The 1139633-nt window shown below is 40.4% G+C and overlaps 7 protein-coding genes and 1 long non-coding RNA gene across 41 annotated transcripts in view; 6 read left to right on the top strand and 2 right to left on the bottom strand.

Moving 5' to 3' along the window:
- Window positions 1-226066: 226066 nt before the first annotated feature.
- On the bottom strand, window positions 226067-714194 carry DST (dystonin). Of its 17 annotated transcripts, none has more exons than XM_082637982.1 (103): window positions 713651-714155; window positions 713046-713080; window positions 672044-672244; window positions 621262-621469; window positions 506710-506771; window positions 468357-468446; window positions 466025-466102; window positions 464262-464354; window positions 439358-439524; window positions 417089-417201; window positions 416887-416993; window positions 409652-409771; window positions 407461-407556; window positions 406843-406970; window positions 403683-403776; window positions 403236-403390; window positions 401726-402188; window positions 401516-401644; window positions 401285-401362; window positions 401045-401206; window positions 400851-400955; window positions 397872-397967; window positions 396905-397030; window positions 396150-396302; window positions 395807-395961; window positions 395470-395596; window positions 394816-394999; window positions 393717-393874; window positions 392628-392806; window positions 391560-391698; window positions 390538-390731; window positions 389217-389379; window positions 388292-388375; window positions 387456-387563; window positions 386838-386936; window positions 376357-376485; window positions 373593-373681; window positions 372448-372583; window positions 365908-371349; window positions 365656-365805; window positions 365300-365515; window positions 364977-365126; window positions 363361-363594; window positions 362009-362161; window positions 359689-359922; window positions 358754-359020; window positions 355141-355689; window positions 352891-353067; window positions 347959-348082; window positions 342296-342504; window positions 340761-341078; window positions 339800-339966; window positions 338011-338167; window positions 336990-337116; window positions 334882-334944; window positions 334047-334288; window positions 333040-333169; window positions 329898-330097; window positions 327991-328486; window positions 324660-326131; window positions 308956-309117; window positions 307281-307451; window positions 304516-304682; window positions 301911-302070; window positions 301385-301711; window positions 300556-300640; window positions 298973-299214; window positions 297853-298059; window positions 287180-287299; window positions 286906-287013; window positions 285004-285222; window positions 281378-281581; window positions 279884-280115; window positions 278838-279064; window positions 277058-277180; window positions 276825-276926; window positions 274683-274784; window positions 272233-272406; window positions 271759-271914; window positions 265533-265730; window positions 265060-265188; window positions 262280-262450; window positions 261284-261439; window positions 260874-261080; window positions 257479-257598; window positions 254654-254823; window positions 252966-253125; window positions 250413-250607; window positions 249776-249904; window positions 244672-244815; window positions 243823-244011; window positions 242579-242705; window positions 240464-240627; window positions 239301-239463; window positions 237813-237967; window positions 237567-237641; window positions 236642-236659; window positions 233758-233875; window positions 232786-232857; window positions 231653-231852; window positions 231130-231240; window positions 228128-228251; window positions 226067-227330 (listed from the first exon to the last, which is right to left on the bottom strand). In XM_082637982.1, exons 1-103 carry the CDS (start codon window positions 713829-713831, stop codon window positions 227068-227070), a joined length of 23307 nt encoding a protein of 7768 aa, XP_082494108.1. In that variant the 5' UTR covers window positions 713832-714155; the 3' UTR covers window positions 226067-227067. The 17 variants fall into 17 exon arrangements, with proteins under 17 accessions (XP_082494108.1, XP_082494117.1, XP_082494119.1 ...); XM_082637991.1 differs by having other exon boundaries at window positions 372460-372583; XM_082637993.1 differs by having other exon boundaries at window positions 363415-363594; window positions 713651-714154.
- Window positions 714195-714381: 187 nt separating this feature from the next.
- Window positions 714382-766004, top strand: BEND6 (BEN domain containing 6). Its single transcript, XM_082638683.1, has 7 exons — window positions 714382-714679; window positions 733292-733437; window positions 739170-739347; window positions 752516-752736; window positions 754257-754449; window positions 755848-755984; window positions 764816-766004. Exons 2-6 carry the CDS (start codon window positions 733318-733320, stop codon window positions 755973-755975), a joined length of 840 nt encoding a protein of 279 aa, XP_082494809.1. The 5' UTR covers window positions 714382-714679; window positions 733292-733317; the 3' UTR covers window positions 755976-755984; window positions 764816-766004.
- Window positions 766005-772177: 6173 nt separating this feature from the next.
- On the top strand, window positions 772178-795800 carry KIAA1586. Of its 11 annotated transcripts, none has more exons than XR_014295574.1 (7): window positions 772178-772451; window positions 772946-773029; window positions 776863-776943; window positions 778278-778559; window positions 781375-781494; window positions 786553-787981; window positions 791618-795800. XR_014295574.1 is itself a non-coding variant. In XM_082639282.1 (4 exons), the coding sequence occupies exons 1-4, from the start codon at window positions 772431-772433 to the stop codon at window positions 781423-781425; spliced, it is 237 nt and encodes a 78-aa protein (XP_082495408.1). In that variant the 5' UTR covers window positions 772182-772430; the 3' UTR covers window positions 781426-783318. The 11 variants fall into 11 exon arrangements, 1 of the variants encoding a protein (XP_082495408.1); XR_014295575.1 differs by lacking the exon at window positions 786553-787981 and adding an exon at window positions 783325-783360; XR_014295576.1 differs by lacking the exon at window positions 786553-787981 and adding an exon at window positions 783325-783385.
- Window positions 795801-809356: 13556 nt separating this feature from the next.
- On the top strand, window positions 809357-899345 carry ZNF451 (zinc finger protein 451). Of its 3 annotated transcripts, XM_082639468.1 has the most exons (16): window positions 809357-809722; window positions 810084-810167; window positions 816643-816723; window positions 837185-837310; window positions 847502-847613; window positions 851067-851217; window positions 852345-852471; window positions 859108-859261; window positions 859753-859900; window positions 862780-864386; window positions 866211-866354; window positions 870812-870942; window positions 871840-872026; window positions 881267-881335; window positions 895725-895792; window positions 899029-899345. In XM_082639468.1, the coding sequence occupies exons 1-15, from the start codon at window positions 809702-809704 to the stop codon at window positions 895769-895771; spliced, it is 3189 nt and encodes a 1062-aa protein (XP_082495594.1). In that variant the 5' UTR covers window positions 809357-809701; the 3' UTR covers window positions 895772-895792; window positions 899029-899345. The 3 variants fall into 3 exon arrangements, 2 of the variants coding, with proteins under 2 accessions (XP_082495594.1, XP_082495593.1); XM_082639467.1 differs by lacking the exon at window positions 899029-899345 and having other exon boundaries at window positions 895725-897838; XR_014295607.1 differs by lacking the exons at window positions 847502-847613; window positions 851067-851217; window positions 852345-852471; ... (7 more) ...; window positions 895725-895792; window positions 899029-899345 and adding an exon at window positions 818180-819754 and having other exon boundaries at window positions 837185-837311.
- A 229-nt stretch (window positions 899346-899574) lies between these two features.
- Window positions 899575-912221, top strand: BAG2 (BAG cochaperone 2). The gene is made up of 3 exons (XM_082639280.1): window positions 899575-900287; window positions 909232-909341; window positions 910786-912221. Exons 1-3 carry the CDS (start codon window positions 900175-900177, stop codon window positions 911196-911198), a joined length of 636 nt encoding a protein of 211 aa, XP_082495406.1. The 5' UTR covers window positions 899575-900174; the 3' UTR covers window positions 911199-912221.
- Window positions 912222-912510: 289 nt separating this feature from the next.
- On the bottom strand, window positions 912511-935857 carry RAB23 (RAB23, member RAS oncogene family). Of its 3 annotated transcripts, XM_082639278.1 has the most exons (8): window positions 935604-935857; window positions 935025-935052; window positions 929492-929711; window positions 926889-926974; window positions 920559-920715; window positions 918701-918783; window positions 917779-917871; window positions 912511-915862 (listed from the first exon to the last, which is right to left on the bottom strand). In XM_082639278.1, exons 3-8 carry the CDS (start codon window positions 929644-929646, stop codon window positions 915723-915725), a joined length of 714 nt encoding a protein of 237 aa, XP_082495404.1. In that variant the 5' UTR covers window positions 929647-929711; window positions 935025-935052; window positions 935604-935857; the 3' UTR covers window positions 912511-915722. The 3 variants fall into 3 exon arrangements, with proteins under 3 accessions (XP_082495404.1, XP_082495403.1, XP_082495405.1); XM_082639277.1 differs by lacking the exon at window positions 935025-935052; XM_082639279.1 differs by lacking the exons at window positions 935025-935052; window positions 935604-935857 and adding an exon at window positions 933940-933958.
- Window positions 935858-935968: 111 nt separating this feature from the next.
- LOC309814000 lies at window positions 935969-998780 on the top strand. Of its 2 annotated transcripts, none has more exons than XR_014295572.1 (3): window positions 935969-936177; window positions 936613-936712; window positions 998705-998780. It is a non-coding gene; the product is annotated as an uncharacterized lncRNA (long non-coding RNA). The 2 variants fall into 2 exon arrangements; XR_014295573.1 differs by lacking the exon at window positions 998705-998780 and adding an exon at window positions 974111-975016.
- Window positions 998781-1013676: 14896 nt separating this feature from the next.
- PRIM2 (DNA primase subunit 2) overlaps window positions 1013677-1139633 on the top strand; it is a 272180-nt gene continuing 146223 nt past the window's right edge. Inside the window, exons 1-7 of one of the 3 annotated variants that reach the window (XM_082639744.1) lie at window positions 1013677-1013775; window positions 1014496-1014657; window positions 1016459-1016562; window positions 1019051-1019130; window positions 1020478-1020598; window positions 1072437-1072532; window positions 1074134-1074271. In XM_082639744.1, the coding sequence (XP_082495870.1) occupies window positions 1013706-1013775; window positions 1014496-1014657; window positions 1016459-1016562; window positions 1019051-1019130; window positions 1020478-1020598; window positions 1072437-1072532; window positions 1074134-1074271 (771 nt within the window). In that variant the 5' untranslated portion in view covers window positions 1013677-1013705. Of the gene's footprint in view, window positions 1013776-1014062; window positions 1014382-1014495; window positions 1014658-1016458; window positions 1016563-1019050; window positions 1019131-1020477; window positions 1020599-1072436; window positions 1072533-1074133; window positions 1074272-1139633 lie in introns of those variants that run through there. The other 2 variants (XM_082639743.1, XM_082639745.1) reach the window with 2 other exon arrangements.

The following is a 1139633-nucleotide window of genomic DNA, read 5'->3' as shown; positions in this document are numbered from 1 at the left end:
AAATATTGAAGTTATTTAATATATTTTCCTAAAAACTCTAACAATCCCAGTTCCTTAACTTTTCTTAAAGGTCACATTTTTATTCCTCCAGTCATTTTCTTAGCACCTCTCTGAGATTTCTTCAAGTGCTGCATAAGTCCCCGAGTAATAATTCACACAGGAAATTATCAGTGATGACTTGGAGAAGACATCCCACAGTATGCTGCTTGCCTTCAAAAAGAAAAGCAATCCTATACTGTTAGCTTCACAATTCATACTAATAATCCCTAGACATTTTTTTCTGTCATCATCAGTCATTTATTATCCAACTTGCAGTTTTTCCCCAGGTAAATGACTCAGCACTCAGTCTCTTAAATTTTATTTCTGTTTCATTCCAAATGCTTTTTGTTTTAAAGATTTTTTTATGTGGACCATTTTTTTTAAGTTTTTATTGAATTTGTTACAATATTGCTTCTGTTTTATGTTTTGGGTTTTTTGGCCCCGAGGCAGGTGGGATCTTAGCTCCCCAACCAGGGATCAAACCCTCACCACTACATTAGAAGGTGAAGCCTTAACAACTGGACCACCAGGGAAGTCCCCCAAATGTTTTTTATAAAGGTCACTTTGACCATATTTAATAGATATTTCATCATATGTCATTGAAAAAATTAGGATGATGGATGAAATGATGTCTCTGTCTTTCCAGATCTAAAGAGCTTGAGCCTCTGTGTCCTCTTTGGGGACAATCACATCATAGTTACAACCATATATTATAACCTGCATTTTTTCCTACTTCCCGTATGCTATAAATCATAGCTAATTTAATAGACTGTCTTCTAGATTCATCACTTCCTTTTTCAGTGCTCAGTATAAAATCTTTCTTTCCTAACCTTCTAGATTCATCATTGTCCTTCGAAGGGAGTGTGTGTGTACTTAGTGTTTGTGCGGATTTTGCCCCAGAGCCCTGGGAAGCTAATAATTTTTTGAGGATGTATGTGCCTTCTTTATTAGATGCTCTCTCTAGAACTTGCCATCATAAATTAGGCAATCTGCCTGCATGACGTCCTCTTGTAAGGAACCGGGAGAGAAATCTCTTCCTCATGCTCTGCCGCCCAGGTTTTTCCCTGGCTAAAAGCATACTTGGGAAGCCGCCTGGGGCGCTAAGGGCGGGATGAAGACTTGGCTGGCTGCATGCAGCTTCAGAGATACCGTTACTCAAAATTACTTTGCTGGGGCAGAGTCAGTCGTCTGCTAGAATCTGTATACAGGAGAGATGTGGCTTCCCCCTCAGCCCTTCCGAAAGTTCAAGTTTGAGAATGACTTGGAGGCTGAATTGGAGAAAGCCACAATGCACCTGTTAAAAATAAGGTTTACAAAAGGTCCAGCCCCATTCTCACCTCAGCTGGTCCCTGAGATGGGAGGCCTGCATAGGACCATCTCTACAGGCTCCCTGCAAAGCTGAACGGTGATGATCCTGGGAGATTTGCGTGGCTCAGCTGAGGGAAAGATCCTCGCCCAAGGGCCCCATTTAGTCACTGATGGAGTCTATGTAAGGATGGATGGAAGGTGATAGTTCTAGTCTTCCTAGGATTTTTTTCTGATTTTTTTGAAAAGGAAAAGTTAAGGGGCTCAAAAGTATTTTCAGTAGAGACTAACCCATTAAATAGTTGCGAGTAAAGGAATGAGATTCTCTAGATGACAATTAGCTTAAAGCCAGGCTAAAATGATTACTGATATCACTTATATGCAGAATCTAAAAAAAGAAAAAAATGATACAGATGAACTTATTTATAAAACAGAAACAGACTCACAGACTTAGGAAACAAACTTATGGTTACCAGAGGGGAAAGGTGGTGGGGGAAAGGGATAAATTAGGAGTTTGGGATTGACATATACACACTACTGTATATAAAATGGATAATCAACAAGGACCTACTGTATAACACAGGGAACTCTGCTCAGTATTCGTAATAACCTATATGGGAAAAGAATCTGAAAAAGAATAGATATATATATAATGTATATATATGTATATATGTATGTATAACTGAAATCACTTTGCTGTACACCTGAAACTAACACAACATTGTAAATGAACTATACTGCAATAAAAAATTTAAAAAATTTTTTAAATATAATATATGTATTATATTATGTAGTACATATTATGTATGATATAATGCGATATACTATGATGTGCTGTAAAAAAATAATAATAAAATAAAATGATTAGAGACAATTAATTCAATGGTCTTATAACACTTTTTAGCCCCAGTCCCTCTAAGACAGGTTGGGACCTGGAATCTAAACGTATAGTTACCAAAGGGGAAAAGGGGGAGGGTTAAATTAGGAATTTGGGAATAACAGATATACAATACTATATACAAAATAGATAAGCAACAACGTCCTACTGTATAGCACAGGAAACTATATTCAATATCTTGTAATAACCTATAATGGAAAAGAATCTGAAAAAGAATATATATAGTCTTTTATTTATGTAACTTACATATATAATGTAACATATATATCTGAATCACTTTGCTGTACTCCTGAAACATTGTACATCAACTATACTTCAATAAAAAATAAAATTTAAAAAACTGTACTCCCTAGAACAGGGGCCCCCAACCCCCAGGTCGTGGACCAGTACCAGCCCGTGGCCTGTTATGGACCAGGCCACACAGCAGGAGGTGAGCAGCAGGTGGGCGAGCGAGTGAAGCTCCATCTGCCACTTCCCATCGCTCCCCATTGCTCCCCATTGCTAGCATTACCAACTGAACCATCCCCCACCCCCATCCATGGAAAAATTGTCTTCCACGAAACCAGTCCCTGGTGCCAAAAATGTTGGGGTGCCAAAAATGTTGGGGACCGCTGCTCTAGAACATAAATTAGTTTCACATTAAGGATGGGTAAAAGTTAAACTTAAGACTTTGAAGCCTAAAGATCCATTCTCCAACCAAATAACATTAAAATGAGGGTCACTAGGCCCTTGGCATGGGCACAGCTATACACTTTTTAGCTCCCCATGGGAGTGAAACTAACAATGTTTCCCTGTGAAGGAGGCAAGCATATTTATCAGTTGGAGGAGAAATGGGTGTGAGCAGATTTAAGTGGAATTTGTAAGGCTGATTCTAAAATCAATCATACAAAATACAAGTACATTCATGTAGACAGGCAAAAGAGACCTAACCTGGATTTACACAGAATCAGACACAAATTCTGATGAATCTTCTATTTCCCTTTCTCCATTAAACACTCTTGTTTACAGTGACTGAGAAGCAGGAAGGTTGTATGAGTTCTCACGACAGGAAGTGTTAAGAGCAGTCAGGGCTGCATTGAAAGGAGAAAGAAAAATTATAAAGCATGTGAAACTTACTCCCCAGCAAATCCATGACCAGCAAGGCTGGACTTGACTAATACTGTTTCATTATTAATTGAAAATTGCTTAAGGCAGGGTAGTACAGAGATTATATTGCCAAAAGGAAAATCTGTGCAGCTTTTGTATGCTTCCGGTGGGAGTAACACTTAGTTTGAGCTTTCTGGAAAGAAATTTGACATGTATACATCGGCAGCCTTAAAATATTCATACCTCTTGACACAGTAATTAGGTTTTTAGGAAAATACCCAAAAGAATAATCAGAAAAGTAGGCAAAAATTTATGTGCAACGATATCAGTTAAAATATTATTTATAATGGGCAAAAGAATAACAAAGAAACAAACAGAAGCCTCCAAATTGTGGACTGGTTAAACCAGAGGTCAGCAAAGATTTTTCTTGAAAGGCCCAAAGAGTAAATATTTTAGACTTTGCAGACCCTGCTGTCTCTATCCCAACTACTTCTCTGTCCTTGTGGCAGGAAAACAGCACAGAAACAGCAAAGAAGTGGGTGTGGCTGAGTCCCCGTAAAACTTAGTAATGAAATGTAAATTCATAGAATTTTCAAATATCAGGAAATATTATTGATTTTTTTCAACAATTTTAAAATGTAAAAACCATTCTTAGCTCGGGGCTTTTACAAAAACAGGTGGCAGGCCAGATTTGCCAACCCTTCAATTAAGTTATAAAAATGTTATGTTCAATATTCAATATCAGTCAAAACTACACAATTTGAGAAATGGGGAGAGTAAAGAGGTAAAGAGATGGGAGGGAGGGGAGACTGGAATATAATATGCTAAAAGATTTATAGTAGTTTTGTCTAGATGGAGAGATTATGGATGATAAAGATGATTTTTCTTTTCATTTTATTTTTTATATTTTTGGATTTTTCTACAATAAGTACATGTTATTTTATGATTAAAAATGATATTTTAAGGAGAACTTTTTTGGCTAAGAAGATTCTTTTTTTTTCTCATTCTTTAGACATTACTCAGAAACTCTGGACATGCTGAAATTCTTGACAACCTCACACTGTTTTTTAGGAATAACTTTTAAACAACACCAATTTTTTTTCAACACAAGCTGACAATTCATTTATTTTCAGGGGCATATACCTTTTAAATACTTAGATCGTATCCCCAAAGTAAGACGGTCTCCCTCGCTTTTTCATTTCTCTCCCAGCCACGGACACCCTTCCGCCTCTCCCCAGCAAGTGCACGCAGCCCTCACTCGCCAGCCTGGCATGGTAACACTTCCAAATTCTTCACCTCACCTGCATCCAGCCCAGCATCTCAGACGCACCCCTCTGACCTCAGAGGCTTGCCATTCAAAGCCCATATGCATGCCCCATTCCCTCGCCTCCAGCTCACCTGTTACTGACTCATTTAACAAGCAACCACTCCCTTGCTGTCAGTACTGTGTTGTGTATACCAGATAACGGCTCACTCTTCAGGACCTCCGGAAATAGCTTTATATTTATTTTAAAAGGAGGTTTGGAATCTTAATGTCTTAACTCAATTGAGTAATTAGCTGACAGGCAAATTTCAGGCATCCAAGCCAACATTCCCCAAGCATAGTTCACAAACACTTGTCCTATGAGATATTGCATGGGAAAAAAATAATCTGTGTTTAGATCATTTTGAGAGATGCTGCATACAATATTCCATTTCAGAGACTCACAATTTATATATATACAGCATTGCAAAGTCCAAAAGTAAAGATCCCCATATAACTTTGTTCAACTCATTGTATCCCAAACTTATTTTCAGCCTCCCTTTCCCTCACCCTACCCCTCACCCTTTGTTTTGATGGGAACACATAAACATCCAATACATCTAACAGAAGTTGCACTCCCAAGGAACACTCTTGGGGATATCCTGCCCTGGCCAATAGAAGAGCTGATTTGGAATGAAGGAATGGAATAATACTCTCTAGCATCCCTCAAGTCATTCTGCATTGGACTGTGATGGTCTAAGACTCTGAATCAGACACATCCTAGCGTGGGGTCCACTGCATCCACCCAGCTGCCTGAGCACTGCTTCCATTTGCATTTCTACCAGGCCCCCGAGTGCCTTTGCTCCCTCCTTCTCCACCTGCTGCTTTTACTTCCACAGTCTCCCATTCAGCACCACATGCGCCATCTCTCTTGCACACTCCCATCATTGCCGAGGGCTCACTCACCAAGTGTGTATTTAAATTTAAATTTAAGGCCCCGTGGCTTTCCTTGGCTGCTGTCAACAATTAGCATATGTTTTTAGTATTTATGAGACGTACACAGTTGACATTTTTGGAAAATTACATTCCATCTGCAAAAACATATGTATCCAACTGTGGTGAGATTAGATGTTCCTGCATTTATTTTTCTAAGAATTGAGCACATCCAATATGCAGTCTTCTCTGAATGCCCCTTATTGTTTCTTTTTTGGCAGTATTTTTCAACTATCCAGTCACCAAGGACAGTTATACATGGACCCTTAAGTCAATTAATAACTTCTTAGAAACATATGTACTTGTACTTTCCCCAAAAGCAAGTTTCTACAAAAGACACAGAAGAGACTATTGCTGCCACTTAGGATAGCTTTCACAAAACAACTTATTTCAGATGGCAAATATGTGCCCATAATAAATAACTTTAAAGTAATGCTTGGCCAGTTTGGCATTTGTTGGTTTCCAAGCCACAATCCGATATCCTGGATTCGTTCTGGGCCTTTTGCACGACATAGTTTCTCACATGAACATCTGGATTCTAACCCAGAGTGTAGGCGTGACCCACTACTACCCCACCACACACACAGTAAAATTTGTTGTTTCAAATTCAACAACTGTGAAAAAGAGAGTTAGAACAAATAAGAAGAGGGTTTAACAGGAGCATATTATACAGGAATCTAGGCTTAAGCTAAATTATTTTTCATCCTCCCTCAAGAAATGACTCTAGGGCTTCCCTGGTGGCGCAGTGGTTGAGAGTCCGCCTGCCAATGCAGGGGACACGGGTTCGTGCCCCGATCCCGGAAGATCCCACATGCCGCGGAGCGGCTGGGCCCGCGAGCCATGGCCGCGGAGCCTGTGTGTCCGGAGCCTGTGCTCCGCAACGGGAGAGGCCACAGCAGTGAGAGGCCCGCGTACAGCAAAAAAAAAAAAAAAAAAAAAAAAAGAAATGACTCTATACCTGGTAGAGTGGTTCTTCTGTAACTATGGACTTAATTCATAAGAAAGTCTTAGGTGAAAATAACTCAATGGAAGTTTGAGGTGCTGTTATATTATGACAGACAAAGTGGAATCTCCAGTGAGGATTTTTTAGAAAGTGGAAGTGGAGGATAACTTTCTTCTCAAAGAAGCCACTTTTGGGAGTACAACCATGCTTTAAATAATGAAAGCAAGTTTTCAATGTCTATATGAAGTCTTCTGGTTTTTGAAATTTCTTTGCCTTACTTTATAGAAAATAAGGAGTAAACTATAATTCCACCACAAATCCAAAGATGATCCAACGGTCTTTGAAGCCACACCTCTCAGACCTTACCTCCCGCCTGCTCACTCTGCCTGGGTCATGATGTCACTTACTTGCATAAACCTGAGAGTAAGTGCCTCCTATCATCTTGCACCATGGACATCTCTCTTGCCTCACCCCAGGCACGGCCCCGATCCAGGAGCTATCATTTTGACCAGGAAGATTCATGGCTGTATTAGTCAGGATAAGCTTGGTGATGCTGCAATAACAAATCAGCCCCCAAAGTCTGAAGGGCTTAACTCAACAAAGGATTCTTTCTTGCTCATATGCCATCCCTCTGGAGCACGTGGTCTCTGATCCCTGAAGCAGAGGAAGAGTTTGAACTTGACCCTGCCTCAGCTAGAAGTGACACAGGTCAACCCTCACATGTCATTATCCAGAACTACAAGAGGACTGGGAAAGATCAACTTTACTATTCTGCAAAATGCAAATATATAAGGAACCATAACTGAATACAGCAGACATGAATTTTAATTATTAATGTATCCAGTTCAAACCTAGCCTCTTTCTTATCCTCAGTCTTTCTTTTTTTAAAATTTTTATTGGAGTATAGTTGATTTAAAATGTTAGTTTCTGCTGTACAGCAAAGTGAGTCAGTTATACATATACATATACATGTACATATATCCATTCTTTTTTAGACTCTTTTCCCATATAGGTCATTACAGGGTATTGAGAAGAGTTCCCTGTGCTATACAGTAGGTTCTTATTAGTTATCTATTTTATATATAGTAGTGTGTATATGTCAATCCCAATCTCCATATCCAATCTCCTATCCACCTGGTGTATGCGTCCCATCCACTCAATCTTTAGGTCTTGGCTTAGACAGCCTTTCTTCTGAAGATCCTCAGAGAACCCTCCTTCTCTAAACCTAGACCTTCCTTTCTCATTTACTTTTCCCACAAGAATACTAGCTAGCATTTATCATCTACTCTATGTCAGGTACTGTTCTGGGCACTTCCCTTCAAATCCTCACAGTAAGCCATTGAAGTGGTATCCTCATCCAAGCTTCCCTTAGAAAACAGCCTGAGCCCAAAATATATACGCTAGCCCTGTATTAGGTGGGCAATGCCAGGGAAGCAGGAGGGTAAGAAGAGGGCAAGCGTGGCAGGAAAGAAGGGAGACATATAAGAGGAATGTTGATACAGAGCTGGCCACGTCTTTGTAACAAGCTGGGTGCTTTCAGGAAATCAAGAGATAAGAGAGGCAGAAGAGTACTAATTGCTATATCTCTGAAAAGTCCATCCCAGCTCCAATTAGACCAGAAGTGGCCACTCTGTAGGACCCAGGTCTATCGTTGTGGCCACAGCCTGGCTCCATGCCCAGGGGAAGAAGACAAGATGTCACCAGGACAGCTCCAGCTAGAAAGCAAGGTGAAGACATGTGTCTGGTTAATTCAGGTAGCTGTGATTTATTTCCAGTTTTCCGATGAAGACACTGATGCCTAGAAATATAAAACTTTCAACAAGATGACACAGCTCGAGAGTAACAGGACGCAAACCAGGAAAACTGGTCTCCAAGCATGGAGTCGTCAACCGCTGACCTGCCACAGGAATGCAAACTCCAGAAAAGCAAGGACTGCTTTATCCCAGCACCCATCACAAATATAGAGCCTGACACCATCGACACTCAATAAACACTTATTGAAAGAATGAATAAGCTTCAAATAAATGGTATTTCAAGAAAGCCTAAAGAAATCAATAAGAAGGAGAGATCACATTTTATTTGGGTGTTCTGGTTCCATGGTAGAAGTGACATCGAGTCAGATATTCCAAAGATTTAGAGAAAAGTCTGAAAGTGGCACAAAGGCCATATTTGGAGACTGACGGTTTCCTGAAATAGGGAACCGAGGGGAGAAATGGGAAATAAGGCTTAAAAAGTACATTGGTATCAAACTGTAGAAGCTTTGCCAACTTCAGTGCGGATGGATGCTTAAAGCAGAGAGAAGTTAAGAACTGTGCTTATTTCAAAAGAAAGTCCCACTTGTAGCAATGTCCACAGCCATGGAAACCAAGAACATGCCCCAGAAAGTCCCCAAATCATGGTCCCGTTAAGCCATGTGTTATTCTGCACTCCAGGAACCCGTCATTGTTCATTCTGTTCTAGGCAAAAGTCCATTTTTTTTCTGCTACCCAAGTTTCTAAGGCTTGAGATGAAGCTGTTCTTGTTTTCTATCTGGAGAAATGGAAAACAGCTGCTTACCATTCTCTTTATAATAAGCTTTGTATAATTCAACTAGTTATTTAAACATTTCCTGATATCTGATCATTAACCCAGCACATAGCATAAGAGACACTATAAGAAATCAAGTGATAACATTAGCTTTATAAAGAGAACCACACACACACACACACACACACACACACACACACTCACACACCCAAAGGTTTTTAAAAGTCTGTAAAGGATAAAAGTATATTCCTTAATGGGACTATCCCACGGTTTATAATGTTTCCCTTGTGATACATAAAGCATTGTCTTTATGACAAATGAAATCTCTCTGGAATTGATTATAACACACATGGGAAGCAAACAGCTGAAATAAATTTTTATTTAGAAGCATGAACATTCCAGAAAAATCCACAAGTTCCATATTGCTTCCATTTGCATTTGCATTTCCACTTAGTTAATGTCCTCCTGCATCTGTGGAAGCGGCATAAATAGGATAAACACAAGTCACCCGCCCACCACTCACTCCCAACCCCAGCACTTCCCTCTGACTTAAGCATCTTGACCACCTTGGGAACCATCTCCTGGTTTTCCTTCTACCCTTTTGACTGCTTCTTCTCCATCTCCTTGGAATGCTATCCCTTTCCACCAACTATTAATTGTCAGAGTTCCTCCAAGGTCAATTCTAGACCATCTCTTTTCACCCTAGACTGTCTCCCTAGAAGACCTTATTCACAAGACTCATGGATGCATATCTGCTTCAAGACCTGGCCTTGGAAGCACAAGTAACTAGTTTCCAGTGTAACTTTTCTATCTCAGTGCCTGCAGTAGCATGTAGAACTCAACATGCCAAAAACTGAATTTGTGATAATGAACCCCAAACTGCCCTACTCTGGGGTTCTCCTTGTCTCATCCCCATCTCCTTTACTCCCTATACCTAATCTACTCTACTAATCTACTCACCAAGTCCTGTCAATATCATGTCCCAAATATTTCTTTTTCTTTTTCTTTTTCTTTTTTTTTTTTTTTTTGCGGTACGCGGGCCTCTCACTGTTGTGGCCTCCTCTCCCGTTGCAGAGCACAGGCTCTGGATGCGCAGGCTCAGCGGCCATGGCTCACAGGCCCAGCTGCTCCGCGGCATGTGGGATCTTCCCGGACCAGGGCACAAACCCGTGTCACCTGCATTGGCAGGCAGACTGTCAACCACTGCGCCACCAGGGAAGCCCAGTGGTTCTTGATGGATCTTTTCTTTTATCTATCTACACATGGGGAAGGGAAGGTACTTCTCACCAACCAGGGAGGGAGAGACTATGAAAGAGTTTGGAGATGCCTCATGAAGAGGAGGCTGGCATCTCGTTTCACAGTGGGTGTCTGCTTCCCACAGAGGTCTCATCAATTTCCCCACTGTGCTTATTTGAGCAGGAGGAGAAGACAGCTGGAGCAAGATAGGGCTAAGATAGGGTTGGCAATGAAACAGTCTTTAGGCTGCTTGGAAAAATAAGGAGTGTGTAGTTCCCTATGGGTCAAGTGGACGTCCCACAACTCCTGATGGGAACCCCAGGCACCAGAGGCTCTGGGGTGGCCTGCCCTGGGCAGATGCTACATGGGGAGTTGGAAGAGGTCGTAGAATCATGCAAGTTCTTGCTGAGGAGCCAGAGTGTGCTTGCTTTTCACACATGAGTCACCAGAGGCTGGTTAGTGTTAGTCCAAGAAAAAGCAGGAACCAGCATCTCAAGGGATACAACAAAGACACCTTTCTTTCCCTTCCTTTCTCCCCACCCCCACCTAGAGAAGGGGCTGACCCAAGGACAGACAAGGAGGCCCCCACCCCACTGCAAGGTAAGACTAAGGTCTAGTTCCAAAACATGTGATACATACATGAATGCTAGAGGTATCATAATTCCAAATCTCTTTACTTAAAGAAGACTCTATATCTGATGGTTCCCATATGTGACAGATAACACAACCTTAATTCAGTAGGCAGTAGGCCTACTTTCACCTGTATCATTTAATTAGGTCTCTTTCTAGGATTCTGCCGGTTGCATAGGGTTGTTTTGTATTTTTTCACACGACTTGAAGATGACAACATTTTAAGAAACAATCACCTCATAGATAGTCTGAAAACATGAACTAAAATGATTGATGCTACCTGGAGTCTTACAGTGAAAGGCTTTTGAAGTAAGAAATTTAAATTCCATCTACCAGTGAGAAGAAAATTAAGCAAATATTACAACTAAAGTTTCATTAAAGGGGGAGGGATAAATTAGGAGTTTGGGATTAACATATACACACTACTAAATATAAAATGGATAATCAACAAGGACCTACTGTATGGCACAGGGAACTCTACTCAATACTCTGTAATAGCCTAAATGAGAAAAGAATCTAAAAAAGAATGGATATATGTATATGTATAACTGAATCACTTTTCTGTATACCTGAAACTAACACAACATTGTAAATCAACTATAATATTAAATAAAATTAAATTTAATAATTAAAAAAATAAAGTTTCATTAAAGACTAAATTTAATAAGAAAAGCTTAAAGGGATCTTCTCTAGCAGTCACTGAAGACTTTCTCCCAGTGCTTTTAATGGGGCAGTTTGACTCTGGGTAACCAGTAGCCTTTCCAGGCCTGTGGTTTAACAGAGCATCCAACACAATGATGATTTACAGCTTCATTAATGCTGATGACAAAAGACATAGTGAATTAGTCAATGTTATCTTAGATCATGGTGATGCTTCCCACGAAAAATCAAAGCGAAGTAAAATTCCAAACTCTGTAGAGAGATATCAACTTCAAAAATGTCATAAACATCTAACATGAAATTAGCAAATGTAACCTTTTTAGAAAGTACTGACCTTCTGGAGCAAGAAGTCCATAAACTTGGCTCACAGACCAAATCCAGGCTGCTTCCTGTGTTTGTAAATAAAGCTTTGTTGAACACTGTCCCAAGGATTTATTTACATATTATCTACAGATGCTTTCACACTAAAATAGCGCAATTGAGTAGTTACAACTGACAGAGACTGGATGGCCTTCTATGCCTGAAAGAGTTACTACCTGGCATTTTACAGAAAATGTTTGCTGACTCCTACTCCAGCTGCAGTTCAGAATCTCCAGTTATGCCAAAATGGCTGCTCTCCTTTGAAAGAAAAAGTACCTGAGTGCATGAACCTTTTCGGGTAAGGCTCATTTAGACAGATAGATACATAAATACATGCATATATACACAGACATGTACATACCTACCTAGAAGATAGATACACAGTACACACATACATAGATGATAGATACATATATGCACACATGCATATATATACATACATACACACATTCATGCATGCATAGGTGATATATGCATGCATCCATACATACATAGAGGACAGATACATAGATACATACATAGATCATACATACATACACAGATAGAAAGATAGATAGATATGAGGAATTTCTACCCACATGTAACATTTTCTTTTATAGTATCCAAAGGAAATGAATAATAAAGGACGGTGCTTTATTTAACTCATTTTAAGAATCATTTTTATTCCTTAAAGAATGTATTTGATGAAGATTATCTCCATCAAACTATGTCCAAGAAAAGGAAAGAATTTCACCATTCTTTTCCTTTGTGAAGTTAACTTTAATAGTTCCTAACGATGCAATCATGTCTATATACTTTCCATAACATACAGCCAAGGCCTGAGAGCACATAGTTACTTTAAAAATCCAGTTAACTTAAGCTTGACTTCAGTCTAAAGAACAGATCATGAGTGTCCTCTTCAACTTCTCCTACAAATAGGTATCTAGATTACCAATCTTGGTTCTCAATTTGGCACACGTTCATACACACAAGATGTTTTATCCTTCATATCTCCTGAAATATAAAGGTGTTATGAAAGACTACATTGACATTCAAAATAATAATACTAATAATAACTGATTGAGTGATAACAATGGGCTAAGGTGGCAAAAACTGTCTAGCTCTTCATCAAACCTGCATCCTCCTCGTCCTAAGGACGCAGCCTGAGTTCTAGCCAATGGATTGTTCCTGGTCCAGAGAAAACTCTTGTGTGTGATCCTTCCTATTTCCCTTTGCACTGATTTGATGGTGATGAGCCCAGCAACCTGGGAAACCACTGCTGAAGAGGGGAGAACCCCACAAAGGAAGAAACCTGGGTTCCCAATCAAAATTTGGAAGAGAGCTCCCTTCCAATCAAGATTCCCTGTTTCAGACTTTACATGAGTGAGAATTTAACCTCTGTGATCTCTGGCCCATTATACATCTGAAGACTTGTTTGTTACCACAACTGGCAAAACTTTTAACAGGTATTTTGTTTAATCAAGAGGGTTTTTATTATCACCACTATGTACGTGTCATGTGTATCATATGCACTAGTCACTTCTATTTAGATTGGCACAATAATTTACAAAAATATGCCAATTCATGTAAATACTTTACAACCGTGTAGCAGATTTTTTAAATGTCCTGAAACTCCTTGATCTTAGAAATCTACCTACTACTTTTTAATCACCTTTTGGGTAAGTCATTTCAGACATTAAATATCCTTGTTAAAACTAGAGAATACTGGGCTTCCCTGGTGGCACAGTGGTTGAGAGTCCGCCTGCCGATGCAGGGGACACGGGTTCGTGCCCCGGTCCGTGAAGATCCCACATGCCGCGGAGCGGCTAGGCCCGTAAGCCATGGCCGCTGAGCCTGCGTGTCCGGAGCCTGTGTTCTGCAATGGGAGAGGCCACAACAGTGAGAGGCCCACGTACCGCAAAAAAAAAAAAAAAAAAACTAGAGACTACTAAATAAGTTCCAGATAAGCACATGGACTACAGCAACGCCAATAATTGTTTGTGAATTCAGATAAGATGTGAAGGTGATGAACAAGGCACGGACTAATATTTATACACCTGACAAGGGAATGATATTGTATTAATTAAACAAAGGCAACAGGGATCCTACTTAAGTGATTTTAAGTGTATTCTCATGTCTTTAAATAATTCTGGTCGAAATGAAAGACCTCTGGAGCATCTTTTATGTGTTGGAGCATGAAAGAATAATATTGTTCAAAGTGGCAATTTCTGTCCTCAATCTGGACTTTATTTTACAATTATGGATATTTGGTGTGGCTTAGATTGCAGTTTTCTTTTGTATGTTTTCCATTTGGCAAACACAAAATTAAATGAGCCCCAGCAGCTTTCATCTTCCTTTCCCATTAGCATTCTGACCCCACCATCGTCCCCCGGGGCATTAAGTCCATATCTCCGTTGATGTGAATAGGCTAGAATCAATGGTGTGATGTTTGAAAAACCCTGAAATAACTGCCTGGGGGTTACACTTCATGATCTCAACGAGCATCTGAGTTGACATGGGCCTGTGTAGAAGCCAAAAGGGAACAGGAGATGTGACGGGAGTGGGTGTTGCAGAGAGAAAGAAAGAAGTCCATTCTTGTAGGTTTATCCCTCCTTCTCCCTTCCTTTCAGGATGTGCTGCCTGCAGAGGAGCCTATAAACTCTGCACCCCATTGTCCCCACAACAGGCCAAACTCCTGATCACAGCCCAGGAGGCTCCCCTCTTCCCATGTCCTTGCCCCCTTCCTCCAAATCTGAACAGTATGAAATATACACACTGAGCATGCACACCACTTTGTACATTTCACAAGAACAATGAAAAGCGTTGTACATTTTACAAGAATCCAGATGAAGAAATTGAGGCTGGGGAATGCAAGGGACTCCCCACATCATGCCAATGCCTGGGGACCAAGTGAACCTCCACAGCCCCCCTAAACACCTGAAGACCTCCGATTCTCTAACCACCTCCTCCCTGGGCATAGTAATAGAATCCTCTCATCTCCCAGTCCTTAGACAGGAGAATCAAGTTCCTAGTCCTGAGCCAGGGATTCGTGGCAGTAGAAGAAGGGTGAGGGGCATCCCTGAGCTTGTTGGCAGCAGTGCTGGCTGCTGGAAACTCTGCCCAGGCCCCAGCAGTTGTTGGAATCGCCTAGAGCAGCAGCAGGGCGAGGAGTGTCTTTCTCTTAACCAGGAGGCAGCAGCCACTCCTCTCTGCTGCAGCCCTCAAGAGAACCATTCAGAGCCTGTTGCAAGATTTGATAACTGCAGGCTTGTGCAGGAAAAACACTGGAAATACTTACAGATGACTCACAAATCTCAGGTGCAAAATTAAAGCTCTGTTCATTTAATTGCTTTAAAAATCAAATAAGGTTCTTTCTCCTATCTCTTAGTTTACACTGGTGAACAATACTGTCTGCAAGCAGCTGGGCTCACAAGAGATGCTAGCAAGAACAAGGGGCAGTCTCTTCCTCTGTCCACCAAGATAGCTTTGTATCTCACTGTCTGAGTCAGGTGAGAATTCTCCCTTTGTATCTGAGACCACCAACCTCCTGCAATAACCTGAATTCATGTTTAACAGCAATGAAAGGAAACTCAGCCTGATAAATCACTCAGTCCCCTCAATGGTTCATCTGGACGTCCCTTCCCTCCTCTTTCCTTCCTTCCCCACCCCCGACCTCTCTCTCCCTGTTATACACACACACACACACACACACACACACACACAAAGCAGGTGACATACGAATGGTTACCACCTTGCCCTACACTCATTACCTTCCAAATAATGTTTTACTTAACTACCATCCATGAGTTAGTTGTATGTCTTCTATTTACTTAATCACTTTTTCATGGACTCAGTGACTGTTTATTCAGTGTCCAACACATGCCAAGCACTCAGCTAGGTCCCCTAATCTCCATTCCACTTACCTTTCTTATGGGGCTCACTTACAAATGTTCTTTTTTTTTTTTTTTTAAAGAAGATGTTGGGGGTAGGAGTTTATTAATTAATTTATTTATTTTGCTGTGTTGGGTCTTAGTTTCTGTGCGAGGGCTTTCTCTAGTTGTGGCAAGCGGGGGCCACTCTTCATCACGGTGCGTGGGCCTCTCACTATGGCGGCCTCTCTTGTTGCAGAGAGCAGGCTCCAGACGCGCAGGCTCAATAGTTGTGGCTCACGGGCCTAGTTGCTCCACGGCATGTGGGATCTTCCCAGACCAGGGCTCAAACCCATGTCCCCTGCATTAGCAGACAGATTCTCAACCACTGCGCCACCAGGGAAGCCCACAAATGTTCTTTTTAATATCACTCATTCAACAGGTATTGACTAAGCCTCAAACTATCCAGATAAGTTTTAATCAGTGGCATAGGACCAGGCTTTTATTGTTCTGTTCTTCTTTCCAAGTTTCCCAAAGCTTCTCCAAATGCCTGATATTATTATGGATTCTTTTACACAATTGAATGCATCTCAGTGTAACTGCCACTTACAGAGCCTCCAAATTTCTGCCAGGAACTAAAGTGGTCACTGGAGATGGAAAGCAGATCAGAGACAATCCCTACCCTTGAAGGACTCAGCATTTTAGGAGGTGACTGTAATAGGTGAATGAAACCCAGTCAAAGGCCACAGGCATCTAAGGAAGGAGGATGGTAAACCTTGTGTCTTGCACATTGTATGTGACCAGGTCTGGACTTAACACCCATGATCTTACATATGAGAGACATTTTGTTATCACCGTTCAACAAGGGAGAAAACTGAGGCTCAAAGGGGTGAAATAACTTACCCCAGTCTCTCTGACTCTAAGGCGTATTTCCACCACACCATACTCTCTCTCCTACAATGCTCGTACCTCACCATCCCTGCCCTCTGTATACTCTGCAGCTTTCACAGCCCAGGTGTCCCCAGCTGGGAAGACTTCAGACGCAGGACCACAGCCTGTCATGGTGGCTCTGACAGAAAGAAAGAAAATGGGAGCCTTTATATGTCTTTGAAGATAGTTACCTTTAAATGGATAACAACAATATCAAATAACACTTATAAAGTTACATTTATACAAAGACATTTCACATTTAATGCACACATGGTAAAAACTATGGGAGGGCACTAAGAAAGATTTTCTTAAATAGTGTAGTAATGAGAAAAGTTAAGGAAGAAACTTCATCCCCAACCACCACCAATGGGTTCTTTAACCCAAAAAAGCACTCATGCTATGTGAGATCTAGACTTCAAGAATACTTTCAGAGTTTTGTAAAAATAAAATGTCCAATTCTTCTGATTTCTTCCTTATCATAAGCAGTGAATGTTTTGCCATCATTGTACTAAATTATCCATGTCCTCTTTATCCCAGGTAACTTCCTGCTGCTAACCTGGGGCAGCACCTTCAGGACCTGTGAGATGAGTGGCTGTCTCTTGGTTTAAGGTTGAAAAGATAAGAAATGATAGATCAGTATTATTAAGGAAGTCCCCAACCCTTGCACTAATTGAGCACAGACTAAATGGAAATGTAATAGGGAAGAACAAATCTGACTCCATATCAGATCTGTTCCTTTTGCTTTAACCTTTGTGCTCTGTTGCCTGTGCTTAGTCATGCTGGCTCTGTACCTTTTGTAAAAGAATGTTGCCTATAGCCTGAAATATACAGGCCAGCCCATTCTCAAGGCTATGACCTTTAAAGGTTTAACACTTTTCCATTCATATATAGATAAAAAGTTGCAGAACAGAGAATAATACTGGTCTTCTCTGACCTGACATACATGGACAGTTGCAAAAACAAAGGATTCCTGCACCAAGAACTTTGCAACAACTAACCACACCCCTCCCTCACCTTACATTTAAAAGTGCTTTGGAGTGCACCACGGCTAGCCCGGAGGGAGTCCGGGGAAAGGGTCTGGAGCTGCCGAAGAGGCAAGAGGCTTTTTCTTCCCTTTTGTTTCCTGGTGCGCGAGGAGAGGGCATTAAGAGGGCTGCTTGGGGAAGCGCGGGAGACGGGCGCGAGCCGTGGCTAAAGGCGTGGACCCCGGAGACGGGCGTGGGACACAGGGGCTGCTGCTGCCGCCGGCGCGGGGCCTGTGTGCGAGCGCGGGTCACTGTCCGCCCCGCCTTCCGGGGGGCCTGTGCACCCCGCCACTGCCGGGGTCCCGGGACCCGGGGACGGCTTTCCTGGGAAAGCGCACGGAGCGCCTCGGTCTGGTGCAACGTCACGCCGGCCTCTGCCGCCGCAGGCCCGCACCACACTGCGCGCCCCTCCCTCCCCTCTGCCTGAGTGAGCCAGAGCCCCCGAATCAGAGGCTCCTTTAAACCCGTCCTGTCTGAGCGAAGAACGGACGCCCTCAGGCGACCTACGCACAGAGGCGGGGCCAGGTCCAAGGCTGACACCCGGGAGCTGTGAGAGCAGAGAAGAGACAGGGAAATCTCTCTGTGCAGCCTCGGAGGCAGCGGATTAAAGCTCCACGGTCCACCTGATGTGCCCTGCGTCTGTGGAGTGCATGAATGGACAGCGAATCATCCCAAATTGAGGAAGTGGACTTTGAGGACAAGATTTAAGACTTTCCCCCCTTTTCCTCTTTTTACAACGAATTATCCCAAATTAAGGAGGTGGACCTAGAGAGCAAGATTTCAAAATTCTCGCCCTTTTCCTCTTTTTACAACGAAGTATCCCAAATTGAGGAGGTGGACTTGGAGAGCAAGATTTTTGATTTTTCCCCCTGCTCTCTTTTTGTGAATGTGGATATGTATTCTTCTGTGTAAGATTCTCTCTGTATAGCTTTGCTTCCACCATATGTCCCAGGGTTCTATCTGTCCGTTTTTTTTTCAATAATTACTTTTTAATTTTAATAACGCTACTATATTTCATACTTTATTCTATTTTACTTTACCTGCTCTTTCTTTTCCTACCTTTCCTTCCTCCCTTCCTCCCTCCGCCCCTCCTTTCCTTCTTTCTCTCTTTCTTTCCTTCCTCCCTCCCTCCCTCCATCCTGTCTCTCTTTCCTTCCTCCCTCCCACCCTTCTTCCTTTCACTTTCTTTTTCTTTCCTTCCTCCCTCCCTCCCTCCTGTCTTTCTTTCTTTCTTTCTTTCCTTCCTCCCTCCCTCCCTCACTTCTTCCATTCACCCTTCCTTTTTCTTTCATTCCTCCCTCCCTCCTTCCTTTCTTTCTTGCTTTCTTTCCATACTTCCTCCCTCCCTCCCTCCTTTCTCTCTTTCCTCCTTCCTTCCTTTCTTTCCTTCTTCCTTTCTTTCTCTCTCTCTTTCTTTCTTCTATTAATTCTTTCTTTCTACTGTTTCTCCCTTTTATTCTGAGCCGGGTAGATGAAAGGCTCTTGGTGCTGCAGCCAGGAGTCAGTGCTGTGCCTCTGAAGTGGGAGAGCCAACTTCAGGACACGGGTCCACAAGAGACCTCCCAGCTCCACATAATATCAAGCAGCGAAAATCTCCCAGAGATCTCCATCTCAACACCAGCACCCAGCTTCAGTCAACGACCAGCAAACTACAGTGCTGGTCACCCTATGCCAAGCAACTAGCAAGGCAGGAACACAACCCCACCCATTAGCAGAGAGGCAGCCTAAAAACATAATAAGGCCACAGGCACCCCAAAACACACCACCAGACGTGGACCTGTCCACCAGAAAGACAAGATCGAGCCTCAACCACCAGAACACAGGCACTAGTCCCCCCCACCAGGAAGCCTACACAACCTACTGAAACAACCTTAGCCACTGGGGTCAGACACCAAAAACAACGGGAACTACGAATCTGCAGCCTGCAAAAAGGAGACCCCAAACACAGTAACATAAGCAAAATGAGAAGACAGAAAAACACACAGCAGGTGAAGGAGCAAGATAAAAACCTACCAGACCTAACAAATGAAGAGGTAATAGGCAGTCTACCTGAAAAAGAATTCAGAATAATGATAGTAAAGCTGATCCAAGATTCTATTTCCAAGATCCAAAATCTTGGAAATAGAATAGACAAAATGCAAGAAACAGTTAACAAGGACCTAGAAGAACTAAAGATGAATCAAGCATCGATTAAAAACACAATAAATGAAATGAAAAATACTCTAGATGGGATCAATAGCAGAATAACTGAGGCAGAAGAACGGATAAGTGAGGTGGAAGATAAAATAGTGGAAATGACTGATGCAGAGCAAAATAAAGAAAAAAGAATGAAAAGAACAGAGGACAGTCTCAGAGACCTCTGGGACAACATTAAACGCACCAACATTCGAATTATAGGGGTTCCAGAAGAAGAAGAGAAAAAGAAAGGGACTGAGAAAATATTTGAAGAGATTATAGTTGAAAACTTCCCTAATATGGGAAAGGAAATAGTTAATCAAGTCCAGGAGGCACAGAGAGTCCCATACAGAATAAATCCAAGGTGAAATACGCCAAGACACATATTAATCAAACTGTCAAAAATTAAACACAAAGAAATCATATTAAAAGCAGCAAGGCAAAAACAACAAATAACACACAAGGGAATCCCCATCAGGTTAACAGCTGATCTCTCAGCAGAAACTCTACAAGCCAGAAGGGAGTGGCAGGACATAATTAAAGTGATGAAGGAGAGAAACCTGCAACCAAGATTACTCTACCCAGCAAGGATCTCATTCAGATTTCACGGAGAAATTAAAACCTTTACAGACAAGCAAAAGCTGAGAGAGTTCAGCACCACCAAACCAGCTTTACAACAAATGCTAAAGGAACTTCTCTAGGCAAGAAACACAACAGAAGGAATATACCTACAATAACAAACCCAAACAATTAAGGAAATGGGAATAGGAACATACATATCAATAATTACCTTAAATGTAAATGGACTAAATGTTCCCACCAAAAGACACAGAGTGGCTGAATGGATACAAAAACAACACCCATATATATGCTGTCTACAAGAGACCCACTTCAGACCTAGAGACACATACAGATTGAAAGTAAGGGGATGGAAAAAGATATTCCATGCAAATGGAAACCAAAAGAAAGCTGGAGTAGCAATTCTTATATCAGACAAAATAGACTTTAAAATAAAGACTATTAGAAGAGACAAAGAAGGACACTACATAATGATCAAGGGATTGATCCAAGAGGAAGATATAACAATTGTAAATATTTATACACCCAACATAGGAGCACCTCAATACATAAGGCAAATACTAACAGCCATAAAAGGGGAAATCGACAGTAACACAATCATAGTAGGGGACTTTAACACCCCACTTTCACCAATGGACAGATCATCCAAAATCAAAATAAATAAGGAAACACAAGCTTTAAATGATACATTAAACAAGATGGACTTACTTGATATTTATAGGACATTCCATCCAAAAACAACAGAATACACATTTTTCTCAAGTGCTCATGGAACATTCTCCAGGATAGATCATATCTTGGGTCACAAATCAAGCCTTGGTAAATTTAAGAAAATTGAAATTGTATCAAGTATCTTTTCCGACCACAATGCTATGAGACTAGACATCAATTACAGGAAAAGATCTGTAAAAAATACAAACACATGGAGGCTAAACAATACACTACTCAATAACGAAGTGATCACTGAAGAAATCAAAGAGGATATTAAAAAATACCTAGAAACAAATGACAATGGAGACACGACGACCCAAAACCTATGGGACGCAGCAAAAGCAGTTCTAAGGGGGAAGTTTATAGCAATACAATCCCACCTTAAGAAACAGGAAACATCTCGAGTAAACAACCTGACCCTGCACCTAAAGCAATTAGAGAAAGAAGAACAAAAAACCCCCAAAGCTAGCAGAAGGAAAGAAATCATAAAGATCAGATCAGAAATAAATGAACAAGAAATGAAGGAAATGATAGCAAAGATCAATAAAACTAAAAGCTGATTCTTTGAGAAGATAAACAAAATTGACAAACCATTAGCCAGACTCATCAAGAAAAGAAGGGAGAAGACTCAAATCAATAGAATTAGAAATGAAAAAGGAGAAGTAACAACTGACACTGCAGAAATACAAAAGATCATGAGAGATTACTATAAGCAACTCTATGCCAATAAAATGGACAACCTGGAAGAAATGGACAAATTCTTAGAAATGCACAACCTGCCAAGACTGAATCAGGAAGAAATAGAAAATATGAATAGACCAATCACAAGCACTGAAATTGAAACTGTGATTAAAAATCTTCCATCAGCCCGGAGGAAGATGGCGGAAGAGTAAGACGCTGAGATCACCTTCCTCCCCACAGATACATCAGAAATTCATCTACACGTGGAACAACTCCTACAGAACACCTACTGGACGCTGACAGAAGACCTCAGACCCCCCAAAAGGCAAGAAACTCCCCACATACCTGGGTAGGGCAAAAGAAAAAAAAGAATAAACAGACAATAGGATAGGGACGGGACCTGCACCAGTGGGAGGGAGCCGTGAAGGAGGGAAGGTTTCTACACACTACAAGCCCCTTCGCGGGCGGAGACTGCAGGTGGCGGAGGGGGAAAGCTTCGGAGTAGCGGAGGAGAGCACAGCAACAGGGGTGTGGAGGGCAAAGCGGAGAGATTCCGGCACAGAGGATCGGTGCCCTCAGGCACTCACCAGCCCGAGAGGCTTGTCTGCTCGGCCGCCGTGGCGGGGGGGCTGAGAGCTGAGGCTCGGGTATCGGCTTTCAGTCAGAGCGCAGGGAGAGGACTGGGGCTGGCGGCAGGAACAGAGCCTGAAGGAGTTAGTGCACCACGGCTAGCCCGGAGGGAGTCCGGAGAAAGGGTCTGGAGCTGCTGAAGAGGCAAGAGGCTTTTTTCCCTTTTGTTTCCTGGTGCGCGAGGAGAGGGCATTAAGAGGGCTGCTTGGGGAAGCGCCGGAGACAGGCGTGAGCCGCGGGTAAAGCGCGGACCTCGGAGACGGGCGTGGGCCACCGGCACCGACGCCGCCCGCCGCGGCCCGCCGCCGACGCCGCCGCCATCGCCGCGGCCCGCCGACGCCGACGCCGCCCGCGGCCGCCACCGCCGCCGCGGGGCCTGTGTGCGAGCGCGGGTCACTGTCCGCCCCGCCTTCCGGGGGGCCTGTGCACCCCGCCACTGCCGGGGTCCCGAGACCCGGGGACGGCTTTCCCGGGAAAGCGCACGGAGCGCCACGGGCCGCTGCAACGTCACGCCGGCCTCTGCCGCCGCAGGCCCGCACCACACTGCGCGCCCCTCCCTCCCCTCTGCCTGAGTGAGCCAGAGCCCCCGAATCAGAGGCTCCTTTAAACCCGTCCTGTCTGAGCGAAGAACGGACGCCCTCCGGCGACCTACGCGCAGAGGCGGGGCCAGGTCCAAGGCTGAGACCCGGGAGCTGTGAGAGCAGAGACAGGGAAATCTCTCTGTGCAGCCTCGGAGGCAGCGGATTAAAGCTCCACGGTCCATTTGATGTGCCCTGCGTCTGTGGAGTGCATGAATGAACAGCGAATCATCCCAAATTAAGGAAGTGGACTTTGAGGACAAGATTTAAGACTGTCCCCCCTTTTCCTCTTTATACAACGAATTATTCCAAATTAAGGAGGTGGACTTAGAGAGCAAGATTTCAGACTTCTCGCCCCTTTCCTCTTTTTACAACGAATTATCCCAAATTGAGGAGGTGGACTTGGAGAGCAAGATTTTTGATTTTTCCCCCTGCTCTCTTTTTGTGAATGTGTATGTGTAATCTTCTGTGTAAGATTCTCTCTGTATAGCTTTCCTTCCACCATATGTCCCAGGGTTCTATCGGTCCGTTTTTTTTTTTTTTCAATAATTACTTTTAAATTTTAATAACGCTACTATATTTCATACTTTATTCTATTTTACTTTACCTGCTCTTTCTTTTTTTCCTACCTTCCCTTCCTCCCTCCCTCCCTCCGCTCCTCCTTTCCTTCTTTTTCTTTCCTCCCTCCCTCCCACCCTTCTCCTTTCCACTTTCTTTTTCTTTCCTTCCTCCCTCCCTCCCTCCTGTCTTTCTTTCTTTCTTTCCTTCCTCCCTCCCTCCCTCCCTTCTTCCATTCACTCTTCCTTTTGCTTTGATTCCTCCCTCCCTCCCTCCTTTCTTTCCTTCTCTCTTTCCATCCTTCCTCCCTCCCTCCCTCCTTTCTTTCTTTCTTTCTTCCTTCCTTCCTTTCTTCCCTTCTTCCTTTCTTTCCCTCTCTCTTTCTTTCTTCTACTAATTCTTTCTTTCTGCTTTTTCTCCCTGTTATTCTGAGCCGAGTGGATGAAAGGCTCTTGGTGCTGCAGCCAGGAGTCAGTGCTGTGCCTCTGAAGTGGGAGAGCCAACTTCAGGACACGGGTCCACAAGAGACCTCCCAGCTCCACATAATATCAAGCAGCGAAAATCTCCCAGAGATCTCCATCTCAACACCAGCACCCAGCTTCAGTCAACGACCAGCAAGCTACAGTGCTGGTCACCCTATGCCAAGCAACTAGCAAGGCAGGAACACAACCCCACCCATTAGCAGAGAGGCTACCTAAAAACATAATAAGGCCATAGGCACCCCAAAACACACCACCAGACGTGGACCTGTCCACCAGAAAGACAAGATCGAGCCTCAACCACCAGAACACAGGCACTAGTCCCCCCCACCAGGAAGCCTACACAACCTACTGAAACAACCTTAGCCACTGGGGTCAGACACCAAAAACAACGGGAACTACGAATCTGCAGCCTGCAAAAAGGAGACCCCAAACACAGTAACATAAGCAAAATGAGAAGACAGAAAAACACACAGCAGGTGAAGGAGCAAGATAAAAACCTACCAGACCTAACAAATGAAGAGGTAATAGGCAGTCTACCTGAAAAAGAATTCAGAATAATGATAGTAAAGCTGATCCAAGATTCTATTTCCAAGATCCATAATCTTGGAAATAGAATAGACAAAATGCAAGAAACAGTTAACAAGGACCTAGAAGAACTAAAGATGAATCAAGCATCGATTAAAAACACAATAAATGAAATGAAAAATACTCTAGATGGGATCAATAGCAGAATAACTGAGGCAGAAGAACGGATAAGTGAGGTGGAAGATAAAATAGTGGAAATGACTGATGCAGAGCAAAATAAAGAAAAAAGAATGAAAAGAACAGAGGACAGTCTCAGAGACCTCTGGGACAACATTAAACACACCAACATTCGAATTATAGGGGTTCCAGAAGAAGAAGAGAAAAAGAAAGGGACTGAGAAAATATTTGAAGAGATTATAGTTGAAAACTTCCCCAATATGGGAAAGGAAATAGTTAATCAAGTCCAGGAGGCACAGAGAGTCCCATACAGAATAAATCCAAGGAGAAATACACCAAGACACATATTAATCAAACTGTCAAAAATTAAACACAAAGAAATCATATTAAAAGCAGCAAGGGAAAAACAACAAATAACACACAAGGGAATCCCCATCAGGTTAACAGCTGATCTCTCAGCAGAAACTCTACAAGCCAGAAGGGAGTGGCAGGACATAATTAAAGTGATGAAGGAGAGAAACCTGCAACCAAGATTACTCTACCCAGCAAGGATCTCATTCAGATTTCACGGAGAAATTAAAACCTTTACAGACAAGCAAAAGCTGAGAGAGTTCAGCACCACCAAACCAGCTTTACAACAAATGCTAAAGGAACTTCTCTAGGCAAGAAACACAACAGAAGGAATATACCTACAATAACGAACCCAAAGCAATTAAGGAAATGGGAATAGGAACATACATATCAATAATTACCTTAAATGTAAATGGACTAAATGCTCCCACCAAAAGACACAGAGTGGCTGAATGGATACAAAAACAACACCCATATATATGCTGTCTACAAGAGACCCACTTCAGACCTAGAGACACATACAGATTGAAAGTAAGGGGATGGAAAAAGATATTCCATGCAAATGGAAACCAAAAGAAAGCTGGAGTAGCAATTCTTATATCAGACAAAATAGACTTTAAAATAAAGACTATTAGAAGAGACAAAGAAGGACACTACATAATGATCAAGGGATCGATCCAAGAAGAAGATATAACAATTGTAAATATTTATACACCCAACATAGGAGCACCTCAATACATAAAGCAAATACTAACAGCCATAAAAGGGGAAATCAACAGTAACGCAATCATAGTAGGGGACTTTAACACCCCACTTTCACCAATGGACAGATCATCCAAAATCAAAATAAATAAGGAAACACAAGCTTTAAATGATACATTAAACAAGATGGACTTACTTGATATTTATAGGACATTCCATCCAAAAACAACAGAATACACATTTTTCTCAAGTGCTCATGGAACATTCTCCAGGATAGATCATATCTTGGGTCACAAATCAAGCCTTGGTAAATTTAAGAAAATTGAAATTGTATCAAGTATCTTTTCCGACCACAATGCTATGAGACTAGACATCAATTACAGGAAAAGATCTGTAAAAAATACAAACACATGGAGGCTAAACAATACACTACTCAGTAACGAAGTGATCACTGAAGAAATCAAAGAGGAAATTAAAAAATACCTAGAAACAAATGACAATGGAGACACGACGACCCAAAACCTATGGGACGCAGCAAAAGCAGTTCTAAGGGGGAAGTTTATAGCAATACAATCCCACCTTAAGAAACAGGAAACATGTCGAGTAAACAACCTGACCCTGCACCTAAAGCAATTAGAGAAAGAAGAACAAAAAACCCCCAAAGCTAGCAGAAGGAAAGAAATCATAAAGATCAGATCAGAAATAAATGAAAAAGAAATGAAGGAAACGATAGCAAAGATCAACCAAACTAAAAGCTGGTTCTTTGAGAAGATAAACAAAATTGACAAACCATTAGCCAGACTCATCAAGAAAAGAAGGGAGAAGACTCAAATCAATAGAATTAGAAATGAAAAAGGAGAAGTAACAACTGACACTGCAGAAATACAAAAGATCATGAGAGATTACTATAAGCAACTCTATGCCAATAAAATGGACAACCTGGAAGAAATGGACAAATTCTTAGAAATGCACAACCTGCCAAGACTAACTCAGGAAGAAATAGAAAATATGAACAGACCAATCACAAACACTGAAATTGAAACTGTGATTAAACATCTTCCATCAAACAAAAGCCCAGGACCCGATGGCTTCACAGGCGAATTCTATCAAACATTTAGAGAAGAGCTAACACCCATCCTTCTCAAACTGTTCCAAACCATATCAGAGGAAGGAACACTCCCAAACTCATTCTACGAGGCCACCATCACCTTGATACCAAAACCAGGCAAGGATGTCACAAAGAAAGAAAACTACAGGCCAATATCACTGATGAACATAGATGCAAAAATCCTCAACAAAATACTAGCAAACAGAATCCAAGAGCACATTAAAAGGATCATACACCATGATCAAGTGGGGTTTATTCCAGGAATGCAAGGATTCTTCAATATACGCAAATCAATCAATGTGATACACCATATTAACAAGTTAAAGGAGAAAAAACATATGATCATCTCAATAGATGCAGAGAAAGCTTTCGACAAAATTCAACACCCATTTATGATAAAAACCCTGCAAAAAGTAGGCATAGAGGGATCTTTCCTCAACATAATAAAGGCCATATATGACAAACCCACAGCCAACATTGTCCTCAATGGTGAAAAACTGAAACCATTTCCACTAAGATCAGGAACAAGACAAGGTTGCCCACTCTCACCACTCTTATTCAACAGAGTTTTGGAAGTTTTAGCCACAGCAATCAGAGAAGAAAAGGAAATAAAAGGAATCCAAATTGGAAAAGAAGAAGTAAAGCTGTCACTGTTTGCAGATGACATGATACTATACATAGAGAATCCTAAAGATGCTACCAGAAAACTACTAGAGCTAATCAATGAATTTGGTAAAGTAGCAGGATACAAAATTAATGCACAGAAATCTCTGGCATTCCTGTACACTAATGATGAAAAATCTGAAAATGAAATCAAGAAAACACTCCCATTTACCATTGCAACAAAAAGAATAAAATATCTAGGAATAAACCTACCTAAGGAGACAAAAGACCTGTATGCAGAAAATTATAAGACACTGATGAAAGAAATTAAAGATGATACAAATAGATGGAGAGATACACCATGCTCCTGGATTGGAAGAATCAATATTGTGAAAATGACTCTACTACCCAAAGCAATCTACAGATTCAATGCAATCCCTATCAAACTACCACTGGCATTTTTCACAGAACTAGAACAAAAAATTTCAAAATTTCTTTGTAAAAACAAAAGACCCCGAATAGCCAAAGCGATCTTGAGAACGAAAAACAGAGCTGGAGGAATCAGGCTCCCTGACTTCAGACTATACTACAAAGCTACAGTAATTAAGACAGTGTGGTACTGGCATAAAAACAGAAAGATAGATCAATGGAACAGGATAGAAAGCCCAGAGATAAAGCCACGCACATATGGCCAACTTATCTTTGATAAAGGAGGCAGGAATGTACAGTGGAGAAAGGACAGCCTCTTCAATAAGTGGTGCTGGGAAAACTGGACAGGGACATGTAAAAGTTTGAGATTAGATCATTCCCTAACACCATACACAAAAATAAGCTCAAAATGGATTAAAGACCTAAATGTAAGGCCAGAAACTATCAAACTCTTAGAGGAAAACATAGGCAGAACACTCTATGACATAAATCACAGCAAGATCCTTTTGGACCCACCTCCTAGAGAAATGGAAATAAAAACACAGATAAACAAATGGGACCTAATGAAACTCCAAAGCTTTTGCACAGCAAAGGAAACCATAAACAAGACCAAAAGAGAACCCTCAGGATGGGAGAAAATATTTGCAAATGAAGCAACTGACCAAGGATTAATCTCCAAAATTTATAAACAGCTCATGCAGCTCAATAGCAAAAAAACAAACAACCCAATCCAAAAATGGGCAGAAGACTTAAATAGGCATTTCTCCAAAGAAGGTATACAGACTGCCAACAAACACATGAAAGAATGCTCAACATCATTCATCATTACAGAAATGCAAATCAAAACTACAATGAGATATCATCTCACACCAGTCAGAATGGCCATCATCAAGAAATCTAGAAACAATAAATGCTGGAGAGGGTGTGGAGAAAAGGGAACACTCTTGCACTGCTGGTGGGAATGTGAATTGGTACAGCCACTATGGAGAACGGTATGGAGGTTCCTTAAAAAACTAAAAATAGAACTACCATATGACCCAGCAATCCCACTACTAGGCATATACCCTGAGAAAACCATAATTCAAAAAGAGACATGTACCAAAATGTTCATTGCAGCTCTATTCACAATAGCCCGGAGCTGGAAACAACCGAAGTGTCCATCATCGGATGAATGGATAAAGAAGATGTGGCACATATATACAATGGAATATTACTCAGCCATAAAAAGAAATGAAACTGAGCTATTTGTAATGAGGTGGATAGACCTAGAGTCTGTCATACAGAGTGAGGTAAGTCAGAAAGAGAAAGACAAATACCGTATGCTAACACATATATACGGAATTTAAAAAAAAAATGTCATGAAGAACCTAGGGGTAAAACGGGAATAAAGACACAGACCTACTTGAGAATGGACTTGAGGATATGGGGAGGGGGAAGGGTAAGCTGTGACAAAGCGAAAGAGAGGCATGGACATAAATACACTACCAAACGTAAGGTAGATAGATAGTGGGAAGCAGCCGCAGAGCACAGGGAGATCAGCTCGGTGCTTTGTGACCGCCTGGAGGGGTGGGATGGGGAGGGTGGGAGGGAGGGAGATGCATGAGGGAAGGGATGTGGGAACAGATGTATATGTATGACTGATACACTTTGTTATAAAGCAGAAACTAATAATAAATAAATAAATAAATAAATAAATAAATAAATAAATAAATAAAATCTTCCATCAAACAAAAGCCCAGGACCAGAGGGCTTCACAGGCGAATTCTATCAAACATTTAGAGAAGAGCTAACACCCATCCTTCGCAAACTCTTCCAAACAATTTCAGAGGAAGGAACACTCCCAAACTCATTCTACGAGGCCACCATCACCTTGATACCAAAACCAGGCAAGGATGTCACAAAGAAAGAAAACTATAGGCCAATATCACTGATGAACATAGATGCAAAAATCCTCAAAAAAATATGAACAAACAGAATCCAAGAACACATTAAAAGGATCATACACCATGATCAAGTGGGGTTTATTCCAGGAATGCAAGGATTCTTCAATATACGCAAATCAATCAATGTCATACACCATATTAACAAGTTGAAGGAGAAAAACCATATGATCATCTCAATAGATGCAGAGAAAGCTTTCGACAAAATTCAACACCCATTTATGATAAAAACCCTGCAGAAAGTAGGCATAGAGGGAACCTTCCTCAACATAATAAAGGCCATATGTGACAAACCCACAGCCAACATTGTCCTCAATGGTGAAAAACTGAAACCATTTCCACTAAGATCAGGAAGAAGACAAGGTTGCCCACTCTCACCACTCTTATTCAACCTAGTTTTGGAAGTTTTAGCCACAGCAATCAGAGAAGAAAAGGAAATAAAAGGAATCCAAATTGGAAAAGAAGAAGTAAAGCTGTCACTGTTTGCAGATGACATGATACTATACATAGAGAATCCTAAAGATGCTACCAGAAAACTACTAGAGCTAATCAATGAATTTGGTAAAGTAGCAGGATACAAAATTAATGTACAGAAATCTCTGGCATTCCTGTACACTAATGATGAAAAATCTGAAAATGAAATCAAGAAAACACTCCCATTTACCATTGCAACAAAAAGAATAAAATATCTAGGAATAAACCTACCTAAGGAGACAAAAGACCTGTGTGCAGAAAATTATAAGACACTGATGAAAGAAATTAAAAATGATACAAATAGATGGAGAGATATACCATGCTCCTGGATTGGAAGAATCAATATTGTGAAAATGACTCTACTACCCAAAGCAATCTACAGATTCAATGCAATCCCTATCAAACTACCACTGGCATTTTTCACAGAACTAGAACAAAAAATTTCAAAATTTCTTTGTAAAAACAAAAGACCCCGAATAGCCAAAGCAATTTTGAGAACGAAAAATGGAGCTGGAGGAATCAGGCTCCCTGACTTCAGACTATACTACAAAGCTACAGTAATTAAGACAGTGTGGTACTGGCATAAAAACAGAAAGATAGATCAATGGAACAGGATAGAAAGCCCAGAGATAAAGCCACGCACATATGGCCAACTTATCTTTGATAAAGGAGGCAGGAATGTACAGTGGAGAAAGGACAGCCTCTTCAATAAGTGGTGCTGGGAAAACTGGACAGGGACATGTAAAAGTTTGAGATTAGATCATTCCCTAACACCATACACAAAAATAAGCTCAAAATGGATTAAAGACCTAAATGTAAGGCCAGAAACTATCAAACTCTTAGAGGAAAACATAGGCAGAACACTCTATGACATAAATCACAGCAAGATCCTTTTGGACCCACCTCCTAGAGAAATGGAAATAAAAACACAGATAAACAAATGGGACCTAATGAAACTCCAAAGCTTTTGCACAGCAAAGGAAACCATAAACAAGACCAAAAGAGAACCCTCAGGATGGGAGAAAATATTTGCAAATGAAGCAACTGACCAAGGATTAATCTCCAAAATTTATAAACAGCTCATGCAGCTCAATAGCAAAAAAACAAACAACCCAATCCAAAAATGGGCAGAAGACTTAAATAGGCATTTCTCCAAAGAAGGTATACAGACTGCCAACAAACACATGAAAGAATGCTCAACATCATTCATCATTAGAGAAATGCAAATCAAAACTACAATGAGATATCATCTCACACCAGTCAGAATGGCCATCATCAAGAAATCTAGAAACCATAAATGCTGGAGAGGGTGTGGAGAAAAGGGAACACTCTTGCACTGCTGGTGGGAATGTGAATTGGTACAGCCACTATGGAGAACGGTATGGAGGTTCCTTAAAAAACTAAAAATAGAACTACCATATGACCCAGCAATCCCACTACTAGGCATATACCCTGAGAAAACCATAATTCAAAAAGAGTCATGTACCAAAATGTTCATTGCAGCTCTATTCACAATAGCCCGGAGCTGGAAACAACCGAAGTGTCCATCATCGGATGAATGGATAAAGAAGATGTGGCACATATATACAATGGAATATTACTCAGCCATAAAAAGAAATGAAACTGAGCTATTTGTAATGAGGTGGATAGACCTAGAGTCTGTCATACAGAGTGAGGTAAGTCAGAAAGAGAAAGACAAATACCGTATGCTAACACATATATACGGAATTTAAAAAAAAAATGTCATGAAGAACCTAGGGGTAAAACGGGAATAAAGACACAGACCTACTTGAGAATGGACTTGAGGATATGGGGAGGGGGAAGGGTAAGCTGTGACAAAGCGAAAGAGAGGCATGGACATAAATACACTACCAAACGTAAGGTAGATAGATAGTGGGAAGCAGCCGCAGAGCACAGGGAGATCAGCTCGGTGCTTTGTGACCGCCTGGAGGGGTGGGATGGGGAGGGTGGGAGGGAGGGAGATGCATGAGGGAAGGGATGTGGGAACAGATGTATATGTATGACTGATACACTTTGTTATAAAGCAGAAACTAATAATAAATAAATAAATAAATAAATAAATAAATAAATAAATAAATAAAATCTTCCATCAAACAAAAGCCCAGGACCAGAGGGCTTCACAGGCGAATTCTATCAAACATTTAGAGAAGAGCTAACACCCATCCTTCGCAAACTCTTCCAAACAATTTCAGAGGAAGGAACACTCCCAAACTCATTCTACGAGGCCACCATCACCTTGATACCAAAACCAGGCAAGGATGTCACAAAGAAAGAAAACTATAGGCCAATATCACTGATGAACATAGATGCAAAAATCCTCAAAAAAATATGAACAAACAGAATCCAAGAACACATTAAAAGGATCATACACCATGATCAAGTGGGGTTTATTCCAGGAATGCAAGGATTCTTCAATATACGCAAATCAATCAATGTCATACACCATATTAACAAGTTGAAGGAGAAAAACCATATGATCATCTCAATAGATGCAGAGAAAGCTTTCGACAAAATTCAACACCCATTTATGATAAAAACCCTGCAGAAAGTAGGCATAGAGGGAACCTTCCTCAACATAATAAAGGCCATATGTGACAAACCCACAGCCAACATTGTCCTCAATGGTGAAAAACTGAAACCATTTCCACTAAGATCAGGAAGAAGACAAGGTTGCCCACTCTCACCACTCTTATTCAACCTAGTTTTGGAAGTTTTAGCCACAGCAATCAGAGAAGAAAAGGAAATAAAAGGAATCCAAATTGGAAAAGAAGAAGTAAAGCTGTCACTGTTTGCAGATGACATGATACTATACATAGAGAATCCTAAAGATGCTACCAGAAAACTACTAGAGCTAATCAATGAATTTGGTAAAGTAGCAGGATACAAAATTAATGTACAGAAATCTCTGGCATTCCTGTACACTAATGATGAAAAATCTGAAAATGAAATCAAGAAAACACTCCCATTTACCATTGCAACAAAAAGAATAAAATATCTAGGAATAAACCTACCTAAGGAGACAAAAGACCTGTGTGCAGAAAATTATAAGACACTGATGAAAGAAATTAAAAATGATACAAATAGATGGAGAGATATACCATGCTCCTGGATTGGAAGAATCAATATTGTGAAAATGACTCTACTACCCAAAGCAATCTACAGATTCAATGCAATCCCTATCAAACTACCACTGGCATTTTTCACAGAACTAGAACAAAAAATTTCAAAATTTCTTTGTAAAAACAAAAGACCCCGAATAGCCAAAGCAATTTTGAGAACGAAAAATGGAGCTGGAGGAATCAGGCTCCCTGACTTCAGACTATACTACAAAGCTACAGTAATCAAGACAGTGTGGTACTAGCATAAAAACAGAAAGATAGATCAATGGAACAGGATAGAAAGCCCAGAGATAAACCCATGCATATATGGTCACCTTATCTTTGATAAAGGAGGCAGGAATGTACAGTGGAGAAAGGACAGCCTCTTCAATAAGTGGTGCTGGGAAAACTGGACAGGGACATGTAAAAGTATGAGATTAGATCATTCCCTAACACCATACACAAAAATAAGCTCAAAATGGATTAAAGACCTAAATGTAAGGCCAGAAACTATCAAACTCTTAGAGGAAAACATAGGCAGAACACTCTATGACATAAATCACAGCAAGATCCTTTTGGACCCACCTCCTAGAGAAATGGAAATAAAAACAAAGATAAACAAATGGGACCTAATGAAACTTCAAAGCTTTTGCACAGCAAAGGAAACCATAAACAAGACCAAAAGACAGCCCTTAGAATGGGAGAAAATATTTGCAAATGAAGCAACTGACAAAGGATTAACCCCCAAATTTATAAACAGCTCATGCAGCTCAATAGCAAAAAAACAAACAACCCAATCCAAAAATGGGCAGAAGACTTAAATAGGCATTTCTCCAAAGAAGGTATACAGACTGCCAACAAACACATGAAAGAATGCTCAACATCATTCATCATTAGAGAAATGCAAATCAAAACTACAATGAGATATCATCTCACACCAGTCAGAATGGCCATCATCAAGAAATCTAGAAACAATAAATGCTGGAGAGGGTGTGGAGAAAAGGGAACACTCTTGCACTGCTGGTGGGAATGTGAATTGGTACAGCCACTATGGAGAACAGTATGGAGATTCCTTAAAAAACTAAAAATAGAACTACCATATGACCCAGCAATCCCACTACTAGGCATATACCCTGAGAAAACCATAATTCAAAAAGAGACATGTACCAAAATGTTCATTACAGCTCTATTCACAATAGCCCGGAGCTGGAAACAACCTAAGTGTTCATCATCGGATGAATGGATAAAGAAGATGTGGCACATATATACAATGGAATATTACTCAGCCATAAAAAGAAACGAAACTGAGCTATTTGTAATGAGGTGGATAGACCTAGAGTCTGTCATACAGAGTGAAGTAAGTCAGAAAGAGAAAGACAAATACCATATGCTAACACATATATATGGAATTAAAAAAAAAATGTCATGAAGAACCTAGCGGTAAAACGGGAATAAAGACACAGACCTACTTGAGAATGGACTTGAGGATATAGGGAGGGGGAAGGGTAAGCTGTGACAAAGCAAAAGAGAGGCATGGACATATATACGGTACCAAATGTAAGGTAGATAGATTGTGGGAAGCAGCCGCAGAGCACAGGGAGATCAGCTCGGTGCTTTGTGACCGCCTGGAGGGGTGGGATGGGGAGGCTGGGAGGGAGGGAGACGCAGGAGGGAAGGGATGTGGGAACAGATGTATGTGTATGACTGATTCACTTTGTTATAAAGCAGAAACTAATAAAAAAAATTAATTAATTAATTAATTATTTTAAAAAATGATTATTCCTTACTCAGTAAGTAAGATTCCTTGCCACCCAAAATCATGGGGCAAACCTACTGAAAGGTCACTGAGTTAATAAACTCTACTTCTTAAAACATATTTGTCAGTGATTCCCTTCATTAATATAAAAAAAATAAGAATCTGCTGTATCCATTTATCAGGCTATATAATAGCCTATTCATGTTTTTTTCCCATGGTTGTTTTTTCCCATGGCTTTCTCAGCATAGATTTATTTTTTTGGATTAATCCTTCTTGCTTAAAACATTTTCAGTGTAGGTCAGAAGAAACCTTGATTACCATTATAAAACATTATGGATCTGCCCCTCCAAACCAGCTCTACAACAAATGCTAAAAGAACTTCTCTAAGTGGGAAACACAAGAAAAGAAAATGACCTATAAAAACAAACCCAAAGCAATTAAGAAAATGGCAGTAAGAATATACATTTCGATAATTACCTTAAATGTGAATGGATTATATGCTCAAAACAAAAGACACAAACTGACTGAATGAATGCAAAAACAAGATGTGTACGTATGTGGTCTACAAAAGACTGATTTCAGACCTAGGGACACATACAGACTGAAAGTGAGGGGACAGAAAAAGATATTCCATGCAATGGAAATCGAAAGAAAGCTGGAGTAGCAAGACCCATATCAGACAAAATAGACTTTAAAATAAAGACTATTACAGGAGACAAGGAAGGACTCTACATAATGATTAAGGAATCAGTCCAAGAGGAAGCTATTACAATTTTAAATATTTATGCACCCAACATAGGAGCACCTCAACACATAAGGCAAATGCTAACAGCCATAAAAGGGGAAGTCGACAGTAACATAATAATAGTAGGGGAATTTAACATCCCACTTACACCAATGGAAAGAGATCATCCAAAATGAAAATAAATAAGTAAACACAAGCATGAAATGACACATTCGTCCACACGGACTTAACTGATATTTAAAAGACATTCCACCCAAAAACAGCATAATACACTTTCTTCTCAAGTGCACACAGAATATTCTCTGGGATAGATCACAACCTGGCTCACAAATCAAGCCTTGGTAAATTTAAGAAAATTAAAATCATATCAAGCACCTTTTCCAACAACAAAATTATGAGACTATATATCAATTACAGGAAAAAAAAACTGAAAAAATTTACAAACAAGTGAAAGCTAAACAATACATTACTAAACAACCAAGAGATCACTGAAGAAATCAAAGAGGAAATCAAAAAATACCTAGAAACAAGTGGCAATGAAAACACAACAACCCAAAACCTATGGGATGCAGCAAAACAGTTCAAACAGGGAGTTTTATAGCAATACAATCCTACCTCAAGAAACAAGGAACATCTCAAATAAACAACCTAACCTTACACCTGAAGCAATTACAGAAAGAAGAGCAAAAAAACCTCTAAAGTTAGCAGAAGTAAAGAAACCATAAAGATCCTATCAGAAATAAATGAAAAACAAATAAAGGAAACAATAGCAAAGATCAATAAAACTAAAATCTGGTTCTTTGAGAATAAACAAAATTGATAAACTATTGGCCTGACTCATCAGGAAAAAAACAGAGAAGACTCAAATCAACAGAATTAGAAATGAAAAAGGAGAAATAACAACTGCACCACAGAAATACAAAGGATCATGAGAGATTACTACAAGAAACTCTATGCCAATAAAATGGATAACCTGGAAGAAATGGACAAATTCTTAGAAAAGCACAACCTTCCAAGACTGAACCAGGTAGAAATAGAAAATATGAACAGACCAATCACAAACTCTGAAATTGAAACTGTGATTAAAAATCTTCCAACAAACAAAAGCCCAGGACCAGATGGCTTCACAAGCGAATTCTATCAAACATTTAGAGAAGAGCTAACACCTATCCTTCTCAAACTCTTCCAAAATATAGCAGAGGGAAGAACACTCCCAAACTCATTCTACGAGGCCACCATCACCCTGATACCAAAACCAGACAAAGATGTCACAAAGAAAGAAAACTACAGGCCAATATCACTATTGAAAATAGATGCAAAAATCCTCAACAAAATACTAGCAAACAGAATCCAAGAGCACATTAAAAGGATCATACACCATGATCAAGTGGGGTTTATTCCAGGAATGCAAGGATTCTTCCGTAAATGTAAATCAATCAATGTGATACACCATATTAACAAATTGAAGGTGAAAAACCATATGATCGCCTCAATAGATGCAGAAAAAGCTTTTGACAAAATTCTACACCCATGTATGATAAAAACTCTCCAGAAAGTAGGCTTAGAGGGAACCTACTTCAACATAATAAAGGCTATATATGACAAACCCACAGCCAACATCATTCTCAACAGTGAAAAACTGAAACCATTTCCTCTAAGATCAGGAACAACACAAGGGTGCCCACTCTCACCACTATTATTCAACATAGTTTTGGGAGTTTTAGCCACAGCAATCAGAGAAGAAAAAGAAACAAAAGGAATCCAAACTGGAAAAGAAGAAGTAAAACTGTCACTGTTTACAGATGACATGATACTATACATAGATAATCCTAAAGATGCCACCAGAAAACTACTAGAGCTAATCAATGAATTTGGTAAAGTAGCAGGATACAAAGTTAATGCATAGAAATCTCTTGCATTCCTATATACTAACAACAAAAAATCAAAAAGAGAAATTAAGGAAACACTCCCATTTACCATTGCAACGAAGAGAATAAAATACCTAGGAATAACCTACGTAAGGAAACAAAGACCTCTATGCAGAACACTATAAACACTGATGAAAGAAATTAAAGACAATACAAACATATGGAGAGATATACCATGTTCTTGGATTGGAAGAATCAACATTGTGAAAATGACTATACTACCCAAAGCAATCTACAGATTCAATGCAATCCCTATCAAACGACCAATGGCATTTTACACAGAACTAGAACAAAAAATTGCAAAATTTGTATGGAAACAAAAAAGACCCTGAATAGCCAAAGCAATCTTCAGAAAGAAAAACGGAGCTGGAGGAATCAGGCTCCCTGACTTCAGACTATACTACAAAGCTACAGTAATCAAGACAGTATGGTACTGGCACCAAGACAGAAATATAGATCAATGGAAAAGGAGAGAAAGCCCAGAGATAAACCCACACACATATGGTCACCTTATCTTTGATAAAGAAGGCAAGAATATACAATGGAGAAAAGACAGCCCTCTTCAAATAGTGGTACTGGGAAAACTGGACGCTCCATGTAAAAGAATGAAATCAGAACACTCTCTAACACCATATGCAAAAATAAACTCAAAATAGATTAAAGACCTAAATGTAAGGCCAGACACTATAAAACTCTTAGGGGAAAATATAGGCAGAACATTCTATGACATAAATCACAGCAAGATCATTTTTGACCCACCTCCTAGAGTAAGGGAAATAAAAACAAAAATAAATAAATGGGACCTAATGAAACTTAAAAGCTTTTGCACAGCGAAGGAAATCATGAACAAGACAAAAAGACAACTCTCAGAATGGGAGAAAATATTTGCAAACAAAGCAACTGACAAAGGATTAATCTCCAAAATATACAAGCAGCTCATCAGCTCAACATCAAAAAAACAAACAACCCAATCCAAAAATAGGCAGAATATCTAAATAAACATTTCTCCAAAGAAGATAAACAGATTGTAAACAAACACATGAAAGGATGCTCAACATGACTAATCATTAGAGAAATGCAAATCAAAACTACAATGAGGTATCACCTCACACCTCACACCAGTCAGAATGGCCATCATCAAAAAATCTACAAACAATAAATGCTGGAGAGGGTGTGGAGAAAAGGGAACTCTCTTGCACTGTTGGTGGGAATATAAATTGATACAGCCACTATGGAGAACAGTATGGAGATTCCTCAAAAAACTAAAAATAGAACTACCATATGACCCAACAATCCCACTACTGGGCATATACCCTGAGAAAACCATAATTCAAAAAGAGACATGTACCAGGCCAGGTATAGACAGACATGTACAACAGCCAGGTCATGGAAGCAACCTAAGTGTCCATTGACAGATGAATGGATAAAGAAGATGTGGCACATATATACAATGGCATATTACTCAGCCATAAAAAGAAACAAATTTGAATTATTTGTAGTGAGGTGGATGGACCTAGAGTCTGTCATACAGAGTGAAGTAAGCCAGAAAGTAAAAAACAAATACCATATGCTAACACATATATATGGAATCTAAAAAAAAACTGTTTCTGATGAACCTAGGGGCAGGACAGGAATAAAGACGCAGACGTAGAGAATGTACTTGAGGACACAGGGAGGGGGAAGGGTAAGCTGAGACGAAGTGAGAGAGTAGCATGGACATATACACACTACCAAATGTAAAATAGATAGCTAGTGGGAAGCAGCTGCATAGCACAGGGAGATCAGCTCAGTGCTTTGTGACCACCTAGAGGGGTGGGACAGGGAGTGTGGGAGGGAGATGCAAGAGGGAGGGGATATGGGGATATATGTATACATATAGCTTATTCACTTTGTTGTACAACAGAAACTAACACAACATTGTAAAGCAATTATACTCCAATAAAGATGTATTTTTAAAAATATATAATGGAGATAAGAAAAATATATTCTAACACTCAATAAATGTGCTCAAAATCTTTGAAAAGGAATTTAGCAACCTATATAAAAGATCTTCAAAGAGAAATATACCTTAACCCAGTAATCCCCCTTTTAAGTAGCTATCTTAAGGGAATCAGACTTTGCAAGATTTACATGCAAGGTCCTCAGTGTAGCATTATTTGTAAAAGTGAAAAAAAATAAAATCCAACAAATGTGCATTAGTCAAAAAATTATTAATCGATTTATTGGAATAATATCTCATTAACAAATATAGTCATGTGGAGAAATTATCATAATCCAAGGTTAAGAGAAAAAATAGAGAGGGAGAATAAAAATCCTTTTGGAAGCCATCTCTAAACTTTACTAATAAATATAGGCATGAACCAAAGGCATACTTGAAACTAAGATGCTAACAGTATGAGAGAGGTCTGATATGAATAATTCTTCTTCAATTCTTCTACCTTTTATAAGTGTTTACAATGAACATGTACTATTTTTTTAAAGAAAGACATAGACCAAAAACAAATCCTTTCTGTCACTTGGTGCCCAGTGACAGAAAAATAGGAATAATGGTTGGTGATAAGTGAGAGGACCACAAGTAAGGAGTAAGTGCTCTCTAAGAGACAAACATATGAAAACCACACACAAATGTGAGTAGCCTTCTGTAGGAGGAACCATGTTGTTAAGGAACCTTGCTGAATAGAGTGCCATAACTCAGAAATGCCAATAAAAAAGATCCAGTCTCAGGAAGGCAGAGCAGGACACACACACACACACACACACCCCTCCCCAGCTGAAGCAAGCTTGCCAATTATTCTGATTTTCTCCATCAACAGATACTAAAACTGTAATTACTAGGATGTGGATGCCTGAAGTTTCTTACTTGATGTTAAAAAGGAATCTTTATATTTGAAAGCATAGTCTGGAAAATTTAGTGCTTTCTTGGGATCCTCTTTCTTTCCTTGTCAACCGCAGCCAGTTGGTTAGCAGGACAGTGTGAGTCTGACCAAGAACTGTTTACGGAATGTGGCTTTCCATCTCCATTCCCAGTGCCAAAGCTTTTATTCACCTGGACTAAGGCAATAGCCTCCTGGCAATGGTGTCTGTCCCTCCCCAACCATGAACCCCACCCATTCCAGCACTACCATTCCAAAGTACAAATCTCCTGATGTCCCTTCCTTACAATTCTTCCTTGGTTCTCCAATGGCTGCAGAAGAAAATCCATCTCATTACAATGGCAACCCAGGCCATTCAGGAGCTGAACTCTATCCGCCTATCTTCTTCTTTTTTTTTTTTTTAATTTATTTATTTTATTTATTTATTTCTGACTGAGTTGGGTCTTCATCGCTGCATGCAGGCTTTCTCTAGTTGTGGCGAGCCGGAGCTACCCCTTGTTGTGGTGCACGGGCCTCTCACTGCGGTGGCCTCTCTCTTGAGGAGCACGGGCTCTAGAGAGCAGGCTCAGTAGCTGTGGCACACAGGCTCAGTTGCTCCCCGACATGTGGGATCCTCCCAGACCAGGGCTCGAACCCGTGTCCCCTGCACTGGAAGGCGGATTCTTAACCACTGCTCCATCAGGGAAGCCCCTCACCTGTCTGTCTTCTGTCCAGAAGTTCCATCTTCTGGCTAAGATCATCTCACCCTGCACTTTACCTACTCCAAATCACTCATACTTCTCCGACTGTGCCTTGCTCTTCCAAGTTCCTGGGACCTCGGGCATGGTTTTCCCTCCTCCTCTTTTCTTTGCCTTCAAACCAGCTAAATCAGACTCACTCAGGGTGGCATCTGATCATTAGTATTGTTTTTAAGTTCCCAGGTGATTCCAATGTGCAGGCAAATGTTGAGAACCACTGATCTAGTCTCTATCCATCTCCACTTATTTCTGTGTATGTCTCCCTAGCGCCTCCCCTCCCTCTCCCCCACAAAATGAGTCAATCCACTGCAGGGTCTTGTCCAGTGGATATTAATTATGTGCCTTTCACATGCCAAGCATTTGCATCTTTACATCTAACCTATTTCTCCTCCTCCTTCCTGCCCACCCAGCATTTAACATAAAGCCTGGCACATTGCTCAATTAAAAATGTGTTCTACTTATCTACAAAACAGAAACAGACACAGACATAGAGAACAGACTTGTGGTTGCCAAGGGCGGTGTGGAGGAGGGATGAAGTGGGAGTTTGGGGTTAGCAGATGCAAACTATTATATACAGGATAGATAAACAACAAATCCTCCTGTATAGCACAGGGAACTCTATTCAATATCGTGTGGTTAAACCATAATGGAAAAGAATATGAAAAATAATGTATATATACATGTATGACTGAATCACTTTGCTGTACAGCAGAAATTAACACAACATTGTAAATCACCTATACTTGACTAAAATAAAATTTTTTAATGTGTTCTAATTCGTTGAAATCACCACGAGGATTTTCCTTCAGCTTTTAGGCATGATCTTAAATAGCCTTTTGTTAAAGAGTATCACTCAGTAAAGATGTCAGGCTCTTGCCTCTTTTTAACATTATCCGAGCTTAGTATATTTTAGATCTGGAAAAGATCTTAAAATAGCACGTCCTCAGGATAGAACTCTGAGTTTGTTCTTCAGGCAACACAAGGAATTCATATTTTTAAAAACTTTAGTTTCCAAATGGTTTTATTCTTGGTTAAATGTAAGTACATATATTATATATATATATATATTCATTTGTGAAGGAATTGTTATACTTATATATATACATTAAACAGGAAGTAGAATCTTCTCATTCCTTTTTGGTTAGGACACCAAGAAGAAAACATATGCTAAAAAAGTGATTCTATTAAATTAGTGAAAAGTCTTCTCCAGTATCCATGTGATGCAATATTTTATTTTTTTGAGGGGACTAAGTGGCTTTATTAGAGAAAGCCAGGATTACAAAGGACTTAAGAGTTGGCATTGGGGCCTTTCTTCTTGCCAAAGGTGGGCACCACATTGACAAAGCGCTGGCTGTGCTGCATTCGCCTCTTGGCCTGGACGCTCTTCTTTTCTCCTGTTTGACCACCCTGGGAGTCTGACCTCTTCCTTTCCCAGCCCAGGCCAGGGAACCATGGACCTAAACTCCAAGCATGCAGTCGGCTACTTCCAGGGTGTCAGCGTCTCCACCCCACCCCAGCTTGGGGCAGCCTCATCCTCTAGGGGCCCGTCTGCCATGAGCATGACTTGATCTTCTGGAGCAATGCCCTCGAGCCAGGCTACCTGAGCCTTGATCTGGACGACTGACCATTCGGAGGGTGTGTAGCTCCAGGGCATGGACCATGGCAGCCACTCCCGTGAAGACAGAGGAGAAAGAGCTCATATGATGTAATATTTAGATGAAAATGCTCTCGGCCAGCAGCCTCCTGCGGCTCCCGTTTCTCTATCCCGCAAATCCAAGTGATCTTCCCAGCCCTTCACCCCCTCCTCCAGGGCCGCATTACCCCCCACCCTCCTCTCTAGCATCCCACCTTCTCACCATCGTGCAGGCACTCTTTGCAATACAGTTTGCATCCCAAGCACAGTTTGCTTACTCTTTTCTTCCTGCAGTCCACATTTTTCCCTTTTTGACACTTCCAAGAGGAAACAGAAAAGTCAAAAAGAACAAAGGACTTCAAGTCTCCCTTGATAAGTTTTAATTAACTGGCCAATCAGAAATCCTGCTGGTGTTTCAGCTTCTAACTAGGCTGTGGTATGATTTTCTGCAAAGTTTAAACAGGCCGTGTTCAAAACAAGTTAGAGAAGAGGACATCCTTGAAAGAGAAACTGAGGAGAAGTCAGTTTGATTCAAAGCTGCATGTCCATGCCTGTGTATGCTTCTACCACTGACGTTCAGTTACATGCATGCACGCACACTGACACAGGCACACATTAACATGTGCACACGCACAAATACATACACATGTGCTTACACATACTTGCAAATGCACACATGCACACACTCATCCATACACATACACACACACACCTTCACATGCCCATGTACCCCTACACACACACGTGCACACAGGCACAAGTACACACATGCACATCTTACCTGCCAAACAAGATTATAAATTCCATGAGGCTGGTACCATGGCATCTACTTGCATATTCCCATAGCACTTGGCACCCAGCTGAGACCAAAATAAGTACTCAATGAATACAAGTTAACTCAAAATGTTTACACACTTTTCTACATTGGTATGTCTACCTTATTCAAATAACTTAATATCTTGTTTTTTCCCAACTGAAATCCATGGCTGATAACCCCTGCTTATCTCATAGAGTGACAAGGATTCTCAAAGCTGATGACCCTCGAGTGCATGATGTAAAGGGGTGTGCAAGTGTGAGAAGAGTCCATAACCTCATGGCTGGAGATGAAAAGAACATTCACAGAGAGATGGAAGGGTCTCAGGAGCGAGAGTTTGGATTTACTTTTATGAAAAGAGTAGCCTTGTTTCATTTCCTTCTTGACTTTTTGTTTAAAGACAATGCTGATTGCTCCGTGTTCCATGTGCCAGTATCATCCTAATTGTTCTTAGAAAAAGAATAGATAGAAAGTGGAGAGTTACTGCTGACAGTCAGGCTTCTGAGTGGATTGGCCACGGCCAGGTGAGTAGAAACCAAAAATAATCCTCAGATTGAGGATCAAAGACGTGGGAGGCACGAACCTGAACCTGATCTACCACTACAGGTGAGCACTTCAAGGCCACCTGCTATGCTTGAGGCAGAATAATTGATCATCAGGCTGTATTTTTCAAACTCTTTTACATTGTAGCCCTGTAGAAGGTAGAATAATGGCCCCCCCAAAAAAATGTCTACATCTTAATATTCAGGACCTTGAATATGTTAGTTAAAGGTCAAAGGGGAGGGCTTCCCTGGTGGCGCAGTGGTTGAGAGTCTGCCTGCCGATGCAGGGGACACGGGTTCGTGCCCCGGTCCGGGAAGATCCCACATGCTGCGGAGCGGCTGGGCTCGTGAGCCATGGCCACTGAGCCTGCGCATCCGGAGCCTGTGCTCTGCAACGGGAGAGGCTGCAACAGTGAGAGGCCCGCATACCGCCAAAAAAAAAAAAAAAAAAAAAAAGGTCAAAGGGGAAATAAGGCTCTAATCAATTGACTTTGAGACAAGGAGGCTACTCTGGGTTATCCGTGTGCTACGTGAGCCCATTGTGGTCACAGAGGCCTTAAAAGTAGAAGGAGGCAGACCAGACAAGAAAGTCAGAGTGATGTGCTGTGAAAGGGACTCAATCCACCTTTGCTGCTCTGAATGGGGGGATGGGCATGAGCCAAGGAAAGCAAGCGTCCTCCTGAGCTGGGAAAGGCCAGGATCTGGACTTTCTCTTCAGCCCCAGTAGGAAAAAGCCAGCAGACACCTTGATTTTAGCACAATGAGAGTTCTAAACTACAGAACTAAAAGGTAATAAATCTGTGTTATTTTAAGCCTTAAAGAGTTTGGCGATTTGTTGCAGGAGCAACAGGAAATGAGTGCAGGCCCCACATAGAAACATATTCATGGAGCAAAAGTTCCATGAAATAACACTGGGCAGAATGCTCTCTGATATTCTCAAATTCTATTCCAGTGCATTTCATTTTTTTTTTCAAAAAAGGAAATGCTGGTCATTTGACTTCATGGCCCACTAGGGTTTTCACAGCACTACCCTAGGGTGTAAGTAAGGGTAGATCTGGTAGAGTTTAAATAACAGGAAAGAAGAAACTCTGTTACGATTTTGGTGGAATCATCACAATGGTTGCTGCAACCATGCTCTAGAGATAGATGAACTTTCAAGCGACTTGGTGTTTGCTGCCTTTGAAGACACACTGCCTGTCTGCACACCACGCTCACTTGCCAGGGGCCAGCAGAGGACAAGAGGCAGTGGAAGAGCCAAGAGAACAGCTGAGGAAGCAAATGCTCGCCACGGCCACTCCATCTCTGCATGGGGGTTCAGTGTACCATGCAAGCCAAGAGCGGCGGGAGCCTGGGGAAGCTCCCACACCCTGGGGGAAACACAACACTAGGGGCAATGATACAGTACAGGGATGCAAGACATGGTTGCTCGTCAGCAATCCTGTTACAGCTCCGATGTTGACATCACAGCACCTGTGCGACTGAGATTGACACAAGATCATTGCTGGGATGGAAATCCTTAATATTCTTAATGAGATCCAAGGATATCATTTTCTGAAGTGACACAAACTCTGACCCTTATAAACTATGGAACATTGGCATGTTATTTATGGTCTCCAAGTCTTGGTCCTACTAACTTTACAACTGAGTTAACAAATTTTCCCTCAAAGGGTTAAAAATGATATATCTAGAGTACTTAACAAAGCACCCAGCGCATAGTAGAAGTCCAGCCAATGGAAACTGTTCTTAATTGGCATGCCCTCGTTCATTCTCCCTGAAGTTAACCAGTTCCTCAGTTCTTAAGGATATGCACTGAGTACCATGCTAGCAGCTAAAAGGAGGCTCAGAGAAAAAGATCAGCTTTCTCTCCACTTTGAACTGTCATTCTTTTTTTTTAATTGAAGTATAGTCGATGTACAATATTGTATAAGTTACTAGTGTACAATAGAGTGATTCACAATTTTTGAATATTATACTCCATTTATAGTTATCACAAAATATTGGCTATATTTCCCCATGTTGGACAATACATATCCTTGTAGCTTATTTTATACCTAATAGCTTGTACCTCTCCATCCCCTGCCCCTACATTGCCCCTCCTCCCTTCCCTCTCCCCATGGGTGACCACTAGTTTGTTCTCTAGATCTGTGAGTCTGCTGCTTTTTTTGAACTGTTGCTCTTGAGAGCGACACCTGAGCGCTTGCCAACAATACACAATGGGACAAAGTAGGGTTCTGAAAGAATCCTTGCAGGTTGTACATACACTAGCAAGCCTTACACTCTGCAGTTAACTTCCAGGACCTAAAAGGAAAACAAAGCCTGCTTCTTCACCCAGCAAGCACACGATGGGACTATTTTCTCTCTCCTGAGGTTGTCTGAATACCTGGCTCTCAAATATAGCTTAATCATGGGCACATCTACTCATTCAGAATCTGCATTTCAGTAAGATCCCCAGGGGATCCCCATGCACATCATAGTAAGAGTCCTGCTTTAGGGACGGTCACTTTTTTTATGTATCCTGACATCTAGACAAGTTATCCCAAGTTAGTCTGTAGCTTGGCAGCAACTCCGACTTTAATCGCCATTCTCTCCCTAAGGCCAAGGATACAAACCATTATTTCAGTGTGGTTTCTTGTCTTACATGTAAAGAGTATTTTCAATGAGAGAAAGAGATGAATGCAGTCAGTCTTTGTGTTCTCTTAAAAGGAACGTATGTCCTTGTCTGGTTTTCCCCTGCTATTTCAAAGTATTACAAGAAAAAGCAACTTGTCATCCCTTTGTTTCTTTGCCTTCCTTAAATGACTGAGTAAAATTCAAACACTTCAGTTGTGCAGCTATTATCAACAAAAGAGGGACCCTCAAGGAGACTCAGGGTCCTTTAACTCGCCAGGGTTACAGGGTTACTCGCTAGTGGTACAAGAACTCAAATACTGAGGCACCTCAGCTTCTCTCCGAGAAAGCCCTGTTGGCTGGAGGCTGAGGGCGTCCCTCTCCCAGGCACCCTGCAGGTGTGCCCTGTTGCCACAAGGGAGAGCAGGCGGGAGAGCCCACAGAGGGCATAGCTGGAGACAATCACAGGCCAGCAATGTCCTCCTTAGGAGCATCAACATCTTCTCCTGGGGGCACCACCCTGTGTTCCAGGGCTGGTCTGCTTGTGAGCGTTCCTGGTGCGCTTCTGCCCCCCAGTGGATGTGCTGACTCCTAGGTTTACACTTGAATTGTGAAGTCTAGCATTTTGAATTCATTCAAAGCTTAAGCATTTCAGCTTTTCACTGTTGAGTATTATGTTGGCTGTGGGTTTGTCATAAACAGCTTTTATCATGTTGAGATATGTCCCCTCTGTATCAACTTTGGTAAGACTTTTTATCATGAATTAATCTTGAATTTTATCAAATGCTTTTTCTGCATCTATTGAGATGATCATGTGGTTTTTGTCTTTTCTTTTGTTGATGTGATGTATCACCCTGATTGATTTGTGTTATGTTGTAATTGTTCCTGAAAATTGCCAATCCTTCTTATAAGTGTATTAAAACTTCCTTTAAAATGGAATATTGGGCTTCCCTGGTGGCGCAGTGGTTGAGCGTCCGCCTGCCGATGCAGGGGACACAGGTTCGTGCCCCGGTCCAGGAAGATCCCACATGCCGCGGAGTGGCTGGGCCCGTGAGCCATGGCCACTGAGCCTGCGCTTCCGGAGCCTGTGCTCTGCAACGGGAGAGGCCACAACAGTGAGAGGCCCGTGTACTACAAAAAAAAAAAAAAAAAATGGAATATTAACCCTCACCTGGGTTAATATAACTATATATGCATACATATTTAATTTTATATGAGTGGAAACATAGGATGTTTTTATAATGGGAACACATTAATGAAAGTGTGAATGAAAACAAAGTGACCTTTTTCAAATGTGGGGAGATTCTTCATAGCTTAAAGAAACACTAACAGTTCCACATATGTGTACATGTTCAGTTTTTAGTTCCAAACATTAAAAATTCTCTTTCCACTTGAAGTAAAAAAAGTTGAGTAACGTAAAAAGTGTCAATGATTTTGATTCAAAGGTTCACATTTGTGCTAAAGGCTTGTGAAAACAACTTGATTTTACCAGATCGTTTCTGTTTGTATATGGGGTGATTTTTCCACACAAGTTTTATCGGGCATGGATTGTGAGATCTTCAAGTTCTTTAAACTACATGACATATACGTTACATATGACATTTTGGAATTCTTTTATTTGAGTAAATTGATGGGTAAATATACTGATAAAAATATTATATGACATTCTTCAGAGAACAACCAAAAAAGTGTAACTCACAATAACCATACATTCAGTATGAAGAAACCAGGTGTCCTATATTAAAAGGAAAAAAAAAAACCCAGTGTTATACCATCTTATAAATTTATCATTAATTTTTGATAATTAAAGAAATAAAACACGAGGTTATACTTAAAAACTCTTCTGATATTCTCATTTCCTTAGGCAGCTCCAATTCAGTTACTAACAAACATAGAAATCCTGCTCTGGATTTAAAAAGGAAAATTATCAGAGAAACCTAAGAAGCATTAAGAAAAATTTAAGAAGACTGAGAAGACACACAAAAGCAGATTATTTGGATTTTTAAATTTCATTAAAATAAGTGAAAGTTAGATGACAATTGACAAACAGTTGGCTAATTACACAAAGTACATTCAGTCACGAAAAACTGATGAAAAGAGAAAAGGCTTCTACTGTGTTAAGTTTCAACTGAACTTGAACTATATCAGTTGAAATGCGTTGGCTTCTTTTGGAATTTACCCAGTGCACTGCAAAGTGCGTATGGTGAAAACTGCATGTGGTGAATCAAACTCAATTAAAATGAAACCAGGAAATTGATTTGAAATGACAATTTAGTTGAAACAAAACTGGACCCCAAATTATTTTGTTACTCTACCAATCATAATCATTCCAAATTTCTATCTTCACTTTCCTAAGCTAAATAAAATTATCAGTTCAATTTATATTTTGATATTGAATCATACAAGAGGGCAAGATTGAAATAAGTAGCAAGTCTCTGCTATCTTTGTGAGTTTACAGCAATGTGTGAGGGCTTAACTTTTTTGCCCTTTCAGTCAAATTTTTTATTCAATCAATCAATCAACTCTACACAACAAGAACTTTTAAAGGGTCTAGAAAAAAATGCCTATCAGATATATGGTTTGCAAATATTTTCTCCCATTCTATAAGGAGATATTAAACATCTTATATATTTTGGATATTAAATGAGGATTTGTTCAATGGATATAAAATTTCAGTCATGCTAGATGAATTAGTTCTAGAGATCTGCTGTACAACCGTGTGCCTATAATTGTTAATTATACAGTTCTGTGCACTTCAATATTTATGAAGGCGCTAGACAGATCTCATGTTAAGTGTTCTAACCACAAAGAAAAAAAATGGGACACAAGGAAATTGGGAAGTGTTGGATGTCTATTATCTTGACCATGGTGATGGTATTGCAGGTGTTTGTATGGGTCCAAACTCACAAAATTATATATACTAAATATGTGCCATTCTTTGTATACCAGTTATACCTCAGCAAAGTTGTTTTACAAAGGAAACAATACATAATATTCAAATTTTCATAATGTATCTTCTGAAGAAATGTAATTTCACACTCTTCCTTTTTAGGTTTACAGAAAATCGAATAGAAAGTACAGAGAGTTTCCATCTACCCCCCCCACACACACACACACACACACTCATAGAGTTCCCTCTATTATTAACATGTTACATTAATGTGATACATTTCTTACAATTGATACATTACTGATACATCATTACTAACTAAAGTCCAAAGTTTACATAGGGTTCATTGTTTGTGTTGTACAGTCTATGGGTTTGATAATGTATAATGAATACCATGTATCTACCATTACAGTATCATACAGATGAGTTTCACTGCCCTAAAATCCTCTGTACTCTGTCTATTCATCCCTCCCTCCCTCCCCTTGAATCCCTAGCAACCACTGATCCTTCTTCTGTTTCCATAGTTTGTCCTTTTCCAGAATGTCATACAGTTGTAGTCGTGTAGTATTTTTAGATTGGCTTCTTTAACAGCAATATGCATTTAAGGCCCCTCTATGTCTTTGTGGCTTGATAGTTCCTTTTATCACTGAATGATATTCTATTGTCCAGATAGATGACAGTTTATTTATACAATTACCTATTGAAGAACATCTTGGTTGCTTCCAAGTTTGGGCAATTATGAATAAAGCTGCTATAAATATCTACATACTGGTTTTTGTGTGGACATAAGTTTTCAACTCCTTTGAGTAAATACGAAGGAACTTGATTTCTGAATCATATGGTAAGAGTATGTTTAGTTTTGTTAGAAACTGCCAAAATGTCTTCCAAAGAGGCTGTACCATTTTGCATTACCGCCATCAATGAATTAGAGTTCCTGTTGCTCCATATCCTCACCAGCATTTGGTGCTGTCAGTTTTTTGGATTTTGGCCATTTCTAATAGTTATGTAGTGGCAACTCATTGTTGTTTTAATTTACAGTTCCCTAAATGACATATGGTGTTGATCATCTCCTCATATGTTTATCTTATTTGGTGAAGTGTCTGTTCAGACCTGCTCATTTTTTTAAATTAAATTGTTTTTCTTACTGTTGAGATTTTAGGGATGTCTATACATTTTGGATACCAGCTCTTTATCATATATGTGCTTTGCAAAGATTTTCTCCCAGTCAGTGACTTACCTTTTCATTCTTTTAAAAGTGTCCTTTACAAAGCAGAAGTTTTTAATTTTAATGAAGCCCGATTTCTCACTGCATTTGCTAACCTCGCACAGAGATCCAATATGGACGCAGATATTTTCTATTTTCTAAATTTTAAAGGGAGGGGGACATTAAAAATAGGCCAGGGCTTCCCTGGTGGCACAGTGGTTGAGAGTTCGCCTGCCGATGCAGGGGACACGGGTTCATGCCCCGTTCCGGGAAAATCCCACATGCCGCGGAGCAGCTAGGCCCGTGAGCCATGGCCGCTGAGCCTACGCGTCCGGAGCCTGTGCTCCGAAACGGGAGAGGCCACAACAGTGAGAGGCCCGCGTACCGCAAAAAAAAAAAAAAAAAAAAAAAAGAAGAAGAAGGCCAAAATGACAACATACTTTGATTTTAAAAAATACTGAATATAGATCAAGTTACAATGAACTTGAGTTATACAGAATGAATAAAACCCTGGATAAGTAAAACTAGTTTCTGTAATTCTCTGCCCTTTGAAGTTGGCTCAATAAGTCCCCTCCAAAACCTGCATATCTCAAAATGCCCCTCTACTCATACCATTGTTTTGTTTACTCTCTCCAGCTTAAATCAGGTGAAACGTGAGATTACTTTTCACTGACCTTAGAATGTGAGCAGCAGCCAATGACCTTGCAAAAATGGGCAGGTCCCTGTATGTGGGGCAACATACATATTTTTACTTTGGTTAATGTTCTGTCATATGTGAAATAATTCTGACCTGGGAAAAGTGTAGCCAAGAATAATGAAGATATTTACTATGTTCTTTCATTGATTGTAATTTCTTTTTATTTGACTTCATGGGCAACTGATTATTATAACTGACCAAAGAATAACTCAGTTCTTCATTGTTAGCAATTTGAAAATTAAAGTCCTTAAAAAACAAGCATGATTTGTAATGATAATAAAATAAAATATTGGAAAGTAGAAACAAGCTATACACGATGAAGTTATGGTTCTCAAAAGGTCACAGCACTGTAGACTGATGGCATCTAAATGTTGTTATTATGATTCAGAATTTGTCCTTTGAGCAGCTGAATATTAGCATTTAAAACTTGAGTGCCTCCTATCATTTTATCCTGTGGTAAGGCCCTCGGTTTTGCACTGTTTATCCTTAGGAGATGCACACATCTCAAGACCTGCAGAAGGGCTATCCGGAAGTTAGTGGAACCCTAGTAAGGAGTCAGAATCTCTAGTTCTAACACCCAAGAGTTGTGTTACTGTGAGCAAATCTTTTGGTTGTCCTGATGTTCAGTTTCTATTATGAAAGCAGTATGGATGCTAAAAGAAAAAATACCTTGCATGTGATTATCACCAAGCAGATACACAGACTAGGAGGGTCCGAGTCTAAAGGTGAGGGATGCTGTGGCCCCAGGTCATGAAAGAAATGACAGTGACTGGACACAATATGAGTCATCGGTTTGGAGAGCAGCAAACAGACTGGAGGTATATTTATCTGGTAAAATCAGCAGAATTTGAATTTGCCTGAAGGTGGTGAGTTGGGAGGGGCCGAGTATGGTTCCCAGGTTTTGTCTTGGGCAATTGCAACTTGGGGCATTGTCCTCTGAGACAGTGAACATAGGACAAAGATAGATTCCACAGTGAGATGAGAGAGATGGGCATTGGGAACAGCTGATTTTGCTATACCTGTGAAAAACCTACACGTGCAATTGGAAGCTGGATGTATGGTCTGGGGTGGAGGAGAAATTGTCTAAACATAGTCATGCAGAGTAAGGGAGACCCCCTCCACACTCAGCTCTGAGTCAAGGTGGTGGATGGGCAGGTGGTAGAGTCAAGGTAGAACCAAGTTTTAATTAAGCCCAGGAGGTGAGGAAATCTTCAGAGCAAAAGCTGAGGATGTGGGAAGATTGATGTTCTTAGCACAACTATAAACATATCATCACCTTCGCTAATATCAAAAAAAAAATAGAGACCAGAGCAGACTCCTGACCCCCTCTTCTTTCCTCTATTTGTATTTTATCTTTTGGAAATATTTGGCAAAGTTTTATTATGTTAGTTTATGCAAAAATATAGTGTTCAATTTTTTTTAAATGCAAACTAGGAGATGAATGGATAAAGAAGATGTGATACACACACACACACAATGGAATATTACTCAGCCATAAAAAAAGAATGAAATAATGCTATTTGCAGCGACATGGATGGACCTAAAGGTTATCATACTAAATGAAGTAAGTCAGACAGAGAAAGACAAATACCATATGATATCATTTATATGTGTAATCTAAAAAACAGTACAAATGAACTTATTTACAAAACAGAAACAGATTCACAGACATAGAAAACAAACTTACGGTTACCAAAGGGGAAGGGGAAAAAGGGATAAATTGAGAGTTTGGGATTAACAGATACAAGCTACTATATACAAATGAGATAAATAACAAGGACTTACTGTATGGCACAGGGAACTATATTCAATATCTCGTAATAACTTTTCTTGGAAAAGATTCTGAAAAAGAATATATATATAACTGAATCACTTTGCTATATACCAGAAACTAACATTGTAAACAAACTATACTTCAATAAAAAGTTGTTTGTTTCGAAAAAAATGCAAACTAGGACCTCTTCTTATAAATTCATCATGTTAGAGCTTGAAGGGAACCTTAAAACTCACATAACTTCCTGAAACAACTTTTATTCAAAGTCATTTTATTAAAGCACAGATTCGTATACCACCATAGTTAACAGAATCAAATAATTTTCTTCATTTGTCACTTCATCTTTTGTAGATGGGCACACCAACTGGAAGACAGGAAATTTGGTTTCTTGTCTCTAAACTGACACTTTTTAACTGTGTGACCTTTAGCAATTCACTTAATCCAGAGACTTCTGGGTCCAAACATGGAGCTGAATCAGATCACCTCATATATTCTATTCAGCTAAAAATCATTATGAGTCTATGAATGGAACAGGTGCATAGACGCTTTCTGCTTTGGAGCAGTGACATAACAGGGAATTTCAGCTTGATAAATTTTAGAATGTTAGATTTGGATTTGAAAAAGCAGAAATTGATTTTACTTCATTCTCCAAGTATTTAATTGGTATCCTTATGAATAAAGCACTGTGACTCACATCCATTGAGTGGATAAATTAGTTCTGGTTGATAGTTAAAGATACTAAGACAGAAAGAATTGGCAGAAAGACAGAGGGAACTGTCAATGGTGTTATCATCATCTCCAATCCAGCCAACCCTGATCATGTGCACTTTTATTGACATATTTAATGTATTGAGGAAGGCCATTTATAATCACTGTATACAGATATATATGAAAAGTAGTGCTCAAAAGAAACATTTCATATTTTCACATTTTATGAAACTGTATTCTATACAGCTTTATATTTTCTGACCAAACTTTCATCTTCAACAAAATCTTCTTTCTCACTTCTAGTTTTGCCTTCACTTAATTCTTCCTAAGAGAAGTTTTCCCTCAGAATATCCCCTAATCCTGGGAGCTCTCTATGTGTCTTCTCAAACTGGATTATACATGTTTTACCTTAACATTTAATATGTTCCTGAAATGAAAGTGAGCAGAGCTTGGCTTTTCACTCATATTTTCCCTGTGGTTAAGACCTTTCCTTTCTCCTAAATAAAAATGCAAATATTGTTTTAACTCATGTGCAATCTCATATATTTCCACTTTGTAAGCTACTTTCTAAAACATGAATTAAAATAATAGGAAAATTAAACAAGGCTGGCCAGCTTAGCCTTTTCTATGTTTAGTTGCTGTTTTGTCTTTTAGTACAAAATTCCACATAAGGTAAAGAAAAGACAGTAAATGTCTGCAAGATGATGGAGTGGCCAAAAAGTGCAGGAAGCCAGCATGAATAAGGGGAAATTCATTAACAAATCTGCCCAAATGTGTTTATAAATGAATAAACATATAGATAAAATGATACGATTTGGGGATTTGCTTGAAAATATGGTTGGGGTGGAGGAGGTGACACGAGCACAGATGAGGACAACATGGGCCATGGGGAGACAGTTGTCTAAGCGGGGTGATGTTGTCTAAGCATGGGGTCTGTTATATGATCCTTCTACTTTTGTATATGTTTAAATTTTATGGATATAATAATCAAACTGGACATTTTCTATCCTGGACTGTCTTTTTTAAAAACCTAAATTGTTCCCGTAGACATAAAGGCTTAATAAAGTAATCATATAGATTTTCATATACTAATTTCCTTTGTCAAATAAGGTATTAATCTTTCAATGTTCTGGTGATATTACGAAATGCATCAGGAGACATCCCTCCACCCTCTTTGTTCTTGACTTTATTCCTAGAGAATCAGGCAAACAGGCTGTGGCTTTCATGCCTGCATTAGCCTAAGATACATACTTAGCCAAAATGAACAGACCAGGGCAGAATTCTTAAGTCTGTATTTGATTGGGAAGTGATGAATACTGCTCCAAAATCTGTTCTGTGGGTCCATTGATCAACTGATTGGTGAATATTTCAATGCATGAAATTCTCAAAATTAATTTGCTGCATCAGATCCACCTTGCTGCTTCATTCACTCAGTCAGCATCTATCAAATACTCTGTTCTTTTATTTTCTTTATTTTTTTATTTGTCCTATTCCATCTTCTTTTTTAAAAAATTTTATTGGAGTATAGTTGATTCACAATATTGCATTAGTTTCTACTGTACAGCAAAGTGTATCAGTTATACATATACATATACATATATCCACTCTTTTTTGGACTCTTTTCCCATATAGGTCATTGCAGAGTACTGAGAAGAGTTTCCTGTGCTATACAGTAGGTTTTTATTAGTTATCTATCTTATATATTGTAGTATGTATATGTCTATTTCTTTAATCAATTCATTCCAGCAAACATATTTTGAGCACCTATGGTATGAAAGCCACAGCTTTAACCCAGCGATTGAAATCATTGAGACTTATCTGCTGCTTTCAAGGAAGTGGATAGGAAAGCACACGAGAAACTATATACCAGGCACGGTGGGACAAGAAACACTGGTGGAATAGGCTAAACAATGACTCTGCAAAAATATCCATGGCCTAATCCCTGGAACCTGCAAATATGTTATCTTACATGGCAAAAGGCACTGTGAAGGTGTGATTAAATGAAGGATTTTGAGATGAGGAGATTTTCTGGATTGTCCAAGTGGGTCCAGTGTAATCAGAAGTGTCATGCTAAGTGAAAGAGGGAGGTGAGAATGTCAGAGTCAGAGAGACATCTGAAGACCCTACACTGCTGTCTCCGAAGATGGATGAAGGGGCCACAAGCTGAGGAATGCAGATAACCTCAAGGAGGTGGAAGAGACAAGGAAGCAGATTCACTCCTAGGGCCTCCAGAAAGCACATGGCCCTGACAACACTTTGCTTGTTAACCTAGTAAGACCCATTTTGGACTTCTGACCTCCAGAAACTCCAGACCTAAGAACTTGGAACCCTAAATTTTCATTATTTTAAGCCACTATGCTGGTGGAAATTTGTTACAGCAGCAATAGGAAAAGTACAGATAGGAACAAGATTGCTTCTAACCAGAGACATCGGGAACTACTTTTTGGAAATATGACAGAGTTTACCACTTCCGCATCCATTAGAAACCGTACTGTCCAGTACAGCAGCTGCTAACCACAAGAGGCTATTTAAACTTTAAAAATAAAATTTTAAATTCACTTTCTCAGTTGCACTAGCCACATGTCAAGAGCTCAACAACCACAAGTGGCTAATGGATGCTCTGTTGGATAGGATAGTGTCGAGTGAAAAAAAATGCACAACCTAAAAGTTGAGAGTTATGTTTTATTCGGTGAACAAATCTGAGAGAACAGCCTCTCAGATAGCTCTAAGGGACAGCTACAAAGAGGTAGGGGAGGAGTCAGGATATACAGGAGTTTTTGCAACAAAGACCAGGTAGTCAGAACACCAAAAAAAAGATGACTGTTAATTAAAGAAACCAGACATCTCAAGTTAAGGAATTTAGTGCGCTTCTAAAATGCAAGAATCTGGGCTCACTGAAGTCATTCCTGTGATATGCATCTCAGCTATCTGGCGTCAGTATCCTGTGTTTTCCTATTCTGAGTCTCCTCAGGGTGCAACTTCGGGTGTTGGCTGCAGCAGTTGACTGCTAGATGGCACGTATTCTTTGCTTCCATCCTGAGTTCCGGGGGGGGGGGGCGGGGTGGAGGGCACCGTGGGGAGGGGGTTGACTGTAATGTGATGGCTTGATGGCCACAACGTCTCTGGTTACTGATATGGCAGGTGGCATTCTTAGTTCACAGTAGATATAGAACATTCCCATCATTACAGAAAATTATCTTGGACCACCTGGCTCTAGATCCCTAAGAGTGACATTAATTTCCACCATGCTCCTGGGATGTGCCATGCTTTTGATTTACCATCTCAGCCACGGTGGAGGACAGGGGGGTGGGGCAGATGCAGAAGCTTCCATTTAACCTTCAATTACTTGTTAATCACAATCGGCCTTTCATTACCAATTCTGTCCGCACATCAAAATGCACTGGGGAGTTTTTAAAAATACTAATGCCCATCCAAATCAACTGGGTTAGACTCTCTAGAAGAAGAGTTTGAATATCAATATCTTTAATGCTCCCCAGATAATGCCAATATCCATCCAAGATCCAAGATGGCAGAAAGGCATGTGAAGGTCTGACAAGCAGGGAGGCTCACAGAGTAGAAATCAGTTCACCACAGTGCAAACTGTGCCCCATAATTATTTAATAGAACCATTACTGACCAGTAATTTTATTTAAATGTATGTATTCTGGTATTGGAACGGTCTTTCTTTTTACTCTTATAAAAGTTACTTGGAGGCCATTTACAAATATGTAATTGCAGCCAGAAAAACGTGTTTGACTAGTTAAGTAAGTCTTATGGCACAAACCTTACCATCCAATGCTAAGGGGTATGTCCAGAACAAATAAAGAAATATGTATTCATTAATATATTTGTGGATTGACTACTACTAATATTTACATTATTTTAGAATATTTAAAATATACCATACACCATATAAACATCTGTTCATATTAGTATAGACATTAATTTTTTTTTCTTTCACCAGAAAACTGTTTGTTTGGCCCATGAGCACACTTTAGGAGTAGACATTTAAAACGTGGGTTTTGAACCTTGGCACAGACGTAGCAAATTAATAGACTTAACTCACAAAAGCCAGGAATAATAAACAGCTATCAGTGTTTTAAAGACGTGACATGGGTTTAACAATGAAATGCCAATTTATTTTAAAATACCATTTCCATAAAAAGAAAACTTCCAAAACTCCTAATGCTAACCCATCAAGCATCAGTTCTACAAAATACAATGACTCTTTTCCTGGCCAAGATAAAAGCACAAAGGTCGCAAGTAAAAAAATAAACCAGAGAATACAATTCTTGGATTAGTGAGTAGAAACTCATTCCAGGATATGAGTTGTTACATTAGAACATTTGTTTGAAAACATGTGTTCCTGATACAATGATGGGAGTGGTCCAGATCAGAGCCCCTTGGCAGGGAGTCACTTGGGCCCGTGCAGTGCCACACTCCTTATTTTAATGTCTTCTCTGGCTCCTTATCAGATAAACAATGAAAAGGATAAAGAACACTGAGAAGAATGCTGCTGGGACCCCTTATAATGAGGATAAAGAAAAATTACAATCCATGTTTTCATGAGTGTACTGGACTCTGACAAAGTAATTTTCCTTCAACTGGATCTGTAGTATAACTCTGGATATTTATAAGAGTTTTACTGTGTTTTTGAAGACAGCAGTTATTTAATGTGTTTATAGCTCTATCAATACATACATTATATATTATAAATGTATATTACATGTACATCTACATATATGTGTACATATATTAATATAATTAATAATTGTGTTATAATTATATAATTAATATATTATAATTATATTAATAATAGAATAATAACAAAATAATTGCATTATAATTAATATAATTGTCTTATATAATTAATAATTATAATTAATATATACATACACAGATATATATATTTATCTGTATATATATATATATTGGTTTCCCAAAAGTAGAGGGTTCCTAAAAACTTTTGTAAGCAGAAATGGTATAAAATAAAGAAGCAACTACTATTAATTTATATGAAAAAGTGTTTGAGCATTCCCAGACCCCCAAAATAACCTACCAAATCATATCAAATAGTACATAAAACATAAAATAACACTACCTTATAGTAAAAGCAGAAATGATATGATAAAGACACAGCCTGTACAAAGTAGAAATAATGTACGTGCAGTGTGGTTTCACTCACCAGCATCCAGAGCACAGTTAGCAGGCTGGGAGGCTGAGCAGTGCTGATGGCAGTGTGAGGCTTACTCATCAGAGGTTGGGGTAGCGGGAGGTACAGGAGATGGGAGTGTAGGAAAGACAGGAAGAGGGTCATCTATTAACATCTCATCTCATCGTTGTCCGAACCCCTCAGGACAGGCAGATCACTCACATCTGCACTTTCTTTGTCTCTTGACTTGATGTCAAAGGTCGAGTTTCATTGTCTGCAGTGGCTGGTGTGGAAGGCTTGACACAAGACAGAATGCTTCCCTGTTTAGTGCCATGCATTTTTCTAGCAGGCAATCCTTTGCATGCACTAAAAACATCTTGCAAACCTCCCTGAATGTGCACGCCCTTTCAAAACTAGAGTCAGACTTTCCTTCAATCCGTGCATCGCTGTCGATCCTGGTGAAATTGCACGCAGTGCTTCTCATTCCGCCCCTGGAAGACTTCACTTTCGGGCTGTCCACTATTGTTTTTGGTTTCAGTTTGTATCCTTTCCTCTTGCAACTTCATCCACTCTTCCTCTGTCATTCCATGGTCATGGGATGCCAAAACCTCTTCAACATCATCATCACTGACATCCACAAACCTAGCCTCAGTAGCCAAAGTCACTATTGTCCTATTTAATGTTGCTGGTTCGAAGCATTTAAAATCATTCACTGCTTGGGATAGTTTCCTCCAAAAGTCATGTCTCATGGAGACTGTTAGCCTACCAAGAGCATCTCCAGGATTGGTGATTGCCCATTTTATATTGTTTTCTTTTCAGATCTCTTGTAAAGATGCTTCAGTGTTGCCCTATCTCTCAATGGCACTTAACAAAAAAATGCATTTCAGTTTGCAAATAGTGAGCCTTAATCATGGCTGTTAGGTCTTGGCTACAGCAACAACCTCATATTCTGCAGTAAGAACACAACACAAATGTTATCGCCATCCTTGGTCATGCCAAGTGGAGGAACAGCACAATTTTGACAATCAGAAGACATCTATTATCAAGGTCATTTTCTCTATGGTACTTTTCAACAAAAGGGCTAGTGTGTTCACTCAGGTACAGTGGTCACTTTAATGACCATGGGGGTGGGGATACTCACCCTGCCCAGTCAAAATCCAAGTATAACTTTGCAGTATGCCCTTCATATCTATGGTTCTGCATCCATGGAGTCAAACAACTATGGATTGTACAGTACTGTAGTATTTATTGAAAAAAAACTGCTTAAAAGTGGAGCCCCGCAGTTCATTCTCATGTTGTTCAAGGGTCACATGTACTCAGAAACAATCACTTGGATATTCCAATTGCTTGAATGTGAACAAAACACAACAGAAAGTGTATTCTCACCAATGTCTTTAAATGCCCTCAGATTTTCTGAATGGCACACTCATAAATGCCTAAGGGCAGCATCACAAGTGGCATTGATAATAGACATCAGGGTAAACCTGAAACTGAGCAGAACCCTGTGGGGCTCCTGGACACAAAAGCCTTTCTGTGTCCCCCATTTTCTTGATTATAGGAAATAGGCTTCATTCAGCCTCCATGACCTTCCCTGAGTTCCAATGGGCAGGTTCAAGCATTTATTAATCAGGGAAGGGAGAGGATGTGGAGACAAGGGAGGAGCAGTCAAGAAACAATAATGCAGCCTTGGGGCAGGGTCCTGGTTCCCCCTCAAGGGATACACATAACAATATCTTTGAGTTGTTTTGCAGATACTGAAATCCCCACCAGGTGGGAGAAGTTAACTGTATGTTGCCCACAAGTACACAGACCGCAGACAGGTTGGAACCAGAAGGTTCATGATGCTGACTCCCAATTACCTCACCACCAACCAGTCAGAAGAGTGTCCACAAGCTGACCATGCCCACCCTCCTCTTTGGACCCTTACTATAAAACTCCTCACTACCCGCTCCAGGTTGGGACACACAGTTTTTGAGGGCATTAGCGTGCTGTGGCCCCCTTTGCCTGGCAAAGCAATAAAGCTATTCTTTTCTACTTCACCCAAAACTCTGTCTCCGAGATTTAATTCGGTGTCAGGGTACAGAGGCCAGACTCAGCTTCACACCTGTTCTTGGATGCCTGTGTCCAGAGCCTGCTTTTCTTATATCGAAATAAATGTCTTGTTTGGCAACTTTTTCCAATAAATTGCAGTTCCATCACAGTTAAAAAACTTGGTTAGGATATGGAAACATATGTATATGTATAACTGATTAAATTTGTTAAAAAAAAAAAAACTTGGTTAGATGAGTAACTACCTTCTGTAATTATTTTCTTCAGTTCTTCTTCGGACTTCCTGGCAGCTTCTGTATCAGCTGAAACACCCCCTCCAGAAAGCTTTAAGCCATGAAGCTTCCCTCTCCTCAAAAACCAATCAAACCACCCTAACTACCTTTTCCACTCACAACACTTTCCCCACCATTGTCCAGGGCTTTCTGTTTCAGTTTATTAAAAGACTGATTGATTTCTCCTTAAGTATAAGATAACAGGACACCACGCTTTGGATACCTGTCAACCCACTCAAGCAATAGACTTTCCATTTTTTCCATTACTGGATGCTGATTAAAGGAGGCCACTTTGATACTAGCAAAACCAATAGGAACCTTGGCAGCTTTCAATGTTCTTCTCTTGTGTAAATAGTATGAATGGTAAATGCAGGCAATTTCAAGCATGTACAATGTCTTGATTTTGTTTACCACTATCCAAACTCGTATTTGTCTCTAGTTTTACAGTAAGCGGCTTTCTTGGATGTTTTTGATACCTTGGAACACATCTTGCTAAGGATACACAAAATAAATCAAGATCAAGCACAGATGCTCACAGACAGTTCAAAGCTCTGGCAGCTTGACGCTGAGATGCTGAATGTGGGTCCCCAGGAAGGAGCTTGGTAGTACCACTTTGGCTGTTTGGGGGTGCACACTTCCTCTATAATGGCTGCTGCAAAACAAACGCTGAATTCTATTTTCGATTTTCACATTTTTTCGCAAAGTAAAAATCCTCTTCAGATTTCCTCTGACTGGTGAACACAGGTAATAATATAGGGCTTTCATAAAAGTGAAGTGGTGTAACAAGAACTTTAAAAATGTGGGGGATACCTATATGCATATATCTGTAAAAATAAACAGTGACCCAGAAGATATTTAAACTGAAAATTTTGACAAAAAAACCTTGCCCTTAAAATACTTCAGTTTAACAAATGTTTATTAGGACCCATTAAGCATTGGGCTGAATTCTGATTCCACTCCCCCTGAGGAGTGAATAGAGAAGACAGATGAAGTGATAGGTCCAAGGGCAGAGGAATGTGTTCAGGATTCTGTTAGCACAAAAAAAAAAGGGCACCCAGCCTAATGTGATATCAGGAAGGCTTCTTGGAGGGGATGACGCCTCAACAGAGTATTGAAAGAAATAAGTAATTATAGGCATCATTCTTTCTGAGTGAGGGTTAGAGCTGAGGGTTTGGAGGGATAGCGAGTTATGGACAGAGAAAAGAGCATACAGAACTAACAGAATTTATGTAAACAAAGAACTATAAAAAATTTAGCAAACCTGGAATATGGTGTATGATATAAAGGTGACTGGAAATGAGGCTGGAAAGAAAGACAACGACTATATTATAAGGACCCTATGCACTTTGTTTTAGAGACTGAATGTTCTCCTTTGCCTTTGTCATATTTGCCTTTCCAACTGGTCATATTTGCATTTTAGATTATTCAGTCTGTCTGTGGTAGGAAAGATTTAAGTGGATCAGTAATGGAAGCAGAGAGATGAGTTAGAAGGTTAATGCAAGTCAGCAATGCAGAGATTGTAAACTAGAGTAATGGCAGTAGGGAAGGGGAGAAGGGATGGAGTTTGTGGTTATTTAGGTGATAAATAGAAATTGATTATTGATTGGATAAAGAAGAGTGGGTAGAAGAAAAACGCTGGGACTTGTCCCCAGCTTTCTTGCTGGGGTGACTGGGAAGTTGTTGGTATTTCTGGGTTAGGGAAGGATGAGTTTGAGTAAGAACATTTAATGAATGAAAACGTCTAAGTTCAGATGTATAATTAATATTGAAGTATCCATTAGTGATTCAGATAGAAATATCCAGCATATACGTGATACATGGATCTGAAGCTCAGGAGAGACTTCAAGACAGAAAAGAAAGAAAGAGAAAGCTACTTGGGAGAATATGGGTGGTAGTAAAAACCCAACAACACATAGTACATGAGATTGTTAAAAGAAAAGAACAATAGATAGACACCATTAGGGCACATCAATGCTGTTAACGTGCATGTCAAGGAAAGAACGCCCTTGAAGGGGCAAGGAAGGAAGAGTCAGGAAGAAAGGCAGCCAACAGAAATTGGTATCATGGACACCACAGGAAGAGAGCTTTTCAAGGAGGCTTGGTCCACACTGGCAAAAGCATCAGAGAAATGAGTAAGTGAGTGGAATCCATAGCCATTAATACTGGGAAGACTAGCCCCACAGCACATGTCTTTAATTGTTATGACTACTACACCAAGTTTAGTGAATCTCCATTGGTTTCTCAGGATTACTCAAGGTGGGGCAGGGTGGGGGGGAGGTTGCAGCTTGGAGGTAGCTGCTAAAGAGCTAACATGACCAAAGTACAGCACAGAAGGAATGATCTCGGAATTCAGAATGACACAAACCTTGGCTTGATTAGCGGTTCCACCCCTTACAAGGATGGTAAGTTAACTTCTGAGCCTTAGTTTCCAAAATTTGGAAAATTAATGAAATAATGATAACAGGGTGCCAACATGGTCAAGTTCCAATAAGAACTCTTCCAGGGTTGCATATGGCGCCTTCTAGCTGTGTCATTGAATGACAGAGAAATAGATCTCTCTCTCTCTCTCTCTCCTTCTTCTCTGAAGAACCCACCCTTATGACCACCCATCTTTATAACCTCACTTAACCTTAATTAGTTCCTTAAAGGCCTATCTCCAAATACAGTCAACTGGGGGTTAGAGCTTCAACATACAAATTGGGACAAGGGGATAAAATTCAGTCCATAGCATAGTCATTCAGATCCCTGATAGAAGGGAATGGTTGCCCCAGCCAACTCACGTTTGTAATCTATTCATTAATTAAGAAAGAACACCTGAGGTCAGAAACATGTAGAGAGGAATTCTTTTAGACCCTCTCCCTCTTGCCTCTACCCTATTCAGTCTATTTTCTCCTCCTCTCCTGATTTGTCCAGAAAATGCTTTGGAATCAATAAAGAAGGTGATGTTTTTAAACTGCATTATTTTCCTTAAAGAGAAAGAGCATATATCCTCCCCTCCCTTAAAACAAGGAACGGATGGATTTTCTTTTTTAATGTATCACACCTTTTTTTTTTTTTTTTTTTTTTTTTTTTGTGGTACGCTGGCCTCTCAGTTGTTGTGGCCTCTCCCGTTGTGGAGCACAGCCTCCAGACGCACAGGCTAAGCAGCCATGGCTCACGGGCCCAGCCGCTCCACGGCATATGGGATCTTCCCGGACCGGGGCACGAACCCGTGTCCCCTGCATCGACAGGCGGACTCTCAACCACGGCGCCACCAGGGAAGCCCACACCTTTTTTCTTGATAACATCTTGAGCCTGCATCTTGGGCTCTCTTCCCATTGAATAAGTGTGATTTTATGATGTGGGTTCTGTAAAAGAAAGATTCCCTGCCTGGGAGGCAGGAAACTTGGATTCTAAGCTAAATTCTATTGTAAATTATCTGCAGTAGACCAAGATATTTAAATCTTGGAGCTTGCTTTCTCATTGTAAAATGATTGGGTTGGATTCAGTGGTCTTAAACTTTGTTCCATTCCTTACGTTATTTTATTCTAACAACGTTGACAAGCATTTAAGGTTCAAAACACACAGCTTCCATGGTCTCCAATGCAGGATCTTCTACTGGAGTTTGATGGGCCTAGTTGGTGATTTTCTTAGGGTAAGAACTAGATAGATATTGTGATATTATGGCTCTTGGTGCAGTCTTTAAATGGGACAAAACAGAGTTTCCTTTATAGCTTGGAATTAGGACAGAAGGTTGCTTTCTACAACAGGGCAGGGCAGTAACTGTAAACCCAAGACTAAACCACTAGAGGGCAGTACAGTGATAGAGATTTTTGGTACTTGGCATCTCACCTGTACACATGATGTAATCACCGGAATATCTGAGCACTAGCTGTATTATGGGGTGTCACTGAAAACACAGACTATATAACTTAAAAAAAAATCAGTGCAGCTGGGAATTATTTAATGCTAGCATGATAAATGTTGTAGACATTTTGACTGCCTATAAATAAGGCAAGTGCCTGAATTATAAATTCGAAAAATTGACTTCTTTTCTTTTCCTCCTGATGTCTGATTATACAATACAGAACAGCTCCATTCTGTTCCTGTTTTAAGGGCTATTGTTTCACAAAGGGCTCTGAGCTATTCCCTGTGCAGGGAAGCTATGTCCTCCACCTGTGACAGCTCTCCCTCCTCAGCCTGCCCCCACTGCCCCCGTTTCTTGGTTGGATCCCAGGAGAACAGGTAACCCACAGCCAGGCCAACCATCCTGGAGACAGCTTGATACAAAAGCTCTACACAAACGTGGCCAAGGCTGAATGGTTGCACCAATGAGGTGCTCTCATTCTGAAATTTTAATTCAGAATTATGGAGAGAATCATCCAGTTGATGGGAGGAATAGATATGAGAAGAAAATGCAGAGTGATGATCTCTGATTCCTTCTCCTGAAGGGCCATTTAAAAGGTCCATCTGGGCTTCCCTGGTGGCGCAGCAGTTGAGAGTCTGCCTGCCGATGCAGGGGACACGGGTTCGTGCCCCGGTCTGGGAAGATCCCGCATGCCGCGGAGCGACTGGGCCCGTGAGCCAAAATTGCTGAGCCTGCGCGTCTGGAGCCTGTGCTCCGCAACACGAGAGGCCGCGATAGTGAGAGGACCGCGCACCGCGATGAAGAGTGGCCCCCGCTCGCCACAACTAGAGAAAGCCCTCGCACAGAAACGAAGACCCAACACAGCCAAAAATAAATAAATAAACAAAGACATCATATAAAATGATGATAAAATTATTAAAAAAAAAAAAAGGTCCATCTTTAGATCTGGGTTGAGTCTTGAATCTTTCCCACTTCCAGACTACCATTCCTAGTCCTCGTAGAGCTGTCCCTACCTTCGTTTGAGATTTCTCTCCCTCCCTCTATCCCTTTCTCCCCTTCCTCCCTCTTCTTCCTCCCTCCCCCCTCCCCCCATCCTCCTTACTTCTGTTCTTACACAGGGATCTTGTCAATTATCTGAGTTAGGTCAATTGAGTCATTTTCCCTTCCCTCTGATAAAAGAGCTTAAAAGCGCACCCATGGGAATCACCATGTCGCTAGAACCAGTTTTTGTTTTGCACATGGTCCCCAACCTGTTCCCCTATTGCCACTGCATGAGCATGTCCTTGAACTACGATGGAGTCAAATGATACCTTTATTACATGCTTGCATTTTCAAGCAGGTTATTCTTTTTCTGAATTATAGTTTTATAAAAATACCAAGAGATTTAACATGAAGAGTTCTGAGTAGCAGACTGGGTTACTGACTGTCCAAATTTCAAGCCCAGTCTATTCATGGAGGCCACTTACTTCTCCAGAATGCCATCTAGGAGATGAAGACTGCAGCCCCCAGATGTTTCTCACTTTTATGCTAGCCCACACTCCACCTCCAGAAACTCATCAAAATTATCATTTAAGTGTCCCTACCCTCACGGTTCTAGTGGCACCTGCTCCAGGTAAGCAGATCCTGGTCATGACTGTCTGAATTCATCTCTCCAGATCTCAGGGTGGTGGTTCATCCCACAACCTCCATTATCTGATGGATCAAGAAAAGCCATTGATTTCTGATTGTTCAGCTTTCTTTTGTTGCAAGGATGGAGTAATGAGTTCCAAGCTCTTTACATCTAAGAACTGGAAGTTCAAAACTGATTTACTGAGCACTTACTATGTGCCTGGCAAAATGTTTCCTAAGCTTCCATATCTTTAATTCTCCCAAAACACCCTGGCTTCCTGTTATAACCCCCTGTCCCACAGCAATGCCTTCTTGTACCAGTAAGCAACAGACCCCTCAGCAATTCCTCTTCATTTTGAGAAGATTTTAGTTCCTTACACACCAGTTACTCCTGTCATAACCTGGAGAAAGTTCAAAATCCATGTAGATGACTCTTCCAATACTTCAGACTCTTCATTCCTTGACCTCCCGCCTCCCCTCAGTGGACAATGTCTTTCCTCCTCTCTCAGCCCTCTACTCCCAAGGCCACACCAGTGGCAAGTTTGCCATTACAAATAGGAATCTCTCCATAATCTCAATTCCAAACACTGCATTTTCTGACCAGCCCCTCTTATCACTCCAGCTCAATCTCTCTAGTTCCTCTGCCCCAAAAATACTTCAATGAAAACAGTTGTACAATCCATTCATCCTCTCTCTCTCTCTCTCTCTTTTTCTCTCTAACATTTTCTTGTACTTCTCTTCTCCTCACTCCATCCACTCCAGCCAAACATCCTCCCTGCTGCCTTATGATTTCTACAGCTCACCAATCACCAACCTGTCTCTGTGTTTCACATTTTCTGTTTTCTTTACCTGGAAATCTCTTTCCTTTAATATCCACATGGCTTGTGCCTTCATTTCTTTCAGATTTCTACTCAATTGTCACCTTAGAAAACCCTTAAAAGTTTGTTAACTTTTCTAAAAGGCAATGCACTCTCACCCAACACTCTACCCAGGACTCTCCATCTTCTCTGCTTTGTTTTATTTTTTTTCCAGCACGTGAATATCTATGACTCACTCTATATTTTTGAGTTTTTAGAATTATCAATATACACCCAGTGAAATGTAACCTCCATGACAGCAGGGATTTTTGTCTGCTTTAATTATTGCTTTATTCCCAGTGCTAGAATAGTGTTCTGATGCAGGGACCATTCAATAAATATTAGCTGAAAGAAGACTAAATTTTACAGATGAGAAAACCAGACTGCACATTAAATGGCTCATCCACTAGGAGTACAGAACTGATAGAAACTGTAAAACTTCTAGTTAAACACAGGTCATCATCATGACATAGTTAGGACTCAGTTCTCCATGGGTCTCTCATGTGCCTGCATGTTATGAGCAGAGGCATTGATTGCCCTTTGTTCCAGACTATTTTCAAGGATATTTATATACTGATCAGTCCTAGGAATTAGAGATGGTATCTGCCTCCATGACAAAGGGCAGGCATGCTTGCTGTCTATTAGAAAAAGTTTGGATTCCCTAAGTTCAGGGTTTCTGTCCTGTAATGAGACCTACCTCATGCAAAATCTGGACCCAACACATTGGTTCCATGGAAATTTGGGCAATGGGATCTAACTCGAACTTGCTGCTTGCTGTGCTGTGAATAATAGAGTCCTTTGTCTCTGACCTGGAAGTTGTGCCTGCCACCATCACCAAAACTGTGGCAGGCTAACTTGTGAGCTTGCAAGTAGATCTCAGCCCCAGCAAAGTTCTTGAAAAGCACCATACTGCTGTTCCCAGGTACTGCTTCATAGTAGTTTCTATCCCTGCTTCTTAGAAACCTGAAATTTACCAGGTGTTCCATTTAGTTTCCCCTTATTGAATTCTCTGTACAATCATGTAGTCAGCTATAGATGAAAGGTTTGACCCTTTGTGTGTATTTAAGCCAAGGTGCCAGGTGAACCTTCAGCAATGCATTGAGGCACAGGTGAGTGTAATTCCTGATGGACAATCCAAGCTGATCATTGGGCTGCTCGCTCGACTGCAGGAGAAGGGCAACTGGACAATGATTTGGGCTTGTGCCATGGTGGCTGGAAACTTCCTGTCCTCATTCTGCTCCCCGTCTCAGCCCATGATCCCTTTTCTTCCTGCCCTAGTCCAAGGGCCTGGCACTTTCCTCAAAGCAGCAGGGACTGAACACTGACTGTTTGGGTTAAAGGAGGAAACCCTCAGAGATTAAATGATCATGAATTAAGGGTTTTCTCCTTTAACCCAAACAGTCAGCATCTGGTCCATAGACTGGGGCAGAGTGAGGACAACGCATCACTTAGCAACCCTCTAAGAGGGCAATCTCTCCATCCACTGGCCCTGAACTGGAGGTGCAAGTGGGTCCTAGACACCTGGCCAGAAAAGTGGCATGGAACAGAGGCCACCCCCACACCTGGAAAGGGAAAACAAGACAGAACCAATGCCCCACCACATCTGGACAGCCATGGAACTGTGCCCCACCCACCTCTAACACATTGCTACAATAATTTAGACCCCCTATGTGACTGTGTCATTCTCCCAACAGACATCGAATGAACATTAGTTGTGATAACTGATGAAAAACTGTAACAAGGGCTTCCCTGGTGGCACAGTTGTTGAGAGTCCGCCTGCCGATGCAGGGGACACGGGTTCATGCCCGGGTCTGGGAAAATCCCACATGCCATGGAGCAGCTCGGCCCATGAGCCATGGCCACTGAGCCTGCACGTCCAGAGCTTCTGCTCTGCAACAGGAGAGGCCACAGCCGTGAGAGGCCTGTATACCACAAAAAAAAAAAAAAAAAAAAAAAAACTGTAACAAAAAGCAAGAGCAATCTGGGGAAACTCATGGTTCTATTTTAATATCATATTTAATTAGATATGTTGTCTTTTATGATCAAAGTTCTTCACACATTTTAATTAAGTGCATATATAAGACATGAAAAGATAATTAAGTCTTGAAACCCTTTTGATCTTTCTGGAAGTAACCAACGACAGTAACTTTGAATAATGGAATCTTCAATTAGTTTACATTTATTATATTAAAGATATAATTTGTAATTCACATATACTAATTCAAACAGCTTGGGAAATTATAAAAATGTATTGAGTTAGAAGCAACAGAATAATCGCAATTCTCTAAGTCAGAACATAGCGGCAACAGCTGCCATGTATAAATAGTTCTAGGATACCCATTGTTTCTCCCTTGCATAAAATTGCCTTCTTCCTAATTTAATTAGGCTCTCAAATCTTGCCAGAGGAAAGATTCTAAAGCTAATCTAATTGTAATTTAGTGATACTGCATCACAATTTTCACATTATAGCATCACAAATCAAAATGACAGCCCTGTTTCTCTTGCTGGTTGATAACCTTACATGATGATCAGTTGAAACAATTCTTAGAATCCTTCAAAACATTTATTAACAACAAAGTAACTACTTTGACTAAATTAGAGAAGAAATTCTGAAAAACTCTTAATAAAGTAATTATTGATTCAACTCATCTGTTCAGTTAAAAGCACATATTCATTTCTATGTGACCAGATCAGAAGTGATGGTATACAACAGAGGTCTGTTTTAGTGCTAATAGAGACTATCTAAAAAGACAGCCTCATGCCTTTCTCAGCACAGACTAGGCTCTGCTTGGGATCAAACTTCGCAAAATGTTCCTCTTTATCTTCTACGTGTGAAAACTCTTTTTTCCTACCCCCCAATTTCAACATCAAATATGGAAAATAATTAATTGAGTACCTGCAGACATTTGACATTCTGATTCAAAGTGTAGCTCATGTTCTGCCTTTAGGAACAAACATGTTAATGTTCATATTTTAAAGGGTTCATGATTTACCTCCCCCCAAAACAATTCATGAATTATTTCTAGATCTTTCATTAAATGAGTCCAAATAATTGATAGTTATATAAACCAAGTATATAAACTTGTCTTCACAGTAACAGCTGCAAATACTTTTAAGGTCAACTATTCTTTAAAATTTGAGTTCTTTTCAATGAAAAATTCAAGTTTTGTTTTGTTTTGTTTTTTGTTTTTGTTTTTTTGCGGTACACGGGCCTCTCACTGCTGTGGCCTCTCCCGTTGCGGAGTACAGGTTCCGGATGCGCAGGCTCGGCGGCCATGGCTCACGGGCCCAGCCGCTCTGCGGCATGTGGGATCTTCCCGGACCGGGGCACGAACCCATGTCCCCTGCATCAGCAGGCAGACTCTCAACCACTGCGCCGCCAGGGAAGCCCAACTCAAGTATTTTTTGATCTAACCCAATTCAAATTTTATATGACAATATGCATACTGAACACTAGGTACAACACAGAATAGACTTTGTATGACCAAAGTCGGTGTGTAATTGTCTTTTCATTTGCCATTAGTTTTAAGACATTCCCAATCACAAGAGTAGTACAGCATAATAAAGTACTTCACCTACTCTAGACAACTCACAGGTGCTACAATTCATCAACAATTTGCTGATTATAGATTAGTCTTTTGCACTGAAAAAAAATCATATAGAGACTCTGCTTGTCATGTTCTACAAATTTTTCAGCCCAGGAAATATTGTTGAATGAATGGCAAGTCATATTGAAGCATTAATATGTGTCTCAGAACAACCAAACTTCCTTCAGTGTGATGAAAGCTGTACGTTTGCAAACATACCAAAGGCAGAAACACTTTTGATCCTATCTAACAAAATCATCTTGCAGCATTGATGACAACTCTAAAAAGTTTAGAATTATTTCCTTAAAAAATTTTCAAATTCTTGAGAGAAAGGAGTTACTTTGTAAATACTGATCTCTACTATTCAAGTACGTTTTCCCACCTACTATTTTCAAATATACAACTGAAAAGCATGCTATTAAATGGTAAAGTAGGGAGAAAAATACTAACCAACAAACTCTGCTCACTGAGCCCACAGCATGTGTTTGTTGGAGGGACAGTTGCTCCACCTTGATTACTGGGCTGGCCTAATCCAAATCCCCAGAAGCAGCAAGAGTCTGGCTTCATGGAGACAATTTCAAAAAAGAAGGGTCGTATAGTTCAGAGCCTAGGTTTAGGGTCAGAATAAGCCTGGGTTCAGATCCCAGCCATGTGAGCTAGAACAAGTGATGGAACCTCTCTAATCTCAGATTTAAAATGAGAAAAGCAACATCCATCTACAAATTGCTCATAATAGCATCAGGCACATAGTACAGGCTCAACAATGAGAGCTATTACCCATCACTACCATGACTAAATGATGTGTATCTACTGCCATTTCAAGTTTCAGGTTTCTTTAAGGACTATCTTTAAAATATTTAATAAAATATTTAATAAATTTTTTGTGTATGCCAAGTAAACTAATCCACAAAACAGAAGCAGACTCACAGACATAGAGAACAGACTTGTGGTTCCAATCTAGATGACTTACAATGCAAGAACAGTCCAATTTTGAATAAAGTAGTGAAAGTGAACACCCTTGGCTTATGACTGATCTTAGGGGTAAATCATTCAACATTTCTTTACTTAATAGTAGAGAAATAGTAGAGAAATGTTAACTGTTTTTTATAGATGCACCTTATTAGGTTCAGAGAATTTCATTCCAGTCCTATTTTTTCAAAAATTTTTATCAGGAATGGAAGTTATATATTTTCAAATACTTTTTTCTACATCTGAGATGATAAGACGGTTTTCCTTTTTTAGTTTATTAATTTGGTGAATTACATTGGTTTTCTAATGTTGAACCACATAGCCATTATGCATTATCCTTTTTATAAATTGTTGCATTTAATTTGTTAAAAATTTCTATACAATGTTTACTTCTATGTCTATAAAGAATATTAGTTTGTAGTTTTCTTTTCTTGTAATATCTTCATCTGGTTTTGGTATCTGGGTGAGTTGGGTGAATGCATGAATTGTGATGTATTAACCCTCTTCTGCATTCTCGAAAAAATTGGGTAAAATTAGGTATTATTTCTTCCTTAAAAGTTTTTTATAATTTATTTGTGAAACCACCTAGACCAGAAGTTTTCAATGTAAGTAGGTTTTTAACTATAAATTCAATACTTTAGAAGATATAAGGCTATTCAGGATATCTGTTTCTTCTTGAGTGACCTTTAGTAGTATGTTTCAGAGAAGCTGTCTGTTTCATCCAAGGTATTGAATTTATTAGCATAAAATTGGTCATAATATTTCTTTATTATCATTTTGATATATGTACTCTGTAGCATCTATAATGATGTCACATCTCTTATTCTTAACATTGACCATATGTGTTTCCTTTCCTTTTTTTCTTTATCAGTCTGGCTAAAACTTTATCAATTTTATTAAACTTCTCAAAGAACTAGTTTTGGTTTTCATTCATTTTTCTTCATTGCTTCATAGTTTTCTATTTCACTGATTTCTGCTCTGACATTTATTATTTCCCTATTTTTACTTAATCTGGGTTTGCTTTGCTCTTCTTTTTTAGTTTCTTAAGGTAGAAACTGAGGTCACAGATTTCAGACTTTCCTTCTTTTCTAGTATATGCATTTAGTGCTATGAATTTCACCACTGAGTACTGCTTTGGCAGCATCCCATGAATTTTGATATGCTATGTTTTTATTTTCATTTAGTTCAAAATGCTACTAATTACAGTTTTGATTTTTATTTTGACCCATGAGTTATTTAAAAGTGTGTTGTTTCATTTCTAAGGATTTAGGGATTTTTGAGAGATATTATGTTATTGATTTATAATTTAATTCCATTGTGGTTAGATAACATACTTTGAATGCTTTTAAAGTTGTTGAGACTTCTTTTATGGCCCTGAATATGATCTATATTGGCAAATGTTCTGTATGCACTTGAAAACAATGTATATCCTGCTATTGTTGGATAGATGGTTCTTTACATGTCATTTTGGTCAAGTTAGTTGATAGTCTTATTAAAATCTTTCCTATCCTTTCTGTTTATTTGTACTATCAATTATTAATAGGTAGGTATTAAATTCTCCAATTATAATTGTGGATTTGTCTGTTTCTCCTTGTAGTTCTATCAGTTGTATTTTGAAGCTCTGTTATCAGGTACATAAACTTTTCGAATAATTATGTCCTCTTTGTCCCATCTATTTTTTTTCCTATCTTACTCTTTTTCTGCCTTTAAAAAAAAAAGTTGATTATTTTCTTGTGGTTCTGTTTTCCTTTTTGTTGTTTATTAGCTAAATGCTTTTAAAATTACCTTAGTCATTGCTCTAGTGTTTGTAGTGTACCCCTTTAACTTATTATCATCTACTTTCAAATAATATACCACTTAAATCATGTAAGAATCTTAAAATATTATACTTAATAAATTTAAAATATTAATCTTAAAATAGTATACTCCTATTTCAACCTTCTCAATCCTAAATGTATTTCCCTCCCATTTAGCACACCACAGTGCATTAAGTAGAGTTCACTGTGCTATACATTATGTTCCCCTCAGTTGTCTATTTTATACATAGTATCGATAGTGTATATGTGTCAAACCCAATCTCCCAATTCCTCCCACCCCACCCTTTTCCCTTGGTAAAAACAAGTGATGGGTTTCCCACAAAAACCTGATCCTTTTCCTCAGTGTTTTCTTTCTTTTTTTTTAAATTGAGGTATAGTTGATTTATTGAGTTCTGTTAATTTCTGCTGTACAGCAAAGTGACTCAGTTATACACATATATATTCTTATTCATATTCTTTTCCATTACGGTTTATCATAGGACACTGTATACAGTTCCCTGACCTATACAGTAGGACCTTGTTGTTTATCCATCCTATGTAAACTAGTTTGCATCTTGGTGTTTTCTATTTCAGTAAATGGTGTCATAATCAGCTAGTCTCTTAAGTTAGAACTCATAGAATTAAATTAAGACACTCTATCCTACACCTCATCTCTCCCCTACCTTGCCATTTGTAATTGAACACAGCCCTACTCATTGATTTATGAACTGTCTACAGCTGCCTTTACCCCACAACAACAGAGTGGAGTAGTAAGAGAACCCACATGAGGCCCACTGGGTCAAGAACATTTACTGCCTGGTCCTTCACAAAGCAGCTTTGCCAGCCCCTAACATAAACTATTATGATAGCCACTCAACTGCCAGGCCTTCAGGCTCTCCTCTTCTAAATCACCCTATACACTCCTGCCAGACGCACATAGCCTGGACGTCATGATCTTGTCTTCCTTAAAGTGTCTATTTGGCTCCTTTTCTCACAAGGGCCTCCACAACAGTGTCTCTTCCTCTCTCTCCAGCCCAGTATCAGGTGACTCCTCTTTTGCTCCCCTCCCCGCACCGTCCACAGCCCCACAGTGCTCTCCACGTAGCTGATGTCTTCATGTTACTGACCTTTGACCAACATGCCTTTTCCTCAACAACCCTCCCCAACTGCCCTCTCTCCCTGCTAGGAAAGTTCCTGCTCATTCTTCAAGGCACAATTAAAATCTCACTCTCTCAACCACTGTGCTTCAGGGTACTTATTGCATGCTATTTACTTGTTTTACTTCCATCTCCCAGATACAATGTGAACTCCCTGAGGTCAGGAATTATCTACTATTATTTCTAACCTTCCTACCTATCAAATGTTTGGCACATCGCAGGTACTAAATTGCCATTTTTGAATGAGTGAAATTGATATAAATTAATTAGCTCATAAATTAATGAATTCCACCCAGGAAAATATGTAAATAAATTATGTAGACAGAAAGACACTGGGGAGAAAAAATAGAGTAAACCCTATGGTAAAGAAAAGACTCACGTTGAGGAGTAGTCAAAATTAATGTTAGAGAGATAGGTTGGAACAAAAATATAAAGGACCTTGAATGGTAACCTGTAATCAAAAGGGAATCTTTTTTTAAAAAAATTTACTAACATTAAATCAAATGCTATTTTCCAGAGCAACTTTAGGTGATAAGCTAAACATTAATTCTAACTCAAAACGTCATCATAAAAATATAGTCATGGTATGAATAAATCAGTAGGTACTTACTAGATAAATATTTGTGCTCAGCAATTCTTGTAGACTTTGCCAGTTAAGGTCTAATTCTCCTTCTCTTTTCAAGCTTTATTCCCTGCCATCTTCATCTTCAGTGTCAGAAGACTTTGAGTCATAACTCACTGAAAAAGGAGGCTTTCAGTTATGAGATCTCACAGCTCCAACCCCCTCCCCACACTTACAAACGTAGCCTCAATTCTCCCTGGCCTTCTCTTCTTCCATCCTCATCTAGGTAAAAAGTTGAACTTCCCCTTGTCCAATGATAATCTCTCCACTCACGTTTTAAATCCCAACTCTTCTCATTTCATCAGGGATCTTCCTCTATCAATCATGTGATTTGCTTCCTGGGTCTCCAGCCTCTTCCCCTCTTCCAGATTCCACATGGTAGGTGTAGGTGATGAAGACACCCTGTGCTTGGAGTGTGGGGCAGATGAGATGTAAAATGTAGATTTGGGAATGGACATCTGAAAGACTTTATTTAAAATCATACAAATGGAAAAGGAGTTTAGTTCATGTAACCCGGAACCGAGAACTTAGAGCATATCATAGTGGGCATCCACTGTTAGGGAATAGGGCATAAAGAAGAGAGAGAAAAAAGTAAAATAAATAAAAGACAACCAGCCAAGGTCATGAAATCCAATGGGGGAGAGCTTCCAGATGGTAAGTCCCCAGGGCCAAACACTACAGAGAGATTTAGGACAATGGATGTAAAGACAACTCTGGAGAAGAGAAACTACTTGGGTCTCTGAGTCCTGAGAACATTCAGATGTAGCCTCCAGTTTTAAATTCCCTGGTGTCATGATTCCCTGCTGTGAGTTAGCCTTTCAGAAATATTTTTTAAAAGTGCCACAGAATCAACACTATATTCTGAGAGCCCAGTTTCAGCAAAGAGTCATCATATCTCAAAGGGCTGCAGAAAGAGAGAGTAGACAGAAAGTTGCTTATTCAGAGTGGTCTTTCTCTGAATGCCCAGTCAAATTTGGATCTTCTGTTGTTTGCAACATTAATCACAATTTCTGATTATGTACATACTTGTCCATTTGCTCTGGGTCTCAAAGTTGTCATTCCCCCCCACTCCCCCCTAGCAGCATTGCCATCACCTGTGAACTTTAAGAATTTAAATAATCTCAGCCTGGCTAAATCAGAAACTCATTAGCATGACAAAGGTACTACCCACCTGTGACATTGTGATTAATAAGAAGAAATACATCTTTGGTCTTCATTCCTGTTTCTTGCACAGAGCTCCTAAACCCTTGTGATGAGAGTGATATAAATGTCTTTTGTTATATGGATGAGATGACTTTGGGGAGGCACCTAAGGATGGGGGCTGGTTGCCAGAAGAACCAACAATGTGATTAGAAGGCTGGAACTTTCAGCCCATCCCCTGACCTCCAGGGGGGAGAGAAGGGAAGAAGGTTGTCAATCACCAACGGCCAATGATTTAATCAATCATGCCTATGCAATAAAGCCTCCATAAAAACCCAAAAGGACAGGATATGGAGAGATTCTCGTTGGTGAAAACATGAAGATTTGGGAAGAGAGTGATGCGTGGAGATGGCACGGAATATCTGCACCCTTTCCCCACACCTTTCCCTCTGCATCTGTTCCATCTGCCTGTCCCTGAGTTATAACCTGTTATAATAAACCAGTAATCTAGTAAGTAAAATGTTTCTCTGAGTTCTGGGAGTTGCTCTAGCAAAATAGTTGCCCCCAAGAGAGGAGGTCAGGGAACCTCTGATTTATAGTCAGTCTGTCAGAAACACAGGTAACAACCTGGGCTTTCAACTGGCGATAGAAGTGGGTGTGAAAAAGCAGTCTTACAGGACTGAGCCCTTAATCTGTGGATATAACATGGCAGACACATCAGAATTGAGTTAAATTGTAGGACACCCAGCTGTCGTTCCTAGAATTGTTAGTGTGGAGAAACCCACCTTCACACTCATTGGAAATGAGTGATAGAACCATTGACTACCTTATGTCATTGCTATAGAGATAAAGTGAAATGCCATATGTAAAGCACTTTTGTACCCATTAGCCTGGCACACAAGGAAAACACAATAATTTTGAGTTACAATGGCATTATTACTTCTAGACCCTGGTGTGGTGGCTTCAAGGAGCTGTACAGAGCAAGGCAATCATAAGTTAAATGTAAATTACAATGGGGTTGGGTTGTTGCCCATGAAAGAATGGCTGCATGGCCAATGAGAAGCTTGTTGGGTGGCATCAGATTATAATGTAGTAAATGATAGAATCTGTTCCCTGGTTTTGGTAGGTTTGGCCTAGTGTGCAAAGAATGGGTCATTTCCTTGGATAGAATAATGCCAATTAGGCTTGCCAGTAACTGATTCAGAAGTGAGCTATTCTGTGAGTTGTGATAAAGATTACAAGCCCCACATGGGTTGGATCACTAGCCAGCGCAGTCAAGACTTCCTCTCCCTGTAGTGTCTCTGCATCTTCTACTGAAGATAAAAGGGATAATAACCAGTCCATAGATAAAATTGAACTTGACCCACAACCTGCAGCAGTCTGCCCAGGAAGCCAAGCCCTTATCTACAATCAACAGCCCAGGAAGCCAACCTGCTTTAAGTCAGACCTGCAGGAAAAGCCAGACTGCTATCGCTAGGGACAATGCAGGAAGCTAAACAATAACTTCTGTAACAATCAGCCCCAAATGGCCAGGACTTGTTTAAGAACTGACAGCTGCCAACCTCGGACCAACCAGAGAAAAACAAATACACACCCTAAACAATCACAGGATGCCCTGCTTCTAGCGAGTCCCCCTACAGCTTCCCCATGCCCCAGCCTCCAATCAGGGCACACCTGAAACCTTTCTTTTTTTCCACACTGAAGCTTGCCCACTCCTCTGTCTGCCTTTGAGTCTCTGCCAAAATGCAGGTGATGGTGGCTGACTCCTTTGCTTCCACAGGATCAGAATAAATAGCCTTTGTTTTTCTCATTTGGTTGGTCTTAGTTTGTTTCTACAACTGTACAGATAAGCCAAGCAAGCTGCCCACAAGGGAGGCCTGCCAGGATACCTGGTCTAGTCTGTTCCATGGTAATTGCTCAGGAACGCTGGAAGATGCCTCCATTCTGGAGGCCTAATAATAAAATAATAATTGTATTATCTTAACCATGAGAGTTTGGGGACAGCCTTGCTATTGATTCCTTTCATTATCTATTTGATGATAGTGATGACAGTGATGATGAGAAGGAGGAGGAGGACAACAGGATTACAGCTAACATCTATCAGATACTCACGGTGTGCCAGGTCCTCTGATAGTCGCTATAGTTACATAATTAGTTCTCAAAGTGCATCAGTCTCACCTGAGGACATGTTAGAAATGCAAATTCTCTGTTCTCCCCTCTACTGACTGACTCACCCTCCAGCTGATTCTGATGCTGCCAAAGTTTGAGAACCACTGGGATACACCATGAATTCTTTTTTTTTTTTTTTTTTTTTCTGTTTTTGCCTGTTCCTCAAGGCTTGCAGGATCTTATTTCCCCAACCAGGGAATGAACCCGGGCCCTCGGCAGTGAAAGTGCCATGTCCTAACCACTGGACCTCCAGGGAATTCCCTGCTATGAATTCATTTTTTTTTTTTTTTCTCTGCGGTACGCGGGCCTCTCACCGCTGTGGCCTCTTCCGTTGCGGAGCACAGGCTCCGGACGTGCAGGCTCAGTGGCCATGGCTCACGGGCCCAGCTGCTCCGTGGCATGTGGGACCCTCCCAGACCAGGGCACGAACCCATGTCCCCTGCATCGGCAGGCGGACTCTCAACCACTGCGCCACCAGGGAAGCCCATGAATTCATTTTAATTCATATCATTTTAAGATAAGAACACTGAGGCTCAAGGCAGCTAAGTAACTCGTTCAAACTCCCACATCTAGAAAAGGATAAAGTCTGGGTTCCAACCCTGGCAGTCAGATTCTCTAGTTATGCAGAAAGATACAAAAAGTTTCCAGTCTTCTTGAATTAATCTGTGTGGATTCTATTCACTTTGTGAGATTTTAAAAAATTAAAATGTCAGGGAATTCCCTGGAGATCCAATGGTTAAGACTCCCCGCTTCTACTGCAAGGGGCGCAGGTTTGATCTCTGGTCGGAGAACTAAGATCCCACATGCCACACAGCCAAAAAATAATAAATAAATAAATAAATAATATGCAAAAATCATTAAAAAAATTTTTTTTGAGAAATTAAAATGGCAGGAGGGGGCTTCCCTGGTGGCACAGTGGTTGAGAGTCCGCCTGCCGATGCAGGGGACACGGGTTCTATCCCCGGTCCGGGAAGATCCCACATGCCACGGAGCAGCTGGGCCCGTGAGCGATGGCCACTGAGCCTGCGCGTCCGGAGCCTGTGCTCTGCAACGGGAGAGGCCACAACAGTGAGAGGCCCGCGTACCGCAAAAAAAAAAAAAAAAAAAAAAAAAAAGATGGCAGGAGGATAGACATGAGAGGAAAATGTTCTATTAAAGATTTTTTTTTTCCTCAGAGCCCTGAAGAAGTCTCAGGGATTGTTTACATTTCCAAGATTAATGACTTTTCCCAGTGACCATTTTTCCCTCAAGGCTACATAACAGTGAATTACTGAAAAACACAAATTGAGATCAGTCTCAACCAAATGAGATCAGTCATGTGAAGATACATTGTAAGGAGTTCTACAGATTCAAGTTACCACCATTTTCGTTAGCTAGAACCAATAAAAGTATCTGTAAAGCGATTTTCCTTGGTAGCCCGCCCTGTGATTGAGGTTGTGTCTGCTCATTGTCAGTATTTTGGTCAACATGGGAGAAAGAAGCCTGTCAACCCAGTTATTTGGTTCTGTCTAGTCCAAAACAAAGGATGGATCATTATTCATCCAGTTATTCTGGCAAAAACAAGATGGCCTCTGTTGCTTTGTTTGGACCAAGTAAATATCAATACTTTCTATGCCTTTTTCCACATTTAAATCTACATGCGTCCTCCTCTGCTTCCTTAATTGTTTGGTAGGATTGTTCTGAGCTCGATCTTAGCTTTTCCGAGAGATTTGTCTTATTTCACCTTCTCTTTCAAATGTGCTGGACAAACTCACTTTTCCTGAATTTTCTTTTTTGACCTACCAAGTTAACAACCATGAGTGGGCATGGCAATACTGGATGTCCACAGTTTTCAAAATGTCCTGGGCAGTGAACCTCTTTGTTATTTAGAATGAGTTTCTCGAGGGCTCTACTACATTAATAATAGAAATAACATAGCATTAACATTTATGTGAAAATTTGATAGTACACATAACACTGTCTCACATGTCATGTACTTTAAGCATGTATTTCATTCGAGTTTATCCTAAACAAGTATGTATATTATAATAGTTAATGTGTCATAGTTCACATACTTTTGAGTAAAACTTATTGAAATTAAAATAATAATAATAACAATTGCATTTACAGCTACAACCACTGATTGAAGGTCTGAGATGTTCCAAGATCTTCCAGCCCTCGTTTCTACACTGCAAGGCTGGAGGATGGAACGATACTGTTAAAAATAAAACAACAGGTCCAAAATAGAGTCGTGTATGCTAAGCCCCATACTAACAAACTGAGACTTCATTACTATTTTGGATCTCCCAGAAATGGAATCTTAAACCAACCAATCAGACATCACTTGATCAGCTCCAGTGACATAATCCTCCTGACAGATCCTGTCATCCCCTAAAGGGAAGTGACCTTGCCAAAACCTCTCTGCTCTTTTGTCCAGTGTAAGTTTCTTGTTCCTCCTCCTTTCAGCCTATAAAAGTCTTTTATTTTGTACAGAGCTCCTCCGAGCTCTTTTCCATCTGCTGGACTGGAGGCTGACAGATTCATGAAGCTTTGAACAAAGCCAATAAGATCTTTAAAATGGACTCAGTTGAATTTTGGTTTTAACAATATATTCCTCTGAAAATAAATGATTTCTTCAAGGAGTCCTGCCCATAAACATCACTTAGGCTTCTATGAAAATTACACCATACTGAGACTTACGAGTATCAAAATGCTTCAACTTTGTGACTCCTAATTCCTGTTCTCAACTACCATCCCATTCCCTGTCATGCCTCTCTCCATGCCTCAGATTCAATGTCTGTGAAATGGACACGAGGATAATGTCTTTGAGGATAAAATGAGATGCTGCATGTGTAACCAACTTATTGATGTGTCTAAATTCAGTGAACTATAAACATAAAATAGTTTTCTTTTTCTCCATGTGCTGCTTTTATCAACTTCTAACTTTATTTTGGAGAGACCCCATTGGTTTGGGATCATTTGTAGGTATTAAAATTAAGAAGTCTCATCTACTTCTCACCAACTTAAAATCACAGTCTCACATTCACTCTAATGCTAATCTCTTCCCCTGAAGTGTCATTAAGAGTGTCTGACTTTTAAACTGGTCATTCTTCCTCCCCTGTTCCAAATAACATATGATTGAGTTCCACTGTTTTTAATGTTAAACAAAGTTATGTTGGACTCTTGTTTGGAAGTTCTGCACATGTGTTCTAATTTGAGATTCTAGTTTTTGCAAATAAATACTTTAAAAAAATAACTTGTTTTCTGCCTTACCTTGGGGAAGGAGAGGGTAAGTTAGGAGCAAGCAAACTTCAGGAAAAATAAAAGTTTGATTCCAACCATGTATGTACCTGGTTTGTGTTAGAAAAACTGCTTTAAACACCCTGGATTATTTTTACTGCAGAATTGAGCTCCATCTAGACCACTTCAGTGTTGGTTATTTTACTTCAGCTCATCCTAACATCTGTATTATTAATTCCATTGACCTGAGGATGAATCTCAGCCATGCACCCTCTAGTCAACTGCTCCATGGTAGCAAGCAGAGGAATCCTAGGGGAAGAGAATTAATCTGACTTGCCCTGATGAGACAAAATTAGTGCATGCACCTTGCATTACCCTCTATAAAATATTTCACATGTATTAGAATTTTACCATCTGGCATATGTATCATCTACTTCCATTTTACAGATGGGAAAACAGTCTAATGTGGCTTGGCCACTAAATACTATGGGTAGAAAACAGAAATTTAGAATTAGCATTATTGTCTCCTTTTAGCAGAAAAGGAAATGGAGACACAGAAACTTTGTAGAAGTAAGTCAGACAGAGAAAGACAAATATCATATATCACTTAAATGTGGAATCTTATGAAGTGATACAAATGAACTTATTTACAAAACAGAAACAGACTCACAGACTTAGAAAACAAACTTATGGTTACCAAAGGGGAAAAGTAGGGGGAGGGTGATAAATTAGGAGTTCGGATTAGCACATACACACTACTATACATAAAATAGATAATCAACAAGGACCTACTATATAGTATAGGGAATTCTACTCAGTATTCTGTAATAACCTAAATGGGAAAAGGATTTGAAAAAGGATGGATATATGTATATGTATAATTGTAACACTTTGCTGTACAACTGAAACTGAGACAACAAACTGGAAATCAACTATACTTCAATATAAATAATTTTTTTAAAGAATAGTAATAAATAAGTAAATTAAAAAATTTAAATTTCAAAAAAGAAATTTTGTAAAGCCAAGTCTCCTGCAATTTAATGAGACTATGGCACCATCATCTGAATCTCCATTCTTCCATGGGCATAATTTTGCCAACACATCATACTGAGAGGTCTGCACCCCTGGGGTTACTGTTCTTAGCTCTCAACCCGTGTGGACCAGGAATCCTGGAGAATGTTTCCAGTTAGAACCTTCCTGGGACCCTAATCAGTTCCTCAGCAGGAAAGAGGTTCTCTTGAAGCTCGGGACTGTGGGACCCACTGCTGACAACCCAGAGCTAGCAATTCAAATGAAGTTTTAAGGCAGAAATTGCCACAGGAGGGACTACCTTGCCTGTCCAGGGACAGAGCCTGGGCTGTCTTCTCAAGACAGCCCCAGGAAAGTGACATTTGCACTCCTGTGGACCCACCTGTGAAGCATCCCCAAGGCTGAGAGCAAGGATTTCCTTTGAAAGTAATCACCATCGGGGCTGCCCAGAGAGACAAGGCAGGTAAGTCGCTAAGTGTCTGTATCTGGTCTTTGAGAAGATCCACAATTCTGAGAGTCCTATTGTGCCTTCTGCCTTGAGGAGTGGTGGGTCACCAGTGCCAGGGAAGACCTGAGACTTACCCCTGCCTTCCTAGTCTGTTATAATAACCTCCAGAACCCCCCGATAATAATTAATACCAAGCTTTTAAAAAATGCATTTTTCTTGCATATGGAAGCAATAACTGTCAACTTCCATCACAATTTAAATGCTGAAACTTAACTCTACCTTTAACCACATTCTATTCTTTCTCATTGGGGGAGTGTTGTTCACCTGCTTTTGCCCGCGGCTCTTTACAGCTTTGCTGGGATGGAGGTGGGGTTTTCTTTGGCCCATCTCAGATGCTTCTGTCCACTTCAGGAGCAAAGTCACCTTCACAATAATAACTAATCGTAAACCAAAGAGAAGTTGAGAGAAAATCACATTGGACTGCTGATTTCAGCCAGTTTTCATTGTGAAGAGTAACTCCAATTTCAGAGTTCAAATTTGCCGTCAAAGTTCTCCTACGTTTTAATTTTGTGGCTCAAGTTATTCAAACAAAATACATTACTCAATATTACAGAGATAAAAAAATTACTTTTCCTATAGTCTTTGGCATGAAGCATCTGAGTTAATTATCTTTTTGTGTATGTCACCAAGCACCTTTCCCCACAGTATGCCTGCCATCATATAATAGTAATAATTTCTTAAAACTTACTGTTAAAATGAAAACAAAAATTCTGTTTCCAGAATTAATGTTTCCAACAAAATTACAATTTTTTCTATTTTCTTCCATGATGGTGCTATACAAATAAGGAAAAGAAATGTTTCACAAGAAAATGTTATGTAAAAAAATTCATAAACTAAATTCTTCAGATACTTAAGTAAAAAATAAAGTAATATTCATCTAACTACAAAACAAGCTTTTCTGAACATTAATGATTAAGAATGTGTTATTGTATGTATATTTGTATAACAGACTAATATTCCTATAGTTTTTTAATAATAAGTTGTACTAGAGATCAATTATTAAGCAAATTCCAAACTCATTCATTCATTTATCCTACATATATTTTTGAAAATCGACCATATGCCAGTTACTGGTTCTGACTCTGGGGATACAGCTGAGAACAAAAAAAATCCTCCCTCAGGATGCTTACTCCACTGGAGGGTATTTCTAATATTGTCCTTTTCTTTTTTAATATCTAGCCCCTTTATTCCAGTTCAGAAGCCCCTCCAAAGCTGTCCTTTCAAGGGCTCTCCAGTGGGCTGCTGTGTTACACAGATCAAGAGGGCACACATGCTCGGATACCAACCAAGGCCCTGTAGTTGTACAACACAGCAGCCCTACAAGTGGTATCAAACGTAGAAGGTCCCACCATCCTGCAGGAAGTGTATGGAATAGGAGCTACCTAACTCCTGTGCCAGAATCTGGCACCCACCACCAAGCTGGCTTCAGTGATCCTCACTTCCTGGTATCCAAGCCCTTGGGTAGCTGGCTTTCACACCATGACCAATAGAATCTGGCAGAAATGAGGTTGCATGGCTCCCAAGGCTAGAGCATAAAAGCATTGCAGCTTCTGCTGGGTTTCTTGAAATGCTCCCTCTGGGAATCCAGTGGCCATGATGTGAGAATGCCCAAGCAGCCCTGTGGAGAGGCCCACATGGAGAGGAACTAAGACCTCCCACTGACAGCCAAGACCAACTTGATGGCCATGAGCATCTTGAAAGTGGAACCTCAGCCCCGGTCCAACTTTCAGATGACTGCAGCCCACCTCTGACACCTAACTGTAACTTCATGAGGAACCCAAGTCAGAACCATGCAGCCAAGCTGCTCCCAAATTCTTGGCTCTCACTGTCTGTGAAGGATAATAAATGATTTATTGCTGTGTTAAGCCACTGAGTTTGGAGGAGGCTTTTACAGAGCAATAGATGACTAAGACACAGGGTTAGTATCAGTCCCAGACACTACCATCCCCTCCCATGAAGTCTCTGTTGGAGTTATCTTCTTCCTAACTTCGGGAGATGCTCTCTTGTGTTAAGAAGTTGATATGATAAACTAATAGAGGTTACTGTGTAAAACATTGCAAATATATTAATAGAACATTTTTTCTGTTAAAACATGAGTATTTTTAAAGAATCTTTCAAGTTAACAAACATTAGTTGTTTACCTATATAAATCACTGGGCTGGACCTTCTGTGGGGTGCACAGGTGAACAGAAAAGGGACTTTTCCTTTAAGCACCTTATAAAGTAACAAGGAGATAAAATGCTATATGCAGGCCTCACGTCAGGCAACTAGCATTTGAGTTGGGAGTAGAGAAAGGAAGAAAATTGCAAAAGAACCCAACTGTGTGCACTAAGGTCCATGACTGATGGTGCTATTGGGTAGGTGGTCTTTTGCAATCCTATAATAACAATAATAATGAGTACTCATTTGTGGAGAGTTTGTCATATGCCAAACACTTATATATGACGCAATTTAATCTTCATAGCACAATCTGTCCTCCTTTTGACAGATGAAGAAACAAAGTTTCTAAAAGACCAAGCAACTTTCCCAAGATCACCCTGAAAGGAAACAGCGGATTCAGGTTCTGAACTTATATCTCTGTAATGTTGAATCCAATACTGTCCCCATGGCACCACAATGAAAAGGAGCAAATTTCCAAAGCATTCAGAACATACACAGACATGATCCCTGCATCTTCCAGGACCACTTATATCCCCAGTCTCCCCTCCAAAAAATGCCATTAGGATGTGTTGACAGCTTGGTTTTGATTTTAAAGGAGCCAGTGTGTCTTTAGAAAAATCAATTCCAGGAGGAGAGTTTTGGAAAAATGCTGTGGTAACATAATGGCATCTAAAAATTTCCAAGGGAGAGAGAAGATGTCAGAGGAGGTACAGGGGCTTTTGGTGAAAACACATTTTCCTGATGGCTCATGCCTAACCCCTGTCTTCTCTTTGACTGACTAAGTCAATCCTGGGCAGATTCAAGCACCACATATATTTTTATCTGGCACCATTTCCTTTTCAACACTTGGCTTTAGATTTCAACAATTTAGCCCAAGTCTTTGGGAGAAAAATGAGTAGATCTGTTTTCTTTATCTACCCCCTACTTCATTTAGTACTATTTGAATTACAGTTTATATACAATAAAATACACAGCTCTTACATGAACAACTCAGTGGCATTTACATATGATCCATCTATATGTCCACCACCATGACCAACACATGGAACACACCCGCCACCACAGAAAGCCCCCTCATGCATTTCCAGTCAGTATCACCACCCCCACCCCAGTGGTCACCACTGTTCTTATTCTGTCCCCACTTACTGTTTTGACTGTGGCTCAAATTCATATTCAGGGATTGATACAGCGTGTACTTTGGGGTCATGGACTCTTTTGTTTCTTGTTTTTGAATTTCATTCATGTTGTTACTTGCATCAGCAGTTTCTTTTTTATGACTGAGTACTATTCCATTGTGCAAAAGCTACTTTATGTGAAATAGTACTGGGAAATGATCTAGCTTGACTTGGTCAATATCTGAGTTCATTATATTATTTGTATTGGGTTGGCCAACAAGTTCATTTGGGTTTTTCCGTAAGATTGAACTTTTTGGCCAACCCAATATCATCTTACACATTTACATAACTCAGCCCAAACATATAAGAAACATAATTTTCTTTATTATCTATAACTGTTCTCATCTGGCCCTCTTGTTCCTGCTTTCACTGATGGCAGAAGACAAACATACATATGACAATGAAAAATAATTCAGTATCTTCAGGCTTGAAATAGAGTGTGCTGGTCTAAATGGGTTTGGGGTTAATATTAATTCAACTCCAATTCCAACTCCCAGGGAGGGCTTCTCAGAGTTGCGGCTAGATAGGGGGGAGGCGTTCCTATCCTTGGGGTAGCAGGAGGTTTCAGACAAGATCCACCCTCCATGTTTTGCTGGTGTGCTGCCCAGAGAGAACCCTGTCCCCCTTGGTCTCTTGAGGACCATGATACTACCTACTGTCGTGCTCAGTGATCCTGCAGAGCTCCCAGCAGGGGGTCCTTGCACTCAACCTCAGCTGAGGGAGTCCTTCCCCATCTCAACTTCAGGCCTCTCCACTCAATTTATTTTATTGCCCCCTCTGTAACCCCCTGTGTCCATGGAACTCTCAGTTGCCTTTGCTGCACAAAACTGAAGGGTGAGGGGCTCTGCAGGGTTTCCTTCTGGCTCACCCACTTAGTCCCATTCCTGGACATTTCTAAAATAGCACCCAGGCGGCCCCTGGCTCAGCATCACCTTGAGTACAAGTCTCCCCTATGAGGCTTGGCATTCTCCTGTGAACCATCTGAGAAGCTATGACTAAGTTCCACACCAGGCATCCTCCAGCCTTTCTGGGTGTTCCCACTGCCCCCTGCCCACCGCTGTGCCAGGGCTGCACCCTAGGGAGGGAGTCAAATCACCCCTGTCTGACCTCTTTGCCCTGCTCCCCAACATCTCCCTCTCCTGTGTGATGGAGTCTTTCCCTAAGTCCCATTGTCCAGCCTTCAAACACTACAGTTTACAGAAGTGCTCCCAACTTGGGCTGCTCATAGGTGAGACAGCCTGGGACCTGGGACCCTTTGCTGCAATGCTTGCACCTCACAAATGTCTCTTCGAGCAACAAAATACAAAGAAGCTGTAAGGGATGAAAAATAACTGCGTGCATGTGCAATTGGGGCAAATTATGGACAACAAGATACAAAAAGACCCAAAAAACCAAACTGCCACTTCTGAAGAGCCAGGATCAAAAGCGAGGTATCAGGAGCAAAAGCAGAGTACTGTGAATGCCTCCTGCACACAACCTCCAGGGGGTAGGCAAACCACCCAAGTCATGCCTCCGGCCCAACCCCTGGGCACACCCCTACCCTCACCCCATATAAGGAACAAGCTCACCCCCTCTTGGGGAAGGAGCAAGGGAACATGTTACTTGTTTTCACTCCCCCCCTGTGGCAGCAGGGGCCCCAATAAAGCCTTGACTGAATTTCTTGTCTGGCCTGTAATCAATTTCTTTTGATTAAGGAGGCCAAGATCCCTGATCAGTATCAGAATCACCTGGGAAACATTGCAGTCATCTGAAATTTTTCCAACCAATGTAAGATTTCTGGTAAAATGAGAATGGAGAGATCATTTTTTAGCATGGGAAGTTTGAGCTGGGTTGAATTCCAGGGCAGTGAGAGAGGCCAGTGAGAAAGAATAACTCACTGGGAGACAGAAATTGTTGATTATTGAAGAGGACCAAGAAGAGCAGTCAGAAAGGTGAGGAAGGTTGGGATTAACATATACTCAATACTATGTAATAACCTACATGGGAAAAGATTCTGGAAAAGAATAGATATATGTATATGTATAACTGATTCACTTTGCTGTGTAGCTGAAACTAACACAACATTGTAAATGAACTATACTCCAATATAAAAAAAAAATTTTTTTTTTAAGTAGGAAAACCAAAAACAAAAGGAAAGAAAAAGGAAAAGTGAGAAAGGTGGAGGAAAAAAAGTGTGGGTTCCCTGACAAAACAGGCTGGGCCAGCTGCCCTCTGAACACCCTGGGATTAGATAACAGGAAAATTTCCCTGCTGTGGGATGACAGGGGTGGTCTTTTACAACTCTGTAATTTCTTCTTTTGGGGACTTTTCTTGTTTGAACCAGAATTTACTACAAGTATTATGACATAATGTATCTATAACTTCAGAAAGGCAAAAGGGACCGGTGTTTTCATTGAATTTGCAGAAAATGGAGCAAGGTAAGAGATAAATATTCAACATAAAAATTTAGACTGGTTAGGTCAGAAGATAAAGATGCTACACATGCCTCTATCACTAAGAGAGGAAGGGCAAATAAACTTTTCATTTGCAGGGTTCCTTCAGGAGAAAAAATGCCCTAAAGCAGAGAAAGAATCAAAGAATAGATTCTGAAGAAGACAAATTAAAAGGACTATTTCTAATCCTTGGCTAGGGCACTAAAAAAAATAAATAAATAAGCCTAGACAATAACCCACTGCCTTGATAATTATCAGTTTAGTAAGACAGGAGCTTTCTTGTTGAGAACCTTCATGTTAAACACCCAGAGAAAGTTAAACAAATTGAGGTAAGAAAAGGAACTATGGTTCCTTTAATGTCATGCTTTTTGAAGACAGAGCTTGGTAATACATGAAGACCAACCCCCCGCCCCCCCCCAAAAGTTAACCACATAGACTGAGGAGCTGAGTCATCATAAATCAAAATAACCTTCAGAAAATAAACTCAATGCACAAAGCCATAATTATCTCAAGTTGCATTCTTGCCAGCAAGTGGTTTTTGACCAAGGACATTGGAGCTGCTAAGGGCTATCACCAAAGCGGTGAAAGATATTCCTACATGCTTAAATTTTTTTAAGTCATCCATCAGAGATAAAATAATTGAACATTTCAGGACACTGCTTTTTAACTTTCATTCTTAGAAATGTGGGGAGGGGGAGCAGAGTGATAATTTAGAGAAGATGTAAAATTAAGATGCCCATCTACTGAATTAACCAGTCACAATGATTGGCTGGTTCTTCTTTTACATTACTGTTTATACTTCTATTTAGCTTGTATTTCTTTTTCTTTTTTTTCCATTTTAATCAAGAAGAATTTCATTGTTAAAAGAAAACAAACAACCCAGAAAACCACTCAAGTTGGCACTAACAGGAGTTTTAATCATAAGGAATCAGGTGTCTTCTGGAATCCAAGGACAGAAGGATAACTGGCCTGTGGGAGCCATTAGGAACCAAGCAGAATTCTCTCTCCATCTCTCAGAGGCCGACTTGGACTCTTTCCTCAGATCCCCTCTCCCTTTTCTTCTCCCCTTTTTTTCTGCTGTGTAGATGATACACTTTCTTTACTAATTAGCCACTGGCCCCAAAAGTCTGCTCAAAATGGCAGTTTCCCATCTGAGCGCACATCGTCCTGTAAGCTTTGCCAAATTCAGAACTTGGTCCCAATTCAAAATCATCAGGAGAAGGAATCAAACTGTCCAGCTAGGTTCTGGACACACTTCTGATCCACTCCAAATTGGGGAGCAAGGGACAGCGTGCCCAGTGTTCCATGGCCCACCACCGGCTTAACAGGGATAAGACTGCCTGAGAAGGAGACGTGGGTGGGTGGAAGGGCCCTGAGAAGGGGCAGAAACGGTGGTGGAGAAAGGGCTGTCAGCCTCTCAGAGCACTTAGCTGGCAGAACACTAGCTGGCCGTGGAGCAGTGGCCATAGCTTTTTAAATAAGTACTTCTTTTTATCGCTCACATTGCGCTACATGTTGCCTCTCACAAAATAGGCACAAGCAATGTGTACTGAATGAAAAAACAGAAGGCAAGCTAAATACATTTCAGGGAAATATTGCCCAACAAGAATACTGCTGATGTTTCACTTTAGTTTGTTTTCTGGACCTTCCTCAAAGGGCTTTAAGATTTCATTGCTCTCCTCCAGATGACTCAATTAGCAATCTAGGAGAAGAGGTTGTAAACATGGCTGTGCATAGACCAGAATTGTATTCCAACAGTCCCCGCCAGCTGGGTTTACTTTCTACAAGCCCCAAACCCGGGGCTTTGGACCAGAGAGGCCAGCATGGGGCCAGGTGGGGGGAAGGAGAAGATGTTCCCGTTGAGTCCTCACATCTGGGGTGCCCAGCCAGCCAGCCAGCCCAGGTCCCCGTTTCTATCTTGGATAACAGAGGCACTTGTCTAATGCTATATTAGCTCATTAATATTTTTTTTTTTTTTTTTTTTTTTGTGGTACGCGGGCCTCTCACTGTTGTGGCCTCTCCCGTTGCGGAGCACAGGCTCCGGACGCGCAGGCTCAGCGGCCGTGGCTCACAGGCCCAGCCGCTCCGCGGCACGTGGGATCCTCCCAGACCGGGGCACGAACCCATGTCCCCTGCATCGGCAGGCGGACCCCCAACCACTGCGCCACCAGGGAAGCCCAAATCTTTAAACTTTGGAAATGTAATTTTCTATAGTCAGAAACAGACTCACAGACATAGAACACAAACTTATGGTTACCAAAGGGGAAGGGAGAGAGGGATAAATGAGGAGATTGGGTTTAACATATACACACTACTCTGTATAAAATAGGTAACTAATAAGGACCTATTGTATAGCACAGGGAACTCTACTCAATACTCTGTAATAAACTATATGGGAAAAAATTCTGAAAAAGAATATATATATATATATAACTGAATCACTGTGCTATACACCTGAAACTAACACAACATTGTAAATCAACCATACTCCAATATAAAATAAAAAAAATTTTTAAAAGAATGACAGGGCTTCCCTGGTGGCGCAGTGGTTGAGAGTCCGCCTGCCGATGCAGGGGACACGGGTTCGTGCCCCGGTCTGGGAGGATCCCACATGCTGCGGAGCGGCTAGGCCCGTGATCCATGGTCGCTGAGCCTGCGCATCCGGAGCCTGTGATCCGCAACAGGAGAGGCCACAACAGTGAGAGGCCCACATACCACAAAAAAAAAAAAAAAAAAAGAATGACAGTCTGAGATTGGCCATGAAACATATGTTACACAATCTTTGATAATAAATAGACTCCATCAAAACAGAACACATTAAAAAAAATAATTTTCTGTAGTTCAACTTTAAATGGTTATGGTGCTGAAGTCTGTCACTGGAACAGATGACAACAAATATTTATCTAATACCCACCCTGTGCCCAGCCATGTGCCACCTGTTAGAGACACAGCTGTGACGGCACAGGAGTGAAGCTGACATCCTAGCAGGAACCATAGATTCTACACAAATAACCAGCCACCCACTTCTATGTAAAGAGCCAATGCACTATGCAACTGTGGCAGCTCTGCTAAATTCCCCTGGGGATTTTATTGTACTCCTGGAGGCCACTGCAAAAGAAAGTGAATATATTCACTTTCACAAATATCTCTGTAGCAGAGTGACTGATGCTAAGAGAGATACAGGAAAAAATATTGTGAAAAGGGCTTCCCTGGTGGCGCAGTGGTTGAGAGTCCGCCTGCCGATGAAGGGGACACGGGTTCCTGCCCCGGTCCGGGAGGATCCCACGTGCCGCGGAGCGGCTGGGCCCGTGAGCCTTGGCCGCTGAGCCTGTGTGTCCGGAGCCTGTGCTCCGCAACGGGAGAGGCCACAGCAGTGAGAGGCCCGCATACCGCAAAAATATATATATATATATTGTGAAAAGAGGGTGGGAGAAATTCACATTATTTTTTCCCTTCCTCTTGTCTCTTGCAGCCTCTCCTAAGGGCCGGCCAGGTCACTTGTAACTGCGTAACCCACAGAAGGATAAAACTCTGAGAAAATCTCATCTTTCTAGACAGAATAACCAGTCAGTGGGGAGCTGGGGACACGAGGATGTGGCTGAAATCTGAGGGAGGGACCCTCTCATTCTGTACATGAGCCGACACAACTCCTTTGATTTGGGATGGAGAAAAACAAGATACTTGCCCTAGATAGTTAAGATACATAGCTAAGGAATAATTTCAGTGAGCCCAGACTCTTGCGTTTTTTTTGTGATTAGCAGTAATCTTTGATGTTTGACTATATGGGGGTTTTTTTCCAGCAAAAATCCCTATATATCTTGGGTCCTCCCTTACCTCTTTAGACCAACCCCTCACAGATATCCAAGAGGCTATATCCCGGGCTATAGTCCTCAGTAAGGTCCCCAAATAAAACATAATTCTCAACTTTGAGGTTGTGCATTTTTTTTCAGTCCACATCCTGTACTCCAGCTATATCCCTGACCTGGCTGAGGATGGGTTTTTCATTTCCTGAGATTCTTTATTTTGCCTAAGAGAGCTCTCATTGGATTTCTGTCATGGATTAGTAACAATTTAATACACTCAGGCATAGTACCAGTGTCTGAGGACACAATAGTGACCAAATTACAGTCCTGTCCTCAGGGAACTTAAAGAATAAGGTGAAGAGAGGTAAAGAAATGTAGTTGATTTTAGAACTGTGTTAGCTCTGTGAAGATACTGAGCACAGTGTGCTAACAGCTCACAGGAGAGACACCCAGATGGGCTTTCCAGAAGGGATGCTAATTGTGGGAGCTGACGGACAATTAAGGGCCTGACCAGAGAGTCTCAGCCTCGGCATCATTGACATTTGGGGCCTGATAATTCTGTGTTGTGAGGCTGTCTTGTGACTTGCAGTGTTGTCCAACACAAGTTCATGTGCCCAACACACAGTGAGCAGAGAAGGTTTGTTTCAGGGCCCGTCAAGGATAATGGGGCAACTCATGCTCTATGGACCCGAACTCCCCCATGGTTATTTTCTTATATATATAAATTTATTTTATTTATTTTTATTTTTGACTGTGTTGGGTCTTCATTGCTACCACGGGCTTTCTCTAGTTGTGGCGAGCGGGGGCTACTCTTCGTTGCCATGCGCGGGCTTCTCATTGCGGTGGCTTCCCTTGTTGCAGTGCACGGGCTCTAGGCGTTCGGGCTTCAGTAGTTGCTGCACACGGACTCAGCAGTTGTGGCACACGGGCTTAGTTGCTCCACGGCATGTGGTATCTTCCTGGACCAGAGCTCAAACCCGTGTCCCCTGCATTGACAGGCGGATTCTTAACCACTGCGCCACCAGGGAAGCCCCGCCCCAATGGGCTTTATATAAACATTTTTAAAGGCCGGGTGAGGGAGGGGAGTCACAGGGTGTGTGATCAGCTCATGCACAATTCTCTGATTGGTTGATGGTGAGGTCACAGGACCATGTCACAGGTGTTAACATCATCAATCCTCAAGCTCCAGTAGGTCTGGGGGCTATGTGCTCATGATCATCAAGTAGTTAGCTTCCATCTGGTGGGGGTTTTAGCCTCTGTAGAGCAACTCAGGAAATGTGCATCCCATACTAGGTAATTCAGGGAGGAACTAAAGATTCTGTGACTGCCATATGACTGACTTACTATTTAAATTCTTCCCAGTTCTCCTGGCCCAACTGCTAATTTGTCGCTACCTGTTCACATCCTTTCAATCATTAATTCTTGAGCAGTCTTTTGTGACTCAGAGGAAGCCTGGGAGACGACAGATTTTCTACAAACCAGAGGCAGTCAGAGGACATAGGGAGAGCAGTCTATCCTGGGAAGGCCCCATAGGGTCCTGCTCGGTTACAGTAGGATAGTCAGCAGCCTCCCTGTTCTCCACCCACTAGATGCCAATAGCACCACCGGCACCACCACCAGATGTGAAAGTCAAAATTGCCCATAGAGGGCCTCCCTGGTGGCGCAGTGGTTGAGAGTCCGCCTGCCGATGCAGGGGATACGGGTTCGTGCCCCGGTCTGGGAGGATCCCATATGCCGCGGAGCGGCTGGGCCCGTGAGCCATGGCCGCTGAGCCTGTGCGTCCGGAGCCTGTGCTCCGCAACGGGAGAGGCCACAACAGTGAGAGGCCCGCGTACAGCAAAAAAAAAAAAAAAAAAAATTGCCCATAGACACTACCGAATGTCCCCCAGGGTATAAAAAGATATCACTTCTACACAATGTCTTCACAATAATGAGAAAGGGCTGAGCTGCATGGAGAGTGGCCCACTTAAAACAACGACTGCCCTGTGGAGTAACGACATGATTTCTTCATAAAAGGTATCTTCTGAGGCCAAATGTTGACAGCTTGCTAGCAGCTTACATTCCTCAAGCAGTGCCTTGGAGCCACCTCAGGAAATTTGCTGACACATTCTTGTTTCAATAGGATGGTTTCCTTAGCCACCAAGTCCTGCTATGAACCACTTTCTTTTTCTTTTTTAAAAAATTCTATTGACGTATAGTTGGTTTTTAATGTTGTGTTCATTTCTGCTGTACAGCAAAGTGATTCACTTATATGTGTATGTATATATATATATTCTTTTTCATATTCTTTTCCATTATGATTTATCACAGGATATTGAATATAGTTCCCTGTGCTATACAGTAGGACCTTGTTGTTTATCCATTCTATACATAATAATTTGCATCTGCTAATCCCAAACTCCCACTCCACCCCTCCCACAGCCCCCTTCCCCCTTGGCAACCACACGTCTGCTCTCTGTGTCTGTGAGTCTGTTTCTGTTTCACAGATATGTTCATTTGTGTCATGTTTTAGATTCCACATATGAGTGATATCATATGGTATTTGTCTTTCTCTTTTTGACTTACTTCACTTAGTATGATCATGTCTTGGTTCATCCATGTTGCTGCAAATGGCACTATTTCATTCTTTTTTATAGCTGAGTAGTATTTATTCCATTGTATATATGTACCACATCTTCTTTATCCATTCATCTGTCATGGACATTTAGGTTTTTTCCATGTCTTAGCTACTGTGAATAGTGCTGCTATGAATATAGGGGTGCACATATCTTTTCAAATTATTGTCTGGGTATATGCCCAGGAGTGGGATTGCTGGATCATATGGCAACCTTATTTTTAGTTTTTTGAGGAACCTCCATACTGCTTTCCACAGTGGCAGTACCAATTTACATTCCCACCAACAGTATAAGAGGGTTCCCTTTTCTCTACACCCTCTCCAGCATTTATTGTACACTTCTGAAAAGGCTTTTGTATCTTTGCTGAAGATGATTAAAACTTCTCCAGGGAGCAGCCTTGCTGCCCATTTACAAATATAACATCAACAGCCCAGTCTCATGATCCTGAAGCAGTCACTGCAGCTTCAATGATTTTGTTTCAGGATACAATGCAAAAATGTTATAGAACATCTCTTTATTTGCTTTTCAGAAATCATAATCAAAGGCCATTTACATTTTATCAGAGCTTTTGCAAATTCTGCAGTATCATGTGAAAATTTTTTCTGGGCCCTCTGAATACATCATTCATAATAAACATGTTTCTTTGAAAACAGGGTACCTGATGTCAGGTGACATGAACTGGTCCAAACGCTTTTTGTTTCTTCTAGTTACTTCAAGGCAACCATCCCTCTTATAGAGTCTGCTCTCTGTATTCTGGAATCTTCCTTCAGGGCTATAGCTTCACAGAATCATCTGTAAATCAGAGAAAACAATCCCTACCTCACAGGTTTATAATCAGGATTAAAGGGTACCACACCACACTTCACTGATTTGGAAAAGCATGTTTCCCCCACATCTGAGCACCTCCAGAATGGGAATGCATCTCAATCTACAGCATCTTAGGTCACCATCAGAAAGGGGGCAGTCACAATCCTGATGTCATGGTCTGTCCACGCACAAACTTGCTGTTAACCCTCCTCGCATGACTGGCAACTTAACTTCCAGTCAAAAGACCATTGCAGAATTGTTCAAGGAAGGAGTGTGGGTCCTGGTTGTTGCCTGAAAACCTTCTGCTGACACATAAGAAAACAACAAACCAAACCTAGCGGAAAAGGTGTCAGCATTGGGGAAGGAAATCCCAGGGGTCATAAGGAAGCAACTTGGAAGAGATGCTGTGTCACCTACATTCTCAAAGGTACAGAAGACTATAATGGTTAGAGAAGCAAGAACCTCAACAGCTCTTAGTGAGAAGTGATTCAATAAACTCTGAACGCAAAAATCAAAGAAAACAAAAGTTTTACGATTCTTTAACCCATTGAATTTGCTTGTATTTTCCTTCTTAGATAAGCACAAGAGCGATATGTGATGAAGTAAACCACCGTTTAGTTAAGTCCAAAACAACTCTTTCGACATTTACACAACAAAAACTCTATGTGATAATAACGTGTTTAGTAATACTTTAATTGCACATTTTTTCCTTCTTTGGTGATACACAGAATGATGGTGTATGTCATCTTTGTTTTTGATTTGAGAGAATAAAGTACAGAGGAGGCCACGAGAGTACCTCAGAACTTAGTTGGTTCTCAACAAACTGTAGAAGTTGTTGTTAGGACTTTATGGTTGTCACATCTGGTTGAATCAAGAGGCAACATTCGAAGATCATGTGTAAATTTATTATGTAAAAAATCCCCCAAATCAAGTGTGGGACAGATGATGCTAGATTATAACTTACACATCAATGTCCTTTTAAAGTTATTAATTTCATTTGTGAATTTGAACCCTAGAATAATGATGACCCCAAAGTGTGATTTGAACCACATCCTTCCTTACCCTCTCTCCCAGGTTATCAGGTCTATGTCGTAGGGAGCCCAACAGCATTAGGAGGCAAGACAAGAGAACTAGAAAGCAAAACAGCTCTAACCCACTGGCTTACATGCCCATAACTCAGCCTGGTATGTCATTAAGATTCTAGCACTTTTGATATCATCTCACTGAAATTTAAAGGAATTTGGAAGAAAGGAGCACCATCAGAGTATGAAATTTTCCCAAACATGGCCCCATGTCAGGAAAGATATTCAAAGAATATAAATTAAAGAAGAAAAGAAAATATCTAATATCTCCAAATATTCTGGGAAAAGAAGTGGTTTTTATTAATAATATTTTAAATTGTATACCTGTTATGGCCAATGGAAAATACCTGTTATGGCCAAATGGAAATATGTGTGGAACCTCTATTTTATACAAACAGTGCAATATGGAGTATTTTCCCTTATGAATGTCAGAAGAATTCTATTTAACAGATGTTTACCTAAAGCAAACCACATTTTATAGTCTTTCAATATTAACTTTCTACCTATAATATACTAAATAATTTTTATTACAACTTTCATAGAATTTAATAAGAAGTTTAATTGATTATCAATTCCAAAGTATAATTTTCTGCCAAAAGTTATTATAGAATGTACCAACTTATTCCACATCAAAATTACTCTGTAGAAGAATTTCCCTGATAAGTTTCTGAAAGCTAGTTCAAATAGCCAGAGCCAGGTCTGTGTTATGGAGATGATCAACCGCCAGAGGGCAGCAAAGAGCCTCATAATACTTCTGCTCTTGGTTCATCAACTGAGCTCACGGAATCAGGGTGTTTGTTTTTTCTGTTTATGTTTTGTAAGCCTTTTATTATATTAGTTAATAAAGTTAGTTTTTAAACCCTGAAAATATGATGTATTAGAGCATGTGTCATTGATTTTTCTAAAAGCTATGTCTGAGCACATCCTCAAATTTTTCTTCCTGAGTCATGCCCTATTTTTCCATACTGCTTGGAATGGACGTGTTAATGTAGGATGGAAGATAAAGTCTCCCAGTCCTAATCAAGCAGCCTATTAAATTAAACCGGGTGATTTGGGCAGAGGGATCCTTTCTAAGATCTACGTTCCATTATGTGAGTCTGAGAAGCAAGACAAAGAACTGCCGGTGCCTCTGAAGTCCCATCTGAGTCCCACATCAAAGGAAACAGAACTCTTCCTTAATCTAATCCGTGTTTCTCTCTGAGTATAACATCACTGCAAACTGACCAACAAAAAACTAGCGAGATGTGATATGCCCAGACACCACTGAATAATTATTTTATTTTTGTTGCAAATAAATCATCACAAATAAAAGAATGTCTATCAGTAATCCTTTAAAGAATGACAGGAAGGGGTATTGCAGCTCTGATTTTTTGATAGGATTCTAGGTCATCCTCCTGGAATTGGAGGTCCTCACAGACACCAGTGATGGGCACAGAGGGCAGGGAGTGGGGAGAATGCTTCATGCATCGGGCCCAGCATCCTTCCGGGTCACACAGGGAGATGCCTGGACTACTCTGGTGTCACAACGGTGGGATTCAAGCCACAATGTAAGGGAGAACAGAGGCTGTAACTTTAGGAATGTGCCTGGACTACTTTGGTGTCACAACAGTGAGATTCAAACCACAATGTAAGGGAGAACAGAGGCTGTACCTTTAGGGATGTGCCTGAGATTATTGCAAACCTGATGAAAGACGTGAAAAAGCCCCTTTTATTAAATTAAAAAAGAAATCCCTGACACAGTAAGTGCTCTGAACCTGAACACTAACCTAAGTGACCTGGCAGCCAGAGTTCACAGAAACAAAATTAAATCACAGGAGACAGGACCAGGAAACGGGACAGGTGAAACTGTCTTGGCAAAAAGTTGGCTGCACGAATATAAAAGGCATTGAAAAGGTTTAAAATTAAAATGGTGTGGGTCCACAGGGAGATCAGCTCGGTGCTGTGTGACCACCTAGAGGGGTGGGATAGGGAGGGTGGGAGGGAGATGCAAGAGGGAGGGGATATGGGGATATACGTATACATATAGCTGATTCACTTTGTTATACAGCAGGAACAAACACAACATTGTAAAGCAATTTTATTCCAATAAAGTTGCTAGTATTAATTAATTAATTAATTAATTAATTTAAAAAATGGTGTAGGTTGAAGAGAACAAATACCCATGGTACATTTTCAGGGCACCATTCCTTGGAAATAAATGGAAATATATTTGAATAACAAAAAACATATTTCTATAGGCCTCCGGTAGATAGAATGCTGGAATTTTTTTTAAACCTTTTAAAAAAAAATTTTTTTTTTTTTGGCTGTGCTGGGTCTTCGTTGCTGCACGTGGGCTTTCTCTAGTTGTCACGAGCAGGGGCTACTCTTCATTGCAGTGTGCTGGCTTCTCCTTGCAGTGGCTTCTCTTGTTGCAGAGCACAGGCTCTAGGTGCAAGGGCTTCAGTAGTTGTGGCATGGGGGCTCAGTAGTTGTGGCTCGTAGGCTCTAGAGTGCAGGCTCAGTAGTTGTGGTGCACAGGCTTAGTTGCTCCGTGGCATGTGGGATCTCCCCGGACCAGGGCTCGAACCCGTGTCCCCTGCATTGACAGGTGGATTCTTAACCACTGCACCACCAGGGAAGTCCCTAATGCTGGAATTATTAGCAGCAACTCTCATCTTCTTCTTTTCTTACTTATTTAATTTTTATATCTAACACGATTAAATTTAAACATTAACCAGATAAAGGATACAAGACAGAACGTCAGAAACCTGTAGTTTTCATTCGCTTGTCATGTAATTGGAACAAGTAGTTTAGCTCTGCTACCTCTCAATTTCCTACAGTGTAAACAAAAAGAGATTAAACTACATCCTTCAAAAGCACAGCCAGGGGCGTGTCCATCTCTGGTGTTTCTTCTAGTTTGTGCTCTGTCTCATACATGAGTAACCAGGGTGTTTATTAATCACAATTTTGTTCTCAGGTTACACAATTATTTGCTTAACTTTATTTTTAACATGACAAACATGTTAAACATGTTAAACTGTGTTTTAACATGACAAACACTATTTGAAAACAAGTCGAAAGTTGGAAACAAGCTAAACGCTCGACAATAGGAAATTCTTTTCCCTTATTCTAATACATTCAGTGGACGACCAGGCATCCATTTAAAATGATGTAGAACTCCCAGTGCTTGGGGAAAATGTTCATACAAGGTTGTTACAGGGAGAAGAAGAAGCTGCTTGGGGCGGGGGTGGGGGTGGGGGTGTATGTGCTTTGCCCCAACATAAAAAACACACAGAAAAACTGATATCTTTTTGAAGCCTCTGAAAGTCCCAGCTCTACTGAAGCCCAAACCAGGAAGCAAAGCTGGAGGCCAGGGTTCATCCAGGAGGGCCCTGAGTGTTGTTTTCAAGCAGACGTAACCTTTTCATTTGGCTCCCTGGCCATTTGGCCTCCCATCAAGAACAGCCGCCTCTTGGTCACCAGGCGGATGTGAATCAGGTCTCCGGGTCAATGGCACACAATGAGCACTTTCCCCTGGAAACCCTCTCCCACCCGACCCCCCTGACCCGTCCACCATCTCACGCCACACAGAAGCACCCTCTGAACTCACCAGATGACCAGCCCAACTAGAAAGATTCAGTCTTGCAAGTGAAAAAATAAGAAAGCATCTAAAGTGTGACGTTATTCTTTTTCTTTTATTATTTCTATGTCAGTAATAACACCTGAAGGAAATTCACCGAAATGTTCATCATGGTTCTCTCTCCATGGGACTTTAAGTGCTTTAAATGTTCTTACTTTTGCTTAACTGTTTTCTAAATTTTCTACAATAAATAAGTACTGTTTTGTAATTTTAAATAAAATAATAAGTTATTTTGTTCTTCTAACCATTTAGAATTCTACAATTATTTACTTATTTTTATTTATTTATTTTTCACTGAAGTGTAGTTGACTTGCCATGTTGTGTTAGTTTCAGGTATACAGGAAAGTGATTCAGTTATACATACATATATACATATATATATATATATATATATATATATATATATTCTTTTTCAGATTCTTTTCCCATATAGGTTATTACAAAATATTGAGTAGAGTTACCTGTGCTATATAGTAGGTCCTTGTTGATTATTTTATATACAGTAGTGTGTATATGTTACTCCCAAATTCCTAATTTATCCCTCCTCCCCAGCTTTCCCCTTTGGTATAAATAGACCAACATAAGTAACAGATCTGTAAAGAACTGAATGGTTTAAAACATTGGGATTGTTACTAAATCTATTCAAGGTAGCAACGGCCCTGTGTTTAATGGTGGCCAGGTTTGGAGTCCACTCTATTGCAGCCCATGGGGGCCTTTCCTTGAAGGAACGGTTCCTCCTCCTATTCACCCCCCATGAGACACTTTTTTCTTCTTTCCATTGGGGGCCGGCCCTCGATTGCCGCTTTTAGACTTGATCTGCGTGGATCCACCCCTCAGTCCCAGCCCTTCTCTTGTGGTCATGCAAGACCCTGGATGTCTGTATGTTTGGACAAAGATGCCAGATCAGTGCCTATCAGAAATCACCTGCCCTGCATTGCCCTTGAGTCCTTAGGGCTTGTTACAGCCCTGCCTCTCTCCCTGTTCCTTTGAAACGTCTCTGCCCTGAATCTCTACCAGGGCCAGGCATGACCAAAGGCCAGAGGAGACTAGCCCTGGTGGTAACTTCTTGGAGAATCCTTTCATGAGATATGAATGGTGACCCCTGTTATGTGCAGCCCTGAGTAGGGGGACAGATTGTCTCCCCAAACTAATAAATGAATGTGTGCTTTGTGAGACCCTTGACCTTCTGGGGACCAGGCTGAGGTCTCTTTTTTCTAAGTCAGTGTCCCAGAAAGCAGAAGCCTCAGGCCATATAGACATGATAGATATCATGTGATCACACACTCATCATCTATTTTAATGCTCACAGCCATGTGAAGTAGGTTTTTATACTTTCATTTTACTGAACTAGAAACCAAGGCTTGCAGCCGTTAAGACATTTGGCAGAAGTCACACCACTGGCAAATATTAGAGACTTAAATATGTGTCTTTGTGGCTTTATACAAGGTGACTTCTGTTGTACCATAGTTCACTGTGAGAGATGTTTTGAGTTTGGTCACCTGTGCCATTACCAGTTGGTTGTGTATTTCAGGAGATTTGCTTCACATGGACATATGTGGACCCTAAGAGGACCCAACCCAAGTCTGAGAGGTAGATGTCAGGCAATATTTCTCACCTGAGACATTTTGGGTGATGCAGTCCTTCCTTTGATGGGTCTGTCCTACATGTTTCGGGGTTGTTAGCATCCTTGATCCCTGTCTACTAAAATCTGATTGGAACAATCCAAAATGCACCGCCCACACACATTTCCGGACACCCTGGGGGTGGCGGTGGGGGGGGTTATGCCCTCCCAGGATGAGAACTATAGCAAGAATCTGAGAATCTCTGATTTAAAAGCAATGCCCATATCCTAGTAGTTGACAAGTCAGAACAGTAATTAGATCAAAAGGAAGGTAATTACTGGCCAGTGCAGATCTTTTGAACTGTACTGACCTGGCCTAACTCGGAGCTTGTATTGAACATCTGAGTTGATGGCTGATGTAATCAACAAGTATTCCCTTGGTTGGCTGCCAAGATAAATGCATTATGAGCATATTGAGGCTGTATGATTCCATTAGATTGGAAAAAACAAACATCTATGTCTTTGACAATGTGCATGTATCTCCCAGTTGTCACTTGAGTTGGCGATGTTGAGTCTTTTAGTGTCTCAGATCCTCATTAAGGTGAAATTCTTTCTAATTGGCAAAGGGAACCATCGAGATGGTACTAATGAATCCTGGCAGAAGTAGCCGTGTCAGGTGCTGTAAATGAGAAAATCTAGGCAGTGACCTTTCAGAAAAGAGGCAGACAAGAATTAGAAGCCTCAATGATTCCTCCACCTCTATGGAAACAAGGAGTTTCTTTCACCAGCACACAATGCTTTTGCCCAGATACCATCTTCAAGGGCCATTTTCTCCTGGATGTTGTTTATGGATGAATGACTTTCCTGTTTGACCAGGAGAGGGGATTGTGTGCCAAACCCTTTGGGGAGACCCCTCCCATAAATCCAATTTATCTCCGTCCATAGCAAACCATCTGCATCACAGGGTGGCAGGTGAAAGAAAGGGCTTTGTGCTGCACTGCTTTCCCATCACAAGCCTTGCCCGGATCTCAGACAGTTGAGCTGGGTGCCTCTCAGTTTCTCTTGGATGGCTTTGGGGCTACAATTTGCTTTTCCCTGAGTAAAGACTACACAGCAAAAGCAGCTCTGAACTTACTCTACCCAATTTGCTAGACGTTATCTCTCTCTTTAAAGAGCCCAGAAAAAAAAAGATTCAGAAATTCAAGCGGTCTGCTCTCTCATGCCGAGGGTGCAATTGTTTACCATAGCTATTATTGGGCACCTTTTCAGGCTTATACGAGAGGGACTATATAAGTTTCAAGAAAGTATTTGAGGGCTTCCCTGGTGGTGCAGTGGTTGAGAGTCTGCCTGACAATGCAGGGAACACGGGTTCGTGCCCCGGTCTGGGAAGATCCCACGTGCCGCCGAGAGCGGCTGGGCCCCGTGAGCCATGGCTGCTGAGCCTGCGCGTCCAGAGCCTGGGCTCCGCAACGGGAGAGGCAAAAAAAAAAAAAAAGTATTTGATTCCATTTTTGTTTCTGAGTCGCTGGCAAATTGAATACTCGAACAGCCCCATGAAGTTGTGTAAAATCCTTTCCCCAAAAGAGGATGCCGGGGTGCTCGGGGCATCTCTCCAGAACCTTGTTCCTGGGCAACATTCCAGAAAACATTTTTTGAGGTTCTTAAAATAGATTCCGTTACCTCCTTTAATCTCAGGAATCCTAAACAATCAGGAGTCAAATCTATCAGGAAAAACGGATTACAGCTCACCATAAACCTCTTTGTCCCCAAACTTCTCAAATCTCTTAATATTTTAAATAGCTATCCACATTTGACAAACATGACTCTCCAGGAGTAAATCATCTTTTCTTCTGTATGTTCAGTTCCCCTATAAAATCCTACATGATAGATTCTTTCCTGAGTTGAAAGCTAGGTTTTCTTTTTCTCTCTTGATGGATTATCAAGGAAGATCATGAGAACTGTATACCCCTTACCCGCTTCTTGATTCTAAGGTCAGCACTAAGTTTTATGCTCCAAAGAATAGTTTAATATAAATAATTTTCTGGTATAAAACAACGCTTACACTTTAACTTCTTCTTCTTGGATCTTTTTTTTTTTCTCTTGTTTTAATGGTTTTGTTATTTTATTGCTTGAGATTTTTTTTTAAATTTTGTTGAAATATAGTTGATTTACAATGTTGTGTTAGTTTCAGGTGTACAGCAAAGTGATTCAGTTATACATATATATACAAATATATTTACTCTTTTTTACATTCTCTTCCATTATAGGTTATTACAAGATATTGAGTATAGTTCCCTGTGCTATACAGTAGGTCCTTGTTGGTTATCTATTTTATATATAGTAGTGTGTATATTTTAATCCCAAACTTCCAACTTATCACTCCCCTCTCCTTCCCCTTTGGTAACCATAAGTTTGTTTTCTATGTCTGTGAGTTTATTTCTGTTTTGTAAATAAGTTCATTTGTGTCATACTTTAGATTCCACATATAAGTGATATCATATGGTATTTTCCTTTCTCTGTCTGGCTTACTTCACTTAGTATGATAATCTCTAAGTCCATCCACATTGCTGCAAATGGCATTATTTCATACTTCTTTAGGGCTGAGTAATATTCCATTGTATATATGTACCACATCTTCTTTAATGTAAGCTGCCACCACTCTACTTTGGCTTTAGGTAGGACATAAATACAGTGTTTAGGATTTTCTAAGATATTCCTAATCTAAACTTTATCCCCAATAGTCTAGTTTGCTAATAAAGTCAAAGGATCACCCAAAGTTATAAGCCCATGAGTCCCAACATGGCAGTAAAATGCTCTCATGGCCCTCATTTGTCAGAGCCTCACAGGTGGGGAGGGTGGTGAGCTGGGTTGCCATAGAGCAGTTTCATTGATCTGAGGATTGGACTCTGAACCTTTACATCATCTTAACAATCATTTCTTTCTCAGTCTGTTTTCACTTCCTCACAGCACCCTCTCTCATACTAGGAAGACACCTCAGTATATGGGAGGATTTCAGGGTGCCCAGGAAAAATTCCAACCCCTCAAATAAGAAAAACAAGAAAACAGGAAAGAAAGAAAAGCTTTCTTACTGCCTTTTTTTTAAGACAAAAATGTCACAATTGGAAATGTATCCTTTGACTTAAAGGTTTGTCTCAATTGAAAATTCAAGGGAAGGATGAATGCAAATGTGTCCCTAACCTTGTAGCATTTACTTTGTATGTTATTGAGTTTATTGGATTCCTTTTCTGAGATTACATTTGGATAGAATGAAAGGGATTTTTTAAAAAGGATGAAAGATAGGAAAACTGCAACGGGAGGAAATGTAGAAATGCAAAAGGACTAAAAGGTGGGACAGTCTGACTCACAGATGAAACCCTGAGTACAGCCTAGCCTTCCACAGCTGAGCCTGTGCAGGCTCATTTCTCCCATGACACCTCCCTCTGCAAATCGAGGAGACTTCTGGGCCTGTGCACGGGCAGGCTTTTAACTTTGAAGGCCAAGTCTTACAACAGGAAAATCTGACGTGTGTCTGGTTGAGATCATGTCAATGGCTCAAAAGCTGAGGCTCAGGAGTGAGCATGGGCTGCTCCCATTTGAAAAGAAATATGTTTTGTAAAATGCAGCAACATCCAAATGTAGAACCAAGCAGTTCCAGAAAAGCAACAAAACCAAGAGGAGGATGTCATGTATAGTCATATTTCTCTCTTCTCTTGCAAGCAATACATCTTGGGAGCCCTGCCCCTCCATCAGGTTGCAAACAAAGGGAAAATTCTTTACTCCTGAGGCCATGGGGCAGGAGCAATTAGGTTGATGGGAATTGGTTTGAACTCGAGACCAGCACCTCTCAAAGGGACAAACGCAGGTTTCTTCCAGATGAGTGTTTCCACAGTACCATGAGTGGAAAATTGTTTCATGGCAAGAAAAAGAGCACAGTGAGTTTAGCAATTGAGGAAGCAATAGTTTGTAAGAGGTTTCATTCCCACTGGGCCAATTTGTGTTTAGAAGGAGAACCAGTCAACCACGATGGACTAATGGCACTACTAAGGTCTGGGGGTGTTCTTTGTATTGTTAAAAATGCACTTGTATACACTCTACCTTAATTTACTTAGCAAAAAAATATAATTTCTCAAAGATACACCTAGATTAGGAACTTAAAATTTCAAGATGTAAGGTCTCTGTGAGCTCCCAAATAAATACAAATTTTAACGGCACATCAGAAACGTGTAATTTTACTAGCTTTCCCTCTTTACTTCAGTCAATATTAAAATATTTAAAACTGATTGAAAATGCCATTATTCCTTGATTATCCTGCACGTGTGGTATATGGGAAATCACTTTCTAATGCTGGTTGTCCAGTCAACAGGCTCTTCCTTCCTTCTTGCTGGTATAATCCCAATTTCGTCTGCTTGTTCATCCCCCATGTAATTCAGAGTGTAAACCCTGATTAGCCTAAACCCACAATGGTCATATTACTTCCCTGGTCAGTGATTCATTTAGGCATGGGTACATGGACTGGATCTGGCCAATGAGATGTGAGGGCAAGTCTTCCGGGGACTTCCGGAAAAATTTTCCACCCTCTCAAAAAATACAAATAAGAGAAAACAGTCATATTCTTCCACAGGATAATTTTGTGTCTGGAAATGATGCTTTGAGACAGTGAGGGGAGATGCCCAACCCCTCCCAACACACTGAGGCCAGAGCAGAGAGGAAGACTCCAGGGCATGAAGCCAGGGAACCAGCCTGCTCTGAGGCATCTGCCTCTGGACCTCTTGTTATATGAGATAATAAATGTCCTCACTATGTATGCCTATTCATCCAGTTCTCTACTACTTGGGAGTGAAATAATTCTTAACTGTGTATCATAATACCCATGAGCATTTGAGTACAATTGCTTTAGCTAAAACACTATTCAGTGAAATCAAGCATTTCAAAATTGTACTAATGTCAATACTCTGATCAGAAACTGCTCAACGATCTCTCCTATGACTCAACAAGGTGAGGGTGGGCTGGTATGTGCAGAGTATTTGTATTTTCATACTTTATAAATGACTCTAAATATTAAGATCAATTATTTTAGAAGAAACTCACCCTTTACAATTATTCCCTTATTTGTTTAACTATAATTTATGATTCATGGACTAGATAAAAATCAAATTTGAAATCTCTGCACCTATAGACTTTAAAGGGATGTCCTGTAGCTGTGTAGATTCATCACAAAGAGATAAAATGTCATTTTTACAGCGATTTTAGATGGATGATGAGATGCACATTGGTACAACTTTACTCATGGCAGTGGAAAAAGCTAAAGACTAAATGGTTTGATTTTTCTGTGGCTGAAAGGACTCTAGGCTAAGATGCGGAAGTAGACATGCAGGGCAGCAACCACTTTGTCACATGATTAAGAGTCCAAGTGGTCATACTTTGAACCAGGTCCTCACCCCATACTTTCTTCTCACTCCCATCAAAGTTCATTCACACCTCCCTTTGTTTTAGAATGATCTGCCTTCACCTGCCAGGGAAAGTTTGTTTATATTTCTTGGGAACAAAGCTTCAAGGTCTCTTCCTAACATTAATTGCCTAACAGCAAGTGTCATCTGGGGCATTTCCTGTTCCTATTCTCAACAGTGCTGAGGAAGACAAATTCTCAATGGTGCCTGATTCTCATCCTCCACAATAGTCTTCAAATATATGCTGGTTTACCATTCATTTCACTTACCTGTGACTATTTGGGTGGAAGCATGTCAACATCCTCTAGTATAAATCTTGTACATTCCTTGCCGTAGAATGGGCAGCAGAGTATTTTCTTCCATCTTTGGAAACAAACCAGGTTGAGTATAAATCACTTAGAAGTCAATGCAAGCAAGCACTAATTATAAATCCAGAATATCTATTGAGCTGAACATCAAGAAACAGTTGCTTCAGTCGTATTTATTAACTAGAACTTTGATCCAATTGAAACATTCATTTAAGTTAAAAAATTATTTTAATATTTGATGGCTTTGTAAAGAAGGGATAATCTGTTAATAGAAGGATTATCTTCATTTTCTCATTGGATATGTAAGACCATAACATGAAAGCTTATTAAAATTTTCCAGTAAACACAATGAAGTATAGAGGGCTTTAAATATCTGATCTTGTTTGACACATTTGGTAAAAAGAAAAATCTTCTAAAACTCCTGCTGTGCCATATTCATATTCAGATATTAGAAACCATTCTTCTCTATGAGGGCTCAGAATACCTCAACAGTGCATAAGTGGCCTGTAGAATAAGAAATTATCAGCTATTGCATTCTATTGTACCCAAAGCTGTTTTTTTTAACACTAAATTAATTTTTTGTTTGTTTTTCCCCCATAGACTACCTGTGTTAAGACGTGGGTGAGAAAAACTACAAAAATATCAAGGAAGAATATAAGGAATGGAGAGAAACATTATGTTCCTGAAGAGGAAAATTTTCCAAAGGAAATTTGACAAAATTTATCAAAAGAAGCTCAACTGGCATAAACAGCCAAGCAAATTCCAAAACAACAGTAAAACAGAGGGAATACTTCCCCTCAGACATGAAAGCACGTTATAAATTTATAAGAGTTCAACCACTGTGGTCATGGTATGAGAACAGATGTAAATCAATTCAAGACAGAAAAGAATAGTCCACAAATGCAAGGACAATTCAAAGCCATCCTGACATCACACAGCAAAAGGAATTCCAGATGTAAGAGGGAGTTGAATGTAAAATTGTGTCTGTGGAAAAACTGGAAGAAAGTGGGTGAAAAGTACACACTCTCGGGGCCCAGAGCTTTTCTGGGCATAAAAGCAGAAGAAAATATAAAGGAAAAAAAAAACCCCGATGTATGTGACTGCATACAGTTGTAAATCTTCCTAATTAAAAATAAAAACACTGGGCTTCCCTGGTGGCAAGGTGGTTGAGAGTCTGCCTGCTGATGCAGGGGACACAGGTTCATGCCCTGGTCTGGGAAGATCCCACATGCTGCGGAGCGGCTGGGCCCGTGAGCCATGGCCGCTGAGCCTGTGCGTCCGGAGCCTGTGCTCCACAACGGGAGAGGCCACAACAGTGAGAGGCCCGCGTACCGCAAAAAATAAAAACACTGAACAAAATAAGAAGGCAAAAACCTGCAAAATATGTGTTAATATGTTAAACAGAGAGAGATCTTTCCAATCAATTAAGATGAATCCAAGCTCCCCCAATAGAAATATGGACAAAGATATGACTAGGTAGTTCACCAAAGAAGAATTACATAAATGGCCATAAATACGAAAAAAATTTGCTCAACCTCAGTGATCTTCAAATACACAATTAAAACAACCACAACCTGAAACTATCACAACACTCTTAATCAACTATACTCCAATATAAAATAAAAAGTTAAAAATAAATAAATAAAAACACAATATACATTTACACAAAACCTAACTCTCAGAGTGCGTGTACAGCTGTTAAATACAATCATATCCACTCACTAAAGCTTGCCTCCTTTGAATTAATAGCAAAGGAGATGTTCATGATATATTTTAATTGAAAAAGTATTTTACAAAACAGTTTAGTTAAATGTTTGTAATTATTCACAAATCTATGCACAGAGAAAGCCTTGAAGTTTGCAGGTGTTATCTCCAGGTGGTGGGAGACAAGGCAATTTGAAATTTCTTTTTATGCTTTTCTGTATTTGCCTCGTTAACCAAAAAGAATGCACAACCTAAAAGTTGATAATTACATTTTATTCGGAGGAGTATCTGAGGACCTCAAGCCCGGGAGGCAATCTCTCCAATCGCTCTGAGGGATGGTTCCAAAGAGGTAGGATGAGCCAGAACATATAGGAGTTTTTGCAACAAAAATCAGGTAGTCGGAACATCAAAAGATGACTGTTAATTAAAGGAAACCAGACATCTCAAGTTAAGGAACTTAGCACTTTTCTATGTATTGGAAGACGCAAGCGTCTGGGCTCACTGAAATCATTCCTTTGGTATGTACCTCAGCTATCTGGGGCCAGTATCCTGTGCCTTCTCATCCTGAGTCCCCTCAGGTGCACCCTTGGGGAGGGGGCAGCTACAGTGTCAGATGGTTTGATGTCGGGCATCCTGTTTCCATCCTGATTTCCCTCTCAGGGCTCACTGTGGGGGTGGCTATAATGTGATGGCTTGATGGCTGCAACATCCTTTGTTTACTGATATGGCAGGTGGCATGTTTCATTCACAGTCTTTTACTTTATTAATCAACAAACAGAAACAATAAATGCCCCTGTGGTCTCACCTCAGATTGTCTCACCCACATCCCCCCCCCATCAGTGGTCACTTGATGCTTCTGCTTCAGGGCTGCCTGATTCAGCCCCAGATCTGGAATAAAAACCTCTGTCCCCACCTTCCTCCCAGGGCTCAGCTCCACGTCCCTCCCTGACCACAAACCATGAGAACTGATCAGAGCCTTCCTGCAAAATGGGAGATTTGTCAAATATATGAAAACTAAGCAGTAAAATGTGACACACCAGCTAAATATAGGTGGTGCGAATGTCCAGTTTGAAACCTCGGTCCCTCGGAGGAGGGCACTGCCCATGACTAATACAGAACTTCACCCTGTGGCTGGCTGATATTATTCCTGCATTTCTCAAATGCTTCCCCTTGGCCCTTTTCAAAATAAACCAGAGAATTGGGCTTTATGTGCTTATATGGCAAGGTTGCTCCCTAGGATCCCATCACAAGGCTGAAGCATAAAATCTAGTGAAGAGTTCTTGCCAAACCATGAATCAGTTACAGCAGGATATTCTGAACTCTGCTCTTCTTTTTTTTCCATTCTCTAATATTTCTTCACATCACAGCCCAAATAATCGCTCATAATTAAACCAAGTGAAGGAGTGGGCCTGGCAGGAAACATACTTGGCAAGGAGCCCAAATCCCTACATTGTCCTCGGCAGAGAACAATTACATCAGTTCCTTCCATTTCCAGAGGAAGGATGGGTTTTGCAGAGCAATGGATGAAAATGAGAGGAAGCAGACAGCTGATTTACATATTGCTATCAGGTTAATCTATAATTTTTTATGGGCAAAGGAAAAGTCTTAGAGAATGGAAAGGTCAGGGGGAAAGCGGGGGTGGGAGGATGAATTGGGAGACTGGGATTGACATATATACACGAATATGTATAAAATAGATAACTAATAAGAACCTGCTGTGTAGCACAGGGAACTCCACTTCGCTGTACGGTAGAAACTAACACAACATTGTAAAACAACTATACCCCAATTAAAAAAAAATTTAAAAAAGAAAAAGAATGGAAAGCTCATTGTCAAAACCTGCTTTCACTTCCTCCGGGCTCCACACCACCTGCTGACCACGACCTCTATTGAAAACTTTCCAGGTTCAAAGGGAAATGCGGCCAACACATGTGTGATAGCCCAGAGTCTGGAGGCTTCAAGAGAAGTTAAATGCCATCCCCGTGTTTGAAGAGTTAAAAACATATCATCACTCAGTTCTTAGCATCTGCTATTTACTCAGTAGATTCACTGCGAATCCAAAAGCAGAGAGAGGGATTTAGAGTCTAAACGCAGACACCAAGGTGGGGTAAGATAAGAGATGTCTTTTCTTTTTATTTTATTTTATTTTTTTAATTTTTATTTTATATTGGAGTATAGTTGATTCACAATGCTGTGTTAGTTTCAGGTGTACAGCAAAGTGATTCAGTTATACATATACATCTATCAATTCTTTTTCAAGTTCTTTTCCCATTTAGGTTATTACAGAGTACTGAACAGAGTTCCCTGTGCTAAGGAATGTCTTAAGAGTCGTTTGGCTTTGGCTCGGCTGCATCACAGAGCACCATAGACCACCTGCTGCTTCCTGACGACAAAATGCCTCATCAGCTCACATGTGTGCCAGGGCTCAGGTGCCTCGGGGTCCAGCGAGTGAGGTGAGGCCAGCCCAGCTTAGGTTTACCCTGTCCTTCCCTCTTCTGCCCGTTCGCCAGCTCTTGGCAGTCCAAAATTTATCACAGTTCCCTAGGAAGGGAGAGTTGGGGTTGAGGGGTCAGTTCTCAGAAACCCCAGACATGCTGGGTATGTACAGAATCTGCTCTCCAGCCTCCCAGGTAGATGGGATGAGGGAGCCAGGCTCTCCACAGAGTGTCTCAGGCATCCAGGAGGAAGGTGTACATTCTGGAAGGCCAAGGAGATATTAGACTTCCCCCGTTTTGTTCCCTAAATTCCTTTACCTTTCACCCACTTCTCCTGGACCAAAAGTCTCAAGGCCTCACCCCCAGTGCCATCAGAGAAGGGAAGGCCTCCCACAGACAGGAAGGAGTGTCCAGCCCTCACCCCCATCCCTGCTCTGTGAAGCTGAGGTGACACTGTTACCCCGAGTCCAAGCTTGCTCCCCTCGCTCCACGACAGGCCAATGAATTGGAGATGAGGTATTGAGGCAAGGAATAGACTTTATTCAGAAAGCCAGCAGACTGAGAAGATGGCAGACTAGTGTCTCTGAAAAACCATCTTATCTGGGTCTGGATGCCAGTTTCTTTTATAGAATCAGAGAGGGAGAGGGTGGTGAGGAAGTAAAGTAAAAGGAATGACCTTTTTCAAAACAAAACGTCTCCTGGAATGACCAGCCTCTGTGAGAGGATGTGTTCCTTTCTTTTTTCTTGCAGGCACTAACAGGTCGGCAGGGTTCCCTGAGGCAGGCCATTATGTATGATTATAATAACAAAAGCAACAAAAAGCAAAGGTTAAAGTCAAAGAAACAGATCCAGCGTGGAGTCTGATTTAGCTCTTCCCTGTTACAAGGCCCCTTGTGACCAGGGCAAGCCCAAGAAGTAGGGGGACCAGAGGATGAAGGGGGAACTGCAACAAGAGGTCTGCCCTGGAGTCTGAGGGCACAGCTCCAAGACATGCACTCCTCCAGAAGATAAATCTTTGGGGTGCATCCTACACTCAAAAACTAGTTCCACAGGGCCCAGATATGCCAGTTCCTGGAGGGGAAGGATCTGACTCCTGGTCCTGTTCTTACAGACAGACCCCTGAACAAACCCACACATTTTAGAGACAAACTGGACATCTTGATCCTGCAACTGGACACACAGCATGGCTCTCACAGGCTCACCAGCTGAGAATAATATTCCTTTTTTTTTTTTAAGGAAAAGGAAAGACTTTATTGGTTAATGCAACAGAAGAGCCCAAGAATGGATTTCAAGCATGGCTGGATCCAGGACCTCAAACACTGTCCTTAATGCTCTCACGAAGCGTCTTCTGTCCTCTGAATTAACATCACTGTTGGGTCAGGTGTCCTCACGAGGCAGCAAGAAAGACACCCACCGTTCCATGCACCCTCACCAGGACAGGTGCTGCTGGGTCTCCCTTCAAGGAGGAGTCTCCCATCAGTGCAGCTGGCTGACAGCCTCCAGTGGCAGCTCCAGGAGACTGAAGAAAAGTGAGAGAAAAGCTGGGGGGTTGAATGGGAGGGAGCATGTCCCCAGATGAGGCAGACCCCCCCACACACAAGGGGGCTGGCTGGCGGGCAGGGTAATTTCCCTCCTCCTCCTCCCAGGCCTGTCCATGGGCCAAGAAATCAAGTGTATGCAGAAGGTGCTGGCAGAGGAAACTCACGAAAAATGCCCCAATAAAGAGGCAAGAATATGATTTCGACACTAATAAGAAAGCAGCACCATATACGGCAGGAGGCTCTTGTTGACGAGTGACAGATGCTCAACTCAAAAGGGAGTTTGTAACTTAGGCCAAAAGAAGAATTCATCGGCTAACATAAATAGGCCAGGGTTTGTTTGTTTTTTTTAAAGGCTGAAGCACATCTAGATTCAGGGGCTTCAGTCATGTCATCTGGGTTTTGTCTGTCTCTCCATTTCTTGGCTCTTCTTCCCTCTCTACCTAGGCTGAGTTCTGCAGACCGCTTGTCCCGTGACTTTTGTTCCATAGCATCTGGAACTCCTCTCACTTTAGGGACTTTCCCACGTCCTGAGTCTCAGCGGGGCACATGCCCTCCCTTTGCAGAAACTGATGACGTCAGATGCTTCATTTCCCAAACACCTTTGCAGCTGGGGCTCAGGCATGTAACCCAGGTGACACTGACCAAACACAGCCATCCTACGTTTGGAACTAGACACAGAAAAAGCAAAGAAAGAGAGAAGAAAGAAGAGCAGGAACATGGAGTGGGCTTCTCCCTGAGGAGTTCACATTCCTGGTGGTCTCGGGGTCCTGTGCTCAGTGTCTGCTCTGCAGCCTGCAGTCCTTGGGGCTCAGCCATGGTGGCAATGGTGTCCTCACCGGACCTGTTCTGGGGCATAACTGGGGGCCATATTCCCAGTTATTGACAACAGTACCTGATTCTCCAGCCATCCTAGGGATTCTTTCTGATACCCAGTGACATTTTCCTAAATGTCTTTTCTGCTTAAATTATCCAGAGTGCATATAAGAACCTGATTGTAAACAGCTGCTCCAGAGTCACACCAACCCAGCTGAACAACCCCAGATGAAAAGGAACTTCTTTCTTTTAAGAGTTTCTATCAATCCAGGCAAGGATATTATTGGTCCTTAGGGGGTCATATGCCACCCCTCTCCCAATCATGTCACGAGAGGAATGAGACTTTATGACTGTCCCAGTCTGGGGAAGTTGACCGGGAAGCTCATGAAGGATGGCCTGACAAGGACCTTGTGGATGGAGGAAGTGACATTTCCCCAAGGAAATAGCTGTGAGTGATAAACGCTCTCCTTTTCTACAGAATATTCCCGAATTATTTACCAGTCTTTTAAAACTCACAAATACCAGACTGCAAAGAATTGAAAGAAGAGGTCTTGTTTGCTAGTTCCACCTCCTCAGAAGAACAAAATAGGACACCTTAAAGTGAAGAAATGAAAAAATACGATAAGCAGAAGGGCTCTTTTGTGTGGAATTTCTCAAAATAAGATATATTATGTTTCCTTGTCTCCAAATCGATGAAAGTTTGTAGAAAAGAGGTTTAGTCACACCAAGACATTATTAGGAAATCACAGCTTCTAAACAAAATCCTCACCTCCCCCTTTCCTGATTATCTATCCATTTCAGGTGACCTACAATATAGGGATATTCTCAAGAGTCTTATGGGAAGATAACTCCCCTGGTGGAAGTTTGCCAGGAACCCGACCTTTGCTGAGGGAAATATGCAGCTTCAACCAACACATAGTGCCACTGTGCCCCAGAGAGCAGGACCCCTGCCACATGCCGAGTGGATGCTAAAACTCTTGGGAAGTATGCACCAGTCAGAGGCAGAAAGCCAGTTTAGAAGGAAAGTGGGAGAAAGCCAGAACCAAAGGGAACAGGATAGAAAGAATGAGAAAGGTCACATGCACTAATTGCATCAGGGTCAGTAAAACCCTAATATAAATAGTAACAGCTGTCTGCTGCGTCCCTGCAGAAGGAGTCTGTGCTGGATGTTTTCCGTCTGGCTCTCCAGGTCTGCTCTCCAGGCCTGCTCTCCAGGCCGCTCCACTTTGCTCACAGACCTAGAAAACTGAGCTATCTGACTGCATTCACTGGCCCCTGTCTGCTTGCTTCCAGTGGTTTCTGCCTATAGCAGGCACCAGGAGAAGAGAGAAAATGAAGTGAGGTCTGAGAATTTGCTTCCCTGCTTCCCTCCCCAGGACGTCACAGCCCCTATCGGGCAGTCTCCTCTGTCCCCTCACTTTCTGGGGGTCCTGTTCACTGCCCCCTCTCCATACCCTTCAGGACCAGGGTGGAAGGCTCTCTCTGCTGTGCACGGCCCCATCCTTGTTGGTTTCCCCAAACCACGGCCACACTTTGTAAACTGCTCCTTTACACAGTGGTTTTTACACACGTTAATTACACCATGTGAGCAAGCCATCAGTTTCCTGCTGGGACCATGACTGATGCAAAGTCAGAACATTCTTGGAAAGACTTAATGATTAACCACATGTGGCTTAGGATGAGTTGGGGGGGGTGTGCAAATGGATAAATTCAAACACAGGAAGAGAACAAGAATGGGACTGAGGATATTAGAGGCGTTGTATTCAGTTCAGACATGTTCCTATATTGCACCCAAGTGGAGACATAAAATATTAATATATGCATGGAATAGAGGATTCACCACTGGAGATGAGGTTTAGGAACTGTACACATGTCGGTGGTTAATAAAGCTAGGAAAGTAGACAAGGTTGTTTAGGAAACAACAACAGGGTGAGAAAAGATGATTGTCATTTAAAAAAAAAACTAATGAAAATCTCCAAGAGCTTACATTTCAATTGGGTAACAGACAACCCTACACTTCATTTATCAACCTTTATAACTGAAATTCCTGTAAATGTTTTGTACCATTTCTTCGAATCAAGGAAGAGCTTTGTCAGAGGCTTCTGGTTTACTTATATGTCAGCATGTATTTCTACAGAAATCTTCATTGTTGTTGCCATCAAAGTGACAAAATGACCCAGAGATAAAAGTGACCGCTGGAGGAAAAGATTACACATTCTTAATTGAAGCAATTTCCTTTGGGAAATACAAGCATACCTTGGAAATATCATGGTTTAGATTCCAGACCACCTCAATAAAGCAAATATCACAATAAAGCATGTTACAAGAATTTTTAGGTTTCCTAGTGCATATAAAAGCTGTTTACACTACACTGTAGTCTATTAAGTGTGCAATAGCATTATGTCTAAAAAACAATGTACATGGCTTACTTAAAAGATACTTTATTGCTATAAAGCGCTAACCATCATCTAAGCCTTCAGTGAGTTGAAGTAGTAACAACAAAGATCACTGATCACAGATCACCATAACAAATATAATAATAATTAGTTAGTTTGAAATATTGTGAGAATTACCAAATGTGACACAGAGACACAAACTAAGCAAATGCTGTTGGAAATATGGCACTGGTTGACTTGCCTAACACAGACTTGCTGTAAACCTTCAATTTGTAAAAAAACACAATTATCTGTGAAGTCCAGTAAAGCAAAGTGCAATAAAATGAGGTATTCCTGAAATCATTAAAAACTAGAAAAATTTTAATCCTAAGTAATTATACATGTCCTTTATATACTTTTAATCATATTTTTTGTAGCACATAAAGTAACTACATATCCAAGTAGTATAGTAAATGACAAAAGATGAATGAAACAATTAGCAGATGGCACTAAGTACAAGATTTGAAAAAAATATCCTAACAGGCTTTAGAAAACGTAAATGGCCATCAAGAGATGAATGGAGAAACAAAATGTGACATAGCCATACAATGAAGTAGTTCTCCACCATAAAAAGAAACCAACTACTGATACTCAAAAACAATATAAATCAAAACATTATACTGGGTGAAAGTAGCAGAAACAAAAGAGTGCATAGTGTATGATTCTACTGACATAAAATTCTAGAAATCGCAAACATTAGTAGTGACCAAACGTGAATTTCACTGGTTGCTGGAGTCATGGATCAGATGGAGGAATACGCAGCAATGGAAACATTGTTGGATGGTTCTGCTTCCGGACTGTAGTGGTGGATTCGTGAGTGTAGACATTTGTCAAAATTCTTTGAATTGATCTTCAAAGGAAAAAACTAGGATGAGAAGAGCTGTGGGGAGCTGGTGTATTCCCCAGAACACGAGTGTTTAATGGATAAAAGGAAAAATGGGGGCCGACAAGGGGTAGCCAAGAAGTAGGAGTGAAACAGTGGAGTCATGCCGCCCACGTAGCAGAAGTGGGGACCTTATGAGGAAAGAATGGACTAGTTAAGAGTGTGACGCTAAGAAGAAATCTTTTAAGATAATGGTTGAAACACATCCATTGACTGCAACATCTGAGGAGACATTGATTACCTCTGTCAGAGCAGTTTCCAAACAGCAGGACTGTGGACCCCAGGGGCCTGGGAATCCCCCAGTAAGGAGGGAAAGGAGGAGGGATGCAGGATGCAGAGACCTGTGTTCAGGCATCTTGGGTGAGAAAAGAAGATAGAATAATAAGATATGACAGTAACCAGAAAGGAAGAAGGGGAAGGGAAGAGAATTTTCCTTTATAAGAGTAACATGGGAATCTTTATATGCAGAAGGGCATAAACCAGCAGAGATGGAGCATTTCAATGTAAGTTCCATTCCTTTAACCAGACAGTTATTGATTTCGATTATCAATACTTTTCCCTTTATAAACAATGCTGCAGTGAATAGCATTGTATGTGTGTCATTTTGCACAGATACAAATACATCTATGGAATGAATTCTTGGAAATGGAATTGGTAGGTGAAGGAACAAGTGATCCCATATTTAATATCGTATCATTTTACACTGCCACAGGCAGAATATGAGAGTACTTATGCCCTCACAGCCTCTCTAACACAGTATTTTAACCAAAATTTCCGTCTTCACTAATCTGACAGATTTTAAAATGACATCTCAATGTAATTTTAATTTAATTTGCATTTCTCTTAATATGAGAGATATTGACCACCTTTTCATACATTTAGGAGTCATTTGTGCTTCCTACTCTGAGATCTGTCTCTTCATGGCCTTTGCCCATTTTCTATTGGGCAGCTGGTCTTTTTCTTTTTCTTTTTCTTTTTTTTTTTTTACATCTTTATTGGAGTATAATTGCTTTACAATGGTGTGTTAGTTTCTGCTTTATAACAAAGTGAATCAGTTATACATATACATATGTTCCCATATCTCTTCCCTTTGCATCTTCCTCCCTCCCACCCTCCCTATCCCACCCCTCTAGGTGGTCACAAAGCACCAAGCTGGTCTCCATGTGCTATGCGGTTGCTTCCCACTAGCTATCTATTTTACTTTTGGTACTGTATATATGTCCACGCCACTCTCTCACTTTGTCACAGCTTACCCTTCCCCCTCCCCATATCCTCAAGTCCATTCTCTAGTAGGTCTCTGTCTTTATTCCTGTCTTACCCCTAGGTTCTTCATGACATTTTATTTTTCTTAAATTCCATATATATGTGTTAGCATACGGTATTTGTCTTTCTTTTTCTGACTTACTTCACTCTGTATGACAGACTCTAGCTCCATCCACCTCACTACAAATAACTCAATTTTGTTTCTTTTTCTGGCTGAGTAATATTCCATTGTATATATGTGCCACATCTTCTTTATCCATTCATCCGATGATGGACACTTAGGTTGTTTCCATCTCGTGGCTATTGTAAATAGACCTGTAATGAACATTTTGGTACATGACTCTTTTTGAATTATGGTTTTCTCAGGGTATATACCCAGTAGTGGGATTGCTAGGTCATATGGTAGTTTTATTTTTAGTTTTTTAAGGAACCTCCAAACTGTTCTCCATAGTGGCTGTACTAATTCACATTCCCACCAGCAGTGCAAGAGTGTTCCCTTTTCTCCACACCCTCTCCAGCATTTATTGTTTCTAGACTTTTTGATAATGGCCATTCTGACTGGTGTGAGATGATATCTCATTTTAGTTTTGATCTGCATTTCTCTAATGATTAATGATGTTGAGCATTCTTTCATGTGTTTGTTGGCAGTCTGTATATCTGCTTTGGAGAAATGTCTATTTAGATCTTCTGCCCATTTTTGGATTGGGTTGTTTGTTTTTTGTTATTGAGCTGCATGAGCTGCTTGTAAATTTTGGAGATTAATCTTTTGTCAGTTGCTTCATCTGCAAACATTTTCTCCCATTCTGAGGGTTGTCTTTTGGTCTTGTTTGTGGTTTCCTTTGCTGTGCAAAAGACTTGAAGTTTCATTAGGTCCCATTTCTTTATTTGTGTTTTTATTTCCATTTCTCTAGGAGGTGGGTCAAAAAGGATCTTGCTGTGATTTATGTCATACAGCGTTCTGCCTATGTTTTCCTCTAAGAGTTTGATAGTTTCTGGCCTTACATATAGGTCTTTAATCCATTTTGAGTTTATTTTTGTGTATCGTGTTAGGGAGTGTTATAATTTCATACTTTTACATGTACCTGTCCAGTTTTCCCAGCACCACTTATTGAAGAGGCTGACATTTCTCCACTGTACATTCCTGGCTACTTTATCAAAGATAAGCTGACCATATGTGTGTGGGTTTATCTCTGGGCTTTCTATCCTGTTCCATTTATCTATATTTCTGTTTTTGTGCCAGTACCATACCCTCTTGATTACTGTAGCTTTATCGTATAGTCTGAGGTCAAGGAGCCTGATGCCTCCAGCTCCGTTTGTCATTCTCAAGATTGCTTTGGCTATTCGGGGTCTTTTGTGTTTCTATACAAATTGCGAAAATTTTTGTTCTAGTTCTCTGTAAACTGCAAGTGGTAGTTTCATAGGGATTGCATTGAATCTGTAGATTGCTTTGGGTAGTAGAGTCATTTTCACAATGTTGATTCTTCCAATCCAAGAACATGGTATATCTCTCCATCTATATGTATCATCTTTAATTTCTTTCATCTGTGTCTTATAATTTTCTGCATATAGGTCTTTTGTCTCCTTAGGTAGGTTTATTCCTAGATATTTTATTCTTTATGTTGCAATGGTAAATGGGAGTGTTTTCTTGATTTCACTTTCAGATTTTTCATCATTAGTGTATAGGAATGCAAGAGATTTCTGTGCATTAGTTTTGTATCCTGCTACTTTACCAAATTCATCGATAAGCTCTAGTAGATTTCCGGTAGCATCTTTAGGATTCTCTATGTATAGTATCATTGCATCCACAAACAGTGACAGCTTTACTTCTTCTTTTCCAATTTGGATTCCTTTTATTTCCTTTTCCTCTCTGATTACTGTGGTTAAAACTTCCAAAACTATGTTGAATAAGAGTGGTGACAGTGGGCAACCTTGTCTTGTTCCTGATCTTAGTGGAAATGGTTTCAGTTTTTCACCATTGAGGACGATGGTGGCTGTGGGTTTGTCATATATGGCCTTTATTATGTTGAGGAAAGTTCCCTCTATGCCTACTTTCTGCAGGGTTTTTATCATAAATGGGTGTTGAATTTTGTCGAAAGCTTTCTCTGCATCTATTGAGATGACCATATGGTTTTTCTCCTTCAATTTGTTAATATGGTGTATCACGTTGATTGATTTGCATATATTGAAGAATCCTTGCATTCCTGGAATAAACCCCACTTGATCATGATGTATGATCCTTTTAATGTGCTGTTGGATTCTGTTTGCTAGTATTTTGTTGAGGATTTTTGCATCTATGTTCATCAGTGATATTGGCCTGTAGTTTTCTTCCTTTGTGACATCCTTGTCTGGTTTTGGTATCAGGGTGATGGTGACCTTGTAGAATGAGTTTGGGAGTGTTCCTCCCTCTGCTATATTTTGGAAGAGTTTGAGAAGGATAGGTGTTAGCTCTTCTCTAAATGTTTGAAAGAATTCGCCTGTGAAGCCATCTGGTCCTGGGCTTTTGTTTGTTGGAAGATTTTTAATCACAGTTTCAATTTCAGTGTTTGTGATTGGTCTGTTCATATTTTCTATTTCTTCCTGATTCAGTCTTGGCAGGTTGTGCATTTCTAAGAATTTGTCCATTTCTTCCAGGTTGTCCATTTTATTGGCATAGAGTTGCTTGTAGTAATCTCTCATGATCTTTTGTATTTCTGCAGTGTCAGTTGTTACTTCTCCTTTTTCATTTCTAATTCTATTGATTTGAGTCTTCTCCCTTTTTTTCTTGATGAGTCTGGCTAATGGTTTATCAATTTTGTTTATCTTCTGAAAGAACCACCTTTTAGTTTTATTGACCTTTGATATAGTTTCCTTCATTTCTTTTTCATTTATTTCTGATCTGATCTTTATGATTTCTTTCCTTCTGCTAACTTTGGTGTTTTTTGTTCTTCTTTCTCTAATTGCTTTAGGTTCAAGGTCAGGTTGTTTGTTCGAGATGTTTCCTGTTTCTTAAGGTAGGATTGTATTGCTATAAACTTCCCTCTTAGAACTGCTTTTGCTACCTCCCATAGGTTTTGGGTCGTCGTGTTTTCATTGTCATTTGTTTCTATGTATTTTTTGATTTCCCCTTTGATTTCTTCAGTGATCACTTCGTTATTAAGTAGTGTATTGTTTAGCCTCCATGTGTTTGTATTTTTTACAGAACTTTTCCTGTAATTGATATCTAGTCTCATAGTGTTGTGGTCGGAAAAGATACTTGATACAAATTCAATTTTCTTAAATTTACCAAGGCTTGATTTGTGACCCAAGATATGATCTATCCTGGAGAATGTTCCATGAGCACTTGAGAAGAAAGTGTATTCTGTTGTTTTTGGATGGAATGTCCTATAAATATCAATTAAGCCCATCTTGTTTAATGTATCATTTAAAACTTGTGTTTCCTCATTTATTTTCATTTTGGATGATGTGTCCATTGGTGAAAGTGGGGTGTTAAAGTTCCCTACTATGAATGTGTTACTGTCGATTTCCCCTTTTATGTCTGTTAGTATTTGCCTTATGTGTTGAGGTGTTCCTATGTTGGGTGCATAAATATTTACAATTGTTATATCTTCTTCTTGGATCGATCCCTTGATCATTATGTAGTGTCCTTCTTTGTCTCTTCTAATAGTCTTTATTTTAAAGTCTATTTTGTCTAATATGAGAATTGCTACTCCAGCTTTCTTTTGGTTTCCATTTGCATGGAATATCTTTTTCCATCCCCTCACTTTCAGTGTGTATGTGTCTCTAGGTCTGAAGTGGGTCTCTTGTAGACAGCATATATATGGGTCTTGTTTTAGTATCCATTCAGCCAGTGTGTGTCTTTTGGTGAGAGGATTTAATCCATTTACATTTAAGGTAATTATCTATATGTATGTTCCTATTACCATTTTCTTAATTGTTTTGGGTTTGTTATTGTAGGTCTTTTCCTTCTCTTGTTTTTCTTGCCTAGAGAAGATCCTTTAGCATTTGTTGTAAGACTGGTTTTGTGGTGCTGAACTCTCTCAGCTTTTGCTTGTCTGTAAGGTTTTTAATTTCTCCATCAAATCTGAATGAGGTCCTTGCTGGATAGAGTAATCTTGGTTGTAGGTTTTTCTCCTTCATCACTTTAAATATGTCCTGCCAGTCCCTTCTGGCTTGCAGAGTTTCTGCTGAAAGATCAGCTGTTAACCTTATGGGGATTCCCTTGTGTGTTATTTGTTGTTTTTCCCTTGCTGCTTTTAATATGTTTTCTTTGTATTTAACTTTTGACAGTTTGATTAATGTGTCTTAGCGTGTTTCTCCTTGGATTTATCCTGTATGGGACTCTCTATGCTTCCTGGAGTTGAGTAACTATTTCCTTTCCCATATTAGGGAAGTTTTCAACTATAATCTCTTCAGATATTTTCTCAGTCCCTTTCTTTTTCTCTTCTTCTTCTGGGGCCCCTATAATTCGAATGTTGGTGCACTTAATGTTGTCCCAGGGGTCTCTGAGACTGTCCCCAGTTCTTTTCATTCTTTTTTCTTTATTCTGCTCTGCAGTAGTTATTTCCCCTACTTTATCTTCCAGGTCACTTATCCATTCTTCTGCCTCAGTTATTCTGCTATTGATCCCATCTAGAGTATTTTTCATTTCATTTATTGTGTTGTTCATCATTGCTTGTTTCATCTTTAGTTCTTCTAGGTCCTTGTTAAATGTTTCTTGCATTTTCTCTATTCTATTTCCAAGATTTTGGATCCTCTTTACTATCATTATTCTGAATTCTTTTTCAGGTAGACTGCCTATTTCCTCTTCATTTGTTAAGTCTGGTAGGTTTTTATCTTGCTCCTTCATCTGCTCTGTGTTTTTCTGTCTTCTCATTTTGCTTATCTTACTGTGTTTGTGGTCTCCTCTTTGCAGGCTGCCGGTTCGTAGTTCCCGTTGTTTTTCGTGTCTGTCCCCAGTGGCTAAAGTTGGTTCAGTTGGTTGTGTAGGCTTCCTGGTGGAGGGGACTAATGCCTGTGTTCTTGTGGATGAGGCTGGATCTTGTCTTTCTGGTGGGCAGGTCCACATCTGGTGGTGTATTTTGGGGTGTCTGTGGACATATTATGATTTTAGGCAGCCTCTCTGCTAATGGGTGGGGCTGTGTTCCTTTCTTGCTAGTTGTTTGGCATAGGGTGTCCAGCACTGTAGCTTGCTGGTCGTTGAGTGAAGCTTGGTGCTGTTGTTGAGATGGAGATCTCTGGGAGATTTTTGCCATTTGATATTATGTGGAGCTGGGAGGTCTCTTGTGGACCAGTGTCCTGAAGTTGGCTCTCCCACCTCAGAGGCACAGCACTGACTCCTGGCTGCAGCAAGCTGTTCTTTTTCTTATTGATTTTTATAAACTCTTTATATATACAGTAGATCTCACTATTTATGAATTCAAGATTGGTGAATTCACCCTCTTGTTAAAATTTTTTTGTAATCCCCAAATCCTTACTCAATGTGCTTTTGTGTTCATTCACAGATACGCACAGAGAGAGGAAAATTCTGTCACCCATTGTGCACAGCTGAGGTCAAGCAAGGCTGTGCCCTGCCTTCTTGTTTCAGCTCCCATACAATAAGAAATGTCCTTTTCATGGTCTACTTAATGCCGCACTTTTACATTTTTGTGTTTTTTAGTTGGTGATTTGGCTATTTAAAATGGCCCCCTAATGTCAGTGCTAAGGTCTGTCTAGTGTTCCTTAGAGCAAGACTGCTGTGAAGTGCCCTATGGATAAAAAATGTGTGTTTGACAAGCTTCATTCAGGCATGAGTTATAGTGCTGTTGGCTGTAAGTATATTAAATAAGGTGTTTTCCAACAGAAACACACATAAAACAAGTTAGCTTATATATTGATTGGTTGACAAAAATGTTGTGACCAAAAGCTCTCAGGAAATGTCCCCTGTGTTTCCCCAGGAGCAATGGCCCAGGATTTGCTAAGACGGTGTTCACAGTGACTTTTTAGAACATTAACTACCTTGAATGATGCAGCCATTCAAGAAATTAGCTCTTTGTGACATAAGTTGCAATAATTGTGTCTAGCTTGTCATTTGTCTTTTCATCTTGCTTATTTTTTTTAGCAAGGATATTTTTATTTTTATGTGGTTAATTTATGAAGTTATAGTTACTATAGACCTCTGGTTATTGTGATTTAGTTAAAAGGGGAAAATGAATGAGTTATAAACACCTGAGTCCAGGTATTACCCGTCATCTGGTCTGCAGACCTCTGCCCAAACAGAAACAAGCCATCTCTCCATCCACTCAAATAAAGCCCACCTAATAGAGAGGTAAAGAGAGACTATATGACAGCTACTTCAAAGAGGAGCAATTAGACTCCCAGGGTATTATTTCACTTTTGCCCTTGAAATATTTATTTGGGGATAGCATGAGTCTATGACCTCAATTACATGCATGAAATGAATAAAAGCTTTTAATTCCATTTCTACATAATTTACAGTAGGAATATTATCATATTTGTGGTGTCCTATTTTCCTTCACCCAACATAAGCTACAAATGTTGCTTTTGGTAATCATCTTCCCTCAAAAGAATGAAGACCTACCTTCTGTCAAAGTGAGGAGTATTTTGTCAATTTTCAGCTAAGAGAGTCCACAAGTTGTATTTTAATGAAGTTGCAAATGACAAATGACTCCAAATTGGAATCACAGTTCTAGCACCTCAGCTTGTCAAATCTCAGCTGGTGGCCTATTTTCAGACTCTGATAGCAACACCCTTATACAATGGACTAGGCAAAACTTCCCCTGGCCCACAGTCCTCTTGGCCAGTAATTTGACTTCAGCAACAGATATGAATCTGTGACTTACTTGCAAATTATTCCTGATGACCTGGATACGGAACTGTAAAAAGGAGGCTAACAAAAGCATCTGGTTTGACCAGTAGTCAAGTTTACCACCAGTAGGTCAATGAGCAGGCCACGCCTTCAGGGCTTGTGAGCTTTATCATGTATGATTTGGTACCACTGGATTCATGGTATGTTGGTGATTAATCCCACATTTGTGAACTTCAGTGCCGTGGAATGCTCAAGTCCTCCCTTCTAATTCACTATTGATTTTTACAAAATATTTGTCTTTCATATGAAACAAAAGCATTGTATTGTCTCCACTTTCCCATAATTCTATAGACAAACCAAGTGGATTTACCTGTGTTCTTAAAGAAGACAGTCTTCTGAAGAAGCAGGTGTCACCGGAGGAAGGGTTGGAGAATAGGTTCTCTGCTCCCCCTTCACCATCCTCCTTCTCTTTCTGCCTACTATAGACTGAATTGTGTCCTCCCAAAATTCACATATTGAAGGCCTAACCCCCAATGTGACTGTATTTGGAGCTAGGGTTTTTAGGGGGTAATTACAGTTAAATAAGGTCATAAGGGTGGGGTCCTAATCCAACAGGATTGGTGGCTTTAAAGAAGAGGAAAAGCTGACTTGCTCTCACTATCTGGCTTTCTCCACTCGCACAGAGAGAAAAGGTCATGTAATTATGCATCAAGATGGGCCATCTCCAGCTAGGAGGAGAGCTCTCACCAGTACCTGGCATGCTGGCACCTTGACCTTGACTTTGGGCTTCCAGAACTGTGAGGACATAAATGTCTATTGTTGAAGCCCCTAGTCTGCAGTGTTTTGCTGTGGCAGCCCAAGCTGACTAGGGCATAGCCCCTCCTTGACTCAAGGGGCTGGTTCTCCCATGTTGGTTCTGAACAGCCTGTGCGTGGCCACACATTTCCCCACAAGGCCCCCAGCCTCACCTCAAATAGCACCCATGGTCTTAACTTTTCCAGCAACTTCCTGCTCCTCTTTCTCCCATTACTGTTCCTTGGAGCCCTGTTCTCGTAGGTGATGGACGGTTTGATCAACTACTCCATGCTTCATTATCACATTCATTCCCCACCCTTCTAACCCAGGTATCCAGAGGCAGAATAGGTCTCTTGATACCCATCCAAGATCCTCGCACAGATTTTGAGAAGGGCCCAACAAGCCTGCCAACGCTGACCTTATTTCAGAGCCTGGCAGAGGAAATGGGCCGAAGAAGCACTCACCCAAAGGGTCACCTTCAAAGGCCAACTACTGCCTTCATTATCTGGTCCCTGTTCCTGGGAACAGCCCAAGTGTTTGACTTCTTATTTAATCATCCTTCCAGTTGCACTATTGCCTCCTTCAGTAATTTTAGGATCATCATAATTTTTAAAAAGCTAAAATGGGATCATTTCAGATGTTGAAGCAGGGTTTTTTTTGTTTATTGTTTTTTGGCTGCTCAACATGTGGGCATCTTAGTTTCCTGACCAGGGATCAAACCCGTGCCCCCCTGCAGTGGAAACACCAAGTCTTAACCACTGGACCACCAGGGAAGTCCCAGAACAGGACTTCTTATTAGAGAGTAGGAGGATCTTTTAGACAACCTCCAAGTAGCTTGATACTTTTATTCCATTTTTCCACATGTGAGTATGGATCTTAGTCCACAAATTCAAAGATGCAAGAAATACTCATTTTAAAATGTTTTTCCTTAGATTAAGTGAAATACAATTCCTAGCCCCTTTTCTGCCAATCTGTGTGACATCCATCCTTCCAAAACCCCTCTAGCATGCAGTCACACCAGGATCCAAAATGTCAGGACCTTATGGTGGTCAGTTTCTCACGGCACCCCAATGGCCTCATGGGTGAGGCCACCTGCTTCCTTAAACAGAATCTCTTTGCTCTTTTCTTCTGCACCAGAAGTAGGTACAGGGCCTAAGGTGCAACCACCACACGCACCCCATTTCTCTCCTATGACCTAAGGAAAATAAATCTCTCTTCCTTAGATTGTCCTTAAAAGAGCTCAGCATAAACCTGTCAAATCTGAGGCATTAGAAAAAACAAAAGCCAGAAAGAGAGATATCTCACTGGCAACTTCTGCTTCTGGCTTAATTACAAAACCTTTCTCTAAGCCAAAACAAACATCCACACTTGTGGAACAATGGGGAAAGGGAGAATAGAGAGAGAAAAAATAATACTTTCCTAGAGTGTCCTGGTCTACAAAAAACACATCCTGAATAGAAATGTGTGATACAATTGCAGGAAAGTTCTTCTTGCTGAATTGCATTAGGCAACTCATAACAGCACCAACCTGGAAAGAAGACTCACTCCCAGCTCTTAATAATTCCCTATAAGCCACTTCACCTCTCTGGACTAAATTTTGTCCATTGATACATTCAACAAACTTTTATAAGCACTATCTCTGCAGGAATTTGGGGAGAGTGTGGTATAGGCCTTGGGGTTTAAATGTATGCCTTGACCTCAAGCTACACATAATCAGCCCAGAGCCAACTGCAAGGAAAGCCACACATCCGGGATGCTATGAGGGTGCCAAGGAAGGGAATTCAACATGGCCTTTTTTAGCAGCTTAAACAACACAGATGTAATTATCTTCCAGGTCACAAGTCTGACACAGGTCTTACTGGGCTAAAGTCAAGGTGTGGCAGGGCTGAATTCCTTCTGGAATTTCTAGAGGAGAATCCATTTCTTTGCCTTTTCCAGCTTCTTTACCACATGACCCCTTCCTCCATCTTCAAAGCCAGCAAAGGGGAGTCAAGTCCTTCTCACGCTGGCATCACTCTTACCTTTTCTGTCTCCCTCATCCACGTAAAAAAATTTTTTTATTGAGGTGAAATTCCTGTAACATAAAATTACCATTTTAAAGTGCACAATTCACTGGCATTTAGTACATTCACAATGTTGTACAACCACCATGTATATCAAGTTCCAAAACATTTGAATCACCTAAAAAGAAAACTCTGTACCCAAGAAGCAGTCACTCCCCCCGCCCCAGCTTCTGGCAACCATTAATCTTATTTCTGTGTCTATAGATTTACCTATTCTAAATAGTGCATATAAATGGAATCATACAATAGGTTACCTTTCATGACTTCTTTCACATAGCATGTTTTTCAGGTGCATGCATGTTGTTGCATGTATCAGTACATCACTGGTTTTCATGGTTGAGTCATAAATATCCCATTGTATGGATATGCCGCATTTTGTCTAACTGTTCATCCTTTGATGAGCATTTGGATTGTTTCCACTTTTAGCTAATGTAAAGAGTGGTGCTATGAATATTTGTGTTGTTTGAGTGCCTGTTTTTAGTTCTTTTGAGTATATTCTCAGGACCAGAATTGCTGGGTTATATCGTAACTCTATTTAAATTTTAAGAATCCACCAACTTGTTTTCTAAAACAGCTTCACCGTTTGACATTCCCTACCAACAATGTATAAGGGCTGCAATCTCTCCACATCCTCATCAGCACTTGTTCTTCTCTGTTTTTGTTGGTGTGTGTGCATTATGTGGTGGGTGTCAGGTGGTATCTTATTGTGATTTTGATTTTGCATTTCCTTAATGACTAACGATGATGCTGAGCCTCTTTTCAAGATCTGCTTTATAAATAACTGAATTTGGAGGATGTGAAGGAAATATTAAAGGAAGTGAAAAGAAAATAGGAAAACCAAATTTACAGATTAAATCTGATGAAGCCATGGATAAACTATGGGAGTGGGGAAAGAGAAGAGGAAACCAACCAGAGAAAAATTCAGAAAGCAAAATTGTCAGATGTTAGGGACCAGTTAACATGGGGGTTAAAGGAAAGGAAGACTCAAAGGGCTCCACCATCCTCATCTGTAAAATGGGAGGGCAGGGCCAGGTGCCCTGGATGCACCCAGCACTGACATTCCTTCTCGGAGGGACTCTGCCTTGCAAATATCAAGGAGGCCTATGAGGTGAAATTTACTCAGAGCTCCATAAAATTGACGTTGCACTCATATATTAACTGCTTCTGAGAATAAGGCTTACTCAGTGCAGGGACAGCTGAGACAGGACACAATTTAAATGGAAACAATTCATTTAAATTAATTGCTAATTAACTGAAGTAATTAATTTAAACCAACGTAGCTTCTAAATATCAGTCATCGTGTTTTACATAATATTACACCAGTCAAGTGCCAAAGATTTGTCGCCCTGATTAAGCCTACTGCCCTATCAAAACAGGAATACAGATTCTAATGGGAATTTTTTTTTTAAGTTTGCACAATGGAAATAAGCCAATGCTCCAATTCCCAATTAAGGACATAAAAGTTTTATTTTATAGTAGCATAATTCCCTGATAAGAAAGGCCAAGGTTACATTGGGAGTCACAGATTTTATAATGTGCAGTTTCTTTGGTTTGGGTTCTGGTTTTCTCCATTCTTACAGAAAAATGCCAAAGTTGTCATTCTTCCAAACTTACTTAGACCTGACTTGATTGGAGCCAAAATGAATGTTTCTTCAAAGCTGTGCATGAATCACCAGAAAATTGTTCATTTTACAATCTTCTCTTCACAATTTAGGAATGAATCTAATTCATAAAATAAATTTTTATGGTGTAATCTCAACAAGCAAGAACTGCACCTACTTCAAAAAAAACAGAAGTGATAAATTTATCATGTTAATGCTAAATAAATACCATTTGATAGTGCTATGGTGAACACATGATATAATATTTTATATAACATTATGCACTAAAACCCACCCACTCACAATAAAACATCTTTTTTGAAAGATCGATGCATCCTTTGGTTTTATTATCACTATGTCATTAAGATAGCAAAAGAATGAAAGAATTTTGCCCCCCATAAGCTATATTAAAAGAGCTTTCGGGCTTCCCTGGTGGCGCAGTGGTTGAGAGTCCGCCTGCCGATGCAGGGGACACGGGTTCGTGCCCTGGTCCGGGAGGATCCCACGTGCCGCGGAGCAGCTGGGCCCGTGAACCATGGCCGCTGAGCCTGCGCGTCCGGAGCCTGTGCTCTGCAACGGGAGAGGCCACAACAGTGAGAGGCCCGCGTACCGCAAAAAAAAAAAAAAAAAGCTTTCATTTTCTCAAGTGCTTTTCTCCCATTCATTCATGCTTGTTCATTTCTTTTCCTCAGCTTAGTCATCTTCAAGGCACACAATTCCATTCAACCATTAAATTGAACTACCATCTGACCAAGTAGTTTATATTCTCTCAATCTTATTCCTAATAAGATATAAAATGTGCATTTTTTTAGGACTCAGCATGATCAGGAAATCCTCTCCACTGAGGGTTCACAGGGAGGCCAGAATTAAAGTTACAGGCTGAACTGTGAGGTTGGTGAGGAAAGGAATTAGAGGCAATGTCTTCTTCCTGATCTCGCCTTCCCCAGATCATATACCTGGAATATTTTTACCTTAACGGGCACTGCTCGTACTGGGGCCGGCCAAGTTCCTGAACCTTCCTATAGGGGAAGCAAGCATCCTAACTTCTGACTCTCCCTTTCTTCCCATCCACCAACTCCTCTTTGCAGGATAAAATGTCCTTTGTCTCTAGCCACATTTTGTCTTAAAGTCTATTTTGTCTCATCTTAGTATAGAGATGCCAGCTCTCTTATGGTTGCTTCTTGCATGAAATATCTTTTTCCATCTGTGGTGTAATAAAAAAATAAATATTTGGTCTTTGTCCCTGGTTCCTGGCACAGAGCTCCTAAAACACTTGGAACTTAACCATCTTTTGTATGCTAATGGAATGATTCAGGTTGGTGGGGGGAGGGGGAAATGGTACTTAAATAGCTTCAGGATGGGTGCTGGTTGCCAGAAAACCAGCCATATGATTAGAGGGTTGGGAATTTCAACCCTAACCCCCAACCCCTGATGAGAGGAGTGGTGCTGGAGACAGAGTCCAATCACGCATGCCCATGATTTAATCAATCATGCACACATAATGAAATGGCCATAAAACCCCTAAATGGTGGGGTTTGGAGAACCTCTGAGTTGGGAACTACATCCACATGCAAAGAGGGTGGTACACCCAAGAGGCTCTTGTGCTTGGGACACTTCCAGACCCCACTCTATCTACCTCTTCTTCTGGCAGTTCATTGATGTTCTTTATAATAAACTATAATAGTACGTAGAGCACTTTCTTCAGTTTTATGAGTTGTTCTAGCAAATTATTGAAACTGGGGTGATGGGGGTGCTGATCAGTGGAAACTCTAAATTTGTTGTCAGCTTGGCAGATGTGTGGGTTGCCTGGGAACCCCACTTCCGGCTGGTGTTTGAGTGGGAGCCACTTTGGGGACCAAACCCTTTAACTTGTGGGAAAATATGCTAACTTCAGGCAGGTAGTGTCAGAATAGGATTGAATTGTTGGACATCCAGTTCGTATGAGAGAATTGGAGAATTGGTATGAGAAATAACATGTATTTGGTGTCCAGAAAACATGCACCATCCTTTTATTTCAACCAGTTGTTTCTTTGAATCTGAAGCATGTCTCTTTTAGACAGCAGATAGTTGGATCTTCTTTTTTTTACCAGTTTGATAATTACTACCTTTTGATTTGATTGTTTTGTTCCTTCATATTTCACATGTTATTGACATACAGGCATTCCTCAAACATATCACAGGTTCAGTTCTAGACCACCACAATAAAGTGAACATTACAATAAACAGAGTCACAGGAATTTTTTAGTTTCCCAGTGCATAAAAATGTTATGTTTACACAGTACTGTAGTCTATTAAGTGTGCAATGCATTATGTCTAAAACAGCAATGTACATAGCTTAATTTAAAGACACCTAATTGCTAAAAATTGCTAACCATCATCCAAGAGCCTTCAGCAAGTCATAATCTTTTTGCTGGTGGAGGGTCTTGCCTGGATGTTGGTGGCTGCTGTCTTGTCAGGGTGGTGGTTGGGTGACTGTGGCAATTTCTTAAAATAAGACAACGATGAAGTTTGCCACATCAATTGACTTCCTTGCATGAATGATTTCTCTGTATCATGCAATGCTGTTTTACCCACAATAGAACTGCTTTTAATATTGGAGTCAATCCTCTCAAACCCTGCTGCTGCTTTATCAACCAAGTTTATGTAATATTCTAAATCCTTTGCTGTCATTTCAACAATTCTCACAGCATCTTCACTACGAATAGGTCCATTTTTTGAAAACCCCTTTCTTTGCTCATCCATAAGAAGCAACTACTCATCTGTTCAAGTTCTATCCTGGGATTGCAGCAATTCAGTCACATCTTCAGGCTCCACTTCTAACTCTAGTTCTCTTGCTGTTTCCACCACATCTGCAGTTTACTTCCTCCACCGAAGTCTTGAACACCTCACAGTCATCCATGAAGATTGGAATCAGCATCTTCTAAATTCCTGTTAAGATTTTTTGGTATTTTGGCCTCTTCCCATGAATCAGAAATGTTCTTCGTGTCATCTAGAATGGTGAATCCTTTCCAGAATGTTTTCAATTTACTTGTTTCAGATCCATCAGAGGAATCACTATCTATGGCAGCTATAGCCTTACACAATGTATTTCTTAAGCAATAGGGCTTTGAAAGTTGAAATTACTCCTTGATTCATGGGCTGCAGAATGAATGTTGCATTAGCAGACCTGAAACCAACATGAATCTCATTGTACAGCTCCATCAGAGCTCTTAGGTAACCAGGTGTATTGTCAATAAACAGTAATATTTTGAAAGAAATCTTTTTTCTAAGCAGTAGGTCTCAACGGTGGGTTTAAAATATTCAGTAAGCCATGTTGTAAACAGATGTGCTGTCATCTAGGCTTTGCTCTTCCATTTATAGAGCACAGGCAGAGCAGATTTAGCATAATTCTTATGGGCCCTAGAATTTTCAGAATGGTAAATGAGCACTGGCTTCAACTTAAAGTCACCACTTGCATTAGCTCCTAACAAGAGTCAGCCTGTCCTCTGAAGCTTTGAAGGCAGGCGTTGACTCGTCCTCTCCAGCTATGAAAGACCTAGATGGCATCTTCTTCCAATAGAAGGCTGTTTCATCTACATAGAAAACCTGTTGTTTAGTGTAGTCACCTTCATTAATTATCTTAGCTAGATCTTCTGGATAACTTGCTGCAGCTTCTACATCAGCACTTGCTGCTTCACTTTGCACTTTTATGTTATGGGTATGGCTTTTTCCTTAAACCTCATGAACTAACTTCTGCTAGCTTCAGTCTTTCCTCCTGTAGCTTCCTCACCTCTATCAATCTTCTTAGAACTGAAGAGAGTTAGGGCCTTGCTGTTTATTAGGATTTGGCTTAAGGGAGTGTTGTGGGTGATTTGATCTTCTATCCAGACACCAAAACTTTCTTCATAAAAGCAATAAGGTTGTTTTACTTTCTTATTAATCGTGTATTCACTGGAGTAGCACCTTTAATTTCCTTCAAGAACTTTTCCCTTACATTCACAACTTGGCTAACTCATTGGTACAAGAGGACTAGCTTTCTGCCTATCTCGGCTTTTGACATGCTTCTTCACTGAGCTTAATCACTTCTAGCCTTTGATTTAAAGTGAGAGACGCATGACTCTTCCTTCCATTTGAACACTTAGAAGCCATTGCAGGGCTATTAACTGTCATGGTTTCAATATTTTTGTGTCTCAGGCAATAGGGATGCCCAAGGAGAGGGAGAGAGACAGGAAAATGGCCTCTCAGTGGAGTAGTTAGAACACACACAACATTGATTAAGTTCATGGTCTTACAAGAGTGTGGTTCATGGCATCCAAAATAATTACAATAGTAACATCAAAAATCACTGATCACAGATCACCATAACAAATAAAATAATAATTTAAAAACTTGAAATATTGTGATAATCACCAAAATGTGACACAGAGACACAAAATAAGCAAGTGCTGTTGGAAAAATGGCACCAATAGGATTGCTCAATGCAGGGTTGCCTCAAACCTTTGATTTGTAAAAAAAAAAAAAAATCAACATCTGTAAAGTGCAATAGAGCAAAGCACAATAAAACAAGGTCTGCCTGTAGCTGGATTTATGTCTCATTTTGCTTTATAGTTTCTATGTGTCTCATGTCATTTTTGTTCCTCCATTTTTCCTTCACTGTGTTCTTTTTGCATTAAGTGGACATTTTCTGGCACATGATTTAAATTCCTTTAATGATTTTTAAGGGTCTTTTTTGAGTTATTTTATTAGTGCTTGCTCGAGGGTCAGTAATATTTTAACTTATTAGAATCTACTTCAGATTTATACTAACTTAATTCCTATAATATACAGAAACTTTGCTCCAATATAGCTCCATTCCCATTCCCTAATTTGCTGTGTTATTATTGTCAGATACATTAAACCTATGTATGTTACAAATGCAAATAATACAGTGCTATAGTTATTATTTTATATAATCTTATGTCTAAAGATAAAAGGGAAAAAATATATTCATAGTGTCTTTATATTAACTGACTTATTTACCAGCTCTCATTCTCTTCATTTCTTTCTGTGAATTTGAGTTACTGGCTGACTTCACTTTCTTACTCAGATGTAGTTTCATTTCCTCTCCCCCCACTCCTCTGTATTGTTATTGTCAAATAAATTATACCTCTATGTGTTATAGGTCCAACAGTATAATTTCATAGATATTGCTCTGTGCAATTTTAAACCAGTTTCAAAAATAAATATTTATGGCTTCCCTGGTGGCACAGTGGTTGAGAGTCTGCCTGCCGATGCAGGGGACACAGGTTCGTGCCCCGGTCCGGGAAGGTCCCACATGCCACGGAGTGGCTGGGCCCGTGAGCCATGGCTGCTGAGCCTGCGTGTCTGGAGCCTGTGCTCCGCAACAGGAGAGGCCACAGCAGTGAGAGACTCGCATACCACAAAAAAAAAAAAGAAGAAAAAGAAAGAAATATGTAATTATACTTTCTTTTGTAGCTACCCACATAATTACCTTTACCATATATGTTGTTTTTCTATGTGAAATTGAACTACTCCCTCGCTTAAAATATTTTCAGCATCAAGAACTTCCTTTAGTATTTCTTATAAGCCAAGTATGCTAGCAGTGAATTCTCTCAGTTTTTGCTTATCTGGAAATCTTTATTTTGCCTTCATTTTTTTTTTTTTTTTTTTTTTTTTTTTTTTTTTTGCGGTACACAGGTCTCTCACTGTTGTGGCCTCTCCCATTGCGGAGTACAGGCTCTGGACACGCAGGCTCAGCGGCCATGGCTCACGGACCCAGCCGCTCCGCGGCATGTGGGATCTTCCCGGACCGGGGCACGAACCTGTGTCCCCTGCATTGGCAGGCAGACTCTCAACCACTGCGCCACCAGGGAAGCCCTTGCCTTCATTTTTGAAAGATATTTTGCTAGATCTAGAGTTCTTGGTTGACAAGTTTTTTTCCAGCACATTGAATATATTATCCCACTTTCTTCCAGATGTCACTGTTTCTGACAAAAAGCCAGCTGTTAACCTTATGGAATTCACTTATATTTGTAGAGTCACTCTTTTCTTGCTGCTTTCAAGATTTTCTCTCTCTTTGTTTAACTGATGCTTCTGAGTGTGGATATATTTGTGTTTAAATTTCTTGGGGCTTATTGAACTTTTTGAAGAGTAAGTTAATGTTTTGTTTTTATAAAATTTGGAAATTTTTCAGTCATTATTTCTTTGAATATTTTTTCTGCCTCTTCTCTGTCCTCTCCTTTTGGTATTCCCATTACACATATTTTGATGCAATACATTTCTCTGAAAATCTGTTCATTTTTCATATTTTTCCCTGTTTTTCAGCTGCATAGTTTCTATTGATTTAGATTCAAGTCTGCTGATTTTTTTCTTCTACCAGCCAAATACACTGTTGAATCCCTTTGGTGGATTCCTATAAGAATAGTTCATCACTTCCTGCTAATTCCTTTTGCTAAACCCAGCAATTCAATTCTGCCTTCCAGAGGTGACCTAAGCCTGACCCCCAGGCACATCCCTCCTGAGAGATTTCAGGACCTTGTCTTACCAACTTTCCTGGAGGTTTGGTCAACATCACTGGATTCAAGACAAATGCCATTATTCCTGTTTTAAATAAATAAGAAAATTAAAACACAGAATTGAGCAGTAACTTGTTCAGAAAATGAAGGACTGGAGCCGAGGTCTTCAGAGTTTTAATCAAGCCAGTTACTGAGTGTGTATAAGAGTCACCCAGGGATTTGTTTAAAATCTGAGAACAGTTATACAATAGGCAACTAGTTACAGGTTCAAAAGCACTTAGGAGAGAACAACAGGCAAGTCCAAACATTGAAAAATAAAAAGAAGAGAAAATACCTCATTTTCCAGTGGAGAGATTGTTACTACACTGGAGTCAAGAGAAAGGACTGCAAGCTGGGACTTAGTGACCAGATAGTTCTCACCCTTAGTAAGAACTCAGTAAGAACCTTATCTTAGTAAGAACATTATCCTAAGGATGACTAACTTTCCCAACTCCAAATAACCTTAAAGAAAAATCTGACAATTAGAACATTTTAAGCCATTAGCTGAAATGAGAGTTTCAAAGCAATAGCTTTAGATCACCTCTGGAGATGGATGGTTTCCCTTTTTTTTTTTTGAACTTATACCCTATTTTGTTCCAAAAACACTTAAGATTATTTCTGGAATTTATTTTTGTACAAACATTTACCAAGTGTCTATGATGGCAGGCTCTTTTATATAAATGAATAGAGCAAGGCCCTTCCACCAACATCTCAGAAACAGGGAATGGAACACATAGATTCAAACCCAGTCTGTGGAATCAGGCAGCCCTAGATCTGTGCTCCAGCTCCTTTCCTTATTAAGGTAAAACCTTGGACCTGCTATTTGACCTCTTCAATCCTCAGGTTCTTTGTAAAACAGGGAAAACCACATCATCTACTTCACTGGATTTGGTGGCAGTTAAATTGTATAATTCTCCAAATGTTGAAAACATGACTATCTTTCAAACCTATACTGAATGGGAGACACAGTTATTTAACTCACTAATGAGGAAACCAGTAGGGTCACAAAGCTGATTCAAAGGCATATGTGAGAGACTGATACACATAATAAATGAAAAAAAGTGCTAGAATAAGATTGCTAAATTATTTTTAGACTGGTATATCCTACAGAGTAATAAAACTTAGTATTTGGGGTTATCTTTTCTATGGAAATTATTTGCATTTCTGCCACCCAAAAATTATTTGAAATGTATCAGTCTGCTACAAGTTGGCATCTAATTCCTCCTGGGCCTGAATCAATAGTAAATGGGAGGTCAAACAAAGATGTACGTCTAGAGAATTAGATAATCTTTGGGTAGTCCTGTTAGACAATATTCCAGCATGAAAAGACATGCTGTCATCATTTTGCCTTATTTCCAACTTTGGGATAATTTTTCTTAATACACCTTAAGTGTTTAGCACAGAGCTTGCTACATAATAAGTGCTGAAAATATGATAGCATATTTATCATTTCATTCTTTATAATCCTAGCTCTGCTGCATACTAGCTGGGTGGTCTTAGGCGTGTTTTCTCTTTGTTTTAGTTCTTTCATCTATAAAATGGGGATAATGGTGTTTTCTACCACACAAGGCTATCAGGAGGATTAAGTAAATATTTAATATGCACAAGACACTTAGTATCTGGCACATAGTACTCACTAAATAAGTGAAAGTGAATGCTGTCATTCTCCAGAACACTTGGTGTCACACTACAGCCAATATTTTCACAATATAAGGAAATGAAAGGGGAGGAAATTGCTTTAATGTTGAGAGGATGGGCACAGCTGGTCAGAGAATGCCCAAAGAAGATCTTTGCAGCTTGAACTTGGACTAAAGAACAAGCTATTTATAGCTGTGCTGGGAAACCAGCTCACCCTTGCCTCAAGCATTATTAAAATGGACGTGTTCCAGAGTTCTGAAAGCAAAGATAAATTTCATACTCTTGTCTACTTTTTGTCCTCATCCTCACAGTAATAACATGCAACACACTTTCACAGGTTACTACAAGCACTGCCCCATTCTTCTAGACCTCTTGTGACCATGACATCTTTCCCTGGGGATGAAAATGTTAATTACTTTTTACTAAAAGCAGCTTCCCCAACACGTTTGACTGCCTTATTTGTTGTGGAAATAGAAAGCAAATGTCATCACCAACCAAATGCTCTACACAATCACAGCCCAAATAGCCAAGAAGCTACACTATTTTCATATTTTCTCCTCTGTGTGAGTAGCATCTGAACTGTGTGTAGAGAAGACTAATTATTCTCTTCCCACAATCTTCTCCTAGAATTGGTACATTGGGGAATGCACTTTAGACCAATGACCAGCTTAAGCTGGTGTAAATAAGACACCCATCTGAGCGTTGTGGATTTCTCTGTTCCATGAGTCATTATATGAAGGATAAATAACATAATCATAAATACCCAGAACCCCCAGAGTCAGAACAGCTATTTTTTTTCAGTGCACACAAATATTGATGAAAATAGGTTTCATGGCAGTTCCTGTGGATACAAGTTACTAGGAGGCCACGTGGAGTTGTGTTTCTCTCCTCCCAGGTCGTGGTTCCTAAGCTGAGATTCAGCTCTGTGAAGCCAGAGAGTTCAGAACTGTGACTGTCACTGAAGATGTGCATTTTAATAAGCCCATTTCAAGGATAAGGCAGGCTATACCGTGTCACCCTATAAACAGGTGATTAGTGTTAAAAGGTTATCATGGCCTTTTCAGAAGTGATTCATCCTTCCCTATTTATTTACTCATCTATTCATTTGTTGACTTTCTCTAATGATAGAAGTAATAACTATATTACTAATTTCAGATAATTGGTATATCACAGAAAAGTACAAGGAAATAGCCAAAAATTCTGCATAATTCCACCACCCAAATATAATCCTTGCAACAGGTGTTTGTTTTGTGTACTTCTAAAGTCGTTCATGAGAGAAAGATTGATTATACCTTTGTACATTTTTTCATACATTTGTAACCTTCCTGGCAGGTGAGAGTTTGTTCCAGTTATCTAAGTCTACATAACAAACCACTTCCAAACTTAGTAGCTTTAAAAACATCAATATTTATTTTACTCACAAATCTGCAATTTGGGCAGGGCTTGATGGGGACAGCTTGTCTGTGCTCCACTTAGCTCCAGCCAGGGCAGCTCAAAGGCTGGGGTGGCATTATCTGAAGGCCGCCTAGTTTGAACGCCAGGTGCCTGGGCTGGAAGACTAAGACCTGAGACTGAACAATTGGGTGTTCCCAGGCACCTCTTGTTTTCTATGTGCTCTGCCCTCATGTTGTCTCCAGCATGGTAGCTTCAGGTGGGCTGGACTTCTTACATGTCAACTTAGGGTTCCCAAATCTTGTGTACTGCCTGGGGTTGGGGGGACACTGTGTCACTTTTATAACTTGGCCTTGAAAGCACACAGCATCACTTCCACCACATTCCACTTGTTAGAATCGAGTCACTAGAACCAGCCTATATACACGGAGAGGGCAAACTGGAATCCATCTTCTCAGAGGAATGTCAAAGAGTTTCTGAGCATGTTTTAAAACCCCAGGGAATTTAGCAACTAAATGAATAGTTGAATAAATGAATAGGGAAGTATGAATCACTTCTGAGAAAGGTTGTGAAAATCTTTTAACACTAATCATCTGTTTCTATTGTGTGCAGTATAGCCCATCTCATTCTTGAAATATACCTATTAAAGAAAATGCATACCTTCTGTGGCAGTAAACATTTGTTGGAATGGACCTAACAAGTCATGAGTATTTTCCTGTATCAGTGAATAATTTAACAGCATGATTTTAAGAGTTGCATTGTGGATTTATCATAATTTATTTAACCAATTTCCAGTCACTCAGTGTCAGATATTTAAACCATTTACTTTGTTATATAGATAACTCTATGATTACAGAGTTTTCTGTTTTCTTTTGATAATTTCAGGAACATAGAGTTTCTGAGTGAAAGGGATATGTATTTTTAAGGTTTTGACTATCTACTGCAAAAGTGCCCTAGATACTTTAAAAGAAACTTTACTTTTTATGAAATTTTACAAAATTAAGCAGAAGATACAGAGATTTCCCATATGTTCCCGCAAGCGTAGCCTCCCCCATTATCAACACTTGGTACATTTGTTATATTGATGTACCTACACTGATGCATCATAATCACTCAGAGTCTATAGTTTATACTAGGGCTCACCCTTGGTGTTGTACCTTCTAGGGGTTTGCACAAATGTGTAATAATATGTAAGCATCATTATAATATCATACAGAGTATATTCAGAGTGTAATGACATGTATCCACCATTATAGTATCAGACAGAATAGTTTCACTGCCTTAAAATTCCTCTACCTTTTCTCCATCCCTCCCACCAACCACTGGCAACCACTGATCCTTTTGCTGTCCCCATGGGTTTGCGTTTTCCAGAATATCATATAGATTAAATCAAACAGTCTGTAGCTTTTTCAGAATGGTTTCTTTCACTTAGTAATATTTATTAAAATTTCCTCCATGTCTTTTCCTGGCCTGATAACTCATTTATTTTTAGCACTAATTAATATTCCATTACCTGAATGTACCAGAGTTTATTTATTCATTTACCTAATTGAAGAACATTTTAGTTGCTTCCAAGTTTTGGCATTTATGAATAAAGATGTTTTAACATCTGTGTGCAGGGTTTTGTGTGAATATAAATTCTCACCTCCTTTGGTTGTATACCAAGGAACATGACTGCTGGATCATATGATAAGCCAATGTTTAGTTTTTTGAGAAACTGTCTTCCAAAGTGACTGTATCACTTTGCATTTCCACAAGTAATGAATAAAAGTCCCTGTTGCTTCACATCCTCACCAGCATTTGGTGTTGTCAGGGTTCTGGATTTTGACCTTTCTTATAGTTGTGTTGTTCTCTCTGTTTTTTGTTTTAATTTGCATTTCCCTAATGATACAGGATATGAAGCATCTTTTGATATGCTTATTTGCCATTTATATATCTTCTTTGGTGAGGTCTTTGGCCCGTTTTTTAATCAGGTTGTTCTTTTTTTAATTGTTGACTTTTAAGAGTTCTTCATATATTTTGGATAAGAAGTCTTTATCAGATGTGTCTTTTTTCCCAGTCTGTGCCTTGTGTTTTCATTCTCTTGACAGTATCTTTTACAAAACAGAAATTTTTACTTTTAATGAAATTCAGCTTATTGATTATTTCTTTCATGGACCATACCTTTGGTGTTGTATCTAAAAAGTCTGTGTCAAATCCACGGTCATCCAGATTTTCTATGCTATCTTCTAACTGTTTTATAGTTTTGCATCATACATTTAGGTCTGTAACCCATTTTGAGTTAGCTTTTGTGGAGGGTGTATCATCTGTGTCTACATTCATGTGATGTCCAGTTGTTCCAGCTCCATTTGCTGAAAAGATAACTTTTTCTCCAGTGTATTGCCTTCATTCCTTTGTCAAAAACAAGGACTGTATTCATGTGGGTCTACTTCTGCACTTTCTATTCTGTTCCATTCATCTATCTGTCTATTCTTTTGTAAACACTACACTGTCTTGATTATACTTTAGCTTTATAGTAAGTTTTGAAGTCAGATAGTGTCAGTCCTCCAACTTTGTTCTTGTCCGTCAATATTGTGTTGGCTATTCTGAGTCTTTTGCCTGTCCATATAAACTTTAGAATCAGTTTATTAATCTCCACATTATAACTTGCTGGAATTTTGATTGGGACGGCATTGAATGTATACGTCAAGTTGGAAAGAACTTACACTTTGACAGTATTGAGTTTTCCTCTCCATGAACATGGAATTTATATCCATTTATTTAGTTTTTCTGATTTATTTCATCAGGGTTTTGTAGTTTTACTCATACAGATCTTGTTAGATTTGTACTTAATTATTTTACATTTTGGAGTGCTAATATACATGGTATTGTGTTTTTACATTATTGTGATTAGTCCATTGCTCGTATCTAGGAAAGCAATTGACTTTTGTATATTAAACTTGTATCCAACAAACTTGCTATAGTAACTTATTAGTTCCAGGAGGTTTTTTTTGTTCTTTCAGATTTTCTCCATAGTCAATCATGTCCTCTGCAAACAAACAGTTTCATTTATTCCTGCCTAATCTGTATACATTTTATTTCCTTTTATTTTCTTATTGCATTAGCTAACACTTCCAGTGTGATGCTGAAAGCTTTGAGTTTCTCTCAATTATAACATGAGCTGTAGACTTTTTGTAGATTTTTTAATCAAGTTGAAGAAGTTCTAGTTCCTAGTTTACTGAGAGTTTTACTCATGAATAGGTGTTGGATTTTGTCACATGGTCTTTTTAATTCTAATGATATGATCATGTGATTTTTCTTCTTTAGCCTGTTGCTGTGACAGATTACATAAATTAATTTTAAGTGTTGAGCTAGCCTTTCATACTTGGGATAAATCTCACTTGGTTTTTGTATATAGTTCTTTGTAAACATTGTTGGATTTGATTTGTTAATATTTTATTGAGGATATTTGCATCTATGTTCATGAGAGATATTAGTTTTCTTTTCGTGTAATGCTTTTGTGTGGTTTTGATAGAAGGGTAAACCTGCCCTCATAGAATGCATTCAGAAGTATGCCCTCGGGGCTTCCCTGGTGGCGCAGTGGTTGAGAGTCTGCCTGCTGATGCAGGGGACACGGGTTCATGCCCCGGTCCGGGAGGATCCCACATGCCGCGGAGCGGCTGGGCCCATGAGCCATGGCCGCTGAGCCTGTGTGTCTGGAGCCTGTGTTCCACTACAGAAGGGGCCACAGTGGTGAGAGGCCCGCATACTGCAAAAAAAAAAAAAAAAAAAAAAAAAAAGTATGCCCTCTGCTTCTACTGAAAAAAATTTTTAGAGAATTGGTATAATTTCTTCCTTAAATGTTTGGTAGAATTTACCAGTTAATCCAGTTGAGACTGGTGCTTTCTATTTTAAAAGGTTATTAATTATTGAGTCAATTTCTTTAATATATATAGGTCTACTCAGATGGTTTATTTCTTCTTGTGTGAGTTCTGGCAGACTGTGTTGTTCAAGGAATTGATTTATTTAGGTTATCAAAATTGTGGGCATAGAATTGTTCCTAGTATTTCTTCATTATCCTTTTAGTGTCCACAGTATCTGTAGTGATGTGCCATCTTTCATTTCTGATATTGGTAATTTGAGTTTTCACTTTATTTTATTATTTAGCCAAGCTAGAGGCTTATCAATCTTACTGATCTTTTCAGAGCACCAGCTTTTGGTTTCATTGCTATTATTTGGGGGAAAACTGTTAACTGTTAGATAATTTAAGATTAAGAAAAATAAGCTTCATAGTTTACTTTCACTTATTCCTTCTTTGATGTTCTTTCTTTGTATAGATCTAAGTTTCTGACCTATAACGTTTTCCTTCTCTCTAAAAGAACTTTTAACATTTCTTGCAAGACAGGTCCACTGACAATAAATTCCCTCAGTTTTTGTTTTTCTGCAAAAGTCTTTATATCTCCTTCACTTCTGAAGGATGATTTCACAGGGCACTGAATTCTAGGTTGGTTGGTGACAGGTTTCTCTCAACAACTTAAATATTTCATTCTATCTGTTCTCACTTGCATAGTTTCTGGGGAGAAGTCAGATGTAATTTTTATCTTTGCTTCTCTATAGATAAAATGTTTTCCCCCTCTGGCTTCTTTCAGGAGTTTTCCTTAATCTTCAATTTTCTGTAGTTTGAAAATATATGCCTAGTTGTAGGTTTGGGCAGTTTGAGTGGTTTGTTAGTTTCTGCATTTACCCTGCTTGGTGTTCTCTAAGCTTCTTAGATCTGTGGTTTGGTGTCTGACATTAATTTGGGGAAATTCTCAGTCATTACTGTTTCAAATACTTCTTCTGTTCCTGTCTCTTCTCCTTCTAGTACTCCCGTTCTCATAGTTAAACCTTTTGTAGTTGTTCCATGGTTCTTGGATATTCTGTTTTTTTCCCCAGTCTTTGTTCTCTTTGCTTTTTGGTTTTGGAGCATTCTATTGAGACATCCTCAAGCTCAGAGATTCTTCCCTCAGCTATGTCCAGTTTACTAAAAGCCCATTAAAGGCATTCTTCATTCCTGTCACAACGTTTTCTATCTCAATCATTTCTTTCTGGTTTTTGTCTTAGAATTCCCATCTTTCTTCTTACATTGCCCTTTTGTTCTTTTTTTTTTTTAATAGTGTTTATTTTTACTTGTTGACAGTTTGCTTTATTTATTTATTTATTTTTGGCTGTGTTGGGTCTTTGTTTCTGTGCGAGGGCTTTCTCCAGTTGTGGCGAGTGGGGGCCACTCTTCATTGTGGTGTGTGGGCCTCTCACCATCACGGCCTCTCCCGTTGCAGAGCACAGGCTCCAGACGTGCAGGCTCAGTAATTTTGGCTCACGGGCCCAGTCGCTCCGCGGCATGTGGGATCCTCCCAGACCGGGGCACGAACCCGTGTCCCCTGCATCGGCAGGCAGACTCTCAACCACTGCGCCACCAGGGAAGCCCTGCCCTTTTGTTCTTATATGCTGTCTACTTTATCCATTAGAGCTCTTAGTATATTAATCATAGTTGTTTTATATCCCCAGTGTGATCATTCCAACATCTCTCCTTTATCTGAGTCTGGTTCTGATGCTTGTTCTGTCTCTTTAAACTATGTTTTTTGCCTTTTGGTATGTCTTGTAATTTTTCCTTGATAGCCTAGAATGATGTACTGGGTAAAAGCAACTGTTGTAAATAGACATTTAGCAATGTATCAGTAGTAGTGAGGTATGAGGGAAGGGAAAGCATTCTATAATCCTATAATTAGGTTTCAGTGTTATGTTTGTTTGGATTATGATTCCAGCTGATATCTAATGCAAAAACTGGAGAAAATGTAATTCAAAAAATAACAGGATCCATGTCAAAATGATGTCTGAAAAAAAATGATGTCTGTTCTGACAGTATTTCATATCAGTTGTGCTTCTCAGTATAGCATTATTTTACTCCTTTGCCTATTAACTGCTTTGCTGTGGACAATTTTTTTTAATTGTGCATAACAATTTCACTTACGTATGAATGATTACCAAATATACAAGATTTTACACTGTGCCTCTCAATCTGCTTCCATTCTTTGGAATGAATTCCTTTCTATTGATCTATTTCTAATTTTGTTTGAAAGTATGGCCTAGTCTTGATATGCAGTGTAAATGGCTTTTGTTGGAACTGAAGATTGTGCTTTCCAGTCCAGCTTTCCTCTAGCTCTGCTTTCAATTAAAGTTCAATTTTGCTCCATTGTTGGCCACAGTATGAGATGCATTATATAAAATCTAATTTGCATATACTGAAACATTAGAAGCACACCAGAGGCACTTCTTATTATTTAAATTCTAAAATTATTCCCTTATCCCACATCTGGTGGGATCATGTAAGGTTCATTTTTTTCCTATCCTCTGAAATCCCCCTGTGAGCCATTAGTGTTAGATGAAATCATCCTCAAAGACTCTGAAAAGAACTTTATCAAAGAGTCATACCTCTAGCATTGTGCTTTCTTATTTTATTCACACATTAAAAAAGTCAATATTCACATGAACAGTTTAGCTTTACTTATTTATTTCTACAGGCACAATGGCATTATATTTATACTTAAGAAAGTGAGAAGGATCAATGATTTCTTGGAATTCTCTCTCTCACACACACACACACACACACACACTTTCTCTCTCTCTCTCTCTCTCTCTCTCTCTCTCACAAGGCCTTGTATATATTCTATTTTGGTTGTAACCCCTGTGGTTGCACAAAGCAGAAACCCAAAACAAACAAATTTAACCAAGTGAAAATTCATTGGTTCAAATAACCAGAAACTCCAAGGGCAGATTTTCAGGCACTGATGACCTAAGGGCTATAGATACAAGAGGTATCTTCAGGTCTCAGTCTCAATCTCTCGCTACATTGGACTGGTTTGGATCAGGTGCTTATCCCTGAACCAACCCCTGTGGCCAGAGTGTGAAACCTGTCCCTTGAACAAGTTTGGTCATGTAAATCTCCTGAATCCAAGCCCATACAAACACTTTGACAGAGAGTTGGGAAGGGTATTTCCCATGGAAAGATCAAACTGATTGCCAGAAAATGGTGGTATATTGTGGGAAGTACACAAAATAAATATCCACTAAACTCTGTAGACAGTTTGGAGAATCAAGCATTCCTCCAAACCTGATCTGACTCTCAGCCCTCTTATTCAACTACTGTGTTTAAATAAACGAAATAATTCAGTCAAGAAATTAGGTCAGTGAAAAACATTTGAAAACTTGCACTGTGTTGAAACATGGAGACTCCAAGTATTTCTCTTTTCAAATGGTATGCTGTCATCACACATACCAATGCAGTAGCTCACCATAGTCATCATGCCAGTAAGAGGGTCAGCACCAATGAAAAAGAAGGGTTAATAATTCCAGTCACAATTGAGGCAACATATTTATCTCATCTATCTTCCAAAAGCCCACTAAAATGACAGTAAGAAAAAAATAATTTTAAGAATAAACATGGTAGTACAAAGAGAATCATAGAAGAGATGACAGCAGAAAGATCTTGGAAGCTGGGAAGCAGATGGATAAGACTTGTGAAAGGTGAAAACCGGGCCAGTGAGGGTTGTGGGATCCAGAAGCAAGTCAAATCAAGGCAGAACGGATGAACGTTAAGGGCTTCGAGTGGAGTTTAGGTGGGGAATCAAAAAATAGGAATCTGACAAAAGATAGGCAGAGAAATAGACATCCAGACCTGCCTTCCAACCCAGAGTAACCTGGGGGCTGGCCTTACAGCACTCGGGTAAAAGACAGGAGGTGTCGTCTGTGGAGGTGTTGAAAGAGAGACACTGAAAGCATGTGGGCCTCAGGAGAGGTGTGTACTGAAAGGTGCATCCTTCCTTAAGAATTCTAAATTTGATTTTTTTAATGAGATAGAATTGACACTGTGTATGTTTAAGGTGTATGTGTTAATTAGATCAGTCATATATTGCAATATGACTACCACCCTAAATTTGACCCTGGATTTCCAAGTTATTATGAAGGTATAGTAGTCAGGTAGAAAAATAGAAAATAGTTTTAAAGTTTATTTTATTGAAGTATACTTGATTTACAATGTTGTGTTTATTTCTGCTGTATAGCAAATTGATTCAGTTTATATATATATATATATATATATATATATATATATATATATATATATTCTTTTTAATATTCTTTTCCATTATGGTTTATCACAGGATATTGAAGATAGTTCCCTGTGCTATACAGTAGGACCTTGTTGTTTATCAATTCTATATAAAATAATTTGCATCTGCTAGTCCCAAACTCCTAATCCATCCTTCTTCCACCCCCTCCCTCTTGGCAACCACAAGTCTAGAACGTATTTTATTAGCAATTTGTTAGCTCTATTTATGCTTCTAATGTTGATAGAGATGTAGTATGTGGGCCTCCATGGGTACTCTTGCCTCAGGTCCTACAAACAGAGTTCAAAACAAACAGGATAAAAGAACCTTGAGGAACACAGACAGTGTAGGGAACAGAAACAAACAAACAACAACAATCCACACTGTAGATGACATGCTCATAGAGATAATAAGAGATGCTGCCCAAGAGGTGGAAGGAGCCTGAGCCCCTTCCAGTGGCTGCCTCTCCCTGACCTGGGCAGAGCCATTGGCTTGAGTGAACAGAGGTCCCTCAGCATCCTGTGCTGCCTGTAAGAACATCCCCTACTGGAGAGATCCCACATGCACAATTGGCACCACCTTGCAGGCACCTTAGGGGATCCCATGGAGTTCTTGTGCTCATGGCAGAAACTATCCCCCCCTCCACCGGCATTCCACTACCGTTAGGCCTGAGCCTGTGTCCCTCAGTCACTGAGAAGAACAGGACAAGAACCTCAGCCCAATGGCACTGAATTCCCTAAACTGCTTCTCCCACCCTTTGTTTCCTAGCCCTGAACCTCCACTCTGACCTCTGGAATATGGGATTAGATACAAACTCCATCACCAGCAAAACCCCTACATCCTCAATTTCTTTTCTGAAAATTCCCTTCACTTTTTGACCCTCAAAGAGACCTGGCTTCTCCTAAAGCTATAGCTTTCCACATGCCTGATACAGGTGGTATCCGTTTTCCCTCCCACACCCCCTGCACCACGGGGCCTCCTCGCCATTTCCATTTCTGTCTGCTCCCCCCTAACACCCCTCTGAAGTTCCTCTGAAGCTCAAGTATGCACACTCCATCAGCCACCACCTTTATTAGACTATCTCAAGGTCACTTCCCCTCATTCCATGAAGGTCTTAGCACCTGGCTTGTGATCCCCTTCTCCAGTACTAAACCAGCTGTAACATTTGGCATGTCAGTATGGAGATGGTCTAACCAACACCCTGGCTGCTTTGTTCCTTAAGTTTCCCTCCTCCAAGCAACCATTTCCTCAGCTCCCCTGCCCCCAGAACACTTCATCACTACTCTGCATCCATGCCCTGCTCTCTCACTTTGCCAGCTCTCTCAGCCAAAACTCAGTTCCACTCACTCCACATGTGCACCTATGTGGTTGACAGTGGCTGGAAGAAAATGAGGTAACCAGGCTGACTGACCTTATTTAAATTTGTGATCAGTAACCCCACTTGGGCCTTTAGTGCTGATTAGCAGAACGAACACCTTTCTTTCTTCCTTTTCCTCTCCTACTTTCCTAGGTTAATATCTTTTCAAACCCTTGTACACTGTTTTTAAGAAGGTAAATTGGTGCAGCTACTATGGAAAAGAGTAAGGAGGTTCCTCAAAAAACTAAAAATAATTACCATATGATCCAGCAATCTCCCTCCTGGGAATATACCAAGATAAAATTCTAATTCAAAAAGATACATGCACCCCTATGTTCATAGCAGCACTGTTTACAATAGCCAAGACATGGAAACTAACTAAATGTCCATCAACAGATGAATGGATAAAGAAGATATGGAGAATGGAGTCCGTGTTTCTGCAGAGCTGGAACTCTTGGCTTGGGGTCTCTTCCCTCCACCATCACTGAACTGTCCCAGAGCCCTAGGGGAGGGCAGCCCCACTGAGGCTGCCAGCTCTGGAGGGGCCCCAGTAGCTGAAGCCATGACAGTCCTGGGGATTGCAGGCTGGATCACTCATCCTGGGGTGAGCCAGCTGCCATGTCATGAGGACACTCAAGCAGCCCTAAGGAGACATCTATGTGGCAAGGAACTGAGGCCTCCTACCTACAGCCACGCCACACCACATAGCATGGGGAACCCTAGCTCCCCAACCAGGGATTGAACCCACACCACCTGCACTGGAATCACAAATTCCCAGGCACTGGACTTCCAGGGAAGTCCCTGTACTTTATTATAAAAAGTGTGAGTACAAGGAGACCTCAGAGCTTCCAAAAGGCTGTTGGTGCTCCAGCCAGGTGTCCGGGCTGTGCCTCTGAGATGGGAGAGCCAACTTCAGGACACTGGCCCACAAGAAACCTCCCAGCTCCACAAAATATCAAATGGCGAAAACCTCCCAGGGATCTCCATCTCAACACCAAGACCCAGCTCCACTCAATGACCGGCAAGATCCAGTGCTGGACACCCTATGCCAAACAACTAGCAAGACAGGAACACAACCCCATGCATTAGCAGAGAGGCTGCCTAAAATCATAATAAGGTCAGAGACACCCCAAAACACACCACCAGATGTGGACCTGCCCACCAAAAAGACAAGATCCAGCCTCATCCACAAGAACACAGGCACTAGTCCCCCCCACCAGGAAGGCTACATAACCCACTGAACCAACCTTAGCCACTGGGGGCAGACACCAAAAAAAGGGGGACCTACGAACCTGCAGCCTGCAAAAAGGAGACCACAAACACAGTAAGGTAAGCAAAATGAGAAGACAAAGAAACACACAGCAGATGAAGGAGCAAGGGAAAAACTGACCAGACCTAACAAATGAAGTGGAAATAGGCAGTCTACCTGAAAAAGAATTCAGAATAATGATAGTAAAGAGGATCCAAAATCTTGGAAATAGAATAGAGAAAATGCAAGAAACATTTAACAAGGACCTAGAAGAACTAAAGATGAAACAAGCAATGATGAACAACACAATAAATGAAATTAAAAATACTCTAGAAGGGATCAATAGCAGAATAACTGAGGCAGAAGAATGGATAAGTGACCTAGAAGATAAAATAGTGGAAATAACTACTGCAGAGCAGAATAAAGAAAAAAAATGAAAAGAATTGAGGACAGTCTCAGAGATCTCTGTGACAACATTAAAGGCACCAACATTTGAATTATAAGCATCCGAGAAGAGGAAGAGAAAAAGAAAAGGACTGAAAAATATTTGAAGAGATTATAGTTGAAAACTTCCCTAATATGGGAAAGGAAATAGTTAATCAAGTGCAGGAAGCACAGAGAGTCCCATACAGGATAAATCCAGGGAGAAACACATCAAGACATATATTAATCAAACTATCAAAAATAAAATACAAAGAAAAAATATTAAAAGCAGCAATGGAAAAAAAATAACATAGAAGGGAATCCCCATAAGGTTAACAGCTGATTTTTCAGCAGAAACACCCCAAGCCAGAAGGGAGTGGCAGGACATAATTAAAGTGATGAAGGGGAAAAACCTACAACCAAGATTACTCTATCCAGCAAGAATCTCATTCAGATTTGACAGAGAAATTAAAATCTTTACAGAGAAGCAAAAGCTAAGAGAATTCAGCACCACCAAACCAGCTTTACAACAAATACTAAAGGAACTTCTCTAGGCAAGAAACACAAGAGAAGGAAAAGACCTACAATAACAAACCCAAAACAATTAAGAAAATGGTAATAGGAACATACATATCGATAATTACCTTAAATGTAAATGTATTAAATGCTCCCACCAAAAGACATAGACTGGCTGAATGCATACAAAAACAAGACCCATATATATGCTGTCTACCAGAGACCCACTTCAGACCTAGGGACACATACAGACTGAACGTGAGGGGATGGAAAAAGATATTCCATGCAAATGGAAAACAAAAGAAAGCTGGAGTAGCAATTCTAATAGCAGACAAAATAGACTTTAAAATAAAGACTATTACAAAAGACAAAGAAAGACACTACATAATGATCAAGGGATTGATCCAAGAAGAAGATATAACAACTGTAAATATTTATGCACCCAACATAGGAGCACCTCAATACATAAGGCAAATACTAACAGACATAAAAGGGGCAATCAACATTAACACAATAGTAGGGGACTTTAACACCCCACTTTCACCAATGGACACATCATCCAAAATGAAAATAAATAAGGAAACACAAGCTTTAAATGATACATTAAACAAGATGGGCTTAATTGATATTTATAGGACATTCCATCCAAAAACAACAGAATACACTTTCTTCTCAAGTGCTCATGGAATATTCTCCAGGATAGATCATATCTTGGGCCACAAATCAAGCCTTGGTAAATTTAAGAAATTTGAAATCATATCAAGTATTTTTTGCAACCACAATGCTATGAGACTAGATATCAATTACAGGAAAAAATCTGTAAAAAACACAAACACATGGAGGCTAAACAATACACTACTTAATAACCAAGAGATCACTGAAGAAATCAAAGAGGAAATTAAAAAATATGTAGAAACAAATGACAATGAAAACAGGATGACCCAAAACATATGGGATGCAGCAAAAGCAGTTCTAAGATGGAAGTTTATAGCAATAAAATCTTACCTTAAGAAACAAGAAACATCTCAAATAAACAACCTAACTTTAAACCTGAAGCAATTAGGCAAAGAAGAAGAAAAAAACCTAAAGTTAGCAGAAGGAAAGAAATCATAAAGATCAGAGCAGAAATAAATGAAAAAGAAATGAAGGAAAAAATAGCAAAGATCAATAAAACTAAAAGCTGGTTCTTTGAGAAGATAAACAAAATTGATAAACCAGTAGCCAGACTTATCAAGAAAAAAGGGAGAAGACTCAAATCAATAGAATTGGAAATGAAACAGGAGAAGTAACAACTGACACTGCAGAAATACAAAGGATCATGAAAGATTACTTCAAGCAACTATATGCCAATAACATGGACAACCTGGAAGAAATGGACAAATTCTTAGAAATGCACAACCTTCCGAGACTGAGCCAGGAAGAAATGGAAAATATGAACAGTCCAATCAGAAGCACTGAAATTGAAACTGGAATTAAGAATCTTCCAACAAACAAAAGCCCAGGACCAGATGGCTTCACAGGCGAATTCTATCAAACATTTAGAGAAGAGCTAACACCTATCCTTCTCAAATTCTTCCAAAATATAGCAGAGGGAGGAACCCTCCCAAACTCATTCTACGAGGCCACCACCACACTGATACCAAAACCAGAAAAAGATGTCACAAAGAAAGAAAACTACAGGCCAATATCACTGATGAACATAGATGCAAAAATCCTCAACAAAATACTGGCAAACAGAATCCAACAGCACATTAAAGGGATCATACACCATGATCAAGTGGGATTTATCCCAGGAATGCAAGGATTCTTCAATATATGCAAATCAATCAATGTGATACAGCATATTAACAAATTGAAGGAGAAAATCCATATGATCATCTCAATAGATGAAGAGAAAGCTTTCGACAAAATTCAACACCCATTTATGACAAAAACCCTCCAGAAAGTAGGCTTGGAGGGAACTTACCTCAACATAATAAAGGTCATATGTGACAAACCCACAGCCAACATCGTCCTCAATGGTGAAAAACTGAAACCATTTCCACTAAGATCAGGAACAAGACAAGGTTGCCCACTCTCACCATTCTTATTCAACATAGTTTTGGAAGTTTTAGCCACAGCAATCAGAGAAGAAAAAGAAATAAAAGGAATCCAAATCAGAAAAGAAGAAGTAAAGTTGTCACTGTTTGCAGATGACATGACACTATACATAGAGGATCCTAAAGATGCTACCAGAAAACTACTACTAGAGCTAATCAATGAATTTGGTAAAGTAGCAGGATACAAAATTAATGCACAGAAATCTCTGGCATTCCTGTACACTAATGATGAAAAATCTGAAAATGAAATCAAGAAAACACTCCCATTTACCATTGCAACCAAAAGAATAAAATATCTAGGAATAAACCTACCTAAGGAGACAAAAGACCTATATGCAGAAAATTATAAGACAGTGATGAAAGAAATGAAAGATGATACAAATAGATGGAGAGATATACCATGTTCTTGGATTGGAAGAATCAACATTATGAAAATGACTCTACTACCCAAAGCAACCCACAGATTCAATGCAATCTCTATCAAACTACCACTGGCATTTTTCACAGAGCTAGAACAAAAATTTCACAATTTGTATGGGAACACAAAAGATGCCGAATAGCCAAAGCAATCTTGAGAAAGAAAAATGGAGCTGGAGGAATCAGGTTCCCAGACTTCAGACTATACTACAAAGCTACAGTAATCAAGACAGTATGGTACTGGTACAAAAACAGAAAGATAGATCAATGGAACAGGATAGAAAGCCCAGAGATAAACCCACACACATGTGGTCACCTTATCTTTGATAAAAGAGGCAAGAATATACAGTGGAGAAAAGACAGCCTCTTCAATATGCGGTGCAGGGAAAACTGGACAGCTACATGTAAAAGAATGAAATTAGAACACTCCCTAACACCATACACAAAAATAAACTCAAAATGGATTACAGACCTAAATGTAAGGCCAGACCCTATGAAACTCTTAGAGGAAAACATAGGCAGAACACTCCATGACATAAATCACAGCAAGATCTTTTCTGACCCACCTCCTAGAGAAATGGAAATAAAAACAAAGATAAACAAATGGGACCTAATGAAACTTAAAAGTTTTTGCAAAGCAAGGGAAACCATAAACAAGATGAAAAGACAACCCTCAGAATGGGAGAAAATATTTGCCAATGAAGCAACTGACAAAGGATTAATCTCCAAAATTTACGAGCAGCTCATGCAGTTCAATATCAAAAAAACAAACAACCCAATCCAAAAATGGGCAGAAGACCTAAATAGAGATTTCACCAAAGAAGATATACAGACTGCTAACAAACACATGAAAGAATGCTCAACATCATTAATCATTAGAGAAATGCAAATCAAAACTACAATGAGATATCATCTCATACCAGTCAGAATGGTCATCATCAAAAAATCTCCAAACACTAAATGCTGGCGAAGGTGTGGAGAAAAGGGAACCCTCTTGCACTGTTGGTGGGAATGTAAATTGATACAGCCATGATGGAGAACAGTATGGAGGTTCCTTAAAAATCTACAAATAGAACTACCATATGACCCAGCAATTCCACTACTGGGCAAATACCCTGAGAAAACCATAATTCAAAAAGAGTCCAGTACCACAATGTTCATTGCAGCTCTATTTACAATAGCCAGGACATGGAAGCAACCTAAGTGTCCATCAACAGATGAATGGATAAAGAAGATGTGGCACATATATACAATGGAATATTACTCAGTCATAAAAGGAAACGAAATTGAGTTATTTGTAGTGAGGTGGATGGAGCTAGAGTCTGTCATACAGAGTGAAGTAAGTCAGAAAGAGAAAAACAAATACTGTATGCTAACACATATATATGGAATCTAAAAAAAAAAAAATAGGCCATGAAGAACCTAGGGGTAAGTCGGGAATAAAGACACAAACCTACTAGAGAATGGACTTGAAGTTTGGGGAGGGGGAAGGGTAAGCTGGGACAAAGTGAGAGAGTGGCATGGACATATATACACTACCAAATGTAAAATAGATAGCTAGTGGGAAGAAGCTGCATAGCAGAGGGAGATCAGCTCAGTGCTTTGTGACCACTTAGAGGGGTGGGATAGGGAGGGTGGGAGGGAGGGAGACGCAAGAGCGAAGAGATATGGGAACATATGTATATGTATAACTGATTCACTTTGTTATAAAGCAGAAACTAACACACCACTGTAAAGCAATTATACTCCAATAAAGATGTTAAATAAAAAAAGAAGATATGACATATATATACAGTGGAATATTACTCAACCATAAAAAAGAATGAAACAATGCCATTTGCAGCAACATGGATGGACCTAGAGATCATCATACTAAGTGAAGTAAGTCAGATAGAGAAAGACAAATATCACATGATATTGCTTATATGTGGAATCTAAAAGACGACACAAATGAACTTATCTATGAAACAGAAACAGACTCACAGATGCAGAGAACAGACTTGTGGTTTCCAAGGGGTGGGGTGGTGGGGGATGAATGGATTAGGAGTTTGGGATTGATTAGCAGGTGCACACTATTATATATAGAATGGATAAATGATAAGGTCCTACTGTATAGCACAGGGAACTATATTCAATATCTTGTAATAAACCATAATTTAAAAGAAAATATAAAAGAATGTATATATATTTATGTATAACTGAATCACTTTGCTGCACACCAGAAAGTGACACAATATTATAAATCAATGATAGTCCAATAAATAAATAAATAAAATGTTCACACATTTTCCTTTCTCCTCAAACCTTCAACATCTCCATCCCCATCCTTACCCTCAATTGATGTCCTTGCTTCTTATTTCATCAAATAAAGAGATATAGTCAGAAGAAGGTGTCTACAAGCTACTACCACCAAATCTCCTGGTCTACCTGCATCTGTGCCCATCCACTCTGCCTTTACTCTCATGAAAAATGGATGAGTGGTCCTAGCTCCACTCCAAGGCCAATTCCTTCCGTATTTACGAATTCCACACCCCCACCTACTCAAGAAGTGATGTGCTGCAACTGCCCTCTCTCTATTCTGCATCATCAGTTTTCCCTCAAATTAAAAATGAGGGCAGGTGGGGGGGAGAGGAAGAGGAGGCACAAATACGCTTGAACTCCTATCTGTCCCTAGTGGTCACTGCATCGTTCTGCCACCCTTTCAGCAAACTCAGAAAACAGCATCTATACTAGTTGTGTCCAATTCTCTTCCTTCATTCTCCCTTGAATCCACTACAGTTAGACTTTGGCCCTTGTCACTCAATCAGAACAGCTTTTTCTGTTGTCAGTGAAATAGTGCTCAGTCCTCATTTTACTCCCTCTAATTGTGGCATTAAAACAGTTAATCCCTCCCTCTCTCCAGGACCATTCTTCTCTTGGTTTCTAGGACTCTCTCTTAGTTTTCCTCCTAACCTTGCCAACCACTCCTCATCAGTCTCCTTTGCTGGTTCCTCCTCACCTTCCCATGGAATGTCCAGGATGCAGTCCTTGGAGCTCTTTTCTTTCCTTCTCTCTAAATGGCATGGGCTATTGATCTCTCCTAATTTATATCTCTAGTCCAGATCTTTCCTTTGAAATCCAGACTCATCTATCCAACTGCCTTCTTGATAAATGAACTCTAATATGTATTTCAAACTTAACATGATTGAAACCGAGTTTTTTATCTCCCTCTCAACCTGGGTCTTCCTATGTTGTCCTTGTCACAGTAAATGGCAACAATTCCCTTCCTATGCTTGGTCCTAAAACCTTGGATCCATTCTTGATCCCCCAATTCCCTCAGCAACTCTTGTCAGCTCTTCTTTTGAAGTATATTCAGAATCTGGCCACTTCTTGCTCTATTAGTCAGGTCCAAGTTACCATCACCCCTTGCCTGCACTACTGCAACAGTCTCCCAAACATTCCTTCTATTTCACCATTGCTCTCCTATTGTCCCTTCTCCACCAGGCAGTCAGAGCCATAGTTTTTTGCCTTTTGTTTATTTAGGTTTTTTTAATTGAAGTATAGTTGATTTCCAATGTTGTGTTAGTTTCAGGTGTACAGCACAGTGATTCAGTTACACATATATATACATTCTTTTTCATATTCTTTTCCATTATGGTTTATCACAGGATATTGAATATAGTTCCCTGTGCTATACAATAAAACCTTGTTGTTTATCCATCCTTATATAATACGTTGAACAGCTAATTGCAAACTCCCAGTCCTTCCCTCCCCTACCTCTCCTCCCCCTTGGCAACCACAAGTCTGTTCAGAGCAATATTTTCCAACTGTAAAAGTCAAACCATGCCTTCCCTGTACTCAAAATCCTCCATGATTTCACACCCCTGATTCCTCTCTGACTTCACCTCTGATCACTCACCCCCTTACTCATCCTGATCCAGCCACACTGGTCTCCTTGACTTTCCTTAAATTTCCCATATCCCCACCTCAAGACATTTGTACTTTCAGTTTTCTGTGCCTGAAAAACTCTTCCCCAATATCACATCTTACTTCCTCACTCCTTTCTAGTCTGTTCACAAATCTCACCTTGCCTTTGAAACCTTTCTTGACTTCCCCTCTTGCCAGTCACTCTCAGCCTTCCTTGACTCTGCATTTTTCTTCAGAGACTTATCACTACCTAATTGACACATTGAATGTTTTTGATTGTGAGCTCCTTTTCGATTGTAAGCTCCTTAAGACAGAGATTTTGTTTGTTTATTCACTGCCAATTCTGTAGTGCCGAGAATAATACCTAGGACATAATAATTGATGCTCAATTAATATTTCTTGAATGAAACTGGTTGATTGATATTAAGTTGAATCACCAAAATAAGAACAAAAGAAAACATCTAGAAAATGGAACCAAAATGCTGTTGAAAATTAAAATATGACTGATGGAATTGAAATCTAGTAGACAAATTTGAAGATCGAGTGGAGAAATTTTTCCCAGGTAAAAAATAGAGACAGGAAATAGGAGAGAAAAGATGACAAAATAAAATGAGCTGGATAGAAAGGAAAATACCCAATACTGGGAATTCCAGAAAATGAGATAAGAGAAAAGAAGGAGAAGATGATCAAAGAAAGAATTCAATAAATTTCCCAGAACTGAAGGACATGTGTTTCCAGAATAATTTCTGCATCAAGGGAATACAAAATTACACAACACTCATGTAAAGATATTGGTCTATATCCAACAAAATATATATACATTTACCATTAGACCAAGCAATCCCACTCCAGGGCTGTATCCAAAAGAGATACTTGTAAATATGCCAAATGACATACACACAAGGATATTTATTATAGAGTTATTTGTAGTAATAAAAGACTGATGACAATCCAGATGTTTATCAATAGGAGGGTGATTGAATAAACTGTTATCCAGTTTTAAGTAAAAATTTTGATCATTAGAAGAAATGCAAATATGAAAGGAAAATTGGATAATATTAAGGCATTATTATTTAGTTTTATACAGGTAATAATGGCATCATAAATATGTTAAAAGAAAACTCATCTCTTAGAGAGGCATATTAAAGAATTTATGGGTGAAATAATAGATGTCTTGCATTACCCTTAAAATATTCCACAAAAAAATTTAAAAGAAGGGGATGGATAAAACATGACAGGAAAAATGTTGTAATTGTTTAATCTATATGATTAAACATGCTTGTATGTAGACATTCATTATACTATTATCTTTACTTTTGCATATATTTGGAAATTACTGTAATAAAAATATTTATCTCCAAACGCAATGGATTTTTTTATTACCATCATTAATGTACATTATCCAAAAATTAGTATATACTAGAGACAAAGTGAAAGTCCTAAAAGCTGAGAGAAAGAGAGAGAGAGAGAAGGGGGGGAGGAGAGAGAAAGAGAGAACAGATCACATAAAAAGAATCAAGAATTACAAAAAAAATTCAATCCATTAAAAAAAAAGAATTACAATGGCACTGGGCTCCTCAATAGCAAACTTGACCCCAGAAGACAATGAAGAAGTGCCTTCAAAATTCTGAGGAAACAACTCACAGAATGGAGAAAATATTTGCAAATCATATAACTGATAAGAGACTTGTGCTCAAAATATAAAAAATTTCTACAATTCAACAATATAAAGACATATAACCCAATTAAAATACCAGCAAAGAATTTAAATAGGCATTTCTCCAAAGAAAATATACAAATTTGGAAATAAGTACATGAAAAGATGCCCAACATCATTAGTCATTAGAGGATGCAAATCAAAACCACATTGAGATACCACTTCACATCCACTAGGTTAGCTATCATGAAAAAGACCATAACAAGTGTTAGCAAGGCTGTGGAGAAAATGGAACCCACATACATTATTGGCAAGACTGTAAAATGGTACAACCCCTTTGGAAAACAGTTTGGTGGGTCCTCAAACTGTTAAACGTGGAGTTTCCGTATGACCTGCAATTTCACTGCTAGGCATAGACCCAAAAGAACTGAAAACATATATCCACATAAAAACGTGTACTTGAATGTTCATAGAAGCATTATCTGTAATAGCCCCAAAGTGGAAACAATTCAAATGTTTATTAAATGATAAATGAGTAAACAAAATAGCAATATCCTCACAATAGAATATTATTTAGCTATAAAAAGGAAAAATTATTGATACTACAACATGAATGAACCTTTGCCAACATATGCTAAGTGAAAGAAGCCAGTCAGAAAAGAAGCACATATTTTATGATTCCATTTACATGAAATGTCCAGAATAGGCAAATTCATACAAATGTAAGGATAATTAGTGTTTGCTAGGGGCTGGGGGAAGTGGCAAATGACTGTGAATGATTCAAGGTTTCTTTTGAGGGTAATGAAAATATTCAGGAATTAGATAGTGGTCATGACCGCACAACCCTGTGAATATATTAAAAACCACTTGATTGTGTACTTTAAATGGATGTGTGAGTTATATCTCAATAAATCTGTTATTTTAATATTTTTGAAAGCATGACCATGGATGTCAGTGGGGTCTGTGGCTCAGTCAGTTGGCATCTACTCTTTGACTTCTCTGCTGACCCACCAAACTTTTTAAAAGATGTTCAAGCAGGCTGCTCAGTTTACTTACTAATCCAGAAATTTTTGGCTATTTTGCATGTGCAAATCTTCCCAGTCAAGTCCAGTGAAAGTGCTTTTTTAGTTCATACTGATGATTAAAAATCCATGCTCATAGACTACCCTTGACTGATCTCCAACACAAAATAATTTTACATGGAACAGAGACAATTGAAAAAACTTTCCAAATCAAGGCTTAAAGAGTTAAGATCAAAGAGAGAGAAGGGGTCAAACTGTGACTTACAGCAGTGGTTACACCAAGATATGGTGATATAGCCAACTGCAGGGTTGAATATTATCTCTTACATTGATGAGCAGTTCAAATGTTATCTGTGTGATGAACATGTCTTGAACAGATGGTCATATCACAGAGAACACGATGCATTATTGTTTCTACATTTTCACCTTTTGAGCATGAACTTAAATTATTTGAAGCTAAATTTATGAAGATAATATACATAAACTAGTGTATCTGTAATTGCAAAAGTTGAAAACCTTACTGATAAAATGACCGCCATTGAAGAAGTAGATTCTTGATAAAATTGAAAAACATAACATCAAAGTTTATCACTTCCTAGGAGAAGAATCAGATGAAGATGAAGAGTTTAAAGATCAGACTAGGCTCTCTCAAGTCTCGGATTCCAATTTCTGCAGATAGACATGAATGGCGAGGGGTTAGAAGTCATTGCTCTCCGTGGGGCTTTGTGGGCATGAAGACCCCAGGACAACATGACGGTAGCTGAGCACAGAACTCATCGCCCACCTGCAGACCTCAAGGGGCTAACCCAGGACTTTCACTATGAAAGGCTTAAGAGGAACAACAAAAAAGCGAGGATCTGAATAAAGACCACACCTTGCTGGAAATGCTAATTGCGTGCAAGAGATGAATGCAAGTGAATTTCATGAATGCAGACACAGATGCAAAAGCAAATGCAGGGTGGAAAAGGAGATGGCTGTGCTCCTGAGCATCTGTGTAAGGGAACCGCCAGAGGAGGAATGTTGTTATTCATGCAGTTGTTGGAAGAATGCCCATCCTTTTAACAGTTCCTGTGGAATTTAATTTTGCTTTCATTTTTAGATGAAAGATAAAAGCATCTCTTTTTTCTAAAAAGGTACTTTAACATTATTTATCATTGTTATGTTTTTTAATTGTGCTGTAAATTTCTTTTCATTTTTCTTCCTATTTAACCATGAATGCTGGAATTGGCTTTCAATAACTGCTCAGACAGTATCATTAATAATTAACTTCTTTGAGGTCAATAGACCTAACTAGCTAATCGTTGATTAGAACTATTGATTTATATCAAGAAAAAAATTTTATTAAGTCAGACAGAGAAAGACAGATACCATATGACATTGTTTATATGTGGAATCTAAAAAAATGATACAAATGAACTTATTTACAAAACAAATATAGATTCACAGACATAGAAAACAAATTTATGGTTACCAAGGGGGAATCTGTGTGGGGGAGGGATTAATTAGGAGTTTGGGATTAACATATAAACACTACTGTATATAAAATAGATAAACAACAAGACTTGTAAGACTTGTACAGGCTTGTACAGGCTTACTAAATACAATTAAGAGTTATATCATCTATACCCTAATAAAGATTGAAAATTTACATTCCAGTTTCCTATTTAGTTTAAAGAGTTTAAGTCCACTTCCATACCTATAGAGCCTATTAAGGCTAGATGGGCACACCCCCATCTTTCAGTTCATCCTTAACCCCTTTGTCCTGAGAGAGGAGACTGAGCTGCTTCTTTAGTTCTTCAATGTCTTTTTCTTGCTCTATATTCATTATTTTGTAATAACTTATAATGTAAAAAAATCCAAAAAAGAATATATATAGATATTTCTATCTATCTATCTATCTCTATCTATATCTATATCTATATATATATATAGATAGATAGATATATATAACTGAATCACTTTGCTGTACACCTGAAACTAATACATTATAAATCAACTACACTTCAATTAAAATTTTTTTAAATTTTTTTAATTAAAAAAATTCATTTTAAGTTGTTTTTGAGTGGCAAGATGTCTATCTACTATTACAGAAAGACTAGCTGATGGGGCCTGGGATGAGGACATCACTGAGCATGCAGTCCCACTTTGTCTCTTTCTTGGTTCTTACTGTGTATGTTTGAGCACAACACTTAAAGCCAGCTTGCAGCTACCATTTAACACAGATAATTTACCTATACGCTTACCAAGTAAAACAGTGGAAAACAATATAATGAGAAAAATGATACTTAAATAGCTTTGGAGAAAAAAAAAGAGGCTTCCAGGGGGTAATTTTTAAAGTCCTCTGGATTCTGATGTCAAATAATTTTAAAAGTTAAAGCAATTGCAGTAAACTCATTCTAAGACATTTTTAGTTTATAATCTTCTAAGCCATTTTTAGTTTATAATCTTCTAAAATGCTTATTCCTCGAAAGTTCATATTGGTTACATTGTGCTACAGAAAAAAAGTCAAAATAGCTTATAAGCTCCAATTGTTGGATTTAAATTAGGATTCTTACCTACAAAATGAGAGAGTCAGTAAACTATATTTTCATTAACTAAATTTGAATATAATGTTCTCTCTTTTTAAAGAATTTTAAAAGCCTTAATAGGCCTGTTGCAAAACCATTTTAAAGATCAGTCTCAGCATTATTCATTAGGTTCATTTGGGGGTTAGTCTTCAAGATCCCAGACCCAGGATCCTCTTGTGGGTTTGGCCAAATGGAGCCCTGGTACCTACCAGGCCTTCCTGACTTTGTTCCCTTTTTGGATAGTTTTCTGATGGAATGAGATTAGTAGTGATCACTGTGTCGTGTTTGGATGGTCTCAACCGTTGTCATCCGCTGTTATTTCCTTCATTCTGAGTAATACAAATTTTTCCATATGTTGTCCAAGAATAAGATGTATCTGAAACCAACGCCAGTAGATTTCAGGTGCCAAAGGTCAAAGGTACTGATGTTCACCTACTGTGTGCAAAATGTGGCCTTTTTCTTCTTTAGTGTACCTTACTGTGTAGTACACTAATATGGGAGTTGAAATTCAAAGTGTTTGCTTTCTTTCAACATTTCTACTGATATTTTTAAGTTAGTCCCCCAAAATTGATATAATAAGGGAACTAATGGGAGTAAAGACAGCAGTGGGTGTTGGTTTATTTGCATTTTCATTTTCATCAGTGGGAGGTATAGAGATTGAAAAGAAGTTCAATTTAAGGAGAGGGTGGGAGTTTTGTTTTATATTTGGTCAAACCAAAACTAAAAAATGGATAAGTTAAAAATATTAGCTTTGAAGGTATACTACTACAAAAATACTCAAGTTTCTCATTAATACAGCACATTTATCCTCTAGTAACTATGAATGGTCAAATGTGATATGGTTTCCTTTTAAGGAACTTTTTAGCATTTACCTTTAGGAACTCTATCAATATGTTATATTTGAGTTATTATGCATGTTCTTACCAAGAGGAAGTATTCTATGACTTCAGTAGATTACATAGAAGGTCAATTTTTAAAATTATTTTGACATTTGTTAATTATACTAAATTGTTTTATCTATTTGTAAATGACCACTATAAACTAAGCCTTGTGATGCTCCAGTAAAATTACTACTCAGCAGAAGTTAACATTTAATCATGTTTATGAGGGTGAGGGAACCTATAGTTTTGTTTTGTTTTGTTTTGTTTTGCGGTACGCGGGTCTCTCACTGTTGTGGCCTCTCCCGTTGCGGAGCACAGGCTCCAGACGCGCAGGCTCAGCAGCCATGGCTCACGGGCCCAGCCACTCCGTGGCATGTGGAACCCGTGTCCCCTGCATTGGCAGGCAGACTCTCAACCACTGCGCCACCACAGAAGCCCAAACCTATAGTTTTTATGTCATTGTTTTGCTGCCTAGATTTAGAAAAATGATTTTGTTCATTATATTACATTATTTTACCAAGATATTACTAATATCTACCTATAAAAATGTACTTTGGAAACTACTTATTTTACACAACAAATGTATATCTACTAAAATTTTTAATCAATAAAGTACTGTTGTTTATATATTTTCAAAAGTTCTGAAGGAAAATCATTTTAAACCTGGAATTCTAAAATAAACCAAACAATTGTGAGGGCAGGACTAAAATATTTTCAAACATGCAAACTCTCAAAACATTTATTATGCATGCAACTTTTCTTGGAACAGTATCAAAAAATATGTTATAATAAACCAAGGGAGCAAACCAAGATCATGGAAAGCCTAACTCTGTCCAGCAGGTGGTCCAATCAGAAGAGAGATGAGAGGAGTGCAAGGTGATGACGAAAACAGATCCAAGGGCAACAGACCCAGAGATTGGCCATGGACAGAGGCTCTGAGAGCTTTTCTCTAAGAAATGATAATCGTGATGGACGACCTGATAGGTAAGGACGTTTTGAGAGAAGATCCATGTCTCTGGAAGCGAGTTTTGGGGATAAATTAGAAAAAGACACACTAAAAAATTATTTTGAGGATGTTTTTCTAGAACACTAAAAAAATTATTAGCACCAAGAGAAACAAATTTGTACAAAATAAGAAATGTGATCACAGTATAGTATGTGACCCAGGTATGAATAAAATTTACACAGGAATAATAATGGAAGCAAAGAATATTGAGCTAACCAAATATTGTTATATAAGTATATTGGAGGAATGGGGGTGGGTGGTTGTGCGAGTGTGTGTATACTTGTGTGTGCAAACACCTGCAAGACCGCTGCCTTTCTGGGGGTGGGGAGAGCTATAACACCTATATCCTCTTCTGTAAGCAGAAGTTATTTCCTGAGACCTGAGGACAGTGTTCCTCTCTTTGTTTCAAGAATGAAGGAAAACAATTCACCTCTACCTTGGACATCTGATTGCACAGATCTGATCTCTACGCATTTCCTCTCCATTACCAATGCTGCTGAGTCAGAAAGTGTTGGTGCATGGTTTCATCTTCTGGACCCAATTTGGCCATAAAAGATGAAAGAAACCAAAACCAGATTCTTTTCACATTAAAAATGATGAAGGCCCCATGGAATCTAGTACATGAATGTTTGCTCTTAGCATTTTTCCCAGATTTTGAGTCTTTTGCTAGGGTCCATGTTAGGGTTGTGAGACATATTAAAGAAGACACACACAGACAAAAAACCCACTAAATTAAGAAGCATTAGGTGAAGTTCTAGTCCGGAGTGGCTTTGAACCAGTGAGTTTTCACAGTTGCACATTAACTGGCTGTTGAGTAAGCCACCAATCGCTCTCTTTGGTGATCTACAATTCACATACAACCTGCTGCCAAAATCAAGGGATGCCGAATCACATTAGTTATAAAATGCAGAAGAATATTTAAGGTGCTCTTTTTTGCACGTTGGCAGGCATCCCTAACTAAAAGAAAGAAATTAAGTAAGATTTTGCCAGACACACAACAGAGAAGAATTTTTTTTTTCAGCCTTTCTAGAACTGGTCAATTGCAAAACTACCCTCTCCTCCCCAATTATATTTTGAAAAAGGTAAAAAGCTACCTCAGAAAGTACTAGTTTTCCATATTTGGGCCTGTAGTCAATTGAATTTCACCAAAGCCCTCTCAGTTTCTTTGCTCTTTTCAATAAAAGCCCTTGTAAGCAGGAATATACTGTGAAATTATTTTTCACTATTAGTTAAGAGGCTTCCTTTAATGTTTTTCCACATTAAATAAAAACAAAGACTCCCAAAGGAATTAAAAAATAAGTAAGAATAAAATCAGAAAAAGCACATATTAGTCACATGCAGAGTCATAAGGATATGATAAAAGGCATGTCAAATGGTTTAGCACTTAAGAGGTACTTCTGTAACAGCCATTTAGAGGAGAGGGCTGTAAGCCACCCCATACCTGTAATCACCATGACCTTCAGAATTATGGGTCAGAACCCAGCCAGCCCACCTCGCAGCCAACATGCCATTAATCAGAGGCAAAGTAGAAGTGCATTTTTAATTCCATCAGTCATCTTTTAACTGATCTATCTCAGTACCCAGGACAGGATAATTTGCAAGAGGGTATTTAATAATACTTTTTAAATAGTGGGGAAGGGCAATTGGAAAAATAAATGAAATCTTCCATACACTCAGAAGCTCTATTTGCACTAATGTCATTAGCACCCCCTTCCCCCAAAGCTCTTTCTCTACTTGTCTTATTTACTGGTTTTGCTAACTGAAAGATGAATTGAAGCTACCAAACCGTTTAGAGTTAGAACTCTCTCCTGGATGGCAGGACCAAGATATACATTTGCTTCAGCTCTGTAATCCCAGTGTTTTAGTGTCTTGCCTAATGCTCCTCAACTTCAAATGTTTAAGAGACTGTTTCGTCTCTTTCAGGCCTACACACATACACCTGGAACACGTCAAGAACTCTATTTAAATTTCTTCTCTTCCTTTGATGGTCCTCCAAGGGCACAGCTGAAGCTCTTGGTTGCCTACACTAAACCCCAATTTTATCGGAATAACCTGCTTCTGCCAAAAAGCCAAAGGCTTCACCAACCTTCCATGGCAATCCCGTCCCCTTGCTATTGACTGCTTTAGGAATGGTCTTATCATGCAATTTTGGCCACTCACTCACCAAGAGACGTCTGCTGGAATTTGCATGGGAAGACATGCTCTTCAAAAGACATACAGAAAAAAAGACCCACATTTTCTCTGGGCAATGTCTGGAGGTGATGCCTACGATTGTTGTAGGCTCTTGTTACCCTCAATGGATGGTGGGGCCAAGAGGGTCAGAGACAGTACCTAACAAACAGTGTCTGAAACCTGCCCTCCCTCAGGACACCTTGTGATGTGAATTAAGGAATTCCCTTGTTCTTCCAGCTAATTAGGTTGGGGTTTTCTGATCCTTGCAGCAGACAGCAGCCTGACGTGTTCAGAGGGTAATCCAGAGGACATTTACCCAGGGGATATTCCTCTTTGGGTCTTTGTTCTTTGCTAGTATTTTCACAATCCCACCCCCAGGGTACAATAAGTAGCTAAACCAAAGGGGAAAACATCCCTAGGCCACAACACTCATAAAATTTCCCTTAACATCATCTGAAATAGGGCCAGATTTCTTTAAAAAAAATCTCAAGATATATCTTTGGGAAAAGCTGGGAAACTAAGTTATAATAATTACCAATGATGTCAAGTAGCACTCCTGCAGAGTGAGCGTGTGGGCAATAACCATTTGATTAATTACTTCCATTCATGTTGAGGGCTTAAAGAAAAAAAAGTGACAATTAATACTTTTTTTAAAAGAACTATCCAGAAGTGATAGAGTTAAGGATAAAGTAGGGAGGCATAAATTTAAAAAGAAAAAAAGCAAATATAACAAAAGGATAGAGTTCTCCAACCAAGAGAACTTCACAGACTTTGCTTAAGAGATTTCAATTCTAAATAAATCACATTTTACAATCACCAGTGGAAAAGGGCAATAAACAACTTAATCACCAGTTGTGTATTATCAACATTGAGATCTACAATGTATGCTTCTTTAAGTGGACTACTGAACATGGTGGGGGTGTCTACAGAGAACTGGATCAACTTGTTGACACTGGCAACAAGTCTCACAAACTATTATGTATAGAATGGATAAACAACAAGGTCCTACTGTATACTACAGGGAACTATATTCAATATGCTGATAAAACATAATGGAAAAGAATATGAAAAAATATACATATATATAAAACTGAATCACTTTGCTGTACAGCAGAAATTAACACAACATTGTAAATCAACTATACTTCAATAAAATAAATTTTTAAAAGAACCATGGAGTAGGGGCCCAACAGTCAGAGGTGGTGTTGGGACGTCATGGGTTTCAGCTAGTCGCTGGGATAACATTCAACACATCAAGTTAGGAATAGAGGACTGTGACCTAACTAGCTTCCCTGCACTTCCTGGAGCATCTGGGTGAATGTCATTCTGCTTTCTTTCAAACAGATGAAACTGACTCTTCAGATGGAATTGATAGAGTGAAAGACTGAGTCTAATGTGGTAAGAAGCTGTTAAAAGATTAGCATTGGCTTCGGGTGGAAAAACAATTATGCTGAATTACAAAGACATCTGCCACACACTCAGCAAACGATCAGAGAAGCCAGATTTTCCTCACATTTTACTTCCTGGACCCTTTTCAATTTTCAAATAGAATACAGTGCTCTGATTATTTTCCTTAAATAAACTCAGAACAAACTTAGCTGGATACTGTTCCCTATAGAACATTTTTTTCCAACCACTTACCCAGCAGGAAGTAAAAGTGACACCCTCTATGTCTATACTGCTTCACAATTTTCAAAATTCTTTAATGGGCATTCATTCGATAAACAACGTTCGTTCATTCATTTGCATTAATTCGTTTGATAAAAAACAACAAACTTAAGCTTCTTGCAGCTCTGCTTCAAGCAATTCTACAAAGACAGGGTGTGCATTCCTGTCTGCTGTCCCATTCATTCATTCATTCGTTCAATAAATATTCATTGCCTACAATGTGCCAGACACTGTTCTAAACTCTGGGAGCACAGCAGTGGGAAAAGAAATGGACAAAATCCCTGTCCTCCTGTCACTTACATCCTCATAAACACAATATAACTGTTTTACATATTTCCAACTGATTATGGGCCCATCATTAGCAAACAGCTTAGTTTTTCTCTGTGCTGCATTAAGTATGCAAGGAGGTTTAAATAACTTTTTGAAGGAGCAAGACCCAAAAACTAATACCTTGAGACAGGTTACTACTCAACAGTATGGGAAAAGTTTATTAATTCACGAAGGGAAAAAATCTGGCTTCTTTGAAGTATTTCTCAAGTAAGATTTCCACTCACTATAAATCCAGCGAAGAACAAGGAACATCACAGTACTTCTTACACCCATTTATCACACACAGATTCATTATGTGCAGGGCACAGTACATTTGTTTTCACTTGAATACACACATCAATTCCTCGATGTTAGTAAAATTATTTAAAATTTCAAGATTAAATACACACATACACACATCTTGGAAAAGCAAGGTGAAGTTAACTTTGTTGTCAGGCTTCTGTAAGTTAATAGATAGGATATGCTAAAAACTGTCTGGCAAAGAGCAAGCATTCAATTAATGTTACCTATTAGTACTATTTCACCACGTTTAAAGATGAGGAAACCCAGGCCCAGAGAGGCAACTTACCCAAGGGGCAAAGTTGGTTGGTGATTGAAGAGGGGCCTGGCCCCTCTAGGGGCTCGTCTTGTGGGGATGGGCACAGCTGGCAAAGGAGAAAAAATAAGCGTTCTCTCTTCAGGGGAAAACCTGTCCTTCTCTGCGTCAGTTCAAATTAGTAATCTAAAAGAATTAATCTACTTTAGGACTGTTCTTACCCCTCGGATGCCTCCACACAGCAAAACTTTTGTCAAAATTGCTGATTCTGTACAAGTTCCATTCTCCCAGGTTCACTTTAATTACTAAAACATTTACCCAGTGTGATAGAGGCATGGTTAGTTAGCATGACGACTTCTTTAGACTGACCCTGCTAGATCACACAGGGAACTTTTAGTGAGGGGGGTTTGTATCTTCGTTTAAAGGTATCCTTTCTGACGCTCAGCGCCAGGGTGTTCACCGGATGCTCCGAGGACGGAGCATGCGCACATTTGCCGACGCTCTCTGCGCTACAACCACCCCCGTCCCCCACGCCGATAAGGCCTATTGGGAGAATATCTTCCTTGTGTACAAGGTTCCGGGGGTTGCCGCTGGAAATGACTCTAAACTGAGAAGTCCTACTGCTTCCTTGGGGCTGATAGAATCCCTTCACCTTGGAGGGGCCATTAGAGCATCGGCTGGCCTTCTGGAATGGTCCTCATTGGTCCAGTCCTCAATGGCAGATTGAGGATCAAAGTTCCATCTGTGTATGTGACCTGACCATGGTCCGTTCGGTCTCTCGCCTTAACTCTGGAGGGGCCGTCAGAGCCCTCAGAGCACTGAAGCCTCACCCCTCTCCTCCTTCCGCTGCTTGGAGGCTGTTTCTATTTCTCTGAAATCTGGATGCTAGATAAGCTCTGGCTTTAGTTACAAAACCCAAAGGACGCTAGAAAGCCAAGCACGGGTGCCAAGCCGCTCGGACCCGCAGCCTTCATCAAGGACCTGGTTGCAACTGCAATCCTTACAGTTTTAGAAAGGAATTTCATTCCAAGGCCAGAAAGAATCATCTGGTATCACATGGGGTAGATTTATTGGTCAAAAGCCTAATGATAAGAGAATTATGAAATCTTCTTAGTCTGTTATTTAAAAGATACAAAAGCATTTAGCGTCCTTCAAATGATAAATGCATAAACATAAGTTTAAGAGATTCTGTTGCCCTCTGTCTGTAAGTCCACTCATGAGCACAGGGAAGGCTCTGAAGCCTTGAGAGACCTATGTCTGGCTGATGCTCTGGGGACACGAGGTGACAGATGCACTGAACCCTCCTTGAGAATCACTGGCCCCCAGCAGCCCCGAGCCATGGAATAACAGAGTTGTGCGCGGCAACCTTGGCAAAGGTATACAGTCACGCTGGTCATCGAGTTCAAGAGGAGGTCAAGAATTGTGCAGTGCACACCACGCATTACAGGCTATTTGTGGAAAGCCTCATTTGTATTTTCCTTAAAGGACGACCGTATGATGAGGAGATGAAGCTGGCAGTCTGGTATTTAAAGAATCGGTATCATAGGGGCTTCCCTGGTGGCGCAGTCGTTGAGAGTCTGCCTGGCGATGCAGGGGACACGGGTTCGTGCCCCGGTCTGGGAAGATCCCACATGCCGCGGAGCGGCTAGGCCCGTGAGCCATGGCCACTGAGCCTGCGCGTCCGGAGCCTGTACTCCGCAGTGGGAGAGGCCACAACAGTGAGAGGCCCGCGTACCGCAAAAAAAAAAAATAATAATAAAATAAAAATAAACAAATAAAGAATCGGTATCACAAACAGAGTAAGTGCAAAAGGGGAATTTCACAAACAAATATTTAACTCAAAGGGAGATGTGCTGAGATGACAGAGGAAAATGTTTTCCATGGAATATTAAGTGAGGTGGCTGTGCCCAAGGTGACAGAACAGTCACAGCCTGCTACAGCGATTCATTTACTGTCCTGCCGACCACAAATTTATCCAGTAAGCCATGAAATTGCATCTGGAGGCAAACTGGGGCCAAGCCCAGGAAGACCATCTATCAATTTCAGGGATTACTTTTTTTTTTTTTTTTTTTTTTTTTTTTGCAGTACGTGGGCCTCTCACTGTCGTGGTCTCTCCCGCTGTGGAGCACAGGCTCCGGATGCGCAGGCTCAGCGGCCATGGCTCACGGGCCCAGCCGCTCCACGGCATGTGGGATCCTCCCGGACCGGGGCACGAACCCGCGTCCCCTGCATCGGCAAGCGGACTCTCAACCACTGCACCACCAGGGAAACCCCTCTGGGATGACCTTTAAAAAATAAAAATAGGAAAGACTCCATAAAAATTAAAAATAAGAAAAGCTTCATTGTGGGACAAGACTCATTGCGACTAAGAAAATAACTCCATTTAACTTTCTAGTTACAGAACTAGAGATGAAATGAGGGTTACCTAAAGGCTCTCCAAAAATAAGCGAGTTAAGAGACTCTTTTCTCTGCTGTTTTCAGACCCTGGCTTTGTGCACCAAGGCGCTAGCAGGGGAGTGACTGAAGCCCTGGGAGGTATATTTCTGTGCCTTCTAGAGAGAATTCCACCCAATCATAGTTATCTCTGCTTTCTGACAGCATCCGATCCAGAATAAAACCCTGCTTCCTTGAACCCTCACCAAAATCACCTACCACCAGCCCAAACCCTGTAAGAAGTTCTTTCTAATCTCCACTTACTGAGATGCCCCACAATTCCCCATGGAGTGAAGTTTGCCTTTGTTGAACGCATTGATAAACCCAAATTTTCTTCCACTGCAGGTGGATTCCTGGCCATCTCTGTCCAGAGGTCATTGTCAGTGTAATAACAGAAGAAAGTGCTGGTACCATCTTACAGTTCAATCAGAGGCAGGCAGCTCCCTTGTGCTGTGTCAATACATATCATCCAAACAGGTACCTAATGGGGAAAATTCAAATTTCTCTCTTTTAAGAGTCACTCAATCATTCTTTAAAACAGTATCAAAAATCACTAGTCAATACGTATTTGTAGCCTCTTTCCCTGTCTCTACCTCTAAGGAGAATTCTAGGTCATCCTTCCACTCTCCTTGGCCACCTTCCCAACTAGCAATGATACTGACTGGCTTGATCAGCTCTGGGACGTTGTTGGTATCACATCTGGGCAGTGGCGAGAACGAAAGCACATGAAAGACTCATGGGAGGTGAAACCAGCCCATGTGACAAGGGCTGAGCTGGGGAAGTACAGGAGGGAAGAAAGTCTGCATCAGCTGGGTTTAGAGGGGCCCATTTTGGAGATGAGGTCAGAGCCAGGAAAGAGAAGTAGTAGAGAACTTGGATGTGGATACGAGGAGGGAAAAGAAGTTTAAAGAAATGTTCCTCACTGCTATATATAAAACAGATAATTAATAAGGACCTACTGTATAGCACAGGGAACTCTACTCAATACTATGTAATGACCTATATGGGAAAAGAATCTAAAAAAGAGTGGATCTATGTATATGTATAACTGATTCATTGTGCTTTCCAGCAGAAAGTAACGCAAAATTGTAAATCACCTAGACTCCAATTAAAAAAAAAGAAACCTTCCTGTGCTTTATAAAAGTACCACACGCCCCTCCACCCTCTCTCCCCTGTTCACCTTGGTCTTTGGGGACAGAGGTGGGAAAGATTTCGATTTCCTTTCATTATCTCTTGTTGGTGGTCTTTTTTTCAATGTTCTCCCTCCCCCCAGTGACTGAGCCATATGACAGCTGAGCCAAAAACGTCAGCTCAAGGGTACCTAGATTTTGCCCATATCCCAGCCCTCTCCGGAGCCCACCCCACCTTCCTGTGTTTATATAGCACTCAGAGGGTGAGGCAGAATGGCCTACAGAATCATTATTTCTAATTGTCAGGTCTGTCTCCCCTACTGAAATGTGGGTTCCTTGAGGGCAGGGCCTGGACCCTACTTATTTAATCCCCTGTGTACAGAGGTGCCTAGCATGAGGTGCTCACTCAGCATACTTTGTTTTGTTAAGTAAGTGTCATCTGGCCTCCTGTTCCAGCCATCACCACCAGCTCTGTCAGCAACAAGGTTTGGGAGAGACCCACGTAAGTCAGCCGGCATTGTCTCCTCCTGAATGCTTCTGCCTCGTCTCTTTCTTTTCTTTTCCAATCCAGGCCCTATTGCAGAATAGTAATAATTAATGCTGCTTACAGACCCTGTGCTAGGCCCTTTATATTCTTTTTTTATACATTCTTTTTTATCTTCTTTTCCATTTTGGTTTATAACAGGATATTGAATATAGTTCCCTGTGCTATACAGTAGGACCTTGTTGTTTGTCAATTCTATATATAATAATTTGCATCTGCTAGTCCCAAACTCCCACTTCATCCCTCCCCCAGCCCCCTTCCCCCTTGGCAACCAAAAGTCTGTTCTCTATGTCTGTTTCTGTTTTGTAGATATGTTCATTTGTGCCATACTTTAGATTCCACATATAAGTGATATCATATGGTATTTGTCTTTCTCTTTCTGACTTACTTCACTTTGTATGATAATCTCTGGGTCCATCCATGTTGCCGCAAATGGCATTATTTCATTCGTTTTTATGGCTGAGTAGTATTCCATTGTATATACATACCACATCTTCTTTATCTATTCATCTGTTGATGGACATTTAGGTTGTTTCCATGTCTTGGCTATTGTGAATAGTGCTGCTATGAACATAGGGGTGTATGTGTCTTTTTGAATTATAGTTTTGTCTGGATATATACCCAGGGGTAGGATTGCTAGATCATATGGTAATTCTCTTTTTAGTTTTTTGAGGAAACTCCATAATGTTTTCCACAGTGGCTGCACCAACTTACATTCCCACTAACAGTGTAGGAAGGTTCCCTTTCTCCACAACCTTGCCAGCATTTGTTATTTGTATACATTTTAGTAATGGCCATTCTGACTGGTGTGAGGAGGTACCTCATTGTACTTTTGATTTGCACTTCTCTAATAATTAGCCATGTTAAGCATTTTCTCATGTGCCTATTGGCCATCTGTGTGTCTTCTTTGGAGAAATGTTTATATTAAGGTCTTCTGACCATTTTTCAATTGGGTAGTTTGGTTTTTTGTTGTTGAGTTGTATGAGCTGTTTGTATATTTTGGAAATTAAGCCCTTGTCATTTGCACTGTTTGCAAATATTTGCTCCCATTCCATAGGTTGTATTTTTGTTTTGTTTATGGTTTCCTTTGCTGTGCAAAAGCTTGTAAGTTTGATTAGGTCCCATTTGTTTATTTTTGTTTTTATTTCTATTGCCTTGGGAGACTGACCTAAGAAAACATTGGTAAGATTTATGCCAAAGAATGTTATGCCTATGATCTCTTCTAGGAGTTTTACAGTGTCATGTCTTATGTTTAAGTCTTTAAGCCATTTTGAGTTTATTTTTGTGCATATTCTAACTTCACAGTTTACATGCGGCTGTCCAACTTTTCCAGCACCACTTGCTTAAGAGACTCTCTTTTTCCCATTGTATATTCTTGACTCCTTTGTTGAAGATTAATTGACTGTAGGTGTATGGGTTTATTTCTGGGCTCTCTATTCTGTTCCATTGATCCACATGTCTGTTTTTATGCTAATACCATGCTGTTTTGATTACTGCAGCTTTGTAGTATTGTCTGAAGCCTGGGAGGGTTCTGCCTCCTGCTTTGCTCTTTTTCCTCAGATTGCTCTGGCAGTTCTGGGTCTTTTATGGTAGCATATCAATTTTAGGATGATTCATTCTAGTTCTGTGAAAAATGTCATGGGTAATTTGATAGGGATCACATCAAATCTGTAGAATGCTTTGGGTAATATGGCCATTTCAAAAATATGCATTCTTCCAATCCAAGAGCATGGGATATCTTTCCATTTATTTGAATCATCTTCAGTTTCCTTTATTAATATTTTATAGTTCTCAACACATGTCTTTCACCTCCTTGGTCAGGTTTATTCCTGAGGTTTTCTTTTTGTGTATGTGTGTATGTGTGATTTTATAAGGTATTGTTTTTTTAGGTTTCCTTTATGATATTTCATTGTTAATCTAAAGAAATGCAACCAATTTCTGTATGTTAATCTTGTGTCCTGCTACCTTGCTGCAGTGTTTCTGTAGAGAAATTAGCTGATAGCCTGGTGGGGGTTCCCTTGTAATTAACTCTTTTTCTCTTGCTGCCTTGAAAATCCTCTCTTTAACTTTTGCCATTTTAATTATACTATGTCATGCTGTAGGTCTGTTTGGAACTCTCTGTGCTTCCTGCACCTGGATATCTGTTTCCTTCTTTAGATTTGGGAATTTCTCAGCCATAATTTCTTTAAATACATTTTCAATCCCCTTTTCTCTTTCTTCTCCTTCTGGAATCCCTATTATGCGTAGATTGGCGCACTTTATATTATCTTACAGACCTCTTATTGCTTTCATCTTTTTTTTTCATTTGTCTTTCTGTCTGCTCTTCTGATTGGGTGATTTCCATTATTCTATCTTCCAGATCACTTATTCGTTCTTCTGCATTATTTATTCTGCTATTCATTGCCTTTAGCTCTGCTTTCATCTCAGCAAATGAGTTTTCTCATTTTTCTTGGCTCCTCTTTATAGTTTCTAGTTCCTTTTTACAGTACTCTGCATTTCTGTTGACAGCCTTTTTTAATTCCTTCAGTATTTTCAGTATCTCCTTTTTGAAATTGGTGTCTATTAGACTGAAGAAGTCTGTTTCACTGCTTGTTCTTTCAGCGGAATTCTCTTGGTTTTTTAACTGGGAGTGGTTCCTCTGCTTCTTCATCTTGCTTATATTTCTCTTACTCTGTGAGTTTAGGAGAAACAATTATCTACTGTAGCATTGGAGGGCTATTTATATGTGGGAGCATCGCTGTGTAGCTTGTGTGGGTTTAATGTTTTTGGTGCGAGGGCTGTTTTTAGTATGGATGCCTGCCGCCTCTTTCCTCAGTGGGTGCTGGCCATTATCCCCTTGATGGGGGTTGTGCAGATGTGGCGGCTGGCACCCTCCCTCAGAGCCTATGATGGCGGTGGCTCACGCCTGCCCTCAGAGCCCACAGTGGTGGTGGTGGCTGGCTCACACCACCGGAGACCACCTCTGCAGAGCTCATGTAGGCAGTATACTGTCCCCTGAGAGTGCACACATGCAGGGAAAGAGGCTGCATTGGCGGTTCCCACCCTTCCCCTTGTGTGCCCCCCAACAAGGGTGCCTCACCTCTATGGCGGGCCTGGGCTTCCTCCACGAACACCCTTGGCTGTGGCAGCACCCACACTCCAGCCTTTCAGGCTGTCTCCATGCAGCCAACACCAGTCCTTTCCCTTAGCCCAACCTCCAAAGCCCAAGCGTCAGCACCCAGCTCCTCCCTGCCCTGCCCCACACTGGCAGACACAAGTCTCAGGCTTGGGAGTGCTGGGCAGCACTGACTGTGCAGCTCTCTCCCTCTGCTCTGGCTGCAGCAAACCAGTTGCTGCACTCTGCTCCAAGGCTCTGAAGCTCCCCCTCCATCCCAGCTGATCTCCCCACCAGTGAGGGAGCTCCCCAGGGTGCAGGAACCTTTCCTTTTTCACAGCTCCCTCCCAGGGGCTCAGGTCCCATCCTGAGTCCTTTCTCTTTTTTTTTTTTTTCTTTTTTCTTTTGTCCTACTCAGTTACGTGGAGGTTTTCTTGCCGTTTCAGAAGTCTGAGGTCTTCTGCCAGCGTTCAGTAGATGTTCTCTGAGAACCATTCCATGTGTAGGTGTATTTTTGATGTATTTGTGGGAGGAGGTGAGCTCCATGTTCTACTACTCTGCCATCTTGATCGCTCCCCCTATATACTTTACTTATACTAATTCTCATAACAATTCTGTGAGGTAGGCATTATTTTTCCATTTTAAGGTTAGAAATCTGAATCTTGAAGAAGTTTCATGATGTGCCTGGGACCAAGCTGTAAGTAAAAAAAGTGGGGCCTGGGTTTCAGACTTTTCACTGCTGTGTCATGAAGAACAAACTGAATCTCACGCAAAACCCTCCATCAGGCCTACCCTGTGTTATCAGACTTATCTCCCATCACCTCCCCAGAGTTGACTCAACAGGACCACCAGGATTCCCTCCCCATGTGCTCACGACTTGGCTCTGCTGTTGTTCCTCCTGAGGACCACCCCTGGCCTGGCTTCCCATCTTACCCACCCATCCCCAGAGGCCCAAGTCAAATATCTCCACATCACAAAGCCACCCCTGCTTTCTCCATCCTCCACTGGTGTGATCGTGCTTCTCTCTCACATTTAGTGTGATCCTCTCTTATAACACGTATAATATTCTGCCTCAAATGAGAGAAGTTCTGATGCACATCTTTGTACCTCATCTCTCTTTACCTTCCCAATGAGGCACAGGAACAGCAAACACATATAGGGCTTACTTATTGGGTGTCTGGGAATAGTCTAAACAGTGTACATGTATTCAGTAGCTGAATCCTTATAATAACTCCATAAGGTATATGCCATGGCGCAGAGAGGGCAGGAAATTTGCCTGGGGTCACAAAACCCACATGTAGCAGTGGCAGGGTTAAACAATCCAGCACCAGTGCTTGGCCAGGAACCAACAGACCAGGCTGCCTACACATAGCAGGATCTCAGGAAGTGTTTTCTGAGTCAAAGAATGAATGAATACACAACAAATTGAATTCAAGGCAACAAATTCAGTGTGAAATTAACCAAGCCAGTCATAGTTTGGGGCTTATTTGACATCCAGTTGCCTCAAATTCATGGCATTATAAAGAATGTTTTTGTATTCATCAGTCACTTTTTTCGTTCATCCAACAAATATTCTCTACAAACTATGTGCCAGGCCCAGGGCTAAAGCACATGAGTTTTTGCTCTTGACAGCCCACAACCACCCATGAGAAGAGCTTGCAGGTGCCCACCATTTGCACTGGGGGAAGGTATTGTATAGAAATGTGCTATCAGGACTTTATACATGGCTTTCTTTCTGCAGTGAACCATGACTGAAGCAGCGGTTCAATCCAGGGTGATTCTCCCCTCCCCAGTTGACACTTTTGGTGTCATAACTAGGGGTGGGGTGATACTGCATCAGGTGGGTAGAGTCTAGGGATGTTGCCAAGCATCCCGCAGTACCCAGGACAGACCCCATGACAAAGAGTTACACTGCCCCAAATGTCATTAGTGCCAAGGTTGAGAAACCCTGTACCAAAAATGTAAAGAAAACACCCTGTGCCAAAAATCAAAGATGCATCTAGTATATAAATAAATCCTGGAAACCTAATACATAGTACAGTGATTACAGACAACAAAATTGCATTATAAACATTAAACTTGTTAAGATATTAGACCTTAATTGTTCCCAACACTAGAAGAAATGAGAATTATATGACATGATAGGGGTGTTAGGTGATGTTACAACTGCAATATAAATTCATTGAATCAGTATGTTGTACACTTTGAAGTTACACAGTGTTGTGTCTCAAATATAACTCAATTTTTAAAAATCAAAGTTAAACAAAAAAGCTCACATTGAGGGGGTGCCTCTCAGACCCCTCAGGGAAAAGACCTGTGTAATGTTGAGAAAAATAAAAACTATAGCACTGATAAGGAAATAAGCAAAGCATACACAGCAAAATAAAATCAAGTTCAAAATAAGCCTTGAATCGGTAGTATTGGCAAATTAATCTAATCACTGGGAATTTGGCCAATGCCGTCTGCAGTGCCTGTGTGCTGGCAAGAGGAAGATTCAGTTTCCAGCCTACCCCAGAAATACCCTTAGATATCTCTAACATCTGTTAGTCAGGAGCATCCATTATTTTAGAAGTTGAATATGGACCCAGAGCCCAACCCTGCAGACTAGCAGACCAGTCCAGAGAGGGGAGAGATGGCAACCCTTTCCTGGCTACACAGGGCCCTCAGCACGGGCTGCTATTGGGCTTTGAAGGAGCTCAAGGAGGGGTCCTTACCCCCCAAAATACTCCTACCCAACCCTCAGGGAGAGGAAGCACTCACTCTGAAACAGGACAAAAGGGAGTAACAAACAGGGATTAGCACCAGCCTGCCTGGGTTCAAACCCCAGCCCTACCCTTTTTTAGTGGTGGGATCTTAGATCAATTATTTCACCCCTCAGTACTTCAGTACTGTAATCTGTAAAATGGGGGGTGATGACCCACCATATTAGGTTCTTGGGAAAATGAAGTAAATCAATAAAGGTAAAGCACTTAGAATAATCCCTTGCTCACAAGAAGTGCTATATAAACCTTGGTTGTTGTTCTTAGAATGTGAGCCCCTTCAAGGAAGAGGCCACAGCTCATTTTTATGGCTTTTCCTGGGCTTAGCCTAGTGCCTGAGTGACTCCCAGAATATGTCTCGGTGACTTAACTCCCAAGCAATTTTGCCTTGGTTTGATGTCAATATTTTATTCAAGGGGCTCTCTCATCAATGTTGATATAATTTTGGGTTTTTCCCAAGTCACTAGATTATCTGAGAACATTTTTTGAGTTTATTTAGAGTTAGAACCAAGGGGAAATCTCACAGAAACTTAGACATAGTACCTTAAATGCTTTTTTAAAGTGTTTCATTCAGTCTAGAGAAAAGGAACTGACAAGGGTCCATCTTGGGTGGGAGTGTGGGAGTGGGCGGTGGGAAGAGGAAAACACATATCAAAATAATTTCTCATTTCCATGGAGATTTATTTTTTGTTGCATTTGCTAATTTTTATTTCTACTTGTTTATTGAGTAAAGTTCCCTAATCTAAGTGTACAGGGTGATGAGTGGTGCATACGCATAGATGCTTACAACCATAAGATCACTATCTGGAACAAACACTCCAGCACCCCAGAGAGTCCCCTGCCCCTTCCCAAACCATAGTCCCCTTAAAGGTAACTGCTTTCCAACTTCTATCACTATCAATTAACTTTGTGAATTTTTGAACTTCATAAAGATATTTTTCTATTTTTTGTGTATGGAGTGAACTACAAGTCAAAGTTTTATATATATATATATATATAATTGCATCATTACAATTTATTGAAAAGACTGTCATTTCCCCACTGGTTGCCGAGGTACCTTTGCTAAAAATCAGTTGACCTTCTACATGACAGTCTGTTTCTGGACTCTCTATTCTGTTCCTTTGGTATATTTGATTATCCTCTGTCAATACCTTACTGAATTCATTACAATAGTTTTATAGTTTCATAAGTTTTAAAATTTGGTACTGCACAAGTCCTCCAATTCTGTTCTTCAAACTGCCTTGGGATTCTAATTCTAAGCTTCAACTTGTACATTTCTACCAAAACAAAAACAAAAAAACCTCTGTTGGGATTTTGATTAGGATTGCATTGAATCTATATATCAGTTGGGGAGAAATGGTCTAATAACCATATTTAACCTTTGATGTATGAGCATGGTATATATATATATATATATATATATATATATATATATATATTCTGTTTAGGATTTTTTCTCTATGTTTATGAGCTATGTTGGCCTATAGTTTTCTTTTATCTCCTTTGTCAGCTTGTGGTCTCATTGTTACACTATCTTCATAAAGTAAGTTGGGAAGTGTTCCCTCTTCCTATGTTTTCTAAGATTACAGTTAAGATTGGTATTATTTCTTCCTAAAATATATTTAAGAAATCATCAGCAAAGCTGTTATGACTTGGAGTTTGTCAGAATACTTTAAATTACAGATTCAACTACTTTGATATACATAGGATTATTTAGACTGGCTATTTCTAATTGGGCAGTTTTGGTAAATAATGTTTTCTTTCTTTTTCTTTCTCTTTCCTCCTCCTCCTCCTCCTCCTCCCCCACCCTCACCCTACTCCCCTTTCCCCTCTTCCTTTGTAATTGGTTTAAACTTGCTTTTTATTCCAGCATATGGTCTATTTTGGTGACTGTTCCACCATGGACATTTAAAAAGAATATGTTTCCTACAGTTTTAGAATACTGACTTTTTGTCTTCTTATTTTATCAGGTACTGAGAGAGGTATTTTAAAATCTACATCTATAATTGTGGATTTGTATAGTTCTTTTATTTTGTTTTATATATTTTAAGTATATATTATTAGATACATACATTCCGGTTGAATTGGCCCTTGTATCATTATGAAATCCTCTTCTTTATATCTCTAGTAATATGCCTTGACTTAAAGTGTACTTTCTCTGATAGGCATAGCCATACTAGCTTTCTCCTCATCAGTGTCAGCATAGTATATCTTTACCATCCTTTTCCTTTCACCCTGTGTCTTTATATTTAATGTGTAAATTACAAACAGGAAATATTTGGGATAATTTTTAAAATCTAGTCTGGCAATCTTGTTCTCTCGATCATAGTATTTAGTCCACTAATGTTTAATGTAATTACTAACATATTTGAGTATAAGTCTACTATATTGCTTTTTGTTTCAGTTAACCACCATTTATTTTGTTGTTGTTCCTTTGTTCCTGCTTTCTAAACTCCTGTTTAATTAATCGAGTATTTTTCAGTATTCCATTTTATCTCTTCTGTTAGCTTTTAGTTAAGAAGCATTTTGTATTAAAGATTATAACATGCATCTCATTCTTGACTAAGTACAATCTACTTTAAATTAATATTTTCACCACTTCATGAATAATGCAAAACAGTTTAATCTCATTTACCTTCCTCCTGCTTTTGTGCTATTGTTCTCTAATATTTTATTTTTACAAATGTTATAAGCCCTCCATAAGACATTACTATTGTTTTTGTTTTAAGTGACTTCTACTTACATAATTTTTGTTGAAAGATTAGCTTTTGTCTTCATGTTGCTCTTTGACGATCTACTCTGTAGCACATATGGTTCTTACACATCTATATTTTCCATCTCCCTCCATCACATAAGTTTCTTGATGGCAGGGACCACATGTGACTTGTTTATTCCCAGCATCTAGAATTGCATGTAGAACCTCTATATTCAATGCATAACTTTTGAGGAAATTTATAAGTGAATGAATGAATTGTATATCATGAGCATAATGCCATATCTAACACAAAGTAGCTGCTTAACAAAGAGTGAATGAGTGACCTTGTTCCTTGACAAGACCCCTCCTCTTATTTCTAAGTTCGCAATGCCATTCAGACTGCTGCACAGACCTCTAGCTTAAATTAAGTTTCACCACTGCATAAACATTATCTTAACCATGTTAGTGGTTCTGATAAACTCTATTTGCATATTATATATCCAGGTAAAAGCATCTAAACACAAGACATTAGTAGAGGTAAGATTCTTTTTTGGTTATTTATTATATTAAAGATGAACCAAGCCAAAACATGTTCCTTTAGAATTAGCTTTCAGATAAATTGACTTCCTAATGTAATTTCCAAAGAATGGAGATTTATTAGACAGATATTAAAAGATATGGTCCTCCTTCTCAGGAATCATCAGCCTTAACAACCAATAAAGCCTAACCTAAAGACAGGTGAAATCTCTTCTTCTTAAAGCAAAGGAAGATTCTGTGCTTTAAAACAAATTGGTCTTGCAGTTTACTTCAGCTACTTTCTGCAGACAAGCACATTCAGTCTTCTTGACTGTTAACAAATTGTACAAATTGTACCAAATCAACATAAGTTTCACCTAAGTGATTACTTAATGACTTCTAGATATCCTCTCTATCACTTTACAACAGAGAAGGCAAGCTTTGGAGCTCAAATGCTTATCCAACCTCAGGTTCTTTAATGGAAAGATAAAACAGATAGGTTGTGTGTTAATCAGACAGAACTATCACTGTGCCATATCCAATAGAGGCTGGAGAAAAGAGTGGGAAAATGGAAAGACTAAATTAAAAAATTAATCTCTGAGTCAACCTTGTGATCTTTGGATAATCCACATCCATGAATTTCTCTAAGAGCTTAGACCTGGCTGTCTTTGTATTTTAAAACATCTAGGACCAAACTTTCCTAAAATAAAGAATAGCAGTGGATACACTGTTAATCTGTTTATTTAACAAATATTTGTTGTGTATTTATTATGTGCTTAGGTAGTAAATAATATAGTCAAAATCATAATGGTCAAGTAGCTCGCATTCAGACTCAGAGCCAGGAGACAGTGAAAGTGCCATGGTCAGGAAAGGGCAGGATGCAAAGCTGTCAAGACTGGGATGCACAGGAGTTGACCAGGTGACAGGTGGCAGAGACAGTGTGTGGAGATGCAGAAGGCAAGGTGGAGATGAGGAAATTGGGAGCATTCATAATGAGGCAAGTGATTTTCTAGGTACCACGAACATGGAGATGTCAGAAGTTTCTGACTGCGAACACATTCCCCAGGGTAATGGATGCCATGTGAGGCAGAAAAGCACCCATAAAGAGAACTATTCCTGCAAAACTTTCAGAGAATTCCCACAGAGCTGTTAGGGACAATTATTTCTCATAAATACCTATTAACATGATAATAGCTGTAACTATTTGTTGCGTGCTTGCTCTGGATGGAGCATTGCACTAAGGGCTGTGGAGGATGCCTCACCTCATCCTCTGCTAACATAATGGTGTGGGCATTTGTTGATGTAGAACCTATATATCCACGGAGACTTGGAGAGGATAATTTGCTCAACTTCACAGAACTAATAAATTGTGGAGCCATGGCATTAGCCTGGGTCTGCTAGATGGCAGAAGTATTGTGTTTGGTAGAGGTCAGAATATATGATTGAATAACTGGAATTATTCAATGAGTATTTATCCAGTACCCACCATGGCCAGGTACTACACTAAAATTATAAAACAAGGGGGCTTTAAATGCTTCTGGTCCAATCATCACATTTTAGGTTTGCAAAAACTGAGGCTCACAAAATTTAAGGGACTTTATAATAAAGTGCCATTCTATCTTTGTCAGTTATATAGGGGAGACAAAGCTAAGAAAACAGAAGAAATTATGTCTATGGATTTTTATTTTAAAATGTTTAAGTGGTGACATCACCAAGATGGCAAAGTAGTAAACCTCAGCCTCCAGTGCCCCCACAAAGATCAGCAGTGAGACAGCTATCCACAAGCAAAAGCAGCTCCAGGAGAGCTAAGGGTCCACTTAAGAAACCTCAGAAACACAGAGGAACAAAACACCTGAAAATAACCACACATAATTGGAAGGAAGAGTGAGGAAGAACAGCATCATTTTGCCTGCATCACCCCGCCCCCCAGGCCAGCATTGCTCAGCGCCCAGAGGGAACTCCCCAGCTGCAAAGCGTTCCCCTTGTGGGGACAGTGCGGGCAGGGACATCGAGTAACTTCTCCAGCCTTTCAAGGAACTGACTTGGGTTTCACCCCACCCTGAGACAAGCAAAACTGAGATAGAAACAATAGGAATGAGGGAGAGAGCAGGGCTACCGTTATCAGCCACACAGTAGGAGCAACTGTCGTCCCCAGTGACCTACTTTGCAGAGGAGCCCAGCAGCTTTCACCACTGAAGAAAGCAATGGTCAGCACAGTTGCTTCAGCGCCACCCTGCAGATTTCAATGGGTTTTCACCCCCCAAGTACCTGCCTTAGCAGGCACCAGCCAAGGAATTGCTCCCCACTCCCTCCACGGCTCCTACCCCCACCAGAGCCCAGGATCCCCACCATCAGCCAGCATGCCCAGGCCTCTGCAGCTTTAGGAGTGCAAAATGCAAGCTTAGAGACCCTGTGACTGACTCTACCACCATGCGTGAGCTTGAAGCTAGCCTCTCTAGCTGTGCACCCCTGGCCTGACTCCTGACACCAGACTCCACTGCTGTATCCATACCCAAGGGGAGATCCTGCAGTCACAGGAGTGCATGCTGACAGCCACCACCTCTGCAGCTTCCAGGGCACCCAAATCCGATTCAGAAAGGAAGAAGTAAAATTGTCTCTGCTGATTACATGATCTTATGTATACAAAATCCTAACAACTCCACCAAAAAAACTGTTAAAACCAGTAAACAAATTGAGTAAAGTTTCAGGGTATAAAATCAACATATGAAAATCAGTTGCATTTTTATACACTAACACTGAAGTTTCTGAAAAAGAAAGAAAACAATTCCATTTACAATAGCACCCAAAACAATAAAATACTTAGGAATAAGTTTAACCAAAGAACTAAGCTATGAGACATTGGTGAAAGAAATTGAAGAAGACACAAATAAGTAGAAAAATATCCCATGTTCATGAACTGGAAGAATTAATATTGTTAAATTGTCCATACTATTAAAAGCAGTCTACAAATTCAGTGCAATCCCTATCAAAATTCCAGTGGTAGTTTTCACATAAATAGAAAAAATAAATCTAAAATTCATATAGAACTACAAAAGAATCTGAAAGCCAAAGCAATCCTGAGGAAGAAGAAAGCTGAGACATCACACTTGCTAATTTCAAACTATACTACAAAGCTATAGTAATAAACACAGTATGGCGCTGGCATAAAAACAGACACATAGACCAATAGAACAGAATAGAGAGCCTAGAAATAAACCCTGGCACACACAGTTCCCTTGCATATACACAACTAATAATTGACAAGGGAGCTAAGAATATACAATGGGGGAAAGAGCAGTCTCTTCAATAGATGGTGCTTGAAAAACTGGATATTCCCATGCAAAAAAGTGAAATTGGACCTCTTTCTTACACCACTCACGAAAAGTATCTCAAAATGTTTTAAGGACTTAAACATAAGACCTCAAACTATAAAACTCCAAGAAAAAAATGGGAAAAAAATCTCCTTGACATTTATCTTGGCAATAATATTTTAGATATGACACCAAAAGTACAAGCAACAAAAGCAAAAATTATCAAGTGAGACTACATCAACCTAGAAAAGTTCCATATAGCAAAAGGAAAAATAAAATGAAAAGGCAACCTACAGAATGAGAGAAAATATTTGTAAATCATGTATCTGGTAAGGGGTTAATATCCAAAATATATAATAAACTCAAACAACTCAAGAGAAAAAAAATCAGACAATCCAATTAAAAAATGGGCAGAGGACTTGAGTAGACATATTTCCAAAGAAGGCGTACAAATGGCCAACAGACACATGAAAAGGTGCTGAATATAATGAATCATCAGGGAAATGCAGAGCAAAACCACAATGAGATATCACCTCACACCTGCTAGAATGGCTACTGTCAAAAAGAGAAGAGATAACAAATGCTGGTGAAGATGTGAAGAAAAGGGAACCCTTGTGTACAATTTGTGGAAATGTAAATTGGTGCAACCACTATGAAAATCAGTATGACAGTTCCTCAAAAATTGAAAATAGAACTGCCATATGATCCAGCAATCCTACTTCTAGGTATAAATTGAAAGGAAGTGAAATCTCTATCTTGAAGAGATATCTGCACTCCCACGTTCATTGCAGTATTATTTACAATAGTCAAGATATGAAAACAATACAAGTGTCTGTCAAAGGATGAATGGTGGGTAAAGAAGATGCGCAGCCATGAGAAAGAAGGCATTTCTTCCATTTGTGACAATATGTATGGACATAGAGGGTATTATGCTAAGTGAAGTAAGTAAGACAGAAAGACAAATACTGTATGATCTCTTATATGTGAAATCTAAAATCATTGAACTCATAGAAACAGAGAACAGAATGGTGGTTTCCAGGGGCTGAGAGATTAGGGAAATGTAGAGATGTTGGTCAAAAAGTATAAACTTATACCCTTTGTTATAAAATGAATAAGTTCCAGAGACCTAAGGGTAAAGCATGGTCACTAGATTGGGTACTTGAAAGTTGCTATGATGGTAGAGCTTTAATATTATCACCATAGTAACAATGACAAAATGGTAAATATGTGAGGTGATGGATGTGTTAACCAAACTTATTGTGGAAAACATTTTGCAGTATATATGTGTATCAAATCATCACATTGTATGACTTGAACTTACACAATTTTGTATTCAGTGAATAAGTTCTAGGGATCTAATGTACAACATGGTGATTATAGTTAACAATACTGTATTATATAGTTGAAAGTTGCTAAGAGAGCAGATCTTAAAGGTTCTCACCACAGGAAAAAAAAAGGTGATTATGTGAGGTGATAGAGGTATTAACTAACACTACTGTGGTCATCATTTCATAATGTATAAGTGTATCAAATCAACATGTTATACACCTAGTGTTATATGTCAATTATATCTGAGTAAAGCTTGAAAAAAGTACTTAAAAGATCAGACATGTAAACATTCCTTCCAAGTTACTGCTATTCTGTTCAGTTAGTCACTTAGAATGAATATGAATTAAAGGAAAGTTTGAATCGAAAGAAGTGAAGTAGCATTAACTTTTTCTCCCCAAAAAATGCTTTCAGGGTTTAGTTTGTGGTTTATATGCCTTGTTGTATTTGCATTTGCACAGTACACTATTGAGTACCATTCCTGGAATTATCTTTCAGTGTGGAATTATCCTTCTCATAGTCTGTTTGGAGACTGATCTAATGAAATATGGCACCTGAAAGAAGCAGCACCTCCCCAACAAAGGGCACATGACTTTTAACTGGAGTCAGGAAGACTTGAAGCCTCCCCAAAACTTGGAATTTGCTGTTACAATGGCATCACGTGAGACGCATTCACTGAATTAACATCTGGGTATGGTTATCAGTTTGTTTTCATTTGGAATATTCATTTTTAAGGTTTGGCCCATGCTTCCCATTTATTTTTCAGAAGGTATATAAGATTCCAAATACTTGAAGCAACCCATGGTAGCTGCCAACATGGCTCAGTTCTTGGAAAGGACTTACAACAGAAACCTCTATGAGCTTAGTCACACCCGAATAATTTGGGCAAATTGCAGTTGGGAGGGAGATGGGGTTGATGCTAATTACTTAGCAAGGACTGGTAAGTCCTTTATATAAACCACAAAGGTAAACTTTAATCCAGTTCCAGTAATCCTCGTAGATTTTTATGTAGTGTGCGCTAACAAGCCATGATTTATGTGAGGTCTGTGGCCATGATGATTCTTGTCTTTGGCCAGTAAGAAAGCAATGTTCATGAAAATGAACAGCCATTCTCAAAGTTGCATTCCACAGAAAGTTGGTAGGCAATTAATATGGGAAAAAGTAACTTTTAAAAAGGGTCTTGCAGGCAGAGGTTTGGCAAATGCCAGGTGAAATCGAAGGTGAGTTTTTCTACTGGTGATATTTTAGAATGTTCAGTGGTCTATTGTGTATTGTGCCTCTCCAAACTTATTTGAAGATCACCTTTTTTTTTTTCTTTTGCAGAGTATCTCACCTTCATCTTTTCCTCGCTGTGTGTCCTCATGTTTTCAGTCCAGTCATTAAACACTCAGACATTCATATTTCTCATTTTCATGATGGAGTAACACTTTATATCTTGGGGTTAATATGAAGGTAAAGTAAAAGTTTATATACATACATAATTGCCTTATAAATGATCAAGTATAATACAAATGGCTGTGTTGTTATGCATGGACATAACTCTGGTGGTAAAGATTCATATACACCTCTTCACAACTTTTGTTCTATTTAGACCTGTCTACAGCCCTTCACAGCTTCAAAGCATGAAAAGGTCGTCTTTCTTGAGCAACGTCACTTCTGATCACGCTACTCAGAGCTCTGTTTCTTACAATTCTATCCACAGTTTTATCACTGAATTTGTCCTTCCCGATGCTAATAGGTAAATGTACACAGCATTTTCCAAAATGTGAACTGTGGGGGAAACACAGGATTAAACAATGTTCAACAGTTGTGAAATATTTCATTTCAGCAGAATGTCTCAGAGACTTATTTATGCATAACATTGTGAGTCTCCAAGAGGGAACTCTAACTTGTAGTGTATTTTCCAAATTTATTTTACAATGGAATGCCTCTTTTCTTGGAGTATCTGTGGGTCCCAGTGGTCTGAAGGACACACGTTTGGAAATGCTACTGAATAGGCTTGGTGGAAGTGAAATGGCTTCACTGCTACAGAAAAAGCATTTCAGGGACTGTATCCCCAATAATCTCACATTTTCCTTTGATATTGATCTGGAGTTTAAGTATGATATGACATGTAAACCTGAATATGAAATTATGGGAGCTAAATGTGCCTACTGTACCCAGGTAATTACATTATCATCAAAACATTTTGACAATGTCACAGCTAAACAACTCCATAGATGGCAAAATCTGAATAACCTAAATTTCCCAGGGTACAAAATACCTGACTATATTGAGTTTTCTGGTTAATTCAGGTTAATTTATTGTACAAATATTTATAATATGCATAAAATCTATAAGTATACATTTTAGGTTCTGTCAATTCAATAAATAAATATAGTTGAGCATGTTTTGTTGATTTGAGTTCTTTATTTATGTAGGATATTTACTTTATTCAGTGATAATTATAGAGTCCTGCAAAAGTTAGGGGTTCTGAGGGTTTAGTTTGACTCTTTCCTGATCCATGACCTATCCTAGAAGGTATTTTAAAAAATCAACAAAAGCCTGTTTTCTGGACATTTGTGTTGCATCTCAGCATTTTAGGCATGCCAATGATTACCTGAATATCTATATCCTATTGTTAATGATCTTGCAGCATTGATAGTCTTTGGATAGAGGAATTCTCTGCACCACACAGACCTCATCCTCTGACATGCCACCCCAAGCCCCGGGCACATATGACTGGACCAGGGTAGACTGCTCACACGAGCTTAGCCAATCAGATTTCTTTTCATCAGAATGTGGAAATGGAAACTAAAACTTTGAGTCAGTTGGACAATGATGAGCAGCTGCACTTGAAAGTAATATTTCTTTTGGGCCAAGGGATGCCGAAGTCAGAAGCCAATGAGCAAATGATTCATCTACTAGGACACAGATTCAATCATTGTAATAAAGACAAAAATAAAATGGCTTAAACAAGATAGGAGACCTTGGTTTTTCTCTCCAGGTAACAGAAATTTTCTCTCTCAAGTAACAGTCTGAACAGAAATAGTCCAGACTTGATATAACAACTCCTCATTGCTGGGCACCCAGGCTCCTTTGACCTTGTAACCTATCATCCTTAGATATGCACCACTACCATATCCTTGTTCCAGACAGGAGGATGTAGGAAGGAGCATGCCTCTTTCTATAATCACAAACTTGCATACAATGCTTCCACACCAAACGAGAACCTGGCCCTGTGGCCACACCTGGCTGCAACAGAGTCTGTAAAATACCATCTTGCTGGGAGAACATGTGTTGTTAAAAGCAAAAAGGAAAAATGGATATTGCAGAACAACTACTGATCTCTATCTCAGGCTGGGAGGAAGCTGAGAAAGGAGGTGCTCAGAGAGAATCAGCAGCCAGGAATCCGCATGCAGCAAGAAGCAGAAATGACACACACAGAGACTGATGGAATCAGAGAGCCATGGAGTGGGTGTCTGTGACTTCCCAGTTCCTGGACACCTGTCTGTCCTTCCTGTGATAGAAACTAGATTCTGTGAAGTTCTTCTGTAGCCCTTTCAACAAGCCCCTTTTTTTCTACAGCTAGATTGAGTCAGTTTATGTTTCTTGCAAATGAAATAATGCAGATAATATTTATTGCATTTACTGAGCACTCGTGATGTGCCAGGCATTGTGCCAGTGGCTTTATATGAACTCTCTCATTGAAACCTCATAGCAACTCTATGAGGTAACTTCTGTTTCTCAATATTTGCTCCTGAGGAAAAGGAGGCTTGGGAAGTTCTCACAGACAGCAGGTGGCAGAGCATAACTTGAACTTAAACCCTAAAGCCTTGTTCCACAGTGATGCTCTTCATCACCACAAAGCCAGGCATGGGCATGTGCACCTACAGCAGGATGAGGTCAGTGTGGGGCTGGGCACTGGTCTGAGTCACTAAAATGGGACAGGTTCTGAAGTGCCATGCCCAGTAATGTGACCCGGGAAGGAGCTCAGCTGGAGGCAGGAATTCAATGTGTGGGGCACAGAGGTAAGTGGTTGGGTAGGTCTAACCCAAGTTGTTGATTGTCCATCAGTTGCAGTGATGGTGGGTTCCAGAGTAGGCTGGAAGGCTGGCAGGTGGACAGCAATGAATGACATCAGTAGGGTTCCTGGAAACTGATGAAGTCAGAGCACAGAGAAGCACTGTTATAGACCATATTGTGTCCTCCCCAAATTCACATGTTGAAACCCTAATCCCATTGTGATGGTATTAGGAGGTGGAGCCTTTTGGAGGTAATTAGGTCATGACAGTTGAGCCCTCATAACGGGATTAGTGCCCTTAGAAGAAGAGACATGAGAGGGCTTGCTTCTCTGCCCTCCTCCAAGTAAGGATACAAGGAGAAGAAAATCATCTACAGACCAGGAGGTGAGCCCTCACCAAGAACTAAACCTACTGGCACCTTGATCTTGGACCTCCCAGCCTTCAGAATTGTGAGACATAAGGGTCTGTTGTTTAAGCCTCCCAGTCTGTGGTAGTTTGTTATAGCAGCCTGAGCTGAGAAGGGCTTCAAAGAAATGGCAGAGACTAGACACCCCTTTACTCCTTCCAGGGAAATAGAGTTTAAAGGCTCCAGTTAGCAGGTTAATTGCATCTTGACTAATTACAGTTTTTGGCTGAACCACGTTAACCTCTGACTTCTGGGAGAGCTCTGGCCTAATGGCTTGTTACCTAGAGGCATGTCTATCATGACACCTTCTGTCCTTATATGGCCCAAACAGCATGAACCGGGGCTGCTGTTGGGACTTAAAGCAAAGACAACTTCCACAAATCAGCACCTATAAGTGCGGAGGGGAAGACATTGGTGAAAAGGCCTTCTTCCTACTCTTATCAGTAAGCAGTCCAAACACCCTAATTAATATTAAGAAAAAAATGTTGAATGCGCTGAATCACAGATTCTAGAGGTGGTACACCTGAAACCAATCATGGGAATGGACATAAGAACAGAATTCTGAAGTCTCCAAAGAGGGAAATTGACTTAGTTTCAAAGTGTTCAGATTGCCAGTCTTCCTCTGTGTGGTCAGGCCACTCAAGATGGCTGTTCTCTTGCTCTCTGTACACCCCCTGCTCAGCCAGTCCCTGCTTCACTCACATGACTATCCAATCCTCTTAATTATAGGGCTCAATTAGTAACTACCTATATGCTTGCCCCCTGCGGCAGCCACTGGTTTCTGTGGTAACTGATGAGCCCATCTGACATCAATTCCCCCAGTACGTGGAAGCCTCCTCCTCCCCCAAGTAGCGAAGATGGCTGCCATGCCCTGCCCACCAGCTGCCATGCTCGATGGAGTGTCGCTCCAGGACCTTGCTTCAGACAGGTAAGACACTTCCATGTACTAACAAGTGATGTCCCTGACGCTGTCTCCTATCTCTTTCTTTGGTCTTGAGGCTGGGCAACCACAAGGTTTGCAGGCCTGCAGTGTGCAGCCCAACATTCTCCCAATTTTTTTCTGCTAGCCTCAAAGTTTCTTGCCTTTCCAGCTGCATATGTGTCTTTAATGTAGCAGCTGCCAGCTGGATATATTTAGAAATAGGTAACTTTTATTAGAATTTTAGAATCATAGAGATCACGCTCCAGAGGTTTTCCAACAAACCTTGAACTTAATATTTGCCAGTGTGTATTCCTGCCTGTAAAAATAGTTCAAGGTCAGGTAGGAAAGATATTTTCCTCTACTCCCGTTCCTGACAGGCTAGAGAGATATGAAAGATCAAAAGAGGCACACTCCTTTTACAGCTGGAATTAAGAAAGGGACTTGTAAGTAAATCATAGAAGAAAACTGGGATGCAGAAGATAATTAGCAGAGGACCAGACCTCTGAGAGCCACCTGTGGTAACCCTCAGAGATCCCACGCTAGGATACTATTGACAGACGGGAGATTAAGAAGATGTATTAATACCATTCATTAATAAGATTAATGAATTGTTCCAAAAACTTAGGTGAGTAGTTCTCAGCCCAGCTCCCCCCCCCATTAGAATCCCAATGCCCAGGCTACAATGTAAAAGGCTACAAATGTAAAATGTAGCCCAGGCTACAACTGAGTAAAAGCCTCTGGGTGTGGAACCCAGGTGTCAGTCTTTAAAAATCTCTCCAGTTGATTCCAAAGTGCAGCCAAAATTGAGAACAGCTGATGTAGGCAGGTTGGAGAAAGAAAGATTGAAAAGAACAGGACATGTTATTTAAAGCATAATTGGGTGAGTTTCAGAGTGCAAGAGTGGGTGGAAGTATTGATCATCTAAAAGGGAACCTACCCAGGTTCAGGTGAAACCAGGTGGACCCCTGGGAAGAGCAGGTAACAAAATACCCAGCCCTGAGGAGAAGAAATTTCTCAGTGCTCAGGGGCGTTTAAATAATGGAGGTTTTCAGCAGACTGCAAATTTATTAACTTCATCTCTCCCTCACTATTGTGCCATGTAATGCAGAAACTGGAGGAGGGTCTCACACATACTATGAAGAGTTAAAGTAATGAGGACACCATGACTCAGCAGTGTGCTTTTTTAAGCTTAAGTATAGTTGATTTACAATGCTGTTTCTGATGAACAAAAAACTGATTTAGTTATATATAAATATATATATTCTTTATCTTACTTCCTTTTCCATTGGAGTTTATTACAGAATATTGAATGTAGTTCCCTGTGCTATACAGTAGGAACTTGTAGTCTATATATTTTATATATAGTAGTTTGTATCTGCTAATTCTAAACTCCTAGTTTGTCCCTCCCCCATTTTCCCTTTGATAACCATAAGTTTTGTTTTATATGTCCATCAGTCTGTTTCTGTTTGGTAAAAATTTCATTTGTATCATATTTTAGATTCCACATATAAGTGATATCATGTGGTGTTTGTCTTTCTGTTTCTAACATACTTGACTTAGTATGACAATCTCTAGGTCCATTCATGTTGCTGCAAATGGCATTATTTTGTTCTTTTTTATGGCTGAGTAGTATTCTGTTGTATATGTGTACCACCTCTTCTTTATCCATTCATCTGTCAGTGGACATTTAGGTTTCCATGTCTTGGCTATTGTGAATAGTGCTGCCATGAACATAGGGACACATATATTTTTTGAATTAGTTTTTTCCAGATATATGCCCCGGAGTGGGATTGCTGGATCATATGGTAATTCTACTTTTGGTTTTCTGAGGAACCTTCATACTGTTCTCCAAGTGGCTGCACCAACAGTGTAGGAGGGTCCCCTTTTCACCACACTCTCTCCAGCACTTGTTATTTGTAGACTTTTTAATGATGGTCATTCAGACTGGTGTGAGGTGGTACCTCATTGCAGTTTTGATTTGCATTGCAGTTTTGATTTGCATTTCTCTAATAATTAGTGATGTTGAGCATCTTTTCATGTGCCTATTGGCCATCTATATGTCTTCTTTGGAGAAATACCTGTTTACGTCTCCTGCCCATTTTCTGATTGGGTTGTTTGGTTTTTTTGTTGTAGAGTTGTATAAGCTGTTTATATATTTTGGAAGTCAAGCCCTTGGCAGTCACATTGTTTGGAAATATTTTCTCCCGGGGCATAGATTGTCTTTTCATTTTGTTTATGGTTATCTTTGCTGTACAAAACCTTATAAGTTTGATTAGATCCCACATGTTTATTTTTGCTTTTATTTCTATTGCTTGGGAGACTGACCTAAGAAAACATTGCTATGAATTCTGTCAGAGAATGTTTTGCCTATGTTCTCTTCTAGGAGTTATATGGTGTCATGTCTTATATTTAAGTCTTTAAGCCATTTTGAGTTTTTGTGTATGGTGTGAAGGAGAATTGTAACTTCCTTTAGTTACATGTACCTCTCTGAGTTTCCCCACACCAGTTGCTGAAGAGAATGTCTTTTCTCCATTGATACTCTTGCCTCCTTTGTCAAATATTAATTGATCATAGGTGTGTGGGTTTATTTATGGGCTCTCTATTCTGTTCCATTGATCCACATGTCTGTTTTTGTGCCAATACCATGCTGTTTTGATTACTGTATCTTTGTGGTATTATCTGAAGTCTTGAAGGCTTATGCCTCCAGCTTTGTTCATTTTCCTCAGGATTGCCTTGGCAATTCTGGGTCTTTTGTGGTTCCATATCAATTTTAGGATTATTTGTTCTAGTTCTGTGAAAAATGTCATGGGTAATTTGATAGGGATTGCATTAAATCTGTAGACTGCTTTGGGAAGTATGGCCATTTAAAAAAATATTATAGATAATTCTTCCAATCCTAGAACATGGATATCTTTACATTTCTTTAAATTATCTTTAATTTCCTTTATCAATGTTTTTATAGTTCTCAGCATATAAGTCTTTCACCTCCTTGGTCAGGTTTCTTCCTAAATATTTTATTTTTATTTGATGCAATTTTAAAAGGGGTTGTTTTTTTTTTTTTACTTTCCCTGTCTGATATTTCATTGTTAGTGTAAATAAATGTGACAGATTTCTGTATGTTAATCCTGTATCCTGCTACATCGCTAAATTCGTTTGTCAGTTCTAGTAGTTTTTGTGTGAAGTCTTTGGGGTTTTCTCTATACAGCATCACACCATCTGCATATAATGACAGTTTTACCACTTCTCTTCCAATTTAGGTACGTTTTATTTCTTTTCCATGTTGGATGCTGTGTCGAGGACTTTAAATACTATATTGAATAGAAGTGGTGAGAGTGGGCATACTTGTCTTGTTCCAGATTTTAGCAGGAAGGATTTCAGCTTTTCACTGCTGAATATTATGTTGGCTGTGGGTTTGTCATAAAGAGCTTTGATTATGTTCAAATATGTTCCCTCTATATTCACTTCATAAGAGTTTTTCTCATGAATGGATGTTGAATGTTATCACTTGCTTTTTCTGTCTCTACTGAAATGATCATGTGGTTTTTGTCTCTTCTTTGGTTGAGGTGGTATATCTTATTGACTTTGTGTATGTTGAACCAGCTTTGGGACCCTGGGAGGAATCCAACTTGATCATGATGTATAATCCTTTTTATGTATTGTGGGATTTGGGATTCGGTTTGGTTATATTTTGAAGGTTGTCAAAATTTATTTTCTTGATGTATTGATTTCAATGTTGTGTTCATTTCTGCTGTACAGCAAAGTGATAGTTATGCATATATATACATTCTTATTCGTATTCTTTTCCATTTTAGTTTATCACAGAATAGTGTATATAATTCCCTGTGCTATACAGTAGGACCTTGTTGTTTATCCATTCTATATATAATAGTATGCATCTACTAATCCCAAACTCCCAGTCCATCACTCCCTCACCCCTCCTCAACCTTAACATCCACAAGTCTGTCCAATACGTCTCTGAGTCTGTTTCTGTTTCATAGATAAGTTCATTCGTGTCATATTTTAGATTCCACCTATAAGTGATATCATGTGGTGTTTGTCTTTCCCTTTCTGATTTACTTCACTTAGTATGAAAATTTCTAGGCAAATCCACGTTGCTGCAAATGACATTTTTCCATTCCTTTTTATGGCTAAGTAGTATTCCATTGTATATGTGTACCACCTCTTCTTTATCCATTCATCTGTCGATGGACATTTAGGTTGTTTCCATGTCCTGGCTATTGTGAATAGTGCTGCTGTGACCATAGGGGTGCATGTATCTTTTTAAATTAGTTTTGCCCAGATATATGCCCAGGAGTGGGATTGCCAGATCATATGGCAACTGTACTTTTAGTTCGTTGAGGTAACTCCATACTGTTTTCTATAGTGGCTGCATCAATTTACATTTTCACCAACAGTGTAAGAGGGTTCCCTTTTCCTGACACCCTCTCCAACATTTGTTATTTGTAATAATTTAAATGATGGCCATTCTGAGTGGCATGAGATGGCACCTCATTGTAGTTTTGATTTGCGTTTCTCTAATAATTAGCGATGTTGAGCATCTTTTCATGTGTTTCTTGGCCATCTGTATGTCTTTTTTGGAGAAATGTCTAGTTCTCCTGCCCATTTTTGATTGGGTTTTTGTTTTTTTGAAATTGAGCCGTTTGTATATTTTGGAGATTAATCCCTTGTCCATTGCATCATCTGCAAATATTTTCTCCCATTCTGTAGGTTGTCTTCTTGTTTTGTTTATGGTTTTCTTTCCTTTGTTTATGGTTTAAGTTTAATTAGGTCCCATTTGTTTATTTTTGTTTTTATTTCTGTTACTCTAGGAGACAGATCTGAAAAGATATTGCTGCAATTTAAGTCAAAGTGTGTCCTGCCTATGTTTTCCTCTAAGAGTTTTATAGAACCCAGTTTTACATTTAGGTCTCTAGTCCATTTTGAGTTTGTTTTTGTGTATGGTGTTAGAGAATGTGCCAATTTCATTCTTTTACATGAAGCTGTCCAGTTTTCCCAGGACCACTTGTTGAAGAGACTGTCTTTTCTCCATTGTATATTCTTGCCTCCTTTGTCAGAGATTAGGTCATCATAGGTGTGTGGGTTTATCTCTGGACTTTCTATTCTGTTCCATTGATCTACATTTCTGTTTTTGTGCCAGTACCATACTGTTTTGATTACTGTAGCCTTACATTACAGTCTGAAGTTAAGGAGCATAATTCCTCCTACTCTGCTTTTCTTTCTCAAGATTGCTTTGGCTATTTGGGGTCTTTTGTGGTTCCATACACATTTCAAATTGTTTTGTTCTAGTTCTGTGAAAAATGCCATTGGTAATTTGATAGGAATTGCATTAAATCTGTAGACTGTCTTGGGTCATATAGTCATTTTGAAAATATTGATTCTTCCAATCCAAGAATATGGTATATCTTTCCATCAGTTTGTGTCATGTTTGATTTTTTTCATCAGTGTCTTATAGTTTTCAGCGTTTGAGTTTTGCTTCCTTAGGTAGGTTTATTCCTAAGTATTTTATTCTTTTTTATGCAATGGTAAATGGGATTGTTTCCTTAATTTCTCTTTCTGCTCTTTTGTTGCTACTGTACAGAAACACAACAGCTTTCCATGTATTAATTTTGTACCCTGCAAATTTACTGAATTCATTGATGAGCTCTAGTAGTTCTCTGGTAGCATCTTTAGGATTTTCCATGTATGGTATCATGTCATCTGCAAACAGTGACAGTTTTACTTCTTCTTTTCCAGTTTGGATTCCTTTTATTTCTTTTTCTTCTCTGATTGCTGTGGCTAGGACTTCCAAAACTATGTTGAATAAAAGTGGCATGTGTGGACATCCTTATCTTGTTCCTTATCTTAGGGAAAATGCCTTCAGCTTTTCACTGTTGAGTATGGTGTAAGCTGTGTGTTTGTCATATATGGCCTTTATTATGTTGAGGTAGGTTCCCTCTATGCTCACTTCCTGGATAGTTTGGGTTTTTTTGTTGTTTTTGTTTTTTTTTTTTTTTGCGGTACGCGGGCCTCTCACTGTTGTGGCCTCTCCCATTGCAGAGCATAGGCTCTGGACGCGCAGGCTCAGCGGCCATGGCTCACGGGCCCAGCCGCTCCGTGGCATGTGGGATCTTCCCGGACCAGGGCACGAACCCATGTCCCCTGCATTGGCAGGTGGACTCGCAACAACTGCACCACCAGGGAAGCCCCCTGGATAGTTTTTATCATAAATTTATGTTGAATTTTAGCAAAAGATTTTTCTGCATCTATTGATGATCATATGGTTTTCATTCTTCAATTTGTTAATATGGTGTAGCATACTGATTGAGTTGTGAATACTGGAAAAACCTTGCATCCCTGGGATAAATCCCACTTGATCATTGTGTATGGTCCTTTTAATGTATTGTTGGATTTGGTTTGTTAGTATTTTATTGAGGATTTTTGTGTCTATGTTCATCAGTGATATTGGCGTATAATTTTCTTTTGTGTATGTGTGTGTGGTATCTTTGTTTGGTTTTGTTATCAGGGCGATGGTGGCCTCATAGAATAAGTTTGGAAGTGTTCCTTGTTCTGCAATTTTTTGGAATATTTTCAGAAAGATATGTGTTTGATAAATGTTTGATAGGATTTGCCTGTGAAGCCATCTGGTCCTAGACTTTTGTTTGTTTGGGATTTTTAAATCACAGATGCATTTTTAGTACTTGTTATTGTTCTGTTCATATTTTCTATTTCTTCCTGGTTCAGTCTTGGGAGATTGTACCTTTCTAAAAATTTGTTCATTTCTTCTAGGTTGTCCATTTTATTGGCATATAATGGCTTGTAGTAGTGTCTTATTGTCCTTTGTATTTTTCTCATGTCAGTTATAACTTCTTTCTCACTTCTAACTTATCAATTTGGGGCCTCTCCCTTTTTTTCTTGATGAGTGTGACTAAAGTTTTATCAGTTTTGTTTATCTTCTCAAAGAATCAGCTTTTAGTTTTATTGATCTTTGCTATTGTTTTCTTAGTGTCTATTTCATTTATTTCTCCTCTGATCTTTATGATTTCTTTCCTTCTACTAACTTTATGATTTGTTTGTTTGTCTTTCTCTAGTTGCTTTAAGTGTAAGATTGGGTTATTTGAGATTTTTCTTGTTTCCTGAGGTAAGCTTATATCACAATAAACTTCCTTCTTAGAACTGCTTTTGCTGTGTCCCATAGGTTCTGGGATGTTTTATTTTGTTTTGGTTTGTTTTTTGGCATTGCAGACACATTTTATTTTATTTTACTTTTTATTGAAGTATAGTTGATTTATAATGTTATGTTCATCTCTGTTGTACAGCAGAGTGATTCAGTTTTACAAATATATACACACACATTCTTTTCTATATTCCATTTGGGTTTATCAAAGATATTGAATATAGTTCCCTGTGTTATACAGTAGAACTTTGTTTATCTATTATATATATAACAGTTTGCATCTACAAACCCCAAATTCCCAGTCCATCCCACCCCCACCCCATCTCTCCCTTGACAACCACAAGTCTGTTCTCTGTGAGCCTGTTTCTGTTTTATAGATAAGTTCAATTGTGTCATATTTTAGATTCCACATATAGGTGATATCATATGGTATTTGTCTTTCTCTTTTTGACTTACTTAGTATGATAATCACTAGTTGCATCCATGTTGCTGCAAATGACATTATTTCATTCTCTTTTATGGCTGAGTAGTATTCCATTGTATATATGTACCACCTATTCTTTATCCATTTATCTGTCAATGTACATTTATGTTGTTTCCATGTCTTGGCTGTTGGGAACAGTGCTGCCATAAACATAGGGGTGCATGTATCTTTTTGAATTATAGTTTTGTCTGGACATACGCACAGGAGTAGGATTGCTGGATCATATGGCAACTCTATTTTTAGTTTGTTGAGGAACCTCCATACTTTTTTCCATAGTGGCTGCACCAACTTACATTCCCACCAACAGTGAAGGAGGGTTCTCTTTTCTCCACACCCTCTCCAGCTTTTGTTATTTGTAATAATTTAAATGATGGCCATTCTGAGTGGTGTGAGGTGGCACCTCATTGTAGTTTTTATTTGCATTTCTCTAATAATTAGTGATGTTGAGCATCTTTTCACGTGCCTATTGTCCATCTGTATATCTTCATTGGAGAAATGTCTATTTAGGTCTTATGTATTTTTTGATTGGGTTGCTTTCTTTTTTGTTGTTGAGTTGTATGAGCTGTTTGTATATTTTGGAAATTAAGCCCTTGTCAGTCACATCATTTGCAAATATTTCCTCCAAGTCTGTCAGTTGTCTTTTTGTTTTGTTTATGGTTTCCTTTGCTGTACAAAAGCTTGCAAGTTTGACTGGTCCCACTTATTTATTTTTGCTTTTACTTCTATTGCCTTGGGAGACTGACCTAAGAAAATATTGCTACGTGTTCTGTTGGAGAATGTTTTGCCTATGTTCTCTTCTAGAAGTTGTTCTCTATGTCTTTTATGGTTTCATATTTTGGGTTTATTTTTATATATGGTGTGAAGGAGTGTTATAACTTCCTTGATTTACATGCAGCTGTCTGGGTGGGGTTTCCACACACCACTTGCTGAGGACACTGTCTTTTCTCTGTTAATATTCTTGCCTGCTTTGTTTCTTTGCCTGCTTTGCTTTTCCCTTGTTACTTTTAATATTTTCTCTTTTATCTTTAATTTTTGTCAGTTTGATTACTCTGTATCTTGGCATGTTCTTCCTTGGGTTTATCCTGTATGGGACTCTTCAGTGGGCCCTGGACTTGGATGACTGTTTCCTTTCTCATGATAGGGAAGTTTTCAGCTCTTATTCCTTCCAATATTTTCTCAGGCTGTTTGTCTCTTTCTGGGACCCCTATAATGTGAATGTTGGTGTATTTGATGTTTTCCCAGAGATCCCTTAAACTGTCTTCATTTCTTTTCTTTCTTTTTTCTTTATTCTGTTCCACAGCAGTGATTTCCACCACTCTGTCTTTCAGCTCACTTATCCGTTCTTTTTCCTCACTTATTCTGCTATTGATTCCTACTAGTGTATTTTTCATTTCAGTTATTGAATTCTTCAACTCTGTTTCGTTGTTCTTTATATTTTCTAGCTCTTTGTTAAAACTTTTTGTAACTTCTCACTCCACGCATCCATTCTTTTCCTGAGTTCTTGGATCATCTTTACGATCATTATTCTGGAATCTTTCTAGGGTAGAGTACCAATCTCCCCTTCACTTAGTTGTTCTTTTGGGGTTATATCTTGTTCCTTCATCTGGAACATATTCTTCTGCTGTCTCATTTTGTCTGAATGTCTATTTGTATGTTTAAGTATGTGAAAAGTTAGTAGTGTTTCTTGGCCTTTGAGAAGTGGCCCTCTCTATGGGATGTTCTATGTGTCCCAGGAGTACACTCCTCTCTCCTCACCCAAGGACCAGGGACCAGCTGGTCCCAGGGTAGTTTCTGACCTGTGTTTGTGGACTCAGTTCTGCAGGCTGCTGGACTGTAGTTTTCTTGCTTCTGGTATCTGCCCCCTAGTGGGTGAGGCTGGTCTAGAGGCTTGTGCAGGCTTCCTGGTGGGAGGAGCTGGTGTCTGCCCACTGGTGGGTGGAGCTGAGTCTTGTCCCTCTGGTGGGCAGGGCCATATCAAGGCCTCTGGTTAGAAGCAGCTGTGGGCTCAGAAAGTGTTTAGGCAGCCTTTCTGCTGATGGGTGGATCTGTGCTCTCACCCTGTTGGTTGTTTAGCCTGAGGGATCCCAGCACTGGAACCTACAGGCTGTTGGGTGAGGCCAGGTCTTGATGCCAAAATGTTGGTCTCCAGGATGGCTCATGCCAATGAATACTCCCCAATACCTCTACCACCAGTGTTCTTGCCCCCACAGTGAGCCACAGCCAGCCTCTGCCTCCCTAGGAGGTCCTCCAAGACCAGCAGGTAGGTCTGGCCCAGGGTCCTATGAAGTCACTGCTTTTTCCCTAGGTCCCACTGTGCATGAGACTTTGTGTGTGTCCTCCAAGAGTGGAGTCTCTCTTTCCCTCAGTCCTGTGGAGTTCCTGCAATCAAGCCCCACTGGCCTTCAAAGCTGAATGCTCTGGGGGCTCCTCCTCCCAATGCCAGACCCCCAGGCTGGGGAGCATGATGTGGGCTCAGAAGTCTCACTCCTGTGGGAGAACTTCTGTGATATAATTATTCTCCAGTTTGTGGGTCACCCCCCTGGGTGATATGGGATTTGATTATATTGTGAGTGTGTCCTTCCTACCATCTCATTGTGGTTTCTTCTTTATGTCTTTGGATGTAGAATATCTTTTTTTGGTAGGTTCCAGTCATTTTTATTGATGGTTGTTCCACAGTTAATTGTGATTTTGGTGTGTTTGTGAGAGCAGGTGAGCTCGAGTTCCTACTCCACCATCTTTGGCTAAACTCCTAAAAGTATATATATTTTAAATTCTCTCTTGTACTGTCAGATTTTTCAGTTTTCAGGGAACATTAACAGTCTTATTTTAAGGGAAAGCAGGTTTCTACCAGTTAAAATAATGAAAACATTTCATAAAATTGGGTATTTTTCTTGTATATTGGTTCCCTGAACACATTGTGACTGTGGCCCCAAATTTCTGGAGGCATTGTCATTTTCCTCCTCATTGTAACCTAAAAATACATCTACAGCAACATCACTATCAGCAAGCATAGGCAAACTGGATCTTCATGCCTTGGGCAGCCTGCACTCTGTCCCAGCACCCAGACCAATTGTTTTTACAGTCTTAACAACAGTCTCCAGTAAACAGATCAGCCTGTGTGGGAGAACCAAATTTGAAAAGAGCTTCAGTTGAACTTTTCATTGTCAATTATCAGCGTGGAGTGACTTCAGGATTTCATGTGACAGATCATTAATACTATGTAAGGCATCCATTAATGGATATAAGGCATCCATTAAGCAAGAATCCTTCTAAAAAAAAAAAAAAAAAAAAAAAAGAATCCTTCTAAAGTGTTTTCTTCAGAAACATTAAGAAATGTTTCCAAAGCAATGGATTCGTCAACCTCAAAATAGGGCCAACTTTTAACTTATCTTATTATGTGATTTGGAGAGTCTGCCAGAATTTATTTATTCTAATCTCCTTCTCTAGAAAGAATTCTTCTTTTGCCATATTCTTTTGGGAACAAAACGGAAAAATCTATTGGAGACGCTGCCTCTTGGTTGTGAAAACTCCAGAGTTCCTGGTAGGAACACAATCATCCATGTAGATGTGTTCCCAAGGATTTCCACCACCAACACAGTTCAAGAAATATTAATAAGGAGAAAAATGTCATTCTCTTTTGCACTCTCCACTGTCCTCTGGACCTACTAGGGGCTGGAGAGCAGTGAGTTAATCCTGCCAAAGGAATAAGAAACAAAGAAAATGGAAAGATCATAAAAAGCCACTGTTCCCTCAGTGTTATGAAGTGTAGAGTCATTTGGTCCCTCCCCCCAACACCTAGCCCAGCTCTGAACTCAAAGGTGACACCCATGAAGATGAAATCTGGACCCTACTCTCCATACAATCCCAACTGTACTCTCTGACTCTTGGAATCTTGATACCACATCTCCATGTAATCAGTAGTGTTTTTAATCACAGCACCTGGAAATACAACCATTTCCAAATAGGTAGCTAGATATAGCAAATAAGAATACAGGATTAAATTTGAATATCAGATAAACAGTGAATGATGTTTAGTATAAGAATGTCTATTGCAATGTTTGGGACTTATTTATACTAAAATTTTTTCATCATTATTCAAATTTAGCTGGTGTCCTGTATTTTATCTGGCAATTCTTCTCCCAAAGCAGCCACCTTTGGACAACTGAAATGGATAGAAAGTTGTTTCTCATGATGAAATAAAGATCTGTCTTCTATGCACTGGTGGTTCTTCAGAATGTTATTCAGCCCAGTGAAAAGGGCCACAATTCCACAATTCTGAATAATAACAGAAATCTAGAGAAGACTGTTTTCACAAGGGTAAAATACTAAGTTTGCTCTTACCCCTTTCTTAGGGGATGGAGAGGAATGTCAGAGAAATGGTTAGAGGATGTTTACCAGCTGATTACTCTACATATATTCTGTCTCTAGTCTTCATGAAGTCAGGTTCCTAAGTCTGTCATCTTAAAAGTATAAAGAGTATTCCTGTAATATTCAGAGGTTTTAATAGTTATTTCTCAACTACAGTAACTGTAACCTTGAGAGTATGTTTGTTTGTTATAAGAATAAAAGTTAGTTGTCAGAAAATGATTTGTTATTACACTTAAAAGTTTAAGAGAATTTTGTCATCAAACTTGTGATAAGTAACTTCTTAACTGTGATTTCACTAACGTGTTGTAATTAAAGTAAGCAGTATACAAGCTGTGTAGTTTTCTTGCAAAAATAGGTTTCTTTGAAATAATTAACTTGCACGTATTTCTGTTAAAACACACATAAAATCTCATTCTTTCATATTATGATGTCCGTTTCTGATATGGTTGGGAACTGCATCCTGACCCCTCACCTGCAGAGCGTCAGGGTGCCCACATCTTATAATGAGGTACTGCAGTGGAGCAGGACTTCCTCCAACTCCTCTCTGCTGGGCACTGCATTTCTATTAATGTAGCTCAAGGTCATTTACACATCATCAACTGACTGCCACTGAGCTGTCAACTCAAATTTATCCATTGCATAAATAAGAGGGAAAAACTATCTTATATCCTACATTTGGTTTTCTCATTCTCATTTATAAAACTTATTAAATTTTCACTTCTACATGTAGGTCATCAATCTTGCGTGTCCAGATTGCTTTTGCACTCCTCTAATGCTTCATCTCCTTCTATTTGTTTTTTAAATTATCCATGATATAGAAACCCAAGAACGACTAAGGACTTTTAGGTTTAAAAACTAAAAGAGATCCCGCTATGTAGAGTTATATTGGAGTGTGTGTGTGTGTGGGGGTTCTTATCAGCAATTGTTTGGTCACCATCACTTAGGTCAGTTACCAGACAACGTGGGTGACCAGGTGATTAATCACTCTAGTGCCTCTACCTCACAGGGAGGCATGACCAGAAGGTAAATGACAAATATCAATGGTCTTTGCATATTCTGAGTTCCGTACAAAAATAGATAAGATTTATTTTGCATTTTCAAATATGTGTTCTAGAATGTGTACTAGAATCAGGTGATTGATTGTTCTTCCCTAGTATTTTCCCACAAACCTGTTGGTAGGTGCACATGATATCATGTTGTAGTTCTCACATTTATAGCCATATACCCAGGTTGAAAGCAGCTATCTGGCAGTGGGCAAGAAAAAGATGCTTCACTCCAGAAGCCATCCTCAATCTTAAGACACGCAAGCACCACATTTCAAAGAGATAGGAGGGAACTCTAAACCAAGATCACTGATTCTCGGCACAGAAGATGGACTCCTCCACCCACTTAGAACCATAATTCAGCCTAATCCTAAACAGTGTTTACATATTATCCTCTAAAACCAAGGATTTTCCTGCAAAGCTGAGCATAGACCAGTTCTGCAGTTTGACTTGACTTCACAGTGTTAAAGACCCACATTTCTTGTTGCTTCCCAGTTGGCATCTTAAATCCTTCTGCCTTTGTCTTTCTGATCTCTCGCCATATGTCACTCTCAGGGAAGGAATGTTTGCATAAACTGGGTGAATTATATTTTTTAAAATATGTGTTTTGTTTCACTTTTTTTGTTGGTGGTGGTGGGAGAAGCAGGATGGGGGAGAATATATGTTCAGGTTTTTTAAGTTGCTAAAGCACTCAAATCAGGAACAAATAAGACAAGAAACTGATGAATAAGATGTGGGCCAGGACACAAAAAATAAGTCTGAAAAATAATAGCTCACACAACATAGTACTTGCCATGGAAAGACCACATAGACTTTGGTTCAGCCAGAACTGGGCTGGTAAACATAGATTCCTCTACTTATTAGCTAGTGACCTTGCTGGTTATTCCTAACCAGCAGTTTGGGATAACTCCTTCCTGAAAGCGTTGGATGAAAATTGAGAAAACATAGTTTTTGGCACAGAGAATCCTGCAAGAATGTCCGGTTCCTGCCAGCCTTTCAGGACGGTCAACAGTGTGTTGGGGGATGGGAGGAGTCAACCTCTCCAAAATGGCGCCAGCATCTTTTGGCTTTTCTCTAGAAGTAATGAAAACTCAAGAAACCACTCTGGCTTCTGAAAGCCAATGTATGTATATGGTATGAAAAGTGCTATCTCAGTTGTTTATGGACTGTTTAACAGTAATTCATAGGCAAGCTGGCTCATGGCTGCTGCAAAAATCTCCAACTAACATTGCTTCACTATATATAAAATTTCTTGGATGAACTTTGGTTCGAAGTACACAAAACACTGCCTGTTCACAAGGTGTTTTCTAGGAAACCCTATGAAGCAGTTCCTCTGAATATGAATGTGATCTCACCGGCACAAATCAAATGTCAAACCACACACGGACATGATACAAGGGGGGAGGGCCTAGAGGCACGTTTTATCTGCTGCCAAACTTTTTTCCCCTGCTTCACAAGAGTATGGGCCTTTAAAATGTGTGTGCTGCATATGTGGAATCCCTTGGAAGAAAATGTGAGTGAGATTAACCCCCACCAGTTAGTTAATTCCTGGGAGTTCCTAGGTCAGCAGAGGCACACTTGTGTGCCAATGACCACAAGCACATGTACCCCAGCCATGAGAATTGGGTGTTCCCAGTGGAGAGAATCGAATGTGTCCATGTAACAGCAACTTGGAGGGTCCAGCATTACAAGGGGAGGGGAGTCAGAGAAGAAGAATGAGGCAAGGCAACATTTAACCAAGATGGGCTGAGGTGGTTCTTGTTACTTCCCCCATCCACCCTCTCACCGTATTTGGAGAATGCTGTTCATTAACAGCCCTGTGCCTCTCTGTTGTCCTTTTAGGGAGTCACTGATGCCCTTTTGTACTCTAACCTGTTTTGGATGTTTGTGTAGCTCATTTCCCAATATTATTATGAGTAACTCTTTAGTAGAGTTTTGAAGAAACATTCCTCTTCCAATCTAGATTGTGTTGAACAAGTTATTGACTTTTGATGTGTCATACTTTTTTTTCCATGGGGAAGCCATAATTTTTATTTTTAAAATTTTTACTGGAGTATAGTTGGTTTCTAATGTTGTGTTAGTTTCAGGTGTACAGCAAAGTGAATCAATTATACATGTACAAATATCCATTGTTTTTTAGATTCTTTTCCCATATAGGTCATTACAGAGTACTGAGTCGAGTTCGCTGTGCTATACAGTAGGTCCATGTTGGTTATCTATTTTATATATAGTGGTGTATATATGTCAACACCAATCTCCCAATTTGTCCCTCCCCCCTTCCTCGTTGGTAACTGTAAGTTTGTTTTCTACATCTGTGACTCTACTTCTGCTTTGTAGATAAGTTCATTTGTACATTTTTTTTAGATTCCACATATAAATGATATCATATGCTACTTGTCTTTCTGTGTTTAACTTATTTCACTCAGTATGACAATCTCTAGGTCCATCCATATTGCTGCAAATGGCATTATTTCATTCATTTTTTATGGCTGAGTAATATTCCATTGTATATATATACAACCTCTTCTTTATCCATTCCTCTGTTGATGGACATTTAGGTTACATCCATGTCCTGGCTATTGTGAATAGTGCTGCACTGAACATTGTGGTGCATGTATCTTTTTTGAATCATGGTTTTCTCCAGGCATATGCCTAGGAATGGGATTTCTGGATCATATGGTAGCTCTATTTTTAGTTTTTTAAGGACCCTCCATACTGTTCTCCATAGTGGCTGTACCAATTTACATTTCCACCAACAGTGTAGGAAGGTTCCCTTTTCTCCACACCCTCTCCAACATTTATTGTTTATAGATTTTTTTGTTGATGGCCATTCTGACCGGTGTGAGGTGATACCTCATTGTAGTTTTTATTTGCATTTCTATAATAGTGATGTTGAACATCTTTTCACATACTTTTTTCCCATCTGTATGTCTTCTTTGGAGAAATGTCTATTTAGATCTTCTGCCCATTTTATGTCTGGGTTTTTTTGTTTGTTTGTTTGTTTTGGGGGGGTAGTGAGCTATTTGTATATTTTGAAGATTAATCCCTTGTCAGTTGCTTTGTTTGCAAATATTTTCTCCCATCTGGAGGCTTGTCTTTTTGTTTTGCTTATGGTTTCCTTCACTGTGCAAAAGATTTTAAGTTTAATTAGTTCCCATTTGTTTATTTTTGTTTTAATTTTCATTACTCTAGGAGGTGGATCAAAAATGATCTTGCTGAAATTTATGTCAGAGAGTGTTCTGCCTATGTTTTCCTCTAAGAGTTTAAAAGTATCCAGCCTTACGTTTAGGTTTTTAATCCATTTTGAGTTTATTTTTGTGTATGGTGTTAGGGGGTGTTCTAATTTCATTCTTTTACATGTAGCTGTCCAGTTTTCCCAGCACCAGTTTTTGAAGAGACTGTCTTTTCGCCATCATTCTTGCCTCCTTTGTCAGAGATTAGGTCATCATATGTGTGTGGGTTTATCTCTGGACTTTCTATCCTGTTCCATTGATCTACATTTCTGTTTTTGTGCAAGTACCATACTGTTTTGATTATTGTAACTTTGTAGTGTAGTCTGAAGTCCGGGAGCCTGATCCCTCCAGCTCTGTTTTTCTTTCTCAAGAATGTTTTGGCTATTCAGGGTTTTTTGTGTTTCCATACAAATTGTAAAGTTTTTTGTTCTAATTGTGTGAAAAATATCATTGGTATTTTGATAGGGATTGCATTAAATCTGTAGATTGCTTTGTGTAGTACAGTCATTTTCACATTATTGATTCTTTCAATCCAAGAACATGGTATATCTCTCTATCTGTTTGTGTCATCTTTGATTTCTTTTAACAGTATCTTATAGTTTTCAGAGTACAGGTCTTCTGACTCCTTAGGTAGGTTTATTCCTAGGTATTTTATTCTTTTTTTTTTTTTTTTTTTGCGGTACGCGGGCCTCTCACTGTTGTGGCCTCTCCCGTTGCGGAGCACAGGCTCTGGACGCACAGGCTCAGGGGCCATGGCTCACGGGCCCAGCCGCTCCACGGCATGTGGGATCTTTCCAGACTGGGGCATGAACCCGTGTCCCCTGCATAGGCAGGCAGACTCTCAACCACTGTGCCACCAGGGAAGCGCTATTTTATTCTTTTTTTTACGATGGTAAATGGGATGGTTTCCTTAATTTCTCTTTCTTATGTTTCATTGTTAGTGTATAGGAATGCAAGAGATTTATGTGTATTAATTTTGTATCCTGCAACTTTACCAAACTCTCTCTCTGGAGAGTTTTTTTTTTTTTTTTATCATAAATGGATGGTGAATTTTGTCAGAAGCTTTTTCTGGATCTATTGAGGTGATCATATGGTTTTTATTCCTCAGTTTGTTAATGTGGTGTATCATATTGATTGATTTCCATATATTGAAGAATCTCTCCATCCCTGGGAAAAATCCCACTTGATCATGGCGTATGATACTTTTAATGTGTTGTTGGATTCGGTTTGCTAGTATTTTGTTGAAGTCTTTTGTGTCTATGTTCATCAGTGATATTGGCCTGTAATTTTCTTTTTCTCATTATATCTTTGTCTGGTTTTGGTATCAGAGTGATTGTGGCCTCATAGAATGAACTTGGGAATGTTCCTTTCTCTGCAATATTTTGGAAGAGTTTCAGAAGGATAGGTGTTAACTCTTCTCTAAACGTGTGATGGAACTCAGCTGTGAAGCCATCTGGTCCTGGACTTTAGTCTGTTGGGAGTTTTTAAATCACAGTTTCAATTTTAGTAGTTGTGATTGGTCTGTTCATATTTTCTATTTCTTCCTGGTTCAGGCCCCTGCCCTTGAATGTAGGCTGGACCTTGTGATTTGCTCCTGACTAAGAGAATATGGCTAAAGTGATAGGACATAATTTCTAAGCTTAGGTTGTGGAAGACTGTGACTTTGGACTCTATTGCCTCCTTGGTTTGCCCACTTTGATGATGCAAGCTGCCATGCTGGAGGGGCCCATATGGCAAGGAAATGAGGGTGGCCTCCAGCCAACAGCTAGCAAGGAACTGAGGCCCTTAGTCCAACAACCCACGAGGAATGGAATCTTGACAACCAACCAACCAAGGAGTGAACTGGAAAATAAATCCTGCCTCAAATGAACTGAGACACCGATGACTGTGGTCCCAGCTGGAACTTTGACTGCAGCCTTGTAAGAGACCTTGAAGCAGAGGACCCAGGCGAGTTTGCCTGAATTCTTGTTCACACAAACTGCGAAATAAGTTGTTTGAAATCACTGAGTTCTCAGGCAACTGTTGTCCAGCAATAAAAAGCAATACAAGTATCACCGTATTTCTAGTTTTAAAGACTGAAATAACTGGATAAATTATAATGCCTTTGGCCTTTTTAATTTTAAATATGTAATTAGAGATACCAAAATGGAAATACAGTATGACATCAGAAATTCAAAATAATGATCACCCCTCAAATTTATCAGTGATTTATTCCAAGTAGTGGGATGATAGGTGATTTTATTTACTCTTTGTACTTTTATGTATTTACTACACTTTCTGTAACTAACAAGTGTAAAATTATAATCAGAAGTTGATAATAAAATGTATCATTGAATGTATAAAATATCCTACTCCCCAAATGCCATCAATATAAATCAAAGGAATGTCCTAAATAAAAGTTCTTCACTGAATTAACTACATTTCAAAAATGGTTTGACAAAAACCAAATTATTCTGACACTGATACTTAAAAGATACATTTTCAGAGGTGTGTGAGATTGAGTAAGCAAAAGAATACACACAAAATAATATACACTAAAGAAAGTACTAACGGGACTTCCCTGGTGGCACAGTGGATAAGAATCCACCTGCCAGTGCAGGGGAGACAAGCTCGAGCCCTGGTCCGGGAAGATCCCACATGCCACGGAGCAAGTAAGCCCATGCGCCACAACTACTGAGCCTGTGCTCTAGAGACTGTGAGCCACAACTACTGAGTCCATGAGCCACAACTACTGAAGCCCGTGTGCCTAGAGCCAGTGCTCCACAACAAGAGAAGACACCAAAAGGAAGAGTAGCCCCCACTCACCGCAACTAGAGAAAGCTCGCATGCAGCAATGAAGACCCAATGCATCCAAAAATAAATAAAATTAAATCTTTTTTTAAAAAAAAAGAACTAACATGATTTGAAATATATTTGAGTGATAGAATCAAGGTAAATGCCTTGGACCACCTTATAAAGTCCTGTAGTCAAACTAACCAAAAATGAAGCAGGAAAAATGTACATCCTTCCTTTTATACTTTTATTAAAACTTTTTTAGTTAGTTCACATTATATATGCCTCCACGTCTAAAATAAATTTTTGAAAACACTACACCATGACATAGTCAGTGAAGAGTTCCAACATTTATCCTCATATATTACCAGTGAACTTAAGCAAAAAGTAGAATATTCAAATGCAAATATTCATTTGCATTAAGTCATTCAGGATACCTATATGACGCAAGAGGAGTCAGGACTCTTTGATAGCTAACTGATGAAGCCACTTCACAGGGGAACTCATGACACATCTTTTGATGGTCAGAGAGAAAATAGTGTTAAATATTAGCTGCCTCGAAGCAGACCGTCTTACTCACTGAACCAATTTTAAAAGGTCACTACGTTTTTGGAGGAGATAATTTGATGAGACATGAAACAATGGAATATTAATCTAGTTATGGAACCCAAAACATTTCCAACACTCCAGAGAAAAGTCTAAACCTATCTCAGGGTGAAGCTTGCAGCTCTGGAAAATGCAGATGTGGTGTGGTTCCCAAGAGTTCATGACCATGCCTTCCTTATGAAGTCACCATCTTAGGAGCTCAGAGGCCCTGGTGTAATGGTGAGGTGTAGTGGGATGATTACTGGTCTTGGCAGGAAAATATTTATCTACTGGATCATTTGTAGCTGTGTGAGCCTGGAGAAATAATAGCCTCTCTAGCTTTGTTTAAATTATCCGTAAAATTCAAATAGTACTTACCTACTATTTCAGAGACTGGTTGGGAACCTCATATAAGATATATTCAGGGCTTCCCTGGTGGTGCAGTGGTTGAGAGTCCGCCTGCCGATGTAGGGGACATGGGTTCGTGCCCCGGTCCGGGAAGATCCCACATGCCGCGGAGAGGCTGGTCCCGTGAGCCATGGCTGCTGAGCCTGCGCGTCCGGAGCCTGTGCTCCGCAACGGGAGGGACCACAACAGTGAGAGGCCCGAGTACCACAAAAAAAAAAAAAAAAAAAAGATATATATTCATATGAAGACCTTTATAAACCAAAACTGACTTTAAAAAAATCAATCTGGGCGTAATCAATTACCTAAAAAAGCAAAAGGTTACCCAGGAGAAAGAATTCTAAATTAATCCATGATCAGATATGGCTTTGTAAAGTTTATGCTTCATATCTCAAGACATTGCTTCAAACCGATTCTGTTCCCCCAAATTCACTGGTCAGTTCTCAAGCAGGTATTTTGTGACTCAGTTGGTGACCAGATCCCTTGTCCACTGACTGGTTACTTTTGAAACAAACTTTTCTACAATAGGAATTAAAAACATAACCATGTACATTTCTCTACCTACTTAATCCTTCTTTCAGAAATGTAGTTTTTATGGTAATCCATTTTTAAGTCATGCCCACAGCCAGATCTAATAGGCATATATCAATGGACCATTTTCCTGAGATTTCTGTCTTCTTGAAAAGTCAAGCACACACTTCAGCCTCATTGGAGCTTTGAAGCACAACCAACCAATCCCAGCTGAAATGCAGGCCCTTCCACACTCCCCCACCCTATGAGGTGACTATTATTGCTTTCTTCATGGAGATTCAACTACAAGCACAATAAAAATCAACAGACTTGGGGCCTCCCTGGTGGCGCAGTGGTTGAGAGTCCGCCTGCCGATGCAGGGGATACGGGTTCGTGCCCCGGTCTGGGAGGATCCCATATGCCGCGGAGCGGCTGGGCCCGTGAGCCATGGCCGCTGGGCCTGCGCATCCGGAGCCTGTGCTCCGCAACGGGAGAGGCCACAACAGTGAGAGGCCCGCATACCGCAAAAAGAAAAAAAAAAAAAAAAAAAACAGACTTGGAACAGCTGAGACTAATTTTTAATGAAATGCTGAGGCCACCAAAATTCACATTCTTGCAGCCCTTAGACGATGTCCCAAAATATGTCCCTCTTGGTCATACATCTTTTCCTGTGCTCTCAGCCCTAATGCTCTAGCCTTCCACCAACCTGATCCAAACTCCTATCCACAGTGTGCCTTCCTCCCAAACCCTTTTCTCTGGGTACCCTAAAACTTGATTCCATCCTCCCCGCTCTGCTTCTTCCCACTGCTTCAATCCCTTGCTCTTCCCGTTGAACCTGACTGAAAAAACTCCAGCTCCTAACTCCTTTTTTTTTTTTTTTTTTAAGGAAGTCTTATCAATTTCCTCAAAAAAAATTTGCTGGAGTTTGGCTTGAGATTATATTAGTTTGCAGATTATTTGGAGGATAATTGACATCTTAACAACATTAACTCTTCTGATCCATAAATATAGCATCTCTCCACTTTTTGTTTTACATTTTTCTCAATGTTTTGTAGTTTGTGTACAATTTTTGTACGTTTTGTCAAATGTATCCCTAAGTACTTTGGATTTTTGCTATTATAATTTGTATTGTTTTTCAGCTTCCGACAGCTACTATTAGTATGTAGAAATACAACTAATTTTTTTTTTTTTTTTTTTTTTTTTTTTTGCGGTACGCGGGCCTCTCACTGTTGTGGCCTCTCCCGTTGCGGAGCACAGGCTCCGGATGCGCAGGCCCAGCGGCCATGGCTCACGGGCCCAGCCGCTCCGCGGCATATGGGATCCTCCCAGACCGGGGCACGAACCCGTATCCCCTGCATCGGCAGGCGGACTCTCAACCACTGCGCCACCAGGGAGGCCCACAACTAATTTTTCTATATTTACTTTATATACAGGGACCTTGCTACAGTCACCTGTAGCTTTTTTGTAAATTCCATAGGATATTCTATGTGGACAATCTTGTCACCTGAGAATTAAAATAATTTCATTCCTCTTTGCCAATCTATACATCTTTTATTCTTTTACTACCCTTTGTACTGGACTTAGCTTCCAGTAAGATGTTGAATGGGAGTGGTGAGAGAGAACATCTTTGCCTCATTTATGACCTTAGAGGGAAAGCAATCAATCTTTCACCATTAAGTATAATGTTAGCTGTTCTTTATCAGGTTGAGAAAGTTCTTTTCCACTCCTGGTTTGCTGAAACGTTTGTTCTCATGAGTGATTTTTGAAGATTGTCAAATGGTTTTTCTGCACCTGTTGAGTTTATCATACAATTTTTCTTGTTTTTTAGTTGGTTAATATAGTGAAAAAAAGTGCTTAGTTTTCTAATGTTAGTCCAACTTTACTTTCCTGGGATAAACTCTATTTGGTCATTGTATTAGTCTTCTAGGACTGGCATAACAGAATAGCACAGACTGGATGGTTTAAAGAGCAGAAATTTATTTCCTCACATTTTTGAGGCTATAGTCCAAGATCAAGATGCTAGTAGTGTTTGTTTCTGGTGAGACCTCTCTTCCTGGCTTGCAGATGGTTCTTGCTGAATCTTCACACGGTCTCTCCTCTGTGCATGTGCAGAGAGAGAGAAAGAGAGAGATCTTTCTTGTCTCTAGGGCCCCATCTTTATGATATCATTTAACCTTAGTTATCTCTTTAAAGTCCTTATCTCCAACTACAGTTACATTGGGGGTTAGGGCTTCAACCTATGAATTTGGGGGGGACACAATTCAGTCCATAACCGTCATGATGTATTTTTCTTATCATATACTGCTGTATTTAATTTGCTAATTTTTAAAGGATTGTTGTGTCTACATTCATAAGCAATACTGAAAGTTTTCTTTTCTTATAATGCCTTTGACTTTGGTATCAAGGTGACGCCTCATAGAATGAATCGTGAAGTGTTTCTTCCTTTTCTATTTTCTAGAGGGAGCTTTGTAAATTTTTTTTTTTCCTTTAAATGCTAGAATTCACCAAAGAATACAACTGGTACTAGAGTTTTCTTTTGGGTAAAGTTTTTTTTTTAATTGAAGTATAATTGATTTTCAATATCATGTTTCACGTGTACAGTACAGGGATTCAGTTTTATATCAATCTATATCTATATCTATATATACTTTTTAAGATTCTTCTCGCTCATAGGTTATTACAAAATATTGAGCATAGTTCTCTGTGCTATACAGTAGGTCCTAGTTGGTTATCTATTTTATATATAGTCGTGTGTATATGTTAATCCCAACCTCCTATTTTATTCCTCCCCTCCCTCTTCCCCTTTGGTAAGCAAAATTTTGTTTTCTATTCTGTGAGTCTCTCTCTCTTTTGGAAATAAGTTCATTTGTTTTTTTTTTCAGATTCCACATATAAGGGATATCATATGAGATTTGTCTTACTCTGTATGGCTTATTTCACTTAGTGTGATAATCTCTAGGTTCAGCTATGTTTCTACAAATGGCATTATTTCACTATTTTTTATGGCTGAGTAGTATTCCACTGTATATACGTACCACATCTTCCTTATCCATTCATCTGTCGATGGACACTTAGATTGCTTCCATGTCTTGGCTATTGTAAATAGTGCTGCAATGAAAAATTGGGTGCATGTATCCTTTCAAATTATGGTTTTCTCTGGAGACATGTCCTGGAGTGGGATTGCAGGATCATATGGTAGCTCTATATTTAGTTTTTAAAGGATACTCTATACTGTTATCTGTAGTAGCTCTACCAATTTACATTCCTACTAGCAGTATAGGAGGGTTCCTTTTTCTCCACACCCTCTCCAGCATTTATTATTTGTGGCCATTTTGATGATGGGCATTCTGACTGGTGTGAGGTGATATCTCATTGTAGTTTTGATTTGCATTTCTATAATAATTAGTGATGTTGAGCATTTTCTCATGTGCCTGTTGGCCATCTGTGTGTCTTCTTTGGAGAAATGTCTATATAAACATTCTGCCCATTGTTTTATTGGGTTTTTTTTTTTTGTTTTGTATTTTGATATTGAGCTATGTGAGCTGTTTAGGTATTTTGGAAATTAATCCCTTGTTGGTTGCATCGTTTATAAATATTTTCTCCCATTCCATAGGTTTTCTTTTCTTTTTATGGTTTGCTTTGCTGTGCAAATATTTTAAGTTTAATTAGGTCTCATTTGTTTATCTTTGTTTTTGTTTCCATTACTCTGGGGGATGGATCCAAAAAGACATTGCTGCGATTTGTGTCAAAGAGTGTTTGCCGGGTTTCCCTTGTGGCACAGTTGTTAAGAATCTGCCTGCCAATGCAGGGGACATGGGTTCGAGCCCTGGTCTGGGAAGAACCCACATGCTGCAGAGCAACTAATCCTGTGCACCACAACTACTGAGCCTGCGTGCTGCAACTACTGAAGCCCGTGTGCCTAGAACCCATGCTCTGCAAAGAGAAGCCACTGCAATGGGAAGCCCATGCACCACAACGAAGAGTAGCCCCTGCTCACCACAACTAGAGAAAGTCCTGCACAGCAACAAAGACCCAATGCAGCCAAAAATAAATAAATTAATAAATAAATAAATTTATTTATTTAAAAAAAAGAAGGTGGAAGAGAACTCCCCACCTTCCTTATTAGAAAGAAAAAAAAAGTGTTTGCCTATGTTTTCCTCTAGGAGTTTTATAGTATCAGGTTTACATTTAAATCTCTACTCCAATTTGAGTTTACTTTTCTGTATTATGTTAGAGAATATTCTAATTTCATTCTTTTACATGTAGCTGTCCAGTTTTCCCAGCACACACTTTTTGAAGAGACTGTCTTTGCTCCATTGTATACTATTTCCTCCTTTGTTGTAGATTAATTGACTATAGGTATGTTGGTTCATTTCTGGGCTTTCTATCCTCTTCCATTAATCTATATTTCTGTTTTTGTGCCAGTACTATACTGTTTTGATTAGTGTAGCTTTGCAGTATAGTCTGAAGTCAGGGAGCCTGATTCCTCTAGCCCTGTTTTTCTTTCTCAAGATTGCTTTGGCTATATGAGGTCTTTGGGGTTTCCATATAAATCTAAAACTTTTTATTCTAGTTCTGTGAAAAATGCCATTGGTAATTTAATAGAGATGCATTGAATCTATAGATTGCCTTGTATAGTATAGTCATTTTGACAATATTGATTCTTCCAATCCAAGAACACAGTATATCTTTCCATCTGTTTGTATCACATTTGATTTCTTTCATCAGCATTTTATTGTGTGAGGAGTACAGATTTTTTGCCTCCTTAGGTAGGTACAGATTTTTTTTGCTTCCTAGGCATTTTATTCTTTTTGATGAAATGGCAAATGAGATTGTTTCCTTAATTTCTCTTTCTGATCTTTTGTTTTTATTGTATAGAATTACAAGAGATTTGTGTATTAATTTTGTATCCTGAAACTTTACCAAATTCATTAATGAGTTCTAGTAGCTTTCTGGTAGTGTCTTTAGGATTTTCTGTAAATAGTATCATGTCATCTGCAGACAGTGACTGTTTTACTTCTTCTTTTCCAATTTGGGTTCCTTTTATTTCTTCTTCTTCTCTGATTGCTGCGGCTAGGACTTCCAAAACTATGTTGAATAAAAGTGGTGTGAGTGGATAGTCTTGTCCTGTTCCTGATCTTAAAGGAAATGCTTTCACCTTTTCACCATTGAGTATAATGTGAACTGTGGGTTTGTAGTATATGGCCTTTATAATGTCAAGTATGTTCTCTCTATGTCCACTTTCTGGAGAGTTTTTATCATAAATATATGTCAAATTTTATCAAAAGCTTTTTCTGCATCTATTGAGATGATCATATGGTTTGTATCTTCAATTTGTTATTGTGGTGTAGCACATTGATTGATGTATGGATATTGAAAAATCTTTGCATCACTGGGATAAATCCCACTTGATCATGGTGTATGATCCTTTTAATGTATTGTTGGGTTTGGATTGCCAGTATTTTATTGAGGATTTTTGCGTCTATGTTCATCAGTGTTATTGGCCTGTAATTTTCTTTTTTTGTGGTATCTTGGTCTGGTTTTGGTATCAGGGTAATGGCGGCCTTTTAGAAAGATTATGGAAGTGTTCCTTCTGCAATTTTTTGGAATAGTTTCAGAAGGATAAGTGTTAACTCTTTTCTAAATGTTTGATAGAATATATAGGGTCTTGTTTTTGTATCCATTTAGCCAGTCTTTCGTTTGCAGCATTTAATCCATTTACATTTGAGGTAATTATTGATACGTATGTTCTTATTGCCATATTAATTGTTTTGGATTTGTTTTTTAGGTCTTTTTTCTTCCTGTTCACTTTTGTTCTCTTGTGATTTGATGACTATCATTAGTGTTATGTTTGGATTCCTTTTTCTTTTTTGTGTGTATATCTGTTATAGATTTTTGGTTTGCAGTTACCATGAGGTTTTGGTATAGCAATCTATATGTATATGACTGTTTTAATTTATTCATCTATTTTTAAAAAAATTTATTTATTTTAGTTATTTATTTTTGGCTGCGTTGGGTCTTCGTTGCTGCGCATGGGCTTTCTCTAGTTGCGGCGAGCGGGGGCTACTCTTCATTGTGGTGAGCGGGCTTCTCATTGCTGTGTCTTCTCGTTGCACAGCACGGGCTCTAGGCATGTGGGCTTCAGTAGTTGTGGTGCATGTGCTCAGTAGTTGTAGCTCATGGGCTCTAGAGCGCAGGCTCAGTAGTTGTGGTTCATGGGTTTAGTTGCTCCGCAGCATGTGGGATCTTCCCAGACCAGGGCTTGAACCCGGGTCCCCTGAATTGGCAGGCAGATTCTTAACCACTGCACCACCAGGGAAGCCCCCTAACTTGCTCATCTCTTAATTTCAAATGCATTTCAAATATCCTGCATTTGTACTCTCAAAATTACTGGTTTTGATATATTTGTGTGTGGATGATTTCCCACCTTTACTGTGTTTTTGCCTTTACCAGTGAGCTTTCCCATTTTGTAATTTCCTTGTTTCTAGTTGTGGTCTTTTCTTTTCTGCCTGGAGAAGTTCCTTTAGCATTTCTTGTAAAGCTGGTTTGGTGGTGCTGAATTCTTTCAGTTCTTGCTTGTCTGTAAACCTCTTGATTTCAGTTCTTAACTTTCAATTAACCTTCTGCCCCCTCTGTTCCTACACCCAGCTGCACTCTGTAGGTCAGGGTAACTACAGACCCCTGGTCTCAGCTATTTCAAACCTTTTCGGCTCAACTCAAACACCATAACCTATGACCTTTTCCTTAACTCCAGGCAGGACACCCTGGCTTCTAATCTGCTGAAATAAGTCAGTGCAGTTAGGTAATGTAACTCCCTTAACTTCTTTTTCCATCTTTTTTTCCCTTCCAGTTTTATTGTGATATAACTGATGTACAGAACTGTGTAAGTCTAAAGGGTTATCTCTTTTCCCACCTTAACCACCCTTTCTTTTGGTCCTTCATTATCGAAAGGCCTGTCCTTCCCCATGGGACCAATTCCTCCAGCCTGACATCTGGAGAAGACATTGAAAGTGAGGCGATAAACAGGCGTCCTGTAGTAGCACAAGTGAGAGGTAACAAGGGCCAGAGCTAAATTCAAATTTTCAGAGAACACCTAAGCAGGGAGATAATCACATATAACTGCTGGCACAGGTGTGTGTGTTCTCACATAACTGGGAGCAGAGGAGAAAGAAAGAGTGTAGAACAGTGATCTCTAAGTTCGGATGTGGCACGAAAACAAGATGTCTGTTTATATTTACATTTCACCTAAGAGGAGGGGGAGGAAATCAACCTCCATGGACATACTACAGACCAACAGTAACATGTGCCCTATGGTGGCACCCACAGCATCCTCTGTGTCTGTGTCCCCAGGTGACGGGAGGACACAGTGGTTCTCGCAGCATGTGTGGTAGACTGCACTTTATCTGTGTCAAGCTGGGTGAATGAACAGATTTTATCATCTCTTTTTAACGAAACAGTCTTTACAAAATATGGCTTAAACGGATCCCTGCAAATAAACTATGGATTTAAGACACTTACAATGCAAGAAACAAAGAAGAAAAAAGCAGAGAAGACACTCCTAGAACAAGCCTCCCCCAGCCACATCATGAGTTAAACCAGGGAGGGTCTCATCAGATTTGACAAGATTTAGACCAAAAACTTGTCAAGACTATTTGAAATAAGTATATATTCCTACACCAATGTTGTTAAGTGTAAATCTGACACTAAGATTATATTGAACCTTAAGAAATTAGCTAATGATAATATATGCAAAAAATATCTGATAAACACATTGGAAGAGTTTGCTCAGAAAATTCTTATTGCTGGAAATACGCTGTCAAAGAAGTAGGGAACCCACTGGCAGAGAAGATAGAGTCTATAAGGCTGTGGCAACTGAAATTCCTGGTCTTTGCCCTGGGGCAAAAGTCACTCTTTTAGGGTGAGGAACTTTTAAAAGAATATTTTATCTGAGGATAACTTTTGAAAACTTTTAATCTCTTTTTATTCTCATCTCCTATGCAGGCTTTAATTTCAAATAATGGGGTACAATAAAAGTGTGGGTAAATGAATATGAAATTCCTTTGAACACATTTTGCTTTGCATGCTTTTTTTTAACATCTTTATTGGAGTATAATTGCTTTACAATGGTGTGTTAGTTTCTGCTGTATAACAAAGTGAATCAGATATATACCCGTATCTCCTCCCTCTTGCATATCCCTCCCACCCTCCCTATCCCACCTCTCTAGGTGGACACAAAGCACGGAGCTGATCTCCCTGTGCTATGTGGCTGCTTCCCACTAGCTATCTATTTTACATTTGGTAGTGTGTATATGTCCATGCCACTCTCTCACTTCATCCCAGCTTACCCTTCCCCCTCCCCGTGTCCTCAAGTCCGTTCTCTACGTCAGTATCTTTAATCCTGTCCTGCCCCTAGGTTCTTCAGAACCTTTTTTTTTTTTTAGATTCCATATATATGTGTTAGCATACAGTGTTTTTCTCTTTCTGACTTACTTCACTCTATCCTGTTCCTTTGATCTATATTTATGTTTTTGTGCCAGTACCGTACTGTCTTGATTACTGTAGCTTTGTAGTATAGTCTGAAGTCAGGGTGCCTTGCATGTGTCCTTAATTTAGCACATAGGAAGCAGAAGCCAGAAAGACTCTATGTTTGCTGTCGTTTATCCTAACTAGATATTCGACATCTCCATTGCACCAAAATTATATGAAGTCAACCAAAGTTGTACAGTTGGGCAGGGTAGGTCAGATATTTCACAAAGTCATACAACTCATCTATGACTCTATTCACATCCAAGTAGATTTTGGTGACCATCAAGTTAACCCCTAACAAGACTCAAGGAAACCTAGTTACTAAAGTACTAAGAGACAAGTTTAGTGTCCTTGCCTTCTTCATGGGCCCCCAGAGGTAAGTTCCTGGCCAGGTGGCCACCTCATGAGACACATACAATAGCTCGGGCACTTGCAAACGTACAGTTCGCGCTATCAGATCACTTGTTTGACAAAAAAGCACAAGCATTTCAAACCACGTTGTCCAAAAAGTTGTAAATGACTGTACCTCATCCCGATTTCCCTTGTTGCAAATACGTGAAGCAAGCTTAAAAAATGATCAAAAAGGAAACAAGATCCTTTCTCTGCCTCTCTTCCTTTTCATTGTTTTACAGGTCAAACCCCAGCAGCCAACAGGGCACTTCCAAGGCCCTCCACCCTTATTTGCCATAAAAGGAGCCAGATCTGAGATTTGTCCAGGCCCATCCCCTTCTGCACTCCATTTTTTCATGAGAATTAGTAGTTTTTATTTTTAAGACAAAAAAAATCGACTCCATGATTCAGCTGCCTTAATGCTTAAGAACCATTCAATTAATTAAACAAGGAGGCCTTTAGACCCAAGTGGCTCTAGTGCCTCAGCGGCCTAGGAAAACAAAAACCAAAATCTAGTTCTGTAAATGCCTCGAGGTTACGAAATCAAAGCCTAAGGGCAGCCAATCACAAACAGTCAACTGGGCTCTAAGTGACAGCCATTCAATGATTTCCTGGCTCTGCCTCTGCTTTTTCTCCTGTTGGTGGACTCCTAACCACTTCTGGTTTGGCGCTGCCTGATTGGTACTGGTGTTTGCTCAAGTAAACTCTTAAAATTCTTTAGTAAAAATTTTAATTTAAGAATAGTTGATTTACAGTGTTGTGTTAATTTCTGCTATACAGCAAAGTGATTCCATTATATATATATATTCTTTTTCATATTCTTTTCCATTATGGTTTATCCCAGGATATTAAATATAGTTCTGTGCTGTACAGAACCTTGTTTATCCACCATATATATAATAGTTTGCATCAGTTAACCCCACCCTCCCCTCCCACTTGGCAACCACAGGGTCTGTTCTCTATGTCTGTGTCTGTTTCTGTTTCGTAGATGTCCTAAAAATTCTTAATATGCCTCAGTTTATCTTCTAACAGAACCAATCTTTAAGATTTTTAGCTTTGCGATTCATTCCAATGTCATTTTTTAAAAATAAAAAGTAGGAAAGAAAACAAAAAAAGAGAAAGAAAGACAAAAAGAGAAGGAACGTGTGCAGCGAAGAGGAGGGAAACTTACAGGAGGACCTCAGAAGTCAGCCTGAGGCTCTGGGAAACAAACATTCAAGAGGAAACAAATATCAGGCATCAAAGTGTGAAAAGCTCCCCAGGAGGGCAATTGCTGGTAGCTGGGAACAGTTCCTTGGGACTCTGGAAGTATCTTTCACCACTTCCTACTACAAAAACCAAATTCCCTAGCTCTTTATCAGGGGCAGCATTCAAATGAACCCAGATAAAATTATTCCCTTAAATTTGTCTTTGAAGTGGAAATATGATCCTATGCAAAGCACTAAAGAAGTAACAGCAATTTCAACTGCCTTCTCAGACCAGGTGTTTACAATCAAATGCATGAATTACAGCAAGTGGTCCCGTAGGTTAGAATCACCCTTCCCATCAAGGGCATGCACTTGAGACCCATGCTTTGAGAAAGGAGTCACTTAGAAGTGGCACCTAATTTCTGTCTCCGGAAACTCCAGGCCCTTCAATTCAACGCTGGCCTCCATGAAAATGACCATGCGGGGAAAACACGCGACTATCTTAACTAACTCCTGAATCCAAATGCCACCAATGACGTGTGCTGAAATGAATTTACAAAGTCACGGGGCAAATTGTGACCGGTCATACCCAAAGGAACCATCTGCCATCCTTCTAATTATATTTGATGCCATTTTTATATTTAAGAAAATTTTATCATTTGATGTTTAAATGTACACAGGAGGGAATGTAACTACATTACCCTGTCATACATCCCCTGGTTTCAGTTCATGTTTTTTAGTGATTTATTTATTAGCTTTTCCCCCTTGAATATAAGAGCGCCTCAGGGTCACCAACAGAGTCTGGCACATGGTTGGTACATATTAAAAATATTTATAGAATGGTTAATGTTATTTTATCATTTCTTATGTATTACATCCCTGTGTTTTTTGTCCCCCAAACTTAGCCTGTCACACTGTTAGTAAAGAGAGATCGTCCATAAAAGCTTTATTTAGAACAAACAGAAAAAGTTCACTTTAAATAATCAGGTATGCCATATGTTCAAGTGAATATGTTTTATTAAATGCATACTAATATCTTCCTATAGTATGTGAGTATACATAATAAATTAAAAGGTATATATTTATTAAATATAGATATAATACCAGAACATGATTACTTCAGATGAGAAAATCAAAATAAACCCATTTTTAAGTCTCGTTTGGTCACTCCAAATGGATATTTGCTCATAAAAAAATACACTGACTTTTTTCCCTGGGGAAAAAAATTAATTCCATAGCAATGTAGTTAAGGGACATGTTTTATTTCATAGCTTTTCTGCAAGCAAACTTGCTTTGATACAAAATGAGTTCAATGGTACAGGTGCTACTGTCCACTCAAGCAAAAGAAAACCTCACATTTACATGAATGCACTTTATGATGATATTCTTACAGGATAAGAGGGCTCACGTCCAGGACGCCTCTGGCCTCAGGTGAAGCCATGGCACAGAAATGCGCAAGAGTCTGGGAATCTCAGAGCATGGGCAGGTGCAGAAAGGAACTTTCTGTGAGTTCTCCGTCAGGTACAAAGTTAAGAACTGCGGCGGGTGTGTTTGTCTTTTTGCCCCCCCTCTTGCAGTTTACACTTAGATCGTCTCGGAATAGATGGCTGTGGGTGTCTTTTGGCTTTTCAGAGTTTCCAGAGAAGCAAGAAGGTGTCCTGAGGTATCCTTCATGTTAGCTCCCAGTGGAGGGCTGGCTGTCGGGAAGTTGTGGACTTACCTGCAGGTATAGTGGTCTCAGGTGTGCTCCACACGTTCAGTGCAGAAACGTTAGTGCCTATCAAACTCTCTCCCCCCTCACGGAGGATGTGACTAAAACCCCAGACTATCTGACCCAAATTATACAGATAAAAGAAAAAGACAAATACACAAATAAGGCCATCTGCAGAACTTTAAACTCACCTCTTGTATTATTTCACAATAGTCTCTACATCGTATGTTACATCTTTCAGACTTAAATAGTAAAGGCTTTAGGAAGGACAGTGGTAGAACCAACTGCACTATCTCTTGGAGGACTTGTCCAATTTGCTGGCAGGTGATTTCCTCTGGGGTGTGGGGATTTTCGAAGGCTTGGCTGCGGACGGCCGAGAATCTGCTCGGGGCGTAGGCCTGTGTGTCTGGGGGACAGTCTCCACGTCGGAGCACACGGACTGGATTTCCGAGATGTCAAAGTCTGATGCATCGCTGCCTCGGCGGCTGCTGGCCCGGCTACCAGCTTTGCTGCCAGATCGGCTTCCTGGTCGGCTGTGGGTCTTCTTGGGATCTGAGGAGAGAGGGCAGAGAGGGGTCACCCTTCCTACTGCATCCAGCTGCCACCGATTCTTGAAACTCAGTGCCACGTTTAATCTCAGCCAGTTTGCCCACCCAGTGGGCGCTCAAGAAATACACGTTGATTTCATGGCCTTGCTCCCACACTAAGTAGACAAAATATACAAAAAGCTCAATTTACAAACAAAAAGAAGGTTGGGGGCTACCCCACTTAAAATGGAATTCCATTTACTACACACAGACATAAGGAATAGATATATCACTTGAGATTGTGTTTTCCAAAGTTTGGCGGGTGTAACCCAGGGACGTGTGCAGTACAAACGCACACAGCACAAGCTTTGTGTGTTTTGCCTAGGATAAGTAATTCGAAGCACAAAGGAATTGAAGACAAAAGACTTGAAAGTTTAAAGAAGCTTCAGGCGTGCTGTGCTTAGGATCCCCGGGGTCAGGGCCAGTGCATCTGGGTTTTTCCAACCACCCCAAACAGAACCCAGTGCAATTTCCAAGCAGCAGAGGAGGCCAGACTTTCGGTCGGAAGGGGTAGATCCTGCCACGGTTCTTCTTCGATTCCACAGCCACTGTCTCATCTTTCTCTGGTACTTTGCAAAAGGGATGTTTGAGTTCCTTATGCCCGTGGCTCACTGATCCCCTACCTTTGATGGACGACTGGGACCACTTGTCATGTTAGAAGAATACAGCAGCATTGATTTGTCTTCCCCGATTAGGAAGAAATGGGATTTTCATATCAGATCACACTGCAAAGCCATGAGAGAAGAAACGCAGCAGACTCACCAGCAAACTGTGTCCGCACTCGGGAAGCTGCGGTTGTGATCAAGCCACTGTCCTCCCCGGAGTGGAAGCCTTTCCCTGATAAATATCCCGGAAGTCGAAGCTTGCTTCCTTGTATCGGCGTTCCCTGTGTCGAATCAGGGAAAAGACATTTCAGATAATTGCTCCTGTCCCGTGATTCTCCACTGACACCACTTCACAGACTGGTGGGAACCCTCCACTAGACACTCAGGAGGTGAGGAGGCATGGTGTTCTCACTTGCTTTTCTCCACTAATTTCTTATTCTCTCCCTAAATTCAGAGGGACCCCTCTAAAGGAAATGAATTCATGTTGGAGAGAAAACACAAAAGTGGAGATTCCCCGAGGAAACAAAGACAAACTCTGAGTACGTTAGTATCTTTCAGATTGTCAGTGAATTATCACAGAGTTGAGAGAGTACAGCCAAAAAGATGATGGTGGCTGCATGGTCCCAAGAGAAGACTGGCCTCTAAAAAATCGTGCTTGGACTCTCTGCTGCCTGCAAGGTTTTTAGGGAACTAGACAGAAATAAACAAACAGAAATCGAACAGGAAGAAAATAAGGAATGCCTAGACAGCCACCATTTAAACAAACATAACTGCCAAAAAGAAAAAACAGCAACATTCTATAACTTGGTAAGATGTCACTTCCTCTCTTGGCTCCTTCACTGTCTACAGTCCTTACAAGATACCTAGGCAATGTTTGGTGATGATTCTCTTAAAATTCTTACAGGAGTTTGCAGAGAATGTCTAAAGTAATCAAAACTATGACATTTTATTCTAAATCTGAAATCATTCACTTTTTCTGGATCACTACAACATTTTGGAAATTCTCCCAAAGTTAAGAAAAACCAAAAACCAACAACAAATCTGAGAAGTATAAAGACATCATATTCCTCAATGAACTCACAGTCAGGGAGCTGTTTGGAGGAACAGATCTAAACAATTACATATGCTTTTTGAAAAATTAATTTTCCTTTATTAAGTAGTTTTAAATGATTAATAATAAAGCATATGTAAGACCTTTGGATCTATCAGGGTTTCAATTTATTAATATTAATGATATTCATAATTCATTTACATATGTATTCTCTACATACATTTAAGTATAGAATTTATATAGAATTCGTATACATATAATACTTGGGACTTCCCTGGTGGTCCAGTGGTTAAGAGTCTGCACTCCCATGGTAGGGGGCAGGGGTTCGATCCCTGGTGGGGGAACTAAGATCCTGCATGCTACTCAGCACGGCCAAAAAAAAAAAAGATGCTTAAGCATTGAAAATACTCTCACAAGTCTAACCACAATTAATCCTCACACTTACCTACTCACTTTTTCACAATTGTGGAAGAGGAGGGCCTGAAGAGGGCAGTAGTTTGCCCGAACCCTGACAGCTCTGCCCCAGTTAAATTCCTAACTCAGACTCTCAACAACCCAGGAGAGAGTGAGGACTCACAGGTGATGAAATATATCACTCAAGATGACAGTTCATTACCATGAAGGACCAAGAGCATTCTTTTCAGACGCCTTGATCTTCTGATTTTATAGTCACAAACCTACCCCGTGCTGTTAAAGACCCTTCCATAGAAGGATACTGTTGCTTTGCCTCATGAGGCTATTTGAAATGAAACCTAGCTTTGTATTAGCCAAAATAATAAGACTTAAATTTGGGGGGGTTTCCACTTTTCAAAAATTTGAACTAACAGAGTAGCACAGCTCTAAATATTTAAAGCAAACATGTCACTTTAGGTTCCTTCAGCTGCTCTCAGTTTTGGCTACAACAGATCCATCAGAAGCGACAGACGCCTCAGACATAACATAGGATACTAACATCACGCACTTGAGGGAAAGGGGAGAAATGAGGGGCTGGGGGATGAGGAAGAGTTGAGGAATGGGCTTCTGCCCCAACTCTATACCACCATCCGCAATCTCCATTTCCATCATTTCAATCTGAGTCAGGAGGGCAATGACATTTTCTCTGCCTACCTCTCATTATGAGTGTGAGGGTTACATAACAGATAAGAGTTTTGAAAAGCACAATAGGCTTTTGAGAGGTACTAAATTAGTTTTATCCAGGAGTCCTTGCCTTTAATATGAAATACCTCCTTGGTTTCAGTAACAGTTCTTTAGGGATTTTTCTCCCTTCCTTATTGTGATTCTAATCAAATATGTGATTTATTTGGTGCCTACGTTTATCATTTTACAGAGAGCTTTCTTTAAAAGACGTATGGTTGACTTCCAATTGAATATAAATGATATATAAGTTAATCTCGGCAAATTTTATATCACCTAAATATCTTAGCCCCATATAGCATGTTGTTTAAAAAAGTGAGAGGGTCCTGAAAAAAATCATTAAGTCTAATAAAGATACATACCTTTTGAGAATGACAATAACTTTTTGCCTATCCAAGCCCCCAGCCCCTGGCACTGATAACTAAAAGGCTTGGGTCTCATCTACCCAGTGTTCTTGGGCAGAAATAAACATACCAGACAGGCAGAAGGACCTTGCCCAGAGAGAACACTCAGTCCACATTCTTTTAATTTAAGTGATTCTCTTGCAAATGATACTGCCTCTCACGCTCACCTAAAAAGGGTTACAGCATTTCTTGCCCAAATTATGTCTAGAAGCAAAAGCATACCATCAGCTTGAAAAGAAACCTGACTTAGGTCTGGGTATAATCTCCTGTTATGTCACTCTCCCAGGGGAGAAAAGCAAAATTAAGTATGAGAAAGAGAACAAAAAAACAAAAAAAGCTGAGAGCATGCAGAAGTGACTAGATTAGGTTGACACCCTTCGAGGAGCTATAAACTGTCTTTTGTGTTCACCCCTTACTCTCATGTTCCTAGGGTTGAGACTTATTATATAGAAGTCTGTAAAAAGACGACGTATTATCAAAAGTACATTTAGGGTGAGGTGAAGCAGTGTTAGTAGGTGATCGTTTCAGTTAAAGGCGGCTGTTAGGCTGGAATCTGGGGCCTTACGATACCTCTGGAGATGACATGGGGAAGTCTGAGCACTCAGCTGGTTTACAAGGAGTTGACACCTTGCTGTTTGTCAACCAGGGTTTACCATAATTGCGTGTTAAAGGATGGAGAATCTGTATGGAACAATGGCAAATCAAACGTAAAGGACGGCAGGTAAAAAAACAAAGCCACGGAAAGAGAGATTCACAGCCATTCATTTCACAGTAAGAATGATCATCATTAAAAACAAACAGAAAAGGTCTGATGGCAAATCATACACACCAAAAACATGAAGGAAGCTTTAAAAAGAAAAACCAATCTGAAAGGTAACCAAAGCCCCTAAATAGATTGTCTCTATATGGGCCACAGGGCAAAAGCGCGCGCGCGCACACACACACACACACACATTTTAAATTCTTCATCTTCCATATTGTGAGAAGGGACACATTTGGAAAAAGCTGGTCCTACAAATTCTAGGGACCCCCCCCAAACATTCAAAAGCATACTCTAGACAGTGAGCGCAGAGGAAGAGGAAACGAGTCCTACCTTGGGTGTGCTGGTGGCAGGGACCTGCGGGGAGGCCGCCTGGCCAGCCTGGCTGGACACGGATGTGGACCGGTTGGGCGAGGCTCCCCGGGATGAGGGCCTCGATCTCCGGCCCCGGGGCCGGAAAGCAGCCATTCCCTGACTGGCTCCATCCGCCAAGATGAACTTCTCCCTTAGCTCCATGTTTGTCCTTCCTTTAGCTGGATGACGGAACACACAAGGCACACAAACGAAAGGAAGGAAAAAAAAAGAGGGGCTCAGTTGAGTGCGGGGGGAGGGAAAAACTGCCACCTGGCGCCACAGACCACGTGGAGGTTTGCAAGAACACCTTTTTGCCATGCCAACTCCAACTCAGCATCACAAAAAGTCAAATGCATTCCTTTACAATGCATTCCTTTCGGATACAGGCCAGTTGGGGAAAGAAAAAAATAAAAGTGTGTTTATTCTAACACTAGACACCAGCCAAGAGTAACCACTATTAAAGAGAGAGTCAGCATGAAAATGACAAGCTCATGCTCAAATATTGTTAATCCACCCACTACTGTTGCCTGCAGGGTTTCACTATGCCATCCCCACCCTGAGGGGGACAAGCCAGGGAGGCGGGGACTGTGTCTTTTGCATGTACTACTGAGGTCAGGAAATTGCCAGTCTTTCACCATTGGGATTAATTGGACAATTACACAGAATGAGAGATGGGCTGTTAATCATGATGACGACACAGAAACTTTCAGGTTTTGCGCTTTCAATGAGGCAGCTGGTATTTTTATTTTATGCCTTAAAAACTTGGTTTTACAGCATGCAAAATAACAAACAGCAGACCCCAGGATCCGTGAGGTCATCCGTGATGCAACCACTCACACCAACACACGTGCACTCGGAGAAGGCGCTGCCAGAACCCCGTGTGCAGGGTGTTAGCCTGTGTTTGATCACTTACACAACCCCTACATTTGCAACACCCGAAGCGTGTTTAAAGTCCAGAATTTCAATTTGGAAGCACCAGCTCAGCTGGATGTGAGTTAAGCCATACGCGATGGATGAAGCGTGTTATTTTAAAACAAAACGATTAAAGCAAGAATGTCAAAGTAGGAAAGAGGAGAGGTCAGAGGGGAGAGGCAAAGAGAGGGGTCGCCAACCTATAGTAGGCTGAGTAGTAGTAATTGAAGAGTTTGATTCCGAACGTAACATTTTACTCCCATGATGATGAACTAGAAGAAATGACACAGGATACCAATCACATTCAAGAAAACTGTTAGCAGGAGAAGAAACAAAGTACAGTAGTTGATTATGCAAGGATTGCTCAGATCGGGCCTTTAGCGCACAATTTAGGAGAAAAGTGGCACTGGGAAGGCAAACACTCAAAGGTCTGACTCAGGATGAAAAATATATTTGGAAGACTTCGCCCCAGCTGAGCTAACTTTCCTAGGCTACTCCACAGAACACTCTGCGTTCTCAATTTTTGTTTCGTAAATGGAGCTGCATTACCTTCAGCTGCATTATTTCCAAAATATAGAAGGAAGGCCTGCTGACTGGTTGCTGGGAACGCACTCCCAGATACCTGAGAGCTATGGTATATTATGTGTGCATATTGTTGAGGCTCTAATCCGTAACTTCAAAATTCAGAGTCAAATTAGCGGTTCATTATTTAAAAAAAAATTTCAATACTGCTTTCCTCGCCTCCCCCTAATTTCACAAAAACTTCCGCTTTTAAACTTTTACTGTACGGTATCTTCAATCTTCGTCGCTCAATTTTCTTTCCCCTTAGTTTGCTACTTAACGACAGAGGAAATCCCTCCCCTGGTTGGTAGAATTGCTCATTTTGAAACTTGCAGATGGGAACGCCTCATAAAGGCAAATCTATTCTAGTGTTTCCTGCCTCCCAGTCTCCTAGTTATCCAGGAGACGTAAAAAAAAAAAATGATGAGAGGAACACGGTTTACATGGTTGCCACGAGTTCTTTGGGAACTTCAGGCTGACAGACCAATGTGAAACATTCCTTATTGTAATAAATGACCAAAATTAGCCCCACTGTGTTTTTGATGCTGGAAAATAATACAAGATCGATATACTTTCGTGGTGTTATTATCTTGACATAAGTATCTCCTTACCCCTGCAAGGATCATTTTTCACTAAGAACTCATCCAGGGCCATCCATCCACCTCCAACACGAACCATCACAGTACTTCGCAGGATTCGGACAAGCCGGAGTTGCTGGGAGTCTCCAAACTGGGAAGAGGAAGAAAGAAGACCCTCTAATTGTCAAGAGGAAATCTCAAAGGATGAGGTGCGATCTGCGTAAGCAACCAACTCTAACTTCTTGTTTAGTTCGCAGCGATTAGTAAAATCTCAGAGAAAGGGGTTTATCATGATCTGCGTTAGACGGCTGCATGCTGATTTAGCCCAAAGGAAATAGTGTGGAAAAAGATCACAAAGGTTATCACATGTAATATTGAAGCTTTCTTCTAAAAATGATTTTTCTCTCTTATGACGGAAACAACATTAGTAAGGCAGTAATGGAAAATGTTTCTAGAGATTAAACACAGCCATGAAAATAAGCACTGGCCCACTCGCTCAGGGCTTCCAGGAGGTAAGATGATTCTAAAGAAAATTTAATAAACTCTGATTATTCTTCATGAAAACTTCCTCTTACACCTGAAACTGTTTTCCACTGAAATCCGTGGGAGAAATCTTTATAAATTCATTCTGTTTTCTCTAAACAGTCCTGACTTAGAGAGATAAAGTAGTAAATGATCATGACTAATAAAAATTTCACAGTTAAATAAAACTTCTGCATCACTAATGATCTGGTAGGCTAATTTGTTAAAGGCTGGATTCATGTGCCATTTTTAGATTACTGTAATATTAGAACAGTCACTGACACATTAGGAATGATACAGCTTTCAAATCTAAAAGGCTTTTCTTTAAAGCTCTATATACGAAAACTGCTGACACTGAGAAGCACTTGTCTTTTTCTTGCCCTTTCAGTGGATCTCCAATCATATACACTACAGATTCTGCAGATCTTGAATAAACGTCTAGACTACAGGTAGTTTCTGATCATAAGGTTTATTTATTATGAAAGCCCATGAGAAATGATTTTATACTTTTAAATCATTTCTAATAAGCTCGTGTCCAACTTATAAAAACCACCAGACTGAATTTCATGGTTGCCAACCTGGTGGATACTATAGCAAAATGAGCAGCCAAGTAGACATAACTAGCTTCTTTTTAAGGCAGGTAACATACAATTGTGACTACTTTTCTGGACTCATGATGGATAAACAGAAAACGTGGAGTAGAAACAATTTGCTGTTTTTCATAAATTTTAACACTGAGTTTCAGGAAGAGAACACTAGGCCAAAGCCAACCATTCCAGACCCTGAAACTCAGAAAGGACCTGGAAAGCATGTAAAATGCACCAGTGGGACTCAGGCGTTTACATCAAACCTTTTCACATCACTTTTTCTAAAATGGTTTTAAAGCCTTGAGACTTCAACTTTCCTGTAGTTGAACCTGCTCTAGAAATGTAAATTAAAGTTTAAAAATCAAAATGCATATTTATTTTGTTAGAAAAAATTTGGTGCTGCTAATAAGCAAAGGGAAAGGAGGGGATTTAAAGAAAATTACCCTTAAGGAACCAGATAATTAGAGGATACGCTTTTGTTCCAAGACTATGTTCAAAACAAGTTTTAAGGATATAAATATTTATTTATATCATCATATAAAGAATATAAACATATTTTATAGAGATATTTCAATTATTTCCATTATGATAAACACGAATGATTTAAAATTTTATTTTGAGAAGGCATTCTCTGACAACTGCCATTGTCTTTAGAATTTCCGTAATTTTCTCAACAGCTAAACTGTGAGACCAAAAAAAAAAAAAAGAGAGACTCTAATGTTGTTCTTTGTGCTGTGAATTAAACCTTTTGAAATATTTCATCCTTTCCATAAACAAAAGATGCTATCCCAATTACTAACTCAGAAAATAACAAGAACGGAGAAGTAACTTTTTATGGAAACTAATGGAAGTTTTCAAAACATCTATTCAAAATAACTGAAAATTTTTATTTGAAAAAATTATTTGCTTGCAATAAATGGGGAGAATAGGTAATTTGAAGCTTAAGATGTTTGTAATATGGCTTAGAAACTGAGGGGCAGAATACCAGCTAATAGGATATGGTCAGGTACTATAAATAGCATGGTTCTTTCCAAAAGCACACAGTAAAAAACTCTCCTTGTTTAAATCAAAATCTGATTTCTCTTGTCTTCAGTTCTAAAATTCTGATCATGATGCAGTGCCCTGGACAATTTATCTTGACTTAAATGTGAGGTCAAAATGGCATGAAGTATGACTAAGATTTCGTGTAAGTTATAAGAGAAACATTTCCTCAAAAGGAATGACATCATTTAAAACCTCCAGAGTTAAAGTTTCTACTCAGGATGCTAAGCCCTAAATCAATGAATTAGGGCACAGGGACAACAGCTGCTTTGGAGAGATCACATCACCGTGGCCGAGTGCCATGGTGACCTCTCCCCCGCGCTGTTTTCCCAGGTCACTGGCTGGATGCTGGCCCTTCGCTAGCTACCTTATACCAGAGCATACAGCTTCAATGGCCAAACACCAACGAGGCCACACAGAGATGTGTGGACAATCAACTTTGTGTTGCAATGAATACTTGTATATGATAGATGAAAATAGTATTATTAAAGACAGGAACTGAAAATTGCATTTGTAACACTGTACCCAGCCCAGCTACAGTTGATTATCTGGTTTGCTTAAAGGTAATCTCCTCATTTGAGACACAAGGCAAAAAGGAGTCCTGGATCAAGGACACTTATAGCGTATACAGAAACACCACGCCAACCAACAATGTAGTAGCTAGGGGGACAGCATGGGAAAGATTGGCCAGGGCAAGCTTTAATGACTATGAATTAAAGTTAAAAAAAATTATTGGGAACTTGAGAATACATTCCACTGGTTTATACCTGATTTCCCAGGAAGAACTGATAAAAAATGAAAAATGGAAGAAAGACATAATTAGTTCAACAGGAAACTTTCTATATGACTAGAACACACACACACACACACACACACACACACACACACACACACACACGCTCACACTTTGGGTTTCTGGATATAGTATCTAGTTTAGAGATGTGCAGGCACCCATTTTTCTCAGCTTCAAACCAAATAATCAGAAATTTTTCTTTGCAAATTTTTGTGAAAGCCTTTGGGTTTCAAATTTAAGTTAAAAATTCAAATATGTAGATGAATATTTTTCAATGTGGAAATATAAAAGCAAAATGAATAATGTTTCATTTATAAGTAATATACTGTAGGAGGGAAACTCTGCACATTTCCTATCTAGCTACTACAAATAAGAGATGTTCCAAAAAAAGAGAAAAAAGATAGAGAAAGAGTGACAAAGTCACAAGGGTCTTCAAGTAATTGTTTTAAAGAAGGTGAACTGAGTTACTGAGATTTAAATTTTTTTAAATTTCTGCATCAGTGGAAAACGCTACCTCTTTTTCACATTTACAAAAATGAGTAAACATTTTAACTTCATTTCCTGGCTTGGAAAAGCTTTGTTACTGAAAATATGACAACTTACCTCTAATCACAATAAAATATAAAGTAATTCGAAGCAACCTAAATATATGAGATGTATTTTTCTGTGAATATTTTTCTCCTTGAATGGATGTATAATACTGGTCAGAGATATGTCCTAATATACAAAATGCAAGCTATCTTTATATGATTAAAAATGACGAAAGTTGGAATTTCATATACCATTATATTTGATAGAAGGTAAAAATAATAAATAACTGGCATTCCTGGGAAACAATGCAGACCAAGTTTTTAATTTTTATCCTTTGAAAGAACGACACAGCTATTCTGAAAACTTACCCTGTATTTGTTATCTCCAATCTGTTCAACTTGGAATCGTTTCGCACATTTGCACTTAGCTACCTGCCTTGTCACCTGCCAGAAGCAATGATGAAACAGTCACTTTCACATGAATATTACATCATGGCATCCTTAAAATCTGTACGCAACAACTAAACATGGAAGTAAAACAACTGCATGAATTGTACACGGTATCTGGGCAGAACACACGGTGCTTGTTCTACCCGGTGGAAAGGTAACGAGTACCTCATCTTCAATTTTGTCAGCATCAGTGATAGGTTTGTATGCGTCTTTATTTGGGTGAAGGGCAGCTACAAATTCATAGTAGTCGATGTATCCATCGCCGTCTCTGTCAAAGATGTCTGCAACCGCACTCATCTCCAAACGACTGGTCGGGAACTCTAAGATTTTCAAAACAATGGTAAGTAGTGCTATTGAGGAATAACTGACAGATAAAACTGTAAGATATTTAAAGTGTAATCGTAATAATTTGATACATGTATACATTGTGGAGGGATTCCCCCCATCTAGTTAATTAACACATCCATCACCTCACATATTTATCTTTTACTCTTCGGGGTTTTTTTGGGTGAGAATTAGTTTTACTCCCTCAGCTAATTCCAATTATACAACATGGTGTTATCAACCACAGTCACCATGTTGTACATTAGATACTCAGACCTTATTCATTTTATTGCTGAAAATCTGTACCCTTGTACCAGCCTCTCCCTATTTCCTCCACTTCCCAGCCCCTGGCAATTATTTTTCTACTATCTCTGTGAGTTTCACTTTGGGTTTAGATTCCACATATGAGTGATAATTAAGATATTCTCAGTATAAGTCATACTCTGGTCGCAATGAAAGTTGGTAAGAGCTGCTACTTACAATAACATTTTACAAAAAGATTTACGCCTTAAAGAAAAAGTAAGTAACATTAACTTGTTAATTCTGCTGTAAGACATTCTCGATCGCACATTTTAATTGTAGTGTGGCCAGTTAAATGATTAGGATGATCAAGTATACTACAATCCTTAAAAAAAACAAAAACAAAAATCTGATTTACATCACACAAGCACAACCACTACATATGTGGCCTAAATTTACCTTTAACTACTATTAGGATGAATCTTATGAAATGGCTGTTTTTCTAGGCTAAAAACTGTTTAATATTAGCAAATTTCATATGGTTCAAGTACCACTTTACTTAAGGAATAATTTACATGAAATTTACTTTAAGAGTGCTTCTAGTAACGTCTGCCAGAGAAATCACATACATGTGATCAAAATAATCTATCAAACAAGAAGGGGGCACATACCTTAAGAATTTTTATAGCCTTCTAATTTCCTACTAATGACAATGTTAGATCAGAATGTGAACTAAAATGAAAAAGGGAGAGACTGACTTGCATTTATTGATTTCCCATTTTATGCCAGGCAACACAATCTAAGAATTAAGTATTATTAACCTGATTACACTAAATAGGGACACAGCTCCAGTGGAGAAAAGGAGTTTATCTGTGGTGACACAATTAGTAAGTGTGCCTGACTTCAAAGCCATAAATTTTAACTAAGGACAGTTTTTTTTGTGTTTTTGTTTTTGAGGGCAAGGACTTCACAACCAAGTTTAAAGGTGATGCTTTATTAGTAACACAGGTTTACTGGCGCCACAATTTTAAACTGCGCTTATTTTCTTTAAAAATTACATCTGTTATGGCCACCTCTCTTGGGACTTACTTGAGGAAAGAATCCCGTCAATAAATTCTTGTCGGGTTATTTTCCCATCCTGATCTTTATCGATCCTCCTGAAGAAGTCCATCACTCGAGATTTCTTGTGATTCATCCATCGCATGTACTTTTTGCGCCAGACATCGAAATCAAAGTTGGCAAATTCCCTTAGCTGAAGAGGGTAAAAGGCATTTTGCCTGAGTTACTGCTGTGCTCAAATTATATCTTACACAATATGAATAACGTTATTTCGAATGATCCTCTAGATAACCAAAATTATATAATATGAATAATGTTTTAAATGATCCACTAGATAGCCAAAATTATATCTTATACAATATGAATGACGTTTTCAATGATCCTCTAGATAACCAAAATTACCTTATACAATATGAATAATGTTATTTATAACGATCCTCTAAATAATAGAAACTATTATCTTATACAATATGAAAAACGTTTTTAATGATCTTTTAGATAACACACAGATCATTCCCTCCAGGAAAGGTATCATCTTGCAAAGGGGACTTGAACATTTTTTCTCTAAAGTTTATTCTGTTACTGTCACTGTTTTTTCTTTACAAATAGAGGAAACAAAACTCCTCAAAAAGTCACACTGAAAATTTCTGATAATGCCGAACTCACAAAGGTGGTGTGGCCCAAGGTGACAGGAGCTCTGTGCCCCAGGGAGCAGGCCCAGCTGAACAAGACCGAGTTTACCTACCTTACCCCTCACGTCTCTGCCACCAGCAGCTCCTAACTCCTCACCTTCTAAAAATTTACCAATTCTAGAATCTGACACCCTACACCTCAGATCACAGAGTATATATGATTAAATGATCTGCATTATAAATGATTATAGTTGCCAGATGATGCTGTCAGCAAACATACATCAAGCCAGATCTTTTCCGAAGGAGTCAGCTCCTGATTATGTTACAACATACCTGTTTTTGACTTTGATTCCCTAAATCCAAGGCCCATATATCAGGGTTTACCCCCCCATAAAAACATTCATACCTGTGGCTTTAATTTTAGAAGTAAAATAAGCACTCAGACATCAAGAGTTTTCTTATCTATTATCAGAAACGTTGAAAAAAATCTAGATCTTGGCAATGCGTTCCGGTGAATGAGGGCAGATGACAATATGGTACCCACTGTATGAGTTTTCTCACCTCCTCCAGTCTGTCCAGGGCATCATTAAGCTTCCTCCTTCTTTCCAAGGCGAGCAGCCAGACTTGTTGCCACTTGCTCACCAGTAAGTTGACCCTGGGATTCTTGGTTTCGATTTGTGTCTGTGATCCAGAGGGATAGAAGCTTGATGCTGGGAAGCGTTTTCCTGTTCAAACATAACTTGAGTTAGGATGGCAAAGTCTTCGGGGTTTTGAAATACGTTAAGGCTTGACCTTTACTGTTCCTTGTTCAGACTAAATCAACTTCATTACTAGCTATGACGTGTAGAAACACCCCAATTTAGGTGATGCACGATACCAGGATCAAATGTGTTTTACTTAACAAGGGTCGTTCAGAGACAGCAGAGAAATATTCTTGACAAGAGCCCTGAAATACTGGAAAGTTCTCTCAATACATTGATGCTTCAAACATTTTCCAGTCTAAAATCCGCGCCACTTCAATGACAAAAAAGCATCCTGTGATCCTCCTCTTTGCTACTGCCAGGGCACTGCAGTGTATGTGAATCAGTTTGGGCAAACCCAGCTGAGAGGAGGGCAGGAGGCACTGGGCGGCTCGCCAGCGTCGGACCAAGATACCCGACAAATTCCCAATCAAGTACGGAAGTGTGTGATTATGGTCCTAGCCTTCTTCCAGGTCCATTTTCCACTGAGATTGTGTTTCCTGTGCATCATCTCATATCCTAATTTACTGCCTTCCTGAAGTTTCCTCCCTCTTTCTATTATTCACAAGTTTCTATAACTTCACAGAGCAATTATCTCACTGCAGTTTCCTCATCTAACTAAATCGTTCAATGTGACCTAGAAAAATAAATCACTGGCCTAAGCTTTCATAGGAAGTTAGCATCCAAGCTGAGATTTGCCCAGAATTCCTAACTCCCACGGAGCTACATAAAAATATCAATAGCTAATATTTATTGAGCATTTAACAGTATTCCAGGAAGTATGCTAAGCACTTCATACATGAGCTCATTAAGTCTTCACCATAGTCTAATGAGGTTATAATTCTCCCCTTCCACAGATGAGGAAATTGAGGCTCAGAGGGGGTTTAAGTAACATGTCCAAGGTTGCGTTTCCCAGATGCTGAGGGGTAGGGACAGCCAGGCAGTCTGTGTCCAGAGTCCCTAACAACCTTGTTACCCTGCCTCCTTGTGCAAGACACGACTATGACAGATCCAAAACCACTTTTCTTTAGTAAGGCACATTCAGAAATATATAAACTGCCTGGTATAAATTGTGCTGCTTCTAAATCTTATCTGAGCTAGCTATTATTGTATTTAATGTCACTTCGCTGGGTCAAGACAGCCTGAGAAGTCAGTAAATAGAGCCTCAAGTCAAATGAACCTGAGGAAAATCTATCAGATTGCTGGTCATTAGTGAACAGTTAGGTCATGAACTTTATCCAGGTCATGGTCATTCCTGTTCCATTCCACTTTAAGGTTATTTATATAACAGAAGCAGAATGAGTCAAAGGGGGTGATGACTTCTGTTCTTGTTGAAAGTTATTCCTGATTTCTTCTGGCTAATCTGAAAGATACACTTCGAGCAAATAAAGTTACATATAGAGACCTGGATTTATCCCTTCCTTTATTTTTAAATAAGTTGCTATAATACTTAGCCCACATATTCTTTCAAGAAAACCTTTTATGGGACTTCCCTGGTGGCACAGTGGTTAAGAATCCACCTGCCAATGCAGGGGACACGGGTTCGAGCCCTGGTCCAGGAAGATCCCACATGCCGTGGAACAACTAAGCCCATGCACCACAACTACTAAGCCCGTGTGCCACAACTACTGAAGCCCGCACACCTAGAGCCCACGCTCCACAAGAGAGGCCACCACAATGAGAAGCCCACACACCACAACGAAGAGTGGCCCCCGCTCACCACAACTAGAGAAAGCCCGCACGCAGCAACAAAGACCCAACACAGCCAAAGATAAATAAATTAAAAAAAAAAAAAGAAAGAAAGAAAACCTTTTATGATTGAGAGCTCGTGTAGAATCACCTATGGCTCCAAAATATCAAACCATAACTCAAAATAAAAGGAAACTAACTTCCTTGCTTAACCATCCTCATGTTAAAGAAATTAGCCACTGCTTACTTCCTGCTCGCCCCTTATCCAAGACCGGAATGTGGGAATGTAAGGAGGGGTCCGCCACTCTCCTCTTGTAGGTCTTGGTGACTTTGTCCACGTCAGGTTGTTTTCTGGTCATTTCCTCCATGAAGGTCTGAAAGAAAGAAATGATGTCAACTAGATACAAGTATATCAGAGAAAACCATCTATAGAAATGAACTAAAAACAAAAAGATAAAAGGACCATACTATGATTTCTGAAAAAAGAATAAAACATGTTTTATCTAGGGTAAAAAAATCTAACCATCATAATACAGCATTTACAGACTACAAAATGTTAATAGGTGATAAGTAACTACAGTGTTACAAAAGCAATTCGTTTTATTTGAAGACCACAGGGGGAGCAGCTGTATGAGGAACACAACCTGTCTGTGCACCAGCCAGGACCAAGCTTCCAAGCTCTCCCTGAAGAATCTTAAAGTGAGCATTTGTCTACAAAGGAATGAGTTAGCTGGGGTGTCTCTAGGGCTTTCCTGTGACACATCTCACCTACATATCTGAAATACTTAAGATGGCTTTGATATACAGTGACATAAAGCATCCACATAAATGTGGATACATTTAAAATATCCCTATCAATAAATCTGCTCTACCAAGGAGGGTCAAAGTCATTCAGGTTCAAGTTTACATTTAAAAGGTTTGACTATGTTGCCATTTATCTCATCTCCTTGGACTTATTATCATGGTTGACCAGGTGTCCCTGTATCTGGAATCTGTGGCAAAGGCAGAGCCTGGTGAAAAGTGATGGGAAAAGGAGAAGGCAGAAAAAAGTGAGAAGTGAAGAAACACATTTCTGGAATGTCTGTCACACTGGAGAATACTGATCACTTTAATACCTCGGATGACAGAGACACTTCAGGGCCATCAAAGGCATCGATATCTTATACTTCTATTAAAATACGATAGCAATAGTGGGAAGCAGCTGCACAGCACAGGGACGGGGGGGAGCCCATCTGAGATGCGAGCACAGCTCCATGGATGGGGCCGAAAAGGAGGAGCATGGGAAGGTCACACAGGGCAGGAGACACCAGCAAAACGAAGTGGCTCTCCAGAGAGAAGCTCCAGGGCAGCAGCGGCAGCAGAAACCCGGCAGAGGAGTCGAGGAGTGTGTCTGAGGAAGTGCAGCTAAGGAGCACAGAGCAGTCTTCCGAGCAGTACAGTGTGAAGCAAAGACAGTGTCTGAGAAGGCAGGTTAGGATGACATCTATTTACCTGGTGTTCGGCAATGAGGGCTTTCACCTCTTCAATCTCCTGCGGGATGACCTCTTTATCCCTGTCGCTCAGTGTGGTTTCAGCCCACTGCAACCAGGCCAGCAGGGCTTCCAGCAACTCCTGCTTGGCGATGAGTCCTGCCAGGGCACTGGCTAGTCTCTGCTGGTGCTGCTTCGCCCAGGCCAGTACCTGATGGAGAAAACAACTGCTCTGAATTTCTTCCATCTCAGTGAATAATGTAACTGATGTAACGTACACCATATTTAAATGTAAATTAGGATCATCCCAGGCTAGACCCATAACCCTCTGGTCTTTCTAGATCCCATCAGTGGTATCAAGACCCAGCTTGTGGAGGACCCAGGAGCCCTTTGTGATGGTTGTCACCCTCAGAAGTAGATGTACGTCAATCACCCAGGCTTCCCTTTGCCTGCTAATTTAAGTTCAAACACGCATTCCCTGAAGAACCACATATGCTCACTCCGTGTAGCACAGAGTGGAAATAAAAATAGCTAAGATCTTAAATACAGAATGAGTTCACTTGTGTGTGCAATTCATTCCACAAGCATAGGCGGCTCTGAAAAACCTATTCAACACACGTAATCTGGAAGTGGACAGAAAGTCCTACAGTGAACCAAATAGTTTCAGGGACATAGCTGCAGAATGCTTGTAACTTTTTAAAGAAAAGTGGGTGGCAGAGACAGGTAACACACAGAAGAATGGTCTTGTGAAGAACATGAGCCCTTAGGTTCCCACAGCCATAAATGCGTCATTAATTGCCTGAGTTTCCACGCCCCCTCCCCTGACTCTCAAAGCTCCAGCTGCTCTAAAGATGGACTGAGATGCACGAACCTCCTCGAATCTGGCCCGGATGATGGTTATCCAGTGCTTGATGGTGGTGATGGAGTCTGGGTGGCAGATGGCCAGGATGGTGTCTCCCATGCTGGTGGCTTTGTTGAGGGCAGCGCGCTTTTCTTCCAGTCTCTTCATGAATTCCTACAGCATAAACAAAGACGCACGGGCTGAAACTAAAAGGCCAGCAACGTCCACTGGACTGTCAGAGCTAAACCAGTAAGCAAGAACTTACATCGGTTTATTCACAGCTGGAAATCATCCACCGAGTGAGGAATTAAGGGAGGAGAAGGGACAGTAATCGGATAAAGTACCTTCTCACACTATCTCAAGATCCAAGTACAGGGTACTATCTCATGCTTTACAAAATACAAAAAGACACTCTCCTAAATTTGAATATATTATAATTAGATTCGTAGAGGCAAGAATTGGGACAGATACTAAGCCAGCGATAGAAACAATATGGATTGCAAAAAAAAAAAATGTTCTAGCAAATAAGACGAGGAGGTTAGTATTTAAAGTAGCATTAACCGTATCAGGAATGATAGGAATGTGTATCCAAAAAGTGCCAAGGAAGACAGCAGACTGGCAGGGAACTAGAAAGGCCTGGGTGGTGGGAGAGAAGGTCCAGTGTCCAGTGGGGAAGGAGTCGGGTGAGTCTGGAGCAAGTGGGCCTGACAGCAGCCAGCCTCTGGGGAAAATGTCCCTTAAAGGGCAGTAAAAAGAGCCACTCTCAGCCCTGGAAGGATGAATACACCTCAACAGGCTTTGGAAGGCTGTCAAATCAACCTTTTTATAAATGTCTCACATACTTTACTTTCTACCATCAGAATTGTACCCATAGATTCATGGATCACAGAACTCTGAAAGCGGGGCTAAAAAAATGAGGACTTTTGCCCCCCAAAATGTGAGGCATTTGGGCACATGCTTGTGGGGCACATGCTTCCCAAACCCTGCACTGACTTTCAAACATCCACTGACCCCTCCAATCTACCTGGACCCCACACTAAGAGGGATTCCTTCCACACCTGACAAGGGTGCCATGGGATGGATGGCACTTGTGTTACCCACGCCGTATAACCAGGGGGTCAGAAAGTATAGGTGTTCACATCTAGTGACCTTTTGTTTCTAAACCTCTGAAGCAGCTGTCATAGGCCTCCTACCCTGGCATTTCGCTCTAATAAAATCTTTCGTTTATATGCACAGCTACTAGATTGTTAAGGTCCACAAGATCAAAAGACTGTGTCTTGGGCTGCCCTGGTGGTGCAGTGGTTGAGAGTCCACCTGCCGATGCAGGGGACACGGGTTCGTGCCCCGGTCCGGGAAGATCCCACATGCCGCGGAGCGGCTGGGCCTGTGAGCCATGGCCTGTGAGCCTGCGCGTCCGGAGCCTGTCCTCCGCAATGGGAGAGGCCACAGCAGTGAGAGGCCCGCGTACCGCAAAAAAAAAAAAAAAAAAAAAAATTTTGTACCTTTGTGAGTGAATAAATGTTTTTAAACCTTTATTTCCACATTTTTACTGTTGGGGAGTCCAGGTTCAATTACTCTGCTAACATGACCTACTTTTTATTTTTATTTATGTATTAATTTAATTTTTATTTCATATTGGAGTATAGTTGATTTACAATGTTGTGTTAGTTTCAGGTGTACAGCAAAGTGACTCAGTTATACATATACATATACCCATTCTTTTTCAGATTAGGTTCTTTTCCCATATAGGTTATTACAGAACACTGAGTAGAGCAGAGTTCCCTGTGCTATACACTACAGTAGGTCCTTGTTGGTTACCTGTATTATATATAGTACTGTGTATATGTTACTCCCAAACTCCTAACTTACCCCTCTCCCCACCTTTCCCCCTTGGTAACCATAAGCAAATGAAGTTATTTACAAAACAGAAACAGACTCACAGACTTTGATGACCTACTTTTTAAATTCATGACCTACTTAAAAAATATTTTAATTTTCCCCAAAACAGACCCCTTTTAAGTGAAAGGAAACAAACTTTACTAGGAAGAGAAAACCAGAAGGTTAAGAACGGCTGTGCTTTTCCAGAGGAGAGCTGATCCAATCATGTACTTTTAATCACTCCCACACTGGGCGCCCAGCTCCCACTGGAAACACCGTGGACTGGGTACCAACTCCCAACAGCACCCCGGGCTCCTCCAGGCCAGTCTGAGTGTCGCCTCAGTGGTTTGTGCTCACATGGAAAAATTAGCCAATTTTAGAAGTTGGATTATACTGAGAGGGCTCTAGTCTAAGAAATTAAATATTCTGTTTTTCTTCTATTGGTGAGAATGTGTGAAGGGAAGCAAAAGAAATGAAGCAGAATGAACAATATCACTGCAAAATATTATTACAGAGAAGCACTTTATAAAATTGCATGCAATTGGGGCTTCCCTGGTGGCGCAGTGGTTGAGAGTCCGCCTGCCGATGCAGGGGACATGGGTTCGTGCCCCGGTCCGGGAAGATACCACATGCCGCGGAGTGGCTGGGCCCGTGAGCCATGGCCGTTGAGCCTGCGCGTCCAGAGCCTGTGCTCCGCACCGGGAGAGGCCACAGCAGTGAGGGGCCCGCGAACGGCAAAAAAAAAAAAAAAAAAAATTGCATGCAATTGTATGCTAATTTAAAATGTTTAAAGATAATCTGTTCTTGAAACCACTACCCCTTCTGGGATGCCTGCCTCCTGATGTTTCTGGGGGTTTCCTGGCCCTGCTGTGAGGGTGGTGATACCACAGGTAGCCTCGGTTCTGTAGGGCATATATGCACCCTGGGCTTCAGGGGACACTCTTGACACCCAAACCCTAGTATGTCAGTGGAACCCAAAGCAGCTGATGGTCAGCCTATGGTAACATAAACTAGATTTTCAAAAATTTTAACTGAATCAAAAATGCACAGTAAATGTGATGTAATTTTCCTGTTCTTACAGGCCAGCTTCAACTTGAAAAAGTGTATACAGCATTTCCTTCCTCCAGATAATGTTATACAAGCCTGCATCCCTTTTATTAACAACAAGGCAATATTTCATTGCTATAGCGTAAGCAGCCCATCATTGAGAGAGCATCATAATTAACATAAGAAGTCACCACAGATGATGTCATCCATGCTACACTGGAATTATGTATTTCCAACTTGACCTTGAAACACCAGGTTATTCAGTGGTACTAAAAAGATCCTTTACCATTTATAGGAAATTTTGACATCAATACTAAATACACTGAAGTCAACAGGCACATGAAAAGATGCTCAACATCACTAATTATGAGAGAAATGCAAATCAAAACTACGAGATACCACCTCACACCGGTTAGAGTGGCCATCATTAAAAAGTCTACAAATGCTGGAGAGGGTGTAGAGAAAAGGGAACCCTCCTACACTGTTGGCGGGAATGTAAGTTGGTGCAGCCACTATGGAGAACAGTGTGGAGGTTCCTCAGAAAACTAAAAATAGAGCTACCACATGATCCAGCAATCCCACTCCTGGGCATGTATCCAGACAAAACTATAATTCAAAAAGATACATGCACCCCTATGTTCATAGCAGGACTGTTCACAATAGCCAAGACATGTAAACAACCTAAGTGTCCACTGACAGATGAATGGATAAAGAAGAGGTGGTACCTTTATACAATGGAATACTACTCAGCCATAAAAAGTATGAAATAATGCCATGTGCAGCAACACGATACAACTAGAGATTATCACACTAAGTGAAATAAGTCATAAAGAGAAAGACAAATACCACATGATATCACTTATATCATGTGATATAAGTGATCTACAAAACAGAAACAGACTCATGGACATAGAGAACAGACTTGTGGTTGCCAAGAGGGAGTGCATTGGGTGAGGGATGGAGTGGGAGGCTGGGATTAGCAGATGTAAGCTTTTATATATAGAATGGATAAGCAACAAGGTCCTACTGTAATGCACAGACAACTATATTCAATATCCTATGATAAACCATAATAGAAAAGAATATTTAAAAAAAGAATGTTTATATGTGTACAACTGAATCACTTTGCTGTGCAGCAGAAATTAACACAACATTGTAAATCAACTATACTTAAAAAAAAAAAGAATAGAAAAAAACCCTCAAGATACGTAATTTTCAGAACACTACACCCCAGGCGGAAAAAATACTACACTGAATATTAGCATTGCTAACTCCTGACTTTTAGAGTCAAAGGTTAAAAAAATTATCTGTTAAGAACTCTCTGGACCACTCTCTTAAGGGTTTTACTAGTCCTATGCATCGTCACAGGAAAAATTTTGACCTGAAAATTCAACGGCCAGATTTTTACTTGGTTAATTATTTAATAGTATATCTACTTACATAATCCATTTTTTATTTACAATTTATAAATGGGTTACTTCTTAAAAGAATTTAAAGCAGCTCTTGATTAAAAACAGAATTGGCAGAGGTTTAAAAATAAAATTTGAAGACCAGTTATTAAACTACTTGCTTGTCTTGCTTACAAAGGTAAAAATCATTAATTGACAATTCTAATGGCTATAATTTTATAAATGTCATACTGCTCAGTAAGGAAGTTTCATCTTTGAAATGCACATCTAAGTGCAACAAAATTGACCAGTTTTGCTCAGGAGCCAAAGAGCTCCCTAGAAAAATGTGCTTCCTGGAGATAGGAAAACAGAGTGACTAGTTTTATTTTATTTTATTTTTTTAATTGAAGTATATTATAGTTTTGTCTGGATATATGCTCAGGAGTGGGACTGCTTGGATCATATGGCAGCTCTATTTTTAGTTTTCTGAGGAACCTCCATACTGTTCTCCACAGTGGCTGCACCAACTTACATTCCCACCAACAGTTTAGGAGGGTTCCTTCAGAGTGACTAGTTTTAAAATAACCACCTTCTATAAAGAAGACATTAAAAAAAAAAAGCCACACATACATGTGCATAGTTGCACGAGGACACACCTATGTAAGGAAGGAGGATACAGATAAATTCTCAAACATACCAGATCTTTCACTACTTCTCAGGAAGGAAGATATTCATGCAGTTGGTATTTGCAATCATGAGTCCATTTTCTCTACTTTGTTTGGCTTTCTCACTTATTTTTACTGAGCGTTTATGTAACTCACTTTATGCTGATCAATGAGAGTCCGAAGGGCATCCTCATCATCTGGGAGAACGCCATGGAAACGAAGGGTCTGCTCCGCTTCTGCTAGCCACTCCAGGAGGGCATGGACCACCGAGTGAAACTCCTCTGCCTAACGGTTCACATGCGCCCCAAAAAAGATTCCCAAACATGCCTGTTAGTAGAGTCGAGTCTTCCTCTCAATGGAAAAAAAAAGTCTTAAATTTAAACTGATTCATTATATCCATTATTCCCGTTAAAAAGATAAAGATACATGGTGCTGCATTTTACAAATGTAAGAAAACATCTAATCCGTCAAAAAGGCCTATATGAAGAATAATTCACCATTTTAACAATCTGATGTGAGATGAATGGCGGCCCATTATACATTCTAGCTGAAAAAAAGACTCAAACAGCACTTTTATGGGAAGATTAGAAAGCCTCCCTCTGTTGAGTCATTTAAATTCTTTGGGGAGGCGTTGGGTGGGGAGCGGACCCAGGCAATGATGCTCTAAGAACTTCCTCCCCATGACTATCCTGGCCGAGACACGGGAGCCCTGTGGTCCTTCAGGACAGCAGTTCCTGTTAGGGGTGCAGGACCTTTGTCAGCACACCCAGCAGCTGTAACCCCAGGGCTTTACCTGGCGCAGAGCTGCTTCTAGGCGGGTCTGCTTGGATACGGAGAGTGCACACACCGTCTCCCAGCGTGTGCTCAGCTCCTGCATCTGGACCCTGACCCAGGAGGAGTCATCCTGGCTGCCCTCTATGAGCTCCCGGGCCGAGCGCTTCAGGGCCTGCACGCTGCTGGTCCTCTTCCCCAGCTCCTTCTGGAAGACCTAAGACCAAATTTAAAAAAATTAATTTTAAATTACAAAGCCCGAACAGTAAGACATACTATATGAAATATGTATGTGCACATAACATCATGTATGGCTCTCCAAGACCTACAGTTTAATGACCCACGTTTTCCGCAGAATCTGCAGAAAATAAGACAAGACACACCGCTCCTGTGAGGGCACCATCAAGTCTAGGCTTGTATCAATTTGCTCCTCAATCTTGTAATGTTTTCCTGAGTGAATGTTGTTTTTTAAATGACATGTTGGATTTAAATAATGGTGGTCGCCCTTCTTTATTTCAATCCCATGCAAAAATGCATCAACTTCTTTTCTGTGATACTTTGTGAGGGTGTCCCAATCCCTCTGGAATCATTACTGTGTGCGCCCAGTGTGTGCTGGCCACCACACTGCTCTCCATCAGCAAACACACCTAAGAGACTGACCGGTAACTAAGCAGCCCTTGGAGACAAGAGCAGGGCTGGCACATCCTGTTTCTTTTCCTCTAACAACACTTTGTTGTAGCTTTCACAGCATCCTGGGCACTAACCCATAACGTCAAATTTTAGAGGCTTGACTCCTTAATCTGTCACCTTGGAGGAAAAGCTTTTTATTTTTCTCTCCCGCCCAATTTTGATGAACTCTGATGTGCCAAGGGTTAAAGTGGCTTCTTTTGGTCCCAGACTAAATCCATTTCTGACCCAAGAGTCTGTCTGCAACCAGATCTTTCAAATAACCAACTTCATATATAAACTAAAATCAGCTTATTTTTCTTAGAAATCACCACAAATGAATATTACCAAGCACATTTTATCCTTTTGACTCTATCCATGAGTTTCTATTCTGATATTCGGATCATTCATAAAAGTGAGACTGTCAAAAATAATCCAGAAACAGTGTGATGAGTTCTTTGCTGATTTCACTGATAGTGTTAAATGAGGTGTGCCCGCAGAGAGATAAACACACACACACACACACACACACACACACACACACACGAACAAACACACAGATACAAGGTACAGCGTCTAACTCTCCCTTTTGTGACAGGACTAGTCCCACGGTTCCGAGTAGGCTTTCCAATGTACTTTGTGTACTTAAACTTCTTATTGGGGCTTCCAATTGTACTACTAATGCGGAATGATTAATTCATTCTTGTTGACCTTTAGTATATAAAAAACTAGCCAAGTGCCTAGGGGGGTAAATATTTAGACAGTGAGCTTCTAAAAATGGCATTTATGTACAAAGTAACATTACATTATTCATCAGTCATTGAAGGAGTGCCAGGGGATGGAAAAGTTTGTATTAATCATGCACAAAACATTTGTTTCAGTATAGGCAAAGCAACATAATTTAAAGTTTTTAAAATGTTTGTAGGCCAGATCAATGTTCTTCACCTATTCTCTTATTTTCTGTTAATGTTCAAACATAACAAACTCTCTTCTATGGGTATAATGAGATAATGGAATGAGAAAAGGGGAAATAAATATGCAAAAGGACCAATTATTTTAAAAAGAACAGGTAAGATCAAAATAGCATAACCAGGGAGAACATTTAAAAATGAAATAAGTTTTCTGAACTGAAAAATTATAGAGAGGAATATGACATGAATTCAAGTGTAGTGCTGTAAGAAAATTGTATATATAAAGCCAACCATCCTACATTAGTACTGGGCCTCATGCTGTTTTCAAGGTTCTTTAAGTTGTAACAGTATTTGATCATAATTTAGGACCTTACACTCAGTATATCTCTGGGACGTCTCAAATACCACCTTTGATTTGTACAACAGATTGACATACATATCAGGAGACGGCAAGGAAACCAATTTTCTTGAAGTAATAACCGAACCCCTAATGGCATACGCTGTTGCCTCTTAAACTGCTACAGGTCAAGGGGCAAGGTTAAAACCGTTTTTGAAAAAAAGAGAAGCAGCTGATCATGACCCCCACAGATCATGTCACACATCCAGCACTTCAGCAATGACCTAGTTCCAGGTCACTGAACGAACGATTTTAAATTATATCACATAATTACTTAAATGAATAACAAAAGATACTAAAACATTCTTGAAACACGTTTTAAAGTGCCAGACAGTGAAATCACTTTTCAAGTTCTAGCAAGGTTTCAGATAGGGAAATTTAAAACCAAAGTATTTCACTGATACTGAAGTAATTTTCCTGCATCACTTTTAAAGTTGGCTTTCTTGTTCTCCTCAAATGTCACATATTTCAGTATTAAAGACTATTACGTAGTATGATAGATACTCTGTAGATTTTTATAAAGCTAAATTAAGTGGTTACAGTTCCCTCTACATTCAGAATAATCAAGCCAGATAAAATAAAATGTCCCAGATAACAATACCTTGTGATTATCGATCAGATTCATCACTAGATCGATGTCTCCGTGGACAGGCTGGTCCTCAGCCAGCTGGGGCTCAACCCTGTACAGCCAGTCAATGAGGGCCTGCAGGGCGTCTGTGAATTGCCCAGAAAATAAGAGGGCTTCCTCCAATTTGTTTTGTCTAGGGGAAAAAATGGAAAAAATCAATCTGAGCAACAAAAAAGCTGCCCTCTATATCCAAACATCTAAAAAACATCCACGAAGGCTAGCAGACCTCAAGAGGAAAAGCAGTATACTGGGACTCACTGCTGTTTCTCTGCTTTCCTTAGAAAATAACAAACTTCTCTCCAATTTTCCTTTCATTGCTTAAATCCATGGCACCTGTTCCAGGAAAATTCCCTCATCATCACCTCACGGGCCCTTTAGTTTCTTCATAAAAATATGCCTTTTCAATTAAATTGTGTTTTAAAGTATCATGCAGTAAGTTTGACCTTTGGGGTGTACAGTTCTATGGATTTTAAAACTTGTATATGTTCATGTAACATCACCACAGTCAAGACCCAGAACAGTCTATCAACCCCAGAACTCCCTCAGGCTGGCTTTTCCTGGTCACAGTCTGCCTCCACGCAGACACCTGCCACTCATGGATCTGTTCATCACTGTGACTTTCTGTCTTTTCAAGAATGTCATATAAATTGTTGTGAAATCATTTATAGGACACTGTAAAAAGTATGTAACCTTCTGAGAGAAGATTTTACTGATTCTGAAAAACTAACACTAGGGCTTCCCTGGTGGTGCAGTGGTTGAGAGTCCGCTTGCCGATGCAGGGGACACGGGTTCGTGCCCTGGTCCAGGAAGATCCCACGTGCCGTGGAGTGGCTAGGCCCATGAGCCATGGCCGCTGAGCCTGCGCGTCTGGAGCCTGTGCCCCGCAACGGGAGAGGCCACAACAGTGAGAGGCCCGTGTACCACAAAAACAAAAAAATAAAAAAACAAAAAAAACAACTAACACTAAAAAACTTATTATGAAGTTCCCTAGAATGGAATATGATATTCTATTCAATCTGGATACTGACAAAAGTAATAAGACTAAGGATCAATGAAAATTTTGGAAACATGTATAAGATATGTGAACTCTTCAAATACCATTTTAACTTTCTTAGCTACTTTAAAATTTTTTTAACTTTTTGGGTCTTCATGGTTGAAGTGTAATGAGGAGGAAGGAGACTGGGAAGGGGTGGGTGGGGTCAGACTGGTAGGACCCTGCTCGCCACAGTGACGGGGCCTGTATCCTAATCCACACCCAAGAGTTAGTCCCTAAAGGGTATGAAGAGGGGTTGGGGGGTGACAAGATCCCACTTATACTTTAAGAAGACAGGCCTGCTGGTGATGTGGAAACGGGACTGAGGAGGACCATGGCAGACCTGGGGACCAGTCCAAAGGCAGGTGCTGTAGTTGCATGCGAGATGCGGGAGGCTTGGAGAAGGATGTCATTTTTGAATGAACCGAGCAGTTAAACGTAAATAATACTGAACAGCAAAGCCTTTCGGGGGAGGCACTGTGTGCGTGGGGTGTCAAGGATGAGCAGACATTCTCCAGGCAAAGGAGGTGTGTATTCAAGGTTCCAAACCCTGCCTGCAGAGTGCCAGGACCATGACAGCTGCCAGGGGTCCAGCAAGGTGAGTGAGCGGGTGTCAGGCGCATCTCACCTCTCCACCGACTTCCCACAGATCGTGTCCCACTTGTCTCTGAGCTCACTCAGCATGTCGTCCAGCTTCAGGTTGTCATCAGCCAGGGAGGTCTTCTCCTTCAGAGAGCGCCCAGTCCTGTTGGTGGTGTCGTAGACAGAATGCTTGGCTCCGAGGGATTTCTGAAACTCCTGTATATCCAACAAGAGAGCAGCATGTATTTCTACTTGGGACTGATACACAAATAGGTAAGAGACAGTGAAAGAGGCATCCCTCTTAAATAAATGGAGACATTAGCCATCATCAAGTCACATGGTGTAGTGTGTGCTCAACAGGGAACACACCAGGGTAGAGAAGAACTTTTAAACTTTCAAATGGAAGGATTAACTTCTTGCAGAAGCCAAGCACCGACTATTATCAAGCACCTATTATTATTAAGAGCACCTACTAGTATCAAAAAAAACAATTTCAAAGCAAAACAAATCCTGAATCTCTTGTAGACATAAACTACAAACAGTATAAATAGTTATGGTAAAGTGGAATTGCTAATAAACTACTGAGAGACCCACGAGTCCAGAGAGGAAAATGTAGCTCATACTCTATGAGTAAGTATGGGTCCAGTCTGGACACAGAATGACCCAGTAATGTGTAAATTTACTACAGTTGTTTTTTATTGTCAAAAAGATTTTCTGTCACACATTTTGGATTCTCACTGTAATGTTACATGTATTTTATCTGTGAGCCAGGATAAGGGGAAAAGAACCATAGCTCTGGTTCTGTTTGGACCCACTCATTCTAGGCATACATGGGGAGTCCACGTCCCTCCTCCTCACATCCACAATGCCCTACCCAAGTCTGCAAAGGTCTATAGATGACTTTCCACTGCCAAACAGCTACATGGCTAATATGACACCTGTATTTTTCAGCTTTTACAGTGTTAGTGAACCCTTCATGTTTGTGTGTGTATATATGCATGTGGGGGAGGGATGAATTCGAATCTTCCTATATAACTCAGTTATAAGCTTTCATAGAGCAGGGGTATTATCTCTGTAGGACCCTTATTATCATCTTGCATTTTGTGGGTATTTGTAAATATTTAATAGAAAGAGTAAGACAACTGCTATTGAATACATAATCTCAGTGATGAGAAGAAAAAAGGTCAACTTCATGGGCAGCTTAAAAGCTCATAAAATATCAAGGAAACACAAACATGGAGATTCTCAATCCTGGTAGCACATTAGAATCACCCCAGGCAGTAAAATGCTATGCAAATGTAATCTCCCAAAATAACCTCGAGGTTACAATTACCTAATAAATTGTATTGCCTTAAAAATGTTACACACTTGAAGTGTTTCACTAATCCCACACTATATATATCTTTTATAATAGGAGGCAACTACATCTGGGAATTTTTTGGCAATAAATCCCATCACAATATGTCACTATTTCTGTAGTCTGTCTTCTGTAATTATTATTTTTTTCATGTTTTTCGAAACAGAACGCTAGCTTTAGAATCATGGTATTGACATAGATTTTCTTATACAAAACAAATGTTACAGCTGAATACAGGATAGAGTCAAACTTTTTAAAGACAAAAAGTATCCAAACGATGAACAGAAAAGACTTCTTAAGATAGGCTTAACGTACCCTGTTATCTCAGAGAAATGGTGACTGGTGACAGGTCTCACTAGGAAAAAGAAGTCTAATAGGGTTCTTCACACATTCTTATTCCCAGGATTCTCTACTTTAAATATGCAGTATGCTTTCATCAGACTACGTAACACAACGTCTATGCTCAAGTTCAAATAAGGCATTCTATTTTGAGACGGAGGGGAGGGGAAAGGGTGCTGATCACAGTCTCTGGGCTGCCAGTGCTAGATGCGGCAGCTCCCAGGCAGAGGGGCCATCAGGACAAGCCACTCGTAAGCCCTCATCCAGCCAAAAAAAGGACCTCAGCATGTTCCCCCATCATCCTAGGATCCTGACCCCTGCAGCTGGTCAGGCCCACTGACGGAAGCAACCAGCCTGGATGAACATGAGGGCTAGAATTTTCTGATGATGATAAAACTTATATCATTCAATCTTTTCCAGCATTTTAAAAGCTATCATGTTTCAAGCAATGATTTATATGTAGGTGCCTAAGATTGTAAAATGGTTTGCAGGGATGGTCTCCTTTTACCCACATCCTCACCCTGAGGGCCGATGATCACTTTACAAACAGAATAACAGAAAGACCCAAATTCAAGAGAGTTGGGGAGGATGGAGGGAGGGATGTTCTTTGAATGGCATGTGGTAGGAATATAAAAGGCAGAAAATATAAAACACAGTGTTTCCATATCTTCTTGTCTACACAAGGAAGCCAGTGACTATGTGTCTTTGAGGGGAGGGGTGGAATTTCACGCACATACACAGTAATACCAATTTAGGAAGTAGCAACCAATTTTCCCCACTGCACTGTATGTAGGAATATATATGGCAAAATCTACGTTCCTTTTAGTACATAATTATGTTCTGCATGGCATTTGGTCTATGAAAGAAATTACAAGACGAGGCAGTTGTGATAAACCGAAGTGCCAATGTTCGGCCTCTAGAAATCCTTTATGTGTTTTAGACTGTGGAAGACTTCCAGTTTTAATTCAGTGTGTTTTCTTTTAACAATTAACCCTGGAATCATAATGGAATGATCGCTTGACCAATGTAAAGGGCAATTGGTTTTACATTTAATATAGGTCCATGTTGGACAGCCTTTTTCTCCGGTGATGAATAAATACACAATCAGGTAGGAATTTAAAAGTGACCCTGAGATATACAACGACACAATGTGCTTTTCTTAACTGCAGACCCACCTTATGCTGTGCCAGTTGTGCTTTGATTTTGTCTGGGTCGTTGGCAATTTCCAGTTCAGAATCCAAAGACTTCTCTGACTCTTCCAGCCACTCCATAAGCTTACTCCAAGCTTCATGGAACTGTAAAAGAAATTCACATCTTTGTCCAGAAAATTTTCAGACATACTCACTAGATTTGAAATCTAGTACATTTCTAAACAGAAATTGATATTAATGGAAATGTTAACAATTATACATTCAAAATTCTCCCTGAAGAAGAAAAAGAAAGAATATTTTCATCAGCAGATTACAAAATGTCTGTTGACGCTCAACTTTTGTGGTCATGCCCCGTGGTCACTTTGTTATAACTCATTCAAACATGTCAGCTTTAACAAAAATAGAAGTGAGCCTAGAAGCAGTTAGGGAGCATCAGGCAGAAAGTCCCACCCTTTCTTTTGTTTAATAAATAATGTAAGCGTAAACTGGCATGCTTTATATTATCCCATAGGTCTCTTACATTGCTTTTCATTTTTTTTCATTTGGCTTTCTGTCTGCTGTTCTGATTGGAATCTAAAATACAACACAAATGAACTTATCTACAAAACAGAAACAGACTCAGACATAGAGAACAGACTTGTGGCTGCCGTGGGGGAGGGATGGAGTGGGAGTTTGGGATTAACAGATGCGAACTGGTATATATAGGATGGATAAACAACAAGGTCCTACCGTATATCACAGGGACCTATATTCAATACCCTGTGATAAACCATAATGGAAAAAAACATAAAAAAGAATAGATAGATGTATAACTGAATCACTTTGCTGTACAGCAGAAATTAAACACAACATTGTAAATCAACTATATGTCAATAAAATTAAAAAAATAATAATGTAAGCTTCCACTGTTGTCTCTTGACAGATCTGGATTTACTTCTAAGGTGGTGTTTAATTCTTATGCTAAGAAAGAGGTACAAAAAGGGAGAAGGGAAAGGATAAAGTTTGTAAATTCATTTTAACAAAAAGAGGGCATTACGTTCCTATTTAATGCAAAGACAGTTCAACATCTTTCTTGCTGCTATACAAATCCTCACATCAATGCCTGAGCCTCACATACTGGTTTTATACTTAAGAGCACCCACAGTACTCGAGTTCTAACAAAACAGAATTCTCTTTCGCGTCTACAACCTTGAACTATTCTGGTGCTATATATACTTGATTTCAGCTGTGGTCTCTTTTCTGCTTATCATAAAGAAATAGTAGGTACTATTTTTGGATACCAAACTGGGAAATTAGTTATAAATTATTTCTTCCAAGGAACTAAAGGGAACAGATACATGACAAAAACCTAAGTAATCAAAATAAAATCTGTTTTATATCAAAGAACATTAATAGTGAAATAACAGAAAGACATTTGATACTAAACACAGTGAGAGCACAGAATCACAAAGCTGCAAAGGTCCACTGGAGACTGTCTTGTTAGAGACCTGCTTTCCCCACACGGCCGTCCCTCCCACAAATCTAATCAACTTAGACATGAAAACAGGGAGGCCAGAATAGGCACATAAATTGCCCAAGTCAGAGAACTACAGCCAAGATCTGAGCCAAAACCTGAGGTATTAGAACAAATAAATAAATAAACAGCTAGTGATGCCAGCTTGTCTTTTTTTTTGGCATGCAGGATCTTAGTTCCCCGACCAGGGATCGAACCCGTGCCCACTGCAGTGGAAGCATGGAATTCTGACCCCTGGACCACCAGGGAAGTCCCTGTCAGCTTGTCTTTCTACAGACAGTACAGCCTATAACAACTGGATGATAAGTACAATGGTACAAACGCACAGGTTCTGAGGCTGGTCCTGCTCTCAAAACTATTTAGAAGCCGTACAAATAGAAGAAATGCCATCCTTTTGCACCGAGAACAGTGGAGAATCCTTATCAATTCAATTCAACAGACTGAGAAAATAAAATTGACTCAATAGAGAAAGGAGGAAGAGGGTGGCCGACTGGCTACTGGCACCCATGAGACTTGAGTAAATCAGATGTTCATAACTCAAAATGCCTCCACTATAGACTACAGGGCTGCACACACGGCGAGAAAAATGTCAGGCTTGGCATGAGGACTGTCTTAAAAAAACATCCGAGACCGATTCTGTTCTAGAGACTCATTTATTACATGGGACATACCATACCTCCCCCTCAAAAAGAGACACGTGGGGCCTCCCTGGTGGCGCAGTGGTTGAGAGTCCGCCTGCCGATGCAGGGGATACGGGTTCGTGCCCCGGTCTGGGAGGATCCCATATGCCGCGGAGCGGCTGGGCCCGTGAGCCATGGCCGCTGGGCCTGCGCATCCGGAGCCTGTGCTCCGCAACGGGGGAGGCCACAACAGTGAGAGGCCCGCATACCGCAAAAAAAAAAAAAAAAAAAAAAAAAGAGACACGTGGCCTGTAATCCAATCACAGCGCAATGTGTCATTTCGCCAGCCTTTAAATATCTTATGCTGGACAGCTTTAAATCCTGAAACATTGGACTCCCAGGTCATCCTCTGCATCGCCCAGCCGAGCCTAGCTCCCTAAATGACCGCGCCCAACACCAATGCCGGACAAATGCAATGGAATGGGGCAGAAAGAGTCATTATAAAATTCACCCTCAATATTACTACACGAAGTTTCTAGTAAAAATCAAAAATATATGCCAAGCAAGGTGGGTGCATCTTCCTCTTCCCTGGAGCACAGAAATGCATAACTGTACTTCTCTGTGTTTAGTCTAGAACAGAATATGAATAACAGATGAAGGAAGGAAGGAAGGGAAGTTCCATGTGAGGTTCTCTAGGTTCAAAAAAGCAGCCCCCCAAGATTCAAACAGTTAATTTAAAGGTGGGATGAAGCTGTATCCAAATATTAGAAAAGAAAGGAAGCCCTGCCAACAAGTGTACGGATTTGGAGAGGTGAAGAGAAACAACCAGCTCAGACCCAGAGTATGCCTTCAGAAAGATGTCTGGGGCTACACGTGAGAAAGTCTGGTTTTGGAACTAAACACAAGTAGCAATATAATAAAGCAGAATGCCTCACTCTAAGTATGACAGTGGAGGTTGAAAGGACAAGGAAAACCGACCAACCCAACAACAAAACTGTGGAGCCCTTTTTTGTGCCCCAATGATAACCGTCCATCTGTGATATCAAGATATGATCAGTCTTTCCAAGGCTGGTCCCCAGGGCCTGGAGTTGCTGCCAGGTCAGAAAGTGATGTCATCGTCCAAACTGAGGCCATGGCCTTTTTAGGAAATAAACACCTTGGCTTCATGCCATGATTGTTACACAAAGCACAGCCTGCCATAAAAGCACTTTAATAACATAACGTGTATTTAATAACATAACATAGACCTGATTCATTGCCAAGTTCAGAGGATCTTTATAAAGTACCTGCTTGGCCCTCTTCCTTGCATCGTCCAAAGATCTTCCTCTTTCTACTAAGCGCTGGACCACTTTCTCCCAGCGGCTCTGTACACTGATAAGCAGATTCTTAATGAGAACGACATCTTGTTTCTGACTGAAATACTTCAGGTGGGTTCCAGTTTTGTCCAGCTCTATGATCTGCTCCCGGTGAGAATTTACTTCATTGGCAAAGACCTTTCCCAAAAAAAAGGGAGGTGGGTACAATCAGAAACAAAGGAAAAACGCATCTATCTTGAAGATACTTCCGGTCTCATAAGCTGGTTTCAAAGGACAAAAGAAAGTGTTCAAACTACCAAATTTATGCTTTTGCCATTAAAACAGCCTGATGTCTAAAAAGGTCTGAGAAGGGAATGCTGTCCATCCGGGATGCAGCTTACCTTGTGTTCATCAATTTGAAACAAGATGGTGTCCAAGATAAGGCTTGGCCGGGAAGCCACGTTTAGGGTCTGCTCCGCCTGGGTGAGCCAGTTGATGAAGTCCTGGAGGGAACTGTGGAATTCCATTGCCAAGGTGAGGGCCTCTTCCAGTTTAACCTGCAAAGACAGATTATTTAGTATTTCATGGTATTCAAGGTTTCCCGCCTCCCCCCTCCCCGCCCCAACAAGTTTAACCACTCTCTGGCAGATTTCCTTCCCATCCATACTTTATTTATGCATAGTCTATATCCCCCAAACAGTTTTTGAATACTGGCTAACCAAGCCCCTTCAAGTTTAGTAAGAAGCATCTCATTGCAGCTAAAACCATTTTAATATACACTAAAACTGTGGTTTGGGGACAATTAATCACAGAATTACTAAACAGAATCTAGAAAAAGAAAATTTGACATGCATACAATTCATTTTGGAGGTGAAAATACTATGGAATATATATACATTATGCTCTGTCAGCAAGGGCATATAATCTAGTATTCCTAGCCTATCATTTTTATAGCATTAAATAGCAAGATTTTTAATTCCCCCTCATGGATTTTTGTTATCTAAGTGCTTATTATATGTACAATCATCTCACTTTCTTGGTCTCCCTCCCTCCCCACCCCCGCCTTACATACAGCCTGCCTTTTGCTTAATAAATGTGATTAGAATTACTTAACCACCCAGAATTCCAGTGGTTCACAGATTTAAACTATACCTAGTTAACACTTGATCTATGATATACCTTTATCTATGTCTGAATAGATTCCTTCAACTGTGTTCTCCTGCATTAAGACAGAATACTGTTTTCAGCTGAGCCCATGAAATGTCCAAACATATACAAAGAAAACTTAAACATGAATCATTAGATGTTCCACTGACAATTCTACTCGGAGATAAGGTAAGACCCATGAAATGAAACAATGAAAACATTCATTCTATGATATTCATCAAGGCACATACCTTCCTTTCATTGAGCTTGGTTTCCACCGATTCCCATTTTTCTTTCAAGTTATTTATGTCTTGGTCAATATTTGTCTCTGCAGATTTGGGGCATCTTGCAAGCATCTGCTGGCCTTTCTGCATCAGACTCTTATATGTTTCTTCTTTAACATCAAAGGCAGCACAGATTTCCTAAATGGAGATATCCCCCCCACCCCGAAGTTATATCATTTTTAAGAGAACAAAATCTCAGAACTCTTTTTCCATGTCATCAATCCCAAGCCCCTTATTATATACTCAACTCTGTCCAGCACACAGAATAACCCTGACACATTCAAACTTTCCACTATACTGAAAGAACACCTAAACCTATAGCCACACTCTGCCTACCAAGAAATCTTAGAAATGGTGCTACTGTTATCAATCCACCCCACAAGTGAAGCAGTAATGTTAAATGTTATCAAGAAAGGTTTCAACGTACAGTAACCAATCAGCTCTGTGAACTTGGGCGAGCAACGTAACTTCCCTGAGCCTCGATTTCCTTCTCTGTAAAATGCGTTCTCTAAGTCTCTCCTCGGAACACAAAACAACGACTGTAATATTGTTTTATTGGTACAATTTAATTCTATGCTCAGAAGACACACAGTGGATAGAAGGTCAAGACCCAGTACAGTAAGACATTTAAGTTGATGACACAGACTTTGGAATCACAGTAGCCAAACTTGTGGTCCTATGAATATTCTTCTCAGTTGTAACATTTCTAAAGCTTTCAACTAGAATGCAGTGTGTATCTTCTATAGAGAATATAAAAATACTGCTTAAACAAATTTAGAATTTAAGATAAATGAAACACCAGTTACACTCACGTCAAAAGTAAGACCAGTTCTATTCCACTGATTCAATTACAATGTGAGTCAAATCATAGCTCCCACTGAAAAATTACATACTATCTAACATTTCCAACTTTTTAATTTTTAAAATTGAGATACAATCCACAAAAATCAGCATTTTAAAGTCTAGAATTCAGTGTTTTTAGTATATTCATAAGGCTGTGCAACCATCACTACTAATTCTAGAACATTTTTATTGTCTCAAAACTTTGTAATTTCTTAAACCTTAAAAAAATCCCTCTCTCAACATATTTACAATATCACTCACTGAAAGCTTTTAATCAAAGCAAAGCTTCTAAATACAGCTAAATCTCAGGAAACAGTAATACTCCAAGTTTTCTAGTTTCCTTCATGTCTAAAAGAACCAAATCAAAAGAACATGACTAAAACAGTATTACAAGTATCAGTAACTCTTTAGAATTTCTTAAATCATGGAATTCTATAATCTGGCAAATGATATCAGCAAACATCCTACCCAAACCAAATATGCTGATAAGTAATATTTTTCTAAAATAAAATATTCTAAAGATAAGCTCTTTGCTTTCCAACTTTTTACTTATATTCTTCTAAATTACCATTTAAAAATATTTGTTTATTAGAGAACCATCTCATGCATGTTTGTTCAAGAATTCATTAAACTTATACTTAATGGACTGTAATAGCTATGCAAGTACTTCTAGGAAAGTAAGGAGGTATCTGGAAGACAGCAAGATTTTATGGAAAAGACAAGTGCTCCCAAGTTATTTAGTCAATTATTTTTTCAGTGAACAAATGGGTCCCTTGTGGCACCAAGAAAACAACATATTAACAAGAAAACCACATACACAATGATCTTCTAAAAGAAGGAATAGAGATTCTAGAAAATTCTCTACAGGATTAATAGGATTCATTTTAATTGCTTATGGCAATTGTGAAATGAATAAGATGTTACTTCTGTTGTATTTCTTCACTCCACCTACAAGATGGTCACTTCCTCACCAAATCATCAAATTCAAAATTATTCCCAACAAGTGCAGTTTTATTAGTAAGATCTTACAACAACACTAGGCATGACTAAAGAGTATAGACTTTCACGTACAATGGCCCATTTCTTCTGCCAAATCCCTAAGTACTTCTACTTTTATTTCCTAAGAAGCATTCAACATTTGAAAAAGACTGTTTTCTCTTAGAACTTTTAGAGCTAAATTATGATGGGACATGAATAGGAAATGTCAATAGGTCAAATGTAGTCTAAATTTAATTTCTCAGCCCATACTCCTAGGAAAGAAAGCCAGAGTCTCAAGTTTCATTATTTTTCCTCCTTATCTTTAAGAGTTGACAGCCTACAGACTCGGCGGGAACAGCCCGCAGGCATGATGTGATGCTCCAGGTCAGACAATTAAACAGAAGCCTCCTCTTGTCCAAACCTGGTGGGTGTGAGGTTGAAGATACGGCCCCATCACCATTAAAAGGAGCAAATACGTAACTTCGTTTTCACAGAACAAGAACATATTTTCCAGCCTTCCATGAAACTGGGTGGGAATCTCATGCTCACAGCAGTAATTGTTAAGTCTCTTCTGATTCCTTTAGGGATTTTTCTTTCCACTCAAGGAGCCACAGTTTATAATTTACCCAATGTTATATTACTATCCATACAAGTTTATCATTTTATGGGGGAAGGTTTGCTTCTAAAAAATGCCTAGACCGCTAAAACCTCTTTTCATACACTGACACACTAAACTTTAAAATAAAGAATAGGTTCTGACTTCAAAAATTTAATCAACAGCGTTTCTAGCACTTACACATAGAGATTTCCGCTGCAAAACTGGATATCCTTTAAACCTTCTCCCACAGTTTGTTTATCACCAGGGCCTACATAAAATAGTCAGTTTCTTAATCTGAGAGTAGAGCTGTAGGAAATAATATAATTACCATGTGGGCATTAAGCTGTTCCCTGGCTGTTTCCGGTAAACCTCCCAGAGGCTTGGATGCTAACAGATGGCGCTCCGTGTCGGTCAGCCACTGTTGCAAATCCTCGATTTCGCCGTGGAACCCTTTAGCCTGGAGTGAGAGAGAGGTTCAAGTTTGGGCCCCAGATATGGTCACTTTAAAGCCAAAAATGAAGCTTAAACAACCCCAGCCTGCTAAGCCTCTCCATGCATTCTGAACAAGGGCAGGGGCCTCTGGACCACTTGCTTTTCTTCAGCAGGAGAACCAGCAATAAAACTACCATGCTAAGAACTGGAGAGCTGTGTTCTTCTCAGCTCTGTCCTTTATCCCACTTTTTTTTACTCTTCTCCTTGAAGTATAAAAACTAAACAGGGGTGTGAAAACCAATAAAAGAATGCCATGCCATCTTGGTGTTGAAGGCACCAGAAAGTTTCAGGATTTATTCTCTCATTCACCTGGCGTAAGGCACCATCCAGCTGCTGCTTCCTTTGTTCTGTTTTTTCCAAAACATTTTGCCAGCGTTGATTCAAAACCTCTAGTTTGTTCTGAAGGTTGCTCGCTTCTTCTCCGGCACTTGATTTGATCAGATCATTTCCTGCTTTATTCACAGCTTCCACGGTGGACTGATGGGCTAATACATCATTTTGGAGCACCTGAAAATATTCAGATTAACACTTAATATGTTCGCTAGTTTGTAACATGCTAGCATCGCTTCTAATGAAATTCTTTTATTTCCTGGTTATGAAACGTTCTGAAGCTACAACATATAAGTAGAGTTTTAATACTAATGAACTTTTTAAAATGGTGAACTTCCTTTCCCTTAACTTTGCAGCTTTATTGGGTATCTCTTCAATCTACCAACATCCCCTGAAATGATTATGTTGAGAACATTGCTAGTTCTTCCCACTAGAAGAGTTTTGCAATTGATGACATTAAGTATATAGAGATTATAGTTAAAAGGATCTAAAAATATTCATTTGATTCAAGCTCACTTTAATTGAACTTAATTTCCATGTCCTGAGTAAACAATTTTGAAGATATATATTGCTATATATTCAAATATAAAATTAATACATTGCCATGTTTTACAATTAGCACAATTAAAAAGGAAACATGAGAGGTTACGACAAGCAACAATATGCCAATAAAATGGACAACCTGGAAGAAATGGACAAATTCTTAGAAATGCACAACTTTCCAAGACTGAATCAGGAAGAAATAGAAAATATGAACAGACCAATCACAAGCACTGAAATTGAAACTGTGATTAAAAATCTTCCAACAAACAAAAGCCCAGGACCAGATGGCTTCACAGGCGAATTCTATCAAACATTTAGAGAAGAGCTAACACCTATCCTTCTCAAACTCTTCCAAAATATAGCAGAGGGAGGAACACTCCCAAACTCATTCTACAAGGCCACCATCACCCTGATACCAAAACCAGACAAAGATGTCACAAAGAAAGAAAACTACAGGCCAATACCACTGATGAACATAGATGCAAAAATCCTCAACAAAACACTAGCAAACAGAATCCAACAGCACATTAAAAGGATCATATAACATGATCAAGTGGGGTTTATCCCAGGAATGCAAGGATTCTTCAATATATGCAAATCAATCAACATGATACACCATATTAACAAATTGAAGGAGAAAAACCATATGATCATCTCAATAGATGCAGAGAAAGCTTTCGACAAAATTCAACACACATTTATGATAAAAACCCTTCAGAACGTAGGCATACAGGGAACTTACCTCAATATAATAAAGGCCATATGTGACAAACCCACAGCCAACATCATCCTCAATGGTGAAAAACTGAAACCATTTCCACTAAGATCAGGAACAAGACAAGGTTGCCCACTCTCACCACTATTACTCAACATAGTTTTGGAAGTTTTAGCCACAGCAATCAGAGAAAAAAAGAAATAAAAGGAATCCAGATAGGAAAAGAAGTATTCTGTCACTGTTTGCAGATGACATGATACTATACATAAAGAATGCTAAAGATGCTACCAGAAAATTACTAGAGCTAATCAATGAATTTGGTAAAGCAGCAGGATACAAAATTAATGCACAGAAATCTCTTGCATTCCTATACACTAATGATGAAAAATCTGAAAGTGAAATCAAGGAAACACTCCCACTTACCATTGCAACAAAAAGAATAAAATATCTAGGAATAAACCTACCTAAGGAGACAAAAGACCTGTATGCAGAAAATTATAAGAAAATGATAAGACACTGATGAAAGAAATTAAAGATGATACAAATAGATGGAGAGATATACCATGTTCTTGGATTGGAAGAATCAACATTGTGAAAATGACTATACTACCCAAAGCAATCTACAGATTCAATGCAATCCCTGTCAAACTACCACTGGCATTTCTCACAGAACTAGAACAAAAAATCTCAAACAAATTTCAAAATTTGTTTGGAAACACAAAAGTCCCCGAATAGCCAAAGCAATCTTGAGAATGAAAAACGGAGCTGGAGGAATCAGGCTGCTTGACTTCAGACTATATTACAAAGCTACAGTAATCAAGACAGTATGGTACTGGCACAAAAACAGAAATATAGATCAATGGAACAGGACAGAAAGCCCAGAAATAAACCCCCGCACATATGGTCACCTTATCTTTGATAAAGGAGGCAAGTGGAGAAAAGATAGCCTCCCCAATAAATGGTGCTGGGAAACCTGGACAGCTACATGTAAAAGAATGAAATTAGAACACTCCCTAACACCATACACAAAAATAAACTCAAAATGGATTAAAGACCTAAATGTAAGGCCAGACACTATCAAACTCTTAGAGGAAAACACAGGCAGAACACTCTATGACATAAATCACAGCAAGATCCTTTTCGACCCACCTCCTAGAGAAATGGAAATTGAAAACAAAAATAAACAAATGGGATCTAATGAAAGTTAAAAGCTTTTGCACAGCAAAGGAAACCATAAACAAGACGAAAAGACAACCCTCACAATGGGAGAAAATATTTGCAAATGAAGCAACTGACAAAGGATTAATCTCCAAAATATACAAGCAGCTCATGCAGCTCTATAACAAAAAAAAAAAAACCAACCCAATCCAAAAGTGGGCAGAAGACCTAAACAGACATTTCTCCAAAGAAGATATACAGATTGCCAACAAACACATGAAAGAATGCTCAACATCATTAATCACTAGAGAAACGCAAATCAAAACTACAATGAGATATCATCTCACACCGTTCAGAATGGCCATCATCAAAAAATCTACAAACAATTAATGCTGGAGACGGTGTGGAGAAAAGGGAAAACTCTTGCACTGCTGGTGGGAATGTAAATTGGTACAGCCACTATGGAGAACAGTATGGAGGTTCCTTAAAAAACTACAAATAGAACTACCATATGACCCAGCAATCCCACTACTGGGCATATACCCTGAAAAAACCATAATTCAAAAAGAGTCATGTACCACAATGCTCACTGCAGCTCTATTTACAATAGCCAGGACATGGAAGCAACCTAAGTGTCCATCGACGGATGAATGGATAAAGAAGATGTGGCACATATATACAATGGAATATTACCCAGTCATAAAAAGAAACGAAATTGAGTTATTTGTCGTGAGGTGGATGGACCTAGAGTCTGTCATACAGAGTAAGTCAGAAAGAGAAAAACAAATACCGTATGCTAACACATATATATGGAATCTAGAAAAAAAAAAGTGGTCATGAAGAACCTAGGGGCAAGATGGCAATAAAGGTGCAGACCTACTAGAGAATGGACTTGAGGATATGGGGAGGGGGAAGGGTAAGCTGGGACAAAGTGAGAGAGTGGCATGGACATATATACACTACCAAACGTAAAACAGATAGCTAGGCGGAAGCAGCTGCATAGCACAGGGAGATCGGCTCCATGCTTTGTGACCACCTAGAAGGGTGGGATAGGGAGGGTGGCAGGGAGGGAGACGCAAGAGGGAAGAGATATGGGGATATATGTATATGTATAACTGATCCACTTTGTTATAAAGCAGAAACTAACACACCATTGTAAAGCAATTATACTCCAATAAAGATGTAAAAAAAAAAAAAAGGAAACAAATGATCACAGAATACCCTTTTATCATCTCTGGTTTTAAGGGTGCTAGAATTAACTGCTCAGGTGATAGGAACGAACCCCAGGAGGCCCTAACGTTAAAGGGAAAGACATTTCACCATTTACTGGGGAATACATGAGTCCAGCATTCCACAATTTAGCTGTTCCCTTACTAGAAAATATGATATGAAATGCCTATGACAGATCCCAGTAAATAATGCCTTCTTATTCTATTATCTGGTGGGAATATAAGAATAGATTAATAACACTTAAATGCACTAACATGGGGCAAGAGTGGTAAGTGCAAAAAACAACTGCAGGCTAAAAAAACCAATTTCTTATACTGAAAAGAATTACCTCAAAGAACAAATACAGCTTAGTAACAGTTTCCTTTCAAGAAGACTGCTATGCTTTTGGAAACCAGAAGAAACCTTCCTCTACTGTTGGTAAAAGTCTGTGATAACCCTTCCCCCTACACTCAGACTCGGGTTGGCAACAGGAGAGAAGAGGAGTGTCATCTGTCATCCTGGGAGGGACAACCCACATCTGGGAAACCCAGACCAGAAGGATTTCAGCCAAGGGCACGAACCGTCCATGATCACTGTTCCTCTGACTCCATCCACTTGTGTTCTGGGGCATCTGGTGAGGGAGGTTTTTCAAAAGCTATAACATCAACTGAGTAAGGAGTGATCTTTATAAGAAGCAGGTACTTGAATATGTTAACGTAGGCATCACTTTCAAAAGGTAAGAGTTAAATATTTTCACAGTCAAAACATAAAAGATAATTCTATAAAATTCGTTCTTATAAATGGTCGGAGCCCTGCTACATAAGCCACGGCCTAGGAGCCAGAGAAGAAGGCGGGACAGGGATGGGAATCTCCCCTCCCTTCCTCCAGCAACTGTGCTGGCAATTCTGAGTCCTTGAACCCTTGACCTTCAGAAATGGAAGCAGAGTGGGGAGTGAAGGATTGGAAGTTTGGGGCCAGCAGATGCCAACTAGTATATATGGAGGGTGGGTAAACAACAAGGTCCTATTGTATACCACAGGGAACTATATTCAATATCCTGTGATAAAATATAATGGAAAAGAATATATATGTATAACTGAATCACTTTGCTGTACAGCGGAAATTAACACAACATTGTAAATCAACTATACTTCAATAAAATTTTTTAAAAAAGAAAGAAATGGAAGAAGGAAAGATCCCTGACTAAAGGAAACTAAAGGTCCCTAACTCACCTCCGCCAAAATAACTGGACCAGGGTGCCACATGTTCCCACCTCTATCATCTTCTACAAAGTTCCTGTCACTGATGTATGTGACTTTTAGGACAATGCCTGAGTTTATGAAAATGTAAATGCTATAAACTCACCCTATGAGAATAAACATTTTGGTTACATGCAGAGTCAGTCTGACTGGTCATTATTGCTCTTAGCAAAGGTATAATATAGATATTATATATCTATATATAACAAATATTAATGATGCAAAATAAGTCCTAATTGCTTAATCAGATATGGCTGGGCAATGATTAGAAATACAGACAGAAAGAGGTAAAAAAGGAAGAAAAATTTAAATTAGGGAACAGTTACTGTGGGGAAACACATGAAGGAAGAAGAACTAAAGCAAGAATAATCAAAAATATCATGATCTTAAAGTGCTATAAGCCTCTTATTTTAAAATGCTGTTAATATGTAAAATAATCAAATGCTTCTATATGATAATCAAGGAAAACTTATTTAAGATTAGGATTAAGGACCTAACTTTAAGTAAGGTAAAACTATAACGTGAATGTTAAAAGTTCTACGAAAGCCTGCTGCATGTCAGGATAAACTCTACTGGGCATAAATTCTATTCATTAAGCCTCATTGACTTAAGATGGGGAATTTTCTGTTAATAATCATCAACCACGTGCCACAAAGATGACAACAATATGAAACTATTTTGCATATATCTCAAGATAAAAATTTTCCACTTATAAGCTTTCAATCAAGTACATGACATGTAAAAACTCTTCTAAACATAATAAATAGTTTAAAAAACTACCTTGGAAAGAAAAGGACTAAGACACAAAAAGCCAGTGAAAAGTAAGAGAAAGAAACAGAAGGACAAACCCCAACATGATGAGAGATGTACAGACAGACAGAAATATATGACAAGCCAAAAAGCAGCAAGGGAGAGACGCATGGAGGGAAGGGTGACCACAGGAAACACACACAGAAGCTGCAGGACAACTGTGACTTGTCAGGCTGCCCCCAACAGCTTTTAAAACTATGTTACCTTCATCCAAGCACAGGTATAATCAGAAATTTAAACCTCCAGTGTTGGTCATGCAGTCCTCCTAAAATTTAGCCAGAAATTCCCCATTCTTGCTATTTTTGACAATAACTGCCTTGACCGATGAGAAAAACATTTTGATTATCACCTTTTAAGAAGTGCATTTTAAGTAGTTCAACCTTATGTTGCCAATGTCAAATAGGAACGTGGGCTAAAACCATAAATGCCTAAAAAAGCAGCAGACCAGAAACATCTGGTGACACTAGAAATGCAGAGAGAAGAAGGAGAGGCTGCCGTAACAGCTACGTACATGATGCTTGGCGAGTTCAATTTCAATGGCCTTGGGGTCTCCTCCAACAGGCTTCTGTTCGCTGAGCAAGCCCTCGGTGTGCGTGAGCCACGCCAGCAACTCGTCCAGCGCGTGTTGGAACTGCCCCAGTGCTAACAGAGCGCCCTCCAGCTTGTGCTGCAGACAGAGAGGAGAGGAAGACAATTGATCCACGAGTCTGATAGGATGGATGACCCATATTTATAAAACAAGAGTGAACTGTTCAATTGCTTCATGCTGCATAAGTCTTTAAGCAAATCCAGTGAAGCCCAATCATCATATCCTCATATATTTTAAGTTTGAAATTTTGTGGTTAAAAAAACAGCATGTGAGAAGCAGGAAAAGTTCCAAGGAAATAAGAGAATTTAGGGGCTCCTGAAGTTTATGTCCAGGATCCTAATTTTACTTTTTAACAGTTATTTTACATTATTATATGAGCCTGAAATTGGTATTTACCTGTCTGTTGATGATCCTCTCATCCAGACTGTCCCATATCAATTTCAGCTCCATCAGTGGGTCCTGAACAGTGTGTTTATCACTTTCTTCTGTTACTTTCTTTAGCAGGAGCTCTGCCTGATGGTTCAGTCTCTCCATTTCTATCTGTTGTTGATACGCCTCTGACTTAAATTGCTATTTTTTAAAAAAGGAGGCATACAAGGAAAATTTGTTATACATCAGTAACTTTATTTTTTTGGAATTTTTGAATTTTATTTTATTTATATTTTTAAACAGCAGGTTCTCTTCAGTAACTTTAAACAAACCAAAATTCTACAGGTTAGGTGTTTGTTCTAATTCACACTTTTTATTGGGGTGGGGTGAAGAGGAATTAACACAGAGTTTACTGATGAAAAAACTGTAGATAAAAAATGATTAAAAGAAATCTTTTCTCACACCTGAAACTAGCACAATATTGTAAATCAACTATACTCCAGTATAAAATAAAAATTCAATTAAGAAAAAGAAATATTTTCTCTTCATTCAACGTTTTCTGATGGAACAATTTTTTATTTATAATTTTGCTATTTCACTTCTGTTCTCTATAATAAAGAACTAACAAATTTCAAGGATGAACTTCTTCCAGTGTCTAATTATACATATTCAATAAATGAGTTCTGAAATTATAGGAAAGAAGAAAACAAAATATATATTGACATATATGAAACCCAGAAAAAAAAATCTCTAAGAAACTCACATTAATATTTCCTGCTCAAAACACACACACACATCTTGAAGTCACTGAATACTCTGTGTTTTCTGTAGCTATGCTGTGTTTATTTATTTATTTATATTATTTTTCTTTGTGGCCATGCTATGCGGCTTGCGGGATCTTAGTTCCCTGACCAGGGATCAAACCCGGGCCCCGGCAGTGAAAGTGCTGAGTCCTAACCAATGGACCACCAGGGAATTCCCTGCTATGCTGTGCTTATTAGTATTTATTTACCCTTTGCACTGACTCAGAATAACATTACTCTCACTTGGTGCTTAATGACATGTAGGTAATAATCCTGGCTTTGCCAACCAATACAGGTTAACCAGTGGTTACATGTAATAGGAAACTGTATTTTCATAAAGTATTGATTTTAATCTCTAATAGTAAATAATTAAATAATAAACAATTAATGGCTAAGCAGTCTCAATTTTTTTCAAGCAAATTAAAATAATAATTAAAGATAATAACAAAAGCATAGTGAACACTTGCTATAGTCAAGTTGTTCTCAATAAACTTATAAAGAAAATCATTTTATCCCCAATTAAGCTAAGGACACAGAAGTGAGAGCAGTTAGATAACTTTTCTGAGGCCATTTGGCTAGTAAGTGGATGAAGGGAGATGCAACTTCAGACACCTGATTTCAGGGCAAACACCTCATCCAGTGCGCTGTATGAAAACTGCTGAGCTATATGTAAAACCCAAAATAAACCCTCCTCCACACCTGTAATTGTACATAAAGGATATCATGTGTTTACTACATGAGCCGACAGAGTAAAAAAAAAAAACACAATCTAATGATGGTAACAGTAAAATTCTCAAGAAGAAACAATTTTTTTCTAAATGAAATATTCTATATCACACTTAGAGATAAAAATGCTACTCTTTTAAAGCCAGATAATAATTTTACGTAAAAATCTAGTAGAGTTCATTGAAAGGGCTGGGATGTCTCTGTAGATAGAGACTTTAAAATTAGGGAGGAAATAGCTGCTCCCACTTTGATAAATGAGCATCAGCACAGAGGAATTCAGAGGAAACAGTTCAGCCATTTTCACAGCTGGAGATCAAGAACCACAAAGGAAAAAAAATTACAGAGGAAAGCAGATGGGAAACAACAAGCATTTACAAAACAAACATTTTGGGAAACACTATGATTCCATCCAATCCCATCCACCCACAGGATCCTTCTTTAGCCTGTTGGACTAATTGGATTACTCTGAACACAACGAAGAAAACAGAAATGTTGCTGTATATGTATCAGTGACAATAACACACTACAGAATAATAAAGTTCTAAAAATCCTTACAGTATAGTATACATATGAAATATGTCACACACACACACACACACACGCCCTCAGACCTCATCCTACACCCAGTATGAGGATATATAAAAGGCTATAAATCAAATCTTAGGAGTGCTTGACTCTTGGTACATAACATTTTGTTTTGCTAATTTGCATTTTCTGATTTTTCTATAATGAACAGGAATTGATTTAGTAAGAAAAACTACTAGTATTTTGTATCCTTTATTTAACGAGCACTTATACATAACCTATTATGTGCGGGCACTATATTAAACCAGTTCCATAATCAAAATGTAACACTTCAATTATATAAAATAAATTTGCATAAAGCATCCCATGAATCAAGAACTTAAAAATGCAACGTTTGATGAATTTCTCAGCCCCTACCCATACCTTCAGCTCCTCAATCTGCTGCTTGACAGTTTCAAGATCTGTTCCAATTGGAGACAATGAAGCCAATTTGCCACCTGCAATATCTACCCAGTCGAATATTGCCTGAAAAACACGTTAGGTCATGTTATTATAACAGTATATTTGAAATTACTTCAAGTGCGATAGCAAAGTATAATCATAAATCTATAAAGATATTAAGCAATGAGCCTGTTTTAAAAATAAGGTAAAAGTGGCAATATACTGGAACAGTTATCCCAAATATGAAATAGATGAAACCTCCAATTTTGCATCCAAATTTGCAGAAGAAATTCTATCTTGAATAGAATCTTAGAATATTGAGAACTTTCAAGAAAAGTCTATTTGAAAAAAAAAGTTTTATAAATTCACCACACAAAATAAAATTCTCTGTACTCTGTCTGCCTAAAAGGCAGATTGTATAAATATATTGAAAGAAAAAGATTCAAACCCATCTGTTCATTCAAATAATCAAGAAGTTTACTGTTTGGAATGTGAAACAATTTGTCTCAAGTAAACTCTTCTGTATTACTGAGATTAGCATTAAAATCCTGCACATATAATGATTAAGACCATTATTCTGAACTGCAACAAAACTTCAAAATCTCCTATCTTCTTGTTCGTTTTAGGCAACACAAACAATCTAAAAAGGCTCCACTCACATTTTTTTTTTCAGGTTCTGAATAAACAAAATTATTCTGCCATTTAATGAAGTTGCCAGGCCATACAGTACTGAGAAAAAAACCTTGGGAAATATCTGGTAGTTTAAACTGATCATGATAAACCCTAAGAACTTAAGTAGCAACTTGGGAAATAAAATGCATTTCACTTTACAATCAAACCTTGAAACCTCTGGAGTGTCTGCAGCTTTGGACACTTACCTACAGCTCTTTTAATCCATCACTGCCTTTCATCCCCACACAGGTGATGCTACTGACCTAGGACCAGCAGGACCTGTGATGGGCCTTGTTTTTCTAGCAACGGTGATGAGACAAGCCTTCATGTCCAGCTGTGACCCTGACCTCCTGGGGCTAACGGCTGCAGTGGTGGCAGAGCCATCTCCAGCCCCGGGAGAGGATACAACCTCTGTGACCCACCAAACCAATGTGAAAATCACGATCTGGCCTCACAGATGGACGCAGAGCCTGACTGGTTACTGGCCACTGCTATCAAACCAATAAATTATCACTCTGGTTAAATAAAAAGGAGGGGGGGGTTTATAATAAGGTGTCACGTGTAGTGAATTTTTTATATATTTGCAAAGTTCAAAACACTTCTCTGCTGGCATAAAGCTGGGCTTGTGATATTCATTTTTATAAATATAGAAATGAAGTGGCCTAATAAAAGGGAAAAGATGTTCTCATCTGAGCTTTAAAAATAATATTCTCTTGGTGTTATGGAAATACTTAGAGAGGCCTTTTCCATATGGTTGGATGAAGGATTCAACTGCTGCCAGTCTGTTAGGAAATGGAATAAAGTTAAGGAAGGTAGGGAGAGAAATATCCCTGAGTTGGCCTCAACTGACAGGAGAATTTTTAATATTAAAAAAATAAACTTAAAAACTAGTTAATGAACTGAATGAGAACCCTTGAGGGATGTGAAAAACAACCATTAAAGGGAATTATATACATGGGAAAGAAGAAAACACTTTTTGCATGACAGATTATGACCTAATAAAATGGAAATCTATTTTAGTTCACCGGGAACACTGGCTTCAAATCAAATTTCTTTACATCTGACTTGTGCTACGCTTGGTGATATTTTTAGATAGTGTCTACCCCTTTCATCTTATTCCACTCAACTCTAGAGCAGAACTCAGACTCAGCTCCATTTCACTGTCTGGTGTTGAGCCATTTATGAAAAATACTGTGACTTTCACTTTAAAAAGTTAAAATATTTCTTTTCAAAGTAAATTTCACTGAATGTGTGTATAAGAATGTGATTAGGGGTGTATATGAATCTGTACATATCTCCAGTGTCAGAAATCTCTTCAAAAAGGCAAAGCATGAATTGAAGCAGGTGAGTTAACTGCATCACACTTGCAGCTCCGGGGACATACTGATGCATGAATTTGTAAGCATCACTTATCACCTGATCCCTCCCTCCAGGAGACCCTGCAAGCCTTACCTGCAGTCCATCCTGGTACTGAACAGCAGCCTGCATTGCCTCCTCAAGTCTGTCCACCCGGTCTTTCCAAGCTTTATTTAGAGAATCCCAGGCTGAATTTAACTACAATGTAAATATTAGAACTCTTTCAGTATCATATGCTAAGTTTCCGACTACTTCTATCAAATATGTTTTAGTTAGCAAAATCCTTTAAAAAACCATTCTGATAAGAGTAGAAAATATGCAGGTTGTACCTCGTCTATACTCTTCTTAACAATGGGCTTGTCGGGTTCCCCGCAAGCGGCAATGAGTTCAGAACCCAGGTTAATAACCATATCCAGCTCTTCCTGCAACCCGTCTATCTCCTCCCTTATGGCCTAGAATAAGAAATGACAGTCTTACTTTTAAGCCAAGCCACAATGAAACTAAAAAGATGCACACAGACATTGATGGTAGTTATTTCTAGGAGGCAGGATTGTAATCAATTTTTATTTTCTTCGTTCTGTTTTCTAAGTTTTGGCACTAAATTTTTTCAACAAGGGAACACAAGAGCCATTTTAAAGAAAAAACAGTGTCCTTTGAGGAACAAATGTCAAATGCTTATTATAAAGACAGTATTTAGGAAATAATTCCATGTAACATATACCAGAATAAGTCTTTCAAAAAAAAAATCAACAATACTGAAAAGCATGGAAAGCCATTTTGTTTTTGTTTTTTAAACCAACTAGTTTGGCAATACACATTTAAAATAGACATAAGTATCATAAGAGTTCAGAGACTTCACACAAATTAATGTAATTTGCTTAGTAGATTTAGGATAATCTAACTCTAGATTTTCATTTTAACCCCAGGACATGTAAAGTACCAAACAAACAAACAAAAACTATGACAGAAATGCAGTATTCTACCTTGCTTTCATTTTCTTGGTTAAATACACTTATTCATTCAAGATGCATTTATTTACCAAGGATGAACGTGCCCCAAACCAGGCAGCGGAGATACAGAGAAAATTAGATATGACTATTCCACTCAAGGGGCTCTGAGTCCACTGGGAAAGACACAGGTACAGTCAACGATAAGTCATGCTCTGCGTTAAGTCCTTTGCGTGATGAGAATGTTATACGGATGGACTAACTCAGCTGAGTATACAAGAGGGTGGAGGCTGGCAATCCAACTGAACCTTGAAGCTTGAGTGGGATCTGCCAAGGAGAGTGGCAGGAAAGATATTCTAGGCTAAGGAAATAAAATGTGCAAAGGTTCAGATGCTAGAAAGAGCATGGCAGCTTCAGAGAAAGCCGTAAGAGAAGGAGCTTGGTAAAGGAGCACTTGAAAAAAATGGCTTTGGAAACATAGGCCTGGGCTAGGCTGGGATGGAAAAGGCTGATACCATGTTCCAGGTAGTTTGGACTTCAGGCAGTAGGCAGTGGATGCCTTGAGGGCTTTTAACCAGCAAGCCAGCAAGAGGAGATCTAGAGGGACAACGGGCAACAAGGTTAGAGGCTGGCAGGAAGAGAGACTCCACAGGCAGGGGTACCGCTCAGATTACTTTCTTAGACAAGAAAGAGAGATGACGAGGCCCCGAAGTAAGGCAGAAACAATGGGGATGGAGAGAAACTTTCTAAATAAACATTCTCCATGGGAAACCTGCGGGTGGACTCTGTCCCCTACTACATCTCTGTGCATTCCACTTTCAGAACCAAATATAAATTTTAATAGCGTAATTCCAAATATTTATACCAAAGGAATCCAACATTCATGCTACCACAACTTACTTTTTAAACTTTTGTTTGTTTTTTTTTTTGTTTTTGCGGTATGCGGGCCTCTCACTGTTGTGGCCTCTCCTGTTGCGGAGCACAGGCTCCGGACGCACAGGCTCAACGGCCATGGCTCACGGGCCCAGCCGCTCCGTGGCATGTGGGATCTTCCCGGACCGGAGCACGAACCCACGTCCCCTGCATCAGCAGGTGGACTCTCAACCACTGCGCCACCAGGGAAGCCCTATTTTTTAAACTTTAAATGAGATTCTCTGCTTACCTCTGCTGCTTCTTGCTGTTGTTTTACTACCGAGGGATCGATCCCAGGATCCTCCAGACCCCGGATGAAGTCCTGAGTATCTTTAGTGGTGACCACCAGTGACATGTGATCACACCAGAACTTCTCTGCTAATTCCATCACATCCAGTAGCTTGGCTTCCCTTTCTTCCACCAGTGTGTGTATGTTCTCCCAAATGAAAACCATTTGGTCTAGCTTATCCTGAACAGCTACAGAGCAGAACAATATCAAAAAGACACACCTTTTAAGCAATAGAGCACAACGTTCTCATTCACCCAGGAACAATCATTCAATTTTCCAAGGATCTAAACCTGGACCAAATTTGGGTTGAGCCCACTCTACTGGGTATCACTGGGCCCAACGGCCTTTCCAGGCAAATACAGGACCTGAGGGTGTCCTGCCCTCCGGAACCAAGGTTTCCTGACAAAAGACAACGCTCACAGGCATGTGAACTCAGGGGAGACCTGAGTTCACCAAGGCTGGCCTTAGTATATTCTTTACGCTCTCCAAATCAAGAATAGAGATGTCTGCTTAGTCTCAGGAACACAACAAAGTAGGATACATATTTTGGGCTTACTTCTAGTGTCCTCTTGCCGTGAATTTCCACTGACCTCTGCACAGGCCCTTCCTTTTGACCCCAGCTCAGACATTTAAGGTGCTTGGCTAGGGTCCTGGTTGCCATTTCTGTGGCTATGGGACAGAGTACCCATGACATAAAGTAGTGTAGTCAGAGGAACAAATACCCCTAGGTTTGGTCTTATTACCATTATGCTTAACCAACTGATTTAAAGGGCCCGGAGAACATATGGCTTTTGTATCATGGCACATGTTGTAGTTACTCAACTGATTTCACAAACACAGGAAGACATTAACAAGGGACTGGTGTGCATAGCCCTTCCACCCCAAACATGTCACATCTGCAATACCTTTTCTAAAATCTGGTGTCTTGATATGCAACTGGACTGTCAAGGAACATTCACAATTGTTTTGAGTAAAGTTCAGTGGTTCCCTTATCCTGAAAGGATTACCTTTGGCAGATATGTCTTTGTCAGTGCCCTGGGACCGAGCGATCATCTCCTCTCCCCTCTGTCTGAGGGTCTCGTACAGAGGCTGCAGCTTCTCCATGTCCACCGCCACGTTCTTATTCTCATTGACCTGCTCCTTGATCTTCTCCACCTCTGCTGAGATGGAAGGCGGCTGCCGCAGACGCTCCACCACGCGCTCCAGGCTCTCCAGGATCTGGTCGATCTTGTCGTGGAACTGGGAGTGAAAGAGAAGGGCCATTTATGGGGGAAAAGACCTGTGACGCCAAGGGTGGGATTTAAAATGATAACACACCTATCTAATGTCACAGTCAAGAATGAAACCTTGGCCTTTCTGTTAACACATCCATCCAAAGAGTTATATCCAGCTGGTGTGTGAAGACACTCCTAAAATCACAACTAATATGCACCTCTCTTTGTCACACTGCTTATGGGGATGGGACTGCTTCTTGCAAATGACTGAGTAAATTCATTAAGAAACTGTATATGTTAATATATAATTGGACCACTTGACAGCAGCATTTTACTAGTGCTTCATCTTACCATAATTCAAATTAATTTTGAAAATTAGGTTCAATAATCTGGGTGTTTGTCTATCAACACTGATAGTTTTATTCACTTTTACTGATTATTTTGGCATCCTCAAAAAGTTGTATTATTAAATGTAAAATTCATGGGCAGTTTTGATGAGATGAAAGGGATTTCTTAAGTTATAAGTTTCCTGAACTAAAAAGTGTTAAAAAATTTAAAAAAAACAGAAACCTTCCTGATGTTGTCATGGAAGTTTATATTTAATTCCTGGCCAAACACATAGTCAGATCCATGAAAGAATTTTAAATTTCCACTTGCAAAGTCACCACAGACAATGAAGCAAAGTTACGAACACTTGTTCATTTACAGATTCTACACTATCCTCAACGTTAAAGGAATCATCGGTCAGGATTGCAGAAAATGGACTGCTCTCATGCCAGTGTATCTAACGATAAAAACCAAAATGGAAAATCTGTAGGTAACTGCAAATCAACTTCTTGAAAAAGGTATTTTCAAAACGAAAAAAAAAAAAATCGATTTCCAACTGCAAATTTTTTCCTTCTTATTCAGCCTAGCATTCATAGTCTTTCTTCTTATTGCTGTCTTGGGAATGTTTCATTAATGATGATAGTAACACTTTCTTTCATCTCTTCCGATGGCAAACACTACATTCTACTCTGCATGGACACTTATTTAGGTATCTGGACAACGATGACAGCTGTATGCTTCTTAAATCATTGAAAATTATGTTTTATTTATATATAAGCAGGCAGAGAAATGTAAGGATGGGACACTGGCAAATATCACCTCAGAGACCAAAACGTCAATACTCAGAGTTAATGCAGTGAAACAATTTTAGCTGGAATTGAATCAGCAGATCCGGGAAATGTCTTTCCACACTCTGCTGTCGGGGAGACCGTCGTACTGCTGGTTGGTGCAAAGCATTACCTGAGCAGACTGAGAAATGGCTTCATCCAGCGCCACAGCCCGCTTTTTGACATCTTCTTTAATTTGACTGTAGAGAGTGTCAGCAGCCACGTACTTCTCTTGGATAGAAGAGCCTTCCCTCGGGCTCAATTCCAGTAACTGCGGCCCAGTTTTGTTCATCTTATCTATATGCGGCTTGTGTTCGGCTATCAACTCTCGCAGTTGCTATAACAAAGCAAACAGCGTCTCAGTTTCTCGGAGGCACACCTCCACAGTACAGCTGTCAACATCCGCAGCGCATCCAGCTGGCAAGAAGCTCCACACAAACACCCTCCCACCACAAGGCACTGAATGTACAACCCTCTGCCAGGAAGAGATCCCCTGACACAAAGATTAAACAACAGTCTGGTCATGTCAAAGTCCTTTTCAGGGCACATGCAAAAATGCTGGATGAGTGAAATAATGAATCCCAGTTTCATTATGCCTTTCCTACCAAGAGCAGTACAGTCTGACAAGAGTATTAGCCAAGGGTCATATTACATGAAAGGATTATGAACTCACTACAGCCCAACCTACAGAGACCGAGCCATAACTCTCTGTATTCCTTTCTGCATATTCATGATACATACAAAAATTATTCAAAAGGAAGGAAGGGAGAGGGAAGGAGAGGAAGAAAGGAAGAGGAAAAAAGCACAGTAGAAGGTAGACACAATGCTGAGAGAGAACAATGACAGATAAAGCTAAGTTAGGGGATTTAAGCCCCCAAGGGGTTGTCATTACATTATATGTAAACCAATGTAAAATATGTCCATATATATTAGATTATACATCTGTGAGTCTGTTCTATGTACATATATGATATGTATGATATATAAACATAAACAAATCTATCTGTATTTATTTTTAAATGTTAATGGCTGCAAGGATAGTCAATCCATCAAATACACAGCTGTATACTGAGCATTATCTATAAAGTGTATTTAAGGAAAAATATGTGACCTATGAATATTCTGCATAATACAGTGTCATCTAATCAAGAGATACAATGATACTGATGCTAATGAGGGGGTGTGGAACCCAGGTGGAGCCCCATTCCTTCTAGGGAAATGGATCAATCTGGAATCTCTACACTCCATGGAATCCAGGGTCTCCCGTGACTGCCTGCAGGTCTCTCTGAGGCAGACCTCCGTGCGGCACTAAGGTGCCCTCTACTGTACTCCATTATTCACGAGGTTCCCTAATCAGCAGTTTCTCGTCCTCACCAGAAGATGTGTCTCCAAACTGTTTGCTATCCAGCCCCTAAGAAAAGCCTCTCTGAGAGAAATTCTATTCAGGAAAGACGGTCTAGAGGAAAGCGATCTTTCCATCATTCATCAAGGAGAATCATCAGGACGGCCACATACCTGGATTTTTATTAAAAGTGCCACTAAAATCAGTCATGTAAATTATTTTCAAAGTGGTTGAGAAAACTGGTTCATTACATCATGAACAATCCCCAATGTACTATCTCTAGTTTTGAAGTTTTTCTGAAGACGGTCTCAAAACTCTTTTGGAAAAGAGGTAAATAAACACAAATTCAACTTGTAAAAAGAAAAAAAGGAGGAATGTCTACTGAATCTAACATGCTCTTCACAGCCCCTGGGTGGTCCAGGCTGTGAGTTCCTACTTGTGTTTTACATTGTTTGGTATCTTCATGCTGTTTTACAGAATGGAGGTGGTGACAGTAAGACCAGCCGCCATGCAATCTCATGGAGAAGAAACGTGTCACACGAGCTCTGGCTTCAATACTCTCGAAGGCATGTTTGAAAAACAAGCTCACACTTTGATTACCAAGAGACTCTCAGTAAAGTGAGGAATCTCTGCTGAGAGTTCTTGAGTGGCCTGGAGTCTAAGTAGATCTCACCTGTGTAACATCACCATGAGACACCTGGGAGGTAGCCAGATGAGCCTTCTTAAGACCATTCCATGACAGACAAGAAAACAGCCACGGGATACCTACTTGGGGATGTGTGCACATGGAGAAAGGGCCCAGCAGGAGATGTCTTTTGCCTCATAGGTAACAAAATGATTCTTGGCAGCTATCCTAAGAGTCCACTTATGCTGGAGATACTTAATGTGAACTTAAAAGAGATCTACCATTTATTTATAACATGGCTCTCGGGGCCATTTTTCATTCCTGCCTAGAATGAACTAGAAGATGTTCCCAAGAACAGTGAAGAGGATGCTGTAAAGTTGCAGAAGAAATGCTGCAAATATTCTGAACAATTTAGCTTGAACAACTTGAAGACTTGGCTACGAAGTTTTGAAGCTCCCTTTCTAAATAAAAATCATACATTTGTTTTGAGAACTGAAAGATGATGCCAAACAAGAAAATTAACTCAATTTTGAAATTTTCCATTCAATAATGATCCTTTTCGTCCTATTTGATGTTATGCTAGAAAACAGCTATTCAGATCTCACTTCAGAGTAGAAGAAATCCATGAAACATTTTATACTAAAAATCATTCAGTGGGTAGGCATCAGGATTTCTCCCAAAAATAACCTTTCTACTAAAATTAAATTTAATTTTACTTAGTTTATAAGTCTTTCTCCCACTGAATTATTTACATAGAACACCATAAAATTTCCATTTTGCATTAAAGTGTTCTCTAAAGCTCTTCTAAACAAATACTTAAGAGATATTCTTCAATGTCAATACACTAAAAAAGTAAACAAATATGATTAATAAGTATGTTACATACTTCAAACAATGATGTAATATATCCTGAGTTAAACTTTACACATGCACACACACAATGATTAGTCACAATGATCTGTACATCTTGTACAGATCTGGGAGAGCAACTAGGTTCACAAGATCATAAATAACAAGAATTCCAGACTTTCTTCTAACAGTCTTGAATCCTTTCACTCAAACCCTTGCAAAATTTTAAGCTACGTTAACATTTCGGAGACTACTGAAATGAGGGCCTCATAATGCCATTTTATGTGTTTAAAACATGACATATTTGTAGATGGAAATATACTCTCTCGTTTACTCATGTAAACTTATAGAAGCAGAGAACTTCAAAAGATTTCCATGTACAAAAGGGAAAGAAAAAAAGAAGTGGGGGGACAATATGTCTTTAAACTTCAGCATTTTTTCCTTTTCACAGAATTCGATTTCACAACAATGCTATTTTGACGTATTTGTTATAGCGTACATTTTCTCCAAGCTTAATGTCCTTGTCTGCTTGATGTTGCTTCCATGTATTGCTACCTTTTGCTTACATTCTGGATGGCTCTAACCACTATATATTAGTCAAATTAGTGTACACTGAAAGCAATTCAACATGATCAGTTGAAAGTACTTTGAAAGCTTATTTCTCTAACATTTTAAAACAAGGATTTTGTTTCTGTACTCAGTTTACACTGCATACTACTGGGTAAAAGCTGTGACATCATGATGACATACACAGTGTGCCTGCCCACATGAGTCGTCCCACTGCAAAACTGGACAACAGGGCAGCAACTCGGAGGTAAGCAAACTGTGCAGACCAGAACACTAAAACTTCCTCATCACAGAAGGTGTCTGCATTAGAAACACCCTAAAAATCATGATTCCCTTTCCATGGGGTCTCCAGCACTCTCTCTGGCACCAAGCTTACACGATGTTCTTCCTGCTGTTGCCTCAGGGTTTCGTACTCCAGCGCAGGGGCAGGAAGCTGAGTGATGATCCTCTGTACGTCTGTCAGCCACGGCCAAAGTTCTTCGTATGTTTCCCAGAACTGGTTAACCAGGGACTGCGCCCGTTCTAACTGCAGATACCTCTCTGAGTTTATCTGGCAGATGGCATCATAGTTCTTCAATACCTTGTCCAGTTTTTTCTAGAAAATCAGATGACAAAATGTGTTTAACCGGGCAGGCAGGCCAAGGAGCACACATATATATACTCCAGAATGCTTGTCCAGCACAGTATACCTGGTGCAGAGTAAGCACTCAACAATGCATGGTAAATGAATAACTCAACAGAGGCTAGTTAGATTTTAATTGCTTCTTTGTATAAAAGTTCATTTTAAATTAAAGAAAGGCCCTCCCATGTTGTTGCATAAGGAAGTCCCTCCTTTTCAAGGCTGAATAATATTCCATTGTATGCTAATGGTGTGTTCTTACTACAATAAAAAAATTTCATATACACATGTAGAAAATAGCAAAAATGTCTTGAAAGTACAACTGGAGATCAGGCTGATAAAGGATGATATATTCCTGCAGTGGATTTCTATGCAGTTGTCAAAAATCAGGGGATTTGATGACATGGAGAACTTCTCAAAAAAAAAAAAAATTAGGTGACAAAACCACAAAATAAATAAATAAATAAAAAGCCTCAAGTTTTTATGACTAAGACACTGAGCTTCAAACATAAAAAGCAAAATTCTCCAGCCATTCTTCTAGGTCTTCTAGGTGAGAGAAAGGTCTGGCATGAGCCTGGCAACACTGACATTACTTTCTGTTAAAACATAAGGACTCTCTTTCACAAATGAAATTCTAAGAGGAGCTGCTGGTCAGCAAAATTAATTAAATAGATGAGAAGCAAAATAGAACATTATGCTATCCACTGATTTTATGGGGTGGTCACAGAGATCTCGATTATGGTACAAATTCACTTCATAATCCAAAAGCAAAAGATAAAGCACAACAGCAATCCAATAAACCACAGAATAACATAAAAATTCTCTCATGATCATCTGTATTTTTCACACCAGGATCTTCACAAAAATAATAAAGGAAAGATTAAATTATAAACAAGTGAAGTGCCACTGTAGAGTATTTAAATAAAAGATTAAGTATTAATATACAGTGCACATTCTATTATTTGCCTATGGTATACCTTAGAAACAATGCACCGTCTTCTAAATGTGATCTTACGCATATACATTTGTATATATTATTTTTGCCATAGGATATTTTCCTACCAGAAGCATTAATATGTATTAATTTCTTTAGGCTTCTCAGATGTCTGAATATGAATTGAACTAAACATTTTTATTTATGGCTGGTTTTCCATCAATCTAAAGGATCGTTAAAACTACATAAACTGAATACTTAATGATTCCGCTCCTTTTTTTCCTATACAGATTACTGTAACTTTATACAGAATGAATTTCAGTTAGAGAGAACCACATATTTTGAGTTTTGTTTCAGCTCCAGCGGCCCCAATGCTCCTGAAGCCTATAAACAACAGCTGACATACAGAATAACAATTTATACTGATAATAACGGTGATAATACAGAGAACATTAATTGGATGCTTAATGTATCCCAGTTACTCAAGGACTCAAACCTTAACAGCTTTTCTGTCTATTAAAAAAGATTATCCCCAGGGTGATTCCCTTAAGGAGTATTCCTTTCACTCTTATTCTATAAGCTTGAAAAATGCCTTATTTGAAACTAATGATTTAGCTGTTTAAACAGCAGCTGTGGATAAAGGAAAAGCGCTTTTCTCAGAGTGAAAGCCCCACACATGCTGTTTGCTCACAAGTCTCACATCAGTCACGTGGACAAGATCATACCTTCATCGGCTGCTTTTCCTCTTCACTGCATGTGCTCATGATTTTATGTCCAGATTTAACAAGCTCATCAATAATATCCTTGTGTCGCAAAATCTCCATGGTGAATGTCTGTATTTACCAAAACAAAGATTTTTTTTTTAAAGAGTGTATGACTAAAACAAAAACAATTAGGCAAAGCAGTTAAAATGACCAAGTTACATTCAATCATGCAAGTGCATTTCCTTGGAGCACACTGACAAACCATGTAGATGCAACTGGAAATGTGTGTCTTCACCTTTTGAACCTGCAGCTGAGCGGAGGTCTGGTCTTGCTCAAGCCTGATGTCACCCAGAGATGTCAATTTTTTGTCTGTTTCACTAATCCAGGCTAACTCTGCATCAGCCGCTTGGTCAAACTAAACAAAAGATAAATAATCAGGTCAGCAAGTTCCTGTAACTGGTGCCAGAGAAATACCTATCTACATTTCTTTCAAATACCCTTATCACACAAATGGAAAATGTGAGCTGGTCTCTTCATGGCAACCTGAAATAATCCATGATAGTGACTGATGTTATAAAGAAAGGAGAACTTTCCACAGAGAAAGTAAACACAACCTCTTAAAACGTGCTGGATCCATAACACGACATTAATGATGTGAGGACAGCTAACACTGCTGCCTTCTCTCTGGTGGTGGTAAGGATTTTCTCTTTAGCAATACTATACAAATTGTGCAGCACAGGGAACTCTACTTAATGCACTGTGGTGTCCTAAATGGGAGGGAAATCCAAAAGGGAGGGGATATATGTATATGTATGGCTGATTCATTTTGCTGTGCAGTAGAAGCTAACGTAGCATCATAAAGCAACTATACTCCAATAAAAATTAATTAACAAAAAAAAAATCAGTGTGCTCATGATCCTGTACTGCAATAACTGAAGAAAATGAGGAACTCTGCATCTTTCTGACATGGAAAGAGATCTGGAAAAAAAATACTATACAAATTGAAAAGCTATAAAAGTCAGTAGCTGGACACCATCTTTAAATCACTTCATCCTTCACTTTATCACGTTAATATGATAGGCAGGTAGCATGCTGTTATCAAAGTACAAGATCCCTAACAAAAAGAATGACATATTCCCATTTATTTACTCTGTGTGTATATGGGAAATACCTTTCTATATATGCAGAGTATACCCCCAAATGTCTCATGTATCATTCTTTTACATCTCATTTGATAACAGCAGAAAACATTTTCAAGAGCATTCTTAAATATTTCAAGAGATTTTCTTTTCTTGAGCATAACAATAATTCATAGAAATTTGTGAAGTATGGAAAAATATACAGAAAAAAATTAAAAGCTGGAGTTAATACCGTTGGTATTCTAGTGAATTTTCTTCCAGAAGTTGAGACTTAGAAAGCTCTGGGATAATACTGTATAAACAGTTTCATATCCTGCTTTTTCATTTATCATGAACATTTACCATGTCATATAAATGTGACTTTTTAAATACCATCATTGTATTCTAGCATACCTGGATATTTTCACTTAGGTTCTCTGCATTTTTTCACTATTATATAAACAAGCCTGTAACAAATATCCTTGTATATAAATCTCTGTTGGCATCTCTAATTAGCTCCTTAGGGTAGATTCCTAGAAGTTGACTTCTAAGTCAAAGAGCATGAACATTTTCAGTACCTTGCATCAGATAAACCCCATGCCTTCCAGTTACCAGAAATGAGTACAGAGGACAAGTGACACCACAGCACCAACCATAAATGGTAACTAACAAAGCCTCAGTGGGAAAAGTGCAGGGGGATGGACGCTGCGATTTTCAAGTCCAGTACTGCCCGAACCTCTAATGTTTCAAGAGCACATGGAAATCCAGATTGGGGTCAGGGGATAACTAAGGGAGGGGAGACAAGGGTGGAGGTAAGGAACTAAACTGGAAAACAGTTCATACTTTTAAGACACTAGGCAACACTCCGCAGACTCACAGGAGGATGGGGTAGACCTACTTTTACCCTATCTCACAAGTACATCTCAGAGCCCTGGGCATTATACACAACGCATACAAGGAACCTCTGGGAGGAGAGAGAAGAAAGCAGAGCTGCTATGAGTCTTGGACCCGAGGAGAAGCACGGGGGTGAGTTCCCTGGGTTTTCTTTGGCTTCCCATACCCTGGACTGGATGCTGGAGAAACTGCCACCCAGGAGCACCCAGAGGTGCAGAAAAAGCCCCAGGAAAACCTGTCTCCAGTCAAAGGAGCAGGAAAGGGGCAGCCTTGCAAGACAGAAAACGTATAGACAATAACCATTCTACTCCAACCAAACACCACAGAAAAAAGCCTTGGTCTCCCCACACTGCTGCCAAGCAAGGCTGAATGGGGAGCCCAGATTTCCACCCGCCTGAGCCTGGGCCCGACACCCCTGCCAGGGTGATGTCAGCGAAGTCGGGAGCTGGAACTTTCACTCCCACAGGCGAACACAGACCCCTGCTCCCGGGTCAGTGGAGACCACGTGGGGAGCCTGGACCTCCCCCTCTCCTCAGGGTGGCATCAGGGAAAGCTTGTGGACAGTCAGGATTTTCACCATGGTGTCAGGGAGCTGGAACTCCCACTCCCACCCAGCAGTGAGCAGCGCCCGCCCCACCGCCCTTAGGTGTCCCACGAGGCTGCCTGGGGGACCTGGGATCTCCCTCCACCTGGCAGCATCCCTCCTGCCTCTGCCAGAGCGGTGTCAGGAAAGCCGGCTAAAACAGAAGGCTTAATGAAGACCCAAGACACACAACACCGAGGACCCAGAAGAACTCAAACCGAATTAACGAGGATTATCAGCAGAGGCTAATACCTAGAAGATGATGTGAGAATTATCTGGCAGATTTCAAAGCAACCATGATAAAAATGTTCCATGAGCAATTTCAAACGCAGTGGAAATGAGGGAAAAAGTAGAAGGCCTCGGCAACAAAATAGCAAGTCTCAGCAAAGACACAGAATGTATGGAGAAAAACCAAATGGAAATTTTTAGAACTTAAAAATGTAATGGGCTTCCCTGGTGGCGCAGTGGTTGGGAGGCCGCCTGCCGATGCAGGGGACACGGGTTCGTGCCCCGGTCCAGAAGGATCCCACATGCCGCGGAGCGGCTGGGCCCGTGAGCCATGGCCGCTGAGCCTGCGCGTCTGCAGCCTGTGCTCTGCAACGGGAGAGGCCACAACAGTGAGAGGCCCGCGTACCGCAAAAAAAAAAAAAAAAAAAAAAAAAAGTAATAACTGAAATAAAAGCTCAGTTGATGAGACCAAGGAAGAGGACAGAGGAAAGAATGAGTGAAGCAGAAAACAGAATCACAGAAATCACCCAGACTGAATAACAGAAAATAGACTGAAAAAACTGAACAGAGCCCAGGGCCTGAGGAACCATAATAAAAGAAAATTGAAGTCACTGAGTCCCAGAAGGAGAGGAGAAGTTGGCTATGGCTGGAAAGTACTCAAACATTCTTGAAATAATAAAGTTAGAGAAATGGAGACCAGATTTGTGGCCAGGAGTTGAGGAAGAGGCAGAGGTGGGAGGGGACGGGTGTGGCTATAACAGGGCAGCATGAGGGGTCCCTGTGACGGAAACGTTCCCTGTCTTGACGGCAGCCGTGTCAATTCCCTGCTCATGACGTTGTACCATAATTTTGCGAGATGCTACCACTGGGGAAACTGGGTGAATGGTACAACGGGACCTCTATATTCTGTTTTACAGCTGCATGTGAATCTACAGTTATCTTAAAACAAGTTAATTGAAAAAAAATAACTCTGCGTGGGTAACCTCTCATCTGTAAGTCCTGTCTGCATTTTCTCTTTTAGATCTGTGCTACCAAGTTGCCCTGGATGTACTGATTCATATTCCCACGAGCAGAGTTTGGCTATCCCCTCATCAAAATGGGGTACATAATTTATTCTTTAATAATCTTTGTCAAGCTTCTCAGTGAACTTTTCTTAATTATAAGGGCATAACCTGCCAGTGCAGCCTGGCACAAAAGACAGCACTGATTAAGTCATTGTGATGGTTCCAATCTCACAGGTAAAAAATTACCAATTATATAAGTGAAAAATTCTTAATATTACTGAATTATTATTTGTTTACATTTTTTTCTACCTATCATGAACCCACTTGCTTTCACCTTTACTAAGTAATGAATGAGTAAATGAATACTAAAGCTATTTGCAGGTCAAGTTCTTTTAGTCAACAAGTTTAGATAGAAAACAATTTAGATAATCATCTAAATATGGGCCAAAGCAGAAGTATAACAGGGGTTAAAATAATACTTTTACATTTACCTTTAAAAACCAATGGCATAAAGATATGAAAAGGAAGATATGGTGTAACAGACCTTTACTTAATCTCTAGAAGTGCTACCGAACAAAATCTGAATATAAACCAACATCTAACCAAAAATCATGTAAAGTCAGGCTGCTCTGAGACTCCTCTGGTGTCGGGGCAGCCGTCACACTGTCGTGTGTGAGGACTGGACACATATCCCATGGGTCCTCCTCCAAGTGTCACACATCTGAGAGGATCGCTGACAGGCAAAGTTGCTCCAGACAGAAAGGCAGAGCTTTAGTCGTCAGAGTGGGCGAGCTCCCCGATAAGGGCAGTACCTCTAAAATGACTCCGCACGTTTATATATTCAAGCAGAAGTCTTTCTCTTTCCTCTGTTTCCCATAACGGCATGCACTGTTTTCTGAAGCCGCCTCGTGATTTGCACGTAGCGGTGTTAATAAATATTCTGCCCACTAATTCATTACTTTTGCTGCTACGGGGACAAGTCAGAACAATGTGGACTCCAGAAGGAATCCTGATAAGCCATTTGAAAAATTCTATCTTCATCTGGTTCAATAATTGTTACATGACTTAGTTTCAAATGGAACTACTCATTAGCAATTGCTGATCAATGTGAAAAAGAAAAAAAATTTCATCAACTAATTCAGCAGCTTCAGATGTGGAAAAAGAAATCGTCACAACAAACAAGTGGAAGAGACTGATCATTCGCTTTCAAGCCGCACATGGTGGAACTCCAGGGTAAAGCTCTACTATGTGATGCACTCAGCACAAAACTGAGAAAAAATAGTCCAGCCCTTTCTACCAGAGTGCAAATGCTGCAAGATATTAAGAATAAAATTTAACAGGAATTTTTTTTCTTCTACTGGTCCCTGAAAAAAATAAAGTGATGTCCCCACCCCTCTTGTTTGTGTTCAGGCTATTTTTAGGATTTATATGACAGTCCTCATAAAGAAAGGCAGATTGCTGGTGTTAATATTAGTTTAATAATAGGTCTCCCTTTCTGGAAGAAAAAAAACAAAAAGCATCCAGTGAAAACCAGTATGATGACACCATCCAAGTTGCCAAAAGAGAAAGCTGAAACTCAAACACTGTTTCTTGAACCAAGGCAAATATTTGCTCTGCTAAAAGAAAACAAGACTTCAAGCAGAAATTTCCCTCTGTCCTTTGAAAGGTTTTTTTATTACATTAGAAAATATTTAATGTCCAACAATGAAAGGAGTAGTCCCAGGGTCTACATGAAGCAATTTACAGTCAAGCAAGGCATTTTTATTTAGGTCTGTGACTCTTTTAAACAACTACTTAATATGAGTATTTCTAACAGACCATGAAATGGCTTATTTCACATGTGAGTAACGTGGACAGCAAGCTCCCTATACCAAATTTTAATAAATTTGCTTACTACTCATACAAGTAGCAAAAAAATGACTTCAAATGAATTGTAGAGAGTGTTAGCATCCTTAACTGCATTCTGGGAAATATTCTAATACGCATCATCCCTGGAGTCCAACTATCAACCCCAGTTACTGTAATTCCCAGTATAGTTGAACTAGTATTTCAGAAACTTCCTACAAGTTGGTGAAAAACATTTTAATTGGCTAATCTCTAAATATTCCTGAAAAACACACTGTAAAACAGTAACTGCCAACATTCTACTGAACACACTGTTCTAAGTGCTTGAACATGCAAGAATATACAGTTGCTGTCAGGATAAAAGGACATAATGTGGGTATTACCACTAATCCCATTTACAGCCGAGGAAGCCAAGGCAGAGAGAGGTTAACTGACTCACCAGAGGTTACCCAGCTTGTAAATGTTGGGTCTGAGGTTCAAACCATGGTGGTCTGACCCCAGAGCCTACACTTGCGGTTGCCCTGTTACATCCCTCGTGCGTGTACACAATTTGGGCTCAGTCACTCAAAATATTCATGGGATTTCACCAATATCGGCTCAAATACCACAACAGTCAATAAGTGGTGGGTTTTCACTTACTATTTAAATGTTTCTCCCATGTCTGACAAACTGCTTTTGTAATTATCTAGAAAGTTTCTCTTGCGTGGAAGCAGAGGTTTAAGAAAGACAGAGTGATAAGCAAACTTTAACCTCCAGGACATCCTCTTACTCCCTTCCCCTGGCGAGGGTCTTAGCGCTTGCTTTCTTTTGATTAGCATTTCCTTCCATTTTTCTTCACATTATTCATAACCCAGCCCATATTTTCCCACCGTAAACAAATCTCACTTCCATGGGGGAGGTTTCCTTCTAGTTCTTTAAAAGAAATTAATGGGTGTTATTTTTCTCCCAAGCTGATCCCTAATGACCCAATGAACTGTTTATTTTAATTGCACCCATGTGCCTTTATATTGGGGGGTTATGAAGGCCCAATAAAATAAGCCAGGCAATTAGAACTGTCAGAGAGTGCCTGGGATGCCCAGACCCAGTGAAATACACACTTTAGCACCTTCTGATAATTGCACATTTATAAGAGGCAAAGCACAACAAAATGCTCTGGGGTTTAAACAATCACAGTGATCTGAATTCAGGCTGTAAGTCTGTACGTCTTTCAAGCAAAAGCTCCTTTCCCCATTTCCACATGGGTCATTTGGTTCAGTGTGCAATTAGAGAAAGAAAGCAGCAAAGCTAAGTTACTTTGTGTAGGTTTAACATGCAAAAATACCCACAGTTTCTAACTCAGATAATGGCAGGCATTGTGAGAAGGAGGCAGCTGTTTTGCTTTTTTCTAAAGCTCACAATCACTGTTTACTAAGCTGCCTTATTCCACTCAGATTTTTCTTAAAACTTATGAACGGGCCCAATTAAAAAAAAATCCTCTTCAGAATATTGATGCCGGCAAATCTGCAGAGTCAGACTCAGGAGCTTATTAACTGGTCACAATGAATGTACACCGTCCTCGGGCATCTGCCAATAACTGAGGCTGTTCCATTATTTCCAAAATAATAATAAACATCACTCTACTTTACATAAGGCTCTTGGCCTTATGATCTCAAAATTCAATGACACATCTTTTCAAAACTGCTATGTGATACAGAATTAACATGAAAAATCTAACCACGTCACATCAGAAGTTTTTTGAAAACTAAACATATACCGGACGGATACGAAGCCCATGCTAACGAGAAGGTATCTGGACACCCCCTTCCCTCCTCTCTTCAGACCTCAGCCCTTTTCCACGTTTGCCTGACATCTTCCATGTCAATCAACACCCTCTGTGATGGTGGCCTGACTGTTCACAATGTCCCTACATGGCTGCTGAATTCCAAAATGCAGGTTATACCAGTAAAAAGGAAGCAGGCCTGTACATAAACAATCTTAATGTCAAAAGATGCAAACATCTTAAGAGAAAGCTGCTTGGAAAACCGGATTCAGTTATTTTCAATCTAGTTGAATTTAGTCCGGTTATTCGGGGAGGAAGCATCAAATCTATAAATTTAAAAACTACCAAGTCATTTGCAAGGCCCAGATCCTCACTCCATCACTCGTGGTTGGGTATGTCGGGGGAGGGATCTGGAAGGAGTAGCTCTTAATAAAACAAGATGTATGTGCCTAAGGTATGCAGAAAAAGATGGACTGCTGTCAGATCATGTCCACGGTTCAGGTGGAGAAGAAACAGAATGGTAGATGATTTGTTTATACAACGTAAAACAAATCATACAAAATATGCGGTTCATATCCAAGTCTAAAGATTTTTTTTTGTACCATTCCTTTTGTATTTCATGGACACATTATCACTGGATAAAGAGAAAACAAGTATTTTAGTATCAGACTGTACTCTGGTCCTAATTCCAAACATCTATAAGTGGGCAAGGTTATAAAACAATTTTCAGTGATATATTAGGTCCTTTCTAAACTTGTTAATTATGAGTTTAGAAACTATTCTTTTGAGTGCAAAACTAAATCTCTGCCAAACCAGAAAGACAGGTACCAGTGTGTTCTTAAATTTGCCGAGAGAGACAGAGAGAGAGGGAGAGAGAGATTTCCTGATCCTTTCAGTTTACTTGCCCAAGTCTCACAGGCCTTATGGTTGGAAATATCCTCATACTTCTATTTTGCTGCAATATTGGCGCCTTCCTTCGGATTACTGAAGGAGGTTAGAAAAAAATGGATCACCTCCTGCCTTAGGATTTTTCCTCTCTACCTGATTTATAAAGAGGCCCTTTAGGGAGGTAGAATGAGATCTGGATTAAGCCCTGGTTACAACTCCACCACACACTAGCTGTGGGACCCCAGGCAGGTCACCTGCCCACACACTGCATATGCTCCTCCCAGCTCTAAACGGTACCTCTCAGCCTTACTGGAAAGGTATTCTCTTCTTTCCTTTTTTTTTTAAATTGGCTTAAGTGAATTTTATTGGTTTCCTTTATTACTGGAGGTATTCCATTAGGCAGACTTGCAGGCATTTCAAAGGAATGCACATACTAGTACAGAATAAATACATATAAACAACCAGAAGATATTAATATATCAATAGCACTATTATTAGTTATGACCTACCGGTAGTGAGATACTTTTACTAAACAATCTCCCCCTCTCTCACAAGGAAGCCTTGAAGGATAGAGACCACAGTGTTTGCACGTTCTTGCTTCTACGAGTTTTTCTGTATTCTTTCACAAAGTCTTGAAACTTTCAGTAAGGAATGGTTTTATCCAGAAAAAAAGCCCCAATAATTGTTATTTTCCTACAGGGTATATGTTTTAGATTCGAGAAAACACAGACCAACCTGTGGAAAACATTTGCAAAACTCTGAATAGAACTGGGCTACAGTTAATGACCTCGGCACCTGGCAGAGCTTACAAACCGGTAGGCGCTCAGCCTGTCACCTGCCCTTGAAAGCAGCTCCTTTGCCCCTTTCCTGTTTGCCCATTTCTGTTCCCCTCTAACCTTAGAAGAGAGCCTAATTATAGGAATGAGATCACTAAGCAATTGAAACTAACTCCTGACTTATGTTCTCCTGAATGTGCACCATGCCTTGTCTAACCTGTGGATTCTTTTCCTAGATTTCAAGAAGTAAGAATGAAGAATTAAGCAGTTAAAAATGACTAGCTCTCTACCTCCAACAGTCCCCTTAGCAATCCTGCAGGAGATCATGGGGGCAAGATAACATGTGAAGAGAGAGTCAGCCAGTCTGCACCTAATGGACAAGGATGCAGAACCCAACCTCCTGCCTCGATGATTCACTGAGATTCTTTTCCCTTTAAAAACTGTCATGGCTGAGGAGAATCTTCAGAATTGGTCTCTGGACACAAGTCCACCTTCTCCCCAGACTGCTGGCTTTTCTGATTAAAGCACTTTCCTTTCTACTGACACTTGCCTCTCGAGTTATTGGCTTATGAGCAGCAAGCAGCCAAACCTCGGTTTGGTTACACCCTTATTACTGTCTTCCTTCCCTGAACTAGCCAACCACACTCAGCTTCTCAAGAAAATTCTACTCCCAAGAGGACAGAATATTTGTCGTGCTATTTAGAGAAGTCTTCAGTGCCAACTATGAAAGGTCGAAAGAAATTTTGGTGAAAAACAATCCAACTCTTTTCAAATAGTTGAATAAACTTCACAAATAAACACGCTTATTATCCTATGATAATGAGGCATACAAATTCCTCCAAACTTTGAAAACAGAGCCATGCAAATGCATTCCTCAGGCATGAAGGCCTCCCTCACAAAAATGTCTGAGGCAGGCCTTTTGCTATCGTTGTATTCCATCGGCTTTTGTGATTCCAGAGCACGGCACTGAAATGAGAAGTGAGGCGCCATGTTTTAGAATTAGATAAATTACACTTTTACAGCAACCTTAGAGAATGAATTTTGGATGCTCCACACGAGCTGCTTGATTTGTGTTTCTTGCTTTTGGCTGGGATGTGCAAAGGCTGAGTCATCCACCTTCCCAAGCCCTGTTCCACAGTACACAGCAAAACCCTACTAACTCTGTCAGAGCAAGTCTGCAAGAAGAGGCTGATGACTTAATATAAATATTCAGAGATTTCCATAAAAGTTAATCAAAACATGTATTACAAGCTTCTAGATCCAGGACCCCTCCACCCCCTTTTTGCCCATAGTCTTCTGAGAGAGCTGTGGCTAAGGGGTGGGGTCTATAAAACTCTCTGGAACCAGAAACCGTACGAGTTGCAGACAGGTCAGCAACGATCATTTTTTCCCCTTTCAGTCATCTTCAGAAAAAAACTACATCACCAACACAAATGTTTCCTTTTTAGAAAGAATTCAGCCTTTCTTTGCCATGTACATCAAGGAACAGTTAATAGTGACTTACACGATAACTCAAAATATTTACTCACACACAGATTAGATGCAGCCAGGGCATAAAATTAACATGAGCAGCATGCACACATGTACACAAAAGGCATTTTGTCTGGACAGCAGGAGAACGGCGCTAGTCCTGCCAGTGGCTGACTTGCTGAGGCTGGGAGACCAGCAGGTAGATGGCTGCCAACAATGTAGAGATGAGCCTTGCCCAGCACTCAGATGTCCAAGTACCCCAGCTAAATGCTTTTCAAACCCCTTCCGCTGTGGAAGCATAACCAATGAATGGAAACACCACCCACCGTCATCTCTGATCAGGTGGAGGCCCTGGGAGCAAGTGGAGGAAACAAACTGCCCAGACGCCCAAGTGTTCGCCTACCTGCTGGGACCTCAGGATGGCCGCGTCAATCTCCTCCACCTTCTGTGTGATGGTGTCGCTCACCAAGCGGTAGCGTTCGTTGTCCTTGGCCACCATTTTTTCCAGCCCTTCCCTCGCCCTCCAGGGCACCAGCTCCAGGAGAGCAGAGCTCACTTCGTTAAGGGAGTCCAGCAGGGCTTTGCTGCTCTTAGCTTCCTTCTTTAGCTCCTGAAAACAGAAGGAAGAAAACACAAACCTGTGGGAAACGCCAAGTCTGAACGGGCTTCTCCTCTAACTGTCCTTGGGGCTAAAGTCCTTCACAGGCCAACGTGATGCACGGATCACCTTAATGCCGGTTACCCCAGTTCTATACCCCTTGGTTACTTAAAGCTATTTTTCAGAAAGGAAAGTGTTCCCTGAGAAGTTCCAAAGAACACTTCCTTTGTCAACATGGCAAGACTTTAGCTTTGAAATGTAATATAAACGTTTAAAAATTGGGAACCCGAACCTGGCAAGTTAACCCAGCAAGTTAATCCAGCTTGCTGGTAACCTCAGAGTAATCAGGTACCAGAAAACTAAAGAGGAAAGTCCAAACCAGAATCAAGGGACCCTCAAAACGAGGACACACTGGCTTTAAATCATCCCAGTTGAATCATTATAGGCTCAGTGGACCTGACCTCCCAGACTGCCTTCACCCATGTGTGATCGTACTTCAGGGATGATAAAAACTGAGGCGGACAACTCTAAGAAGGATGATCAGCATGAGAGAATACCACTTGTGCAATATAATTAGAAAAGCCACCTCATGCTTGGCATCTATCTTATAAAGGTATCACTATTCTAACCAAATTATGTGTATCTCTGAAAACAGTGATCATTTTCCTTTTTTTTTTTTTTTTCTGTTTTTATCATTCTGTTTCTATAAGATTCGAGAAACAAATGACAATATGCTGTTTTCATGTCTGGGCTCCTAAAAGTTTAAAGAGCTGATCTGCTGCCAATTTCTGTTGGGTCCACGCCCACCAAGGCATCCTTAAGTATATTAGTAATGACACGTGATAAATATCACTTCGCCCCTGTGTGAATAAGGCTCCCTGAGAGATAACAAGCGGATCCAAAGAGTGTATAAATCGGAGCGTACTTTTTGCCTTGCGTGTGCTTGGCTGGAGGCTTCTCCCTTCAGAACCTGCGTTTCGTATGAACGCAACTCGACCTCCACCTTGTCCAGCCAGGCGCACAGCCCCTCGTGCGTGGAGTGCAGTCGCCTCGCGAGCTGCAGTGCCTGATCCAGGGTCTTGGCGACGTCTGTGCTCAGTTTAGTGATGTCTTGGTACCTCGCTTTAATGGCTTCCAATTTATCTTGAATTATTAAAACTTCATCACCTAGAATTTCAAAGGCATGTCATATCTCATGAAAGGGGAAGACGAGTTCTTCAGCTAAAGAAGTTCTGACCCAAGAAAAGCCCTGTCCTAGGTTTGAATTTTTCTGAGGATATCTGGCGAATGTAAACAGCTCTGAAAATGCAAATATAAAAACTGTAAAGGGCTATGTGGAAAGCACCACCTTTGCAACTATTTGTATGGTCTTTCCATTTTCAAGCACTGGGGTTAAAAACTGCCTAGGTTTGCATACTGAGTTTGTGGCTCACTATCTTGCACAAGACGCTTCACCTCTCTCTGTGCCCCTGGTTACTTATCATTACGAATAGAACCTACTTCATAAAGTTGTGATAAAAATTCAATGAGTTTACATTTGCAAAATGTTTAGAACAGTGCCTGCCACATATACACATTTATATATGTATAATCTATGCATGTGTGTGTGTGTGTGTGTTAAAAATAATAAACTCGGGGCTTCCCTGGTGGTGCAGTGGTTGAGAGTCCGCCTGCCGATGCAGGGGACACGGGTTCGTGCCCCGGTCTGGGAAGATCCCACATGCCGTGGAGCGGCTAGGCCTGTGAGCCATGGCTGCTGAGCCTGCGTGTCTGGAGCCTGTGCTCCGCAACAGGAGAGACCACAACAGTGAGAGGCCCGCGTACCGCAAAAAAAAATAAAAATAAAATAAAAATAAACTCAGCTGTACTATTCCAATAGATCCTCACCTGCCTCTATTTAATTTTCAGACACACAGAGAAATTGTGTCCTGGGCTTCAGAGTCCAAGTGCAAGGCTCTCGATACTATATCAAATTCTTCCCATTCATAATGAATGGTACCTGTCCCCCACCACACACATGTGCTGAATTGGATATAAATACAATGAAACATCCCTACAGCCAAAGGAATTACTAAAACAAGGTAATATCTGTTTTCTTGGTGAGTTCAAGCACAGAGAAATGAAGCCTGGGCATAGTCACACTATGTGTCACTGAATGCCATCTATCTTAAAAATTTTTAAAGCTGTCTACAACCTATGTGCTCATCTAGAACAACTGCCTTCCACAAGTGGAAAACTAATGTCACTCTGCCATGGGATTCTCTGACCAATGCTTGGTGTTATGAGTAATACACAAAACTTCCATTAAAAACTCAGTGAGATCATGAGAAAAACAATGAAATCATAGTCTAAACCCCCCTCGGTCGGCCTTCAAAGCATTCTCCAGGATGAAATCTTGGAGTGGCCCCAAAATTCGAGTGTGCTTTGTGTTTTTCCCCATCTCTAAAATATTTTGAAACCAACACAAAATGCTCACGTCATGAGGATTTGATTTGAAAGGTATCTCACCTGTTGTTCGTTTAAGTAGTTCTAAACCGTTTAGTAAGGCCTGATCTACATCTTGTTTTCTGAGTAGGATGTCCTCTTGCAGAACCTAAAACACAGGTATCATTTTTATGCGGGGGAAAAAAAATTTAAATAAGAATTGGCATTATCAGTTAAACTTATTTGAGGAAAGACCTTGCAAATATTCCTCACTGTTCTCATGTTTACCCATCTTTTTCCCATCACTGTGCCCGTGTCTCAGTTCATCTATCATAATTCACTCCCCTCTTCAGAAAATGGGTGATGTGGAGACACTGGAGTACTGGTTAATTATGGGCCTTTGTGTACAAAGATGAAATAACAAAATGAAAAGTCAACAATCCAGCTATTGGATAAATTAAATCTCTTCTTACATGTGACTTCATTAAAAGTAACTGAATACAACACTACTTACTCTATATAAAATAGATAAACAACAAGGACCTACAGTACAGCACTGGGAACTCTGCTGAGTACTTCGTAATAACCTATATGGGAAAAGAATCTGAAAAAGTGTATATATATACACACACATATATACATATACATATATATATGTGCGTGTGTGTGTGTATATATATATATATATATATATACATACACTGAATCCCTATGCTGTACACCTGAAACTAACACAACATTGTAAATCAACTATACTTCAATTAAAAAAAGTCACTGTATACATAGGCAATGTCTTATTTGTGTACAGCAACTCACCTAAATCACAGTGAACATAAAATAATACAGAAATAAGGAAGACTGAGAAAATGAGGACAACTGAAATGAGAAAATAAAGTAAAATAAATCAAAATACCCGCAGCTCAGCCTGCTGTGTCCACAGCCCCTCAGGGCTGGAATCCTGGACCGAGAGCCTCCTCAGCTTGTCATGCACTTCACTCAGCCAGTTCATCAGCTCCACTTCATCTTCCCCAAAAATCTTAGCATTACACAGAGCCTGCTGGAGAAGCTCAGACCTGCCGTGGCTTTTCTCTTGAATCTCAATGTACCACACTTGAGAGGAGTCTAATTTACTCTGCACCATGTCTTTATCCTCCCTGGAGCTCAAAACCTTTAACGACTGGCCAATGCTAACTGCCCGGTGTAAATGTTTATTATGATGGTTGATGTCATCTTCTAAGGCCTAAATAAAGTTTAAAAAAGGAAACAAAAAGAATGGACAAATAAAAATGACAACATAAACTGAACAAAAAGATGACACATGAAATGGGTCTAAGGTTGCACGGATGCATCACACAACAGTACAAAACTCAAATGCATGTCATAAAACCAACAAAGGGCACAGAAAACTGGATCTCACTAACGTGTGATGGGAACCTTACTTTGTGCTGGGCAATCTGTTCCTCCAGCTTGGACGCTTGGGTTCCAATGGGTTCGCTATTCGCCAGCCTCTTTTCTGTGGTTGTCAGCCACTCGTTCAGTGGTTCTAAGGTTTCGTGAAACTGCTGTGCTACCACTGAGATACCTTCCAACTGACGATTCCTGAAAACGTGCCAAGAGGAAGGTCATTCAGGGATGAGAAACGTGGGAAACTGTCAACAGGGATCTTCACTCGTGCTCCCGCGTTCCACTCCAAACAGTTTTTGTAGAAAACATCTAACATTAAAATTAAAATCTCTCGCACGGAGAGGACACTTTAAAATATTTCTCCTATTCTCCATGCTTCCACTGCCGGGGGCCGGGGTTCGATCCCTGGTCGGGGAACTAAGATCCCACAAGCCACGTGACATGGCCAAAAAAAAAAAAAGAAGTATCTATGAAAAACTTTAAAAATAGTTCTCCTATTAAATAAAAGTAAAGCTGAACAACACATCAACCTCAAGTGCCTGAATCTTGTGAAAGTCTTAAGTAACCTGGTTGTAATACTTACAATAATAATAGGTATAATCATAGTAATGTTATAATAACAATGTAGCCATAATAATGATAGTAATAGGTAATACTTACTGAACATATATTCTGTGCTTTATGTAATAGTTAACCTCAGTCGGAGCATCAGTTACTGAGATTGCTTTAATCAAATGGTCAAAATTAGATTTAAATGTTGAAGAATAACTATAGCATCCCCTGTGCTGGAATTACTAGTGAGTCCTCCTTTAAAAAGTACACTGTCAGGTATATTTCCCCAAGGAAACAGTTAATATTTTATGGACTAAAATATCATGAAAGAGGAGAAATATTCCTCAGACTTTAACTTGTAACAGAGTTTGAACACTTTTAGAAAACCCATTGTTTCCTCCCTTAAAAAGGTACCACGTAAGTTAAAACCTACTTGCACCGTCCTCGGTTTTTATCTACGGCAAGTGATTGTGCTGGTCTGTATACAGAGGACTTGATTCTGTATCCGATCCTGTGAATTATTTTTGCTGGGACCAAGAGCTGCTGTCTTAACCTGTTATCATGTTTAATTCGTAGAGAATTACATGATTTGAGAAATGAGCTTTCTATGGGGACAAAGGGAATTATGGACAACTGGCACATGCTACCGAACATAATTTCTATACCTTCATATCACAAATTACATATGCATATATTTTTAAAACCTTCAGTTGAAATACATTTGATCTTTTTAAAAAAATGAATAAAATTACTACATTATTTTTGACTTCTGGATTATCACTATTTATGACTCTTTTTAAAAATTCTAATATCCAATCACCTAGAATCACTGGAAAGAACTATTTTGCAACTAGGTCTAATTGACTATGATTTAAATTGTAAGGGAATCTATTAGTCTGTGTGTGAATCATAGCATCACCACCATCCCTCCACTTAATACCGCTGTGAGGAAGGTTTAGGGAAAAAAAAGGACAGTCATGGGAGTAAAGCAGAGATCTCGACTTTCATTTATTAAAAAAAAGTATTGAGAGTCTCTCCCATGGCAGTAATTCTGGGGCATTACACAGAAGGAATAATCTACTGACACACATTAAAAAATAACATGAAACTTCCAGCCTCCTTCAGAGCCCCTTATTCAATGGTCCTAGAATGATAAGTCCTTCTGCTCCGTAATTCAAGATTGGACAAACCCTTCTCTGCACCATCTTAGTTCCAAAGAAGGTAGGAATGTATGGAGATGCTCATTCTCTTCAGTGGGTCATCTATTTCCAACCCAGCCAGTGTACACTTCAATGTTGCTACAACATGACATCAGTCAATGTGGTGCCAGTGAAGAGAATGAAGAAAGGACTATATTCAATATCTTATGATAAACCATAATGGAAAAGAATATTTAAAAAAAGAATGTATATGTATGTATAACTGAGTCACTCTGCTGTACAGGAGAAATTCATACAACATTGTAAATCAACTATACTTCAATTAAAAAAATTAAAAAGAAAAAAACCCGAAGTGTAATGAAGCCCGGTGGAGCCACGCTCCAGCTTCCGGTCCTGGTAGACGTCACAGCACCCTTCATCTGCCTCACTTCCCAGATAACTCCCACTCCTCCTTTAAAACAGAGCTTAGCTGTCACTTTCCTGCCCCAGGCCAGGTTCCTCCTGTTCTCTGCTTCCACAGCACCCTGTGCCCAGGTTTCACTTTGAACCATCACATTTGTCATTAGTCTTCAATGGCTACGAAACCCTGCTAGGCTGTCCCTTGTCTGAGGGCAGGGATGATCTGACCAGCGCACCCCTGAGGAAGGCCCAGCTCTGCCTGATGCACGGTAGGCAGGCGATAACTACGTTATAAACGAATGAACGAATGACCCCCAAAGGAAATACTCTTCTTAAGAGTTGGGATAGATTTGGAGACTACAGGACATCCCCATAGGGGAATAAGGACAGAGGTGCCATAGCCCTTGCCCTCCATGTTCACATACATGATAAACACAGGAAAATAACAATTTGAAGAAAAGCATTACCAAAATACAAGAAATCAGTATGAACGCCACTGGTGCTCTTTCCAAAGACTGGAAGCATTTACCTTGTTTCAGCCTTATTAAGCAAGGCCGCCCATCTGCTATCCAAGAGACTCAGTTGTTTCAAAATCTTCACTTTATCTGCAGGTTCTGCTGTGGCGGCAATTTTTTCTCCTTCCCGTTTGATCACCTCCACAGTAGATTTGCGGTCATCTAACAATCTCTGAAGAAGCTTAAGACAAAATAGTAAATGTTTTAAAAAATAAATAAAAAGAAAGGAAACAAAGCGATAATTTTATCAACATATGGAAAACATACACAAAATACTTTTGATATGTAACAAAAATAACTTTGGGGCTTCCCTGGTGGTGCAGTGGTTGAGAGTCCGCCTGCCAATGCAGGGGACGCGGGTTCGCGCCCCGGTCTGGGGGGACCCCGCATGCCGCGGAGCGGCTGGGCCTGTGGGCCATGGCCGCTGAGCCTGCGTGTCTGGAGCCTGTGCTCCGCAACGGGAGAGGCCACAACAGTGAGAGGCCCGCGCACCGCAAAAAAAAAAAAAAAAAAACAACTTTGTGTGGATTCACATACAAAAGGACCTGAGAAGTAGGATTTTTTCAAAAAAAACTCATTTTGTTTAACAATTCATTACTATTGTGTCAAACATTGTGGTGGCGGCTTTTCACACTAAATAAAACGAATATTGATAAGGCCACTGAGCCATTCGTTGTTAACTTGTTAATATAAAGTAATGGAGTAGAATGTGCTGCTTAGGATAACTCCTCTGCACTGACAGCGCAAAATCCCAAATATTATAATGAAGCGGGAATGTCCTAAACAATCAACAGTGATCTGTCCCACTGAGATAGAAAAGGTCATTATACATCACTGCTGTTTTCAAAACCTCTTCCCATGTTAAACAATCCACCGCAGAAGGGAAGTTGAAAGTCAGACCAAGTTCACAAGCTAGTGAGGCTACAGCTAGAGGCTCTTGGTTGCTTTTAGGGGGTTAAGATAGCTCCTAAAATTCTTTACGAGGATGAAAACTAAAAAGAGCCTTTAAATATCATTTCCACAATGAACCGAGGGGGAAACATGTCAGAAATCCCCAAAGCTGGCTAAAGAAGACTAATATTTCAGGATTGAGCCATGGAAAAAAATTCAATTTAATGCTTCATTTTGAGAAGCCTGGAAGGGAGTGTTTGACATAGGTAGCCAGAAATCAGGATTCCCTTCCTCCAATGAATCAAAACAAGTATTTCAGGAATAAGTGCAATCCCCCGGCCCTGTGTGAAGAGCAGTGAGGAAGGCACAGGTGTACAGAATGCTGAGTACCGCACTGCTTCCTTAACCTGACCCTGACTGATGCCTAAGGACCAAAGGCACAGACAGTCACCCAGAAGTAACAAGCTGGAAGGGTATTTTCTCACTGTCAAGGTGGGATCAAGGCCACCACAGCAGGAAGGGAGAGGAACAGGGCCAAAGAGAAGGGGAAGAGATGCCCTCTCTTGACACAGGTCAGAGTCATCATAAAATCAAAGTACAACAGCTGGTTTAGGCAGTAAAGAGAACAATTAAGTGGATTACTTTTGGTAAACTTTAACGAACAGCTTCTAGCAATTAAGAAAGCAAAATCAATAGACAGGTTTTGTTGGCTAAGCATAGTTCATTAACTCTGGGCAAATAATAAATGTTTAAATTAAATCGTGAATGGTAGCAATTATTATATTTAACACCAGATTATATTATATATTTATTACATTATATAAATTATACATATATATTATTTTATTACATATTATTATATATTACCGTATTTTTTCAAAAATCAAACAAATGCAATGTGTTTCCTGTTATATTTCTTTAATCCATACCTATAAATCTATTTCTAATAAGTTAATTTCCCAAGATACTAAAGTCTTCGAAGAATTTTTAGAGAGAGTAGTACTGGATGTCAAAACCCAATTAAGACTCTTAATCCAGTCTCTTCTTTCTAAAGGTCCCGTCTTTTTAAAGAGAAGCCTTATCAGTGTGCTGTGTGCCAGGTGCCACCCCCCCATGTGTCATTTCAAGTCATGGCTGACAAATCAATATTGGACAAGTCACTAAATGCTTCCTAATGACCACAAAAATTGTACATGTGGCCCCAAGTAGTCACCATCCCTCTAAGAAGTGTCTTTCCAACTGGGTCCTGTATTTGCAGAATCAAAAGACACAGCAGCATGGTTCTCAGCGTATGTGAATCAACTCTCTGCCATGTCAGTACAGGCTGAACCATAACAAACTGCCCATACGGACTCAATAAAATAGGCAATTGCATGTGCATCAACCTAATACACAGGAGAACGATATTTCTGTTCTAAGTCACCTTTTCGGTAAGTGATGTCTTCGAACTCAACTACACTATTTTTTAAAATTGTACACACACACACCCCCACTCAGCACTTCCTGTCCCCCACCCTTGCGCTCTGTCTCTTGCTAATAACTCATCTCCCATCCCAGTGTTATTTATCGATGGCTAATGTAACACCATTTACGTGTTTACTTTGTTTATTGTCTCTCTCTCCCCATTCCTCCCTTCCCACTAAACCTTAAACTCGATGAGGAACCTCTATGGTTTGTATACAATGATATATCTCCAGCACCTGGAACCATGGCTGACCTGTGGCAGATGGTCCACAAATATTTGTTGAATGACTAACAAAACAATGTCTACAACATTGATTACCAGTTAACAAGGATATCCTATTAACACAAAGAGAGTCACAAGGTGAACTTTTACTCTCATTGTTAAGATTTAACATGAAACAGTACGGAAGCTCCACTAACTTACCTTCTGCTCTTGTATCTGGGCCTTCACCACCTTGAACTCAGCCGATGGGGGCTTCTGATTGGCCACAAGCTCCTCGGTGTCCACCATCCAGCTGAGTAGGGACTCCAGGGCGTCCTGGAACCTCCCACAGTGCAGCAGGGCCTCCTGCAGCTGGGCTGCTCGCTGGGCCACCTGCACAGCACCAGGGATCCCCAGTTATCTACTGCGTTCATGAGAAATGAAATTTGCCCACCAGCCAACACTTTCCAAGCTCATCTTCCCATTTGGTCACAAATTTTCTTTTCCTTCTCACTTAAAATTCACCCAAAGCATTGCTAGTGGGCAGGATACAGATGGAAAGGAGACAAACTCAAACTTAGCAAGTAAGCCAAGGAGATAAGGTTGCCATCTCAACCAGTCAGTGCAAAAGGGGAAGCTTTGAGATTCTGGAAGTATCCAATACATTTATGATTAGCAATGAATGGTTCAAATATTTTAAGGTTACTGAAAGAAACAGTGCCTTATTCATTTTTATCATTATCCCTGGTATTCATTCTTTATTTCCTACTGTTGAATACTTTTTTAAAGACTAAGATTTAAACAACAATATTATTATGGAGAGAATCAGAATTACATTCTGCTAGGCAAAATAACTATGAAGTATCCAATTAAATTCTGCTAGATCCAAGCTCTATAGAGTCCTTTCTTGACAAGCCAGGGCCTTTGTCGCCCAGTAAATGGAGTCTCTGTGTTCTGCACAGAGATATCCTATTGCCCCCTCAAAGGTCTTTTCTTTTTGGGCTGAAAAAAGTAGTTGGCAAGATATTTTAAGCTCCATGGAAAGTATTCACACCTGACACTGCATCCCAGTTGTATTTGAGGAGTGCTGCGGTACGAACCAAACTCTAAAGAAGGATAAATGTCATTCTGAGATCCAGCCACTGCTTAAGATTTCAACGCAAGGAAAACTCCAAGAACAATCCCCCACCACTACCACCACTAGATGAGCACTGCCATCCCGAAATCCTTTTCTGATCATTTCTGTCACATAAAGAGCTGCCACTGTGCGTCAGCATCACCTTCTTAAGATATCAGAGCATTATTTTCCAGTGTTTTCCATCATGGGCATTTAGAAAAAGGCGGGATCTACATCTTATCAGTAAAATGGTATTTGGACTTAATGATCTATAGCGAGGTGCAAACCCTTAGTCCAGGGCAAACAGACACAGAGCTGTACTGTGTGACCTATTACACAGTGTGGAGTGAGTTGCTGACATCTGAAAATTAGGTTTCACATAAAAAGTGAGAGTTCCAAGTTCTTTGCAAAATAAGTAAACGATATGTCAACAGGGAGCCCAGGTCCCTATGGGACACTGATTATGGAGCCAAGTAGCCCCTGTGCCCTTGGAGGTGCGTGTGCTCCCACCAGCCCAGGGCCAGGATCCTAGCCGCCTGCCGTCACAGCTGTGCGGCCGGGTCCCTATCCGCATGGGGGTGGTGGGTGGGGGAGGTCCTTCCTGCATCTGTGCTGCCCAGCAAGCCCTGGGGGCATCAGGGTGGGCTATCAGTTCATGGGGATGGCAAGGAACAGGCAGGTTTAGGGAAGCTTGGCTACTAGAAATACGAATGGTGGTCACAGCAAATGCTGGAGAAGAACAATCCACAGAAATGACAACGAAGGGGGTGGCAACGTCACCTTCTTGTTGAGGGTCTTCCATCGCGCACTGGCATTGTCCAGGTCCCGCTCCAAGGCCTGGGTGCTGGTGCCCTTAGCGGCACTCTGAATGAGGCCTTGGCCCAGCCAGTTCACCTCCTGCTGTTTAACCTGCAAGGGTTCAATCTCTTCTTTTTGGAACACCTGCATTGGAAAGAATAATTATATGAATTATAGTACCTAACAGCCACCAAATATAAACATCTGTCCAATCATCAGGTATAGATTATTAGAAATAAAGATCATTTTTGTTGCCTAGTCATGTGTTACAGCTGCTTTACAAATAATAATGAGAAAGTAAACTAAATATAAATTCACAATATTATCAAAACCATTCAGGTCAGAAAGAGAATGATAAATACCATATGATATCACTTACATGTGGAATCCAAAATATGACACAAATGAACTTATCTATGAAGCAGAAACAGACTCACAGACATGGAGAACAGCTTTGTGGGACTTCCCTGGTGGCGCAGTGGTTAAGAATCCACCTGCCAAATGCAGGGGACACAGGTTTGATCCCTGGTCCGGGAAGATCCCACATGCTGTGGAGCAACTAAGCCCGTGCACCACAACTACTGAGCCTGCGCTCTAGAGCCCACAAGCCACAACTACTGAAGCCCATGCGCCTAGAGCTCATGCTCCGCAACAAGAGAAGCCACTGCAATGAGAAGCTCACGCACCGCAACAAAGAGTAGCTCCCCCTTGCTGCAACTAGAGAAAGCCCGCGCGCAGCAACGAAGACCCAATGCAACCCAAAATTAATTAATTAATTAATTAATTAATTTAAAAAAGAGAGAACAGACTTGTGGTTGCCAAGGTGGGGGGAGGGATGCACTGGGAGTTTAGAGTTAGTAGATGCAAACTATTACGTATAGGATGGATAAACAACGAGTTCCCTTACTGTAGAGCACAGGGAACTATATTCAATATCCTGTGATAAACCATAATAGAAAAGAATAGAAAAAAGAATTTATGTATATGTATAACTGAGTCACTTTGCTGTACAGGAGAAATTAACACAACACTGTAAGTCAACTATACTTCAATTTAAAAAAAAAAGAAGGTATAGAAAATGCTAAGGAGCAAAATGGTAACAAGGCCCACGATGAGCCTTCCTGGCAAGAATCCTTATAGGCCCTTCCAAGGATGCCTGCTGATAACTGGCAAATGACATTTGAGACTCAAATTGGAAATGGGGGTCACTGACAAGAAGATGACGTGAGCCAGAGGGGCAAATACAGGGAAAGAAACAGAAAAAAGAGGTAGATGGGCACTGCAATAGTGTGGATCCCTACACGTCTAGCCCCTCAACATCTGTCAAGATGCCGACGGGCTTGCAGGATGCACGGAGGCCTCACCCCATGGATCTGATCACACAGGGCCGGCACAGCAACCCTGGTCACCCTTGGATCACTGCCTGCACTGTCGGCAGTTTTCCAGCACTCTCCCTGCCGACTCTCCATTCCACCCAACTTAAAGGCCCCGCTGCCTGTAACTGGCAAAAGATCTAATTAATGTATTAGGGTAAAATGCAAGTTCCACGAAAGCACAAATTTCTCTTTTCCTTATAGTCGTTCTACACCCTGGACTTACCACAGTACCTAGCTTGTAATATGGACCTGTTAATGATTTGCCAAATGAATATCAGTATAGAAAATTTTATTTATACCTTGGGGTATATGATGATAACCCCTCAACAGATAATACTGGGGGGGGTACATCAACTCTTTCACAGATAATACAAATGTTTTTAATATAGGGCTTGAAGGATGCTAGGAGGGCAAATAAATTAGTTTAACTAAGGAAGAAAAGCTTCAGCTAGAGATTAAGGTAAGACAAGGTTTGGGGCACTGAGTCATTATACTACAGGCCACTATATAAGTATATCAACAGTCCAAGTGAATGAACAGTTAAACAGAATATATGAAAACAATAAAAACAAATATCAAAATAGGACTTAAGAAAAAATTACAGGCACAGTATGGAAAATAATTTTGAAAGATGTAGAGGCTGCCAGACACAAACTCCGCTGACTCTGGAGCAAGCCCGGCACACAGGATACTTCTGTGTTATAGTGTGAATGAGTAAATTAAAGAACAGCAAACAAATAAATGATCATCTCTTCTAAAAGTCCCCTCTTAGCAAAAAGCCCAAACTTCTTCCACAGAAAATCCAGACAGTTTCCACACTGGCTAATTGTTTCTATATAACAATACTCAGCATAAAAAGTCAACTACACATAAACAAAGAATTATAAGAATTCCCCAAATCATTGGGAAAAAATTACCATATGTCTTTCATGATTTTTAAAAAAGGCATTAATTTACCTAATAAGTCAATAGAAACTTACAGGAAGGTAGTGAACACAGAATTTGGTGCTATGATCCTACTTCTTTTCTATACCACTTTCCAAGTTACTATTTCTAGGAACTAATAGCTGTAGATATGTTTTATTACTTACCAAGAAGAAGAGGGCGGAGGGAAACTGCTACATTTTAAATTCCAGGAACTTGTCTGGTATATAAGGATGCAGGGAAAAGTTTTATTCTCCCTCACAGCTAATTTTCAGGGCAAAACAAAACAAAACAAAAACCTAATAAAAACGTTCCAGTAAATTGCCTTAACCCCTGGACTTGGTTTTAAAGAAATGAATTTCAGGGTTGCCTATCAGCGTAGTTCTGGGTGAGTCTGTGGTAATTTTCTCAAGTGCTAACAAAAATACACTAAGGGTTTAAAAAAAAGATAACTACTAAAGAATCTATATACTCCTAACAGTTTAATTACTTTCTACAAATAAACTGCAAAATACAGTAAAAAAAAAAAAAAAGGTACTCTGCTAAGCTTTCAAACTAGCATGCCATTTAATGCAACCTCAGGGAAAGGGCATCCCTGATTAGAGCAATTATTTCATAGACTGATAGTGTCCAAATTCCTTATCTCTCAGTAACAAAATACCTAGGAAGAGAGACCCTCCCCCCAATTGAACCCATGAGTACACAAACACAACAGAAGCTTAAAATAAAATAAAATTACCTCTGAGGCAAAGTTTACCAGAAGAGCTTAGGAAAAGGACCAAAATAGCTGAACTTCAATCTAAGTGGGAAGAAAAAAATTACAGGCTTGACAACCAACCTCTCCCTATTACAAGGCAGTACGCTTTACTTGCTTACCTCACTCACCACTTACCAAAAGTGAGGGGCTATACAAGTGAGGGGCAAAATACAGCACAATTACCTCTCTCCCCCATGCAGAGCTACTGAGAGAACATTTTCAGAACGTGTAAAAAGTCCTCAATTTGAGGAGAGCACTTCTCAGACCATAACAATACTGTGTTGGTACCTTCCTAAGCCCGTTCGAGCTTAATAAATCCAATATAACTGCCCTTAAATGGCAGGGTCTTAAACCACAATTTGTGGAAAAGCCTAAGCCTAACATAAATTCACAGTGGAGGCATTCAAATGAAAGGGAACAGCCACCATCTCTACAACCAGGAGCAGGACTCCAAACAGCTGGGGATAATCAGGCTCCTCAAAAATGGTCCCTAATTAATTTGTTGTTATGATCATATCAATATCTGCCATCTGGTAGGGTACTAGTCAACCCCCCCCAAAGACAAGACCGGATTGACCATGATTGGAAACACCAGTGGCCACTTGACAACACTACCACAGACCTTGGGCATCACAGAGTTTCCCATCTCCAGTTAATTACCTGAACTGAGTGAAAGCCATTACAGACAGGGTCCAAGGTTCCTGCCCGGGCCCTTGTTTTGCGGACAGCGGCTTTCTTTCTTACTGCTCTGAATTTTGGGGAGCATTGCACAGGGATCGCCTCCATCTCCTGGGAAGAAAGGGGAGCCTCCATGTCCTCTTGAGATGCTACGTTGGATTCTTCCAAGTTGTATTGTGTCAATAATGTCAGGTTTTCTACTAAACTTGCGCTACCCCCATCTACATCATTTCCCCCCAGATCTGTGTGAGGGAGAGCCAAGTCCTCAGGAGAACCTCCCATATATTCCCTACTTCGTGCTGTGCTTTGTAATTCTCCTGGTCCATATGTTTTTCCTTCTTCTCCGGGGTTAGAAATACACTTGTTTTCTCCCTCTCTTGGCAAAATGAATGGGTCAGCCTTAAGAGTGCTCTCTTTGACATCATTCTGCAGGCAGCAATTTTCACCACGGATTTCCTTTTGACCGTTGACACGTTTTGTTTCCTCTGATGGAGAAACATCATGTAAAATCGTTTTGAAGTTGTCATCAAGGTGGGCACTTCTGCATGAAAGCAAGGGGATTTTCTGTTCGCTGATGGAATTAACAGAAAAAAAGGGTCTATATTGCTCTGCTATGTGAATATCTTCAGCAGAAGACAAGCTTCTAATTCGGGTTGGGTCTCCAGGTAAAATGCCCTGTTTTTCTTCCCTCTCGGCTGGAGGACTGCATAACCCAGAGTCATCCTCCTCCGACGTGGGAGAATGACTACCCCCTCTGCACTTGCCAGCCTTGGTAACAGCATCTGACAGATCAGGAGGTTCAACAAAAGAGCTTTCACTTTTGTTTGCATAATCCATAAAATTGGCTGGGACGAACATTCGCCATGACCGTCTATGCTCTTTCTTTTCTGCGTGAGATTTGGCTTTGGGTAATCCTGTGCTTCTGATGATATCGCTATTTAGTTTGAGGGCATCGAAGATCATCTTTTCATCGAGTTTGTGAGTTTCACGGCCTCTCAGCTCAAATGCACTGGAAGAAGCAAGGGCACCATTGGAGCATAAAGAACTGACATCCAGTGTTCTGTGACTGTAGGGTAAAGTCCGATCTGTGAAATGCCTAGAAGACAGGCTCCCCTTGGAACCAGAGTCAATCTGCTCATTCAGCCTAACCGTGTCATAGATGGAGCGCTGCGGGACGTAACAGTCCTCGATGTTGAGGTCCTCCTCTTCCTCACCCTTCCCTACACAGGGGGGATTCTGACGTAAACAGTCCGGTCTGCTCAGCGGCTTGCCCATTTTGGAGACAGTTAAAACAAATATTGCAGCTCCTGACACAGGAAGTGGGAAATAAGGCAACACATCTTTCAGCAAAGCACACTTCTGAACAGGACTATAAAGTGTCTCCAGCCCAAGGACGCACCTCACATAACACACGTCGTCATAGATGAGGTGTTTAAGGCCAGCAGCAGGGCACCGGTCTACTTTGCAACCCTCCCTTTACCTGGTGGTTTGAGAATGATTCTCAAAAATAAAGTGCATCAAGAGCAGAGAATAGAAGTCTCCTTCCTCCTCCTACCCAGAAAGGCCCCCAGAGTTCCCTTTCACAAACTCCAAAACACAGAAAAAAGAAAACAAATAATACACTTAACAGTGGCTCAGACACTTAGAACATTCCATTGTCGGTCCATTTCCCTTTTTATTCTAATTTTGCATCTGAGATTTCCAGGTTAAAATTTCCAAAGGAGCCAGCATCTTAACCGGCTGAATGCTAATTTCAGCAGTGCTCTGGTTAACTGTAATCCACTTAAAGACGGCTGCAAAACTCCATCCCTTTTATAAATAAACCAAGGTTCAGAAACTTAAAAGACAAACTCAGGGACCATGGACTGTTCCAATGAAGGCACAGAACAAGTCTTCAGAGAAAAATAAGTTAAGTCTAATGCGGTAAGAAAGTTCAAATTTTCTTTTACTCTTTTTGGGAGTAGCTATAAATAATCTTGATTCGAAAGGCAAGTCTTTCTACCCATATTAAGCTTCTTCGAGACTATTCAGAATTATCCAAAGAGGAAAAAATAGGCTTTTGGGCGGCCAGGCCAGTACAATCCAGCGACCGTTTAAAGTAAACAGAAAGCACGGTGTACTATAAACTCCCCTTTAAAAAAAAAAAAAAAAAGCCACTTTCAAAGACTCTTATCTGATCCTCCTTAAGACGACGGATCCACCTGAGGCAACTGCAGCAGAGAAGAGCTCCGGGCTTCCTCTAAGGCTCGGGCAGCTGGGACCCCGCCGGCCTTGAAAGACGCAGCTGGAGGCGGCGGGCGGGCGTCCCGAGCCCGGGCGTTGCCGGGGGCGCATCTGCCGCGCGCCCCTCGCCGCCGCGGGGCCCGGGCTCCCACTCCGCCGCTACGCGCTCCCGAGACCGGACTCCGTGGGCATATCCCCCGGACTCCGGCCCCGTCCGGCCGGGAGCCCTCGAGCCTTTGAGGGGGAGGTGCCCAGAGGCGGGCGGCTGCGAGGCAACCGCCTGGTGGTGACATCAGCGCGAACCAGACCCGGTCCTGGAGGCGCGGGGAGGGCGGCGCGGGTTCGCGTATCTGGTAACTGGGGACGTGGGGGAGGGGCGAGCAGAGGCGGAACAGACACCAGGAGCCCCGCCGGGACTGCACCCCTGGGAATAGGAAACAGGGATAAGGGCTAACAGGTCCCCATCCTTCAGCTGAAACCATACTCCCGTGCGCTGCAGCTGCGGACTCTTAGACGTTTAGTGTCTGCGAATGCAGAGCGCGCATCACTTTCAAGTCGACTCTTGTGTCATTCTTTTTAAAACCCAAGTTCAAGTAGAACTGTTCTCCAGAGTCAATTATTCCTAAGGGCCCAGAGCCCTGGGCACCGCGGACATGAATATTAGTCATTACTAATAACCATGCATTCCTCTTGAATTTGACGCAAGGGTCGGGCAAAGATGAAGGGCAGTTAAATGACTCTGGATATTTCATTAACAAAATCACATCCACTTTTTTTAATCTACTGAATAAACACTCTTTAAAAATACTGTTTGAAAATTAACTCAGGAAGCCAAATCTTAGCCTTTGGGGGGGGAAATTTCATAGATTCATTTAAATAAAGTAAAATCTATCAATTCCTTATCTTATGAAATAAGCAACCATGCCAGAGTAGCAGATAGAGGGCAGATTTTCTTTCCTCAATCTCACAAAATAATCATTTGAACATAAGTAAAACTGTGCTGGCCCCAAGTGAAGACAGTTCTATTAAAAACAACCCTGTACTTTCTCTGATAATTTTACAGGAAAGATGTGGGATGGACCTTTTGCACCTTTCATGAGAAAATGTTCCAAAATGATTTTTATAAACCTAAGAACTGAATCTTAAAAAAAAAAAAAAATCTATCCATAACCGGAACTCTACAAGTTACGCACCCATTCAACAATTATTAGATACAACTCAGTATATGGCCATCATGAAGTTGGAAAAAATATCTATAGCCAACTATAAGGGAATATATACATAATAAACAACCCATCAACATGATAATATCAAAGACCACTCTTCAGAGTCAAGAAGTGAAATACTGCAACAAGCACTTGATCCTGTCTAAGCACACGGGCTGTTTTGACATGTGGATCATAAGACAAAGAAAAACGTGCCCACAGTTACCACGTTTGAACAGTGGGTCGTGCACTAGGCTGGAATCAGCAGAAACTAAGGGTTTGACAGTCAGTTGCCACTACCTTCCCATATAAGCTATTTATTCGTAGCTACATGAATAATGTTTCCACAGAATGTGGACCAGGGCCTTTCTCTAAACAGAGATCCTCCCAGAACTTTTCATAAGAAAAAATGGCCCTAATTCTGCCCAACTTAGGCTCTAACTCTGGATCATCAGCACAATTCTATTCTAGTCTTCTAACCTTCTGTAAAGCTAAGAACAGCAACCTCACATTTCAGGTGGATAGTACACTTTTAAAGCTACATAGACAATTCATTCATAAACTCAACCATTCATTAAACAGTGCCCACTATTGCCAAACAGCACGGAGAGCCCTGGCAAAGCGCTGGTGCCCAGAGATGCAGCACCCCCGCCCCTTCATGGCTTACAGTAAAGTGGAGAATATGGATGAGAAAGTGAGCAGAGTACAGCTGGGAAGCAGGAAGTGCTATGGGAAAATGTCCTCTAGTTGATTATGTTTAAGGATGTGCCATTTATTTAATAATTGAATTCCTATTTTATTAAGCTGATTTCAACTAACTCTACAAAGGACGATCCTAATAGATTCTGATTCAAATTGAAATTTGTACTCTTAATATTACATTGGTATTGATGACAACAACTTGCATATTTATCTTTGTGACTTGGAATCAGATTCCAAAGATCTATCTGGATAACATAAAAAAACTCACGTTTAGAGCAGAACCGGACTGGCTGACCTTTTCTTCCTAAATTTGATTTATGCAGCTACTTTCAATGCTATGGTCTCTAAAGTTAGTAAAATCGAGATGTACTGAACTGTGTTAAATACTAATCATGATACCTAGGTCTCTCACATTTTCGTAAGAGAGAAACACACAATGAATAAAATGAGCAAGGTTCTTCTGAAAAGTAGTCAACAGTATTATTTCATACATACAGAAATCACAATGTTAAACTGGTCTCAAAACATAACTTTACACAGCCTACTAGATGTGATTCAGTTAAAAAATCTTCTAAAGGCAGATGATATTAGAAAAGTACACAAATACTAATTGAATTATAAGCAAAATAGTATAATTTTCTCATTCTATATTTCTAAAATTAAATTAAATCTTTTTTTTTTTTTTTTTTTTCTTTTTTTTGCTGTATGCGGGCCTCTCACTGTTGTGGCCTCTCCCGTTGCGGAGCACAGGCTCCGGATGCGCAGGCCCAGCGGCCATGGCTCACGGGCCCAGCCGCTCCGCGGCATATGGGATCCTCCCAGACCGGGGCACGAACCCGTATCCCCTGCATCGGCAGGCGGACTCTCAACCACTGCGCCACCAGGGAGGCCCTAAATTAAATCTTTTAAAAAGAAAAGTTCCTGAAAAATCTTACCACAAAGTACAATGATCCACATCATAGAAAAGATAAAAGACTAATTTTACCAACTGAAACATGGAGTTTTTAGAGCTGAAAGGCTAGAGATATTAGGAAATTCAAGTGCAGTAAGTGGACAATGTTTGTGAGTAAATGCACTATTATCCATAAAAACTGACCAAAGTATCTTCCTGGCCCAGTTGCTCCTGAAATATGGATTAGAAGCCAAACAAGAGATGTGTTTTTTTGCTGTGAGTACAAAACTAGGCCTTAGAAACAACAATTTCTATTATTCTTTCTAAAATAGATATGCCATTAGCTCAGGAAAATGGAAAGCAACCTGTGTTCTTAGTTTTCAAACTGATAAACAACTTCACACAAATGGGTCAAGGGTTTTCAAGGATAGTCATCAGATGAACATGCAGTAGCTATTTATTTCAGTGGAAAATAATTTATATTTGAAGGAAAATAGGATATTCAGACCCCATGACAAAAGCAAACAAATTCAGAAACACTTAATAGGGTGACTGATCTTGATGGGAATTTATCTTGAATGTTAAGTAGGATCTGTAATATGCACTCCTCTTCTTCCTGGAAGTTACCACCACAGCATTTACCTACCCAAAGCTATTATTTAATGAATGATTACAGACCTAGAGAAACATTTAAAAAACATTAACCCATCAAATTTTCTTATCAAGAAACCAACGCATCATTTCGTAACAACAAAGCAAATTCCTCCCTCTCTGCTCCCATTTCTCACTCACACACACACACACACACACACCTTTAAGCTTTCCATGAGAGTAAAATAAATTATGTAGATCTCCTTTTATCTAAGGAAGGCTCATGATAATGACAGGAGATGCTACAGCCAGGTGCTTTGTGTGTGCCGGTGGCTGTGTCTGGGCTGGGGGTGGCGGGGAGAACCACTTTAAAATGAAGATACAAATTTATCCGGTTAACAACAAAACCACCAAAAAATCTCCTGGTATAAAATCTCTGGCTGGAACTGCATTCAGAACAACCTACATGAACTCCTTGATCTTTTTTTTTTTTTTTTTAACTGGAGTATAGTTGAGTTACAATGTTGTATTAGTTTTAGGTGCACAGCAAAGAAGTGATTCAGTTATATACATGTAACTGAATATATATAGTATATATATACCATTTATGACAAGATATTGAATATAGTTCCCTGTGCTATAGTAAGTCCTGTTTTTCATTTTATATAGTATAGTAGTATGTACCTGCTAATCCCAAACTCCTAATTTATCCCTCCCTCCCTCCTTTCTTCCCCTTTGGTAACCATAAGTTGGTTATCTATGTCTAACTCCTGGATCTTAAATGAAGCCATAGGAGTTAAGAGGCCACAGGACACCAAGAGCATGGCATTAGTTAGAAGCAAACATGGAAAGAGCCCTCGTGCCATGTTCCCCACCAGGACAGCCTTTCAGAGCAGGAAGGAGGCCCCACCGGCTCTGCTGGTGTGTGTGGTGGGACCACGGAGTCTTACGAACCTTGCCATCATATCAACGCCATCATAGTGGCCTCATGCAGCCTCTGCTTTGGTGGGCCTTCTCTGTTGCCCAGCATAGGTGATATTTTTTCTTCCTAACATCTTAAAGCCACTCTGATATAGCTGACTGAATAATGTGACCTTCCTACAAAGCCCATGCATCAAAGTACAGTTTCTATAGTGAAAACATTGTCACCTTTAAAAATACCACAGGAAGGTGTTACGAAACCTCCCTGATAACACAGGTTCATTAACAAAAATCCAGTCAAGTAAGAATATTTCCCCAAGAAAAACCTCTTCTGCGACAGCTTTACTGAATTTGCTCCTGTTTTTGACAAAAACAGAGAACAATTTGTCATTGACCTCTGTGTAACAATACGGGCCACTGAGAAATCATTGTTAAAGCATTCTTTGGACAGTTTAATTTTATCTCTAAAAATATGGTGACATTACAGTGGTTGTTGTAGGATCATTTAATAAGTATCTTAAGAGGATACTTGGAAACTGATTTTTTTCAGCCATACCACTTACAGTTAGGACGCAAACCTCCCGGCTTCCCCAGCTTCACGGCGCCTGGCATTCTAGTTCACCCAACATGCACAGGAGGATCCCTGGGTTCCACACTGCCTTCCCCCGGACCAGAGAACATTTATCACAGCACAATTACATGTGTTCCGGTCTCTGTCTCTGGTTTCAACTCGGCTTAAAAATTCCCTGCTTTAAGAAATCTTTGGTTCAGAAAGACTTGTACCAGGGATGTGTTCATTTGTGGGAACATACCGAATAACAACTGGAGCAGCAACAGAGTGGCCAGAAAAGCCAGTAAGCAGGTTGTGGGTAAGACTTTTTACCACGGCCTAGATGGAGCTGGGGAGGGTCATATATTTAGCTGGGATGTGACTGTATATGTTCGCTAAAACATCAAGTTTCTGTGCTCTTCACTGAGATGAAATCAATTCAGTGTGGGGATAATTGGCTGTTGATGACATCATAGGAAGGGTGGCACGTATTCCTTGTATAGAGTTGGTATGTCTTTGAAAAATAAAATAGAAATGTGGAAACGTTAATATTACCTGATAATGTAGTTTAGATTTGAAGATAATCTTGAGCAGGAATCTTTAACAGGAGGTAGGGATGGGGGGACTTTTTCCTTTCTGCCTAGGAGTTTATGACAGGTGTACACAGAATTTAATGCAATAATACAGAAGTATAAGTAGAAAAATGGTACTCTGGGTTATCAACAGTAATAGAAAATACCTCAGTCTTTAGACATTTTAATCCAATGACTAATATTTAGAAGTAGGAAAACAATCCAAATTGTTTAAAAACCTAGCTAAAGTAACATAAAGGGTAGTACCAATCTCTTTTCAGAAACTTGGAATAGCTTTCACTGACAGTGAATTAGGACTTTTGGTTCAGAACAGCATTTGTTTTCAATCATTATGTTTGGGTTGGTATTAAACATAAATTAATTTTATCCTGTCAAGGACATTAACTGCTGTTTCCTAGGTTAAGTTTAAGGGAAAAAAAAAAAAAAGAATGGAACCCAAGAGGTCTGTCTTACCTAGTTTAAATAATCCATTATGCTTCCAGTGAATATAACGTACCCCTACTGAGTAACTGGGTAACAGTTATGAAGCTCCAGAAAGACTCTGAAGGCAGCTTATTCTATAGTATGAAAAACTGTTATAAGATTTTACCCATGACATTAGGTTAAGCAAAAGCTACCAGGTAGAGTCATGTCAAACTGCATTATATTTCGAAGTCTGTAATGAAAATAGACCCAGTACTTCTCTGTTTCATTTTTAGAAACTATAAAATAGCAAAATACTAGTTTTTTACTCAATACAAATTATTCCACTTAAAGCAATTTTTAAAATCTTCCTAAACTATTATGTTAAAACTAATGTCCATGGGCTTCCCTGGTGGCACAGTGGTTGAGAGTCCACCTGCCAATGCAGGGGACATGGGTTCGTGCCCCGGTCCGGGAAGATCCCACATGCCGCGAAGCGGCTGGGCCCGTGAGCCATGGCCGCTGAGCCTGCGCGTCCGGAGCCTGTGCTCCACAACGGGAGAGGCCACAACAGTGAGAGGCCCGTGTACCGCAAAAAAAAAAAAAAAAAAAACAACTAATGTCCAACCAAAGCTTAATCTCCAACGAAAACTAAGTGAAGATCTGAATTGAGATAATTTACAACTTCGATCAAGAAAGACATAATCACTAAGACAAGGAAATGTTTGGTGCTGGTGGTAACTGTCATTATCCTCATCACAACATCTAGAGATCCATTTCTAAGACAACACACACACACATTCACCTCCTGTTATCATAGTGGCTGGCTTTACAGAACACGTTCCTTAAGTGAGTGTTCCTGGTGTTCTGAGTTAAAATAAACAATGGCTGATTGATAGATGAATGGACAAAAAAGATTTGGTACATATATACAAAGGAATATTACTCAGCCATAAAAGAGAAGGAAATAATGCCATTTGCAGCAACATGGATGGACCTAGAGATTGTCATGTTGAGTGAAGTCAGAGAAAGACAAATATCATATGATATTGCAGAATCTAAAAAAAAAAAACAAATGAACTTATTTACAAAACAGAAAGAGACTCACAGACATAGAAAACAAATTTATGGTTACCAAAGGGGAAAGGTTGGGGGGGGGATAAATTAGGAACTTGGGATTAACACATACACACTAATATACATAAAGTAGATAAACAAAAAGGACCTCTGTATAGCACAGGGAACTATACTCAGTATTATGTAATAACCTATAAGGGAAAAGAATCTGAAAGAGAATATATATATATATATATATATATATATATATATACACACACACACACATATATACATATATATATAAAACTGAATCACTGTACTGTACACCTGAAACAAACACAATATTGTAAATCAACTATACTTCAATTTTAAAAAATCAGAAAAACAAACAAACCAACAACAATGGCTGGTTACTCAGGCCACCCGAATCAGTCTACAGCAAAGATGATTGGAAAATTTCCCAGAGAAGTGTAAGATGTACAATGTGATGAATAAAGTTGACCAAAACACTGCATTATATCCACCAAAACATCCAGGCTCTGACACTTACTACCCGTGTGACCTTGGGAAAGTCACTTCCCCTCCCTGGGTCTCTGCTTCCTTACAATAAGATGGGGATAATGATAGTACCCAGTTCTCAGGACTGTCAAAAGGATTAAAGACAGTCTAGAGTCATGCTTGACACACAGTAAGCCCATAATAAATGTTAACTGCTGTAACTGTTAGTTGTTAGAACATACACTCGCAAACACACACACACACACACACACACACACAGAAAACAGAATCAGCGATTGTGTAAGCATCTTTATTTACCATAATATTCTTATTGTTTTTTACCTATGGCACTGGCATATACCAAATGCAGATGACTGTCTGCTTGGAAACTTTCATTTCAGTCACTGGGTCTCATGACACTGAAGGTATGTCATGATATTCTTTATTACTGAATTTCATTAAAATCAGTCAACTCCTTCCAAAGTAATGAGAAAACACATAGACACAGCACGCCAAGTGGCTCATTTTAGAAGACATGACCACTTTGTTTTTCTTCACAGTCAAATAAAGCAATCTGTGTAACCATGAAAGGTAACGATGCTTATTTAGTGCTTTTCAGTTTGCAAAATAATTTCAAAGCAACGCGTGAGCGAGCCCCTCCTATCCCTTGCTTCTGCTTCCTTTCCAAAGACTTCTCCACAGCAGAGCCATGTTTTTCACTGTCCTCATGCCTGGGGACCCAAAGAGGGGGCGTGGACAAAGCAGCAGCACCGATATTATTACTTTTGCGCATTTTCCTATAAGTAGTTGAAGCAGTGAAGAGAGATGAAGGCCTGCTCTCTTTTTCTAAACAAAGTCACAGAAAACCCAGAGAAATGATAACGTTTCACAAAAGCATGCTTAACTTTTCATCAGTACAAAGACCACCTGATCACTGTCATGGAAGTGTTCAAGCTTTGTCAGGTTCCACAGAAAATTCCAGAGACTCACTCCTAAGCACCCCCCCTACACCGTCTTCCAAGCAGCAACTGCCACAGAACTTTGTTTTTCTAACAGACAGTTCTCTTATATGAAATCTTTATTTTGCATACCACAGTGTGAAAGTGTGACAGAGTAATGAAGTTAAATGAACAGTGAGGCAGCTTCCTTCATCTTCCAGAATCAAGACCCAAATACAGAACCGCAGGTTCTTAAGCCCTGAAGAAACTGGGCTTCAAAGGCACTCTAGAAACAGCAAACAACCATAATAGTAACAAAGAAGAAAAAGAAGCTACTTTGAAGTTACTTTTCAAAATTCAGTCACCTAAAAATAACACCACAAAAGAGAAACAAAGGAAAGACTTTGTCAAGTAGAACAGCACAGAATTCAGGAGGTCTATTTGATTTATATTCATTTCTCCTGGGAAATGATTTGTTGTTTTGCAAATTCTGTTTCTACTTGATCCTATTTGATGCTTCACGGGCTGGTGGTGGGACTCAGCATCACACCAGCCTTTACTGGAAAGTAAAACGTACCTCATGAATAGAACAGGATCCCCTGCAACCCCACAGGTTCCTGTCGGCCCTGTGCAGCAAAGGCTGGACAGCTAGGACCCTCCCTGTGCAGGTGACCCTCTCTCTGTCCCCAATGAGATGCGAGTTCTGCACCTGCTACCCTAAGCGGGTCCACATCGCTGACCCTAGACCTGGCCCACCCTCTCCTCCGACTCCATCATCGGGCATCACTGGGTGCTGCCGGGCGGTACACATTTCTCAGCCCCAAGGCGCTCAGAGTCCCATCAGAAATAATTTACTCCCAATCGTCTGGGGCCAGGATTACAACAGGGAACTCTACCCTGCCTTTTAAAATAGGAACTTGGGGAAGAAATTCAATTAAGAAAGGAGGAGAAGACTATAAAAAGGGAAAGAGCAGGAAAAGACTATAATTCACCATGAAAGAAAATGCTGGGACACAAACATGAAGAGAACACACTTTTGATGTGATGGATGGGCCTCCGTGGTCGAGTTTAAAACACGGACGTGGTCACTCCAGAGGGCAGCTGTGAGTGACATCAGAAACAGATACCAGCTTTCCAAGCACCCTTTGACTTCCTAATTCATCACAGGCCTTATCCCATGAGGGTCCAAAGCCCCAGGAAGCTTGGACTCACCCCACGTACCTGGATATCCCCTCCGCCCACGGATGCTCATTTAAGCTCCAACACTGCATGACGATCCTACTTGAAGATGCTACAAAATAGGCCATCTCCTTCTATACCGATCAGTAATATCTTTGAATAAGCAAAAACGCAGAGTACAAAGGAAGCACTCCCTACCTTGAACACATCAAGCTGTTGGTTAATCATCTCTGTTTCCATGCCAACAGGGCCTTGAGACTCCTCGTGCTCTTCAGCCTTCTGGAGTAGAGTAGAAAATTCCTTGAGTTTGCTGTAGAATTCTTCGAGGCGCGTGATGGTCCCTTCCACCTGCTCTTCTCTGGCTTGTGCACGGTCCCGAAGCTTGTTGCACTGTTTGCTTAAAGCCTCCAGGTCCCGTTTGATGCCAACCAGGTCAGGAGAGGCCTCCTCCGTGGCCAGCATCATCTTGCAGGTCTTATTGGCATTGGTGTTGCTTGCGATGAGCGCTTCCAGTTTCTCCAAGAAGGCTTTAATAGCCTCCCTTTGCTTCTGCAGCGTTTCCACATCTCTCCCCACTGGGGCCATGCTGTCCAACTCATCATCAAACTCCGCAAACTGAGAAAACATCTCTCGGATGGTGTTCTGGAAATGGCCGATGCCCTGAAGCTTGGTTTCTAAGAAGGAGCACTTTTCATCCACCTGCTGGCTGAGGGCGCTGTGCTCCTGGGCTAAGGCTTCTGCTTGGAGGAGAACCTCGGAGGTGCCCTTGGAGTCGGAGGCCCCCACCACAAGGTCCCGGGCGAGGCCCTGGGCCAGATCGACCTGAGGCTTCAAGGTCTGAAGGGCTTTCTGCTGAGTCTGCAACACAGTCAGGGACTTGCTGCTGTGAGCCTGGGGCCCCAGAGAGTCGTGCATATCTAGCTGTTCCTTTGCACACTGAAGCTGCCTCTGAGCTTCTTTGGAAACTTCTTGAAATTCTTTAAACTTCTGGGCCATGTTCTCCAGAGAGAATTTCTTCCTGTGCACTTGCTCGGTGGCCATGTCCAGCTTCTGGAGCAGGGATTCCTTCTCCTCTGCCACCACTTCTTTGTCCACTTCACAGACACGGAGCAGGCTGCTGGCTGCACTGTTTAGCTGTTCCACCATCCCGAAGTGCTGGTCCCTCTCCTTCTGCAGAGACTTTAACTGGGCAAGAGATTTCTCTGTCTCAGCAGGATCCAAGCTACACTTTATTTCCTTGAGGCTGTTTTGACACCTGTCTATCCATGGCTGGAGCATCTCCACATGTTCTTTATACTTGAGAGCTTTTTCCAGTGAATCTTTCACCCTGTCTTCTCTTTCTTTCACCTGCTTCTGAAATCCATCCCAGTTGGTTTTAATCGTGTTCAGTTGTAACTGTAACGCTACCTTCTCAGACCCTTGTGTTTTTAGTAACAGGTTTTCACCTTCCGCCATGGTTTTCTCATAAATGTGAGACTGGGCGGTCAAAGTTTTCCTGAAGTCTTTCTGATCTTTCATTAATGACTCCAAGACCTCGACTTTGGCTGATATCGGGGGAGACCTGTTCTGTTCTTCCTTCTTGGTATCCAGCCAAGCCTGGAAATCTCTAGACATTTGCTGAAATTGATGAGAGCTGGCACAGGCTGACTGAAGATGCTGGACATGGTTCTCTAAAAAATAAAACCACAGACATGTTTATTTTACATCAAAATGTTGAATAAATCTGCAAAAAGCCAAGAGAAAAACCACCAAATAAATACATAGAATAATCTAAACGCAAGGGCTACCAGCACTGACTATGAGAACGACAAAAGCGCTTACGTTATGGACAGGCGGTGGGAGAAGGGCAAGAGGTGAGGACTGCGGCAAGAAAAGAGACAATGGAGGCTGGATACTAGAGCCACCTCCATCCCAGGGCGGGGAAGTGACAACTGTTCAAAGCTCTAGGTGATGCTCATAAATAACCAATCTCTTATTAAATGCGACTTTTCCACCTGTGTGATTTTTTTTCCTTTGGCCCTGCGGCATGCAGGGTCTCAGTTCCCCGACCAGGGACTGAACCCGTGCCCCCTGCAGTGGAAGCGTGGAATCTTAACCACTGGACCGCCGGGGAACTCTCCACCTGTGTGATTTTTACCCATCACGGAGGCAATGTAAGGCAGCCCATGGGGACGACATGGGTCTGGATCCCAACTCAGCTTCTCAAGAGCTGGAGGGCCTAGGGTGAACGATTAAACCTCTGGGCCTCATTTCCCCAAGTGTGAGCTGGCAACACTGATAGAAGCTGTCGTGGCAATGAGGTGACAGTGCGTGCAAGTAAAGCTCTGAGCTGAATGCCTGTCACAGAAAAGGGCTCCTAACAATAGTCACCATCACTGTAATCATCACAGCTAATGTCTGCTATCCATATCACGTCAAAATCAGGGAGTAAGTCTGAAACGGTTGCTATGATCATTAAACAAATCCAATCAATTATTAAAAAACATAAGCTGAGTGCCTAGGGTTACTTGGCAAATGACAAACACAGCAACCAACGGGCTCTCCTCTGGCCGGCCCTTCTCGGGCCCAGAAACTGCTGCTGCTGCCTTGGACCATCCCGGGCTCGGCGGCCACAGAGTGATGGCCACAGCAGGCAAGAGAGGAAATCGTGCATAATGCTTCTCTCTCACACGTTTCTCTGGAAAAGCTTCCATGATGGAACCAGACAAACTAGCTGTTATCAAGAAGATGATGTCAAGTCTTTTTTAATAACTGTAGTCGTCTCCTTTTCTGGTGAAACAAGACTGTCGCATAGCATAAACACTGACACCTTTAAAAACCAATTTGTTTTTTTTTACTGTTTCTTTAAATTGAAGTAGAGTTGATTTACAATGTTGTGTTATTTTCTACTGTACAGGAAAGTGATTCAGTTATACATATATACACATTCTTTTTCATATTCTTTTCCATTTTGGTTTATCACAGGAGACTGAATAGAGTTCCCTGTGCTATGCGGTAGGTCCCTGTTGGTTATCCATTCTATATAATATCCTACGATAAACCATAATGGAAAAGAATATTAAAAAATAATGTATATATATGTATAACTGAGTCACTTTGCTGTACAGAAGAAATTAACACAAGATTGTAAATCAACTCTACTTCAATAAAAAAAATTTGTTTTAATAGTTTGCATCTGCTAATCCCAAACTGCCCCCTCCATCTCTCTTCTACCTCACCCGCCCCTTGGCAACCACAAGTCTGTTCTCTATGTCTGAAAGTCTGTAAAAACCAATCTGGAGTACCTGAAGTTTCCGTGGGCCTATGCGAAGTGGACTTTGCCGGCACGGGGTCCCCCTGTCATCTGTGCAGAACCCCCCGCCCCTGCAACACTGTGTGTGCATGTGAACCCAAATCTACCCTCCTTGCATGCACCTCTCACTGCGGGCAGGTTCACTTTAGGGGGCTGGTTTCCCCAACAGCTTGGAAATAGGGAGTTCACTGATCCCTATTTCCAGGAAATACATGCATTCAAAGAAGACACACAAACCTGCTTTTAGTTCAAGATCCTTAAATGATTTTAAGATGCCTTCCAGTTGTCGACTAAGTTCAGCTTTCAAGTACTCTTCTTTAACCAGGGCTGCCAGATCCTCTCCCAGAGCCTGGGCCACTTTGATCTGCTTCGTTTCCTGCTCTATTTCCTGCTTCATTTTCTGGGCTGTTTCCAGCTGCTCGTTCATCGCATCAGGGTGTGTGCTCCCGGCCACACTGCTGCTGAGTTTATTATCCAAGTCGGTCAGCTTATCGGAAAGGCTTCTCAGCAGGCTTTGATACTGGGTGCTTTTAACAATGGCCTGGTCGATCCGGTCACATCTGTCCCTCAATTGTCCCGTGAGGCTGTCCCATTTTTGGGTTACAGCTGCCAGCTGTTCCTTCACAATCCCATGGAAGGATGGGTGCTCCCCAGGTCTGTGCAGTATGCCCTGACCAGCCACTGTTAGCTGTTCATACTGAGGTTTCCGGGTATCAAATTCTTGCAGGAGAATCTAAGGTAAAGAGGTGACAAGGGCGAATAAACACACAAATGACTGGAGAATTAATTACAGAAAACATACCTTTAAGTTTCTAAACAGATAGAAATGGTAGTTAATTATCTAGTTTTTATTTTATTTTTGTTACTGCTTTCCTAGCTTTTATTTCAAAGGCAGTGCAATTATCATAAACTAATCCAAAGAGCAATGGTGCTTCAGAGATTAACATTTTGTCTAAAATAATATCCCCCAAGGGAGACAAAAGAGAATAAATATTTTTGCTAGTGTGGGGAAAAGGAACAAAAATTTATGTACAAATTTTCACACACAAAGAGGAATACTGCTTTTAGACAAGTTTACATCGCACTAACACCAATTTGATTTTTTCCTATTTGCATTTTTCTTTTTACAGGATTTTTTAAATGCTCTATAGCATTTTACACCAAAGGAAATACACAGTGATAACAGTGTTAGGATATACGAACTCATGGTGTGTTGATTTACAAAGGTTCTTTTTAAACATAAGATCGACGTTTACAGTCTTTTTTGTAAAGATTTAGCCAATAAATCATGTCGCTCCGTGCGTGCGGGCTCACACTGGCTTTCATTATAAAACGAATGATCCCCAAATGTCCTTCTTTTAGTAGAATATTTTATCTATCTCTGGGAGACTATGGATAATTATTTCTCCTCAAATGTTTCTTTATATCTTTTGTTTCCATCTATTCAGATGAAGAACATACATGCCTAGGACAGCATGTGACTCAACTACCCAGATTGTTGCGTATTTTCAGAGTACAGATCAGCTTCCATGCTCCGAAACCACCACCTGCACAGAAAGAAAGCTCACCGAGACCACAGCGGAGCACCTGCGATTACGTCTGACTTACAATTTACGTATGTTTCTCCCCCTGTGGATTTATCTGCTCATAATTAGATGAGTCTAACTAACCCTGCGGGTTTCAAGGTTCCTCCTCTTCTTCCCTTCTTCTTTCTCTTCTTACTTTGTCTCCCCCACTCAGGGATGTTTTGCATGAGCTTTATAAGTTTCATTATCTAGTACCATAATCAAAATGAATAAAACCTCAAAGGAGTCATTTCTAAACAATATACTAGCTTCTCATAAAAATGTTATTACTTATGCAATCATATTAATACTTCAAAGAAAGTCCTCTTTAACAGGGTCCCTACAAACCACAATATGACTGAAACGATCAAGGGACCTGACCATACTCGTGGGCTCGGTGGACCCCTCAGGGATGCTCCAGAGCTTTGCTTCTCTGGGGGTTTCCTGCCAGCCTCATGACAGTACCTCGTGGGCATCTGACACATTACAAATACCCTCCGAGACAGGCAGAGCACATACCGTCCAAGGTAATGTATTTCCAATGAAAACATCTGTCTTGTTAAGTCAGGTAGGACTCACCTGCACCTGCTGCCTTTGTGTGTTCAGCATATTTGGGTCAATCGACAAGGGCCCAAGGACACTGACCATCAGTTCTTTTTCCACAAGCCACTGTTTTAACTGAGCCTCCACGGTCTGGAATTGGGTTAGATTATTTGAGGATTCTTCCAGTTTTTGTCGTCTATCAACTGTTAACTGATTGAGTTCTTGCCACTTAGAATCTAGAAGAAAAAAAGATAAAGGATGAAACAGATGTTTGTTTTTTATACATTTAATACAACTGTATCTATGAAGACTGTAGGACAGGACTCTCCTTACATAGTCAATTAAAGACTAACCCGTGCGTTAATTGCATTTAACAATACAGATTTTATGGTCCCAATGGTTTGTGTCAACTGAAGTGTAAGAAAAATAGATTTGAATCTGATTTTGGAAGATGCTGTAGATTATGGAATATTCCTGAGAACCCTCATTCCTTCTAGAAGTCCTACAGAGTCTGTTTATTCAACTAGAACTGACCCACTAGAACAATGAACATGTATCCTTTTCTTTTTCTTTTTTTTTTTTTTTGCTGTACGCAGGCCTCTCACTGTTGTGGCCTCTCCCAGTGCAGAGCACAGGCTCTGGATGCGCAGGCTCAGTGGCCATGGCTCACGGGCCCAGCCGCGCCACAGCATGTGGGACCTTCCCGGTCTGGGACATGAACCCGTGTGCCCTGCATTGGCAGGCGGACTCTCAACCACTGTGCCACCAGGGAAGCCCCTGTATCCTTTTCTTTAATAGCAAACCTTCAACGACCAGATGGAGGTAAGTGACTCCCAAATGTGTGTATCTACACCCAACTATGCTCTTCTACGCAAATCACACATCAGCAGCCAGCTGCTCAGAAGTTACAACAGGAAATCTCACCAACCCTTTAAATTCAATGTTGGAGGAAAAAACTCACGATATTCCTCTCAAAATGGGTAGGTTTTTCCGACTTTTAGACTTCTTTTGCAGGTTATTCTCATGCACATCATGAAATGCCATAATTCAGGATGTTCTTTCATGACTCTCCTATATCCTCAATCACAAACCCTTAAACCCAGTCCTTCCGTTCCCAATACCCAACTCCACGTTGGTTCTCATTGTGTTTTGCCAAGACTAGTACTTCTCAAGCTGGAGCTGCATCAGAGACCCCTAGAGGGTCTGGTCACACAGGTGCTGGGCCCACCCCCGGAGGCACTGATCAGCAGGTCTGAAGTGAGGTCTGAATGTGCATTTCTAACACGTCCCCAGGGGATGCTCCACTCTTGCTGCCAGGAGCACCCTTTCCAGAACTGCACACCTAGACCAAGAGCCTTCTAACCAGCTTACCTGCGATTCGTGATCCTCAGCTGCAATGAATTTGGTTCTAAAATAATTTCCCTTAAACATCACTGAATATGTCACTTCTGGGCTCAAACCCCTCAATAATTTACTCGTCACCAAGTAGATGGCAAAATCTGATGACCTCTGCTTGACCTCCAGGGTCTCCCACAAAAGGGCCCTCACGTGCTCATCCAAGAAGGGCTGTCCTCCGAGAGGAAGCCCTCATCTGCCCACTGATCACACGTCCTCATGGCAACAGGCTGGGCGCACAGGGGCCCCACAGCTCACATGCTCCATCCCTCCCCCTCTGTCCCTGCCCCATCCCACTTGCACGATCCCACTGGGTCTCACCCTCCGCTAGGATGCCCTGCCTGCTCCCCCAGCCCTGAGGACGGCATGCTCCTTGAAGCCCAGAATTTCAGACCATTCCTCAACACATGAGTCACTCAACACTGATGGTGTGAAGAGCTGATCTGACAGATTTTTTTCACCTAGTGTAATGCACTGAAGAGCTGCTTTTCTTAGAGCCCAGCCCCTGAAACGTTTACCTAAACAACGTCACACTATACGGCGTGTTCTAGTCAATCACAATCTGATAATGAAATAGTGCAACTCAAACCATAAATGGAGAAGGAGAAATATCAAAATCTTATCAGGAAGCTTTTCTGAAATATGCATTCCTTGCTCCCTCCGCTATTCTAAGATGCCTTGAAAATATTCCTTCGGGTAATTCTGATATTCTAGGTGAGAGCCACTGAATTAGGGCCCAAGTAATTATAATGCAACAGGAGTCTCTATTGTTGTATTAAATACACCTTTCAACATTAAGATCTCTTAGGATGACTCTTTTTCTTTTACTGGAGTATAGTTGATTTACAATGTTGTGTCAGTTTCAGGTGCACAGCAAAGTGAAGCAGTTATATGTATAAGGATGACTCTTATTAAACTAAAACGCACTTAGAAACTTCTAAATTTATCACAGCATATCTGACTCTAGAGGAAGGACAAGATTTAGCTAAATATAATGGAACAATTCAAAGTAAAATGATTCTTGTGATAGTCATAGTAAACACACTTACTATGTACCAGATACTGTTTGTCTGAGCTGCACACACATTAACTCACTGAATTCTCCAAATACTATGAAGTAGGGGAAATGAGTATCACTGTCTTACACTCACTCCCATATCATTACAATAAGGAAAAGGGGTGATAAGATAACAGAGCTTGTGAAGGAAATTCTGCATCTCCGAGGAACAGTTTATATAGGGACAGGATGGAGATGGGAGAAGGACTCTGGGTACAGAGCAAAACCCCAGACTCCTGTGGGGAGCAGTCTTCTCAGGCTGGTTGGGAAAGGGACCAGCAGCATGAAACAGGGGCTGGTGGGGTCCCATCAGGAACTCCATGGTGGAGAAAGGCACCCACCTTTTCCAGACAAACAAACAAAAAGGACTCTCCACACTAAAATATAACAAAGCATAAAAAATTAGAAGCACCCAAAACCTAGTAAAAAAATAAACCATAATGAAAACATGTGATTCAATACACAGCATTCTATTAACTGGTATCTACCTTCTTCATAAACATAAATTTCGTTACTGTGTTTGGTGAGAAAAACACAAGATATGCCAAGGCCTAGCACCATGTAATATGAAATGACACTTTAGAATATGCAAAGATCGATTCTGAAACAGGAAAGCAAATCCCAAAGTCAGTGAGATTGTTGGATAGATGTTTTCTGATAGAGATTATGATTTTTAAAAAATGACTGTGCTTCTGTTCACGGCCTCTGGTGTAAGTGGTAACATACCTATTTCCGTCAACATCTGCTTCCACTTGGGGGCCTCCGGAGTGTCTGGGTTCTCCTCCAGCAGCTCCATCAGCTTGTCTTTCAACTCCTGCACTTTGTTTACATTTTGCTTCAGTTCTGCCTCAAATGACTAACAAGGAAATAAAAAAAGTAACTTCTTTAAAGTATGTCAACATCAAAAGACAAAAACACAATTTCAATAGAGCACTTCTTTCTCCAACATGACCAAAAGAGGGGAAAAAATCCACTGTTAAAGGCTGAAGTGAGTGAGGACCGGATTCAGCAGTGAATTATATTTTCTTTTCCTCTTCATAACTATTCTTTGACTAGGTGATAACAGAATCCCAAGGAGGAATGCTAGAGCTACAGAGATAATGACCCTCATCCCATCACCTAGAAAGAATTTCAAGGTATTCTCAAATCCCTTTGGAAAAAAGGAAAATGACATCAGTAAGATTGTAATTAATCAGAAAATCAGTCTTGATAAAGGCTGCAAGATTTGAGACTACTAGCAAATAAGCACTTTTCTGGACAACACGTTACAGAGTTCAAAGATAAGTTAGTCATCTGGAGACATTTTTGCCAGCATTGCCAGAGTGCAAAACCGTTTTCCCAACCTTGACAGTTGTAGAAAGAAATACTGTGTATTAAACAAAGGGAAAGCAGGAGCTCCCCTATTTTATACTGGACAGAACAGATTCCTAATACACTTAGCCCTTAAATACATCTTTTCCAGTAAGTACTGGTTAAAATCCAAGACTTAAACTAATTTGAAGGCAGCAAAGTTGCTTGCACCCAACAGCTCACTCATCTTTATAACATCTGCGTGTAAAAATAAGTGACTATTAGCATCAGTCTCTACAGAAAGTCATGTTCAACAAAGCTGGCAGCTATGTGTTGAAGGTTATAGAGCCAGAAACCAGAATGGGGCTCCTGACCCCCAGGGTTCAGTTCTGAGCACTAATCTGTTCTCTCACATCTTCGGTAAATGGACCCACATAAGATACCTTGTTCTGTTCAACTTGACTCTTCACAGCCTCAGTGTCTGTAGGTGTAGGTGCCTGATGCCATTTCGTGGCAGTTTTGTTCATCGTCTGTAACCACTGCATCATGGCACTTGATTCTTCCTGAGCCTTTTGCAATCTGGAGAGTTTGGTACTCAGTTCGGCTATTTTGTCTTTAAGTAAGAGGCCAAGATCTTCATAGCCATGGCTTATGTCAGTCATATCCTTTTTAATGGACATTAATCCTAAACGTAAGAAGAAAAATTATATTGACACATTTTCAGGGTGTTTAGAGCTCTAGAAATAAAAATTTGTTTCACGTGCTATTTCCTTCTATTTTGTCAAGTTTAAGTCTACTGTGATAAAGTCATAGAGTTTTTAGAACTAAAATGTTACATCATCTTACAATGCTACTTAATGACAAATACTTTAGGTATACTGCATAATACAAGTGAAATGAGATAGATATTTTAAATGGAATAAAAAACCCAAATCATGAAATGATGCTTATTAATTCCTCAGGTATCAAATTAAAAAAAAATAGCTCAAATAATGTTATCCCAAGTGAGAAAATATCTCAAATTAACCCGAAAGAAGGAAACATAAACCAAATGCCAAGCTGAATTACTGGATTTCATTAAGTTCAGATGAACAAAATTGCATGGAATGTTATATAAACATGTTATTTATGGAGAACATGACTATACTCATACCATTTTAATTCAAGTTTGAAATTTCGATATAACTACTTTTCATCCCTAAAAAGATTTTCTCTCTCTCTCAAAAGAAACACCATACCAAGTAATTTAATCAATAAGCACTTAAAGTTACCATTTACCTTTATTTGCCAAAATATCCTGAGTATCTATGGCTGTTCCTTCACCATTTAATATTACTCCACCTGCAAAAATATTAAAACTGAAGTCATCATAGATTTCTATTGTATTTTATATATATTAATAGTAGGTGGCATTAAAGCAAACGCCATAAACAGTAATTCTTTTAAAATGTTATTACTATTTGAAAATGTAAAATACTGATTCAATTTCAAAATCAAATGAAGGTCTGAAAGATCAAGCTATATCCTCTTTTGCATAAAATTTATTCTTAAAGTCATAACATGATCAACTTAAACAGTAGAGTTTCAGTAACTTTAGATTATATACATTAAGCATTAACTGTTAATTTATAAGAAAATTTGGGGATAAGGTTGCTTTAAAGCTGAAGTTATTTTAGTGATACAGTCCCTGAAGCACAGAAGCTGGTCACTACGTGTGTTGCTTGAAGCATAAATGCCTGACGGACAAAAGAATGTCTGTCTCAAGTTAAGAAACTGAAAATTGTCTGCTGTAGTTACAGTGTTTTCATGGGTTTAATAGAGGTGGAATAAGGTAAAAAGACATTAAAGAAAAGTTAAAAGTAAAAGAAACCATTACTGTATCAACATAGAGGAAGGAGGTACAGTGGCTGGGGCACCTGGGCCCTGGCATATGTCTCACCTGAACTTAAACCCCAGCCCCACTAATGACTTCCTGTGAGGCTGCACAGGTGAATCCATCTGTGCAGTCTCTGCTGGGGAGAATAACATGTATCTCGCGAGACCACTGTGGGCATTAAAGACAGTTACCCTACTGCCTAGCAAATAGGAACTACTTGGTGAGCTGTAGTAATTATTTCTCTTTAATTCCATAAACACCTAGCACGGGTTCCTTTTTCATAACCAGAATATTAAAAAATCAATTAGACCTTCTCATGTTAGTATGCCTTGGCTCTCTATCCAAAACACAAAAATATTTCCCCAAACTAACCACATGAGAACAAGCCTAAACAAAAACATTTAAATATCTGAACCTTAATCTAAGTTTTGTCCCTTTAAAAAAAAAAATCACACACACCGTGGCATTTCAGATGGAAGTGAAAATACCCTTTAGATACTTGAGATTAATTCCTACCATGCTTGGGAGTTGTCAAGAGTAGGAAAAAAATACTTTTTACTTATTACTAATATAGAATGGGCATGAAGAGCTAATGTAAAACACCACAGAATTCCCTTCCTTTAAAAAAAAAACAAAAAACCTTGACATTTCAGGAAATCTGATTAGGAGAGAAAGAAGAGATCATCACACATGTATACTATGAGGATTGTCTGAAATGGGATTAATAGAGCAGAATAAACGGTAGGTGGAGACGGGCCCAGCTCAACATCAGCCTCACAATGGGAACAGCTGGGGGCTGAGCAGGGCAGATAAACCACAGAGGATGTCAGAAACCCTCAGAATAAAGATATGAGATCTGCCTTTGGTCTACTCTTGGATTATTTGAAACCTGATAGTGACAACAATATAAATATGTTTTAAACTTAAAACTCTATCCACAACTTAATTTTAGAACCATTATTTATACATGACTCTCCCCTTCTGTTGAGAAGCCTAGGAAGATTGTGATTCAGACATGCTGGCTAACACAGTATAGAACTGTTTTCTTTGGGAATAGTGTAAGGAATAAAGCAGATGGGAAGAAATTAAGAGGGGCTCACTCAACAGAAAAGAACCTGTTTCCTTTCCTTATTTCCTTCTTTCCCAGGAGACCAGATTCATTTCTTTATCAAAGATTTCAAATAGAATTTCTACATCCCCATCAATTAGGTAAAAACAAACAAACTGGAATCTGATCTTCCCCTTCCCCAATATAATGTTCCTTATTCTTACAGATGAATTTGGTTACATTTTAAATTGTAGTATTTAATAAGATGAAACCTAAGAGATCTGAAATTTGACCAGAACAGACACTTTTCCGTGGCAGCGTCTTGTCACTTTCTTGTCACTTTCCCTTCGTGTTTGAGGTTATTTTATGCATTAATTTTTAAAAATAACATACACAAAGAAAATCAGCATGGGTGGACCCAGTTCTTATGGGTTTTACCACAAATGTAAATAAAGCACTTACCTGACTTAACTGCTGCTATGGCCTTTGCAGGGGTCATCACAGCACTTATTAGGTTACATAGTGAGATACCACTGTTGTTGACTTTCTGAATCTCTGGTGTCTTTAAGCTCCACTTCTCTTGTAATTTCTGGAGATATAAAAACACATTATTTTTCAGTCTTTGTAATCTTTTCCAAGTTACATATTATAATTCAATGTCTTAAATATATCTTAAAACAGTGATGATTGTGGGTTCTGACTTATGGGATGGAAGAAAAGGACAGCATCTCTATTTGTTCCAATGGCCCAGGTGACTGTTAATACTGTTAATAGTGAGGAGTGGGGTGGGGTCCATCCTGAATTCTGCTCCCAGCCACAGTGGAAGCCAGGCTAGTCCCAGCTGCCACGGGTTCCAAAGTAACTGTCAACTGTAAGTCTGCAAAACTGTACTAGGTAACAGCCAAGTTACAAAAAAAAAAAAAGAAAAAGGAGTAGAAACAATTTTAAAAAATGGAAATTCAGAATTCCATTTAATAGTGAATTTTAATCATCAAAACTTCAATGAATTTTAAAGGACACACAACTCCACAAATTTAGAGTGGAAAACTTGCCATAACTGGTCATACATTTTATGACTGAGTCAGATGACAAGACTGACACACTAGAGATTCAAATAACTTCCACCTTCAAATACTGGTTAGAGTGATATATCCAAACTAGAGCAAAAGGCTGAGTTGAAGAGAAGGATCTTTTACTAACATTATGAAAAAATGGTATAAAAAATAAACTAAGTAGAGATGTGGTGGGGAAAGAAACTTGGACCAGTCAGCAACTCACAAATACGTCTCTTTAAAAAAGCAAATTAACTGAAAGTCTGTGTCCTTCTTCAAAAGGATCAGTTAAACCCGTCATGATTTCCAAATATCACCAAAATACACTGTACATACATGAGGCTCTAACTTATGCTATTAGATAAAAGGAAACCTCTCATTCCTAACACAGGCAAATGAGAAATTCTTATCAGACATGGACAATGATTCACCTTAGTTTCTTCCAAAGATTTCCCCAAATCCTCTGCACCAAAAGAAGGCTGCACAACGGGAACTCTTTCTGTGGTTTCTTTTATCCATGACTTTAATGATTTAACCAGAACTTGAAAGGCATCCATCTGTTCTTGACAAGAAGATACAGCTTCTTTTCTAGATCACAAACATCATTGACAAATTTAAGCCACAAAGGGAGATACTCCAAAGGACTAATTACTAAAAAGTAAATTACTATTCCCATTTCAAGCTTAGCATTAAGAAAACATCTTCCCCCAGGCACACTTCAATCCTCAGACACAGGAGGAAAGGTTTCATAGGTGGCAAGTGAAATCAGCTAAATTACTCCTTGTCTATTTCCTCAGTAAAGTCTGTGGATCACGACAGGAACAGTTAAGATATTTGTAACCCATGAGTAACGGCTCTCTATAATGCTACGTACACTCTAAAGCCATATAAACAGCTTTAACATGATTTAGAGCCAGTGAGCTTTTATCTGTCCGCTTTATATGGTGCTAAATGCCAGCAGGCTGAGAACCAGAGGGGAAACACAAGTCACTAACATGAGGGAAACACAGCGCCACCTAGTGTCACTACAGTCATTTTAGTGGATGGGTAAACTGGGTCTTTACAGAGAGAGAGGACAGGTTTGAGTTTCCAAAAACGAGGTGAGACCTAGTGATGCAGAACTTAATGTGCACCTCCCCCATGGATACTCAGAAAGCTCCACAGTGAACTATACGGATCTCTCTGTACAGTCTCTGTACACTACACAGAGGGAGGGCACACGACTGGCACAGGTACAGCTATGAGGGCAGTTAGATTTGGTAACTGGATACCATGTAGACGGCATGTGCACATGTGCAGGTGTGTGGATTATTAGCAGAGAGTACATGGCTGGTAAACTAATCACCGATGACCACATGGTTTTATAATTGGACCCATCTGACAGAAGAAACAACCTAGAGTTTACCCAAGGAAACCAAGAATATTTCTTCTGCACCATGTGAGTTAAATAGGATGGAAATGATAGCTCTGTGAGTAGTCCAGACAGCACTCAAAAGTTTTAGGTAGACAATTCCAAAGAAATGACGAAGAATAGCTGAAAGAGAAATGACTACTTTCTATCTTTTGGGTGGCTTCTGTATGAACTTTGGCAAAACCAGATGTATATTCTCAACTAGCACGAGATCAGAAATATAAAACTCAATCACAAGGCTCACACCCCTGTACATTTTTTTACCTTAATTTAGGTTCATTCTCTTGTTTCTTACCGTTTGTTCGTGAAATCATGTCTGATCTACAACTCTTCAAAAAGGAAACTATTTTACAGAAAAAAAAAAAAAAAAAAAAAGCCATACAGAACTATCCAGAACTAGGCTGGAATGATGCATCATTTCTGAATTGAGCCCAGAAAGCAATTAACCATGGGCCATCTTTTATTTCTGCCTTTGCAAGTAAAAATGTAATAGCCAAAGGCTTCAGACTACAGTGAGTTTAAACTACTTTCAGTAAAACACTACCACCACCATTTTCCTCACACAGTGCTTTCTATAAATAAATACTTTCATGTAAGAAGTAGTGAATTTCCCTCCTAAATACTTTAACAAAAACTATACTTAGTTTTAACAGCAAAAAAATTATCAATATTAAAGTACTTATAAAGTAGCCCTAAGCTTATTCTCAAGTTTCCAAAAACTATTCCAGGTAGCTACATAACTAAATAAAAATCATGCATTCCAATTAGTATCAAGTAGAATAAAATCCAATTTTTTAAGTGGTGCTTACTTTTCTTTGACAGTATCCTCCATTTCCTTGAATTTCTTTGACAAATTATTTGTTTTTTCAAAAACCAGAGCTTTATCCCCTGGCAAGCCATAGCTGGAGATCTCCTTCGACAGATTATGCAAAACTTCGAGATCTTTCCTGCGTTCTAGCAGTTCAGAAGTTGATTCCTACAAAGCATTTAGATATTTCATAATATAAGATGTTGCTACGAACATAAAGAACAGACTGGTGGTTGCCAGGGGGGAGGGGCTTGGGGGAGGGATGGAGTGGGAGGTTGGGGTTAGCAGGTGTAAGCTTTTTATATATGGAATGGATACAGAACAAGGTCCTACTGTAGCACAGAGAAATATATTCAATAGCCTATGAAAAACCATAATGGAAAAGAATATTTAAAAAAGAATGTATATATATATATATATATATATGTGTGTGTGTGTGTAACTGAGTCACTTTGCTGGACAGCAGTAATTAACACAACATTGTAAATCAACTATACTTCAATAAAAAAATTAAAAAATATATAAGGTGTTGCTAGATCTTCAAAGGGCATCCCATCAAGATGTAGGGAGGTATGGGACCAGAATGGCTCCACTCAGAATTTCACAGAATGATCCTGCCTATGGTCTAAGCATAAACAAACATGCAGGCAGGCTGTTTGAAAGAGAACAGTTTTTAATTTAAATATGCACTCTTTACATTCTGCCTCTGTGGGCTCTGGAATAAGATATGTATATCACCTATGATATACAGAAAATGAGAGATGGTGTTCACTTCTGATTAATGACCAAAGGCTTCAAGGAGAAGATGAGCTTTGAAGTTTTTAAAGGAGGAAAGCATAGATCTAACCAATCCATCAGCAATGAAAATGATGCTTATTAGTCATAACCCTGCCAATAAATGTATGTGCTTGTCTTTGCTGTTGAATATTTGATCAGCCTTGTGAATTCCATGGGAAACATACCTGCATAAACTGAGACAACTCAGTAACATCCTTCTCAGGCACGTCTGCCTCAGTAAGAGCCTGGGTTTTGGTTTCTAAGAATGTCTGGAGCTTTTCTGAGAGGTTCTCAAACAGCTCCACTTTGGTTTTGAGTTCCTCCATTTGGGCAAGTTTTTCTTTGTGTTTGCGACTTGCTTCTGAAAAGCGAAGGGCTAAGTCCTTCATCCTGGCCTGCAGCGAGGATGCGGTGGACGGGTCCGTGGTCTCTGTGAACCTCTTCACTTTCTCATTCATGGCATTTATGCTGCTCTGCCGCCCCGTGATGTCCTGGTCCAACAACTGAAATGAACCAAATACCGCGCACGTAACACAATGATATTTACAAATAACGTCAGACTTGTAAAAATTACTATTCAGAACAACAGACGTTTGAGCCACCTGTGACTAAGGAAGCTAATGGGAGTGACAGACAAGCTGATTGGTCCCTAGAGGAATCCCATCCCCAGTACCTGCAAGGAGACTGGAGAACAGCTGGCTGGCTGCCCTGGCGAGGCAGGAGACAGCCGCCACTCAGCAACCCCGGGATCTCCTGCAGCCCAGGGATTATCCACGGTCCTGATTTTTCAAAGGCTAGACAACAACAAGACTGATCTGATTAACCTCCTGGGCAGCTGGCTAAAGCCGTGAGGAACAAACAGGACCCGGTGTGCAGGGATGCCCTGTACCATGAGTGATGTTCATGAAAAGTACACAGAGGGAAGTCCCTCTGTGCTCCTTCACAGAAAATCGCTTCACACACTTTTCTCTATGCAAGTGCTACTTTCCACGTTGTTATATTCAGGAGACATCTCTTCATGCCTTAAATTTCTCTTAAATCTACCCATCCTTGGAGCTTACTATATTTTTTTCAATATATTACAATTTTTTAATTGAGATATAATTGACATTTGTATAACTATCTGTTATAATAATGTTATAACAGTATATTAGTTTCAGGTGTACAACATAATGATTCAATAATTGTAAATATTGCCAAATGTCACCACAATAAGTCTAGCTAATGTCCATCACCACACACAGTTACAATTTTTTTTCTTGTGATGAAAACTTTTAAGTTCTACTCTCTTAGTAACTTTCATACAATTATTTTTAATTTATCCAATATCCAGTGTTGTTTTAGCAAGAGAACCCAATAGTATATACAGTTCAAGTTCCTGGGAAGAATAAGTCTGTGTTTTTTCTTAAAGAGAATTATAAGGTTCTGGTCCCTGCCATCTAGAATGATCTTTATAACCCACGATTCATATGCTGAGGAAGATACACAGATAAAAGAGCAAATAATGTTACACTAACAAGAACATTCAAGTTCTTCATATATAGGTTTATGTCTGCACATGGAAAAACCCAGGATATATGAATTTTAGGGAGGAAAATGTGTAGTGAAAATCAGTGAAAGGCTTTGATATGGGCAGAGCATGAAAACATCCACACTTTTTGAATAACCTGAGATGCTGGGTTTATTTACATCTAAAAGTGGTTTGTTGGAAGTCACTTACGATGTTTTTACTGATGACATCCTGCAGAGCGGCGGAGTTCAAGGGCACGGGGCGCTGCTCTTCCAGCGAGCGCTCCACACCCGCCATCCAGTCCAGCATCTCATCCAGGCCGTCCTGCACACTCAGAGAGCGGGTCAGGGTTATCTGCAGCTTCTCGTTTCGTTCACTGACGGACTTGGACAGGTCATCATATCTCCCGACAATGTCACCTAGTCCAAAAGGATCGGGAAATTTTAACCACTAAGTTCTCTTTGCGCTGTTCCTTTGCAAAACACACTAAGGAGAGTCACAAAAATTTCTATACTAGAATTGGAAGAGGAAAAAAGGTTGAAATGATAAATTCATAATGCATCATCAGAGTACCACCAAAACCTGAAAAAAGAAAGAAAATATCCTAGTGGAAAATAAAAAGCTAAAAATTTTTAAATAGTATATATGTGTAAATATAATTGTGTGTGTGTGTGTGTGTGTGTGTGTGTGTGTGTGTATATTCTTCATTTGAAAAAAAGATTTTTGGATGCATAAACATTTGAATTGTCCAGAGAAATGAAAGTGATCCAAACAGCCAATCTTTGGAATAAATAATGGTTTTCAACCTGACTTTTCAAATTAGCCACACTTGATAACTACATGGAAAAAAATAAAAAAGGTGACAGTCTTACAGAGCTAATCTCAAGAAACAATATACTCTTATAAAGATTTATTAAGAATTAACCTTTACGCATAAAAATTATTTCAATCTTTCTTGCTCACGCATGCTCTCTCTCTCATGTACACACACACACAGATTTAAGTTTTTCTCATCCTTCACATCCTAAGCAAAGTACTCAAACGCACAGAAGTTAGCAGATGCAAATGTACTGAGAAAATAGACAACACACAATGAAAATTCACATAAAATACAGAAGGTTGAGATGATGCTTCTAAGATAACACAGATAGAATGTATTTGATAAGTTTAATAGCAGGCAAAGGGAAAAATAAACAATGTTAGCAGGCTGACCTGTCTCAGATAAGATTTACTTTCAATTCTAAAGACTTAAGATGCTTTTAAAAAAAAACCTTTCTGGCTAGTTTTCATTCATATATAAAGCTCTATATTTTAACAACCTACATTCTATGCTGCAAGACCAATGAGAAGTTCAAAGAACAGTAGTTTTTAATGTATTCACCTCTCCCTCCCCCGACTCCACCTCTCTGGAAAACAATGTTTTTAATCATCAATTTATCACTTACTGTCCAAGAATCTGAAAAGAATTTTAATTATTTCTGATACACTGTAAAATGTTTCAATGGAAGAAAATATTAACATCTCTATAAAAATGAAACCTCTTACATGCTTATGTTTGGCTTATGGTACATAATCCATATAAACAAACAATATTTCTTTTTGCTTGTTCTAATATTATCTCATGAGAAAACAGTTTGACAAATTTTCACTGAACTGAGAGGTTAAGCTTGGATGACTGAAAGAGACAATCATGCTCCTTTCACGAAAACACAATGAAGCCCCTGAGAAGGGTAACAGGGAGGGGACAGAGTTTAATATGCACCAAGATGCTGAGGGCAGACAAGCAGCGGGTTCAAGTGCAGCCCTGATTTGAAAGTCACAGAGCAGATCATCTGAACTGCAGGCTGTGAATGGCAGGTGAGCTGTTTCTCAAATGGACGGCTCTGTGCTTCAACAGGGCACCATCATATCTGTTTAGCTATGGTAAGTGATTTCCCAAGCAAAGTCAGCTATTTTAATAAAGTTAACACACACAACATTGTAAATCAACTATACTTCAATAAAAAAAATTTTTAATTAACACATTGTATTAGTTTATTTTTGGACTCCTTAGTAATAAAATATTGTCACTGAAGTAAATTCTTGATTTTAGTAATTAAAAAGTACTTTAGAAAAAGGTACAAACAAAATTTACTTTAAGAATGTTACTTTTTTAAGTGGTTGGTTTTCTTAGAAGTCAAATAGATCTTAGAGAAACTCCTCTATATCTTAAATATACTTTCACATATTCCTAAAAAACTACGTCAGAGAGAAGCTTTAGTCTTAAAATAATGTAACATGGATTTTAAACAAATGAAAGTGAAATTGTGTACAGTTAACAATGGGAAGGTGTCAAGATGCCTCTTCAAATACCAGAACTACATATAATATCATCTTTTCTCCCCCAAGCCCCTGTCCCAAGAGCAGTGGTTGCCAAAGTGGGAGGTGAAGACAGTGTTCTGGGACACAGGATCATTCGCAGTTTTATCTTCTACTTTAACATTTTATATTTTGGGGTCTTATAATGTACATAATATGCTAAGATAGCAATAGGTTTATGTAATTAATAAATACATGTGCATCTCTGAGCATCTATATACACATGCTGAAAATTACGTGACAAGGTGCATGATCAAAAGATTCTGAATGTCTCTAGAGAACAGACTGGAGGTTGCCAAGGAGGAGGGGGCTGGAGGAGGGATGCAGTGGGAGGTTGGGGTTAGCAGATGTAAACTCTTATATATAGAATGGATAAACAACAAGGTCCTACTGTATAGCACAAGGAGCTATATTCAATAACCTGTGATAAACCATAATGGAAAAGAATATTAAAAAAAGAATGTATATATATGTACAACTGAATCACTTTGCTGTACAGCAGTAATTAACACAACACTGTATATCAACTATACTTCAATTTAAAAATATTGATAGGGACTTCTCTGGTGGCTCAGGGGTTAAGAATCTGCCTGCCAATGCAAGGGACATGGGTTCGAGCCCTGGTCCGGGAAGATCCCACATGCTGCAGAGCAGCTAAGCCCACGCGCCACAACTACCTAGCCTGTGCTCTAGAGCCCGCAAGACACAACTACTGAAGCCCGTGTGCCACAACTTCTGAAGCTCATGTGCCTAGAGCCAGTGCTCCGCAACAAGAGAAGCCACCGCAATGAGAAGTCCGCGCACCGCAACGAAGAGTAGCCCCAGCTCGCCACAACTAGAGAAAGCCCATAAGCAGCAACAAAGACACAACGCAGCCAAAAATAAATAAAAATAAAATAAATAAATTTATTTTAAAAATATTGATAAAAAATTGCACTATATCAGTGTTTAAATCCATGATGAAATATTGTAACAGAAAATGTATAATTTTTTTTTTATTTTTTTTTTTACATTTTCTTGAAACAGTGCAGGACTTTATGTCATATTACTGATATTTCGCCTCGAGGGTTTTTGCCTCTTTGAATACAAAATCCCGTTGGGCAAAGTAAGATGAAATATTTTTCCTCTAGGTTAGAAGAAGCACATCATACACTGCTGGAAACAAATCATCTGAAAATAAATTAAAAAAAAAAAAGATTCTGAATGTCTGTAAGAAAGAAAAAGGTTTGACTTCTACAGAGTGGTTTTAGAAGAGCAAAGCTTCATCCTTCTCTTTACCTACAATTTCAACTCAGGTTTTAATGCCAGCTCTCTTGAGGTAAAAGGTATGTTAATCATTTGCTATGTTAAAGTTTTTATTTCACACTGAGAATTATTTAATAACCTGAAACCACACATTAAATATAGGAAAAGTAGCAAAGTCAAAACAAAAAGTATAATAAGACAATAAACAATGTTAGTTGATAATCCACTGTGCGTTTAAACTAAATACTGTGAGTCGATACAAAGGTAATACACAACAGCTCTTTCCTCAAGAAAGGCACCACCTAACATGAGAGGCCGCAAAAGCATCGCTGTAACTGGACAGGGTTTCTAGGATCACGGAAGAACCCTGTGAGGCCATTCAAAGACCCCATGAAAAGGAGAAGCAGGAACATCTCAACCTCTTAACCCCTTGCTCCTGCTTTTGACAAGAACATCCCTCCAAGAGTCTGTTGAGTCTGTTCTGGCCTTAGGTTGAGAGTCTAGCTCGGCCAAATCCCATCAACCAACAGAATCTTGTTAGGTTCTACTTTCTGTGACTGTTGCATACATAAAGAGTTTTTTGTAAATCAACTATACTCTAATATAAAATAAAAATTTTAAAAAACCCTAAATGTAAGGCTGGGTATTATAAAACACTTAGAAGAAAACATAGTCTTCTGAATGATTTATGTCTTTGACATAAATCGCAGCAATATCTTTTTGGATCCATCTCCTAGAGTAATAAAAATAAAAACAAAAATAAATAAATGGGACCTAATTAAACTTAAAAGGTTTTGCACAGCAAAGGAAACCATAAACAAAATGAAAAGACAACCCACAGAATGGGAGAAAATATTTGCAAATGAAGCAACCAACAAGGGATTAATCTCCAAAATATACAAACAGCACATGCAGCTCAGTATCAAAAAAACAAACAACCCAATCAAAAATGGGACAGAAGATCTAAACAGACATTTCTCCAAAGAAGACATTAACCAAAAGCACATGAAAAGATGTTCAACATCACTAATTGTTAGAGAAATGGACATCAAAACTACAATGAAGTATTCACCACACACCAGTCAGAATGGCCATCATCAAAAAGTCCACAAACAATAAAAGCTGGAGAGGGTGTGAAGAACAGGGAACCCTTCTACACTGTTGGGGAATGTAAATTGGTACAACCACTATGGAAAACAGTATGGAGGTTCCTCAAAAAACTAAGAATAGAACTATCATATGATCCAGCAATCCCACCCCTGGGCATATATCCAGAGAAAACCATAATTCGAAAAGATACATGCAGCACTGTTTACAATAGCCAAGACATGGAAGCAACCTAAATGTCCATGAATGGTTAAAGAAGATATGGTACATATATACAATGCAATCATACTCAGCCATAAAAAAGAATGAACTAATGCCATTTGCAGCAACATGGATGGACCTAGAAGTTATCATACTGAGTTTAGTAAGTCAGGCAGAGAAAGACAAATATCATGTGATATCACTTATATGTAGAATCTAAAAGAAAAATGATACAAATGAACTTATTTACAAAATAGAAACAGACTCACAGACTTCGAAAACAAACTTATGGTTACCAAAGGAGAAACGTAGCAGGGAGGGATAAGTTAGGAGTTTGGGATTAACAAATACACACTACTATATATAAAATAGATAAAATCAACAAGGACCTGCTGTACAGCACAGGGAACTCTATTCAATATTCTGTAATAATCTATATAGGAAAAGAATCTGAAAAAGAATGGATATATGTATATGTGTAACTGTATCACTTTGCTGTACACGTGAAACTAAACACAACCCTGTAAATCAGCTATACTCTAATATTAAATTTAAATTTTTTAAAAAGTTTTTGCTAGACCGCCTGGAGGGGTGGGATAGGGAGGGTGGGAGGGAGACGCAAAAGGGAGGGGATATGGAAACATATGTATATGTATAACTGATTAAATTTGTTATAAAGCAAAAAATTTAAAAAAAAAACTGGGAAAAAAAAAGTTTTTGCTATATTTTCTAAATAAAAAATTAAAATTTAGGTATGCAAACCACACAGCCCAGTCCCCACTCCCAAGATCCTAATACACCTGCCAAGGAGGGCGTGCCTCTGCCCTGACCGAGAAGGGCCATTTCACAGTGAAAGGACAGAGTGACGCAGAATATGCCAGTGAGCGACGTCTCCGTGTCTACTATGAGACCTGCATTTAGAACGGACACGTAAGACCAGACGCAAGGAAATGCACACTCACCCAGTGTTTTCTGGATGTCGTTCTTGGCGGGAAGTAAAGATCCCCTGGCGTCTAACAACACTTCAGCTGTTTTTTTCAGTTTCTCTACAGCCACCTGCTGACTTGATATCTGTCCCTGTAGAGCCTGGAGGATTGAATGCCTCAATTATATTCAGTAGGACTAAATAACAGATTTCCAGTACGAAAAAAAGATTCACAGTAAGATAAATTGGACAGAGCAGATGTGTCATCAGTAGAAGCTTACTCCAGAATTCTTAGAATAAGGCCAGTTATAAAGTGACATTAGCAAAACCATCAGCCAGTTGGGAACATTCAAGTTCAGTCCTGGAATAAACCCTCAGCATATGCTCATGATAACCAGCCTGATTCCTGATCCTGAAACCCTCCACCCTCAGCCTGAGTTCCCCTCAATCCCACTCCCAGGCTCTACACAATACCCCCACACCACCAGAAAACAAAGACAAGTAAAAAACACACAAGCAGCAGAACCCCTTTGAGACCATTTCTGACTCCAGGGAAGGAGATAATTAAGGACTTGCACATCCTGACCCAATGCTGAGTCATATTTATTTCCATTAATGCAACAAAAGTTACTTAACATCTAACAAATTACAAAAAAGCTTGCTACGTTTTGTGAAAATACAAAAATCAAACAGACACAAAGCTTACCCATGGGGATCTTTCTAGTCTAAGGCAGGAAGTGGTAAGTGCCAAAGATGAATAAGAAAAAGGTTGAGGGGGGAGGACCTGGGAAGGGAGGAGGGGCCTCCTCCATGGGGTGGCCCTGGGGCAGGTCATGGGGAAGGTGTGGACTTGGGCGTCCTCCTGGGGCTGCATCATCACCCAGGTGGTACCTGAGCCTCTTCTTTCCTTCCCACCTGCAAACCAACCACAAGCCCTGACAATTTCACCTGCTTAATATTTTTTTCAAATCTGGCTCTGGTTCTGTATTTCTGAATCACTACAGGTCAATCTCTCACTTAACTGGAAAAAGCATCCTAACTGTGCCCCTGCCTCCAGTCTCTCCCCTGATACAGCCCCTGATATGTTTTATGGAAGATACATACCTGACTACACCACTCCCCTCTTAAAATCTTTCATAGCTTCCTCTTGCTTCAGAATAAAGGGGATACTGGAGCCTGCCATCAATTGTCCAAGGGAATCTATTCCTTAATTCTATCTTCAATCTCATCTTTCTCCCCATCCTGTTCCAGAAGCATCCCACGACACAGCTATCCCTCAGCAATTTGCTCTTGCTGGACCCAAGGCCCTAGCATCTCTACACACAGACCTTGGGAGGCGACCCTGAGCTTGGCTCTTACCTGTAACATTCAGCTAGGAGGCCTTCCCTGTCTCTCCTCACCCCGAGTTGGAGCACTGCCCCCAGAAGCTCCCACACATGCCCTGTGAATAACACTGCACTGATTTGTCTCTTCTATCAAACTGGAACCTCCCTGAGAACTAGAAATTGATAGTATTCAGCTTTCTATTATCACTGCCTAGCCCAGTGCTGGGCTCATGGCATTAACGAAAGTTTCTGGAATAAACAACTGAATGAATAAGTAAATAAATGAAGATATCAAGTGTAAGGTTTTAAAAGGTCCCCCTCCATTTCAGCCTTCAACAACAAAAAAAAGCAAATGTCTAAAGCCAATGGCAAAATGTTCCTCAATTAATTCTCATATCCAAGAAACTGTGATAATATACAGGCAGCTGTGCATATGTCCAAAGGCCCAACAATCTATGACCAGCATGGGATCTGTGATCTGAATACCAGATCCTACAGTTGTTCTAAGAGGCCAAAGAATCTGCATCAGAGTGATCAGTTTGGGAAATTCTCCCACAAGTTTAGTTTCAGTTAAGTGTAAGAAATTCCTCAAAATAGGAACTTTACCTATAACGGACTGAAGTCTAAGCCACACGTACAGCTTATTTGCATCACACAGTTATATAGGAAATGAAATAAATTTAAAAGCACCTCCCAAAATTATTTTTTAGAATGTGGGTTCCCCAAGGACAGACATAGGTTTTTTGAAGACACAAAGGGGTTAAAACCCTAACAGTGGGCCTAGAACATAAATGTCTCTGAATGAATAAATTTATGTAAAAGTGATCATGGTTTTATAAAACATCCAGTACCAAAGATGGCCCTACCTACCATCCTAAAACTTAGAAATGGATTACAAGAAAAGCACCTCTTCTTCACCTCTTCTCTTCAAAACATCCCATGCCTTTTCTCTTCATAATCATGTTCAAGAGAGTCAGTAGTTTTTAGCTCCTAACGTTATCAGGTTTTAATTTAGCTATGGTAGTGGTTTATAACACTACTTTGGGACAAAACTGCAGATTAAAGTATTCAAATGGGTGCCATATATTGTTTTTAATGGATTTCAATGAAATCAAAACATGAAAGAAGCATCTGTGACAGGGAACACTGCAAGATGATGACCTTGCTCTCCAGCCTGGACCAGAAAAGGGTGAAGTTTATAAAGCCGTGGGCACTCGTCCAGCTCATAAAAGTTTCCCGACATTCATCACCCTCCAGAGATCAGAGCAAGCCTGGAAGGTTGATGTTGTCAATGTTACCTGGCCCCATGCCTGGCTCCAAACCCAGGCCTCTAGAAGGGTCCCAGGATCCTGCCTTTCTGTGCTTCGTATGAAGCTAAAATCTCGTTTCGTCCACTGATTATGAAGAGCATCATTCTAGCCCAGGGGTATCAGACTGCTGACAACACAGCCAACAGCCACTTTAAAAATAATGCTAGTAGCAATGTGTTATTGGCCAAAAATGTTTCAAATGTACCCACTGGGTGCCCCAAATTACATTTATCATACAACAGAATATAAGTAGAAGTTAGTATTGTAAATGTAGAAAAGCCTGATTGTTTGGTAGTAGTCTTATGTGTTTGTATTACTGTTAAAAGAAAAATGATTGTAAGATGTTGGTAATAAAAGGAAAGATATGGAGACTCCTTAATCCTCATAAAAATGTATCCTCTCTACCTGCTGAGATCATCTTTGAGGAAAACACATCCATATGCCAGGAACAACTTTAATCACGCATTTAATTCTAAAATTATGCTGTGGCTTAATTGGAATGAATTCGCCTTTGAGACGTTGCACTCTTTTGCTATTTCTTTGGCTGCCTGAGGACTAGAGGAGTCTTTTTCCTCAGCACATACCAAGGTAGTATTCCAGTTCTACAATTAATCCATGTTTCCATTTCATTAAAAAGCCATAGCATTCATTTCATTTTTTTGTTTGTTTGTTTTGCTTTAGTTACATTAAAACTACTTTTACACAGGATGTAAATCAGTTTGCTAATACAGACCTAACTTAAAATGTGTTATGTCTATTTCACAGTTTCTGATGCTAAAAATACCTAACTTCCTAATTAAATGTAATACAAGCAATCTTAATAATTATGCTGCTCCTGGCATTTCCTATTAAAATAATGGCCTTTATGTCACACCATCTCCTCTGCCAACATATACTGCCCTTGGACCCGTCGTCCCATGGGGACCGAAAGCTTTATTAAGACAGATCTGTTCTTGGGCTTGTCGGAAAGAGAGAGAAAAAAACAAACCAAAAAAAAAAAAAAAAAAAAAGCCTCAAGACTGAAAATGCACCCCTGAAGTGGGGAAGCTGCATCAACTCAGGGCTGACCTGGCCCAGGACATGGCCCTGGTGCCTGTGTAGCGCTGGGTAAACTCCAGCCCAGGAAAACACAGAGCTCTCCATCTTTTCAGCCCCAGCCCCTCCTCCCTCCTCTCACCCCACGCTTCCTCCCCCTTCTCTCTACTTGGCCTTAACCTGCCACAGTTCACCCCAGGGTAAGGCAGCTTTCTTCCAGCCAGAAGACACTGGTCTCAGGCAATACCTAACATTAAGCTAAGTCAGTAGGGTATATGTTTCCCTTGTTAACGCACAATAATGATTTCTGACTCTGTAACTAACAGATGCAACCAAATTCTGAAAGGCAGTAGTTTCCCTGGCATTACCGTGTTTGCTTTCTATCTAAGCAGAAATGAGCTATTGCTACCCACCTGCTAAAAGGAAGCACAGAAAAGATTTAAGACATGAAACTTTCAAACTCAAAATTATTGGTCATATGGAAGAAGAATAAAATTTTTCAAAACTTCTCTCCCCTCACATGAGGATTTTAAAATATGCTTGGAATGTAAGAAATGGCTAGACTCTCTCTGCCACTGTGGGTGGGGCTGAGACATTTACACAATTCCCCCCTCAAGTCTGAATGTTCAAAAGGGCAGGCGGCCTCTCTGAGAAGTGGGCAAGGTGATAACTGAAGTGTGTACTTCTGAGAATTGGGGGTAACCCAACAGAAACCCACACGGAGTGTGACAGTGACACCCCCTCCATCCCCCGGTCCATTCATGAACAAATGTTCATCAAGGACCTACGAGGGCCCAGGGATACAGCAGCGAACAAAACAGACCAAGCATCTGCCCTGTGGAGCTTGGTGGTAATGCAGGAGAAGACAATGAACAAGGATGGGAGGGGAGTCTGGGGGAGAATGGGTACATGTATATGTATATGTATGGCTGAGTTGCTTTGTTGTGCACCTGAAACTATCACAACGTTGTTAATCGGCTACACTCCAATATAAAATAAGAAGTTTAAAAAAAGAAAAACGTGTAAAGGTCACAAGTGGCCCAGGCAGGACTGGTCTTTGCCTGGGGATGAGGAGGTGGGGAATACGAACCATGACAGCAATGTCAGACCAGCTAAACCACAGTAGAAGAAAGAGAAACGAACAGACATCAAGTTGTAACTCCCCCCAGAGGGAGACACACACCTTCCCATCCCTTCCTCCTCTGACCTTGGGGGAATGATCACAAAAGTGGGGGAGAGTGGAGGGCATTCCATGGGACTACCTTGGGGCTGGATCTCTCTTTTTCCTCTTTTTTTTACCTTCATTTCTTCTAGTTGCCTCTGCAGACTTTTAGGGTCCACGGCAACGGGTTCAGATAAGTGTCTGCTCGCCATGGCCTCGCAAGCCTGGAGCCCAGAGAGAAGCCCACACGAAGCATCTTCATAGTGTTGGTATTTATCCACCAGATCTTTGAGGTTATTCCCAAGGACATTGCACTGAAAATCGAAAGAGAGAAGGGTGGGGATTAAAATCCACTACTTTTATATATAATCTTCAGGACCTATGGGTTACACCACCTGTGAAAAACCAGATTTCAACCAAAGTGAGCAAAAACTGTAGGGTGAAGATTTTCTCCTTTATAAGAAGACGCTTCCTCTAACAAGTCAAAAACTAACCAATTCAAAAACATCTGCACGAGGGCTGGATCTTAATCCAGAATGAAGGGTTTAGGTGTCAATCATCAGAGGGGGCTCGTCTCCATGGAGTTTACACACCACGTGTACAGTATGCATCAGATGGAAAGGTTTTCAAGGTGATTCATAAATCACTTCTATATGCTGCACAAGACTGATTAACACAAGGAGGGCAAATAATCTAGACCAGAAGGAAGCCAAGGCCAACAGCCAACGATGCTTTTCAAGACATTTGTGCAGCCTGGTCAGCTTATATTCTAAACAGGGACATGTTTTCTCAGTTTTGCTTTTTTTAAAACAAAATTCTCTTATTGGTCCACGAGAATAATAAAATTGAAACAGTCTGTTAGCCATTAAGTATTAAAATAATACACAGACCAAATATATGTGTAAAACGAATTCCTCGTGAAGGGAGTTATCTGAGAGGAAGCTTCAGTTCTCAAGCTTCAGAGGCTGCAAACAGCAAACCACTGTTTAGAGTCAAAATATACCCGCCACCTGCTGGGCAAAAGAGGTATTACAGAGTTTTACAGCTAGGGCTGCCTGGAAATCACCCCCAATGAACTTAATAAATAACTTTACGTTCCTAATCTTTAAACATATTTTTCAGAAGTAAAGCAGATGAATAAGACTGAGGGAAGTAGGATGAAAATGCTTTATTTTCCCTGCTTCAGTTTTCAGATTTCTTGCTTCTAATTCCAAAACTAAAGAGGACAGAACAAAAACTACACGCACAGACTCCTCATGCCTTAAAATGAAACTACCTTACTGCACAGAAAAGGAAACTATAAATAAAATGAAAAGACAACCTACGGAATTTGCAAACGATGCAACCGGCAAGGGCTTAATTTCCAAAATATACAAACAGCTCATACAACTCAACAACAACAAAACAAACAACCCTATCAAAAAATGGGAAGGAGAACGATAGACATTTCTCCAAAGACACACAGATGGCCAAGAGGCACAGGAAAAGATGCTCAACATCGCTATTTATCAGAGAAATGCAAATCAAAGCTACAATGAGGTATCACCTCACACCGGTCAGAATGGCCATCATCAAAAAGTCTACAAAAAATAAATGCTGGAGAGGGTGTGGAGAAAAGGGAACCCTCCTGCACTGTTGGTGGGAATGTAAACTGATACAGCCACTATGGGAGAACAGTATGGAGGGTCCTTAAAAAACTAAAAATAGAGCTACCATATGATCCTGCAACCCCACGCCTGGTTATATACCCAGACAAAACTATAATTCAAAAAGATGTGCACCCCTGTGTTCATAGCAGAACTATTTACAATAGCCAGGACTTGGAAGCAACCTAAATGTCCACCGACAGATGAATGGATAAAGAAGACGTGGTACATATATACAATGGAATATTGCTTAGGCATAATAATGAACAAAGTAATATCATTTGCAGCAACACGGATGGACCTAGAGATGATCACAGTAAGTAAAGTAAGTCAGAAAGAGAAAGACAAATACCATATGATATCACTTATATGTGGAATCTAAAATATGACACGAATGAAGTTATCTAGGAAATAGAAACAGACTCACAGATATAGAGAACAGACCTGTGGTTGCCAAGGTGGAGTGGGGTGGGGAGAGAAGGATTCAGAGTCTGGGATGAGCGGATGCAAACTATTATATAAGGATGGATAAACAACAAGGTCCTACTTTACAGCACAGGGAACTATAGTCAATATCCTGAGATAAACCATAATGAAAAGAATATGAAAAGGAATATATATATATATATATATATATATATATATATATATATATGTATAAATGAAACACTTTGCTGTATAGCAGAAATTAACACAACATTGTAAATCGACTGTACTTCAATTTTTAAAAAATGAAATTACCTTCGTGTAGAGGGACCTGAAGCGGTCAGTGGCGCGGTCCAGCCTGCCCTGGACTTCCCTGTGGGTGGCAGAGGTGTCCAGGTGGCCCCGCTCCGCCCGGTCGCCTCCCTCTCTCCTGCTGCAAGACTTGGCTGCTTCCAACACTCTGTTTCCAGAGATTGTGATGTACCTCAAGTCTCCTTTGTGCGAAATGACATCTTCTGAGAAGCTCTTCTGCCTCTTCAGTTTGGCCGTCAGACCACCGAGGTCGTCGGCACCTGCTTCCAGGTTCTCCAGCTCTTGTTCTGACTGCTGCAGCCACTGCTCAAACTCGCCGTAGTCGGCGTCGAACTTCTCCAGCTCCTCCTGCAGGGAGTGGGTCAGCCGCATCCTCTTCTCCGACTCGGCCAGCGCGCTTTCGTAACGCGCCTTCAGCTCCTTGACGTTCCTCTGCAGCTTCTCCTTTTCTTCCGGGCAGAGGTGGTGGCCCTGCTTCTCCAGCAAGGCCTGGGCCGCCTGGGTGGCCACAAGGACAGCTTGGTGCTGGGCCGCGAGCTCCGCGTGCCGGGCCTGCGGGAGAGCAGATCAGGCATCACGTGGATGCAGGACCCACAGACCCAGGACCCACAGGCCTGCTTCCCATCAACCTGTCTAGGGTGCCCACTGTTGCCCTCTTAATGGTGAACTTCCTAAAAGCAAAAGCTGCTTTGTGAGCAGTTAATTTTAAAATCTAATTTTAAAATTTCCAATCTTCTCTGGAAAGTACTGTTTTTGAGAAGTTTGGAAAAAATGGAACAAATTTCTGTTCCAGCCTTAAAACAAGCATCTACAATGTGCTCTCATTTTACTCATCCCTTCCTTACGAGCCCCTGAAGGGACTGTCAATGTCTTTACCTAATTATTGATCAAGGAGGTACAATATTTTTTCTTACGAAATGATCCTGAAAAGATATTTAATAGGAAAAAAATAATCTATAATTTGAAACCTATAAAAACACTACGATAATCAGTAAGCAAAAACAACATACATTCGGAGAAGCCCAAAGGAAGTTAGAGGAACACGTATAATAAAGGAGCATCTTGGAGCTACTCAGCTGACTGGGTCTCAGTTTCCTGCATGTGGAAAAGGGGACATTAACCCTACACATCACAGGTTTGCTGAAAGGAGCACAGGAAACCGCACACAGAGAACGCTGCCTGTTGAGCCCGGCACATGTCAGGGATCAAAGTCCACCCTGGAGGCAAGAGCAGAGCTTCTGGCAGGTCACAGGTGTGGGGCAGAAAGGTCACAGGTGTGCACAGCTACCCGCCCTCAGCCCTCAGCCGTGTGGGCCTCAGCGGCTAGAGTCCCTTCCTCTCCAGCCATAACCAGTTTCTTCCATCCACCCCAATATGCCATTAAAATGTGGTAAACAGCATAACGGAAAAGAATATAGAAAAGAATGCATACATATGTATAACTGAATCACTTTGCTGTACAGCAGAAACTAATACAACATTATAAATCAACTCTACTTCAATTTTAAAAAAAAAGCATAGTAATCCTTTTGGGCCATCTTCCACATTTCTTGTAATGGCTTACGTGGAGCCATACAGCCTGATCCCATCACCTCCGAGCTCCCTCTCCGACCTGGCCCTTCCCCATCCCCACACCACACACTCGGCCTCCCACCTCTACCCCACCCCAACCCGTGGGCATGTCTGGACCTCTTTCTCCAGCTGTTCTCTTGTCCGGTTCCGGCTCTCCCCTCAGACACCTGCCTGCAACCCCTACCTCCTCTGAGTCTTTGCAGGAATCTCATCCCCTGGTGTGGACCTACTCTGACGAGCCTATTAACCCTGAAAGGTGGTCCCACCCCATCCGCCCACCCGTACCTAACTTGGCAAAAAGTTACCACCTCCCAGCATCCCACAGAATTTGGATGTTCACTGCCTGCCCTATCATCGTCACCCCCCAGCAGGCAAGCACCAAGACAGGGAATTTATTCTGCTCACTACCTAGAACAGGGCACTCAGGGGCTGAGAAAATCTCACTCCATGCCATCAAGTGAAAAGGGCCGAGAAGCACCGCTGTGGGACAGCTGTTCCCGTGAAGTCTGATCCCAGCCGCCAGACGAGAACAGACTCATCAATCCTTGTCCCCTCGTCTGTGACAATACCTGACACACAGCGGGCACAGGACAAATACTTTTGTCTAAATAACTTTTCTCCCGCAGGCTTTTCTCTCTCTTCGGTATTTGAATTATATTCATACACCATCTCCATCTGGTAGGTCAGACAGATGTATATAAGACCTATAAAGTCACCTGACCCATCCCTTCCTTTTACAGATGAGGGGAGACAGGCTGCAGGAGGAGAAGCACTGGGCCCAGGACACGTAGCACAGAGAGTGAGTATGAGAGCCCTCGTGTCTCCCGAGCCTCTGGACCATCTCTCCACTTTGCCAGGAGAGCAGGAATTTGTGAAGCACTTTCAGATTCTCCTACTCTTAGCAGTGAAAAGTTCAGAAGGCAAACTTCATGCTGTGGCTAAAAACAAGTGTTTCCGGTAAGGCACCTGTATGTCTGGGTCCACCCTGGTATTTTTCACTCCTTTGGTCAAGTTCCTAACCTTTCCTAACTCCTTTGTACCTGACTCACAGGTTCCTTTAGGAATTCATTAGATTTTTCATTTTAAGACACAGTTACAGCCAGGTTCTGGAATAGCCCCTTGAAATTGTGATGTAATGAATATCCCAGCTCTTCTGGTTTCCTTTCTACTTCCTGTACTAGAAGAGCTTCACAGAAAGCATTCTATTCCCAAGACACCAAAGACAAAGACTCGGAGGCAAACAGCAGAACTGCAAATGTTCCCGAGGCCCAGGCATCTGCCCATCAAAAGCCACACACTGAAATAAAATGATCAACTATGTGACTCTTTAAAAATGGCTTTCAAAAGTTCCCTTGGTTCCTGTAGCAGCATTAATGTTAGCCCTAGATTTTTCACGCAGTGAATTTTCACTCCTCTTCTCAGCCACAGCCTTCACCAAAAAGATGACCTGAAGTCTGGAGAGAACTTGAGTAAACTCAGGAGGGCACAGCAAGCCCGGGCTGGAATTTAGCAGAGGGACTGAGCTCACAGCCTAGTTTAAAATCCCAACTCCATCCCTTACTAAAAGTGTAACCTCAGGCAAGACACCTCATTCTGTAAGTTACAGTTTCCCCATCTGTAAAATGAGAATAAGAATAACATTAATAATAATAATTTCATCACCATAATAATGATATTCTCATTTGACAGAGCAGTGGGGAGAACTAAATGAACAGAGTAATGAATCACGATGGGAAGAGCTTGGAAGAGTGCCTGGCCCACTGTCACTGCTCTACGAACATTAGCTATTATTGTTATTTCTATTAATTCCTTACAACTCTGCTTCATGGAGAAGAACACCACATCCAGTGATGTATTTCCCACTGTTTTTCACTTGCTTAGAATTCTCACCATAACTTACATGGACATACTGATGACCCTAAAACAAAGACTTTACTCTCAAGGGTCCCTGAGGTTTGAAAAGATAACTCGCGTGTTAAGTGCTTCCTGTCTTTACAGACCTGAAAATAGACTTTAACAAGATCATCTGTTGAAAACCACTCACCTTCATCTTCTGGTACTGCTGGTTCAGGTTCTCCTTGGTGGTCCCTACGTGCCCGTCAACCTCCACATCCAACAGGTTACCATTCACTTCATCCTCTTCTCCCACCACCGACTTGCCACCACCCTCTTGAAAATGAGTCCCGTTCTGTTCAATGACCTGTTTCTGTTCCATCCCTGCCCTTCCTGAGTCTCTGTCAACATTTGCCAACCAGTCCAAAAGGTTTTCGATTTTGGTTTTGCTCTCTTCCAGCTGCTTTACAGCTGCAACCTAGGCAGGAAAGGTCACAATAGATAACCTTGAACGTGGGCCGAGGCAAGACTTTCCAAAAGCAAATACTTAAATCGTTGAAAATCAGAGTAGGGAAATTAAACCAGACCCACAATGAAAACTGAACACACTGAAATTAAGCCTTACAGCGACAGGCAGTTACCCTGAAGTTTCCATTGTTCTTAAAAACACATTCCGAAGTTTTAACTGTAATTAATGGACCTCACACATTTCACAAGTAGAAAGCCTGACAATCCCACTTAAATTGTTTTTAAAAGTTTAACAAAGCCTACAAACTACTATGTATAAAATAAATAAGCTACTAAGATATATTGTACAACCCAGGGAAGATAGCCAATATTTTATAATAACTCGAAATGGAGTATAACCTTTAAAAATTATGAATCACTATGTTGTGTACCTAACACATATAATATTGCACATCAACTATACCTCAATAAAAAAATTTTTTTTTAAAGTTCAACAAAGCCAATTCTTCAAACTTTGTAGTATTTGGTCAATTGCATACATGAAAACCCAGAATTCTAGTCTCTGGTGCTAATCATCACTTATGACCACCTGATACCACGTAATAAATCAAGGTGCTGTTACACTCATCATTTTCAACAGAGCCGTAAGAACAGGGTATCACATATTTGAGTAAGGACCTTTTCCGTTTCTTCCTTGATTGCTGTCGTCACAACTTTATCCAGGTCTTTTTTCGACTGTTCTGCCTTTAAATTAAGCTGTTCACACTTTATCTTAGCTTCATTAAGTTTCTGTTCAATCAGAGCCTTATCTTCTCGTGACAGTTTTTCACCACTCTCTTTTAAGAACTTCTCTGTGTTTTTCACTATTTCTGCCAATGCCTGTGCACTTCCTTGCATATCTTTCTGTAATTCCTTATAACACAAAAGAAAAATAAAATCTTAGTAAATTACTACCTATTTAATTCTTCCACAATTGTAATTCTAAAACAGGGTGGGGGGGGATGCAGAGAAGAATCTAGCACATACAGGTTGAAAAAGCATATTCAATACTGTTAATTTGAGTTGGTTTATTTAAATCACAATATTTAATATAATTTGAAACCTCAAAGAACATTAAAGAAAGGTATGAGATTTGCATGTTTAACAAATGGATGTGGTTTGTAAAACACTGAAAATTAAGTATTTACAAATGTAATCTATACAGATTTGCACATACCAGATTTTTTTACATTATGTGAGTACATTTATAAAAGCTTTTAAATACATGGTAATATTATCTGTTCTGTTTTTAAACATTTAATTTTAACATATATGTACTGCTCAGGATAAAAACAAATAGTTCTCAAAGTTATGAGCTAAATTATTCCTAATGTAATTTCTATATTAAGATGATGACTTCTTCTAAATACCAGAGCTCTATAAAATAAAATGTTTGCTTCTTTGCCCTAGCTGCTAGGAAGCTCAGAGTAAGATCTCTCCTCAACAGTTACAGCTTTCCTTCTTCTGGAGTTCTCTAAGTAATTTTTCCTCCTTTACACTTTCATTCTCTATAGAGTACTATGTTTAACTCTTCATATTATTTTTCTCCATAGTTTTATTTTAAGCCTCCCCAAATTTTTTCCAGGAAATATTTGAATTGAAAGAGATACTGTCCAGTTTTCCCAGCACCACTTAGTGAAGAGACTGTCTTTTCTCCATTGCATATTTTTGCCTCCTGTGTTGTAGATTAAGTGACCATAGCTGTGTGAGTTTATCTCTGGGCTATTTATCCTGTTCCATTGATCTCTGTGTCTGTTTTTGTGCCAGTACCATACTGTTTTATTACTATAGCATTGTAGGATAGTTTGAAATCCAGGAGTATGATAACTCTAGCTTTGTTCTTTCTCAAAGTTGCTCTGGCTATTTGGGGTCTTTTGTGGTTCCATATAAATTTTAGGATTATTTGTTCCAGTTCTGTGAAACATGTCATGGGTATTTTGATAGGGATCACAATGGATCTGTAGATTTCTTTGAGTGGTATGGACATTTTAACAATATTAATTCTTCTAATCCATGAATGCTATGTATAGAATACAAAAAACACAAGGATATATTGTACAGCACAGAGAATGCAGCCAATATGTTAGAATAATTTTAAATGGTGTATCATCTATTGTGTTGGCCAAAAAGTTCGTTCTGGTTTTTCCATAAGATGTTACAGGAAAACCCGAAGGAACTTTTTGGCCAACCCAATATTAAATGTTGAATCACTGTGCTGTACATCTGAAACTAATATAATATTGTAAATCAACTATACTTTAAAATAAATAAATATTTTTTAAAAAAGAAAGAGACACTCTTTACTGAGCCACTACTATATGACATTAACTGTGCTGGTCACTTCACATAAAATATTTATTTAAGTCTGACAATAACGTGGCAGTGGAAGTTTGAGCAAAGGCAGTGAGGCCCAGAGAGATTAAGTTACAAAGCTGACAATGTGTAGAGTCTGGGATTGGAACCTGGGTGATCTCGTTACAATGAGAATGTTCTTTCTCCTGACACCAAAATAAAACTTTCTTTATCTGTCATTATTGTTTGTTCCTTCAGTGAAAAAAAACCAAATTCCAGAGAACAGTGAAAGGAATAGGATGGGGCTAAGAAAGAAAAAGAACCCAAAATCGTGGCTACGTCTCCTGATTTGCAAGTGAGTTGGGCTTCAACAGATCCAGATTCTAACTCATCACACAAGGTATTTCCACTATCAAATCTCCTTTATATCACCTCCACTCGATGTCTCACCAAAAAAAAAAAGCCAGGAAAATTACCTGGCTTGTTGGAGCTGGACGTATGACTCTTTGTATAAAGTTTCAAGTTCAGGTCTGGGGGCGCCTTGGGTGCACCTTTGCCTCCAAAAAGCTAAAATGATGACTACTTTCCAATAACCTGAACTGCTTTCCAAATACTAGTAATCAGTCTTAACATCAACTCAACCCACTAATGCAAAGCTAGATTCTACCTCCTGCTTGGACTGGTACTTCTTTAACTCAGCCGTGCCGTCTCCAATCATGAAGGCTTCCTGGTGACCAATGAGGCGGTTTTCGGTTTGGGTGAGGAGGTCACAGATGCCCTGGAGTTTCTCTCTGTACTCCTGCTGACGCTCCTCCACCATCTGAAGGGAGCAAAAGCAAAGCCTTGTGAATGCGGTCACCAACTCACTACTGTCATAGCTCTTTACAAGAACACATTTTGCAAGTTTCCTCTACATAAGCTCTCCTAAGTATGCTGTAAACATGATAGCAGTGGGGTACACACTGAGCAAGGGACACAGAAAGTGAGAGCATGTCTCATGTACAAGGAAGGAGATCCCGTTTGGATGACACAGCTCAACAGAACACTGGCCACGCATATGTGTAAGAGATGGAGCTTCTGACCGACAGGAAGAAACAGCCCACTTTCTGAAGCTCTTGAAACCTGCGACACACACAATTAAGTCTGCAAAAGGATATCAAAACAGAAGTTAGGCGTGATTTGTCGGTTAAAATATTCGATACGTGTAAACAGGTTACCATGCTGGAGACCATGCTTGTGCTTCCAGAAGTGATCAAAGGAGCCTTGCACGCAATATCTCTCCTTAAGCACTGTGGCTAATTCCATCCCCACCTCTGCTCATTATTGGACCACCTCGATATAATTCGTTAAATCACCCTAAGAGATTAATTCAGCCATTACTTGCATCTTTTGTTTTCCTTTTATATAAATACTAGTTATTCATTCTATAGCCATATAGCCATAGATCATGTTGACACATGCCAGGCAAGGTCCTGAGGGTTTTAAATTCTTTCATCAGTGCCCACAATACTACCAGGCAAGCACTGCTACAATTTCCAATTTCCCAATGAGAAAACTGGTTCAGTGACTTGCCCTGGGTCCCACAGCAAGTGAGTGGTATAAATGGGATGTAAACTCAGGCAGCCTGGCTCCAGAGCCTGGCCCTACCCTGCCATGCCTGCCCACCTCCCAAAGGGAAAAGACACCCTTAACCTTCTCTATCCACATGTTCATCAATTTATCCCTGGAAATTTCTCAATGCATCCACATTTCCTCCTCCTAGAAAAAAAATCAAAACTCTCCTCTAAAAACAGTAGTTTGAGGGAGGTCATGAAAGTTAAAAGCAATTAATTATAGCCTTCTTATGGCACACAGTACTTTTACATATTGTAGGATCGCTATATTATACCCTGTTCACTCATTGCCAGTCCAGAAAATCTCTCCTGTCTTCTCTTATCCACAACCCCTGGGGTTTACATTACAGGTTTCACACTGAAGACCTAAATACCAAGAATCCCCACTCCGCAAAGAGAGGCGGACCTTCTGACGATCGAGATCTTGTTCTAGCTGTAACTGAGCCTCTAAATGTTCCACCTGGGTAGTTACTGATTCCTGCACGTCAAGGAGACCCTTCTGAGTTGTATTTAAGAGCCTCAGCAGTTGTCTGCTTTGGGCGGGAGACAGATCTTGTGCGTGTTCAGAGATGAAGAACTGCACGTCAAAGGCAGTGGTCTCCAGCTGCGTTTTGGTGTGTCCGAGAGCTTTTAACACATTCTGTGAACAAAGTAGTATGAGTTACCAACAGTGAGTTAAGCCACAATAGAACGTTTCTATTAACAATAACATTTATTATAAAATATGCTTCTTCTATCAGGGATTCAAGCTTTTATTGACATTTTTTCACAGTTCACTGAGTCAAGTCATTCATTCGTCCTGAATGGTAGTGATGAAATTATTTCAATACTATGGTCATTAATACATTAAAAAATAATCCCTCTCAGAATATATTAACCTTGTCTGGCAGAGTTACTTGACATATAACTCCGCCAAAAGGTAAAGATCTAACTTGTGTACGTTTAGCACATTGAAGGGAAACATCATTAAAAAACTGAATGGATAAAGAAGATGTGGCACGTATATACAATGGAATATTACTCAGCCACAAAAAGAAACGAAGTTGAGTTATTTCTAATGAGGTGGATGGACCTAGAGTCTGTCATACAGAGTGAAGTCAGAAAGAGAAAAACAAATACTTTATGCTAACACATATATATGGAATCTAAAAAAAAATGGTTCTGAAGAACCTAGGGGCAGGACAGGAATAAAGACGCAGACGTAGAGAATGAACTTGAGGACACAGGGAGGGGGAAGGGTAAGCTGGGACGAAGTGAGAGAGTGGCATGGACATATATACACTATCAAATGTAAAATAGGTAGCTAGTGAGAAGCAGCCACATAGCACAGGGAGATCAGCTCAGTGCTTTGTGACCACCTAGAGGGGTGGGATAAGGGAGGATGGGAGGGAGACACAAGAGGGAGGAGATATGGGGATGTATGTATATGTATAGCTGATTCACTTTGTTATACAGCAGAAACTAACACACCATGGTAAAGCAATTATACTCCAATAAAGATGTTAAAAAAATATATTCCTTGCTAATATTTGTAATATCCATGTAATTGTGGCAGCACATACACGAGACCGTAGGAATTTAAAACATAAATCCAATAGGCCAGAATTTCAGTCTTCTGACTTGCAGGCCAGGAGTGTCACTGCCTGCCATTCATGAGGGATGCTGTTCACATTAAGAATTGGGGGGGAAAGGCATGACAAAAATGATTAATACCATGAAGCAGCTACAGGGCTGATTTAAATGATTATGTCTCTATGTGACTGATACATACATAAATACATAAATATCAACCTCAACATGCAGCGGTAGTAAGAGTTTTATAAAGGCTGCAGGGACCTCATCAGAATGACATCTGTAAGGTTGTGATTATGTTATATCTGAGTCAGCTGTGAACAAACACATCTTAGAGAAAAAGGAAATAATCCTTTATAGCTTCGGCAGAGTCACATTTTTTCTAAACCTTTGTTACATTAAATCCACAGGTTTTCTGATGTCCTTGGTCGTACTGACTTTGATACTTGCCTTGAGAAACTCCAAGCTTTGCTTTACGTGTCCAGTATCTTGAACCATCACGACCTCCACATCCTTCACAGATGTGCTCGTCTCTGATATCCAACGTGAGAACAACTGAAGTTTGTGCAGAAATGCTTCATGGGAAACTGCTAGTTTAGACTAGAAAACAAAATTGCGTGTTCATTTCTGTCTGTCCCCAAATTTCAAATTCCTACAAATAATGATCCTGTGTTAAGAGCTTAACAGTTTATCATCTTATGACTAAATTTTCAAACCCTCAATTTTCTCCCAAACACTAGTTCTGACTCAGTGTGAGACGGTCTGGTACCTACCATCTTGGAGTCGATAGCCAGCGTGATGTGGTTCATTCTTTCCGAAGACAAGGCATGGAGGGAAGAGAAGGCCATCTGCAGACTCTGGAGGCTTACACTCAGGTCCTCGAGGTGTCCCCTGGGGAAGTCACCTGGCAGAGACTTTAAAAACTCCTCTGCCAGCATCATGTCTTTTCTTAAAATCACACCAATTGGAGCCAATCCCAATTCAAATGTCTGCAAAAAATACACATCCCAGATATATCTAGTGAGAAACACAAATATAACTAATACTCAAAATATAAAAATGCTCTTTTTAATTTTCCAAATTAATATCAGCTGACTACCCTCCATAACCGGCAGCAGACAATTCTTACCTCTAGCTGTTTAAGTTGGTTCTTCAAAGCTTCTAGATTGTTGTCCAGAGAATCCTGGTTACCTAAGGGAGGCCTCATATCTTGAAGCAACGCCAAATACTCGCACATCTTTGATCTGTGCTGTAAACACTGTTGTAGCTCATTGGAAAACTAAACACAAATGTGGACATGTCAATTCAATAGGCTTTATGCAGATTTTTCAAGCAAATAAAATGTATGGGATTATTCCCAAATGCAGTAAAGTCCACTTACTTGTTCCATCAAGCCGTCTCCAGAAGCCATGTCTTTTGACCCTGAAATACATTCCAAACAGCTTGGGGATTCAGCGCATAGCTCCTCCAGCCTCCCGCCTCTTGGCAATGCTGCTGCACAGACAGGAGAGTTTTCTGGTCCATTTTCTTTCATATTTTGTAAATTAAGGGAATGGGGGTTTTCTCTCTTGCTGTTAAGATAATCAAGAATGTGTGGCTTTTCATCCATCATCTCAGAAGCTGTACATGAGTTTTGATTCAGTTCTCCACCCTGTCCTCCTTTCTCTGAATATCCATCAGCAAGCAGCTTGCAGAAAACATTTTCAAGTTGCAGAGGAAGAACTTCAGATGTCCTACCTCTTTCCTCTAGATCACACTCCATCTGAGTTAATTCTTTCATCAATTCAAATGCTCCTGTAATTTTCTGGCTATCCTGATTTTGCTTAAGTATATCGAGAAGCAGCTCAGACTTGAGGTTTGCAGTACAGAGCGGATCCTCTCTGCCCTCTGCTTTTAGTTCTGGTGAGTTATTCATGGGGGAAATGCCATAGTCACTGGTTTTAGAGTCGCCAGATGCACCAAATGCTTCACTTACCAATGATGATGAGCTAACTCTTTTAATTAAGTTTTGAATTGAAATGTTAGTATCTGCACAGGCTGAAGGTTCTCCAAGCTCTTGAGGATTCATATGACCTTCTTTCAATCTACCTTTTAAGATGTCCTTGACATCCTCAATCAAGACCTGAGATAACTCAGGAATCTGAACCTCGTTTTCCTGGACTCCTGGAGATGAGGCTGGTTCTTTTCGTGCCTGTTGCTCAATTACTCCTTTCTCACTGTTAATTTCTAAGGATGAGCAGTCAGTGTTCAAAGTGTTACTGGCGTTATTTCTTATTCCATCTGCACAGAGTTCTGACTGCACAAAATCCGTATGTTTCCCAAGGCCTTCTGCATCTCTAAGAGGGAAGATTGAAGGTGTGCTTTCATCTCTTTCTGGTGTGAACTCAGGAATTTCTGATCCTCCTTCTGAGACACTTTCTTTAGTAGGAAGATCCTTCTGTTGGACTATCTCCTTTGGAGGTAAGTCTTCTTGGGCAAGAGCTGCCTTCTCTTTTGCATTAACGCCTAATTGCACGTGCTCATTCCTGGGAGGGGAAGCTACTAGAATACAGCTTGGGGTATCTTCATTTGGTTTCAGTATGTCTTTTGCTTTCAGATTTTTAGCACAATGTTTTAAATAAGTAAACAGATCAAACTCTTTTTCAGGTCCATCGGTGAATGAATCTTTCTCAATCCTTGTATTCCTTTCAGACAAGGTCATGTCTGAAGTCATGTCATCAGTGATCACTTGGGAAACTGAGGAATCGAATATTTCTTCATGATTCTCAAATTGAACGGGACTTTTGCTAACTATTGTTGGCAGATTCTTTGGTTCATCTTTAAGAGCTACTGTTGCTTTTTTAAGGCTTCCTTCCTGATTATGTTCTTCACTGTGTGTGATGTGTGGGAATGGAAACGGACTATTAACTAAATCAAGACTCTCCCTTGTACTTTTACTGGGCAAAAGTCTGAGACATTTATTATCTTCTACAGGACCTTCTATAAGCACTTCTCCTTTACCTGCACACATTTTATGAACCAGTGTTTCATCTTCTATTAGTATATTGTTTTCGTCAGCTCTCATTTTAATTAGATCTTTTCCATTGCCTTGAGGATCTTTGTCAGTTACAGAGACTCTGGATGACAAATGGCTTTCCTCCGCAGGTTTTACTATTAAACTGGGCTCAGAACAAATATCTTCATCAGAAGATGAGTCACCCTGAAGTGTCACAGTCTCATAATATGGATTTCCACCTTTCACAGAGTCCATAGATTCTGGCCCTTGAATCAACTTAACCCCTGTGTTCTTTAGATCATCCGCTAGTTCAGAAGTTGAACCAACACTAGTATTATGTAAAACACCAACAGGGCTTAAAGCGTTTTCCGATTCAGTGTCTTTCATGACAGACAGCAATTTATCCTTAAGGACCATCTCATGATTGAACAGATCTTTGCTTTTTCGAACAACCTCAGTTGCATACTCTGGAACGTTACTTCTTTCAGGAACCAAGCTACTTTTACTACTTGATTCTGGCTGCAAAACATTAACACTTTGCTGTTTTTCCAAAGAATTTTGATCTGGGAGAATCGTTTTATTGCTACTTGGACTTGCATGGCTGTTTCCCGGTTTGGGTGCAGTGGTGACACACACGGGGACATCCACATCCTCAGCCTCGTCCTGGCACATGGGCTTTCCAGCCTCACCTCCTGCTCCTTCTTCTTGGGCATCACCACCACCATCGTCATCATCGTCGTCCTGATCATTACTGTCACACTCAGAGTCCCCATAACTTTCTTCATTTTGCACAGAATCTAAACGATCAGGATCAGATTTAAATTCTTGTCCAGTTACGTACTCTTCTCTCCCTCTCCAACAGCCAGCATCCTCAGAATTTAATGGAGTCCTGAAGCTCTCTTTTCTTCCTACAATTTCATGGTCAGTCAATGAGTCAGACTTGTCACCTTCAAGGTCATCTGTGCTGTCTCTTTCTGATACGATTTCCATCAACCATCCATTCACCTCATAGGAGGCAAGTGAATTTAAATGGATTCTTTCACCAGAATCGAATTCTGCTTTCTCAGCAACTATGAGAAAATCTTGCAGAGACTGTGCTTCTCCCCTCACACCTAAGCTATCAACCAGTCCCCCTTGGGTCCCCAAAGAATGTTCATCCTCTTTAGAAACATCATAAAAAACCTCTCCAGGAGGAGCGGCCCAGTCATCTTCCTCTGGCAGCGTGTCATGGTCCTCGGGCTGCAGACAATCATGGTCATCACCTTCCAGAGGCAGGGAATCATGGGCATCATCTTCAAACAAGGGCGTGTCATAAAAGTCAGCATCGCTGTCTGTATCTGTTTCTGTGTCGCTCTGCTGATCACCCAGCAGTGATGTTTCATAGTCCCCAGCACTGGCGCTGACAGTTTCTTCAAATGATGGGGTATGAATGTGAGCCACGTTGATGTGATGACTACCACCCTTCAGGGGCGGGGCACAGTAGGACCCTTCCACCGCGGACTCACTTTGCTCGTCTTCGGGTTCCTGATGAGAAGCGGCAAGCATTTTTCCATCATTCTGATCTTGTACCTGAGGATTACTATAACCAATACTGAAAGATTTGTGTACAGTGTGTTCTCCCTGTAAACTGATGTTGATAGCTGCAATTCCCAGAAACTGGTCTTGAAATTTTTCTCTTATTCTTTGACCCAATAACACGGTTTGGTCATTGAATGGCAACATAGAGGCTTCACATTTATTTCCATTGTTCTCTGCAGTGTGTGCATCATGAAAACTTCCCTGACCGGTCCTCAGTTTATCATGACTTAACAAGGCACTCAGCCTGGGGGAATAGTCCAAGAGAGTTGAACCCCTGCTAATATTATCTTCATTCACCGTTTCATTCAAATCACAGATTCTACTAGCTTTTGATTTTACTATAGGACTTCTCAAATCACTTGCAAAGTTTTGAAGGTTTTTAGAATGACTACATTCATCTGCATGTTCCTTTGTTTCTATTTGGCTTTGATTTTCACCGTTTTCAAGTTTGTCTTCAGAGTCTTGTCTGAGCAGGCTAACTTCAGCAAATCCAGGCTCTGTTAAATGTGATATCAAACTATGAACACACAGGCTGGATGAAGCCTTAACTTTATAATCAGTTGCTAGCATATCTGCCACGTTTTCTGACTGGCAAAATTCACTCCTGGTAACATTAGTTCCCAGTTCCTGAAACTCTTCATCTATGGCATTTTCAGAGGTTCCTTTACGTTTAAGTTCTCTGCAATGACATCTATCAAAACTACCTGGTGTAGCTGTACTTTCACTCGTTTCTTTACTTGCAGCATTATTCAGAAATACACCAGGGAGTCTTATGACATCAAGACATTCTTTTACAGGCATGTTCTCATCAATTTCTGCACCACAGCCTTCCAGGAGCATCCCGACAGCATCATTCAAGTCTCCATCGTACAGCAAAAGCCTCTGCCCTGTGTTTGCATCCATATAGCTATTTATCATCAAATAAGACAGGAATAATCTTTTAGTCTGTTCTGAGCTCTGAGTCACCACTGGCTCTTCTCCATCAAAAACATCTTCTTCTTGCCTGTAATCATGGACCATGGATGGTTGGAATTTACAAAAAGAGAGCCATCTTCTGGAATTTTCACAAGCTTCAAAATCTCCCAAATCTGGCATTTTATCGGGCAGCGTTATACTTTTTAAAATCGATGCTGTGTGATTATCTATGATTCCGAGTTGCGCGGCAACGTCCAAACCAATGACTTGAGATGTTTCTGGAATGTAAAGAGCAGCGATCTTCTGCCTGCCGTTCAGGATCTTAGACGCCAATTCATTGGTAATCAACTCCTGCTGCAGGGAAGAAGATGTAGGGAATATCTCCCCAGAGTGAGGCCAGATGAGGCCCACGTAGCCTCGCTGAGCCTCGAGCACCAGAAGGGCACTGCTGGATGTTATCAGATCACACTGGACTGCCTCATCAACAGTTAAACGCTTGGCGGGATTGCACTGGATGATTCCACCTGTTTCCACCTGGTAGGTGAAGATACTGTTGGCAGTGTCTCTGTCCATCACCCCCTCTGCCACGGCTTCTTCTACAGTCAGTCTCTGACCAGACTTGGAATGGATCAGACCTCCTGAAAGCAGCTGCGCACCCAGTAACCTGAACATGGTCTCACGGTCTATGAGGCCTTCGTGAGCTGCCCTTAAAATGCTTAAGTTTCTCCCACATTTTAACATTATCCTGCCTCCTTCTTGTGGCCTCACAGGCAGAAGCCGCACCCCTGTGTTTTCCTGTAAAATACTTCTTTGCATGATATCTATTAAAGACACCTTCTCAGAGGTGGAGGGGTCGATAAGATCTTTACACAGATTCTGCCGTTCCAGGATTTTAGAAAATAAGGCAGAGGAAACCAGGTGCTGCTGGAAAGCCTTCTGCAGCGTCAGCTGTTCTCCTGTGGCCGGAATAACGAGAGAGCCCGTGGAAAGCAGGATCTCAAGGACTCTGATGGCCATGGGTTCTGAGATCACACCTTCAGCCAGAGCATCCAGCACTGGAACCGTGGTGGACGACACAGCAGAAATAATCTCCTTCGTTTCACTGAGCTCTTGGAGTTGGCTAAGAACTTGCTCATCAATAAGGCCATGATTTTGGGCATCTTTGAGGTCAAAGCATGTTTTTAATTCTGGTGAAACAAGCCCAGAAATCATGAGCTGGGTCTCAAGCAATCGGATGCCCGTGTCATAATCAATGAGGCCTCTTAACACGGCCTGAAAGACAGAAAGGACTTCTCCCGTGCCCTGATCAATGGTGCCTGCGATGACTTTATCCAACTGAAAGGAAAGCATGAAGTCTCAGTCAGTGACACGAGGGTGGGCAGGGCGTCATGAAACTTAGTTTGCATTTTCTTATAAAAAAGACACTTCGACATAAAAATCCTCTACTTACCGAGACGCGGCAAGGCTGTGAGTGTTAAGCAGCTCAAATGCACAAGTGATCTATGTCAGTGATCTATTCGAGAGCACAGGATGTGATAAAGCTTTGAAAACGACATGCATCTGTGAACTGAAAACTTCATATCGTGTACATTAAGAAGGTTAGTGAGGACACAGGAAATGATGAGGGTGAGGAAACAGGACACACACCTAGAAGGCAAACCATGCTCTCTGCAATCGGGTGAGATTAGTCTCCTGACACAAGAGAGAGTTTCAAACCCCATGCTATTGATGTTTACAGCATACAGACTTCTTCACAGATAGCCAAAACCCATGAGCCAGAAAAATTGTTACATACCCTCAAAATACAACAAATAGTATGTAAAGTACTCCAGGGAGTGAGGGAATTGAGTATAAAGGTAACTTTTTGAATACTGGATTTTGTGTTGAATATGTGTTGTCAAGTTTTAAAAGTTTAAGGATAGGCCAAATTTTAAGCTATTTCTGTTATATTTTAAGAAGATGCTAGAGCATCCTCGCTAAAACATATGGCCCAGTATTTCTCAAATAAATCTCATGGATATCTCTGAAAATCAGACAAATCCCCTAATACTCCAATGTCACCTTTAGAGGTGACTCACAGACTATTTTATACCATCATACTTATATAGTAAAATATCTATCATATCTATGTAACATATATCTATATAACAGTAGAGGAATGGCTTTGACAGAGAAGAGTTAGAAAAATGAATGATTCTTTCCTTTTACCATGCAAGGCAGAGATTAAGATGTCACAGAAATTGATGACAGCAAGTGTAAGACTGCATTTAATGAACAACACTGAAATCTCCTAGTACTTAAATAAACCCCACCCATGTTTCTTCCACGTACACAACTCAAGGTCATTTCTTTGTCATTGACATATATTTCTACAATCATGCAATTAAACTAAGAGTCTTAAAACAGCCTCATGTTCTAAATAAATAACATTACCTTCTCCTCTACCTTTATATCTCCTAAGGTTTCTGATTGTTGTAGTTGTTTCAGAGATTCACTAAAGAATAAATTATAACTTTCTTGGAGAGTTTTCACTTGTTTTTCCAATTCATTTCTTTCTTCGTCTGTCATTCTAAAATAACCAGAAAGTACAAAAAGACGAATATAAGTCTTCAAGTGATAAAGATGACACACTAGCCTCGATGATTTTGTAAAGAATACTTTCCTAAACTAGCATAGGGTCATAAAATATAATATAATCTCATACACAGATTACTCAGGTCTTAGAATGGTTGTATATGAAAATTAAGGATGGCCCTTATGACCCTAAAAACATCCAGGAATCCTTCTCTTGCCTGGAAAAGGATTAAAGGAAAAGAGTGTAAACTAATATATCAGCACCTCTCTAGCATACACAGATTTCTAAAATAACAACTGCCGTTATCTGACAGAGGGAAAGATCCCATCGTTAGTTCCAACATGGAAAAGGGACAAGTAAGGTACCATGACTCAAGGTGAAACTTGTTCAAGCAGAAGGATGAATAAAGAGGAAATTTATAAGGAAATTAACCCAATTTCCTTATAAATTTAACCTAAGGTACAATATAAAATAATTCTAGAGTAATTCTAAAGATGACAGACAAAAAATACTTAAGAAAAGCGTAGATTCCTTCCCTGCCTGAGGCATTAGCTGAAATATATGAAGTGCCTTGTTGCAAAAAGTAGGACCAAACCACTAGAAATTAAGTTGCCACAATTCCCAGCTAAGAAAATGAAGAACGTATTTACACACATTTTCCAGGAGGTAGGTCTTGGAGAGTAAGTACTACTCAGAATCAAGACTTGGCTTGGCATCTTTACAACTCACTAGCTACAGATACTAAACTCTCTGAGCCTGTTTTCTCATCAGCAATATATGGGGATAATAAGTACATTTCAGGGTTTTGGTAAAGACCAAGAGTGACAAAAAGCGACAATTAAATAGCCAAGTTTATAGTCTTAGGTTATTATATTACTAAGTAAATTTGTGATTGAGTCCCATTTTTAAACTCTACATTGCAATTTACCATCCTCTACTTTGCTAAGAGTTTTGAAGACCACCCCCCTACTTCAAATAAAAGACCTAATGAAAACCAACATACTTGTCTCCGTGTTTAGCCAGAAAGAGCTGCATAGTTTGCAGTGCTTCAGATAATTGTTCCTTCTTGACTGATATTTCCTCACTGGAAATCTGCGAGGTAAAGAAAACACACTCAAGCTCTTCCTTCACAAAGACGAGACAACAGTCATTTTAAAAAACTCCAAGTTTCCATCAAGACCCACACGATGGGAATATTTTCAGGTGATCTGAGTCAATAACCCATCAGTTATTACTGGTTCGCAGGCCTGGATAAGAAGACTGCTTTATTGAGAATGCACGATGAAGGAAAGTCACTCCCTCTAACCCTAAGGCCATCATTTCCACGAGGAAATAATAATACCGCATGATATGGTTCTTGCATTTGTTCTGGCCCAACCACAAATAGAGAATGCCTTAATGATACCCCAGGTGGCCAGACGTTCAGCACTGGAAGAACATCGCCATCCTCAAAAAGATACATGGGGCTTCCCTGGTGGCACAGTGGTTGAGAGTCTGCCTGCCGATGCAGGGGACGCGGGTTCGTGCTCCGATCCGGGAAGATCCCACATGCCGCGGAGCGGCTGGGCCCGTGAGCCATGGCTGCTGAGCCTGCACGTCCGGAGCCTGTGCTCCGCAACAGTAGAGGCCACAACAGTGGGAGGCCCACGTACCGCAAAAAAAAAAAAAAAAAAAAAAAGATACATGAACATGGAACAAAAACCTTCCCTTCCTTCCCCCAGGCTCCTGGATACAATGCTCCTTTGGAAAAAAATTCCTCTCTAGAAGTATTCCTCTCTAGGTCTGCAGGTCAAGATTAAATAATTTCTATTACTAGGACTTCACTTGCAAAAGTCGCCTGTGACAGACAGAGAAATAAAATTGACCTGTTTACTTTCTCCTAATTCCTCTCTGTATCATTTCTGAAGACATAATATCAGAAAGTAAATGCCATTCTTTTAAGTGAGCGAAATGAAATGATGGGACAATGAAAAGGTGTATTTTCCCCAGACATATTCTACTGAGAGTCAACCTAAAGTCTATTTTTCATGGCTATAGGTAATCATGAGGCCATACAGATTTTTTGAAAGACACATTTATTACTGAAATCAAATTACCTTAAATTTCCTTCAACAGAGAGACCATCGAGTGTTATTCAAGATTTATAACTGGGGCCATGATCTGCACTGCAAAGGTATCTGTCTACTTTTATGTCTGCTAGGTCTAAAACTAAAACTGGTCGGTAAAATTTTGGAGAATTTAAAACTACAGAATGAGGAAATACCAAGCGTTTATAAACCACGTTCCTGAAAAGAAAGTTGTTCTCTCAAGAAATCCTTGCTAAGTTTGTGTCCCTATTTTAGCTCTTTTCCTATTTGACAGGGGGAAAATGAAGATGTTTTAAACTAAATATTCGCATAAAATTGCTTTGAAGGTTTTGCGTTTAAAACACTAAATGTAATTTTCCTTTCCAACTTATTTCCCCCACACTCTACAAAATGTAGTTTGCTAGACTATGAGCTAAGCTGGCTTTATTTCAACTGAATGAGAATTCAAGTAAATACTCAGGTCTATAAACGTCTCCCGGGGGAACCTCAAATAAGGTTCATCTGCCTCATACGATAGACAAAATGAGACAAGATGTTGAAGCTTTCTGCTATTGGATTATGTCAAAAATGTCTGTTTCAAGTGATGATAAGTGTGTACTGATGCAGAGCTGGAAGGGAAAGCTAATGATCGCCTCTGTAGTTTCCACAGGTCAGGCGGGAGCAGCAGGGCAGTGCAGGAAACATAATCGAGAAAAATACTGCTTACTTAGTGGAAATTTATTTTTTAAAATATAGCAGCAATTCCAGCATTATCAGTAGCAGCAGCAAAACTGCTTAACTCAGTGCCCTAAGAGCTTCAGGTGGGACAGCCCAAAGGACACCTCAGAGCAGTAACATCTCACGAAATGCAGCCACTCAACTTATGTCAAGTAGTGGGGTTCAGAACACAGCCTACAGAACTAAAGACTTCATTTAGGGAAGGGAAAGAATCTAGAATTTCCAGTGGATGACGGGAGAACACTTCTTTCGGAAATAGAAAAGACCCAGAAAAGCACAACTAAATGAGATCCTCAAATGTTAACATCTTGGTCTGCAGTTTGTTGCTCTTGAAACTTTTTGTTTCTATTCTAAGAACGAGCTTGCAACTCTTCATGACACAGAGTGCGTGAATGTACTCAGGGCACAAAACAGAGCGACTCTGCTCCCCTGCAACGCTCATCAAAACGATCAGGAAGCAGATCTCACTGTGAGGAAAAGCAGTCCCACATATTGGTTAACTGACAGTGAGACTAATATTGATGAAGTCCAGGTTTTGGAAGCAGAGACAGCTTCTTCTGCCACATACTGTGATTCCTTGGGCAAGTTACTTAACGTCTCTGATCCTCATTATAACTGCATATAGGGCTTCCCTGGTGGCGCAGTGGTTGAGAGTCCGCCTGCCGATGCAGGGGACACCGGTTCACGTCCCGGTCCGGGAAGATCCCACATGCCGCGGAACGGCTGGGCCCGTGAGCCATGGCTGATGAGCCTGTGCGTCCACAGCCTGCGCTCCGCAACGGGAGAGGCCACAACAGTGAGAGGCCCGCATACCGCAAAAAAAAAAAAATAATAATAACTGCATATAGAAATGGGGGAAACTAAAGAATGAAAGGGTTTTTTTTAGGTGGACTGTATCAACTCAGTAAATTCTCCCCACTATAATTATTGACATTATTATTAAACCAGGACCTCGGTGAGTACCTTTTGCTTAAAGAAGGAAGACTTTTCAGCCTTCTCTCCGTCTTTCAATGTCTTGCTGATATTTGATACCCATTTTTGTAATTCTTTGGCTTTTTCAACATGCTCTTTCTTTTCTTCTTCCAGTGACTTCTGACAGGTGTGAGTGGTTAAAAAAAAAAAAAGATATATTCCAGTAAATTACCGAGCCATTAAAGTGATCTCTCCACAGAAAACAAGGATTTAAAAATATTTTTTCATCACACACAGGTTACCGAGATATTTTATTCATTTTTTACCATATTCAACACGTCACGTAGCAGATGTACTTCCAAAATGTTTATGGTAGCAAAGCAAGCTGTGAGAAATAGTCTTGAATGATCAGCCTAAGCTCCCAGCTAGTCTATTAATATGACACATTTAAAAACTCAACTTTATTCATGAAGCACTAGAAGAAATCTGAATTGCTGCCTTTGCATTAGCATTACAATCATAATTGTAGTGACAGAAAAGTATCAGACAATGGAAAGCTGAAAGAATAAAGTCTACACAAAACAAAAAATACATAGAACAAAGAAAAACCTTCCCTCTCCTCCAACACATAACCCATTCATAATGCTGCTTTTAATTACAAAGTCGTAACTAGAAATGGGAGATGGTGGTAAAATATAATATGTAAAGAAGATTACAACATACGGAAACACTAAAAATGTTCATTTTTCAAGGCAATCTGCAACACTACAGCCTCACGGATGTGAGAACAAGTTTACATTTTCCTCTGTGATTCCACGGTTCTTTTTTAAGTGCTCTTTCAGTGAGTGTAATGAATCATTTAACAAATGGGAACCCTGACACCAGGCTGGATCCAGGCAGTGATGCAGAGTTCTGAAGAAAGGATGCTGTAAACTCGCTGGAAATCCTCAAGCTTATCCCATATTCCAGGTAAAATACTTTTATTTTAGTTTGGGTAGGAGTCAAAAAACGAATCTCAAAGCTAAATGGAACCATTATAAACAGCAGTAAATCTTTTCTTATTTTCCATTTTAAAAGTATTCTCTCTCGGGCAGAATGGAGTCTAAAATCCAAGCCTCCTGACGTTTAGTCTAAAGGAGTGATGCAAATTCTTCCCGATCAGGAGACAGCAAACTTTATTCTGGAAAGGACCAGAGAGCAAATATTTTAGGCTTTGTGAGCCATATGGTTACTGTTAGAACTACTCATCTCTGTCCTTGTACCCAAAAATAACCAAAGACAATATGTACACAACAATGTGTCTGCATTCCAATAAAACTTTACCTAAAAAAATTTAAAAATTTTAAAAATTAAAAGTATTCTCTCTTCTGAGCAGTCAGGTGTTTCCAGCCCTCAAGAAATTAACAGTGCTTCAGGCATGTCACACAATTACTAGGCCGTGGATCTCATACCATCAAGCTGTGGACAAAGCAGACGAACTAGACAGCATCACCCCTGACTCTGGTTCTATAAACAGGTCCTATTGTGAAGAATAGTAGAGGCTGGAAATCCCTGTCACCAAGGGCTCAGATGCTTCTAGGAGCTTAAGTCCTGTGTGGAAATCAAAATCAGCTTTTTCTAAGGCTTCTTTATATGTCAACTTTCTTTTCGTTTGAGGACAGAGGATGTTTCTGACATAGGACTTTTGATCTTTGAGCTTTGTAGCAATGAAGACATCTATAATCCCTACTTGGAGGGCTTCTTCAATCGACAAGCGGGACTGGGCCTGGGGCTCAATCAGCCCCCCTGTCAAGTACTGAAATTCCAGACAGCGGATTCCCATGTCCTTACTTATGATATTTGCACTCACAGCTTCCACCACTGACATCACTTTGTTACTGATAGGGTGACTGATCCCCGTGACGACTAACTCACACTGCCGCAGCTGCTGCGCAAACCCCTCGTCCACCAGGCCTCTGTGCAAGGCCTCGGCCACCCGGTACCTCTTGCCGGTCAGAGGGTCAATGATGCCCCCGGTACTGACTTGGGCTTCAAGGCATCGGAGGGCGGTGATCCGATCAACCAGATTCCGACGTGTGGCCTTCAGCACAGAGATCCTCTCCCCACTGAAAGTCAGCCAGTACCCCGCCACTGGACTGTGCAAGTCCTTCTTGGGGACTAACCTGCTCAGCAAGGAATCAGCAAGTTCTGTGAGTGTGAGGAAGCCTTCCTGATACTTTTTGATGGAGGCTTTGTCAATGGTTCCCTGCTCTATGGCCTCACTGATACTGAACTGTAATCCTGTCTTAGTATCGGTCAGCATACGACAGGGATGCCCATAGGACTCAAAAAACGTGGCTTCCTTCCACTGATACTGCTGCCCCGACAGCTCAAGGTAGGTACTTTTCTCAATCAGGTTTCTCTGGAAAGCCTCGTAGGCAGTCAGTTCTGCTCCTGTCTTAGTACTGACGACAGCAATCCTGTGAGTTTTCGCTACATTGAGATTGGAAATGTTCCTCTCCCCAAATGGAAACAGAAAGCACTGCCCGTCGACGTCAAAGACACACATGCGCAGTAATTCTGAGTAATACAGCGTTCGCTTGTTATTGGGATTGGGAAAGGCTCTGGTGTTGCTGGATGGCTCATGTAGAAACTGCAGGATGGCATTGTTTAGCAGCCCCTGCTGCAGGGCAACTTCTGGAGGAACCCGAATGCCCCTCACGGGGTCGATGATGCCCCCACTGGCAATCTGCACCTCCAACATATGTTTGCCCCTTTGCCTGTCAAGCATTCTATTTTCCATGGCTTGAAATACTGACAGTGTCTTAGAAGAACATGGATACCCCAGGGCCGCCTTCTCTGCCTCAAGGAGCCTGATTTTGTATTCGGGGTCAACCACACCTTTAAGGACTGCATCCTCAACAGAATAGGTCTGCCCTGAAAGGGGGTCAATTATGAAACCCGTGGCCACCTGAGCTTCTAAAAATGCTAAAGCCATCATCTTATCGATGATGATTTTCTTGGCAGCTGAGGAAAATGAAATCTTTTCTGTTGTGGATTCTAGGTAAAGCCCTGCAATGGAGGTGGCTTTCGTCAAAAACTTGCTCAGAGTTTTCTGGACTTCTTCAACGGTCTTAAGGCCAAGTCGCAGCTGCTCAACTGTTTTCATGTCCAGAAGCTTAACTTCGACCAACTGCCTGGCCGTCACAGTGTGCCGGAGCCCTTGGAATTGAAAATCATCATCCCTGACCGAGCATGCATGATCACCACCAAAGTTCTGAAAGGTCTCTGGTTCTGAGCCCTTCTTAAGAAAATCTCTTTTGAGTCCACCCAGTGCCCTGCACCCTTCAAGCAGCCATTCATCAGCACTGGGGACTGGGCTCTTTTCTTGCTTTAATGCCGTGACTTCTGTGTGCATAGCATACTGCTTGTTCTTAGCTATCTGTAACGGGAATTTATAAGACGTTAAAAGTCATCTAAAGAACATTGTCATGTTACCCACTCTTAATCCAAATATAATTCCTAGAATAACAAAAATGAGATAAGAGAAAAACACTTTCAAGCCCAAGAGGGTTCAGGAACAAGAAATATTATTTTGACAGTCTGAAGTTTAAACTTTAGATGACAATTAAGGTATTAAAATGCTATGTCTAAAAAAGACAGGAGATAAAATCTGTCCACAAAACGTGTTAGAAATTAAAGTTAACTGCTTGGTTTTTCTAGTTTTTTTTTTAGGGTCAAATTTTTCGGAATAGAATCCCACAGATATGACAGGATAGCCATGACCTCTGTGTTTTTCATCTCAAACATTTAAAAATTGAAGACTGTAGTTTGTAGTAATGATTCAAGTAAATCACTAGAAAATCATAGCATGATTTTCTATCGGACTGCAAAGAGCCACTCACATTCAACACGGTTAAAAAAGGTAGCCTAGCAGAGAAAGGAAATAAGAGCAGAAACTTGACAGAGGGTAGCTGACAAGGTTCCAGAATCCAGGGTATACCTCTAAGGGCGCCAGAAGCGTCACCAGGTCTATTTCACACTTGTCATCTTGACACCTGACAGCGGGTCTGGAATTGTACAGACCTTGATTTCTTAGCTTCTCGATTTCTGACGGTCTTGCAACAGGGTTCATCTCATCAAAAGTTATCTGTAACTCGGTGCTTGTTTGAGAAAAGTATTCAGAGTAACACTGCTGACTTTTCTCTTTCTCAACTGGAGCCCCTGACGGCCCACCCTGGCCCTCCTTCTGCATCTGTTCAGCACCCCAATGCTGCCATCTTTCCTCCGAAGGCTGTGGTTCCTGAGTCCACCTCTGTAGAGGGGACCTGGCCGTGGGGGGAGAGGAGGAGAAGTCCCCTGGGCGCTGATACTCCTTCACTGCCATCTCAAGATGTGGCTTGAAGGCTGGGTTCTTTTTCTGGATTTCACACTGGAGCACCACTAACTGATGCTCCTGTTCTTTTATCTGCTGATCCATCTTTTGCTTCAGGTTTTCCACCTCCCGTTTCTGGGCGACCAGCTCATCTGTGAGCTTCCGACATTTCTGGTAGTGATGTGCCTCCCCATCCTGCCCTCGGTGCATCTGCTCATAATATTGCTGGAGCTGCCTCTCAAGTTCTCGGATATTTGTTTCACAGAGCCTCGCGTTCTCTTGCGCCCTGAAGTTTTCCCGCTGGAGAGACACAAAGTCGAGCTGGATGCCCGAAATATCATGTTCCGTGATAACTGTGGAGTCCATCAATTTTTCCATCTTTTTCCGAAACTCCTCTGCAGAACGTTTGAATTTCTCAGATTCCTCCTGAAACAGAACCATCTTCCTGTGGGTCACCTGCTCCTCTAGGATCTTTAAGTGCAGTTCGTCTTGCACCTTTTTCAATCTGTCGTTCAGGTCCTGCACCTGTGCCCACTGCATCTGCACTGTCTGCTCCCCAAGGCGTTTCTCCTCTTTGGATGCACTTAGCTCAGCACTCAGACTTTGCACCTCCTTCTCCGTGTTCTGGATGATGAGGTCCTGCTGGTCGCACTTCTGCTTAAATTCACTTACTAAATGTTGACTTTGGGCCAGGTCTTCTTCCAGGCATTTGATCCTCCTCTGGAAATCCTGTTCCGTTTTCGTCTGTTTGTGCAAGTGTTTGTTTGTGGCACAAAGCTGGTCTTTAAAACCATCCGCCTGGATTTTCAGTGCTTCACATCTTTGCTGGATGGCTTGTTTCTCTAAGACCACGTTTGCCGATTCTTCCTGAATTCTCTCCATCATTAACTTGGTTTCGTTATTCTGCCTGGTGAGCTCATCCACTTTGTGCTTTAGTGTGTCTGCACAGTCATTACTTCTCTCCAATTCCTCTTTAAGCTTTTGGATATTCTCGTTATTCTCCTTTTCGGCTTGAATATTTTGAAGCAACTGCGCGTGGCTTTTCTCAAATTGTTCTTTCAGGTGATCTGACTTTCTCTGGCAGGATCGTGCTCTTTCGCCAGAGAAGTCCTTGTCATCCTGCAAAGAAGTAACTTGTGAATTTAAATGCTGGATGCTCCTCTTGGTGACGGCCTGTGTCCTGGTGATCCGGTCCACCTCCCTCTGCAGCTTCCCTTTCTCCTGCTGCAGAGATTCCAGTTCTAGCTCATAGTTGTGCTTTATCCTCTTAAGGTCATTGGCCTCCTGCCTGACCTCTTCTGCCTTCCCTGTGGTCTGGCTCAGCTGCCTGCCCAGCTCCCGGAGCTGCTGAGAGAACCCCTCCTCCGCCTGGTCCTTCCTTTCCAACTCCAGCTTAAGGCATCTCAGTGCATTGCTGGTTTCACCCAGTTTTTCTTTGAGCAAGTGAGCCCTCTCCTCCGATGAAGTTTTCTTGAGCTGCAGGGCACTGAGTTCAGACTTCAGCTCCCTCATGTCCTTCTCAGCCTTTCTATTGGCCACTGTCAGCTCATCCACCTGCTGCTTCAGTTCCTCAGCCTGGGTGCTCGTACAAGCTGGCAGTGTGTTTTCTTTGTACGAACACTGCATCTCGGTTAGTTTTCTTCTGGCTTCCGATTCAATTTTCTGCTTTTCCTTCAGCTGTTTCTCCGCCACCTGTTTCTGGAACGTGAAGTCTTTCTCCATCTGCTCAACCAGCTTCAGGAGCTCCTCTTCGTGGTCCTTCTTTCTCCTTAGTTCCTCCATCAGCTTATCTTTCTGTTGCTCCACCTCGTGGAGGCTGGAGTCTTTCCTCTTCAGATGGTTCTCCAGGGCCCTCCTGGTGGCGGTGTGCTCCTCCAGCTGTTTCCGGAAGCCACGCAGGTTCCTCTCCACGGCCTCCCTCTGGGCCTCGGCCTCGGCCGTGAGCCTCCGCACGCGCTCCAGCTCGCGCTGCGCCGCCTCCTTCTCCCCCTCGACGGCCTCCAGCTCCCGGCGGTACCTCTGGGCCTCGCCCTCCGCCCGCATCTTCTGCAGGGTGATGTCCGCTGCATCCCTCTGCTGCTTCCTCAGCTCGTTCTCCGCTGCCTCCCTGACCTTTGGAAGCTCCTCCTCAACCCGGGACTTCTGCTTCTCAAGCTCAGCCAGCATCCTCTCCAGCTCTGTTATCTTCCCCGTGAGTTTGCGATTCTCCAGCATCGTCGCCTCCTGCCGCTGGAGCAGATCCGAATACACCCCGTGCTCAGAAGCCTCCTGACACCTTTTCATCTATGAGAGACGTTCAGAAGGGTCAAACCCGTTCAACTCCAATCTGTCTTCAAGAATTTGAAGTCATGCTCATGAAAGGACTTACACAGACCAGTGAAACCAAAGGCAGAACAAACCCCACCACCACCACCACCACCATCTGCAGAGAAGAAGCTTCAGGAAGTCAGTAGTCGGAGAAGACCAAAAACCCTGCGTGTCAGGTTTTCTAAATCAAGGCATCTTTTCTTTTCTTTTTTTTTTTTTTTTTTTTTTTTGGTCTCTTAGGAATAATTCTGCTTTTAAAGTTAGCTAGCTCAGAATTTTACAGCAAGAAGGAACCTTACAGTATGACCCTCACCCCAGATGAGGACACTGAGGTCTAGGGAGGTTAAATAATTTTGAAAACTCACACAACAGGCAAGTGACAAAGTAGGAACCAAAATTCTCACAACAGTCCTCTTTCTGCTTTCACACACAACTCAGTCCTATGGGCTAAGAAGAAACATACAATGTGTAGGAATTGAATCACATTAGAGAATTTAGTTTTCATTTTCTAGCCCAATGGAAATTTGAAATGATATTAACATTCTCCTGTCTTACAGTGAAAGAAGCAAGATACAGAACTTTGGAACAGAGAGCCAATTGAGGAAATAATACTTAACATAAGGAAGGAGGAAAATTATATACAAATCTATAATTTCTACAGTCAAATGCCTCACTAAGTTATATTTGCCCTACTATGATACTTACAAAAGTCAGAATTGCTAATGCAAAGGCACCTATAGGCCCTGGTGGCTTTAGAAAAGATGTGCTTCATATACTCACTGATTTTGTTGTTATCCTTAATGACATGGCTCATATGAATCCACCTTGACAAGAACCTTCAGATACTCCATAAACATAAAGATATTTGTTAAATATAAATGCTTGTAAAAGTGTACTTAGGGATTCAGATCCAATTAAGAAAATGTGTTTACTCTACTGACTACAGAATTAATCTCAGCTGGGAGAAATACACGACTACAGAACATGATCAGGGCTAGTTTATAATCACAATTTAATTTCTCTTTATTAATACCATAAGGTTTTTAGTGTCATATCATCAGCTCAAAATCATCATAGTTAGAAATAATTTAAACAAAAGGAGGGAAATTATTCTAAATAGCAGATTTTATTTTCATTGAAAAGCCCTGGTGAATCTCAAGAATTTAGTTTGTATTATAGACCATGCATCTTATTTTTCTTCCTCTCATTTCTTGATCCCCAATAATTTTGATGAGAATTTTAGATGTTTCCTTTGCTAACCTAAATATGATTTTTAATAAGAATTCATATGAAAACAAATCTCATCACAGTCTGCAATATTTAGTGTTCTATTTTCTTTATTTTCTTATCAGGGTCAACTCTCAGTGATACTGAAGCATTTTATCTGCTTACACATTAGGTGTTCAACATGTTTTCAGCAGACGATTTCTAAAAGGGTCTTTCTCAATTCCTCATCAAACTGTTTAAAACTTAGCTGTTGCTCAGAAGTTTTAAGTCCCTCCCTTTTTTTCTTGGTCACGTTCTAGGTTTAAAAAAAATGAAAATTCTCTCAGAAAAAAATGTCTGTTGTTAAATTCTCAGTGTTTTGGAGTCATTTTAGTGACTGATAATAATCTCATGTTGCCTGGGTAACTCTGAATTTTTTTAGCAAATATTAGAAAAATTACTAGAAACAATTTAGTCCTATTGCTGATTTGCTTTCCTGTATATCTCAAACTTATTCAAATAAAAATAACTTCAAGTTTTATCTAAATGTTCCCCAAGGAGACATGCTGTCCTTTAATCTCAGCAATTAACATTTAATATATTTTGCAATCAACAAAGACTAGAGAAATATCTTTATCCATCTATTACAGACACTCTACTAATATTTCTGTAACTAATTTGGTATTATCTTTGAAATTAACTTGAATCCCTCTTTGATTTCATGTTTATCATGGAAAATTCTGCCCTCTGACCAAGATCTCTCATGTGAGTCTTTTTTTTTTAATTTATTAATTAATTTATTTATTTATTTATTTATGGCTGTGCTGGCTCTTCGTTTCTGTGTGAGGGCTTTCTCTAGTTGCGGCAAGTGGGGGCCACTCCTCATCGCAGTGTGTAGGCCTCTGACTATCGCGGCCTTCCTTGTTGCGGAGCACAGGCTCCAGACGCGCAGGCTCAGTAATTGTGGCTCACGAGGCTAGCCGCTCCGCGGCATGTGGGATCCTCCCAGACCAGGGCTCAAAACCGTGTCCCGTTCATTGGCAGGCAGATTCTCAACCACTGCGCCACCAGGGAAGCCCTCTCATGTTGGTCTTTATAGACCCGGTTTCAGAAACACTACTCTTTGGAATCTGAAAACTGAGCTATGTATCTTTTATAAGATATTCCATTATTAATATCCTTAAGTGGTGAATTTTTAACAAGGAATTTTAAAATCTATTTTAAATTATAATAATCTTTGCATGGTCTTCCATAAACTACATTGTTTTGACTTTAAATTCAACATAATCTTTTATATTTCAAAGGATGACAAGCATAATTTTGGATATATTTCAGGCTTTTTGAAATATCTTTTGGTTCTATCAACTTCTACTATTCTACTTCATCAGATACATTGAGCAAATTGGCTCATATATGTGCAGACATACATTGTAAGAAAGGGAAGGGCTTAAATTATTTATATTACATTTAACTACAAAATACACAATTTAAAAGATCTGTATACCATTTAAAATGGAATCATATCTCTTAAAAATTAAGAATGTAAAAAAAATATGGACTTTCCTTAATAGATGAGAAGTGTATGCCAGTTATTTGAATATGAAAATATTCTGGTTCTCCTTTCTAAACCCAAAGGAAGTTAGTTATAAAGACTTGCAAGTAGCCATGTTAAGTGATTTAGTTGCCGAAAACTATTAACTCTGAACAGACAAAAGTAGTTTACCAAAGCGGTCATAATTTTAGAAACTAAGAAAGCAACATCTATTAGACATTTACTACCATTTTGGTTCTCTCATTATATGAATGGAGTTACACTAAGTACAGTCACCTACAGAATTTCAATAACGGTCTAATTTAAATGGCTAATGCCCCACAATTTACTTACTACAGCATTTGGTTTACTATTTTTATCTGTTCTGAGGTTAGGAACAGAAAGCATATCAAGGTAATAGAGCAGAGCATACTTTCAAAATTAGATACAATAGCCTTTTATGAAAATATATTTCCATAAATAACTCCTTAATCCTTCTGTTTCTGAATATATTTTAAATGCATAATCAAAGGCACTGAAGTTCTCCAAATTAGAATGGTACTTAGCCTTTTTAACATACACCATATCTTTTTGGCAAAGCTAAAAACAAAAACAAAATAAAACCGCCCACAATTCTTAAAAAGTACTACCATTTTGTATAAACACCTGCTACTTCTAACTTAATGGCTTTCATGTTTTAAATCCTTGAAGATATAAATTAATTTAAAGTGCATAAAACAAATGTGTTTATGTAATATTTCTGCAGATATCATAACAGTAGTAACTATACTTCAAAGAACAATACTTCTCAACTGTGAGAAAACTGAAAAACATTCTGCCGAATTGCCAACATTCCATAATTTAAATAGAACCACTTAATGACATTAACGCTCTCATACTAGAGCCCTAGAGTAAAAATAAAAATTTTTTTTTCCAGAAAGGTTGTTCCTTTTTTTTTGTAATGTTTTTCAGTTCGAGAGAATCTTAATAACAAACCAAAAAATCCTATGCCTCTACTGTTTTTCACTGTAATTTTATAATTAATCACTTATACATCAGCTCTCAACCACGTGAGTTTATCATGAAACCGTCTCGTGGCTCCTTTTCAGTAACCTGCCCATGGTTAATGGTTACCTCCTCCTCCTCCAGACGCTTCAATGAGTCCCCAGCAAATTTAATATATTGTGTCATGAGGGTCACCAGAGCTGTATACCGGGTCCTCAGGTCCATGAACTGCAAGTAAGGAAAAATAAAAATAAAAACAGAACCTCCCGTTGCCCTAAATGAGTTGAATGAACACTGAGCAATAATTAAAATATTAACTAGTCTATGGAACAGGGAAGTTCACGACTCCCCAGCAGTGATAACCAAGTAGGAACGAGATTACTGCTGTGCAAACCACAATGATGACAATCCTCCTCTAAATTTAATCATGATACACATTTATTATTCTCTGCAATTCATTCATCTTGAATGAAGATTTTCAAAGGTTTTTTAAAAGCCTTAATAAGATGCATTGTTATAGGTAGAGAGCATCTGTTTGGGATGATGGAATGTTCTGGAAATGGACTGTGTTCAAGGTTGTACAACATTACGAATGTACTGAATGCCACTGAACTGTATGCTTAAAAATGGCTAAAATGGTGAATTTTCTATTATGGACATTTTACCACAATACAAACGTATAAATGTAAAATTGCTAAAGTGTTGCTTCTCTCTTTTACACCCTCCCCATCTCTGGACGGGTATCACCTCTTGAATGACGAGGTCTGCCGAGCTCTGCATTCTCCGGCGTTTCACTGGAGACTTTTGCTGTGAATCCACCATAGCCCGGTAGGTCATCGTTTGTAATTCGTAGTCCTGTATAAAGGAAATGGTAAGATTAATTAAAGCAAAGCACTAACCCTTCATTCTAGAGTGATTTGATGCAGAGAAAGGGCATCTACTTTCACTGAATAAGTCAAGAAAATATTGCAAAACTACATTTTCAAGAATCAATCCAATCCTGACATGTTTCCAAGGTGGTAATAAAAATCAGAAACGTTTAGGGTGGCCAGGAAAGTTTCTAAGTCTCTTTAGGAGTTCATGGAGACATATAGGGACAGTGTGCCAGTTATTTTCAGCCTCCCTCTCCTTTAGTTAGGAAATGGGACTGCAGATCCGGATGGGTGAAGCTGAGGTGTGGTGGGTGACTTAGAGCACAAGGTAGACGTTCTTCCATGGAATATTCCAGCAATACTTCCATGGAGTACTCCAGCAATACTTGCATGGAACACTCCAGCAAGGAGGGGAGAGGGAAAGCAAAGTGGTAAGAGGTGGATTACAGAGCTACAGTTTATTCTGGTGCACATGGGGGTGTGGCCAGGCTGTGCACGTGTGTGACACAGAGAGAGAATGAAAGAACCAGGGGTCATCACGTGACTCACACTTTCATAAAGAATTAACAGATAAGTGACAAAGAGTGAAGATTCTCTGTTTCACTTTTTAACACAGATTGAATGACCTGCAAAGGCTTTAAAAGTGCACCGTAGAAGCACCTCCCTGAATATCTGAACATGAAATCTGATGCAAGGAACTGGTCTTCTCACCTTCACCGCAGTGGAGTACTGTTCTGCGTATTTCTGACACTCATCCATTTTGCTCTGTTTCATTTCTATTTCAGACACCAGCATCTATAAGCACACACAGGTTAGGAAAAAAAGGACAAGGAACCCTATGCTATCCAACAACTTGAGATCTCAGGTGCTAAGAAATATCTACATCACTTAAGACTACAGCTCTCTACCCCACTGCACTTTTTTTTTTAATTGTAGCCTTTATTTATTGATTGATTGATTGATTTGGCTGCACCGCATGGTTTGTGGGATCTTAGTTTCCCAACCAGGGATTGAACCTGTGCCCTCAGCAGTGAAAGCACCAAGTCCTAACCACTGGATTGCCAGGGAATTCCCTCTACCCCACTGCACTTAATGCCATCTGCCTCATGGGTAAAGTCCAAGCTTTCAAGATTAAGCCACTATGTGACACCCCCTCATGAGGCTTCCAAAGCAGAAATTACTAAACTCCATGGGAATTATCCACAAGTAGACTTGAAACCCTTAGCCCCCACCTAATCCTGATCTAAAGAGAGCTAGAAATTACTGGCCTCTCAAGATGGAACAAAAATCTCAAAGCATTTAACTCTTGGTCACATGTGGCTGTTTAATTTTCTATGACTAACCTTTTTTTAATTTAGGATCCCATGAAACTATTGCAGCCAGCAAAGTACCAAAGAGATTTCCATACCTATGATTAAATGATCATTAGAAACTTGAACTGTCCCAACATGCAACTTTCTTAAATCAAAATAAGGGATGGATGTAGGTTTGAGTGCAAATTTTTAACATTTGTGATTTATTCCCTGCCTTCCTTGAAATAGCTGCTGACTTATCGTACTAACAAGAGAAAGGAAGGTCAAGGTCTGAGTGACCAAATGCAGACAGAACCCTAGCACAAGGAACTGTGTTTACACACCTTCTGTTGATTCAATTGTGTGGCTAGGGTTTTACTGTTTTCAGGCTGGTTTTCCTGAATCTTTCTCTGAGTAGTTTCAACTTGCTGGATCCAGTCATCTAAAGGGTGATAGGTATCTCTGTAGTACTTCAGCGACTTCCCAATGCCTTCCAAGTCCCGTAACCTAAGACGTTAACAAAGGAATAGTCACGGTTTCCAAGAGTAACCAATAGGAAGGTGGAAGGTGTAGAAAAAAAGGGAGGGACAAAATATTACTGTCCTAAGATGCACTAAGCACAACAACAGGGGTGTGTCAAGAATTCAAGGCCACAGCATCCCAGGCCCATCTCCAAGGGCACCTACACTGCCTTGGGTTGAATACAAATTCTTTTTCTCCAGGACTTGCGCAATTTATCGGTACTGATTATTCTAGGGACAAGCCTGAGAGACTAAAGCTAAAAAGCAGGAAAAATGGAAAGTTAACCATAATAATTATCAATCAGCAAGTCTTGAAGACCCAAAGTTTGCAGCAATGGCAGTTCACTTCTGAAAAAATGACATGGTAGCAATGAATGGTTCAACGTGGACTCAGAGGGTACTTTCTAGGAGCTGTGATTAAACACCCCCGTTTCTATGATTTTAAAACCACTACATTAAACCTACAGATCATATATTTTAGAGATTAGATACTAAATATTTAAACATAATTTATTTCTCACAAATGGCACTATATAATAAATGCATTTTAGTTGAATTAATAAAAACATAAAAAATGAATGAGAAGGAACACTATTCCATTTCTTTTAAGATGAGCCCCCAAAACCATCCCATTTCTTTTCACTTTTTTATTTCAATCGGTGGGCAAATGATTTTGACTTTCTTGTATCTTCGATTAAAATGAGCATTAGGACATTTCAGTTTCTTTACGCTTCATGTCTAGTATAGATGCTACATCCGGCCCTAGGAAATGCATGACCCACCCTCCTCTTACTAACTCATGGTTATTTTGATATTATCAGTGGTAATAATTAGAGAACTACAGTTGTTTTTTCCTTCAGAAAAGGCAAGTAGATTAACTATATAAATGCCAGAGTACATCAACAGTTGTAATAACACAGAATGGAAAAATAACTTACTTGGAAGTTAAATATCTTACTAAAGGCCACCTTATAAAAAAGAAATGTAATTGGACAGAGCTCTTGCAATTAACACAATTAACTACATATGGAAATTAACTCTATGGAATGAATTACATATGGAAGTAAAAAGCCTAATACATTTAGACTTTACCCAGAATACAGAGATTAAATCTGAGCTAAAACTGAATGAAAATGGTACTAACCTGTTGTCAATCTGAGCATGAACATTCTGCCACCTCTCAACCAACTGATCTGCTTTTTCTTTGTGCCAGTCAAAGTCAAGGTCACGCTCTTTGTAGGTTTTAAACATCTCATCACTGATGGTCTTTGCTCTCTGTAGCTCATCCTCCAGTGCATGGAAGACCTCTCTCTTTTCATCCACTTCAGATCTCCATTGCTAAAATACATCAATTTATAAAGTTACAAAAACGTATCAACCGCTCATTGTGTAAACACATTATTCACCTAATTTTAATATTCATTTACAAATGACTGCTATAAAATCAGAAAATGGAAAGAATATCTTTCATATACAAAATATTACATTAGCTTGAGCCTTATAAAATTGCCAATATTTGACTGTACTTTGACCTAAAAAAACCAACAGTTTTATAGAGTTCAGTCTAACAAAATTTGCATATCAGTAAAATAAAATATATTTCATAAGCAAGTCTGCTACCTCGTTAAGTCTTTTTCATTGTTTGTTTTTTAAATATCTACTGATCTCATTGTTTAAAAATGAACACATGCATTAAAAAATCACTGAGAAAACTTTTCACAATTGTTTTACAATATCTTTACTCAGGGCTTTATAAATGGAAGAAGAGAAACAGATGAGTATAACTATCAGCCTTTTTCCTTCTTAGATTAACTACTCTACTCACCTCTTTGATTTCTTAAAATAACTGCCTCTTTCCACAAGAGAATCTATTACCAAAAATTTACTTTTTAGCTTCAACTCCTCTTGCTGCCAATATGAACGGACTATAAAAACCTACCGTCAAAAAGATCCAAACTTCAAATGAAAAGAACTCACCTCAAACTAAAAATGAATGAACACACTTATTTACAGTAAACCATGGTACTACAAAGATAGGACATGGAATGGACAGAAATGTATTCAAGTTCAGATATTTAATGCTTGATGTCTGAAGACCTGGGCCAAGTGCTAGAGAAATACTTTAAAAGGATAATCTTAAAAAATAGCCAGCAGTGAAACGCATACCTTTAAAGTACTCATTAGATTCTCAATGTTATTCTTGTCAGCTGTAACTGCTTCCTCTTCACACAGTTTAGTTTCATAGAATTTTACAAGGGCTTCTGCAGCATGAGTGTTTTTTAACACCAAGTTGACAATTTTCAACCTGAAAAAGAGAATTAAACAACACCCCCTTTTGGTAAGCGTTTATTTTCCCACAATACAGTCCCAAAGCACCATGAGGGTGCATGATGCAGCATGTTCTTCATCCCGAGACACTGACACTTTTATTACAAGATTAATATCCCACTAAGTAAGTCAGACAGAGAAAGACAAATGCCATATGATATCACCTATATGTGGAATCTAAAGCATGACTCAAATGAACTTATCTACGCAACAGAACCAGACTCACAAACACAGAGATCAGACTTGTGGTTGCCAAGGGGGAGGGGGTTAGGGGAGGGATGGAGTGGGAGTTTGGGGTTAGCAGATGCAAACTGTTATATAGTGAATGGATAAAGAACAAGGTCCAATGTAGAGCACAGGGAACTACATTCAATATCCTAGGATAAACCACAATGGAAAAGAATATGAAAAAGAATGTATATATGTGTATAACTGAATCACTTTGCTGTAGCAGTGACTCGGCAGTAAATAACACAACACTGTAAATCAACTATACTTCAATAAAATTTTTAAAAAAGGATTAACATCCCACTAACTGTCTTCTAACAGAACCCATGCCCTGCCCCCACAGTGGTCTTCAGCAGGAGATTCCAACAGCAGAGGGGCTTCTTTCAAACCTAATTTAGACCAAGCCTGGTAGGAAAGTCCTATAGGCTACAACAGCTGAGCTACCAAAACTATAGGCAACATGTGGGAAGATCATTAATGCTCTAGTCTCTGAAGCTCACATTCCCTTTCAGCATGAAGATGCATCATAAGTCCACAGAAATATTTAATATATTTGTTATTAAGAAAAAAATTTTGTATTCTTAAAAGTGAACATTTTTGGCTAAACAGCCTATATATATAAGTGGCACTTTTATGAAGCCAGTTTAGATGATTTCTATTAAGGCAGTGGTTCCATACTTCTCTATGTAGGTGGAGGACATGGAATAGACGTGGTTCATGCTCTGGACGACCACGCTGAGCTCAGATCGCAAGGTGGGAGCCGTGGAAGAGGCGGCTGCTTGACTGAAAAAGTCGTCGCATTTACTCGTGATTGTGGCCAAATCGCCTTTAAGTCGCTCCAGCTCTTTCTTTAGTTTCTACACAACAGAGAACAAACATAAGGATTAGGCTATCACTCCAGATGGTGTCTCTTTCTTCAAACACTTTAAAAATACACATTTCCCATTATGACCCTTGACTTAAACATGTACGTATTCTTTTTTCTTAATTGAAGTGTAGTTGATTTACAGTGTTGTGTTAATTTCTGCTGTACAGCCAAGTGATTCAGTTAAACACATACATACATTTTGTTCATATTCTTTTCCATCATGGTTTATCACAGGATATTGAAAATAGCTCCCTGTGCTATACAGTAGGACCTTGTTGTTTATCCATTCTATATATAACAGTTTGCATCTGCTAATCCCAAACTCCCAGTACTTCCCTCCCCCACCCCCCTTCCCTTTGGCAACCACAAGTCTGACCTCTATGTCTGTGAGTCTGGTTCTGTTTTGTAGATATGTTCATTTGTGTCATATTTTAGATTCCACATATAAGTGATAACATACGGTATTTGTCTTTTTCTGATTTACTTCACTTAGTATGATCATCTCTAGTTGCAAAACATTGACATACTCTTTACTTTTTCTTTATCAAAGAAATGAAGCCAAAGCAGTCAAGTTTCATAATCAATCATTCCCTCACTGTCCACCTCCTCGGGCCCAAACATCTAATTCAGTGCTTGTGCATAGAGCAGGTGAGAAACTGTGAGAAGCCCTCGCAGCCTCCACATAAATGGGTGAGAAAGTACGTGTTCCTGTGTTTACCCAAGTGAGAGACAGAACTGAATTACAGAATCCTAGTCTGCCATCAGCGTTAAGTCCGTAGGCAGATCTCACCAAGTGACCCCTGGCAAAGGGAGCATGTGAGAGGTCGCAGAGTCGACAGTAAAGGTCATTAAGACAGTAATCTGTGCTAATCTTGTCCCCACCCGCTTCTCAGCCTCACCTCCTGCTCTGAGATTCTGAACACACTTTCGTGAAGGTCATCTCTCTCCAGGGGAGTGCGGATCTGTCTGATGAGACGGTCTTCACAGCTCTCAAGCCGAAGCCTGAGGTTTCGGACTTCAGAGATGTAGAGATTATAAGCTGATTCCTCTTGCTCCTCTGTGAAAATAAATGTAATGTTTAGAAAATACCTCATTTTCTATCTTTTGGATGTTCTCGTCCATGATTTAACATGGCAGTTTTACTACTACTAAAACACAGGTAGTCAAACTGATGTTACCAGTTATCACCACAAATCCACCCAAGGATATAAACCTTGAAATCATGGACATTACAATTTACGAAGATTTAATAAAATTTCCCCAATGCCACTTAAAGTACCAATATCTGATTTATGATATTTCCTTTTTCTAAGGAAAGTAATATATTGCTCTGTTTTGTGTTCACAAAAATGTGAATTATGTTAGTAGGAGATTAGTAATAAAAACTAAATTAAAATCCTTTAAAATGAAAGGTAAAGATTATGTTAATGTTTAAAAATTTTTTAAATAGAGTATCACTACTAAGTTTTTTTGGTCTCTAAGTTATATCAAGTGTTTGGAATAAAATTTATATTTAACAAAAGTTAACAAGACAAAATCTTTTCCTTCAACCCCTGTATAAAATTCAGGTTTGGTTATAGGAAATCTCTGCCCTTTGCTCTCAGTTTTGCTGTGAATCTAAAACTGCTCTAAGAAAAAGTCTTTAAAAAAATCCAAGTTTGGTATATGGAAAAATAATTGAAACTTTTCTGAAACTAAAAGATCATCATTCTGAACATTACATTGCAAAATAGTGAAAATGTTTAAAAGTAGATACACTAAGAATTCATTGTCATACGACTTGGTTGACATCTTTTTATTAATTCATCATTTGGAAATAACTGAATCCCTCCTTGAATCTTCCTACCTCAAACATGCATTTAATGTTCCAATAATTGTTTCTACCTATTACAGGTGGAGTGACAAAATATACCTAAGATTGAGATTCCCATTGATAGCAGAAAATAGCCTGGACTAAAAACCCATGGGGAAAAAAAGGCAAGGATTCCCATGCTTTACCTCTTTCTGCCGATTTAAGAAGTTCTTGATAATACTGCTTACACACATTAACCTCCTTTTCCAGTTGTGTTATATCTGAACCTGAAAATATCTGGGATTCCTGGCTATCTTCAAGAAAATCTTCAAAACGAGACTGCAGATTACTCAGAACTTGCTGATGTTCACCAGGTAACATTGTCTTTATCTAAAGAAGACCAGTGATCCATTATAGAACTAAGAGTAAAATTTCCAAAGGACAGATCTCAAGTGGGTCTCATGGGACATGAGTTTATGTTAACAGTCATAAATAGAAAACCACTGGAAATTAATTGTTTCTTCATTTACAATCTTAGGTTTTAAAAGATGAGAAAAAACAAGACTATAAAATTTAATAAATGAAATCAAACTACACCCATCTCTATATGCCCAAACACTAGACCGTGTCTCCCAATGAAAATGTAGGCCCTGAATGAAGTTTGGGATTTCCAGATCCCCCAGTCCTTAGAAAATGCCTCGTATACAGCAGGCGTAGGACAGATATTCATTGAATGAATGACTATTATCATGGATCTGCTCAACTCCATCTTACCCCAGAGAAAATACAAAACCCACCCCTCGTGACAAGGGGCCCCAAATCTTTGGACAGGTTAGGTGGATGTGTAGATTTATACTCACTGAAGCCACATTGCTAGCTCGGATTCTGTCAATTTCATTGATGAGATAGTGCCAGGAGACCACACTCTTCATGTTTATGTGAGACTCATGCCAAAGGGTCAGGACGTTCTGATACTGCTGCTCGATTCTGAAATATATAAAAGAAAACTCAGATTCAGCCTTTCCACTCCCTCTGAACACACGCTACAATTTTTCTTTGTGTTTGTGACATATACTAGGTTTCCTAGTTCTAGGTCCTCCTGATCCTATGAGCCTTGTCAAAGCACTGACTGATTGTTTCTTTAACCTTCAGAGAATTCCACAGCCAGGCCTACATCTGGAGCTAGTGCACACAAACCTGTTTGCAAAGTCGACTGCCTCTTTATTTGGAGGAGGGACACTGAAACACACAGACGGGACCATGGCTTCGTTCCCAGTGGGGCTGATGACCTTCCACTTAGCACGATGAGAGTTGTTCGCCAAAACACATTCATCATCTTTGAAAATGGTTATCTGGTTTTAAAAGAAGAACAGAATAACAAGATGAGGTCACTGTGGTACTCATCTTTTTCCACATCCAACCTTGGGATGTTTTTTGTATTTCTGAGGTGGAAAACTTTACCACTAATGAGCAATATGACCTCATTTTTAAAATATATGAATAATGCCAGAACCTGGTCTGTTTCTAGGAGTTAAAGTACCTCAATTTGTCTGTAGTCACAGATGGCTTTAATCGGAATAGAAGTTTTGAGTGGACAGTCAGGATTTCTTGGCTTCAGCTGAATGATTGTTTTTGCTCTCCCCATCAGGCTTGCGACTGTGCTTTTATACTGCAAAAGCTCTTCTTTCTCTTCCTAGGGAATACATCAGATGGATTTTTAAAGTAAAAAACGTGTGCGCTCTCTTCTTTTAGGGCTTTGCCTAAACGAACTTGACCAGAAGAATCTTCCCTGACCACCAGGTCTAAGCTTTCAATCCCTCCCACCCCCGCTGACACCTCTCTTCCCTTGTTTTGATTGGTTGTTTCTTTCCTCCTTCGCATTTACCACTATCTAACATACTACGTATATTTTACTAATTTATCATGTTTATTGAGCCCCATCCCCAGCATATAAGCAGGATTCTTGTCTGTTTTCTTCACTGTTCTATCCCCAGCACCTAAAATAGTGTCTGGGATACCGAAATGCTAACAAGTATTTATGGAATGAATGACTAAACACAGACATACACAACACAGTGAAAGCATTTTAAAATATTGAGGCAATCACATGAAAAACACTTTTGTTGTATTTGTTACCAAAAAACACTAAAACTGAATGTTTAAATGCTTGATTGAGGCAGAAATATCAAGAGTACCAATGAAACATGAAGTTCTGCACATAGAAAATATAATAAAGCACTAATCTAGTCCTCACTATACATCACTGATGAAACTTGCAGGTTTTCCTGTTCATACCATTGATTCCTGAACGAGGTCCTCCAGCTTGTGAATGCTGCTGGACCTGTCACAGCTGTACTTCCGCTGAATGGCGTCTTTCAGATTCCTCAAGTAATCCGTGGCTTCTTTGGCATCATTGAAAAACTAAGGAAAGATGAAAACAGGCAGTTAAAGTGTATGCAATGTCAGCAAAGCCCAGAGTTGTCACATTCGAGTACCAGAGCCCTGTGTGGACACTTCCTACATGGGAACAGAATAAGATCACAAGACAACTTAGCCAAAATCATTCCTTTAATCAAACACCAATTCTTGAACTTGGATGATGATGAATGAATTCTAACTGTCCATCCAAAGTTTATGTCTATAGAGATCAGATTGGTGGCTGCCAAGGGGGAGGGAAGGTGGGGGAGGGAGGGATGGATTGCAAGTTTAGGATTAGAAGATGCAAACCGGTATATGTAGGATGGATAAACAACAAGGTCCTACTGTATAGCACAGGAAACTATATCCAATATCCTGTGATAAACCAAAATGGAAAAGAACATGAAAACTAATATATACATATATATATAACAAAGTTTCTCTCTATACTGTGGTTTTGGCTCGAAATTATTTTGACTGAACTTCTATTTCACTTTAGGGTCCAAACAGCTGTTAATCGGGAGTGAAATTCCAAGAATATTTTAAAACTTCTGAAGAACAGAAAGGAAGCTCTCTGTAATGAAACAGTTCCTTAATAAGAGAAGCATGGACAAAATTAAGATTTTCTGACATTTTAAGCAGTTTTTAAAGTATTTCTTCCTTACTAGAATGCTTCCATTTACCTTGAAGAACATATATCCCTATACCCTACAAAGAAAACATTTTGGTTTCTTTCCCCTGAACACTACATACATGCATCTTAACAGTACATCATGGAAATGTTTTCTGTAACTCAGCCAAAATTTCAATACCATCGATCGACATGGTGATTCTGCCTCCATACCTCGAAATAAGCACCGTTCTCCTTTATGTGCTTCTCTACGCACTGGCAGAGCTGCAGGATCCAGCTCCACTGCGTCTGCATCGCCGCTCGGTAGGCCTGACAGGTAAAACATAGCCACTGTTGTCGTCTGGACAGTAAGACACACGACTTACTTCTCAAGCATAAAAGACTCTAGTGTCTATATAGATGATGAGAATTCTTTAACAGAGTAAGACTTGAAGAATCGGGGTAGTCAAATGTCCCTCTAAACTACGAGTTCCCAGTTGTACAAAGCCAGCCCTAAAAGTTTAAATATAAATTTTTCAATCAGTCCAGTCACTTTCTTTCAAATTTTTAGCTTCTTGACATTTTTTTCTTAAAATATATGGAAAAAGCTAGCTCTGGATGTTTTTCCATGAAAACCTCTTTAATATTAGAAATGGATGCAAGCTATCTCAGCTTTTTAGAAAACCAACCCTCCACCTGCCAACACTCGCCTATATGGCATCTTCAGATATGTCTCCTTCATGACATTTTCCTTCATCTTTCTTTTTTCTGAATTTTTCTATTACTGGATCATAAAATAACCCTCCTGACACAAAAATACATGGTCTGTAGTTTTCTCTGTCTTTGCTTCCAAACTAGTCTGGAAGCTCTTGGCAGGGGTGGGGGTTACTTATTTGTTTTGTTTGTTTGTTTGTTTTGGTTTTTTTTTTTTTTTGCAGTACGCAGGCCTCTCACTGTTGTGGCCTCTCCCATTGCGGAGCACAGGCTCCAGACGCGCAGGCTCAGCGGCCATGGCTCACGGGCCCAGCCGCTCCGCGGCATGTGGGATCTTCCCGGACCAGGGCACGAACCCGTGTCCTCTGCATCGGCAGGCGGACTCTCAACCACTGCACCACCAGGGAAGCCCTATTTGTTTCTTTTTACCGGGACTGTTTGGGGAGGATGGAAAAGGGCATAAGCAATCCATTATTAGTGTAATTCTGGAATTACATTCAAGATAATACTAGGGGGACTTCCCTGGTGGCACAGTGGTTAAGAATCTGCCTGCCAATGCAGGGGACACGGGTTCGAGCCCTGGTCGGGGAAGATCCCACATGCCGCGGAGCAACTAAGCCTGTGCACCACAACTACGGAGCCTGTGCCCTAGAGCCCACGTGCCACAACTACTGAAGCCCGCGTGCCTGGAGCCCGTGCTCGGCAACAAGAGAAGCCACTGCAATGAGAAGTCCGCACACTGCAACGAAGAGTAGCCCCCACTCACTGCAACTAGAGAAAGCCGACGTGCGGCAACGAAGACCCAACACGGCCAAAAATTTTAAAAAAAAAGAAAAGATAATACTAGGAATTTTTATTTCATACGTTTTTACTTGAATTTTTATTTACCACTTGGTGTCTCTTTCCTGAGAGCAAAAATATTGTAGAAAAGACACCTACTTACTAGAAAACATGAAAGAAACACCCTTTCATATTTAAGGTTCAGTTCACTGGCTTCCAGAAGAGGGCGCCCTTGATGCTCTAATGACTGTCTTATGTAAGCCTGTCCTTCCTCCTGGAAAAAACACTCCTGCTGAGCTCTGTCCAGGCAGCTTTCTGGGTGGAATGCACAAGGCAGCACTGGAAATCTGGCAACACATCCGAATCACATTACCTGCTCCCTCCAATTAAGCTACTTGAGTAAACTGGCTATAAAAGACACATCGTGCATGGTCAGATTATTAGTTTCTTTTTCACATAAAATATAAAAGAGTTAATAATTAACTATTATCCATTGCCCACAAGACATTGGATGGGCCCATGGAATCATAAGGACGACTACGGCTTAATTCTATTGTTCCAGACTTTCAGTTAATCAGACTAACAGCTCTACCTGAAAGTAATCAGGTTCACATCCACATTTTCCATTCCCATCAAAATTCTCAAACTACAATTATATTTCCTAACAGCTTTCATCTCTCTACTCCAAAGATTATCTATCCCACTTTTAGTTGATCATCATAGAAAAGTATATCCCGACCCTTCATGATTCTAATTTCCTTTCTCTAGTGCCACCCTACCTTCTGTGTCTTTAACATTCCTATGCAGCATTTCCTGGGGATGAAAACCACGTTTTTATATGAAAGAAGGTCACCTATAATATTCCCAAGACCACCAAGTGAGGCCTAGAATTTTATTTTCTTAATTTTTGTGTCACGAAGACTTATTTCAGTGAACAAAGACTCTCAGATTCCTTTCTTCAACTGCGTGTCCCATTGTAAGCATAGCTTCATTCTTCTTCCTCTGGAAATACACCACATCTGTCCACGTTACATGCTTCTCGCCCTCTTACATCACCCCCTGCACATTCAGACAGTCACTAACTCTAACCAGTAGATATCAGGCCCCAAAAGTAAACACACCCCACCTCACCGCCACCCCACGGGCAGCCTGATAAACCCTAGATCAACCCTCCCCTTCTGGGTCTGAAATGTGTGTTATACCCTGAGGACACACCTCACAAAACCAGATCATGAATACAATTAGTAAATTCAACAATAATAACTAGTACTTCTTGAGAACCTATTGTGTACCAAGAACTGAACTAAATAGTAAGAGTACATTCTTCTTCTTCTCACACAACTCTATGGGTTAGAAACAATTTCCCCCATTTTAGGTAAGTGAATGGGACTGAGCAAGGTTACGTCCCTGGGGCAGTGTCATATGGTTAGGAAGAAATATCAGCCTCAAAGCCTGTCAAGTCAAGGTCCTTCACAGTTACTGTACTACATCTCTTTGGCCATAGAGGTTGACAAAGTACCTTTATTGGAAGTGATGAGTGGGTGACACACTTCAGAACTGAAGGCAAATCAGTATGATCTGTCAGAAACATTCTTTTTGATTCAGGTTATAATAGAAGTTTGATAGTTTGCATTTTTCAATTTATCAACAATAGAAGAATCTGAAGGGTAATAATCAAATGTCTGTATTCCACTGTGACTATTACACTTTCTGACTTACCTCAATGGTTAATCGGGCTGGGTGATTTTCCAGAAGCAGCTGCTCTGCTATCTCCTGAACTGATTTAATATTTTCTTCCTTTTGATCAAGTTCTCTCATTAATTCCTGATTTAAAGAAACAAGCAAGAAATATGTTAGAAAATGATAAAACCTGAAATGCATTTTTAACATCCAGTTACAGAAGTCATACTCACAGCATGGTAATCTTTTTTCCGGGCTATGTTGGTATTTCTTTCACTCCAGTCATAAGCAACTTCCTCCTCTTCTTTTTCATTCAACCAAATAAGCTCAGTAGTTGCACGAGTTACAAAATTGTGGAGTGTATCAAGGTGCCGTTCCTGATTCCTGGATGTGTTCTTTACAAGGAGAATCATTGTAAGAATCGTGTCTTTGCCACATAGAGGTAAGCGGAACAGAAAGTTAAAAAAACTTACCAAGAGTTTTGCATACTGATTTTCTAATCGGTGCAACTTTTCTGCATAAGTTAGTTTAAGAGGTGCTGTCATCTGGATCTATAACATGGAATAAAAAGAGAGCAAGGTTAGGAATCTTAAGGAATTCTGATTCACAAGCAATGTATCGTTACCCTGTTACAACAGGGTCTTTATAGAAAGAGCAAAACAAGAAGCTGGGATGAAATACATACAGATTTCAAATTCACATACCTCACTGATCTTAGCTTCTTTGAGGCTAGATTCAAATTCTTCAATAGCTTGGTGAACATTTTTATGATTTTCTAAATGGCTTTCAACACTTGGCAAATCTGATCCCCATTCAGTGCGGTCCAGCTGCACCTTTAAATAGAAAGATATAAGGTTTGAAAAAGAAACTGGTAGCAATAAAGCCTGAAATTCAGGTAAAGTAAATACTTTTACCTGCATCTCATCAACCCAATTCAAAAGATCCTGGACAAATTTCATGTTGATTTCCTCTTCTGTTAAATTCTGATCCAGTAAAGACGACTTGAGAAGGGGCTTTCGGATCTGCATCAGCTTCAGAGTTTGCAGGGAATTTGTCTCCACTCCTGAGCTGAAATTTGGAACTAATCCTGATGGGAAGCCAGGTGTATATGCAGGAGTGACAGATGGGGTCAGGCGGGAAGTCAGCCCTGATGACAGGCCTGAGGTCACGCTGGACGGGGTCAGGGAAGGCGTTAGACCCTGGGTCAGCCCTGAGTTCAGACTGGCGTTTAAGGTCTGTGCAAACCCTGAGTTTAAACTCTGAGTGATTCCTGATATCATGAGCTTCGTCTGCTCCGCTGTCAGCACACGGCCTTTGCTGTACACTGAGGAACATTCATTCCTTAAGGCCAGGATGTCATCGCGCAGTTTTGCAACCCTGAAAAGAAAATCAAAAGGGACAAGCTATAATATAAGAGGCATTTTTCTCAAAGAGTGAACTCTAATGTAAACTTAGGGACTTTAATTAACAATAGTGTATCAATATTGGCTCATCAGCTGTAACAAATGCATCACACTAGTGCAAGACGTTACTAACAGGAGAAGGGGCTTTGAGGGGGGATATGGGAACTCTGGACTTTCCACTCAATTTTTCTATAAACCTAAACTTCTCAAATAAATAAAGTCTATTTTAAAATGTCATTGTAATCATATTGATGAAAGTTTGCATCACAATTTTTTTCACTGAATGTTGTACTATAAGTACTCTGCATATTATCACGATTTTTATAACTATAATTTATAATGAACACAATTACTACACTGTAATATGATCATTCTCCTACTGTTTGACATGTCAGATTCCAAATTTTTGTTACTATAAAATATTTCTGACATGAACAAAGGCTTTTTCTCCTATATTTATTTAGATATTTTCTATATTTAGAATTACTATAGATTCCTAAAAGTGGACTTACTGGGTCAAAGCATCATTTATAATATTTGCTTTATATATCTCATATATTTAGATATTTACATATATAATATATATAGTATTCAACCTGAAAGGTTCCATGCCTACTCCCAAACCTACTTCTCAGAGATACAGATGTTTATGCACATATATTCCTTCCAATACTTTATTAGAAACATCTTCATGATAAGATAAACAGAATACTGACATGCTGACTTAAAAGGTAATTCTCATACTGTCCCTTTTTCAAATATCACACATGAATATTTCAACTGTATGTTAATTACTACAGCATTAAATATTATATGTATCATAAAATTTTTTTCTATTACTTATCTTTGAAGAACAAAACCTACTAAACATACCCAAATATGACAGAATTAACGTGACACACATTTTCAACAAAAAAGAGCTGAAGAAATATTTCATAAAATTGTCACACTCTACATTCTTAATGCAGGTGCCATGAAACAGTCACCCAGAAGGACAGGGCTGACTAACAAGCACTCTTACCTCTGTACCAACTGGTCTGCCTGGTAGTATTTTCCATCAATAAGAATCTGTACATCAATTACATGCTGGCGTAAAAGGTTCTCACATTCAAGGACATAACCGGCAATTTCTGCTTCATTCTGAAACTGCACCCCGGATTCTAATCTTTTAGAATCCTGTATTTTTAAAAGAACTCAATATTAATTCTACATTAATTAATTAATTAAACAAGTTTCAAAACTAGCCTCAAATATAAAACTCGGAGTATTAGAACAGAAGCTATTTGGATTTTCTCTGATTTCCCTTTTGCTTCAAAAACATGTTTTTCCTCAAGAAAGCAAAGTAATCATAATCTTTAACAAACTTTGTTTCAGTAGACCAATCTATCCAATGTTATGCAAAGTTTTAGTTCATCCGAACACACTGACCCATCTACTGCAATCCCAACTGCTCCTAAAATGAACTTACAGACTGCAGAGCGTTTCGGGCAAGCATCAGTTTGTCTTCACAAATGACACTGCCCCTCTGAACTCGGCTGGCAATCTGCTGCAACATGTCCAACCTAAAAGAAGGAACGCAATAAAATAAAGCCTCTCCCTCTAAAGTCGTAGAGTTGGCCATCCCTGAAAAATGCAGCCCACCAAAAGAAAAAACACAATCCCACATCAATGACTCCATACCTGTGTCCATCAAAGGATTCATTGCCAAAGCTAATGCAGGAATTGATCAGCCTTGGACCACAATGAACTGAGAGGAAATTTTCATTTGAATCAAGACTGGTTCGTGTGCTAGTCGTGTTACTAAACACAGAATCACTGCTACGGTAACTGTAACTACGGCTGTGCATTCTTATCCTTGCAATGATGTTCCTTCCTCACCATTAAAAGTAGACTCAAAAGTAGAAGGTCTACAAAAAGCGCTACTTCTAACGGTGAAGAGTGGCAGCTGAATGGTACAGCTTTTAATGGCTCCTTAAATATGCCCCAACGTGCATATTCAACACACAGCAAATAATACACTGATAGCTATTCAGAAGAATCTCCCCTAGAGCCATGGGTTTACTAGCTGAGGTCTGCCTTTTGTAGCCTGCACTAAAGCCCTACAAGTATGGACAAGGCAGGCTGACTGGGGCGTCACTGGAGAAGACTTGCCAAATATCTTCACCAAGAGTCATCCATTTGCAACTGCCTCAAAAACAACTTTGATGCCTCCCAGGAGCCCAGGTACAATTAGAAAAGGTTATTCCGGCAAATCATCAGCTAAAAGAACACAAATAGTCAATCAGACCCTGATCACAGCTTTTTAGAAAAGGCCAGGTCTGTACTGAACAACACTGGGTTAAAAACTGATACTTACAGGCACCTATAAACAAATGAGTTTGAGGAGAAGCAAAGTACTTTTCCTTTTTAACCACCATGGTGTTTGTTGATTAGGTTAAATTAACTGGAAAATTGTCCATTTACCTTTATAGGATTCGCTCCCAGGAATGTTAGGTCTGATCGTACTAAAGTTACTTTACATTTTTAAAAGCCAAAGTGCTAAGAAGAATATCAGTGCAATGCTTGCAAATTTAATTTGTCTGTGCTTATTTTTCCTTTCTATAGGTAATTACCTGGCCTAAGATCATTGGCTCTTTCGCATCTGTTTTTTACACACTCCCATGCTGCACAGCTATTATTTTGCAATACAGAGTTAATGCCAAAAAAAAAACTTGTTGCATCAAGAAAAATGAAGGCATTGAATCAGCCAAGCTCCTAAATATTTTCCTATCCCTAACACTGCAAGACCAAACTGTTGCTTCTCCACCTAGAGGTAGATACTGTTCTTTTCAGAAGGCAAGAAAAGGAAATTTGAGAGTGCCATGTCAGATATAGTCAGGAAAAAGAAAAGCGCAAATAGTGATAGCAGCCAGCACCTAACATTTCTGAAGCAATTGTTACATGCCAGGAAGTTAACTCATCATTTTACAGACATACTCAGAACCACCGAATGCTGTAGGTACTATTACATCCTGTTTACAAACGAAGAAACTGAAGCTCAGAGAGGTTACTGAATCTAAGATTACATGGCTTGTACACTGAGCTAATAATTCATCCAGGATTGACTGGCTCCTAGACCTCGAACTCTTAACCATAGCATTCTTTCATTAACATATATTAAAATCCAGCTGCTACTCTGTCGACTAAAATCTACTGTGTACTCTTTTCTGTGGCATCCTTTTCCACTCTTTCCGATGAGAAGCTGAGCATCCCATCTGAACCACCCAGAATTATCTCCTCCATAAAAGGTCCATCCTGGGTATTTCGAGCTTATTCTGGTTCTAATGACCTAGTTATGTAGATAGAACATGCTGCTTTAACAACAGTGTCATCAGTGATTTAATAAAGGCCTGACAAGTTAGAATTGCCCCTGTATCTTCAACACATTAGCTCATATTTCTTCCATGTGGAAGTTACGAGGGGGCGCAGAGAGCATCAGGATACTGATAGCAGGCAGGGTGGTAAGTGTCGGCGACACAAGGAACTACAGAAACGGGAATTTGTCTCCACGTTACTAGGGCTCACACTGTAGAATGGGCAGCCCTTAACCAATCACGGACACATATACAAAATTACAACGGAGATGAGGGCTATGAAGGAGGAATCCATATAGACAGGAGCGTTATCACCAAGACGTCTGAACCAACCTGGGAGACTGTGGAAAGTTTCTGGAGGAAATTACATTGAAGCCGAGATCTGAGAAAGATGAGGAGTAAAGAGGGGATGAAACAGACTTCCCAGCCAAAGGATCAGACAGTGCAGAGATCTCATACATGGGGGAGGCTGGGACCTTGGCAAGTCAGAGCTCCTGAGAGGCAGACGGCGTGACCGCACTGCAGAAGCGAGGTGGCGTGGGGCCAGTCGGGTCTGAGGGCGATGCCTGGTCTGGCCACCAGTCAGGCTGTAAGGCCAGCCCCGTGGACTCAGGCCACACAAGCCCCACACACCACAAGTCAGGCTGGGATGTAAGGACTACCCCAGAGACACATCCATCCAACAAATGTGTCCTGAAGACCAAGGAGGACCTTCCCCGGCAGCTGCGTGTAGCGGGAGAGAAAGGATGAAGGTCAGTGATGTTTTCAGGGCAAAAAAGCAGAGAGGGAACTTGAGTCAGCATTTACTAAGTGTTCTCTAGAAGCGGCCTCACTGCCCTTCAAATAGAGGGTTCACTGCCCCGTAAAAAGAGGGCCGTAGCCAAAAATACAACAAGAAACAAGATAAGTTCATGGTTAGTCTATGTTATGTATGGATGACCTTCTGGATCCAGGCCTTGGCGACTTTAAAGTCAGTTGGAGAAATTCTCACGGGTCATCCTGACTGGCTTTAAAACTGTAACCATCGTATGAGATGAGATTTTACACACCAACCTAGGCCCTCTTCAAACACTACTTCACTGATCCCTCCTCAAACCTCTTGGAAGAGTTTCTAGACAAGAAAATGGAGAATCAGAAAGGCTAAGTGACTTATTCAAGGTCACACAGCCAAGTGAATGAAAAAGGTAAATGTTGGTCTCCAAAGCTTAAGTTCTTTCCACGACACACGCTGACCCCTCCCACTGGACACCCAGGGCAGAGGACATCCCCACTCACCTTTCCACTTCAGGACGAAGAGCCTTCTCCCTCTCAAGCATGGCAATGATGAGCTTTCCCCACTCCTTTTCTATGTCATTGGGATGATAACCTTGAAGGAGTTTGATGCGTCCAAATTCTATCCAAATCTAGAGAAAACAACAACAAAAAAGTTAATGTGAAGCAAAGACGTAAAAAATTATGTTTCTTACATCAAGGTATATTACTAAAGATAATATTGGATACCTTATGATACCACTTGTATGTGGAATCTAAAATATGACACAAATGAACTTTACGGAATAGAAACAGACTCACAGACGTAGAGAACAGACTTGTGGTTGCCAAGGGGGAAGAGGGGTGAGGGAGGGATGGATTGGGAGTTTGGGGTTAGCAGACACAAACTATTATATATAGGATGGATAAACAACAAGGTCCTACTGTATAGCACAGGGAGCTATATTCATTATGCTATGATAAACCATAATGGAAAAGAATATGAAAAAGAATATACACATATGTATAACTGAATCATTTTGCTGTACAACAGAAATTAACACAACACTGTACATCAAGTATACTTCAATAAAATTCTTTTAAAATATTACATTTGACAATACAAAGGAAATTTCTGCTTACCTCTAATAATTTATACAGGCGTTTAATTTTTGATTTTTCTGTCTCCTTTGGTGGAATTTCTGTTTCTTTAAACTGTAAATACTGAGTATAAAGTGCCTAAAAAGAAAGGGAAAATAAATGAAGGGCCAAACTTCAAAGACCTGTTTTCATTATCACATAATGCCACCACTTCAAATGCTATTTACTCTGTCTAGTGCCCTCGGTGGCATTCCTAAACAGACACTCAAGGACGCTGCTGATTCCCAGCCAGTCGGTAACCAGGCTGTATGGGATCTGAGGAGGGTGTAATTATGGCTATGAGCCCTGATGCAACATAGGCTACCCAGCCATCTGGATAGTGAAAACCACAGCAGTATCTACTATGGCTCTACTGACAATCTCTCGTTATCCAAACAAGAAGATACATACTTTAAAAGATCCACTTCCAAAATGCTGTACTTTAGCTTTTAGTTTTTGGAAAAATCATCTGATGCAATTCCCATAAAAAGGGGTGGGGAGCATTCTCCTCTATTTCATGGTCTATCCTTGAAAACAGAATTCTCATCAGATAGATAGGACTAAAATTTCATTTCAATGTCCCATTGACCAAATTAAGCAGAACTTATAAGTAAACGAAGACAGATGCTATTGGTCGCTGCTATTATTATAAAAGTTTGAACCATATAATTAAATTACTATCTAATTTATAGATATTAACTTGGGAATCTCTTAAATATGTTTATTATATTTATTAACAAGGACCTTATAAAAATTATATTGATAAAGCATCTCCACATTTAATAAGTGTATGCTAATTATTTCATCCTAATTCGTGCTGCTTTAAAACAAGTCCCTGCAAACATTCAGGCAGACCCATTTCTTTGAAGGATTCCATTTAATGTTTTGCTGGCTAATAAAATTATTTGGTATTTCCCCACAATATACTTTTTTCCTGTATCACGTCCTATCCCAGGCACCAGTCAGTAATCTGTGTAGTCACTCGAACTTCTTTAATAATTTAAGAATCTGTATTAATCAGAAGCCAGCAAGAATTTACTCAAATGTCTGGACAAAAGGAATCCATCTGGAAATAAATGGAACTCGAAATCTGAAAATTGGTTTAAACTCAAAATGCACCATTTCAGGATGTCCATAGGTGAATAAGCACGGAATGCCCTCATGGACTACCCACTGTTCACAGCAGACATGCTGATAGAAGGGTGAGGAAAGCTTTCCTGCCAGGAGAGGTTCCAGCCACAGAGGCAGACATCACACAAACAGCTTCAGAGAGAACTTAAACAGCATCACATCGACACACACCAAGGAACTTTGTGCCAAGGACAAGTTCCCCATGGCAACGTGAATAAAAGCTATTCCACAGATGTTCCATATAGACGCATGGACACAATTACTAACTTTAACAGGGCCCACCCCGGGTTAGGACCGTTTTTTGCAATGCTAGTCTCATCCAGAAAGCAAAGTCTGCAATTCAAGGAATTAGACTTTGTTGTTCATACTCGCATTACCCAGTTCTTGAAATAAAGTACACTACTTTGCTATGACAAATCCTAATGTACAAAATGAGACAACTTATTTTCAATACGTTTCTATATCTGTACTATCTTTTAATATTTCTATAATGTCTCTGCTCAAAGAGATGGACCCAGGTTCTTAGGTAGTAGTAAATGTTCTACTAAACCAGGAACTCATTTACTCTGGGAGTCAGGTATGTATTTTTGAATTCGTGGTGAAAGACGGTATGTACCTCTTGCCGTACCACATGAGCCTCTGAGGCCGTTTTTTAACAGGATGTGACCACAGGCACAGGCCCTGCCACGGTCACATTGCACAAGCTCCCGCCCGCCTCGTGCCCCAGCCATCTGCTGGCTCCAGGCATCTCCCAGGCACCAAAAAGAATCTGGCAATGTCACTTCCAGAAACCTTCCCAAATTAAACCTTAAAACTCTCAACAATTCAAACCAAAGGGACTATACATTTCTTTAAGATGTTGTCACTATTATCTTTTAATTATTAATGTTCACTTCCATTTTCTCTGTACAATAGGAGACGAATAAATAAATAATTTGCCTGATGATTAGTACCTTGCCAAGGGCAATTTTTCTTCAATTTCTGAAATGATAGAACCATTTCAGCATTATTTAAAAGTTTAATAATAAACTCAATCCTACTTAACTTCTATAGGGACACAGACCTTGAGTTCTACGGGATTATTAGGAAATGTTCTCTCGGACATAGTGGTCACATGGTGTCTGATCCACTGGACGAGGTAGTTGACCATATTCTGGTATTCAATCCATTTGACTTCAACATCCTACAACGAGAAGATGGCAGAGAAGGTCTATATCTGCAGATTGTAACATTCACGTCTAACACAATCTGGCCAGAGGTCATTCTGTGGATTTGCGGGGCTTTAAGCCTGATGGAGAGGACCAGCTCAATGTTTTCTTCCTTTCCACCCAGCCCTAATCCTTTCCACTTAAACAGCCTTCAAAACACACTATCAACATCTGACCACTAAGACTAGCCTCAGGAGTGCCAGCTCTATCCAGGGATCCAGGCTGCTTGAAGCACTGTGTTACAAAGGCTTCAGAGGCTGCATTGAAACGTAGCAGAAAAAAAAGAACACTGTGATCAATCTGAGGTGTTTTCCAGGCACTCAAGAAAGGCACTCAAAAGGTTTAGCCTGCATAAGCCAGGTCAGTTGCCCTCTCTGCCAACCTTTCTAAGTCCACCTTATATCTGAAACTCAAAGAGCTACGCGATACATAGGACACCAGACAGGAGTGAAAACTAGAGGAAATGTACATGTGGGATGATTCAAGTACTGTTAGGCAAACATTTTTTAAAATGGAGGAGACTGGAAAATTGTAAACTGCTATATTCAATTAAGTATTTGATGACTGCTTATGATGTTCAAAGCATTGTGCTAAGCATTGTAATAAAAATATAATACTTCAAGACATGACCTCTTTTATCAAAGAGTTTCTGTCTAGATGAGGAGGCAAGAGAGAGTCATAATATAAACAGTTACGCAAAACGAAAAGCAGCATTTAAGAGGTGCTGAAATAACGGAAACGGGTAGTACATGTGAGGTGCTAAGGTAAGAATTAGGTGAGCATAAATGTGCCTCAAAATGATCACTGAAGGTTTCCTGGGAGAGGGAATCCCTGAGCAGTTGTACAATGACCAGTAATTGTTGGTGGCTGGCAGAAGGAGCAGAGAAAAGATGGGGGAGGGGGGTCAAGGGAGTCAGGACTCTGAAACAGAAATGCCCCGGACACCACAAACAGTTCATGTGGGGAATGATGTGGGTAAGCAGAACTGATAAAAGGCAGAATTGTGGACGTCAGAACATCTAGACTGGGTTGAACCTTACAAGCCACATGGAGCCACGGAAGTTTTTCTAGCTAATGTGGCAACAATGTGCAGAGTTCATGGGAAGAGAAAAACAATGGAGAAAGTAAAGCCAAAAGAAAGCTCTCATCCTTATTCTAGTGAAGGGATAAGAGTGAGGAACTGGGTACAGGCAGTGAGAAGACCAAGCAAGGAACAGCCACAATAACATTTTGGAGCAACACTCAACCCTGAGTCACTGGCAGACACTGAAGCAGAGGAGGAGCATGGGACCAAGTCACTTGGGCACCAGCCTTTGTGAGAAAGAACATGAGAAGGGAATGGAAACAAGCCTCAAGCAATAGCACACAGAGGCGAAATAAGAGACCTGAAAGGGGAGCTCCCAAACCTTCAAAGTGAGACAGAATAAAGGAGAAATCTGCAGGAGGAGTGGAGAAGTCAGGGTGAGGGGGGTCCCCCCAAATGCACGTCATGTATAGGGTGCCCTGTCCTCCAGAAACGCACAGCACTTGTCAGCAGGACCCGCACAAAACGCACCGCTGAAATGAACTGCACAGACTTTGGGAAGCAGTGGACTAAATAAAGAGCCCAAAGCTGCTTGTCAGAGACCGTGCCCTGCTACGAAGAAGCTCCGTTAATTTGGCAAAATCAAATCGCCCTCCTCCGGGCCTCACCTTTAAATGAGAAACCAAGGCAGAGCTACCTTATATCCTGGGATCACATAAGTTAAAAAACTTGAAAGTGATTTCAAAAGTGAGATATTCTCTGCATACCTTCTCTGCAGAGAAGGATACCAAATAGGGCAGCTGTAAAACAGCAGTAAGTTTAAAAAGAAAATCTCTAAATTAAGTGACCTATTAACTCAAATCCTTTCAAAAATATTTGATAATTAAAAACTGTAAACTCATATAACTTGACAGCAAAAAAAATAATCCAATCAAAAAGAGGGCAGAAGACCTAAATAGACATTTCTCCACAGAAGAAATACAAATGGCCAACAGGCACATGAAAATATGCTCAACTGCGCTAATTATTACAGAAATGCAAATCAAACCTACAACGAGGTACCACTTCACACTGGTCAGAATGGCCACCATTAAAAAGTCTACAAATAACAAATGCTGGAGAGGGTATGGAGAAAAGGGAACCCTCCTACACTGTTGGTGGGAATGTAAATTGTTGCAGCCACTATGGAGAACAGTACGGGGGTTCCTCAGAAAACTAAAACTATAATTACCATAAGATCCAGCAATCGAGCCTCATCTACCAGAGGGCAGACAGCAGAAGCAAGAAGAACTACAATCCTGCTGCCAGTGGAACGAAAACCGCATTCACAGAAAGACAGACAAAATGAAAAGGCAGAGGACTATGTACCAGATGAAGGAACAAGATAGACCCCCAGAAAAACAACTAAATGAAGTGGAGATAGGCAACCTTCCAGAAAAAGAATTCAGAATGATAGTGAAGATGATCCAGGACCTCGGAAAAAGAATGGAGGCATAGATCAAGAAGACACAAGAAATGTTTAACAAAGACCTAGAAGAATTAAAGAACAAACACCTAGAAGAATTAAAAAACAAACAAATAGAGATGAACAATACAATAACTGAAATGAAAAATACACTAGAAGGAAGCAATAGCAAATAACTGAGGCAGAAGAACGGATAAGTGACCCGGAAGACAGAATGGTGGAATTCACTGCCATGGAACAGAATAAAGAAAAGAGAATGAAAAGAAATGAAGACAACCTAAGGGACCTCTGGGACAGCATGAAACGCACCAACATTAGCATTATAGGGGTGCCAGAAGGAGAAGAGAGAGAGAGAAAGGACCAGAAAAAATATCTGAAGAGATTATAGCTGAAAACGTCCCTAACATGGGAAACAAAATGGCCATCCAAGTCCAGGAAGCGCAGAGAGTCCCAGGCAGGTTAAACCCAAGAAGAAACATGCCAAGATATGCAGTAATCAAACTGACAAAAATTAAAGACAAAGAAAGATTACTAAAAGCAACAAGGGGAAAATGACAACATACAAGGGAACTCCCATAAGGTTACAGCTGATTTCTCAGCAGAAACTCTACAAGCCAGAAGGGAGGGGCACGATATATTTAAAGTGATGAAAGGGAAGAACCTACAACCAAGATTACTCTACCCAGAAAGGATCTCATTCAGATTCGATGGAGAAATCAAAAGCTTTACAGACAAGCAAAAGTTAAGAGAATTCAGCACCACCAAACCAGGTCTACAACAAATGCAAAAGGAACTTCTCTAAGTGGGAAACACAAGAGAAGAAAAGGACCTACAAAAACAAACCCAAAACAATTAAGAAAACGGTAATAGGAACATAGATATCGATAATTACCTTAACTGTAAATGGATAAAATGCTTCAACCAAAAGACACAGGCTCACTCAATGGATACCAAAACAAGACCCAAATATATGCTGTCTACAAGAGACCCACTTCAGACCTAGGGACACATACAGACTGAAAGTGAGGGGATGGAAAAAGATATTCCATGCAAATGGAAATCAAAAGACAGCTGGAGTAGTAATACTCATATCAGATAAAATAAACTTTAAAATAAAGAATGTTAAAAGAGATAAGGAAGAACACTACATAATGATTAAGGGATCAATCCAAGAAGAAAATATAACAATTATAAATATATAAGCACCCCCAACATAGGAGCATCTCAATACATAAGGCAAATGCTAACAGCTATAAAAGAGGAAATCAACAGTAACACAATAGTGGGGGACTTTAACACATCACTTACACCAATGGACAGATCATCCAGACAGAAAATTAATAAGGAAACACAAGCTTTAAATGACACAATACACCAGACAGATTTAATTGATATTTATAAGACATTCCATCCAAAAACAGCAGATTACACCTTCTTCTCAAGGGCACACGGAACACTCTCCAAGACAGATCACATCTTGGGTCACAAATCAAGCCTCGGTAAATTTAAGAAAACTGAAATCATATCAAGCATCTTTTCCAACCACAACGCTATGAGATTAGAAATAAATTGCAGGGAAAATAACATAAAAAACACAAACACATGGAGGCTAAACAATATGTTACTAAATAACCAAGAGATCACTGAAGAAATCAAAGAGGAAATCAAAAAATACCTAGAGACAAATGACAATGAAAACATGACGATCCAAAACCTATAGGATGCAGCAAAAGCAGTTCTAAGAGGGAAGTTTATAGCAATACAATCCTACCTCAAGAAACAAGAAAAATCTCAAATAAACAATCTAACCTTACACCTAAAGGAACTAGAGAAAGAAGAACAAACAAAAGCTAAAGTTAGTAGAAGGAAAGAAATCATAAAGATCAGAGCAGAAATAAATGAAATAGAACAACAACAAAAAAAACAACAGCAAAGATCAGTAAAATGAAAAGCTGGTTCTCTGAGAAGATAAAACTGATAAACCTTTAGCCAGACTCAAGACGGAGAGGACCCAAATCAATAAAATTAGAAATGAAAAAGGAGAACTTACAACTGACACCGCAGAATTACAAAGCATCATAAGAGACTACTACAAGCAACTCTGTGCCAATAAAATGGACAACCTGGAAGAAATGGACAAATTCTTAGAAAGGTATAACTTTCCAAGACTGAACCAAGAAGAAACAGAAAATATTAACAGACCAATTACAAGTAATGAAATTGAAGCTGTGATTAAAAATCTTCCAACAAACAAAAAGTCCAGGACCAGATGGCTTCACAGGTGAATTCTATCAAACATTGAGAGAAGAGGTAACACCCATCCTTCTCAAACTCTTCCAAAAAATTGCAGAGGAGGGAACACTGCCAAACTCATTCTATGAGGCCACTGTCCCCCTGACCTCAAAAGCAGACAAAGATACTACAACAAAAGAAAATTACAGACCAATATCACTGATGAATATAGATGCAAAAATCCTCAACAAAATACTAGCCAACAGATTCCAACAACACATTAAAAACATAATACACCATGATCAAGTGGGATTTATCCCAGGGATGCAAGGGTTCTTCAATATATGCAAATCAATCAATGTGATACACCATAGTAACAAATCGAAGAATAAAACCCATATGATCATCTCAGTAGATGCAGACAAAGCTTTTGACAAAATTCAACACCTATTTATGATAAAAACTCTCCAGAAAGTGGGCACAGAGGGAATCTACCTCAACATAATAAAGGCCATATATGACAAACCTGCAGCAAACATCATTCTCAATGGTGAAAATTGAAAGCATTTCCTCTAAGATCAGGAACAAGACAAGGATGTCCACTCTCATCACTATTATTCAACATAGTTTTGGAAGTTCTAGCCACACAATCAGAGAAGAAAAATAAAAGGAATCCAAATTGGAAAAAAAGAAGTAAAACTGTCACTCTTTGCAGATGACATGACACTATACATAGATAATCCTAAAGATGCCACCAGCTAATCAATGCATTTGGTGAAGTGGCAGGATACAAAATTAATGCACAGAAATCTCTTGCATTCCTACACACTAACAACGAAAGATCAGAAAGAGAAATTAAGGAAACAATCCCATTCACCACTGCAACAAAAAGAATAAAATACCTAGGAATAAACCTACCTAAGGAGGTAAAAGACCTGTACTCAGAAAACTATAAGACACTGATGAAAGAAATCAAAGATGACACAAATAGTTGGAGAGATATATGATGTTCTTGGATTGGAAGAATCAATATTGTGAAAATGACCATACTACCCAAAGCAATCTACAGATTCAGTGCAATCCCTATCAAATTACCAATAGCATTTTTTACAGAACTAGAACAAAAAAATCTTAAAATTTGTATGGAGACACAAAAGACACCGAATAGCCAAAGCAATCTTGAGGGAAAAAAACGGAGCTGGAGGAATCAGACTCCCTGACTTCAGACTATACTACAAAGCTACAGTAATCAAGACAATATGGTATTGGCTCAAAAACAGAAATATAGATCAATGGAACAGGATAGAAAACCCAGAGATAAACCCACACACCTATGGTCACCTAATCTATGACAAAGGAGGCAAGGATATACAATGGAGAAAAGGCAGTCTCTTTAATAAGTGGTGCTGGGAAAACTGGACAGCTATATGTAAAAGACTGAAATTAGAACACTCCCTAATACCATACACAAAAGTAAACTTAAAGTGGATTAAAGACCTAGATGTAAAACCAGACACTATAAAACTCTCAGAGGAAAACATAGGAAGAATGCTCTTTGACATAAATCACAGCAAGATCTTTTTTGACCCATTTCCTAGAGTAATGGAAATGAAAACAAACAAACAAAGAAACAAACAAATGGGACCTAATGAAACTTAAAAGCTTTTGCACAGCAAAGGAAACTATAAAAAAAAAAAACAACCAAAAAAAAGAGGAATCCCATGCCTGGGCATATATCCAGACAAAACTCTAACTCAAAAAGATACATGCACCCCAATGTTCACAGAAGCACTATTTACAATAGCCAAGACATGGAAACAACTTAAATGTCCATTGACAGATGGATAAAGATGTGACACATATACATACAATGGAATATTACTCAGCTGTAAGAAAGAATGAAATAATGCCATTTGCAGCAATGTGGATGGACCTAGAGATTTTCATACTAAGTGAAGTAAGTCAGAAAGAGAAAGACAAATACCATATGATATCACTTATATGTGCTATCTAAAATGACACAAATGAACTTATCTATGAAACAGAAACAGAATCACAGACACAGACAGCAGACTTGTGGTTGCCAAGGGAGAGGGGGTTAGGGAAGGCGTGGAGTGGGAGGTTGAAGTTAGCAGAACTATATTCAATATCCTATGATAAACCATAATGGAAAATAACATTAAACAATGTGTGTGTGTGTGTGTGTGTATAACTGAATCACTTTGTTGTACAGCAGAAATTAACACAACATTGTAAATCGACTATATTTCAATTTTAAAAAGTCATATTAAAAAAACTGTAAAAAGCACTATCAGAGAATTCAGTCAATTCTGAGTCAGCAGCTTCAGAATGGAAAAATCAATACTCACATTTGCACCAATGCCTTCACCACCTTCAGGGACTTTGGGAAATGCGTCATAGAGAGATGATACATAAGTTATTACTGATTTTTCATCAGGTGAGGAGACATCAACATCTAAAAGCAGCAACATGAATTATTTCAAAATGCTGATCAATTACTTTGGATCAGACTTTCCAGCCCGTGGACATCTGGTCAAAATAATCACTCACCTTCAGGATCCAGAAGTCTTATAACACCGATTTTTTCTGCTACATAGAAAGCGTGCTCTAAATTTGCAAGGTTGCTTTGAACAGCAACAGTATTCATGTCTATCAGGTCCGGCCTAGGAAAAAATGCACCATATTAATGGTGTTTTTCACTTGCCAATTCAACATGAAATTTACATGTATGCCTATTGACATAACAACTCCTGCAAATATTATTATGAAGCTTGTGTTGAAATACAGAGTTTTTCATCCAGTCTTTAACACTGCTCATGTGAACTAAAAATGCCCCCTGTCTTATCAGTAAACAAAGGATGTTGCAGCCTTGAAGCCATCACATTACAGCCACCCCGACGTTGAGACCTAAGGGAACTCAGGAAGGAAACAGGATGCCCGCCATCAAACCATTAGACACTGCAGTCACCCCTGATGATGCACCCTGAGAAGACTCAGAATGAGAAAAGCAGGATACTGGCCCCAGACAGCTGAGGTGCATATCAAAGTAATGATTTCAGTAAGCCCAGACTCTTGCATCTTTCCATAGAAAAGCGCTAAATTCCTTAACTTGAGATGTCTGCTTCTCTTTAATTAACAGTAATCATTTGATGTTCCAACTCCCTGGTCTTTGTTGCTCCCCACTTGCTAGCTCCCCACTTGCCTCTTCAGAGCAGTCCCTCAGAGCTATCTGAGATGCTGTGTCCTGGGATTAAGTCCTCAGTTTTGTCCACCGAATAAAACATAACTCTCAACTTTTAGGTTGTACATTTTTCAGTCAACACTCGCTTCTCTCAGAAACTTTTGTGTGCCAAAAGCAAATGTAGGAAAATATAACAATTTTAATGTATAAACTTTCAGCAAAGTCTACAAATTCCTCAAGATCAGAATATATTGAGTTGGCCAAAAAGTTCCTTCACATTTTAAGTAAAAATAAAAGACACATTTTTCATTTTCAACAAGAACTTTATTGAATAACGTATTCACTGTTTTGTTCCACTACCTTCTGCCATTTTTCAGGCAACTTCATAATTCCATCTGCCCAAAACTTTTTATCTTTTTGAGCAAAGAACTGTTCCAGGTGCCTTTTACAGTCTTCCAGGGAAATGACATTTTTTCCATTAAGAGAATTTTGTAAAGACTGAAATAAATGGAAATCCAAAGATGCAATATCTGGTGAATATGGTGGATGAATCAGAACTTCCCAGCCAAGCTGTAACAGTTTTTGCCAGGTCATCAAAGAAACATGTGGTCTTGCGTTACCCTAATGGAAGATTATGCATTTTCTGTTGACTAATTCTGGACACTTTTCGTCAAGTGCTGCTTTCAGTTGGTCTAATTGGGATCAGCACTTGTTGGAATTAATCGTTTGGTTTGTCTGGAAGGAGCTCATAATAAAGGACTCCCTTCCAACCCCACCATATACACAACATCACCTTCTTTGCATGAAGACCAGCCTTTGGTGGGGTTGGTGGTGGTTCATTTCTCTTCCGTTCCATATCATTGTACAGTATCTGCCTTTCATCACCCATCACAATTTGTTTTAAAAATGGAACATTTTCATTTTGCTTAAGTACAGAATTGCACGTGGAAACACAGTCAAGAAAGTTTTTTTCACTTCACTTATGTGGAACCCAAACATCAAAGCTATTAACATAACCAAGCTGGTGCAAATAATTTTCAATGCTTGATTTGGATATTTTGAGTATGGCGGCTATCTCCCGCGTGGTATTAGGTTGATTGTTCTCAATTAATGTCTCGATTTGATCACTATCAACTTCAACTGGTCTACCCAACCATGGAGCATTGTCCAGTGAGAAATCTCCAGCACGAAACTTCACAAACCACTTTTGACACATTCAATCACGTCACAGCACCTTCTCCATACACTACACAAATCTCTTTTTGCGTTTCAGTTGCGTTTTTACCTTTCTTGAAATAATAAAGCATAATATGCCAAAAATGTTGCTTTTCTTCTTCCATCTTCAATATTAAAATGGCTACACAAAAATTCACCAATTTTGACAAGTTTCTTTGTTTTTAATGCACGCTGCTATGCTAGCTGTCACAATACAAGCTAACAAAATTGTTTCGAATGAAGTTTAAGACAACTAAGCACTACTGGAAGCGTCTTAATGGAAAAAAACAACAAACCTTTTGGCCTACTCAATATATGAATATGTGTCGCATTCAATCTATTTAAACCCCACTACCTCAAAAGCATCCATCTAATCCAACTAGCAACTTCTCAGGGTTTCTCCCCAAACACAAAGAGCTTATGCCCAGTGCACTGTCATTCTCAGGGCACCCCCCACGCAGGATGCCCTTTCCTGTCACTGACAAATTCCTCAATTCTTCTCATCCTGGGAGCAGAGATCAAGCCCTATCTCCTCTGTGGTGCCTTCACTCATCTTTCCAGCCCTCATTTTTTTCCCCTCTGTTCCCTGAACTCTTTATAGTCTTGGGCCTGTGCCAGTTAATTTGGCACCTGGAATAATCACATACTTCTTTGCCCTCTAAATTCACTGTTCAATGTGCAGGCACATCTTGTTTCTCCCGACTGGTCAACTCTATGACTGTAAGAACCATGTGGTTTTAATGAACCTTTGTATTTTATCCTTCTGCTGAGATAAAGAGTGGCATATACATTGTAGACACTCAATAAATATCTACCAATAAATTGGTAAGTAGGTTGGTTAGTAAATTGAATCATAAATCATATTTTAGTCTTTCGACTAAAATAAGCATTAGCTTATATCTTCACAAGCACACATTACACACATACACACCCCAGGTTTCACCTCTAATTTGTGAGACTTCCATGATGCTCTAAACCACAGGGATAACTGAGGCTGGCTCTATCTACATATAAGACAAGAAAAGACTTCCTGAATACTCCTTGAATACAAAGTGACAAAACACAGTAGCTGGAAACTTAACTCAAGGCCAGAAGCCAGTCTAGAAACTTTCCTCTCAAAACCAAAGCATTAAAAGAATGCAGAAACAAATGTGAAAACAGTAAAGTCTTCAAAAAGAGTGGCACCCACCTTTAAAATCTCTAAGAACCTGTTTCTCAACATCTAAGGAAAGGCTCTCTTTCCAACCTCCAAGGGCAATCTGCTTTTCTCAAAATAACCCTTTGAGGGTCTGCAGAAAGAGTGGGAGGGCTCAGAGGTAGCATGGGAGGATGAAATACAATTATTCTGAACACTATGAGAAGACTGTTTACATGAGGAAAATATATCATTTATCTTAGGGAGGGAAACAGCAATCTGTACTCTTATTTTTATCTGATGAGAAAGCAGACCTCCAAAGAAATCTAGTCACAGTTTTATAGCCCTTTGAAGTGTTCATAACCCTGATTTTTTTTTTTTTTTTTTGCAGCATTGGGTCTTCATTGCTGCACGTGGGCTTTCTCTAGTTGCGGCGAGCGGGGGCTACTCTTCATTGTGGTGCGTGGGCTGCTCACTGCAGTGGTTTCTCTTGTTGTGGAGCATGGGCTCTAGGCACATGGGCTTCAGTAGTTGTGGCACATGGGCTCAGTAGTTGCGGCTCGCGGGCTCTGCAGCACAGGCTCAGTAATTGTGGTGCATGGGCTTAGTTGCTCCGCAGCATGTGGGATCTTTCAGAACTAGGGATTGAACCTGTGTCCCCTGCATTGGCAGGCAGATTCTTAACCACTGCACCACCAGGGAAGTCGAGAAGTGTTCGTAACCTTGAAATGTAACTACCTACCTACCTATTTCCCAGGAATTATTTGGAAATTCTTTAATTCTTTTCACACTGCCACCAATATGATCACTGAAAAGGGAACCCACATTGATTATACGAACTATGAATCTACTGACAACAACAGAGGTAAATGACATACCTAAAAATAACATTTTTTATTCACACAGAACTATTTTGAAGAATCTTCCAACTTCAAGATTACTAAACAAGTGTGGATGATAGTCTAGACAAAAACAAACCTCTGAAGTTCAAAAAATTGTTTTGCATCCACAAAGTTCTGACATTTTAAAGAAATAAAAAACCAACGTTTCTGAGTTTGCCAAATCTCCGGACAAGAAAGGGCACGTTACCATGCAAAGCCTGCCATTAGCAAAGAAAGTAAACACTGAGTAATCCCCGAGAATGAATAAAGTCATTGAAGAATTTAGTTCTCCACTGAGAGAACAAAACATAAAACCTCCTTCAGAATGACATAGTTGTTTCAGCACAAAAGCAGCTGTGTAATGCATCAATCTGGGGTAAGTCATCTCTTTTTTCATGATATTTAACCCTTTAATGGCACAAAAGCTGCAATGGTTTTCCTCCACTGAAAGACTGCAGTAGACAAGCCTTAATGAAGGAAAATGTTTTTTTAAAACTACTGTGAAAAAGTAGCAGCCTCCAACTTGTCATAATTCTACCCTCCCCTGGTGTCCCTTTTCAGTCTCCCATCCTGCTTTTCCTCTGTTTGTCTGGAGCTTCCAGAAGTCACATGTGCTGTGACCTACCTTTCTTTCTCCTTCATCGCCTCACTGGGATCATATAACCCTTGAAAACTTCAACTATTTTCCACCTACAGAAGATTTTTATTTTCATTCTAAAGGTTCCATTTTACTGTAACATCTCCCTTTCAGGGCACTTTTACAGGAAATTTTATTCCCATCTGAGGTTTGACTAAGCAAAGGCTGTGAGCAATGAAGTTCCTGTATTAGTTTAGATAGTTGAGTGTTAACTAGTGTAATTTCCCTGTTCACTGAAGACCACTGAAAATTGTATAATGTAATCCTCTGCCACTAAAATAATATATACTAGTCCTTTTATGGAAAAAAAGCCATTGTGACTCTTACTTGTATTATTATTCTATGATACTGTAATCTTTTCTAAATGACTCAATCATCATGGATAGCAGTTTTTAAAACATATTTATATCCCACCTTTTTCCCATTAAATGAGTAAAAACAGATTACAAATTAATAAAAACAAGAGATGGTCACATACATTTTAAGTTAGAAATATAAAACCAAGATAAGGCCATAAGATGAAGTTGAAAGAAAGGCCAAAAATTGCAAGCCACTTCTATGCATGCTTAGTGTCTTTGATTTATTCCCAAAAATACAGGACAAAAAGGTATCAAACGAAACAGTAACGGTCATAATGCAAAATAATTTTGGGTAAAAGTAATGCTTATCTTGCATACAACACCCATATTAAAAGTGCATTCTCCCTGGACAAAATACATATATATATACACCCACAAGCATATATACATATATATGTATGGTATTTATGTATATAGAGGCATTTGGAGAGAGATATATGTTTGTGTGTGTGTGTGTATATATAAAATATAAAGATATCATCCCCACATTGATAGCCAAACTAGTGGAACATTAAAATTCTATAAGAGATTTTTTGGTATAGACACCCCAAACAGTCTTCAAACACTTTAACATATTAGCTCACATAAGAATTAGATATGATTCTGAGAGAAAACGTGACTTAGTGTCACAAATGGCTGAAGATTAGGCTTCCATATTTTATCACGTCAAACACCAATTAGCCCAACTACAAGGAGCATGAAGCAAAGTCAAAATACCTGGAAAGAAAGTCCTTAGAAATTGCCATCGGAACATACCAGAGAGGGCACTGATAAAAGTTAGCTAAGAAAAGAATACAGTAGTGCAGACACAAGATTACCAAATCCTGAACCAAAAATGTGACAACTGCTGAAAGGACATATATAAGAAATATCAATAGTCAAAGTCCAAATCAGGATTTGTTTCCAAAGTATGGAAAAAAATGATTTAAATTCATAGAGTTTGTTTCAACCTAAATATCCATTGACAGATGAATGCATGAAGAAGATGTGATACACACACACACACACACACACACACACACACACACACACACAATGGAATATTACCCAGCCATAAAAAAGAATGAAATAATGCCATTTGCAGCAACATGGATGCAAGTAGAGATTATCACGCTAAGAGAAGTCAGAAATAGAAAGACAAATACCATATGATATCACTTACATGTGGAATCTAAAATAGGACACAAATGTACCTATCTACAAAACAGAAACAGACTCATAGACATAGAGAACAGACTGGTGGTTGCCAAGGGGGTGCGGGGTGGGAGAGTGTAGGAGTGGGAGTTTGCCATTAGCAGATGCAATAGAGCAGAAATTAACACAACACTGTAATCAACTACACTTCACTTAAAAAAAAGGAAAAAGAAAAGATATATGCACCCCTATGTTCATAGCAGCACTATTCACAGTAGCCAAGACATGTAAACAACCTAAATGTCCATGGACAGATGAACGGATAAAGATGTGGTACATATAAAAAGAAATTTCATAGAGTTTGTTGGTTGTACTGTCTCTCAGTTGGCACTCGGCAGTCATTTATGGAGTGAGTATAGACTTAAGTCTTGGCTACCCAGGATCTGAACCCTCAACCTATGTTTGAGAAATTTCCCTTTTACAAACATGAGGGAGAGAAGCAGAGTCTATTAATACAAAACAAAAACATCAGGTTTTTCTTGTCTCTCCTTTGCTCAGGAAATGTCCACTGCACACTTCACCCCAACGAGATGACATGACCTGGTCAACTCAAATTCTCCTGCAAGACTTGGTTCCAGCACTGTCTCCTCCAGCAAATGCTCTTCTCTGTTCCCAGTGTTCTGTGCTACCTTTATTTCTGTAGTTACCACAGTTTGTTACAACTATGCATTTGTCCATCTCTCACAGTGGACTGCGGGCTTCCTGAAGGCAGAACCCATGTTTTATCCACATCTCTATCCTCAATATCCAGCCTAATGCCCAGCACATGAACACTTGAGGAATGAATGGATAATAAAGGAACAGATGAGCTTTGTGGACTGAAAAGTACCACTAATTCAAATTTCTGGAGATAGTCTCCATTTTAGGTTTGATCCTTTTCTTTTCACTAATTTCTACAGACAAAGCCACCATCTAAGGCTTCCAATCAGGATTTGAAATCCTCATCAAAATCCATAGGGAACAGGATCCGATGTCACAGCTCCTCCATCACCCAAACAAATACACATGGTTTTGAGGTTTCCCAAGGGCTTTTCTCTCCTGAAAACAATCTGGAAAATAGGTGTGGGGTGAAAACAACATGCAAGGGATCAATTATAACATTTTCAGAAGCACTAATTACTTCTCCTGGGTTCTGAATCCTCCCTTCTCGTGTTCTCATGTGCATTCAGCTTCAGCTTTTGGCCATGTTCCCAGCTGGGATGCCTTATAAAATAGTAACAGTCACAAAACAACAATAGGGATTCATATGTATTGATATCGACTACGTGGCAGGCAGTGCACTACAGGCTTTAAAGGCACTGTTTCACTTTATCTTCTTGACAACCCTGAGCAGCAGGGTGTGTTATTGTCCTGAATTTACAGACGGAAAAACTGAAGCTTAAGGACGTTACATAACTGGGACAAGGGCAGAATCTGACAAGGAGCAGTCAGTATTTGAACCCAGGTCTGTCTCCATGCAAAGCCCAAGCCAAAATGCTGCACTCTGCTGGCATTATACACTGAGAACTCATCAAACAGTCGTGTCCAATATGAAGCTGAAAAATCAGGATAAAGAAAATACAGATGAATTCATGCTTCTGCTGCTGGGGAAAACGATACTGATGGTAAGCCCCAGAAAGAAACACCACAAAGTGTATGTGCGCACACTGGCATACTCAGAAAAATAAACTGTAAGAATTAAGATGTAGTTCCAGCTTGTTAACAAAACAGTATTCATCTAAAATAAAATAAAAAAAAAAAAAAAAAAAAAAAAAAAAACAGTATTCATCGAATATACGAACGCTTCCCTTACTTGGAATGGTTTGATCCAGACTGTGGAAGGCCTGGTCATCTCTATTTTAACAAGGTTCGCCCCTTCCCCCAGGTGAATCTTATCAGGGAAGTTGGGAACTAAACCATCTTAGAATTCCCCTTGTCTCTAATCTTTCCTTTCAAAATTATTAACATTTTGTACTGGAAAAAAAAATCCTCAATAATATCAGATATAACAAGACAAACAGGACAATCACAAACACGCCTTATACCCTCAACCAGTAGCAGCAAACCTTTTCATTCTTTTCCAGTGTTGATTTTTACTGTTTAAATCTAGAGGCAAAGAACACACTTAGGCCTGGAGTGGCGGACGGGGGTGTTTCATGCTGGTCTAACTCTGGAAGACACTATAAAATGATGACGTCGGGAAAAGATACCATTTGGTAACAGATTTTTTAATTTTTAATTTTAATTTTTTTATTGAAGTATAGTTGATTTACAATGTTGTGTTAATTTCCGCTGTGCAGCAAAGTGACTCAGTGATACATATATATTCTTTTATATATATATATATATTTCCATTTCCATTACAGAATATAATAGGATATTGAATACAGTTCCCTGTGCTATACAGTAGGACCTTTTTGTTTATCCATCCTATATATAAAAGCTTACATCTGCTAACCCCAACCTCTCACCCCATCCCTCCCCCAACCCCCTTCGCCTTGGCAACCACCAGTCTGTTCTCTATGTCCATGATTCATAACAGATTGTTTTAAAAATAAAATCAAAACCACTGAAATAAACCTTGTGGTTTGAGACATCTGATCATCTGACAGGACACTGAGCAATAATTTTCTTTCTTAGCTGGAAAAAAAATAGAAAGTAGAATGGTGGTTGCCAGGGTCTAGGGGGAGGGGGAGGGGGAGTTACTATGTAATGAGCACAGAGTTCCAGTTTTGCAAGATGAAAACAGTTCTGGAGACGGATGGTGGTGATGGTTGTACAATATTGTGAATGTATTTAATACCAGTGAACTGTATACTTAAAAATAGTTAAGATGGCCAAGTTTACGTTACGTACCATGGTCCCTCAGTATCCATGGTGGATCAGTTCCAGGACCCACAAGGACACCCAAGTCCACGGATGCTCAACTCCTTTACAAGCCACCTCGTATAGGCAGTTCTGCATAAGTGGATACAACCAGCCCCAGATCGTGTAGTATTTTTGATCCCTGGTTGGTTGAATCTGCAGATCCCATTACCTATGGATACTGAGGGCTGACTGTATATTTTACCACAGTTTTTTAAAGTTTCCAAAAATTATTAAAGACAGATTTTTACATATTTGAGGGAAAAAGGCTATACTGAGGTGGAAAAAGGCTATACTGAGGTGGAAAAAGTCAAAGGGCTGTGATTCAGGTGTCCTGTGCTTTAGTCCTAACTTGCTTTGACTTTGAACACACATCCAGACACCTGTGTCACACTTCCCATCTACAAAAAATGTGTACGGGGTGGAGGGAGGGCGTTGGGGGCTGCTGCACCATATGGTTTGAAAAACCCCACTGATTTGCCCAAAGTCTCAAGAGAAGATCCATATGAAAGTACTTGGGGAACTAAGTATACAGAGCAATGTACAGAAGTTATTAAGAAGTTATCTATGGGCATACAAACAATGTAACACAATGTAATCAGAGAAGCAGAATGTGGTGCTTTGGTATGCTAATTATAAATAATCCTTCCCAGGCAACAAACTAGGAGTTCATCCATTCACTCAATATTTAATAAGCATCTACTATGTGCCTGGCAGTAAGGCATTAAGAATACAGGACTCCAGGGCTTCCCTGGTGGCGCAGTGGTTGAGGGTCCGCCTGCTGATGCAGGGTACGCGGGTTCGTGCCCCAGTCCAGGAAGATCCCACATGTTGCGGAGTGGCTGGGCCCATGAGCCATGGCCGCTGAGCCTGCGTGTCCGGAGCCTGTGCTCCTCAACGGGAGAGGCCACAACAGCGAGAGGCCCGCATACCGCAAAAAAAAAAAAAAAAAAAAAAAAAAAAAAATATATATATATATATATATATATATATATAAGAATACAGGACTCTGATTTCATTTCTCTAATAATTAGCAATTTTGAACACGTCTTCATGTGCCTACTGGCCATCTGTGTGTCTTCTTTGGAGAAATATCTAATTAGGTCTTCTGCACATTTTTCGACGCAAACTAGTATATACAGGATGGATAAACAAGGTCCTATTGTATAGCACAGGGAACTATATTCAATATCCTGTGATAAACCAAAATAGAAAAGAATATATATAATGTATAACTGAATCACTTTGCTGTACAGCAGAAGTTAACAAAACGTTATAAATCAACCATACTTCAACAAAATTTTAAAAAATTTTTAAAGAATATTGGACTCTGTGTATGGAGAGCTCAGAGCTCTGAAGGAAGCTGGGGGGAAACCAGGAGAAAACCTGGTGGAAGAGTGCCAGGCAGGAGGCAAAAGCACACACGTGCACTGTGTTAGAGGGAGCGTGCGTACAAGGGGACCAGTGCTCTGGCAACAAGCCAGCAAGCAGCAGGGGGACACAGGGAGAGACGAGGCTGGATGAACAGCAGGACCCAAGATGATGCAGAATCTCATGAACTTCTTAGGGAGTTTTGAACATTTTCCCAAGAACTACGGAAAACTATTAAAATGCATTAAGGAGGATTAAGAGATTAAGCTTTCAGCTCTGAGGTCAGACAGAGAAGAAATGTAAAAGGGTGAAAGTACTCCCAGAGAATCCAGGGAGAGGTCAGGGTGACTTGCAAAGGAACGTGGCAGCAGTGGGGAGAAGTGGACAGGCTGGGAGACAGAAGGTCAAATGCACAGAGCCAGGGGTGTAGGTACGGACGAGAGTCAACACAGAGAGAAGAGAAAGGCAGACAGGCAACCTTGAAGAACTCCCATGTCCACCAGCCTGTGAGACAGTCTGAGTGTGGAAAGGGTCCTGAGCAGGAAGGGTCCAGGAAACGGAGGAAAACCAGGGCACGGTGGGGCCAGAAAAGAAAAAGAGCATTTCGTGAAGAAAAGATACCTGCAGTCAGTAGGGTCAAATGCTGACAAATAAGATGAGGCCTGGAAAATGTGTACTGGATACCCACATTTATCCTGAAATCACTCATGACCCTAGAAGAAGTGGTTTTGGTGGATTTGGGGGCCAGAAGCCAGATTCAAGTGGGCTGAAGAATAAGTATGGGGTGAAGAAATGAAAACAGAAGGTGCGGACAATTCTTTTTGAGAAGTCTTCCCTTTAAGGAAAGAAATGGTCTATGGCAGTAGATGGAAAAAAGCATGGGGTTGAGAGAGGGTTTTTTTTTATTGTTTTATTAATGAAGAGGCTTCAGTGGGCTTAAAATCCAGTGAGAAAGATCTGTTGAGAGAGAAAAGTTTATTAGAAGGAGAAAGAAGGTTTCTGAGGCAACAGTTGGGATGAGGTCCAGAGCAGGGGAGGAGGGGACAGCCCTGGACAGGTGGAGGGAGGACGCCCATCAAACCGGGGAAAAGATGGCGAGATGGATGTAGAGGAAGGTAGGCTTGTATCTTTGGGAGCCAAAATAAAGACTTTCCACCTTCTGGCCTCAAAATCTTCTGAAATGGGCTTCCCTGGTGGCGCAGTGGTTGGGAGTCCGCCTGCCGATGCAGGGGACGCGGGTTCGTGCCCCGGTCTGGGAGGATCCCACATGCCGCGGAGCGGCTGGGCCCGTGAGCCATGGCCGCTGAGCCTGCGCGTCCGGAGCCTGTGCTCCACGGCGGGAGAGGCCACAGCAGTGAGAGGCCCGCCTACCGCAAAAAAAAAAAAAAAAAAAAAAAAAAATCTTCTGAAAGCAGGAGTGAGGAAGGACAGAGGGTGTGAGGGAGAGAAGGGGTGAGTTAACATGTATACAAGAGACGGCTGGGCAGAACCATGAGGCTGGGAATCCACCCTGAAGTTGCACTTTCTCCACTGTGCTTCATTTGCTGGGTACAGGCACAGAACAAGCAGAGAGCTGCGCTCAGACAGGTCAGGCTTTGCTGGGAAACTGGTGTGTACTCAGCAGCATGGAAGGAGCTGAAAGGGATGCAGGGAGGGAGGAAAGGAGGGAAGGAAGGAAGGAAGGAGGGAAGGAAGGAGGGAAGGGGGAGGGAGGGAGGGAGGGAAGGGGGAGGAAGGGAGGGAGGGAAGGGGGAGGGAGGGAGGGAGGGAAGGAAGGAAGGAAGGAAGGAGGGAAGGAAGGAGGGAAGAAAGGAGGGAGGGAAGGGGGAGGGAGGGAGGGAGGGAAGGAGGGAAGGAAGGAGGGAGGGAAGGGGGAGGGAGGGAGGGAAGGAAGGAAGGGGGAGGGGGGAAGGGGGAGGGAGGGAGGGAAGGAGGGAAGGAAGGAAGGAGGGAGAGAAGGGGGAGGGAGGGAGGGAAGGAAGGAAGGAAGGGGGAAGGGGGAGGGAGGGAGGGAAGGAGGGAAGGAAGGAAGGAGGGAGAGAAGGGCGAGGGAGGGCGGGAAGGAAGGAGGGAAGGGGGAGGGAGGGAGGGAGGGAAGGAAGGAAGGAAGGAAGGGGGAAGTGGGAGGGAGGGAGGGAAGGAAGGAGGGAAGGAAGGAGGGAGGGAAGGGGGAGGGAGGGAAGGAAGGAAGGAAGGAAGGAAGGAAGGAAGGGGGGAGGGAGGGAAGGAGGGAGAAACTCACTCCATTCACCTAGACATCAGTCTTAGCCCAACCTCTGTGCTCAGCACACAGCACACCAACTCACACACAGATGTACGAAGCCACCCGTGTCACTTCCATCCGTTCTCAGATACATCACACAACACAAACATGCATTAACGATGCCTCACTTAGTCTATGATGGCAGGACAGTCACCATGACAAATTCCTGAAGATGACTGTTTGGACTAAATCGTGTTCAGGCTTAGCATATTCTTACTGTTCTTATTGGTGGGAAAAAGCATCTCACCTCGGCCCCTTCCCCGCAAGAGGGGAAAAAAAAAAGACCTGTAATATGGTCCTTCCCTTCCCCCAGCAAATAACTACAAATGTGCAGGAGACCCACCCACAGTTGTGTAACTGGGTGTAGACAGTCCTTTATGCTCATATTTGGGTACATACTGTTGAAGAAACAAAGCCAAGAGCTCCAAGGTAGCAACAAGCTATAAAAGTAACTCTCCCTTTTCTCAAAAGGAGATGTATGAATTTACTTCCAATATTCTTCTTTTTTTTTTCCTACAAAGTGACTCTCTCCTACCAACAAGGCAGAAAGCAAAGAATGAGAAACACTATAAAGAACAGAAACATGTTTATGTGTAACTGAATCACTTTGCTGTACACCTGAAACTAACACAACACTGTTAATCAACTATGCTCCAGTCCAGTATAAAAAAGAAATTTAAAAAAAAAGAAAAGAAACACTATAATTCACAGCAAGCTTTGTTAGGACCTCAAGATTAGAATCTAACGCGAGACATTAGAAGATACCTAACGAATTATAACTCTCACTTCTTCACAAAGAACAATTAACCCCATAACAGCCTCACAGACTTTACTAAACACAGAGAATAGTATTGGTTTTGACAGAGTAACTCCTTCAGTTCCTATGTTTAAGTGACCTTAAATTGTAGAGAGAGAGTAAACTGTAAGTAAATCTAGGGGCTAGATACCACCCTCCCCCACAAAAAAAAGGGGTGTGTGTGTGGGATGAATCAACTTATTTACTCTGGGAGAAAATATTAAACTACTTCTTTCAGAGAATAACATGAGAATATGAATCTATCAATGAGCCAAAATAAAAGAGGTGCTGCAACAAAACAGAGGGACCTATCAGAGAACAAGAGATGGAGAGCACACAGCCACTGGTCCTGCACTGCAGGAGAAATCTCAGGGTAGGAGAAGGTCAGAGAATGCTGAGGGGAAGCTGATGAAGGAAGAATGCATCAGGTTCACAGTAAGGGGAGTCTTTAATCAAAGCCCATCTTCTCCTGAGCCTCCTAGCCACAGCCCTGTTATTAGTGGGTCAGCAGCAGCCTGGAGGGAGGGAAGGAAACTGACATTTATTACATGCTTCCTAAATCTGGTGTGACAGGCACATTCTCATCTGTTATCTCGAGACACCGGCCTCCCTCCCCGCTAGTATTCTAAATACACAGAAAAAATACACAGAAGATACTAAAAACAGTCAACGGATATGAACACTAACTCACACGCCTCTCGTGGATACAGATGCATTACCAGCCATGCACCTGAGCTCCCTACGGATTTTAAAATGTGATAATGTTTACAAGTCACCCACATATGCCCTCACAGTTCAAGTGTTTTAAGTTTATTTGGTAAGGTAAATAATCAATTTGATTTTGCCTCACAAACTGAAATGTTTGTGACTTTTTTTTTTTTTTTTTTGCGGTACGCAGGCCTCTCACTGTTGTGGCCTCTCCCGTTGTGGAGCACAGGCTCCGTACCTGCAGGCTCAGCGGCCATGGCTCACGGGCCCAGCCGCTCTGTGGCATGTGGGATCCTCCCGGACCGGGGCACGAACCCGTGTCCCCTGCATTGGCAGGTGGCCTCCCAACCACCGCGCCACCAGAGAAGCCCTGTGACTTTTTTAAAAATGAACAACCATCAAGGCTCTGTCTGTGTCTAGCTCAGGGCCATACAAACCTTACCTGTGTACACACACACACACACACACACACACACACACACCCTCGTACCTCTGGGTTCTGCAGCCTGAGGGCAGACCAGGTTCTGAGAGAGAAAAAATCCCTAGTCAACACTAATCCAACTTCCTATGGGAACATTTCAAACCCTAAAGGGCCTCCTCCCAGTATTAAACCAGTCCAATCCAGTATAGCTTGTAAGGTGTGACTGAATCCAGGTATGAGGCTGAATCACAGCCTCCAGGTTCTATTAAAGAAGATGACTCTGACAATGGCCTCACAGCCTAACCTTCCCAATTACAGCGTCTTTAAAGATTTAATAGAATGCTATTAGGATGGTCCCATTAAATTCTAATTCCAAATGAAGACAATGAACAAAATCACTGCTACCCAACTGCACACTCAGAAAAGTGAAAAATTCCTGGCTGCCTAATTAGGAAATATTTATATGGCATGCTTCTAAAACACAACCTGTTCCAAAAACGTTGTCTTACTTGGGTAATAGATTTAAAACAGGCTTGTGAAAAGGATGCCAGGGGCTTGAAAAGGAGAGTTAAATAAATGAACGCGATAATTGAAGAACAAGAAAGGGACAAGCAGAAACTAGTGAGCTGAAATAATTTCTCTACAAAACACCCCCAGCATTTCAGTCCTGACATACTTATTAGTAACTTGACGTGTGGCCACCTGAGGCTCGCCTGGCCCCGCTGCAGTCTGTGCTCTTTGTTCTGGCCCGTGGGTGCCCATTCTTGTCTCTGCCTGTCGGACAGAAATGTTTTCACACTGAGTGATGCTGGGCGCTGCTGAGTTGGAACTTGGCTTCCATCAGTGCTCCAGGGTAGGGACTGATAAAGTCAGACAAGTTGGGGGCTGAGTTCATGCTGGAAATCAGAGCTTTATTTCTCAGAAAGGAAAAAGCCCATTTTCCTGTGTGTACGAGCATACTTGAGAGCACAGAAGTCTCAGGTGAACCCTCTACTGTTATCACCTGCCTCTAAAAAACGTGTGCTACTGTCAGGAATTTCACTCCTCTGTGTGTGTCTTAACTCCTGGTGACTTACTCCTGGCGTCTAAAGGATACTCCTAGAATCCCCTGGCTATTGGTTCTCAGTTAATTCTACTTCATCCTCTCTCGCTTTTAAGCTCCTTACTCATCAAATGCTCTTGTGACATCCTTGTCATCTAAGTCCATCAAATCCAAGTCTGCTTTGTTATTCTTTCAAATGAAAAGTAAGGTGAGGGGCAACAGTGAGGCTTATTTACCTAAGATGTCTCACCAGTTGTGGTTTTTGGTGAAAAGGTTTTAATACGCTTTAAAGAAAATTTAAACTGTATAAACAAAACAAGCAGAAACTAGTATAGATATGTGGTATTTTTATTATTTGAACCCTTTGCATGGAAAACTGAATATAACAAACGTGCCTAGAAGGAATTAGGAACAGAATTTCCTAAGACAGAAGTAATATAAAAACAATGTATTTATCAGTGGCCTATTTAAATAGAACCCACAGAACCATGCCTTGTAATCTCTTCTACTAAATCATATTACTTTATCATCCTTACTATTGAAACCGAGCAGGACCCTGTGGGTGGGGCTCCTGAGCATGGAAGCTTTTCTGTCCCATGTCTCTTGTCTGTAGGGAACAGACTCCAGCCTCCATGATCTTCCCTGAGTCCCAAAGGGCAGATTCGAACAGCTGCCAATCAGGGAAGGGAGGGGGATGCAGAGACAAGAGAGGACCAGCCCTGGGGCAGGGTCCTGGTTGCGCCTCAAGGGATACACATATCAATATCTTTGAGCTCTTTACAGAACTAAAACCCCCAATAAATGGAAGATGTCAGCATTCTTCGACTCTGAGGCCAGATTAAAGGAACCAGAGAAGCTCATCAAGATTAGGAGATCAGGGCCTCCCTGGTGGCGCAGTGGTTGAGAGTCCGCCTGCCGATGCAGGGGATACGGGTTCGTGCCCCGGTCTGGGAGGATCCCATATGCCGCGGAGCGGCTGGGCCCGTGAGCCATGGCCGCTGGGCCTGCGCATCCGGAGCCTGTGCTCCGGGGGAGGCCACAACAGTGAGAGGCCCGCATACCGCAAAAAAAAAAAAAAAAAAAAAAAAAAAAAAAGATTAGGAGATCACCTGAGCCCAGATTAAAGGAGTGCAGGCCCTGCACACACCCTAATCTTATCAGCAACCCCACCCTTGTACCACTGCTATAAAACTCACCAAATCCTCCTGGGATGGGTCATGCAGTTTTGAGGGGCACACGCCCGCTCTGGCGCCCTCTACCTGGCAGAGCAATAAAGCTATCCTTTCCTACCCTACCCAAAACCCTGTCTCTGAGATTCAGTTTGGCACCGGTGCACAGAGGCTGAGTTTTCAGCATCACTATCCATCGCACAATCCAGGCTATCCACCCTCTGTAGGATAACATGACACACTAAAACTACAGAATAGTCCATTTGTGATTTTCCTCTTACTGGTACTAAGTATTTTAATGTTCTCTTATTATCTACAACTTTCCTCACTACATTACAGTTGTTGGTGATGCTATTTTCAGAGATGGCTGATTCTAAGTTAAACAGTTAATGCTGTCCTCATCTATTTCTTACAAGGGACCAAGATCTTAGCTGGCAGTTATGTATGATACTACTCATTTGGTCATCTTGTAAGCAGATAGGGTAGGGGGTCCCCGGAGAAGAAAGAGAACCAGGCACGGCTTTCCTGATATAAGAGGAGCCATTTTTGGTCTAAGCCATCTTGTGATCTAAGCCTGGCCACAGTGCTTGCCCTTGAACAGATCTCAGTAATTAAGTATCTTAATGGAACAAAAGAAAGCAGAAACATTGCCTGTTATCAGGCAAGAGAAGTAACAATAGCAAAGATAATATATCAGTTGTAAAGATTCCCAGTTCTGTTTCAATGAGCCTGAAATGCTCAACCACCAGATAAACTAGAACCTCAGAGATGACGATGGTGACCTTTTCTGACCCTTGTGACTTCAATCAACTAAAGCTTGGGCTCTGTCCACCACCCAAGCCCTTTCATGAATATGCATGTACTGTTAGCTTAAAACTTCCCCAATTTTGCTGTCTGTGGAGACACTGCTTCTGGAAAGATCTTCAGTGTTCTCCTTACTTGCTGCAAGTAAAATAAATCCTTCCCGATCTTTGGTTTGGTTGTGTCTTTTGGCTGGACGCCCACCAAAAGGCAAACCCAGTTTTCAGGTAACCATTTCTTAAATCCATCAAGAATTTTCACATGTCTCTGCTGAATATCATTAGTCTTCAAGGATGCACTACCACAGCTTCTCTGGCCAAAAGTTCCATTTCTTGATATGTAGTCTGCCTACAGGAAATTAACTAACTATTTACACAGAAGTATATGAGGACTTGAGAATCCAGAGCAATCACCTCCATTATTTAAAAGCGTATGGGGGGCTTCCCTGGTGGTGCAGTGGTTGAGAGTCCGCCTGCTGATGCAGGAGACACGGGTTCGTGCCCCGGTCCGGAAAGATCCTACATGCCGCGGAGCGGCTGGGCCCGTGAGCCATGGCTGCTGAGCCTGCGCGTCCGGAGCCTGTGCTCCGCAATGGGAGAAACCACAACAGTGAGAGGCCCGCATACCGCAAAAACAAACAAACAAACAAACAAAAGTGTATGTGATATGGAGCATATGAGTTACCCTTTGAGCCTCAGTTTAATAATTTAACAATTTGATAACAAATTGATAACAATGGAAATAGTGCCATCTATTTCACAGGACTGTGATAATTTTTTTTTTTTTTTTTTTTTTTTTTTTGCAGTACCCGGGCCTCTCACTGCTGTGGTCTCTCCCGTTGCGGAGCACAGGCTCCGAATGCGCAGGCTCAGCGGCCATGGCTCATGGGCCCAGCTGCTCCGCGGCATGTGGGATCTTCCCGGACTGGACTGTGATAATTTTAAAAGCTACCATATATTAAAAAGAGGCAGGACAGGAATTAATACCTGGTCAACATCCTGCATCTATTTCCTGGGTACCTGCTATGTGACAGTTACTTTCTTTTCACCTCCATGGAACATTCTTAGTGTGTAACATCTATAAATCAGTCTTATGAAAATTTCTCTTCATTTTTAAGTCATATAATAGTTCTTTCGAAAAACAGAATTTTAGAAAATTAAGCTTCTATGGAACTTTTAAAATAAAAGTTAGTAAATTGTTAGTAAAGTGCTGTTTACTGGGGTTAACAAACACGCTCTCCACTTTCAAAAGTCATAATCTATGGGGGGGGGGACACTAATAGAAATATGCTAGACAATCCAAATTAATGTGCTTGATTCACAACTGTTGACAGTACTCACATCAATACAGAATCTGAAGGATGCTATTACCTTCCCATTTCAGATCTTAATTCTAAATCTTAGAAGATACTAAGTGTAGTTGGCCCTCTGTATCTATGGTTTCCGCATCCTCAAATTCAACTAACCACAGATCAAAAAGATTTGAAAAAAAACTCCAGAAAGTTCCAAAAAGCAAAACTTGAATTTGCCGTGTGCTGGCAACTATGTACACAGCATTTCCATTGTATTAGGTATTAGAAGTAACCTAGAGATGATTTAAAGTATATGGAGGATGTATGAGGTTATATGCAAACACTACACCATGCTACGTAGGGGACTTGAGCATCCACAGATTTTGTTATCTGCGGGGGTCCTAAAGCCAATCCCCCCGGCAGATACCAGGGGACAACTGTACACAAAAAACTTACTAAATCAGTTATTACAAATAATACTGGTTTATTCTTAAATGATAAACACTATTTTCCTTCTCATCTCTAGAGAAATCTCTCGCATTCTATCTACTGCAGGTGACCTTGTCACATCAGGGAACCATAACCCTCTTTCCATCCACTACCCCAATCACGAGGTTGTTTCCTGTGAAGCCCTCCTTCCCTCTTAAGGGCCTTCTCAACAAAGTATCCTGTATGGTTAGACTTGGCATCTGAGTAGAAATCAAACCCATGTGCCACCTCAGATGATTTTTATTATGGAAGTCAAGTAAAATTCATATAAATAATAAAATTTCTTATCTGAAAAAATCCAAAAAGCCCAATGAAGTGGGTATGTTTCCAGAGTGAATCCAAATAAATACATTACAAAATTTAAGAGAATAATTATGACGTAAAGACAACTGTTAAGTAAAACACTACTCTCTAAATGTGATTAGTACTGCCCAATAGCCAAAAATCCGCTAACAGTGATTTCATAATTGTTCATAACTTTGTCTCCTTTGTTTCTAGAGTAAATCAAGGCTCTCAACAAAGAAAACCATGTGGAGCTCAATGCCACCTACTTAATTCTTACACATACTAGGAAAAAAAAGTACTCATTTGTTTTTTAAGTAAAAAGAAAGGCCCAAGGACTTACAAAAAATACAGTTCTACAGATGAAAGATTTCTTCTAGTAAAAGAAACCACAGTAATTCTAGGCATAGGGTAACTTAACAAAACTTCAGCAACAAAGAAATCTTCGAAGTATTTAAACCTGATATTCAGTATTTTTACCATGAACTCCAACAAGGGAAAACAAAGCACACTAGGAAATCCAAGTTCAAAGTTAAAGCTAACATACTACTATATACAAAATAGACAGCACACAGAACTCTACACAATACTTCATAATAACCTATAAGGGAAAAGAATCTGAAAAAGAATAGATACATATGCAGCTGAATCACTTTTCTGTACACCTAAAACTAACACAACATTGTTAATCAACTATACTTCCATTAAAAAAAAAAGGTAGGGCTTCCCTGGTGGCGCAGTGGTTGAGTGTCCCCCTGCCGATGCAGGGGACAAGGGTTCGTGCCCCGGTCCAGGAAGATCCCACATGCCGCGGAGCGGCTGGGCCCGTGAGCCATGGCCGCTGAGCCTGCGCGTCCGGAGCCTGTGCTCCGCAACGGGAGAGGCCACAACAGTGAGAGGCCCGTGTACCGCAAAAAAAAAAAAAGTTAAAGCTAAGCAATGTTCTAAAATGATCACTCTGTCAAAATAAAAGTTCAAAACAAATCACTTTCACAAGATCCAAATCTTCTCCTAAAACAACGTGAGCTCTGTAACACTAAACAGGAAATTTTAGGATCTTTGACACAGCAGTGACTTATTTAAGTATAAAAACGCACAGCAGGTATATACCAATTGGTACTCATAATCCTTCCTAAGTATTGAAGAGACAGTGCCTGGAGACCAGTTGTTTTTAAAAGTCAATTATTTTAGAAGAATAGCTGGCTTCTAAATGTTTTGCTTCTAAGCTAAAAAACTTCAGAGAGCAGAGCACACCCTCAAAATGCATCGTGACACACATCCTTTGGTGTAACAATCCAAATACTGTCATTCAAAGGCTAAGAAGACCTTTCCACCCCAGGTACAGAACAGGTGAGACTTCCGACGGCCTGTGTTCTAAGTCACATGGGACACAGTGTGATCATCACACTGTCTGTGACCATGAAACCCTCTTGGCACTGTGTTCCTCAAGGAGAGCTGGCACTTTACTCCGGGCAAGCACAGGATTTTCTTTTTAACTCAGCAATCTACACCTACCTCTACTGAAATGTTGTCCTGTAAAGGAAGCAGACTATGAGAGCATTTAAAGGGGACTCTTGGGTGTGGACCCATGGGAGACTCAGTACAGTTCTGTAGATGTCAAAGTCTCCAAAATAAAAAAGAGAGGGGAGAAAGGGGAGAGAAAGGAAAGGAAGAAAGAGAAAGGGAGAGATGGGGTTCCAGGCAAACAGACTGGGTGAGAACCTAGCTCTGCAACCTGGTGGCAGTGTGACCCTGGCTAGCCTGAAGTTGCCCATCTATAAAAGTGGGTGACAGCAGCTCCTGCTTTAAGGGACTCTGGGAGATGAGTGAGATAACATAAGGAAAGCATTTAACAGAACGTCTCACATGCAGAAAGTTATCAAAATATGAACTATTCTGCCTAATATTTTTATTGCAATCAAATAAGTTTGTCAGTTTAGTGAGCTACTCTATTTAGGAAGATATTCAGTTCTTCAACGACATGATATAATCCTTGCAAAACTAAGAAAAATAACGGAGATGAATACATCATTTTCAGTAAAGAATTTCCAGGGATTTCATTCCTTATAAGGCAATAGGAGTCTGGACTCAACAGGCAAGTACCTGGGTTTGAATATCAAGCCCGACACTCATAGTTTTGTGACCTGAAGCAAGTATTTACTCTGGTCTCAGTTTCTGTCTGTTAACTCAGGGAGGACAAGATTCCCTTAGGGATGCTGTGTGGCCTGAGTAATGAACATATGTAAACTGCTTAGGACAGCACCTGGCACTTAGTAGGTGCTATGTCAGTGTTAACTCAGATCTTGGGGTTCACAATTCTCACCGGGAAACTGTTTACCACCCCGAAGTTGGCCATCGTTAAACCCAGCTACTCACTAGAGTAACTAGATGAGGAGGCTATGACATGGAAACTTGTGAGGCTTAGTCTGAACCTTGACCTCACTAATCATCAGCTCTCTGCATACACAATCTTGGTCCTCCACCTACAGATTCTACGCATCAGCGCTTACTCTCCACTAAGTCACTGACAAAATCCAAAGACACACCATAGCTCTGCGTATCTGAGTGACGATCTCTGGGTAGTGGAACTGTGATTTTTTTTTCACTTGTCTGTATTTCTAATGTTCTGCCATACACATTCAGTGCTTGTCTAATAATAAAAGGTTATTTTAAAATTTGGAAATGAAAGAAACACTTCTCAGATTTGTCAAAGGGGGAAAAAACCCAACCAATTCCATACCTGTATTTATGAATGATGGCATTAAATAGTTTTCCGTCTCTCCAGCAGGTGGTGAAATTTTCACACCGAATCCCCGCGTAACCCTCTGTGGCCTGCTGTGTCCACAGTAACAACCTCTCTTTTGCAGACATGTCTTCTGACTCACCAGTAACATGGATATCAGATATCTAAACGGAACAGAAAACATTAAACCATTAGGAAGAAAGGAAACTAACACAGATTAAGAACCTACTATGTGCCAAGCACTTTACAAGTGCTGGTTCACTTAATCCTCCTAACTCTCACTTGTAAGAGGAGTATATTTTTCCCATTTTACATATAGGGAAACTGAGTTTCAAAGAGGTTAACAGATGGAAAAGTCGGATTTAACCCAAGCATCTCATTTTTTTTCATTCCAAAATGTCCCAGTGTTGAAAATTCTCCATTCCCCTTTACTAATTAGATCTGTTCAAACAACTTAAGCACATGTTTTTCCAAGTTCAAATGGATCAAAGCAGAACCTAAAAATTAAACTACGTTACTACCTGCAGAGAAAAACTTGATCCAACAGGTATTCTGTGTAAAGAACAGAAAAGGAAAACAGCACCCTCTCCAATTAACCACATTACATAACAATTTGGCTTGAGGTCTCTCTAATTTTCTCATGCATCCTCATTCAGCTTACTCAATGGGAAACTTTTATCAAATAATTTTCCCTATACTTTGTTTTCATTAATTTTTTAAAGTCTCTTCCACTAAACGATAATAAAACAGGCCCCCAGTTCACACAATTTACGTCTGCAAGTCGCCCTTTGATAAGGGTCCTACTTAACCTGCTGATAATGACATTGAGGCACCAAGTGACTTCGGCAGGGGTCACACAGTGATTTCCAAACTGGGAGTAACACCAGCAAACTGTTCCCTCAGCCAGTGCAGGAGCAAAGCCAGGGGATCAAGAGGACAGGCGGCCAGCCAGGGTCAGACGGGAAGCAAAACGGAGGGGGGGCAAGTCATCCTGCACCAGAAAGAAAATCCCTGAAGTCATGACACTGGCCCCAGTCCTGGCTGCTAGTCCAATAGCTTTGAACACGTCATTTCACATCCATGAGTCAACAGCCTCATCTATGAGGAAGAAGGAGGCAGAAGCAGATAATGTTCAAGACTCTTTTCAGTCTAAACTCTGAGAGGCTAAGACACTGTAAAAACAACACAGAAGGCAAAGGTCCAAACAGGCAGTCAGGCAACTGAAAGTAGAAAACCCAGACCAAAGATAGCCCTTAGTCTAGAAAGATGAATGGATAAAGAAGATGTGGCACGCGCACACACACACACACACACACACACACACACACACAGTGGAATATTACTCAGCCGTAAAAAAAGGAATGAAATAATGCCATTTGCAGCAATATGGATGGACCTAGAGATTATCATACTAAGCGAATTAAGTCAGACAGAGAAAGACAAATACCATATGATATCACTTATATGTGGAGTCTAAAATATGGCACAAATGAAGTTATCTACGAAACAGAAACAGACTCAAAGACACAGAGGACAGACTTGTGGTTACCAAGGGGAGGGGGGGTGGGGGAGGGATGGACTGGGAGTTTGGAATTAGCAGATGCAAACTATTATACATAGAATGGAAAAACAACAAGGTCCTACTGTATAGCACAGGGAACTATATTCAATATCCTGTGATAAACCATAATAAAAATATGGAAAAGAATATATATGTATAATAACTGAGTCACTTTGCTCTACAGCAGAAATTAACATGACATTGTCAATCAACTATACTTCAATAACATTTAAAAAACTAAAATAAAACAAAGAAAGCCTTTTACACTGGGCAATGCTGGGTGCAAACAGAAAGCCCTTTATTCCTACCACTGCCCCAGGAGCCAGAGGACTAGAGGCCAACCCAGGGACCTGGGGCAGGAACACGTGGCAGTTAAGCCCACCCTAGGCCTACCAGCTCTGCCAGCACCCAGTGGAAGGGATGTAGGCCCGCACGCCTCTCTCCATCCGGTACTGGGTGAGGTAGCCGTGCCAGGGAGCTCACACCCAGACACAGCCGGAGCAAGGCTCTCTACACAGGGCCAGTATTTGAAAGTGTAGGAGTATCTCAATTTAGTCATCTTTCCTAGGAATCTGTGCTCATCTCCACAGCACAGGAAAGAACTGTGTGCATGAACATGTTATATAGGATATATGGGAAGGATTTCTTTTTGTTTGTTTGTTTTTGTTTTCATTTTATTGAAGTATAGTTGACTTACAAGGCTGTGTTAGTTTCAGGTGTACAGCAAAGTGATTCAGTTACATATTTATATATTCTTTTCCAGATTCTTTTCCCTTATAGATTATTATAAGATAGTGAGTACAGTTCCCTGTGATATAAGGTAGGTCCTTGTTGGTTATCTCTTTTATATATAGTAGTGTATATCTATTAATCCCAAATTCCTAATTTATCCTTCCCCCCGCCTCTCCTCTTTGGTAATCTTTTTTTTAAAACATGGGGAAAAAAAGAGCAGAAACATCGCCCAACTTCCAACTGACATTCTGCCCTAAAATCATGCTGGCGAGCCTTCCCAGCACATCCCAGGAGTTCAAATCCCATCTCTACCACCTATATGTTCAAGTTACTTATCTGCTTTAAGATCGTTCTCTCACTTGTAAAACAAGGATGATAACAGACATTACACTGTGTTGTGCAAATTCAACAACATGGACACAGAGTAATGCCTGGCACACAGTAAGTACACTTTCAATTTGTTGGCTATTTTATTGCTGTGGTTATTCTTTTTTTTTTGACAAAGGGAGAAGCAAATACTTGGCTTTATTATTCTCCCAATTCTCTTAGTAAAAGGAGTAAAAGATAAAAGTTTTCAAATTTGTTGCCTCAAACCAATTGAAATCTCTGAAAACAAGATTCAGAGAAACAAATCTAGGAAACTGTAAATGAAAGGTTGAACCTCTACGTAAAATTTCACAAGAACCTTTACAGATTATAAAATCAGCTGCTTTTGGACTTGTGGTTGCGAAGGGGGAGGTGGGTGGGGGAAGGATGGACTGGGAGTTTGGGATTAGCAGATGCAAATTAGAATATATACGATGGATATAAGCAACAAGGTCCTACTGTATAATAAATAGCACAAGGAACTATATCTAATATCCTATGATAAACCATAATGGAAAAGAATATATATAAAAATGTATATGTGTATAACTGAGTCACTTTGCTGTACAGCAGAAATGAACACAACATTGTTAATCAACTATACTTCAATAAAATTAAAAAAAAAAAATATATATATATATATAAAATCAGCTGCTTCTGGGAACCCTAAGAATGCAGGGAGCTACGTGGGTGGTATTTATAGCTATATGAAGAAAGGGGCGATAGCTGGGCAGAGGCGGGGACTGGTTTCTGCCGGGTCAAGAACGTTCCACGCCAGTCCAGTCACAAAGGTAACTGCCTGTTAACAAGGGCTGCCAAAACGTTTCAACCACAGGGTAAGTTTAATAGTTGCAGCGCTGCCCAGCACACCCAGGGAAAGATATTAAGGAAGAAGAGTTTAGAGGTCTGAATATGGCTAAACATCAACCAGGAGAAAATAATATATTTTATTAAATAAGTTCCCGAAAGTTCCCAAATCATATTTCAGCACGTTATTCTCACACACACCGTTATCAGACCATTACACATGCATACACTGACTCAGAAGCTATAGTTTTAAAGGGTATTTTCAAATATATTATGAACCAAACTTTAACAAATCGAAGACCACTATCACGTTAAGTCTTTCAGCTTCTCCTGGGATTTCCAATTAACTGAGTAGTAACCCCATAGGGAAATCAAGGCATTTTTAGATATACTGTTACCACTAGCCACTACCTATCTGAGGTTATCAAACTTTTCATGATACAGTGTAAACAAAATTAAAAAGCAAAATAAACCAAACACTAAACGTTGTTAAGTCTGCAGTTGCCACTCATGACTCCTAATGTAAAATCTGTGCATTCAGCAAAACAGCCTGACTCTTCCATCAAGGGCAGGCCAGGTGGGATTCCAGGAAGTAACCAAGGCTCCTCCCTTCGAATCCTGGAGGCACACAGAGAGCAGAGATGGTTTCAATTCCTGCTGCCTGCATTCAAATCCCAACTGCAACCACTAAGAGGATTAAGACCCAGAGCTACTCAACATGGATGGACCTACAGACTATCATACTAAGTGAAGTAAGTCAGACAGGGAAAGACAAATATATGATATAGCTTATATATGGAATCTAAAAAAAATGATACAAAGGAACTTATTTACAAAACAGAAAGAGACTCGCAGGCATAGAAAACAAACATGGTTACCAAAGGGGAAAGGGGGGGAGGGATAAATTAGGAGTTTGGGAGTAACAGGTACACACGACTATATATAAAAGAGATAAACAACAAGGACCTACTGTACCGCACAGGGAACTCTATTCAATATCTTGTAATAACCTGTAATGGAAAAGAATCTAAAAATATATATATAAATATATGTATACTTGAATCACTTTGCTGTACACCTACAACCAACACCACATGGTATATTAACTATCCTTCAATTAAAACAAAGAAAAGATTCTCCTCATTTTTAAAACTTAAATGATGCCATAATAACATCTTCCTCCTGGAGCAGTTCTAAAGTTTAGACAAGATAATCTGCATTATCTCAGCACAGGGCCTGGCAGATAGAAAACTCTACAAATGTCAGCTTCTCCCACCACAACTTCATGAGCAGTGTTTGCTGCTTCAAGCCTCTCACCAGCGATCTGTCAGCTCACATCTAACACAAACAAGAAACTTTAGACCCAAGTTCCTTTCGAAACTGGAAGCCCTCATGCCACTCATCCGGGTCACTGCTGCTGCCCCCCAGGCGCAAGTTCTTCCTCCCACTGAGCCTCTCCGGCCACGTTTCATCTCTGCTTCATCTCCCAGACCCAGACTGCCTCCACTCCCAACTTTCCAGAAGTATCTATTCCACGGAAAACCAAGTCCGCCTCAGCGTCATTACCCTGCCCCGCTTTTTACTGAAACCCAGGCCCGCCCACTGCACTGTGTTAACTCAAGTCCTGGACACCACCGGGCCCACGGGCAGGGCATGTGTTTCTAATGCTCCCAGTGAAAACCGGTAGTTTTCAAACCATTATCCACGGGCACAAAGACCTTGCCTTCACACAGCAGGTCACTCTTGTGCCACCATCTTCTTCCTGTCCTCAAGATGACCCACACTCCCCAGCGGTCTGACACCGGGCTGGCTGTCCCCGTCTGCATCCAGGGACCCATCCTCACAAGGCTTTGTCTTCCCTCCATGTCAGCCGGTCACACACACCTGTGGCCACAGTCTGGATCTTGTCACATTGAACCCGACCTAGTCCACTTCAGGTCTGTACCTTCTGATAGCAATGTCCATTCTTCCAGTACTTTCATTCCTTAACTCCAGCTGGACCAACCACCAGGCTCAGCAACATCTCACATTCCTCCACTGGCCTGATTCTGCCCCGTCTCTGAGCCCTCGGCTCTCTTTACCTCCTTCTCCATTCGGTTTGCACCACATGATCCATCACTTCAACCACCATCCTCAACTCCCTCACCCCGTCCTCACCTTGCAACCACCAGCCAACCCTCAACCCTGATCCAGGCAGCGGTATGTCTTCTCCACCCCTGCCCTGAGTATACACCTGAACTAGAGGAAACCATACCACCACGTGGACCACTGCCTCCACGAATCCCAGCTCTGATCTCAGCTGGGGGCTCCAGGAAACTTGCCTTTTCTTCTCAGTGTCCTAAACAGCCGGTTTTTCTATCCCTCACAGCATCTCTGCCAACTCTTCACGAAATGCCTGAAGCTCGTACCCCACCCACCCTTCTTTCCACACCTGGCATCACTTTTTCATCTTCTTTACAGAGAAAACAGTGACACACATAAGAGCCCCCTTACTGTCTCACCCTGTCACCCTTGACCTTTGCTTCCTCCTGACCTGCTTCCCTCCTGTGAATCCTCCACCTCCTGGTGGGGGGAGGAGGGGCGGTGTCTCACTATCAGTGACCCTCCCCTCACCTGGGTCTTTTGCTCTGAGTATATAAGATGCCCAAGGCTCTTCCATCCTAAAATAAATAAAAACAAATAACCCTCATAAACCCAGTTTCCTCTGTACTTAGCACCAACTCTCTTCTCAGTAAAGCAACTGGAAAAAAAACCATTCTGTGTTTTATAATCGTTTTTATCTTTACTCCTCAACCCGTCCAGACTTGGCTTCCACCCCAAACACTCCACGAAAAGTAAGGAGAGGTGACCAGATAAAAAGGGAGGGGGTTCTTGCTCATGATTCTGTTTTCTCAGGAAAGAAGGAAATTAGACGGTTGGTGGAACGTCACAGAGGAAGTGGTGGGCACAGGAGGGGATCAGGCACTGAGAGACGGCACAGGGTCACCGGTCTCTCCTCCAGTTCCCCATCCTGACCTTGCCAAGGCAGCAGTTCTGCCAAAACTGCTCATCTGCGAATTGCCCACGAACCCAGGGAGACCAAAGTACCTGATTCCAGGGGTGCATGAGCTGCCCCAAGACTGTCTTCAAGGGAGAAGAGGGTCTTATAGCCCCATTTCTTCCGTTTCCCCATGGCCAACGATGAGCTGAAGCAACTATTATCTTTACTCAGGACCATCGCCTCTAGTCTCCAGTGTCAATACCAACAATACCGGGCTCAGGAGAGCTTCCCCTTCCTCTGGAACTAAGCCTTGGTGTCAGGACTAGTAACAGCCTCCTAACCAGCTGCACTGGACCACGTCTGCCCTGCTCTCACTCCGCAGACACATTAATCCAGGTCAGTCTCGGCTGGTCTGCCCAGACCCAAGCCATTCTCCTTCTATTCCACGATCAAACCATACGAACATCAGACCATGTGGACAACACACTCCCTCTCTCCTCAGGTCCTCTGTTCAGGCTACTTCTCCCCTTGGAACATCCTCCCCATACCCTGCCCAACGTGGTCAGCCTAGGTGCTCACTTACCATCTGCTGAGTAAGGGGCGGGAGACAGAGAGGGAAGGGGGAGGGAAGGGAGAGGAACAGGAGGGAGGGAGGGAGGGAAGGAGGGAAAGGAGGAAAGAGGGAAGGAGGGAGGAAAGGGGGAGGAAAGGAGGGGAGGGGGGAGGGAAGGGAGAGGAACGGAGGGAGGGAGGGAAGGAGGGAGGAGGGAGGGAGGGAGGAGGGTGGGGGGGAGGCGGGGAGGAAAGATCAGAAAAACGTGTCACGCACGTTTTCATTTGGTATGAATGGGTTTTAGCCTCTCATGTAAACCTTGTCATCTTACAAAGTAAATGGCTGCCAATTAAGCTCACTTTGCAATAATCACCACACACCCTGACCACGGCCCCGGAGTGCCCGGGAGGTGAGCCCAGCCCCGGAGATTACTCTCCAGAGCCCTGCCCACCAATCCCCATTTCTCTGGGTGTGTCCGCCTCTGTGTCTCCAGCAGCCCATCATCCCCTTTCGCGTACTCCTGGCCTCACGTGTCCCCATGTCTGTGTCTCGTGGCCCCACGTCCCTGGGTGTCTCTGTGGCCTGGGTGGGTCTTTCTGAGGTGGCCGCCCCACGCTCCCCCTCCTGCTGCCCCAGTCCTGCCCCCAGTGTTATTTATGCTCCCCCAGCCTGTGACAGCCACCGCCACGCCCCTCACAGTGTCCCAAGGGAGGAGGGGCATCCCTGCCAGGAGCCCTCTGCCCATCTCCCTCCCTGCCTCGCAAGCGCCCACCCACCACCCTCACGTGGCTCACATTCAACTGCCAGAAGTTTTGCTGTCAATAAAACGTCTGAGGATCGCAAAAAAAAAAAAAAAGGGGAGAGCCCCACATTACCTAAGTGTCATCGAAATCATTTCTGTAAAACAATTTCATAAACTTGACCCAGGACATAGCCTTGAAATGCTTTTTCAATGAAAGAAAACAAGCCAGCACCCCCCATCTGAGAGTTCACTCTGATTTCACTCCCAGCTGACAGCTATCTGCTGCGGGAATCGCCACAGCCTCCGGGTTCTGGTCAGCTGAGGATGCAAGCCTGGAAGTCCTCTGAGTAAAGTCAGTCAATGCCACTAGACGACTGCGCGACAGCCACACCTGATTTTTATGGATGTTTTCATGGTTCTGGCATGCAGGGAGGGGAGGGCACACCAACAGCCAACTTCCAAAGCTGACTCACATACTCCCTAGGAGACTATTCACATTTTTATTGTATTTTATTCTATACAAGGCAAATATGCAACTTAAAAAAAATTTAAATAACTATAATTTATTGAAAAGGTTAAAAAGTTTAATCAAATTTACTATTTAAATAATCGACATGTGACACCAGAAAGGCAATGTGTCTGAGGTTAAGAGAACTGAGAAATTTAACTTAGGGAGGCTATAAAAATAGTAAAGGATTAAGGAATCCGGGGAACTCAAACTGGAAGGTCACAAAGCCCTCTGGCAACTTCCTGGTTTCACTGGTGAACAAGCTGAGGCCAAAGGAGGTGAGGGGACTGGCCCAGGGTCTCAGCACTCGAGCAGGCAGGGGCCGAGGGGATGGACCTATGTCTCCTAAATTCCAACTCAGAATTTGCAAGAGGAGAGTGAACTCTCTCCTTCATATTTAGAAAAGAAATCTACCCGTACAACTCAGACTGATCTTTCCTCAGGAGGCCCAGTGGGTGCTCACTCTTCAAGGCTGGGGAGATGTCTGCACCCAGGTTGGGTTAGGGTTAGGGGTATCCCCTAGCTCCCCTCAACCCTAAGGTCAAGACCCTTCCCCTGGAGCTTGCCAGAGTCTACACGGGCAAAGCAGCTGCTACAGAGAACACTTCTCATTTTCAGAGGAGGACCCACCCCTGGATCTCTCACAGGAACCAAGAGTCAGGGTTCACAGAGGTCCCCTCACTAGACTAGACACATGCCCTTGACTGCCAGGCTCGCCACAGAGCAGCAGAGCTGCCCCTGGATTCACATCCTTCCTCTTCTTCCAGAGCTGCTGCAATAGGCCCTCTGGATGCATCTGGACTGAGCTGCAAATAAACATATTAGTTTTACGACTCGGTCCCCCCCCCCCAGGGGTTATTTCTGTTCCAAGAGGTTGACAGAATTTTAAGCTAATGGTGGAATTAGAGAACGCACTGTCTGACACGTTACAGGTATTCACTAAACATCTGCTGAAGAAACGGTCAAAAGAAGAATGGACCTGGGGGGTGAGAGGCAGCTCTGCTGGTGCAGAAGGATACCTTATGTCCAAGGAAAGAAAGAAGTGCTCTTCACAACAGATGGTCGCAACATGTGTCCTCTTTTCAACTGGAGCAGAAGACAGTGGTGAGATGGAAGTTATAAAGTGCCTACAACCTCCTAAGTCTTTCTCCCACATACTACTTCATTGATCCTCAGAACAAGAAACCACCCTAGTTCACAGACATGGGAAGTATGACCTGCATTAAACGTAAGTCTTCTGGTTTCTCCAAAGAAGACATACAGATGACCAATAGGCACATGAAAAGATGCTCAACATCGCTAATTATTAGAGAAATGCAAATCAAAACTACAATGAGGCACCACCTCACACCGGTCAGAATGACCATCATTAAAAAGTCTACAGGGACTTCCCTGGTGTCACAGTGGTTAAGAATCTGCCTGCCAATGCAGGGGACACGGGTTCAAGCCCTGGTCTGGGAAGATCCACAAGTTGCAGAGCAACTTAGCCCATGTGCCACAACTATTGAGCCTGTGCTCTAGAGCCCATGAGCCACAACTACTGAAGCCCGTGAGCCTAGAGCCACAAGAGGAGCCACCGCAATGAGAAGCCCACACGCCACAACTAGAGAAAGTCCGTGCAGAGCAACAAAGACCCAACGCAGCCAAAAATAAATAAATAAAGTCTACAAATAACAAATGCTGGAGAGGGTGTGGAGAAATGGGAACACTTCTACACTGTTGGTGGGAATGTAAGTTGTTGCAGCCACTGTGGAAAAGAGTATGGAGGTTCCTCAGAAAACTAAAATAGAATTACCATATGATCCAGCAATCCCACTCCTGGGCATATATCCAGACAAAATTATAATTCAAAAAGATATATGCACCTCTATGTTCACAGCAGCACTGTTCACAGTAGCCAAGACATGGGAACAACCTAAATGTCCATCAACAAATGAATGAATAAAGAAGATGTGATACATATGTACAATGGAATACTACTCAGCCATGAAAAAGAACAAAATAATGCCATTTGCGGCAACATGGATGCAACTAGAGATTATCATACTAAGTGAAGTAAGTCAGAAAGAGAAAGACAAATAACATATGATATCACTTATATGTGGAATCTGAAATAGGACACAAAAATGAACCTATCTACAAAACAGAAACAGACTCACGGACATGGAGAACAGACTGGTGGTTGCCAAGGGGGAGGGGGTTGGGGGGAAGGATGAAGTGGGAGGTTGGGATTAGCAGATGTAAGCTTTTATGTATAGAATGCATAAACAACAAGGTCCTACTGTGTAGCACAGAGAACTATATTCAATACCCTGTGATAAACCGTAATGGAAAAGAATATAAAAAAGAATGTATGTATAACTGAATCACTTTGCTGTACAGTAGAAATTAACACAACATTGTAAATCAACTATATTTCAATAAAAAAAATGAAACTGAAGAGCTCCTAAGTCCCCTTTCCTCTGCTACAGCCAAATCTATAGCGACACCCTACAGCATTTCAGGAAGAGTTTTATCTATCAATGAACCAGCTCATTTTACAGAAGGAAAAACTGATTTAAGGGATACACAGTGGATATGGGAATGGTAGCTGTCAAATGTTCTCCCTGCAGAACCCAAATCCCTACTGGCTAGACACGAGTATCATCCAGGGAATTTCAATTCCTTCATATATTTTTGTTAAAATAAACGACAGTTTATACTCTAATTGAGAGAGTTCAGGTATTAACAGGGATGAAAGCAGCAGGTTGGAAAAGGTGATCTCAAGGTGCTTCCACCTCTTTTAACATAATTATTTCAAGAGTGAAAATTTATCATTGGGAGCAAGGTTGTCGCAGAGCTGTGGAGGGTGGTGACCTGTGTTCCATCCCCGACCCCACCGCTTACTGGGCCTTGGTTTCCTCTCATCAAGATGCCGACACGCACACATGGTTCAGAATGGTGCCTGCCCAACATAAGTGGAAGTGACTGCACCAGACTGAGGATTATCCCCTACATTTTTTTGCCCACATTGCTTGACACTGTATTCAGGCAAAAGCAAATTCCACATTGAATGTGTCAAAACACTCAAATATTTCCAAGCCAAGATGTTTGCTTCCAAAGATAATCTCTTCAACGATGTTTCAACTATTTTGGCAGAAACCAATGTAATCAACACATTTTTAGTGTCTGCTTCCAAGTTTCAAAAATGTGTGAAAAGGCTCCACAAAATATTCTTAACTGTAAAGACAGCACACACATTTTGAAAATGCTATCTGGTTAAAAAACTGCCTTCCTGAAAGGAAGAGTTAAATTGAGGATAAAAGTAAAAAGTTGATAAAGTTCAAGTGCTAATGCTTTACGTTGATGGCTACCTTTAGCAAATGCTCATTTATTTCTTATTCAAATTATGGGGGAAAACTAACACAGATATGACTATTTTTCTTGTACAGTAAAGGATTTTAAACTTGGCATGTCCTTCAATTAACTGAAAAGATAGAGGCATTCCATTGCTGATAGAGATCCAATTCTGTGCAACGATTTTAAAACTAAACTTTCACAAACTGGGTCATGAAATCCAAATGAAGACTAGAAATTTAAAAATCTATAAACTCATTTTCACTAAAAAAGATGAAATGGTTCAGAAAGAAATGTTAATTAGTCAACTATAAACCAAATGACCTTTGCTTTCAAGATCTATAGAGCAAAGCTACCGTGGAAAAGTAGAAATATTTAGATTTTACCCTAGTCCTTGAATTCTAAGCATGATTCTATAGCCTAAGATTCACAGAAGACTCGGTTAAAGTAAAAAATACTGAATAAATATTATATTTCAGTGAGGTTGAATATTAATGTATTATTATAACATTTTGAGATAGTTCTCAATTATTTTGTTTTTATAATTTAGAAAGTCAATGAATGAAAATATCTAACCCATCATTACTCAGATGCTGATAATGTAATTTGTACACTATCCACACCCCTCGCCACCCTTCCCTCCTTGGCTTCTCTCCTGTACTTCACTGCCCTGTTTACTGCAATTCACCAAAGGATGAAAAGGAACATGAAAAGAGTTCAGTGTTCAGTAGTTAACACAGCTATATGACAGAGTGGGACGTTAAAATGACAACAGTCCCCCTTATCCAGTTTTGCTTTCCGTGGTTTCAATAACCAAAGTCAAACACAGTCCAAAAATATTCAATGGAAAATTCCCATAATAAACAATTCTTTTTTTTTTTTTTTTTTTGCGGTACGCGGGCCTCTCACTGTTGTGGCCTCTCCCGTTGCGGAGCACAGTCTCCGGACGCGCAGGCTCAGCGGCCATGGCTCACGGGCCCAGCCGCTCCGCGGCATGTGGGATCTTCCCAGACCAGGGCACGAACCCGCGTCCCCTGCATCGGCAGGCAGACTCTCAACCACTACGCCACCAAGGAAGCCCCCTAGAATAAACAACTCTTAAGTTTTAAATGGCACGACATTCGGAGGAGCAGGATGAGATCTTGCACCATCCCAGTCTGCCCCACCCCCAACAGGAATCATCTCACTAGTCACTTCGTATATGTCTTGGTTATCAGACTGACTGTTGCGGTGTCCCACTGCTTGTGTTCAAGGAACCCTTATTTTATTTAATAACTTAATAACAAAGTGCAAAAGCAGTGATGCTGGCAACTTGGATAGTCTCCTAATGTGCCTAATGTATAAACTTTATCATAGGTATGTAAGTACAGGAAAAAGCACAGTATATACACAGAGAGTTCAGTACTATCCAGTTTCAGGCCTCCACTGGGAGCCTTGGAATGTATCCCCTGCGGGTAAAGGGGGAACAACTATATTAAGCATCCTCATCCCCAAAGCCTTTCAGGTGACTAAGTTTATAGCCACTGTCCCCATCATTTATAATGAACAAACAATGGGATATAAGTGCCTAGTGTTGGTTCAGTATATAACAGGTGCCTAAGAAATGTTTGGTAGAGGAATCAAAGAAGAGACGGATGGAAGAAGGGGTGAAAACACTCAACTAAAAGGTATGCAATGAAATGCATGGATTTGTAGGAATTTAAAAGTGAAAGAGCTGTATGTGGGGAAAGGTAGGGAAATGACGTCAGTTCAAAGTTCAGCTTGGAGATAATTCTGGGTGAGATCCAAGCCCTTCCACGTCCTGGCTGAGTGACTTGAGCAAGTCACTATGTCTCCTGAGGCTCCATATCCTCCTCTGTAAATGCAGCAAACAACAGAACCATTTCATGATGGTTAAACAGCACAGTGGGGGGTGTCTGGCATGCAGCAGGACTCCACAAATACCATGCCTAATAACAGTCGTGTCGTCATCCAGTCCCACATCCTACTTTTCTGGAAAATGAAGCCGAGGCCCGGAGAAATGAAGAAGGCGTCCAAGGCACACAGCTCTCTGGCAGCAAAGCTTGGCGAGAACTCACACCTCCTGCCTCCAGGCCCATGATCCACACTGCTTGTCAGAAAACCCACGATGAGGAGAAAACGAAGGGTGAAGCTGGTTCTCAGAATTTAGCATATTTTCAAGAAACATGTGAGAGGGCGCCTAAAACATATGCAGTGTTCGCACGTTCCGTCATAAGATATTCTGATTCAGTTAAATCTTCATCTGGAAGATGAAGGGTAAAGCTTCATCTGGAGATGATTCAAGCACCACAGGGACCCTGGGGTCCACTTGAGAACATGAAGAGTAACGAGCGCCTAGCCACAGTCTTGACCATCAGAATCACTGGCCCACGGTGATCCATTATATTAGAATCACTAGAGTTGACATCCAGGCACCTATATTTTTCTTTTAATATTTATTTTATTTATTTATTTTCTTTATCTTTTTTTTTGTTTTTTTATTTTTTGGCAGCATCAGGTCTTAGTTGCAGCATGCAGGATCTTTCGTTGCAGTGCACAGGCTTCTCTCTAGTTGTGACATGCAGGTTTTCTCTCCAGTTGTGGTGCACGGGCTTCTCTCTAGTTGTGGTGCACAGGCTTCTCTCTAGTTGTGGCATGCGAGTTTTCTCTCTCTCGTTGTGGTGCGTGGGCTCCAGAGCAAGTGGGCTCTCTAGTTTGCTGCAGGTGAGCTCTCTAGTTGAGGCGCGCAAGCTCAGTAGTTGTGGCACACGAGCTTAGTTGCCACCAAGCATGTGGGTTCTTAGTTCCCCGACCAGGATTGAACCCTCGTTCCCTGCACTGGAAGGTGGATTCTTTACCACTGGTAAGTCCCCAGGCACCTATATTTTTAAAAGCTCCTTAGGTGACACTTACATGTGGTCTGCTAGAGAACCAATGACCTATAAATAGAGAAAACAACAATCTTGGCTGAGAGCAACATCACAAGACTGGGAAGAGGTGGGATTTGTGAAACTCAGGGAAGAAGAATGCTTTGTGGGCACAGCTCGAGGGGAAAGGCAGGACTCCCCGTCACAAGTCCGGGGAGCATGTGAGTCAGAAAAAGAAGGGACCCTGCACAAGGTGCAGACCCTGAGCTCATCACTCCCTGTCCCCAAACGTGCTCTGCCTCTGCCACCTCTGTTGGTAACACTCATCCTCCCCAGGTGAGCATCAGCTCTTCTAAACATCAACCCCTGCTCCAAGTTCACAGCATCTCCTTCAGAACTCTGACAGCTCATCAAAGTAGGATGCTGTGCCATCATTTAAACTCAGCTACTCCCATCTGCTGTGTTCCCTTAAGGACCTTATTTAACCTGAGTTTCCATTTCTTCCTTCCAAAGAGGAACTGTCTATTTCACCTATTTAATACAGTTGTTAAGAATGATCAAAAGACACAATGTGTCTGAAAGTGTTTTTCCACTTCCAAAGCAATATGCAAATCTAAGATACTTCCTTGGTTTACTTACACCTCTTTACCCTAGTGAAGTTATCACAGGTTATGAGATTTACATTCAGTAGATGCCCAAGAAGGGGCGGCTGAGTCTGCTCCACAGAACCCCAGGGCCTGGAGGGCCACCCAAGGTTGGCTGACGATGGCAAGGATTAAAGAGGAGGCAGGCTGGTCACCTAGACTAAGAATGACAAATATCACAGGACCTGGGAAGTTCAAGTCAGAGGTTTAAACTAAGTCTAAGCTTAAGATAAGTTCAAAGAATTGTGCATTATTCTACTTTGGAGATTAACCCAAACGTCACTGAGCCCAACCCTGCACACAAATGAATGAGCAAAAATGGCTCAAATAGAGAAGATATGGAAAAGATTTTGAAGGGACAATGTCTTGCGAAGGAATGCTGGCTAACAGGCCATTTCTGGGATGGAATACTAGTGAAGGGGCTGACAGCTCTCATTTGCATCCAATCCTGCAATGAAAAATGGAGAATCCAATGCAAGATAAAGAGGGCCGTGCACAGTTCTAACCAAAGATAATTAGGCAGAGTCCACCTCCAAAGTACCGGGAAGAATGCATTTACGAGGAACAGCCGAGCTGTTGGTCTGACTCTGCCACCAAAGAGTCTTTATCTGGACCACGGGGAAGTTAAGATGTCAAACTCCTCAGATAAAATAAAGACTATCCCTCATCAAAAAGTCTACAAACAATAAATGCTGGAGGAGGTGTGGAGAAAAGGGAACCCTCCTACACTGTTGGTGGGAATGTAAGTTGGTGCAGCCACTATGGAGAACAGAAATGGAGGTTCCTCAAAAAACAAAGAACAGAGCTACCATATGACCCAGCATTCCCACTCCTGGGCATATATCCGGAGAAAACCGTAATTCAAAAAGATACATGCAACCCAATGTTCATAGCAGCACTATTTACAATAGCCAAGATATGGAAACAACCTAAATGTCCATCAACAGAGGAATGGATAAAGAAGATGTAGTACATATATACAATGGAATATTACTCAGCCATTAAAAGGAATGAAATAATGCCATGTGCAGCAACATGGATGGACCTAGAGATTATCATACTAACTGAAGTAAGTCAGAGAGAGAAAGACAAATATATGATACCACTTACATGTGGAATCTAAAAAAAAATGATACAAATGAACTTATTTACAAAACAGAAACAGACTCACAAACTTAGAAAACAAATTTATGGTTACCAAAGGGGAAAGTGGGGGGAATGGATAGATTAGGAGTTGGGGATTAACATATACACACTACTATATATAAAATAGATAATCGACAAGGACCTACAGTATAGCACAGGGAACTCTACTCAATATTCTATAATAAACTTAAACAGGAAAAGAATCTGAAAAACAATGGATATATATAAATATATAACTGAATCACTTTGCTGTACACCTGAAACTAATACAACATTGTAAATCAACCATACTCCAATATAAAATAAAAAATTTTTAAAAAGTGAAAAAAGAAAGGATTATCTCATTCAGCATTTCCCTAGAAGATATGAGGCTTTAAGTACCTCCATATCACAATTATTTAACAAATCTGACTGACAGGTTTATGACTTATTTTCACATGTATTTTCCATTGACGTTTCAAAAATCATTAGCTACACAAAGTAGAAAGAAGGGGTAAAATCCTTGGCATGAATATAATACAAGTGGGAAAAAAGGCTTAGGCACCACTAGGAAACAGATTTTATGAGTTTCCACTAATGAAAACATGTGAGGCTTACTTGAAGCCAAATTATGCAAAAAACAGATGGAAAACATATGTGAGCAAAGCAAGTGGTTACATTCATAAACACACAGCAGCCAAGCGGCTTTCTTTTTCACTGACCTTCATGCCAGACCTACGCAGACAAGGCCTAGACCGGATGCTTTCTTTTTAAATGTAACCACTGTAAAATGTAAATAGAATGCACGACATAACATTGGCAAGGCGTGTTCGTGGATACAAACAGGGGAGCCAGCTTCAGGAGGACCAGCGGCCAAGGCCAATGATGATTGCACACCCAGACCCTACTAAAACCTCATCTGACCACTGGGCCAAGGATCTCTGCCCAGCAATACAACGACCTTGCAATGAATGTTTCATGTTCCATATACCACTTAACATCCAGATTTTTTCCTAAAAGGCAAAGTTAGGAACAGCTTAAATGAAAAAGCCATCAGCTGCCAAGTGGTACCATGTACAGGACGTTGCTTGGGTGATGCACTTCTCAGGCAAGTAAATCAATATTCACTTACATTTTAAAGACAAGTAAAAACCCCAGAGAAGCAACTTGTCTAAAGCTAAATATCCATGTTAGGAATAAAGATCACAACTTCCTGGCAGCCTGAGTCATATTCAGATTCCCATGACCTGCTGCCCAAGTGAGTTCTGATTTTAGACTTGGCCGGGGAGTAACTCAAGTAACAGAGACAGAATAGATTTGGGCAGTTTCATCTGTGCCTGTCACCCCCAAAGTGCACACACACACACACACACACACACAAGCATACACAGATACACACACGGAACCGAAAGCAATTATGTCAGTGTCCCTTGTATGGAAACGGACAGAGAACTAGAATTGGGGTTTTGGATCAAACCTACAGATCAGCAGGTCAGGACTGACTGATCATTGTAGCATCTCCTCCCTATATCTGTCTTGTCATAACTGCTTTTTGATTTAACTTTTGTTTCCAAAGGCTATTCCATCGGAAAAGTCAAGACACATGAACTACAGAAATTCAAAAGACGTGCATTATCTTAGAGCAGTGGTTCACTAAGTCTTCCAACAGTAACAAAAATGTATAGGGTTTGGAATAAAGGTGGGATTAAAGAATGTACCACCAAAAATAAAATCATAGTAACAAAACCTAAGGCTACAAATGAAATGCACCAAGAGCTCTACAGCTTTCACATAAATGAATATGAAAAGAATGTTTACAAAGGACAAATTACGGAACCTCAGCCAGGTGTGAGCACCTGGAGTCCTTATTTACACGTTCAACTCGGGCTCTGTGTTGCACTTACCTCCTTTCCACTTGTGTCCTTGGAAGGAAAGGACACGTTATCACAGAGGGAAGGACATCTCTTTTTCTCAAACTGGAAATGACATGTTGCATGAGGGTAGGATCTCTCCATGTTTTGCTTTTCTTGAACACCGCAGTCATTTTTTGATGGGTCTTCAGAAAACCCACTTTTTTCAAGCACTCTCTCTGTACCATAGTGAATGGAATTTAAGCTGGCTGCCTTTCGGAAAGAAAAACTATCAGTTCTTCTCTGGAATGTTATTTCTCTTGGGTTGACATCATCGAAATGGTCCTTCCTCTTTGCACAGTAGGGAGTGCTGTCTTTTTCTGAAATCCTTTCCTCTAGTTCATTAACTTTGACTTCTGTTTCCTGGTGTTGAGGAGGAGAAGGGCTCTCAGGGTGACACCGACCGCCCACCGTCTCATGCTGGACACCCACTTCCAGAGTGAGGCTGGGGCTGGCACATCCCTCCTGCACCAGCCCCTTGGACCAGGGGACTGCCTGCTCCCTGGAGAGCAGGATGCTGCTCCTCTTCCCTTCATTTTCATGGTTTGGCTCTCCTGACTCTGTGTCACCTACAGTTTTCTTGGTCGGTTCTCTTCTAAAGTACTTTCTTCTTCCAGCAGAATATTTTTCAAGGCTCAGAGGAGTTTTGGCAGGATCTAAATATTGTTCTTTCTCCGCTCGGACACATCCACAGACATTCCCCATGTGATTTGCAGGAAATCACAGTTGCTCAGTGTCACTCATTTCAAAAGCCAGGGCTTACTCAGATCTCCATGCAGTCTAATTCTTCAGACTTCATGACCATCCTTTTCAGCATGAGGCCATTTTGCTTATGAGAAAGGCACCCGCAAGAAATGCCGTGGCATCCTGCCCAGCCGGTCCCTGGGTCTCATTAGACACCCCGTGGCTTACTTCTGGCCACCAATCCTCTTAGACAAACATCACTGCTCACTGTCAAATGACACGCTGATGAGCTTTCAAGGCAAACCCTTAACTTTATTGCACGAAAAATTCTGACCCTTGCTTTACTTTCAGTTTTCTGAAATGCAGTTACACTACCAAAGTTTGAATTAACCTTTGGAACCACTGGTGATTCAGCAAACATGAGCACAAACAGAAAGCAAATCCCAGTCAAACTTAGTTTCAAAGTGCCTTTCAAATTTAGTTTCAGAGATTCTCCACCATACAATTTTTTTTTCTTAAGAAACACAAACTAATGTTGGCACTTGCCCCCCCAAAAAGGGCTCAAAAACCTCTATAAACTGTACTGACTCTTATTCAAAAACAGCAGCCATAAAAAAAGAACAGGATGATTCAATAGCTGAAGGAGAGATAATACATGCTAAATGCCTAAAACACTCTATTCAAATTGTTTCTAAAATCAATCTCTTCGAATAGTGTCATATTTTTCATATGACAAATTTCCAACCATTTCTCTTTTTATGATCATTAGGATTTTCATATGAGGAAATTGATAAATTTTATGATTTAAAGCATGGAACTCTTAGCCAAAAGAAACATCTGTGTGTACTTATACATGAATTAAGGCAGTTGAATTTTACTTGTAACTTTTATAATTGTACCCTAGTTAAATATTACACAGTTTTACCAGGGCCATGGTGTATACATAATAAATCAGTATGGAACCCGATGACCTAAAGTGTGCATATTTCTAACACTGAGTCATCAATATGGTAAAAAGGAAATTAGTATCACATGACTAGTCTTATGCATAAGCTGACTAGAGTCCACGAGCCACAACTACTGAAGCCCGCATGCCTAGAGCCCGTGTTCTGCAACAAGAGAAGTCACTGCAATGAGAAGCCTGCACACCACAATGAAGAGTAGCCCCCATGCACCACAACTAGAGAAAGCCTGCGTGCAACAACGAAGACCCAACGCAGCCAAAAATAAATAAATAAATAAAATAAATTTATTTTAAAAAAAGGAAAGAAAATTGATAATTCCCTTTCTCTAGGTTGTCGTTAGACTGATCAAAGATGGAACTCATGTTTCTAAATAAAATTATTCAATTAAATAGTCAAGTTAGCAATGTGGCTGATATTTGTCAAAAACAGACCTGCATGGTGAGGTTTTCCTTAATCATTTCAAGGGGAAATTAATCTCCAACAGAAAAAAACCCTGAATATCCTAGAAGACAAGCTGGTAAAAATAAAGCTTCAGGTTTGTTGGTTTGTTTCTTTTTAATTTGATTTTCAATGTCTTCATTGGCAATGGAACATTATTCAAGAGAATTTCAAAGTATAATGGCTGGTATTTGCACTAACACGATGATAGAGGCGAAACCAGTGATTTGCAATTGCTTCCAGCCTTGCCAAACAGAGCAAATGCCCATTTTCAGGCCACTGCACACTGCTCCCTCCCCCAGCAATGGCCCCACTTCAGTCTCTGCCTGGTAACTGGCATTCATCTTGCAAAGCCTATCAGTGATAATTTCCTTTATTCTCTAAAACCTTCTTAATCCTACCACAACACACCCTCCTCTACATCCCTATTCTTATTTGTATTGTGATAGACTCATCACCCCAGAATATAGTCGGTTTTACAAGCAGTCTCCCAATAGAACAATATACTTCATCATCTGAATGACATAGGCTTTGCTGCAGTGTTACAGTGCTTGCACCTGGACACATCTCTCCTCCAGCAACAAAATACAAAGAAACTATATGCGACTAAAAATAACTGCGTGCATTTGCAGTTGGGGCAAATTCTGGACAAAAGATACAAAGAGCCAAAAAAACCCAACTGCCACTTTTGAAGAGCCCAGAGCAAAAAGCAGGGTACGGCATGTGCCCCTGCACTCAACATCACCTAAGCCACCACTCTGGCCTGACTCCTGGACACACCCCTACCCTCACCCCGTATAAGAAACAAGCTTGTCCCCGGCCTCAGGCAACAAGAACAAGCCAGGGAACCTGTTGCTTGTTCTCACTCCCTCTGCTGCAGCAGGGGCCCCAATAAAGCCTTGCCTGAATTTCTTGTTTGGTCTCTAGTCAATTTCTATTGATTAAGGAGGCCAAGAACCCTGGTTAGTAACAATTAGTATCTCTGGATCTAGCGTATGGTAAATAATTCAGGATTACTGTATTGATAATGCTTACCTTCTGTAACATATTCAATTTGCAATGCTCAAATATTTTTAAATCAATAAATAAGGCTCTGTCTTGGCATAACCAGTAAAATCGTTCTAATCTTAAATTATCATAGGACTAAGAAAAGTATTTCTTTAAATGAAAAGGAACATTTTAATTGTACCAAAAAATTTATATGTTTCATTTTAAATAAATCTTGGTCTAACTTTTAAATACTGGTGATAATTTAACAGTCATAATATCTTGTAACTCAGGTCCTAAAATACACTGGATTTCATAATATATGCCACAGGATCATATTAAGAAGCAAAACTCTTGGGAGTTTGGGATTAGCAGATGCAAACTATTATATAGAGGATGAATAAACAACAAGGTCTTACTGTATAGCACAGGGAACTATATTCAATATCCTGGGATAAACCACAATGGAAAAGAATATGAAATAGAATGTATACATGTGTATAACTAACTCACTCTGCTGTATAGCAGAAATTAACCCAACACTGTAAATCAACTATACTTCAATAAAATAGATGTTAAAGAAAAGAAACAAAACTTCTTTGGTCCTTCTATGGCTAGTCCTCTTCTGTCCTCCAAAGACACCTGAACCCCAAAGAGCTTTCTTAATATGTAATTCTTTTTTGAATGATCTTTTGCTTTACAATTCTTTCAATTTAGGGTCTAACCATACTGCCTTTAATTTCTTACCATCTACTCACATTTTGGTCTGTTACTGTCTGGTTTCTGCTCCCAGGAACTTGGGGGGACCTTCTCCAAGGTCCCCAATGTCTTTTTCCTAGACAAAACTACTAACCCGTACTCAATCTTAACTTTTTCAGGCTCTCCGGTGGCATTTCACAGTGCTCACCGTTCCTTTCTACTTGCAATTATCTTCCCTTGGTTTCGTCAATACTACATTTTCTTTGCTCTATCTATTGGGAGAATGTTGGTAAAACTGACTGTCATCTAGGGCTGTGATGAATCTATCTCAATATAAATAAAAAGAGGGATGTAGAGGAGTGTTGTAGGATCAGGAAGGTGTTAGAGAAAAAGGGAGATGCTCACTGATATTAGAGATAGGCTTTGCTAGATGGATGCCAGCTGCCAGCCAGAGGTCTCCAACTGTTCCTTTTCTGTTTCCCCAGATGGAACGTCTTCCTCCTGCAACCCTAATCATGGGCCTTCCCCAAATTTCTGTCCTTTGCCCTCCGCTCTTCTCCACACGTGCTCTTCCCTTGGATCCTCTGAAGATCCCTTCTCTCTGACAGACTCAAGGATCACTTGTGCTCTGGAAACTCCCAGGTTTATCACCTGTACCTCTGACTCCCCAGTTCTGCTCTGCTCACACATTTCCAGCTGCTCAGCAGACAGAAGCCCAGGGTATCCCACCAGAACGTCAAACCCACGCAGAAGGTCATTACCTTTCACTTTACCCTCACCTCCATTACTGGTTCTTATCTCCCAGGCTTAACCTTTCAGAGCCATCTTTGATCCCCCTCCTGCATCCTCCACACCCTGTCACCAAGTCCCTTCCTTTCTTTCTTCAAAACACCACCCCCTGGATTCAACTTTTCTTCCCCATCTGAGTCCTGCCCGGCCTCTATCACTCCACTCGGAGGGCGCCACCTCAGCCTCTCAGCTTATACCCCTGACTATGGCCTGTGATCATTTCTGTTTGTTTTTTTACTGGAGCCCACAGAATGGTTAGGTGACTTGTTCGATGCCTTCATGGCCACAGATAAAAGAGCCAATGATGACACTCAGCTCTCCCTCTCTCCAGAGCCTGGGTGTGCCCCAAAGGGGTTCCCACTCTGACCTTCAAAATCCAGACTCAGCCCGTATCACCAGCTGTCAGTAATGATGGGATTGGTTTGCAGGCCTCTAACCTCCCTATATGGGGCTCTTGCATTTTCAACCCTATAAGTTCTGGATCCCTGAGAAAGCTGTTGAGAAACACCATGTGAAATCTGCTTTTTTTGGCCAGTTCTAGCTAGACTTCACCTGTGCTGGTAACAAGGTCTGGGGTCTGCTCCATGACCAAATCCCTGCCTTGGGTAAGTACTCAGCACCCCAGGTCCCCTAAGGATGGGGCCCTCTAGTAATGAGGGTCCTGCTTCCACTTCCTGATACTGGATCTCCCAGCCATCAATAGCCCAGCTGAGTGGACATTCACCTGTATTAGCTGCCCTGTCGTCTGGCAGCCTGACACCTGGTTACCTGGTCTCCTGGGACCTGGGTCTCCTCCTCCGAATTCCTACCGCTGCAATTCTGTTGCCTGTCCAGGTCCTGGAACCTACAAGACTCTACTTCCTATACCTGTCCATCCCTGCCAGATTTATCCTGTTCCCAAATGAGCCCTGACTACATTATTTTCCACCATTCTCCTACAAACCCTGTATCCCAGTCAAATTTTTTAAAGATTAGAAATAAGTCTTCTTCCTCCCAAAATTTGGTCCAAAACCCCAGCTCCTTTCTGAAGTCGGCAAGTTCTCTCTTCCTCCTGCAAGGTCCACCACACAGCTGTCAATCAGCAAGACCCGCTGTGTGCCCACTACAGACCAGGCTCTGCGCGCTGCACACACAATGCTGCGTGATCACACAAGGGATTGACAAACCCAAAGCCAGTTCCAAAACTAGGACTCACCTTAAATCAAATGAAGAAGATTTTTTTTAAAATGCATCATTTTATAAAAACCAAAGATCAAGATCAGCCTTTAACTGGCACTGGTAATTAGATAATAATTCATAGTTAATACATTTGCCTTTACTCTCCTTAAACCTCGTTTGAGAAAGTGCAGCTCTACAGGAAACATGGATGGTTCTAGTTCAAGAGATGTCTTTATGAGAACGATACTGCCACCTAGTGTCTATAAAACTAGGAGAAAACAGCTGGCATAGTTGAGAAACTGTAGTATCAATGAAACCCATTCTAAACAAGGATTGAATCATAAAACTTTTATGTATCTAAATCAGGTAATGCTGGCCAATAAACAAAGAAATGTGGCTACATTCAAAAAAAAGGGAATCTGTCTTCGAACACGGAGATTACAAGTATTTTAAGCTTTCAACAACACGAAATGGGGTGCCAAGTTCATTAGCAGCATGTTACTGAGAGGAACAATACAAATACATTGTTTAAGAAACAAAGCCTAAACATCATATGATATCACTTATATGTGGAATCTAAAAAAAAATGATACAAATGAACTTATTTAAAAACAGCAACAGACTCACAGACTTAGAAAACAAACTTACGGTTGCCAAAGGGGAAGGTGGGGGGAGGGATACATTAGGAGGTTGGGATTAACATATTCACACTACTATATATAAAACAGATAAACAACAAGGACCTACTGTACAGCACAGGGAACTCTACTCAAAATTCTGTAATAATCTATATGAGAAAAGAATCTGAAAAAGAATGGATATATGTATATGTATAACTGAATCACTTTGCTGTACACCCGAACCAAACATAACATTGTAAAGCAACCATACTCCAATATAAAATTTAAAATTAAATTTTAAAAGAAAGAAAGAAAGCCTGAAATTTATCTTCCTCCTTTGGATGTGAATGCGTAATTCACCCTTCATATGAACCACCTGAAAACTAGCAATGAGGCTAAAAGAAATGACAGTTAAGAAAATCAGGCTTACCTGAAAGTGCAAAATTATTGTCCATATTAATCCCAAAGTCAATTTGGGATTTCCATCTGTTATGTCATCATTTCTAATGTTCACTAATTTCACCTGTTTTGTATGTGAAGAAGAGATAAAACAAAATATTTTTCAAACCAGCACGAGTTATTTTTACCTACATAAAAGTGATTCAAAATTACAGATACAAAAAAAAGCCTGAATAAGTTAAATAACAGTAATCCTTAAATTACTGTTTTACTCCCATCCCCACTCATTTTAGATTGCAAATTATAGAGGAACTACAAAGGAAAAAAATCAATATTATTTTGGTTTTGTCTTCTACAGCAAGTATTAAAAGTACACTTGTCAAAACAAAAACACAATTCAAGCGAGAAGTCCTAAATACTTAAGATTTTTAAATTAGAAATAATTCTGCCTTTTGAAAATAAGCGTTATTTTACAATTAAGTAGGAAACTATTCTGAACCATCAAATAATTTTAACAACTTTCTTACACTTCGGTCATAAAGAGTGTTTAAAAAAAAAAACTAGCATTATTATTCTATTTGTCTACCATAGATTGCTACCAAGATAAGTAACTATATAACTCACTGGACATTTGGAAGACTGTTCAAAACTTTAAAAATAATACAATAATCAGACTTAAAGCTTATCAACTGTCCAATTATGCATTCAGGTAAATAAATGTAAGGATGATATTTAACATTTACTTCCTGGTAAAAGAATTAAATATCTATCATGAATTCAAGACAATGATACCTAACATTTTACTTCCTGGACAAATCACTGTCAAAAATATTTCGACAAGGAGACATAATTAACCATTAATCCTTCTGTAAACTTCCACTAGAATTAAGAAGAGTAAGGCAAATACCAATATCATTTAAAATATAAGCACTGAGTATTTGCTAGAATTTAGTAACTAAAAGCACTTTGATGCTCATAACAAACTAAATAAAGGTCTAATAAACAGACAGTGTTTCCTGCTCCTCCTTGCCTCCTCTCTTCTCTTCTTCCCACTCCATTAAAAAGCGAAATTGTTGCCACCTCTGATTTCTCACTGTTTTCAGTAACTTTCAGTTATCCTGAGTTTCTCTGACTCCTCCTTTTTCTACTAATTGAAAAGACCGATTATTTGCCTTATATCTCTATAATACACAATGCTACCAAATCAAGATCACACCCAATACGTTGTTCATTCTTCTCCACCATTTCTTCTGAAACCTCAAGCCAGTCGGGGATTGTTGTCAGAACTGTTTTATTTTTAACTACTTCTAGATTATCCAGTTGTATCTACTTATAAAAAAATAAACTATTGCTTCCTCACTACTATGTATTAAAAATACATATGCAAAGTTTTTAAAAAGTATTATGTAAACTATCTTTTATAAAAATAAGGTAATTTTAATAAAAAATGAAGTATTGTCTCCCCACTACTAAGAACTGTTCATAGACATTCTTAACATTCTGTTGCTACTAAAATGTCATTAAATTCCTAAGCAAAAGCATTCCAGTTCCAACAGAAGGAAAACTCAGTAGCTCCTATTCAGATGGAAATGTAGCCACTTACACCTACTATTAACCTCCTTTTCTTTGGAACAAATGTTTAAAAACATTTTAAAACATCTGTCTCATGAAAGCACAAGTTTAATGATTATAATTCAGAGTCAACTTTAACCTTTTCATTCCCTGACATGGTCCTATGCATATTTATTCAGTCACGTATGTTTATATGATTACAGTCTTTGAAAAACATCATACCTGGCGTCTTTTCAAATAGTCAAGTGCAATTTGTACATTCTGTAGTCTGTGAAAACGCATCCGACCTTTCTCTCTGGGCTAAGAACGGAAAAATGCAGGGTATAAAAAACACTGTATTTTCTGATATCACTGATCATGCTAAATACACGTATGCTGAATATACTATATAAATATACTGTATGCTCATCTTAATATGTCAAAACAGTATTTACTGCTTGGGTAGATCCATTAAATTTTTTAATGATATTTTTAATTTTTTGCATTATCTGAGATTGAATTTAAACTTGGGATTTTTCTGAGTATTTTTTATTTTAAACAGATCCTTTATTCCAAATATTTAAACAAAAGAAAAAGAGAAAATACCACGGAACATATACACTTTTCATATTCACTATCTTATAATTCTAGCCTACAGTTATTTAGCTACAGATGCACAAAAAGAATTAAATACCATTCCCCATTTTGCCTTCTTAATAAACTTTAAATCAAGAAGGTTTTTATAATTATATATGTATGGCATGTTAATGAAAATGAGGTAAAGTAGCATCAGTTGGTATAAAAATCACCAAGAAGGAGAAAGACAGTGGAGGTTTACTTAGCCATGACAGAGGAAGAGAGAAAAGCAATTAAGGCCATGTAATATATTTCCTCTTTATTTTATATTTGTTTTGCACAAATCGGTTGGACTCGATAATAGTTTTACACTGCTTGGGGATGGACATGATGATTTGCTGTCTCAGCAAAACTGACAAACCGTTAACTCTTTTCCTTGATGCCATTTCCCTTAAGAAATGTCACAAGTTAGCAGAAGGAAAACATAAGGAAACAGACCTGAGAAAATGTTAAACAAAAATACAAAGAATGGAGCTGAAATTTACCACATAAAATCTTCCAAAGGGAAAACAAGAAAAAAGAAAACTGACAGCTGAGCTGCTCAAACATGAATAGGTTGCTGAAGCCAAAGGCAGCAGAATTAAAACAGACAGCAGAGCACAGAATGGGAAAATAAGTTCCATATAACACGAGAAATGATGGTGATGAATTCCCCACTGGATCCACAAAAGCACAAATTCCAATAAAATCAGGGGGCTCTACGGACGTGATGACAAAAGAAGCACATCTGTCTTGCAAAGGTAGGCTGAGTTAGTTGAGTGTCACCGGGATTAAACAGCTCTGTGAGCTCTGTCAGGATTCTAGCATTTTAAATATTCCCCCCCTAAATAAAACGAGACATATAAGGTAGGTAAAGAAGGTCCCTCAAATACCTACTGCCAGTAGGAATGATTTAAAGCATAATCTTAAGCATTAAATAAATGTCCGTAAGTTTCTTCAAATAAAACAAAAGACAGTTATGTTGGAAATATTAATTTCAGAAGTAGAACAGATTTGTATTAAAATTAGTGGGCTGGTTATAAGATTTCCATACTTATACAAAAGGTATATAAATTTATTTAGCTCAAATGCCATCCTGTAATTTAAGCACATATGTTCAAATACCATGCAGTGCACAGAAATAAATTTAAAGAGAAAATATGTCCTTTGTCCAAGTTGCTGGTACACACACATCCATCTCCCTGTGGGTTTTGGTCCTTTCTATAGTTTTCTAAAAAGGAGCCCAAACCCGTGGGTTACTCTATCGTGTTAGCGCTCACCGCATGTAAAGCTAGGTTAGTGGAGTTACGGGGGCCGACACCTACCCCCTTATCCTCATCCTCCACATCCTCATGCTGTTCATATTCGCATGCTTCTGTGGCACTCACCAATCGTAAGGTCTTCAAAATATCTCGTTCCCTTGGCTAATGAATATAACAGACAGAAGATAGGACAGCAAAGACACAAGACAGACCAGAAATGAAAAGAAGAGCATGAACAGAACTTAATGAAGGAGACCAGGTAACCAAGAAGGGGGAGAAATGTTCACAAAAAAGGAGATGACACCTGTGGAGGGGGTTAGACCATCTGTCAGAAAGTGATGCTTATTTCCTTGCTATTTGTGAGTCTTTTAATAGGGGGTTATATTATGCATCCAACTTCTGATAAGAAAAAAAAAACAAAAAAAACCCCAAAGGTAAAAAAGAACAGAAGTAGTATTTTAATTATAGAATTGATTATATAAGCAAGGTCATCAAAGTACTTCCATCTCCCAAATGCACATCATTTAAAGTGTGAAAATGCTTCATAATCTAACCAGAACTCTTTTTCCAGGCAGAATTCACAGCAGCTCAAAAGACGAATGCTGCAAAACTCTGGACAGTCTGTGCTGAAAACATATTAGTCATATGCAAAAAGGATTACATGTTCTTCAAAATAAATTACGAAATTTAAAACTTACCAAGGTGTCTCCTGAAAGAACCTCTAAAAGAGAGATCAAATTGTGTCCGTCCCTCAAGTCTTCATAGAGATCATTCACGTGTTTTCGAACCTACACAGAAAAAAGCAAGTTAAAATTTTCGGTCCTAGAACCCAGATCACCCTTAAGACTCAAACAAGAAAGGGGGCAAGGAGAAAACATTCCTTCATGTACATGTGTTCACTCATGTAGTGTTTTTAAAAATATTAGTATTCTCTCACTACTTAAAAAATAAAATTTAAAAACTAAAAAAATAAATTTCAGATTAATAATTCATACAAGTAAAACTGTTAAATTTTTAACACAACAGAATATATAAAAATCTGGACAACTACATAGAGTTACAATTTCTAAAATACAGGCAATGCCCTGACCTGAATCATGATTCCTGATACAGCAACCAAAGCCACCTCAGCAAGAGGGGTGAGTTTTTATCCCCCGGTTGGTCTTCCTAATCTCTGGGCCACAAAATCCAGGATGCCAGAGGCACACACTCCACACTTTAAAAATCCACTGATGTAGGCTGGGGAAAGGGTACATGAGACTCTGTATACTACTTCTGAAAATTCCTGTGAGTCTATGATAATTTCAAAATAAAAGGTTTTTAAAAATTCATATATGTGAGGTTATAAGACCTCTGTCCAAAATTCTTCTGCACAGCGTAAATCTTCCTGTGGTGGAGAGTTTTCTTTTTTTCTTTCTTTCTTTTTTTTTTTGATACCTTCTTTTTTAATATTTTACTTTACACTGAAGTAATTTGATTTACAATGTTGGGTTAGTTTCAGGTGTACAGCAAAGTGATTTAGTTATACATATACCTATTCTTTTTCAGCTTCTTTACCCATATAGGTTATTACAGAGTATTGAGCAGAGTTCCCTGTACTATGCAGTAGGTCCTTGTTGATTATCTATTTTATATATAGTAGTGTATATATGTTAATCCCAACCTCCTAATTTATCCCTCCCATTGGAGGGTTTTCATAACCACATTTACACTAGCTGCAAGTTAACAGGCCTCGTTTAAGTTTCTGATTTTAGAGCTCAAACCACCGAAGATTTCCCCCAAACTCTGCTAGTTGGCCACACAGGGACACTTCCTGTGAATTAATGCTTGGCCCACTGTAAGGCGTCTGCCAGACAGACAAGGACAGAGCAGGCTGTGAGAATGGCTGTCCCACAGTGGGCTGGTTCATCTCCACGTTCTCACCTTTGGGTGATTCTGGGCTGCGTTACTTTGCACTGCTCTCAGGAAAGGAGTCAAGGAAGTGGTCCAGAAAGAGGTAAAGACCAGCATTCCCCTTGCATCACTTGGGCACAGCCCTACATGCTCCCTGTCTGTGTGGTACACTCTGGAGGTTTATACACATGAGTCAAACTCCTTTGCGCTTGCAAAATGTCAGGTGAATATACAGCAGAAAGTAATACAGAGATCCAAAGTATAGTCAAAACTCTCTGACTACAGAGCAACCAGCAAGAAAGGACCTAATGGAAACTAGAAGCAAGCCTTTGATGAGTAAGTCTTCTGGGTCTAAAAAAGAAGCTAAATTTTATTATCTTAACTGACTATCTACATGTTTTGCAGTATGTTTTATCGTCAGAAAATATTTTTGATTAGTGAAGAAAAAACTTCCCTTAAGAGTTTCATATCAAATTTACCACCTCCTATAACAGTATTTTGGGACTTTCTGCCTAAGTCACAGAACCTTTTAATATTCCATTAATTTAATATTCAATTATCCATCTATGCATCATTATTACAAAAAATATAGGCATTAAACTCGGGCCCAACAGCTCTAAGTAATTGCTAATTCCAATAGTACCTATAAAGTGGCAAGGAAAACTGAAACAGTCAAATTACTTTTAACCAAGTGTCCCCATTTTCACAAGCTGACATTTTTATTTTGATTTCCTAATTCCCAAGGAATATCAGCTGACTCTTTGGTGTCACAAGATACAACAGTAATAGAAAGCTCAAAAATACTTCACTTTTATTAAAAAAACAGCATATCATAACACATTTCAGGCAATCCTTATTTAGAAAATCTATACATATCCAAATAAGTTACAAAGAGATTATTCCTTCCGCTAAATATTGGGTTGGCCAAAAACTCTGTTCGGGTTCCTCCATAAGATGCTACGGAAAAAACTTTTTGGCCAACTCAGTATTTACCTTCCATTCAATAAATACCATTAAATGACAATCCCCTGAAGTACAATTACATTTCAGAGATGAACCAATTTCCAAGGATCTTTTCAGGAACAAATCTATGACATACATGACACACATGCGTGCAGAAAAGCAACTTTATGAAATGAGTACTAATACTTAATTTTCTTTTTTTTTTTTTTTTTTTTTGCGGTATGCGGGCCTCTCACTGTTGTGGCCTCTCCCATTGCGAAGCACAGGCTCTGGACACACAGGCTCAGCGGTCATGGCTCACGGGCCAAGCCGCTCCGTGGCATGTGGGATCTTCCCGGACCGGGGCACGAACCCATGTACCCTGCATCGGCAAGCAGGCTCTCAACCACTGCACCACCAGGGGAGCCCTAATACTTAATTTTCTACTCACATACTAGAGCACTGTAAGAATTCACTTGGTCTCATTCCAAGCCATGAGCTTGAATTTATAAGCCTAAGGGCCTACTTGAAAACAAGACAGAGGATGTCCATGGATGGATGAATGAATAAAGAAGATGTGATATATACACAGTGGAATATTATTCAGCCAGTAAAATGAAATCTTGCCATTTGCAACAACATGGACCTTGAGGGAATTAGACTAGGTGAAATAAGTCAGAGAGAGAAGAACAAATATCATATGATTTCACTTATAAGTGGAATCTAAAAAAACAACAAATGAGCAAACTAAACAAAACAAAAATCATAGATACAGAGAACAGAATGGTGGTTGCCAGAGGGGAAGGGGTATGGGGAGTGGGTGAAACAGGCAAAGGGGATCAAAACATACCAACTTCCAGTTATAAAATAAGTAAGTCATGGGGATGTAACGTACAGCATGGTGTCTACAGTCAATAATATTGTAGCACATACTTGAAAGCTGCCAAGAGAATAAATCCTGAAAGGTAACTTTATCTGGTGATGGATGGTAACTATAGATTTTTGTGGTGATCATATTGCAATGTATACAAATATCAAATCATGATGATGTACACCTGAACCCAATACAATGTTATCTGCCAATTATACCTCAATTAAAAAAACAAGGCAGAGGAGCTAAGCTTGTGAATTTCATGCACATCACTGCATTTAAATCTATGTACTCCTCTATGTATCTCCAGTGTAACCAGAAAGCAGACTAACTCTAAGAGCCTGAGCAGGGACATGAGAGATCACATATACATAAACAATATTATGCAGCTCCTGACCCTTGGCCAGCTGCTGAATCCCTCAAAATAGACAACTCCATAGTGTACCTCTGACATCTTCAGAAGGTACAGTAGGACACAAGGGCACGGTCAGGATGGGGTCCCGCAGGGCAGTAACCAACACACAGAGCTGAGTAAGCCATGCGCTCTGGACCCCTTTACCCACCGAGGCCTGCCTGAGTCACACTTCAATCCACATGCACTTCCTCTGTCTTTCTCACTTCAGGACAGTTAAAGATGGTGTGTAATTAATAGCCAAGACATGGAAACAACCTAAACGTCCATCAACAAACGAACGGATAAACAAGATGTGGTACATATATACAATAGAATATTACTCAGCCATTAAAAAAAAACAAAATAATGCCATTTGCAGCAACATGGATGCAACTAGAGATTGTCATACTGAGTGAAGTAAGTCAGAAAGACAACAACAAACACCATATGCTATCACATATATGTGGAATCTAAAAGAGGACACAAATGAACCTATCTAATGAAACAGAAACAGAATCACAGACATAGAGAACAGACTTGTGGTTGCCTATCTATGAAACAGAAACATAATCACGGACATAGAGAACAGACTAGTGGTTGCCTATCTATGAAACAGAAACAGAATCATGGACATAGAGAACAGACTAGTGGTTGCCAAGAAGGAGAGGGTTGGTGGGGGGATGGACTGGGAGTTTGGGATTAGCAGATGAAAGCTTTTATATATAGAATGGATAAAGAAGAAGGTCCTACAGTATAGCACAGAGAACTATATTCAATATCCTATGATAAGTCATAATGGAAAAGAATATAAAAGAAGAATTATTTATATGTAAAACCAAATCACTTTGATACACAACAGTAATTAACACATTATAATCAACTATACTTCAATAAAAGAAAAAAAAAGATGGGTATGATTCTGAACACATATTTCACAGGAAAGCAATTTCACAACTTGCCAGATTGAACCAAACCATCTACATCAGAGAAACTTTCCACAGCAAGGTGTCCTTTTCCACCATCATATTTATGCAACAACAAAGAAAAATCAAATTAGGCAGGTTTAGAGAAGCAGATTATGCCAAATAAAACCACATTAGGAAAAGAGAAAACATGTTATAAAGGGGGAAAAAATTAGGATTTTAGTCATGTTTCTGCCATAGATCTCATGAACTAGTACCAACTGCCCAAACTCTCTGAGCCTGAATTTTCTCACCTGCAAAATGAAAGTTTGAAAACAGAAGGCCTCAAGTTCAAACCAGAGAACAAAAATTCTGTGATCTGAAAATAAAATTGTCATTGTTTTAAAAAAATCAATGTGTCAACTTAAAAGAGAAAATATGTAAAACGGAAAGCTGCTCTTAAGCCTTCTGGCTTAATTTCTTAAGAATTTTAGAAAAAAATACATAAATAGAATAATTTAGCTTCTATAATGCTTGAAAACATCCTGAGTCATTGGTTATCATGGAATATTGCTTGTTTTTCCTGTCTCAGAGGATCATTCTGAGGGTCCAGAGAAATACTGTATATGAAAAACACTACATAAATGTAAGATACCATTATTCTCATCTTTATCACTCTGTATAAAACAAATGCCACCAGTATTAAAAAAATAAACAAAAATATATAAACAATGAGTTATTACTAGGCACCCGACCCTGTTTAAGTGCTTTATAAGTCATGGCTCATTTTCTTCACCACAAAAGAATAGGGTAAAAGAGAATGTTAATTAAAAATTAAATATCAACATTATGGAAAAAAATTAAAAAATTAACATTATGGGGAAGGAGTGGTAATGGATGAACTGCATGGTAGTAACTGGGGTCCTAGAGAAATATCTGATCATGTGATCAACTGGGGGTGAAAAAAGGAAGGGATTAAATAGTTAAGCTGACACAGAAAAGCCTTTTATTTTGTCCAAAGTCTGAGTCATAGACTTTTGGCCTGGTAACTTTCCTTCACAGATGACTGCAAACTGCCAACAGTCTCAACCTTCCGCTTTCACTTTTTAATAAAACATTCTTTCTTCCCATTTTGGGTATTCTCTCCCTGTGGGACAAAAAACTGTCTGAATAAACAGTGCTCGAGGAAGTGATGAGCAACGTGAAAGCACTTTGAGACACTCTGTGGTTAAATTATATAACTTGAATTACGTAACAGGGATGAAGCATCCTTTTCTATACTTCATACAATACTCCCAGAATTTTGCAGTGCTTTTTAAAACATGTGTACAGCATTGCACCTACAGTTCACCCCTAGAGGGCGCTCATCTTCTGCTTAAGAAGAGTTTCCTAAGGAAGGCAAATAAAAGTAGGAGGTTAGGCTGAGATTCCAAACAAGGTCCTGATGATGACATACTAAACATTTCCGTTTTATTTTTGATAGAGAACAGAGTAGATCATGCCAGGTCTGTATCATCTAAATGGCTTAACTGTTCAAAATACCACTCAAAATTTTTATTTTTTTAACTTGCAATTGTTTGATTTTACGTGGGCTAAATCAAATTCAACTTTGAAGATCAGATCATCATATAGCTGCTTATGTAATGTTCAAGGATACCTTTTTCAAAAGTCTGACTCTGCAGTGGTTGATGTCAATCTAGACAAATTCCACAAAAATTTTACTTCCCATACCTAAACTTACTGCCACAGTGGAGCTGCAGTTCAGTTCAAGTCACCAAATATTTAGTAAGCATCCATCATATGCCAGGGTATCAACTGACTTCTAAGGGTGCAAAGTTGAATAAGAGCATGCCACCTCTTGAGGCCCACAGGCTAGGATGACAGAAATTTACAGAGGGGTCTGGAGTCTGAGAAGTCCCCCCACAAAGATGGGAGTGTTCCAGGTGGAAGAAAGAACCAGAACAAAGAGCCAGCTGAGGGTGCGTGCAGCTGTAGGGTGAGTTTCAGGGAAGGAAAGCGCTCATGAACCAAGGAAACGAGGTAGGGGATGAGGGTGGAAGGGGGCCGGGGCGTGGAGGGGGCTTGACCTGCCACTTGAACAAGGACAGACCTTCCCTGAGCAAAGCAAAGACAGCCACTGAAGGCTTCCACGCAGAATGAGGACACAGTATCTGACCAATATAAACCTTCTAACTATCTTGAGCAAACCTGAAGCACAGATAAAGCCGCCAAAGGTCCAATCTGTAGACAGGATGGAGGAAAGGTACCTTGGCGGGGGGGGGGGGGGGAGCAAACAGAGGCCACTTGGTAAAATGCACGCCTCCCAACCCAGCAGCAAGGAGCAAAATGCCAGAAAGGACTGCCAGGCTTCTCTTAAAGCAGTCCTACATCTGAAGGACACAGTATTCTGGAAAACAACCCCTATCTTTAGAAAGCCACATAAATAATAAAAGAAGCCTTGTCCCAAGTGAGAGCGCCTCACTGCCTTAGGTGGAGAGAAAGGGGACAGTCAGCCTCGGGGAAAACTATAAGTGAAAACGTTTTCAAGTAATTTTTTGACTTCAAACAAACACACTCAGGAAAAATAAGCAACCACATTCTCCTGGGAGAGCTCCTTTTACAAGTCCTACTCTATGAATATGTTACCATATAAATTATTGATAAGTAAATTGATGCTTTAAAAATACACAGAAATGCTTCAAAACAATGTATTCGCTTAGGTGCCTTATCTGAACAGTTATTACAAACTTATTTCAGTACTATTTCTTTAAGAATGGTGAAAAAATAAAACCACAGCTCAGACTCTTCCTAAATTACCATAAATTCTAAATTGGTACAGCTAAATATAAAAGGGAAATATCCTTATCTGATGTAATAAAAAGGTGATCATGCTTTTTCCTAGGCAGTATATTAGGTCAGCATTAAGGCCATACATAATTTATCTCCTTCACTGTTTTTTAACCATAAAATAAAGATATTCGTCATACATCATAGGGTATTAATGAATAAAATAATGAAGAGTTTTAAACAAATCAGTGTTGGCCCTAAGTAGTACAAATAATCTGTCTACTCCATATTGGACCTGATTAGTTCTCGGACAAAGAAGATTTCTCTTTTAAGCTTTCAGGTTGACGATCTACAATCAATTAAAAAACAAGCAAAAAACAACAAGGTCTTCTCTAGTCTTTCACTACAAGGTAGAACTATAGGTTGTTAAATAAAATAAGGGCATCTTTCTTACTGATAAACACTTTATGATTTGGGGGCATTTTAGTCACGGTTTCACTCAGGTACTTCTTATACTCTCTTCTGTACAGTTTCACCATTGTCGTAGGAACCTTTACAAAAGGCGATTCCGATTTTTAGAAATTTTAAAGCAAGAAGCTCTTTTCTGTAACAATTTGTTTGGGGTTTGGTGGCTGGTTCTGGTTTGGTTTGGTCTGATTTGGGTCTACCTTTCCTTCCAGGTCTTCCCTTTAGTCCACAGGAAAACAGACAAAAATCTATTTTTGCATGAGTCTCCCCATTGTCCTGTGGATCTTTTATTGCCTGCAGACCTGTATAGGCCTTGGTGCTGAACACTTATAAATAATGTAATTGAAAGGGAAAAATAAACTTAGAAATCAATTACTCTGCATATTAATTATTTTGTATCTGCCCACTGTTTTTGAAGTTAATTTTCATTAAAGATGTGGTCTAGGGACCTCCCTCCTGGCGCCGTAGTTAAGAATCCGCCTGCCAATGCAGGGGACACGGGTTTGAGCCCTGGTCTGGGAAGATCCCACATGCTGCAGAGCAACTAAGCCCATGCGCCACAACTACTGAACCTGTGCTCTAGAGCCCTCGAGCCACACCTACTGAAGCCAGTGTGCCTAGAGCTCGTGCTCTGCAACAAGAGAAGCCACCACAATGAGAAGCCTGCGCACCGCAACGAGAATAGCCCCCACTCGCCGCAACTAGAGAAAGCCCATGAGCACCAACAAAGACCCAACACAGCCAAAAATAAATAAATAAATTTATTTTTAAAAAAGATGTGGTCTAAACAACCTCTATACTACAATGTCAAACAAAGGAGCACGGGTTCACAAAGACATCAGCGTCATCCACTCCTTGTAGGCTTTAAAAGGTAGGAGGGGGCTTTTTCAGATGAGACTAAAGGATGTTTCTGCCCAAGACTGTCCTGAGGGTCAAATACTGCGATGTTTTGGCTGGAGGATGTGGGCCTCTCCTTTTAAAAGTTTATAAAATATCTTCCTAGCTCACTACTTACATAAACCTTTCTTTAAACTATTTATCACTTCAAGAAATCACAGCAAGTCCTAATCTATCAGAACAGTTTTCAATGATAACGTAAGGAAAAGGAAAGGTACCAATCACTGGCATTTTTATACTCACCTCTTTCCCATTCACCTTCTCATAATTTGGGCAAAAGGAAAAAAAAGCTGGGAAAATGGGAATCAGAATCACTTACTTCTAATTAATAGTTAATAAACTAGTCAATGAAACTAAATTTTGAAATAAATGTAAATGTGTGACTACAGTGATGTAACAAGACAAATGATGACAACTCTGCTGAATACTTTTAAACCAGTGATGCACTACATGAGCTCATATGTGCCAAGTCCTAAAAACAGAACTGGATGTAAAATGAGCCTGTTTGACACAGGTAACCCATAGCTACAGTATCGAAGTCCTGCTCCATTATCACCAACATTTTAAACAGATTCCACTGTATTGTCAAATTCTAGCCTTTACTGGAAAAGTTTTGAAACAGAATTGTGCATATTTTTCAAGAAAAATCATGTAAAATTATTTTCTTAAGCTTTCATTTAAGTTACAGACATGACCAAAATTTACAACTAGTTCAAACAATGTGTATATCCTCAATAAGCCCCCACTTAATGACTCCAACATCGTAAGTTAGGTTCAGATTAATTATTAGAAACTGGAGATGCATTCAGGTAAATATATCCAGTTCCCAGATGAAAATAAAGACAGCTCCTGGAATAGAGAAACATACCAGTCATTGCCCCTTAATGCCAAGTCACTTTAGCAGACTGATTTTCTTCTTAACACCTGTCTATTATCCATTTCAAAGAAGCCTCGACCATGGTTGGTGATAAGATGGAATAACTTTGGGGGTTGGAGGAGGGGGAGGGAGGCACCGCAGGGCACCCAGGAATCCAGAGTAAGAGCTTTGAACACTGAGGAGGAGGCAGGAGGACCCTCGGCAGCTGCTGAGTGGGGAGAGAAGAGTCCAGGAGAGGCACAGAGGGGAGTGACAAAAACTCTCCTTACCGAACACTTTTGAGCTGAATCATCTCCTTGGGGCTTGTTTCAAAAGCCCTACAGGCTGTCAATGCCAGACCTGTTCCACAGTAATTCAACAATGAAGTAGACACTTGCCCCAAATAGGAACTGTCCTCTTTCTTTTTGGCACCCTGTAAAATACCTTTTACAGGAACCCTCCTACACTGTTGTTGGGAATGTAAGTTGGTAACAGCCACTATGGAGGTTCCTTAAAAAACTAAAAATAGAGCTACCATATGATCCTGCAATCCCACTCCTGGGCATGTATCCAGAGAAAACCATCATTCAAAAAGATACATGCACCCTAATGTTCATTGAAGCACTATTCACAATAGCCAAGACATGGAAGCAACCTAAATGTCCATCGACAGATGAATGGACAAAGAAGATATGGGGTGTGTGTGTGTTTTGTGTTTTGTGTGTGTGTATGTGTGTGTGTATATATATAAAAGGATGCAATAATGCCACCTGCAGAAACCTAGAGATTATCATACTAAGTAAGCCAGACAGAGGAGGACAAATACCATACAATATTGCTTAAATATGGAATCTAAAAAAATGATACAAAAGAACTTATTTACAAAACAGAAAGAGACTCACAGACATAGAAAACAAACTTACGGTTACCAAAGGGGAAAAGGGCGTGAGGGAGGGATAAATTAGGAGTTTAGGATTAACATGTACACACTACTATACATAAAATAGATAGCCAACAAGGTCCTACTGTATAGCACAGGGAACTTTACTCAATATTTTGTAATAACCTATAAGGGAAAAGAATCTGAAAAGGAATATACATATCTACATATATATATAGATATATATAAACTGAATCACTGTGCTGTATACATGAAACTAACATGATACTGTAAACAACTATACTTCAATTAAAAAAATTTTTAATGAATAAAATACCTTTTACAACATAGCTGTTTATAGCAAAAAGAAGCACAATCACAGGGCACACAGAAAAGCCAAGAACCAACTGAGCCCTCAAGGACTAACTTCATCTCCTTCACGGAGGATGATAGCCACTTGTGTGCCACTTGCTGGAATGGTTATCACATGAGTCAGGCTGCAGGCTGGAGAGGAAGCAGGACCCTCGTGGAGGGAGCGGGGCAGGTACTGTGGGTAAAGCGCCAGGGCTGGGGAGCCGGTGAGCAGGGCTGCCTTCTGGTCACACCAACACAGGCACTTACCACGTCGCTTTCAGAACACTGGGCGAGAGACTTCCAAAGGGGGATGACACAAGTGGTTGCTTCACGGCTTTTGAAGTCTCAAGGAATGGAAAATCTCAGGGGTCTCTCAGGAGCACATTTTATAGTTCTGAGGCCTTAACAATACGATGATGCTCTCTGATACTTTACATGCAACTAACTCACCCTTCTTTAAACATAAGCCCATGTCCTCAAGTCCTTACAAGTAAACAACTGAGAACAACTGGTTGCATCCTCCTCACTAAACCTTTGAAATAACCCGGGATTATGATCAAGACAACTGCAATGGGGAGATGAACACGGAAACTATTTTTAAAGACACCCCCAGACGATGCAACTCCTCTGCCTCTGCTCTCATCCATGCTAATGCCTAAAACCTCTTACCTGTTAAAATGTTTCCTTAAATCCAGATGAAACTCCAAGGTCCCTAGTACCATGATTTATATTTTCCAAACTAAAACCACTGCTAAACATATCTAGGAAACAGATATGTTTGGAGGGAATCATAAATACTGGATTATTCCATTAATTACTTAATGAAAAATTTTTTGACAAATGTTATATATACTGTTGTTGAAACAAATCTCTGCCACAGAATTATATCTTCTGTGGGAAGATTCAAACTTGCAAAGATGCCATCAATTTCTTCAAAGTGATCACCTCCCAGGGATGGAGTGGGAGGCTGGGGTTAGCAGATGTAAGCTTTTATATATAGAATGGATAAGCAACAAGGTCCTATGTATAGCACAGGGAACTATATTCAATGTCCTATGATAAACCATAATGGAAAAGAATATTTAAAAAAGAAGGTATATATATGTAAAACTGAATCACTTTGCTGTACAGCAGAAATTAACACAACACTGTAAATCAACTATACTTCAATTTTTAAGAAGTGATCATCTCCTAAACGACATTACAATTTTGCCACATTTCCAGATGCCAACCTGCTCGACAGAGACTCATGGACCACAAATGCTCAACAGCTACTCCGCACAGGTGTTCACGACCAGAATCAGAGGCGATGCCCATGTATATATCACATACTAAAGCCTAAAATCTAAGTTGGGCACTATTTCCCCTCCAGCCCCTGTTCTGAGCATCCTCTCTTTTAAACAGACACATTTCACCAAGAGAAGGCTGGAGCCAGGTACCACCTAGCAAATCAGGGGTCACATTTCCAAAGGTGAACCCAGGACACAGCTGTGGGTACACTGCAGGACATGTAGGTCCCAAAGCCTTAACGGGACAGCTGCACGTCCAGTCCCAAAAGCTAAGAGAATTTGAAAGGAATGTTGGCTGAATAGTTGAGGTCATATTCTCAAAGCCCCCACTGTCGGTTGTATTTCTCTGCTTGCTTCATGGTTATTCCTTCTACCCAAAATGCTGTTCTGTCCCATTCCTCCTCCGGCTATTGAATCTTACTTTTCCTTCAAGGTCAAGCTCTAATGTTGCCCAAACCATGCAGGCTTCCCTCTTCTGCCCTCCCACATTTCTTGGTTTATACCAAGACACCGATCATCATTTTCCTTAAAGAATAGTTTTACGTATATGATATACACAAGCATAAGCCCCTTAAAAGGACACAGCTATGTCTTAGGGCCTCACTATAAATGCCTCATGCTTTGCACATTACCTTTCACACAGTAGACTGTCAAAGAAGTTTTGTTCAATAAATAAAAGATTAGTCATCTGTACTTTGCCTGTGACCTTAGCCTTGCCCTCGGCTGTGGGCCCCTGAGTGCCTGCCCAGTGATGGGGAAAAAAGAGAAACTCAGGAAATAACATTATGAACTCCACCACCTACTTCCCAGCAGGGGATTTGTCTTTGCCTGCAAGGCCCACCACGGCATCTGTGAGAGTTAGTACCTATCACAAAGGTGGAGCTAAATAAATGCTGCTGAAGGACTAACACGCAGAGGGAGACCGCCATTCCTGAACACCAAGTCTTCTAAGTGTTCCCCCTGACCCATCTAAATTGGTCTGATAAATGACCAATGACAGAATGGTGTTCATACAAATCAAATTTCAAGACTTAGTAAAGAATCTTTTTAAAAATGTTTTTGGTAAAAATATATACATCAGTGGAACCCAATCCAGAAATAGACTCACACATTTATGGACAACTGGTTTTTGCTGAAAGAACAAAGGCAATTCAGTGTTGAATCTTTTCAACAACTGACGCTGGGAAACTAATATCTATGTGCAAAAGGATTCATTTGGACCTTTTCCTCAAAGTGGATCAGAGACCTAAATATAAGAGCTAAAACTATACAACTGTTAGATGAAAACATACAAGTAAATCTTTGCGACCTTGGCTTAGGCAAAGATCTCTTACAAATGACACCAAAAGCATAAGTGGTAAAAGAAAACTCAGTAATAAGAGGGCATATAACCGAACTAAAAAATAGGCAAAGATCTGAATAGATACTTCACCAAAGATATAAAAATGGCCAATAAGCTCATGAAAAGAGGCTCAATGTCATTACTTGTTAGAGAAACACGATAGCTAAAATCAAAAAGACAGACAAGAACAAGTATTAGCAAGGATTTAGAGAAACCAGAACCCTCACACATTGCTAGTGAAAATACAAAATGGTGCAACCACTTTGGAAAATAGATTGGCAGTTTTTTAAACTGCTAAGTAGATTTACCAAATGACCCAGCAATTCCACTCCTAGATGAATATCCAAGATAAATGAAAACATGTGTTCATACAAAGACTTGTATGTTTATGTTTATAGCAGCATTGTTCATAATAGCCAAAAAGTGGAAACAACCCAAATGTCAATCTACTGTTAAACAGAAAAACAAAACGTGATATATGCATAGAATGGAATACTGCTTGACAATAAAAAAGAATGAATACCTGCTACCACATGGACAAACATCAAAAAACAACAACAGCAAAACAACTACAAAAACCCAGTGCTAAGTGGGAGAAGCCAGAGCCAAAAAAACACATATCATAATGATTCTATTTATGTGAAATATCCAGAAAAGGCAAATCTCTTGAGATATCAGTGGTTTCCTAGGGCTGAGGGGAGTGGGAAGAACAAAGCAAATGAGCACAATGTTTCTTTTCGGGGCAATGGAAGTGCTTTAAAATTAGACTGGTGGTGATGTCACAACTCTATAAATTTACTAAAAATCATTCAATTTTATATACACTTTTAAAAAGTGATTTTTATGGTATGTAAAATATATCTCCTAAAAGCTGGTCTTAGAAATATTTAACTCACACTCCCTTTGAGTTATTGAGTGGCAGAAATGTTTGCCCATGGGACATGTCTACACTCATCACAATTCAACAGGAATTAATAACAGTGCCCAGAATATAGGACAGGATGTCAGACTGTTCTAACCTGGAAGTAAACACAACAGAAATACATTTAAAAGCATGTATACTTTGTATTTATTGAAAAAAGTTCCAAAAATAATCAATTAATATTTAATTAAATAAAAGGACTAATCATAATACTAGTAAAGCTGGAAAAGCTGGCAATGCCAACCACTACAAAACCTTTCACCTAAACCAAAAAGGAGAATCTATCTTAGAAGAGCAAAGAGTAAATGGGATAGTCAAATTTAAAGGGCTACCCAGTGATCTACTTGGGAAACATCTAAATTTGAGGGACAAGGGACACATTTTCTCGGCTCTCCATCAGCTTACTTACTAAACTCTTATTTGAAGTAGGTGTATCTTTCATGACTACATCTTGACTCAAAGAGGATTATCACAGAAAGAAAATTTTGCCTAAGAAATAAAGCAATGTACTGAGCTGGCCTTTTCAAATACCATTTTGTTAAGTAAATTAAAGAGGGAAGCACATTCAGCAAAGGAGCTGTAAAAAAATTAATAAACAAAAACCTCAACTAAATAGAGTCAGGAGACCAGCAGGGAGAGCTCTCAAGCCCTGTGATGACAGCAGAGCCCAACAGGAAGAAGGCTTATCTTCCTTGCTGGGGAAGGCTCAGCCAATGAAAAGCCATGGACTCTGTTAATTACAGCCCTCCCACCTTCCTTTCCACTCTATAAAAGCAGCTCCCTCCCTTGCCATGTGGAGACTTGAACGTGGCTCCTCAAGGCTGCAGGCCCTGGACTGCAATTGTCTGCAGATCTTGAATAAACCATCTCTGCTGGAGAAATATCTGGCAGTCTAATTTGTTTCAGGTCAATGCAGCTATGGTATAAAACTACATTCACAGAACCATAGCTGGCCTTACATGTAGGGAAAGAAAACCATCTTCACAAATGGATTTGGAGGAAAGTGAATACACACAAAACCTTACCCTAAATATATACAAAACCTCACCCGGAGATAGAGCTCCACAAATATTTTCTGTGATGAGCCAGACGTTAAATATTTTTGGCTTTAAGGGTCACGTGGTACAATAATACATAAACGAATGGTTCTGTATAATTATTTATGGACAATGAATTCTGAATTTCATATAATTTTCATGTGTCCCCAAATAATATTCCTCTTTTGATTTGTTTTCAATTCTTTAAAAATGTAAAAAAAATTCTTAGCTCATGGGCTGTTCCAAAGGACAGGTTGTGGCCTGGTTTGGCCCTCAGGCCATGTTTGCAGACCTCTCCCACCAGAACTACCACCAAGATATTTGAAACACAAATACCCTTAGGAATAGCAAAACATTAGTCATTATCAGGCCATTCCTGCAAAGGAGATGAATTATTCAATTGCCTTCCCTTCCCATAGCAAATTCAGAGTGGAAAAGACTAAGATTTACAAAATAACATTATCTTGCTCTTTTCTGAAAATAAAATCAATACTTGTTCTTTGTAGAAAAACTGGAAAATGGTTAAGACTAAAGGAGTTATCCTACGACAAAGGAGAAAAAATCTGTAAAGGTAAGTAAACAGGTAAACAGGTCAACACATACTAAGGTAGGGAGGTGGAAGGTCACAGATAATGTAAAAGGAGTTGACCCACGGAGTAGATAACTTTGGCCCATGCTCTTATTGTACAGCTGTGATTACTGGGTAGACTTTCCTTCAACTCATTTTCTGCCTCCAACTCAAGAGTCTTAACAATTTCAAAAGTAAAAACTCAAACAGAACATGCTAGAAAAAGAAAGGTATGACATAAAAATCCTATCATATAAAAATGAAATAAAGGAGATGGAAGTATCGACTGACAGAAAAGTTTTAAGAAAGGGACAAAATAATTTCTTCAGATATTTAAGAGCTGACCTATGTGTTTTATACCATTCTGAGGGGCTATCTCAAGATAAGAGGGTGAGAGTTATAATAGACAAATTCTGGGCAATGAAAGACATAGCTCAGCTACAACTCAAGTAGACCAAAAGTGTAAGTTATCTATAAATTAGAAAACCAATGACCCATAAGAAAGGCTGTGAGAAAACATTCCTGCAATGACAACCAAATTAACTAGATCCTGTCCAAATCTGGGATTCGAATTAACACAAAATTAATTAAACTTGCTTAAAAGCAGTCATTTCCAAAACTCTCCTGCAGGATTTCTCAAAGGGATGTTAATAGATATTCTTTGATAAAAAGAATCCATGACCAAGCGAATTTGTGAAACACTGGATTTAACAGCGTTCTTTACCACAGAAGTTCAGTCTTTAATATGCTAATATGTACCATAAATCTCTTCAATCTGGGAAGGCTGCTTTCCAAACTCTCTTGGCAAAGGAAACCTTTTTATCCCCACAAGGCATCTCACAACACTGGTGTCCCTGGGAAGCTGATTTGAAAAATGCTGCTCTTTGCAAAAAAAAAAAAAAAAATGTTTTTATTTGATCTTGTCAACTCTGGAAAATTAATTTTTAAATCCAGCAAGAAAAGTCTTAATCAGAAATTAATTTACAGACAAAAGTTTGGAATTTAACAACCAAGAAGAAACATTAAAACTGCTCTATTATAAACTCACAGGTGTAGAGAACAAACTAGTGGTTACCAGTGGGGAGAGGGAAGGGGAGAAGGCAAGATAGGGGTAGGGGATTAAGAGGTACAAACTATTATGTAGAAAATAAATAAGCTACAAGGATATACTGTACAACACAGCCAATATTTTATGATAACTATAAATGGAGTATAAACTTTAAAAATAGTGAATCACTATTTTGTACATCTGTAACTTACATAACATCATACATCAACTATACCTTGACTTTTAAAAACTGTTCTGTTATATACAATGCTCAGTAACATCAAAGTGTCTGCAAATACGGATTCTTAAGTTTTTGCTTTTTTTTTTTTTTTTTTTTTTTGCGGTACGCAGGCCTCTCACTGTTGTGGCCTCTCCCGTTGCGGAGCACAGGCTCTGGACGTACAGGCTCAGCGGCCATGGCTCACGGGCCCAGCTGCTCCGCGGCATGTGGGATCTTCCCAAACCGGGGCATGAACCCGTGTGCCCTGCATCAGCAGGCGGACTCTCAACCACTGCGCCAACAGGGAAGCCCCGGCTTCTTAAGTTTTTTAAGCTTATGTATAATAAGAGTTAGATGTTTAAAACATTTGGGAACAATAACATATTGTGAGATTAATGAAAGGATAACCCTGAAACTCATTAACTTGGACAAAAGATCTATAGGAAACATTTCTACTTTTAGAAACTGTCAGGGCACCTATATTATATCTTTTTGGTATAACTGTACTTAAATCTAAGAAATGGAATTTTTACACTATTCTTTAAGAATTTATTAAGTAGTACTGTTTTTTGGAGATTTTAAAGCACTGCTCTGTGGATTATTTTATCTAGGCTAAACTCAACCAGGGATGTGATAGTGCACAAATAATCCAGTGGGCTGCCAACACTCACAGCATCTCACCTCCACTGCCATACCCACAGGAAGGAAAAAGGTGTTAGCACGGGCCTCGGCCAGACCATGAAAAACACACTCCCTTATTTACAGTTCATCGTCTAACTGGCATCCAGCACCGTAATAGAAAAAAAACACTGCCCCTGTACATACTGGCCGTCTTCTCTTGCCAATATATAGGCAATAATATGACTCAAACCCATAAAAACGCAAACATAAGGACCACCACTGCCACTGTTATGGAAGAGAGGAGTACAAACCTGAAGCTCTTTGATGATCTTAAACGTCCCTAAAGAGGGCACTATTCTCTGTTTTACAGATGAGGAAACAGAAACTTAGAAAGGTTCAAAGTTAATTTTATACACACACACACATACATATACATACACACACAGACACACGTATAACCGAATCACTGTGCTGTATACCTGAAACTTACACGATATTGTAAATCAGCTGTATTTCAATTTAAATTTTTTTTTTTTTTTTTTTTTTGCGGTACGCAGGCTTCTCACTGCTGTGGCCTCTCCCATTGCGCGGCACAGGCTCCAGACGAGCAGGCCCAGCGGCCATGGCTCACGGGCCCAGCCGCTCCGTGGCATGTGGGATCTTCCTGGACCGGGACACGAACCCTGGTCCTCTGCATTGGCAGGCAGACTCCCAACCACTGAGCCACCAGGGAAGCCCTCAATTTAAATTTTTTAAATAAAAATAAAAAGAGGGAGAGGCTTTTATAGAAAAAAAAAGGTTCAAGGTCACACATCTCTAGCATGTGAGCCCAAGCAGCTCAGTCCAGGGCCCGTGCTTTCAGCCACCACACTGCACCACCTCCTCTGGGCTCCACAGCACAGTGAGGGAAGATGCTGCAGCAAGTAGGACTAGCTTAGAAAAACTACCCACCAGGACAGACTCCAGGCATGACTAGCTTATTTCTATGCTGCCTTCCTACCCGCCCTGCCCCCAGGCGTTATTTTTTTTCCTCCAGCTTGTCTGAGATTCCACCATAGACATATTTATGGACTGCAGTGAATCTGGTGCCCATCAGTCTTTTCCATCAGGGCTTCCCCCAGACCCTCACAGAGACCAGCTACCCTGGGAGTCCAGGATGGAACGTGAAGAGTCAGGAGGACACACTCATGCGCTGGGCCCCTGGGGAAACAGCGGGGGAAGTGTAAGAAATGAACAGAGAAACGAAGCAATGTTTGAAACCTACACCTCTGTGGGAGTGGGGGGAAGGCACTCTAGTGTGTTATGGCTCCTTGATCTCAGAACTTAATTAAGCTCTTAACATGCGTAAACCAGGACAAGCACTAGATTGCATCAAGGGCAGCCCGGTACCCTAGTTCAACCACATGGGGAAATGTAGTTCTCTAAAAATGACTGACATATGTGAAGGACTGTGTAAACGCGTAGTATCAAAAAACGATCTGATCACGAATGCCACGGTGTCCCTAAACTTTATTTGAAAACTAGTAGTGGGGCTTCCCTGGTGGCGCAGTGGTTGAGAGTCCGCCTGCCAATGCAGGGGACATGGGTTCGTGCCCCGGTCCGGGAAGATCCCACATGCCACGGAGCAGCTGGGCCCGTGAGCCATGGCCGCTGGGCCTGCGCGCCCAGAGCCTGTGCTCTGCAGCGGGAGAGGCCACAACAGTAAGAGGCCCGCGTACCGCAAAAAAACCCAAAAAAACTAGTAGTATATTTCCGTGAGAGTTTTTTTTAAATCACAAACAAGAGTACTTGAACAATTTTGATAAGAAATTCTTTAAGCAGGTAAGAAAGCCAGAAAATAATATATTTAAAAGTTCCTGGGCTTCCCTGGTGGCGCAGTGGTTGAGAGTCCGCCTGCTGATGCAGGAGACACGGGTTCGTGCCCCGGTCTGGGAGGATCCCACATGCCGCAGAGCGGCTGGGCCCGTGAGCCATGGCCACTGAGCCTGCGCGTCCAGAGCCTGTGCTCCGCAACGGGAGAGGCCACAACAGTGAGAGGCCCACGTACCGCAAAAAAAAAAAAAAAAAAAAAAAACACACAACAAAAGTTCCTAATAAAAGACATGTGGGGGGAATTCCCTGGTGGTCCAGTGATTAAGACTCTGCGCTTCCACTGCAGGGGACATGGAACTATCCATGGTCAGGGAACTAAGATCCCGCATGCCGTACAGCACAGTCAAAAAATGTTTTTTAATTTAAAAAAAAATTTTTTAAAGACCTATGGGTTGCCAATAAATATCATTTCCCATACCCCTATAATGGACATGCAATTTAAAGGTCGGCATACTCCTGGATCAATTTTGTTTTCATTCCAATGGAATTGGAAAATTTTGGCAATGAATGAGTAAAATGCATTGTGAGGAAGTAATTAAAATAAAAATATATTCTTGTCCATATTATGTTGGTAGATGTTCTTACATTTATTTCAGTTATTGATTCTGTCATAAATGCATCTGAATACCATGCGTAAATATTAAGCAACAGCACTTTAATAATACTCTGTATTTCCTGTATACCATATCATACACATCTCGTTGGAAAATCCTAAAAACAGGTAGATCTTTTGCTACTTTCATTTGTGAAACATATCCCTCTTTCAATTGAAAATAAAATAGGTAAAAAAAAGTTGTTAAAACTGGACATCTCACTGTTTGCAGATGACATGATACTATACATAGAGAATCCTAAGATGCTACAAGAAAACTACTAGAGTTAATCAATGAATTTGGTAAAGTAGCATGATACAAAATTAATACACAGGAATCTCTGGCATTCCTATACACTAATGATGAAAAATCTGAAAGTGAAATCAAGAAAACTTTCCCATTTAACACTGTAACAAAAAGAATATCTATCTAGGAATAATATATTCCTAGATATCTAGGAATATCTAGGATAAACCTAGATATATCTAGGAATAAACCTACCTAAGGAGACAAAAGACCTGTATGCAGAAAATTATAAGACACTGATGAAAGAAATTAAAGATGATACAAATAGATGGAGAGATATACCATGTTCTTGGATTGGAAGAATCAACATTGTGAAAATGACTCTACTACCCAAAGCAATATACAGATTCAATGCAATCCCTATCAAACTACCAATGGCATTTTTCACAGAACTAGAACAAAAAATTTCACAATTTGTATGGAAACACAAAAACCCCGAATAGCTGATGCAGTCTTGGGAAAGAAAAACGGAGCTGGAGGAATCAGGCTCCCGGACTTCAGACTATACTACAAAGCTACAGTAATCAAGACAGTATGGTACTGGCACAAAAACAGAAAGATAGATCAATGGAACAGGATAGAAAGCCCAGAGATAAACCCACATACATATGGTCACCTTATCTTTGATAAAGGAGGCAGGAATGTACAGTGGAGAAAGGACAGCCTCTTCAATAAGTGGTGCTGGGAAAACTGGACAGGGACATGTAAAAGTATGAGATTAGATCACTCCCTAACACCATACACAAAAATAAGCTCAAAATGGATTAAAGACCTAAATGTAAGGCCAGAAACTATCAAACTCTTAGAGGAAAACATAGGCAGAACACTCTATGACATAAATCACAGCAAGATCCTTTTGGACCCACCTCCTAGAGAAATGGAAATAAGAACAAAAATAAACAAATGGGACCTAGTGAAACTTAAAAGCTTTTGCACAGCAAAGGAAACCATAAACAAGACCAAGAGACAACCCTCAGAATGGGAGAAAATATTGGCAAATGAAGCAACTGACAAGGGATTAATCTCCAAAACTTACAAGCAGCTCATGCAACTCAATAACAAAAAACCAAACAACCCAATCCAAAAATGGGCAGAAGACCTAAATAGGCATTTCTCCAAAGAAGATATACAGACTGCCAACAAACACATGAAAGAATGCTCAACTTCATTAATCATTAGAGAAATGCAAATCAAAACTACAATGAGATATCATCTCACACCAGTCAGAATGGCCATCATCAAAAAATCTAGAAACAATAAATGCTGGAGAGGGTGTGGAGAAAAGGGAACCCTCTTGCACTGTTAGTGGGAATGTGAATTGGTACAGCCACTATGGAGAACAGTATGGAGGTTCCTTAAAAAACTACAAACAGAACTACCATAGGACCCAGCAATCCCACTACTGGGCATATACCCTGAGAAAACCATAATTCAAAAAGAGTCATGTACCAAAATGTTCATTGCAGCTCTATTTACAATAGCCAGGACATGGAAGCAACCTAAGTGTCCACTGACAAATGAATGGATAAAGAAGATGTGGCTCATATATACAATGGAATATTACTCAGCCATAGAAAGAAACGAAATTGAGATATTTGTAATGAGGTGGATAGACCTAGAGTCTGTCATAGAGAGTGAATTAAGTCAGAAAGAGAAAGACAAATACCGTATGCTAACACATATATATGGAATTTAAGAAAAAAAAATGTCATGAAGAATCTAGGGATAAAACAGGAATAAAGACACAGACCTACTTGAGAATGGACTTGAGGATATGGGGAGGGGGAAGGGTAAGCTGTGACAAAGCGAGAGAGAGGCATGGACATATATACACTACCAAACGTAAAGTAGATAGGTAGTGGGAAGCAGCCGCATAGCACAGGGAGATCAGCTCGGTGCTTTGTGACCGCCTGGAGGGGTGGGATAGGGAGGGTGGGAGGGAGGGAGACGCAAGAGGGAAGGGATATGGGAACAGATGTATATGTATAGCTGACTCACTTTGTTATAAAGCAGAAACTAACACACCATTGTGAAGCAATTATACGCCAATAAAGTTGTAAAAAAAAAAAGTGGACATCTTATGCAAACTATTATATACAGGATGGGTAAACAACTAGGTCCTACTGTACAGCACAGGGAACCAAAAACAATCTCCTCGGATAAACCATATAGGAAAAGAATATGAAAAAGAATATATATATGTATAACTGAATCACTTTGCTGTACAGCAGAAACACAACACTGTAAGTCAACTATATTTCAATAAAATTTTAAAAAATTAAAAATTAAAAAAATAAAATTAAAAAAGTGAACGTCTTACATGAATACATCATAAGTGAAAGATTAAACATTAACCTAGACTAATGTAATATAAATTGAACCAATGATATGAAAACTCCTTAGAACATGTCATTTGAGGGGAACTATTCAAGTGAAGTGACAAGAGCACGTGAAGACTCAGGGAAATCATCAATAAGAGAGATATTTGTTCATATATTTCTACTTTCAAGATTATAAAGTAACTGAGTTGACCTGTCAGGTAAATGTAAATAACTAATTTACAACTAAGGACACAGAGCCTTAAAAATGTCATATTACTTGACCAAATTTGCACATCTTTAAACTTAGCTTTGTTAGATTCCACAGCTGTTACCAGCTTTATACCCTTCATGATCACTTAGGGTAGTGTAGCTTTAATACACATGTGAATCCCTGACAGATAAAAGAACAGTTAAAAACCTGCACTGAATTGAGCCTATAATCACACGTCAATCGTCTCAATTAAACAAAACTCTCAAATAAGTATTAGGCATGTAAAGTACAACATGATTAACGTAATTAACAGTGCTGTATGTTATATATGAAAATTGTTAAGAGTGAATCCTAAGACTTTTCATCCTAAGAAAAAAATTTTTTCTTTTTCTTTTATTTTATATCTGTATGAGACAATGGATGTTCACTAAACTTATTGTGATCATTATTTCATGATGTATGCAAGTCAAATCATTATGCTGCACACCTAAAACTTATACAGGGCTGTACGTCAATTGTATCTCAATAAAACTGGAAGAAGGGAAAAAAAGAAATTCTTTAAGCCGACATCAGTGTCAGAATATGTTAGCACTGTGAATCCACAGCCCAGACCATCGGCATTTAGTTTAGCACTTTTTTTTTTAAAGGGCTTCAAATGCTTGGCATTCATTCATTCATTCATTTATTTATTTATGGGTGTGTTTGGTCTTCATTTCTGTGCGAGGGCTTTCTCTAGTTGTGGCAAGCGGGGGCCACTCTTCATCGCCGTGCGCGGGCCTCTCTCTGTCGCGTTGCGGAACACAGGCTCCAGATGCGCAGGCTCAGTAGTTGTGGCTCACAGGCCTAGTTGCTCCGCGGCATGTGGGATCTTCCCAGACCAGGGCTCGAACCCGTGTCCCCAGCATTAGCAGGCAGATTCTCAACCACTGCACCACCAGGGAAGCCCTAGTTTAGCACTTTTAGACGTACACAATAGTCTTCCCAGCTTCAACGGCTTCCCTCTGAAGCCATCCCTCTCTCCCTTTTTCACACACAGACAACTCTTCTATATCACTTTAAGATCAAATGACTGTATTATATAGGCAACTGTTTCCAACCTCCTAGGCCAGACCAATGTGACCCACTGCGGCCCCTGACACCCTGACCACATTCTGTGTCAAGTTCTCCCCCACCCACCCTGCAGAGCATAGCCCCTCTGCACTCCCTCATCACTGGTTTCTGCCTCCTACTTCTCTTCCTTATCAGCCCCTTTTAAACCTGTTTCTGAATCTTCCCTCAGGTTTGCAGCACAGCAAACACTGACCAGGGCCTGGAAACAGGGCTTTCTGTTAGATTCTATGGAAAGGAGCATCTTAGATAACCTTCAAAGAAACCTAACCACACCTGCATGACAGGGCTCAGGATACACTACCCCAAACAGGGCACCTGGACAGACTGAATGTTTTCTTTAAGCTGAAGAAGCTGGGAAACAGCAGGTGCTGGCAGGGCTCTGTCATTCCCCCCACCCCCCTCTCCTCTGAGCAGGTCATGAGACCCTCATGTGAGAGGTGCCCTCCCTGTACCTGGAGGAAAGGAGCATCCTTATCTCTGCAGGTGACAGAAATCTGAACAGACAGGCCTTCCTAAGCTTCCCCAGTTTATTACTCTCAGCTCACACCCTTCTGTCCTGTCACGTTTTCCCAGGACCCTCTACTCTGCATCAAATCTAGTGTTAAAAACACTCAGGTTTAATGGTTTCTTCGGGTCTTCATTTCCTCATGAAGGTTCCTGGATCACATTAAACTCTTATGAAATACATCTGTATGCTTTTCTCTTATTAATCTGTCTTTTGTTCTACAGCCCAACCAAGAACGTAGAAGCATAGAAGGAAAAGATTTCTTCTTCCTTCCCTACCTGCAATAAGGCTACAGAGAATCTAGTATTATCAGTATATTATTAGAGAATTCCCAAGTGAGGAAAATCTAGCTCTAGCCAATATCTGCTAAATTCTGAACTGAGGAAAATAACGGTGGGTAAGTATGGCAAAGCTAATTTATTTATTTACTTATTTATTTATATGCCTTTAATTTATTTTTATATTATATTTTTATTATGTGTATTCTTATTTATTTGTATGTATTTAATTTATTTTTTATTATATTTTTATTATATGTATTTATTTATTTATATGTATTTAACCTTAGATAAATACATTAATTTCGTCTATTAATATGAGTAAACTTCCTACTACCAACACGAATGGAGAAACTGAATTGTGCCATGGAAAGAACACGCAGAGGCCTCAAAAGGATGATCAAAACGTGGTCCTGGGCTTCCCTGGTGGCGCAGTGGTTAAGAGTCTGCCTGCCGATGCAGGGGACACGGGTTCGTGCCCCGGTCCGGGAGGATCCCACATTGCGCAGAGCGGCTGGGCCCGTGAGCCATGGCCGCTGAGCCTGTGCGTCCGGAGACTGTGCTCCGCAACAGGAGAGGCCACAACAGTGAGAGGCCCGCGTACTGCAAAAAAAAAAAAAAAAACGTGGTCCTGACAATACTCCTGTTTGACTTGGGGCCTCAGTTTCTGTCCCTATAGTGCAATAGGTATCTTCAGCTTTAAAAGAAGGAAGTCATCACAGATTTATTTTTCTTCCCGACTAACTTTTATCTCACTCCCAACAAAGCAATCTTTTTACTTTCCCATCACAGTAATCATAGTTCTGTATTATAAACTAGGGAGGGAAAGTTTCACCTGGTTTCAGATTCACTCATGAAGCAAAAAATTCCTCAGGGATCTGAGGGAAACAGTGTATCAGGCACTGTGCTGGGGCTGAGAGGCCCTGTTTAGTGAGACAAACACAGGGCAGTCCTCATGTGGCTTCGAGTCCAGTAAAAACAACAAGCCAAGTCTTCTGCTTAAATCCACCCACTACAGAACGCGTGCGCTGAGGTGAAGCCCTGTAAAACAGGACTTAGGAGATGTCAGCACTGCTGATCAAAGTAATTTTCTCTTTGAAAAATGCCTTAGTCAGTGCCCTTCTCTGATTAAACTGTCACCTTCAGGAATGCTGCTCGGCTTTTTCATATACTTTTATCTATATCTCTAAATTCTTGCAAAGTGTATTGATTAGAGAAGAATGCAAATAAAAATTTATGGCTGAACCATCATGGCAAAGACTTGAAGTAATGCTGGGAGAGATGAGAACTGAGGAAAGCAGAAATGTACCTCAGCATAGTGCTTTACCCCTACTTCTGTGTCTTCATTTCTTTTTTTTTTTTTTTTTTGCGGTACAGGGGCCTCTCACTGTTGTGGCCTCTCCCGCTGTGGAGCACAGGCTCCGGAAGCACAGGCTCAGCAGCCATGGCTCACGGGCCCAGCCGCTCCGCGGCATGTGGGATTTTCCCGGACCAGGGCACAAACCCGCGTCCCCTGCATCAGCAGGTGGACTCTCAACCCCTGCGCCATCAGGGAAGCCCTGTGTCTTCATTTCTTGATCATTCTTTAGCCCTGTGACCCTACTGAGGCAAAATGGGGCAGGATGACAGAGTTTTTCTGTGGCCCCAGAAGGACCAAGGACTGACCCTCAGCTCTGCCACATTCCAGCCCCTTCACGCTGGGCAGGTAACGGTGCTCCCTGAGCTTCCCAAATGTCACTGGTTAACCAAGGATTCAACCAGACAACCCACGTTATGCATCCCATCCAGGATGTGCACAGCCTAAACATTTTAAATGGCAGTGTTGGGAGCACAAGTAATAATAATAACAATAAGGAAATCAAGAAGAAGAAAAATCGTAACTGACCACAAGATGGAACTAAAGTTATCTGATGAAATTAGTCAAATTTTGGTGTTCTTAATTTGAAAAGGTAATTCACTACTATATCAAAAAACACTAAAATCACTTGTAACTACTTAAATGACTCTCCCTGGGAAAAAAAGGTTTGTCTTCTTGTCATAAAATAAATTTAAGTTCAAAATATATTTTACTATTAACTCATCCTCCATTCTCTATAAATAAACCCCTGCTCTGTAGTCTTCAAAAATGCTCATGTCACAAAAGTCTGTAAAAGGGCTGTGAAACTGGTCCCAGTTAAAGCAGAATAAAGAGACATGACAACTAAATACAACGCTGACCATGACCTGGACGCTGCCCTGGGGAAATGGTGTAAAGGACCAACCACAAAACTGGGGCATAGAAAACAGACTGTAAAGCAGCATAGCTTTATGAAGTGGGTAAATGTGTGGTTATGAAAAAACATCCCTACTCTTGGGAAATGCTGAAGTATTGAGGGGGAAAGGGCCATGGGGTATAGAACTTACCCCCACATGGTTCAGATAAAAAAGCACACACACACACACACACACACACACGCACGCACGCACGCACACCGTGTCGGGGTCATGATACAGAAAACAGGGTAAATGTCAACAAGAGTCAATCTGGGTAAAGAGCATACCAGGGCAGGGTTCCTTGTACTATTTTTACTTTGGCAACTTGTTAAAGCATAAAATTATTTCCAACAATTTAAAAATATAAAAATAGGGCTTCCCTGGTGGTGCAGTGGTTGAGAGTCCGCCTGACCATGCAGGGGACACGGGTTTGTGCCCCGGTCCGGGAAGATCCCACATGCCGTGGAGCGGCTGGGCCAGTGAGCCACGGCCGCTGGGCCTGCACGTCCGGAGCCTGTGCTCCGCAACGGCAAGAGGCCACAACAGTGAGAGGCACGCATACCGCAAAAAAAAAAAAAAAAAAAAAAAAAATATATATATATATATATATATATATATATAAATTATTTCTGGTCTATCTCTGTTAATTAGTACTTCACACATCTTGTCCTCTAAACCAGGGGTCCCCAACGGGTACCGGTCCGCAGCCTGTTAGGAGCCAGGCCACAAAGCAGGAGGTGAGAGGCGGGCGAGGGAGCGAAGCTCCATCTGCCGCTCCCCATCGCTCCCCATCACTCACATTACCGCCTGAACCATCCCCCCATCCCCCCGACCATGGAAAACTTGTCTTCCGCGAAAGAAACCAGTCCTTGGTGCCAAAAAGGTGGGGGACCACTGCTCTAAACAAATGATATGATTATATCATCTTGGTCTTGGAAAGCATCTTTGACACCACCTAGTCCACCCTCCAACCAATGCATGAACCATTTCTGTTCCATCTCTGATAGACTCTAACTACGTCTCCACAGGATTTTGGTGGAAATTTCATAACGGCTGGGGAGTGCCTGTCCCATGAAGCCATGGTTGACTTCACACCAGGCAGTTCTAACAGTTCATATGTAATAGGATGATCGTGGCCCCAAAGATATCAGGTCCTAATCCCTGGAAACTGAATGTGGTCTTATTTGAAAAAGAGTCTTTGCAGATGTGTTAAGGATTTTGTAATGGGAAGATTATCCTGGATTATCCCAGTGAGCCCAAAATCCAATCCCAAGCGTCCTTATAAAAGAGAGGCACTGGAGGGTTTCCTTGGTGGTGCAGTGGTTAAGAATTTGCCTGCCAATGCAGGGAACACGGGTTCGAGCCCTGGTCCGGGAAGATGCCACATGCCGCAGAGCAACTAAGCCCATGTGCCACAACTACTGAGCCTGAGCTCTAGAGCCTGCGTGCCACAACTACTGAGCCCACACGTCTAGAGCCCGTGCTCCACAACAATGAGAAGCCCGTGCACCGCAACGAAGAGTAGCCCCCGCTCACCACAACTAGAGAAAGCCCGCGCAGTGACAAAGACCCAATGCAGCCAAAAATAAGATAAAATAAAATAAATAAATAAATAAATAAAAATTTTAAGATAAAAATAAAAAAGAGAGAGGTACTGGGAACCTGACACACATAGACCAGGAGGAGGCACTGTGACCACGGAGGCAGACTAGAATGGTGTGGCCACAAGTCAGGGAATGCTGGAGTCACCAGACCCTGAAAGAAACAAGGATGGAATTATCCTCGAGAGCTTCTGGGGGAAGCATGGCTTTGCTAACCCCTTGATTTCAGCCCAGAAAAACGGATTTCAGATTTCTACCCTCCAGAACTGTGAGAGCATAGGTTTCATTGCTCTAAGTCACCGAGTGTGTGTAATTTGTTACAGCAGCCATCAGAAACTAATAATATATCCTTAGATCAAAAAGCACTTAACTGAATGCCTATTACTGGGCACTGCGGATGTCTAGAGAGAGGTTTTATACTGAATTTAATACTTCAAACTTTTACACTTCAAACTTGAAAGTATTCATCAATCTTTGGATCAAATAAACCCCAAACTGCACTCTTTCTTATATGACTACCCTGTCAATATCTGAAAACACATTTCTCTGTAAGCCTCTCTTCTCAAAGCCACCTTCCCCACTTGTCTCTGTCATCCCTCATCCGAGAGATGATTTCCAGACGCTCACCATCATGGTTGCCTCCTGTGGTCACTTTCTTTTTGACTGTCCCTTAAAACGCACTGTCATGACCTGAACAAAACACCCTGGATGTGGGCTGACCAGAGAATATTCAGCTCTGCTAAGACAGCCTGAGACCGCATGCAGGTGCATCACTGTTGTCAATCTGCAGTCAGCAGGAACCCCCAGCTCTGATTGCATGAATCGCTGCCCCACCAGGCCTTCTGTGTCCTACAGGAAAATATTTCAATCTTTGAGCAGAACTTTACATTTTCCACCGTTAAGTTCTGTCTTTTTGATGAGACTAGAGGTCCAGTTTTCTTGATCTATTTATTACACTAAGTATCCCTCCAACCTATAATCTGATCAGCAGGCATTCTCTGACTCCATCTGAGTACCTGCTACAAAACAAAGGAAAGAACTAAGACAGAGGCCCCTGTAGTCCCCTCCCTGTAGGTTCCCTCATTCAGCAAACACAGTCAGTCCCTTCATAGAATTCACAATATAGTTACTTCTAGCTCCTTAATGCCTATGTGTGAAATTCACAGTTCTGCCTAAAATGCCAGTTACGTTACGTTGCTTTTGTCCTCAAAAACTTCCAATGACATCCTTGGCTAACCCATCACATCTGCTTCTTACCTGGCTTCACCATTTCTTTTTTAAAAAAAAATTTTTTACTGAAATATAGTCGACTGACAATGTTGTGTTAGTTTCAGGTGTGGCTTCACCATTTCTATCCAACCTGGTCTCCTTCCAGCAAACCCTAGTGGTCCAGTACATCAGGCGCACAGCACACGGCCTCAGCCCATCCCCTCCTCTGCACCCAGCTTAAGCCAACATCCCTACCCTGTCACAGTCCCTGACTACTCAGGGCCGCCCAAGTCTCCTGGCTCTGATCTCATAAAACCCTTACCGTCTCCTACTCATTCTGGCACTTCATCCTATGCTGCCTGGCATAACTGGTAATGGTTTTACACAAATGTATTTAATGTCTCCAACAAAACAGGAAGCTGCATGAAAACAGTACTTTCTAAACTGTATTTCAGATACAGCCCTGCTTATACCAAAGTTCAACACAGCCCTGCTGAAAGTGAACTGAGTGTTATTCTGGACCTTTTTTTATTGATGAGGAATTTTATCACAAAGAAACTGTTATTCTTCATGATGAGAAGATATTCAGAGTTTCTCAATCCCAAGCTACTAGTCACCTACGTACTAGCAGGTGACTTCACACTCCTCTATGTTATCTCTTACAATCTTGAAGTTGTCAAGATTACCAAGTCAACTATTTTTTCACATTTACAAAAACCTGATTTGCTTCTATATTCTACACTTCGAGCCTTTAACCAGACATTTCCTCCGAAAGCTTTCAACCCTTCCTCTACTATGTACACTATCTCTTACACCACAACAGAAATAATTTAAATGTCACGTCATAAGCTCAGCTTCCCCCTTTAGCTTTGATCACTAAATTCATCCTTAAAAATTTAGTGCAGTAGAGAGAGAACAAGATCCAGAGACAGCCAGACTGGGGTGTCATCCTCCCTTCCTCCTCAGACAGGTGTACTCTCCCTTAGCCTTGTTTTCCATACACATCCTGAGAATTATTACCTATATTACCTGGGGAAATTATGGAACCTCTCTGGGCATCAGTTTTATCATCTGTAACGTGGGGATTAAGAACAGTCAGGATACAGATGAATAGATAAAGAAGATGTGGTACATATATACAAGGGAATACTACTCAGCTATAAAAAATAATGAAATAATGCCATTTGCAGCTACATGGATGGACCTAGAGATGATCATACTAAGTGACGTAAATCAAAGACAAATATCATATGATATCACTTTAAGTGGAATCTAAAATATGACACAAATAAATTTATTTATGAAACAGATTCACGGTTGCCAAGAGGGAGAGGAGTGGGAGGTTGGGGTTATCAGATGCAAACTATTATATACAGGATGGATAAACAACAAGGTCCTACTGTATAACACAGGGAACTATATTCAATATCCTGTGATAAACCTTAATGGAAAAGAATATGAAAAGAATGTATGGTTGTGTGTGTGTGTGTGTGTGTGTGTGTGTATACACATAAAAAACTGAATCACTTTGCTGTACAGCAAAAATTAACATAACATTATAAATCAACTATACTTCAATTAAATAAATTAAAAAAAAATAGGTCCTGTCCATAAGAACTGTTGCGAGAAATACATTAAGACGTGAAAGTGACAGCCTGGCATGTGGTTTGCTCTCAAATAATATTAGCAGCTATTAGTAGTAGTGGTAATAGTATTAATATTATAAATATCAATAAATTATTATTAATTTATTATTAATAATTAATAAACATAGCATACAGTAGAGGTGCAATAGCTACTACTATTTTTTAAACATTATCAGAATATTTGTTGGTTATATCAAATGCAACTGATGGTTCATTACAATATTTATCATTTTATCTATGACAGGTGCTCTCATAGTGTTGCCCCAGCTAAGCAGCATCAGCTTTTTGTTAGAAACCCAACTTCCTGGAACTTATTAGAATGGGAAATTTTCAGGTCCCACCCCAGATCCAGTGAATATGAAGCCTTGGGCTGGGGCCCAACCATCTATTTTAACAAGCCCTCCAAGTGGCTCTGATGCAGCTAAAGTTTAAGAATCACGTGTTTAAGTCTAAGGTCTTGAAAAAATTCCTTATTTGCCAATTTTAAGAACCACAACCTGCATTATACTTTCAGAAAAGGTATTTCTCATTAGCCCTTTAAAAGTCAATGCTTCAAAAATTTTCCTCTCTCATCTGTGCCCACAGATGGTAAAATTACTCAAGAAGTATGCAATGGTCGAGAACACAGAGCAAATAGAGATTTCTTCCTATTCCCTAAAAGTTATCACTGTGTTCTCAGCTTGGGGATTTACATTTCCTCCCAGCCACCAAATCACAAAACAAAGAATAGTGTGATTGATTCAGCAGGGCCATGAAGTCATTGCCTTTACAATGTGTGCAAAGGAGGTCTATGCTGTAAGTAAATCAAGCTTTCCAAAGACAAGATGGAACAGAGATAAAAGTGTAATCATCAGTTAGGTATCTCCCAGGTGGTAACCAAGCAGGTTACTAAGAGGGTGTGGTTCAATATGGAATCCAGGGCCTCTTCCTCTCCAAATGCATTTATGTATCAATAAAGTAAAACTCAGACCAAACATCCAATTATACAATGTTAATTAATACATTTACAGTACAGCTAACCAGTGCTGAAGAATATATTTCCACCATGAACAGTTATTTAGATGGATCCAACACAAGTAAAGCACATTATATGAATTCTCCAGACTGCAATCTTGCAAAAATTTTTCATCCCTTAAATTATTCCTCTTCAATGCTGCCTCTCATTCACAGCTCAAGTTCTAATTCTGGGCCCAGGCAAACAGTGAGTTAAAAAGGAATCTTCTGATCTTTAAAGTGCTTCAGAAAAGAAAGGACTTCCTTTCTTCTTGTTTCCTCAGAGCAAGGCAAAAGCTACATCACTGGTACTTAGATCTGGGTGCCATCTGTTATATATACTCATCAATTTCTAGACAGCAAGACAGAACTGCATATGATCAGGAATAACAAAAATTAAATAGTGACCTAAGACCCTCTAGTTTATAAAGTGCCATGGGTAGAATGGGCATAAATAAATACTGTAAATAATAGAAGGCCAACAATTTTATATTTTAGAACAACTCTCTGGGTAAAATTTAGCTAACTGAAGTCACAGGTATTTTCAATAACAACCAGCTCATGTTTTAGTACTATAATTTAAATTATGCAAAAGAATAATACATAATTGTTTCTGACAACCCTAGTTTACCTAGAGATCATAACTTGCAAGGTAAACAATCCAATATATTTAGCATGGGAAGAATCTTGTAGAGGCAGCAGATGTGAATGTGTTATCCTTAAATATATTTTGCAGAATGATGAATCAAAAGGAAAACATTCTTGCCAGAACAATCAGTTTAAATAAGGACAGGCTTAGTCATAAACTGAAATACCAGAGCACTAAAATTTAGATACATCTGGAAAAAAGCCAAAGACGTCTGCTCACCAACAAACATGAGTTTTAATTAAGCAAACTGTTTAAACAAATGTAATTTTAGCTCTGATAAATATAAGTCTATATTAATTTTTTTCTGGAGAAAAAGCTATATTAAAAAATCCTAACCAAGTATTTTAAGGAAACAGTGTTTACACATATGGATATAATAGTAACTTAAGCAATCATCTAAAAGTTCCACAATGTTTACTTTTCTCAGTCACATAAACTTTTAAAAATTGACCTTGCTAGAAGCATCCCCTGGGCACTGGGTATACGCTAGTTTACCGCTGCATAAATCCTAACTTCCTAAATCACGGGGATTAACTAGCAATTATCTGAAAGTATAAGGTGGAGAAAAGTAAACAGTCTAACAGCCAAGGGGAACCTGCTGGCATCTGCAAAACGTCCCAGTGCATGAAGGAGCCCAAGGCTGACCTGGGCCCCCAGCCAAGTCCTGCTCTCACTATGTGGCTTCTGATGCAGCTAGACCAGGAGGGGCTGTGGCGGGTGCCCCTTCTCTTTTTTTTTTTTTTTTAAAGAAAATGTTGGGGGTAGGAGTTTATTTATTTATTTATTTATTTTTGCTGTGTTGGGTCTTCGTTTCTGTGCGAGGGCTTTCTCTAGTTGTGGCAAGCAGGGGCCACTCTTCGTTGCAGTGCACGGGCCTCTCACTGTCGCGGCCTCTCTTGTTGCAGAGCACAGGCTCCAGACACGCAGGCTCAGTAGTTGCGGCTCATGGGCCTAGTTGCTCCGCGGCATGTGGGATCCTCCCAGACCAGGGTTCGAACCTGTGTCCCCTGCATTAGCAGGCAGACTCTCAACCACTGCGCCACCAGGGAAGCCCCGGGTGCCCCTTCTCTTAAATCAGGCAAGCAAACTGCACAATTCGAAAGCTATCCTCCAAGCGCGAATCCAAGTGAAGGTACAACCGAGGACCAGGAGTGTGCTGAGTCTTCACAGACACCCTTTCTGGGAGGGGAGTGTGTGGGAGAAGAGGAAAACAGGCCTTTGGGTCCCCAAGATCAACCCAAAGACCACAAGGGAGGGGTGTGTAGAGAGGGTGTGGCTCAAGTGACCCAGCAGGACTCCAAGGCAAGACGACCAATCTATCTCCCCCATAGATTCTGACCCCCAAACCCTAGCTTTTTCGAAAACAGATGTACTAAGAGGGAAAGTACTTGAGGTAAAGAAGAGATTTGGATAAGGCAGGGAGCAGGGCACGAGAGGCACCCCACCCCTGCTTTACTATTTGGTTTGCAGCCATCCATATCAGCCCACTCTTCCACCAGCTCTCACTGACTGAGTGTTGACAATCTGCCAAGCACCATACTTTATGCCTAGATGGACGATCTCATCAAATCCTCACACTAATCCACTATTTACAGATGAGGGCAAAGAAGGTTACGGTCACACCAGTAATAAAGTGCAGAGCTGTCTACCTTCCATCTTTGCCTTGCATGCCACAGACTGACAACCTTGTAGGAGAGTCTTCTTTCAAAGACAAAATATACTATTTATCAAATGAAAAGGAAAATCCAGTGAAGAAGGTCTGTTCTGGAACTAAGCTCTCAATTACCTCACTGCCCAAAGGAGCAGAACTACTAACAACAGATCTCCTTGGAGCCACAACTTGGGTAAAATAATTACATAATATGAAACCACAATAAACACATAAAATAATCACTTAGAAAGGGCAAAATTTTTAAGAATTATTTCAAAAGATGGGGAGCACACTCTGGCCTGCGTCAGCAGCCCAGGCAGCTAATAAGCCCAGGGCAGTCTCCGGAACTTGGTCCCAGCATACAACTCCCGGGCTATGGGGGGCAGCCCAGGGCACAAAGTAGGCATCTTTCCCCTCTTTTCCCCCTTTAACCTCCTCCACACCTTCTTCTCTCTTTTCTCTTCTAACCCCCTTTCCCCCTCCCTTCCCCATTGTTTAAGGGGAAGGTCTACAGTTAAAATGACAAAACAGAGTGAGTACACACATAAACTTACTCGAACATTATCTAAATGATTTTATTCCCACTTTTTTTCTCTCTTTTCCCATCAATTACTCCTTCAATTTGCTGACTCGTTCCTCATGGTCACCCTTTCCCTTAACATTTATATAACATAATCTAATTTTATGAAAAACTCTTCAAATAACATACTTTCATTCGTTGCAAGGGAATGAGGTAAGGCAAGAAAGGTAAGAGATCTGCTTCTCTCCTGTCCCTGTTTCTCCCTGAATATGCTCAATATTTCAAGGGAAGAATATAAGATCAACACAGAAGAAATATTTTTCTAATATAGAGATTTTTAATCTAAAATCCATTTACTTACTCTGTATTTCCTACTAATTGGGTTACAACCAAATGGCCCCCAACAGCAACAGTATCCAACATTCCTCTTATCATCACGTGGGTGAAACATGGAAAAGATGACACGAAATCTGGCCTTTCTCTGGTCAACTCACAACACAAACCTGAAGAGCCTCGTGCCCCAAAACGTTTAGGGATATCTGATGATTTTTCTTCACTTGAGGGTAATGCTCTAGCTTCCAGACATAAAAGAATAAATGTTTAAAAAAAAAACTATGTTCTCACATATGTGAGTTTTGGGTCAGAAATTTCAGTGCACAATTTTTCAATAAGAGTGAATTTTAAATTCTGCCCTACTTCAAGAAACAAATAAGCTAATTTGATGATAACCCTAATTAGTTAGACTGGCATCTATCTAATGGCTGTTGTGCATAAAATACTTATTTTCCTAATTCTTACTGGGTTGCAGCAGAAGTAAGCCTAAAATCTTCTAGATGTGTCATTGTATCAAAAAAAGAGGTCACATACTCCAAGTAAATCAGGATTTGAACCCTTGCTGTCTGACTGTGCCGGCTTTGTGGGCCTAACCACTAAATTAAACCACCTTGGAGGACTGTTGGAGAATTAAGTGATTTAAAACTTGCCATGGGCGTTACACATGGTGAGAACATTCTTGCCAGGCCCCATGATGCACCCTAGGAGTGGATAATGCAGACTTGTCCTCAAAAAGCTCAACTAGTGTTTTGAATTTTGAGCAAAGGCAGCTTCCTTACACGCATTCATCCAATTTACAAGCTGCTCATAAGGTGAGTGGCCCAGCCCAACACGCCCAGTACCCAGTAGGTCCCCAAGGAACATCCGTCTTGTGCCAGTGCTGCGTTCCCACAGGAGTCATCCTCATGGGTTTCTACCCTCCACTGCCAACACTGTGACTTACACTCCCGAAGACACAGGGAAGCCCTCTGTGTCTCCGACGTGCCACCCCCAGATGGCCACAGCCACAAAGACTGCCAGGCCAGGAGCCACCAAAGGGGCATCTCTTCATCCAAAACCTTGCTCCCCCTGGACTCAGCTCAGAGATGGGGAAGTCCTGTCAAAGCCTTCAGCTCCAAAATTCCACAATGCAACCCTCACATCAGCCCACCTCTGCCCTAGCCTGTAGCAGAGTCCTGCTTACACGGTGTGTGTGGGACACAAAAGATGACACAAAAGACTGGGGGAGGGCAGGTAAACTGCTGATGTGATACCTTCCTCAGAATTCACAAGACACTGCCTCATGAGAGCAACATAAAGCAGAGGGTCTCCACCTTTTATCTCCAGCCAACACATCAGAGGATTAGTAACAGAAATCCCAGTAGTAACAGAAATCCTTACAGAAGTGAGTCTCAGTTGGCGGGTGAATGACATGGCCCCCCAGAAGGACGTAACAGATTTGGGAAAAGGATTCTGTCCATGGGTGATGACAGAGAGGGGACTAAAACTTCTCTCAGGTAATCTGATATGCTCCCTGAAATAAGAATCACTTTTAGAGAAGGTTATTAAATGCTATTACAGTACTGGCACCATCCCCCTAGGGTACATGATGGTTTGAATAGGATCTGTAGGATAGCTTAGGAATATAACCACATTAACATAATGTTTCTATGCGAGAAGACTCTTTCCAAGTCCCAAACAACAGATTTAAAATATTACCTTCTCTCCGACTTCAGGACTGTCCATAAAAGGGGAAGAAAGTGACTAAGAGTTAATCGTGAAATCCCATGGGCTCTTTAGCTGAGATTTATGGAGTTATTGGGTCCCACCGATCGAATAATTCTACTGGAATTGGGACCCAATAACTCCATGAAATTGTATGCAAACGTTGTGCACATGTGTATTTTTTGAAAGAGCTTACATCAGATTCTCAAAGTGACCAATGGCACACAAATAAATATTAATTTAAGAACCACAACTATTAACTGCTTCACAGAGAAACATACACATAAGCACCCATCTCTGGGTCATACTAAATACAAGAGATAAACTGATTTGTCTAGACTTCTGTCTGAAATCCATCCTTTTTATCTTTTTCTTAAAGTTTTTTTTTATGTGGACCATTTTTAAAGTCTTTTATTGAATTTGTTACAATATTGCTTCTGTTTAATGTTTTGGTTTTTTGGCCGCAAGGCATGTGGAATCTTAGCTCCCTGACCAGGAATCAAACCCGCCGCCCCCTGCAATGGAAGGCGAAGTCTTAACCACTGGACCACCAGGGTAGTCCCTTTTTTTTTTTTTTTTTTTTTTAAATAAACCATCCTTAGTCCCACCTAACTCTCTGCCATCTGCATAAATCTGATGCCAGAACTTGCTTGGAATCTTGAGAGGAAAAAACATTACTGAGAATTGCAGTTTTTTTATGCCCTAACATGTAAATATTTACATATTTCTTAACCTGCTGAGATTTTTTAGAGTCCAATAATAAGAGGTTTTACTCATGCCACAGAAGACATTGCAATCACTGGGCACTCATCTACCACCCCCATCATGACCCACAGGCCATATACCAAATAATAAGAGATGCCTGAAATGCATGTGAAATGCTCTAGAACTGAAACTTCCCACTTGATACTGAAAAGCTGTGGTTCACAGCCATACAACCAAGTACTGCACAATAAATTAAAACCTGCAAGACAATTCCAAGATGCAAAAGAAATATACACTGACCTTCATGAGATGCTGATTTATCCATTTTGTGAATGTCTTCTTCTGAACTTTGTCCCGTTCATCTGGAAGGGGGAAAAAAGATATAAAAGAAGGTTGGTAAAATCTATGATAGGAGACTTTCATTATCACTATGCAAATAAAGAAGAGTAAGGTGTTCAAAAAGTACTGTTTGGTGCACTTGAATTTTCTTGGTAAGTTTTGGCACCTTGAGACTACCTGTGAGAAAGACTGGCCTCTTCCCAGTGTGGTGTTTGCCAGCACTGCCCTCCACACACTCTGCTGCATCATCCCCTCCGCCGCCACCACCAGGAAGTCCTCTCACCTCCACCGCCACCACAAGCCTCCACTGAGCCCCTGCATGAACTTCCCAAAGCACCTGACCACAGGTTACATCCCAGCTGGTCTTCACGGCCACAAGAGGGAAGGGAGGCAGTGTCACTCCCATCTCATGCAAGAGGAGACCAGGAGGTCGAGAGGTCAAAGGACTTGTCGACAATTATTCTGAAAAAGGCTTAAAGCTGTGATAAAAGGCAGGACTGAATTCAGGTCCTCTGGCTGGAAGTGGACACTGGTTTAATCACGAACCATGCTGCTCTTCTCCTAGATTCCCTGTGTTGAACGATCTGGTAACAACAAAACGCCCCACTAGATCCTTGCCATAGAGAGTGATACTGCCCTGGTTACTAGACACGGTGCAGAGAAGGGTGAGGGGAGGTCTTATGATGCAGGTGGAAGAGCACTGGAACGTTCCGGTTCATCAAGTTATTATTTCAAAGACAATCCTAATCTCCAACATCTAGAGAGGATGCTGGAAGCCGCACTCCCTCCCCGTCCTGCTCCCAGGCAGCAAACCCCACTCTCCTGAGTCCTCTTCCCTCCTCTCTACATCTGGGGCCGGCTCTTCTTTCTCCCCGTGGTCCTCTTTCTTTTCCCACCCCTGGTCCACATCTCCATCCTTCCCCTAGGGGCAAACAGGCCTCGCTCTCTTCATCTCTTTCTCTGCTCATTCTTCATCCCTGAGCCCCATAAACTACTTTAAATGGAACGAAAGTTTCTTTGAAAATGTTATGATCCAGCAATCCCACTCCTGGACATATGTCTGAAGAAAAGCATAATTCGAAAAGACACATGCACCCCAATGTTCATTGCAGCACTATTTACAATAGCCAAGACATGGAAACAACCTAAATGTCCATCAACAGAAGAATGCATAAAGAAAACATGGTACATATATATACAATGCAGTACTACTTGGCCATAAAAAAGAATGAAATGATGCCATTTGCAGCAACATGGATGGACCTAGAGATCATCATACTAAGTGAAGTAAGTCATACAGAGAAAGACAAATATCATGATATCACTCTTATGTGGAATTCAATTTTTTTTAATATACAAATGAATTTATTTACAAAACAGAAACAGACTTACAGATCTTGAAAACAAACTTATGGTTACCAAAGGGGAAACATGGGTGGGGGGGTGATAAATTAGGAGCTTGGGATTAACACACACACACTACCATATATGACAGATAACCAGCAAGGACCTACTGTACAGCAAAGGGAACTCTACTCAATATTCTGTAATCTATGTGGGAAAAGAATCTGAGAAAAAATGAATATATGTATATGTATAACTGAATCACTTTGCTGTATACCTGAAACTAACACAATATTGTAAATCAACTATACTCCAATAAAATTTTAAAAAAAGAAGAAGAAAAGAAAATGCTTGTCCTATTCATGAAAAGTATTTACGTGCTTTACACTAATTTAAACATAAATTAAAATACTTAAATATGTCAACTGGGAAAAATATCTGTAAAATGGGACACAGATTACTAATACTAATACAAAATAAAAATAAAAAAGAATAAGATGAACATCAATGTATAACTGGGCAAAAGCACACAATGAAAATGATTAAAAATTTATGAAATGAAATTAATTTTAAAAATGAAAAAAAGTAAATGCCCACAGGTACTCAACCTCACTAACAAATAATAATATAGAATAAAAATAAGCTTTTCCACCTATCAAGTTGTCAAGATTTTATGAAAAAAAATTCATGTTGACGAGGGCACGGGGAACAGATACATTTATATATATCTGTGGATATGCATATACATATATATATATATATATATATATATATATATATATGGCTAGTGGAAATGTAATTTGTTTGAAATCTCCTAGACCTGCACTGTCAATACTGCAGCCCATAGTCACAGATGTGGCTATTTAACTTCAAACCAAAATTAATCAAAATAAAATAAAATTAACAATTCAGTTCCTTGGTAACACCAGTCACAATTCAAGTGTGCACTAACTAATGCTGGACAGGGTACGGATACAGAACATTCCCACTGTCACAAAAATTTCTACTGGACAGTGCTGCTCTACGACAATTTGCCAATAAATATCAAAAGCCTTAAAAATATATTTAATTATATTTTATACCCTTTATAATAATAAAGGGTATTATTATATTTAATACCCTTTCCCAGTAAGTCCACTTCTAAAATTTATCTTAAAACTATCATCATGGTTGTGCACAAAATGTATCTATGAGAATATAAATCAGTGTTATTATTTCCAAATAAAAGTTTATGAAAAAACATAAATGTTCAATGATTTTAAAAAATGGATAAATTTTAATAAAGCAATCCAAAGGTTTGTTCAGATTCGATTCTTTGCAAAGCTACCCAGTGATGGCATATTATTTAGAGCTCTCCTACCCTTTAATGCCGACATGAAAGGGCAGGGGAGGGACCCTGTAATTTCCCTTGTATTTCACAAGCATTTCTTCTCCAGAGTATCCCCTTGAAACCGTTCCCACTTCCGATCACCATCAGGGAGAATCCAAAAGGCACCTAAATAGGGCCTTGCATTTTGTACCGCCAATAACACATTCCTTTTCAGTGCCCAAACCTCTAGTCTCATTCTTGACTTCACTTTGGGTATTAAAAATTGGAAAAGCTGACCAAGAAGACAGAAGTTTGCTAAATCTGAATATAAATGCTCAGAATTTATGCTGAAATTATTAAACTTGCCTGATCCCCAACATAAAATCCCCAGGCACTTTGCATATAACTACTCCGCCAAGACCAATTTTATCAATAATTGTTAACCAACATTATCATCCACAAAATATTTATGAATTCCCCTGTTGGCCCCTCTGGGGCATGATCTCGACCTCAGTCATCTTTGTCTACCCACAGTAGATGCCATGATGCTTCTATGCACTCAACAAACAAATGCCCAGGATGTGAATTAATTATGTTTCCCAAAGGATAATCCTACTCAGGATAACAAGGTATAATTCCTTATATACTTAGACACGGTGGTATATATTACTGTATCTCTTAAAGTAATAATGATGTCGTAAATGTCTTTCAGCCTTGCTATTCCTAAAGAGGTCAGAATGAACCTAAATAATTAGTACGTAAGGCAAGAACAAAGAAGAAGAAGCAATCTGCTAGTCCCAGCTTCCCTCACTCACTCATCCCAGCATCCATCAGATCCTTGGATGAGCCCAGTGCTGTGCAGTGCTGGGCCCTCCAGACTGGACAGATAGAGCACTGGCCCTTGTTCTCTGGAGCTGTCACCTAGAGAGGGCACCTGACAGGAAGGTAGTGTGACAAGCACGCCAGCTGAGCAAAGGATGTGGCACTCACCAGGCAAGCAGTACAAAGGAGAGAAAGGCCACCCCTGTCCAGGGCAGGCAAGTGGGGCTGGAAGGAGGGCAAGGAGATTAATTAGCAAGACAGAAGCCAGCCCTGGTGCAGACTTCTCCATCAAAAAGAAATCCACACCCTCTCCAGCATTTATTATTTGTAGACTTTTTTTTTTTTTTTTTTTTTTTTTGCGGTACGCGGGCCTCTCACTGTTGTGGCCTCTCCCGTTGCGGAGCACAGGCTCCGGACGCGCAGGCTCAGCGGCCATGGCTCACGGGCCCAGCCGCTCCGCGGCATGTGGGATCTTCCCGGACCGGGGCACGAACCCGTGTACCCTGCATCGGCAGGCGGACTCTCAACCACTGCGCCACCAGGGAAGCCCTATTTGTAGACTTTTTGATGATGGCCGTTCTGACTGGTGTGAGATGATACCTCACTGTAGTTTTGATTTGCATTTCCCTAATAATTAGGGAATTTAAACTGGTGCAGCCACTATGCAGAACAGTATGGAGGTTCCTTAAAAAACTAAAAATAGAGCTACCATATGATCCAGCAATCCCACTCCCGGACATACATCCAGAGAAAACCATAATTGAAAAAGATACATGCACCCCTATGTTCATAGCACCACTGTTTACAGTAGCCAACATGGAAGCAACCTAAATGTCTATTGACAGAGGAATGGATAAAGAAGATGTGATACACATATACAATGAATATTACTCAGCCATAAAAAAGAATGAAATAATGCCATTTGCAGCCACATGGATGGACCTAGAGATTATCATATTATCATATTAAGTACAGTAAGTCAGACAGAGGACAAATATATATATATTTTATATATATATGTAAGCTATATATATATATATATATAGCTTATATGTGGAACCTAAAAAAAATGATACAAATGAACTTATTTACATAACAGACATAAACTCACACACATAGAAAACAAACTTATGGTTACCAAAGGGGAAGGGTTGGGGGGTCGAGATAAACTAGGAATTTGGGAGTAACATATACACACTACTATATATAAAATAGATAAACAACAAGGACCTACTGTATCTCTACTCAATATTCTGTAATAACCTATGTGGGAAAGGATCTGAAAAAGAATAGATATAATACTGGGTTGGCCAAAAAGTTCGTTCAGGTTTTCCGTAGGATGTTATGGAAAAACCCGAACAAACTTTTGGCCAACCCAATACATTTACAATGTTGTGTTAGTTTAAGGTGTACAGCACAGTGATTCAGTTTCTTTCAGGTATGCAGCACAGTGATTCAGCTTTACGTATAAAAAACTGTGTTGTGATTACGCAACACTGTAAATCAACTATAATTTGATAAAAATAAATTAATTAAAAAAAGAAACCCTGATCTCATAATTTCAGGTTGAAAGAGGCTTAGTTAGAACTCAAGTGTCGTGATTCCCCCCAGAATTGTTTCCACTACCCCAAGATCCTGCCACCTTTCCTTTCAAAAGGAAGTACTGAGCACACCCCAATCACAGACAGTGGTGGGGAGCCAGGCCCTCCTGACGGCTGTGAACTTTGGACAAGCGAGTGCAAACAAGGGAACCTGCTCAACAAAGTCTAGGGCTCCTATCACATTTCGGCAGTGCTTTTCTAACCTCCAGCAAAGAAAACAGAGTGAGGGAAAAAAAAAAGAGTACTTCCTAGGCAATATCCACATTAATACCATCCAATTAATAACCTAGGACCCTAATGTTAAATCGTCAAGTAAAAAACAAAATGTACTATTAAAAATCCTTGTTCAAGAATAGACAGCTTCCATATCAAGTTACGAAATATGAGATGAAAAGCATTCCTGTAACTATCTACCAAAATTTCATTAATTTATTGAATCATCGCATAATAATATGAACTCTAACAAATTTACTCTGTCCCATTAAATTTAACATATGATGTGTATTATACAAACTCCTCTTGGTACATAATGGTTAATAAAATATATTTATTTTTAAAAAAGAGTGTATATATATGTATAACTGAATCACTCTGCTGTACAGCAGAAATTAACACATTGTAAATCAACTATACTTCAATTAAAAAATAAATTTACAAAAATAAAATATATCTCTTTGGGTTGTGAAAAGCCATATACATTGATATGTTAATTGCATAATTTATGATGGAAAAATTAGAAGAATCTAATTATCTAATATTTGAGGATTATTAAATTCTGATTTGTCCTTTTAATATATATATATATATATATATATATATTTACTTCTTTCTAAATTAATAAAAACAGGTCCTATATTTTAAGGAACATGAAGAATGGAACACACGTTCTTAAAAAATAATCTTTTAATGGTTAATTTTTTAGCCACGTGGTAGATCAAGAAAGCTGATTCAATCAAAGGATCAAATAATGAGAAATTCACTTAAATTATACAACCATAAAATAGCTTTTTTGATCACTGAGGTTTTGTTGTGGTTGTTGCTAGCAGCTTTTCAAAAGCCCTGCTGAAAATATAAGGTGGGAGCTAAACATCTAGCAGGTTAATACTGAGGTAACACCTCGGGATTATGATCCACAGCTAAAGTACTGGCTAAGGTACAAAGACTAAAGTGAACTAAATAACACATGATTCACAGATTCTGATACTGTTTTCTAACAGTAACAACCTAATCTTTTAAACTTCAATAAACCTAGATGATTCCCCTTCAAGTACACCAAGGGAGGTTCTTTAACATGTGAAGTTTCCCACAATGCTACAAGAATGAGTAAAGAGTTAATGTGGACATTAGGGGCTCAACTTTCTTCAGGAAAGCAACTTACAATCCGGGAATACTTTAAGCCTGAGGAGACTGTGATTTACCACTTTCCATACACATTATTTCAAAAGGGAGTATTCCTGATGACACCATCTAATTTTCCAAGTCTCATAATGGTTCTTTATTTCACTTCAGTGAGGGTTGTCTAACACTGAGATTTATATTTAGGGCAACGCTGCTAAGACAACAAAAAGGAAAAATCACTCCTGAGTTTTTAACTGATCCTACTGGTTTTACAGACTATCCATCTATTTTTCTGAATGAAGTTTTATAACATCCCTCTATTGGAAAATTATTTCATTTAGAGAGTACGTTTTAAATGAAAATATACATATATGATCAACTCGTAAAGTACAACATGGTTGAACATTCTATAAGGACACAGAATGCAAACAATAACAGAATTTGAAAAAAACAAAAAAGTACAAAAAGAGCACCAATTATTACAACTTACACTGTCTGGTCTTCAGTAAAATCCAATCAAAGCTAAATCCACTTCATATCACACACAAAATAACTATTAAGATTATTTCAACCCATATCCTATGCCCAACAACAGGGGGAAGTTCTGTCCAGGGAGCCTCAGGAGTTGTCACGGGAGCCTGTCCAGATTTCCAGAAGGTGCCCCACAGTCTGCTACAGCCCCGCTGTGCGAACCCACTCAGGTCCTGCAACTTCCCTCTCCAATCCTGCAGCACGAAAGTGAGATAACGGGTAGGCAGGCTACTGACCCATGCAGCACATCAGCCCCACCAGCCTCGCGTTCCAGGCGCCATCATCTTTCAGGACCTGCCCCATCCTTGCGCGGGAAATCGGTCCAGCAACTCCCTAAACTTTCCATACCAAAGCTCATGTGTCAGAGTCCTGGTAAGTTTCTGGGTAGAAAGGAAAACACTGACTAGACACTCCCACTCACAAGCTGACAACTAGTCCACTCCCCCTTTTAAACAAACATGAGCAAAGCCAGCCTCCGCCACTATTTTGCAGGGGACGCAGACAATACTTACTAAAAAGAAACTAAATCATCTCTTTCTCCTTTGACGCTTAAAGCTGTTCAGATGAAGTCCCTTAAAAAGAGAGTTTTGATTGCCTAACTTTTTTGCAACGAGGCAAACCAATCGGATGTTGGATTTCACTGCTGCACCAGCTCATCACATTCCCTCCTCTAACACCCCAGGCAGGATCCCCCTGGGATAAAAAAAAACAAAACAACAACCAGCTCAACTAGTTTCACTCATCCCTGATATGTGTGCTATGAAGGTGGTTTAGGAAGCCCAACTTTATAGGCTAGACACACCTCCTTCAGGGGAGAAACACCACTATCAGGTATTTCTTTCTGCACCTTCACACATTTCCACGTGAATCTCACAGCGATTCTTTGAGCTGGATGGTACATCTTCATTTTAAAGATGTAACAAACAAGGTTTGGGGAGATTAAGAAACTAGCCTGAGATTTCACAGCCTAAACAGGATCTGAAATCTGATTCTAAAACCCACTTCTCTTCTATGTCATCAAATAACAGAACTTTTCTATGTCATCAAATAACAGAGCCCCCAATCTAATAATGCAGGAAAAACAAGGAGTCTCCAGCTTATAAGGACTTCACTTTCGAGGATGAAGAAAAATGTCAGGAAAAGAGAATCCTTGCTCTAAAGAAGCACCAGACCAAGTGTCCCCAGCACGACTCTGTTTGCCTGAGACTTTAGACAAACAGACCTGCCCGAACAGAAACTGTACAAACAGTAACTCCACAAACAACAAACAGGAAATGATCACTACTTATTTTTGGCAACAGGGAATCAGCCAATTTGATCATGCCGAGGGAAGAGACAATGCCATGTTAACAGTGGCTTGAATGTGCTTTGAAACATTCAAGTATGATTTCTAACTCTACTCTAAATAGACTGTAAATGACAATTATATCAACTTCTGCAAAAGTTTAAAGTATCCTTCACTTTCTCTCCCTTTCCAATTGTCTGTTTCAGAGCCTTGACCTCCACTATCGAAAAGCCTAAGCCTACCTATCTCTCTGAAAGAGAGTAATAATAATAGCAAACACTCACGGAGCGCTTGCTATGTGCCAGGTACTGTTTTCACCTACACGCATGTAACACAGACGGCATGGCATCCTCACACAACCATAATAGGATCAATATGCCACTCACAGAAGGACCCGCGGCACTTGAAGCTTAAACATTTGCCTGGGGGCTTCCCTGGTGGCGCAGTGGTTGAGAGTCCGCCTGCCGATGCAGGGGACACGGGTTTGTGCCCCGATCCGGGAGGATCCCACATGCCGCGGAGCGGCTGGGCCCGTGAGCCATGGCCGCTGAGCCTGCACATCCGGAGCCTGTGCTCCGCAACAGGAGAGGCCACAACAGTGAGAGGCCCGCGTACCGCAAAAAAAAAAAAAAAAAAAAAAAAATTTGCCTGAGATCACAGAGCTACTAAGTGCAGGGGGTGGTGGGGAGAAGACGCAGTTTGCAAAAGCATGTTCAATATTATAATTTCATACTCGGAAAACAAAATACTAACTTTTAAAAAATTAGTTAACAAAAAGGAAAACCTGAGGCTTGGCCAAATCTTCAGTAGTGGGGATACACAGAAGATGTAATTCACACTCTGCACATCAGTGATTGTAGAGAGTGGAGGAAGGGTACTCAGGATGGTTTCCAAGGAGGTCAGAATTTCGGATAAGGATGAGACTTCCGCATTTATTAATAAAGGTCAGGTGTGAATTTTAGAGGATGACTGGGAAACACTTGGCAAAAGGCTCTATCTAAAAAAAGAAAGAGAGAGAAAAAGAAGAAAGGAAGGAAGGAACAGAAGGATGGAAGGGGAAAGGAGGGAGGGAAAAGCAAAGATGAAGTGGTGGAGTTTTGTGGGAAAAAAGATGGGAGGAAAAGGAAAAAGGGGATCTAGGCAATTTCCCTGCTATTGCTGGGAAATAGCTCTGTAATACAATACAGTGAAAACAACAGGGGAAAAGCTGTAAGATTTCTTTCATTACAGAAGAAGGAAAACTGGCTGGAAGAAATAGTTGGGATCAGTGAGAAGACTAGCTCCTGAAAACTGAAAGACAATGTCCAGCTGTGACCAGGGAGCTGGGTGAGAGGGGGTCAGACCTGCTGCCATCATCACCCCTCAGGCCCCCTGTGAGCCTCACCCCTCATCACCTGGGGCCCCTTGGCCTCATCCCAGTAACAACAGCCCTGCCCACTTGACAGGACTTTCACCCACAGTGGTCTTGGCCAACATCACTGGGACAGGAGGTTGGAGGTGCAATGGATAAGAGATGGAGTCCCTGCTCCTGTTTTGGTTGAAAACTCTTCCCAAATATTCCCACAGAAGCATCATGTTCCCATGAGCACAGAGGTACAGTTGATGTCCATTTCCAATTCACCCATTGGTCTGTGTGCCCTGCTTCTGTGGGACCACGGACGTAGAGGAAGAAACTGAACATCTCTGAGGCATAGCCAGGCCCACCCCTACCCCATTTTGTTAAAAGCAAGATTCTTTTCAGGACAATTCCACCAAAATTATGCCATTGATCTATCCATCATTTTATAAAAGGTTGCAAAACATCATGAATGAAAGTATACCAATGTTATTTCCCAGTAATTCTTTAGCTTAGTCACGACTCCAAAGTCCCATATATCAATACTTCAAGCCTATAGCTGCTCTCCCAATAAGAAGTCCTGTTGCAGATCTGCTGTCTTTACTTCTGGCCACAGCAGACCTCGGGCTTTTGCATGATGCAAAGACACACTTTAAGACTTTGATGGAGAGAGGTTCTCTTCTCTCATTCTCAAGGTTCAATTCTTCGTAGCTTAAACAGAATTCTTTCTCTTCTACAAGAAATGACAGCATCAAAAACTCTAGGGCTGGCCTTCCCTGGTGGCGCAGTGGTTGAGAGTCCGCCTGCCGATGCAGGGGACACGGGTTCGTGCCCCAGTCCGGGAAGATCCCACATGCCGTGGAGCGGCTGGGCCTGTGAGCCATGGCTGCTGAGCCTGCGCGTCCGGAGCCTGTGCTCCGCAACGGGAGAGGCCACAACAATGAGAGGCCCACGTACCACAAAAAAAAAAAAAAAAAAAAAAAAAACTCTAGGGCTGTCCTTTTCTCATTACTGGTTTTATCAACTTAAATTCCCAATGCTGATGATTTTCTTAGCATTTGTTTTTTATAACTATTATTTGTTAAGATCTGAATCTAAATGAAATTGACATTATTTTCTATCATCATCCCTCCTTGATCAGAGCATGATCAACCTACTGCTTCTGTGCTAGATCTAAGCATGGTCAAAAACCACATTTAAAAAGGAGTTATTTAAAAAAAAATAGGAGTTATTTGCATATCTAAATGATAATTTTCATAGAAAAGCTCTTCACGTTTTCAGAAATCCTTAAACCTTCTGCCAAGGAAATGAAGGCAGCTTAAAAAGGAGATGGAACTGACAATACATCTCAGACACACAGTATAATAAAATCTTCAGATTTATGCTCCCTGGCAGTACATGAGGAAATTATACAATATTAGAAATGAGAATAAGAAAAAGTTTAAAATAAAAAATTTTTAATTCTAAATAAACCATTTAAAAGAAAGTATAGAAAATTATGTTCTATAAATAGTTGGGCAGGAAGAGTGTTTCAAAACAAGTTACAAAACCCAAAAGAAACTAGACATATAATGGCTGACAAATTTGACAAAGCAGATGCTATAAATGAAGTTTAAAAAAAACATGACCAACAAAGAAAATATATGCTACATATATAATACACACCAAGAATATCCAAAATAGATGAATAAGTCCTATTAATATTCAGTAAGAAAAAAAGGCAGCCCCTCCCCAACTACACAATTCAAAGGAATGAAAAAGATTCAGGGAAAGGCTCCCCCAGCCTTCCAATCAGGAAATGCATGTGAAGCAAATGATTTCGTACTGGCAAAAATTTTATAAGAATGACAGTAACTAATGCAGAGACAGGCAGCCCCATGTGTACAATGGCAAAAAAAAAATTTGAGGGCAATTTGTCAGGATCCACTACAAATTAAAATGCATACAACTTTCTGTATGAGCAATTCTACCTGTAGTAAAACTAAAGAAATACTTGCATATATATGATCAGCATACAAGAATGTCTACTGTAGCAAAATATATGAAGCCACTTAAATGTCAGTCAATAGGAAGCTAGATGAATGAATTATATATACTTCACCCACCTTCTAGAATATTAATAAGGGAAAACTTGTACGTAGTGACATAAAAAGATTCCAAGATACACAGTTAAGTGGAAAAAATGCAAAATAATAAATACACACAAAAGAGGCACATCAAATTGAGAAAGCCATTTCATCGTAAGAGTGGAAGCTAAAAGAGGAGGGGGTTGGTGTCAAAAATTTCACATTTCATTCTGCATATTTCTAGACGGACTGTTTCAATCTTTTACAAGGAAGATGTATCTGTGTATTACTATTAACAATAATTGTGAGGAAAAAAGTGTTTCAAGTTATTTTATTCATTTAGGTATTCAATACTCCGGTAGACTCTACAGGAGATACAGGGAAAAGACAGACAGCTGGAGCACCCCCAACTCAGATCCAAAGATGGAGAGAAGCACCTCAGCTGTGGGTAGGCTTGTTCTTAGGCTGCTGGGGGCAGAAGGGAGAAGAGGAGGGAGGGGACGGAGAAGCGGGGTGGAGAAGTGGGGAGGGAGAAGAGAGGGGAGGGACAGGGAGAAGGGGGAGGGGCAGGGAGGGGAGGAGGAGGGAAAAGGGGAGGAGTCAGGGCCCGAGAGAAGAACAGGAGGGGCAGCTGGTGACACCTCTTCAGAGGATGGCTGCCCAGGCTGGGATACTAAAGGATGAGTCTTTAGAGAGTCTCTGAAAGAAGAATCAGTAACTGAGAAAATACTCAGAAATTACCCTGCTTGGAGGGCATCCTCGGTCGAAGTTTAACTGCCATGCAGCAAAATGCAGTCTGGTTTTGTCCTGGTTGTCAGGAATCCAGAAATAGCACAGGGGTGGAATGTGATAAGTAAGCTAAGGCATAGATGATGGAGAACAATAGACCCCATAAATCCTTGCCACAAACACCCTTTTGTGTATCTGCTGCCCCGTCCCCATCAATGATCAGATCACATGCTCCGCTGTCAGGACAGCGGCTGCGGACCAACAGGATCAGATCAACAGGATCGGATCAACAGTACCAGGTGCTAATGGGTTCTGCTCTGAAGAAGAATTTACTGGTATCTGTTCTCATGATTGGCCAAGAATTGAACATAAAACTCCTAGCATCTGCTTTTTATCTTTCTCCCACCTGAGAATAAAGAACCTTCCAGTTACAGCTACACTGTTGGAAGGTAAGTGCTGTCTTCGAGCTGACTGCTGCTGTTCTGGACAGGACTGTGCAGGACAGAAAGTCTCTGCAGTTCTCTGTCTGTGTTACACTAGCTTCCCAAGTCCATGAAAATACAGGGTGACTCACACGCACAACACTTTCCCTCCTGTAACAGTCCGGCCAGACCCAGAGTGAGTCAGCAGCGGGGATAAGAAGGTGGAGATCACCAAAGACAAGACCCTGAAGCACTGGGGAAACCTTCAACCTAGGCTTGTTTCACACTGAGACTGCCTCCTGCCCAAGGTTTTTTTTTTTTTTTTTCTTTCCATACTGATTTTTTATTTATTTGTTCATCTAAATGGAAAGAAAAGTCAGGGTTTTAAGGTCTGTAGAAATGGACAAACTTTTCCAGGCCTCTGAAGCACTTGAAGATACAATTAAAAAGAAAAGCTTCCTTATTCTCTTGTCTGCATAGTTATGGCAGTAACTCAACTTAAAACAGAGCAGGGCTGCTGGTTAAAACAGAATTAATGTTAGTCCAATTACACCCTCACTTTTTTTTGGCTGTTTTTTTTTTTTTTAACATCTTTACCGGAGTATAATTGCTTTACAATGGTGTGTTAATTTCTGCTGTATAACAAAGTGAATCAGCTACATGTATACATATATCCCCATATCCCCTACCTCTTGTGCCTCCCTCCCTCGCTTTATTTAAATGTAGTTTACAGCTCGTGGGGACATGTGCCTTAGTTACAGGATCACCAAGCATGCCCTGGTAGGCTTTAGGAGCCACACACCAGGTGACCTAACCCATCCCAGAAAGGCTCTGCCACCACCCCATCACCACCACCGCACCCCTCCCAGGAGCACTGATGAGCAAAAGGGAGAGGCAGGCAGATGACTAAATGTCTGGGGTGCCAGGAGAGTTCTCCCTCAGCCTTACTTCCTCTTGTGCAGAGAAGACCTTCAAACTTGAGTTAGCCAGGGCTGCATTCTCCTAACCTAGAGCTCACCTAGAACATCACAGATGACACAGATGACGGACATAAAATAGCTCTGACTGAAGTCAGAGGAGCAAAGAGCTTCTCGCCAAGTTACCCACTAGAATATCACCTTGGGTTGATCATGTCCATGCCTCTGCTTTCTGCAGAAATCTTGCTTTGTCCACAGGTTTTTTTTCCTTGAAAACCAAAGGCAAATTTTGAAGAAGTGGATCCTCAGAGATCCTTCCAAGCATTTTTAAATGCTCTATGTACCTTTAGTATCTACTATTAGAATAGTGGTCCCAAACTTTCCACTTCCTTGACCCCTCCACCCATCTTTAATGAGAAAGCAACGTGTCTATCCTAGTCCCTAAAAAGAAGAAGAAAATATAAGAAGCTGGTCAGTGCACACTTCTATTAATGATATATTATACAACGAAAGTCAGGGCTCCAAGGGAAAAGAGGAGAAACTGAATGATCACGTGCCAATGGCGATGGATGCTCACGAGGAAGTTTTGCTAATAGCTGATTCTGTGTGGGAAAACGGGCACCCTGAGGTGGTGCTGATGAGGGACCCCACTGGTATGATCTTTGGGAATTTGGCAACAGTGATAAAGGAGCCTTTAGAATGTTCATAATATTCTTGCATTCTGACATAGATGGAAAATGACTGATATTTATACAACACTTCCTGTGCCAGGCCCTGCCCCAATCATTTGATATCTTCACCGTGGAGGTCTATTATTAATCCTCCACCTTCACAGTGGAGGAAACTAAGGCACGGGACATTATTTGGTCAAGGTCAAAAAGGAATACGGTAAGGCAAGAAAGGTAAGGGACCTGCTTCTCTCCTGTCCCTGTTTCTCCCTGAATATGTTAAATATTTCAAGTGAGAATATAAGAAAATCAATAGAGAAGAAATATTTCTTTCTAACAGATAGGATTTTTCATCTAAAATTTATATACTTATATTTCCTACTAATTGGATTAGTAGAGAATCTGGGATCAAGCCCCACAATCCATACTCTTAATCCCCAATGACACCCTGCTTCTAGAATACAGTCTATAGAAAATCCAAAATTTAGACTATGTTTTACATAAGGAAATATTCATCTCAACACTAAATATACCTGAAACTAACACAAAATTGTAAATCAACTACACTTCAATAAAAAATAAATTAAAAAAAAGAATACATTCTTTCTTCTATGCCATGCTCCCTTGTTTATTATGTGTGGCTCTACAAATTTCTGGCCATATAATTTTTAGATAATTACAAATTCTTTGCCTCATTTGTAAATTGAGGGTAACAATAAAAAGCTGCTAATGACCAAAAAAACCACTAAGTATAATTCTTGCTTGATAAATACTCAAAATGTATAAAGGTATTAATTATTACCTATTAACAGAAAAACATGAAATAATCTCAACATCCAAGGACAGAAAAGTGAGCAACTCAGTTACGGCACGGCCACAAAATGATTGTGCTTTCATTAAATAAACAATGCACTGTTGCCGGGACATGGAATATACCGATTACAACATCACTATTTTCTTTCCATTTTTCTTCAAGGAATATACATTATTTTTTACAACTGGAAGGAAGAGTTGTGTAGTAGGCATTCTTGTGAGAGTTTTGCTTTGAGAACCCCTCAATTTGCACAATACTTTTAAAAAATATCTCAGACCTTCCCTTCCTGGCTCCTCCTGGTGTCACCTTAAACACGTGTGGCTGACACTGAAACGCCAGGCTCAGGCAGACATTTAAAATGCTGGGGAATTTTTCCATTTAAAGTTACTGGGTTCCCCCAGAAAGCAGAGCACCACCACGTGGCTCATTAGCCAGAAACCAACTGAGCATTCAGTACCTCTGCCTGGCTGCTGAAATGAAATTTGTAAACTCAAATTTATTTCAGTAATGAAGTTCTTTCAAGGTCCCTAAGGCCAGAGGTACTCAGCGATCTGCTCCAGCCCAAACTTATTCCTTAAAAAAATGGAGAGATGGCTAGAGAAATGATGTTAGTTTAAACTTCAGGCATCACCTGACATTTAGAGACTAAAACACTCAAAGCAAACCACTAAAAATATACAAACTCAGTCTCCACTTTTTTGTATGTAAATCTCTGTAACTACTTAAATTCATAATGGCTTGAACTACATCTCCCATGAAGCTTAGATTTCCAGGCACCTAAAGATCATATTAAATCTCTTCCTGGGGCCCCCACTATTTCCAAACCTACTCTTTTTTTTAACGAGCCAGGCTTCTTCAGAAGGTAGCGTTCCATGCATTCAACAAGCATCTCTTGAGAACCCAGAGTAGAAGAACAAAATTTGCCAACCCAACGTGTCTCTTTGGCCTGTGGATTCTTTCCAGCTGAAAACAATCAAGGCCCAAACAAGACTCAGGAAGAAACTCTGACCTTCCCCATAACTGTCTGAAGAATTCAGACAGACGGACTGTTCCCAGAACAGAGGAATCTCCAGAGTTATCTGCAAAGAATATGGGTTACGTGTGGTCAGGAGAACAGGGCCTACAGGTCAGAGTCCACTCTGTGTCCCATTGCCTCTGCCTGGCCCAGCAAACATTTATCAAACCTCTGCCTTTCCATCTTCATGGGAATTGCCTTCCTCCCCTTTGAAGTCCCAAACCACTACCCCCAACATCCTCTTCTGTCTTTAGCTGAAGATGGTATTTAAGGGGAGGAGTTCAGCCACACAGGCAAGTTTTCTCTTGGGTCTCTCCCATGTACACGTTATTAAAATTTTGTTTGATTTTCTCCTGTTAATCTGTTTCCTATCAACTTAATTCTTAGACCAGCCAGAACCTAGAAGAGCAGAGGAATTTCTTCTTCCCCAATACCACGAGGTGTCAGGCAAGTGCTAGGCACGGGTGCTACAAAATGGGAAGAGTCCCACACCTACCAGGGTCCAGCAGGAAAGAGACCCGGAACCAAGAATTCGCAAAACTGCCTGACAAGTGCTATGACAGAATTATGCAAAAGGACCTTAGCCTGATTTCATTTCATTTCTTAAATCGAGGTTTAACTAACAAAATAAAACAGGTAAATACTAAGTGTTCAGTTCAGAGAGTTTTGACAGTTGTTTGCATCCTATGCCCGGCACCAAAACAAGACAGAAAACATTTCCACCCCCTTGTGCCCCTTTGCAGTCTATCCCCACACCCCTCCCATAGGCAACATGATTTTTATCACCGTAGTTTCTCGTGTTCTAAAATTTCACATAAATAGAACCTATTTGATTCTAGTTTTGTTGTTTTTTTTGTTTTTTTTTTTTTTGCGGTACGCGGGCCTCTCCCTGTTGTGGCCTCTGCCGTTGCGGAGCATAGGCTCTGGACGCGCAGGCTCAACAGCCATGGCTCACAGGCCCAGCCGCTCCGCAGCATGTGGGATCTTCCCAGACCGGGGCACGAACCCGTGTCCCCTGCGTCGGCAGGCGGACTCTCAACCACTGCGCCACCAGGGAAGCCCTGATTCTAGCTTTTTAAGATTCATCCGTGTTGCTGCGTGTATCCATGATTTGTTCCTTGTGATGGCTGACAGGCATTTCACCATATGGACCTGCCAGTTTGGTTATTCACTCACCTGCTGATGGAGGCTGGGCACTTTCCAACAGTATCGTAGCAACTTGTGCTACTACAGTTAAGGTTGAGTTTCTTCTGTTTTGGTTCATCTCTTTGATTTATATTTGTATGTGTTTTTAATGTAGGGGGCAAGGAGGCAGAGAGTGTTACGGTTGGAACCAATAGAGTTCGCACAGAAGATAGATCGGGGAGAAGGCAAAATCCTGAGAAAATTAAAGGTGTGATGTTAGGCATGGATGAAGTACAGGATGTGTGTAAAAGAGTCCTGGATGACTGGGCAGGACAGAGGCCTATAAAGACACGCCAAGCTAAGGAGCTGGGACTCTATGAGGAAGGCATCAGGAACAGTGAACAGAACCTCAATTTTCCTTACAACCTCGGAGAGGTGGTTTCAAAGCACACCTATTTTGAAGGCAGAAAGACCTGGCCTCAAATCCCTCTCTTGCTACTAACTCTGTGGGCTGAGGCAAGTTAATAAAACTCCCTAAGATTTATTTTCTTCATCTGTAAAATGGAGAAAATGCCACCCATTTCAAAGACCTGTAAAGAGGCTAAAAAGAAACCATGAAAGCCACACAGCTAAGAGAACACTTAGCATAAAATGGGAGCCCCTCCTAGTGCTGTGGGATGGATTTAAATGAACTCACCTCAAACAGGCCCGGAATCTAACCAACAGCACCATCAGAAGCACCCTGGAGAGCCTCTGCTAATCTCACACCACTTCAGAAACTGCAGATTTACCTCTAGTAACCAATTTTTGAAGCTATTTTTGAATTAAGTTAACCAATTTTCTCTGGAGAAGATTTTTAGGGAGATACAAAAAGAGTGAGCGCAAGCGAACAGAATGAAGTTTGGAGTAGCAATAGGACATGAATCAGGGCTACATATTCAACTCGACCCTGATCACAGGTTACTATTGCCATGAAAAACAAGTCTGATTATCCAGGAACAGTGCAACAGCAAAGCCACTTAAATGCCCACAGCTCCAAAATGCATCAAAGAACACAGTAATGCTTCTTAAAACAGAACTTTTTGTTTAAATGAACCATTTCAGAAATCCACTTCTACTGAAAATGAAATTTTCAATTACAAAAGAAATAAAACTTTCTGTATCTTTTAGCAATAGGAATGAAAAATAAATGAAAGTATTAAATCGTGATACATGCCCTCTAAGTGAAAATACTATAACTTTTATAAAGTGAAACTTTTTCAAAGAAATTAACTCAACAGAAGAAATATAAAGCTTATTTATAGATGCTGACCTTTTAAAAAGTATAAACAAAATACCCTGACGTTCATAATAAAGGCAGATTTTTGTCTGACTTCATAAAATTTTTTTTCTTTCTTTTTACTGATAGTTTTTTTTCTTGAGGTATAGTTGATGTACAGTATTAAACAAGTTACAGGTGTACAAAATAGTGATTCACAATTTTTAAAGGTTATACTCCAGTTATAGTTATTGTAAAATATTGGCAATACTCCCTGTGCTGTACAATATATCCTTGTAGCTTATTTATTTAATACATAGTTGTTTGTACCTCTTCATCCCCTACACCTCTCTGGCCCCTCCCCCCTTCCCTCTTCCACCACTAGTTCGTTCTCTATATCCATACAATTTTCAAATTCTATTTCTGCAGATGGGGTCTGTAGGACTCATTCTTTCTGGAGTCTGTGCTCTTTGCTGAGAGATCTAGACTTACTTTACTTTAGCACATCATCCACCACAGGGCCTGAAGAGTAATGTGCTCAACTGACTCTGAACATAGGCCATCTCCTCTATCCTCCCCTGAGCCTCATGAATATTTATTAGCTAAATATATGTGAAATCAGAGATGGCTTAATTACAGTAACTGAAGATACAGTCCTTGAGAAGATCCAAGAGCTATGTAAACATGGCCACCAAAATCAAAACGTCACATATTTTACATCTGGAGTCACACAAACCAACTGTCAAAAAATACCTCGGAGGCATAAATATTTTAGTGTGATAAAAGAAATGACTTCGGAGTCCTAAGATAAATTTCTTAAACCTAAAAATACTTCTCAGTCAAAACTGCATATGGAAAAAGTATTTAAATTGAGACGTATGTTCTTTATAAGTCCTTAGTAACTTCAGCTAGTTACAACTTATTCAGAGATTGGGTACTTTTCAGAATCCAAAAGGTATCAGATAGAAAATAGGATTATAAAGTAAATATGATCAGATTGTCCTTTCTAGTTCACTAATTTCTGGTAATACCAACCAATGCCTATTTTTTTTCAGCTGCAAAGTATGCCCCAGAACTACAGAAAATACCCCAAAAAGCATGAAATATATAAGAAGTGGAAAGGACTTCAGGAGCTTATGACATAGGAATATTGTGGCGTATGACATAAGTATGTAAAATATAGCTCTTGCCAGCAAGGCATTTCATATCTACAGAGGAAATAAAACAAAAAACAAGATACTTGACACAGAATGAGAAGCCTACTGACCACAAGTAGGAAGGGGAACCAGGGCGGGGTGGTCAGCATCATCCTGAGCACTTGTGAAGACTCGTGGGCACTGGAGCAGCGACCCTCTGGGTAGAAGGACCACCAGCAGAAGTCGCCCTGGGACAAGCAGACATGAGCTGGGAATGAGCATGAGTGAGGTCACACTGCATCCCACACTTCCTGGCAAAAAAATGAGGCCCTAATAGATGAGAGCGATTTATCCAACTCCACCCACCTGGCCACCGGGCCTTGAACCCCGTTTCTGGATCACCAAACCCCATATTCTTGCTAAAACTACCAGCAAAGAGACTGACTTAGAGGATGCCAAGTTTAAGAAGACTGAAATTTTAATGAATGCTGGAGAGGGTGTGGAGAAAAGGGAATCCTCCTACATTGTTAGTGGGAATGTAAACTGGTGCAGCCACTCTGGAGAACAGTATGGAGGTTCCTTAAAAAACTAAAAATAGAGCTACCATATGATCCAGCAATCCCACTCCTGGGCATGTACCAGAAAAAACTATAATTCAACCCCTATGTAGCAGCACTATTTACAATAGCCAAGACATGGAAGCAACCTACATGTCCACCTACAGATGAATGGATAAAGAAGGTGTGTGCAAAGTAAGTCAGAAAGAAAAAGACAAATACCATATGATATCACTTATATGTGGAATCTAAAATAAGACACAAATAGACATATCTATAAAACAGAAACAGACTCACAGACATAAAGAACAGACTTGTGTTTGCCAAGGGGGAGGGTAGGTGGGAGAGGGAAGGATTGGGAGCTTGATTTGGACATTTTTTTGGGGGGGGGGCATGCCATTCGGCTTGCAGGATCTCAGTTCCCTGACCAGAGATTGAACTCAGGGCCACGGCAGTGAAAGCGCCAAGTCCTAACCACTGGACCGCCAGGGAAATCGGGAGCATGATATTAACAGATGCAAACTATTATGTATAGAGTGGATAAACAACAAGGTCCTACTGTATAGCACAGGGATATTCAATATCCTGTGATAAAGCATAATGGAAAAGAATGTGAAAAAGAATATATGTATGTATAACTGAACCACTTTGCTATACAGCAGAAATTAACACATTGTAAATCAACTATACTGCAATAAATTTTTTTAAAAAAGACCAGGGAAATTTCCACACACCTTAAAATCAAGTGTCATAACATATTTTGAAAAATATTCATATGTTCTCCTTTGCCTCTAGACATAAAGTGTTCATCACCCTAAAAAAAAAGAAATTATAGAAATGCTACCAAAAGATGGATAATCACTTCCAATTTACAAACTGGGATTATTCAGCAAAACTACATAACTCTGTTAGCCATGCTATTATCTAGAGAATTTTACAAATTGCTTTATTCCTTTCCCCTCCTTGCCTCTGTTGCATCAGGAGTTCATAGAAGTCTCCTCCAGGGTAGAAAAGATACCCTTCCAGTCTGACAGCAAAGCCACAGGGCCAGCTAAAAGGAGCACGGTGTGGGCTATGAAATGGACAGATTGTGGGAGACAGGCGAGGAAGTCAGGGGCCGGACCAACTTCCCCTGTCCAGGCCGTGGGAGGAGGGGGTGAGGAGTCATTGGAGGCAGAAGGCAGCTCCTGGCCTTCCTCCCTATTTGGGACCCTTGGTTCTACTTGGTGAAGACTGAACACAGCAGGACCTGTGAGCCTGGCTGGGGCGCTGGCCAAAGGTCACCTGGCAGGGAGAAGGGGCTCTGTCACTGGGCTACAGAGCAGTTCACGTGGGCTGAGAACACGGGAGCATCCCAGCCAGACCTCCCAGGGGTTGCAGCCCCCAAAGGATCCCAGGTGAAGTCAAGTAAATGAAGGATGTGGCCTGAGCCACAAGAATGGGCCCCAAGTTCACGGTTACTGACTTGGAATCAGTGGCCAACAGAGCACCAGGCATCAGGTAGGGAAGAGGCATCACTGGGAGGGAGAGGCACTAAAAGGGCAGGATAAAGACTCTGGTGGTGCAGGCACACTGCTTCCCCAGGAAGGCGAGGTTGCAGAAGCCACCGCCCGCCCCACAGGTGCCCAGAAGAAAAGGGGGGGTGGTGCTACCCGCCAGACCAAGCATTCCTAACCAGGAGACACAGGACCACAGAAGCTGTTCACGTAAGCACACCAAACTAAGCTTAAAAACAGGTTCAACTTTGCACATTTTCTCTACTAGTCAGGGGGTGAGACTCACTGAGACAACCAGAGCAGCTAGAAAATAAAAGAAAATATTTTCAGGTTTTTTCATACTCTTTTCCATTATGATTTATCACAGGATATTGAATATACTTCCATGTGCTATACAGTAGGACCTGGTTGTTTATCTATGCTAAATGTAACAGTTTGCATCTGCTAACCCCAAACTCCCAATCCATCCCTCCCCCACCCGCCTCACCCTTGGCAGCCACAACTCTGTTCTCTATGTCTGTGATTCTGTTTCTGTTTCATAGATAACTTCATTTGTGTCATATTTTAGATTCCACATGTTACTGATATCATATGGTATTTGTCTTTCTCTTTCTGACTTAATTCACTCAGTTTGATCATCTCTAGGTCCATCCATGTTGCTGCAAATGGCATTATTTTATTCTTTTTTATGGCTGAGTAATACTCCATTGTGTGTATATGTATGTATGTGTGCATGTATGTATATATATATGTGTATATATATATATATATATATATATACCACACCTTCTTTATCTATTCATCTGTAGATGGACATTTAGGTGGTTTCCATGTCTTGGCTATCGTGAATAGTGCCGCTATGAATATAGGGGCACATGGATCTTTTTGAACTAAGAGTTTTGTCTGGATATATGCCCAGGAGTGGACTGCTGGATCATATCGTAATTCTATTTTTAGTTTTTAGAGGAACCTCTATACTGTTTTCCATAGTGACTGCACTAACTTACATTCCCACCAACAGTGTAGGAGGGTTCCCTTTTGAAAGAAAATATTATCTTTTCATTTCCAAGTTTAATTGTGAATCAAATCTTTCCACCCTGCTACACATGCAAAAAAGTTGCTTTTTACGGAGAACAACAAAGAGTCATGGTATTTTCTCAGGAGAGGTCTTAAGACAAAAGTTCTGTAGCCACTGTATGTGGTCCAGGGAAGAATCAGTGTCTCACAGCTAGTTCAGTCTTGAGCCAGAAATGGCTAAAATAGTCATTCAGACTATTTCAATTCTAAGACAAAGGGGAAAAATCTTTCCAGGGAGCAAAAAAAAAGAGTCCACTTTTAGAAAAGCAGCACCTCAAACAAAGCAACTTTGGACCACTGAAAGACAGTGACAGACAGCCCTATTATGTACATACTAGAAACGGGATTGTTCTTTTTCAGGAAAGGCTTTGAGGGTCGAAGCTAAAACAGTGACAGTCTGTACACGGCCGTGTGTAGTCGGCCAGTAAACATCAGATGTCCCTACAAACCCAAGTGTTTAAAAGGATGGGGGAGGAACAGCTGAGAGCCTCATGTGAACACAAACGTAGATCAACAAAATCTTACTCTGCATTTTCTAACCATCTTCTGTCCATGTTGCAGCATATCACATGGATGATAGTTCTTCCCAAATTGACAGAGTGTAGCAGAGCCTGATTCCTTAGTAACAGAAACTCTGATTTTGATGGGTCGCACTGTTGCCTGAAATAGCAACCACGCTTTCCAGCCTTCCTTCGGCAGGCATGGCCAAATGATGAAGTTCTGGTCAACGGAATGAAAGCAGTAGTGTCATACGGCGACTTCTAGGAATTTTCTTTGAAAGATACCTGGTTCCCCTCTATCCCTTCTTCCCTCTTTCTTCCTTTCTACTGGCTGGGAAGCTGACCTGACGGATGAAGTTCAAGCAGCCATCCTGGACCACAAGGCAGCTCCCTAAGGCTCCTGCAGGAGCAAGGTTCAAGGAGCCTGGGTTATTGATGGTGGTGGTATTTCCAGTATTTGTGCTGAGCCAGCCCTGGATTCTACATTAAAAAGAAGTAAACTTCATTCCTGTTAAGTCGCTGTTATTTTGTCTTCATTTGTAAAATACCATCATTATTAGCTGATTCTAGTCCTAACCAAAATACAGTTTTCCAGCAAATCTGCTACTGAGAGCTCTTTGAAATGGAAAATCTCCTAGGAAAGATACAGACACCATTTACAAAGTACAAAGTAAAGAATTTAGTACATAAGTGAAGTAAGTCAGGAAGAGAAAGACAAACATCATATGATATCACTTATAGGTGGAATCTAAAATACGACACAAATGAACTTATTTACGAAAGAGAAACAGACACACAGACATAGAGAACAGACTTGTGGTTGCCGGGGGAAGGGGAGGGGTGGATGGATTCGGAGTGTGGGGTTAGCAGATGCAAACTATCATAATATATAGAATGGATAAACAATAAGGTCCTACTGTATAGCAGTATGGTTTATCCTATGATAAACCATAATGGAAAAAATACTTTTTAAAATGTATATATATGTATAACTGAATCACTTTGCTGTATAGCAGAAATTAATACAACATTGTAAATCAACTAATACTTCAGTTTTTAAAAGAAGAATTTAGTATAATCAAGCCAACACAACTCTACATGTACCCTTCTCTCTCAAGGAAAGAAAGAGCTCCCCTAATTTTTAGCTAGGTACATGATCACCAAGAACAAGTACACCCCTCCCAGGCTTTCCTGAGTTAGATGTGGCCAGGCTGTGGCTAAGTTCTGGCCCACGAGATGTGAGCAGAAGTTATTATGCTACTTCTGGGGCATGTCCTTCAGGAGAAAGGCAGTGCCTTTTCTGTATATCCTTGGTCCAGATGACTGGGAAGCAGCTGTGGTGGCCAAACATTTCAGAACCATGCAAGGGTAACAACCTAGGAAGGCAAAGCAAGGTGACACAAGACACCTGGGTCCCTGTCCCAGTCACTGGTGCTGGTAACAAACTACTCCAACACTGAACTCTGTAGAACAACCATTTTATTATGCTCACAGACTCTGTGGGCCAGAAATTCAAACCAGGCACAAGGGGGATGTCTTGTCTCTGCTCTGGGATGTCCGGACCTCAGCTGGTCAAACTCAACAGCTAGAATGGCCTGACGGCTAGAGGCTGGGATCATGCGGAAGCATCTTTACTCATATGTCTAGTGGTTGATGCTCACTATTAGCTGGGACCTCAGTTGGGGAGCAGCCAGGCAGACCACTGACAGGTGGCCTCAGCATGTGGCCTGACAGAACGGTGGCCTCAGGGTTCCAGGGAACAAGGAAGAAGCGGCATCACCTTTCCTACCTAACTTCACAAGTCATGTAGCATCACTGACCCCACTGTCTACTGGTTACAAGTGAGCAGGTGACCCACAGATTGAAGGGGAGGAGATGAGAACCAACCCTTCAATGGGAAAAGCAGCAAAGAAACTGCACAGGTGTTTTAAAACCACCACAGTCCGTGACCCTGAGTAGCACACCAGGCTGGACACCCACCTAAGTGCAAACAAAAGTGATCATTTTTAAGCCACTGTTATTGTGGGTCTCTGAGGCAAAATTTTAGGAAATATTAACGTACCCCAATATTTAAAAATAAATCATCAAACACAAGTAACGACAATGTCTATCTCAAGAAACTAATGTTGTAACTACTAGAATCACTTTGTAGCTATAATGTATATTATGTTATCAGTGGTTGGCACATTTTCTTCATCCAAAAAATGTTCATGAATACCAGAAACCCCCAATACAGTACAATTCTTCTGTCACTTGCATGCTGCCAATTCCCCTTCCTGGTTTGGGGCACTGAGGGGTTTCTGAGCCCAGACAATAAGGATGCTGACGTAGCCGAGAAACTGCAGCCTGAAAACAAAGAGTTCCAGATGCGAATGTGCTAAATGGCTCTGAAGCCCCTCAAAGACCCCACCCCAGGCCAAGGAAATCACCCACTCCCCTGCCTCTCTTGTCAGCTTCGTAAAACTAAGCCAAGCAAATCCTTACAAATCTAATAGCTTCACAGAATCACATCACATTCTAATCATTTAGTATACACGGGATATGTCATTATTCTTTTTTTTTAATAAATTTATTCATTTTATTTATTTATTTTTGGCTGCACTGGGCCTTCATTGCTGCTCACGGGCTTTCTCTAGTTGCGGCGAGCGGGGGCTACTCTTCCTTGTGGTGTGCGGGCTTCTCATTGCAGTGGCTTCTCTTGTTGCAGAGCACGGGCTCTAGGCGCACGGGCTTCAGTAGTTGTGGCTCGTGGGCTCAGTAGTTGCGGCTCGCAGGCTCCAGAGCGCGGGCTCAGCAGCTGTGGCGCACAGGCCCAGCTGCTCCGAAGCATGTGGGATCTTCCCGGACCAGGGCTCGAACCCACGTCCCCTGCATTGGCAGGCTCTCAATCACTGCGCCACCAGGGAAGCTCCATTATTCCCCATACAAAGCAAAGTGTGTAAAAGGAACATTGGTTCCTTTATGTCCCCACAAAACAAAAAAGAAACCAACCTCTGAGAGCATACTAGCTTCACAGAAAATTGTGAAAGTCTGATCATCTCAAAATATATTCAAAACCACATACAACTCTGAAATATGTCCCTAGAGGAGAATACTTTAATATCAAAATCTATGAATGTAGAATTCAGAAAAATAAGGGCTTCAGAAACAGGTCGAGTTAAAATCAAGTTCCACAACTTCCCAGCTGTGCAACCTGAGGGAAGTGACTCAACCAACCCTCCCTGAGTCCTGGTTCACCCACATCTATAAGATGGAACCAACCACCAGAGATGCCAGGACTAAATACCATGCCTGGCACAGTGTACGTTAGACTAGTGGTCCCCAACCTTTCTGGCACCAGGGACCAGTTACATGGAAGACAATTTTTCCACGGACAGGGGATGGTGCGAGGGGGGGAATGGTTCAGGAGGTAAAGCGGGCGATGGCGAGCTGCAGGTGAAGCTTTGCTCGCTTGCCCACCACTCACCTCCTGCTGTGCGGCCCAGGGCCTGGGGACCCCTGCATTAGACCCTCTTCAATTCATGGACCTCTGACTCACTAAATGACCGGGCACACCCCCCAACCTCTCCACGGTTTCCTTCCCAGATCACAGAAAGCCCACCTCACTTCCAAAAGGTTGTATCCAACTCTGCTGGCTTTTTAACTAACGGAGAAGAGGCAATATTTACTTAAACAGAAAAGCATAGATTCTCTTTGACAGCAGGGCGCTAGAATTAGACCATCTCGTGAGCTGCTGCTGGATGGCACACACTATATTTTTCTCAAGAAAAAGCCAACATGCATCCTCTCCACTGCCTTTATCTGCCCATCACAGAGCGGCCAGCAGAACGCTGTGTCATCCACAGACTGACATGGTCCTCAAAGGGTCCATGTGGTGATTTCTGCTGGAACAGACCAGTAACAGCACAGTGGTCAAGTAGGGCCAGCACTGCTTTTCCATGAGGCTTTGGAGTTCATCTTTCTCCCAGGTGTCCACCTGTATTTAGCAATTGAACTTAAGAGTTGTGTTTGTGGAGGGGAGGGATAAATCGGGAGTTTGGGATTAACATATACACACTACTATATATAAAACAAACAACAGGGACCTACTGTATAGCACAGGGAACTCTGCTCAAAGTTCTGTAATAACCTAAAATGGAAAAGAATTTGAAAAAGAACAGATATACGTATATGTATAACTGAATCACTTTGCTGTACACCTGAAACTAACACAATATTGTAAATCAACTATAGTTCAATATAAAGTAAAAAATTTGTAAATAAAAAATAAAACAAAAATAAATTTTTTAAAGAGTTGTGTTTGTGGTTTGTAGAACATAATTTAAAGGAGGTTTATTACCTAGTTTAAAGGAGACCTCACCTGCAAGATGACTATGCATTTAGCTGCCCAGGAAAGATCTTTTTTAAAGAACTCTACAGAAAAAATTGAACGAAAATACTGAGAAAAGTACGATGAGCTGCCATGTATGGATGCACAGATCTCCATCACCAGTTCCAACCATTATCAATGCACAGACCACCCTGATCCATCAATATCCCACCCAGTCCCTCCCACCAAAAACCGCCTGAGTAGATCTCAGACAGCATGCTATTTCATCAGGAATAGTTCAGCATTTATCTCTAGCAGTAAACACTTCATTAATACCATGAAACAAAGTGTCCAAACTTCCCCATGCATCTGTAAGTTTCTTTCCCGTTTCTTCCTTTGACTCAGGGTGTTGGTGAGTCCATACACTGCAGCTGCCAGATACATGTCCTCAGTCTCTTCCAATCTATGGGGTCCCCTCCTCTCTCTCCATCTTAATCTCATTGCAGTTGAGATAAAGATAACTTATCTGTTGAAGTAACGGGAGCATTTGTCCCATGGTTTCCCAAATTTGACTTTTGGTGACTGCATCCCCATGGTGTCATTTAGAATATTCCTAATGTTTCCTGTAAATTAGAAGTTGGATGGAGACCACTGGTGAGACTCAAGCACATAAAACCTGGTTATCTCTTTTTTGTAAGTTAGCAGTCGAGACAGCATTAGATGTTGTACTCATTCTTCACTTGAAAGCTAAATTATCTCTATAAAGATATCTTACTTTCATTAAATTTTTTGCCCTGAGGTATAGGTACAGTTCATACAAGTAAATGCTTGATTCTTTCCATTTCAAGTTTTCAGAATAATAAGTTGGTTCCGTAGACTCTTCTAGGACTAGGTAACTGACAGACAAATAGGAGGAGGAAATAAGGGGGAGAGCTTTATATTCCCAAAGTTCTAGGTTTTGATAAGCCATGTTTTGAGTTAGAGAAAACACAAGAAAAGTGTAACAGGGAAGAAAATGCTCCATTCCGACCACAGTAAGTTAAACGGGTGGGTACACTGGTCTAAATTTCTCTTACATTTTAGCTTTTTGGTTCTGGTATATATTCTTTGGTTTATAGTTAGTAACTCTTTCTGGTAAACCAGATGCTAATTGCTAAGGGAAAATTTGACGAAACTAGAAAGAAGCTAAAAGATTTTTCACCTTTTAGAAAATAATGGGTTGGCTTTTCCTTCCTCCTTTAAGTGGTAAGTTAAAAAAAAATACTCTGCAGGGGCTTCCCTGGTGGCGCAGTGGTTGAGAATCTGCCTGCCAATGCAGTGGACACGGGTTCAAGCCCTGGTCTGGGAAGATCCCACATGCCGTGGAGCAACTGGGCCCGTGAGCCACAACTCCTGAGCCTGCACGTCTGGAGCCTGTGCTCCGCAACAAGAGAGGCCGCGACAGTGAGAGGCCCGCGCTCCACGATGAAGAGTGGCCCCCACTCGCCTCAGCTAGAGAAAGACCTCACACAGAAACGAAGACCCAACACAGCCAAAAATAAATAAATAAATAAATTAATTTTTAAAAAATACTCTGCAAAAAGAGTATGATCTTGTTTCTCAAGAGAAACTCACTGTGTGTGTGTGTGTGTGTGTGCATGTAAAATAAAAAAGTGTGAATTCATGGTTTCATACATTTTATGAGAAACTAAGGGGAGAATGTAAATAAAACATTTATAGTAGTTATCACAGGAAAAGCAGGATGGGGAGAGAGGGAAACAACTCTGCTTGTTGCGACAAATTTGGGTTGCTTTCCAAACTGAAAGCTGATGACTGAGAGCAACGATTTGCAACCTACGCCATTTGCAGAGTCCAGGAATGATGGCGGATTCCTTTACTTCCAGATGCTGAGAGGCCACCTCTGCCATGATAAGCCAGCACTGAAGAGACAAAGGAGAATTTCCAGGGCCTCTGTGGGCACTGCTGACGTGCTGATGGCTGAAAAATGACAAAAGTCTACAAAACCACTTCCTAAGCCAGCGCAGGGCAGGACAGGATAAGGGATAAGCTAACACCTTTTATTCTGCACAGCAGGAGACCCTCAAAGGAATAACTAACCCTCCTTTTAGGAAGACAACAGGCCCTATAGGTCAAAAAGGTAGGCACCACAGCTTTGAAATGTTTCCATTTGCTTTCTTAAATGGTATTACAATGACTTACATTACAAAATTGTTTGGTATTTAAATAAGGTTTTTTTAAAAAACTTTATTAAGCAGTAAGGCAATTTATGGCTGTGTATCCAAATTGCTCGACCAGAAAGCTACCACCTCTGGCTTTGGGTCACTGAAGGAGTCAGAGAGGAGGAAAAGACAAGGAGGAAGCCAGAAGCTGTGCTGACAGACAGGTCACGCTGGCCCCTGCCACCCTGGGGGCTCCGAGTCCAGATGAAGGTGGGAAATCATTAAAGACCACGGACTCAAGATACTTCTCTCAGCTGTGATAGAATGGATTCAAAAGGAACCTGACTCTAACAGAAAAAATCAAAGGAATATTCATTCAGAACCTTTAAATGAAAATGTAAACATATCCTACAGAAACAGAATTCAGATATACATTAACCCAAAATCTACCTACCAGGTAAATAAACACCAATATAGCACAAACTATAACTACCTTTTTAAGGAAAAAAGAATCAAAGAATCCTAATGATTCCAACACAACTGATAAAATCAAAGGATGGTTCTCCTACACAGAGCGAGCGTCATTCAGATGTCATCTGTCAATCACGCCCTTCCAGCATCCCTGGTGTTCCCATCATAGCAATAGTCTCTCACTGAAGGATCAACTCTCCCAGGGTGCAGGGTTTCTCTTGGGGGTGATAAAAATATTCTAAATTTGATTATAGTGATGGTTGCACAATTCTGTGAATATTCTAAAAATCATTGAATTGTACACTTCAAACGGGTGAATTGTATAGTATGCGAATTGTATCTCAGTAAATCTACTACCAAATTAAAGAAGTAGGGGGTAGTTAGTTCTCTATACACATGCTCCTTACAGAAACAAAGATGTAGACTAATTCATGCTTAAAATGAGATTCTGACTATAGAAAGATGACACTTCTAAACAAGAGTACAGAAAAAGGACTTAACTGATGAGTTTAGTACATAGAGAAAAGCCAGTTCTGTCTTAATTTCTTATATAGGAAAAGTGACAGACTCTCATTCCCTAAATTCAAGTAAAACCCATCATAATACATGAAGATGTGCAATCACTGTATATTACAAATCTACTTACAGATACTACGCTTGCAATTTTTTTAACTTTCAATTCTGAAGTAATTTCAGACTTACAAGAAAGTCACAAAAGTCATACAAAAAATTCCCACATACCGCTACATCTGCATGTCCCAAATCTTTCTCCATCATAATATTAGCTAACCGCTAAAATGACATAAAATGCCTAAAATGATGTAAAAGAAGCAAAAAATTATTAATAAATCCCAATCCATAAATCCCAAGCTTTTCTTGGAAACGGGGAGATCAGAAGTCGACGTGGCGTTTAATGACAGTATACACTTTTAATGGCTTCTCTCTGGCTAATTACTAAATGGGAATTCCAGCTGTACCCGTAGATCAAATGTAGCTGTCAGATACTGCTCACAAGATGCCATGGAAGTACGCACTGTGGTCTAGGGAATTCAATCTCACTGCTGTCCTACAGGCAAGAGCCGGGGGCAAATATAATACTTGCTTATAGTCAAAATCACCCTGGTACCAAATGCCTTTAACCATGCAATATACAAGTGTATCAAATCAGCACGTAGTACACCTTCAATCCACACAATGGTATATGTCAATTATATCTCAATAAAGCTGGGAAAGTCATTTGTGCAACTTCTTAAAAATACAGATGCCTAAGCTTCACCTTCAAAGATTCATACAGGCCTGGGCTAGGGTCCTGGTATCTTCACGGCAGGTTAAAACCTGTGAAAAAACAAGCTTGAACTCTCACCAATGGCACTTAAATTCCTTCTGACGACTCAGAAAAGGATTAATCAGGCTTTCACTCACTGACACTTCAAATCAAGGAATAAGATCTTATATCACAATCACTTTTTACCAAATAACTGTATACAGAAACTTGACTTATGAACTGAATACAACTTTTGCTTTCAGTACTCACTGATGACTACTTAAGGCACGTTACAGCCGAGCATCTGAAACCCCAAAAGCAATTTCTATTCATTACCCAGTCTTCTGCCTACTCGGGGCACAGATGTCAACCCTAGGCAATGGTGTGGAAATTTTAAAACAGACTCATAAAACCTGAAAGTCAGAAGCGGCTTTAGAAGCCACCTTGTGTGCGGTCTGCTTACCTCCTCCGCCTCCAGCAAAGACACAGCTCCTCAAGGCTCTAGACCCCAAGCTGCCATCTGCAAACCTTAAACACGGTTACCTCTGCTCACAGCTCGTACTGCATCCCTTAATACTATCTGTGCATGGCTGTCTCTCTTCAGCATACCTCTTCGAATACAGGAATCCTGCCTTACCTCCTTTGTACTCCCTTCTTTCAGCGTCATTCACTCAATAAATGTTTGCTGAACAAGACACAGTAAAAACAAAACGAAAGTGATTTTTTCTTGATTATTGTACTCACTCAACAAGCACTTTAACACCTACTATGTCCCATTACATGGGTAAAAGAAATTGATGAGAAAAAAATACCTTTACAGAAAGTAGTTCCTCCTTGTTTATCCTTAGGAATTTGGCATCTGTGGCCATGTGTTCTAATTTTCTCCTTACATATTCTAGGCATATTCACGTAAGCATTAATTCAGGCCTCATCTCTCTGATCATTTGCCTAATTATGTCAAAGTGCCTCCTCTCTCTGCCTGGATCAAGTCAACATGTCCTAGATTTTCTCTAAGATTAATTTAATTGATAGAAAAAGAGAAAGAGGGAAGGCTAAAGGATTCACCTTGTAAACTACCATTTACTTCAAGAAACAAGGAACTCTAGTGTTATAACACCTACATCGTTTACCATTCAAGAAGGTACTTACAGTAAGTACACAATTACCTAAGATTTGGAATATTTTTGTTATTATTAGGATATTCCCCTCTACCCGCCTGTTCCTTAAAGGCAAAGCCTTTCCCAGCATGCGCGCGCGCGCGCACACACACACACACACACACACTCAGTCCCAGATGCCCTGTGAAGAGACACAGGGACACAGTCCTGGTCTAACCACTCCTACCTGGACAGGAGCCTCTCTGAAAGTCAAGGCCCAATTGTCCCACGCCCCCTAGTGGCTATAGTGAAAAATGCAAGTGACCAACAAGCAAAGCAATAAGCAGATCTTCCAGGACGTTTCTTTTTTTTTGGTCAAACCACTTCAACAGCAAATAACGTTTGCTCTTCTGCTGCGCCACCTCCTCTGGTCACTACCACTCTTCTCCAACTTCGCTGCCATCACATTCTTGGCCTCCCTCGCTCCCTCAGCACCAGTGGCCTGGGATCCCCAACTGCAGGCTCGGGTCTCTGCAAACAAGCCCAGTCACCTCACAGCTCAGGACACAATTTGAGAGAAAGGATCTTGTTTCATTCATCTTTATATTCCCAGCAAGCACACTGCCCAGCAGAGAGAAGATATTCAAATATTTGGTTAAAAAAAAAAAAGGGAAGAAAATTAGGACAGGAAGGAGGAAGGAAGGAAGAATGTCAGGAAAGAGGCAAGCAAGGGAAGAAGCAAATACACCAAATTCAGACTCAGCAAGTCTGTGCGTGATCGCCGCCCACTGGCTAACTGGATGGGCAGTTTCAGCTTAGTCACTGGGCCCGGGGTTCATCATCTGTAGATTGACTGGGCTGTGGTCCACGATCTCAGAGACCCCCTGATCTGTACATTCCAGTATCTTACTGTCTTACAAAAATGCTCATCATGCTTGTGAAGGTCAGGGAGGAAACACCCATTTTCAGTGAGATTTTCCAAAGCCAAGCCTCTACCACCTTTGCCACTTCACATCTCTGCAGATGCCATTTCCACCTTAATTTTGTTTTTCAACAATAGTTTTTGTTTCACAACAGTTATGAACACCGAAATGCCAACACTTAGTACTTGCAAGTGTTATCTTCAAATTATCATCCTAGAACTATGGTAAGAAGTCACTGCAAATTTGTATGGAAACACAAAAGAACCTGAATAGCCAAAGCAATCTTGAGAAAGAAAAACAGAGCTGGAGGAATCAGGCTCCCTGACTTCAGACTATACTACAAAGCTACAGTAATCAAGACAGTATGGTACCGGCACAAAAACAGAAATATAGATCAATGGAACAGGACAGAAAGCCCAGAGATAAACCCACACACATATGATCACCTTATCTTTGATAAAGGAGGCAAGAATCTACAGTGGAGAAAAGACAGCCTCTTCAATAAGTGGTGCTGGGAAAACTGGACAGCTACATGTAAAAGAATGAAATTAGAACCCTTCCTCACACCATACACAAAAATAAACTCAAAATGGATTAAAGACCTAAATGTAAGGCCAGACACTTTAAAACTCTTAGAGGAAAACATAGGCAGAACACTCCATGACATAAATCACAGTAAGATCCTTTTTGACCCACCTCCTAGAGTAATGGAAATAAAAACAAAAATAAACAAATGGGACCTAATGAAACTTAAAAGCTTTTGCACAGCAAGGGAAACCATAAACAAGACGAAAAGACAACCCTCAGAATGGCAGAAAATATTTGCAAACGAAGCATCTGACAAAGGATTAATCTCCAAAATATACAGGCAGCTCATGCAGCTCAATATCAAAAAACAAACAACCCAATCCAAAAATGGGCAGAAGACCTAAATAGACATTTCTCCAAAGAAGATTTACAGATTGCCAACAAACACATGAAAGGATGCTCAACATCACTAATCATCAGAGAAATGCAAATCAAATCTACAATGAGGTATCACCTCACACCAGTCAGAATGGCCATCATCAAAAAATCTACAAACAATAAATGCTGAAGAGGGTGTGGAGAAAAGGGAACCCTCTTGCACTGTTGGTGGGAATGTAAACTGATACAGCCACTATGGAGAACAGTACAGAGGTTCCTTAAAAAACTAAAAATAGAACTACCATACGACCCATCAATCCCAATACTGGGCATATACCCTGAGAAAACCATAATTCAAAAGGACACATGTACCCCAATGTTCACTGCAGCACTATTTACAATAGCCAGAACATGGAAGCAACCTAAATGTCCATCTACAGATGAATGTATAAAGATGTGGCACATACATACAATGGAATATTACTCAGCCATAAAAAGGAATGAAATTGGGTCATTTATAGAGATGTGGATGGACCTAGAATCTGTCATAGAGAGTGAAGTAAGCCAGAAGGAGAAAAACAAATATTGTGTATTAACGCATAAATGTGGAATGTAGAAAAATGGTACAGATGAACCTATTTGTAGGGCAGGAATAGAAACGCAGACGTAGAGAATGGACATGTGGACACAGCGGAGGAAGGGGAGTGTGGGACAAACTGGGAGATTAGGTTTGACATAAATACACTACCATGTGTAAAATAGATAGCTAGTTGGAACCTGCTATATAGCACAGGGAGCTTAGCTCAGTGCTCTGTGATGACCTAGATGGGTGGGATGGGGGGGGGAGGTCCAAGAGGTAGGGCATATAGGTATACATATAGCTGATTCACTTCATTGTACAGTAGAAACTAACATAACATTGTAAAGCAATTTTACTCCAATAAAAAGAAAGATTGGTTGAGAGTGTAGAGGTTGAAGGAGAGGAAGGGGCAAGCTGGAATTTCAAATAAAATCATCAGAAAGATCATTATTGGGAAGGCTGCATATGAATAAGACTTGAAAGAGATGAAGGACTTAGCCATGCAGACATCTGGGGAAAGACATCCAAGGCGGAGGCAACAGCCCTGCTAAAGCCCTAAGACAAGGTACGCCTGGTGTGTTCAAGGAAGCCACAGTGTTCAGAAGGAAGAGATGAGGTTGGAGAGGGAACAGGAGAGCTGGGAACTGGAGGACCAGCAAGTCATTTCAAGGACCTTCAATTTGACCCTCACTGAAATGCGAAACTACTGGAGGGATTTCTGGCAGAATAACAGATCGGACTTAAGTTTTAAAAAGATCACTATAGCTGCTCTATTGGAAAAAATATTCTCAACAAATAATGTTTACCAAGTGCTTATTCTTGAGGTAAAAAAAACTATCCCAACCCAGAACAGCCAACACAGTACTGAAGAAGAACAAAGTCAGAGGAGTGACACTCCCCGACTTCAAGACTTACTGTAAAGCTACAGTCATCAAGACGGTGTGGTGTCGGCGAGAGAGCAAACAGGTCAATGGAACAGAACAGGGAGCCCAGAAATAGAACAACACAAATATAGTCAACCGATCTTTGATAAAGAAGCAAAGGCAATTCAACTGAGAAAGGAGAATCTTTTCAACAAATGGTGCTGGAAGAACTAGACATTCACATGCAAAGGAAGTGAATCTAGGCTCAGGCCTTCCACAAAAATTAACTCGAAATGGATCATAGACCTAATGTAAAACTGTAAAACTTTTAGATGATAACACAGAAGAAAATCTAGGTGACCTTGGATTGGGTGATGGCTTTATAAATATAATATCACAATCCATGAGAAAGAAAAGCCATAAGTTGGACTTCATTAAAATTTAAAACTTCTGCTCAGCAGAAGTTAAGAGAACAAAAAAGACAAGCCACATACTGAGAGAAAATATTTTGCAAAATACATATCTAAAAAAGGCCTATTAGGGGCTTCCCTGGTGGCGCAGTGGTTGAGAGTCCACCTGCCGATGCAGGGGACATGGGTTCGTGCCCCGGTCCGGGAAGATCCCACATGCCGCAGAGCGGCTGGGCCCGTGAGCCATGGCCGCTGAGCCTGCGCGTCCGGACCCTGTGCTCCGCAACAGGAGAGGCCACAACAGTGAGAGGCCCGTGTACCACAAAAAAAAAAAAAAAATAAAATAAAATAATTTAAAAGGCCTATTATACAAAACTAAGAACTCTTAAAACTCAACAAGAAAACAAACAACCTAACTGAAAAGCAGCAAAAGATCTGAACAGACACCTCACCAAAGGAGATTCACAAATGGTAAATAAGCACTGAAAACGTGCTCCACATCATATGTCATCAGGGAACTGCAAATTAAAACAACAATGAAATATCACTACACACCTACTAGAACGGCCAAAATCTTAAAACACTAGACAACACCAAATGCTGACAAGAATGTGGAGCATCAGAAACTCTCATTCATTGTTGATAGAAATGCAAATAGTACAGCCACTTTGGAAGACAGGTCAGCAGTTTCTTCCCAAGCTAAACATAGTCTTACCATACAAACCATTTATCATGCTCATAGGTATCTACTCAAATGAACTGAAAACTCATGCCCACACACAGTGTGCACATGAATGTTTACTGCAGCTTTATTCATAATTGACAAAAACTAAAAGCAACCAAGATGTCCTTCAATAGGTGAATGAACAAACATCCATTTAATGGAATATTATTCTGCAGTAAGAAAAAAATGAGTGAACAGGGTATAAATTTATTCTTTTTCATTTTAAATGCTATAAAAGAAAAAAATGAGCTATCAAGCCACAAGAAGATACAGAGTAACATTAATAGTAAATTGCTAAGTGAATGAAGACAAAAGGCTACACGATTCCCACTACAGAACATTCTGGAAAAGGCAAACCTATAAAGACAAAAAAGATCAGTGAGGGCAGAGAGGAAGAGAGGGATAAACAGGTGGAGGACAGAGGATTTTTAGGGCAGTGAAATGCGTCTCTATGATACTGTAATGGTAGGTGTAAGACATTACGCATCTCTATTCACAGAGCTTTACAACACCCTAATGTAAACTGTGGATTTTGGTTAATAATAATATATCCCTATTGGTTCATCAATTATAATCAATGTACCACAACTAACACAAAATGTTAACAACAAGGAAAACTGTGGGGGTGGATGGGGTACAGGGGAACTCTCTATACCTTACGCCCAGCTCTTCTGTAAACTTAAAACTGCTGTAAAAGTCTATCAATTTAAAAAATTATTCCTGCCCTCAAAATGCTTATTCTCATATTACTTTATTATCCATATCCTGCCCACTTCCAAAATGGAGCTCAGATAACACACACAGAAGAAGGATACTAAAAGTAAAAATAAAATATGGTGGTGCGGTGTTAAGGGTCCGCCTGCCAATACAGGAGACATGGGTTCGAGCCCTGGTCCAGGAGGATCCCACATGCTGCGAAGCAACTAAGTCCGTGCGCCACAACTACTGAGCCTGCGTTCTAGGGCCCACGAGCCACAGCTACTGAAGCCCATGCTCCACAAAAAGAGAGGCCACCTCAATGAGAAGCCTGAGCACCACAAGGAAGAGTAGCCCCTGCTCGCCGCAACTAAAGAAAGCCTGCACGCAGCAACAAAGACCCAATGCAGCCAAAAATAAATAAATAAATTTATATTAAAAAAAAAACTATAAAAAAAATCAAAAACCACGAGTAAGGAAAGCGATACAATTATTCCAAAAATTCAAGCTAAGTGTTACTTTCAATATTCCTTCACTGACTTCCCTCCATCAAACTTCATCACATTCTCTCATTGCTGCATGAATCTGCCCTTCACAGCACCTACTCCAGTGATAATTTTACAGGTATGCGATGATTTCATCAGTGTCTGCCCCATACTAGACTCCTTAAGAGCAGAGAAAGGAGTTTAGTGACACCATAGTAAACAAGAAGCCAAAAATGTGGTAAACAAACTGAAGTACAGGAAAGTTAAATAAATAACAAAAAGTCCCAGCTTACAAATGGCACAGCCAGGATTTCCACACCTGGACTGTTAAGACTCCAGGGCCTCCTGGTCCTGGTGTTGCACCATAAAGTATGATATAATTTTTGTACTATATTTTACCTTCCAGCTCTCAGAGGTAGTGACACAATAAACACAACTACTATATATAAAATAGATAACCAACAAGGACCTACCGTATAGCACAGGGAACTCAATATTCTGTAATAACCTATCTGGGAAAAAAATCTGAAAAAGAATGGATATATGTATTGATATATGTGTAACTGAACCACTGTGCTGCACACCTGAAACTAACAACATTGTATCAACTACACTCCAATAAAATTTAGAAGATAAAATAAACATAACTTAGTGGTTAAGCTGGAAACCAGCCTAATTTAATCAAAAAAGATCATAATTGCCCCTAACTTTAAGGCCTGTTAATAAATTAAAACCCAGAGTGTGAGATGCCCTATTTTATTCCCTACATCTTCCCAGAGCCGGGTCCACTACTGATAGGACATAGCTCTGCCATGCTTGATTTACTCAGTCCTGCAAGGTAATAAGGGTTTGAAAAGATGAACTAAAACATTCCCCAGACTAGTTTTGGCTGCACCCTTAAAATGGGACTCTGGGTAAAACCTTGCTGCCTTTAAACATGGAAACAAAGAAATAACCAGCCAGGAAACTAAATTACTGAGGAGTAAGGTAGGAGCTGGAGAAAGGAGAGCTCTATTTATAAAAGTATCTCTTCTGGACAATAGACACACAACCTTAGAGCTACCACATCCCAGAATAACTTATCTTTTAAAATGATTCTGACCATACAATTACCAGGAGACATCTTAACAGCATTCCTGTTAGATAATAAAGTCTCTTTAAAAGGGAAGAGAATGATAAACATTACCTAAGAAAACTGGGTATTACTTTAGAAGCTCAGAAATTCTCTTCCACGGGGCCCCCAATTTAGACTAACACTAATCCTCACACTGGTTATGTGACTAAAATTGTCTGCAAAGAGCAGTTGTTCAACTGACATTCTGGCCGTGTCTGTAATGTAATAGTTAAAGAATGTGGTGTCATTTAAGGAGACACTAGAATTTCCTGAACTGAATGTAGAGTATTAAAACGTTTATAAAACATTACATTGTAAAAATTGTTATTTCTAACCATTCTAAATATATAAGTACTCATCAAAGAAGTGCAAAACCCCTGGGTCAAAATATTCAAGTCGTGTTTTGGTTTTGAGTATTTATGGGCAAAATGCCGAGACTCCATTTTCCGATCCGAAAATTAGAAATATCTGTGCACAAACTACACATACATAACAGCAAAATTAATCACACCTAGGGGACAAAACTGCATTAAACACCGAGAGTCAGTAGTAGTTTGGGGATCGTAGGTTCCTTCAAGAATCTGAAGGAACCTGTGGGCTTTCTTCCAAATGCACATAGTACATGGTGAACGAACACAAAATTTTACCTACAAGTTTAGGGAAGGCATGACTTTTTAACCTCAGCTTAAAAACTTTAAACCTGGAGAAAAACCCCACTGCAATAATTACATCAGAGTCACTAGGCTAGTGCTCCGGACTGTAAGATCATGGGACAGTGATTTACACGTAAAGTGCTAGTATTCCAGTGAGAAAATAAAGGAACAGCAGCATGACTAATAAAATGCACTCTGAAAGAGAAATCACAACGGAAGCAGGGAAAAGTTACACCTTATCCTGTGGGGTCGGGCTATTTTAAACATCAGTATTAGGCAAGGCAAAGAATGCTGACCCATCCAAATCTCAAATTTTAAAGTAGGTATAATTTTAGACATTTAACCAACTTCTGCTCTATAAGCACTTTATCATTTGGTAAAACCAAATGTCAAATGTATACATTAAGAGACACGAGGTAAATTTTCAATATAACATCTGTATTCTTTCACTGCAGGGAAAATAAGATTTCCAAAAGATGTAAGTTATTTATTAGCTGAATCATGAGAAGTTTCTTAAAGTGGTGTTTTTATGTGATAATGCTCCCTGTACTGGAAGGTATGAGGCTGTAGCCAAATCACATTCTCCTGCAAGTCAAGGGTCTGCTGTCTGTTACTAGATTTGCAGTCACGTGACTCTGATCAACTCATTATCTCGCAGCCTCTCAATTCTAAAAAACTATAAAAATAAGGGAATGAACAACATGATCTTTAAAACTCCTAATTATTTTTATTTTAGATTTATGAGTATATCAAAAGTAAACAATGAGAGTCGGGGTCAGTTAGCAGAACAGAACAATTAGAATCACAAATAATTTTATTCCAGGGTGACTAAAGTGGCATCACATACAGAGGACAGAGCCCTCAGAAGGCAGCAGCCAAGGGTATGTGGTCTGTCAGAGTCACTGTGGTGGCAGTGCCCCCCAATAATCCCCCCAGGGTCACTCTGGTACTCCCCACCTTCTGCAGTTCACACTGCCTGTAGTCTATTCCCATGTGTGACTACCGGCACATGGCAGAAATGACACATCACTTCAAGGTTAGGTTACAAACGACAGAGCCATCCTCCCGGGGGCCCACTCTCTCTCCCTCCTCTTGGGTCTCTGGCTCCCCGGAAAGCCCGCTGCCCTGCTGTGAGCACACGTGGCTTCCGGGAACAGCAAGCGGAGACCGAGGCCTGGACAAGCACATGGGGGCCTGGAGGTGGATTCCCTGGGGCTCCCGCTGAGCTGGAGACCCGGGGCCACAGACTCCCAGCTGAGTTGCCCACAGATGCCTGGTGAGATGATAAATATTGATTGTGTAAAGCTTCTAGGTTGCTGAGTAATCTGTTATACAGAACATTGCAGCAATGTGGATGGATCTAGAAATTATCATACTAAGTGAAGTCAGACAGAGAAAGACAAATATCATATGATATTGCTTATCTGTGGAATCTAAAAAAATGATACAAATGAACTTATTTACAAAAGAGAAACAGACTCAGGGACATAGAAAACAAACTTACGGTTACCAAAGGGGAAGGTGGTGGGGAGGAATAAATTAGGAGTTTGGGATTAACATATACACAATACTATATATAAAATAGATAAACAACAAGGTCCTACAGTATAGCACAGGGAACTACATTCAATATCTTGTAATAACCTATAACAGAAAAGGATATGAAAAAGAATGTATATATATGTATAACTGAATCACTTTGCTATACACTGAAGCTAACACAACACTGTAAATTAACGATACCTCAATAAAAAAAAAATTTATTATACAGAACAGAAAACATACAGTTATCTTTGCATTCTTTTCTCAGCCTCCTGGCCCTTATAAGTAATTGGTCACCAGTTAACTTTGTTTTCACCATGTGTCCTATATAACCATACATACATACACTTTTTTCACTTCCTCTCCCACCACCCAGACCTTGATCCCTTGTATCTCACCATTACAAATACCACAAAAGGGCCTCCCTGGTGGCGCAGTGGTTGAGAGTCCGCCTGCCGATGCAGGGGATACGGGTTCGTGCCCCGGTCTGGGAGGATCCCATATGCCGCGGAGCGGCTGGGCCCGTGAGCCATGGCCGCTGGGCCTGCGCATCCGGAGCCTGTGCTCCGCAACGGGAGAGGCCACAACAGTGAGAGGCCCGCATACCGCAAAAAAAAAAAAAAAAAAAAAAACAAATACCACAAAAGCCTACAGCCTACACACAAAAGGTTGCCGTCTACATACCTCTGAACCAAGGACCCCACGTTCAAACACACACAGGAGACACGCAGGCAGTGTCGATGACCTACCTAGGTGATGTGGGCTAAGTTCAAGGTAACAGGGATGTGGGGAGCCAGGGTGACGGTCAGGATGTTTGACCTTCTTAAGGGGCATCTTCTGCTCAGCTTCTGCCAATTGTCTCCCTGGAGGATGTGGGCCCAGTGTTACCAGATGGCTTGTTTTTTCAAGAGGAGCCTAGACTCTGAATTTTTTTTTAGATTTCCCCATTTTTAAATATTGGTTTAAATTTTTACAACAGTATACGGGATAAAACATACATACCGTCTGGATTCAGCCTGTGAGCTACCAATTTCCAACCTCTACTCTAGAAGAATCTTTCTAGAATTTCTCTCTGATCCATATTCCCCTGCTCAAAATCTTCAACGGTTACCCAAGAGCTACTTAACTGAGACCAAGCCACTCCACCCGGCTTTGACACACCTCGTCCCCATGACCCCAACTTACCCTTCCAGCCTTCCAGCCCCCTTTGGAATGTTCTATTACAGCAGACAGGCCTGTCGAACTCCCTCTAGAACAGCCTTGTGTTTCCCACTCATGCCGTTCCTGACTATTGCCCCATCCACATCCCATCCATGTTTAAAACCAACCAGATTATCATACTAAGTGAAGTAAGTCAGACACAGAAAGACAAATATCATATGATATCACTCATATGTGGAATCTAATTTTTAAAAATGATACAAATGAACTTATTTACAAAACAGAAACAGACTCACAGACATAGAAAGCAAACCTATGGTTACCAAAGGGGAAACATGGGGGGGAGGGATAAATCAGGAGCTTAGAATGAACATGCACACACTACTACATATATATAAGATAGATAACCAACAAGGACCTACTGTATAGCACGGGGAACTCTACTCAATATTCTCTGATAACCTATAAGAGAAAAGAACCTTAAAAAAATGAATATATGTATATGTGTAACTGAATCACTTTGCTGTACACCTGAAACTAACACAACATTTGGAGATTGGGATTGACATATACACACTACTATATATAAAATAGATAACTAATAAGAATCTACTGTACAGCACAGGGAACTCTACCCAATACTCTGTAATGACCTATATGGGAACAGAATCTAAAAAACAGTGGATATATGTATATATATAACTGATTCACTTTGCTGCACAATAGAAACTAACACAACACTGTAAATCAACTATACTCCAATAGAAATTAATTATTTAAAAACTTTAAAAAAAGAAACAAGTGAAATAATTTAATATATCTAAATATTATCATATTAAAATCATTAATAAGGAAAAAAATAAAACCAAACCAAATGTCACTTCCTCTGGCAAAGTCTTCCAACTCCCAGCCACCTCCTCAAGTCCTGCAGCAGAGAACTGTGAGGACATTCATGTAATCATTAACCCCGGATCAGGTCAGTGACTCTTACTACCATCTTGAACTTTCATTTGAATCTGGTATATTCACTCAGCTTTTCAAACTTGCATATTGTTCAGGAACGATTCTGTAATACTGTATATTTGATTCTCTGAATTCAGTTCATTCACAATCCATAACACCCAGAAGTGCTCACTTACTATACTCTGTGCTAGAGATTATACAAAGGTGAGACACAATCCCTGCCCTCAAGGAGCTCACAGATTCTTGGGAAAGCCAGATGCAAACAGTGTGATCAGTGCTGAGGGTAACAGGTGAAGCAACAACGGAGCTCTTTCAAGAAGGAGAGAAAGAAGAGGTTACAGCTGAATCAAAACTACAATGAGGTACCACCTCACACCAGCCAGAATGGCCATCATTAAAAACTCTACAAATAACAAATGCTGGTGAGGGTGTGGAGAAAAAGGAACCCTCCTACACTGTTGGTGGGAATGTAAGTTGGTGCAGCCACTATGGAGAACAGTATGGAGTTTCCTTAAAAGACTAAAAATAGAGCTACCATATGATCCAGCAATCCCACTCCTAGGGATGTATCCAGACAAAGCTAAATCAAAAAGATACATGTACCCTTATGTTCATAGCAGCATTATTTACAATAGCCAACACATGGAAACAACCTAAATGTCCATCGACAAAGTAATGGATAAATAAGATGTATATATACAATGGAATATTACTGAGCCGTAAAAAAGAATGAAATAGTGCCATCTGCAGCAACATGAATGCAACTAGAGATTATCACACTAAGTGAAGTCAGTCAGAAACAGAAAGACAAATACCATATGATATCACTTATATGTGGAATCTAAAATATGACACAAATGAACCTATCTAAAAAACAGAAACACGGACATGGAGAACAGACTGGTGGTTGCTGGGGGGGTGGGGGTTGGACTGGGAGTTTTAGGATTAGCAGATGTAAGCTATTTTACATTGGATGGATAAAAACAACAAGGTCCTACTGCATAGCACAGGGGACTACATTTAATATCTGGTGATAAACCATAATGGAAAAGAATATAAAAAGAATGTATATATATGTATAACTGAATCACTTTGCTGTACAGCAAAAGTAACATAGCATTGTAAATCAACTATAGTTCAATAAAAAAAAAAAAAAAGGTTACAGCTGAGCAGTGCTGGGACTAGTCAAAGGTTCACCGCAATAAAGAAGCCTCCCCCAACCCTGCTCAGCAAGGAGGGAGCCTCTGGTCACAGCCTCAGGCACAGCCAGCATCCCACAGCTCACATAATTTGAAGCTTAACCTTAAATGTCTCCTTCTTACCTCTAAACGAAACTATAACCACCATAATTATGCATATAACGGGTGCCAGTAACTATTTCACCTATTTTTTTAAAATATTTATTTATTTATTTGGCTGCACCAGGTCCTAGTTGCAGCATGTGAACTCTTAGTTGCAGCATGCAGGATCTAGTTCCCTGACCAGGGATCGAACCTGGACCCCCTGCATTGGGAGCTCGGAGTCTTAGCCACTGGACCACCAGGGAAGTCCCACCAGTAACTATGTCAGCTAATAACGGAAAACCAGTCTAACGTTTTATAAGATATGATTCCAAAATACTAGCAGTACTCTTAAAATCAGATGACAAAACATTTCAAAGGCCCAGTGCTGAGATATTGGTTTCTCAAACCATCTCTGAAAAAAGGAACCAAGGCTCCTGGGAGAAATGGTTGATTCCAAGGCTGGGACAGGGAAGATACAAAATGAGCCTAGAACATTTGGTCATGTCAGAAAAGAAAAGTAGTACTCAAAAAACAAAGCATAGGGGACATGTCAAAGACACAAAGAAACCACCCTGAAGGAGCTCCTAGGTGATTAATTTTTTTTATTTTCTGAGTGAAAAAGAGGACTCTGAACTTAAGCTTTATACTAAATCTTTATACTAAACACTAACCTGTTATTCATTTTTATTTTAAAAATCTTTTAAAAACTTTTCTTGCTCACTAAACCCCCTTTATCACATCCAGAGATTTTATCCTGAATAGTATTACAAAAACAAATTGTCTCTCCAAAGATCCCAGTCAAATCAAGACCTAGAGGAAAGTAAGTTTCAAGGATACAGACACCATGACCATTCATTTGAAATGTTACTAATAATTATGGTAGTGGAACATCTGGGCAAATACTAACAGGCACTCACAGGGACCTTTACGCCTACAGATTAATTCACTAGAAATTAAGAATGAATCTTGCTCATCTTCCTGCAGAGAAGAACATGCACCTTCACAGCTGATGGTTCTTTCCTTGGCAATGGCTCCTAATACTTTACTTGAATGAAGCGTGGTTTCTCTACACAAATCATAAATGGCATGGAATTCAACTCAGAAATGCAAGGCCTAAGGAAAGCAAGGATCTATGTCTTCAGGAGAGCCAGCAAATAGAAGAAACACTGTTTCCTGTCCAAACTCTAAACCAATTCAGAAATGAAATAAACCTGATGAGCACTAAGAGAAATAACATAGCTAGATGGATAAGAGGAGAGAAATGAGAAGGCAAACGGGAGACCGAAGTGTCACGTTTACTCCCCATAAAACCTAAACTGGAGAACACTGCTTACTGCAGACAAGGAGGTGGTTTCCAAACACTGAACCCCACTCCCTGGTTGAACAGACAGGTGCCCTGGGGGTGGGACCGCGTGTCCCTGTAGCACTGGTACTGGTAGCAGGGGGGACAGAGGGGAAAGTGGGGGGAGGGGGCACATGCCTGCCTTTTCATCCCAAACTCACCAGACAGGCTGGGCTACCTCTACTCTCCTGAAACGGACAGGGAGGGCTACATGACGGCATCGCCACCATGTGAAGCACACATCTTGAATGGGGAAGAAGCATCTCCCCCACCAGGGAACAGGGAAACAGTCACCATTTATTTTGCTGCATCGTGTTAGGTATTACAAAGAATATTTTAAAATGCAAACAAGGACCCACTGTATAACACAGGGAAATCTACTCAATATTCTGTAATCTCCTAAGTGGGAAAAGAATTTGAAAAAGAATAGATATATGTACATGTATAAGTGAATCACTCTGCTATACACCTGAAACTAACACGGCACTGTAAATCAACTATACTTCAATACAAAATAAAAATTTTTAAATAAAAAATAAAAATGCAAACGAAAGTCTAACAATTTAAATATCCATATTCCTTGTGCCTCTTTCACGACGGCCAATTTCTTCCATGGATGTAAAATCACAGAGACTGAGTCAGTCTAAGAAGTCCTTGGATTCCAAGGAATTGGGAGTCTTCATCTCTGCCTCCTCTAAGCAATGATGGCATTAGAATTAGAATTAGAACAAATTAGAACAAAAAGAAAACCAAATTGTCCAGGGTCTCATTGTACAGAACTGAGGCAGGAATATAACAAAAGGATTACAGACCTGGAGGCCCACTGACGGAGTCTTTCTTATTTGTTATTTTGCTCTTAGCCCGGTTTCCTTATACTTGAAGGACACCCAGCAGCTATGAGCCTCTTCATCTACACCTACATGTTCATTCTATGCCATTATCCTTCAGTCTCTAGGGAATCATCTGCTCATCCTCACCACTCACCTCAGTGCCTGTCACACATGAGTTAAAAGTAAGTGCCTCTGGGTCTTAAATCTTGTAAAAAGAAAAGAAAGCAACAAGAGCTGCTTCCAGGATGTGATCCCATCCCCCCCCCCAAGATGTGGCTTGTGATAAGATACAATCCTTACAACTTTCAGGTTCACCCATTTCTTAGGGATCCCTCGCATCTGATAAACATGTGTTTGTTCTACTAGCAGGTAACAACCCTAAATTCTTCAGCATTTAACCCTAATCTTTGACCACGTTCCAGTGTTGGAGTTCCGGATCAGTCCAAAGACAAGAGCCAAAGACCTACTTGCTGACTTCTGTGTTTATCACCAAGCCTTGAAGATCTGGATTATTCCTTCCCTTGATATCATGCTCCTAGCATCCCAGTCCTAGTACATTTTTAACCCGAGATGTACCTAAGAATAGCAAACTGTCCTACTGTCCTAAGCGCGGAAACCAAAGGTCCATCAGTGATGGGGCAGAACATCCCCCATCGCCTGAATGTGAGCCACGTGCTGCCTTCTTAAAATTCCTGCACTAGCTGGATCAGAAAGCAAGGGCTGAGAAAATGGGTTCAGGAGGACTTGGTGGCCATCAGAATATTCACGAGAAAACAGCCTAAGTTCTCAACTCCAAGGTCAGACAGAATCCTGATTTTTAGGAATCTTCTGCCCTTTTTTTGATCTTAGTCTACTGCAATAGGACATCAGCTCCCTGGAGAAGCAAAATCTAAATTGATCGCTAGGCACAGCGCAATTTCCCTGAAACCATGATGTGTTGCATAGTAAAAAAAAAAAATCCACTAATTGGTAAGTTCTTATTTACTGAAACATTAAAAGTTTTAAATTGTAAAGTACCATAAAGTTTTAAATTGTAAAGTACCATCACAGATTCTGAACTAAGATAATAACAATAGCATTTATCGCATGACTGAGTTACCAGGCACTCTTCCAAGAAATCTACATGCAGTAATTCACATCCACTTCACAATAACTCTATGAAATGCATACAATGACTCCTCCCATTTTGTAAGTGAGGCATGAGGATGTTCAAACTCTGAGAGCACAAGATGGCACAATGGACCCGGCAACTGGGCTTGTACAGTGAACTGCCTAAGATAAATGCACCTCAGATGAATAATACTTTATTCACAAAAGTAAAATTTCAGATGAGTAAACTGATGCTCAGAGAGATACAGTAATTTAACCAAGGTCACTTAAATCAAGACTTGACTTGGAAGGTCAGTCTTCTCTAAAACAAACTAGACTAAATGCTTTGCATTCATAGACACTGCACAAAATGATACAAAATAGCTTAGGTATTTTATGGGCTTAAGTATTTCATTATTTAAGACAGGCTGCAATTCTCACCAGAGTTAGCATGGAAAAATATAAAACACTGTAACACACACCACAAAAGATAAAATTAGACTTCCATCTCTTCAGAATGAAACACAAAGCTTACAGAGAAGCACACTAATTAATCATGGGTATTTCTTGATCATCTTATTTGTAGATTACTAATGACCAAATAAATGCCAGACATTGTTAAAAAAAAAAAGAAAGAAAGAAAAAGAAGCATGTCTATGAAGAGATTCTAACATGGAATTGTTTAATAACTTTCTCTGTACAAGTGAATAATGTTAACTTGATAAATGAATATTAGGAAAGGCAACTCTCATGAAATATACACTCTCTTAAAAATCAGACCTGAACAACACTTAATTTAATTATATAGTCATAAAGAAAGATGTTATTAAGTTCTTCCTCCTCAAATATTTTGAGTAGCAAAAGCTTATGAAATACTGAATTGTATAAAATACACTATTAGTTGGTGTCCAGCTTTTGAAAAAGGGGCTAGAATAATTTGCATAATCAAGAGAATCCCTCTGTTACAGTGGCTACAGCACAGTATGTAGAGTTAAGAATCTTGAGTTCTGTCATTTATACATGAAACCTACATTTTTTTCAAGTATTAACAGAATCAAGATATTCTTCAATGTCAAGATATATCTCTACAGCCATCTATTCCAATGAAATGATGGATACACCATAATCTAACCAATTCTCCAATTAGCAATTAGAATTGCTTCCAAGTTTTCATTATTATTATAAATAGTGCTGTAACCAATACCCTTATTAAACCTTTATGCATACCGACTTCTCCCTTATAATAAATTCTTAAAAGTAAAATTTCAGTCAACATGAATATGTACATTAACCTGTGGAAAGATTGTATCATTTTCAGTCTGTGTATCTTTTAGCCTTTTATCTTCTAGAAATACTGTTCAAAATAGCACAATATGAAATACATATAAGTCTATACTAGTTTTTAAATATTTGTGTATTATAACCATACATATATAGATACATATGTTAGTCCGTATTTACATATACACATATCTCTATTATATAAATACAAACAGTATCTTTAAACTCCTGTGCTTTTTTATTTTATTAAAAAATGTATAATATAAAATTTACCATCTTAACCATTTTTAAGGGTATGGTTCATGTGTTAAATATATTCACATTGCTGTGCAGCCAACCTCCAGAACTTTTCATCTCATAAAATTTAAACTCTATACTCATTAAACAACTCCTTCATTTCTGCCCCCACTCTATCCACCATTCCTGGTAATTCTGTTTCTATGAATTTGACTACTCCAGGTACCACATATAAGTGGACTCATACAGTATTTGTCTTTTTGTGTCTGGCATATTTCACCCAGCACAATGTCCTCAAGGTCCATCCATGTTGTCGCAGGTGTCAGAATTTCCTTCCTTCTTAAGGATGAATAATATCGCATTGCCTGTATAGACCATATTTTGTTTATTCAACTGTCGATGCACACTTGGGTTGCTTCCACCTCTTGGCTATTGTGAATGGTGCTGCCATATAAAATATTGTGCTTATTTACAAATATTCATCAACACAGTGAAACTCTATGGGAGAAGTCCTTGGCAAAAAGAACACCAATTACCCCATGAAGGACAGAGGATACTTCCACTTGACATGGTCTACCACTTCCACTTACTGGCTAGACCAGAATGTGCCACTTGTGAGCGCACTGAACACATTTTAGAAACAAATCACACACTAAGCAAGAAAAACTAACAAACATTATCTCCCTGGGTGGGGGGAGGAGGGGATGAGACTGTCTACCCCTCCCACCTCTCAGCTCCTAGAGCTCCCATGCTGAGCATGGAGTCACTCAAGACTCACTGGTGGGAATGGGAACTCACCTCACCTGCCCTGACAAGGTGTCAGGCTCCAGCCTCTACCATGCAGCCCAGCAAGTCCACTTCCAGCCATGGCTGCCCCCAACCTCTCTCATTGCTGCTCCTTGGGTGTCCAGATCACACCTCTTAGAGACGGTCCTTCTGCTACCCTTCCTGGCCATGTTTTTACTTGCTTTCACTGGGGATCCATTATTTCTCCAGAGCTGGGATTTCTGACTTATAAGAAAGTAAGGTTAAAAAAAATTTTTTGGTCTAATCCTCTATGATTTCTCACTTACAGTTACTACCTACTACGGTAGATAGTAGGTGTTAGGATGCCCATTTTACAAAAGGGAAAACTGAGGCTCAGACTGCATTAGTCAACTACCCAATGTCACAAAGTGTGAATAAGCCAAGTCAAATTTGGAACTTAAGTTTGTTAACTTGAAAGCTTATGTTCACTATTTTATGCTACATTTCACAAATTTTCTTGTTAATTCTCAGTCACTAACACCTATAATAGATTTTTTAAAAATTATTCTTCTTAGAACATCAAGTTCACACACTTTGGGCACTTACTTTCTCTTCTGATTCAGAAATCGAGGGAGAAAACACACCCTTTTCCTCCTTTGGGGATGCCTCTAAGATGCCATCAGTAGCTAAATATATCTGCCCTGTGTATTGACTTTCATTTGTTCAGAAAGAGACTACAGTTTGCTAGTTGGCAAGCTGGAAACTAAACACGTTTTACTACCTTATTTTCTAAATTACTCATGAGCTTAAAATACACCATTAACCATACTTCTGGGGGAAGGAATATACAGCCATTCTAAGAAAAATAAAAGCCAGTTTGTACCAGTTCACAAAACCTGTAAGTGTCCAGTGATTACACTGCCCGAACAGGAGAAAGCAGCCAGATGCTTTCAACAAAAGAAATCCCACCGCCCTGCCCTTGGCCAACAATACCAAAGGTACCATCCAACAGATGCTACTGATGAGTGGGTAAATAATCAACCTGATAAATTCCTCCTCACTTGGGAAGGCTGAAGGTGGGAGAAGAGAAGCAGAGGTGTCTAGAACGAAAAAGAAATACCAACCAAGGCCAAGAGAGCAGGTGGACAGAAGCAGCTGATGCCAAAAGCTGCCTTAGATCCGGGCCACCACGTATCCCTACACTAAATCCTTTATCCTTTCATCCTTTTCCAGTAGGTAGCCTGGGCGAGTCTCTGTACCTTGAAACCAAATAAGACTGTTAAGGATAAGATGTAGAAACAGAGGCACTATTCTGTGAGAGAGCAATTAGGTAAATATACAAATGCTGTTAGGAACCAAAGAAGAACCCCATGATACCAGATTCAAATAGTGACCATCATTAATAAACTTACGATTTGAAAACAGGTATCTATTTCCTAGCTATTTTCCATTGAAAGGAGCTAGAAGCAGTGGTAACCAGGTAACAATAAACGCATCTAGCACCCAGATCTCAACTTCTAAAAACAAATCGCCACTGAAATAAACCAGGACTCCTTAGAGAGATAACTGATTACAGGTCTGGGACATGTAAAGCACAAGGTGAGCTGTAAACATCTTGTGCCAGAAAGCAAAGGGATGCTTCAAGGTTAATAAGAATGTGGTAAAAAGACACAGAAGCCAGCTGCAAGGGGCTCCCACTAGCCAAACCCGGGACAATTTAAGCATCAAAAAGAATAGCAATGGTAATGGATTCTAACACACTGAGTAAAAAAATGAATCCGTGAGTCAACAGTGATGTTTAAAAAAGAAAAGAGGGGGTGGGGAGAAGAAAACTCTTCTTTACAGAAGAGTACCAGCTAATCAATGAGAAAGAAATGTTCATCATTTTTATAACAGTTGAATCAAGCAAGAATCATAAGAAAAATACAGATGTGGAACATTCTTTTAGACAACTGGTGAGGAGGGGGTCTTTTCTAGAATAAAATGAGACTAAAGATATATACCAACTAAGTGCAATATGTAATCCTTGTCTGGATCTTGGGGTCCTGGGGGCCAGGGGAGGGTGGAGAGCTAAAGGTTGGGAAAAATGGGGGAAGAATGTGTGTTATATGTTAGATACTATTACAGACATTTTCTTAGGGATGAAGATGGTATGCTGATTATGTAAGAGAAAGTCCATATTCTGAGGACACACATAATTATTTAGGGACAAGGTGGCATGATGTGTAAACAATGTTTAATGGTTCAATAAAAATTAAAAATATAGAGACAGAGCACAAAGTCACCAAAATGTTAATAATCAGTGACCCTAAGTGAAGGGTATACACAGAATTCATTTAACTCTTCTTTCAACTTTCCTACAGATTTTAAGTTTTGCCAAATAAAATAGAGGGAAAACAAACTACCCACAGAGAATTCTAACAACCAAAAGAGGTTCTGAGATAGGCAAGAACACCGAAGAGGAGAAAAATATTTACCAAAAAAAGGAAGTTTCTGGTTAGTATAAACATTAAACATTAAAAATCTGGCTTTTTCTTAGTTCAGCAAATACAGCTTAATTTCACACTGGTTTTCTCAATTTAAAAGAATATGCAGTGAAGAATGTATACATTGTCCCTGATATGTAAGTAATGACAAAAACTTATACCTAAAACATATTCTTATTAAAAGTTCCTTGAGATGATGTTATCAATTCCCTAAAGGAAGAAAAAGTTCTTAAAATGAAACATTACATTACACAGTTTCTATTTTAAATGTGCAATAAAAGAATCGATATGAGTTGTGAGACATCTGGGTGAGGTAGACCTGATATTGTGAAAAAAAAATGTTTAAAATGCCACAGTCAACAAGTAATTTAAGGAGAAAATGTAAGCTCTTTTGGTGGAAACCGACACAGCATTTTTAGGGTTTCTAAACTAAACATTTTATTTTAATACTGGCTGTCAACCTGCACTGCAGCACAAGAGTTTAAATAACTTTTCCAAATTTAACTCTTCTGTCCAACGAACGGCAGCTAGATCCACCACGAAAGAACACCAGACATAAGCTCCTGCCAGGTCTCTGCAGACACTTATACAGCAAGTAACCTGACTGGAGGTCAGAGCTGATGTGCAAAGTCGAATCATTACGACAATCTGAAGCCTTTTACCATCTCTTTATCTTTCGCTTGTCACAATCACATTATTCAGTTCTGATTAAATAGGGCAGGTTGAACTCCCAGCTCTCCTCGCCTCTCCTGAAAGCACTACCATTGACAGTAAGGGGATTGACTTTTATGATATCCCCCTACAAACAAGGAGAAAGGAAAAAGAATTGTTAAGAACAAGACTTGGGAACTATATTCAATATCCTGTGACAAACCATAATGGAAAAGAATATGAAAAAGAATATATGTATGTATAACTGAGTAATTTTGTTGTACAGGAGGAACTAACAAAACACTGTAAATCAACTATACTTCAATAAAATTCAAAAAAAAAAAAAAAAGAACAAGATTTGGGAGCCAGAAGGCAAAAGAACTGGTGATGCCCGACCCAACAGACAAAGAGCTGAATCCTCAGCCAACAGCAGAAGCAGCCCGGTTCATAAACCCTGCTGGGTCCCCACCAGAAATTAATGGACCAGGTAGCTCTGGAAGGAAGAGGGGCGGGCCTTGAAACAGAAGGGACAGCGTCGGAAGCAGATACCCCTCCCTCCATGATGGCCCAACTGACAAAAAGGCTGTAGGCTCATCCCCTGGAGAGAGGGTTAGAGAGACAGGGTCTCATCTGCACGAGAGACACAGATGACAAAGGAGGTCACACAAAAACTGGACATCCTCTTGGATCTAAAGATGATCATACTAAGTGAAGTAAGTCAGAGAAAGACAAATATCCTACAATATCACTTATATGTAGAATCTAAAAAAAATGATCAATGAATTTATTTATGAAACAGAAACAGACTCACAGACTTAAAAAACAAACTTATGGTTATGAAAGGGGAAAGGCTGGAGGGGAGAGATAAATTAGGAGGTTGCGATTAACGTATATACACTATATATATAAACAGATCGTCAACAAGGACCTACTATAGCACAGGGAACTCTACTTAATACTCCGTAACAACCTAAATGGGAAAAGAGTCTGAAAAAGAATAGACCTATGTATATGTATAAATGAATCACTTTGTTGTGCACTTGAAACTAACACAACACTGTAAATCAACCATACTCCAATATAAAATAAAAATTGAAAACAAAACCAAAACTGGACATCCTCCCACCACCTTCCACCCACTGGGCTCCCTCAGCTGGAGCTGAAAACCATATTCTCTGAAGAATCTGAGCAGCCCAAGAGAAAAGACCCTAAGACACTGATAGCAGGGACTCCCCCACCCCCACCCTGATGCAGTGGCCCAGCCAGATCACCCCAGAGGAAAGGCTAAAATTGACAGAGACAGAGCTTCACGATCACCTTTTAACCATGAGCAAGCAGGCAGCTAAGGAAGAGCACTGAGGAAAGCCTCTAACAGGAAAGGAGGGCACTGAAACAAATGATGGATGTTTAAAAATGGACTTAGAGGAAAAAGAGCCAGGAAGGGAAGTGAAAACTTAACAGAAAGTTATTAACATCTTTGGAAAGGAGGGAAGGCATTGCATCCATAAAACAAGAATAGGAGGCCATCTACGCCAACAGGCACATGAAAAGATACTCAACATTGCTAATCCTCAGGGAAATGCCAATCAAACCACAATGAGGTATCACCACACCTGTCAGAATGGCTGTTATCAAAAAGACAAAAGACAAGTGTTGGTGTAGATGTGGAGAAAGGGGAACCCTTGTGCACAGTTGGTGGGAATACACATTGGTGCAGCCACTATGGAAAAGAGTATGGAGGTTCCTCAAAAAAATAAAATGTAACCCAGCAATCCCACTTCTGTGTATATATCTGAAGAAAATGAAATCACTATTTTGAAGAGCTATCTGCACCCCCATGTTTGTTGCAGCATTATTCACAGCAGCCAAGATATGGAAACAACCTAAGTGTCCACGAATAAATAAAGAAAATGTGATGTATACAATGAAATATTATTCAGCCCTAAAAAGAAGGGAGTCCTACCATATACCACAACATGGATGAACCTTGAAGGCACTATGCTAAGTAAAATAAGTCAGACAGAGAAAAAATATTACATGATCTTACTTACATGTGGAATCTAAAAAAAAACAAACTCACAGAAACAGAGAGTAGACTGATGGTTGCCAGGGGTGGGGGAAATGGAGAGGTATTGGTCAAAAGGTACAAACTTTCAGTTATAAGATGAATAAGTTCTGGGGATCTAATGTACAGCATAGTGGCTATAGTTAATATACTGCATAATATACCTGAAAGGTGGTAAGAGAGTAAATATTATTTTTAAATTTACTTTATCGAAGTACACTTGATTTACACTGTTGTGTTAATCTCTGCTGTACAGCAAAGTGGTTCAGTCATACATATATATATACATTCTTTTCCGCATTCTTTTCCATTACGGTTTATCATAAGATATTGAACATAGTCCCCTGTGCTATACAGTAGGATTTGTTGTTTATCCATTCTATATACAAGAGTTTGCATCTACTAACCCCAAACTCCCAATCCATCCCTCCGGCTAGGACAGTAAATCTTAAGTGTTGTCACCACACACAAAAAAAGGTACCTATGTAAGGTGACAGACGTGTTAACTAATCTCATTGTGATAATCTTTTCACAATATATACATGTATCAAATCATCACCTTGTGCACCTTAAACTGACACAATGGTATATATCAATTACCACACATCTCAATAAATACGTGGGTGGGTGGGTAAGAATAGGAGTCCATAAAAATAGAATATTCAGAGCATGAAAAGTAAACTCTTGGAAAATAAAAATATAATAAAGAAGAAAAACTCAATGTAAGGGTTGTAAGATCAAACTGAGGAAATCATTTAAAAACAAAAACAAAAAGGAAAAAGTTAAAGAAAACAGAAGATAGAAGCAGAGGAATAGAACAGGACAACTTGAAGGAAGAAAAGCAAAACCTTCCCAAATTTAAAGGACATAAATTTCCAGATTAATGGGACAACCAAGCACCTAGCACGATGGATGAAGAGACCCCCATCACGGTGTACTGTGAAAAGTCAGTGTATTCAAGACAAAGACCTTGAAACAGAGGTTCTCAACCCTGGCTACATATCAGAACTACCAGGGAACCTTCCAGAAATACTTATGTTTGGGCTCCACTCCAGACCAATTATTTCAAAATCTCTCATACTAGGATTTGGTCAAAGTTTGCAGACAATTTTACGAGGAGCCAGGGTTGAGAATCACTGTCCTAAAATTGCCCAGAAAAAAAAAACAAGAGAGAGAGACAAGGAGGAGGAAAGATTTTGAGATTTCTTAACAGCAATAGTAAGAGCCCAAAGACAACAGATCAGACTTTCAAAATTGTGAAGGAAAACTTATTTTCAACCTGGAGATTAACAATTAAGTGTAACACACAATAAAAGTTTCCAGACCCCTGAGGTCTCACAAAATGTATCCTCCCTGCCGCTTTCCTCAGGGTGCTTCTTGAGAAGGGAGTCCACCAAAGCCTGGCTGCAAAGCAAGAAAGAGGAAAGCATGGGACCCTGCAAACAGGGATCCAATCAGGGAACAGACTAACGGTCCCTGAATGATGGCTGAGCACCCCAGGATACAGGGCAACTGATCCAGAACAGAGAACAGTATCCAAACAGATAAAATTATGTATCTGAATGTACTGACAGAAAATTCTAACTGGGAGACAACACGTGTGATAAGCACATAGAAAACTAAGCAAAAAACAAGACAATTATTAACTCCAAGCAACACAAAAAGTTGTCCACGGAAGGGAAAGTCATCACAATTATTCTGTGCCTCAGCTGTGAACGGCATTTACTACATCACAACACTGTGAACACGGAATACACTGATCTGGACAAATGAATGACGTGATCACACCAGGAGAACAGAGGATGGGGTGGGATGCATCTGATGGTCAGGGGTGGGGAGGGGAACAGACACTCACCTTCCACAGAAAGAGCCCAACAGACAACACATGAAACAGAAATTCAAAAAGTCCATCCACAAACATGTTATGTAATGACATGATTTAAATACTAAAAATGACTAGGGTGGTGGGGTGAGCGGTTAAAGAAGGGACTGATTTCTATAATAAGCAGTGTAGACTTTTAAACTATAAACATGAACAATTTTGATAAAAATTAAAACTAAATTACAGACATAGAAAGGAGGGCCTCTGGAGTGTGGAAATCCAGAGTTTGGAGCCATGTGGCTGACAGGGTCTTGGTGCCACGGACGGGTGTCAGGCCTGAGCCTCTTAGGTGGAAGAGCCAAGTTCAGGACATTGGTCCACCAGAGATCTCCCAGCCCCACATAATATCAAACAGCAAAAGCTCTCCTAGAGACCTCCATCTCAATGCTAAGACCCAGCTCCACTCAATGACCAGCAAGCTCCAGTGATAGACACCCCATGCCAGACAACTAGCAAGACAGGAACACAACCCCACCCATTAGCACAGAGACTGCCTAAAAATCTTAATAAGGTCACAGACACTCCAAAAACACACCACCGGACTTGGTCCTGCCAAGCAGAAAGACAAGATCCAGCCTCATCCACCAGAACACAGGCACCAGTCCCCTCCACCAGGAAGCCTACACAACCCACTAAACCAACCTTACCCACTAGGGGCCGACATCAACAACAACGAGAACTACAAACCTGCAGCCTGCGAAAAGAAGGCCCCAAACGCGGTAAGTTAAGCAAAATGAGAAGACAGAGAAATACACAGCAGATGAAGGAGCAAAATAAAAACCCACCAGACACAACAAATCAAGAGGAAATAGGCAGTCTACATGAAAAAGAATTCAGTGATGATAGTAAAGATGATCCAAAATCTTGGAAACAGAATGGAGAAAATACAAGAAATGTTTAACAAGGACCTAGAAGAACTAAAGATCAAACAAACATTGATGAACAACACAATAAATGAAATAAAAAATTCTCTAGAAGGAATCAATAGCAGAATAACTGAGGCAGAAGAACGGATAAGTGACCTGAAAGATAAAATAGTGGAAATAGCTACCACAGAGCAAAACAAAGAAAAAATAATGAAAAGAATTGAGGACAGTCTCAGAGACCTCTGGGACAACACTAAAGCCACCAACATTCGAATTATAGGGGTCCCAGAAGAAGAAGAGAAAAAGAAATGGACTGAGAAAATATTTGAAGAGATTATAGTTGAAAACTTCCCTAATATGGGAAAGGAAATAGTCAATCAAGTCCAGGAAGTGCACAGAGTCACATACAGGATAAATCCAAGGAGAAACATGCCAAGACACATACAAATCAAACTATCAAAAATTAAATACAAAGAAAAAATATTAAAGGCAGCAAGGGAAAAGCAACAAATAACATACAAGGGAATCCCCACACGGTTAACAGCTGATCTTTCAGCAGAAACTCTGCAAGCCAGAAGGGTGTGGCAGGACATTTTGAAGTGATGAAAGGGAAAAACCTACAACCAAGATTACTCTACCCAGCAACGATCTCATTCAGATTCGATGGAGAAATTAAAACCTTAACAGACAAGCAAAAGCTAAGAGAATACAGCACCACCAAAACAGCTTTACAACAAATGCTAAAGGAACTTCTCTAGGGAGGAAACACAAGAGAAGGAAAAGACCTACAGTAACAAACCCAAAACAATTAAGAAAAAGGTAACAGGAACATACCTATCGATAATTACCTTAAATGTAAATGGATTACATGCTCCAACCAAAAGACAAAGACTGGCTGAATGGATACAAAAACAAGACCCATATATATGCTGTCTACAAGAGACCCACTTCAGACCTAGATAAGCATAGAGACTGTAAGTGATGGGATGGAAAAACATATTCCATAGAAATGAAAATCAAAAGAAAGCTGCAGTAGCAATTCTCATATCAGACAAAATACAGTTTAAAATAAAGAATGTTACAAGAGACAAAGAAGGACACTACATAATGATCAAGGGATCAATCCAAGAGGAAGATATAACAATTCTAAATATTTATGCACCCAGCATAGGACCACCTCAAGACATAAGGCAAATGCTAACAGCCATAAAAGGGGAAATCAACAGTAACACAATCAGAGTAGGGCACTTTAACACCCTACTTTAACAAATGGACAGATCATCCAAAATGAAAATAAATAAGGAAACACAAGCTTTAAATCATACATTAAACAAGATGAACTTAATTGATATTTATAGGACATTCCAACCAAAAACAACAGAATACACTTTCTTCTCAAGTGCTCATGGAACATTCTCCAGGATAGATCATATCCTGGGTCACAACTCAAGCCTTGGTAAATTTAAGAAAATTGAAATCATACTAAGTATCTTTTCTGACCACAATGCTATGAGACTAGATACCAATTACAGGGAAAAAATCTGTAAAAAATACAAACACATGGAGGCTAAACAATACACTCCTAAATAACCAAGAGATCACTGAAGAAATCAAAGAGGAAATCCAAAAATACCTAGAAACAAATGACAATGAAAACACGATGATCTAAAACCTATGGGATGCAGCAAAAGCAGTTCTAAGAGGGAAGTTTATAGCAATATAATCCTACCTCAAGAAACAAGAAACATCTCAAATAAACAACCTAACCTTACACCTAAAGCAATTAGAGAAAGAAGGACAAAAAAACCCAAAAGTTAGCAGAAGGAAAGAAATCATAAAGATCAGATAAATGAAAAAGAAATTAAGGAAATGATAGCAAAGATCAATAAAACTAAAAGTTGGCCCTTTGAGAAGATAAACAAAATTGATAAACCATTAGCCAGGCTCATCAAGAAAAAAAGGGAGAAGACTCAAATCAATAGTATTAGAAATGAAAAAGGAGAAGTAACAACTGACACTGCAGAAATACGAAAGATCATGAGAGATTACTACAAGCAACTATATATCAATAAAACGGACAACCTGGAAGAAATGGACAAATTCTTAGAAAAGCACAACCTTCCGACACTGAACCAGGAAGAAGTAGAAAATATGAACAGACCAATCACAAACACTGAAATTGAAACTGTGATTAAAAATCTTCCAACAAACCAAAGCCCAGGACCAGATGGCTTCTCAGGTGAATTCTATCAAACATTTAGAGAAGACCTAACACCTACCCTTCTCAAGCTCTTCCAAAATATAGCAGAGGGAAGAACACTCCCCAACTCATTCTATGAGGCCACCATCACCCTGATACCAAAACCAGACAAAGATGTCACAAAGAAAGAAAACTACAGGCCAATATTACTGATGAACATAGATGCAAAAATACTCAATAAAATACTAGCAAACAGAATCCAACAACACATTAAAAGGATCATACACGATGATCAAGTGGGGTTTATCACAGAAATACAAGGATTCTTCAATAAACACAAATCAATCAATGTGATAAACCATGGTGACAAACTGAAGGAGAAGAACCATATGATCATCTCAACAGATGCAGAAAAAGCTTTCGACAAAATTCAACACCCATTTATGATAAAAACTCTCCAGAAAGTGGGCACAGAGGGAACCTACCTCAACATAATAAAGGCCATATATGACAAAACCACAGCCAACATCGTTCTCAATGGTGAAAAACTGAAACCATTTCCACTAAGATCAGGAACAAGACAACGTTGCCCACTCTCACCACTATTATTCAACAAAGTTGTGGAAGTTTTAGCCACAGCAATCAGAGAAGAAAAATAAATAAAAGGAATCCAAATTGGAAAAGAAGAAGTAAAGCTGTCACTGTTTGAAGATGACATGACACTATACATAGGGAATCCTAAAGATGCTACCAGAAAACTACTAGAGCTAATCAATGAATTTGGTAGAGTAGCAGGATAGAAAATTAATGCACAGAAAACTCTTGCATTCCTATACACTAATGATGAAAAATCTGAAAGAGAAATTAAGGAAACACTCCCATTTACCATTGCAACAAAAAGAAAAAAAATAACTAGGAATAAACCTGTCCAAGGAGACAAAAGACCTGTATGCAGAAAACTATAAGACACTGATGAAAGAAATAAAAGATGATACAAACAGATGGAGAGATATACCATGTTCTTGGACTGGAAGAAGCAACATTGTGAAAATGACTATACTACCCTTAGCAATCTACAGATTCAATGCAATCCCTATCAAACTACCAATGGCATTTTTCACAGAACTAGAATAAAAAATTTCACAATTTGTATGGAAACACAAAAACCCTGAATAGCTGATGCAGTCTTGGGAAAGAAAAATGGACCTGGAGGAATCATGCTCCCTGACTTCAGACTATACTACAAAGCTACAGTAATCAAGACACTAAGGTAATGGCACAAAAACAGAAATATAGATCAATGGAACAGGATAGAAAGCCCAGAGATAAACCCACACACATATGGTCACCTTATTTTTGATAAAGGAGGCAAGAATATACAATGGAGAAAAGGCAGCCTCTTCAATAAGTGGTGCTGGGAAAACTGGACAGCTACATGTAAAAGAATGAAAGTAGAACACTCCCTAACACCATACACAAAAATAAACTCAAAATGGATTAAAGACCTAAATGTAAGGCCAGACACTATCAAACTCTACAGAGGAAAACAAAGGCAGAACACTCTATGACATACATCACAGCAAGATCCTTTTTGACCCACCTCCTAGAGAAATGCAAATAAAAACAAAAATAAACAAATGGGACCTAATGAAACTTCAAAGCTTTTGCACAGCAAAGGAAACCATAAACAAGATGAAAAGACAACCCTCAGAATGGCAGAAAATATTTGCAAATGAAGCAACTGACAAAGGATTAATCTCCAAAATTTATAAGCAGCTCATGCAGCTCAATATCAAAAAAACAAACAACCCAATCCAAAAATGGGCAGAAGACCTAAATAGACATTTCTCCAAAGAAGATTTACAGATTGCCAACAAACACATGAAAGGATGCTCAACATCACTAATCATTAGGGAAATGCAAATCAAAACTACAATGAGATATTACCTCACACCAGTCAGAATGGCCATCATCAAGAAATCTACAAACAATAAATGCTGGAGAGGGTGTGGAGAAAAGGGAACACTCTTGCACTGTTGGTGGGAATGAAAATTGACACAGCCACTATGGAGAACAGTATGGAGGTTCCTTAAAAAACTAAAAATAGAACTACCATACGACCCAGCAATCCCACTACTGGGCATATACACTGAGAAAACCATAATTCAAAGAGTCATGTTCCACAGTGTTCACTGCAGCTCTCTTTACAATAGCCAGAACATGGAAGCAACGTAAGTGTCCACTGACAGATGAATGGATAAAGAATATGTGGCACATATATACAATGGAATATTACTCAGCTATAAAAAGAAACGAAACTGAGTTACTTGTAGTGATGTGGATGGACCCAGAGACTGTGATACAGAATGAAGTAAGTCAGAAAGAGAAAAACAAATACCGTATGCTAGCACATACATACGGAATCTAAAATAAAAAAGGTGTTCTGATGAACCTAGGGGCAGGCCAGGAATAAAGACGCAGATATACAGAATGGACTTGAGGACACAGGGAGGCGGAAGGGTAAGCCTGGATGAAGTAAGAGAGTGGCATGGACATATACTACCAAATGTAAAATAGATAGCTAGTGGGAAGTAGCCACATAGCACAGGGAGATCAGCTCAGTGCTTTGCAACCACCTAGAGGGGTGGGATAGGGAGCGTGGGAGGGAGACGCAAGAGGGAAGAGATATGGGGATATGGGGATATGTATAGCTGATTCACTTTGTTATACAGCAGAAACTAATACACCATTGTAAAGCAATTATACTCCAATAAAGATGTTAAAAAAATAAAATTTAAATTTAAAAAAACCCTAAATTACAAAAAAGCATTCTATAAGCAGGGTAATTCTTCATCTATCATAACAGGAATGAACAGAAAATGTCTACAGTTAGTATAGTTGTTTAAAATAGCGTCAAAAACATCCTATTTAGAGACCTGGAAGGAACCACCAGAAAAACCAAGACATGATTCCAAATGGCTTTTAGGGAATGAAAAAGGGAAGAAATGGAGCTGAAACTATTCATTTTCATTAGAAATGCTCTGTACTGTTGGATTTTGTAATGATGGACACATAGTATAAAGAAAGTATATTAAAAATATTCAAAAAGAAGGCATGTTTTGGTAACTTACTTTATTTACTTACATTAAGTTTAGAGTTACCTCTGTTGACACAATTCTAGCTCATTTTCCTAACTGATATGTAGCACTCACTGCCCAATTACCCGGCCCTCTATTTATTCATTATAATGTTGACAGGCACTTAGGTTATTTCCAAAGTTTCCCTATTAAAAGCAACAGTACAGGGCTTCCCTGGTGGCGCAGTGGTTGAGAGTCCGCCTGCCGATGCAGGGGACAAGGGTTCGTGTCCCGGTCCGGGAAGATCCCACATGCTGCGGAGCGGCTGGGCCCGTGAGCCATGGCCGCTGAACCTGCGCGTCCGGAGCCTGTGCTCCGCAACGGGAGAGGCCACAACAGTGAGAGGCCCGCATACCACAAAAAAATAAAAAATAAAAAATAAATTAAAAAAAAAAAAAAAAAAGCAACAGTACAATAAAAATGTGTTGTATCTACTTGCACACATGTGATATTTTCATGTTCAGCTGCCTTCACACTTTTTGCCTCATGTTTCCCCACCCCTAGTTTTTTAACTCCTTATACATTTTTTAAAAAACGAAACTCCAGACTTTATTTGGATTTCAGTACTTTTCCCATTAATGTCCTCTTTTTGTTCCAGGATCCCATCCAGAGTACAATGCTGCATTTAACAATGCATTTACACACCTTCCCAGTCTCAAGGGCTGTTTTTTGCTTACACTCAGGAGAAAGTTGTTTAAGCAATGCCAACTGTTAAACCAAAACAACTCATTTTAACCTCTCTGAGTCCTTTGCTGTAAAATGAGCAAATACCATTATTTGAGAATATCTAATAAGATAATGATATGAAGAGCCCTATAAACTGTTTTCCCTACCCGAAGTATGTATTTGTTTAATATATATTATTCACAAGCTAGACAAGGATCAGAAATATCTTCTTTTGGGACTTCCCTGGTGGCGCAGTGTTAAGAATCCGCTTGCCAATGCAGGGCACACAGGTTCGAGCCCTGCTCTGGGAAGATCCCACATGCCACGGAGCACCTGAGCCCATGCACCACAACTACTGAGACTGCGTGCCACAACTACTGAAGCCCGCGCGCCTAGAGCCTGTGCTCTGCAATGAGAAGCCACCACAGTGAGAAGCCCGAGCACCACAATGAAGAGTAGCCCCTGCTCGCTGCAACTAGAGAAAGCCCGCACGCAGCAACAAAGACCCAAAGTAGCCCAAAATAAATAAATATATATATAAAAAAAGAAATATCTTATAAAATGTCCAGAAGAGAATTAAAACCCTCCTTTTTCCCTAGATCATGCAACTTCATCTTTATAATAACATGGAGAATTCAAAGACTCTTGACATGTTCATAAAGGACTTGTATATAATGAAATTTTTGAGAAACTCTAGGGAAAAAAGTTATAATTAGCCTGGAGAAATAACAATGTAAAACTTACCAAACGTTCTAATCTTGCTAATACATGTCACATAATAAATCTTAAGGGAGAAACTAAAGCTGATCTCTAATTTCTTAATATCCACTCCCATTTCTACTTCTTGATTATTTGTTTTTTCATCAATCTACTTATTTTTATATTTAAGGAATAGTCAGAAAATGGGTTTGAAAACTGAGCATTATAAGTAGAATGAATTATGACATGAATTAAATGACAATGAGAACATATTTAAATTTTAGAATTCTATAAATAATTAGAATTACATTTTCTGATTCCACGGACAATGAGAAAAATTTTTCTTAACTTTATGGGTTCAATTACACTTATCTTAAAACTCTTGGGAAAAAGATTTAATTCAATCTTTAATTTTTATTTTTTTACATTTTACTGAAGTATAAGTTGATTTTCAGTGTTGTGTTAATTAAATCAGTCTTTCAAATTTGGTAACAAGAATTAACTTCTTAGCAAAGGTCACTTTAACAAAGTGTTAACATGTAAAATTTTAATAAATATTTTTGTTTGGGCTTTAATACCACTAGTTTTTTGACAAACTCAGTATATCCTAGTAACATTTAACCACTGAAAATCGTACCAAATATTGATTCTTTACTACTAGCTAGACTCTAAGGACCTCAAGACAAAGACACCTTTTAGGATAAATATGAGCTCATGGGAACATACTAATTTATCTCAAAGAGCACATGGCCCTACGTTTAGCAGCAAGACCTTTCCCTTGCTCTACACACATAACACCCATTGATATCCATGGGCAAGGGCAGGCAAGGGGCACCATGCAGCCTCTTGTAAAGGGAAAAATTTATGTCTCCTTTTCAATGGTGTTTGCCACCTGGCTTCCAGCCAATCCAATATAAACATCACCATTCATGAAGTGCTGGAAAATTCCCTGTCTTCTGTGAATTCCAGACTTTTGAAAAGGTCAAAATTCTATTTGAAAAGAAGCAAATCATTATATTTAAGAAGGCCCAGAACATAGAAATATCACACAGTATAAGTGCAATACTGACAAATGATCCAAAATACTCTACTGTAGCAGACGTGATAATCTATGCAATAATAGTGGCCATTTTGGGGTGTTTGCTATGTATTATATCATCCCATTTCCTTCTCACAAAAATCCTGTAAGTGGTTATGAACCATATTTTGCAGGTGAGGAAGGTAAATTTAGAGAGGTAAACTGGCAGAGCTAAGATTATAAAACTCTGGTACTCTTCTAATACTACGGCCTATCTACCATTAACTCTAGAACATGGGTAATGACATTAACTGTTTGAAACTAGCCTAATCCTTTGGAAATACTTTTTTAAATGTATGCTACAATTTTAGTTGATACCTTCCTTTATTTTCCAGGGGAACTGTTTTTTACTTTCCCCTCCTTAGTCTCTATAATAGTGACACTATTGCTTAAATACATCTTCAGTCTCTTAAGTGTTCAGGAGACTGAAAAATATAATAGGAAAGAATTTATAGGATCAAATAATCTGAGTACAAGCATCTTCTATTTGTTCAAGAGACTGCAAAATATAATAGGGAAGAATTTATAGGATCGTCTTAAATTAAATACTCTGAGTATAAGATCTTCTATGGAAGTTCACCCATGCTATTTTCTTTTGATAAAATTCTCGAACATCTACCAAACATTTCCCTGACTGCCAGAGACAGGACCCCTTTCAATAAGAAAGCTAGGAGGAAATGTTGTTCCATCCCCTGATATGAATCTTACAAGCAGGCCAAATTGGCCAGCAAGTTGACACCCATCCTAACAGAGCAAGAGATCAAACACTGACTAATAGTGTGGAGACCCAGATCTTTAGAGTATTCCAAGATGTCACCCTCCTCTGTTAAAGATTTAAGACAATTCCCCAGGATGCAATACACAGGGATTTGTGTGGTTCATGGGGAGTCTGGCAGCACAGGTACAATTTCTTTGTAACCCACTTTCCTAAAGTGGGAATCAAGGCGCTGGAAAGGGAGACAGTTTTCCCATCACATAAACGCAAAGAACAGAGGTCAAAGGCCAAGACCCCATCTCACTGACTCTCCGAAAACGTGAACAAGGTCAGTCTTCCAAATTATTACAATTTAGTCATTTTCTTTACTGCATGAATTTCAACGTATCATTTAAACTACAGGTTTCATTCGTGAAACCAGCTATCAAGATACAGGCTACGCTCACGTATATACACTGAAAACTTAAGTAGCAAAACAGGCCAGGGGCTCTAACTACAACTAGCTTTGACCTTAAGGATTGAACAGATGGTAATCAGACAGATCATCTGTAATCCGGCAATCTGCAGGATTTAGACAATTTCTGATCTTGAACAAGTTATGGCAATGACTTTGAAATCCAGTTCTGAGAAAAGGTGTCATTAAAGAAGATATTTAAAATGTAAAAAGGAAAAAAAAATTAACATAGTTTTAAGGTAGTTACGACCCTAGTTACACAGAGACCAATGTTTTGGAACTACTGAAGTTTCACTGATATACTAGTTTAAAGAGAAGGAAGAAACATGAAATATTATACTGCTTATTCTAAAAACTTCTCCATTTCCTTTTAAATAAATATATCTCAGTCTCTTTCGACAATTAAAGTTTGCAAAGGTAAGACATAGATTTACCTGAAATTCTATTGCCATAGTTCATTTCTCCAGGACCATATCACAAAAGAGGCAGGACCCTAATGACCACATGGAAGTAGGTCCATTACATACATGTTCACTGGGGAGATGGACGTACCTGTATTAAACCAAACTCTGATCCTCCACAGATCTTCTTAGAGCAAGTTTTTTAATCTGGTGATAATAATAATCAGTAATGCCTTACAAGTAAGAACACTTTTGCCCCATGTCCCATTCATAAAAGTAGAATCAGAAAATTTTGCTACCATATTTCTGCATGTGAAAATTGAATTTTGGTTTCTACCTTAATGCTCTATATTCCCCTTTTTACTTTTTCTTTATGGAATATTTTTCCCAGCAGTATTTCACGTTGTTCACTTTCTTTCAAGCACCATGGTCCTGAATGAAACTTTTGTCATCATGTCTGGGTGGTTGTAAGACTAAGTAAGCCATATCTATCATTTCAAGCTGAAACTGCTTACCTGATTTTGAATTCACTGTGCAAAAACATAGAAATATCGACCCCTTTCAATTCTGAATTACTTTTCATCTAATTTCCTTCTGGAGTACAAAATGTGGAGGGTTTTGATTAATAAAGATCATTTCCATATTTTTTCATTTTATATTTTAATTTTAAATCTTTAAATAAATGTATATATACGTACTCATAAGTGAGCACTTATTCATTAGAATCACTCAGATTATTTTTGAAGTCTTTAAAACAAGTTCCAAACAATTGAGAGAGTTCTTAAGCTAACTTGATGCACGATTCATAAATCATGTGTATCATGCAGTTTCTAAGGAAACTGAATCATATGGGACAGGGGAAACAAACGACGAGCCAAGAGTTGTGATTTCCTTTGTGGCTCTGAGCAAATCAAGTACTTTCCTCGTGACTCGGTGAGTTTATGTAGAAACAAGGTGAAACACAGGATCTTTGGAAAATCAGGTTCAATATTTGAATGTTAAATTTCCATGTTATTTTAAAAAATAAAACTGAACTTGACATGACCTAGTATTTGAAAAATAATAGCACCATGGAGTCAAAAGACTATCTCTGAGCTACTACAGGAGCTCAGAAGTAAAAACAAGGACATTCACATTTTAAATGGAAAAAACTCTCAGCATTTCCTATGTAAGCAAAATGGTTAAACAATGAAACAACTAGTTAAACCATCAATTTGGCTAAACGATTTGTACTGAACAAAGCAAATATAGGATGTCCCTCTTCAAAGAACTGGAATAAAATAGGCTGCCAACATTTACTGAGAACCTGCCGCGGTCCAGCGCTGTTCTGAGAGTTTCACTCAATGTAATCCTCAAAATAGACTGGTACCAGTTCCCATTTATCCCCATTTAGAAATAAGGAAGCAAGCACAGATGAGATACATGCTTCGCCCAGAATTACATGGTTAGGGAGCGGCATACTTTGTTCTAGAATCAATACTGAAAAGTCAGACAGAGAAAGACAAGTATATGATATCACTTATATGTGGAATCAGAAAATACGATACAAATGAACTTATTTACAAAACGGAAACAGACTCAGAGACATAGAGAACAGACTTATGGTTACCAAGGGGAAGGGGGGGAGGGACAAATTAGGAGGTTGGGATTAACATATACACACGACTCTATATAAAATAGATAAAGAACAAGGACCTACTGTATGGCACAGGAAACTATATTCAGTATCTTATAATAACCTATAATGAACAAGAATCTGAAAAGGAATATACACACACACATATATACATATGTGTGTGCATAACTGAATCATTTGCTGTAGGCCTAAAACTAACCCAACATTGTAAATCAACTATAGTTCAATTAAATAAATAAATAAATAAAATCAATACTGAATAAACATAATAATATCTGACAATTCAGAAAAGAGTAGAATATCTAGTGCTGAATGTAGAACACTCTTCCTGAGTATGTACACACAGGCAGACATGACCCTTGCCCTGGGATCATCCCTGGGAGGGACAGTGCCACCAGCAAACCACCCAGGGATGGGATAAGAGGGCAGGGTCTAACTCCCAAACAGCAGGCTTCCTGGATCAGGACAACTGGAAGGAACATGAAAACTACAAGCTGACTGAGACAACATCAAATTATTTTCTACGGCAGCATTCACATCTTTAAAACATTTTAGAAGAAAAATACATAAAAATCTCATCCTGCTTTTCCCCACTTTCCCATAAATGAGGCAAAATTTACAAATACATATCCTACATAAACGTTTAAAATATGCTATCCTAATCAACGTAAATTACTACACAATCTACAAAGCATTCAAATGGAGACTCAGATGATGGGGAGTGAGGCAGCCCCCAGACTCCACAAGCGAAACTCATCCAACAAACACATGATAGAGGAGGGTTCATCGCACACTGGGGACAGAAGAACACTTAGGACAAAATCTTCCAAGCAAAAGCAGAGACCAAGACTGGAAAATCGGGAAAAGACTGGACTGAAGCTGAAGTCTAATCAATGGTATGAACACAGTACAAAGAAAGAGACGCCACAGGACCCACTGGAGAAGGTCAGAAAGCCCACAGAGAGCCCGAAGAGCAGGCAGGTGCAGTGGTCACCAGCCATGCAACCAGGAAGGGGGCCTGAGCAGCTGCCCCAAACCGACTGGGGGCTGAGCAAGGACAGCCTGGGCATTAAGGACAACAGGGACAGCGATGGTGACAACTAACTTTTACTGTGCAGTGGACTCTGCCCTTCACATACATTACTTCATCTAACCCTTCCACGAAACCACGAGGCACTATCCCTATTTTACAGATGAGGACACCAAGCGTCACAGGAGCTCAGTTACTTGCCCAAGGTCATCACATGTTCACTGCAGAGCCATGATCTGAACACTTCACAGTCTATGCTCTGCTACCCATTAAAATATTATACCTGTAAAGATTGCTGAGAGAAATTAAAGGAGATCTAAATAAATACTGTGTTCATGGATCAGGAGGCTCACACTGGTAACATTCAATTTTCCCCAAGTGACCTAGAGACTCAATACAATCACAATCAAAATCACAGCAAACTTCTTTATGGAAATGAACAAGCTGATCAAAAAATGTATATGGAAATAGAAAGGAATAGAAAAGCCAAAACAATTTTGTAAAAGAACAAAATCGCACAGCTTGTGCTACCTAATTTCAACACTTAAACGTAGAACCGGGCCTCCCTGGTGGCGCAGTGGTTGAGAGTCCGCCTGCCGATGCAGGGGATACGGGTTCGTGCCCCGGTCTGGGAGGATCCCATATGCCGCGGAGCGGCTGGGCCCGTGAGCCGTGGCCGCTGGGCCTGTGCATCCGGAGCCTGTGCTCCGCAACGGGAGAGGCCACAACAGTGAGAGGCTCGCGTACCGCAAAAAGGAAAAAAAAAAAAAAAAAAACGTAGAATCATCAAAATGGTGTGGGGGTGGCATAAAATTAGGCACACGGATCACTGGAAAAGAACAGACCGGGGCTTCCCTGGCGGCACAGTGGTTGAGAGTCCGCCTGCCGATGCAGGGGACACGGGTTCGTGTCCCGGTCCAGAAGATCCCACATGCCATGGAGCAGCTGGGCCCGTGAGCCATGGCCGCTGAGTCTGCGCGTCCGGAGCCTGTGCTCCGCAGCGGGAGAGGCCACAGCAGTGAGAGGCCTGCATACCGCAAAAAAAAAAAAAAAAGAACAGACCGGAAAGACCCAACCATCCGTGGTCAATACATCCTCAACAAAGGTGCCAAGGTCACCCAGTGGGGGAAAGATAGTCGTTTCAGCAAATGGTGCTGGAACAACTAGCCTTATGTACCCAGCACCATATACAAAACTTAATTCAAAATGAAAAGAATGTGTATATATGTATAACTGAATCACTTTGCTGTACAGCAGAAATTAACACAAGGTTGTAAATCAACTATACTTCAATAAATTTTTTAAAAATTAATTCAAAATGGACCATAGTTCTAAATTGAAGAGACAAAATTATAAAACTTTTAGAAGAAAATATGGGTGACAATCTTTATGATCTTGGGTTAGGCAAAGACTTCTTAAATATGACATCAAAAGATGAACCACAAAAGAAAATACTGATTAACTGGACGTCATCAAATAAAAAATTTTGCTCTTCAAAATGATCTATGTAATTCCCACTTCCATGTACAGCACGGCTCTCCTATAGCTTTTCTGATGGGGAGAATCCAGCACGGAAGTCCAATCCACCTGACAGCTGGATTATTTTCACTGTATATTAATAAACTGACATTCTGGTTTACACATCAGTGTCCTGAAAGTTCATTCACCCAGAAAAAGTCATTCTCCCTGGGCGGGGAGCATTAATAAGACTCAGTTTCTACTCCCACAAAACTAAACCTAGACCCTGGGCTATGATGCCTTCATCCAAGTAACAGCCCAATGACTCCTAGGCCACCCACCCAAACCTAGTAAAGTCTCTCTCCCTCTATCTATTTTTTAAGTATAAGAAACAGTACTTTTGAAAATCTGTACTTTGTTTAAGAAATCAACTGAACTTTCCCACACTGATTTTTTTTTTTTTCAAAAATACAAAAAGTTTGCTTAGGTCTGTTGCAAGAATTAACACTTGCTACTAAATGCTCCAGCAAGTCTGGGAACAAAAAGGACAAAGAGAAATGAATGGTTTGAGATGAAAACAAAGAAAACCATAATCACGAATTAACAAAATCCAAGACAGTGGAGGAAAAAACCCTTAAAATACGCTTTCCATAATTATAAAGAAATAAAGGATAATATTTTGTGATAATTTCCTAAATTAAATAATGAAATTATATGCAATTCAGTCTAACCAACATTTTTTAATAAAGAAAACTACAGATGTGGCTACTTAGCCTGAAATATCATTCTATTTACTAACTGCTATTCAAATTATATATTAAAATGATTTCCCATAACCAGTAAGAAACAGTCTACTTTAGTCAGCTTTAACTAAGAGATTAAAAACAATGAACCACTGATATTTTTATAATTAGCAGATGAAGTACAATCATAATAGACACTGGACAACATTTTCTACCACCTGCTAGTAGTCTGTGGTTATTAGTCAGTGATGAAGATCTCAATAATTTCTGAATAATGGTTGGTGGGCAAATGTGTTACATGAGGCCCAACACAGCGGCAGATGACGGACTGTGTGATGTGGGTCCCTTGGTGCTGCATGGTCCTCCCCATCACCCACCGCCCTACAAGGCCATCTGGGGGCCAAAGCAACAGCTGGGACGCAGAATGGTGTGATGACCACCTCTATCCACTGTTGGTCACTCCTCCCAAATCCCTCTCTTGGGAAACACTAATCCCTCTTTTGCGCCCATGACTTGCTGTTTTCTGCCCTCCCTCCAGGCTCCAGGACACCACCCCACCCCAAATTCCTTCCATCTCTCCCCTTCAAGGCAGTCTCCCCAGTCACAAGCATGCAAGGAATGGGGTGGCCCCAGGGCACAGCCCTGCACTGCCTCTCCCTGAGCAAAGCTAACTTCTAGAGGGTTCTAGCATCTTCTCCAGAGTCAGGGTGCTGTCTGAAAAGGGGTATACAAACCTTTCAGGACTACATTAAACAACCCTGTTTCCAAGCCTAGCCATCTGGGTGGTAGCATAAATTAAATTTTTAAATATTGCCACCTTATAATTAATGTATTATGCAGTAAAACATTAGAAACCCAACAAACTACAGCCTCCAGTATACCATCCCTCACAGCTCCACTTGAAAGGAAAAAATGCAAATGATTTAAATACAAATTGATGGTTGGTGGATGTCAGCAAACATTTAGTTTAACCTCCCACCTTCCACATGGACAGCTGGTAAAATCACAGTGAATGTTCCACGGATAACTCATCCTCTGCCAACATAAAGCGTCAGTGATGTTTACCACCTTGAATTAAGGAACACCAGGAGAGAGATCATATTTTAAATAGTTTTTCAATCACAAGAGTCTAACTTTTAAAAATCTTTTCTCTGCTTAACTTTCACATAAGAAATTCCATGAACCACTTAAACTTTGCAAACTTTTAGGAATTTTAAACATGTTTATAGATAAATATTACTTCACTTTCTTACATGTTTGCCTCCCAGGAGCACTTAATATGTTAGGTTACAGAAAATAAAAGAATGACAACCTGTACTTTCAGTAAACAGCTAAAAGAGCATATTTTAGATATTATTGATATATTAATATTTCTGTACAATATGAGATCAGCCCCACCAGACATCGTGGCATTTCATTAGTAATACACGGAGATTATAATGTCAGTTATTCATTATATACTCCATTCTAAACATCCTAATTCTAAGGAGTTTCTTGTTCAATTATGGGTAAAAGTTTGTGTATTCTATGTTAAAAAAATCCTGTTCTCCTAACTTTTAAGAACTGAATCATTTGTAAACCCCCTTCTGAACTATGTGATCATTGCAATGTTAAAGCAGGAAGGAACATTAGAGGTAACCTAATACAATATACTCACCAGACACACTAACTACAATCACCAAAAAAAAAAGTTAAATGATGTGTCCAAGGTCTCACAGCAGGGAAACAACAGCAACTGGATAAATTCCAGGTATCCTGACTCCAAGTGGGTTTTTGGTTGTTTTTTTTTTTTTAACTGAAGTATAGTTGATTTACAATGTTGTATTAATTTCTGCTGTACAGCAAAGTGATTCAGTTATACATATATATACATTCTTTTTTTTATATTCTTTGCCATTATGGTTTATCATAGGATACTGAATATAGTTCCCTGTGCTATATGTTAGGACCTTGTTGTTTACCCATTCTCTATATAATAGTTTGCATCTACTAATCCCAAACTCCACTCTATCTCTCCCCCAGCCACCCCCCTTGGCAATCACAAGTCTGTTCTCCATGTCCCTGTTTCTGTTTCATAGATAAGTTCATTTTTGCCCTATTTTAGATTCCACGTATAAGTGGTATCATATGGTATATGTCTTTCTCTTTCTGACTTACTGCACTTAGTATGATAATCTCTAGTTGCATCCATGTTGCTGCAAATGGCATTATTTCGGGGTTTTTTTGTTTGTTGGTTTGTTTTTGGCTGCACCACAAGCCATGCAGGATCTTAATTCCCTGACCAGGGATTGAACCCATGCCCCCTGCAGTGGAAGCGCAGAGTCTTAACCACTGCACCACCACAGAAGTCCCCTTTATGGGGTTTTTTTTTTTCATTCTTCTTTATAGCTGAGTAATATTCCATTGTATATATATACCACATCTTCTTTATTCATTCCTCTGTCGATGGACATTTAGGTTGTTTCCAAGTTTTGCCTATGGTGAATAGTGCTGCTGTGAACATAGGGTGCATGTATCTTTTTGAATTATAGTTTTGTCTGAATGTATGCTCATAAGTGAGATTGCTGGATTGTACGGTAGCTCTAATTTTAGTTTTTTGAGAAACCTCCAAACTATTTGCCATAGAGGGTGCACCAATTTATATTCCCACTAACAGTGTAAGAGGGTTCCCTTTTCTCCACACCCTCTCCAGAATTTGTTGTTTGTCAACGTTTTAATGATGGCCATTCTGACTGGTGTTAAGGTGATACTTCATTGTAGTTATGATCTGCATTTCTCTAATAATTAGCAATGTTGACGCCTATTGGCCATTTGTGTTTCTTCTTTGGAGAAATGTCTATTTAGGTCTTCTGCCCATTTTTCAATTGGGTTGTTTGTTTTTTTGTTGTTGAGTGGTATGAGCTGTTTGTATATTCTGGAAAATATACAAACAGTGACCAACAAGGGCTGACTCCACGTGGTTTATTTCTCCTGCTACATGGTATGTCTAGTTAAACAGAATAAGAGGCAGCCCTCGTCCTGCTGGACAACCTCCAATTTACAAGGGACCCTCCCCAGCAGGAAGCCCTGCCTCCCCTGCAGCTGCCAGGGAGAAGATGAGGTGGGGGACACATTCCCAGCCCCAAGGAGGCCAGAAGCACTGGGCCCCGGGGGGGCATCTCAGGTGGTAGACATAGGGAGGGGTCAGAGAGGAGCCAGCCCTTCTCCACCTGCTCCAGAAGGACCCAGGCTGGCTGGCTGGGCTTCAAGGCAGGGCCATGCATCCAGGTGTCTGACTAAGAATGGAACTAAGGGTCTGCTTCTCCCATAGAAATGCAGGAGGCTGTAGCGCCATCAACAGGCTGCCCTGGTTTCCTAAACAGCAATAAGGAACCGTGCAGAGGTCCAGAAAGTGAATTTAACAAGAAACTTGGAAACAAACCCATCTGTTAATTAGATACTGAACGTTCTTTAAAGAAAAAAAGGGGGGGGTCTACAAGCTGGTAATGAAACTGTCAACTTCATTCTCCCCTTTACCAGGTAAACTCAGTGACCTGTCAGAGGACGCCTTCATTGTCAGAATCTGATACATCAAGTTCAAGGTCGTGTTGCAAACAGACAAAAGCACTTACTTCTCTAATAGATAATGTGATTAGGAAGACAAGCTCCTTGGTAAGAAAACAACAAATACAGCACTTCTTAATGATTACGGTGATGGATACAAGTCTAACAAAAGTCCTCAGCAGATATACAATGTGGGAGGCATATCCTTTAAAACAGTTACTTAATTTTATTTATTTTTTAATTGAAATATAGTTGATTCACAATGTGTTAATTTCTGCTGTACAGCAACGTGACTCAGTTATACATATATATATATCCTTTTTTATATTCTTTTCCATTTTGGTTTATCACAGGATATTAAATATAGTTCTCCGTGCTACACAGTAGGACCTTGTTATTTATCCATTCTATATATAATAGCTTGCATCTACTAATCCCAAACTCCCAATCCATCCATCCCAACCCCCCTTCCCCTCGGCAACCACAAATCTGTTCTCTACATCTGTGAGTCAGTTACTTAATTTTAAATTAAGCTTTTCTTTTTAATTGCTTACTTGAAACTAAAATTACACTTTTACAAATAAACTCCTCATATAATACTGTAAATCAACTATACTTCAATTAAATATAAAATAATAAAAACTAAGTAAAAGAAACTCAAATGTTTTTACCTGCTTTAAAAAAGATCATAACTAATTCTAATTAAGATGAGAATTTACTAATAAGTGTAAAATTTTTTTCAGAAAAAAAGTCTAGAAACAGAAGAAAATGTAACCCAAAGACATAAACTATATTCCACAAAAGGAGAAAAAATCCTGATGTAAGGCTGATAAGGGGCAAAATTTTTCAAAGGGCAAATCTAAACCAAAATCTATTTGCCAAAAAAAAACTTCTAATCTTCTGAATCATTTATGCTAAATAAAGTTGACTAACTTTTTAAATGTGGGACATTATCGAAGACCTCAAATTCTTCTGTGAAACACTGAATAGAAACAGTTACAACATGGTCTGAGTATCTTCAAACCTCAGAATAACATATATTTAAACACCTCTTGATGCAACTATACTCGCTTCATTTGAGCTCTTCATTTATGAAGCAAATATTTTTAAATCCTATTTGAATATATTTAATTCTTATGCTACTTAAATATGTATTTGCCTAAACAAACTACAAACACTAAAAATATTCCAGCTCTTTTATCCCCCAACAGCCAATCTTCTCAAATAACATAAATGAAATCACTATCTTTCATTACTCATTTTTTAAAATTGTTGAGACTAAACATGCTTTCTGTATCACTAACTCAAGCTGGTTCCCAAAGAGAAAATCATTAAGAACATGAATATAATTGTGATGATATCAACACACAAACTAAATTACTTGTTATGATTTATTATTACATTTATTATGTAAATATAAGTGGATATAGGGAAAGTGTGCTTCTACATGACTTCATTTTTGAAGTATGAGATTCATGTCTGTGAAAAATGAGCAAAGAAAATGAGCTATTTCACTTTAAATTTTATTTTTACTGTTACACAGCGTATTTCTATGTGAAATACGACGCTGTGTCTCACTAAATAAACAAGAAGCAAAAAGCACTCTTTGATCAAAATCCTTCCACAAATGGACGGATTGAGAGAATGACAGAATGCTTCTATTTGGGGCTGTCACTGCATTAAAAATGAGTAGAGAACATCCTGGTGACAGAAGCGGCACCTGCCCCTGACAGTCCTTCCAAGCAGGATCTAACCTATTCAGTCCATGACGGACCAGAGAAACACTTTCCTGCCGCCTCCCCTTCAGCCCCGCTCACAACAGCACTTGTCAACAACGCTCACAACTGTGTTCTTTGAGAAAGAAACCCTAACTGACCACACAACACAATTACCCAAAGCAAACCCTGAACAACGGGAAACCAATCTGATATCAGCCAGAATCTAAGAGGACTCCAAGGCTGATTCTAGAGGTATATTTTGGTCAAGGTATCTCACGCTATCCTAAGAAGCTGAGTTGCTCAATCAAAATATTACTGAACAAAAATAGGGGCAACATATACGCTGCAGGGTTTCATCTGTTTGTTTACTGGTACCCCCACCATGTTCCAAAAATGATTTCAAGTTACTTACAAAATTACAGCAAGACATTATAAAACAGAAGAGGGACTGGGGTAGAGACAGCAGTGTAGGCGGGAGATACGGGGGCAGGAATCACACTGTGCCACTCGCTACAGCCCCGTGTGACCTCGGGGGATGAGGGGCCGGTCCCTCACCCTCCCTGCATGCCCATTTCCTCATCTGAAAAATGGGAAGGATGAAACTTAGCTGGTGGGGCCATTGTGCAAAATAACATGTGTAAAGCATCTAGAACAGTGCCTGACAAGTCGTATCTTTTACAGAAATGTCAGCCTAAGGAGGAAAGGTGGGGAGGGAACAAGACTAGGAACAGAAAACAATCCATATATAGGACCAGCGCACACGGCCCTCGATAATGTGCTATGTGATAAGTCGTATTTTTATTTTATCCATACTTACCATTGAAACAAGGTATAAAAATTCAAATTTAAAACTGTGGGCATTTGTACCCATCCTATTGCTACAGAACAAGACAGCTTTGGTATATGATGTCTTGAATGGCCAAATCAATTAAGCACCATCTACAGCTGACACGCGTTTGCCACATCTTTCCAAAAAGGAGTGTGACCGACCCAGGCAATTCTGACAGCACAGTGGGAGTGCTCCACTTTTAGAACTGGGTGAAAGGTCTGTGCACATGCCCTTTAAAGACGATCCCCACAAAGAGGAATGGAGGATCCTCTGAAGCCCCAAACCAGGCACCTCCACCTCTCCTAACTTGAGGGCTTGAGGCCACTGCTGAGGACAAGGGGAGTGCCAATGAGGTTGAACTGGAACAGCAAACCCTGAAAGTAAACTATAAAATATTGTAAACATACGATTTCCCACTCTTTAGGGAACTCTACTCAATACTCTGTAATAACCTATACGGGAAAAGAATCTGAAAATGAATGGATATATGTATACGTATAACTGAACCACTCTGCTGTACACCTGAAACTAGCACAACATTGTAAATCAACTCTACCCCAATGTAAAATAAAAATTAAATCAAAAAACTAATAAAAAATAAATTTAAAAAATATTTTAGTCAATGACTCAAATAATGGTATCAATTATATTAAAATAAAAAGCACTGCAAAGTCATTATACAAAATGTATTTTAATCTATTAACAAATATTTGCTAGCATCTAAACAGATACAGACATTCAGAACACAATGATTCCTTCATCTGATTTAGGTGCTGGGTAGTAAAATGACCGAAGGTTAAGGCCTCCTGCCCCAGTCCTGAACAAAATGAGGACTGAGTAGTTTACTTCATTTTTCTTTCTTCCTCTGCTTTCCATGAGAATTTATGGTTCCAATAATAAATGTCTGTACAGGGCATCCCTGAGTTTTGATCACAGGGGTAACTTTAGGGGAGAGAAATTAACACCCTAAAAGGTCTCCTCCATGTCACAGGCCCACTCCTTTCTCCCTAAAACTGCCTACTGACTTCGCTCCAGTTTTTTATCACCTTTTAATGAATTCAGTTCTCTAACAAAGTCACAGGGAATGAGGTGTTAATGAACGGATGGAAATTTATGAACCCTGGGAAACAGCTTACCTGATATTTTTTAGCATCCCATAAAGCCAAATGAATGCGGAAAGAAGCTCACTACTCCTGCAGGAGGACAGTGAGACCCGCGTCTCTACGGCCCCTTAGACACACCCTGCTTCACAAGGAGAGGAGGCTGCCTCGCCTCCACGTTACACAGGGCAAGCACAGTGAGCTGGCAGAGCCCCCAAGAGCTGGGTCACGTGTGACAGCCCTCACCTGTGTCCTACAAGCATCATTACAGGCCTGCACATTGACGTGTGGCAACAGCCTCTAGTAACAACCACGCTGGTTGCTCGCTGGCCTCCTGGCAGTTTATCAATGAGTCTCACCTATAAAATAAAGGGCCAAAGGAGTCCCCCACCCATGTGAGGGCTCGCACGGGTCGGTGAGCAGGAAACACTCGACAAGCCTCGAAGTTCCCCGTCTGTTAGTCTATGTCTCCCTTAATTTCAAACGTCGTATTTCCAGAAATATATTCTAAGTAGAAGAACAAACGGTTTATTTTGCTTTTCAGATGAAGATGAAAGATGTTCTTAATATATACATATTTAGATATCTGAAAAGCAATTTGTGAGAATAAGACTTCTGATGCGATACTGTAGGACAGATGTTTCATTTTTTTTCAATAGCCTTAGTATTTTATCACTAAACTCCAAATACCAATATTTCCAAACTCCATATTTCCTTTGAATATTTTCCCCCATTTTAACTCAGAACAGCACAATGCAAATTGGCCAAATTTGTCAAACATTTTTAATTTTTTTAAATGTTTTTAAAATTATTAATTAATTTATTTATTTGTGGCTGCATTGGGTCTTTGTTGCAGCGAGCAGGGCCTTCTCTTGTTGCGGAGCACGGGCTCTAGGCGAGCAGGCTTCAGTAGTTGTGGCGCATGGGCTCAGCAGTTGTAGCTCACAGGCTCTAGAGCGCAGGCTCAGTAGTTGTGGTGCACGGGCTTAGTTGCTCCGCAGCATGTGGGGTCTTCCTGGACCAGGGCTTGAACCCGTGTCCCCTGCATTGGCAGGCAGATTCTTAACCCCTGCGCCACTAGGGGAAGCCCCTGTCATACTATTTTTTATTAAATCATATTTATGTGTTAAAAGAAATCATGACGATTTTTCTAAGGGTTAGTGGACACCATCTCTGGTCTCCATTATGATCAACTAATATAGAAGAAGTTGTGCTATCTGGTATTTTATCAGAAAGTTCTAAAAACTTCTGTGGCAGGCAGAAAACTAAGATATCCACACCCTAATCTGCAGAACCTCTAAATACATTACCATCCATGGAAGAGAGAATTTGCAAATGTCATTAAGCTAAAGGTCATGAGACAGGGAGACCAGCCTCCAATCACCTGGGAGGACCCAGCGTCATCCCACGGGTCCTCACAGAGGGAGGGAAGATGTGACAAAGACACAGAGGTGGAAGTGGTTTGGCCATAAGCCAAGGAATGAGGGCAGCTTCTAGAAGCCAGAAAAGGCAAGGAAACAGATTCTCCCCTCCAACACTCAGAAGGGACAGCTCTGCTGACACCTAGATTTTAACAAGACCCAATTTGGACTGCTGACCACCAAGGCTGCTTGATAATACATGTGTGTTATATAAGCCGCTAAGTTGGTGGTAATTTGTTATAGCAGCAGTAGGAAACTAACACCAGTTCCTCTGGAGCAAATTGCCCTTTTTGTTTTTTAACAAGAACCAGTGCTATCTATCATGAAAGGAAGGGCGGGAGGGAGGAAAAGTAAGGGTAGGAAGGAAAGGTTCCTGCCTCCGGAGGACTCAGCAAAGGAAACAGGTACTGGAGTGAAGCATAGTGTTTTTACCTGTGATGGGCTGGTCTATGGCAGGAGGAGTGACTAGGTTTAACATCCCTTTTACTCTATCTGTGCTCCACCCTTCACCACCTCCCAAATGAATTACACTTAATAAGTAATCATTTTTCTTTTCAATTAGACATATTGCAGAGTCAATTAGATACGTTCATCAACATAGAACTCAGAATAAATGAATATAACTTCAGCTAAAAACAAAAGAACTTGATAATCTGACCAACCTTATTTGGGAGGTTTCTGGAATACAGAGAAGGGTCCAGACCCCAAGAGTTTCAAGTGCTCTGATATGTAAGCCCCGACAGAGAGAATATGATTGCCTTTCAGTAAATTGTATACTTTCTAAAGAAACCCGCTCCATGCCATCTCTCCCAGGTGCCGAAAAAGACAGCTTTCACTTTAATCGTAATGCATGTACACACTTGGGCTGGATCTGACCTCGGGTCACCATCATTCAATCAACGTTTGTCCCTTTTCCTTCTTCTTCCCCTTATTGCCTTTTCCATCTTCAGAAGGAAATGCTACTGGAAGTCCCTGATTGCCCACACCAAGAGATGACAAGTCTATTAACATCACCAAAATGCTTCTTTCAAACCAACTCAAAAAGCTCTAATTCCTAATCTCCAAAATTCAGCTGTCAACACCAAAAACATTATTCTGATATGTTTCACCATATATCGGGGTAATTCACAACATCCTTCAGAAGTCCCTGTGAGCTCAGAGGTGGCCAAAATTACATCTTCCAGAGAGAAGGAAGAGATGGAAAGCTGAGAAAAGACACACTGAAACATCAGTCTCTGAACGGTCCAGGGCGTACTGTGAATTCCTCAAAAAGGTTCGTAGATAAGCAGCTCAATGCATTAAAACTTCACTACCTGTAACCTAAAGGCTCTAGAAATTTCATAGCAATTTCTCATAATTCCACTAGGTCTCAAATTTAGGAATATCAATTCTACATACTGAAATTACATAAAACAGCATATACTGATTCTTTATTATAATTAAGAAAAAAACTGATTAGGCCTCTGCATCCTTGTTTGAACTTAGGGTTTTTTAATAATAAAATGTCTCTAACAATACAGTAAGAAACTCTTTCCTGAAAATTTTCCTTTCTTTAATTAAGGCAACATTAGAAAATAGCCTTATATAAGGAGAAGGTCAAGAAATCTTTATATATGCTTCATTAAGACATGTAAAAAATTAACAGGAATAAAATGGTCTTTATGGAGCCCTGATCTGGGTCAGGTACTCTGCAAGGCTGGGACTGACATCGCAGTGAGGAGAATGGACAGTGTCCCTGCTTTCACTGCCCACAGGCCATGGCCAGTTCTCATGAATTGTCTATTGAAATCACTGGGCTGTTTTTCTACTGGAGAGAGTGCTGCTTTTCTTGCTGATTTACATAAACACTTCATATATTAAAGACAGTAACACTTTATCATAAATGAAAATTCAAATCAAATCTAAACAATTACTGAAACAAGTCATAAAATAACTCTGAAGAATGAGTAGTTTTACTTAAAATTTATCATAGCTACGACGGCCTCATGTTCAAGAATATCTTTAACCTCAAGAGGCAGTACTGCAAGAGGGTTAAGAGGACAGGCTCTAGGAACAGGTGGCCTGGTTCTGAACCCCAGCTCAGCTACCCCCAAACTGTGGCCTGGGCAGTTACTACACTTCTGTGTGCCTCCACTTTATCAACTGCATAATGGAGATTATCTAAGCACCTACTTCATAGGGTTAATCTGAAGTGACATAATTCATGCAAAACACTTAGACTATGCCTGGCAGACAGTATGTGCTCAATAAATGTTACCTATTTTCAGCAGTAGGCTAGCTTGAGTGAACTGCTGAATTTCCAGAATTTTGTTAGCCAATTGTTAACTACAGCCATCATTAAAAAATTAAATTACCTAAAGCTACAATTAAACAAGTTACATTAAAAACCAAGATGATAAATATTCACAACTTGTCACTTACTAATGATGTCACTACATTTTACCATTTACATCTATGGCACCTGCATGGTGGAAGCACCAGGTCATGGTGAGATACTACACCTCTCTTTCCAACTCTGCATTCAGTGATGTCAAGCTGGTACCCTGAAATCAATCTTGGTGAAAATACTTACACCATGGAAAAGCACAAATGCTATAAATCAAGACTTTATCCTGGAAGAATCAGTTGTCAAAAATTTACCAGCACACTACTGCCTGTTATTACAGATTTATTATAATAAATCATCTTTCATTTCTTTCCTTTTCACAGGAAAAAAAGAAAGGGTGGCAAATCAAAATGTTAGTTATCTCTAGTCTCCTTGTCCCTACGTGGTAGTGTGTATACAAACCTGACTGCCAAGTTCAGGTTCCTTTTCAAAACTGTGTCCCCAAAGAACCACATACTCTTGTATATAACTATGCCAGCCTTGCCTTTTCTGCACTGCCAAAGCCAGATGGAGTCAGTATTCTTTAAAAATAACAGGACTAATTTGCCATGGTTTAATATGAAGGCCACCTTAAGGAGGTAAAAGTCAAGTGCCAAACCGTCATCAGATACAATCAATACATCTCTGAAAATTGTTTTGACCTTCTGACATTACTTCACAAGTCAAGTCAATATCAAACAGTCACTCTGACTGAAACACAAATATAAACTTTCAAAATAATGGTCAAGCGCTCAACTGTCTCCCAACTGTTCAGTGTCTATCTCTGTTAGGACCTAATGCAATACAGAATAATGTGTTCAGAGGGACCAACCAAATGTTCCAATTCAAGCCAAAAGTACAGCAGAATTTACACAATACAGAACAAAGCCTGCAAGAAAACAGGCTGCTGGGCCCTAAGACTCACACTACACGTGGTTGGGCCCAGGAAGAAGAGAAGTACAGCACATGCATCTGGGTGCTTCGAAGTACAAAGACAGCATGACTAAGTGGGAAATGCTACAAATTAGAATTCCTGGGCTCCAGTTCTAACTCTAGTTCTAACTAGTTCAAGGAGCTTAATATCTCTGAGCCCAATTCTTCTCAGCCATAAAATGCAAATGCTAAATGATGCAATCTCAGCTCTATGATTCTGCTCTATTTTTCAGAGTCAATGTGCTGTCGCTAAAAAAAGAATCCTTCCCTCCTCCCCACCTGACTATGGTAACATCCTTTTATTAAACTGACTCAAGTTTAAATATCACATAAATAGAAACATTTTTGTTAATGTGAAAATACTGAAATCTATGTGTCATGTCTTCATTCTCTGGCTGTATAATCATGCTCTCATCTCAGGGTCATACTAACACGAAGGCAACACATGAACTGGGACCATGCTTTTTCCTTCCCCAACTTTCACCAGCCGAGTCCAGAGCACCCACCAAATAGAAAGAATGTAATAAACGTGTAGATGAACTGTATATGCAGGACTTTGAGGGTTTTAAGTCTACATTTCTATAATCCATCTAGTTGTAACAAAAGAAAATTTATGCACAAGTTATATGCACATAAGCCTTCTTTAAAGAGAAAAGAAGGGCTTCCTGGTGGTACAGTGGTTAAGAATCCACCTGCCAATGCAGGGGACATGGGTTTGAGCCTTGGTCCAGGAAGATTCCACATGCGATGGAGCAACTAAGCCCACGCACCACAACTGCTGAGCCCATGTGCCACAACTGCTGAGCCCGTGTGCCACAACTACTGAAGCCCTTGCACCTAGAGCCCGTACTCTGCAACAAGAGAAGCCACCGTAATGAGAAGCCGTGCACTGCAATGAAGAGTAGCCCTCACTTGCCACAACTAGAGAAAGCCTGCACGCAACAACGAAGACCCAACGCAGTCAAAAACAAATAGATAAAATAAATAAATTAAAAAAAAATAAAAACAGAGAAAAGGAGGACCTTCCACCTCTGGGCAAGATGGAGGAGTAGTAACTGGATTCACTCTCCCACTTGACACAACTATATTTGTCTCTAGAAAGAGAGACAAAATTTATGGAACCACAGTTTTTGGACATTACACAATAGACAGAACTGCCAACAGTGATTTCTGAGAAAAGGGAAACAAACAAGGCGAGCCTTTATCACCACCACCACCCCCACCAGCGAACTGCATGGAGTGAGTTTCCAGGCTACAGTGCAGGCGTTGGGGGAACTGGGGTCGGGGAGGGAGAAGGTGGTCTCCCTCAGAGGAGGAGACAGCTCACCTGAGGAGGTCAAGACCATCAGAAATTTCAGTGCAGAGAACAGGAAAGAGCTGCACAAAGGCCAAGTCTGGAGATACACAAGGGGTTGCATTTACCTGAGGTGTGTACATATGTGTAAGGAAACTACCAGAGCCAGGTGAAGAACCACCAGAAAAGAGCAGGCAGAATGCAAAAGGGTGCTGCCTCAGTCGCGGGGAAAACGAGCCCTAGGCTAAAGCTGATCTGGTCCTGCCTAACAAAGCTTAAAAAGCAAAACTTAAAAGGGTCAGTATATTCTGAATACTTAACTGTATCACAAACAAAACTCAAAAACACTTAAAAGAAGATTTAAAAAATTCAGCACCCAACTAAGTAAAATTAACAATGTCTGGCATCTACACAAAAAATTACCAGACATGCAATGAAGCTGGAAAATGTGACCATAATGTGGAGAAATAGTAATCAAAGGAACAGACCCAGAAAATGACACAAGAAGTAGAAGCAGTAGACCAGGATATTAAAACAGCTATTATTAATATAATCCATGTGTCCAAAAAGATAGAGAAAAGCATAAGCATATTAAGGAGAGACACAGAAGACACAAAAGAAGAGAAAAAAACCCCAAACTGACCTTCTATAGATGAAAAATATACTGCAGAGCCTTAACAACAGATTAGAAACTGAAAAGAAAGTATTAATGAACCTTAAGACAGAGTAACTCTATTTAGCTTTATTAAGAAACTGAATTCAGAAAATCTTAAAGCCCAAACCCTCAACAGAAATTCATTCATTCAATCAGTTAAAAAATGAAATAATTATTAAGCATTTACAATATTCCAAGCACCATGATAAGCACTAGAAATATTTAAAAGACTTAAAAAATATTTGCTATAGTTTCCCAACTTGTCAAAACTATTCAATATTCCCTTATGTAATGATCCTATAAACAAATATGCAATTCATTTTCCTCAGTCTCCCTGCTGTATATCCATATCATCTATTAGTATTAGATATTCCCTTCTAAGCCTGGGGTTATGTTATATTCCAATCCACAGAAAAAGAAAATATTGTACTATAACAGGACTCTCCTATAATTTCTGTATTCCTGCTTGTCAGAGAAATAAAACCTTACGAAAGAAGCTAAGAAATACAGGGTATGCTGGCCTCACCAGGTAAAGGGTGTAAGAAAGTCACCCATTGGATACTTTATTCATACTGCATGTACAGCATTGTAACTGTTCCATAATTCATCTTGCTGGTTTTCCCCAACAGACTGAGATCTCCTAAAACAAAAAGCAACACCATTTCTTTTCATCTTTGTGTATGTCATGGGCACTCAATACATTTTCAGATAATTTGTTAAATAAATGAGTAAAAAATGAAGCCATATAAGAAAACAAACAGAACTGTGGCTAAGGACAGCACTCCTTAGAGACCATGGTTCCATCTGCCTGACTATTTGAGTCAGCACCTTCTCGCCCCACTGGACTTTGCCTGCAAGTGTCTGATCAAATCAGATGCTAAGAATGATAGCTGAGGTCATAATGAACCACCTCAGCCATAAGGACCACATAAACCATAAGTCTGTAAATTGTTCATGAAAGTGCCAGATGGTCTATTAAGCCAATGTCACTTAATACCCACAATGTTGCTTATAAATTATACCTGTCTGATTCACATGGAGGAAGCTATTCTCAGAAACCAGCACTGTTTCATCACATACATGCTAATATTTAATAATTTTCTTCTTTTAAACGTTCTACTTTATTAGTGGTGGTATTTATATTTATTACAGAAGTAATAGCTACTTTTTTTAAATGTTAAATAACGAGATTAAAAAAAAAAATCTTACCCCCTGGAGTTAACCACTATTAACAGTTCGGTTTCTAACCTTCATCTCTCTCCCTATGTTTCAGTATAAAATTTTTTCTTTTTCCTTTTCTTTATAAAAATGCCATACACGTTAGTCATCTGCCTTTTAATTTTTCTTAATAATACATTGGGGGAATTCCCTGGTGGTCCAGTGGTTAAGACTCCATGCTCCCAGTGAAGGGGGCCCAGGTTCAATCCCTGGTTAGGGAACTAGATCCCACATGCCGTGACTAAGATCCCGCATGCTGCAACTAAAGGGCTCGCATGCCGCAACGAAGATCATGTGTGCTGCAACTAAGACCCGGCACGGCCAAATAAATAAATTATTTTTTTTAATAATAATAATACATCGGTAAAATGTTACGGTTCAATAATTAGACATCTAACTCATTTTTTACTAGTTCCTTAACACTTCAAGGTACCGAAGTATCTAAATTTATTCAACTATCCCCTAGTCATTCAGGTTGTTTCTAGTATTTTGCTATCATAAACAATGCCACAATAAATATCTTGAATTCTACCTGTAGGGAAGATGCTGAAATTTGGGGTCACAGTAGGTGTGACTTCAGCAGCAACCTCCTTTCCACAGAGATGGTAATGAAGCACGTGTCAGAAGCAATGCATGGAGTACTGTTACCCCACCCCTCCCTGCCAGTCCTGGATGTTATACTAAATGCTTTTGGAAGATGATAATAAGAATAAAAGTGGTTACTAACTTTAAAAAAATACTCTTTCTAACTTTTTTCTAAAATCCTTTTAATTTCTCCCTGGACCTGCCCCCGGTCAAAAATTTGCCAGTGAAAATTTTACTATAGAAGTTTACTTGTAAATTCCAAACAACCAACTTAGAACACATTTTCTCTTAAAAATGCTTTTTCAATAAAGATTAGATAACCCCGGTAGTACAAAGCTCTACTTTTAATTTTAAAAACGGTAAAACAACATTATTGCTGTACAACATACATTGACATTTTGGAGTCACATCTAGAAAAATTAAAATATGTAACACTGGATCTATACAAAATAAAGTTTAATAAATACATACGATAGGCATGTTCCTATTGGAAACACACTTTCCAAATCACATCCTCCCAACCACGTACTTGTCTGCTGCTGTCACAGGGGTGCTGAGGAGCCTGGACCAGCCAGCAGAAGCACACCTGAGCATAGAGCGTATGGGGGAGGTAAATGTTAAGTACACAGTACCAAAGATGGGCAATGGAGTCAGGCCACCGTTCACCTAAAACCTACACCTCCAACTTCCCAGAAACACCAAGAGATGAGCTCCCTCTCCTCTTTCCATTCCCTTCCCTTCTACACACACCCCCCCCAACCCCCCCCACACACCACATGCCCCTCTGGGGTGTGAGCAAACCCAAACTTCCCATCCCTTCCACTGCCGCTCCCACTCTGGACGCGGACTAGAACTGAGGTCATAAAGTATCACCTCCTCCTCTGTCAGTCCTCATCCACAGCAGAAGTGATTGCTCCAGATGCCCACACATCCTCAGAAGGCAGGCCATGGGGAAGGGGCAAGAGTGGGAGTGGTCGGTGGCCCAGACCTGCCTGCCTGGAGCCTGAATCCTGTAGTTAACTAGGAAACAGCCAGGTATCCACACGCTGACCCAAAGCTGCAGCCAAACTGTCACTGAACCTTTCAAAATGGAGGAATATTTTAACTGCATGTTATGAATCCAATTTATATTATGCCTAATCTCTTTCTTAAAGCTCCGGAACAGTGATGAGCCTGCTGCATGCAATTTATCTTCACTGACATCCCACTGGTCCCCGAAGTCCATAAACATCAAAGGCAACACTGAAACCTCAGCATCCCTTTCATTGCATGTCTAGAATGACACTACCACACTACTTCTGGCTCCCTGTTGCTTCACTTTTTCCACTCGTTTCTTCTACATTAATTTCCTTACTAATTCTCTCATAAGGCATGGCTTTTTCAATAAGTGGCTTAGACATAGCCAATGAAAGCACCTCTTCTATCTACCAGCGAGCAGAAAAGGAGACAGAGTGGTGTGGAGACACAGAGATCAGGAGACCTCAATGCAGATCTTGCTTTTCCCTCTGCTGACACCCCCTTCCCTGGACTTCAGCTCTCTCCAGTATAAAATAAAAGGAAGGAAAATCAGCACACTCACCGTTTCTATCTTTTCTCTGTATCAACCACAAGCAATGGTAATTCTCAAAGATGGGCCGGCAGGAGAGCAGAATCAGGGTTAGATGCGGAACTGCAGTAAGTCCCCTACATAGGAACAAGTGCCACTCCAAGAGCACATTCTTAAGTCCAATTTGTTCGTAAGTCCAACAAAGTTAGCCTAGGTACCCAACTAACACAATTGGCTATACAGTACTGTACTGTAATAGGTTTATAATACTATTCACATAAATAATACATAAAAAACAAACAAAAAATAAAGAAAACATTTTTAATCTTACAGTACAGTACCTTGAAAAGTACAGTAGTACCAGTTACATCACTGCTACTTTTACGCTTGCTTCTGGGCATCCTGGGCTTGAAATAAAGATACTGTACTCTATACATTACTGTACAGTAAAGTACACAAAAGCACAACCACCTGTAGAGAGTGCATGCACATGACAATGTACGCCAGACACGTGAACTAGCTTACGTGATTGGACATACGAACACACGTTTGCATCTTTGAAACGTGTGTTCGTATGAAAGTTCGCAACTTGAAGGTTCATATGCGGGGGACTTACTGTACAGTTCTGTTTACTGGTGGGGGGAGCGGTTAATGAGGGAAGAGGAAAAGAAATCAAAACAGCTTAAGCAACTCCCCAGATTGAAGGCGTTCAAAACTGAAGGCCACAGTCCCCAGTCCTGAGGGGGGAGCTTCACCTCAGACTCAAAGAATGGGCAACCAGGAATTTTCTGTTCACGTTCATTCCCAAAGTGAAGAATTAAAAGTACAAGAGAAATGTTCCATTTAACTAGAGATGGAAGGAGAAGTCTTGGAGGGGATGACATTTAGGGCTTTCTCAAGTTGTATTATAAGCCATCATTTAACCAAACACTAAAGAAATGCAAAGCTAGACATACAAGTACAGCACACAGCAATTAAGACAGAGAACAGTTTTAAAACCTCCCAAAAAAGGTCATTTGCACACACTCGAAGGCACCAAGTTTACATATCATTAATGCATGTGAAGAAGGTGGAAAAAGGTTTTAAATTATGAATTTCTTCCAAAGTTCTACTTCAATCAACGTTACCAATAAACCTAGTCCCCCCAAATACTGCTAAATTCAGCACCATTAACAAAGAGTATAATCTTGAAGACTAGCACAAGTAATGAAAGGTAAATGCAATCAACGATTACAGCCTATATCAAAAGTCCTGAAGGCATTTTCAAAAGGTTTTCAAAAGGAATCAATAAGAGTTCCATAAATAAATTAAACCTACGATTATGGTGATCAGCTCAAATAAAAAATGACGTGGATGCCAAAAACAGTAAATGGAAAGTATGTCAGAGAGTGATGTCAAGGAGAACCAGATAGATCATCACATCAGAATTAAGTGATACGTCCACAACTCAACAAGGAAAATAAAAGACCACTGACTTCCTTATGTCGATCACCATAAGGATCTACCATACTTACTATCACACAAGAAACACTCAATGAATGTTTTCTAAATGAATAAATGATTAATTAATTCATTAAGGAAAGTATTATAGGATGAGGAGGCAATCATTCCTTTAATTTATAAGCCCATCCAAGACTAGCTAGTTAATATCAAGATCCAGGAATGGAAACCAGATCTCTACATTATTAGTCACTGCTTCCTTTATTGTGGAATTTCTAGAATTCAGACTGATTATAATTTTTTAATTGGATCTATAACTCAAGAATCTACTCAGTCATGAATTAGGCAGTATCTTATAAACAATTAATTGTTAAGTGGCTTATATAATCCATATGATTTCTTTCTGATCTTGAAAACTTCTATTTCTGAAGCTTGTAATTAGAGGCAATGATACCAAAGTAGTAATATTAACCAAATCCATCAGAGTACAAAATTACTTAAATGGTGTCATGATATTATTTATCACTATACATAACAGAATACATGCATCAGTCATTAAAAATATTTTGAAACAATATTTAATAGCATTAGAAAATACCATGATAGATTAAGTAGATAAGCAGGATACAGTTTTACATACATGGTCCAAATTTTTATATGTTACATATTAAGGAGAAAAGAGAAATGGAAAAGGAGAGGAAATATATCAGAACATTAATTAGTATACTGGATAATGGAACTACAGATTATTTTTTGTTCCTATTTTGTACATTTCTTTATTTTCCAAACATGCTAGCTAGTTTGTGTCATAGATTTTTCTTCTCACATTCCACACAAAACTTACATAGTTCCTCCTTTTCCACTAATACAGAAATTATACCTTTAGTCAATGGGATAGTTTTTCTGTCTAAACATAAACCTCTATAATTTTAAGAGCTGCTTCAATTAACAATGGAAGTAAAAGATAACAGAGTTTTTCCCTCAGGTACCTAAATCCCCAATAGCCAGCAAGAGAATTTTTCACTGAAGTTTATAGATTAAGGATAGCCCAAAACAAAGTTACACAAAAAAGGAACCCGTATTTATCTCCTTCTTAAATATAGGCCTCTACCAATAATTCCAGGACATATTCAATAGCTGTTTACTTAAACTGAGGCTATTCACCTCTCATCACATACATCACTTATAATCTATACGTTAATAATAAACTGTGAATGCATATAAAGATGGGCCACAATTACCAAAAGTAGAGGGCTCTATGGACTGGCTGTCAGAATGCCCATCAGCCACCCGTCAATGCAATCATGGGAACCTGGTTTCCTTGGCTACAAAATAAGGGAACTGATGCTTATGTTACCTATCTCAGACAGGAGGCGTAAGAATGAAATTATAACATGTATATAGAAATATGATCAATATGCAAGGTGTTATAATTATGATCATCGATCTAACTCAGAATTTCCTACATTGTGTTAAGGTTGTCTCAATCAACAATGAAAACAGAACCATACAAAATCTATGGGATGCAGCAAAAGCAGTTCTTAGAGGGAAGTTCATAGCAATACAGGCCTTCCTCAAAAAACATGTCTCAATCAGTCTTTACATTTGTTGAGCCATGCCTAAAAGTTATTTCTCACGACTGAATCCTCAGATTTGATAATATATTCATGGTATTGATAATATATTTGATAATATATTCAGAGTTCTTAAAAGCAGAGGATAAAATTTACAGCTTAACACTGATTACCTACAAACAAAATCTGTCTGGTTTAAAGTACTGATTAAATCATTAAGATAATACTCTTCCCACAATGCAAAGCAGGAAGTGCAAGGTCAGACTGTGCAGATGAAAAGGCAGGTGCAGAAAACCCTCCACTGACACTGCCCATCCTCATCCACAACACAGAGCCTCCTCCCACTGGTATCTGCCTCCTTTCAGATGCCAGCCCCACTCCTTAGACTTTTGGATGCTCGGCTGGGTCCTCTTTGAGGCTCTAACTTACACTGCGTGGCGCTGGCCGTGCATCCTCACCCATCTCTGCTCTTTCAGAGGCTACAGTCCTGTAGCCTGGGTTCCTCTTCTTTCCACGGGCCCCAGTTCCTCTGAACATTTTTCAAGTATATGATCAAAAACCATTTAGAATTAAACCACATATTTCAATTTGGTGAAGATCAATTTCTTGGCCCCAGTGCTTCCTCTCTGTCCAGCTTTCCTAAGGAAGGCTGATTAGAACATGTGACGGAGGCTTGGGGAGGGTGTAAGTGACACAGTAATTTGTGCAACTGAGCATGTAATCAATTAATTCCTGATGAGAAATATGAGAAAGATGAGGTTGGGAACAATATTGCTTGAACGTTTTCAATGAAAGACTAATTACAAAAATATTTTCTTCTGTTTATTTTATTTTAATTCTACTGAAGCACAAATATTAATTTCTATATAGTTTTCTAAATGGGAAAGCATAGAGATTAAGTACATCTGTTTTTCCACAAGAAATATAAAGCACGCTTGCATTTTGCTTTCTGTAATTTAGAATTCTTCAATCCTTCTTCTGTTCTTCAAAGAAAAGTATAAAGACTAAGATGTCTGTAGTAACTAAGTTGTTCTAGCTTCTGAGATTGCTTGAAAGACACATTCAAGTAATACTACAAATGCCTTCATAACCATAAGCCCTCCCTTAAAAAGATTATAAAATTTACTCTATATGCAAAATCAAACTCTGAATTTCAACCACTTGGCTTTTTATCTACCAAGTATTTTCAATATTCTCTAGTTTCTGTTATGCAGATAAAGTTATCACAAAGATCACAAAATGAACAACCAAAAACAGAAAATCAAGTAACCTTGCTGTACCTCATAACTCACGGTTTTAAAACTCAAATATGATCATTTACCTGCTGCTTAATTCTAAGTGGTAACATAAAACTTTGTGTTATTAGACATTATATATATATATATATATATGGCATGACACCCAGGTTATAATCAAATCACCATCACAAAAATTCTCTAAAAAATTATACAAACTACTATCTATGTAGCCCTACTTCTGATTACATTTTAAAAGAAGTAATTCAATATCCTAAGAGTTCAGCTTTCCATATTTTGCAGGACCTGGACTACTAATGTCAGCCTATCCTTAAAATAGAACAGTTCAACTAATTTTAGACTCGAGTGTTATAAAGCGTCATAGCTGCCAGTGCCAGATACCTGAACTGTAGCAGCAGCACATGTAGATACACCAAAGCAAACTGTCAGATTGCTGAACTCTGAGCCACCCCATGCAAGTCCACATTACAAGGTCCTCAGGATGTACGTACCCAAAACAAAACAGTACTTATAAATAACATGCCCATATGAAAGGAAATACCCAGGGCCTCATTTATTTAAATAATATCTATAATATGCAATGGTTCAAAAGTGTTAAGAGGAGGTAAGAATATAAAAAGACTACTAACATATACACACTACTATATATAAGATAGATAATTGACAAGGACCTACTGTATAGCACAGGGAACTCTACTCAATATTCTGTAGTACCTACATGGGAAAAGAATCTTAAAAAGAATGGATTTATGAATATGTATAACTCAATCACTTTGCTTTACTCCTGAAACTAATACAACATTGTAAATCAGCTATACTCTAATATAAAATAAAAATAAAACATTTTTGAAATGGAATTAAAACTCAAACTTAATTAATAAAATTGACATTTAAGTAAACTTTTAAAAAAATAAAAAGACTACTAACCATTTGCAAAACATGTAATAAAGGACTGACATCTAAAAGATACAAAGGACTCTTAAAACTCAACAGGAAGAAAACAAACAACCCAATTAAAAAGTAGGCAAAAGATCTGAACAGACAACTCGCCAAAGGAGATATACAAATGCAAATACACATATGAAAAGATGCTCCACATCATATGCCATTAGGGAAATGCAAATTAAACCAATTCAATGCTACTACACACCTATCAGAATGGCTAAAATCCAAAACACTGACAACACCAAATGGTGGTGAGGATGTGGAGCAACAGGAACTCTCATTCACTGCTGGGGGAAATGAAAAGTGGTACAGCCACTGTGGAAGACAGTTTGGCAGTTTCTTACAAGATAAAAACAGTCTTACCTATGATCCAGCAGTCACACTCCCAGGTATTTACCCAAAGCAGTTGGAAACTTATGTCCACTCAAAAACCTGCACACAAATGTTTAAGCATCTTTACTCAAAACTGACAAACGCTGAAAGCAACCAAGATGTCCTTCAAAAGGTGAATGAAGAAACAAACTGTGGTAAATCTATACAATGGAATATTATTCAACAATAAAAAGAATTGAGCTATCAAGTCATGAAGAGTCATGGAGGAAACTTAAATGCATGTTACTAAGTGGAAGAAGCCAGTCTGAAGAGGCTACATACTGTACAACTCCAACTACGGGAAATTCTGGAAAAGATAAAACTACATGGAGATAAAAAATGATCAGTGGTTGCCAGAGGCATGGGCATGGGGAGGATGAACAGGTAGAACACAGGATCTGTGGGCTGTTGAACTATTCTATATGATACTGCAGTGGTGGACATGTGACATGCATCTGTCAACTCCCAAAGAACTTTACATATTCAACATAGTTTTGGAAGTCCTAGCCACAGCAATCAGACAAGAAAAAGAAATAAAAGGAATCCAAATTGGGAAAAAAGAAGTAAAACTGTCACTGTCTGCAGATGACATGATACTATGCATAGAAAATCCTAAAGGCACCACCAGAAAACTACTAGAGCTCATCAATGAATTCAGTAAAGCTGCAGGATGCAAAATTAATATACAGAAATCTCTTGCATGTCTATACACTAATAATGAACTATCAGAAAGAAATTAAGGCAACAATCCCACTTAGCATTGCACCAAAAAGAATAAAATACCTAGGAATAAACCTACCTAAGGAGGTAAAAGACCTGTATTCAGAAAACTATAAGACAATGGTGAAAGAAATCAAAGATGACACAAACAGTTGGAGAGATATACAATGTTTTGGGGTTGGAAGAATTAATATTGTTAAAATGACCATACCACCCAAGGCAATCTACAGATTCGATGAAATCCCTATCAAAATATTGATGACATTTTTCACAGAACTAGAACAAATAATTTTAAAATTTGTATGGAAACACAAAAGACCCTGAATAGCCAAAACAATCTTCAGAAGGAAGAACAGAGCTGGAGGAATCAGGCTCCCTGACTTCAGACCATATACAAAGCTACAGTAATCACAAAAGTATGATACGGGCACAAAAACAGACACATAAATCAATGGAACAGGATAGAGAGCCCAGAAAGAACTGTGCAATGTTACTAAAGCAAATTGGATCTTAGTTAATAATAACGTATTAATATTCGATCATCAATTAAAACAAATGTATCACACCACTGCAAAATATCAAAAAGGGAAATTGTGGGGAAGGAAGGAAGTACTGAAGAACTCTGTACTTTCTGCTCAATTTTTCCATAAAACTAAAACTGCTCTAAAAAACAGTCTATTTTTTTAAGGCTACTGCCCTAAGAGCAGACAGAGGACTTGCGTTCTTAGGTCTTCCTCATTCACTGACTGACTATGTAATTTCTATTGCTCAAAAGACTTCATATGCCCTATTTTATCCCACCTTTATTAACCCAGTGAGGTAGAGAGTGAAGGAGATGTGCCTCTCACTGCAGGAAGGATAAAGTAAGCCACCAAGTAGTATCATTTCATGCCCGACATCAAGAATACAAATTGTCACACTGGCAAAGCCAGCAGAGAGAACTGTAACACTGAATATAGGGGCATGTCTTTAATTCACTGGGACAATGGTATCTTTGTATAATGTCTTTAATACCAGGATTCACTGGGAAATATTTTCACCCACTAGAGAAAAATCAGGACTTTGTCAACTCCCTTTGACGATTCTTTCCAGGAAACATCTCAGGCATGTATCAAAGCAGCCACATTCATCAGTGACATTTACAAAATTTAATTATTTTCAAAAATCTCCTCAACCTAAATACACAATGGAAAAGCTCATATTAAAATTTTCTTTTCTTTTCATGGATATCTATTCATTAGAATTTACAGTCCAGCTAAGATACAACAGTTCAAGCTCCAGAGTCTATTTAATATTTGAATTGAACTAAATCTCTATGGATTTTTAAACTGTTAATTTTTATTTCATGTATCCATTTAACACACCTCAGAAAGTTTTAGTATTAATCAAAATCATAATTCTAATAAAAATATGCTTATAAACACTATTTTTGCAACATTTCCTGGTCAATGTAGCAAAACTCAAAATACGTAGTTTATATCGAATATACACTTGATGTTCAAATGGCACTGCTACCGTGGTCTTTTAGCTATATGATTTCAGGAAAATTAACTTCTCTAAGCCTCAATGTCCATATTGGCAGAACAGCGGTAGTTGTAGTCAAGATAAAGAGTTACGAGATTTATAAATAATAGATAACTCATTTGCAAGACCCTGCACTGTGCCTGTCATATAAGTAGGTAGGAATATAAGTGGTAGCTATTATTTTGACTATTTTAAGTTAAAAATTAAACACTTAACACATAAATTCAAGAATGGCTTAGACCTTATATTAAATGATCATATAACCATTGATCTTCTTATAGACCAAACAAAACTGACTCTAAAAATCTGCCGAAGTTTATGTAGAAAAAAACAACAAATAAATTAAGAGGTTGCTCTGAAATAAAACCAAACAAAAAAAAGTGGTTGAAATATATTAAAATATTGATTTTTAATCATCAATACTTTTAAAAAGGATCTGAAACCAATCATTTTATTTGCTTTTAGAAAACAAATCCACTGCTCTAACATACTATAAATCATGCTGAGAGGATTGCCAACAAGAAGACTGGTAAGAGATTTCTTCAGGAACCTACATTAAATAGAACATTCCAGTTTTCTAGGTCACTCTATGGCTGTATTTCCAACGTCAAGCAAATAGCCCTGACTCCATTTCTCTAAAAAGGGAGGTCTACAGCCACTATGGAGAACGGTATGGAGGTTCCTTAAAAAACTACAAATAGAACTACCATATGACCCAGCAATCCCACTACTGGGCATATACCCTGAGAAAACCATAATTCAAAAAGAGACATGTACCAAAATGTTCATAGCAGCCCTATTTACAATAGCCCGGAGATGGAAACAACCTAAGTGTCCATCATCGGATGAATGGGTAAAGAAGATGTGGCACATATATACAATGGAATATTACTCAGCCATAAAAAGAAATGAAATTGAGCTATTTGTAATGAGGTGGATAGACCTAGAGTCTGTCATACAGAGTGAAGTAAGCCAGAAAGAGAAAGACAAATACTGTATGCTGACACATATATATGGAATTTAAGAAAAAAAAATGTTATGAAGAACATAGGGGTAAGACAGGAATAAAGACACAGACCTACTAGAGAATGGACTTGAGGATATGGGGAGGAGGAAGGGTAAGCTGTGACAAAGTGAAAGAGCGGCATGGACATATATACACTACCAAACGTAAGGTAGATAGCTAGTGGGAAGCAGCCGCATAGCACAGGGAGATCAGCTCGGTGCTTTGTGACCGCCTGGAGGGGTGGGATAGGGAGGGTGGGAGGGAGACGTAAAAGGGAGGGGATATGGGAACATATGTATATGTATAACTGATTAAATTTGTTATAAAGCAAAAATAAATAAATAAATAAATAAATTTTAAAAAATTAAAAAATTTAAAAAAAAATAAATAAATAATAAAAAGGGAGGTCTAGAAATGATTAATATTAAGAATTTGTTTCTAATGTTATGTCAACTACACCTCAATTAAAAAAAAAGAGAAAAAAGAAAAAGAAAAAACTGCTGTTTCAAAACCATTTTTTTGGAGAAATATTTATGCATTTACTGAATTTACTGGATTCATCTATCTATAGCTTAAGCTAAATGTCTATTTAATAGCAGCTTTAAATGAATTTTTAAAACTCAAAACCATATTTTCTAATGAACACATACTACAAATGATTTTTTACAAATGAAAAAGAACACACTCCAAGTATCTTCGACTGCAACTTCAACAACGAAGTCATTGCACACCATGCTGTCCCCACACACAGAACCAACCATCAGCCGTGCTGTCAGCTTCTGAAATAAGTTTCTCTCGATCCAGCCTTCCGTTCAAACCACCCCAATTTTACGGTGGCCTCCTGCCCTGTCTCCCTGCTTCCTGAGTCTCCCTTCCCATTCAACCATCCACACCGTTACCAGACTCATCTTCCTAAAACTGATCTCATTGGTAACATCCTGCCAAGGATCATTAGAGTTCCCCTCCCTGCCTAGAGAAGAAACCCCAAACTCGGTGCTGGCTGTGGCATCCCAGGCTCTTTTCAATCTGGTCCAACATAACCCTCCATATTCACCCGTATCCATCTTCCCATAACCTCCGTCCAATCCCATCCCTAAAACCTACTAAAGCTTTACTGTGCACTTTAGCCAAACTTTCCAAATGGGTTCTGCTAATGAAATGGAATACCCCTGCCAGCCCCTCCTCCTGAGAATTCCCACCCTGCTGCCTTCAGCCTCTCTCAGGGTAAAATCCCATTTGACTCAAAGGACAAAGCTTTCTCCAACACCCAACCCCAGCAGAACTATTTGCTCCCTCTTCTGAGAGAGAAGAAAGTAGGGTGGAAAACTCTAGCAAATAAAATTGCATTAAAGGGATAGACCATACAATGGAATATTACTCAGCCTTAAAAAAAGTGAAATAATGCCATTTGTAGCAACAAGGATGGACCTAGAAATTATCGTACTAAGTGAAGTAAGTCAGAAAGAGTAAGACAAATACCACATTCTATGTCTTATATGTGGAATCTTAAAAAAAAAATGACACAAATGAATTTATTTACAAAACAGAAACACATTCACAGACATAGAAAACAAACTTATGGTTACCAAAGGGGAAATAGGGGAGTGGGAAGGGATAAATAAGAAGTATGGGATTAACACATACACACTATTATATATAAAACAGATAAACAATAAGGACCTACTATATAGCACAGGGAACTACACTCAATAGTTTGTAATAACCTATAAGGGAAAAGAACCTGAAAAAGAATGGAGAAATATATACGGAGTTTTATATATTTATAAAACTGAATCACTTTGGCGTACACCTGAAACTAACACAATATTGTAAATCAACCACACTCCAATAAAAAAAGAGAAAAACCAAAAATAAATATATATATATAAGCCTTATTTGATTGCTTATATAATGATATACTTCAGCAGATAGCTGCCTGAAATTCCTCTTTGGTAGAAGGCAGATATGTGCTCTAAATTAGTTAAGAGCTGAAAAATGAACACAGAAGACTTTCTTCAAAAGCCACTGTAAAAAGAGGGGCCCCACATAAAAGAAGCACATGAGTCTCTTTTAAATTAATATGAAATACTAAATACTGCAAACTACAAATATTCTCACTCAATCATCAGGCTTATAGAGGCAAATAATCTCAGTGCGGTTTTGTTTTTTTTTTAACATCTTTATTGGAGTATAATTGCTTTACAATGCTGTGTTAGTTTCCGCTTTATAACAAAGTGAATCAGTTATACATATACATATGTTCCCATATCTCTTCCCTCTTGAGTCGCCCTCCCTCCCACCCTCCCTATCCCATCCCTCTAGGTGGTCACAAAGCACCAAGCTGATCTGCTTGTGCTATGTGGCTGCTTCCCACTAGCTATCTATTTTACGTTTGGTAGTGTATATATATCCATGCCACTCTCTCACTTTGTCACAGCTTACCCTTCCCCCTCCCCATATCCTCAAGTCCATTCGCTAGTAGGTCTGGGTCTTTATTCCCATCTTACCCCTAGGTTCTTCATGACCTTTTTTTTTTTCTTAGATTCCATATACATGTGTTAGCATATGGTATTTGTTTTTCTCTTTCTGACTTACTTCACTCTGTATGACAGACTCTAGGTCCATCCACCTCACTACAAATATCTCAATTTTGTTTCTTTTTACGGCTGAGTAATATTCCATTGTATATATGTGTCACATTTTCTTTATCCATTCACCTGTAGATGGACACTTAGGTTGCTTCCATGTCCTGGCTATTGTAAATAGAGCTGCAATGAACATTGCGGTACATGACTCTTTTTGAATTATGGTTTTCTCAGGGTATATGCCCAGTAGTGGGATTGCTGGGTCATATGGTAGTTCTATTTTTAGTATTTAAGGAACCTCCATACTGTTCTCCATAGTGGCTATATCCATTTACATTCCCACCAACAGTGCAAGAGGGTTCCCTTTTCTCCACACCCTCGCCAGCATTTATTGTTTCTAGATTTTTTGATGATGGCCATTCTGACCAGAGTGATATGATATCTCATTGTAGTTTTGATTTGCATTTCTCTAATGATTAATGATGTCAAACATCCTTTCATGTGTTTGTTGGCAATCTGTGTATCTTCTGTGGAGAAATGTCTATTTAGGTCTTCTGCCCATTTTTGGATTGGGTTGTTTGTTTTTTTGTTATTGAGCTGCATGAGCTGCTTATAAATCTTGGAGATTAATCCTTTGTCAGTTGATGAACACAGATGCAAAAATCCTCAACAAAATACTAGCAAACAGAATCCAACAGCACATTAAAAGGATCATACACCATGATCAAGTGGGGTTATCCCAGGAATGCAAGGGTTCTTCAATATATGCAAATCAATCAACGTGATGCACCATATTAACAAAATTGAAGGAGAAAAACCATACGATCAACTCAGTAGAAGTAGAGAAAGCTTTCGACAAAATTCAACACCTGTTTATGATAAAAACCCTGCAGAAAGTAGGCATAGAGGGAACTTTCCTCAACATAATAAAGACCATATATGACAAACCCACAGCCAACATCGTCCTCAATGGTGAAAAACTGAAACCATTTCCACTAAGATCAGGAACAAGACAAGGTTGCCCACTCTCACCACTATTATTCAACATAGTTTTGGAAGTTTTAGCCACAGCAATCAGAGAAGAAAGAGAAATAAAAGGAATCCAAATTGGAAAGGAAGAAGTGAAACTGTCACTGTCTGCAGATGACATGATACTCTACACAGAGAATCCTAAAGATGCTACCAGAAAACTACTAGAGCTAATCAATGAATTTGGTAAAGTAGCAGGATACAAAATTAATGCACAGAAATCTTTTGCATTCCTATACACTAATGATGAAAAATCTGAAAGTGAAATTAAGAAAACACTTCCATTTACCATTGCAACAAAAAGAATAAAATATCTAGGAATAAACCTACCTAAGGAGACAAAAGACCTGTATGCAGAAAACCATAAGACACTGATGAAAGAAATGAAAGATGATACAAACAGATGGAGAGATATACCATGTTCTTGGATTGGAAGAATCAACATTGTGAAGATGACTCTACTACCCAAAGCAATCTACAGATTCAATGCAATCCCTATCAAACTACCACTGGCATTTTTCACAGAACTAGAACAAAAATTTCACAATTTGTATGGAAACACAAAAGACCCCAAATAGCCAAAGCAATCTTGCGAATAAAAAACGGAGCTGGAGGAATCAGGCTCCCTGACTTCAGACTATACTACAAAGCTACAGTAATCAAGACAGTATGGTACTGACACAAAAACAGAAATATAGATGAATGGAACAGGATAGAAAGCCCAGAGATAAACCCACACACATATGGTCACCTTATCTTTGATAAAGGAGGCAAGAATATACAGTGGAGAAAAGACAGCCTCAGTGCGTTTTATACATTTGTATACTCAGTTGTGGAGCTAAAATGGAAAGGGACACATGACAGCCTAGAAATTCCATCTCTGTGTTACCTGTGTAGCTTCTGATGTTCTTTTTTTTTTTTTTTTTTTTTGTGGTACGCGGCCCTCTCACTGCTGTGGCCTCTCCCATTGCGGAGCACAGGCTCCGGACGTGCAGGCTCAGCGGCCATGGCTCACGGGCCCAGCCGCTCCGCGGCATGTGGGATATTCCCGGACCAGGGCACAAACCTGTGTCCCCTGCAACGGCAGGCGGACTCTCAACCACTGCGCCACCAGGGAAGCCCACTTCTGATGTTCTTAAGATCTCAGTCTCAAGATGCTTTGGTCAAACCCCCCAGCTCCCCACAGAGCCAGGCTGCTGGGCACACAGGACCCAGAGGCAGAAACACAAACTATTCTCTGCCTGGCTGCAGATTAACATTAAGACAAATTGCTCTCACCACCTTTCCTTACATATCATTTAGTACCTGAAACCGTCATTACACCAGAAAAACAAGCATCTCCAAATTGTTCAAATAAAAAGTTTTTAAAAGCATAAAGCTTTTTTTTAAGTCCCTGACTAAATAAATGTTGAGATAACCATATAAGGCTAAATCAGAACAACAGCAACAGCAACAAAAAAAACTGAAGGAGCATGAGCGTGATGTTTTGGGTTCAAAGTTAAATTCACAAACAGTAGCTAATAACCCATTACATTCCTGAACTGATATGTGTTCCTTATAGTGTAAGGCAATGAACAAGATCTTTGGCCGATTTAAATCCTAATTATTTGGTGGAAATTACTTTTCAAATCCATGTTGCAACATTATAAAACACTCAACTGTGTCATCTGCAAAATCCTCAGAGACGTCAAGGGAGCTCTCAAATTCTCTCCAACTAGAGCAAAATCGCATACATTGTATTATGGTTTGTTAACGCGTCCAGAGTTTCCAATTTCAGGACAGACATTGCAGGTTGCAAACACGATATCCATTCCCTCCTTATTCTTTACCAACAGAATTTCACTTTTGTTCAGGGCACTAAGTGGGGCCAGCTAAAATGTCTATTTTCCTAGTCTGCCTTGAAGACAGCAGTGGCCCCTATAACAGTTCTGGCCAGTGAAATACAGGCAAAAACTGCTAAGTGGGCTTCTAAAAAAGATCTTTAAAAGGAGGCGGAATCAACTTGTTTGGATCTTTTGTCCTTTGTCCTTGTACTTCCCCTTCTTTCCATATGGAATTGAGACACAAATGCTGGAAGAGCAGCAGCCATGTTGTAGTGAGAGAACAACCACATGATGTACTACAAGTGGCCAAGAAGAAACATAGGAGTCTGGGTCCTACTGGCAAATAGAGGTGCCCTACGGCCCTCCCAGTCCTACCTGAGGCCTCTCAGTCCCTGAGAAAAAGAAAACACTATCATCTGTTTCTGCTACAAACAGTCAAACACAATCTTAACTAACAGTCATTACCAGTTAAGCCTATTTCATTTTTAAAGGAAAAGAAAAAGCTCAGACTAATACTGTCATAACTAGCTACAATGCAACACTATTATGATATAGCCCTGTTAAAGGTCACTTATTACACAGCTGACTATGAAGCCCCAGGAGGAGATGAAATCTGAAATCAAGATTTTGCAGAATCCTAAAGCCAGCTGAAAACCACTGAGGCCACACTGTATGAAGGAAGCAAAGTAAAGAAACCTTTACACGCCAGCTTCAATTCAACCGGCACCAGAGTTAATTTACACAGTAAAAGACAAGATTTTGACCATTCACATATCTACATAAGGACTTAAAACTGAACTGAAAATGAAAACTACTGGCTGTGAGTAGTTCTCAGTTCATTTTGTCACCATGGGCATAAGCAGAATCACACGGCTCTAATGAGAGAAGGGACTTTAGCAATTGCTTTAGCAATTCCTCAACATTTTCATGAGAAACAGAAAATTTTGCCTTTTTCTTAATCGAAAAGGGTTTTTTAGTGATATATAGATAGATAGATAGATATAGATATAGATAAGTAAGAAATCTGCCACTCAGCTTTCATAGAGAATAATAATGAAACCCTTTTTATAGCTGTCTGGGGATAACTAATTAATTTCCAAGTCAATGGAAAAATATCCATTTTCTTGGACCAAAATAATTTACCTTCCTTGTCCGCTAAGTCTAAAATGTATAGAATAAAATTTATTGGGTTCACATTAGTGATCTCATTTTCACACTTAGTATCAATTTTAAAAAGTAACAATGTGTTGAGGAAAGAAAATCTCCCAATGATAGACTCAAACAGCAGAATTTCATAGATTAGAGTGACATCTAGTTAATATCGATAATATAATAATATATAATAATTATAATAACAGTACGTAGGTTAGTTTCCTTATACTGACAGGAAAGACAAGAGGGATGTTCTGCATCTTTTGTGCTAACCTACTAAAAATGTTTTCTATTTACATGGTAAATAAACTGCATAATTCACTATAGATATTAAAGAAAGCCACTGACACGGGCAATTTCTAGCATAAACAAAAATAAAGAAATACATTTTATTCGAAAATAAATGTCTTTATTCACCCTGACTGTGGTAATCTGCTGAAGTAATGAGATTTTTTTTTAATCAGACGCCCTGAATATCCTGGCGATGAATATATTTTATAAGCAAAGGGATTGGAATATGAATCAGGACACTGCACCCTTCTCTGCAGCAAATAGCTCTTTCTGTGTTATTCTAATTCAGCAAACAGTTGCCTATTTTCACTCAGAAGTAAAGGACCAAAGTAAGACCCAAGAATAGACCACACCATAAATAATAAGGGCTCGCTCACTTGCCGCTATTCTTGTTTTGCTCCAGAAGGCTAGGTCTGAAGTCCTCCCAAAGCCATCTGAGGACTAAACTCTCAACTTCTAAACCTAACAGTCATAATTGCTAACATTACAGGTTATTGTAATTCTACGTTTCTGTCACAGACTCTGGATTTGTTACAGCTGACCCCACCGCTTACACATTCAACAGCTGGGGCATATGATCACTTGGCAACCTGATAACACTCCAGCCAAATGCAAAGTCATCCTGGACCCAAGGAACTCGGGCAGAAATGAAAATCAAAATAAGCTCTCTTACGTTCAAATAGGAATGGAAAATGTTTTGAACAATGGACGATTTCAGAAAATGCAACAACTGTACTTTGAAAGTTGAGTGAACTGACACTCCCTATTCAAAGCCTACAATTCTTTTCTGATTAGATCAGCCCCCACAGCAAGTCATCAGGATAATAAGCTCTGTAATGAAGTCATCGAATTGGATACTGATGGGAAATCATAACCGGCTTCAAAACACATCGGGAAACAATGAGTTTTCCAGGTCTCTAGCTTTCCACGTAATACTCTGGCCAATACTCTTACTCTCCTTTCCAAGACCAGATGAAACACAGAACATCTATAAAGCCGGGGACAAATTGATGACCTAAGCATTTTAAAACCACAAAGAAAACGAAGGAAACGACCTTCACTTGTTCGGTGAAATTCGGGACTATATGTTTGAAAAAGTGTACGTGTAAGTGCAATACTGATCATTAGGTTATAATTAAAATGAAGTGTAGTGAAGACTGCAATGGCCTCCAGGTCTTCAATTTCCCTTTAGTTCCAAAGGCAAATAAAAACCATCTTTTAAATAACATCCACTTCCTCAAGGCAAGTCAAATCACCTCAGTTATGTCTGTTTTCCGAGTCACCTGCAATCACCCACGTGTCACAGAGGTAAAACTTGGTGGGACAAAAATTCATACAGCTATCATTTTTTTCAAAAGTAAAAAAGGTACATACTTTCAAACTTTCAGACATTTTTCTTTCTGACCTTAAAGAGCATAGGTGTACATCTTTCATGAGGTTTATTAGTATATTGCAATATTTCTCATTTTTAAGGTTCTGGAACAACTGATTAAGAACCTTATTTTTAAATGGGAGGACAGATGTAAACATGAGTGTATTGCACATGAACACACACACAGATGCTACAAATGTGCTTTAGCCTAAAATATCATTGCACTTGCTCAGTGGTAGTGTCATACACAATAGAGTCTTGGCACAAAGGAATTCTGATTGTGCTGTTTACAGAATTCTACATGGATTAAAGGAATGTCAATAATAAAACATGTTCTAGAAGGAGATGAAATATATTCATGGGTAGATTTTGAGCTCTGGGGGGATTTGGAATTTAATTATTCAGCTCAGGATTCTATATTTCTATTTTTTACAAACAGAATACTAGTGATACATGCATTTTTAACCATATAATCCCCATTCAATTTACAGAAATTGAGTTTCTTAAGACCACAGCAAATATTCAAAAGATGCAAAACCACTAGAATGCAACCGATGAAACAGGCCACTATTCACCATGAACATATTAAGGCTCTGGGAGCTACCCCTGGGTGTGGAGCGCTTAGAAGCCACAGTTAGGAGACCGTCTGGACACACTGAAAAATAATTTCCAGAGACAAAAATACCCTTTAAGATGAGAAGATGCTCTTTATCTAACGTCACATTTAGCTATAAAGTCAAAATAAACATGATACTAAAATATCAATACTATTTATCATAGAATTTCCCCAACATAAAGGATAGGCAGAAAAATATCTCAAAATATACTCCTTTACGTTTAAATTTACCACAGGCTCACTGACGAAAGTCTTTCATGCATCACACTATCAAGTAATCTTTATCATACGTAAGAATAGATATATAGTCACAAACCATAAACTTTTTTCATATAAGATCATTTTAAGAAAAATGATTTGGTGATGCTCTCAGTGGTGAAACAGTCCATTTATTTAAGAAGCCAAGGACCTTTTTGATAGGGTTAACCAATACGCCATACCAAGCAAGAGCAGCAATGCCTTAGTAATCCTATGGAGAATTAATCGGTCTCCACCCTCCCAGGAAGAATTATGATGATGCGTAGTGCTTAAAAGCTTTTGCAAGGGAGAGAAAACGCAACGTGCTTCTTGGAAACCAAACCCCTCCCCCGCACTGTACAGCTCGTCCTAGGGCGTCTACGGGCCGTCGCCCACCCCACCACCCTCCCTGCGCTGGGGTACGGAATTCCATCCCAAAAAGACCTGGTCCATTCCCAAGACTGGTCCAGACACCTGTTTACTTGTGCCCAAGCAGTGGTGGCTCGGGTTAAGCAAAGGCGACGGTCACCCCTCTGGTCCCTGCCAAGCCCCGCGGCCCGGGAGCGGGGAACCACATACCTTTGTACCTCTCCAGGACATCCTCGTAGGCCTGGAGGTACTCCTGCTCCTCCACGTACAGGTAAGCGGCTGGGGATAGGTACCCCGCCATGCCCAAGTTTTCCTAAGCGACGACTGGCCGATTCCCCTCTCCCGCTCGAACCCCGGACAGGATCGCAGTCAGCAAGATGCAGCCTTGGTAATGGAAACGCGGAAGGAGGGAAGGCTGGGGGAGAGCGCCGGGGTGCAGAGCTGGGGACGCAGAGCCGGGGACGCAGAGCCGGGAGAGCAGAGCCAGAGCCGGCCGGGGAGACGCCCAGGCCCCCTGGCGGGCCGCGGGTGCGGGGCCGCCCGTCCCCCAGGAGCCACCGTCCTCTCAGGTTTCAGCAGCGGCCAATCTCGGCGATCCCGGGGGCGGCGACCGGCAGCGCCACGCCGCGCTGAGAAGCCCGGGACCCGGCGGGGACAGGCGGAGGGCTGCGGGCGCCGGGACCCTCGGAGGCCGAGGCGGCCGCCACCCTGGCTCTGCGCTGGGCGCCTGCTCGGAGCCGGGAGGACGCGCGCGCTGCCTCCGCCCGGGATGCTGCGCGGCGCATCTGCGGCATTTCCTGGCCGCCGCGCCGCAGACACTCGCCCGCGCCCCGGGGAGAAGAAGGGAGGGCACAGCGGGGGAGAGAGGAGGGAGGGCGGAAAGGAGGGGGCGAGGCGGCGGTCAGCGCCCCGGCTGGCTCGGCTCCGGCCCGCGCCGCCCGGCCCCTCCCGCAGGCAGCGCCGCGGCGCCCGGGCCCCTCTCCGGCCCGCCCACCAGGTCCACCGCGCGGCCAAGCCCGCCCACCCCGGACGCTGGCTGGCCGGCCCGGCTCCCAAGGGCGAGGTTTCTATTTGGGACCCACAACAGGTGCCTGGGAAACAAAGCCGCGGATCGCGCCACCCGCGCGTGCAGCCCCCGCGGGGCTCCCGGGAGAAGAGTGGGAAATACTCTTCGATCCGGCCGGTGCACAGAAGGACCAGGTCGCTGGGACAGCGCGAGGCGGGGAGAGCCGGGGGTCCGCGCCCCAGGCGCATCTGGGGGCGGGCGGGGGTCCTGACAGCCTGAAGACGCCTGCGCCTGCGCGCCCGCGGCCTGGGGACCAAACGGCGGTCCCTCCCTTCCGCCCCCCAGAGCCGGCCCGCGCATCTGCCGCGGCCACAGCCCCAGTCGATTCACAGCACCCATCTCACTTTGCCACCTCCCTCCTTCTCCCTACCGTTATTCACCCCACACAGCACTAGTCTCCACTGAATGTGAGTAAAATGGGTACAATTCCCTTCGCTTTGGCATCTATCATATACTAAAGTGGTGAGTTTAAGAGTCCACTGGAGAAACCGGTTGGTACCCAGACATGTAAGCAGGTGTGTTTAAGAGGACTGACAGAAGTCAGCCGGCCTTGGAAGGAATCCAGGCTCCTGACTAACTATGTGACGTGGCCAAGTTACTCATCCTGTCTTCATCAGGATAATCATATCATAAAGTTCATCATATATCATCATATCATAAAGTTGTGATATCTCAACTTTATGATAACTTTATCAGTGTTAGCTGTTGTTGTTATGATCATTAGATGAACCAGCTCATTGTTGACTCTGATTTATGACAACTTCACCTCTGCCCACATCTCCCCTTCCTATTTCTTCTTTCATAAGTACTGACTTTTTGTCCTTGATGATTCTTTTTTCTTTTTCAATGATGTGAACCTGGATCATTTTCCATGAATTGTGAGATGGGAATGAGTACTCTTGGAAAACTGTATACTCTTGATAAAACTTACTTGAGTTAGAATTGGAAAGCTTTACTTCTCATCAGTAATTGGCCTATTTTTGTTACTCCAAACAGAGCAAGACCACACCTCTCTTTTCTGTCCTGACCACTGATCTGAGTTTGATCCACTAAGCCTTTAGGATCACTAGAGTTTTCTTGCAACTTGGCATGTATTTATGTACACATTAGTTCATGAAGTAACAAACAGGGATCATATGGGACACCTTCTGGAAATGAAAAGGTTAGCAATTCGATCCCTAAGAGTCATCCCATATACAGACCACATATATACAAATGGAGATCTCTCAAAACTGTCTTGTCTCCCTCACAGTGAGTAAGGTCATTAAGGGCACAGTCTGATCCTTCATCAGAAATTGACACCCAGTAGCACCCAGTTTTGTGAATACAATCACTGCACACTGCAGTGATTTTAACTGTCTGTTGAAGGAACCAGTCAAAATGAACAAGCAGCATTCGAGGATGTTGGTAAAAACAGCCTTTACCCCATGCATTCTTGGAAAGATAATAAAGGATCAATCTGCTAATAATAATAGTGTATTCCATAGGGAAGCAGCAAAAGCAGAGCAGTTAAGAGCTTGGCCTCTAGAGTCAAGACGGCCTGAATTCAGATCCTAGCTCAACCACTTCCTATGACCTTGGGAAGAGTCTCTCCTCTCTCAGCAGATTTCTGGACTGAAAAATGGAGAAAATAATAGTACCTACTTCATAAAATTGTTGGGAAACCTAAATGAAATCACATATTAGGTGCTTATGAGAGCATCCAGCCAACAGTCAGCTGTCATTTATAGAGCATTTTCCATGTGCCAGGGAATCTGCAAAATGTTTTGCATTTACTACTTTAATCACCACAGCCATGATCTTTTGATAGAGAAAATGAAGCTGAGAAATGTTCAGTAAGTTGTCCAAGAAAACACAACTGGTTCATGATAGAGGAAGAATTAAAGTCCAAAGTCCGACTCTGCCAAGGTCTAACTTCCATTCTAACTTCAAAGAATTCACATGGGTCAAATATCCATACTTTAAAATAACACTGTCACTGGGCTTCCCTGGTGGCGAAGTGGTTGAGAGTCCGCCTGCCGATGCAGGGGACACGGGTTCATGCCCCGGTCCAGGAAGATCCCACATGCCGCGGAGCGGCTAGGCCCGTGAGCCATGGCCACTGAGCCTGCGCATCCGGAGTCTGTGCTCCACAACGGGAGAGGCCACAACAGTGAGAGGCCCGCGTACAGCAAAAATAAATAAATAAATAACACTGTCACTAACAAACCATGTACCTTTACAGGCACTTCAAGACTGAAAACCCCAACTTACAGTATACTGCAAGTAAGAACAGCAGATCTGTCTTACGATGATGTTAAAGGCATTTACAGTGGGTACAAAGCCCCTTTCTTTCCATGTTACCATGTCATTCTCACTTTGACCCTGAGAGATCAGAAGGGCATATATTATAGTCTCAGATTTTAAAATGAAGACACTACAATAAATGCAAAAGCACTTTTAAAAATATAAGTATCAGACATGTGACACCATCACAAAAAAGACTTTCGGAAATGTACATCTGATTATGTCACTGCACTGCTTAAAAATCTTCAGGTGATTCCCCACCAGTTACAGCATAAATAGTCCAATCTCCTTGGAATTGCCCGAAAGCACCCTTACTGTTTCTGCTCTTCCCTACAAATCCCAGGCTTTAGCTACACAGATGACTTGCAGTTTCCATTTGAACCCATCTCCCTGCTGTGTTCCTGTAGCTCCATCCCTCGGAAGTGGCCTTCCCTTTCACTCTAGTCCATAAAGCTCGTTAAAGCTCCCCTCAAAAGGTGATCCCCTCAGGAACCTCTCAGGAACCTCCCATGCCTCCCTCTCCATCCAAGGTCATTAGATTCTCCACTGGGTTCTTTTAATACAGGTACTCACAGCCATTACAGCTAATCTCTCACCGTGTTGTCTCACAGCACATCCATGGTCATGTTAGACTAGAACTTCTTTCAATGCAGAGCTGTGTGCTTATCTTCATTTTATTCCAGAGGCTTAATAAATATGTATTAAATGTGAATGACTTAAGGGATTCCCCCTGACCATATGGTCTTTTTGACTCTAGACATTTTCATTCTATTTTATTTTTATGACCTTAAAAACAAATAAAAGTATGAGACTTTCAATTCCTTTATTACTAAGTAACAAACATGATGGATGGACATCCTCACACCATTTCTGACCCTTGCTCCGTCTCCTACTAGGGATGAACTTCACCGACGGGCCGAGTTTCAGGCCAAGTGTGAAAATGCCTAATAAAATGGGAAGTTGAAATCTGAATGGTATGTTTTCCAACTACCCACTGCACCAAATGCTCTCAGATGCCCTGTTCCCTTATCCTCACGCTGGATGATCTTTGGCAAATTTAACACAAAATCTATCTGGATTTCACAGTTTAGCCACATGACAATGAAACAGATATCTGCAGACTGGCCCCTGAGCCTATGCTGGGGCCAGTGATGAGATGATTATGATTTGTGTGGCAACAGCCTATTTACCAATATTTATTTTAAACACAGTAAGTAGTACATGTCCATACTAGGGCTGCGTATTCTGTTTGTTGTTTTATTTTGTTATATTTTTGAAGAATTGATATAATCTTAAAAGTATGTAACTCAGAGGTCTCCAGTGCCGCAACTACCAGTAACTTCATAGTAAACCTTTTACAACAAGTAAGACATGGCCCCTGCCCTCCCAGAGCCTACAGTCCACTGACCCCAGCACCCGCTTGTCCACAGCACCCAGCAGAACCCCCAGGTCCTCCATTCCTTCCCTACCGGCAGTGTACACCGACCACTACTACCACCAGCCTCTCCTGACTTCCTGTCTGTTAGTTTATATAACCTCATTCCCCACTGATGTTTCTGCTGAGCCAGATATCTGGTACCCTGGTTCTGGCACTGTCTCCTCCACTCCCTTGGCGGTGTCCTGACAGGGCAAGGAATCAGGCCTCGGTGGCCAAACACTTTTTGGTACTCGCCCAGCTCTGCGCCTCTCCCAGGCCACCCCTGCCCACTCTCACTTGGCCCCCAAGCTGTCTCCATCCTCCCTCCACCCCATTCTCCCCCTCCACCCTCCTCTTCGAAGGCCTGGGTGAGACCAGCCAGCATCTCACAACAGAAGCCAGAAGAAGCTCAAAGCTGTTGCCCCAGAAACCTGGACTAGAGAATGGCTGGCTGGGCCCTGTTTGTTTTTCCCGTAATCAGAAAATCCCACTGGGGGACACTAGGGGGACTCTCAGCCGCCATGATGGCTGGGAGCTGAGCTAGTCCCCTCCAGCACCGCCCCCCCACCCCCGAAGGAGTACAAGTACCAACTTTGCATGATGGTGGAAGGCAAAAGAAACTGAGTGGGAAGGGGCCTGGGGGAGAGAGTGGGGGAGGGGGGAGAGGCCCGATCCGCTGCAGAAACCAACTCCAATAAACACCTGGCCTTTGGCCTTTGCAAGAGAGCTCCCGAAGACACACCCCAATCTACCGCATTACCATTTCTGAGAAAAAAAACTGAGGAACAACCACCCCAGAAAGCACAGCTCACATACACACAAACCACACAGGCACTGCAGGCGGGGGGGATAGATTTCCACAGCAGGCTCAGCTTTCAGCCAAGTAAAACAAGCCATCACCTCTGGGACCTAAAGGCAGTGCAAGGGAACACTGGGTAACAGAACAGAAACACTGGCTCCTCCCAGGTATTAATTAATCAGGGATGCATGATGGCTAAACCCTCAAAAGCACCGGGGCAGAAGCTGCTACAAACACATGATGCTGACAGAGATGCTACACTTAAAACACACACACACACACACACACACACACACAAAACCGCATCCAGGTTGCTAAAATACCCTCCGCAATTCTGGGTACCAGAACCCAGGAACCTACTCCCCCAACCCCCGTTAAATGTGGTCGCTCAGAGCTCCTATGCAAACATGGAAACGAAGCTTCCAGCAAACACACCGGGAATCACTGAGTTAATACTTTCAGATTGGCACGGTGGCGACTGCACATAAATAGGAAACTTCATTGCAGATGCCTGTAAATATCCCCTTGGTTTCAACGGTATCGATTCCTCCAACTAGAAGACAGGGCCAAACAGCTTAGTCACCAGCAGGCAGAGCCAATCGCTCTTTTGATAAATCAGGACAGAAAATAAACATGGTCATCCTCCTCCTCCACCTTGAGCGCAGAACTCTGCCCAGAGCATCAGCTCCCAGCGAGACAGGGCCCCCAAGGATTCCGTGGGTGAATTTCCGCAACTCTCCTCGCACCTCCCTCTATCCCCTGCCCCCGCCCCCACTTGCTCTTACCTGCTATCCTAAGCACTGCCCTCTCCGCAGGGTCCAGCACCGAGCCCCCGTGGATCTTTCTTTTCGATCTCTCATGTTTAGGCAAATTCCAGGGTAAGGTATCTCCAGGAGCTGGAGATGCAGAGCCAGATTTCTGGCTGAAATCATCTTCATCGGAAAAATCCGCAGAGGAAGACATCGAGCAGCGGTAGGACGCATTCCCGGAACTCTACAGGGGATGACACAGAAAAAAGCATCAACAGCAAAACACTCACGTCGGCTCGTCCATCTCAGCAGCCCCCTCCCTGCCCCCAAAAGGAGTCCGGCATCCTGCATCATCTTCAGCGCGGACGGGGGACCCACACCAGAACCGACACCCAAGGCTCACCATCTTCCCTGGGCCACGGCTCCGACACCGGCCACAAGCCCTGGGCAGCTCCGGTTCATGGAAGATTTGCACCCAAGTGTGTGGCCTGCGGTCCGGCCACCAGCTCACAAATGACTGGCCCAACAATGAAGCCAGAATCCACAGCCTTCCTGTTACAAACCTATAGTATTTGGCTCCCCCACCAGGCCAGGACCGATATTTTCCATTACTAGCCTGCTGCTTAATTCATTAACGCGACTCACTCCAAGTTGCAAAAATAAAGCACAAATGCAGGATGCTGAGTCCCAATTCCTTTCCGTTTCCAGTCGGAGTCTCCCCTCTAACCAGGTTTGAGCCCCTCGTCCTCTTTAGTTAATTTTCTTCCTGAGCTTGAAGCTGGCTCCCAGAAGAGAGCAAGGAGGGAGGAAGGGCTGATTCTGAGAAGAGCCTTTTCTGAAGACCGGGAGAACACAAAAGGCTGTTTTCAGAAGCCAAAAGCAGTGCCAATAAACAAACATCTGAACTCAGCTTAGAGTTCTTGAGATCATTTAAACTCCTAGCAAAGTAACAGCTGCCAGTGACGGAAATGAGAATGATGCAGCAGCTCCCCTCCGCCCCTGGTCATTACACAGTGAAATGAGAAACGTGAGGCTTTGACCCACATGCTTGGCCTGACCTCAGTCTCCCTTCCAGGAACAGAAGCCGGTCTGCAGGGCGTATCTCGCATTAAAGGGCTCTGTCTTCCCCACAGGGAAAAGGCACCAGACGTTATCCTTCCTCCTTGGTTAAGTTTGTGATGATTCAGGGAGCCACCAGCTTACCATGGAAACGAGGATGCTGACTATCTGTGCTGAGAACAGGGTTCTAAACAAGATAAAGCATCCAAGGGAAATCTTCACTTCCCCATTTAGAACTTTGCTGAGGCTCAGGATGCAAAACTGGTGTAACTCGAATTCCTGAAATGGAACTTGCAGCCTCAGATTCCTACAGGTGGCAGGAAGGAATCAGTGGCGTGCTCCCATCAGAGTAGAAACCCTGGGCTGCTCACAAAAACAGTGGTGACACAGCAAAAACAGGCTGTGTGACAACATCCCAAGGCGTGTGGAATAAACTAGAAGTGTATCAGGACCTCGCCTCCATCTATTCAGGCATGACAGTCCTTATTCACTTCTAGTGGCCAACACCATCATTTTTTTGTCTTTTTTTTGGAGTAAAATTGCTCTACAATGTTGTGTTAGTTTCTGCTGTACAATGAAATGAATCAACTATATGTATACCTATATCCCCTCCCTCATGGACCTCCCTCCCACCACCCCCCCATCCCACCCATCTAGGTCATCACAGAGCACCGAGCTGAGCTCCCTGTGCTATACAGCAGGTTCCCACTAGCTATCTATTTTACACATGGTAGTGTATTTATGTCAAACCTAATCTCCCAATTCATCCCACCCTTCCCCTCCACCCCATGTCCACATGTCCATTCTCTACGTCTACGTCTCTATTCCTGCCCTACAAATAGGTTCATCTGTACCAGTTTTCTACATTCCACATATATGCATTAATATACGATATTTGTTTTTCTCTTTCTGGCTTACTTCACTCTGTATGGCAGACTCTAGGTCCATCCACATCTCTACAAATGACCCAATTTCGTTCCTTTTTATGGCTGAGTGATATCCCATTGTATATATGTACCACATCTTCTTTATCCATTCATCTATCATTGGACATTTAGGTTGTTTCCATGTCCTGGCTATTGTAAATAGTGCTGCAATGAACACTGGGGGACACGTGTCCTTTTCAATTATGGTTTTCTCAGGGTATATGCCCAGTAGTGGGATTGCTGGGTCATATGGTAGTTCTATTTTTAGTTTTTTAAGGAACCCAACACCATCATTTTAAAAGTACACATACTATTTCCTGTAAAGTGTCTAAGATTTACCTTTAGCTTTATTCTTTCTCCCCAAAAGCAGTCTTCCATTTTACTTTACATGAAATGTCATCACCTTGGTTAATTATTAACTTATTTAGATTTTGTGTGTTTTCCTAGTGGCAATCATGTACTACGCAAATAAATAAATAAAATTGATTTTCTGTATTCACTGGAGTCCACAGAGAGTTGTGAGGAGCATTAAGTCAGTCACAGGATGCTATCAACCTACTTTATTTTCCATGCTTTTCTGAAAATTCATCTTGAGCTCTCTGAGGCTGTGTTGCCAGCTGGATTGGTGAAAAAGGATGACATTCTTAAAGACTTTTTCAAAAGGATATTGGGTTTCCTTGGTTGCCTTCTGTCTTCCTTAAAATGGCTTCCTACCTGTCCTTATGAAAGGTCATCTTTTATCTGTGAGCTTGTATTTCTTGTTGTTTCCTACACTCTTTCAGTGAGGATAGTAATTTGATTGTTTATCTTTACAGACAGACTTGGGGAATAACTGTTAAAGGACTGCCCCCATTCAAAAATCCCTGGTTACTGATTTTTGTAGACAGAGTAAATTTTTTTAATGGTTAGCATCTCAGCTGATGGAACAGCAAAATGTGATTTATGCCATGACATAAACACCACTCATCACACATAGCCAGATGGGAACAGTTACTACCCTGGACCCAAGGGTGTTGACTGGTGCAGCCTCTAATCTGAACGTGTCCTTGGTAAATGGATAAGAGAGAAAGGAAGACAAGACAATCAGCAAAACCTCTTTCAACAACATGGCACAGGGAAATACGGACACACGCAGACAGAGGAAAAGCACGCTGACTTATACACGACAAAGTCTCTCCCCTGGCTACGTGACTCGAGCGTTTTAACCATTAAAGTATTCAATTTTTCCCCACAATAATTTTCATGAAGACTTCTTAAATATAAGGTAAACTATACAAAATTAGGCCCATTTGAACCTTGGAAATCGATTTTTTTTATCATTTATATGTTTTATATTCTGAGAATTACCTTTTAATTCACTTTTGAATTTTTAGACATATGCACTCTTCGGTATAGAAATTTCTTTTTTTTAGCCTTATTTGGTTGCTTTATTTAATTTGAAGTTTCTTTTTCTTCTCAGTAGTGTTTGTTTGAAGTTGGCTCTTTAGCAGCCAATGAGGTAGAGACTAAATTGGCCACCTTTTAAGGGCTACTGAATTTAGTCTTTTAGGCTACAAGTGTGTGATTCAGTAAATGAGCTTACTTTAGTGAATGAAAGGTTGTCTGTGGTTTCTGTCTTCAAATTTTGGGAAATTATATTTGGAATCTTAATAAATTTTCATTCACTGTTATGTCGGTGGCATTCATATCAATGAATAAAGTAGACTTTATAAAACAAGCATTCCAGGTGGGATGGTGTAAATTCTGTCACTAACTTGTTCTTTCCTAGTATCAGGCAAACTGGCTGATCAGATAGCCGAATTTTTTTTGTTTCTTTTTTGTTGTTAATTCTTTTTTTATTGAAGTATAATTGATTTACAATGTTGTGTTAGTTTGAGGATTCTTTTTTAGATTCTTTTCTCTGAGAATGGATTAAAATGAAGCTGCTTTGAAGTCAATTGACCCTCTAAAACTATTCTTTATTGATTTCAAATGACTTGCCAATTCACATCTCTACCTTTGGGGGTTAGAGGAATGAGTGTGAAAGTACAGTTCTCCTTTCTTATGGAAAAAGCAAACATATTCTCTGACCCAAAGTCCAGAGCCTAACCTTTTTCTTTTTTTTTTTGCGGTACGCCGGCCTCTCACTGTTTGTGGTCTCTCCCGTTGTGGAGCACAGGCTCCGGACGCACAGGCTCAGCGGCCATGGCTCACAGGCCCAGCCGCTCCGCGGCATGTGGGATCTTCCCGGACCGGGGCACAAACCCGTGTCCGCTGCATCGGCAGGCGGACTCTCAACCACTGCGCCACCAGGGAAGCCCCAGAGCCTAACCTTTGATGTGGGGCTTGGAAGGTAAGACAAAGGAAGAGGGCTCTTGGGACCAGCAAAACCCTGAGTTCCTCCTGTCTCTTCCTCTACTCCTGTTGCTTAAGGTTTGATTCCTGTTAAAATATAAATATCTATGTCCATGAAAGAAGACTGGTTAAATAAGTGACAGTATATCCATACAATGGACTACCCTGCAGCAATTAAACAAAAATGTTATTGATCTACATTTAGCAAAGTGGGAAGGGTTCATATAGAATGATTCCTTTAAAAAATATCTGTGTGTGTGTGTGTGTGTGTGTGTGTGTGTGTGTGTGTGTGTGTGTAGACAGACAGGCAGTAAGGTGATTTCTAGATGAATAGGTAGATACATGATAGGTAGATAGGTAACTATCTACAAATGTGTAAACAGCAGTTATTTCTGGGTGATGACTAATACTATGAATGAATTTAATTGTATTCCTTATAATTTTTTAATCCAAAACAAATAGTACACAAAAAGATTACTAAGAAGAAAAAGATACTACGTCAAGGGTCAGAGAAAATATCAAAGGTTGTAGGAGGAAATAATTATTTAAGCCAGTGTTTTTAATTATTTGAAGCTCACAGACACCTCTGAAAAGTTGACGAAATCTAGGGAAGCCTCTCTTCAGATCAAAGCCCATCAGCAAATACACACAAACTTTGCATGTGATTTTATGGAATTCACAGCCCCAGGTTAAGCCCCCAATTTACAACCATGAACTGTCAACCCCATTTGGCATGTGTGTTGAAAATGGAAAAAAAAAGGGGGGTGGGAAGAATGTGGAGTATTCAGAAGAGGAGAAAGGTAATTAGGATAGTAAAGACAAAGTTGGCCCAGGTCATTATGTTTTTAACATTTGGCTTTTTTTTTTTTTTTAATAAAGGACTGTGAAATACCTCTGGCCTGATATTGGATCTCTACAACCAAAAAAAAAACAGAAACAAAAAAAACCACTAGGTTGTGAGAAACTAAAAACCCAAGCATTGTGTCTTATTACAACCTACTTATTAAGGCAGTTTGAACAATTGAATTAGATCACCGAAAGCTTTAAAATGACTTTCCTAATTGCCAATTCATTCACATGGTATAAAAACAACCCAAATCTCCGAAAGCCAGGATAATTACATAATGTGACATTTTTAGAAGGGGAACTAAACAATAACTCCTCTAACTGAAACCCCGGTGGGGGATCTGAGACTAGTACAATGGAGCTGCCTACCCTGGAAGCTGCCCAGCCTCAGTACCATGAACCAGAGGAAAGTGCCAGGAAGTTGCCTCTGCCCCAAGCAGCAAGAAACAAGTGCAGAGATAAGGCCTTGGGAGGCTTCCAGATAAGGCTCCCAGAATCCCAGAGGCTGGAACGTGGTATTTCACAAACCCGCATACCTGAGATTCATGCACATTTCTGTAAGCATAGTTCCAAAAATTTAACCAAAAAGTAAAAATAAAAAGCCTATGAAGGATCAATTAGGCAAATCCAGATTGGGGGGCATTCTACAAGATAATTATCCTGGTCTCTTCCAAAAAGGAAAAAGGTCAATGTCACGAAACATACACCCCCCCAAAGCAGGGACTCTTCCAAATTTAAAAAGACTACAGAAGCATAACAACAAAGTTATGAACCTTGATGGGAGCCTGTATTTCTTTTTAAGCTGAAAAGACATGTTAGGGACCATGGGGAGAATCTGAACCTGGATCATGGATTGTTTATCAGCTGATATTGGGAAATTACTGTTAATTTTCTAAGGTGTGCTAATGGTATTTTGGTTATGTAGGAACACATCCTTATTTCAACTCGTGCTGTCTGCACTTGTTCTCAGTTGTTTCAATAAAAACAGAGAATTGTGTTTATATTGGCATGTGGCAATAGGTTAACAGTAAGTCTTCACTGTACTACTCTCCCAACTTTCCTGTCAATTTGAATATTTTCAAAACAAAGGGTTGGGGAAACACAGAGCAAGATCTTTTTTGTTTTTTCGTTTTTTTTTAAATGTTGCTTAGTCTAGGCCTGTTCTCACAAGATCACATCACCCGGGTCTACATCCACGGTGACAGCACCCAGCTAAGTAATTTCCCGTAGCATCTCCTCATAGAAACTTGGAGGAAGCAAGGCGCTGACTTCAAGGGGACCCCAGAGCAAGGTGATCTGCCTGCTTCTGTCCGGATCACAGACTTAGATGGAAGAATATTAAAAAAGCACCTCTGTGTTATCCACTTACTACACAATCCAGTGAACACAAAGTTAGCATAATATCACATAATTTTTTACATTTTATATAAACCCAAAGAAACCACCAAAATTCAGAGTAAGTGAAGATCTAATTTTGTTTAATATTCCGTTGATTCGGTAAGTACAAATACTAACTTCTTATATATTGCATAAAAATATGCAATCTGGCCCAAGACTATCATTCTATACTAGTTTTTTATTTGGAAGTAAGTCCAAAAGCAAGAGCACATTATCTGATTTTAGAAATCCCAAGGAAAACCATCTCTACCACAAAGATATAGGTGTAGAAGAAAAGAGTTAAGGAAAATGTAAGAAAATGTGTTTAACCGCTTGAAGACAAAATGACCTAAGGAAAACTTTGGGGGCTGCGTGCTTATTTTAGTTTTAAATTTTTTTCAAAACTAGTTGAACAATTCAGGTACTTGCTCATCAAATAAATAACTCCTAATCAGCCTCTTAACTGGAAGCCACCTTGAAATAGTAAAGGGGGGACTCTGGTTTGGCGGGGCCTAGGCTGGCTTTCACTCTCTCCTTTTAGGGGAGATTTGCAGGAGCCATACCCCAAAGAGGAAGGGGAGCCTGGTGAAGCTAGAGAAGACGGTGGAGGTAGTGGTCAAAGGGAGGGGAAGCTGGAAGGTTCTTGTGTCTGAATCAGGGAAGAGTTTTGGGGGACAGAGTGAATGAAAACCAAGGTTTCCTTCTGGATGGAGAAGCGCAGTTCATCAGCCTCTGAAAGAAGAGCGCTGGGATTCAGGACACAAACTCTTTCTCTCTTACACTCTCTAGGGTGTAAGACTGTGCATTGGTTACAGTGTTTCTTGGTGTTAGGTTTCTGGGGCAACCGGGCTCACTGATGGGATACAGGCAGGAGGAAGTGCTCCTCATCACTCTCCGGCAGCTGTGTGGGACGCTCTACAAGGTAAGCACCAAAGACTCATTTCCCGAGGAGCCTGGCCTTGGATTCTAGGCTGTCTTGGCTCAGCTCTAAGGCATTCTGCAAGACTTCCTTCCTTTCAGTTTAACCAGCAAGTTCTAACTCCCTGCATCACTTATTGAGTGACTGCAGTCAGGGGCTGTACTGGGTATTTTCACTCACTATCTTATTTAATACTCACCATAACCCGATAAGGAAACCTCCCCTAAAGGGAGGTTAAGTCACTTGTCCACAGCCATTCTGTCAGTCCAAGGTGGAGCCTGGATTTCCATCTGGGTCCTTTGGACCCCCAAGTGCCCTAGAATGTGGTCCCAGGCCCTCAGAGGAATACACAACATGCTCACAGCCCTCAACGATCTTACCATGGATGTGGAGAGCCCAAAAGGGTTAGACTTGCTCTGTGTTTAATTCAGTTCAAAGCATGGAAATGACCAGGAGACAGGTATCAGTTCACAGTGAGGAAAAACCATCCAAAAAGATACAACTTCTCAGAAGAGGAAAGGACAGCTGTGGGGGGCAGGGAGCTCCCTCCTACCGGAGGGACCAAGCCTTCACTGAGGAGAACATCACACTGACTCCCTGTTCTTCCAACACCAAGATTCTCTGGTCCTGGGTGCTCTCACACTTCCACAAATCCTCTCTCCAAACAGGACAAATAAAAGCAAGACCATGTTTTAAGTATCAAAACATGAAACTGTATGAAAATTGTAAAAATATTTCAAAAGTACCACAAATTTTTTTGCAAGTCCACCTTAATGAGATCATGTTAAAATTATATAAATAGAGACATCGAGAACTAGTTTGAGGAATCTAAAATATGACACAGATGAACTTATCTATGAAGCAGAAACAGACTCACAAACATAGAGAACAGACTTGTGGTTGCCAAGGGGAAGGGGGATAGGAGAGGGATGGACTGGGAGTTTGGGATCAGCAGATGCAAACCATTATATATAGAATGGATAAACAACAAGGTCTTATTGTATAGCACAGAGAACTATTATATATTCAATATCCTGTGATAAATCACAATGGAAAAGAATATGAAAAAGAAAATAATAGTTTGCCTTTGAGCACCTGCAAATAGTCTTTCCAAACTGAGGAAGGACATTTTAAATAATATGCCTAAAAGAAAAGCAAAACATAACTCTAAAAATCGTCCCACAACACAGAAACACATTAAGAAGACCAACAAACACTGAAAACATCTCTTTACCTAGAGAATACTTAATGTTATATTTCAAACATGTTTATTTACATCAATCCATTAAAAATATATCTTAAGCACCCATAAGCTTCTGCCTTGGAGGAGTTTAACATCCAGTTGGGAGAGTAAACGTGATAAGAGAGCCAACTTATAACTGAATATTATCATTTTATCTTCACGTATTAGGCTGAAAAAATAAGTCTTCCCGCGGAATAACATAAATACATACATAAAAATATGGTTTATAGCCTAAAGTCAATTAGGAGAGGGGGGCTGATTCAGGAACAGACTGGAGCATCTCTGGTCCCTTTGGAAGCCAGGATGGAGATGCAGGTGTTCCCCGCCACCTGCCTTCCTCCAACAGTATCATCCAAAACTGGCAATGCTGAGAGATGTGTTGTATTGGCCTGCCATTTTATTTTATTTTAATTTATCTTATTTTATATTTACTGGCTGTGCAGCACGGCATGCAGGATCTTAGTTCCCCAACCAGGGATTGAACCTGTGCCCCCTGCAGTGGAAGTGTGAGGTCTTAACCACTGGACCGCCAGGGAAGTCCCCTATTTTATTTTTTTAGCATTTATTTTATTGAAGTATAGTTGATTTACAAAGTTGTGTTAACTTCTGCTGTACAGCACACTGACTCAGTTATACATACATATGCATTCTTTTTCATATTATTTTCCATTTTGGTTTATCACAGGATATTGAATATAGTTCCCTGTGTTCTTGGGCCTTGTAGTTTATTCATTCCATATATAATAGTCTGAATCTGCTAATCCCAAACTCCCAATCCTTGGCAACCACAAGTCTGTTGTTCTCTATGTCTGTGAGTCTCTTTCATAAATAAGTTCATTTGTGTCATATCTTGGATTCCACATATAAGTGATATCATATGGTATTTGTCTTTCTCTTTCTGACTTACTTCACTTAGCATGATAATCTCTAGTTGCATCCACGTTGCTGCAAATGGCATTATCTCATTCCTTTTTATGACTAATATTCCATTGTATATATGTACCACAGCTTCTTTATCCATTCATCTGTCCACGGACATTTAAGTTGTTTCCATGTCTTTGGCCTGCCCACTTTTAAAAACTAACTGTTGGCAAACATTTAAAAGTTGGGAATTTTACATGAAAATACAGATCCTAGAGGTAGTTTCCCCTTTTTAGAAGGAATGTATGCTTTCCAGGCTGATACAGAGCTTACCAGCCTCTTTATCCATTTATGACACCTGCCCCTGCAGGCATCTGACTTTGGGCCCCTGCCATAAATTAAGGCAGGGGTGACATTGTTGCATTCAGAGATTACAAAATGACGGTGGGGGAGGGTGGGAATGTAGGGATAATGGTAATCAATAAAAAGGGGCTGGCAGTTTAAAGATAAAGGAGAAGAGAACTGAAGAGGAGGCTACAAAACCAAACCAAAAGAAGAAGGCTAAGAAAGATCTCAGTTAAATTAGTGTCAAACAGAAATGGGTGATGCCATTCCTACTGACGCCCCTGTGCTGATCTCATTCTGCTCCATCCCCAATAACCCTGGAAACAGGACCCACTGTATGACTCTGGAAGTGCTGGCCCATGAGCTCCGTGAATCTAGCTGGACCACCCCGCCCCCAACTACTGCTGAGCCCTCTGGTTTTGTTCCTGCCCCTCCCCATGCACAAGCCTGCTCCCCACATGTTCCTCCCACCCTGATCTAGGTCAGGGGGAGGCTTGGATGCCAAGCTCTTCAGACAGCCAGGACACGGCTCTGACTTCCACTGGTAAGAAGAAGTGGGCTATGATCACGCCCGGAACCCTAAGGTATTAGCACAGGATGTTTGCAGAGACCAAACCCCAACTACCATCCACACTGTTAGCCATAAAGTTAAAGATATGTGCATGACCTGCCAAGTATTGAATGTCGGGGAAAAGCTTTACAACCTTGGAAAACTGCTTGGCCTTTCTGGGCTTTGCTTTGCTCATCCGAGAAATAGGAGATGCAACAGTACATAAGACACAGGGCTGGGGGGGGAGGTGGCAGAATAAGCAATACTTGAAAAGCGTCCAACACATAGACACCATTCAGCAAACCTCAGCATCACGTGATGTTACCTATTCACATCCTTACCCTATCATACCTTATTCCACAATGGGTAGCATTAAGGTAACTAATGAGAAGATGGTGGGGAGTGGGGAGAAGGCTGTGTGATCCCGGGGCAGAGCACTAAGTCCAGTTAAGCCTATATGACTGTCACCCCAGGAAACTGGAAACAACAAACAGACGCGGAGACTGGAAGTGACTCGAACTAGGTCACATTAACAGCCACTCTCGGGAGGCAGACCCATGTCGTCCCCACATCTGTCCTTCCCAACCCTGGTTACTGAGCCTTCAGCCCTTTGGGATGCCCTTGTATCTTTCCAATGCATTCCTCTTTTTTTTTCTTTTTTTGTAGGCAGCGCCACACAACGTTTGGAATCTTAGTTCCCCGACCAGGGATTGAACCCGGGCCCTCGGCAACGAAAGCGCGGAGTCCTAACCACTGGGCAGCCAGGGAATTTCCTTTTTCTTTCTTTTAAATTCAATTTTTTTTCTTTTAAATTCATTGTCTCCATTGTTGGAGACAACAACAAAAACTTAGACAAACACGATCTACAAAAAAAGCAATTCTTCCCTGTTGAAACATAAGCAAGGCTATGTCTTTACACCTTCATGTTCATTACGTGTCTTCATTGATGAGACTCTGGATAACAGCTTCTACAAAGCCATTCTCTCACTTCAGTTACTACTGCAATGAAGTGGAAGAATTACTTTTTCATTAAAAAAAAAAAAAGCTTTTATTATTGAACCAAAGACAAGTCCATGAAACTTTAAGTACCTGGCTTCTACCGCCTGAGGAAGACAGGGCTGGCTCCATGGCTCCATGTGCTTTCAGTGAAAATAACCCTGTGCCGTGAGCTACACCTGAGTGGGACCAGGGAGCAGGGCCTGACACAAGGAGAGCCACTGCCACAGAGCTGGCTGAATGGGAAACTGCCCAACCAGGATGCTTCACGCTGGAGGTGGCAACCCAGTCCAATCACAGTGCTACGTGCATTCCAAATGCCCTTCACTGATACTTGAGTTTTCCCAAAGATCCCAACCCCAGAACACTTCAGATCCAGGCAGAACAACCATGTAGTCCAAAGACCCTACATCTACAATAAGGGCCACCCAGGTGTCCTCTGGTCTTTGTAACAGATCTCTCTATCAGAAGGTAATCTGAAAATCTTCCTCACTTTATTCCTATGGAACTCTAGGCGTCCAGGCAGGAAGCAGAAACAGCCTGCATGCATACCCGGCTTTTATTTTCCACAAACCTAAACCTGTTTAGGCTAATGTTATAGAAAAAGGCAGATAGCAGTGCTATTCACCATAGCCAAGACATGGAAACAACCTAAATACCCATTGACATAAGAACGGATAAAGAAGATGTGGTATAGGGCTTCCCTGGTGGCGCAGTGGTTGAGAGTCCGCCTGCCGATGCAGGGGACACGGGTTCGTGCCCCGATCCCGGAAGATCCCACATGCCGCGGAGCGGCTGGGCCCGCGAGCCATGGCCGCGGAGCCTGTGTGTCCGGAGCCTGTGCTCCGCAACGGGAAAGGCCACAGCAGTGAGAGACCCGCGTACAGCAAAAAAAAAAAAAAAAAAAAAAAAAGAAGATGTGGTATATATACACAATGGAATATTACTCAGTCATAAAAAAGAATGAAATAATGACATTTGCAGCAACATGGATGGAACTAGGGATTATTATACTAAGTGAAGTAAGTCAAAAAGAGAAAGACAAATACCAAATGATATCACTTATATGTGGAATCTAAAATATGACACAAATGAACTCACCTATGAAACAGAAACAGACTCACAGACATAGAGAACAGACTTGTGGTTGCCAAGGGGGAGGGGGTGGGAGAGGGGTGGACTGGGAGTTTGGGGTTAGTAGATGCAAACTGTTACATATAGAACAGGTAAACAACAAGGTACTAATGTATAGCACAGAGAACTATATTCAGTATCCTGTGACAAACCATAATGAAAAAGAATATGAAAAAGAATATACATATGTATAACTGAGTCATTTTGCTGTACAGCAGAAATTAACACATTGTAAATCAACTATATTTCAATTAAAAAAAATAATGCCTAAGGCAAAAAAAAAAAAAAAAGCTCTCCTTAGTAATAAAGTTTTTACTTCCAAAAAAAGAAAAAAGAAAAAGGCAGAGTGCTCTGGAGCAGAAGACTTTCCCAGCCTAAAAACTGTGCCCTTAGGCTAGAGGGAGCATCTGTGGATCCTGGAGATGGCAGCTTCCTGAATCCCAGAGGACTCCCCAGAGACAGGTGGTGCCTGCTGTGTTCAGGGGACAGACTACTGGTCAACCTTCCAAAAGACTGCTGTCCTGAGAGTGACCTGGAGTGGCCTCCTGGGCCTGGGGAGCAGTTACAGGCAGCAGGGGGTGGGGGGGCACCCTAACCTGGAGACACACATATTCCCTCCTATCCGCTGCCACTCTGGCATCTTTCTAAGACCCCAGAACCTTAACACAACACCAAGGTGGAGGTGGAAGAAGTAAGGACCACCAGGTGCGGCAAGAGGGGAGACTGAGAGTCAGAAACTAAGCTGAGATGAAAAAAAAGAAAGTGGTCTATCTTGTAGGCTAAGCTTCACACTCACTCTGTGGGCACTGCCTGTTTCCCGACTTCAGAACCCCAGTCTCAGGAGTGGACCCCAAAACTGCCTGCCAAATGGACCCACTGGCTCAGCAGCCTGGCCTTGGCAGCAGGTCCCAAGGGAGAAGAGACTCAGGAGGAAGCCATGCCAAGGAGGGCTAAAAATGCCTTGAGGGTCTGTCTGTCTCTCTCTCTCTCTCACACACACACACACACACACACAGCCCACCAACAAAATCACCTCCTGCTCCACCTCCTCCTTTCCAGCACCAGTTTTCATTTTAAGGCTGTCTGAATGACTCTAGAACCAGAGAAGAAGGGAATTTATCTGCTTGCTGTTGCCACCTTATTCCAAAACGGTATTAAGGTAATTAATAAGGAGACAGTGGGAAGAGGGGAGAAGGTGCTTGAGACCCACAAGTTCTCCAGCCAGTACCCCAGAACCGGACATGGGGAGAGCATGGGGTGCTTAGGAAGATCCAGTAAAGTGGCCGCAGGTGAGGCTGGGGAAGCAGGTGGCAAATGAGGGCCTTACGTCCAGAAAATGAAGACACCTAAGCTAAACCACTGTTCTCGGGGATGGAGAGGAGAGGATGGTTTGAGAAGTATTTAGAACTGAAAGTGAGGGGATGGAAAAAGATATTCAATGCAAATGGAAATCAAAAGCTGGAGTAGCAATTCTCATATCAGACAAAACAGACTTTAAAATAAAGACTATTACAAGAGACAAAGAAGGACACTACATAATGATCAAGGGATCAATCCAAGAAGAAGACATAACAATTCTAAATATTTATGAACCCAACATAGGAGCACCTCAATACATAAGGCAAATACTAACAGCCATAAAAGGGGACATCGACAGTAACACAATCATAGTAGGGGACTTTAACACCCCACTTTCACCAATGGACAGATCATCCAAAATGAAAATAAATAAGGAAACACAAGCTTTAAATGATACATTAAACAAGATGGAATTAATTGATATTTACAGGATGTTCCATCCAAAAACAACAGAATACACTTTCTTCTCAAGTGCTCATGGAACATTCCCCAGGATAGATAATATCTTGGGTCACAAATCAAGCCTTGGTAAATTTAAGAAAATTGAAATCATATCAAGTACCTTTTCTGACCACAACGCTATGAGACTAGATGTCAATTACAGGAAAAAAAATCTGTAAAAAATACAAACACATGGAGGCTAAACAATACACTACTTAATAACCAAGAGATCACTGAAGAAATCAAAGAGGAAATCCAAAAATACCTAGAAACAAATGACAATGAAAACACGATGATCTAAAACCTATGGGATGCAGCAAAAGCAGTTCTAAGAGGGAAGTTTATAGCAATAAAATCCTACCTCAAGAAAAAGAAACATCTCAAATAAACAACCTAACCTTACACCTAACGCAATTAGAGAAAGAACAACAAAAAACCCCAAAAGTTAGCAGAAGGAAAGAAATCATAAAGATCAGATCAGAAATAAATGAAAAAGAAATGAAAGAAACAGTAGCTAAGATCAATAAAACTAAAAGCTGGTTTTTTGAGAAGATAAACAAAATTGATAAACCATTAGCCAGACTCAACAAGAAAAAAAGGGAGAAGACTCAAATCAATAGAATTAGAAATGAAAAAGGAGAAGTAACAACTGACACTGCAGAAATACAAAAGATCATGAGAGATTACTACAAGCAACTATATGCCAATACAATGGAAAACCTGGAAGAAATGGACAAATTCTTAGAAAAGCACAAACTTCCGACAGTGAACCAGGAAGAAGTAGAAAATATAAACAGACCAATCACAAGCACTGAAATTGAGACTGTGATTAAAAATCTTCCAACAAACAAAAGCCCAGGACCAGATGGCTTCACAGGTGAATTCTATCAAACATTTAGAGAGGGCTTCCCTGGTGGTGCAGTGGTTGAGAGTCCGCCTGACAATGCAGGGGACACGGGTTCGTGCCCCGGTCCGGGAGGATCCCACATGCCGCGGAGCGGCTGGGTCCGTGAGCCATGGCTGCTGAGCCTGCGCGTCCGGAGCCTGTGCTCCGCAGCGGGAGAGACCACAGCAGTGAGAGGCCCGCATACCGCAAAAAAAAAAAAAAAAAAACATTTAGAGAAAAGCTAACACCTATCCTTCTCAAACTCTTCCAAAATATAGCAGAGGGAGGAATACTCCCAAACTCATCCTACGAGGCCACCATCACCCTGATACCAAAATCAGACAAAGATGTCACAAAGAAAGAAAACTACAGGCCAATATCACTGATGAACATAGATGCAAAAATCCTCAACAAAATACTAGCAAACAGAATCCAACAGCACATTAAAAGGACCATACACCATGATCAAGTGGGGTTTATCCCAGGAATGCAAGGATTCTTCACTATATGCAAATCAATCAATGTGATACACCACATTAACAAATTGAAGGAGAAAAACCATATGATCATCTCAATAGATGCAGCAAAAGCTTTCAACAAAATTCAACACCCACTTATGATAAAAACCCTCCAGAAAGTAGGTATAGAGGGAACTCACCTCAACATAATAAAGGCCATATATGACAAAACCACAGCCAACATCGTTCTCAATGGTGAAAAACTAAAACCATTTCCACTAAGATCAGGAACAAGACAAGGTTGCCCACTCTCACCACCATTAGTCAACATAGTTTTGCAAGTTTTAGCCACAGCAATCAGAGAAGAAAAAGAAATAAAAGGAATCCAAATCAGAAAATAAAAAGTAAAGCTGTCACTGTTTGCAGATGACATGACACTATACATAGAGAATCCCAAAGACACTACCAGAAAACGACTACAGCTAATCAATGAATTTGGTAAATTAGCAGGATACAAAATTAATGCACAGAAATCTCTTGTATTCCTATACACTAATGATGAAAAATCTGAAAGAGAAATTAAGGAAACACTCCCATTTACCATTGCAACAAAAAGAATAAAATACCTAGGAATAAACCTACCTAAGGAGACAAAAGACCTGTATGCAGAAAACCATAAGACACTGATGAAAGAAATGAAAGATGATACAAACAGATGGAGAGATAAACCATGTCCTTGGATTGGAAGAATCAACATTGTGAAAATGACTATACTACCCAAAGCAATCTACAGATTCAATGCAATCCTTATCAAACTACCACTGGCATTTTTCACAGAACTAGAACAAAAAATTTCACAATTTGTATGGAACACAAAAGACCCCAAATAGCCAAAGCAATCTTGAGAAAGAAAAACGAAGATGGAGGAATCACGCTCCCTGACTTCAGACTATACTACAAAGCTACAGTAATCAAGACACTATGGCACTGGCACAAAAACAGAAATATAGATCAATGGAACAGGACAGAAAGCCCAGAGATAAACCCATGCACATATGGTCACCTTATGTTTGATAAAGGAGGCAAGACTATACAATGGAGAAAAGACAGCCTCTTCAATAGTGGTGCTGGGAAATCTGGACAGCTACATGTAAAAGAATGAAATCAGAACACTCCCCAACACCATACACAAAAATAAACTCAAAATGGATTAAAGACCTAAATGTAAGGTTAGATACTATCAAACTCTTAGAGGAAAACGTAGGCAGAACACTCTATGACATATAACACTGCAAGTCCCTTTTTGACCCACCTCCTAGAGAAATGGAAATAAAAACAAAAATAAACAAATGGGACCTAATGAAACTTAAAAGCTTTTGCATAGCAAAGGAAACCATAAACAAGTCAAAAAGACAACCCTCAGAATGGCAGAAAATATTTGCAAATGAAGCAAATGACAAAGGATTAATCTCCAAAATTTACAAGCAGCTCATGCAGCTCAATATCAAAACAACAACCCAATCCAAAAATGGGCAGAAGACCTAAATAGACATTTCTCCAAAGAACATATACAGATTGCCAACAAACACATGAAAGAATGCTCAACATCACTAATCATTAGAGAAATGCAAATCAAAACTACAGTGAGGTATCACATCACACCAGGCAGAATGGTCATCATCAAAAAATCTACAAACAATAAATGCTGGAGAAGGTGTGGACAAAAGGGAACCCTCTTGCACTGTTGGTGGGAATGTAAATTGATACAGCCACTATGGAGAACAGTACGGAAATTCCTTAAAAAACTAAAAATAGAACTACCATACGACCCAGCAATCCCACTACTGGGCATATACCCTGAGAAAACCATAATTCAAAAAGAGTCATGTACCACAATGTTCATTGCAGCTCTATTTACAATAACCAGGACATGGAAGCAACCCAAGTGTCCACTGACAGATGAATGGATAAAGAAGATGTGGCACATATATACAATGGAATATTACTCAGCTATAAAAAGAAATGAATTTGAACTATTTGTAGTGAGGTGGATGGACCTAGAGTCTGTCATACAGAGTAAGTCACAAAGAGAAAGACAAATACCGTATGCTAACATATATATGGAATCTTAAAAAAAAGAAATGTTTATGAAGAACCTAGGGGCAGGACACAAATAAAGACGCAGATGTAGAGAATGGACTTGAGGACACAGGGATGGTGGGAAGGGTAATCTGGGATGAAGTGAGAGAGTGGCGTGGACATATACACACTACCAAACGTAAAATAGATAGCTAGTGGGAAGCAGCCGCACAGGGAGATCAGCTCGGTGCTTTGTGACCACCTAGAGGGGTGCGATAGGGAGGGTAGGAGGGAGACGCAAGAGGGAGGAGATATGGGGATATGTGTATATGTACAGCTGATTCACTTTGTTGTAAAGCAGCAACTAACACACCATTGTAAAGCAACTATACTCCAATAAAGATGTTAAACAACAAAAAGTATTTAGAGATGGGGGGAAAAGGGAAGGAGACAGCAGGCTGCGCTGCGGCGGATGGGGAAGAGGTTAAGGCAGTCACCTGGAAGAAGCAGGAAGGTCGGGAGTCAGGCCTCAGTGTCACCAATGGGGAGCCAGAGGCGGGCCGAGGAGAAATGAGAGGGTCCCACAGGCCTGTCATACAAGGAGGCACGAGATGGCCACCAAGTGCATGCTGACCCAGACTGGCTTGAGCAGAAGGCTGGCTGGTCACCACCCTCCAAGAGACCTGCATTTCCCTCCCACTCAGGCCCTGCCCACCCACCCCCCCCCCCCGGTCCTTAGGGATGCTGCAAGGCTTTGCTGAGATGGCATCGCGTGCACCAAAGCATCCTGCATTCGTCCCCTCCTCCCGCACACGAAGGGCAGGCGTGTGCTGCCCTCGGGCTCACTGTCCCCTTTCACACGGAGATGGTACTGGAGAAGCTAACGGATGTGCCGTTCGCACATATTTCTTGTAACATTTTATGAATCATGGTATTACACGACTTAAAAACACAGAAGTAACAATATTGGAGGAGGGGTGGGGGAGGGATGGAGTGGGAGTTTGGGGTTGGTAGGTGCAAACTAGTATATATAGGATGGATAAACAACAAGGTCCTACTGTATAGCACAGGGAACTATATTCAATATCCTGTGATAAACCATAATGGAAAAAGAATATGAAAAAGAATGTGTGTGTGTGTATATATGTGTGTGTGTGTGTGTGTGTGTGTGTAACTTAATCACTTTGCTGTACAGCAGAAATTAACACAACATTGTAAATCAACTAGACTTCAATAAAATTTTAAAAAAGTAACAATACCCATAATTTTTCTGATATCTATTGTCTGTAACAAGAAACAGGCAAACTCTTTCCCCTGCACTTATAAAGCAAATTCATTCCCTCTTTCACAGAGCCGACCACACGGTGCTCTTATCAAATCCTGTGTCCCCACACCATGAATCATACTGTACACTTGGGATTTCTGTGAATCCAACCCCACCTTCCTCCCCTTCCCAGCTGCACTTCTGACTCTGAAATATTGCTTGAGGGTTTTTCTCCCTTCTCCTTCTCAACTGGTGCTTTCCCAGCCAGTCTGAGAGCTCCCTCCAACAATAACATAAGATCAAGAAGTTTTCTAAGTTGACATCTGTGTCCAGGAAACAATACGATGACTCCTATCAGAAACACATACACGCCATGGAAGAAATGAAGAGCTGTTCCCTGGTGGCCCCACTGCACTTCCTCCTAAACTGGTTCTGTGTCTGTATCCACAGCAAAACAAGAACCAGCTGGAAGGTTAGCAGGTAAAGAATCCAGGTAACTTGAAAAAAAAATCTATTCAGTGAAAACCACTGTTTATTAATGTGTCAATTTGGCTAGGCCATGGCATACAGTTTTTGGCAAAACACCAGTCTAGATGTTGCTGTAAAGGTATTTTTTAAAGGTGATTTCAAGCAAAGCCCCTCCATAGTGTGGGTAGGCCTCATCCAAGCAGTTGAAGGCCTTAAGAGCAAAGACTAAGGTTTCTTGAAAAAGAAGGAATTTTCCTCAAGAATGAAACACAGAAACCCTACCTGAGTTGCCAGCCTGATGTCCTGCGGAATTCGGACTCAAGGCTGCAGTATCAACTCTTATCTGAATTTCTAGGCTGCCAACCTGTCCTACAAATGTTGGATTTTCCAGCCCCACAATCAGGTGAGACAATTCTTCAAAATAAATGTGTGTGTGTCTGTGTGTGTCCCGTGGGTTCTGTTTCTCTAGAGAACACTAACCTGACTCACACCTCATATAATTCACATTTCCCGGGAAGGAAGACCAGGCAGGACCCACACCAGGCTGAGGTAGGAGGTGTTTCCTCCAGCCCCATGCTCACCACCCAAACTACCATAAGAAAGTCACTTAGTCTCTCTTACTTGCCCATATTCTAAACGCGGTGAATCAAACCCACCTCCTTGGATGTTAGACAGCATTAAAATGAGATAATGTGTGTAGAGCATCTAATACAATGCCTGCCTTGCACATGATCCTCACTACATTTTTACAGCATTTCATCCTACAGTGAAAAGATCAAATGAAAGCCAGGTAGAAAGTACTCAGAATAGCAATGATCATAGACAGTTATTTTACAAAAAGTATATCATTTTGAGGACCTGAAGATTTTTTTCACCTCCCTTCACATCACCTGCATACTGAAGCCTAAAATTCCAGCAATAAAGATTCATTCTTTTTTTTTAAATTGAAATGTAGTTGATTTACAATGTTGTGTTAGGTTCAGGTATACAGCAAAGTGATTCAGTTATACATACATATTCTTTTTCAGATTCTTTTCCCTTATAGATTTTTACAAGATACTGAGTATAGTTCCCCATGCTATTGTTGGTTATCTATTTTATATATAGTAGTGTGTATCTGCTAACCCCAAACTCCTAATTTATTCCTCGCCCCCCATTCCCCTTTGATAACCATAAGTTTGTTTTCTCTGTCTGTAATTCTATTTCTGTTTTGTAAATAAATTCATTCATATCATTTTTTTAGATTCCACAAATAAGTGATATCATGGGATATTTGTCTTTCTCTGTCTGGCTTACTTCACTTAGTATGATAATCTCTAGGTCCATCCATGTAGCTGCAAATGGCATTATTGCATTCTTTTTTATGGCTGGGTAATATTCCACTGTATATATACCACATCTTCTTTATCCATTCATCTGTCAATGGACATTTAGGCTGTTTCCATGTCTTGGCTATTGTGAATAGTTCTGCAATGAATATTGGGGTGCATGTATCTTTTCGAATTATAGTTTTCTCCAAATATATGCCCAGGAGTGGGATTGCATAATCATATGGTAACTCTAAAGACTGTTAAAATAAAGATTCATTCTTTTAGTTTAAAGCTTTTTATTTCTAATCCAACTTCTCATAGACAGGAAACAGTAAGTGATATCAGTCATTTACCTTTCAGTGTGAATAAGGTCATCAGAGTACATCCTGAAGGATATTTTGATAAAAGGAAGAGGGAACACGGAAGCTCTTAGATGTAAAGCAAGATAAACTCTGTCTGCCTCACCGTTTCCCCTGGAGCCAGTGCTGACTCACAGAGATTCAAGGAGCCGAAGGAGTCTCTGTCCTAACAGAACCGCAGCCTGGTCCTAATTCAGATCACAGCTTAAGAGAAACACTGCCTGAGGTACATGCTTTTAATTCAGATGTGACCGTCCTCTCTTCTGCTTCCCTGGCTCAGAGTTCAGACTCTCGCTCCCACTCTGTTGAGCCATACAGACAGACGGACTCGTCTTCTCTCCTGCCTTCTGACTGTCCAAGGAGAACACAATCTCTCACGCGATCTGATGGAGTCAGAAGATCTGCTACCAAACCTGGTGCCACAGTGTCTGGAATCCTTCTATTAGGAACTCATTCTTCAGTGTTCCTCTCCTTGTGATAGGCTTGTAAACTGTACATACTTACAGGAGGGTTAATAAAACACATAAAGGCTCCCTAAGCTATTAGTACCGTAGGCAATTTCCCCCCAAAAAGAATGGTGTGGATCACCTGAAAGCAATCAAAGCCACAGGGAAAAGGTAGAAGGGTGAAAAGAGTAAAATTGTTCACAATTTTGTAAATTCTCTGCCTTACCATTATGAAGTAGAAGGCCTACAGATCAGGGCTTCGAGTCCCAGTTCGGCCACTTAACTAGTTACGTGGCCTTGTAGGAAGTCTTAAGTCACACCTTCTGTGAACCCTGGATTCCTCGTCTACAACTGGGAATAACACATACCTCTCAGAGTTGTTACAGAAAAGGAACATACCCAAGGTACTGAGGACCACACCTAGCGCACAGGAGGACACTCCAAATGACAGCTGTCATTTTAAAGAGCTACACCAAAACTATTGGATAGAGAGTCCTACAGTCACAGACAGCTGTGCAGCCTTAAGCAAACTTCTAAGCCACTGGGAGCTCTTCACTCCTATCTTACTTAATAACTTAATTCAACGGGATTTACTGAAAAGATCAGAAGTGATAGATGTAAAGCACATAGTAGGCAATGAAGAAATGAGAGCCATGCTGTTCTTACACCAAGTCTCTCAACGGTATATTCCCCACACAGAAGCTAGACTGAGTCTTTAAAAACACCAGTCAGAGTACGCCAGGCCTGTCCTCAAACCCTCTGAGGGTTTGAGCGATGTCCCACTGAGCTCAGGGTGAACCCCAAAGCCTGTGCCCTGGCCCACAAGGCCTCATAGTCTGTCTTTAGCTTTCTACTCAAATGTCATCTTTTTTCTTTTTTTTTTTTTTTGCGGTACGCAGGCCTCTCACTGTTGTGGCCTCTCCCGTTGCGGAGCACAGGCTCCGGACGCGCAGGCTCAGCGGCCATGGCTCACGGGCCCAGCCGCTCCGCGGTATGTGGGATCTTCCCGGACCGGGGCACGAACCCATGTCCCCTGAATCGGCAGGCGGACTCTCAACCACTGCGCCACCAGGGAAGCCCTCAAATGTCATCTTTTTAAAGAAAGTTCTTCCCAAACAATCTGATACGATAACATTACCCCCCCATCACTCCACACCCCTCAACCTCCTTCAATTTCCCCACAGCACCTGTTACCCGACACGTTGTACACATCCATGGTAATCTGTGTGCTGTCTGTCTCCCCCACTGGAAAATGTGCTCTGGGAGTACAGGGACTTTGTTTTCTTCCTGGTTTGGTCACCAGTTCTTGGCCCAGTGACAAACCCATAGCAGGCACTCAGTCAGTTTTGTGGAATGGAAGAATAAATAATGAGTGGAATTTGCAAAAGCATCTGTCCTGCCCAGCACACAGTACGTGCTCAGTAAATACTGATTTCCTTCACTAAATATCAGTCCCTTCTCCCTGATCCCCAGTCATTGCCTGTCAGACTTGCCCTGAAGCTTGTCTTGGAAAAAGAGGTTCAAAGCATCACCTAGTGTCACAACCCACAGTAAACTTTCTAACCACACAGCAGAAGTGAAACCGCTCTCAGCAAGCTCAGGGAGGAGGATCAGAGACCCGAGGTCAGACACAGCCCTGGGGGATGCAGGGCACCGGCCCCACGCCCGCCTCACCATTCACCTGCCACACAACTGTGGACCAGCCACTGACCTGCTCTGAGCTTTGGTTTCCTAATCTACAAAGAGAATCGACTTCCTAGGGTTGCTGCTGGGATTAAGTGAGTCCAGCGCCTGGCTCCCAGGAAGTGCTTGAGAAATGCCAGCTACTGTTATCATTAACTAGCACCAATAAAAATGCTGTCGACGTGAAAGGTCTGCGTGTCTTTGCAGCCTCTTTTCTTGGACGGTTTCACTTATTTGTGGTTATCTCTGGAGCTAATGATGTCCCAAAACAGTTTTTAAGAGGATCTAAAAACAGGAAATAATGATAGTCCTTTGTTCATAAAAAGCAGCATTCTCACTTCAGAAGCCACTTTTCACTTCCCGAGGATCCTGAAACGTCTACATCTCAGACTTCCTGATTCGTAGGCTCTAATAACAAGATGAATTTGCCCGGAGTCATGGTGATTACATGTATTCTAGAAATAAACTTAAGGCATCTGTGTGGTCTGTGTAATACTCTCATAAATACCAAAGATTACTGTAGACTTTTTTTAATGTAAGATGTCGGGGTTTTCTAAATTAATTTCAAACGTGGAGTGGGGGGTTAGTTTATTTTACAAAACATAAATATACATTTTTAAAAATTTATAGATATAAAGAATTTGAAATGTTTAGCTAAACTGGGCATATAAACTGAGAAACAATCCAACACACAGGAGAGTGAGTTCAAAGAGGGGTTCTGTTTCCAGTTGTGAGTCTGAAAGTCACAGGATATATGATGTCTGGCATCTCAGGTCACTTTTCTGGGCCTCATTTCCTCAAAGGGGCAACTCGGGCTGGATGATTTTTGAGGTTCCTAAATTGTCCATGAATCCATCATCTCTAAAGTTTATTTGCTGACCTAATTCCAGTCATTTTAATGTTTTGTCCTCAAACAGAGCCTAAGTATATACTTATCCTGAACCAAATTTTAAAGCTAATGAATCAGAGTTATCAGGTACTGAGTATCACACGTAAGAAAGAAAACAAAAAATATCCTCTCCTGATCCCATAAATCATCCTCCCCTCTGAAAACAAGTGCCTTTTGGACTACAACATTTTTTTCACGAAGTTGTTCATTACCAAAAACAATTAATAAAAATTAATAAATAAAATAGCTTGACAACCACAATTGCTATTTCATGATGTATCTACATTTTTTTGGTCATAAAAATATTACATCAATATTTTCTCCACTTGAGGTTTTTATGTTCAACTCTAAAATATAACAAACACTGTGCCGTTAGGAAGTTGATTTGGCCCAACTGAAATGACAATTCTGTGCTGAGATTTGAGGCTTGAAAATAAGTTAAGTCACTAAAGTCCTTCTCAGTCTCTGTAAGCATGAATTCACCTGCGGGAAATGAAGGTACTGTGTCATCTGCTTTAAGGTGAAGAGAGAAGAAGCAATTGCCTCAACATACTGCCCAGCTGGAAGGGAAATGAAGTTATACTGGAAATGAGAATTAAAAGTCAAGCCCTGGCTCCTGGATGGGGGGCAGGGCATACTTGGACATATATGGATGGCACAACCCAGCTACAGGGATGGAGGGTAGAACTTTGGGGACATGTAGCTCTGATCTAAGAGACCCATTTGGGGGAACCTCTCTAGTCACACAAAAATAAGACAAGGGTTTCTCAGATTTATTGCAGATATGACATCCTAACAAGCCTTCCCACTACACAATACCTAAAAATTATGGATAAAATAACCATAATATTATGGTTATTTTAATGCATCAGTGAGGTGGCAGGAAAGTAAGGTCAATACTCAAAACGAGAGAGACGAAGCAAAAGCACAATCACAGAGATGATTCACTAATTCCTGTGACCTAAAGCCTCTCTTTGATGGCCAAGTCCCTGGGCAGGGGCAGGAGACAATAGCAAGGAAGTCTGGCTGGAACACTCTCAAATAAAGCCAGGGAAAGCACACATTAGGTAAACAAAATAAAGCACCCTGAGATAGCCAGACAGTGGCGTGTCTCAAGCCTGAGACTGGACAGAGTAGGAAAGCACAGGCTGGTTATCAGGTGTGTTTTGTGGCCAATTACACACCTCCGCAGGATGAAGGGCTTTGATGCTGGGAATTTATTTTTACATTTCTTGGGGTTAATAAAGCTTGGCAGGAATTAAATAAAATCCTCTATGGAAAAATGTACCTTCAATCCAAGCCTCAAAAATGACCACAAAGTTGCAGCCAAGGAAAGCTCGTGAAAAAAGTTGCAAAACAAAGGTGGGGGTGGGCAAAGTGAGTGAGGGTATCCACAGGTACAAACTTCCCGTTACAAAAGAAATAAGCCTATTTAGGTCTTCCACCCTTTTTTTTTTTTTTTTTTTTTTTTTGCGGTATGCAGCCCTCTCACTGTTGTGGCCTCTCCCGTTGCAGAGCACAGGCTCCGGATGCGCAGGCTCAGCGGCCATGGCTCACGGGCCCAGCCACTCCGCGGCATGTGGGATCTTCCCAGACCGGGACACGAACCCGTGCCCCCTGCATCGGCAGGCGGACTCTCAACCACTGCACCACCAGGGAAGCCCTGTATTTTATATTTTTAAAGAAAGAAAAGTGTATCAAAAGTAGGAGTTAAGAAAATAAGATTATCAAAAATAACCAAGCAATGAAAACTATAAATGAAATTCAAACTCAGTGAACAGAAATAAAGAACTCCTACACACCAATAAGAGAAGCACAAACACCAAACAAGGAAAAGGACAAGTGAAATGGACAGACATATTGCAGGAGAGGAAACACATATGGCTCATGAACCTACTAAAAAATGGCATCATGGGGCTTCCCTGGTGGCGCAGTGGTTAAGAGTCCGCCTGCCGATGCAGAGGACACGGGTTCGTGCCCCGGTCCGGGAAGATCCCATGTGCTGCGGAGCGGCTGGGCCCGTGAGCCATGGCCACTGAGCCTGCGCGTCCGGAGCCTGTGCTCCACAATGGGAGAGGCCACAACAGTGAGAGGCCCGCGTACCGCAAAAAAAAAACAACAACAACAACAAAAAAAGAGGCTTGTACAAGAAAACTCAAAGTAGTGCTCAAATGAGTAAAGGCCTGGAAACCAACACCCATTCACAAGACAGTGTGAACAAACTGTGGGACTTTCACACAAAAGTAGAAATGAAGACACTGTTCTCAGAGAGACAGCAGTGAACAGTCCTGAAGCAGGATCTTAGTTCCCTGCCCAGGAAATGAACCTGGGTAGCCTGGGTGAAAACTAGGAATCCTAGCTGCTAGGCCACCAGGAGCTAAAGGTTAGAAGCAAAGTGGCCCTGGCTCTTACACCCGTTTGAAAGCAAGAATGTTTCAAGGAGGCAAAAACTGTAGAAACAGGTACAAACTTTATTATTAGAGAGACAGCACAACATGTGGGACAGCACACAGAGAAACAGTTTACTTAAAACAGAAGCAAGACAGAGATACACACCCATAGAAGAGTGCGGGCATCCTCCTGAATGAGGAGTGCAATAAAGAGGCGGTTAAATCATTTATATGGGGCAGTTCTTCTGGTTCTTTGTTCTCCTCTGGCCAATTATCTCACTTCTTTCCCACACCTGACCTGTCCTAGGGCCCTCTCAGCTATGTGTGCGCATCTTTTTGCCAAGATGGATCCAGCGCAGAGGCCCATGGAAAATTGACAACACATGTTATGGGATGATGCTCCCTCCCTTTTTGACCCCCAAGGAGCCTTCTTGTGCATGTGCAGTTGGGGAGGTTTCCTTGACTTCAGTAGTGATAGATGTGGTCGTTTTATCTCTTTACTCCCCCTCAGAGTTCAGCTCCTGCCACTAGCTTTGTCCTTGGAGTGTCCAGGGAAAACAAAGCTCCAATTTATTCTGCTTGATGAACTCCAGCTGCTCAGCCCAGGGGCCCATCTACCTCCGACCTCAACTCCACAGTGATACACAACAGTATGGGTGAGTATCAGCAATGCAATATTCCTTGGATCCCGTCTCTTTCTCTTTCTTGTATTATTTTACCTTTTGAGAGAACACATCATCCATTAATCTTGTGAGAAAGGGTTCACTTGACAGGAATTTGGTGAATCCTTACAAGCCTGAATGAAGATGTTTATCCTCACACTTTATTGACAGCTTGGATATAACATTCTGGGTTGGAAATCATTTTCCCTCAGAATTTCAAGGGCAATGCTCTATCATCTTAAAGCTTCCGGTATTGTTCTTAAGTCCAAGGAAACTATCCTCTCATCCTTGGTGTCCTCTTCTAAATCAACTCTGCTGAGGAATAGTTTATACACAATAAGTGCACCGATTTCAAGTCATTCTTTGTATCTGATGTCCTCTTCCCTCCCCCTTCCTCCCTTACTGTGCCCTGCTTTATCTATCCTTCCTCATCCTCTTTTTCGCTAAGTTTCTAGGATCTTTTTATTACCCCTAGCATCCAGTAATTATATTAATGTGCCTTGGCATAGGTCTTTGTTTCATTCATTGTTTTAGGCACTCAGTAAGTCTTTCGTTTATTTATTTATTTATTTATTTATTTATTTATTTTGCAGTATGCGGGCCTCTCACTGTAGTGGCCTCTCCCATTGCGGAGCACAGGCTCCGGACGCGCAGGCTCAGCGGCCATGGCTCACGGGCCCAGCCACTCCGTGGCCTGTGGGATCTTCCCAGACCGGGGCACGTACCCATGTCCCCTGCATCGGCAGGTGGACTCTCAACCACTGCGCCACCAGCGAAGCCCCTTTCGTTTTTTTTATATTGAAGTATAACTGATTTACAATATTGTGTTAGTTTCAGGTATACAGCATAGGGATTCAGTTTTTTTGGCAGATTATATTCCATTATAGGTTACTACAAGATATTGGGTATAATTCCCTGTGTTATACACTAAATCCTTGTTGCTTATCTATTTTACGTATAGTAGTTTGTAACTGTCCCTCCCCCTCCTCCCTCAGTCAGTAAATCTATTTAATCTAAAGATGCATATCCTACAGCTCTGGGAACTTTTGTTGTTGTTTTCTTTCTTTGATAATTTTCTCCTCACTATTTTTCTTCTCTCTTCCTTTTTTTCAGATGTGGGCTCTCCTGGGGCCATTCTATAATGTTCATATCTCTTCTCTCCTATTGTCTGTTTTTCTACTTTATGGAAGATTTCCTCAACTATCACCTGGGGAGGGGATACTATCATTTTTAATTTCCAGAAGCTCTTTGTTTTTTCTTTTTTGATGGCTCCTTATTATTTTTAATTCCATATTGTTTTTCCTTCATGGATGTGTCAGGAAAATGTCCCCAAGACTTGGAAATAAGCAAAAAGACTATTAGCTGTTCTTTCAATGGAGTGTGGAGCACTGTCCAGTGAACACTCTGGGGATTATCTAATTCTGTAGGGATGGGCACCTTTTTTAATGATTTCTTTTGTTTTTTTTTTAATTGGCATATAGTTGATTTACAATGTGTTAGTTTCTGCCGTACAGCAAAGTGATTCAGTTATGTACACACACACACACACACACACACACACACACTTTTTTTTTTTAAGTGGGTAAAGCATTTATTAGAAGCAGAGTACATGTGAAAAGGACACATGAGTGGGCTCAGAGAGAGAGCTGTGCTTTGGGGTGGCTTAAATTGCTTATATGGGGGCAGTTTTCCAGGTTCCCTCTGGCCAATCATCTTGCAGGTTTCCTCTGGCCAATCATCTTGCTCATTGCTCATATCTGGTCTGCCTCAGGGCCCTATCCGATGTGCACGTGCATCTTTTAGCCAAGATGGATTTCAGCGCAAGAGTCTCTGGGAGGTTGGCAGGACATATTATTATGGGTTGGTGCCCCCTCCCTTCCCTGACCCCTGAGGATCTTTTCTGCACATGTACACACACATTCTTTTCATATTCTTTTCCATTATGGTTTATCACAGGATACTGAATAGAGTTCCCTGTGCTACACAGTAAGAGCTTGTTGTTTATCCATCCTATATATAATAGTTTGCATCTGCTAATCCCAAACTCCCAATCTATCCCTCCCCCACCCCCTTCCCCCTTGGCAACCACAAGTCTGTTCTCTGTGTCTGTATATTTCTGTTTCATAGATAGGTTCATTTGTGTCATATTTTAGATTCCACATATAAGTGATACCATATGGATTTGTCTTTCTCTGTCTGACTTACTTCACTTAGTATGATAATCTCTAGTTGCATCCATGTTGCTGCAAATGGCATTATTTCATTCTTATGGCTGAGTAGAATTCCACTGTATATATGTACCACATCTTCTTTATCCATTCATCTGCTGATGAACATTTAGGTTGCTTCCATGTCTTGGCTACTGTAAATAGTGCTGCTATGAACATAGGGGTGTATGTATCTTTTTGAATTATAGTTTTGTCCAGATAAATGTCCAGGAGTGGGACTGCTGGATCATATGGCAACTCTATCTTTAGTTTTTTGAGGAACCTCCATACTGTTCTCCATAGTGGCTGCACCAATTTACATTCCCACCAACGGTGTAGGAGGGTTCCTTTTTCTGGAATGGGCACCTCTGATTGACTTTCTGTTGACTAAACCAGTGGTTGTCCCACTTCGTCATGCATCAGTATCACCTGGAGGGCTTGCCAAAACACAGACCGCTGGACTCCACTCCCAGAATTTCTTAATGCATAGATAAGAACAAAGAACAAGCTCCCAGGTGATTCTGAGGCTGCTGGACTAGGAACCACATTTTGAGAAGCACTAGACCAGGCTATTACATCCCTGTAAGCATAAAGGACTGAAGTAAAGCAAAGGATTCTTGTCCAAAGCAATACAAATGAGTTTTGTCCAGTATCTATCTAATGGACTTTATTTCCACCCTATAAAAATAACCTCAATATTACACGTTATCCCCCATAGGATATCAACCTGTTGTGCATCTATGAGCAGATTCATTTCTGCACTCTTGACTGATTATATATGTCCCTCAAATTCTCCTTTGAATTGATCTTACTATCTGACTGGCTCCCCCATTAATTAATGAGTTGAATAAAATCTTTAATGCATGCTCATTTTATATTTGCATAAAGGTCATGTTTTAATTTTTTGAAAATTATACTTTAATAGATGCAATATCTTCTCTTACCCTTTTCAGGACATTAAGAATGGTTAGGAATTTCCTTCAGCTCCCCATATCGTCACTCTTTCTTCTGAGTTCCTCTTTTTTTTCCTCTTTTAATAAAGTCGGGATTTTTGTTGTTCTTCTCTCCTCTTTTTTTTAAATTTAATTTTATTATTATTATTTTTTTTGGCTGCATTGGGTCTTTGTTGCTGTGCGCAGTCTTTCTCTAGTTGCAGCAAGCGGGGGCTACTCTGTTGCAGTGTGCAGGTTTCTCATTGCGGTGGCTTCCCTTGTTGCAGAGCACAGGCTCTAGGTGCGTGGGTTTCAGTAGTTGTGGCACGCAGGCTCAGTAGTTGTGGCTCAGGGGCTCTAGAGCACGGGCTCAGTAGTTGTGGCACATGGGTTTAGTTGCTCCCCAGCATATGGGATCTTCGAACCCACATCCCCTGCATTGGCAGGCGGATTCGTAACCACTGCGCCACCAGGGAAGTCCCTTCTCTCTCCTTTATGTTGGAGGCTTTCTCCAATTTCTGGTGATACTTAGCTGTCCATTCACACTCAGGACTCAAGTTTTTGTCAACCAGGGGATTCATGACCAGGAGACTAGGCGGCAGTTGGCCTTTTCATAAGGGACCCACTCATCTCTGTGTCTTCCAGTCCCCTCCTAGGAAGGATAAGCCTGGAGGCCAGCATCTGGGGTGTGGGAGTTGGATGGGGGTAAAGGGGCAGAAGCCCTATCAGATTTACTCACGCCCACAATTCACTCCCGCCTTCCTCAGTGCCTATTTTCGAGTCCACAGCCTCTCTGACTCAATTTATTCAGAAAATACACTTCTCGTCCCCTGCGGGAATGAGGAAGAAGGTGTCTGACTGAGTCATGAAGGTGCCTGGTGACGATGTTCCTTGTGGAGACTTTTCGACAATTCCTATCTGCAGGCCCCACCTCACTTCCACTTGCAACAAAGCCTGATGATTCCTACTCCTGACGGGTCCGGGGTGCTAGGAGGGCTGATGGTTGGATTCCCTGTGAACAAGTCCTCTTCTTGGAGAAGTCGTTCACCTTCTCCATTCTCTTTTATCTTCACCTGTTGTGATTCAAGATTACAAGTGTCTCTCAGGCTCGTCAAACACTGACTTTGTCTCCGTGTCTTGCTGGCCTTGTCGTTTGGAGTGACTTTGCAAGAAGAATCAGATGGTTTTCACTTGGTGTCTTGAAATCAAAAGTCCCGTGTACTCTAACCCACTGAAATACAAGTAAAATTTCCTCCTTGCAAAACACACAAGTCCTCTTTGTGGCTTAAATCCAGAGCACAAATTCATTCTTCACCCTTCTTAACAATAATGTTATTGTTAATTAAAAATATAAATTAAATTTTAATATTTTAATATTTTCTATCATTACCACTTTCTTCCTGGAATTCACTCTTCTCTTGGTCCCCATGATACCATTCTCCCTGGTTTTCTTCTCTGGTTGCTTCTTCTGTTTCATCCTGATGACTTTCTCTTCCACCATTGAACCCTTGTGTATACCCTCAGATATTACTATGTGGAATCTCAGCATAGTATCTGGGAATCTCATCTCCTTTTCTCACTCTACAGCCCCGACTAACCTATTCACTCTCAGCTTTAACAACAAGTGACTATGTAATGTCTCTTGCCAACCTTCTCTTTTCCCGGGAATTCCGTATTCTAATACCCAAATGCTTCCTAGACATCACTGCTCAGGTCTCCGGCAGGCACTTCAAGATCAACACACACAAAATCCAACATAGCTCTCCACCAGACACCACCCTATGCCTCTCATCTTGCTTAATCCCATTTTAGTGAGAAACTCTAGAATCTATTCATTTGCTAAAGCTAGAAACCAAATATATATAGAGAGATAAAGATAAAAAAAGAAATATGTATATATGAGTTATATATATATATGATCATCATATATATTATAGATATATAATTTCTCTTTTTTTCTCACCCCTCATATTATTTGTTACCAAGTTTTATTTATTCTACTCCTTTATAGCTCTCAAATTCATTCCTCTCTTTTCACCTACACTATTACTATCTTAATTCAAGCCCTAATCATTTCTTTTTTTTTTTTTTTTTTTTGCCGTACACAGGCCTCTCACTGTTGTGGCCTCTCCCGTTGCGGAGCACAGGCTCCGGACGCGCAGGCCCAGCGGCCGTGGCTCATAGGCCTAGCCGCTCTGCGGCATGTGGGATCCTCCTGGACCGGGGCACGAACCCGTGTCCCCTGCATCGGCAGGTGGACTCTCAACCACTGCGCCACTGGGGAAGCCCCCTAATCATTTCTTACTCAGACCAAAGCACCTGTCTCCCTGACTCTAACCCTGTCCCTTCCAATCCAATCACCACACTGGCACCAGTCTTTCTAAACTGTAATTCCCATCACAACACATCATCCCACCTTCCTCACTGCCCTTCAGGGACCCTGGAGCCAAAGGATAAAGGCCCGAACTCTGTCGCAGGACAAGCAGGGCCCTTCATGACCAGATCCACCCAGCTTCACCCTCCACACCAGCTTCACTAGGAACTGCTCCCAGCTCCCAGAAGGGACAGAGCTCTCTCCTCCTCCTGCTCCTTCAAGCACGCAGCTCCTTCTGCTTGGAAGGCTCGTCCCTCTTTCTTCAATTAGTCCCTCCCTACTCAGCTCACCAACCCCTTCTCCCAAGAGGCCTTTGCTGACCTTCTTAGAGCTAAGTGTCTAATACTCTCCTAGAACACCCCTATCCTACTACGTGGTAAAAGCTATTTGTCCACGTCCACGAGACTCGAAAGTCCTGGAGTTCGGGGCATTATGTCACCCACCCTCCATGTCTCCAGGATCCAATCCACCTGGAACCTTATCCCAAGCCAGGATGTCAATGAGGAAAAGCAGTAAACAGATGCAGCACTGTTATGTGCCAAGTACTCTTTTGAGCACAATGAAAAGATGATGCTCACAGTAACATGCTGAAGTTATGGCCACCCTTCTATTGTTGAGGAATCGAGGCCCAGTGGAGGTAAACGAAGTCACAGCACCCACAGCCCTGAGCTACGAAGTGCTAAAGCCAGAAGTGAAACTCACACAGCCATGTGGCTCCAGAACACACACTCTCAGCCTCTCCATCAGACTGCTTACACTGCTCAAAAGCTTGTCTTAGCTCAAGCAAAATTAAATTAGGCCCAGCCTGCTGATAAACCAGGTGCTGTTGTAGCATATTATATACAAATGTTCACAAACTTCGGTTCCCAGGATGAATAGATGACTTTAAAAAGAGTATCAAGAAAGGTACATTTGGATATATAAACTACAATCCAACTTGGCTATTTGCCACGATAACTGAGTCTATGATTTTCCTTTTCTCCACGCCTCCTCGCCCTGATTTCTCACTTTTCTCTTACTCCATGATGACTAAGCAATAACCATTCAGAAAAGAAGGAGATCAGAGGTTCATTATTAAACATTTACTGAAACCCCACAATTCCCTAGGGCTGAGGCTTAGAACACAAAGTCCAGTCTTTTTCTTCTGAGGGGACATCATTCCTCTCATTAGGTTTTTCTTTTTAATTTTATTGAAGTATAGCTGATTCACAATGTTGTGTTAATTTCTGCTGTGTAGCAAAGTGACTCAGTTATATATATATATATATATATATATATATATATATATATATATTCGTTTTCATATTCTTTTCCGTTATGGTTTATCACAAAATATTGAATATAGTTCCATTCTTGTTCTTATTGAAGTCAGAACAGAGACAAGACTACAGTGAAGCAATGGCTTTGTAAAGACAATTTTCGCATGTTTCTAAGAAAGCAGTACTGTCCTGTTATTCAACTTACTTGGCTCCACAATTAGGGAAAGAGAGATTTTAAAACATCAGCTAATAAGATACTTATACAATGCCTAGCAATATAAAATGCTCTCTTACTCAAATTATATATACCTAGGGAAACAAAAAGAACCAGTGAAAATAACTAAGAATTTAAAGCAAACACCAAGTAACTCCCAGAAGAATCAGACAATGCCTGACATCCAACTGACTCATCTTCCCACTCTGCCTCCACCTTCAGACCCATTTTATTTTTATATTAAAAAAGGAAGCATCCGGGGCTTCCCTGGTGGCACAGTGGTTGAGAGTCCGCCTGCCGATGCAGGGGACGTGGGTTGGTGCCCCGGTCCGGGAGGATCCCACATGCCGCAGAGCGGCTGGGCCCATGAGCCATGGCCACTGGGCCTGCGCGTCCAGAGCCTGTGCTCTGCAATGGGCGAGGCCACAACAGTGAGAGGCCCGCGTACCGCAAAAAAAAAAAAAAAAAAAGAAGCATCCAGGTTTTTAAGATCAGGCCATGGACCACAGAATTCTAAAACTCTCCAGCCATACTCAATTTTTTACTCTTGAGAACAGATAATAACACAACTCAAAAGCAATCAACAATCATATCTAAACCATGTGAATTTTTTTATTGGTGAAATTTAATTTGTCATCGGTGGAAAAAGTCAAGTCTAGTTCACACTTTATTAAATAAATGGGAGGCTAATCTGTTTCACAGAGACCAAAAAACAAAAAGCATCAAACATAAGGATGGAAAAGGTGCCAACAATGAATGACTTTTCTGACCTCCCTTCTTTAAAATTCCCAAGAGCTCAATGGAACCCCACTTGAAAGTGTATGTTCAGGTTGAATAGATAATTTTTGTCCTTGTGAACTCGGGACAAAGGATGATGCTCAAAAATGTTTAACCTTCTTGGAACGCAGGAGGAAAGGCTGATAGTGAATTGTCACAACTGATTATAATCACGGTTTAAGGGAAAGGTTACTCTGACAGCTAAAAAAAAAGGGGAGCTCACTTTCAACAGTTATGCTGCCTATTTAAAAAGAATTATTTTTCTGCAGTAGCAAGTTGTAAAAATTAGTAGCATGAAAGCACACATCCTGTAAGAACTCCATTGCTTCTTAAAGATCCACGCTTAGCTGTCCAGTAGAGCAAAAGTAAACAGAGGTGTGGGGTTTTTTTTGTTTTGGGGGGGTTTTTTGCATTTGGCAAAGCAGCTAAAAATTATAATCCATTCTCAATTATCCACGCCCATTTCTAATAGGGCTAAATAAAATTCACAGAGTTAATGAGAGTTTCAAGCTGTCTTAAGTAAGCTTTGAACAGAACTGGAAATGTGATCAGCTCATGGCCTTATTTAGCAACAAAGAAGTACAAGTATGAGCAGCAAAATGAAAGCAATAATCTACCTCCGGAAAACCATCTCCTGAGCAGAGTCACATAATGGAACGTGATGTCAATACTAAAGATTAACTCAAATCGATTAGGCGACTCAATTGCTCACATTTCAGCCCTCATCAAAATTTCATAAGCTCTGTGAGAAGACATAAGTGCAATCTGCTGTAGTAAAGTAATACTGGAATGGAAGAATTCCACTTACTATGAAAAGACTGTAAGACTAGGTATCATTTGAGTTTCAGCAAGACAAAGTCATGCCATGTGATGCCATGTTGCCTTCAGGTTAGTTTTGTTTCAATAATGATTGTTCTCATATTAATAAATCTACAAAGAACCAAAATAGCAATCTCAGGGAAAAATCAGCTTTTAGATATTACAATGGAAGAATATGCCTATATAATTGCCCTATCTGTTTTAGAGTAGTTGTTTAAATTTTAAATAATAAGCACATTTTCCCACCATTCACGAACATGGTTTTATAAAATGTTCCAAGTGAAAAGCCAACAAATTAGCAAATAGTCCTTCGTTAAGAGAAAAAAGAAGTAAAAAGCATCAAAAGATAGCCATGGGAATATTGCCCCCTTCTGTCTTTCTAAAAACCTTCTCATAGTAAATATCTGAATATGAAAAAGAAAATGTACATATTCTTTGCTGTACACCAGAAACTACCACAACATTGTAAACCAACTATACTTTAAATTTTCTAAGTAAATATCTGAAATCTGGAAATGATATTTACAAAAATTTAGGCTCACTCTATGGAAAACAAAAGCCAGAGGAGGGACTTGATGAAGCAAAGTGATGATGAGGTAAATTTTAAATGAAGATGTGCTTCTTTTTTTTAAAGGTCTTAAACCTTTCATTATAAAAAAAATTCAAGTTTATACAACAATAGAAAAATTTTTAAAACTACCATTTACACACACCCAGCTTCAACAATTACCATCTCCTGGTCAGTGTTGTTTGAATGAGACCCCAACCCACATTTCTCTCCGTCGCCCCTCACTGGATTATTTTGAAGCAAACTCCAGGGATCTTATTATTTCATTGCTAAATACTGTAGTACATATCTCTAAAAGATAATGACTTTTTAACAAAATCACAAAACCATCACCAATGTAAACATTAATATAAATTTCTTAATACCATCAAATATCCAATCAGTCCCCAATTTTCTCAAGAATTCTTTTTACATTTGGTTTGCTCATTGAAACAAGGCTTACACATTACATTTGGTTGGTAGGTCCCTTCAATCTCTTTTAATCTATAGATTACTCCTCCTGCTTTTTATTTCTTACAATTTATTCGTCAAAGAAATTGGGGTGTTTGCCCCGAAGTTCCCCAGAGTCTGCATTTTGCTAACTCTGTCTTCAGTATATCACCTAACACATAGCTCCACCCTATGTTCTGTGTAACTCTGTAATTAGTACTAGCAGTTTGATACTAAGTGTTACCAGTCCTTTCATCAGCAGGCACCTGATGTCTCTCCTGCAGTGTCAGGGTCACTGACGATCACCATCACCGTCTAAGAGGTCATTATTCACTTGGATTTGCAAAGTGGTGACATCGAATTCCGTCACTCCTTCCCTCCACAACACCATCTGATTACCATGTAGAATAAACTCTTACAGCAAAGACATGACAATGCTTGATTCTTTCTCTTTATTATTTTCCAGAAAAGTGAGTTAGTTCACTTAGCATTCTCCAAAGGTCAACAATGAGGGTTTGGTTTTTTTTGAAATGTCATACATACATCACGGATTTTAAATATACTGATGTGATATTCAATCCACTGTGATCATTATTCTTATTGACTAGGCAGTAGGAGCCTCTCCAAGTTTAACTCCTGGCTCCTCTGACAAGACCACAGTCATCTTTGATGCTTCCTTGTCTTCTGGTTTGACAAGATGTGCCTGGCTTTATGAAGTCTTGAAACAGGTACTATTACTTTACATGTATCTTAATGTAATATTAATAAACCACATATTACATACTCTCCTATGGTTCCAAACCTGGTAGCCAGTGTGTATATTAAAGGAGACTAACTAAAGAGGTCAGTTTATTGACCATTAAATGTAGAATGGGATCCTGGATGGAAAAAACAAAGGCCAATACTGGAACAACTGGAAAATTTGAACACGGGTACACGTTAGACAATAGTATTGAATCAATGTTAAATTTCCTGAATTTGATAACTGAAATGTAACATATAAGAGAAAGTCCTTGTTCTTAGGTGATACATATTTTAAGTATTTAGGGATGAAGAGTTATAATGTGTGCAACTTCCTCAAACTGTTCCCAAAAATGTGTGTGTGTGTGTTTATATGTACAGAGAAATCAAATGGCAAAATGCTTACTGATGATCTAGAGGAAGATTATAGTGTTCATAGTTATTACTCTTGAACTTGTAAGTTTGAAATTTCGAAAAATAAAGAGTTGTCGATAAAAGGCAAAAAAAAAAAAGATGTGTCGGGCTCATCCTCCCTTTCTCATTCTAGACCTGGAATCAGCCATTTCTCCAAGGAGCCTGTGATGGCTGCTGGGTGCCCGGCCGCCCATCCCTCCATCCCTCTATCCAGCTGTTGACCCTAATTGCTCACAGCTGCCTCTTCTTCACAGCACTCCCCTGGGCTACCCCAAGCTTCCTCACACCCTCCCTCTCCAGGAGCCCAGAGCCTGTGACTAACTCAGGTGGGGACAAAAGGCTGGCTTCCAGTTGAGATGAACTCTGTGCATTGGTTCCCTGGAGCCAGTGCAGGACCAGGCAGAGCCGGCCCCTGCCAAGCCAGCATCTGACTTCGCCCCCACCCGCCCTGCTTCCCCTGTTCCTCTCCTGACCCTCCCCCTCAATACATCACTTACGCCGCAGCACCCCTCTCAGGCTGTGCCTAAGGAACCTGACCCAAGACACAGCCTGGGTTTGTTTCCATAAGAAAGAGAATCCCCTAGCAGTCCAGTGGTTAGGACTCCGCGCTTCCACAGCAGGGGGCGCAGTTTCGATCCCTGGTTGGGGAACTAAAATCCCGCATGCCACGTGGTGCAGCCAAAAAAAAGAAAAAAAGAAAAAAAAATCTTAAAAATAAATAAATAAAATCTACCAATAAAAAAAAAAAAAGGAAATGACACAGGGAATTATAGTCATTATCCTATAATAACCTACAATGGAGTATAATCTGCAAAAATACTGAATCACTATGCAATACACCTGAAACTCACATAATACTGTAAATCAACTATACTTCAATTTTAAAAATGAATTAATTTTGAAAAAGGAATGACATTAGGATACCGTAATACTGTATGGGCATTTCTACTGGGTTGGTCACTGTTTCTAGTCCTGTTCAGTGGGCAGAGCCAGGAAATTTTTTTTTTAATGAAAAAACCTCACTGTGTGTTCAAACTAATATTTCCAATTCAATTAGGGATTTACTTAACTTTCCTGATTTCACACCTGCATCTCTTCTCTCTCCCAACTGAAAATCCTGGCTCTGAACACCATCAACATATCTACTTTATTTCTGAAGTTTTTCTGACACGAGAACACAAACCGATCACAAAATAACACAATCTTTTGACTTAAAATGCAAGTTTACATTGTTTTAGATCAATCTTGCTTATTCCGGAGTATAATATTTTAACTCATGCAAATGTATTATACAATAGCCCTTAAAACCTCAACTAAGACTTTACATTCTAAAGAGTTTCTCTTTTCTAAGAATGATGATATCAACTGTCATTTCATGCATATGAAACAGCATGTCTTGCCATGTGACATTCAATCCACAGTCATGCCTGCACCAGGTACATAAGGACACGTCCTCCAATTAGCAAGTGAGTCCTTCCTTAGCATTTGCTACTTGTAATTACCTTGTGCTTCTCACACTCCATGAGCTTTTTATTTAAAATAAGCTAAATGTATCTTCTCTGATGTTCTTATCATTTGGGCCCTTATTCTGTGAACCTTTACCATGATTCTTCTGCCTCCTTGCCTGCAGCTGCTGTTTAAACTCAATTTCTTTTTAACTGCAGTAAAATACACAAAACATAAAATCTACCATCTTAACCTTTTTAAAGCATACAGTTCAGCACTATTAAGCACACTCACCTTGTTGAGCACCCAATCTCCAAACTCTTCCCCGCCGCCCTGAACTCTTTTATTATTTATTTATTTATTTATTGGCCATGCCATGCAGCTTGCGGGATCTTAGTTCCCCACCCAGGGACTGAACCCAGGGCCACGGCAGTGAAAGCAGGCCTAACCACTGGACCGCCAGGGAATTTCCCCCAAACTCTTTTAATCTTGCAAAACTAAAAGGTCATACTCATCAGCCAACTCCCCACTCCCTCCTCCCCCGCCCCTGGCAACCACCACATTCTGCTTTTGTAACAGAGCAGGACCCTATGGGGCCTTCCTGGGACAGGGCTTCCCCCCATATCCTCCACTTTAGCTCCTCTCTGAAGTACCTAGATAATAGTATTTCATGCAAATTTCCTGAGTGGTTTTGCAGATGTGAAACCCCACCACCACTACCAAATGGAAGAACTACTTGATGACCATGAGCACATAGTCCCAGGCCTCCTGGAGCCTAAGGACTGATAATGTGAACCCCTGTGACACCACCCTGTTGCCTCACCATCAGCCAATCAGAGAACTGTGCACAAGCTGATCACATACCCTGAGACCCCTCCTCTCCTGGCCCTTAAAAATGCTTTGCCAAAACCCTTCGGGGAGCTCAAGGCTTTTCTGGGCAAGCCACCTCATCTCCTTGTACGGCCTTGCAATAAACCTTTCTCTGCTCCAAAGTCCGATGTTTCGGTTTGTTTGGCCTCACTGTGCGTCGGGCACAGGAACTTGCGCTAACAACTTCTGTCTCCACGACTTTGCTGCTCGAGGAACCTCACAGAGTATTTGTCCTTTTGTGACTATCTTATTTCACTCAGCATAATATCTTCAAGATCCATCCATGCTGCAGCACGTGTCATGATTTCCTTCCTCATTAAGGCTGAATAATATTCCATCGTATGGATACATCACATTTTGTTTACAATTAATCCATCAGTGCACCTTTTGGGGTGCTTCTACCTTTTGGCTAATACAAATAATGCTACTACGAACATGGGTGTACAAACATCTCTTTCCCAGACCCTGCTTTCAATCCTTTTGGGTATATATCCAGAAGTAGAAATGCTGGACCTTACAATTTCTATTTTTAATTTGTGAGGAAGTGCCATACTGTTTTCCAGAGCAGCTGCACCATTCCACATTCCCAGGAACAGTACACAAGAGTATTTAAATCTCATCTTAGCATTAATTTAGGTATCTGATCTTCATCCACCATACAGATGCTGAGCTGCACGTAGTGGGGGGTCAGTGCTGACAGGTCAAGGATATTCCCCAGCATCAGAGTTAATTAGCTACTTTACCATGTGATAACGGAGCAGAAAGTGTGGAGGCTGCGGCATGGACTTGGTAGTATTAGACCAAAGTGGACCTGCCAATATATTGGTACCCTGGGGTGGCGGTACAGATGATGCAGGCTGTGAGCACGCTCTCAAAGATATATAGCTACTCCTCAGGAATGAGTCAGGATGAAAACATGCATAATTCCTCCAGTCTACTGGAATCTGTATTCTTGTCCCTGAAATTTCTCACCCAATCCCCAAGTGCTCTTGGAGCTGAAGCTCTTCCTAACAGACGGCAGGGACAAGGGACAGCTGCTTCCATCTAGTCTGATGACCTGGGCCAGTCCTTACTCTCTGAAACACTTTTGTCAGATTGGGTTAACAATATAAGCCCCACTCAAGGTACAAATTGCTTGTGCAGATTAAATGAGATCATGAATATGAACACACTTTTCAAAATATGAAGTGTGAAAAAAATGCACAACCTAAAAGTTGAGAGTTATGTTATATTCAGCAGACAAAACTGAGGACTTAATCCAGTGACACAGCCTCTCAGCTAGCTCTGAGGGACGGCTCCAAAGAGGCAAGGGGGGAGCCAGGATATACAGGAGTTTTTGCAACAAAGACCAGGTAGTCAGAACATCAAAAGATTACTGTTAATAAAGAAAACCAGACATCTCAAGTTAAGGAATTTAGCACTTTTCTATGTATGGGAAGAGCCTATGTCTAGGCTAATTGAAATCTTCCTTTGATATGTACCTCAGCTATCTGGGGCCAGTATCCTGTGCTTTCTCATCCTGAGTCCCTTTGGTGGGGTGCACAATGAGGGGAGACTGCAGTGACTGACTGCTAGATGGCGGGCATTCTTTGTTTCCATCCTGAGTTCCCCCAGGGCTCACCGTCAGGTGGCTGTAATGTGATGGCTTGATGGCTGCAACATCTTTTGCTTACTAATATGGCAGGCGGCATTTTTCATTCACAAGTGTTACTGCAAAGCAGTAGTTTTCCTGAAACATCACTGTCGTTTCCAGAACTGACCACTTTTCTCCCAAGGCACAAACTAAATTCTGTTTGGATATGTTTGATTGTTCAGTTTCCACAGTTTGATTTTTTTGAACCATACTCATCACCTCACAATTGAGAGAAAAAAAAAAAAAAGAGGCACTATTGAGAGAAATCAGATGGATTCTTGCCACTCACCAGGAGGGGGCTGAGAGGAGCACAACAGTGATATTTGGAAAAACTGAGAATTAGGTCTAGGAGAAAAGGTCCAGAGAGATGGAACCATGAGCCCAGAAAAGAAGCAGCTCTTTGATTCTCAAGTACAATGAACTGGCTACGAATACAAGCCATCAGACAAGGGGAGACCTCATCATTGAAAGCACTGGACGAAGAGAAGTGAGACAAGCTCTAGATCTTTCACAGTACCTCTTCACAGATGGTACAATAGGAAATGGTTTTAAGTTGTAACCCACAGGATTTAGGCAAAGGTCTAGGAGTCACCCCAGGCAAACACGGCTGTTAAACATCAAACAGAATTCCAAGGGACGAGCTAACTGTGTCCTTTAAAATAAAGAAATTTATACCCATCTTCCCAGAACAATTTAACATTCTGGTTAGGTTAGAAATAAAGTAAAGACTGTTCTGGTAAAGTAATAAACTAGACCATCTCTAAAGGAGCTATCTTTTCAGCTCTTTTATCCATCCTGTCCATGGAAACTTTGAAGGCACAAGTGGCTATCTAAAAATTTTCCGGGGAAAAAAAAAAAAAAAGACTAAAGCACGCCTGGAGCCCATGCTCCGCAGCAGGAGAGGTCACTGTGGTGAGGGGCCCGCAGGCCGTGGCAAGGGGTGGCCCCCGCTCGCCACAGCTAGAGGGAGCCCATGTGCAGCAATGAAGACCCAATGCAGCCAAAAATAAAAAGATAAAAAAATAATTAACTAATTAAATTTTTAATTTTTTAAATTAAATTTTAATTTTTAATTAAATTAATTAATTAAATTTCTGTAAGTTGTATTTGCTTGGAGCTTAAAGAATTTAAGGTTTTCAAGACAGCAGGTGGTGCTGAGTATAAGAAAGACAAAAAGAATGGCAACAGGCCTTGCTTCAGTCAAATGCTGGCTTCGAAAAGAATCATCAGTTAGAAGAATGTGTTTATTTTTCTCCAAGCAGAGTACATGAACCCCTTCACCAAGTTCATTTTGGTTTCATGAGTTGTTTGAGAAACTAAACTCTATCTACATTAGCACCATTCATTTAATATAGACCACGTACCCTGCATGATCCTGTGCACCAATTATTCTTATACCTACTGATAGCAATTTTATAATAAATGAAACCTTTGGTAAGGTCCTGTAAGGGAGGTGTAGCAATGAGCACAGATTCAGTAAGCTGAATAGACATTGCTCCACAAAATCCTTCCGAAGCAGTTAGCAAAAGAAATTTGACTTTATTCATTCAGTTCATTCTCTAGAACTCCAAAGGGAAAAGGAAACAAACATTTCCTTTAGGAGCTTTGTATTTGCCAATTAATTAACCCAAAGGAAGGTGTGAGCTGTAAGCAAGCCTTCCCCAAAAAGGGAAGTGTCCCGAGGTTATGCAAATAAAGCCGCGTGGGGCTACACACTGGAAAAGGAAAGGGAAAGGGAAGACCACTGAACAACCTAAGCAGGAAAGGGACGGAGAAACATCCTACATTTTCAACAAGATCAAGGATGTCTGGCTAGTCTTTTCTACACAGCAGCAGGCTCCCGACTACAAAGATGACCTGAAACCTGTTAATATTAATTTAAAACAAAGAAAAACTATGCAAAAGGGACTTCCATGGTGGTCCAGTGGGTAAGACTCCGCACTCCCAATGCAGGGGGCCTGGGTTTGATCCCTGGTCGGGGAACTAGATCCCACATGCCGCAACTAATGATCCCGCGTGCCACAGCAAAGATCTGGCACAGCCAAATTAATTAATTAATTAATTTTTAAAAAAAAATTGTGCAATGTTCCAAAGTATCTTGCTGCCTTACAATGACCTAAGCTGCAAAGAGAAAACCAGAAAATTTCCCCAAGACTCGAAAACAAAATCCAACAACAGAAGGAAAAGGAAGGTGAGGTCAAGGAAGTGGTCTAGTAGGAGAAAGGGCAAGGCTGGGGAGGAGTAATGCATTTGCATGGGAAATCCTTTCCTGCTGCTCTTTAAAGTTTCTACCTGTGATGCTGCCGTTTCTTGGCAGAAGACGAACATCCTTCAGTGAAAGTCAAGAGCCCTGGACCCACCTCTGCCTAAGGCACCTGTAATTTTTTTTCCTTTTTTCTTTCATTCTTTTTTTTTTTTTTTTGGTGTATTCAAGGGTGTGTTTTTCTGTGTCACTGAAAACAACAGATGTATTCAGCTGTGTGTACTTTTTTAAATTGTGTTTTCCCCTACCCCCACCCCCCTACCTCTGGCGACCACCAATCTGCTCTCTGCATCTGTCTTTCTGAAGGAAGGCATCAGAAGTTAAAGGGAACCTCCATCCTCTTCGTAACCTCTTGGCTCTGGAGGACCCCAACTGAGCCCTCAATGCCCTTCGCTATCAGTATTCACTTCCTGGGTTATCCCGATCAGTCTCCTGAATTTGATAATATCCGTGTACTGATAACCCCATGAAATCCAGACCCTAGGAAATCTAGTAGATATTTCAGACTTAACATATCCAAACTGGAAATTTGATTTCCACCCCTCAGGCCACACCAGCTTCTTCCCCAGTGTTCACCTTTCAGAAAGCAGGACCACCAATCGTCTGCGTTAAGCCTGCCTGTCCTCCAACCTGAGTCAGAAGTACCAGGCTTAAGACATGGAAACAACTTAAGTGTCCACTGACAGATAAATGGATAAAGAAGATGTGGTACATAGATGCAATGGAATATTAGCCATAAAAAAGAATGAAATAATGCCATTTGCAGCAACATGGATGGACCTAGAGATTATCATAAGTGATATAAGTCAGAGAAAGACAAATATATGATATCACTTCTATGTGGAATCTAAAATATGACACAAATGAACCTATCTACAGAACAGAAACAGACTCACAGACACAGAGAACAGACTTGTCGTTGCCAAGCGGGAGAGTGGTGGGAGAGGGAAGGATTGGGAGTTTGGGATTAGCAAATGCAAACTATTATATAAGGATGGATAAACAACAAGGTCCTAAGGTATAGCCCAGGGAACTATATGCAATATCCTGTGATAAGCCAGAGTGAAAAAGAATATGAAAAAGAATATATATATAAATGTGTGTAACTGAATCACTTTGCTGTACAGCAGAAATTAACACAACATTAAAACAACTACACTTCAATAAAATTTTTTTAAAAATGTATCAGGCTTGATAATCCAGTTACTTGGGGAAGGAGTCCCAGAGTGAAGGACAGAAGCTCATGGGCCTCGATTTTGCCAGCACAGGGAGAGGGCTACCGCTTGGCCGGTGCCTGGGGGCGCTGGCAGTTTTTAATCAGATAGTCCTTCACCTCTATGAGCTAGTGTCAGAGACTCTAAGTCCAGGAAATGCAGGCGATGGGGTTGAAATGTGCACAAAACTGGAATCAGTGAAACGTAACAGGGACAGAGTCAGGGTGCCTGGTTATTTTCAGGTGCTCTAAAGTTTTGATTTCCCCTTGTTGTTCTACACTAACAGGCTCAAGTGAGGGCACTAGGTAGAAGGACTCTTGCTGCCTCCCAGGTCCTCTGCCCCAGGAGGAGAGGCTGAACGAAAAGCATGGCAAGAGTGAGGTTTGGGGCTTATCTATGCTTTTCAGTACCATTTAAAAATAGGTTTTGGGCTTCCCTGATGGCGCAGTGGTTGAGAATCTGCCTGCCAATGCAGGGGACACGGGTTCGAGCCCTGGTCTGGGAAGATCCCATGTGCCGCGGAGCAACAAGGCCCGTGAGCCGCAACTACTGAGCCTGCGCGTCTGGAGCCTGTGCTCCGCAACAAGAGAGGACACAATAGTGAGAGGCCCGCACACTGTGATGAAGAGTGGCCCCCGCTTGCCACAACTAGAGAAAGCCCACGCACAGAAATGAAGACCCAACACAGCCAAAAATAAGTAAATTAATTAATTTAAAAAAATAAATTAAAAAAAATAAATAAAAATAGGTTTTGATTGATGCAAAAGTTAAAAAACTTCTCTGCAGCTAGGAAACCTGAGACTCAAACTGATGAAAGTACTTTAGGAGGGTTCCTTAGGATAAACCTCTAGGCCTAGAAACATGATCATTTGTATCTATTCCAACTGCTCCAGTCGGAACCCTTGGGTTTATATCTTCGTTCCATCATCCACCAGCTGTGTGACCTTGACAGGTTTCCTCCTCCAGAGAGTGAGCACCTGCCCCAGAGAACTGCTGGGAAGATGAAAGGGGAGAAAACAGGGAAGCACAGAGACACCTGCTGCCTGTGGGTGAGCGTGCAGTGATGTGAGCGTGCAGTGATGTGAGCGCTCCAGTGATGGTGGTGATGATGGTGATGTTTCAAGCTCTAGGATTCAGACCCAATAGCAATGTCAAAATACTAAAGAACCAAGGGAGATGTGGATCTAATGATCTCTTCTGCTCCAAGGTGGTAAAAATTCCTAAATGTTCCAGTGACATGTCTCAATATATAGGATAAGTCCCAAGACCTAAGAGAGAAAATCAGGATAAATGTTTGGCTTACTCACTCTTAGAAACATCTCATTTTTCAAAAGAGGGGGAAAGAAAACACATATATTACTAATTATGTTTATATCAGTGATCTCCGTTACTAGTTCTTATAGCCACGTTGGAGTATAAATGATGAATTCAGAAAAAGTAAATAGGTTGGAGCAGCCGGAGATGCTAAAGTATAATGCATTCCATGTGGCTCGGGGCCCGCTTCCTGGCTGAAAGTGCACTGTCACAGCTTCTGAGTCATCTCCTTCACTGCTACGTCCTGTGTCAGTCTTTTGACTCGTGGACCTGTTTCTTACTCAGACTGCTGCTAGAAATGCCTGGAGTGCTTCACATAAAGTCATTCAAATAATCCTGAGCCACCACAGCTCATTTATTTTTATTTCATCTCCAGGCCACCATCAGAGTTGACACTGACTCGTCCCCCCTCTCCCTCCCACTGTGTAAGCTGGAAAGGGCACAGGTTCCAGGCTCATGTGCTGGCCCTACTGGCTGCACCTAACCAAACCCAGAAGAGGACCCAAGGCCGGCACTCAAGTCCATCTACAGCATGAAAACAGGGAAATGTCAGCAGAGGCTGAGCAGGAATCACATGACATATGAAGCCAACAGCCTCCTGCTACCAACTCTGATGATTTCCAGTCTACAAAACAACGACCCTAGGAGAAGCACACAGATGGAGGAAGTGAGCTTTACCCGCCCCAAAGAAGCTCCTGGAATGTTTTTATTGCCCCTAGCAACAAGGCAGCCTCCACTGCTATTTCCAGTCCTCTAACCCTGCTCCCTTCCAAATGATCCTTCCAAAGAAGAGAGGGCAAAGGCCTTCCTCAGGTTCCCTACCAGCAGTGACCACCAGATGCCGGCAGAGAGCTACAGGCAATGTCCAAGTTCAGGTCCTAATCACTGGACACCCAGACCTCTGCAGTAGCTACTGACCAGGCCCTGTCCTGCTCCCCTCTGACCCACCCTACTCAGGTTTAATTCCTAAAATTCTGCTATGATGATGCTACTCATCTCTTCCAGTGTCTCCATGAAGCACAGAAAATGAAGTTTAAACATAGTGGTATTCCGGCCCCATCTCTTTTTCCAGCTTTATCTTGTACATTTCTTACAATCCCCCACAACCAGCCAAACAGTTCTCAGCACTTCTGCTTACTCTATTTCCCAGAGCTGACGTCTGCTGGTTCTCCAATTCCTACCCATAATTAAGCCCAACTCAATCCCGTCTCTTCTTTGACGTAGTTACCCCCTAACCACCTTATTTCGGGGGTAAAAGAAAAAACCTCTCCATTCTCTGAATTCCTAAAGTGCCTAACCTACACATCATGTATAAATATCATTCATTCATTTGTTCAATAAAATGCATCAGATGTCATATGCAGAAAATATGCTAGGCCAGATGATGATATGGACCCCAAGGAAGTCAAGGTCTGGGGGGGGAAGGAGAGAAAGGAATTATCATGTACTGAGTATTTATGCCAAGCAGGCCACCTAATTCCACTCGTCAGTTCATTCTCACCCCTCAGTGAGGTCGCCGTTGTTATTATCACTTCACAGTAAGAAAGCTGAGTCTCGAGGAGTTGAACAGCTTGGCAAAGATGACCACGAATGTTTTTTACTTGTCAGGGTCCCTGTCTGTCCCCTCAGACTCTGCCCATCCTTGGTGACTCTGCCCTGCCCCCTTCCTGACTCACTGGGTTCTGGCCGGGCTACACGCCTCGGCCACAGCTCCTGGGGAAGTCTGCTTCCTTGGCTCCAGCCCTCTGACCAGGACCCAGCAAGGCCCCTGCCGTCTGCCACCCCTGCAGGCGAGGGGTGGAAGGTAGGTAGGTAGTTCCACCTGAAGGCTGCTGGAGCATCTCAGCCCTGCCCATGCTTCTGGAAACAGTCTTTCCATTAAACTCTTATGGTGCCAGCTGTTTCCTGCCGGATATACAGAGCAGGAGTCGAACCCGTGTCCGTCTCACTACTGAGCCTGCCTTTTTCACTTGAGTAACTGCGCTGCTGGAGATCTGTACAAAGGACCGAGGACCAAAGCAGAACGCACCTCACTGTGATGCGAAGGATCAGAAAAGACTTTCCTGAACAAGCCGCCTGATCTCGAGTCAGTGTTCAGAGGTGAACTGGAATTCTCCAGGCAAACAGAGAACAAGGAGAGGTGCTCCAGGGCAGAGTCACCGGGCATGGGGACTATGTCTTATTACCAAGGCAGTTAGGTACAGTGCTCAGGAGGGAATAAGGGGGGGTGGAGGGTTCCTAAACTTTGATGATGATCACATACTTCTCCATCCACATGGGGAGATTAGAAGAAAGAATGACCTAGATTCTGAGCAGAACCAACGTGCCTGTTCCCTACCTTCAACAGAGCCCCGTCACAGAAGATAAACCCACCGATTCAGCATAATATATCCCTTAATGACCCTGGTCTCATCTACCAGCACCACCTCGAACTGCTGTCCCCCAAGCCTGCCACGCCGTCACGCCTCTGTGCTCTTGTACACGTTCTCCTCGTCAGAGACGCCTCCCTCCACTTCCCACCGGATCAACTCCTCCTCTTTCAGGACGCGCCTCAGGCGTCTGCTTCTCTGCAAGTATTTCTGGCCGTGCGCCATGTTCCCTAGTGCCGGGTGCACGGTCCACGGCAGCACTTCCCTAACACATGCTTGCACTCCGTTTACTCGTGTGTGTGTCTGTCCGTGGACTCAGCTGCGAGGTGCTGGGGCGCAGGAAGGCAGAAGGTTGCAGAGGAAGTGCTGGAGCCCTGGAGGCCACCGCCAAGACCCAAACCCTAGACTCTGCCCCCAAACAACTGGGTCAACTTAGGCAAGTTATTTACCTCTCTGGGCCTCACTTTCATCATTCAGAAGGTGAATAATTTCAGTTACACAAGTAAGCCCTCAATAACCGTTAGTTATTAATACATACCTGTGCACCTCTTATTTCCTGTATAAAAAAGCTTACGTTTGTTGAATGAATAAATTTTCCTACAATTTCCTGTTGCTCCACGTAGATACCAAATTCTACTTAGCCTTTGTTTTATTCAATCATGAAAGGAAGGCTCTCATCTCTAAGTATGTGCTTATTTTACCATTGGCTAAACAGGACCTTATCTGTAAAGGAATTCAGTTTCTTGCCATTGTCACTGGCCTGGCAGCAAACTCCACATGCGTCTGCTACACAGTTACCCCACAGAAGGGCAGGTCTGTTTTAATAATTTACAGAGACATATTATCACATCAAATCTTGCTGGCTCCCCTCAGCTGGCATGAGTCACGACAATCATGGGCTCTCCACAGCACAGGAGGGACCCATAGGGAAACTTTTTTTAATGCTGAAGCAATGCAAGATTACGGCAGTCATGAAATACTCCTTGAAAGTTTTTTAAATGTCAGTGTCTAAGCCCCAAATCCTTAACTGTCACAGCCCCGGCAACAAGTCCCCGTGTAAGAGCCCCAACCAAGACAGAAGGTCAGAGCACGTGGAACAGTGTGCTCAGGAGATGAGAAGGGGTGAAGACCAGGTGGGCACCAAGCTTCCCAGGTAACTGTTCAGGTAACTTCCCTGGTAACTGTCCAGGTAAGGCAGCTCGGCTGACAGAGACCCAGGGCACTTGCTGGAAGAGGACAGCAGTGCCGCCTTGGAGCAACATAAAAGCCACCCGGAGGGGCCAGCTCCCTCAGCATCACCCGGAGGACAGCTGCAGATGAGGGGGTCGGCCCCTCCCTCCACGCCTCCCCATCCCGATGCTGCTTTGTTTGTCACCCCCCAACCGCCAGCTCAGCTCTCACCACTGCAGGCTTCAGCTGGGTAACTCCATGGCCCCATCCCGGCTCTAGACCCCACTCTCATGTGGTCAGGATTCACCAGCTTTCAATCCCCCCGCCCACCGCTGACCAGCGCTTCCTGGGAAACCACATTCCTCGCTGGCACTCAACGTGAGTTCCCGACAACTTGCTGGGACAATAAGAAAATAACCGAATTACTTAAAGTCAATCTGATCATTTTTGAAGACTAAGAGAAGGACCACCCCATGTGACAACGTATTTAATATTCTTTGAAAAGACAATTCCCTTCTTACAGGTCTTCTGGTGGAAGCGCCTTGGACGGAGTGGTAGAATTCTGGCTGGACACGGCTGCTTTTCTTGATTCTTCGTTTCCTCACTGAGATCTCCTGCTCGCTCTGGTGGTGAACCTCCATGGCAGGCTTGGCTTCTTCCAGCCGGGCAGCTGCAGCTGCTGCGGCCCGTCTCCTAAGGTGCCGAGGACTGGCTCGGAATCCCTGGGGCAGGAAACACAAGCGAACAGATGCAGATTGGTCCTGAGTCAGTTGGGCAGTTCTCTGGGGCTAGTTGTACAGAGACGTCCAAAGACACGAGCTCTGTGAGCTCTTTGACCACCCAAAGTGAGCTCAAAGCGTAGCAAGGTTTGTGTGTCCTGCAAAGCATCTCGTGTTCCGAGACCCAGAGTTATTCTACCTTAAGAGATGTTTTAATCCAGAAATGCTAGTTTAAAAAAAAGTAGGCGGGCATACTGCTTTAGTTATGTGGATATAAGTCAAACTAAGTGTGGAGAAGGGGGGCTCCAGGTGGGCGTGAGGATAGTACAGGGAAAGGACCCAGCATTACCCCAGGGAAAAGGATGCTCTGCTTCCCTGGAAGTGGACTGTGCGGGGAGGAAGGCAGGAATGCAAGGCCTCATCATGAAACACCTTAAAGGGAGGGTCTAACACCAAATGGCGGCAGGACAGTGCAGCAAACGGTATGGGTTTGGGGGGTCAGCTGGGCTTGGGTCTAAATGCTGACCTGTTCATTATAGCTACACATTTATTAAACACTGATGATCTAATTTTTCCAGCCTAAGAAATGGATAACATTCTCCTCACAGGGTTTTTAGGTTTTAAATAACATAACAGACGTAAAAGCAAATGTAGGCAGATACTATGCTTAGACGTAAAATTCTAAGCACAGTATCTGGCAGATACCAGGTGCTCAATGAAATGTTAACTTTCCTTCTTTTTTACAGTATGGTGAGTATAAGGACAACTCGCTGGGCAAGGAAACAAGTTCAGCTGTGCATCTGGGAACGTGCACACGGTTTTGGAAAATACCAAAGAATTACATAAAATAACCTCTGTCCTGGAGTAGCTGACGATTTGCTTCAGAGCAGAAGTCTGCTGCAGAGTATACGAGCAGACTGGGATGGGCGATGCACGGTGAGGGGCAGAGGAGGGAGCGAGGTGCAGACAGACCCTACAGGAGGAATCAGTCGATGAAGCTGAGCTCAGTGGATCAGTGGAATGTGGAGAAGGGACAGAATTTATGTTCCAGGCAAGGGAACAACATAAGGCAAGAATGAAGAAGTAAAGTGATGGATGGATGGATGGATGGATGGATGGATGGATGGATGGATGGATGGATGGGTGGGTGGAATGTCTATGTAGCAGTAAGAAACACTGTTTGATGATGTGTACACCCACATGCAGGGGAGCTCACACAGGGACGAGGGAAGAGCCTTCAGTCTGATGATGGGGCCCTAGACACCAGGCTGAGGATGAAGGAGAAAAAGACAGAAGTTCCGGGTGAGCCGCAAAGTCAAAGGAGGGCGGAGGTCAAGAGAAATCAACAAGGGAGGAAATGCAAATGGATTTGGCAAAACTGAGGTCACAGTTTGGGCACTTTCTTCTTACCCCAAACACATGAGGCTGTTTCCACGTCTCCTCTGTGTGCAGGCCTGGGGGGAAGGCGTTCCTCAACCCCAAACAGGCCCAGAACATGCCCAGACTCCCAGGTAATCCCAGGGCTGTGCAGCAGGTGCCGTGAAAAGGATGGAGAAGGGGACACTGGGCCAATGGCTAAGCCGGGCTGCTTTTGAAATATGCAGGTTCCTGGATGTCTTCCCCCTACGCCCTCCCTCCCCACACACACTCCGCGCACACGTACACCACACTCTGATAGCTACTGAGGGGTTTAGTCACCACTAGGTGGCACTGATTTCCAGAAACATGTGCTCTGGTGGAATGAACTGAGTGTTCTGATGATACACTAGCTTCTGTCCCAGTGGGGTGAGCTAAGCATATTTCTTAAGTAAATATGCAGACTCTCCTTCTCTTATGCTCTTAGGAGTAACAAACAACCAAATTTTACTTAACTTCTATTATTACCAATAGTCCTCGTGGGCCTACAAATTCTAGAAACTCTTAGGAAAACTACATAAAACTCACTTAAAGTGACCTAAATAAATAAATAAATAAGTAAAGCATGTTGGTACAGTCATTCTGGAGAACAATAACCCAGTAAATCCACACCCCTGTATCTACTCTGGAGAAACTCTGGCAAGTAGGCCCAAGAAGATATTCAAGCATTGCTTACAATAAAAATTAGAAACTGTTTAAATCAGTCTTTCCTAAACTTCTGTCACTTTCATTCCACCTTCACATTTTTCTAAGATTTGACCACCATCATACACTCCTCTGTGATTTATCTTATATCCAAATATACGTGGACTATTTTAAAATAACTTCTTACAAGCACTACAGGGCAGTACACAGACAGCAAGCAACCACTGCTCTGCAGTATCCTGTAGGGCCTGGAGCACTCTGCCTCTTTCATAGACTGAGAAGTGACTCTGACTCGGCGTTTTGGGTCGGCTAATCTGTGCTCTGGCCCAACAACCTGGTCTGTGAAATATACAGGTCAGTCTAATATCCCTCTGGCAGCCTGGTCTACTCCGTCTGTTCGTGGTTTCACAGGCAGATTTAACAACATCTGTTACACTGTTTCATCAAACACACAGACGATATTATAAAAGGATGCACTTGCATTATTTTCTTATAAGGATTATGCCTATTCCCCGACCATTTTTTTATATTTGGACTGTAACCAGCAAGCCAAAGGTTTGCACAAATTTATCAACCCTACAGCTTTTGATACGACAGCTTTCACGCCTTCACCATTCCCACCTCCTGCTTTGGTTTTGCAAGATAAAGCCATCAGCACAGAGCGACAGTGAACTTTATGGGCAGTGGCTGTCCAGTAAGGCAAGGCTTATTCTGTTGAAACTGGTCTTGTTGATGGAATTCATCATCATTTTTTTTTTTTACCAAAATGAACCATAAAAAGAATATAAGTATGCTTGGCTTTTAAAAGACTCAGAATATGGAACCTACATTACGTTCACATTAAAATCAAGTTCAAAGTAGGGTAGAAATTGCATCTACTTACTCAAAACTAGAAGAAGGGCATTTCAGTGGATGCTGTGGGGTACCACCCAAACTCCAGCTTCATGAGCCAGATGCTAAGACTGCTGGCAGCTCCTGGCTTTTAGCTGAACCCCTATGTGGGAATTACCCTCAGCCTGAGCACGAGCTGCCTGGCCACTGTCACCCCCTCTTCCAGGGCAAACGCTGGTCAGAGTCGTTCGTTGCCTCAGTTACAAAGAACTCTGAAGAGCCCTCAGCTGTAGAACACTGTGGGATCAGTTGAGGCCTCTGCTGCATAAGCATCAGCATCTCAATTCAACTTCCTCCTCTGCGGGATCCTGCTTCCCTGTTCCCTTTAAGTTTTCTTCCTGAGGGCACCCTCCCCTCCCTGTAAATCTCCTACACATAATTTTCATCTCAAAGTCTGTTTACCTGGGAAACTGACCTGCAACAAACATGAAGTCTGATTTCCTAAGCAGCGCCATCAATAACTGATGCGCCATATTTAACATCCATGACAGCAAAGAATCGGCAGTAAAGAGATACTGGGGACAGCAAATCCATCAGTACGAAAAATGACAGCAACAGCAAAACACTGGGCAGTCTGTACATCAAACACAGGTAGCATCAGGATAGAGAAGGAGCAGGCATCTGGGAAGTGAGGTGGGGGGTAGATGGAGGTCTAGAGCAAGGCTAAGGAGGGCAAAACAGGAGAGTCATTGCCATCTGCTCTCCTACAGCCGGAGCTCCCGGGAGCAGACAGTCATGTGCAGTGGCAGTCTCTATAAATAGCAAAGCAACCAGCAAATCATAACCCAGCCTTTGTAATTACACACTGAGGGAGTCTCACAGATGATTCTTTAGATATGAGCACGGTCAGCTTGCAGGCAGCCTTTTCTGAGCAACCCACTCACAGACAGTAACCAGCCACTGTGTCTACTAAATAGTCAGTTTAAAATAGGAATATGCCAGAGACACCGTCCTTTTCAAGATAAAAAGCTAGATAGTATAAAACAGGAAGCGTGTTTTGTGGAGTGTTTACAACTTCCCAGTTGCTAAGATGCCAAACATCACTCAAACAGCAAGATGACTGAAGTGGTAAACAGTCACACAAAGCAGAGGTCATAAACATCAGTCCTAAGAAAGAAGGCAGCCCAGAGGCAGCCCAAAGGAACAACAAAAAGGGCACGGGGAGGAAAGGCAGAGGAGAACGTGACACCGTGTGCTCACTGAGTGTACAGGAGAAAACGAAGACGTGAAAGGAAAGAAGGAGAATAGGAAAGGGAGGAAAAATCCAACTTGTGCTCATTTGCAACAAGTCACAGCAAAGTCCTAGCAAGTGGTCACTCAGTCTTTTCAAGGGCATCTGTAAGCATCTTCAATACCTGTTACAAAATCAGAGTCTTTACTATGAGACTAAAGTCCATTTAACAGACAGCGCAGCAGAAACCACTCAAGACACAGGCGAGGGCAGCAGACTACGTATGACCAAGACAAAATAAAAGACCTAAATGTGTATGCAAATTGAATAACTAACACTCTACACAAAGAAAGAACGGTGGTTAAATTAACCTTACAAGTACAGTTATATCCACAGCGTCCCCAACAAGTTATTCTCAATTAACAGCTCAGTCTTAAGGTCCAACTTAATCCCAGTATGATATTGTTTCATGAGAAATTCCTAAATTGAGGCTGATATGACTCAGGACAACTCAGGCACGAGACAGATGGTGTAGCAACCAGGCCTGCCAAGGGTCACGAGTCTATACAGGCAAAGATCCTGTGGGTGGGCACAGCCGTGGGAGGCTCCAGTCGGGTGTGCAGGAGTATTAGGGCACCGGCTGATTAGCTCAGGCAGAGCGGGGCCTGGGTGGCCCTAAGGGGTAGAAGCCCCAAGACCCCTGGGTATCCTCTCTGTTGCTCACCTCCTTCCCACTCTGAGCTCCTGAACTTCCCCCAGGGTCTAGCAACTAAAAGGCATCAGCCCTTCGGTCGGCACCTGTTCTGACTGATCAGTGCCCACTGCTCAGGACAGGATTTCAAGTCCCGAAGGTGAGCTACAGCATTAGCACAGGGAAGTGCAGGAGGCATTTACTGAGCCCTGGGCCAGGAGTAGGGGATGGATGCTTGCCAAGCTCAGCACCAAGCCCCAGGCACATGCCTGGGAAGCAAGCCAGAGACTCGATGGGTACAAGCTTCCAGCACACACAGCGACGATGAGAAATGTCTCCGAAGTATCACCAGTCCCCACTGGGGATGCGCAGGGCGCTCCCAATCACACTCTGAAGGCTGAACATTTGCCCCCAAAGAAACTAACTGAATGTGTACTTGGTCTGTGTTCCAAGTCTTTAATGTTTTTCAGGCAGCACATTTACCCTCAAAGTCTGCTTACCCTGAAGACCGACTCATCAGAAAGAAGAAAATAATTGTTTTCACAACCTAATATCTTCTGATAACTGATACTAAGTAAAGAGAGAGAGAGAAGGAGCAGAGAGCTAAAAGGACCAAGAGCCAAACAAAAACAGCTAATCAGACACCGAGAAACGTCAGCTAGTCCAGTCTGGGGGTAGCTGCGGCATCACTTATGGTGCATTTCTGCTCTGTCTTTGACCTATATCACACGGACATCAGCAAAATCTCTGCATTAGAAGTCACCTTGTACTGACTGTTTTTCCTGAGATGATGTTATTGAATAGCAGCTAAAAGCTTTAAAGAGATTTGGTTACTCCCTCTTGCAGTTATTTGGGCAAGGGCTAGGGACTTTTTAACCTAGATCATATGATCCTGTTGACTTTCCCAGTAGACTGATTAAAGTGGTGTTTATTTTAATGTGGCTTTTTTTTTTAAACAGCATTTACCACAGTTTGACTCATTTAAAATGTATTTGTGGATATGAAGTCAGAAACAGGCTTCTTTTTCCTTTGTCCTTCATTGCTCCTACCTGTACATGGCACAAAGTCCATTCTCATTCAGTTTGGGGTTTGATTTTCTGTTTTAAAGATCTAGTTGTCCAAAAATTGCAGACAAGAACAAATTAGAAAGTTAAACCCTCCCAAATGAGTATACCACACTCTTTTCAAAGTATATAAATCAATGGATGTCCCTGTTTTGTACCTCGAAACACATCTCTCCAGAGTAATACCTGGGAAGTTAGTAAATAGCATCCTGATTTTTTTCCTATGCTTACACAGATATTTACAGACAAATAAACAATAGTTTTTCACAAAAATAGGATCTTGCTATACATATTGTGTTGCACTTTGCTCTTTTTATCTAACAATGATAGAGATAGCATTTCAGATTTACATTATTATTTTATTTATTTTTTTTTTTGTGGTACGCAGGCCTCTCACTGTTGTGGCCTCTCCCGTTGCAGAGCACAGGCTCCGGATGCGCAGGCTCAGCGGCCATGGCTCACGGGCCCAGCCGCTCCGCGGTATGTGGGATCCTCCCGGACCGGGGCACGAACCCGCGTCCCCTGCATCGGCAGGCGGACTCTCAACCACTGTGCCACCAGGGAAGCCCAGATTTACATTATTTTTAACAGCTGAATAATTTTCCAGTATACTGGTATGCCATACTTTAGTTAGCTATACTCCTATTGTTTAAAATTTGGAATATTTCAGCTTTTTTCTTTTATAAACAGTGCAATAAACAAGATATATATATATCTTTAACTAAATCTTTACTTTGAAATGGAATTACCAGGCCACAGAAAAATTACATTGTAAAGATACCACCAAATGTGTCTCTAAAACTGCTGAACCAACCACATTTCTAGCAATGCTCTGAAAGCCCTGTTTCCTCCTATCCCCATCAACACTGGAGAGTATCAATCGTTTTATTTCTTGCCAGTCTGATGGGTAAAAAACAAGTCTTAATTTGTATTTTTTATTAGTAAACAAATATGGAAATCTTTTCATATTTTTATCAGCCTTTTTTTTTGTTTTCTTCTTTGAATTGTCCATCCACATCCTTTACTCATTTTTCTAAAAATTGTATGTATGTGCCATATTGCTTTTGTGGAAGCTTTTTATATAATATGAATACAATTATTTGCTATATATGCAGCAAGTATGCCTGCCTAGGTTACAACCTGCCTTTTAATCTTACAGTACAGAAGTCTACAATTCTTTTACTCAAAGCTGCCCATCTTTTCCTTTATGATTTCTTTTTTTTTAAGTTTTATTGAAATAATAGTTGATCTACAATGTTGTGTTAGTTTCAGGAACTAACAGCAAAGTGATTCAGTTATACATATACATATGAATATATATTCTTTTTTTACATTCTCTTCCATTATAGGTCATTACAAGATATTGAGTATAGTTCCTTGAATAGAGTTCCCTGTGCTATACAGTAGGTCCTTGTTGGTTATCTATTTTATATATAGTAGTGTGTATATTTTAATCCAAAACTCCTAATTTATCCGTCCCCCCTCCTTTATGACTTCTAAATTTTGTTTTTTCCTAGGAAGTTTCTCCCAGCTTGCAAGATTACAAAATGTTCTCCTGTATCTTCTTCGATTCCTTACCTCCTTTAAGTGCACATTTACAATCCATCTGGAATTAATTACATGCATATTTTTAATCCATCTGAAATTAATTTTTGAGTATAGTGTGAAGTATAGACTAATTTTACTTCCAATGGGTAATATCATCCATTGAATTATCTATTCTTTCTCCAGAGTTTATTTTATTTATTTTTAATTTTTTAAATGTTTATTTTTTATTATAGAAAATTTCAAAATATATAAAATGAAGTAGAAGTCAGGTAAGCTGGGACCTGGGGCCCTCTACCTGAACACTTGCACATGCACCTGGACAAACGTCTCCTCCGGCAACAGATACAAAGAAACTATAAGGGACTAAAAATAACTACACCCATGCCCAGTTGGGGCAAATTATGAACAATAAGAAACAAAACGGCCAAGAATCAACTTCTGAGGTGTGGAGAGCAAAAGCAGGGTACTGCGCATGATCCCTGCGTCACCAAGGGGGGGCACCACCAAGGGGGTGGGCAGCCCACCTAAGCCACCCCTCTGGCCCCACCCATCCAACTGCCCCCACCCAAACCCTATTTAAGGGACCAGCTTGCTCCACCTCAGGGAGTGAGCAAGGGCACCTGTTACTTGTTTTCCCTCCCTCCTGCTGCTGCTCGAACTCCAATAAGGCCTTGCCTGAATTTCTCATCTGGCCTCTTATCAATTTCTATTGATTAAAGAGTCCAACGACCCAGGTTGGTAACAAAAGAGTATAAAGAACTCTAAGTTCCCACCACCCAGCCTCAGCAACTATCAATCCATCCCTTTTTATTCAAAATGCCATTTTTATCATTTATTAAACCTCTATGTATACTTGGACATACATCTGAACAATCTGCTCTGTTCCACGTTAATCAACGTAGTTATTTTTATGAAAATATAGAAACACATAAAAATTTTTGTAAAAACAACAGGAATATACTCTTCATACTACATTATAATGAGCTGAAAAATATAGTAAAATACAAGCCCATTACTGTAACAAATAAATCCAAAAGTACGGTGATATAAACAAGATAGAAATTCATCTTCCTCACGGCTAATTCTTGCGGCTGCCAGGTGCCTCTAACCCATGAGATCAGCCAAGGACCAGGATCCTACTCCATTGCTGCTGCGCCTTCCCCAAAGGCATGCCTTGTCCACATGGTTGAACTTGGTCACCCACCACCACAATTCCTTTCCAGAGGAAAGGAAGGTACCACAGGAGACAAGCAACTCTCTATGAAGGACTCAACCTGCAACGTGTGTGCATAATTTCCGCTAACATTCAACTGAACAAAACTGCAGGAAAGGCTGAGAAATGGAGGCTGTTGCTAGTTCACCATATGCCCAGTTATAACCACAGCATTTATATTACAAAAATAAGGGAAGGATGAACTTTGAGGAAAAATCACAGTTCTTACTATTAAAAAAGAGTGTAAAAATTGTGTACCATAGACTTGTATTGATTATCTTTAAAGGCACTTAAAAGAGTCATCAAATTTAAAAGCAAATTATGCTGTTTCATATTATAGAAAGACAAGAATTACAAAATTTCTAACTCTAAGTGATGACAGGAAGCCATGAGTAGCAGATATTTTCACACAAATCAGACAAATAAAGGTGATGTTTGAATAACAAATGAGAAAGTTAACTGCTGTTTTAAGTTTGTAGACTAGAATAAGTGTTTTGAAAATGGATATTTGGACACAATTCTACTAACACAGGACTTTGTTCCCCTAAAAAATGTAAGTTTATTACCTAGAAAAGCTCTAATTTTACAGATTTTTAAATTTTTCAAGAGAGTTCTTCAATCTGCTTAAAACCACCCAAATGAAGATTTTCAGTGAGTTTTGGCATCATTTGTTAAAAACACAAAAATCTGTTCCATCAGATTCATTTATAAGAAAACAAAGTGACATCAGGAAAAATGAAAATTTACTAGTAAATTTTATTTTAAAATAATTTTGCATAATCAGCAAATGAAATTGAAAAATGAATGTCATCTTTAGTAAGAGCAGTTACCAGTGCACTTTTTCCAATTGAATCTATTTTTCCAGTTATCTTTTTCAAATATAACAATGGCTAAAACCAAATATTAAAATAAATTGAGCTTAAAATAATTGACATTTGAATTGCTGAATTACACAGTATTAAGCAAAGATTTTTCAAAAATTAAGAATGTTTACATTTTTCTCCAAATGAAGTTTGTTATAATATACATAATACACTAACATAGAGGTATGTGTATATAATTTATAAAAGAATACATATATATATTGAGTGTACATACTTATATCTTACTGGGGAGTACATAGGCAAATTTGTGAGGACTACTGGTAGAAAAGGACACCTTCATTATCTTGTATATTTATCTTTAACATATAAAAGAGGAAGAAAACTCTAAATGGACCGATAATCATAGAATATACTAAAGAGGATAGACATTATAACATGAAATAAAGTTCTAGGCATAAAGAGTTTTATTCACATGGCCCCCATTCAATTCCACCCACAGAGCACTAAATTATTATACTATAGTTTGTTTCTAAAACAATTTCCTTTATGTAAAGGGATATATATGGATATAAATGTATGAGTATGTATGTATTTAAGGAAATTAATTAATATTAATTATAATATTAATTAAAATAATAGATTATATACATCAGCAGTTCCCATCCTTTTTGGCACCAGGGACTGGTTTTGTGGAAGACAATTTTTCCACGGACGGGGTGCAGGGGAGGGCAGCAATGGTTCAGGAGGTAATGCGAGCAATGGGGAGCGGCAGATGAAGCTTCGCTCACTCGCCCACCGCTCACCACCTGCTGTGAGGCCCAGTTCCTAAAAGGCCCCGGACTGGTACCAGTCCACGGCCCAGGGGTTGGATACCCCTGATATATATACATACACATCCCTTTTAAAATATACTCTAGGGCTTCCCTGGTGGCACAATGGTTAAGAATCCGCCTGTTAATGCAGGGGACGTGGGTTAGAGCCCTGGTCTGGGAAGATCCCACATGCTGCGGAGCAACACAACTACTGAGCCTGCGCTCTAGAGTCCATGAGCCACAACTACTGAGCCCATGTGCCACAACTACTGAAGCCCACATGCCTAGAGTCTGTGCTCTGCAACAAGAGAAGCGACCGCAATGAGAAGCCCACGTACTGCAACGAAGAGTAGCCCCTGCTCGCTGCAACTAGAGAAAGCCCTCACACGGCAACAAAGACCCAACTCAGCCAAAAATAAATAAATTAAAAAGAAATATAAACATAAATAAATATATATATACTCTAAATTCCTACTGCCATTAACAATTAAAATTTCTGTGTTTCCCGTATGCTATACGCCAGTGTAGCTCCCAGGCAGTACATATACTTCAAGCTGATAAGCACCAGTGTGCACTTTGCCATAAGCTCTCCCAGTCACAGAAGGTTTTGTAGCATACTGAGCATATGCTACTACAACATATAACAATTACCCTACTCTGGTCTGTCTGTATTTTGTGTTCTGGCTAAAAGTTTTGACCCACAATTACTGACCAAGAAGTGTGCCAGTGAAAATTCTAGACCTGTGTGCCAAGATAAACAAAATAGGATACATTGAATAGCAAAGTAGAAGTGTCACAAAGACTCAAGACACCTTGAAAGAAACGACTTAAGAAACAGAGAACAGAGATGTGAAACTAACTACAACCTGGTGGATATCCTTGATGGAAGGACTAACCAATAGCTTGATGAACCACAGCCAGAAGAATGGCTACAAAACATTATTTACTCCACAGAATCGGAGGAGAACAGGAGAATGACTGTCAACTTACGGAGGCAGGAAACACATCCCAACAGCACTGACTCAGTTCACACTCTCATATACTTTATGCTAAAAGGGGCACCTTCAAGTTCTATCTAACCTTAAAACAGATAATTACTTTATCATTCAAATTACTCCAAGGAATAGAAAAATATGAAATTTTTTCTTAATTTCAAGATGCTAACACTGTGTAAAAACAAAACTTGATAAATTCAAGAAAAGAAACAACGACACCAATCTAACACAGAGAGCTAAATAGAAAGATCCTGAATGAAATCTTACCAAAACTACAGCAGTGAGTGAAAACAATAACATTCCAAGATGAAATAGTTTATTCCAATGATTAAAGGCTGATTCAACAACAGGGAACCCATCATCATCATAATTTATTGCAGTCATAAGTTAAAGAAAAAATAATGATATCAATAGGCACACCAAAATTGCAAATAAATTCAAGAGCAACTGTTGATGAAAAACTGAGTGAAATGGAAATAGAAGGAAACTTCCTAAATTTTAAAAGGATTACCTATCAGGAATCAACAGCAAACATTATGATAAATGTGAAATAGTAAAGGCATTACCTTAAAGTAAACCCAAGCCAAGGGTACTCACTAGCACAATTATTTTAAAAATTTTAGGAGACAATAGCTAATGAAATAGGACACAAAAAAATAAGTAGTGTGAGCATTAGTAAAAAAAAAAAAAAAAGTCAAAGTTATCATTTATGAATGTGTCTGAGTAGCAGAAAAATCTAAGCAATCAATTAAAAAACTGTCAGAAATCATTGAGTTGGGTAAGATAAAGGGATAAATATACAAAGAAATAAATATACAAAATTCAATAAGCATTTCACTGAAATATTAACTGGCTTATTGTTACAGTTCTGTTTTCCAATAACCAGTCTTGTAACTAGCAGGTGCTTATTTGGGAATATCTGATTTTTTCCCTAGATTAGATGGAGACAGTGGCTGCTGGTAAATGGGCTCACTGGTTGCGGGTGGTGGTGGGGAGTCTATGATGGCGTGTTTGCCAATTTCCATGATGTAAATATTCCCACTGCGGCCATGATGTCTCTGAACGCTGAACACACAATGGGAAAGAGATGCATACAAGTGGCTCCCCCTCTGATAGAAGCCAGCTCCAGACCACCACTGGATGGAGACTAATTCTACCTTTTTTTTTTATATACTGATACGGATATATATTTATATATACACACACACAAAGAGTTCCAGTTTTCCTGTGTTCAAGGACGACCTAAGAACATTCTTTTTTTTTTTTTTTTTTTTTTTTTTTGCGGTACGCGGGCCTCTCACTGTCGTGGCCTCTCCCATTGTGGGGCACAGGCTCCGGACGTGCAGGCTCAGCGGCCATGGCTCACGGGCCCAGCTGCTCTGCGGCATGTGGGATCCTCCCAGACCGGGGCACGAACCCGCGCCCCCTGCATCGGCAGGCGGACTCTCAACCCCTGCGCCACCAGGGAAGCCCTAAGAACATTCTTAATATGCTTAAACAAGAAGATCTGAGAGGACAGTGTCTTGCTGACACAATTTATATTGTTTCTTCTCAGCTTTGGTCATCTTAGGTTTCTACTAATATTCTTTTTGGTGGAGGAAATGTGACAAAGGCAATAAATTAAACATATCTAGAAAGCCAGACTTTTTTTTAATCACTGAACATGTCCAAACTAGAAAAGTGTTCTTTTCTTGTTTTCGAACACATATCTCACTTATTTTAATGTAATCATCAAAAGTATGGGTTACCTCCACAGTAGAGAAAGGTCTCGCACTTCACCTTGTCTTCTGTGCCCTAAAATGTTCCTAAATAACTTCTCATTGCAGTAAAAAAAAAAATCAAATCAAGGGAGGCTAAAATGAGAGGCTCTGCTCTTACACGATGGGAACGGGCTGATTCTCTCACCTGTATGGTTAGAACACCTCCGACAGAAGAGTGAGCATCACAATTCTGTGGGCATTGTGGAGGTTACAGAGTTCTATATGTGGCCATATGAGTTTAAAGAAAAACCCAAAATTCAAATGCTTGCTTTAAAAAAAAATTATTCCTTTAATCTTATGAGGAAGGAGAAGGGGGACCACGACATTCCACCTCATGCCAAACTTTGATTGAATTGGTTGACATTGTATTTTTATGGACTTTTTTTATGGGGATTAAGGATAATTCATTTGGGTACCCTTATGGTTGGCTAATTTAAAAGCTTTCTTAGCATAGTAATGTGAGGCCAACTGGTCACAAAAATATACAGTCAAAGCAGCATTAAGCAGGAAGAGTGTGACTTTCTCATCTAGACCCTGCAGAGACTGTCAAAGCCAGGAATCATGAGCCAGAGCTCACCCTGCCCTTCTCAGAGAATGAGAAAAGGAGAAAGCACTGACCTTCACAGGACGCCTGATGCTAGGGGTGAGGGAGGGAGGGGGGATGCAAAGTCTAGGACAAAGACAAGAAGAGAAAACACCTGTGTGCTTAGGATGTAGAGAGACCAAAAAACAACAAGAGTTAAAGGGTAAAAGAGATCCAAAGGTCTGGGCAGCAAGGCCTGGGCTGGCCCCTGACAGAGCCTTGACCCTCTCTCTTCCCACTCCCCGCATTTTGGAGCATTCAGCTAAAGCCTTACTGGATCTTACTGGGATCCAATGTGCATCGATGTCAAGGACAGGAGGCAGCAGGGGTGTCCACACTGTGTGCCCTTGGAGAGGAGGAGCGTCTCCCTGGGGAGGAGGGGAGGACACTTTGTCTGAAGAAACCACAAGATCAACCCCCTACAGGCTCCATCCTGCACCCACAGCCCTCATCCCCCACCAAGAGAAGACAGAAATGAGCTCTGGTGGGTAGAATGAAGCACTCATATTGATTTACAGGTAAGAATTAACCTTCTTCGGGACTTCCCTGGGGGTCCGGTGGTAAAGAATCTGCCTTCTAATGCAGGGGACGGGGGTTCAATCCCTGATCAGGGAACTAAGATCCCACACACCACGGAGCAACTAAGCCCACGCGCCACAACTACTGAGCTCACGCACCTCAACCAGGGAGCCTGCGTGCCGCGAACCACAGAGCCCAAACTCTCAGGAACCCGCACGACACAACTACAGAGCCCACACGCCCTGGAGCCCAAGCGCCACTAGAGAAGAGAAAACCCTCAGGCCACTAGAGAGAAGCCTGCACGCTGCAATGAAAAATCCCACATGCCTCAACGAATATCCTGTGGGCCGCATCTAAGACCTGATGCAACCAAAAATAAATAAATAAATAAAATATTTTAAAAGAATTAAACTTCTTCTAACACAGTGGATAAAGTGAAAAAGAAAAACACTTCTGAAGCCAAGTTATAAAATCAGCAAATTCATACTGTCACCATTGAATAATTTTCCTTCATTTTGGAGTGATGCTAAACTCTTTATAAAGATTAATTTTGACCACTTACGCAATTCAATAATAAGCATAGACACATGTGCAAATCTCTTCCAAAACTGTCCCTACACGATTCAGCATGACTAAACATAATTTAGTACATCAATAAGAAAAACTGGCACATAAAATATCTACCTAGAGAGTAAGAATAAAGAACACACGAATACACTGGGATGTACTCTGGGCAGGTAGCATTAGTGGAGCCGTAAGATAAGGATAACAGGTTCTGATAGTCTGGAATAATTTCTGTGGCTAAAGTGGGTCCAAGGAATTTGAAATTCCTCCCTTTGTCATCCAAACAGCACTTGCCAATTAAAAATTTTCCAGGACTTCCCTGGTGGTGCAATGGTTAAGAATCTCCCTACCAATGCAGGGGACACGGGTTCGAGCCCTGGTCCAGGAAGGACCCACATGCTGCGGAGCAACTAAGCCCGTGCGCCACAACTAATGAGTCTGCGCTCTAGAGCCCGTGAGCCACAGCTACTGAACCCGCATGCCACAACTACTGAAGCCCGCGCACCTAGAGCCCATGCTCCGCAACGAGAAGCCACCGCAATGAGAAGCCCGCGCACCGCAAGGAAAAATAGCCCTCGCTTGCTGCAACTAGAGAAGGCCTGCGTGCAGCAACAAAGACCCAGCACAGCCAAAAATAAATAAATAAATTTATAAAAAATAAAATAAGATAAAATTTTTCCAGCAGCTCAAGATGGGAACACATTCAAGCAAAACTTAATCCCATGTTCTATTTATATTTACACTTTGCAGGTGGAGGCATCACGGAAAGAGCTTTGATTTCCCACAAACCCCTCAATTTAATCCTCCACTCTCAGGTCAGCCCATCTCCCCAAAGATCTATACTTAGCCCCTATATTACTCCCTTTGTGTCCCTTACCTCTCCTATCATCATTTCCTGAAGCAGGAAGGAAAAACACAAATTTCCTGATACAAAAGGTGAATTATTATAAAGCCGCCAGAGGCTTTTAGATTTTGAAAACCGTCGTTCTGACTTATTCTGATGTACATCTTCTGAGTAAGCAGATTTAAAACGTGTGTTGCCAGGAAGGCATCCGCAATGTAAACATATCAAATATAAATTAAATTCCCTCTGAATGAAAACACCATGTTTGCTTTCATACAGTTGCAAGTGAACTATTTTTAAAAATCCTTTTAGTTTCTGGCACATGGTATTGAAGCCCCTCCAGGGTCCATTTGTCCGTTTGCTATCCATCTTTCTTTGTGTCCACATTTACTTGGGTTTCATTTATTCAATAATTCAACTAAGATATTTGAGGCCTCCTATGTGCAGCACTGTAAGCCCTGGAAACAAAAGTGAAGAGACACAGAACACAGCCCAGGAGTGGCCAGTCCAGAGGGGAATGCAGACGTAAAGCAAGGGATGCAATGAAGGTAACGTGAAGCGTGCGCAGGAGACACTGCACAGCAATTGAGGAGATGGTCAGTTCATGGGGGAGGGAAGCACTGAGTGAGAAGCCAGGGTCACAGCTTCAAAAACGAGTCAAGGGCAAGGAAAGGCCTGCTGGCCAGAGAAAGGGTGAAAATAATTGATGAGATAGGAGGCTAGAGTTGAGATCAGAAACTTGACAAGGTGTTATTCCATTTTTTCCTTTACTTACTCCAAGGTAGCTACGTGGTAACCCTGATGGGTTTTTTAAAGAAGGTTGGGGACCCCCTAACGTTCCTGAGCAGAAAGCTTATTAACCGAGTCCATGGGAAGATGCACTCTCCCCAACCTGGTACACTTATGCCTCACCTCAGACTTTTGGAGAACCTAAAAGAGAAGACGGGGGGACACAGAAAATGAAGTACTAGGACCCAAGAATCTGTCATGACCACATTCATGATTCTGCTATTAAAATGCAAGCATTTCTCAACCAACAAGGACTTTATTTCCAAAATATACAAAAAGCTTATACAACTCAATAACAAAAAGACAAACAGCCCAATCAAAAACTGAGCAGAAGATCTAAATAGACATTTCTCCAAAGAAGACATACAGATGGCCAACAGGCACATGAAAAGATGCTCAACATCGCTAATTACTAGAGAAATGCAAATCAAAACTACAACGAGGTACACCTCACACCAGTCAGAATGGCCATCATCACAAAGTCTACAAATAAGGACTTCCCTGGTGGTCCAGTGGTAATGAATCTGCCTTCCAATGCAGGGGACGCAGGTTCGATGCCTGCTTGGGAACTAAGATCCCACATGCTGCAGCACAACTAAGCCCGCGTGCCACAACTATTGAGCTCGTGAGTCTCAATGAGAGAGCCCGCGTGCCGCAAACTACAGAGCCCACACGCTCTGGGGCCTACACACCACAACTACAGAGCCCACACACTCTGGAGCCCACGAGCCACAACTACAGAGACCATGCGCCCTGGAGCCCACATGCCACAACCAGAGAAAGAAAACCCACATGCCACAACTAGAGAGAAGCCTGAGGGCCACAACTACAGAGAAGCCCGAGCGCCACAACAAAGGATCCCACATGCCTCAATGAAGATCCCATGTGCTGCAACTAAGACCCGATGCAGCCAAAAAGAATAAAGAAAATAAATAATAATTTTTTTAAAAGTCTACAAATAATAAATGCTGGAGAGAGCGTGGAGAAAAGGGATCCCTCCTACACTGTTGGTGGGAATGTAAATTGGTGCAGCCACTATGGAGAACAGTACAGTTTAAAAAACTAAATATAGAGCTACCATATGATCCAGAAATCCCACTCCTGGGCATATATCCAGACAAAAGTATAATTCAAAAAGATATATGCACTCTTATGTTCATAGCAGCACTATTTACAATAGCCAAGACATGGATACAACCTAAATGTCCATCAACAGATGAATGGGTAAAGAAGATGTGGCATATATATACCATAGAACATTACTCAGCCATAAAAAAGAATGAAATACGGCTTCCCTGGTGGCACAGTGGCTGGGAGTCCGCCTGCCGATGCAGGGGACACGGGTTCGTGCCCCGCTCCGGGAGGATCCCACATGCCGCAGAGCAGCTGGGCCCGTGAGCCATGGCCGCTGAGCCTGCGCGTCCGGAGCCTGTGCTCTGCAGCGGGAGAGGCCACAACAGTGAGAGGCCAGCGTACCGCAAAAAAAAAAGAATGAAATAATTCCATTTACAGCAATCTGGATGGCCCTAGAGATTATCATACTAAGTGAAGTCAGAAAGAGGAAAGACAGGGCTTCCCTGGTGGCGCAGTGGTTGAGAGTCCGCCTGCTGACGCAGGGGACACGGGTTCGTGCCCCGGTTCGGGAAGATCCCACATACCGCGGAGCGGCTGGGCCCGTGAGCCATGGCCGCTGAGCCTGCGTGCCCCGAGCCTGTGCTCTGCAATGGGAGGCCACAGCAGTGGGAGGTCCACGTACCGCAAAAAAAAAAAAAAAAAAGAAAGAGAAAGACAAATACCATATGATATCACTTATATGTGGAATCTAAAATATGACACAAATGAACTTACCTACAAAACAGAAACAGACTCACAGACATAGAGAACAGACTTGTGGTTGCCAAGGGTGGGGTGGCGGAGAGGGAAGTACTGGGAGTTTGGGATTAGCAGATGCAAACTATTATATACAGAATGGATAAACAACAAGGTCCTACTGTATAGCACAGGGAACTATATTCAATATCCTGTGATAAACCATAATGAAGAAGAATATATATTAAAAAAAGTATATATATATAATATATATATATATATATATATATCTGAGTCACTTTGCTCTACACCAGAAACTAACACATTGCAAATCAACTATACTTCAATAAAATAAATTTAAAAATTAAAAAATTGTAAGCATTTGGGTCATATCCCCAAAACTGTACCAGTTAGTAGCAGGAAACCTCAGCAGGGACCGGCATCAGAATAGGACAGAAAAGAGGAGCAGGTAAGAGGGGAAATTACTTAGACACATGAGTACAATGATCATGGGATTAAAAGGGCACCAGAGACACACTGCGGGTTTCACAGCTTGGTTTGGACCAGGTCTGGCACCCACAAAACCTTTTCTCAACTAGCTCAGCTAATGCAGCATCAGACATCATAGATCTCCCATTATATGATACCAAACAAGCACCAATCCCAGAGAATCTCATAAAGGAATGCCACCAAACTTTAAGAAATAAAATGAGATAAAATAACAGAAACCAGGAATGGTTAATGTTAAATGTTATTTGAATGGTTCCAGAGCTTAGAAGAAACATGGGAAACCCCAAATGTTCACAAAGCAACTAACAGCATTGAAATGAAAACCTGACACAGACCACCCAAAAAGAGAAAACTTCAGACCAGTCTCATATGCAAATGTTAATGCAAAAATCTTAATGAAAATATCAGCTAGTAGAATCAGCAGCCCATGAGACAAATACAACATGACGAAGGGAGATTTATTACAGTAATTCAAGAAAAGTCCAGCATTAGAAAATCCATTATCATGTTTCATGGGTCTAAAGAAAAAACCACACACACGATCACCTCCATTGGCACAGAAAAAGCATTGGGGAAAAAATTTCAGGAAACAATCTTAATAAAAACATTCAATAAAACTGGAACAGATGAGTCATCAGACTGGGTGCTTTTAGGAAAGCAGAAAGTATTTCAAAAGAGGGGATTAAATAAAGGGAATTGGTGAAACAGGTGCTAGAGGACTGGAACGGTAGAACGTTAACCTAGCGATAACAAATGCAGGAAGCCGCTAACACCCATTGAGCTGGAGGGAGGGGAAGTAATCAGGTTACAAGAATGTCGGGGCTCAGAGGAGAGGCCCCACAAAGATGGAGCTCGGACCTGTGAGAAGAGCCCACAGCTCAGGTACTGTCAGCCCCTCAGGGGCTCAGAGGAGGGCTCACACCTCCAGGGAGGGACACAGCCTGGCTGCTGTACTTATGAGCAGAGGTGAGGCTGGTTCTCAAAGTCTAAAGAAGCTGGAGGCTGTGCTGAGAGCCTCTACTGGGCACCTCTGCCAGGAGCAGAGGAGACAGGAAGTGTTCCTCCCTCCTAATGGCAGATCCCATCAGGAAGCAGCTATCACAGGCATCTGGAGAATGTGGTCTACAGAGCCCCAGCTCCACACCAGAGTACAGGATACAAAGGCGGGGTGAAGCCAGGAGGCCAAGGGTAAACCAGCACAGAGGGATACTTCTGAAGCATGATAAAATGTATTTATCTCAACCCAAAAGCTTCACAGGGAAACCCCAGGAACATTCTCATAAAGTCAGGAACAGGAAAAGGATACCTACTCTTATTACTATTACTTAACATTTTGTGGGATGTCCTAGCCAATGCAAACATACAAGTGAAATGAATAAGAAATGTGAAAGTTGGGAAGGAGGATGTACAATAATCTCTGGTCTCAGACGATGTGTTTTATACCTGCAAAACCCAAAGGGAGTCCACGGAGAAGTACTACAAACCGTGAAATGATGAAGTACGTTAGACGATTACAAGATTAAGATAATGAAACCAACAGTTTGTACAGAACTACAAATAGAAGATATAATGGAAAAGAAAGACTCACTTTTAACCACAACCAAAAAGATAAAATACTAGAAATAATCTTAACCAAAAATGTGAAAGAACTACATGAAAAACACTCCTCCACAAAAGAAGAATTGAACTAATAGAAAAGGATACCAGTTTTTAGACAGGAAAACTCAAAATGATAAAGATTCCATTCTCCTTTAGCAAAATTCCCATTCAATGTGGCCTCAAATAAAAATACTATATTTTCCCTTAGAATTAGACAACCTGCAAGAAGGAAATCATTCAAAAGAATAGCAAAGCAAAAGTGTATTTTAATAAGAGAGGACTACAACATGTTATGAAGCCTCAATAATTAAAACAGACCCTTATGGAGGGCCATATGGTAACATTTATCAAAATGGAAATATATAACTTTTGACCCCATAATTCTCCTTCTGAGAGTTCAACCTACAGATAATATTTGCACACATGTGAAATGACTAAGGTTTTACATTTAAGCATTGTTTACAACAACGAAAGATTAGAAAATTCCCAAGTGTCAGTAACAGGAGGATGGTTAATTACCTTATATGCTTGCATCTAATGGAATACTATGTTGCCATAAAAAGAAATAGAATACTCCTAATGGAAAGTTCAGCTAGGTGCATTGAGTAAAACAAGATGCAAATAGCATACACAGTTACTATTCATGTAAGAGGAAAATAAAATGAATTTCTACTTCCTCATATATAGAAAAATAATGAGAAGATTCACAAGAAACTAAGAAGAGTGGTTATCTAAATTTCCTAAAAAGTGAGGGACAAGAATGGGATAAAGAATTTTCACTGATATATTTTTATATGTTCTAATTTTTTACTATTGAATATTTGAATACCTATGCAAAAATTAAAATAATATTAAAATAAACAGTAACAGCAAATGCTACCAAACTAAATCTGTAATCCCACAGGGAAGAGACACCGGCACACACAAAGTTTTTCCTGTTACCTTTCTCCACTCCCCCAATCCCATTATGAAAAGCTTACATGTACAGTCAGAAAAAACACACACACAATAATCCCAGTTTACACTTTGACTCTGCATCCAAGACACAGAAACTTGGGCAAGTGCAGGTACAGCCAAAGAAGAGAAGAAAGGAAGCATTCACACTAACTTCAATGAATGACAAATTTCTCATCGGCTTACACATCACTGTGAGATTAAATAAAAAAAAAAAAAAAAGAAGAAGAAGAAGAAAAAGAGAGCTCCTCAAAGGTAGGGGCAGGTCTTATTCAACTTGATTTTATTCCAAGGTTTCTGATGGAAGGCCTCTCTCGGTCAGCTGGGTTCACTCTTCTGGTTAGACTGAGCCCTTCGAAGATAATGGTCCAGAGTAAGCTGTCCTCTAGGCTCTGGTGGTTCCCAGATGGGTAAGGAAAACAGGTAAGGAAAGTGGTGATGGTTTGCAGAGCCTCTGGCCTCTTCTTGTGGGTGCCAGTACCCAACCCAGGGCATATGCCACAGCCTGGCTTACAGGGCCCTGACCTTGGGATCTACTAAATTAGTTGTAGCAAAGGTATTGGTGAGATTCCAGCTGTTAGAAGGGTTTAAACCAAGAGTTAATAACATCCAAGAGGGGGCAGCTTAAAGGAAACCCAGGCACATCTTCCTTACCTTTTACAGGCAGCCCCTCCTCTGTACAAAATGTGTTTGTGAAAGCACAGAAGAAATGAAATGTGCGGAAGTCACATAAGAGATATTTAGGTTGGAGGCCCAGAAACTAAAACATAAGACAAAAAATCCTTAGGAATAGCTCCCCCTTTACACACAACCTTCAAGGACAGAGTTCGAGAATTCCAGGCAGGTCCCTTGCTTTGGCTTTTTTTTCCTATGTAATAAAAGACTGTAGATGGCCTTCAATTCCATGAGCAGACATTTGAGGCTAAGAATTGACTCTCTTGCCTCACCTGATGATTTTGTACATCTCTGTCTGAAGTGCATTAGCTGTATGAGATTTAATATCCCAACACCAGCATCGGCAGTCATTTTCCCAATGTTCAGTCATTTACGTAAAAAAGAAGATGCAAAAAAGTATTCAAATTATTGACAAATGCTGCTGAACAAAGGCAGTAATTTTACTGAAATGGGTCACAGGCAAGGCAGCTCTCAAAATATTCCTTTGTCATGACTGAATAACATAATCCAAAATCCTGGCATTAAAAACCTGTGTAGAGAGGGCATTAATATACTGCATGAAAGGGAAGGTAATATATTCAGTCAGAAATCTGAACAGACAAGCAACCCCGTGTATTGTTAAATCGAAATTTCAGACACTTCCTGGGGACTCCCTGTCAGTCTTTTATAACGTGGAATGAATTAGGTTGACGTGATTATCCCCTAATTATGTCTAGCTGCATTCTTCAGTACGGAAGTGGCATTCTGACTGGAGTTGAAGGTAGAAGTCTGGGGAGGAAAGGGTGTTGTAGGAGATCAGGGGCACTTGGGGTAGGGCAAGCCTATTAGACCCAGAGGAAAGTGCTCTGGGAAACCAAAAAACAGCCTGAGAGCAGTGGTACCCAGAGGAGAAGGAGGATGAGAAAGAGGAGGGAAAACAGCAGAACCAAACTTCAAGTACTTTGTGTTTTCTCACATATGCCCTAGTGACTCCAACTATTTTACCCACTTAATCCCATTCATCGTTTCATCAAACATTTACCGAACATCAAATATTCAACACACAGTGAGTAAGGACCCATCGCACGCCAAATGCCACACAAGGCTATGGAGAAACAAGATGAAAAGTACACAGTACCTGCTTTGGGAAGACAGATGTGTCAGTCCCCACACCTGGGGTCCTCATCTGGTCCCGGAGGGAGATGTTCAGGAGGATTGTGAGATAAACGGAGGAAAGAGGCGATGTTTAATCCTCCTTTTGAAGTAGGAGTAGGAATTACCACACACACACACACACAAAAGAGTAGAGTTTCAGCACTGGCAACAGTATGAAAACACAGGACAGTGAACATGGGGCAGCTGAGCCTTGTCTGAGTTTAGGGTATGCACCCGTTGGAGGTGGTTGGAGCTGAGGCTGCAGAAAGTTACTAATCTCGCAGGCAGACAGTGTGGGAAGTCAGATCTGACTACAGGTAACTAATTCTGCCAACAGTATAGCAAGAGGCGGACTGGAACCAGAGGCAAGGAGACCAGATAAGAGCCGGTTCCTTCCCTGTCCCCAGCTTTATGTTTGTCACCACGACATTGTGTTTCATCAGATGCCCCTCACCTCTCCAGCTACTGCCCTTATCAGGTGACTACACAATTCATCTTCCAAACAGGTACATTCTTAAGAGTGAGTGGAAGTACCAAAACAATAGGCATAAACTCAAATTCTTTCTGGCAAAGAGGATGATCAAATCTCTCCATCACTGGGGCAGGGGGGCATGTTAGCACAACACAGATTTTGATCTGAGAAAAATGGCAACTCTTGCTTTTCCATTTAGTTTCTATCTTTTAAATTACTGTTTGGTATGCTCTGAGTTTATAAATTCTAGCATGTGGGCTGTCAACGGTTCAGCTCAAGAGGGGAACAGTTTACTGATTTGCTGATATTCAACCCACCAGTGCATTCCACTGGGGCATGTAAACAACCTCCATTATCAAAATGGAAATAGCATCCATTCTGTGACCACCCTAGGTTGGCTACCCTCCGGGCGGGCCTTCCATCTGTCGGTTAACGTGTACTCAGGAAATATAAATTCATTTGAACATTACTCTTAAAAAACATGATCAGGAAACTATATTCTCTTGAATATATATATATATAACATTTCCAAAGTCAAATACTGATATCCAGTAAAAAAGTTTCCTACCATTTCTTTGAACAATATAGAGAACAAAGAATTATCAAACAGATTTAAGATGAATTTTTTTTAGTTGTCTGGATTATTCCTGTACACTCTCCCTATCAGTTGGCAGCATCTCTCTGTTTTCCTAAGCCACACACACTACTTCAGCTTTAATTAAAAGGCCCGTTGCCATAGTTTCTCCAAGAAAAGCTCGAGGCATGCTTGAGTCCATTATTTTCTTGAGGTTTCTAGAGAAATTGTAACACAGCAGTAGCCAGCCAAAATTTCCCAATTTTACCTCCCACCCAGTACAGCAGATGACTCAGACATACAGCTAGGTATTCCGAATATTTTTAAGAGAGTCTAAACAACTAGGAATGTTACTTAAAATTCAGCCTTTGCTTTCTTCTGTTCTGCCACGTCGGTAATGTAACCAGCAGACCCAGAATGAGGGGGAATTCAGTCTAACAAATACACTGACTGCATCTGTGGAAACACCAGCACATTCTTCTTTCTAACAATAATGGAGAAAATGCACTGTATTTGCATGTTGTTATAATCTTATTGCTCTGTATCTTATAACTCAGAAATGTAAATTCCAATATGTTGGAAAAAAAGCTCTCAGAAAATAAATTAAATAATGGAAATTCATTTCTTTGAGGATTTCAAAAATTAACAAGTGGAGCTCAGAGAACCTTACTTCTTTAAGTTAAAACTTGCTTCCGGGACTTCCCTGGTGGAGCAGTGGTTAAGAATCCATGTTCCAATGCAGGGGACACAGGTTCAAGCCCTGGTCCGGGAAGATCCCACGTGCCACAGAGCAACTAACCTCATGCACCACAACTACTGAGCCTGCGCTCTAGAGCCTGTGAGCCACAACTACTGAGCCCGTGTACTGCAACTACCGAAGCCTGCGCACCTACAGCCCATGCTCCACAACAAGAGAAGCCACCGCGATGAGAAGCCCACGCACAGCAATGAAGACCCAACGCAGCCAAAATTTAATTAATTAATTTAATTTTAATTAATAATAAAAGAAAACTTGCTTCTATCTGAGTCCCCACCCTGCTTTCAGATGGCAATTACCACTATCTCTAAGTCCTGAAGAGCAAGCTCAAAGGTTATTCTCAGTTTTCAAGGTTAAAGGCTGTGAATTAACACTGATCCCTATGAACCTTAGGAAGGGCAAATGCCAGTTCAGCTCATTGTAATTCAGCCCCACTTTCCTGTTTCTCGGTAGCTATGAGCATGGGCTCTGCAAGTAAAAGAGCCAGGGCTGGGATTTCAGCTTTGGGAGTCACTGGGCAAGAGCTGATTAAATGAGATAGATAGAACATCTATAAAGATAGGCACACTCTCAGAAAATGGCAGCTATTATCATTCCCCATAACTAGGTCATCTCCAGCACAGGATGTAGAGCAGGATGAGATCTCACTATTTTCAGAAGAGCCTAAAATCATCCTGCTCCCCTTGACTATCATTTTAAAAACTAATATAGGAGTGGGATAGGGAGGGTGGGAGGGAGGGAGACGCAAGAGGGAAGAGATATGGGAACATATGTATATGTATAACTGATTCACTGTTATAAAGCAGAAACTAACACACCATTGTAAAGCAATTATACTCCAATAAAGATGTTAAAAAAAAACGAATATAAACTACTCAATTACTGATCTTTCCAACCTAAATGTCATACAAATCATTTGACTTCCTCATTCTGTATCACCAAACTTCCTTTTATTCTCTCTTCTATATACAATGAAGAGGTTCTAAAAAGTATTTGAGAGATAGAAGGGCCATTTTCCCAACCAGGAGCATAGGGAAATTAAATATGTCCTGTGGTATTAGATGACAGGTATTTACTATCATCTAATGTGGTGAATAAATGCGTGGTGAATGAAGGTGCCATTCTGTCATAGCTATTATGCTATGCATCCCTTTATCTTTCCATTTGAGTGGCTTAGGTATTTTAAAAATCACATATATTACTGTCACTGATTCTCACAGGTCCTGTTAAAAGATAGAGGGACTTCCCTGGTGGTCCAGTGGTTAAGACTCCACGCTTCCAATGCAGGGGGTACAGGTTTGATTCCTGGTTGGCGAACTAAAATCCCACATGCTACAAGGCATGGCCAAAAATAAATAAGCAAATAAAATCGTAAAAAAAATAAAGAACAGGCATTGCTATTTCTAGTTTACCAAAAGAGAAGGGAATCTCAGCAATAATAAGTGACTTACCCACAAGGTGAGCTAAGGAACAGGCTTGACCGCAGGTCTTCAATGCCTAAGTCAGGACCCTCCCTACCACCCCTCTATGTAGTCAGGACCCTCCCCACTACACCTCTCACGCGGCCCTATCACTGCAGCATGATGAAGGGGGGCTGAGAAACATCTCCCCAGGGAGCTTCTGTAGCCCCATATATTCCTGAACACACACTTCTTCAGTTCAAACAAACAAACAAACAAACAAACTTGGAGCAATCGCATCAGCCTGAAGGGTACCTCCTACCTCCTGGCTGCAGGAAAAAGATCTGAGCTGGCATTTCAAGTTGTAGACTGGGGAAAACTTGGTGAGTTACTATTTCTCCAAGTATCACGGGTAATTTACAGGAGGTTTTCTACCACATCTCACACCTGAGCTCAATCCGCCCTGCCAAGGCACTGCCCAGGGCGAACCTAACTAGGCAGGATATCTGGTCAGTTCACTGCAGGAGTTCTTAACTAGGGTCTACCTCTGCCCTAGGATCCCCAGATGAGCATGAAGAGGGCCCCTGAAGGCACTTGAAAGTATGTGAGAAAGTATACGTCTATGTAGCTCTAATTTTTCTGGAGATGTGGACCAGAGCTTTCATCAGATTCTCAGAATGCCCACCAAGAGTTAAGATCCTGTAGAAGGACTTCAGAACAGGAGAAATTCATTAGACCTCGTTATTATTATTTTATTTTTAAAAATTTTAAGTTTCAATTGGTGACTACTCGCTTAAAAAAAAAAAGTTGGACAATCTCACCAAATCTTCCCCAATATATCTGTAATTCCTTCGGGCCGCCCTACAGCGGCTTTCAAAACAACAGAGTCACAATCTAGATCTGCTGGAAATGCTCTCAGAGGCCTGCTGCCTCCTCGCTGCAACTACTACAGACCGGGTCAGGTCAGGGATTTGATTCTCCACAGCTGGTCAGTTAGTTATTGAAACCTAACAGTCTATTGCTAAATTACTTCTTTTTTTTTTTTTCAATAAATTTATTTTATTTATTTATTTTTGGCTGCATTGGGTCTTCCTCGCTGCGCGTGTGCTTTCTCTAGTTGCGGCGGGTGAGGGCTGCTCTTCGTTGCCGTGCGTGGGCTTCTCATTGCGGTGGCTTCTCTTGTTGCAGAGCACAGGCACTAGGCACACAGGCTTCAGTAGCTGTGGCACACGGGCTCAAGAGCACAGGCTCAGCAGTTGCGGTGCATGGACTTAGTTGCTCCGTGGCATGTGGGATCTTCCCGGACCAGGGCTTGAACCCGTGACCCCTGCATTGGCAGGTGGATTCTTAACCACTGTGCCACCAGGGAAGCCCCTGCTAAATTACTTCTTAATGTGAGAGTTCTAGTCTCTTTGTAAATAAAATCTGCAGGTATCTCAATCTATTTGGTTTTCAAGAATTAGTAGGAAATCCAGGAAATCCAGAAAATCTGGAGAATGATGAGACCGAACAAAAAGAAAAGAAATTTTTTTCAAATGACAATGTATTGAAGTTAGATTCCTAAAAATTCTGCATAATAATGAAATAGAGGGACTCTTCTGTACTGCATGAGTTATATGTAGCAATACACATCTCTGCCAACATCATCTTAATTAGATGACAAAATGCTATGAGATTTTCCAAAAAGTAAATAATAAAAGAAGGAAAGCAACAGGCTTAAGGTGGAGGGTGGATAGACTAATTAAAAACAGACTGGTTCCGGGACTTCCCTGGAGGTCCAGTGGGTAAGACTCCGCATTCCCAATGCAGGGGGCCCAGGTTCGATCCCTGGTCGGGGAACTACAGCCCACATGCTGCAACTATGAGCCCACATGCCGCAACTATGAGCCCACATGCCACAACTAAAAAAGATCCCACAGGCCTCAACAAAGATCCTGTGTGCCGTAACACCCAGCACAGCCAAAAATAAATAAATAAATATATTTTTTTAAAACAGACTGGTTCTGGTTATAATAAATTAGAACAAGCACATGCCTCCCACTGAGCATGGCTGTACACCTGGACAGAATGCACTGAGTAGCTTCTGAGGATCCTGAAAAGCAAAGAGTAGCAAGAGGCTTGAAGTAAAAAGGCCAGAATTCAAAGTACCACCAAACCAGTGATAAGTTTGCCATGTTTGCTCTCCAGTAGCCCCCAGACTGAATGCAAGCCAGCAGCGCAGCCTGAAACCCAGAGCTGGGTACTGAGCTGAGGCACAGACAGCTCCAGGAAAAGTCCCCTCATTCTCGCTTGAGGAGTGAAGAAGAGAATTCTTAAGACTCAGAGTGCAGAAATCCCCCATCTTTTTCTTCTCTGAGTTCTCTTAAGCCTCAGCTTTCAAGCAGTCCCACGAGCAGTGACATTAGAAATCCCAAAGGAGGAGAAAATAAAACTCTTAGGAAGGAAACCTTCCTTTCTGATCCCAAGAAACTAGGACAAACTCCCATTGTATTCTTTCTCTCTCTTCCTGCCACTTGGCCCTGGACACAAGCATAGTCACAGAAGTGTGCAACAGAACAGGAGAGCAAACCCCAACTTTCTGGCTGGATGAACACAAAAGGAACCAACAAAAGTACTACCAACCCTACAGAAATTAAAAGGAGCAAAAGAGAATACTATTAGGCCAACAAATTAGACAATTTAGATAAAATGAACAAATTTCTAGAAAGACACAAATTATCAAACTGACTCAAGAAAAAATAGAAAATCTTAAGAGGTATATATAAAGATTTGAATACTTAAATTTTAAATTAAAATCATCAATTATGTGAAGAATTGCTCCAGATGACTGGCCAGGAGACTATTCAAGATTTCCTGCAGTGGAGGAAATTTCTTTAAGAAGATGACTTGGTTTGCTAGAACTTTCCATTTTATTTCATTTCTGTAACGAATGTATTGTCCAAAATGCCCGTTTCATTTTTAAAGATGGAACTCGAAACTCAGTATTTCAATAAAGTAAAAAATAAAATAAAATAAAAATGGGCAAATATTTGAACATTTCACTAAGGAAGATCTCTGAACTGCTAACAAGCACACGAAAAAAATGCTCAAAATCATTAGTCATTAGGGAAATGCAAATGAAAACTAAAGCGATACCACTTCAGACCCACTAGAAGAGCTATGATCAAAAAGACAATAACAAGTATTGTCAAGGATGTGGAGAAACTGGAACCCTCATACCCTGCTGTTGAGAATGTTAAATTGAACAGCCACTTTGGAAAACAGTTTGACAATTTCCTCAAAAAATTAAACACATACTTACCATACAAGCTAGGAATTCTACTCCTAGGTATCTGCCCAAGATAAATAGAAACATATGCCCACACAAAGATTTCAAGCAACTATTCACAGCAGCATTATTTATAATAGCTAAAAATTGGGGGGAAATCCAATGTCCATCAACTGGTGAATGGATAAATGAAGTGTGGTATAGTCATAGAATAAAATACTATTTAGCAATAAAAATGAACAAACTATTGATACATGCTACAACATGGATGAACCTAGAAAACATTAACATGCATGAAAGAAGCCAGATGCAAAAGACTACCTATTATATGATTCCACTTATATACAATGTCCAGAAAAGGCAAATCCACAGATACCAAAAGCAGATTAGGGGTAGGAACAGGGATCAGTGGAAAATAGGCATGAGAAATCTTTCTGGGGTGATGGAAAATATTCTAAAACTGGAAAGTATAGCCCCCAAAATTGTTGAAATGGTTAGGCTTAAAAATTTCAGGTGGAAATAATTTTTATACAGATGTAAGCGAAGGTATTAGAAAAGACTGCCCAGGGAAAACAATAGAAAAAGCTTAAAATGAGTGCTTTAGAGATAGTAGACAGCAGCAAACTAGACATAAATCAAAAGATTAGCTACAAAATTGCAAAAGTGGCCACAACACTATTTAACTTCTCCCATCAGGACTCTATTTCCCCCACTCCCCAAAACAACGTGTGAGCAGAGGCCATCTATGAGCTGAGAGCCTAGACCTCAAGAGGCCTAGTGCACTTCCAGTCTTGCTGCTATTGGAACCTGAATCTAACTGCATGTGAACCAACCTGGGTTGGCTTGATGGAATAGGACAGACCATCTAGAGGCAAACTGTGAGTCAGCCAGAAGCTGACCAACAATGCATGACTGAGGGCTGGCTGTGATAAGCCAAGCCTGACTCAGACCAGAACCACTGCCCAGCTGGGCACAGCGCAAGTGGCCAATCCCCAGAATTGTGAGCTAAATAGTTCACGTTTGAACTGTTGTTGTTTGCTGTTACAAAGCAGAAGCTAGCTGATACACTCAAGGACAGACATGACTGCTGGATAACATAATGAAAGAAATGGCTGGGTTTTGTGAAGTTGTCCAGTAAGGACAGGCCTCCTAGGCACAAGAATAGAAATGCAGTCAAAGAGATTGACTCAGATCTGGTAATTGTCAAAGTCATTGTGGAAGAGGTACTAACTGGATGAGCAAAGTGAGAATAACAGTGAACGTTTCTCTGTAGAGTTGATTAAGGGTCTCTACTGAGCAGAAAGGCAAGTGAAGTTAAATCAGAAAGTGCTCACAGGCTGAAACCTAGGGAAGCAAGAAACTCACTAACAGCTCACAATGAGATGCATAGACAGGCAGATATGTGGTCAAAGAGAGATATTTCAGAACTCAAGATCTGGGGGCTAGAGCAGTTCTAATACATGATGAAATATGCACAGGTCGGATGAGTGGATAGATAATTAGAGACCTATAGGTAGATACTTGTCCATTTCATCTAAGTTGTCAAATTTCTTGGCATAAAGTTGTACAGAAAATTCTCTTTTCCTTTTAACGTCTGTGGGTTCTGTAGTTATAACCTCTCTTCCATGTGTCATACCAGTGATTTGCAGTTTTTTGCCTTGATCAGTCTAGCCTGATATTTGTAAACTTTGTTGACCTTTTCAAAAAACCAACTTTAATATATACACACTAGTATATATGAAACAGATAAACAACAAGGACCTACTGTATAGCACAGGGACCTATATTCAATATCTTGTAATAACCTATACTGGGAAAGAATCTGAAAAAGAATATACATGTATATATAACTGAATCAATTTGCTGTACACCTGAAACTAACACAACATTGTAGATTAATTATACTTCAATTAAAAAATAATTTTAAAAAACCAATCTTGGCTTTGTTAATTTTCTCTATTGTATGTCTTTTCTCTATTTCATCAATGTCTACTCTTATTTTTATTATCTCCTTCCTTCTGCTTATTTTGCATTTACTTTTCCTTTTTTATCCCCTAGCTTCTTAAAGTTGAAAGTTTGTTAGATTTTAGACCTTTCTTTTTAATATAAGCAGTTAAAGCTATATGTTTTCCTCTGAGTTCTGCTTTGGCTGCAACCCACAATTTTGAGATACTATGTTTTCATTATCGTTCAGTTCAAAATATTTTCTAATTTTCCTTATGGTTTCTTTTTTGATGCATGAATTTTCTGAAGCATGTTATTTAATTTCCAAATATGTGAGGTTTTCCTGGAGATATTATTGTTATTGATTCCTAGTTTGATTATGTTATGATCAGAGTATGATCATACTCTATATGATTTCAACCCTTTCAAATTTAAATTAATTTTATTGTGAATTGATTTATGGCCTAGAATATAGTCTGTCTTTGGGAATGAGTCAAGTGGGTATGGCATTCTATAAATATCAATTAGGTCAAGATAGTTGATAGGGTTATTAAGATCACTTATATTTTTACTGTTTTTCTATACGGATATTCCACCAATTACTGAGAGAAGGATGTTAAAATCATCAACTATGACTCCAAAATTGTCTATTTCTCGCTTTAATTTTGACAGTGTTTACTCCATGCATTTTAAGGCTCTGTACATACACATTTATAATTATGTTTTCCTGAACAGTCTTTTTATCATTATGGAACGTCCCTCTTTATCTCTGTTAATACTATTTGCCTATTTATTATTGAAGAGGTATAAAAATCTATTCAATAATAAATAAAAATGTCAGGAAATATTTTCAACTCACTTTAAAAAGTGCCTGAATCTGCGTATTTTTGAAGTAAACACAGGATGTTAACTAAGGCACAACTGTATGTCTGAAATAAAAAATGAAAAGAATCTGTCTCCCTTTAAGTAAAAGAAGGATACAGGAATATCTAGAAAGTTAGAATCCATGAGAATTGAGAAAGTAAACTGACTTTAGAAAACATCAAATATATTCATTCCTTCAGCAAACATTTACTGAGCTTTATTTTGTACCAGACACTGAGCTAAGAACCAGGGATTCAGACTACCTACAAGGTGCAATCTTGTAGGAGAGACAAATAAAAAAACTCAATTATTATCATTATTATGAGGAGGGAGCTAAGAAAGTTCCCTGGTGATGACCTATGAACTGGGTTTTGGGGGGTATTTTTTGTGGTACGTGGGCCTCTCACTGCTGTGGCCTCTCCCGTTGCGGAGCACAGGCTCCGGACACGCAGGCTCAGTGGCCATGGCTCACGGGCCCAGCCACTCCACGGCATGTGGGATCTTCCCGGACTGGGGCACGAACCCGTGTCCCCTGCATCGGCAGGTGGACTCTCAACCACTGCACCACCAGGGAAGCCCTGAACTGGGTTTTGAAGGAAGAACAAGAGTTAGCCTTTCGTGCCTGAGTATTTCCTCTTTAGTCAGGGGTGAGTGGCCAAAGAAAGAAAAGGAAGACAAAGAAGGGCTTTCTTAGCTGGAAATAACATGGTCAAAAACAATAATCCAAAAAGTCATGGTCTGCTTGGAGAATAACCATCACCAGGACATCAGCATAGGGATCCCTCTGATGTCACATTAAGAAGGTCAAACTTCACCACCTGGAAGAAAGTGGAAAGCCACTGAAGGATTTTAAGTAGGGAAAGAATATGGCTTACTCAACCCTTTCTCCCTGCCTACCTCTACCACAGAAGCCAGGAAAAATGAAAGCTCATATCCCAAGCTTCCTTTGCAGTGAGAGACGGCTTTGTGACACAGTTCTGACCAGTGAAGTGCAAGGAGAAATCTAACTGGAAAGCCCTCCATCTGGCAAAGATTTTGATTTCCTGATGAATATCTTTCCTTGACTGGCTCTCCCTTTTCCCCTCCTTCCTTCCTTGAATTTGGGCACAATGTCTGGAATGGTGCAGCCATCCTGCAACCATGAGGGAAAGGCCAGGATTATCCCAATCACCCCAGCAGTGACACAGTGGGGCTGTTGCAGAAAAGCCTACATCATGTCTAGACTTCTTGCCATGAGAGGACAGAAATCCTTGGTTATTAATAACCCATCTTATGTTGGGATCACTTAAATCTGAATGTCTCCCTGACTAATAAAAGTTTAAAGGCTTAATCTGTATTTTAGAATGATCCTTATCAGATTAGTGTGTATGGATTGGGGGTGGGGAGTCAGGGAGATTTGTCTGGAGGCTTGTTACAGGGACTGAAGCAAGGTACCACCAGGAGAATGGTAAGAAAGGCAGACTCCAGAGGTATGTAAAAGAGGACAGGATGGATAAGGAGGGGTCTGTCATAGCTTCTAGACTACTAGTTTGGGCAACTGCAGAGGTAGGGGTAAGGGTTGTACCACTCTCCACAACAGCAGCAGATGTTCAGTTTAAGACCTGCGGTGCATCCATGTAAGAAGGAGGGAAAAGGGCTGACTCTGTATCTCGAGGTCAAGAGTGTAGCCTGAATTTGACATAGAGATTTCAGAGTAACCATTCTGGGAGGATGAACTAAAACAGGAAATATGGTGAGATCCTACAAGTAAAGTTTGAATAGGGTGAGCAAAAACAAGGCCCAGCAAATCTACTAAGACAAAACTAGATTAGCGGTTGCCTAGGGTTGGGGTGTGGAGGTGGGAGGTGAATGGGGAGTGACTGTCAACAGGTGTGGGGTTTCTTTGGGGGGTAATGAAAATGTTTTCAATTAAATTGTGTGATGGCTGCACAATGTTGTAAACACACTAAAAATCACTGAATGGTACATTTTTAATGGGTGAACTGTATAGTATGTGAATTATATCTCAATAAAGATGTTTGAAAAATTATGAGCAAGGGAATACGTTGGGAATGTCAGCATCTAAGTAGGAAGAGGGTCCAGTGCAGGAACAGAGGGAGCCGTGGCCAGAGAAAAAAGGTGGGGGGTGGGGGAGAGTTTCAAGAAGGGATCAGTGGCCAACGAAGTCCAATGCAAGATAAGTCGATTAAACCTAAGACGGAAATATGTGATGTAACAATTTAGAACTCAATGTTGAGCTAAGGGTGAGTGGTTTCAAATCGTAGCAGCAGAAGCCAGATTTTACTAAGTTGAGGAGTAAATGAGAGGCGAGGAATAGGAGGTGGCAGATTTCAGAGAACTTTTCTTAAGAGAAGAGCTGGTGGTATAGGGAGGTTTACATTGTTTTCAAAAGGACACACCTTTGATGTTTATGTGTTAGAAACAGGGGCCAGGAGAGAGGGAGCATCAGAAGAGAAAGGAGGGGACGACTCACAGAACAGCCCCCAAGAGACAGGAAGACAAGGAATTCATGGCATAAGCATAAAATACCCATAGGGAGAACAGATGAAGTTTTTCTTGGGCTGGGAGGGAAGATTAAGATGCCACTTAGTTTGTAGGGGCAAGAAGTTGTTCTCTGTGAGTTAGGAGACAGAAGTCACTGGCTGAGGGCGAAGGGCTAGGCTTGAGGATTTGAGGAGGAAATAGACATTCAGATTATTATGGGAGAGGGATTTTCTTCAAGGAAGAAGTTTAAAAGCAGAGACATTTCAAATACTTTTTAAAACTGTAATATATTACATAGCCTTGTACATAATAAATTGCCTGCAAATTTATTATGCTTTGCATTAGGAGCTGTAATGACCACAGGAGCAGGTTGTCACATACCCCTGGACATATGGTGTCTGCAGTCAAATATAACCCAGTGATGCCTGAGCACTAGACCTGAAACATGCAATGCCCTGCAAGAGCACAGCTTCGGCGTGACCAGAAAGGCCCCCAGCCAATCATGGTCCCAGGCCTCTGCAGCTGAGGCCACAACTCTCCACTCTCCGTGACAGAGAAAAAAGAGGGATCAGGCTGTTTGACCATAGTTACTAGAAAAGAAATCAAAAGTCTTTCCTTCTCTTGAGAGGGCTCACAGCAGGTGCCCTCCTAAGGCACTCAAGTAAAATAATGTTCTGTCAAAGCCTTTGTCAGCTGTCAAGTGGTACACAAAAATTATTTTTTATTATAGCTGGCACCTACTTATATTTCCATCTTGATGTGATCTCAAGACCCCTTTCTTCTAATCATATTGGCATGTTCTGAGCTCTGAAAGCAGGTGTGTTTCCTTAATCGTTGCCTATTCTTAAACGGTTCTGCTGGCCTGGGGGTTTGCTCTGAGCCCCTGTCTATCTAGCCAGGTACTACTCAGCCTGCATGCTGCAGCAGAAATATCACCTCCTCCTGGAATGCTTCTCTGATCACCCCAGCCAGAGCAATCATGTCATCAGAAGTATTCCAACCATTCCTTTTCTATACATAATTTGTTACTTTGTGTTTATGCTAATTATATCTTTATTTTTACCTGCCTTCAGTTCCTAGAAGCAATCACGTTTTACATGATGCCTTTTTTTAGCAGGATGCTTTTTTGCACATAGCAGAAACAGGGCCTGTTTACTCTGAAGGAGATTCAGAGATCATCTTAACGTTACCAGTGAAAACAGCAAGTCTGAATCTCAGAGACCCTAAAAGACTAGACCAAGACGGCACAGTTAGTGGCAGAGCTGGAACCCAAAGCCAGGACTTTGAATTCTTATTCCTGTAACCCTTTCATTAAACCAGTACTTGTTATTAGCCTGTTTCTATGTAGTAACTGCAATCTCAAAAAGAGTCATTCCTAAACCTTGAGGTTAGACAAAGATTTCAGACTTCTCCGAAAAAGCTTTTGTTTCTACTTTCATCTAGCCTGGATTTAAAAGGTTTGGATGCATGAAAAAAAAAGTGTTTTTTTTTCTTTTTTCTTCTTCTTCTTTTGCTTTTAGCATTCTGCTTCGTTGCCACGTAGCTGAAGTAAGGGTAAATTATATGGCGGTAGTGACTTTGGTGAATGGGGTGAATTTGTCTTTTTCACAAATGTACTGGCTTTACTTGCACAGCTTGGCCTCTGATGCTCCCACCAGATCTGTGATTCATAGTTGGATGTCAGTTCAGTTACTGGAGCAGAAGAAACCAGTAACTATAAAATTTCAGCACTGATATTGGGAGTGACCTGGGAGTCATCATCAAGGCAGGGACTATACCTCAGACCCATTGTTATTCCTATCCTCTAATATCATACCTCATAAAGGATGAAAAAATAAATGTTTGTTTTTAAAATAATTGCGTGAAACAAAATGAACCCTGTATCATGTGTGGAATTCAACTTTAGACCGATTTAATTAGCATAAACTAACTTAGAGCTAGAATTTAACTCTAGGCAAAGAATTTATTTATAAAGATAACCTAATTGTAAAAGAGAGCTAAATAATAAACTATCAGTTTCTCTAATCCACTGAGTAACCCTTAATGAAAGATGCAAATTCCACAACAAGCTGTGAACTATGGGTATTCCACTGACCATTTTTCCATGGTTTGGTGCAGGGATTCTCTGGAAACATGATGAGGCCAAGAGGGTCAGTGTGGACCATCCTTTCATCTACGATAACGTGGAAAATCACTGGAAAAACCTAAAGGATTTGCCTATTCAGCTTTGTAAGAAATGGCCACTAAAAATTCACTCCACTTAGCCTCTCTCTTTCATTGAGAATTTTGGGCATATGATTCTTTGAGCTGTGAGTGACACAGTTAAACACTACACGGCAGACAAAATGTAGCTGGGGGTTCTTGTCTTACTGAGTCCTTATCTCGCTTGAGTTAACTAGAGTTAACTCTTTTGGTTCCTTTCTCTTAAACAGGAAGTGAAGATATTTACTCAATCCTGATGGACACAAAACACCCTCCTACCTCTGCTGATATCAAACAAGGCTGCCCTTATTCCACCGAGCTGATGAATAGGGATCATGTACCACTGTTCATGCTGGGTATTCTCCAAGGGCATTATATGTAATTGTCTTCACTCTACTGAAGGGCTCACAAGGTTCTTTCTTGTAATCTAATGGTACCTCAATTACCCATATCACTTTCTGAGATTTCCTTAAAATCAGGACTGTCACTGTCTGATCTTCACCACAGGCATCTAGGGAAACAGTTAAGCATTGTGTGAAGTCACAGCATCAAACATTATTAAGTCCCCAGGAAAAGTATCCTTCTTAGAGACCCAGAATGAACACTTGGTTTCCAGACCGTGTCCCATCTCGATGTGAAATCACTTCTCATCACTATATATATTGTTTATTACTATATATATATGGTACAAGTATTTTATTTTCATATACAAAGCACATATTTCTAGCTATCTAACTGGGCCTTTTATCTGTCAGAGAATTGGAGATTGAGCCCTTGCTGAGTGGATTAATAATTTTACATTCTCATATGCTATTATTAAAATTTAGAGAACTCTTAAGCCAGTAGAGATGAGTTTACAAGTATATGAAAATAAAAAGGGGCTGTTGGTGGTTATGGTTCCCAAACATCTCATAAATCTCTGAATCATTTATTTCTAGCTTCATGAGGAAGAAACTGAGTTGAAGAAAGGTGTTTATTAACCACTTAGTGAGGGGGAAAAAGCTGCAGCCCCTCACAAGAGATACGTGGCTTTTTTTTCCTGCTGCAGAACTTCCCCAAAGCACACTGAGTCCTGATGCCATGGTTTCCCCCCTGGAGAAGTATTTCTCTCCCTACCTGGGAAGAAACATCCTGAAATTTCCTCTCCAACTGGCCTTCCCTGACGTGTGGAAAGCAGAAGCAATATCCTCCGCCAAGTAAAGCAGCCAAAAGCTAAGTGAACTTCCTCATGTGTTCCAGGGCTTTCCCAAAGCTTTTTCACATTTCAATATAAGTCCACAGATCCTAAACCCATTTTCCTCATTTGACAGCTATGGAAATACTGAGAGTGAATTATCTACTGACTGAGATTGGGATGAGGAATAGAATACTCGACAGGACTATAACTTGTAGGAAAATCAACACATTTTCTTTGATACTTATTTTGCAGCAGCTACTGCTAAAAAGCAACAAGAAGAATAGTCATTATGTGACACAAGTTCTAATTTTCTAACACGCTAGAGTCCAAACACTTCAGAGGTATTTCTCAAGGAGAAAATCCTGCTAGAAATGGCATTTTGGTAGAAACGGAGAAGGAAAAAAAATCCCCTCTGTTTTCTGTAGAGGAAAATGTCATATTTGCGGCAAACATGAAACAATGATGAAATATTACATTCTCATGGAACAGTCTCATGATTTTTACTTATAAAATGACATTCTTTGAGTAGTTTAACACAGGAACATGGTATGAAAAGGAACATGGGGGGCCTATCAACAAATGAAGCTAATACTGCATTGAACTTTCTGAGAAAAAAAAATCTAACCAAATACATTTTGTTATAATTAGTGATTTACATTTTTTAACACAAACTCCAGGGCAATGTTTTAAAGTCTAGAAAGATAAAATAAGAGTTGGGATTCAGCAAATGTTGAATTCTAAGCAATGTCCTGAGAATGTGCATTTTTCTTTTTGGCCCAATTCTGAGTTGTATTTGCCCAGTTTCACTCATTTGATAAATACTTATTAAGAGCCCATTATACACCAGGCAGTGGGGATATAGCCCTAAATAAGAGAGACCTGGTCCATGCCGTCAAGATGTTCCCAGCCCAGCAGACAAGGCAAATACGAAGCACACACAGGATGTCAACCTGTACGTGGAATCTTGTGAAATGAGCTATGGCATTAAACAATCAGTCCCAGCTTTCCTAACCAAATGCAAGCTCAGGACAAATGCTTAACTGACAGATAACTAAACAAAACGTAGACCTATCTCATTTTTTCTGCCTATGCTTTAGCTGAAACACTTGATGACTAATCTAACAACCCATAACAGGATTCTTATTCTGGTTCTATCATTTACATGTACTGGACTGGTGATCTCCTTTTAAAATGAAAATCCTAAATTTTGGTGTTCGCACCCTGACTGTGATTTATTTTTTGTCACCTCTAAATGGGTTATTCTATTAAATTAATCAGGTATTCAGAAAGTGTTGGTTCATAACAGGCACAGCTTATGCTGTTTCACATAACTTTGAATTAATTAATCTAATAAAGACTTTAAGATTTGTGGACAGATCTTCTATTTTTACACATTTTTAATTCAATTTTACAAAATGTAATGATACCTATCCAGTACTGAAGAGCTACTATGAACTAAGTGGGGTTTTGTTAACATGATTACTGGTAAACCCTGCCCTCCCCCTACAGCCCTATAAGGTACTATTGGCCCTATTTTATAGTTGAAGGTCTGAGAAGTTGAGAGAGTTTCCCAGCACCACACAGCTAGTTAGTGTAAAGGCAGCAATGGAACCTCTGATTATCTGACTGGCTATTTTATTCTCTTTACAGTCCTAAATTGAGTTAAGAGTTCTCACCCACTGGGGCTCCATGTAGAATTATTCATTGTGCCGCATTATAACGATGTGATAGTAATGCAGTAAAAGCTTTCAAGCAACCAGAGTCCAATCAAACATCTAGGGTGCAACAAAACATTGGATTAACTAGTGAAATGAAATGTGAAATAACTTCTCAGGTAAATGGCAAGTCAATGGAGCACTTCTAACTATGAAGTCTTTGCTAAAATGACAAATGGCATCAAGCGTTGCTACCAGCACCCTCCTGGCTGTGTGAAACTCGTGGGAAAAGAGGGACAGTCATCTCGCATTAAGTGGGGGGTTGGCCTGGAAATCCATCAAGAAATGCTGGGTCAGGGAGAGCTTGTGTTTCTCATTTTCGTCTATCTCCAGCGGAACTAGTCCTACAACAATTCCACTGAATTGCTGCGAGGCCAGGTCACCTGTTTATGGAGGGATGGTCCACGTTTTGTTAGTAAAGCCAGATCACTACCACCATCACTCTGCAAAAATCATCAGACATCCCCAGTAAAATATGGAGCTCTTTCTGGGTGAATAGGAATATAAACTTGAAAGTCTAAAGGGAAATGCACATGGATCAAGCTACTCTGCACCAGCTCCCTAAAAGCTCCCAGCTGAGGTTAGATACCCAAGTGAACTGCCGCGGCCAGCTGACTGCACCCAGAAAGCTTCGGGCGACTTACAGATTGTCAAGGAAGCTGAGATCCATCCCGAGGCTCAGTTCCTAAGGTATGACCGCTTTTAAGGGCTGTCTCACCCCTTCCAGCACAGCGGCTCCAGGACACAAGAGATCTGCCAATACCGTTCACTGGGCACTCATGCTGGGGAGTCACTTAAAAGGAGACACGTCCCTTTCGGCTTGGGGGTAGCATGCTCGCCATTCAACGCCCTACTGGCTTCTGAACACCCGTATGATTAATATTGGTACCCAGCAAAGAGAACTTCTGACCTTGAGCGTGCGCGCTAAATAAATTACCTCGGAACGAAAGTGGTGTGATCTCAAAACAGCATCTGGGGAAAAAAAAGAAAAACGAGACTTCAATTAACTCCTTGTTCTTCACCTGCCGAGTCACCGACGACTTACCCGGGGGACAAGGGTCGGGGAGGCGCGTTCCGGACGCCTCTAACGCAGTGGGGACAGCCTGCAGGGAGGGCTGTTTACTAGGCCATCGGTCTCTACATGATTTCTCCGCGAGAAGTTTCAGGGAAAGTTCTGGGGGAGTTGGGGAGCCCCGAACTCTCCATGCCCCACGCTCCAGCGCCGGCCGGAGGATGGGGGTGGACGAGGCTGCCGCAGCCAGGACTCCGCTCCAGCCATCCCCAGGGCTTAAGCACACTGACACCAAGCATCTGGTGCGTTCCCCCCCCCACCTCCCGGCGCTCTGCCTCGCCGCGGTCACCCCAATCCGGCAGACCCGAGGAGGGGGACAGGGACGTTAAACACGGAAACGCACTGGGCTAGGGGAGCGGGCGCGGATGGGGTAGAGGCGGCAGCGCGGAAGCCAGAGAGCTGCGCTTCCCTCTCCAAATCGGCTTAAAGGTTCCTCCCAGCCCGAGTAAGCCCGTCGCGGGGTGTCTTACCTCGGCTCCTTGAACGACCCGAAAAGACCGATTTCATCGGATGCCTCCCCTTCTGGAGCCTGCGGTGCCAGCAGCAGAAGAAGATGATGGTGGCGATGGTGCCCAGCAGAAGCAACAAGAGGAAAAGGGCACATTGGATGCTGTAGGGTCTCAGCAAGACGAGGAAAGCGGCGGCAATCATGGTGCGGGGCGAAGCGGGGGCGGCTGCCGGCGGGGCTGGAGGGCGGCGGCACAGGCACCCGCGCGGGGCGCACGCTGAGCTGCGGGCACGGGCGAGCGCGGCTCAGCGCGTCATGCCCGACGCTTGCGGCCCCGCGCCCGGCCCAATGGCTGCGCACTCGCGCCCGCCGCGCTACGCGAGTGAGCCCGGGCTGCGGGGAGCGCTGGCCATGACTCAGCAGACGGCGACCTGGCGGAGACTTGGCCGCGGGTAACCCACCCCGCCCTCCCCAGGCGCCCCCGCCCCCACCCGTGCGCAGCCCCCGGGCGTAGCCCCGCCGGAGACGCGGCGGACGGGGAGGGGCAACGCCGCCGGCAACGGGGCCACCCGGGCTCTGCGCATCGTCCCACGGCAACCGCCGGCCTCAGCATCCCCGAAGCCGGGAGCACGTGGGGCGGGGCGGGGACGCGGCGGCCCGCGGGGGGCGGGCGTGGGGCGCCGTGGCGGGGGCTCAACGGATGACATCACGGCCGGGCTGCGGCAGCGCGGGCGCGCGGACATGGCTGCTACAGCTCCGGCGGCGGCCGCGGGCTGCGCCAGGGCCTGAGCGCCCAGCGCCCTCCCGCGGGCCCGCCCGCCGGTCCGCACCGTCCGGGGGGCACGGGCCGGGCGCCCCTCCGTTCCCGGACGCCCGGGCTGCCACCTCTCCAGCCTCCCGTGCCCAGATCGCTGGAAGCCCGGCGACAGGGGGCGCCCCGGAGCCAGGGGGAGACCGCGAGGCGCCGACTGGAGCCTGCAGGCGGTGCTGCCCCCGCCTCCCACCTCCCCGCGCCCCACCCCGAGGCTGGGGCTTCGGAGGATGCAGCTGGGTGAGCTATTGCTTGCGGGGGGTTCCTGCACGCCGAAGCGTGAGCCCCGGGCAGGGCCTTTCCTGGGAATCGGGGTCCCCCGGAACGGGGGGGCCCGTCCCGTCCGTCCCCCCCTGAACTGGGCGCGCTCCCCGGCGGAGCGCTCGGGTCTGCAGACTTGAACTCTGCCACTCAGCCGAGAAGGGGGCACTTTGCATCCTCTTGTATCCATGTTGACCCTAAAACCTTGCCTCCTTTAGTGCAATTGGAGGGAGAGGCAATTTCAGATTTAGGAACCAGCAGTTGGAGGAAGTTGGAGATTGGCTTGTAAATATTTTGAGGAGAGATTTTGTAGGGCGAGTGAGGAGGTAGTGATCTATCACACTCAAAACGCACACACTCCCTTTCTCCCTCTTGCCCCCTCCCCTTTCTTCGTAATCAGCAAAAGGAATCCTGCAGTTGGAGATTTTCCCGGGGCCGCTGGCGCAGTGCGGACGCGGGAGGCGCGGCTGGGGCGCTGCAGTGGCCTCTGTCCCTGCGGCCGCCGGGCCACCTGGCCCGGACCAGTTGCGACAGTGACCTCAGCCGGCCGGTGCTCTGTCGCCTTCTGCTGCTCCCGAGCCAGTGCTGGCTTTTCCCGTGCGGGGCTGGGTTTTGCTTGTTTTGTTTGCTCGCGTAGAGAAACTGCAATTATAGTGACAAGGTAACCCATTACTGCATTTGTGGAATTGCTACTATACTACTAGGGTGGACTCTGGAATATTTCGGAGACTGAAGAAATTGTGTCCCAATAAAGTATTTTGTAAAATTCCGGAAAGCAGTTTAAAAATCGATGACAATACTTAATTTTGTTATTTGCTTGTAGGATCTCAAGATCAGTGTGGTTTTCTAACTATACAAAATACACTATTCAGCTCTGCATAAAGGCTTACCATTGATGTTCTTAAGGCCTTTAACGTATTACCACGTGTAAGCATTAAAGGACACTCAAAAAGGCATTGACTAATGCACGTCTTAAATGCCAGATTCATCACCATGGGAAACAATGGATTGAGTTTTCTTATGTACATCTTGTTTCCTACGACAAAATAAGCATTATCTCATTCAGTTTTTCTGGTTTGAAGGTGGACCTTGCTTGCAGCTGCTGTATAAAGTGAGAATGGTGAATCAGAGTGCCTGCAGGATGGGCTTACAAGGTCCCTGGCTCTGGGGCTGACAGGTAGCACTGCATTTGTGCAGGTAGCTCAAAGGTTTCCTGATACCACAGCCACTGCAGTGGGAGACCACATTCCCATCCACTGTGCAGGGATTATTGAGGAGAAGCCTGGGAGTCTGCCCTGTGGGGCACAACAGGAAGGGAAGAATTCTGTATGGCATTGCCTCACAGTGGCCTGGTGGAGTAATTTAAAACAACAAAACTGAATTAACCTTTTGCAAACATTGGGAGAAATAACTAATGAGGAAGGTCATCGTTACTTTATACTTCTCGTTGAGGAAAATTTGTGAGTGAGCTGAAATGGCCCTAAATATCCTTGAAACATGCCTAAGACCACAAATACAGCATAGTAACCAATTTGCCCCAAACTGTGCATTTATAACAACAGAAAGCAACTAAATAGCAGTTATGATTTTGAGTTACGACTTTAGCACAGTTGTTATCACTCTTAGTCTTGCTGCAGCTATTTGTAAGTTTGAAGTGCACACAAGAACATCATTTATCTCTTTTGGCAGGCAAATACTTAACTGCCCTGCAGTAGGATTATAGATATTTCTTTTTAGATGCGTTCATTTCTGTTCTTTGCATCAGTTATCTCAAGGATACTAATAATAAGCAAACCAAATCGTTGAAAGAATTTAGTATTTAGGTTCCATTGTTTTCTCTTTGTTTGTTGCTAATTTATCACTCCCTTCTCCAAATAATGGCATGTTATTAATTGCTTCTTTCTGTGTGTTTGTGTGATGCTAATGCGTTGTGGAATTCAATAAATATTAAATCAACCAATCAATCCTTTTTGGAAGTTAATTTAGTAAAATTCATACCTTTTCTTTCTGATAGATTTTCATTAAAAAACGAATAATTAACATTATATCAAATTCACAAATTTAAAGTATGGAGGTAGGGGTGGAGGAGGAAAGTCCATGGCCAAATCTTTCACACCAAAGAATGAAAAAATGAAGATGGAAAAGTATATATAATTTTTTGACTTTTTATGATAGTGAGCTAGCACTGTCACCCAAGAGAAGACAAATGAGTTGGGGAAATTAGTTAAGAGAGTTTGGTATCTGGTATGTAGAAGATGGTCCACCCTGCAGCCCTTTTTCCCTTTAGATGCTCAACCAAATTGAGAACACACACGAGGAACCAAAAGGAAATTAAAATGTTAACCTTATTCAGGGTGAAGTCAGATTGAAGAGCATAGCTTAGGCTCAAAGCCAAAATGGGGCATCTCATTCCTTTTCCACTAACTCTGCACCCCCGTCCAGTCACAGCTAAGAATTACAGTCCTTCCCAACAGTAAAGCAGGAAAGAACCCTACCTGTACTACTTCTCACCTGAAGACCAGAGGCTAAGAAGAGCCTGACACTCTCCAATCCACAAGGCCTGCAGCACGAGTGAGCAAGAGGCAGGACCGTGTGTGAGGAGGGAACTTTCATATACCAGCCCTGCCCATTGGTGGCCCCAGGCCCTCCCCAAGGCCCCTCATCACTGAGTCATTCTGCTCCCAAAGATAAGAGTAAGGGGCTTTAATAACATGACAGAAACATCTTCTGCAGTACCTCCCTAGAGGTAGGAAGTTATGGCACAAATTCCTGATGTTTGGGTCAGGGAGAAATATAGAAAAGAAGAGAAGGATCCATCTAAGCTGTGTGGCGACCAATTGAGGGAAAGGCAGGGATTGCAGAGGACTCAAGTTTTGGGCTCGGGTGAAGGAAGAGTTGTGAAGGCAGAGGTGACAAACTGAGTTTCAGACCCATTGAGGGGCAGAGGTGTCAGAAGGTCATCCGTGTGAAATTACCCATGAAAACATGGCTGGAGACTGAGAACCAGAGACAGATGGGAATCACCCACATCAATTATAGTTGAAGTCACAGATGTGGACGAAATGACTATGGAAGAGAAAGTGTAGAAAGAACTCGTTTCAGTTGAGGTCTATCCCGATGGGGCTTTTTCTGTAAACCTACAACGCTGGAAATGCCTCGTAGAGTAACTATGTGGTTTCCTTTACTCATAGAACTACGTGTTAGATCTGTGGGGAAGAACTACAAGACAGAGCTGCCAAGTGAACTGTGAAAAGCCAAACAGTCAAGCTTTTTTTTATCTTAGGTATTGGCACATCCCAATGATCTCTACTGTTCTAGGGTGTGACAGCTTAGGAGTGAATATGATTTGAACTTAATGCTTTTTTTTTCTTTTTTTTTTTTGCGGTATGCGGGCCTCTCACTGTCGTGGCCTCTCCTGTTGTGGAGCACAGGCTCCAGACGCGCAGGCTCAACGGCCATGGCTCATGGGCCCAGCCGCTCTGCAGCATGTGGGATCTTCCTAGACCAGGGCACGAACCCGTGTCCCCTGCATCGGCAGGCGGACTCTCAACCACTGTGCCACCAGGGAAGCCCTGAACTTAATGCATTTTAAAAGGGTATCTAAAATTCAGAACCAGGCAGCTCCATCTCCTGACCCTAAACATGGTCCTAAAGAAAACTGCTTGAGGAAATTGGATCCCAAAGATTACAGGTGGGGAATTTTGAAGTTTGTCCATATTCCATTGGAGATCAAAGCAGCCCAACTAAAATGATTGTGGACGGACTGACATGACAACTGTGGATTGAGCAAAACTTCTTTTTGCAAGGGCTACCTTATCTTGAAGGTTCTGGCTTTGGAGGAACAAAGGTGATTGGCAGTGGAAAAAGTCAGAACATGTGAAATTCCTTAAAAATTTATTGACTGAAATAATTTTGCCTATGTTACACATAATTTAATAAAAAGAAAAAAACCTTTACACTTTGTGCAGAAAGTAAAAAAAAAAAAAAACTGGAATCAGAGCTTTGGAGATATCTTCCCTTTGTGGACTGGAGAAGGAGAGCAGATGACATGTGGGAAGTGCTTCCAGTTCAGAGGTTCCCAGGACAGATGCACATCTGTGGTAAGGAGCCTGAGGACTGAGGACCAGTGATGAGGAGCCCTATGCACACCTTCCGGGGAACTGGCTCATCGCAGTGGGAGAGGCTGAACCCAGACGGGAGTGGATTGGAGAGGGACGAGGACATGGGAAAGAGGCAAGAGCGCTGTCTACAGTCTTTGGAGAAATTTAACTCTAGAATGCATGGGTAGAAATGCAAGTAAAGCCTGAGTAAAGGGCAGCACATGGGCTTTTGTCAGGACAGGGGTACAACTTGGGAGATGGAGCCAGCAGTGGGAGAGAAACTGAGAGTTGAAGGGAGGGGAGAAGATGACCTCTCCAATGCGTTTGTGGTTTAGATACTTGTCCTCATGCTCCCTGGGTCCCCGAGACCAGTTCTTTCTGCTCTCAGACTGCCTTTGACTCTGCAGAATTAAAACTGACCCTGACTTGTTGTGATGGCTCCCTGCCCCTGGGCCCCTCCCCACCAACCCTGGCTACTAATGCTCAGACTAGAAGAAGGATTTTTAGGGAAAGAGAACGAACGCCTTGGAATGTAGCTCTGGCTGTTTGTAAGCGTTTATTACAAACCTCGATAGAAGTTACCCAACTGGTAATCACACAGAGACATTCCATTGGAATGTTACCCCCTTGAAAAAAAGTTTGGGTAAGAATGGCTCTAGCAATAAATGATTTGAAATAAATCATACTGACTTTGGACTGGCAACCTTCTTGATCCTAAGTGAAGTTTTTTACTCTCAGAAATCAATGGCATGAAAGGAATTGGGAGGAATCTGAGGAAACATGTTGTATGCCTGGTTATTCCCAAATAGTTTTCATGGCAGTCTGAGACCAGGGCCTATGCCAACCATATACATGTTCTTGTATTGAAAGTTCAAGGAGCTACATCATTTGGGAGCACCTACAGCAACTAACATAATCTTGGAGGCAATTTCCAGCCACCAGAATCAGGGGAGCCATCATATAGATGCATCACTATTGTCTTTGTAAATTTTGCATTTTTGAAGGAGAAACAATTGTTATTTGCAATAACATCAAATATTTGCAGCAAATATATCCCAGGAAAGGACTTTATTTTGCAATAATAAAAACTTGGAAAATAACTTAAAGGCATCGTTGTAAGAGAAAATATTTCAAATGACATCATCCCAAATTGTTCTTAACTGTTTTAGAAATTTTAGAGCCTAATTAGTGTTTGTTGTCCTATGGGTGGCAAAATCCATGATAATGCTTGGAGGGAGGGGTTGTTCTTTTTTGTGAACATTACAGACTTCTCAAAAAAGTCTGCTGAGTTTGATAGTTTAAAAACATCAGTATAATTGAATTCATCTACTCTATAATGCTTTGCAGACAGTTTTTGTAAAGTAATCATTTATTATCCACAAGCAAATAGAATTCATTTCCACAGTTTCCACAATGAGTGTGGGCTTAGTCATACAGCAAAATACTGAGTCATTTGGCCAGAAAGTTTACTCAGAGTTGTATGAACTGCCAGTGGAAAATCTGAGAGCTGTTCATAAATCAAATTATAAAGCTCTCAGAGTTATAAATCACTGTGCAGCCTTGTTCATTATTATTCAGATAGTGTGAAATATTTCCACCATTTCTAAGAATGGGCAACTTACAAAGCAAGTTTGAAAGCAGAAGTCATTGCCTTCTAGGTCCAAGATAAGAGTTGCCATGTTCATTACAAGCATTTTAACATTCTTAAGGGAAAAAGGTAAGGTAAGAGGTTTATAAGTTACATAGTAAATATGTTATGAGATGAATAAATTCTTGATTAACTGATGTTTATGAATTAAATTCCAGATTGTCTTAATAAAACAACAGCAATATTTAATAGCTAAATTATCTCCATTTCTTACAATAATTTTTTGTAGGACTTTTTCGTTAAATATTTTGTGGTAGTAGCTTTGTATGCTAATGCATCAGCATGCTGATGGCCTGAAAGAATGTCACTAAGAGAACAGAGATAGCAAGCGTATCAAGGAAAATGGGATGAGTAACCGAAAATTAGTAAAAGTTGTTTCAAACACACACAGTTCCAGAGAGTATTGAAATTATCCCAGTGTAATGACATCTCATGGATTTAGGAACAGAAAGAAAAATATGTCTTAAAATGTTTTTGTGGTTCCAAAATACTTTATGGAGTAAGACAGGGAAACAAATAGCAAACTCACTGAATTAGAGTACAGTAAAGTTTACATTTCAAAGAAGAAAGCCAAAAGCCTAAAGCCTGTTCTTGCTGGTCTTATCTCTGCTGTAGGAGCTTTTAACCTGGAATTCACGAACAGGATTCTAGGGACCTGAAATTATATGTAAAACTGTGAGTCTCTTTAGAGGGACATGGTCCATAGTTTTCACCAGGTTCTTAAGGAGTTATGACCAAAAAGAAAAAGAGAATCCTCAAAACCATACAAATCCACACAGATACCAAGGCTTCTGCAGCATCAAATCATTCTCTCATCCATCGGCATCACATCACCTAAGTGCCTCCCCTGAGACTGGGAGAAGGGTCTGGAGCACCGTCAGCCTAGGATGAGCCCAGGAAGCACTCAGTTCTAACCTATACAAGTTCAGGGACATTTCCCCAATGCAGGCGAACACCGCCCACCCTACAGCTAAGTGGAGACAGTGTTCTCTGAGTTTCCTTGTCTTCCCGAGACTTTAAACAGATTGGGAGAGGGGCAAGAGAGTTCACTCAGTAACTTTCATTGGGATGTCAGTTTCAGCCCTGAGAAGGGAAGCCTGTATTAACTATCTAGGGCCACTCCACAACCATCTAGATGTTTGAATGCATAAGCCCATTCTGAGCGAAAAACACTGGTCCTAGAATTCAGTCTTCAGCTGAGTCTGCAAGGATCTCCATAGTCTTAAGGCTAAAAGAGAGGCAAGGACTTAGGCTCCCAGAAACTACTCCTGGATATCCTGGTGAATGTAGCGGCCACTCCTCCTACATCCTGCCTAAGCCTCGGCTGTGAGGCTTTTCAACATCCAGCCTTCCCCGGACACCTGGGAGCTGGGGCCCTGGATCCTACCAGGATAACCCTGCCTGTGGTGTGGAAGACCGCCCACCCATCCTAGTGGCTGAGCTCCATCCACCCACTGTCTCTGGCTTCCCACGCTTGCCGTGCCTGTGAACCCCGCGCCCCATATTCCCAGGACACTAGGTCCCCATGTCCTGTCACTGTGATCACATTACAAGGCTGGTTATTTCATCATGGGACTTCCTCACTCCAGGGGGCAAGTCCAGTTTCCAGGGTGTCCTACTCTCTCAGCCTGGTGGGTCTATCTCCTCCAGGTTCCCTGCTGACCCCGTAGGCTGTGAAGGGTTTTGTACAATATTCATGCATTCCACCCAGAGACAGCCTTTGAACCACAATTTCCTGAGTGTCTCAGATCCCTCTGGGTCTATTCTTTGCAGTTGCATTTTGGGGCCATTTGCAGTGAAGCAGGAACCCACCTTGAGTAGACACTGCAGGGTCACAGTTAGTGTCCCCCACGTCCTGGCGGTCTGCCCCAGGTGAGCTGATGGAGTCTGGGTCTAGGTGCCTGGATTAAGGGGCACCAGCACCCCAGGAGTCGGCTGGTATGGTCCCTGCTTACTTCTCCTCACTCACAGGGCACAGGACCATGTCCTGGGTTTCCTCATCAGGGAATGTAATGTTGCTTCAACAGGGTACAAAAGAATATTAGAGCAAGAAATTGGTAGTAATAATATTGTATTGAAATAATATTAGTATCTAATATTGGTAGTAGATGAGGGGGCAAAGCAGTTAAGATGATTGATTGAGTAAATTATCTGAAATATGTGACTCAGCAGATTAATTATGTTAGACCTAAACTTTCAAGACTATTAAAGTACAAAATTAATAGACACATTGGTAAATGGCATACACTTAATTTCATTAATATATGATATTAACATGGCAGATATTTCAAAGAGAAATTAGCTTGTCCTTTCATGTTATAACTGATAAGATAAATTAATATTTGAAAGTTGCATCACTCCTGATTTTTATGCATAGGCATTGATTCCTGCATCAAAATTATTACATTTTGTGAATTTTAAAAATTGGTCTGGGGCTTCCCTGGTGGCGCAGTGGTTGAGAGTCCGCCTGCCGATGCAGGGGACACGGGTTCATGCCCCGGTCCAGGAGGATCCCACATGCCGTGGAATGGCTGGGCCCGTGAGCCATGGCCACTGGGCCTGCGCGTCCGGAGCCTGTGCTCCGCAACGGGAGAGGCCACAACAGTGAGAGGCCCGCGTACCGAAAAAAAAAAAAAAAAAAAATTGGTCTGAAACTTATTAATGTTCTAGAATATGGTTCCTTAAAGCAAAAATCTTAATGATCTCATCTTGCACTCAAATTTCAAGATGCATAGAATGTTCTACATTAATCAAAAAAATGTGAAATGGAAGATGGTTTACATGACTTAACAGTCATCCTAAAATAGAACTTTTCATTGTTCTTACTCTTCTTTAGGTGTAACTCTGCACTTGTGTTTCTGATAAATGGGGAAAAGGCACATAAATATCAAGGGTGGGGACAGGTAATAACATAAGAATAGCCAAGGAGAAAAATACTCACAAAAATTGATATTCCTTAGAAAAGGTTTTGGAGGCCCTAGAACCATAGGAATACTTATCCAGAGTCCCTCTGAGTTTTGCATATACTTTTTTGTGCAGACTTGCAGGTGGTCCCACATACACACACAGCTACAGGCTTTTTTATTTTTTAATGGAAGTATAGTTGATTTACAATGTTGTGTTAATTTCTGCTATACAGCAAAGTGACTCAGTTATACATATATATATTCTTTTTCATATTCTTTTCCTTATAGTTTATCACAGGATATTGAATATAGTTCCCTGTGCTCTATAGTAGGACCTTGTTGTTTATCCATTTTTATATATACTAGTTTGCATCTGCTAACCCCAACCTCCAAATCCATCTCTCCCCCAACTCCCCTCCCCCTTGGCAACTGCAAGTCTGTTCTCTATGTGGCTACAGGCTTTTCGTAGACATTTGAGGGGACAGGTGACATTGTGGAGCAGGTGAAGATTATCTTCCAATGCTCCCAGCCTCTGATTTCTGCACTATTATCTCTCTGCTATAGGCGTCTTGTTCCTGAACACATCGAGATGAAAATGAACTGGTCTCACTGCCTCATTACAGATGAGACAGAGGCTGAGCCATTTGGCATCTGGCTTTCCTGCCAGGTCAGGAGCAGCAGAGAGACTCTGGTTGAGATGATGAAGTTCGTGTCTTTCTCTGTTCAAACTGCTATAACAAAATACCAGAGAATGGGTAGCTTATAAACAACAGTAATGTATTTCTCACAATTCTGGAGGCTGGCAGTCCTAAATCAGGTGCCAGCATGGTTGGGTTCTGGTGAAACCCCTCTTCCGTGCTGCAGACTGCCGACATCTCACTGTGTCCTCACCTGGCAGAAGGGGCTGAGGATCCCTCTGGAGACTGTTTAATCAGGACACTAATCCCATTCATGACAGCTCCCCCCATCATGACCTAATCACCTCCCAAAGGCCCCATCACCTGATACCATTACCTATGAGGGTTAGGATTTCAACATACGGATTTTGGGAGGACCCATTCTGACCATAGCAGCTGGGTGTAGGCAAACCAGGAGGAACAGTGCTGTACCTCAGGGCTCGTCATAATGGAAATGTCACCAGCTGTAGGCTTACAGGGAGAGGGAAGGAAGTGGTTATCGCAACCTGAAAGGAGAGGGTCACATAGACAAGGCAAGCCCACAGGAAGGGAGGCAGGAGGATACATCCTCCTAACTCCCTATTCTCCTTCCCTCTGATCTCCTGCTTGGACATGCTGTTGGCTGAACCCAGCTGGGACGAGGGCAAGGGAGCCCAAGCGTGTCAACCTCCAGGCTTAGAGAGCAGCTTCAAGATTGGGGGGAGAAGGGATCATGGGGCAAAGAGAGGGTCTCCAGCCCTGGTGGCTGAGCAGGATGAGAGTCCTGAGAAGCTCTGATGATCCTGTCAAGACTCCAGTCTCTGGGGAAATGGGACTATGAGGCAGAACTTGGCAAGGAGGGCCCTGTAAGAGCTTCATCAAGCAAAGAAAGCAAAAGCTAGTTACTGGAGATGATAGAATTTGCTGAAAAGCTGACTTGATGATTAGTTTCTAACTTCTGGCTCGAGTCCTTCTTATGGGTTAGCGACTGGGATTGGTTGCCAGGGTCCACTGGGGCCCCAGTTTCCTCATCTGTTAAGTGTGAATAATCCTTGGACCTACCCTGGAGCACGACGGTGAGAATTAAATGAGGTAGTACAGGTTAAATGCTTTGAATGGTATAGTAAGTACTCAGTAAATATTAACTATATATTTTTTGTTATTAAATGAAGCAGACAGGATTGGAAAGATCTAAGGATGTCAGGTAGGGCAGGATGGGGAGCTAAATGAATTCCTTTCCTAGATAATGGTTACATGCATGACAGTGCATGACATCACAGCTCATTGGTTAAATTAGCTTTAGTAAAAGTGCATCCACAAACTCTGGCCTGATGAGACTGTTTTTCTTTCCTTTCTCATCATGGGAAGTTGAAAATGATTCAGGTCTAGAGTCCGTCAAACACACTTAGTGTTTCTGAGGTTCACACACAGTCTCCAATCAGTCTAAGTCATGCAATCATAGTTTGGCAGCATTGCCGAATCATCTTAAAGTATATTGATCATCTTTTTAGTTGGGGTATTTCTGGAACAACTTGGAAATTGAAAACACGTTAGATGGCATTTGAAAATGGCGAGAGGAAAAAGAGTGAGTTGAAATGCTCCCTAATAGATATTAGTAAAACCCTGCAATTTCTCTCCAGAAGTCAGACACTTTGATGAGGAAGCACTTGCTTTGCTCAGTAGAGCGCTGTGCTTGCTGCAGGAAAGGGCACCCAACCCTTCAGAGCCATTCTGATCTTTGGTGTTTTGGGGTTTTTTTTGCAGATTTTCAATTTTTTAAAAAATTGAAGTGTAGTTGATTCAGAGCCATTCCAATCCTGATTTGCCTGCTTCTAGTGTATATATAATTTTAAAATAATAATATGGACATGTCCCTCCTCCATGCCTTGCCAAAGGCTGAGCTGAAACTAGTAGCCCATTTTACAGAGAACATTAAACCAGCCACTGGATATTTAGAAATATGTTGGCACTTTGGAACTCATTTAGAGGGGAGTCTTCAGTTCATACTCTGACTTGAGTACTGAAGAGGACCTTCTATGTCTGTACATTCCAAAACCGATATGTATAGAAAACAATCCAAAACTTCTGGCCATTTGAAAGGGTTCTTAAGTTTTATTGTAGTGCCGTACTTGCCTTTCATGATTTTTATTTAATTCATAGAAGAGAATTTTTATTTAAATACAAAGGGAGGTGAGATACCTGAATGATATTTTGATGTTCATTTAGTTTCCTTAAATGTGGTCCCTTGGGCTTCCCCAGGTGTCACAGTGGTTAAGAATCTGCCTGCCAGTGCAGGAGACATGGGTTCGAGCCCTGGTCTGGGAAGATCCCACATGCCGCGGAGCAACTAAGCCAGTGCACCAAAACTACTGAAGCCTGCGCGCCTAGAGCCCGTGCTCCGCAACAAGAGAAGCCCGCATACCACAACGAAGAGTAGCCCCTGCTCGCCGCAGCTAGAGAAAGCCCACGCACAGCAATGAAGACCCGACACAGCTAAAAATAAAATAAATAAATTTATTTTTTAAAAATATGGTGCCTTTTGTTTCTTAGAATTTCAGAAGCGGCTTTTGTATTTTTAAACTCCTGCATTAATTGTAGTATTGACATATTAAAAGTAAACCTAAATGCATTAATAATTTATATTTTTATTAATTTCATTTGCTTTCATTAGTTACAAAGTTCTCCATTCTCTATGTCTTATTTCTCATACGTGTTTTTCATAACTTGGAGACTGGTTAGAACATTTTTCAAGCTATGGGTTATAACCCATTAGTGAGTTGCGAAATCAACTTAACATGCTGTGATCAGTCAGCACTTAATAAATGAAATAAAATACAGTAGATAGAATAGAAACTGAAAGAATGCATCACATGCAGTAAAAGTGAGTATGTTTTCTGAAATTTTGTTTTAGTTTTGTGTGTGTGGGTGTATGTGTGTATGTGTGTTTTCTGGATCAAAATGTAGAATGTATATTTTGCCGTGAGCTACAAAAGATTGGAAAAAAATTGAAAGCCATTGACATGTTATTCATCCAACCACATATCTTGGGAGAGTCTCATGGCTGTGGTTATATTTAATCTTGCCCTTTACAACTACCTGGGAATTAATCAAATGGTTTCTGTTAGCAAATAAATAAATAAATAAATAAATAAATAAAATATAAAGCAGGGCAGGGACTTCCCTGGTGGCACAGTGGTTAAGAATCCGCCTGCCAATGCAGGAGACACGGGTTCGAGCCCTGGTCCAGGAAGAAACCCCATGCTGTGGAGCAACTAAGCCCGTGCACCTCAACTACTGAGCCTGCACTCTAGAGCCCACAAGCCACAACTACCGAGCCTGAGTGCCACAGCTACTGAAGCCAAGGCACCTAGAGCCCGTGCTCTGCAACAAGAGAAGCCACTGCAATGAGATCATCTCAACTAGAGAAAGCCCGCGCACAGCAGCGAAGACCCAACACGGCCAAAAATAAATAAATAAATTTATTTTTAAAAAAATAAAGAGTGGCAGATAACTCCATGGTAAATTTTTTTACCAACTTTAGGAACTAGTAGTGTTTAATATATAGCCATATTCATAATACCCATTCTGAATTTGCTAATTGGCAGGTAGTACAAACCTTGACCCACCTGTTTGTGGATGTAAGAACAGTGGCCTGAAATCTACTGAAAAGTAGAGCTTCTAAAAGAGGTCTGATATGTCCATTCTGGTTGGTCTTGAATGAATTGTGTGTTTGTGAAGAAACTTGAGGATTTGCTCTTTAATGAAATCATATCAGCAGGAGAAAATTTTAGTACAGTTAGGATATTACAAAATCTTTATTTTTGCAAACTAATTCTTTTCCAATTTTTTTATTGTGGTAAGAACACATAACATCAAATTTACATCTTAACCATTTTAAGCGTATAGTTCAAGGGCCTAAAGTACATTCACACTGTTGTGCAACCATCACCATCATCCGTCTCCAGACCGCTTTTCATCTTGCAAAACTGAACTCTATACCCATTAATCAGTAACTTCCCAGTCCCCCCTCTCCCACCCTGGGCTTATCAGCAAAGCCTGTGAACCAGGACTCTAGCATCTGTTACCATCACTAAATAATACTTATTATTTAGTGATGGTGACCAGTTAAATCTGGCAAAATCCAGTTTTATCAAATAATAACAATTTGCTGTAGGATCTGACTGGCTATATATTGTGTCTCTCAAGTACTGCTCTAAATGTTTAGTAATAATGTGCAGTGAAGTAAGGCACTGGGAGAAAGAAGTTAAAGCGGTTGTTCTGCATGCCAGGAAGAGAAATGAGGATGGCAGAAAAGGAAGCATGTGACACATCTGAATTCCTTTTCAATGTGATAACTGAGCCCCTAGGTCAGGGTTCAGCAGCCTGCTGCCCCTCTGCCTGCCTCCTGTTTCTGTACAGCCTGTAAGCTAAGAATGTTTTTTACAGTTTTAAATAGTTGAAAAAAAACAATATAAGAATAGCATATCATGATATGTGAAAACCGTATAAAATTCAAGTTTCAGTGTCCACAGGTAAAGTTTTATTGGAGCACATCCACACTGCTGTGTTTACAGATTGCCTGTGTGCTTTCATGGTGGAAGGGCAGAGCTGAGTAGTTGTGACAGAGACCACACGGGGTAGCCTGCTCAGTGCAGCACAAACCACAGTGATGCCACTGTAATAATTTGACATTGTTTTAGTGTCGTGCATATCGTCATACCATTGTATGACATTGCATTTTATTTTTTTACTACCAGTGTATGCCAAAGCAAGAAAAGAAAGAGAAAATTTGACTTAGTGCTTTTTTTTTTTTTTTTTTTTTTTTTTTTTTTTGCGGTACATGGGCCTCTCACTGTTGTGGCCTCTCCTGTTGCAGAGCACAGGCTCCGGACGCGCAGGCTCAGCGGCCATGGCTCACGGGCCCAGCCGCTCCGCGGCATGTGGGATCTTCCTGGACTTGGGTACGAACCAGTGTCCCCTGCATCGGCGGGCGGACTCTCAACCACTGCGCCACCAGGGAAGCCCTGACCTAGTGCTTTTAAAGCAGAGTGGCGTGTGGATTATTTTGTTACCAAACTAGATGGAAAGCATTGTGTGTATTAACACTGACACTATAGCTGTGCTTAAAAAAAAAACATATATGTGTCACATTACCAAACTCAGCATTCATCCAACTCACAGGACAAGTCACAACAATTAGAAAATTTTTAATGAAATATCACAGCAGAGTTTCTTCACAAAAATGAGAAATGAAAATGAGTCTGTAACCAAAATAAGTTTCTGGGTGGTTTGTTTGTTGGCCAATTAAGGAAAGCCATTTACCAATAGTGAGTTAATTAAATCGTGTTTTATTGCAGTAGCTTAAGGCATGTGCCCAGAAAAAAATAAAATTACTTAAGACTATTTGCCTTTCAGCAAAAACAGTTATTCAAAGGAATGAGGACATCAGGAGCAACATAATTAAAACACACGGCAAACGACTCTGAGTTTTTCTTGGCTCTTGTCAAATCAACAGATGTTACTGATATTGCTCAGTTCTTATTTATTTGAGGAGTAATTGCTGATTAATTTAGAGTGACTCACAAATTAGCCATTATAAATAGTCTGTGAAAAAACTGTGGCAGAGAATATTTCCAAAGAGGTTGAGAAAACACAAATTCAGTACAACCTGAGGTGGAATCTGCTAAGACGTGATACAATTGATGGTGGTTAAAAATGTGTGTGGAGCAGGAGAAATGTTTGTTGGAAAATTTTACAAAACTTGTGAAAATGTAAGGTCCTTAAAGCCTACAGTTATTCATTTTATTATTCATCAGAAGGTACTTTGCAGAAAATAGTTGAACCTACTATGTATTTAAATAGTTGTATTGAAATATTATTCACATGCAATTCACCCACTTGAAGTACATATTTCGATGGTTTTTTGTTTGTTTGTTTATTCACAGGGTTTGTGCAACAAACACCACAATCCAATTTTTAAAAAACGTTTTTGTCCCCATTGAAAGAAACCCATTAGCAGGCATTCCTCCCCCAATCCCCCAATCTCTCACTCCTAAGAAACCAATAATCTGTTTTCTGTCTCTATAAATTTGACGATTCTTGACATTTCACATAAATGGAATCATACAATGTGTGATCTTTGGGGACTGATGTCTCACACTTAGCATAAAGTTCCCAAGGCTCATTTATGTTGTGGCATGTATCAGAACTTCATTTCTTCTTATTGCTGAATCATATTTCACTGTACGGATGCACCACATTTTATTTATCTATTCATGAGTTGATAGACATTTGTTTTTTTCCACTTTTTAGCTATTATGGCTAATACTGCTATGAAGGTTTGTGTACAAGTTTTTGTATGGATGTATGCTTTCGCTTCTCTTGGGTATATACATAGGAATGAAGTTGATGTGTCATATGATGATGTAATATTTAACTTTTAGAGCTGCCAGACTTTTCCAAAATGCCTGCACTATTTTACAATCCCACCAGCAAGATATAAGGGTTCCAATTTCTCCACGTCTTTACCAAAACTTTTTGTTTTCTTTTTTGATTATAGTCATCTTCGTGCATATGAAGAGGCCTCTCATTGTAGTTTTTATGAGCATTTATGTAGTGATTAATGATACTAAGCCTCTTTTCCTGTGCTTATTTGCTATTTATATATCTTCTTTGAAGTGATGTCTGTTTAAATCCTTTGTCCATTTAAAAAACTCGGGCATCTGTCTTTTTATTATTGTGTTGTAAGAGTTCTTTATATATCTTGTATTCATGTCCCTTGTGAGATCTATTTTCATATATTTCCTTCCATTGTGTAAGTTGTTTTTACTTTCTTGATGGTATCATTTGTGAAAATAACGTTTTTGTTGTCATATCTATGAAATCATTGCCTAACCCAAGGTCACAAAATTCATAAAATTTCATAATGGGTCAGCATTGGCAAGTGAGCATTTGCCATTAATTCTGATGGTAGGGAACACTTTGAACCCTAATTAAACAAGATATCTTTTTTAGTTCCAGTCTCATTTTTAGGCCTGTCTGACAAAAAGTTATACTCAATTATTAGTAGTATAGTTTCAATTTTATGAATAAAACTTTTGTGAAGATTTATTTTCTTCTTGCTTATAAGTACATACATAATATCCTTGATTTTGCCCTTTGTCCTGCAAAGCCTAAAATATGTACTATCTGACGCTTCACAGAAAATGTGTGTTGACCTTGCTCTGAGTAAACAGATGATTGATATTTGCTACAAGTGGAGTTTTTGTCTATGGAATGCTCTTAACTGTGTATCCTTGACTTAAAATTGCCTATGGCAAACATACCTAGGATCTATGGACTTATAACTCCCTAGAGAAGGTCATGCAAGCTGTACAACTCTTAGGTATAAAATGGAGAAGTGTCACGACTTAAGCACACCCACTGTGTGAGGTGACCCCCAAACCTCAGTTAGAGGCCTCACCTCTTGTTCTAGAAGGAAGAACCTATAAAGCCAGGATGTCCTAGACCTCCCCATTCTGCCTGTGCCTTTTGATTGCTTGTATCTTTAAAATTATTAATAAAGCTTGATACTAAGTAAGATCTCTGATATTTGTGAGTTAGATATTACAGTCCAGTCCCATGTGTTAGCTGAAGCACTATTCATGTATTTGAAAACATAAAGTAAGTTTTCAAAAAGTCACAACAAGCAATCTTGGAAAGACTAAATATAATTTTATGCTTGGAGTAGAGAATAAAGAATTTCTCTTAAAATAGGTAAAAGAACCATATTTTCTAAAAGGATTACTTGGTGTAATTTGGTAAAGAGTATAGTTACCTTCTACTCAACAATCCACATATTTGTCGAACTCCCTTTAAGCTAGTCTCTTCTGTAAAGTTTTATTATTTATAATTAAATATCTTTTCATGAAAACAAACCAACATATGCAAGTAATAAGGATGCTACAGGGACTTCCCTCGTGGTCCAGTGGCTAAGACTCCATGCTCCCAATGCAGCGGGCCTGGGTTCAATCCCTGGTCAGGGAACTAGATCCCACATGCCACAGTGAAGATCCCGCAGGCAGCAAGGAAGATCCTGCGTGTTGCAACTAAGACCCGGCACAGGCAGATAAATAAATATTAAAAAAAAAATGCTATGACCAAAAGTGTTGAATCATCCATACACAGCAAAAGCTAGATTTGGTCATTTCAAAACTATTAAACCTAAAAACTATCATCTGTTTTATCAGGTTTTGAAAAAATGATTCTACCTGAAAATTTTAATGAAATGCATTGTTGCCTTTGAGATTTTTTTGCATTCTTTATGGTGCTACTCTTAAGTTTACACCAAAGAAAATCTTCCATCTCAAAACTTTAGACTTTTCAGGAAAAAAACAGAACAAATTTCTAGGCCATTCTTACTGATCTCCCTTGGAATATTTTTGGTCCTGATGAGATCGGCTATTATTATTGTTAAAGATTTATTTATTATTTTCATTTATTTATTTTATTTATCTTTGGCTGCGTTGGCTCTTAGTTGCGGTACGCAGGATCTTCAATGAGGCCTGCGGGATCTCCGTTGAGGTGCGCGGGCTCTTCATTGAGGCACGTGGGCTTCTCTCTAGTTGTGGCGAGCAGGTTTTCTCTTCTCTAGTTGTGGTGCACAGGCTCCAGGGCTCATGGGCTCTGTAGTTTGTGGCACACAGGCTCTCTAGTTGAGGTGCGTGAGCTCAGTAGTTGTGGTGTGCGGGCTTAGTTGACCCGCAGCATGTGGGATCTGAGTTCCCTGACCAGGGATCGAACCCGCATCCCCTGCATTGGAAGGCAGATTCTTTACCACTGGACCACCAGGGAGGTCCCTAGATCTGCTATTATTAATGTCTTTTTCCTAAAGTTATATAACTTCAGTCCTCAAATCATTTGCATAATTTTACAAGGTTTCTACTTTGTTTTTTAGACTCCTCATAACTGATTGACAAGAAAAAACTTGAAAAGATGGAAAAAATTTATGCCATTTGATTTTATAAATGACAACTTCCTGTATCCCACATTCTGGAAACATGATATCCTCATGATTTTGAACCAAGTGAAAGTGTGTCCTAAATTAGCCAGTGGGAGAAGGAATGACAGAAAGTATTAAGTAAAATAATTTACTTGAGCGGCTAGTCCCTTTATGAAACATACAGTTGTAAACATATTATGGAACCTTTTGTTTGTTTTTCATTTTAAGGAAAAACATTAACTTTTGGACTACATCCAGAGTAGCACCATCTCATGGGCATTCCTTCCTCCTACAATTTCAGAAAACCTTTGGTAACTAACTGAGAAAATGCAGAAGATCTTGCAAACAGAGGAAATTACCAATACCCAAGCTCTTAGAAAAGGAAAGAGGAAAAGGACGGAGACGATGGACTCAGAGAATGCGAACAGTGACCTGGATAAAGGGCAGGTTGGTGTGCTGCTGTTGTGGTGGTACTTTCTTCCCTTGCTCTGCCATAATTCCATAATTCCTTTCACAATTTATTAGTGCATTTCCCCCTCTTGCATTAATAGATTCTTCCCTTTAATTCTTTATTCAACTGAAGGAATAAAATTTCATGTTCTCTTTTTAATGTTAAACAAGTTGAATTAGAAACATATTCACAAGCCATTTTACCAGCTTCTATTAAAGTGTGGCCAACTATACATTGTTCAAACGTTACTTGATCTCCTGGGACATTAAAGATCAGCAAACTGTCAGAAAATATTTTTTTCCTCCCAAAACCACTGGAGAAATTGGAACACCTCTTCTAAAATTTATTGCTTTTTTTTTTTTTGACTCCAGTTTGCAGCCCATCCTCATCACAGGTTTGGCCAGGGCCCCTTTCTTATTTGTATTTATTCATTTATTCCTTTTTGATCTGAATTCCCCACTCCCATTCTCCTCTTACACTTTGGACAAACTATCCACCTGTTTATCCTTTATTTTTTATTTGTGTGTCTTTGTAATACATGGAGTGCTTATGTGCATGTATTTTCGTTTAATTTTTAAAATACATACTGTACATTCTCATGGTTTAGAATATGTTTTACTCTCTGGGGATAGTGTCTGGAGGCACTGAGACGGTCCAGCATCTGGCATGCCACACATCCTAGGCTGCCCCACAACACAGCCTCTGACAAAACGAGGCTGTCCCGAACCCCTGGCAATAGAATTGTTTACTCTTAAACCCAGAAGGTTGGGAAAGCACCAAAATCTGCGTGTGGAATGTGCCCAGGCCGACTTTGAGAAGTTGTTGCTGTGAGACCTAAAGTTCTTATGAGGTTTCCTAAAACGAAACAACATGTCAGCCAGGCCTATGGTGGGTCCATGTCTGCTAAGCATGTCTGTGACCGGTCACATATGCTTTCCTATGGAGGGGCAGAAAATCCTTGTGGAAGTGTTGAAGGCACAAGCACAGAGTCAGAAAGCTAAATTTAAAATGAAGCTTTTTTGAGTAATAAAAAAATCAAAAGCCTAAAAATTATATATCTGTGTGTGAAAAGTCTCCCACACAGCTGCCCCACTCGCCCTGTTCCTGCCTCCTGGCCCCCTACCACATGTAACCACTTTATGGCTTTCTTGTTTATCCTCCCAGTGTTTCTTTGTTCAGATAAAGCAAATATGAATATAGATATTCTTATCCCCTCTTTTGCACAAAAAGTAACTTACTAGATAGGCTGCTTTGTACTTTGCTTTTTTACTTAATGTATTCTGACAATCTTTCCATTAGTATATAAAGAACTTTCTCTTTTGTACGTCATCACCCACTGTCCCCTAGCATGGATATGGCTTGTTTCCATATCCATGTTTTGTCTGTTTACAAATCACGCTGCACTGTACAACCTTATGGCTCCATCATTTCACACATCATTTAGTAGTACATTGGTATCATAATATATAGCTCAATCTGTTTGGTTTTTCAATCAGCACTGTTTTTAACATCTATATTGCTATTATATACGATACGTTGCGTCTAACAAAGCATAGCATCATTTTACTTGTCCTTTCCTCCAATGATGAAAACCTAGATTTCCTCCAGCATCTTGGTACTACAAACAATGACAAAATAAATGTCCGCATACATGTCCATTTAAGAAACAGCGTGAGAATGTCTCTGGAATAAACACTTAGAAGGGTGAGTAATGGCTTTGATATGACAATGAAATTGCTTTCCAGAATGTCCACATCAGTCCACATGCCCAGCAGCAGTGCATAAGGGGTTCCATGTTGTGCTTCCCTGCCAACACTTAGCATTTATGTCCTTATTTCATATATTTGGCAATTGATGGGAGAAAATGATATCTTGTTTCAATTTGCTGGTGCAAGTTTTGGGTGGTGGGGGGTTGTCCAGTGGTTCCTTGAGGGCAAAATAGTCACCTGCTCTAGCAGGCCAGTAGTATGGTTTCTTTTGCAATTTGTGTTTCTCAAAAACTTCATAGCTTTCCAAACTATTTCTTTCTGTTTGGTTTCATTGCAAGTAACTACAGCCAGAGATCTTATTTGGTCATAAATAAGCCTGAAACCTCTCCTCTATTATTACGGCTGCTCAGCCTCTTTTCTCTCCAACTTTTGGCAGTGACTTAATTGCCATATGAAACAAAAAGCTTGAAGATAATGCACTGAAGCTGAGGCTTACCATTGGGATGGATTTCAGTGTCTGGCAGAGAACACTTAAAGAGAAGCTCTTGAGAAAGCCTTGAGTTCACAGGCTTTTTTTCTTATTTCTTACAATTTAGATGTAGACGTCATTCATTTTTTTCAAACCTTGGAGATTTAACATGACTGGACTCAGTTTAAATTGCATGCTACATTCTAAATGCAGACGGAAGGAGAAAGCCTTCCATTTCTGCAAACTAGCTAGCACTGACAAGAAGTCACTCATACACACAGACATTCTTTTTCCAGTCTCAGTAAGCACATGGTGTGCCTTCCAAGGCATTGCAGGTGACAGTTTTACCAAATGTGTCATCACCAAGGTCTAACAAGAGTCAACAACCTTCCAGCATGTTATACCTTTGCTCTTTTTGACCATAACCTGAGCTCTAAGTAATTCAAACATATGTCAAGTTTTGGGTATCCGGCTTCTAGGTATCAAAATCTGCGTTAGTTAAGATGCATGTTGCAAAGGCTGTAACAAAGACCCAAATATCACAGTGGCGTATAAAGATGGAAGTTTATTTCCCTTTCACGTAATAGCAAGAGCAGTCCTGGTTGCTGTAGCAGTGCCAAAATGTTGAGGATCCGTCTTATCTTGTTCATTTACCTTCCTGAACACACAGCCTCTGTCCCTGGGTCAAGGTGACTACTCCAGCTCCCACCTGCATGCCTTCCTCTCTGCCAACAAAAATAGAATTCAGGCAGGAGAAGGCCGGCCCATTCCTCCTAAGGTCATGACCCAGTAGTGGTACACATTGTTTCTACTCCTATTTGACTGGCGGAAGCTTAGTCACATAGCCACACTGAGCTGTCCGGGAGTCTGGGAAATGTAATCTAGCTGACACCTACCTGCTGAGCTAAAAACCTATTACTGTAGAAGAATGGGAGAGCAAATATCTGGTGATAGCCAGCGGTCTCTGCCACTGTCCTTTTCTCTATTGAGTTTTTATAGTTTCTGTTGGGTTTCTTAGTCTGTTCTGGTGGGTTCCTGTTCTATTCTTATTGATTGGCACATATACCATATCTACTGTAGAAATTAGTTTCATGTGGTTTTAGATTTTGCAAGTATCTTATCCCAATCTATTGTCTATTAACTTTGTCTTCCAATGATGCTTATAAATGGATTTATGCTTGATTTCATTTCTCTCTTGTGGGAAATTCCTGCAAGAACTAGACCATATATTCTATTTTTTTCCAATTACTCTGCATAGAACTATGATCTCAGTAGGCATCCTTCAGTCTTTTAAATAAATATTTAATTTCCTTTTAACCAAATGCATCAGTTTTTTTATTAAAGATTTATATATCTAGCATGAGTACTTTAGCTACTTGCCAACATAGGACAATAGTAATTTTCATTACCATTATATATATTATATATGTCATACACACGTGGAATAATGAAATATGTATACATACATAGATTGGTATACTTATAAAATAAGGAGTGAGGTTGAATGTATACATTGCTGATCATACAAAAATATAATTGTATTTTCTATAACTGATCTCATCTGGCTTTCAATTCTCCACCCCTGGTAGATAAGAAAAGGGGGAGGAAAAAAAAAAGCTTGAACTTGTCCATTGACAGTGAATTACAGAGTGTTCTTTTTTTTTAATTTTAATTTTATTTTTGGCTGCGTTGGGTCTTCGTTGCTGCGCACGGGCTTATCTCTGGTTGCTGGGAGAGGGGGCTACGCTTCGTTGCGGCGCGCGGGCTTCTCATGGCGGTGGCTTCTCTTGTTGCAGAGCACAGGCTAGGCGCACGGGCTTCAGTAGTTGTCGCTCGCGGGCTCTAGAGCGCAGGCTCGGTAGTTGTGGCGCAGGGACTTAGTTGCTCTGCGGCATGTGGGATCTTCCCAAACCAGGGCTCGAACCCGTGTGTCCTGCATTGGCAGGAGGATTCTTAACCACTGCGCCACCAGGGAAACCCAGTTAGAGTGTTCTGGTGTTTAAAATCCCTTTGAGGTATTGGTATAGTTTCAGTCACTTCAGGGTTTAAGTCTCAGTGGAGACTAGCTTCTCACTCTCCTCCACTTCCTGTTTTTTTCCTGGGAAGTGTTTCAAGTTTTGAGGAGTCTTACATATCATCCAGCCTCTGGGGAGGGACAGCTGGTCTTCTGCCCAGGCTCTAAGTTTTCTGCCTGTTTCCTTAGTGTCCAGTACTGTTACTGCTGAGGCACAGCATTCCTTCCAGCTCCCAGGGGGTTCTGCTGGCACCATCTGCTGATGTTTGCTGTGCTGGGACCTGCTGCCAACTTCTGTAAGGTTCTGGCACCCTGTAGTCTCTCTGTTCAGCAGTTCCCCCAGCACTTACCCAGTTCCTGACTGGGACACAGGGATCCTCCGGATTCTCCAGCTGCTTTGCATGAGCTCTGGGGAGTCTGGACACTGTCTCTGGTCCATTTGTCCAGACACCAATTTTGTCCATTTCTGATCTGTGGCCCAGAAGGTGCCGTGTTGCCCTGATGTTGCTGGACTTGGGGCCCCTTTAGGGCATTTATGATGTGCTGAGAAGCACGGAGCCGGCCCTGCTGCCCTGGGACTGCCCCTCATTCATCTGGATGTTTCTATCACCTACCCTGACCCCTGGATCCACCTCGCTTCCCCGCAAAGGTCGGGGCAGGAAGAGCAGACACTGGAATCTGACCTTCTGTTCTTCCTGTTCCGAATTCCTCCTGCTCCTCAGCCAGGCCCCAGGAGGTCTCTTCGCTTCCTATTCAGCAGGAACTTTCTTGATCTCTATTTTCAAAATTTTTATTGGAGTATAGTTGATTCACAATGTTGTGTTCTGGTGTACATGTGCCTTTATCTCTTCTACTCTAAAGTTTATTTTTATAAACTTCATACTCCAGGCCTCTAGATTTGGATCTTTATAAATTTCACTCTGTGCTCCAATTTTCCAGATTTGGATTAATATAAATATAAAGGCCAGCTTAGTAATTGGAGAAAATTCTTTTCTGCCTCAACAAAGCCTGGGTTTTACGACTCAAATGCATATGTTTTCGGACTATTGTCCTGCTGTCCTTAAAAAATATTTTTTAAACTAAAAGGTAGACATCAGTGCTTTGTTCTGGGTAAATCTTTCTCCTTTCTCTGATGGAATCAACCCCCAAATTAGCCCCATGGCATAGTCTCAACAGAGAGGCTGTGGATGAGGTGTCGGGAGAGAAATGGAGGACGTAGATGAGTTACAAAGATCTGAATGGTGGCCTGGTTGATTCTACTCTGTTATACTATTTTTCTACTTTGTGTTTTTCGTGAAGTTAGGCCGAAAGTCAGAATCCTGATTACTGTTTTGAAAGAGATGTGTGCATGAAACTTTGATGTCCTCTTTTATTCTGAGTTCCCCTGGATAGTGGAGGACCAAGCTGAGGCTAGATCACTCGCCTCCTGGAAGAGCAGGAGCCTGTAGGTCTAATTAAGTCCCAGCAGCATCCGGAACACAGGATAAACCACGAGAGCTCCCTTGATGCTTTTGTTTTGCCTGCCTTGTATTTTAGAGAGACCCATATTCGGGAAATGCCTTTCTGCCCGGTGAGAGCTCCAGTGAGGATGAAGAGCCTCTAGCAGAATTGTCGAAGGAGGAACTGTGCACAAAAATAAGAGGCCTGAAACAAAAACTAACAAACATCCGGAAAGAAAACAGCCGCCTTCGACAGTCTTTGGTCATGCTTCAAGGTAAACTTAGAGAAAATTGACTTTTTTAGATGAATGGTAAAATACTTGATGAGGGAAGGTATTGAAATCAGCTGTCAAGAATGAAAAACTCAGTACCTTAGAGAAAAAAAATCAAAAACCACATTTTAAGAAAATCTATGATTGCATAATTTAATATGGATGTACTCTATTGAAGCCTCTAGTTTATTGATTAAAAAATTTTAGATTATTCCTACAAAATACCAAATGTCATATTCATTTAATACTGTCCAACAAATATTTATGGAGTGTTTAATATAGGCTTAGAGAGAAAAGATCAGTAAGACAACAGGTATGTCAAGGTGTTCGTACTTATCTCATTCTCCTCTGCTAAGGAAAGCACTAGAAAATGGGGCCTGTTGTGCTCTCTTATAGACTCACTGGAATTAAAGATTCCATATATTAAATTTCAGGTTTGGGGTTGGGAGCAGTGGTGTGGAAAATAATCACATTCCATTGAAGACATAAAGGGGAAAGACAGGCCCAAGAAAATTAAAAACAACCTGGAATAATGCCTTTTTGCAGAATCCTATATTGTGTTTAGGTGTTTATTTTTTTTAAATTATGTTTTCCATTTGTAGTTAGGCATCATGCACTATTTTGTATAGCTGAATATTTGGCAATATATCCTATGTGGGGCAGCATTCTGTTATAAAACAGTAAATACACAGAGTATTTTAAAAATAAATCCCTCTGGCTTCTGTGTACAAAATGAGTACAAGGGGCACAGAAAGGAGAGTGGGGGAGAACCACTTTTGAAAGGTATTACAGTCATTGGACTAACAGGATGGCAGCCTTGCCTAGGGCAATGGCTGTGGAAATAAAGAAGACAATTCCACAATATTTGGGGAGGCAGAAATGGTAGGAGACAGAACATTGTGGTGAGCTAGATTGACAGAGTAATGGCTCAGACGAGCTCCTACAAATATTGATTAAATTGAAGGCTTCCTAGTTTTAAGTAGAAACAGGCAGACATGAATGGAAATAAGATGTTTATTCCACCAACAAGCCATTCTCTCCTTATTTTTTATGCTTTAAATATGGCATCTTTATAACTGATGGTTTTTCCTGGTGAGGTTTTTGCAATTTTCGAAGAACAGATTGTTCTTATTTTTATATCATCTGTTCCAGAACGTAGAGTAAGATGAAAAGCTAGTTGATAAAGTTGGCATACATTGCTGGTTCAAGTATTGATCTTGAAGTCTCCGACTTTGGTTTGAATCCCAACCCTGCTTACTATCTGTAAGCCTTGGCCCTGTCACTGTCCTGCCCTCAGCCCCAGCTTCACTTTCCTCATCTACACAGTGGAGCCAATCTCTCATGTCCTTCTTGCCAAGATGACTAAATTAGATAATTAGAAGAAATGCTTTACCAGGGCCTGATACATGATAGGTGCTCAGTAATCATCGTTATTGTTTCTGTCTCTGTTTTTATTAACACCAGAACTTGACACATGGACCCCCCCAAAAGAAAATTAGATCAATTTTTTTTCATAAATTTAGATGAGAAAATTCTAAATGCAAGAGGAGCAAATCAGTTTCAATAGTATATGAAGGGGACTTCTCTGACAGTCCAGTGGTTAAGACTCCATGCCTTCAGTTAAGGGGATGAGGGTTCCATCCCTGGTCGGGAACTAAGATCCCACATGCCATGTGGCATGGACAAAAAATAAAATTAAAAAAATAGTATATGAAAAGAATCATCACTATGAACAGTTTCTCTCTGTCCCTCACTCTGGAGTTGCTGTTTCATTTTCTCCTCTCTCTGCCAGCTTCCCACACTTTCCATATCCTCGCTCTCAGCTGATGCCTTTGCTTCACGGAGAACTTGGAGGATGTGAAAAGACTGTCAGCTCCTTGCACCTGTGCTTGTATTAACTTCCACGTCCTCTCCTGTCACCCATGAGTGGCCTGTCCTCTTGTCCAGCCAAAGGCAGTATGTCCATCTGTGCATCCTCTTTCTGCTAATCAAGGACAGAGCTCCAGAGAGCCTCCCCTGCTCTCTTTAATGAATCATCCCATTATCATCAGACATACAATTATTTCTCCCATTAAAAAAAACAAACAAACCAAAAAAACCCCACCTTTCTCAGGCCATTTGCTTCTCTGCCTTTCACCCTGTTTCTCTCCTTCCCTTTGTAGGAAAACTCCTTACATGTTGACTCTATACACTGTTTTCAATTTTCCCCCTTTTATTCCCTTTGGATCCCACTTCAATTAGGTCCTTGTCATTCCATTGTAATGTCTCTTCTCATGATTGCCAATGACCTCCATGTATTAGTTTCCTAGGGCTGCAGTGATAAAGTATCACAAACTGGGTGGCTTAAACAGCAGAATTCTAAAATCAAGGTGTCAGCAGGGCCACGCTTCATCTGATGGTGCTGGGGAAGGCCTCTCTCCTAGCTTCTGGTTGATCCTTGGCCTGAGGCAGCATTAAGACCAGTCTTCATGTGATGACCTCACTGTGTGCTTGTCTGTCTCTGTGTCCAGACTTCCCTCTTTTTATAAGGATGTCAGTCATTTTGGATTAAGGCCCACTCTAATGACCTCATTTTAACTTGATTACATCTATAAAGGCCCTATTTCCAAATAAGGTCACATTCTAAGGTCCTGGGGGTTAGACTTCAACATCTCTTTTTGGGGGGACACAATTTAACCCATAACATTTCATATTGCTAACCCCGAAGGTAATTTCTCAAGGGTCATATTAAGTGCCCTCTTATATCTGACACCTTGGCTACCTCTCCTTCCTTGGCTTCTAGGGCACCACATTCCTCCTCCACTGCTGAGCTTTCCGTCTCAGTTTATATGGCTGCCTCATTTCATCATCTTACCCTCTAAATATTTGATGATGCCCCAGGCTCAGTCCTTGGGCTTCTTTCTTTTCTATCTGCTTTCACTCCATAGGGGATCATATCCAATTCTATGGTGTTAAATCCATCAATAACTATGACTTATCTCCAGTCTGGACTTCTCCCTTTAGTTCCAGACTCATGGGCTAACTGTGTATTGACAAGACTGGCAGGCATCTCAGACAAACACCCCCCCCCACCCCGACCACATTCCCACCCTTCCCCTGCCACCTGCTCCTCTCTTTCTTCCTCGCCTCGGTTAATGCTAACTTCATTGTTCCAGTTTCTCAACTCAAAAACCACGACGCTGTCTTGTATTTCTGTATTTCTTTTACACCCTACACTCAGCCCATTGGCAAATCCTACTGGCTTCACCTTCAAAATATCTCTGGAATACAGTTCTTTGTACCACCCCCACTACAGCCACTCTGGTCCAAACCACCAGCATCTCTCACCCAGGTGATCATGGTGGCTTCCTCACTGGTGTTGCCACTTCTGCTCATGCTGCTGTGCAGTCCACTATCAACACAGCAGCAAGAACATCCTGCTAACTGTAGGCCAGCTCACGTCACTCCTCTCTGCAGACAATTCCAGTGCATGTCTACCTCACATGGGGTAAAACTGAAGTCAGTTTTATGATCTTTGAGTCCTTAAGTGATCCGGCCACCTCCCCTCCACATACCTTTCTGGCCTTGTTTTCTACTCTCTCCCCATCCTTCTCTGTGATCCAGCCACACCGGACCACTTGCTTTCCCTCCAAAGACATCAGACGTGACCTGATGTCGGCATCTCTGTACTGGCTGTTCCTTTGGCCAGTACAAAGATGGGATGTTCTTTCCCCAGATATCCACATAGTTTGCACCCTACATACTTCAAATCTTCACTGTAAATTCATCTTTGCCCTGACCTCCTCCCTCCATCTAAACTTTCAACCTCTCTCCCCCTGCAACGTTTTTTTTATCCCTTCCCGTTTCGTTTCCTCTTTGGCACTTAAAAGTCTACATACCCTATTCTGTATTTAATATTGTCTGCCCCTCTGCATGCACACACACTAGAATGTACCCTTAGAAACCAAAGTAAAGTTGGCTATTGGTTAGACTTCAAGCAACAGGAAGAGTCAGGAACTGCCAACTGCCACTGCAGTATTCATGTATGCATTTCTTCTTTCAGTCAATATTTACAAGGTTCTCTATATGTCAGGCACTGCTCTAAGTACCTAGGAAAACCCAGTGAACAAAACAAAGATCGCCACTCTCACAGAGCTCACATTCCAGTGAGGCAAGCAGTCAAAATCATGAAAAATAACAATTAAGTAAAATTAAGTAAATTATACAATATGTTAGCCAGTGATAAATGCTATGGAAAAAATAGGAGAGGTAAAGGAGGATGGGGATTTGAGGGAGAGGGGGTGTTTTACAGTTTAAAATAACATGGTCATAGTAGGTCTCCTTGTGAAGCTACAGTTGGGAACTAGGAAGATGTCAGAAAGTTGAAATTTAACGTATAATCCAAATAAGAAAGGGATCTGAGAGAAGAGTGCAGAGTGGTTAGTTAACCTTTGCTCAGCAATAGTCCTCTTTGAACTAAGAATCAGAGCTGTTTATCTGTCTATAAAGCCTGCTAACTAAGAAAAATAGCAGAATGTATATGCCATTCTAGACATTCAGAATGACAGACATGTGTGTGCTCTATGTGCATGTGTTAAACATTTGAAATATATCTTGTGGACCACAACTGACCAGCACAATAAGATATAAAAGGAAAAAAGTGGCATGTCTATTGTACAATAGGGTATTAAATTATCACTATTTGTAAAGAATGAATGTATACCCAGGGAAAACAATGTCTCAGCCGAAAACTCCACTCTATTAACTAATGAGTAAAGAAGGAAAAATCAATTAAGTTTTGCCCAGGTTCATTTAAATATAGTAGAAAGCTGTCAAAGTTTCAGAAATAGCCAAAGTAAAACCAGTGAATCACTGAAGTAGTAATTAGTAAAAGTTTATTGTGTGCACATCAAAAAGATACCACCAAAAGCAAAAAGGCTTGTCTAAGCCATAACAGTGTGAAATTTCAGAACACCAGGAAGGGAAAATCTAGAAGCTTTCAGAGAGAAGGAGCATGTTACCCGCTAAGGAGTGGGAGTCAGATGACATTGGACTTTTCACCAGCAACACTGGAAGCTCTAAGATAATTGAGCAATGCATTTAAAATTCTAAAGGGAAATGATTTAAACCTAGACTTCTATACCCAGTGAAACCATCAACCAAGTGTGAGGGCAGAATAATAATATTTTCATACCTCTGAAGTCTCAATGTACTTCCTGTGCTTTCTTTTTCAAAAGCTAAGGGAGGGTGTGCTCCTTCAAAATGAGAGAGTGAATCTAGAAAGTCAATCAGAAAACAGGTAGTCCAGTACAGGACGTAGCCACAGAATAATAGTGAGGGGACACTCCAGGGTGACAGGTCCACAGTAGCCTGGAAGCAGCTGGTCTAGAGGTGGACAGGTACAGGGGTTACAGGAGAGAGATCACTGAGAAAAACATGAAATTGATAGATGACATGATGTCATCTACCAAACATACTGCAAGGAGATTTTACACCTCTGGTAGGAAGTTTTGAGATGTTTAAGTCAGAGAAACAGTTAAATAATAATAATAAGCAAGCTTTTAAAAATGAGATCATTTTAACTCTAGGAAAAAAGTCATGTTTTAAAGGAAAGGAATTGAGAATTACATCACTATAATAATGTAAGCACAGTATTTGTTGAACTAGCAGTTGTGTTACAACTATCCTGGGATGATGGAGAGAAGAAGAGTGTGTATGTGTTTGCACATGTGGGTACCATGTGTGTGTGTTTCTATGTGGCTGGGGGAGGAGTTGAAAGAGGGCTGCCTTGTCATGTTACATAGTTGAAAGTCAATAAATAATTATATGAATCTGAAAAAATAAAAGAATAGTTGTATATGCTTATTATTATTTAAGACTATGAAGGTAACTACCAGAGAAACAGGTAAGTGGATCAGAAGTTCTCCCTCTAGGAGTAGTAGGTAATCCAGGGTGGTAAGCGGTAGGGCAGAGGACTGCTATTTTTCATTATAAGCTTATTGTATTTAAAAAATAATAAATGCCTGGTACATAATAGGTGCCCTAAATCTAATAGCTACCATTTTTTAAAAAAAATCAGTAATTTCCTTATAGATCAGAAATTGCTGATTTTATTCCTAAAAAAATAATAAAAAAGAATCTACACATTAATTACAAATAACTATAAAATATCTACTAGTTACCCTAACAAGAAATGTGTAGGATCTATGATGAAAAATTAAAAAGTCAGCGGAGAAATAGACAAATCTAAATAGAGAGACGTCAAATTCATAGATGAGAAGATGCCAATTCATCCCAAAATAACTCACAGTTTGACTAGAATCCCAATCAAATGCCCATAATTGTTTTGTTTTGATTTTTATTTTTGTGGTAATTTGACAATAATTATATTAAAGTTAACCTGAAAGAATAAATAGGCAAAATCAATTAAGAACATTCTGAAAAAGAATCTGAGGGCATAACTGTCAACATGAAATCATATAAAGTTCTGATAATTAAAAGCAACTTACTAGGATAAGAGCCAGCAGGTCGATGGAACAGAACACACATCCCTGGATAATACCTCCCATACAGGGAAGAAATGTCCCGGAGCCACTGTGGCACAGAGGGTTTACAGGGGCCAAGCCACTTGGGTTCAAATCCTGGCTCTGCCACCTACTAGCTGTGTAACTGAGTGTGAGATGAATGGAAATGATAAAAGTACTTCCCTGGGTGACATGTAAAGTCTTCAGAGCAGAACCTGGTAAGGTGACTGCCATACAGTGTCTGCTTATCACTGTAGGATGACCAGTGCAGTCACACTGGGCCCTACTCCTAGGAAGGCCCCACATACTGGTTAAAAATACTGTCACCATATTAAAATTCTGAAGAAGCTTTGAACAAGGAGTCCTGCATTTTCCATTTGCAATGGGCCTGACAATTTACATAGCAAGTCCTGCAAGCCATTTAGGACAAGGATGAATTATTCAACAAATGGTGCTGGGAAAACTGATATTCCAATGTGGCGGGGAGGGGCAGGTTTAAGTTAGGTTCTCATTTCACACCATGTGGCGTACTAAAAACATAACTGTACAGTTTAAATTAAAACTCCATGTTCTGAATTTGCATGAGTACTGGTTTCGACACAGGATGAATTTTTATCTTTAAAAATTAATAGTATGTATATTCTAATACTGTTCACCAAAGAGGCCTAGAAACAAGAACCCAATAGCAAAGAGCACTCCCAGCACTTGGGTGTGGCCTTGAAATACCGTTCCCCACTAAAGGGAGCTGGGGTTCCCTGGAGAAACGGCTGATTCCAGAACTTGCACAGGAAATGGACAAGATTTGTCAGGAGCCTCAAACAGGAAATACAGATGAAAATCTTGTCCTACCAGAAAGCAAGGAGGTCAGCAAAGACCATGTGGACGTGTCAACTGGAAGAGGTTCCCACTGGCTAAAGATCATTATTATTGGAGCATCAATAATAATGATCAGGGCAACTGGTTATCATGTATATTTACATGCATGACTTCATTCAAAAGAGAAAAAACTTAATGGTCATCTGAAAGAACCAACTCATTATTTTGAAAACTGGCAAATACAGACTGAAAAATCAAGCATTTATCCTGCCATTATTATATGAAATGAACCTCAGAGTAGCCAAATAGTTGATGAGAGAAAGTTTCCCTTGGTAGAATTCTAGCTAAATGAAGAATTAGGATATCACCATTTTGCAACCCCTGATGAATCTAGGCAGTGATCATCAGTGACCGCTAATATCGCAACAAAAGGTAACCATGCATTCAATGCCACCTGCTGGAAGTTAAAACACTGATCAAGCCTTTAGATCTAACTACAGGGAAGAATATGTTAAACATCCCCTTAGGGGTGCAATCAGCAAAATCCAGACTGTGGGAAACCCTGCAGGACAAAGGACCCAGTTTCTTCAACTAATAAATTGCAAGGAAAAAACAAGGAGATGAAAAGGAAACCTACAGTTTGTAAAAGAGACAGCAACTAATTGTAATGTATGGACTTTATTTGGATTCTGATTCAAACAAGCTAAAAACAAGAACAAAAACAACGAGACAATCAGAGAAATTTGAACACTTGCTAATTTGGTTTTTTTTAAAAATGATATTCAAGAACTATTGCTAAGTATTTCTGGCTGTGACAGTGGTGTTATGGTTATATATATATATATATATATATATATACACATATAACCATATATTATATATATATATTTAAATTTCTTACCTTTGGAGATATACATGGAAATATTTACAGATAAAATGAAATGATGCCTGTGATTTGCTTGAAGTAATTTTGGAGGTGGGGAAAAAGTGAGTGGGGATACAGGTGGAACAAGATTGGCCATGAGTTGGAAACTAGGGCATGGGGTACATGGGAGTTTACTATTTTGTGTGTGTGTTTAAAGTTTTACATTAAAAGTTAGAAAAAATTATATCCAGGGAGGAAAAAAACTTACTTGTGAAAAGATGTTTAAACTGTATGAAATATATGAGTGAATATTTAACTGATCTGAATGACTTGCTAAGCATAAAGTAAATGAATGAACTAAGGAAATGAACTAAGGAAAAGACTGCTACTTTTTTTTTAACATCTTTATTGGAGTATAATTGCTTTACAATGGTGTGTTAGTTTCCGCTTTATATCAAAGTGAATCAGCTATACATATACATATATCCCCGTATCTCTCCCCTCTTGCATCTCCCTCCCTCCCACCCTCCCTATCCCAACCCTCTAGGTAGTCACAAGGCACGGAGCTGATGTCCCTGTGCTATGCAGCTGCTTCCCACTAGTTATCGGTTTTACATTTGGTAGTGTATATATGTTCATGCCACTCTCTCACTTTGTCCCAGCTTACCCTTCCCCCTCCCCGTGTCCTCAAGTCCATTCTCTAGTAGGTCTGTGTCTTTTTTCCCATCCTGCCCCTAGGTTCTTCAAGATCAGGTTTTTTTTTTTAGATTTCATATATATGTGTTAGCATACGGTATTTGTTTTTCTCTTTCTGACTAACTTCACTCTGTATGACAGACTTTAGGTCCATCCACCTCACTACAAATAACTCAATTTTGTTTCTTTTTATGGCTGAGTAATATTCCATTGTATGTATGTGCCACATCTTCTTTATCCATTCATCTGTCGATGGACACTTAGGTTGCTTCCATAAGACTGCTACTTTTAATTAAGTAAAAACTAAAAATATGTGTGTGCTTTTTAAAAAATTTTATTTTATTTATTTATTTTATACAGCAGGTTGTTATTAGTTATCTATTTTGTACATGTGTACATTTAAAACATACTAAAATTAAAATACTCTAAGAAAAATAATTGCAACTTATGACGAATTAGAGGTTAAAGTGCTTAAGATATAAGGGAATTAATAATAATAGCTAATACATTGTGTTTATAATGCACTAGGCATTCCTATAAGCACTTTACAAAAACCATCTAAGCTATCATAAAATTTAAAAAGTACTAACATTCTTTGGTCTAATAGGTATCTCATAGAATAAGTTCAAATAATCAATAAACAAATAAATATGTATTCAACTTCACAATAATCAAATAATTGCAATAATTTAAATAATTGTACTAAAATTTTAACCTATCAAAATAGTGAATATTTTTGTTAATTATGAACACCTCTTGTTGATGGTGCAGTGATATGGCTGACTTCTTACCTTGCTAGTGGGCATTTAAGTTGGAAGACCCTTTTTGGAGAGCCATTCAGTGACATTAACTGAGTCTTGGAAACATTTATACCTCTGAGCCTATTGTTTCACTTTCAGGAATTTATAGCATTGACACGATAAGAGATGCATATAAAGATGTGTGTGGTAGGTGGTTCATAAGAGTTTTGTCCGTAATCAAGAAAAATTGGAAGCAACCTAAATTCCAAAAAGAAAAAAAGAAGCATTTGAATAAATTAGAGGACATCAATACCTTGAGATATTAGGGAATCCTTAAAGTTGTGTGTTCAAGTGGAAAATAACCAATCAGCAGGTGAATGGATACTTTAATTGTGGAGCATCCATGTAATTAAATATCAGTCAGCAACAAAAAAGAATATATATATATATATATATATATATATACACACATACCTGAATCACTTTGCTATACACCTGAAACATTGTAAATCAACTATACTTCAATAAAAAATAAAAATATTCATCCTCCTGAAAAAAGAATGACTAACTGACACAACAACATGAATGAATCTCAAAACATTATGCAGAAAAACAAAAAAAAAAGTCAGACCAAAACACGGAGAATATACTGTTTGTATCCATTTACATGGAATTCTAGAACAGTTAAAACGTGTCTCTGACTAAAGAAGTCACATTAATGGTTGCCCCTGAGGTGAGTCCAGGGATTGATTTGGAAGGAACATGAGGCAAATTTCTGGGTGGGCAGAAATGTTCTATATCTTGAACATATTAGTGTGAGCTAATTGGGTATATCCTTTTGTCAAACTCATCCCCCTCTACCTACTTAAATTCTGCTTAGACTTCACATAAGATCTTGACTTTGATTCTAAGCAAATTAGACCTCAAAAGATCATATTTTCCAAGATTTAATAAAATAGGTAAAATATTCAGTTTATGGCCTTAATTGGAAAAAAGAACCATGATACAATGCTATGCATATAGCATTGTCCTAATTATGTAAAAGAAAATATAGATAGAGATATACAAAGATAGAAATGGCAAGAAGGATATATTCCAATGAACATGTATAACTTTCATTATTAGAAAAAACAGTGAATATTCTCTAAACCCCACTTTAATGCAGAATTCCCTTTTTCTCTTTACATTCCAGCTTCAGTTCCTCAAATACAGAACTTGTGTTTCCTATGCTTCTGATAACCTCCTCATTCCCTCTGGCTATTTAATTCCTGCTCAGCCTTCAGGTTTCAGATCAATCTTGAGCTCCTAAGAGAAGCCCTCTGTGGCCCTTCCCTCTCTAGGCTGTTTGCCTCTTCTCTGTGACCTTAACAACTGTGATTTTTCATTTCTTTGCATGCACCTTGAGTTAGCCAAACCACAAGGTTAAGGGCACAGTCCTCTAGACTGCCAAGTCTTCTAAGACTTCTGATACTGACTGCAAGTTTAGGGGTTTTCCAAAACCACCCTCAGGTCCAGTAATTTGCCAGAGAAATTTAATTCACCAAAACCTATTTTATTCATGTTTACATTTATTACAGGGAAAGAATACAAATTAGAACCAGGCAAAGTTGGAAGAGACACATAGGGCAGAGTCTGGTTAGTTTCCAAGTGAGGAACTTCTGTCCTCAGGATACATTACCTACTAGTCTTTATATGTTACAACAAAATGCACAGAGGATTGTCCACCCAGGAAGCTCTCTGAGCTGGGGTGTCCAAAGTTTTTACTGAGGGTTCATTACGTGAGCATGATTGATTCACTGATTGATTGCCCACATGGTCTTTCTGGCTTTCTGGCTATGGCCAGCTTCTACCCTAAGATTATTGGGTGTGACTGTCCCCACCCTGAGAAACTCCTTAGCATAAACATAAATCAGGTGTGTTCTAAGGGGCTCACCATGAATAACAAAGACACTCCTGCTATCGCTCGGGAAATTCAAGGGTTGAGAGGTTACTTCCCAGGAACTGGGGGGTGGTGGGTGGCGGTTAGGACAGGTGGCCAGACCTTCTTTGAGCGGGCCAAATTCTTACACACAGCATGGGTAGGTAAACAATACTCTCTACCCCCTCCCAGTTCCAAGAGTCTAGGATCACATCTGGTTTTGCTCCCAGTCTCATCCCTGGCACCTAACAGAGTGGTGGGCAAATGTTGAGAGTTGGCATGACATAGAAGTTTATAGCATGGAATTGGCAGAGTCCGAATTTGAATGTTGGCTCTTCTTTTCACTGAGTTGACCCTGATGGGTTATTTAACCTCTTGTTGCCTAACTGTCCTCATCTGTAAATTGCGGGTAATGATAATACCTATCTCAGAGAGTTGCAATGAGGAGTAAACAAGTGAACATCAGTAAAGTTCCCAGAATAGTGCCTGGCACAGAGTAGAAGCTAGATAAATGTCTAATATTATTAAGTGCTCAATAAATAATTGCTGATTGAACAACTGTCTGGCACATGAGAGGTGCTTAGCAAATATTAATTGAAAAAAATATAAAATAAGGTTTTCTTCTTTAGCAGATTTTTAAATTTTTCTATTAACATAGTACTAAATGTATTGATTTGGACATGTCATCAATATGTCTGATTTTCAGGTCTCCAATCAGCAATTATTCCAAAGATTATATAGCTCAATAATATGCTTAGAAAAGTACAAAAAAGTTTCAGACTCTTTTCGCCTCTCCAGCAGGCATTACTCCCAACCATAGAGTGAGGAGTTGAATTAGACAGGGTTCAAGGTGTCTTCCAACTCCAACAGAATGTTATTTGTCCTTAGGAAACAAACTAGATATAACAAGAGAAGACCATTTAACATGGAGGCATGAAAGCTTTGAATGTGTAAGTTTCCATTTAAAAAAAGGAACAAAGAGAACACTCAGTTGATTACCAAAATCCATCTTTAATATGTGAACACATAGATTTGAACTGTGGCCATAAATTTTTACTAATTTGATGGCCTTTGACTCCCTGGCAAATCACGCACTAAGGCCATAGAAAATTTATTTCAATCTGTGAGAAACAGTTTATTTTATCTTGTCACTTAAACTGGCCTGATGGAAGGTGATAAAATCAGTAATGTCTCCTTAAACACCTTCAAATAATATCATTAGCAATTAGAAAAAGAATCAAGTCTTAAAAACATTATGTTAGGGCTTCCCTGGTGGCGCAGTGGTTGAGAGTCCGCCTGCCGATGCAGGGGACACGGGTTCGTGCCCCGGTCTGGGAAGATCCCACGTGCCGCAGAGTGGCTGGGCCCGTGAGCCATGGCCACTGAGCCTAAGCGTCTGGAGCCTGTGCTCCGCAACGGGAGAGGCCGCAACAGTGAGAGGCCCGCGTACAGCAAAAAAAAAAAAAAAAGTAAATATGTTCCAACCATTCTTCTTACCATGTTTATTTTCCAAAGATAGCAAGTGTTAACAGTTTGTTCTACATACTTCTATGCATATACACATCATAGAAAATATGTATCTATGCTGCTATGACAAGTATTTGTAAAGTACTACTTTTTCTTGCCATTTTAGTTTTACCACAGGCCGTCACCCAGTTTGAAGAATTGGTTGGTATGGCGGAGGCCCTGCTCAAGGGTGGAGGAACCCTGTCCACGTCTGCGTCCACCCTCTGGAGAGCAACAAATAACTCCTCACCAGATTCATTTGCCTCCACATGTAGTAATTCTAATTCTAATTCCAGTTCACCAATTTCCTTGAAAGCTGAGGAAGAGCATCACGCGGATGAGAAACAGGTCAGCTGGAAGACCATCCCATCTTTCTCTGGGATACAGTTACATACAAAATTAAAATTACTGTACAACATAATCACTGCCTTATCAGATCACTTTATGTAACTTTAGGTCAATCATAATATTCTGACTACATAAAACAGTGTTTTTGCAATAAATCTAATATTTGTGAAATGAATATCCAGTTCAGAAAATTAAAGTCAAATGGTGGACAATGATGAAGTTATTAAACTAGGAAATTCTTAAACCAGTGACAGAAGGACAACTATGCATTAAAGGTTATAAAACTGTATCATTGAGACAAGGTGAATTTTAGGCTGTACATGCTGGCAGAACACAATTCTTCTACTTTCCCGACTTCTCTTAATCAAGAAATAGAAGCTAAAAATACAAGTTTTGTTAGAATTGGCCTGGGAAATTATGCTTTCAAGAGCAATAATTAAATGCTCATTATCTAACATTCAGAATATTTGAATCTTAGTGTACCGGTTTCCTTTGCTGTGTAACAGATTCCCACAAACTTAGTGATTTATAATAATACAAACTTACCACCTTAGAGTTCTGTAGGTCAGAAATGCGGTAAAATCAAGGTGTTGGCAGGTACTCTCCTTTTTTGGAGGCTCTGGAGAAGAATCTGTTTCCTGTCCATGGGGGTTGTTGTAGAACTCAGTTTCTTATGGTTCTAGAGCCGAGTTCCCTGTTTTCTGTTTTCTTGTCGACTATAAACTGAAGGCCATTCCCACTTCTAGAGGCAGCCCCCTTCCCTGGTTCATAGTCCACTTCCATCATCTTCAAAGCCAGTCAGGGCAGGCAAAGCCCTCTCACTCTTCTATTCTCTCCTCCTTCCTCTGTGTCTTCTTTCTGCTTCCCTCTTCTGCAGTTAAGGGCTCATGTGAGTGCTCAATAAATGTTAGCCATTTTCATCATTATTATTAACATTTATGGTGTGTTTACTACGTACCAGATACTGTGTGTATATATTTATAAACATAAAGTTATATGTGTATGTAAATATACATATTCGTACCTGCAATAAAGTACACAAATTTTAAGTGTTAAAAAAAAAAAAGGCTCACATGATTGGACTGGACCCACCTGGATAACTCAGCATACTCTCCCCATCTCAAGGTACTTTAATGACACGTACAAAGTTGATTTTCCCATATAAGGTAACATATTCAAAGGTTACAGGGATAACGATGTGAATATTGTCAGTGGGCCATTATTATGCTACCACACTTAGTAGGAAATGTTAAGTATGGATTAATCCTTAAAGCACCAAATCCAGATTACACAAGAATTTGTATACACTCTAGAACAAATACCTCATAAATGTTGGGAATTATCTCAAAGTTAACATCTAACCCTAACCCCTGAAATGTACAATATATATTAAAAGTATCATACATCACCTAAAGACTTGGTTTTGTTTTCTGGTCTGTATTCATTGAGTAATATATTTCTTCAGATATTCCCTTCCTTTCCTTTTTCAGTTATTTCAATTATTATTTTTAATTTTTTAGTTCAAGATTGAAAAATGGCAGATTGCCCGTTGCAACAAGAGCAAGCCTCAGAAGTTTATTAATGATTTAATGCAAGTGCTCTACACAAATGAATACATGGCCACACACAGCCTGACGGGGGCAAAATCCTCTACTTCAAGGGACAAGGCAGTGAAACCAGCTATGAATCAGAATGAAGTTCAAGAAATCATAGGTGATAATGTGTTTGTATTATATTGGCACATGAATCTGAAATTATTTTACCATTCAACTTTAAGTTGTTCTTTCATTATCTTTTTTTTTCTTCAAGTTTATTTTTCTATGAGAGAAAAATCTGAGGATAGCCTAAACCTCTTATGATATATGGGGAATTTTGTAGAAAAACTTTACATTAAAAAGGGTTATTAAGGGCTTCCCTGGTGGCGCAGTGGTTGAGAGTCCGCCTGCCGATGCAGGGGACACGGGTTCGTGCCCCGGTCCGGGAAGATCCCACATGCCGCGGAGCGGCTGGGCCTGTGAGCCATGGCCACTGAGCCTGTGCGTCTGGAACCTGTGCTCCGCAATGGGAGAGGCCACAGCAGTGAGAGGCCCGCGTACCGCAAAAAAAAAAAAAAAATGGTTATTAAAATAAAAATGAATTTTATATTACTGAAAAGTTTGGATTCATAAAATTCATAGCTTTAGAAAAGTAAATTTTCAAAATCCTTTCCAACAAAATTTTAGTAACAGTTTATGTCTTATTTTCTTTTTCTTATCTTGGTTAGAAATATCCCTTATCTTTTATTCAGAAAAAAACAGAGGTTAATTTAACCATCCTACTTATGGTTTTTAAGTTAATCTCCTTAAATATGATAATTTAGGTTAGCAAGTAATTTTTTTGCAAATATCCAACAAATTTAAGGACTCACTGAATCACAGCTCTCTGTATTTTAATAGTGCATCATTTCTTAGTTGGAAAAGAGTCAGAATCTGCTTGTTTCAACTGATGTTGGGAATGGGTAAAAATAAATTCCCAGCATTTTGGATCAAGGGCACTTAGCATTCAGAGCAAGCAGCAAGGTTAAAGCTGAATGGTACCATAGGAAGACGTATATGTATGCTCTCAGTTTATGATATAGACTTTTGTTATCTCTTGCTTTGCTTTGAAAACTCTGCCTACAGATCCATCTATTTAAATATCTCATGGGTGTTGGGCTGCTTTTTCAAAATAGAGACAAAATTATAATGTGAATTGCTTGGTGTTTTATTTCAGTTCATACCTTAAGATGCAAAGGCCTGATAAAGTGGTTTTTTAAAATTAATTAATTTATTTTTATTCAAGTATAGTTGATGTATAGTATTACATAAGTTACAGGTGTACAATATAGTATTTCACAATTTTTAATGTTTATGTTCCATTTATACTTATAAAATATTGGCTATATTGCCAGTTGTACAATATATCCTTATAACTTATTTTATACATAGTAGTTTGTACCTCTTACCCCCACTACCCAATATCGCCCCTCCCCCATCCCTCTCCCCACTGGCAGCCACTGGTTTGTTCTCTGCATCTGTGAGTCTACATCCTTCTGACAAAGTGGTTTTCTGTGTTTTGTTGTTGTTTTTACAGGAATCACAAAACAATTATTTCCCAACACAGATGATGTTTCAATTAGGAGAATGATAGGGCAAAAGCTAAACAATTGTACCAAGAAGCCAAATTTGAGCAAAAATCTGAACTCTCAGGATATTAAGTAGATCCTTTCGGTAAGTCTTGTAAATCTTCACAATCCTTTCAATGTAGCAAGAAGACACAATACTTGTATCTATGGAATAGCATTTCCCAAACACTCTACTAGAGGAGACTAGAGGCCTGTGAGATGCTAATGAGTATTCCTGGGGGTGAAGGTAGGGACGGGGATGGGGATTTAAACTTGGGAAATGCTGAGTCAGTTACACGGATTCTCCTTTCCTAGAGCCTCTCAAATATTTTGATGCCCTTTAAATATGCCCAAGTGCACCAGAAATCTCTAAGAAGGGCATATAGTGTATAGTGTTTTCCAAATGTGTTTCACTATGTAACTTTTCTTTTTCTTCACACAACACATGTTATCTTGTGGGTAAGGGTAGAAAGCAGCCAAAGGAGGGACACGTGGCAATTTAGGAAGTGCTTCTCTAGAATAAGGGAGATACAGACCTTTAGGAGGTCTCTGAGGTACATTAGTGCACTCTACCATCCCCATCCTGCTTCTCAATGTCTTTAAATCTTTAAGTCAGTTGTTATAGTTTGTATTTGTTTGATAAGGATTTTTACCAATATGTTTGTATTAAAATACTAAAAGGAAGAAATATTTGTTTTCAGCGAGTTCTAAAGGAAATACACTTTATGGTCAGGCCCTGCCCTAGGCAAGCCTGTGATGAGGAACTTTGTGTTTGCTTTAGCAACTCAAAGTCCTGGCCATTCCACCTGTCCTCACCCTTCCTCTCCATTATTTTGATGGAAAATATATGACAAATATGCATTGTTGTGCTATTAATATTTTAATTGATAAACAGACATATATGATAAACACATGAGGGCAGGTTTTCCTTCCATTTTCTTTACTTCTATCTTTGATTTCCATTTTGCCTGCTCTTCGCCTGAGACCATGTCACTTGTCTTTTTCTTCTGACCATGTTTTAAATGGGATGTGGACGCACCCCACCCCCCACCCACTGTTTTAACTACTGCCCCATCCTCCTGGAGGGTCCCTTAGTATGTTACTATTCAATTAAGGCTACCTCTGCTGATGGTCAATAATAGTCTCTCTTCCTTAAAAGAACAAAACAAAATAACCAAAAACCTACTTATAACAGCTGCAGCGAAATTCTTTCTCTTGGTTCATACATACTGGTAGACTGACCTGAAGATTTATAAAAGATAAACATATTTGTATCCTTTTTCTCCCCAAGGGATTAAAAATGTCAGTACATGGTGAATTGCACAACTTCCCAGTTAAGAGATAATTGCTTAAATGAGCCCTTAGAACTTCTCGTTTTGTTTTGTTTTTTTAATTGAAGTATAGTTGATTGACAATGTTGTGTTAATTTCTACTATACAGCAAAGTGATTTAATTATACATATATAAAAATTCTTTTTCATATTCTTTTCCATTATGGCTTATCACAGTATATTGAATATATAGAACTTCTCGTTTTGATGTTAGGCTATCCAGTTGTCCTGGTGTATCACGGCCAAGTTCCCTGTTTAAATGCCATGTAACCAGACCTCCAGGTCACAGGGCTGTCTTCTGGAGCACATTGTATTTCAGAGCTCTGCAACGCATTTTAATATCCTAACCTCTGCCTTTTTTATATCCCAGGCTGATGAGGGTAGGCATGAAACTCATCTCTGATAACAGTCAGCAAAGTATTGAAGAAATTGAAGTTAAAAATATTTATATCAGTTTTGCTTGTACTGGCCAGTCGCAGTGTTATCAAATCACCTGGCGATAGCATTAATTAAAATTGGAAAAAGGGAGGTCTTCCCTGCCCTGGTGGCACAGTGGTTGAGAGTCCACCTGCCGATGCAGGGGACAAGGGTTCGTGCCCCGGTCTGGGAAGATCCTACATGCCGTGGAGCGGCTGGGCCCGTGAGCCATGGCTGCTGAGCCTGCGCGTCCAGAGCCTGTGCTCTGCAACAGGAGAGGCCACAGCAGTGAGAGGCCCGCGTACCGCAAAAAAAAAAAAAAAGGGAGAAATCTTTTGTTATGAACACAATATGTGCTAGCACCTTCTGCGCCTGAGCTTGGTTGTCAAGATAGATCCTTGGAATATAAATGCATATATTTTGAGTCAGAAGTAGAGATTTACACTAGAATGGAAATTTTTTTTCAACCAGCAGATATCTTTCATTTGAAGTATAGCTCAATCTACATTATTTCAAAAGGACTGAGAAAATACACTGGGAGAGACAGGGTCACAGAAAACCTAATTCAGCCGTGCTTGGTGAATGAGTCAGATATAGCACCACCTGGTGGAATGCTGCTATACTTTTCTCTTCTTGCTCATTTAACTAATAGGAGTCTAAAGTGAACACATTTATTCAGGCAAACCATACCCTTCCTCCCCCTGCCCTCAAAAGTATTCTTTGGAAAAACAACTGTCCTCCCATTACTATAAGCAAGGCAATAGGTACTGTGAAACCATGTAGATTTCTACAAATTCCAATACATCCAGGAAGCCCAGCAACCCCACCAGGGGCCCTGGTAGACTGTGCCCTCCACTCAGGACTGAGCTTGAAGTTGCCACTTGCTTGCATTTGAAAGGACAACCATTTCCCTGCTAAGATTCATTTCTGTGAAAGCAAGAGCTAAATCCCATCCTGCCTCCTTTGTGATCATTTGTTCTCACTCCTGTGACTGCCCTCAACTTGCTAGCAGCTCACACTCTGCCTAGAGCTTGATGTTCCCAATCTTTCTGAACTTTCTCCATTTTTTTGTTTTCTTACGAGAGCTAAAGAAAATTTTATTTATGAGAATTACAGAATATTAGAAGATCACCTCTATAACATCCCACTAAGTGGTCTAACAGCCTTCTCCTGAAATGTCCAAAGCTGCCACAGTTTACATAATCTCTACCATAATATTACATATGCATAACTTAAAGGTGATCTAATACAGCAGTGCTCAAACAAAGTGGGAGGGATTTTGTCCCCTGCCCCTGAAAGAGGGGGTTTGAAAACACAGATATTTTGGGTTGTCACAACTGGGCGATACTACTGGCATCTAGTGGACAGGAGCCTGGAATGCTGCTATACATCCTACAACATATAGGACAGCCCCCACAACAAAATAATTACCCAGTTCAAATGTCATTTCTGCCAAAGTTGAGAAATCCTGATCTAAATGATTTCCTGGTCACCAAGATGGCAGGGTAGGAAGACCCTGAGGTCACCTCGTCCTATGGGGCACACCAAAACTACAACTGTTTACAGAGCAACCGTCTATGAGAACAACCTGAAGACTAGCAGAAAAGACCTTCTACAACTAAGGATATAATGAAGGAACCAGAACAAGAAGGGTAAGAGTGGCGGAGTTGTGGTACAGTCAAGACCCACATCCCCGGGTAGGTGACCCACAAAGAGGAGGATAATCACAATTGCAGAGGTTCTTCCCAAGGAGTGAGGGGTCCAAGACCCATTTCAAGCTTCCCAACCCTAGCGTCCTGCACCAGGAAGGTAAGCTCCCAGAACATCTAGCTCTGAAGGCAGGGCTTGCGTTCAGGAGAGCCAGAGGGCTGTAGGACTTAGAGACTCCGTTCTTGAAGGGCATGTACAGAATCGCGGATGCTCCGAGTCCGAGCTCAGAGGCAACAATCTGAAAGAAGCCTGGGTCAGACTCACTTGCTGACCTTGGACAGCCTCCAGGATAGGCAGGAGGCAACTGGAACTCCCCTGGAGATATAGACACTGGCAGCAGCCACTTTTGGGAGCTCATTCTACCATGAGGATACTGGTACTGGTAAGCACCATTTTGGAGTCCTCCCTCTAGCCTATTAGCGCTGGGGCTTACCTGCCCACCAGCCAGTCACCCCTAGTCCTGGGACGCCCTCAGGCTGAACAGGGACTTGGCCCCACCCACTAGCAGGCCAGAACCAGCACTGGGAGCCCGAAGCCCCACAGCCAGCGTGCCAGGTCCCTGCACCACACACCAGTGGGTTGGCACAAGCCCCAGGACCCACTGGGCCTTGCAGCCAGCTGACCTGGGACACCCTGGGCCTGCAGCCAGAATTGCCAGGACCCTGCCTCACCCAAGAGTGGGCCAGCACCATCCCCAGGACTCCCCAGGCCATGCAGCCAGCTGTGCCAGGATGTGGCCCCACCCACCAACAGCTGGTAGCTTCTGTAGCAGGTAGGGATTGGCAGTCAACTGGACCAGAGGCCAGTCCTGTGTATCACGGCACCCACAGTAGTCAGCCCCAACACAACAGAGGGCCCACTCAGCCCACATGGGGGCATCCCTATAGCATATAGTTCTGGTGACCAGAGTGGAGTGTGCTGCTGGGCCCCACAGAAAGACTCCTACAAAGGGCCACTTCTCCAAGATCATCAAATGTAACCAACCTACCATTAGGTTACATACCATACAAATAACAAAGAGAATTAGGCAAAATGAGGTGACAAAGGAAGAAACAAGATAAAACCCCCAAGGAAGAACTCAGTGAAGTGGAGATAAGCAATCTACCTGATAAAGAGTTCAAGGTAATCATCATAAAGATGCTCAACAAACTTGGGAGAAGAATGGATGAACACAGTGAGAAGTTTAACAAAGACTTAGAAAATATAAAGAAGAACCAAACAGAGCTGAAGAATAAAATAACTTAAATGAAAAATACACTAGAAGGAATCAACAGTAGATTAGATGATTCAGGGAACAGATCAGCAAACTGAAAGACAGAGAGGTGGAAATCACCCAAGCTGAAGAGAAAAAAAAAAGGAATAAAAAGACATGAGGACAGTTTAAAAGACTTCTTAGACAACAGTAAACATACTAACATTCACATTGTTGGGGTCCCAGAAGCAGAAGAGAGAGAGAAAGAGGGAGAGAACTTTTTTGAAGCAATAATAACTGAAAATTTCCCTAACCTAGGAAAGGAAACAGACTTCCATGTCCAGGTAGCATAGAAAGTCCCAAACAAGATGACCCCAAACAGGTCCACACCAGGACACATTATAACTGAAATGACAAAAGTTACAGATGAGGAGAGAATCTTAAAAGCAGCTAGGGAAAACCAACTAGTTGTACACAAGGGAACTTCCATAACACTGTCAGCCAACTTTTCAGCAGAAACTTTGCAGGCCAAAAGGGAGTGGCATGATACAGTCAAAGTGATGAAAAGAGAAACCTGAATCAAGAATACTCCACTCAGCAAGGCTTTCATTGAGATTTGAAGGAGAGATAAAGAGTTTCCCAGACAAGCAAAATCTAAAAGAGTTTAGCGCCACTAAACTGCACTAACATTTACAAGAAATGTTAAAGGGACTTCTCTAAGTGGAAAAGTAAGACCACAACTAGAAATATAAAATTACAAAAGGAAAAAATCTCACTGGTAAGGGCAAACATACAGTAAAGGTAGTATATCCACCATTTACAAAGCTAGTAGGAAAGTTAAAGGACAAAATCATCTATATCCACAATAAGTAGTTAAGGGGTACACAAAACAAAAAGATGTAAATATGATGTCAGAAACATGACACATGCTGGGGAGGAAGTAAAAATGCAGGGTTGTTAGAATGTGTTTGAACTTCAGAGACTATCAACTTAAAATAATCACATGTATATATAAAATATATAAACCTCATGGTAACTAAAAGCAAAAATCTATAATAGATACACACACAAAAAAGAGAAAGGAATCCAAATGTAACTCTAAAGAGAGTGAGCAAATCACATGGGAAGAGAGGCAAAAGAAGAGCAAAGAAAAGAACAGAAAAAGAAAAAAAAGGAAGAATGAAGGAAACTACCAACAAAAAGGCAGCCTAATGAATGGGAGAAGAATATTTGTAAATGACATACTCAATAAGGAGTTAATATCCAAAATATACAGAGAACTCATACAATCAAACAGTAAAAAAGCACACAACAAATTAAAAACTGGGTAGAGCATGATACTATACATAAAGAATCCTAAAGATGCTACCAGAAAACTACTAGAGCTAATCAATGAATTTGGTAAAGTAGCCAGATACAAAATTAATGCACAGAAATCTCTTCCATTCCTATAAATTAATGATGAAAAATCTGAAAGAGAAATCAAGGAAACACTCCCATTTACCACTGCAACAAAAAGAATAAAATACCAAGGAATAAACCTACCTAAGGAGACAAAAGACCTATATGCAGAAAACTATAAGACACTGATGAAAGAAATTAAAGATGATACAAACAGATGGAAAGATATACCATGTTCTTGTATTGGAAGAATCAAAACTGTGAAAATGACCATACTACCCAAAGCAACCTACAGATTCAGTGCAATCCCTATCAAACTACCAATGGCATTTTTCACAGAACTAGAACAAAAAATTGCACAATTTGTATGGAAACACAAAAGACCCCGAACAGCCAAAGCAATCTTGAAAAAGAAAAACGGAGCTGGAGGAATCAGGCTCCTGGACTTCAGACTATACTGCAAAGCTACAGTAGTCAAGACAGTAATGGTACTGGCACAAAAACAGAAATATAGATCAATGGAACAGGATAGCAAGCCCAGAGATCAGCCCACGCACATACGGTCACCTTATTTTTGATAAAGGAGGCAAGAATATACAATGGAGAAAAGACAGCCTGTTCAATAAGTGGTGCTGGGAAAACTGGACAGTTACATGTAAAAAAATGAAATTAGAACACTCCCTAACACCATACACAAAAATAAACTCAAAATGGATTAAAGACCTAAATGTAAGGCCAGACACTATCAAACTCTTAGAGGAAAACATAGGCAGAACACTCTATGACATACATCACAGCAAGATCCTTTTTGACCCACCTCCTAGAGAAATGGAAATAAAAACCAAAACTAAATAAATGGGACCTAGTGAAACTTAAAAGCTTTTGCACAGCAAAGGAAACCATAAACAAGACGAAAAGACAACCCTCAGAATGGGAGAAAATATTTGCAAATGAAGCAACTGACAAAGGATTAATCTCTAAAATTTATGAGCAGCTCATGCAGCTCAATGTCAAAAAAACAAACAACCCAATCTAAAAATGGGCAGAAGACCTAAACAGACATTTCTCAAAAGAAGACATACAGATTGCCAACAAACAAATGAAAGAATGCTCAACATCACTAATCATTAGAGAAATGCAAATCAAAACTATGATGAGGTATCACCTCACACCAGTCAGAATGGCCATCATCAAAAAATCTACAAACAATAAATGCTGGAGAGGGTGTGCGGAAAAGGGAACCCTCTTCCACTGTTGGTGGGAATGTAAATTGATACAGCCACTATGGGGAACAGTATGGAGGTTCCTTAAAAAACTAAAAATAGAGCTACCATATGACCCAGCAATCTAGCTACTGGGCCTATACCCTGAGAAAACCATAATTCAAAAAGAGTCATGTACCACAATGTTCATTGCAGCTCTACTTACAATAGCCAGGACATGGAAGCAACCTGTGTCCACTGACAGATGAATGGATAAAGAAGATGTGGCACATATATACAATGGAATATTACTCAGCCATGAAAAGAAACGAAATTGAGTTATTTGTAGTGAGGTGGATGGACCCAGAGTCTGTCATACAGAGTAAAGTAAGTCAGAAAGAGAAAAACAAATACCATATGCTAACACATATATATGGAATCTAAAAAAAAAAATGTTCTGATGAACCTAGGGGCAGGACAGGAATAAAGATGCAGATGTAGAGAATGGACCTGAGAACACGGGAAGGGGAAGGGGAAGCTGGGATGAAGTGAGAGAGTGGCATGGACATATACACACTACCAAATGTAAAACAGGTAGCTAGTGGGAAGCAGCTGCATAGCACAGGGAGATCAGCTTGGTGTTTTGTGACCACCTAGAGGGGATGGCATAGGGAGGGTGGGAGGAAGATGCAAGAGGGAGGAGATATGGGGATATATGTATATGTATAGCTGATTCACTTTGTTATAAAGCAGAAACTAACACACCATTGTAAAGCAATTATACTCCAATAAAGATGTTAAAAAAAATGGGTAGAGGACCTGAACATACATTTTTCCAAAGAAGACATACATATGGCCAACAGGCGCATGAAAAGATGCTCAACATCAATGATCATCAGGGAAACGCAAATCAAAACCACAATGAGCAATCACCTCACACCTACCAGAATAGCTGTTATCAAAAAGACAACAAATAACAAATTGTGGAGAAAAGGGAGCCATCGTACACTGTCAATAGGAATGTAAATTTGTGCAACCACTATGCAAAACATTAAGGAGAGTCCTCAAATAATTAAAAATAGAACTACCATACAATCCAGCAATTCAACTTCTGGATATTTTTCCAAAGAGAACAAAAACACTAATTTGAAAGGATATATGCACCCCTTATGTTAATTGCAGCATTATTTACAATAGCCAATATATGGAAGCAACCCAAGTGTCCATTGATAGATGAATGGATAAAGAAGATATATATATGACAGAAGCAAGGCAGATTTGGGAAATTTCCTGATACTTAAACAATAAATAAGTGTTACCAAAGAGTGACAAACAGAATTGTTGATAATATTTTAAGATGGGTATGTGGGGATCATTAATTTTCCTTTGTGTGTTTGAGTTTTTTAAAAGTCTTGTGAGATAAAAATATATGTTAAATATTTTAGTTGTTAGCTATGCTGGAATTCTTCTGAATAGATCATAAAATAATTCCTAAGTCACCTCAATAATAACTGTTCTTATTAACAATTTTGTATTTTTAAGCAAAAATTTGTAGTTGACACAAAGATAAATAACTCATACTGTTATTATAACATATTATTATAACCTAAAAACTGTTAAAAATACTATAAGAACTCTAACATAAATTTGCTGTTTTTGTTTTTTTTTTACTTGCTTTTTATAGGTATTATAGTTACCTGAAATAAAAGCACCTTCAGTAGTAAATCTAACATTGGATTTTGCTGGAGACTCTGCAGCCTCCCGGGCAGTGAGCACAGGGACAGGTGCAGTGACAGGCTGGGAGAAACCTGTGACATTGCTGGGCCGCCCTGATGGAGCACAAGCTTGTGAAGAAGCTGCATGTAGATTTCACCCTCAGTACCAGTGACGCATCAAACCAGAGAATTTCTAGCAGGCCCGTGAGCATGCAATATGGTTTCTTGGAAATATGCACTTTCCCGCCCCAAAGTGGTCCTTTGTACAGCTAACCTAACAGGACAATCAGAGCTCTTATCCTAGCAACAAAAACTTTAACCCCTAAGATTCATCATTGTCCTAATCAATCCCTGTATGTTTATTATTACCAATGACTCTCCATTTTAGCTTTTGGATCTTTAGTATAAGCACATGTTTGGAAAAGTATACAGTGAAATAATCAATGTTCACAAACATGACAGCAGCAAAATCAGCCTAAAATCTGATAATCATATCTAATGAAGTAATAGAGTTTTGGCAATAAGATTACAGGATTATTCTGTTACATAAAATTGTATAAGATAAGAATCTGAAAAAATGAGAACAGCAAGACCTTCTTATTTGCATATTAAACTATTCCACTGTGCTCCTGAAAAAGAAGTAAACCCAAGTTTTCGTGATTGTTAAAACAATGCATCAACTTTTTAAAAAATCTTTTTTCATGTTTGTTTGTTTACATGCTTCTAAGTTTTTATTGCCCAAAGTATATTAAATATGCATGTGTAATACAAAACATCAAACTGCTACATTGCTTAGTTTTAACTGATTTGTTTTCATAGTATCAGAAGAGAAAATAATTGAAAACAAAATCATATGGGTTTAGTAATCATACACATATACAAATACCATTTTGTAAATGAATAAAAGATAAAACATTCTTTATCAACAGGCTTCTTGTTTGATATCAGGTTGTCACACGTGACAACTGTACAATGTCAAGCCATGCTTCTTCAGTGCACAAGGCCATGTTCAAACTTGGAAAGGAGGGTGAATATGATGGTTGAAAAAGTCCAGTACTGTGGACCCAGGAACATTCCATAAATGTTGCTTGATAACAATGTGGTTCTACAAAATAAATATTCTTAAGGAAGTAACTTAGGTTAACATTTGCTACTTTTACTTAAATATAAATAAATCCCATTGAAAACAAAAAAAGCATTTGCTTTTTTCTTATTAATGTATAAAATCCAGGGAGAAAGTCACTTTCTAGGCTGATGGCTTCTTTACATAATACAGGGGTGCCTGTATCTTTTCAAATTAGAATTTTGTCTGGGTATATGCCCAGGAGTGGAATTGCTGGATCCTATGGTAACTGTATTTTTAGTTTTTTAAGGAACCTCCATACTGTTCTCCATAGTGGCTGCACCCATTTACATCCCCACCAACAGTGTAGGAGGGTTCCCTTTTCTCCACACCGTCTCCAGCATTTATTATTTGTAGACTTTTAAAAAAGATTTTTAAAAACCTAAAAATATAAAAATAAAAAGCTTCATATGTTGAACGATCATATATGCTTGTCAAATAAGAGCTGAGGTGAATTTTTTCTAATTCAGTATCTGCAACATCATTGTCTGCTCTCTGGGTTTCAATTTTGTGGTCACCTGATAGACCATCCACTGGAAGTATATGTCCATGTTCATTCTGTGGGCTCTGGTCACTGTGAGGTGGAGCCTGGCCAGGGCTAATCATCTTGGGGGTCAATAACAAATATCAGTGCTCCTGTTCCCTGGTCATAGTCAAATACAGGGTCAAAAAGTCAACGTGTCTCAGTAAGTCCCAAATCTGAAAATTAACAAAGCAGTTAAAACCTACAGCTAACATTATTCTTCATGATGGAAGACTGAATACTTTCCCTCTAAAGTCAGAAACAAGTCAAGAATGTTCATTCTCACCACATATAGTCAAGATTATTTTGGAGCTTCTAACTAGTTCAATAAACCAAGGAGAGAAATAAAAGGTATTCAGGGGACTTCCTTGGTGGTGCAGTGGATGACTCCACACTCCCAATGCAGGGGGCCTGGGTTTGATCCCTGGTCAGGGAACTAGATCCCACATGCTGCCACAACTAAGGAGCCCAGGAGCCGCAATTAAGGAGCTCATGAGCCACAACGAAGGAGCCTGCGAGCCACAACTAAGGAGACTGCCTGCCAGAACTAAGGCTTGGTGCAACCAAAAAAAGAGTCAGTGGAATGTGCAAAGTCTTTAAAAATAAATAAGTAAAAGGTATTCAGATTGGAAAAGAAGCAGAAAAACTGTCTTTATTCATAGACAACAAGTTTATCTATGCAGATGATCTAAGGGAATCTCCAAAAAAGTATTAGAGCTAAAAAGTAAAAAAAGTGTAAAAAAAAAAAAGAACTAAAAAATGAGTTCAGCAAAGTTGCAAGATACAAGATCAATTTACAGAAATCATTGTATTTCAGCTGTCGGGTCAGCAAGGTGGCAGAATAGGAGTTTTCTACCATCATCTTCACCCATGGATGAGACTATCTTTGTGGGAGCCCAGGGGTCCAGCAGAGAGGTTCCAGCACACCACTGAACAAAAAAATCCAAGAACAGATGGACTGAAGATGGTAAGAACAGTTTCACTTTACCCACATCACCACTCCCCCAAGGTGGCACAGCTTAGTACCAAGAGAAACCCCCTTGGCCCATAATTTCTCCCATGGGGGTAAGTGAGAGGTAGTGAATGAGCTGGTCCACCCAAGCCATGCTGAACGCTGCCTAAGAGGCCCACTTCTTTCTTGCCTATCCAGAATCCCGAGGTATTTGAAATGGCTAGATAGGGGAGAGGCTGGGTGCAGGGAAGAGAGATGGGAATTACAGCAACCAGGACTCAGACTCAACAAAGGGCTGAGGATCCTACTGACGGACAGACTCCACCAGGAGGCCTGCCCACCAGCCCCTTGGGACACCTCACATGCAGACCCCCACAAATGGGACACCCCCACTGGTCTGTTCATAGATTGTAAGAATGATATTGTTAAAGTGTCCTTAAATGATCTACAGATTCAATTATAATCTCTATCAAAATCCCAATGGCATTTTCATGAAATAGAATAAACAATCCTAAAATTCCTATGGAACCACAAAAGCCACTGAATAGCCAAAGAAATCTTGAGAAAGAAGAACAAAAGCTGAAGACATCACAATTCCTGATTTAAAGTTATATTACAAAGCTATAGTAATCAAAACAATATAGTACTGGCATAAAAACAGACACAAAGACCAACAGAACAGTATTGAAAGCCTAGAAATAAAACCACCCATATATCAACAACTAATCTTTGACATGGGCATCAAGAACACACAATGGGGAAAGAATAGTCTCTTCAATATATGGTGCTGGGAAAACTGGATATTCACATGCAAAAAAATAAAATTGGACCCTTATCTTACTGTATACACAAAAATTAATTCAAACTAAATTAAAGACTTAAATGTAAATCCTGAAACTGAAAAACTAATAGAAGAAAATGTAGGGGAAAAGCTCATTGACATTGGTCTTGGCAATGATATTTTTGGATATGACACCAAAAGCACAGGCAACAAAAGCAAAAATCAACAAGTGAATCGCATCAAAGTAAAAAGTTTCTGCCACAGCAAAGGAAACTATCAACAAAACAAAAAGGCAACCTACAGAATGGAAGAAAATATTTGTAAACCATAAACCAAATCTCTTTAAAGAGAGATTAATATCCAAATATATAAGGAACTCATACAACTCAATAGCAAAAAACCAAATAATCTAAAAATGAGCAAAGGACCTGACCTTATTTTTCCAAAGAAGACATACAAATGGCCAACTGTTACATGAAAAGGTGATTAATGTCATTAATCATCAGGGAAATGCAAAGCAAAACCACAGTGAGATATCAACTCACCCCTGTTAAGATGGCTATTATAAAAAAGACAGGAAATAATAGGGGCTGGCAAGTATGTGGAGAAAAGGGAACCCTTGTGCACTGTTGGTGGGAATGTAAATTGGTACAGTCACTATGGAAAATAGAATGGAGATTCCTCAAAAAATTAAAAATAGAACTACCATACGATCTAGCATATATCTTCTGGGTATATATGCGAAGGAAATAAAATCTGTATCTCAAAGAGATATATGCACTCCAGTGTTCATTGCACCATTATTATGATAACCAAGACATGGAAACAACCTAAATGTCTGTTGACATATGACTGGATAAAGACAATATGGTACACGTGCACAGTGGAATACTCTTCCACCTTAGAAAAGAAGGAAATCCTACCATTTACAGCAATGTGGATGAACCTGGAGGACATTATGCTAACTGAAATAAGCCAAACACGTAAGGATAAATATTACATGATCTCATGTGTGGAATCTAAAAAAGATGAACTCATTGAAACATAGAGCAGAATGGTGGCTACCAAGGGCTGTGGGGCTGGGGGAAATGAGGAGATGTTGGTCCAAGGGTACAAACTTCCAGTTATACGATGAGTAAGTTCTGGAGACCTAACAGATAGCATGGTGACTATAGTTAATAATGTATTGTATACTTGAAATTTGCAAAGAGAGTAGATCTTAAGTGTTCTCACCACACACACACACAAAATGGTAACTATGTGAGGTGACAGATATCTTAATTAGTTTGACTGTGGTAATCTTTTCACAATGCATAATAATATCGAAACATCATGTGGCACACCTAAATGTATACAATTTTTATTTGTCAATTATATTTCAATAAAGCTAGAGAAAAATCTGTTTTATTTCTGTAATAACAATGAACAATCAGAAATTGAAATCTGAGAAATCATACCAATTACAATACCATCAAAAAATATGAAATACTTAGCAATTAATCTGACAAGATATATAAGATAACAAGATACAAAATACAAGATACAAGATAACATCTGACAGTGAAAACTACAAAACGTTGCTGAGATAAGTTAAACATCTACAACAATTAGACAGACAAGAAGATAAAGCTGAAAGACTAACTATTTGATTTCAAGACTTATTGAAAAACTACAGTAATCAAGATGGTGTGGTACTGGTGTCAAGATAGATAAATTCATCAATAGAATATAACTGAAAGTTCAGAAACAGACCCACATGAATATGGACAACTGGTATTTGACAAAGGTGCAAAGGCAATTCAAATGAAAACTATTCTTTTCAACAGCTCGTCCTGGAACAATGGTATATACATATGCATACCTCACACCATATACAAAAATGAATTCTAAATGGACCACAGACCTAAAATTAAAACCTAATTCTAAAAATTTCAGAAGAAAACAAAGAAGAATATTTGTAATCTTGCTTAGATACACCACCAAAAAAAAAAAATTGATAAATTAGACTTCATCAAATGTAAGAACTTCCCTTTGAAAGACAATTTTAAGAAAATGGAAAGAAAGGCCACAGAGTGGGAGAAAATATTTGCAAATCACATATCTGTTAAGGACTTGTACCCAGAATAAATAAACAATTTTCAAAATTCGATAAGAAAATAAATAACTCATTTAAATAACAGACAGAGGGTCTTAACAGACACTACCAGTGAAGACATACCAATGGCAAAGGAACACATAAAAAGATGCTCAACATTATTACGTTATTAGTCATTAGGTTAATGCAAATTAAGATCACAATGCAGGGGACTTCCCTGGCGGCGCAGTGAATAAGACTCTGTGCTCCAAATGCAGGGGGCCTGGGTTCGATCCTTGGTCAGAGAACTAGATCCCACATGCATGCCACAACTAAGGAGCCCTGGAGCTGCAACTAAGGAGCCCACCTGCTGCAACTAAGACCTGCTGCAACCAAATAAATAAATACATATTTTAAAAAAATATCGCAATGCAATATCACTACATACCTATTAGAATATCTTAAATGGAAAAGACCGTCCCCTCAACAATTACCGAAATTAAGGGCATGAGCACATTTGGGCTCTAGGCACATACTTGCTGCTGTTTACCAAGAGCTTAACTGAAAAACTCCCAACGGCAACCTATCACAGTGCGTTTCTATTGAACTCTTACCAGCAGACTAGGAAAATCTTTTAAATGCAAACCTCTCCTAGACATTTATGGGATTTAGAAATGGTTAATTTACCTGTGGCTTTTGGGGAGATCATCATGGTCAGTCCCTCCTGTTCTCAACTTTCTTTTACAAGCCCCAAATTTAGTTGGAACAAGTGCACTTTGTGAAAATGCAAAAAATATAACAGTTGTATCTAATACCACCTATGAACATAATGTCATGTGCTCATTTAGACCGGCAAAAACGGACCTCCGACGAGAAATTAAATGTCTGCTGGGCTTAAATATCACACACAAAGTCAGCTTAAACATTAACAAGGGACAATATCTCTACCAAAGATATACGGCACAAAGTCAAAGTGACTTTGATAACTACTGCTTTCTTATTTGCTCAATGAGAAACTTTGTTCTCTAAAATCAGACTATGAGACACTTTGTTCTTTGAAAATGTATCAGTAAGAATGAAATGCCCCTCTCTTGGCTGGTCTCTTTGATATAGAGAACCAGCCTCACATCTCACACCTGGAACAGGGGTTTCTGGATACATCATTTAGTATCTACCTTAATTTGTAGTTCCCAAGTTACCAAGACCTTTGCAGTCCAGACCTAATGTTGAACTCTTTACACGCGGCCCTATAATTGCTTTTGACCCTATCAGAACAGTTTCACTGACATTTCACCTACCTAAACCCTTCCTTAAAATCTCATAACTCCATTCCTTTGTCTCCTGAGGTTATTCCGCCGTATGGCCTCGCTCACTGCAGGCCAGGGTCAGAATCATAAAGGTGATTCTGTGGGAATACAGGTTCGTCGGACAACAGGTGATCTTAGGCTGATGGGGAAAGGAGGAAAAGCTTTACATGTCCTCAGATAATACCTGTTTTCACACATTTTATCTATTCACAATTGTTTGCGTGTTTTTTTTTTTTTTTTTTTGGTACGCGGGCCTCTCACTGTTGTGGCCTCTCCCATTGCGGAGCACAGGCTCCGGACGCGCAGGCTCAGCAGCCATGGCTCACGGGCCCAGCCGCTCCGTGGTATGTGGGATCTTCCCGGACCGGGGCACGAACCCGTGTCCCCTGCATCGGCAGGCGGACTCTCCACCACTGCGCCACCAGGGAAGCCCCTGTTTGCGTGTTTTTTAAAGAAAACGGTTGGTCACTATTTCACTAGAAAGCATTTTAACACCATTGATCTATTATCTAAACCACAATTTTGTTCTAAAACAGAAAACAGAGAGAGAAGTTGGGAGAGAAAGGTCACCTAATGATTCCACTTGAGCAGCAGAAGCTTCTCGAGGAGCGCATGCGCAGTAGCTCAGTCTTCCCGCGCCCCTCCGCGCGCGGAGCGATCTCTGCGCGGCCGGAACTACAGTTCCCAGCAGCCCGCGCGGCGGGCGAGTGTGTCCGGGACTCTAGGAGTGAAGCCAGGCCGTACGGGCCTACTGGGCTGCTGCTCACGGGAAGCGGTTTGCAGCCCTTTCTGCCCTCAGTGGCGGCGGCGGCGGCGGCAGAGAGATGGAAGACCCAGGGTCGGAGGTGAGTAGCGGGCTGGGCCCGGCCTTGTGCAGAGTCCGGGGGGTGCTGGGCCGGACCTGGGGTCCGGGGGGCCTAGGAGGCCTGGGGGTCTGGGGGCCTGGGCCTGGGGGGCTTGGGATCTGGGGCCTGGCGGACTAGGGGCCTGGGGGTCTGGAGGCCTAGAGTTTGGGGCCTAGCGTCTGGGGCCTGGGAACCTAGTGGGCCTGGGGGAGAGGGCCCCGCAGCAACAAGGGTCGCCCGGCTCGGGGACCAATGCTCGGCGCGGGCGCGGCGTGGGTTCCGAGGCCGACTGCCTCTTGGGGGAGCGTGCTCCCTGCTCCTGGGAGAAGGGATGCGGAGGGGCCCCTGCGGTCCACGGGCGCGAGCTCGGGGTCGCGGAGGCTGGGGCTCCGTTAGGTCTCCGCGAGAGCTTTCCTTTTTCGTTCCCTTCGGAAAAATCTCCTTCTGTAAGTGCGGGGTTGTCTAGATAACCGTGTTTTGGCTTATTTTTATAGATAATAGAATGTGTCCCTCCAGCTGGGCCTGAGGCGTCCGAGTCAACACCCGAGGAAGATGAAGATGACATTCAGTTCGTTAGGGTAAGTAATGGCGATATTCGGGTTTTTCCGAGTCAGAGACTATGCGTGATAAGCCGTGATGTGATTACCCCTCACCTGTTCGTTCATCATGCAGCAAACGTGTGTGAATGTCTGATAGGGACTGTACACTGTGGAGCAGGGCATAGGAGTAGGGAATTTGCCCGAAGAGGTGTCTGAGCAGCCCCACTAGGCATCACAAAGCCTGTGGCCTGCGGTGCGTGTTGTACCCTGAATCTCGCCTCTTCCCCTGCACTTAGAGCCGTTCATGTACGCAGGGTTGTGGTCTTCTAAGACTGTTTTGAAATGAGACAAGAGTAACTTCTAAAAGATAGCACACAGGTTAGGGAGAAGGGGCGGCTAGTGATGAGGAATGAGGTAGAAACCCAGAAGGGCTGCAGGAACTCACCTTCTGAGCCTGTGTGTCTCCATAACGTGAAGGTGGGTGGCTTGAAGACTTCACTAAGCTCCGAGCTCATCCTGTTACAGCACAGTCCAGCAGGCGAGGTTCACAGTGAAGGGCCCGTATCACCAGGAGCATCCTGTATCTTTCTGTTTTTATTCCCTTCGGACAGTAGTTTTCAAGCATGAGTAAGTAGAAGTGTGTGGATTCCTGGACCTCACTCCAGACCTATGGAATCAGAAATGGGAGGTGGGGCCCAGGAATCTTCATGCTGGTGCAAATGCAGGGGTGAATGAAGCCGTGAACACACTTTGTAAAACATTGGTTGCAAAAACTGAAGGGGGTGCTATGATACACTTGAGGATAATTTCCACCCCACACTGTTAAAGTTTTATAAAGGCTCTGCTTAAAGTAGTATCTTAGTTAGCTAGAGAATATTTCTACTGAGAACGACTCTTTTTGAATATTGTAGTTAGTTGAGGTTTGCTGTTAAAGGTGTATAATCTTTTTTAAAGGTTTGCCTGTTTAATGTTTGTGTGTTTCTTAGTTGCTGTAGGTTTAAGGCAACCATGTAATTGACTTGTTTTTATTTTTATATTAATTTTTTTCAGTTTTTTTTGACATCTTTATTGGAGTATAATTGCTTTACAATGGTGTGTTAGTTTCTGCTTTATTACAAAGTGAATCAGCTATACATACACATGTATCCCCATATCTCCTCCCTCTTGCAAATGACTTGTTTTTAAATCAAACAAAATTCCCTCCCTAAAGGTTGTGGTAACATTGTTTTTATGTTCTAGTAGGGTTATATAGAAATTCTTTAAAAGATCAAGATCATTTCCTTGACATTCTTCCCCACAATAGTGCATGTGGTACTTTTTTCTTGACACTTGGAACTTTTATAAATTTGGGGATACCAAGAAGGATTGTATGCTCACTTTGCCTCCCAGTGTGGTGAGGAGTAAGCGATGTAGCTGTGGAAATTGAAGAGCCATGATGTCTGTTTTTGTACTGAAAAACATTTGGAAAGAAGATTGCAGGGGTCATTAGGAAAAATAATTTAGGTTCTTCCTGACCGTGGTATAAAGACAATGAATAGGATATGATGACCTTGATGGTGTTTTGTGCAGCTCTAGCTAGGCGTGACACAAGTGTTTATGATTTGTGTGCCTTATTTTGAGAAACACAGTAGGATTCTACAAAATTAAGGTTGGAGAAATAAATAGGTGTAATTTTGTGTCATACTCTCAGGATTAAATGCATAATCATGTGGTAAATTCTGACTGAGTTAATATTAATATATCAGCTTGTGTTCAGGTGAGGTTTAGAAATCTTAATTTAAATTTTATTTTAAATATAGAGAATTTTTTTGTATCTTCGCATCCAGAGTAGTGTACATCCAGCTTGATAGAACCTCTTAGAAATAGCCTTGTTTACAATTAGAGGATTGAAGATTTGACAGCTCAATAAGAAATGAATTATATGCACTGAGTGGAATTGCAGTACGAGAAGAATCTAGTAAAAATATTCCTGTTGCATTTAAATGGTGCCACATAAAAATGATCATTTAATTCTACTTTAAACTACATTCAGATCAGAATTTACTTTCCTCTCACCCCATCCTATGCTGGGTTCCATCAGGATGTGTTTATTACTATGTTTTTATAGTATCATCCAAAAAAGATGAAATGCTACTGGGTACAATGCTCTGCTTGAGGGTTCTCAGATACAAAACAATTTTTGTGTTCTTTTTATATTTTTTATCAAGAAGTATGTTACTGGGCTTCCCTGGTGGCGCAGTGGTTGGGCGTCCGCCTGCCGATGCAGGGGAGACGGGTTCGTGCCCCGGTCTGGGAGGATCCCACGTGCTGCGGAGTGGCTGGGCCCGTGAGCCATGGCCGCTGAGCCTGCGTGTCCGGAGCCTGTGCTCCGCGGTGGGGGAGGCCACAACAGTGAGAGGCCCGCATACTGGGGGGGGGGGGGGAAAGAAGTATGTTACTACTTGACGTATTCTGGTTTGGATTTCTTAGTTTTTTCGTATAAATCTTATTTTCCAGCCTCAGTCTGCATTGTGGCACAGCATCCTCTTTGTATGCTGCCATATACATAAGCCCCAAACTAAACACAATATGCTAAAAAAAAGGAATGATGAAAATTGGGGAGTACAGAAAGAGCTCTTATCTTTGATGTAAATTTTCCTGAAGTGCAGTGTACATACAGAAGAGGGCACTTGCTCATTATTATCCTTGCCCTCACTCTACTTTAGTATTAAATTACCATTTGTCTGCATTGGGTTTCTTCCTTTTTTTTTTTTTTTTTTTTTATTTTGTGGTACGCGGACCTCTCACTGTTGTGGCCTCTCCCGTTGCGGAGCACAGGCTCCGGACGCGTAGGCTCAGTGGCCATGGCTCACGGACCCAGCCGCTCCGCGGCATGTGGGATCTTCCTGGACCAGGGCACGAACCCACGTCCCCTGCATCGGCAGGTGGACTCTCAACCACTGCGCCACCAGGGAAGCCCTGGTTTTCTTCTTACCTGATCATCCCACATTTCATACTCTCCTAATTTTCTTCTTTTTTTTTTTTTTAATAATTAGCAGTTCAAGTTTATTTTTTATTTTTTAAAATATTTATTTATTTGGCTGTGCTGGCTCTTAGTTGCGGCACGCGGGATCTTCTTTGCAACATGTGGGATCTTCGTTGTGGCCTGCAGGATCTTTTTTTAGTTGTGGCACACAGGATCTTTAGTTGAGGCACATGGGATCTTTAGTTATGGCATGTGGGATCTAGTTCCCTGACCAGGGATTGAACCTGGGCCCCCTGCATTGGGAGCATGGAGTCTTAGGGAAGTCCTGTCTCCTAATCTTCTTGAAGCACAGCTTTAATGTGGTTCCCGTCTCAACACTACTAGTTGATTCCTTTGCCTGTAAAATAAAATCTGGGTTTTCAACTGGGGTATTTAAGGCCTGGTGTATGTTGAAGGTAGTATGTACGTAAAGAAAAGATTGAAGAGATTTGATATTTGGTTGCATAAGGATATGGAGGATGAAGCAGAGATATCAAAGAACTCCATGCTTTTGAGCTTAGATGTGTAAAAGATTATTGATAACCATCCCAGTTAAAAAATACTGTACCATGATATCTGTGTCTTTTTAACATTATCCCTGGTCTACTTCCCGTTTCTAAAGGAGTACATGGCTTTTTTCCTCTATATAGATTTAGGCTCTTTTTGGGTTTTGTCATCATTGCATATTGGTGTTCTCTGAATCTTTACCTCTGCTGGTTCTGTTTCTGATTATTTTGCACCACTGGTAAGGCCACCTCTTCACAGGAATTCTTGCTAATTCCAACCAAAAAAACCCCTAGTGATTGTAAAGGCACATTTGGTTTGAATGATTGTTAATGACTTGTAAATTTGCTGACTTCCTTTTTAGGAGGGACCATCAAGACCTGTTCTTGAATACATTGATCTGGTCTGTGGTGATGATAAAGAGCGTAGTACCTATCATAGTGATGTAAGTATATTATATTTGTGTTCCTTCAGTTGTGTCATTAAGTGCAGTATGTGCTGGAGGTGGCTTGAACTGGCTTGCAAGAATTGTTTGTTAAATTTGAGCTGATTGTTAAACATAGCCATTATTAAAAATTCAAGTATAACTCAGCCATAAGAAAGAATGAAATAATCCATTTGCAGCAACATGGATAGACCTAGAGATTATCATACTAAGTGAAGTAAGTCAGAAGGAGAAAGACAAACACCATATGATACTACTTATATATGGAATCTAAAGTATGATACAAATTAACTTATTTACAAAACAGAAACAGACTCACAGACATAGAAAACAAATTTATGGTTACCGAAGGGGAAAGATAGGGGAGGGATAAATTAGGAGTTAGGAATTTGCAGATACAAACTACTGTATATAAAGTGGATAGACAACAGGGTCCTACTGTATTTTGTAATAACCTATAATGGAAAAGAAAGTGAAAAAAGAATATATATAACTGAATCACTTTGCTGTACTCCAGAAACTAACATAACATTGTAAATCAACTGTACATCAGTTTAAAAATTTAAGTATATAAAAATTTAAAAGTAAATAGATTATCATGTTTAAGGTAATAGATGCTCAAAACTCTTCATACCCTAATGTCTACACACTTGAGGTTATTTACATCTGTTGTACTGTGTGGTAGAAATATGGTATAACAATGTGCTCCTGAAGGAAGATGGAAGTGTTTACAGCGAGGTAATTGGCAAACTATTGTACAGAGCAGGTCGTGATTTATTATTTGTTCATTGTCTAAACTGAAGGAAGTGATGGATGAAATGTTAATATAGATTAAGCCTAAAAACATAGGTCTCTAACTACTAGACTCTATGCTATACAAAAAATTGAGGAAATCTTGCAGTATTTGAAAACTCTTCATTGATTCAACAAAGATGTTGATGTTATCATTGATGAATGAGTGGAGTTCTGATATACATCTTTTTTTACATTCTTAATAATGTAAATGAAAGTATCAACCACTCTTCACAGTAGAACCAGAACCATACTTGTAAATCATGTGAGCAACTTTTCTGTTGAATTGGGTGATCATCAAAAGTTCAGTCAGATTTTGTGACATTATTATTGGCTATAGAATTTAAAAAACTGATAGTGCATTTTTCAAGAAATAGCAAGTCATATTGAAGTTATAGGTATAAACTGAAAATCAAGGTAAGTATTCTAGTTTAAAAAATTTATTTCTAAAATTATATAAAGAAATCATTAACAGAAGTTTTTACATTAACTCTAAAAGTGTTATCATGACTTTTACTTACATATGTAAAATTATTTTTCAGATTTTGTTCCCTAAAATTCCAAATGACAGGGTGATTTATTGCATTTTTTAAATACGAAGAAAGTGAAAATAGGCACAGAAAGTAACAATAGGAACAAAAACTATTGTGGATTGTCTAAGTCTAAGGAATCAAATTTCAAATATGTTGAACAACCAATCATTGAAGAAAAGCCATCATGTTCACCAAAGGAAGAAATGGATAATCTTGTGCTTCCAGATTGTTGGAATGAAAAACAAGCATTTATGTTTACAGAACAGTACAAATGGCTTGAAATAAAAGAAGGTAAATTAGGATGTAAGGATTGCTCAACGGTTCGGCGTTTGGGGTTGAAAGCAGAAAAGCATGTCCATGTGTCCAAGGAGTGGATTGCATATTTAGTAACCCCTAACGGCAGTAATAAAACTACTAGACAAGCTTCTCTGCGAAAAAAAATTAGGGAACATGATGTTTCTAAAGCCCATGGTAAAATTCAGGATTTGTTAAAGGAATCAATTAATGACTCAGTTTCTAATTTAGTGCATAAACAGAGTAATAAAAATATTGATGCTACTGTGAAAGTTTTCAATACTGTTTATAGTTTAATAAAACATAATAGACCTTTATCTGATATTGAAGGGGCAATAGAATTACAAGAGAAAAATGGAGAGGTCAGTTGTTTAAATACACGATACAGTGCAACAAGAATAGCAGAGCATATTGCAAAAGAAATGAAGATGACAATATTTAAGAATATTATAGAAGAAAATGCCAAAATCTGTGTTGTAGTTGATGAGGCATCCACAGTTTCAAAGAAAAGGACCCTCGTGATTTATCTCCAGTGCACAGTTCAGTCGGTTCTTGCACCCATTATGTTATTTGTTGCTTTAAAAGAACTGGTGTCAACCACAGCAGAGTGTATTTTCAATACATTATTGAGTACTTTAAATGATTGTGGTTTCACTAATGAATATTTGAAAGCAAATTTAATTGCATTTTGTTCTGATGGTGCTAATACAGTGCTGGGAAGAAAGTCTGGAGTAGCTACAAAGTTGTTAGAAAATTTTCCTGAAATCATTATTTGGAACTGTTTAAACCATCGATTGCACTTGTCCCTTGATGATTCAATATCTGAAATAAAACAGGTGAATCATTTAAAAATATTTCTCGATAAAATTTATTCTAATTATCATCAATCTAATAAAAATCAAAACAAGCTTTTAGAAAATGTAGCTAAAGATCTTGAAATTGAAATTGTTAAAATTGGCTGGATACTGGGACCAAAATGGGCAGCATGTAGTTTTCAAGCTGCTACTGCTGTATGGCGTGCATATCCTGTATTATATATGCATTTTTCTCATTCTCATTCTGGTTTGGCCAAGAGATTAGCTAACATTAATTTCTTGCAAGACCTTGCTTTAATGATTGACATTCTTGAAGAATTTTCACTACTTTCAACTGTGTTACAGTCAAGCTCAACTAACATTCAGAAAGCACAAAAATTGATCAAACACACCATAAAAGCCTTGGAAAATTTAAAAATTGGTGCTGGAAAGCATGAATCTCAAATTGAAGGTTTGATTAAGTCAGATAAGTTTAAAGATATTCCATTTAATAAAAATAATAAATTTAATGCCCTTCCTAGGAACATGTTACTAGAAAATATAATTCAACACATGAACTTACGTCTTTTATCTGACAGGAACCATGATGAAAGTATTTTTAATTATTTTGATTTGCTAGAACCTTCTACATGGCCTTATGAAGAAATAACTTCACCATGGATAACTGGTGAAAAAAAATTATTTTTTGTGAAATTTTAAAATTCGAAATTGATTTGAATGATTTTCGGGAATTTGTAAATAATAATGTAAAGTCAAACAATGTTTCAATTCCTACAACCGTACAAAAAGCTAAAAAGATAGTTAGCACCATTGCCGTCAATAGTGCTGAAGCTGAAAGAGGTTTCAATTTAATGAACATAATTTGTACAAGGGTGAGAAATAGTTTAACAGTAGGTCATATGTCAGATTTAATGACTATAAGTTTGTTGGGAAAAGAGCTGATTGGGATGCAACTCCCTTTGTAAAATCCTGGTCAAATTGCAATCACAGGTTAGCTACAGATACAAGAGTTCGGCAAAAGTCAACAAAAGCCTATGAGAATCAGTTGGCTATATGGAACGTACAGTAAAGAGTATTGTGTGGGAATTCCCTGGTTAGGTCTTGGTGCTTTCACTGCCGTGGCCTGGGTTCAATCCCTGGTCAAGGAACTAAGATCCTGCAAGCCGCATGGCGTGGACAAAGAGAAAAAAGTATGTATATGATTTTATCATTTGTAAATTGTATGCTGCACATCTTTTATATACATACATTTTTATTTCAAAAGCCAGTTGTTAAACTCTATTCAGCACGTTGCTGTTTAAAAGGCATTCTCCAAAGAGATAAAGTTGATTGTTTTTAGGAGCAATGGGTTTTTAGAGGTTGGTCCATGTCTGCTAGAGTGGGCCAAATACATATTTCAGGGAATCCTATACAGAACATCCAACAATTCCATTTTTGCTTTGTTTTATTTTTTTGTGAGGATATGAAAGAGTAATATAACCCAGATAACTTCTAAGCCCTGGAAGTTATATCAAATAAAAGAGAAATGGAATAAAAACTACAAGCCTTGTGACTTTTGTCTTTCTCATTTCTATATCTGCACTATCTAATATGGTAACCACTAGCAACATGTGGCTATTAAGCATTTGAAATGAGTTCAGTAGGACTAAGAAAGTAGATTTTAAAATTAATTTTAATTAAACATAAAAACTAAAGCAGTGTGAAATATTTTTGTTGAACTCAACTTATTTGTTTTTTTAAAAATACATTTTGTTATCTTGCTTAAGGTGTGATTGTTGGAATGTGCTTGTCAGACTCCATGTACTATGTCTGGTATTACATATAAACATCACTGATTGAGTTGGTGTTGGATTCAGTGTAAATTATTTTTTCCTATGAATCAATGTCACGTAGTGTATTTATCTGAATATTTTATGCTGACAACAGGAATTACAGTGATTACTTCTGTAAATCATAATTGGTAATTGATATACTTGTTTTACTTATTATTTTTCTAGTTTAGACATGAATATGAACGAACTTTAAATTTTAAAATGAAGGCATACTGAAAAAGCAACAAGTAGAACTGCAGAAGCTAGTCCTACAACTGGGACAGTAAACAGAAAGACTGGAAGAAGGTATGTTGCAGATTTCACAGTGAATGACGATTGCAGTTTGTTGTGGCAGAGAAAAACAAGCTATAATTTAACAAAATATAAGACAGTAAAGTAACAATATTGAGACAGTTCCAGCAAATGCATAATGAATGAGTGAATGAAGTTACCTTTCAGAAGTCAAAAAAGAATTGAAATTTAGTCGCCTGAAATCACAATGAAATGTCCAACAGAATTTTTTTGAACAATTTTTAAAAGGATTGAGTTTGTTAAGTTTGGCCAGATATAAAACAGCTTGGATTCTTGCATGAAAAAGAACTAGTTTTAGATAGATGGATAGTAAAGTTCATTATTTTAGTTATAGAAATTGTTAGAAATTTATGAGTTAAAGCCTAAAAATGTCTTATAAAAAAGTACAGAGTCTTCAGTAGTCACCAAATGTTGCTTGTAGAATACAGGAATTTTTAACAATATTAAAGATTAATTGATTCAAAATCTGAAAAATTACAGGTACTTTTCTTTAGCTTTAGATGAGTTATGTAATAGAAAATGTGCTGTCCAAGTAATACTTGGAGTGCATTTTGTCTCATAGGACTTAAAAATTTACAAAGAAATAATTTCAATTCATGGCCTGTATAGCTATATTTTAATCTTTAAATTATCAAGAGTTTCATCTAGATGAGAAAAAATTACTTCTTGTCACAATAAATGGCATTCCAGCTAGGTTAGGTCAAAAGTCAGATTTCATTGGAATTTTTAAATGAGCTTGGTGTTTCCCCTATTTCTTCATTCCACTGTATGATACAGTTTGAGAGTACCTGTGCTCAGTTTTCCGAAATGGTCTCTATGATAGTGTCATGGGTACAGTTGTTAGGTGTTAAGTGCTATGAGTCAACATCAGCTTACAGGATTGCTGAACAAATTAAAAGACAATGAATTTAGTGATTTGTGTACTCTGCCACTTGGTTGAATTGTGGAAAAGTTTTACAAAACTTACTGTACTGTTAACACCAGTTCAAGATGTTCTTGCAACAACAGAAATGCTAGTCAAATATTTATTTAATAATCAAAGAGAAAATTGGGCCATTTGTTTTCTGCTCAGTATTACACAGAATATGAATGATCTAAATTTGAAGCTCCAAGTAAGGGAAAAAGCCTACTTGTGCTACCTAGACAAGTCTAGAATTTATTTATTTATTAAAGAAAAAAATTTTAAATATTTATTTATTTATTTATTTATCTTTGGCTACATTGGATCTACATTGCTGTGCGCGGGCTTTCTCTAGTTGCGGTGAGCGGCAACTACTCTTCGTTGCGGTGCGCGGGCTTCTCATTGCAATGGCTTCTCTTATTGGGGAGCACGGGCTCGAGGCATGTGGGCTTTGTTGCTCTGCAGCACGTGGGATCTTCCCGGACCAGGGCTCCAACCCGTATTCCCTGCATTGGCAGATGGATTCTTAACAACTGCGCCACTAGGGAAGCCTCTAGAATTTATTTTGAAAATGAAACTTTAAAAAATAAAAGAATAACTTTACACATTTTTCTAATATGAATTGGTATGCATAAGATTTTAACTGTTTTTGACAGGTAAATTTACTACAAAAACTACAAGAAAAATTTGAAAAATGTTACTTACTGATAAGTTTAGAGTTGCTTTTCAATTTACCCAGTAACTCTGAGTTCAGTGTTAGCAATACTGAGCTGACACAAGATTTATTGAATTTACTTAACTTGGACAAATTTAGTTTTCAAACTGATGTGCTTTTGCTCTGAAGGCAAATCAATTTTTTTAAAATGGATGAGCAGGATTTTTCTGGTGTGGATTTAAAAAGTAAAGGAAAAATTTTCTTTCAGGTACTGGCAAACTTAAATGTGTTTGGAACAGTATGGGTATGTGAATCTACTTTTTTCAACTGTAAGTTTTATGAAATTTATGTATAGATCAAGTATTTGTGAGGAAAAAGGCATTCAGATAAATTGAGATGAGCTTTAAGTATAAAATACACATCAGATTTTAAAGAGTTAGTATGTAAATCATCCCCATTAATAACTTTATATTGATAACATGTTGAAATAATATTTTGGAAAAACTGAGTTAAATAAAATATTAAAATTAAATCTATCTATTTATTTTAACTTTAGAATTACATATGTAATTAGAAGTACATTATAATTCTTCTGGACAGTACTCTGTATCTGACGGTACTCTCAAATCTGGGTTTCTCTAATCCAGACCTCACTCTTGACTTCAAGATCCATAGTCAGCTGCCTTATCATTTTCACGTGTTGTCCCATAGGTATCCAAGCTGAATATGTCCAAAGCTGAACTTATGCCTCACCATATGTGTTTTGGAGAATGGCATGACTATCCACCTAGTTTCTCAAACTCGAAACTTAGAAGATATTTGAAACCTTTTCTTTATCTTGCCTTTTCTCTCTCACCTTTTAAATATCTCTGAATTTATATTTTCCTCATTATCATCACTGCCCTTGTTTCTCTTGCTTAGAGTACAATAATAACTGCATCACAACTCTCACTACCTTCATTCTTGTCCCTTCCTAATACATCCTCCACAGTAACTCAGAAATGGCCATTCTGAAATACACATTTATTCTTATAACTTTTATTGGTCAAGAAGACATTCAGACTCATAACAGAAAACCCAACTTGAATCACTTGAATGGACTTATCATTTTGAATAACAAGAAATCTGGAGATGGCTGCAGGCTTTGCTTGAGTAGCTCAGTGGTATCATTGCTGTGTTACCTGGGATGCTTTTGGCCTTTCCCTTAGGGTTATAGCATGACTGGCACAGTTTTACACATGCTGGATTTAAGGCAAGAAGGCAAGAGGTGGAACAAGCCCTGGGTATCAAAAAATCAAAAGGTTTGCCAGAAGCCTTTTCTAGTAGATTTGCATTTCACTGGCAAGAACTGTGTCAATGTGGCCATCCCTCATTGCAGTAGAGGCTTGGAATGTGAATTTTTACCTTTCCTAGCTTCTGTAATAAAGGTAAGCAAGGGGGGCAAGGGGAGTGGATGGTAGTTTAGCCAGTCTGTGAGGTTTACCATTTTTCTCCCCTGCTGAAAATCCTTCACTAGTTCCACACTTTCTTCAAGATAGTAAAGTTCAACCTTTCTGGTTTCCTTATAATAAGAGTTCATTTTTTTTGTCTTTTTCCCCTACTAGGTAGTGAGTTTCTTGAAAAGAGTCTATAACCCTGGTTATTAGCAATGTCTAGCACATAGTAGAAGCTCAGTAAATGCTTGCAAAGTATTGGACATTTCCTACATATCAGTTCATTTTTATGAATCGTTTACATCTCCAAATATTCCTATTTCCCAGTGAACTTCTAAGGGAAATAAGATACTCTTCTGTTTTAAATTTCAGGTATATAGTTATGCCTTATATAACCTTTCATGTTTACTTTGAAGAGAAATTGAGGTACTCTTAAAAATGAGTTGAAAATATTTACTGGTTTTTTAATATTATAGAGATGTTCAGGGTTTGGACAGAATTTTCAACAAGATTTTTATATTTAGCATTTTTTAAAAATTGTAGTTGATAATGTGAAAAACAAAAACATCTTATAACCAACTTACCTTATAATCAGTACTGCTACCTGGTTTTACTGCTTAAGTTTGTGTTTTAATTTACAAGCATGTTGGTGCCAAGTGATATTTCTTTACTTGTCATGAGTTAATGAGGAAGGTGAGGAACAGTTGTAATATAAAATTTATATTCATCCACATTAGAGGAAAATGGTGCACTTTGGTAATCCTCAAGTTTTGAGAAGTGGTGCAGATTTGACCAAAAAGCATGAGAAATGGTTAAATAGGCAAATATAAAATACCATTTTTTCTTGTTAATTTCTTTAAAAGAAAGCAAAAATTGTAACATTATTTTGTCATTTGTACTAGACACATGACAATTAGAGCAGGGGTCCCCAACCCCTGGGCCATGGACTGATACTGGTCCGTAGCCTGTTAGGAACTGGGCCGCAGAGCAGGACATGAGCGGCGGGTGAGCGAGCAAAGCTTCATTTGCCACTCCCCATCGCTTGCATTACCGCTTGAACCACCCGCCCCCACACACACAACACCCCCCCCACCCCCTGCCGTGGAAAAATTGTTTTCCACAAAACCGGTTCCTGGTGCCGGAAAGGTTGGGGACTGCTGAACTAGAGCATAAAATAGTAGGGGTTAGGTATAGTGAAGTATATGGTTGCAAAGTTTCTATATATTACATGAAGTGGCACAGTATTAACTACATAGAAAGAAAAGATTGTATAACTAAAAAATATAAATAAAATGGAAGTTTAAAAAATGTTTAAATATTTTTTTAAAAGGCAGGAAAAGGTACAGAAGAACAAAACAGTGAGTACAAACAAAACTTACAATTATGTTTAAATATAGCCATAGCAATAATTACATTAAATAATAATGGTCTGGGCTTCCCTGGTGGTGCAGTGGTTAGGAATCTGCCTGCCAATGCACGGGACACGGGTTTGAGCCCTGGTCTGGGAGGATCCCACATGCCGCAGAGCAACTAAGCCTGTGTGCCACAACTGCTGAGCTTGCGTTCTAGAGCCTGTGAGCCACAGCTGCTGAGCCCACGTGCCTAGAGCCTGTGCTCCAAAACACGAGAAGCCACTGCAATGGAAAGCCCTCACACCACAACGAAGAGTAGCCCCCGGTCGCCACAACTAGAGAAGGCCCACGCGTGGCAACGAAGACCCAACACAGCCAAAAATAAATAAATAAAATAAATTTATTAAAAAAGATAATAATAATGGTCTAAACACACCAGTTAATAAGGCAGAGATGAACCAAAATGAATAAATAGCAAGACCCAATAATGTCTGTCTAGAAGGAGGTAGATATAAAATCAAAAGTTGAGGGTAAATGGATGGGGAATGTACTTTGGGATTCCTCCTGCTATGTACTAGAAACCCTGAACATTGTTTATAAACATAAGAAGACTGAAAAGATGGAGAGAAGGCAGACCAGCTATGAATGTTAGAACTCACAGAATGATAGAATGGTGAGTTCCTTGAGTTTTCTGTTTGCCTCATATCCCAGGCTTGGAGCTGAAGAAGCTAGCAACCTGGAAATGCCAATGGATGCAGACAAGAAAGCCCTGCAAAAAGCCTGTCTTCTCTTCAAAAGATCAGGGAGGGGCAGGTTAGCAAGACAGAAAACATATTATTTTACACAATAACCTCTCTGCTTCAGCCAAATACCACAGAGAACACTGCAGCTTCACCTAAACCACCAAAGGCCAAGTGGGGAGCCTGGGCTTCCATCTTTGCCAGCTTATAATGAAGTACCGCTGACCTGAATCCTATCCCACTGGGTTGATGTCAGAGGAGGCCTAATGGAGAGGCATGACGTTTACCTTTGCTCAGCATTAAGGAGCCCCTTCCCCCAACTTCAGGTCTTAACAGAAGCTAACTAGGGAGCTTGGACTTCTTTACTACCTGGTAGTAACCAGGCAACAAACAACATCCCTCTTTCTGCTCCTAAAGTGGTGTCAGCGGAAACCAACTGAAGCAGTAAGTTTATGATCTAGAGTCTCATAATATAATAACCAATATGTCTATGTCTGTTTCAATAAAAAGTCACATGTCATTCCTAGGACCAGGAATATCTTGAGTGAAAAAGACAATAGATACCAACACTGAGTTGCCATAGATGGTAGAATTACCTGACACAGATTGTAAAGCTTCAACAAGCAATTAAAACATGTTTTTGAAACAAATGAAAACATAGAATATCTCTGCACAAAAAAGAGGAAGTCTCAGCAAAGAAGTAGAAGATATAGAGAACCAAATGGAAATTTTAGTAATGAAAAATACAATAACCAAAATAAAAAACTTAGTGGATTGACTCGAGAGGAATGGATGGGACAGAGGAATCAGTGAAGTTAAAGGTAAACAATAGAAATTACACAATCTGAACAAGAGAGGAAATAGACTGGGGAAAACAAGAATCCAGCCACAGGTACCTGTGGGACTGTAACAAAGAAGCTAACATTCATGTCATCAGAGAACCAGAAGGAAAGGAGGAGGGCAGGGCTAGAAAAGTATTTGAAGATATATTGTCCTAAAACTTCCCCCATTAAGCAAAGACAAATCTCAATTCAAGAAGCTGAGTGAATTTAAGAAATCCACACCAGTATATATCAGAGTCAGACTTTGGAAGACTAAAGACAGAAGTCTTGACAGCACTGAGGAAGAAAGTCACCTTACATATAGAGAAAAATAATTTGAATGACAGAAGAGGCCAGAAAGAGGCACAACATTTTTCAAATACTGACAGAACTGTCAACATAGATTATCTGGTGAAAATATCTTTCAGGAATGAATGAGAAATCAAAACATTCTCAGATGAAGGAAAACTAAGGAAATTTGTCATCAACAGACCAATGCTAAAATGAACATTTAAGGGAAGTTCTGTAAACAAACCATTAAAGGTGGAATCTTGGAACATCAGGAAGGAAGAAAATATAGTAAGTAAAAAATAAGGGTAAGCATGAAGCAGTATTGTGTTGTTTGAAAGTGGACTTAGATTTGTTGTAAATATATGTTGCAAACACTAGAGAAACCACTAAAATTAAAAAAAAATTTTTTTAAGTATAATTGATATGCTAAGAAAGAAGATAAAATAGGATCATATAAAATGCTCATTTAAAACCAGAGAAGGGAGAAAAGATTGGAAAACAAAAGCAAAAACAAAAAAAGGGGACTTTCTGGTGGTCCAGTGATAAAGAATCCGCCTTCCCAGTGACAGGGACGTGGTTTTGATATCTGGTTGGGGAACTAAGATCCCTCGTGCTGTGGGGCAACTAAGCCCACATGTCACAACTACTGAGCTTGCCCGCCTCAACGAGAGAGCCCATGAGCCGCAGACTACAGAGCCCACGTGCTTTGGAGCCCGCACCACAACTAGAGAGAGAAAGCCTGCACACTTCAACTAGAGAGAAGCCTGCATGCTGCAATGAAGACCCAATGCAGCCAAAAAAATAAATGAACTAAATATTTTTTTAAAAAACCAAAAAAACAAAAAAAGAAGAAAGAAAAAAGAACAAGGTAACACGTAGAAAAGTTACAAATGTAGTATATGTTAATCTGTCTATACCAATAGTCACTTTATTTTTTTATTTTTATTTTTGGCCACACCACACAGCTTGTGGGATCCTAGTTCCCCCACCAGGGATTGAACCTGGGCCCCCTGCAGTGGGAGTACAGGGTCCTAACCACTGGACCACCAGTGAATTCCCCCAATTGTCACTTTAAACGTGAATGGTCAAAATATGCTAATTAAAAGAGATTGTCGAGTAGACTAAAAAAAGTAAGAACCAACGGTGTGTTTTCTACAAGAAATATTTAGGTATAAATCTAACAAAATATGTGTAAGGGAATATATGTGTTGGGAAATATATACGTAAGGAAAAACTGTGTACAGAAATATATGAGGACAACTAAAATTCTGAAGAAAGAAATCCAAGAAGATCTAAGTAAGTAGAGAGATATTCTGGGTTCATGGATAGCAAGACTCAATATTGTTAAGATATCAGTTCTTCCAATTTGATTTGTAGATTTAGTGTAATCCAGATGAGAATATTAGCAAGTTACTTTGTGGATATCAACAAACTGATTCTAAAGTTTATATGGCAAAGCAAAGACCCAGAATAGCCAACACCGTATTGAAGAAAAAAAGCAAAGTTGGAGGAGTGACTACCCAGCTTCATGACTCACCAAAAAATGACAGTTTGGTAGTGACAGAGTGGACAAATAGATAATGGAACAGAACACAGGACCCAGAAATGGATCCATAAAACATACAATCAGCTGACCTTTGACAGGAGCAAAAGCAATTCAATGAAGAAAGGGTAGTCTTTTCAACAAATGGTGCTGAAACCACCAAACATCCACATGCACAAGAGTGCTGTGGTGCTTCCAGAGCATAGAGTACTACTCAGCAGTAAGGAGGAACAGACTTTTGTCATTTAAAACAACTTAATTATCCTGAGTGACAGAAGTCAATCTCAGAGGATTACGTATCGTATCGTATGATTCCATTTGCATAACATTCTTGAAATGACAAAATTCTTAAGATTAAGGAGTTGAGGTTAAGGAGGTGGCGAGGATGTCAGGGAAGTGAGTGTGACTATAAAAGGGCGGTGGTAGGGATCTGTGGTGATGGAAATATTCTGTGTCTTGACTGTGTCACTCAGTATCCTGGTTGTGATATTGTACTATAGTTTTGCAAGATTCACCAAGGGAACACTGAGAAGAAGATACATGGTGTCTCTGGGTATTGAAATCCTTATAACTGCATGTGAATCTAAATTATCTCAAAAATAAATTGAATTAAGAAAAAACCCCTCATCTAGACATGCTTCATGAGTTAGTCAAATACAGCACTGCCCAGTAGTATACGGCTGTATTTTTTTCTCTTCTAGGCTGGTTAACTCAACAGAACCCTAAATGTAATTACACTTCTTTACCCCTATATATTCTTTTTGGTGGGGGGGGGCAGGCTGTTTTCCTACAGTCATTATTAGGAAAGCAATATAAACCAAGAAAATCACCAAATTTCTACAAATTTTAACGTGTCCAAGAGCCTAGCAACCCATGCCCCATGCCCTGTGATAGACTATGTCCTCCACCCAGTACTGAGTTCAAGGTAGCTGCCATTGGTCTAGTTTTGAAGGGACAACTTAAAGATGATCTAGTAGGATCTCTTTTGTACACAGTGAAACTGAAGTTTCAGGAGGTTAAATGAATTGCCATAATCACAGAGTTTGTCATGAACAGATAACCAACACTTAACCATATCGTTTTTTGTATTTACTATCCAGTATTTTGAAACTGTGATTTTAAATCATGTTCTGCCTTTTAATATCTATATGACCTTGAAGAACTGATCTTTCAACAAGGCTAATATAATAACCTCATAAATGGTTCCAGGTTTTGTGGGCCTTATTGCTTATTGAATTTGGCAAGCTCTGTTTAAGAAAACCCCCACAAAACTATGAATACAGTGTTAGATGCAATTTGAAATACCATTTAGACCAAGAAAAGCATACATATTGTCTTTTCATTTAACAACTTTGTAATATACTTTTCTATAGTAATAGGAGTAATAGGAAGCTCATTTTGAGTATCTTTTAACATAGTTGATGGAAATTCGCTTTCTATTTTTGACAGTTTACAGAGGTTTCTTTCAAATTCTCAACCGTTTGTTAGTAATACGGTGTAATTTTTTTTGATGTCAAATTTGAGGAAACTTCTATTGAGTTTCTTTGAAATCTGAGCTGTAAGACTTTGGTGCATTTTAAATTTTCTATGGAGTGAGTGCTCGTAAATATTCTTTAAGTTGACCACATTCAAAGTATTTCTAGAAGACATCCCAAACTGAGATGGCCAGCAATAATGTAATTAATTACACATGGAAGAGATTACAAAACGTGGATATACAAAAGTATATCCCAGTCAACCCTTAATAAAATCTTAGAAGTGCTCACTGCCACTTTGTGGAGGAGCAGGAGAAGGCACAAAGGAGCAGTTGAAGTGGAAAGAGACAGCGGTCTCAATGGTTAAAATGTGTGATTTTTGCAAATTTTACAAAAACATAACCATGTGAACATATTTCTAGGGCCCCTTTGTTGGAAGGTATCCAATGCAAGTAAACTGTTAGCTTCACACTAATTCTGCCACAACCTCGTTTGTTGGGTTTGTTAGCTTTAAATGAGGTAAGGGAGGCTTGGACATTTTCCAGAAACTTAACAAGCAATCAATAAATGTGACTTGAAGAATGAAAGAATAGTTGATAACTTTTTAAAGATGATGGTTATGTATGGGTGTACTGGGGGTTCATTTTACTTTGTGTTTTAAAACTTCTGTAATACTTTTTTTTTATGTCACTTGAGATAAAATATATCTAAAATACTTTAGTTTCTATGCTGGAATTCTTCTGAATAAATTATACAGTTCCCAATTCTCCTCATGAATAATATTTATTAATAATTTGCATTTTTGAGCAAAAAAAATGTAGTAGATATAAAAATAACATGTAACTATTAAAAGTATTATAAAACTGCCATAAATTTGCCCTGTTTTTTTAAATTTGCTTTTTATAGGTTTTACAGGTACCTGAAACAAAAGCACCTTCAGTTGTAAGTCTTAACGTTGGATCTTGTTGGAGACTCTGCAGCCTACCTGGCAGTGAGCACAAGGACAGGTGCAGTGACAGGCTGGGAGACACCCATGACATCGCTGTGCTGTGCTGATCGGAGCACAAGCTCGTGAAGAAGCTGCAAGTAGATTCCACCCTCAGTACAAGTGACGCATCAAACCAGAGAATTTCTAGCAGGCCCATGAGCATGCAATATCGTTTCTTGGAAATACGCATTTCCCCATCCCCAAATAAAATAGGTATACTGAAAAAATTTAAGTATATTCCTGCCTCAAACCAAATTCCAGAAAAAAATTAAAGATGGAGTAAAGAGCTAAAAGTGAAGCCATAACAGAAAAGTAAACAGTGGTGAATATTTTTATGTTCTCCAAAGGAAAAGAACTTCCTAAGCCTATAGTTAGTGCAACAAAAGTGCCAAAGAAAAATTTATTAACATCTGAGTTCCTGCCCTGTGTTCTGCGTCCTCCGTGGAGATGACAGTGTCACAGAGAGTTCTCCCCTGTGCTGGAAGGTGCGCTCAGTGTTTTCATCTGTTCTATGGCAGTGTTTTTCTGTGAATGGCTTTCTTGCGTTTGACAATTTTGCAGCTCTTTCCCACATTTTTTCTTATAAAATCACTTACCGATGCTGTGCCATAGCCTTTCATGAACACTTGTTTCTTAATGACTTGGTTTTTCCCAGCTCAGCTATTTGCATCTGGGTTTGTGGATGGTAGGAGGGGCCCTCTTTGCTTCACAGAGACCACTGACTCTGGCTGCTGTGACTCTTCTAAGGAATGTTTTGTGTAGCCCTGCTTCCTCTGTCGTCTGACCCAGGCTCAGTCGGAGAGGACTTGTCACTGGCCCTGCATCCCCAGGTCCTTCACCAGCACAGCAGACAGAGGACAGAGCCCCTGCCCTTCCAGATGAGCCCTGCACCTCAGGGGGTATGTTTTTGCTGGACCTTTCTGAGATCTGCTGCCGGGAGCCCTCCAGATACTCTCTGTGCCTGTTCTCTCTGCCTCTGACTTCTGCTGAAGCTCAGCTCACCTCCCCCCTCAGTTGTTAGATTTACAGATTCTAGATTTTGCATTTCTGGAGGAGTTTCTGCCTTTCAGGAAGTATACTTGCCTGGTACTTTCTGAGATCTGCCACTCATGAGGCCCCTTGACATTTCCTTTGCATTTTCTGTTTAATTTTAATTGCATTTCTTTAGAGTTTTAATTTAATTTAATTTAATTTAATTTATATTTATTTTTGGCTGTGTTAGGTCCTCGTTGCTGCACGCAGGCTTCCTCTAGTTGCAGCGAGCGGGGGCCTACTCTTTGTTGCGGTGCGTGGCCTTCTTATTGCAGTGGCTTCTCTTGTTGCAGAGCATGGGCTCTAGGCACGCGGCTCAGCAGTTGTGTCTCATGGGCTCTAGAGCGCAGGCTTAGTAGTTGTGGTGCATGGGCTTAGTTGCTCCGTGGCATGTGGGATCTTCCCAGACCAGGACTTGAACCTGTGTCCCCTACATTGGCAGGCGGATTCTTAACCACTGTTGCCACCAGGCAAGTCCATGTTTCTTTAGAGTTTTGCAGATTTTTCTGTCACCTATTTGCTGAGAAAGTGGGACATTTGAAAAGAATCTTTATTTGGTTACTTATTTGTTATTTTTCCTCATTGTTTTGTTTGCTTTCTCAGAGGAGGAGGAGAGAGGTAGCAAGGTTACCAGCGTTTATACCAGAGTTACATCTACTGTTGCTATTTGGATGCCCAGTGCAACTCTGATTCTCCTTCTTTTACTCAGAGCCTGTGTCCTCATACTCCTTGGGGCTCTTGTAATCTTTGTCTCTGATATACTGGAATTGGAAGAACACGTGCCTGTTGTTTAGCTTTTAAAATTTATTGTACTGGGGCCTCCCTGGTGGCGCAGTGGTTGAGAGTCCGCCTGCCGATGCAGGGGATACGGGTTCGTGCCCCGGTCTGGGAGGATCCCATATGCCGCGGAGCGGCTGGGCCCGTGAGCCATGGCCGCTGAGCCTGTGCGTCCGGAGCCTGTGCTCCGCAACGGGAGAGGCCACAGCAGTGAGAGGCCCGCGTACAGCAAAAAAAAAAAAAAAAAAAAAATTTATTGTACTGGGTATATGATGGTTCTCTCAGATCTGGGAAAATTTATTTTATTACTTTTTATACAAATTATAATGTTCTCCCACCCTTCAGTTTATCTCTTTCTGGAAGTCCAGTTATCCTGGAAATCCAGTTACCATGAACTGAATCTCTTTGTCTTATATCTTTTTCTGCAATTTTTTGTGAGTCTCCCAGGCTGCTTTTTCTCTTTCTGGGACATTTCCTTGCCTATGTAAATTCCAGCCATCTATTGAATTTTTGATTTCAACTGTCAAAACTCTAATTTCCAAGACCTATTTCTTGTTCCCTGATTATTTCTTTTTCATTAAAATACTATGTTTATTTCTGGATGCCCTTTATTTATCCCTCTAGAAAAAAAATATTTTTAAATATTATTTTCTGGGCAGTATCTGTTTCACTGAACCAAGATCTCTTTTTCTCGTTACCTTAGATTTACTTTTTCTCTCCAGGGCCTTTCCATTTGACCCTTGGATGTCTTTCATATTTAAATGTTATGGGGAACTTCACTCTTGAATCACTGGGTAGAAAGCCATCTGTTTGGGCAGTTATCCTACATATCAGTCTTGAGACTGAGTCCTTTGGTGCTGCATTGCTCTCCAGAAGATCCTGTGGTTCTTCCAGCTGTTAATACTTTGCACATGTGACAGCAAAAAGGGGCTGGAAGTGACAGTGTTCCCAAAACAGACTTTCAGTGAATTCTCTTTTCAGCTCTCACTCATGCCCACAACTGCACCTGGTGTCCTGGGCCCTGGATGTCTCCTTTTAACTTAATGCAGAGAATGTCTTGTGAGTAGAGGTGTGGAGGTGTGTAGGAGGAGGGATTTATGGCTCCTGTATGCAGTCTTTCAACCTCTCTTTGTTATATGGAACCTTATCTACAATCATCCATTATACCAGGTCAGTTCTGAGCCCCTCCTGGGTTTTCTGGGGCAAACTGGTTTGCTTCCTCTGCCCTGTGAAATCAGTTACTACTCTATTTAATTTCTCACAAAATTTTTTCAAATGGCTGATGCACATAATACCAGATAATACACTGTAAGGTTGTATGGATCAAATGAAGTTACATGTGTTAAGATGCCTAAGACAGCACCTGGCATGGAGTAATCATTCTGTAAGTGGTAGTTATACATGTAAAATGACCTCTCAAAATCCCAGATTACTTCCCTAGATGATGAAGACAAAAGAAAAATCTCCTCTGTTGCTGTCTTTGTGGACTTATTTATTTTTTTATATTCATCTTGAAAAAAAATTGGGAGAGAAATGAAATAAATTCATGCTTTAATTTGCCATTTTAATGTCTTAATTACTAGAGATTATAACACCTGATAATTATAACTCGAAATTCTTTGTTTTTTAAGAATATTTTGACTATTTTTATAATTTATTAGTCCAGATGAGGGTTTTTTTTGTTTTTTAATTTATTTATTTTTGTCTGCGTTCGGTCTTTGTTGCTGTGTGCGGGCTTTGTCTAGTTGCGATGAGTGGGGGCTACTCTTGTTGTGGTGTGGGCTTCTCATTGCAGTGGCTCCTCTTGTTGCAGAGCACGGGCTCTAGGCACATGGGCTTCAGTAGTTGTGGCACGCAGGCTCAGTAGTTCTGGCGCAAGGGCTTAGTCGCTCCACGGCACATGGTATCTTCCCGGACAAGGGCTCGAACCCGTGTCCCCTGCATTGGCAGGGGGATTCTTAACCACTGTGCCACCAGGGAAGCCCCCAGATTAGTTTTATGATCATTTTGATTGGAATTACACTTAAGCAGTTTTCAAATTGAGAAAGAAGTTATATCTCTGCAAAACTGATTCTTCCAATTCAGGAACAAGTTCAGCTTAAATTATAGCTTTTCTTTTTTTTAGTAAATATTTGCATTTTTTTCATATAGGTCTACATGAATTTAAATCCTACATTTTTTATATTTTTATATTTTGTAGGTTGTTGCTCTAAACATTTTTTTCTGTTGTTTTGTTTTATTGAAGTATAGTTGATCTATAATGTCATGTTAGTTTCAGATATACAGCAAAGTGATTCAGTTATACATATATATAGTTTTTTAGATTTTTTCCATTATAGGTTATTACAAGATATTGAATATAGCTCCCTGTGCTATACAGTAGGACCTTGTTGTTTATTTTATATATTACTATATAATAATGTATATTATTATATATATATAATGTATGTGTATCTGTTAATCACAAACTCCTAATTTATCCCTTCACCCCTCCCCCTTTGGTAACCATAAGTTTGTTTTCTATGTTAGTGAATGTGTTTCTGTTTTGTAAGTAAGTTCATTTGTATCTTTTTTTTTTTTTTTTTTAGATTCCACAAATGAGTGATATATATTTGTCCTTCTCTGACTTACTTCACTTAGTATGATAATCTCTAGGTCTATCCATGTTTCTGCAGATGGCATTATCTCATTCTCTTTTATGACTGAGTAATAGTCCATTGTATATATATACCACATCTTCTTTATCCATTCCTCTGTTGATGGACGTTTAGGTTGCTTCCACGTCTTGGCTGTTGTGAATAGTGCTGCTTTGAACATAGGGGTGCATGTATCTTTCCAAATTAGAATTTTCCCTGGATATATGCCCAGGAGTGGGATGCTGAATTATATGCTAACTCTACTTTTAGTTTTTTAAGGAACTTCCATGCTGTTCTCCATAGTGGCTGCACCAATTTATATTCCCACCAATAGTGTAGGAGTGTTCCCTTTTTTCCACACACCTCTCCAGCATTTATTGGAGTTCTTTTTTTTTTTTTTTGAAGTCTCCAGCATTTATTATTTGTAAATGATGATGGCCATCCCGACTGGTGTGAGATGGTACCTCATTGTAGTTTTGACTTGCGTTTCTCTAATAATTAGTGATGTTGAGCTTCTTTTCATGTGCCTGTGTGCCACGTTTATGTCTTCTTTGGAGAAATGACTATTTAGGTCTTCTCAGTTTTCGATTGGGTTGTTTGGCTTTTTGATATTGAATTGTATGAGCTGTTGGTGTATTTTGGAAATTAAGCCCTTGTCAGTTGCATTGTTTGTGAATATTTTCTCCCAGTATATAGGTTGTCTTTTCGTTTTGCTTATGGTTTCCTTTGCTGTGCAAAAGCTTATAAGTTTCATTAGGTGCCATTTGTTTATTTTTGCTTTTATTTCTTCTGCCTTGGAAGATTGACCTAAGAAAACATTGCTGCATTTCATGTCAGACAATGTTTTGCCTGGGTTCTCACCTAGGATTTTTATGGTATCATGTTTTGTATTTATGTCTTTAAACTATTTTTTGGGGGGGATGGGATTAACATTTATTTATTTTTTATCAAATAATTTTTTTATTGGAGTATAATTGCTTTACAGTGTTTTGTTAGTTTCTGGTGTACAGTCAAGTGAATCAGCTATATGTATAAATATATTCCCTCCATCTTTGACCTCCCTCCCCCTGCCCCATCCCACCCATCTAGGTCATCACAGGACACCGAGCTGAGCTCCCTGTGCTATACAGCAGGTTCCCACTAGCTATCTGTTTTACACATGGTAGTGTATTTATGTCAAACCTAATCTCCCAATTCTTCCCACCCTCCCCTTCCCCCGCTGCGTCCACATGTCCGTTCTCAACCTCTGCGCTTCTGTTCCTACCCTGAAGATAGGTTCACCTGTACCATTTTTCTAGATTCCACATATATATATGTGTTAATATATGATATTTGTTTTTTTCTTTTTGACTTACTTCATTCTGTATGATAGACTCTAGGTCCATCCACATCTCTAAAAATGACCCAATTTCGTTACTTTTTGTCTCTGAGTAATATTCCATTATATATATGTACCACATCATCTCTATCCATTCATCTATTGTTGGACATTTAGGTTGTTTCCATGTCCTGGCTGTTGTAAATAGTGCTGCAATGAACATTGGGGTACCTGTCTCTTTTTGAATTATGGTTTTCTCAGGGTATATGCCCAGTAGAGGGATTGCTGGGTCATACGGTTGTTCTATTTTTCGTTTTTTAAGGAACCTCCATGCTGCTTTCCCCAGTGGCTGTATCAATTTACATTCCCACCAACAGTGCAAAAGGGTTCTCTTTTCTTCACACCCTCTCCAGCATTTATTGTTTGTAGATTTTTTGATGATGGCCATTCTGACTGGTATGAGGTGATACCTCATTGTAGTTTTGATTTGCATTTCTCTAATAGTGATGTTGAGCATCTTTTCATGTGCCTCTTTGCCATCTGTATGTCTTCTTTGGTGAAATGTCTATTTAGGTGTTCTGCCCATTTTTTGATTGGGTTGTTTGCTTTTTTAATATTGAGGTACATGAGCTGTTTATATATTTTGGAGATTAATCCTTTGTCCGTTGCTTCATTTGCAAATATTTTCTCCCATTCTCAGGGTTGTGTTTTCGTCTTGTTTTTGATTTCCTTTGCTGTGCAAAAGATTTTAAGTTTAATTAGGTCCCATTTGTTTATTTTTGGTTTTATTTTCATTACTGTAGGAGGTGGGTCAAAAAAGATCTTGCTGTGGTTTATGTCAAAGAGTGTTTTTCCTATGTTTTTCTCTAAGAGTTTTATAGTGTCTGGTCTTACATTTAGGTCTTTAATCCTTGTCTTGTTCCTTATCTTAGAGGAAATACTTGCAGTTTTTCACCATTGAGATGATGTTTGTTGTGGGTTTGTTGTATATGGCCTTTATTATGTTGAAGTCAGTTCCCTCTTTGCCCACTTTCTGGAGAGTTTTCATCATAAATGGGTGTTGAATTTTGTCAAAAGCTTTTTCTGCATCTATTGAGATGATCATATGGTTTTTATTCTTTAATTTGTTAATATGGTGTATCACATTGATTGATTTGCATATATTGAAGAATTCTTGCATTCCTGGAATAAATCTCACTTGATCATGGTTTATGGTCCTGGACTGGATTCTGTTTGCTAGTATTTTTTGAGGATTTTTGCATCTATGTTCATCAGTGATATTGGTCTGTAATTTTCTTTTTTTGTGATATCTTTATCTGGTTTTGGTATCATGGTGATGGTGGCCTTGTAGAATGAGTTTGGGAGTGTTTCTCCCTCTGCAATTTTTTGGAAGAGTTTGAGAAGGATCGGTGTTAACTCTTCTCTAAATGTTTGGTAGAATTCGCCTGTGAAGCCATCAGGTCCTGGAGTGTTGTTTGTTGGGAGTTTTTAAATCACAGATTCAATTTCAATACTTGTAATTGGTCCCAGATTAGGCTCGGGACTTCAACAGGCTCCCCAGGGCCCAAGTGGCCAGGGAAAACTCTAGCTGCACTCCCTTCCGATCCTCCGCTTTCCTGAGGGTCTCCCCTGTCCCCGTTGATCCCTAATTGTGGGTGGGCCACTCCAGGCATGGTACCCTTCCCCTCCCCCAGCTGCCCCTCATGGGTGCTGGTCCAATTCGGCCAGCCTTTACTTTTCCTCCCCCCTTTCTCCCTCCCACTCCCGCAGGACCCACGTGGCTGGAGGAGGTCTTGGTGGGCAGAGGATCAGGCCCAGGACCTCAGCAGGCTCCCCAGGGCCCAAGTGGGCAGGGTAGATGCTGGCCGCATTCCCTTCTGATTCTCTGCCCTCTCCAGGGTCTCCCCTGTTCCCCCTCTGGGCGTGGGAACCCCTCCCCTCCCCCAGCTGCTCCTCAGGGCCACTGGTCCCATCCCGCCTCTACTTCTCCTCCCCCTTCCCTCCCCCCAACATCCTGCCTAGTTGCTTGGGTGTTTTCCCGTTCCCTCAGGTGTCCTCCCGTCCCCTTAGGTGTCCATGGTCCCCCACCAGTGCCTGGTAGGTGCACTAGTTGTGCAGAGACGTGAATTCCACATCCTCCTAGTCCACCATCTTGACTCCGCCCCAAGCTTATAAACTATTTTTTTAACATCTATGTATTTATTTGGCTGTGTCGGGTCTTAGTTGCGGCACGCAGGATCGTTGTTGTCACGTGCGGGATCTTTGTTGCAGTATGCAGGATTTAGTTGTGGCATGTGGGATCTTTAATTATGGCATGTGAACTCTCAGTTGCAGCATATGGGATCTAGTTCCCTGAGCAGGGATCGAACCCAGGCCCCCTGCATTGAGAGCACGGAGTCTTAGCCACCAGACCACCAGGGAAGTCCCAAGTCTTTAAACTATTTTGAACTTTTTTATGTGTATGTGTGAAGGAGTGTTCTAACTTCATTGATTTACATGCAGCTGTCCAGCTTTCCCAGTGCTGATTGATGAAGACACTGTCTTTTCTCTATTGCATATTCTTGCCTCCTCTGTTGAAGATTAATTGACCATCGGTGTGTGGGTTGATTCCTGGGCTCTTTGTTGGGTTCCATTGATCCTTATGTTTATTTTTGTGCCTGTACCATGCTGTCTTGATTGCTCTAGCTTTGTAGTATTGTCTGAAGTCTAGAAGGGTTATGCCTCCAGCTTTGTTCTCTCTCCTCAGGATTGGTTTGGCAATTCTGGGTCTTTTGTGGTTCCATATCAATTTTTGGATTATTTGTTCTAGTTCTGTGAAAAATGTCATGGGTAATTTGATGGGGATCACATTAAATCTCTGGGTTGCTTTGGTTAGTAGTATGGCCATTTTAACAATATTAATTCTTCCAATCCAAGCTCATGAGTTATCTTTCCATTTCTTTGAATCATCTTCAGTTCCCTTTATCAGTGTTTCATTGTTCTCAGCATCTGTCTTTCACCTCTTTGGTCAGTTTTATTCCTAGGTGTTTTATTTCTTTTTGATGTGATTTTTAAAAGGGTTTTTTTTTTTTTTTTTTACTTTTTCTTTCTGTTGTTTCATTGTTAGTATAAAGAAGTACAACAGCTTTTTGTATGTTAATCTTGTATCGTAATACCTTGGTGAATTTGTTTATCAGTTCTAATAGGTTTTAGTGTGGAGTCTTTATAGTTTTCTATAGAGAGTGTCATGTCATCTGCATATATTGGCAGTTTTACCTCTTTGCTTCCAATTTGGATACCTTTTGTCTCTTTTTCTTGTCTGATTGCTGTGGCCAGGACTTCCAATTCTTTGTTGAATAAAAGTGGTGAAAGTGGGTATCCTTGTCTTGTTCCAGATATTAGCAGGAAGGTTTTCAGCTTTTCACTGTTGAGTATTATGTTGGCTCTTGGTTTGTCATAGGTAGCTTTTATTATGTTGAGGTATGTTCCCTATATAGCCACTTTGGTGAGAGTTCTTATCGTGAACAGATGTTGAATTTTATCAATACTTTTTCTCATCTATTGAGATGATCGTGTGGTTTTTGTCGTTTCTTTTTTTGATTTGGTGTATCACGCTGATTGATTTGCATAATGTTGAACCATCCTTGGGATTCTGGAATGAATCCAACCTGATCATGGTATATGATCATTTTTATGTGTTGTTGGATTCGGTTTGCTAATTTTTTTTGAGGATTTTTCTAACTATATTTGTCAAAGATACTGGCCTGTAATTTTTTGTTTTTTGGTAGTGTCTTTGTCTGGTTTGGGTACCAAGGTGATGGTGGTTACATAGAATGACTTTGGGAATGTTCCCTCTTCTTCATGAGCTCCACCCCTCCGAGCTCTGGGAATGCACAAGCTCTGGAAGGTTGCCCACACATGGAGACAGGGCTGAAGTCTGAGCTGATTGCCTGAATTCCCCTGTGAACACACTGCTATGGTGGGGCCTGCCCCTCCCTTCGCATGATGGACCTGGGCTCTGTCCTGCACACACACCCAGTTGCAGCCTAGACCACACTCTAGGCCCTTCAGACTGTCTTCGCACAGCCAAACTGAGTCCTCTCCCTGGGTCTGTCCACTGAAGCCTGAGTTTCAGCCCCCAGTTGCCACACACACCAGCAGGCATGCATCATGGGCTGGGAAGTGCAGTGAGGTGGTATTTTGTGACTGCCGTCTTTCACTTACCATAACATTTTAAGGGTTCATCCATCTTGTAGTATGTATTGGCACTTCATTCTTTTTGTGGGTGAATAATATCCCATTGCATGTGCATATACTACATTTTATTTATTCATTCATCAAGTGATGAATGTTTGGGTTGCTTTCACCTATTAGCTATTATGAATAATGCTGCTATAAACATTCTTGGAAGTGTTTTTGTATGAACATGTTTTCACTTCTCCTGGGTATATATCTAAGAGGGGAATTGCTGGATCATATGTTAACTCTTATGTTTAATCATTTGAGGAATTGCTACACTACTTTCCAAAGTGGCTGCAAAATTTTACATTCCCCTAGCAGTACCATGAGGGTTACTGTTTCTCCACATCCTTGTCAGCTCTTGTTATCTGACTTTTTAATTTTAGTTATCCAAGTGGGTGTGAAGTAGTATCTCATTCTGGTTTTGATTTGCACTTACCTGATGACTGATGATTTGAGCATATTTTCATGTACTTATTGATCATTGTACGTCTTTATATATCTTTGTATAGCTTTACATTCTGGATACAAGTCTTTTATTGCATAAATGATTTGCAAATATTTTCTCCCATTTCTTGGGTTATCTTGTCACTTTCTTGATGGTGTCCTTTGAAGCACAAAAATTTTTAGTTTTGGTGAAGTGCAGTTTATGAAGTGATTTTTAAAAATTTTCATTTGTTGTACTTTACAAGTTCCATCTTTTTGTATAATTTTTATCTTTTATTGATATTTTCTATTTGATGTAACATTGTCATACCTTTATTTACTTCTTAATCATGTTTCCTGTAGTTCTGTGAATGTGTACATAATGGCTGATTTGGCAGCTTTTTCTTACAAATCTGTTCTCACAGGCAGTTTCTGTTGACTGTTTTTTGTTGTTGTTGTTGTTGTTTAATGACAACCACTCCCAGACTTCCCTTGTGGCTCAGTGGTTAGGAATCCGCCTGCCAATGCAGGAGATACAGGTTTGAGCCCTGGTCTGGAAAGATCCCACATGTGGCGGAGCAACTAAGCCCGTGTGCCACAACTACTGAGCCTGCACTCTAGAGCCCGTGAGCCGCAACTGCTGAGCCCGTGCGCCACAACTACTGAAGCCCGTGTGCCTAGAGCCTGTGCTCTGCAACAAGAGAAGCCCCCACAATGAGAAGCCCGCACACCACAGCGAAGAGTAGCCCCTGCTCGCCACAACTAGAGAAAGCCTGCACGAGCGACAAAGACCCAACGCAGTGAGATAAATAAATAAACAAACAAATAAATAAAACCATTCCTACTTTTTTTAAAATTAATTAATTCATTCATTTATTTTTGGCTTTGGCCATTATTAGGGCAAGATTTCATTTAATTCCCAGTTAAGCAAGTACTTTTAAGTATAAATTCTGTATGAACATAATAAATCTTCCCAGTGTCTTTCAACTGAGGATAACCCAGGTACCTAAGTTCAAGGAAACCTGCTACTCCAGTGAGGTGTTTAACATCACCAAACAAAACTTAGGATCATCGGCCAACAATGGGAGGTCAGAGACACAGGAGAGACTCACTCAAATTCATCTGGACCCTCAGAGGAGGCGGATGGGCACAGGAGGCCTCTGCTGGTACCCAGGCTCTGGATCCTCATAGAGTTTAGGCAAAAGAGAGAAGTCTGCTCTGGGTCTCTTCAGTGGTTGCCAAAATTATTGACAGAAAAAACATAAAACACAACCTAAAAGTTTCAAGTTACATGTTTTATTTGGGGACCTTACTGAGGACCGTAGCCTGGGGAAACAGCTGCTCAGACAGCTCTGAGGAACTGTTCCAAAGAGGCGAGAGGAGAGCCAGGATATGTAGGAGTTTTTGCTGAAAAAAAAAAATGTAGCAAACATCACAAGATAACTGCTAATCACACACAAAAAAAGACATCTCAATGATTTCAGTGCTTTTTTATGTATGGGAAGATGTAAGAATCTTGGCTCATTGAAATTATTCCTTTAATATACATCTTACCGATCTAGGGCCAGTACCCTTTGTTTCTCCACCTTGAATTCCTCTCAGCGTGCACTGCTTGAATCCAGCAACATGTGTTTACTGGAACAACAGGTGACATCATTTGTCCACATCAGCATAGCTCTTCACATTGTCATGTCACAAGTACTCTATTACTTCTTAAAACTGCATGTGAATGTAAAATTGTCTCTAAAGAAAAAAATAATAATCAGAACATAGATATATGGCATGGCCAAGCTATATCTAAAACAAGTGTTATAGGTCACAAGGTAGAAAAAGTAGATGCACAGGAAGTTGTGAATCAATGACCTCTGATATTCTGAACCCCTAATATCCACAGTGATTACCAGGTAACATGCTAGGAAGGCTCTTGATGTGACTGTATCTGCACTCTGTACAAACATCAAAAAATCATTCAATGAAAGGCTAGAAATGAATTCATACATTAAAAATTATTTTAGGGCTTCCCTGGTGGCACAGTGGTTAAGAATCCATCTGCCAATGCAAGGGACACGAGTTTGAGCCCTGGCCCAGGAAGATCCCACATGCCACGTGGAGCATCTAAGCCTGTGCACCGCAACTACTGAGCCTGAGCTCTAGAGCCCGCAAGCCACAACTACTGAAGCCTGCGCGCCTAGAGCCCATGCTCCGCAACGAGAAGCCACAACAATGAGAAGCCTGTGCACAGCAACGAAGACCCAACACAGCCAAAAATAAATTTATAAAACATTATTTTAAAAGAGAAGGCAAGACTCTTACAGAAGAACGCCAGCTGAAAAAAGTTGAGAGGTGCATTATTTCATTCTTTTTTTATGGCTGAGTAATATTCCATAAAAAAAAACAATGCCGTTTGCAGCAACATGGATGGACCTAGAGATGACCTTACTTCATACTAAGTGAAGTAAGAAAAGGACAGAAGTCAGAAAGAGAAGGACAAATATATGTGGAATCTAAAAAAATGGTACAAATGAACTTACAAAACAAATAGAGTCAAAGAGTCAAAACAGATACAGAAAACTAATGGTTACTGGGAGGAAAGCAGGGCGGGGGGGGATAAGTTAGGAGTTTGGGATTAACATATACACACTACTATATAGAAAATAGATAATAAGGATCTACGTATAGCACAGGGAACTCTTCTCAATACTCTGTAATGACCTATATGAGAAAAGAATCTAAAAAAGAGTGGATATATGTATATGTAAAACTGATTCACTTTGCTGTATAGCAGAAACTAACACAACATTGTAAATCAACTATACAATAAAATGTTTTTAAAAAATTAAAATATTTTTCTTCATAAAAAAAAGTTGAGGGAACAGTAGAGTTGGAATATTATTTTGTGGACATCATAGTAAAGTTTGGGAAAGGCAAAAATCATCAGAATATGCTATATATAGGCAATACATTTCATGAGGCATAGTGTTTGAATGGTCTAAAAGTATATCCCCCCAGATGGCCTATTATTTATAAAGGGGAAATTACATATTGGTGATACGGGATGATACCTTGACCAGGTGATTAAAATTAATATCCTCAATGAGGGTCAAATAGCCATCATGGGTCTCTGGCTGTGATCACCTAAAACACTTCAACATCACTTAGATAATTTTGTCTGGTAATGCATAACATGAATCAAATCATGAGGAAACATCTGACAAACCAAAATTGGGGAACATTTTATAAAATATTTGGCCTTGGGAATTCAAAAACATCAATATCATGGAAGACAGTTGAAAAACTGCTCCAAATTAAAGAAGAATAAAGAGACATAACTCAATGCACTATGTGATCCTGGAGTGGACAATTGATAAAATGTGATAAAGGACTGCAGATTAGGAAAAAAAAAGATCATTCCATGTTAAATTTCCAAATTTTGATGATAATACTGTCATGGCCTACATGTTTATGTCCCCTCAAAATTCATCCCATTAGGATGGTATTTGGAGATGGAGTTTGGGGGAGATAATGAGGTCATGAGGATGGAGCCCTCACAATGGGATTAGTGTCCTTACAAGAAAGACACGAGAGCTTGCTTCTCTCTCTGCTTTCCACCCTGTGAAAGTAAAAGAAGACTGTCTGCAAACCAGGAAGAGGGCCCTAACCAAGAACTGATTGTGCTGGCACCTTGATCAGGGACTTCCCAGCCTCCAGGCTGTGAGAAATAAATTGTTTAAGCCACCCACTCTATGCTAAATTAGTAAAGCAGCCCAAGAGGACTAAAACAAGTACATATGTCAAAGAAAATCCTGATTCTTAAGAAGTACACAATGAACTATTAAGGGATAAGGAGGCATGATATATGCAACCTACTCTCCAGTGATTCAGGAAAAAAAAGTATGTGTATATCTCTATGTAGATAGAAATACAGAACACAATAAAACAGATACTATTGCAATTTTTCTGTAAGTGTGAAATCATACAGAGAAGTTTTGCTCGTGCTTAGGATTTTTCACCCTTCAGTTTGCGGGAAGAAAGAATGTTATACTTGCCTTAAATTCCTCCATAGTCACTCTTTAGTAAATAGATTTTAACAACTATTCTAACATGTAGATTATCATAAAAGAGGTTAAATAGATCTTAATACTTATGACATCTTAATACCAGCCAGCAAGATTGTTACAAATATACCTACAGTTAAACTGTGCCACAGCCCAATTCCTTTATCAGATACAAACCATTTCTAATATTTTGGTTGTCCATGGTGTTTTCAAAACCCTTGTGACCCACTACAAGTTGAACCATCAGAAGTTTTGTTCAGTGGCCTTATATGGAGGGGTAGTACTGCCATGAAGCAAATACTGAAAGATGATCCTCCAAATAGTTCTAGAAAGAGGGTGGGAAGTTTTGCAAATACTACTCACAATATGTAGTAATGTTACCCCAAACTACTGTTCCCAGTTTACTCATAAGGGCAAATACATGATTGCTTGAAGGGGAGAATTCCTTTTCAAAAGAAGTAATTATCACAGCTTCCTCTGATGAGAAAAGTGGCTTGTACATATGACCCAACCATAGATATGAACCACCCCTTTTTTCCTGCGCTTCTTTTCCTTGTGTGCAACACTTGTACAGAATTCCAGATCTGAGAGGAACAAAGAAATTGCACTACAGACCTAGTGGATAGTCTTTTGTACTCTTTCAGACCTAAATGCTCTTTGTTTTGCCCTCATAACTCCCAGAAAATGACTGACGACTGGTTCCAAAGTATATTAAGAGCCATTTTTCTTCCCTAAAGAATATTCTATTTTGGAATAAATGCCTACAAATCTATTTCTTTATCAGAACTTATTAAAGAGACCATTCCAGTTGCCAGGTCTTAGAGCATTTACTCCAAACCAAATATGGTTCTTAATAATACAAATGCGTTGGAAGTATTTGTTCCTTTTCTAAAGCATAATATTTGGTGCTGTGTATACATTAACTCCTTTCCCCAAGTTGAATGCTCCTTAAATAAATGACAGGCTCATGGTAGCTATACTTTCCCTTTTTTGAGATTTATGAATATTGGACAATGATTCTTTTTTGTTTGTTTTGGCCAGGTGGCTTGTGGGATCTTAGTTCTTTGACCAGGGATTGAACCCGGGGCCCCGGCGTTGAAAGTGCTGAGTCCTAACCACTGGACTGTCAGGGAATTCCCTGAACAATGATTCTTAAAGAGGGTTTGAGACTTACTGATGCATTTAATTTCCTCTTGGTATCATTCCCTTAGTCAAGAACCAGGACTTGGAATCTTAAATCCTGGATGCAGCCAATGTTCAAACAGATGGTTCTATAAATAATCACTCAACAAAACCAGCTAGAAAGTCAATAGAAAACTGATGAAATCAAAACTAAACTTGAAGCCTGTACCTATTTGTTTCAGTGAGTTGAAGGAAGAATATCAACATGTGGATTTGGAAATTATTATAATGTGTCTGACAAAGTCTAAGAGAACTGAATTTGAGGGGTTACCAAACCCATTGATGGGTTCCCTTCAAGATCTTAACTCATAAAGCAACATAATGGATCCACAGTGAAACATAAAAAACATTTTCCCATGGCTAAAAGTTTCCATTTTGAACCCTGAACCAATCAGCAAAGAACTCTGCTTTTTCCAATTCTAACCAGTTCCCTACCACACCGACTGGCCTTAAAAGCACCCCACCCAATCTCTTCTTAATTTCCTAAGACTAAGGAACTCCCAAGCTTTGCCTATAGTTTGTTCTCCTCTGCTACACCAAGCTAAATAAAACTGGCCTTACGGGAACTACAGGCATGTCACTTAAATATTAATGGGTTTCAAAAGATTTTCTTATTAACACATAGTCCAGCTCCCCAGAGAAAATTACTATTAGTACTTAAGTCGGGTTCCTATTTCAGGCATGGTTTGCTTGGTGGTTTGATGTGGTTCTGATCATATTATATATACCTTGCATTTTTAAAAAATATGCTTTTAGAAAATTTTTTTATACCTTCCTCAGAGAATCATTGTACTGGTTCAATCTTAACACCAGTGTCTGTCTATCTATCTATCTATCTATCTATCTATCTATCTATCTATCTACCTTGGCTGCATCAGGTCTTCGTTGTGGCATGCGGGACTTCTTAGTTGTGGCATGCACACAGAATCTAATTCCCTGGCCAGGATTGAACCCTGGCCCCCTGTTTTGGGAGCACACAAGGAATGAAGAGTTATGAGCATATTTGGGCTCTTGTTTTCCAAGTTTTACACATTAACTCCTACCTGCAACTGGTTAAAGTAAATGTTCCACTGAACTCTCACCAGCACGTTAGGAGAATCCTAAATACAAGTTTTGCCTAGACATTTAAAAATTTTTAAAATATTTACTTTACATACAGCTTTTAAGGAATACAACAGACAGGTCTCTCATTCTCAGTTTGCCTCTACAATTCTCAAACTTGCGAAGTAGAAAAGCAACTGAAAGGAAGTATGGACTATTAAGCAATAATTACTACCAATATAGGTAATCATATGTTGGGCATGTATGCAGACAGGCAAAAAAGGCATCTAAGATTTACAAGAATTTTCCAACTTAAAGTCTTTTCAAAACCTTTACTAACAATTGTGGATGTGTAAAAAAAAAAAATGGGGCTTTTTGGTAAGGCATTTAAGTGAAAAAAATTAGAACACATATTTGAACATGAGTGAACTATTTTACAGGGCTTTTGAGCGTGAACACTGGAAAACAGTCAACTATTCTATTTTACTAAGATACTATCTGAGAACCTCTTTAAAAAGTACGTTGTAACATCACTGGCCTAAGGCCCAGTGATAAAGTTGTCTGAGCCTCGGCTCCCTATCCTACTGGGCCCAGGATTCTCTAGCCTCACCAGCTTTCTTCAGGTCAACCTGGAGATGGGCGCTCAGGGCCTCAGTTTTCCTCCTCAGGTGTATTAATACAGGCTCTGAGTGGAGACTGAGGATGGAGAACAGGTGAGCAGTGTAAGGCTGCCTCAGATTTCTGCTGTGATCTTAGAATTCAGTTAAGCATCCACATCTCCGATCCTTCGGGGAAAAAAGGAGAACTGATAAATTAGTCTCCATCACCCGCCTGTCACTTCCACAACCACACGAAACCCATGCCTACGCCCTCCTCCCCATCCTCGTCCCCGCCCTTTACTGTAAAACAGAGCCCAGCCAGCCCACCGCCTGGCGAGCGGCAGTGACGTCAGCCTGGAGGAGCGCATGCGCCTTGCCTCGGGGTCCTCTTCCGTTCTTTTCCACTAAGTGTTAGGGTGGTCTCGGTGCCTTTGGAACTATAGTTCCCAGCGGCCGGCGCGGCGGAGGAGGGAGGCCGGGACTGCGCCAGGGAGGCCAGGCACCGCGGGCCTAGCGGGCCGCTCCTCCCCGGGAAGCGATTTTGGAGCCCTTTCCGCCCGTGGTGTCGGCGGCTCGGCGGCGTCCTCGGCTCGGCGCGCACGCGGGGGCGGGTCACGGCGGCGCGTGGCTGGCTGGCCGGCCGGCGGGGCCGGCGGGGAGGTGAAGCGGCGGCGGGGACGGCGGCAGCGCGGGTGCCGGCAGGCGGGCCGTCGGGGAGATGGGAGACCCAGGGTCGGAGGTGAGTAGCGGGCTGGGCATGGCGTGGTGCGGGGTCCGGGGGCTGCTGGGCCGGGCCTGGGGGCCTGGGGGACGAGGGCCCCTCAGCAACAATGGCCGCCCGGCCCGGCTCGGGAACCACTGCTCGGCGCGGGCGCGGCGTGGGTTCCGAGGCCGACTGCCTCTTGGGGGAGCGTGCTCCCTGCTCCTCGGGGAGAAGGGATGCGGAGGGGCCCTTGCGGTCCACGGACGCGAGCTCGGGCTCGCGGAGGCTGGGGCTCCTTTAGGTCTCCTAGAGAGCTTTCGTTTTTCGGTTCCCTTTGGAAGAATCTTCTGTAAGTGCGGGGTTGTCTAGATAACCGTGTTTTGGCTTATTTTTATAGATAATAGAATGTGTCCCTCCAGCTGGGCATGAGGCGTCCGAGTCAACACCCGAGGAAAATGAAGATGACATTCAGTTTGTTAGTGTAAGTAGCGACGATATTCGGGTTTTTCTGAATCAGAGACTATGCGTGATAAGCCGTGATGTGATTACCTCTCACCTGTTCGTTCATCATGCAGCAAACGTGTGTGAATGTCTGATAGGGACTGTACACTGTGGAGCAGGGCATAGGAGTAGGGAATTTGCCCGAAGAGGTGTCTGAGCAGCCCCACTAGGCATCACAAAGCCTGTGGCCTGCGGTGCGTGTTGTACCCTGAATCTCGCCTCTTCCCCTGCACTTAGAGCCGTTCATGTACGCAGGGTTGTGGTCTCCTAAGACTGTTTTGAAATGAGACAAGAGTAACTTCTAAAAGATAGCACACAGGTTAGGGAGAAGGGGCGGCTAGTGATGAGGAATGAGGTAGAAACCCAGAAGGGCTGCAGGAACTCACCTTCTGAGCCTGTGTGTCTCCATAACGTGAAGGTGGGTGGCTTGAAGACTTCACTAAGCTCCGAGCTCATCCTGTTACAGCACAGTCCAGCAGGCGAGGTTCACAATGAAGGGCCCGTATCACCAGGAGCATCCTGTATCTTTCTGTTTTTATTCCCTTCGGACAGTAGTTTTCAAGCATGAGTAAGTAGAAGTGTGTGGATTCCTGGACCTCACTCCAGACCTATGGAATCAGAAATGGGAGGTGGGGCCCAGGAATCTTCATGTTGGTGCAAATGCAGGGGTGAATGAAGCTGTGAACACACTTTGTAAAACACTGGTTGCAAAAACTGAAGGGGGTGCTATGATACATTTGAGGATAATTTCCACCCCACACTGTTAAAGTTTTATAAAGGCTCTGCTTAAAGTAGTAATCTCACTTAGCTAGAGAATCCTTCTACTGTAAATGATTCTTTTTGAATACTGTAGTTGAGGTTTGCTATTAAAGGTGTATAATCTTTCTTTAATTCCCTGTCTGATGTGTATTTGTATTTGTTGGTTCTTGGACAGTTTTGAAAAACTGGTTATTAAAGTGTCTTCTGTGTACCCCAACATTAGGCTATTGTGGTGATGCTGTATTGTGTTTCAGTGGGTTTGTTTAGGAGTCTTTCACAAGATCATTTCTTGGTTTTTTTTGCCTTTGCCCATGCATATGGTGCTGTATCCTTTTCATTTTAAACTTTAAAGGTTTGGGGGTGGTAGTAGAAGAAATTGTATCCTGCCTGTTCCTTCACTGTGAATTGAAGTATGTTTGACTCTTCAGGACAAATATTTCAGGTTCTCCCTGAATATGGGTATATTTGCGAATGGAGAATATTTACCTTGGTATTTTGTGGAAATTAAACTAAGAGGGACACACTTCTTTATGAACTATTGGGCTTACTTTGAGAATCACAGATGGAATCTACAAAGATAAGATTAAAAAATATATATATATATAGGTACTCTGTGGAGTGAAGAATTGTGGTGTAGCTTGTCAGTACTTAATATAAGCATGTATTAGACTGAAGTTTAAGAATATTCTTTTAATTTAAATATTGTTTTAAATGTAGAGAATCTGTTATATCTTTGCATCCAGAGTAAAAAATATCCAATCAGTGAATTTGTGTCCATCTTGATACATCTTATATTTATCTCTGTTTCCAAATATAGGTTCAAACATTTGATAGTTCCAAATGGAGAAGTGAATTATATGTATTGAATGCAATTACAGTACTAGAAGAAACCTATTAAAAACATTCCTTATGCCTTTATGGTGATAACACTTCAATGAATTAATGATACCTTAATTCTATTTTAAAATACATTGGAGACAGTATCTTCTCTCTCTAACCCAATCTTATACTTGACTCCTCAGGCAGTGCTTGTTCAATAAAAATAATAAATAGTCTGTGCTTAAGGTTTCTTCAGATACAAAAAGAACATTGTGATATTACTTCTTGGTTTACACTGGTTTGGATTTCTTAGTTCATTCTTAGTCTAACTTTCCCATCTTTAATCCGCATGGTGGCACAGTAGTTTTTGTGTGGTTTAGAAAATACAGAGTTTGAAACTAAGCATGTTGAAGGAAAGGAAGGATATAGATGTGGAAGTGCAAAAATGAGCCCTTTCATTTAAATTTTATTGAAATACACATACAGAGAATTGCCCAGTTCATAAGTGTACCCTCTGATTTTTGCAAAGCCAGTACACATGTGTAAACAGTGCTTAACTCAAGAGACAGAATATTACTATACAAACTTTTCATTTAGGTCTTTTGCTCTAATTTTCTGTTTAATTTAGTAATATGATCCCTTATTCAGCCACCATCTTTATTCTTTGCACTCTTTGAAACTGCAGATATGTTGGTTAATTTACTCCCAGAAAACTGTTATAACTCAGGGCTAATGACATGATCTTTCACAGTGCTACTCTAGATATAAAGGTATAAAAACTGCTGAGACAGCCTGTCGTAATCTTGATAACAGCACATGAGATTTAGGCTTCAACCAAGATGATTGGTATAATGTGGAATCATTGAACATGTGGAATATTTGTATATTTTCATAAATTACTTCAGGGGGGTCATGGACAAATAATGAGTGTGTCTTTTGGCTGGGTGTCTTGGGGTTGTATTAGCTCAATAAGTAAAAATAATGTTGGAGCAAAGTCCTGAATTAAGTACCTTAGAGCTACAGAGATTACTTGGAAGTACATCCTACCCATAAGTGTCAGTAGTTCAGTGTGAGAGATGAGATAGGGATGAGAACTTTGTAAATAGTTCTAGCAGAAAGTAGAAAGTTCTTTTATAAAAAGGACAAGGTGCTGTAAAAAAAAAAAAAACATACGATTTTCAGTTTATTTTTCATAGGTAGCATTTAGTGTTTGTGTTTAAAAGAGTATTTTGAGAAGAAACAAGGAAAGTCATCAAAATGGGAGAGCAGAGAGGATTATGCTTAGTTCTGGAGGGTACTTTTTTTTAAGTGGGAGAAGGAAGGATGGGCCGGATAGTATAGATTTTGAATTGTGGACTAAATTTGAACTTAGAGCAGGCATTTGGGAATCATTTGAAATGTTTGAATCGGGCGGGACTGCAGAAGTAAACTATGTCCCTAACTTCTCTATGCGGGAAAAAAACCTGTGAATTATTTAGGGTTTTAGATTAGATTTTTGCATCTGTGCTCAAATCCATCTTCTTTGTTTTAGACTAGGGTAATAAACTAGTTTTCCCGTAGACTGTATTTTAGTGTATTGACATCACTTTCCAATCAGTAGGTATTTGGTGTTCTGGCTTTGTATGAGAAATCAGTTTTCTTATAACAAGAATGAAAGCTTTTTATTTCATTAAAAATATTTTTTAAAACTTAGAATATTAATTAAACTGTGTTTCTAAACTGTTTTGCTTCTGCCTGGGCTCCTGCCCCTAAATTGTGTGGCTTTGGAGTAGAATCCTTTGATTTTGTTACTGGTACAGAGGGGATGAGAATGATGGTTCACCGGTTGATGGATGAAGCAAATTTAAATAAAATACCTTGTAATTGGAGGACCACTTGCATTTATACTTTTTAAGAATATAAGCAGCCATTATAAACATGGTAAGAAATTGCCTTTTCTTGATATTTGTATTATAATTATTACTGTTTGAGGAGAATTAATAACTTATTTTTTGGCTAGTGTTGTGAGTTATCCAGAGTTGGGGACAGTAGCAGGTAGACTTTTTCCTCAAATTGAAGGAAGAGAAAGTATCTTATCTCCGAAACTTAGGAAATAAGCATTGATTTAAACATAGTGTGTATACTTGGAACTGCCTCAGAATTATGTGATTAGAGAGCACATGGCCAATGATGTGATTAGAGAACCAGATGGACCTCACTTAGTTTTCTCCTTTGTTAAATGGCACAATAGTGAAGTAATGTGGAGATTGAATGAAATAACATACATGAAAAGTTTAGTACCTTTGCCTGTACAGGGCTCAGTGACACATGTTCCCGATTAGAGTAAAATCAATGGAGTGCCAAAGGGTTTTGATTCCAGGTTCGTTATAGTGGAAGTTTGGCCATATCCACTGTGAAAATTAGCTAAAGTATAGAGTGTTTGTTTGTAAGTAATATTTTCCTTTGGAATACTTATCTTCCATTGTTTTTCCACTCAGCCTCTTTGCCTTTTTAGGTCTCAAACACATGCTGTCTTCTCCTACCATTCTGTCACTTGTAACTCCATAATATTTGTTGAGTGAATGAATACTCTCAATGACCCCTGCTTTTTCTCTTGTATGGACTTCCTATCTGATTCTTTTTATTCTGCTCTCTTAATTAGTGTGAATCATAAGTTGTCATTGTTCAGTAGTTCAGAGGTGGCTGGGTATCAGTTTAGTGGTTGACCCCAGCAGGATATTTATGCTACTTAGTCCTTACTCCTGCCCTTTCTCCTGTTTCTGCAGCTACTTTTTCATCTTGTTTGTGACCATTTTCCTGCCCATTCTACTTTGTGCTTTGTGCCCAGTTATCCTTTCATCTCCCTTTTTTCTCTACCTGCCAACCCTTCATGGAAGCTCTGCCCCAGCCTCTGTGTTTCTGGTACCTTGGGGACTTTCTTGGTGTGCTGCTTCAGTGGGCGTGTAATAAAAGTTCCTAACGTACATTTCTTGAGGAGAGCAAGCTATTATATTTTTATCTCCTCTACTACCTTCTTGGATTGAGTGTATGATTTTGACAACCTTATTACAAATGGTAGGTTTGGGTCTTAAAGCAGGTGATTCATCTCTGTTGACCACACATTGCAGAATATCTGTCCCTCTAATCCTCTTTTTTAAATGTCCATTTTTACAGCTCAGGCAGAAATCCTAATTACTTTATTACATGAGCCCTGCCTAGAAGTTTTGCTCTCTGGTTTTATCTTAGTGGCTAAATCACCACCTGTAGGGAAAACAGTTTCCTGCTGGGAGAGAAGTTGCAGCCTAGGGGAGAAATACACTGTCTTTGAGACTGGATGCCTCATCTCAGGAAGAGGATCTTTAACTAGATCTTAGCTTCTGTCTCTTGACCTGGGGTCTTTTTCTCTTAATTTTTCCACTGAATATATCACTTTGGCTTCCCAACAGCCGTCTTTCCCAATCCTGAGAAATCATTCCCTCAGCCATGTTCTCCCCCTATGTTCCTTTCTCTTGTTTTAAACATAGTAGAATTTTTCAAAGAATAATCTTTACTCTTGGCCTTTACTGCCTCATTTTCAGCTTAATTTTTTAGAGCCTGACTTGTATGCTCACTACTATCTTGAAAGTTGCTCTGTCAAAGACATTTTGAAATCTCCTTTGTTGCTAAATTCAGTGGCATTTTTGGGTTTTTTTTTTTTTTTTTTTTTTTCCGGTGCTCAGTGTTTTTGGCCACATTTAGCATTAACACCTTTTCATTGAGGTTTTCTCTATCTTTAGGTTCTTTGAATTTGTGCATTTCTGATTCTTCTCAGACCTCTGATTACCTATTTAGCTCTTACTAAATCCTAAAATTCCATCATTTCCTCAAGAGCCTCCTTGAATCCCTTCTTTCTCTTCTTTGCTTTCTTCCTTGGCAATATCACAGTTTCAGTTTAGTTCTAGAGTTACTAGTCTTGTAGGGGAGCATCTTTCCAGTCTCCATTTCCAGTTACGTTCCTATACCCAGATTACAGACTTGCATTTCCAGCTGTCTGCCAGGAGCCTCTGTGTAGTCTTCATACATCATCCCATTTATGGCCAAAGGAATGCCAGCTTTCTGTCTTTGTATTCCAAATTTATGTCTATCCTTTAGTCTCCTAAGCTTGAAACCTTAGAGACCACTTTGACTCCTTGTGGTTGTTAGGGTTTTGTTTTTATAGTCAATCATTTTTTGTTTTTTGTTTTCATCTTACCTGTGTATCCTTTTGTATATGCACCACAGCATCACTGTTATTTTTGCCATCAACAGTATTTTAGTTTTGCATTATTATGTGTGTAGACTGATTAATTATCCTGCTTTCCATACTTCTCTATGTGATTAATCTTCTGAAGGTAAGCTCTCATGATCTTATTCCCATCTTAGTATTTATTGATTCCCTTTTGCCTATAGAATAAAATCTAGGCTTTTAAGCTTAGCATTCAAGGCTTGGTGTGCAGTGGAGTTAGTATGGATGGAAAGAAAAGATGAAGGAGAACCAGGTTTGATGTGTGACTCTGTAGGAGTCGGAAGTACAGCCTAGCTCCTAGTCAGAGATACCCATCCCATCTGAAAAGCATTGGCTTACAGTGTCTGACCTTGTAGCACTATTCCTGTGTTAATAATCCTCTCCCCAAGGAATCAACACAGGCCTAATACCCTACCTTGGCTTAGTCTCTTTTAGGTCTTGTCATCATTTCTTAGTCTTGTGCTATGAATATTTCCATCTGCATTTGTTCTGATTATTTTCTACCACCCATAAGGCTTCCTCTTCAGAAGAGTTCTTGCCAATCAATCCCAACATCGACAAAAAGGATTGTTTTAAATGCTAATTTAGTTTGAATAATTCTCCACGACTTGTTAATTTGTTCATTTTTTCCTAGGAAGGACCATTAAGACCTGTTCTGGAATACATTGATCTGGTCAGCAGTGATGATGAAGAGCCTAGCACCTCTCAGAGTGAGGTAAGTATATTACATTTGACTTGCATTTCTTCACTTCTGGCATTTAAGAAGCATTCTCTAAAGAGAGTCATCAAATCAGCGATGGCTGTGTTTAGGTGCTATTGTGCTTTAGAGAATGGCCTGTTTCTGTTAGAATGGCCCTGAGAGGTAGTCCAGGGAGTCCTCTGCCCAGAAGATCTCCTGCTTCCAGCTTTGTTCCTCTACTTTCAGCGAGGATGTGAAAGGATTATGTGACACAGGAAAGTTCTAAGCCTTGGAGGCCATATCTGATAAAAGGGAAATGGAATAAAACTGCAAGATTTTTGGCTCCCTTCTCCTTTCCTGTCTCTCCTCAGGTGCCCTGTAGAACTGGATCCTTTTCTTCCAGAACCATGTGGCCACAGAAAATTTGTTGTATCTTGGAAGAAAGGATATGTGAAGATCCTTTAGAAATGGAATATGGGGAAGGGTTGTGGATTATTCAGGCGTCATCCTTTTAACCTCCTCTTTCCCCCTCGTATTTGGGGTTTTCTCTCTGACCTGTGATTTATTGGTTGTGGGTTTGACCTTTAAACTTATGCTTCCCTTACTCTGAGAACCAAAGTAGCTGAGCACTTTGTAGCAATCTTGTCTTTCATTTGTCTTAGCCCGGATTTATGTTAATGGGCTGTTTTCTTGATTCATTAGAGAACTGGCTGTGTGTTCAAGGCGGCCAGAAAGCTACTTGCTGTATGATATAAAGTATTGGGACTTGAACTTGCAATCAAAATACCTAGGTTTTAGTCTCAGCTTTACTTCTTAAGTCTGTGAATTTGGATAAGTAGCCTTTTAACCTTAGTTTCTTTACCACATAAAGAATAATACCTACCTCACAGGGTTGTTGTGAGGATAAAATGAGGTAACAAAGCTCCTTGAAAACTACAAACCATAGAGTAGAACTGTGCAACTGGAAAATTTTGTTGTTCATGGAGAGTGAATGAGAGAGAATTTTTAAAGGGATTTAAAAGTGACTCTGCAGTGCAGGACTTCTAGAAACGTTTTTCTTCTCAGTGGAACTTTTCCCAAGTTCTCTCTGCCGTTATTAACTTCTACTTGTTGCCTTACATATGTTGTAATGGGATTTTTTAAAAAAATTATTTTCACCAATAGTCTTGCTGCCTCTTCTTACTCTAGCATGGGAACAAGCATCAGGCTAGGATGGCACCCCTTGACCTGGGCTTGTTTTTACTCTTTCATAGACACAGTACCAGGTTAATGCCAGTAGTTGGTTTTGGGCCTTTGGGGTAGTGAAATTTGTGGATTTGACTTCTGTGGTCCCCTTGCTGACCTGAAGTGGATTGTATGTTTCATTGTTAATTATAATAATTTTAAAAATTGAGTTCTACTTACTGGACATGCATCTCTGCACTTGAAAATTAACATATTAAAAGCATATTTTTTTTCTTCCTTGGTTTTCTTGTTCATGTGGATAACCCAGAGAATGCCTGAGTCTAAGGTGCCATCCTCTGAGAGTCATCGCCCAGAAATGTGCTCTAGCTGCAGTGTTCCTCTTCCCAGTGGAGACAGCAGCTCCTCCTCTGGGAGCTGTACCAGCAGTCCACACAGGATAGTTTCTCAACCTTCTTCTGTTGAGAACCCATTGGAGAACCAGAAAAGTGATCAAAGTAATTCAGTTATTAAGATCTCTGAGACAGAGACACTTAAGCCATCACAAAATTGCCAGATTCTGCCTTCATCTCCACTTCTGGTCCCCCAAGAATCTTTGGCCTCTTCAGAGGTCAAGGAGGATTTACCTGTAGAGTCTTCTGCTTCACAGCACGGACAGGATGCCATCCTCTATCTCCAGACACAAGTGGCTGAGATGTCCCGAGTGATACGTGATCTGCAGTCCAGGAGCTGTTTTCGATTTCATCATTCTAGGCCAAGTAAGAATTCCTCGGTTCCTTGGGACATCTCTACCTCCAAGGAAGAACATTTATCCACAGTGGAAGAAGAAGCTGACTGCAAATCCCCCTCAGCTGATGACAAAGGGCAGCCAACTGACCCTAGTCAGTCTAGTTTCACAGGGCTTTTGAAAAGAATGGAACAAAGAGGTATTATCAAGAGAGTCACGTTACAGTCCGAAGCAGAACCATGTGAAGAGAAACCTGATTGTGTGACTTCTAAGAAACGTTTGGTCCCTCCACTGCATCCTCTTCTGAGAATTGCCACCACTGAGGTTTTTAAAGACCCAGCTGATTGCCATCCTTCTTCCTTCATGGGACACAGGGTATATCCTGTGGCCAAGGATACCTCTCCTTTCCAACCAAATCCACCAGCCGGGGGCCCCATCGTAGAAGCATTAGAGCACAGCAGGAGAGGAAGCACAACATCACCTCTGGATTCTACCTCGAAGGAGATGGAGGTCATGGGTTGTAGATTCTACCATGCTGCTTCCATTGCAGCCCGAGCTGCTAGCTACATGGCCTATATGACTCAGTATCAGCGTAAACTCTGGGAAGACATGGAGGATCTGGTCCATGACCCAGAGTTTGATCGTGGAAAAGCAAGATGTATAATATCTGATGGTATGGATGCGGGCCTTTGGCAGCTTTGTACTACTAGGGATATAATGGACTCTGTGGTCAGAGTTATGGCAATGGCAATAGACTACAGAAGGCAGGCTTGGCTTCGACTCACATCCCTCACTAAGAAAACCCAAGAGAAGATCTCACACTTGCCCTTTGACGGTACTTCCCTCTTTGGACAAGATGTGAATGCTGTAGTTGCAGAAGAAAACAGTATAAAGGAAAATGACTATAAAGACCACAGCAAATACTATAACCAACATCGATACTTCTATAGTCATGACCAGAAAGCACATTATCACAGTAGAGGATACTCCAGAGGGGATTGGTACAAACCCCGAAACCACCCCTATAGATACAGGAAAAAGGGAGAATCTCCAGAACGCCATGGGTACAAGAATTAGTAACCCATTCCCGTTCAGCAGTGCACCTGTCCAAGATGCTGACTGTGCTACTTGCTCCTCCCATCCACACAGGATCTACAGGTAGGAGGGCACCTCAGAATCTGAACGCATGGCTGGAATGATCACAGCTGACATTTGAATTCTAGACTTTTAGAATGAAGTAAATAAAGAGACTCATGCTTTCTAGGCCAAGTGAGTGGTAGAGACGTTCAGTAGGGTTGGACAAAGGTTTACCCGTTATTTCTAGTCCAAAATAAGTCTAGAGGAGGGTGCTCAGGAATCTGAATCCTCTTATGATTAAGGAAAAATATAAATATTTCTTCCCCCTCAGGAAAACCTCACTGGTAAACTGAGGACTAGGAGATTTTGGATCTGGAAATAACCTACTACTAGATCTCTAATACCAGAGGCAGATCCTTCGTTTTTAGGTCATCAGTGCTTCCTTGTTTAGGCTTCCGTTTGTCAGATCTTCATGAAACGACAAATCTGTTATAATCTCTTTATGTCAGGGTGATCAGCTCACCAGTGTCCATACTATCAAGCTCTGTGAGACTTCAGGATCAGCCTTGAAGCTGTATATCAAGAACTAAAATTCAAATCAAAATTTGCAAAATCCAGTTGGGGTGGCTAGATGTCCCAGGTCTACTGTGGACACCAGCTGGAAGAAGACTTTCCTACCTGTGACATCTCTGTAGAAACTTTCACAGTAACTGTCTTCACCACCCAAAGCTACACAGAGAGAATTCTCTGCAGTTGTCACTCCTAAGTCTCTCAAGCTCTCATGTATCACAAGCTGTGAGACCTGGTCATGGTGTTCTCACAGAATAATCTGGGCCTTTCACCAAGATGACCTTGACTCCCTTCTGAACTCTTGAGCTCCGTAATTCATCACGCTCTAAATACAAAAAAGATAACGCACATTAGTGCCCTGGAAATCAAGGATGTTATACCATCCAGGCATGCAAATCTGAACTCTTGAACAGCAAGAATTCCAAACATGCCTGACAATCTGGTCCTCTGATTGTAATAAAGAGGGATGCCATCAGTCTAGATTTTATTGAGAAATCCTTCAGATTCAGAGCGTAACTGTGGATGTAGTAGAGAGAACATCTCATGCACTTCTCTTTCTGGATGTCCATTAATGATTTCTCAAGACTTCAGTGGCGTGTTCTTGGTTTATTGGTCCTTTAATCTAGTCAGACTCTTACCATGAGAGACGACTTATCTTTTCGTTCTCAGTTCTTCGCATTATGATTTCTCCATCAGACTGGAACTGGCAGCAGATACCTCAGTTACATGTCCTACAGTATCTATCTCGAGGCAGTGGCTGTGCAGTGCCCAGCCCTTAGACCCTTGTCTTCACATCATGACTTCAGTGTTGGAGAAACTGCCAAATTGGAGGGGTCTGAATACATCATCTAGAATTACTTGCTTGGCCAAATAGAAAAAGATTTTATCAATAGACTCATAATTTTGTAATTTCTTGGTTTGTCGAACACCTGCATTTTTTTTTTTCATCTGCTTGACCGTAGTATTTTGGGTCTACTGTTAGTGGACCATGACACTGTTTTCGGGTTTATATGGTTTCTGTTTCTTGCCATGGTTCCTGCACAGTGGTGACTGATGTTTTCCCTGGTGCCCCACTTTTTAATAGTTTATTGGAAGCCCATTCCCCCTCCTCATCATAACCATATTCAGCACCCTTTTTGTTTACTTTTCTTCCTCTCCCTGTTTGTACTGTAGAGGTCGAAGATGCAAATATCTCTACTTGGAAGAAGTTATTTTATTTTGTCAGATAGTTTCAGGGTACTGTATTGATTCTGTTTGTCCTATTTGTAGATGAAGCTTAAGCTGCAGTCTTAATAGAGTCTCCTCTTGGCACATTTGGTCAAGTCATACCTAGAGTTAACATTTACCTTTAATTTTTCTATACTTTTCACAAAGTTTTACTTCTGTTTTAGGTCTGTGCCAGTGCTCTAAAGATTCATTCAAATTGAACCCTAGAAGAGCACTGGTAACTGTCTAAAAAGAAACAAGGGCCTAAGAAATCATATGAAGATTTTTATAGTTCACGATGTGTACTCTACCAGTTCAGCAGTCTCATGTGCCCTTGCTGTAGCACCGTAGTTTTCTTCTGTGAAAGGACTAGCCATAGGGAACTTGCTGGAGAGAGAGAGACCTTGACACTTTTCTGTACGGCTGCACATAGATGTTCCCAGTTGTCTGAGGCTACTTCGCAGTTGTCCTACTTTTCCATTTCTCCCTGTCCCTTCCCTGAATTGCATACTGGGTCACCAACTTGATGATTTTTGAGATACTCTTTATTTTCCAAAATTCAAAGCAAAATTACGTTGCTTGAAGACCTGGTTCTCTTGAAACTGCTCTGGCATTTCCACCTAACCTGCTCTTTTTAATTTTTTTATTTTTAATTGTGCTTAAAAAAAAGACAACTTAAAATTTACCATCACAACCATTTTTAAGTGTATAGTGGAGTAGTGTTAACTGTACTCACGTTGTTGTATACCTCCTCCTTTCCTAAATGTTTGTAGAGCAGCATTGCTGCTGTCTTCATTTTGTGTTATGTTGCTCCGAAGCAACAAGTAGCATAGCTTTGCCACTCTCTGATTGATATGCCCAAGCATCTCCAGAGATCTTTCCTAAAAATAAAAAGGTATTGAGATATGGAATTGGTGGTCAGGTGGCTAGCTTCTGAAGGGGTTTGGCAGTTGCGTGGGGATGGGGCAGAGCACCGAAGTGTGGGAGCAGGTTTAGCTGTAGATTGGGTGCTTGACTGCAGAAGAAACTATTCTCAACCTGTTTTTTTAAGATTAGTTTAAAGTCTTTCTCTGGCATACTTGAATGATGATGGTGTTATAAAACTAAAAACGGGGATTTGGTGTAGGGAAACAGCCCTAATAGACAACCATAGTAGTGTATGGAATTCATAATTAGATAAGTTTTCACATCATGTCTGCCATTTGCAGAGCCTTCAACAAGATTCTCCATCAGGCCAGCCTCTGATGTTTGAACAGCTCTAGGTCTTCTAGGAGGCCTAGCAATCATCGCAAGTTGAGTGATTTGGTGTTCTTGAAAGGGATGCGTCTAATGATGCTTTTTCTTTAAAATGTTATTGTTTGACTAGACGTAAAATGTATGTGGAAATGATATGATTTCTCATGGTTACTGTGTGTACACAGAAATGCTGTTTCTATTCATTGTTATATGAAGTGCCTTTTTAAATTCCACACTATTGTTTAAAACTTAACATTTTAATGTGCTGCATATGTTGCTGGTGATATTTATGTAAATTCTGTACAGTGATTTTTTTATCTTATAGTTTATTCGTCTTCTGTACAATTGCACTATCTAAATGTACTCTCCTTCTGAATGTTACTTTGTTTTCATTACAGCACTATTGATCCATTTCAGAAGGTTGTAGAGTATGTCCCTCCCCCTTTATTTAAATAACTTCACAGTAGTTATTTTAGTTTTTAGTGATTGGCTCAGTTTTCTGGGCATTGAGGCAGCTTTGTTTTCTATATCTAGGTTCTAGGTTTCTGATTGAACCATTTGTCTCATGTCTAACCTTGTTCTTAGCCATGGTAACACAACTTCAATTTGATAAGCGGGTGTGTTTACTCGGTAATAAGTAACAAGGACATTAGGAAAATGAGTACATTTGTTGACACTTTATCTTTTTTTTTTAAGACTGTGTGACAGCTTATCAGTGTAATTGCATTTAAACATTATTATTATTATTATTATTATTATTTACTGTGTGGCAGCTTCTTTATCAGTATAATTACATTTATTTACCTAGCCCTCAAAAATACATTTTGAGGGGAGCATAAACTCAGGCTACTTGGGTACTGTTTAGTATATTACATTACTATTATACTAATAATTTACTGAATGATACCTAAGTGACCTGATTGATAATGTCCTTAAGGGCCTGCTCCATCCAGGATAACCTCTCAGGTACCGTGAACAAGTAGGTTGGAATCGACGCAATCTAGAATCCCTTCTAGCTGTAAACTTGGATACAGAGTTAAATGACATGGATGAACAGAGTTAAATGCCACATTCAGTATTCTTGAGGACATACTTAATTGGGATTCTGGTAAAGGTTAGAAATTATGGATTAGATATTTGTAGAAATAGTTTAAAGACTGCAATAACTGAAAACTTTTTTTTTTTTTTTAATGTGAGGCATGTTTTGCCCAGACTTGCACTGTTTAGGTTCCATTGTCTTTTGAAATTTACCATTCTTACTTAGTGTTAGTGGCTAGTCCAGTAATTGACTGTCAGATCTGTATGCATCTCCTTCCTGTCATTTAGTTGGCTGGACCTATTCTATATAGTTCTTCATTAGTGTTTACACCAATCAGGTCTTCATTTTTCACTTAAGAAAATAAACAGGTGGAAGTCGTCAGTAAGCTGATGACGATCACTGTATTGAATGCAAATCTTTCAGTTATTTATCCAGATATAACAAGTTTTGTAAGCCATTAAAATATGTTATGGAATATCTCTTCCTGGGTGAATGATGAGAATATTGTTTTATTAAATCTTTTTTTCTTGTATTGATTAGTGGGACGATATCTTTGTACTACTTTGTCTTTTCGTTTGCTTGACTTTATAAGAATGAAATCTTTTTTATAGTAGTGTTTGGTACCATTGAGATACTCCTCAAAATTAGGTTTGCTTCCCGTGGATATATCTGGAAGTGATCACAGGCCAACCACGTCCATTTGATGTTAGCATTTCAGTTATTTCGTTCTTTGTATTGGATCTTTTCTTCCCCTTTATGTAAAACCTCTTTCTAAAAGGATGTCTGATCTTCCTTAATCTCTTTGATGGAGATTATATTTTTTATTCTACCAGTCTATACTAGCCAGGATTTTGATGTGGCTTTTTATGTTTAAATACAATGCCTTCAGCATTATTGTAAGAGATTTTCTAGTTTTCTCTTAAAAATGTCCTTTTTTAAAAAAAATAGTCCAGTCTCACACTATTTGGCTATTGAACTTTCATCAGTTTTTAATGCCTTCTTGTTTACTGGTGGTAGTATTTTCTCATTTCTGTAGAGTCTTTGTGCAAACATATTATTACATGTAGTTTGTGGTCAATTGCATTTTTTCTCTTTAATAAAAATTTTAAGTTCATCATCATGAATTTATAGTACAGCCCTGACATACACTGTATCTTTAACAATCAAGTTTTTTTCTAGGTCGTAAAAACTTTACTGATTTTGTTGAGGTAACTGTCTATTTCAAGTGGTCTATTGGATTTTCTGATGCCTTGTCAATTCAGTAAGAGTTCTCAGGTTGTCTGTAGTTTCTTTTAGGACTTTGGAGATCTCTCAAGTTGTATTGCGTTTTCTAATATTCCTGAGTAGTGTATTCCTTGGTAGAAGTGAAAGCAGATCCTTTATATCTGGTAATATTCAAAGAAATTCTTTGACCTTAAATGGTTCAAGTGTTATCTTGTGGTTCTGTTAGTAGTCCCTTTGTAAGACTAACTTTCATATGCTTTTTTTTCCCCATGAGCTATCCTGTGCTTTCTGTTTTCTTTCATTACCCATAAAAGTGGCTCTATCACAGCATTCAATTTTAAGGGCTACAGTTAGACCTCTTGTTAACTCCTGGTTTTATGTTATGGCTGTGTTTCACACTGCCTTGACTTACAGTGTAGTGATGTGCTAAAATAATTATGTTTGTGGTCCTTCTATCTATACTGCTTTTATTTAGTGAGGCAACAGTGATGAGGATGATAGGGGAAAAAGACATTTTCCAAGTCACTAAACATAGTTTAAAATTTTCAGTTCTATTTTAAAAAACATTTAATTACATTAAGCTTTCTGCTTTTAGGTGTGCAGCCCATTCCTTTCTGCCTTAGGGAGAATAATTGTAATTACTTTCATTTGGATTCTTAACACGGAGTTGAATGCGTGTTGGTCTTTGCCTAATGGTTTATAACAGCTCCTGTTTTCTTTTGCTTTTGACAGAAATATATTTTGACAGATGTTGGAAGCTCTTTGATAGTATTGGGTCTAATTGGCATCTTCCTACCTGGGAAGGATTAGAGGAGAGAACCTCCATTGATAGAGCGTATATGTACCAGGCTGTCTGTTGGTTGCAAGGGACTCTTGAGGCAGAAATGCACTCTTATTTTGCAGATAAGAAAATGGAACTTATATTAAACGATTTGCTCAAGTGGTGAGCTTTGAATATACACTCTGTTCCTCCAAGTTTCAATTCAATGTTGTACTCAGTGGCCTTCTTTTGTCTTTCAAGCGCCACTCAAATCTTAACCTCTCTGAGAAGGTAATTTGTCAAAATAACTACCCTTCTTCCCTGGATTTTGTGTTTATGGCTGTACTCTTATCCCTTATTACTTGATGTCTTTATTAACGAATTCCTGGTTATTTCACTTGTCCAATCAGAAACCCTAACCTTCATTCTCACATTGAGTTCACTGTGCTGGACTGAGATGATTTCTGGCTACGTTGTCGTTGGCTTCTGTTTCATGGATTCCTTATTTGTGTCCCATTCATTTTCAGCACTGATCGTTTCAGTCATGGTTCTTGATGCTTGTGTTTTTCTTTGTTGTACCTCTTTTGTTTGTTACATGCTTTTTGTTTCAGATATACACTTAAATTTTTTTTTTAACTGGTGTCTTGAGGATACTGGCTTAATGAAAGGAAGGTGGAATGCTAAGCACATGGTATTTGAATTCCAAAGAACTTGACCTGAGTATTAGCAAGTCAATTATTCTCTGAGACTAAGTTTTCCTACTCTCAAATGAGGTAATAATGCCTGGAACTTCAAAGCCTGTTACAAATTTCCTTTCTAGAGTGGTTATGCTGTTTCTACCCACATTTGTAGATTTCTCATAACTGGGATGGTATTGGATATAAATACAGATATACCTTAAGATGTATTTAATAGTATATAATAGTTCATGTCATCGCGTCATGTTCCCCTTGTTTACAGTTTTTTTTAAGGCTGAACCATTAAGCTACATATAATACAAGCCCAACAATGGATAAGTCATTGAAAGATGTATTTAAAATAGTCTCTTAAGTGCAAGCTAAGAAATGCTCCTAATAATAAGAAAAAAATTTAAAAATATAGAATGAAGAGCTAGAATGTATAGGTAGGTATGTGTATACAATTTTTGATGGATGGTATTTTGTCATTTTGTGTCTCTGATGGAAACAATCAGTACCTGCTATGTGCAAGCAGGCCCTGAGGAAGGTCTGTGGATACTGGGAGTTAATAAGAGATGGTATATTCTCTTGAGAAAGAAATACCAACACAGTGTAATTGTCCTATTTAGAGGAACGCCTGTGATGAGGTTGGAACAAAAGAGACGGCCATCTGAAGTGGTCCGGGAAAACTTTTCTTACCAGATGCTTGAGCTGTGGTTTGGAACGTGATTGGAGAAGATTTACCTGGGCTAGTGGAGAAACAGGAGCCAGACATTCAGATGAAGGAATCAGTGTGTGCACGAGTGTGGAGAACATCGTGTATCTGGTTTTTCAGAATTATAAGGAACAACCGCTATGGGTGCAATTGTAGGAGATCAGGTTGAAGAAAGGATAAAGGTACATGAGAATGTATTGGTTCCTACCTATTCCAAGCATACTAAGATATGTAGCCGTTACTTGTAAGGTCGTAGAAGTAGTTTGTCTAGAAGTTTCTTTGTCCACTATGGACATCTAGGCAGTTCCTTTTTTTCCTTGAACTGAGCCAAAGGAAGGCTCTCCATCATTGCACCTCTAGCCCCAGGGACGGCTCCAGCAGTGACAACAAACTGGGGCCCTGTGGGAGAACAGCTTTGATGATGAACAGGATGCTGCTGCTGAAGAGGGAGGGGCATTCCATCATGGTGGGCAGGTGCACACTGCAGGACCACCTGTGGGCCACGTTCCTCACTGCAGCTCAGTGAGGCTTGTTTCCCTGTGCATTGGCTTACAGATAATTTGAGCGTGGACTTGGAGAAAATGAAGGTATTTCTTTAAAATGTTGCTTCTTTGGAGATTGGAGATGTGTCGCACAGGGCCTGTGGACCTTGTGCCAGTGGCAGCACCTAGAGCACATTTTGTCAACTTCCTTTTTGTTTTTTCTCTGCTTTGAGTTTTTTTCCTTGCTCTGGTTGCCACTTTCACCTTTTCTTATCTCTCTCCACAATTCTTTCTTTTCTTACTGTGCCAGAGGTAGAGCAGTGGCACTCAGGGTTGAAACATTGTAACTCCCTTTTGTTTTGTCACAGCTTCATAGTAGGAGATACTAAAAAATTCTCCTAAGTTCCAAGGTTGTTTTTTGGGGGGTTGGGGGGGGTCCTGTGTCTAAAGAGAATCAAAATCATTCTGCCTAGGAGGGGAGTTTTACAAATACAGATATTGGTAATTAACCCAAAAGACATTGTAGGAAGAATCTTATTGAAGAGGTTTGGTGGTACGAGCCTTCTTCACTGAATAGTACTTTACAGAATGGTGTATATCTATATGTATGTTTTAAAGTTTGTTCCTATAAGGCATATGTTCCATGTACTTTGTATTTGTAAACGATAACCAGTTTGGGGGTGGGAAGGAGATTGCTTTGTACAAAAGGGTTGTTTCCTGGTTTTAAAACTTTGCTGCTGGAGATGGTAAATAAATATTGTACAGCTTTGCTGTGTTTATCTCTTCTGTTCTATCTGTATTTGAATATAAAATTCTTGAGAAAAATTGTTGCTTTTCAAAATGTTATTTGGGGTGTGGTTTCAGTTCTAAGGTGGGTACAAGGAGATTCTGGTAAACAGAACTTATTCTGGGAGTGTAAACCTCATAAGACCAAACTAGAGACCCAAGCTTTGAAGGGATGGGCAATGAGAAGCAGGCTTTGAAACTGGAGCTTGTATGAAGTAAAGCAGTTGTTTCAGGAATTCTGTTCAGCCTGTTGAACTGAAAATGGCTTGCCCTAATTCTTGATTAATATGTTTCTGTTATGTTTGGGCAATAATGTAATCCAGTCACTGCACTTATAGATACAAAAAGAAACTTGGAGGGAAAAAGTTAAATACAAGATTATGTTCCTTTTAGAGACAAAGTTTCCATTTGCGTTTATGAAGGATAGATGTTAAACTTATATTTTTAAAAGGCAAAAAGTAGTGATTTAAGCCGAATTCATTACATTTCCAAACAAAAGATTGAGATCCTCGAGACTTTTTGTCTTTATACAGTCTTGTTCATTAGTAATTAAAATTTTCTTAACAATTTTATGGCATATTCTAATGCAGAAATATTAGAAAATAGAGATTAAAAAAGGAAAAAGAAACCCTCTAGACAGAAATAACTACTGTTAACATTTTGATTTATAGCCTTCTAGATTTGGTCTCTTCTAAATTATTTTTACAAAAAAATGGGATCATTTTCACTTAAAAACAAATACAAATGATATGGAAAAAAGACATTGAAATATATACGTTATAGCTTCATTGACGTGGGATTTTGTGCTGTGTCATTAATTTGCTTATTTAAAGATTTGGTATGCATTTATTTTATGGTTCACATAGCAGGTCACAGTTTCATAGCAATGTTAGAAATTTTAATAGTTTCCAGGAAATCTTTGTTAGCTCATTAAACTTGATTAGTATATGAAAGTATTAATTGCTTTGGTAAAATTTTTGCCTAAATAGTGGAATTCTCATTGGACATTATTCCTGATGATCTTTTATGAGCAAGATTGTGAGTTCCTGGTCAGAACCGGTTTCACGTTCACTTGAACTGATTTCAAGTTTGAAGTGGTTATTCGTCTGTAGCAAAAAGAGAAAAATCAGGACAGTGCAACTAGTTTTCACAAGGTTAAGTTTATTCAATAATGAGACTACTGAGGGAAATTTTGAAGTGTTAGCTCAAGTTTGTGTCTTCATTCTCATGAAATGAAAAGTCACAATGCTGACCATTGATATTAGTTCCTTTTTAAAAAATACCCTTACTTGACAAAAGAAGGGAATCCTATATCAGGCTTTCCTTCCTCCCCTGCCCCCTCCCCAATTATAGAGACCCACTGAATCCCACTATTACAGATTAGATATCAGAAGAAAGCCCTCTTCCCTTCCCGCCCAAGTTATCTATTTCTGGACTTGGAATTTTTGCTGTGACTGCCAAGCTCCATTAAAAGATAAACTTTGTCCTCTAAAACAGAAGAATTCGTGCTTATTTTCTCCTAAATATGCTTAGCTTTCATGGATATGTGCACTCAGATATAACTAGTATCCTTAATCTGCTGTCATTTCTAGGACACAACCCAAATTTGCTTTGTACGTAAGAATTTCATAGTGTCAAGGGGTGAGCATAGACAGGGTTGCAGGGAAAGGCCATATTAACCTGGCTTCTGAGGTTCTGGAACAGCTTTCCTTCCTGTACCCAGTGTGGCCCTCATTTTGTAACCTTCCAACTCCTGATCACCCATGGATTTTGGTATGTTGGACTATGTCATTGGAATCATACCTCTGCTTCCCATTTTTTAAAACCATCATTTTAGTTAAAAAAAATTTCATAGGGACTGAACTAGAATCTGCTTTTTAACCTTTTCTGGCTTTACAGCTTTCTCCTTAATTGTTAGGACCCCACAAACTTCCCCAATGGGAGGGGGTGGGTATGGAAGAAAAACTGACTCAGAGAAGTGATCTAAAATATTGGCAAATAGGGGCCTCCCTGGTGGCGCAGTGGTTGAGAGTCCGCCTGCCGATGCAGGGGATACCAGTTCGTGCCCCGGTCTGGGAGGATCCCATATGCCGCGGAGCGGCTGGGCCCGTGAGCCATGGCCGCTGAGCCTGTGCGTCCGGAGCCTGTGCTCCGCAGCGGGAGAGGCCACAACAGTGAGAGGCCCGCGTACAGCAAAAAAAAAAAATAAAAAAAATAAAAAAAATAAAATAAAATAAAATAAAATAAAATATTGGCAAATAGGGACTTCCCTGGTAGTCCAGTGGTTAAGACTCCATGCTACCACTTCAGGGGGTGCGGGTTTGATCCCTGGCCAGGGAACTAAGATCCTGCATGCCATGTGGCACAGCCAAAATAATATATATATATATATATATAGAGAGAGAGAGAGAGGGAGAGAGGGAGAGAGGGAGAGAGGGAAATAGAGACTCTCCCCTCCCCAATATATTTCTTAGGACTTCCCTTTCCTATGCTTCTCCCCCCAGATAACTGAGCGGTTACACTTTCTTGCTGGTCATTTGCTATCATTGTGGACTCTTTAATATTACTCTTTAGTAGTACTTAATATAGAAGTTAATCCAGGGTAATCACAACAAGTGCTTCAAGAAGGATGACTGAAGATCTGCATGCTAACATTCGAAATGAAACTGAGAGCCCATTATTCTTACCATTGGGAGCCAATTCCATTTCTAGTTTGAGAAGTTACATATCTGAAAGCCTGACCTTCCTTAGAAAAACTCCAAGGGCCTAAAAGCTTCTTTAGACTATAGGCTTTGGGGGAGATAGGCAAATCTAGCCTAAGAAGAGTCCTGGAATTTTGTGATTTCACATTAAATTACAATTCAGCATTGTGGCACTAACAGAATGGTGGAAATTCGCAAACTGAAAGATATATTGGCCCCTTTTCATCTTAGTTCTACAGGAAACATTTAAGACATTTTCATGTAGCCTGAAATCAGTTCACTTTCTGCCCATATTCTGACAGTACTGTAGCTTTGGTTCTGCAGTTGGGTCAGTAACAAGGTGGCCTGCAGTAAGTTTTCCCCCCGTGTTCTGATCAGTTAAAATTTATTTCTGAACATATTGATTCTTTGAATTAACAGTTAAACTTCTGTGCAAAATAAGGCCTTCTGTGACCTAATGGGTTAAATCGCTAACATGCATTTTAATATCAATGATCCCTCTGTTTTTCCAATGCCGATATGTTCTTCCAGAACCACAGAAGAATGTAATTCAGTGAGATCTGAGGCCAGCCCTCTTTTTGGATCACTAACAATGGAAATCCCAGGGACGGCTTTCTGGAGAGAGTGAGTGTTCATAGATAACCTATTACTCATGCCTGGCTTTAACCAGCAACCTTGATCCCCAAACCCAAGTTTGTGATGGAAAAATATCAAATGAATATCACCCTGCTGCACATGCTTAATTTCTTTCCTCTTTAACACATTCTTGTTTAAAGTACTTCCATTTTGTCATTTTTAAATGGCAAAGATTTCAAAGTTGAAGTTCTTCCTTTCTCTAGCTACCGTTTCTTTTCATCTACTCCCAACTGATTGTCTTTCAGATCTGCTTTTTGCTTTCAATGTAGGTAGCCAGAGTTCTTTTTTTCTTTTTTTTTTCTGGAAACAAACCCACCTTAGAGGGGAAGGAGAAGGAGACCAAACACAATTCTGAATGCCTTTTGTTTTCAGCATCAGGACCATAAGGTCTTTTGAGCCCTTCAAAGTCATGAAAGTTAATAAACAGATCAGCAGAATTAATTGGAAATAACATAAGTAATCCTGTTATTGACATAACCATATAGTTAAATAAAAGACAACAGGCTACTGATAGCTAAATATAAGAAAAATAATTTTAACAACTTAATAATACCAACAGGTTATACTTACTTGATCTTTAAAAGGTAAAGTTCTAGGGCTAGAGATTAATTTTAGAATGAAGTTGAAGAGATCCAAACAAAAGTTTAAATGTTGATTAAAGGGCTAAATAATTTATCTTCCTAGCATATGTGTATAGCTTGAAGGGAGTAAAGTTTTAGGAGCATACTTATATTTTGACTAGTGGATTACTAAAACTTTTTCCTGTAGGATATATAATTGCTGTATTTCTGGCATTAGTTTTCATTTAGCTTTGCATCCAGAGTTTATATTTACAGTGTAAATCAGAGGATCATTACTTGTGCTTTAATGTAAACTTTAAGAAGAATAAATATTATGTAAAGTTTTCCTGAATGAGTATAACTTGAGAAGTAATTCAGAATGGTTATTTTGTCGTGGTTTGGGAAAAAGTAAAATGATAGTGGAACCATCAATTCAAGGTAACTCTTCCTGGGTTAGGATTACCTTAATTACCTTAATTAACCTTAATTAACCCAAAACATGGCCTTCTTCCTGTCTCCAGAATATTCACATAGTTGTGACACAACAACATATTTTGTCAGTAAATCCTAATTTGCACCTCGTCTACCTCATGTGTTAACATGACCTTGGTTTACCTGGCCTTCCAAGCATGACTTTTGCTAGCGTTTAAAACTTAAATAAAATGTCATCTCTGTCCGGAAAACTAACACACTCTAGGTCCATGTTTAAATACTGTTAACTTCTTTAAATTAAAAATTCTTTTAGAATCTACTCTACATTTCCTTCTCAAGGTAGTACCCACATTTTAAAGAGATTAATTTTTTATCTTCCCAAAGAGTAAATTTCATTTGCTTTTAAGACAAAGAGATAAACTTATCTCAGGATCAGAGCTCAGATAAATGAATTTTTATGACTATCATTTTTAATAAGCTGCATTGTCCTATGACTTGTAAAAGGACATTTTGAAGTTGGTAAGATGCCACCTACTACCTGGTGCAGTGGTATAGGCTGGCCAAGTGGTCAGAAATTTAGTTTGGGACTACTTTTACCCAAAGTGATCCTGTGAACATTCTTTACTGCAGTGATGTAACCTTGTACTAAAAATACCACCTCTGCCTTGTTATATATGCTCACTTCAGTGGAACTTCTGTGTACTTGGAAAATCACACCTGCTGTTTGATTTGGTTGATGCAACTCTATCCCAATTTAGATAAAATTTGGGTTGTACATATATGATTGATTTGCCTAAAAAGGGATATATTTTAGTTAGTAACACAATCTTTCTGGTAGAAAAACATTTTAAAATTTATTTATTTATTTATTTATGCATGCATGCATGCATGCTGCGCCAGGTCTTAGTTGTGACATGCGGGATCTTCGTTATGGCATGCGGACTCTTAGTTGCCGCACGCGGGATCTAGTTCCCCGACCAGGGGTCGAACCCTGGCCCCCTGCATTGGAAGCGTGGAGTCTTACCCACTAGACCACGAGGGAAGTCCCTAGAAAAAGATTTTTTTTTTTTAATAGAAGCCCATATGATTTAAATTTATTTATTATTTATTTATGGCTGTGTTGGGTCTTCGTTTCTGTGCGAGGGCTTTCTCTAGTTGTGGCAAGTGGGGGCCACTCTTCATCGCAGTGCGCGGGCCTCTCACTGTCGCGGCCTCTCTTGTTGCGGAGCACAGGCTCCAGACGCGCAGGCTCAGTAATTGTGGCTCACGGGCCCAGTTGCTCCGCGGCATGTGGGATCTTCCCAGACCAGGGCTCGAACCCATGTCCCCTGCATTGGCAGGCAGATTCTCAAACACTGTGCCACCAGGGAAGCCCTAGAAAAACATCTTTAATAGAGTTTATGTTTTAGAAAAGTTTTAGGTTCACAGCAAAAAAAAAAAAAAAAGAAAAAGGAAGAGATCTCCCATATACCTCCCCACCCCTCAATAAAGCTTCCCCCATTATCAACTGCCCCCAACATAGTAGTACATTGGGAATAATCAGTGAGCCTGTGGTGACACGTTATCACCCAAAGTCTGTAGTTTGCATTAGGGTTCACTCTTGGTGCTGTACGTTCTATGCATTTGGACAAATGTAATAAGGTATCTACGTTTATAGTGTCATATAGAATAGATTTCCTACCCTAAAAATCCTCTGTACCCTGCCAGTTCATCCCTCCCTCTCCCCTAACCCCTGGCAACCACTGATCTTTTTTTACTGTCACCATAGTTTTGCCTTTTCTAGGATGCCATATAGTTGGAACCATACAGTAAATAGCCTTTTCAGATTGGCTACTTTTCATTTAGTAATATGTATTTAGGTTTTCCTCCATGTCTTTTCATGGCTTGGTGGCTCATTTCTTTTTAGCACTGAATAATATTCCATCATCTGGATGTATACAGTTTATTTATCCATTAACCTACTAAAGGTGCTTTGTTGCTTATGAATAAAGCTGTTACAAATAAAGTTTATGAATAAAGCTGTTATAAATATCTCATAATACAGGTTACTTCACTCCTAACTACTGTTTGGTTTATTTGCATGTTGTTTTTCTTAGGAAGAACATTTCATCTGCAAAGAAAGAGGGTTTTATTTCTTCCTTGATTTGTGGTTTGGTGTGTGACATTAATTTGGGGAAATTATTGGTCGTTATTGCGTCAAATAGTTCATCTGTTCCTTTCTCTCTTTCTTCCCCTGGTATTCCCATTATGCATACATCTTTTGTAACAGTTTTTGGATATTCTGGGTTTTTTTTTTTTTTTCGGTCTTTTTTCTCTTTGTCTTCCAGTTTTGGAAGTTTCTGTTGACATATTCTCAGGCATGCAGATTCTTTCCTTGGTGGTGTACAGTCTGCTGGTGAGTCATGAAAGGCATTGTTCATTTCTGTTGTGGTGTTTTTGATCTCTGATTTCTTTCTGGTTGTCTCTTAGGATTTCCATCTCTCTTAGATTACACATCTGTTCTTACAAGTTGTCTATTTTTTCCATCAGAGCCCTCAGCATAGTGATCATGGTGGTTTTAAATTCCTGGTCTGATAATTCCAGCATCTTTGCCAGGTCTACCATTCTTTGCTCGCTCTGACTCTTCAAACTGTGTTTTTTGCCCTTTGGTATCCTTGTAATTTTCTCTTTGAAAGTTGGACGTGCTGTCGTGGGTCAAGGGAAGTTTGGTAAACAGGCCTTTAGTGATGTGTGGTAAGGCTGGTGCTCTGTGTGACTGGTCTCAGCCTTGGAGAGCCTGTGCGCCTGGACTGGGAACCCCGGCGGCGCTTCTCAGGCCTTCCCCTCACCTGGGAGGGTAGCTGCAGTGGCCTGAAATGGCCTATTTCCCGTCTCCCAGGTCGGTCAGGCTCTCTTGAAGTAGTTTCTCTTGAGACCAGGCATCCTTAAGGACAACGCTCTGACATATTTCGAAATGCTTACTTTTCTTCTCCCCCTGCTGGAAACATGGTGGGATTTTTCTCCAGTCGTCACTGTGAGAACCTGGTAGAGCTTCTGAAGGTAAACTCGCAAAAAGAGTAAGGTCCCCCTCCTTGACTGGGTCCCCCTGGAGTTTAAGTCTTGTTAATACTTGTCCACACTGAGCTTCCAGCACTTGGTCAGTTACAGTTCAGGTTTTCCTCCCCAGCAGTGGTCCCGCTGAGGTTTCCACCTGTGGGTTCCTCCTCCACTCAGTTGTGATTCTCTGTATCTGCCCCTCTGTCTCTCCCATTTTTACATCAGTCACTTACACTGTGACCTCACTTCTATGGTGGATCTAAGAGAGGCTGTTAATTTTACAGTTTGTTTCAAGCCTTTTACTTGTTAGGATGGAGCGGTGACTTCTAAGCTCATTCCTTAAATGTTGAGCCAGAAAACAGAAGTAAGAGCTGTTCTTTTTTTTTTTTTTTTTTTCTAAATTTTTATTTATTTTTGGCTGTGTTGGGTCTTCGTTTCTGTGCGAGGGCTTTCTCTAGTTGCGGCAAGCAGGGGCCACTCTTCATCGCGGTGCGCGGGCCTCTCACTCTCGCGGCCTCTCTTGTTGCGGAGCACAGGCTCCAGACGCGCAGGCTCAGTAGTTGTGGCTCACGGGCTTACTTGCTCCGCGGCATGTGGGATCTTCCCAGACCAGGGCTCGAACCTGTGTCCCCTGCATTGGCAGGCGGGTTCTTAACCACTGTGCCACCAGGGAAGCCCAGAGCTATTCTTTTTAATCAATAATTTTTCTTATGTAAATACTGTCCAGGAATTGCTGAAAAGCCGGAACCAAGGGGGTTGGTGCTATTAGACTTTTAGGGGGTGGACCAATGGCTTGGCATTACCTTATAGGCTCAGAGCAAAGCAGTGCCAAACTTTTCAATATCCAGATGATTATAAAGTAAATAAGGATGATTAATAGGTTATGTAACTTTTCAAAAAACAAAGATGCTGGTGGGTGACTGGCTGTCCTACAAAATACCACAAGTTTAAAATATAAAACAAACAAGACAGGTTCTTAGAAATTTGATAATGATAAAAGTAATTAGTTCCTTAATCAACAAGGACCCACTGTATAGCACAGGGAACTGTACTCAATATTCTGTAATAACCTGTGGGGGAAAATAATCTGAAAAAGAATGGATATATGTATCAATATAAATGAACCACTTTATTGTACACCTGAAACTAACACAACATTGTAGATCAACTATACTCCAATATAAAATAAAAATTAAAAAGAAGTAAATAGTTCTTTTTTTTGAATTTTTGAATTTTATTTTATTTTTTTTTTATACAGCAGGTTCCTATTAGTTATCCATTTTATACATATTAGTGTATAAATCTCCCAATTCATCACACACCCCCAGCCTCTTTCCCCCATTGGTATCCATACTTCTTTAGTACAGTAACTCTTTGGTAAGTGGATATATGTTATTCCAAAGCTAATTTTGTTAACTAGAAGGAATGAAACTTGTTTTTTCAATTATAGGATAACATTAAGCATAAAGACCATATTGACCATCAGAAGGATAAAGTCGCCTTGACTCTGGCTCGTCTAGCCCGCCATGTCGAAGTGGAGAAACAGCAGAAAGAAGAGAAGAATAGAGCATTCAGGGTATGTGGCTGTTTTAATTGATATTTTACCAGATTATAGAGTTGTTTATAAGAAAGTTAAAGAGGTGCTTGTATAATCAAAAAATGTATAATTGGATCCAAGTTCAGCATGAAGTCTACATAGCTCACTGAGTTAGTAGTAATTCATGACGGCCTTTTACATCTGTTTTTGTTTGTTGGATTCTACTCATATATGTATACAGACAAAAAAAGAAAAAATAGAATTAAGTGGACTTTACTTTTGGGAATTAAAAATCATGGGATTCCTTAAGCTGGTGAGCAGTTAAGGGTTTCTAGTTACTTTATCACAGTTTATTAGGGCTTCTGTAGATATAAGCTGTTGAAAGGTTATTTTCTACTAAGTAGAGCCAGACCACTTTCACTTCAGCCTCTCCCTTCAGATTATTGAATTAGTGTGGTAGAAGAGCTACTACGTGGAAAATGAAGCCTAATTTAGACTCTTGCATGATATAAACCTTTTAAAACCTTGACTTGCTTTATTTATTTTTTTAAGATTTTTTTTTGATGTGGACCATTTTTAAAGTCTTTACTGAATTTGTTATAATATTCCTTCTGTTTTATGTTTTGGTTTTTTGGCCATGAGGCATGTAGGATCTTAGCTCCTCAATCAGGGATCGAACCCGCACCCCCTGCATTGGAAGGCGAAGTCTTAACCATTGGACTGCCAGGGAAGTCCCTTGACTTGCTTTAGAAGGCACCAAATGAAATTACCTTAAAGAACTCCCCCAATATTGCCAAATGTCTGTTAGGAGTAGAATGTTGGCAAGTTGGGTAAAAAAATATCCTACTGGGAGTTTAAAAATGGAAATAGAAATCATGGCATAATTTTACGTTGTATGTTTTTGATTCCTTGTTCCATTGCTTATTAGAAAGGAATTTATATATTTCTGTTGCCTCTGTTTTAGTATCTCCTAATCTAATGTAGAATACATTAGTCTTCTTTAAATTTAGAAGTAGCTTTGTTTGGGGACTTTAAACTTTATAATGTAATACCAGTTAAATTAGAGCATAGTATTCTAATTGTATGTTTAAAATGCTTAATACATCAGTGATACTTTTTTTTATTTTTGGTTGTGTTGGGTCTTCGTTGCTGCACGTGGGCTTTCTCTAGTTGTGGCGAGTGGTGTCTACTCTTTGTTGCGGTGCGTGAGCTTCTCATTGCAGTGGCTTCTCTTGTTGCGGAGCACAGGTTCTAGGCGCACAGGCTTCAGTAGTTGTGGCACACGGGCTCAGTAGTTGTGGCTTGCGGGCTCTAGAGTGCAGGCTCAGTAGTTGTGGAGCACGGGCTTAGTTGTTCCACGGCATGTGGGATCCTCCTGGACTAGGGCTTGAACCCGTGTCCCCTGCATTGGCAGGTGGATTCTTAACCACTGCACCACCAGGGAAGCCCAAATTAGTGATACTTTTTAAAAGATTCTTTCTTTCCTAGTAGAGACACTATTCAATTTTTTTTTTTTTTAGTTTTTACTGGAGTGTAGTTGATTTACAGTGTTGTGTTAGTTTCATTATGATCAAATCTTTTTTTTTTTGGAGCAAAATTGCTTTACAATGTTGTGTTAATTTCTGCTGTACGATGAAGTGAATCAGCTATGTGTATACCTGTTTCCCCTCCCTCTCGGACCTCCCTCCCACCCACCCATTTAGGTCATCACAGAGCACCAAGAGGAGCTCCCTGTGCTATACAATAGGTTCCCACTAGCTATGTATTTTACACATGGTAGTATATTTATGTCAAACCTAATCTCTCAATTCGTCCCACCCTCCTGTTCCCCCCACTGTGTCCACAAGTCCATTCTCACAATCTCTATTCCTGCCCTACAAATAGGTTCCTCTGTACCATTTTTAGATTCCACGTAATATGCGTTAATATACGGTATTTGTTTTTCTCTTTCTGGCTTACTTCACTCCGTATAACAGACTCTAGGTCCATCCACATCTCTAAAAATGACCCAATTTTGTTCCTTTTTATGGCTGAGTAATATTCCATTGTATATGCATACCACAACTTCTTTATCCATTCATCTATCATTGGACATTTAGGTTGTTTCCATGTTCTGACGATTGTAAATAGTGCTGCAATGCACATTGGAGTACATGTGTCTTTTTGAATTATGGTTTTCTCAGGGTGTATGCCCAGTAGAGGGATTGCTGGGTCATATGGTAATTCTATTTTTGGTTTTTTTTACAGAACCTCTTCTCCATAGTGGCTGTATCAATTTACATTCCCACCAACAGTGCAAAAGGGTTCGCTTTTCTCCACACCCTCTCCAACATTTATTGTTTGTAGATTTTTTGATGATGGCCGTTCTGACTCATATGAGGTGATACCTCATTGTAGTTTTGATCTGCATTTCTCTAATAATTAGTGATGTTGAGCATCTATTCATGTGCCTCTTTGCCATCTGTATGTCTTCTTTGGTGAAATGTCTATTTAGGTCTTCTGCCCATTTTTTGATTGGGTTGTTTGCTTTTTTAATATTGAGCTGCATGAGCTGTTTATATATTTTGGAGATTAATCCTTTGTCCGTTGCTTCATTTGCAAATATTTTCTCCCATTCTGAGGGTTGTCTTTTCGTCTTGTTTTTGGTTTCCTTTGCTGTGCAAAAGCTTTTAAGTTTAATTAGGTCCCATTTGTTTATTTTTGTTTTTATTTTCATTACTGTAGGAGGTGGGTCAAACAAGATCTTGCTGTGGTTTATTTCAGAGTGTTTTTCCTATGTTTTTCTCTAAGAGCTTTATAGTGTCTGCTCTTACATTAGGTCTTTAATCCGTTTTGAGTTTATTTTTGTATATGGTGTTCAGTATTGTTCTAATTTCATTCTTTTACATGTAGCTGTCCAGTTTTCCCAGCCCCACTTATTGAAGAGGCTGTCTTTTCACCATTGTATTGTTCTTGCCTCCTTTGTCATAAATTAGGTGACCATATTGTGCATGGGTTTATCTCTGGGCTTCTGTCCTGTTCCATTGATCTGTATTTCTATTTTTTTGCCAGTACCATAATGTTTTGACTACTGTAGCTTTGTAGTATAGTTTGAAGTCGGGGAGCCTGATTCCTCTAGCTCTGTTTTTCTTTCTCAAGATTGCTTTGGCTATTTGGGGTCTTTTGTGTTTCCATACAAATTGTGAAATATTTTGTTCTAATTCTGTGAAGAATGCCATTGGTAGTTTGATAGGGATTGCACTGAATCTGTAGATTGCTTTGGGTAGTATAGTCATTTTCACAATACTGATTCTTCCAATCCAAGAACATGGTATATTTCTCCATCTGTTTATGTCATCTTTGATTTCTTTAATCAGTGTTTTATAGTTTTCTGAGTATAGGTCTTTTGCCTCCGTAGGTAAGTTTATTCTTAGGTATTTTATTCTTTTTGTTGCTATGGTAAATGGGATTGTTTCCTTAATTTCTCTTTCTGATTTTTTGTTAGCGTATAGTAATGCAAGAGATTTCTGTGCATTAATTTTGTATCCTGCAACCTTACCAAATTCATTGATTAGTTCTAGTAGTTTTCTGGTGGCATCTTTAGGATTTTCTATATATAGTATCATGTCATTTGTAAACAGTGACAGTTTTACTTCTTTTTTTCCAATTTGTATTCCTTTTATTTCTTTTCCTTCTCTTATTGTCATGGCTAGGACTTCCAAAACTATGTTGAATAGAGTGGCAAGAGTGGACATCCTTGTCTTGTTCCTGATCTTAGTGGAAATGCTTTCAGTTTTTCACCATTGAGAATGATGTTTGCTGTGGGTTTGTCAAACATGGCCTTAATTATGTTGGGGTAGGTTCCCTCTATGCCCATTTTCTGGAGAGTTTTTATCATAAATGGGTATTGAATTTTGTCAAAAGCTTTCTCTGCATCTATTGAGATGACCATATGGTTTTTATTCCTTAATTTGTTAATATGGTGTATCACATTGATTGATGTGCATATATTGATGAATCCTTGCATTCCTGGGATAAATCCCACTTGATCATGGTGTATGATCCTTTTAATGTGCTGTTGGATTCTGTTTAGTATTTTGTTGGGGATTTTTGCATCTATGTTCATCAGTGATATTGGTCTGTAATTTTCTTTTTTTGTGACATCTTTGTCTGGTTTTGGTATCAGGGTGATGGTGGCCTTGTAGAACGAATTTGGGAGTGTTTGTCCCTCTGCGGTTTTTTGGAAGAGTTTGAGAAGGATCGGTGTTAGCTCTTCTTTAAATATTTGATGGAATTTGCCTGTGAAGCCATCTGGTCCTGGACCTTTGTTTGTTGGAAGATTTTTAATTACAGTTTCAATTTCATTCCTTGTGATAGGTCTGTTTATATTTTCTAATTCTTCCTCGTTCAGTCTTGGAATATTGTACCTTTCCAAGAATTTGTCCATTTTTCATGGTTGTCCATTTTATTGGCATATAGTTGTTTGTACTAGTCTCTTATAATCCTTTGTATTTCTGCGGTGTCAGTTGTGTTTTCTCCTTTTTTGTTTCTAATTTTATTGATTTGTGTCCCCCCCCCCTTTTTTTGGATGAGTCTGGCTAAAGGTTTATCAATTTTGTTTATCTTCTCAAAGAACCAGCTTTTAGTTTGGTTATTCTTTGCTACTGTTTTCTTCATTTCTATTTCATTTATTTCTTCTCTGATCTTTATGATTTCTTTCCTTCTACTGACTTTGAGTTTTCTTCATTCTTCTTTCTCTAGTTGCTTTAGGTGTAGGGTTAGATCGTTTGAGATTTTTCTTCTTTCTTGAGGTGAGCTTGAATTGCTATAAATTTCCTTCGTAGAACTGCTTTTGCTGTGTCCCATAGGTTTTGGGCCTCTGAATCTGAACTACTGGGCTAACAGAGGACCTCAGACCCCAGGGAATATTCATCAGAGTGAGGTCTCCCAGCGGTCCTCATCTCAGCATGAAGACCGAGCTCTGCCTAACAGCCTGCAAATTCCAGTGCTAGAAGCCTTAGGCCAAACAACTTCTAAGACAGGAACACAGTCCCACCCATCAAAAAAAAAAAAAAAAAAAAAAAGAGATGACAAAAAACGTGTCACACATTAAAGAGCAAGTAAAAACCTACAAGACCAAATAACTGAAGAGGAAATAGACATCCTACCTGAAAAAGACCTCAGTGTAATGATAGTAAAGATTATCCAGAATCTTGGAAATAGAATGGAGGCACGGATTGAGAAAATGCAAGAAATGTTTAACAAATATCTAGAAGAACTAAAGAAAAAACAAACATAGATGAACAACACAATAACTGAAATGAAAAATACACTAGAAGGAATCAGTAACAGAATAACTGAGGCAGAAGAATGAATAAGTGAGCTGGAAGGTAGATTGGTGGAAGTAAGTGCCAAGGAGCAGAAGAAAACAAAAAGAATGAAAAGAATTGAAGACAATCTCAGAGACCTCTGGGACAACACTAAACACACCAACATTCGCATTATAGTGGTCCCAGAAGAAGAAGAGAAAAAGAAAGGGTCTGAGAAAATATTCAAAGAGATTATAGTGAAAAACTTCCCTAACATGGGAAAGGAAATAGTCCTCCAAGTCCAGGAAGTGCAGAGTCCCATAGAGGGTAAACCCTAGGAGAAATACACCAAGACACATATTAATCAAACTAACAAAAATTAAAGTCAAAGAAAAAATATTAAAGGCAGCAAGGGAAAAGCAAAGAATAACATACAAAGGAATCCCCATAAGGATATCAGCTGATTTTTCAGCAGAAACTCTGCAGGCCAGAAGGGAGTGGCAGGATATACTTAAAGTGATGAAAGAAAAAGCCCTACAACCAAGATTACGTTTACCCAGCAACGATATCGTTCAGATCTAATAGAGAAATCAAAAGTTTTACAGACAAGCAAAAGGAAGAGAATTCAGCACCACCGAACCAGCTGTACAACAAGTGCTAAAGGAACTTCTCTAGGCAGGAAGCACAAGAGAAGAAAAAGACCCACAGAAACAAACCCAAAACAATTAAGAAAATGGTAATAGGAACCTACATATCGATAATAACCTTGAATGTAAATGGATTAAGGGCCCCAACCAAAAGACACAGACTGGCTGAACGTATACAAAAACAAGACCCATGTATATGCTGTCTACAAGAGACCCACTTCAGACCTAGGGACTATACAGACTGAAAGTGAAGGAGTGGAAAAAGATATTCCATGCAAATGGAAATCAAAAGAAAGCTGGAGTAGCAATACTCATATCAGATAAAGTAGACTTTAAGATAAAGACTGTTACAAGATATAAGGAAGGACACTACATAATGATCAGGGGATCAGTCTAAGAAGAAGATATAACAATTATCAATATTTATGCACCCAACATAGGAGCACCTCAATACATAAGGCAAATGCTAACAACCATAAAAGGGGAAATCAACAGTAACACATTCATAGTAGGGGACTTTAACACCCCACTTACACCAATGGACAGATCATCCAAACAGAAAATAAATAGGAAACACAAGCTTTAAATGACACAGTAGACAAGATAGATTCAATTGTTATTTATAGGACATTCCACCTGAAAGTGGTGGAATACACTTTCTTCTCAAGTGCACACAGAACATTCTCCAGGATAGATCACATCTTAGGTCACAAATCAAGCCTTGGAAAATTTAAGGAAGTTGAAATTGTATCAAGCATCTTTTCTGACCACAATGCTATGAGATTGGAAATTAATTACAGAAAAATAAACTGTAAAAAACACAAATACATAGAGGCCAAACAGTGCGCTACTAAATAACCAAGAGATAACTGAAGAAATCAAAGAAGAAATAAAAAAATACAGAGAAACAAATGACAACAAAAACACTATTCAATTTTAAGGAAGATCCTTTCCCCAGACTATGTTAAGTGTGTTATTTATGGGTTGTGGGCAAAGTCTCTTTGAGAGAGGAGTGGTTTGCAAGTTGTCCCCCTTTTCTGCCCATTTTTTCAGTATGCTCACTTCTTTTCCCAGATCAGATGTTACAGATATGTTAACACCACATAGGTAATAAAGCATTTGAGATGAGTTCAGAATCTGTTAGTCACTGTGACAGGTAGGGTTTTTCTCAAGGGTAGTTTCAGCTTTTACCCATGTAAATGTTCATTCATTGTATTAAAGACTTCACCTTAGCATTTGAGAAAGTTTTTTTAAACTTTGAAATTCTTGTTTATCCAATTGTAAAGAATAAATTTATCTAGATTTCATTCTTTTCTATGAAAGAAACTGACTCACACAGATACTTTAGCTCGTTTTTTGCTATCCATTCATGACTTTTTTCTTGTTTGATTCTCCTTATATATAACTTGTTTTTTAAAACTAGGTGACAGAAAACAAAAAGAAAACAAAACTACCCGAAAGGAAGATAATGAAACTAAAGTAAAACTAATTCTTGCAGAATTTTAGTAGGTGTTAACTGTGACTAAAAATATAGTAGAAAATGTCTTCCAGCTCTTCTAGGCCTTTGTGAATTGTTGGTGTCTCACTGTTAGAGTGGATTGTCCCATCTTTTGTGATGGAAAGGTTTTAAAGAAAATTTGTTAAAATCTTCACTGGATAAATCACTTTCAGAGATAATGTGTTGTGCTGGACTAGTTGATCAGTTACCAGCTTTGCTTGTTGATATTCCAGGAGTTAAGATGATTTGCATGAAGAGATGTACCCCTAACGTGTGTGGAAATAGCTGGGTGACAGGAAAAGGATGACTAATTTGGGGGTGATTTTAGCCAGCAAATGTTTTTTGATCATTGACTACGTATGGCTACAGAGTTCAAATTCTATTGTAAGAAATGCCAGAGAACTTTCTTTTTAAAAAGCCTGCTTATTTTTAATTACTGACAGTAGTTTAAAATAAGTAGGCTATTGGCTGGCATATAGTAATATTTAATCTCAATTATATTTATTTTAAGGTGTTTTTTAAAAGATTTTTGTAAGGAACTCTGATAGATGGTTTAATTTTGTACATAAGAAAATGTCTTTATAGTCTACCAGAGCCTTGCCATATTACTTTCTTTGGATAAACTAATTTTGTTTCCCATGGCACGTTATCCAGAGCACTGATCCTATAGGATACACTTTGAGAAAAAAAAAAGTAATTTGGTGACTTATCAAGTTGGGATACTGTGTATTCACTGTAAGGAAAATCACATGTGTGTTAACACTTCAAGGTTTTGGAAGTCCTGCACAGAAGGGACCTTTTGAACTCTGTATTGAAACCAGTGGTTCTATACTTAATTTGATTAAGAGAATTTTTTAAAATGTATATAATGCATATTAACATCTTTGGAAAATTAGTATTCTATGGCCATACTTAGAACAAAGTTGTGTAGAAGATTTTTTTCAGAGTAAAATCTTGAATCTCCCTGTCCCCCTACTTACCCTTGCTGATAGAAGATCCTATTATAGTGATAAGTAAGTCATTCAATATTCTGGTCTATTTCTTGCAAATCCAGCATTTGTGGATTTGTGATTTCTTTTTAACAACCTTTTTGAGACACAGTATGTTGTACAGTAAGTCCCCTACTTATGAACGAGTTCCGTTCTGAGAGCGCGTTCATAAGTCCAATTTGTTCGTAAGTCCAACAAAGTTAGCCTACGTACCCGACTAACACAATCGGCTATATAGTACTGTACTGTAATAGGTTTATAATACTTTTCACACAAATAATATGTAAGAAACAAGCAAACACAAAATATAAAGAAAACATTTAAAATCTTACAGTACAGCACCTTGAAAAGTACAGTAGTACAGTACAACAGATGGCATACAGGGGCTGGCATCGAGTGAACAGGCAAGAAGAGTTACTGACTGGAGGAGATCCTGGGCTTGAAATACAGATACTGTACTACCGTACTCTATACAATACTGTACAGTAAAGTACACAAAATCACAACCAGTTGTAGAGTATGCACACATGTGACAATGTACGCCAGACTCATGAACTAACTTACTTGACTGGACATGCAAACATACATTCGTATCTTTGAAAGCTCGCATCTTGAAGGTTCGTGTGTAGGGGACTTACTCTACTGGTTAAGTGAATGGATTCTAGAATCAGATTGGAGAATGAGAGCTTAAATCCTGGCATTGTTATTTATCCTTGTGCAATTTATTTGACCTTCATGTGCCTCAGTTTTCCCATCATAAAATGGGAACAATAATATACCAATCTCATAGAGTTATTGTGAGAATTAGATCTAAGATACTTTTAGAATAGTGCCTGGCACGTGGTAAGTGGTTAATAAGTGTTACTTGTTAAATACAGTATGATTAGAGTATGCAAATAGCTTTATCAGTAACATAACTAGAAAGATTTAGAGACTGTAACAGTCTAAAGCATCTAGTTTAGTGGTTGGCACTAGCCCACTGCCTGTTTTTATAAATAAAATTTTATTGGAACATAGCCATGCCCATTTGTTTACATATTATCTATGGCTGTTTTCATGCCGCAGCAGCAGAGTTGAGTAGTTGCAAAAGAGACTATATGGGCTGCAAAGCCTAAAATATTTACACTGTGGCCTTTTATGGAAAAAGTTTGCCAGCCTTTGATTTAGACGCAATAGACGCTTTATACTGGCACATTTTAAGTACTAATGTGTGTCTGCTCTTATACTATTCACTGAACAAATATTTAGTAGGCTTCTGTATACTTCAGACTATATATGGAAAATTTGAAGGAAAATGGAAAAAAGGTTAAAGATGAAAATAATAATTCATATTTCCATTCCAGAGATAGCCATTGACATTTATCATATTTATTTTCTGCCTTTTCCCTCTCTGCAGATAGAGTTACATATAGCTTGAAATAATCTTTGTTTATATTTGGCCTTATTTGTTTAATACTATTTGGTGACCCACTTGATATCAAAAGTATATTTCTGCTTCAATGAAAAAGTTTTGTTAGTGTTTCTAATGACTTTCATGAAATGTACACACCATAATTTACTTAAATGGTACCCTACTGTTGGAGATTAATTTGTTGCAAACTTTGTGCAAATGTAGATGACATTGGGATCAACATCTTAGAGCATGAACCTTTGGTTTGACTTACCTCTTTAAGATAGAGTTCTAGGTGTGGAGTTACAGGGATAAAGGATAATCAATATTTTCTGATCGCTGTTGTGACAAAATCATTTTCTTAAGGAAACCGGATTAGTAACCATAGGTTAATTGATTTTTTTCTTAATATCTTTAGGAAAAAATAGATTTTCAACATGCTCATGGGTTACAAGAATTGGAATTTATTCGAGGACATTCTGATACAGAAGCAGCGAGACTGTGTGTGGACCAATGGTTAAAAATGCCAGGTAGGTATTCTTTAGAGATCAGAGTGGAACATAAGATTACCAAGCTTCCCTAAAGCCTTAAAGCATTGTGTCTGTTTTACTCAGTTGCTAATAAGTATATAAAGTATTGAAATTTAGTTCAGTAATACTTAACAGAAGGCCTACTTTACCAGTTGTCTTCCTACTTTGGCAAAAGTGTATTTTGAGTATAAGTAATCCTTGAGCTGATCATTTATTCATTCCTATGTCTCCTAGTTATTACCCTCTATGGGAGGGCGTGTAACAGGTTACTTGAGGTCAGGCTTCTCTAAGGAAGTGGAATTTAAGCTGAGATGGAAAGGATTAGCATTTACTTATTTGTCCGTGCAGCCTGTGTAGATACTTTGTTAAGGAAATGTCCATGTGTGAGGCTCATCTAAAGCAGTGGGTAGCTTCTTCATTGCTAACTCTTTGCAGACCTGAAATTCCTGGAAGAGTCACTGTGCAGTGTTTTCCTCCTACCAGATAATTTGGTAGAATTTTTAAGAGCCACCATGGCAGCTTTTCTAGCTTGTCTTTTAGAAGACCCACTGAGCCCTTAAAGGCTTGGGATATCCACAGAAACCTTAGCTGTGGATTTAATCCAGCAGAAAGTTTAATTACAAAAAGTCTTAAAAATATCTATGTATGCAGTGCTCAACTTTGAACCTAGGTATCTTATTCTGTAGTTTTCAGAGGGCTTTTCTTTGAATAGAATCAAATTGCCACTTTTAAAATAATTCCAATAATTTGTAGATATTTTAACACTTGGCCACTCCCTGAAACTGTATTTTGTTCTTATCTCCCAATGTGTTTGTGCCTGGCAAACTCCCACCGTGCCCCATCCTCCTTTTTAAATACCCTTTCCTCTTTTATTCTTCTTAGTTGCCTATGGGGTTAGCCCTACGGATAACATTCAGTACTAGAAGTTGCTAGGTTTATTTAGTCTGCATAAGTTTGGTTGTTCAGCTGTCTTTGATCCCACAGTGCTGTAGTCATTTCTCTCAAATAGTTTCTTCCCTGTTAAGTTGCATTGATAAGTTAACGTGTCTGTGTCTTTTACCAGATTTATATGCTCCGTGGGGACAGAGACTAAGGCTTATTAATCCTTTTCAGTGTCAGTGCCTAAGAAGAAGCCTCAGCATAAAGATGTCCAATAAGTATTGGTTGAATATTATACAAGAGTGGGCTGTAGGATTTGCATATGAACACAGAAAAGAAGCCTAGAACTCGGGTACCAAATGTGACTGTCATTCAACTAAAGAAAAGAATTGTTTGGCATTCCAGACCTACTTTAGGAAAAATACTTAGAAATTATGGTCCTTAGCTGCATCAGAATCACCTGGGAGTCTTAAATACCCATGTCTGGGCCTCACCGCTAGAGATAATTCTAGGGCATCTGTAGATTTGGGAAGATTCCTACGTGATTTTGATAGGAAAATGGGCTAGAACTACAAGGCTCAATCTACAAGATCTTTTGTAAAAATCGTTCATCTCATGAATCTAACACTTTCAAGTCTTGTCTAGAATGATTGCTGGGCCAGTAATATGTCCCTTTAGGCCTAATCCCTGGCCTCCAGATTGTCAGAATATTTTAGTTCATTGTAAATTGAATTCATGAGCATCTGTTTATATATTTCGGGGAACAAATGAGTCACTTAGCTGTGTCTTTAGAATTCTTTGCAAGATGTGGTATTGTATCAGTCACTTCAGGTGACATCTGGTTCAGTGGTGGCTGATAATCTTGTGCCTTGAGTTAAGGTCTTTAGTTATGCTCTTTTTATGTGATTGTTTTATCTTTGTACTTGGTCCCTGCCACTCCGTAACACTGAAGTCTGGGGTCTTCTGCTAGCACAGCTGCCTTAGCATTGGGCTATACTTGGTGTGGTGCCGTTCCACACATGGGCTTCAGAGAATGCTGAGATCTTTGAGGAGAGGAGAGCTGGGGAGAATAGAGATGGCATTGTTCTCGTCAATTATAAAAAGTGAGATTCTACTTCTCAGTAGCATTAAGGGACTTCTTAAATCTGTTCCAAAGTATCCAACCATTATAATTCAGTTCTTTGATTAGAAATACTTTGAGTACTTTATAATTACTGAAACTGGAAATCCATCTTTTATTTTTTATAGACTTTTATAGTTAGGCCAGTTTCCACACATTTGAATACTTAGTAATTTAAAAACAACACTGTACTATTTAAGGAAAAGAGCTGTTTAAATCTCTCTGTATTTTGCCTTTCCATAGATAAAGCTTATTTTCTTTCTGGCTTGTTTTCTCCACTTTGATTTTTATCCAGAACCTCTGTTTGGCTAAATAAAGGTTTTAATAGGCAACACCTGGAATGTGGATGGACAGTAAATAAAAATTATTATAATTCTGACTGCATTTAAAAATTAAAGATAAAAAAGTATATTGTTGTTAATGCCTCTTTTAATATGATTAATGCTATGTTAGTCGTTGTTTATTGGTAGAACACATTTATAAGCATTTTGGCAGCATTTAATAGAGGCATTTCCCCCATAAACAGCAGAAGAGCATGGAAACCTTCAACATATATAACCATTTGGGGATCTTAACTAGATGATATTAAAGGAATAACATTTATTCTAGTTAAATGCTTAGGGACTTCGTAGAAATTGCCATAAAGATAAATACACAGCTTTTTGTTGTATGAAATATTCAAGGTATTTGAGTGAAACAATTTACAAGAAATAATAATAAAAGATAATAAACTATCTAGAGTATATATTAGAATCCTCCTGGCAGTTTTTACAATTCTTTGTTTATACAACATAACTCTAAATTTTTCATTGTGTAACATGTATTGGGAGTTTGCCTGGGAAGAAAATTTGGCTAAGTTTAGAAAGTTATGTGACTGTTAAGACCAAGATTATACATAAAGAAAAGGGATGAAGAATGGACCAGGATAAAGGGATAATTCAGGCATTCTCCTTGTCTCTCTGTCCTCTTCACTCCTTCCCGCCCTCCCAGTTACATTGTTTGACATAATATTCATAGAACCCAGATCCTCTATAATATAACTAAACCTTACGATGTGTTTAAGATAGTTAAAAGAGAAAATAAGAATTAGAAGAAAAAATCTTTGCCAACTTGCATAAATGAAAAGAAGGGAGGCAGGAATAGGGGTTCTGTAGAGCAACTGGTTTTCTAATATATTCCATCTTTGATGTTTCCTGGCTGTTGAACTTAAGGGAACAGTTTTTTTCCTCAGGGAATGTTACTTGGGGATGTTAACGGCTTCCCTTGTCCCAAATAGCTATTTACTTGTAGGTTGTTGTACCTTTTATAAGAAAGTTTGTAAACACCTAATTACAAGTAGGATCACCCAGTTGATGCTGCACATGTTTTTCATTGTTTTTTCATAATTCTGATTACCAGTCCAAAGGACAAGTATCTGAAATAGAAACTTAAGAATTTATATTCCAATGATGCAGGACTCAAAACAGGCACAATTAATTCTGGAACAAAAGGTTCATTCCGAAGAGGAGGCCAAATACAAGTGTCTGGGAAGCCAATTTCATGTCCCATAATGCACTGTAACAAGCAGTTCGATAATGGGCACCTTCTCTTAGGACATTTGAAAAGGTAAGTGTGATATTCAGAATAGTGGATACTGAAGATGAAATGAAAGTGTGATGCACCTCTGCCATTGTGATTATAGCTTTATATTCCAAACTCATTGTTCTGTGCTATTATGATATAATTTTTTCTAATTTACATTTCTTAGGCTTCCTAGAAGGCTTGGAATCAGATTATTTTAGTGATATTCAATCCTAATATGTCTCATAAAATTCTGACCAGCCTTTTTGCATTGATATGCATTTGGATCAGTTTTAGAGAAATGCAGTCCATTAGAAAATCCAGCATTTAGCAAATTTGAAGAGACACAAAGCACTTGCAGATATTTGGGCTAGCCTAAAGAAAGCTAGTTTGGCATTACAAAATAAATGCTAAAGGCAAACCAAATGTACCAAAGTTAACAATAAATGTTCTATTTATGAAATCCATCTTATTAATTTACTGAATTTTTGAATAGTAGAGCTTGAGAAAGTAAATATCAAGGGAAGGCAATATTAAAGGCATTAAATAGTCTTATCTTCAGTCTCCCCTTCTCATAGTTTAAAGAAGGGAATTGAGAGTACCCTACTTACGCCTTACCTTACTCTTAGAGCCTTCTGGAGGGGCTTCAGCATTCTACAGATAACTATATTTTAAGTATTTTTAAAAAGTCTCTGAGGCAGTTTTAAATGACACAAATTTGTTAAATGGTTAAAACGACATTAAAAGGATTAAAAGCCATTTTTAGGAAATAGGTGTGTGCCAGAAATCTTGCCATGAGATTATTATTCCAGTGGTTCATTTACAATTATTTGTGAGTTTTATGGTAAATAAAGCAAGAAGGAACAGATGATGGCTGTACAGTTTTCAAACTGGAAGTTTACCAGTTTGGCAAGACATGCTTAAATCCATTTTATTGGATCTTGGGCACTTTTATGAAATGTAAAGCTGTTGGTCACTGTTTGAAGAGATTGCATGGCATATGGGAACCACTTGATATTTCTTGAATATAAAGAACATTAATATTTCAGTAGAAAAAGTGTAAAGTCCTGAATGTGTGTGTGTGTGTGTGTGTCTAGCTTAACAAATGAAGCAACATAGTTCTGCCCCTAGAATGTCAGATTTTCTAATGTTACCTCTCTTTTGCTGAGTAGGTTTGATCACTCTCCATGTGATCCAACAATTACACTGCATGGACCTTTCATCAGTTCTTTTGCTTGTGTAGTATGTTATAAACATTTTGTTACTCAACAACAATATAGGGATCACCTTTTTGCTAAGGTAAGAGCATATCCTAAGCTAAGAGTAGGTATTCTTTTTCTAGAGAACCGTGGAATGGGATATAGGTGTTTTCTTGCTGCTCTTAAGGTTGCATTCAACAGTGATGCACATAAAGATCAAAATTATGATTGTCTATGGGGAATAAAATTACTTGGAACATAAAATTATCGTGGGCAGGTAACCCTGATAGCTGAAAGCCAGCAGTCTTAAAGAATATCATTTTTATGGAGTTGCTCTATGAAAATAACTTACTTTGTTCAAGATGTTCTGTGAGTTAGTCACATGATAACCAGAACATTATTCTTTAAGTGTGCTGCCGTTCACTGCTGGTTGAATTGTTGGAGCCACGTAGTAAATAATGATTCCTTTATTAATGCTGGTATTAAGAAATAGATCTGGTATTTAAAAGACTGGTATTTAACACTCGCATTAAGTGTTAAATCTCAAGGGATATAAGATTGATTCATGATATTAGCAAATTCAATGTAATGAAGAACTGTGTAATAAGTGTTTCCCACACTTGATATTAGATATCTCACTAGTTAACATTACAGAATGTTAATTGTGCAATATGTTCACTGTGGAAAAATTTTTAAATACTAACAAAAAGAAAATAAGAAATCACTTTTAAAAAAAATTTATTGAAGTATAGTTGATTTACAATGTTGTGTTAATTTCTGCTGTACAGCAAAGTGATTTAGTTATACATATATATACATTCTTTTTTATATTCTTTTCCATTGTGGTTTATCATAGGATACTGAATATAGTTCCCTGTGCTATACAATAGGACCTTGTTGTTTATCCATCCTACATATATAATAGTTTGCCTCTGCTAACCCCAAACTCCCAGTCCTTCCCTCCTCCATTTCCCTTCCCCCTTGGCAACCACAAGTTTACTGTCTGTGTCTGTGATTCTGTTTCTGTTTTGTAGATGTGTTCATTTGTGTTGTATTTTAGATTCCACATATAAGTGATATCATATGGTATTTTTCTTTCTTTTAAGAAATCGCTCTTGATTTCACTTATAGAGATTGTTAACATTGTTAACATTTCTATGTATATATTTCTGCTTTTTCTCCATATATAAATATTTTTACATAGGATAAAGTATGTAAATTTTTTCGTAATTAAGAAAAGCAGTGTGTTGTAAACATAAATGTTTAAATATATGTTGAATCAGTATGTACATTTAAAATCAATGAATGGCATTCTGTATGCATGTATTATAGTTCATTTAATTTCCTGGTAGATGTATTAATTGTTTACATTTTTCTGTTATTAAAAACAATAACACATTAAATATCCTTGTAGCTAAAAACCTATGAGAAGATCCATACTTGATGTATTTGCTGAGTAAATATTAGGTTTTGAAGTAGTAAAATGCTAATGTCCAGAGAGAACTAGGGTTTTTCTTTAAACCATGTTTTCAGAATTTGCTAATCTCTAGCCCTATACTTGAAAAGTCATGTGGGTAGTAACTTGGATTCTGTAGAGGTTCACACAGAAAATGAAGACTTGCACTCCCAGGTGTCTCTGGTTGAGTTCTGTGGTTGACTGACCCCTGTTCTGGTGCTGGAGAGTGTTCCCAGGATAGATGTGCCTCTTGACGCTGAGTTCGTTGTATACTTAGTCATTAGTTTTGGGGAGCCTGTGTCTTGTTCAACCCTGATGAGTCACCGTAGTACGAGAGGAATCCACGTGCTCTGGAATGAATAAGCCGTGATGGTACATCATCAGGTGAAACAGGAGTTCAGAGGAAGGAGAGAGGAGTAGCAGGAGAAGCTGACAGAGCACTGCAGAGGAGAAGTGGTCCTCCAGGCTTAGATTTGGATAGATGGAAAGGACAAGTGGTGTAATCACAGGACGGTTTGAACAAGAGCCTACACAGAGTAGCAAATATGGGAATAGGTAGCATGCAGAGAGCAGGTAACATAGCAGGCCTGAGACTTCTATCCTTAGACGGACTTGCTTGCAAGGTTGGCACTGGGCTGTTGTCTGGGAACTTAGATTTGGCGGGTCCCTATGAGTCTCTGATGAGTGGCCCTTTGTGCATGAACTGTTGGTGCAGACAGTGTGGTTTATGCTGAACACCTAATTTCCTTGTGGGGGTCTGGAATTTTGGTCTGTACTAGGAAGGTGTGATCCGGCCCCCTGAGCAGTGAGTCTGTAAGGTATTGTTCACGTGCATTGCTGCAATTCATTGTTAAGTGTGTCCTGTGTGTCTCCGCTGGGAGGGGACCCTTGGAATCTTACACCTGGTTTCCTCTGGACCTTGCCCAGTGTGCTTTCCCCCCTTTGTATCCTTTTGCTGTAATAAATCATAGTCATGAGTACAACTGTACACCAAGTCCTGTGAGTCCTAGCCAACCACCAAGCCTGGGGATGGTCCTGGGGACTCCCAACACAAGTACAACAGTAACTTGACTATAAAGGCACAAAATTTAAACTTGATATTGGCAAGATACTGGCACTATCACAGGATGTGACATGATGAAAATAATTCTTATATCTTCAGAGCTAGAGGGACTTGAAATTCTAGAACCAAATTCCTTCTCCTTTTTTAGGGACACCAAAGAGATTGAGTGGTATTAGAACGGCACCAGTGTTCAGGGTGGATTCAAAGATGTGGACAAGGAGACCAGTTTAGGTGACTTCAGCAGTAATTTAGCTTTGAGATGAGAAAAGCGTTTACTTAGGTAATGACATTTAAAATAAAGACCTTAAAGTGGACCCAAAAGACACATTAAAGAAAGAAATGATAGGGCTGCCTAGTGCCCTGACACAGGTTTGGGGAGAGAAGGGAAAAGGGTGCAACTACATTCCATAGTTTTATAGTGTTTGCAGTGGGTCACTAGTATTCCACCTTTTTCAGAACTGGAGTTCTTTCAGGGCATGTTTTTCTATTCCATGCTGTAAGCATATTTATCTTTTTTCTTCAATAAATCTGAATAGATACTTTAACCTTAAAATTAATTAATACTCTCATTTGTGTTTTCCTAAATTTCATTAATTTGTTTCTTTTTTTTTTCTGGGAATCACTCATCCTATGCTGTTTTGCCCTCCCTTTTGCCGTCTCTCCGGGAAGTAAATTTATGATATTCAGCCTTCTGGGAAGCAATATGGTAAAACAGAGCAAAGGCTTTGGTGTCAGACAGACCTGGATTCCACTGTTACTTTTATTAGCTATGTGTTCTCACCAAGTTACAGCACATCTGTGAGCTTGGTTCTTCATCTCTAAAGTGGAATGATTATACTTACATACAAGATTGTTGAGAGAAAACATAATACAATATAAAGCACTTATGGCCTGACATATATTTTTTAATAAAAGCCCCTATTGCTTATTCTTTGGAGTGTCACAAGGACTTGGAAGGAACCAGTCATTACGTATCTTAAATGAGCCAGAAGAGGTCGCTAGAAGATTGCATACCTGTGAATTCTGTTTCATGAAGATGATGTTCTTCAATGAAATTGTGAAACTGTCCACAATTTGCATTTTTTGCCTTGCTGCCCTTCCCTTTTCTTTTTATCTCCAGTTTCTTCTGTCTAGACTCATGCCTCTCAAACTTTAAAGTGCACACAGATCACTTGGGAATCTTGTTAAAATGCAGGTTCTGACTCAGTAGATCTGATGTGGGGCCTTAGATTCAAGATTTCTAACAAGCTTCTAGGTGATGGCAGTGCTGCTGGTCTTTGAGTCATACTTTGGGTAGCAAGTGTCTAGTGTTTTTTGACATTCAGGCTATCCAGGGACTTCCCTCGTGGTCCAGCGGTTAAGACTCCGTGCTTCCACTGCAGGGGGCGTGGGTTCGATCCCTAGTCGGATCGCACATACCTCGCAGGATGGCCAAAAAAAAACAAGACTATCCAGTGGGTCTGTTACTGTGTAACTTCCTGCTTTTCTCCCTTTTGGTGCTGGTGGGGATGGTGGTGGATGTATCGTAAGCCCCAGGGTGCCTCAGTGTCACTTGTGGGTTGGTGGGCATTACAACTCTCTCTCATTCTGTTCCTAGGGCCATTCTGTCATCGAAGGTGACTCTTCCCCCTCCCCAGCCCGAGGCAACCAGTACACTACTTTCTGTCTCTGTGGTTTTTTTCCTTTTCCAGACATTTCATTAAATGGAATCCTACAATATGTGGCCTTCTGTGACAAGATTCTTTCACTTACCATGATGTATTCAAGGCTTATCTATGTTGTGACATATGTCAGTACTTCATCCTTTTTATTGCCAAGTAATATTCCATTGTATGGACATATGCCACTTTCTGTGTATCAGTTCAGTTGATGGACACTTGGGTTGTTTTCACTTTTTGACTGTTGTGAATAATGCTGATATAAACAAATGTACAAGTCTTTGTGTGGTCATACTTTTTCACTTCTCTAATGAGTTAATTGTTGGGCCATATGGTTATCATCTTTAAGTTTTTGAAGAACTGCCAAATTGTTATCCATCACAGTGTACCAGCTTACTTTCCCACCAGCAATGTTCCAGTTTCTTCACATCCTTGCCAACACTTATTATCTGTCTTTTAAAATAGCCATCCTAGTGGGTACCTATGAAGTGGTATCTTATTGTGGTTCTAGTTTTTTTATGTATACATATTTGTGTGGTGTGTTTTGATTTAATATAACTGGAAATATAATGGTAAAAAGGAATTGAGTACTTCCCAGACATCCTATTTCCCATTCCTTCCCCTGGTTTGTAGAAGTTATTTGCAAATATGCTATACTTTTGCAATAGGTATATTCCAATAAAGTTTTATCTAGAATCACAGTTTTTGTTCTATTTAGCAAACAGTTTAAACAAGCTTATTTTGAAACCACTTATAACTCACAGTTGAACTAAAGCTTATTAGAGTTCTTCAGGTAGAGGTCATTTGTATAAATTGGTTGGTAGTAAATGCTTTTAGTGCTCTTATTTGGAACTTTGCAATTGGAATGCAGAGTGTCATACTGGGTGTTATCTTCTGCATGGCTCTCACCAAAATAAAATAGGGTGAGGAGTAGTGGAAAGAGCACAGGATTTACCACCACAGCTATAAAGCTGGGTGTGAATGGTAGCTTTGTCTCTTCTGAGGGTACAACTTGGAGGGGAGTGATAATTTTGTTGACTTAAGGTAAACTTCAGTTTTCTCATTTGTAAATAATGAAAATAGTACTTCATGGGGTTATTGTAAGGATTAAGTGGAAAAGCACATTTGAACCATAAGGTGGTGCTTGACATATGCTCAGTATAAATGTAAATTTCCTATCACTCCTCCTGTTGCATTTTATAAGCAATTACACAAACTATTTTGATATCCCTAATGTTAATGATAGTAAATTTAAGAAGACACATTACAACTTTTAAGGCTATTACTCTAAAGACCATTAACAAGAAGTTACATTATATTTATACACAACACACATACAGTTATACATACACATATAAATATACACTTAAAAATATTTCCAATTTGGGGATAGAGGAGACTCTTAGCCAAGTTTGGAAACCTGGACTCTAGAAAAGACATACGTGTTTGTATCAGAATTTTAAGGTGACCATATACTAAATTAATAGACGTTTGATGAAGAATATTTGAGAAATGGAGGATGAGACAGAGTTAGTTTTGATAACAGAGAATGGATACAAGTTGACCAGAGGGGAAAAAACAAAAACAATCAAAACACGAGGCTGGAATGGAATAAGCAATGCACAGAATTGTATAAATAAATGCTCACACTCACTAGTAGACAGGAAAGGCAAATTAACATAACACACATCTGTAAGACTGCAAACATGAAAATAAGATGTGTAATAGCTATTGTGCCAGGCTCACTCAGTGCTAGGGAATCGGAATTTGTAGAGCCTTTTTGAGAAGCAGTTACACAATATCTTTTAATATTCAAATAATGAACCTTTTAACCCAATGCGGCCAATCCTGATAATGAGAGAAAAGCACTATTTAATGAGGATATATAGTCAGCAATATTTACAAAACCATTGTTTACAGTGGCAAAAAAAAAAAAAAACGGCTGGAAATGAATGGTTGACTAAATCTCAGTAGATCCACACCATGGAGTAGTTTGTAGCCATTAAGAAGAATAAATCAGAGCGACACCAGTTGATTTTTAGGGATTTCCATTAGTTATTGTGGAATAAGAAAACTATGAGGCAGAAGAATCTGTAAGATGACAATATTTGATAAAACAATGACAATTCCCCTTGTGTATTTATTTTTGGAGAAACTTATGGAAGAATACATATTTGTAAACATAGGTTATATTGCAGAGTAGAGTGAACAAAGCAAAACATAAGAAAAAGGATATGTGATATGAAAACATTTATGCATTTATATAATATTGCATATAGATGTATGTATAACAAGAAAAATGTATAGAAAGCAAATGTACTTGTATGTTTATTGTCACAGAAAGATGGTAATAATTTGTTTTTAAGAAATAATTTAAAATTTCATATATGGGACCTCATTTATGACAAAAAAATTCACAGTTCACCCTCAGGGAAGAAAAGTTTTCATGTTAAAAACTGATACAAAATATTCCAAATAAATAGGAAAATTTGAAAGTTGATTTAAGAAATTGAATATTGATTTTAGTTGTCTATAATAAAGCTTTCCCTTGTATTTTAGGAAGCTGCAGATGACGGACATAAAAACAACCTTCTTCCTCAGATTATTCAGTGTTTTGCGTGTCCAAATTGCTTCCTTCTTTTTAGCAGCAAGGATGAGTGTTTGAAGCATATGTCTGGAAAGAATCATTTCCATCAGCGTTTTAAACTGCGTGGTATGTTAATACTCTCTTCTGCTGAAAATTATTAAACTACTTTAACCTTTGCTGATTTACCATACTTCTCAGATAATTCTTGAGGTAACTTATCTTCACATTCGTTTTGAGAACCATGAAAGCAAAAGATTTTTATGTCATTTTTTATTTTTCAAAAAAGATTCTCATTGTTTATTTGCACCTAAGAGTAAGGTTTACTTGGAGGAATGAAGAGAAACTTGGGAAGAAAACATTTATGCAGGATAATGTTTTTGTATATCCATTGGAAAGTTGGGTATTTCTCTGCATTTAAGACTCAAATTTTAACTTGAGCATGAGTTCGGCATCCATTGCACTTAATTGGAGCTAGAAAACGACTTCTCTTAGATTTTTATCTCATAAATAACCATCTTCTTTTACTTATCTCACGTGATGTTGAGAAAGGCAAAAGGGAGGAAGGCCGGGTCACTCTACTCAGATCTTTGCAAGTCATAGTTCATTTTGTCTTTCAGATGACAAGGGAATGGCACAACCAATATCATTTCCATCTTTTGCAAAGAAACTTTTGATCTCTCTGTGCAAAGATGTTCCATTTCAAGTTAAGTGTGTGGCCTGCCACCAGACACTGCGTTCCCACATGGAGCTCACTGCCCATTTCAGGTTTGTAAGGGGCTAGTCTTGGGCTGTAAGAATCCCGCCCAATAAGCTCCTCACCAGCCAGAGGACTCAACAAATACTTTTCTATTCCGTGTTTCTCTCCTTCTAAAATGAGAGTGTATATTTGCCTGGACATTACCCAAACTTAGCATAATGAAAGAAGTGAGAGGTGTGAGAAAAGTGGATATATATTGATGTTGCTGTGAACATAAAACAAGCTAACAGTTCTAAGTTCTGGGTGTGCTTTTGACGGTTGTGCCTGGAGGAGGAGAGGGTTAAGATAGAACCTTGGCTTTGAGTCAACCAGCATGGAAAGTACCACAAGTGAAAAATTACATGTCAGTGAAAGGCCGGATTTGTCAAACAATCAAGTATGCTTTTTTTGTCTTTACAATGGAAATTATCAGGCACTATACAGAAGTAAGGAGAATCGTATAATGAACCCCAGTGTACCTTTCACCAGGCTTCAATAGTTATCAACACATGACAGTTGTGTTTTATTTATACTCTCATCCCCAGAAGTTTTTATTTTGAAGCAAATCTTGTCATTTTATCTGTAAATACTTCAATATATACCTCTGAATGATAAGCACCCTTTTTTTTTAAAGAAAAATAACTAATACCATTATCACACTTTAAAAAACTAGTTTTTTAAATATCAAACACCTAGTCAGTTGTCAAATTTCCCTGATTACTTCATGAAGTTTTTTACATTTGGTTTGTTGGAATCATAATTCAAAGTCTGTACTTTGCATTTAGATGCTCTGTCTCTTAGGTCTTTTTTCCCCATTATTTCTTTAAAATGCATTAAAATTGTATCACACTACTAAGTGATACAATTGCATTTGTTTAAGTAGAACAGTTGTTTTCACAAACCTTCAAGTAAAATATGTTCTCAAAAAACAGAGGCAGTGGAGTATAATCACTCTGTATATACTCAGTATAATTATTGATGTTAACAGTCCTGGTTCTGACTTATATTTCATGAGTTCAAATCCTGGTTCTGCCTTTTATTTTTATTCCTAAATTTTTATGGAAAATTTCAGCTGTATGAAAGTCAGCTGAATAGTATAATGAACCTCCATTTACCCGTCACCCAGTTTTAACAATAATCAACACTGCCATTCTTCTTTTATTTATATATCTGTAGGCTCCTTACCGCCCTTAATTTTTTTTTTTTTTTTTTGCGGTATGCGGGCCTCTCACTGTTGTGGCCTCTCCCATTGCGGAGCACAGGCTCTGGACGCGCAGGCTCAGCGGCCATGGCTCACAGGCCTAGCTGCTCCGCGGCATGTGGGATCTTCCCAGACCGGGGCATGAACCCGTGTCCCCTGCATCGGCAGGCGGACTCTCAACCACTGCGCCACCAGGGAAGCCCCGCCCTTAACTATTTTTTACAGTTCCTTGTTTCTGAGATACAATTTCGATTTATTGAAGTATACAGATCTTAACCTTTATGATTTTGACTACTGATACATCTGTTAACCCACACTTTTACCATCCTGTGTTACCTCTCCATGGAAAAGTTCCATTGTTCCCTTCCTGGTCACTTCCCACCCTCTCACCCCCAGGCAGTCTATTCTGATACTTTTTCCACCTTAAGGTTGGTTTTACCTCCTCTAGGACTTTATGTAAATGGAATCATACATAGTATGCACTCTTTTGTGTTTGTCATAATATCTGTAAGATTCATCCATATTGTTTAGTGCATTGTTCCTTTTTATTTGTGAGTAGTATTCTATTGTATGAATATAGCACAATTTGTTTATTCATTCTTATGTTGATGGACAGCTTTTAGCTAGTGTGAATAAAGCTGCTATGTACCTTTTATACAAGCCTTTTTATAGACATAGGTTTCATTTCTCTTGGATGAATATCTAGGAGTGGAATTGCAGGATCGAAGAGTAGATGTGTATTTAATTTTATAAGACACTACTAGACATTTTCCCAAAGTGTTTGCACTGGTGCACATTCCTACCAGCCAGGTGTGAGACTTCCAATTCCTTCACATCCTTGCCAAGGTTTGCTGTTGCCAGTCTGTTTCATTTTAGTTGTTCTTTTGAGAGTCTCACTGTGGTTTTAATCTGGATTTCCCTAATGAACAACGATGTTGGACACTTTCTTTAGTATAAAAGCAACCATGGGCGTGGCATTTTCCTGACGTAAAATCAGTTTGTTCTTAAAGAATAGGTACAGGGTTGTTGAGAGTCTCACTGTAGTGCTCCTCTGTACTGTTTAATTACCGCAAGAAGTTAATTACTTGCTTGTCTCATGACGTTCCTATCAGTGCACTTGATATAATTTTTACTTGTCTAAAATTTGTCTGGATTTAAAAAAATTTTTTTAATTCTAGTTTTACCCTTTGGTATATGGATTAGAAACAGATGAAGTGTAGGTAATGGTCAGGTAGATAGAATATTATTATATCATCTGCAACTTTATTTTTTTTTAATTTATTTTATTTATTTTTGGCTCTGTTGGGTCTTTGTTGCTGCACGCAGGCTTTCTCTAGTTGCCGCGAGCGGGGGATGCTCTTCGTTGAGGTGCACAGGCTTCTCATTGCAGTGGCTTCTCTTGTTGCAGAGCACGGGCTCTAAGCGCGCGGGCTTCAGTAGTTGTGGCGCGCAGGCTCAATAGTTGTGGTGCAAGGGCTTAGTTGCTCCGCGGCATGTGGGATCTTCCTGGACCAGGGCTTGAACCCGTGTCCCCTGCATTGGCAGGTGGATTCTTAACCACTGTGCCACCAGGGAAGCCCTGCAACTTTATTGAAAAACAATTTTTAGTGCTTATGTATACATTGTTTACTTTATAATTCCTACAATAAAAAGCAGAGATACTATATTTAGAAAATACTTATGAGTTTATTTTTTTGTCCAATTTAGAGTTCGTTGTCGAAACGCTGGTCCTGTAGCTCTAGCTGAGAAGAGCATTGCTCAGGTGGCAGAGAAATTCCTACTGAGAGGTTATTGTCCACATTGCAACCATGTCTTTGTGGATGAAACCAGTACCTGGAATCACAAGCAGAATTCAGGACACAAAGTCCGAGTTATTAACTCAATGGAAGAATCAGTCTTACTTTATTGCCACAGCACTGAAGGGAACAAACCTCCTTCTGACTTGCACCTGTTGCAAGATAAGTCAAAATTTTCATCACTTAAAAGAAATATGTCCGTTCGAGAATCTAGCTCACAAGATTGCAGCACTGTCCCAAAAAAGAAGATTAATTTAGGAGATAAAAGCCATGGGGGTATGGTTTGTGTTCAGAAGGAAAAGTCACTTGTTAAAACCTGGTTTTGTGAATGCCAGCAACGCTTCCCAAGTGAAGATGCAGTAGAAAAGCACGTTTTCTCAGCAAACACGATGTGTTATAAGTGTGTGGTCTGTGGGAAGGTGTGTGAAGATTCAGGAGTCATCCGTTTACATATGAGCCGCATTCATGGAGGGGCACATTTAAATAACTTTTTTTTCTGGTGTCGGACATGCAAAAAGAAGTTGGCAAGGAAAGAGGCTATAATGGCCCATGTGACTGAGTTTCATAATGGACACAGGTATTTTTATGAGACAGATGAGGTAGAAGGTGACACTTTGCCGTCCTCCTCTACAACGTTGGTGAATGATCTGACTGCTGATAATCCTTCTTCAACTATTACTATTCTTGATCATTCCCCAGCAACCAGTCCTCCAAGCGGTAAATGGCAATGCCGAATTTGTGAAGATATGTTTGACTCCCAAGAATGTGTGAAACAACACTGCATGTCTTTAGCAAGTCACCAGTTTCATAGGTATAGCTGCACCCATTGCAAAAAGACTTTTCACAAGATAGAAACACTGTATCGACATTGCCAAGACGAGCATGACAACGAAATAAAGATGAAGTATTTCTGTGGTCTTTGTGATCTGATCTTTAATGTGGAAGAAGCGTTTCTGAGTCATTATAAGGAGCACCACAGCATAGACTATGTATTTGTGTCAGAAAAAACGGAAACTTCCATTAAAACCGAGAGTGATTTTCCAGTTATAGAGACCGGTAACCTGCTGACGTGCGGCTGCCGGGAGAGCTACCTCTGCAAAGTCAACAGAAGGGAGGATCAAGCTCGCTGTCTGCAGACTCTTCTGGGCCAGGGCCGCCTGTGGTTCCGCTGCGGCGCGTGCTCGGCCACAGCGCAGGCCACGGATGACATGCTGGCACACGTGCGCCAGGCGCACGCGGAGCCGGAGGGCGCGGAGGGCGCACGGCAGTGCCTGATCAAGTGCGGCACCTGCACCAGAGCCTTCCAGGACCTCGAGAGCGCGCAGCAGCACTTCCACAGGAAACACTGCTTCCTGCGGGAGCCCAGCGTGGCCTGCTTCGGGCCTGAGCAGACGAGCCCGTACACGTTTGCTGCCAGTTCCTCCCGTGCAGAGAGAAAGCTGAGACAGGCAGCAAGCTGTCCACAGACGTCAGACCCGGAGAGAGGAGCCGAGACTGACGTGGGCTGTCAGAGTACAGGTACGGCGCTACAACCCTGACGTCTGTACACGTTTCCTGTTTCCGTTTAGAAACACGTGCATGTGTAGCCACCCTCTTTGCTCCTAGGGAGCCAGTGTTGAAGCCGGGACTTGATGGGCTGATACGTTGGCCAGTGAGTTACCGCGGTGTGCACTTTACTGGGAGGGATCTGCATTCCCGCTGCTTCAGGCAGCCACTCTCTCAACCTAAGGGCACAAGGAATATCTGTTACGCTAAATAATAGGTACTTTAGATAACCTTTTCTTTTCTTTCCCAAAAGACATGGGAATTTTGAAAGATGAGGGAATAGATGGTCCTTCTGAAAGTCAGATTTGAAAGTTATCCTGCATGTTACTGTCATTTAGATTTAAGTTCAATAAAAAGATAAATCAGGTGAATTCTTTTTATTTCTATTTTGACCTTATTCTATAAGTATGAGAAGTTTTAAAGGTCACTTGAGAATTTGTAAATTTTTGTTACCGTCTTCGGAAGCAAAGCTTTTACTTAGAGTTAAAATAGCAATTAGAAGTTGAGTTGTTAAGTAGTAGCAAGAAACCAGGCTGACAACTGAGGTATGGATCCCCTTGTCTGTGCTTACTCTAAGCTTCCCTTCTTCTATGATAAGATTAAGGAAGTCTAGAAGAGTGCAGTGTTTTCATTTTGTTTAGAAGTAAATTGTTTTCTTTAGAGTATAATTTTAAGTGTATATTCTTTTAAAGATTAACTCTTCATAAGTTATACAATGTCGAGTGGAAAAAATGAAATATGTGAGTATTTTGGTTCATAAAATACGTTTATGAACTACTGAGTTTTTATAGGCTTGCTCTGTAGCACATGTAGATCTCAGCATTGCCTTTAGTCACGGCATGTTTTATGTGAGAAATGATTAAATGACATACTATTGATCCATTCAACTCGATGTCAAACAGTGAAACCGTGGTCACACTATTTTATGTTCTGTTGTTTTCCTTTTGCTCTTGTGATTGCTTTTGGGGGATTTGTGTTGGTCTGTGTCTGATAGGAGGTCATTGTTGTATCTATTACTTAGTATTTTAAGAAGACAGATAAGAAGATGGGTGGTTTGGAAATGGGAAGATGGCAGTCTCTTTCTGAGGGAGTCTGTAGTAGGTGGAGTAGAAGCTATCCATTTTAAAAATAGTATAAACATTTAAGGCTTGCATTGCTACCACTCGAAACTGTAAGGCCCTGTCAAGGTGGAAGGTATGAAAGAAGGGAAGAGGAGGGAGAACAAGAGTTGCAGATGGTGGGAGGTGAGAGGCCCTGACTTGACTGAGGAAGAGGTGTCCTTGGTGGGAGGAGCACCGGGCCCTGTTTTGCACGAGTCACAGGAGCCTCTTGTGGGCTGTCTCGTGTCTGCTTTCGGGTGTGTGAGCGCAGAGCCAGAGGGCTGCTGATGAATCAGTCTACATTAGGAAAAGAACAAACTCCTGGTGGCAAGAAAGTTCTTAGCAAGTAACCCTGAAAGTTTATTTTGATGGATGGTGCAAATTTTTAGTTATTTAGCCTTAAAACTTGGTCTTACATATCTTCCAGTACACTAATTTTTTAAAAAACTTCCTTTTATAAGTGACTTTTAAAGAAAGCCAGGATCAATGGTACACATTTGTAGAAAGGATAATCATTTCTGAAATATTCAAAATATTTCTTATCTAATATAAATATATTGTGTCATATATAGGTTTGGATTTCACGACATGGTTTAGATAGAAGTAAATAACATGCAAGATTAATATTAAGTTGACAAATTAAAAAGTTTTTAGCTAATTCTTATCAAATTCATGTCGATGTTTCTCTCTTCTTCAGATGAAGAGGTTGTTGAGCTCCCAGACTTGGATTACCTGCGAACCATGACTCACATAGTCTTTGTAGACTTTGATAACTGGTCCAACTTTTTTGGTCATCTACCAGGGAATCTTAACCAAGGAACATTTATTTGGGGCTTTCAAGGTATGGTTAATAAGGAACACATTTGAGACAACCTCCCTTTTTTTCCCCCTTAGAATATGATTTGCTTTAAAAGGGCTCCTTTTGAACCTTCCTGAATAGAAGATAGGAACATAATTGGAATTTTGTCACTTTGCATTATAATTACTCTGCTAGAATATTTTTCTCTTTACATTTCTCTGTGGTAAATATTCGCTCTATCTGGTGACCCACAGTTTGTGGATCTTTAGATACAGATTGAAAGAGCCTTTATTCAGTACCTACAATGCACCAGATACTGTACTTGGTACTAATGCATGCTTACTGATTGTTATAATTTTCTCCCTTTAAAATATAAGGAAGCAGGCTGAGAAGTTTATTTTTTACAAAGTACAAAAATAATAAATAGTAGAGTTAGCTTTCAAACTTGGGCCTCATGACTACAGGACTAGTGTGTTTTCAACATAAATGCCTCTTCAGTTCATCCTTACTGTTCATAAATGTGCATCTTCACATAACTCTCCCTTCCAAGTACTAACCAGGCCCAACCCTGCTTAGCTTCCAAGATCAGATGAGATCGGGTGCATTCAGGGTATGGCCGTAGTCTAAATCTCTTTAAAAACCATTGACCAAACCTGGGAGAGAGACTCCTCTTTGATCAACTGAGGCTTAGTACAGTGAGCCTCTGATGTACAGGCATCCCTAGGAGATACTGCGGGTTCAGTTCTAGACCACTGCAAGTCACATGAATTTTTTGGTTTCCTAGTGCATATAAAAGTTATGTTTAGGGCTTCCCTGGTGGCGCAGTGGTTGAGAGTCCGCCTGCCGATGCAGGGGACACGGGTTCGTGCCCCGGTCTGAGAGGATCCCAAATGCCGCGGAGCGGCTGGACCCGTGAGCCATGGCCGCTGAGCCTGCGCGTCCGGAGCCTGTGCTCCGCAACGGGAGAGGCCACAGCAGTAAGAGGCCTGCATACCGCAAAAAAAAAAAAAAAAAAAAAAAAGTTACGTTTATACTATACTGTGGTCTATTAAGTGAGCAACAACATTATGTCTAAAAGAAGTCTTAATTAAAATATACCTTGGGACTTGCCTGGTGGCACAGTGGTTAAGAATCCACCTGCCAATGTAGGGAACATGGGTTCGAGCCCTGGTCCAGGAAGATCCCATATGCCGCGGAGCAATTAGGCCCATGTGCCACAACTACTGAGCCTGCACTCTAGAGCCCGCGAGCCACAACTTTTGAGCCCAAGTGCCACAACTACTGAAGCCTGCGCCTAGAGCTCATGCTCCACAACAAGAGAAGCCACTGCAATGAGAAGCCTGCGCACTGCAACAAAGAGTAGCCCCCGCTCACCGCAGCCAGAGAAAGCCCACAGGCAGCAACGAAGACCCAGCACAGCCAAAAAAAAAAAAACCTTATTGTTAAAAAATGCTAACCATCACCTGAGCCTTCAGTGAGTCGTAATCTTTCTGCTAGGTGAGGGTCCTGCATCCATGCTGATGGCTGCTGACTGATCAGGCTGGGGGTTGTTGAAGGCTGGGGTGGCTGCGGCAGTTTCTTAAAATAAGACAACAATGAAGTTTGTTGCATCGGTTGACTCTTCCTTTCATGAATGATTTCTCTGTAGCATGCAATGGTGTTTGATAGCATTTTACCCACAGTAGAACTTTCAGAATTGGAGTCAGTCTTCTCAAACCCTGCTCCTATGTTATCAGCTAAGCTTATGTAATATTCTAAATCCTTTGTTGTCATTTCAACAATCTTCACAGCATCTTCACCAGGAGTCCGTTCCTTCTCAAGAAACTACTTTCTTTTGGCTCATCCATAAGAAGCAACTCCTCATCCATTCAAGTTTTATCCTGAGATTGCAGGAATTCAGTCACATCTTCAGGCTCCAGTTCTAATTCTAATTCTCTTGCTGTTTCCACCACATTTGGCGTTCCTTTGTCTACTGAATTCTTGAACCCCTCAGGGTCATCCATGAGGGTTGGAATCAACTTCTTCCAAACTCCTGTGGATGTTGATATTTTGCCTTCTTCCCATCTTCCCAATCATGAATGTCCTTCATGGCATCTAGAATGGTGAATCCTTTCTAGAAGGTTTTCAATTTACTTTGCCCAGATCCATCAGAGGAATCACTATTGATGGCAGCTATAGCCTTACGAAATTTATTTCTTAAATAATAAGACTTGAAAGTCAAAATTGCTCCTTGATCCATGGGCTACAGAATGAATATTGCATTAGAAGACATAAAAACAAAATGAATCTCATTGTACATCTGCATCAGAGCTCTTGGGTGACCAGGTGCATTGTCAATGAGCAGTAATATTTTGAATGGATTCTTCTGAGCAGTAGGTCTCAAATGTGGGCTTAAAATATTCAAGAAACCATATTATAAACAGGTGCGCTGTCATCCAGGCTTTGTTGGTCCAGTTATAGAACATAAGCAGGGTCAATTTAGCTTAATTCTTTTTCTTTCTTTTTTTAAAAAATAAATTTATTTATTTATTTGCTTATTTATTTTTGGCTGCATTGGGTCTTTGTTGCTGCATGCGGGCTTTCTCTAGTTGTGGTAAGCAGGGGCTACTCTTCATTGCAGTGCATGGGCTTCTCATTACAGTGGCTTCTCGTTGCAGAGCACGGGCTCTAGGCGCACGGGCTTCAGTAGTTGTGGTATGCGGGCTCAGTAGTTGTTGCTCGCGAGCTCTAGAGCACAGGCTCAGTAGTTGTGGGTCACGGGCTTAGTTGCTCCGCAGCATGTGGGATCTTCCGGACCAGGGATTGAACCCATGTCCCCTGCATTGGTAGGCGGATTCTTAACCACTGCACCACCAGGGAAGTCCTAGCTTAATTCTTAATTAGCTTAATTAGGATTTTCAGAATGGTAAACGAGCGTTGGCTTCAAGTTAAAGTCACCAGCTGCATTAGCCCCTAACAAGAGAGTCAGCCTGTCCTTTGAAACATTGAAGCCAGGCATTGACTTCTCTCTATCTGTGAAACTACTAGATGGCATCTTCTTCCAATAGAAGGCTGTTTTGTCTACACTGAAAATCTGTTGTTTAGTGCAGCCACCTTCATGAATTATCTTAGGAATTATCTTCTGGACAACTTGCTGCAGCTTCTACATCAGCACTTGCTGGCTCACCTTACACTTTAATGTTACGGGGACGGCTTCTTTCCTTAAACCTCATGAACCAACCTCTGCTAGCTTCAGACTTTGCTTCTGCAGCTTCCTCACCGCACTCAGTCTTCATAGAATTGAAGGCAGTTAGGGTCTGGCTCTGGATTGGGCTTTGGCTTAAGGGAATATAGTGGTCGTTTGATTTTCTATCCAGAGACTCAGACTTTCTCCATATCAGCAATAAGGTGGTTTCACTTTCTTGTCATTCATTTGTTCACTGCAGTAGCACTTTTAATTTCCTTCAAGAACTTTTCCTTTGCATTCACAGCTTGGGTAACTTTGTGGTGCAAGAGGCCTAGCTTTCAGCCTGTCTTGGCTTTTGACATGCCTTCCTCACTAAGCTTAATCATTGCTAGCTTTTGATTTTAAAAAACGTGAGACTCTTCCTTTCACTTGGACACTTAGAGGCCATTGTAGGGTTATTAATTGGCCTAATTTCAATATTGTGTCTCGGGGAAAAGGGAGGCGGGAAGGGAGGGGAGAAAGACGGAGGAAGGGCCAGTCGGTGTGGCAGTCAGAACACACACAACATATTTATCAGTTAAGTTTGCCATCTTGTATGGGCATGGTTCATGGCACCCCCAAACAATTACAATAGTAACATCAAAGATCACCATAACAAATAAAATAATGATGGAAAAGTTTGAAATATTGCGAATATTAACAAAATGTGACACAAAGTTAACAAATGCTGTTGGAAAAATGACGTTGATGAGCTCCCTCAATGCAAGGTTGCCACCAACCTTCAGTTTGTAAAAAACACAGTATCTGCAAAGCACAGTAAAGCAAAGTGCAGTGAAACAAGGTAAGCATGCCATGTTTGACAGGAAGCAGCATATAAAGAAGAGGATTAGGATTTAAGATAGAAACATGCTGACCTGGATAAGGTAGTCAGTACAACCTCTTAGTAAGTCCAGCTTTCCTGATTGCCCATCATTTTTATTCACTGAGCAGCCTTGACATATTTGTAAAAAAGCCACTAATGCGTACATTCATATAGAACAACAGCAGGCAAAGAATTTTCATGCACATTACTTTTGATTCTGCTTAACATCCCTGTGAGTTTTCAGATTAATAGGCAGATTGGGGAAGTCGGTCTACTTCCCCAAGATTTAAGCAACAACCTGGTGTTACCTGCACGAGAACTGCCTTGTTCTGCCTTCTAATCTGGTACTTTTCCTCTAGAAACATTTTTTTCTAGTATTTATTTTTCCTTATAGAGTTTTCAGTTGTATCTAGTGTTCTGTTCTTTTTCTCTTGTTTGACTCATCATTTATGCCTTTTCTAAACATAATAGGAGGAAACACCAACTGGAAGCCTCCCGTCAACTGTAAGATCTATAATTACCTGAACAGGATTGGTTGCTTCTTCCTTCATCCTCGCTGTAGTAAAAGAAAAGATGCTGCTGATTTTGCCATATGTATGCATGTGAGTCATTGTTTTATTCAAAATCAGATGTGAAGCTAGGACCCATTTGGATTTTTTCCCCTCTTGAATCATAATGACACTGTAGATTCCTTTTCAGTGTTGTGCTTTTTGTATAAAACCTTTTGCATCAGGTTCTACTTATGATTGTTGAGGGCAGGAACCCATAGCATGTGTTTACTGCTTCATCCCCAGTTCCAGCAGACTCTCAGCTACTCATAGTAGACCCTCAGCTATTTCTAGAATAAATTATCAGGAGATGACACTCCTTGATGCATGAGGCACTTTCACATTTTAACATCTCTGAAATGGGGGGGCACCATAGCAGTCACTGTTGACCCAGATGGAATTTGCATTTGCTTCTGTCTCTGCTAGTCACCTGGAGAAACAACCCACCTGAGACCCAGTTTAAATTAAATTCTCTGCTTAAGGGTTTCTGTCACACTGATTCTCTGCAAACTTGTTGACTGCTGCTTATGTTTTAAACCACAAGATAGTTTTCTTTTTCCATCTAGCCAGTTCTAAGATTGAGTTATGCAAATTACTTTGCTTACCTTTTCTCTATGGCAGATTCATTTTTTATTTACCCTTAGGTTGAGCGCGTAGCCCTGTTAGTGTTCCACCTTTATGTGGGGGCCTCCTGTTATACTCTTTTTGGCTTTTTTTTTCTTTCTTTCTTAGTGACATAAAAGAGCTTATCTTATAATTGACAGCATTTTATATTTGATTAAATATGATATATTTCATTTATGAACGAGATCTTTATATCATGCTTTGGTGGGAGCAAGGGAACAAGCTAAATACGCGTTTCTAGGTATGTGTTCATTCTGAAATAGCTGTAACTTGACTGGAAGCTCAGATGCTGATTTTTATGAACTTGTGCCATTTTTTCCAACTTAGGCTGGCCGTCTGGATGAACAGCTGCCCAAGCAGATTCCTTTCACCATCCTCTCAGGAGATCAAGGTTTTCTGGAGCTAGAGAATCAATTTAAGAAGACTCAGAGGCCAGCACATATACTCAACCCTCACCACTTAGAGGGAGATATGATGTGTGCCTTGTTAAATAGCATATCTGATACCACCAAAGGTATGCAGCTGCAGCCACAGTACAAACTGCCCAAGAGGAAGAGACTTCACTTCACTTATTGATGAGAAACCATTAAACTGCTCTGCACTAGTGCCCTGCTGCCTGCTCACTAAACTGCCATGCTCTCATGCTTCTATCATGTTTTTTCTCTTATCTTTCACTTTGAGTGTATTAGAAGGAGAATGAATTCATAATATTTTAGAGCCCATTTTTAATCTAATGGATAAAATTTATATTCATATATTTAAAATATATACTTATGGTTTGAAATATGCTAGTATAGTTTTGTAAAGCTCAGAATCCAGATCTTCATTTCATTTATAAAATTCTAAATTTATCTTCAGTTTTTCAGAAAGCAAAGTGCTTATAGGAGAAACCAGAAAGCAATAAATGCTAATATGGCAATACCAAAAAATAAAAAAATAAAAATTTAAGAGGTTGACAGTGACAAAATGATGCCCTGAGAGATCTTTATTGCCTTGAAGGGCTAGGCACCCCCTGTCCTACACTCTTCTCTGCCTTTCTGAGATTGTTCAATGAAAGGGCATGCTGATGTCCAATTTCACTAACCAGTATTTAAGAAAGGATGTAATTCTAGGGATCCAGATGGGTTTTTGTTTTTGTTTTTGTTTTTGTAATTTCTGAAATGTGGGTAGGAGAGAATAAAAGAGTAATTTTTAAATATCCTAATAATTTGCAGCCATGTATATGGTTTGAAGGTATTGATGAATGACCTCAATGAAAAACTGACTACTTTTTGGAATTTTTATTATATGCCTTTAAATTTTCCAAGTGTGCTCTCCCCCTAGCTATTGTCTTCTTTCTACATATATAGAGCCACATTTTGATTGAAGATCTATTCTGAAGAACTTTACTCTAACCATTCATTGCGTTGGATCAATTCACTTCTGCAAAGTTAGGAACCATTAAGCTACTGGCACAGTTGGCGCTCTTTAAAGAAAAATCAGCTCTGTTTTGCATATTTATGTCATGATTTAGTACTGAATTTTGTCTTCCTATTCTGTTTTCATTCACTTGCTTTTTCTGTCTGTGCGGGTTTTTTTCTTTTCTTCCTTTTCTTAAAATTTTTAATTAATTTTTTTTATTGGAGTATAGCTGATTTACAATGTTGTGTTAGTTTCTGCTGTACAACAAAGTAAGTCAGTTATACATATACATATATCCACTCTTTTATTTATTTATTTATTTTAAAAATATTTATTTATTTGGCTGTGTGGGGTCTTAGTTGCGACATGTGGGATCTTCATTGCAGCATACAGGCTTCTCTCTAGTTCTTTAGTTGTGGTGTGTGGGCTTCTCTCTAGTTGTGGTGTGTGGATTTTCTCTCTCTAGTTGTGGCCCACGGGCTCCAGGGCGCGTGGGCTCTGTAGTTTGTGGTATGTGGGCTCTCTCGTTGAGGTGCACAAGCTTAGTAGTTGTAATGGGTGGGCTTAGTTGCCCCGCCACATGTGGGATCTTAGTTCCCTGACCAGGGATTGAACCTGCATCCCCCACATTGGAAGGCATATTCTTTACCATTGGACCACCGGGAAAGTCCCTATTCACTCTTTTTAAAATTCTGTTCCCATATAGGTCATTACAGAGTATTGAATGGAGTGCCCTGTGTGTCTGTGGCTTTTTTAAACCTCTTTTTCTCCCATTCTTTCACCATTCCTTCCCCGATCCTTAACAACATCTACTTAATATCTTGAAAAATATTTAAATTTTTACCTTTGCTACCGAGGCCAACCCCATTTTCTTCCTCCTATGCTGCTGCTCTAGGGAGCATTTCTTCTGTAATTTAGAACATGAGACTTGTAATGGATTTGCCTTTCTTTCAACTTTATTTGGAATGAGAGCTGCGTATGAGTAGGTCTGCGTGGGTATATTAGTGTTGGAGGTAAAGTATAGGTTATTGTTATATACCGATGTTCTTTTCTGAATGTCTCTTACGCTGTAGCCTTTTTTTTTTTTGACATATACTTTAATTTCCTTTTTCATTCATCAGTGTCATAAACCACTCTCTATGTCAGAATATAGAATTCTCTAGGTATTTTTTTTTTAAATCATTCATTTGTAATCAGTGCTCATTTGAACTTACTGCTCTTTGGGGGCACATGTATACTTTATTCTGAATTTTTGTGAAATACAGAGACCGTGCAGTACATAAAGAAGGGCATGGTCTTTGATTCAAATACTGACTTTGCTGCTTCTTAGCTGTGCGATTTCAGGCAAGTTACTCAACTTTTTCTGAGTCTCACTTTTCATATCTATAAGGTTGTAAGAATTAGTGATACGTATAGTGTCTAGCATAGCATAGGAAAGATCATAGGTGCTCAGTAAATAGCGGCTATTATTAATTATTATCACTGTAAAAAGGAAATATGGCTTCTAGCCACTATATATTTTTTTAGTTTTTCTTTCCATTTTTTTCATTGTAGTAAAATATACATAAGATTTACCATCTTAACCATTTTGAAGTCTCCAGTTGAGTGGTATTAACTGCATTTACATTGTTGTGCAGCCATCACCACCATCCATCTCCAGAACTCTTTTCGTCTTGCAAAACTGAAACTCCATACCCATTAAACAACAACTCCACACTCCCCTTTCCCCAGCTCCTGGCAGCCACCATTCTGTTTCCTGTCTATGAATTTGACTACCCTGAGTATGTCGTGTAAGTGAAATCATGCAGCCTTTGTATTTTTGTGACTGGCTTATTTCACTGAGCAAAATGTCCTCAGGTTTCACCCATGTTGTAGGCTATGTCAAAGTGTCCTTTTTAAGGCTGAATAATACTCCATTGTATGTATATACCCCCTTTTGCTTATCCATTTATCCGTTGATGGACACTTGGGTTGCGTCCATGCTTCATCTATTGTGAATCATGCTGTTGTGAACATGGGGGTACAGACATCTCTTCAAGATCCTCCTTTCAGTTCTTATGAGTATATACCCAGAAGTGGAATTGCTGGATCATATGGTAATTCTATTTCTAATTTATTTATTCATTCATTCATTCATTTATGGCTGTGTGGGTCTTCGTTGCTGCACAAGGGCTTTCTCTAATTGCGGTGAGTGGGGGCTACTCTGTTGCGGCGCGCGGGCTTCTCATTGTGGTGGCTTTTCTTGCTGCGGTGCACGGGCTCTAGGTGCGCAGCCTTCAGTAGTTGTGGCACGCAGGCTCAGTAGTTGTGGTGCACGGGCTTAGTTGCTCCGCAGCATGTGGGATCTTCCCAGACCAGGGCTCGACCCCATGTCCCCTGCATGGGCAGGTGGAATCTTAACCACTGCGCCACCAGGGAAGTCCTATTTCTAATTTTTTGAGAAATCTCCATACTAATTTTCCACATGGACTGTACCATTTTACATTCTCACCAGTAGTGCGTAAGGGTTCCATTTTCTCTGCATCCTTGCTAACAACTGTTATTTTCTGATTTTTGTTTGTTTTTATAGTAGCCATCCTAATGGGTGTGAAGTGGTATCTCATTTTGTTTTTGATTTCCATTTCCCTGATGGTTAGTGACATTGAGCATCTTTTCATGTGCTATAGCCACTACATTTTAAAAGTAATGAAAATTATTAAAATTAAGTGGCCAAAGAAGTGTAGTCTTTAAGTCACATATTTTATTTAGGTCTGGATTTAAAGATGCTTTTATAACTCTAAAATTTAAAAAAATATTATGCTGAATCACAATATGTTCAGATTCAGTTTAAGACAAGTTTTTTTCTTCATGGAAGACTGAAAGGCATTAAACTGCCTGCTAATAAACTTTATAATAAGAAAAATCAAAGAACAGTGACTTTCTTGGGTAACTTTATTCCTTCACTTTTCCTAATAAATGGCTTTGTGAATAGTAGAATAATAGTCTTTGTTAAGAAATGATATTTAATATGTATTGGGACTGAGAAACATCTCTCAGTGTCCACAAATACTGCAGTTCATGTAGGGTCTGTAGTGTAGTTTTGGTTACCACGAGAATGCCAGGGTAACTCCTTTCATCTAGCTTAACCCAGTGTCCTATCTTCAGATCTGACAACCAGTTATTTTAAGGCAGTGTGGTTTGGGGGTAGGCGTCGATGGACCTTTTTGGGAATCTGAAAAAAGCTTTCCAAACCTCTTTCCCCCAAATGGACATGTACAGTAAGTCCTCTACATATGAACGTTCAAGTTGCAAACTTTCAAAGATATAAACGTGTGTTCGCATGTCCAATCGCGTAAGTTAGTTCGCGTGTCTGGCGTACCTTGTCACATGTGTGCATCCTCTACAAGTGGTTGTGTTTTTGTGTACTTTACTGTACATTACTGTATAGACTACAGTAGTACAGTATCTTTATTTCAAGCCCAGGATGTCCAGAAGCAAGCGTAAAAGCAGCGGTGATGTAGCTGGTACTACTGTACTTTTCAAGGTACTATATTGTAAGATTAAAAATGCTTTCTTGGGCTTCCCTGGTGGTGCAGTGGTTGGGAGTCCGCCTGCCCATGCAGGGGACACAGGTTCGTGCCCCGGTCCGGGAGGATCCCACGTGCCGCGGAGCAGCTAGGCCCGTGAGCCATGGCCGCTAAACCTGCGCGTCCGGAGCCTGTGCTCCGCAATGGGAGAGACCACAACAGTGAAAGGCCCGCGTACTGCAAAAAAAAGAAAACAAAAAAAAAACACACAAAAAAACCTTTATTTTTTGTGTTTGTTGTTTATGTATTATTTTTGTGAAAAGTGTTATAAACCTATTACAGTACAGTATTATATAGCTGATTGTGTTAGTTGGGTACCTAGGCTAATTTTGTTGTTCTTAACGAACACGCTCTTGGAACGGAACTTGTTTGTATGTAGGGGACTTACTGTACGTACAATATCACGTACAGCTTCGGGGATCTGTCATTTCAAGGCTCCTGGTTACCAACCAGCCACCCCACAAACTCTCTTACAAGTAACACACAGTGAGAAGTTCTCTCATGTTGTATAAGCAGTATGATGATTTTTCACGTTTTTAAAATCTCTGCCATAGCATAGACAAATGATACAAGCTTGAACCTCTTATTTCTTTCTAGCTTTTCAGAAGTTTTCCATTATTAGGACCATAAAGTGGTTTTATTACTCCTGTGTAGTAAACAGGAAGAATCTGTTGAATAGTGTTGTCAGAATCGATGATCATGTGGTATCTTTCTTTTTTGCCAGTTTTTCAGTTAATTGAAAGTTTTTTCAGGAGATACTAATTTCAGTAGAAATAGAGGCATTGGGCAGTTGCTGGCTCCATGTATGAATGTCAGTCATTCGGTCATAAGGCCTTACGTCTTTGCTTGGTAGGGAGAGGACAGGTAGGTAGTGCTACTGCTGCTACTTTGTTAGATCTCTGACTTGGTTGGGTTAAATCAGTTACCCTCTCTAGCAAGGTGAGCCTTTATACTGTTTGAGATTTGAATGTGTCATGGTTTTTGCCCTTTAAACTCACTCTCCTTCTGTGCATCAGGGTTCCAGCACCAACGTTTTGATTACAGCTATGATGTATGTGTAAATTCCTGTAGAAATGTGTAAAAATATTAATCTGTCCTGAATTGACACCCCTCGGCCCCTTATCCTTCATCAGTTCTATTTTATATTGTACTCATTTTCACTTTTTAAAAATTTGCCAAGATACATGGATCCTTTCTAGTGACCCTAGTCAGAGGAGTCAGGTAGACTTTTTCTTCTTTTATACTTTTCACACTTTATTCACAAATATGTGTTCATTCTAACTCAAGCCTTATGTTTCAAAGATGCAGATATCACTTGTCATTTCAGTGTTGTTTTAAAGAAGTAAAAGGAACTAACCTTTATTGAGGACCTACTGTGTGCCAGCCACCATGCTAGCTGCTTTTTGTATTTGTAGTGTTTGAAGATGTTTAAACATGTTCAAAGAACTTTTGCGTGTTGTTTAATCCTCTTTTCAGCACTGTGAGTTAGGATATATTAGATCGCCCCCTTTCATAGATGAGGGAGCAGAGGCCCAACAAGGTTCAAATAGCTGCCTGAGGCCACACAGCCATCACCTGTGAAGGCTGAGGCTTTCACTGACACAAAGCTCTGATTTTATTATGTAGAGAATCCATTGTGAATTGTTCGCTCTTACCATGTCCTTGAGGAATGAAGATGAGAAGCTCTGTTGCAGTCTAACGACATTGCAGAGTGTGTGTAGATAAAAATAACATTTAGGAAGATGCTTTTTTTTTTTTGTAGAAGGTAAAAAGATTTGATTGTGGGTTCTGGTACTTTAAAAAGTAAGCTGATTATGTGTCAAGCATAGCCAACTTATCATTGTAAGTTCCCTGGGATCTTTTGTCTTGTAAGTAAACCAAGAAGCGCCATTTTCTTTTCTTCAGACTAGAAATGCAGTCTCAGTGTGAGGGCAGGCTGCGTTAACGGGACCACGCTAGCACCATTTTTATTTACCCTGTGACGTTGCTCCTGGCTTGTAGTATGCTCTTTGTAAAATAAAATAACTATGCTACGTGTTTTTACTGTCTTGACCATACATTTTAAGGTTTTGTTTATTTGTTTGCTTTTACTTTCCAGAGTGTTGTGTTATTGCACCTACTTCAACCACATGCTTGATGACTGAATTTCTGAGTTGCCGTTTTCTACTATTTCATTAGTCACCGCCATTGCTTATATAAAAAAGTTCTCTGGGCTCTTAAAGATCTGTTTATGTAATAGAACTTGCCTGTATCTTGTAGGTTAGTTCAAGAATATTGTTTGCTATATGTAAACGCAGTTTTTAAAAACACAGTTTTGTGTATTCAGTTGTTTATAGTTCTTCAGTAATTAAACATCTTCCTTCCAGTTTTATGTAAAGTTTGAACTTTCCTATAATACTTTTTCTTAGGTAATGCAAGGAGGGACTTGAGCATAGGCTGTTATGAATTAGTGAATTTAAATTGAAAACAGACTTTACTGTGCTTTGACATGATTTTTGTTGAATCTGCACACTGTCCTTGGGCTGTCTGGTTTATGGCCCTGGGACTTTGTTATGTCTGTTTGTGTCTTCATTTTGGAATGAATGGGATGGAGGCATTAAGTATGGTTGGTACCAATTATACAGGTTTTTTTGTTTGTTTGTTTGTTTGTTTTTTGCGGTACGCGGGCCTCTCACTGCCGTGGCCCCTCCCATCGCGGAGCACAGGCTCCGGACGCGCAGGCCCAGCGGCCATGGCTCACGGGCCCAGCCGCTCCGCGGCATGTGGGATCCTCCCAGACCGGGGCACGAACCCGCGTCCCCTGCATCGGCAGGCGGACTCCCAACCACTGCGCCACCAGGGAAGCCCCAATTATACAGGTTTTTAAAGCCATCTTAAAAATTGAACATACTAGTTCACCCATGCTGTGAAAGTGTAGGTGATTGAAGCAGTGGCATGCCCTATATGAAATAGTAGTTGAACCTAATTCTAAGCATCTATCTACCTGCTTGCTCAGCCTGTTGATGAGACTATATAGGTTGTTGCTTTGGGCATCATCCTAAAAATCTATATGATACAGTTAATTCTGTGCGAGGTACTGAAAAATAGGGAGAAAAATTCATGATTTTCTCTGTTCTACAGGTGGGGCTGATTGAGGCAAACAAAACCTTTAAAAACTTTTTACAACCTAGTGTCAAGCTAAACCTTATGAGTCAAACCTGCAGTTTTTTTTTTTTTTTTTTTTTTTTTTTTTTGCTGTACGCGGGCCTCTCACTGCTGTGGCCTCTCCCGTTGCGGAGCACAGACTCCGGATGCGCAGGCTCAGCAGCCATGGCTCACGGGCCCAGCCGCTCCGCAGCATGTGGGATCTTCCCGGACCGGGGCAGGAACCTGTGTCCCCTGCATCGGCAGGCGGACTCTCAACCACTGCGCCACCAGGGAAGCCCCTAAACCTGCAGTTTTGCCTTAGGTCTTGGTTGCCATGATGAATTGTTTAGGCCAGTTACCACATGCTGCTTTTGACTGGCCTTGACTTTGAATTGTAATAAAAGAAACCTTGGGTATTTTCTCTTTGTTCCTAATGTTTTAAGACTAAAGTTTTTGGGCTTCTCTGGTGGCACAGTGGTAGAGAGTCCGCCTGCCGATGCAGGGGACACGGGTTCGTGCCCCGGTCCGGGAAGATCCCACATGCCGCGGAGCAGCTGGGCCCGTGAGCCATGGCCGCTGAGCCTGCGCGTCCGGAGCCTGTGCTCCGCAATGGGAGAGGCCACAACAGTGAGAGGCCCGCGTACCGAAAAAAAAAAAAAAAAAAAGAGACTAAAGTTTTTGTTCTTCAAATTGTAAATGTAATGTTTTATTTCACTAAAACACAGCTTGAAATATTTGAAGTAGTAGGTGTATACAACATATTGTAGAAAAAGCAATAGTTTTATTGATGGAATAGCAAAAGGTGACTCGTGATAAATTTTTGCAGCAAAGGAATATAAGAGAAATATGGTGGGTTTTATTTATAAACAATGATATATTGATAAAATTTTAAACGTATATTTTAAGTTTTTATATATTTTCACAGAAGTAAATATGTCCATGTGATTTGTATTGAATACACAATCAGGGTTATTTAAACCCTGATTCAGTCACTCTGATAGAAATTGATTTAAATGTAGTTAAGGTGAAAAGCCAAATACTGTGTCCCTGATGGTACCGCGTTCATATTTTAAGTGACTTTTGTAATACCCGGTCAGTCATGTCATTATTTTAAAGCCTTAGGTCTCTCAGTAAGCATATAAGCCATCAAGTGAGTTTGTGCCATGCAGAGACACTGTTAATATAAATCTATGGTCTCTATAGAGATGAATGCATATGATTTTCAAAATACAGGAGAATTTTATCTGTCATCATTAAAAATCTTTTAAAGATGATATCATGCAAATGAAACTTTGGAGTTTATTTGCTAGATCCAAATAAACATACTAGCTTTTTAAAATTTACAGTTTTTTAAAATATACTAGGATTTTATATTTCCTCACATGCAAAAAGAACTTTTTCAAATAATTTTTTGAATATGGAGCCAAAATCAAATTGCCTATTTCATTCATTTTTATTTTTTTCTCAATTTAAGTAATATTATTTGGTAAGCATTAAAAACACACAAACCTCTAAGGAAAGTTGTGTAATACTAATGGATTGTAGTTAGTAAGCTTGGGTATGGGAGAAGTCATTGAAAGTCATATTGTCTTAGAATATATAAATTATGGCACAATAACTTTTTCAGAAGTACATTTGCATTTATTGACTCTTCCTTACAGAATGTGACAGTGATGATAACCTGGGTATGAAGAGTACTTCAATGGGAGAAGAATTCAGATCCACAGAAGGTAACCTAATCCCTTCCTGACTGTATCTGTATGTTTTTTTAAAATTTCTCCCTCTTTCACTTCATCCCTCCTACCACTGAGTATAAAAAAAAAAAAAATTTGTTCTCTCATTTAAAGGATAGTTTGCGTTTCCTCGTGTAAGATGATTTAGGGGCTAAAACAGGAATCAGCCAGTCGACTGCCTGGTTTTGTAAATAAGGTTTTATTGGAGCTCAGCCACACTCTGTTGTGTAAGTATTGTCTGTGCTGTCGCTTTGACACTGCAAGAACAAGGGTGAGTAGTTGTGATACAAATGGTATAGATCCTCCCCCACCCCACAACCAAGCCTAAAATAAATATTTTCTGACCCTTTGCAGAAAAAGTTGCTGTCCCAGGGTTAGGAGAAGATTTTGGTGTCCTAATTTTTATTTATTTTGAGTAGTATTAAATTAAGAATATTAAAGTTATGCAGTAGAACTATGAAAGCAAGCACGTACATCTGAATATTAATGGACTTTTAAAATAAATTAATTATGTTTCCCTCCTCTTAAAGGAAAAGGTATTTCCTTCCATAGGTTAAAGAGAACTTTTTATATTACTTCACATCAAATCATTTACTTGCTGTACCACTATTTGGTTGTGGCATAAGTCCAGTTTTTACTATGGTTTTTCCATAACAGACTGTGCTTTTTAATAACCCTGGGGGGAAATGAAACAACAGATTTTGGAAAATACTTGAACCTTCACTAAAGAAGTTGAAACTTTTATATTGGCATCTTTGACATTCAAGGATGACAGTAGGAGTCATAGTATAGTTCCAGTGTAGTATTTGTTGGTGGAGATTTGAGAGTGGAAATGTGTAATTAAGGAGGGAAACGTGGCAAAACAAGCACACACAGAATGGCCACCTGGTTTGTTTCTGCGCGTCTCCTTGCGCTCTCCTAGAGGGCAATTAGTCTGACTAGGAGCACACTGGATCTTCGTGCTATCTGGGGTTGGAAATTTCAGTGTGGCAGTGGAACTGATTCATCCATTCAGTGAAGTAGAAGACTGATCTTTCTCTCTTATAGTCAAATTTCACTGGTTAAACAAAGTTGGCAGTAAATCTACAGCCTAATTGGAAGCAAGTTTTCTGACCAACTTGTTTTCCCAACATGATCTTGCAAGGTCTGGCTCAATGCTTAGCAGCCACATAATGGTGAGTTAAACAGGTGAAAGAACATTTTGTGAGTTTTAAACAAAAACTGCCAGCTAAGTTGTTTATCAAGGCCATGAAAAGATGAACACCATTGAGCATCTAAGTAGTTCAGACTTTGCAACCTTCATTTACTACCCGTGACTAATCCCCTGGAAAATGCCAAACAAAATTATAACTTTTAAATAACCACACTTGAGAAACCTCCACAGTTCTGTGGGCTCCTAGCTAACCCAGGAAATCTGAGATGTGTATAAATGAATATGTACCAGAATTTCTAGTGTTTTGTTATCTATGTAATACATTTTATGGTTGGGAGATTTTGAGAGTTTTTACATCTTTATCATGTCTTAGTTTGGAAAAAGGATTACCATTAATGGATTCAAGAAAAGATACTTCAAACTTTTAACTAGTTGTTCTATGAAGTAAGGACATAATGCTCTAATTTCAAGAAAAATCAAAGTGGTGTTACGTGTGTGTTTTCTTTCATTTCCTGATGCTTTATGTAAAATGAGTGTGAGAAGCACATAGTGTTCCACTTGTAAGTTAGGGAGTGTGGCCTCCTCTGTACTTGCCTCTAATACCTTCCTTTCCCCTTTCTTTTCTCCCAACAAGAACTAGCTCAAATATCATCTCTTAGGTTGAACCATATAGAATTACCAATTTTGTAGACAATTTTGTTTGATCAGTGCCTCTTAGATCTTCCATTTTTAGAGAGAGCTACCCACTACCACTCCTAGAATCCCTCCAATTTAAACATTTTTTTTGTTTTGCATGTCTCATCCCCACCAGACTATGAGCTTCTCAAGGAGTAGGATCATGTTTCATTTATCTTTATTTCAACAACACCTAGCACAGTGTTTAGCACTAAATGATTGTTGAATGAATAAACTTATAACATATTAGAGCTACCAGGACCCATCTCCCTATAACTGAATAAAGGAAATTAAGACAGAGGCCATTTGGCTGGGAGAATATTGGGTGATTTTGTTGACCCTGCACCATGGGAGCAAAGTGATGTTCTAGTCTAGACCTAATAGCAAAACTCAAAAAAGTATAAATAACTTCTCAAATCTCTTCTCATTCCTTCCCTTCCCAACACAACACTTTAAAAGCCTGACAAATGGGTGGCAAGAAGCAGGATCAATTTGCTTGTGATTTTTTTGCCTTGAGGAAAGGCAGTTTCTCTTGTTGCCCCGTCTCCCCCCACCATGATTTATCTCCAGTCTTCTGTCTCATTCTTTGTTGTTCTCTGTAGACCAGTATCAGATTGTAACTACCCAAGTCAATCATAAAGGTCCTATTTTATCTCAGCTCTGCTGCTTACAAGTTATATAATATTGTGCAAGTCCCTTAACTTCACTGTGTGTCAGTTTCCTCAGGAATACTAGTATACCTACCTTACTAGAGTAGCCTGGCACATGGTAAGCAGTGTATGTATTGGTTGCTGCTGCTGTTATTGTGATTTATTTATTTATTTATTTTTGGCCACACAGCTTGCAGGATCTTAGTTCCCCGACCAGGGATTGAACCTGTGCCTTTGGCAGTGAAAGTGCAGAGTCCTAACCACCAACAAGAGAATTCCCTATGATTTTGATCATTATCATTAGTCACTGTTACCTGCATCTAAGGTGTGCTCTGGAAGTATGCACACTTAACAGAGGTATTCTGACTCAAATCCTTGGAAAAGAAAGAAGACAGCATTATATGGATGATTGCCAATGCAAAACAATCTTTCTGTAAATGTCAGCAATTTGCCTTAGAGTTCCTTCAATTAATAGCAGTCATCAATATAATTATTAATATTATAATATAACATAAACAGTAAAACTCTATACTGTGGCCAGTTTAAAGAACAAAGAAAGGGTAAGAGACTAGTGTGTTCAGTTTTTACTTCAATTAATGCTTATGAAAAATCTAATACTTTGAAAACTGCTCTTAATCCTAACAACTTATGAGAGTCAGAATATTCTCCTTATTTTACATAAAAACTTAGTCTTCCAAACATTAATTTGTCTTCAGATTCACAGTCTCAAAATGGAGTATGGTTCGATATAGGTCTTCTAACTCCTATTACTGGGTTCTTTCTTATTTTGTCATATTACCTCTTTTTCAAAGAGAGTGAAATTAAGGCAGAGAGAAAAGAGAATAAGAGAAACATAGACTTAGACAATATAAGAAAAACAAGGACATATTTGCCATAAATGTTCTTTATTTCTTCATATAGATTTGAGTCACTGTCTAATGTCCTTTCAGTTCAACCTGAAGGATTCCCTTAGCATTTCTTGCAGGGAAGATCCACTAGTAACAAACTCCTTTAGCTTTGTCTTGATTTCTTCTCCATTCTTTCTGGATATAGAATTCTTGCTTGACAATTTTGTTTTTGTTTTCCCTTTCAGCAGTTTAAATATATCTCAGTGCCTTCTGGTCTCTGTGATTTCTGATGAGAAATAAGCTGTTAGTGTTATTAAAAATTTTACATGTGATGAGTTGCTTCTCTCTTGCTGTTTCTGTTGATTTTGGCTTTTGACAATTTGACTATAATTTGTCTCAGTGTGGATCTCTTTGAGTTTCTCCTGTTTGGAGTTTGTTGGGTTTCTTGGGTGTGTAGATTCATATCTTTCATCAAATTTGGGACATTTAAAATTTGCTGATTCTTTTTTCTGTCTGCTTAATTTTGTTAAACTCCTTTAATGAATTTTTCATTTTAGTTGTACTTTTCAGCTCCAGAATTTCTATTTGGTGGCCTTTCATTAATTCCAATCTCTTTATGATATTCTCATTTTATTCATACATTGTTTTACTGGTTTCCTTTACTTCCTTGTCCATGGTTTACTGTAGCTCCTAGAACATATGTAAGACAGTTGGTTTAAAGTCTTTGTTTAGTAAATTCAATGTCTTAGTGTCCTCAGGGACAATTTAACTCAATTTTTTTCACTTTGAATGGGCTATACTTTCCTGTTTCTTTGTATTATCTGTGTTTTTGTTGTTGTTGAAAATTGGATGTGCAAATATTATAATGTAGTACCTCTGGAAATCAGATTCTACCTTTTCCCCAGAGTTTGCTGTTTGTGATTGTCAAAGGCTGCAGTTGTCCATTTGTTTAGTTACTTTTCCAAACCATTTTTGCAATAACTGTATTTCTTGTCACATCTGGTCATTGAAGTCTCTGTTCCTTTAAGCTTTTGTTCAATTAGTGTTTTAACAGAGATTTCCTTGAATACCAGGAGCTAAACAAAACAAAACAAAACAAAAAACAAGCTCTCTCTGGTTTTGCAGATTGGCTGTGTGCTAGGGTCCTTCAGCATTTAGCCAGGCTTGCACTGAGCCTACAGATCAGCCAGTGGTGAAGGCTTGGTGTCTTCTGAGGTATTTTCTGAGCATGCATCGTGTCCTGGGTCCTAAATTCCTCAGTACTCATAGGTGCTTTTGAATGACCTGATTTCCCAAGGAAATTCTCTTCATGGCTTTTCCTCTCAGATATTAAGTGTTCTATTGTATGTTTCAACCATAATCTTTTACCCTAGGCTGTGGGCTTTTTGTTTGTCTTACAGTGTTTCTGAGCAATGCAGGCTGCTTTTCTCCCCTGAGTGGGTTCTGAGCTTTGTAAAATAGAGATGAATGTCTTGTTTCAGTCCTTCAGGTAGCCCCCAGACAGATTAGAACAAACACAATAATTTGTGAGTTCTGCTCTGCTCTGTCTGGAACCAGGGACCAGGGTCCCACACTAGGAGTATGGGCTGCCATCTTCGAGACTGCTGCGGAGGCACAGGGAGGTGGTGAGGAAAGGGCAAGTGAAAATACCATGAGGCTTTCCTACTGCTTTTATTTGTCTTTTTCTTGATTCAGTGTTTGCTTGGTTGCTGTGAATATTTTCCAGACTTCTGACAAAGTCGTTTCTGACAGTTTCTGCTTGTGTTTCAGTGTTTCTGTGGAAGGATGGGTGTTTGGAGCTGCCTACTCTGCCATTTTGTTGTATATTCACTCTAAGACCAATTTTATTTCTTCTTTAAATGTTTCAGAGAATTCACTGGTAAAACCATTTGGGCCTGGAGTTTTCTTTCTGGGGAGTCTTTTAATAAATTTACTGTGCCTACTTCGGCAGCACATATACTAAAATTGGAACAAAACAGAGAAGATTAGCATGGCCCCTGTGCAAGGGTAACATGCAAATTCATGAAGTATTCCATATTTTTAAAACTCTTAGAGGAAGACATAGGCAGAACACTCTATGACATAAATCACAGCAAGATCTTTTTTGACCCACCTCCTAGAGAAAGGGAAATAAAAACAAAAATAAACAAATGGGACCTAATGAAACTTAAAAGCTTTTGCACAGCGAAGGAAACCATAAACAAGACCAAAAGACAACCCTCAGAATGGGAGAAAATATTTGCACATGAAGCAACTGGCAAAGGATTAATCTCTAAAATTTACAAGCAACTCAATAACAAAAAAACAAACAACCCAATCCAAAAATGGGCAGAAGACCTAAACAGACATTTCTCCAAAGAAGATATACAGATTGCCAACAAACACATTAAAGAATGCTCAACATCATTAATCATTAGAGAAATGCTAATTAAAACCACAATGAGGGACTTCCCTGGTGGTGCAATGGTTAAGAATCTGCCTCCCAATGCAGGGGACATGGGTTTGAGCCCTGGTCCCGGAAGATCCCACATGCTGCAGAGCAACTAAGCCTGTGCGCCACGACTACTGAGCCTGCGTTCAAGAGCCCACAGGCCACAACTACTGAAGCCCGTGCGCCTAGAGCCTGTGCTCCACAAAAGAGAAGCCACCGCAGTGAGAAGCCCGTGCACCGCAACGAAGAGTAGCCCCTGCTCGCTGCAACTAGAGAAAGCCTGCATGCAGCAACAAAGACCCAATGCAGCCAAAATAAAATAAATAAATTTATGTTTAAAAAATGCATTGAGGTATCACCTCACACCGGTCAGAATGGCCATCATCAAAAAATCTACAAACATCAAATGCTGGAGAAGGTGTGGAGAAAAGGGAACCCTCCTGCATTGTTGGTGGGAATGTGAATGGATACAGCCACTATGGAGAACAGTATGGCGTTTCCTTAAAAAACTAAAAATAGAACTACCATATGACCCAGCAATCCCACTACTGGGCATATACCCTGAGAAAACCATAATTCAAAAAATACATGTACAACAGTGTTCATTGCAGTACTATTTACAGTAGCCAGGACATGGAAGCAACCTAAGTGTCCATCGACAGATGAATGGATAAAGAAGATGTGGCACATATACACAATGGAATATTACTCAGTGCTTAAAAGGAATGAAGTTGAGTTATTTGTAATGAGGTAGATGGACCTAGAGTCTGTCATACAGAGTGAAGTAAGTCAGAAAGAGAAAAACAAATACCATATGCTAACACACATATATGGAATCTAAAAAAACAGTACCGATGAACCTAGTGGCAGGGCAGAAATAAAGACACAGACATAAAGAACAGACTTGAGGACACAGGGTGGGAAGGGAAAGCTGGGACGAAGTGAGAGAGTAGCATTTACATATATACAGTACCAAATGTAAAATGGATGGCTAGTGGGAAGCTGCTGCATAGCACAGGGAGATCAGCTCGATGCTTTGTGACCACCTAGAGAGGTGGGATAGGGAGGGTGGGAGGGAGGCTCAAGAGGGAGGGGATATGGGGATATATGTATACATATAGCTGATTCACTTTGTTGTACAGCAGAAACTAACACAACATTGTAAAGCAATTATACTCCAAATAAAGATATTAAACAAATAAATAATTTAAAAAATAATTACTTTAATATATTTATAGGTAGATTTTGTTTCATCTTGTGTTAGTGTTCGAGAATAGTGTTTTTTAAGAAATTTGTCCATTTTACCTAGATTGTCAAATGTACCAATGTAAAGTTGTTCATAATAATATTCCTTTATTATATATTTTTTTATTTCTATAGGATCTCTGGTGATATCTTCTCATTTTTTCCTGATATTGGTAATTTTTGTTTTCTCGCTTTCTTGATCACTAACTAGAAGTTTATCAGTTTATTTGGTCTTTTCCAGGAATGAAATTTTTTTAGTTGGTAATTTCTCTCTTTTTGGTCTGCTTTCCATTTCACTGATTTCTGCTCTTTATTATTCCTTTCTTCTACTTTGGGTTTAATTTTCTCATCTTTTATAGCTTCTTAATGTGACACTTAGATTGTTGACCTAAATTTTTTCTTGTTTTCTAATGTAAACATTTAAAGGTGTTTATTTCCCTCTAAGCCAGGGTGAACAAGCTTTTCCCGTAAAATACCAGATAGTAAACATTTTAGGCTTTGTGGTGTCTGTTACAATTACTCAACTCTGCTATTATAGCATGAAAACAGCCCTAAAGAATACATAAATGAGTGTGGATGTATCCAGTAAAACTTTATTTACAAAAATTGCTGGTGGACTGGATTTGGCCCACAGACTGTAGTTTGTCAATTCTCTACTTATTGCTGTGTTCCACATCTTTTCATATTGTATTTTTGCTATCAGTTTAAAATATTTTCTGATTTTCCTTATATTTTCTCCTTTGATCTCTTGGCTCTTTAGAAGTATATTGTTTAATTTCCAAATTTTTGAATGTCTTATTATTCATTCCTAATTTAATTTTGTTGTGGTAAGAGAGTATACTCTGTGAAATTTAAATCTTTTGAAATTTATTGGGACTTTTATGGCCCAACATGTGGGCTGTCTTGATGAACATTCCATACGCACTTGAAAAGAATGTATTTTCTGTGTTTACTAAGTAAAGTATTTTATGCATGTCAATTAGGTCAAGGTGGTTGATAATATCAGATCTACTTTGATTTTTTTTTTTTTATCTAGTTGATCTCTCAGTTACTACAGTAGGAACAGTGAACTTCTTCATCAATGATTGTAGATTTATTTTTTCTCTTTAGTTCCATCATTTTATATTTTTATATTTTCGAGTTCTGTTTTTAGTTGCATATAAATTTCTGATGTGTCTTCCTAATGAAATGACCTGTTTATCATTATGATATTATAAAATGTTCTTTATCTCTGGTAATACCTTTTATCATGAAATCTTTTTTTCTGATACTAATATAGCTACTCAAGCTTTTTTATGCTTAATGTTTTCACGGTATATATTTTTCCATCCTTTTACTTTCAATCTATTTACGTCTTTACTTTGAAACTACATCTCTTATAGACACCATAAAGTTCAATCTTACTTTTTGATTTACTCTAACAACCTCTATTTTTTAATAGTTGTTTAGTCCATTAACATTTAATGTAATTTCTCACATGGTTGGATTCCTCTCTGCCATTTTATTTTCTTTTTGTTCCCTCTTTTACCTCTTAGTTCCCCCTTTCTTGCCTTCTTTTGGATTATTATAATATCTATATTTTACTCCATTATATTTATTTAATGTTTACTATTTTAATATACCTACTGATGTTTTAGCTCTTTTCTTTCATTTTTATGGTTGCTCTAAAGGTTGCAATATATATTTTTTTGCTTTTGTTATAAATTCTACAAGAAAATGTTATTTTTTGCTTTAAACAGTGAGTTTTTTTTTTTTTTTTTTTTTTACCGGTACGTGGGCCTCTCACTGTTGTGGCCTCTCTGGTTGCGGAGCACAGGCTCCGGACGTGCAGGCTCAGCAGCCATGGCTCACGGGCCCAGCCGCTCCGCGGCATGTGGGATCTTCCCGAACAGGGGCACGAACCCGTGTCCCCTGTATCGGCAGTCGGACTCTCAACCACTGTGCCACCAGGGAAGCCCTAAACAGTGAGTTTTAAAGAAAGTTTTTAAAGAAAGTTTTAAGGAAAGAGAAGAAGAAATATATATTCTTTTATATTTACCCACATAGTCACCATTTCAAATGACCTTCATTCTTTCCAGTAGATTACAGTTTCCATCCGATATCATTTTTCTTCAGCCTAAATAACTTCCTTTCTGTTTTATACACTGAAGTTTTGCTAGTGTTGAATATTCTGTTTTCATCTATATAAAAATATCTTTATTTTCCCTTTAATTTTGAAGGATATTTTCTCTGGCTTTAGAATTCTGGTTGACTAGTATTTTTTCCCTTCAGCACTTTAAAGATGTTATTCCATTGTCTTATCGTGTGGCCTCCATTGTTTGTCATGACAAGTGACTATAATTTGTATTATTGTTCCCTAATATGTAAAGTGTCATTTTTTTTCCCTCTGGTTGCTCTTAATATTTCCTCTTTGTCCTTGGATTTTAGCAGTTTTTGATAATGCCCCTAGATGTGGTTGTCTTTGTAGCCTACTTGGAGTTTTCTTAGCTTCTTGTATCTGTAAGTTTATAGGTTCTCCCAATTATTTCTTCATAGTTTTTGCCCCACTCTCTGTCTCTCTTCTTTTCTTTTGGAACTCCAGTTTACATATGTTAGCTTAAATTTATCCAATTTATCCAAATAAATTTATCCAATTTATTTAAATGATAAATTTAAAATTTATCATTTTCTTCCAGTTTTTTTTCTCTCTGTTCTTCATACTTGATAATTTCTATTGTTCAGACTTCAAGTTTATTGTTCAACCTTCTAACACCTCCAGTGTTAAGCTGACCTAGTAAATTTTCCATTTCAAATATTGTATTTCTCAGTTCCAGAATTTCCACTTAGTTTTTTTTTGTAATAGTTTTCATTTCTCTGTTGAGATTTCCTATCCACTCAACCTTAAATCCTTGAAAATATTTATAACTTTTCTAAAATCCCTTTTCTGCTAATTCCAATGGCTTGATTATCTTGGGGGTTAGTTTCTTTTGACTGCTCTTCCTCATGAACTGTGGGTCACATTTCTTGTTTCTTTACAAGTCAAGTGATTTTTTTTTTTGAATAAGCTAATACATGGGAAAGCTCTTTCTTAAAAAATATTTATTTATTGGTTGTGTCAGGTCTTAGTTGCACAGGCGGGCTCCTTAGTTGCGGCATGCATGTGGGATCTAATTCCCGGACCAGGGCTCGAACCGGGGCCCCCTGCATTGGGAACATGGAGTCTTAACCACTGCACCACCAGGGAAGTGCCACAAGTCCCGTGATTTTTGATGTATACTGGATGTTTGTGGATGTAAGTTATAGATTTTCTGAATTCTGTTAACTTTACTTGAGGAAAGTTAGTTGTTTTTTTCCCCTTGTAGGTAGTTAACTTTCTAGACTCAAACTCCAAACTCTGCCTCCTCCACAGCAGGCAACGCTACAATTGCTTGCTTCTTTTAGCTTTCCAACTGTTGCTTTTCACTGAGAATCTTGGCTCCTCTCCCGTATAAGCACACAGAAGGCAACCAAGGATTTGTAGGATCCTCTTCTGTTACTTTCTCACTTCTGCTGGGAGCTCTTCTTTCTCTCGTCTTACCCACCCTTCCCCCGTCCCTGCCCCCCTCCTGCCGCCAACTCCACTTTCCAGCTTCTCTGTCAGACTCAGACTCTGTCTTTGACTCCTCAAGCCACAAAGAAGTTGGCTTTCTGGGTGAAGTTCTGCCATTTTGTTTCACAAGGATTGAGGCATGCCGTAAGGCAAAAAATAAACCAAAACAAAACCATAAAGCTGCAAATGTAAAACTCCGTGCAATTCACTTCTTTCAGTGATCAACTTTTGTCCTGTTTGTACCTGATTTTTGTTGCTCTTCAGTGCCTTAAAATACTTTATAATTGTTATCTATGGAAGAGTTAATCCAATATAAGCTACTCCACTATTATTAGAAGTGGAACCATTTAGAATTGGTTTTGTTTTTATCCAGTCTTTTAACTGGCAAGTTTAATTCATATAAGTTCATTGCAGATATTAATATTTTTGTATTTACTCTTGCTATTTCATTCTTAGCTTCCTCTTTTTGTTTTTTCAAATTGTTGTATAAGCTATGTATGGGTTGGCCCCCAAATTCATGTTTCTATTCTTTTTGTGGTCACCTTGACATTTTACCACATTTTTTATATATAACTTAAAGACTAAAGTACAGGTACATGTTGTCTACCTCTATGCAATGTACAAGGACTCTGGAACACTTCAACTCTGATCCTTTCCCCCAACTTATATGCTGGTATTCTCCAGAATTTTGGTTCTCTGTGTGTGTATATGTGTACGTAATGCACACAAAAATTGTACAAACATCTCACAAAGCAGGTGACCATCTTTCAGGTTAAGAAAAACAGAATATTGCCAGTGTATTGATTTCCTAGGGCTCCTCAACTAAGTACTACAAACTAGGTGGCTTAAAACAACAGAAATTGTCTGACAGTTCTAAAGTTTAGACATCTAAGGTCAAGCTGTTGGTAGGGTCGTTGTTCCACACACAGCCTCTGGTTGTTAATGGCAATTATAGGCATTCCTTGGCTTTTAGATGCATCCATCCCTCTAATCTCTGCCTCCATCATCATGGAGCCATCTTCTACCTATGAGTCTATCTTCACATAGCATTTTCTTCCAATAAGGACACCAGTCATATTGAATTAGGGCTCACCCTAGCGATCTCATCTTAACTTGTTTACACCCACAAAGACCCTATTTCCAAATTAGGTCACATTCATAGGTACCAGGGGTAAGGGCATATCTGTTTTTGGGGGGGCAGAATTCAACCCATAACAACTAGTACCCTAGAAGCATTCCCCTCATTTAATTTTAATTAATTAAAATACAAATAGCCACATATAGTTAGTGGCCATCATACTGGACAGCACAGGCATAGTCTATATTCTTTTGGGTCTGGATGCCTTCAGTCAGCATTGTTGTACAGATTCATCTGATTGTTAGCATATAGCTTTGGTTTGTTCATTTCCAATACCTCTATAATAATTTTAAACATATATCACAACTCGTGTTATTTATAGACATTTGGTTGGCTGTTAAAAGTAATTCCGACACTTCTGGGAATATATACTGAGGCGGGGACTTGCTGACATTCAGCTTTAGTAGGTTATGCCAAGTTTTTTTCCAAAGTGGTTGTTCCAATTTCTTTCCAGTACTGAATGTGAGTTCCCGTTGATCTACTGATACATCTTCACTAATCATTGAATTATTGGTCTTTTTAATTTTAGCTAATGATGGTCATTTCTTTGTGGTTTGAGTTTACATTTTTCTGATGAGTAATGTTTATTGACCATTTTCACATCTTTTGCCAGTGCCTTTCCAGATTTCTTGACAGTTTTCTTTTGGATGATCTTTTTTTTTTTTAATTAATTAATTTTTTGGCTGTGTTGTGTCTTCGTTGCTGTGTGCAGGCTTTCTCTAGTTGTGGCGAGCGGGGGCTACTCTTTGTTGCAGTACACGGGCTTCTCATTCCGGTGGCTTCTCTTGTTGCTGAGCACAGGCTCTAGAGCGCAAGCTCAGTAGTTGTGGTGCATGGGCTTAGTTGCTCCGCGGCATGTGGGATCTTCCCAGATCAGGGCTCGAATTCGTGTCTCCTGCATTGGCAGGCAGATTCTTAACCACTACGCACCAGGGAAGCACTGGATGATCTTTTTATTGATTTTCCTGGGTTGAAAATCTTTTAGTTCTCTCTGGGTACAAACAAGATCCATGTATTGCAAATATTTTCTCTCACTCTGTCTTGTCTTTTTACTCACTTAATGGTGCTTTTGATGGATAAAAGTACTTTTAATACATTCCAAAGTACGATTCTTTTTCATGTTTTTTGAATCCTATTTAATAAATCTTTCCCTACACTAAGGTCATGAAGATATTCCCATGTATTATCTTCTAGAAACTTTGTTGTTTTGCCTTTCACAATTATATAGTAAATATACAGTAAATCTGAAATGTATTTTTGTATATTCCATAAGGTAGAGGTAAATGTTAATTTTTTTCCTTATGGCCTACCAGTTGGCCATTTGTTAAGAATATCATCTTTCCCCACCTTTCTGCAGCACCACCTTTGTCATCAGTCAAGTTTCCATATATGCATGAGTCTGTTTCTGAGCTGTCTATGCTGTTCCTTTGGTGTGTTCATCTGTTCTTACACTGGTACCACACTCTTTTTTTTTTTTTTTGGTACGCGGGCCTCTCACTGTTGTGGCCTCTCCCGTTGTGGAGCAATGGGCTCCGGACGCGCAGGCTCAGTGGTCATGGCTCACGGGCCTAGCCGCTCCGCGGCATGTGGGATCTTTCTGGACCGGGGCACGAACCCCTGTCCCCTGCATCGGCAGGCGGACTCTCAACCACTGCGCCACCAGGGAAACCCCCCACACTCTTAATTACTGTAACTTTGTAATAAGTTTTCATAAAATAAATCTTGTCACCTTTTTCTTCTTTGCTAAGAGCATCTTGGCTTTTCTGTGCATTTCTTCATCCCTTTGAATTCATCTTAGGGCAACTCACTGACCCAGAATCTAGCTTAATACAGTGTAGAGTAGCTTGTAGTGTTTTAAATTGCCAACTACATAACACTAGTGCCCCAGCTCAGAGGAAGATGCAGCTATATCTTAGAAGAATTACTAGTGTCTGTGAACCAAGTAGGCTGTGGGAGACCATGGACTGGACAGGATGAGATAAATCTGGTGTGAGAAACTACTGAAGGCCAAGAAACTGACACCTAGTTCCACCCTCTTGGACCTTAGTATCATTCTTGGGAAATGGAGAAAAAGACCTGGGAACACAAGAATGTCAGTCTTGTTCATTGTTGTATTCTGTGCCTGGTATACAGTGGGCATTCAATAAATATTTGTTCAGTGAGTGTATATGTGTATATGCTTCTCAGAGGACATTATATAGCCATGAGTTTGACTCTTTGCCTTAGATACTAGAAAGCTTAAAACTAAAATTTTAATAGCCTTTGAGATTTTGCCATTTCATGGTTTTGGCTTTCTATTTCTGCTTTAAGTCTTATATGCATTACTTCAAATCTTTTTGGAAATACATACTCATTTTCCACGTTGAGTCTGGTGATTACCTGTTAGTGATTCTAGAAGTTTGTTGACTTTCTACGTCCCTCAATGGAAATTACGTACAAGTTTCTTAGCATAATTAAGCTCAGATATATTATAATTCAGTTTGAGATTATATTCAGATTCTCGTATGTCAAAATAGTCATATTTTATGATGAAGAAACTGCCAAGTTACCCTCAGTTTCTCCAATTTGTATTTCCTTTCCTTCCTGAAAATATAGATGTAGTTGATGAGACTTACATAAAACACATCTTTATTAGTTTTCTGCCCTAAATATCAAAATTCTATGTTTTTTTAATGCAGATGTGGAATTAGAAGAAGCGATTAGAAGAAGTCTTGAGGAAATGTAATTAAAGATATTACCACACAGCGTAAGTGGCCTTGAAGAGACTCAGGATAATGAATTCTTGAGTTTGTTTTCTAAAGGAGATCAGAAATCTACCAGTACAAATGTACTTGAAAACTTATTTTTGCTTTCATATGTTCAAAATCTGATATTGCTTTGTATTTTTGTGCTATTTTGCAAAAATGTATAGAGGAATAGAATACATGTTAATGCAAATACAAATCATGTATTCTAATATAGGTATCATGTTTCCCAGTTAACTTTGAATTCATATATTTAGGTTACAAGAATTAAAAATTAGAAAAGCCCTTAACTATTGTTCATATGTTTCCCAAATAGAATTGGTTCTTTAATTTTATTTGTACTATACAGATGATTCTAGTTTATTTTTTTAGGAGTGAAAATGAATATAAATAAAGCTGTCATAGCTCACTTTTTCTGTAAATTCTACTTCTCATGTGGCACTAATATATAATACCTTTGAGATCTTTGTTTATGATTATTGGGAGAGAGTAATGGAAACTGATCATGGAAAGGGATGAAAAATTTTATCAGCAGTGTTCTTTGTGGGTTTCACTCATATGTATATCCCTGCTTTAATTAGAGCTGCATATTGCTGGAATAAAAACATTTTTTTCTTTGAAAATAGTGAAAAGAAACTTTTGCCATTCCTTTTACCTGCTTAGACTTTTATGTGACTTGTATTATCTACTGTTTAAAGGGAATGATGTAAAAAATATTTGCATAGAATTAGGCATATTTTTAATAATATTAGTCCTTTTATATATATATATTTGTGTAAACATAGTATTCTTCAGAAAATAATGTTGAAAGTCTACTCAGGAGTAATCTTCCTTAACCCTTAAAAATTTTTATTTCATATGGAGGTATCTTCATTTTAGTTATTCATTAAAATGTCAGTTTCCTATAGTTGGTATTAAATATTTAATTTTTAAATGTTGAGGCCACATTGTGAATAATAAAAAATGTTACCTAATTAGGAGACTAAGAAGCAGCTTGTCATACAATCTTTGTGTATATGCTTCATGTTATTTGACCCAGAAATGTCATCCCTAAAAATTTCGAGTAGTAATTACTTACCAAACTTAAAATTTTCTGTAAATATAAATTTTTCTTTAAGACAGAAAAAAAATATATCATGGCTAGAACTTTGGTCTTTCTCTGTAACTAGATAGTTTAGCGTGAAATAGTATTACTATTTTTTTTTATTATTATTATATAGTCTTTTCAATCCACATTGGAAACCAATTTGTGTTTTTATTTCTTAAGCTGCCAGTTCTGTCCTACCTGCTTGCATTTTTTTTTAAGTACACATCATAGCTTGAGAATGTACTAGTCATTTTTCCAAAGTGACCACATTGTATTTTTAATTTGTTTGTTAGAGTAGTTAAGGCTTTGGGTGGTAGTCATGGAGCCGGACCTTAAAGACATCTGCAGGAGCTTGCTCAGTAGTGAGGAGCAGAAAGAGTGTTCCAGAAAGAAGAGCGGTCCAGCAGATGTAGGGAAGGTGCCACACACAGGTGGGATGCAGCCTGTGTTCTATTAGGACGCTTGTGTGGTGTCTGTGGTCAAGAGTAACCGAGGCTTTTCATATGACAGCAAAGGGATAATTCATCATGATCCTTTAAATAAGGTAACTGGGTTGTTAAATGTTTTAATTAATAATTGTCACTGATTCTATTTCTACTTATTAAGCAATTAAAAATCACTTTTAAATTACTTGATAATTTGAAGTTAATTTAGACACAAGGAGGAGAGGTAGTCTGGATGTTACAGAAAGTTACGGGGAATATTATCAAGAGTAAATGTTTCTAACATTGACAGTGATGCTTACCTGTTTGTTTTTATTCATTTTTTTATTTTATTGTGAGTTTTTCTTTTAAAAAGTTTTTATTGTGATTCCTTATTTTTATACCTGAATAACAACTTTTGTCGAAGCAATGATGGATAACATAATGTTTATTTTAAAAAGGATATGTAGATAATGTACTGATAGTATCTGGTTGGTGGTATCATTGTCTGTCTTAAATAAAAATATCTCGGTTAAGAAGCTTTTTTTTTTTCTTTCTGGATGCTTGGTATCCTACCAGACCAGCCCTTTCTCCTACTCCTTGTCCCCCTGACGACCTGGCCCTCCACTCTGGCCTCTCCCAAGAACAAGGCACAGGGACTGTTCTGGACACCCTTGGGCAAGTGCAGCTGGGAGACTCAATCGGCTGGGCCTCAATTTAAAGAGCTTTTTTTTCCATCATTTTTTTCTTTTAGATTTCTTTGAAACAATTCATTTATTCATTCACTCACAAAGTATTTATTGAGTACTTACCGTGTGTCAGTGGCTGTTCTAAGCACTTGCGATACACCAGTGAGCGAAACAACGCCTACACTCCTCTCTGGAGCACAGCTGGGGGAGAGGTGACAAGATGGGGAAGGAAAACAGGGAAGAGGAAGATAGTATGGGGGTGGGGTGGGGTGGGAGCGCTTGCTATTTGTAATAGGGAGGTCAGAGTCCTTCTGGTGAACTTGAGCAAAGACCTGAAGGCTAGGGAGTGAGCCAAGCAATTGTGTATGGGGAGGAGCTGTAGGTGGAGGTGAAAAGTCTGGAAGTGAGCTTGAAACATCCATGGAAAAGCAAGAAGGCTAAAATAGGCGAGTGAGCGGGAAGAGCTCAGAGAGCAGCAGGAGATGGAGTCCTCTGAGGCCTCTTCTGAAGACCTTAGCTTTTACCCATTTCACAAATGAGGGGCCGCTGAAGGTTTCTGAGAAGTGGTGTGATGCGCCTTATTTAGAAGGATGACTGTAGCTGCTGTGCTGAGCCTAGACATGAGAACAGAAGCAGGAAGACCAGGTGGGAGGGTATCGCGGTGATGCAGGAGAGAAGTGATGCTGGCCAAGACCTGAGTAGGGGAGTGGGGACAGGCAAGTGGGAGTGGGCCTGGGTGTTCTCTGAAGGTGGACCCCACTGGGTCTAGGGTGTGAGAGAAAGAGCGTCCAGCACGTTTCCAAAGCTACGTGATAGACTTTCAGACCATTCACAAAATGTCTAAAGATTCCAGGTGTCACGATAGGACAAAACATTTAATGAGGTCAGATAATCTCCTACAGCAACAGTTTATTAGTATTGAGTTCAGAGGAATTGGGATCCAGCCTTAAAGGCCTCACCTCTGTTCAAGTATTTCAGTGGCTTTGATCTCAGATTAAAGGTTGTGATGCAGCTTTAAACTGTTATTATCTCCATTTCAGGTGTCCTGTACATTCTCATCCTTGGAGGCAGAGAGCTATAATGAGATGGGAGCAAAGCGCAAGTATTTAAGTCGATACATCTTTGTACTCCCGGCCCCATTCCACTCACCGACCTTTATAGTGTCTGACCAAGTGGTCTACTGCGTCTTCTCATAACTGGAGATTTAAATAAGTGGGGTGTGAAACGGCCTTAAATAATTATTATTTCACTCAAATTCCAACCAATAACTTTTTTTAAACGTGTGAGTGCTTTACCAAAATTCCTTTTTTTTTTTTTTTTTTCTTTTTGCGGTATGCGGGCCTCTCACTGTTGTGGCCTCTCCCGTTGCGGAGCACAGGCTCCGGAAGCGCAGGCCCAGCGGCCATGGCTCACGGGCCCAGCCGCTCCGCGGCATATGGGATCCTCCCAGACCGGGGCACGAACCCGCATCCCCTGCATCGGCAGGCGGACTCTCAACCACTGCGCCACCAGGGAGGCCCCAAAATTCCTTTCTTAATCATCTTTTCTTTTGGTACTTTATTTATTTTGGCTGCCCCCGGTCTTAGTTGCGGCAGGCGGGATCTTTCTTGCAGCATGCGGACTCTTAGTTGCGGCCTGCATGGGGATCTAATTACCCCACCAGGCGTCAAACCCCGGCCCCCTGCACTGGGATCACAGTCTTACCCACTGGACCACCAGGGAAGTCCCAACTGGTAACTTTTTAATAGAAAAGAAAGTCATTAAAAATGCCTTCATGAGAGCGCGTGTAAAAAAAAGAGGTTCAGCTTGCTCCGTACATCTATCAGCTTCAGTTGTGGCCCCCAGGCTCCTTGTTCTCATCTCGGGAAAGTGCCCAGGAGCCGCGGTTGCATGAAGGGCCCTTTCCACCCCAGCACAGCCCAAGCCCGCTCCCCTTGGAGCCCCTGCGGGGCGGGGCCGGGGGCGCGGGCTCCGCCTCGGGCGGTGTTCGGGGCGGAGACGCGTCCCCGCGCCCAGCAAGGCCTCCCCGCTGCGCCGCCCTCGAGGCCGCCCGCGCCGGACAGAGCAGCGGCCGGCTCTCGTGCCCCCGCGCCCGGTTCCCAGTTCCCCGGTTCGCGGGCGGCGCGTCAGAAGAGGCGGGTGGAGCGCGGGGAAGGCAGTGATCTCGGGCCGTCCGCCGGGCGCCGATGGCTCAGGCGAAGATCAGCGCCAAGGCCAACGAGGGCCGCTTCTGCCGCTCCTCGTCCATGGCCGACCGCTCCAGCCGCCTGCTGGAGAGCCTGGACCAGCTGGAGCTCAGGTGCGCGGGCCGGCCCTCCGAGCCTGCGGAGGGCGCGCGGGGACCGAGAGCAGGGAGCGCGCGGGCAGCGGGGAGCGGCTGGCAGGGGAGCTGGGCAGCCCCGGGCCCCGCGGAGGGCCGCGCTGGGTCGGTGGGTCCCCTCACAGGAGCGGCCGTGTTCTGGGTCAGCGGCCCCGCACGCTCCGGCGGCCACGCTCCTTCGCGGCTCCAGACCCGAGCACCGGCAGCGTGAGAACCGAGAAGGGAAAGTTACGGGTACGTTACTCGACATGGGGGCTGTGACACCGGCCGTCCGCAGAGCTTCTGGAACGTTCCGTGTGGGGGCCAGGTGTTTCCGGCCCAGTCTTTTCCCATAGTGTATTTTTAAGACAGGCGGCAGTTTAGTGGTCCCCGTTGTGAATGATCGATTTCTTTGCAAAATATAAAAATCCATCTGATCCCAGGACGGGAGAGGAGCAGGACCCGTGTCCTCTCCACCTGCCACTTTCAGCCCGGGTGTGTGTGTGGGGGGGGGGGCCCTTCTCCAGGTCGCCGCTCACACCTTCCAAATGCTGGTCACTGGCCCAAGAACACGAGTCAGTTTTCCCTTCTTAACTAATGACGGTGTTATTAAGTAATCAGTGTGCCCATTGCGATAAACACGTGCAAGGTGAGAGCGTGAGTTGTTCCACTGGGGGAAGTTGGGGGGGCGGTCCCGGCGCTGAGGTCCCGGAAATGTGACTTTAGAGAAGGGCCCGTGCACTCAGGCGCGCATTTGGGTGACAGGTTACTGCTGACCAGGAGCAGATGTCTCCCTTAATGGTTTGAGTGTTTTTCTGAGTTTGGGAAGATGCAAGAATGTGTTCCTAAGATTTTTCCTGAAAATCTCTCTGAGTGCCTGTTCTGCCGGTTTTCCCAGAGAGAGCTCTGAGTACCTCATTCCTGCTCTTCTCCTGAATTCTTTCCAGGCTGTGCTGTCAATTCCTGTAGAACCAGGCACCACGGGCACTCTTTAGTGGCTGGCTTGTATGGAATTCCTAAATAATTTCTAAGAAATTTGGGAAATACTTTTTTTCCTTTAACAGTGAATGAAAACTGGTATGTACTTCCTATAACTGTTTATGTCACTGAAGTTACTGTGTAAGTTGTGTGCAAGTGTAGTTACAGGAAAATCATATTGAGGCGCCCACAACTCCCTGAAACCACAAGGAATTTTTTTCGCATAGTTTTCACCTGGTCCTGGGTGAGCAAGGGAGTACGTAAGACAAAAATTTTAAGAAGCATTGCATATATGTCTTTATCTCCCTGGATTAATATACCAAAACAAGGGGTCTGTTTGCCAATAAAGTACATTAATAACCAAGTGAATAATTTATTATCATTTATTAATATATATGTTTAAATTGTCATTTATTATTATATACGTGTTTATTATTATTATTATTATCATCATCATGGGAAGAAACGACGTCTTCTCAGAAAATAAGTTCTCCACCACCATGATTTCATAGAGAGTAATAGAGGGGTCCTGCTTGGAATGAGGCATGATGAAACAAGCTGGACCAGATGGAGCAAAACTAGAGCTCCTGAGTGTGCCTGGGAAGATTATGATTTCTTTTTATGTAGCAGCGAAACAAGTGCCTCAGCATCTCCTCCGGTCTCTAGAACTTTGAGGGCATGTTCTCAACCATTTCAGGGGTCTCTCTCCCCTAGTTAGAAAGAAGGGATGTTTTCTTAAAGGAACAGGTGGGATGCTGCCCCCTCCTTTCTTCAAGCTGATTCACTTTCCTCAAACTTGGTGCCTCACATAGGGTAGGTACAGAAGCAGTCAAGTACTCATCTTTAAAAGGAAGCCTCTGGTTTTGAATATTATTCTAATGCTTCATTAATGTAAAGTGAATTCTGATTACCATGTGCAAGTGATTAAATAATAACTTGCTGAATTAACCCTTGAGCTAAGAAAGATTAATATGTGTCTAATTGTTCATTTTAGGGCCTTTTCTAGTAATTTTAGACTTTTGTGAGCTTTGTTTCTTCCTTTAAAAAAAAAGTGATGCCGGGCTTCCCTGGTGGGGCAGTGGTTAAGAATCCGCCTGCCAATGCAGGGGACACGGGTTCGAGCCCTGGTCCAGGAAGATCCCACATACCGTGGAGCAGCTAAGCCTGTGTGCCACAACTACTGAAGCCCGTGCATCTACAGCCCATGCTCTGCAACAGGAGAAGCCACTGCAATGAGAAGCCCGTGCACCACAAAGAAGAGTAGCCCCCGCTTGTCACAACTAGAGAAAGCCTGTGCACAGCAACAAAGACCCAAGGCAGCCAAATAAATAAATAAATAAATAAATAAATAAAATTTTTTAAAAAAGAAACTATTGATAGAATCATGCCTATAAGATCAAGTTTAAAAAGAAAACATGACATTCATGTGTCATCTTATCTAATAGTTTAATTTCATATTGAGGATGGCAGGGTACTAAGTAGGGTGAAAATTACAGGCTGTACCTGGAAGCTGGTGTTTACTGTTCCCCCACTGTACTAGTTTTGTCAATTGTGGCAGACCTTTTTCTATATGAAACTGAAAATAGAATTATGCTCAATGCTTTATGACCTGCCTTGTAAACTGATGTCCATGGTGTTTAAAGTGCTTTCAGGTGTTTGGCAGCATCTGAGAAATCATTAAAGAAACTCCATTTGTTTCTAATATGTTAGCACGACACTAGCCTTTCTTTTTTGACGCCGGCTCACCTCCTTTTTTCCTTCCTCCTAAAAAGGTGATGCCTTTCTCTCCCGGTTTTCATGACCAATTCAAATGGTGTCTGATTTTTCCACTTGTCAGTGGCTCTAAACACTTTGCTTAGATTGTTACTAATTTAACAGTAATCATAATTCATAAATGATACCCACTAACAGTTATTTAGTTAATGAGCACTGACTCTGCAGGCCCCGTGCCTTTGTGGAAATTACCGTCACCTCTGTTCTTCAGGCAGGAAATTGAGGCTTGAGAAGTTAAATGACCCATCCAAGGTCACACAGCTGGAACCCAGGAAGACTGGCTATAGAGCTTAATACTTTATGCCTGAATTTTCTTAGAGTAAAGTATGTCGTATTTCAAAAATGTAGGGATAGTATATGATTTTACTGAAAGAGGTGAAAATTCCACTTAGATTGGTGTCCCTGAGTCCGTGATCTCAGGGACTATTGAACACCTGTTCTGTGCAGGGTGTAGAGTGGCCCCTGAAGGCTCTCGATGGTGGTGAAGATGCTTGGGACGTGGGGTGTGGAGAACAGCCGAGGGGAACGACAGGACTGGGAGACCAGCTGTTCACATGTCCCCAAACTCGTCCTGTTGTGGCTTCCTCCCCCGCCATCAGCCAGTCACCATGGCTTCCATGGCAGCCAAGGAATGAAGGATGGGGCAAGGGCGGATGTGGTCATTTAGCTGACAGTTTCACTGCACCAACGTCCCAGGAGCCACAAGACAAGATGGCACCATAGTTAATATTGTATAAGAGCCTGTAATTTAAAAGATTACTTCTTGTAGACATTGTCATGTGAACCTTCCAAAACCCTCTGAGGCAGGAGGAGGACATATGTTCCCTCCTTTAGAAGCGAGCGAATCCAGTCCAGAGGGACTGAGTGGCCGGTCTGAGGCCATCCTGCTCATGAGTAGCTCCTGACACTAAAGCCTAGACCCTTTTTTACACCAGAGTGTCTCAGTAGTGAATGTAATTTATCATTTTGGTGATGATTAGGGAACCCTTCAAAATCTTAACCTTGCCCAAAATATAAGTGATCTTTGTAGTATTCTTTCTTATTCCCCTCTCCTCCCCTCCCGTCCCCTCCCCTCTCCTGTCCACGTTGGGTCTTCGTTGCTGTGCGCGGGCTTTCTCTGGTTGCGGCGAGTGGGGGCTACTCTTTGTTGCTGTGCGCGGGCTTCTTGTTGCGGTGGCTTCTCTAGTTGCGGAGCACAGGCTCTAGGCATGCGGGCTCAATAGTTATGGCTCGTGGGTTCTGGAGTGCAGGCTCAGTAGTTGTGGCGCCCGGGCTTAATTGTTCCGTGGCATGTGGGATCTTCCTGGACCGGGGCTCGAACCCGTGTCTCCTGCACTGGAGACCACTGCACCACCAGGGAAGTCCCTGTAGTATTCTTTTGATACAAGAATTTTGAATAAGAAACAGGACTATGATTTTAAGAACCTGTTTTAGAAGTAATTTCTTTGAAATAAGTCCATTTGCCATTTCCCCTTTTGATGAAAGCACAATTTCTTGTTATTTACAAGCCTGAGTTCATAATGGTAAGCATGTAATAACGACCAGGAAGCTAGCGTTCAAGGCACCAGTTCTGGGCATGGACTGCATGCAGTGGTCCCTCCGTGTCTGCAGGGATTGGTTCCAGGGCCCGTGGGGTACCAGAAGCCACAGATGCTCAAATCTTTTCTATAAAATGGTGTAGGAGTTGGCCATCCGTATCCATGGGTACTGCGTCTCTATTAACTCATAGCTTGTTTAGTCAATGCTGTCAGTCACTGTGTTAAACTCTTGACCTGCTTTACTTCATTCAGTCACACCCAGCATCTCATGATCCCCGTTTTGTAAATGAGGAAATTGAGGCAAAGAGAATGTTAAGTTACTACTCGAAGTCACTCAGCTGGTAAGTGGCAGCAGCGCTGGCTTGAGCGGCAGGACTGAGGCCCTTGCAGTCCTCGCACGTGGCACGGAGCACGTGCCGGGGTGGCTGGCCTGGGAGACCACCTCCCAGCACCTTGTCCCTTGGTCCCCAGGCTGCGATCTCTGGGCCCCGGGGACCAGCTGAGGATGCGTGCGCTCCACATTTGTCCTCGCGGGAACATTCTGAGCACAGGTTCTCTCTGTTAAAGCTTAGTTGTGATTTCATGCAGAGAGTTTTCCAGGAGCACAGCCCGGGCCAGCCTTGCCGTGAGGATCAGTTTTTTCCCAATTTGGACATGTAGCTCTTGCAGGATCTGCTGGTAAAAACAGAGCTGCCCGCCTCTGCCAAGGAGTGTTGTCAAGTGATGTGTTAAGAACGTGAAGGATAAAGTGAGATGGTCCAACACGCCTCTGAACAGAGTTCCAGGAGAAATCATAGAAGGGCAGGTGGGAAATATTTGAAGGTTTAATGGCTAACAGTTTTCTAGAACTAATGTAGACAAAAAGATGTGTATATGAAATGAATCTAAGGAGACCAATAGCTGATAAATATGACTTAAGCAAACTAAGTAGAGATGTAGGTTCAGCTTTTTAAAAGAAAAAACTAAGCATGTGATGTCCATACACTAGGCAGATGTAGTATTGACGGCCTCAAGGGAGGGGAAGGAGGAAGCTGCTAAGGAAACAGTTCCTGCCAGAAGGATTGGGTTTTGAAAAAGGATCACTCAGTAGACGTGGGCCAGGGATAAAGAATGTTCAGGAAGCAGGGGACAGAAGATGAAAGGGCCAAGATGCCAAAAAACCCCTGGGAATCTTTACGTCCTGAAGAATGAAATTTTACCTTTGCTATGAAATGAAAAAGGTTTACATAAAATCATATATAAGAAGTTCTATAAAAGATGAAATCTGTTTTTCGCAGGGAAAATGCCCTGGCAATTTCTAGCCTTGTGGGAAAAAAAATAAAAGTTCCATCTAATTTCCTCTATATTTGGTCTCATTTAATGACAAAATATCTTTTTTTTTTTTTTTTTTTTTGCGGTATGCGGGCCTCTCCCATTGTGGAGCACAGGCTCCGGACGCGCAGGCTCAGTGGCCGTGGCTCACGGGCCTAGCCGCTCCGCGGCATGTGGGATCTTCCCGGACTGGGGCACGAACCCGTGTCCCCTGCATCGGCAGGCGGACTCTCAACCACTGCGCCACCAGGGAAGCCCCAAAATATCTTCTTTATATGACAGATTTATTATATTTTTTCTAGAGTGTCTCCTTTCAAACGATTTTCTTGTTAACTTCATGAACTTACTAGTATAAGTTATTATCATAAGTGGAGCGTTCTTCTTTAGAGTAACAATTCTCTATCATCTTACATTTTGAATATAAACTCAGGAGTGCTGGAAAATTAATCTCTTCTTTCAGCATCATCTCATTTACCAATCAAATGACTCATCTGTGCCATTTAAATACTAGAGTCACGTTTGTGTTTTTGCACAAATGTTTCATGTTAGTGACAACCTGACCCCTTTTCATGTGTCCCGGGCCCTGAGAGTCCGCTCGTGTGAAATGTGTTAGCACATAGTGAATAGGGCTGGAAGGCAGCCTGATGCTGTGTGTTTACTGTTTTATAGAATGTTGGTTTTGATTGTGTTTTCCAGCCAAATTTGTCACATAAGATTCTTACGAGCTCTTTGCTTCTACTGGCTCTTATAAACACAGAATCCAACAATGTATTTAGTATCTTGAGAATCGAGACCCTGTGACTGTACAGTGTGTCGGTGCTATTTTGGGGGATAACAGGTGGGTGCCTGTAGGGGAAAAGGCGCGTGTGTGGTTGGGGTGAGGGCCTCCTCATGTGGCAGGAACACATGCTAGAACACGTGCCCAGGAAGACACGGGATTAGATCTCCTTGTGATCTGTGTTTCCAAGAGCATCTGAGTACTGGAGGTAGGTCTGTCACTATTTATTTTGCAACACTTGGCAACTTATTTAGTTGTGGTGTAATAAAAAAACAAGAAAGTGCCCTGGAAACAGCACTTTAAACACACAGGATTTTCTTTTCTTTCGCTCTCGTAATTTCACAGCCTTGTTCTTTAGTCACTGGTTGTGTTTGTGTGTCTGTGTAGTAAGTGCATGTGTGTATAGTTGCAGGGTTATCAGGGCTTTACACCAAAAACCTACAGAAGCGTTCTCTTTAAATTCGGGAAAAGACAAAGATGCCCTCTCTTAGTGCCACTGTTGAATATCGCACAGGAGGACTTTAGTCAGTGCTATATAAGAAAGAAAAATAGGAGCTGATAGAATTGAAAAGGAAGAGATGAGAATTTTCATTTTTTGTAGATGAAATGATCATCAATCCAGAAGAACTAATAGAAATTAAAAAAACATTAAAAATGAATAAGTGTAAATGAAGGTTGCCAGTTATGACGTGAACCTACCAAAAACAGCATTTCTCTAATCAACAATAGTCAACTATAAAATGTAGTATATATGTAAATATATTATTCACAATAGTAACAATATCCAAAATACTCAAAACACTTAGAAGAGTCTGTAAGACTACCATCAAGAATACTTCAAAACTCTAATAAAGAACGTAGAGGAGGGTCTGGATGAAGGAGACACCCTTAGAGGAACTGACAATGTTCTAAAGGTGTCTAATTTATTCCAGTTTTTTGAGAAACCCAATAAACTTACTTTAGAGTTTATGGAGGAATAAAAGTCGAAATAGCTATGTTACTTTTAAAGATTAGAGGGCTGGGGACTTCCCTGGTGGTACAGTGGTTAAGAATCTGCCTGCCAATGCAGAGGACACGGGTTTGAGCCCTAGCCCGGGAAGATCCCATGTGCCGCGCAGCAACTAAGCCCGTGCACCACAACTACTGAGCCCGTGTGCCACAACTACTGAAGCCCGCGCACCTGCAGCCTGTGCTCCGCAACAAGAGAAGCCACCACAATGAGAAGCCTGCGCACCGCAAGGAAGAGTAGCCCCCGCTCACCACAACTAGAGAAAGCCCACGCTCATCAATGAAGACCCAATGCAGCCAAAAATAAATTTAAAAAAGATTAGAGGACTGGTCTACCAGATACTAAGGCATCTCACAAACAAAGCTGGTGCTATTTTTAAGAAATGGGTGTTGGTGTAAGAACAGTCAAAATACTACTGGATGGAATAGAGATTTCAGAGGCAGACAATCTACAAATCATTGAGGGAAAGATGGATTTGGGGTGCACAGTGTTGGGGAAGATGGTTAAATCCTTACCTAACCATATACAGAGGTGGATTCTAGATGAATTAAGACATAAGTATGAGAAAAGTGAAACAATCAAGTTAATAGAAGGAGATGTAGAAAAGTATGTCCTGACCTAGGGATGGGAGGACCTGAAACAAAACTTCACAGCATGAGCCAAGGCAAAACAAAACCAAGAAAAGATGGATCTTTTTACTTTTCACTTCAGAATAAGGCGCTCTGTTCAGTGAAGGACCTCCCAGACACAGATCATATAGGGTAGGATGGGAGAAGATGGTCACAGTGTCTGTCACCAAATCACCAAGAGGACAGTAACCCCAGTTTAAAAAATAGGAAAAGGTTGTGAACAAGGTCACAAGGATACAAAGAGATGTCCAAAATTATTAGCAATGAAAGAAGTGCAGGTTAAGTACTGACATGTCTATCACTTGTTAGCCTGGCAACAGATGGTTAGAAAGTTGGGAGATGCTGCATGCTGGTAGGGCTGTCAGGACACAGGGACTCCTGGTCTGGCCATTCTGGAGAACAATGCAGGGTGGAGTCAGATGACAGTCCACACACCCTGTGTCTCAGCAGTGCCACGCTGGGGTGGATCCTCTCATCAGGGCCATAAGGGGAAGGGTACTCGTGGATGGGTTGTGAGCAGAAGCTGGGGGACAGGGCGTGTCTCTGCTGGGCCAGGGAGGGCAGATCAGGTGACGGACACGGGAACCTGGTGATTCTTAATAAAGTATGCTGCTGAGTGAAGAAAGAAACGGTGAGATATAAGTAAATTGAAAATAGACAAGTACATGAGTACAGATTTTTTTTGTAAAAACGAATACAAATCGATAAACACTGAATAGAATGAGTGCCCTGAGAGCGGGGAGGAAACTGGGAACCACAGGGCAAGTGGATTAAAAAGAAAACAATTACAGAATAAAAAATAAAAAGGAGTAAAGAGTTTTGGGGAAGTGTTCCTAATCGTCGTTACACCTGAGCTGGACTGAGCAGTGGAGAGATGAGGAAGACGCGGCTTCCCTCCAGTAACTGTCCTGTCCCCCGCACTCTGCAGGGTGGAGGCTCTTCGGGAAGCGGCCACGGCTGTGGAGCAGGAGAAGGAGGTCCTCCTGGAGATGATCCACAGCATCCAGAACAGCCAGGACATGCGGCAGATCAGCGACGGTGAGGGCCCCTCCAGGGGCCGGGGGGGCGGCAGGGGTGCCGCAGAGCCGCTCCTCCAGCCCAGCAGAGACGGGCCGGGCAGGATGTGACAGCAGAGGAAACGGGCACAAGGTCGGCAGCAGAGAAGACAAAAGGAGATGAATGGAGGTGTAACGTACAGAGGGGAAGGGGAGAAAGGCAGAGAGAACAGATTATGGACCCACTGAACCCCGTTCCACAGGAGGGCCGGGTGGCCTGTGATGCTCTGCACCAGTGGGCAGTGCTCCTCCTAACCGGGCTCCCCTGGGGCTGCACAGGACCGGCCTGTGGGCCTAGCAGCTGGTGTGGTTAAGTGTGCATCCCGGCCAGACCCACACTGTCACACATCCTCAGAGGGGTCAAGATCTAGTCTGTCTCTTCACTGCCCTGGCCATAGAGCAGTGAATTGGGAAGGAGGTTACAGAGCAGGACAGGTTGCTGATTTCCATATAAATAGTGAAATGATAACCCAGCACCCTCTTCATGCTGGCCAAGGCTCAGACTACTGGCCTAAATTAGTCTGGAGGGGATGAAGTCAGTGCCTCATTTTGAGGCCAGCTTTTCCTCCCGTGTCATGGCTTTTTTCAGCCAGAATCGGGGCACTGTATTCTGATACGCACACAGAATGTGAGGCCCCAAAATATGCCTCTCTGGCCTAAGGATTATTCCGAACTATTTTTGAGAAACTGCAGACACAGGAGGAGGAGCTCTGAAAACAGTAGAAGTCACTGTTTTGTAAGGGAAATTTACATTTTGTAAAGGAAATCATTTGTAAGGGTGTCTCCCTTTCTACCAGGAAGAGGAGGATGACTAAATTACAAGAAGCTTTCACCAGTGGAGAAGGCACCTACTGAATCTACATAAGAACCCTACCTTTGTCTATCGTGCCTTTTCTGGGAACCTCCAGAACTTGCCTCCCTCCCTCCTCACCTTCTCTAGCTGAGGGTATTTTGGGTGGAGGCTGGGCCATCTCAGGGAGTTACTCAGTTTCCCTGGGGATCTCCCATGTATATACATGGGGTATACATGTCAACAAGCTTCTGGGTTTTTTTCTTGTTAATCTGTCTTATTACAGGAGGGTCTCAGCCAAAAGCTCAGAAAGGTAAAGGGAAAGTTATCTCCCTCCTCTAATGCACATCCTCATGTAGCTCCAGGGCATCCAGTCTCCTGCTCTAACCAGCACAAAGCCCCAGGTACAGACGCACACCTGCCCCAGCTTCTGCAGACGTGACAACCGCAGAGTCATCTGGCGTCCAATCTGATACTCTTTATAAATTAATCTTATTGCTGTAGTTTTAACTTGTATCTTTAAGAAATTCATAGGTGCTCACAGGATAGATTCAGCCACACAAAAATGCCTTAGTGTTCTTGACATAGATGCGTGTATGTCTCATCTTGATTGATATTTCAAACTTTTCATGATTAGGAGAAAGAGAAGAATTAAATCTGACTGCAAACCGTCTGATGGGACGAACCCTGACTGTGGAAGTTTCAGTAGAAACAATTAGGAACGCCCAGCAGCAGGAGTCCCTCAAGCACGCCACCAGGGTCATTGATGAGGTGGTCAGTAAGTTTCTGGATGATCTGGGAAATGCCAAGAGTCACCTGATGTCGCTGTACAGCGCGTGTTCCTCTGAGGTGCCTGCGGGGCCGGTGGATCAGAAGTTCCAGTCCATCGTGATCGGCTGTGCTCTCGAGGATCAGAAGAAAATTAAGAGAAGACTAGAGACCCTGCTTAGGAACATTGAAAACTCTGACAAGGCCATCAAGCTGCTGGAGCATTCTAAAGGGGCTGCTTCCAAAACCCTGCTACAAAACACTGAAAGCAGATTCAACTAGTGTTCCAACCTAAGAGCCCTTATAAATAATCACATAAAAATGATAACGTACTATCTTAAGTGATAACTAGTTCTGTTTGTTAGACATAACAACTCATTTGATACTGATAGTTGTTTCCGACGAGGAAAATATCTCAGTGTTGTTAGTTTGTGAATAACAATTAAAACTAGAAATATTTTGATTACCTTTCTAGAAGTTTTTAGATTGAATTCTTGTCTTGTACTAGGATCTCTAGCACCTCATATCTATATCTATATCTATATTTTACTATTCTGTGGATGAACACTTAATATGTGGGGGAAATAAGTGCTCAGCTAGGGGTAAAAGCATTATGGTTCTCTCCTGGGCTTTGTCTGCAAAGACACACGGGCACACACTGACCAAGCATCTGCTGTGAGCCAAGCAGTGAGCTTGGAATTATGGAAGGGAACCTTCCCTGTGTCTTCTCTTTCATTCAACAGGTTTTTTAGACATCTATATCAAATTATTTTGAACTTAAACATTTATGCATCTCATAATATGAATGTACTTCTTGATAATACGTGAAAACATGACATAAAATGTAGAAACTTCACCTCTAATTTTACCACTCTGAACTGTATACGGTATATCCACTTCATCTTTTTCCAAATGCATCATTTCTTTAAATTTTTAATCATTACAGAAATACAATGTTGTAACTTGCCTTTAAAAGGAAAAATTAAATACCGTTTTAAAGTCCGCTTTTAATTCTCAACTTAAGAACCTCTATTCCATGTAGTTGTACAATTTACCCATTCCCCTTACTGGACATCTAGGTTGTTTCCAGTTTGTTGCTTATTACTGCAACATATTTGTGTACATAGAGCTTTTTCCTTCTTTCGTTTGTTTTTGATTTTCTTTGTATAAATTCCCAGCAATGGGTTTTACTGGGTCAAAGGGTATATACATTTTCATGGCCTGATACGTTTCCAAAGTTTTTTTGTATAAGAGTTATATCAATTTATACTGTCTTCAATAATTAAAAAGTAGCTGTTTCACTGAGAGTTTTTCAGCACTGAGCATTTTTTTCTAATATTAAATATGAAATACCTTAATTTAGATTGCATTTTGTTCACTAACAAGGTTGACCAGTGTATTGATTATTCTTTTATCTGTGATAAATGCAGCAACTATAGAACACTTTTATTTGTTCAAAATAACTAGTGCTACTGATACACAAAAACTTTAGCTTCCCCAAATACTACTTCAGAATGAGTATATCAGATTCAATTTTCATTAAAAGATAGGTATTCTTTCACAATTCAAGAAAAAAAACCAGTCAAGCTGCAGATTGGTTTTATATATTTATATGTCTCTTCATAAAAAGCAATTACAATCTGAGGACATTCATGATAGTTTTGATGCCAGCCCAAGTTCACCTTATTTAAATCTATTCTTTCATGGGAAACATTAACTCTCACTGATAACTAGTAAAATCCTCTTGATTTGTCAGACTAATTTGCTATCATTAGGTTCACTGTGAGATAGAAAATTTTCTTTTTGTGCCATTTTTTCTTTATCAGCTTTTTGAAAATTCAGCAGACAACCAAGTTTTTCTCACGTTCCCAAAGACCGTCACCATCTGGAAATCCTCCCCTTCCTGTTCACTCCACATCAGCCCAGACTTTCTCTGTTCATTAGATGACTGCAGTGTGGGACAGATTTTCACCTGTCAGTTCATTTTGTTTTCAGAGAAACAGATACCGTAACAGTAACGAGAGCACTTTAGCAAGTTACCAGTAACTATTTCAAAGGTTTTAAAAAGGAGGGAAAAAATTAACAATATTTTACATTAAAGTAGTTCCCTTTAAGTTGGAATGTCAGGTCCTGAGGCCACTTCCCCATCCCAGGATCCCAGAGGAGACCCAAGCCCTGGAGCCCTGGGCACAGTGGAGCCCATCAGTGAGTTCTTCCCAAGCACTGCGCTGCCAGCGTCTGAGGCACCCAGAAAGCACAGGACTGCGGCCACAATGGGGAGGGGCTCTTCTGACAGTGTTAGTTTTACTTTATTTTGAAGAAGTACATGAGTGCTGTCAACTCTGGGCAGATAAAAAGGAAACCATTTAGCCTGGTTTTATTTAATTATATCGCCTTATGTGGCCTAATCTGTACACTATTAATTTGAGAGGCAGACTGAAAGAGGAAAAGGAATCCTGAGGACTCTGAGACACGGCAGCCACGCCACAGCCAAAAATGAGCCACGACATAGGAAAGCTATTACTGCACAAATGCACAACGTCCCGGGGTCTTAGTATTTCTTCAGCATCCATGACTCATTAGAAATTAGTAGTTATTTAAAAGAATTAAAGGCCTCAAGGTGAAAGAATATAATGTCAATTTTGAAGGTTTTTAGAATTGAGAAAGTATTTAACATATTACTTGTGGCTGATTTTTAGGCCTACTTAATTATTTAAAATGACTAATTATGGTCAGGTAAAATACAGAATTGCAAATTAAAAATACAAATGTGTAACAAAGATCTCTCTTCAGTTCTTGTTTAAAAAAAAAGGACAAAACTAAATACATAAAATTATATTACAAATATCAGGGGAACTGCAACCATCATCAGATATTTTTAATATAGAAAAATAACAAACTTTTACCCACACACATTTAATTAATGTGAAATAGAACTACAGCATTTTATGTAACGTGATTTTTCTGCTACTAAAGACTATTTGACGCAAAATATATTTTGTGCAAAAATTAAAGGGACTATATTTCCAGAGAGTAGAAAAGGGAATCACTAGCGGGTACCCATTGTTAGGAACAGAGTTTTTCCCCAACACCTATCCCACTGCCAGCAATGGGAGTGGTGACAACTGGTGACATAAAAATAAACATATTACTTTGAAATAGATAATGCCAGATTATTTCAATATTATGAAAAGCAAACCTTCACTCCTGACCACTTAAAGACATGCCCTACAAAATTCTATTATGTTTTCAACATTAATCTGGACAGGGGATGAGGGTGGTGCAGATGGAAGACTTAAAAAAAAAAAGAACGAGAGAGAAAAAACATACAAAAGGAATATATAAAACATTATGCATTCAGTAGAAATAATGAAAAATGACTTTGACACATTTTCCAAGAAAAGTTATTTTTACATATACTTAAATCCTGTAAAAACCAGGTATATTGCAAGGGGTTAAAAACAAGTCATTGATGAACGATAATCAGTTTTACCAGAGTTCATGCAATTAATGATCTGAGTTGGAAAGCTACTGTCCCAAGTCACAAAATGTATGCTCTGCCACATGATTACATGTTAAAATCACTTATTAAAAGAAATTATTTTGCATTTGGTGCTGACAGAGCTCTTGAGAAAGTGCTATACAAACTGAAGTTTATAGAAATTTTTAAATGATAATCTCAAAATACCATACAAAAAATGTGTAAACAAAAAGATGCTTTAGAGTTGCAGGGCATTATAAAATCTGTAATGTGGTTTAAGACAAAAGATCACCTCTTGTGTATTTAAAAAAATTGTTAGCATAATCCTAAAAGTTCAGAATTGCGTTGTCAACAGCAAAAGGCACTAGGTACAGGGCGGCCACGCTGCACAGGGCGGGGGTCCTGCAGCCGCCAGCTCGAGCCCGCCATGCATGTGCAGGGACATGAAAAGATTCCGCACGCAACCAGTGCCACCTGGGAGGGGCTCTAGCACTAAGACACTCTTTCATCTACTCTGTCAGAGAGGAAAACTGCTTTTAAAAGAGATTATCAACAGTATAAATTCTGGTAAAGCACTGAAAATTAGGTATGGTATTTTTGGCACAAAAGCATTTTTTAAATCTCAGCTCATTTTGCAAAATATGTCTAGAATTTCTCATTTGAAAATAGAAACTTGTAACATACACATAAATGTGTAAATGGTTTCATGAATGAATGAGTTAGAGTCTATGTTTCCTTAAACACTGCACACACCTTCTGTTTACTCCAGAACCAGGGATCTGCGTGCGCACGTACCTCCACATTCCACATCTACAGATATTGCACGAGTAACATTGCCAAAGTACATACTAATGCAGTCTGGCAAGATTAGGGTTCGCCTTTCAATATTATTCTTTTCAGTATTCAGATTCAATACTACTTCCTAGAAAAGCTAGATGACCAATTTCAGAGAAAGAAGGGTTGCTATCTTTCCTCGACCCATAATATTAAAATCTGTACCAGTATATTTAGGCATTTTATTTACGTTTTCCAGCATTTCAAATTCAGCAAAACCTGTTTTTGATGTTTCTTATAGCATTCCTTCAAAAACAGGAGAAGCTTCGTCTAATGTAAAAAAATTAAAATAAGTCCAGAGGGCAGTAATTTTTCCACCAGAGATCTTGCTCCATTCTGAAAAGCACTGCAGAGCAGTGCTATCTGTTTATGTCTGTCAGCTTTCAGAGAACCATTAGGTGCAAAGTCTGCGAAAAAATTGTGTAACATACCGTGACAGCTGGATGTATCTTACTGCACAATACAATTAATTTCTTCCTCCCTGAAGCGTTTTAGGGTATGCTACAGCTGCTAAAAGGATTTCGGTTTTTCTTGGTCCTCTGTCTGTTGGGCCTGAGGTTGATGACATCTCCACCATTAAGGGTACTTGAATTCTGACCCAAGTGACCCCCAGCAGATGTGCTGAAGACACCTGGATAAGTTGAGGGAAAACACAGAGGTTAACACTAACGGACCTCAGGGTCACCTACTGCAGACTGTGCACCCAGCTTCTTAGTAAACCAGCAACATATGCAAGTATTTACAGTTTTAAGCTTTTGTTTTCATTTCATTTACTTTTAATAGCCAGTACACAGGGTTCAAAGTTCAAAGGGAACCAAAGGGGTCACAGTGAAGTCTCTCACCCACCCCAGCCCCTCGCCTAAGGCACACGTGTTTAGAGTTCTCACGCATCCCTGCAGTGATGTGGTACACACATGTAGGCTGAAGTGCACGTATGGTCTTCTTTCCTCCCTTTGTGTGCTTCTCTACACACTCTTTTCACTAACAATCTAGTTTTGAAATTTTAAATCTGTAAATATGATAATTTTAATAACTTCACTTACTAATTTTACATCATAGAACTTCCTCAACAGTACCTGCCTGTAGTTAACAACAGAATTTGTGATATGTTGATAAAGATACTGCGTATATAAGAGCTGGTTGTGATGTCAGATGTTCCTATCCAGGCTAAAACAACAGCAAAATGGTCTGCAGATACTCAAAGTGATGAGCAGACAAAAGGGATGAACTAAAGAAAAACTTTCAACTGTTAGAGTTTTAATTTTGAACAATGTTGGTTCTAAGACGTAATCTCCAGTTTACGGGCTATTTATCGTCCACAATACACAAGACTCTGGGCCAGAGATACTATGAGCGACACAAAGACTACTAAGACTGATTCCTGCCCCCAAGAAGCTTACAATCTGATGAGTGAGGTGAGACGCTACAAACAGGCAGTGATGCTACAGGACACTCTATGTTAAGTGTCATAAAAGAGACAAGATCCCACAGATGGTTCAAAGGAAGGGTCAACCACACCTAATTCATAAGAAAGGACAAACTACATGGAGGGACTGGACCCCTGGCAATGCCCTGCACTCAGGTCTCTGTTCAGTTAAGAGAAGTGAAGGCTGTGTTTCAGCCAGACAGATAGCCGAGAGCTTCCTCCATAGACCTTGAGGGATGCACAGTTCTCAACAGAAGGTGGGAAGGGGAGGCTATTCTTAACGGAAGAGCCAAAATGAGCAAAGGGATGAGTAAGACAGCCCTGCAGGCGCAAGAAACAGCGGGCCCTGTGGTGGAACCATAAACAGGGTACATTACAAAAGTGGGGCACGAGGCCGCACAGGAAGGATGGACCAAACTGTCTTTAAATGCTGGGATGAAGAAAGCCTGCATTGAATGTGTTCCACAACCAGAATCTATCAAAGGGCCTTAATCAGCAGACTGGAGGGAGACAGGGTGGGCCCAGGAGACCAGACCAGACAACGGCTTATCACAACTGCCCTGCCGTTTCTCAGAGCATGTGAGGTGTCTGACAGTAGGAACATATGCAATAAAAAGGGCAAAGTAAGAAACGTTAAAACAGGCCAAGAAAATGCTGTGTGTGTGTGTGTGTGTGTGTGTAGTGAGGAGTGGGGTGCAGGCAGGAGGTCCTTAGGACAGAGGACCGGCGCCCATCCTCCCAGAAGCCATGGCCAAAAGTAAGACGCGGACAGGTGCTTCCTGTTCTCCAGGAAATACTAAACTCTGCTGGCATCTCATGTTAAAAATCAGGATGGGTGCTCAGCAAGGTGGCAGGAAAGGGAAGAGGTGTGGAGATGGTGCAAGTGTCAAGTCAGAGAAACAAGTGTTCAAAAAGAACAGACCTTTAGAAAATTCATCAGTTAAAAAATCTTTTAACTCAATATACCTTTTAGTGAGAGCTGATACTACTAAAGTTAATAATCACTCATCTCTCGCTTTCCAGTCACACTGTACTTTAAAAAAACCCAGTAAATATGATAATAATGAATGGAAAATAAATTTACCAGGTAAACATGGGGCTAAAACTTCCTGGGTACTTACCAATTTTGTTACTACTTGAATGCATTGATTCAGGATCCTCAGCTATTTGTTGTTTAAGCTTTTGAAGATATTTTTCAGCCAAATATTTAAAAACTGGAATGAAAACAAAACCAAAACCCTTGCCAGGTCAGTATAATTATGCATGTAAAACCTGTTCTTTCACATCACTTACTATAATATTTATACTTACAAAACAAATTTAAAATTATGGTTAGAAGTATACAATCTAGTTGAAAAAATTCAACTTCTAGAAATTATCTGAGTAATACCTAATTACAATGGTAATACTAATAAATATATACTGGCATTTTATTAGTAAAGAAATAAAATATTACTTGTAGTCATTGGCTCTTTAGTTTTAAGTACCTGAATAGTGACTAATATTCAGCAACACTAAACTGACTGAGTCTTAAAAAGACTCTTTCTTTAGCTGAAAACCACTATTCAGGGGACACTGAAGCAACAGCTGAGCTGCAATCTAATAAAATGAGCAGCAATTCCGGAATGAGAAAAATAACCACCATCTCTCTCTAATCTCACTTTCTTAAACTAGGACACTATTAAACAAGTTTAGGTCACTGTAACTACCTAGTGGGGTGTCCACCGCTGCGGGGTTCTAACGCGGCAATTTTAGAAGGTACGCTTGAAAAACACACACACATGGCCAGTTGTATTTTTAAAGATAAAAAACAAAACAAAAGCCCACCGGAGTTTTGCTGTAGAGTAACAACTATTCAAAGACATTAGTAAATAATCAAGGACTCAAACTCAGAGCAGCATCAGCCTTTAAACCTTACTTAATGATACATGACAAAGAGAAAATTCTATTCTCGTTACAAATACGATTTCTAAACAACAAAAATAAAAGGCATAAGAAGAATAAACAAACTTCCTGCTGTTAACTGTTAAGAAGGCACTTTACCTTCCGTCACGTTCAGATCCTCCTTCACTGAAGTCCTGTAGAATCTCAGCTTCAACTTTTTTGCCAGTGCCTCAGCTTCCTCACTACACATCAATTTGAAAAAAATGCATGTAAAGGTACTTTCTGAGAACTTGTTTTATTACATTTACTGCATACAGCCTGAGGACGGCGGTCAGCCCTTCCAGAACAGGTGAGAGCTACACTCAGTGCTTGAGCAGGATTTTCAACTGTCACTGCTCTTGGCGGGGTAAACACCAGCCATCTCACTGTAACTGCAAGACACTTTTCTATAAAGTCACTTACTCTAGCCTTAAAATGACTAAATGTCACTTTTCTTTATATACTACTTTAATTTTCTCTCTTCGGTTATTAAAAACACCTGAATTTAATTACACTCTGAAAGTCTTATACTGCATTACCTATCTTACTCTTATTGGCTACAAAACTACTTTGCTGCCAAAGCCGAAGTCAGTATATTGATGTGTCTAGAACAGTGGACTCCTAATTTTAGTTTCATTGTGACTCCCAATTCTCTAAAATATTTCCCAATGATTCTACCATACGCCTCCCCTCCCCCACTGTAATCAAGTTGGTCTGTGTCATCAATGACATACATAAGTGATGGCGTGTGACTTTGAGACTCCTCATAAGAGGCACTGTGGTTTCCACCTTGCCTCCTCTGGGATCACGTGCCTGGGGAAGCGGCTGCCACACACTGAGGACACTTGCAGCCCGAAGGAGAGGCCACCTGCCCATGGCCAAGCGAGGGTGCCATCCCGGAAGCAGACCCCCCCAGCCCCAGTCAAAAGCCTTCCTGTGACCACAGGCCCCGGCAACATATTGACAGCAACCTCATGAAAACCCAGAACCAAGCCACCCAGCTAAGCCACTCCTAAATTCCCGACCCACAAAAACTGTGACATAATAAATGTTTGTTGTTTTAAACTACTAAGTTTTGGGCTAATCTGTTATACAGCATCAGACAACTAATACAAGAACTTATAAAAAAAATAAGGTAAACACCAAGTATTCTCAAAGCCAGCAAAACGTTAATAATGCAGTAAACAAATACTTACACAGAGAAATTATCTGGATGCCAAACTCTGTTCACAAACGTGAGCATAATGGTTCTGGGTATACAAAACAATATGAATCTGAACTGCTTACCTATTTAAACTCATCAACATACTTATGCTAGATATTAAAACATCTAGGGATGTTTTCCTTTTTAAATTTACTTATTTGTTTATTTTTGGCTGCGTTGGGTCTCTGTTGCTGCACGCAGGCTTTCTCTAGTTGCGGTGAGCGGGGGCTACGCTTTGTTGCGGTGCGCGGGCTTCTCATTGCGGTGGCTTCTCTTTGTTGTAGAGCATGGGCTCTAGACATGCAGGCTTCAGTAGTTGTGGCTCGCGAGCCCTAGAGCGCAGGCTCAGTAGTTGTGGCGCACGGGCTTAGTTGCTCCGCGGCATGTGGGATCTTCCCGGACCAGGGATCGAACCCGTGTCCCCTGCACTGACGGGCAGATTCTTAACCACTGCACCACCAGGGAAGTTCTGGGATGTTTCTCTTAACATTCTTACTCTGTCTAGATCTGACTTCACATGAGGAGTTGGATTTGAGCTGCAAGGACCTGGAATTCTAAAAGGGCTTTCAAAACGTACTCCTTTAATTTTCTTTACTAGTGATTCAGTGTGAACTTTTTTTTAACCCAAACCAATCACACAATAGCTCACAGAAATTTTTAAGTATAAGGCAGTCTTTTTAAAAACTTTCCTAAATTTTGTAAGTGTATGCAAAAACTAAAATAGGTTTTAGCTTTACAGAATTACAGCCACCCCCTCAACAGTAGCCACCTTACTTCTTTATACAAGAGTCATCAAGGAGATCGATCTTGTTTTGTACAAGTACAGTTGGTATATCTCCAACTTCAGCCACCACCTTCTCTCTCCAACTGGAAATAGCTTCAAAAGATTCCCTGTCTGTGGTGGAAAATACAAGCACACAAGCCTGGGCTCCTGTAAATTCACAAAATAAAAACGTTATTTACATTAATGAAACAATCCTATGCAGGGTGAGGGAAACTTTTACATATTCAAAACAATTTTTATGTAAATAAATGTTGAACTCATCTTTGTAGCACTGCTTTTTTTTTTAATTTAATTTATTTTATTTTTGGATGTGTTGGGTCTTCGTTGCTGCGCGGGCTGTTCTCTAGTTGCAGTGTGCGGGGGCTACTCTTCATTGTGGTGTGCAGGCTTCTCATTGCAGTGGCTTCTCCTGTTGTGGAGCACAGGCTCTAGGCGCGCGGGCTTCAGCAGTTGTGGCTCACGGGCTCTAGAGCGCAGGCTCAGTAGTTGTGACACACGGGCTTGGTTGCTCCGTGGCATGTGGGATCTTCCCTGACCAAGACTCGAACCCGTGTCTCCTTCATTGGCAGGTGGATTCTTAACCACTGTGCCACCAGGGCAGCCCTATTTTTTTAACATATAAACTCTATTTTCTAATTCAAAGAACCAATTTTTACAAAGAATAGTGGTTCTCAAATTTGTGCAAGTGCCAAAGTACCCTCAAAATTATTCACATTCCTTGTGGAACACCACAAAATACTGATATATTTAATAACACTGTAAAAGCCAGAGAGAACAGTAAACTAGGCATGAATGACAGAGTTGCTGAGTTCTTCTCTTTAATATCTGTCACCTGCTTCTTAATTTCTTTTGGCACAGATTTAAGGAAAGTCTATGAGAGAAAAAATCATAATTTTCTCATTCTATTTACTTATTTTAAAAAATCTATATTATTTTATTTTAGTAGCAGAATACCATCAATGCTAAAGAATGTAATTTAGGAACCAGTGCCAAGAGTAAAATATTTATATATAGTAGAGAGGAAAAGAGTTTAATTTAGTTTTTCACCCTCTTTAACTGCATAATTCCCATACCATACTCGCAATATTTTAACTATCAACTATCACATTAGGTTGACAATATTTTAACTATCAACTATCACATTAGGTTGATAATATCCCATTTTAAAAATAAGCATCAACCTTCTGGAAGAGGGTTTTTACCAATGATTTGCTGTTGAATCAGGCAGCACAGTGACAAAAACAGGTGAGAAGAGAAAATCGTCCTGGAGTCAAGAGGGTTCCTCACTGCTACTTCTTCCTTCCAGATACCCCAGGTGTAAGAGTTTCCTACTAAGACTCAAGACACACATACCTGGGCTACCTAAGACACTCTAGGGCCAAAAAAGGTTTGTTTATCACCTGAGGGAATATGGTAGAAACCCAAAGAACAATTAATGAAGGAAAAAACCAGCAGTTCACTATGACTGTAAAAGCAGAGGCTTCTCTCCTCTAGAACAGGCTTTGGACCAAAGAATAAATTAATTATGCAAAACTGAGGAGTGGGGGACAGGCAGATTGACAGACACAGCCTGAGACTTGCTCAGAATTGAAGGAGAAGTAAAACTGAAGAGATCACACTAGCATATTGGACGACAAATTTATATTTACTTGAACTCTAACATTTACTTAAACTACAAATAAAACATTATTTAATCATACTTTAAGAAACTTTTTTGGGGACCTCCCTGGCGGTCCAGTGGTTAAGACTCTGCCTTCCAATGCAGGGGGTGCGGGTTCGATCTCTGGTTGGGGAGCTAAGATCCCACATACCTCGGGGCCAAAAAACCAAAAACATAAAACAGAAGCACTATTGTAACAAATTCAGTAAAGCCTTTAAAAAACGGTCCACATTGGGCTTCCCTGGTGGCGCAGTGGTTGAGAGTCCGCCTGCCAATGCAGGGGACATGGGTTCGTGCCCCGGTCCGGGAGGATCCCACATGCCGCGGAGCAGCTAGGCCTGTGAGCCATGGCCGCTAAGCCTGTGTGTCCGGAGCCTGTGCTCCGCGGTGGGACAGGCCACAGCAGTGAGAGGCCCGCGTACCACAAAACAAAACAAAACAAAACAAAAACAACTAACAAAAAAAACTAAGCAGATGGTGCCAGAGATATGGGCAGTAAGAATGATTAACTAAGAAAAGCACAATTTTGTTTGAAAAATCAAGGAGCAAAGGATAAAAGAAAAAGTCTGTCCATAAAACCCAAAATTATTTAGTGGAGGACTGGGTAGAGAGACCACACTGGGCGGGGTGGGCCACAGTGCCCTCTGAGGAGGAGGAGGAGGGACCTGGATTCAGTTAAGCCACCAGGGAGGTGAGCACGGTACCCCCTCCCCCAACAGGTGCCCTGTGTGTTCCCCGCCCCGACCCTCCAGCACAGGCTGCAGGGGGCGCTCTGCTCTTCTGCCAGGGGTGGTCTAGCACACCCCCTAAGGAGACTGGATGCCTGGGGAGGGGTGAGCGGGGATAAAAACCTCAGCTTCCCTGGGGTGGGGTCACCCGGAGGCACATCTCCCCGCCTGCAGTAGTAACTGGCTCATTACTGCACCCTTTATGCACAGTTCTCCCTTCTTTCCCTGGCCTCTCACTTCTACATCCCACACCCACCCAGCTGTGTGTGTGTGCGTGTGGGGGGGAGGTGTAAAATGACCCTAAAAAAATAATAAAGTAAATTAAAATCACCCCACACTGCTCTCCCTTCTTTTTCTTCCTTGGACCCCTAGCTCTGTGTTTGTACCAGCCATTTTTGGGAAAGTTGTTTTAATTTCTCTGTTGTTAATAGTGAAAGGCAGCTAGTGTTTTCTACCCATATATTTTACAAAGACCTTTATTTTCCTACTATTCAATCTTCCTTCAATACTACCCACCCTAAAAATTGCACCATTGGAAAAGTTTCTTCATTATCATAGATAACAGTAAGTCACCCATAAATGGATCACTTCTAACAGTTAATAAACTACCTCACTTGTCCATGCATCAAAAATACAGAGCTCTGAATAAATTTTTGGTGTCAATGATAAGATCATCAATAGCAAGTATTTATTCCTCCTTAATAAGATCATTCCAAAAAAGTCACTATATTTTAATGCAATTCAGAAAATACTCTCCAAGACACATAATGTGCAGAGAGTAATTCTATCCTCAAATCACTGACAGATCCTACAAGATGGTCTGTAGGCTGGTCCTGAGTGTGGCCGACAGCAGCATCAGTGCCACCTGGGAGGCTGTAGAAATGCAGACTCTCGGAGCCACCCACAGATCTACAAATTCGGTCTGCATTTTAATGAGCTCCCCAGGGGATTGCTGTGCACAGTCAAGTTTAAGAAACACTGCTTTAGCGAACACTGGCAAAGGCTTTAAAAATACTATTATAGATACTACTCAGGATTTAAAATGCTGTCCCTTATTCTTTTTGACATTCTATACAATCTAAAGCACATAAATTATTCAATGAACCAATCTGTCACAGATTCCATGCTCACATAATTTCAAAACAAACCTCAGACTTGCATAGTCTAATTCTGTTGTTCCTTAATTCTTGCATTTATAATTATAACTTATAACTAGCTTCTTGTCCAGAGCTGTTTCATTTCCAACAATTTATATTCATTTATATTTGTGAAAAAAATTATTTTTTAAGAAAACAGGGCTTCCCTGGTGGCGCAGTGGTTGGGAGTCCGCCTGCCGATGCAGGGGACACGGGTTCGTGCCCCGGTCCGGGAGGATCCCGTGTGCGCAGAGCAGCTGGGCCCGTGGGCCATGGCCGCTGAACCTGTGCGTCCGGAGCCTGTGCTCCACAACGGGAGAGGCCACAGCAGTGAGAGGCCCATGTACAGCAAAAAAAAAAAAAGAAAATAAGGGTTTCCTTCTACTTATGTGCATGATATCAAATAATAGGTCTCAAGTCTATAACCTAATTTACATATACTTAGAAGCATTTTTTTCCTGAGAACCAAGTCTTAGTAAAAAACTGTAATAAAAATCTACTTCATGTTGTATGTAACTTTCTGTACTAAGTACAGTTTCTGCTGCCTAGGGTGGACTTTCTTAAGGGTTTAACAGGAGTCATCTGGGCTCCCAAAGGCTTCCTAATATGATCTGTGCTCTGTTCTAACCTACCGATAAGGAGATCATGTTTCCACATGTCTCACTGTACAATTAAGCTAGCATTCTAAGAACATAACGATGCCTTGGAGCAATGGTCTTGCTATAATAGGTCTTTTAAATGAATTATAAAAAATTTTTTCTTTTTTAAATATAATTTTTATGCATCTTGAATAACACATTTTTAGGACATAAGTCGGTCGTAATTTTATAAGGCATAGTGTTTCTATCACTAAATCTCTATCTTAACTCATTCTGCCCACCTTACCTTTTCTTCCTACTCTTTATTTAATTATATCATCTGAATCTATATTAGTAGCAGATATTACCTGGTGCCTAGCTGCCATCCAGTGCCCTGTCCCCAAGAACACCTCTCCCCCTCTGTACAATAGCCTATGGTTTAGGCAGCTAAACTTCCCTCTGCCTTGGGGGAGCCCCAAGTGCGCCAAGCCCATTAGGGCAATCACCTTCCTCTGACTACTCACTGTAATCTGGTCAAAGGTGGTCTAATCAGGTAAAAGCTCTGGACTTTTGGTCCACTGTTGTGGGAAGTAACCCTCGGTCCCCAAGAATGTGAACAAAAAGCACTGTCGATGGTAGCAAACTTGCAGACAAGAGGAAAATCAGCATGAAGAGGAACCCCACACAGGGAGGCGGCCAGCCAGGAGAATCAGCAAGGTTACAGTCCCAACAAACCACAAATGAAAGCTACTCCCAGTAACAAGTCAACAGACGCTAAATAAGTCGGTTTGAAATTGCTTTTCTGCTGTCAGCAACCAAAAGCACTCTGATAGAACCTCAAAAAAAAAAAAAAAAAAAGCATATAAGTCCAATATGCCATTTCTCAAATTCATGTAACATTGCCACTGTTTGTTCCTTAATTCAAATAGGGATGTGAGGGAAAAAGCTCAAGCTTAAGACCTGTCTCAGTATCCACCCTCTTTGCCATTTTAACATAGTTGGCTAAAAAACGTTACATTTTAAAAAAAACTTTTAACAGATCTATTTATACACTTAAGATTGCTTTAAGTTAAAATGTTAAACACAGGGAAATCAATGCTGTTTAAAGCCTTTTAGTCCAAATGAACCAAAGTGAAAAGAAATTTGAACATCACCCATATAAATTAAGATGTAAATACTAACAATTATGGGCTCTCTTTTTAGTTTCTGGCAAAGAATGTTTTTTGTAAACATATGAAAGAGAAACCGTATGATTCATGGACATCTAACAAGTTAAAACAAGAAGTCTGCAACAAACTGGATGAGTCAAGTTAAAAAAATTAGAAGATAATAATGTTGAACAAAGTCTTATGGCAGTGGATATTAAAATATGTTTAGCTACCTGGTCTTTTTCTTTAAACTAGGAACCCAAATGAGCTACTTAACTGTACAGTTCCAATGTTTTCTCCTTTTTATTCATATACGAATCAAATCATTTTGACATTTGACCAGTTTTGTCTTTTTTTAAGTTAAACTTTATTTTGAGATAATTGTAGACTCACACAGTTTTGTCCTTTTAAATTAGAGAGACATAATGATAATACTTTCTCCAAAAATAACCATACTAGTTAAAAAGTAATACTGCCACATCACATTGTCAAAAGCTTAAAAAGAAATAACCCAACCTATTTTTTTCCACACAAAAAGAACATATGTTTTAGGCTGAGAATTTAGAGAAGAAAGCTAGGTAGGTAAAAAGAGGAATTTCCCCCACAGTTTATTTAGTCTTAGATCCTATCATTGTAGCTCTTCCTTTTCACAGGTATCTCATACTTCCCTGAACTCGTATAGCCTAGAGAAGGCTTTACCCACATTAAATATCATAACAAAATGCCATCTTGTCTGCCAGGGCTTTACTTTTTCTTATGTTAGTTTCCACTCTATGTAGTCATTTCCCTGGAGTCAGAGAAGACTTTTCACAACTTCTGACTTATTAGGTCTGGGAATGCCTATATGAGTCATGTAATTCTAAGGCAGAAATAAACAGTCTATAGCACAGAGTATTATTTACCACCCAACAAGATCTTTAGAAGAATAATAGCCTGGGGTTTTAAAAAATACTTTGGAATTAATTTAAATATTCTTAAAGAGAAATCCTTCTATGGGAAACAAGAAAAGCAAAGTTCTTTGTTCAGCTAAAAGAACATGTCAAAACAAACTAAAGACACCCATGATTTACCTCGATAGTACGCCTTTGTTATTGCATCAAACTCCTCTTGACCTGCGGTATCCCATAACATGAGCCTGACGTCTTCATCATTAACTCTGAAACAAGAGATGAATGTATTTCATATGCAAAGGAAATGTCTTTATTTTTCAAATCTGGAAGTATTAAAACTACATTGTTGGGCTTCCCTGGTGGTGCAGTGATTAAGAATCCACCTGCCGATGCAGGGGACACGGGTTCGAGTCCTGATCCGGGAAGATCCCACATGCCGCAGAGCAACTAAGCCCGTGTGCCACAACTACTGAAGCCCGTGCGCCTAGAATCCATGCTCCACAACAAGAGAAGCGACCACAATGAGAAGCCCGCGCATCGCAACAAAGAGTAGCCCCTGCTCACCACAACTAGAGAAAACCCACGTACAGCAACGAAGACCCAACGCAGCCAAAAATAAATAAACAAATAAATAAATTGATTTACTTACTTATTTTAAAAAAACAACTATATTGCTGGTTTCACTCTGAAAAAGTCTGAGTGCTTTTAAATGCTGATACCATTACCAACAGTGCGAGTAAAGGGTGAAAGACACTCCCCTAAAGCTGTAATTTTACACGATTTGGATTTATCTGTCATGTTTTTTCCTTCAACCACAGTCACAGATAGTGGTGACTCTAAGACTAGTATCCGAGGGGTCCACGCCTGAGGATTCAACCAACTGCGGATAGAAAGTACTTGGAAAAAAAATTCTAGAAAGTTCCAAAAAGCAGAACTTGAATTTACTGTGTGCCTGGCAACTATTTACACAGCATTTACATTATATTAGATATTATAAGTAATCTGGAGATGATTGAAAGTCTATGGGAGCACGTGTGTAGGTTAAATGCAAATACTATGCCATTTTATACAAGGGACTGAGTGCCTGTGGACGCTGGTGTCCGTGGGATCCTGGACACCCAGGGTCAGCTGTCCTGGGAAAGGGTTCCCTTAGGTCAGTGCTTGCCCTCCTCCTGCTACCCTATTCTAATGGGGGAGAATAGTAAGAAAGGAAAGAAGCAGCTTACTGCTTGGTTGCCCTTTAACCCCCAAATTAACTCTGTTCTGTCACACCTGTTGTCTTATTCGTAGGCAGTAGTTCTGTTCTACAGAGTCACTGCCAACACTGAATTAGCAAATCCTGAACCATTCCTCTGAGGGAAAATACCAGGCGGGTGAGGTGCCTGTGAGCCCCTGGTTACAATTTCATCAACTGATCAATATATAACCTTGTTTTTTGCATTGTTCTGTTTAAACACACCTTATTTAACATACACTGTTGATTCATTAACATTGAACCCATGGCCAACAGTACTATAACTGGTGCCTGAACGAAGCTTATCTAATACATGTGTTTTCTCCATAAGGCACGTCACAGCTTACCAGACGGCACTTCAGCTCTCGGCTTGGGGCCATTTTAAACAGCAAAACTACCAATAAAAAGCACAAAAATGTGGCACAAAAACAGAACATGAAAAGGCCACTCATGTACGGTATGAGAGATGAAACAAAAACGCAGTGGGTCGCCTTGTTCAACCTCAGCCAGACGTGTGTGTATAAGTGACTCAAATTTTTTGCTGCTCTGTGCATGTCCACAAATGACCACCAGAGTACTGGGAGTACTAAGTCTGGGGTTACAAATAAATTTTAGCAAGCAGTGAATTTGCAAATATGAAATCCACAAATAATGAGAAGTAACTGCATACTTAAAATATAAATATGGAATCTATGAATAATAAGGGTCAACTGTATACTTAAAATATTAATTTGGTCCAGATAGCAAGTGCAAAAAATAAACATCATCAAGATTTAAAATGAATCCCCTTAAAATATCTAAGAAAGGAAGCAAATAGAGAAGTATTTTTAAAAAGAGGGTAACAGAATACAGATTATAAATTCAACAATCTTTAAAACAATGAACACAATTATCTTTGATGCTAGTGCCTGGGATAGTTAAATCAGATTTGTTTCATGTTTCTCCTACAATTTAAAATATCCTTAAAAGTTCTCAGGACTAATGACAAAAAGTGTTACTTTGATGTGTTTTAGAATCCGACTGGATTTCCTTTTCACAGGAGTATTTAATCCTCTCAAATCTTTCTCTTATTTCTTTAAAGTAAAAACAAATTATTAATTCCTAACTTCTATATGCCCAGTTTTAAAAAGAGAAGAGACATTTTACACAAACAGATCCCATAATATAAGAGATGAAAATTATTCTGTGAGACAGGTAACTTTCCTTCCAAATAAAATAGTGGACAGAAATCTCAGTAGAATCAAGCGTCAGTTTGTGTTTAAGAAGTGCCCAGGGTGCCACCAATAAATATAAAACAGATGTAAGACAGAAAAAGAGAGAAGGGAGAAGTGTAGGAAAAAAAAAGAAGAAAAAATGAGAGAGGAAGGGAAGAGATGGGGGAAGGGGAAAAAAGAAGACGAAGACACACAAAGGAGTGAATAACTGAAAACCCGCTGCCACTAGATACCTAGCCTTGGATTGTATTGTACTCAGTTACTATTATTCTGAGCAAACTCTTGGACACAGCTCACATATCAAAACCAAGAGGATAAAACGGCCAAGTACATACTGTATCTGTCGCTCCAAAAAATCAACTCCAATGGTTTTCTTGTAGTCTTTTGTAAAAACGCCTTTGCAATACCGCTGAATCATACTTGATTTTCCAACTGCGCCATTCCCTACCACCACCATCTTGATGGCCACTTCCATATCTTCCTCCAACATTTTTGGAGTTGAAAAGGTTTCTGTGCCAAATTTAATTCCAGGTGATCCGATCTTCTCTCTCAAATCTGTGGTTTAAAATGAAGTTATTTTTTCATGACATAAAAACTATATAAAATAAAATAAGCTATAATTGTTTTATCAAGAAATAATCATAATGAACTGTAAGAATTTTTTTCTGTGATGAAGGCCCCCTCCCCACCCTGTTCAGATCATGAAAATTCCTTGAAAAGAGAGACAATAATACCATTCACTTTTGCATCCTTAACAACAGCAGAATGTATGACTTCCAGGTACCAATAAATGCCTAGATTACATAGTTCTGCCTTTCACTGAGACTAGAGTATGAGCGTTAAGAGTCGAGGCCTGACTTACTAGTTGCTATTTACTGGTTCTGTGCTCTTAGTGAAGTTATTGCTTAACCCCTTGAAGCTTCAGTTTCCTGAGGATATTTACCTCACAGGACTGTTGATCAATGATAGATACAAAGTCCTTAGCACAGTGAAAGTTAGGCATTCAAAAAAATGGTAGTTTCATATACCATAATAAATCCTCCATGGATAGTTACCACCAAATGGGCAACAAATACAAAATCTAAGGAAACTGCTCTTCATCCTCACAGGTAATAATCAATGTCCCTAGAACAGCACCCTAAGGAAGGGTTTTGTATAATGCTATGCAACCACGTGATAGCATCGGGCTCTTAGTTACAGTGCTTTAGTGTTTAGATTACAATGGATCCTCTACACATCATCTTATACCATGCATTTTTTTCATTAGTTTCAGACTAGTTACAGTTACTCATATAATGAAAGTAATAGAATGTGTACTGTTCGCATTTTAGACTGAAAAGAACAGAAAGCCAATTTGTTCATATTTCTTCTTAAAATTATTAGTTAAGTTCCTGCCTACTTAGCTATTATATTCCAGCTACCTTAACCAAAAATCCATTTATACAACCACTACATAAAACATGTCTGAAATGTGAAGAACATTCCTTTCTTTGCCCCTAATGGAGTCGCAGTAATTGTCCCTAATGCTTCACAAACTTGCACGATTGTAAGAAGCATCTAGGAGCACTTGTTAAAGTACAGGTTCTAGGTCTCCACTTCAGACATAATTAAATGATTAAAACAACAACTTAAAGTACTGGAACAAGAGAAAGAAGATGACAGAAGCAAAAATATGGGTAAATATAGCAGACTTCTCTTAAATGTTCTATGTTACATTTGACAGTTGAAAGAAAAATTATAATACTGTTCAATATGGTTTTCAATATATGTAGAGAAAACATTTAAGACAAGTAATTATACATGGAAGAGGGGACTTCCCTGGTGGTCCAGTGGTTAAGACTCCGTGCTCCCAAGGCAGGGGGCCCAGGTTCAATCCCTGGTCACGGAACTAGATCCTGCATGCCGCGAGCCCACATGCTGCAACTGAAAAAACATCCTGGGCTTCCCTGGTGGCACAGTGGTTGAGAGTCCACCTGCCGATGCAGGGGACACGGGTTCATGCCCCGGTCTAGGAAGATCCTACATACCGTGGAGCGGCCAGGCCCATGAGCCATGGCCGCTGAGCCTGCACGTCTGGAGCCTGTGCTCTGCTATGGGAGAGGCCACAACAGTGAGAGGCCCGTGTACCACAAAAAAAAAAAAAAAAAAAAAAAGAAATAATAAAAACATAAAAAAAGATCCTGTGTGCTGCAACTAAAGATCCTGCATGCCGCAACTAAAGATCTCGCATGCCGCAACTAAAAGAGCTTACGTGCTGCAACTAAAAAAAAAGATGCCGCGTGCTGCAACAAAGATCCCATATGCTGCAACAAAGACCCCACATGCTGCAACTAAGACCTTGCGCAGCCAAATTAAAAAAAAAAATTGTACGTGGAAGAGGACAAAAGGGAGGTAAGGTTTCTTTACTTCACTAGAACTGGTAAAATGTTGACTCCAACAGACTCTGATAAATTACCTATGCAGCTAAACAAGTTACACAAAGAGATACTCAAAAACAGTATAAAACACAATAAAACAAAATGAAATTCTAAAAACAGAAAACTGTCAGAATCCAATCAACATTTATAGAGCTGTCCACGCAACAACAGCAGAATATACTTCAAGCACCCACTGAACATATACCAAAATAGAACATATTCTAGGCCATCAAACAACCCTCAACAAAAGCCAAATAAAGGGACCACAATGAAATCAAACTAGAAATCAGTAATGGAAAGATAACAGGAAAATCTCCAAACATTTGGAAATTAAAAACACAGATTTCTCAACAACCCATGGGCCAAAGAAGAAGCCCAAGAGAAATTCAAAAAATAACTGAATTGAATTAAAATGAAAATATGTCAAAATTTATGGGACACAGCTAACATACTGCTGAGAGGGAAAATTTACAGCACGAAATGCTTACCTTAGAAAAGAAGAAAAGTCTCAATCAATAATCTAAGCCCCCACCTCAAAAAACTAGAAAAAGAATCGCAAAATAAACCCAAAGCAAGCAAAAGGATGGGAATAATAAAGAGCAGAAATCAGTGAAATTGATATAACCATTAGGAAAATTGAATTTATAACTTTAAAAACTCAAAAAGAAATCTCCAGGCTCAGGTGATTTCACTGGAGAATTCTACCAAACTTTTCAAGAATGATACATACTCTCCCCCGGAATACAGAAGAGGAGAAAACACTCCCTAACTTATTTTATAAAGCCAGCATTATCTTGATACCAGCACCACACAAAGACAGTATAAAAAAGAAAACTAAACAAATAACCCCTCATGAACACAAATGCAAAAATCCTCAACAAAATATTAGTAAATCGCATCCAGCAATATATAAAAAGAATAACCAGGACCAAATGGGCTTTATTTGGGAATGCAAGGCTGGTTCAATACTCAAACATCAATCAGTGTAATCCACTGTATTAACAGAGTAAAGAAGTAAAACCACATCAACATCCATTTGTGAAAAAAACTCTCAGCAAACTAGAAACAGAAGACGACTTCTTCAACCTGATAAAGGGCATCTATTAAAAAAAAATCTATAGCTAACATCACACTTAATTCTGAAAGACAGATTTGATTCCCCCTTAGATTGAGAACAAGGTAGGATGTCCACTGTCACTACTCCTGTTTATCATTAGGCCTAGCCAGAGCAACAGGCAACTAAAATACTTAAAAAGCTTATAGATTAGGGAAAAAACTATCTCTATTCACAGATGACATGATTTTCTATCTAGAAAACTCCAAGGATTCAAACAAACAATCCTGGAACTAATAAGTGAGTTTAGCAAGGACACAGGATACAAGAGCAACACACAACACTCAACTGTACCTCTAATATCTTAACAATGTACAATTTGAAGCCAAAATTTTTTTAAATGATATTTACAATAGTTTCCTCCCAAAATGAAATACTTTGGCATAAATCTAACAAAACATGTACAGGATCTGTATACTGAAAACTACAAAACACTAATGAAACAAAGAAATAAATGGAAAGATACATCATGTTCACAGATTGAAAGATTCAACAAAGTAAAAATAGCAATTCTCCCCAAATTGATCTACAGTTTGATATAATTCCAAAGTACCAGCAGAATATTTTGTAGTTAGAGACAAGCTGATTCTAAACTTTATATGGAAAGGCAAATGAACTAGCATACCTAAAACAATTTTGAAAAAGAATAAAGTTGGAGAAGATTATGCTACCCAATTTTAAGACACTATAAAACTACATCCATCAAGAAAGTTTGATACTGGCAAAGAGAAAGATACAGAAATCAATGGAACACAACAGAGGGCCAAAATAGACCCACACAAATACAGCCAATTGATTTTTGACAAAGGTGCAAAACTATTAAATGGAGAAAAGACAGTCTTTTCAACAAATGGTGATGGAACAACTGGACATTCATATGCAAAAAAGTAAACCTTCCCCTAAATCTCATACCTTATATAAATAATTTAAAATAGATTATAGATCTAAATATAAAACTATAATATCTAGAAGATGAAAATCTTCTTGACCTGGGATTAAGCAAAGTTCTTAGACATGCTACCAAAAGATGTACAAAAGGAAATATGGATAAGTTAGATTTCATCAAAATTAAAAACATTAGCTCTGTGAAAGACACTGTTAAAACAATGAAAAGAAGCTATAGACTGCAAGAAACTTTTGCAAAACATATCTAACAACTTGTATCCAGAACATATAAAGAACCCTCAAAACTCAACATAAGAAAGAAACTACTGAATTTAAAAATAGGCAAAAGTCTTGGCCAGATACTCACCCAAGATTATATATGCCAATTAAGTACATGAAAAGATATTCAACATCTTTAGCCATTAGTTAAAGACACATTAAGACCACGAGATACCACTACACGCCTATTAGAAAGGCTAAACAAAAAAATCCGACAATACAAAGTGCTAGAGAGGAGGTGAAGCAACTGGAACTCTCACATGTTGCTGGTGAGAATGCAAAATGATAGAGCCACTCTGGAAATCAGTGTGACAGTGTATTACAAAGTTAAACATACTTTATATGATCATGTAATCCCAATCTTAGCAGTACCCTAGAGAAATGAAAACTTATGTTCACACAAAAACCTGTATAGCAATGTTTATAGTAGCTATAGTCATAATCACAAAAAACTGGAAACGATCCAAATGTCCTTCATTGGGAGCACATCCATCTAACAGAATACTACTCAGCAATAAAAGAAGAATAAATTGTTGATACATCCAACAACTCGAAGGAATCTCAAAGGCATTATGCTGAGTGAAAGAAGGTTACATGTTGCATGACTCCATTTCTATGACATTCTGGAAAAGATCAGTAATTGCCAGGGGTTGGGGTAAGGGGGAGGATATAAAAGGGTAGCATGAGTGTTTTGGAGGTGATCGAACTGTTCTAAATTCTGACTGTTATGGTGGTTACATATATCTAAAATTCACAGAATTGCACACCCCCCAACAAAGTCAATTTTACTATATAATAATTTTTAAAATAATAAATTGTAAAGAAAAGTAAGTGGAATCAGATTTTAACACAGGCAGTCTGACTCCTGTGATTATCAGCCACTACTCTGCAGACTTTAAGAACCATACCAAAACAATTAAATTCTTAGAAAATTAGCATAATTCTGAGTACAATACTTTAAAAGCTTGACAGTAACACTTTACATGTGTTCTTTTTCCAAGTTTAATTTTAAAGATTTTTGCCAACCAACAGCCGTCCAATACATTAGAAAAGTAAAGGATGAGTTAACTCACTGATCGAAAGGGTGGCTTTTTCATCACAGCCTGTACTTCAGCACAGGTATGATTATATTTATAAAAACACTGAAAAACTTCTCAAGTTCAATGAAGTTACCTAGAAGATGTCAGGAGTTACATAAAACCTGGAGAAGTAGACAGCCTTTTTCAGACTGTACTGCCACTGGGATCCCCGAGTGAAGTGACACTGCGGTAACCAGTGTCAAGGAGACCGCGTAGTCAGGATCATTCATATTCGAGCGGAACCCGAGCAATACCCGGGCTGGGTGGGGCCGCAGGCAGGGAAGGGGCCCGCCGCCCAGGACGGGGTCTGGAAGCCAGGGTGGGGCTTAGGCCCTTTCCCCGCCAGCCCCAACCCACACCTAACGCCCAGTCCCCACCGCCCCGCTGCACCTCCCCGCCCGAGGGCCACCCCAGGGAGGCGGGGGCGCGGGGAGGGGAGGGGGCGCCGGGGGTTGCGCCAACCGCCTGCCGCGGGGACCCGGGCCCCGCACTCGAAGTGCGCGCGCGGCGGCCGGGCCGGGGAGGGGCGCCCGGCCTGGAGGCTCCCGCCGAGCCCCTGTCCGGCCCCCGGTGGGCACATCCCGGGCCGCGGGGACGGGCGGGTCCTCCGCAGCCAGCCCCGGTCGAGGGCGATGAGTGCGGCCAGCCGCCCCGGGCGCGAGCCGCTACTCACCGTCCCCGCGCCGCCCGCCGCCCGCCGCCCGGCGCGACCGCTCCTCCTGGTCGCGGTGTAACCGCCGTCTCCGCCGCCCGGTGCGCCAGCCCCCGTCAGGGCCTCCGACCGGCTCGCGCCCTCTTTTGCTTTTTTAAGAATGACTGTGACTTTTTTCAGGAACTTTACTGGCCAGAAGGACTTGGAACCAGCAGATCGCTGCGGCCCCGCCACGGAGGGTAGGGCGCGGGAGACTCGCCTACCCTCTGCGGCGGACGCCCCGCACTCGGAGCATGCGCCGGACTTTCAGTGCGCACGCGCGCGCCGCCGGCCTCGCCCCGCTGCTCCGCCCCCGAGTTAGCTGAGGCTGAGGGGCGCCGCGTTCCCTGTGAGGCAGCTGGGGCTGGTGGGGTTCCAGGAGGCGGCGGGAGAGGACGCTGCCGAGGAAGGGCCACAAACGCTTCGCTTACCCGGTGGTCAGCTTTCAGAGTCCTCACAGAACGTGCCCGCCCTGGATGCACACCTCATACTCTTGACCGGAGGACATCCAAGTGGCGGAGTGAGCAAAACTGGAGCAAAGTCGAAAATGCACTCGGTACGTACTCTGTGACTGGACCAAGTGCAAGTCTGCGATGCATAATAATTCAGAGAACCAAACAGAAATCCAAAAGTTGGCCCCCAAAGCAACCTAAACTTTGCTTCAGTTGTTTTAATACTGTAAAATAGAATAGAAAAAAAAGAAAAAGAAAAGGAAAATACCAAGTGTTGGCGAGGTTGTGGAGTAGCTGAATCCTTCTGTCCTGCTGCTGGAATATAAACTAGAATAACTTTAAAAACAATTTGGCGTGCTAGTAAAGAAGCATACCCTATGACCTGGTAGTTCCATGTCTACGTGTTCAGCCAAGAGAAGCGTGTGCTTACGGGGGCACCAACAATTAACAGAATGTTCACAGACGCATTTGTTTTAATAATCCCAAATGGAAATATCGCAAAAGACCATCAACAATAGTATAAATTAATACATTCACAGGGTTCATATACTGGAATACTACTCAGCAATGAGAAAAGTGACCTGCAACTACAGGCGACGACATGGATGAACTGCAGAAACGTAAAGTTGAGCCAAAAAAGTGAGACACGAAAGTGTTACTGACCAGGGTTCTTGGCCTTCCCTAATCAATAGAAATTGACTAGAGGCCAGATAAGAAATTCAGGCAAGGCTTTATTGGGACCCCTGCTGTAGCATGGGGGAGAGAGAACAGGCAACACGTTCCCTTGCTTGCTGGCTTGCTGGCTGGGGGGGCGGGGGACGGGGAGCAAGCTTGTTCCTTGTATAAGGTGAGGGTAGGGGTGTATCCAAGGGTTGGGCCAGAGGTGTGGCTTAGGTGGTCTGCCCACCCCTTTAGGTGGTGTTCAGTGCAGGGGGCATGCGCAGGACCCTGCTTTTCCTCCAGGCTCTCCAGGAGTGGCAGTTAGCTTTTTTGGTCTCTTTGTATTTTGGGGGTCCAGAATTTGCCCCAACGTCGCATGCACGCAGTTATTTTTAGTCCCATACAGTTTATTTGTATTTTGTTGCTCGAGGAGAGGTGTGTCCATGTGCAAGCACTTCAGCAAAGGGGCCCTGGTCCCAGCCTGTCTCATTCCCCCCGAGAGACTCTACACCCTTATTCTTCAGGGTAAGGGGCCAAAGGTCTCTTCTTCTGAAACTTCTTCCTGCTGGACAGGGGCCGCAGACCCTAGCCTGCCCTAGATGTCCCTAGCTGACTGTTTCAAGGACCTGTAGGGACCTGGGCCACTTTCCGCTGGAATGGGCTGAATTCCTTGAGCCATCATGAGCCTTACTTCAAACCGCTGGAGCCTGAAAGACACAAACGTAACCAAAAGGTTAAACAAACAAGGGCTAAAAAGGAGATCAATGATAGCCATTAAAGGGCTTAATAAGGGAAGGAACCAGGGTTAACTTTGGGCTTCCTTAACTGTTGACCAGACAAGGGAGGCAATATCGTCCCTGCCAAAATTATGAAGCCACTCTTGCCTTGTTCGGCCAGAAGGTAATCAAGGGCCAGAAAATTGTCAAGAACCACATCAGCCAAGGAAAGAAGAGAGGTCCCAAGTCGTGTTAAGGGTTCAAATAGGAGCCAACCCACTACATCATTTTACTTATCTGTTGATGGTGCCTGTCTTTTGAATGGGTATCTCAGGTTGTCCACTGGCTCACAGGGGTATTGTTCTTCTGTTGTGACCTGCGGGGTTTCTGGAGGTAAAAGCTTTAGTCTGGACAAATGTACCTAACTAGATGTCCCTTGAAGTTTGACAGCAGTAGGGGTGGCTAAAATTACTTTATAGAGGCCCTTCCATTTTGGCATTAGTTGGTGTTGGGGGGGACCCCTGTTTCCAGGTTTTAAGAAGAACTTGATCCCCAGGGTTTATTTGTAAAGGAACTGCTCCTTCCTCTGTAATTTTAGTGGGAGTCAGCAGTGCCTTGTGGGCATAGTCCTGGATTGCCTTCTGAACTTGTCCTACATTAATAATATATCTCAGGGCCTGGTTCACTTCCTCATCTAGTAGAATGTCAGTAGTAAGAAGAGGCCTCCCATAGGTCATTTCAAATGGGCTAAGCCTCAGACCACTCCTGGGGGCTACATGGACCCTGAGGAGTACAATAGGAAGCAAGTTGGTCCAGGGTACATGAGTTTCTTGGCAGAGCTTTGCTAGGTTTTCTTTAAAGTATGGTTTCTTTTCTCTACCTTCCCTGAGGACTGGGGGTGCCAAGAGGTGTGTAGCTTGTAGTTTATCCCTAGGGCCGTTGTGAGTCTCTGTGTGATTTTGGCTATAAAAGAGGGCCCGTTATCACTCTGGAGGGACTTTGAAAGTTCAAACCGAGGAACTACTTCCTTTAAAAGGGACTTACAGACGTCCATCACCTTTTCAGATCAGGTGGGGAAGTCTTCAACCCATCCTGTGAAAATATCAACAAACACCAGAAGATATCCTGATCATGGGGGCATTTGGGTGAAATCTAACTGCCAGTCTTCCCCTGGATATGTCCCTTGGCGTTGGATTGGCCTGAGTAACGAAGGGGGGATTGGATGGGTCTGTGGGTTATTATGGGCTCATAAATCACAAGCAAGTGTTACTTGTTTTACTGTTCTTTTAAACCCCTTCCCTGAAAAAGCCTTTTGCACCAAGTCCCATAGTGCATCCCTCCCATAGTGGGTGGCATCATGTAAGCTCATAGTGAGTTTCCATTGTTGGGCCTCAGGGCTTAGAACCTTATCCTCCTTTTTATACCAGCCTGTGCTTCCCTTCTCATAGCTCTACTTCTCAGCATTTTCATGTTCCTGTGGGGAATACTGGGGAGGGCTAGAGAGTTCAGGGGGTCCAATCACTAGAGCCATAACTTGTTTGGGTTCCTGCAGCCAAGCTGCCTGTTTTGCAATTTGATCAGCTTTGCTGTTTCCTTAGCTCACAAAAGAGCCACCCCTCTGATGGCCCTTGCAGTGGATTACTGCTACCTGTGTTGGAAGCTGCACTGCTTCTAAAAGAGCCAGAATCAAATCTTTATGTTTTACGGGGGAATTTTTAGCAGTTAACATTCCTCTTTCTTTCCAAATGGCAGCATGAGCATGTAGCACGTGGAACCCATATTTAGAGTCAGTAAAAGTATTTAATTTCTTATCCTTCCCTAATTACAAAGCACTCATTAATGCAGTTAGTTCAGCCTTCTGGGCTGATGTCTGGGGTGGCAGAGCCTTGGCTTCTATGACTTCATCTAGACCAGCAGTCCCCAATCTTTTTGGCACCAGGGACCAGTTTCGTGGAACACAATTTTTCCATAGACTGGGGCAGGGGAGGGGGGGTGGGATTGGGATGACTCAAGTGCATTACATTTATTGTGCACTTTATTTCTATTATTATTACATTGTAATATATAATGAAATAATTATACAACTCGCCATAATGCAGAATCAGTGGGAGCCCTGAGCTCGTTTTCACTTGCCACTCACTGGTAGGGTTTTGATATGAGTCTGCAAGCAATTGATTTATTATGGCCTCTGTGCAGTCAAACCTCTCTGCTAATGATGATCTGTGTTTGTAGTCGCTCCCCAGCGGTAGCATCACCGCCTCAGCTCCACCTCAGATCATCAGGCATTAGATTCTCATAAGGAGCGCGCAACCTAGATCCCTCACATGTGCGGTTCACAGCAGGGTTCGCGCCCCTCTGAGAATCTAATGCCGCCGTTGATCTGATAGGAGGCGAAGCTCAGGTGGTAATGTGACGATGGGGAGCGGCTGTAAATACAGATGAAGCTTTGCTCGCTCACCCGCCGCTCACCTCCTGCTGTTCAACCCTGTACCTAGCAGGCCACGGACCGGTACTTGTCTGTGGCCCGGGGATTGGGCACCCCTGATCTAGACTAACTATGGCATACCCAGCCTTTTGGGTTCCCATTTCTACAGAACTGCTCCCATCAGTAAACCATTCGACCTCAGGGCTGTCAAGAGGCTCATCTAGAAGATCAGGCCTGCTGGAGTAAGTTTGTTCTATGGTCTCTATACACTGATGCAGTAGGTCTCCACTCTCAACCACTTGGAAGCAGAGTTGCTGGGTTCAGGGTTTGGCACACCTTTAAGGGAATGTCAGGGGTACCCATTAGGAGGGCCTGATATCTTGTTGACCTTCCACCAGTCAACAAATGATGTCCTTTGACTTCCAGCACAGATTGTACCTGATGAAGGGTTAACACATCTAAGAGTTGTCCCAGGGTGAGCTTGGAAGCCTCATTAACCAACGGGGCTGTGGCTGCTACTTCCCAAAGGCAGCTTGGCCATCACAGGGCCACTGAGTCCAGTTGTTTTGAAAAGTAAGCCACTGGTCTCTGATCTGGTCCCAGCTTTTGGGTCAGGACCCCTAGAACTATCCCTGACCTCTCGTGAATGTATAGGGTAAAGGGCTTGTCCACATCTGGAAGCCCCGGTGCTGGTGCTCTGCTCAACTCTGTCTTTAGAGTCTCAAAGGCCCACTGTGGTCCATATTCCATTAAAGGGGTTCCCTTTTTTCTCCCTCTGGAGCCTCATACAGGGGGTTGGCAATAAGGCCATAGTTTGGAATCCAGATACGTCAGAAACCAGCCATACCTAGAAAGCCTCGGATTTGTCTCTTTGTGGTTGGAGATGGTAATGCACTAGTTGCTATTTTTTGATCTATGGCCAGGGCTCGTGCCCCTGGAGTCAAAACAAATCCTAAATATTGAACCCATTGCTGTGAGATCTGAGCCTTGGGGAGGTTGGGGAGACTTTATATCCCCCTTTTGCCAGAAAATTTAGGACCCTAATGGTATTTTGATCTGAATCTTGTTTGGTCTCACTACTTGTCAATAAATCATCAACATATTGTAGCAAAGTTCCCTTCTCAAGGCTCAGTTCCCTCAGTTCCCTTGCTAATGCATTTCCAAAAAGATGGGGGCTGTCCCAAAACCCTGGGGAAGCACTGTCCATGCATATTGGGTAGCTTCCTGGGCGTCAGTGTCCCTCCATTCAAAGGCAAAAAGGTATTGAGAGTCTAGATGTAGAAGAATACAGAAAAATGCATCTTTGAGGTCCAAAACACAGAAATACTGAGTGCTTCCTGGCACGTGGGTGAGGAGTGTAGATGGGTTTGACACTAGTGGGTGAATAGGCATGATGGCCTCATTCACTGCTTGTAAGTCTTACACAGACCAATACTCCCTGTTAGGCTTCTGAACAGGGAGGATCGGGGTGTTGCAAGGGGATTGGCAGGGCCTGATGAGTCCGTGTTTTAGGAATTTGCTGAGCAGTGGTTGGATTCGCCTCAGCAGTGGTTGGATTCACCTTCAGGCTTTAAAGGATATTGTCTCTTCCAGGGGTATTCATCCCCAGGCCTTGACCTTCTTTTTATTGGGAGAACATATTTTGCCCTTCCTGGTACCAAGGTATCCCAAACTGCAGGATCTACCTGTTCTCTAATTTCTTGGGGGAATGTCTTGGGGAATATTTTGATGCCCAACAGGTGGGTCATCTGGGGCTACTAATAGATGCATTCTCCATTCAGATTCTTTACCTCCTTGGACTTCACCCTGTCCTAAGAATATACTAGCTCCTAACTTATTTAGCAAATCTCTTCTGAGGAGGGGGACAGGGCATTCTGGCATATACAAAAAGAAGTGAGTAATAATAATGGACCCGATTCTGCAGGCAAGGGGAGATGTAAATCGCCTTACCTTTGGATGTCTATCAACTCCTGTCACAGCACAGTCACGGTTGGAGAGGGGGATGGCTGCCCAAGTCAGAGCAGAGCAGGCGGCTCCAGTGTCTACAAGAAATTCAGTTCTCCTACCTGCCACATTGAGGGTGACCTGAGGCTCTGCTGGAGTAATGAGGATGGATCAAGTGGGATCTGGAGCTGGGCAGGTGCTCAGGCCCATCAGTCGGTGTGTGGGAATCTCTCATCCGAGAGATTCTCAAGGAACTGGGGTGGGTCAGGTTTGCCCTTTGGGCATCCCACAGGAGGGCACTCAGGATATTCCCCCTTCCAGTGCCCCTCTTATGGACAAAAGGCACACTGGTTCCGGCCCAGGCAGCTTCTTGGTGGTCTGTCCAGCCTCCTCGGCCCTCCAGGGTCCATGTGAGGTGGTGGGTGAATCAGAGCAGCCAAAAAGCTGCATTTTCTTTATTAGCCTCTTATTCTTATTGGACTCCTCCATTAAGTCTCTGTTGTTATAGACCTTGAGGGCCTCCTCTACCAAGTATAATGGGGTTTGGGGCCCAGCCTCAAGCTTTTGTAATTTTCTTCGGATATCTGGAGTAGCCTGGGTGATAAAATGCATGGCTAATAGTGTCCTCCCTTCTGCAGACTCAGGGTCTGTATTGGTGTACTTCCTGAATGCCTCTGTCACCTGGCTCAGGAAGACTGCCGGGTTTTCATCTTTTTCCTGTGTAACCTCTCAGACCTTATCATAATTTACAGGCTTCACCATACACCTTTTCGTTTCTCCTGATAGACAAGTAATATAACGTCTCATCCTAGTCTGGCCTACGTGATCGTCATTTTTCTTTTTTAAAAATATCTTTATTGGAGTATAATTGCGTTATAATGTTGTGTTAATTTCTGCTGTATAACAAAGTGAATTGGCTATATGTATACATATATCCCCATATCCCCTCCCTCTTGAGCCTCCCTCCCACCCTCCCTATCCCACCCCTCTAGGTCATCACAAAGCATCAAGCTGATCTCCCTGTGCTATGCAGCAGCTTCCCACTAGCCATCCATTTTACATTTGGTAGTGTATATATGTAAATGCTACTCTCTCACTTCTTCCCAGCTTCCCCTTCCACCACTGTGTCCTCAAGGCCGTTCTCTACGTCTGTGTCTTTATTCCTGCCTTGCCACTATGTTCATCAGTACCGTTCTTTTAGATTCCATATATGTGTGTTAGCATATAGTATTTGTTTTTCTCTTTCTGACTTACTTCACCCTGTATGACAGACTCTAGGTCCATCCACCTCATTACAAATAACTCAATTCCATTCCTTTTTATGACTGAGTAATATTCCATTGTATATATGTGCCATGCCGTATTTATCCATTCATCTGTCAGTGGACATTTAGGTTGTTTCCATATCCTGGCTATTGTAAATACTACTGCAATGAACATTGTGGTACGTGTATCTTTTTTAATTATGGTTTTCTCAGGGTATATATATGCCCAGTAGTGGGATTGCTGGGTCATATGGTAGTTCTATTTTTAGTGTTTTCTTTAAAATATAAATTTATTTAGTTAGTTAGTTAGTTTTGGTTGTGTTGGGTCTTGGTTGCTGCGCGTGGGCTTTCTCAAGTTGTGGTGAGCAGGGGTTACTCTTTGTTGTGGTGTGCAGGTTTCTCATTGCGGTGGCTTCTCTTGTTGTGGATCACAGGCTCTAGACGTGTGGGCTTCAGTAGTTGCAGCACGCAGGCTCAGTAACTGTGGCTCTCAGGCTCTAGAGGGCAGGCTAAGTAGTTGTGGCACATGGGCTTAGTTGCTCTGAGGCATGTGGGATCTTCCTGGACCAGGCTCGAACCCGTGTCCCCTGCATTGGCAAGCAGATTCCTAACTACTGCGCCACCAGGGAAGTCCCTATTTTTAGTTTTTTAAGGAACCTCCATACTGTTCTCCATAGTGGCTGTATCAGTTTACATTCCCACCAACAGTGCAGGAGGTTCCCTTTTTTCCACACCCTCTCCAGCATTTATTGTTTGTAGATTTTTTGATGATGGCCATCCTGACTGGTGTGAGGTGATACCACATTGTGGTTTTGATTTGCGTTTCTCTAATGATTAGTGATGTTGAGCATCTTTTCATGTGTTTGTTGGCAATCTGTATGTCTTCTTTGGAGAAATGTCTATTTAGGTCATCTGCCTATTTTTGGATTGGTTTTTTTTTTTTTTATATTAAGCTGCATGAACTGCTTGTATATTTTGGAGATTAATCCTTTGTCAGTTGCTTCATTTGAAAATATTTTCTCCCATTCTGAGGGTTGTCTTTTTGTCTTGTTTATGGTTTCCTTTGCTGTGCAAAAGCATTTAAGTTTCATTAGGTCCTATTTGTTTATTATTATTATTTTATTTCCATCACTCTAGGAGGTGGGTCAAAAAGGATTTTGCTGTGATTTATGTCATATAGTGTTCTGCCTATGTTTTCCTCTAAGAGTTTTATAGTGTCTGGCCTTACATTTAGGTCTTTCATCCATTTTGAGTTTATTTTTGTATACGGTGTCAGGAAGTGTTCTAATTTCATTCCTTTACATGTAGCTGTCCAGTTTTCCCAGCACCACTTATTGAAAAGGCTGTCTTTTCTCCATTGTATATTCTTGCCTTCTTTGTCAAAGATAAGGTGACCATATGTTCATCTCTGAACTTTATCTCTGGGCTTTCTATCATGTTCCATTGATCTATATTTCTGTTTTTGTGCCAGTGCCATATTGTCTTGATTACTGTAGCTTTGTAGTATAGCTTGAAGTCAGGGAGCCTGATTCCTCCAGCTCAGTTTTTCTTTCTCAAGATTGCTTTGGCTATTCAGGGTCTTTTGTGTTTCCATACAAATTGTAAAATTTTTTGTTCTAGTTCTGTGAAAAATGCCATTGGTAATTTGATAGGGATTGCATTGAATCTGTCGATTGCTTTGGGAAATACAGTCATTTTCACAATGTTTATTCTTCCAATCCAAGAACATGGCATATCTCTCCATCTGTTTGTGTCATCTTTGATTTCTTTTATCAGTTTCTTATACTTTTCTGTATACAGGTCTTTGCCTCCTTAGGTAGGTTTATTCCTAGGTATTTTATTCTTTTTGTTGCAATGGTAAATGGGAGTGTTTTCTTAATTTCTCTTTCTGATTTTTCATTGTTAGCATATAAGAATGCAAGAGATTTCTGTGCATTAATTTTCTATCCTGCTACTTTAGCAAATTCATTGATTAACTCCAGTAGCTTTCTGGTGGCATCTTTAGGATTTTCTATGTATAGTGTCATGTCATCTGCAAACAGTGACAGTTTTACTTCTTCTTTTCCAATTTGTATTCCCTTAATTTCTTTTTCATTTCTGATTGCCATGACTAAAACTTCCAAATCTATGTTAAATAATAGTGGTGAGAGTGGGTACCCTTGTCTTGTTCCTATCTTAGAGGAAACGTTTTCAGTTTTTCACCATTGAGAATGATGTTGGCTGTGGGTTTTTCATATATGGCTTTTATTATGTTGAGGTAGGTTCCCTCCATGCCCACTTTCTGGAGAGTTTTTAATCATAAATTGGTGTTGAATTTTGTCAAAGTTTTTCTTCATCTATTGAGATGATCATATGGATTTTATCCTTCAATTTGTTAATATGGTGTATCACATTGATTGATTTGCATATATTAAAGAATCCTTGCATTCCTGGGATAAGCCCCACTTGATCATGATGTACGATCCATTTAATTTGCTGTTGAATTCTGTATGCTAATATTTTGTTGAGGATTTTTGCATCTATGTTCATCAGTGATTTGGGCCTGTTATTTTCTTTTTTGTGTGACATCTTTGTCTGGTTTTGGTATCAGGGTGACGTTGGCCTCATAGAATGAGTTTGGGAGTGTTCCTCCCTCTGCTATATTTTGAAAGAGTTTGAGAAGGATAGGTGTTAGCTCTTCTCTAAATGTCTGCTAGAATTCGCCTGTGAAGCCATCTGGCCCTGGGCTTTTGTTTGTTGAAAGATTTTTAATCACAGTTTCAATATCAGTGCTTGTGATTGGTCTGTTCACATTTTCTATTTCTTCCAGGTTCAGTCTTGGAAGGTTGTACTTTTCTAAGAACTTGTCCACTTCATCCAGGTTGTCCATTTTATTAGTATATAATTGCTTGTAGTAATCTCTCTTTATCCTTTGTATTTCTGCAGTGTCAATTGTTACTTCTCCTTTTTCATTTCTAATTCTGTTGATTTGAATCTTCCCTTTTTTGCCTGGTGACTCTGGCTAATGGTTTATCAGTTTTGTTTATCCTCTTAAAGAACCAGCTGTTAGTTTTACTGATCTTTGCTATTGTTTCCTTTGTGTCTTTTTCATTTATTTCTGAGCTGATCTTTGATTTCTTTCCTTCTGCTAACTTTGGGGGTTTTTTGTTCTTCTTTCTCTAATTGCTTTACGTGTAAGGTTAAGTTGTTTATTTGAGATTTTTCTTGTTTCTTGAGGTAGGATTATATTGCTATAAACTTCCCTCTTAGAACTCCTTTGGCTGCATCCCATAGGTTTTGGGTCGTCAGGTTTTCATTGTCATTTGTTTCTAGGTATTCTTTGATTTCCTCTTTGATTTCTTCAGTGATCTGTTGGTTGTTTAGTAGAGTATTGTTTAGCCTCCATGTTCTATATTTTTTACAGTTTGTTTCCTGTAATTGATACTAGTCTCATGAAATTGTGGTTGGAAAAGATGGGTAATGTGATTTCAATTTTCTTTAATTTACTGAGGCTTGATTTGTGACCCGAGATGTGATCTATCCTGGAGAATGTTCTGTGTGCACTTGAGAAGAAAGTGTATTCTATTGTTTTGGGATGTAATGTTCTATAAATATCAATTGGGGCCATCTGTTCTAATGTGTCATTTAAAGCTTGTGTTTCCTTATTTATTTTCTCTTTGGATGATCTGTCCATTGGTGTACGTGGGTTGTTAACGTCCCCTACTATTATTGTGTTACTGTCGATTTCTCTTTGTATGGCTGTTAGCATTTTGCCTTATGTATTGAGGTGTGCCTATGTTGGCTGCATAGATATTTACAATTGTTATATCTTCTTCTTAGATTGGTCCCTTGATCATTATGTAGTGTTCTTCCTTGTCTCTTGTAATAGTCTTTATTTTAAAGTCTATTTTGTCTGATATGAGTACTGCTACTCCAGGTTTCTTCTGACTTCTATTTGCATGGAATATCTTTTTCCATCCCCTCACTTGCAGTCTGTATGTGTCTCTAGGTTTGAAGTGGGTCTCTTGCAGACAGCATATATACGGGTCTTGTTTTTGTATCCATTCAGCCATTCTATGTCTTCTGGTTGGAGCATTTAATCCATTTACATTTAAGGTAATCATTGATATGTATGTTCCTATTACCATTCTCTTCATTGTTTTGGGTTTGTTACTGTAGGTCTTTTCCTTCTCTTGTGTTTCCTGACTAGAGAAGTTCCTTTAGCATTTGTTGTAGAGCTGGTTTGGTGGTGCTGAATTCTCCTAGCTTTTGCTTGTCTGTAAAGGTTTTAATTTCTCCATCAAATCTGAAAGAGATCCTTGCTGGGTAGAGTAATCTTGGTTGCAGGTTTTCTCCTTCATCACTTTAAATATGTCCTGCCACTCCCTTCTGGCTTGCAGAGTTTCTGCTGAAAGATCAGCTGTTAACCTTATGGGGATTCCCTTGTATGTTATTTGGTTTTTTTCCCTGGCTGCTTTTAATACTTTTTCTTTGTATTTAATTTGATAGTTTGATTAATATGTGTCTTGGTGTGTTTCTCCTTGGATTTATCCTGTATGGGACTCTCTGTGCTTCCTGGACTTGACTAACTATTTCCTTTCCCATATTAGGGAAGTTTTCAACTATAATCTTTTCAAATATTTTCTCAGTCCCTTTGTTTTTCTCTTCTTCTTCTCAACTCCTACAGTTCAAATGTTGGTGCATTTAATGTTGTCCCAGAGGTCTCTGAGACTGTCCTCAATTCTTTTCATTCTTTTTTCTTTATTCTGCTCTGCAGTAGTTATTGCCACTATTTTATCTTCCAGGTCACTTATCCATTCTTCTGCCTCAGTTATTCTGCTATTGATCCCTTCTAGAGAATTTTAAATTTCATTTACTGTGCTGTTCATCACTGTTTATTTGCTTTTTAGTTCTTCGAGGTCCTTGTTAAATGTTTCTTGTATTTTCTCTATTCTATTTCCAGGATTTTTCATCATCTTTACTATCATTATTCTGAATTCTTTTTCAGGTAGACTGTCTATTTTTCTTCATTTGTTAGGTCTGGTGGGTTTTTATCTTGCTCCTTCACCTGCTGTGTGTTTTTCTGTCTTCTCATTTTGCTTATCTTACTGTGTTTGGGGTCTCCTTTTTGCAGGCTGCAGGTTTGTAGTTCCCATTGTTTTTGGTGTCTGTCCCCAGTGGCTAAGGTTGGTTCAGTGGGTTGTGTAGGCTTCCTGGTGGAGGGGACTAGTGCCTGTGTTCTGGTGGATGAGGCTGGATCTTGTCTTTCTGGTGGGCAGGTCCACGTCTGGTGGTGTGTTTTGGGGTGTCTGTGGCCTTATTATGATTTTAGGCAACCTCTCCACTAATGGATGGGGTTTTGTTCCTGTCTTGCTAGTTGTTTGGTGTCCAGCACTGTACCTTGCTGGTCGTTGAGTGAAGCTGGGTCTTGGTGTTGAGATGGAGATCTCTGGGAGGTTTTCGCCATTTGATATACATGGTGCTGGGAGGTCTCTTGTGGACCAGTGTCCTGAACTTGGCTCTCCCACCTCAGAGGTACAGCCCTGATGCCTGGCTGGAGCATGAAGAGCCTTTCATCCACATGGCTCAGAATAAAAGGGAGAAAAAAAACAAAGAAAGAAAGAAAGAAAGATAGAAATAAATAAAGAAAGAAAGAAGATAAAATAAAGTAAATTAAAATAAAATAAAGTTATTAAAATAAAAAATAATTATTAAGGAAAAAAAATTTTTAAGTAATAAACAGAAAACAAGAAGCAAATGGACAGACAGAACCCTAGGCCAAATGGTTAAAGCAAAGCTATACAGACTAAATCACACACAGAAGCATACACATACATACTCACACTAAAGGAAAAAGGGGAAAAAATTATATATATATATATCTTTGCTCCCAAAGTCCGCCTCCTCAATTTGGGATGATTCGTTGTCTATTCAGTTATTCCACAGATGCAGGGTACATGTAGTTGATTGTGGAGATTTAATCCACTGCTCCTGAGGCTGGAGAGATTTCCCTTTCTCTTCTTTGTTCGCACAGCTCCCGGAGTTCAGGTAGGGATTTGGCCCGCCTCTGCGTGTAGGTCGCCTGAAGGCGTTTGTTCCCTGCTCAGACAGGAGGGGGTAAAGGAGCAGCTTATTCGGGGGCTCTGGCTCACTCAGGCCGGGGGGAGGGAGGGGTACGGAGTGCAGGCCAAGCCTTCGGCGGCAGAGGCCAGTGTGACTTTGCACCAGCCAGAGGCGCGCCATGCGTTCTCCCGGGGAAGTTGTCCTTGGATCACGGGACCCTGGCAGTGGCGGGCTGCACAGGCTCCGGGAGGGGAGTTGTGGAGAGTGACCTGTGCTCACACACAGGCTTCTTGGTGGCGGCAGCAGCAGCCTTAGCGTCCCATGCCCGTCTCTGGGGTCCGCGCTGACAACCGTGGCTCACGCCCGTTTCAGGAGCTCCTTTAAGCGGCACTGTTAATCTCCTCTCCTCATGCACCAGGAAACAGAGGCAAGAAAATGTCTCTTGCCTCCTTCAGCAGCTCCAGACTTTTTCCCGGACTCCCTCCCGGCTAGCCGTGGTGCACTAGCCCCTTCAGGCTGTGTTCACACAGCCAAACCCAGTCCTCTCCCTGGGATCTGACCTCCGAAGCCCGAGCCTCAGCTCCCAGCCCCGCCCGTCCCAGCGGGTGAGCAGACAAGCCTCTCGGGCTGGTTAGTGCTGGTCGGCACCGATCCTCTCTGCGGGAATCTCTCCTCTTTGCCCTCCGCACCCCTGTTGCTGTGCTCTCCTCCGCCGCTCAAAGCTCCCCTGCTCCGCCACCCGTAGTCTCCGCCCGCGAAGGGGCTTCTAGTGTGTGGAAACCTTTCCTCCTTCACGGCTCCCTCCCACTGGTGCAGGTCCCGTTCCTATCCTTTTGTCTCTGTTTATTCTTTTTTCTTTTGCCCTACCCAGGTACGTGGGGAGTTTCTTGCCTTTTGGGGGGTCTGAGGTCTTCTGCCAGCGTTCAGTAGGTGTTCTATAGGAGCAGTTCCACGTGCAGATGTATTTCTGATGTATTTGTGGAGAGGAAGGTGATCTCCGTTACTCTTCCGCCATCTTGAAGCTCCTTCCTTCTATTTGTATAGCACGTGAAGCTTTTGCATTACTATTTTTCACAGTAAACTTTGTGGAACTATTTAATTTTTAAAACTATGACTCTGGGGCTTCCCTGGTGGTGCAGTGGTTGAGAGTCCACCTGCCGATGCAGGGGACACGGGTTCGTGCCCCGGTCCGGGAAGATCCCACATGCCGCGGAGCAGCTGGGCCCGTGAGCCATGGCCGCTGAGCCTGCGCGTCCCGAGCCTGTGCTCTGCAACGGGAGAGGCCACAAAAGTGAGAGGCCCGCGTACCGCAAAAAAAAAACAAAAAACAAAAACAACTATGACTATATAAGTTCATAAAGATAAAATTACATTAAAATTTCTTTGTAAACTGTAAAGCAACAGATAAAGACTATCATTATTATTAATCATAATATTAACAGTAAACTTTCTTCAGTTGGTTTGAGACAATAATTATGCTGATTAAATGAAATCATATACATTAATGTCTAGAACACTACTTGGCACATAATACAAGATCAATAAATAAAGATTTCTTTCTTCTATACCTCTAAATCAAAACACCTAAAAACTTGCCTCATATCAAAATGTATTAAAAGCCTTTATTAAAGCAGCAGTAATTTCCTGCCTGTAAAATATAGTTGTGTTAACAAATACAAAATTTTAAAAAGAAAAGAGAAAAAATTGAGATGTTTTAATTTTTTTTGATCTACCAACAAATATTCCTTGAGAAAATTATCATAATATAAATTAAGTGTTTTTTTTTTTTTTTTTTTTTTCTTTTTGCGGTATGCGGGCCTCTCACTGTTGTGGGCTCCCCCGTTGCGGAGCACAGGCTCCGGACGCGCAGGCCCAGCAGCCATGGCTCACGGGCCCAGCCGCTCCGCGGCATATGGGATCCTCCCAGACCGGGGCACGAACCCGTATCCCCTGCATCGGCAGGCGGACTCCCAACCACTGCGCCACCAGGGAGGCCCAAATTAAGTTATTTTTTAAAGCAATAATTTAATACTGAAAAATTATAGTTCTGTAGATACAAAATGGAAATCAAATAACTTACAATTGACTTAAATTGTTTCGTGTTTTCCCAAACCAATATGATGGTTACAAAATCAAAAGGAAAAACATCAAATCAAAAGAAAAAACATGCCAGTTAATCATAGCATAAGTTTTTTCCTAATATGGTATAAACAATTTTAAAGTTCTTACTGTATGACATCTTAGGGTGTGTATTTTCTCAACTCTCAGAGGAAGATTAGTAACATATCATGTGCCTATTTTTTTTTTTAACCAAGTTGCTACCCAGACTTTGTTTAGAGCCGTGAAAAGTCCAGGCTGCTTACATTGCAATTAAGCGATGATGTGATCTGACCTGGATTTGTATATGAAGTAATCACAAGCCATCTTACAGGTAGAGTTTTGTGTTTCAGGAATGAATTCTCATGGAAAAGAAGACCTTTCTAGAAATTCTGTTTTAAATGGTTTCGGGGAATTTCATAGACATCCTCAAACAATATGGTATTACTTGTTCCCCAATTTGGTATCAACTATCAATACCACTTATCAAGGCTAGGCACCTGTAATATATATACAAGAGAGTCTTAGATGGTTCTTAATGTCAGCCCACTCTCATCTGCAATCTACAATTCATCATTTCACATTTTCACACTTTCCGAATGTCAATATTACACAGCCTCTTAAAATACAGATAGTGAAAAATGCAAATAATGATGGCAGATTAGGCCTTGATTCAGTTTTTAGACTCATCATCTATTTTTTTCTAGATCATTTGAATCTAGCTAATATAATGTGGAAACACTGTTACCTCGATTGCTTAAGAAGGCTTTCCCAGCCTCCCCAATCCTCCCAGTTATATTCTTTTCTTCCACGTGTTTATTAAGGTTGAATGTTACACATATTTATGTGATTCTTTTGTTTCATTATTCTCACCCACTAGACTATAAGTTCCCTAAAGAGAAGCACCTCATCTTTTCTTCTGGTTCAGAATTATAACCCAGTGTTTGGCAATGTGCCTGGCACATGGTAGATTTTCCACAAATGTTTATTGAATGAATCAATAAGGTACATTGTAATTGGAAAAGTCACTTCACCCCAACAGAAATCACTGTTATGGAAACAAACAAACAAACAAACAGATTCTACCACTAAAATTCTCCCACGATGACTTTGGACTTTGTTGCCAAGAGGCATGTTTGCCCCCGAGCATAGTGGGGTCAACTTGTGACTGGTACACTTTGGTGGAATAATTGCATAGGGGCTGATGAATAGGACTAAGAAGGTTGCTCCAGGACCATTGCCAAGCACCCTATGCCCTGAAGACAGCTTCCACACCTGGACTGTGATATATGCACCTCCAGGGCTTACTAGGCATTGGCTCAAAGACAACACATAACCCCACTTCCTTCCAGCCCATCTGAGCAGAAGGCTGGGGAGGAGGGAGAGGGGCCGTGGGTTCAGGGGTGGCACCCTGGTGAGAGGACACCCTTTCTGTGACTGGGGAGATGCTGCTCACCCTCCCTCCCAAACAAGGCAGTTGGAGTGCTAACAAAATAGTTCAGAAAGATCGAGGGTGCCTGCAAAGAAGGGAGGGTACTGTTGATGTGCCCTGTGCCCAGCTGAATGAGGAAAGGGAAGTAGGGGTGAATTTGCAGGAGAAGAGATGGAAGGGCAGAGGTGCAGCCTGCATGCCTATCATCTGGTGTTGCAAGGATTCATGGGTTTACAACAGGTGAAGTGAACAATGCTGAAGGGGGCTGGGCTGGAGCCATCTTGCTGGTACCCTGCCCCCTGCCCCACCCACCACCCCAACACCAGAGGGCAGCTTGTTGGTAAGGGGGCTGTAGCAGCCAGTTAATATCAGGAGAGGGTTGCGGGGGTACAGGCAGGGATGATAAACCGGAGCCAGGCCTCACACCTCACACATCTTTTGGGAATCCTGTAGCCAGAGGTCTCCTGGAGCGCTACCAATAATTCACACTGAGGACACAAGGAGTCAGCGCTAGTTTGAGAAAAAAGTAAAAATCCAGGCTCCCAATATCATATTCAGTTCAGATCTTGTAAATCCTGAGAAGTAAAGCTGTACAAACAGAAAAGCAATTGTGGAATAAGCTTCTTGTAAATACGACCTGCCCGGGACACTCCGACCTACTTTTTAGCAGCTCTGTTGAGGAATTTACTGGAAGGCAAATTGAATTCACCACGCTGACCAGCCACAGTTCCGTCCTCACCCATTCTGGTGCAGCAGCTGTACAGGTGTGCCTTGCTCTTGGCTATAGTAGTACTCATGAATAACTGCTGCTAAGTAAAATTTATTAAATCATATCGTAATTTCAGTATAACAAAGGAGTTTTTTCTTTACTAGAAACCTGTAATGAATTCATTGTTTAAAGTTTATCATAATCACACTAATTTATAACCAGAGCCTGGATTTTCTTATATTTTAGGATTAGTGTGATAACCAGCATGAGATTCCTGATGCATTACTTTACAACTGATCACTGGACCTGTTTCTTGCAACTGTTTTAAATTTCTTAGTAATATTAGTGGAAAAGAGGTTGTTAACTTGAGGATAAATTGCCTTCTATAAGTCAGGATTCTTAGCTTCAAGCAACAGGTACTTTAAGATCTGATTAAAGAAAAATAATTCATTAAGTGAACATTAAGTAGTTCTTAGAATCTCTGAGAGGTTGTGGAAGCAAGGTTTGGAGTCTACAAAGCCAGAAAACAAACCCTGTAGATCATGTAAGAAATGGGCGTCCTGAAGGTATACTCTCCCTTCTGGGCAGACATTGCAACTTCCACTGCTGATTTTATCAGGACGCAGAGCTAGACGCAGTTTCCAGCACTGCTGCTGTTGCTCACATTAGTGTCCTGACCAACTGTGGCCACTGCTGTCGCCACATCTGTCACTGGAATGGACCCGATGTGGACACTGCCTCTAGCTGTCCTTAGCTGTGGATTCAAAGTCTGGGGGAAGTAGATCTGGTTGGCAGAGCCTAGCTCACATAGTTGTGGTCTAGCAGCAAGAGAGGCTGGGAAAGTGGAACGCAGCACTTTTAGCTTCTATAGTGGGAGTGGCTCTACCCCGTAAGGGGCGGGGGACTCCCAACCCATAGAAGGAGAACCGGCAGAATATGTATGGTGCACGTGTTGGGCTTGAGATGTGTATTGGAAATTCAGGTGGAGTTATTGAATAGGCAGTTGTGTCCAGAGTTCAGGGGAGAGATAGGGGGTGAGAAATATGAGAGTCATCATGGTGTAGATGCTATTTAAAGTCATGGGATGGGGCAAGATGACCTAAGGAGTGTGTCTGGCTAGAGAAGACAGTGGAAATGGGGTTCAGTTCTTGGGGATGAGAGAAAGAACCTGCAAAGGAGCCTATCATCCTAGACTCACATCTCAAGAGCCCTGGAAGCCACTTCAATGTTTCACGAGGAGGAAATGATCAACCATCAAATGTTGGTGAAAAGAGAACTTACAACAGGGTTACTCCCTAGACTAGGGTCTCAGAAGAACAGAGCCACTCAGTGAGCAGCAGAAGCTAGTGTGTCAGTGCCCTGCCTCATCCCTACCCCTGCAGATGCTGACAGCCCACACGGCCACATCTGCAGGGTGTTGGGAAACACTCCTATTGATTGGAGCAATTTTCCGCAACCTGGGGAATGATGCTGCTTTGTGTGACATTTCCCCCTTTATCTGGCAACACAAATTCGATTGGCCAATGACACAAAACATTCAATTAAGAGTGTGCTTTTCGGGGGCTTCCCTGGTGGCACAGTGGTTGGGAGTCTGCCTGCCGATGCAGGGGACGCGGGTTCGTGCCCCGGTCCGGGATGATCCCACATGCCGCGGAGTGGCTGGGCCAGTGAGCCATGGCCGCTGAGCCTGCGTGTCAGGGGCCTGTGCTCCACAACAGGAGAGGCTACAACAGTAAGAGGCCTGTGTACTGCAGAAAAAAAAAAAAAAAAAAAAAAAAAAAAGAGTGTGCTTTTCTAGCTAGGAGGGCCATACCGAGGGGATGATCTTTGAAGAGCATGGCAGGAGTCTGAGGAAAAATGACACTATTTAAATGGATTTTTTTCTTGTTTAGTTAGAAAGGTAATGAAGTTTTTTGTTTTGTTTTATTTTATACACCACAACCACTGATAAATTTGTCTAAGGGGACACATTTATAATAAGAAGAGAATGAGTGAAGATAGAAATAACTCACCCAATTAATGTTAATAATTAAGAATTGATATAATTAACAAAGCATCAAAATCTGTATTTTTAGCTTTCTTGTCACTAACAAGATGGCCCCCTAACTGGGTAAACATTTAGCTGATCAGGAGGGTTTCTCAAAGTCTTGGTGTTGGTTAATACTTCCAACATTATATATATCAAGAGAGTAGCCAAGATGTCTCGAGCTCACCTCCTCCCCCGGGCACAACCAAATCACAACTACTTACACAAAAATAGCAACTATTGATGGGAAAGACCTGAAGACTAGCAGAAAAGATCTACAACAAAAGACATAAAGAAGGAACCACAACAAGATGGGTAGGAGTGGCAGATACACAGTATAGTCAAGACCCACAGCCCCAGGATAATCATGATTGCAGAGGTTCTCCCCAAGGAGTGAGGGGTCCCAGTCCCACATTGAGTTCCCCAGCCTGGGGTCCTTCACTGGGAAGACAAGCCCCAAGAATGTCTGGCTTTGAAGGTCAGTGGGACATGCACACAAGAGAGCCAGAGGGCTGTGCATTCAGAATCTCACACACTCCAGGATCCGGGGCAGAAGCAGTAATCTGAAAGGAGCCTGCGTCAGACCCACCTGCTGATCATGGAGAGCCTCCCAGAGAGGCAGGAGGCAACTGCAGCTCACCTGGGGACACAGACCCTGGTGGCAGCCACTTTGGGAGCCCTGGTCAGAGGTCCTGGGCCCCATGTGGATTCAGCAGGAATCCAGGCCATGACTGATGAACACTGTCTGCCAGGGCCGCCAGGAGCATGTTATTAACCTTATCAGTGGCTTCATTTACCTCGGAGTATAACGAATGGGATGAATTAGATTATTTACATAGTATCTTTCAACTCTAATGTCTTATTAGGTAAAGAAAAATTATAGTGGACATTTTCAGGAATGTTTTAAAATATAGGTTTATTATTAGATATGGCAAGGCCATTAGATCAGGAGGTGACTGCCAGTGAAGAGATAGTTTGTTATACTCACAGATCCCAAGAGGAAGGGGCACGCCCCCACCACAGAGGCCACATGGTAAAGTATCAGGGTCCATTAGGAGGCAGAGGGAGTAGGGGGAAACCATGGGTAGCTGTCTCTGGGGTGATTGGGGCAGGTGGACAGCAGTCCTGAGTGTGGATGGGCAAGTTGATTATCATCTCTAGGAACAGGCCAGCCCAGGGGGGCAGCTCCTCCAGTGTCGGCACTGATTTCAAAGCAATACATGGTTGATGCAAGGAATTTTTCGGGGAATTAATTCTCTTTTGCGTTGCATTTGGATAAATACAGTGTCTCTTACTGCTATGAATCTCCTTTTGATTTTAGGGAGAAAATGTGAGCAACAAGCAATAAACTGTTTTTTTTCCAAATGGAAGTGTGCTCAGGCATCTGAAAGAGATCTCCCCTGAGACTCCCATATTGTTGTGGCTGTAATAACAGCATTTGGGGGCTGGTTGTCTACTGTTAACAACAAGTTATTGAATATTTTTAGGATATTATTTACAGTTCATTGTTGAGACTGCCAAATCTGACCAATCAGTTTACAGCTGCCCATCCGGTGATTAGACAACACTATGATCTTCCCTAAAGGGAAAGACAGATAATATCATAGATAATTGCATCTTATTGCTAGCTTTTTGTGACTTTAAAAAAAAAGGTTCTTTTGCAAAGAAAATCGATACTTGTTTAACATGGCATCTCCCTCCTTGGTTTTTTTTTTTTTTTTTGCGGTACGCGGGCCTCTCACTGTTGTGGCCTCTCCCGTTGCGGAGCACAGGCTCCAGACACACAGGCTCCAGCGCAGGCTCAGCGGCCATGGCTCACGGGCCTATCCACTCCGCAGCATGTGGGATCTTCCTGGACCGGGGCACGAACCCGTGTCCCCGGCATCGGCAGGCAGACTCTCAGCCACTGTGCCGCCAGGGAAGCCCCCATCCTTGTTTTTTGAACAACCACATGGAACAATACCTTGTTCTAGTTCTGATTTGTCTTTAAAACCTCTCAAGACTCATATTCATGGTAGAGAGCATCTGATGGACCTAGTTTGGCTCACCTTGTCCCATCACTGTGATCAGGAGATGAAGAGGAAGTTAGTTCCTCTACATACATCAAAGTTTCATGTCACATACAGATCAATACAATTAAAATGAAAATGGAAATATTAATATCAGAAAGAGAGCAGTAAATGTAAGAAACTAATATGGTTACTGGGAAGGAGCTTTAAGTTAAGCACTGGGATTTCTAGGATCCAACATAAGAAAGGATGTATGGTAGATAATTAGCTTCAACTTTGTAGTAGCAAGGAAAGAATTGACACTGAATAATTGTCCCTTAGGGCATCCTATCACCTGGGCTGCTTCCTGGTACCTGAAAGTGAGGAAAGCTTAAGCAGAAGCTCCTGTGGGTCCTCATATCCACCTCAGGCCACATCCTAAAGCCTGACCTCTACATCCTTTTAAATATTTTTAAAACTTACTTTATATTCCACACACTTTTGACATGGTAACATTGAGTAAATACTTTGTTGAATTAAGTAATTAAATGTGACGACATCTGCTAAAACCTAAGCATAATTGTCGATGAATTATTCTTCCATATTCTGAATATTAATTTTTGTTCTCTTTTTAACCATACATATGAATAAGGTCACCAGGAACGAATCATGAATAAGCAGAGCAGGTGTTTAGTTATTTTATTATGTAACTTTACAGACACTGTGAAAGCTTTCCTGTTCCACCTCTTTTCAAAAGAATAAAAAATTACTCCCACAGTTCTGGGATGATGTAGAAAATTAAACTGTTAGACATCCAGTTCTTTGGTTTAATGCTACCTCCAGGCTGGCTACCCAATCAGCAGGGCCGAGTGCAAAATAAGACTGTGGAGCCCCTTGTTCAAAAAGCAGGGGAAAAGTGCCACTAAAGGAACTAAAATATAATGCTTTTTCCTTTAAAAATGCTTTTATTACTAAAGATGAGCAGGGAACTAGTGATACCTGAGTAACAACATAACTTACAAACTGAAAAATAATGTTTTTGATGTGATAATTTTTTAATACAATAAATAATAACACTTGATAGAATAATATCTTGAATGATTATAAGACTTCTGGCTTGGTTTTCTGCAAATTAATTTATTAGGTCATCAAAATTTACACTTTTAGGGCTTCTCTGGTGGCGCAGTGGTTGAGAGTCCGCCTGCCGATGCAGGGGACATGGGTTCGTGCCCTGGTCCGGGAAGATCCCACATGCCGCAGAGCAGCTGGGCCCATGAGCTATGGCCACTGAGCCTGCACGTCCGGAGCCTGTGCTCCGCAAAGGGAGAGGCCACAACAGTGAGAGGCCCGCGTACGGAAAAAAAAAAAAAAAAAAAAAAATGTACACTTTTAGCAACTTCATTTTCAGCTGGTATAACTGAAAGTAATGTCAGTCACACTCGGCAAATGCAAGATCACACATGATTTTGTTATAATTAAAATTTTTGAGATCTGCTGATGCAACAGTTACTGGAGCTCTTAAGAGTATTTTATAAGCTGTGACAATGTTGGGATACATTTCTGATGAATTATTTTGAAATACAAATTTCAACACATATAGATCTCATCCTTCTCATGGAAAAATTTTTCTAGAAAGAAACATGTATTTGCATTCATACAAATACATTTTGTGTAAGCCTGAGTGGGAATTTAGTTTTCAATGAGAATTTATACAATGGCATTAAAAAAATTTTTTTATTGAAGTATAGTTGTTTTAAAATGTTGTGTTAGGGACTTCCCTGGTGGTGCAGTGGTTAAGAATCTGCCTGCCAATGTAGGGGACACGGGTTCAATCCCTGGTCCGGGAAGATCCCCCATGCTGTGGAGCAATTAAGCCCGTGCCACAACTACTGAGCCTGCACTCTAGAGCCTGTGAGCCACAACTACTGAGCCTGCGTGCCACAACTACTGAAGCCCATGCTCCTAGAGCCCATGCTCTGCAACAAGAGAAACCACTGCAATGAGAAGCCCGCACACCGCAACAAAAAGTAGCCCCTGCTCACCTCAAATAGAGAAAGCCCGTGTGCAGCAACGCAGACCCAATGCAGCCAAAAATAATAAATAAAATAAAATAAAATAAAATAAAATTTATAAAAAAAATAATAAAAAAATAAAAGGTGCTAGTTTCTGCTGCACAGCAAGTGATTCAGTTATACATATATATTCTTTTTCATATTCTCTTCTATTATGGTTTAACACAGGACATTGAATATAGTTCCCTGTGCTATACAGTAGGACCTTGTTGTTTATCCATTCTACATATAATAGTTTGCATCTACTAACCCCAAACTCCCAGTCCTTCCCTGTCCCACACCCCTCCCCCTTGGCAACCACCAGTCTGTCCTCTATGTCTGAGTCTATTTCTGTTTTGTAGATAAATTCATTTGTGTCATATTTTAGATTCCATACATCACACCTCGTTTACAAAGCACGAGTTCAAAAATAAATTATTAATAATTTCAAGACAGTGTGAGTCCTTCTGAGAGGGTAGGCCAGGTCCCACAGCCATGAGGCCCAGCCGGCCGACCTCCTGTTATGCTCTATAGACTATTCTAGCTGTCCTCTCTGGAAGTGCGCCCGATAACTCATGGGGTTGACTTTGCCTGGGATGTGGTAACCAATTAACTAAGTAATCTCAAGAAGCTGCAATAAAGCTCCTTTTTCCACCCTCTTAGTCCTGCTCTCCCTGGTTTCAGTTTTGCAGGTTTTTTCCTAGATTTTCCTTCTCTAGCTCCGAGAGATTGGCCAGTCTAGGTTCCTGGTTTAGCACAAGTGCTGGGATCTCAGAGCTCCGAGGGATCAAACAATTACTCAGCAAGAACATAAGGATCAGGTCCCGTGCCCTTGCATGTGTATGGAGGGGGTGGGGGTGGGGGAAAGAGGAGGCACCTGCAGTGTTTGATGGTAAACGGTAAGACATGAATATTCCTGTTTACAGAATGAGATGGAACAGAGCACTCAATTTTTAATCCTTAATTACAACTTTCAAATTATTGTTTTGTTTTGTTTTTGTTTTTTGCGGTACTTGGGCCTCTCACTGTTGTGGCCTCTCCCGTTGCGGAGCACAGGCTCCGGACGCGCAGGCCCAGCAGCCACGGCCCACGGGCCCAGCTGCTCCGCGGCATGTGGGATCCTCCCGGACCGGGGCACAAACCCGTGTCCCCTGCATCGGCAGGCGGACTCTCAACCACTGCGCCACCAGGGAAGCCCACAACTTTCAAATTATTGAGAAAGACTAGGTGATTATTTAGAGTGTTAAGGTAACCACAGAAAACATACAAATCTAGTTCTGGTTTTGTATCAAAGGAGTCCTATTATGTCAGCGGTTGCTCACTTACTGTATCACCTCTATGGCTATTTATCCTTATATGATATCACTGAACTCTAAAATTGAAAAATTGCTCATAAATTTTTATTTTCTCCTTTTCTTTTATTCTAAGATTTTTTTCCAGTAACTCATTTAAATGTTAAACTGTGTTGCAGAAACCTGCGTTGTTTGTTCGATAGGCCACTTATGCACGAAAAGGTATGACAAGTGTTAAAAAATGATCAAAGTAGACAATTTAGGTGATACAAACTTTAATACTCCATGAAGAGAACAGTCTCCATTCAAAGAACTGCACAATGGGTGGGTGGGGGTGAAGGCTGGAAGCTTTTACAGGATAAAGAATAGAGAACAAGGAAGAGATGACTAGAAAATATCTGGTTGTCTGGGGTGGGAAGGTCCAGGTTGGCTTGGCCTTTGGGGATTGGCTGACCGGATGCACTGCGTTTCTGCTCACATGGTGCATTTGCAGGGATGCGGGAAAATTATTGAAGTTTGATTTGCTGACCTTGCCTTTGGCAGGAGTGGCTCTGTCTTGGGCCTAGAAATGTATTTCAACCCAAGTTTTCTTGGTCTGTATTTCAAAGGCATCAATTCTTTTTATTCCTGTATAACTTCTTCCCTCTTCAATGACAAACAGTAGGAAATTATTTGATTTTCTTTCTCCCAGAGGCCTATAGAAAGTGGCTGTGAAACTAGAGATAATGCCATTCTACCTTCGTTAGTGCCTGGGTGGCCTCGGATGTTCATGAGATACAGCTGAAGAGATGCTTCACCAGTGAAGAAAAAGGAACCGCACATTCCTCTTCTTACCCAGCTGCTACCAACAACTTACCCCCACCAGTCTCTGCCCACCTATGTGATACTTGTTTTGGCAAAAGGGCAGGAGCAAGAGCTGAAGGCAGGGCAGTGTTACACCAGCTCAGAAACCAGAAGCACAATTAACCCTGATGCAGTGGTGCTCATTTACTCAGCCTGTTCCATAGATCATGCCTGTGCCCAGGAGGATGGGGAGTAGAGGGGGAGAGAGGCAGCCCCTGCCCAACCACCAGGCTGGAGCAGGGAGGGGTCGCTCACCACTGCAGGGAGTGCTAGGGTCACCGAACCAAACTCGGGTTTGCTCATCTGCATGCAGTAAAGCCAATCCACTGAAACCAGGTTCTGGTGAAGAAAAGTGCAGTGTTTATTGCAGGAGCCAAGCAAGGAGTCCAGGCATCTAGTGCTCAAATGCCTGAACTCCCTGAAGGCTTTCAGGGAAAGGTTTTTAAAGATGGGGTGAGGAGGGGGGTTGTGGGGTGTGTGATCAGCTCCTGGACATTCTTCTGACTGGTTGGTGGTGAGGTAATCGGGAGTCAACAACATCAACCTTCTGGTTCCAAATGGTCTGGGGTCTATGTGCTTGTGGTCAGCACTCAGTTAACTTCTCCCACCTGGTGGGGGTTTCAGTCTCTGCAAAACAGCTGAAAGGACATGGCTCAGAATATTCTCTACAACCCTTGAGGAGGAACTAAAGGTCCTTGGGTTTGTTTAATGGCTAAACTATTATTATTTTGTCTCGTTTGACTGTTTTCCTTTCTTTCTGCATTTTCTCACTTCTCTGACTAAAGTTCCTCTTTGGAATTCAGGGAAGGCCTAGGAGGCTAACATTTTTCTGCAGATAAGAGGCAGGCAGAGGACATGGTTGGGGGGAGGGGGGTCTGTTCTGGGAAGGCTCCTGCTCGGTGGTCCTGCTCGGTGACACTAGGGAGACGCATAACAAGGTAACATTCCTGCGGATTCCCTCACCTGCTAGTTTCTGCTTCTGCCCTTATTGTCTTCATGTGCTCCTTCCTCTCCAGCTGACATCTCTGGACACGATTTCTTGATCACCTGGGGCCAGGGTATCCAACATCTCTCCCACTGTGCTGGAAAAGTTAACCCTAGGCTTTCAGGCCAACCTTCCTTCACTGCCATCACATCCAGGGGTGACTTTGGTTGAGGGTGGAAGATTATTCATCAATTCTTTGGCCTGAATACATTGTAATGAGTTTAGGATTTGTCAAATTTCAAGGCTCTGTTTCATACCACACATAGTGTTAGGAATTTGAAAAGTGCTTAATAATTACCCATCAATGAGTAAGCTTTGAAGGAAGATAAAAAGTGTTGTGAAATAAAGAGCAAAGTTATAATTGAGGCTTATTCAGGGCAAAATTATTTCTGGTATATTTTGAGCACCAGATAAATGTCAAGGAAACCAATGAGAAATAGCAAAACCTGCTGAAATAGCATAAGTTCACATTTGTAGCTGCTGCAGATGAAACAGCAATGCTCTCTATATGATCTGTGTGAGAAAGTGTTTCATGGGGCTATCAAAATTATGTCTTAAAATGTAGTTTAGATGTGGAATCTAAAACATGACACAAATGAACTTATCTACCAAACAGAAACAGACTCACAGACATAGAGAACGGACTTGCGGTTGCTAAGGGGTGAGGGAGGGATAGAGTGGGAGGTTGGGGTTAGCAGATGTTATTATATATAGAATAGATAAACAATAAGGTCCTACCTTATAGCACAGGGAACTATATTCAATACTCTGTGATGAACCATAATGGAAAACAATGTGAAAAAGAATGTCTACACATGTATAACTGGATCATTTTGCTGTACAGCAGGAATTAACACAACATAGTAAATCAACTATACTTCAATTAAAAAGGATATATAGTTTAGGATCCTAACATTTTCAAGTAGTGATTTGAAGAATCTTGGGGTTTTCTTTTGACATAGCCTAGAAACCTCTGGCGAGTAATTTCTGTATGACTCAAAGGATATCCCCTAGCAGGGGAAGCCGCTATTTGAGCTTTTAAAAAATAAACTCTCACTTTGGATGTATTTGTAGCCCTAGCTAGTGAGTGAGAATGAGATTATTTCTGAAATCCTTAGAGAATAGTGAGATTAAGGAAAAATTAAGACACCGGGTGCAATAACACTAGTCAGCATGTCATTCAATCTGTGTTCGGGAATTTTGAATTTAACCAAAAAAGAGTTGGATCTATTACAGGTGTCAATGGCTAGAATGAGACAAAGTGTGAAATTAAGGAATGTACATAAAATCTTGGCGTATATAGATCACATCGAGTGGCATATCCAAATCATATATCGTGTATGTCACAGGGCATAACCATATGTATCTGCACCTGGTTTTGAAGTGTGACTGCAAAGCTGGTCAGGAAAGCACAGCACCCAGGCACTTGGCAAATTAACACTGGGAACAGATGGTGGGAGCAGTCTGAACTTGAGGCAAGCTCTTTGGGTTACAAAGCAATTTTCAAATTCATTTTGCTATCCATGGAGAGAGGTAAATTACACCTATTAACTTACCTAATTGTCCTTAGCTAGCAATATTAGATTCAGCCTTGTAACCCTTTAACTTTCATTTCACAGCCATTTGAGAGGGAATACAATATTTCAAAAAGTGCCTTACAGTGGGGGTAGTGATACTCCTCAATACCCTTAAGTTGTTACTTCAAAACACCAATATTCATTGGCTGGCACTGTGTCAATTTTCTCAGCATGTTATTTCTGGAGAACTGATGGCCACCTCTCCCCTCCCCCACTTTTTTGAAGCCATGTTCCCTTTGAACAATGGTCAGAGGACAATTATGAAACATGTGAATCTGAAAGGCTAGAATATGATGCCACAAATTAAAAAAAATTGTCCTCCAAAAACATTTTCTTCTTGAATGTGACATGCCTGTTTCAGTGAATGTTTCATAAGGAGAGAAATATTCTAGGAAAATCTAAACTAGCTTTTTATCCCCTCCTTTGCTTCTGCAAAGAGCATTTTTTCCCCATGAATTTGCTGAGCAATTTTTCCCTATTATGAAAAATAGGCCAGCTGTGGAAGAAAGAAGTCTTTTTCTAATTGGATACTGGGAGTAAGACTAGCGCCAGTCTGCCTGGTCAGAGTGAGGTGAGCCTTCCTAAGACGGGACATAGGTTCTCTATTGAGGGATAAGGGATACCCAGGTTAAAGTGCTGGCTGAAGCCTCGGAGCCAAAAGGTTGTGCAGACAGGCGAGCTGGCACACTGACCTTGACAGCCTGGACCTGGGGAGGCTTAAAGTGGAGTCTTGGTCAGTGCCAAGGTGGAGTGTTGCTCTGTTATGGGCCTGAAGCTCCTAAAGCTCCTACATCCACCTGGACTAGATTTTGGCCTTCCTGGATTTAGGAAAACCAGTATCGAAAAGCCCATCTTTCTTGTTCCATGCAAGTCCCACTGAGGCAGGTGGTTCATCTGGTGGTTTGGGACATAAGCCCTAAGAGATGAAGGAAGGAACTGATATTTGTTGACTGACCACTCTGGTGCACTGGACACTGCGTCAGACTGTTGACCTTTCCTGACTCACTCATTTTTATTCCCTAAGTTTCTAATTATTTGATTCTACAAATATTGCTATTTTTTCAATATGTGAATACTGACTCAGACAGTCTGTATCATTTCTCCAGTATTTCAGATTAGAAATCTGAGAATTTGTTCATTCACTCAGCAAATATTTATTGGGTATTTACTAGTGTCAGGTATGATGTTGGGCATTGGGTATAAAGGAGTGAAATGAAAGAGATACAGCTACTGTCTTCATGACGTTAACCATCCAGGGGGACAGACTGACTGTAAGTAAATAAACGCCTACAGATATTTGTAATCACAAATTAAACAGTGATTTGTGGTAAATACTGTGAAAGAAAAAAAATTCAGGGAACTATGAAAGACGATAAAGTGGATTGAGGAGACTCGGAAAGCCTCACATGAAAGTGACATCTGAACAGAGACCTGAGGACAGTCAGGAGAGAGTTAGCCACATGAAGAGAGAGGATAAGAAAATTCCAAGCAAATAATCAACAAGGACCCACTGTATAGCACAGGGAACTCTATTCAATATTCTGTAATAACCTATATGGGAAAAGAATTTGAAGAAGAATAGATACATGTATAACTGAATCACTTTGCTGTACACCTGAAACTAACACAACATTGTCAATGAACTATGCTCCAATATAAGATAAAAATTAAAAAAAAAAATTCGGAGCAGAAGGAAGGGCTGAGGCTGGAAACAGCTCATGTGATCAAGATGCTGAAAGGCCACTAACATCAGTGGGCAGGTGGAGAGGGCTGCAAGATCAGGTAGCACTTGACTTTTTCTCACCCATCACGCCCAATTAGTGTTTTTGGATGTAAATTTTATTATTATTTAGACATGGTGAGGCCAACAGTTTGGGAGACCACTGCCATTGAAAAGGTAGGTTGTTACAGTTACAAGAGGAGGGGCACATGAGGCCACCCAGGGCCACGTGGGGAAGCAACAGGGTGGTCGGAGGCAGAGGGAGCGAGGGGAGGATTGGGCCGGAGCCTTCGTCGTGGCTCATGGAGAGGAAGGAGTGAGGCAGAGGGAGCAGGCTTAGGGCTGGCTCATTTGGGTGATTTCAGTGGGCTCTGGGGCATCGGAGTCATCTCTAGTTGTCCGTACCTGGCCCTTGGGTGATTAGGGTGGGTGGGTAGCAGGTAGTTAGAGTGCGGGGTCTGGACAACTTGGTTTCCATAGGAAAGGTATGCTGACAGGCCAGCCTTCACCAGCTCTAGGGATTGGTTAGCCTTTGGAGGGCCAATCTCCCCAGGGTCAGAATGACCCTGGATGCCAAAGCATCAGAAGTACAGGCTATGCCCAGGCATGATTAATACAATTAGTTATTTTGATTTATCTCTTGTAATCTTCCTCTCAGCCACATCTTATTTTCTTCCCTATTCCCCAATTCAGGCCCTATTATGTGGATTCTAAATTTCTGTGTTGGGTTTGTAATTGATCTCTCTGTTTCCAACTTCTCTTTCCCTTTGATCCATCTTTCAGGTCATCTATAGATTAGATTTTTAAAAAAATCTTACTTTCATTAACAAGCCCAAGCGTTCAAAGGAATTATTCAGGGGTGAGACAGTCTAACTCACTGTATTAGTCAAGATAAGTGAAACACAGCTACAAACAGCCCCCGAGTCTTAGTGGCCTAACACAATACAGGTTGTTTTCTGCTGGGTCACATCCAGTGTAGGTTGGCAGGGGCTGCTCTTCTCCAGGCAGAGTCATTCTGTGGCTCAGGTCACTTCCTCTTGGTGGGTCAGTCACCCCTAGGTCTTTGACTCCTCTGCTGGACCAATCTCAAATTTCCAGAAGAGACAATCTGAATGCCTTGCTTGGATTAGAGGCTTTCTTTGGTCCAGTCAACTGAGGCTGTGGAGGGGGGTGGTTAAGTCCTTCACACATGGGTGTAGTGGTCATTTTTGTGGATTGGGACTATTTACACAGAAGGGGGAAGGATCTGGGCAGATACCATCAAACTAGGTGTTCCTCAGGCAGCCACTTTTACTTCATATAATAGATCTTCATATAGTTGAAGAAAATCATCTAAGCTTCTGCTTTCCCACCAGCTTCATTATTTTCTCATCAGAGGAAACATTGTCTGCTTTCTAGAGCCTGCACAATCTAGGTTATTTAGACCAGCTCATCAACATCCTTCCCAAAATTCCAGTTAAATATTTCCTTCAAACTTCACCTCCTCTAAGAAGAGGTCCTTAATTAAATCCTTTCCTTACTAATTAGTCTGTGGTTCTCAATTCCTACATGACTCAATCCACCCAATCAAGCAACCCGTAACCTTGCTGGTACAGTTACTTAGCATTAATCTTTAGCTTTTAAAATTCCATATGTTGCCTTACAAACTTAACAAAAATTAGCCCAAAATGAGTCATAGAAATAAATGTAAAATGCAAAACTGTCAAACTCCTAGAAGAAAACATAGGAGAAAACCTACATGACCTTAGATAAGGTGATGCTTTTTTAGATACGACAGGAAAGGCACAATCCATGAAAGAAAAAATTGTGAAATTGGACTTCATTAAAATAAAAAAAATGTCTGCTCTGTGAAAAAGAATGTCAAGACAATTAGAAGGTAAGCCACAGACTGGGAGAAAATATTTGCAAAAGACACATCTGATAAAAGATTGTTATCCAAAATGTAAAAGGATTCAAAACTCAACAATAAGAAAACAAACCACCCAATTAAAATATGGACCAGTGACCTAAACAGACATCTCACCAAGGAAGATATACAGATGGCAAATAGGCATATGAAAACCTCCACATTGTATGTCACCACTGAAATGCAAATCAAAGCAACAATGAGATACCACTACATACCTATTAGAAGGGCCAAAATGCTGACCACGACAACACCAAATGCTGGTGAGGATGCAAAGAAATAACTCTCATGTATTGGTGATGGGAATGCAAATTGGTCCAGCCACTTTGGAAGACAATTTGGCAGTTTCTTACAAAACTAAACCTACTCTTACCATACAGTTCAGCTATTGCTTGATATTTACACTTTATATTTGCCCAAAGGAGTTGAAAACTTTTGTCCACACAAAAACCTGCACATGGTTGTTTATAGAAGCTTTATTTATAACTGGCTAACTTGGAGGCAACCAAGATATCCTTCAGTAGGTGAATGGATAAATAAACTGTGATACATCCAGACAGTGGAAATATTGTTCAGCACTAAAAAGAAATGAGCTATCAAGCCATGAAAAAACATGGAGGAACTTTAAATGCACATTACTAAGTGAAAGAAGCAATTAGCAAATGTTGTATACTGTATGATTCCAACTATAAGGAATTTTGGAAAGGGCAAAACTATGAAGAAGATTAAAAGATCAGCAGTTGCCAGGGTACAAGTGGGGAGGGAGTAATAGGCAGAGCATAGAGAATTTTTAGGACAGTGAAAATTCTCTGTATGATATGTTAATGATGGATATATGCCATTATACTTGTGTCCAAATTTGTAGAATATACAACACCAAGAGTTAACTGTAAATGATGAACTGTGGGTAATTATGTTTTATCAATGTAGGTTCATCCTTAGTAAAAAAACATCCTTCTGGTGAGTTTTGTTGATAATGGGGGAGGCTATGCATGTGTGGGGGCAGAGAGTATATGGGAAATTTCCATACCTCTCAATTTTGTTGTAAACCCAAAACTCCTCTAAAAAAATTGTTTTAAAAAATTCCATGTCTTCCCCACTGAGGATGAAGACATGTCTTCTTCTCACTTTGGATACATCACAGCATAGTGCTGACTATATTTCTTCCTGAATCTTATTCAAAAGACTTAATAGTATCTCCCTCCTTAGGAATATTTTTACATTTATAGAAAGCAGTAAATACACGATTATCACTTGATTCTGCATTATGCATTTTTTAAAATTGGCCTGCAGGATGGTGTTGTTTATTTTTAAGAAATGCAAAATCAATTTACCATTTATTGAGTTTCCCCATCTACTGGGAATTCTGCACTTTTATATGCATTATCACTTAACCTTTAACACTATCGTGATTTCCAGGATCACACAGCTAATAACTGGCTTATCTCATTCTGGAACCTGAGTCTGTCTAAGTTTCCAAGCTCTCGCCTTAAGCACGTTCCCACTGCGGTTCTGTACTTCCTCAGACCCCACACTCCTCACTATGGATGCCTAATCCTACCTTCCTGCCTTGTCCATTGGGGGTTGTATTGATTAGAAAGGAGATCTATTTTATTGAAGGAAAGAAATGTATTGGGTTAGTAGTTATTTGAAATAGATCAGTAAATTCAGGGGGCCATTGGAAGTTTCAGACAAGATAGAGGGTGAGGTTTCCCAGTGTTTACACTCCTGGGATTCAGAAGTGCAGAGAGCCAAGAGCAAAGCTGCGGTGCACCAGGACGGGGGAGGGTCCAACTATAATGAACTCTGCAGGTGCTGCCTCGTGGTCTGGGTTTCAGGACCCCTCCTCAACTTCCTAAGAAAACAACATTCAAATGACATAAACAGCAGTGAAGGAACCTGTGTAATTAGGGCTGAAGCAACCCGAAGTGTACTTAGTTCCATTTGGGGAATGATCCCGGTGGTGGTTCAGGAGGGGTTTGTATCACAGCAAAGCGGGAGGCTGTGAGTACAAGACTTGGCATATAAATCACTCCATGAACTTGAGTGCTTCTTAGGTACCACAGGCTGTGAGGCTAAGCTGAGAAATCATTAGTCCGTGTGGCTGTACCTGTTCCATCTGACAAAGCAATGTCCCACCCTTCAGCACTGGGGGATCAGGAGCCTAACCCCCTGCTGGTTTTATGATTGCACCTGGGTTAATAGTTACTAATTATATATAGTTATTAGCAGTATAACTATGGTCCCTATAAAGCATTGACATTATAGTTATTCATCCAGCTTGTCCCTAGTTTCCGTCGTGAACGGCTGAGCTCATGCAAGGGCTGAGGATAGCAAGGAGTAGGGTCCACATTCAGGCTGTCTCTGGAAACCTGTTCCACTGTAACTGTCTCTTCTCTCCCCCCACACTTTCTCCACGATGCTCCCTCCTCCATTTCTTGGCTTTCATTGGAATCTGAACTTCACAGGTGACTCAAGAGATGGCTGTGATGGTCAGTGGGTGGTGCTGACTCATCCTTCAGTCCTCCCCACAGCCACTTCAAGACAAGCGGCTATCACAAGGGCTTGTCCAAACACCAATTTCTGAGCCCTACCCTCAGTTTCTGATTCTGTCAATCTGGAGTGGAGACTAGAATGTGCGTTTTTAACAAGTTTCTAGGTGATGCTGATACTGAGGCTCAGGAACCACCCTTTGAGAACCACTGTAAGACATCATTACACTTTCACCCTGGTGAAAATGCTCCTCTTCCTTTGCTACATTGAGCTATGCCACGCACTCTCCAACCTGTGGCTGTGGTTCACGGACATACACACACTCTCAGAAGATCTAATGGCATCAAGCTCACTGTTGTCCCTGCTACTTTAACTTCTGAATTTGTCCTGGGTGTTTCAACAACCATGGACCTAGCATCCTAGATTTTAGAACGTATTTACCACCTCAGTTCAATAGATTTTCACCTCAACTCTTGAATCTTATTTCCATTACCCACTGGGAGAGTCATAACAGGAACCTTTTCATCACTCTGAACTTCTCTCCCATGTGACAATATAAATGTCCCTTTTCTTCTCTGTAGTTCTCAACCCCATTCCTTCCAATTCTCACATCTCACTGAAGCTGCACCTACTCTTGAGCACAAGGAAAGCTTGATCACCTCGATCCCTTTATTTAATTCATCTTTCAGTGCCTTGGCTTCTAGCCCTTCTCTATATGGCCTAGAACCCATGGCTGGTCGTTAGAATTACTCTCCATTTATTTGCAATCTTATCTTTCCACTGCTCTTTCCAGCGACCAGTGCTGGGTCATGGCCACAGCCTGTCATGTCTATTTTTTCAATGTGCTGGGAGAGGTGATAAGATATAAACATAAATAACCACCGTATGCCGTGTTGCATAAAAATGATAAGCATAATACAGAAATCCACAGACTTGTGAAGGTGGGAAAGACTTTCTAATTAGGATGATTGGAAAAAGCTTCAAGACACAAATATAAGAAAGACATTACTAGTCTCTAAAGCTCCTTAAGTATAAGCATGGTGTAATTTATATTCATTTCACCGATAGTACCTAACACTTTTAAAAAGAGAATTAATGGGCTTCCCTGGTGGTGCAGTGGTTGAGAGTCTGCCTGCCAATGCAGGGGACACGGGTTCGTGCCCCGGTCCGGGAAGATCCCACATGTCGCGGAGCGGCTAGGCGTGTGAGCCATGGCCACTGAGCCTGCGCGTCCGGAGCCTGTGCTCCGCAACGGGAGAGGCCACAACAGTGAGAGGCCCGCGTACCGCAAAAAAATAAATAAATAAATAAATAAAGAATAAAAAGAGAATTAATGAATTGTGTCTCCTCTAATGTCATTCTTTATCTGTTATGCAGTGCAGTGCTCAAGTGAATAAATTTTAAAAAGCGATTTATCCCTGTCTTTGTGTGTGTAGATACTCACATACATATATTTGTTCTATAAACATTGAACAAACTGGGGAGGAAGATAAATACTGTCTTGCTTTATCCATCAGCATATTGTTTTCATTTGTGATAAAGTGAATGCCCCCTTTTGTAACTTAAGCTTTTGTAGTAAAAATTAAAATATTATTCTGAAGAAGGAAATCAACTTGCTTTTGGCAAAAAGGGGTAGAAATAATAATCACCTTATGTTTCCTGAGGACCCACTATGTGTTTGTTAGGCATATGTTACCTCATTTATCCTCCACCATCACCCTGCAAGGCTGTAATATATATTATCTTCATTTTGCAAATGGGGTTCAGATAAATGATTGTATTTCATTAATTCCAGGATGAAATTTTTATAAAACGTTTTTGATCTTTGAAATTTGAATGAATTTTGTAACTGATGATGTTTTAGATTTGATAAAATAAGTTGCACTCATTAAGTATTACTTACAAAGTTCTCATTCATGGCTGAATTTGCTCTAAATCTTCTACTTTTTCCCCCATTAAATTGCAATATCTTGGGCTTCCCTGGTGGCACAGTGGTTGAGAGTCCGCCTGCCGATGCAGGGGACACGGGTTCGTGCCCCGGTCCGGGAAAATCCCACATGCCGTAGAGTGGCTGGGCCCGTGAGCCATGGCCGCTGAGCCTGCACATCCGGAGCCTGTGCTCCGCAATGGGAGAGGCCACAACAGTGAGGGGCCTGCGTACCGCAAAAAAAAAAAAAAAAAAAAAAAAAAAAAATTGCAATATCTTTTATAACAAAAGCAGACTTTGAGCTCCTTCTCCAAATTTTCTCTCTCCCTCTTACACACACACACACACACACACACATGCATGCACACACACATTCTTCCTCTCTCTCTCTTTCACATGTCCTTATATCTCAGTCCAAACTAAAAATATCCTGCTCATAAGATGCTCTGCCTTATGTCAAGTCTTATGTTTATTTTGAGTTTAGCCACGGTGAGCCTCATCTAACTCATGTGTCAGCCTCCTTTCTCCTGCTAAATTACTGTTAATCTATTTTGTTCAATTCCATTTTACCCACAACCCTTTAGAATTAGTTGCTTTGACTTTGGGGAAGAAACTAATCTTTCTTATATATTTGGTTAATTGAACACATTAATCATGACTGATACAATAAAGGTATTTTTGTTTTGGGGGGGCAAGTTACCTACACTGGGCCAGTGTTCCTCAAACTGAGCACACCACCTCAAATGCTTGGTGTACCTTCTTGGGGCATATTTTACTTAGAAGGGAAGTAGGACATTGGAAAATGTAGATAAAAATCTTTGAAAGAAATATTTTTAGCTTAAAGCAAACATGTAAATATCATGGACTAGAATGAAATATCCATATGCATTTTTGATTATATCACAAGTGTACCCCTCTTACTGTCTCATTGTGGTTTCTTCTTTGTCTTTGGATGTAGAATACCTTTGTTGGTAGGTTCCAGTCTTTTTTATTGATGGTTGTTCAGCCATTAGTTGTGATTTTGGTGTGCTCATGAGAGGAGGTGAGCTCAAGTCCTCCTACCCTGCATCTTTGTCTCCTATCCTCCATGCGCTTTTTTAAGCTGGTGACAGACTATTCATGGCGACTCAGGGTTGAAACCACAGGCTTTGGAGCAGGACTTTGAATCTCAGCTCTACCACTTTCTACCTGTGGGCCTTGGGAACTTGCTTAACCTGTTTGTGTATCAGTTTCTCAATCTTCTCATCTATAAAATGGGAGTAATAGTGTCACCTGCCTCATGAGGTTATCATGAGAATAAAGGACAAGCACATATTAAATGTGGGGAGAGCGGCTGGCATAGTGAGCTCTTACTGATGTGAGGAATTTTCACTTTTATTTATACTCCGCACGTCCCAGGGGCCATTCTCCTCTCCTCTTTCGCTAGGGTGTTGGTGTAAATGTCTGAGAAGCCCTTCCCCAGGATTCTCTTCAGTGTGCTGCCCTTGCTTGTCTTCTGTTGGTCTTTTGTAATGTTTCAGGAATGCACTGTTTTCTTTTCTCTTTTCTTTTCTTTTCTTTTTTTTTTTTTTTTTTTTCAGCACCATTAAAAACAACAAGTAGCTGTTTTAGAAATTTGGGAAGTGAAGGGGGAGGACTCTCAGTTTCTCTCATGTTTAAAATGAAATAACCTAATAATTAGGAACAGTGTGCCATAGTGAAGATTTCAGAGCGAGAGATGTGAACAATTTCAAAGTCTCAACTCCCTTTGGACGCCCTGATCATAAAATATGAAGTCTGCAATTAGAACTTTCTCTTGTAAGACTTGGGGTATGTATAGTCTCATCTGGTTATGGCTCATTTGGGAATGGCTTTTCTGACGCAAATGAGGTTTTAAAAAAAAGCATAGTATCTCTTTATTTGGTCAACATTATTTCTGCACTTTGTTTCTCCTTGTCAGCTTTAAAAGGAAGAGGAAAAAAGCAAAGCATGCTGCCAAAACCTGGCAGTAGAATTTCAGGGAACAAAATCTCTCCGGCTATAGCAGCATTTGAAGTGGCTGCACAAGGAGGGCCCCACAGACCATTCTTGATGCCTCAGAACATGACGTGCTGCAAAGTGAAGAAAACCCCAGAGCCCGGAAGCCATGGGGCAAGACCAGCATAGGACCAGAGACACCTGCCCCTGTTCTTTCTTGCCTCTTCCATCTGATATTGTCTTTGGCTCAAGGGTCCAGGAACCCACAGGGAGACACTCCAGTTTACCATTGGCTCTGCTGCACCCAACTCCAGCTCCTCCTACATGGCCAGAACCTACACATGCGGAGGGCGGAGGGCAGGACAGAGGCAGCCTAGGGGGCTGGAGGGCAGTGGGAACTGGCCCATTCTCTGCTACACCGCTTCATCCACAGTATCTTCCAGGGGCATTATTTGTGCACCTAGAAATAAAAGTGTGTATATGGACCATAACTCATAGTGATCAAGTGCTTCTGACTCGCCTTGTGGAAATTTATTATGAGGAATTGTGGAGACTGAGAAGTCCCCTAAGAAGGTGGTATCTGGTGTCTGCATGCTGGAGCCCAGGAAAGCCAGTGGTGTGATTCAGTCCAAGTCCAAAGGCCTACAAGCCAGGGGAGCTGATGGTGTAAATCCCAGTCCAAGGGCAGGAGAAGATAAGGTGAGATGTCCAGCTCAAGTAGTGAGGTGGGGGGAAAAATTATGAACTCCTCCTTCCTCTGCCTTTTGTGCTATTTAAGGGCCTCAAAAGTAGATGCTGTCCACTCACACTGAGGGGAACAAGTTAGTCCACTGATTCAAATGTTAATCTCACCCGGAAACACCCTCACAGACACACCAAGGGATCATGTTGAATCTGGGCACCCACAGCCAGTCACGGTTACACATAGATTTAACTGTCACAAGTACTGGACACTGGACCAGATCTGCTGAGCCAGAGCCTGTCCTAGGGACTTGCTATCAACGCATAACAAACCACATCATACAAACAAGCACTTATTTCTATGGTGACTATGGGCCACCCTGGGGGTTTGTGGGTCTACACTGGGCTTGGCCTGGTGGCTGGTCTGCTCCGGTAGTTGTGCTCTAAGTGCCTCTCACCTTCTGCCTGTGCCTAGCAGGTCAGCCTGCACATGTATAAGAAAGAGATTGGAAATATGCAAGGTCTCTTGGAACTGCACACTCACTTCTGTCTCATTCCACTGGGCAAGGCAAGTCACACAGGCAGAGCCCGATATCAAGAAGCAAAGACACATCCTCTGCCTCTCTAGGGTGGAGTGGACACTGTGCTGTTCCTGCTGATCCCTGGTCAGAACCAAGGCTTTGATTCCCTCGGCAGCTGGGAACAGTGCTTGCTGATGATGGCCCCCAGACAGCCCCACCCCGACTCCCACCCTCTTACTTCCATCCTCACCCTTGGCACCCCATCCCCACTGCCTACCAGGCATGGCCCTTGGCTGAAGCACATGGCCTGGCCCAAGGGTGCCCCCCATGGCAGCCCACACTCTGGGCTGAGCGGTCAGATGTGGGAAGATAAAGACCCTACCCTTGCCTCAATTCAGAACATATCTGAAGGGCCACCCTGGCTCCAGAGCTTCCCATGGGATTGGCCAAACCTCAGTTGCATCTAAGTTAGCTCCGCATTTCTTTCTGCCTGATCTTGCTTCCTCACTCTGTAAGGGCTGTTCCTAAGAGCACTCCTCAATAATGACCACATGTGGGACTTCCCTGGTGCCACAGTGGTTAAGAATCTGCCTGCCAATGCAGGGGACATGGGTTTGAACGCTGGTCCAGGAAGATCCCACATGCCGCGGAGCAGCTAAGCCCGTGCACAACTACTGAGCCCGCACTCTAGAACCCGCGAGCCACAACTACTGAAGCCCGCGTGCCCTAGAGCCGGAGTGCCATAACTACTGAGGCCATATGCTGCAATTACTGAAGCCCACAAGCCTAGAGCCTGTGCTCCAAGACAAGAGAAGTCACTGCAATGAGAAGCCCGCGCACCACAACAAAGAGTAGCCCCCACTTGCTGCAACTAGAGAAAGCCCACGCACAGCAACAAAGACCCAACGCAGCCCAAAAATAAATTTAAAAAAATAATAATGACCACATGCACATCTAGGCTTAGGCATGGGAGGAATTCCGAAGACAGTGGCAGAGGGCGTGGGTGGAGCGTAGGAAAGAATCACACCAAGAATGTGGTTTCCTGCAAACCACACCTCAGCATTCAACAACTAAAGTGCATCCCAGCTTAGAACAAAAAGTATGTGTTCGAGAAACACTGAACCTCTGTCTGAAATGTCCTAATAAGTGTTTGGACCCTTGATTGGAGCTGGAACTCAGTTTGCAAAGGCAGGTGGTCCTGAAGAGTTGTGGGCAAATGGAAACTTTGTAAATTGAATCAAATTCCAAGTGCATGGTGGGAGTGTGGTATTCTAAAGTGAAAAAGATACTAAACTGTTTTGTGGATAATCACTTTAATAACGTATTGATTTTTCTATGTCAGGTTTTCTAGATCAGCATTTATTTCATTTTTTAAAACCCATTCCAGTTTTTTTATAATTCCATGTATGAAATTATAGCATGTTGTCATAAATTTGGGGGCTTTGATTCTTAGTAGATTTCCTTTGTATCAACTGAGAGGAACCTTAGTGGATTCAAGGGACTCTGCGGAAAGACATGGGTGTAGGATTGTTGGAAATGCGGGCTATGGATATAGTGAACAGAGCAGACAAACATTCCAGGAGAAGAGATTTTTGGCCAAGTAGTTATTTCTCTGGTAAACAAGCAGGAACAGAGAAAGTAGAGAATTTGCTCGCTTCAGGGATGGTGTTGATAAGATAGCTGCAGCAGGAGGACAAGTCAGCAAGAAGACCAAGAATTCTGATAGGATAGTTCTTACAAGGCTGTGTGCAACCCCCAGGGGTAAGAAAGTCTCGCTGGCATGACCTCCAGTGAGAGGAAAGGACCGGCTCACAATAGTGATTTACTCAGTGCTTTCATGATATGCAGGTCATGCTTACATTCATTTCCCCCCCACTTTCTGGGAAGGTTGAGGTTTCTGATATGAGTTTCCTATGTCAGTCAGGGTCCCGCAAATAGTCTTGATATTTTAAATAGACAGAATTTAGTATAAGGGACTCGTTACACGGGAGTTGACAGAGCAGAGAGGCCTGAAGTGGGACAGAGAGGCATCCCTGAGGTCATTCAGAGCAAGACGCTGCTACCACTGCCTAGAGCTTAAGGGGCAAAGGGACCTTCTTCCTGGGGTGGCCAGGAAGAAGCTGGAACCACAGCAGGTCTTGCAGCAAGAGTTGGGTCCATGGGAGAGGCAGCTACTGCTATAGACAACACCCAAGGCACCAAGAGAGGAGAAAATGCCCTGGCTTCTCCTCTCCTGCCCCAGAGTCTCCGTCAGGGCCTCCCTCTGGCTGAACTGATGCAGAAAACAGAGGGCAAAGGAGGCTGGGAGCAGTGATCCTCTGTGACATAGGACAGGGCAGAGTAGGGCAGGAAATGGCCCAGCCCAGCATGTGGCCTCTATGTCCCTTCTCTCCATGGAAATGTCTTCCTTCTCCGTCTCTGTGAGTCTCCCATCCCCGCCGCTGCCTGCCTCTCCCAGGCTCCCCGACAGCGGGTTTCCAGGGGGCATAGCTGGTACGTGGCAGGGGCAGATGGGGAGTGAGAGGAGAGATCAGATTATCCTTCCCCACTCTCCCTGCTTTGCTGCTGCGTCTCTGGCAGGGCCACGTCCTTCCAGGATTATGGATGTGGCTGGTGGCCTTTCCTCCGTGGCTCCACGTCCCACTGGGACCCACTAGGACTGTAATGGCTTCCATCTACTGCAGGCCTCTGGCTGGCTGACTATCCCCTGTCGGTTCTCTTAATCCTGCCCACAGCTGTGTCAGTAGTATCTTTATTCGTCTCTTCATTCAAACAACTTGGGTTGCATTCTGTTTCTTGCCAGGACCCTGGCTGGTGTCCTGACCTACTGCAGCCTTTCCCAGACTCCTTGCAAGTGTCATGCTTTCCCCCTGCCTAGATCAGCAACTGTGGAATAGCAGCAATAGCACAGACCTTAGTGGCAGACAGATATGTTTTTTTGTTTTTGTTTTAACGTTTTATTTATTTATTAATACTATTTATTTAGTGGCACCTGGTCTTAGTTGCCACACGTGGGCTCCTTAGTTGAGGCATGCATGTGGGATCTAGTTCCCCGACCAGGGATCGAACCTGGGCCCCCTGCATTGGGAGCACAGAGTCTTATCCATCGCGCCACCAGGGAAGTCCCGGTTTTATTTCTGATTCAGTCACTTAGTGACTGGGTCACAGGATGGGAAGGTTATTTAACCTCCTTAGCCTCAGTTTTCTGGCCTGTAAAGTGGGGATAATGATGGGTTTCGGTTGAATTAAGTGGGAAAATCTGTCCTAAGCAGTGTGTTCCGAGCCTCATCAGCCTGCTATCTCCAAACAAGGTCTCACATTCTCTTCATATTCTAATTTTTATGGCATGAATTCCTATCATACTTGGCTGCAGGCAGTTAACTCCCTTCAAAGTATTTCCGGCTAGCTCTAGAAGTTCCCAAAGACGCTCACTTGCCAACCTGCCTCTGTCGCAGTTGCCACGGGCCTCTGCCCTCCTCTGTCCTCCTGCCCCGGCTTCCATACGTCCACCATCTGCTTGCAAGGCCACCAGCTTTGGCTTTGCCAAGGCTGGAGTGTCTCCAGGGTCACTGTCCACCATGAGAACACAGCCCACACCCAGAATGCTGACCCCTGCTGCTCCCAGAGAGCTTGGTCCTTGGGTGCCTCCTCGTGGCCCGGTGCTTTGGGAGGAAAGCACAGTGGCTTCCCTGGCTCGAAGCTGTCTCAGCCCCAAATGCAGAGCCTCCGGAGCCTCTGACTGCTTCCTCACCGGGTTTCACATCAAAACAAAACATCTCACAAGAGGTTCTGGAACTTGTTTCCATCCTCTCTTCTACAGGGGGCTCACGGCCAGGGCTAGGATGGGAACAGATACTTTGCCATCTGCTCCATTTCCGACCCCCTCCCTCCACAGCCTTCCCCAACCCCCACCCCTCCTTCCTCTTCCATTTACCAAACTGAAGTTTCTATGTGTATCAACCATTGTGGGGTGGACCGGAGGGTCAGTTAGGGAGGTGAGGTCTACATGTCCACGCCAGTTACATACGAATGATTCCTGGTACAATACTTGGCACATGGTGGGTCCTCAAGAAATGGTAGATGCTATGATCGTATAAATAGGAAATCCCATTTCCTACCATCCAGATGCTACAAGTTCTTCAAGGTTCAATTTAGATGTACTTCTTACAAGAATCTGTTTAGTAGAAAGTGTTCTCTCCCTCCGTATTAGTTTTCTAGGGCTGCAGTTACAAAGTATTAATAACTGGGGGGCTTAAAACAACAGAAATTTATTCTCACAGTTCTGGAGTCTAGAAGTCTGAAATCAACGTGTCTTCTCCCTGGTCTGCTCCAGGGACGGATGCATCCTTGCCTCTCCCTGGCTTCTGCTACTTCTCTCAATCCTCGGCACTCCTTGGCTTGTAGCCGCACCCCTCCAGTCTCTGCCTCTGCCACCTCGCGGCCGTCCTCTCCCTGCGTCTCCATCTCCCACGGCATTCTCCTCTCCTATAAGGACACCAGTCATAGTGGATTAGGGCCACACTGATGACCTCATTTTAACTTCACTGTATTTGCAAAGACCCTATTTGTAAATAAGGTCGCATTCTGAGGTACTAAGGGTTAGGATATTTTAACAGATCTTTTTGGGTGACAAAATTTAGCCCGTAAGACCTTCCAATAATCTAAAATCTAATAGCAATAATCTTATTTCTCTTTTGATATCTGTCACATTCTAGCTTATTTTATAGTATTTATCTTTTATTTCTCCTTACAACACTGAACACTCTGAAGACAGAATCTATTTCTGATTCACTTCTCTGTCCCTGACAATACCTGCCTGACTATAATAGTTTTGATAGTTAATAAGTGACTGGGCTGCTCTCCTGACTCATGACCAATCCATCAGACTAGAGCCTGTTACCACATGCTTGGGACATGCATTTCTGAGTTCCTTGTGTTTTCAACTCTTTGGTTGATTTCTTTTCTTTTTTTTCTTTTTTTTTTTTTTTTTTTAAATTATGTTAACCCCTATGTTCTTTTTTTTTTTTTTAATTATTTATTTGTTTATTTATGGCTGTGTTGGGTCTTCGTTTCTGCGCGAGGGCTTTCTCTAGTTGTGGCAAGTGGGGGCCACTCTTCATCGCGGTGTGCGGGCCTCTCACTATCGTGGCCTCTCTTGTTGCGGAGCACAGGCTCCAGACGCGCAGGCTCAGTAATTGTGGCTCACGGGGTTAATTGCTCCGCGGCATGTGGGCTCTTCCCAGACCAGGGCTCGAACCCGTGTCCTCTGCATTGGTAGGCAGATTCTCAACCACTGCGCCACCAGGGAAGCCCCTGATTTCTTTTCTTAAAAGCACATAGGTCAGGGAGTTCTCTGGTCGACTAGTGATTAGGATACGGCACTTTCAGTGCTGTGGCCTGGGTTTAATCCCTGGTTGGGGAATTGAGATCCCGCAAGCTGCACGGTTCAGCCAAAAAAAAAAAAAAAAAAAAAAAAGGAATATAAATCAGGAGGATGGCTTTGGCCAGCTGAAATAGCTGGTTACAGCCTGCCTCGGGTGGTTAAATATTTATGTTTTCTGGGAGTGAACAGTGGGCTTCACGCTACCAGGAAACAATCTTGTTTGTCCCCAGTTTATGACTCTTTTTTCTTCTTTTGCATTTTCAATTTCCTAATGATGTCCTTAGTTACAGTTGCTATAGAAGTATTTTGATGTTTCCTGCAGTGCTGGGTGGGGCAGTGCCTGGTGCCTCTTTAGTGAGGGTTCCTGACGACGCCCAAGCCGGGGGCTTCATTTGCTAGTTTTCTGGCCTAGTAACTGGTTGTCATGAGGGAAGTGATGCATATTTATTTTGGTCCCCTAATTTATCACATTGATTTTTTTCTTCTTCATTGGCTCTGGAGCGCTCATCATCTTCTTGAATAATCAACCCATCATTTCATAGAATGTAATGACGGGAACAGCCTCATGTTCTTGACATAGAATAAATCTGTAAACAGATACAATCCCTCTGATATCAGTGTTATGAGAGGCAATCTAAGTGAAAGCACTTGAAATCTTTTAGGGACGTACAGTTTAAGAGTTGAACTTGAAGAATGGTTAGAGGAGAGAAAACTGAGCTATCTGGAGACTTGGACTCTAGTCTCTTCTGTAAAATGTGAACAGTAATAGTGATACATGTCCACCTGCTTGACAGGATTGTTATAAGGGTCACATGATTAATGTCTGTGAAAGCGATTTGTAAGCTATACAGTGCTATAAATGCTCACAAATGTCATTGTGTGTCACAACAAGTAGAATCTTAACAGTCTTGGCTCTGTCTTTGAACTGGGTGACCATAGGAAGCAACTTAATCTCCCGTGAAGACCTGAGTTTGCCTCTTTCCTAAACCATCCAGGCAAACAGGCCATTTTGCAGCATTTCAAAGTCATTTTGTGTGTTAACCTTGTCTATTCTTTCCTCATTTTTTATTTTGGGGAGGGAAGGGATAATGTGACTTTAATTATTAGGTGGAAAAGGAGAAAAAATTGTGATATTTTGGATATCTTTTTTCAAGTTAGTTGTTTAATATACAGTCTCTGTGATGCATCTGCTGTTTATTTGGCATGTTGGCATAGGCCATTATAATTTTGCTCCTCTAAAAAGGTGGGGTTTTTTTTTTTCATGTATTTTGTTTTAGCAGAGACACTCATCAACTTACCAGAACACATTTAGGCATGCAGACTCTGACATTTCTAGGGAAAAGTTCTGAATGCATTTAGTGATATATTTTAGTTTTTAAAATAATCTATCAATTTAGTCTAGAGATGCTCCAGAAATTGAGCATCTCTTTATAAATTCTTTATAAAGAATTTCCTGCCTGACAACTCTAGACATATTTATTATGCAGCTTCTCTTGACGCATTTTCAATTTTCTCCTTTGGAGCAAATCTTGTGTGTTGAATGCAGTTGGTTCCTAGACACTGACTCATTTTCCAAATATGAGTACACTTTTTTTTTTTCCAATTGACTTTCTCCTGCCAGTATGTCATCCAACTCTTTTTAAAGTACTGTCAGAATATGGTCAACTCATCATTAACAGGGAACAGGCTTTCTGCCTACTTTTACAAAAGTAGGATGAAGTCAGATAATTTGATTTTTAAATTATAAGAAAAAAAAAAACAAAAAGAACAGCCAGAAACCTAAGTAATTTCCAGGCTCGGGACTACTATTCTAAGAAGATTGAACAAATGAGACACCCAGAAGCAAAAGGAAAATCTGCCATTTGCATGGTTTTGAGTAGAATGCAGCAAACTTTCCATTTTATTTTAAATATCAAGTAGCTGTAATGTGAGTCAATATAAATAAACCAAGGAGCCAAGGCTTCATGGAAGACAACAGCAATTTCATGAGGGCAGACAAGTGTTTAAGCATCTTGACATGAAAACTTGGCCGTACACTCAGGACTATTTCTCTATATTTAGAATTTTGGTGCAAATTCCATCTCTGTATCTAGAAAACAAACCCAGAAGTCGTACAAAGTCAAGAATAAACAACTCATTTTATTAAAATTCCAATAATGTCAGCTCTAAAAATACCCGAATTTTCTGTTCTACCTAATCAAATAATCACCTTGACAGTTTTTGCAGCCACAGTTGCTTATGGGACTGATCACAGTGACCATTTGTTTAAGATGAAGTTCAAAGTTAGCTAAATATAAAATATATAGTGAAGATTTGATTCAACCATGTGGATAATTCACCCCCGAAATGTATGTATAATTCATACATTTCCTATATGTCAGGAAATGCCCTTAAAATGTTCTTAAGTTGTGGAGGAAAGGGATAATTTGTTGCTGTTGAATTATCAGGTTACCTGCCCCCATCTTCCTCTTCACTTCAAGTGTGTATTGTAGCCTTTATTAGAATAATATTTTGTAGGGTAAAAATAGTTTATCCTGCCAAAGCTTCTCTCCATTTGCCAGTTCAGAACTTTGAAGTGGGTATAATAACACCTCTAAAATAATATAAGGTTGTTGCAGTGGTAGCGGGATGATGCAAAGCACTTAACACAGGGCCTGACATACAGTAAATGGTCAATAAATCTTAACTATTTGTACCTTTACTGTTAAAGATGGGAACTTGGAAGTCATTAAATCTTTTGCAAACTTGTTCTTTAGCTATGAAAGATAATGTCTCGATATGTCAGGAAATGCCCTTAAAATGAATATAGTACCTCCACATGCAAAGTGAAGTGTAGAATTTAAGCAATTGCCTTCATTAATTAATCAAGACACTGTTTACCTTAGTGGTTGTTACATGCTTTGGAGAAGAGCTTAATGCACAAAGGTTTACTTTGATATTATTTGTATTACCATTTTGCCAGTTATTTTGGTATTCATTATTTACTAGGATGTGATAAGAATTTGGCTGCAAATAGCTCATTTGGGAGGTAATCCCAGCTAACGTGATCAGGGAGTGGGAAGTGAGACTGGCAGGAGAGGAAGGCCATCAAGGGCATCTTGGTGAGCAGTCACTGCAGTGGGCAGGTGGGCCCAACCCCACTGGGGTCCCTCTGAGACAGTGCAATACATGAACCTGTGGGCTTTGAGCAGTCTCGTCCATCTAGCCCAGTGCTGTGCAAATCTCATCCCTTCCCGTGAGTGCTACCACATGAAGAAGTTTGGGAAGCGTTGATATAAAGAATGGCTGAGAGAGATGTAGAGCCCTAACTGGAAGAGGGGAAAATCTGTGTTAAGTGGGGGGTCAGAAGGTGTGAGGTCAGAGGTGGAGGCTTATGGTCTTTGTCTACTTGGAAAACTGTCTGGGAAAGAGGAATTAGGGTAAAAACAGTGTCAACTGGTGGAAAACACAGGGAGGCAAATACAGGTTCCTATCAGAGCCATCTCAAAGTGAAACGGACTGCTTGGGAAGGGCAGTGTGTTAGCTCATTTGATTCTATAACAATCATGGCGATTGGGATCTTTACTTTTTCCCGCAACCCCCAACCAAACTATACTGTAGATGAGAAAAAGGACGTTTCAGAGGTTTTGTTGTTCACCCAAGGTCACAAAGCTAGAAACAGCAAGTGCACAGATTAGGACTTGAGTTTGTCTGTGTTGGAGCCCATTCCCTTTTCTTTATTTGAGACTAAACTTGTTCTCTCTCCCAGGAAGTGTTCAGGCAGAGCCTGGTTGACTACCTGGAAATTAGGAGGGGTTGCTACCATGGTAGAGAACCAGATGACTTCCAAGCTTTCTTCCATTAACGATTCCGTAAATTGGTGAAATAGCTGTCCTATGCTAAGCCCTCAAAATTCCTTCCTTTAAGAATTATTTCTGGGCTTCCCTGGTGGCGCAGTGGTTGAGAGTCCGCCTGCCGATGCAGGGGACACGGGTTCGTGCCCCGGTCCGGGAAGATCCCACATGCCGCGGAGCGGCTGGGCCCGTGAGCCATGGCCGCTGAGCCTGCGCGTCCGGAGCCTGTGCTCCGCAACGGGAGAGCCCACAGCAGTGAGAGGCCCGCAAAACCCAAAAAAAAAAAAAAAAAAAAGAATTATTTCTTAAGTTAAGAATTTAAGTGCTTGTTTATTTTAGTGGATATTAAGGATTTTTGAATTATCTTTTTTTTTTTTTTTTTTTGCGGTACGCGGGCCTCTCACTGTTGTGGCCTCTCCCGTTGTGGAGCACAGGCTCCGGACGCGCAGGCCCAGTGGCCATGGCTCACGGGCCCAGCTGCTCCGCGGCATGTGGGATCTTCCCGGACCGGGGCACGAACCCATGTCCCCTAGCATCGGCAGGCGGACTCTCAACCACTGCACCACCAGGGAAGCCCCTTGAATTATCTTTGATTTGATACTAATAACACCTGTTTTGTTAATTGTTTACAGCATCCATTATTAACATCTCTTTTTAATTAGACTGAAATATGCTGTTTGAATCAGTTTAGGGAATCAGAGGTGATTACAAATAATCAAGCAAGAAAAGGTTGTAAATTAATAAAGGCTAGAAATGGAAACACAAGAGAAGTCCAGACAGAAAATGCAGAAGGACAGATTACATTGAACTGTGTCTCAGGAAAGATGTGAGAGTCACACAAAACAAGCCCGATGTGAACAGAGACAGCTGAGCTGTAGGAGGTGGGCGTGTGGGGGCAGAAACACCATCCTGTTAGTGGACTCTGCGCTGTTTAGGCTTGAAAAGAATGACAGCTCTTGTTTCTGGCTTTGCAGTTTAAACGAGATGGGTTTAGAAGAGCCCAACAAAGGTTATAAAAGTGTTGGAGTGGGTGGAAAGTTCTGTGAATCAAGTAAGCTGTTACTCTGTCTCCAGCGGCTGGGAGGGGGGGCATCTTCCTCCTTGGTCCAAAGATATTTTATTACTGTTCCCTCAGTGCCCGCTGGGTGGTGCTCCAATTACTGCAGAGAATTCCGTGCCATCTAGTGGGATCTAAGGATGTTACATGTTAGAACCAAAGGCAGGATGTATTCTTTTGAGCTCATGTGAGGATTTCATCTATTGAGAGGACTATCAAGGCTTTTAAAATACCATGTGACATTAAAATGTCTATGCATAAAAGGTGAAAAAAAATGCTACCTCAGAGTCAAGGTTAACATTGTGGGTAGAAAAGTGGATTTCATTCAATATTTTTTTCTACTGAGCTTTAAGAAGAATTCTAATACACCAGGTTCTGGGGCATTTAAGAGGATTTTAACTAACATTAGTATATCTTTTGGCTACCAACACTGCTAAGGAGTCATTTTTCCATGTTTATACATAGTCTTTCAATGTCATCTCCAAAATGGGTAAGTCGTGGATCAGTAATTCTGTCAAATGCAATGATTTGGAGGAAAAAGAGAAAAAGGCAAGCAGAATGAAATTCCATTTGCAGAACTAAGAAGACAAGCCTAGAGTTAAAAGTAGACAGTGTTACTGAGTCCAGGCTTGTACTGCTTGCTGCTTGACAGGCCAGTAAATGGAGAGATGAGCTGTTGGGGCAAGGAATAGTAACTTTATTTGGAAAGCCTGCAGACCAAGATGGTGGACTAGTATCCCAGAGAAGCATTTTACCTGAGTTGGAATTCAGGCTTCTTTTATACTAAAAGGGGAGGAGGTGTGGCTGGTTGTTGCAAACTTCTTGGTGCCAACCAGACCCCAGAGGATATGTGATAATTCTTTGTTCTTGCAGCTGTCCATGTAGGTCTGGTCACCATGTTCCTGTAAACCTCCAACAAGACAACAATTATTATCTGTTCTGCAAATTTTTATCTCTATATGAATGAAAAGTGTTAGACCTTTAAAGGTTAGAGCACTGAGAATAGGCTATCCTGTATATTTCAGGCTATAGGCAACATTCTTTTACAAAACCTGCAGAGCCAGCATGACTAAGCACAGGTAACAGAGCACAAGGGTTAGAGCTAAGGGAATAGATCCAATGTGGAGTCAGGTTTGTTCTTCTCTGTTATATTACTACTGGATGGTTTCAGACTACTTGAGGCACAATCTTAAAATAATTTTTTTCTCCGAAACCCAATCCTGGGCCAATCCAAATATTTGCTTTCTCCAGTCCTACACTTGAACTGCCAGGCTGCTAGAAAAGCATCTCATAGCAGGGTAGCTTGGTGCCATGACACAGTCAAAGTTTTGTATAGAGGGTTGGAAACATGACAACTTGAATGCATTCTTCCTTACTGTCACTGCCACTCCAGCACAGCTCCCTCTGAGCCACTGAGTTCCTGGGTCTGAGGTGGCTGGAGGGTGCCAGCTCTTTCTGAGTCCTCATGAAAAAGCCAACTGGACTTTCTCCCCAGGGGCCAACTGGAACCCCCTCTTTGCTCCCACCTAAGGGTAACAAAAATGTGCATAGCAATAGTGTTCCTAACAGCAAAATTGAAAACCACCTACACGTCAGTTAGGAACAAAGTGAATTGATCAGCTGTGATATATTTGTACAATGGAACGTTATATTATACAGCAGTGACAAAGAAGGAACTAGACTTCCATGTTTCCCATGAAAAAAAGCAAGTATTACTTATGCAGTAAGTTAATAACTGTGAAATAATACTATATACATATATATGTAGTAAAAAAATAAAGGATAGCAGCTACTTTTAGGAAGGGAAAAGCATGGGAAAAGCATTTTGGGGGAGATACATACAGGGGCTTCAATTATAACTGTAAACCTCGATTTGTGAGCTGAGTGGTGGGTGGAGACAGGACCATTAAGACACAGTTTATGATTTTTTGCATGTCTCAAATAATTAAAAGGAGAAAGGGGAGAAGAAGAAAGAGGATAGGAGGATGAGGGAAGATGAGGAGGACATTAAGAGGGGAGAAGAGGAGAGGAAAGGAAGAGGAAGAAAACCAACTCGGAAGGACCAGGAATAGGAACTAGCAGGCCAGTGAGTTCCAGGAAGTTTTTGGTTTAGTCAAGAAGTCACCATCACAGAGACTCAGCACAGAAAGAGGGACTACTGAGAGGATGAGTCTGCAGTCAGAGTGTGGGTAAGAAGGCAGTCTTTCAAATGGAGCAGATTCATTCATTCAACATGTATTTGTTAACTCTGTGTGGTCCGCCCTGTTTCAGGATACAGCAGTGGACAAAACAGCCAAGAATGTACCCTGATGGGGCTGAGATGTTGCAGACAAATTCATTCTGTGTCCAACCTGTTGTGAACTTTCCAGCTAGGCACCCTGGAAAAGAAGGAGATTTATTAATTCTACAAATATGTACTGAACACTTCAGAGATGGCAAACATTGCTGGGTACTGGGGAGATGGGATGAGTCCTTGTCTTCAAGGAGCTCACAGTGCACTGGAGAGAGCCAGGTATGTACTTACACGTTGAAGTTCTGGGTGCTGGAGGAATACACGAAGTACCCTGGGAACTCAAAGATTGGGGGGTGGGTGTTGGGAGTCAGGTTCTGCTTCGAAATAGAGTTGATGATCTTGTGGAATCATGATGGGAGTTGAGTCAGTTCATTAGCGTGGATTAAAGATTCTGCCTGTGGAGTATATAGGTAAGGTTAGCTGTACGCACCAGGGCACTGGGAGAATCTGTTACCCAAAACCTGTTCCCTTACCCTCATGTCTGCTCTCCTAACACCAGAACTTCACTCCATTGCCTCAAGATATTTCTCTCTCTCTCTTCCAGTTTTATTGAGATATAATTGACATACAGGACTGTATAAGTTTAAGGTGTACAGATAATGATTTGACTTACATACATCATGAAATGATTACAATAGGGTTAGTGAACATCCATCATCTTATATAGATATAACACTTAAGAAATAGAAAAAATATATATTTTTTCCTTGTAATGGGAGTTCAGGGTTTACTCTCTTGCCAACTTTCATATATAACATACAGCAGTGTTAATTATATTGATCATGTTGTACGGTATATCCCTAGTACTTCTCTATCTTATAATTGGAAGTTTGTAACTTTTGGCTGCCTTCATCTAATTCCCCCTTTCCCCACCCCCCACCTCTGGTAACTACAAATCTGACCTCTTTTTCTCTGAGTGTGTTTGTTTGTTTGGTTTTGAAGTATAATTGACCTACAACACTATGTTAGTTCCTGGTACACAACAGCAAAAATAAACAAACGGGAAAATGCTTTTGTTTTGCAAATGTTTCCCATTTGTTTATTTTTGGTGTTTTTGTACATGGTGTGAGAAAGTAGTCCAGTTTGATTCTTTTGCATGTACCTGTCCAGTTTTCCCAACACCACTTATTGAAGAGGCTATCTTCCCCCCCACCATTGTAATATTCTTGCCTCCTTTGTTTTAGATTAATTGACCATGTAAGTGTGGGGTCTTCTGGGCTCTCTATTCTGTTCCATTGATCTATGTGTCTGTTTTTGTGCAAGTACCATACTGTTTTGATTACTGTAGCTTTTTAGAATAGCTGGATATCAGGGAGCATGATGCCTCCAGTTTTGTTCTTTTTTCTTAAGATTGTTTTGGGTATTTGGGATTTTTTGTGTTTCCATACAAATTTTAGAATTATTTGTTCTTGTTCTGTGAAAAATGTCCTTGGTATTTTGATAGGGATTACATTGAATCTGTAGATTGCCTTGGCTTGTATGGTCATTTTAACAATTTTAGTTCTCCCAATCCATGAGCATGGTATATCTTTCCATTTATTTATGTCATTTTCAATGTCTTTTTATCAGTGTCTTATAGTTTTCTGAGTACAGGCCTTTTACTTCCTTAATTAGATTTATTCCCAGGTATTTGATTCTTATGGATGGAATTGTAAATGAGATTGTTTCCTTGATTTCTCTTTCTGACAGTTCATTGTTAGTGTATAAAATTGCAACAGATGTCTGTATATTAATTTTATATTCTGCAACTTTACTGAATTCATTGATGAGCTCTAGTAGTTTTTGGGATTTTCTATGTATAGCATCATGCCATCTGCAAACAGTGACAGTTTTTCAATACATTTTTATTATTTTGAATGCAAGCTATTGTATTGAAAGATATTTTATAAAATAAAGTCTTTATATTCTAGCTTGTAACTTTAATATTTTGACAAGAACTATGCTCTAAAATGTCTCATTAACAAAATCACATAAATATATGTGACATTCTGAGAGATACACTGTAATATAAAATATGGACACAGTGTGTGTTTGCTCTTATTTTCTTAGGAGCTGTGGATGAGAGAGTGGCTTCAGCTGGGAAAGTATCCATGAAGGAGGTGGGAAAGGGTATCAGCAGTTGGGGAAGGAAAAGGGACCTAGTCGTGAACCATGATGGAAAAGAGACCCTTTCCATCAACATTGCTCTGGAACTCTGTATTTTTTCCTCTCTGAGTGACAATTGTTTTGATACATGAAGCAAATAAGAAAAAACCCTCTATGTATGCATTCAGTGATGATTTTTTGTGCTTACTACTTGCCAGGTATGTTCGGGTCCCCGTGATAGGCCCAAGGGGCAGGGCCCAAAGCACTTAGGTAGTTACCACCTATAGTGTTTGTTCTGCTGCAGGAGTGAAGTCGTGGTCTGTGAAAACCTAAGCCCAACTCATCAAAGCCACAGTACTAGACATTTAGCTTCCAAAATGGTTTGAAATTCTGTTTCCAAGTCCTGTCTTAAGAAGGACTTGAGTTCGTAAAGGTTTTTGTATGGGGGAAACCACTCGTTAGAGCTGGAAAATCTTACTGCTTCCTTTACTGGTTTCTCTCTCTCACTCTTTTTTAAAAACTTCTGGAAACTGCATTTTGTAGGTCTGAGAGGAAAAGTTAATCTCTGCTTCACTCCTTTGCAATTCTCAGATGGGATAGTTTGCTTTTAAGCTGCAGGGAAATAGATTAGGGAACTATTGGAGAAGTTTCTCTCAGCACTTTGAACACAGAAACATTTTGTGGATGAGTAACTGCAGTGCCCTTGGGAGAATTTCCAGGAATCTGTGACTGCTGGATTTATCTACCCCAGGCAAGATGCCGTCATCCCTTTTTTGGAGAACTATAAGACTAGATCCAGGCAAGTTCCTCTTTGCATATAGGGACTTAGAGGAAAGCAGGGTGGGGTGGGCTAGAGGGGAAATAATGAATACAGTGAATGGAATTCGTATCATTCACAAAACGTTTGAGGCCCTTCTCTTTGCCAGCACTGTGCTAAGCTCCAAAGTGGAAAGTAACACTGAGTCTTGTCCTCAGGGAGCTCATAGACAAATGGGTAAGACATTTCATGTGAAACTTGAGTTGAGTACGTGTCAGGGAAGGCCTGAGCCGAGTCCTGAGGGAGGGGTCTTTGACCGGGGGAGGTGTGGGGAAAGGGCTTTCCAGCTTGCAGATATCCTGCACATACAAGGGTGGCTGGGACCTGTGAGCAACCAGAGGAAAGAGGAAGAGGAGGCTGAAGGGTGAGGCGGAGCCTCGGTACCACGTCTGCTGTGCTGAGAAATCTGACAGCCTCCTCGGTATTCCACAGAGGTGCAGGGATCCTGAGTGAGGCGATGAACTTTCAGAGGGGGCTTATTTCTTTAGTCTTTGTATTTTCTGTTACAAAATTTTAAAATCTCATTGGAGAAAATGTGGAGGTTAGAAAGGTGTCAAGAGAAAATATAAAACCAACTCTAATCCCACCACACAGAGACAACCATTGCTACTATTTTGGTATATTTGCTATAGAAGTTTTTACATGTATGTTTGTGATCATTTTATATATAAAACTGTATTTTTCTTTTTTCATTAATACTAATTCCTGGACATTTTCTTACTTTCTATTTTTTTATTAATAAAATTAAAAATGTGAAATGGGAATTCCCTGGTGGTCCAGTGGTTAGGACTCTGTGATCTCCCTGCTGAAGGCCTGGGTTGGATCTCTGGTGGGGGAACTAAGATCCCTCAAGCCATGGGGCATGGCCTAAATAAATAAATAAATAAAAATGTGAAATTATTTTAGGTTTACAGAAGCGTTCCAAAAGCCATGAAAAAGTTCCTGTATGTCCTTCACCAGCTATCCCTAATGTTAGCTTTTTACTTTCTCTCATCTCTGTCAAAATGTACTTATCTCCCTCATATTTCCCCTGAGATTTCTAAAGTGACAGATTACTAGCCTGGAACACTGACCCATAGTCCTGTGAGTCAACGGACACTCCCGGCCTGAAACACAACCGCAGTTGGACAGGGCACTGCTGGAGTCACCAGGCGTTGACCTGGAGCAGGGGATTCTGGGTGGAAGCAGTGCTGGGCGGGGAGGTGCTGCTGAGCAGATGAGATCTCAGGACCCTCAGCTTGACCTGGCGGGAGCAGCTGCCAGCATGACTTCTAGATAAATCCTCACTCGCTAAGATATTAAGTGATCTGCTCATGCTTCTCCTGATATTTTATTATAGAAAAGTAATAAAACAGAGTTTCTGCGTGATCTTGACCAGCTTAGACCCCGAGTCTGATCCAACATTTACCTGCGTTGCTCAAAGCCAATATGAAATGATTTCCGATCTGTTCTAAAGTCCTGGGGTAAATCACTCTGTCCTCACAGATCATCCAAGGAAAACATCAAGTACTGGCAAAAGTCATCACTCATGATGGAAATAAACCATACCCAAGCCCCAGTCCTGGACTCTGTCTGTACCTTTCACCATCCAGTGTAAGCTCTTCCTTTTAAAAACACTCTTAGTACTTATTTGTTCTCTCTTAGGATCATTTTCATGTTATGCAGTGTGTGTGTGTGTGTGTGTGTGTGTGTGTGTGTATTTCTTATTATTGTTTCATTTTTGCATATTGCACAGTGCTCAGAACAGTACCTAGCTATTACATGCTAAATAAAAAATTTTTTCATTTAAATTTATTATCTCTATACCCTTTCCCTTGGAGAAGTGATGGAGCCTCACAGCTTCAATGAATACATTTTAATACGTACATTTTAGTACCTAAATTCTGGGATCTCCAACTGCTTCCTAACTGGTTCTACTTTAATAATCTAATTTAATTGCAAGTTATAAAAGACTAAAATTGAGATAATCCCCTCTTTCAGTCTCTTCCTGTGATGGGCTGAATTGTGTCCCCCACCCCAAATTCAAATGTTGAAGTCCTAACCCCTAGTGCCTTAGAATGTGACTATATTTGGAGATGGGGTCCTTGAAGAGGTGAATGAGGTAGAATAAGGTCACCTGGGTGGGCCTTAATCTACTATGACTGGGTGTCCCTGTAAGAAGAGGAGATAGGACACAGACAAGCATGGAGGGAAGACAGCCATCTACAAGCCAAGGAGAGAGGCCTTGGAAGAACCAACGCAGGCGACACCCTGATTTTGGACTTCTTGCCTGCAGAACTGTGTGGAAATACCTCTCTTATTTAAGCCACACACTCTATGGTATGGCAGCCCAAGCAAACGAGTACACTTCCCTCACCCGAACTCTGAACTGGCTTTCCCAGGGAACCTCCGTATTTCTGCCACCCTGCCATCCTTCTCTCAGGCACATGTATTTGAAGTCTCTTTTCCAGCTCTCAGCTCATTTGATCATCACTAAATGTGTGTTGTGCATTCTTTCTCCCCTTCATTGGCACTGCTGTTTTTCTAGTCCAGCTCAGTGTCAACCCTTACTTAATAGCCTTTATACATTTCTCTTCATACACAGATCTTGGTCTCTGATTTCTCTTTTATGATATGGGCCCAAATGTACTCTGAGTGCAGCTCACACTGAATGATTGACATTGGACCACATCTTCGCCCACGTCGTTGCCTCTGCTGGCGGTGCCCTTTTCTCTCTCCTCCAGGGCTTGGTCATCTGTGGCTCTGGACGTGTAAGTCCACGCCTTCTTGCTCACCTCTCATTTGACCTCTACTCCTGACTTTGGTGTATGTCCTTAACATCCCTAGTCTCAGCCTCCTAATCTGTCTTTCTGCTCTTTTTCCATACCAGCTATAGTTTAGAATATTAAATTAACATTGAATATCCCCTGTAACTGACGAGGTACTTTTCCTTATATTCTATCATATGTACGGGAAGCAGACACTAACAATTCATGTGGGGTCACGTTAGAGGTTTTGGTTTAGCCTCAGTGTTTTATTAGTTTTGAGCCTTTGGGAGAGACCTATGACTTTTTAAAAATCTCAACTCTAAAGCAAAGATAATAGTATTTAATTTCACTTGAGCATTATGAAGAAAAATAGATTAGTAAGGCACTAAGAAAGCAATATTCAGGTTATTTGCTGTAGTTGGCTTTCTTGAAATTTCCCATATGGCCTTTTATTGCCACTGGCCCTGTCTTCAAGTGCCTGGTAACCTTTCTGCAAACTGATTTTGTGTGTCATGTATTCTTTCTGATTTCTACAGCACCTAGTTGTTTCTTAATAAATACTGAAAAAATTAAAAAAGCTAACTCCTAAAATCACAGAAGTTGAAAAGCCTTCTAAGGAGGGTGATTATTCAGTCCACTCTGCATGAGGTGGTTCTGTTTCCCCAGCCTGATTATTATAGCACCACCCCACTCTCAAAACTGTGCTTATTGGACAATAAATTATATGGTCACCCTCCCCATGAATGACTCTGCTTAAACAGAATTGTGGTAGTTTATTTCACAAAGATAAAAGGGGCACAGGGCAAACTTCCTAAAAGGAAGAAAAGCCTGAAGATAAAGACAGTTGAAGCCAAAAGTACAAGTTCTACTTGGGAGACTATTTCAGCTAATGGACATTATAAACCACGTGGGTAAATGGATTTTCCTTAAATGTTTGAATGTCAGATGAGATAAACCAGCTGCACTTCACTGCAATATTGCCAAGTTTAGTTTTTGAGTTAACTCTTGGCAGATACACTTGGAGTCTGTACAGCTCAAAAGCTATTAATCAAACAGCTAAAACTTGTGTTGTTAAAAGATAAATATGTTGTCTATATCTGATATTAATAGTTTTTGTTTGTTTTTAATTACCCAAGTAATCTGTATACATTTTTGTTATTAGTTAAAATGTCAAAATACAGAGTAAAAAAAAAGTCTCCCCTCCATTACCTCTCACCCAACCAATCTCACGTTTCCACATGTAAGCCAATTTTAACCAGAAACAATACAAAATAAAGATTGAGTACAAGTAAATTATAAATATTAACTATTCTATAAATATAACAAATTAATAATTTAAAATAAATAGTTCAAGAAGACAATTTGGCAAAAACATGCTACTAAACAACCAATGGGTCACTGAAAAAATCAAAGTGGAAATCAAAAAACACCTGGAGAAAAATGAAAATGGAGACTCAACAATCCAAAAACTAAGCGATAAAGCAAAAGCAGTTCTAAGAGCAAAGTTTATAGTGATACAAGTCTATTTCTGGAAACAAGAAATTTTTCAAATAAAAAAATCTTTACACCTTAAGGAACTAGAAAAAGAAGAACAAACAAAACCCAAGGTTAGTAGAAGGAAAGAAATAATAAAGATCAGAGTAGAAACAAATAAAATACAGACTAAAAAAATAGCAGAATAGATCAATGAACTATGAGCTGGTTCTTTAAAAAGATAAACAAGGGCTTCCCAGGTGGCGCAGTGGTTGAGAGTCCGCCTGCCGATGCGGGGGACATGGGTTCGTGCCCCGGTCCGGAAGATCCCATGTGCCATGGAGCGGCTGGGCCCGTGAGCCATGGCCGCTGAGCCTGTGCGTCCGGAGACTGTGCACCACAACGGGAGAGGCCACAACAGTGAGAGGCCTGCGTACGGCAAAAAAAAAAAAAAAAAGATAAACAAAACTGACAAACCTTTAGCCAGACTTAACAAGAAAAAAAGAGAGAGGGCCCAAATAAAATCAGAAATGAAGAGAAAGTTACAACTGACACCACAGAAACACAAAGGATCATAAGAGACTACTACAAACAATAATATGCCAATAAAATGGGCAACCTAGAAGAAACGGACAAATTCCTAGAAAAGTACCATCTCCTAAGACTGAATCAGGAAGAGATAGAAAATACGACAGACTGATTACCAGTAATGAAATTGAATCAGTAATAAAAAAAACACCCAGCAAACAAAAGCCCAGGACTAGATGGCTTCATGAGTGAATTATAGAAACATTTAAAGAGTTAACACATATATTTCTCAGACCATTCCAAAAATTGAAGAGGAGGGAATGCTTCCAAACTCGTTCTAGGAGGACATTACCTTGAACCCTAACTGGATAAAGCCACCACGGAAAAACAAAATTACAGGCCAATATCACTGATGAACATAGATGCAAAAAATCCTCAACAAAATATTAGCAAATGAATTCAACAATACCTTAAAAGGATCATACACCATGATCAAGTGAGATTTAGTCTAGGGCTGCAAGGATGGTTCAACATGTGTAATTCAACCAACATGATACACCACACTGAATAATAAAAATCATATGATCGGACTTCCCTGGTGGTGCATTGGTTAAGAATCTGCCTGCCAATGCAGGGGACACAGGTTCGATCCCCGGTCCAGGAAGATCCCACATGCCGTGGAGCAGCTAAGCCTGTGCACCACAACTACTGAGCCTGTGCTCTTGAGCCCACGAGCCACAACTACTGAGCCCACGTGCCACAACTACTGAAGCCCGCGTGCCTAGAGCCCGTGCTCCACAACAAGAGAAGCCACTGCAATGAAAAGCCTGCATACCACAATGAAGAGTAGCCCCCACTTGCCGCAACTAGAGAAAGCCCGCACGCAGCAACGAAGACCCAACGCAGCCAAAAATAAATAAATAATAAATAAATAAATTTCTAAAAAATAAAAAATAAAAAAATCATATGATCATCTCAATACATGGAATAAAAGCTGTTTACAAAATTCAACATCCACTCATGATAAAAACTCTCAAAAAAGAGGGTAGAGAGGGAACATACTTCAACATAATAGAGGCCGTATATTACAAACCTACAGCCAGTATTACACTCAATGGTGAAAAGCTGAAAGCATTTCAGCTAAGATCAAGACAAGGGTGCCCACTCTTGTCACCTTTATTCAATATTGCAGTGTGAGCCCTAAATCTCTCTTGTGCCAAAGGAAATAACTGGCATGAGGAAAGGCCAGTTATATATTTAGTTCATGGCATACTGTGGTTAGAATTACGATCCTTAGCTTTGTTCTTAATGAACTGACTGACTTTAGGGAAATAAAAAGAAAGTGCATGGAGGGGATAAAAGAAGATACAAAATTTCCAGACACTAGCAGAAGGACTGTTTCTCTCCTGGCTTTCCACTTGGTTGGCAACTCTTATTTGCCAAAATCCTGGTGCTCATCCTCACATGAACGGGTCCACAGGCACCTTGACTCCTCATTTAAAAATCAAATGCATCACTTTCTTCCCACAAATCTGCCATCTATTATTTGATTCCTCAACATATCTAAGAGAAAACCATCCTCTCCAACACCCAGATAAGTAACCTCTAAATCTGGATGGATAGAATACAGGAGTGGGCACAACATCTTTTGTGGAAGGACATAATCCTGCCCAAATTGTACAACTTGAATTCAATCATGAGGAAACATGGGCGAGGAACAGAATCACTGGCTAGTCCTCTTCAGAAGTACCAAGGACATGAAGGACAAGAAATGGCTCAGGAGCTGTCCCGTGTAAAGAAGACTGAGGAAGCAGGACAACTGAATGCAATGTGGGATCCTGGATGGGAAAGGCAGACAGCAGCGGGAAAATATCTTTGGGATCAGCTGATGAAGGTCGATAGGTAATTTTCGGTGCTTTTTTTGTACTTTTTAATAAGTCTGAATTATTTCAAACTGAAAAGTTTAAATTGAAATATCAGTTAAACTATATATCATTTTGCAGACTGGCACTCAGTGCTGACAGAATGACAAGACCGAAGAGCTGAGTGGAAGTGTGGAGTGGCTGTGGGTATGCTGGGTGCCTGAAGGAGGTGGCCCTGGAAGCAGGCCTGGACCAGATGCGAGAGGGGTGAAATATCACACTGGGGGACAGAGTTTTAACAGCGACAAAACTGGGCCTTCCTGTGAAGCAGTGGACTTCTCTTCATTCTCCTTTCCCTCCAAATTATGAGAAGCATTTTCTTCTTTTATTTTTTATTTAAAATAAATTTATTTATTTTATTTTTGGCTACGTTGGGTCTTTGTTGCTGCTTGTGGACTTTCTCTAGTCGTGGTGAGTGGGGGCTACTCTTTGTTGGGGTCCACAGGCTTCTCATGGTGGTGTCTTCTCTTGTTGTAGAGCAGGGGCTGTAGGCACACAGGCTTCAGTAGTTGTGGCACATGGGCTCAGTACTTGTGGCGCACGGGCTTAGTTGCTCCATGGCATGTGGGATCCTCCCGGACCAGGGCTCGAAATTGTGTCCCCTGCATTGGCAGACGGATTCTTAACCTCTGCACCACCAGAGAAGTCTTCTATTTTCTTCTTTTAAACAGTAAAAATTGTCATTTTATTAAGTTACTTTCATTTGTGTAAGATGATTGTCAAGCCCAAACTCACACATTGCTATGGAAGTTAAAGATAACATACAGAAAATGTAAAAATAATGTTCAGAAAGTGCATTTTATAATAAAGCATAGGAATAGTGAAAGACAAAACCAAATAAATAAATCTGAATCATCTGGACTCTGCACTCTCTTCCCTGCCTCCCTGTCCTGGTCTCCCTCATCCCATCTGTCACTAGGAGCTGCCAAGTCTGCCTTCACACTAGTTCTTGCACTGGGATTGGAATCAGAAAGCTTGGGTTCTCGTCCTGACAATTCCATGGCTGAGTGTCCCCATGTGCTGGGTTTGGGGACTGGGCCATAGATGGGGTCCAGTCCCTGTGTGTGGGGTAACATGTATCTACTTGTTTGAGTTCAACCTTCCTTCCAGTAAGAGTAAGGAGGCTGTTGGTTTTTTGATGAGTTGACAATAAGTGAGCACATTTTTCAAACAGAGACGTTAGTTTTTCTGGATAAATCTTGGTTTAAACTTGTCTTGCTATTTTCCCTCCTGGCAGAGTTCTGGTCCTACCTTTAGAAACAACAGTCCTCATCCTCAAGCTTAGATGCAAAGTTGGACATCTTCCAACTTCACCCCAGGTAAGGCAGCAGCAGAAACAGGGACCCTTAATGGTTGCTCTCTGCCTCAACTTGTACAAGGTACTGATCTGTATTAAAGTACCTCAATTAAAAGGATTTCCCTCTTATCAAAAGGGGATAGGGAGGGTTGCCAGTTATCTTTGCCATCCTACTATTAATGTTGGTGAGACTAGCTGATTTTGGAGAAGTAGGTAGGTGGTTTCAAACACGTGATGTTTTAGGTGTTTTTTTGTTTGTTTTAGTTTGTTATTTTTGTGCATAAAGGTATTCGTTGCAAGAGATGGAAGCGATGTCTGTCTACACCAAGCACAGGATAGCCATTCTTTTGGTACCTGGTCTGGGTAAGACCCCTTTTCTTCTGGGTTTCATTACCCTCTCCTTTTTTTTTTTTTTTTTTTTTTTGCGGTACGCGGGTCTCTCACTGTTGTGGCCTCCCCCGTTGTGGAGCACAGGCTCCGGACGCGCTGGCTCAGCGGCCATGGCTCGCGGGCCTAGCCGCTCCACAGCATGTGAGATCTTCCCGGACCGGGGCACGAACCCGTGTCCCCTGCATCGGCAGGCGGACTCTCAACCACTGCGCCACCAGGGAAGCCCACCCTCTCCTTTTAAAGACTGCTGCCAGTGCTGAAACTCATGTTGGTCCTGAGCTCAAATCATCGACTGGTATGGTAGTCCTAAGAATGGGAGAAACAGTCCTGGAAACATCATACCTGATGATTTGAAAAATCAGTATTAAGAATGAAGTGTAGGGGCTTCCCTGGTGGCACAGTGGTTAAGAATCCACCTGCCAATGCAGGGGACACGGGTTCAAGCCATGGTCTGGGAAGATCCCACATGCCGTGGAGCAACTAATCCTGTGTGCCACAACTACTGAGCCTGTGCTCTAGAGCCCGTGAACCACAACTACTGAGCCTGCGTACCACAACTACTGAAACCCGTGTGCCTAGAGCCTGTGCTCTGAACAAGAGAATCCACCACAATGAGAAGCCCGCACACCACAACAAAGAGTAGACCCCGCTCGCCACAACTAGAGAAAGCCCACACGCAGCAGCGAAGACCCAATGCAGCCAAAAGTAAATTAAAAAAAAAAAAAAAAAAAAGATGTGTAGAGGGACTTCCCTGGTGGTCCAGTGGTAAGAAATGCGCCTTACAATGCAGGGGATGGGGGTTCAAGCCCTGGTCAGGGAACTAAGATCCCACGTGCCACGGGGCAACTAAGCCTGTGTGCCACAACTACTGAGCTCACTCACCTCAACGAGAGAGCCTGCGTGCGGCAAGCTACAGAGCCCATGCTCTCTGGAACTCGGACACCACAACTACAGAGCCCACATGCCTGGAGCCTGCCCGCCACAACCAGAGAAGAGAAAACCTACATGCCACCAGTAGAGAGAAGCCCGCACACCGCAAGGAAGAGCCTGCGTGGCCACAACGAAAGATCCCACATGCCTCAATGAAGATCCCGTGTGCCGCAACTAAGACCTGAGGCAGCCAAAAAAAAAATAAATAAAATAATAAAATAATAAATAAATCTTAAAAAAAAAAGAATGAAGTGTAGAAACCTGCCAGCCAGAGTCTGATCTCCTACAGGTGGGTGCTATCAGGGAGGAGTTTACCTAAAAAGACTCCTGCGGATTATTTGTTTTACGAGTGTTGAATCAGGCTGAGTTAAGACTGCATCCTGATGCAATTCTGGTTCTATTTTCCTTTACAATCTCCATGGCAACCACTCAAGACAGACACTTCAGAAGACACTCCCAGTTACTGGCTGGGATAGAACCTTCTAGCACTACAGTAGTACCTTCAGCCTCCACCCTCAGAGGGACACAAGATTCTTGCTTCCAAATTTGAAATGACTTCACTTCCAAATTTTAGACACCAAATATGAAACATTGCCTCACCTGGGCCTTTTTGATGACAATATAAAAATTTTTTAGGGAAAAAAACCTTTAAATATGAATATCTGTTAAATAATTTAGTTAGTATTTAGTTCTTTTTTTAGCAGATTACATTTTTATATATATAAAAGTAGAATTTATTTATATATATAGATATTCTTTCCAAGCCATTTAACTCCTGAATTTTTAAGTATTCCATTTAAGTACATCCTTGAATCATTAGCAAACATTTTTGGTTTTTGAATGTTTTCTCAGAGTTTCATTGATTTCAAGGTAGCTGTTGAATTTTAAGCAGTAGGTTAAAAATTATGTGTCCATAAGAGATATGAAAATTGTTGCTTGGTTATTCATATATGGCTAAGAGATAAAGATATAAAATCTCTTAGCAATGAAAGTATTATCTTTATCTCTCAAAGACACAGCTACTAAAACACATTTCTCTTCCTTAATATTTTGTAAATCCATTAAGGTTAATGGATGTTCTAAACAACCTTGAGCCTTTTGGAAGAGTGTTTTTAAACAACGTTGTTTATCTCCCACAAAATAAACACTCCAAAGGTCTAGTACGTCTATCCCTAAGCCAATACATTCTGGAAATAACTCAGTCATAAAATTCTATTATCCCTCATTCAAATAAAATAATCTTTGGAGCAGAAAGGAATAACTGACTTTTAAAATTTAAAAAATTTTAAATTTAAATTGATTTTACATTTCTAAATTTGTTGAAAATTGTTTTAAATCACTGTGGGAAAGTTATCCTAAGTAGCATAAATCAAAAGCTTTACTGTTAATCTAATTTATGATTAGGCTAGATTTCTCAAACTTAAGTAATGTAAAGAAGCCCTTAAGAGGAAGAAAATTTTTGAGGTTACCCAGAGTTGATGTTATACCATTTTGATGTCATTGTTCTTGTTATGATAGTTTTTATATGTGCATAGCTAAGATACACCCAAAAAACCTAAATACATTTACATGTTAGACACAAACAAAATTGTAAAGCTGATAGAATTCCAATGAACAATATTAATTTAATTTGCTGGATGAGGTTTTGTGAAAATTAAAGAGCATATGATAAGGTTAATGATAGAGTTTGTCACTTTTTTACTAGATGATTTTTATTTTGAGCACAGTGGATCATCATCTGAATCATTGTCATTACCATAGTTGGTTATTTATTTATTTTTAAAAAATGAGTTTGCTTTTAGTCACTACAATTGATTGGAGGAATGATCAAGTTAATTGTTCACCACAAAATGCAGGAGGGAAAAATTTAGAAGTACAACAAACTGAACATCCTTCATTGTAGATTGACTTTTCTTTTTCTTTCTTTCTTTTTTTTTATTGAAGTATAGTTGATTTACAATGTTGTGTTACTTTCAGGTATACAGCAAAGTAATTCAGTTACACATATAAGTGCATATTTTTTCAGATTCTTTTCCCTTATAGGTTATTACAAAATATTGAGTAGAGTTCCCTGCACTATGCAGTAGGTCCTTGTTGGTTATCTATTTTGTAATTATGTTAATCCCAAGCTTCTAATTTATCCCTCCCCCGCCCCCCTTTCCCCTTTAGTAAGCATAAGTTTGCTATGTCATTGTAGATTGACTTTTTTTTTTTTTAATTTTATTTTATTTTATTTTTTTGCTTTATAACAAATTTAATCAGTTATACATATACATATGTTTCCATATCCCCTCCCTTTTGCGTCTCCCTCCCACCCTCCCTATCCCACCCCTCCAGGCAGTCACAAAGTATCGAGCTGATCTCCCTGTGCTATGCGGCTGCTTCCCACTAGCTATCTACCTCACGTTTGGTAGTGTATATATGTCCATGCCGCTCTTTCACTTTGTAGATTGACTTTTCTGTAGTTGATCTGTACATAGGCCGAATCAGAGCAATACTTCTGCTTGCAATACTGATGGAGCACTGGCTGGAGGAGCAGCGTGTGTTCTTTGAAATCACTAAGTGTCTTTGGAATTATAAACCCTGTGAAAACCCAAGTGTCTCACCACAAATCACTATTCCAAATGCTGTGAAATCTTCCTTTGTTCAGTGAAATAAAGTATCATTTACCTTATTTGGCACCAATGAATCCTCTTCATGTTTAAGTTCACCTCTATGCTTTTAATAGTACCTGACTTTTCTACACTGGTTTGTTTTCACAGTATCAAACAAACCTTGACTTGTTGAATATCTTAAGAAACTAAAGGCTTTTTCATGAGAATGTCTTGCAATTGCAAATAATGAGTGCAAGACAGAAGCTAGTTTTGTCTGTATAACTGTTGATAAAAATCTAAATTAAGAACAATGATAATGCAGGGTGATGACTGGTATTTTGACTTTAGAAACTGCTAATAATCTAAGAACAGCTGGACACGCTTACCAATACAGTCATCCCTCTGTATCCGTGGAGGGCTTGTTCCAGGACCCCCAGTGGATACCAAAGTCTAAGCATGCTCAAGTTCCTTGTATAAAATGGTGTGATATTTGCATATAACCTGTGCACATCCTCCCATATACTTTAAATCATCTCTAGATTACTTATAATACCTAATACAATGGAAATGCTATGTAAATAATTGTCAGCATGTGACAAATTCAAGTTTTGCATTTTGGAACTTTCTGGAAAACATTCTCCCAAAATATTTTCCATCCTCAGTTGGTTGAATCCAAGGATGCAGAACCATGGATATGGAGGGCTGACTGTACATGGCAAGTCAAACTGTGTCATTTCAGATGATCACACGGCACTAACGGGATTGATGTCACAAGCAATGGCTGGACTGAGGGCATATTTGGAAATAACACAGGCTTCCAGATGACTCAGAATATGCTTTAAAAAAAGTTCTTTAAAGCTTATTGTAAACCTATCTAACATGATTCAAAATGGAGTAACACCTGTCAAGGACCCCTATTAAGTCTCTTTCAGACACCCAAGAACTGGAAAACTACTGAAGACTGCAGGTCTATTCTCCAAAAAGCACATCCTATAGAGACACAGCCAGCCCCGAGTACTGCTGTGGACCAGAATAGACATAAACCCACCCCTTTTCCTGCGCCTTGCTCTTTGAAGCCCAATAAAAGACTCAAACCCCCACCCTTCAAGTGCCAATGCCATTCTTTGTGTCTGGCCCCTTTCCTCCCTTGGAAAGTGAATAAAAACTTTCTTTTCTTCCCTTGCTAATATTTCTATGAATTCTTTCACAACCTGCGTCAGCTCACCTAACACCTATCATAAAAAATGTAAGGAGAAAACGGAAAGAAAAAAATGGAAATTATATTTGAATGAAAGGACTCCAGAAATTCAATTGGTTTGAGAAATCCTGGGTTAGATCATGTAAATGAAATTGCTGTGAAAACGATAATGTGTTCCACAAATGCCCATACTGTGATTGTTAGGAAACAAATATATTGGAAAAGTCTGGAGTTAATATAACATAAAAAAGATCGGATTAAGTCTACATAGCAGACAGAAAATTCCCACGGTGAAGGTCATTAAACTGAGTTTCCAGGAAAACAGCTGCTCCTATCACTCCCCTGGAAAAAGGAAAAAATAACCTAATTCCTTCATAAATGTACTCTGGGAAACACTGACCTTGGTTCTGAGCATAGCCTGTGTGGCCTGAGTGTGTGTGGGGGTCGGGTGAGGAGGAAGTGGTGGTGAGTGTCCCTGAGGAAGAGGCTGAAGCCTTTGATTTGGGGCCGTTGTCTGGCACCTTGTGGGGTAGAGAGGTTGGAAAGAGAGCAGTAGGTGAGAAGACAATTCTGGGTCCCAAGTACACACCACACTGCTTCTGGGGCACTGACCCTGAAATATTAACCTCATAAGAAATAACCATGTTCCCTGTAGATGGATGAAGTTTTTACCCCATGGGCCCTTGGCTAACAGATTGTTTTGTTGCTCAAAGAGAAGAAAATGCAGATGAGGTGACCACACGTGTGTCAGGTAGGCCCCTTCTCTTTCCTCACTGAGGATAACCCTGAGCATTTCTCCTCAAGTGTCTAGATTAGTCAGAGTAAAGGCAGATTTATTTTTATTTTTACATTTCCATTTTCTGAAATGTTAAAATCATTTTCTAGCTAAGGAGCCTAACTTTTGCACATGATTATCAGTGAGCCTGTCAAGCTGGAATTAAATCTTGGCATCACAGCAGGATCATATTTACAACTACTTCAGTTTCCAAAAACCAGCCAATGGAGAGAAAATATTTTGTTCAGGAATTTCAATGGGATAGCCAAAGTCTAGAGTGAAAACACATCTCCTGTGAACGATTACATCATAAGGCATATGAGAGCACATCTGGAATCAGGAATAAATACAGAAGAGTTCAATTCAGTTCAGCAGACACTCTGGAATCTCTGCTGTGTGCTGGGAGCTGGTCAGCTTGGCCTCGAGGAGCTCATGGTCTAATCATCAGTCTCATATTAAAAATTCATATATTCAGAAGAGCTTGGGCCCAAAGAACAATGGATGTTGCCCAGACCTAGTTGAATTCATGTAAAATAACCAATTCACTTCAGAAGTTCACATTTAGCAGGTTGAATAGACAGTACATTGAAAATGACATCAGTTATAAAGCATAAGACAAAATTGTGTCTGAGGTGAGTTGCTTGATTATTTAGATTCTTTTCTTATCCCCCCTTCCTTCAACTACATTCCTTTTAATACCAAAAGATGATTCTAAGTAGATGAGTCTAGCACAGGGATTCCAATCAGCTTACATTTAAATAGGGGAAGAAAAATAATACTAAATTGTTAGGCTCCAAATTGGGTTGTGTGCTAACCTCAAATAAGTATTTCTTGTCTTTGGATGCTCTGAGCTGGCATGAATAATAAGTACTGTGATAAAAGAAATTCTGCCAAAAAATTAATCTGACACAGAGTAATCGAATACCTACAGTTATGGTCCATAAGTAATTATCCATAACTGGTAAGTGGAGCTTATAAATACCAGTATTGAAAGCACTTCCATGTGGCTAAACCGAGGTCACATCTTTTTCTGTGCTCTTTATTAGTCTCCTGGTTGTATAAACAGCACCAAGAGTGAACAGCTTTACTGGATACTATGTTCATTGTGAGTTCATTTCATGCCCATGTCCCGCTAGCCGCCACACTTACCAGACAGATAAACTCGAAGCAGAGGTTTTGGATTAGACCCCATATAGTTCCCATCCCATCTCTCTTCCTTCCATCCCAGGCCCAGATTCAGGATTCTGTGCTCTGGTCCACACGATGCTACCCCAAGTGAGAGGGTCAGACTAGTAATCTACCTCTCCTGCCCCCTGCAGTTGTGTCCAGATGCTGAGAAGCTCCTGGCAGGACGAGCTGTTTGGGGGGCTCAGGCAATCCTCCTCCCAGGTCATTACAGGAAGGGGTGAATTACACTAGCAAGTGGGGGTGAGAATTTAGGCAAGGCTGGTGACTCTCAGTGAAAAGGACTCTGGATGTATGCACCTGAGCGGTTCAGAGACAGATAGGCAGGAGGAGGACCTGTGTTGCCAGGGTGAGCACCTGGTGCCAGGACCCTGGACAGAAGACAAGGGACATCAGGTGTGAATGGTTGTCTGCAGGAAGCCCACACCAGGCCTTCAATGGTCGCTGCTCTGAAACCTCAGTCCCTCCTGCCATGTCAGCCCTGTCTTGGGGCTAATAAGAGAGAAGGGAGAGAACATACCGGTTTGGAGGGATAGGAAGTGGGGATGAGGTGTGGGGTGGAGGGAGCAGGAAATAAGAGTGAAAACTACTGTGTTCCCAATGGGATCCCATGAGGAGGATGACTGACTGTGCTCTCCTATTTCTTGGGCTGTCCCTTTTCCTTTTTAGATGTCCACTTTACATATATGTACTGCTTGAAGAAGAATATTAAAAGGAATGTTCGTGTGCCCAGTATTGAGCATAAGCCCCAGAACCATACCAGAACCTGTGAAGGCCCATGTGCCCCCAACGGTGCATCCTCTTCCTCCCCGCAGAGTCAACTACTATCTTGAATTTGGTGTTAATTTCTCTCTTGCGTTTTTGAGAATTTCCACCTGCAGTATGGATCCCTGAACAATATATTATTTCACTTTTTTAAGCTTTCACATGAATGCTGATATGTATCCATCAGGTTCCAAGAAGAGACAGATAGCACACTCAAAATAGGCTGATTCAAAGATGATTTTTTGCAGAGACCATTTGTGAAGGTGTGGGGGTAGGGAACCATGAGGGTCGATAGTGCAATCAGGTAGGGCCTCACCAAAGTCAACATGTTATGGTGTGGAGACCTGAAAGGTGGAGGAAGGGAGTCCTTTCAAGGCGGTCACCTTGAGGTGCGCAGTGACAGGCGGAGGGACATAGGCAGCCTTGCGGGAAGGCAGCTAGGGGAACAGATACGTTGTCTCACTTCCTTCTCTCCTTCCTGCATCCTGTTGGGGCTCTTAATTGCCTTCAGAAGGTCTGGAAGCAGAAGGCACAAGAGGACGATTCACACGAACCAGGAGCAGAGAGCAGGAGGGAGGGTGAGGGGTGGTGTGGAAGATACCAGCACCTATGGATTCTCCTCTGACTTGCTTTTTCAGTTAACATTGTATTTTTGAGATTCATCAGTGTTGATGTGTTTAATTGTAGTTCATTCAGTTTTGCTGTTTTTTATATTCCACTGTGTGAACTGACTACAATTTATTTGCCATTTTCTTGATGATGGGTACTTACCAGTGTTTATCCTGATGTTGCTATGAACATTCTCATCAGTGTTTTTTGATGTCTATGTACAAAAATCTCTCCAGAGAGAGATTACAGTATACTGTAAGTATACTTACAGTAGAATTACAATACTGGGACAAAGGGTCAAATTTGCCAGAAGATGTCAAATTGTTTTCAAAGTAGTTTCATCAATTAACACTTCTACTGGCAGTATATGAGTTCTTTGTCAACACAATATTTTCAGACTTAAAAAATATTTGTTCATCTGGTGGGCTTACAATATTTATCTCATTGTGGTTTTAATTTGCATTTCCTCAATTACTAATGTGGTTGAACATGTTTTCACACTTTTATTGGTCATTTATGTTTCCTCTGTTGTGAAACATCTGTTTAGTTTTTTTCTCCCCCTCTTTTCTACTGTGTTTTTACTTTCCTCTTATTGATTATAGTTGGATACTAACTCTTATGTTAATTATTTCTTACAACTTTCTTTTCCCAACTTGCAAATGCTTTTAAAAATGTATGTTTATATATTTTTAAAGTTAAGTTCTTAATTTTAGTGTAGTTAATATTATCAATCTTTCTTTTGTGCTTGTGCTTTTTATAAAGAAATTGTGTTAAGATATACATAACACAAAATTCACTGTTTTAAAGTGTACAATGCAGTGGCATCATTATGCAACGATCACCACCATCCATCTCCCTAACTGCTGGTGCTTTTTCTTAATGACTTGTTTAAGAAATTCTTTGCTGGGAATTCCCTAGCCGTCCAGTGGTTAGGACTCACTGCTGAGGGCCCAGGTTCAATCCTTGGTGGGGGGACTAAGATCCTCCCAAAAGCCAAGCGGCTCGGCCAAAAAAAAGAAAAAAAAAAAAAAGAAATTCTTTGCTACATCAAGGCTATCTATATACTTGTTCTAAAGTCTTAGTTTTGCCATTCACAGTTAAGTCATTAAATCATCTGGAATTGATTTTTGTGTACAGAGGGAGGTAGGAAGTATAATTTCCCCCCATAGCCAACTGTTCCAGCACCATTTAGAACTGTCACATCTTTTCTCCATTGATTTGTACAGTGGACCTGTCAGATGCCAGGTTTCTTCATAGGTGTTGGCCCATTTCTGGGTTCTCTGTTCTGTTCCAGTGGTTGATTTGTCTATCCCTATACCAATATCACATTGTCTTAAATACTATGGAGTTATGACAAGCCTTCCATTTGCCTGAAATGCTACTCTCTTAAAGATACGCATGACTAAATCCCTAATTTTCTTCTGGTCTCTCCTTCCTGCTCACATTCTTAGCTATCATTTCCTGGCTACCCTTTCTAAAATTTCAATGCCTCCTCCAAAAACTTAATATCCTCTTCCTCTGTTCTATTTTCCAGCTTAGAATTTCTTATTTAACATAGCAATGTGTATAATTCTCTTGTTTATTATTTCTCTTTCCCACTAGAATATAAGGTTTATGAGGGCAGGGATTTTGGCTGTTTCATCACTCTTGTATTCCCAGCAGAGAAAACATTGCCTGGCACTTAGCAGGTGCTCTGTTAGTATTTCTGAAACAAATCATGCACTGTTGATATATGGAAGGGTAACCTGCCCTCTGTGTACTTTCTTTTAAGAAATGTTTTTTCTTTAGTTCTCTTGCTTCTTGATGCTAGGCTAATAAAAGCAATCTGAAACAAAGGGAGAAAGAAAGAGGTTTTAGGTTTCTTCCCAGAGCTGGGCAGTGAAATGGAAAGGGTGGAGGGACCAGGATGGAAAGGGCTGGACTGATACAATGCTTAACCCTGGCAACCAAGATACATATAAATTACAGACCCTGACCTCACAACCTATGTCTGGCTAAGTGTGCATTAACTTTTATGGGTCAGCTGTCCTGCTGGGAATGCCTCCTGTTCCTCTGCTTTCCATGGCAAGTGGAGCTGAAAGGACCCAGAGTTTATAGCATCCTCACTGGGTAAAGAAACTTACCAGGCCTTTGGTTTTTAGGGCAACACACCCTGCACAGGGAAAGAATGAACATTCACTTTGATTCACCAAGCAGGACAACTAAAATCTCAGCTGTTAAGTGTGACATACGACAGGACAGAACTCCTGGAGATGGAGTCGTGAGGGTGAAAGCTCTGTGGGACAGCCTGTCAGCAGCTGGGTAATGCCCAGGGCAGGCAATGAATTGAGCAGTGATGATTCATGGAAATTCCATCAGACAAGGTACTCTGGGCTTTATTGCAGGCTAGACTAGGGAGCCAAGTCATTCTGGAAGGAATGTGTACAAAGTTTTCAGATGAGGACTTGAAGTTTTATAGGTTGGAATCCCATTTGATTCAAACCATCTGTTGAATATCCAGCTGAACACATCACTTTTTTCATACATCTCTCATATTTACATCATCTCAGGATAATAAATATTTGTTGAGGGCCCATGGAGGGTTATAAAGATGAATGACACAGGCACCAGGGTTACAAAGATGAACGACACAGTAGTCCCTGATTTTGGGATGCTTATGGTCTAGTGGAAGTAAAAGTTATATGTTTATATGTGTTTTCTTCTCCCTGATTGTGAGGTTGGGGTCTGTAATTTATATTCACCACAGTTGCCAGAGCTGAGCATTGGGTCAATCCATTTGGTTGGTGAAATAAACACAGGAAGAGCTCACAGTGATTTACCAAGTATGGCTAACTGAAATGTATCATTATTGTGCATTATTGGTCCTGTGATACGTAGATTCGTATTGCAATTGCCAAAAACACTGTCCACAGTGAGATAGTGACAAAAACCGTGGCATGGGAAAACAATAAAGATGCTAAAACAGTTGGAACAGACACAGGCTATTTTGTACTCTGAAGCTTAAAGCGTCTTTACCACTGTGAAAAGGCAGCTCTACGTGACATGTTTAGTAAGCTGTTGGTAATGTGAAACGTGAACATATTTTTCCAGCTCTCTCTGAAATGTCATAAAATGACATTAATTACCTCATCTTTTAATTTGGAAGATACTCTGGTAGGCATTTTAGGAATCACAAAGACAAAAAAAGGGGCCTGTCCCAAAAGAGCTGAAAATTTGGTAGTGCTACACAGTCAGCCACACGTGTTCACAAACCTTTTGAAAGAGTGAACAAAGTTGGTGTGTAGGTGCATTTTTCTGAGGAGTGCATTCATTAAATCATTCAGTGGTTCCTGTTCCCCAAAGATGAAGACCTTCTATAGTAGAGGGGTAGAGCTGGAGAAGGAATTATACAACTCGGAAGTGCTGGGGGTTTAAACCATGCGGCATAAGCAAAGGTTCAGCAGAACAGAGGAAGGTAGTATTTGACAACTGAAGTGCTGAAGGACAGGGAGGATTCCAACAGGAGGGAAGGTTAGGGCTCTTGAAGCGGGGAGAGCACCACAAAGAGACACGGGTAGGGGATGCAAGGCCTTCTTTGGGGAAGAGCTGGTAGTTCAGCTTATAAGCTGGGGGCAGTCATAGGCAAGAAAGTCATCAAGTCCTGGGGCCATGCTGTGGGAAGTTTTCAAATGTTTCTTGAATTAAAATTAATATAGAACTTTATATAAAATTAAAATGGAACTTTAAAAATACCATCAAATGTTCCATTGTCAGTGTCTTAGTTCCCACTTATGTAAGCAATTTTCTGTTTGCAATAGACTAATTTTTTAAATTGCCTAAAGAAGTATTTAATATCATCTATTGTAGAAAAAGGGGCATTGATACTTAAGTTAAAAGAGGGCCAGTTTAAGACCAGGCCAAAGATGAAGCCAAGAAAAGTGAAATAAAAACAACACTAGCACAGAGGGGCAGTCTTGCACGTAAAATTCTGATCGCAACGCATAACACATGCCTGGATTGCAAGACGAGGATAGGAGTTGCAGAGGGCAGCCTATTGGTAGTAGTCAGAAATGCTGGAGAAAATTGTAATGCTATGTTCTTGCAAAATTGGGATTATCTGGCATATGTGGTTTTATGTATTCTGCTCTGTTGACTTCATAGCATCCTGAACATTTTCCCAGGTCAATATTGTTCAAAAACATATATATTTAAAAAGTCTGTGTAATGTCTCATGATATGAACATACCATCATTTATTTATTTTCCTGGGTTTTCGTCCTTATAATGGTGCAATGACGTTCCTTGGACACAAATTTTTGTGTCTATTTCTGGACAGATTCATGTAAGTGAAATACTTTGGTAAAACTGTATGAATTCTTTTAGGGCTCATAATACATATAACTACAGTATACTCCACAATTGTATCACGGCAGTCAGTTCCTATATGAGCCCATCGTATTGTGCTTTGCCCGATACTGAGTATTTTCATTGTAAAATCTTTGCCAGTTTTGTAGGGGAAATTTTCTTTGCTGCCAATGATAGACATTTTTTCACACTTTATCATTAGTTGCTTTGTCTATGAATTATCTATTGCTATTCTTTTCCCATTTGTATCTTATGATTTTTTCCCAATTTACATAATTCTTTACATCTTGATGGTATTAGCCTTTTTGATATTATTTTTATTTATTTTTTAATTTTAATTTTTTTTTTTTTTTTTTTTTTTTGTGGTACGCGGGCCTCTCACTGCTGTGGCCTCTCCCGCTGCGGAGCACAGGCTCCGGACGTGCAGGCTCAGCGGCCATGGCTCACGGGCCCAGCCGCTCCACGGCATGTGGGATCCTCCCGGACTGGGGCACGAACCTGTGTCCCCTGCATCGGCAGGCGGACTCTCAACTACTGCGCCACCAGGGAAGCCTTAATTTTAATTTTTAAAATATTTATTTATTTATTTATTTGGCTGCATTGGGTCTTAGTTGCGGCAGGTGGGATCTTTCGTTGTGGTGTGCAGGCTCTTTGTTGAGGCGGGCAGGCTTCTCTCTAATTGTGATGCGGGCTCAATAGTTGCAGCGTGGGCTCTAGAGCCCACCCGGCTTTAGTTACCCTGCGGCATGTGGGATCTTAGTTCCCCCACCAGGGATCAAACCTGCGTCCACCGCATTAGAAGGCTCATTCTTAACCACTGGACCACCAGAGAAGTCCCTGATGTTATTTTTATAGTGAACTTTTCCCCTATTGCTATGACTGCAAAAATTCTTGTGATTTTTTTTAGATGCACAATTTTACATTTGTATAGTCAAGTCTTTAGGTATTTTTCTTTGTAAGTTGTTATATTTAAATTCCTTCCCTATCCAGAGATCAGCTAAACATTCATATAAATGTTCTTATGGTCTGTGCTCCAGGTTTCTTCAGGCAGTTCTTACGCTTCAGGTGTCTTTTTCAGGCCAGGTGATGTTAGTTGTGTGTTGAATAAGGAATTAAGGGGAGGTGCCGATAGTGGAATTGGTACAGTGTGGTGGTTAGCACTGTGGTGCTTGGCATGTCTCCCAGACTTTGAACCTGGCTCTGCCATTTACTGTGCGATATTTGAAGTCACTTAACTTCTCTGTTGCACGGTTTCCTTATCTGTAAAGGGGGTTAATAATAGAACCTACCTTAAATGGTTATGGAAATAAAATGAACTTATGTGTAAGTCACTTAAAACGCGTCCTGGTACAAGGTCAGTGCCAGCCACAGTTTGGTCCATGCTGGGTAAGTGCTCTGAAGATTTACGTTATTTCAGTGCAGTTTACGTCTCTAAAACCTTGAGCATTTCAGAGGGCTCTTCACCTCCCATCTTTACTAGAGCCTCCCGCGGCCCCTTTTGTAAGCGAGACACGCCTCCTGGAGGCCACAGGCGAAATTTATTTCCAGCTCTGAAAACCTTGCGTCCTGCAGTGGGGAGCCGGTTTAGCTCCGGGTCCGCAGCCCTAGGGCACATTCTCCCCAGCGCTCTGCACGTGCTCGCCGCTATGCCCCTCTGGGCCTGCTCTACTTTAGACGCCGAGCGATTTCTGGGTGCACGTGTGCATGATGCATACGTTCTAGTTCACTGCAGATCTTCTGTGGCCGCCCTGCACCAGGTGTGTGTAGGGGGTGCACTGGACGTAAATCTTTCCCCAGGGGAGGGCCTGCAGTCTAGGAAAAAGCCCGTCTAGGCTTTGTATGTAGATGGCCTAGGCATTGTACGTAGATGACCCAGAGTCTGCCTCCGCATTTGTAAGACGCGGGCCGTGCAGCCCCAAAGGCCGGGGCCCTCAGAGATTACCCAGAGTCCCTAGCGGGGAGCCAGTGCCGGGCCCGCTCTCCGCCCACCGCCCCAGACAGCGCGGCTCCATGCACAGGAACTGCAGCTTACAAAGTGGACACAAATCCCGCGGTCCCCAGAGCGCCCCACTGAGCAAGCGCGGGGCCGCGCAGGTGGGCGGGACCTCTGGGGCGGGTTTGGTGGTCCAGCCACTTCCGCTTCCGGTCTTGTATGAACTCTCCCGCCACCCGGGAAAGCGCTTGCTGGGGTTTGTGTGTTTTCACGTCTCGTGTGGCTGGAGGTAAGAGAAGCCCCCGCGGGTTTGGGACGGACAGTAATCCTGGTGTTGAGGCTTGCGAGTCCAGAGAAGGAGGAGAGCGCTTTGGGGCTACGGGCGCAGAGGGTGGGTATCGAGTATTGGTGGCGTGTCCGGGCAGAGCCGCCGGTGCCGGTGCTGACAGACCGCCCTGCGTGGGGGGCGGGGAGGGCGGGAGCGGGGTGTCACTAGGCATCTGTGGACGCTCCTGAGAGGAGCTCCGACAGACGGGACCCGAAAGACAGTTGTCTGTTTCCCGGGGATGTAAGGGAGGAAGCGAGTAATGGACCCTGCGCATGGAGTCTCTGATATAGCCGGAATCTCCCGCGCTCTCCTCCGAATTCAGGATTGCTGCCCGTGTGAAATCTTATCTTGACTCTTGGGATGGCAGAGACCTAAGGGCGGAGGCACACAGACCTCTAGTGAGCAGGCAGCATCACCTGCCGTTGATGTTGCAGGAGGCTAGGACCACTGCTTGCGTCTCCTCCAGCGTACACCTCTCCCCACCCCCTGCACAATTGTTACAGGTGTATTGTCGAAAGTCTGGAAGATACAGAAGACATCACTCAGGGACACTACTGTTAACACTTCGTACGTGCTCTTCAACCTCAATTTTTTTTCCCTTTACATGTGGAATTATTTTTTTGCATTTTTTTAAAACTCCATTTTCCATCATTTCAACTACTTTATGTGCCTCCTTCCAAGGTAACAAGATGCAGTTTCTTGGAGGAAATCGGAGGAAACTGAGGTTGGCAGATGACCAGAGGAATGCTTGCTACCCACATAGCCTTCAGTTTTACTTGCAGCCGCCTTCTGGAAACATATCTTTGATAGAATTTGAAAACTTGGCTATCGATAGAGTTAAATGTGAGTGATTTGAATTAGAATTTATATATTCTTGAGAACCTCACGTATACTTTGTGGGAATGAATTAGAGTAATTTATTTCCTTCATTCAACAAATATTTACTGAGGGTTTTCTGTTGAGATTTTGCTATTCATTCATTTATTCCTTGTACAGTGCCTGCTTATTGAGTTCCACTTTATTCTAGGTGGTAGGGATTTTGAGCTGAATAATGTAATTCTCATTTTCGTTGAAGCTGTATTCTAGTACATGGAGACAGATATCCAAAATAATAATTGTAGTTTAGTATTTTAAGTGCTCTAGTAGAGGTAACTAATAGGGCTACTGAAACATAGAGATGGGAGTGATTGTCCTAGTCTGATTAAGTAAAACTTCTTAAGAGAAGTTGAAATGTGATCTGGACCTTGAAGGATGAGTAGCAATTTCTCAACAGAGAAGAAGTGAAGGGTTTTTGCAAGCTGGGATAATGACCTGTACAAAGGCTTGGAGGCATGAGAGAGAGTGTCATATTGGAGGGAACAGTGACAAGTTCAGGGTAGATGGAGAAGTATGGGTAAGCAAGGGCATTCTGTGCCAAGCTAATGGTGTAATATTGGGGTGTAAGAAGGATGTAGCAGTTTTACTGGGGACCTACTTCTGTGTGTTGGTGGAAGAAAGAAACAAGTTAGTTGTAAACTGAAACAAATAACAGCACTGTCTGTAGAGTTTATGTTCCACGATATCCTGGTGGGAAGATCAGAAGTAGAGGTGAGATACTGTTAATCATTCTTAGAGGAGCAGGGTGAGAACTGCTAATACAGAGTATCTGTATTACCTGTTTGTTGAATGAAGGTGAAGGCAAGGGAGAACGGGTTCTGGGAAGCTTAGCAGTGTCATATGCCTCATTGAGATTAAGGTGATGATTGAAAAGCGTCCCTTGGGTTTGGCACTTAGGAGGTGAGATGGTAAGGCAGTGACAGGAAGGGAGAGATTGAAGGGATACTAGGAGGTGTAATTTACAGGGTTTGGCGACTCTTAGGTATGAGGAGTGGTGGAACAGGTGGGGGTGGCTGAAGTTCCAGTGTGGATGATCTGGTGGATAGAAATTCTGCGGATGGAGGTGGGGTGGCAGGAAGAGGAGTGGGATTGAGGGGCAGAGAATGAGTGGTTCGGGACACCATAATACGGAGGTACCTGGGGGACATGGGTTTATGTTCAGGATTCATTTTAGAAGTTCTTCGTTCTTGAATTAAAAAATGTCTCTTTTCATACCGATGGCAGAAGAATTCATCTGAGGAAGGGTTGACAGAGGCTTCAGGAACCTTTGGACAGTGTGTAGCATCTAGTCACGGTGGCTTGTTTGCTTATTCACTGCTGTGTCCTCTCCTTCTCTGTTTCATCAGGAAGGGAAGGGCTGTCTTCTGATGAGTCTGTGCTGAGTCAGTGAAGCAGACTGCCTCACAGACGGCTCCACACGAGGGCTGTACATGCAGACACACTTCTGCATCCCTCAGCAGTGGTGCTCAGTCCATCAGTGATCTCCCCCCATCCCTCTCTCCCTTCTGGTTGAGAATCCCTGGTGTGAGATTATGCTGTGGGATGTGGGTATTTTCTGCACATGGTGGAGATTATCCTCTGATAAACATATGTAACTTATATAATGTACTTGCAGAAAATAAAGCTTAAATATTGTCATCTTTTATAAACAAGTAACTATGGAATTGGTAGCCATAGATTTTATTTGGATTTAGTTTTTTAAAATTATCTTGCATTTACATGTTTTATTCATTTCTTCTGTTTTTAAAAATTTAAAAAATTTTTCTAGTGCTAAAAGCAGTCGAGAATCTTGGTGTGAGCTACGTGAAAGGAAGTGAGCAGTACCAGAGTAAACTAGAGGCTGAGCTTCGGAAGCTTAAGTTTTCCTACAGAGTAAGTAAAAGAGGGAAAAAGATGTTTCTTTGGTTTGTGTATATTCATGTACTGGGTATCAGTTGTGGGAAAGGTCTTGTATTAGGCATAGGGCTTTAAAAAAGACTCTTCTGAAGGAACCTACAGTCCACTACGGGTGATTGACATGCAGTCAGACTACAGTGCCACAGGGCTTCTTGACCTCGGGACTGTGGACATTTTGGGTCTGATGATTCCTCGGTGCATTTAGGGGGCTCGTTGGCATCTCTGGCTTCCACCCAGTCCATGTCTCCAGACATTGCCAGATGTGCTTTGTGTATTACAGGGTGACGAACTCCAAGAGCACAGAGAATTAGCTCAGGTTGGGGAGGTTTGGGAGGGCTTCCCAGACGAGATGGTGCTGGAACCGAATCTTGATGGATGTGATACAGTTTTTATTTTGGGAAGATGACTGCCAACAGCAGATGGACAGGGTCATCTTTGGTGGGGAAAACTAGTTAGGAACTTGGAGATGACAAGAGTTAATTGAATGGAGGGAAGAGGACTGACTGGAGAAATAGTGAGAGGGTAGAATAGGAAGATCTTAGTGACTGCAGAGAGAAGGGAGAGAAGAGTTCTGAATGACACCCGGGTTTCTGGTGAGACGGCTGGATGGTGATAATATACAGGAGGGGAGGCAAGTCTTTTTAGAGGGAAGACGCTGAGTTTAGATCTCGACATGACTTTGAGGTGCTGTGGAGCTGTCTGAGGCCAGCAGGGTGTGCACACGGATCTGGACTTGGGGACCTCTGGGGTGGGGGTGCACATTCAGGAGGAAGGTTGGCATCATCAGGAGTAGGTGAGGCAGCCAGGGAAACATTTGAGTGGAATGGGGGGAGTCTGGAAGGGCAATTGAGGAGGAGCTGCCTTGGGGTGGAGAGGAGCCACCCTGGCAGCCAGGGAAGCTGGGGTCTCAGTACGGATGATCATGATACGCAGGTAATGATACAACAGCACACATTCATATTGTTCTTAACCATGTCCCAGAGTCTGTACTAAGTGCATCACGAATATTAACTCATGTAATCCAGACAGTGGTCTTAGGAGGGTGGGTTCTGTCATCATCCCTCTTTATAGACAAGGAAACTGATATCGATAGGCTAGTACCTTGCCCAAGCTCATAAGATGGAAAACGGTGCAGCCAAGATCTGAATCTAGACCTCTTGTCTTCATGGTGGAACGATTTCAGACACTTAGAACCAATAAGATTAGTGGTATAGAATCATCGGATTTATCAACGGGGTAGAACCTTGTAGGTAGAGGCAGAAGCTGGAACAGTGGCAGTGTTTGGAGGAGAGGTGAGAGGGTGATGTGGAATACATCCTCTTCTAACGTGTAGCTGAAAAGACGGGGGAAAAAGAGAAGATACACACACACAACAGCGGTGACTTGAACACGTTTATAAGCTGAGCAGAAAGATCTAGAAGAGAAAGAAGAGGAGGGAGCTTGAAGATACTTTGAGAGAGCATTTGATAAGTCAGGGTCCTTAGGAGGCAAGAGCAGGTGGGCCATGGGGTTTCAGTGTAGGGATTAGCTTTATGTAGGAGGAAGGAGAGAGATTTGTCCACAGAGAGGGAAGGGAAGGCAGTACAGCATGTGGCGGCAGGAGCTTGGGGCTGAAGGAGTCGGCCTGGGGACCTTTATCTTCTGTAAAGTAAGTGAGGTCATGTGATGAGAGAGAAGAAGGTGGTGTGGCGGGGAGCACTGTCCACCTAGTGAAGATGGAAACAGCTTTCTTAAGACGTGAGGAAAGAGATGGTTACAGGCCAGATCCCAGCTCTGCTGCTTACAAGCTTTGTGGCCTGGACAAAATTATATAACTTCTTTCTGCCTCAGTTTCCTCATCTTTAAAATGGGGATATAGTGATGCCCACCTCATAGGAGTTTTCAAAGGATTATATGGGCTAATGGATTAAAAATGCTTATAACAGTGCCTGGTACCTTGGAAATGCTCAGGATGTGTTTGCTCTGACTGTGTTGAGCTTGAATAAAGATGCCTTGGTGTTGGTAAAGGTCCAGTCAAGGTTAGAGGCTGTGAATTTTTAATGTTCCAAATTCCTATAGTTGTATATATCTTTCCCAGAGGTTCTCAGCATTTTGGGAACAGGACTGCAGAGTGTATCTTTGGATTTATTTAGAATCTAGGTTTTGCCAAATGGTTGAAGTGAAAGCAGTTGAGGGTTGATGTGAGAAGTAGTAGAAGAGGTGAGTGCCTGGGTGTAGGCTGGATGAGAAGGAAAGTTAAGAAGAGGAAGAAAATAGTGGGGTCCAAACCCAGGAGGTATTGTTGTTCAGTTCTGTTTCATCTGATTGCTAACCTAAGTAAAATGGTACTCACCCTGGGGAGCATATTATGAAATCTGTGTTATTGAAACTCGTACTTCACCATTCGCTTATGCTGACTCAGTATTTCTTTACACCTTTTACTGTACCGATGCATTTATTTTCTTCATGTGCCATTGTTTTTAAGGAAAACCTGGAAGATGAATATGAACCCCGAAGAAGAGATCACATTTCTCACTTTATTTTACGCCTTGCTTACTGCCAGTCGTAAGTATACCTTTGTCCTCCATGGTCAAGTCTGACATCTTGGGTTGTAAACTGGTCCAGGAGGGCTGACAGGTATTGTACTGATCGTAGGAAATCCAAGAATAATGTCAGAAACCAGTGGCTCGTGGGCGGAACACTGTTGCAGAGAATTGTTTGAAACAAGTTGTTTACTAAAAAATTAAAAAAAATTTTTTTTTTTTTTTTTTTTTTTTCAGATTTTGCCTGTTAAAACACTTTTTACTTTGTGGGAGAGACTCTTCATTTAGGATTTAAAATTAGAGGGAATTTCATTAGGAAAGACTTTTGATATTTTTTTCCCCAGAAAAAAAGTGGTAGTATTTATAAGAAATAATGAATCAAACACATACTTGAATCTGCACAGGTTTTTAGATGTTGACGTTTATGGGCTGGTGCACGTTAGATTAAGATCTTTCCTTTGGTAGTTGGTTTCTTGTAAGTCAACAGCGCCACCCAGAGGGAGAAGGAGTTAGTTGCTTTAAAAAAATTTTTTTTTCCTGTATTAATTTTGGCTAAATTACATACTTATTATTTTGTTTCTTTTCTGTTTCTTTTTGGTAATATCAAATGGGAATCTTGAATTGGTGACTATCTCAAGATAATAACTGAGAAATTATTCACCAGCTTTAGTCCCAGAGTTTTTCTTTTGTAAGAAAGCACATGCAGTTTATGCAATTTATGCAGTAAATGAATTGCTGACAATATGAAAGTCATTTGGGGAAAGAAAATTAAATCATATTTTACATGAAGTAGCATAATTATTTTACAACAACAATAATGCCCATCTGTCTTATAAATTAGTGTATATTGACTTAAAAAATTGAGATATCCTAGTGCGTATTAAATTTTGTGAAATTATAAACTATAAAGCTGTAAGCAAAGTTTACTTTGCATAGTTTATCTGATCATAATCCATTCAGAGATGAAGTTACCTTTAAAAACTTTTGATGTTTATTTGGCATTGACCGAAGGGATACCCCATTTTCTGATGTAGATGGCTATTTTGCAGTTACATTAAAAGAAATGCACTGTTTTATGTTATTTGATAATAATGCAGCTAGGCTCGAAGTATTCTGTATTTAATTCTTTTAATTTTATGTTCATAACACCTTTCTCCCCTATATTCTACTTATCCCAGGGAGATTGTGGCATGTGATATATATTCACACTCTTATCATAATAGAGGACTTGATGCTTTTAACTTCAGTCTTTTAGCATCTTGCTCATGTTTGAATATTGCTTCATATAAATTTCTTGGATTTAATAATCAGTGGACTTTTAAAATAGTCAGTGGACTTTTCACTTATAATTTCCTTATCTCCATTTTAGCGAAGAGCTTAGGCGCTGGTTCATTCAACAAGAAATGGATCTCCTTCGATTTCGATTCAGTATTTTACCCAAGGACAAAATTCAGAGTTTCTTAAAGGATAGCCATTTGCAGTTTGAGGCTGTAAGTATATTTTTAAAGTCATTCCCGATTGTTATCACCGTTCATCCCTCCCTTAAGTGTTGGTGTTAATGTGTGGGGTTTGTTCTCTTTACATTTTCTTCCTAAGTACCCACCTGAAACAATAACTATTGGCTTTGCACAACAGTGAACCTCTCCCTTCCATAACTAGAAGAAAAGAGGCTCCTTAGTACCAGAGCTGCACATTTATTCAGTTGCTGTATTAAATATGTGATTTATGAAAGCACAAAAAGGTTTAATTTATAAAAGTTTATCTTTAACCAGAATCTTCCAGGCCAAAAATTTAAAGCTAATAATGTTCTAAAGAAAACAGAGAAGTGGTAGTAGTTATTTCCAACAATGAGGTTTGGGGGATAATACTTTATTTTAGAAGTCAGTTGTTGATAAAATATCTGAATAGTTTTAAGGTATAATTTTGTAGACAAATCTGAATGAGTTACATATAGTAATTAAACAAAATAGAAGAAATGTTGGGCGCATATTTAGCAGGGATAATTATTGTGGGTGGAAATAGAATTTTTGTCTTTTAGGTGAGTGTGCTGCAGTGGGAAGGGAGAAAAATTCTGTTTGGAAAACTTAGAGCAGTCAGATGGCGGTAGGATGGTTTGGGACTCCATTTGGGTGTTAGAATGGGTGTCTTGAGGCCAAATAAAGTTAAAAAAGTAGAAGTTGGAGTAAGTGAAGGACATTGTCCTGCCGAGAAGTGGATGTGCCCACTGCAGCAAGAACCAGAGTGGGTTATTTCATTGGGGGAAGGAGATTGTGTGAAGGGAAGTAAATAAACCTTAGGTGGACATTTAGTGTCTGTCATATGCCAACAAGGCACTTTCCATAGTTTGTATCACGTCTGTGAACCCTGTGAGGTTTCTGAGTAACATCTACCTGGGCAGAGAAAAGTGTCGGTCTCAGAGCCGTCTCACCCAAACCTCCTGCGTTTTCCACTTTGCTTAGAATGCTGATCCTTAGTGAAGTCTCTTATTGCTAATATCAGTTACAGTCCATTTGTCCTCTCATATTAAAAATAATTAATTTTTTTTTTGCTGTTGAAATTATGGTTTTATTAGGTTGAGAAAAAGTGTTTGTGAGAAGATTTATTCTTTACTCTAGATTGTCTCAATAGATGAGGTAATTTTTTTTAAGCAAAAACCATAATATTTCTTTCTTTTTTTAAAAAACTTTTTTATTGAAGTATAACATATACAGAAAGGTGCACAAATCATAACTGTCCAGCTCTGTGAAGTATCACAAAGGTTAAGAAAGAGAACATTGCTGTCACCCTGTGCTGCCTTGTGCCTCCTCCCATTTACTAACCCCGTCTCCCTCCTGATAACCACTATCCTGACTTTTAATATGATAAGTAATTCTGCCTGTCTTTGAACTTTACATAAATAGTATTACATGGTATGTTTTTTCCCCCAGCTTTATTGAGATATAATGGACATACTAATGTTGTGTCACTTTAAGGTGCACAGTGTGATGATACACGTATATGTTGTGAAATGTTTACCACAATAAGGTTAGTTAACACATCCTTCACCTCACATCATTACCGTTTTGTTGTTGTGGTGAGAACCTTTAGAATCAACTCTCATAGCAGCTGTACGTGAGATCCCTAGAGCTCATTCCTTTTATAACTGGACGTTTGTGCCCAGCCCCTGGCAACCACTGTTCTACTCTGTGAGTTGGACTTTTTTAGATTCCACATATAAGTGAGATCACAAGTATAATCTTTTATGATCGCCTTATTGAGATAGAATTTACATACCTTGACCTTCACTCTTTTTTTTTTTTTTTTTTTTGCGGTACTTGCGGAGCACAGGCTCCGGACGCGCAGGCTCAGCGGCCATAGCTCACAGGCCCAGCCGCTCCGCGGGATTTTCCCAGACTGGGGCATGAACCCGTGTCCACTGCATCGGCAGGCGGACTCTCAACCACTGCGCCACCAGGGAAGCCCAACCATCACTCTTTTAAAACGTACAATTTGTTGGTTTTTAGTGTAGTCATAGAGTTGTGCAACCATCACCATCTAATTTTAGAACATTTTTGTTACCCTAAAAAGGAAACCTGTGCCCAGTAGTCGTCCCTCTCGATTTCTCACTCTGTCATCCCTTGGCAACAGCTAATCTGCTCTCTGTCCCTGTGAATTTGCCTATTCTGGACATTTCATATTAGTGGACATTTCATATAACTTGCGATCTTTTGTTACTGGCTTCTTTCACTTAGCGTAATATTTTCAAGCTTCATCTATGTTGTATATGTAGCATGTATCAGTACTTCATTTTATATTCATTTCTCTATTCAATAGTTGATGGACATTGGGTTATTTCTACATTTTAGCTATTATGAATAATGCTGCAGTGAATATTTGCATACACATTTTTGTGTGGATATCTTTTTATTTTCAGATATATATAATACCTGGGAGTGGGATTGCTAGGTTATAGGGTAATTCTGTATTTAAACTTTCAAGGAACTAACAAACTGTTTTCCAGAGTGCCTGCACCATTGTACGTCTCACTAGTGTGTGAGGGTTCTAGTTGCCTCACATTCTCCAGCAATTGTTGCTGTCTTTTTTTTTTTTTTGAATATAGTCATCCTGGTGGGTGTGAAGTGATACTTCATTGTGGTTTTGATTTTCATTTCCCTAGTGACTGATGGCATTGAATATCTTTTCATGTGCTATTTGATTATTTATATATTTTCTTTGGAGAAATATCTATTTATATCCTTTGTCTATTTTTTATCTGAGTTATCTTTTTATTGTTGAGTGTTACATATTCTTTCCATATTCTGGATACAAGTCCACTATAAGATATGTGATTTACAGATTTTTTTCTTCCATTCTGAGGATTGTCATTTCATTTTCTTGGTAAGATCATTTTTTAAAAAACATTTTATTTATTTATTTACATTTTTGGCTGTGTTGGGTCTTCGCTGCTGTGCATAGGCTCTCTCTAGTTGCGGCGAGTGGGGGCTGTGTTGCAGCGCGCAGGCTTCTCATTGTGGAGCTCAGGCTCTAGGCACGAGAGCTTCAGTAGTTGTGGCATGCAGGCTTCAGTAGCTGTGGCTCGCAGGCTCTAGAGTGCAGGTTCAATAGTTGTGGCTCATGGCTTAGTTGCCCTGTGGCACGTGGGGTCTTCCTGGACCAGGACTCTAACCCGTGTCCCCTGCATTGGCAGGTGGATTCTTAACCACTGCGCCACCAGGGAAGTCCCTGTTTTTATCTTTTGTTACTTGTGTTTTTATTGTCGGATCTAAAAAGGATTTGCCTAATGGAAGGTCGTGAAGATTTACTCCTATGGTTTTTCTCTAAGAGTTTTATAGTTTTGGTCCTTATATTTAGGTCTGTTTAGGTCTATTTACATTTTGAGTTAATTTCTGTGTATGGTGTGAATTAGGGGCCCAACTTCATTCTTTTGCGTGTGGATATCGAGTTGTCCCAGCATCATTTGTTGAAATGGCTGTTCTTTTCTCTTTGAATTGTTTTTTCATTCTTGTCAAAAGTCAATTGACCATAAATGGACTCAATTTTGTTAGTTAGAGCTGTGTGTCTCTCCTGTGTTGGTACTGTGTGCTCTTGAATATTGATTCCTGTAGTTTTGTAATAAGATTTGAAATTGAGAAGTACGAATCTTCTTACTTTGTTCTTCTTTTTCAAGATTATTTTGGCTCTTCTGGGTTCCTTGCATTTTATGAGTTTTAGGATCAACTTGTCAGTTTCTACCAATAAACCAGCTGAGGTTCAGGTTTAGGATTATGAAGACTATGTGGATCAATTTGGGGAGTATTGCTATCTTAATATTAAGGCTTCAGATCCATGAACATGGAAATTTTTTCTGTTTCTTCAGATCTTTAATTTTTTTCAATGAAATTGTATACTTTTGTTAAATTTATACCTAAGTATTTTATTCTTTAATGTCATTGTAAGTGGAGTTGTTTTCTTTATTTCATTTTTGAAATGTTCATTGCTAGTGTATAGAAATCCAATTGATTTTTGTATATATCTGGTATTCTGCACCGTTACAAAATCATTTATTCTAATAGTTTTTGGTGGATTTCTTAGGAGATTATGTCTCTTATAAAGAAATAATCCTTACTTTTCAATCTGGAGGCTTTTAATTTATTTTCGCCTATTTTCCCAGGTTAGGATCTCTAATATGGTGTTGAATAGAAGTGGGAATAGTGGACATGCTTGTCTTGTTCCTGATTTTAGGGGGAAAGCATTCAGTCTTTTACCAAGACATATGATGTTAGCTGTGGGGTTTTTGTAGATTCCCTTTACCAGATTGAGGAAATCTCTTTCTAATTTTAGTTGAGCATTTTCATCATGAAAGGGTGTTGGATTTTGTGCTTTTTCTGCACCTTTTGAAAAGATCATAGGGCTTTAGCCTTTATTTTATCAATATGGTGTGTTACATTAATTGAGTTTTGGATGTTAAACCAACCTTGTTGGGATATTCCTGGGATAAATCCCCCTTGGCTGTATTGTATTATCCTTTTAATACGTTGCTACATTTGATTTGCTAGTCTTTTTTGTTTGTTTGTTTTGTTTTGTTTTGTTTTGTTTGCGGTACACGGGCCTCTCACTGTTGTGGCCTCTCCCGTTGCGGAGCACAGGCTCCGGACGCGCAGGCTCAGCGGCCATGGCTCACGGGCCCAGCTGCTCCGCAGCATGTGGGATCTTCCCGGACCAGGGCACGAACCCGCGTCCCTTGCATCGGCAGGCGGACTCTCAACCATTGCGCCACCAGGGAAGCCCCTGATTTGCTAGTCTTTTGTGGAGGATTGTGTTTATTGGTAAGGGATATTAGTCTGTAGTTTTCCTATGATGTCTTTGTCTGGTTTTGGTATCAGGGTAATATGGGTCTCATATAGTGAATTGAGAAGTGTCTCTTCCTCTTCTATTTTTGGGAAGAAGTTGTGAAAGATTGGTGTTAATTTTTTTAAAAATTTGCTAGAATTTACCAGGGATCTGTCTAGGTATAGGCTTCTCTTTGTGGGGTGTTTTAAAATTGCTAATTCATTCTCTACTTGTTGTAGATCTATTCAAATTTTCTAATTCTTTAGACAGTTGTGGTAATTCCTGTTTTCTAGAAATTTGTCCATTTCATCTGTTATCTAATTGATGCATACAGTTGTTCATAGTGTTCCCTTATAATCCTTTTCATTTCTAAAGGTTGGTTATGATATCCTCTCTTTCATTCTTGATTTTACCCATTTAAATCTATTTTTTTTGATCATTTAAGTACACGTTTGTCAATTTTGTTGATTTTTTCAAATAACTTTTGGTTTTGTTTTTTTCTCGATTGTTTTTCTATTCCTTATTTCTTTAATTACTCTATTATTATCAATTAACAATTTTTATTATTTCCTTCCTTCTGCTTGCTTAGGGTTTAGTTTGCTCTTTCCGTCTAGTTTCTTAAGGTGGAAGTTTAAGTTACTGATTCAAGGTGTTTGTTCTTTTTTTTCTTTTTAATTGTAATATAGTTTACGTACAATATTAGGTTAGTTTCAGGAGTCCTACATAATGATTTGGCATTTGCATATATTATGAAATGATCACCACAATGTCTAGTAACCATCTGTGCCCATAGAAAGTTACTACAACATTATTGACTATATTCCTTAATCACATCCCCATGAGTTATTTGTTATCTCTTAATCCCCTTTACCTGTTTCACCCACCTCCTGCCCCCTGCCTTTTGGCAAACAGATGTTTGATCTCTGTATCTATGAGTCTGTTTTCATTTTATTTTCTTTGTTAGTTTTGTTTTTTAAGATTGCACATGTAAATAAGATCACACCATATTTGTTTTTCTCTGTTTGACTTATTTCACTTAGCATAATACCCTCTAGATCCATCTGTGTTGTCGCAAATGGCAGTGGCTGAGTCATATTCCATTGTGTATATATATACATACACACTGTATCTTCTTTATTCATTCCTCTCTCAGTGGATACTTAGGTTGCTTCCATATCTAGATTAAGGTAAATAATGCTGCAATAAACATTGGAATGCATGTATCTTTTCAAATTAGTGTTTTTGCTTTCTTCAGGTGACTACCCAGAAGTTAAATTGCTGGATGATGGAAGTTCTATTTTTAATTTATTGAGGAATCTCCATACTGTTTTCCATAGTGGCTGCACCAACTTATAATCCCATCAAGAGTGCACAAGGACTCCCTTTTCTGCACATCCTCACCAACACTTGTTACTTGTCTTTTTAATGGTAGCCATTTTTGACAAGTATGAGGTGATATCTCCTTGTGGTTTTGATATGCATTTCCCTGATGAGTAGTGATGTTGAGCATCTTTTCATGTGCCCGTTGGCCATCCATATGTCTTCTTTGGAAGCATGTCTATTCAGCTTGTCTTTTCATTTTTTACTCTGGTTGTTTGTTTGTTTTTGTGATGTTGAATTGTGTGAATTCTTTGTATATTTTGGATATTAACCTTTATCAGCTATATTGTTAAAATATCTTCTCCCATTCAGTAAGTTACCTTTTTGTTTTCTTGGTAGTTTCCTTTGTTGTGCAAAAGCTTTTAAATTTGATGTCACGTTTGTTTATTTTTGCTTTTGTTTCCTTTGCTTGAGGAGACATACTTTAAAAAATATTGCTAAGACCAACGTCAGAGAATGTACTGCCTATGTTTTCTTCCTGGAGTTTTATGGTTTCAGGTCTTAAATTTAAGTCTTATTCCATTTTGAGTTTATTTTTGTGCATGGTGTGAGAAAGTAGTTCAGTTTGATTCTTTTGCATGTACCTGTCCAGTTTTCTCAACACCACTTATTGAAGAGGCTATCTTTTCCATATTGTATATTCTTGAAACCTTTGTTTTAGATTAATTGACCACATAAGTGTGGGTTTATTTCTGGATGCTCTATTCTGTCCCATTGATCTATGTATCTGCTTTTGTGCCAGTACCATACTGTTTTGATTACTGTAGCTTTGTAATATAGCTTGAAACCAGGGAGCACGATACCTCCAGTTTTGTTTTACTTTTTTAAGATTGCTTTGGCTATTGGGGATCTTTTGTGTTTCCATACAAACTTTAGAATTATTTGTTTTAGTGCTGTGAAAAATGCCATTGGTATTTTGATAGAGATTGCTTTGACTCTGTAAATTGCCTTAGGTAGTATGGTCATTTTAACAATATGAATTCTTCCAGTCCATCAGCATGCTTTATCATTCCATTTGTTTGTGTCATCTTTAGTTTCTTTCATCAGTGTCTTATAGTTTTCTGAGTACAGGTCTTTTACCTTCTTGGTTAGATTTACTCTCTTAGGTATTTTATTCTTATGGATGCAATTGTAAGTGAGATTGTTTTCTTAATTTCTGATAGTTCATTGTTGGTGTATAGAAATGCAATAGGTTTCTGTATATTAATCTTGTATTCCACAACTTTACTGGGTTCATTTATTCTAACAGTTTTTCAGTGGCATTTTAGGATTTTCTGTATATGTATCATGTCATCTGTCAACAGTGACAGTTTTACTTCTTCCTTTACAATTTGAATTCCTTTTATTTCTTTTTTTTTGTCTGATTGCTGTGGCTAGGACTTCCAATACTATGTACAATGAAAGTGGCGAGAGTGGACACTTTTGTCTTGTCCTGATCTTAAAGGAAATGCTTTCAGCTTTTCACTGTTGAGTATGTTGTTGGTGTAGGTTTGTCATATCGGGCCTTTATTATGTTGAGGTATATTCCTTCTATACCCTCTTTGTTGAGCATTTTTATCATAAATCGTTGAATTTTGTCAAAAGCTTTTTCAGCATCTACTGAGATGATCATAGGATTTTTATTCTTTGTTAGTTGCACATCACATTAATTGATTTGCAGATACTGAAGCATCCTTGCATGTCTGGGGTAAATCCCATTTGATCATAGTGTACGCTCCTTTTACTGTATTGTTGAATTTGTTTTGCTAATATTTTGTTGAGGATATTTGTATCTGTGTTCATCACTGATTTTTTTTTTGTGTGTGTGGTGTCTTTGTCTTGTTTTGCTATCATGGTAATGCTGGCCTCATTGAATGAGCTCACAAATGTTCCTTCTTCTTCAGTTATTTGGAGTAGTTTGAGAAGGATAGGTTTTAGGGCTTCGTTAAACCTTTGGTAGAGTTCACCTGTGTTGCCATCAGGTCCTGGACATTTGTTTGCTGGGAGATTTTTGATTACTGGTTCATTTTTTTTTTTTTTTTTTGTGGTACGCGGGCCTCTCACCGTTGTGGCCTCTCCCATTGTGGAGCACAGGCTCCCGACACGCAGGCTCAGCGGCCATGGCTCACGGGCCCAGCTGCTCCGCGGCATGTGGGATCTTCCCGGACCGGGGCATGAACCTGTGTCGCCTGCATCGGCAGGCAGACTCTCAGCCACTGCGCCACCAGGGAAGCCCCACTGATTCAATTTTAATACTGATAATTGGTCTGTTCACATTTTCTATTTTTTCCTGATTCAGTCTTGGGAGATTGTACATTTCTAGAAATTTATCCATTCTTTCTACGTTGTCCATTTTATTGGTGTATAATTGTTTGTAGTAATCACTTATGATCCACTTATTTCTGTGACGTTGTAACTTTTCCTTTCGTTTAATATTTTATTTATTTGGGTCCTCTCTTTCTATCTTGATGAGTCTGGCTAGAGGTTTGTCAATTTTGTTTATATTTTCAAAGAACTGGTTCTTAGTTTCATTGATCTTTTCTAATTTTTTAGTTAGTCTCTTTCATTTATTTTTGCTCTGATTTTTATTATTTCTTTCTACTAATTGAGTTTTGTTTGTTTTTCTTTTTCTACTTCCTTTAGGTGTAAGGTTAAATTGTTTTGAGATTTTTCTTGTTTCTTGAGGTAGATTTATATCACTATAAACTTCCGTCTTAGAGCTGCTTTTGCTGTATCCCATAGATTTTGGATTGTTGTGTTTCCCTTTCACTTGTCTCCATGTAATTTGATTTTCTCTTTGATTTCTTCAGGGACCCATTGGTTGTTTAGTAGCATGTTCTTTAGACTCCATATATTTGGGGTTTTTGGTATTTTTTTCTTATACTTGATTTCTAGTCTCATAGTGTTGTGGTCGGAAAAGATGCTTGTTATGAGTTCAGTCTTCTTAAATTTTTTGGAACTATTTTGTTGCCTAGCATGTGATCTGTCCTAGTGAATGTTTTATGTGCACTTGAAAAGAATGTATTCTGTTGCTTTTGGATGGATTGTTCTTTATATATCTGTTAAGTTCATCTGTTCTTATGTGTGTCATCGAACACCAGTGTTTCCTTAATGAGTTTCTCTCTGGATGATCTGTCCCTTAATGTAAGTGAGTGTTAAAGTCCCCTACTATTATTTTGTTACTGTCTCTTTATGTTTATTAATACTTGCTTTTTTGTATTTAGGTGCTCCCATGTGGGGTGTATATGTATTTACAGTTGTTATATCTTCTTACTGGATTGATCCCTTGATCATTATGTAATGTTCTTCTTTGTCTCTTGTTACAGTCTTTGTTTTAAAGTCTATTTTGTCTGATATAAATATTGCTACCCTAGCTTTCTTTTTGTTTCCATTTGAACTGTGTCTCACTTTCTGTAGTTTGGCCCTCCCACCTCCCACTCAGGTTTGTGAAATTGCGTGATGATGTCTGAATTGTTTTTCATTCTCAGATGGGAACTTGATGGGCCCTTTAATCTGAATACTTGGGTTCTTCTGTTTAGAACATTTCTTTATGTTATGGATTTGATCATTTCTTCCCTTTAGTTTTTCATTGCTCTTTCTTTATAATTTCTTGTTTGTTAGAATTTGGACCTCCTGAATTTCTCCTCTTATTTTCCTTTTTGTTTTAAGATCCAGTTTATCTTTTTTATTTTCTAGGAAAGTTCTTCAACTGTTTTATAAATCTTTTTTTCCCCCTGCTCTCCTGTCTTTAATTTCTAGATATTTATTTTTTATTTTTATTTTAAATTTTTTATACAATTTTTAAAGGTTACTTTCCATTTACAGTTATTACAAAATATTGGCTGTATTCCTTGTGTTGTACAATACATCCTTGAGCCTATCTTATACTCAATAATTTATGTCTCCCACTCCCCCATTCCTATATTGTCCCTCACCCCCCCTGCCCCCTTGCTGGTAACCATGTATAAGTGATATCATTAACAGTATTTGTCTTTCTCTGTCTGACTTATTTCACTTAGCATAATGTCCTCCAAGTCCATGCATGTTGCTGCGAATGGCAAAATTTCATTCTTTTTCATGGCTGAGTAGTATTCCATTGTGTGTATCTATTCATGTGTTGATGGACACTTGCTTCCATATCTTGGCAATTCTAAATAATGTTGCTATGAATATTGGGGTGCATATATCATTTTGAATGAGTGTTTTTATTTTTTTCAGATATATACCCAGGGGTGGAACTGCCAGGTCATATGGTAGTTCTATTTTTAGTTTTTTCAGAAACCTCCATACTGTATCCACAGTGGCTGCACCAATTTGCATTCCCATCAACAGTGTACAAGGGTTCTCTATTCTCCACATCCTTGCCAATATTTATTGTGTTTGTTTTTGATGTCCTGTCTTTAATTTCTTTTTTTTAATGCTTTTTAAGCAGGTTCTTATTAGTCATCAATTTTATACACATCAGTGTATACATGTCAATCCCAATGGCCCAATTCATCACACCACCACCGCCACCCCCCTGCCGCTTTCCCCCCTTGGTGTCCATATGTTTTTCTGTACATCTGTGTCTCAATTTCTGCCCTGCAAACCCGTTCATCTGCACCATTTTTCTAGGTTCCACATATATGCGTTAATATACGATATTTCTTTTTCTCTTTCTGACTTACTTCACTCTGTATGACAGTCTCTAGATCAATCCACAACTCAACAAATGACCCAATTTCGTTCCTTTTAATGGCTGAGTAATATTCCATTGTATATATGTACCACATCTTCTTTATCCATTCATCTTTCGATGGGCATTTAGGTTGCTTCCATGACCTGGCTATTGTAAATAGTGCTGCAGTGAACATTGGGGTGCATGTGTCTTTTTGAATTATGGTTTTCTCTGGGTATATGCCCAGTAGTGGGATTGCTGGGTGGTATGGTAGTTCTATTTTTAGTTTTTTAAGGAACCTCCATACTGTTTTCCATAGTGGCTGTGTCAATTTAAATTCCCACCAACAGAGCAAGAGGGTTCCCTTTTCTCCACACCCTCTCCAGCATTTGTTGTTTGTACATTTTCTGATGATGCCCATTCTGCCTGGTGTGAGGTGATAGCTCATTGTAGGTTTGATTTGCATCTCTCTAATAATTAGTGATGTTGAGCAGCTTTTCATGTGCCTGTTCGCCATCTGTATGTCTTCTTTGGAGAAATGTCTATTTAGGTTTTCTGCCCATTTTTGGATTGGGTTGTTTGTTTTTTTAATATTGAACTGCATGAGCTGTTTATATATTTTGGAGATTAATCCTTTGTTGATTCGTTTGCAAATATTTTCTCTCATTCTGAGGGTTGTCTTTTTGTCTTGTTTATGTTTTCCTTTGCTGTGCAAAAGCTTTGAAGTTTCATTAGGTCCCATTTGTTTATTTTTGTTTTTATTTCCATTACTCTAGGAGGTGGATCAAAAAAGATCTTGCTGTGATCTATGTCAAAGAGTGCTCTTCCTATGTTTTCCTCTAAGAGTTTTATAGTGTCCAATCTTACATTTAGTTCTCTAATCCATTTTGAGTTTATTTTTGTGTACAGTGTTAGGGAGTGTTCCACTTTTATTCTTTTACATGTAGCTGTCCTGTTTTCCCAGCACCACTTATTGAAGAGACTGTCTTTTCTCCATTGTATATCCTTGCCTCCTTTGTCATAGATTAGTTGACCATAGGTACGTGGGTTTATCTCTGGGCTTTCTGTCTTGTTCCACTGATCTATGTTTCTGTTTTTGTGCCAGTACCATATTGTCTTGATTACTGTAGCTTTGTAGTATAGTCTGAAGTCAGGGAGTCTTATTCCTCCAGCTCCGTTTTCTTCCCTCAAGACTGCTTTGGCTATTTGGGGTCTTTTGTGTTTCCATACAAATTGTGAAATTTTTTGTTCTAGTTCTGTGAAAAATGCCATTGGTAATTTGATAGGGATTGCATTGAATCTGTAGATTGCTTTGGGTAGTATAGTCATTTTCACAATATTGATTCTTCCAATCCAAGGACATGGTATATCTCTCCATCTTTTGGTGTCATCTTTAATTTTTTTATCATTGTCTTATAGTTTTCTGCATACAGGTCTTTTGTCTCCCTAGGTAGGTTTATTCCTAGGTATTTTATTCTTTTTGTTGCAATGGTAAATGGGAGTGTTTCCTTAATTTCTCTTTCAGATTTTTGATCATTAGTGTATAGGAATACAAGAGATTTCTGTGCATTAATTTTGTATCCTGCTACTTTACCAAATTCATTGATTAGCTCTAGTAGTTTTCTGGTGGCATCTTTAGGATTCTCTATGTATAGTATCATGTCATCTACAAACAGTGACAGTTTTACTTCTTCTTTTCCAATTTGTAGTCCTTTTATTTCTTTTTCTTCTCTGAATGCCGTGGCTAGGACTTCCAAAACTATGTTGAATAATAGTGGTGAGAGTGGACATCCTTGTCTTGTTCCTGATCTTAGAGGAAATGCTTTCAGTTTTTCACCATTGAGAATGATGTTTGCTGTGGGTTTGTCATATATGGCCTTTATTTTGTTGAGGTAGGTTCCCTCCATGCCCACTTTCTAGAGAGTTATCATAAATGGGTGTTGAATTTTGTCGAAAGCTTTTTCTGCATCTATTGAGATGATCATATGGTTTTTATTCTTCAGTGTGTTAATATGGTGTATCACATTGATTGATTTGCATATAGTGAAGAATCCTTGCATCCCTGGGATAAATCCCACTTGACTGTAGTGTATGATCCTTTTAATGTGTCGGTGGATTCTGTTTGCTAGTATTTTGTTGAGGCTTTTTGCATGTATAATCATCAGTGATATTGGTCTGTAATTTTCTTTATTTGTAGTATCTTTGTTTGGTTTTGGTGTCAGGGTGATGGTGGCCTCATAGAATGAGTTTGGGAGTGTTCCTTCCTCTGCAATTTTTTGGAAGAGTTTGAGAAGGCTGGGTGTTAGCTCTTCTCTAAATGTTTGATAGAATTCACCTGTGAAGCCATCTGGTCCTGGACTTTAGTTTGTTGGAAGATTTTTAATCACAGTTTCAATTTCATTACTTTTGATTGGTCTGTTCATATATATATATATATATATATTTTTTTTTTCTGGTACGTGGGCCTCTCACTGTTGTGGCCTCTCCCGTTGCAGAGCACAGGCTCCGGACGTGCAGGCCAAGCGGCCATGGCTCACGGGCCCAGCCGCTCTGGGGCATGTTGGATCTTCCCAGACCGGGGCACGAACCTGTGTCCCCTGCATCGGCAGGTGGACTCTCAACCACTGCACCACCAGGGGAGCCCTGTTCATATTTTGTATTTCTTCCTGGTTCAGTCTTGGAAGGTTATACCTTTCTAAGTATTTGTCCATTTCTTCCAGGTTGTCCATTTTATTGGCATAGCATTGCTTGTAGTAGTCTCTGAGGATGCTTTGTATTTCTGTGGTGTCTGTTGTAACTTCTCCTTTTTCATTTTGAATTTTATTGATTTGAGTCCTCTCCCTCTTTTTCTTGGTGAGTCTGGCTAATGGTTTATCAGCTTTGTTTATCTTCTGAAAGAACCAGCTTTTAGTTTTATTGATCTTTGCTATTGTTTTCTTTGTTTCTATTTCAGTTATTTCTGCTCTGATCTTTATGATTTCTTTCCTTCTGCTAACTTTGGGTTTTGTTTGTTCTTCTTTCTCTTGTTCCTTTAGGTGTAAAGTTAGATTGTTTATTTGATATTTTTCTTGTTTCTTGAGGTAGGCTTTCATAGGTATAAATGTCCCTCTTAGAACTGCTTTTGCTGCATTCCATAGGTTTTGGATCATCGTGTTTTCATTGTCGTTTGTCTCTAGGTTTTTTTTGATTTCCTCTTTGATTTCTTCAGTGATCTCTTGGTTATTCAGTAACGTATTGTTTAGCCTCCATGTGTTTGTGTTTTTTATGTTTTTTTCCCTGTAATTCATTTCTAATCTCATAGCGTTGTGGTCAGAAAAGATGCTTGATATGATTTTAATTTTCTTAAATCTACTGCGGCTTGATTTGTGACCCAAGATATGATGTATCCTGGAGAATGTTCCGTGCACATTTGAGAAGAAAGTGTAATCTGCTGTTTTTGGATGAAATGTCCTATAAATATAAATTAAATCTATTTGGTCTATTGTGTCATTTAAGGCTTCTGTTTCCTTATTTATATTCATTTTGGATGATCTATCCATTGGTGTAAGTGAGGTGTTAAAGTCCCCCACTATTATTGTGTTACTGTCGATTTTCTCTTTTATAGCTGTTAGCAGTTGCCTTATGTATTTAGGTGCTCCTATGTTGGGTGCACAGATATTTATAATTGTTATATCTTCTTCTCTAATTGGTCCCTTGATCATTATGTAGTGTCCTTCCTTGTCTCTTGTAACATTCCTTATTTTAAAGTTTATTTTATCTGATATGAGTATTGCTACTCCAGCTTTCTTTTGATTTCCATTTGCATGGAATATCTTTTTCCATCCCCTCACTTTCAGTCTGTATGTGTCCCTAGGTTTGAAGTGGGTCTCGTGTAGACAACATATATGGGTCTTGTTTCTGTATCCATTTAGCAAGCCTGTTTCTTTTGGTTGTAGCATTTAATCCATTTACATTTAAGGTAATTATCGATATGTATTTTCCTATTACCATTTTCTTAAGTATTTTGGGTTTGTTATTGTCGGTCTTTTCCTTCTGTTGTGTTTCTTGCCTAGAGAAGTTCCTTTAGCATTTGTTGCAAGGCTGGTTTGGTGGTGCTGAATTCTCTTAGCTTTTGCTTGTCTGTAAAGGTTTTAGTTTCTCCATCAAATCTGAATGAGATCCTTGCTGGGTAGAGTAATCTTGGTTGTAGGTTCTTCCCTTTCATCACTTTAAATATGTCCTGCCACTCCCTTCTGGCTTGCAGAGTTTGTGCTGAAAGATCAGCTGTTAACCTTATGGGGATTCCCTTGTATGTTATTTGTTTTTTTTTCCCTGGCTGCTTTTAATATTTTTTCTTTGTATTTAATTTTTGATAGTTTGATTAATATGTGCCTTGTCGTGTTTCTCCTTTGATTTATCCTGTATGGGATTCTCTGTGCTTCCTGAACTTCATTAACTATTTCCTTTCCCATATAAGGGAAGTTTTCAACTATAATCTTTTCAAATATTTTCTCAGTCCTTTTTTCTTTTCTTCTTCTGGGACCCCTATAATTCGAATGTTGGTGCATTTAATGTTGTCCCAGAGGTCTCTGAGTCTGTCCTCAATTCTTTTCATTCTTTTTTCTTTATTCTGCTGTGCAGTAGCTATTTCCACTATTTTATCTTCCACGTCACTTATCCGTTTTTCTGCCTCAGTCATTCTGCTCTTGATCCCTTCTAGAGAATTTTTAAGTTCATTTATTGTGTTGTTCATGACTTTTTTTTTTTTTTTTTTTTGCGGTACGCGGGCTTCTCACTGTTGTGGCCTCTCGTGGTGTGGAGCACAGGCTCCGGATGCGCAGGCTCAGCGGCCACGGCTCACGGGCCCAGCTTCTCCGCGGCATGTGGGATCTTCCTGGACCAGGGCACGAACCCATGTCCCCTGCATCGACAGGCGGACTATCAACCACTGCGCCACCAGGGAAGCCCTGTTCATCACTGTTTCTTTGCTCTTTAGTTCTCCGAGTTCCTTGTTAAACGTTTCTTGTATTTTCTCCATTCTATTTCCAAAATTTTGGATCATCTTTACTATCATTATTCTGAATTCTTTTTCAGGTAGACTGCCTATTTCCTCTTCATTTGTTAGGTCTGGTGGGTTTTTACCTTGCTCCTTCATCTGCTGTTTGTTTCTCTGTCTTCTCATTTTGCTTAATTTACTGTGTTAGGGGTCTGCTTTTCGCAGGCTGCAGGTTCGTAGTTCCCGTTGTTTTTGGTGTCTGCCCCCAGTGGCTATGGTTGGTTCAGTGGGTTGTGTAGGCTTCCTGGTGGAGGGGAGTAGTGCCTGTGTTCTGGTGGATGAGGCTGTATCTTGTCTTTCTGGTGGGCAGGTCCACGTCTGGTGGTGTGTTTTGGGGTGTCTGTGACCTTATTATGATTTTAGGCAGTCTCTCTACTAATGGGTGGGGTTGTGTTCCTGTCTTGCTAGTTGTTTGACATAGGGTGTTGAGCACTGTAGCTTGCTGATTGTTGAGTGGAGCTGGGTCTTGGCATTGAGAGGAAGATCTCTGGGAGATTTTCGCCGTTTGATATTACGTGCAGCTGGGCGGTGTCTGGTGGACCAGTGTCCTGAACTTGGCTCTCCCACCTCAGAGGCACAGCCCTGATGCCTGGCTGGAGCACAAAGAGCCTGTCATCCACACGGCTCAGAATAAAAGAGAGAAAAAAAGAAAGAAAGAAAGAAAAAGATATAATAAAATGCAATAAAATAAGATAAAATGAAATTATTAAAATAAAAATAACAACTAGTTATTAAAAAAAATTTAAAAAGTGATTAAAATAAAAGAAAGAAGAGAGCAACTAAACCAAAAAACAAACCCATCACTGATAACAAGCGCTAAAAACTATACTAAAAAAAAAGAAAAAAAAAAAAACGGACAGACAGAACTCTAGGACAAATGGTGAAGGCAAAGCTATACAGACAAAATCACACACAGAAACATACACATACACACTCACAAAAAGAGAAAAAGGGGGAAAAATATATATATTGTTGTTCCCAAAGTCTACCTCCTCAATTTGGGATGATTCATTGTCTATTCACGTGTTCCACAGGTGCAGGGTACATCCAGTTGAGTGTGGAGATTTAATCCTTTGCTCCTGAGGCAGCTGGGAGAAATTTCCCTTTCTCTTCTTTGTTTGCACAGCTCCCTGGGTTCAGCTTTGGATTTGGCCCCACCTCTGCATGTAGCTCGCCTGAGGACATCTGTTCTTTCCTGAGATAGCACGGGGTTAAAGGAGCAGCTGCTTCGGGAGCTCTGGCTCATTCAGGCCGGGCAGGGGAGGGTGGGGTGGAGGGGAGGGGCGCGGGGGAGGGTGGGGTGGTGTTCCGGGACGCGGGGTGAGTCTGCGGCGGCAAAGGCCGGCATGACATTGCACCAGCCTGAGGTGCGCCGTGTGTTCTCCCTGGGGGAGTTGTCGCTGGATCACGGGACCCTGGCAGTGGCGGGCTTCACAGGCTCCCGGGAGGGGAGGTGTGGATAGTGACCTGTGCTTGCACACAGGCTGCTTGGTGGCGGCAGCAGCAGCCTTAGCGTCCCATGCCCATCTCTGGGTTCATGCTGATAGCAGCGGTTCTCACCTGTCTCTGGAGCTTGTTTAGGTGGCGCTCTTAATCCCCTCTCCTCGTGCACCAGGAAACAAAGAGGCAAGAAAAAGTCTCTTGCCTCTTCGGCAGCTCCAGAGTTTTTCCCGGACTGCCTTCCGGCTAGCTCTGGTGCACTAGCCCCCTTTAGACTGTGTTCACGCAGCCAACCCCAGGCATCTCCCTGGTATCCGACTGAAGCCGGAACCTCAGCTCCCAGCCCCCGCCCACCCCGGCGGTGGGTGAGCAGACAAGCCTCTCGGGATGCTGAGTGCTGGTCAGCACCAATCCTCTGTGCGGGACTCTCTCCGCTTTGCCCTCCGCAGCCTTGTTGCTGCGTTTACTCCGTGGCTCCGAAGCTCCCCCTCCGCCACCCACAGTCTCCGCCCACGAAGGGGCTTCCTAGTGTATGGAAACCTTTCCTCCTTCACAGCTCCCTCCCACTGGTCCAGGTCCCGTCCCTATTCTTTTGTCTCTGTTGTTTCTTTTTTTCTTTTTCCCTACCCAGGTACGTGGGGGAGTTTCTTGCCTTTTGGGAGGTCTGAGGTCTTCTGCCAGCGTTCAATAGGTGATCTGCAGGAGTTGTTCCACACGTAGGTGTATTTCTGATGCATTTGTGGGGAGGAAGGTGATCTGCACGTCTTACTCTTCCGCCATTTTGAAGCTCCCCCTCGCAGTGGTTTTTTAAAAAATTAATTAATTAATTTATTTTTGGTTGTGTTGGGTCTTCGTTGCTGTGCACAGGCTTTTTCTAGTTGCGGAGAGCGGGGGCTACTCTTCGTTGCAGTGCTCAGGCTTCTCATTCCGGTGTCTTCTTTTGTTGAGGAGCATGGGCTCTTTGCGCACAGGCTTCAGTAGTTGTGGCACACGGACTCAGTAATTGTGGCTCGCGGGCTCTAGGGTGCAGGCTCAATAGCTGTGGCGCACGGGCTTACTTGCTCCACAGCATGTGGGATCCTCCTGGACCAGGACTTGAACCCGTGTCCCCTGCATTGGCAGGTGGATTCTTAACCACTGCGCCACCAGGGAAGTCCTCTCACAGTGTTTTTTGACATCAAATAATTATGGAAGCCAACATTGTATTATTTTATAGATATTTGTTGGATAGCTATAGTGTTATATTTGGAGAATTAGGAAAAGGTTCACTGAATTTTCTAGTTATTTGAGGCCTATCCATTATGTATATATTTGTAAAAATACACCTTGTCAGTTGGTCTTTAGTGGCAGTATTTTAGAAGTTCACAGAATTTGGATTTTCCTTACCAAGCTACAAAATTAGATTCTGCTCATTATGAGATAGTTTAAACCTAAAGATGCTATGACTAAATGTGAAGCTGAATTACCCTTGAAGGCTAAAATTAACATATGCAAATATTTTTTAAATAACTTGGGCAAGTCATCTTTTAAAAAAATTTCCTGTGGCTTTTGACTCTAGAATTCCTTGTGTTCTCATTGTTGATGACTCCATGCCTGTGACTTTGCCCTTGAAAAAATGTATGACTGTAAATTAGCTGGTTTCCACGTATAGAGCTATGTCCTAATTGTCTTACAGTGTTATATATATATATAACATATGTTACTATTTAGTTCTTAAAAGAATGAAATTAATTTTATTAAATATCATCTTTAGTGTTCTGATATTTTCTGTAGTTAAACATTTACATTGTAAAGTGTTACTCATGTTTTCTGAAGGTGTTACAAAAAAGATACTTAGTTTTTTAATGTTTACATTATTTTTTCATTCCATAATCTTTCTAACCTGTTACCGTTACCCCCAGGTTCCCTGAAAATTTAGTACTTTTCAGTTGAAGTCATGTTCTGGACTAGTTCAGAGCCTAGGTCAGATTGCTTTGTCTTAGTCTGTGGATGAGAATAAGATCTAGGGATGTGGAAGGCTAGTGGAGTTGCCAAAAGAATCATTGTGTTCCCAGTCATTGAGTGGCTAGATCTAAGAACTAGGGATGTAGGAGGAAGTAGTTGCAGTCATGACAGTTACCCAGTTAGCCCAGGCCCTGTCAGTGTGTCCATCCTGCTGCTCCCCGCTCCACCTCCCCACCCCCAACCAAGGCATACTGACAGAGCGTTAAACTCCTTATTTCTGGGCTTCTCTCCATCCACTCTCTCCCTGCCCCTGATTGCTAATCTCCTTGGCTTTCAGACTACTGGTGCCATACTTCAGCTGTTGATACCTGCCAGCTGTCTGGCTTTTTTCCCTATTCATCTTTGGTTAAAGTGTGCTCTCCCAATTTCAGAGTCCCATGCAGCTTTTGGGCAAGAGAATCTTTCTGTCTTCTGTATTGAAGCCTAATAGCCACATATGTTCCAGCTTCCTTTAGTTGATCCGAGGAGTAAGGCCTCTGCATGCATGCTAGAAAATCAGGAGGACTGTTTCAGAACTCGCACAGGGTCCTTGCTCCCTAAGGAAGGAATACTCATTGATGACTGGATGGACAGTGAACTTACTAAGGTTTTGTTCTGCCTGGTGATGTAAGGAGACAGAGGAAAAGAGTCATTAAGAGGTGACTTTTGTTATGTGTTTACTGAATGGCAGTCACTAAGCTATATGCTTTCCATGCTTTATGTTATTTAATCCTCACAACAGCTCCATGAGGAAACTGAAGCTCCAGAGAGGTTAGGTGACCTCCCCAGAATGGAGTGGTAGAACTGGAATGCAAAAATCATACCTCTAGTTTTTTGAAATGTGTAAATCACAAAGGTTCTTACTAAATATATGTGAGCAGGTTTCTTCCCAGCTAGTCCTTCACTGGCAGTGAAATGAAGTGGAGTAGATGCTGACATGGCCCATCAAAGGCATATACAAACACAGGTGTGAGGTGAGACATTTACAATGTAGGAAATTAAAGCATTAACCTTAATTTACTAAGATGTTTTATTTTAGCTGCCAGTTTTTGGCAGAAATGGAAACCAAATATTGTGTGTTAAATATACCATAAGTGGTTTTCCCAGTGTAATATGTGTGCTGCCTCTTGGGGAGCATCGTATTCCTGCAGCCCCATTATCCAGCCCATGGCTTTTCTATACCCTTTGTTGCTTTTCTTCTCTGGGATGTTTTAAAAAACATTTCTTTGATCACATTGCGTGTTTTAGTTCATGTTTCACAGTAGACTCATGTAACATTCAAAGATGTGTAAACCAAAATCCAAGAGCAGATTTTACACTGAGGTGGGAGTGATTGAATTGAACCCGTCAGGAGAAGTTACGGAGGCCACTGGTTGTTTCACGTCGGGCCTTAGGAGGACAGCTTCATGGTCCAGCTTTGGGGTTCTGGACTGTAGGGGCTGTGTTCACCATCTGGATATTCTGGACGCCTTTGTGGAACTGTGGCAGTTGTGACAATGAGGGGTGGGCACAGAGCGCCTGTGATGCGACGGGTAGTTCTGCACAGTGACTTGTCCACGTCCTTCTCGACTCTTTAATGTTCCTTTTTATGTTTATTTGGACCAAAAAAACCTGTTTCTGATGATCTGAATCTAGAACCAAACATGTTTTATAAATAAACACAGACTGTTTCCCCCATGGTGTTTGTATGCCCGGATTGTTCCTGGAGTCCCAGATGGAGAGGAGAAAGAACGCTCCTCACTGGTGTGGTGTTCGTGGCCCCCAACATGCCTGTCTGCAAACGGGGCTGCCTGCAGGCGCTTCTAGGAGCGGGTGCAGCATCTGACTGCCTGCTTGTGTCGCTTAGTGCACGGGACCTCATCATTTATCTACGTCAGTGTTATTTTGTTTTAAATTACTTTGCTTTTCTTGTTATTTTAGTTATGGTATTACCCCACTTTAAAAAGTACATTGTTTACCTTGCTAATACCAAAGTAGCTATCATCCCAGACACATCGTTTCCATAACTAAAGTTATATCTGGATGTCTTCCTATTTTTTGTAAAAAATAATCTTCTTAAACCCACAGTGTTGCATATTTCTAGGACCCACATGAACTTGTGAGCATTGCAGATGCAGGAACTGGCCAAAAGCAGCATCTCAGTCGTGCTCCTTTGTAGTCCCCTCACAGCAGAGTGCAGAGCTCTGTGCACAGGGCTTCCTGGTCTCCCAGTGGGCCGGGCAAGCTCACTCCTCGGATGGGGAGGACTAGGGCTGGCTGGCTGGCTGCTCACAGGTCCTCTGGGGCGCCTGGGTCAGGACATTCAGTTCTTTCTGTTCTTCGCTTCATGGAACATACAGTGAAGGTGTCTTTTCCTTGGGATTGTGCTGTCCATATAGTGAGGTTTCTGGTCTTTGGATCACTTTTGAAATGATTCCTAGAAATTATAAATTTATGATTATGACTTAAAGTAGCCAGTCTTGAGGAATGTTAATCCTAAAAAGAATTCTAATTTTTTCAAAATATATCTATATTGTAGTTCATGATGATAATGGTGGTGTGTGTAAACAGCACTGCAGAGGAATTCCAAGCATCATAAGCCATTGAGAGAATGTTGCCTTTGGACCTAGGACCTCTGAAATGCATTCAGCTGGTCAGCCTACAGGTCCTGAAGATAGACCTGAGGGATGCTTGGGGATGGGTTGGGTGGTTAGGGTGGTCTCTTTTTTCTCTTGCTCCCTTGTGGAAGCTCAGCGGCTGCTGGACCTGGGTGGTTAGGGTGGTCTCTTTTTTCTCTTGCTCCCTTGTGGAGGCTCAGTGGCTGCTGGACCTATGTTCTGAGGACTGGTTGGTGGTGGAGGCCTCGGTCCCTTCCTTTCTCTCTCTAGCACCATCAGCCTGCTGTTCCTTCATGCAGGGGGCTTCTTCCTCCCCTTTCCAGCTGGAACACAGACATGGCTCCATCATCTCACTTTTCTAATCATAGCGTAACCCCTACCCTCTGGAGGTCTAGATGTCACATACTCTCTTCATTTTATGTTATTTTAATGATTTCTTCCCCCTTTTTATTTCAAGGAAATACATTCATGTATTTCCCATATTAATCTTGGTTTTGGTTGTATGTTTTTACGACAAGGAAGTTTGTCATTAAATTACGGGGAAGAGTGGACGACGAGGCTAGCCAGATAGGGTAAGGGCAGGAGGGCATTGGTGAAGGGTTTTTTTTTTTTCTTTTTACGGTACGCGGGCCTCTCACTGCTGTGGCCTCTCCCGTTGCGGAGCACAGGCTCCGGACGCGGAGGCTCAGCGACCATGGCTCACGGGCCCAGCCGCTCCGCGGCATGTGGGATCTTCCTGGACCAGGGCACGAACCTGTGTCCCGTGCATCGGCAGGCGGACTCTCAACCACTGTGCCACCAGGGAAGCCCAAGGTGAAGGGTTTTGAGGCGTGGGCTGACGTGTTATAATCTAGTATGATGATGATGACTGAGTGAATTAGGAAGTGGAGAGGTGGGACCCCAATTGAGGTTGCAGATTGCCAAGTAATACTGACACCACTTCACTTATCTTATAGTGAAGCTGCCTGCTAACTGAACGTGAGAATGAGTCTATTAAAGGCTTAATGAGATTAATTAGTTAGCACTAAGACCCTTGGGGTAAAATAATTAGTTGTGGTTGTTTCACAAATGTACAGGTGTGATGAAATGGCATGGAGCTGTGCACATGGGTTGTGCTAAAGTCACCTGTCTGCTTTAGATGCTATACTGCAGTTATGTGAGATGGGGCCATTGAGGCCCTGGGTGAACGGTATGTGGGGCCCCTCTATGCTATCTTTGCAATTTCTTGTGAGTCTATAATTATTTTAAAATTAAAAGTTGAAAAAAAAAAAAGGATTGCCAAGTAGTAGGATGTTGAGACTTATGGTAGAGTTCTGTTAGGATACTGCCAGTTTCTTTGTTAATGATGAGAGTTTGTTGAGTGAATGACTGGCCAGCTGAAGGCCTGATGAGAGTCTGAACCATAGCCAGGCTGCGGCAGTGGACAGAGTGGGCAGGGATGGCAGAGTGGGCAGGGATGGTAGTCGTTAGGGAAGGAGCCTGAGGGCTTGACGACTAATGGCCTGTGAGCTGAGAACGAGGCCAAGCTTTTGGTGTGTAGAATACACAGATAGTGTGAGGTTATTGATGGTGGGGAGTATAGAAATGGGAGTATGTTTTTAGGCAGGATAGTGCTTTTGGTTCTGAAAATATTGCCTGTGAGTGCTGGTCGGCCAATTAAGATAGGCAGTGGACAGTTCAGAATGTTAAGCTGTGTTCAGGAGGTCGTGGTTGCAAATATATAATCAAAATACCATATGACAATACTATTTGAAATGGTGGAAAAGAAGATTGCTAAGGGAGAAAGTGTGAGTGAGAAGACCTGGGAAGAGTAATCTCATAGTGGATTTCTTATGTCCCTGGGTAAGTTACCTAACCTGTCAGTGCCTCATTTTCTTCCTCATAAAATAGAGAACATCATAGTATATCCCTTGTAGGATTGATGTGAAACCAAATGAAATTACTTACGTAAGTTGCATAATGCTTGGCATGTAGTAACTATTTATTAAAGGTTAGCTATCTTATTATTTATTAAGCACCTTGGTTATGCATGTAAAAACAAAACTAAATAATACTTCTAACTTCAGAAGTTGTATTGAATGTTTCAAATTAAGCAAGTGATCTAATTAGCTGTTATGTTTGATTTTTGAAGGTCTGGTTGGTTGTAGTCTTGGACCTAATTTTTGTGATAATTACAGTTGACCCTTGAACAATTCTGGGGTCAGGGGTGATGACATCTCCCCCCTTCTCACAGTCAAAAATCCACATGTAACTTTACAGTTGGCCGTAGTTCTCCATCCTTGGATTCAACAAACAGTAGATTGTGTAGAAATGTAGTACACATTGATTGGGAAAAAAATTCCCATATAAGTGGAACCACACAGTTCAAACCCATGTTGTTCAAGGGTCAACTGTATATAATTCACTTTAAGGTATTTTTATTTAAAAAGTTCTCATTTTTTTTGACTGTTAAAACCTCTGTGACGCAACCTTTGGTGTAGTAGTTTCACCTTCACTTTTCTTCTCTGTTTTTTTATTGTATAATTCCTTCACCTTTTGGGACTTAAAGATAAACTCTTGGTCCTATATATTGGTTGAGAGTTGGGTAAATGAGGGGTGATCATACTAAAACTGAATCGAGTATTTGACAGGTTTCTTCTGATGCAGATGGGCTGCAGGAACCCAGTTGCATTTGGCATCTGTTTCTTTTCTTTGTGTCAGGATTATTATGCTCTAGAAGTGTCATTTGGGGGAGCCAAAGCACTGTGCTTTAACTTGCAACAGTCCGTTCAGTGTAAAAGGGAAGCAAAAAGTGAAATGAAGTCCATGCTTTGCAGGTGTTTGTATGTTTCTTCCTTCTGCCTTAATAGTAAGTGATTAGAGGGGTTTATTAAATAGTAAACACATATGACTCAGTGTTAGGCACTTACATACCTAGAGTTTTAACTTTTTACACTTGCATTTTAGTTGTCCAGTTGGTATTTTAGGGGTTAAGAGAAATTAGTATTTTTCAGTTGGATGTGTGTCATATTACGTCAGAGCTCTATAGTTACTCTGAATTAGGCTGTTGATTCCTTGTCTAATTGAGACCCACCATGAAATGCCTAAAAAAAAGCAGCCCTTGGAATATAGACTTGATTTTTCCGGTCAGTGAACCTACTAATATTTTCTGAGGGCCTCTAGATGCAAAGCACTGTAAATTATATTAAAAATATTGCCACTTGAGTAAGTCCGTAAAGAAACAATTTTGGTACTCTTTGGTTGATTAGTGTATATCAGAGCTGTTGTTTGGATTTTCTAGATACAGGGTGTTCAGAGATGCAAAGGATCTGTGTACAAATGGATTGGAATTTGGATTTGGAAAGGATAGCTTCTTGTTTGTTTTATTCTATCTGTCTTGGTTTTTGTTTAGTTTGTTGTAGTATACCCTTTAAAATGGATTAGAATTCATTTTAGTATCCCTTTTTAATATAACCTTGGCATGATTTTTTTTTTCCCTTCTCTTTTTATTTACCACTTCCTCTGACACACAGGCATGTGTACACACACACATAAAAGAGCTACAGTTTGGGTAGAATTTATAGCAGGATAAAGATATGATTTATTTGAACTTTTCAGTAGGTTGCTATCTGTAGTCATGAGAAAAGTCTACTTTTGGATTTTGCTGCCTCTTTTTTTTTTGCAAGAGGATTAATTCTAGAACAGAGGGGCTGTCTCTAAGACCATGTCTTCATCAAAAGCTGTGGTTCCATATGTTAGAAATGATATATGCTTCCTCCACCATCCCTCAAGTGCTTGCTATTTATTATGTGACTATTGTTTATCAAATCTGAGTTGCTTACTTTTGCTAGCCAATGGGGTGTTTTGGGTCGGTTAAGAGAGGAAACAGCTTTTTAAAAAAGTCAGCATTGGGGCTTCCCTGGTGGCGCAGTGGTTAAGAATCCGCCTGCCAATGCAGGGGACACGGGTTTGAGCCCTGGTCTGGGAATATCCCACATGCCGCAGAGCAGCTAAGCCCGTTGGCCACAACTGCTGAGCCCATGAGCCACAACTACTGAAGCCTGTGCACCTAGAGCCTGTGCTCCGCAACAAGAGAAGCCACCGCATTGAGAAGCCCGCGCACCAAAATGAAGAGTAACCCCTGCTCCCTGCAACTAGAGAAAGCCTGTGCGTAGCAACGAAGACCCAATGCAGCCATAAATAAATAAATAAATAAATAAATAAATAAATAAATAAATAAATAAATAATTTTAAACGAGAAAAAACTCATGCAGCTGAATGGGCTGTTTAAAAAAAAAAGTCAGCATCACTCTTTGTGTTAGAGAATATAGTTGCTTTAGGTAAAAGTAATGGGTTAGCTTGGTTTGTTCTGATGGCAGCTTTTCTACTTTATTGTCTGCTGGCTTCTCTTTGTCTAACAAAGAAAACTGACAGGTTGCTTTCCTTTTTATGAGTGCTTTTCTTTAAAACTGTGATTGAATGCCTGTGAAATTAACTTCAGCTTTTGCAGTACTGAATGGCTAAAGTGGAAGGAAGGAAGCCCCCTCCCTCACTCTCTCATCCTTCCCTCCTTTTTTTTTCTTAAAAAAATGCTATTTGAACCTAGTTTGGGTAAAGTTGACCTCTGGCAGAGGTATTTGTGGTAAAATTAGATAATTAATAAAGATTTAAAGGAATATCTAACTGATAAATTTACCCTGTTTCACCTTCTTAAACCTAAGAAGCATAATTTGCCTAAATTATGCAAAATGCTAATAAAAGGTTTAATTTGCTAATCATCTCAGTTTGATTAGAAGCAGATGCTGATTATCTGTACAAATCTAAATGGACCTTTCAAAGATGGCTTTATTTAAAATCAACTTGTCAGACTAATTAAGATATAAACTTAAGGGATAACAAATACCAGTGGTTATCTGTAGACTTTCAGTGTAACACAGGGCAGGGTAATCCATAGATGCTGTGGGCCAAAGACTCAGTATATACAATATAACAATGTTATTAGGAATTTCATTTTTCCCAAAGTTTTAGAGTTGAACTTTGTTTTTTTTTACTGATTTTTACTGAGCTCATTAGAGTCTCTAGTTGTAACTTTGTTGGTCCTTTGGGTCTCTGATTTTTTTACTGGCTCTTTTCTCCTGCTGTGAGTCAGACAGCACAGGGAACTGATAGAATCCTGTGCGGGTGCCTTCAAACCAAGCATAGAAACGGGCAGGTTCATCACAGACAGGTATGCCAGGCTCCCCTCACAGCTGACCAGATCTTCCCCTTAACAAGTCTAAGAGATGCAGCAGGAAGTAAGTCAGCAGGTATGGGTCAGCGTTAATGCCAGGAAGCAGGGGGAGCATCTTAGTTCAGTAACTGAGCAAGAATTTGTGGGCTTCCCTGGTGGCGCAGTGGTTGGGAGTCCGCCCACCGATGCAGGGGACAGGGGTTCGTGCCCCGGTCCGGGAGGATCCCACGTGCCGCAGCGCGGCTGGGCCCGTGAGCCATGGCTGTTGGGCCTGCGCGTCCAGAGCCTGTGCTCCGCAACGGGAGAGGCCACAACAGTGAGAGGCCCACATACCGCAAAAAAAAAAGAATTTGGATCCCAGCCTTTGGGTTCTTCCTAGCTTGTCTTTTTATCAGGAAGAGCAAAGACAGAAGACTATTTATAGACTGGTCAAGTGTCTGTGGCTGATTTAGGATTAAGACTAGGGAATCTAAGATAAAGAATGCATTACCCCTAATCTGAGTCAGGAACAGAAAATGTTTGGGGTTTTGCACTGTAGACCTAGGGTGTTAGGAAAGGGAACCTGAGGTATAGTCGTATGAATCCTGCTTTGACATGCACCAGGATCAAGGGTAGTGTGCTGTTTCAATGGGGTAATCTAGAGGTCATACAGCCTGGGGGTGCAGAGCACAGGCTCCTGTGCCATACCACATATGGTGCTGCCACTTACTAGTTTTTCTTCTTTGATGTGGATTCCTTGCCTGCAAAATAGAAAATATAACAGTACTACCTCCTCAAGTTGGGAAGCTTCAATAAGTTACTGTATGTAAAGTTCTTAGAACAGTGCCTGGCAGATAATAAGCACACAATAAATGTTAACTCATTATTATTATTATTATTGTTATGTTTAGTTGCCATTCTAGCTTTTACATGAGATTTGTAAAAGATGGTGTATATGGAGAATATTGGCTTTTCCCCCAGTATCCCTTTGAACGATTAAAAAATGATGGCTACATTTGCAGCAACATGGATGCAACTAGAGATTGTCATACTAAGTGAAGTAAGTCAGAAAGAGAAAGACAAATACCATATGATACCATTTATATGTGGAATCTAAAATACAACAGAAACGAACCTATCTATGAAATACAAACAGACTCACAGATGTAGAGAACAGACTTGTGGTTGCCAAGGGGGAGGGGATTGGGAGAGGGATGGAGTGGGAGGTTGGTGTTAGCAGATGCAAACTATTCTATATAGGATGAATAAACAACAAGGTCCTGCTATATACTATGTACTATATAGCATAGAGAACTATATTCAATATCCTATGATAAACCATTTCCTATGATAATGGAAAAGAATATTAAATAAAAAAGCATGTGTATAACTGAGTCACTTTGCTGTACAGCAGAAATTAACACAATATTGTAAATCAACTATACTTCAATTAAAAAAATGATGGCTACAAGTACATGTACAATAACAAAAAATAAGAACTTCAGTTGTGTAAGATAAGCCAAGAGAATTTGGAATATTAGAGTTTTATTAAAATGAATGAGCACAGATTTTAGTCCAAATCTTGCTTTTCTGTGTGTAGTGTGAGGGATTAGTGAAACATACAGGTAAGTGTTGGACAGACAGCTAGACAATTCTGACCATGAGCACTTCTTACATTTTAATTCAAAGGGTAAAAGGAGAAGTTACTTTAAAATTCAGTTGTTTTCTAGCTCCTGGAAGATTAGAAACAAGTTATTATGCAATAGGATAAAGGGGTTTTATTACTACAGGGACTTTGATCAGTAGAATGTGGTGGCAGTGGTGCTCTGCCAGGGTCTGGGGGCAGCCCCTAAGAACTTGGCAGCCTCCCCCTCCTGCATCCTGAGGTGCCATGTAAGAAGTCCATCCAGGCTTGCTGAGACCAGCTTGCGGGAGAGATCTGTTCTGAAGCCAGCATAAACCAGCAGCTGCCATGCGGGAGAGGCTGTGTCTCAGTGCCTCGACAGTCCTAGCTGAGCCCAACCCTGGAGCCACCACTCCACCAGGGGCCGGGCATGAGAGCAAAGCCCCCTGGCCTCTTCAGATCTGGCTGTTCACTAGCTCTGTACCCCTGTTGACCTCATGTGATGCCACACAGAGCAGAGGAATTGCCAGCTGCATCCTTTTTTTCTTTTCTTTAAAAAATTATTTATTTGTCTGTGCCAAGTCTTAGTTATAGCGTGCAGGATATTTTAGTTGTGACATGTGGGATCTAGTTCCCTGACCAGGGATCAAATCCGGGCCCCCTGCATTGGGAGCATGGAGTCTTAGCCACTGGACCATCAGGGAAGTCCCCTTTTCTTAATTTTTGACCAAAAATATTGGGAGATGGAATGAAATGGTTACTGTTTTAAGCTGCCAAGTTTTGGGGTAACTTGTTATGCAGTAATAGGTAACTGATATCCAGAGCTAAATTCAGGCTTCTGGCTTCTTGAATTTGAGCTGAAAACGAAACAAAATAGTGTGCCCCAAATACCCTCAAACAACCCTCCCATGACTTGGAAAGACTTTATGAAATGTAGTCACAATAATATAATTCAAAACTATGGTTAATAGTATGGAAAATGAAATTCTGATAATTAGGTGAGTACAGAAAATTCTGAGGGAGAGTAGATTACTCAGAAGGGACAGAAATGGGGGACTTCCCTGGTGGCGCAATGGTTAAGAATCCGCCTGCCAATGCAGGGGGCACAGGTTTGAGCCCTGGTCCGGGAAGATCCCACATGCTGCGGAGCAACTAAGCCCGCACGCCACAACTACTGAGCCTGCGCTCTAGAGCCCACGAGCCACAACTACTGAGCCCGCATGCCACAACTACTGAAGCCCGTGCACCTAGAGCCTGTGCTCCGCAACGAGAGAAGCCACTGCAATGAGAAGCCCGCGCACCGCAGCGAAGACTAGCCCCTGCTCGCTGCAACTAGATAAAGCCTGCATGCAGCAATGAAGACCCAATGCAGCCAAAAATAAATAAAATAAATAAATCTATTTTAAAAAAAGGGGACAGAAATAGGAAAGTTGTTGATAGATGCTTTCTACCTTTCAGAAATGTGATTGGTGAAGCTGCTTAAAAAGAATTCATTGAGAAGTTTACGGCTTTTTAATTTTGAGGAAGAGAGGCTTGCCACATCCCTGAGATATGCCCGGAGTGTCAGGATCCTTTGAGGTCTTCTTTACTTCCAAAGATACCTTTTTATTATACAGTGCTCTTACCTGTCAGAGTTTGCTGAAGTTTAAAGTAGACTGAATTAATTGTGTTTATTTCATAGCATAGATTGTGATAGTTGTTTATTCTTGCTAAATTCAGTTCAGCTAAGAGGGAGTGAGCTAAGAGATATATTCAGGGTATTTCCTATAGGGGATTTAAAAACACTTTCATAAATAGAAAGGGACATTCATAAATGAATAAAAGCAGTCTTAAGTTACTATAGACCATACCATACAGCTCCTTGATTTTTGTGTGCCCTTTTGAATGGTTCCAGAGTTTTACTTCCTTCTTTATTTTTAGCAATAGCCTTCTATTGGCTCTTCATATTATGGAGTTTGGATTATGGTAGGTAAGGGGGAGGGTTTAACTTCTGTGGAAAATCTACTGAAATTATTTCTTATTGAAAAACTGAAAATAGATTAAAAAACTATTTCATAAGTCCAGGGAAGCAGGACAGTTGAGACCTATTAAAACCCGTCTGTGTATTGGCAGACACATTTGCTGCTATTATAACACTTTGCTTAAGGAACAGGAGAATCGTAGATGTACGCAAACACATACACAGCTGTTTGAATTTGCTGCTTAGCTCTGTGGATTCATTAAGCTGTATCACTTTTGGATTGTAATGATCTTACTGGAGGCAAGATACAAAGTGAAGGAAATGCAGTATAAAATTCTCTTGTAAGTTTCCAAGGTTGTTCTTCTTTATTTCTATAAAATTGAAGTAATAATTAATAATTTTGTCTTTTTGGGGGATAACTTAAAATTAACAGTAGCAAGAAAAATATAGTTAAGGAACCAAGTGACTGATATTTCAAATAAAAGATCAATGTCAAGTTTACTACAGAGAACAATATAATGTATGAATTCAGTGTGTTCTCTCTCTTTTTACAATTTTGAGGACATAGAATGAAAATGGCTCCATTTAGGTGGGTAGGAGTTCAGGCTTTGGAGGGAGACTAATTATAATACAATGTGGATGAGATACGTATTTACAGTATTACAAGAATGATGGCTGTTACAGGGAGGGTCACATTAATGTCACAGGTTCCTCAGGGCTGACATAAGCTCTTTTTTTGAATTTCTGATGTAGAGGAGTAGAAGGAGGGCTGTGAATTTCTGGGACCCAGAAGAGGGCCCCTGGGTGGTGCAGGCAGGGTGCTTCCCATTGTACTCCACTGTTGAAGCCCTGGAGAACTGGAGGACTGGATGTCCCTGAGTAAACCCACTCTGTTGGTGGCGTCACGGCTTCGTCCTGTGTTTGAATCCATGTCTTAAGTGCAGATGGAGCAGTTGAACATTTTAGGACTGTAATGAGGGTTGGAACTGTGAGTTGGGAAGGGATGTAACCAAGGGGAGGACTCGGAAGTAAGATCGATGGGTGAGCAGCGTCTGCAGGACACCTGTGTGAGATGGTGGGGAACACTTGTCTGCGTCTCCATCAGCATCAGGAGGTGGCTTGGAAGGGTTTGACTATAGCTTCTTTCCTACCAAGGTTCTCAGATTCACACACAGTTTATAAGAAGTGTGCTTGCAAGGCAACTGTGTCTGTAAGATAAATCCCCTAGCTATCAGAGTTCATTCCTGAGTCCATCCTACATAGAATCCTTTATATTAATTTGTAACCAATATTTAATAAAGGCTTTATGTATATCCAGCAGTATGCTGTGCATGATGGAGGATTTGCATTAACATGCTTATAGTTTGGGGGAGCAGGAAGAGACTTTTCAAGAAACAGAACAGGGTAAAATGTTTGGTGCTGTCAGTAAGAGTTATGAAAAAGTAAAGAGGGTATTGCTGTGGGCTGGATTAATCTAGGAAGGCATCATCGAGCTAATGTTATTTCATCTGAATCTTAAAAGAAGGCAGAAAGGAGGTAGCATAGATGCTCTGATGGTGGATTTCTCTGCCAGCTGCAGCCTCAAATGTCTGGGTCATTTTCTGAGGAATGAAAATTGTTGAATTGGGTCACCAAATAGGACACCTTTTTCAAAGCTGTAAAACTGATTTCTAATATTTTCAGTTACAAATATATGTATCTGAGCATCTCTTGGAATAAACACCACCTTTTCCTTCATCGAGACACAAAAAATATCTAGTATTCTACTGTCTGCTTGAATTTGAAATACATGATAGACATATAAATTTAATAACACCTAACTTTTTTAAAAACTTAAATTTCCAGTGATTTGATTTCCCATGGCCTGTAAGAAAATGTAACAAATCAGCTTCTTTTTTGGACCTTATTTTCCCCTACTCTTTTATTTCATTCTCCATTTGCTTGAATAAACATGACTTTACCAATAGTCTGTATTGACTCTAAGCAAGTTTCATCCTTTCCTCCCCAGCTAAGTAAAGCCTTATTTTTGTAGTATCCTACTGTTAGCTGCTTATGTTGGAAAGCTTCTGTCTTATCCTGTTGTTCATGAATCAGAGTTTGGCTGCACCTCTTCCAGTGATCTTGAAAATGTCCAAAATGCTGCATAGTTAAAAAACTTAGAACTAAGTAAAGTTGAACAATTTTCTACTGGGCTACATTGAAAAAATGGGAAGGAAAATTACTTTCCTTTGTTTTTTTGGAAGACATTTGCCAGTTGGAGCCCCAACAAAGATGGAGTTTGGAGGCCTTTAATTGTGCACCAGAAAGTTATTGCAGAAGGTAACATAGGGAGATATCATAAAGCAGAAAATTTGAAGCTCAGTAATAGAAAGCTGTGTGAAGATATAAAAATTGTGCCAATTAACTGGGTGCTTTAAATAAATAGTTTAGAATTAAAGAAGCAGTTGCAGATTTCATAGACTTGATTAACTTAGTTCACAGGAAAACTGGAGAAGGGGAACACACTTCAGATTACTTTAGTTGTAAAGTCTCCTTAGCATTCATTAAAATTTTGCTTTAAAATATTTACTGATTATAAAGTTTAATAATGCAAAATCAGAACAATTGTTAATCTAATATTTTATGTTAAATCATTGAAATAAAATTCCACATATATTTGGGTGAAAATAAATTGTGATGGTAAGAGTTCAGTCCTGAACTATTGACTGTGTCAGCAGCCAGTAAATATTTCCCAGGCTGGGCACAGTAGTTGTGAGTGTATATGAGGGACACCCAGTGAAGCCTGTAAATGGTGCCTGACCCTTGGGTCTTCTGATCTGTTGAAGAACCATGACACAATTATATAAGTAACCAATTAGTAATAACAGAAAATGTGATTGTATATATGAAAGAGATGTGCAGGAAAACATTAAATATTCATCTTACCCTAAATGTCCACCTGTTCCCATGTTGCATTAGCGTGAGGTAAAGTACAGCTTTTTAGATTTTATTATTCTTTTTGTTTGAATGAAAATGCCTCTCTCCCAAACAAAAACAAGAAAGGAGATTACATTTGTTATTGAAGGATATTTTTGCTGGATGAAGAATTCTAGATTCTTGGCAGATACTTTTAGCACATTGAAAATATATGACTCTGCTTTCTTCTGGCTTCTGCTTTTGCTGCTGAGAAGTCAGCTGATGGTCTAACTAACTCCTTTGAGGGTAAGATCGCCAGCCTGCTTATTGTATCCTTTTAAGATACTCTGTTTGATTCACTTCTGTTTAATTTTAACATGCTCAGTTTGACTAGGAGTGAAATTCTTTAGTTTATCCTGCTAGGGTTTTACTAGGCTTCTTGGATCTGTAGATTGGTGTCTTATACTAATTCTGGACATTCTCAGCTGTATTGATTTAAAATTTCCCTCCATGCATTCATTCTCCTCTCTGTCTGGGATTCCAATCAGTGTATTTGAGACCTTAGTCAGTCCTTCACATCTCATTCTCGTATCTGCACTTTCCTTTTTTATTCTTTCTCTCTGCTGAATTACAGATGATTTCTCTTCAACTGTTGCCCAGTTTGTTATTTCTCTATTCTGTTTTGTCTGTTTTGCTGCTGTTGTGTTTTAAGTTTTGGCTATTGTAACTTCTGGAAGTTCTTCTAAAGAACTGCTGTGTTACTTTTTATGGATTCTTGTTCCATGCTGATATTTTAAAATTTGTTTTTCTCTTCTTTAAATGTTGTACGTTGTGTTTTAACCTGCTTCTGATAATTCTAAGACTCAAAATCTGTGTAGTCCCTTCCTGCTATTGTGCTTGTTTCTAACTCATGCTGCCTTGCTTCCTGTGTGCCTGGTTATCTGTGACTGGTTATTGTCCTCACACAGTTTTGGGCGTTCCCAGGGTGAATGTGCTCTCTCTGAAAGGCAGTATGTGGCCTCTGCTAGGCTTCTGGAGTATTACCAGTCAGGGACTCTTTTTAAACCATCTTTAGCACCATGACTCCTGGGCCTGTGTGCACTGTGGATGTGTGCCTGGGATGTTGCACAGGGTGGCTACAGCTTCTCAAAGACTTTGTTATTCCTGCCTTTTTCTTTTCCTCTTTGTCCAGTGCCGGGAGAGCCTGCTCTTTATTCTTGTGTAGCTGAGGGAGAGATGGTGAGTCACTTCTAGTTCAATCTTCCCCTGGGGATGTTGTCCTTTGGGAGGGTCTCCTTTAGGATCCCATGGTTGGTGGGTGTTAATCCTTGACTTTTGCTGCCTTTGCCCCTTGAGGCCGTGGATCTGAAGCACAAGCAGATGACACTGGCTGATGCCTTCAGGGCAAAAGTGGCTTTGGTTCTCCTGGCTTTAGGTTGTCCTCAAAATTTGGCCTGGCAGTTTCCCTTTTTCTGTCAATTTTTTAGTGCTCTTAAACTAATTATATTTTAATGGTTTATCCAGCATTTTTCATTGTTTTCAGTGGGAAGTAGATCCAAATAACTTAAGAAATTGGAAACTGCCTAACGGCCCAGGGCTGGAGCCAGGAGCCTCTGTCTACTGCTGTGCTGTTGGAATGTTGTTGTAAACCACCGCCCACCCCCCCCCCCCCCAGCATGTGCTGTGCAGCCTCTGTGCAGGCTGGGCTGCAGAGAGGATGGCTCTTAGGGGTGCTGTTGCTTTAATTTGCTGAACTGTCCATGTGCTCATCTGGAGTAACTGTGTCAGGTAAAACCATCTTTATTAAAGGTGCTGTGTTCATGCTTTCACCCAGGCACGATCCTGTCATCTTTCTCTTCTTGGTGTTTCCTTTCCATCTTTCTTATTGCTTATCTTTTTCTTCCATTTATATCACAATGTCCTAATTCTAGGATTACCTTACTACTGCTTGTTGGTCTACTGCAGTAACCTCTTAACTGGTCTTTGGTTACTACCAGAATTGAACATCCTTTTGCTTTTATGAATTCTTATGACTCCTTGTATAAATTATCTGCTTTTATCATTTGATGAATTATTTTATCATATGCTCTCAATAACAATTTTTAGTCTCTTGGAGTTTTACCATACAGAATATTTTTTTTTTTTCTTCTCTTTTTCTGTGTTCCTTCAGTTTGAACATTGTCGCCTTTTGTAGTTCATATATTCCAGTCTGTAAACGTTTCACCAGGTATTGTGACAAAATCTGGGAATATAAAAATAAATATAAGTAAATATAACACATTTATCTATGCTTAGGTTCATATTATGGTGTGGGAGATACACATATACATGCTTATGGTACAGTGTGTAAATACTGTAATACTGCATGTAACTATTGTTGAGGAAATCTGGGGAAACTTTGTGGAGGTAATGTGTTAGCTGCATAGCCATTTTCCTGTAGAAACACAGGGTATGGGAGGAAATTTCAGACATGGAAAATGTGTGCAAAATCATAGCGATGAAAGTCATGGTGTGCTACAGGGAATGCATGTAGGTTGGTATCATTGGAGAACAGAGTATTTGGGGAATGAAAGTTGAAACCAGGAAGAGTTTCAAGGCCTGGGTTAAACAAGACTTTGATGGGCCCACAGAGCATGCGTGTTGGGGATGATGGAGTGGGTGAGCGGCAGGGTGAGGCATCCGGCTGGGGAGAGCGTATGGGCTGTGGCTGTGCTGTGGCTGTGGGAGTGGGCTGCTGAGGTGGGGTGGGGGTGGGTGGCGGGCCAGGGCTGTGAGCATAGTGTGGACCAGTCTTCACATGGATACAGCAGTTACTTCGGAGAGTGGCAAGAAGGGAGACGTTACCATGTCAGGAAGATTTGGGTTTGGACTGCCTCAGTCCCAGTTTTAGCCCTGAAAGTCCCATGTCCTGAGACACCCTAAGTCCTTTGAGAACTGGGATGGTGGGTCACCCTGGGGAGGAGCCAGAGGGACTGATGCATTTGGGGCTGTGAATGGTGTGGGGGAGGTGCTGGCCAGAGTTGGGGGAGGGAGGGAATGAGTCTGTGCTGACTTAGGCCAGAGCAGTGTCCTCAGGAGGCTGCAGAGGTCCAGGAGGACTGGGAAGAGGGCAACCTGTGGGCTGGGCTGGATAGGAGGGCAAAGTGGGAAATATTTTGGAATGAGCTCAGAGGGAGTATACATATCAGTGAGGGGATAGATGGGGCAGGGCTGGAAGAAATGAGAATGGCTAGGAGCACTGCTGGGGCTCCAGAGGGGTCTAAATTTTAGGTACTGACTGAGGGCAAGGACAAGGGACTTGCGTGAAAATAATTGAGCAAAAAATTCATTGAGATCTTTGGTGCAAAGTTGTTTCAGTTCTGACTCTAGGGTTTCCGACTCAGGCTTTTAGCCTCTTGGTTAGGATTGAATAATATGAACAGTCTGATTTTTCTCAGCCACTTATTTCTCTAAGGTCCTATATTTTTATATTTAACCTATTGTCTTGTAATATAGTTTTACATTTGCTCTTAGGAATAGATATGAGTTTTTAAATAAATTTTCTTAATATTGCTTTCTATATATTCAGCATCATTTATTACATAATGCATTGTTTACTTATTGTTACTTTATGTTTTGCTATGTTACTGGCATTTTTCTAGGGCACACCAGCTTGGGAGTCATTCAGCCTATAAATTGGCCACTGTTGAGTCCTGCTCCCCAATTCAGACCTGGGGTGGAGTGTGTGTGTGTGTGTGTGTGTGTGTGTGTGTGTGTGTGTGTGTGTGTGTCTCCAAGAGAGAGCGAGAGAGAGAGGTTAACTGATTGAGATTGATTAATTGAAGTGACTTTCTTCCGTCTTCTGTGCCCCATGTGGCTTCTTAGGTTTCCGGCCTCTGGGGTGGTATCAAGCTATTCTCAGTAAATCATCATGTTTAATGCTGTTAAGTGCTGCCTGGCTACCCTGTTAGTGCTGATCTATAAGCCTCAGGCAAAGCCACTGCCCTAGTGGTGTCACTGGTGACTTTCAGCTTTATCCACGGCTCTTTGAGTGAACGGTCTCTGAGCTGGACTCTAAATGTAGGTTCCTGGGATGGATCCCTTGTTGCCTCTCCTCCACTGTGCTGAGTGTGCTTCCTTCCATCTGCCCACCTCTCGCTCCTGTGAGCCAAGGCTGAGCACCGGGTCATGTGGCGTCCTGCCTGCCCTGGGTGGTTTGGAGGGTGTCCCCACCTCACCCTGGCAGCCCTGGGGTATGTGGTCCACTTCCGCTCTCCTGAGGGCTGGCGGACACCCAGGTCCTCTCAAGACCTCTGCTCTCCTGCTGATGCAGGAGGTCACAACTTCTCCCCTCTGAGTGGCTGCTGCTTTCAGATTTCATTGTTGGTGGAGTCAATTTGTCCTCTCATAAGCTTTTGCTATGGTTGAATAATACAGTTCGTTTATAAGTAGCACCTTACTTTTGCTCGTGTTATCTGCTGGCACTGTACCTGGCTTCTAGAAGGTGCTGAAGGAATGTTTGCTGAGTGGGGTGGGATGGGGGGAATGCTGTCCTGATGTGTCCTGTTAGATTATAATGTTCTCATGTGTATCTGGGCCTCTTATGCGCAGCTCAGGAATTACTGCTGTTTTGATTTATTTAGGAGACTTAGAAGAACTTTTGTATAAATTACCCAGCTCTTTTTAAAAAGAGGCTTGTTTTCTTGTAGGAGAGAAGAAATGTGCTTGAGTAAAAGTGATTAATCTTTCCTTTTTGGTGTTAAATTTTAGTATATTCCGAATGTGCCTGTGCAGTAATAAAATAACCAGACGATTGATTTTTACATTGATCATGTTGGCAGAGTTACTGAGACATCAACATACTAATTAGAATGTCAGGATATTAAATTATTGTTCATTTTTCTAACTTTGAATGTTTTGGGTGACTATAAAAATGACAAAGAATTTGTAAGTAAAGTAAAGATTTCCCGTAGAGATTTACCAATTATTAACAGTTTAATTTTTTTCCCCTTTATTTGGCTCTCTTCTGTACATTTAAATGAAGGAAATTTTTTGTAAGAATTGGATTATTAGTAGAAAAAATGTTTTAAACTAACTTTTATTTTAGGTAGATAAGTGTTCTGGTTGTTTATTACTGTGTAACATCTGTCTCCAAACCTAAAACAACAATTCTGAAACCTAACATTAAAACTTTAAAACCATAGCCTAACCCTAATGTTTTAAAACAATACCATTTTATTATATCTCACAATTTTGAGGGTCAGGGATTCAGACTGGTCTCAACAGGGCAGTTCTTTTGCTCCACATGGTGTTGCATGGAGCTCCTTGGTTGGTAGCTAGTCTGGTCTAGGATGTCCAAGACAGCTTCACTCACATTCCTCTTGCTGAGTGAGGACTTCTAGAAGGATGGACTTTGCGGGGATCCTCTCCATGGCATCCCGCAAACAAGGGGGCTGGACTTCTTTTCTGGTGACCCAGAACTCCAGGAGATCAAGGTGGAAGCTGTCAGTCCCCTCAAAGATGAGGCATGGGATGGCCTGGTGTCCCTTGCACCATACTTTGTTGGTCAAGCAGTCACAGGCCAGCCCAGTCATGGGGAGAGTGAATAGATCTCAGCTCTCAGTGGACAGAGTGTCAAGAAGGAATTTGCTGCTATCCTAAATCCCCACAGTAGGATTAATGATTGGGTCACAGGGCATTTGGCAAACATGTACCCTTTACAGATCACAATATTTACTACTGATATAGCACCGATGTTTATTAAAAATAGTGATAACAATATTAAAAATCATGAAAATTGCTTTCAGTATTTGCTTTACCCACAGATTTTTAATTTCATTATAAAATAAGTGATTCCTAATTGTTTCATTATACATTGGATACTTTAAACAGTCTTCCCATCAATTACTTGTTTTAATTAGCTTTTTACTATTAATATTTTATATTAAATTAATTTTGTAGTAAATAATAAAATATTATTATTTTAATAAATATTAATATTTTAACATTTAATATTAATAAAATTAGAAGTTAATATTGTTGGTATTATTACTTTTTACCTGCTATACAGATGTGTTTAATTTTAAGAAAAACTGGTACTTGAAATCATTTATTTGTATTTATTGATGCCATGCCCCTTTCCACAAAGGATTAGAGGTGACTTGCAACAAGACACTTATGATAAATATGTATAGAAGTAAAATATAAATGGCAGTGGAGATGAGGATCAAGAAGAAGATGAGTCAGTAAATGGTGTCACCATCTGTCCAGTGGCTGAAGCCCCAGACCTAGGAGTCTTTTTCTCCACCCCTTCATTTGCAGTCCATCAGCCCATGCTACCTCCTAAACATATCCCAAATCTATCCACTTGTTTTTTTCCTGCCTGTACTTCTCTAGTCCAGGCCTCTGTCATCTTTTCCCTAAATTGCCCACTGAGAGTAGATCTCTTTCTTTCTCTCCAGTACAATTCCTTACAACACAATCCTTTCTCCATTCAGCACTAGAGCAAACTTAAAATCACAGTATAAATCAGATCGGAACTTTCCTCTGCCTGAAATTTCAGTTTACTGTACCATTCTTCGTACAAAACCCTATCTCAGCAGGCCTCAGAGCCCTGTCTGTCCCCCTCCCACCCCTGCTCCATCGCCTCTTTCTGGTCCTCCAGCGCACTAGCCTTTTTTCTCTCTAGCACCTTAGCATTAACTGTTACCTCTGCTTGGGATGCTCTTATCATTCAGGTTTCCAATTAAATGTCACTTCTCCAGAGAGGCTTTAATTGACTATACAACTGAAGTATAAATCTGTCCCATCCATAGCACATCCCTTTGTTTTATTTTCACCATAGATCACTACCTGATAGTTTATTGTTTATTGTCTGTCTCATGCCATTAAAATATAGGCTTCATGACAACAACGGTTTTTTGATTTTTTTTTTTTTTTTGGCTTGTTTATAGCTGGATCCCATCTGCTGGAAATAGTGCTTGGTATATAGTAGGTTCTCAGTGTTTCAGAAAGAAACATTCTCCAGAAAAAAAAAAATCAAATGCTAGAATTGATGGTAGCATTTCTAGGACATGGTAAATTTATTTTAGAAAAGAGGATTCTTTCCCTGGGATTTAATGTATTTTAGACTAGTGGTGTGTTTCAGAGTCATTAATGGACCTTTTAAAGAAATATACACCTCTGGGCTTCAATCTGTAGGTCTCAGTGGCACCAAGAATCTGTAATTTTGAAAAACTCCACTGCAAATCTGATGTACAGCTATGTTTAAGGACCAGGCCTTGAGAGAGAGAGCTGTGTGGATTCAAGGAGAAAACTGGCCAAACTGTTTATAAACATGAATGAATATTGTTGATTGGAATTTTATAGAATAAATCTCTGGGAAGCATTGTTCGTATCTTTACTTCAGAGGCCAGGGTAATAGACTAGTGGTTTCAAACTGGTGTGCCCAAGATGATCATTTGGGAATGTGGGAAGAATGTAAGTAATACAACTTATATATTTTAAATCTCATTCCTTTTTCATTTTTTTTGAGGGGGAGGCATGTTATCAGTACCTAATATACAGTGATATGTGTATGCAATTTATAAACATACTGGAATTATGTGCTCAGAATAATTTATTGATGAAAATGTGTGATCCAAAGAGGAGGGAGATCACTCTATCAGTCAGGATAGGCTATGCAGTGGTAACAAATGACCCCTAAGCCTCAGAGACTGCTAAAAGGTTTGTTTCTTGTTCATGCTTTACGTCTCCTGTGGGCCAGCGGTAGCCCTGCTCTGTGTCATTTTGGCGCCATGATTCAGGCAATCGAGCAGCCTTCATCTGGAACTTTACCAGTTGCTGTGGTGGAAGGAGGAGAGAACTGGGTAAACCGCGTGCTTGTAAATTGTTGGCTTGGTAGTGACATGTGTCACCTCTACTCACATCTCACTGACTGAAGCAAGTCACATGGCTACATGTGAGTTCAGCAGGTAGGGGATGTGTAATCCCCCCTCAGTGAGGGACTCTGCTCAGGGTGAACAGCAGGGCAGTCTACACAGACAGCCTCCGACACCTGTTCAGTGTGGGGACGTTTGCCGCTCCAGACCTCGCTCTTAATCCCCTTTCAGGATTGCTGGCAGAGGGAGCCTGCTCTCCCCGTTCTTGGTCTGATGAAGAATACCAAAAAGAGAAAGATGCACACAACCCAGATCCTTAATTCTTTTACTAAGGAGCATGTTAAACAACATGATTATAAAATAAGGAAGTATAACTTTACCAAACCTGTTAGAGCTCTGTGTGATTTTTGCTTGAAAAAAGATTATACCACTACTGCATATACCACTTGAAACATTCAGGTACTTACTATTTGGTGGGTGGGTGTGGAAAATAGAGGTTGAGGTAGGGGAATTGCGAGTAGTGGTGGAAAGAGAACCTCAAGGCTCAAATGTTCAGGGTCTTTGCTGATTGAAAATTAACCAGACTGAAGATGGAGCATCTCTGGAATAATAATGTAAGTCATTCTGGAAATGCGATTCCATTTAGAGCAGTTTGTTATATACTTCTTTTCAGGAAGATGTTAATTTGGGAAGCATAATATGCCTTGATTGTAAGGTGCTGTAGTGATAACCTAGCTAACTTTATTGTATACCCCCTAAAGACCAGTCCTGTGTTAGTTTAACTAATAAAATGACAAATTCATAGAAACCAGTTTAGTCTCAGGAAACATTTCACTTTACTTAATTGAAATATAGTTGACTTACAACATCATTTTAGTTTCAGGTGTACAACATAATGATTTAATGCTTTTATACATTACAAAGTGATCACCACTATGCGTCTTCTTACCATCTGTCACCATACACAGTTATTACAGTACTATTGACTGTATCCCCTATGCTGTACATTATATCCCTGTGACTTACTTATTTTATAACTAGAAGTTTGTACCTCTTAATCACCTTCTCCTATTTGCCCTTCCCCCTGTCCCCCTCCACTCTGGCAAAAACTAGTTTGTTTTCTGTATCTGTGAGTCTGCTTCTGTTCTTTGTTTGTTCTTTCGTTTGGGTTTTTAGATTCCACATATAGGTAAATCATATGGTATTTTTTTTTCTCTGTCTGACTTATTTCACTTACCATAATACACTCTAGATCAGTCCATGTTGTCACAAGTAGCAAGATGTCATTCATGGCTGAATAATATTCCATTGTGTATATATATATACCACATCTTCTTTATCCATTTGTCTATCAATAGAGACTTAGATTGCTTCCATATCTTGGCTATTGTAAATAATGCTGCAGTGAACATAGGGGTGCATATATCTTTTTGAATTAATGTTTTTGTTTTCTTTCCAGGAGTGGAATTGCTATATTGCATGGTAGTTTTATTTTTAATTTTTTGAGGCATCTCAATACTGTTTTCCACAGTGGTTGCACCAATTTACAGTTTAATATGCCAACAGTGTATTAGGGTTCTGTTTTCTCCACACCCTCCCCAAAATTTATCTTTTCGATAATAGCCATTCTGACAAGTGTGAGGTGATATCTCATTGTGGTTTTGATTTGCCTTTCCCTGGTGAGTAGTGATGTTCAGCATCTGTTCATGTGCCTGTTGGCCGTCTGTTTGTCTTCTTTGGAAAAAATGTCTATTCATCTCCTCTGCCCAGTTTTTAATCAGATTGTTTGTTTTTTGATATTAAGTTATATGAGTTCATATATTTTGGATATTAATCCCATATCAGTTATCATTTGCAAATATCTTCTCCCATTCAGTAGGTGGCCATTTTGTTTTGTTGATAGTTTTCTTCATTCTGCAAAAGCTTTTTAGTTTGATGTAGTCCTATCTGTTTATTTTTGCTTTTGTTTTTCTTGACTGGGGTGACAGATCCAAAAAAAAGAAATTGCTGAGACTGATGTCAGACAGCATACTACCTGTGTTCTCTTCTATGAGTTTTATGCTTTCAGGTCTTACATTTAAGTCTCTAACCCATTTTGAGTTTATTTTTGTATATGGTGTTAGAAAATGTCCATTTTACTCTTTTTCATGTAGCTGTTCAGTTTTCCCAACACCATTTATTGAAGAGACTGTCTTTTCCCTATTGTAAATTCTTGGCTCCTTTGTGGTAAATTAGTTGACCAAAAAAGTATGAGTTTATTTCTGGACTCTTAATTCTGTTCCACTGATCTATGTGTATGTTTTTGCGGCAGTACCATACTATTTTGATTACTGTAGCTTTGTAGTGTAGTTGGAAATCAGGAGCATGATATTTCCAAGTTTGTTGTTCTTTCTCAAGATTGCTTTGAGTATTTGGGGTCTTTTGTGGTTTCATGCAAATTTTAGGCTATTCTAGTTAGGACTGTTTAGGAGTGTTCTAGTTCTGTGAAAAATGCCATGGGTATTTTGATAGGGATTGCATGGACTGTAGATTTTTTGGGGTAGTATGGGCATTTTAACAATATTTATTCTTTCATTCCATGAGCATGGTATGTATTTCCAATTATTTGTACTGTCTTCATTTTCTTTCGTCACTGTCTTATAGTTTTCAGAGTACAGGTTTTTAGCCTCCTTGGTTAAATTTATTTCTAGGTATTTTATTTATTTTGATGCATTTGTAAATGGGATTTACTTAATTTCTCTTTGTGAGAGTTATTAGTGTACAGAAATGCAACAGATTTCTGTAATTTAATTTTATATTCTGCAACTTTACTGCATGAATTTATTAGTTCTAATAGTTTTTTTGGTGGAGTCTTAAGTTTTTCTATATGTAGTATGTCATCTGCAAATAGTAACAGTTTTATTTCTTCCCTCCAATTTGGATGCCTTTGATTTCTTTTTCTTGTCTGATTGCTGTGGCTAGGATTCTAGTACTATGTTGAATAAAAGTGGTGAGGATGGGCATCCATGTCTTTCAACTTTTCACCATCGAGCATAGTGTTAGCTGTGGGTTTGTTGTATGTAGTCTTTATTATGTTGAGATATATTCACTCTATATACACTTTGTTAGGAGTTTTTTTAATCATAAATGGATGTTGGATTTTGTCAAATGCTTTTTCTGCATCTACTGAGATGATCATGTGATTCTTTTCCTTTGTTTTATTATTGTGGTTTAGCACATTGATTTGCAGATATTGAACCATCCTTGCATCCTGAGACTAAATCTCAGTCATGGTATATAATCCTTTTAATGTATTGTTGAATTTGTTTTGCTAATATTTTGTTGAGGATTTTTTTGCATTCTATGTTCATCAGAGGCAGTGGCTTGTCATTTTCTTTTTTTTGTAGTGTCTTTGTCTGGTTTTGTATCAGGGTGATATTGGACTCGTAGAATAAGTTTGGCAACATTTCTTCCTCTTCAATTTTTTGGAATAGTTTGAGAAGGATAACTCTTCTTTAAATATTTGATACAGTTCGAACTCTCTGTGAAGCCATATGATCCTGGACTTCTGTTTGCTGGATTTTTTTTAAAATTACTGATTCAATTTCATTACTGGTAATTGGTCTGTTCAGATTTTCTATTTCTTCCTGATTCAGTTTTGGAAATTTGTGTGTTTCTAGGAATTTATCCATTATTACTAGGTTGTCCAATTTGTGGGCATGTAATTGTTTGTAGTAGTCTTTTATGGATGTGTTTCTGTGGTATTGGTTGTAAATTCTCTTTCATTTGTGATTTTATTTATTTGGGCCCTCTCTTTTTTTTTTTTAACCTTGATGAGTCTGGCTACAGGTTTGTCTATTTTATTGATGTTTTCAAAGAACCAGCTTTTGGTTTCATTGATCTTTCCTTTTTTTTTTTTTTTTAGTCTGTATTTCATTTATATCCACTCTGGTCTTAATTTCCTTCCTTCTACTAATTTTAGGTTTTGTTGGCTCTTCTTTTTCTAGTTCCTTTAGGTGTAAAGTTAGATTGTTTATTTTAGTTGTTTTTGTTTCTTGAGGTAGGCCTGTATCACTATGAACTTTTTTCTTAGAATTGCTTTTGCTGCATCCCATAGTTTTTGGATCATTGGGTTTCCATTTTCATATGTCTCTAGGTATTTTTTAATTTCCTTTTTGATTTATTTGTTCACTGATCGGTTGTTTAGTAGCATGTTGTTCAGCCTCCACATGTTTTTGTTTTTCCAATTTTCTTCTGGTAATTGATTTCAAGTTTCATACTGTTGTGATCAGAAGAGGTGCTTGATATGATTTCAGTCTTCTTTAATTTATTGAGACTTGTTTTGTGGCCTAGCATGTGATCTGTCCTGGAGAATGTCACATGTGCACTTGAAAAGAATGTGAGTTCTGCTGCTTTTGGATGGCATGTTCTATACACACACACACACATCTGTTAAGTCTATCTGGTCTAGTGTGTTGATTAAGGTCAGTGTTTACTTATTGATTTTCTCTCTATCCATTAATTTAAGTGGGATATTAAAGTCCCCTACTATTATTGTATTACTGTCAGTTTCTCCCTTTATGTCTGTTAATGTTTGCTTTATATATTTATATGCTCCTATGTTGGGTGCATAGAGATTTGCAAACATTATATCCTTTTGTTAGATTGACCTCTTTATCATTATGTAATGTCCTTCTTTATCTTTTGTTACAGTCTTTGTTTTAAAAAATCTTTTATCTGATACAAGTATTTCTATCCCAACTTTCTTTTCATTTTCATTTTCATGGAATATCTTTTTGCATTTCTTCACTTTCAGCCTATGTGTGTCTTTAGATCTGAAGTGAGTGTCTTGTAGGCAGGCTATAAATGGGTCTTATTTTTTTTATCCATTCAGCTACCTTATATCTTTGTGAGTTTAGTCCATTTACATTTAAAGTAATTTCTGATAGCTATGTACTTATTGCCATTTAGCTATTGTTTTCTGGTTGTTTTTGTAGTTCTTTTCTGTTCCTTTCTTCTTCTCTTGTTCTCTTCCCTTGTGGTTTGATGATTTTCTTTAGTGCTATGTTTGGATTCCTTTATCTTTATTTTTTGTGTATCTCTTGTAGGGTTTTGGTTTTTGGTTACCATGAGGTTCATATATGTATATATGTGTGTGTGTGTGTGTGTGTGTGTGTGTGTATTTGTGTATTTGTGTATTTGTGTATATGTTTGTTTTAACCTGGTGTTTGCTTAAGTTTGAATGCATTCTAAAAGCATTACTTTTTTACTCCTCCCATCTACATTTAATGTTTTGGTGGCATATTTTACATCTTTTTACTTTGTGTGTCTCTTAATTGCTTATTGTAATTATAGTTGATTTTATGACTTTTTTCTTTTAATGTTCATACTAGCTTTTTAAATGGATGATCCACTGTCTTTACTATGTATTTGCCTTTAGCTGTGAGGCTTTTTTCTTTCATATATTTTCTTATTTCTAGTTATAGCCTTTTCTGCTTAAAGACCCTTTAACATTTGTAATGCTGGTTTAGTGGTGATGAACTCTTAGTTTTTGCTTGTCTGGGAAACTCTTTAACTCTCCTTTGATTCTGAACAATAATAGCCTTCCTGGGTGTTCTTGGTTGTAAGTTTTTTTCTTTCATTACTTTAAATGCAGCATGCCACTCCCTTGTGGTCTGCAAAGTTTCTGCTGAAAAGTCAGCTGATAGCCTTTTGGGGGTTCCTTTGTGTGTGACTCACTGTTTTTCTCTTGCTGCCTTAAAATTTCTCTCCCTATCTCTAACTCTTCCCATTTTAATTATGATATGTCTTGGTGTGGATCTCTTGGGTTCATCTTGTTTGGGATTTTATGCTTCCTGGACCTGCATGTGTGTTTTTTTCCCAGTCTGGGGAAGTTGTCAGCCATTATTTTATTGAATAGGTTTTCTGCCCCTTTCTCCTTCTGGGCCCATAATGTGAATGTTAGTGCACTTGATGTTGTCCTAGAGTTCCCTTAAATTATTCCCATTTTTAAAAATTCGTTTTTCTTTGTTCTGATTGGTTGAGTTTCACTATTCTCTCTTCCTTGTTGTTTATGTGGTCTTATGTATCATCTAAAATGCTGTGTATTTCCTCTGATGTATTTTTCATTTCAGTTGTTGTATTCTTTAGTTCTGATTGGTTCTTTCTTATATACTCTAACTCTTTGTGAAGTTTTCATTGTGTTCCTCCATTCTTCTCCTGAGTTCTGCGAGCATCTTTGTGACCATTGCTTTGAACTATTTATCAGGTAAATTACTTATCTCCATTTCTTTAGAGTTTTCCTCTGGGATTTTATTCTGTTCTTTTGTTTGGAACAAATTTCTCTGTCTCCTCATTTTGTTTGACTTTCTGTGTTTGTTTCTGTGAATTAGGTGAAATGTTATGTCTCTTGCTTTTGGAGGTGTGGTCTTGTATAGGAGTATCCCCAGTGTGAACTGTATGTGCTGGTCAGCTTTGGCAGGCGAGGTGGAGTTGTAGTGGGGATGGGCTAGGACTTTCTCCAGGACATGTTGGGGCTGCTGCCTTGGTGGGATGATTGGTGCTGGAGTGGACCTGGGGTTTGCTGGAGTGGCCTTGGCAAGCTGTTTAGAGCACCAGGCTCTTTTTAGACTGCAGCCTCTGTGCTGGGACTCCCAGTGAGTGAGTTTGTGCATGAGCCCTTTAAGAGTGGAATTTCAATTTCCTTCAGCTCTCCCGTGCACAAGCCCTGCTGTTTTTCAAAGCTAGTTAAGTGGGCTCACCTACCCGGTGCCAGTCCCTGGGTCTGGTGTGCCCAATATGGAGCTCAAACCCTTCGCTCCTGAGGGAGGACCTCTGAGTTTGTGATATCTCTTCCTGCTTGTGGCTTGCTGCTCTGGGGATGTGGGTCTTGACTAGATAGTGTCTCTGCCCCTCCTACCCTACTCAGTGTGTTTCTTTCTTTATATCCTTAATTGTACAAGAGCTCTTCTGCTAGTCTTCAGGTCATTCTCAGAGAGAGCTGTTCTATATATATATGTGTAGTTTTGGTGTGTTTGTAGGAGGAGGTGAACTCAGGATCTTCCAACTTTGCCATCTTATCATGATGATGTGGATCAAAAATGTTTCACTGTGTTCCTGGAAAACAAGCTAATCAAAATGTACATTACTGATAGTAATAATAAATATTTACCATTTATTAAAGGCATGCTATACGTTAGGCCTATTCTAGACACTTTACATAATTTTACTTAATTCTGACAAAAAAGTTCATGAAACAGGTATTATTTTCTTCCTTTTACCAATGGAGAAACTGAGGTATGAAGAGGTTAATTCACTTTTTTAAGATTTGAACTTAGGTTTCTGCAGTTACAAAAACTATATACTTTCTACTCAGTTCCTCTGCTTTTATAATTGTTCCACTGTAGCTGTTTTTAACTCTTACATGAGATCCTTTGTTAGTAGAAGCAGGAAGCTGTTTAATTTTGTCTTGCTCTTTTAGAGAACGAGTTTTTTCTAGGCAACCAGTAGTTAACCTCATTAGGGGAGCCTGATAAAGTGAAATATGCTCATATTTTTCCCAGTAGCTTTTATACCAGAAGCAGAAGAGAATACTCAAGATTACTTTAGAAATTTGAAATAATGAAGTCAATAGAAGTTTATACTAATTAATAAAGTTTCAAACAGTCATCCAACATTTTTCAGTGACAATTCTCTTATTTTGTTTATTATTAAATAGCTAAATGAAGGTTTAGGTGTGTGTGGCAAATGGATGAACTTTTAATTCACCAAGGAAAAACAGTATTTACTGAAAGGCTATCATGTAGGAAATGACATTAATCTCACCTAGAATGTGCATTATTCGGAATGCACCCAGTTACTTTGGGTGAACAGTTTAGAAACACATTGAATCCCTTAGAATTTTATTCATTATTTCTAATCTAAGTAAAGTCTAGATAATTTTTTTTTCCTGTTTTTTTGGGGGGTGGGGGAAGATTTCAGTGAAAGGCAGTCTTACCACATTCTTTAATAATCTACTCTAGTTTTCATTTAGACCTTGAATTTTGTTTAAATTGAGCCTTGACTATATACCTAAGGCAGAAGAGTGTTTGGAACATTAAGTCTCTTGTAAGTAAAGTATTCTGTTGTATGACAGTTGAGCTGAAGTGTGCTTCCCCTGCTTACCTGACAGTTACTTGGTGAGCAGTTAATTGCTTATAAACACCTGTGGTGTTGTTAATACAAATATTTGAGTTGAGTTTAGGGATAGAGAGGTACTATATTCCCCTATATTCGTGGAGAAGTCTTAGTTGTTCTTATATATTGCTGTGGGATTTGTTCAGTTAAAACCCCAGATATTATCATGGCAAACATCTGTATGTTCAGAGTTATCTAATTCTTTGTTGCTATAATAAGTGACTGTAAAAGGGACGTGGTGGGTTAACACATTTGGCCTCAACTTCAGTATTGCCAGATCCAGTCAAAACCATTTGGGCAAAAAACGATTCATGCAATCACCTATGATTATCCCCATTAATGGTGGGGAGAACAGGCATGTGTATTTCATTTTTATTTAATTTCAAATAAGTAAGTGTTCACTGTACAAATTTGAAATAGTTTTTATATTTAAATTGGAAATCACGTAAAGATAGTGAAAGATCATCATGAGGATGTACAGATATCTTGTTCCCTTTCACCATGTCCCCCTGGTCAGTTTCTCACTTTATCAGTTGCTGTTTGAGAATTACAGCCTGGCTCTGAAACATACCTGCCTCTTCTCAAATAGTCTCTGCATTGTGTATCTGGTGGTATATTTGAGCTCGAAGGATTTGTCCTATGGAATGCAAAGTAAAAGGTAAATAGTCAATTAAGTAGAGAAGTTACTATCAACAGGTATATGTAAACAAAGCCAATACTAAAGGAGAATAATCTGGTGTTAGCTCTTAGAGAAATGTTTGCTATTGCTAAAACTCAATTTAAACACTCTAGAATGAGTGTTGATTATATATAATGTGTGCTGTGACACCCTTTAAAATTTTTGCCTATGAGACTTCTCATGACATCTAGTTATATTACATTTTTAGTTTTTGTATTTTTATCCTGTTCATTACCAAAAAGGAATTGAGGTGGCAGTTTTCAGTTGATGACTCTCTTGCACTGATTTTGATGATACATGTTTGTTTGTTCAGTGCTCTCAAATACAATAATAATGAAAATGTTTGAAATATTTTGAGAATTACGAAAATGTGACAGAGACACGAAGTGAGCAAATACTGTTGGAAAAATGGTGCCGATAAACTTCCTCAACACAGGGTTGCCACAAACCTTCAATTTGTTTTTTAAAAAAAAGTAATATCTGGGAAGCACAATAAAGCAAAGTGCAATAAGATGAGATATGATCGTATTTATTGGCACTTCAAATTTTCTCAGTGGTAAAGTGTGTTCATATCTTTTGCTCATTTTTCTGTTGGGTTGACTGTCTTTTTCTGTCTTGGCTTTCCTTGGCACTTTGTGTGTCCCTATACATTCTAGAAGCAACACAGACACATAAGCTATTGTGATTTTGCTTGAGAGTATATTGATTCTGCAGGTTAATTTGAGGAGAATTGATACATTTATAGTATGACATCTTCTGGTGCATGTTTATGGATGTCTCTCGGTTATTTAGGTTTTCTCCAGTTTCCTTCAGTAAGGTCTTACATGTTTTTTTTTTTTTTTTTTCTAGAGGCCTTGAACATCTTTTGTTAGATTTATTCCTAAATACTTGATAGTTTTAATCCCATTATGAATGGTAGTTTAAAAAAATCCATTATTAAACTGGGCTGCTGGCAGATAGAAATACAGTTGGTTTTTCTGTATGACATTGTAGCCAGAAACCTTGCTTAATTAGGTCAGTAGGTCTAATAATTTATCTGTGGATTTTTCTGGATTTTCTAAGGATTCTAATCACATAATATGTAAATAATGACAATTTTGTTTCTTTTTTCCAATCCTTATACTTTTCTTTTGGTTGTACCAATCTGGTTCCCACTGATGGAGTCTTGTTTCCTTGTGTGTGTGTTTTATCTGTGTGCTAGAGATTGTATTTGGGGAGTTATTTGGAGGACTATACTGAGCCCTAGGAGAATTGTATATTTCTTCAGAAAGGTTTTCATTTTCTACTTTCATGAGTCTGTGGGTGCAGCTAGTCCAGGATATTGTTTCTCTGCTACTGTTCTTTCGATATGTGTCCTCAGAAATTGGCAGAGTAGAAATTTGAAAGTATATTGAATTTAAATTTTCTTCCATATTTTGGCTTCATTAATGATAGTAATGACTTAATAATCATATTAGGAATGATTTCAGATATCAGAGTTTTAAGAGTTTTTAAAAAGTATAGAATCTTCACTGCAACAGGAAAGTGCTTTATTGAAACTGAATGCAGAGTTTTAATTTTTAAATGATATAAAGTATGTTTCCTTTTAGATAAGTGATGAAGAGAAGAGCCTCCGAGAACAGGATATTATGGCTTCATCATACAGTTTAGGTGGGGTTCATTTGGAGCTGGAGTCAGTTTATAAGGTAGGTACGCTTTTAAAGTACTTCCTAGGTTTTGTTAAATGTATCACATTGAGCTTCTATCCGTGTTTTATTGACGCGTTTGTGTAGCCTCTTGTGGACACAGCCTCTCCCCCTCCTGTTCGGATGTTGTCTTCACCCCGCCGGATGTGCTGCTCCCCGCCCCGGGCTGCGCTGCACGGACCCCTGGTGCTGCTCGGGTGTCAACCCACTGCGGGCCGCGCTCTCCTCACTGTGCTCAGCCTCGGGCCGCGCTGGGGCTGGGCAGCCCTGCAACGCCCCTCTCCCCCGGCCCCTTGTTCCCTATGCCGACCCTGCGAGGGAGCCTCTCCTCCCTCCCAGGTGCCCTGGGGCCCCGGCCTCCTTCCCCCTGCCCGGGTCCGGCCCCTGCCCCCTCACCGCTATCCGCGCATCCTCAGCACAGACTCCTGCCTGTTTGAGCCTGGTGCAGGGCTGCGGGGCTGAGGACCTCCCGAAGCTGGGGAGGGGCGGCTACCTGCTGCCCATGCCTGGCGTCTGGTGCGGGTCATGCCACCACGGGCACTCCATCCCCACCTCCCCCGCTCCACCCCCGCCCCAGTCTGGCCAGCGTCCTCCTGCAGGGCCAGGGAGCCACTGTCCACGTGAGTCCGCCTTGTTTCTTCAACCAAGTGGTGAACTGCTTCAGGGCAAGGACTGTGTGCTGGATGTAGAAATCTGTAAATTAATTAGAAACTTTCTGTAAAAACACATGATCTGATTATTGTGTGGTGTCAGTGAGTACATTGAAGAATTATGGGCATATAGATTTAACTCTTCCATAAAACTTGGGTGAATAGGGTATTTGGGGATCTTTTTTTTTTTTTTTTAACCTAGTTTTTTACCTCATTTTTAAGAAGTAGAAAAACTCTGTTGAAGAGTAAGGATGAGTTTTGCAATTTATTAATACCATTACCATAATCTGCTCATCTCTTAAAATTTTACCATAGTTCATAAGACTTTAAAAAGTATAAGTAGAATAGTATTTATTAGGTTTTTAAAAAAATATTTACTGGCAAGTACTTATTTTAAAGATAAAACTGGACATTTATTATTATTTCCATTTCTTAGTGTTGAGATTAGCTTTTCCAATATATTTCTCTGGAGAAAGAGTGGAAACATAGATGAAGAAATTTGGAATTACTTTACTTACTAGTAATTTTTAGCACTGAACATATTGTATACACATTGGATTCCACTTGATGCAGAACAAAATGTGGACTATGTCATGTGAGGGGAATGCAGTGTACCTAGAGGGCTTGAGCTGGGAATTTGAAATCCTGGTGATTATAATTTGTAAATTGATGAGTTAAGAATGAAAATAAAGCATTTTAACTTGGCTTATTATTTTTTGAAAGATCTACTCTAAAACAAACACATTTTTGGCCTGCCACTCCTTCCTAATGCTGTTGTTTACTTACAAGGAGTACAAATTGATCTTCTTGCTTTTTTTTTTCTTTTGATCTGCTGGGACTAATGACTTTCTCATAGGAGAGATTTTGTTTAGCCTTAGTATTTATGAAGGTGTAGGAGAATTTTGTAATGACAGGTACTGACTTATTTTCCCTGTTTCACACTAAATTCAGATCCCTTTTGCTGATGCTCTGGATCTGTTCCGAGGAAGGAAAGTCTATTTGGAAAATGGCTTTGCTTATGTACCACTCAAGGACATTGTGGCTATCATCCTAAATGAATTTAGAACCAAACTGTCCAAGGCTTTGGCTGTAAGTATTTTACTTTTTTTCCATATTTCCATGTTCACTTTATTTCCATATGTTCATGTTTTCAGTTACATACTCTTTTTTTTTTTTTTTTTTTTTGCGTTATGCGGGCCTCTCACTGTTGTGGCCTCTCCCGTTGCGGGGCACAGGCTCCGGACGTGCAGGCTCAGCAGCCATGGCTCACGGGCCCAGCCGCTCCGCGGCATGTGGGATCTTCCCAGACCAGGGCATGAACCCGTGTCCCCTGCATCGGCAGGCGGAGTCTCAACCACTGCGCCACCAGGGAAGCCCCAGTTACATACTCTTGATAGTTTTGTTCTGTACTTCTTAAAAAATAATTTAATTTTTATAATAATATTCAGATTGCTTATGATGCTGTACTGTTATTTGTAGAACTCCTAGGTTTTAATTTTTTTAAATTTATTTTATTGAAGTATAGTTGACTTACAAGGTTGCGTTAATTTCTGCTGTACAGCAAAGTGACTCAGTTATGCATATATATATTCTTTTCCATTATGGTTTATCACAGGGTATTGAATATAGTTCCCTGTGCTATACAGTAGGACCTTGTTGTTCATCCATTCTATAATAGTTTGTGTCTGCTAACCCCAAACTCCCAATCCATCCCTCCCCCTTGGCAACCACAAGTCCATTCTCTGTATCTGTGAGTCTGTTTCTGTTTCATAGATAAGCTCATTTGTGTCATATTTTAGATTGCACATATAAGTGCTGTTATGTGGTATTTATCTTTCTCTTTCTGACTTACTTCACTTAGTGTGATAATCTCTAGCAACCATCCATGTTGCTGCAAATGGCATTATTTCATTCCATTCCATTTTATATGTGTACCACATCTTTATCCACTCATCTGTTGATGAACATTTAGGTTGTTTCCACGTCTTGGCTATTTGAGTAATGCTGCTATGAACATAGGGGTGCATGTATCTTTTTGAATTATGGTTTGTCTGGGTATATGTGTAGGAGTGGAATTGCTGGATCATAAGGCAACTCTATTTTTAGTTTTTTAAGGAACCTCCAATACTGTTTTCCATAGTGGCTGCACCAGCTTAAATTCCCACCAACAGTGTAGGAGGGTTCACTTTTCTCCACACCCTCTCTAGCATTTGTTGTTTGTAGACTTTTTAATGATGGCCCTTCTGACTGTTGTGAGGTGATACCTCACTGTAGTTTTGATTTGCATTTTCCTAATAATTAGTGATGATCAGCGTCCTTTTATGTGCCTATTGGCCATCTGTATGTCTTCTTTGGAGAAATGTCTATTTAGATCTTCTGCCTATTTTTTGATTGGGTTGTTTTTTTTGTTATTGAGTTATATGAGCTGTTTGTGTATTTTGGAAATTAAGCCCTTGTCGGTCACATCATTTGCAAATATTTTCTTCCAGTCCATAGACTGTCTTTTTGTTCTGTTGATGGTTTCCTTTGCTGTGCAAGGGTGGTTTTTCTTTCTTTTGCTTGTAAGGTTGATTAGGTCCCATTTGTTTATTTTTCCTTTTATTTCTATTGACTTGGGAGAATGACCTAATAAAACATTGGTATAATTTATGTATGAGAATATTTTGCCTATGTTCTCTTCTAGGAGTTTTATGGTGTCATGTCTTATATTTATGTCTTTAAGTAAGTGTTTTTTTGGCTGTATTGGGTCTTCATTGCTGTACACGGGCTTTCTCTAGTTGCGGCGAGTGAGGGCTACTCTTTGTTGTGTGCAGGCTTTCTCATTGTGGTGGCTTCTCGTTGCAGAGCATGGGCTGTAGGCACGTGGGCTTCAGTAGTTGCAGCACACGGGCTCAGTAGTTGCGGCACGCGGGCCCTAGAACACGTGGGCTTCAGTAGTTGTGGTGCACGGGCTCTAGGGCATGCGGGCTTCAGTAGTTGTGGCTCGCGGGCTCCAGAGCGCAGGCTTTGTGGCACATGGGCTTAGTTGCTCTGCAGCATGTGGGATCTTCCCAGACCAGGGATCAAACCTGTGTCCCCTGCATTGGCAGGCGGAGTCTTAATCACTGCGCCACCAGGAAAGTCCCTTTAAGTAGGTTTTTAGTTGTTACTACTCATGGTTAATTTTGTCATTTTTTCTTTCTCCTAGTAATACTATTGGTGAGATGATTAATTTTGTGAACAGCCTTTGTTTCTTCAAGGTTGTGTCTTTTTTTCCTTGGAGATGGATGTCATATGTGACCCTTAACAATTAGTGTGGCCTGTGGTAGATATAACCCCTAGATTTCTGTTCTAAATTGTTATTTTGTGTCAGTAGAGGGCAATGTAGAAGAAAGTCTTTATGTTTAATTAGGAAAAGCAGGACTAGGTTAGTGCTACAATAAACAGCCCGCTGCTGGGTGAAATTGGAGGTAGCTGAGTTAAATAAATGACATAATCAGTGCTTTTTAAGAGATTTGTTTAAAAACAGACACTTAAGTGATAACATCTTAAAAATACATTTTTCAGTGTTGTTTGTTAATCTGAGTGTAGCTTTCTTTTGTACTTTTTTGGGACACTTTTTTGGGCACTTAGTGTTTAGTACATAACTTCAAAGTTATGTGCTGTGGCTCTTTTTAAGCCGTACCGATTACCGTATAAGCAAAGGCCAACCTTTCCTTTTGAGTTAAAACTTATACTTTTTTCTGGTATTGTTTATATTCTGAAAACAATAACTTTTACTCAATCCTACTTTGTATTGGTGCCAAAAGCCTCATTTTCTAAAATACTGGGTTGGCCAAAAAGTGCTTGGCTTTCTCCTGGGTAGGTCAGGGCCGAGTCTGGTTGAGAGGTTGTCCATAGAGCCCTTTGCCTCGCTGTGAAGGAGAGTGGATGGAGGGGGTTGACTGGGAAGCTGTCCTGACAGCTTTGGAGTCTGAAGCTCTGGGAGGAAGGGAAGGTGTTGCTTTTAGGCTGTGGCAAAGGGGAAATTAAACCCATTGTGATGGTTTCTTGATTACTGTCCTTTCCAGTGAGGAAGGTTTTGACCTTGAAGTATGTAATTGAAAGAATTTGAAAATATCCTTGTAGGATGAGAAGAATTGCCCTAAAGATTTAGAAAAAGGTATTCTAATTTGTGGTAGAGGAAGAAATAAATGGTGCTGGGGGAAGTCTAAGTTGATAGAAGAATTTTACCCCAGGTGACATCTGCAAGCTTGTTGTTAGTCTTTGATCATGTGATTTATATTATAAGATAACAAATCTGGCTTTTGAGCATGCTTTAGGACTAGTAAAACATGGGCATTATGTTCTCATTTGATAAGAGCTCTTTTCTCACCTTGCTGATCCGTGAGACTCAGCTGTGGCACCGCTTCCTCCAGGAAGCCCCCCTGAGCCCCAGGATTGTAATGAGTGTGTCTCCTTTGTGCCCCCACAGCATTCTGCACACCACCAAACTGCAGTGAGATTACTCCAGTTAGCATTTTTCTTCTCAACTACAATGTAAGCTTTTTGAGAGTAAGGGCTTGGTGTTAAACTTTTCTCTCTACGTAACATAGGGTCAGTGCTCAATAACATTTTGTTGGACTGATAGATACTGAATAATGAAGATGACTCTTACTGTCCGCACATAGTTTACTGCTTGTGTGTGATCTCATTTGATCCTCACTACAAGCCTCTGAGATGGACGAGGATGACCGTCTGTATCACACAGGCTAGGGAAGTGCTGCTCAGAGAGGCCAGGTAGTTTGTCCAGTGTCTTGTTGGCTGGTAATTGTTGCAGCCATAACTGGATCTCGGGTTTTCTAATTGTGATTCTTAGGATCTTTTGATGAAAACTGTGCCTTTGTGAGTAGTTGTATTATCAGGGGATTTAGATCTTCAAACTCAGGAAATATTGAAAGGTAAGTGTATTAGGGTCCAGTTACAGAGCAGGCAAAAAGGGTGAATTTGGAGCTGAGATACAATAAATTGATAACCAGTTAGGGAAAAGAATGAGGGAAAGATATATTTCTTTGCTTCACATAACAATTTTAGAGCCTTTAGCCAGTTCTCTCACTTAATGGTTTTTTTTCTTTTTTAATAACTTTTTATTTGTTCACCCACGTATTGTTTTCAGTACTAGGGATATAATACTTAATAGGATAGATGAAATTTCTTCTCTTATAAAACTTGTACCAGTTACCAAATAAATAAACAATAACAATATTATATGTGACATAAAGGAGCCAGCAGAGCAAAAGTAGAGGAAAGTACATTCTAGGCAGGAGTGGTCACTGATGCCAAGGCCCCGAGGAGAGAGGGGTGGCATTTTTGCACAATGCTGGAGTGTAGTGAGCTAGCAGGGAGCTGTACAGGATGAGACGGCAGCGATGCAGGACTTTGAACAAACCAGGGTAGAGAGATTGATTTTTAGCCTAATGTAGTAGAAAACCATTGGATGGTTTTGTAAAAGGGAGTGATATAATCTGATTTATATTTAGAATAGGTTACTGTGGCTAAAAACCACTTTGGAGGGTATAGAAAGAATGGCAGTAGGAAGACTAGTTCAGAAGTTTATCACTTTAATCTCGATGGTGGCTGGAAAGAGGCTCCTTGTGGTGGTGATGATTCAGAGAACTCGCTGGATTTCAGTTACTTTCTTGAAGTGCTGTTGACAGACTGGGTGTGAGAGAAAAAGAGGAAATCAGGATAAAAACAATAGTGAAAGCTTACACTTAATGAACATTTAATATTTGCCAGGTGTTGTTCTAAATGCTTCACATCAGCTTCACATTTCACCTTCACAGTAATCCTGTTAGGTGGGTACCATTTTCACTCTCCAAGGCATACAGTCTGCACAGCTAAGTGAGGGTTTGCATCCGTGCAGCCTGGCTTCAGTCTTTACTCCTGACCACCGTGTTGCACTGCCCAGACTCTTGGCCAGAGTAACTGATTAGAGGGTGATGTCTTTTACCACGATGTGGAAGACTGTGTGAGAAGTCCACAGGCTAAAAGCAGGAGTTCTGCTCTGATCACGTTAAGCAGGAGGTGCTTGTCAGTCATCCAGGTGGTGATGGCAAGTGTGAAGTTGGGTTTAAGTCTGGATTTCTGGGGAGGATAAAGTGAAGCCCTGAGACGTAGGGGGTCACACAGCCGAGCTTGGGTTTTCACACACTTCCACTCTGTGTCACTGGTGGAGCGTACTTGCTTTGTTTTTAGAAAACGGGCAGCTTCTTAAGTTTTAGCTGAATATCTTTAAGGCAGATTCTCTTTTTTTCTCACATTATGTGACTAATTTCACTTTCTGTGGGTGAGATTCATCATTAGAAGGTGCTGGTAAAACTTTAGAAAATAGACTTTCAGAAAATATATTTATTCTAATTTAGAGATAGAGGACTTTCGAGAAGCTCCCTAGGAAATAACTGACAGCAAGTAAGCAGCTCTTTCTTGGAGTCACAGAGGAAAGTAAGTATTTTCTTTTTTTGAAAAGGATTTTCTTATTCACATGTTTAGAATAGTAGTTGGATCTGTGACTCACCAAGTGTTTGTTGCTTTGGAAAAATATTCTTTGTAGGCACTTGATCAAGTAATTTTTTATTTCTACAGAGCTTAGAATCCTCTTAAATCTTTTATCCTCTTTTTAAAAGCAGTGTTCAGTTTAGTTCCTTAAGCTGTGCTTAAATATAATTAATTTTCTTGAATGGTTACTTACTTTGTAATCATATAAGAATTTTCCTTGTCTTACTTGTGTCTAGTTGATTTCCTTTGGTTGTGGATTGATTAATATGTCTTTTCCAATATTACTTTCTGGTTATTTAATGTTATTTTAAAGTGATTGCAGTGGACCAGTCAGTGTAGCTGCTAATCCTTCACCCCTGCCTTTACTCTCAGGCACCAGCCCATTCATTCTCCCCTGGTACTGAGCTCTAGGAAACAAAGCAGTGCAGTTAAAAGCCATGAAACTATCGATAACAGAAAAAGCATTCATTTTGGGGGAAAAAATAAACATCCTCTTTTTTACTTTGAGACACGCTTGTTGACTGAGGATGCTAAACTGAATGTTGCTCTTTAGATTGTAGAGGACCTAGTAACCAAAGTGAGTATTTCAAGGTAGGATGTGGGGTCAGGCAGGCCCACTGGATCCCACAGATGAACAAGTCATTACAAGTGAGTCTTGGCATCTTTCTTCATATGTATTGTATTGGGTTGGCCAAAAAGTTCATTCAGGGTTTTCATAATACCTTACGGGAAAATCCAAACGAACTTTTTGGCCAACCCAGTATTTTAGAAAATGAGGCTTTTAGCACCATCACAAAATAGGATTGAGTAAAAGTTATTGTTTTAGTGGAATATTCTAGGTTTTTGATAGGCTAGCTTAGATTCATTGGAAAAAAAATCAGGTTTTTATATATATATGTATTATATATGTGTGTGTGTATATATATATATATATATATGGTGCTTAAACAATTCCAAAGTGCTATATATTTTTCAGGTGTTCATTTGAAGGGGCTAGTTCATGTAAAGAATAGAATTTTAAGGGGTTTGGAATTTTCCTTTTATTTCTCCCTGTGGTGCTTAGTACAGTTTTGCACTTTGTGTTTATGGAAATTATTGGTGGCAAGAATTTTAACGATTCACTTTTTTCTAGTTGCTAGCAAATGTTCGCAGCACATCGACATAGGATTTTTAGAGCAGCACAGGAGTTTAGAGTTGTGTGATCATCATTGTGTGTTATCTTGCCCTCATTCTTGGCGCCTAGAATCCAAACTTGAGGTTTTTCGATATCAGTGGACATGCTTGTTTGTCCTATTGTGTATGGTAGTGCTTTAGCTTTCTTTTATAAGGAGCTCTCAATAAAACTTACCAGTCAGGCCTCTTCATTTTGCCCATGAAAGTTTAGCCCTGTAAAGGCTGGGTGGCTTACCAAAATTCCTGTGGCTGATTGGTGAAGGACTTGGGTTCTTCCCTGTGGGTCTCCCATAACTCCTTAAAGTCAGTGCCTTTTCTTCATAGATTGTTGCCTCTCCCCAGGCCCAGTCAAATGCCTCTGCCCCTCTACTGCTCTCTTATTCACCCTCAAGTGTTCCATGACATGTTTTACGTGTAGACTTCTCCAGGGTGGGGACTAAGCTCTGTTCAGCTTCTCCAGGGTAGGGACTGAGCCCTGTTCAGCTTCTCCAGGTAGGGACTGAGCCTTGTTTAGCTTCTCCAGGGTGGGGACTAAGCTCTGTTCAGCTTCTCCAGGTAGGACTGAGCCCTATTCAGCGTCTCCAGGTTAGGGACTCAGTCCTGTTCAACACCTCCAGGTAGGGACTGAGCCCTGTTTGGCTTCTGCAGGTTAGGGACTCAGCCCTGTTCAACTTCATTGTCTCTGATGCTGAGCACAGTACCTTGAGAAGAGCAGGTGCTCAGGATCTGGTGAATTACCCTGTGAGAGCTGCATGTTTGTGTTTTCTCCAGATTTGTTGAGAAAAGTAAGTGAAACGATGTTGCACTTCAGTGTCCTGTTTATAAAAGGAAAGAGTGAAGCGCCTCAGATGTGGGAAGGGCTGTGCATGCAGAATATTTCTGCAGTCTCTGCTGGGAACGTCTGTGGCCGCAGTAGCCTGCTTCCTGAGAACCGCTGCAGTTGGCTGCAGGGGTTACAGTTGTTACTCTCTTGACAGGTTTTCTCTGGAGTATGTAATATGTGAGGTTATATTTTGTCTAGAAATTTATGATGCAGCCTCAGCCAGGTTTAAAGTCTAACTTGAGAACAGCAGCTTCTCTTTTCATGGTTGAACTAACTTTCCAGAGTAATTCTTAGGTTACTATTTCTGTGGTCACCTTTGTGTCCCCTGTGCACTCTTACCCCTGCTCACAGAAGAATGCCCCTGTATTCCTCTGTAAACACTCCTGTTCCTCAGATCATTTATCATATTTAACAATTATAATTACCCCTTTTAACACTTCAGCCCAGATTGGCTAGAAGATACTTAGTATTTTTACACACTATTTATAGTGTTTTTTTCCACTGAGCTGCATTGCTTTCATTGACACCTGAGTGCACTGAAACACAGATTTTTATCCCTATTACTCACTTGTGATGAGAAAATATCTGCAGATTCAGTTGCTAGGAAACAGCTGAATACTGAAATAGTTTTTTTTTGGTGGGGGTCCTTGTAAATTCAGTTCTTTGACAGTTCTCTCATAGAGCAAAAATTTATTCAGTCTCTACAAAGAAAGATGCATCACCTGTTAGTTTTCCAATTAAAAAATTTTGCACAGGGGGAGCTAGGAATACGAATACAGTTTTGTTCCAGGATTGATTAAATTTTGAGAGTGTAATTTTTCACAGTGACCGGACATTGAGAAGTAATGATTATGTGTACATCTTTGAGTTTCAGTTTTTTTTTCAAAGCTTTCTGATTCCTCATTAATGAGAAAGAATGAGGATAAGAGAGTTACACACACACGACACAGAGGAATTTAAACCAAAGTAAAATATTATATTAATTAAACCAACTTTGTTTCATAGAAATAGGATTGACCACATCCTGTGTTAAATCCAGATCAGCTTTTTTTTTTATCTGTGACACTTAATAATGGTGTGCCAGAGAAAGAATAAATATTAAAAAGAAGTGTTTGGTTATATATAATGTTAGGCTTTCTTTTATACCTGACTATCATTTTTGTCATAATTATATAACATTTAGAAAAAGATTTTCATTCAGGTTCAACATAGTAATAACTCTTTGTGAGTATTCACTGCGTGCCAGGCAAATATGCAGGGGCAGAGGTATGATTAAGCTTTCAGGGTGAATGGTGAGGGGGGCAGCAGTGGGCAGAGATGTAAACAGTCCTCCTGTGCTGTGGTCTGTGAAGGAGCCGTGTGTCCTGGGTGCAGCGGTAGCACAGGAAAAAGGTGATGGACTTAGTCTGGGGACCGCAGAGAAGCCTGCACAGGAAAGAGGTGATGGACAGCCTGGGGACCGCAGAGAAGCCTTCAAGGAAGAGGTCAGCTTTGAGCTGAGTTTTGCAGGGCTCTTTTTGGATGTGAACAATCCCTTGACCTTGTCTTTTTTGGGGTGGGGGTTGGGGGTGGGGAATAAGACCAGTATTAGTTGTCTTCATTTGTAAGTTGGCTCTTTGTTTCTTCCTTATCCACACCCTTGGTTGATGTTTCTCTTCCCTGCCCTGTTTGTACAGGCAGGTGAGTACTGTCCAGATACCAGCTACTAATTCTGTACCTTCAAATTTCACTGCTTGTCTATTTAATTGCACACATATATATGAGGAAATTGGCAGGGAGTGTGGAATACATCTTCTGATTTATATGCATTGAGAATCTTGCGTCTCAGAAATAAAAATCTTATTAAGGCTTAATGTCTTAATCCAGGTGACACAGAGAGAACTCTGTGAACTCAAGTAGGCAGCATATATAACATTGGAGTGGCATGGAGAATGTTATCTGAAACGAGAGTATGTGTGAGTTCAAAACAAAAATAAAAACAGCAAATGAAAATTGTCCTCGACTAGTTGATACTAGAGATAATCAAGGAATGATAGAATTGAGAATCACTAAATGCACAGGTTTGGTTTCCCCTAAGTTTTTAAAAAGGCACTAAGAATAGGAGTAAATGTTTGTGAGACTCTTGCTGTTTGTATAAAATCCTTTTTATTTTTAATAATTTTATACTTTGAGGGTGCATTTTAGAGCATGATATTAGGTGAGTTTCAGTGTTTTCAGGCCTACATTTTAAATTAGAAACCTATATAGAGTTACGAGACTTCAGGAATATGGAAGGCACTTAAGCTCTGGTTTAAAAAAAATTATGGTTGTCCTTGGAGCAGCTATGATTTTGTCCGTATACAAGACTGTATTTGTTGAGTTGCTAAGCAGTTAAGGGAACAGTGTCAGTGAGCAACTAAATTGAGATGTGAATGGGGTGATAATCTAGAAGAAACAGACCTGAAAATGGAAAAAGATATAGAAGACAGATTTCTTTCTCATAAACTTGGAAACAGAAGAATCGCAAACAGGATTCGTAATCAGGTAATCAGGTCCAGTTTTCACATTGACTATTAAAGGCTAAAATAATGGAGGGGAGATGAAATAACATTCAATCTTTGAGGAAAAAACTAACTAATAACAGCTTTGGATTTTGGCAGGGTGGCTATAATCCCAAAGGAAGAGAATAACAGTTTGCATTTACAGTCTTTTCTAAGTCTTTTGTAAGTACATTTTCATTAATCCTTCAGACTACTTTTGAGTTTTGTTTAAAATATTAAGAAGGAAATCATCTCTACTTCCTAAGATGCCTGAAAAAAATTACATACTGAAAGTCATAGAAATTACTGCTTTACCTTGATGGCTTCAATGTTTTATGTATTTCTAATTCTCATTTTTTTTGTTTAACACGTTGGCCAAGGAATTTATCATTTGGCAAATATTTATCAATTGCATAATGAGAGTTGGGCCTGAGGCAGTATGTTACATGTGCAGGTGTGCATGTGCACACGCACGCACACTTACACACACACACACACACAAATAAATTTGAAAGTGTATTTTCCCCTTCAGTTCCAGGTGGTGCTGAATCATTCTTCTTAGGTCAGGAGCCTCTGAGCTTTATTTATTTTAGGTGGAGAATTGGCCTGCTCGGTGGTGGTGGTTGTGGTTATGGAGGCAGATTTCTGTTTATTAAGCACTTACTGGGTGCCGGACACTATTAAATTTGTTATATGCATTGCTGATTTAATCCTGTCAGTAGTTACTGAGCTGGTTATTAGCATGATCTTTGCAAATGAGGGAACTGAGGCTTTGAAAGGTTAAACAATTCGTCCAAGATCAAGTGCTAGTTAGTTGCTGAGCCAGAATTCTACCAGTGCACCTGAATCCTTGGTGCCCTGCTTGTGATCCCTCTTTGTGGGAAGTGGCACAATGATTCCTTTTTCCTTTTCTTTTTGGGTTATCATTGATGAGCATAAATGTGTCAGTCAACACCTTACTGTAGAGCGATGGTAGGATTGGGAATTTTACTAGTTGGGAATATCTTAAACAAGTAGTTTCTTGCATGTTAGATTGCTCTGTTGACTGAGATCCTTTAATTCATTACTGTTTTAGAACAGGGACTTTGTAGTGTCTTTGTTTTTGTTTTTATTTTTGTGACACAATATGATGTAATTTATACCCTCTCAGTCTTGGATTTGAAAATGTCAATAGATATTCTTAACTGTTCCAGCCTTCTCTCTCAGTTACACTCTTTGTATGCTCACTCCCACTTTCCTGCCCATCCCAAAGCCCACCCACCCATGTCTTATATTCCATATACTCATCTTCTTATTATCATTTACATATTGTATGAGGGTTCAGCTCCACATCTTGTGTCTTTGCTTCTCTCATCCATATTTCTTCCCAGTATTTTTTACTGTGGTAAAATACATGTAACATGAAATTTACTGTCTTAACCGTGTTTAAGTGAGACAGTTGTACCTGGTTCTGAAAGTGCTGTGAAGAAAGCCCCCGTGCACTGCCCTTGCTGCTGTGGAACCCAGGTGGTTCTTTTTCTGCTTCTGGTGATGAACCACAGTTGTAGTTCTTAGTGCATGATCACAACTTTTCTCTTTTGTTTTTGTGGCTAAATATAATTTATGGTTCCTCCAATCCCTAGTTGTAATTTCTACATGTACTATTGCTAAAAGTACATAATACATGAATGATTTTTCAAAAAATAATCTGTGAGTGGTGCTTGTTATTGGACTAGCCAACAATTTGACATTTATTTTGCCTTCAATAAGTTCTCAACTTCTAAGAATACCATATATTTGAACCCACTGTTTTACTTACAAAGAAAAAAATCTGTGTTAAATAGACTAGCATATCTTTTTGAAAAATATGGTATGGGACTTTTAAGGTTTCATATTATAGTGTTAAACGATTCAGCTACTCCCTTGGTTCATTGTTTATTATGTTACTAGAATACTTCAACGCATTTCAGACTTAATTCATAATTCACTGTATCTTGGACATGAATCCATTTTTCAGTGCTTACACACACACACACACACACACACACACACTCACACTCTTACATACACTCTACAGTTTTATTTTTTAAACTTTTCCCCTCATAACTCTGCTAGTTTATCACAGTGTTATGGTAAGAAAGATTAACAACCTACTGGAAGATGCAACTAGGCAGTAATAGGTAGTTTTTTTGTTTGTTTGTTTATTCATTCATTCCTTTATTTGCCTATGGATGTTCAATTGTTTCAGTATCATTTGTTGGAAAGACTGTCTTTCCTTTGTTGCATTGCTTTTGCATCCTCATCAAAATCTTATTTGTGTAGATTTATTTTTGGTTTCTCTGTTCAGGTATAGTGATGTATGGATTTATCCTCTGCCTTTAACAGTCTTTATGACTGTACTTATATAATAAGTCTTGAAATCAGGTAGTCTGATTCTTCCTACTTCTTTTTCAAAATTGTTTTAGCTGTTCTAGTTCCTTTGCCTTTCCACATAAATTTTAAGATAATATTGTTTATGTCTTCAAAAAATCTTGCCATTATTTGGATAGAAATTGCACTAATCCTATATACCAACTTGGGAAGAATTGACATTTTTACTGTGTTGCATCTTCCAATTCATGAACATGGTATGTCTCTTCATTTATTGGGATTGTATTTGATTTCCTTCATCAGAGTTTTGTAGTTTTCAGCTTACAAGTAGTATACATGCTTTGTTAGATTTACAATAGGTAGTTTAGAGTAGCTTAGGCCTAATGGACAAGCCTAATCTTCAGTTTAGATGATGTCTGTTATGTTAATATGTAGTTCTTCCTTAAAGAAACACCCAAATGTTGATTATATTTTACTTTTGGTAGAGAGCTTTGTTTAAGAATTAGGAGAAATTTGAATGCCGCAGTTCAAGTTAAGTACCCTTGTTGCTTCACTGTAAGCTTTGTTAGTAGAAAACTGTTCTGTCCTTTATATGCATTGCAGGCTATTTTCTCTTTCTAGGTCATCCTAAGGAAATTGTTAGAACTCCTATTCCCAGGTGTGTGTGTATGTACACGTGTGCGCGCATGCATGTGCGTGTGTGTGTGTTTCCCTAAAGGAACAATGCTAGTGATCTTCTTTGCTCTTACTAGTCTGTTTGCTTTAACTGTGCTTAGTATTTTTCTCTTTAAGGCCATCCTTGGCATCTGAGGCATTGAAACTGACATTTTGTTAAGAAATGCCTTACATTGGGGCCTCCTTTTCAGCAGCTGGGCCCTAATTCACTTAAGAATCCCTCACTCCTGGTTTCACAATCTTGTTCTTTAAGGATCAGGTATACTTTTCCCATGACTGTCAAACAGAAGCCATCAAACAGAAGCCATCAAACAGAATAGAAACTATTTGAAATAAGAGTGTAGGTTTTTTTTTCACTTTGTAAAGATTTGCAGCATATTCTTGGAGAATAAGTGTAGTGAAGATTAGAATTACATATGCCTACATTATACCTTAGGTTAGTAATGTATGCAGGTTATATTTTAATGTTTATGGTCTCTATTTTTTCTTTTTAATAATTGTTCCTCTCTTCTGTGATTGGGACTCTGCTTTTTATAAGTATTATGTTTGAATGTTTAAACCGGCTTCATTGAGGTATAAATTACATACATAAAATTGATCAATTTTAAGTGTACAGTTGGATGAGTTTTGACGTGTATGCGGTTGTGGGAACCATCACCACAGTCAAGATATGTAATATTTCCATCATCCCCCAAAATTCCTTGTCCCTTAAGCATTTAATCTCCTCCTTCTACACCTGGCCTTTGGCAAACACTCATCTGCTTTCTGTCATGATAATTTTGTTGGTTTTAGAATTTTATATAAATTGAACCATATAAATATGTATTCTTCTGTGTTTGGCTTTTTTTGATCTGTATTATGTTTTCAGTATTCATCTATGTCAATTCATATTTTGGTAGTTCATTCTTTTTTTATTATTGTGTAGTATTTCATTGTATGAATGTACCACAGTTTGTTTATCCCATCCCCACTTAATGGACATTTAGATTGCTTCTAGTTTTTGGCTACAGTGAATAAAAGTGCTGTGAACATTTGGGTAAATACCTCTGAATGGGATTGCTGGGTTGTAGGCTAAGTATGTACAAGGTATGTTGAATTTTATGAGGCACTAGGCTAGAGTCTTTTGCATTTCCACCAGTAGTGTATGAGTTCCAGTTACGCTGCAACCTTGCCAAAAGATGGTATTATCAGAATTAAAATAAAGATTTTAACAATCCTAATGGGTGTGTGATGACATCTCATTATGCTTTTAATTTCCCTAATGACTAATGATGTTGACCACCTTTTCAGCCCTTATTTGTAATTCATATATCTCCATTGATAAAGTGTCTGTTTATATCCTTTTCACATTTTAAAAATTGGGTTGTTTGTCTTTTTGTTGGATTTTATGAGTTCTATACACACACACACACACACAATTCTATATATTATATATATACAATTCTCTCTGTGTAGAATTGTGTGTGTGTGTGTATATATATATATATAAAATTATGTCTGTATACACACATTCATATATAAATATGTATATGTGTATATGTGTGTTTTGTGAATATTTTCTCTCAGTCTACACTTGCCTGTTTTTATTTGTTTTAACAATCTCTTTTGAAGAGCAAAAATTTTAAGTTTTGATGAAGTCCATTTTGTCAGTTTTTTCTTCTTTTCTTTTCTTTTATTTTTTTTGCGGTACGCGGGCCTCTCACTGTTGTGGCCTTCCCAGTTGCGGAGCACAGGCTCCGGACGCGCAGGCTCAGTGGCCATGGCTCATGGGCCCAGCCGCTCCGTGGCATGTGGGATCTTCCCAGACCAGGGCACGAACCTGTGTCCCCTGCATCAGCAGGCCGACTCTCAACCACTGCTCCACCAGGGAAGCCCTCAGTTTTTTCTTTTATGATTCATTTTCTATCTAAGAAATAGTTTGTATTAAATGGTCTTATTAGTTTACTAGGGAATGGATAGAGTGATATAAGAGCCATGAGTCTCATATTCTGATTTCTTCAAAATATACCAACACTTCATAAACTTAGTGAAAGAATCTCAGTACTTACAAGCTTGCTTTTTATGGCCTATGTCATTGATGAAAGTTTTTTTGGGAATTAGCTACCTGTTAGCTAAAAATAGTGTCTGGAACACAGAGAGAGACCACACTAAACCTTATAACTACGATATTGATCCACTCAAAAGTAGTAATTTGAAAGAAATGAAAGAAAATAGCAGTGAAACTCAAAACTGTGTGAAGGGATGGGCAGAAAATTTGGCCTTTATAGTAAATTTAATAGACAATACAATTTAAGAATGTGGATGATTGACAAAAACTTAGAGGAGAAGGAAAGGTGGAGGAGAATAAGTTTGAATTGACGTATGTTTTGGTGGACAACAGAAAATGTGAACTTAAAAAAAAATACATTTATTTATTTATTTATTTTTGGCCGCGTTGGGTCTTCGTTGCTGCGTGCGGGCTTTCTCTAGTTGCGGCGAATGGGGGCTACTCTTCGTTGCAGTGCATGGACTTCTCATTGCAGTGGCTTCTCTTGTTGCGGAACATGGGCTCTAGGCGCTCGGGCTTCAGTAGTTGTGGCACGTAGGATCAGTAGTTGTGGCTCACAGGCTCCAGAGCACAGGCTCAGTAGTTGTGGTGCACGAGCTTAGTTGCTCCGTGGCATGTGGGATCATCCTGGACCAGGGATTGAACCCGTGTCCCCTGCATTGGCAGGCAGATTCTTAACCACGGTGCCACGAGGGAAGTCCCGAAAATGTGAACTTTTAAATAGAACCTTGGTGTATATCTTTTTCATAGTAGGTAAATTCATTTATAACCTCTTTGTTCCCACAAAACATCTGAGGCAGCTTACACAAAACACATTGATTAAAATAGTTAAAAAAAGAAAAAGGAAAGACAATTAGGATAAATGAACAAATCATAACTCTCAAGTGTCAATCGTAGGATTGAGCTTTGTATTTGGCTATAAGCTTCCTGGGAATAAAGGCAAAAAGGAAACCAGTCATTTACATAGAAAGGAGGGGGCTGTACCATTTTCTGAAATCTGAGACATAAGAACTGTGCTGTACCAGATGAGTAAAAATTTTTACCGATGGAGGATGTATGAGTTAATATAAAAAATTTAAATCACCAAAATGATAAAATCTTTCAGTATATTTGAGACTCTAACGTTAAACACTGTAGTAGACATAAGTGATTTGAACTCTTTTTTTTTCAATTTTTATTTATTTAATTTATTGAAGTATAGCTGACATATTAGCTTTAAGTATACAACATAGTGATTTGATATTTTGAGAGATTATACATCATTCAAAGTTGTTATAAAATATTGACTATATTCTCTGTGCTGTATATTACATCCCTGTGATTATTTATTTTATAACTGGTAGTTTGTACCTCTTAATCCCCTTCACCTAGTTTGCTCTTGCCTCTACCCATCTCCCCTCTGGTTTGTTCTCAGTATCCGTGAGTCTGTTTCTCTTTGGTTACATTTGTTAGTTTTGATTTTTAGATTCCACATATAAGTGAACACATACGGTATTTGTCTTTTTCTGTCTGACTTATTTCATTAAGCTTCAGGTCCATCCATGTTGTTACAAGTGGCAAGGTTTCATTATTTTTTATGGCTGAGTAGTATTTCATTATATATACAGTATATACCACATCTTTATCCATTCATCTGTCATTGGGCACTTCCATATCTTGGCTATTATAAATAATGCTTCTATGAACATAAGGGTGCATATATCTTTTCTAATTACTTTTTTTGTTTTCTTTGGAAAAATACCCAGAAGTGGAATTGCTGGATCATATGGTAGTTTCATTTTTAATTTTTTGAGGAACCTCCATACTGTTTTCCATAGTGGCTGCACCAGTTTATTTTCCCACCAACAGTACATGAGGGTTCCCTTTTCTCCACATCCTTACCAACACTTGTTATTTGTTGTATTTTTGATAATAGCCGTTCTGACAGGTGTGATATGATATCTCATTGTGGTTTTGATTTGCATTTCCCTGATGATTGGTGTTGTTGAGCATCTTTTGATGTGCCTTTTGGCCATCTGTATGTCTTTTTTGGAAAAATGCCTATTCAACATATGTATATGTATAACTGAACCACTTTGCTCTACACCTGAAACTAACACAACATTGTAAATCAACTATACTCCAATGTAAAATAAAAATCAAAGGAAAACAAAAGAAAAAAATTGAAAAAAGAAGAAAAATGCCTATTCAGGTTCTCTGCTCATTTTTAACCAGATAATTTTTTAAACTCTTTTTTATACATCTTGGTATTTATGTACTTATCCCATCTTTCTGTTGTTCATTGAGAAGATAACTGTACACTCAGCATTGTTGCCAGGGCTTTGAAAGGATACAGAGGCACTTAATGTTGTCCCTGTAATATGAAAGCTTAAGTTCTAGACAGAAAGGCAAATGAACAACAGGAAACACTTAGAAAATAATTACACATAAGCTCAAAGGTACTTGCTGTAAATACATTGATGTGGACTGTTACTGGATCTGGGTCTTGAAGCATTTGGCTAAGTGGGAAATAAGTTGTGGGGTTGGTAGGAGTTCTGCTGCTGCAAAGGTGAGGTTCACCTGGGTTTCATCCTTTCAGTTCAGTTCAGAGCCCAAACAACATTGGACTGGACAATCAGAGGCCACTTTCATACCCTCTGCAAAGGATGATCACAACTGATACCCATTAAAGAACATGAATATTAACATGAATATTTTTATGACAGTTGAGAAACATAGATTGAAAAGATGAGATGGTTCTTTTTCATCTTTGAATTCTCAGTGTTTACCATATTACTTTGCGTATTATAAAGACTTAATAAACGTTATTGAATGAATGACTAAAAAGAATAATGGGGAGAGAGGTGTTTTATAACCATTTGTAAGAGAAGTAAAATATTAATAAAAATAGAAATCTTTTTAAAGAGTTTTAAAGAAAGGATTGGATGATGAGAGCTGTTAATTTTTCTAATACAGTTATGGTGACAACTTGTCAGTATTGTGTTTGTTAGAAACTAGTTTATCTTTGGGGCTTAAGTGAAACAATACTAATTTATAGGAAGTTGTATGTACTTACAAAATAATCCCATGTGTGAAGTCACTTGTCACCAACCTGGCAAAGAAACCACAGATTTCGAATAGCTGAATGTAGTTGCAGGTGAAGCATTGCTCCTTAATTATCAGAGTTCTTTTATTACCTTCTTTATTACCAGTCAACTTGCTGGACTGTTAAATATTTGATATTTCTGGCACCTAGTATAGTGTCCAACAGTATATATGCAGTGTGTAAACAAATGTTTCTTAAGTGCCTTCTACATATGGGATGTGGAGTAGAAGTGGTTTAAGACAGGATTCATTTTCTTTCTAATTTATTTTTTTAAAAATTAATTTTACTGAAGTATAGTTGATTTACAGTGTTGTATTAATTTCTACTATACAGCAAAGTGATTCAGTTATACATATATGTATACATTCTTTTTCATATTCTTTTCCATTTTGGTTTATCATAGGATATTGAATATAATTCCCTGTGCTATACAGGACCTTGTTTATCCATTCTATGCATAATAGTTTGCATCTGCTAATTCCAAATTCCCAGTCTCCCCTCCCGCTTTGGCAACCACAAGTCTGTTCTCTATGTAAAACAGGATTCTTGATATGAGTAACTTATGTACTCTTCCAGTTGACATGAATAGATACACAGATAACAATTAGTATAGCATTGTAAAAACATAATTCAACAGCTATGCCAGTTTGGAGAAGGAAAAGGATCTCTAATGTGTTAAAGGAAACACTGATTAATCTTTAAAACAAAGATAGAAATTCATTAATTTATTCAGTCACTTTTTACTGGTTAAAGAAAGAAAAGGAGGCATGCATCTTTTTGCACTTCTTTTGACAAGTATGTGTGCAGCCATCTAACGCCTTGCTAATCTGTTTGAACACAAAAATTGTAAATCATTATTTTAACAGGAAGTTAGCCTTTTGCAAATAGGTGAATATTTATAGCCAGAAGGTTGCTACAAGGCAGCTCTTATAGTGTCAAATAAATGCTAAAAAATCCTTCACCAAAGAATAGGAGGTATTTATAAATAAGAAGGCTTAAAAATGTCCATATACAAATGCCATAATAGTAAGATTGAATGGAGAAGATAACTGGGCAGAAGACCACATTTACATTAGACAAAATGTAGGGGAAATTTTAGGGAGGAAACTCATGTAGGGAAAATTTCTATTAGTCAAAGGGGATTTTAGGTAAGAAATCTAGGTCTAAATTAAAAAGATAAGGGATGAATTTAGAGGGAGGATAAGGACTGAACCTTGGGATAGTAATGGGATATGGTCATGTTACCTATACTTTTAAAATAATTAATTAATTAATTAATTAATTTTTGGCTGTGTCGGGTCTTCATTGCTACATGCGGGCTTTCTTTAGTTGTGGCGAGTAGGGGCTACTCTTCGTTGTGGTGCACAGGCTTCTCGTGGTGGCTTCTCGTTGCTGTAGGCGCGTGGGCTTCAGTAGTTGCAGCACACGGGCTCAGTAGTTGTGGCTCATGGGCTCTAGAGCGCAGGCTCAGTAGTTGTGGTGCATGGGCTTAGTTGCTCCGCGGCATGTGGGATCATCCAGGACCAGGGCTCGAACCCGTGTCCCCTGCATTGGCAGGCAGATTCTTAACCACTGCACCACCAGGGAAGTCCCTCCTATACTTTTATATTCTTACTCATTCATTAATACTTCATGATTGCCACCTCAATCCACAGTCTGTAAAGAGCAACTTAGGAAGTATTTTTCGTACTTAAGTTTGCCTAGTTGTCAGAAAAGAGATAACTTATTTGCTTGCCAAACCTGTTTTTTTCCCCATGTATCTACTCATACTCACATGTACAAGTGATGAGGATGATGGGGAGCCAGTTGTAGGTCTCCTTACTTCTGGGGATGTGCCTTAGGGCACCGAGATGAATTATTCTGGAGCACATTTTCCACAGTGCTTTCTGTATTTGTACACAGTTTACTTCTCTGAGATGTTCAGTTTTCCAAAGAATTAAATATTTGATGTGAATTTTATATGCACATGAGTTGGTGGAGGTGGCACAAGGTGGGCTTTGACGTGGGAGAATTTGTGAGGACACGGGTGCAATATTCAGGTATGAAGTTCTGAGAACCCAGAATGGATAGAAGGAGAGGGGGGAGTGTGAGCCACGTGCCCTTGAGCTTGACTGTCGATGGGGAAGGGCTGGCCCAGGAGGACAGGGCAAGGAGAGTGTGGGGAGTTGCCATCAAAGTCTAGTGTCCAGAGGGTACATAGCAATCGGACTTACTCCAGACTGATGTCAGTGTCCAGGATGGTTCACTGGTGTATGGGATACAACAACATGAGTGTCGTCTTACTGCCAATGCTGCCAGGTCTGTGGTGACATTGATACAGTTTTGGGTGGTCTCCTTGTGTGGAGGAGGAAGTAACTATGGCTGGGGGGAGTGGGTGTTGGTCTCAGGAGCAAGGGGTGGTCTCTCCACACCTGGTGACTGGCAGTACCCAGGCAGGGAATTTGGGGCCCGGAGTGGGTCCCATTCCAGCAAGTGCATTGAAGTGAGCTCACCCCAGTCTGGCAGGGTCTTGGACAGAACCATTGTGGGCCTGGAAGCAGGGGCAGGAAGGACAGGTGGGATGTAGTAGTACTTGTGTTTATATTTAACCTCACCTTTTGAATAGTCTTTTTATATTTGGGCAAGTTTTCCCAATATAGATCTAGCCTTGCTAATGTAGGAGTCAGTCTTCCCAATATGGAAAGCTGTACTCAAATTTTCATCCTCTTTTGTAGCCAGATTTATAGGCATATGACTTAGACTTAACCTGTTAGACTCACTTCCCATGAGACTTCGGTTAGAACTGAGGAAGCAGATTCTGCAGAGAGCTTCCCCTTGTGCTGGTGGAGGTGGGGGGTGGCAGCAGGGGCTTCCCAGTGGTTGATTGCAGTGATGGCCATTTTCTAATCACTCCTGTATTGTGACATGGTTGGGACTTTGTTTCTGGAAGCTTAACTTTGACCATATTTCTTCATCTTCCCAATAATTTTGTGAGATGCCCAGTAACCTCTTAAACTCCTTTTCTGCTAATCAGCCAGGGTCAGCTTCTTTTGTGTTCAACTAAGGGCCATGACTGGACCTGGCTTACCTAGGAGATAAGGCAGCAAATGAAGACAAGGCTTTATCAGAGTGCACCTAGTAACTGGCTGCAGCTGAGTGTGTGGGGTCAGCCAGTCAGTGCCTGCTGCTGAGTAGGAGTGAAGCTGGCTAGGGATTGACTCCCAGATCCACCAGGACTCATTTCAGATTGCTTTTTGGGGGTGAGTTGGAACAGAAATGGAAAACAACTGTGTTGATAATTGGTCTGTTTGGCTATTGAGTGTATGAAACAGTGATTTTAGTTTTGGATATGTTTAGTTTGAGGTTCCAATAGAATTACTCATTTTTGGAGATATCTGGCATGTAACTGGAAATGCAGTTCTGACATTCAGAAAAGTGATAGGTGATAGAAGTGATTTATTCAACTCACGGTTCTTTCAAGGCTCTGTTGAAGTTGGATGAGAGCAACATGGAATGAGGAGAGGAGGGTTGAGGGCAGGCCTTGGGGGGTGTTCATACTTGTGGGGAAGATTGGGGAAAGAGCATGAAGAAGGCTGGAAAGAAGTGTTCTGGAAGGATGGAAGGGAGCTCAGTGGGTGTGATGTTGGGAAGCTGAAGGGAGGTAGAGAGCTCCCAGGAGCAGGTGGGAACCAGCTCCTATGAAGGGCGTAAAGACAGAGGAGAGGCCTTCGGTATTTTTGTGACTTTGGAGAAAGTCATGGAAAATAGAATAAAACCTTACAGTAGCAGGGCGAAGGACTGAGGTAATATCTGGAACAATAGAGGTTAAGTGGAGATTCTGGTCAGATATTGTTAGACAGATTTAGAATCTAAATCATAAAATAAACTATGAAACTAGGGAACAACCCATATCTTTGTCCTTAACAGTTTTTTATCAGGCTTTTTTTTTTTTTTTTTTTTTTTTTGTGGTACGCGGGCCTCTCACTGTTGTGGCCTCTCCCGTTGCGGAGCACAGGCTCCGGACGCACAGGCCCAGCGGCCATGGCTCACGGGCCCAGCCGCTCCGTGGCATGTGGGATCCTCCCGGACCGGGGCACGAACCCGTATCCCCTGCATCGGCAGGCGGACTCTCAACCACTGCGCCACCAGGGAGGCCCTATCAGGCTTTTTTTAAATCAGGTTACTAATAAGTTCATCTGAGTCATTGCACCGATGTATCAAATCCTTTTGTTTTAATGAGGCAACAGCTCTCTAGTGCGGAAAACTTGGGAAAATATTCTGCTTTACGATTTTAGTGTTCATTAAACATTATTATGTAAGCTGTAAACAAATGTTAGAGAACTTAAATGTTTGTGACATCTGTGTTTTTATCATGAATGTTAGGTGTTCTCTTGTATTACAGTGATCATTGTTAACAGTTTGACCTCGCTCTATATTTCTGCCAGACTATTCAATGATAGCTATTTGCATTCTGTCTTTTCTTCCTTCTATTCTAGTTTTTCCCCATCCTCATGAACAGTGACTTCATCATTATTGAATGAGAGGCTTGACTGCTGTGGTTGGTTAGAACCTCTGCGGTTCAAGATTTTCGTGTTTTCTGCATTTTGAAGTGCTGTCTTTTTATATTTTCATTTTCTCTATTTTAAAGAGCTGTCTATGTTTGATATTCTGATAGAATTATCTGCTGAAAATGAAAGTCTGTGCTCCTTGAATTCTGGGTTCAAAATAATCATCTAGAATAGATATGATACTAGAGCAAGATGAAAGATGCCAAGATGCCAAACTTCACTTACAAAGGTTTACTATCAACAAGACTGGATCTTGATTTGTACCAGTCTTAAAAATGTATCTTGCATTGTAATTTGAGCTACGGTATTTCATCAGACATACAGTTTAAATTTATAGGATCCTATTTTTTTGCCTTAATTTATGTAGTCAAATAGAAGACATTAAATTCAAAAAGTGTTTCTTAAAATAAAGATATATTTATATGTTCTGTCGTTATTTTTGTGCAGAGTGTTTTAAAATGAATTGTTCTTAATTTGTGGAAGATGATCTGAATATAATTACATATCATAGAACTTTAAGGATTCTTTAGTGGTCGTGTAGTTCAGAATCTAAACCCTCCTATAAATTATTCCTTTATGTAAATGAAAGCTTAAAGTATCTTTTAGTTATTGGTTTTGTCTGTGACCTGATCCTAGGCAGCATACATGGTGCTAGAGTTAACTCCTGCCCCGTCCCCAAGATGAAGGAGGTGAGGCCCGGCAAGGCTGACTTGCACCTGGGTGGCATCTGGTGAAAAATGGAGGTCTGCTAGGGATTTTGAATTCCTAGCCTAATATCTGTCTTGTTGTAATAAACTATTCTGACAGAGATGTTTATAAGATAATTCATATGTCTAAAAATTAAATATTTTAAAAATGTTTTTTGGGGCTTCCCTGGTGGCGCAGTGGTTGAGAGTCCGCTTGCCGATGCAGGGGACACGGGTTCGTGCCCCGATCCCGGATGATCCCACATGCCGCGGAGCGGCTGGGCCCGCGAGCCATGGCCGCGGAGCCTGTGTGTCCGGAGCCTGTGCTCCGCAACGGGAGAGGCCACAGCAGTGAGAGGCCCGCGTACAGCGAAAAAAAAAAAAAAAAAAAAAAAAATGTTTTTTGTCAGTAGCTGTATTGAGTTTGCTAACTACTGAAATACAGATTTTTTTTTTTTTTTTTTGCGGTACGCGGGCCTCTCACTGTTGTGGCCTCTCCCGTTGTGGAGCACAGGCTCCGGATGCGCAGGCTCAACAGCCATGGCTCACGGGCCCAGCCGCTCCGCGGCATGTGGGATCTTCCCGGACCGGGGCACGAACCCGTGTCCCCTGCATCGGCAGGCGGACTCTCAACCACTGCGCCACCAGGGAAGCCCCCAGAATTTTACTTAGACACCAAGTTGCTATACCAAAAAAAACCCCACCAAACTTTTAAATCATTTTATTAGAACTCATATATGTCAGAATTCAGTGGCAGTAATACCATTTACATTTTTTCTTGATGGGATTTCCCTGTAGTGTATTGCTAGTCTACAAATGACAGCTTTTTATGCTAAACAGTTTTTTTTCTAGATGCAGCAGAACTCTGTTTACACTGTGACCTTTCAGAATAAATTGGCAAGCATGTCAAAGCTAAGAAAGGTTGGAAAAACAGTTTCTTGCCAGTGAATCTTTGGGATGCTCCATTTACTTGAAATTTTAAACAATGAGCTAAAGGACCATGTTGAAACATGAATGTTGCAAAATGATGATTAATGAGGAGCTTGTCACTTGGGATTCACTTCAGGTCCTGTTTATAGTGTTAGCCCAGAGTTACTCCTTGTAACACAAATAGATGATTTTTATAATATGAACACACAAGGTTGGTATAGTAAGGTAGTGATTAAGCAACACAATAAAAGCCTCATGTCCGTTGCCTTTTTCACTTTGAATTTGACTTGTTAGCCTATCAGAAAGCTTATTTTCATTTCTTCATTAGTGTTATACCGAGGTTTTGAGGTATTCTTCTGACAATTTATATTTATTATATATATGTATATATATTCTTTTTTTGTCTGAGAAGTTCTAGGTTTAGGAACATGTTTTAATAGACTTTTATGTATTTTCACATAGTTCATCATTATTCAAATTAGCATGTATATAAACTTCATTTTAGGCCAGTGTGCTGAGAAATGCTGCAGTTGATAATATATAAAATTAAGCAGGATCAATATGTTGATGGTTAACACGGAAGAGATCTAAAAGGCCCCAGTGCCAAATATGAGACAACACAAATGGGGTTGAGGGTAGGAACCTTGACATTTGGAACAATGTGAATGCAGTGGGTGAGGCTGTGGTGAAGTCGGGAAACCTGAGGGCAGCAGAATTGGGTCTGGTAAGATGTCCACAGTCACTGGGCTGTAAGATTTAAGTTAAAGGTACAGGGCCTAAGTCCTTTTGAGATAATTATGGTGAAGGAGCAAACTAAGCTTGGTACGTGCAAAGCCAGGGGAAGCTTCACGTTGCCTGAATGAACAGTTTAGTGCTGAAGGACCAGGGCTATCGTGGAGTAGCTCCTGGAGCACTGCTCACTGTGGGGAAGGGTGCAGGTTAGTTCAGGAATGATGCCACAGCCGGTCAGTCAACCGGTTAGTGCAGGAGCTTGAAGAGTCTGTGTCTAAAGGTGGACTTAGACATTTTGGCTCTGTCTGGAGGTCCTTCTTGTGTGTGCCTGCGTGTGTGTGTGCCGTAGGCATGCCTGTGGGTGCACATGGGTGTGTGTGTGTATCCCACAAAGTTTTGGCTTGATTGAAGCCCCATCAGTTCTATTCAAACTATGTACTGGGCATTTGCTTTTTAATACCTTATTTCCTAGGAGTAGCATTCTTGTGTTTTGACTTTGGGCTGACCAGAAATCTTTGTCTATGAGGCCAGCTGTGGGTGGATGGATGCAGAGGTAGAGATGGGTGTGTTTTAAGCCAGCATGGATTGTGAAAAAGCACATTTATTTCAGTAAATTATGAGAAAAACAAAACAAACAAAACATGGATTTAATTTAAACATTAGATACTCCCAGAAAGTAGAGATTCTTTTCACTGTTTATTTACTCAGGTTAGCTCTCTGGAGTTTAACTAAAAGACCAACACAAATCACATACTTGTTTGTCACAAAGACGTCTTACAGTGCTTGAAGTAATGTACCTTATTAATGTAAGGATAGTAAAAGTTTTTTAAGCTGCATCAAAGGAGAGATTAAACAAAATTGAAAGTCTGGCCAGAGAAAAACAACCGGATTTTAAATATTTAGTTAATTATATGAGAACAGATGCAAAAGATATGAGCAGTTGCCTGACTCCAGAAGATAACCTGTGAAAGTGCTAAAATAAAGGTATTTAAACTTGTAAAGTAATTGGTAAATAGCAGATCAAGGGTAGAGATCTTTGCAATAGCTTCACTAAAAGACCCTATCAAATTTGGGAAACTCTTATATTAAGGAGATTAAATTACCATTAAATCAAAGAAATGCTTACACAGTAATTCTGGTCTGTAATTTAAGGGGATCTTATTTATGCAGAATAATACATTAAAGAGACTATCAAGTTGGATAATTCAAATTAGAAGAGATTGGAACGTGCATTTCTCACTTAAGTTACTTCACCTGATGCTAAAATACTTTTTTCATCAGCAGTCTTTATGAAAAAGTTACTATTAATCTTGATGCAGACAGTATAATTTGAGACAACTAAACTATATTATTATGAAATGAGCTAACAAGAGTCTCTTTGGATCTTTTATATATTTACAAACAAATGCTATTCAGATAACTAAAAAAAAATGCTTGAATGGTGTTCCCTCAAGCACGAGGTAGAGGAATAATGAATGAATGAATGAATGAATGAACAAACAGACATACATACACATAAAACATTTTTTTCTTGGTTAAATAGGTAACTATAGAATTATACTTAGGAATAGATTTGACTTTTCAAACTTTTCTGACACGAAGTATGTACTGTATCTAGTTGTTTTGGTCTGATTGTATATTTAAATTATATTTTTATTTCCTTTCCTTTTTGAGCAAATAATATTTGGTCATTTGATTTGGATTCTAAACACATTTTTTTTCATGGAATTTAAAATTTTTCATCGTGTGGTCTAATTTATAATAACATTAGACATTTGACTCAAAGACTGGAAATCTCCTTCAAGCATGTGAAACATGTGGTCAACATAAGTTTAATGGTCTCTTTAAAGACCAGATAATTCTCAGAAGCTAGAAGTTGTTAATAGTCTGGGTAACGATGAGGGTCATTTAGGAATACAACTCCATGGTACTTTCAGGAGGCCAAGGATCGGACAGACAGAGAGTGGCAAAAACAGCAGTAAATCATGCTTTTCAAAAATAGTGTACCTTCTTATTAATTCATTTTCTCTCCAATGGTCAGTTGAAGTGTTTTACAATAGATGGAAATTCAGAATGACAGGGTCTTTTAGTCAAATATAAACCTTTTTGTGCCCAGAATGGACTCTGTACCTCGACTTCAGAGTCAGATATCAGTTTTATGTTATGAAGGAGTTTTAAAACTTATGTATGTGTAGACAGCTGACTCAGCACTTCTTTTCACACAAACATTAAAATTCAAGTATGAGGTTTGAAGATATGTAAAGTAGCTCATGTAGTATTTACTAGGATATAATTTACATATAATGAAAGTCATACATTTAAACTATACAAGTCTCTAACATGTGGCAAAAGTATACACTATGTAACCACTACCCTAAACACAGTATAGAACATTTCCATCTTCCCAGAAAGTGCCCTTGTGCTCTTTGTAGTAATTCTTTTCTGGTTCTCTGCCACAAGCAACCACTGATTTTGAATGTTATTGATTAATTTTACCTATTTTAGGATTTTATATGCGTGGGGTCATATAGTATGTATCCTGTTGTGTCTCATTACTTTTGCTCAGCAAGATGCCTCTATGGTTCATCATTTGTTGTGTTTTATTCCTCTTTATTGTTGAGTAATATTCCATCATGTGAATATACTGAAATGGGGAAAAGATTTGAACAGGCATTTTACAAAGACATATATATTAATGGCCTATAAGTATGTGAAAAAGATCCTCAGCATCATGTGTCATCCAAGGAAGTGGAAATTAAAGCCAAAGTGAGATACAACTGTACACCCTCTAGAATGGCTAAAATTAAAAAACCGTTCACGCCAAGTATTGGTGATCAAATTGTATTCTCATGCATTCCTTTTGGGGGTGTAGAATGGTGCAGCTACTTTGCAAAGTAACTTGGCAGTTTCTTATAAAGTTAAACATATACTTACCGTATGATGCTGCAATCTCACTCCTAGATATTTACCCAAAAGAAAGCAAGCCATGTCTGTACGTAGTCTTGTTCATGAATATTCATAGCAGTTTTATACATAATATTGATAGCTCCAAACTAGAAACAACCCAAATGTCCACCAACAAGTCAGTAGATCAATACATTCTGATATAGATTTGCTTTTGTTTTCGTACCTGAGGTTTGTCCTTGGCTAACTTAGAAATGTGTAAAATTTTCAGAAATGTAATACTGCAAGATTCTTGAAAAAAAAAATAGCCAGGTCTTTGTTATATCAAAAACTACAATAGAATCCTATTTCATTTCATTCCTAACATAGTAAAAAACAGTGGCTCTCTGCACTGTGTATGTGACCTATAGTAAGCTGCAGAACCTGATTGAAATTGTGGCTCAGCCATGTTCTATCTGAAAAGAGTTCCCTTCTCCTGGGTTAGAACTGAATCATCTACAAAATGAGATGGACTTCTGTATCCCCGGCACAAATTGGCTTAAATAATGAAGTAGTTTGTTTTGCTTCCTCTCATATTCTTCCAGTCTTAATTTTGTTACAAGCTTTCTTATTTTCCACATTTCATAAGTGTTCAAGATGATTTGGGGAATGGGTATGTCAAGAACTGTTAGATTGATTTAAACCAAAAACTTTTCAATTGTATTTTAACTGTATCAATTCTTAGCCTTACTGAATTTATATCACTGTTGTCTGTATTGCAGTCATAATCATTTTTGGGTTTGTGGTTTATTTATAAATGAAATTAAGCTGTATTGTATGAATTCTTAAGGATGATGAATTAAGAGCCTTATTAGGACTACTTACTCAAATGGTAGAAAATTGTAAGATCAGAAGTCAGAATTCCTTTTACATATGGTTTGTGTATTGTAATGCTGCTTTTTCTTGAAATAAGAATACTATAAATTTGAACCTCATAAATGAAACTTTGCAGATTAACTGCAAATTTCAAGCTGTTTCAATTAATTTAAATTTGTATGGAAAACTCAAATAGTGATTGTTTCTTAGGGGGACTCAGTTCTGTGGCTACATCTAGACAGTAGAGAAGCTAGATTAAAAACTAACTTTAAAAAAGCCACTTATTAAGTATGTGGCTTAATTTTAGACAATTGGAATTGGTATACATTTTTTAAAATCAAGGATTATTTATACCCTGGAAGTGGTTTTCTTAAAAAATTATACACACAACAGATGTGTTAAATTTGTCATTGTCATATTGCTGAAATGTAATCAATTACTCTCCAGTAATTGAATATGAATCAATACCAAGACTTAAAGTTGTTTACTTTCCCTCTCCACCTTGCTTCATTGTTTCTAAAATTAAATCTAGGGAGAATAAAATTAACAAACAGAAATTGGTGTGAAATTGGTCTTAAAATCCTGGACTATATATTTCAAGGTAAATTAATCAAGTCCTCATGTAAAGGTATTTTGAAGAAAGAAATAATAAAACCATTGATAATTTTTGCCTAAAACATTGATTCTCTAATTTTTTCTACTAAGGCTCCCTGTCCAGGTTTTCTCAGCCCCTTGACAGCATACCCACACTACTGTGGTGGGACTCGAGTGGTCCGGGGTGGGGGGTTGGTGCAGCCTGATGTCACAGTTGTTTCTTTTGGGCTGTGTGGAGGGAGGGCATGAACTTGGCAGCACAGCCACTAAGCATGGTTCTCCAGGCCTCCCCCCGAGAGTCTAGTAGCTATGGATATTTATTTTTAAACTTTTTATTTAGGAATGATTTTAGACTCATAAAAGTTGCAAAAATAGTGCAGAGAGTTTCTGCTGTACTCCTCACTTAACTGTCCCCAAAGATAACACCTGACCTCACCACAGTACTATTATCAACTAAACTACAGACCTTTTTTTCAGATTTCACTGGTTTTTACATGTACTCTTTGTATGTGTGTGTGTTTGTGTTCTGTGAAGTTTTACCACATGCACTGATACTTGTAACCACCGCAGTCAGGATACAGAACTTTTCCATCAGGCTTAAGAAATTTTCTCATGCTACTCCTTGATAGTAATACCCTTCCTCCAACCCTGGCAACCACTGATCTGTTCTCTATCACTACAGTTTTGTCATATGGGGAATGTTATATAAATGGAAGCATACCACTGTAGGCGTTATTGTGTCTCCCCAGAATTCACATGTTGAAACCCTAGCACTCAGTACCTTGGGATGTGACTGTTTTTGGATACAGGGCCGTTAAAGGGGTGATTGCGTTAAAATGAGACTGTTTGAATGGGCCCTAATCCAATCTGACCATTGTCCTTATAAGAAGAGAAAATTTGGGCACACAAAGACACACCTGGGGTGCATGTACGCAGAGAAAAGACCCTGTGAAGACAGAGAGGGCAGGTGGCCAGGAGAGGCCCCAGAACCAGCCCTGCTAACCTTGATCTTGAATTTTTAGTCTCCAGAACTGTGAGAAAATTGATTTCTGTTGTTTAAGCCACTCAGTCTGTGGTATTTTGTTATAGCATTCCTCGAAAAACTAATACATACAGAGTCTATAACCTTTAAAATTTTTAAAAATTCAACGTAATTCTCCATCTACTAGTGTATCAGCTGTTCTTTCCTTTAATTGCTGAGTAGAATTCCACTGTGTGGATGTCCCACAGCTTGTTTATCCACTCACTCGTTCAGGGACATTTGGGTTGCTTCTAGTTTTTGACCTTTCTGAATAGAACTGCTGTGAATACTCATGTATAGGTTTTTGTGAGAATGTATGTGTTTATTTCTCTAAACACGCAGGAATAAGATTCTTGGGTCATGTGGTAAGTGTATGTTTAACTTTATAAGAAACTGCCTAGCACGTTTCCAGAGTAGCTCAACCAGTTTGCATTTCCACTGGCAATGTGTGAGAGTCCAGTTGCTCTGCATTCTTAGCAGCACTTGGTATTGGCAGTATTTTTTATCATTGCCATTCTGCTGGGTGTGTACTTGTTTCTCATCATGGCTTTAATCTGCCTTTCTGTAATGGCTAATGATGTTAGTGTCTTTTCAGTTACTTGCCATCGCTCTGTCCTCTGGTGAATAAGTTGTTTCTGATTTTAGTTCAGATGTAAAGCACTGCAAGCCTGGAGTCAGGGCCAGAAAGTTGACCTTGAGGATGGGGCTGGAGATCATTTGGCATTAGGGGATGTGGGGCACTCTAGAGGCTGGTGAGTTGTGAGTTCAGCCACAATGAAGTAGCCCTTTGAATTGAGTTCTGCACCTCGGGTCTGTCCTTGGTGCTGTGCGTTGTGTTGTGGTAGGACAACTTAGTGCTTGAAGGAGAAACCCATCTCGCTGGAGACTGTTAAAGTGCATGAATGTTATTCATGAAGGGTAATCGGTGAGCTGATTCTACCCCTCACCCATTTGCTGGTAGTGTTATACGGGTTAGTTGGTAAATAGCTGGGAAACTAGACTAGAGTCCTGAAGACACTGGATTGAAGTCTGAGTCTATAAATAAGTAGTGGAAAAACCAAAGCAATTTTATATGAACTGTTAGCTTCTGACGTGAGTTTCTCACATCTTGAAAAGCTCCTATTGAGAGAAGCAAGTTAGACTAAAGGAGTAATACATGTAATTAAATCCTGTAATGTAGGTTTTGAAGATTATTTGGATAATGAATAATTTAAAAATGTATCCTCTGTTGACTTCAGGCATTTTCTTCAAATAAGCGTATCCTAGCTTTAATGGGACTGGTTGCAAAATCAAAACAGAAAAGCTTTTGCATGTTTTGAAGATAAACTGTTTCAAATCAGACCACTTTCTCACATAGTATTCATAATGTTATGGATGTTATAGATGGCAGTTTTAGGGACAGGTTTCAGAGTGAATGCTCCTGTGTTCGCACACACACATAACCACATGCAAATGCACACGTGCAAACGTAGGTACACACAGAGGCAGCCCTCCCTCGGCCCCTTCACCTCCCTGTCCTCTGGATCGGCTGCTTCTCCTCCTCGCCCCGGCTCCCTTCTCTAATGTGTCCACGTGGAAACTGGTCAGTTACTGTGCTTGTACCTGTGGTGCTGTGGACCACACTTGGAGAAGCATTCACAGAGCCAGACCATCCTTCTCCACTTTATACAGCAACCAAGAGCCACCGCTCACAGGCTGACTGTGCTTCCGGGGGGTCAGACAAGCTCTGCCTGTTTCAGTCGTTAGTGAGTAGACTGTCTTGACATACACTGTTACAGAAAACTTGACTTGTTTGTTTTGAGAGAGAAGCCTAGTATTTGATCACCATGCATTTAATGATGTTTTTATATAAAAGCTGCTGAGTGTGTGTTGGTCTTGTGGCCCAGACCTGGCTGTGATAGCTGCGTTTTGCTCCTCTCAACTCTCTCCTTCCACTTTTGAGCATAACATGGGCACTTTCTTTTAAGTCAAGATTTAAAAAAATGTATATACGTGTGTGTGTGTGTGTGTGTTTGTGTGTAGGTTTTTATTTCTATGTCTATTTTGGACCTGAAATAATAGAATTGTATAAGTAGTTGTGGCTGAAGAGCAGCCAGACTGAAGCATCTTTGTAGATGTGGGTTTACCGTAGGAACTGTAAGATATTAAAACATTTATTTTCTCCCTTAATATGGATATAGCCTATTCCAAGTATATGTTATCACCAACTTAGCCTTTGTAAAGTTAAGTAAGATGAATGGAATACTGGCATTTGGGATTTCTTTTTTGTGTGTTCATGTACTTTTGGTATAAATGAACTTGAAAGTATGAGAAATGAGAAAAGCTTACATTTTGAGTGGTAGATTATACAGTTGCTTTCATGAAAGAAATTTGCTTAGATTCTAGTAAAAATACAGCTTTTCCTAAATTCTTCTACCATTAAGTGCCTGCTGACTCAGGGGTTGGCACACTGTGGGGCCACAGACCAAATATAGCCAGCTGCTTATTTTTGTAAATAAAGTTTTATTGGAACACAGCCATGCCCATTTGTTATGTATTGTCTGTGGCTCTGGTGGCAGAATTTGAGTAGTGACAGAGATCGTGTGGGCTTCAAAGACTAAAATATTTGCTATCAGACTGCTGACCCCAGTGCTAAATGATAGCACAAAAATGCATATAAATGTTTGTTTTATTTTAAATTGTGTTGAAAGACTAGAACTCTTTTCTGGTTAAAAAGTTAAGCTATCACTTACACTGAAGGGAGCAGGGCACATATGTTGGCAACTTTGGGGATCCTTTCTTTACCTTAACTAGTGATCATGTATAACCTTAAACAGCCGGAAGTTCTAATCATTGAATAAATGTGACAGACCAGTGTCTTTTAAGAAGTTAACAGTTAAATTATACAAGAACCTCAGAGCAGGTGGTTGGAACCATTTATTTTCACATTTTATTTTTCTTGCTCCACAGTTTATAACAAATTATCTTATGTTTTATGGTTTGGAAATCAATTTTTTCCCCCCAAAATTTTTTTATTTTTTAAAGATTTATTTATTATATATTTATTTAATTTATTCATTTTTGGCTCCATCGGGTCCTAGCTGTGGCACGCAGGATCCTTGTTGAGGCATGCGGGATCTTCCGTTGCAGCTCATGGACTTCTCTCTAGTTGTAGCATGCGGGTTTTCTCTTTAGTTGTGGCATGGGGGTTTTCTCTTCTCTAGTGGTGTGTGCAGGCTCCAGGGTGCACGAGCTCAGTAGTTGTGGAGGGCGGGCTTAGTTGCCCTGCAGCATGTGGGATCTTAGTTCCCTGACCAGGGATCGAACCTGCGTCCCCTGCACTGTAAGGCGAACTCTTTACCACTGAACCACCAGGGAAGTCACTGGAAATCAATTTTTAATTTTTCCCTTAAAACCTGAGTGAGCCTGTTTTGTGGCATATCTGGAGAGACTTGGGTTTGAATCCTGCTTTTTCCACTTAGTAGTTGTGTGGGCAAGTAACTTCTCTGTGCTCCCTTGTAAAATGGGGACAGCAGTAAGACCTACCTCATAGGGTTGTTGGTTTCATACATGTAAAGCACGTAGTACAGTGCCTTGCATATTGTAAGTGCTTAGTGTATGTTGTTGTCAGTATGGTTTGCTTTTTATAATACTTTATTGAAGCTTCTCCAGTCACAAGGGGGCAGTCTCTGTTATTGAAAGCAGTGTGCTTGGATGAAGGTAAAGCAATCAGAAATTTTCCCTGAACCCTTAGCTCTTTCTGTAACAACAGTTACTGTCAAATGATGTCATTCCTATGAGTTATCAGAGTTGAAAACCAATGAAGCACCTGCATTTCTGAAGTAACATGAAGGTAGTACAATCAAATTTAATTATTGAGTGACAGATTAATTGAGGCAAGTGCTTCTTTTAAACCCTTGATTTAATTTTTTCTTTCTGTTGCCTGCTTTCTGCCATTTATATATTTTTCTCTACAGCTTGAGCTTCTGAAAGTGTGGTGTGCCTTTTAATATGTCAAATTCCTGGGTCTCTGCTCTGACCTTACTGAATCAAGATGTCTTGGGATGGGCCCCGGGTGATTCTTATGCACACTGAAGTCTGTGAACCAGATCTGGGGACAAAGTGATTTGAGATGCAAACGATTGAGTTCTCTTTTCCAGTATTTTTGGTGCGAGGCTGCACTGTGGAGGAGAATGAATTTCTGTCAGTGTCTTAGGATTTGCTGAGCTTTGCACAGGGCCTGTGGAGGAAGGCCATCCAGGAGGCCATGGGGTCTGAACTGTGGACCGTTCTTCCTCTTTCTTGCTGTCCTGGCCTGGGACTCCTCCTGTCCCTTGGATTACTCCTTCCCTTTGACCTCCAGATAAACCGTGCTTGCACTGAGCTGACCCTGTTAGGACAGCCTGATAATTTCTAGGGAACTTTGGAGACTGAGCAGAAAACAGATACTTAAAGGAAGAGACTAACATTGTGAAATGTGGGCTTCTGCTTCTAAGAATTCTAAAGAAGGATGTGAGGAACCTTCGGAGCCTCGGCTCCCTTTCTTCTAGCAGCTGGTGTAACGTGCGTGGCTAGACTGTCTCCAGGCTTCATCCCACGCTCCCGCCTTCTTTATTGCCACATGGAGGCCATCTACCTGCTCATTTTGCTTCACTTCAAGACAGTGCCTACTGTTGGTTTACTTTTAAAATTTCCAGACTCCGTAGATCTTCCCAATTTAGCTTCAAGATCCTCACCAAGTCAGTCCTCTTTGTCAGTCAGGGGTGATTAATACTTAAACAATCTTAATAAATACTAGATTTGCTACTCCTTTACTTTTCTGGAGCATTCCATTAGTATAAACCCCAAAATGAGTTTTCCCTTCATTAAGCCCTCCATAGAGGGAAGTGTCACAGTCTAACCGTACTTTATCTCCTGTTGTTTGTTGTGTAACAATCTTCAGAATTGGGCCCAGAAGAGGAAGGGCGAGGTGGTTTTTCTGACTTGGGACTCCTGCCCCATGATTGCAGATGCTGAGTTACTCAGTGACTAGTGCTGTAGGATTTGCCTCTGTGGGAAGGTTACAGGTGTGGCCAGGGAACCTGCATGTTGGGAGGGCCTTTTCCATGTCCCCTGACTCTGGAGAGGCCCACGTGTAAACTATTCTATTTTTAAAGTCTCTGAGGAAGACAGTTTCACAGCCTGTCATGATAATCTGTTCCTTTTTCTTTTCTTTTCTTTTTTTTTTTTTTTTTTGTGGTACGCGGGCCTCTCACTGTTGTGGCCTCTCCCGTTGCAGAGCACAGGCTCCGGACGCGCAGGCTCAGCGGCCATGGCTCCCGGGCCCAGCCGCTTCATGGCACATGGGATCTTCCTGGACCGGGGCACGAACCCGTGTCCCCTGCATTGGCAGGCGGACTCTCAACCACTGCGCCACCAGGGAAGCCCTCTTTTTAATTTTATTTGTTTTTTGGCTGCGTTGTGTCTTTGTTGCTCCGTGTGGGCTTTCTCTTAGTTGTGAGCGGGGGCTCCTCTTCGTTGCGGTGCGCGGACTTCTCATTGAGGTGGCTTCTCTTGTTGCAGAGCACGGGCTCTAGGCACTCAGGCTTCCAGCATTTAATCTGCATTATAGATTTTAATGCACTTCTGTAACATCATCAAGGTGTATTTTGAAACACACATGAGTTTCTTAATGCTGTTTGATTAAACTTTTGGTCTGTTCTGACTTTGAGATCTTTCACTGCTCCCATGTTTGTGTGACTAGACATTACCCATATCACTTCTGGGACATTTAATCTTTTAATCCATCAGTGGGCTTTTTTATATTTCATGAGTATGGTGACTGATCATTTTTAATTTAGAATTCTCTGGAGCTGCTGATTGATTCTTCTTGGCAGCAATTGGCAAATTACATTCAGATTCTAGCAAAATTATGCCACTCTCTTTTCATTAATAAAATTGGGTCTAATTTCAACTTGTAAGTTTTAATACTTCTCCTGTCTCCTCCATTTGTTCTCTTCCCATCTTCTCTTTTCATGTTTGTCTCTTCCTTGGATTCACTCTCTTCTCTTGTGTGTTAGAATGAGGAGGCTAATATTTGATTTCAGAGCTTTTTCTGAGTTTGCCAATAGTGATATTGACTAGGTTGTAATTTTTAAGAACCGTGGGGACAGCTTTATTTCAGATGAAGAGGATTTGAATGAGTAAAGGTGTGAAAAAACCACATCATATCTTATAAATCCTTATAAGGTCCCTAAGTCTCTTGCAGAGCATAATGTTATTTGTCAGTTGTCACCCTTCATGAGCTGCAGATGTCATTGATCATGAGAAATAAAAATCCCTATTTAAATGTTTGATCACTTGTCTTCAGAAAACGTGATTTTCAACTTTTTTTAGAGTCACAGAACTTATAAGCAGGGATTCCCCTTGGCAGGACTGACTGCTGGGGAATGTTCATGGGTGAAATATAGACTGACTTGCCTTAGATTGGATGCTGTTTCCCCAGCCCTTAGGGCTTTCGACTTGTGCCCTAGGCTTGAATGTTGACGGACAGAGGGCCTGTGATGGACTATATTTCTGTGTGGTGCTTTTCATGTGAAGGTTTAACCCTTTTTTGTTGTTGTGGTAAACATTTATTTTACTATTGAGCAAGAATTTGTGTGAAAGAATAAAAACAGGACATTTTCTTCATAGATCCTTTTATTTAAAGTAAATTGCATGAGCTCTGGGAGTCTTGTGGGTGTGTACATACCTAACAAAAATTGTTGTGTGCACTGGTTTTGAAACTGGAAGGAAGTGATACTACTTTAGGATTCTCTATTTCTTGTTTTTGCAGTTTTTATAGAAAATAGTTATGCAGACTAGGCATTTTATTATTCTGCTTAGGGGTGAAGTTTTGGGATGCTATTGTTATTTTATTCACTCTTTGTCTTCTTCAGTTACTCTGTGTTCATCTGGTTGACTCCTATGTGTTTTGTTTAGACTTTCCCTAGCAGAGGTAGAGTGACAGAGGTGCACAACATTTTTTGGAAGGGAGGGTTAAGACCTAGAATTCATTTTCAGTAGTGTAGAGTTTTGAGATAATGTGATTGAAAGAGAGATGATCTGTACGTTAGCAGCTAACAGAGATCCTTGGGAAGGATTTTTAAATATAGTTGACCTTTGAACCATATGGGTTTGAACTTTGTGGGTCCATTTATATGTGGATTTTTTCAATAAATACTACGGTATCTGGTTGAATCCACGGATGCGGATCCCCTGATGTGGAGGGCCAAATGTAAAGTTACAGGCAGAGTTTTGACTGGGGGTGGTGGTTTGGTGCCCCCATATTGTTCAAGCGTCAACTGTAAATTCTTCTCTAATTCCACTCCCTATTTAAATGGCATTTGTCACTAAAAGGAGTTAAATGTTTTCCTAACAGCATTTTAAAAATTGGTTTAAGAACCAAGAGACTTCAGAAAGTCTCTTTTCAGTTTTGAAATATTTTAAATGTAGTCTTTTGCCTAAATGCATAAATTAAAAATCCATTAGTTATTTTTTCAAATACATGACTTGCTCTTTAAGATTTTTTCCAAAACCCCAAAGAATTCTCTTGTTGGTGGTATATCAGTGATCGAAGTCTTTCCTGTTGAAATGTTCAGTTTTACAAGCTTTGCTGCTTTGAAACTAAAAGTTCTTCAAGGAAGGGTTATTGTTTGGGCTGGGTTCAGGTACTCTTGGATCTCAAGGGCTGTGTGGAGGGAAATGAAGAGAAGGAAAATTGTTGTGAAATTGACATGGGAAGTGCTTTCCTGGCTCTTCAAACTCCAGTTAAGAGGTGCTGGCCTCTGGAGTCACCTACCACGCCTGGCCTGCAGCTGTAGCTCTCTTTGAGCTTGATGAATATGAGCATATTTTAAAATTATTTTAAAAATCATCCTAATTCTGGCTGGATATTGGTTTATAGAAGTCATACTACCTCAAGCATGAAGGAAATAGATTTAAATGCTCCTTGAGAGGTTTAGTTTAAAATGATCAGTTTCTGAAACTTGGATTTTACACAGTCTGTCTAACAGTCTTTGCTTCTTTGAGCAGAAATGTATACTAACACTGGGAGCGGGGGCATGGTGGTGATCCTGCCTCTCTAGGTTGATTCCCCCAAGTTAATGAACCTTGCGTCTTGCTTTTGAGCTTTTTAAGGAAATGCTGCATCTTAGGATAGAAATCACTTAGTCACTGTTGCATCAAACATTATAGTTGGATTTTTTTGAAGCTTTTTTTTTTTAAAGCTAATAACTAGATTATCAATTTAAAATTCAGGCTTATTTAATGTGGAAAACTTTTGAATGATCAGTGCTTATTTTAAAATATTTTAAATTACATATATATGCATATGTATATAAATGTGTGTATATATATGTATATAAATATATACACGTGTGTGTGTGTGTATATATATCTATATCTGTCTGTTTCCTGATGACTAGAGTAATACATGTTCCCTTTGGAAATTTCAGAAAATACAGAAAAATGCCAGTAAGAAAATTAAAGTTACTTATAATCCCATCATTATAGAAATAACCACAATTTACATTCTGGTAAATAGCTTTCTATTACTTTTTCTAGTTCAAATTGTATTTATCTTAGGAGAAAATTCTAAGCCAAACTTCCAGCCAAGGCTCCCGTAAGGAGTATTGATTATTAGCTGACAACAAGAGAGAAATGTGAGAAAAGGAGTTAGAGATTGGTGCTTGGTTTGGGATCATATTCCCCTTTAGTTCTCTCTTTTGAAAAAGTAGTTGTTTGCAGACAATTGATTTATTTTGAAGCACAGACATCCACTCCTCCATGCCCTGGACTCAAGAGCTTTCTCTGGGTTGTAGGGTATCCAGTACTCTGACTAATCCGTCTTCGTGACCTCTCTTGTCATTTAGGGAATACGTTTGACTTTTGACTGGCAGCACTTCGAATGATTCCATCAACTAACAAAACTGTACAGTAACCGTATTTGTTGACCAAATTAAATTGCTTCCCAGTAGCCATATTTGTTAATTTTCTGTGAAGCTCTCTGTCTAAATCTTTTCCCTATAGAAATGCCTGCAGAAAAGTCATAAAGTAAGACCTTCCTTCTTGCCATTTGACAGCAAAATTGGAAAAGCACTTTTGTGCAGAATAAATGTCTCAGAACAGAAATGGTGCTGGTTTGGCACAAGTGGCACTAGAGCCTCTCTTACGTCAGGAAACGTCTGCATCTCTGATGTGGTGTCTCCGTGAAAGTGATGGAATTACAGGGGCTGGTTGTTCTTTGCTGAAATCAAGTGCGTTTTGTCATTTAATGAGTCAGCAATGTGGTGCTGATTGTAGCTGCAAAGGTCCCGTTGCTCATCAGCCCATATATCTGTGTGGGCTTTCACATCTCTATGTGCTCTTTTCATTCTCAGGCGTAACTTAAAGAGAAGCCCCATCAAAGAGAACCCCCTGCCCACTGCCAGAGCGATAGCTGTCTTGGCTATGAATTGTTCATTCTGCCAGACTTAATGATCAATATCTTTTTCTTGCTTGCTTTTCTGAGCTTACCAGAACAATTGCAGTAAACCTAATGGGAGAAAATATACCAGTACATTAAAAAAAATTGGTTTTTTGTTTGTTTGTTTTTGCACACTGAAAATAATGATTCCTATAAGGGAAGTAATAGTATATGATAGTATGTAAAAGGTTGTGATTTTCATCAGTATTTTGTTTAAGCAATCTAAGGAACAGTGGTTATGTAAATAGACCTGTCATACTTCCCTACAGAATTATGATAGTTTTCTGGTTTTACAAGTGTTAATGGATAATTTTCAAAAAGGTAAAATCATCAGTCTCAGGTAAATATAAAATGAATCTGTGTCAGAGATTTTATTTAACTCATGAAATTAATGAGGAAATCAGTAAGATGTTATGGCTGGTTCAAAGAACATTTGAGACATCAGGCATATATAGGCAATTTAACAGAGAAATGCTTCTGAGTTAGATAGAAAATCGGTTAATGCCCATCAGAGACATCAACCTTTGTGGTTATCTGTTCCACCAGACAGACAGTTTTTGCATCTCATTTGGATAAATATCTGGAAGTTCACAAGCTCTTTCTCTCATCCTGGGAGTTTAATCCAGAGTAAACAATGAGTTGCATTAGGTCCATTTGCTTGGTATGCCTTTTACCTCCCCGTTTGATATTAAAAACATGTGCCCAGATGTTTCCCAAGTTTGGATACCTTTTTTCTGATATGAAGAAAAGGAAAAAATAAAGAAGAAGGGACATGATGTTTGCTTTTATTACAAGAAAACGAAGGGGGAAAGTTTAGGAAAAAAGAAGATGGATTAGGTAAATAATGTTTACTTTGACAGTGTTTGATGTAAAAAAATCAAACAGGGCTTCCCTGGTGGCGCGGTGGTTGGGAGTCTGCCTGCCGATTCAGGGGACACGGGTTCGTGCCCCGGTCCGGGAGGATCCCACATGCCACGGAGCGGCTGGGCCTGTGAGCCATGGCCGCTGGGCCTGCGCGTCCAGAGCCTGTGCTCTGCAACGGGAGAGACCACAACAGTGAGAGGCCCGCGTACTGCAAAAAAAAAACAAAAAAAAACAAAAAAAAAAAACAAAAAAAACAAACACATCTCATGTTATAGAAGAAACAACTTTTTTCCTTTTCTCCTGGTCTGTAATGTTGGTGCTCCTCTAAAAACCAGTGGATAAGCTTAGCTGTTGTCAACTCATTCATGTTCTAGGGCCTGAGTTTGTCCCATAGCTGAGTAGAATGAACTCTTAGTAGAACATGATCCAGTTAGCACTTGAGCAGTTGACTTACTGAGTCATTTTGTATTTTGATTCATTTGTGAGACCCAGCTCTGTTGTAAGAAATAAAGATTGTTTAAAAAAAGTGTTAAGGGACTTCCCTGGTGGTCCAGTGGTTGGGACTCTGCGCTCCCAATGCAGGGCGCCCAGGTTCAATCCCAGGTCAGGGAACTAGATCCCTCCCGCATGCTGCAACTAAAAAAAGATCCCTCATGCCGCAACTAAGACCCAGCACAGCTAAATAAATAAATATTAAAAATAAAATCAGTGTTAAAATGTCAAAAACGGCCATGTAATGCCACTAAAATAATACTAAATAAACTTTGTATTAACTCTGTGATGTAGAGTCTTAGACATTTAATAACGGGCAGGACTTAAGAGGTCATTGTTTCATGTGGATGAGGAGACTGAAGCCAAGTGAGGCTGAGTGACTCCACTGGCTTATTCTGGGAAGAACGAGAACTAAAATCTGTGCTTTTTACTGTTGATCCAAGACTGTGGCCTTTTAAATTATGCATAATTGTGAAATATAGTGCTCAGAAAACTATAATCTTGGCTTAATACTTATTTTGTCCTTATTATTTTACTAACTGTGCAAGGTATTTAAACTACAAAAAAGACAATATACATTCTGTACTCTTGAAGGGCTTAAGATCTAGCTGAAGAAACTGAATATTATTTTTTAAAGAATTCACAACACAAGGAATGATACACACAATAACGAGTGATTAATAGAAATAAGTGCTTCAGGAGTTTAGAAGGAAGGGGTCAGAGATGAAGATACTAAAGAGGTAAAAAGCCGTGCAAAGTAGTACATGGAAGTACCCAGAAGGCTGGAGAGTCACGATCAGGAAGCGTTTCTTTTCTCCAGGGCACATTTGGTGTAGCACCTCGCCCACTCTTGTCATCCTTTTTTTTGGGTGGGGGGAGCCGCACTGAAGCTTGCAGTATCTTAGTTCCCCGATCAGCCATCGAGCCCATTCCCTCAGCAGGGAAAGTGTGGAGTCCTAACCACTGGGCCACCAGGGAATTCCCTGTCATCTCATTTAATCCTGGTGGTATCATTTTGGTTCTGCTGTTGGTGCAGTACTTTTACTTGCTGGTGCTAGTAAAAGTTAATTTAAATTGAATTTTGGTTCCATTATTCATATATTTTAAAACTTTGGGTGACCCTGACAATCCATTAAAGTACATTTGTTGATGTTAAGAGTGGTGGCCATACGTAATCCTGTCTAATCGCGTGGTAGGCACCAACTTACAAATATATGTTTCCTGAAAGAATCATTGAGTGGAGTAAGAATCCTGGTATTATGGTGTCTAAATTGGATTCGGTTGCTTGTGGGAGAGGCAAAGTTGTGAAACAGGGCAAAAGAGTTCATAGACACGTGCTCATTTTACAAGGGCATTTTGTACTTTAGTTTTAGCAGAAAAGTTAACTTTTTTTTTTTTTTTTTTTGCGGTATGCGGGCCTCTCACCGTTGTGGCCTCCCCCGTTGCGGAGCACAGGCTCCGGATGCGCAGGCCCAGCGGCCATGGCCCACGGGCCCAGCCGCTCCGCGGCACATGGGATCCTCCCAGACCGGGGCACGAACCCGCATCCCCTGCATCGGCAGGCGGACTCTCAACCACTGCGCCACCAGGGAGGCCCAAAGTTAACATTTTGATTGATGCATTTATTAAGGTTATAGGAAGCAAAAGCTAAAATTAATATTTCACAATTCTAATTGCTTTTGCTTGGCTCCTCTATGCATGTTACATGTTCTGGTTTTTAAATATTTAAAATTCCATCTCTAGGGCAAAGTGGAAGTGAAATAACTTAGAGTGTAGCGTTTTGTCAGTGATAGTCTTCCTTGCCCCCCTTTTAAAGCAGAATGATGTTCATGTTGTGTCTTTCTAGCATTAAGAGAAATTATTTGCTAAGGTGACAATTTTTCTGAAGGCTAACAACACCTAGAGAGTGAACATTTATAAGATGCGACTTCATGGTGTGTGTTGTGTGGTAGACATAATTGATAATTCTGCCTTCTCCTGTTAAATATCTAATTTCTAACTCTCGTGACATGTCTTTCTGAAGTATTATTTTTGGTAGGTTTAGGAAGATTGCAGGAAGATGGGCATTTTTGTGTTTGCCAACATTCTAATGCTGGAAGGGATTCTGGATAACTCTAGTGTAGCCCTTCATTTTTGTAATTAAAGAAAATGAGACCCTACCTGGGGACAGGAAAAAATATATATATACACACACCCCCACATGTACATATATACACATCTGTAAATGTTTCCATATCTCTCTGTGTGTGTATTTGGTAAAATCATGGGTTCATAATGATACTTTCAGTTCTAACTCAGCATCTTGGAGCTCTTTTTTTTTTTTTTTTTTTTTTTTTTTTTTGCGGTACGCGGGCCTCTCACTGTTGTGGCCTCTCCCGTTGCGGAGCACAGGCTCCGGACTCGCAGGCTCAGCGGCCATGGCTCACGGGCGCAGCAGCTCTGTGGCATGTGGGATCTTCCCGGACCGGGGCACGAACCCGTGTCCCCTGCATCGGCAGGCAGACTCTCAACCACTGCGCCACCAGGGAAGCCCTTGGAGCTCTTTTTAAATACTGTCTCTGGCAGTGAGAAACACAGCACCTATTATCCTCAATATGGTTTCTTATTTGCTCAATCAAAAATAATTTGCTGTAGGTAGATCTGCCAACCATACTACTATCTTTGCTGCTCACCACCTCTGTGCCAGCCCCTGCCACTGCCTCGATGGGTCCAGGCCTCTGCCTCCACCCCCAGCCCTTCCTCGCTGCTGTGCCTGTAGCCACCCAGCTGCTGTGCTACTGCTCTGTGCTGGCAACAGAAAGGAAGGCAAGCTGGGTAGAGAACGGCAAGTTATAATTCTTTGACACTTCACAGATAGTACCCTCAGCCCTGCCACATTTTCTTGAGAACATATTTTTGAGATTCCTCTCTGTGTAATAGCCTCAGAATCCCCAGATGCTTGCTCATTCCTGTGGTTGGTCCTGGCTACTGTTTTCACAGAAGGGAAACATGAAGCTCCCATTATTTTACCAGAGGGATTGTATTTCCTGCAGCCCAGGGTAGTTTTTGTCCACTGGAGAGAAGAATGGGCATCGTTTTCCCTGCAGCCTCATATTCCACAGTGATGTTGCTGAGGGTCTGGCATTCATTTCTGTTGGTGGAGGGAGGCTCACCCATGGTTCTTACAGCTCTTTAGTTCAGCTCCTTCAGCAGGCACAGTCACAAGAGCCATATCTTAGTATTCATGCTCTCAGAGCTAGGGGCTGGCCGGGTCAGGAGGAGTTGGCCCAGCCAACATCGTGTCTGAAAATTCCTCTTGTAAAAACTCCAGCATCCTGACCCTTGAGGATAAGAGGAGTCCATTCTGCTCCTAAATCTATGGCCTTACTCTTTTTTTTTTTTCAGCTATTCAATTTAAGGCAAGTTTACTACTTCTTGTGAAACTTCAGTTTCTTATCTTTTATATATGTATATATATATTTTAAATTATTTTTTTAATTGAAGTATAGTTAATTTACAATGTTGTGTTAGTTTCAGGTGTATAGAACAGTGGTTCAGTTTTATATATATTTATATACATATAAATATATATATATTCTTTTTCAGATTCTTTTCCCTTTTAAGTTATTACAAAATATTGAGTATAGTTCCCTGTGCTATACAGTAGGTCCTTGTTGACTGACTATCTATTTTATATACTGTAGTAGTATGTATATGTTACTCCCAAACTCCTATCTTTTTTGTGCCTCAGAATGATAAGTGACATTTCTTTTTAGTTGCAGGTAATAGAACACTTGCCTCAGAATAGCTTGAATATGAAAGAGTGTACGTGACATATAACTGACAAAATCCAGAGCTCGGTGGGCTTTAGGCCTGGCAGGCTCTGGCTCTGTTTCTCTGTGGTTCTCTTGGCTTTGTTCTCTGTGTATCAGCTTTGACCTTGGGTAGCTTCCCTTATGGTAGCAAAATGGCTGCATTGGTTCCAGGCTTCACATCCACATACCACATGGTCCAGAGGGAAAGAGAATAATAGCATTTTGGTTTTATGTTGATTGGACCAACTCAGGTCATGTGTTTATCCCTGAATCAAGGATTATAGCAAGCAGGATGGGATTATGCTGATTGGTTCGGGCCAGTTCAGACCTACCCTTAGAGCTGAGGGTGAAGTCGGTTTCATCCAGAACAGCAGAGGTGCCACAAAATAAAGTAGTCTTTGTGGAATAGTGATTGTAATTTCATCTTTCATAGCATTTAGGGCAATATATTTATTCATTAAAGATATCCTTAAGAAAAAATTTTTGTTTCTTAAATACTTGGATAAAAAAATGTTGAATTATATATATGTATCTTAAGCTAATTTCTTTACCAGTGTTCTTAATTTTTAGTTCCAGGGTCAATCTTACTTCCATAGAGTAGTTGTGAATCATATGAAGTGGATAGTAACCATTTAAGCTGGAGGCTAGATGAAATCGAGGCTAAGATCAGATAAGATTTTACTCTACTTTCATGTATAATACTTTCATGAAAATATGTTTAAAGGTACAATGTCTGAAAGGTAAATAGTAGAACATGTTGAGTGGGTGGTGGATTGTATCAGTTTCTAGAGAGGTAAGAAATAGCATACAGTCACTTATATGGGCTTATAAGGGGGGCAGCTTTGCTGGACACAGGCAATGAGGTGGGTAGATGAGAAGCATCAGAAATATCCATTCAGTTATTAATGGCGACTTGGTCCAAGGTTGTCAGTTAAGCAGCCCTTAAACTTAAAATTTCTGCACAGGACTTTGCTACTTTCCTGAAGTAGGTATTTGGGAATAGGATCTGCTTACTCCTCCCTCAAGATGAGTGCAGACTCAGCCAGCCACCTCCATTTCTCATGTGTTATCCTGGCACCCACCAGGCTACCGTGTGCTTGTTCACCGTGCTGCACCTACACTCCTTGATGGAAGGGCAGTCAGATATTGGGGTGGAAGGAGGTGTGGGTCCAGGTGTGGTTCCTTCAGGGAGCAGCGAGGTCTCGGCCCTTGAGCCTCACCAGCAAGAACTCCTGGAGGCCTGTCCTGGCCAAGGTCTCACACACAGCAACTAGACCACTGCTTGAAATCATCTTTCCACTGATTTCTGTAATATATACAAGTGTATGATACGTGACAGTTGAGAGTGGCTTTAGTGAATTTTTGTTATGGGGCTGGGCCTCTTTACCTTTATTCTGCTCTGACTGACATCTGGGTATATTCAGGTGTGTCCGTGCAGATTTATGGAGATAATGGCTCTGGATGTGGTGTATGGTGCTGACCCTGGTCCCAGTTGCTCTCAAGTAGCTCATCACAGAACTGACACATGTGACACAATTGAAGAACAAAGTGACACCTTATGTGGCAGTGAGTTTCTAGAGATTCAAAGGAGAGTCAGGCCCTTATGGTCCAGAGCTGAGAGATGTGTTAAGCTGTGTCCTGAAGATGGGCAGGATCTGGTTAGCTGGAGAGGAAGAAGAGGACAGGCATTGCTGAGGGAATGGACACGAGGAAATGGGAGGGAAGGTGTGATGAATGAAATAAACACAGGAGATAATGATCACATTTATTTAACTGAAGGAGCACAGGTGGAAATAAAGTTGACTAGGATGAGATAGGGTGAGACATTGTAATACAGGGGTCCCCAACTCCCGGGCCGCGGACTGGTACTGATCTGTGACCTGTTAGGAACCAGGCCGCACAGCAGGAGGTGAGCGGCAGGCCAGTGAGCGAAGCTTCATGTGCTGCTCCCCATCGCTCGCATTACTGCATGAACCCCCCACCCCCAATCCGTGGAAAATTGTCTTCCACGAAACTGGTCCCTTGTGCCAAAAAGGTTCAGGACTGCTGTTCTTTTTTTAAAATATATTTTAGGTGTCTGTTTTTCTTTTTCTTTTAATTTAATTTAATTTAATTTATTTTTATACAGCAGGTTCTTATTAGTTATCGCTTCTAATAGGAGGCTAAAGAAGCAAGGCAGAGAGAAGTTGTAGGTTGAAAATATGGTATTTTAGGAGACTATTAAATTAAGCTTCTCAGCAGTAGCTTCTTTAAGGAGAGAAAACATTGTTTCACATGATTTGTTCCAAATTAAGGAAATGTTAGGGAATTAGGAAAACCTTTTACCTTCTTATTAAAATGGCCCATAGCTCAAAAATATGTATATATGTTTTGATAAAATAGTTTCATATATTAATCATTGAAGAAAAATAGTTGGAATGAGTAACTTTTGTTTTTTGATGTTATCCTAATAGATAGCAAAACTAGTCCCAGGCTTCCAAGGTTAATTTTGGGAATAGTTCATCTTGAAGTATTTATGTCATTTGTTTCTTTTTCTCCTGGAAAGTGAAATAACCAAATCGTCATTCAGTTTTCTGAAGTGAATTTGAAAGAATTAAAAATACTGCCTTCAGATGTATAGCAAGCACTTTTGAAAGTACAAACCTCTAAGACTATTTATTGAGACAATGCATTATGGAAATTTCTATAGAAAAATCTAACACAAGATGTGTTCCTGGCAAGAGATTTTATTCAATAGGCTACTTTTAAATCCAGTAACTTTTATAAGATACCTAAATTTTCAAATCAACAAGAGTTTCACAATATCATGTAATGAAAATAGAATGTCTGTTTAATACTTAGGATTTCTTTTGGGCATCAGCATTGTTTCTGAGAGTAAATTCTGAAATAGGGTGGCGGTTGGGTGGGAAGAGGGATACACTTTTTTGTCTAACAGCACTTCAGAGGATCTGTTTTAAACCTGGGATAATGTGAAAAAAAAATTTAAACCATCTTTAAATCAAATTAAGGTTTATGTTTTCATTTTGATCAACAGGGATTAATTTGGAAAGTAAACAGTAATGAGCTGATATATATGTTAATTTCTGTCCAAGGGTTGACAGTTTAGCCTTAGGTGCTGAATTTGTATCAAAGAATTATGATCAAATAATTTCTCATTAAATTGGCAAACATTTGCTTTAAACAGTCCTCTAGAACAATTAAAATTACTTTATTGTTGTTCTTATAGCTTGACTCTAAACTTGAGAAACTAAATTTCTAATTGCAAGGAGAATAAAATGACAAAATGTGTTAGGATTATTCAATTATTTTATGTAAATACAAACCCATTTACTTTAAGGAGAACCATCACACCTTTTATTTGTTTTGTTTTTTTGTGTGTGTTTTGCGGTACGTGGGCCTCTCACTGCTGCGGCCTCTCCCGCTGCGGAGCACAGGCTCCGGACGCGCAGGCCCAGCGGCCACGGCCCACGGGCCCAGCCGCTCCGCGGCACGCGGGACCCTCCTGGACCGGGGCACGAACCCGCGTCCCCTGCATCGGCAGGTGGACTCCCAACCACTTCGCCACCAGGGAAGCCCCATCACACCTTTTGAAATATCAATCAACACCTTTCTTAGAATTGCTTTCATTGAGCTAATGACTAGATATTTTTATTCTTGAAATACTGCATTTTTATTCTCCTTATTAATGGCCCTCCCTGCAGAGGAGTAAATAAATCATGGGGCTGCTAGTAGCTCTAAGTGCTTTTCAGAGAACGTTTAAGTGCTTGTAATCACTAAGCAGAGGAGAACTATAGATTAAATGTGTTATAAACCACACATGGAAGCAATGTCTTTTTTTATTATCTGTAACTTTAATGGAAAGAAAATGTTAATTTAGGGTAATGAAATAGACCTCCAAGTATGATCGGTGAATAGAACGTTAGGTTAATTAAAATGAGGATATGTATCACTGTTGTGCTAGAGCTATCACTGTGGAAGAGACAGATTCATTTAGTGCTTGAATAGTAAAATTCAGAATGTGTCACTCCCAAACCAGATTTACTACACAACGGAACAAGATTGATGACAAGGGTAATTCAGTTTTTTGTTTCATTTACTTTTACCTGTCACATCACTTGTCATTCTAGAGAGCTTGTCACTTAAAGGTGAAAATTTATCCAAGCTTTTAAAAATCAATTAAGTGTAAATTTTGTTACTTTCCTCTCTGCCTATCATCCTAGCTGAATTAAACACAAAAACAAGACTTAAGTAATAGGCAACATACAGATTGTAATATAACTTTCAAAAAGTTAGCAACTTTAAATTTATTAAATTGTAAAAAGTGCAGTTGAAACAACCGCTACAACTTTTTGGTTATTAGTTCTTTTCAGTGTCTAATATCCAAACCTGTTGGAAACTAATTTTTTATAGCTATCTACTTGGCCAATTTACTATTTGAATTTACTAAAAAGACTTTTTGATGCTTTTTACGATTCTTTTTACTTTTTCCCCATGAAAAGTCTTAACATTGTGCCAACCGTAAGGTAGCTTTTCAGTAAGTGCTTCCTATTTTGATTTAAAAGGCTTGGCATGTGTTTAGACAGAAATTAAGTTCACTATACTCCTGAGCTCTTCAGTTTCCCCCATCATATGCCTCATGTAACAGATTAATTTCTATTCAGATTTTAGATCTAGAATCACAGCATGGGGCCTAAAAGTCAACCAGTGTAGTCACTGCCAGTAGCTTTTTGTCTGGGACCTAAAGTATGCATGCAGGTACTAAGCGATTTACAGAGTAAATGCTTTCCCCCAAGATATATATGGTCGATCAGTCAGCCTAGTATTTATTGAATTCTAGTACTGAGCCTTGTATTATAGTGGGTACTTTCGTGTGCTTAAGGCTTTCTCTGGGAAAGTTGTATGTGTGCTTGTAAAAGAATCATCTTCTCCTTACCTTTAGAGATCAGGAGACACCTCTTTAAGAAGGTGACTTTCTCTTTCTCTTTTGTTTCACCATCTTAATTCTGGGAAAGTCTTTTATTTTTGCCTTACATCTCCATTTTTCTTAAGTTTACCTAGATGATATTTAGTAGGAGATATTTAATGAGTTTATGAAAGTGTATGTATTTAATATTTTTGATTATTTGTGAACATTACCTTAAATAAGCTTGATATAGGAAAAAAATTAATGATTATATTAGGAAGTGAATCTTTATTCTGTGATCGGGTTTACCATAGAATTTTTCTGAATAATTGCCTTAGAGCGTCTGACAGGGACTTTTGTCCCACTTTTTTTTTTTTTTTTTTTTTTTGTGGTACGCGGGCCTCTCACTGTTGTGGCCTCTCCCGTTGTGGAGCACAGGCTCCGGACGCGCAGGCTCAGGGGCCATAGCTCACGGGCCTAGCCGCTCCGCAGCATGTGGGATCTTCCTGGACCGGTACATGAACCCGTGTCCCCTGCATCGGCAGGCAGACTCTCAACCACTGCGCCACCAGGGAAGCCCTTGTCCCACTTTTTTCATTGAAGACTTAATTTAAGTTTGACTTGTCATAAAGTATCTTAGGTTCAACCTTGGCATTTGTCATGCATTGCTCACCACCCAGTTCTTTCTCTTTCTTGGTTTCCATTCCTCAGGGAAATAATCTAATTGACATAGATCAGTCAAAATAAGCAAATTCATGTTGAGGTAACAGAAATGACCCACATACCTTCTTGTTCATGCCATGTGGTCATCATGGATTGGTTGGGGGCTCTGTCCCATATTGTCCTTATTCAGGGACCCAAGCTGCACTCATCATTTGAAGCATTGTCAGAAATAAAGTGCCCATGTGTGCACCAGCCTATCCAGCTTTCACCCAGAAGTAACATCACTCTGGCTCATATTTCATTGACCAAAGCAAGTTGCTGGGCCACCCATGGCATTGATAGAATGAAGATGCACAGCCCCCCATGTGCCCTGGAAGAGAACTGCAGTTATCTGGGGGACAGACATTAATGACTACTGCAGTTGGCCCCTCCAGCGATCAGCCACTCACTTCACTTTTCTTGCCACATGGAATACACTCTCTCTTTTCCTGGGGAACAGTCTTATGTCCTTGGCCAGGTGACTTCCACTAACTCCTAGTAGGCAAAGTATACTCTCTCCCCCCAAGGCAAGACTTCCATGTGACTTGCTCTGGCTCATGGAGCATGTGCAGATGTGACGTATGCCAACTCTGGGCAGGAGCTGTAGATGTGGTTTGTGTGATTTGGCTTGAATTCTTTCTAGATGGGAAATTCAAACTCCTTATGCTTGAATCCCAGTGTGAGAAGATGTGTAGAGTAGACCTGCAGCCTGGAGCAGACCTTAACGCAGCCTTTACCTTCCAGTTACTATGAACTGTGTGTTGTGGTCAGTCACCGACATTTTGGATATGTTACTACCGGCAAGAGCTTACTTAACACAGTAGAATTTAGAGTTAAGAAAACCTGGGCTTGAGTGTTAACTCTGTTAATTGTGTGATTTGGAGTAAATTATTTAAGTTCCCTTAGGCTGGGTTTCTTCATCTATATAATGAAGATAATAATGCCTACCTTACAGTTTTGATGTGAGGATTAAATTGAATGACTTGTAAAATACTTAGAGTAGCACTCAACACGCGAGAAGAATCAATGAATGTCATTTCCCTTCCCTTTACCTTAGGCCCTGCCTGCCGCGTTAGTGAAGTTGTTTCAGTACAGGATTACTTGAAATGAATGAATTAATTAATTGAAAAGAATCAATTATGAGATTAGAGATTGGATAAAATGCTCTTTTTAAGTGGACCTTTTTAGCCCCAACTTAAGAATTTCCTTCTGAAGAGAGTCCGAAATGCTCGCATACCTGATCTTTTTCACAAATGATGGGTTCCCATTACAGTGATAAGTCAGCTAGGTTTTTAACTGAGCTAAAAGGTTCCCACTACAGCAATGCCTACCAGCCCTGCAGGCATCTAAGAGACCCTCTGCCTGTTGAATAGTCAGTCAGGTACATCTAGAGCCCCACTATCACCACCAGCTCCCTCCTCCACAGAGGGTGACCTGCTGCACTGGGACCAGGACAGTTAGCCCAGTAGCTTGCGGGTGGCCTGTGGTTTGCCTGAGCTCAAGAAGGTGAGACATCTGTGTGAGATCATGGACCGAACGAACCTGTGCCTGAAGCGGAAGAGATTAAATAACACAGAACACTCATAGTGTGTGTGTGTTGGCTGGTTAAAAACAAGATGAAGTATTGAGTTCACAAATAGACAAGTGTATAGAGAGTCTACACATTTTGAGCCTTGTAGGATAGAAAGAAAGTAATTCTCAATCCCTACAATAAGGGTAAAACTGAGAAAGAGAGAGAGAGACGAGTTAAAGCTCAACTTTGGCAAGGATCAAATCAAGAGTATGGTTTCACGCCTTACAGTGTTCCTGCAGCTCTTTGATACTGTTTCCTTCAGGAGGTGGCGTGTGCTTGGCTAATGGCAGAGTGGGTGGGTGTGATGGCACATGACCTCCAGGGACGAGCTCACCCTGGGCGTTGTGCCACCCTCCTTGTTCTTGCTCCTACATTGCTCACATTGAGAGAAGCCCGCCGCCGTGTTGTGAGGACACTCACGTGGCCCTCTGGAAGGGTTCACGTGTGGAAGAACTGAAGCTGTTCGTCAGTGTGAATGAACCATCTTCACACAGATCTCCAGCCCAACCAGCCACAGTCAGGTCCTCTGAAGATTGTGACTCTCACCACTGGGCTCACTGCAGCTTAAAGAGAGACCCTGAGCCTGAGCCACCGAGCTGAGGCACATCTTGTTTCCTGGCCCTCAGGAACTGTGAGACAGTACCTTTGAGAGTTACTACACAGCAGTAGATAACTAATGCTTAGTGAAATCTCTGAATAGATTAAAGTATCTTTTCAGTGACACCCAGTATAACCTTTCAATATACAGTATGTTCCTTCAATTGGACAAAATGACTCAGAAGAACAGTTGTTACACTATAATTTATGTTTCATTTGTACTTGGTTAAAAATGATGTTTTTAATAAAACACTAAAAAGGGTACAGGGGTTAAAAAGTGTAGCTTATTTTGGAGAAAAAAGTATAAACTGTTCAGCTTTATTTTTTTTTTATTTTTTATTTTTTTCTTCTTTTTGCGGTATGCGGGCCTCTCACTGCTGTGGCCTCCCCCGTTGCGGAGCACAGGCTCCGGACGCGCAGGCCCAGCGGCCATGGCTCACGGGCCCAGCCGCTCCGCGGCATATGGGATCCTCCCAGACCGGGGCACGAACCCGTATCCCCTGCATCGGCAGGCGGACTCTCAACCACTGCGCCACCAGGGAGGCCCTTCAGCTTTATTTTTATCTGAAGACTTTTATATTTTCTTTTGTTTGATTTTCTACCTCAGTGATTTTCAAATATTTCCTGAGCCTAAAACTTAAAACAGGTTGTATCAGGCTGGGTTCCTCAAACAGACTCAATAGAAGGTAAAGGGAGGTGGAGAGGGAGAGAGAGATATTAAGAAATTGGTTCATGTGACTGGGAAGGCTGTCTGGTCTGAAATCTGTGGGTGGATCTGTCAGCTGGGCAGCTGGAAACTCAGGTAAGAATTGAAGTTGTTGTCTTGAGTCTGAAGTATGTAGGGCAGGCCACCATACTACAAACTGGCAGGATTTCTAGATTATAATTTAGAGGCAGAATACTTTGTTTTCCAGGAACTGGTTTTTGCTCTTAAGGCCTTCAACTGATTGAATGAGGCCTACCCCCGTTAGCAGGGGGTGGCCCACCCCCATTAGCAGGGGTAATCTTCTTAAAGTCCACTGATTGTAAACGTTGATCACATCTACAAAATACCTGCACAGCCACACCTAGATTAGTGTTTGCCCAAACAACTGGGCATCTAGCCTAGCCAGGTTGACACAGAAAGTTAGTCATCCTGCAAGTGAACCGGGTAGAAGGCACGGAGACCTAGAGACACCTTCCATGATCCATTCGTATGACGTCTGTTGCCGCCCGTTCTTCCTGCTTCTCTAGTACATTTGATGCCATATGGTGGGGATGGTAACATATAAGCCAGCGTAAACGGCTTTTGTGGTGGTCTTCAAACTGTCTGGGGGCTGTGTTTCTCAAATTTCCATTTAAAGAAAAAGTAAATTTTGTTCCTAATTAGAGCTAAAAGTAGCTTGTTAGATATCAGAGGGAGGATGAGACTAGAAAAATTTTTCTACTGCTGGTCACTTGCTACCAATAGAAAAGTTAGGAATGTGTTAAATTTATTGGAGTGTTCAGTTCAGTGATAGTTTATGGCGGGCCCTTGTAGAGCCTTCTCAGGTATTCTGGAATATATGCAAGTCTCAGTAAACTTCTCCTTTGAGAATCAGTCACAGACTGACAGTACTTGCGGAAGCCACCAGGGTATTACTCTATAATGCTTGTTAAGTTCTGTCTTCTTTAGGATGTTATACATTATATCTACTGGATTTTAAACCTCTGTCATTTTAAAGAGTGTCTTTTAAGAGTTAACTGATTTAGGTCTTTGGATAGGCAATTTGATTTTACTTCTTTTTTTTAATGCCTTTAAATTGAACTTTAAGGTTGACTTCTAGGTATAACTTATAAAATCTCTCTGTGGGTTTGATTTATTGCAAAAGTAATATTATTAATTTTATGAGACTGCTTCTAAGCTCTGTTTTCCTTGCTCTTGGATTTTCCCTGTGAAAAATGCAGAAGGATTCCTTAGCCAAGTTTTATTGGGGTATGATCAGTTTTATGAAGCCTGACGACTTCTTATTCTGAGTTTTACCTGAGCGATGCTCCAGCTTAGCTGAGGGGCTCATAATGTCGAGTGACTCTCTGGTCAGCGCCTTTATTGATTAATGACACAGATGAGAAAAATGTACCTTGTTGCAGCAGGATTAGACTCAAGGAAGCTAGGAGTCCCTCATCCCAAGATGGTTGAAAGTCAGTATCTAGGGTGATAAGATCCATGAAAGATGGAAGAGTCAGGGCTAGTTAAGCAACATGGGGTGGAGGGAAGCACAGAGGAGGCTCAGGTTGGGGTGTAGTCTTGAAAATAACTTGTGGGAAGGTGAAGCCAGCAAAACGTTACATGAAAACCCTGGTAAGTAAGTGGCTTTGCTGGCCTAGTGGGAGGATGAGCACTTCCCGACGGTCTCGGTATTTGGCTGTCAGGGAGCCGGTGCCGCTTCCTGCTGGTCTCCCTGAGATGGTTGGACCCTGTGGTTCAGGGCGGTCAAGGGCACTGCAGTTAGTGCTAAACAGTCCTTGCTCTGACAGGTTCTGGCCACAGAAGCTTCTGGCAGATGTGCAGGTGCGGCCTCAGTGTTTCCGAGGGCCTGATTGGTGTTGCAGAGCCCTGGGCAGGCCCCGTAGCTGAATCCCGTAGTGAGTTCAGGGGAAATCAGCTATCAGAAGAGGAGAAATACTAGAAATCAGGGTGGGCTGTTGTGGTTATCTTTTGCTAATCACGGTCACCTTTGGTGAATTTGGAGGGTATGTGCCTTTAATAAGATAACAGGGAATTCACGCAAAAAGAATTTGTATATACAAATGCTGGCCTATCTCAGGTGCGGTCAATGCCTGCTTTTCTCTCCTCATAGAATTGCGTTAGCTAGCTCTGGAATAGTGTGTACATAAAAATGATAGTGATTCAAATCAATTTACGTAGACTAGTACCTGGAAAATAAGAAAAGCTACCCGAGGAATTAAACCATTACAGAGTAAAACAGTCTGACATGAAAGACAAGCTGTAGTGTAGTGTTTAAAAGCTTGGGCTCTTGTCTACCGTTTCTTTTTCCGCAGTGTAAGGACAGTAACAACAAAAGAGTTTTAAATGAGGTATTAGTAAAAGAGTACCTGGCACACCTGCTCCGTGCACGTTAGTCGTCTCGGTGGTGGTGGTAAAGATGACACTCCCATTCTCTCTGCCCGAATAAGTCGGACAGCTGCAGAAGCTCGATACTTTGCTAAGCTTAGACTGCCATGACAAAACACCGTAGATGGGGTGGCTTAAACAACAAAGATTAATTCTCACAGACGTGGAGGCTAGGAACTCCAAGATCAAAGTGCAGGCCAGTTAGCTTCCTGATGAGGGCCCCCCTACCTGGCCGGGGGTAGGGTGGGGACATGAAAGATCTCTCTTCCTATATGGCCAGTCAGTCCTGTCAGGTTAGGGCTCGCTGGGTAGGACCTCCATTAACCTTAATTATCTCCTAAGACCCTGTCTCCAGATACGTTACAGTGGGCGGTAGGGCTGCAAAACATGAATCTGGGGAGACAGTTCACTCCGTAGCACTGGATAAACATAGATTGTTTGTGACCATTTGGCAAAAGTGAGAGGAGAATGTGGCAAAAGATTAAAATAAAACCTATGGAGGTACGAAAAGATGAATGTTGTAGAAATCTTCTCTTTTTATGAAAAACAAAGGAATGAAGAAAAAATAATTGTGGGCTTTCAGAACAACTGATTTGTTAGCATTCTTAGTTCTATCCACTTGAAGGTGTTACTGGATTCACCAAACTATTGTCCTAAAATCTTTGAATTAATGTTATAATTTTGCACTAATGTTTTATCCTATTTGACAAAAAATGAAAGGACTTCATTGGTATTAGAAATGTGAAATTAATTAGTCTCTTTGTTACCAGTTACCAAAACCATAAATGATCCTTTCGTACGTCTGGCCCAGCCCTGATGTAGGGTTGTGTCAGGGCTTCACTCTCTTAGTTGTTTTCTCTGTGATCCAGCCTTGGCTTCTGGAGGCTGCTGCAGTAGAAGAAGAACTCAGTGTTTTAGGGGTCTTTCCTTTGCCGCTTAAAAGACTCCTGCTTCCCAGCATTACCATCTTGACCATGACTTCTCCCTATGATGGTGTTAATGTACGAGGGTCACCCAGCATGCTGTACAGGTTTTTATTCCCTCTAATAATTATTTCTAACAAAAAATCTCTGACGTTCTTTGCTTATAATCTGATTCCTCTTGAAAGTGAAGTCGTTAACAAAAAAAGGGGAAGTTTCCAGTTAATCAAAATTTAACTGTGTTGGAGGAAAGCTGACAGCTGTTAAATGAATGTAGTCCAACGTCCCTTGCTACGTGCCGCTCTTTAGTTTCTGGTTTGTTATGTTGCATGTTAGTGTTGTTTATGTGGAGGCAGCTTGTGCTCAGCGGTGAGAAGGGAGCCAGCTTTCTCAGTGGGTTAAGACAGTTTGGGTTTGGCGGCAGATTAAGGACATGGTGTTTTCTGAGAGGGGCAGAGGAGTCATGGAAAGAGCACTGGATATTGGAAATCTGGGACCGAGCTTTAGTCCTGGTTTTGTCACTGGTGACCAGCACGGTTTCCTCAACTAGAAAACAAGGGAGATTAGGCTGGATCATGTCTCTCGGTGCTTTCTGTCTTTAATTTAGCCTTTTTGGTTCTGTGGTTCAAAACTTTTTGGGTAGGTGAAGGGCAGGAGAGGTTCCAGCAGATGCCTTGTAAAGCATCTTCAGAGAGTCCAGACTGTTCAGGCCTCCACAGCGATGCATGTTAAGTATTGAGTATTAATAGGCTCCTAACCCCACGTGAGCCTCTTCCTCCATGGGGGGGTGTCCCCTCTTCAGGGGGTTGTCCTGTCTTCAGGGGGTGGTGGCTCTCAGTGCCCAGGGGCTTAGCTGGCTGGTTCAAGAGGAGGGATGTGGTGCTGTTGCCCCTCTCCCTGGCCTCGGGGTTGGGCGGGCACCCCTGACGTGGTTTGGGAGCCTTTCCTTGTCTGGCCTGTCCCTCTTCCTCCTGGTCACACTGCCTTCTTCTGGTGTGTCCCCTAGCAGGGACGCTGTGTGCTGCTCCTCCTCCGTCAGGCCACTCCCCTGACTGGCCTAACTGGTCACGTTTCCTTACACAGTCACAGGGCCGTATACTCTCCTTTGTTGTGGTGTCTTTGGTTTGTGTGGTCATTTGATGACTCAGTTCCTTCCCCTGTAGACTATAAGCCCCATGAGAATGCAGATCTTGCCCGCTTTTGCTATCTTTGTATTTATTTCTAGAGCCTGGCTCAGTATGTATTTGTTATGAATGCAGGAGCCAGAGCTCCAGAGCCTCTTGACGTGGGATGAGTGATGGTAACAACAGTAACTGAGGCTGCAGAGGCTGTTTGTGACGTGAGTCCAGTGCTCCAGGCAGTGTTCTCCTGCTTGTCTCCCTGTCCCCATCGTCGTTAGTATTTTCACAGTCACCATTACCACCATTTCTTGAGTCTTTTAACCCAGGCATGGACCCTAGAATCCACATCCTTGGCAACTGTGCTCTACAAATGGGAACATTATGGAAAAAGACCAGAAGTTTCCTGTGGCCTTTGTTACCCAAACCAAGTCCTGCTCTTTGCTCTTCAGTCTTTTCTCTTCTTTGTTGTGTTCACCACTGCCATCAGAGTGTAAGGCTTCTCCTGTAGTTGATTTTGGCCCCGCATCTCATTTCCCAGGAAATTTCTGCGTACGGAGACCCTTTCTTTCTCCTGTGAGGACAGAGCCTGCCTCTTTTTACATAAGCAGAGAATGTCAGATACCCTCCTTCCCAGCTTTTCTTGAAGCTCGGGTGTGGGCATTAGATGCATTTGCCCCAGTTGCCAAATCAGAAGCAGGTGATGCAGAGCAGGAGGTACCAGGTAGAGTCCATCTGCTGAGGGTTAGGCGGGAACAGCAGCTGGGCTTTCAGAAGGACCACTGGCAGCTGTTCCAGAGACAGCGTCGAGGGCCTAGGTGCGAACTGCAGAGTCTGTGCCTGGAAACAGAGCAGTGGCTTCTCCGTGGGACCAGTGTTGGACGTGATTTGGAGTTTGTTCCTGACCTGCTGGTCTGTGAGAGGCAGCCTCAGGCACGGGTTCCACCGCCAGGCTGGCTGCTTTCAGATCCCAGACTGAAGCCCAGCTCCACCCTTCCCTGCATCCCAGCTCCCCCCTTCCTGCATCCCAGCTCCCCCTTCCCTGCAGCCCAGCTCCCCTCTTCCTGCATCCCAGCTTCCTGCTTCCTGCATCCCAGCTCCCCCCTTCCCTGCATCCCAGCTCCCCCCTTCCCTCCATCCCAGCTCCCCCCTTCCTGCATCCCAGCTCCCCCCTTCCTGCATCCCAGCTCCCCCCTTCCCTGCATCCCAGCTCCCCCCCTTCCTGCATCCCAGCTCCCCCTTCCCTGCAGCCCAGCTCCCCTCTTCCTGCATCCCAGCTCCCTGCTTCCTGCATCCCAGCTCCCCCCTTCCCTGCAGCCGAGCTCCCCCCTTCCCTGCAGCCGAGCTCCCCCCTTCCCTGCAGCCCAGCTCCCCTCTTCCTGCATCCCAGCTCCCCCTTCCCTCCATTCCAGCTCCCCACTTCCTGCATCCCAGCTCCCCCCTTCCTGCAGCCCAGCTCCCCCCTTCCCTGCAGCCCAGCTCCACCCTTGCCTGCAGCCCATTTCCCCCTCCCTGGCCCGTGGCCTTGCCTGTCCTCACAGGTTCCTCTCTCCGGCCTCAGGTCCCTCAGTGTCAAAAGGGGAAATGACAGTGTGTACCTCATGAGGCTGTCATGAGGATTAGAGGAGCTAAAGTAAAACTCTTACAACAGTGTCTGGCGTGTTTATTTTTGTGTGTATTAGGGTTTTCCATCGTTCTTCTCTGACCCTCTGGGTAGTCTCTAAAAACACATATCCTTTTTAACAGATTACTTTTTCTGCTTGAATGTGTTGGTTGGAATCTGTTGCTGACAACTTAGTACCCTGACTGATGCTATGACATACACTCGTTGGGTGATAACTGAGAGTGGGTCTTGTAGAACCAAGCATTTCTTTTTTTACTGGGTAGTTATAGAGCTGTTTCCTCATGCATGTCTGGGGCCAAAGTGCACTTTCTTTTTTATCGAGATGCTGAACTCACTTACTCTCTCGTTTCTTTTGGATTGACTTGCTTTGTTCAGGACCTCAGGCTTTGACCCCAGGCTTATGGCCGCATTTGGTCATTAACTGCTGCAGAGCCTCCCCGAGGGTGAAGCAGTTATGGGGGAGGCGGCTCTGCAGGGACATCTGGTGTGTGGGTGGGGATCTCATCCACTGCCGCCATCACAGGCCTCTCCGCACGGTCAAAGTCATCACTGGTCCTGGTGCCCACTCCTGCCCAGGGAAGGACCGCGGGCCTGCCTCCCCCTGCAGCCCCCTCTGCCCGGGAGACACTGCTTCCTGGACCATTAGCTCTGGGTCCCTGAAGCAGACACTTTCCAAAGGGAAGATGTTGTGCCAACTGAACTATTGGTATTTTCACAGCAGGGAGAGTCTCACCACCCTCCCTCCATATAAAAACACTCCTGACTCTCATTTGTGGTTTTTGTCAGCATTACAGTGAGAACTGAGAGTGACATTTAAACCTGGGAAAATTCAGCCCCGATATTGACTGTTCATGTGAAAAACTTGAAAAAGCAGGTAGAACACTGTGACCTGAGTGATGTGAATTCTCTAACCAGAGTGTACAGAGCAGTCAAATATTTGACTTACTGATTTTTGGAGAATTAAGCTGTTTTGTATGCAAGGTATGAAAATAGAATGAGTTTTTGTCCTTGATTCAGAATGAGCACTGAGAGCCAGGGTCTGATGCTAGAGATTTGAATTCATGTTGAATATTTTAACAAATATTAGCAGAAGGGATACTCAGTTTTCCATGTGTTTATAGCTGTGTGTTTAAAACATAATAATTTGTATTTACATATTAATTTCTCTTTTGAAAATATTACTAATTTATTAACAAATATATACTGTTATTAGGAATGTAGCAAAGTATCTTAAATCTTAAAAAGATTCCAGCTACACGGGGTTATAAACTTCCTCTGTCCACATTTGAACATACCTTGTTCTGTACTCTCATCCTTTTAAATTTTGCTCTTTTGTAAAATTACCCATCAAGAGCTTTATCTGTCAATGTCTGGTACATTGGAAGCTAAAAATAAAGTAGGTTGAGTTACCCTGACCTGTTAAAGAAGGCATTTCATTTTAACTGAAGTTCACCTTTAGAAACATAGATTGTCTTTTGGACAAATAGTGTTCAATAAATTCTGCTTCCTAAAACAATAATGTGGGTAGATTTGACCATTGTGGCATTTTATCAGAAGTGCTTTCCATTTTCCCTTAATCTTTTCAGCCACATCTTACAAATACTTGAAAACACTTTTATTTCCTCACTCTGGATAACCCTCTTGCCCTTGCTGCCTTCTTTTCTCCATGGTGCTATGTTCTGAGAGCCAGGTGGCTCTTCATTTAAATTCCATCGCAAATCTGTTGGCTTGGATTTTTAGTGGGCTCATTGCTTTAAGTAAGATGTGGGGGGCGAAATTTTTTTCCTGATTATTTAGGTAATTTCTAACAAAACTAAAGACTAGAACATTGCTGCTTCGGTAGAATGATGTGTAGAGAGTAAAGAATCATCATATTTCAGAATGGCTTTGGAAACCTGAAATCCCAGCATTCTGCTTTAATCTTTAAATTCCATTGAGAATTTATACCGGAAAAGGTATTTATTAAATAATTGCATGTAGCCTCCATGTTAGCAGATATTAATTCTAGTTTGGTGGAATTAATGTCCACTGTCTTTTAAAATCTTACTAGATTTTAGTTAAAATTAACTTTAGTTACAACCTGTTATCTTGTGCTTTCGCTTTTATGGTCCAGTAGTGCCTGGATTCTGGGTTTTCATGAAGGTCATGCCTCCTTCTTGGTGTTTGGCTCTTCACATATTCCTCCTCCCAACTCCCCTTCCTCATATGAACTTACCAGAACGAGTCCCTGTGGTAGCTTCCAGGGTGCAGTTACAGAGATGAATAAATACCACCTACTTAATTCTGTGAGACCAGAACCTAATTCTCTGTACTCAATTTTTGTAAAAGTATTGGTGGAAAATTATAATGGTAATAATAATTGAGTTGGTCCCATGTGACAGTTGTATAGTGTGAGATATTAGCTTTTTTAAAAAAAAATCCAGAGTCTAATTTTTCTAGTCCCTTGGAATTTTAGATCTTGCCTTTCTCCAGGGAGCACCTGGTTTGGGAAAGGTGCTTGGCTGTTGACATGGGGTGTGAGCTTCTGGGAAGGACACCAGGATGGGGCACTAAGGGGCTAGTGGAGGGAGATGCTAAGGCAGGGGGAGAGCAGGAGAGCCAAGGCGAGTAACAGGGCAGGAAGGCAGAACGGTTGGGTGGGAGTGGAAGAAGTACCCCAGAGAAAGGGAGGAGGAGGTCAGAGAGAGAGAATCTAGAGAAAAGTGAGTAGTGAGAAAAAGAATGGAGGTAGAACAGGTTCAAAATAAGGTAGAAACATTGGTAATAAAAGCATGATTTAAGGAGAGGAGGAGGTAAAGAGTAGGCAAACTGAGAATATAGCTGAGAAAGGTGGGGAGAACGGAAGGGATTGACTCTGTCTAGTGTTTCGCTGACATGGGTGTTGTCCCTGCTGAGGCTGTTCTTTCCGGTTGCATGGAAGGTGGAATCCTGCAGTGTAGGGCAGGCCAGTGGTGGTGCGTGCTTCACAGCTCCTGAAGGAGGCTGGAGAAACAATGGTGTGCATCCTTCCACGTTATAAAGTTAAACTGAACCAGGTGAATCATCAAATTACCTTCTTTTTCTTGGAACAAGTTAAGTGTAACACTTCGGTAAGAGAGCTTCTTTGTGTGATGATAATATTTATTACATACATGAAAAGTTGAATTTTACATATTTCATTCAAGATAAGAGAGGAAGGGAAACTTAAGCCAGACGTTTGAAAAGATGCAAGTTATTATAAAGCAGCCTTTAGTAGTGTTTATTTGGGAACACTTGTTCTGGGATGCGCAGTTTTTCTGGAGAGCCATCACTGTTGACCAGCCAATAACTTAAAACCTGTAAACAAGGCCTGCCTTTAACTGGAGTTATTCTGGAGTCAGCCACCAGTTAGGTGACTTTGATGGATGGATAGGACAAATAGATGGATAGGATGGAGGGGGAGACCTTGAGGGTGTACTTGGAGCTGTAAGTGTGAATTTTGCCCCAGAGGGCAGAGAGGGACCTCAAAAGAGGCCAAGCTTTGCCTAGGGCTGGCCTTCCCTGCTGAGTGGAGGTCAAGTGTGGAGTAGAGATTGCCAACCTGCTGGCCTTTAGCAGGTCCCTACCAGGGTACTCTGCTTGTTACATCCTAAAAATAGAGCCTTTCAAATCCTTCTTGATTTGAATTTTTATGTTGGGGCAGTTTTACGTGATGCATCATTCGATTGGGGGGAAGAGAGGAATTTAATCAGTATGAAATCTTAGAATGTTCAAGTCTCAGGGTGACTAATTAAATGTATCATAGGCAAATGTGAAAAATGGCCTTACTATGCTATTAGACTAAACATAAAAAGGGGTAGTCGAAGAAAAAATTATTTTGCTTAAAATAAAAGCATAACTTTTAAAAGTTTGCTTTGGAGAACAGGAAACAATTGTATTGTAAGTGTGTAATTATCTGCATTCCTTTCCAACCTCTTTGGGATCAAATTGGTTTTCTCCAAGAAAGGCAGTTATATGCCGGAGGCCACTTTTTGTTGAATTCCTGTGTGTTGCAGGCAGTGCAGCCCACAAACCTGAAATCACAGATGTACTGCTATGATTTATAATACCCATTAATTACAGCTTCGTATTAAAGGCTTTTGGTTTTCTGCTTCAGTAAACCTAAATTCTCCTTTTGAAGAATTGCTTCCATTAGGTCTTATGCTAAATAGTGAGTCCTGTCTTTTAGAATCTCATCAGGGGTACTTGATGCAGTAAGGACTTCTCAGTTGGCTTTAAATGTGCAGCGCCGAAGCTGGTTCCCTTTGTAGGGTGCTGAGGTAACTGGAGGAGCTTCTGGTCTGGTGATGAGGAGGTGCAGATGGGAAACTGCAGAGCCTTAGTCAGATGTGTTTATCCGCTGATGTCTACCACCCCCCGAGCACCGTGCCATGCTGTACTATGCCAGGCACAGCTAGGTGGTCCTCACCCCAGCTGATCTTTAGGTTCACCTCCGACCCAAAACCAAAAACCCTCCAACCCCACCCACAGCAATTAAATACCGGGCCTGGATGGTTTCAAAGGCCTGGCTCCTTGTTGAATCTAATGTGTAGCCAAGAATGAAAACGCATATCTGTTCAGTGCTATTTGGTGGCTTTTCCCTTGAAAAGTTAGTCTTTCTCTTTCCTTTGTTTTGGCTTCATAGTCCCATATTCCTTCTGGAAGTAGAAAATATGATCAAGCAAAACAAATGAACAAAATCAGGTTGCGTTCTTTCCTCTTGGGCTTCTTTGATGGTCTAATTCTATTCAGGGACAGGCATTTCCCTGGCGACTCCCTTAATTTTTCTAACTTCACCATTTTTTTCCCATGTGAAGACTGTCTAATCCAAGGTTTCTTTGCTAAATTCAACCAGTTTCTAACCCTGTCAGGGACCTGCTTCTCAGTGAGGCTTTGTTGACTTTTTTCCCTGTGAATATTTAAGATTACATTTTGACCTAGAAAAGTTTTTAAAATATGGATTTATAGTGTTTTTTATTACATCTTTTTTGCAAATGACTCATTAAACTTCATTTTGTTTAGATTTCACACACCTGAGGAATTTATAAGTATTATCCACTCTGTTTATAAGGGGGGGGTGTAGTAAGTACAGATTCATCTTGAATTTGAAAGTAGGGTTAGTGTTTGTCAACTACTAATGCTGCTTTGCTGTCTTTTATTTGGATGTATTTGGAAGTAATCTCACTGTGGCGGGTGGTCTAAAATCCTCCTGTAAGCAGTTCTGAGGGGAGGATGCTTATTAGTAACCGTGGTAGTGGCAGCCGCAGCGTTAGGCAGGCCTGCACACGGTGCCCCATGTGCACACTGACATCGGGAGGAGGACACACTGTTCCTGTCCCAGGTTTATGGGTGGGAGGAGAGTGGATGGTGGGGAAGAGCCAGGCCTGTGGCTTCTCACCCCATGGCTGCGAGGCTCGCTGCCGGCACCCCTTCCCTCCTACGAGCTCTCGGACAGTTTGGCCTCCGCCTCTCTTGTTTTCTTTCCTCGTGAGCGCCAGGCAGCCTCCTGCCCTGGGTGTCCTTTCTTCACATCTGATGGACAAGCCACTGGGGTTGCAGGCTCTCTCGGGGCTTGGCAGAGGGAAGGGGCTCCAGAAAGGCTGCAGGGAGCGGTTACGACGGTTCCCTTACAGGCCTCAGTGCGGTTTGGTTACTGTATTCTGGTTTTCGTTTTTGTTTTCTTTTTTTGCTAACACTCTTATTGAGATATAATTCACATACAACAAAATTCGCCCATATAAAGTGTACAATTCATTGGTTTTTAATAGATTCATAAAGCTGTGTGCCATCACCTCAGTCAGTCTCAGAACATTTCCATTGCTCAGTCCACCTGTCTCCCTGCTTCTAGGTGTGC

Source organism: Mesoplodon mirus, assembly GCF_964341445.2.
Source record: "Mesoplodon mirus genome assembly, chromosome: 12".
NCBI lineage: Eukaryota > Metazoa > Chordata > Mammalia > Artiodactyla > Ziphiidae > Mesoplodon > Mesoplodon mirus.
The sequence above is the reverse complement of the archived record's forward strand: the minus strand, read 5'-3'. Positions and strand labels throughout refer to the sequence as shown.

Bases quoted from the DNA above. Each gene is read 5' to 3' on its own strand.
- DST (XM_082637982.1), bottom strand. From the start codon at position 713,831: ATGATTGCCGCCGCTTTCCTCGTCTTGCTGAGACCCTACAGCATCCAA. The intron at 365,806-365,907 runs GTAAGTGGACTT...ATTTGTGTTTAG, and splicing joins GAGACGGCTTGATGGAACAA to TTTTCCAATGAGCTACAACA. The intron at 249,905-250,412 runs GTAAAGCCCTGG...GTGAACCGTTAG, and splicing joins TAGAAGCAGCTCTGCGCCAG to GCAGAGGAGTTTCACTCGGT.
- BEND6 (XM_082638683.1), top strand. From the start codon at position 733,318: ATGCAGAAGATCTTGCAAACAGAGGAAATTACCAATACCCAAGCTCTT. The intron at 739,348-752,515 runs GTAAACTTAGAG...TTGCCATTTTAG, and splicing joins GTCTTTGGTCATGCTTCAAG to TTTTACCACAGGCCGTCACC. The intron at 752,737-754,256 runs GTCAGCTGGAAG...TTAATTTTTTAG, and splicing joins ATCACGCGGATGAGAAACAG to TTCAAGATTGAAAAATGGCA.
- KIAA1586 (XM_082639282.1), top strand. From the start codon at position 772,431: ATGGAAGACCCAGGGTCGGAG. The intron at 772,452-772,945 runs GTGAGTAGCGGG...TTATTTTTATAG, and splicing joins TGGAAGACCCAGGGTCGGAG to ATAATAGAATGTGTCCCTCC. The intron at 776,944-781,374 runs GTAAGTATATTA...TTATTTTTCTAG, and splicing joins GTAGTACCTATCATAGTGAT to TTTAGACATGAATATGAACG.
- ZNF451 (XM_082639468.1), top strand. From the start codon at position 809,702: ATGGGAGACCCAGGGTCGGAG. The intron at 852,472-859,107 runs GTAAGAGCATAT...CTTGTATTTTAG, and splicing joins GGGATCACCTTTTTGCTAAG to GAAGCTGCAGATGACGGACA. The intron at 870,943-871,839 runs GTGAGTCATTGT...TTTCCAACTTAG, and splicing joins ATTTTGCCATATGTATGCAT to GCTGGCCGTCTGGATGAACA.
- BAG2 (XM_082639280.1), top strand. From the start codon at position 900,175: ATGGCTCAGGCGAAGATCAGCGCCAAGGCCAACGAGGGCCGCTTCTGC. The intron at 900,288-909,231 runs GTGCGCGGGCCG...CGCACTCTGCAG, and splicing joins CTGGACCAGCTGGAGCTCAG to GGTGGAGGCTCTTCGGGAAG. The intron at 909,342-910,785 runs GTGAGGGCCCCT...TTTCATGATTAG, and splicing joins CATGCGGCAGATCAGCGACG to GAGAAAGAGAAGAATTAAAT.
- RAB23 (XM_082639278.1), bottom strand. From the start codon at position 929,646: ATGTTGGAGGAAGATATGGAAGTGGCCATCAAGATGGTGGTGGTAGGG. The intron at 917,872-918,700 runs GTAAAGTGCCTT...TTTTCATTCCAG, and splicing joins GGATCTGAACGTGACGGAAG to TTTTTAAATATTTGGCTGAA. The intron at 915,863-917,778 runs GTAAGTACCCAG...CAACTTATCCAG, and splicing joins TTCAAGTAGTAACAAAATTG to GTGTCTTCAGCACATCTGCT.